The 1,031,365-nt window shown below is 32.9% G+C and overlaps 424 protein-coding genes, 5 non-coding genes and 59 pseudogenes across 488 annotated transcripts, besides 89 other annotated features; 252 read left to right on the forward strand and 236 right to left on the reverse strand.

Annotated features, from left to right (window-relative positions):
• Positions 1-551: 551 nt before the first annotated feature.
• On the reverse strand, positions 552-674 carry TVAGG3_0611990 (annotated as a pseudogene). The gene has a single exon. A coding segment is annotated over exon 1 (123 nt).
• A 1,770-nt stretch (positions 675-2,444) lies between these two features.
• Positions 2,445-2,571: a mobile genetic element.
• A 2,851-nt stretch (positions 2,572-5,422) lies between these two features.
• On the forward strand, positions 5,423-6,232 carry TVAGG3_0612010 (uncharacterized protein; the record flags this gene model as incomplete). Its single annotated transcript, XM_001316708.1, has 1 exon — positions 5,423-6,232. One exon carries the CDS (start codon positions 5,423-5,425, stop codon positions 6,230-6,232), a length of 810 nt encoding a protein of 269 aa, XP_001316743.1.
• A 6,048-nt stretch (positions 6,233-12,280) lies between these two features.
• TVAGG3_0612020 (uncharacterized protein) lies at positions 12,281-13,491 on the reverse strand (the record flags this gene model as incomplete). Its single annotated transcript, XM_001316707.1, has 1 exon — positions 12,291-13,061. One exon carries the CDS (start codon positions 13,059-13,061, stop codon positions 12,291-12,293), a length of 771 nt encoding a protein of 256 aa, XP_001316742.1.
• Positions 13,492-14,334: 843 nt separating this feature from the next.
• On the reverse strand, positions 14,335-15,643 carry TVAGG3_0612030 (phosphoprotein phosphatase protein; the record flags this gene model as incomplete). The annotated part of the gene is made up of 1 exon (XM_001316706.1): positions 14,465-15,643. One exon carries the CDS (start codon positions 15,641-15,643, stop codon positions 14,465-14,467), a length of 1,179 nt encoding a protein of 392 aa, XP_001316741.1.
• A 1,178-nt stretch (positions 15,644-16,821) lies between these two features.
• Positions 16,822-17,323, forward strand: TVAGG3_0612040 (saposin (B) domains-containing protein; the record flags this gene model as incomplete). The annotated part of the gene is made up of 1 exon (XM_001316705.2): positions 16,832-17,227. One exon carries the CDS (start codon positions 16,832-16,834, stop codon positions 17,225-17,227), a length of 396 nt encoding a protein of 131 aa, XP_001316740.1.
• Positions 17,324-17,923: 600 nt separating this feature from the next.
• On the forward strand, positions 17,924-20,140 carry TVAGG3_0612050 (antigen BSP-related family; the record flags this gene model as incomplete). The annotated part of the gene is made up of 1 exon (XM_001316704.1): positions 17,924-20,140. One exon carries the CDS (start codon positions 17,924-17,926, stop codon positions 20,138-20,140), a length of 2,217 nt encoding a protein of 738 aa, XP_001316739.1.
• Positions 20,141-20,601: 461 nt separating this feature from the next.
• TVAGG3_0612060 (uncharacterized protein) lies at positions 20,602-21,003 on the reverse strand (the record flags this gene model as incomplete). The annotated part of the gene is made up of 1 exon (XM_001316703.1): positions 20,602-21,003. One exon carries the CDS (start codon positions 21,001-21,003, stop codon positions 20,602-20,604), a length of 402 nt encoding a protein of 133 aa, XP_001316738.1.
• Positions 21,004-22,636: 1,633 nt separating this feature from the next.
• Positions 22,637-23,167: a mobile genetic element.
• A 338-nt stretch (positions 23,168-23,505) lies between these two features.
• Positions 23,506-24,915, forward strand: TVAGG3_0612080 (regulation of choline O-acetyltransferase protein; the record flags this gene model as incomplete). The annotated part of the gene is made up of 1 exon (XM_001316702.1): positions 23,506-24,915. The coding sequence occupies one exon, from the start codon at positions 23,506-23,508 to the stop codon at positions 24,913-24,915; it is 1,410 nt and encodes a 469-aa protein (XP_001316737.1).
• A 141-nt stretch (positions 24,916-25,056) lies between these two features.
• TVAGG3_0612090 (regulation of choline O-acetyltransferase protein) lies at positions 25,057-26,919 on the forward strand (the record flags this gene model as incomplete). The annotated part of the gene is made up of 1 exon (XM_001316701.1): positions 25,057-26,919. The coding sequence occupies one exon, from the start codon at positions 25,057-25,059 to the stop codon at positions 26,917-26,919; it is 1,863 nt and encodes a 620-aa protein (XP_001316736.1).
• A 379-nt stretch (positions 26,920-27,298) lies between these two features.
• TVAGG3_0612100 (MyD88-dependent toll-like receptor signaling pathway) lies at positions 27,299-31,037 on the forward strand (the record flags this gene model as incomplete). The annotated part of the gene is made up of 1 exon (XM_001316700.2): positions 27,421-30,828. The coding sequence occupies one exon, from the start codon at positions 27,421-27,423 to the stop codon at positions 30,826-30,828; it is 3,408 nt and encodes a 1,135-aa protein (XP_001316735.1).
• A 248-nt stretch (positions 31,038-31,285) lies between these two features.
• Positions 31,286-32,431, reverse strand: TVAGG3_0612110 (glycine-rich protein family; the record flags this gene model as incomplete). The annotated part of the gene is made up of 1 exon (XM_001316699.1): positions 31,286-32,365. One exon carries the CDS (start codon positions 32,363-32,365, stop codon positions 31,286-31,288), a length of 1,080 nt encoding a protein of 359 aa, XP_001316734.1.
• Positions 32,432-34,174: 1,743 nt separating this feature from the next.
• TVAGG3_0612120 (uncharacterized protein) lies at positions 34,175-35,636 on the reverse strand (the record flags this gene model as incomplete). The annotated part of the gene is made up of 1 exon (XM_001316698.1): positions 34,956-35,636. The coding sequence occupies one exon, from the start codon at positions 35,634-35,636 to the stop codon at positions 34,956-34,958; it is 681 nt and encodes a 226-aa protein (XP_001316733.1).
• Positions 35,637-35,970: 334 nt separating this feature from the next.
• TVAGG3_0612130 (uncharacterized protein) lies at positions 35,971-37,004 on the reverse strand (the record flags this gene model as incomplete). The annotated part of the gene is made up of 1 exon (XM_001316697.1): positions 36,042-36,965. One exon carries the CDS (start codon positions 36,963-36,965, stop codon positions 36,042-36,044), a length of 924 nt encoding a protein of 307 aa, XP_001316732.1.
• Positions 37,005-37,945: 941 nt separating this feature from the next.
• Positions 37,946-42,718, forward strand: TVAGG3_0612140 (guanylate cyclase protein; the record flags this gene model as incomplete). The annotated part of the gene is made up of 1 exon (XM_001316696.2): positions 38,095-42,666. One exon carries the CDS (start codon positions 38,095-38,097, stop codon positions 42,664-42,666), a length of 4,572 nt encoding a protein of 1,523 aa, XP_001316731.1.
• Positions 42,719-43,025: 307 nt separating this feature from the next.
• On the forward strand, positions 43,026-44,132 carry TVAGG3_0612150 (N-acetylphosphatidylethanolamine-hydrolyzing phospholipas protein; the record flags this gene model as incomplete). Its single annotated transcript, XM_001316695.1, has 1 exon — positions 43,026-44,036. One exon carries the CDS (start codon positions 43,026-43,028, stop codon positions 44,034-44,036), a length of 1,011 nt encoding a protein of 336 aa, XP_001316730.1.
• A 387-nt stretch (positions 44,133-44,519) lies between these two features.
• TVAGG3_0612160 (uncharacterized protein) lies at positions 44,520-45,560 on the reverse strand (the record flags this gene model as incomplete). The annotated part of the gene is made up of 1 exon (XM_001316694.1): positions 44,520-45,560. One exon carries the CDS (start codon positions 45,558-45,560, stop codon positions 44,520-44,522), a length of 1,041 nt encoding a protein of 346 aa, XP_001316729.1.
• Positions 45,561-45,701: 141 nt separating this feature from the next.
• Positions 45,702-46,352, forward strand: TVAGG3_0612170 (uncharacterized protein; the record flags this gene model as incomplete). The annotated part of the gene is made up of 1 exon (XM_051240068.1): positions 45,702-46,352. One exon carries the CDS (start codon positions 45,702-45,704, stop codon positions 46,350-46,352), a length of 651 nt encoding a protein of 216 aa, XP_051086655.1.
• A 1,542-nt stretch (positions 46,353-47,894) lies between these two features.
• On the reverse strand, positions 47,895-49,368 carry TVAGG3_0612180 (major facilitator superfamily transporter; the record flags this gene model as incomplete). Its single annotated transcript, XM_001316693.1, has 1 exon — positions 47,899-49,101. The coding sequence occupies one exon, from the start codon at positions 49,099-49,101 to the stop codon at positions 47,899-47,901; it is 1,203 nt and encodes a 400-aa protein (XP_001316728.1).
• Positions 49,369-49,430: 62 nt separating this feature from the next.
• On the reverse strand, positions 49,431-50,689 carry TVAGG3_0612190 (uncharacterized protein; the record flags this gene model as incomplete). Its single annotated transcript, XM_001316692.2, has 1 exon — positions 49,935-50,666. The coding sequence occupies one exon, from the start codon at positions 50,664-50,666 to the stop codon at positions 49,935-49,937; it is 732 nt and encodes a 243-aa protein (XP_001316727.1).
• Positions 50,690-52,346: 1,657 nt separating this feature from the next.
• TVAGG3_0612200 (uncharacterized protein) lies at positions 52,347-53,438 on the forward strand (the record flags this gene model as incomplete). Its single annotated transcript, XM_001316691.1, has 1 exon — positions 52,347-53,438. The coding sequence occupies one exon, from the start codon at positions 52,347-52,349 to the stop codon at positions 53,436-53,438; it is 1,092 nt and encodes a 363-aa protein (XP_001316726.1).
• Positions 53,439-53,751: 313 nt separating this feature from the next.
• On the reverse strand, positions 53,752-54,672 carry TVAGG3_0612210 (protein serine/threonine kinase protein; the record flags this gene model as incomplete). The annotated part of the gene is made up of 1 exon (XM_001316690.1): positions 53,752-54,672. The coding sequence occupies one exon, from the start codon at positions 54,670-54,672 to the stop codon at positions 53,752-53,754; it is 921 nt and encodes a 306-aa protein (XP_001316725.1).
• Positions 54,673-58,219: 3,547 nt separating this feature from the next.
• On the reverse strand, positions 58,220-60,509 carry TVAGG3_0612220 (GlgB family; the record flags this gene model as incomplete). The annotated part of the gene is made up of 1 exon (XM_001316689.1): positions 58,319-60,334. One exon carries the CDS (start codon positions 60,332-60,334, stop codon positions 58,319-58,321), a length of 2,016 nt encoding a protein of 671 aa, XP_001316724.1.
• Positions 60,510-62,751: 2,242 nt separating this feature from the next.
• TVAGG3_0612230 (GTPase protein) lies at positions 62,752-63,378 on the forward strand (the record flags this gene model as incomplete). Its single annotated transcript, XM_001316688.2, has 1 exon — positions 62,752-63,351. One exon carries the CDS (start codon positions 62,752-62,754, stop codon positions 63,349-63,351), a length of 600 nt encoding a protein of 199 aa, XP_001316723.1.
• Positions 63,379-64,752: 1,374 nt separating this feature from the next.
• On the reverse strand, positions 64,753-65,911 carry TVAGG3_0612240 (glycine-rich protein family; the record flags this gene model as incomplete). Its single annotated transcript, XM_001316687.1, has 1 exon — positions 64,795-65,265. The coding sequence occupies one exon, from the start codon at positions 65,263-65,265 to the stop codon at positions 64,795-64,797; it is 471 nt and encodes a 156-aa protein (XP_001316722.1).
• Positions 65,912-66,286: 375 nt separating this feature from the next.
• TVAGG3_0612250 (G-protein beta/gamma-subunit complex binding) lies at positions 66,287-67,825 on the forward strand (the record flags this gene model as incomplete). Its single annotated transcript, XM_001316686.1, has 1 exon — positions 66,309-67,712. One exon carries the CDS (start codon positions 66,309-66,311, stop codon positions 67,710-67,712), a length of 1,404 nt encoding a protein of 467 aa, XP_001316721.1.
• A 198-nt stretch (positions 67,826-68,023) lies between these two features.
• TVAGG3_0612260 (armadillo (ARM) repeat-containing protein family) lies at positions 68,024-69,604 on the reverse strand (the record flags this gene model as incomplete). The annotated part of the gene is made up of 1 exon (XM_001316685.1): positions 68,095-69,594. One exon carries the CDS (start codon positions 69,592-69,594, stop codon positions 68,095-68,097), a length of 1,500 nt encoding a protein of 499 aa, XP_001316720.1.
• Positions 69,605-69,829: 225 nt separating this feature from the next.
• Positions 69,830-70,327, reverse strand: TVAGG3_0612270 (uncharacterized protein; the record flags this gene model as incomplete). Its single annotated transcript, XM_001316684.1, has 1 exon — positions 69,830-70,327. One exon carries the CDS (start codon positions 70,325-70,327, stop codon positions 69,830-69,832), a length of 498 nt encoding a protein of 165 aa, XP_001316719.1.
• Positions 70,328-73,383: 3,056 nt separating this feature from the next.
• On the reverse strand, positions 73,384-74,689 carry TVAGG3_0612280 (uncharacterized protein; the record flags this gene model as incomplete). Its single annotated transcript, XM_001316683.2, has 1 exon — positions 73,719-74,564. The coding sequence occupies one exon, from the start codon at positions 74,562-74,564 to the stop codon at positions 73,719-73,721; it is 846 nt and encodes a 281-aa protein (XP_001316718.1).
• A 1,634-nt stretch (positions 74,690-76,323) lies between these two features.
• TVAGG3_0612290 (V-type ATP synthase regulatory subunit B/beta family) lies at positions 76,324-77,861 on the reverse strand (the record flags this gene model as incomplete). Its single annotated transcript, XM_001316682.2, has 1 exon — positions 76,356-77,846. The coding sequence occupies one exon, from the start codon at positions 77,844-77,846 to the stop codon at positions 76,356-76,358; it is 1,491 nt and encodes a 496-aa protein (XP_001316717.1).
• A 1,152-nt stretch (positions 77,862-79,013) lies between these two features.
• Positions 79,014-80,343, forward strand: TVAGG3_0612300 (uncharacterized protein; the record flags this gene model as incomplete). Its single annotated transcript, XM_001316681.1, has 1 exon — positions 79,019-80,341. The coding sequence occupies one exon, from the start codon at positions 79,019-79,021 to the stop codon at positions 80,339-80,341; it is 1,323 nt and encodes a 440-aa protein (XP_001316716.1).
• A 439-nt stretch (positions 80,344-80,782) lies between these two features.
• TVAGG3_0612310 (protein serine/threonine kinase protein) lies at positions 80,783-82,087 on the reverse strand (the record flags this gene model as incomplete). Its single annotated transcript, XM_001316680.1, has 1 exon — positions 80,783-82,087. The coding sequence occupies one exon, from the start codon at positions 82,085-82,087 to the stop codon at positions 80,783-80,785; it is 1,305 nt and encodes a 434-aa protein (XP_001316715.1).
• Positions 82,088-83,506: 1,419 nt separating this feature from the next.
• Positions 83,507-83,665, reverse strand: TVAGG3_0612330 (uncharacterized protein; the record flags this gene model as incomplete). Its single annotated transcript, XM_001316679.1, has 1 exon — positions 83,507-83,665. One exon carries the CDS (start codon positions 83,663-83,665, stop codon positions 83,507-83,509), a length of 159 nt encoding a protein of 52 aa, XP_001316714.1.
• Positions 83,666-83,867: 202 nt separating this feature from the next.
• TVAGG3_0612320 (GTPase protein) lies at positions 83,868-84,104 on the forward strand (the record flags this gene model as incomplete). Its single annotated transcript, XM_001316678.1, has 1 exon — positions 83,868-84,104. One exon carries the CDS (start codon positions 83,868-83,870, stop codon positions 84,102-84,104), a length of 237 nt encoding a protein of 78 aa, XP_001316713.1.
• Positions 84,105-84,812: 708 nt separating this feature from the next.
• On the forward strand, positions 84,813-85,112 carry TVAGG3_0612340 (high mobility group box domain domain-containing protein; the record flags this gene model as incomplete). Its single annotated transcript, XM_001316677.1, has 1 exon — positions 84,832-85,011. The coding sequence occupies one exon, from the start codon at positions 84,832-84,834 to the stop codon at positions 85,009-85,011; it is 180 nt and encodes a 59-aa protein (XP_001316712.1).
• A 366-nt stretch (positions 85,113-85,478) lies between these two features.
• TVAGG3_0612350 (uncharacterized protein) lies at positions 85,479-87,284 on the reverse strand (the record flags this gene model as incomplete). Its single annotated transcript, XM_001316676.2, has 1 exon — positions 85,479-87,284. One exon carries the CDS (start codon positions 87,282-87,284, stop codon positions 85,479-85,481), a length of 1,806 nt encoding a protein of 601 aa, XP_001316711.1.
• Positions 87,285-88,236: 952 nt separating this feature from the next.
• Positions 88,237-89,394, forward strand: TVAGG3_0612360 (methionine adenosyltransferase (MAT) family; the record flags this gene model as incomplete). Its single annotated transcript, XM_001316675.1, has 1 exon — positions 88,237-89,394. One exon carries the CDS (start codon positions 88,237-88,239, stop codon positions 89,392-89,394), a length of 1,158 nt encoding a protein of 385 aa, XP_001316710.1.
• A 1,672-nt stretch (positions 89,395-91,066) lies between these two features.
• Positions 91,067-92,188, forward strand: TVAGG3_0612370 (uncharacterized protein; the record flags this gene model as incomplete). Its single annotated transcript, XM_001316674.1, has 1 exon — positions 91,067-92,188. The coding sequence occupies one exon, from the start codon at positions 91,067-91,069 to the stop codon at positions 92,186-92,188; it is 1,122 nt and encodes a 373-aa protein (XP_001316709.1).
• Positions 92,189-92,591: 403 nt separating this feature from the next.
• Positions 92,592-95,517, forward strand: TVAGG3_0612380 (aggrephagy protein; the record flags this gene model as incomplete). Its single annotated transcript, XM_001316673.2, has 1 exon — positions 92,592-95,517. A coding segment is annotated over one exon (2,926 nt), but the record flags the coding sequence as incomplete, so codon positions are not given.
• Positions 95,518-98,849: 3,332 nt separating this feature from the next.
• TVAGG3_0612390 (uncharacterized protein) lies at positions 98,850-99,396 on the reverse strand (the record flags this gene model as incomplete). Its single annotated transcript, XM_051240069.1, has 1 exon — positions 98,965-99,282. One exon carries the CDS (start codon positions 99,280-99,282, stop codon positions 98,965-98,967), a length of 318 nt encoding a protein of 105 aa, XP_051086656.1.
• A 550-nt stretch (positions 99,397-99,946) lies between these two features.
• Positions 99,947-100,441, forward strand: TVAGG3_0612400 (protein of unknown function, DUF4106 family; the record flags this gene model as incomplete). Its single annotated transcript, XM_051240070.1, has 1 exon — positions 99,947-100,441. A coding segment is annotated over one exon (495 nt), but the record flags the coding sequence as incomplete, so codon positions are not given.
• A 1,752-nt stretch (positions 100,442-102,193) lies between these two features.
• Positions 102,194-120,324: a mobile genetic element.
• Positions 103,604-104,579, forward strand: TVAGG3_0612420 (protein of unknown function, DUF4106 family; the record flags this gene model as incomplete). The annotated part of the gene is made up of 1 exon (XM_051240071.1): positions 103,604-104,579. A coding segment is annotated over one exon (976 nt), but the record flags the coding sequence as incomplete, so codon positions are not given.
• TVAGG3_0612430 (protein of unknown function, DUF4106 family) lies at positions 105,247-105,783 on the forward strand (the record flags this gene model as incomplete). Its single annotated transcript, XM_051240072.1, has 1 exon — positions 105,247-105,783. One exon carries the CDS (start codon positions 105,247-105,249, stop codon positions 105,781-105,783), a length of 537 nt encoding a protein of 178 aa, XP_051086659.1.
• TVAGG3_0612440 lies at positions 105,790-106,595 on the forward strand (annotated as a pseudogene). The gene has a single exon. A coding segment is annotated over exon 1 (806 nt).
• TVAGG3_0612450 (uncharacterized protein) lies at positions 106,624-107,859 on the forward strand (the record flags this gene model as incomplete). Its single annotated transcript, XM_051240073.1, has 1 exon — positions 106,624-107,859. One exon carries the CDS (start codon positions 106,624-106,626, stop codon positions 107,857-107,859), a length of 1,236 nt encoding a protein of 411 aa, XP_051086660.1.
• TVAGG3_0612460 (protein of unknown function, DUF4108 family) lies at positions 107,897-108,316 on the forward strand (the record flags this gene model as incomplete). The annotated part of the gene is made up of 1 exon (XM_051240074.1): positions 107,897-108,316. The coding sequence occupies one exon, from the start codon at positions 107,897-107,899 to the stop codon at positions 108,314-108,316; it is 420 nt and encodes a 139-aa protein (XP_051086661.1).
• TVAGG3_0612470 (organellar and viral DNA polymerase type B) lies at positions 110,377-110,991 on the reverse strand (the record flags this gene model as incomplete). The annotated part of the gene is made up of 1 exon (XM_051240075.1): positions 110,377-110,991. One exon carries the CDS (start codon positions 110,989-110,991, stop codon positions 110,377-110,379), a length of 615 nt encoding a protein of 204 aa, XP_051086662.1.
• On the reverse strand, positions 111,759-112,607 carry TVAGG3_0612480 (organellar and viral DNA polymerase type B; the record flags this gene model as incomplete). The annotated part of the gene is made up of 1 exon (XM_001299710.2): positions 111,759-112,607. One exon carries the CDS (start codon positions 112,605-112,607, stop codon positions 111,759-111,761), a length of 849 nt encoding a protein of 282 aa, XP_001299711.2.
• TVAGG3_0612490 lies at positions 113,071-113,729 on the reverse strand (annotated as a pseudogene). Its single transcript has one exon. A coding segment is annotated over exon 1 (659 nt).
• TVAGG3_0612500 (uncharacterized protein) lies at positions 114,055-114,915 on the reverse strand (the record flags this gene model as incomplete). The annotated part of the gene is made up of 1 exon (XM_051240076.1): positions 114,055-114,915. The coding sequence occupies one exon, from the start codon at positions 114,913-114,915 to the stop codon at positions 114,055-114,057; it is 861 nt and encodes a 286-aa protein (XP_051086663.1).
• Positions 114,972-117,122, reverse strand: TVAGG3_0612510 (DNA/RNA polymerases family; the record flags this gene model as incomplete). The annotated part of the gene is made up of 1 exon (XM_051240077.1): positions 114,972-117,122. One exon carries the CDS (start codon positions 117,120-117,122, stop codon positions 114,972-114,974), a length of 2,151 nt encoding a protein of 716 aa, XP_051086664.1.
• On the reverse strand, positions 117,387-117,729 carry TVAGG3_0612520 (uncharacterized protein; the record flags this gene model as incomplete). Its single annotated transcript, XM_051240078.1, has 1 exon — positions 117,387-117,729. A coding segment is annotated over one exon (343 nt), but the record flags the coding sequence as incomplete, so codon positions are not given.
• TVAGG3_0612530 (uncharacterized protein) lies at positions 117,749-117,904 on the reverse strand (the record flags this gene model as incomplete). Its single annotated transcript, XM_051240079.1, has 1 exon — positions 117,749-117,904. One exon carries the CDS (start codon positions 117,902-117,904, stop codon positions 117,749-117,751), a length of 156 nt encoding a protein of 51 aa, XP_051086666.1.
• Positions 118,013-118,325, reverse strand: TVAGG3_0612540 (uncharacterized protein; the record flags this gene model as incomplete). Its single annotated transcript, XM_051240080.1, has 1 exon — positions 118,013-118,325. A coding segment is annotated over one exon (313 nt), but the record flags the coding sequence as incomplete, so codon positions are not given.
• On the forward strand, positions 118,893-119,298 carry TVAGG3_0612550 (annotated as a pseudogene). The gene has a single exon. A coding segment is annotated over exon 1 (406 nt).
• A 1,419-nt stretch (positions 120,325-121,743) lies between the features above and the next one.
• Positions 121,744-121,986, reverse strand: TVAGG3_0612560 (serine threonine-protein phosphatase family; the record flags this gene model as incomplete). Its single annotated transcript, XM_051240081.1, has 1 exon — positions 121,744-121,986. The coding sequence occupies one exon, from the start codon at positions 121,984-121,986 to the stop codon at positions 121,744-121,746; it is 243 nt and encodes an 80-aa protein (XP_051086668.1).
• Positions 121,987-122,004: 18 nt separating this feature from the next.
• Positions 122,005-122,367, reverse strand: TVAGG3_0612570 (uncharacterized protein; the record flags this gene model as incomplete). Its single annotated transcript, XM_051240082.1, has 1 exon — positions 122,005-122,367. The coding sequence occupies one exon, from the start codon at positions 122,365-122,367 to the stop codon at positions 122,005-122,007; it is 363 nt and encodes a 120-aa protein (XP_051086669.1).
• Positions 122,368-124,985: 2,618 nt separating this feature from the next.
• Positions 124,986-126,038, forward strand: TVAGG3_0612580 (annotated as a pseudogene). The gene has a single exon. A coding segment is annotated over exon 1 (1,053 nt).
• An 862-nt stretch (positions 126,039-126,900) lies between these two features.
• Positions 126,901-126,938: a mobile genetic element.
• Positions 126,939-128,671: 1,733 nt separating this feature from the next.
• TVAGG3_0612600 (uncharacterized protein) lies at positions 128,672-129,034 on the forward strand (the record flags this gene model as incomplete). The annotated part of the gene is made up of 1 exon (XM_051240083.1): positions 128,672-129,034. One exon carries the CDS (start codon positions 128,672-128,674, stop codon positions 129,032-129,034), a length of 363 nt encoding a protein of 120 aa, XP_051086670.1.
• A 17-nt stretch (positions 129,035-129,051) lies between these two features.
• Positions 129,052-129,294, forward strand: TVAGG3_0612610 (serine threonine-protein phosphatase family; the record flags this gene model as incomplete). Its single annotated transcript, XM_051240084.1, has 1 exon — positions 129,052-129,294. One exon carries the CDS (start codon positions 129,052-129,054, stop codon positions 129,292-129,294), a length of 243 nt encoding a protein of 80 aa, XP_051086671.1.
• A 296-nt stretch (positions 129,295-129,590) lies between these two features.
• On the reverse strand, positions 129,591-130,145 carry TVAGG3_0612620 (uncharacterized protein; the record flags this gene model as incomplete). The annotated part of the gene is made up of 1 exon (XM_051240085.1): positions 129,591-130,145. A coding segment is annotated over one exon (555 nt), but the record flags the coding sequence as incomplete, so codon positions are not given.
• A 138-nt stretch (positions 130,146-130,283) lies between these two features.
• Positions 130,284-149,413: a mobile genetic element.
• Positions 131,531-132,406, reverse strand: TVAGG3_0612640 (annotated as a pseudogene). Its single transcript has one exon. A coding segment is annotated over exon 1 (876 nt).
• Positions 132,844-132,996, forward strand: TVAGG3_0612650 (uncharacterized protein; the record flags this gene model as incomplete). The annotated part of the gene is made up of 1 exon (XM_051240086.1): positions 132,844-132,996. The coding sequence occupies one exon, from the start codon at positions 132,844-132,846 to the stop codon at positions 132,994-132,996; it is 153 nt and encodes a 50-aa protein (XP_051086673.1).
• Positions 133,016-133,599, forward strand: TVAGG3_0612660 (annotated as a pseudogene). Its single transcript has one exon. A coding segment is annotated over exon 1 (584 nt).
• Positions 133,645-135,783, forward strand: TVAGG3_0612670 (DNA/RNA polymerases family; the record flags this gene model as incomplete). Its single annotated transcript, XM_051240087.1, has 1 exon — positions 133,645-135,783. The coding sequence occupies one exon, from the start codon at positions 133,645-133,647 to the stop codon at positions 135,781-135,783; it is 2,139 nt and encodes a 712-aa protein (XP_051086674.1).
• On the forward strand, positions 135,855-136,715 carry TVAGG3_0612680 (uncharacterized protein; the record flags this gene model as incomplete). The annotated part of the gene is made up of 1 exon (XM_051240088.1): positions 135,855-136,715. The coding sequence occupies one exon, from the start codon at positions 135,855-135,857 to the stop codon at positions 136,713-136,715; it is 861 nt and encodes a 286-aa protein (XP_051086675.1).
• On the forward strand, positions 137,024-137,686 carry TVAGG3_0612690 (uncharacterized protein; the record flags this gene model as incomplete). Its single annotated transcript, XM_051240089.1, has 1 exon — positions 137,024-137,686. One exon carries the CDS (start codon positions 137,024-137,026, stop codon positions 137,684-137,686), a length of 663 nt encoding a protein of 220 aa, XP_051086676.1.
• On the forward strand, positions 138,274-139,074 carry TVAGG3_0612700 (organellar and viral DNA polymerase type B; the record flags this gene model as incomplete). The annotated part of the gene is made up of 1 exon (XM_051240090.1): positions 138,274-139,074. A coding segment is annotated over one exon (801 nt), but the record flags the coding sequence as incomplete, so codon positions are not given.
• TVAGG3_0612710 (organellar and viral DNA polymerase type B) lies at positions 139,905-140,315 on the forward strand (the record flags this gene model as incomplete). The annotated part of the gene is made up of 1 exon (XM_051240091.1): positions 139,905-140,315. One exon carries the CDS (start codon positions 139,905-139,907, stop codon positions 140,313-140,315), a length of 411 nt encoding a protein of 136 aa, XP_051086678.1.
• On the forward strand, positions 140,404-141,209 carry TVAGG3_0612720 (annotated as a pseudogene). Its single transcript has one exon. A coding segment is annotated over exon 1 (806 nt).
• On the reverse strand, positions 141,692-141,976 carry TVAGG3_0612730 (protein of unknown function, DUF4106 family; the record flags this gene model as incomplete). Its single annotated transcript, XM_051240092.1, has 1 exon — positions 141,692-141,976. One exon carries the CDS (start codon positions 141,974-141,976, stop codon positions 141,692-141,694), a length of 285 nt encoding a protein of 94 aa, XP_051086679.1.
• On the reverse strand, positions 142,042-142,567 carry TVAGG3_0612740 (P-loop containing nucleoside triphosphate hydrolases family; the record flags this gene model as incomplete). Its single annotated transcript, XM_051240093.1, has 1 exon — positions 142,042-142,567. A coding segment is annotated over one exon (526 nt), but the record flags the coding sequence as incomplete, so codon positions are not given.
• Positions 143,066-143,485, reverse strand: TVAGG3_0612750 (protein of unknown function, DUF4108 family; the record flags this gene model as incomplete). The annotated part of the gene is made up of 1 exon (XM_051240094.1): positions 143,066-143,485. One exon carries the CDS (start codon positions 143,483-143,485, stop codon positions 143,066-143,068), a length of 420 nt encoding a protein of 139 aa, XP_051086681.1.
• Positions 143,523-143,795, reverse strand: TVAGG3_0612760 (Poxvirus D5 protein-like family; the record flags this gene model as incomplete). Its single annotated transcript, XM_051240095.1, has 1 exon — positions 143,523-143,795. One exon carries the CDS (start codon positions 143,793-143,795, stop codon positions 143,523-143,525), a length of 273 nt encoding a protein of 90 aa, XP_051086682.1.
• Positions 144,135-144,758, reverse strand: TVAGG3_0612770 (annotated as a pseudogene). Its single transcript has one exon. A coding segment is annotated over exon 1 (624 nt).
• Positions 144,787-145,187, reverse strand: TVAGG3_0612780 (annotated as a pseudogene). Its single transcript has one exon. A coding segment is annotated over exon 1 (401 nt).
• A 692-nt stretch (positions 149,414-150,105) lies between the features above and the next one.
• On the reverse strand, positions 150,106-150,820 carry TVAGG3_0612790 (kinase-related family; the record flags this gene model as incomplete). The annotated part of the gene is made up of 1 exon (XM_051240096.1): positions 150,106-150,820. A coding segment is annotated over one exon (715 nt), but the record flags the coding sequence as incomplete, so codon positions are not given.
• A 118-nt stretch (positions 150,821-150,938) lies between these two features.
• On the reverse strand, positions 150,939-151,793 carry TVAGG3_0612800 (annotated as a pseudogene). Its single transcript has one exon. A coding segment is annotated over exon 1 (855 nt).
• An 18,179-nt stretch (positions 151,794-169,972) lies between these two features.
• Positions 169,973-170,710: a mobile genetic element.
• Positions 170,711-172,617: 1,907 nt separating this feature from the next.
• On the reverse strand, positions 172,618-172,872 carry TVAGG3_0612820 (prismane/CO dehydrogenase family; the record flags this gene model as incomplete). Its single annotated transcript, XM_001309386.1, has 1 exon — positions 172,618-172,872. One exon carries the CDS (start codon positions 172,870-172,872, stop codon positions 172,618-172,620), a length of 255 nt encoding a protein of 84 aa, XP_001309387.1.
• Positions 172,873-173,397: 525 nt separating this feature from the next.
• Positions 173,398-175,139, forward strand: TVAGG3_0612830 (serine/threonine protein phosphatase 2A PP2A regulatory subunit B family; the record flags this gene model as incomplete). Its single annotated transcript, XM_051240097.1, has 1 exon — positions 173,409-174,971. One exon carries the CDS (start codon positions 173,409-173,411, stop codon positions 174,969-174,971), a length of 1,563 nt encoding a protein of 520 aa, XP_051086684.1.
• A 720-nt stretch (positions 175,140-175,859) lies between these two features.
• Positions 175,860-179,103, forward strand: TVAGG3_0612840 (isoleucine--tRNA ligase, cytoplasmic family; the record flags this gene model as incomplete). Its single annotated transcript, XM_001309388.2, has 1 exon — positions 175,877-179,086. The coding sequence occupies one exon, from the start codon at positions 175,877-175,879 to the stop codon at positions 179,084-179,086; it is 3,210 nt and encodes a 1,069-aa protein (XP_001309389.1).
• Positions 179,104-179,357: 254 nt separating this feature from the next.
• Positions 179,358-179,497: a mobile genetic element.
• A 46-nt stretch (positions 179,498-179,543) lies between these two features.
• Positions 179,544-179,580: a mobile genetic element.
• A 455-nt stretch (positions 179,581-180,035) lies between these two features.
• Positions 180,036-180,073: a mobile genetic element.
• A 155-nt stretch (positions 180,074-180,228) lies between these two features.
• Positions 180,229-181,270: a mobile genetic element.
• Positions 181,271-181,295: 25 nt separating this feature from the next.
• Positions 181,296-183,658, reverse strand: TVAGG3_0612890 (leucine-rich repeats (6 copies)-containing protein; the record flags this gene model as incomplete). Its single annotated transcript, XM_001309389.1, has 1 exon — positions 181,337-183,658. The coding sequence occupies one exon, from the start codon at positions 183,656-183,658 to the stop codon at positions 181,337-181,339; it is 2,322 nt and encodes a 773-aa protein (XP_001309390.1).
• An 818-nt stretch (positions 183,659-184,476) lies between these two features.
• On the forward strand, positions 184,477-185,106 carry TVAGG3_0612900 (LysM domain-containing protein; the record flags this gene model as incomplete). The annotated part of the gene is made up of 1 exon (XM_001309390.1): positions 184,477-185,106. The coding sequence occupies one exon, from the start codon at positions 184,477-184,479 to the stop codon at positions 185,104-185,106; it is 630 nt and encodes a 209-aa protein (XP_001309391.1).
• Positions 185,107-185,741: 635 nt separating this feature from the next.
• TVAGG3_0612910 (LysM domain-containing protein) lies at positions 185,742-186,792 on the forward strand (the record flags this gene model as incomplete). The annotated part of the gene is made up of 1 exon (XM_001309391.1): positions 185,923-186,600. The coding sequence occupies one exon, from the start codon at positions 185,923-185,925 to the stop codon at positions 186,598-186,600; it is 678 nt and encodes a 225-aa protein (XP_001309392.1).
• A 188-nt stretch (positions 186,793-186,980) lies between these two features.
• On the reverse strand, positions 186,981-189,998 carry TVAGG3_0612920 (endoplasmic reticulum-plasma membrane tethering; the record flags this gene model as incomplete). Its single annotated transcript, XM_001309392.1, has 1 exon — positions 189,209-189,967. One exon carries the CDS (start codon positions 189,965-189,967, stop codon positions 189,209-189,211), a length of 759 nt encoding a protein of 252 aa, XP_001309393.1.
• A 650-nt stretch (positions 189,999-190,648) lies between these two features.
• On the reverse strand, positions 190,649-193,817 carry TVAGG3_0612930 (SCY1-related S/T protein kinase-like family; the record flags this gene model as incomplete). Its single annotated transcript, XM_001309393.1, has 1 exon — positions 190,734-193,688. One exon carries the CDS (start codon positions 193,686-193,688, stop codon positions 190,734-190,736), a length of 2,955 nt encoding a protein of 984 aa, XP_001309394.1.
• Positions 193,818-194,359: 542 nt separating this feature from the next.
• Positions 194,360-195,148, forward strand: TVAGG3_0612940 (uncharacterized protein; the record flags this gene model as incomplete). The annotated part of the gene is made up of 1 exon (XM_001309394.1): positions 194,360-195,148. The coding sequence occupies one exon, from the start codon at positions 194,360-194,362 to the stop codon at positions 195,146-195,148; it is 789 nt and encodes a 262-aa protein (XP_001309395.1).
• Positions 195,149-195,352: 204 nt separating this feature from the next.
• TVAGG3_0612950 lies at positions 195,353-195,424 on the forward strand. Its single transcript has one exon. It is a non-coding gene; the product is annotated as a tRNA-Glu (tRNA).
• Positions 195,425-196,076: 652 nt separating this feature from the next.
• Positions 196,077-196,638, reverse strand: TVAGG3_0612960 (uncharacterized protein; the record flags this gene model as incomplete). The annotated part of the gene is made up of 1 exon (XM_001309395.2): positions 196,177-196,626. One exon carries the CDS (start codon positions 196,624-196,626, stop codon positions 196,177-196,179), a length of 450 nt encoding a protein of 149 aa, XP_001309396.1.
• Positions 196,639-197,199: 561 nt separating this feature from the next.
• On the reverse strand, positions 197,200-199,084 carry TVAGG3_0612970 (ammonium transmembrane transporter protein; the record flags this gene model as incomplete). Its single annotated transcript, XM_001309396.1, has 1 exon — positions 197,228-198,439. One exon carries the CDS (start codon positions 198,437-198,439, stop codon positions 197,228-197,230), a length of 1,212 nt encoding a protein of 403 aa, XP_001309397.1.
• A 161-nt stretch (positions 199,085-199,245) lies between these two features.
• Positions 199,246-199,946, reverse strand: TVAGG3_0612980 (small Rab GTPase RabD7; the record flags this gene model as incomplete). Its single annotated transcript, XM_001309397.1, has 1 exon — positions 199,353-199,946. The coding sequence occupies one exon, from the start codon at positions 199,944-199,946 to the stop codon at positions 199,353-199,355; it is 594 nt and encodes a 197-aa protein (XP_001309398.1).
• A 1,348-nt stretch (positions 199,947-201,294) lies between these two features.
• Positions 201,295-203,053, forward strand: TVAGG3_0612990 (regulation of ARF protein signal transduction; the record flags this gene model as incomplete). The annotated part of the gene is made up of 1 exon (XM_001309398.1): positions 201,308-202,930. One exon carries the CDS (start codon positions 201,308-201,310, stop codon positions 202,928-202,930), a length of 1,623 nt encoding a protein of 540 aa, XP_001309399.1.
• A 177-nt stretch (positions 203,054-203,230) lies between these two features.
• Positions 203,231-204,565, forward strand: TVAGG3_0613000 (STKc Nek domain-containing protein; the record flags this gene model as incomplete). Its single annotated transcript, XM_001309399.1, has 1 exon — positions 203,231-204,565. One exon carries the CDS (start codon positions 203,231-203,233, stop codon positions 204,563-204,565), a length of 1,335 nt encoding a protein of 444 aa, XP_001309400.1.
• A 9,596-nt stretch (positions 204,566-214,161) lies between these two features.
• Positions 214,162-215,211, reverse strand: TVAGG3_0613010 (spectrin binding; the record flags this gene model as incomplete). Its single annotated transcript, XM_001309400.1, has 1 exon — positions 214,162-215,211. The coding sequence occupies one exon, from the start codon at positions 215,209-215,211 to the stop codon at positions 214,162-214,164; it is 1,050 nt and encodes a 349-aa protein (XP_001309401.1).
• A 2,223-nt stretch (positions 215,212-217,434) lies between these two features.
• Positions 217,435-217,669: a mobile genetic element.
• A 22-nt stretch (positions 217,670-217,691) lies between these two features.
• Positions 217,692-219,032, reverse strand: TVAGG3_0613030 (cellular component assembly; the record flags this gene model as incomplete). Its single annotated transcript, XM_001309401.1, has 1 exon — positions 217,714-219,027. The coding sequence occupies one exon, from the start codon at positions 219,025-219,027 to the stop codon at positions 217,714-217,716; it is 1,314 nt and encodes a 437-aa protein (XP_001309402.1).
• Positions 219,033-219,741: 709 nt separating this feature from the next.
• Positions 219,742-221,412, forward strand: TVAGG3_0613040 (gryzun golgi trafficking family; the record flags this gene model as incomplete). The annotated part of the gene is made up of 1 exon (XM_001309402.1): positions 219,742-221,352. The coding sequence occupies one exon, from the start codon at positions 219,742-219,744 to the stop codon at positions 221,350-221,352; it is 1,611 nt and encodes a 536-aa protein (XP_001309403.1).
• Positions 221,413-221,877: 465 nt separating this feature from the next.
• On the forward strand, positions 221,878-223,170 carry TVAGG3_0613050 (Nit domain-containing protein; the record flags this gene model as incomplete). Its single annotated transcript, XM_001309403.1, has 1 exon — positions 221,878-222,699. One exon carries the CDS (start codon positions 221,878-221,880, stop codon positions 222,697-222,699), a length of 822 nt encoding a protein of 273 aa, XP_001309404.1.
• A 325-nt stretch (positions 223,171-223,495) lies between these two features.
• Positions 223,496-224,533, forward strand: TVAGG3_0613060 (phosphoprotein phosphatase protein; the record flags this gene model as incomplete). The annotated part of the gene is made up of 1 exon (XM_001309404.2): positions 223,496-224,533. One exon carries the CDS (start codon positions 223,496-223,498, stop codon positions 224,531-224,533), a length of 1,038 nt encoding a protein of 345 aa, XP_001309405.2.
• Positions 224,534-225,225: 692 nt separating this feature from the next.
• Positions 225,226-239,849: a mobile genetic element.
• Positions 227,088-227,561, forward strand: TVAGG3_0613080 (uncharacterized protein; the record flags this gene model as incomplete). Its single annotated transcript, XM_051240098.1, has 1 exon — positions 227,088-227,561. One exon carries the CDS (start codon positions 227,088-227,090, stop codon positions 227,559-227,561), a length of 474 nt encoding a protein of 157 aa, XP_051086685.1.
• Positions 227,849-228,676, reverse strand: TVAGG3_0613090 (KilA, N-terminal/APSES-type HTH, DNA-binding family; the record flags this gene model as incomplete). The annotated part of the gene is made up of 1 exon (XM_051240099.1): positions 227,849-228,676. The coding sequence occupies one exon, from the start codon at positions 228,674-228,676 to the stop codon at positions 227,849-227,851; it is 828 nt and encodes a 275-aa protein (XP_051086686.1).
• TVAGG3_0613100 (organellar and viral DNA polymerase type B) lies at positions 228,765-229,175 on the reverse strand (the record flags this gene model as incomplete). The annotated part of the gene is made up of 1 exon (XM_051240100.1): positions 228,765-229,175. One exon carries the CDS (start codon positions 229,173-229,175, stop codon positions 228,765-228,767), a length of 411 nt encoding a protein of 136 aa, XP_051086687.1.
• TVAGG3_0613110 (organellar and viral DNA polymerase type B) lies at positions 229,871-230,455 on the reverse strand (the record flags this gene model as incomplete). Its single annotated transcript, XM_051240101.1, has 1 exon — positions 229,871-230,455. One exon carries the CDS (start codon positions 230,453-230,455, stop codon positions 229,871-229,873), a length of 585 nt encoding a protein of 194 aa, XP_051086688.1.
• Positions 230,709-231,794, reverse strand: TVAGG3_0613120 (annotated as a pseudogene). Its single transcript has one exon. A coding segment is annotated over exon 1 (1,086 nt).
• On the reverse strand, positions 231,864-233,395 carry TVAGG3_0613130 (annotated as a pseudogene). Its single transcript has one exon. A coding segment is annotated over exon 1 (1,532 nt).
• On the forward strand, positions 234,590-235,365 carry TVAGG3_0613140 (annotated as a pseudogene). Its single transcript has one exon. A coding segment is annotated over exon 1 (776 nt).
• Positions 235,667-236,245, reverse strand: TVAGG3_0613150 (uncharacterized protein; the record flags this gene model as incomplete). Its single annotated transcript, XM_051240102.1, has 1 exon — positions 235,667-236,245. One exon carries the CDS (start codon positions 236,243-236,245, stop codon positions 235,667-235,669), a length of 579 nt encoding a protein of 192 aa, XP_051086689.1.
• Positions 238,122-238,442, forward strand: TVAGG3_0613160 (uncharacterized protein; the record flags this gene model as incomplete). Its single annotated transcript, XM_051240103.1, has 1 exon — positions 238,122-238,442. The coding sequence occupies one exon, from the start codon at positions 238,122-238,124 to the stop codon at positions 238,440-238,442; it is 321 nt and encodes a 106-aa protein (XP_051086690.1).
• Positions 238,668-238,997, forward strand: TVAGG3_0613170 (protein of unknown function, DUF4107 family; the record flags this gene model as incomplete). The annotated part of the gene is made up of 1 exon (XM_051240104.1): positions 238,668-238,997. A coding segment is annotated over one exon (330 nt), but the record flags the coding sequence as incomplete, so codon positions are not given.
• An 860-nt stretch (positions 239,850-240,709) lies between the features above and the next one.
• Positions 240,710-241,425: a mobile genetic element.
• A 476-nt stretch (positions 241,426-241,901) lies between these two features.
• On the forward strand, positions 241,902-243,307 carry TVAGG3_0613190 (cyclin family; the record flags this gene model as incomplete). The annotated part of the gene is made up of 1 exon (XM_001318457.1): positions 241,905-242,792. One exon carries the CDS (start codon positions 241,905-241,907, stop codon positions 242,790-242,792), a length of 888 nt encoding a protein of 295 aa, XP_001318492.1.
• A 1,771-nt stretch (positions 243,308-245,078) lies between these two features.
• Positions 245,079-249,714: a mobile genetic element.
• Positions 246,629-248,941, forward strand: TVAGG3_0613210 (uncharacterized protein; the record flags this gene model as incomplete). The annotated part of the gene is made up of 1 exon (XM_051240105.1): positions 246,629-248,941. One exon carries the CDS (start codon positions 246,629-246,631, stop codon positions 248,939-248,941), a length of 2,313 nt encoding a protein of 770 aa, XP_051086692.1.
• TVAGG3_0613220 (uncharacterized protein) lies at positions 249,274-249,570 on the reverse strand (the record flags this gene model as incomplete). Its single annotated transcript, XM_001318458.1, has 1 exon — positions 249,274-249,570. One exon carries the CDS (start codon positions 249,568-249,570, stop codon positions 249,274-249,276), a length of 297 nt encoding a protein of 98 aa, XP_001318493.1.
• A 390-nt stretch (positions 249,715-250,104) lies between the features above and the next one.
• On the reverse strand, positions 250,105-251,609 carry TVAGG3_0613230 (uncharacterized protein; the record flags this gene model as incomplete). Its single annotated transcript, XM_001318459.1, has 1 exon — positions 250,315-250,563. One exon carries the CDS (start codon positions 250,561-250,563, stop codon positions 250,315-250,317), a length of 249 nt encoding a protein of 82 aa, XP_001318494.1.
• A 563-nt stretch (positions 251,610-252,172) lies between these two features.
• Positions 252,173-253,210: a mobile genetic element.
• An 82-nt stretch (positions 253,211-253,292) lies between these two features.
• On the reverse strand, positions 253,293-255,725 carry TVAGG3_0613250 (Kelch repeat domain family; the record flags this gene model as incomplete). Its single annotated transcript, XM_001318460.1, has 1 exon — positions 253,293-255,725. One exon carries the CDS (start codon positions 255,723-255,725, stop codon positions 253,293-253,295), a length of 2,433 nt encoding a protein of 810 aa, XP_001318495.1.
• A 621-nt stretch (positions 255,726-256,346) lies between these two features.
• Positions 256,347-257,064: a mobile genetic element.
• Positions 257,065-257,496: 432 nt separating this feature from the next.
• TVAGG3_0613270 (protein serine/threonine kinase protein) lies at positions 257,497-258,569 on the reverse strand (the record flags this gene model as incomplete). Its single annotated transcript, XM_001318461.1, has 1 exon — positions 257,628-258,569. The coding sequence occupies one exon, from the start codon at positions 258,567-258,569 to the stop codon at positions 257,628-257,630; it is 942 nt and encodes a 313-aa protein (XP_001318496.1).
• A 709-nt stretch (positions 258,570-259,278) lies between these two features.
• Positions 259,279-260,316: a mobile genetic element.
• Positions 260,317-261,303: 987 nt separating this feature from the next.
• Positions 261,304-261,341: a mobile genetic element.
• A 1,180-nt stretch (positions 261,342-262,521) lies between these two features.
• Positions 262,522-262,558: a mobile genetic element.
• A 187-nt stretch (positions 262,559-262,745) lies between these two features.
• On the forward strand, positions 262,746-265,107 carry TVAGG3_0613310 (glycine-rich protein family; the record flags this gene model as incomplete). The annotated part of the gene is made up of 1 exon (XM_001318462.2): positions 262,746-263,768. The coding sequence occupies one exon, from the start codon at positions 262,746-262,748 to the stop codon at positions 263,766-263,768; it is 1,023 nt and encodes a 340-aa protein (XP_001318497.1).
• A 639-nt stretch (positions 265,108-265,746) lies between these two features.
• On the forward strand, positions 265,747-268,465 carry TVAGG3_0613320 (uncharacterized protein; the record flags this gene model as incomplete). Its single annotated transcript, XM_001318463.2, has 1 exon — positions 265,764-268,427. One exon carries the CDS (start codon positions 265,764-265,766, stop codon positions 268,425-268,427), a length of 2,664 nt encoding a protein of 887 aa, XP_001318498.1.
• Positions 268,466-269,352: 887 nt separating this feature from the next.
• Positions 269,353-270,406, forward strand: TVAGG3_0613330 (winged helix DNA-binding domain family; the record flags this gene model as incomplete). The annotated part of the gene is made up of 1 exon (XM_001318464.1): positions 269,501-270,259. The coding sequence occupies one exon, from the start codon at positions 269,501-269,503 to the stop codon at positions 270,257-270,259; it is 759 nt and encodes a 252-aa protein (XP_001318499.1).
• Positions 270,407-273,930: 3,524 nt separating this feature from the next.
• On the forward strand, positions 273,931-274,790 carry TVAGG3_0613340 (uncharacterized protein; the record flags this gene model as incomplete). The annotated part of the gene is made up of 1 exon (XM_001318465.2): positions 273,937-274,347. The coding sequence occupies one exon, from the start codon at positions 273,937-273,939 to the stop codon at positions 274,345-274,347; it is 411 nt and encodes a 136-aa protein (XP_001318500.1).
• Positions 274,791-276,898: 2,108 nt separating this feature from the next.
• On the forward strand, positions 276,899-278,020 carry TVAGG3_0613350 (uncharacterized protein; the record flags this gene model as incomplete). The annotated part of the gene is made up of 1 exon (XM_001318466.1): positions 276,899-277,834. The coding sequence occupies one exon, from the start codon at positions 276,899-276,901 to the stop codon at positions 277,832-277,834; it is 936 nt and encodes a 311-aa protein (XP_001318501.1).
• Positions 278,021-278,406: 386 nt separating this feature from the next.
• TVAGG3_0613360 (protein serine/threonine kinase protein) lies at positions 278,407-279,488 on the reverse strand (the record flags this gene model as incomplete). The annotated part of the gene is made up of 1 exon (XM_001318467.1): positions 278,513-279,433. One exon carries the CDS (start codon positions 279,431-279,433, stop codon positions 278,513-278,515), a length of 921 nt encoding a protein of 306 aa, XP_001318502.1.
• A 373-nt stretch (positions 279,489-279,861) lies between these two features.
• Positions 279,862-281,448: a mobile genetic element.
• A 521-nt stretch (positions 281,449-281,969) lies between these two features.
• Positions 281,970-282,680: a mobile genetic element.
• A 532-nt stretch (positions 282,681-283,212) lies between these two features.
• Positions 283,213-284,041, forward strand: TVAGG3_0613390 (GTPase protein; the record flags this gene model as incomplete). The annotated part of the gene is made up of 1 exon (XM_001318468.1): positions 283,350-283,928. The coding sequence occupies one exon, from the start codon at positions 283,350-283,352 to the stop codon at positions 283,926-283,928; it is 579 nt and encodes a 192-aa protein (XP_001318503.1).
• A 352-nt stretch (positions 284,042-284,393) lies between these two features.
• On the forward strand, positions 284,394-285,272 carry TVAGG3_0613400 (serine/threonine-protein kinase IAL-related family; the record flags this gene model as incomplete). The annotated part of the gene is made up of 1 exon (XM_001318469.1): positions 284,394-285,272. One exon carries the CDS (start codon positions 284,394-284,396, stop codon positions 285,270-285,272), a length of 879 nt encoding a protein of 292 aa, XP_001318504.1.
• A 110-nt stretch (positions 285,273-285,382) lies between these two features.
• Positions 285,383-285,959, reverse strand: TVAGG3_0613410 (prostaglandin-E synthase protein; the record flags this gene model as incomplete). Its single annotated transcript, XM_001318470.2, has 1 exon — positions 285,434-285,943. The coding sequence occupies one exon, from the start codon at positions 285,941-285,943 to the stop codon at positions 285,434-285,436; it is 510 nt and encodes a 169-aa protein (XP_001318505.1).
• Positions 285,960-290,108: 4,149 nt separating this feature from the next.
• Positions 290,109-290,885: a mobile genetic element.
• A 217-nt stretch (positions 290,886-291,102) lies between these two features.
• Positions 291,103-297,707, reverse strand: TVAGG3_0613430 (aggrephagy protein; the record flags this gene model as incomplete). The annotated part of the gene is made up of 1 exon (XM_001318471.1): positions 291,103-297,693. One exon carries the CDS (start codon positions 297,691-297,693, stop codon positions 291,103-291,105), a length of 6,591 nt encoding a protein of 2,196 aa, XP_001318506.1.
• A 72-nt stretch (positions 297,708-297,779) lies between these two features.
• TVAGG3_0613440 (serine/threonine-protein phosphatase 6 regulatory subunit family) lies at positions 297,780-299,955 on the reverse strand (the record flags this gene model as incomplete). Its single annotated transcript, XM_001318472.1, has 1 exon — positions 298,108-299,814. One exon carries the CDS (start codon positions 299,812-299,814, stop codon positions 298,108-298,110), a length of 1,707 nt encoding a protein of 568 aa, XP_001318507.1.
• A 22-nt stretch (positions 299,956-299,977) lies between these two features.
• Positions 299,978-300,329: a mobile genetic element.
• Positions 300,330-301,279: 950 nt separating this feature from the next.
• Positions 301,280-302,336: a mobile genetic element.
• Positions 302,337-303,823: 1,487 nt separating this feature from the next.
• Positions 303,824-304,191: a mobile genetic element.
• A 371-nt stretch (positions 304,192-304,562) lies between these two features.
• On the reverse strand, positions 304,563-306,020 carry TVAGG3_0613480 (transcription-initiator DNA-binding domain ibd family; the record flags this gene model as incomplete). Its single annotated transcript, XM_001318473.1, has 1 exon — positions 305,283-305,945. The coding sequence occupies one exon, from the start codon at positions 305,943-305,945 to the stop codon at positions 305,283-305,285; it is 663 nt and encodes a 220-aa protein (XP_001318508.1).
• A 463-nt stretch (positions 306,021-306,483) lies between these two features.
• Positions 306,484-307,041, forward strand: TVAGG3_0613490 (uncharacterized protein; the record flags this gene model as incomplete). The annotated part of the gene is made up of 1 exon (XM_001318474.1): positions 306,484-307,041. The coding sequence occupies one exon, from the start codon at positions 306,484-306,486 to the stop codon at positions 307,039-307,041; it is 558 nt and encodes a 185-aa protein (XP_001318509.1).
• Positions 307,042-307,184: 143 nt separating this feature from the next.
• TVAGG3_0613500 (N-glycan processing) lies at positions 307,185-308,338 on the reverse strand (the record flags this gene model as incomplete). Its single annotated transcript, XM_001318475.2, has 1 exon — positions 307,223-308,338. The coding sequence occupies one exon, from the start codon at positions 308,336-308,338 to the stop codon at positions 307,223-307,225; it is 1,116 nt and encodes a 371-aa protein (XP_001318510.1).
• Positions 308,339-308,625: 287 nt separating this feature from the next.
• On the reverse strand, positions 308,626-309,763 carry TVAGG3_0613510 (glyceraldehyde-3-phosphate dehydrogenase (NAD(P)+) (phosphorylating) protein; the record flags this gene model as incomplete). The annotated part of the gene is made up of 1 exon (XM_001318476.2): positions 308,659-309,744. The coding sequence occupies one exon, from the start codon at positions 309,742-309,744 to the stop codon at positions 308,659-308,661; it is 1,086 nt and encodes a 361-aa protein (XP_001318511.1).
• A 4,008-nt stretch (positions 309,764-313,771) lies between these two features.
• Positions 313,772-314,847: a mobile genetic element.
• A 268-nt stretch (positions 314,848-315,115) lies between these two features.
• TVAGG3_0613530 (uncharacterized protein) lies at positions 315,116-316,624 on the forward strand (the record flags this gene model as incomplete). Its single annotated transcript, XM_001318477.1, has 1 exon — positions 315,116-316,624. One exon carries the CDS (start codon positions 315,116-315,118, stop codon positions 316,622-316,624), a length of 1,509 nt encoding a protein of 502 aa, XP_001318512.1.
• A 95-nt stretch (positions 316,625-316,719) lies between these two features.
• Positions 316,720-317,484, reverse strand: TVAGG3_0613540 (glycine-rich protein family; the record flags this gene model as incomplete). The annotated part of the gene is made up of 1 exon (XM_001318478.1): positions 316,720-317,484. The coding sequence occupies one exon, from the start codon at positions 317,482-317,484 to the stop codon at positions 316,720-316,722; it is 765 nt and encodes a 254-aa protein (XP_001318513.1).
• A 600-nt stretch (positions 317,485-318,084) lies between these two features.
• On the reverse strand, positions 318,085-318,426 carry TVAGG3_0613550 (glycine-rich protein family; the record flags this gene model as incomplete). Its single annotated transcript, XM_001318479.1, has 1 exon — positions 318,085-318,426. The coding sequence occupies one exon, from the start codon at positions 318,424-318,426 to the stop codon at positions 318,085-318,087; it is 342 nt and encodes a 113-aa protein (XP_001318514.1).
• A 1,426-nt stretch (positions 318,427-319,852) lies between these two features.
• On the reverse strand, positions 319,853-320,197 carry TVAGG3_0613560 (uncharacterized protein; the record flags this gene model as incomplete). Its single annotated transcript, XM_001318480.1, has 1 exon — positions 319,853-320,197. The coding sequence occupies one exon, from the start codon at positions 320,195-320,197 to the stop codon at positions 319,853-319,855; it is 345 nt and encodes a 114-aa protein (XP_001318515.1).
• A 434-nt stretch (positions 320,198-320,631) lies between these two features.
• Positions 320,632-321,347: a mobile genetic element.
• A 328-nt stretch (positions 321,348-321,675) lies between these two features.
• TVAGG3_0613580 (uncharacterized protein) lies at positions 321,676-321,912 on the reverse strand (the record flags this gene model as incomplete). Its single annotated transcript, XM_001318481.1, has 1 exon — positions 321,676-321,912. The coding sequence occupies one exon, from the start codon at positions 321,910-321,912 to the stop codon at positions 321,676-321,678; it is 237 nt and encodes a 78-aa protein (XP_001318516.1).
• A 112-nt stretch (positions 321,913-322,024) lies between these two features.
• On the reverse strand, positions 322,025-322,579 carry TVAGG3_0613590 (uncharacterized protein; the record flags this gene model as incomplete). The annotated part of the gene is made up of 1 exon (XM_001318482.1): positions 322,025-322,294. The coding sequence occupies one exon, from the start codon at positions 322,292-322,294 to the stop codon at positions 322,025-322,027; it is 270 nt and encodes an 89-aa protein (XP_001318517.1).
• A 105-nt stretch (positions 322,580-322,684) lies between these two features.
• On the forward strand, positions 322,685-323,881 carry TVAGG3_0613600 (Clan MH, family M20, peptidase T-like metallopeptidase; the record flags this gene model as incomplete). Its single annotated transcript, XM_001318483.1, has 1 exon — positions 322,685-323,881. The coding sequence occupies one exon, from the start codon at positions 322,685-322,687 to the stop codon at positions 323,879-323,881; it is 1,197 nt and encodes a 398-aa protein (XP_001318518.1).
• Positions 323,882-324,551: 670 nt separating this feature from the next.
• TVAGG3_0613610 (uncharacterized protein) lies at positions 324,552-325,052 on the reverse strand (the record flags this gene model as incomplete). The annotated part of the gene is made up of 1 exon (XM_001318484.1): positions 324,552-325,052. The coding sequence occupies one exon, from the start codon at positions 325,050-325,052 to the stop codon at positions 324,552-324,554; it is 501 nt and encodes a 166-aa protein (XP_001318519.1).
• A 288-nt stretch (positions 325,053-325,340) lies between these two features.
• Positions 325,341-325,467: a mobile genetic element.
• Positions 325,468-325,668: 201 nt separating this feature from the next.
• On the reverse strand, positions 325,669-328,369 carry TVAGG3_0613630 (uncharacterized protein; the record flags this gene model as incomplete). Its single annotated transcript, XM_001318485.1, has 1 exon — positions 325,736-327,787. The coding sequence occupies one exon, from the start codon at positions 327,785-327,787 to the stop codon at positions 325,736-325,738; it is 2,052 nt and encodes a 683-aa protein (XP_001318520.1).
• Positions 328,370-328,941: 572 nt separating this feature from the next.
• TVAGG3_0613640 (ubiquitinyl hydrolase protein) lies at positions 328,942-332,557 on the reverse strand (the record flags this gene model as incomplete). The annotated part of the gene is made up of 1 exon (XM_001318486.2): positions 328,946-332,557. One exon carries the CDS (start codon positions 332,555-332,557, stop codon positions 328,946-328,948), a length of 3,612 nt encoding a protein of 1,203 aa, XP_001318521.1.
• A 260-nt stretch (positions 332,558-332,817) lies between these two features.
• Positions 332,818-333,510, reverse strand: TVAGG3_0613650 (rhythmic process; the record flags this gene model as incomplete). Its single annotated transcript, XM_001318487.1, has 1 exon — positions 332,818-333,510. One exon carries the CDS (start codon positions 333,508-333,510, stop codon positions 332,818-332,820), a length of 693 nt encoding a protein of 230 aa, XP_001318522.1.
• A 467-nt stretch (positions 333,511-333,977) lies between these two features.
• On the forward strand, positions 333,978-335,112 carry TVAGG3_0613660 (endonuclease I family; the record flags this gene model as incomplete). Its single annotated transcript, XM_001318488.2, has 1 exon — positions 334,082-334,762. The coding sequence occupies one exon, from the start codon at positions 334,082-334,084 to the stop codon at positions 334,760-334,762; it is 681 nt and encodes a 226-aa protein (XP_001318523.1).
• A 1,751-nt stretch (positions 335,113-336,863) lies between these two features.
• TVAGG3_0613670 (calcium ion binding) lies at positions 336,864-338,033 on the forward strand (the record flags this gene model as incomplete). The annotated part of the gene is made up of 1 exon (XM_001318489.1): positions 336,876-337,448. The coding sequence occupies one exon, from the start codon at positions 336,876-336,878 to the stop codon at positions 337,446-337,448; it is 573 nt and encodes a 190-aa protein (XP_001318524.1).
• A 399-nt stretch (positions 338,034-338,432) lies between these two features.
• Positions 338,433-340,151, forward strand: TVAGG3_0613680 (nerve growth factor signaling pathway; the record flags this gene model as incomplete). The annotated part of the gene is made up of 1 exon (XM_001318490.1): positions 338,433-340,151. One exon carries the CDS (start codon positions 338,433-338,435, stop codon positions 340,149-340,151), a length of 1,719 nt encoding a protein of 572 aa, XP_001318525.1.
• Positions 340,152-340,268: 117 nt separating this feature from the next.
• TVAGG3_0613690 (protein ubiquitination) lies at positions 340,269-340,994 on the forward strand (the record flags this gene model as incomplete). Its single annotated transcript, XM_001318491.1, has 1 exon — positions 340,269-340,994. The coding sequence occupies one exon, from the start codon at positions 340,269-340,271 to the stop codon at positions 340,992-340,994; it is 726 nt and encodes a 241-aa protein (XP_001318526.1).
• A 22-nt stretch (positions 340,995-341,016) lies between these two features.
• Positions 341,017-341,211, forward strand: TVAGG3_0613700 (response to abiotic stimulus; the record flags this gene model as incomplete). The annotated part of the gene is made up of 1 exon (XM_001318492.1): positions 341,017-341,211. One exon carries the CDS (start codon positions 341,017-341,019, stop codon positions 341,209-341,211), a length of 195 nt encoding a protein of 64 aa, XP_001318527.1.
• Positions 341,212-342,439: 1,228 nt separating this feature from the next.
• Positions 342,440-367,593: a mobile genetic element.
• TVAGG3_0613720 (uncharacterized protein) lies at positions 343,688-344,050 on the forward strand (the record flags this gene model as incomplete). Its single annotated transcript, XM_001318493.2, has 1 exon — positions 343,688-344,050. One exon carries the CDS (start codon positions 343,688-343,690, stop codon positions 344,048-344,050), a length of 363 nt encoding a protein of 120 aa, XP_001318528.2.
• On the forward strand, positions 344,069-344,311 carry TVAGG3_0613730 (serine threonine-protein phosphatase family; the record flags this gene model as incomplete). The annotated part of the gene is made up of 1 exon (XM_001318494.1): positions 344,069-344,311. The coding sequence occupies one exon, from the start codon at positions 344,069-344,071 to the stop codon at positions 344,309-344,311; it is 243 nt and encodes an 80-aa protein (XP_001318529.1).
• On the reverse strand, positions 344,316-344,639 carry TVAGG3_0613740 (uncharacterized protein; the record flags this gene model as incomplete). Its single annotated transcript, XM_001318495.1, has 1 exon — positions 344,316-344,639. The coding sequence occupies one exon, from the start codon at positions 344,637-344,639 to the stop codon at positions 344,316-344,318; it is 324 nt and encodes a 107-aa protein (XP_001318530.1).
• On the forward strand, positions 345,181-346,598 carry TVAGG3_0613750 (annotated as a pseudogene). Its single transcript has one exon. A coding segment is annotated over exon 1 (1,418 nt).
• TVAGG3_0613760 lies at positions 347,554-347,953 on the forward strand (annotated as a pseudogene). Its single transcript has one exon. A coding segment is annotated over exon 1 (400 nt).
• Positions 348,772-349,622, forward strand: TVAGG3_0613770 (annotated as a pseudogene). Its single transcript has one exon. A coding segment is annotated over exon 1 (851 nt).
• Positions 351,051-351,311, forward strand: TVAGG3_0613780 (annotated as a pseudogene). The gene has a single exon. A coding segment is annotated over exon 1 (261 nt).
• TVAGG3_0613790 (uncharacterized protein) lies at positions 352,093-352,677 on the reverse strand (the record flags this gene model as incomplete). The annotated part of the gene is made up of 1 exon (XM_051240106.1): positions 352,093-352,677. The coding sequence occupies one exon, from the start codon at positions 352,675-352,677 to the stop codon at positions 352,093-352,095; it is 585 nt and encodes a 194-aa protein (XP_051086693.1).
• TVAGG3_0613800 (uncharacterized protein) lies at positions 352,700-352,984 on the reverse strand (the record flags this gene model as incomplete). The annotated part of the gene is made up of 1 exon (XM_051240107.1): positions 352,700-352,984. One exon carries the CDS (start codon positions 352,982-352,984, stop codon positions 352,700-352,702), a length of 285 nt encoding a protein of 94 aa, XP_051086694.1.
• TVAGG3_0613810 (uncharacterized protein) lies at positions 353,013-353,387 on the reverse strand (the record flags this gene model as incomplete). The annotated part of the gene is made up of 1 exon (XM_051240108.1): positions 353,013-353,387. One exon carries the CDS (start codon positions 353,385-353,387, stop codon positions 353,013-353,015), a length of 375 nt encoding a protein of 124 aa, XP_051086695.1.
• On the forward strand, positions 354,222-354,366 carry TVAGG3_0613820 (uncharacterized protein; the record flags this gene model as incomplete). Its single annotated transcript, XM_051240109.1, has 1 exon — positions 354,222-354,366. A coding segment is annotated over one exon (145 nt), but the record flags the coding sequence as incomplete, so codon positions are not given.
• Positions 354,395-354,595, reverse strand: TVAGG3_0613830 (uncharacterized protein; the record flags this gene model as incomplete). The annotated part of the gene is made up of 1 exon (XM_051240110.1): positions 354,395-354,595. The coding sequence occupies one exon, from the start codon at positions 354,593-354,595 to the stop codon at positions 354,395-354,397; it is 201 nt and encodes a 66-aa protein (XP_051086697.1).
• TVAGG3_0613840 lies at positions 355,120-355,640 on the forward strand (annotated as a pseudogene). The gene has a single exon. A coding segment is annotated over exon 1 (521 nt).
• TVAGG3_0613850 lies at positions 356,343-356,791 on the reverse strand (annotated as a pseudogene). Its single transcript has one exon. A coding segment is annotated over exon 1 (449 nt).
• On the reverse strand, positions 359,163-359,406 carry TVAGG3_0613860 (uncharacterized protein; the record flags this gene model as incomplete). Its single annotated transcript, XM_051240111.1, has 1 exon — positions 359,163-359,406. A coding segment is annotated over one exon (244 nt), but the record flags the coding sequence as incomplete, so codon positions are not given.
• On the reverse strand, positions 359,435-359,581 carry TVAGG3_0613870 (uncharacterized protein; the record flags this gene model as incomplete). Its single annotated transcript, XM_051240112.1, has 1 exon — positions 359,435-359,581. One exon carries the CDS (start codon positions 359,579-359,581, stop codon positions 359,435-359,437), a length of 147 nt encoding a protein of 48 aa, XP_051086699.1.
• Positions 360,438-360,780, reverse strand: TVAGG3_0613880 (protein of unknown function, DUF4106 family; the record flags this gene model as incomplete). Its single annotated transcript, XM_051240113.1, has 1 exon — positions 360,438-360,780. A coding segment is annotated over one exon (343 nt), but the record flags the coding sequence as incomplete, so codon positions are not given.
• On the reverse strand, positions 362,794-363,039 carry TVAGG3_0613890 (protein of unknown function, DUF4106 family; the record flags this gene model as incomplete). Its single annotated transcript, XM_051240114.1, has 1 exon — positions 362,794-363,039. One exon carries the CDS (start codon positions 363,037-363,039, stop codon positions 362,794-362,796), a length of 246 nt encoding a protein of 81 aa, XP_051086701.1.
• TVAGG3_0613900 lies at positions 364,188-365,348 on the reverse strand (annotated as a pseudogene). Its single transcript has one exon. A coding segment is annotated over exon 1 (1,161 nt).
• TVAGG3_0613910 lies at positions 365,413-366,049 on the reverse strand (annotated as a pseudogene). Its single transcript has one exon. A coding segment is annotated over exon 1 (637 nt).
• On the forward strand, positions 366,860-367,489 carry TVAGG3_0613920 (uncharacterized protein; the record flags this gene model as incomplete). Its single annotated transcript, XM_001289208.1, has 1 exon — positions 366,860-367,489. The coding sequence occupies one exon, from the start codon at positions 366,860-366,862 to the stop codon at positions 367,487-367,489; it is 630 nt and encodes a 209-aa protein (XP_001289209.1).
• Positions 367,594-367,650: 57 nt separating the features above from the next.
• Positions 367,651-386,283: a mobile genetic element.
• TVAGG3_0613940 lies at positions 368,886-370,448 on the forward strand (annotated as a pseudogene). The gene has a single exon. A coding segment is annotated over exon 1 (1,563 nt).
• On the reverse strand, positions 375,489-376,548 carry TVAGG3_0613950 (annotated as a pseudogene). Its single transcript has one exon. A coding segment is annotated over exon 1 (1,060 nt).
• Positions 378,005-378,565, reverse strand: TVAGG3_0613960 (annotated as a pseudogene). The gene has a single exon. A coding segment is annotated over exon 1 (561 nt).
• Positions 380,157-381,926, reverse strand: TVAGG3_0613970 (phage tail repeat-like family; the record flags this gene model as incomplete). The annotated part of the gene is made up of 1 exon (XM_051240115.1): positions 380,157-381,926. One exon carries the CDS (start codon positions 381,924-381,926, stop codon positions 380,157-380,159), a length of 1,770 nt encoding a protein of 589 aa, XP_051086702.1.
• Positions 386,284-387,414: 1,131 nt separating the features above from the next.
• On the forward strand, positions 387,415-387,630 carry TVAGG3_0613980 (uncharacterized protein; the record flags this gene model as incomplete). The annotated part of the gene is made up of 1 exon (XM_001321275.1): positions 387,415-387,630. One exon carries the CDS (start codon positions 387,415-387,417, stop codon positions 387,628-387,630), a length of 216 nt encoding a protein of 71 aa, XP_001321310.1.
• Positions 387,631-387,654: 24 nt separating this feature from the next.
• On the reverse strand, positions 387,655-387,891 carry TVAGG3_0613990 (N-acetylmuramoyl-l-alanine amidase family; the record flags this gene model as incomplete). Its single annotated transcript, XM_051240116.1, has 1 exon — positions 387,655-387,891. One exon carries the CDS (start codon positions 387,889-387,891, stop codon positions 387,655-387,657), a length of 237 nt encoding a protein of 78 aa, XP_051086703.1.
• A 1,181-nt stretch (positions 387,892-389,072) lies between these two features.
• On the forward strand, positions 389,073-390,968 carry TVAGG3_0614000 (antigen BSP-related family; the record flags this gene model as incomplete). The annotated part of the gene is made up of 1 exon (XM_001321274.1): positions 389,073-390,968. One exon carries the CDS (start codon positions 389,073-389,075, stop codon positions 390,966-390,968), a length of 1,896 nt encoding a protein of 631 aa, XP_001321309.1.
• A 95-nt stretch (positions 390,969-391,063) lies between these two features.
• On the reverse strand, positions 391,064-391,861 carry TVAGG3_0614010 (uncharacterized protein; the record flags this gene model as incomplete). The annotated part of the gene is made up of 1 exon (XM_001321273.1): positions 391,064-391,861. One exon carries the CDS (start codon positions 391,859-391,861, stop codon positions 391,064-391,066), a length of 798 nt encoding a protein of 265 aa, XP_001321308.1.
• An 832-nt stretch (positions 391,862-392,693) lies between these two features.
• On the forward strand, positions 392,694-393,263 carry TVAGG3_0614020 (uncharacterized protein; the record flags this gene model as incomplete). Its single annotated transcript, XM_001321272.2, has 1 exon — positions 392,694-393,263. The coding sequence occupies one exon, from the start codon at positions 392,694-392,696 to the stop codon at positions 393,261-393,263; it is 570 nt and encodes a 189-aa protein (XP_001321307.1).
• Positions 393,264-393,779: 516 nt separating this feature from the next.
• Positions 393,780-393,817: a mobile genetic element.
• Positions 393,818-394,460: 643 nt separating this feature from the next.
• On the forward strand, positions 394,461-395,619 carry TVAGG3_0614040 (uncharacterized protein; the record flags this gene model as incomplete). Its single annotated transcript, XM_001321271.1, has 1 exon — positions 394,461-395,450. One exon carries the CDS (start codon positions 394,461-394,463, stop codon positions 395,448-395,450), a length of 990 nt encoding a protein of 329 aa, XP_001321306.1.
• Positions 395,620-397,682: 2,063 nt separating this feature from the next.
• Positions 397,683-414,251, reverse strand: TVAGG3_0614050 (cytoskeletal anchoring; the record flags this gene model as incomplete). Its single annotated transcript, XM_001321270.2, has 1 exon — positions 397,803-414,248. One exon carries the CDS (start codon positions 414,246-414,248, stop codon positions 397,803-397,805), a length of 16,446 nt encoding a protein of 5,481 aa, XP_001321305.1.
• A 1,011-nt stretch (positions 414,252-415,262) lies between these two features.
• Positions 415,263-416,521, forward strand: TVAGG3_0614060 (nitrile biosynthetic process; the record flags this gene model as incomplete). Its single annotated transcript, XM_001321269.2, has 1 exon — positions 415,263-416,414. One exon carries the CDS (start codon positions 415,263-415,265, stop codon positions 416,412-416,414), a length of 1,152 nt encoding a protein of 383 aa, XP_001321304.1.
• A 497-nt stretch (positions 416,522-417,018) lies between these two features.
• TVAGG3_0614070 (phosphoribulokinase family protein-related protein family) lies at positions 417,019-418,654 on the reverse strand (the record flags this gene model as incomplete). The annotated part of the gene is made up of 1 exon (XM_001321268.1): positions 417,062-418,636. The coding sequence occupies one exon, from the start codon at positions 418,634-418,636 to the stop codon at positions 417,062-417,064; it is 1,575 nt and encodes a 524-aa protein (XP_001321303.1).
• A 402-nt stretch (positions 418,655-419,056) lies between these two features.
• On the forward strand, positions 419,057-420,162 carry TVAGG3_0614080 (mRNA transport; the record flags this gene model as incomplete). The annotated part of the gene is made up of 1 exon (XM_001321267.1): positions 419,103-420,095. One exon carries the CDS (start codon positions 419,103-419,105, stop codon positions 420,093-420,095), a length of 993 nt encoding a protein of 330 aa, XP_001321302.1.
• Positions 420,163-420,445: 283 nt separating this feature from the next.
• Positions 420,446-421,579, forward strand: TVAGG3_0614090 (intramolecular oxidoreductase activity, transposing S-S bonds; the record flags this gene model as incomplete). Its single annotated transcript, XM_001321266.1, has 1 exon — positions 420,452-421,558. One exon carries the CDS (start codon positions 420,452-420,454, stop codon positions 421,556-421,558), a length of 1,107 nt encoding a protein of 368 aa, XP_001321301.1.
• A 422-nt stretch (positions 421,580-422,001) lies between these two features.
• TVAGG3_0614100 (hydroxyacid-oxoacid transhydrogenase protein) lies at positions 422,002-423,236 on the forward strand (the record flags this gene model as incomplete). Its single annotated transcript, XM_001321264.1, has 1 exon — positions 422,843-423,211. One exon carries the CDS (start codon positions 422,843-422,845, stop codon positions 423,209-423,211), a length of 369 nt encoding a protein of 122 aa, XP_001321299.1.
• A 236-nt stretch (positions 423,237-423,472) lies between these two features.
• TVAGG3_0614110 (uncharacterized protein) lies at positions 423,473-425,103 on the forward strand (the record flags this gene model as incomplete). The annotated part of the gene is made up of 1 exon (XM_001321263.1): positions 423,473-424,816. One exon carries the CDS (start codon positions 423,473-423,475, stop codon positions 424,814-424,816), a length of 1,344 nt encoding a protein of 447 aa, XP_001321298.1.
• A 69-nt stretch (positions 425,104-425,172) lies between these two features.
• On the forward strand, positions 425,173-426,903 carry TVAGG3_0614120 (bud site selection protein 7-related family; the record flags this gene model as incomplete). Its single annotated transcript, XM_001321262.1, has 1 exon — positions 425,173-426,843. The coding sequence occupies one exon, from the start codon at positions 425,173-425,175 to the stop codon at positions 426,841-426,843; it is 1,671 nt and encodes a 556-aa protein (XP_001321297.1).
• Positions 426,904-426,970: 67 nt separating this feature from the next.
• TVAGG3_0614130 (uncharacterized protein) lies at positions 426,971-427,733 on the reverse strand (the record flags this gene model as incomplete). Its single annotated transcript, XM_001321261.1, has 1 exon — positions 426,997-427,725. One exon carries the CDS (start codon positions 427,723-427,725, stop codon positions 426,997-426,999), a length of 729 nt encoding a protein of 242 aa, XP_001321296.1.
• Positions 427,734-427,757: 24 nt separating this feature from the next.
• On the forward strand, positions 427,758-428,648 carry TVAGG3_0614140 (L domain-like family; the record flags this gene model as incomplete). The annotated part of the gene is made up of 1 exon (XM_001321260.1): positions 427,758-428,648. The coding sequence occupies one exon, from the start codon at positions 427,758-427,760 to the stop codon at positions 428,646-428,648; it is 891 nt and encodes a 296-aa protein (XP_001321295.1).
• Positions 428,649-428,777: 129 nt separating this feature from the next.
• Positions 428,778-429,686, reverse strand: TVAGG3_0614150 (uncharacterized protein; the record flags this gene model as incomplete). The annotated part of the gene is made up of 1 exon (XM_001321259.1): positions 428,778-429,686. The coding sequence occupies one exon, from the start codon at positions 429,684-429,686 to the stop codon at positions 428,778-428,780; it is 909 nt and encodes a 302-aa protein (XP_001321294.1).
• Positions 429,687-429,995: 309 nt separating this feature from the next.
• TVAGG3_0614160 (uncharacterized protein) lies at positions 429,996-430,693 on the reverse strand (the record flags this gene model as incomplete). The annotated part of the gene is made up of 1 exon (XM_001321258.2): positions 429,996-430,616. One exon carries the CDS (start codon positions 430,614-430,616, stop codon positions 429,996-429,998), a length of 621 nt encoding a protein of 206 aa, XP_001321293.1.
• Positions 430,694-432,060: 1,367 nt separating this feature from the next.
• On the forward strand, positions 432,061-432,775 carry TVAGG3_0614170 (GTPase protein; the record flags this gene model as incomplete). Its single annotated transcript, XM_001321257.2, has 1 exon — positions 432,061-432,645. The coding sequence occupies one exon, from the start codon at positions 432,061-432,063 to the stop codon at positions 432,643-432,645; it is 585 nt and encodes a 194-aa protein (XP_001321292.1).
• Positions 432,776-433,024: 249 nt separating this feature from the next.
• TVAGG3_0614180 (protein folding) lies at positions 433,025-433,957 on the reverse strand (the record flags this gene model as incomplete). Its single annotated transcript, XM_001321256.2, has 1 exon — positions 433,054-433,950. One exon carries the CDS (start codon positions 433,948-433,950, stop codon positions 433,054-433,056), a length of 897 nt encoding a protein of 298 aa, XP_001321291.1.
• A 222-nt stretch (positions 433,958-434,179) lies between these two features.
• On the forward strand, positions 434,180-435,670 carry TVAGG3_0614190 (armadillo (ARM) repeat-containing protein family; the record flags this gene model as incomplete). Its single annotated transcript, XM_001321255.1, has 1 exon — positions 435,025-435,612. One exon carries the CDS (start codon positions 435,025-435,027, stop codon positions 435,610-435,612), a length of 588 nt encoding a protein of 195 aa, XP_001321290.1.
• A 99-nt stretch (positions 435,671-435,769) lies between these two features.
• TVAGG3_0614200 (endonuclease/exonuclease/phosphatase family) lies at positions 435,770-436,868 on the reverse strand (the record flags this gene model as incomplete). Its single annotated transcript, XM_001321254.1, has 1 exon — positions 435,848-436,867. The coding sequence occupies one exon, from the start codon at positions 436,865-436,867 to the stop codon at positions 435,848-435,850; it is 1,020 nt and encodes a 339-aa protein (XP_001321289.1).
• A 157-nt stretch (positions 436,869-437,025) lies between these two features.
• Positions 437,026-438,534, forward strand: TVAGG3_0614210 (uncharacterized protein; the record flags this gene model as incomplete). The annotated part of the gene is made up of 1 exon (XM_001321253.1): positions 437,049-437,717. One exon carries the CDS (start codon positions 437,049-437,051, stop codon positions 437,715-437,717), a length of 669 nt encoding a protein of 222 aa, XP_001321288.1.
• A 343-nt stretch (positions 438,535-438,877) lies between these two features.
• Positions 438,878-439,972: a mobile genetic element.
• A 332-nt stretch (positions 439,973-440,304) lies between these two features.
• TVAGG3_0614230 (surface antigen family) lies at positions 440,305-443,411 on the forward strand (the record flags this gene model as incomplete). The annotated part of the gene is made up of 1 exon (XM_001321252.2): positions 440,379-443,360. The coding sequence occupies one exon, from the start codon at positions 440,379-440,381 to the stop codon at positions 443,358-443,360; it is 2,982 nt and encodes a 993-aa protein (XP_001321287.1).
• Positions 443,412-443,606: 195 nt separating this feature from the next.
• TVAGG3_0614240 (protein serine/threonine kinase protein) lies at positions 443,607-445,313 on the forward strand (the record flags this gene model as incomplete). Its single annotated transcript, XM_001321251.1, has 1 exon — positions 444,161-445,312. One exon carries the CDS (start codon positions 444,161-444,163, stop codon positions 445,310-445,312), a length of 1,152 nt encoding a protein of 383 aa, XP_001321286.1.
• A 101-nt stretch (positions 445,314-445,414) lies between these two features.
• Positions 445,415-446,174, reverse strand: TVAGG3_0614250 (SANT/myb-like telomere repeat binding factor-like DNA-binding domain-containing protein; the record flags this gene model as incomplete). Its single annotated transcript, XM_001321250.1, has 1 exon — positions 445,505-446,140. The coding sequence occupies one exon, from the start codon at positions 446,138-446,140 to the stop codon at positions 445,505-445,507; it is 636 nt and encodes a 211-aa protein (XP_001321285.1).
• A 261-nt stretch (positions 446,175-446,435) lies between these two features.
• On the reverse strand, positions 446,436-447,973 carry TVAGG3_0614260 (guanyl-nucleotide exchange factor protein; the record flags this gene model as incomplete). Its single annotated transcript, XM_001321249.2, has 1 exon — positions 446,514-447,920. One exon carries the CDS (start codon positions 447,918-447,920, stop codon positions 446,514-446,516), a length of 1,407 nt encoding a protein of 468 aa, XP_001321284.1.
• A 567-nt stretch (positions 447,974-448,540) lies between these two features.
• On the forward strand, positions 448,541-449,505 carry TVAGG3_0614270 (uncharacterized protein; the record flags this gene model as incomplete). The annotated part of the gene is made up of 1 exon (XM_001321248.1): positions 448,557-449,432. One exon carries the CDS (start codon positions 448,557-448,559, stop codon positions 449,430-449,432), a length of 876 nt encoding a protein of 291 aa, XP_001321283.1.
• A 960-nt stretch (positions 449,506-450,465) lies between these two features.
• Positions 450,466-450,903: a mobile genetic element.
• A 360-nt stretch (positions 450,904-451,263) lies between these two features.
• Positions 451,264-474,057: a mobile genetic element.
• Positions 452,254-453,135, reverse strand: TVAGG3_0614300 (uncharacterized protein; the record flags this gene model as incomplete). Its single annotated transcript, XM_001321246.1, has 1 exon — positions 452,254-453,135. One exon carries the CDS (start codon positions 453,133-453,135, stop codon positions 452,254-452,256), a length of 882 nt encoding a protein of 293 aa, XP_001321281.1.
• On the forward strand, positions 453,185-454,039 carry TVAGG3_0614310 (protein of unknown function, DUF4106 family; the record flags this gene model as incomplete). Its single annotated transcript, XM_051240117.1, has 1 exon — positions 453,185-454,039. The coding sequence occupies one exon, from the start codon at positions 453,185-453,187 to the stop codon at positions 454,037-454,039; it is 855 nt and encodes a 284-aa protein (XP_051086704.1).
• Positions 454,036-454,437, reverse strand: TVAGG3_0614320 (uncharacterized protein; the record flags this gene model as incomplete). Its single annotated transcript, XM_001321245.1, has 1 exon — positions 454,036-454,437. One exon carries the CDS (start codon positions 454,435-454,437, stop codon positions 454,036-454,038), a length of 402 nt encoding a protein of 133 aa, XP_001321280.1.
• Positions 454,463-455,077, forward strand: TVAGG3_0614330 (uncharacterized protein; the record flags this gene model as incomplete). The annotated part of the gene is made up of 1 exon (XM_051240118.1): positions 454,463-455,077. One exon carries the CDS (start codon positions 454,463-454,465, stop codon positions 455,075-455,077), a length of 615 nt encoding a protein of 204 aa, XP_051086705.1.
• Positions 455,304-456,080, reverse strand: TVAGG3_0614340 (uncharacterized protein; the record flags this gene model as incomplete). Its single annotated transcript, XM_051240119.1, has 1 exon — positions 455,304-456,080. The coding sequence occupies one exon, from the start codon at positions 456,078-456,080 to the stop codon at positions 455,304-455,306; it is 777 nt and encodes a 258-aa protein (XP_051086706.1).
• On the forward strand, positions 456,098-459,176 carry TVAGG3_0614350 (annotated as a pseudogene). Its single transcript has one exon. A coding segment is annotated over exon 1 (3,079 nt).
• On the forward strand, positions 459,725-460,276 carry TVAGG3_0614360 (integrase core domain containing protein family; the record flags this gene model as incomplete). The annotated part of the gene is made up of 1 exon (XM_051240120.1): positions 459,725-460,276. One exon carries the CDS (start codon positions 459,725-459,727, stop codon positions 460,274-460,276), a length of 552 nt encoding a protein of 183 aa, XP_051086707.1.
• TVAGG3_0614370 (KilA, N-terminal/APSES-type HTH, DNA-binding family) lies at positions 460,474-460,785 on the forward strand (the record flags this gene model as incomplete). The annotated part of the gene is made up of 1 exon (XM_001294677.2): positions 460,474-460,785. A coding segment is annotated over one exon (312 nt), but the record flags the coding sequence as incomplete, so codon positions are not given.
• TVAGG3_0614380 (organellar and viral DNA polymerase type B) lies at positions 461,551-462,279 on the forward strand (the record flags this gene model as incomplete). Its single annotated transcript, XM_001287686.2, has 1 exon — positions 461,551-462,279. One exon carries the CDS (start codon positions 461,551-461,553, stop codon positions 462,277-462,279), a length of 729 nt encoding a protein of 242 aa, XP_001287687.2.
• TVAGG3_0614390 lies at positions 463,749-464,550 on the forward strand (annotated as a pseudogene). The gene has a single exon. A coding segment is annotated over exon 1 (802 nt).
• TVAGG3_0614400 (uncharacterized protein) lies at positions 465,150-465,313 on the reverse strand (the record flags this gene model as incomplete). The annotated part of the gene is made up of 1 exon (XM_051240121.1): positions 465,150-465,313. A coding segment is annotated over one exon (164 nt), but the record flags the coding sequence as incomplete, so codon positions are not given.
• On the forward strand, positions 465,405-466,376 carry TVAGG3_0614410 (annotated as a pseudogene). The gene has a single exon. A coding segment is annotated over exon 1 (972 nt).
• On the forward strand, positions 468,781-469,355 carry TVAGG3_0614420 (annotated as a pseudogene). The gene has a single exon. A coding segment is annotated over exon 1 (575 nt).
• TVAGG3_0614430 (uncharacterized protein) lies at positions 469,437-470,000 on the reverse strand (the record flags this gene model as incomplete). Its single annotated transcript, XM_001321239.2, has 1 exon — positions 469,437-470,000. One exon carries the CDS (start codon positions 469,998-470,000, stop codon positions 469,437-469,439), a length of 564 nt encoding a protein of 187 aa, XP_001321274.2.
• TVAGG3_0614440 (uncharacterized protein) lies at positions 470,319-470,579 on the reverse strand (the record flags this gene model as incomplete). Its single annotated transcript, XM_001321238.1, has 1 exon — positions 470,319-470,579. The coding sequence occupies one exon, from the start codon at positions 470,577-470,579 to the stop codon at positions 470,319-470,321; it is 261 nt and encodes an 86-aa protein (XP_001321273.1).
• On the forward strand, positions 471,084-472,063 carry TVAGG3_0614450 (uncharacterized protein; the record flags this gene model as incomplete). The annotated part of the gene is made up of 1 exon (XM_051240122.1): positions 471,084-472,063. A coding segment is annotated over one exon (980 nt), but the record flags the coding sequence as incomplete, so codon positions are not given.
• Positions 472,356-472,658, forward strand: TVAGG3_0614460 (uncharacterized protein; the record flags this gene model as incomplete). The annotated part of the gene is made up of 1 exon (XM_051240123.1): positions 472,356-472,658. The coding sequence occupies one exon, from the start codon at positions 472,356-472,358 to the stop codon at positions 472,656-472,658; it is 303 nt and encodes a 100-aa protein (XP_051086710.1).
• TVAGG3_0614470 (uncharacterized protein) lies at positions 472,689-473,129 on the forward strand (the record flags this gene model as incomplete). Its single annotated transcript, XM_001321236.1, has 1 exon — positions 472,689-473,129. The coding sequence occupies one exon, from the start codon at positions 472,689-472,691 to the stop codon at positions 473,127-473,129; it is 441 nt and encodes a 146-aa protein (XP_001321271.1).
• TVAGG3_0614480 (uncharacterized protein) lies at positions 473,178-473,414 on the forward strand (the record flags this gene model as incomplete). Its single annotated transcript, XM_001321235.1, has 1 exon — positions 473,178-473,414. One exon carries the CDS (start codon positions 473,178-473,180, stop codon positions 473,412-473,414), a length of 237 nt encoding a protein of 78 aa, XP_001321270.1.
• Positions 474,058-474,570: a mobile genetic element.
• Positions 474,571-474,573: 3 nt separating this feature from the next.
• Positions 474,574-474,784: a mobile genetic element.
• Positions 474,785-474,793: 9 nt separating this feature from the next.
• Positions 474,794-475,832: a mobile genetic element.
• A 346-nt stretch (positions 475,833-476,178) lies between these two features.
• TVAGG3_0614520 (clathrin adaptor appendage domain family) lies at positions 476,179-477,195 on the forward strand (the record flags this gene model as incomplete). Its single annotated transcript, XM_001321234.1, has 1 exon — positions 476,179-477,087. The coding sequence occupies one exon, from the start codon at positions 476,179-476,181 to the stop codon at positions 477,085-477,087; it is 909 nt and encodes a 302-aa protein (XP_001321269.1).
• Positions 477,196-477,259: 64 nt separating this feature from the next.
• TVAGG3_0614530 (uncharacterized protein) lies at positions 477,260-477,704 on the forward strand (the record flags this gene model as incomplete). The annotated part of the gene is made up of 1 exon (XM_001321233.1): positions 477,354-477,674. The coding sequence occupies one exon, from the start codon at positions 477,354-477,356 to the stop codon at positions 477,672-477,674; it is 321 nt and encodes a 106-aa protein (XP_001321268.1).
• Positions 477,705-477,923: 219 nt separating this feature from the next.
• Positions 477,924-480,711, reverse strand: TVAGG3_0614540 (RNA polymerase II transcription regulator recruiting protein; the record flags this gene model as incomplete). Its single annotated transcript, XM_001321232.2, has 1 exon — positions 478,409-479,320. The coding sequence occupies one exon, from the start codon at positions 479,318-479,320 to the stop codon at positions 478,409-478,411; it is 912 nt and encodes a 303-aa protein (XP_001321267.1).
• A 223-nt stretch (positions 480,712-480,934) lies between these two features.
• Positions 480,935-485,269, reverse strand: TVAGG3_0614550 (armadillo (ARM) repeat-containing protein family; the record flags this gene model as incomplete). The annotated part of the gene is made up of 1 exon (XM_001321231.1): positions 481,058-485,269. The coding sequence occupies one exon, from the start codon at positions 485,267-485,269 to the stop codon at positions 481,058-481,060; it is 4,212 nt and encodes a 1,403-aa protein (XP_001321266.1).
• Positions 485,270-485,661: 392 nt separating this feature from the next.
• TVAGG3_0614560 (RNA polymerase II transcription regulator recruiting protein) lies at positions 485,662-486,792 on the reverse strand (the record flags this gene model as incomplete). Its single annotated transcript, XM_001321230.1, has 1 exon — positions 485,702-486,706. One exon carries the CDS (start codon positions 486,704-486,706, stop codon positions 485,702-485,704), a length of 1,005 nt encoding a protein of 334 aa, XP_001321265.1.
• Positions 486,793-487,640: 848 nt separating this feature from the next.
• On the forward strand, positions 487,641-488,336 carry TVAGG3_0614570 (SRY (sex determining region Y)-box family; the record flags this gene model as incomplete). Its single annotated transcript, XM_001321229.2, has 1 exon — positions 487,641-488,279. One exon carries the CDS (start codon positions 487,641-487,643, stop codon positions 488,277-488,279), a length of 639 nt encoding a protein of 212 aa, XP_001321264.1.
• Positions 488,337-488,610: 274 nt separating this feature from the next.
• Positions 488,611-489,792, reverse strand: TVAGG3_0614580 (glycine-rich protein family; the record flags this gene model as incomplete). Its single annotated transcript, XM_001321228.2, has 1 exon — positions 488,739-489,722. One exon carries the CDS (start codon positions 489,720-489,722, stop codon positions 488,739-488,741), a length of 984 nt encoding a protein of 327 aa, XP_001321263.1.
• A 200-nt stretch (positions 489,793-489,992) lies between these two features.
• Positions 489,993-491,689, reverse strand: TVAGG3_0614590 (armadillo (ARM) repeat-containing protein family; the record flags this gene model as incomplete). The annotated part of the gene is made up of 1 exon (XM_001321227.1): positions 490,269-491,657. The coding sequence occupies one exon, from the start codon at positions 491,655-491,657 to the stop codon at positions 490,269-490,271; it is 1,389 nt and encodes a 462-aa protein (XP_001321262.1).
• Positions 491,690-491,784: 95 nt separating this feature from the next.
• Positions 491,785-492,811, forward strand: TVAGG3_0614600 (uncharacterized protein; the record flags this gene model as incomplete). The annotated part of the gene is made up of 1 exon (XM_001321226.1): positions 491,860-492,783. The coding sequence occupies one exon, from the start codon at positions 491,860-491,862 to the stop codon at positions 492,781-492,783; it is 924 nt and encodes a 307-aa protein (XP_001321261.1).
• A 75-nt stretch (positions 492,812-492,886) lies between these two features.
• Positions 492,887-493,853, reverse strand: TVAGG3_0614610 (spermatogenesis; the record flags this gene model as incomplete). Its single annotated transcript, XM_001321225.2, has 1 exon — positions 493,058-493,501. The coding sequence occupies one exon, from the start codon at positions 493,499-493,501 to the stop codon at positions 493,058-493,060; it is 444 nt and encodes a 147-aa protein (XP_001321260.2).
• Positions 493,854-493,928: 75 nt separating this feature from the next.
• TVAGG3_0614620 (uncharacterized protein) lies at positions 493,929-494,988 on the forward strand (the record flags this gene model as incomplete). Its single annotated transcript, XM_001321224.2, has 1 exon — positions 493,969-494,850. One exon carries the CDS (start codon positions 493,969-493,971, stop codon positions 494,848-494,850), a length of 882 nt encoding a protein of 293 aa, XP_001321259.1.
• Positions 494,989-495,218: 230 nt separating this feature from the next.
• TVAGG3_0614630 (uncharacterized protein) lies at positions 495,219-496,492 on the reverse strand (the record flags this gene model as incomplete). Its single annotated transcript, XM_001321223.1, has 1 exon — positions 495,219-496,130. One exon carries the CDS (start codon positions 496,128-496,130, stop codon positions 495,219-495,221), a length of 912 nt encoding a protein of 303 aa, XP_001321258.1.
• A 90-nt stretch (positions 496,493-496,582) lies between these two features.
• Positions 496,583-497,851, forward strand: TVAGG3_0614640 (guanine nucleotide exchange c9orf72 family; the record flags this gene model as incomplete). The annotated part of the gene is made up of 1 exon (XM_001321222.1): positions 496,583-497,851. The coding sequence occupies one exon, from the start codon at positions 496,583-496,585 to the stop codon at positions 497,849-497,851; it is 1,269 nt and encodes a 422-aa protein (XP_001321257.1).
• A 345-nt stretch (positions 497,852-498,196) lies between these two features.
• Positions 498,197-500,604, forward strand: TVAGG3_0614650 (homeodomain-containing family; the record flags this gene model as incomplete). Its single annotated transcript, XM_001321221.2, has 1 exon — positions 498,281-500,020. One exon carries the CDS (start codon positions 498,281-498,283, stop codon positions 500,018-500,020), a length of 1,740 nt encoding a protein of 579 aa, XP_001321256.1.
• A 558-nt stretch (positions 500,605-501,162) lies between these two features.
• On the reverse strand, positions 501,163-501,235 carry TVAGG3_0614660. Its single transcript has one exon. It is a non-coding gene; the product is annotated as a tRNA-Phe (tRNA).
• Positions 501,236-501,253: 18 nt separating this feature from the next.
• Positions 501,254-547,293: a mobile genetic element.
• TVAGG3_0614680 (uncharacterized protein) lies at positions 501,826-502,329 on the forward strand (the record flags this gene model as incomplete). Its single annotated transcript, XM_001321219.1, has 1 exon — positions 501,826-502,329. One exon carries the CDS (start codon positions 501,826-501,828, stop codon positions 502,327-502,329), a length of 504 nt encoding a protein of 167 aa, XP_001321254.1.
• On the reverse strand, positions 502,470-504,323 carry TVAGG3_0614690 (uncharacterized protein; the record flags this gene model as incomplete). The annotated part of the gene is made up of 1 exon (XM_051240124.1): positions 502,470-504,323. The coding sequence occupies one exon, from the start codon at positions 504,321-504,323 to the stop codon at positions 502,470-502,472; it is 1,854 nt and encodes a 617-aa protein (XP_051086711.1).
• Positions 504,346-504,782, reverse strand: TVAGG3_0614700 (Prim-pol domain family; the record flags this gene model as incomplete). The annotated part of the gene is made up of 1 exon (XM_051240125.1): positions 504,346-504,782. A coding segment is annotated over one exon (437 nt), but the record flags the coding sequence as incomplete, so codon positions are not given.
• TVAGG3_0614710 (integrase core domain containing protein family) lies at positions 508,688-509,773 on the forward strand (the record flags this gene model as incomplete). Its single annotated transcript, XM_051240126.1, has 1 exon — positions 508,688-509,773. The coding sequence occupies one exon, from the start codon at positions 508,688-508,690 to the stop codon at positions 509,771-509,773; it is 1,086 nt and encodes a 361-aa protein (XP_051086713.1).
• TVAGG3_0614720 (uncharacterized protein) lies at positions 509,988-510,650 on the forward strand (the record flags this gene model as incomplete). The annotated part of the gene is made up of 1 exon (XM_051240127.1): positions 509,988-510,650. One exon carries the CDS (start codon positions 509,988-509,990, stop codon positions 510,648-510,650), a length of 663 nt encoding a protein of 220 aa, XP_051086714.1.
• Positions 511,159-511,484, forward strand: TVAGG3_0614730 (organellar and viral DNA polymerase type B; the record flags this gene model as incomplete). The annotated part of the gene is made up of 1 exon (XM_051240128.1): positions 511,159-511,484. A coding segment is annotated over one exon (326 nt), but the record flags the coding sequence as incomplete, so codon positions are not given.
• On the forward strand, positions 511,777-512,097 carry TVAGG3_0614740 (organellar and viral DNA polymerase type B; the record flags this gene model as incomplete). The annotated part of the gene is made up of 1 exon (XM_051240129.1): positions 511,777-512,097. The coding sequence occupies one exon, from the start codon at positions 511,777-511,779 to the stop codon at positions 512,095-512,097; it is 321 nt and encodes a 106-aa protein (XP_051086716.1).
• Positions 512,442-512,949, forward strand: TVAGG3_0614750 (KilA, N-terminal/APSES-type HTH, DNA-binding family; the record flags this gene model as incomplete). The annotated part of the gene is made up of 1 exon (XM_051240130.1): positions 512,442-512,949. A coding segment is annotated over one exon (508 nt), but the record flags the coding sequence as incomplete, so codon positions are not given.
• On the reverse strand, positions 513,557-514,030 carry TVAGG3_0614760 (uncharacterized protein; the record flags this gene model as incomplete). Its single annotated transcript, XM_051240131.1, has 1 exon — positions 513,557-514,030. The coding sequence occupies one exon, from the start codon at positions 514,028-514,030 to the stop codon at positions 513,557-513,559; it is 474 nt and encodes a 157-aa protein (XP_051086718.1).
• On the forward strand, positions 514,120-514,449 carry TVAGG3_0614770 (organellar and viral DNA polymerase type B; the record flags this gene model as incomplete). Its single annotated transcript, XM_051240132.1, has 1 exon — positions 514,120-514,449. A coding segment is annotated over one exon (330 nt), but the record flags the coding sequence as incomplete, so codon positions are not given.
• Positions 514,869-537,918: a mobile genetic element.
• TVAGG3_0614790 (uncharacterized protein) lies at positions 515,419-515,655 on the reverse strand (the record flags this gene model as incomplete). Its single annotated transcript, XM_051240133.1, has 1 exon — positions 515,419-515,655. One exon carries the CDS (start codon positions 515,653-515,655, stop codon positions 515,419-515,421), a length of 237 nt encoding a protein of 78 aa, XP_051086720.1.
• Positions 515,704-516,174, reverse strand: TVAGG3_0614800 (repellent protein 1 family; the record flags this gene model as incomplete). The annotated part of the gene is made up of 1 exon (XM_051240134.1): positions 515,704-516,174. One exon carries the CDS (start codon positions 516,172-516,174, stop codon positions 515,704-515,706), a length of 471 nt encoding a protein of 156 aa, XP_051086721.1.
• Positions 516,205-516,507, reverse strand: TVAGG3_0614810 (uncharacterized protein; the record flags this gene model as incomplete). Its single annotated transcript, XM_051240135.1, has 1 exon — positions 516,205-516,507. The coding sequence occupies one exon, from the start codon at positions 516,505-516,507 to the stop codon at positions 516,205-516,207; it is 303 nt and encodes a 100-aa protein (XP_051086722.1).
• On the forward strand, positions 518,287-518,547 carry TVAGG3_0614820 (uncharacterized protein; the record flags this gene model as incomplete). The annotated part of the gene is made up of 1 exon (XM_051240136.1): positions 518,287-518,547. One exon carries the CDS (start codon positions 518,287-518,289, stop codon positions 518,545-518,547), a length of 261 nt encoding a protein of 86 aa, XP_051086723.1.
• Positions 519,551-520,127, reverse strand: TVAGG3_0614830 (annotated as a pseudogene). Its single transcript has one exon. A coding segment is annotated over exon 1 (577 nt).
• On the reverse strand, positions 522,607-523,404 carry TVAGG3_0614840 (annotated as a pseudogene). The gene has a single exon. A coding segment is annotated over exon 1 (798 nt).
• On the forward strand, positions 523,495-523,968 carry TVAGG3_0614850 (uncharacterized protein; the record flags this gene model as incomplete). The annotated part of the gene is made up of 1 exon (XM_051240137.1): positions 523,495-523,968. One exon carries the CDS (start codon positions 523,495-523,497, stop codon positions 523,966-523,968), a length of 474 nt encoding a protein of 157 aa, XP_051086724.1.
• On the reverse strand, positions 524,261-524,551 carry TVAGG3_0614860 (uncharacterized protein; the record flags this gene model as incomplete). Its single annotated transcript, XM_051240138.1, has 1 exon — positions 524,261-524,551. One exon carries the CDS (start codon positions 524,549-524,551, stop codon positions 524,261-524,263), a length of 291 nt encoding a protein of 96 aa, XP_051086725.1.
• Positions 525,618-526,232, reverse strand: TVAGG3_0614870 (organellar and viral DNA polymerase type B; the record flags this gene model as incomplete). Its single annotated transcript, XM_001308176.1, has 1 exon — positions 525,618-526,232. One exon carries the CDS (start codon positions 526,230-526,232, stop codon positions 525,618-525,620), a length of 615 nt encoding a protein of 204 aa, XP_001308177.1.
• TVAGG3_0614880 (organellar and viral DNA polymerase type B) lies at positions 527,364-528,278 on the reverse strand (the record flags this gene model as incomplete). The annotated part of the gene is made up of 1 exon (XM_001308175.1): positions 527,364-528,278. The coding sequence occupies one exon, from the start codon at positions 528,276-528,278 to the stop codon at positions 527,364-527,366; it is 915 nt and encodes a 304-aa protein (XP_001308176.1).
• On the reverse strand, positions 528,848-529,694 carry TVAGG3_0614890 (integrase core domain containing protein family; the record flags this gene model as incomplete). The annotated part of the gene is made up of 1 exon (XM_051240139.1): positions 528,848-529,694. A coding segment is annotated over one exon (847 nt), but the record flags the coding sequence as incomplete, so codon positions are not given.
• TVAGG3_0614900 (organellar and viral DNA polymerase type B) lies at positions 529,714-532,800 on the reverse strand (the record flags this gene model as incomplete). Its single annotated transcript, XM_051240140.1, has 1 exon — positions 529,714-532,800. The coding sequence occupies one exon, from the start codon at positions 532,798-532,800 to the stop codon at positions 529,714-529,716; it is 3,087 nt and encodes a 1,028-aa protein (XP_051086727.1).
• Positions 532,818-533,582, forward strand: TVAGG3_0614910 (uncharacterized protein; the record flags this gene model as incomplete). Its single annotated transcript, XM_051240141.1, has 1 exon — positions 532,818-533,582. One exon carries the CDS (start codon positions 532,818-532,820, stop codon positions 533,580-533,582), a length of 765 nt encoding a protein of 254 aa, XP_051086728.1.
• TVAGG3_0614920 (uncharacterized protein) lies at positions 534,449-534,850 on the forward strand (the record flags this gene model as incomplete). The annotated part of the gene is made up of 1 exon (XM_051240142.1): positions 534,449-534,850. The coding sequence occupies one exon, from the start codon at positions 534,449-534,451 to the stop codon at positions 534,848-534,850; it is 402 nt and encodes a 133-aa protein (XP_051086729.1).
• On the reverse strand, positions 535,863-536,057 carry TVAGG3_0614930 (uncharacterized protein; the record flags this gene model as incomplete). Its single annotated transcript, XM_051240143.1, has 1 exon — positions 535,863-536,057. One exon carries the CDS (start codon positions 536,055-536,057, stop codon positions 535,863-535,865), a length of 195 nt encoding a protein of 64 aa, XP_051086730.1.
• Positions 536,849-537,376, forward strand: TVAGG3_0614940 (protein of unknown function, DUF4107 family; the record flags this gene model as incomplete). Its single annotated transcript, XM_051240144.1, has 1 exon — positions 536,849-537,376. The coding sequence occupies one exon, from the start codon at positions 536,849-536,851 to the stop codon at positions 537,374-537,376; it is 528 nt and encodes a 175-aa protein (XP_051086731.1).
• Positions 538,537-539,581, forward strand: TVAGG3_0614950 (organellar and viral DNA polymerase type B; the record flags this gene model as incomplete). Its single annotated transcript, XM_051240145.1, has 1 exon — positions 538,537-539,581. A coding segment is annotated over one exon (1,045 nt), but the record flags the coding sequence as incomplete, so codon positions are not given.
• Positions 542,150-542,314, reverse strand: TVAGG3_0614960 (uncharacterized protein; the record flags this gene model as incomplete). Its single annotated transcript, XM_051240146.1, has 1 exon — positions 542,150-542,314. A coding segment is annotated over one exon (165 nt), but the record flags the coding sequence as incomplete, so codon positions are not given.
• TVAGG3_0614970 (uncharacterized protein) lies at positions 542,456-542,738 on the forward strand (the record flags this gene model as incomplete). Its single annotated transcript, XM_001582815.2, has 1 exon — positions 542,456-542,738. A coding segment is annotated over one exon (283 nt), but the record flags the coding sequence as incomplete, so codon positions are not given.
• Positions 544,054-545,358: a mobile genetic element.
• Positions 544,150-545,278, forward strand: TVAGG3_0614990 (annotated as a pseudogene). The gene has a single exon. A coding segment is annotated over exon 1 (1,129 nt).
• Positions 545,374-545,796, forward strand: TVAGG3_0615010 (uncharacterized protein; the record flags this gene model as incomplete). The annotated part of the gene is made up of 1 exon (XM_051240147.1): positions 545,374-545,796. One exon carries the CDS (start codon positions 545,374-545,376, stop codon positions 545,794-545,796), a length of 423 nt encoding a protein of 140 aa, XP_051086734.1.
• Positions 545,827-546,293, forward strand: TVAGG3_0615020 (annotated as a pseudogene). The gene has a single exon. A coding segment is annotated over exon 1 (467 nt).
• A 2,190-nt stretch (positions 547,294-549,483) lies between the features above and the next one.
• Positions 549,484-549,661: a mobile genetic element.
• Positions 549,662-551,284: 1,623 nt separating this feature from the next.
• Positions 551,285-552,195, forward strand: TVAGG3_0615040 (RNA polymerase II transcription regulator recruiting protein; the record flags this gene model as incomplete). Its single annotated transcript, XM_001308171.2, has 1 exon — positions 551,320-552,039. One exon carries the CDS (start codon positions 551,320-551,322, stop codon positions 552,037-552,039), a length of 720 nt encoding a protein of 239 aa, XP_001308172.1.
• A 407-nt stretch (positions 552,196-552,602) lies between these two features.
• On the forward strand, positions 552,603-555,849 carry TVAGG3_0615050 (pecanex family; the record flags this gene model as incomplete). Its single annotated transcript, XM_001308170.1, has 1 exon — positions 554,190-555,704. The coding sequence occupies one exon, from the start codon at positions 554,190-554,192 to the stop codon at positions 555,702-555,704; it is 1,515 nt and encodes a 504-aa protein (XP_001308171.1).
• Positions 555,850-555,927: 78 nt separating this feature from the next.
• Positions 555,928-556,621, reverse strand: TVAGG3_0615060 (eukaryotic protein of unknown function, DUF846 family; the record flags this gene model as incomplete). Its single annotated transcript, XM_001308169.2, has 1 exon — positions 555,982-556,611. One exon carries the CDS (start codon positions 556,609-556,611, stop codon positions 555,982-555,984), a length of 630 nt encoding a protein of 209 aa, XP_001308170.1.
• A 214-nt stretch (positions 556,622-556,835) lies between these two features.
• On the forward strand, positions 556,836-558,626 carry TVAGG3_0615070 (spectrin binding; the record flags this gene model as incomplete). Its single annotated transcript, XM_001308168.1, has 1 exon — positions 557,031-558,383. The coding sequence occupies one exon, from the start codon at positions 557,031-557,033 to the stop codon at positions 558,381-558,383; it is 1,353 nt and encodes a 450-aa protein (XP_001308169.1).
• An 854-nt stretch (positions 558,627-559,480) lies between these two features.
• TVAGG3_0615080 (tyrosine-protein phosphatase family) lies at positions 559,481-565,579 on the forward strand (the record flags this gene model as incomplete). Its single annotated transcript, XM_001308167.2, has 1 exon — positions 559,481-563,845. One exon carries the CDS (start codon positions 559,481-559,483, stop codon positions 563,843-563,845), a length of 4,365 nt encoding a protein of 1,454 aa, XP_001308168.1.
• A 204-nt stretch (positions 565,580-565,783) lies between these two features.
• On the forward strand, positions 565,784-567,487 carry TVAGG3_0615090 (Prismane protein-like family; the record flags this gene model as incomplete). The annotated part of the gene is made up of 1 exon (XM_001308166.2): positions 565,808-567,448. One exon carries the CDS (start codon positions 565,808-565,810, stop codon positions 567,446-567,448), a length of 1,641 nt encoding a protein of 546 aa, XP_001308167.1.
• Positions 567,488-567,637: 150 nt separating this feature from the next.
• Positions 567,638-568,792, reverse strand: TVAGG3_0615100 (anaerobic sulfatase-maturating enzyme-like protein, ALSB-related family; the record flags this gene model as incomplete). The annotated part of the gene is made up of 1 exon (XM_001308165.2): positions 567,659-568,792. One exon carries the CDS (start codon positions 568,790-568,792, stop codon positions 567,659-567,661), a length of 1,134 nt encoding a protein of 377 aa, XP_001308166.1.
• A 1,639-nt stretch (positions 568,793-570,431) lies between these two features.
• TVAGG3_0615110 (cathepsin D-like aspartic proteinase) lies at positions 570,432-571,580 on the forward strand (the record flags this gene model as incomplete). Its single annotated transcript, XM_001308164.2, has 1 exon — positions 570,437-571,549. The coding sequence occupies one exon, from the start codon at positions 570,437-570,439 to the stop codon at positions 571,547-571,549; it is 1,113 nt and encodes a 370-aa protein (XP_001308165.1).
• Positions 571,581-572,219: 639 nt separating this feature from the next.
• On the forward strand, positions 572,220-572,687 carry TVAGG3_0615120 (sucrose transmembrane transporter protein; the record flags this gene model as incomplete). The annotated part of the gene is made up of 1 exon (XM_001308163.1): positions 572,220-572,687. The coding sequence occupies one exon, from the start codon at positions 572,220-572,222 to the stop codon at positions 572,685-572,687; it is 468 nt and encodes a 155-aa protein (XP_001308164.1).
• A 589-nt stretch (positions 572,688-573,276) lies between these two features.
• Positions 573,277-573,350, reverse strand: TVAGG3_0615130. The gene has a single exon. It is a non-coding gene; the product is annotated as a tRNA-Lys (tRNA).
• A 277-nt stretch (positions 573,351-573,627) lies between these two features.
• TVAGG3_0615140 (protein kinase superfamily) lies at positions 573,628-574,823 on the forward strand (the record flags this gene model as incomplete). The annotated part of the gene is made up of 1 exon (XM_001308162.1): positions 573,647-574,690. One exon carries the CDS (start codon positions 573,647-573,649, stop codon positions 574,688-574,690), a length of 1,044 nt encoding a protein of 347 aa, XP_001308163.1.
• A 7,780-nt stretch (positions 574,824-582,603) lies between these two features.
• Positions 582,604-606,389: a mobile genetic element.
• Positions 582,923-583,741, forward strand: TVAGG3_0615160 (phage tail repeat-like family; the record flags this gene model as incomplete). The annotated part of the gene is made up of 1 exon (XM_051240148.1): positions 582,923-583,741. The coding sequence occupies one exon, from the start codon at positions 582,923-582,925 to the stop codon at positions 583,739-583,741; it is 819 nt and encodes a 272-aa protein (XP_051086735.1).
• TVAGG3_0615170 (uncharacterized protein) lies at positions 583,881-584,243 on the forward strand (the record flags this gene model as incomplete). The annotated part of the gene is made up of 1 exon (XM_001308161.1): positions 583,881-584,243. One exon carries the CDS (start codon positions 583,881-583,883, stop codon positions 584,241-584,243), a length of 363 nt encoding a protein of 120 aa, XP_001308162.1.
• TVAGG3_0615180 (phage tail repeat-like family) lies at positions 585,369-585,925 on the forward strand (the record flags this gene model as incomplete). The annotated part of the gene is made up of 1 exon (XM_051240149.1): positions 585,369-585,925. A coding segment is annotated over one exon (557 nt), but the record flags the coding sequence as incomplete, so codon positions are not given.
• Positions 587,037-587,372, reverse strand: TVAGG3_0615190 (uncharacterized protein; the record flags this gene model as incomplete). Its single annotated transcript, XM_051240150.1, has 1 exon — positions 587,037-587,372. The coding sequence occupies one exon, from the start codon at positions 587,370-587,372 to the stop codon at positions 587,037-587,039; it is 336 nt and encodes a 111-aa protein (XP_051086737.1).
• Positions 588,014-588,414, forward strand: TVAGG3_0615200 (annotated as a pseudogene). The gene has a single exon. A coding segment is annotated over exon 1 (401 nt).
• On the forward strand, positions 588,434-588,586 carry TVAGG3_0615210 (uncharacterized protein; the record flags this gene model as incomplete). The annotated part of the gene is made up of 1 exon (XM_051240151.1): positions 588,434-588,586. One exon carries the CDS (start codon positions 588,434-588,436, stop codon positions 588,584-588,586), a length of 153 nt encoding a protein of 50 aa, XP_051086738.1.
• Positions 588,966-589,190, forward strand: TVAGG3_0615220 (phage tail repeat-like family; the record flags this gene model as incomplete). Its single annotated transcript, XM_051240152.1, has 1 exon — positions 588,966-589,190. The coding sequence occupies one exon, from the start codon at positions 588,966-588,968 to the stop codon at positions 589,188-589,190; it is 225 nt and encodes a 74-aa protein (XP_051086739.1).
• TVAGG3_0615230 (uncharacterized protein) lies at positions 589,238-589,942 on the forward strand (the record flags this gene model as incomplete). Its single annotated transcript, XM_051240153.1, has 1 exon — positions 589,238-589,942. The coding sequence occupies one exon, from the start codon at positions 589,238-589,240 to the stop codon at positions 589,940-589,942; it is 705 nt and encodes a 234-aa protein (XP_051086740.1).
• TVAGG3_0615240 (uncharacterized protein) lies at positions 590,013-590,873 on the forward strand (the record flags this gene model as incomplete). Its single annotated transcript, XM_051240154.1, has 1 exon — positions 590,013-590,873. One exon carries the CDS (start codon positions 590,013-590,015, stop codon positions 590,871-590,873), a length of 861 nt encoding a protein of 286 aa, XP_051086741.1.
• On the forward strand, positions 591,138-591,512 carry TVAGG3_0615250 (uncharacterized protein; the record flags this gene model as incomplete). Its single annotated transcript, XM_001308160.1, has 1 exon — positions 591,138-591,512. The coding sequence occupies one exon, from the start codon at positions 591,138-591,140 to the stop codon at positions 591,510-591,512; it is 375 nt and encodes a 124-aa protein (XP_001308161.1).
• Positions 591,996-592,910, forward strand: TVAGG3_0615260 (organellar and viral DNA polymerase type B; the record flags this gene model as incomplete). Its single annotated transcript, XM_001308159.1, has 1 exon — positions 591,996-592,910. The coding sequence occupies one exon, from the start codon at positions 591,996-591,998 to the stop codon at positions 592,908-592,910; it is 915 nt and encodes a 304-aa protein (XP_001308160.1).
• TVAGG3_0615270 (organellar and viral DNA polymerase type B) lies at positions 593,892-594,344 on the forward strand (the record flags this gene model as incomplete). Its single annotated transcript, XM_051240155.1, has 1 exon — positions 593,892-594,344. A coding segment is annotated over one exon (453 nt), but the record flags the coding sequence as incomplete, so codon positions are not given.
• Positions 595,800-596,264, forward strand: TVAGG3_0615280 (uncharacterized protein; the record flags this gene model as incomplete). Its single annotated transcript, XM_051240156.1, has 1 exon — positions 595,800-596,264. One exon carries the CDS (start codon positions 595,800-595,802, stop codon positions 596,262-596,264), a length of 465 nt encoding a protein of 154 aa, XP_051086743.1.
• On the reverse strand, positions 596,281-596,700 carry TVAGG3_0615290 (protein of unknown function, DUF4108 family; the record flags this gene model as incomplete). The annotated part of the gene is made up of 1 exon (XM_051240157.1): positions 596,281-596,700. The coding sequence occupies one exon, from the start codon at positions 596,698-596,700 to the stop codon at positions 596,281-596,283; it is 420 nt and encodes a 139-aa protein (XP_051086744.1).
• On the reverse strand, positions 596,736-597,534 carry TVAGG3_0615300 (annotated as a pseudogene). Its single transcript has one exon. A coding segment is annotated over exon 1 (799 nt).
• Positions 598,001-598,258, reverse strand: TVAGG3_0615310 (uncharacterized protein; the record flags this gene model as incomplete). The annotated part of the gene is made up of 1 exon (XM_051240158.1): positions 598,001-598,258. A coding segment is annotated over one exon (258 nt), but the record flags the coding sequence as incomplete, so codon positions are not given.
• Positions 599,728-600,381, reverse strand: TVAGG3_0615320 (protein of unknown function, DUF4106 family; the record flags this gene model as incomplete). The annotated part of the gene is made up of 1 exon (XM_051240159.1): positions 599,728-600,381. The coding sequence occupies one exon, from the start codon at positions 600,379-600,381 to the stop codon at positions 599,728-599,730; it is 654 nt and encodes a 217-aa protein (XP_051086746.1).
• Positions 601,368-602,526, reverse strand: TVAGG3_0615330 (annotated as a pseudogene). Its single transcript has one exon. A coding segment is annotated over exon 1 (1,159 nt).
• TVAGG3_0615340 (protein of unknown function, DUF4106 family) lies at positions 604,300-604,593 on the reverse strand (the record flags this gene model as incomplete). Its single annotated transcript, XM_051240160.1, has 1 exon — positions 604,300-604,593. A coding segment is annotated over one exon (294 nt), but the record flags the coding sequence as incomplete, so codon positions are not given.
• A 1,374-nt stretch (positions 606,390-607,763) lies between the features above and the next one.
• Positions 607,764-608,266, forward strand: TVAGG3_0615350 (RNA polymerase II transcription regulator recruiting protein; the record flags this gene model as incomplete). The annotated part of the gene is made up of 1 exon (XM_001304375.1): positions 607,764-608,240. One exon carries the CDS (start codon positions 607,764-607,766, stop codon positions 608,238-608,240), a length of 477 nt encoding a protein of 158 aa, XP_001304376.1.
• Positions 608,267-608,322: 56 nt separating this feature from the next.
• TVAGG3_0615360 (histone H2A) lies at positions 608,323-609,188 on the reverse strand (the record flags this gene model as incomplete). The annotated part of the gene is made up of 1 exon (XM_001304374.1): positions 608,740-609,159. The coding sequence occupies one exon, from the start codon at positions 609,157-609,159 to the stop codon at positions 608,740-608,742; it is 420 nt and encodes a 139-aa protein (XP_001304375.1).
• A 130-nt stretch (positions 609,189-609,318) lies between these two features.
• Positions 609,319-609,897, forward strand: TVAGG3_0615370 (histone H2B; the record flags this gene model as incomplete). Its single annotated transcript, XM_001304373.2, has 1 exon — positions 609,326-609,715. The coding sequence occupies one exon, from the start codon at positions 609,326-609,328 to the stop codon at positions 609,713-609,715; it is 390 nt and encodes a 129-aa protein (XP_001304374.1).
• Positions 609,898-610,008: 111 nt separating this feature from the next.
• TVAGG3_0615380 (ATP-dependent RNA helicase DBP3 family) lies at positions 610,009-611,309 on the reverse strand (the record flags this gene model as incomplete). Its single annotated transcript, XM_001304372.2, has 1 exon — positions 610,077-611,309. One exon carries the CDS (start codon positions 611,307-611,309, stop codon positions 610,077-610,079), a length of 1,233 nt encoding a protein of 410 aa, XP_001304373.1.
• A 2,500-nt stretch (positions 611,310-613,809) lies between these two features.
• On the forward strand, positions 613,810-614,810 carry TVAGG3_0615390 (serine/threonine protein phosphatase family; the record flags this gene model as incomplete). The annotated part of the gene is made up of 1 exon (XM_001304371.1): positions 613,819-614,799. The coding sequence occupies one exon, from the start codon at positions 613,819-613,821 to the stop codon at positions 614,797-614,799; it is 981 nt and encodes a 326-aa protein (XP_001304372.1).
• A 407-nt stretch (positions 614,811-615,217) lies between these two features.
• Positions 615,218-617,068, forward strand: TVAGG3_0615400 (NCL1 related NOL1/NOP2/FMU SUN domain-containing family; the record flags this gene model as incomplete). Its single annotated transcript, XM_001304370.1, has 1 exon — positions 615,218-617,068. The coding sequence occupies one exon, from the start codon at positions 615,218-615,220 to the stop codon at positions 617,066-617,068; it is 1,851 nt and encodes a 616-aa protein (XP_001304371.1).
• A 173-nt stretch (positions 617,069-617,241) lies between these two features.
• Positions 617,242-620,574, forward strand: TVAGG3_0615410 (WD repeat-containing protein 17 family; the record flags this gene model as incomplete). Its single annotated transcript, XM_001304369.1, has 1 exon — positions 617,248-620,574. The coding sequence occupies one exon, from the start codon at positions 617,248-617,250 to the stop codon at positions 620,572-620,574; it is 3,327 nt and encodes a 1,108-aa protein (XP_001304370.1).
• Positions 620,575-620,826: 252 nt separating this feature from the next.
• TVAGG3_0615430 (structural constituent of ribosome) lies at positions 620,827-621,272 on the reverse strand (the record flags this gene model as incomplete). Its single annotated transcript, XM_001304368.2, has 1 exon — positions 620,850-621,269. The coding sequence occupies one exon, from the start codon at positions 621,267-621,269 to the stop codon at positions 620,850-620,852; it is 420 nt and encodes a 139-aa protein (XP_001304369.1).
• An 88-nt stretch (positions 621,273-621,360) lies between these two features.
• Positions 621,361-622,275, reverse strand: TVAGG3_0615420 (D-erythro-sphingosine kinase protein; the record flags this gene model as incomplete). Its single annotated transcript, XM_001304367.1, has 1 exon — positions 621,361-622,275. One exon carries the CDS (start codon positions 622,273-622,275, stop codon positions 621,361-621,363), a length of 915 nt encoding a protein of 304 aa, XP_001304368.1.
• A 360-nt stretch (positions 622,276-622,635) lies between these two features.
• On the reverse strand, positions 622,636-622,709 carry TVAGG3_0615450. The gene has a single exon. It is a non-coding gene; the product is annotated as a tRNA-Lys (tRNA).
• Positions 622,710-622,912: 203 nt separating this feature from the next.
• TVAGG3_0615440 (uncharacterized protein) lies at positions 622,913-623,956 on the forward strand (the record flags this gene model as incomplete). Its single annotated transcript, XM_001304366.1, has 1 exon — positions 622,913-623,956. One exon carries the CDS (start codon positions 622,913-622,915, stop codon positions 623,954-623,956), a length of 1,044 nt encoding a protein of 347 aa, XP_001304367.1.
• A 304-nt stretch (positions 623,957-624,260) lies between these two features.
• TVAGG3_0615460 (RNA polymerase II transcription regulator recruiting protein) lies at positions 624,261-624,875 on the reverse strand (the record flags this gene model as incomplete). The annotated part of the gene is made up of 1 exon (XM_001304365.1): positions 624,261-624,875. The coding sequence occupies one exon, from the start codon at positions 624,873-624,875 to the stop codon at positions 624,261-624,263; it is 615 nt and encodes a 204-aa protein (XP_001304366.1).
• A 1,361-nt stretch (positions 624,876-626,236) lies between these two features.
• TVAGG3_0615470 (uncharacterized protein) lies at positions 626,237-626,599 on the forward strand (the record flags this gene model as incomplete). Its single annotated transcript, XM_001304364.1, has 1 exon — positions 626,237-626,599. One exon carries the CDS (start codon positions 626,237-626,239, stop codon positions 626,597-626,599), a length of 363 nt encoding a protein of 120 aa, XP_001304365.1.
• An 18-nt stretch (positions 626,600-626,617) lies between these two features.
• TVAGG3_0615480 (serine threonine-protein phosphatase family) lies at positions 626,618-626,860 on the forward strand (the record flags this gene model as incomplete). The annotated part of the gene is made up of 1 exon (XM_001304363.1): positions 626,618-626,860. The coding sequence occupies one exon, from the start codon at positions 626,618-626,620 to the stop codon at positions 626,858-626,860; it is 243 nt and encodes an 80-aa protein (XP_001304364.1).
• A 4-nt stretch (positions 626,861-626,864) lies between these two features.
• Positions 626,865-627,712, reverse strand: TVAGG3_0615490 (annotated as a pseudogene). The gene has a single exon. A coding segment is annotated over exon 1 (848 nt).
• A 452-nt stretch (positions 627,713-628,164) lies between these two features.
• Positions 628,165-649,991: a mobile genetic element.
• TVAGG3_0615510 (phage tail repeat-like family) lies at positions 629,089-629,511 on the forward strand (the record flags this gene model as incomplete). Its single annotated transcript, XM_051240161.1, has 1 exon — positions 629,089-629,511. One exon carries the CDS (start codon positions 629,089-629,091, stop codon positions 629,509-629,511), a length of 423 nt encoding a protein of 140 aa, XP_051086748.1.
• TVAGG3_0615520 (uncharacterized protein) lies at positions 630,484-630,885 on the forward strand (the record flags this gene model as incomplete). Its single annotated transcript, XM_051240162.1, has 1 exon — positions 630,484-630,885. The coding sequence occupies one exon, from the start codon at positions 630,484-630,486 to the stop codon at positions 630,883-630,885; it is 402 nt and encodes a 133-aa protein (XP_051086749.1).
• TVAGG3_0615530 (phage tail repeat-like family) lies at positions 631,077-631,661 on the forward strand (the record flags this gene model as incomplete). The annotated part of the gene is made up of 1 exon (XM_051240163.1): positions 631,077-631,661. One exon carries the CDS (start codon positions 631,077-631,079, stop codon positions 631,659-631,661), a length of 585 nt encoding a protein of 194 aa, XP_051086750.1.
• Positions 633,384-633,842, forward strand: TVAGG3_0615540 (DNA/RNA polymerases family; the record flags this gene model as incomplete). The annotated part of the gene is made up of 1 exon (XM_051240164.1): positions 633,384-633,842. The coding sequence occupies one exon, from the start codon at positions 633,384-633,386 to the stop codon at positions 633,840-633,842; it is 459 nt and encodes a 152-aa protein (XP_051086751.1).
• On the forward strand, positions 634,268-634,852 carry TVAGG3_0615550 (uncharacterized protein; the record flags this gene model as incomplete). Its single annotated transcript, XM_051240165.1, has 1 exon — positions 634,268-634,852. The coding sequence occupies one exon, from the start codon at positions 634,268-634,270 to the stop codon at positions 634,850-634,852; it is 585 nt and encodes a 194-aa protein (XP_051086752.1).
• Positions 634,967-635,332, reverse strand: TVAGG3_0615560 (uncharacterized protein; the record flags this gene model as incomplete). Its single annotated transcript, XM_051240166.1, has 1 exon — positions 634,967-635,332. The coding sequence occupies one exon, from the start codon at positions 635,330-635,332 to the stop codon at positions 634,967-634,969; it is 366 nt and encodes a 121-aa protein (XP_051086753.1).
• Positions 635,627-636,025, forward strand: TVAGG3_0615570 (uncharacterized protein; the record flags this gene model as incomplete). Its single annotated transcript, XM_051240167.1, has 1 exon — positions 635,627-636,025. The coding sequence occupies one exon, from the start codon at positions 635,627-635,629 to the stop codon at positions 636,023-636,025; it is 399 nt and encodes a 132-aa protein (XP_051086754.1).
• Positions 636,720-637,448, forward strand: TVAGG3_0615580 (organellar and viral DNA polymerase type B; the record flags this gene model as incomplete). The annotated part of the gene is made up of 1 exon (XM_051240168.1): positions 636,720-637,448. One exon carries the CDS (start codon positions 636,720-636,722, stop codon positions 637,446-637,448), a length of 729 nt encoding a protein of 242 aa, XP_051086755.1.
• Positions 638,085-638,121: a mobile genetic element.
• Positions 638,561-638,665: a mobile genetic element.
• Positions 638,666-639,710: a mobile genetic element.
• Positions 640,055-640,077: a mobile genetic element.
• Positions 640,907-640,944: a mobile genetic element.
• On the forward strand, positions 641,032-641,430 carry TVAGG3_0615640 (uncharacterized protein; the record flags this gene model as incomplete). Its single annotated transcript, XM_051240169.1, has 1 exon — positions 641,032-641,430. One exon carries the CDS (start codon positions 641,032-641,034, stop codon positions 641,428-641,430), a length of 399 nt encoding a protein of 132 aa, XP_051086756.1.
• Positions 641,461-648,252: a mobile genetic element.
• Positions 643,422-643,682, forward strand: TVAGG3_0615660 (uncharacterized protein; the record flags this gene model as incomplete). The annotated part of the gene is made up of 1 exon (XM_051240170.1): positions 643,422-643,682. The coding sequence occupies one exon, from the start codon at positions 643,422-643,424 to the stop codon at positions 643,680-643,682; it is 261 nt and encodes an 86-aa protein (XP_051086757.1).
• On the forward strand, positions 645,276-646,203 carry TVAGG3_0615670 (annotated as a pseudogene). Its single transcript has one exon. A coding segment is annotated over exon 1 (928 nt).
• Positions 648,380-648,415: a mobile genetic element.
• Positions 648,846-648,945: a mobile genetic element.
• Positions 648,946-649,955: a mobile genetic element.
• Positions 649,992-668,448: a mobile genetic element.
• On the reverse strand, positions 650,090-650,497 carry TVAGG3_0615720 (uncharacterized protein; the record flags this gene model as incomplete). The annotated part of the gene is made up of 1 exon (XM_051240171.1): positions 650,090-650,497. The coding sequence occupies one exon, from the start codon at positions 650,495-650,497 to the stop codon at positions 650,090-650,092; it is 408 nt and encodes a 135-aa protein (XP_051086758.1).
• On the forward strand, positions 651,067-652,991 carry TVAGG3_0615730 (annotated as a pseudogene). Its single transcript has one exon. A coding segment is annotated over exon 1 (1,925 nt).
• Positions 654,599-654,820, forward strand: TVAGG3_0615740 (uncharacterized protein; the record flags this gene model as incomplete). Its single annotated transcript, XM_051240172.1, has 1 exon — positions 654,599-654,820. One exon carries the CDS (start codon positions 654,599-654,601, stop codon positions 654,818-654,820), a length of 222 nt encoding a protein of 73 aa, XP_051086759.1.
• On the reverse strand, positions 654,908-655,456 carry TVAGG3_0615750 (HNH endonuclease family; the record flags this gene model as incomplete). The annotated part of the gene is made up of 1 exon (XM_051240173.1): positions 654,908-655,456. One exon carries the CDS (start codon positions 655,454-655,456, stop codon positions 654,908-654,910), a length of 549 nt encoding a protein of 182 aa, XP_051086760.1.
• TVAGG3_0615760 (uncharacterized protein) lies at positions 655,749-656,211 on the reverse strand (the record flags this gene model as incomplete). The annotated part of the gene is made up of 1 exon (XM_051240174.1): positions 655,749-656,211. A coding segment is annotated over one exon (463 nt), but the record flags the coding sequence as incomplete, so codon positions are not given.
• Positions 656,253-656,627, reverse strand: TVAGG3_0615770 (uncharacterized protein; the record flags this gene model as incomplete). The annotated part of the gene is made up of 1 exon (XM_051240175.1): positions 656,253-656,627. One exon carries the CDS (start codon positions 656,625-656,627, stop codon positions 656,253-656,255), a length of 375 nt encoding a protein of 124 aa, XP_051086762.1.
• Positions 656,875-657,471, forward strand: TVAGG3_0615780 (uncharacterized protein; the record flags this gene model as incomplete). The annotated part of the gene is made up of 1 exon (XM_051240176.1): positions 656,875-657,471. The coding sequence occupies one exon, from the start codon at positions 656,875-656,877 to the stop codon at positions 657,469-657,471; it is 597 nt and encodes a 198-aa protein (XP_051086763.1).
• TVAGG3_0615790 (uncharacterized protein) lies at positions 657,501-657,701 on the reverse strand (the record flags this gene model as incomplete). The annotated part of the gene is made up of 1 exon (XM_051240177.1): positions 657,501-657,701. The coding sequence occupies one exon, from the start codon at positions 657,699-657,701 to the stop codon at positions 657,501-657,503; it is 201 nt and encodes a 66-aa protein (XP_051086764.1).
• On the forward strand, positions 657,938-658,963 carry TVAGG3_0615800 (organellar and viral DNA polymerase type B; the record flags this gene model as incomplete). Its single annotated transcript, XM_051240178.1, has 1 exon — positions 657,938-658,963. The coding sequence occupies one exon, from the start codon at positions 657,938-657,940 to the stop codon at positions 658,961-658,963; it is 1,026 nt and encodes a 341-aa protein (XP_051086765.1).
• On the reverse strand, positions 660,354-661,229 carry TVAGG3_0615810 (protein of unknown function, DUF4106 family; the record flags this gene model as incomplete). The annotated part of the gene is made up of 1 exon (XM_051240179.1): positions 660,354-661,229. The coding sequence occupies one exon, from the start codon at positions 661,227-661,229 to the stop codon at positions 660,354-660,356; it is 876 nt and encodes a 291-aa protein (XP_051086766.1).
• TVAGG3_0615820 (uncharacterized protein) lies at positions 661,266-661,679 on the forward strand (the record flags this gene model as incomplete). The annotated part of the gene is made up of 1 exon (XM_051240180.1): positions 661,266-661,679. One exon carries the CDS (start codon positions 661,266-661,268, stop codon positions 661,677-661,679), a length of 414 nt encoding a protein of 137 aa, XP_051086767.1.
• On the reverse strand, positions 661,729-662,147 carry TVAGG3_0615830 (protein of unknown function, DUF4108 family; the record flags this gene model as incomplete). The annotated part of the gene is made up of 1 exon (XM_051240181.1): positions 661,729-662,147. A coding segment is annotated over one exon (419 nt), but the record flags the coding sequence as incomplete, so codon positions are not given.
• On the reverse strand, positions 662,197-662,541 carry TVAGG3_0615840 (uncharacterized protein; the record flags this gene model as incomplete). Its single annotated transcript, XM_051240182.1, has 1 exon — positions 662,197-662,541. One exon carries the CDS (start codon positions 662,539-662,541, stop codon positions 662,197-662,199), a length of 345 nt encoding a protein of 114 aa, XP_051086769.1.
• Positions 662,580-663,764, reverse strand: TVAGG3_0615850 (uncharacterized protein; the record flags this gene model as incomplete). The annotated part of the gene is made up of 1 exon (XM_051240183.1): positions 662,580-663,764. One exon carries the CDS (start codon positions 663,762-663,764, stop codon positions 662,580-662,582), a length of 1,185 nt encoding a protein of 394 aa, XP_051086770.1.
• Positions 664,880-665,155, reverse strand: TVAGG3_0615860 (protein of unknown function, DUF4106 family; the record flags this gene model as incomplete). The annotated part of the gene is made up of 1 exon (XM_051240184.1): positions 664,880-665,155. The coding sequence occupies one exon, from the start codon at positions 665,153-665,155 to the stop codon at positions 664,880-664,882; it is 276 nt and encodes a 91-aa protein (XP_051086771.1).
• Positions 665,790-666,441, reverse strand: TVAGG3_0615870 (annotated as a pseudogene). The gene has a single exon. A coding segment is annotated over exon 1 (652 nt).
• Positions 666,721-667,347, reverse strand: TVAGG3_0615880 (uncharacterized protein; the record flags this gene model as incomplete). Its single annotated transcript, XM_051240185.1, has 1 exon — positions 666,721-667,347. A coding segment is annotated over one exon (627 nt), but the record flags the coding sequence as incomplete, so codon positions are not given.
• Positions 668,449-670,339: 1,891 nt separating the features above from the next.
• On the reverse strand, positions 670,340-670,755 carry TVAGG3_0615890 (protein of unknown function, DUF4106 family; the record flags this gene model as incomplete). The annotated part of the gene is made up of 1 exon (XM_051240186.1): positions 670,340-670,755. A coding segment is annotated over one exon (416 nt), but the record flags the coding sequence as incomplete, so codon positions are not given.
• A 636-nt stretch (positions 670,756-671,391) lies between these two features.
• Positions 671,392-675,094, reverse strand: TVAGG3_0615900 (GTPase activation domain, GAP family; the record flags this gene model as incomplete). The annotated part of the gene is made up of 1 exon (XM_001317666.1): positions 671,532-673,664. One exon carries the CDS (start codon positions 673,662-673,664, stop codon positions 671,532-671,534), a length of 2,133 nt encoding a protein of 710 aa, XP_001317701.1.
• Positions 675,095-678,423: 3,329 nt separating this feature from the next.
• Positions 678,424-679,461, forward strand: TVAGG3_0615910 (annotated as a pseudogene). The gene has a single exon. A coding segment is annotated over exon 1 (1,038 nt).
• Positions 679,462-680,256: 795 nt separating this feature from the next.
• TVAGG3_0615920 lies at positions 680,257-681,597 on the reverse strand (annotated as a pseudogene). The gene has a single exon. A coding segment is annotated over exon 1 (1,341 nt).
• Positions 681,598-682,085: 488 nt separating this feature from the next.
• On the reverse strand, positions 682,086-682,618 carry TVAGG3_0615930 (annotated as a pseudogene). Its single transcript has one exon. A coding segment is annotated over exon 1 (533 nt).
• Positions 682,619-682,626: 8 nt separating this feature from the next.
• Positions 682,627-683,932: a mobile genetic element.
• TVAGG3_0615960 lies at positions 682,707-683,836 on the reverse strand (annotated as a pseudogene). Its single transcript has one exon. A coding segment is annotated over exon 1 (1,130 nt).
• Positions 683,933-685,699: 1,767 nt separating the features above from the next.
• Positions 685,700-686,322: a mobile genetic element.
• A 751-nt stretch (positions 686,323-687,073) lies between these two features.
• TVAGG3_0615980 lies at positions 687,074-688,788 on the forward strand (annotated as a pseudogene). The gene has a single exon: positions 687,255-688,566. A coding segment is annotated over exon 1 (1,312 nt).
• A 58-nt stretch (positions 688,789-688,846) lies between these two features.
• Positions 688,847-690,667, reverse strand: TVAGG3_0615990 (spectrin binding; the record flags this gene model as incomplete). Its single annotated transcript, XM_001317663.2, has 1 exon — positions 688,971-690,608. The coding sequence occupies one exon, from the start codon at positions 690,606-690,608 to the stop codon at positions 688,971-688,973; it is 1,638 nt and encodes a 545-aa protein (XP_001317698.2).
• A 1,329-nt stretch (positions 690,668-691,996) lies between these two features.
• Positions 691,997-692,383: a mobile genetic element.
• A 785-nt stretch (positions 692,384-693,168) lies between these two features.
• Positions 693,169-695,140, forward strand: TVAGG3_0616010 (protein serine/threonine kinase protein; the record flags this gene model as incomplete). The annotated part of the gene is made up of 1 exon (XM_051240187.1): positions 693,232-694,018. A coding segment is annotated over one exon (787 nt), but the record flags the coding sequence as incomplete, so codon positions are not given.
• A 3,832-nt stretch (positions 695,141-698,972) lies between these two features.
• Positions 698,973-699,058: a mobile genetic element.
• Positions 699,059-700,032: 974 nt separating this feature from the next.
• TVAGG3_0616030 (helicase protein) lies at positions 700,033-701,215 on the forward strand (the record flags this gene model as incomplete). Its single annotated transcript, XM_001317660.1, has 1 exon — positions 700,033-701,202. One exon carries the CDS (start codon positions 700,033-700,035, stop codon positions 701,200-701,202), a length of 1,170 nt encoding a protein of 389 aa, XP_001317695.1.
• A 147-nt stretch (positions 701,216-701,362) lies between these two features.
• TVAGG3_0616040 (Golgi to endosome transport) lies at positions 701,363-702,278 on the reverse strand (the record flags this gene model as incomplete). The annotated part of the gene is made up of 1 exon (XM_001317659.2): positions 701,646-702,251. The coding sequence occupies one exon, from the start codon at positions 702,249-702,251 to the stop codon at positions 701,646-701,648; it is 606 nt and encodes a 201-aa protein (XP_001317694.2).
• A 369-nt stretch (positions 702,279-702,647) lies between these two features.
• Positions 702,648-703,564, reverse strand: TVAGG3_0616050 (armadillo (ARM) repeat-containing protein family; the record flags this gene model as incomplete). The annotated part of the gene is made up of 1 exon (XM_001317658.1): positions 702,666-703,562. One exon carries the CDS (start codon positions 703,560-703,562, stop codon positions 702,666-702,668), a length of 897 nt encoding a protein of 298 aa, XP_001317693.1.
• A 488-nt stretch (positions 703,565-704,052) lies between these two features.
• TVAGG3_0616060 (A-type inclusion protein-related family) lies at positions 704,053-708,101 on the forward strand (the record flags this gene model as incomplete). Its single annotated transcript, XM_001317657.1, has 1 exon — positions 704,053-707,946. One exon carries the CDS (start codon positions 704,053-704,055, stop codon positions 707,944-707,946), a length of 3,894 nt encoding a protein of 1,297 aa, XP_001317692.1.
• Positions 708,102-708,184: 83 nt separating this feature from the next.
• Positions 708,185-709,676, reverse strand: TVAGG3_0616070 (small Ras GTPase RRas; the record flags this gene model as incomplete). The annotated part of the gene is made up of 1 exon (XM_001317656.2): positions 708,969-709,583. The coding sequence occupies one exon, from the start codon at positions 709,581-709,583 to the stop codon at positions 708,969-708,971; it is 615 nt and encodes a 204-aa protein (XP_001317691.1).
• A 624-nt stretch (positions 709,677-710,300) lies between these two features.
• Positions 710,301-710,330: a mobile genetic element.
• A 792-nt stretch (positions 710,331-711,122) lies between these two features.
• On the reverse strand, positions 711,123-715,467 carry TVAGG3_0616090 (helicase protein; the record flags this gene model as incomplete). The annotated part of the gene is made up of 1 exon (XM_001317655.2): positions 711,134-715,453. The coding sequence occupies one exon, from the start codon at positions 715,451-715,453 to the stop codon at positions 711,134-711,136; it is 4,320 nt and encodes a 1,439-aa protein (XP_001317690.1).
• A 573-nt stretch (positions 715,468-716,040) lies between these two features.
• Positions 716,041-716,853, reverse strand: TVAGG3_0616100 (uncharacterized protein; the record flags this gene model as incomplete). The annotated part of the gene is made up of 1 exon (XM_001317654.1): positions 716,041-716,853. The coding sequence occupies one exon, from the start codon at positions 716,851-716,853 to the stop codon at positions 716,041-716,043; it is 813 nt and encodes a 270-aa protein (XP_001317689.1).
• Positions 716,854-717,134: 281 nt separating this feature from the next.
• Positions 717,135-717,332, reverse strand: TVAGG3_0616110 (uncharacterized protein; the record flags this gene model as incomplete). The annotated part of the gene is made up of 1 exon (XM_001317653.1): positions 717,135-717,332. One exon carries the CDS (start codon positions 717,330-717,332, stop codon positions 717,135-717,137), a length of 198 nt encoding a protein of 65 aa, XP_001317688.1.
• Positions 717,333-717,344: 12 nt separating this feature from the next.
• TVAGG3_0616120 (CUE domain family) lies at positions 717,345-717,560 on the reverse strand (the record flags this gene model as incomplete). The annotated part of the gene is made up of 1 exon (XM_001317652.1): positions 717,345-717,560. The coding sequence occupies one exon, from the start codon at positions 717,558-717,560 to the stop codon at positions 717,345-717,347; it is 216 nt and encodes a 71-aa protein (XP_001317687.1).
• Positions 717,561-718,008: 448 nt separating this feature from the next.
• Positions 718,009-718,045: a mobile genetic element.
• Positions 718,046-719,219: 1,174 nt separating this feature from the next.
• Positions 719,220-719,257: a mobile genetic element.
• A 236-nt stretch (positions 719,258-719,493) lies between these two features.
• On the forward strand, positions 719,494-721,652 carry TVAGG3_0616150 (von Willebrand factor A domain-containing protein 5A family; the record flags this gene model as incomplete). Its single annotated transcript, XM_001317651.2, has 1 exon — positions 719,535-721,601. The coding sequence occupies one exon, from the start codon at positions 719,535-719,537 to the stop codon at positions 721,599-721,601; it is 2,067 nt and encodes a 688-aa protein (XP_001317686.1).
• Positions 721,653-722,070: 418 nt separating this feature from the next.
• Positions 722,071-722,667, forward strand: TVAGG3_0616160 (GTPase protein; the record flags this gene model as incomplete). Its single annotated transcript, XM_001317650.1, has 1 exon — positions 722,071-722,667. The coding sequence occupies one exon, from the start codon at positions 722,071-722,073 to the stop codon at positions 722,665-722,667; it is 597 nt and encodes a 198-aa protein (XP_001317685.1).
• A 376-nt stretch (positions 722,668-723,043) lies between these two features.
• Positions 723,044-724,693, forward strand: TVAGG3_0616170 (uncharacterized protein; the record flags this gene model as incomplete). Its single annotated transcript, XM_001317649.1, has 1 exon — positions 723,075-724,640. One exon carries the CDS (start codon positions 723,075-723,077, stop codon positions 724,638-724,640), a length of 1,566 nt encoding a protein of 521 aa, XP_001317684.1.
• Positions 724,694-727,032: 2,339 nt separating this feature from the next.
• TVAGG3_0616180 (regulation of protein catabolic process) lies at positions 727,033-727,883 on the forward strand (the record flags this gene model as incomplete). The annotated part of the gene is made up of 1 exon (XM_001299317.2): positions 727,033-727,863. One exon carries the CDS (start codon positions 727,033-727,035, stop codon positions 727,861-727,863), a length of 831 nt encoding a protein of 276 aa, XP_001299318.1.
• A 326-nt stretch (positions 727,884-728,209) lies between these two features.
• On the reverse strand, positions 728,210-730,228 carry TVAGG3_0616190 (ATP binding; the record flags this gene model as incomplete). The annotated part of the gene is made up of 1 exon (XM_001317647.2): positions 728,251-730,224. The coding sequence occupies one exon, from the start codon at positions 730,222-730,224 to the stop codon at positions 728,251-728,253; it is 1,974 nt and encodes a 657-aa protein (XP_001317682.1).
• Positions 730,229-734,791: 4,563 nt separating this feature from the next.
• On the reverse strand, positions 734,792-736,906 carry TVAGG3_0616200 (spectrin binding; the record flags this gene model as incomplete). Its single annotated transcript, XM_001317646.1, has 1 exon — positions 734,792-736,906. The coding sequence occupies one exon, from the start codon at positions 736,904-736,906 to the stop codon at positions 734,792-734,794; it is 2,115 nt and encodes a 704-aa protein (XP_001317681.1).
• Positions 736,907-737,121: 215 nt separating this feature from the next.
• Positions 737,122-737,902: a mobile genetic element.
• Positions 737,903-738,443: 541 nt separating this feature from the next.
• On the reverse strand, positions 738,444-740,660 carry TVAGG3_0616220 (uncharacterized protein; the record flags this gene model as incomplete). The annotated part of the gene is made up of 1 exon (XM_001317645.2): positions 738,444-740,660. One exon carries the CDS (start codon positions 740,658-740,660, stop codon positions 738,444-738,446), a length of 2,217 nt encoding a protein of 738 aa, XP_001317680.1.
• A 342-nt stretch (positions 740,661-741,002) lies between these two features.
• Positions 741,003-741,030: a mobile genetic element.
• A 360-nt stretch (positions 741,031-741,390) lies between these two features.
• Positions 741,391-744,878, reverse strand: TVAGG3_0616240 (Ras GTPase-related family; the record flags this gene model as incomplete). The annotated part of the gene is made up of 1 exon (XM_001317644.2): positions 741,444-744,878. One exon carries the CDS (start codon positions 744,876-744,878, stop codon positions 741,444-741,446), a length of 3,435 nt encoding a protein of 1,144 aa, XP_001317679.1.
• An 82-nt stretch (positions 744,879-744,960) lies between these two features.
• Positions 744,961-745,440, forward strand: TVAGG3_0616250 (uncharacterized protein; the record flags this gene model as incomplete). The annotated part of the gene is made up of 1 exon (XM_001317643.1): positions 744,961-745,440. The coding sequence occupies one exon, from the start codon at positions 744,961-744,963 to the stop codon at positions 745,438-745,440; it is 480 nt and encodes a 159-aa protein (XP_001317678.1).
• A 342-nt stretch (positions 745,441-745,782) lies between these two features.
• TVAGG3_0616260 (cyclin-like family) lies at positions 745,783-747,252 on the forward strand (the record flags this gene model as incomplete). Its single annotated transcript, XM_001317642.1, has 1 exon — positions 745,783-747,252. The coding sequence occupies one exon, from the start codon at positions 745,783-745,785 to the stop codon at positions 747,250-747,252; it is 1,470 nt and encodes a 489-aa protein (XP_001317677.1).
• Positions 747,253-747,449: 197 nt separating this feature from the next.
• On the forward strand, positions 747,450-748,174 carry TVAGG3_0616270 (uncharacterized protein; the record flags this gene model as incomplete). Its single annotated transcript, XM_001317641.1, has 1 exon — positions 747,505-748,101. The coding sequence occupies one exon, from the start codon at positions 747,505-747,507 to the stop codon at positions 748,099-748,101; it is 597 nt and encodes a 198-aa protein (XP_001317676.1).
• Positions 748,175-748,562: 388 nt separating this feature from the next.
• Positions 748,563-749,112, reverse strand: TVAGG3_0616280 (uncharacterized protein; the record flags this gene model as incomplete). Its single annotated transcript, XM_001317640.2, has 1 exon — positions 748,606-749,112. The coding sequence occupies one exon, from the start codon at positions 749,110-749,112 to the stop codon at positions 748,606-748,608; it is 507 nt and encodes a 168-aa protein (XP_001317675.1).
• A 1,284-nt stretch (positions 749,113-750,396) lies between these two features.
• Positions 750,397-751,488: a mobile genetic element.
• Positions 751,489-751,506: 18 nt separating this feature from the next.
• Positions 751,507-752,424: a mobile genetic element.
• Positions 752,425-757,166: 4,742 nt separating this feature from the next.
• Positions 757,167-757,969, reverse strand: TVAGG3_0616310 (RNA polymerase II transcription regulator recruiting protein; the record flags this gene model as incomplete). The annotated part of the gene is made up of 1 exon (XM_001317639.2): positions 757,186-757,944. One exon carries the CDS (start codon positions 757,942-757,944, stop codon positions 757,186-757,188), a length of 759 nt encoding a protein of 252 aa, XP_001317674.1.
• Positions 757,970-758,621: 652 nt separating this feature from the next.
• Positions 758,622-759,522: a mobile genetic element.
• A 391-nt stretch (positions 759,523-759,913) lies between these two features.
• On the reverse strand, positions 759,914-761,124 carry TVAGG3_0616330 (negative regulation of mitochondrial outer membrane permeabilization protein; the record flags this gene model as incomplete). The annotated part of the gene is made up of 1 exon (XM_001317638.2): positions 759,925-761,124. One exon carries the CDS (start codon positions 761,122-761,124, stop codon positions 759,925-759,927), a length of 1,200 nt encoding a protein of 399 aa, XP_001317673.1.
• Positions 761,125-761,697: 573 nt separating this feature from the next.
• On the reverse strand, positions 761,698-762,956 carry TVAGG3_0616340 (hook domain family; the record flags this gene model as incomplete). Its single annotated transcript, XM_001317637.1, has 1 exon — positions 761,739-762,944. One exon carries the CDS (start codon positions 762,942-762,944, stop codon positions 761,739-761,741), a length of 1,206 nt encoding a protein of 401 aa, XP_001317672.1.
• Positions 762,957-763,038: 82 nt separating this feature from the next.
• TVAGG3_0616350 (positive regulation of non-motile cilium assembly) lies at positions 763,039-764,379 on the forward strand (the record flags this gene model as incomplete). The annotated part of the gene is made up of 1 exon (XM_001317636.1): positions 763,059-764,336. The coding sequence occupies one exon, from the start codon at positions 763,059-763,061 to the stop codon at positions 764,334-764,336; it is 1,278 nt and encodes a 425-aa protein (XP_001317671.1).
• Positions 764,380-765,640: 1,261 nt separating this feature from the next.
• Positions 765,641-788,892: a mobile genetic element.
• Positions 766,550-766,802, forward strand: TVAGG3_0616370 (protein of unknown function, DUF4106 family; the record flags this gene model as incomplete). Its single annotated transcript, XM_051240188.1, has 1 exon — positions 766,550-766,802. A coding segment is annotated over one exon (253 nt), but the record flags the coding sequence as incomplete, so codon positions are not given.
• TVAGG3_0616380 (protein of unknown function, DUF4106 family) lies at positions 768,185-769,134 on the forward strand (the record flags this gene model as incomplete). Its single annotated transcript, XM_051240189.1, has 1 exon — positions 768,185-769,134. A coding segment is annotated over one exon (950 nt), but the record flags the coding sequence as incomplete, so codon positions are not given.
• TVAGG3_0616390 (protein of unknown function, DUF4106 family) lies at positions 770,997-771,407 on the forward strand (the record flags this gene model as incomplete). Its single annotated transcript, XM_051240190.1, has 1 exon — positions 770,997-771,407. One exon carries the CDS (start codon positions 770,997-770,999, stop codon positions 771,405-771,407), a length of 411 nt encoding a protein of 136 aa, XP_051086777.1.
• TVAGG3_0616400 lies at positions 771,784-772,319 on the forward strand (annotated as a pseudogene). Its single transcript has one exon. A coding segment is annotated over exon 1 (536 nt).
• Positions 772,324-773,130, forward strand: TVAGG3_0616410 (uncharacterized protein; the record flags this gene model as incomplete). Its single annotated transcript, XM_051240191.1, has 1 exon — positions 772,324-773,130. One exon carries the CDS (start codon positions 772,324-772,326, stop codon positions 773,128-773,130), a length of 807 nt encoding a protein of 268 aa, XP_051086778.1.
• On the forward strand, positions 773,412-774,237 carry TVAGG3_0616420 (annotated as a pseudogene). Its single transcript has one exon. A coding segment is annotated over exon 1 (826 nt).
• Positions 774,431-774,850, forward strand: TVAGG3_0616430 (protein of unknown function, DUF4108 family; the record flags this gene model as incomplete). The annotated part of the gene is made up of 1 exon (XM_051240192.1): positions 774,431-774,850. The coding sequence occupies one exon, from the start codon at positions 774,431-774,433 to the stop codon at positions 774,848-774,850; it is 420 nt and encodes a 139-aa protein (XP_051086779.1).
• TVAGG3_0616440 (uncharacterized protein) lies at positions 774,867-775,325 on the reverse strand (the record flags this gene model as incomplete). Its single annotated transcript, XM_001296677.2, has 1 exon — positions 774,867-775,325. A coding segment is annotated over one exon (459 nt), but the record flags the coding sequence as incomplete, so codon positions are not given.
• On the forward strand, positions 775,358-776,233 carry TVAGG3_0616450 (protein of unknown function, DUF4106 family; the record flags this gene model as incomplete). Its single annotated transcript, XM_001296678.2, has 1 exon — positions 775,358-776,233. One exon carries the CDS (start codon positions 775,358-775,360, stop codon positions 776,231-776,233), a length of 876 nt encoding a protein of 291 aa, XP_001296679.2.
• On the reverse strand, positions 776,904-777,652 carry TVAGG3_0616460 (KilA, N-terminal/APSES-type HTH, DNA-binding family; the record flags this gene model as incomplete). Its single annotated transcript, XM_001282892.2, has 1 exon — positions 776,904-777,652. A coding segment is annotated over one exon (749 nt), but the record flags the coding sequence as incomplete, so codon positions are not given.
• Positions 778,987-779,612, reverse strand: TVAGG3_0616470 (organellar and viral DNA polymerase type B; the record flags this gene model as incomplete). Its single annotated transcript, XM_051240193.1, has 1 exon — positions 778,987-779,612. A coding segment is annotated over one exon (626 nt), but the record flags the coding sequence as incomplete, so codon positions are not given.
• Positions 782,206-782,789, reverse strand: TVAGG3_0616480 (annotated as a pseudogene). Its single transcript has one exon. A coding segment is annotated over exon 1 (584 nt).
• TVAGG3_0616490 (uncharacterized protein) lies at positions 782,809-782,964 on the reverse strand (the record flags this gene model as incomplete). The annotated part of the gene is made up of 1 exon (XM_051240194.1): positions 782,809-782,964. One exon carries the CDS (start codon positions 782,962-782,964, stop codon positions 782,809-782,811), a length of 156 nt encoding a protein of 51 aa, XP_051086781.1.
• Positions 782,984-783,385, reverse strand: TVAGG3_0616500 (uncharacterized protein; the record flags this gene model as incomplete). The annotated part of the gene is made up of 1 exon (XM_051240195.1): positions 782,984-783,385. The coding sequence occupies one exon, from the start codon at positions 783,383-783,385 to the stop codon at positions 782,984-782,986; it is 402 nt and encodes a 133-aa protein (XP_051086782.1).
• TVAGG3_0616510 lies at positions 784,358-785,666 on the reverse strand (annotated as a pseudogene). Its single transcript has one exon. A coding segment is annotated over exon 1 (1,309 nt).
• On the forward strand, positions 785,890-786,533 carry TVAGG3_0616520 (annotated as a pseudogene). Its single transcript has one exon. A coding segment is annotated over exon 1 (644 nt).
• On the reverse strand, positions 786,790-787,152 carry TVAGG3_0616530 (uncharacterized protein; the record flags this gene model as incomplete). Its single annotated transcript, XM_051240196.1, has 1 exon — positions 786,790-787,152. The coding sequence occupies one exon, from the start codon at positions 787,150-787,152 to the stop codon at positions 786,790-786,792; it is 363 nt and encodes a 120-aa protein (XP_051086783.1).
• TVAGG3_0616540 (phage tail repeat-like family) lies at positions 787,292-788,110 on the reverse strand (the record flags this gene model as incomplete). The annotated part of the gene is made up of 1 exon (XM_051240197.1): positions 787,292-788,110. The coding sequence occupies one exon, from the start codon at positions 788,108-788,110 to the stop codon at positions 787,292-787,294; it is 819 nt and encodes a 272-aa protein (XP_051086784.1).
• Positions 788,893-789,392: 500 nt separating the features above from the next.
• Positions 789,393-790,235, forward strand: TVAGG3_0616560 (uncharacterized protein; the record flags this gene model as incomplete). Its single annotated transcript, XM_001307158.1, has 1 exon — positions 789,393-790,235. One exon carries the CDS (start codon positions 789,393-789,395, stop codon positions 790,233-790,235), a length of 843 nt encoding a protein of 280 aa, XP_001307159.1.
• A 95-nt stretch (positions 790,236-790,330) lies between these two features.
• On the forward strand, positions 790,331-791,950 carry TVAGG3_0616550 (armadillo (ARM) repeat-containing protein family; the record flags this gene model as incomplete). Its single annotated transcript, XM_001307159.1, has 1 exon — positions 790,331-791,950. One exon carries the CDS (start codon positions 790,331-790,333, stop codon positions 791,948-791,950), a length of 1,620 nt encoding a protein of 539 aa, XP_001307160.1.
• Positions 791,951-791,986: 36 nt separating this feature from the next.
• Positions 791,987-792,289, forward strand: TVAGG3_0616570 (uncharacterized protein; the record flags this gene model as incomplete). Its single annotated transcript, XM_001307160.1, has 1 exon — positions 791,987-792,289. The coding sequence occupies one exon, from the start codon at positions 791,987-791,989 to the stop codon at positions 792,287-792,289; it is 303 nt and encodes a 100-aa protein (XP_001307161.1).
• A 584-nt stretch (positions 792,290-792,873) lies between these two features.
• TVAGG3_0616580 (chromodomain-helicase-DNA-binding protein 3-related-related family) lies at positions 792,874-797,724 on the forward strand (the record flags this gene model as incomplete). The annotated part of the gene is made up of 1 exon (XM_001307161.1): positions 792,951-797,558. One exon carries the CDS (start codon positions 792,951-792,953, stop codon positions 797,556-797,558), a length of 4,608 nt encoding a protein of 1,535 aa, XP_001307162.1.
• A 670-nt stretch (positions 797,725-798,394) lies between these two features.
• Positions 798,395-803,125, reverse strand: TVAGG3_0616590 (ankyrin repeat protein family; the record flags this gene model as incomplete). The annotated part of the gene is made up of 1 exon (XM_001307162.1): positions 798,395-803,125. One exon carries the CDS (start codon positions 803,123-803,125, stop codon positions 798,395-798,397), a length of 4,731 nt encoding a protein of 1,576 aa, XP_001307163.1.
• A 2,825-nt stretch (positions 803,126-805,950) lies between these two features.
• Positions 805,951-805,998: a mobile genetic element.
• A 2,065-nt stretch (positions 805,999-808,063) lies between these two features.
• Positions 808,064-808,100: a mobile genetic element.
• A 1,178-nt stretch (positions 808,101-809,278) lies between these two features.
• Positions 809,279-809,316: a mobile genetic element.
• Positions 809,317-811,516: 2,200 nt separating this feature from the next.
• TVAGG3_0616630 (aggrephagy protein) lies at positions 811,517-817,866 on the forward strand (the record flags this gene model as incomplete). The annotated part of the gene is made up of 1 exon (XM_001307163.1): positions 811,537-817,848. The coding sequence occupies one exon, from the start codon at positions 811,537-811,539 to the stop codon at positions 817,846-817,848; it is 6,312 nt and encodes a 2,103-aa protein (XP_001307164.1).
• A 533-nt stretch (positions 817,867-818,399) lies between these two features.
• Positions 818,400-819,345, forward strand: TVAGG3_0616640 (uncharacterized protein; the record flags this gene model as incomplete). The annotated part of the gene is made up of 1 exon (XM_001307164.1): positions 818,426-819,307. The coding sequence occupies one exon, from the start codon at positions 818,426-818,428 to the stop codon at positions 819,305-819,307; it is 882 nt and encodes a 293-aa protein (XP_001307165.1).
• Positions 819,346-819,680: 335 nt separating this feature from the next.
• On the reverse strand, positions 819,681-820,181 carry TVAGG3_0616650 (acetyltransferase (GNAT) domain-containing protein; the record flags this gene model as incomplete). Its single annotated transcript, XM_001307165.1, has 1 exon — positions 819,681-820,181. The coding sequence occupies one exon, from the start codon at positions 820,179-820,181 to the stop codon at positions 819,681-819,683; it is 501 nt and encodes a 166-aa protein (XP_001307166.1).
• Positions 820,182-820,309: 128 nt separating this feature from the next.
• On the reverse strand, positions 820,310-821,268 carry TVAGG3_0616660 (protein serine/threonine kinase protein; the record flags this gene model as incomplete). Its single annotated transcript, XM_001307166.1, has 1 exon — positions 820,317-821,261. One exon carries the CDS (start codon positions 821,259-821,261, stop codon positions 820,317-820,319), a length of 945 nt encoding a protein of 314 aa, XP_001307167.1.
• A 43-nt stretch (positions 821,269-821,311) lies between these two features.
• On the forward strand, positions 821,312-822,753 carry TVAGG3_0616670 (armadillo (ARM) repeat-containing protein family; the record flags this gene model as incomplete). Its single annotated transcript, XM_001307167.1, has 1 exon — positions 821,337-822,671. The coding sequence occupies one exon, from the start codon at positions 821,337-821,339 to the stop codon at positions 822,669-822,671; it is 1,335 nt and encodes a 444-aa protein (XP_001307168.1).
• A 1,833-nt stretch (positions 822,754-824,586) lies between these two features.
• TVAGG3_0616680 (spectrin binding) lies at positions 824,587-826,389 on the reverse strand (the record flags this gene model as incomplete). The annotated part of the gene is made up of 1 exon (XM_001307168.2): positions 824,709-825,818. One exon carries the CDS (start codon positions 825,816-825,818, stop codon positions 824,709-824,711), a length of 1,110 nt encoding a protein of 369 aa, XP_001307169.1.
• Positions 826,390-827,224: 835 nt separating this feature from the next.
• Positions 827,225-828,474, reverse strand: TVAGG3_0616690 (alcohol dehydrogenase YQHD family; the record flags this gene model as incomplete). The annotated part of the gene is made up of 1 exon (XM_001307169.2): positions 827,303-828,472. One exon carries the CDS (start codon positions 828,470-828,472, stop codon positions 827,303-827,305), a length of 1,170 nt encoding a protein of 389 aa, XP_001307170.1.
• A 6,186-nt stretch (positions 828,475-834,660) lies between these two features.
• TVAGG3_0616700 (uncharacterized protein) lies at positions 834,661-835,300 on the forward strand (the record flags this gene model as incomplete). The annotated part of the gene is made up of 1 exon (XM_051240198.1): positions 834,822-835,232. One exon carries the CDS (start codon positions 834,822-834,824, stop codon positions 835,230-835,232), a length of 411 nt encoding a protein of 136 aa, XP_051086785.1.
• Positions 835,301-835,623: 323 nt separating this feature from the next.
• On the reverse strand, positions 835,624-835,827 carry TVAGG3_0616710 (uncharacterized protein; the record flags this gene model as incomplete). Its single annotated transcript, XM_001295652.1, has 1 exon — positions 835,624-835,827. The coding sequence occupies one exon, from the start codon at positions 835,825-835,827 to the stop codon at positions 835,624-835,626; it is 204 nt and encodes a 67-aa protein (XP_001295653.1).
• A 225-nt stretch (positions 835,828-836,052) lies between these two features.
• Positions 836,053-836,090: a mobile genetic element.
• A 1,177-nt stretch (positions 836,091-837,267) lies between these two features.
• Positions 837,268-837,304: a mobile genetic element.
• Positions 837,305-837,314: 10 nt separating this feature from the next.
• Positions 837,315-850,438: a mobile genetic element.
• TVAGG3_0616750 (uncharacterized protein) lies at positions 839,313-839,916 on the reverse strand (the record flags this gene model as incomplete). The annotated part of the gene is made up of 1 exon (XM_001287524.2): positions 839,313-839,916. A coding segment is annotated over one exon (604 nt), but the record flags the coding sequence as incomplete, so codon positions are not given.
• TVAGG3_0616760 (uncharacterized protein) lies at positions 842,552-843,190 on the reverse strand (the record flags this gene model as incomplete). Its single annotated transcript, XM_051240199.1, has 1 exon — positions 842,552-843,190. A coding segment is annotated over one exon (639 nt), but the record flags the coding sequence as incomplete, so codon positions are not given.
• A 10-nt stretch (positions 850,439-850,448) lies between the features above and the next one.
• Positions 850,449-850,485: a mobile genetic element.
• Positions 850,486-851,648: 1,163 nt separating this feature from the next.
• Positions 851,649-851,686: a mobile genetic element.
• A 3,923-nt stretch (positions 851,687-855,609) lies between these two features.
• Positions 855,610-880,156: a mobile genetic element.
• Positions 855,718-855,864, reverse strand: TVAGG3_0616800 (uncharacterized protein; the record flags this gene model as incomplete). The annotated part of the gene is made up of 1 exon (XM_001284753.2): positions 855,718-855,864. The coding sequence occupies one exon, from the start codon at positions 855,862-855,864 to the stop codon at positions 855,718-855,720; it is 147 nt and encodes a 48-aa protein (XP_001284754.2).
• TVAGG3_0616810 (uncharacterized protein) lies at positions 855,950-856,689 on the reverse strand (the record flags this gene model as incomplete). The annotated part of the gene is made up of 1 exon (XM_051240200.1): positions 855,950-856,689. A coding segment is annotated over one exon (740 nt), but the record flags the coding sequence as incomplete, so codon positions are not given.
• Positions 857,156-860,362, forward strand: TVAGG3_0616820 (annotated as a pseudogene). The gene has a single exon. A coding segment is annotated over exon 1 (3,207 nt).
• TVAGG3_0616830 (uncharacterized protein) lies at positions 860,427-861,091 on the forward strand (the record flags this gene model as incomplete). The annotated part of the gene is made up of 1 exon (XM_051240201.1): positions 860,427-861,091. A coding segment is annotated over one exon (665 nt), but the record flags the coding sequence as incomplete, so codon positions are not given.
• On the forward strand, positions 861,318-862,028 carry TVAGG3_0616840 (protein of unknown function, DUF4106 family; the record flags this gene model as incomplete). Its single annotated transcript, XM_051240202.1, has 1 exon — positions 861,318-862,028. One exon carries the CDS (start codon positions 861,318-861,320, stop codon positions 862,026-862,028), a length of 711 nt encoding a protein of 236 aa, XP_051086789.1.
• TVAGG3_0616850 lies at positions 862,713-862,939 on the forward strand (annotated as a pseudogene). Its single transcript has one exon. A coding segment is annotated over exon 1 (227 nt).
• Positions 863,590-863,982, forward strand: TVAGG3_0616860 (uncharacterized protein; the record flags this gene model as incomplete). The annotated part of the gene is made up of 1 exon (XM_051240203.1): positions 863,590-863,982. The coding sequence occupies one exon, from the start codon at positions 863,590-863,592 to the stop codon at positions 863,980-863,982; it is 393 nt and encodes a 130-aa protein (XP_051086790.1).
• On the forward strand, positions 864,813-865,244 carry TVAGG3_0616870 (Poxvirus D5 protein-like family; the record flags this gene model as incomplete). The annotated part of the gene is made up of 1 exon (XM_051240204.1): positions 864,813-865,244. One exon carries the CDS (start codon positions 864,813-864,815, stop codon positions 865,242-865,244), a length of 432 nt encoding a protein of 143 aa, XP_051086791.1.
• Positions 865,281-865,700, forward strand: TVAGG3_0616880 (protein of unknown function, DUF4108 family; the record flags this gene model as incomplete). Its single annotated transcript, XM_051240205.1, has 1 exon — positions 865,281-865,700. The coding sequence occupies one exon, from the start codon at positions 865,281-865,283 to the stop codon at positions 865,698-865,700; it is 420 nt and encodes a 139-aa protein (XP_051086792.1).
• Positions 865,717-866,184, reverse strand: TVAGG3_0616890 (uncharacterized protein; the record flags this gene model as incomplete). Its single annotated transcript, XM_051240206.1, has 1 exon — positions 865,717-866,184. One exon carries the CDS (start codon positions 866,182-866,184, stop codon positions 865,717-865,719), a length of 468 nt encoding a protein of 155 aa, XP_051086793.1.
• TVAGG3_0616900 (protein of unknown function, DUF4106 family) lies at positions 866,403-867,098 on the forward strand (the record flags this gene model as incomplete). The annotated part of the gene is made up of 1 exon (XM_051240207.1): positions 866,403-867,098. One exon carries the CDS (start codon positions 866,403-866,405, stop codon positions 867,096-867,098), a length of 696 nt encoding a protein of 231 aa, XP_051086794.1.
• Positions 867,300-867,917, reverse strand: TVAGG3_0616910 (annotated as a pseudogene). The gene has a single exon. A coding segment is annotated over exon 1 (618 nt).
• Positions 868,491-868,691, forward strand: TVAGG3_0616920 (uncharacterized protein; the record flags this gene model as incomplete). Its single annotated transcript, XM_051240208.1, has 1 exon — positions 868,491-868,691. One exon carries the CDS (start codon positions 868,491-868,493, stop codon positions 868,689-868,691), a length of 201 nt encoding a protein of 66 aa, XP_051086795.1.
• On the reverse strand, positions 868,802-869,334 carry TVAGG3_0616930 (annotated as a pseudogene). The gene has a single exon. A coding segment is annotated over exon 1 (533 nt).
• TVAGG3_0616940 (uncharacterized protein) lies at positions 870,166-870,561 on the forward strand (the record flags this gene model as incomplete). Its single annotated transcript, XM_051240209.1, has 1 exon — positions 870,166-870,561. The coding sequence occupies one exon, from the start codon at positions 870,166-870,168 to the stop codon at positions 870,559-870,561; it is 396 nt and encodes a 131-aa protein (XP_051086796.1).
• On the forward strand, positions 870,593-871,303 carry TVAGG3_0616950 (cytochrome B-C1 complex subunit 6, mitochondrial family; the record flags this gene model as incomplete). The annotated part of the gene is made up of 1 exon (XM_051240210.1): positions 870,593-871,303. One exon carries the CDS (start codon positions 870,593-870,595, stop codon positions 871,301-871,303), a length of 711 nt encoding a protein of 236 aa, XP_051086797.1.
• Positions 871,353-871,616, reverse strand: TVAGG3_0616960 (uncharacterized protein; the record flags this gene model as incomplete). The annotated part of the gene is made up of 1 exon (XM_051240211.1): positions 871,353-871,616. One exon carries the CDS (start codon positions 871,614-871,616, stop codon positions 871,353-871,355), a length of 264 nt encoding a protein of 87 aa, XP_051086798.1.
• On the forward strand, positions 871,647-871,892 carry TVAGG3_0616970 (uncharacterized protein; the record flags this gene model as incomplete). Its single annotated transcript, XM_051240212.1, has 1 exon — positions 871,647-871,892. The coding sequence occupies one exon, from the start codon at positions 871,647-871,649 to the stop codon at positions 871,890-871,892; it is 246 nt and encodes an 81-aa protein (XP_051086799.1).
• Positions 871,915-872,373, reverse strand: TVAGG3_0616980 (DNA/RNA polymerases family; the record flags this gene model as incomplete). Its single annotated transcript, XM_051240213.1, has 1 exon — positions 871,915-872,373. The coding sequence occupies one exon, from the start codon at positions 872,371-872,373 to the stop codon at positions 871,915-871,917; it is 459 nt and encodes a 152-aa protein (XP_051086800.1).
• TVAGG3_0616990 lies at positions 877,702-878,352 on the forward strand (annotated as a pseudogene). Its single transcript has one exon. A coding segment is annotated over exon 1 (651 nt).
• Positions 878,616-878,978, reverse strand: TVAGG3_0617000 (uncharacterized protein; the record flags this gene model as incomplete). The annotated part of the gene is made up of 1 exon (XM_001299155.1): positions 878,616-878,978. One exon carries the CDS (start codon positions 878,976-878,978, stop codon positions 878,616-878,618), a length of 363 nt encoding a protein of 120 aa, XP_001299156.1.
• Positions 880,157-880,823: 667 nt separating the features above from the next.
• Positions 880,824-881,891: a mobile genetic element.
• Positions 881,892-881,894: 3 nt separating this feature from the next.
• Positions 881,895-882,105: a mobile genetic element.
• A 676-nt stretch (positions 882,106-882,781) lies between these two features.
• Positions 882,782-883,598: a mobile genetic element.
• Positions 883,599-887,708: 4,110 nt separating this feature from the next.
• On the forward strand, positions 887,709-887,945 carry TVAGG3_0617040 (N-acetylmuramoyl-l-alanine amidase family; the record flags this gene model as incomplete). The annotated part of the gene is made up of 1 exon (XM_001299154.1): positions 887,709-887,945. One exon carries the CDS (start codon positions 887,709-887,711, stop codon positions 887,943-887,945), a length of 237 nt encoding a protein of 78 aa, XP_001299155.1.
• Positions 887,946-887,969: 24 nt separating this feature from the next.
• TVAGG3_0617050 (uncharacterized protein) lies at positions 887,970-888,185 on the reverse strand (the record flags this gene model as incomplete). The annotated part of the gene is made up of 1 exon (XM_051240214.1): positions 887,970-888,185. The coding sequence occupies one exon, from the start codon at positions 888,183-888,185 to the stop codon at positions 887,970-887,972; it is 216 nt and encodes a 71-aa protein (XP_051086801.1).
• A 1,269-nt stretch (positions 888,186-889,454) lies between these two features.
• TVAGG3_0617060 (uncharacterized protein) lies at positions 889,455-889,895 on the forward strand (the record flags this gene model as incomplete). The annotated part of the gene is made up of 1 exon (XM_051240215.1): positions 889,455-889,895. The coding sequence occupies one exon, from the start codon at positions 889,455-889,457 to the stop codon at positions 889,893-889,895; it is 441 nt and encodes a 146-aa protein (XP_051086802.1).
• A 150-nt stretch (positions 889,896-890,045) lies between these two features.
• Positions 890,046-900,345: a mobile genetic element.
• TVAGG3_0617080 lies at positions 891,718-892,412 on the forward strand (annotated as a pseudogene). The gene has a single exon. A coding segment is annotated over exon 1 (695 nt).
• Positions 893,616-894,710, forward strand: TVAGG3_0617090 (keratin-associated protein family; the record flags this gene model as incomplete). Its single annotated transcript, XM_051240216.1, has 1 exon — positions 893,616-894,710. One exon carries the CDS (start codon positions 893,616-893,618, stop codon positions 894,708-894,710), a length of 1,095 nt encoding a protein of 364 aa, XP_051086803.1.
• TVAGG3_0617100 (uncharacterized protein) lies at positions 895,070-895,732 on the forward strand (the record flags this gene model as incomplete). Its single annotated transcript, XM_051240217.1, has 1 exon — positions 895,070-895,732. One exon carries the CDS (start codon positions 895,070-895,072, stop codon positions 895,730-895,732), a length of 663 nt encoding a protein of 220 aa, XP_051086804.1.
• Positions 897,494-898,381, forward strand: TVAGG3_0617110 (uncharacterized protein; the record flags this gene model as incomplete). The annotated part of the gene is made up of 1 exon (XM_051240218.1): positions 897,494-898,381. The coding sequence occupies one exon, from the start codon at positions 897,494-897,496 to the stop codon at positions 898,379-898,381; it is 888 nt and encodes a 295-aa protein (XP_051086805.1).
• A 1,099-nt stretch (positions 900,346-901,444) lies between the features above and the next one.
• Positions 901,445-903,010, reverse strand: TVAGG3_0617120 (DNA/RNA polymerases family; the record flags this gene model as incomplete). The annotated part of the gene is made up of 1 exon (XM_051240219.1): positions 901,445-903,010. The coding sequence occupies one exon, from the start codon at positions 903,008-903,010 to the stop codon at positions 901,445-901,447; it is 1,566 nt and encodes a 521-aa protein (XP_051086806.1).
• A 2,074-nt stretch (positions 903,011-905,084) lies between these two features.
• Positions 905,085-906,993: a mobile genetic element.
• Positions 906,994-907,751: 758 nt separating this feature from the next.
• Positions 907,752-908,384, reverse strand: TVAGG3_0617140 (uncharacterized protein; the record flags this gene model as incomplete). Its single annotated transcript, XM_001319377.1, has 1 exon — positions 907,779-908,384. One exon carries the CDS (start codon positions 908,382-908,384, stop codon positions 907,779-907,781), a length of 606 nt encoding a protein of 201 aa, XP_001319412.1.
• Positions 908,385-908,457: 73 nt separating this feature from the next.
• Positions 908,458-908,575: a mobile genetic element.
• A 597-nt stretch (positions 908,576-909,172) lies between these two features.
• Positions 909,173-917,090, forward strand: TVAGG3_0617170 (nuclear chaperone required for maturation and nuclear export of pre-60s ribosome subunits; the record flags this gene model as incomplete). Its single annotated transcript, XM_001319376.1, has 1 exon — positions 909,180-917,051. The coding sequence occupies one exon, from the start codon at positions 909,180-909,182 to the stop codon at positions 917,049-917,051; it is 7,872 nt and encodes a 2,623-aa protein (XP_001319411.1).
• Positions 917,091-918,503: 1,413 nt separating this feature from the next.
• On the forward strand, positions 918,504-919,298 carry TVAGG3_0617180 (uncharacterized protein; the record flags this gene model as incomplete). The annotated part of the gene is made up of 1 exon (XM_001319375.1): positions 918,511-919,209. One exon carries the CDS (start codon positions 918,511-918,513, stop codon positions 919,207-919,209), a length of 699 nt encoding a protein of 232 aa, XP_001319410.1.
• Positions 919,299-919,440: 142 nt separating this feature from the next.
• Positions 919,441-920,577, reverse strand: TVAGG3_0617190 (RING/U-box family; the record flags this gene model as incomplete). Its single annotated transcript, XM_001319374.1, has 1 exon — positions 919,441-920,577. The coding sequence occupies one exon, from the start codon at positions 920,575-920,577 to the stop codon at positions 919,441-919,443; it is 1,137 nt and encodes a 378-aa protein (XP_001319409.1).
• A 50-nt stretch (positions 920,578-920,627) lies between these two features.
• Positions 920,628-921,665: a mobile genetic element.
• A 728-nt stretch (positions 921,666-922,393) lies between these two features.
• TVAGG3_0617210 (armadillo (ARM) repeat-containing protein family) lies at positions 922,394-923,900 on the forward strand (the record flags this gene model as incomplete). The annotated part of the gene is made up of 1 exon (XM_001319373.1): positions 922,502-923,881. One exon carries the CDS (start codon positions 922,502-922,504, stop codon positions 923,879-923,881), a length of 1,380 nt encoding a protein of 459 aa, XP_001319408.1.
• Positions 923,901-923,957: 57 nt separating this feature from the next.
• Positions 923,958-926,679, reverse strand: TVAGG3_0617220 (response to heat; the record flags this gene model as incomplete). Its single annotated transcript, XM_001319372.2, has 1 exon — positions 924,288-924,620. One exon carries the CDS (start codon positions 924,618-924,620, stop codon positions 924,288-924,290), a length of 333 nt encoding a protein of 110 aa, XP_001319407.1.
• Positions 926,680-926,797: 118 nt separating this feature from the next.
• TVAGG3_0617230 (cytolysis) lies at positions 926,798-927,457 on the forward strand (the record flags this gene model as incomplete). Its single annotated transcript, XM_001319371.1, has 1 exon — positions 926,798-927,457. One exon carries the CDS (start codon positions 926,798-926,800, stop codon positions 927,455-927,457), a length of 660 nt encoding a protein of 219 aa, XP_001319406.1.
• An 81-nt stretch (positions 927,458-927,538) lies between these two features.
• TVAGG3_0617240 (protein phosphatase regulator protein) lies at positions 927,539-929,113 on the reverse strand (the record flags this gene model as incomplete). Its single annotated transcript, XM_001319370.2, has 1 exon — positions 928,721-929,068. The coding sequence occupies one exon, from the start codon at positions 929,066-929,068 to the stop codon at positions 928,721-928,723; it is 348 nt and encodes a 115-aa protein (XP_001319405.1).
• A 373-nt stretch (positions 929,114-929,486) lies between these two features.
• Positions 929,487-934,918, reverse strand: TVAGG3_0617250 (uncharacterized protein; the record flags this gene model as incomplete). Its single annotated transcript, XM_001319369.1, has 1 exon — positions 929,561-934,918. One exon carries the CDS (start codon positions 934,916-934,918, stop codon positions 929,561-929,563), a length of 5,358 nt encoding a protein of 1,785 aa, XP_001319404.1.
• Positions 934,919-940,940: 6,022 nt separating this feature from the next.
• Positions 940,941-941,016: a mobile genetic element.
• A 46-nt stretch (positions 941,017-941,062) lies between these two features.
• Positions 941,063-941,319: a mobile genetic element.
• Positions 941,320-942,307: 988 nt separating this feature from the next.
• Positions 942,308-949,607: a mobile genetic element.
• On the forward strand, positions 949,291-949,572 carry TVAGG3_0617290 (uncharacterized protein; the record flags this gene model as incomplete). Its single annotated transcript, XM_051240220.1, has 1 exon — positions 949,291-949,572. The coding sequence occupies one exon, from the start codon at positions 949,291-949,293 to the stop codon at positions 949,570-949,572; it is 282 nt and encodes a 93-aa protein (XP_051086807.1).
• Positions 949,608-951,533: 1,926 nt separating the features above from the next.
• On the forward strand, positions 951,534-952,302 carry TVAGG3_0617300 (transcription-initiator DNA-binding domain ibd family; the record flags this gene model as incomplete). Its single annotated transcript, XM_001319368.1, has 1 exon — positions 951,577-952,221. One exon carries the CDS (start codon positions 951,577-951,579, stop codon positions 952,219-952,221), a length of 645 nt encoding a protein of 214 aa, XP_001319403.1.
• Positions 952,303-952,915: 613 nt separating this feature from the next.
• Positions 952,916-955,285, reverse strand: TVAGG3_0617310 (protein kinase protein; the record flags this gene model as incomplete). Its single annotated transcript, XM_001319367.1, has 1 exon — positions 952,977-955,283. The coding sequence occupies one exon, from the start codon at positions 955,281-955,283 to the stop codon at positions 952,977-952,979; it is 2,307 nt and encodes a 768-aa protein (XP_001319402.1).
• A 25-nt stretch (positions 955,286-955,310) lies between these two features.
• Positions 955,311-956,612: a mobile genetic element.
• Positions 955,407-956,532, forward strand: TVAGG3_0617330 (annotated as a pseudogene). The gene has a single exon. A coding segment is annotated over exon 1 (1,126 nt).
• A 145-nt stretch (positions 956,613-956,757) lies between the features above and the next one.
• On the forward strand, positions 956,758-959,877 carry TVAGG3_0617340 (UDP-glucose:glycoprotein glucosyltransferase protein; the record flags this gene model as incomplete). Its single annotated transcript, XM_001319366.1, has 1 exon — positions 956,758-959,877. The coding sequence occupies one exon, from the start codon at positions 956,758-956,760 to the stop codon at positions 959,875-959,877; it is 3,120 nt and encodes a 1,039-aa protein (XP_001319401.1).
• Positions 959,878-959,890: 13 nt separating this feature from the next.
• Positions 959,891-960,984: a mobile genetic element.
• A 352-nt stretch (positions 960,985-961,336) lies between these two features.
• TVAGG3_0617360 (uncharacterized protein) lies at positions 961,337-961,969 on the forward strand (the record flags this gene model as incomplete). Its single annotated transcript, XM_001319365.1, has 1 exon — positions 961,337-961,969. One exon carries the CDS (start codon positions 961,337-961,339, stop codon positions 961,967-961,969), a length of 633 nt encoding a protein of 210 aa, XP_001319400.1.
• A 434-nt stretch (positions 961,970-962,403) lies between these two features.
• Positions 962,404-963,484, reverse strand: TVAGG3_0617370 (uncharacterized protein; the record flags this gene model as incomplete). Its single annotated transcript, XM_001319364.1, has 1 exon — positions 962,581-963,468. The coding sequence occupies one exon, from the start codon at positions 963,466-963,468 to the stop codon at positions 962,581-962,583; it is 888 nt and encodes a 295-aa protein (XP_001319399.1).
• A 239-nt stretch (positions 963,485-963,723) lies between these two features.
• Positions 963,724-965,052, forward strand: TVAGG3_0617380 (3'-5' exonuclease protein; the record flags this gene model as incomplete). The annotated part of the gene is made up of 1 exon (XM_001319363.1): positions 963,724-965,052. One exon carries the CDS (start codon positions 963,724-963,726, stop codon positions 965,050-965,052), a length of 1,329 nt encoding a protein of 442 aa, XP_001319398.1.
• Positions 965,053-965,172: a mobile genetic element.
• A 316-nt stretch (positions 965,173-965,488) lies between these two features.
• TVAGG3_0617400 lies at positions 965,489-965,562 on the forward strand. The gene has a single exon. It is a non-coding gene; the product is annotated as a tRNA-Lys (tRNA).
• Positions 965,563-966,372: 810 nt separating this feature from the next.
• TVAGG3_0617410 (uncharacterized protein) lies at positions 966,373-969,522 on the reverse strand (the record flags this gene model as incomplete). Its single annotated transcript, XM_001319362.1, has 1 exon — positions 966,529-969,498. One exon carries the CDS (start codon positions 969,496-969,498, stop codon positions 966,529-966,531), a length of 2,970 nt encoding a protein of 989 aa, XP_001319397.1.
• A 935-nt stretch (positions 969,523-970,457) lies between these two features.
• On the reverse strand, positions 970,458-971,381 carry TVAGG3_0617420 (WD40 repeat-like family; the record flags this gene model as incomplete). Its single annotated transcript, XM_001319361.1, has 1 exon — positions 970,458-971,381. The coding sequence occupies one exon, from the start codon at positions 971,379-971,381 to the stop codon at positions 970,458-970,460; it is 924 nt and encodes a 307-aa protein (XP_001319396.1).
• Positions 971,382-971,763: 382 nt separating this feature from the next.
• TVAGG3_0617430 (uncharacterized protein) lies at positions 971,764-973,067 on the reverse strand (the record flags this gene model as incomplete). The annotated part of the gene is made up of 1 exon (XM_001319360.1): positions 971,818-973,065. One exon carries the CDS (start codon positions 973,063-973,065, stop codon positions 971,818-971,820), a length of 1,248 nt encoding a protein of 415 aa, XP_001319395.1.
• A 652-nt stretch (positions 973,068-973,719) lies between these two features.
• On the forward strand, positions 973,720-974,945 carry TVAGG3_0617440 (arginine transport; the record flags this gene model as incomplete). The annotated part of the gene is made up of 1 exon (XM_001319359.1): positions 973,720-974,877. One exon carries the CDS (start codon positions 973,720-973,722, stop codon positions 974,875-974,877), a length of 1,158 nt encoding a protein of 385 aa, XP_001319394.1.
• Positions 974,946-975,537: 592 nt separating this feature from the next.
• TVAGG3_0617450 (uncharacterized protein) lies at positions 975,538-976,312 on the forward strand (the record flags this gene model as incomplete). Its single annotated transcript, XM_001319358.1, has 1 exon — positions 975,556-976,305. One exon carries the CDS (start codon positions 975,556-975,558, stop codon positions 976,303-976,305), a length of 750 nt encoding a protein of 249 aa, XP_001319393.1.
• A 216-nt stretch (positions 976,313-976,528) lies between these two features.
• Positions 976,529-976,924, reverse strand: TVAGG3_0617460 (endoribonuclease L-PSP family; the record flags this gene model as incomplete). The annotated part of the gene is made up of 1 exon (XM_001319357.2): positions 976,550-976,924. The coding sequence occupies one exon, from the start codon at positions 976,922-976,924 to the stop codon at positions 976,550-976,552; it is 375 nt and encodes a 124-aa protein (XP_001319392.1).
• A 771-nt stretch (positions 976,925-977,695) lies between these two features.
• Positions 977,696-978,514, forward strand: TVAGG3_0617470 (phage tail repeat-like family; the record flags this gene model as incomplete). Its single annotated transcript, XM_051240221.1, has 1 exon — positions 977,696-978,514. The coding sequence occupies one exon, from the start codon at positions 977,696-977,698 to the stop codon at positions 978,512-978,514; it is 819 nt and encodes a 272-aa protein (XP_051086808.1).
• A 139-nt stretch (positions 978,515-978,653) lies between these two features.
• On the forward strand, positions 978,654-979,016 carry TVAGG3_0617480 (uncharacterized protein; the record flags this gene model as incomplete). Its single annotated transcript, XM_051240222.1, has 1 exon — positions 978,654-979,016. The coding sequence occupies one exon, from the start codon at positions 978,654-978,656 to the stop codon at positions 979,014-979,016; it is 363 nt and encodes a 120-aa protein (XP_051086809.1).
• An 18-nt stretch (positions 979,017-979,034) lies between these two features.
• On the forward strand, positions 979,035-979,277 carry TVAGG3_0617490 (serine threonine-protein phosphatase family; the record flags this gene model as incomplete). Its single annotated transcript, XM_051240223.1, has 1 exon — positions 979,035-979,277. One exon carries the CDS (start codon positions 979,035-979,037, stop codon positions 979,275-979,277), a length of 243 nt encoding a protein of 80 aa, XP_051086810.1.
• Positions 979,278-979,281: 4 nt separating this feature from the next.
• On the reverse strand, positions 979,282-980,130 carry TVAGG3_0617500 (uncharacterized protein; the record flags this gene model as incomplete). Its single annotated transcript, XM_051240224.1, has 1 exon — positions 979,282-980,130. The coding sequence occupies one exon, from the start codon at positions 980,128-980,130 to the stop codon at positions 979,282-979,284; it is 849 nt and encodes a 282-aa protein (XP_051086811.1).
• A 138-nt stretch (positions 980,131-980,268) lies between these two features.
• Positions 980,269-997,914: a mobile genetic element.
• TVAGG3_0617520 (uncharacterized protein) lies at positions 982,824-982,979 on the forward strand (the record flags this gene model as incomplete). Its single annotated transcript, XM_051240225.1, has 1 exon — positions 982,824-982,979. One exon carries the CDS (start codon positions 982,824-982,826, stop codon positions 982,977-982,979), a length of 156 nt encoding a protein of 51 aa, XP_051086812.1.
• Positions 982,999-983,566, forward strand: TVAGG3_0617530 (uncharacterized protein; the record flags this gene model as incomplete). Its single annotated transcript, XM_051240226.1, has 1 exon — positions 982,999-983,566. A coding segment is annotated over one exon (568 nt), but the record flags the coding sequence as incomplete, so codon positions are not given.
• Positions 984,170-985,353, forward strand: TVAGG3_0617540 (DNA/RNA polymerases family; the record flags this gene model as incomplete). The annotated part of the gene is made up of 1 exon (XM_051240227.1): positions 984,170-985,353. A coding segment is annotated over one exon (1,184 nt), but the record flags the coding sequence as incomplete, so codon positions are not given.
• Positions 986,204-987,505, reverse strand: TVAGG3_0617550 (annotated as a pseudogene). The gene has a single exon. A coding segment is annotated over exon 1 (1,302 nt).
• TVAGG3_0617560 (uncharacterized protein) lies at positions 987,529-987,897 on the reverse strand (the record flags this gene model as incomplete). The annotated part of the gene is made up of 1 exon (XM_051240228.1): positions 987,529-987,897. The coding sequence occupies one exon, from the start codon at positions 987,895-987,897 to the stop codon at positions 987,529-987,531; it is 369 nt and encodes a 122-aa protein (XP_051086815.1).
• TVAGG3_0617570 (uncharacterized protein) lies at positions 987,925-988,299 on the reverse strand (the record flags this gene model as incomplete). The annotated part of the gene is made up of 1 exon (XM_051240229.1): positions 987,925-988,299. The coding sequence occupies one exon, from the start codon at positions 988,297-988,299 to the stop codon at positions 987,925-987,927; it is 375 nt and encodes a 124-aa protein (XP_051086816.1).
• TVAGG3_0617580 (uncharacterized protein) lies at positions 988,650-989,258 on the forward strand (the record flags this gene model as incomplete). Its single annotated transcript, XM_051240230.1, has 1 exon — positions 988,650-989,258. The coding sequence occupies one exon, from the start codon at positions 988,650-988,652 to the stop codon at positions 989,256-989,258; it is 609 nt and encodes a 202-aa protein (XP_051086817.1).
• Positions 989,287-989,487, reverse strand: TVAGG3_0617590 (uncharacterized protein; the record flags this gene model as incomplete). The annotated part of the gene is made up of 1 exon (XM_051240231.1): positions 989,287-989,487. The coding sequence occupies one exon, from the start codon at positions 989,485-989,487 to the stop codon at positions 989,287-989,289; it is 201 nt and encodes a 66-aa protein (XP_051086818.1).
• Positions 990,088-990,694, forward strand: TVAGG3_0617600 (organellar and viral DNA polymerase type B; the record flags this gene model as incomplete). Its single annotated transcript, XM_051240232.1, has 1 exon — positions 990,088-990,694. A coding segment is annotated over one exon (607 nt), but the record flags the coding sequence as incomplete, so codon positions are not given.
• TVAGG3_0617610 (protein of unknown function, DUF4106 family) lies at positions 991,282-991,563 on the reverse strand (the record flags this gene model as incomplete). Its single annotated transcript, XM_051240233.1, has 1 exon — positions 991,282-991,563. One exon carries the CDS (start codon positions 991,561-991,563, stop codon positions 991,282-991,284), a length of 282 nt encoding a protein of 93 aa, XP_051086820.1.
• TVAGG3_0617620 (protein of unknown function, DUF4106 family) lies at positions 991,601-992,154 on the reverse strand (the record flags this gene model as incomplete). The annotated part of the gene is made up of 1 exon (XM_051240234.1): positions 991,601-992,154. A coding segment is annotated over one exon (554 nt), but the record flags the coding sequence as incomplete, so codon positions are not given.
• Positions 992,191-992,661, forward strand: TVAGG3_0617630 (uncharacterized protein; the record flags this gene model as incomplete). Its single annotated transcript, XM_051240235.1, has 1 exon — positions 992,191-992,661. One exon carries the CDS (start codon positions 992,191-992,193, stop codon positions 992,659-992,661), a length of 471 nt encoding a protein of 156 aa, XP_051086822.1.
• TVAGG3_0617640 (protein of unknown function, DUF4108 family) lies at positions 992,678-992,953 on the reverse strand (the record flags this gene model as incomplete). Its single annotated transcript, XM_051240236.1, has 1 exon — positions 992,678-992,953. A coding segment is annotated over one exon (276 nt), but the record flags the coding sequence as incomplete, so codon positions are not given.
• Positions 993,879-994,368, reverse strand: TVAGG3_0617650 (uncharacterized protein; the record flags this gene model as incomplete). The annotated part of the gene is made up of 1 exon (XM_051240237.1): positions 993,879-994,368. A coding segment is annotated over one exon (490 nt), but the record flags the coding sequence as incomplete, so codon positions are not given.
• TVAGG3_0617660 (protein of unknown function, DUF4106 family) lies at positions 995,452-995,727 on the reverse strand (the record flags this gene model as incomplete). Its single annotated transcript, XM_051240238.1, has 1 exon — positions 995,452-995,727. The coding sequence occupies one exon, from the start codon at positions 995,725-995,727 to the stop codon at positions 995,452-995,454; it is 276 nt and encodes a 91-aa protein (XP_051086825.1).
• A 553-nt stretch (positions 997,915-998,467) lies between the features above and the next one.
• Positions 998,468-999,782, reverse strand: TVAGG3_0617670 (annotated as a pseudogene). The gene has a single exon. A coding segment is annotated over exon 1 (1,315 nt).
• A 2,183-nt stretch (positions 999,783-1,001,965) lies between these two features.
• TVAGG3_0617680 (uncharacterized protein) lies at positions 1,001,966-1,002,521 on the forward strand (the record flags this gene model as incomplete). The annotated part of the gene is made up of 1 exon (XM_001319350.2): positions 1,001,967-1,002,521. A coding segment is annotated over one exon (555 nt), but the record flags the coding sequence as incomplete, so codon positions are not given.
• A 1,499-nt stretch (positions 1,002,522-1,004,020) lies between these two features.
• Positions 1,004,021-1,005,017, forward strand: TVAGG3_0617690 (uncharacterized protein; the record flags this gene model as incomplete). Its single annotated transcript, XM_001319349.1, has 1 exon — positions 1,004,080-1,004,652. The coding sequence occupies one exon, from the start codon at positions 1,004,080-1,004,082 to the stop codon at positions 1,004,650-1,004,652; it is 573 nt and encodes a 190-aa protein (XP_001319384.1).
• Positions 1,005,018-1,005,533: 516 nt separating this feature from the next.
• On the forward strand, positions 1,005,534-1,005,897 carry TVAGG3_0617700 (structural constituent of ribosome; the record flags this gene model as incomplete). The annotated part of the gene is made up of 1 exon (XM_001319348.2): positions 1,005,534-1,005,812. One exon carries the CDS (start codon positions 1,005,534-1,005,536, stop codon positions 1,005,810-1,005,812), a length of 279 nt encoding a protein of 92 aa, XP_001319383.1.
• Positions 1,005,898-1,006,293: 396 nt separating this feature from the next.
• TVAGG3_0617710 (uncharacterized protein) lies at positions 1,006,294-1,006,947 on the forward strand (the record flags this gene model as incomplete). The annotated part of the gene is made up of 1 exon (XM_001319347.1): positions 1,006,294-1,006,947. One exon carries the CDS (start codon positions 1,006,294-1,006,296, stop codon positions 1,006,945-1,006,947), a length of 654 nt encoding a protein of 217 aa, XP_001319382.1.
• Positions 1,006,948-1,007,433: 486 nt separating this feature from the next.
• On the reverse strand, positions 1,007,434-1,009,384 carry TVAGG3_0617720 (papain family cysteine protease domain containing protein family; the record flags this gene model as incomplete). The annotated part of the gene is made up of 1 exon (XM_001319346.2): positions 1,007,473-1,009,224. The coding sequence occupies one exon, from the start codon at positions 1,009,222-1,009,224 to the stop codon at positions 1,007,473-1,007,475; it is 1,752 nt and encodes a 583-aa protein (XP_001319381.1).
• Positions 1,009,385-1,009,890: 506 nt separating this feature from the next.
• Positions 1,009,891-1,011,390, forward strand: TVAGG3_0617730 (uncharacterized protein; the record flags this gene model as incomplete). The annotated part of the gene is made up of 1 exon (XM_001319345.1): positions 1,009,915-1,011,105. The coding sequence occupies one exon, from the start codon at positions 1,009,915-1,009,917 to the stop codon at positions 1,011,103-1,011,105; it is 1,191 nt and encodes a 396-aa protein (XP_001319380.1).
• Positions 1,011,391-1,011,487: 97 nt separating this feature from the next.
• On the reverse strand, positions 1,011,488-1,012,304 carry TVAGG3_0617740 (small GTPase mediated signal transduction; the record flags this gene model as incomplete). The annotated part of the gene is made up of 1 exon (XM_001319344.2): positions 1,011,666-1,012,205. The coding sequence occupies one exon, from the start codon at positions 1,012,203-1,012,205 to the stop codon at positions 1,011,666-1,011,668; it is 540 nt and encodes a 179-aa protein (XP_001319379.1).
• A 1,506-nt stretch (positions 1,012,305-1,013,810) lies between these two features.
• On the forward strand, positions 1,013,811-1,020,672 carry TVAGG3_0617750 (ubiquitinyl hydrolase protein; the record flags this gene model as incomplete). Its single annotated transcript, XM_001319343.2, has 1 exon — positions 1,013,811-1,020,422. One exon carries the CDS (start codon positions 1,013,811-1,013,813, stop codon positions 1,020,420-1,020,422), a length of 6,612 nt encoding a protein of 2,203 aa, XP_001319378.1.
• A 108-nt stretch (positions 1,020,673-1,020,780) lies between these two features.
• TVAGG3_0617760 (mitochondrial carrier family) lies at positions 1,020,781-1,022,668 on the reverse strand (the record flags this gene model as incomplete). The annotated part of the gene is made up of 1 exon (XM_001319342.1): positions 1,021,780-1,022,667. One exon carries the CDS (start codon positions 1,022,665-1,022,667, stop codon positions 1,021,780-1,021,782), a length of 888 nt encoding a protein of 295 aa, XP_001319377.1.
• Positions 1,022,669-1,023,019: 351 nt separating this feature from the next.
• Positions 1,023,020-1,025,161, reverse strand: TVAGG3_0617770 (ankyrin repeat and SOCS box-containing protein 4 family; the record flags this gene model as incomplete). The annotated part of the gene is made up of 1 exon (XM_001319341.1): positions 1,023,020-1,025,161. The coding sequence occupies one exon, from the start codon at positions 1,025,159-1,025,161 to the stop codon at positions 1,023,020-1,023,022; it is 2,142 nt and encodes a 713-aa protein (XP_001319376.1).
• A 1,995-nt stretch (positions 1,025,162-1,027,156) lies between these two features.
• On the reverse strand, positions 1,027,157-1,027,882 carry TVAGG3_0617780 (uncharacterized protein; the record flags this gene model as incomplete). The annotated part of the gene is made up of 1 exon (XM_001319340.1): positions 1,027,157-1,027,882. The coding sequence occupies one exon, from the start codon at positions 1,027,880-1,027,882 to the stop codon at positions 1,027,157-1,027,159; it is 726 nt and encodes a 241-aa protein (XP_001319375.1).
• Positions 1,027,883-1,031,365: the final 3,483 nt, after the last annotated feature.

The following is a 1,031,365-nucleotide window of genomic DNA, read 5'->3' on the forward strand; positions in this document are numbered from 1 at the left end:
ATTTTGGTTGCCAACTAGACTGTGGTGCAGGTTCAGGCTGTTGTATAACAGGAGCTTGTCTTCTGGTTCAGGGTCTTTAGGATAATACCAACAAACTGACCTTACCCTTTTACCAATATTTTTGACTCCGTTCCAAATTCCTCTTCCTACGGTTTTTATTCCATTCCATATACCTCTTCCAACATTTCGAAAGAAGTTTCCTATCTTACTGAAGAAACCCATTTTACTATATGTAAAAATCTAATGTCCGCCTAGTCTCTTACGTTTCCTGTTGAGTTCCATAGCATTCTTTAACTGGAGCTCATACATTCTGTTTCTCCTCTGGTAGAAAACATATTCTGGGTCAACTCCTGTGTTCGCGTCATCTGCATAAAGTTGTTATTATCCCACTTCAGGGTTTGTATAAAACTCTTTCCATCTCATATTTGCATACCATGGTGGCAAACTAACGCAGCGTCATTTGACATGGCAGTTTTGCATTTGTACATCTGTTGGCACTTGACCATAGTTTGCCATTGCAGTTTGTATTCTAACTTCATTTGGAATATTCTCTGGGTTTGGTTGTCCAGGTTGCTGTGCATTCGCTATAGTTCTGTGCGTCCATTTAATATTAGATAAAAATATCTCTTACGAGTACATATACTGAACATTTGCAGGCATTGGTTCATCTTCATATTCTCTGTACTTTTCTGCCACGTCAAATAAATAAATGACACAATGGAAAAAACCTAAAACAAGTAGTCCTATTTCAAACCACATTTACTTACTAATAAAATTTCTTGTTATGACACTTTCTCCGGTTTATAGGACCTCTCTCATATTCTATCTTGTCATATCTAAACTCATAGTCATGTATGTCCTCTAACCATTTCATGACACTTTCCAAACCACTTTTTATCGGATGTAAAGTAAAAGCATGGATGGTTATGTATAACGTCTAAAGTTTCTAAAGAGTCTCTCAAAGTCCAGTCTACTTGGTATTGAAAATCCCATGTGTTATAGAACGGCGGGTTCCACTATAAAGAAAACATTTTCCTTGTCTTTATATTTTTCATACAACTCTGTCCAATAACATCTCACAAACTCTATACCCTCAATATATTTTTCTATGTCCTCTTTGAAAACATTTGTATAGTTAAGATATAAAACTTTTGACATAAGTGTTTCAATGTCATGAACTCTTATAGAACCACTATATAATAGTCTAGCAGATATACTATCCCAGTCTATATATTCTGCTTTTTTCAAAACCTCTCTCACAATATTTTTCTTATCTAATGGTATACGTTCCATCTTACCTATAGGTATCTTTTCTTTTAACTCTTTCAATTATTGTTTGTGTCTGGAATATGTTTGAGACGGTCCATATAGTTGTCGAAGTCATTGCATATAATCTTTGAGTCTGGGAATATTGTATGACATAAATGGGATATATAGAAACTTCCACCGAACAAATCTACAAATGTTAGACCATTCGGTAGTTTCTTAAGTTCTCTCAATATAATATCTTTACATTTACTCTTATTTCCAAAGAACGGTAACGGTGGTTTTGTAAAATTCATTTATATATAATAATAAAAATGTTTTTTCCTGAAAAGTGACAGAAAAGTGACAAAAAAACCATGAAAACATATATAATTTGTGAAAAGTGAAACATTATATAATGTTTTCGACCCAGAAGAAGGCTTCTTCCCAGAAGCAATGGAGGAAGAAGAAGAGTCCTCCGAATTCACACCAGAAGACTAACAATTTTCCGAATAAAAACTTCATTTATACTAAACATCTTCGGGGCTAGAGGGCACGAAGTGCCTGGAAGCCCCACTACCTTTTTTTTTTTTTAATTTATGCTTAAACACAAAAAATAACAAGAAAATTTTTGGCCAACATATCAAAACTAAGGATAATGTTTTGAATATATAAGCAATAATACTTTGTCTAGAGAATTAAATTTGTGCTATCTAATTGTCAATTCTTTGAATTTTTTTAATGCAAGATATCCCGGCATTGGCCTCAATGAATATAAACTGCATGCATCATAATATTAGTTTGTAATAGCATAAAAGCGAAATTCCTGATTTCTTCTCAAATAAATTCCTAAAAAACATCGGAATTAATGATTGGAAATAGGTCAAAAAAATTTCTACTATAAAACTTATACTTAAGATAAAATCAAAATTCGAAAATATTTATTTTTCAAAATACGCATCCAAAAGCGAAAAAAATCGAAAAAATCATGTTCTTAGAAAACTCGCCGTTTTTGCAATTTTTATCCTATTTGAAGTGATAGAATATATTACCATCTTACAAAAACCGATACTTCATTATTGCATTCACAAAATATTAATCAGAACACTTGGAAAAGTGGATTTTCGAAAAAAGACAATAACGATTATTTGCAAATCGCCTCTCAATTTTGAGAGACTTTCAATTTTTACAGTGGACCCTTAAGGCCGCACTTACGCCCATCTGACTTTAATTCAAAATTCTGACAACTGGCATGAAGCACCCTTGAAAATTAACCTTAAACGCCTGAATTGAAGGCCATGTCATAGGGGCGTAAGTTCACCCTTAAGAACTAAAAAAATTGGCGGGTATTGATTTTTATTATTTATTTAAAAAACTATGTACAGAGTTAAAAAATATTTAAATAAGGATCAACGGATGGGGCTACAGGGAACTGATATATCCAGTATACCTGAAGTTCCATGTTGATTGGATTCCTCAACTTACTCACTCCCATTCCACTTCTCGGTTCCCTCAAATATCCTCGACATTCTCGCTCATACTTACCCCTTAGGCCTCCTCGACAAACTCTCATCATTTGCTCATCTCTCAGGCCTCCTCGACTTACTCACTCTTTTATCACATCTCAGATTCCCCAGATCTCCTCAATATACTCACCATTAATTATTCTTGGGAACTGTTTGATGGGTCTGTTCCATTTATTTCTTATCGTTCAAAAATTTTCCATTTTTTTCTGCCAAAATCGCTATTTCGCCACTGGATATATCTGGAGCCATAATCACAGCGGCATTTGTCTTAACCTTGTGTGGATGAGCATCTATTCGTTTTTCGCGGATGTTGACTATTTATATAACCTATCAAATTTTGAGATTAGGCAAAACAGGTTCAATATTTAAGGTGTTAACAAGGTTTGCCTTTGTGATTATGGTTGAGATATTGGTTTGAATAAATTAGATGTATGAATTAAGAATGTGATTTGCATCAAAGAGTGAGAATCGATAATATATGTGTTTTATATGTCCAAATGGTTAGGATGTGTTGGTAGAAGTTGGGTATTGTATGAATATTAGAAATCAATAAAGAATCAGAAAGTTAAGATGTGAATTTAAGAGAATAGAAGGGGGTCCATTCTCAAGGTCAGGACCCCCTTCTAGTCTTTCTGGTGCCGGAAGGAGCGCTTCTGACCGGTCTGGGCGCTCCTTCCGGCATCATCTTTGCATTTCGACCCCAGGTTTAAATTATGAGGTTCTGACCTCTCCTAAGGTCCGAGCTTCGTTTTGTAATTGTCTAAGGGCTGGATTCCGCTCCTGCCGCCCGGAATAAGGGCGGCATTTGAGAAATCCAGCCCTTAGTACTATGAGCCAGGCTCTGGTCTCTGCTGAGGGCAGAGCCTGTAATTTGGAGTCTTTCAGGGCCGAGATGAGAGGAAATCGCCAATGATGTGGACGATCTCCCTCAAAATCGGCCCTGAGGATTGTATTTGCAGGCTCTGGCCTCATATGAGAACAGAGCTTCGTGTTGTAAAATTCCCAAGGCCAGATTCCTCTCCTGTCGCCCGGGATAAGGGCGGCATTTGGGGAAGCCGGCCCAGAGTATTTAAAACAAATCCCCGGTCTTTGCCAAGGCCATAGCCTGTATTTGTATGTCTTTCGGGGCGAGTTCTTGCGAGACCGTCGACATGATCTACGATCATCGCAAAACTCGGCCCTGAGGATGAATTTTGCAGGCTCTGGCCATTCCTAAGGCCAGAGCTTCGTATAAAGGTTCTTCCGGAACTGGAATCCTCTTCGGCCGCCCCGAATCAGGGCGGTCTTTGAGGAAACCGGCCGCGATGATGGTTTGAGAAGCTCTGGCCTCAGCAATAGCCAGAGCTTGTGATTTTAATGAAGAGCCAAGTTCCTCCTGGATAGTGCCTAATGAGGACGACCGTGGAGAAACTTGGCTCTGAGGTGATGAATTGTGAACACTGGCCTTGATGAAAGCCAGAATTTTTAAGTGAATGTTTTGATGAGATGAGTCTATGCTCAGTAAGCTCGTCCAATCAAAACATTCGTTTAAAAATTGAATTACTATTTTTGAGTGAGAATAAGTTATGCATCAGAGATAAAATTTGAGATATACATAATTTACTTATATCACACAAATATTTAATACTAGTTCTATTTAATTCCACTGTGTTTACATGAGTGAAACTAATATTGACTACGATCGTCGAAATCTAACATAAGGTTTTTGGAAACATATCATGAAAGCATTATGGTATATGCAGCAATGAATTCTGCATCAGATGCCACTGTGAAAATGGATATAACTCATTCCTATAGCGAGAAAAAGTATTTTGTCAGTTTTGGCAGAGAAAAAATGGAAAAATTTGGAGTATTCACACTGTTTGATGGACTCTAATCGATCAATCATCATTAAGATTCTCTTAGGAATTCAGACTCGCGTAGGAATTCAGGCACATATTTGAACTCTGGCGTTAAACAAACTCATACATTCAACAAACTCAGATATCATTCAGACAACGTAGATCGCTCAGACAACTTAATTCTCCCTCAACCAACTCAGATCTCCTTCAAGCAACTCAGATCTTCCTCAACCAACTCAGATCTCCTTCAACCAACTCATCAGAACTCAGATCTCCCTCAACCAACTCATCAGAACTCAGATCTCCCTCAACCAATTCAGATCTCCTTCAACCAACTCAAATCTCTCTCAACCAACTCAGATCTCCCTCATCCAACTCATCAGAACTCAGATCTCCCTCAACCAATTCAGATCTCCTTCAACCAACTCAGATCTCTCTCAACCAACTCAAATCTCCCTCAACCAACTCATCAGAACTCAGATCTCACTCAACCAATTCAGATCTCCCTCAACCAACTCAGATCTCCCTCAACCAACTCATCAGAACTCAGATCTCCCTCATCCAACTCATCAGAACTCAGATCTCCCTCAACCAACTCATCAGAACTCAGATCTCCCTCAACCAACTCATCAGAACTCAGATCTCCTTCAACCAACTCAAATCTCTCTCAACGAACTCAAATCTCCCTCAACCAATTCAGATCTCCTTCAACCAACTCAAATCTCCCTCATCCAACTCAAATCTCCCTCATCCAACTCATCAGAACTCAGATCTCCCTCAACCAATTCAGATCTCCTTCAACCAACTCATATGAACTCAGATCTTCCTCAACCAACTCAGATCTCTCTCAACCAACTCAAATCTCCCTCAACCAACTCATATGAACTCAGATCTCCCTCAATTAACTCACATCTCCTTCAACCAACTCATCAGAACTCAGATCTCACTCATCAGAACTCAGATCTCCCTCAACCAATTCAGATCTCCTTCAACCAACTCAGATCTCTCTCAACCAACTCAAATCTCCCTCAACCAACTCATCAGAACTCAGATCCCTCAACCAACTCAGATCTCCCTCATCCAACTCATCAGAACTCAGATCTCCCTCAACCAACTCAGATCTCACTCAACCAATTCAGATCTCCCTCAACCAACTCAGATCTCCCTCAACCAACTCATATGAACTCAGATCTCACTCATCAGAACTCAGATCTCCCTCAACCAACTCACATCTCCCTCAACCAACTCATCAGAACTCAGATCTTCCTCAACCAACTCATCAGAACTCAGATCCCTCAACCAACTCAGATCTCCCTCATCCAACTCATCAGAACTCAGATCTCCCTCAACCAACTCAGATCTCACTCAACCAACTCAGATCTCCCTCAACCAACTCATATGAACTCAGATCTCACTCATCAGAACTCAGATCTCCCTCAACCAACTCACATCTCCCTCAACCAACTCATCAGAACTCAGATCTTCCTCAACCAACTCAGATCTCCCTCAACCAACTCATCAGAACTCAGATCCCTCAACCAACTCATTACCAAATCAGATCCCAGTCCATCTCCCACAACCTACTCAGATCTTCCTCATTCCAACTCATTACCAAATTAGATTCCCACATTGCGAACTCAGATCTCACTTATACTATATTATTCTTATCCTTAACTTTGTATTGTCTGAATAAAAACTTTATTTTTAATAAATTTCAATTTTTAATTTTTTTCTTAATTTATATTCTTATTTTCTATTCTAGAGTTAAAAATACATAAATAATTTTAAAAATTCATCTTATCACTCTATATTTATCCTTAATTAAGTTGTGAATTTCATTTTTAAAATGAAAATCGCATAGAAGAAAGAAAAGAAGGAAAGAAGAAAGAGAAAAGAAAAGAAAATAGAAAAAGAAGAAGAGAGAGGAAAAAGAGAAAAATGGGACATATTTGATGATCAGGCGTTATTTTTATAGTTCGCGCAAAATTTTTGACCCTAAAAACCGCTTTGTCTTGAGATCGAGGAAATAACGGCACTTTTCAGAATTCTACATCGAGATGATGCGCTAACGAACTTCTCAAAATGAGAGTATTAACGTCCAGTTCTCATATTAACTTATAGTCGGGCGCATAAACTTAATAAATCCTAACGCTTTCATCTTCTTGGTTTCTGCAGTGACCGCTTTGTGGTTTATTCATTTAAGGGTGGCGGAAAGTGAAGTGAATAACCAAAAATAAAATGCTCATATCTCGTCATATTTTTGATATCTTTGGGTAAAAATTATATGGATACAAAACTCATTTGTAGTAGTACCCTGAAAATCCGACAATCGAAATTTTTTTTCATGACCCAAAAATTGCATATTTTTCACCGCAGACACACTATGAAAATATCTTCAAAAACGCATATCACCACAATGATACCCAATACAGAGATAGTATAATATATGAATTTGGGCGCATTATAACATATTTAGGATTTCATTATCTCGTGATACAGAAGATATCTGTCCGTAAAAAATTACCATTCATATATGCATACATGTTACTTTATATTCATGATGCCAAAATAGAAAAAGCTTTTTTCACCTAAATCTGATAACAATGCTAATATGACATATTGATGAAATACTGATATTTTCTTATTTGGTCCATATAGAAGCTTTTTAGATAGATTTTATAGAATTTGAGGAAAATAAGATATAATATTTGATAAAAGCTATTATTCCAATTTTTTCACAGAATCAGCTTTGATTTAACACATATATGCATATTTCAATCTTTACTTTATGAATATTAATGTTCTTAAGTTGGATTTCGAAAGAATTATAAAATTTGACTGAAAACTATACTTGAAGATAGTATATGGTCATTATTTGAAGATTATAGATGTTTTGATTAGTATTTCAGTAAATTCAGAAAAATGATATTTGATTTCAAATAACACAAGTGAAGATAAGAAGGAAGTTTACCAATGAATTACTATATTAATAATGAATAATTTTTTAATAAAATTGAAGAAATAGAAAGAAATAGAAAAAAATAAAAGAAATATTAATATTGAATAATATTGTTAAGTATATTTGGTTGTATGAGTGAATTATAGTACAAATGTAAGTGAATGGTATATTGTTAGGCATAAATAAAATGAATGAATAAATTAGAATAAATAGTTTGAAATTGGATGTGTATTTGATGTTTTGTATAATAGTGAAAAAGGGTGATAGATAATTTCTTATGAAATGAGAAAATGTGTGGTGAAAAGAATAAAATTGGAGAACTATGACCGACAAGAGTGTGTTATGCACTCTTACCGCTCTGCATATATCATTCCGGGAGAAATTGCCTGTGCATGTCTCCCAGAATGATAGAAAGTTCCGCATTCATAACTTGAACGCGGAACTTTGACCGACAAGAGTGTGTTATGCACTCTTACCGCTCTGCATATATCATTCTGGGAGACATTGCCTGTGCATGTCTCCCAGAATGATAGAAAGTTCCGCATTCATAACTTGAACGCGGAACTTTGACCGACAAGAGTGTGTTATGCACTCTTACCGCTCTGCATATATCATTCCGGGAGAAATTGCCTGTGCATGTCTCCCAGAATGATAGAAAGTTCCGCATTCATAACTTGAACGCGGAACTTTGACCGACAAGAGTGTGTTATGCACTCTTACCGCTCTGCATATATCATTCCGGGAGAAATTGCCTGTGCATGTCTCCCAGAATGATAGAAAGTTCCGCATTCATAACTTGAACGCGGAACTTTGACCGACAAGAGTGTGTTATGCACTCTTACCGCTCTGCATATATCATTCCGGGAGAAATTGCCTGTGCATGTCTCCCAGAATGATAGAAAGTTCCGCATTCATAACTTGAACGCGGAACTTTGACCGACAAGAGTGTGTTATGCACTCTTACGCTCTGCATATATCATTCCGGGAGAAATTGCCTGTGCATGTCTCCCAGAATGATAGAAAGTTCCGCATTCATAACTTGAACGCGGAACTTTGACCGACAAGAGTGTGTTATGCACTCTTACCGCTCTGCATATATCATTCCGGGAGAAATTGCCTGTGCATGTCTCCCAGAATGATAGAAAGTTCCGCATTCATAACTTGAACGCGGAACTTTGACCGACAAGAGTGTGTTATGCACTCTTACCGCTCTGCATATATCATTCCGGGAGAAATTGCCTGTGCATGTCTCCCAGAATGATAGAAAGTTCCGCATTCATAACTTGAACGCGGAACTTTGACCGACAAGAGTGTGTTATGCACTCTTACCGCTCTGCATATATCATTCCGGGAGAAATTGCCTGTGCATGTCTCCCAGAATGATAGAAAGTTCCGCATTCATAACTTGAACGCGGAACTTTGACCGACAAGAGTGTGTTATGCACTCTTACCGCTCTGCATATATCATTCCGGGAGAAATTGCCTGTGCATGTCTCCCAGAATGATAGAAAGTTCCGCATTCATAACTTGAACGCGGAACTTTGACCGACAAGAGTGTGTTATGCACTCTTACCGCTCTGCATATATCATTCCGGGAGAAATTGCCTGTGCATGTCTCCCAGAATGATAGAAAGTTCCGCATTCATAACTTGAACGCGGAACTTTGACCGACAAGAGTGTGTTATGCACTCTTACCGCTCTGCATATATCATTCCGGGAGAAATTGCCTGTGCATGTCTCCCAGAATGATAGAAAGTTCCGCATTCATAACTTGAACGCGGAACTTTGACCGACAAGAGTGTGTTATGCACTCTTACCGCTCTGCATATATCATTCCGGGAGAAATTGCCTGTGCATGTCTCCCAGAATGATAGAAAGTTCCGCATTCATAACTTGAACGCGGAACTTTGACCGACAAGAGTGTGTGGATATATGATTTTGAGAGAGAATGATTTTGGATTTTTCATATTTTAATATGGATGTGATTTGATCATATTGATAGTGTTGTATTATAGAGTATAATTGGGATGGAATTCTTTTTTATTTGTAATACATCTCGACAGAGGCAACATTCGATATGAAAGTTTCCTCTGTCGAGAAACTTCCTCACACCTCAAGAGATGCGAGGAACTTTTGACAGGCAAAGTGCAATATTGATAGGTGATTGCACTTTGCCTGTCACATACATCTCGACAGAGGCAACATTCGATATGAAAGTTTCCTCTGTCGAGAAACTTCCTCACACCTCAAGAGATGCGAAGAACTTTTGACAGGCAAAGTGCAATATTGATAGGTGATTGCACTTTGCCTGTCACATACATCTCGACAGAGGCAACATTCGATATGAAAGTTTCCTCTGTCGAGAAACTTCCTCACACCTCAAGAGATGCGAAGAACTTTTGACAGGCAAAGTGCAATATTGATAGGTGATTGCACTTTGCCTGTCACATACATCTCGACAGAGGCAACATTCGATATGAAAGTTTCCTCTGTCGAGAAACTTCCTCACACCTCAAGAGATGCGAAGAACTTTTGACAGGCAAAGTGCAATATTGATAGGTGATTGCACTTTGCCTGTCACATACATCTCGACAGAGGCAACATTCGATATGAAAGTTTCCTCTGTCGAGAAACTTCCTCACACCTCAAGAGATGCGAAGAACTTTTGACAGGCAAAGTGCAATATTGATAGGTGATTGCACTTTGCCTGTCACATACATCTCGACAGAGGCAACATTCGATATGAAAGTTTCCTCTGTCGAGAAACTTCCTCACACCTCAAGAGATGCGAAGAACTTTTGACAGGCAAAGTGCAATATTGATAGGTGATTGCACTTTGCCTGTCACATACATCTCGACAGAGGCAACATTCGATATGAAAGTTTCCTCTGTCGAGAAACTTCCTCACACCTCAAGAGATGCGAAGAACTTTTGACAGGCAAAGTGCAATATTGATAGGTGATTGCACTTTGCCTGTCACATACATCTCGACAGAGGCAACATTCGATATGAAAGTTTCCTCTGTCGAGAAACTTCCTCACACCTCAAGAGATGCGAAGAACTTTTGACAGGCAAAGTGCAATATTGATAGGTGATTGCACTTTGCCTGTCACATACATCTCGACAGAGGCAACATTCGATATGAAAGTTTCCTCTGTCGAGAAACTTCCTCGAAACTCAAATTTTTCTTTAGAACTACAATATCTTAACAATTAGCTCATCAAAACACAACCTATAAACTTTAATAATATCGATGGAAATATAATTTTCTTAAGATATCAACAAGCGGATAAACAAACACTGAAATCGGAAGCAAACTATGTTTCTTTCTTCGATTCGAAACAATGTATAAACTTTTTAAGTTTATTTAACCAACATAAGTTTGAAACAAAGCAAAGTAATGTTACAAAATCAGAGTTTAATTCAATTATTTCAGCATTTGCACCAGTTTCTACTTCATATTGTATATTTTTGGATAACATAGCTAATATAATTTTCAAAATAGAAGGAAATAGTGAATTTTCACAATCTCAAATAGTAAAAAATACATGTCACTCAGTTGTTGCTGCAGGAAATCCTGCTTTAGTCAAATTTAATGAATGTTCAATCTCAGGAAAAAACAACTATTTTGCCATCATTGAAGGATCAAAAGTATTAACATTGAGTGGAAGGGTTTATAAAGATAACACTGTTAGTACTGCTTGCAGTTCTACGGTACAAAATTCCATAACATTTTTACAAACTGCAAACATAGAAGTTCCAAGTGTTCTAGATTGGTGTCCAGTCATTCTAGCGATAAGTAATGAATGTCCTGGTTTGATACCGAATCCAACTCCCTTCGAAACGGTATATATAACACCATTCATTACTCCTGGAAAAACATTTCATGCTACACCTGCACGAACCAATCATCAAACACCCATAAAAACTAATCAATATACACCAGCAATAACAAATCATCAAACGCCAGTAAAAACTAACCATTATACGCCAGCAAAAACTAATCATCAAACACCAGTAAGAACCTTTGCACCAACAAGTGTCGTAAGTCCAACTGCAACTTTCAAACTTTATAGAAGAGAAAATAAAAGAAGAAACATTCCTCCCTACTAAGATCCATGTAAGATTATATTATATATTTCACTCCTGATTAAAATTTATTCATTTTTGAGAAATTTTCTGACTCTTTATTGATAGGAAATAATCTCATATCAAAACTAAAGAGGATGTTTTATTGTCGTCTGGAAAAGTGACAAAATTATCATTGTCGTCTAAAAAAGAGATTTTACAAGCATGTTTTGGTACCTAAATAAAGGAAGAACATCAATCCCATCTATGTATATAGTGTGCAAACACGCATGATATATGGAGTAGCTCTTTATCTGGCAAAAATCCTATTATTTGAAAATTCGCATTGTCGTCTAAAACCGCCAGACGACAATAATAATACCTCAAAACTAAAGAAGGAATGTGTGTGAATTTAAATAACAATTTACTTTTCCTATTTTGGATAACAGACAAAGTTGTTATCATAAAAATCTGTATTGCTTTTGAATATTTAGTTGAAATATTAAAATATTTTATAAAAAAATACTATGGAAGAAGCAAGTTTTGACTTACAAAGTGTAATTATGAATGGAACCATGGTGGATGATGTAAATCAGATTAATTCAATAAAAAAAATTCAAATTTTTACATAAAAAAAATAACAAACAATTTTTATTTAAGTACAAATGGGTTATCATCACTTACAACATATTCAGGGCTAGAGTAAACATCAAGATCCATATCAGAAAAATCTGAATTTGAACCAACCGCAGAGACTTTATGAGATTTGATTCTATGGAAAGTCCTCACAATATTTATGACTGTCAGAACGACTACAACAACAATTACACCTGTACCGGCAGTAACATTAATTATTTTTGTCACTTTTGGAACATTTGTTTTTATATATTTTGTCTGAATCGGTGGATGCGTTTCATGTATTTCTGGAACGTCATTGCCGCGGACGATTACGTTCGGTGGGTCGTTCCATCCTCCATCCCACGTTTCATCTGGAGTCATAAATGGTGTCGAATCGAACATTCTTGGTTGTGGAGTCGCAACCGATATTTCGCTACTTGGTTCTTCTGTTGCAGATGATGATTCGCTTGACGAAGAAGGTATTGGATCTTCATCATTATCTCCATCATCTACTTCTTCTTCTTCTTCTTCGTCAGGTTCTGTAGCTAACGATGGTATATTTGTATCAATTATCTCGAAATCATCCTTAATTGTATCTGATGCATCTGTTAACTCTAAAGAAATATCTCGAATTCCGGCTGTGTTAGAAAGAGAAAAAGCTAAGTATACCGGTATTCTGCCTGATACAATATTTACTGTTTTTCCTGTTTGGATTCTAGAGAAGTACCAATCTGAGGATTTGTATTTCATCACGTCTTTCATTGGAAGCGTGTTCTGAATGGTAGCTTTACCTCTTTGTTGCATGAATATAACGCAAAAATTTGTTGGTGGTTAAGCGAATGGCTCGGTTTGATAATCAATATAATTAAAAGTTGTTCGAGATGTAATTATTGTTCCATTTGGGCAATCTCTTTTCGAAACTTTCCCACCACGGGCAACTACTGTCCTGTTTGCTGGAGGTTTGACATAAACTGAAAGAGAAGAAGCTGATTTCCATAATTTTGTTTTTTCTTCGTTAGTCGCTAATGTCCATGTATCTGGTGAAGAAGATCTTCTATAAGATTTGTATGCATATCACACTTCATCATCGTCCGTTAAATCAAAAAAATATAAAAATGTTGCTGGATTTCCTCTTCCGCTGTAAACATAAAAAACGCAAGGATTTTCAGGGCCACATTGTAATGATTCTTCATGAATATCAACGTTAAATCTTTTGTAAATTATGAAGATTGAGAAAAATATCGCAAGCATTTTATGAATATGAGAAAATGTCACAAAATGAAATTTTATATAATTATTTTATTATAGGATGTATGCTGGGTAAAAGTAGATCGCTTGTCAACATTTTCAGTTATATTCAAAAAATAAAGTTGTCAAAAAATTCATGATGAAAGATCATTTATTGAAGATAAGCTACCAAGCTATGTTTCGATAATGACAACTATCAGTAATTGAAAATTTTGTAAGTACCGATTAGGAATGTATCGAATAAATTATTCTGTATCTATTGGGTAATGATATTTTCTAATTTAGATTTCCTGAATTTTGTATGTCAGACACTGAATTAAATTTGAGAGCATTCAAAATTGTTTAGAAATTTTTCCGTCCATACAGTGGGGAATTTTAAAAATATTTCGATGATTTGTATGAGCTTGGTATATTTTATTGCATTACTGTGCATTTAATGGTAAAATAGCAATGTAATTAATCTAAATAAAGTTTAAAGTTCTATTTAAACAATAAATCTATATCAATCTATTAATACCATGAGACCGGATTGTGGTCGTCATTGATCTGTTATTTCAATTATTTGAAACAATCGATAAATTCTTTTTAAGTGTCAAAAATTAAATAAAATATATGTACTCCAATATATCTCCTAAAACATGATTAAATTAGCGAGTTTGATTTTCATTTTTCAACTCCGAAAATTTGCAAAAATCAAAAATATCAATCATTTTTGTATTTTTGTCATGTATTTTTTATAGTTTTTAATTTTTTTGGGATTTCATGAGCGTTCCAATACAATCATTTTTCATTGTAAAATTTGATTCATCTCCATTTTTCAATTGAAATGCGATTTTTGATACAAATCAAATAAAATATTAACAGTTCTTAAATATTTATATTGATATACTCCTGGTTCAACACAAAGGTATAAAAAACAACAAACATGTTATCAAGAAACAAACAAACATTTATTACAACTAAATCTGACTATTTCTCCTTTGTAGAACAATAGCAGATGTAAATTGAGGTACTGCAGGGCTGCTAATAACAAATTTCTTTCGTACCATTAAGAGATTTGAACCGTAAGAATGAGCATTCGTTAAGTTTGGTATTGCTGACGTAGATGATCGTCGTGAAACAGCAGTTGGCATCTGCAGAGGTGGGAAATTCTCTTCAATAATTTCTTCTTCAAAAATATCATTTTCTTTCAAATGAATTTTTGCAAATATAGCATTCTGTCGTTGGACAGTATGTAAAGGATCAAGGAAGCCTCTGTTAATGGTCATATCCTTCAAAACAAGATATCCACATAAATTTCCGGTAGGAAGGTAATTGGAGCTTGAGAATACCGTAATTACCTTATTATTATGCGTAGCTTCAACTCCTTTTGTAACACATTGATGGCCTCTGATGATTAACTTGTATTTAAGCCTTTTCAGGGTTTCTTCGGAGTTCTTTGGACTCCATATTACTCCACAACCTCTATCGTTCTTATCGTAATCATCAACTGACTCAGATGGGTCGGACCACAAAATATCAGTAACCAAAGGAGTTATTTCTTTCATTGGGAATTTGATAGCTTTAATGGGATCCAAGCTTGTCAATAATGGCGATATTCCCCCATGTAAACATAGTAATTGCATAGCAATAATGGCAATTAGAGGTAAGTATCCAAAAGCATCATTAAACTCTTGCCATAGTGTATCATTTCCATATACATCAACAATATTTTGCTTGAAGCCATACATTGCGTTGATATTGGAAAGTTCGTGATTTCCTCTTAGAAGGAAAACGTTTTCAGGAAAAAGGATTCTCAAAGCGAATACTAAAATGACAACTTCCAATGAAAACTCGCCTCTATCAACATAGTCTCCAAGGAAGAGATAATTAGTTTCAGGGGGAAGTCCATTTTTGATAAGTATTCTGAGCAAATCATGCAAGTTTCCGTGCAAATCTCCAATAATTATAACCTTTGGAGGCGCAACAATTATTGGATGCATGAATTTTTGAGTTTCAATGAATTCTGTAATAAGGTCGTGTATTAGGTCTGATTTAAATATTGGGATAGCAACAGAAGAGCCTACTGTTCCGATTTCATCAATATGCTTATTTAGGAAAAGCTTAAATGTGTTGTAGATAATATCGGCTGCTTTCATCACTATATTATTGTAAACTTATCAAAAGTTTATGACGTTTTAAATATTTCATGTATGATATATAATTAATAAATTTATAAGTTTTGATCCATTATTTTTGTGTTCCTCTTAAAAGTGACAATAATTTAAATTGAAATGATTGAATGCAAATTATTGATTTTTACTATTGAAATTAACAAATAATAACATTAGTTAATTTTACAGTCTTTTTATTTTAATTCAATAAAACATATTGAATTCCAAAAAATATATATTTATGCTTGATTTATAATGTTCAATTAAATTTGTTCTTTTGATAATCTACAGATTTAAATTCAATTCCTCTATTATGCATTCAAATTTTAATGAAAAAATTTGATTGACCAATTATTGATATTGGATTATAAATTATTAACCACATATTTTCTTGAGTTTTAGAAAAATCAGCTATTTAGACACAAATTAAATATTTTAATCATATATCAAAATAAAATGATATAAATATTGATATTTTGTTTATAGGAACCAAAAATTTTAGCTTGAAAAATTATTTTTTTTTGATTATGATAAATTGACTTCACACAGTTGTTTTAATGATTTGAATAATTTTCTGATGCTAATCAGCTTGGTGATTCTACGTTGTAACGTTGTTTAATATAAAAATCGATTTTCAGCTCCAATCATAACAAAAACAAAATATATTGATGCATATCATCCACAAAATAATTATTTTCATATATGATATAAATTTGCTTTTTATCAGGAAATTCTCTGGAAATTGTGGGACATGAGCGGACATTTTCATATAAAATTATCATAAAAAGTGTAGTTTCATATTAGATAATTGAAAATTACACAATTGTGAATAAATTAATCCTTTGCAACACAAAAAAACGAAAGTATTTTAAAAATTTACGATAAAATATCAATGCGAGTATCAAATTTGTTTCTCAAGTCCCTACGATAACCAGATCCTCATGGAGAATTTTATCCATTTTGTCACTTTTATGAAAATTTTTCTTGCAAAATATATCTCATTAATATTGTGCGATTAATTATCCGTTTTTAATAATCGGAATCTATTCAAAACAAAAACGATAAAAATCTTTAAATAAATAATTACTCAGCAACTACATTATAAATAAGGTGAAAATCTTTCGGAAAAAATTGAATACTCTAATCTGGCAAACTGCCACAAGTAAATTTTCAATGCTCGCATTCTTATTTGCTAGCGCTGTTTCCTTCAAGGGCGAGTGCCAAGTTTGCAAATTCGCTGCTGAAATCGCAAAGGATCTCCTCTTAAAGGAGTACGAAAAGGCTGAAATCCCACAGCTTATCGAGAAGGAATGCAAGAAGCTCCCAGCTGCTTTCCAGTCCATCTGCACACAATTAGCTATGATCCCAATCGAAGAAATCGTCAAACTTGCCGAGAAAACAACACCAACCGAGATTTGCGAGAAGGTCAAACTTTGCCGCAAGGTTCGTGTTAACGCCCGCAACTCATTACCACGTGCTGTCTACAGCGCTCCAGTCGCCAACGGAAGACCAGCTTTCTCAACAGAGACAAACCCACAATGGCAAGTTTCCTGGGAAGAAGCTATCTAAATCCGACTTTTTTAAAAGTTAAATAGCTGAATTTTCTGATTGTGGGAAAATTCTATTAAAATATTACTAATTTTAACAAATAAGTATCTTTTAATCCTAACCATTCTTTCAATATAATATTTATATCAACAATACATCCTTCTGATCAGTGCGTGATTAGTCAACTTTCCAATTTTAATCTAATTTATTGTTGGTGAGTTTAACGTTGTATTGAACCCTGAATGATATTAGCACTTTATATTATCACATCTCTGTGAATGATCTATTTCAAAAAAGCTCTAAGAATTTGAGATTTAATAATCCTCTTGCCATTCTTTTACTTATGGGAATATCGATAAAAACTCAAACTTTTCAAAAACAAACTCTTAAATGATATTAGTGGGTAAAAATTTTACATTATCAGTAAAATACAACAGTAGATAGGTCATTAGCTTTTTATTTTGTTGTTTATGCTATGCAGAAGATTTTGGTGTTCATTATACAGATGATCATGTTCTTGATAGCATCAAAGGACAAATTCAAGATTCTTACACAATTATTGCAAGTTGTGTCTGCATCAAAGGAGGCACTACAGATAAAGAAAGTCCTTTCTTTTATTCAAAAGACACACTCACCGAGATTATCTTCGAAACCGGAAGTAAGATCAAGTCGATTTGTCAATGGTGGTTTTGTCAATCAAGTCTGACACACGTTGACATGAGTTCATGCACAGAGCTCTTATCATTAAACAGTTCATTATTTTCATACTGTTCCCAATTATCTCGTTTCGAGATGCCTCCAAAAATTACATATATATCCTATGGATGTTTTCGTGCGACAACATCATTAACAGAGATCATATTACCAGATTCAGTAACAGAGATCGCCGGCTATGATGTTACTCATTTTCGAGTTTTTGGTGATAGCGGATTAAAGCGAGTTGGAATTTCCGAAAATTCTCAACTTCGAAAACTCGGCACTGATGTATTTTCTAACACTCAATTGACATATTTCTATATTCCTCAATATTGTACTGATATTGGACCTTCTAGTTTCCAAGGATGCCCCATTACAGAGTTTAGAATTGATTCACGAAACACCATATTTAAAACAGATAAAAAGATCATTTATACAGGAAATGATAACTCAACAATATTTTTTGTTTCATCAGTTTTGACAGGGACATTTTATATCCCGCCTTATGTTACATCAATTGGGAAAAACAGTTTCAGAGGTAGCAAGTTATCTTATGTGATTTTACATGATCGCGTTTCTAGCATATCTTCATATTGCTTTTGTGCGAGTTCTATTAAAGAATTTACCTTTAATAGTATGTTAACTATTGTCATCAGTAACATGTTTTCATTCAATGTTGTAATTACTAAAGTAAATCTTACCGAATCAATTGTTACAATTGAAGATTCTGCCTTTTACAACTGTGTTAATTTGAAAGATATTATTTTGCCAAAATCATTGAAAACAATCAGTTATGGTGCATTTGAAAATTGCAGATCATTGACTCATATTTCGTTACCTGCAAATTTGACTTCATTAGGTGCGGGAGTATTCAGTGGAACAAGTAGTTCGTTGGTTATTGATTCTCAAAATCCAAGTTTCCAAGTTGATGATTATATTATGTTGAAAGATTCGAATCAAACCGTTTTCTATTATCTTGGTTCAGATTCGAAATATGATGTTCGAATCCGAAATAGTTGCAATCGAATTGATCCAGGCACATTTAAATCCAAGAGTTTGCGAAGTGTTATTTTCGATAACAATGAAAACATTGTTATTGGGGAAAGTGCATTTGAACTCTCAACTATCCAAACAATTTCATTTCCCAGAGGTTTATCACAGATTGATCGACAAGCATTCCGAGATTGTTCATTATTAACTAGTGTAACATTCGAAGGCGAGCTTATTACAAAAATTCCCGATTTTTGTTTCTATAACAATCCAAAATTGAAAACGATTACTCTTCCCAAGTCTATCCAAAGCATCGGAACTTCTGCGTTCCAATATTGTCCATCATTACAAGACATCGGATTATCAGCACTTCAAAACATACAAACTATCGGTATGCAATCATTTGCTAACATTGGTTTAACCACAGCAAATCTTGCGACATCCATTTCATCTGTTGGTCTTCAAGCATTCTATAGCAGCAAAGTCACCGAAATCACTATCAGCTGCAGTATTCCACAAGAAATGTGCCGCTTATGCGATGAACTTACCACACTTAACCTTCGAGGAAATGTTGAATCCATCGGCAAATTTGCATTTTATGAATGCTCATCTTTGACAGGATTCACCATTCCATCCGATTTGCAGCGAATATATGATTTTGCATTCCAATCGTGCACAAGCTTATCAGATATCAGAATGGAGATGGATGGCAATCTCAAAAGCATCGAAGGTGGTTGTTTCTATGATTGTCCTAATCTTCGAACGATCACATTGAATCCAGATGACCGACGATTCTTGTTTGAGAATGGTGCATTGACATACTATAATAAATCCAAACTCATTGTTTTCCTTCCATATAGCGGCATCAAGAACTTCATTGTTCCCATGGACATGGAAGAGATCGGAAGCTGTGCATTCATGGGCAGTCCAAGTTTGATCCGCGTTTTCTTCAATGGTAACAAGATCAAAGATATTGGATATCAATCATTCAAGGACTGTCCAAATCTAAACTTGATTTTCTTCTCATCTCCAAGCTTGAAAACCATCGGAACTGATGCCTTCAAAGGATGTCCACTTCTCAGGAAATGCGGTGCTTTTTCAGTTCCAGCATCCATTCAAAACACATTTCTCAATGTCGGCATTCCAAAGATTGCATTTTCCGACGACTGTGATCCAATGAATTCCTGCAAGATTGGCCACAAGATTGCAATTTCACCCGAATTACTATTTCCATTCCTATACATGTAAAAACATTAAACTTTTTTGTTAAGATTCTAAAAGTGAAATTAATACTTTTTTAGCATTAGATAAACAGGAGAAGTTGTGTTACCACTGAACAAGATAAAATACAGAAAGGCTCCTTAAAAGGTTTCATGTAGTATAAAAATGTTGAAAAATCATCACTTGATTCATTTTAAACTACATGAGATCTTTTATGGAGCTTTTCTATATTGAATTTCATAGTTTGCCATTTAATTTACATAACTAGTGACTTTATTTTATAATAAAAATGATATGGAAATCCATATTCAATACATTGAGTTCTGGATTTTAATCATAATATTTTGTTGGATTATTTGAGTGGTTGGTGACAAAAATTTAATTCAAAAAGTGTAAGAATGATGCCATTCTATTTCAAAAGGCGTATTTTTGTGAAAAATAAAACACTTGAAAGAATTTCAATGTGCTCACAAAAAAAATTGATGATTTTATAGTTTAGGATCACTAATTGTCATACTTGTTGCACCATGTTGGAAATAAAGTGTTTCGCAGAACTTATCCATTGTACAAGGGATTTTTTTGATTTGTCCGCAGTCAATAAAGCTACTAACAGGCTGCAAAACCAAGACATTACTAATATTATAGTCTTCTACATCAATGAAAGTGTTTATCAGTTTAATATCATTTGTATTTTCTGTAAATAATTGACGGCCTGAATTATTTCGCATTACACAGTTAATCATTGTTATATTAACATCTGATCTTATAACACCATATTCATTTTGCTCTTGTGAGTTATTGACTAAATTTACGCACTGTAACGTAACAGATTTGAATTCGGAGCTTGTATTTATGTATAATATTGTAGAATTGGGCTGGTTATTGTTCATAAAGTTCGCATATGATACAATAAACGATTGACTACCCAACTCAAAACAACCGGCACAATTTCTTTTTGCAACATTATTTGTTGAGTTAATATACTGGCATTTGATTTGTCCACCTTGTATCAAAAAAGTTAGCGCACCTGATTTCTCACCACTCGTCCCCAGTGGATAATTACAATTTGTAACTGCTGATTCATAAAAATGATTGACAAATGTTTCATTACTTGAAGCAGTTGTAAATGCAAGACCTTGAGTTTTAGCATATATATCTCTATATAAATTTCTAATTTGTATTGCATTGTTTTGAATGTAAACAAGAGAATTTCTGAAGGTAGGAGCACTTGATAGAAATTGCGAGTCAACGATAATAACAAATCCAGTTGCTGCAATACTATTAATAGCATTCAGGCGATTGAAATTTTCGAAAATACATTTCTGAATGAAATATGAAGGGCCTGCAGCATTAGGGGCTATTCGAGTTCCAATCCCGGTTAGATTTTCATAAGGATCTTTAAGGAATTCGTTTATATAATCATACCTACTGATTGAATTTCTGGATTAAGAAAAATGAACGAAGAAAAGTGAAAAATAAATTTTCAACAATTTTATCGAAAATTAAATCATATTTTAATTTTTGTTCATCATTTATGATCGAGAATTTTTGAATTCATTCAATAATTCATGATTTTTTTTAATTTTTGAATACTCTAAATTTGCCAAAACATTGAAAAAATTTAATTATTCTAAGTTGAAAATACTTATTACTTTTATATTGTCGTTTTTAATTTTTTTTGAAAAGCATTCAAAAATTATTTGAGTTTGTTATTGAGGGAAAAATTATTCAACATGGCAATTCTTTAGAGTTTCGGATCGGTATGCATCAACCATGTTGTAACATGCTAAAAATAACGGTTCAAAGAGATTTTGTTAAAGATCCATGTCATTTTAGATTTGAAAACAACATGAAGGATTGGAAACAGGCTTAAAAACATATTTAAAGATAGTACTATAATTGGGTATATCGATTAACGTATTTACAAATGCAAATTCCTATAGTTCAGCTGAAATTTTTTTTGTTTCCAAATTGTGGCGTAATGTACAGCTTGTTACATTTATTTTACTATTTTACAATATGCAAACACAATAACATTGTTTTTAAAATTTGTTATACAGCTTTGCGCCTTTCTTTCTCGCGATATCTAAAATAAGATTATGTTTTTAAGCATTAGATTGTGTCATCAGATTGGCATTTATTTATAGAAGTAGTTTGTGTAAGTTCTGAAGAACCCTGCAAGCCCGTCAGATTCAAATAATTTAAATGAGAATTAAAAGTTACTAACCATATTAGAAAATGAGCTAGTAAAAGAATCAAGTATCCTGAAATTTTAGCTTAGTTTTTGATTTAAAGTTTGAATTCTTTAATGGATTTGGCTTGAAGTTGGAATAAGAAAATTAAATTCAGTTCATGAAAACAACATGAGCTTTCCAAACGGGATCCTTAAATGAGATAACATTATCCCATTTTTTGGGATTTTTTCAAAATTAATTTTTGAGAAATAGCATAATTTTTGGTAAGGTTTGTTCATATTTCTTTTGCAATTGTTCCACTTTCACAATATTCATTTAGATAAGCCATGGGAACAGGACAAATTTGCCACACGGCACTTTTTTTTAAAAAAATTAATGGAGCGGAGCGATACTCTGCTGCAGGAGCCCCAAGGCTCCCAATCATTACGAAAGGGAGCCTCAGGGCTCCTGAGAAACCTCTTTGAGAAGGTTTTCTTTAAGAAAACCTTCTCAAAGATGATTGTCAGCATTCACTCAAAATCTACCAAGAGTTTCAAAGTTTCAAATCTATCTGAAATGAAGCTTTGAATCTCTTGTATATCTAATTGTAGAGGTACCTTTTCAAAATGTCTTCTATTGATTAAATTTAATCAGTAAAAGTCATTTTGAAAAGGTACATCTCTATAATTGCTATTGAGCATTCACTCTTGGAACCTTGGAGCTCTTGTGTAGTGCATAAAAACTCCAAGATTCTAGCATAAAACATATATCATAGACATAATTTCTTCAAATATAATTTAAGGTTATTTTTTAAAAAAATTAGAAAAGCGTAATTTAGGGTTATTGAAAAAGTGACACTTGGCAAATTTGTCCCGCACTCATAAGCCATAACAAAATAAGAGCAAGGCAAGGTTGACGTAAAAAAAGCTTTACAAAATTGCAAAATTAATATAGTTTTCATAATAACAGATATTCTGACAATAATAAAATTTTTAATACATCTCAATTGATGGTATATTGCCAAAAATGAATGAAGTACGATAACCTAAATTACAGTTCATATTCCATGATTTTATATTCACATATAATATTGAAACGAAGAACTGAAGTATTCGTTGACCAAAAATGGCCTGAAAATATTGAGAGAATAGAAAAATTGAATTAATTTTTCAATTAATGATTCTAGTGGGTTTCCTGTGCACCTCTAAAATTCAAGTTATGAATTCTGATTCATCAAAATCCCAGATAGGATTCAAATGGTTCAAAAGGCTTTGGTCAGATGAAGATTCATTTCAAAAAATTAGAATTTCATATAATTTAGAATATTTAAACAAGACAACATCTGATTCCCAAATGTGTCATAATGTCGGTGAAATAATTCAATGGAATGGCAACAATTACGCATGCACTTCAGCAGATATAATTTCAAGTGAACAAATTGAAACATTTCAAGAAACTTTCAAATATACCGTTAATTATGTTGAAAACTTAATAAAAGTTGAACCTTATGAAGGTACAATAACTGTTTCAACCGACTCAAGTTTCAAATCTGTTAAATCAAAAACAATTACAAATTCAGATTTACATATTCTGGTGTTTGTTCGGCCATTTGCATCTGACACTCATGTAACTACTTCATTACCATATGTAGTTGATAATGCCCAGCCTTTCAGGCCTATTTTAGGTGTCATTTATGTTAACGCCAGAACAATTCCATCATCTATCAACAATGTCAATTCTACTTCAAATTATTATTTCCAAGTTCTTTTGAATAGCTTTTTCAATATTATGGTATTTAATGACCAACTTATTGATAACTTTCATGTCAAAGATACAAATGAAAGATATGATGTCATTAATTGCGCTTTCAAAAAGTTTAATAGAGATTTTAAAGTTCTTGTTACTCCATATGCACATAATTTTGCAATTAGAAACTATCATGTTGAAACATTTGAAAGCGATAACACAACATGTCCTTCAGGTATTTTTTATGAAAACAACAATAATTTTGCATCACCTAATGGTGAGTCAATATTTTATTCAGATGATATATCTGTTTTATATTATTCAGGAAACAATGAAAGAAGATTCAATAGACTGACTGATGTAACTTTAGCTTTTCTTCTTGATTCAGGAAATTATGAAGTGAATTGGTCAATGGCACAACCATTAATATATGGAAATGTTGATGCAATTGATGGGGTATATAGAGAAGGATGGCCATTATCAGCACCAGCATCAACTTTTCCAGAATTCTTTTATGATCCTTCAGATCCAACCAATACAATTTCATACGATTATAATGGATGGTTTATACCAGAAAATGAAACAATAAATTGTACTGTAACAACAGATTTCATCACAAAAGATTTTTGTCAAGCACCTCAATGGTATAATCCGAATGGATACACAGAATGGGGATTGAATCTATATTATGATAGACAATTAATCCGTATCCCAGACTTTATTTGCTCATCAGGTACTGCTACAATACCTGGTTTAACATATTATGAAAATGATACTTGTGGAAGCTTTTCTTGCAATGATTATTCAAGCTTCACAATTGATATAATTATAGATGAAAGAGATAATACCACAACAACCCTGAATTGCACAATGGAAGGATAAACATTCTCATTCACAAGAATATACAGTGATGGCAATGTTTCAAGCCTTAGAACTGTTACATTTCCAAAACCAGAAAGGTTTTGCAGAACAAGATATTTATTAGATTATTTTTATGAAAGTGATCCATTCACAAACGTTATAATGCCAACACCAAAGCCATCTCCAATGGAAACCCCAATGAGTACACCAAAACCAACTCCTGTTGCAACTCCAGTCGTAAATTTTGATTCAAGATTTCAAAAAATTAGAATAACAAGTGACTATCGTTATATTAACGGAAGTAAATATGATAGCCAAATTTGTCATAAAATAGGAGAAAGAATTACAGATAAATTCGGAACTTTTCAATGCACTGCTGCAGATTTGATGACTACTAATAAGTATAATGCTCTCATTCAGACTATTGAAAATGTTAAAACATATTTAACCAATCTCCTAAGAGTCGATCAACTTTCAGTACCCATAACAACATTAGCAGAAAGTAGTACAACATATGAAGGAGGAGAGAATATTACAAGCTCAGATTTGCATTTAATATTTTTCGGACATCCAATGCCATCTAGCTATACTAAATTTAATCCAACTACAATACAGTGGGAAATGGATTATCATAGAATCATTCAAATTAATATATTTATTAATATAAAATTACTCACAGAATATCCTTCTGATGATTCGGGTGTGAATTCCACTACATTTAACCTACTATTGAACAAAATTTTATATGGCTTAGTTGGAAATACGTATGCATTATCTTTCCTTCATCCAAAGTTTTCAAACGAAACCTATGATGATATTTTTTGTTCTTTCGATTACAATGGAAAAGATTTCAAAGTGTTGCAAACACCTTATTCTCATATTTATGGAGTTAAACATTATGGAGTTGAAACATTTGAAGGGAATGTCACATATTCTTCGGGAATATTGGTTACAGAAAATGGTCTTCCTAATCCAATTATTTATATTCAGGATATTTTAGTAGACTCAATTCAATATGATTCAGGACCATTTACAAAAGTAACTGATGTGACATTAGCGTATTTGCTAGATACAGGAAATTATGACGTAGATTGGTCCTTTGCAAAACCATCTGTGTATGGCAATAAAGATTATATTGATGGAAATTATATCCCAAATTGGCCATTAGGTCCTCCATTAACTACACTTCCACCATTTACATTCAACGATCCATATAATATAACATATTCGGTTGGATTTGAATTTAATTGGTGGGGAACTTCTTCAGAACATCTGTCAATTAATTGTAGCAATGTGCCAGATGGTTATGATGATTTTTGTAATAACCAGGATTATTATGATCCAAAAAGATATAATTTGGTTCCAATTGATAGCGAAGATGATTATGCATATCAATTCCTCAATTATCCCATCAAGTTTTGCGAAGATGGGAAGGCTACAATTCCTGGAATGACATTTCTCAATGATGATGTGTGTGGAAGCTATCGATGCTCTGATGATTACAGTTTTGAAATAGATATACCATTAGATCTAACAACAGGAGAATTTCATACTCTAAACTGTTCAAGTGCTGGAATAGAATATTCTTATACGGAAAATATGACCACATATCAAAAGAATAAAACTGCGATTTGTCCTGATCCAGAAAGATTTTGCAGGGTTAGAAATGGATTGAATAATATATTTACAACAGATCCATTTTCAACAGAAACTCCCTTCTCAACTCCATTAGTAACACCATGCTCGACTCCATTGGTTACGCCACATTCAACTCCATTAGTTACATCACATCCAACTCCATTAGTTACTCCTGACTCTACTCCAATTATCACTAATTCAGTTACACCCAAAATAACTCCTGATTTAATTAACTTCAATCCTGAGAATACACCTGAAGTAACAGCTGCTCCCCAATCACAAGACACGAATCCAACCCATAAACATGCAAAAATATTTACAGAAGATAGGAAACAGAGAAGTATGAGTTCGAAATTATTAATTGTTGCTTTAAATTCTTGTCAATAATGCGGAATAAAAATATTTGATTTCTTCAATCATAGAGTATAACTATCACCTCGTGAGACAATATATTCAAATGAAATATCTGATTCTATTTGGAATAATGGTTGAAATAACTTTTATCTTATTTAAATGAAACTAAAAATAGAAAGATGAATGTCCATTTGCTTGATAAGGAATAATTGTCGATAATTTTATATATGATCTTTTAATTTGAGCACTTTATCAAAATTTGGAGTAAATTTTATCATTTAAATCAATGGTGATTGAAAATATTGTCATAAAAAGAATGAAAACATTAGATATTGGATGGCAAATATAATTGAGATGTTTAATTATAGTTCCGTATTTTTCACAATTTTAAACATGATTTGAATATATTACGGATCTAAAAATAAATCAACAATAACATCTTTTTTGAGCCATCGGAATATTGCATATTATTAGAGCACTATATATACGATCTGAAATATTTGTGAATGAAACAATTTTGAAAATAGCTTCTTCATGAGATCTTTCCTTACGATAAAATTTCAAGAACAATTAGTTAAACAGGTAAATCTCATTTCTGCAAGCTGCAATATCAATTCTGGTGTTGTTACTTGTTCGGGAAATGGCGTTATCAATCCAAATGATGTTTCGAATTTCAAAGCTGATGCGACAAAACTTGTAGTTCAGCAAGGAGTTGAAGGAGTAAATGTAAGCGCTTTCGAGTCATTTACTAAATTAGCGTCAATTGAGTTAAATTCTAACTTATTTATTGGGTCCCGCGCATTTTATGGCTGCACATCATTAAATTCAGCTACATTACAACAAGGCATCACAAGCATTGGTGATAGTGCTTTCCAAAATTGTAATACTTTAACAAAAATTCAATTACCAGATTCAATCCTTTCTCTTGGCAACAATTGCTTTGATTCATGCACAGCTCTTGCAACAATAACATTACCCGCCAACTTACAGAAAGCAGGACAAGCTTGTTTCAATAATTGTGGTGCTTTACAAGATATTCAGTTCAAAAACAAAATAAACACATTACACGAGAATGTCATTGATGGCTGCAATGGTCTCAAGCACATAACATTCGTAATTACCGAACAAAAATACACTCGTTCCCCTTTCAAGAACTGTAAAAATCTTGAAAAAGTTACTTTGATCGAAAATGAATTTCTTTTCTTACTCAAAATACCCGATAACTATTTCTTGGACTGCACATCAATCAAGGAGATCGAACTCAACATCCCTAACGTTTCTTGGTTCGGAATGAATTCTTTCAAAGGTTGCACTAGTTTACAAAAAGTGACATATTTACAACCATTCAAAAATCTTGGCAAACTTTTGATTTCATCATTCGAAGGCTGCAAGTCACTTGAGGAAATATTTCTCCCTGATACTGTTGAATTAATTGGTTCTTTCGCTTTCAAGGGTTGCGAAAGTTTACAAAAAGTGACACTTCCTTCAAAAGTAACGGTTATATATGCCAGCACTTTTTATGGCTGCACTAATTTGCAGAGTGTTGTATTTAATCATGATATCAACTCGATTGGTATTTCTGCTTTCGAGAACTGCGTAAACTTGAAAGAAATGACAAATGGATTACCAAAATCAATGACAATTATTGGTGCAAACACATTTTGTAACTGTGCAAAACTTGAAGAAGTGACAATTGACTCATCATTAGTTTTCGTTTCCGATAATTGTTTCAAAGGATGTGTTAGTTTAAAGAATGTCACATTTGAATTAGAAAATTCTGACATAAATATAATTTATTCTTCAGCATTTATGAATTGCTTTGGTTTAGAAGAAGTGACATTACCTGATTCCATTACTTTCATTGATGCTTCATCATTCGAGAATTGCATCAATCTAAAACAAGTTACTTTCGGTGAAGAATTGGGAGAAATCAGACAAAGAGCTTTCTTCAATTGTTCTTCATTGACTACATTAGTTTTGCCAAATCAATTGACAAAAATTGGTGACAACAGTTTCAACGGTTGTTCTCAAATTACAGAGATTGTTTTAGGAAAAGCACTTAAAGATATTTCTGCATCTGCTTTCACAGGAGTTTCTAATGTTAAGACAGTTACTTATCCATTATTTAACACGATAAATACAGCATGTTTATCAGCATCATTTAACTCAATTGAAAACATTATTTTGATTGATTCTGTTGACAAACTAACTGCTTTTGATAATGATTGCTTCAATGTTTTCACAGCAATTTCCAATGTTACATTTCAAGCTTCCTCAATAAAAGAATTTGGACCAAAGACATTTAATGGTTTTCCAAATATGGAAAGTTTGTCATTCGATAAAGGCCAAAATGTTGAACTTAAAAAGAATGCTGTTTATAACAAAGACAAACTTAAGAGAGTAGAATTTGATTGCAATGACTTGTATTTAGATGAAAGTTCATTTGCAAACAATGTTAATCTTGAAAAAGTAATTGTTAACAGATATCTTGCTGAAATTAAAGATTCCGCATTTGCTGGATGCACAAACTTGAACACTGTTTTCTTACGTTGTGCACCTAATCTCAAACTAGGAAATTCAATTTTCGATGGTTGCAATAACATAAGATTATTTACATTGATTGTTAATGATTTAGTTTTAACAAGTGCCTTTACTAAACAGATTCCTTCTGTTAATGTTTTGTCAATTTCTGGTAAAATGACAATTAAAGGTAATGCATTGAGTGAAATTACTGAATTAGTTTCTCTTTCTATTGATGGTGAATTCACTTTAGAAGACAATGCATTTTCAGGCATGAAAGGAACAAAATTATCTTTGAATACTAAAAATGCATTAGTTTTGCAAAAATCATATTTTGGAAATTGCCAAAACTTGAATGAAATCACAATTAATGCTAATCAAGTTACTTTTGATGAAAAAGTATTTGGAGAAACAAAGATGAAAGATATTGAAATCAATTCACCAATTATCATCTTTAATCCACATTGCTTCTGTGAATTAAGTAGTTTAACAAATATTGTTGCAAATGGAACAGTTAAAACAATGGGAGAATATGCATTTAATAATTGTTCCAAACTTGAAAAGATTGATTTCTTTTCTGTTGTCAAAAAGATCGAAAACTTCACATTTAATGGCTGCTCATCACTTTCAAGTTTCAAGATTAAGAGTGACATGTTGAGCAGTTTAGGATATTCTGCATTCAAAGGATGCTCTAATATGGAAAAAATTTCAATTGATACTCAACAAGGATTAACTATTTCTAATCATTGTTTCTGCTCTTGCGCCAAATTAAATACATTTGAATCAGCTAAAATTGATGTAGTTTTAGACAAATACGCTTTCCATAACTGTATCAGTTTAGAAAATATCAATGTTGCTTCAATTATCAGCGTTTCTGATTATACTTTCTGTGGCTGCCAGAAGCTTTCAAGTATCGAAATCAAGGATTTGGACAATATCCCTCCTCATTGCTTTGAAAACTGCGTGAATTTGCAAACAATTAAAACAGAAAGCATAACTAAAGAAGTTTCCGATTATGGATTTTACAAATGCCAGAATTTGAAGGAATTCAATCTTGAAAATATCACAAGAGTTGGACAATTTGGTTTCGCTTTCTCAGGAATCCAGAAATTAAGTATTCTCAACAACGAAACTGATTTGATATTAGCAAACTATTCTTTCTCAAATTGCCTTGATTTGACCGAAGTTTATGTTGCTAACAACACAGTTATTTATGAAAATTGCTTTGCAAATGATACTAAGTTATCTAAATTCTTATACTGTGGAAAGTCTGAAATTGCAGATAACATCTTCAGTGGATGCACAAACTTGAAAGAAATCACAGTTTCTTTTGATTATTCTAAGAAGAAGATGTCAGGAATTCCAGTTAAGAGAGATAACATTTGTGGACCAAGTGATTACCAAAGAGACAGAAAGTTATAATAATAACATCCTCAGTTTTATCTGCTGCAGCTGTCGTTTTGCTTGTTGTAATTGTTGTCATCTGCATGAGAAGAAAGAAGCCGGGTGTTGGAACAGAAAGCCTCCTTTCATCAGATGCAAGATTATCCACAGACAGCAAGAATATCTAAGATTAGTAAACAAATTCAATTTTTTCAATACAATTTTTATAATATAATATTTTTGCTTTGTAATCAAGCTATGGAAATAATCTCATTAAAGCGTACATAAGTATGCAAAGCTTTGTTTCTTATCTCCATTATAGTCAACAAAGATTATATTAATGCATTTTCACATTTTTTAACTATGAGATTTTAATGAAAATTCTCATTCATGTTTGAACATTGAATTATAGGTTATTCATCTTATTTAAAAACGAACATCATTAAAACTTTTAGAATAAAAACATACAAAAGATAAACAAAAAATAATCAAATTATCATATATTTGCTATATAAATTGAAGCCATTTCAAGGAGCCTTAATCTTTGACTAGTACCATAATTTGGGATATATGTTTTCATTGAAATGCATCCTCCGTTCTTAACTATCATTCCTTTAAAGCAACTAGTACAATTATTGTACTTTTTATCACAAGTTTTACAACTTTTATCGCATTTATAGCAAATTGATCCCGATTGATATAAATTATCAGCTGCTTCTGAGCAAAAATTATAACATTTATCAGCATATTTCACTTTTCCTGATTTACATCTAGTGCATGATGTGCTACTTGAGCAGTCATAACATCCGGAAGGACAAGTAAATAAGAGTAAATATTTGTATGAACCGTCACCATCATTTCCAGATGATTTTCCATCAGTAAAGCTTACTAGTTCTTTGAAATATTCATTCTTGTAGTCGTAGCCACTCAATCCACCAATTCCACATGCAGGGTAATAAGGATTAGTTGCAATTTTCCCTGCAATTCCACCAAACCATCCAGCACCACCTCCAGCTCCTGGAATTCTGCTTGTTTCTGAGCCGTTACCTCCATAATGACTACTTGTTCTGTAAGAATTATCAGTCTTTTTTTCCAATGATCCAAAATTATCAACTACTTTATAATAATATTCATTGCATCGACTCCTTTGCATATAGTCATAAGTAAAACATCCACCTGCAGGTGAGCCGTTAACTGTATAAGCACCTCCAGATCCAGCACCAGCAATCATAACATATGAACTTCCATCAAATGACATACCTGTTAGGCCACCACCACCACCCGGATTATCATTTCCATTCCCAATAAAGCCAAGATCTTTACCACCATTTCCACCATAGGGAAGTCCTCCGTTATTTTTTTTCCGACAATTCGTATTTGGCTTAGTTCCAACATCAAAAATTACTTTTGTTCTTGAAGGAAAGTTAAAATTAGCTTTGATAGTTGCACCGTTTCCTCCATCTGATTTCATTTCACCGCCTGCGCAGCCTATACCACCAGCAGCTCCATTCAGTTCAATACTATATACTCCTGGGTCCAAATAAATAATTTTCCTTGTGAGTAGCAGATAAAACATAAATTAAAGCCGACAATTGAAAAATTTCAATGAAGAACAATCGAGAATTCAAAATCATCTATTTATATAAATATCGTGGAATGATAAAAAATTATTACTATTTAACGTAAAATCAGGTATTAAAAATTTTGCAAATTACCTCAGACTTTTCAGAGGATTGAGCGGCAACTCAATCCTCTGAAATAGTCTGTGGTAATTTTTAGTCTCTACACTATTTCAATATAAGCTCCATTTTTAAACAGTTTTTAAAAATCGAGCATTGAAAAGTGTGATGAGACTTACAATTTCATTTTGATTTTTCAATAGTTTATAGTCGAACACTCTTAGAATTTGACTTCATAAAATAATCTTAGAACAAGAGTAAATATATATCTATTGCATTTGCAGCGTATATAGTTTCCCCATGATTGAATTTCGTTTCTTTGCAAAATTTTTGACAAATCATTCAATTTTTTATGATTTTGATTAAAAAAGCACCCTGAATATTTTCTAATCATTTTCATCTAACTCGATAAAATTCAAATACTCTCAAATTTTATAATCAATTGCCTCATACAGATGTATAATTACTTGTGATTTCCTGAATTGAAAGAAAATAACTCAAACTATTATCAAATACTCTAAAAATATTATCAAATTTATTAAAATCATAACCAGAGTAATTTCATATTAAGTACCATAGTATTGTTATAAATTATGTCACGTTTAGCCAATTTATTGGGGAGAAGCTTCCTAAACTTTTTAATCCCATAAATATGGTCATTATCTGGAATAAAGAGTTAAGCGTCATATGTCACTTTTTGTACTAAGGAAACATCGACTTTATGCGTTATGACTTTTCGATGAGGAAACAAGTGTTCACGTATTATAAACTTCCTTATTCCAATAAACCAACCCTAAACATAATTAATTCTAAGAATGATAATGGTCTCTTTTCTATGATAACCAAATCAATTTGGTTATCATAGTAAAGCACCAAAAACAGGAATAGGAATCGACAATATGGAATCACGAATCAACTCTAACAAAATGGAATTGGAAAATTCTTGCATCCATTCTTTATTTATGCAAAATTTAAATTTCAAACAAAATTCTCGTACTATTCTCAATAAGATTTGCGGAAACTTATTATTACTCTTATACGAAAGAAGATTTTTCATGCTAATTTTATCGAAGAACTTTATCTTGCAAAATAAAATACTCATTTCCTAGAAACTTAGACTAAAAACGGTAACAATGAATAAACTTCAGTCTAAAAATTAAATTCGTACTATTGTAATTAAATACTTATCTTTATAAACAAATATCATTTTTTTTTCCAGTGAAAAAAAGATGTGACTTTTATTGATTGATTGTTTGTAAACATTGCACTTTGAATAAGTATATTTTGTTTAAATTTGCACTTGGAATAAATATACAAAACAACACTGAAATTCCAGCTACTTTTCAATACTAATCATTTTTAAACATTCATTGTCCGTTGATTAGTAAGGCAAATGTTCGATTTTGAGCATGCATATTCAGTGAATGAATGCATTAATTAAAATCAATGAAGGAAAGGGGATAAAACATGAATTGCAACTATGTCGCTATAAAGATATATGTCTCACAAATTGTTAGAATAGAGTTCTTTCATAATGATTGAATATTCTTTCCTATTTTGGTTATTACACGGAATTTCCTTCCTAAACATATAATGTCTTCCTTATAAAATGACTTACTTTCTTTGAAAGCTAGTATATTTTAACATTTTTGAAAATTTTTATATTTTTTTTAAGTTTTTATTAAAACAATAGAGATTTAAGTATATCCCCTCTAAAATAAGTGTTAATAGTATAAAATCAGGTTAAATTTGATCTAATATGAGTAAAAATGTAAAAAAGAACACACTCATTTTGCATGTAAAGGAATAATCAGAGTTATTCAATAACATTTTACGTATTAAATTATGGAATTACGATATCTTTTGAACAAAATTCAACGTAATTAGCAGAATGAATTTAAAAAATTGCTAAAAGAATGATGTACATTGATCATACATTAAAGTATCTTAATAAAAATGCAGTAATATACAATGATGAGCAAAGCAGATTTGAATCAGAAAGAAGATTTGCTTAAAAAATCAGTTGAGTCTTCTCTAGTTTCCATATTGCCTATTCCTGTTTAAACGCGGTTATTCCTATTCCTGTTTTTGGTGCTTTACTATGATAACCAAATTGATTTGGTTATCATAGAAAAGAGACCATTATCATTCTTAGAATTAATTATGTTTAGGGTTGGTTTATTGGAATAAGGAAGTTTATAATACGTGAACACTTGTTTCCTCATCGAAAAGTCATAACGCATAAAGTCGATGTTTCCTTAGTACAAAAAGTGACATATGACGCTTAACTCTTTATTCCAGATAATGACCATATTTATGGGATTAAAAAGTTTAGGAAGCTTCTCCCCATTATTCCAATGAAACTTGATATTAAATACAACGCAATTAATTCAAATACGATAACCAAAAGGCTTCAGTTATTATAAAAATTCATCGAACAGTTCGAACAAGATAATTTATGGAAATTTATAAATTAAAATATATACTTTATTCTATTTTGCCTTCATTTTCTTTGGGTTCATCTTCTGGTTTATATTCATGTACAGAAGATTCTTCTTTTTCTGAAACTTCTGTATTTTCTTTTTCGTCTTTTTCAGCTTTTTCTTCTAATTTTGAAGGTTCATTATGTTCTTCCTGTTTCGTAGCTGGTTTCTGCTTCCGTTGGCCGCCTGCACCAAATAAACGCGGTAATATGCGCATTGCAATGAAAAATACTACTCCAAGCATCAGAGGACTCTGGAATATAGATGATTGTTGTTGTGTGATATCAATTTTAGCGAAATCTAAGTTGAATAATTGTTTTTGTTCTTGGTCAATTACAAGTGCATGAATATCTGTCTGAGTTAAATGAGTAACTTTGATAAAATAATTCGATATAATGTCATTAAATGGGAAACCCATTGAAAATGGAAAGTCAAATTTAATGTCGTCTAATGTGAATTGCAAATAAGTGATATTGATCCAAGTGAATGGAATTTCTGCAATTGTTTCGTTTTCTAATGTTGTGAGTTCCATTTTAGATTCTGAACGTTGATAAAGGTATAAGACTTCAGGTTCTTTATCTGTGAGGGATGATGTAGCACGTGTAATAGTAACTTGCCAGTTACCACTTAGTCTGTCTGTAAGATTGACAGTATTCGAAAAAAGGCTAAAACAAAGGAAAAACATAAAATCAATAATTCAAAATTCGAAAAAGTGTCATTTAAAATAATTTTTATAATTAAATATTTAAAATTACTTCATAGAATCGAAGAGGTTTCGTAGCTCAGTAGGTAGAGCGTAGTGCTGATAACGCTAAGGTCTTGGGTTCGAGCCCCAGCGGAACCATTTTTTATTTTTTTAAAATCAGATTAAAGGGGATTTTTTGTTTGAGATTGATTTGTTACTTCCGAAACCTTTAATTTTATCTTAGTTACACATTGGGGAAATAATACAATTAATATGATTTCAAAATATATTTTTCCCTTTGCATGTATTTAAGAAAAATGAATTTAACAAATTGTAATATATTGATACAAACTTTATAAAAACAATACTATTATTGATGAATGATAGAGATTTGGTGAAAGGATTCTATTTTTTGGGTTTATGTGCTATCATTGACATACTGCGACGAGCACAATATATTCTATGGGCTTTTTTATATGTTCCTAGAGATATGCTTTGCGTTGCACGCAAACCATTTGAACTTTGAGTTGCCATTGGCAGACTTGTAGTTGAAGAACGTGTTGATAAGACAGGAGAACTTGGAATACTACGAGATGTAGTACTCGTTAGAGGTCTTGATGACTTTTGATAACATCTTTCTTCAGTTTGAGTTTTGAAAAACGTTGTTTTTAAGCTTTGTGGTTTTTTAAATCCTTGTGGCCTTGAATCTATTTCTGATGAAATCCTCTTAAAGCATAAGGGACAAACAGAGCAAGAACCCGTTAGCAAATTTGGACAATGCTTATTCATGAGACTAAATATTTGATTAGATAAGGCTTCTTGCGCATTATCTGGTAATGATGAAATGTAATCTTTGAGAGCAAGCTGTTCAACGCTAATTTTATCTGTATTGAAGAGGCTTTCGGTGCAATTTTTCTGATTTGAATAACATTTACGCTTTGAATGCGTATAGTTCATTCTATCGATTAAGAATAATAGAGTTTGCTTGATGTATTTAGTTTCGATTAATTTCAATTCAAATTTTGCATCAATAATTCTAATTAAATATGGATTTTGGTCTGGATTCATGCCCCACTCAAGACTAAATTCTGTAATTTTGATGTTATTAACTGTTTCGATAATACGTTGAAGTTCGTTAGAGACTTTTGTTATATCTTCTTGTGTATCATCTAGTGGATACATATATTTTTTCTTAAAACTGGTCTCTTCTGAGCTTTTTGAATCATCTAATAATTGGCATTTACCATCAATAATCTGTGCACGAATCGATTTGCCTGATGGAAGAGTATCTTCAATTAAAAAACTATTAAATGGTATTTCGCTTTCCATAAAATATAAAGGGAGAAGACAAGATGTGTCAGAGATTTTCAACATTTCAATTTGATAAAAAAAAATAATACGTTTTTTTTTGAGCGATGAATATGTTATTCTATAGTTCCTAGATTTTGGATATTTGGGATGTGGTTTTATCAAATAGCATGAAAATTTTCAACCATCCACATTATTCATACTAAATTTGATGAATTATCTGTGATATTTTGATTTTTTGCGATACAATTATGCATTTATTCCATATTTATTGAAGTGTTCATAAATCTAAGCATTGATCTAAATGATTTCATTATTCTGAGTTTTGGCAAATGCAAATCAAGATTCATCTTAATATTTTTTTGCTCCAATAAGAAATTATAAAGCACTATAATAAATCAGATCTTTCTGAATAAATTACATATCAATTCACCAATGGAAAATAATAAATGAAATTAAAATCAGTCAAATGAATGAAAAATTGTAGATTTATCTCTGTACCAGATCAAATTAAATGTTCAATATTTCGTTTGAACATGATCAGATATTCAAAGAATTGAAAATCTCGAAAAGGAATTAAATTGCCTGATATTGAAGATACTATTACTACTTGAACTTATTAATAAGTTTAAGGTAATATTAATTGAACGTGAAAGTGATTGAAGTTGGAGCGGCAATTGAATTGAGGAAAAAAGGAATATATTATTTGAGTCAGTATTAATTTTGGTTCAATCCGAAATAAACGATAATGAAAATTTTGACAACCAAATAATTATTCAAAGTGCATAAATGATTTGAATAGGTGAAAACGTTTGTAAACATGCATCCACTCGGATTTTTGTACTTATTTTAATTCATAGCCAAACAAAAGTTATACGTTTCTAAAAACCGATAATTTCGTTCAAATTTTAAAGGATCGATTTTAAAATTTTCGTTGTAGATTACTCTTTAATATAAATCAACAATATGGATAATTTCAATTGTACTCAATTCAATGTCTTCTGAAAACCAATATTATCATCTATTAAATATGATTTTACAAAACCCAAGTTCCACGACAACATCTTCATCGTTTGGGAGCAATTCAATGCGCTCATTAGATGTCTCGTCTAGGTATATGGGGATGATTCAACTATCACTTTACAAAAAAATGCGGAATAATTTTTTCATTCTTTTCGATTACGTAACTACAGCCTCTCCACCATATTACTTTTTGCATGTTATATTCAGTATTTGGAGAATTCTTCAATTTTTTGGACCTTCTTTTTGCACACGCTATTATAGTTTTTGGGGTAAAGACACAACAATGTCAACAGTCAATGATGTTCTATCATTCTTCTTTTCCATTGTTCCAGCATCATTCCATGATGTTGCCACTCCATATTTCATGTTAATCTTTAGTTGCCTATTTATTGTCTTCTACATTTTCATAATAATTTGTGCGCAAGTCTATTCAAAGCAAGCTAAACTTCCCAAAGTTGTTCCTCCGATCCTAACTGTATTCTTTGGTACAGCTGGTTATATTTTGCCTCCTATTGCCTGTGAAATGGCAGCAGAAACCATCGGGAGAATGATATACAACAAACATGAATACGTAAATGCTATGAATATCATTGGAATTATCTTAGTTGTGTTTACAGTTTCGGTTTATGTTTGGCTTGTTGCGGCAATATACTCTGTAACCATTACGTTTAGGCCCGATTCGTTACAAACGATAGTTCCTTCCGTACAGGTTAGTGTCATTTTGGTAACTCTAACCTTATATACAATTACAGGAGTTGCATCAGAACTTTCTTTATATCCAAGAGTAGTTTTTACATTGCTTGGTGCAGTAGTATATCTATCAACACTGTTCGCTACAAATCAATACGGTGGCTTCGTAGTTATTGGATATAAGAAAGCAATTTTCGCTTCTTCGATTTCTGGCATCATTCTTTTATGCATTTGTGTTATTTTCGAGCTCGTTAATACTCATGGCAAAGAATATGTCATACTTGCCATATTAGCTTTGTGGATAATAATTTATTTCGTTTGTAACTTTTATTTAGAACATGAAACAAGCAAATCATTAATAATACTTGATGAAATTGAAGAATCTCCTGATAGATTCACCGAACTCATCAAATCGAAAAATCATTTTTCGAATGTCGTCATTGCAGGCTTCAGATATGCACATCCATTATGTTTATCATGGAAAATATACAAAGCAGGCATAGAACATTGGCCAAAAGACATAAAAATATGGTTATCATTTTCTAAATTCATTGCAATTTATCCTGCAGAGACACAACAACTAGATTGGGTAGCAAACAACATCATGCAGAACAAACTGAAAGGATCTTTAGCTAAACACACTCTCCAACAGATCCAAACAATCATTAGACAAAGAGAAGCCAATTTAATTCCAGAATTAAAATCAAAATTGGATAAAATTGGAAAACAAGTTCAAGCAACTAAACACAAAGTAAGATATATCTGGGATTTAATCATCCAAGGAAATGTCCATGAATTGGAAAGTGTTGTACACAGAGCATATATAGCTATTGATAATTGTGAAGCTGAATTCCAACACTTAATTCGCATGTTTCCTAATTCAAGATTCGTTGCGAGATCTTATTCGAGATTTTTAAGGGATGTTGTTGCTGATTTTGCAGAGTATAATAAATGGAAACAGAATGTTATGTTGTTACAAAGAGGTGTATCTGTTATTCCTGATCAAACTCATGAGTTTGGTTTAAGAGCATTTCCTTTATTACCTCAAGTAATTGATTATTCAGAAGATGATCAAATGAATGCGAATATTTTGACAGAAAATACTTTGACACAAGAAATTGAACCAGAAGACGAACACCTTGAAACTGATACTGATTTAAGAATGTCTGTACGTGAATCTATCAATGATTTATCAATTCCCGCTTATAGAACTGCAAGAATTGTTTTCATTCTGTTGTTTTTGATTTGTTTCTTACTTCCTGTTGTTGTTTTGGCAGCAATTATTCCTAAGAATATTCAAAGCATTACAAAACCTCTCAATTTCATGGAAAAGATTTCATACATAAGAGCACAGATTTTCCAAGTTGTTGGATTAACACATCATTTAATTGTTGAAGAAGTTGCTTCTATGCCTCCTCTACAATTATATGATGAACCTGCTCCTGTTCATTTTGGAGGAACAGCTGATACAAGAAAACAACTCAAATATGTTACAGATTTATTAGTACAAAGAACACAAGATTTGAGTGAAGTGATGTCATTCAAACCAGGTAATGAAAACATGGAAAAAGTTAGAGGATACATGTATAAGAATGACGTGAAATTCACAACTTATACAAATGATCCAACACAGCCAGGAACAACAGAACAAGTATCTGTACAACATGGCATTATGCAGTTCAGTGTTTTAGTTACAGATCTTCTTAAAAAAGATCATTTCGAAAACAGAACATTGAGTGAAAGAGAAATTGTCACAATTATTTCAAATACAAGAGTTTTGACTGAAGATTTAAGTGCAGCTTTGAAATATTTGACAAAATATATCATCGAAACTGATGATTCATTAATCGAATTAACGAAATATATTATGATATTTGGATCTGCATTTATTTTCATTGTTTATATGATTGCCGCTTATTTCATTGTCAAAGAAATTGCACATGATAAAATGGCAATTTACAGAGCAATTGCAAGTCTTCCTAAATATGTTGTAAGTCGTGTTGCTGATTCATTTAAAGTACTAAAGAAAGATGAATCAAATAATTCGAAGTCTATCAATTCTACAACGAAAGACGACGAACTCAACAAACAAGAAGAAAACATGCTCAAAATATTTTCAACATCAAGTGAATCTGATTCTTCTTCAACATCAGATTCAATAACAATTATCGTTTGTGTCACGTTTTTGATGTTAACAAATATTGCTTCCATATGTGTTTTAGGCAGTTTTATTATCAAAATCGGAAAAGCCATGACATTAAGTAGTCCACAAATCGATTACATGATGGCTGCTTATATGTTTGAGTTCAGTAGTGTTGTTGCAATGAATTTGGCTGCTTGTCATTTTTCTGGTTATGGAGTTGCAAGATATAATGGAGAACAACTATTAAATATTGCTCAAGAATGGCAGAATAACGGTATAATTAATTATAAAGCTGTTAGATACGGAAATTCCACATTAAATGTACAAGCTTTCTCTATTATGACAAGTGAAGAATTAGCAGGAGTTCCTCCTGAACATTGCGTTTTTGGAGAAAATCCAAAGAATTCTCATGATGTCTACAGATGTTGGAATCCTGATTTGTTGACAACTTACGTACAAACGGAGATCAAATCAATGATCTTTAAATATAAGAATGAAAAGATTCCTATATACGCAAATGACACAAGATTAACTCAATTGTGGCATGCCCATATTATACATTTGTTTGAAATGTATTATAACGATTTGTTCTCTAAGATTGTACCGAAAATGACTGTCTCTTTGAACAAGGATAAGCCAGCAATCATAGGAGGTGCTTTCGCTATTTTGTTTGTTGGTTTAATTTTCGAAGCAGTAATTTTGGGACTTTTAAGTAGTTCTGAAAATCGTCAAAAATTTGCTTTGAGATTGTTATTGCATTGTCCAGGAAATATTGTTATAACTAACCCATATTTGGCACAGCTTTTAGCAGGAAACTTCAAAGACAGAAGGAACGAAACATCAACAGGTGATGCAGAGTTTTATGAAGTTTTAGTTAAAGATATGCCTGATGCAATTTTGATGTTGGATATGACAGGAAAAATTTTATCTTCTAACAATTCAATTGAGAGAATTTTCGGTATCAAAAACGAAGATATTGTTAATCATTCTGTTATTGAATTTGGAAATGATTTTAGAAATGGAAATCCATTCTCTTTGATCGAAACAAAGAAACAATTGACAAGTGAAGATGATTTCGAAGTTTGCCAAGTCTACAAGAAGAAGGATGAAAGCGAAGTCCATGTCAATCTTACATTCACTGTTTTGAACCAAAACATTATTGTTACAATGAGAGATGACACACAAACAGTGATGTACAATATATTGATTCAAGATGAACGTACAAAAAGTGACAGAATGTTAGCATCAATTTTGCCACCGAGGTTAGTTGTAAGAGTTCAAGCCGGAGAAAAGAATATCAACTTCGCAGTACAAAGTATTACTGTTGTATTCATGGATATCGTTAGTTTTACTCCTTGGTGTGGAAGTTTGCCTGCATCAACTGTTATGGCGGCTTTGAACAGAATTTTCAAAGAATACGACTCAATTTGTGCCATGCATACAACAATGACAAAGATTAAATGCATCGGTGATTGTTATATGGGAGCAGGAGGTATCTTTGCTGATGTTAATCAACCTGCTTTGCATGCAAAAGATGTCGTTGAATTCGGTTTGGAATGTATCGAAGGTTTGGAAAGAGTCAATGAAGAAATCAACCAGAAATTGCAGATAAGAGTTGGTGTAAACACTGGTGGTCCTATTGTTGCTGGTGTTTTGGGAACAGATAAGCCAACATTCGAAATACTTGGCCCTGCAATTAACATGGCCCAACAAATGGAACATCACGGTGTTCCAATGAAAGTTCACGTAAGCAGAGCTGTCTATGAATTGATTTACGGCGGACCTTTTGATATCAAAGAGAGAGGTGAAGTCGAAATTAAGAATGGCCCTGTAGTTACTTATCTCATTGAAAAGAAGAAGAATTAATTTAATTTTTAATTTTTTTTTGTTTTAAACTAAATCTTTGCAAATTCTTATCTATTTATCTTTCTGTTACCTAATCTTTGGTATTATTTGGTGTTATTACTAAACCAAAGTGCCATTATCAAATATTCGAAATTTAATTCTTGAATATGAAATTGATTGACTTGACATTAGAAAGTTATTTTATATTGTGAGAAAATCCTGATATACTGATTAGCGTAAAGATCAATTAATGTATAAAATTTGCATAAATTGTTCAGATATTGTCCAATCGGTTTGAGCATAAGACTTCTATGAACAGTTAAATACATCTACATTAGTTTTAATGCAAAAATTTAGATGTAAGAGATATAAAAGTGTCAATGACTTTCTTCTCGAATTGCGGACTTTCTCCAGAGCAATTAAGCACATATAACACATTACATCATAAAGAAGATCACTTTATTAATAATGATGGAGAACCACAGGCTCCAGAAATGCGTGGAACTGGCTTTAAAACAACAATAAAATTCTTTACATCCAGAGATGTTACAACAGCATTACCTCATCGTGACCCAACACCTGATTTCGAACTTGGAAATGGTATCCGCGATTGGTGGATAGGTCATGCCACAAATTTAATTCAAATAAATGACAAATTTATGCTGACAGATCCAATTTTCGACAAATACGCATCTCCTATACCAGGAACAATCAAAAGGCAAACACCTCCTGCATGCGAAATTGAAAAATTACCAAAAATTTCATTTGTTTTAGTCAGCCATTGCCATTGGGACCATTTGAACAAATATTCCATCAAAAAATTGGCCCAACTGAATCCTGATTGCAAGTTCTTTGCTCCTTTAAACGTAGGAAAGATGATGGTCGATTGGGGCATCAAAAACGTTACAGAGTTCGATTGGAGAACACATTTAGTTGTAGATGATATCGATTTTACATGTTTTCCATCTCATCACGGAAGCGCTCGCTGGGGAAATGACCAAAATCGAACTCTTTGGTGCAGCTGGATGATTACATCAGGAAACTGCAGTATCTATTACACAGGAGACACAGCCATTGGCCCACACTTCAAAGAAATAAAGGAAACTCTTGGAAGGGGTCCAGATCTTTTCATTGTAGGCATTGGACCACAGAATCCACCAGAGATGATGAGAGCTGTACACATGGATGGAAAGGACACACGGGAGATGGCCAAACTCTTAGAACCAGTGAGAGTTGTTCCAATGCACTATGGAACGTTCCCTCTTGGTTTTGAAACTGAAAAAACTGATTTACAAATCTTCATGGACCACGCAGAGCCAGAAAAAGCTATTGTTATTGATATCGGAGGCCGTGTTGATTGGAACGGCCAAGTTTTTGTTAAAGGAGCTTGAAAATACTATGAATAAAATATACTGTTTAAGAATTATTTCATATACTTGGTTTTCATAAAAAAAAATTGATGATTTTTGAAAAAATTTAATTAAATTTTTTATAAAATTCAAGGTTTTGCAAGAAATTAAGTAATTACCAAAACTTTATTCATTGAATACAGTTTTAGCATAGCAGCAAATGCTTCATAATATAACAAATTATTGTCAATTTTGAAAGAGTAATTTGGATATCTCGTCAATTATTGAGAGCGGAGCAAAATTTGCAAAGAAAGTTTTGCTCTGCTCTCAGTAATGTACAAAATATAGATATTATTAATTTATATTATAAATTCAGAATTTGACTTTTAATATCTTAAATTGAAGATATACCCTAGACGTCTATTGTTTTTCCAGAGATTTATGACGATTGTTAATTAAAATCATAAAAAATGAATTTTGAATTAAAAGAAACATACAAATAAAACACAATATTTATTAACAAAATCAATGAACTCCGAATTTTGCTTGATGTTTAAGCTCCGCAAGCTGTCGTTTTAGATTCATGTTATTTTGACGTGAATTTTGAAGAACAACTTCTCTTTCAGAGAGTATTTTCCTCTTCTTTTCTAATTGGGATAATAAATTAACTGTCTGGTCTTCAAATGATGGCTCATCATCGTTATCTATTACTTTAGGATTATTTTTAAGATTATTGAAGTCATTCATAGCCTGAGTAACATAAAAACTTCCTTGAATTTTAACACTTTCAATAACGCTTTCTTTACTTCTAAGAAAACTTTCAATATTTCTTAATTTCTTTTGTAGAATTTCCATTTTAGATCGATGATGATGTTCAACATTCTTAAGTTCAAGCTGATATCTGTAGTCCATACTAGTGATTGTTGTAAGCTTTTCTTTCTGTAAAAATCTAAATTGATTTTCATTGTGCTCTAATTCATCAATACATTTGGATAATTTCATCTTGTTTTGACGTAGATTCTCGTGCCTTTCATTTCCAAGCTGAATAAGAGTCTTTTGTAGCTCTTGTTTTCTTGCTTCAAAAATTACGTCTCCTTCATTAACAGTATTTACGCGAAGCTCTTCTTTTGATAAACTAGTAAGTCTTTTTGTTAAGCTTTTATTAAATTCCGTTAATTTATTGATACGTTTTTGAATTGATGCAATTTTAGCATTTGTTTGCATGTAATACTTTTGATTTATTTCTGTCATTCGTTGCTGAAATGCATCCTGCATAAATCTAATGTTTTGATCATGAATTTTTTGTAATTCGGCAATTTCGAGTGTTTTTATAGAATTTTGACGAGAAGATAATGTTCCAAAAGCAGATTCAATACGTAATTTCTTTCCTTTGAGTTCTTGATCGATTAATCCGCATTGTTGATCGATTATATTGATTTTATCTTTTAATTCGTTTATTTTTGATGTATAAGAATTGCTTAAATTCCTAAATCGCTCGATTTCGTCATCCATAATAGTAAGTTCACGTTGAATTCTAAATCTAATGCTATCAATTTGTCTATTCATGACTTTTTTTAGAAAAAAATTTAAAACTGGAAAAGTGACAAATGATTTTTGCCGTTTTGCACCATGAAATAATTTCTGATAAATATTTCAGACGATAAAAAGAAAATATTTGGTCTTGTAAAAAAAAAAGAAAAAAAAACTTTGGTTCATCATCATGGTGCTAAAGCTGATCAACTCAAATTAGAAGATCTTAGTGATCAATCACTCCCACCGCATACGCACCTAAATGAGAAAGGAATTGTTGTTTGTGATTGGGGATATTTTGGAGATGAACCAGCCACTTATAGAGGATGTTGGAAATGTTTCAAATCATGTTTAGTTAATGCTTTTTGCGATTATCCAGGTTATTGTAAATGTAGTCCCGGATATATCGGTGATGGCATCACAAAATGTTCTCCTCCTGTACCAGATGTAATCGGCTATTACTCAAATTCTATCAGATATTTCAGAAAAGGCGATAAACTTGCATTTCGTTACATGGGTGTTATTGACCACGTTCATATCGAACGAGGATTCTGTAAAATCGGTAACATTATAATTGAAGCAGATTATGCACGTAATGGTGTGATTAATTGTACAATACCAATTGATATTACAAACGAGTTTGTTGCTTCAGTCTCTTTTGATGCTGTTTCTTGGTCTCAACCAATATTAATACCAAATATTCAAGATATCAGATCTGATCCAAGAAGAAACTTTTATTTATTGTTAATTTCTTCTTTACTCTCTTTAATTTTAGTTCTTATCTACATTCTATACATTAACACTCACAAAAACAGAAAGCTTGAATAAAATATAATGTAATAATACTTATTTTTCTCATAAATTTTAAGGGTGCCCTATAACGATAATGTAAACATCACAAAATTAACCTTATTAGAACTCGAATGTATGGATTATCCAGATTCTAGTTCTCAATATAATAGCCTTAAATAGTTAAGAAAACACTTTAAATTCATGATGTTTGTAAAAATAAGTGTTTATGATCTACTTAAATTAATTAAACATTCAAGAGAAAAATTAAATGAAAGAAGATCTTCAAAAACAAAGTTTTTCTTATTTTTACTTCTAAATAAAATAAGTTCAAATGAAAATGGAAATTCTGCTTCACATTTTCCTAATGAAAGTAATGAAAGTGTAAGATCAAAAGAACTATTTCGCATTTCATTTGTATAAACTGAAGCATCATAACTACTTGCAGTCAAAACATCTCCAGTACAGTTTATAACTGTTATAATACCACGATAATCTGCACTAAAAGTATTATCTGCTTTGTTTTTTAAGAAAATACATTCTGAAACAGTAACATTTGATGAATAAGAAGAATGAATAAGACCTAAATAATAATTACTAGTATAACATGAGTTGTTTCTGAATAAAGATCTTTTCAAAAATGAATCAGGTGTTTCATAATGACACATGCAAACTAAATCTGATTCATGATTATCATTAGAAATGAAACAACAATAGTTAATATTAACTGGACTATAATAAAAAGAATAACCAGCACAGCTTTCACATCTTGTTTTAGTGTTGTTTGTAGAAATTAGACTTTGTAATCCGTAGTTATGATATATACTGGAAAATCCAGTGTAATCATGACCGCATTGATAGAGAGAACTTAAATTTACAAGATTTTTGTTTGTATTTGTTTGAACATCTGTGTATGAATGTTTTCCATTGCCTGGTGTGTAGCATTTAAATGAACAGAATCGGTCTTGAACAATAGAACTAGAACATGAGAAGTAGATGCAGCCACCGTCTCCTGAAGAGCGAGTAATATTACTGTATGTACAGATAGAATGGAGTAATTTGATAGAATCCTTTGCGCAATTAATAACATTGTCGGAAAAATCTTTGAAATCGGAAGAAAGTAAGAAAAAGTTTGAAGAAATAGTTGGTTTTTTGTTATCTGTGATATCAGTATAGTCTTGTGTTGGCTGGCCAAAGTATTCTTCCCATATCTCGCTCGGAACTCCAGCCTCATTGAAAGCTAGAGTTGAGCAAAGATTTTGGAGAAAAAAAAATTAAAAAAATTAAAAAAATGGAGGAACTTCCCTTTTTTGTACATCGTTGTATAATTGAAATATCCTCCGAGAATTGTTTTCATAACTCTCACATACATACGTATATCTGAGGAAAAGGTAGTCAAGTAAAATATTCCCTTATTTGGGCATCACAATTTTGAGGATTTCTTTGATCAAATTAGAAAGTCCTCAAAATAAAGAAAGCATTAAGCGCTTCATTCTCATTATCTGAAGCACTGAATTTTTTAACAAAATTTAATCACTAAATGATGATTTTTTTTATTAAAATCTAACTAATATAGAATATATGTTTAGTTAAGAGCGCTGTACAATCCATCGTCGGCTTTATTTGGTTCTGTGACGTAGAACAAGCCGAACAAGAATGAGAATACAGAGATGAAAGCGAAGATTGAGATAGACCAGAATGTTCCGATTGCTTTATCCAATGGAGTGAAGATCTGGATGACAGTGAAAGCACACAACCAGTTTGCTGATGATGCAATACTTGTTGCAGCCGATCTAACAGCAGATGGGAAAAGTTCTGGAACAATGTACCACGCGACAGGACCAGTGCCGAGACCGAAGAAGAAGAGGAATCCGAAGATGGCAGCGACTGGAGCAATTTGTCCCCATTTGTATTTGACTGAGAATCCATATAACAATGAGAAAACAACAAGGCCACCAGCACTTGTGCACCAAGCAACTCTTCTGCCGGCCCACTCAACGAACAATGAGGAGAGGAAGATTGTAATGATCTGGGCGCTGCAGGCAATGGCTGATGCGATACCGGAATCGACTTTGATGCCTGCGTTGTTGAATAATGTTGTAAGGTTTGTAAGGATACCGTTGATACCGCAGAATTGCTGGAAGAACATAAGAGCGATGCCAACAATAAGACCTTTGGCGTATTTCTTCTGGAAAACTGATTCTTCGTTGGTTTCTTCCTTGTCTGAAACGGCTGGTGACTCTCTGACAAACCAAATAAGTAAACCATTCAGTGCGCAAATACCGCCACCAATGATTGTTAACTCACGCCAGTTCAACCAGTTGCCGCACAGGTAAACAATGACGAGACCGATGGCAATGCCAAGATTGTTTAATGTTCCGAAGAAAGCTGTGTGATCCTTTGGCGCAATTTCGACAATATACATTGGAACAATGGAAGAATAAGCTCCCATGACTGATCCGAGGAAAGCACGAATGACAACACCGAGCCAGAACAACTTCTTTGTCATTAAAAGCAATAAGCCCCAGAAAATTGCACCAACAACGGAAATAATGAAAGCTGTTACACGACGGCCAAAGAATTTGAGAAGAAGGTGAGAGCAGAATGGGCCAACGATAGCAATAAGTGATGAAATTGAGTTGAAAATGGTAGCTTGGAAGTCAGTTAAATTAAAATCTTTTTGAATTACAGGAACAACTGGTGATGGGTAGCCCAGGACGTAGCCAAATGTTAGGGCACCAAGCATAATTACTAGAGCTTCAAGAAGAAGAGGTCCACAATAAACCATTCTCCGAAAGAAAAAAATGAATTTGAGAGGATAAATTTATGCCATCAGAAGAAGTGTTCATTTTCGGAATTTTGGGATTAATTTGAAGTGTTCACACTAAGAATATGCTAATTTTTTGAAGTTCAATCATCGTTTGAAAAATCGATTGTCAGACCAATCTAAATTTTGCCGATAGGCTTACATTAATGGCATAACGAGATTAAGTATGCCAATTAAAGTATGGATACACATGTTTTGGATATCAAAATCTGATTTTATCGTTGAATATTATGTTGAAAAGACAAAAATCTAGAAAAAAATATGAGTTCCTTTACTGAATAGGCATATTTCTTGATATTGCTTCTAAATGAATCTACCATAAGGCTTTCTATTCATTTTATTAAATTGTTCCATTCCTGAATAGCAAAGAATTCATTCAAAACGATTAGATGTTCAGATCATCAGTTATCAAGTTCCATTTGAAACCAAATAGCAATCTTATCTATATATTAACCCTTTATTTAAGGTAAATATTTGAAGTCCAGAAAATTATTAGCTTTTTTACAAAATAATTGATGAAAAATGTAATGTATTGCTAAATTGAAATCACACTAGCTTATTAATTATGCCTAAATACTATATTTTAAATATCATATTAATTGTTTCTCATTAATGAAACGAATCACTAGGAATTTACAAATGAGTATAGGATTGCAGAGTTAAATACAAACAAAAGGATTGTAAATGAACCATATGATTTTTTCATATCATCAAAACGAAAGAAGTCGCATATAGAAAAGTCATACATATTTAATTTATCTATAACGACAAACAAAAATTAATAAAAACAGTATTCATTTCCTTGATGAAAATTTTGTACCCGCATTTTGACCTTTTAAGCGATCCGGATCGAGCAAACTACCGTTTACCTTATTACTGCATGGGAAGAATCCGTACAAGTAATTATTACTTCCAAAAGTCTCTTGAACAGGTTTTCGAGTTGGCGGCGAAAGGTTACGAGATTTTACGTGGAAATTACTCGTCTTACATGCAAGAATTCTTTCGCGTTCTTTTTTAACTGATATAATTGTAGAATTTACAATCGTTTTGATTTCGTCTGAAGCGTTAATTTTATAGTATAAATCTGAAGGTTTAACGTGGAGATTCTTCATTGCTTCTAAAGTTGCAGGTTCTGTGAAGTTAGGGAATGCATAAGGGTTAAAATTTTCGATTGATATCTGATTTGACGAATCAGATGAAGGAATAAAACTATTTTGGACTGGCCTAGGCGGTGGAGATTTGGAAATTCGGGGCGAATTAATTGCTGTTTTGATATATCTGTCATTATACAATCCTGGATTATTAAAAATATATTGATTGTCTTGCAATTCATAAGGTGATTTTACTGCGTTTTTTCTCGATGAATCGATCGATACGCCTTTATCTTGACTTAATAAGGAATCTAAAGTTGGAAAACAAAAGACAGGTAAGTTTGTGTCACTAGTGACAGGAGTAAGTTTCTTTTGATGTCCGTGATTTCCTCGCTTAGGAAGTCGACTACTGAGTATTGCAGGTTGTTGCTTCATTCGATTTTTTTTATTGATTAAACGATCGGTTTGTATTCAAAATTTGTTTTTCAAGATATCGTTGGCACAATCATCATGTGCTCTTAATAGTCTGCCGCATCCAAATTCAAAATTATGCTAACTATAACTGCGTAAGTAATCAAATTTAGTTGATTTCTAAGCCACTTTTTGAAAGCTTAATTAAACAGCTTTTTCAAATCTTTTATCAGATAACTTGCTCTATTAGATATAATTAATAAAATATTTAATTTATTCCGATACACTTAACATAAAGCGTTTAGAGTTATTCAAAATTTTTCTTTGTGAGTATATCATACAAATTGATTTGTTGATTAATATATAATTATTGTTATAAAATTTGATAACCGACGTTGTATATGAAAATTTCAAAGTTTATTTTGTTCCAGTATAGTGATTCTGTTTTATAATTTGACTTTTTATCGTTTTTATCAAAAATTTCTTTTCAAAATTTTCCTAACTCAAAACTATTGTATTTCAAGTATTCCGGTTGTGCAGTTATTACCTTAACAAACTAGAATGGATTTAATGAATAGAATAAAAGTATGCGTTTAAAGTCAAGATATATCAAGGAGTAAAATTAAATTCACCATTTTTCTCTTGAACTATATAATTTTATGCATATAAGAGATATTATTAACACAAAATTATAGAATATTCATTATTTTTATTTGATCAATTTTGGTCACTCGCCGCGTATAAGTATTTGTTGATCATTTATTAGTTATCACATGATATCGATACAAAACATTGTCTTCATAATTATATAAACACAACATTTTGTGTGTTTTAACTTATTTTCGCTAACAAAAGGATGTTTCATTCAAAATTCAATATTAAAACTATCATAATATGTTAATATTACATTTTGGACACACTATTACTCATTGTTTTGCTATTTTTGATCTTGAATTTTCTGATTTTCAAAAATTTAAAAGAAAAATACAATTAAACACTCATTTACTTGTTTCTATTCAGTAAATTAGTATCTTTTACATTTCATTCTCAAGAATATGTTTTAGAGTTTAAACAGAAAGAGAAACAAACTTAAGAATACACATTGTTGTTCGATTGATCAATTTCATTCTCAAGGCTCTTGAATGATTATGGCCGTTTCCATAACAAAAAGATTTTTATTACGTATTTCATTCTATGATGATTTATCAAAATTCGAAATATTACGCTGAAATATGAATATTGTTGAGTTGGATTTGTGTTTTGAAGTATTAAAGAAGCAAGCGTAATAAACATATCAACTACAATGAGATAAACAAGCTTCTGTGAGTTTATCCATTTGTGTTGAGTAGTTTCTTTTTTTCCGCTTTCTACTGAATTTGAACATTAGACAAAACATCGCTCTGGTCATTAATTTCGCAGTGGAAAAAGCTTTTCGTATCGATTTGATTCATAATCACATAGAATTCGAAAAGTTATTTGTTGCTGAGAAACGTAGTTAAAGTTTATAAGAAGTATGTGTGACAATGTTTGCGATGTACATGAATTTTGTGGATTTGAAGTTTGGTGGTTGGAATTCTGTATCAATTAATTTTTATTTCCTTGGAATAATAACATAATTTTCGCTTGATTATCTTTTCCTCAGATATACGTATGTATGTGAGAGTTATGAAAACTACTCTCAGAGGATATTTCAATTATACAACGATGTACAAAAAAGGGAAGTTCCTCCATTTTTTTAATTTTTTTAATTTTTTTTTTCTCCAAAATCTTTGCTCAACTCTAGCTTTCAATGAGGCTGGAGTTCCGAGCGAGATATGGGAAGAATACTTTGGCCAGCCAACACAAGACTATACTGATATCACAGATAACAAAAAACCAACTATTTCTTCAAACTTTTTCTTACTTTCTTCCGATTTCAAAGATTTTTCCGACAATGTTATTAATTGCGCAAAGGATTCTATCAAATTACTCCATTCTATCTGTACATACAGTAATATTACTCGCTCTTCAGGAGACGGTGGCTGCATCTACTTCTCATGTTCTAGTTCTATTGTTCAAGACCGATTCTGTTCATTTAAATGCTACACACCAGGCAATGGAAAACATTCATACACACATGTTAAAACAAAAACAAACAAAAATGTTGTAAATTTAAGTTCTCTCTATCAATGCGGTCATGATAACACTGGATATTCCAGTATATTTCATTACAATGGATTACAAAGTCTAATTTCTACAAACAACACTAAAACAAGATGTCAAGACTGTGCTGGTTATTGTTTTGAAAATAGTCCAGTTAATATTAACTATTGTTGTTTCATTTCTAATGATAATCATGAATCAGATTTAGTTTGCATGTGTCATTATGAAACACCTGATTCATTTTTGAAAAGATCTTTATTCAGAAACAACTCATGTTATATTGGTGATTATTATTTAGGTCTTATTCATTCTTCTTATTCATCAAATGTTACTGTTTCAGAATGTATTTTCTTAAAAAACAAAGCAGATAATACTTTTAGTGCAGATTATCGTGGTATTATAACAGTTATAAACTGTACTGGAGATGTTTTGACTGCAAGTAGTTATGATGCTTCAGTTTATACAAATGAAATGCGAAATAGTTCTTTTGATCTTACACTTTCATTACTTTCATTAGGAAAATGTGAAGCAGAATTTCCATTTTCATTTGAACTTATTTTATTTAGAAGTAAAAATAAGAAAAAACTTGTTTTTGAAGATCTTCTTTCATTTAATTTTTCTCTTGAATGTTTAATTAATTTAAGTAGATCATAAACACTTATTTTGTATTATAATTATATAGGGAGCGGTTTAAGAAGGCATTCGACTTGAGGTGACCCAATAGGCATGAAGGGGGACAACACTGCGTCCTTATATCATTTGCATCTTGAATATTTGATTGAGACCAAAAAATTACTTCGAAAAAATTTGATCAGTATTGTACAATCAAACACACTATCGCGTACATATCTTCTTCAATACTAATAGAACCGAATTTAGAGAATCCTTATCATATTAGTAAAGCAATTAGGCGAAAAAAAAAGAAGAAATTGGAAAAAAAATACATTTACAAACAAATAGCAACAACTTACCAGCCAGAATAGCTATTCCTATTCTTTTGAGCAATAAATTTGGCAGTATCTGTCAGTGATGACTTGGCACTTGATGCCAAAACGCCAGATTGAATACGGGAGTTGCATAATGCTCTCTTTGATAAGCGGACAGTTTCTAGCATTCGCTTTACTTCGTAAATTGTAGGTCTTTCAGCCGGATTTTTAGTCAAGCAAGCGTTTATTACAGTCCTCATTGTTCGTGAAATGTAAATTAAATGATCTCGTCCATTTCTAAGCTCATGAATACAGTAGTTGATATTCTTTGAACTGAAAACTGATCTTCCAGAAGCAATTGAGTACAGAGTAACTCCAAGTGACCATACATCTGCTTTAAATGGATCGTAAATTGATGAATACGATATTTCTGGAGCAGAATAAAATTTTACGATTAAATTTTGGTCAGTTTCTACAGAAGATGTGCCGCGTGCTGAACCAAAATCACGTAGTTTGATAGATCCTGTTTCATCCAGTAAAATATTTGAAGGCTGGATGTTTCCATGAGAATATCCTCTTGAATGCATTGCACAGAGGGCACTGATAAGGTCACGCGCATAAGTCATGAGTTGTGTATCACGTAATTTTTGTGTTGAGCCAATGAATTGATTTAACGTTCCCTGGCTACAATACTCAATTATTAAAAAGAGGTATAAATCTTTCCTAAATGCGTCAAAAATGCGAACAATGTTGGGATGGTCCAAAGCAAGCAATGCATCGACTTCTCTGCTATAAGATTCGTTGATAGATCTATCTTTGGGGTTGTCATGAGTAACTTTGCAAATGTAAGTTTGGTGATAATTCAGGCATTTGATAAGAAGTATCTGAGAGGAATGTCCATTATACAGAACCTTCACGAATTCGTATCCATATTGATGAAGGATATTAGATATAGCTTCCATTTTGAGAAAAATGAAATGTTTTCAATTATTTGAATTTGATTTTGACAGAATCTGATTATAACTTAACTTGATATAGGCCAATAAAATATGTTTACGCTAATTGACTGTGAAAAAATTTGAATCATCAATGAATTTTCTTGATTTTTGAGAGTGTTTAGAATTTAAATTGGTAATTGAAATTTTCTAATCTCAAAATTACTTGGAGATGATTGTGATATAAATGAAATAATCAACAAATAAAAATATAAAATTGTTCTGAAAAATTTGCTTCATCAAAAGCCAAATGTCATTGAAGAAGTTGAAAAGTTTCATTATAATATAGTTATGAATCAAATATTTTCGGTGGCTCAAAAAAGGGAAACAGATTGATAAATTGAAATTCGAGTTTGAATGTATTGATAAAATTTTAATAAAAATAGAAATTCTTGATTGTACTATTATCATAAAATGATTTTCATTCGGGAAGATAAAAAAATAAAAAAAATTAATATATTGAATACTATTCAAATCATTCTCAATTCAAATTTGTCGAAGATATAAAACATTGTTTGAATTAATACTAGATGATTTTTATACTTGATCGGAAATTTTTTTTGACAGATTTTACGGTTCAAACTCAAATAAAATGACAATCCTCTTAAATAGATTGTGAGAGATTTTATACATGTTATGGAATAATTCGTTTGATCATTCCTAGGTATAACATAACTTCAAAAATTAAACTTCAATTTCGAATTTTTTCAAATCATTACCAAATTTAATACAATTAATATTCAGTCAATATTTACTGAACGAAAATTTTTCGTGACAAAAATTACTATTCAATTTAAATTATAAAACCGATTTATCAATAGTATTCAAAATTCTTATCTGCTCTATGTTTAATAAGCAATGAATGATGCATTATTCAGATCATGAAGTTAGGATGCATGTTAAAAACTATATGATCGCGATTCTGATAAGAAAATTATTTTCGATACCTCATAAAACTCTCTTGTTGTCTGTTATAAATTCTAATTAATTGATTACATATAAGGTTTATATTGTTCATTTGCATATACTGTTAACATTCGTTCACTTTGCTATTCTATTTAAATAACCAGCATTTGTTCGAATAACATTTAATAATATTGCTCATATATTATCATTTGACAAACGTTCTGTAATCTCAATCTTTAATTACCAAATCCAAAGACAGATAAATATACAAATCTTTATTTAATTGAATTGGATTCAAACACTTCCAAGAAATTCAACCTCAGATCAAGTATTTGGTATGATTATTTTTTCGATAATTTTTTTATAAACAAAAATTAAGATATCGAGTTAATAATTTATTTGATTTTAAATCCCTATGCTTCACAAACAATGTTCCCTATTATATATTACCTCAAATTATGATTAATAAGAAATTTCAAGATGAAATTTAGAGTTACATAAGCAGAATCCCCTGTCTCGATCATAAATCCATCAGGTTCCTTCATTAAATTTATATAATGTTTGATTTTTTGTATTTTCATGAGAAACAAAAGAAAATTATTGGAAAAAAACATAACATCATCAGTTATATATAAATCTAATTCATTGACCATGTGTTAATTCAATTCAAAGTATTGGCCTTTTACATCAAACGTCTGAAGACCGAAATAATAATTTCCGTAAGTATTTGTACCAATTTGCGTTATCTTAAAGCATTTAAATTTGCCTTCAATATCAATATCTTTCTTAAATGTTTGATTTAGTGATAAAGGATTGTTTTCCACTTCATCAATTATTATCCATTCTCCATCTATAGTTTTGCCTTCCAAACGCCAGCTTTGAAGACAATAATCTTGGTTTGTGCGAGAACATCTTGAAACTATTTCATATTTTTCAGGAATAAAGTAACCATCTTTAATTTTGAACTTAAACCAAGAATTTTCTTCATCCTCTGTCTGTACATCTCTATCAGGTAATTCGAAATTGTTAATTTGGTCAAGTTCTGATTTTTTAAGATCCGAAGAACATTCAATTTCATATTTTTTATTTTGTGTCATAGAAGTTTGACTTCCTTTGATTGGAGTATTTCGTGGATATCGTGTTAGTTTAGAAAGATCTGCATTTAAACGCTTTTTCAAACAATTCCAAATGGGATCGAATTCATTGGAAACAAGGCCATCTACGAAGTCGCAGAATTCAGAAATGCACAACTTTGAAACATATTCAAGATGTATATCTTTGAAAAGACGGATGAATTCTGGTTTTACCTTTGAAAGGCCAATTATGTATTTTAATAATTGATCTTCACTATTAACAACTAGCTTTTGGCAAAGTAAAAGGTATTCAACGAAGTCAAAGCCTAAATTGATTGAGCAAGGAATTAAATCGTTGAGATTGTATGAGTAGAAATGGCTTGCTATATATTCGATTTCCTCAGCATGATTATACAGATTATCCTTTTCAATAAGCGAAGATATGTTTTTAATTGATAAATCTTCTATTTTCGTATTAATTTGACTTATTTTCTTAAGTTTTTTATCCCAAGAGTTTCACCTATCCTTGATAGGTCATCAAATGTCTTCTTATCAACTTTGGCTTTTAAAACTCCTGTTCTGATGTAATTTTTAAAAAGTTCAAACGCAGTATGACTTATTCGAATATCAAAACTGAACTTCCTTGTAGCTAGATCAGTCAAATGGATTTGTTGAATACTTTCACTGATTAATACGGCAACATTCATTGACGTTTCAATTTGATGGTTTTGCAAAGCAATAATGCATTTATCCCCTTCTAGTGCAGCAAGAACTTGAATATTTTTGGAAACTAAATTTATACCTATTTGATTATGTGTCATTATTATGTATATAATATCGGTGCTGCACGCCGTTAAATATCATAGTCAATAGCATATGATTTGGGCTAAAGTTGATGAAAATAGATATCAAAGTCTGAGATATATCTATTAAACTTGAATTAAGCAATATTCTTAAATTTAGATAGTGGAGCTTTATTTACATGTCAATTGCCAAGTCACTTTTATTATGAAAAAATATTTTTTATTTACAAAGTCAAGTTGACGCGATTTTGCCAATTGTAATTCTAGATATTTTCATGCATCAAAATAGAATTGCATTGGCATGTAGATAGTAAATCACTAATAATTTGAAAAAATCTTGAAAATATTTTACTTGTCAGTTTGACGGCAAATTCGGAACTAATCGATTTTGAACCTAAGTTTTTATTAATATTGAATATCCTTATGATAAAGAGACTAAAACAATGAAAAATAAAATGCAATTATTAGCAGGCTGACAGTGTAAAGTTCTCAAATGTTGAAGTCTTACGGCTGGGTGAAAAATCAAAAATCCAAAATTCGAATTTTTAGAAATATATGCATATTGTTCTATATCAATTAATTTTCTTCTATTTTTAATGAAATTTCTAAAAAATTGAATTTTGATAATTTCATTAAAGTCAAATTTATAAATACATATAAATAGAGATTACATTTGGATAAAAAAATCTTCTCTAACTCCAATTTGAGAAAATAATATTTTGAAATTTGGGAGATTTCTGTTGTTATTTTAAAAGAAAGATCTCTAATATAAACATTGAATAAAGATAAACATGTTTACACGATTATAAAGAGATAGAAAAAATTATTTACTTAAAACTTCTTATAAACAGATGCAGTTCTGCAAGGGATATACAAAGGAATCTTATGGGGGCATCCCTGCCATGGTCCCATGAACGAAGTATGGGTGACATTTTTATCAATGCAGTTGTGACCGCCAAACCAGTCATCATCTGACGAGAGGATGCATTTGTAGTCACCAGGCTGACTGACACCAACTTCGAAATCGGAGTAAGAGAATGTAGAATGGAAGTTAAAAACAAATAAGAGATTTCCGCGCTCGAAAGCAATAACTTTGCTTTCATTATCACTTAGAATAAGATTAATATTATCAGAAGACAAGAAATGTTCACGCTGCTCAAGACTAAGCATCGCGTTGTCAAATCTTAAAAGATATTTGTATCTTAAGTGGTCAGTAACAGGAAGATCGAATTGTCTGATGCAGTGTTGGTATGAATAGTTATTTCCTTCACGAGGGAAGTCAATCCATTCAGGATGACCAAATTCATTACCCATAAAATTCAAATATCCTTGTCCACCTAATGTGAAAGTAATGAAACGAATGAGTTTGTGAAGAGCAATTCCTCTTGCGATACAGACCGTTTCTGGCTTCAAACAGGACATGTTTGTGTACATTTCAGCGTCCATCAGCCAAAAAGCAATTGTTTTATCGCCAACAAGTGCTTGGTCGTGTGATTCACAATAAGCAATTGTCTTTTCTTTGTATGGTCTGTTCAATAACTCTTTAGCAAGGTTTTCCATATCCCATTCTTCATCCCATTGGTCTTTCAGCATTTTGATCCACAAATCTGGCACGCCCATGGAGAGCCTGTAATCAAAACCGATTCCGCCGTCTTTGATCGAACGAGCAATTCCGATCATTCCGGAGACGTCTTCGGCAATTGTAATGGCATTGCGATCGTAGCTGTGGATGATATCATTTGCGAGCATTAAATATGTAATTGCGTCCCTGTCAACATTATCATCGAAATATTCGTTGATGGATGAGTAATCGAACTTCTTTCCATGATCAACGTAGAGGATTGATGTAACACCGTCAAATCTAAAGCCATCAAAATTGTATTCTTCGAGATAAAATCTGACATTCGATAATAAGAAGCGTCTGACTTCATATGATCCGTAATCGAAGCATCTTGAGTCCCAGAAAGGATGATTTCCACGCTCGCCTGGATGGAAGTACTGATGTTCTGACCCGTCAAAATAATTCAGACCTTCAGAGACATTTCTTGAAGCATGGGAGTGTACGAGGTCGAGGAAGACACAAATACCCATCCAGTGGGCTGTATCTATGAGGGATTTCAAGTCATCTGGCGTACCGAAGCGAGATGAGACAGCGAAGAAGTTTGTGACTTGGTAACCGTAGGAACCATAGTATGGGTGTTCCATAATTCCCATCAGTTGGATCGCATTGTAGCCGTTCTTCTTTACAACGGGTAAAACGTTTTTTTCAAACTCTTTATAGGTATGAACTCTATGTTCAGGACCGGCCATGCCGATATGTGCTTCGTAGATGAGCAATGCGTCATCAAGTGGTCCTGGTTTTGGATTTTTGAAGACGTATTTGTGAGGAGGATTCCAAAAGACACCATTGTATTCAACATCATGTTCATTTTGGCGTGTATATTGGATCCATGCTGGAATTCTCCAAACAGTTTCGCCATTATTGAGTTTTAATACGCATTTTACTTTGGAATCGTGCATAATGACTGGTCTTCCTTCATAATCTGGTATAAATAATTTAAAATGGCCATAAACGTCCTCTTTAACACATTTCGTGTATGGATCATCGACATTCCAATCGTTAAAATCGCCAACCAAGTGGATTTCTACGGCATTAGGAGCCCATTCTTTATAAATAATACCTCCATCCACTTTATGAATGCCGTATTCTTTGTATGCTTGAGAAAATTTTTCTAAAGAGCCTTCGTTTTGGGAAATAAAAGCTTTAGCATTAAGATAATCATTCATTCTTTCCTGTATTTTGTTATTGTAGGGTTCGAGCCATGGATTATCAACTAGAATCTGCATAGGTGAAGAATACAATTTAAAATCAAATGTTTCTCAAAACCGACTAAATAGTATTGAAATATTGAATTGCCTGTGGCGATTGCAAACTACTATGTTCAATCGATATGTGTGGTATTTTGGTAAGATTTTCTCATATCAGTTTTTTCAATTAAAAATATTTCGAAATTCAGTGTCCACCCATCATTCCTATACTTCTCAAATGTGATTTGTTTAAGCAAAAGGTAGAGAGATGTTTTCAATAAGTTTTGGTTAGAAAATAAAATTTGAAAGAAAATGTAATATGTAAATCCTTCAAAATTCAAATGTCACATTTGAAATCTCATTGCTCTGTTTTTATAAAACCTAAAAGAGTAATATCAATACATCATAAGGAATAAATTGAATAGTTTTCAAAAATTTGAAATAATTGATTTAATTAAGAACCAACCGGGTTTGTTTTAATTTCGATCTTCGTATCTACACAAGATATGAGCAATTCTTTCAAACAATTGCTTAATTAGTTTTTTCAAAAATTTGAAATGGCACGATGACGAACTGAAATCATAATGGCCATTTCCATCCTACCGGAAAAGATATTATTATATATCTTCGCAAGAGAAAGTCAACCTCACAAATTGTGATCGAACCAATTCTGAAGGCTATACTGAAGTTAAAATTCGAAATCTATTTTATCAAGAAATTATACCATTAGCACATGTCGATAATATTGATAAAATTTGATCGTGTACTATCCAAACAAAATCCTCAGTCACAAATTATTCATTGACCAATGCAAACATCTTCTTGTAAGAAAGGATTTGTCGAATCATGTCAAATAAGTTTAGAAAGATTTATCCTCTATTTTAATCATGTCCATGGAATTAATGAAAGCACTTGAAGCAAAATCATTCAGAATTAACACACTCAAATGCAAATCACTATAACTAGCTTTTGTCAAGCATTCTACTTTGATAAACTTGACATTTATTCAAACATTTGACGAAAACTGATGTAGGGTTAAAACGAATACACGAAATATCAAGCAAATTGAACAAATGCTTAACTTAAAACATTCAAATATAAAACAGTCATTTATCGTTGAAAAATACCGAAAAAAAATAAATCATTAAATGCGAAGATTTAATAGTTAAAAATCGAAATATTTACTGATACTCAAAGAGTTTATTACTGTATTTTAATAAATCTTTTTGAATTATTTCGATATTAATATTGATATAATGAATTATACAAAATTAACTTGTAGATGATACTCTCCTACTGGCTTCTGTTCAATCCAGGGATTCGTAAATTATCTTTAATTAGAAAAATAGGATTACGAATAAATATTTTTGAATTTATGGTATAATTTCATTGCAAAATTAATTGTTAGGTATTTGTAGCTTGTTTCTTAGTTCGTTTTATTTGAAAGTAATCAATCGGATTTGTAATTATCTTTTTGTCAATATCTTAGTTAAATACAAATGAGTTGATATTAGCTACTGTTTTTCACAAACAAATATATGTTTTGTTTCGGAAAATGAAAAAATGAAAAATATAATTGAAGATTTGTAAAAAAATAGATCATGTTTTTTCTTTCTTACCTGAGACCTATCGAGGCGCATCTGCAAACATATTTTTGCGCGATTAAGTTTCTGTTTATTTTCTTTTTCGCGAAGCCATTCAGAGTAAGGCTTCCCAGTATTTTTGGGAATAGGTTCTGGTGGCTTTGCATCGGACTTTCTGTTCTTTTGTAAATAATTTTCAACTTGACGCATTGATTTTAGTTCTGTTTTAAGAATAGCATCAGCATGTGATTCTCTATAACCACTTTTCATGATTTTTTCCATTGCTTTTGCCTCTTCGGCAGTATATTTTTTATCAGAGCTGTATAAAAAAGTAGTCATAAGAATGTCACTTTTAAATATCGGTTATCGTAAAAATAAGGAATGTTGTATACATTGGAATCATTACAAGATTGGAAACCACTTAATTGAGTCTATTATTGTTGATAAACCCTGAAAAATCCTAGCTGTAGCACGTAGAAACAGCTAAAATTTAGATTGAGAGATCAAAAAATTGTTTCAAAAATTTTCAATGATTGTAAAATATAAATCATTCAATCTGTGCATTTTATTGAATGTTACGATAAGATCCGAAAGTATGAAATTTCTCCATGTCATATATACTAACAGAATAACAGCAAATTGTTTCAGAACTATTCAAATAAAGAGATCAAATATATTATATAGGATGTGTTTTATGCATTAAATAAAATCATTCATTCCGATAAAAACTTCAAATCCAAATCAAATTTATTTAAAGAATACTTTGAAATCTATGATGATTTTGTTGGAAATGGCCAAAATTTATCTCAATCAATTTTGTGAGATTGACAAAATTTTATCTCCAATAAAAAATTTGCTCAAAAATTACATTCGATGAGTTCCGCAGATAACATTCCAATAAAAATTGTTTTGCTAGGGCAGAGCTCAGTTGGAAAAACATGCATTGCTTCTAGATTTGTTAAATCATCCTTTCTACCAAACGCAGTTCCTACAGTTGGTGCTTCATATCTTACAAAAACAATTTCGTTTGAGAAACAGGTTTATGAATTAAATATTTGGGATACAGCAGGACAAGAACTTTATAGGAGCCTTACTCCAATGTATTATAGAAATTGTCATGCGGCTATTGTCGTTTTTGACATTACCAACAGACAAAGCTTTGCATCTGCTTCTGATTGGATTAGTGAAGTCCGTGCTACTGGTGAAAAGCCTTTACTTGTTTTAGTCGGAAATAAAATTGACTTAAATCAGAATCGACAAGTTAATGATACAGATGGTCAAGAGCTTGCAGATCAACTTGAATGTTTATACATAGAAACAAGTGCTCTTTCAGGCATAGGTATAGAACTTCTATTTCAGAACATTATTAAAGGCCTAAACGAAAATCCGACATTAAAATCTCGACTTGTATCATATAGTAAGTCAGGTCAGCTGCCTGATGATTTCCAAGAAGAAAAAAAATCTTGTTGTTAAATTATAAATCTATCCATTTGTTTTTAACATGAAAATTCTATTTCTGATTAGATGAAATATTCATTCAAGAAGCCACAACGTGAACGATTTTTTTTTGAGGGAATCTTTTCGGATATTGATACATTTGAATATTTGGTGTAGCTCGCAGGTATAATGATGTTTCCCAAAACAATTGAAAACTGCTCCCCTCATTCAATTTTGTAAAAATTCAATTCATACAAATGCATTGTGATGTTAATATATAAATGTATGAAAATGTGTTCAATATTCGCGTAGAATCATCCCTTTTCTATAATATATCATCCAATACTGATGGTGGTGGCCTTTGCATCAATAAAACTAATTTCAAAGTTTTGATATTTTCTTCATGTTTTAATAGATGCTCCTCAACTAACTATGGAGGTGGTGCATTTATTAATACGACATATGCAAAATGCTCTCATTCGATCTTTTTCAATAATATTGCTTTGTGTTATACGGCAATTGGTATTATAACAAACAATTCAACTAGTACCTTATTATCGATTTCAAAAAATTCAATAAAAACTGATTCATCAAAGATACATGGATGGACTTTTGCATTAACATGTCAAGAAGCTAATTCTCACTCGATGAATAGCTCAAACAATATTGCTAATCATATAAGTTCGTATCATTCATATACTGGTGGAAATACATATTATCGATTTATTCAAGCTTATAATGATATATCCCTATTAAATTATGTAATGATTCAAGCAACCTATACAGGGCATTCGGAGTATTCTTATTCCAATTTTCAAAATTGTTCTTTGAAAGGTGATTTAAAATTGGAAAATATCCGAGCTGCTGAAGGTGCAACAGTGCTTTTGGAATTTTGTTATGGAAGGAATCTTAAATCTGAAGCCAATTACTTTTCCAGCGATGTTACTGTTAGAAATTCATGTTTTGATAGCTATTCAGGAAATGCAATTATTGATTCAACAGCCTTTTGCACTAAGTATAACAACTTTACATTTATCCCATTTGAGATCTCTGCCGGTGATTGTAGCAAATTCTTTTCAAATCAAATTAAATATATCTCAGATTATAAAGCATTAGTGAAAAATGCCATTATATGTGCTACTAAAGATTAATTTTTCGTTTAAAATTTCATAAAAATAAAATTATATTTGTTTTTATTTAGATATATAGTAAAGCTTTTAGAATAATACTCCTTTCGAGCAAGGTGTGCAAATTTTGAGATGTAGTAATTATTATTCGTTATGAATATTAATCGAATTGAATTTTAGGATAATACTTGAGAAGAAAAGCTTAACTATTAAGTCATAAGGAGTTGTGAACTATTAACAATAATGTAATCCACATAATCATTAAAATTATAAAGAAAAAAAAACATTTAATTTTGAAGAAATTTAGATGGTTTAATTTCCATTTTCCCTTCAATGTCTGCAGCATTTCCTATTATGAAAGTAAGCAAACAAATAGAAAGATCGAACTGATTGTAAATCTATGCATGTTGCAAATCATCTCTGTTTGACAAATAGGATTGAACAAAAATGTAATTCTACAAGCGCCATGGCCAACATGCCCAAGTATTTTATCATTACTGAATGAATCTGGCATGTACTCATTGCCACCTTTCATATTAGTGTTTGTGAAATAGAACTTCGATTCATGAAAAGGAGTGGATTCGTTAGCAACTGTGTCTGATGGATATTGAGGACTAATGCAGTCAGGGTGCCCGCTTATATATGAGCTTCCTCCTGATCCTCCGGATTGGAAGATGCCATCACCAGTCATGTTTTCATTAAATATATGATATGCTCCTTGATATCCGCTTCCGCAGCCCCCTGATCCACCTTGATTGTTTACAGAATCAATACCTTTTTGTCCTTTTCTTAATTCACCTTGCGTCTGAGTGCCTCCAAACATGTATCTACCATTGTTGGGAGCTTTAATAGTTCCTCCTGGAAATCCTAATGAAACATCATCAGATACGGAACCACCCCCAGATCCGGCGATATGACTTTTCAAAGAACTCAATAGCACATCATCATCTAATTTGGGAAGGTTTATATCGATATACTCAATTCGAAGGTCCACGGCTCCTCCTCCACCCGCACCACTTTCTGGAGGAGCATATTGTGATGGTTGGGTCTGGTCCTGCTTATCAATCCCGCCGGTTCCCCAAAAATTCCAACCGCCCGATGTTTGATTGGAATAGTCATCTAATGAGGATTGATCTGAACCTTTCGCACCTAGATATAAATAAAATTTGACAGGCTCTTTTAAGAAGATATCCCCAGAAACGTATGAGCCGTTTCCAGCAGAATTGATTCTAATATCTGGAGAGTTCCCGAATCGACCATTTCCACCGGAGGCGCCCCAAAGTTCGATTCTATATCTTCCCCTTTGGAATTGAATGATATATGGTTCACAGATTGTATTTGAAATACAGGGATATTCAAATACAAATGAGTCATTGATCTGAGTAACTTTTTCATTGGCAGATCCTGTCGAATTACGAAGAAAGTACGCTTATCCTTTCAGCTTCTAGCTCGAAGCTAGATAATTAAACTTGAACTTTAAAAATGTCACGTAAAGTTATCAATTTCTGAAAAATTTACAAAATGACAATAATATCATTTTCATGATCTGTTGATGAAATTATCTGAATTGTTCCAATGGGGAACTATCTGCCCTAGTTTGCATCATCAATAACGCAATGTGGCCAAATTGGTATTAAGTTTATTAATATTCCGCGATTTTAAATCAATTTCATTCAATTTTTGATAAATTTCGGATAAATAATTAATTAGATGATCGATGCCAAAATTCAAATATCATTATAAGAACAAAACAATCATGATCTTCCATTTTATAATTTAAAATGATTTGAATTGAAGTAATAAAAAATCTGAGTTAGAAAAAAAATTCTTTCTTTCTCAAAAAGCAAAAAAGGATATTTAGAAAAAATGGGCTGTGCGGAATCTGCTCCAGAAGACATTCCAACCAAACCAACGGGTGTTAAAGCAACACAAGTTGCTAGAAGTAGCAGTGTTGAAGTCAAAATCACAAATGGTGAATTCGAAGAGGCAACCTTACGTGTATTAGTCCTTGGTTCGGGAGATAGCGGCAAAACAACACTCTGCCGTCAAATTGATAACATCTACACTGGTACTTTCCCAGCTAAAGTTGTCGAAATATATACAAAACAAATCAGACAGAATTTAATCACAGACGTTAAACTCGTTTTACAGGCTCTTGACAAGGCAGGAGTCTATCTTAGCGATGAACTCGCAAAAATAGCACATTTAATTCGCTCTACTCCTTCAGAAAGTGACAATTATACATCTGAAATCGCCTCAGGTATCGCAAAACTTTGGGCGGATCAGTCATTCAAAGAATCATTCTATTCTATTAAGAATGACAATCTTTTCGAGAACGAAGACGTCCTCATTGCCCATGCAGAAGAATTTGCACCGAATGACTATAAAGCTACGAACGAACAAGTACTTGAAGCATGCATCCCAACATTCAGCTTCGACAGACACGCCCTCAAATTCAACCAATACGAAGTCGAAATCATCGAAGTCGGTGGTCAGAAGACTCAGCGCGAGAATTGGCACAAATACTACAAGGATGTTGATGCAATCATATATGTTGCATCATTATCCAACTTTGGCCAAGCTTTGCCTAATGAACCAGGTTCATCTCAAGCAAACGACTCTCTTACATTATTCTCACAAATTGCAGCAGATCCAGCATTCGCAAAGACACCAATCTGCCTCGTACTCAACAAATCAGACGTTTTCGCTAAGAAATTACAAAAGAATATTGTTCAATTCAAATCTACATACGCCGGATTTACAGGAGCAGCATCAGATGTCGATTTAGCTACTAAACATGTTACAGAAGCCTATCTCAGGCAAGTTGATACAGATCGTCCAGCAGATGCTTGGATTATGACAACTTCTTTATCATCTCTTGATAAAGAGGCCGTAGAGAACATGATGAAGAAGTTTGCACCAAAAGTTTATCCAATCGCAGAAAAATCTTCTTCAAAGAAGAAATGTTTGAAGCCAGATGAATCACAGATCCAGGTAAGACATATATTGAAGGAGCCATCAGCACCAGCTTCAGACGCTGAAAATGAAGTAGAACCGGCTCCATTTACAGAAACGGTTAAAGCGAAAACGGTTAAGGCCAAAGAAGAGCCAAAACCGGAGCCAAAGAAGGAAGAACCGAAACCGCAGCCAAAGAAAGAGGAAAAGAAGGAAGAAAAGAAACATGATGCTAAGAAGGCTAAGAAATCTAGCTCTGACTCTGATTCTGAATCAGGTAGCTACTCATACTATTCTTATTCGTCATCAAAATGAAAAAATTATTATTATTTCGTAATTAAATGTAATTCTAAAATTTTGCTTTATAATTACGGAACTGTTTGTCTATTATTTACCTTTTTTTCGATTGAGTAAAGTTTTATGATGAGATATCAAAATCAAATTTTTTATTATTCAGTTATTTGAACTTTATAATGATAAGTAGAATTATTACTTCAAAGATTGAACATGGTTTGCCGATCTTTTTATTCCAGAGACGTAATATAAAATTTCTGGTAATACAATCATATAAAAATAAACAAAAGACATAGAGGTTTAAAAATTTTAATATGAATGTGGCGTTGTAGGATAGTTTGACATGAAAATATGGAAGGAAGAAACAAATTTCGATAAATTAAACATAATATTTACAAATAAATTACAAGTCTATATTAAAACTCTTCAATGTGTCTCTGATTGTTTCTATTAGAAGCCCGGCTTTCTCAAATGAAGAGTTGATATCTTTTAATTCTTCGATTTCACCCAATGTTGAGAGATCTTTGAATTGGTCTATATAAAGAGAAACTAAGTTTTCATCAGCTGTAACAGTATTTAATAGATCTAAAACTAATTCTGTGTAGTTTGTAGCCGCTTCTGGAGATAATACGCTCATTGGCTCTGAATTCTGAATGAATTCGGATTTAAGCAATAAAAGTTTATCAAATTCTGTAAGAGAATTCAATGATTTTGATATAGTGAAGAATATTGACTTTTGAATAGAAATATTGGAGTCTACATAAGCATCTAATAGTTTTGGAATGATGTTAAGATTGGAAATCTGAGATATTTCTATACAAATTATTCGGCAAAGATAAAAAATGAAGTTTTGATTGGATTCTTCACTAATACCATAAAATTTATACCATATAAGATCCATGTCAATGTTTTGGAATATAGAATCTCTGAAATCTTTGAAATCTGATAAATTATGTAGACAAATCATGTAATTTTCTTCAAATTCCGGAGCATATTCTTCTTCATTCGTATCAATTTGTTCTAATAAACGAAACATGATTGGCAAGAGTTCTGAAAAATATTTTAAAGAATTATCCGATTTCCAGTATTTTGTAATGGCACTAAGTACTCCTAGACATCTAGAAATAACCTTCAAATCATCATTTAACTCAATCATTTCAATCATTTTCCTTGAACATCTTGAAAATAATAATTCAAGTGTTTCTAATTGTTCTTTTTGTTGTTTTAATAGTTGTGATAAAACTGTCTTTATAACTGTTAATGTTGTGAAAACTAATCGATCAGTACATGTATTTAAGAACTCTAATAAAGTTAATAAAATATTTTCTATTATTTCTGGTTCATAAATATTAGAAAATGAAATGTTTTCTATAATGAATAAAATACATTTGCATATTATATGAATTTCGTCATCATCTAAACTTTCTGGTTCTGGATTTGAAATAAAACTTGATTTTTCGTATATTTCTGAAGTACACACAAGTCTTTCAATGAGTTTTTCTAATGTATCTATGTCAAAGTAAAATTTGATAAGTTCATTATCTTCAAATGAAGTTAAAAGGTTCAAAAACGTTAAATTTCCTATAATCATATCAATATTATTGAATAATGTTAAATTTTCAATAATTGCATCTTTAAAATGTTCGTTTTCTCGCAATGATGAAATTATTGATTGATTATCTGTAAAAGATGTAAGAAAACAATGCAAACATTTGAATATTTCGATCATTGTATCAATACTACAGGCATCATTATTCTTGTTTGCATATGTAAAGTTTTCTAATAATTGATTGAACAAAATTCCATCGAATTTCAATGTATCTTTTTCAAAATCCTGTTGGATTATCTGATACATATTCATATTGATATTTATTTCTTCAGAATCATTTACTATTCCATCCATAAAAGCATAAAAATTATCCAGAAAAAAATGTTTTGACAAAAATTTGGAATATCGCTCTAAAACAATTCAAAAAAAGTGTCGAATTTCAATCTAAAGCTTGGTCATTTTCCTTGCTTTTAACACATCTAAAAACGAAGATTTGATAATATAAATATATGGTTTATAACATTATAGTAAAAATAATGAGTAATCTTGTTCATGAAGTAATTTTCAAAGAGTTTAGATATAGTTATTTTTATTGAATTGTAATAATTTCGAAGAGAGGTGCATAATATATTGCACCAGGATTAACCAATCTTGTACATTTTACTTGAAAACAAGATACTTGATTATAAGAAAAAGTCGTTTGATAATCATATTTTTCAAGTGATGTAAAAGTCATATCAGGACGATTTTCATTTGATGAACAATTTATAAACTTTACTTGATATGGTCCAACTAGATAAGCTTCTTTATTTAATGAATCAATAAATAGACAATTTTCGAATGTCGCAATGCATGAATCGACGCAATAAGAATGCGAATGACCGGATGCTTCAACAAAATCACAAAAAGATGCAGTGTAATTTGTTCGAACAAATTCAATAAAAAAGAAATCAAAGCATTTATAAACCTTAATAAACTTCATGAATGTATCGGGCTTTGAGTCAAAAATAGTTATAAGGCCAGAACCGGATTTTCCGTAATTGTTAGTTCCATTACACAAAAGCGAAACACATTTATCACCAGACATACAAACACAACTGTCAGAATATACTGTATAATCTTTAGCACATAAATAGAAAGAAGATTCGTTCAGATTTGATTGTGATTGTTTTATTAACATCGCATTTCCAAATTTTGCATTTGTTTTTAAATTGGATGCACATCCATAAAAACAATTAAAACTTAGATTAGTGGGACTATTGTATAAGTATATTGCACCACCTTCTAATGAAGATGTGCTGTTCAGAAATAAACAATTTTCGATTTCAAAAAAATATTTAGCATTCGAGATGCTGATACTTCCACCATTGTTTGAAGATGAAAAAGTATCAAAGGTGCTACATGAAACTCGGGAAGTTTTTAATTCATTATTCAAAATATATTCATTCTATCACATGTGATATAAAATTGAGAGATATTCAATAAATTGAATTGATTCAAAAAAATGTCACAAAAAGAGCAATTATTCTATATGCTGATATTTCATCCTCTAAAGCAAGTTGATATCTGGATAAATAATTAAAACCATAAAAAGGGTGTCTAAATTGAAAATCAAGATGAAATTGATTATAAACTTGAGAGAACTGATATGATTCTTGGAATATAAGTTATATTAGCCATACTTATATCGTAATATCAAATAAAGCACTCAAGTGAAACTTTTTTAGAAATCCAATTGAATAATCAAATCTTTCATTAAAAAATTGACATCAATTAAAAGTGTCAAATAAATTGAATGGAATATTTGAAAGAATCTAGATTAATTAACTAATAATTATTTACTATTATATGAAAAGACAATGATCTCAAGAGTTTATCATGATAAACTTGACCTACCATTAAGAAATTGGAACAGAGGACTTGGTTACAAACTCTTTTATCATATGCAAAGTTCCTTTTGATTTCTTCTCTTATAACAGAAGTTGACTTCCAGCTTTGTTTGTTTTCATTGGATGTACAATTAATATATTGTACTTGACACGTTCCAGAATTATAAGAATCTTTATAAAAATTATCAATGAATACACAATTTTCAAATGTGACAACAGTATCTACAAGACAAAAAGTGAAAGTTTGGCCAGAAGCTTCAATAAAATCACAATACGAGACAACAATATTATTTCTCACAAACTCCATAAAAAAATAATCATAACATTTGTAAGCCTTATTAAATCTAGAAAATGATCCAGGCTTCGTATCACGAAACCCCATCATACCAGAACCTAATACTCCGTAATTATTTGTTGCATTACAAGAAAATGAAATGAATTTTTCTCCTGATGAGGTGACACAACTGTCAGTGCATTTATCATGATCTTTGGCACACAGATAACAAGAGGACTCACAAAATGTCGATTCAGATTGTTTAAGCAGCATCGCATTTCCAAATTTGCCATTGGTTTTTAAACATGAAGTGCATCCGTAAAAACAATCAAAAGTTAAGTTTGTTGCGCTATTAAATAAGTATATTGCACCACCTTCGAGTGAAGATGTGCTATTTATAAAAATACAATTTACAATTTCAAGGGGAGCAGACGCATTCGAGATGCTAATGCTTCCACCATTATCAACTGATGAAAGTGATGCGAATGTGCTGCATGATATTCTGGAATTTTCAAAAGTAATATCCAAAATAACTCCAAACTTATCTTTATTTTAATGGTTTATTGTTTTGTAAAGTCCCTTAAGAGAACTTCAGGGACATTTTAAGCTCCAAATCATAAAACGAATACATTGAAAAACGAAATGAAATGTGATATAAAATTGAGAGAAAAAATACATCAAATTTCATAAAAATTCAACAGATTCCCAATTAAATATTGATTGCATTTCAATAAGGGAAATTGTATAGTTTCATATGTTTTCAATAAGAACACATAATGAGATTTCGTTTCTAATGTAGCTTTTATAAACAAATGTTTTGCGAATGAAATTATAAATTCCTTTCATTGTTAAACAAGCTTAAACTAGATCTAGACTCTTTAAAATTTTTATTAAATTACAACTAATTCGATGAGTGATATATAATAGATTGGAATAAAATGAACAAATCTGGAACATGGAATTTGATTGCAAATTATTTTATTCAATGAAAATGTCATTTCAAATTCTGATTTTTGAAGAGGAGAATACGTCAAACTTGGTTTATTTTTATTAGAAACACAATTGATATATCGAATTGCTGGAGAATTATGTAAATCAACTGGCTTATTAAGTGCATCAACAAATACACAACATTCAAAAGTAGCAGTGCATTCTACAATACAGAACGAATAGTCTTGACCAGAATCATCCACGAATTCGCAAAATGATACAACATAACTACTACGAATAAATTCTATAAAATAATAATCAAAGCATCTAAAGACTTTATTAAATTTCAAAAATGTGCCTTCTTTTGTTTCATAGATAGAAATGAATCCAGCGCCCTCTTCCATGATTATAAGTTCCGTTAGAAAAAATGGAAATAAATTTTTCATAATGAGAGCTTAGACAGCTGTCCGAATACATCGTGAAATCAATAGAGCACGAATAACAAGATGATTCATTAAAATTTGACACAGACTGACGACTGAGCATCGCGTTTCCGTACTTGTTATTGGTTTTACAATTGGAAGCGCAACCATAAAAGCTATTAAAGGTTAAATTTGTTGGACTACTAAATAAATATATTGCACCACCCTCTAATGAAGATGATGTGTTAATAAAATTGCAATTCTCAATTTCAATGGGAATTTTCGCATTAGATATGCTTATGCATCCACCATTGTTTGGTGATGAATACGAAGCAAAGGTACTGCATGAAATTCTGGAATTTTGGAATTCCATTGGAAATTTATTTCCAATCTGACTTGGATTTTAATCTTTTATTCCCTTAGATAGCTATTACAGCATGCTGCTTGTTCTTCTTCTTGCTCTAGTTCTTAAAATGAAAGAATGGAAGATTTAGAATTTGATATAAAATTGTGAGAATTTTGATGTATTAATTCTTCAATTTTTGTATTGATCTCGTTTGAAGATCCTATGCTCTGGAATAAATAAGAATTCATGAATATGTTCAAAATTCAAAATGTCAAGGAATTTATTTAATCTAAAGTTATGGAAAGATTCTTCAACTTTTTAAAAACTAATTTCTTATGCGAGTTCTTATTTTTCACACGTTTTTATAAACCCTCAATTAATTGATATGTACTCATAAGTTGTTTAAGCATTAAGTAATCATTGCAGATTCGAATTTTATATGAAATACTCAATAGCTATAATCTTTTATCGAAATTGAGTCACTTAACTTTATTTTTTCTTTAGCTTTCACAATTTATATTTAATCTTCATTAAATTAATTATAATCAAATCCATGAATTTTAGAATAAGATCAATAATACATTCTTACGATTAAAGCGTTCACTAGAAGATATTTTTTATTGAAGTGAAAGTAATGTGAAGAGAGATTCTAAGTAGATCATATATGGGCTAACAAAATTTGAACAGGCAACTTGATTACAAACAATTTGATTAGAGGAATATGTAATTTGAAAATCTGATTTATCGAGTGATTTATGTGTCATGCCTGGATGATTTTTATTTGATGTACAATTTATAAACTGCACGTGAACTTCTCCTACTAGAAATGGATCGTTATTTAGTGCATCAATAAATACGCAATTTTCGAATGAAGCAGTACACTCTACTAAAGAATATGAACTAATTTGTCCAGTTGCATCAATAAATTCACAAAATGATGCGGTAACAACAGGTCTTTCAAATTCAATATAAAACCTATCAAAGCATTTATAAACTCTATTAAATTTTACATATGAGCCTGGTTTCGAATCGTGAATTCCTATGCAGCCAGAGCCTTCTTGTCCGAAGTTATTTGTTCCATTGCAGGAAACTGTAATAAATTTACAAAATGTGGAGCAAACGCAGGTATCAGAATACATTGTACTATCTTTAGCACACATGTAACAAGAAGATTCATTAAAATCAGATTGAGTCTGACTTACAAGCATCGCATTTCCGTATTTTCCGTTTTCTTTACAATTTGAGGTGCATCCATAAAAATAGTTATATGATAAGCTTATTTCGCTATTATTAATGTATATCGCCCCACCTTCCAGTGAAGATGTGCTATTAATAAAATTACAATTCTGAATTTCAATTGGAATTTTTGAATTTGAGATTCCAATGGTTCCACCATTTTCTGTAGATGAAAAAGAGGCAAATGTACTGCATGAAACGCGGGAAATTCTAACTTTAATTTCCATTGAATTCCCATATTATATTCAAATCGATCTTGATATGCATGCCTTATTATTGTATAAAGTCATTTAATGGAAGTTCTAAAATGAAAAATGCTGCAAAACCTAATAAGACCGAAAATAGAGATGTGAGAAATGTGATATAAAATTGAGATAAAAAAGGTTATTTTTATCTAGCATAAAAAAGAGTATGTGGGGGAAAAATTTATCTGCGGATTTCAAGAAATAGAAGGATATTTAGACCCATAAATTTTATGAGCATGTATCCTAAATATTATTCAATAAAGTGAATGAATCATTCATCGATAATTTAATAAAGTTGTCTAAATTACTGTTGTGTTTATTGTTTATTCAAAGCAAGCAGAAGAGACAAATAATCTCGTAATAAAAAATCTGAAGATTTTGAGATTTCCAAGAACATGACAATGTTTATTGCAATGTAGCAATTTCGAAGAGAAATTCAAAATAGATTAGTCGATGGTTAATAAATTTTGAACATTGAACTTGATTACAAACTATTCGATCATATGAAAATGATGTCTGAAAATTGGTTTTTTCAAGAGAAGTATAAGTCATATCTGGTCTATTTTCATTTGATGAGCAATCTATATATTGAATCGTAATTTTGCCATATTGATATATAGGCTTATTTAATGCATCAATAAATACACAATTTTCGAAAGTAGCAGTTCCTTCAGCAATACCAAATGAACTTACTTGGCCAGATGCATCAATGAAATTACAGAATGATGCAGTGTAACTACTTCGTCCATATTCAATATAAAACCTATCAAAACATTTATAAACCTGACAAAATTTAACATAAGTTCCTGGTTGTGAATAATGGATTCCTAAAAAACCAGATCCTTCAACTCCGTAGTTATTTGTTCCGTTTCCATATACGGATATGAACTTATCATTAGATGAATAAACGCACGTGTCAGTATATACTATATAGTCTTTTGCGCACAAATAGCATGAGGATTCGTTAAAATCAGATTGAGAATATTTAATAAAGATTGCGTTTCCGTATTTTCCATTATATTTACAGTTGGAAGCGCAGCCAAAAAAGTAATCATAAGATAAGTTTGTTGGACTATTATATAAGTATATTGCGCCACCTTCTAATGAAGAAGTGACGTTAATAAAAATACATTTCTGGATTTCAATTGGAATTTTAGCATCTGTGATGCAAATGCTCCCACCATTGCTTGGTGATGTGAAAGAAGCAAAGGTGTTGCATGAAATTTTGGAAATTCGAATATCATTTTCCAAATTTTCAACAAATTAGTGAAAACTATACTTTCTAGTCAGGTTTTATTATTTCCTAATGCTAATATAAGTTGCTTTACCGATGCTTTTTGAATAGAAGTAGAAGATGATGGTCTCAGGTGAAATGTGATATGAAAAAAATCGTATTTGAGACAAATCTTCTTATAAACATTTTGAGCCATTTTCTCATTTAACTAACAGATTTGACTGACATATCCAAGTAGAGAAAGGCAGAAACTTTCAAGTCTATAGAGCAAACCAATATTTTCTCTCTATTTCTCATCTATGAACAATTGTATAATGAAATACCCATCAATTCGATCCCTTGATTAAATGAATTTGTAACGACGAAAAATAACTGAAACAATTTCTAAATTCAACTATCAAAGAGCAAAACTATCTTTCCCATGAATGAACAATCGATACTTATCATCATCAGTGATAGAATTCATCGATAAAAAGTAAAGTTATATAAAAAAAAATTAAGAATAAATTTGGAGTATAGAAAAAAAACGTTTAAAGCAATTATTCCTGGCGAGCTTGTCCGTCACGAGCGTAGAATTCCTGGAGTGTCTTTGTATCGATACGCTTGAGTGACTCCTTTGGAAGAGTTCTGAGTGTTTCCCAAGCCAAGTCGAGAGATTCGAAGACGTTTCTAGCCTCGTAAGGACCTTGTCTCAAGAATCTGTTTTCGAATCTTTCGAGGAACTCGATGTGCTTCTTATCTTCATCAGTGAGAGATTCTTCACCGACGACAGCCTTCATAGCGAGGACATCCTTACCCTGTGCGTAAGAAGCGTACATCTGGTTGGAGACTGAGCCGTGGTCCTTGCGTGTGAAACCTTCACCAATAGCGGACTTCATAAGACGGGAAAGGGATGGAAGCAAGTTGATTGGTGGGTAAATCTGTTTGTTGTAAAGCTGACGATCGACGTAAATCTGTCCTTCAGTGATATAACCTGTAAGATCAGGAATTGGGTGAGTGATATCATCAGAAGGCATTGTAAGAATAGGAATCTGAGTGATGGAACCTGGTCTGCCTTTAACACGACCTGCACGCTCGTAAATGCAGGCAAAGTCAGTGTACATGTAACCTGGATATGAACGACGACCGGGAACTTCGGATCTGGCGGTGGAAACTTCACGAAGAGCGTTAGCATATGAAGTCATATCTGTAAGAATGGCAAGAACGTGCATGCCTTGCTCGTAAGCGAGGTATTCGGCGGTAGTAAGTGCAATACGTGGTGTAACGAGACGCTCAATTGTTGGATCGTTAGCGTGGTTCAAGAAAAGAACGACACGCTCCATGGAGCCGGACTGTTCGAAGTCTTGCTGGAAGAAGGAAGCGGTAGCCTTGTTAACACCCATAGCACCGAAAACAATAGCGAAAGACTCCTTGGAGTTATCATTGACGTCTTTGCCCTTATGTTGGACAAGACCGGACTGACGGCAGATCTGGGCAGCGATCTGATCGTGTGGAAGACCGTTTGCGGAGAAAATTGGAATCTTCTGGCCACGAGCGATGGAGTTCATGACATCGATGGAGGAAAGACCTGTCTGAATCATTTCTCGTGGGTACTGACGATCGTATGGGTTAATTGGTTGGCCTTCGATATCAAGATAAGCATCAGCAAGGACTGGTGGACCGTGATCAAGTGGCTGACCGGAACCACTGAAAACACGGCCAAGCATATCGGTGGAAACTGGTGTGTGCTGTGTTTCACCTGTGAATTCAAGACGTGTACGCTTGACATCGATATCTGTTGTACCTTCGAAGATTTGGACGACAGCTTTGTTGCCCTGGACTTCGATAACTTTACCACGACGCTCACTGCCATCACCAAGTGTGACGCGGACGATTTCTGAATAACGTGGGAACTTGACATTGTCGCAAATAACAAGGGGACCGTTGACGGATGTAACAGTGCGATATTCTATACGTGGGTGAACAACGTAGTCGCGTAACGCCGCGGCGACGTTGGCCTCATGAACTTGTTGCTCAGTTAATTCAGCCATATTTTAAGTTCTGAAGATTTACGGGGGTTTTGACAAGACGGCCATAGAACGATCAGCTTTGAAACATCTATCGTTCAATAAAGTGGGTATGGATTTTATTATAGAATATTAAAGTACTACCTAGACTTGTCTGAAATGTCATTGATTGGTGACTCATCTTACAATCCAAAATTATCAAACATTAAAAAAATCAGATTTGAAATGAGAAAATGTTTTGATATGTTACTGGTATTCGATTGTTATGCAAATTAGGTCGAAAAATTTTTGAAAAATACGAGGGGATTGAAAAGGATAAAATTAGACATTTTATACTTATATTTATGAATTGTTTCTTGATTTAAAAATTAATTTTAAACTTATTATGTTACAAAGATCTACTCAAAGCAAATTGTGTATTAAATTTAGGCTGTTGTTCTATGATTTACGATTAGTAGATCATCAATGTTGTTCATAAACATGGAGTTTATATAAAACCAATTAGATGAATATAATTATTGGATATATATTTGATCAAAAGTATTCAAATCAATGGATAACGGATATTATGTTGCATGCCTATATCAGGATATTATATTTCTAGATCTGTTATTGCTTGATATGAATAATTAATCGAGACTATCTTCAAAAGAAATAAAAATGATGTTTTATATTGACATCATACTATTTCATCCTTAATTAGTATGATTTTGATCAGAAAATGTATGTGAATCGTTTATTATCCACATGGAACATTTACGATGAAGTGTTTAATTTTCATTCCGTATTTGTTCAGAAATTAGGTGAAATTTTGAAAAGTGATCGGAATGAAAAATAATGATAATCCAATTTTCCAAGTTTTGAACATTGTTCATGTAATATAGTGATGTGTATGGAGAAAAGAATCTAATTAATGCGATTTTCTAGTATCAATGAGTTATATTGTCCATAATTTCAAAAAACAAGTATTGAATCGAAGAGTCGAAATCCTATAGAATGAATATAATAGGACTTTAATGTAATAAAATAAACTCCTTGAAGTCAGAAATGAAAGTAAAAGAATTGGAATTGCATTCAGATTGGAGTCGTTCTCAATAAATCTGTCAATTATAATGTATGATATAACCCGGACTTAATCGAAAATTTTGAACGATAATTGAGTTTTGAGGCATTTCTCTCAAAAAAATAACGGATTGATGGAAAGTGGTGTGCTCGATAACGATGGAAGTGAAATCTTCCTCGGCACAATACCACATAATCTCCTGATTCCTGAACATGAGCCGCCTAAAACTTTTGGAATTCTAGATATTCGGCCCGATAAAATTACGGCTCCTCCAGTATTCACAGAAGAAGAAACTCTTCAAGCAATGCAAAACCTCGGTGTCAAGCCAGAGGACTTGGTTCCTCATGAAGTTCCCGAATCTCAAGCAAATAACGCAATTATTGCGATGCAAATTCAAATAGAACTCGAGAAAAAACGATTAGCAACCATTGAACGTGTTATTACAGAACGACAGTTATTATTAAATCGATCTAAAAAGGATATTGAAATAAATTTACCGAAAAGCAGAAAATCTACAAGAAAAAAATCGAAAAAGCGGAAAGTACGAGCACCAAAAGCCTCTCAAGGATCAGATGATAAGCCTAAATCAAAAATTCCACAACCAAAGAAAAGAAAGAAATTTGTATCGAAAACTAAGTCAGAGATAACTAATCTCGATACCAACAGACGGATTAAGGACCCTGCTCTTATCGAGCGCAGACATAAGAACGCAGCTCTCGCTAAAGCTCGAAATGAAGAGTCAAAAGTCAATTCAGCTTTAAACGCACTGAAAAAGGTAGAAGCAGCTGAAAGGAACAAGAACTTATTACGAGAACAGCAGCAGGCTTTGTTGAAAGAGCGTGCTGCCAAGAGATTAGAGAGAATCAAAGCAAAAGAACTTAGACAAGAAGAAAAATTCGAAAATAGAAAGGCTCAAGCGCGAAAAGAGATGCAACGTGAAGAAAGAACATATGATAAGATCAGAAGGAAGGAAATGAAGAAGTTTGAAGAAGAACAAAAATGGAGAATGGCAAAAATTTACGGAAACCCACCAAACATCAAGGAATCGAAGAGTAACTTCCAAGAACTTCGAAAGAAACTGCTTGGAATCAAATCGACTCGTCCTTCTTCGCCTCCTCAAGAAAAATCTACGGATTCTTCCTTAATCAGCTCTAAGAACAATAGTCCTGTAAATAATAATGCCAAACCAAAGAATAAGGGTGTTAATAAGTCTTCGAAGCAAAAAGAGTCGAAATTATCAATTTTGCCGAATTTGGCAAAATTACCACAAGTTAAAAGCCGCCCATCGCCTGACAATACTCCCAAGAAAGCTTCTGGAAGTAATATGTCGAGAGCGAGCAATGGATCGAATAATAGCGATACATCTGTCTCTGAATTTCTTCTGCCAGTCAAGAAAGTGCGGCCAATTGTTCCTGCACGTGGTTCTCACATACCATACTTTAGGCCAAAGAAATAAATTTGTTTGTATATTTTTTTGTTTTTAATTTGCAATAGTTTTTGAAAATAAGCTTATTTTCCATATAATAATTATGTGGTAAGAATGACTTCGTGATAATTAAGCGAATAACATCAAGAGTATAAAAAAACAATAGCCAAAATCTTCTAAATTTTAGGCAATATTCAAAAAAACTTATATTTAGCCAAAATAACTATCATTACAATAACTTTTTCATTCAATGTAGTTATGAATTGATGCGATCATAGGTTTAATATGAATAATGTGTTTACTGATATATCTTGTAAGAAGTCAAAATGCATTTGACTAAGATTAAACTCTTAATCAAGGCAATGTGAGAACGGATCATGGATAAAAGAAGAAATCAATTATCTTTTTTGAGGAAAAATTTCGAAAATCTTATTAAAAAAATACATGAAAATTAAAAGAAAATTAACATATTTAAACAACAAAAAAGCTTTTTTCTAAATGGTGAATAACAGATTTGCAAACATCATCAGACCCTTCATCTGGGTACATCTCTATAGAACAGTAACCATCAGGGCTATCGTTGCAGGTAAAAGACACTCGTTTATCTGCGTATTTACCATTGAGAACTATTTCCGGTGTATCGGAAAGAGGCGAAGAAATAAGGCAACGTTTTGGCAACAGATAATCTCTTATTGCCTGCATTACGTCGCAACCATCAGCCTTCAACCTACTAGCATATAATTGCGTAGGACGGTGGGCTGGCTCTGAGACAGACCTCGAAGCAGGTCTGAGAATAAGGTTACGCTGGTTTATCAAGACAGCTAAAACCTTTATTTCGGAAAATTCATCAGATTGTATATCTGCTCTGATTTCGTTGATCGGAAGACCAATTGTCTGGCAAAGTTTGGAAGCGGTAAATTGATCGAATGTTCTTGGATCTTGGGCCAAAGCCGAGAAGACAGGAACTGTATGTGTATGGCCAAGCATTCTACGGGCTTCATCAGCTGATGGCCTCTCATTTGGATCCAAAGATAAAAGTTTCTTACAAAGTTCTTGTAATGGGTCAGGAATGCGAGAAAAGTCAACCGGTTTGTTATAGTTATATCCCATCCTAACATCCTCGAACGGAAGTCGCTTCTGGAAGAGGGCATAAATTATAATACCGACTCCCCACATATCAGCCTTGAATCCATCGAACTCTGCATGAGATATAGCCTCAGGAGCAGAATACTCGTAAGATCCACAGTTGTCCTTCATGATTCCATCACATGTGATAGAAGCCAAGCCAAAGTCTGAAAGTTTAAGAACATCGTTTGAAGTAATAAGTATATTTTCGAGTTTGATATCTCTATGTACAATACCAAGCGAATGAATTCTTTCGACTGCAGCTAATAATTGTTCGACGTATTTAAAGCAAGTTTTCTGATCTGGTGGGCATTTCTGTAAACTGTGGAGAAGATCTCCTTTTTCCGCGAATTGCATAAACTGAAAAATTTTAGAATTGTTTTCGATAATTTCTTCTACGTGAATGATGTTTGGATGGTCTAGTAATGGCGAGAGAATAGTTTCGTTGAATAAAATGCGCTCCTTTTTAGGGAGATCAGCGATTCTATTTTTTGAAATGATTTTAACTGCTAATGGTATGCGATGTATGCGATGATAAGCTGTGTGAATTTGGCTGTATAGGCCGTAGTTTGTAATCTGACTGCTAATGTTATAATCGTGTAATTTATCATAAATCTCTGTTGGGGAATGGACTGGAGAGCTGAGTTTCATATTAATTAAAAGTGACAATTTTGAAAGTTATGTGCTAAAATTGAGAGTCAAACTTTTGAAAGCGTAGAATGTTGAATGATCCTCTCAAAAGTAGTTATTAATCGCTAAGCTAGTACAAAAAAACTCAAAATTGATGGAAAATATGATTATATACACTATAACATTTAGGATTACATTTCAGAATAATGAGACATTGAATTGGCACGTTTTGTAAACAGTCTCTCAAAAGTAGGAAGTAAAACTAATTTCTTCAAAAATAGTCATAAATAATCTTCATTATTGGATAAATAGTAACTTAGATATAATGATATTTCATAGAATCCATCTTTAAAAAATTTACTGTCTGAAAATAATTTTTTTTTTAAAAAAAAAGGAAGATAAAATATTATAGAATTTAAAAAGTATATCGCTCTAGAGGACCCATAAATGATGAATTGGATTTAAATTTTGAATAATTTCTGAAATATGAAATTTCTCAGAGATTATTGATTTGAATTATTGAAAGCAGAATGTAACATATTGTAATAACATATATAAGAATAGATAAATGTTATAATAAATTTGATTTTTTAGATTTAAGAAGGCTAAATTTATTCATAGAAAAGTAGAAATTGTATTATAAGAAAAATTTTCATAGAAGTTAGTTCCAGATGATAATATGATATTATAAAATTATATTAACGAATCTGATTAAACAAAATTGTGGGACTCAGAAAAGTGATATTAATTTGAGGTCGTGTTGGCTTTATATTTTAATGCATATATTATCATCCTGATTATAAGAAGTTTATTCATTTTGATAAATTTTATTTGAAAGTACTTAAATTGAATGTATCTTTAGGGTTTTTCTCAAATTTCCCCACTGACAATCATAATAGTTAATAACTCATCTATTAAAAAATTTCAAAAACGAAAGACATTTTATCTCAAAACATATTTTGTGGATCTTTTCAAAATTTCGTATTCAAAACATGATTAGATGATGTATTTACCTTATTCTATAATTATTTTAATTCCAAAAAAATGTAAAGTTGAACTTTTGAATCACCATTGAGGACAGTTGGAATCAATAAATAAAACAAGATGATCATTTGCGAAGCCTATATGTCATAATATGTTGTTTAACAAATCAATTGCATGCTATACATCATGTAAAAACACATAAATTAACTTAATGTAAAATTGATCCAACATCTGATAAAATAAAATTCAAATCTACATAAAGAAGCTTAGGCTATTCATTAATTAACAGATACTATTCAAATCTAAGGAACGTAAGTTATCAGTAATCACTTTTGTGACTGATAAGTAGCTGGACGAAAAGAATTCTATCAAAAGTTCGCCACTTTCTTTCTCAAAATTCCGAGTGACCAAAAACATGTATGCATAATATTTTATAACGACTATTAAATAGTAAATTTAGCCCATAACCAAAGTTTGTTCATTGACCTCGCTCAAGTTCATCATCATTGGTTCTTCCGGCGTAGGAAAAACTGCTCTTCTTAAGCGTTTAGTAGAAGACGTCTTTACCGAGGAAAGCCAGTCAACAATTGGTGTTGAATTCGATTCTACAGTCATCCAAGTTGATGACCGCCAAGTCAAGCTCCAGATCTGGGATACAGCTGGACAAGAACGTTTCCGTTCTATTGCTAAAGCCTACTTCAGAAATGCAGTCGGTGTTCTTCTTGTTTTCGATATCACCGAGAGAAAGACATTCGACGACTTAACAGTTTGGTTGAACGATGTCCACGCATTATGCGATCCAAACGTTGTCGTACAAATGATTGGAAATAAAGCAGACCTTGCTGCAAACAGGCAGGTTACACTGGCAGAAGCAGAAGCCTTCGCAGAACATCAACAACTTTCTTACCTCGAGGCATCCGCTAAGGGTGGTGATAATGTTAAGGAGGCATTTGTTCGTACAGCAGCTCAAATTCTTAATCGTGGTATTAAAGTTGGTCCGAAGTCTGATGTCAAGCCAGTAGCTAAATCATCTGATAAGAAAGGTTGCTGTTAAATCAAATCGCGTAATAAAATATTTTTCTATTATAATGCCCAATGGGCTCTTACGGGTTTTTTACATTATTAATTGCAAAATTTGTTAAGCATATTTTTCGGTTGTTTGCCGGCGCATTATTGTGCATTCGGTTCACCAAGTTTGATGCTTGGAGAAAATTCGATTACATACGAATTATCTGTTAAAAGTAATGCAATTTGTAAATCATACAGAAATAAATAATTTTGCTATGGAAAAATATGCGCTTCCGCTAAAGAAATTTCAAAAGATGAAATTTCAAATCAGGTATAACGATGTTTATTAATTCGGCTGCTACTAAAATTTTGCATCTAATCATTATTCTGCAAAGGAACGATATACTGCTCATATTGAGAGGAAATTTAAATGCAAATTCATCATAAATTAGGCTTGATAAGAAAATTTTTTAAATATATTGATTGACTATTAAGCACGTATTGAAGAATTACAAGTTTATTCTCCCCATTCAAAAACCAGAAATTCGTGGAAATTTTATATTCGTGTGCAGGAGCTATAGGATGATTTCTTTCAATTTTATCTTGTCAGACTCGTTAGCATTCATTTACATGACAATATTTCAATGCGCGTAAAATAAAAATATTATATGTTGTAAGACTAGTTATATTTTTCATTTGGAAATTAATATTTTTCAGAAAAAATTTGTGAAAGATTTATTGAAAAATAAACAGCGGAAACACTTCACTTCGAAATGAAAAGCCCTTACATCATCTTCAGTATAGAGAAAAGGAAAGAAATCAAAGAGAAGAATCCAAAGGCAAGCTTCGGAAAAATCGCAAAGATCATAGGAAAGATGTGGAAAGAATTAAGTGAAGAAGAAAAAAACGTTTGGATTGAAAAGGCTAAAGCCCAAACTGAAGAGGCAAACTAGTAATGATCCAACTTTTAAAAGTGTTTCGTTCTAAATATTTTAAAAAACTGGATAAATTAAAAAGTATATTTTTTACAAATATAGATTGTCATCAGCATTAAATCTAAACGAAAAATGTATTTAAAACATAATATCATCATTATACATATTTCGTCTGGCAATCAAATTTGTCATTGGAAAAATGTGGATGGTTGTGTACTCCAGACCAGCCATTTTCATATTATATAACTTTTGTATCACGTCAATATGAATATTACTAACTTTAATGCATTAACTGAGGAAAAAAAGATAAGATCCATCATAAAACTTTAAAAACTGAAAGTGATTGTTTCGGAATATTAGTTTGTGTATGATGGCTAGTTGTTCTAGATAAGGAAAATAAATGTCAGAATTTTTTAAATAATTTTTGTAATTGATTGAAAAAACGAAGAAATTAACAAAATAAAACAACAACATTTAATCATACATTACTGTAGTTCTTCAAGAACACTAATAATTTTGGTCTGCCTCATTAAAACTTTTTTCAAATCTTCACAACCAGAAGGAGGCATTGCGACCATCGCGTGCTTAAGATTATTAGATAATCTATTGATATATTTCTTCCTTGTCTCGGATTTTTGCTGCCATTCGCTGTTTTTCGCTTTTTCAGCTTTTAATTCTGATTTTAATTTTTCTAACTCAGCGTTTAACTCATTTATCTTAGTTTCCGAGTCTCCATGCATTGATCCCGATGGGCTGGTTTCATTGTAGCTCAAGCGCTTCAATCTTCGACCTACATTTCCAATAATATCTGATGACTCCGAAGAAATCGTTTTATTTTCCGAAATCGAGTGCTCCAAAGAGTCAATTATCTGTTTGGCTTTATTTATCGTTTCATCGAAATTACCACTTTCCTTTGTATCAACTAATTCGTCTTCCAACTGACAAATTAGAAAATTCAAGCGAAGAAGCTGCTCATTTTGAGGATTCCCTGCTTGTACTGATTCTTGTACAAGTGATAATTGCTCAATAAATTGGTTTAAAGTACTATTTGTGTCAATTGCAGATAAATGCTTCAAAAGTTTTGGTTCTAGGCCTTGTATAGCCTCCGCGCATTCTTTTGTAAGCATTAGTTGGCTGCTGGATAGGCTTGGAGAGCCAGGTGGAGTGTTTTTCTTCAAATTTTCGTCATCAGATAATTCTATTTTGCTTAAAGTCTTTTCGAGCTTCTTCATTGATGGGGATCTCTCTGATTTCGAATTTGACATCGCTTCCAAGTCAGGTTCTGCTTCTTCTGGTGGTGCTTTCGGTAAATTATTGACTGTTTGGATTAAAGGTAGAATATTCTTGCTGGAATTGGAAACTCTGCGAGGAGCAATCGCCAAACTCTTCAATGATGGTACTGCCGCTATCCTTTTGTGGGAAGCTGGGGCTGGAGGAGGGAATAAATTTGGAAAATTCGGTTGTGACTTAGATCTTGTAGTTTTTGGCTTTACCTCTTGCTTAACTGCTGCTTTGGCTTTTGATAAGACTCTATTGACGGAAGATCTCGTTGAAGGTCTTGAAGATAATTCTGTATTTTCGGGTTTCTTAGATAATTCTTTCAATTTAACACTAATTTGTTCTACAACATCTGGTACTTCAAGTGGCATTGTCGAGTAATCTAAAAGAGCAACGATTCTGTCGATTGAAAATCGGCAATTATCTGAATTTGTGTTTTTAGAGCCTTTCGACAGTTGACTGAGACGGAAGAATTGTTCGTATTTATGGAGGAAATCGGTTTTTAGCTTTCTTAGTAATTTTTTGGCTTGGACGGGATTTTGATCTTTAAGATTTTGTTCTATATCTGAAATTGATGCGGTAATTTCTTTATAATATGTTTTTGATTCTCTCTGCGCACGAGATGTCGCTGGAGGAGCTGAATTGACCTTTTTAATTGTAGAATTTAATTTTTCGAGTTCTGATGTAATATTGCTTGGAACATCGAGATGTTTTGCAAGCTCTATTTTACTAAGGAGAGTTCCTTCAAAAGTAGAAAACTGAGCACTAATCTCTCGAGCTTGTTTATAAACAGGTACTGCACGAATATTATTGTCGAAAAGTCCATTATATGCCTTTTCTATTGAATGTAGAGTGGTGAGTAATCCTACAGCACTAGTTTCGAGTAATGAAATTTGATGAACAAAAGATTTTAGATTTTCAAAATGAGATTGCACTGTTCTACTTTTCGTTCTTACACTAGATGGGCTAGTCTTTTTCGACTCAGTCGATCTTCGACTACTCAGAGTAGACATTACAAATTTTTAGTTCACCTGAAATTTTTGGAGCAATTTTTGAAGGAAAACAATAAGCGACTGTTATTGTTATGAGCATATGTTCTTGGTCTAGGAAATCGTGTTTGCAAATGAATGAAAGAGAAATACACTCATCTTGAATCTAAAATTTAATATTCCTTTAGATTAACATGAATTAAGAGTATATTCGTTCTTGACTTGCTTATTATGTGGGGGTTTGTAATATGATAAACTCAAAAAATTTATTATTCGACGAAATGTAATGAGAAAAATAACATTATGAGAGTTTCCAAAGTATAATGATTATATAATTATTTTGTAAGCCAAAAGTATATTAGAATGTATTAGTTAAAATCGCTGTAAAAGATGTTTTTCTTTCCAAAATTTTTTTGAAATAGAAAAAATCAGAAAAAAAAGTTAGAATATTTAGATTGTATTTCATGGATTCTTTAAAATTTAAGATCATTTTCCAGTCGAAACATGCCAATAACAATAGTAGAGACCTTACTGGTCGTAAATCAAATCAATTCGACGGGGATTGTTTCAAATGATTGAGTGTTCATCCGGCCAAAATAATCGAATAATGGTTGGGTTAATTGTTGCTTTTCTTATCATATATATGATGTACGATATATCAAATGGATAGCAATTTTTATTTTTTTGAATACCCTTCAGAAATTGATAGGAATATACTGATGAATAGGATATTCATGAATAATGGTGCAACATACTTTCCCATTAAATGTTCACCTGAAAAAACTTGATCTTAAACAACTTATTCATTTTGCGAAATGGTCATTCGACCAAGATGTATTGAATTTTTTACGTAATGAGATAATTTTAATGAGCACAAAAATCCCAGCATATTTCATTAGTTTTGTCACAAATTTTGAAATACAAATTTGAGAGATTATGAAATTTTTGGATATTTCTCTTCATTTTTATAAAAGGTATGTCACAGAAGTTCCTTTTCACCAGTGAGTCTGTCACAGAAGGACACCCAGATAAGATGTGCGATATCATCTCAGACACAATTCTTGATGCTTGCCTTGCTCAGGATCCAAATTCGAAAGTTGCTTGCGAAACATGCACAAAGACAGGCATTGTCTGCCTTCTTGGTGAATTGACATCGAATGCTCACCTCGATTACCAGAAGCTTGTTCGTGATGCAGTTCGCAACATCGGCTACACATCATCCAAGCTCTGTTTCGATGCCGACACATGCGCAGTGATGGTTTCTATGAGCCAGCAGTCAGCAGATATCGCACAGGCCGTCCACCTTAACAAGAAGGCAGAAGAATTAGGTGCAGGTGACCAAGGCATCATGTTCGGCTATGCTACCGACGAAACTAAAGAACTTTTCCCACTTACACATGTTCTTGCACACAATCTTGCTCGCAAGCTCACCGAAGTCCGTAAGAATGGCACTGTTCCATTCCTTGGTCCGGATGGTAAGACACAGGTTACCGTTGAATACGAACGTAACAACGGTCACCTCAAACCACTTCGTATCCACACCGTCCTTATCTCCACTATGCACACTGATGAAGTTACATTAGACAAACTTCGTGTTGAAGTCAAGAAACACGTGATTGATCCAGTCCTTCCAAAAGAACTTGTTGATGATCACACTATCCTGCACATCAACCCAGGTGGCCGTTTCGTGATCGGTGGTCCACTTGGTGACTCTGGCTTAACCGGTCGTAAGATCATTGTCGACTCATACGGTGGCTGGGGTGCTCACGGTGGAGGTGCATTCTCTGGCAAGGATCCATCTAAAGTCGACCGTTCAGCATGCTACGCCGCTCGGTGGGTTGCCAAGAGCCTTGTTGCGGCTGGTCTTTGCTCACGATGCTTAGTCCAGCTCTCCTACGCTATTGGTGTTGCCCACCCTCTGTCAGTCTTTGTCGACACATACGGCACCGGCAAAGGTAAGACAGACGAAGAACTTGTCGATATTATCAACAATAACTTCGATCTTCGTCCATACGCTATCATCCGAGATTTGGACCTTCTTCGTCCTATTTACGCGCAGACCGCTGCATACGGTCACTTCGGTCGTACAGACATCGATCTTCCATGGGAGAAAGTCAAATCGATCAAGTACTAATTTTTTTACTTCGCAATATAATAGAGTAGTTAGGTTTTTATTTAATTAACTTAAGGGTTTCGTTTTGCTAAAATTGTCACTTTTATAGCATATTTGTTTTTGGATGTTTTGCGAAACCAAAAAAAAACTATGATATACAATGTGTGTGTAAAGAAAATACTTTATTTACTAGTTAAAAAATCATTTGGTATTGATCAAGTTATTTTTTCTGGATAAGATATTATATGGATAATTGGATAGAAAATACAATTATATAATCTTGTACCTGGTTTAATTAAGCTAATTGTCATCAGAAACTTGTAATTTTTATGAATTTCAGATTTTCTTTTCATTACTGCTTTTCTTAATAGGTCAAGTTCTTATTTACGTTATAAAGTATGATATTTACAAATATCAAGTTATCATGTTTTTTGAGAAATTATGAGAAACAAACAAAAATGAAAAAGATAGGAATAGCAATGAATAGTGATGCGGGTATAGAAAATGTAAGAGATATGAATGCAAAGCAATCAGTATTTAGGATATTGACCATAGATTTCGAAAAAAAATGCTGCATATTGAGCGAAAACTATGATTATATTATAAGGCTGTCATTTAAAGCATAATGAAACTATTCCCTTTTCATTTTAATCGAATAAGATAGTAAAGATTTTTGAATTAGCTAGAAACTGATGAGATGTTTTCACAAATCAGATTTTTAATCTCTATAATGCATAATTCACTCAATATCTCAATTTTGATATTGCGAGATATTTTTGCTATCGGTTTCGCAATTTTGACACAATAGCAAGAGGGTTCTATAAGCATTATTATCAACGTAGAATCTGAATATCATATCAGAAAATGTCGCAAATCTGACATTTTCCCGACCAAATAGCAAAAATAATTGAATACTTTTCGCAAAAACTTTAAAAATCGATAAAAATATGAAATATAGATATTAAAGAGACTTTTTATATAATATTCATAAAGATTTTCCAAAAATATGATACCGCAAAATTAAAAAAGTGACGTCTTGAGTGGAGTCAAAGGTCGAAATTGCTAGCTAAATGTTTTTTAGCGAAATTGCGTATTGTACGTTTTTTTCGCAAAACGAAACCCTTAATTAACTTATAAAAAAACAAGTTTTGTGTAAAAATTTATTTCATTTTTTATTTCAATTAAAAACTTGTAATTTTTTAATGTCATTTTACATAACGTTTGAATAATACATAAGCAATCATTGGAGATTTCTTGTAATAGCAAGATTAAACTTGATGAGTCAACGTATTTACAAATATTTTTTGTCATAGATAATCATATTTCCTATCAGCTTCTAAAAATTAACTGTAGGTTTGGGAATTTTACTTCTTATTTGAATGAATATGAATATTAGACCAAACTTCGCTCTGATCATTAATTTCTTAGTGGGAAGTTCTTTTAATATATATTTGATTCATTATCATATAGAATTCGAAAGTTATTTTCTTGCTGAGAAACAAAGTTAAAGTTAATAAGATGAATAAGGAGTCTAAGTGACAATATTTTAAATATGCATGTAATTTGTGGTTTTGTAGTTTGCTGATAGACATTTTCCAAATATCAATATTTAAATTTCTAATAGAAAATGATATATTAACGAATTTTTTGTTTGACTATCTTTTCCTCGGATATACGTATGTATGTGAGAGTTATGAAAACTACTCTCGGAGGATATTTCAACTCTAGAACGATGTACAAAAAAGGGAAGTTCTTCATTTTTTTTTATTTTTTATTTTTTCTCCAAAATCTTTGCTCAACTCTAGCTTTCAATGAGGCTGGAGTTCCAAGTGACATATGGGAAGAATGCTTTGGCCAGCCAACACAAGACCATACTGATATCACAAATAACACGAAACCAACTATTTCTTCAGACTTTTTCTTATTTTCTTCCGAATTCAAAGATTTTTCTGACAATGTTATTAATTGCGAAAAGAATTCTATCAAATTACTTCATTCTATCTGCACATACAGTAATATTAATCGCCCATCAGGCAACGGTGGCTGCATCTACTTCTCATGTTCTAGTTCTATTGTTCAAGACCGATTCTGTTCATTTAAATGCTACACAAAAGACTATGGAAAACATTCATACACATATGTTAAAACAAATACAAACAAAAATGTTGTAAATTTAACTTCTCTCTATCAATGCGGTCATGATTACACTGGATCTGCCAGTATATATCATAACTACGGATTACAAAGTCTAATTTCTACAAACAACACTAAAACAAGATGTAGGGACTATGCTGGTTATTATTTTCTAAATAGTCCAGTTAATATTAACTATTGTTGTTTCATTTCTAATGATAATCATGAATCAAATTATGTTTGCATGTATCATTATAAAACACCTGATTCATTTGTGAAAAAATCTTTATTCAGAAACAACTCATGTTATACTAGTAATTCATATTATGGTCTTATTACCTCTTCTTATTCATCATCAAATGTTACTGTTTCAGAATGTATTTTCTTAAAAAACAAAGCAAGTAATACTTTTAGTGCATATAGTGCTATTATAACAGTTATAAACTGTACTGGAGATGTTTTGACTGCAAGTAGTTATGATGCTTCAGTTTATACAAATGAAATGAAAGTTTGTTCTTTTGATCTTACACTTTCATTGCATGCATTAGGAAGTTGTGAAGCATCTCCAATTTCATTTGAACTTATTTTATGTCTAAGTAAACATAAGAAAAAACATTTTTTTGGATTTCTTCTTTCATTTAATTTTTCTCTTGAATGTTTCATAAACATATCTCGTAAATAATTCGATTATTTCAAAAATATTAGTAATATTTAGGTCAAATGATAGAGTCAAGTTGAGATGCAAATTTCTAAATTTTTTTCTATTCTAATTCTAAATACTTGTTTCATGCTTACGCTTCTACAAGTAATGTATCACAAATGATATAGTATTTGAGGATTCTCACTTTTGTTTGTTCGATAACGTTTGCTAATTTCTGAAGAAAGAGATAAGATGAGATTATCATTTCTGGAATTGTATTTCCATGACTATTCTGTGGGCAATAATAAAAAATCATGTGAATATGATGAAGATATTAAAAGATTGATCTTTTTTACCATATATGATAAGAAATTTATATGTTATGAATGAGATACTGTTTGATATAAAAAGATGATGCATGAAAAAAAAGTTCAATTTTTTGAGAATGCGGCGATCCTCGACCGGTACTTCAATATTGAAGACGGAAGGGGATGAACCTATTGCCGATAGATTCTCATCAGCTCTCCATCTCTTCACTAAGACATATGATTTTCTTGAAATCGAAAACATGAAATTTTATATTCCTAATATTCCTAAGAAAAATCTTCAACTCATTTCATACGATGTAAACAACATATATGAGTGCATCACACGTATTCAAAACACACAAAATCTCTTTACTTTTTCACCTCAATTTTTATCTATCTCAGTTAGTATGAATTCAGTCGCTGGTCTTATTTGTAATGCATTTGGTTGGCTATTGACCCCTATAGATGACTCATTTGTCGATGACTTTTTCCTTCTTTTCAACTCTTTAGTTACTTCTTTATACGTCGAATTTAACGAATCCATACTTCTTTCATTACACATGTGTCTTACATACTATTACAAACAAGGATTTTCACAAATTCCTCAAAAATCTTTAACACAACTTTTAACAATTTTCTTACACATGAACAAATTCAGCAAAAACCACATCTCATTCATATCTATTATGCTCTGTGATCGTGATAACTACGAAGAAATCGTTGTTACATTGATTCACTTAGTTAATCAAATCAAAGGCACTACAGACTACGATTTTAGATATATCATCAACATGTCAACACCATACTTTCTTAACCTGAACGTCAATTCTATCGATTTATTTCTTCAAATCGCACTTCATACAAACCAATACGATATCTACGATTCATTTATCGAACTTTCACACAAAGTCTATGATTTATTCAAATCTGCGTCCAACCGATCCTATTTCGAACTTAAAAACTACAAAATTTACGAACTTGAAGCTTATCAACTTCAACCAGATGATATCCTCTCTTTACCTCTAGATTTACGATGCATCCATCCATCAGACATCGAAAGCAAACTTAAACTTGACGAATTCTTCAGTGAAGAACAGTTACGTATTATTGGTGTTGTTCAACCTATCATTGACTGTCCAAAAGAATCAATTCCAGTTACATTCTTATCAGAATTCACATACAAACTTAATGTTGAACGTGATGTTAGTTGTACTAACGAGTTATTTATGTTTTTATGTTCATTATTAGTTTGTATGAACAACAAATTTATTCCTACTGTTGTTTCAGATGCAATCTATTCATCTGCACAATTATCCCCATTTTTTACCATTTTTTCCAACAAAAATGAACAAGTCAACTTTATTCGTCAAAGTTTATTCCAAGGTATCATCAACAAATGGCCATATCTTCTTGAACATATCATTTTTGAATCGGAAAAATATCCATTGCTTTTTGCAGAACACGTTATTCGTCTTCATGGTCAAAAAGAACAGTCACAAGTTGATTTTATTGTTAACAAACGATTCTTTGAATCAAGTATTCGTGTTATTAGTTATTTGATCCATTTGAAAACAGAGAACGAAGCATGGTTTTCCATTTTAATTTTTTTAATTGAAGAAATGAAGAAAAAGAGACAACTTTTCACAGCTTTTTCATCACAAACATTTGTTACTTGTTTCATGCTTCTTAGTTTTCACCCATTAACATCTCAATATGTTTTTTCATCATTTACGGACATCATGGTTTTACCTGATCGTGACGAAAACATCATTTCCTGCATCCATTCATTCTATTTTTATTTGTTATCATATTATAACAACCAACAACCATCTTTTTACCATTTTATTTCTATTTGTTTGTCCAATTTAATTTCACATTTATCATATTTCACTGATTTGATCGATTACTTTATAGACTTAGAGAAACCCATTCTTAACTTATTCTTTTTTAGTCCAACACGTGAAATCCTTTGTGTTGTTTTGAGTTTTGTTGCATTGACACAAGTTAAACACACAGGAAAAGTTATAACAATTGAAAACAGATCATTGTTTTCTACAAGTATGAAGAAAGCAGAACCAAATGGAGCATCAGACCAAACAATATCATTCATGATATCTTTGATGGCAAACAACAAATCTATATCAGGAAAAGATTCAATGTTTATTTTACAAAATGAAATAATTTTGTTGTTGTTTATTTCTGTCATGGGAACAAAATCAATTTTATTCTTTGGTGATTTATGCAAATTCTCTAATACAAATATAATACAATGCCACAAAGGTGAACTTGATTTATTGATAATCAAAGCAATAAAATCGTTCCCAAATGATTTCGAATTTAGAGGTTTCAATTTTCAAAATAATATTTTGAAAAGTGACATTGAAAATTTTTTTACAATTTTAAATTATATGTGTCAATCAATTAGTTCAAAACAAGTTTGCTATCAATATTTGAGTTTAAGCATTCCAAAGCCAAACTGCGAAATCGACTCTTTACCTATTAATTACTTAAACATCGCGTTGGCACAATGTTGTCACAATCATAATCCAACAATTTTATTCCAAAAACCGTCGGAATACAAACAATTCTTAGATTTCAAAACTGAAGAAATCAAGAACGGTTTTTCATTTTGTTTTTGGATTAACATTGATTTCTCGATCAGATTCTCCTTGAATATACAACCATTGATATTTTCTTTGGCGGATGACAGTTCTTCATCAATTATTTTATATTTGAAAGGAAATTCTTTGATCGCACAAATTTGTGGACCAAATTTAGTTCCTACTTCTGTAACTCTTTCTATGAATGTGCCGCCATCAGAATGGGTATTTGTTACTTTCTGTTATTCGCCAAAGGATGACAATACTTCTCATTTATTGTTGTATATAAATGGAGAACAACCAATTTTGACAATTATCAAAGATCCAAATTTCAAAACTCAAAACTTTTTCGTGCAAATTGGTGGTTATTGCAATTCTGATGCTCCTAAATACACAAAAAGCGTCATTTGTATATTAGCTGAATGCCATTTGTACTTTTCCGTCTTGAACCAATCAGAAATAATTAATTGATGAATCATGGAACGATAGAAAACGTGACGGATCGATTACCCAAACTTCCAACGAAAATCAATGATTATTTTCGTCCTATTTATGATCTTTCAAGTAATTACAAGTTCACAAAGACTATTATTCCATTTTTCATGTTGGATAATTTGAGCTCTAATTATATTGAATCAGTTATTGATTTGATAAAACGTTGTGGCGGTTTGTCAAGTGGCAAATATCAAATTGTTTCATATTTGATGAAGAAACACGTGAAAACATTGAATTACGATATATATTTGAGATTTACTTATTTATTATCAGAAATTTCGGATGTTTCTTGCCGCAGAAGTTTAATGAAAGAAATATTGTTAAATCTCGAATTATGGATGGTTTGTTCCAACAAAAACTTGCAGAAAATTGTTGATCATTGGTACCAGAATTTATGTGAAGATGATAACGAATTATGGACTGTTTTGACATTCAAAGATATTTTGAATATAATGAGAGTTTATTTATGGTATCATCCAATCGAAAAAGATTTCATTTTAGGAACAAAACCAGAAAGATTAAGAAACCCGGATATTAATGTAAGAAACATAAGAATGTCTTTGTTTAAACTTTTGTCTAATTATCCACAACAATTATGGACAAAAGAAGATTTGGAATTTTTAATTAGTCACATCACTTCACTTCCTGATATTGAACAACAAATTGATTTATTACAATTGTTGCCGATGTTTTCTAAGCATAAGGATTCCGTTAATATATCCGAATTTTTGTTTAGTTTGTTGAACAAACCAATACCAATGTTGTTTTGCGCAGTTGTCAGATCAATGTTGCAATTTCTTCCGAAAATGAAAGGCGAAATATCAAGGAGATTGATTTATCATGTTTCTAAAGAACATTGCACTTTAGAAATGTTGTTACAGCTCAGAGCAATGCCTGATGAATATTCTTATACTTTCCCTGTAATTTGTTATATTGCACACGTTATAAATAACGTGGATGAATGCGTCAAGACAGTTTCTATTCTCAAGGATATGTCGAAAGATCATAATTTCTGTTTAAGGGTAATTAATTGCCCTTATTGGTATATTTGGCCAATCATTTTAGCAATGAGAATTCCAGAAGAAAAACAAGTTGAAGCAGTCATTTTACTTCATTTAATTTATATACAAAGTCCGAATGTTGAATTATTGGATGAAATAATTGCGTTTCTTGATGTTGTTCAATTAGAAAAAAGTGATATGTCAATTTTTACATTTAGATTTTTGCATTTATTATGTAATGTCGAAATCGTTGATTGGAAACTTGAAGAAAAGATAGAATTAGTACATAGATGCGCAAAATTTTTGTTTTTCCAATTTTGTCAAAACGGTTTTGTAACACCGCTTTGAAATTATCGTTTTTGGAGTCACCTTTCAAAAACGAAACGATTTTCAGACAAAACAAAGTTGAATTCTTTATAACGGACATCAGTTCACTTTTGTCACTTTTGAAGAAAGCCACAAATTTACCGAGATTAGTTTTTTGTGTTGATTTATGTGATAATGGTCATTCTATATTGTATTCTTCATTGGCAAGTGCAATTGTTTATGTTTTACAAACAATTCCAGAAGAAAACAAAACTACGACATTGCAAACAATCAAAAAACTTTGTGAATTCTTTTTGAAGAATTATAACCAACAAACAATTTTGGACAGAAATAATGAAATGAAATCATTGATGTCTAGTTTTGGATTCTTCGTCAATACAATGATCAATTCTTATCCAAGAAGAGTCTACGAAATCATTTCAAAAATGTATTCTTATATAAATACATGTTTTCAAAGTGAAACCGCTCAAACCGTCAAAAATATTTCGACTGTTTCGTATCTGAAATTGCATGAATATTGTTTGAGTGACAAATCAGAGAAACTCAAGACAGAATTGAAAGTTTGGAAGTTTTTGAGAAAAACAGTCAATGAAATTTCGATTTGGAAAGATTACTCCGATAAAAACTTCGAAAGGATTGATTTAACAATCAATAACTTCATGCAGAATGATACGAAATGGTGGCCGAAAGCTCCTAAATACAATTTCTCATTCACGTTTAATGATCAAACTGAAAATCTCATAAAAACGAAATGCAAACGATACAAAATCAATCAAACATATAATGTCATTTTTGTATTGTTTAACAATCGTTTTATTTTGACATCTAAGAACAAAACACGTGAATACGAGACAGCAAAGATCAAATACGTATTCAGCCATTGTTTTAAAGCAGAAACAGGTGTCGAAATAATTTTGACAACAGGTGATACTTTTTTACTTGATTTTTCACCTCACAAATCATCATTAATCATCAAAGGAATTTCCAAATGCCAAATTCCGAACTGCCAGTACATCCATCTGTACAAAAACATTGGAAATGCAATGTCAGAAAACTCAAATCTGACAGCGAAATGGTTGAACAACGAAATCTCAAATTATGAGTATTTGATGCTGCTTAATTTCATTGCAGGAAGGAGTTTTAATGACTACATTAAATATCCTTTGTTACCGAGATTGACAAACCCTTCTTCTAAGATCGCAATGAGAGATTTTAATACAGATCCTCCTGTTTCTGTAATGACAGAAAAATGGTTACCTTTTCTGAGGTTTACACAACCGTTAATAACCGCCAATTCAAATTCAGATATTTCCATGTCATCGGAAAATATCAGACTCAGTTTAGACGAAAGTTCTGCTTCAGAAGCAAGTTTTTACGAGAACAAAGATTTTAGTGTTTTTTGTCCAGATTTTGAAGATTTCGAATCAGCTCTAAACTCCCCTGTTTTAGAGTTTTCTCCCCCTTTCTTTGGCTGTGGCATTTTGTTCAAAAATTTACAACTTCCTAACTATTGTAAGAACGATCCAAATCTTTATGTTTTCATCAACAAACTTATCCTTGAAAGTAATTATGTTTCTAAGCGATTGAACGAATGGATTGATTTAGTTTTCGGTGTTAATCAATGCGTTAAAAATTTGCCACAGTTGTTTTTCATCAAACATGACATCAAGAAAGTCAATGAAAACACGAAAGCGTTTAATTTCCAGACAAATATATCACATCTCATCGCATCAACTATTTGTTCTATTAGTCACTCATCAGTGAAAATCAACTGTATTACGATGAAACAAAACATCCAAATCAAGATCAATGTTGAAAATGGCGATATCGATTACAAGATCAATGACAAACAACGAAAGCGTTTTCGTTATCCCAGACAAGAAAGGATTTGTCAGTTTGGATTTTGTTCCCGATAGTTATCATGTTAATGAATACGCAGTTTATGGAACTACAAACAAATCTGCATTCATTTTCTATAACAACAAAACGAAGAAGATTGATCCTATCTTGCCACACGACACTCACATCTTTGTTTTAGAAGAAGAAACAGGATCGATGCGAGTCTGTTCTAAATCAAATTTGCTAGTTTATTTGGACTGCAAAATGATTGTTCGACATTCAATCCAACTTGAAGAAAATCCTATTTCTATCAACTGTTCGAAGAATTTGTTGACAGGTGTTTTGTTCTCAACATCATTTGTTTTGTTTGACTGCTGTGGGAATGTTCTGTTTCGAATCTTATTACCACCGAAACACAATCTTAATAAAGTCATTTTCGATGGTGATGTTTTTGGTGCATTCGGAAACAATTCATTGGCATATTTCCCATTCAACATCAATAAATCAGAGATTGAATGCCGAATATTCAATTTCCAGAATGATATTTGCATCCAATCGTGCTGCATTTGGCTTTCTAACAAGAGTTTTTACACTTTCAGCGCTCATGGGGCGTTGAATATCATCCCATTTTCTGCTTTTTCTTTATTTGTTTAGATATTATTATATTTATTTATATTTCATGTATATCTTTTTTATTTTATTTCATATAAATTGTATTTTTCATTATAATTACAAAGAATGGTTTTTGTTATCTGTGATTTATCTATAAATTATTGAAAAGTTCAAATTCAGAAAATATGAAAAAAAAAAAAAAAAAAAAAAAGGTATTGGGGGTTCCAGGGCTGCGCCCCTCTACCCCCTTGAAGATTTTTAGTATAACATGCAGTTTATATAAAATGAGGTTTTTTTTGGGTGTGTGGGGTCTTCCAGGCACTTCGTGCCTTCTAGCCCCTAAAATTTTTTGAAAGTCGTTGCTGTTGACTTTTCGGTAGAGGACTCAAAATAGTAGAACTATGTCCGGACAAGTAAGGGTCTATCGTCGCTACGTCACCAGGTCCCTCGGTCCCTCGGTCCCTCGGTTAAACGAACTTCTCTGAAAAAATGAGACAACATGACATTTTGACAACAGTCCAGGAAATCTTAACAAGATAGAATATGAGAGAGGTCCTATAAACCGGAGAAAGTGTCATATAAACATCTGTCAAAAGCCGCTTTTTAACTTCACTTAAAATGCCACGTAAGCTACGTAAGAATATACGTAAGAGGAAGAGAGCATTGAAACATCCAATAGTAAGACTAACACCACAACAACAGTTGCAACAACAAATGCTGAATGACCCCACTATGTTGCAACAAATGTCAAGCAATCCTATGCTTTTAAACCGAGTTCTTGGTGCACAGAGTGGAGGTTTAAGAGCGGCACTTTTAGCGAAAATGGCAGGCTATGGTGGAGCTGCAGACGGAACAGCCTATAACCCTCAAAGTCAAATGAATTTGAGTTCACTCAAAAATCAAATAACAGATGTCAAAAAGTCAAACATAGACATACAGAAGCAAATAAGTGAAAACGAAAAGAAACTAGAATATGACAGACACACAAAGAAACTCAATGAGTTAAACGTAGAGAAAAAGAAGAAAGAAGAACAACTGAAAGAACTAAGTACAGAGCAATATGCGAAAAAAGTGTCAGAAAAAGCAGCAGAAGTAGCAAAAATGGAACAAGATGTCATAAATTTGAAAAACCATACTACTCAATATAAAATACTGAAAGATGAAGAGATAAAACAAAAAGCCCTGAAGACATATATGGATAGCGATGAGTATAAAAAAGAAGTTGAAGCAAATGTAAAGGCAGAAAAACTTTTACAGTTGCAAAACCAAACCGTACAGTATGAAAACTTAGCACAAGAAAGTAAAAATAACGACGCAGCCATGCAAAAGGCAATGAAAAGCGCAGAATATATAAAAGCTAACAATGACTGGTTAGATGCCCAAGCCAACGCTAAAGCAGCCCAGCTTATAGGGTCAATAAGGACAAAAATACAAGCGGATGAAGACAGTTCAAATGAAGCTTTAACAAATGCTGACTTTAAGAACGCCTTCGAAGCTCTTCATAGTAAGGTGAAACAAGTGAACGACTTCTCATCTGGAAAGAAACTGAAGTCTGAAGGTTTCGACAAAGAGTTAAAAGAAGTAGCACAAAATATGACGAAAATAACAGATGCAGCAACGAGACAGGCAGTTCAAAGTGCCTATGACGCCGTTAGAGCAACTGTTGTGAAAAGTCAAGAAAAAGAGTTACAACAGACCAAAACAGACCTAGTAAATGCTTTCTTAAAAACGAAAAGTCAGGTAGGACATTACGCTGCAGATGGAACATATGTGCCAGCTGGTGGAACTTATATACCACCAAACCCTCCAAGAGAAGCACCTGCACCAGGACTACCTAAAACATTTACATCGTCACATGGACACAGACACAGGCATGCACCAAATCCAGCACAGCAACCAACAGTTCAAAACCCTGCACAACAACCACCTCCACAACCAGCACCACAACCAACAGTTCAAAACCCTGCACAGCAACCACAAACAGAGCAAGGACATAAAAGAAGTAGAGAACAAGGAAACCAAGAATTCTTAAAAAGGCTTAAGGAAGACTATGGTTACCCAGATAGTATTGACTTTAGTGACAGATATAAAGAAGCTATTAGAAAGTTCAAGGATGGAAATACTGACCCGAACCTATTTAGCTTTATGGTTCAGCATAAAATCGGATATAATTTCAAACCTGGAAAATACAAGCTCGCTAAGGGATATGATTTAATAGCATATCATCCAAATGACATGACTGAATTTACTCCGAGATATTTGATGTCAGAGCTAAATGACAATTCAACTCCCGTCATGAAACGCGTAAAAAATAGAGACGGAACGAAAGAAGAAAGGTTTATGAGTCCGGATGACTTAGAAAGGGAAGTTGTTAAAAACGGTCTCGGAATATATGAAATGCCAGCAGATGAGGTACAAGAAACTCCACAGGAAGAACTAGTTCAGATACAACCAGACATGGAAGAAATAGTTCAGCAACAACAGCTAGAAGAGCCTGAAGGAAACGAACAAGTCACTCCTTTGGAAACTAACTTCACAGAACTAGATGAAGATTTGGAACAGCCGAAAAATCTTGACCCTCAACAAGAGTATGCGGAGAATATGGAATATTTCCAAGAGTCTAAAAAAAATTCGGCTGACATAGTAGAAGAATATCGAAAAATGTTTGCCGACATACAAAAGACTCCAACACCAGATGAAAATATTCAGCATAGAATGGAAGTACTGAAAGAAAATGTACACAAATACAACAACCCTTTTTACTTACGAGCATTTAACGTTCAATCTTCGGATGAACTCGGTGAAAATAAAAGGTTAAATTTCAAGAAAACATATAGAAATGAAACATTGTTTAAAGTTCATTCAGAACCTAACCAAGATGGAAACAAACCTACTTTTGTTTCTGCAGACGATGGAACTACAATGAGATGGGGTCATAAAGCTAACCCGGATAGGTGGTTCATAAACTTACAACCACAATTCCAAGAAGTTGTAGACGCAATGGAAGTCAATGGTGAACCAGATATAGCTGGTATTTTAAGCGCGGCTTTAATGCCATTGAAAGATATGAAACATGCAGATATTTTGGACCAGTATGAAATGAACATGGCTGATGGAAATATAACACCTGACGTTCTAGAACATTTATCTCAAAGAACTACACAGAACCATAGAGATGGTATATTTGGTGAAGAGTTTAGAAAGAAAGTTATGGACAGAGAAGGAAGAGAACCTATTGTACATGACCTTGCAAATGAAAGTTTACAAAATGTCATAAAAACTTACTTTGCAGACAATGAACTGAGAAGGGATGAATATTTAAGAAAACTCAAATGGACAGTACCAAATGAAATGTTAGTATTGAAAAACATGTTCCTTGACAAAATAAAACCAACTACAGAAATAAACGACGCAAGACTGAAAGATTGGGTAAAAGCTTTCCCATTCACAAAAGATATAGTTGGTAACATGGAAAGAAAACCAGAATGGCTACAAAAACATATATTTGGAAACGAGCTTATTCCATATGGACAGGCACTGTTTGAAGAGCTTGAACCGGAAACTCAGGAAAGAGTCATGCAAACAATACGCGAAGACTCAAATACAAACTATGACAAACTCTTTCTAGGATATAGGTTACCTGAGATGGGCGACCAGAGCCCAAAGGCAAAAAGGACATGGGAAATTTACAACATACTAGGTGAACATGAGGCAAAGATGCAACAACTTCAAGCAGAGGGCAAGTTACCAAGCGAAACCAAAGAAGAAGAGAAGAGTAGAACAAAGTGAAAGTAGTGAAGAACAAAGTGAAAGTAGTGGCAATGAAGGAAAAAGAAGAGTTAAAAACTCAGTCAGGAAGAAAGTAAAGCTTGGTCCACGTGGGTTCTATTATGACACATAAACCCAACTATTCTATATTTTTACACATATGAAATGTACGCCGCTCAGAATATAACGCCAACAGTTTTGGATGCCATGAATGGAAATGTTTCCGAATGGTATAACGAATGCGACAATGCCATTAGAAGGTCAGAAATAGTTCCTGGAACTTACGAATATACAACTGCTGTTTCTTATGGAAACGTAGGTGAGTTTGGAGAAGGTTCTTCAACAACAGTAGATATTGCTTGCGACAGGTTTCATATAATTTCTATTGACAACTCTTTCTTATACGTGGAACAAGACATTGAAATAAAACCTTCTGCCAAGTTGTCTGACAAGAAAGGTTGCAATGGAATTTTCTATGTCGGATACCAATATGCTCCAGAAGTTTTCATGGGATATAAGATATATTCTAACTCTGACTTAGTTCAAACAGTAACATGGGCAAACTATGAATGGTTCGCTTTGAGAAACTCAGTACAACCACAAGCTAGAGAACAAACAGACCAGTATGCAACTATTGAGAAAATAAGAAGACTTGACCCTAACGTTCCAGGAGTTTATGTTAACCTTTCTGGACAAACTGCAGCAGCAGTAACCAAAGTAAAATTGAAACTTAGAGTTCCTTTGTCATCTTTCCTCATCTTCAGGTTTTTAAGATACTTGCCAAACTGGGCAGGAAAAATTTCTATCGAACTTACTCCAAGCAAAAATAACTTAGTCATTGCACCAACGCAAGACCCATTCACTCTTACAGACGTAAAGGGAGCAAATCAAACGTCATTCGCCGACTTTTGCAAAGACAAAGTTGACTTAGACTTTGGTTTCTCAAACCTCAACACTGAAGTAAACTACTACTTCAATGCTGCTGGAACTGCTTGGGACCCAGTTAAGTTCACATGCGAAAAATTTGAATGCAAGAGAATAGAAAGCAGACTTGCAGTCTATATGTTGGACCCAGATATTTCAAATGCTTTAGCTGCCAAATATATTGCAGTTCCACTTATGTTCCCTATACACCAAATATCTGTCAAAGACTTTGCAGGTGAAGTTGGAAACCAAAGTGCTGACCCAGGTGCAAGAACAGATATTGCCTTAACAACTGCAATGAAACATGCAGATACTATGTTTGTACTGTTCAGACGAACTATAAATGACTATTCTTGTTTCTACAACCCCGGTATTAAATACCATATAAACATAGATGGCAAATACTATCCAAGAGAAGAATATTCCACAGTTGAGGATATGAGGTCATACAACTTGACATTAGATGCTATGAACTTTAACAACAACTTCACAACAACCATTAACCCTGAAATGCAAAGTTCTATTATGCCATATGTGAAAGTATGGACCCATACAGGAGGTCAAAAAACTCAATATACAAATGGAGACCGTTCAAACTTTTGGCTTGGCATTCCATTTGCTGACTCAGAAGACTTTATGGGTGGTATTTCAACTGTTGGTACAGTTCAAATACAATATACTGGTGACAGAGACGGTCCAGATGAATTGAAAGCAAAGAAGTTTACAAAACCAATAGCACTTTTCACGGAAGATGCTCTTTTGAAGATTCGTTCGATGAAACCTGCTGGGGCTCCTCAGATTGGTATAACGACAGCTTCCATCGAGCAGATTTTGGCAGCAGGTCAGTAAGTTGTTCTTGAACTGACTTCTCTCCGTCAAATATTGACAGTACGCCAGTTTTGATATATAATATTGTATTAAAAACTTACCTTTAGAAATATCTGTAAGTTTTGTTGTTATATTTTTGTCAACGTCAAGAACTTTCACATCTCGGTTATACCAACTTTCTTTGCTTTATGAAAATATTTTGGTTCAGCAAAGACTGCTATTCTATAACATTTTCCATTGTTTGTGTAAAGAACTATTCTGTCAATGAACTTGTATTGTTTGTGTGTGTAAACTTTGTTCTGCTTCAATTCGAAGAGATACTCAAATACGTCCATCTTTTTATTCTAAGTAAAATGTCATTTCCGAAAAATAGAAGCGTAAGTGTTTCAAAAGGTTTAATGGCGATGGCAGATGTGAAGTTAAATTCACCAACTCAAACAAACAGTCAAAGTGTTGTTGTCAATGTCAAAGACAGAGATGTTGAAGTGGGGAAACCATACGAAGACGAAGATGGTATAACAATAGTTCCTGTAAAAGAACAACCAACATACCCTGAAGTTAGCAGAGACTTAAGTTCTGTTGCAGATATTCGAAACGACTACATGCAACTTAAAGACAAACTTAAAACTCAGGAGAAGATTTGTCAAGCTTTAGGTCTAATGTTAAACTTGGTTGAGCACAACCCTGTAAAAGTGAACTCATATGTCATTGCACCTCATGAAATTTTGAAAGAACTATTGAAACTTTTGACAGAGGCAGACGATATAAACATCAAAGAAATAGAACCCGACATTGCTTGCTGTGGTGTTTCATATAATGTCATTGACAAGATATACGTTATGAAAGGAGGTGAAACGTTGAACTTAAAATATAGTTTCCCAGACGTCATAAAAATATTTGACGACCACAACATTTCATTAAAGTTTGTTTGCTAAGTAAAAATGGCAGAAGACATAGTGGTTTATACTATTACGACTAAAAACCCTGAGTCATATAATTCTATAACAACAAACTTACAAAGTCCTCAAGGACGATATTGTAAACTGACCTTAAACACGATGACGACTAAAGCCTGTTTTGCTCTTTTGACACCAGAAGACTTTGTTGTTGTGAATGGTAAAAAATACTCCTTTGAAGATACTTACTCAGATATACCACCAACAGGTTTTGTTGACTTATTTAATACTTTAAGGACGGATGTAACATGTGCTGCAACTAGAGCAGGTTTCATTATGTTTGGATGTCCGACTGAGTTTAGTATAAACGATATGAGCTATAATACAAAACTTATATCTGGTTTTTACTACCAACAGTTTCCTATAACAGGAAAAGGTGTCATACAAGGAATGTCTGTTCCATTGACTTTAAGTACACCTATTTATATATTGTTTCAAACTTAGGTTCAAAGTGCTATTCGAATGTCGACAGAAACTACTATGACCAAAAGATACTCATGCGTATAAACAACACTTTCTCTGCTGGTTTGCCTATTGTTCATTCGAATGCAGAGTTTTCAGCTTTAGTAAACTCAAACACTTTAGCAAACATAAACTTAACCTTAGTTGACGCAAACTTTGTTCCTGTAAAACTTTTATGTCCTATGTATTTGTCAATGACGGCAGAAAGTTTCGAATTGGAAGATGCAACTGGTGAAAGTATTGTACTACAAGAACAACTTCAACAACAAATAGCTCAAGAACAACAAATGCAACAAATGGAACAAATGCAACAACAAGCTCAAGAATAAAAAAATATTTTTTTTTATTTTTATAAAAATGTACAGAATAGACGTTTCAGATTTTTATGACTTCCAAGCGTTCAGAAATATGTGTCCATTTCGAGACTATAACAAAGCGGTCGAGAATTTGAAACGTTTAGTCATTTATGTCGACTCTGCCCCAGAATGTTATGTCATGAAAGAATGGGATGTAGTCTTTAACAAACCTAAAGCGACAATAGTTTCAGAACAAGAATGTAAACAGAAACTTAAGAAAATAAAAGTCGTACAAGTTGGCATGAAGATGTTAGATGCTTGGGATATCTTATTGTCAAAACTTGAAGATTTTTCAGTTCGTGGTATAAAGTTTTATACACCATCTCCAAACTTCTATTCTATCTTCACTGGATATAAATACGAACAAGTAGAATGGAAAGAAAATGTTATAGAAGCTTGGTTAGACCATGTCAAAGAAATTATATGCAATGGAAACGAAAGAGTCTATGAGTATATCTTATGTTGGTTTGCAAACATCTTACAACATCCAAGTGCTAAAAATGAAACTGCTCTCATCATAATTGGAAAACAAGGAACAGGTAAGAACACTTTCTTTACAGATATTTTGTGCAAACTGTTAGAGGGCTATTCGAACCCTAATATGACAAACTTAGAAAACATCTGCGGTAAATTTAACTCTTCAATAGAGAATATGAAACTTATAGTATGTAACGAACTTCAAAGTATAGATACAACAAAAGTTTTGAACTCAGATGCTTTGAAGAGTCTTATAACAGACAAAGTTGGAGTTGTTGAAAGAAAGTATAGAGACCAAAGAGTTTGTGAAAATGTTGCAAATTTCATCATGGTTTCAAACAACGCCGTTCCGATGAAGTTAGAAAGTTCTGACAGAAGATATGTAGTTGTCAGAACGTCAGAAGCTCATATGCAAGATACAGAATATTTTGACGACTTAGCAGAAACTTTAACACCTAACTTTTACAACCACTTGTTCTCATATTTCATGACATTAGACATTTCTAAGTTCAATCCAAGACAAATTCCACATACCGAAGAGAGACAAACATTGTTAGAAGCAAACAAGAGTGTATATGAACTGTTTATAGATGAGACTAACTTTGAGTGTTTAGATGAAAGGTCATTGTACGATTCGTATAAACAGTATTGTCAAGAGTATGGTTATATGGCAGCTTCTAAACGAACATTCTTGGCAAATGTCAAAAATCTTTTAGATGTTCAGAATGGTGTATATACAAAGAAAAATTTTTCTGAGTAAATTTTAAAAAAAATATTTTTTTTATCCGATAGAAAAGATGACGAAATTCATCTCAGTCAACAAGTATATGTCAGGACTTAAAGAAGAACTAGACCCATTCACATATTTGAATGTTTACTTCTACCATTTTGAAAAGTCTACATTTGACAAAGTTTGGAACATCGAACCAGTTAAGTTTGCTATTGTGACTAAAAATGGTGCGAAATTTGAAGACTTAGACATAGAAGGTTTGTTAACAGTCAAAGAAAGTTTTGACAGAAGGTTTTCAAACCTTAAAGAAGGCAAAGCATACAAACTTGTTATACCTTATGAACCAAAGAAAGCAGACGACTATGAATATTATGAGTCTAAAGTTGTAGAAGTTCAAGGTAAATTGGGTAAAAAGATTTTAGAGTCTAAGCCAGTGTTTGCTCCTAAAGAGGAAGAGAACATTGACATTGACCCAGAAATGTTCTAAAAATAAAATTTTATTTTTACATGTCAAATTTCTTTTTCTCTGGTTCAGGTTCTTTCTTCTCTTCTTCTACTTTCTTTTCTTTCTTTTCTCTCTTCTTCTTCTCTGGTGGAGTTATATCAAACTTCTCAGAACCATATTTTTGTAAAAGTGCTTTGTCATTTAATAGCTCTTCTATTCTGTCTTCTATTTCATTTTCAAGAACAGCGCATGTGTCTTCTTTGCATTCTAAGAAGTTTTGTTGGACTTCATCTCTCCAAGAGGCGTCATCTCTGTCAACAAGTCTGTCATTGACAAATTTTAAGACTTCTCTGCTTAAGGTTTTATGGTTCTTGTCATATTCCCAGAAACAGAACTTTAGAACAAATTCCCCTTTCTTGTTTACACTATGTAAGATTTTATGGTCGACAGATGTTTTGCTGTCGAAAAGCTTGTCTCGAATATAGATAGCGAAATCGCTAGACATTTCCTAAAAGATAAAAATTTTAATTTTTCTAAAAATATGTTAGAAAAAAAGTTTGCTGACATTGACAAGAAATTTGAGAATGTTTTAAACAAGAACAAGAGGAAGTTGGAAAATGCTCAGATAAAACCCATACATGACAAGTTCCTATTTGCTCAGAATGGTATAACAGGTCTAATCGCACCACCTGGGTCGGGTAAGACATTCACTTATCTTAAAATGGCTGCACAACAACAAGAACTAGATGAGAAGAACCCATTCTATGAGTTAGTTGTCATTTGTAGTACTTCGGGTCAATTTGACCAAACCGTCAATTCGTTCAAAGATATTATAAAAAAGTCTAAGTTAGTATGTATAAAAGACTCTGAGTTGTTAGATTGGATAAAGAAGTACCAAAGAAGAGTTTTGAAGTACAATGCTATAAATGAGTATGTCAATTCTAAGTTTAAAGACCCAAATGAGGAAATGCAGAGAATATTAGAGAAGAAACACTTCAGAAACAAACAGAAAGAGATAGAATACATTTCGAAGAAATTGCAATCTTACGATTGGAAGACTTACCCTCATAGATGTCTTCTTATCTTAGATGACTTTGCTTCTCATCCTTTGTTAAAGAACAGAGAACAAGATATGTGTCGAATTCTTAAGAAGCTCAGACACTTTAACATCTCTGTTGTCATTTGTGTACAGACAGCAAAGAGTTTAAGTAAGGATGTAAAGAGAATACTTACTGACATTGTACTTTTCCCCGGATTGTCCGAAGACGATTTCATGGAACTTATGAAAGAGTCCATGGCAGGTAAGTTTGACAGACATGAACTATGGGAGAAGTACAAAGTCATACAAGACCCTCATACTTCTTTCAGAATTCACATCTACGCAAACAAAGTTCAAATTGTAAAAAGTCAAGCGTAAAAATGTAAGTGTTAGTCTTAGTCTGCTTGTGGTGCTGGGGCTGTCGGTTCTTCTGGCTTTGGAATGGACTCGGTTGGTGGTACGTCGGACATTGTCTTGAAACAATAAAAGACTTGTCTTGAAAAAGTAAAAGACTTGTCTTGAAACAATAAAAGACTTGTCTTGAAAAAGTAAAAGACTTGTCTTGAAAAAGTAAAAGACTTGTCTTGAAAAAGTAAAAGACTTGTCTTGAAAAAGTAAAAGACTTGTCTTGAAAAAAGTAAAAGACTTGTCTTGAAAAAGTAAAAGACTTGTCTTGAAAAAGTAAAAGACTTGTCTTGAAAAAGTAAAAGACTTGTCTTGAAAAAGTAAAAGACTTGTCTTGAAAAAGTAAAAGACTTGTCTTGAAAAAGTACGGGTATCGTCTTCAATCAAGACCACTGTTCTCAAATTTGAGAACTTTACACCAAAAAATTTCTTGAAAAATAACGGGTCTTGTCTTGAAAAAGTAAAAGACTTGTCTTGAAAAAGTAAAAGACTTGTCTTGAAAAAGTAAAAGACTTGTCTTGAAACAATAAAAGACTTGTCTTGAAAAAGTAAAAGACTTGTCTTGAAACAATGACCGACATAGACCCAGCAGATGAGGCAATTTACATTATAGAGCTACCTGAGCCATCTTTGGTGTCAAGCTTGAAAAATAAACGCTTTACATGTATTTTTCAGCAACTTCGTCAAATACTTTTATAGCTTTGTCGATCTCATCTACTTCAAACGTTTCTTTACCTCTCGTGGGAGCACCATACAATTTCTCAAACTTTTCAAGTAGTTCTGTTTCAGCAGCTCTCATATCGTTAACGAACGCAACCTTAACTCTATTGACTATACTGTCATATCTTTGAGTTATATTAAATGTTCTTCCTATCTTATATCTCTTTGTATTGAAGTCCTTCGGTTTCTGAACGATGTAAAGTAAGCCTTCACAGCAACGTTCCGTATCGAATGAACCATATGTTATGAAATTATATCCAACAACTGGGTCAATCCAGAACAAAACTACTGGTATAAGACTTTTGTCTATAAGATATGCTCTTGTTCCATAGAATCTTACTGATATCATAAGCTCAGGATTTCTTGTCAAAATTTTCTGAGTTGAAGCATTTTTAACCCAGTCGTGGGATGTTTTCTTTTCAGATAGTGTTAGAATGTCTGACAAAGAATATTTTTTGTATTTCTTTGAGTATCTTACGTTTAAATCACCTATTCTAACCACTTTGGTGTCATTGTCTATCTTTTTAACTGTTTCAAACTCAGTGCTTGTCATTTCCTGTTCTTACATACAAAATAAAAAAATAAAAAAAATAAAAACTAACGCTATTTTTTTATCTTGTATAAAAGATATGATTTCAGGGATTTTTTTACGAAGTGCAAAAGTTCTCTTCGTCAAAAAAATACAGTTATATCATGAAATTTGGTCATTTTTTCACGATTTTCATGAGTTTTAGGCGACTACGGTTTTTCTCCCACTCGCATTTTTTCACGATTTTCATGTGTTTTAGGCGACTACGGTTTTTTCCGTACTCGCAATTTTTTACGATTTTCATGAGTTTTAGGCGACCAGGTTTTTCTCCCACTCGCAATTTTTCACGATTTTCATGAGTTTTTTTTACGATTTTCGTACGGAATCTCTACCCTCGGTTTTCCGAGGGTCGCATTTTTTCACGATTTTCATAGAGTTTTTTTACGATTTTCGTACGGAATCTCGACCCGCGGTTTTCTACCGGTCGCAAACATATGAGGAAATTCATGAAATTTGGTCATTTTTTCATGATTTCAGGGATTTTTTTACGAAGAGTAAAAGTTCACTTCGTCAAAAAAATACAGTTATATCATGAAATTTGGTCATTTTTTTCAGCAAAAATATATTTTAGGTGGAACCAGGTCCCTCGGTCCCTCGGTCCCTCGGTCCCTCGGTCAAATGAACTTCTCTGAAAAAGTGTGACAACATGACATTTTGACAACAACACAGGAAATAGACTTCATCGTCAATGAGTGTAAATCAGGCAAAAATATATTTCTACCATAAAAGTTTTATAAGCGTTTTACATGGTATATGTTGTGATGGTTCATGACTTTAAACAGTTTTGTAGCTTCTATTTCTTCACGAAGGATATCAAAAGTTTTAACGATACCGAAAGTTTCTTTATATTTCTTCTTGACATCTGAAAGAAGGAAATCGTTAGCAGTTGGATAGTTTTTGTTCAGAAATGTCAACATGTCCATTTTATCTTCTGCTGGTTTCTCTGCTTCTTTCTTTAAGTCAGTATAGTCTTTTCGCATACGTTCTATCTCTTTGACGGAGTAGTTATATTTCCTCATTGCTGCTTTACATTTTGAACATTGTGGGTTCATTTTAGCATTGTACATTGAAACCTTACCTGCTAAAACAAGTAAGGCGTAAATGGTTTTCTTTAACTCAAAAGTTGCTGGTTTTATTTGTTCGTTCCATACCTTACCTCTTCTATCTTTATCTCTTATCTGCCATACACATTTTGCAACTAACGAAACAAAGTTGTCGTAGGTCTTAAACTCCCCAGATTTATATATGTCAATGAAATATACCATATCGCAGTCTTTGTGGTTGCAATGAAATCCAAGAAACTCATAGTTTGCCTTACGTATGAACTTCTTGGTTTCTACTGAGTCAGTTGGTTTCACTTCTATTTCATCGAATTCTGGAATAGTAAGCTTTTGTTGTTGTATTTCAGGAAGTTTAGGCAGATGGTCAATAATATCCTGCATTTCATAAAGATACTGTTCATTTGTTTCATCTTTCGCACTACAGTCTAAATCTCCTTGGAGAAGTTCTTGCTTTATCTTCTGGATTTCTGTTTCGAAAGTATATGAAGAAGGAATGAAGCTTTTCATCTCTACTAACATTGAAGTTGGGTTCATGACTAACGAGTTTGGTGCTGTTGTTGCTAACATGTTCTTACAATAAAAATAAAAAAATATTTTTTTTAAAAAAAACTAAAATATATTTTTGCCGAATTCAAGAGTTTTGTGTGTTTTCTACGGTGGGGCCAAAAGTGGCTCGACCTCAAAACAAGCATTTCGTGAAGAATATACCAACCGCCGGAATTCCGCGGGTTGCTTTTTATACAAAACATATACGAAGAAGTCTCAACAAAACAAGCATTTCGTGAAGAATATACCACCCCGCGGAATTCCGCGGGGTGCTTTTTATACAAAACATTGACGATGAAGTCTACTTCCTGGACTGTTGTCAAAATGTCATGTTGTCACACTTTTTCAGAGAAGTTAAAATGACCGAGTGACCGAGTGACCTGGTGAGATCTAAAAATATATTTTTGCCGAATTCAATAAAAATAAAATGGTTCATTTACTCAAAATATTTTTGTACAAAAGGACCCCAACCTTTTAACCTCTCTTCTGTAGCTTCTAATGAAACTTTAGCGAGTTCATATTCTCTAAATTCTCTCTTTAAATCTTCTTGTTCCCATTGGTTTAGTTCGTATGGAGAATCTCTATAACCAGAACATATCTCATGTTCATGTTCTATTTGTTTTTCATGCATTTTTCTAACTTCTTCTTCGAACAAAGGTTTAGCATTCTCTGCTGTATCTTCAAGTTCTTCTTCATCTAATTTCTCATGAACTTTCTTGTCTATGGAGTCCATAATTTTTCCAACTGCTATGCAATATTTTGGAGAAGCCCACATTGCTATATAGTTTTAAGTCTTGGGTCTACATACATTCCTCTAACCTGTTTGATTTCATCGGAATTCCTGCATTAACATTGTATAAAAAGCACCCGCGGAATTCCGCGGGTGGTATATTCTTCACAAAATGCCTTAAAATACTCTTCCCAGGACTTATTTTCCAACAACCTTCTAAAGTCTTTCCTAAACTGCTGACATATCTTTGTTGCATTTATATAACCATCCCTGTCTCTACGTAAGACTTCAATACCGTTATAGGTGCCTTTTGTGAATGTTTCGCCATTAGATTTGTTCGTGAACGTTTTTGCTTCGACTGTCATACTGTTCTTACAATAAAAATAAAAAATATTTTTTGGTGGGACGTCGGACATTCGTTTGTGGCTTAACCGTCGGACATTCGTTTGTGGCTTAACCGTCGGACATTCGTTTGTGGCTCGACCTCAAAACAAGCATTTCGTGAAGAATATACCACCCCGCGGAATTCCGCGGGGTGCCTTTTTATACAAAATTCAACGGGTGAAAGAATACGATGAAGTTTATTTCCTGTGTTGTTGTCAAAATGTCATGTTGTCACACTTTTTCAGAGAAGTTCATTTGACCGAGGGACCGAGGGACCGAGGGACCTCTTCACCTAAAATATATTTTTCAATACTTTTTCAGCACTTTTCCGTAGTTGTATATGAAAGACAATTCGAGATAAAAGTCATAGTATAATGGTATAATATGCTGCACACCGTTTGTTGTGAACCAAATTTGAAAGTCAGAGAAACTGTTACTAGGTGGTTCGTAGAATTTAGAAGCAAAGTCATAAAAGTCCTTACCGATACAAAGAAAACTGTTGTTGCTTGAACTGAAACTTGCATGACATATAACATTTTGAGGGTCGAAGACGTTTTTATAAACTGTCAAATCTGCTGGTGGGAGTATAAATTTAAAAGGACCGTCAGGTGGCAATGGTTCGTTCTGGTTTAGTAACCGAAGAAATTGCGCCCAAGAACGTTTGTCTACTCCCCAATATAAAAACTCTGTATCTCTTGGAGGGTTATTTTCAATCCTTTGAAATGAAACGGTGGAATTCATCTTGTCGTATTCTAGCTTCAGATAGTACGTTCCGTTTAGTAAAGAATGGTATTTTTCTTGAAATTCCCAGTAGTATTTGTTTATTTGAGTTTGAAAGTCATTTAGAGTTTTTTCAAGACTTTCGTCTGAACGAATAGTAAAGATCTTCATTTCGTCAAATTTTTCTATTAGACCGTCAGAACCTTTATACTGACCGTGAAAATATACTGCGAACATAAAAGCGTTAGTTCTATTTGAAAACAAAACTCTTCTAAATCCTATTGCCTTTGCATCTGAAGGACTTTGAAGCCAGCGAATTGGATAGTCAAACCTGTATGAGCCGGATGAAATTTCTTCATCTGATATAGTCCTGCCAGCGTTTGTAAAGATATAGTCTAACGGTTTTGTATCTGCTACTTTTGTTCTTTGTTTTTCAACCTGAAGCATTTAATATATGTAAAAATATACTGTTTTAAAAACGTTTTAAAATGGTATGCAATGTTTTATTTCATGCAATGTTTTATTTCTGTCCCGTCTTCAAGTACACCCCAGTACTTGCGCTTGGATATTACATGAACTTCGGAAAATACCTTGTCTAGCTTAAAACAGCCCATCCTTTCACCGACTAAACCCATTTCAATGAGTTTGTTGTATCCTTCTTCGTTCGTCATGAGTGCGTCAATGTTCTCATAGTATACCTTCACTTTCGATTTAACTTCCGAGAAAAATTTGTTGTAGTTGTCAAGGACTGCCTTTGCGAACTGAGGATAAGACCAATGTTCGACAATAGGTTTTACTGTGGTTACTAAGCCATTTTGACCTTGGTGAACTCGTATTTCAAAACAAAAGGAGAACCTTTCAACAAAGTTGTCGACCTTCTCATAGTGTTTACTCTTCATCTTTTGAGGTTTCTTAATGGAATATCCCCATGTCGAATTCATAAGCAATTTGATTGTCATTGCAAGTTTGGGGTTTGAAGCTTTCCTAATATCATAGAGTTGTTGTATGACTTTTCCAACTGTATAGTTCCTTCCCGGGAACTCACCGTCTTCGTTTGGAATTCCAGTCGGGATATATTGGACGAACCTCATGTACGCAGCGTTAAGGTCGACATAGTATATTTTTTCGTATGAGTCGAACTTGTCGCATCCAATCGGCCCAGTTCGTGGAAATTCAAGTGAGTCTCTTATCTTTTGAGAAACCTCGCCTGTTATCTCATAAACATCGTCAAAGCAACCTGTTTCATATAAAACCTTCTGAGCTAACTCAGAAGCTCTCCAATACAATTTGACGTCGATTGGATTTCTCAATGGAAGTTTGTTTATAGCATCTTGAAGTTCTTGCAACCTCATTGGAAGTTCTTCTGGTTCAGGTTGGTATCCGAACAATCCAACTCCTTTTGGAGCTGTGTACTTCTTTTGTGCTATAACCTTGTCTGGAACAACTTTTGGTCTTACCAACAATGAAAAGTTTGTTTCATCTTTTGGTACAAAAGTTTCTGTCAGCTTGTCATCTGGAATTGGTTCCAACAAGCCTTTCTCGAAAAGAATGTTAACAGCTCTGACAATGTTGCATTTGCCCTTTCCGAACAATGGGTGTGTAAGACTTTCGTTCAACATGAAGTGGTTGTGGACAAGTACAATCTTCAACCATGGCAATTTGAAGTCAATAACATAGTCATCGTGCGAAGAACCTTTCTCAGTCGGAATGTTGACTCGGATATTCACATTTGCCAACGGTGCAATCTTTGTCAATTGACTTCTGAGAATGTACCTTGTTTTCACACATGACTCAAGATACTTCATTTTCTCATCTGTAACAAGACCAGAGTTCCTGAGACATGTAAGAATACAAGGTTCATTGACAATTTTTTCAATTGAATTGTAAATTCCATACCTTGTTAAGTCAATGTCAGACTTATTTCTGAACGGGAAGTATCCAGCATGTTGTCTGACTGCTTGAGGGTTAGGTTGGTACCATTCGAACTTCACGCTTGCAATTCCTTCAATTGCATTTAAGATGTCTGAGTCGGAGTCAAACATTTGTTCTCTCTTTGTAGTCTTGAAAGCGTCAAGAAGCTTTGCAGCTGTTTGTTCATTGCCATGTGAGTAGTATATATGACCATCTAAATCTGTTACGGTTAATCTCAGGTTGTATCCTTTCTTATTTCCGTCTTGTATGGCAGCAAGTACTCCCATGAAGCCTTCTTTGTTCTTTCCATCGTCAAAGTTTACTGTAAAGGTTCGACCTGAACCAATTTTACTTCTAACCTCGCGATACTTTTCATATGCATATCTTGTTCTTTCCATGGGGGCATGTGCGTCTTCACCTTTTCCTTTTTTCCTCCTCAAAGGATGCAATTGTTCGTCATGTTTCCAGTAAAATCTGGCAAAGCCGTCGTGTCCTTCAACTTGAGGTTCATTAACATTGAAAGGCATGTCCATAAGCCGTTCTTCTTCTAACCTCTCAAGTCTGTTTGGATAATTTGCGCGTGCTGTTTCTAAGTCCATTTCATAGCGAAGACCAGATAGTTTGTCATAGACTTTTATGGGTCTTCCCTTCCTATATTTAAACTTCTTTGAAACTCTCCAGCCATATCTTTCTAACTCTGCTTTTATTCTAGCAGATTTTCTATCCATTCTATACGGGGGCATTTTATAAAAATAAAAAAATGTTTTTTTTACTTTACGTAACCACCGGCTGCCAAAAGTCTTTGACGCCAACCCATACCAGCTAATGAAGGTTGGCTTGGTTTAGTCTGAACTAAACTTTGGTTTTGGTTTATCTTCAGTTTTTGGCTTCCCTTCTTCTATTGGTTTTTCGTCACTTTTCGGTTCATTTGACTTTACCTCACTTGCTGGTATGGTTGTGTCGTACATCTTCATAAATGTCATATGCCATCTGTTTCTGTTTTCCTTTCAACTTTTTGTGTTTGTTGTAAAGTTTAGAATATTTCGACTCTAAGTCAATGAGATGTTCTATAATGAACTGTTGGTCAGTGAAGTAAACTTTTCCATCTGTTGTCTCGAAAGCTCCTTCAGACTTCAATATTTTATTTGTGAGAGTCTGTTTCTTTTTTGAGATACTTGCCGTTCCATTTTTATGAAAAGTGACTTTGTAGTTAGGGTTTGTATTTCCAGACCTCACACTTTCTATTATTGAATTTTTCTTTTCATCTGTAAGTTCTTTGACAGGTTTTGACAATGGTTCTGAACTTTTTGTTTGTGGTGTCAAATCTACCGTTTCAACTTCTTCGGTCATTTCATCTCAGTAAAAAATTTTAGTTTGGTTTGTTTTCAACTGGTTGTTGAGGTTTTTTAAGTCGGTCTAAAACTTCCTGAGGTATAGGAAGAACTTGACAAACACGTGGTTGTGTAACTGCTGGAAGCCGACAAATCCATCTTGAGCCCATTTGTCTCAATGCTATATTGTTCATTTCATCTCAGTAAAAAATTTTACATTCCCCACGTTTGAGGCGGTTGAGGTTGGTTGTTGTTTACCCACTGTTGTGCATGGTTATATCCTCTGTTAAAGAATCTTTCACCTTGGTCCATGTAGTGCCCTGCTTGGTTATAGTAGTCATTTGCTTTGTTATAGTAGTTTCCTGCTTGTCTTCCTACATTGTCCATCCATCCTTGAACTTTTCCTCTTGTTTCAGGATTTGGAATAAGATTTGCTGCATCTCGTGCTACATCCCAACCTTTCTGTACGGTTTGTATAATAGGTTGTGCTTTCTCTTTCAGTATACCTAAAGTACTCAAAATCTTCCTTCCAACTCCAAATACACCTCTGGCTATTGTTCCCACTGCTGGCAAAAATCTAGATGCGACTCCTGCTAATGCACCAAATAAACCCATTTCTTATAGGATAAAAATGACGAATCCAAACAAGGACCCGTATGTTTCTAAAGCAACAAAGAAAGCACTCATGGTAAAAATCTTTAGTTCAACACCAAATGCTTGGTTTATGGATATCTTGGAAAACATTCCGAGATATAGAGAAGATGGACCACCATACTGGCTAATATTTGTCGGTCAAAACACAAGATACTGTGAAGCCATACCATTACAGTCCAAAAATATTTTAGATGTGAAAACTGCTTTGACAATCTTCGTTGACAAATACCATCCAACAAAACTGACATCTGACTGTGAAAGTTCTTTCAAATCAGACGATATTAAAAACTATCTGCGTTCAAAAAATGTAAACCAATATTTCATTGTCGACCAAAACCATTCTGCTCTTGGTGTCATTGACAGTTGTATAAAAATCTTAAGAGACTTAAACCAACCACAAGGTGGTGAGGTAGATGAAATGTCATATGACGACAAGTATAGACATTTCTCCATGGCAAAGATGAGACAAGTTTTAAATATTTACAATACCGTAAACAAAAAGGTTTGGGAAACCACTCCCCCGAAGAAATGAAAAACAACCCCGACTTAGAGAAAGACTATATATTTAATAGTTTAGTTAAGAGGGATAGACAAGAAAGAATGCCAGGCTTCAAACTTAAGAAAGGTGACAAAGTAAAAATAGAAATACCTAAACGCGACCCATATGAAAATACTATTGACTATGACAACAACAAGTCCGACAGGTACTCACATTCGTGTTCGTAAAAATAGAAGAAAGTATACAAGAGAATATTATGAAGTTTTAGGCAAACATGGCAAAATGTACAGACTGCAAGCAGAAGATAAAACTACTATTGTCAGACCTCGTTTCAAACTTGTTAAGGTTCAAGGTGGTATACTTTCAAAGACAGTTCCTAACAAATATAAGACAACTCCTGACGAATATGCTAAAGAAGTTGAAAATGACGACTAAGCATTTCTATACCATGCGTAAACTGTCATGTAAGGTGGCATGTAGTCTTTACTTTGTCCGTTGTTTGCGTATACCCTGAAACGCGATGTGTATGGTTTCCTCCTCCTCAGTGTTACTCCAGTAACAATTTATAGCAAACTTAACGTCCTCTTTAACATCATATCCTTTACCTTTTTCATTCTGACCAATCCCAAAATCTATGCTATGCCAACCTGCTTCAGATGTACTTAAATTTATGTAGTGACTGTGCGCAGGTAAATTTTCCTGAAATCGTTTTACTTCCACCTGTTTCCTTTGAAGAGTTTGCACAATACAAAAACCTGTCGACTATTTGAGTCCAAGTTCCAACCAAGTACTACTTCTGGTTGGTAGAGTTCATTGACGTGTAAATAGAACCTATAGGATATAGTGTTTGAAGTATTTCTGTCTTTAACGTTTGAAGCTCTGTTTTGTCAGCTTTTTTATCATATAAATCTTGAGCAGTGAATTTAACTTTTTTTTCATCCTCCATGACATAGACATTTCTACATCTAATGTCTTTATCCGATGTTAAACCTTCTGGAAAGTTAGGAGGTTTAAAATATAATCCACCCCCACCAGTTTTTTCAATCGTTCCTAAAATACTTTCTATACCAACAGTTGAGAAGAAGCTATGTGTATGTCCAACGTCACTTTTCCTGTTTAAGGTTTCTTGTAAGTTTGTAATATTTGCAATGGTATGTGTATGGTTCTTGTCAGCTTTGCCATCTAACTTTTCTTGTAAGTTTGTAATATTTGCAATGGTATGTGTATGGTTCTTATCCGCTTTAAGGTCTAAACATCCTGAAACCCACCCTGTATTGGCTTTACCTTCTAAAATCTTCGATGTCCGTTCATTATACCATTCAACCCTTTCTTTAATTTCATTGTCTTTTTCATCCACATATTCCTTATCTGCCTTCTTCACTAACGCACTAGCCATACAACCCCTATCTACCTTCTCCTCTAACTCACTGTTGACATATGTTTTGTCAGCTTTCTTTTCAAGGCTAACGTTTAAGTCTGTTATTTCAGATATAGAATGTGTATGTCCAACGTCACTTTTCCTGTTTAAGGTTTCTTGTAAGTTTGTAATATTTGCAATGGTATGTATATGAGTCTTTTTAGAATATTCGTTTTCAGCTCTTGTCACTTCACTTGACATTTTATTGTCAACATATGTTTTGTCTGCTAGTTCAGGATGAGTATGTTCTTTCGTTGCATATGTTGCATCTGCTCTGTCATGTTCTTCTTGAACTTTTTCAATGACATATTCTTTGTCAGCTTTGTTGCCAACATCTGCTTTCAAAAGAAGTTCAGATATAGGTTTCTCGTTTAAAGTTCCTTTTGTTGGATTTATACAAACAGTATGGTTCTTACTGTCTTGAAATAGAAACTCGTCTGTCAATGGGTTTAATGTCAGTTTTAAGTTTCCTTCTTTCAATGACTCAGATATCTTAGAATAGTTTGAAAAGTTCGTTGTGTTCTTATTTAGAGCTTGTATAATGAGTTGTCGGTTGTGTTGTATTTCTCTCATAGACGCTGTTTCTTTCGACATTTTTATTCTAGATAAAAAATGCTTCCAATAGAAAAAGAAAATTCAAGAGTTGCTACAACTAAACCATTAGATGAACTTTTTACGAATGTCGGTCAAAAGTTTGAGACAGAGACCGTAAAGCATGAAGGCTATCGTTTTGACTACCCCTTAAGATGGCTAAGAGACCCATCCGTCACAAAAGCTATTGGCTTTCGTAGAATGAAATTCATTTCAGAAGCCATACATGGTTTCCCATTTACGGTCGCTTTTGAAGTTCGATACTATAACAAAGAAAAACGTACGTATGAGAAATTTGTACAGGGAAAACTTTTACAAGTTAGTTTGCTTGTAAACTTAGAAACAACTCTTCAAGCTTTTCAAGAAAAAATAAACGATATCTATCTCGAATATGCAAACCAGTTTAACATTGACGAAGGAGAGTACCATCTCGATATTGTTTATGACAGGAAAAATGCAACTGTTAAAATCAATAGAATAGAAGACCTTGGAGAAGACGTTTATATTTCTACAAAATATAACAACTTGGCATGGTATAGGTTTTTGAGGATGTTAAATCAGCCTGCAGAATATCCAGTACACCCGAACTTTTATGAAGTCGAAAACCCTAATGGAACATATGAAAATGTTTTCGACCAAGATGCTATTATAGTTCATGCTTCATTTTCTGGTGCACAAAACTCTTTTTTATGCTTGGCAAATGACTTTTACGAAAAAGCTACAAAGCTATATGAACCACCAAGTGGAAGTATTTCAGACTTTCAAGTATGGTTTACTACAGATGGAAGAAAGAGAATAGTTCCATTATACCATGCGTTTTACTTAGAACTTAGTTTCATATACAACTACTATCGAACGGTAAAAATATAATTTTAATACGGTTGAGGTGTTGGATTTGGTTGCCAACTTGACTGTGGTGCAGGTTCAGGCTGTTGTATAACAGGAGCTTGTTCTTCTGGTTCAGGGTCTTTAGGTATAATACCAACAAACTGACCTACTCTTTTACCAATATTTTTGACTCCGTTCCAAATTCCTCTTCCGACAGATTTTATTCCATTCCATATACCTCTTCCAACATTTCGAAAGAAGTTTCCTATTCTTCCAAAGAAACCCATTTTACTATATGTAAAAATCTAATGTCCGCCTAGTCTCTTACGTTTCCTTCTGAGTTCCATAGCATTCTTTAACTGGAGCTCATACATTCTATTTCTCCTCTGGTAGAAAACATACTCTGGGTCAACTCCTGTGTTCGCGTCATCTGCATAGAGTTGTTTATATCCCACTTCAGGGTTTGTATAAAACTCTTTCCATCTCATATTTGCATACCATGGTGGCAAACCTAACGCAGCGTCATTTGACATGGCAGTTTGCATTTGTACATCTGTTGGCACTTGACCATAGTTTGCCATTGCAGTTTGTATTCTAACTTCATTTGGAATATTCTCTGGGTTTGGTTGTCCAGGTTGCTGTGCATTCGCTAAGTTCTGTGCGTCCATTTAATATTAGATAAAAATATCTCTTACGAGTACATATGCTGAACATTTGCTGGTATTGGTTCATCTTCATATTCTCTATATCTTTCTGCCACGTCAAATAAGTAAATGACACAATGGAAAAAACCTAAAACAAGTAGTCCTATTTCAAACCACATTTACTTACCAATAAAATTTCTTTGTTATGACACTTTTTCCGGTTTATAGGACCTCTCTCATATTCTATCTTGTCATATCTAAACTCATAGTCATGTATGTCCTCTAACCATCTCATGACACTTTCCAAACCACTTTTATCGGATGTAAAGTAAAAGCATGGATGGTTATGTAAAACGTCTAAAGTTTCTAAAGAGTCTCTCAAAGTCCAGTCTACTTGGTATTGAAAATCGCATGTGTTATAGAACGGCGGGTCTACTATAAAGAAAACATTTTCCTTGTTTTTATATTTTTCATACAACTCTGTCCAACGACATCTCACAAACTCTATACCCTCAGTATATTTTTCTATGTTCTCTTTGAAAACCTTTGTATAGTTAAGATATAAAACGTTTGACATAAGTGTTTCAATGTCATGAACTCTTATAGAACCACTATATAAAAGTCTAGAAGATATACTATCCCAGTCAATATACTCTGCTTTTTTCAAAACCTCTCTGACAATATCTTTCTTATCTAATGGTATACGTTCCATCTTACCTATAGGTATCTTTTCTTTCAACTCACTCAATATTTTGTTTGTGTCTGGTATATGTTTGAGACGGTTCATATAGTTGTCGAAGTCATTGCATATAATCTTTGAGTCAGGAAATACAGTATGGCACAAATGGGATATATAGAAACTTCCACCGAACAAGTCTACAAATGTTAGACCATTCGGTAGTTTCTTAAGTTCTCTCAATAGAATATCTTTACATCTACTCTTATTTCCAAAAAAGGGTAACGGTGGTTTTGTAAAATTCATTTTATATACAATAAAAATGTTTTTACCCTGAAAAGTGACAGAAAAGTGACAAAACATGAAAACTACTCGGTTAAGGTCTTGTCGGTTTTGTAAAATAACCGTCCTATCTTGTTAAGACTTCCTGGACTGTTGTCAAAATGTCATGTTGTCTCATTTTTTCAGAGAAGTTCGTTTAACCGAGGGACCGAGGGACCGAGGGACCTGGTGTTATACTAAACATCTTCAGGGGGCTAGAGGGGCGCAGCCCTGGAAGCCCCAGTTCCTTTTTTTTTTTTTTTTTTTTATGATTAATGATAACAGATAAATTTCATTGTTATAGAAAATTGGAAAATTACAGTCAAAAGTGACAAATGCAGAATTCTGAAATAGAGTAATCTATTTTATTGAATGTAGCGAATCATTTCATTGTAATTTCACTGGAGATTTACTATCGAAAACATATGCATTCAATACAATAATTGTATTTTATATTTATTATCTTTTTTATTTTATTTAATATAAATTGTATTTTTCATTATAATTTCAAAGAACAGTTTTTTGCTATCTGTGATTTATCTATAAATTGTTGAAAAGATCAAAATACGAAGTGAGTATATATGTGTTGAGAATGAAGTAATATACAAATATTTGTCAATTTACTTCTGATTCCAGTGTTTTAATTGGCAATATAAACTAAATTGTTCTTATTTTTCATTAAACATGACTTCTAAACATTTTGTCTGTGAAAATATCTCGAAGTCAAATAAAACAAAACTCAAAATATGATTTTTATATTGAAATATCATGTTTTTGCATTATTTATGCGTTGATTTTAGAAATTACACATTGAGTAGATTGATACATCCTTAATATATCATTTACATATCGCATTTTGATTCGATTATCTTTAAGTATCTATATCCAATGAATGAAGTATTTATGGCAATAAAAAGTACAATATATTGGATGTTGAGAGGACATGATATGAGAATGAATGGCGTTCAACGATTCACTGAAAAAGTTACTCCCCAAAAAGGTCATCATAAGATATAATTTTTTTTTTCAATCTTCATTTTATTTGTATTATATTGCGAGGCTTTCTAAATAGTATGACTAAATATGTAAATATTTTTATTTTATTTCCGTCATATGATGAAATACTTTTAGAATTTTCAATTTTTAGCCTCAATTAAATTGGATGTAATTCAATTTTTGAGGCGGCTCATTGAAAAAACTGTAAATATATTCGTTTTCAATTTTTGGCCGATCAAAAGTACCTTTTTGAAAATAAAAATTATTATTAATTATTTGTGATCTTGATCTAAGCAAAATGTAACCCTTCATGTATTCCTTCCATGTAAGGAGCTATTTACATTTTTTATCTCATAATGGAAACTTCAGAATGCTCTTTAAGAAAAATGATTGGCATTGTTTTATTATGTAATTATTCTCAAAGATTTTGGAAACACTTTCAAAAATAATTGAATAATGAATGGGATTTCTAATTCAATTTTATTTTTTATTTAATATGATATCATCTCTTTGATAAGGATGATCGGTTTAATTTTATTATGTAATTATTCTCAAAGATTTTGGAAACACTTTCAAAAATAATTGAATAATGAATGGGATTTCTAATTCAATTTTATTTTTTCTTCAAAAATTGTCATAATTGTTGAATATGGAACCTCAGGATGACCAGCATGCATTTAGAGAGCTGATGGAAGATTTCAAATGATTTCTTTGCTGCTTACGATGCAATATACAAGATTCAAACACTTGATGATGATGAAATCAACAAAATTTTCGAATTTATCAAAGTACGATGCTTTGGAATACTGAGAATTTCGCCAGTTGAGATCATGCAAAGGATTTCTGATGAGTTTGTCTATCAAAATCGTTACATTAGATCTTGTTGGTCATTGTTCATTAAAATTTATCAAGAATATCGTCCCAAAAGAGTTACGCATATTTCAGATATTTTTGATTACTTTTTTTACAAGGAATACAAGTTTACTTTAAGTGGACAACATCCAATAAAATTTATTGAATATGAAAAACAAAATATTTCATTTGATATTCATAAACCACATACAATTTATCGTGCAATTATGGATGATGACATACGATTATTTATTTCTCGCACACAAGAAGAAGAATTTAATAATAACCATAAGCTTAAAAGCGATTTTTACCCAGAGAATGAAGGTGGGTATTCATATCTTGAGTTATGTTGTTATCATGGTGCGGTTAAATGTTTCAAATTTTTGAGAACAGAATTCAAATCAGAAAACATCACCAGTTATTGTCTTGCATTTTCTTATTTAGGTGGAAATATAGAGATAATTAATGAATGTTTAAAGAAATTCAAACCGGATAGTCGAAGTATGAAATATGCAATTATTTCACGAAACACAAACTTTATTATGCATTTAGTAAATGAATACCACATTGAAATTCATTTAGAAGATTGTATCGGACATGAAAATGTTCAAGCATACTGCATGTATTATAATGAAACAAAAAATCTCAATGCATGTTTTCCGTATTCAACATGTTTCCATTATTTACCTCTTTGTCAATATTTCTTATCAAAACATCCAAACATCAATCAACATGCAATTGGATTCAAAGGAAATACTGCTCTCCATTTTGCAGCATGGGGAGATCTTATTGATATTGTTCAACTTCTTCTTTCGCATGGTGCAAATATCAATGAAAAAAATGAAAATGGGTGGACAGCTCTTCACTATACAGCAAATTATAATGCTTTAAATGCCACGTGCCTACTTGTCAAAAGTGGTGCAGATATACATATAAAGGATAATAATGGTTGCACTCCACTTCATTTAGCAGCAGTAAATAATTGTATTGAAACTGCAGCACTTCTTATTTCGCACATCAAAAATGTTGATAAAGATAAAACTAATTTGGGAAGAACTGCTCTTCATTATGCAGCCATTGGAAACAGTAAAGAAACAGCAGAACTACTAATTTCAGCAGGAGCTGATATTAAAGCAAAAGATAAAAATAAAGAAACCGTTCTTCATGCTGCTGCACGGAATAATAGTAAAGAAATAGCAGAGTTTATCATTAATTATCATGTCGATATCGAAGCAAAAGACGCAAATGGAAGAAGTCCACTTCACTGTGCTGCATATTTTAATTGCAAAGATACTGTTGAATTGTTTATTTCAAAACACGCCAATATCGAAGCAAAAGATGAAATTGGAAGTACTCCACTTCACTATGCTGCAATTCGAAATTGTAAAGAATCAGCAGAAATCCTTATTTCAAATAATGTCAATATCAATGCAAAAGATAACTTTGGACAAACTCCTCTTCATGAAGCAGCAAAAAATAATAGTAAAGAAACAGCAGAAATCCTTATTTCAAATAATGTCAATATCAATGCAAAAAATAACTTTGGACAAACAGCACTTCATTTGGCTGTACAAAATGAAAAATATGAAGTTTCAGAATTGCTTATATTAAATAATGCAGATGTCAATGCGAAAGATAGTTCTGGTCTAACAGCTATTCAATATGCAGCATCAAAAAATTTGAAAGAAATAGCAAAACTTCTTATTCAAGCTAAAAAATGAATCTCTTCATTTATTGTATTCAATTTAATAATTTTACTTTAATTTTTAAATTTATCAAAGATTATTTGTAAAATTATCGACATAATGAATAAAGAATATTTGAATTTTCAATTTGCAAATTGAAATTTCTAAATTTACCCACAAATCAAGTTAGAAAATTTGAATTGAAGAATGAAGTAAAATAATACCAGCTTCAAAAATTTGTGTCTGTTTAAAAAATGAGAAATGTTAATAAAATTATGGAATGAATGGATCATTCTAGAATGGGAAAAAAAGTTAAAAAGTAGGAAATTGAGAGTGTTTTGATCGTCTTTTTTACTCTTTTTCACTCTAAAATAACCCGAATGAATGGGAGTTTGAATGCCAAGTGTAGGTGCTCTCTAAGATATCTATGCCGGCAAATGATATCTCTGGATATGTTTCGAATTCATTTTCAACTTCGACCTTTATTAGTATTTGCTATACAAGAGATCCAATGGATCTCTTGATGCATGTAAAAAACACTCGTTAATATATCACATGACTGCACGTTCAATAAAACTTTCACTTGTCCATTTGTATCCTTATTTGTTTATACTCACATGTTAAAATGCAAAAAACAGAAATCCACACATTTTTAACTCCTTTTCGCGGGCAGATTTTTAAATGCCCAAATCATACACAAATTGAATTTGAAGGAATATCCGCAAATAATTAAAAAAAAGGTATTGGGGCTTCCAGGCACTTCGTGCCCTCTAGCCCCGAAGATGTTTTGTCACTTTTCTGTAGCTTTTCAGGAAAAAAACATTTTTATTAAATATAAAATGAATTTTACAAAACCACCGCTACCCTTTTTTGGAAATAAGAGTAGATGTAAAGATATTCTATTGAGAGAACTTAAGAAACTACCGAATGGTCTAACATTTGTAGACTTGTTCGGTGGAAGTTTCTATATATCCCATTTGTGCCATACTGTATTTCCTGACTCAAAGATTATATGCAATGACTTCGACAACTATATGAACCGTCTCAAACATATACCAGACACAAACAAAATATTGAAAGAGTTAAAAGAAAAGATACCTATAGGTAAGATGGAACGTATACCATTAGATAAGAAAAATACTGTCAGAGAGGTTTTGAAAAAAGCAGAGTATATTGACTGGGATAGTATATCTGCTAGACTATTGTATAGTGGTTCTATAAGAGTTCATGACATTGAAACACTTATGTCAAACGTTTTATATCTTAACTATACAAAGGTTTTCAAAGAGAACATAGAAAAATATACTGAGGGTATAGAGTTTGTGAGATGTCGTTGGACAGAGTTGTATGAAAAATATAAAAACAAGGAAAATGTTTTCTTTATAGTAGACCCGCCGTTCTATAACACATGCGATTTTCAATACCAAGTAGACTGGACTTTGAGAGACTCTTTAGAAACTTTAGACGTTTTACATAACCATCCATGCTTTTACTTTACATCCGATAAAAGTGGTTTGGAAAGTGTCATGAGATGGTTAGAGGACATACATGACTATGAGTTTAGATATGACAAGATAGAATATGAGAGAGGTCCTATAAACCGGAAAAAGTGTCATAACAAAGAAATTTTATTGGTAAGTAAATGTGGTTTGAAATAGGACTACTTGTTTTAGGTTTTTTCCATTGTGTCATTTACTTATTTGACGTGGCAGAAAGATATAGAGAATATGAAGATGAGCCAATACCAGCAAATGTTCAGCATATGTACTCGTAAGAGATATTTTTATCTAATATTAAAATGGACGCACAGAACTTAGCGAATGCACAGCAACCTGGACAACCAAACCCAGAGAATATTCCAAATGAAGTTAGAATACAAACTGCAATGGCAAACTATGGTCAAGTGCCAACAGATGTACAAATGCAAACTGCCATGTCAAATGACGCTGCGTTAGGTTTGCCACCATGGTATGCAAATATGAGATGGAAAGAGTTTTATACAAACCCCGAAGTGGGATATAAACAACTTTATGCAGATGACGCGAACACAGGAGTTGACCCAGAATATGTTTTCTACCAGAGGAGAAACAGAATGTATGAGCTCCAGTTAAAGAATGCTATGGAACTCAACAGGAAACGTAAGAGACTAGGCGGACATTAGATTTTTACACGTAGTAAATGGGTTTCTTTGGAAGAATAGGAAACTTCTTTCGAAATGTTGGAAGAGGTATATGGAATGGAATAAAATCTGTCGGAAGAGGAATTTGGAACGGAGTCAAAAATATTGGTAAAAGAGTAGGTCAGTTTGTTGGTATTATACCTAAAGACCCTGAACCAGAAGAACAAGCTCCTGTTATACAACAGCCTGAACCTGCACCACAGTCTAGTTGGCAACCAAATCCAACACCTCAACCGTATTAAAATTATATTTTTACCGTTCGATAGTAGTTGTATATGAAGCTAAGTTCTAAGTAAAACGCATGGTATAATGGAACTATTCTCTTTCTTCCATCTGTTGTAAACCATACTTGAAAGTCTGAAATACTTCCACTCGGTGGTTCATATAGCTTTGTAGGTTTTTCGTAAAAGTCATTTGCCAAGCATAAAAAAGAGTTTTGTGCACCAGAAAATGAAGCATGAACTATAATAGCATCTGAGTCGAAAACATTTTCATATGTTCCATTAGGGTTTTCGACTTCATAAAAGTTCGGGTGTACTGGATATTCTGCAGGCTGATTTAACATCCTCAAAAATCTATACCATGCCAAGTTGTTATATTTTGTAGAAATATAAACGTCTTCTCCAAGGTCTTCTATTCTATTGATTTTAACAGTTGCATTTTTCCTGTCATATAAAATATCGAGATGGTACTCTCCTTCGTCAATGTTAAACTGGTTTGCATATTCGAGATAGATATCGTTTATTTTTTCTTGAAAAGCTTGAAGAGTTGTTTCTAAGTTTACAAGCAAACTAACTTGTAAAAGTTTTCCCTGTACAAATTTCTCATACGTACGTTTTTCTTTGTTATAGTATCGAACTTCAAAACCGACCGTAAATGGGAAACCATGTATGGCTTCTGAAATGAACTTCATTCTACGAAAGCCAACAGCTTTTGTGACGGATGGGTCTCTTAGCCATCTTAAGGGGTAGTCAAAACGATAGCCTTCATGCTTTACGGTCTCTGTCTCAAACTTTTGACCGACATTCGTAAAAAGTTCATCTAATGGTTTAGTTGTAGCAACTCTTGAATTTTCTTTTTCTATTGGAAGCATTTTTTATCTAGAATAAAAATGTCGAAAGAAACAGCGTCTATGAGAGAAATACAACACAACCGACAACTCATTGTGCAAGCTCTAAATAAGAACACAACGAACTTTTCAAACTATTCTAAGATATCTGAGTCATTGAAAGAAGGAAACTTAAAACTGACATTAAACCCAATGACAGATGAGTTTCTGTTTCAAGACAATAAGAACCATACTGTCTGTGTAAATCCAACAAAAGGAACTTTAAACGAGAAACCTATAAAAGAACTTCTTTTGAAAGCAGATATTGACAACAAAGCTGACAAAGAGTATGTCATTGAAAAAGTTCAAGAAGAACATGACAGAGCAGATGCAACATATGCAACAAAAGAGGATGTTGAAAAGAAAGCAGATAAAACATATGTTGACGATGAGTTAGCATATGTGGCTAGTGCGTTAGTGAAGAAGGCAGATAAGGAATATGTGGATGAAAAAGATAATGAAATTATAGAAAGGGTTGAATGGTACCATGAACGGACAACAAAGATTTTAAAAACTAAAGCCGATACAGGATGGGTTTCAGGATGTTTAGACCTTAAAGCCGACAAAGAAACTGTAGATATGTTGACACAAACGGTTTCAAGTCATACCAGAGGTTTAATGGAAGATGGACAACAGTTGAAAGAGCTTGAGAAAGGTGTTACAGAGTTAAGGAATACAAAAGCAGACTCGACATGGATAGCTGGATATGTAGATGCAACAAAAGAGTATATTTTCGCATGGACAGAAGGAACATACCCACAAAAACATCATACACATAGCATCTCTGACGTAAATGAACTTCAAGAAAAGTTAGATAAGAAAGCTGACAAAACAGAGCTTCAAACGTTAAAGACTGAAATACTTCAAACAGTATATCCTATAGGTTCTATTTATACGTCAATGAACTCTACCAGACCAGAAGTAGTACTTGGTTTTGGAACTTGGACTCAAATAGTCGACAGGTTTTTGTATTGTGCAAACTCTTCAAAGGAAACAGGTGGAAGTAAAACGATTTCAGGTGAAAACCTACCTGCACACAGTCATTACATAAATTTAACTACAGCTGAAGCAGGTTGGCATAAGCATAGATATTGGGATTGGACAGGAATGACAAAAGGTAAAGGATATGATGTTAAAGACGACGTTAAGTTTGCTATAAATTGTTACTGGATGACACTCAGGGAGGAGGAAGCCATACACATCGCATTACAGGATATGCAGAAACAACGGACAAAGTAAAGACTACATGCCACCTTACATGACAGTTTACGCATGGTATAGAAATGCTTAGTCGTCATTTTCAACTTCTTTAGCATATTCGTCAGGAGTTGTCTTATATTTGTTAGGAACTGTCTTTGAAAGTATACCACCTTGAACTTTGACAAGTTTGAAACGAGGTCTGACAATAGTAGTTTTATCTTCTGCTTGCAGTCTGTACATTTTGCCATGTTTGCCTAAAACTTCATAATATTCTCTTGTATACTTTCTTCTATTTTTACGAACACGAACGTGAGTACCTGTCGAGTTCCCATTGTTGTCATAGTCAATAGTATTTTCATATGGGTCGCGTTTAGGTATTTCTATTTTTACTTTGTCACCTTTCTGAAGTTTGAAGCCCGGCATTCTTTCTTGTTTGTCTCTTTTGACTAAACTATTAAATATATAGTCTTTCTCTAAGTCGGGGTTGTTTTTCATTTCTTCGGGGGAGTGGTTTCCCAAACCTTTTTGTTTACGGGTATTGTAAATATTTAAAACTTGTCTCATCTTTGCCATGGAGAAGTGTCTATACTTGTCGTCATATGACATTTCATTTGCTTCACCACCTTGTGGTTGGTTTAAGTCTCTTAAGATTTTTATACAACTGTCAATGACACCAAGAGCAGAATGGTTTTGGTCGACAATGAAATATTGGTTTACATTTTTTGAACGCAGATAGTTTTTAATATCGTCTGATTTGAAAGAACTTTCACAGTCAGATGTCAGTTTTGTTGGATGGTATTTGTCAACGAATATTGTCAAAGCAGTTTTCACATCTAAAATATTTTTGGACCATAATGGTATGGCTTCACAGTATCTTGTGTTTTGACCGACAAATATTAGCCAGTATGGTGGTCCATCTTCTCTATACCTCGGAATGTTTTCCAAGATATCCATAAACCAAGCATTTGGTGTTGAACTAAAGATTTTACCATGAGTGCTTTCTTTGTCGCTTTAGAAACATACGGGTCCTTGTTTGAATTCGTCATTTTTAACCCATAAGAAATGGGTTTATTTGGCGCATTAGCAGGAGTCGCATCCAGATTTTTACCCGCAGTGGGAACAATAGCCAGAGGTGCATTTGGAATTGGAAGGAAGATTTTGAGTACATTAGGTATACTGAAAGAGAAAGCACAACCTATTATACAAACTGTACAGAAAGGTTGGGAGGTAGCACGAGATGCAGCAAATCTTATTCCAAATCCTGAAACAAGAGGAAAAGTTCAAGGCTGGATGGACAATGTAGGAAGACAAGCAGGAAACTACTATAACAAAGCAAATGACTACTATAACCAAGCAGGGCACTATATGGACCAAGGTGAAAGATTCTTTAACAGAGGATATAACCATGCACAACAGTGGGTAAACAACAACCAACCTCAACCACCTCAAACGTGGGGAATGTAAAATTTTTTACTGAGATGAAATGAACAATACAGCATTGAGACAAATGGGTTCAAGATGGCTTTGTCGGCTTCCAGCAGTTACACAACGTGTTTGTCAAGTTCTTCCTATACCTCAGGAAGTTTTAGACCGACTTAAAAAACCTAAACAACCAGTTGAAAACAAACCAAACTAAAATTTTTTACTGAGATGAAATGACCGAAGAAGTTGAAACGGTAGATTTGACACCACAAACAAAAAGTTCAGAACCATTGTCAAAACCTGTCAAAGAACTTACAGATGAAGAGAAAAATTCAATAATAGAAAGTGCCAGGTCTGGAAATACAAACTCTAACTACAAAGTCACTTTTCATAAAAATGGAACGGCTAGTATCTCAAAAAAGAAACAGACTCTCACAAATAAAATATTGAAGTCTGAAGGAGCTTTCGAGACAACAGATGGAAAAGTTTACTTCACTGACCAACAGTTCATTATAGAACATCTCATTGACTTAGAGTCGAAATATTCTAAACTTTACAACAAACACAAAAAGTTGAAAGGAAAACAAAAACAAATGGCATATGATATTTATGAAGATGTTGACGACACAACTGTTCCAGCAAGTGAAGTAAAGTCAGAGGAACCGAAAAGTGACGAAAAACCAATAGAAGAAGAAAAACCAAAAACTGAAGATAAACCAAAACAAAGTTTAGTTTCCAAACTAAACCAAGTCAACCTTCATTAGCTGGTATGGGTTGGCGTCAAAGACTTATGGCAGCAGGTGGTTATGTAAAGTAAAGGAAAAAATATTTTTTTATTTTTATAAAAATGCCCCCATATAGAATGGACAGAAAGTCTGCTAGAATAAAAGCAGAGTTGCAAAGATATGGTTGGAGAGTTTCGAAGAAGTTTAAATATAGGAAGGGAAGACCCATAAAAGTCTATGACAAATTGTCTGGTCTTCGCTACGAAATGGACTTGGAAACAGCACGCGCAAATTATCCAAACAGACTAGAGAGGTTAGAAGAAGAGCGTCTTATGGACATGCCTTTCGATGTTAATGAACCTCAAGTTGAAGGACACGACGGCTTTGCCAGATTCTATTGGAAACATGACGAACAATTGCATCCTTTGAGAAGGAAAAAAGGAAAAGGTGAAGACACACATGCTCCCATGGAAAGAACAAGATATGCATATGAAAAGTATCGTGAAGTTAGAAGTCAAATTACTTCTGGTCGAACCTTTACAGTAAACTTTGACGATGGAAAGAACAAAGAAGGCTTCATGGGAGTACTTGCTGCCATACAAGACGGAAATAAGAAAGGACACAATCTCAGACTAACCGTAAAAGATTTGGATGGTCATATTTACTATGCACATGGCAATGTCACAACAGCCGCACAACTTCTTGACGCTTTCAAGACTACAAAGAGAGAACAAATGTTTGACTCCGACTCAGACATTTTGAATGCAATTGAAGGAATTGCAAGCGTGAAGTTCGAATGGTACCAACCTAACCCTCAAGTAGTCAGACAACATGCTGGTTATTTCCCGTTCAGAAATAAGTCTGACATTGACTTGACAAGGTATGGAATTTACAATTCAATTGAAACAATTGTCAATGAACCTTGCATTCTTACATGTCTCAGGAACTCTGGTCTTGTTACAGATGAGAAGATGAAGTATCTTGAGTCATGTGTGAAAACAAGGTACATTCTTAGAGGTCAATTGTCAAAAGTTGCACCGTTGGCAAATGTCAATATCCGAGTTAACATTCCGACTGAGAAAGGTTCTTCACATGACGACTATGTTGTTGACTTCAAATTACCATGGTTGAAGATTGTACTTGTCCACAACCACTTCATGTTGAACGAAAGTCTTACAAACCCATTGTTCGGAAAAGGCAAGTGCAACATTGTCAGAGCTGTTAACATTCTTTTCGAGAAAGGCTTGTTGGAACCAATTCCAGATGACAAGCTGACAGAAACTTTTGTACCAAAAGACGAAACAAACTTTTCATTGTTAGCAAGACCAAAAGTTGTTCCAGACAAAGTTATAGCACAAAAGAAGTACACAGTTCCAAAAGGAGTTGGATTGTTCGGATACCAACCTGAACCAGAAGAACTTCCAATGAGGTTGCAAGAACTTCAAGATGCTATAAACAAACTTCCATTGAGACATCCAATTGACGTCAAATTGTATTGGAGAGCATCAGAGTTATGTCAGAAGGTTTTATATGAAACAGGCTGCCTCGACGATGTTTATGAGATAACAGGAGAAGTTTCTCAGAAGATAAGAGACTCACTTGAATTTCCACGAACTGGACCCATTGGTTGCGACAAGTTCGACTCAAACGAAAAGATATACTATGTCGACCTTAACGCTGCGTACATGAGGTTTGTCCAATATATTCCGACTGGAATTCCAAACGAAGATGGTGAGTTCCCGGGAAGGAACTATACAGTTGGAAAAGTCATACAACAACTGTATGATATTAGGAAAGCTTCAAACCCCAAACTTGCAATGACACTCAAATTGCTTATGAATTCGACATGGGGATATTCCATTAAAAAACCTCAAAAGATGAAGAGTAAACACTATGAGAAGGTCGACAACTTTGTTGAAAGGTTTTCTCCTTTTGTTTTGAAGTACGAGTTCACCGAAGGTCAAAATGGCTTAGTAACCACATTAAAACCTATTGTCGAACATTGGTCTTATCCTCAGTTCGCAAAGGCAGTCCTTGACAACTACAATGAGTTCTTCTCGGAAATCAAATCCAAAGTTGTGGTATACTACGAGAACATTGACGCACTCATGACGAACGAAGAAGGGTATAACAAACTCATTGAAATGGGAATGGTCGGTGAAAAGATGGGCTGTTTTAAGCTAGATAAGGTATTTTCCGAAGTTCATGTCCTCTCCAAGCGTAAGTACTGGGGTATACTTGAAGACGGCACAGAAATAAAACATTGCATGAAATAAAACATTGCATGAAATAAAACATTGCATGAAATAAAAACGTTTTTAAAACAGTATATTTTTACATATATTAAATGCTTCAGGTTGAAAAACAAAGAACAAAAGTAGCAGATACAAAACCGTTAGACTATATCTTTACAAATGCTGGCAGGAATATTTCAGATGAAGAAATTTCATCCCAAACATACAGGTTTGACTATCCAATTCGTTGGCTTCAAAGTCCTTCAGATGCAAAGGCAATAGGATTTAGAAGAGTTTTGTTTTCAAATAGAACTAACGCGTTTATGTTCGCAGTATATTTTCATGGTCAGTATAAAGGTTCTGATGGTCTAATAGAAAAATTTGACGAAATGAAAATCTTTACAATTCGTTCAGACGAAAGTCTTGAGAAAACTCTAAATGACTTTCAAACTCAAATAAACAAATACTACTGGGAATTTCAAGAAAAATACCACTCTTTACTAAATGGAACATACTATCTGAAACTAGAATATGACAAGATGAACTCCACAGTTTCATTTCAAAAGATTGAAATTAACCCTCCAAGAGATACAGAGTTTTTATATTGGGGAGTAGACAAACGTTCTTGGGCACAATTTCTTCGGTTACTAAACCAGAACGAACCATTACCACCAGATGGTCCATTTAAATTTATACTTCCACCAGCAGATTTGAAAGTTTATAGAAACGTGTTTGACCCTCAAAATGTCATGTGTCATGCAAGTTTCAGTTCAAGCAACAACAGTTTTCTGTGTATCGGTAAGGACTTTTATGACTTTGCTTCTAAATTCTACGAACCACCTAGTAACAGTTTCTCTGACTTTCAAGTTTGGTTCACAACAAACGGTGTGCAGCATATTATTCCATTGTACTATGACTTTTATCTCGAATTGTCTTTCATATACAACTACGGAAAAGTGCTGAAAAAGTATTGAAAAATATATTTTAGGTGAAGAGGTGAGATCTCACCTGTTTTCTCACCTGTTTTTTCACCCTCTTGAATTTTCATGAATTTCCTTAAGATAGAAAAAAAGTGAGTTAAAATGAGATGTTTACTGAACTGGTTGGATGTCGCCTTCTGAGGTTATGTAGAACGGCTGACCCGAGAAGTGGAACAAGACTTGTACTGTTTCAAGACAATGTCCGACGGTTAAGCCACAAACGAATGTCCGACGGTTAAGCCACAAACGAATGTCCGACGTACCACCAAAAAATATTTTTTATTTTTATTGTAAGAACTGAAATGACAGTCGAAGCAAAAACGTTCACGAACAAATCTAATGGCGAAACATTCACAAAAGGCACTTACAACGGTATTGAAGTCTTACGTAGAGACAAGGATGGTTATATAAATGCAACAAATATGTGTCAGCAGTTTAGGAAAGACTTTAGAAAGTTGTTGGAAAATAAGTCCTGGGAAGAGTATTTTAAGGCATTTTGTGAAGAATATACCACCCGCCGGAATTCCGGCGGGTGCTTTTTATACAAAATTTCTGCAGGAATTCCCGATGAAATCAAACAGGTTAGAGGAACGTATGTAGACCCAAGACTTGTAAACTATATAGCAATGTGGGCTTCTCCAAAATATTGCATAGCAGTTGGAAAAATTCTGGACTCCATAGACAAGAAAGTTCATGAGAAATTAGATGAAGAAGAACTTGAAGATACAGTAGAGAATGCAAAACCTTTGTTCGAACAAGAAGTTAGAAAAATGTGCGAAAAACAAATAGAACATGAACGTGAGATATGTTCTGGTTATAGAGACTCTCCATACGAACTAGACCAATGGGAACAAGAAGATTTAAAGAGAGAATTTAGAGAATATGAACTCGCTAAGATAGCATTAGAAGCTGCAGAAAAGAAGTTAAAAGTTTGGGGTCGTTTTGTACAAAAATATTGTGAGTAAATGAACCATTTTATTTTTATTGAATTCGGCAAAAATATATTTTAGGTTAGATGGTTTTTAGGTGTCACTACGTCACCAGGTCACCAGGTCACCAGGTAATTTAAACTTCTCTGAAAAAGTGTGACAACATGACATTTTGACAACAACACAGGAAATAAACTTCTTCGTAAATGTTTTGTCAAGACTTCTTCGTAAATGTTTTGCCAAGACTTCATCGTATATGTTTTGTATAAAAAGCAACCGCCGGAATTCCGCGGGTTGGTATATTCTTCACAAAATGCTTGTTTTGTCAAGACTTCATCGTCAATGTTTTGTATAAAAAGCAACCGCCGGAATTCCGCGGGTTGGTATATTCTTCACAAAATGCTTGTTTTGTCAAGACTTCATCGTCAATGTTTTGTATAAAAAGCAACCCGCGGAATTCCGCGGGTTGGTATATTCTTCACAAAATGCTTGTTTTGAGGTCGAGCCACTTTTGGCTCCACCGTATTTTTCAACCAAAACTCTTGAATTTTGTTGTTCCCGGACCAAAACATATATTTTAGTTTTTTTTTAAAAAAAATATTTTTTATTTTTATTGTAAGAACATGTCAGCAACAACTTCACCAAACTCGTTAGTCATGAACCCAACTTCTATGTTAGTAGAGATGAAAAGCTTCATTCCTTCTTCATATACTTTCGAAACAGAAATCCAGAAGATAAAGCAAGAACTTCTCCAAGGAGATTTAGACTGTAGTGCGAAAGATGAAACAAATGAACAGTATCTTTATGAAATGCAGGACCTGGTGGAACATCTACCTAAACTTCCTGAAATACAACAACAAAAGCTTACTATTCCAGAATTCGATGAAATAGAAGTCAAAGCAACTGACTCAGTTGAAATAAAGAAGTTCATACGTAAGGTAAACTATGAGTTTCTTGGATTTCATTGCAACCACAAAGACTGCGATATGGTATATTTCATTGACATATATAAATCTGGGGAGTTTAAGACCTACGACAACTTTGTTTCGTTAGTTGCAAAATGTGTATGGCAGATAAGAGATAAAGATAGAAGAGGTAAAGTATGGAACGGACAAATAAAACCAGCAGCCTTTGAGTTAAAGAAAACCATTTACGCCTTAGTTGTACTTGCAGGTAAGGTTTCAATGTACAATGCTAAAATGAACCCACAATGTTCAAAATGTAAAGCAGCAACAAGGAAATATAACTACTCCGTCAAAGAGATAGAACGTATGCGAAACGACTATGCTGACTTAAAGAAAGAAGCAGAGAAACCAGCAGAAGATAAAATGGACATGTTGACATTTCTGAACAAAAACTATCCAACTGCTGACGATTTCCTTCTATCTGATGTCAAGAAGAAATATAAAGAAACATTCGGTATCGTTAAAACTTTTGATATCCTTCGTGAAGAAATAGAAGCTACAAAACTGTTTAAAGTCATGAACCATCACAACATATACCATGTAAAACGCTTGTGAAAAAGAGGTGACACCTAAAATATATTTTTGTCTGATTTACGCTCATTGACAATGAAAGTCTTGACAAAACATATACGAAGAAGTTTATTTCCTGTGTTGTTGTCAAAATGTCATGTTGTCACCATTTTCAAAAAAATGTTAGTTGACCGAGGGACCGAGGGACCGAGGGACCTGGTTAGATCTAAAATATATTTTTGCTGAAAAAAATGACCAAATTTCATGATATAACTGTATTTTTTTGACGAAGAGAACTTTGACACTTCGTAAAAAAAATCCCTGAAATCGTGAAAAAATGACCAAATTTCATGATATAACTGTATTTTTTTGACGAAGTGAACTTTGACACTTCATAAAAAAAATCCCTGAAATCGTGAAAAAATGACCAAATTTCATGATATAACTGTATTTTTTTTACCAAGTGAACTTTGACACTTCGTCAAAAAAATCCCTGAAATCATGAATTTCCTTAAGATAAAAAAACAACGTTAGTTTTTTAAAAAAAATATTTTTTATTTTGTATGTAAGAACAGTAAATGACAAACACTGAGTTTGAAACAGTTAAAAAGATAGACAATGACACCAAAGTGGTTAGAATAGGTGATTTAAACGTAAGATACTCAAAGAAATACAAAAAATATTCTTTGTCAGACATTCTAACACTATCTGAAAAGAAAGCACACGACTGGGTTAGAAATGCTTCAACTCAGAAAATTTTGACAAGAAATCCTGAGCTTATGATATCGGTAAGATTCTATGGAACAAGAGCATATCTTATAGACAAAAGTCTTATACCAGTAGTTTTGTTCTGGATTGACCCAGTTGTTGGATATAATTTCATAACATATGGTTCATTCGATACGGAACGTTGCTGTGAAGGCTTACTTTACATCGTTCAGAAACCGAAGGACTTCAATACAAAGAGATATAAGATAGGAAGAACATATAATATAACTCAAAGATATGACAGTATAGTCAATAGAGTCAAGGTTGTGTTTGTTAACGATATGAGAGCTGCTGAAACAGAACTACTTGAAAAGTTTGAGAAAATGTATGGTGCTCCCACGAAAGGTAAAGAAACGTTTGAAGTAGATGAGATCGACAAAGCTATAAAATTATTTGACGAAGTTGCTGAAAAATACATGTAAAGCGTTTATTTTTGGTCTTTTATACAAGATAGAAAATAACGCTAATTTTATTTTTATTTTATTTTTTATTTTGTATGTAAAGACAGATATGACAACAACAGAGAACACAACAACTGCTATCGTTCATGAAGATATAGATGAAGAATACGAGTGGGTTCAGTATAACAAACAGTTACGTCTCATTCGTTCGGTCAAAGATGACATGTACCAAATGCAAAGTATTTTGAATACTCTTCGTTCTACAAAGCAAGCATATCATTGGTTTGAAAACCAACAGACAAAAGAACTTTTAGAAGAATTTCCTCATATGTTTGCGTCCCTCGGAAAACCGAGGGACGAGATTCCGTACGAAAATCGTAAAAATTTGCCAAATGGTTTGAAAGGATATTATGTACATAGACTTCTTGTAAATGCTGTTGCAATGTGGGCTTCACCTCGCTATGCTTGTTATATTTTCATGATGTTAGATGAAATTCATAGACAAGAACGTGAAGAGCTAGAGAACAAGCTTGAAGCAAAAGACAAAAACATACAGAAAAGAATACCACGTTCGGTACCAAAAGGAAAGGAAAAGAACTATAAGTATATGATTTACACTGAAGAGATGGAAAATGAAGAAGACAGAGATATGGTTATGTTGCATTTAGTCAGAAGAAAAACAAAAGCTTTTACGACTTAGCTAAGATTTACAAATCTGACAGAAATTGGTTCTATCGCGAAAACTTACCGATTTCAATGACACCGAATGAAGATGTGAAAAAAATAGTTCAAGATACGTTACCTCAAACACACTATGATATGAAAGGTTGTACAATACTTACATTCAAAGAAGATTTGCCGCTACTGAAGGAAAAGATAACAGAGTATTTCGATAACTTCAAAGAGGAAGAGTAAATGAACCATTTATTTTTGGTCTTGACTTCAGATGGCTCAGGTAGCTCTAGATGGTAAATTGTCTTGTCAAATCCTTCTGGCATTCCGAGTCCTTCCATCCGACAGGAAAAAAATTTCCCGACAACTGGAAAAAAATTTCCTTCCAACAGGAAAAAAATTTCCTTCCAACTGGAAAAAATTTTCTTTCCGACAGGAAAAATTTTTCTTTCCGACAGGAAAAATTTTTCTTGTTGTTCGTCCGTAAACCATTCAAATTTTCGAAAATTGAGAACTTTTTGGTCGAACTTCAGGAAAAATTTTTCTTTCCGACAGGAAAAATTTTTCTTTCCGACAGGAAAAGTTTTTCTTTCCGACAGGAAAAGTCCTTCCTTCCGACAGGACACAAACGAATGTCCGACGTACCACCAACCGAGTCCATTCCAAAGCCAGAAGAACCGACAGCCCCAGCACCACAACAGACTAAGACTCAAACACTTACATTTTTACGCTTGTCTTGAAACAATTTGAACTTTGTTTGCGTAGATATGAATTCTGAAAGAAGTATGAGGGTCTTGTATGACTTTGTACTTCTCCCATAGTTCATGTCTGTCAAACTTACCTGCCATGGACTCTTTCATAAGTTCCATGAAATCGTCTTCGGACAATCCGGGGAAAAGTACAATGTCAGTAAGTATTCTCTTTACATCCTTACTTAAACTCTTGGCTGTCTGTACACAAATGACAACTGAGATGTTAAAGTGTCTGAGCTTCTTAAGAATTCGACACATGTCTTGTTCTCTATTCTTTAACAAAGGATGAGAAGCAAAGTCATCTAAGATAAGAAGACATCTATGAGGGTAAGTCTTCCAATCGTAAGATTGCAATTTCTTCGAAATGTATTCTATCTCTTTCTGTTTGTTTCTGAAGTGTTTCTTCTCTAATATTCTCTGCATTTCCTCATTTGGGTCTTTAAACTTAGAATTTATATACTCATTTATAGCATTGTACTTCAAAACTCTTCTTTGGTACTTCTTTATCCAATCTAACAACTCAGAGTCTTTTATACATACTAACTTAGACTTTTTTATAATATCTTTGAACGAATTGATGGTTTGGTCAAATTGACCCGAAGTACTACAAATGACTACTAACTCATAGAATGGGTTCTTCTCATCTAGTTCTTGTTGTTGTGCAGCCATTTTAAGATAAGTGAAAGTCTTACCCGACCCAGGTGGTGCAATTAGACCTGTTATACCATTCTGAGCAAATAAGAACTTGTCATGTATGGGTTTTATCTGAGCATTTTCCAACTTCCTCTTGTTCTTGTTTAAAACATTCTCAAATTTTTTGTCAATGTCAGCAAACTTTTTTTCTAACATATTTTTAGAAAAATTAAAATTTTTATCTTTTAGAAAATGTCTAGCGATTTCGCTATCTATATTCGAGACAAGCTTTTCGACAGCAAAACATCTGTCGACCATAAAATCTTACATAGTGTAAACAAGAAAGGGGAATTTGTTCTAAAGTTCTGTTTCTGGGAATATGACAAGAACCATAAAACATTAAGCAGAGCAGTCTTAAAATTTGTCAATGACAGACTTGTTGACAGAGATGACGCCTCTTGGAGAGATGAAGTCCAACAAAACTTCTTAGAATACAAAGAAGACACATGCGCTGTTCTTGAAAATGAAATAGAAAACAGAATAGAAGAGCTATTAATGACAAAGCACTTTTACAAAAATATGGTTCTGAGAAGTTTGACATAACTCCACCAGAAAAGAAGAAGAGAGAAAAGAAAGAAAAGAAAGTAGAAGAAGAGAAGAAAGAACCAGAGCCAGAGAAAAAGAAATTTGACATGTAAAAATAAAATTTTATTTTTAGAACATTTCTGGGTCAATGTCAATGTTCTCTTCCTCTTTAGGAGCAAACACCGGCTTAGACTCTAAAATCTTTTTACCCAATTTACCTTGAACTTCTACAACTTTAGACTCATAATATTCATAGTCGTCTGCTTTCTTTGGTTCATAATGTATAACAAGTTTGTATGCTTTGCCTTCTTTAAGGTTTGAAAACCTTCTGTCAAAACTTTCTTTGACTGTTAACAAACCTTCTATGTCTAAGTCTTCAAATTTCGCACCATTTTTAGTCACAATAGCAAACTTAACTGGTTCGATGTTCCAAACTTTGTCAAATGTAGACTTTTCAAAATGGTAGAAGTAAACATTCAAATATGTGAATGGGTCTAGTTCTTCTTTAAGTCCTGACATGTACTTGTTGACTGAGATGAATTTCGTCATTTTTTCTATCGGATAAAAAAATATTTTTTTTTAAAATTTACTCAGAAAAATTTTTCTTTGTATATACACCATTCTGTACGTCTAAAAGACTTTTGACATTTGCCAAGAATGTTCGTTTAGACGCTGTCATATAACCATACTCTTGACAATATTGTTTATACGAATCGTACAATGACCTTTCATCTAAACACTCAAAGTCAGTTTCATCTATGAACAGTTCATATACACTCTTGTTTGCTTCTAACAATGTTTGTCTCTCTTCGGTATGTGGAATTTGTCTTGGATTGAACTTAGAAATATCTAATGTCATAAAATATGAGAACAAGTGGTTGTAAAAGTCAGATGTCAAAGTTTCTGCTAAGTCGTCAAAATATTCTGTATCTTGCATATGAGCTTCTGACGTTCTGACAACTACATATCTTCTGTCAGAACTTTCTAACTTCATCGGAACGGCGTTGTTTGAAACCATGACGAAGTTTGCAACATTTTCACAAACTCTTTGGTCTCTATACTTTCTTTCAACAACTCCAACTTTGTCTGTTATAAGACTCTTCAAAGCATCTGAGTTTAAAACCTTTTGTTGTATCTATACTTTGAAGTTCGTTACATACTATAAGTTTCATATTCTCTATTGAAGAGTTAAATTTACCGCAGATGTTTTCTAAGTTTGTCATATTCGGGTTCGAATAGCCCTCTAACAGTTTGCATAAGATATCTGTAAAGAAAGTGTTCTTACCTGTTCCTTGTTTCCAATTACAATGAGAGCAGTTTCATTTTTAGCACTTGGATGTTGTAAGATGTTTGCAAACCAACATAAGATATACTCATAGACTCTTTCGTTTCCATTGCATATAATTTCTTTGACATGGTCTAACCAAGCTTCTATAACATTTTCTTTCCATTCTACTTGTTCGTATTTATATCCAGTGAAGATAGAATAGAAGTTTGGAGAAGGTGTATAGAACTTTATACCACGAACTGAAAAATCTTCTAACTTTGACAATAAGATATCCCAAGCATCTAACATCTTCATGCCAACTTGTACGACTTTTATTTTCTTAAGTTTCTGTTTACATTCTTGTTCTGAAACTATTGTCGCTTTAGGTTTGTTAAAGACTACATCCCATTCTTTCATGACATAACATTCTGGGGCAGAGTCGACATAAATGACTAAACGTTTCAAATTCTCGACTGCTTTGTTATAGTCTCTAAATGGACACATATTTCTGAAGGCTTGGAAGTCATAAAAATCTGAAACATCTATTCTGTACATTTTTATAAAAATAAAAAAAAATATTTTTTTATTCTTGACTTTGTTGTTGCATTTGTTCCATTTGTTGCATTTGTTGTTCTTGAGCTATTTGTTGTTGAAGTTGTTCTTGTAGTACAAAACTTTCACCAGTTGCATCTTCCAATTCGAAACTTTCTGCCGTCATTGACAAATACATAGGACATAAAAGTTTTACAGGAACAAAGTTTGCGTCAACTAAGGTTAAGTTTATGTTTGCTAAAGTGTTTGAGTTACTAAAGCTGAAAACTCTGCATTCGAATGAACAATAGGCAAACCAGCAGAGAAAGTGTTGTTTATACGCATGAGTATCTTTTGGTCATAGTAGTTTCTGTCGACATTCGAATAGCACTTTGAACCTAAGTTTGAAACAATATATAAAATAGGTGTACTTAAAGTCAATGGAACAGACATTCCTTGTATGACACCTTTTCCTGTTATAGGAAACTGTTGGTAGTAAAAACCAGATATAAGTTTTGTATTATAGCTCATATCGTTTATAGTAAACTCAGTCGGACATCCAAACATAATGAAACCTGCTCTAGTTGCAGCACATGTTACACTCGTCCTTAAAGTATTAAATAAGTCAACAAAACCTGTTGGTGGTATATCTGAGTAAGTATCTTCAAAGGAGTATTTTTTACCATTCACAACAACAAAGTCTTCTGGTGTCAAAAGAGCAAAACAGGCTTTAGTCGTCATCGTGTTTAAGGTCAGTTTACAATATCGTCCTTGAGGACTTTGTAAGTTTGTTGTTATAGAATTATATGACTCAGGGTTTTTAGTCGTAATAGTATAAACCACTATGTCTTCTGCCATTTACATATATTTAAAAGTTTTTCTGAAAGTGGAGAAGAACTTCATCTAAACTTTCACATGGCGTTTCTTGAAGTTCTCTGTCTAAGAAGTTCAAATATTTTGTAAAGACATAGAACTTTCCTTTGTCTACACGAACAAACAAAACAGGTCTTTCATATCGTTCAAAGTGTGTAAAGTCCTTTACATGAAATAAAGTCTATATTGTTTTTCTTCAAACATCTTTCAAGAAGTTTTGCCATTTTTACTTAGCAAGTAAATTTAATGAAATGTTGTGGTCGTCAAATATTTTTATGACGTCTGGGAAACTATATTTTAAGTTCAACGTTTCACCTCCTTTCATAACGTATATCTTGTCAATGACATTATATGAAACACCACAGCAAGCAATGTCGGGTTCTATTTCTTTGATGTTTATATCGTCTGCCTCTGTCAAAAGTTTCAATAGTTCTTTCAAAACTTCATGAGGTGCAATGACATATGAGTTCACTTTACAGGGTTGTGTTCGACCAAGTTTAACATTAGACCTAAAGCTTGACAAATCTTCTCCTGAGTTTTAAGTTTGTCTTTAAGTTGTTGGTAGTCGTTTCGAATAATCTGCAACAGAACTTAAGTCTCTGCTAACTTCAGGATATGTTGGTTGTTTCTTTTACAGGAACTATTGTTATACCATCTTCGTCTTCGTATGGTTTCCCCACTTCAACATCTCTGTCTTTGACATTGACAACAACACTTTGACTGTTTGTTTGAGTTGGTGAATTTAACTTCACATCTGCCATCGCCATTAAACCTTTTGAAACACTTACGCTTCTATTTTCGGAAATGACATTTACTTAGAATAAAAAGATGGACGTATTTGAGTATCTCTTCGAATTGAAGCAAAACAAAGTTTACACACACAAACAATACAAGTTCATTGACAGAGTAGTTCTTTACACAAACAATGGAAAATGTTATAGAATAGCAGTCTTTGCTGAACCAAAATATTTTCATAAAGCAAAGAAAGTTGGTATAACCGAGATGGTGAAAGTTCTTGAAGCAGACAAAAATATAACAACAAAAACTGACCGATATTTCTAAAGGTAAGTTATAATACAATATTATATCAAAACTGCGTACTGTCAATATTTGACGGAGAGAAGTCAGTTCAAGAACAACTTACTGACCTGCTGCCAAAATCTGCTCGATGGAAGCTGTCGTTATACCAATCTGAGGAGCCCCAGCAGGTTTCATCGAACGAATCTTCAAAAGAGCAATTTCTGTGAAAAGTGCTATTGGTTTTGTAAACTTCTTTGCTTTCAATTCATTTGGACGTCTCTGTCACCAGTATATTGTATTTGAACTGTAACAGTTGAAATACCACCATAAAGTCTTCTGAGTCAGCAAATGGAATGCCAAGCCAAAAGTTTGAACGGTCTCCATTGTATATTGAGTTTTTTGACCTCCTGCATGGGTCCATCACTTTCACATATGGCATAATAGAACTTTGCATTTCAGGGTTAATGGTTGTTTGTGAAGTTGTTGTTAAAGTTCATAGCATCTAATGTCAAGTTGTATGACCTCATATCCTCAACTGTAGAATATTCTTCTCTTGGATAATATTGCCACTATGTTTATATGATATTTAATACAGGGTTGTAGAAACAAGAATAGTCATTTATAGTTCGTCTGAACAGTACAAACATAGTATCTGCATGTTTCATTGCAGTTGTTAAGGCAATATCTGTTTCTTGCACCTGGGTCAGCACTTTGGTTTCCAACTTCACTGCAAAGTCTTTGACAGATATTTGGTGTATAGGAACATAAGTGGAACTGCAATATATTGGCAGCTAAAGCATTTGAAAATATCTGGGTCCAAACATATAGACTGCAAGTCTGCTTTCTATTCTCTTGCATTCAAACTTTTCGCATGTGAACTTAACTGGGTCCCAAGCAGTTTCAGCAGCATTGAAATAATAGTTTACTTCAGTGTTGAAGTTTGAGAAACCAAAGTCTAAGTCAACTTTGTCTTTGCAAAATTCGGCGAATGACGTTTGATTTGCTCCCTTTACGTCTGTAAGAGTGAATGGGTCTTGTGTTGGTGCAATGACAAGTTATTTTTGCTTGGAGTAAGTTCGATAGAAATTTTTCCTGCCCAGTTTGGCAAGTATCTTAAAAACCTGAAGATAGGAAAGATGACAAAGGAACTCTAAGTTTAGTTTTACTTTGGTTACTGCTGCTGCAGTTTGTCCAGAAAGGTCAACATAAACTCCTGGAACGTTAGGGTCAAGTCTTCTTATTTTCTCAAATAGTTGCATACTGGTCTGTTTGTTCTCTAGCTTGTGGTTGTATGAGTTTCTCAAAGCGAACCATTCATAGTTTGCCCATGTTACTGTTTGAACTAAGTCAGAGTTAGAATATATCTTATATCCATGAAAACTTCTGGAGCATATTGGTATCCGACATAGAAAATTCCATTGCAACCTTTCTTGTCAGACAACTTGGCAGAAGTTTTATTTCAATGTCTTGTTCCACGTATAAGAAAGAGTTTCAATAGAAATTATATGAAACCTGTCGCAAGCAATATCTACTGTTGTTGAAGAACCTTCTCCAAACTCACCTACGTTTCCATAAGAAACAGCAGTTGTATATTCGTAAGTTCCAGGAACTATTTCTGACCTTCTAATGGCATTGTCGCATTCGTTATACCATTCGGAAACATTTCCATTCATGGCATCCAAAACTGTTGGCGTTATATTCTGAGCGGCGTACATTTCATATGGGTAAAAATATAGAATAGTTGGATTTATATGTCATAATAGAACCCACGTGGACCAAGCTTTACTTTCTTCCTGACTGAGTTTTTAACTCTTCTTTTTCTTCATTGCCACTACTTTCACTAGATGAAGTTACTTCTTCACTACTTTCACTTTGTTCTACTCTCTTCTTCTTTGGTGTCGCTTTTGGTAACTTGCCCTCTGCTTCAAGTTGTTGCATCTTTGCCTCATGTTCACTAGTATGTTGAAATTTCCATGTCCTTTTTGCCTTTGGGCTCTGGTCGCCCATCTCAGGTAACCTATATCCTAGAAAGAGTTTGTCATAGTTTGTATTTGAGTCTTCGCGTATTGTTTGCATGACTCTTTCCTGAGTTTCCGGTTCAAGCTCTTCAAACAGTGCCTGTCCATATGGAATAAGCTCGTTTCCAAATATATGTTTTTGTAGCCATTCTGGTTTTCTTTCCATGTTACCAACAATATCTTTTGTGAATGGGAAAGCTTTTACCCAATCTTTCAGTCTTGCGTCGTTTATTTCTGTAGTTGGTTTTATTTTGTCAAGGAACATGTTTTTCAATACTAACATTTCATTTGGTACTGTCCATTTGAGTTTTCTTAAATATTCATCCCTTCTCAGTTCATTGTCTGCAAAGTAAGTTTTTATGACATTTTGTAAACTTTCGTTTGCAAGGTCATGTACAATAGGTTCTCTTCCTTCTCCTCCCTAACTTTCTTTCTAAACTCTTCACCAAATATACCATCTCTATGGTTCTGTGTAGTTCTTTGAGATAAATGTTCTAGAACGTCAGGTGTTATATTTCCATCAGCCATGTTCATTTCATACTGGTCCAAAATATCTGCATGTTTCATATCTTTCAATGGCATTAAAGCCGCGCTTAAAATACCAGCTATATCTGGTTCACCATTGACTTCCATTGCGTCTACAACTTCTTGGAATTGTGGTTGTAAGTTTATGAACCACCTATCCGGATTAGCTTTATGACCCCATCTCATTGTAGTTCCATCGTCTGCAGAAACAAAAGTAGGTTTGTTTCCATCTTGGTTAGGTTCTGAATGAACTTTAAACAATGTTTCATTTCTATATGTTTTCTTGAAATTTAACCTTTTATTTTCACCGAGTTCATCCAAGATTGAACGTTAAATGCTCGTAAGTAAAAAGGGTTGTTGTATTTGTGTACATTTTCTTTCAGTACTTCCATTCTATGCTGAATATTTTCATCTGGTGTTGGAGTCTTTTGTATGTCGGCAAACATTTTTCGATATTCTTCTACTATGTCAGCCGAATTTTTTTTAGACTCTTGGAAATATTCCATATTCTCCGCATACTCTTGTTGAGGGTCAAGATTTTTCGGCTGTTCCAAATCTTCATCTAGTTCTGTGAAGTTAGTTTCCAAAGGAGGACTTGTTCGTTTCCTTCAGGCTCTTCTAGCTGTTGTTGCTGAACTATTTCTTCCATGTCTGGTTGTATCTGAACTTCTTCCTGTGGAGTTTCTTGTACCTCATCTGCTGGCATTTCATATATTCCGAGACCGTTTTCAACAAGTTCCCTATTTAAGTCATCCGCATTCATAAGCCTTTGTTCTTTCGTTCCGTCTCTATTTTTTACGCGTTTCATGAAGATAGTTGAATTTCATTTAGCTCTGACACCAAATATCTCGGAGTAAATTCGTTCATGTCATTTGGATGATATGCTATTAAATCATATCCCTTTGCGAGCTTGTATTTTCCAGGTTTGAAATTATATCCGATTTGGTGCTGAGCCATAAAGCTAAATAGGTTCGGGTCAGCATTTCCATCCTTGAACTTTCTAATAGCTTCTTTATATCTGTCACTAAAGTCAATAGTATCTGGGTAACCATAGTCTTCTTTAAGCATTTTTAAGAATTCTTGGTTTCCTTGTTCTCTACTTCTTTTATGTCCTTGCTCTGGTTGTGGAGGTGGTTGTTGTGCTGGTTGTGGAGGTGGTTGTTGTGCTGGTTGTGGAGGTGGTTGTTGTGCTGGTTGTGGAGGTGGTTGTTGTGCTGGTTGTGGAGGTGGTTGTTGTGCTGGTTGTGGAGGTGGTTGTTGTGCTGGTTGTGGAGGTGGTTGTTGTGCAGGGTTTTGAACTGTTGGTTGTTGTGTTGGTTTTGGTGCATGCCTGTGTCTGTGTCCATGTGACGATGTAAATGTTTTAGGTAGTCCTGGTGCAGGTGCTTCTCTTGGAGGGTTTGGTGGTATATAAGTTCCACTAGCTAGTATATAAGTTCCACCAGCTGGTATATAAGTTCCACCAGCTGGCACATATGTTCCATCTGCAGCGTAATGTCCTACCTGACTTTTCGTTTTTAAGAAAGCATTTACTAGGTCTGTTTTGGTCTGTTGTAACTCTTTTTCTTGACTTTTCACAACAGTTGCTCTAACGGCGTCATAGGCACTTTGAACTGCCTGTCTCGTTGCTGCATCTGTTATTTTCGTCATATTTTGTGCTACTTCTCTTAACTCTTTGTCGAAACCTTCAGACTTCAGTTTCTTTCCAGATGAGAAGTCGTTCACTTGTTTCACCTTACTATGAAGAGCTTCGAAGGCGTTCTTAAAGTCAGCATTTGTTAAAGTTTCATTTGAACTGTCTTCATCCGCTTGTATTTTTGTCCTTATTGACCCTATAAGCTGGGCTGCTTTAGCGTTGGCTTGGGCATCTAACCAGTCATTGTTAGCTTTTATATATTCTGCGCTTTTCATTGCCTTTTGCATGGCTGCGTCGTTATTTTTACTTTCTTGTGCTAAGTTTTCATACTGTACGGTTTGGTTTTGCAACTGTAAAAGTTTTTCTGCCTTTACATTTGCTTCAACTTCTTTTTTATACTCATCGCTATCCATATATGTCTTCAGGGCTTTTTGTTTTATCTCTTCATCTTTCAGTACTTTATATCGAGTAGTATGGTTTTTCAAATTTACAACATCTTGTTCCATTTTTGCTACTTCTGCTGCTTTTTCTGACACTTTTTTTGCATATTTCCGTACTTAGTTCTTTCAGTTGTTCTTCTTTCTTCTTTTTCTCTACGTTTAACTCATTGAGTTTCTTTGTGTGTCTGTCATATTCTAGTTTCTTTTCGTTTTCACCTATTTGCTTCTGTATGTCTATGTTTGACTTTTTGACATCTGCTATTTGATTTTTGAGTGAACTCAAATTCATTTGACTTTGAGGGTTATATGCTGTTCCGTCTGCAGCTCCACCATAGCCTGCCATTTTCGCTAAAAGTGCCGCTCTTAAACCTCCACTCTGTGCACCAACAACTCGGTTTAAAAGCATAGGATTGCTTGACATTTGTTGCAACATAGTGGGGTCATTCAGCATTTGTTGTTGCAACTGTTGTTGTGGTGTCAGTCTTACTATTGGATGTTTCAATGCTCCCTTCCTCTTACGTATATTCTTACGTAGCTTACGTGGCATTTTAAGTGAAGTTAAAAAGCGGTTTTATACTAAACATCTTCGGGGCTAGAGGGCGCAACGCGCTTGGAAGCCCCAATGCCTTTTTTTTTTTAATTCAACATCCAATAATAAGATTATATTATTTTCGAAATAATTGAAAGATGATTCAAATTTGAGTGTGATAATAAAGTAAAATATTAAATTATGGAATGTTTATTATAAAATAATGCGTGATAGAATCACACGATTGGAAAAAATATTAGATAATCTTATAAATGCGCTTAACTAAAGAGGGCATTAATTAAGTTAGAGAGAACGTTATAAAACAATAATAAATATGAAAAGAATGAAAATTTAATAAAGTAATGCTAAACTTGAAAATAAAGATAATTTTAAAAGATATTGATAAATGCGAAAAGAAAGAGAATCTGTTCCTTGTTAACAGCGCCATGTTCAACTAAGAATTTGACAATTTCAATTGAATTCTTTTCGATTGCAATACTAAGGGGGCATTTATTAACATCGAAAGAATTTCATAAAACAATGATAAATATGAAGAGAAAGAGAATTTCATAAAACAATGATAAATATGAAAAGAAAGAAAATGTTATAAAACAATGATAAATATGAAAAGAAAGCTAATGTAATAAAACAATGATAAATATGAAAAGAAATAGAAATTTGTAAGACAATGATAAATATGAAAAGAAAAAGAATAAGTTTCATGTTAACATCAGCGCCATGTTCAACTAAGAATTTGACAATTTCAATTGAATTCTTTTCGATTGCAATACTAAGGGGGCATTTATTAACATCGAAAGAATTTCATAAAACAATGATAAATATGAAGAGAAAGAGAATTTCATAAAACAATGATAAATATGAAGAGAAAGAGAATTTCATAAAACAATGATAAATATGAAAAGAAAGCTAATGTCATAAAAAATGATAAATATGAAAAGAAAGAAAATTTTATAAATAAATGATAAATATAAAAAGAATGAAAATTTCATAAATTAATGATAAATATGATAAGAAAGAGAATGAGATAGATAAATGATAAATATGAAATGAAATAAAATGTCATAAATAAATGATAAATATGAAAAGAAAGAAAATTTTATAGATCAATGATAAATATGAAAAGAAAGAGAATGCTATAAAACAATGATAAATATGAAAAGAAGGAAAATAAATTAAACCAATGATAAAATTGAAAAGACAGGGAACTAATTAAACAAATGATAAAATTGAAAAAAAGAGAATGTAATAATTAAATGATAAATATGAAAAGAAAGAGAATGCTATAAAACAATGATAAATATGAAAAGAAAGCTAATGTAATAAAACAATGATAAATATGAAAAGAAATAGAAATTTGTAAGACAATGATAAATATGAAAAGAAAAAGAATAAGTTTCATGTTAACATCAGCGCCATGTTCAACTAAGAATTTGACAATTTCAATTGAATTCTTTTCGATTGCAATACTAAGGGGGCATTTATTAACATCGAAAGAATTTCATAAAACAATGATAAATATGAAGAGAAAGAGAATTTCATAAAACAATGATAAATATGAAGAGAAAGAGAATTTCATAAAACAATGATAAATATGAAAAGAAAGCTAATGTCATAAAACAATGATAAATATGAAAAGAAAGAAAATTTTATAAATAAATGATAAATATAAAAAGAATGAAAATTTCATAAATTAATGATAAATATGATAAGAAAGAGAATGAGATAGATAAATGATAAATATGAAATGAAATAAAATGTCATAAATAAATGATAAATATGAAAAGAAAGAAAATTTTATAGATCAATGATAAATATGAAAAGAAAGAGAATGCTATAAAACAATGATAAATATGAAAAGAAGGAAAATAAATTAAACCAATGATAAAATTGAAAAGACAGGGAACTAATTAAACAAATGATAAAATTGAAAAAAAGAGAATGTAATAATTAAATGATAAATATGAAAAGAAAGAGAATGCTATAAAACAATGATAAATATGAAAAGAAAGCTAATGTAATAAAACAATGATAAATATGAAAAGAAATAGAAATTTGTAAGACAATGATAAATATGAAAAGAAATAGAAATTTGTAAGACAATTATGAATATGAAAAGAAAAAGAAAAAGTTTCATGTTAACATCAGCGCCATGTTCAACTAAGAATTTGATAATTTCAATTGAATTCTTTTTGATTGCAATACTAAGGGGGCAATCATTAAGATAGAGAGAATGTGATAGAGCAATGATAAATATGAAGAGAAAGAGAATTCTATAAATCAATGATAAATATGAAAAGAAAGAGAATGTTATAAATCAATGATAAATATGAAAAGAAAGTGAATCCAATAAAATACTGATAAATATGATAAGTAATATAATATCATAAAAAAATGATAAATATGAAAAGAAATAGGATTCCATTAAAAAATAATGATGAATATGAAAAGATAGAGGATTTCATCAAATAATGATGAATATGATAAGAATGAGAATGCTATAAATCAATGATAGACATGAAAAGATAGAGGATTTCATCAAATAATGATGTGCATGAAAAGAAATATAATGTAATAAAACTATGGGAAATATGAAAAGAAAGGATGTTCCATAAGACAATGATAAATATCAAAAGAATTAGAATTGAATAAGGCAATTATGAATATGAAAAGTAAGAAAACAAAATCCATGTTAACATTAGCATCATGTTCAACTAAGAATTTGACAATTTCAACTAAATTCTTTTTGATTGCAATACTAAGGAGGCATTCATTAATATAGAGAGAATTTTATAAAACAATGATAAATATGAAAAGAAATAAAATTCCATGTGGCAATGATAAATACTGTAAACCAATTATGAATATGAAAGGAAAAGAAATATAATCAATCAATAATAAATATGAAAAGAAAGATAATGTAATAAAACAATGAGAAATTTGAAAAAAAAGAGAATACCATAAACCAATGGTGAATATGAAAAGAAAGATAATGTCATAAAGTAATTATGAATATGAAAAGAAAGAGAATACTATAAAACCATGATGAATATAAATTGAAAGATAAAGTAATAAAACAATGAGAAATTTGAAAAGAAAGTTAACAATACAAAACAATGATAAATATGATAAGAAAGAAAATGTCATAAATCAATGATAAATATGAAAAGAAATAAAATACTATAAAACAATGATAAATATAAAAAGAAAGAGAATTCCGGAAAACAATAATGAATATGAAAAGAAAGATAATGTCATAAAGTAATTATGAATATGAAAAGAAAGAGAATACTATAAAACCATGATGAATATAAATTGAAAGATAAAGTAATAAAACAATGAGAAATTTGAAAAAAAAGAGTGTGTAATAGATAAATGATAAATATGAAAAGAAAGAAAATGTCATAAATCAATGATAAATATGAAAAGAAATAAAATACTATAAAACAATGATAAATATAAAAAGAAAGAGAATTCCGGAAAACAATAATGAATATGAAAAGAAAGATAATGTCATAAAGTAATTATGAATATGAAAAGAAAGAGAATACTATAAAACCATGATGAATATAAATTGAAAGATAAAGTAATAAAACAATGAGAAATTTGAAAAAAAAGAGAATACCATAAACCAATGGTGAATATGAAAAGAAAGATAATGTCATAAAGTAATTATGAATATGAAAAGAAAGAGAATACTATAAAACCATGATGAATATAAATTGAAAGATAAAGTAATAAAACAATGAAAAATTTGAAAAAAAAGAGTGTGTAATAGATAAATGATAAATATGAAAAGAAAGAAAATGTCATAAATCAATGATAAATATGAAAAGAAATAAAATACTATAAAACAATGATAAATATAAAAAGAAAGAGAATTCCGGAAAACAATAATGAATATGAAAAGAAAGATAATGTCATAAAGTAATTATGAATATGAAAAGAAAGAGAATACTATAAAACCATGATGAATATAAATTGAAAGATAAAGTAATAAAACAATGAGAAATTTGAAAAAAAGAGTGTGTAATAGATAAATGATAAATATGAAAAGAAAGAAAATGTCATAAATCAATGATAAATATGAAAAGAAATAAAATACTATAAAACAATGAGAAATATAAGAAGAAAGAGAATACCATAAACCAATGATGAATATGAAAAGAAAGATAATGTCATAAAGTAATTATGAATATGAAAAGAAAGAGAATACTATAAAACCATGATGAATATAAATTGAAAGATAAAGTAATAAAACAATGAGAAATTTGAAAAGAAAGAGTGTGTAATAGATAAATGATAAATATGAAAAGAAAGAAAATGTCATAAATCAATGATAAATATGAAAAGAAATAAAATACTATAAAACAATGATAAATATAAAAAGAAAGAGAATTCCGGAAAACAATAATGAATATGAAAAGAAAGATAATGTCATAAAGTAATTATGAATATGAAAAGAAAGAGAATACTATAAAACCATGATGAATATAAATTGAAAGATAAAGTAATAAAACAATGAGAAATTTGAAAAAAAAGAGTGTGTAATAGATAAATGATAAATATGAAAAGAAAGAAAATGTCATAAATCAATGATAAATATGAAAAGAAATAAAATACTATAAAACAATGATAAATATAAAAAGAAAGAGAATTCCGGAAAACAATAATGAATATGAAAAGAAAGATAATGTCATAAAGTAATTATGAATATGAAAAGAAAGAGAATACTATAAAACCATGATGAATATAAATTGAAAGATAAAGTAATAAAACAATGAGAAATTTGAAAAGAAAGAGTGTGTAATAGATAAATGATAAATATGAAAAGAAAGAAAATGTCATAAATCAATGATAAATATGAAAAGAAATAAAATACTATAAAACAATGATAAATATAAAAAGAAAGAGAATTCCGGAAAACAATAATGAATATGAAAAGAAAGATAATGTCATAAAGTAATTATGAATATGAAAAGAAAGAGAATACTATAAAACCATGATGAATATAAATTGAAAGATAAAGTAATAAAACAATGAGAAATTTGAAAAGAAAGAGTGTGTAATAGATAAATGATAAATATGAAAAGAAAGAAAATGTCATAAATCAATGATAAATATGAAAAGAAATAAAATACTATAAAACAATGATAAATATAAAAAGAAAGAGAATTCCGGAAAACAATAATGAATATGAAAAGAAAGATAATGTCATAAAGTAATTATGAATATGAAAAGAAAGAGAATACTATAAAACCATGATGAATATAAATTGAAAGATAAAGTAATAAAACAATGAGAAATTTGAAAAAAAGAGTGTGTAATAGATAAATGATAAATATGAAAAGAAAGAAAATGTCATAAATCAATGATAAATATGAAAAGAAATAAAATACTATAAAACAATGATAAATATAAAAAGAAAGAGAATTCCGGAAAACAATAATGAATATGAAAAGAAAGATAATGTCATAAAGTAATTATGAATATGAAAAGAAAGAGAATACTATAAAACCATGATGAATATAAATTGAAAGATAAAGTAATAAAACAATGAGAAATTTGAAAAGAAAGAGTGTAATAGATAAATGATAAATATGAAAAGAAAGAAAATGTCATAAATCAATGATAAATATGAAAAGAAATAAAATACTATAAAACAATGATAAATATAAAAGAAAGAGAATTCCGGAAAACAATAATGAATATGAAAAGAAAGATAATGTCATAAAGTAATTATGAATATGAAAAGAAAGAGAATACTATAAAACCATGATGAATATAAATTGAAAGATAAAGTAATAAAACAATGAGAAATTTGAAAAGAAAGAGTGTGTAATAGATAAATGATAAATATGAAAAGAAAGAAAATGTCATAAATCAATGATAAATATGAAAAGAAATAAAATACTATAAAACAATGATAAATATAAAAAGAAAGAGAATTCCGGAAAACAATAATGAATATGAAAAGAAAGATAATGTCATAAAGTAATTATGAATATGAAAAGAAAGAGAATACTATAAAACCATGATGAATATAAATTGAAAGATAAAGTAATAAAACAATGAGAAATTTGAAAAGAAAGAGTGTGTAATAGATAAATGATAAATATGAAAAGAAAGAAAATGTCATAAATCAATGATAAATATGAAAAGAAATAAAATACTATAAAACAATGAGAAATTTGAAAAAAAAGAGAATTCCGGAAAACAATAATGAATATGAAAAGAAAGATAATGTCATAAAGTAATTATGAATATGAAAAGAAAGAGAATACTATAAAACCATGATGAATATAAATTGAAAGATAAAGTAATAAAACAATGAGAAATTTGAAAAGAAAGAGTGTGTAATAGATAAATGATAAATATGAAAAGAAAGAAAATGTCATAAATCAATGATAAATATGAAAAGAAATAAAATACTATAAAACAATGATAAATATAAAAAGAAAGAGAATTCCGGAAAACAATAATGAATATGAAAAGAAAGATAATGTCATAAAGTAATTATGAATATGAAAAGAAAGAGAATACTATAAAACCATGATGAATATAAATTGAAAGATAAAGTAATAAAACAATGAGAAATTTGAAAAGAAAGAGTGTGTAATAGATAAATGATAAATATGAAAAAAAGAAAATGTCATAAATCAATGATAAATATGAAAAGAAATAAAATACTATAAAACAATGATAAATATAAAAAGAAAGAGAATTCCGGAAAACAATAATGAATATGAAAAGAAAGATAATGTCATAAAGTAATTATGAATATGAAAAGAAAGAGAATACTATAAAACCATGATGAATATAAATTGAAAGATAAAGTAATAAAACAATGAGAAATTTGAAAAGAAAGAGTGTGTAATAGATAAATGATAAATATGAAAAGAAAGAAAATGTCATAAATCAATGATAAATATGAAAAGAAATAAAATACTATAAAACAATGATAAATATAAAAAGAAAGAGAATTCCGGAAAACAATAATGAATATGAAAGAAAGATAATGTCATAAAGTAATTATGAATATGAAAAGAAAGAGAATACTATAAAACCATGATGAATATAAATTGAAAGATAAAGTAATAAAAAATGAGAAATTTGAAAAGAAAGAGTGTGTAATAGATAAATGATAAATATGAAAAGAAAGAAAATGTCATAAATCAATGATAAATATGAAAAGAAATAAAATACTATAAAACAATGATAAATATAAAAAGAAAGAGAATTCCGGAAAACAATAATGAATATGAAAAGAAAGATAATGTCATAAAGTAATTATGAATATGAAAAGAAAGAGAATACTATAAAACCATGATGAATATAAATTGAAAGATAAAGTAATAAAACAATGAGAAATTTGAAAAGAAAGTTAACAATACAAAACAATGATAAATATGATAAGAAAGAAAATGTCATAAATCAATGATAAATATGAAAAGAAATAAAATACTATAAAACAATGAGAAATTTGAAAAAAAAGAGAATACCATAAACCAATGGTGAATATGAAAAAAAGATAATGTCATAAAGTAATTATGAATATGAAAAGAAAGAGAATACTATAAAACCATGATGAATATAAATTGAAAGATAAAGTAATAAAACAATGAGAAATTTGAAAAGAAAGAGTGTGTAATAGATAAATGATAAATATGAAAAGAAAGAAAATGTCATAAATCAATGATAAATATGAAAAGAAATAAAATACTATAAAACAATGATAAATATAAAAAGAAAGAGAATTCCGGAAAACAATAATGAATATGAAAAGAAAGATAATGTCATAAAGTAATTATGAATATGAAAAGAAAGAGAATACTATAAAACCATGATGAATATAAATTGAAAGATAAAGTAATAAAACAATGAGAAATTTGAAAAGAAAGTTAACAATACAAAACAATGATAAATATGAAAAGAAAGAAAATGTCATAAATCAATGATAAATATGAAAAGAAATAAAATACTATAAAACAATGATAAATATAAAAAGAAAGAGAATTCCGGAAAACAATAATGAATATGAAAAGAAAGATAATGTCATAAAGTAATTATGAATATGAAAAGAAAGAGAATACTATAAAACCATGATGAATATAAATTGAAAGATAAAGTAATAAAACAATGAAAAATTTGAAAAGAAAGTTAACAATACAAAACAATGATAAATATGATAAGAAAGAGAGTGTAATAGATAAATGATAAATATGAAAAGAAATAAAATACTATAAAACAATGATAAATATAAAAAGAAAGAGAATTCCGGAAAACAATAATGAATATGAAAAGAAAGATAATGTCATAAAGTAATTATGAATATGAAAAGAAAGAGAATACTATAAAACCATGATGAATATAAATTGAAAGATAAAGTAATAAAACAATGAGAAATTTGAAAAGAAAGAGTGTGTAATAGATAAATGATAAATATGAAAAGAAAGAAAATGTCATAAATCAATGATAAATATGAAAAGAAATAAAATACTATAAAACAATGATAAATATAAAAAGAAAGAGAATTCCGGAAAACAATAATGAATATGAAAAGAAAGATAATGTCATAAAGTAATTATGAATATGAAAAGAAAGAGAATACTATAAAACCATGATGAATATAAATTGAAAGATAAAGTAATAAAACAATGAAAAATTTGAAAAAAAAGAGTGTGTAATAGATAAATGATAAATATGAAAAGAAAGAAAATGTCATAAATCAATGATAAATATGAAAAGAAATAAAATACTATAAAACAATGAGAAATTTGAAAAAAAAGAGAATACCATAAACCAATGGTGAATATGAAAAGAAAGATAATGTCATAAAGTAATTATGAATATGAAAAGAAAGAGAATACTATAAAACCATGATGAATATAAATTGAAAGATAAAGTAATAAAACAATGAGAAATTTGAAAAGAAAGAGTGTGTAATAGATAAATGATAAATATGAAAGAAAGAAAATGTCATAAATCAATGATAAATATGAAAAGAAATAAAATACTATAAAACAATGATAAATATAAAAAGAAAGAGAATTCCGGAAAACAATAATGAATATGAAAAGAAAGATAATGTCATAAAGTAATTATGAATATGAAAAAGAAAGAGAATACTATAAAACCATGATGAATATAAATTGAAAGATAAAGTAATAAAACAATGAGAAATTTGAAAAGAAAGTTAACAATAAAAATGATAAATATGAAAGAAAGAAAATGTCATAAATCAATGATAAATATGAAAAGAAATAAAATACTATAAAACAATGAGAAATTTGAAAAAAAGAGAATACCATAAACAATGGTGAATATGAAAAGAAAGATAATGTCATAAAGTAATTATGAATATGAAAAGAAAGAGAATACTATAAAACCATGATGAATATAAATTGAAAGATAAAGTAATAAAACAATGAAAATTTGAAAAGAAAGTTAACAATACAAACAATGATAAATATGATAAGAAAGAGAGTGTAATAGATAAATGATAAATATGAAAAGAAATAAATACTATAAAACAATGATAAATATAAAAAGAAAGAGAATTCCGGAAAACAATAATGAATATGAAAAGAAAGATAATGTCATAAAGTAATTATGAATATGAAAAGAAAGAGAATACTATAAAACCATGATGAATATAAATTGAAAGATAAAGTAATAAAACAATGAGAAATTTGAAAAGAAGAGTGTGTAATAGATAAATGATAAATATGAAAAGAAAGAAAATGTCATAAATCAATGATAAATATGAAAAGAAATAAAATACTATAAAACAAAGATAAATATAAAAAGAAAGGAATTCCGGAAAACAATAATGAATATGAAAAGAAGATAATGTCATAAAGTAATTATGAATATGAAAAGAAAGAGAATACTATAAAACATGATGAATATAAATTGAAAGATAAAGTAATAAAACAATGAAAAATTTGAAAAAAAAGAGTGTGTAATAGATAAATGATAAATATGAAAGAGAAGAAAATGTCATAAATCAATGATAAATATGAAAAGAAAAATACTATAAAACAATGAGAAATTTGAAAAAAAAGAGAATACCAAAACCAATGGTGAATATGAAAAGAAAGATAATGTCATAAAGTAATTATGAATATGAAAAGAAAGAGAATACTATAAAACCATGATGAATATAAATTGAAAGATAAAGTAATAAAACAATGAGAAATTTGAAAAAGAAAGAGTGTGTAATAGATAAATGATAAATATGAAAAGAAAGAAAATGTCATAAATCAATGATAAATATGAAAAAAATAAAATACTATAAAACAATGATAAATATAAAAAGAAAGAGAATTCCGGAAAACAATAATGAATATGAAAAGAAAGATAATGTCATAAAGTAATTATGAATATGAAAAGAAAGAGAATACTATAAAACCATGATGAATATAAATTGAAAGATAAAGTAATAAAACAATGAGAAATTTGAAAAGAAAGTTAACAATACAAAACAATGATAAATATGATAAGAAAGAAAATGTCATAAATCAATGATAAATATGAAAAGAAATAAAATACTATAAAACAATGAGAAATTTGAAAAAAAAGAGAATACCATAAACCAATGGTGAATATGAAAAGAAAGATAATGTCATAAAGTAATTATGAATATGAAAAGAAAGAGAATACTATAAAACCATGATGAATATAAATTGAAAGATAAAGTAAAAAACAATGAAAATTTGAAAAGAAAGTTAACAATACAAAACAATGATAAATATGATAAGAAAGAGAGTGTAATAATAAATGATAAATATGAAAGAAATAAAATACTATAAAACAATGATAAATATAAAAAGAAAGAGAATTCCGGAAAACAATAATGAATATGAAAAAAAGATAATGTCATAAAGTAATTATGAATATGAAAAGAAAGAGAATACTATAAAACCATGATGAATATAAATTGAAAGATAAAGTAATAAAACAATGAGAAATTTGAAAAGAAAGAGTGTGTAATAGATAAATGATAAATATGAAAAGAAGAAAATGTCATAAATCAATGATAAATATGAAAAGAAATAAAATACTATAAACAATGTAAATATAAAAAGAAAGAGAATTCCGGAAACAATAATGAATATGAAGAAAGATAATGTCATAAAGTAATTATGAATATGAAAAGAAAGAGAATACTATAAAACCATGATGAATATAAATTGAAAGATAAAGTAATAAAACAATGAAAATTGAAAAAAAGAGTGTGTAATAGATAAATGATAATATGAAAAGAAAGATGTCAAATCAATGATAAATATGAAAAGAAATAAAATACTATAAAACATGAGAAATTAAAAAAAAGAGAATTCAAAACCAATAATGAATATGAAAGAAAGATAATGTCATAAAGTAATTATGAATATGAAAAGAAAGAGAATACTATAAAACCATGATGAATATAAATTGAAAGATAAAGTAATAAACAATGAGAAATTTGAAAAGAAAGAGTGTGTAATAGATAAATGATAAATATGATAAGAAAGAAAATGTCATAAATCAATGATAAATATGAAAAGAAATAAAATACTATAAAACAATGATAAATATAAAAAAAAGAGAATTCCGGAAACAATAATGAATATGAAAAGAAAGATAATGTCATAAAGTAATTATGAATATGAAAAGAAGAGAATACTATAAAACCATGATGAATATAAATTGAAAGATAAAGTAATAAAACAATGAGAAATTTGAAAAGAAATGTTAAAATAAAATGATAAATATGAAAGAAAAGAAATGTCATAAATCAATGATAAATATGAAAAGAAATAAAATACTATAAAACAATGAGAAATTTGAAAAAAAAAGAGAATACCATAAAAATGGTGAATATGAAAGAAAGATAATGTCATAAAGTAATTATGAATATGAAAAGAAAGAGAATACTATAAAACCATGATGAATAAAATTGAAAGATAAAGTAATAAAACAATGAAAATTTGAAAAGAAAGTTAACATATAAACAATGATAAATATGATAAGAAAGAGAATGTCATAAATCAAATGATAATATGAAAAGAAATAAAATACTATAAAACAATGATAAATATAAAAAGAAAGAGAATTCCGGAAAACAATAATGAATATGAAAAGAAAGATAATGTCATAAAGTAATTATGAATATGAAGAAAGAGAATACTATAAAACCATGATGAATATAAATTGAAAGATAAAGTAATAAAACAATGAGAAATTTGAAAAGAAAGAGTGTGTAATAGATAAATGATAAATATGAAAAGAAAGAAAATGTCATAAATCAATGATAAATATGAAAAGAAATAAAATACTATAAAAATGATAAATATAAAAAGAAAGAGAATTCCGGAAAACAATAATGAATATGAAAAGAAGATAATGTCATAAAGTAATTATGAATATGAAAAGAAAGAGAATACTATAAACCATGATGAATATAAATTGAAAGATAAAGTAATAAAAATGAGAAATTTGAAAAAAAGAGTGTGTAATAGATAAATGATAAATATGAAAGAAAGAAAATGTCATAAATCAATGATAAATATGAAAAGAAATAAAATACTATAAAACAATGATAAATTAAAAAAAAGAGAATACCAAAACAATGGTGAATATGAAAAGAAAGATAATGTCATAAAGTAATTATGAATATGAAAAGAAAGAGAATACTATAAAACCATGATGAATATAAATTGAAAGATAAAGTAATAAAAACAATGAGAAATTTGAAAAGAAAGTGTGTAATAGATAAATGATAATATGAAAGAAAGAAAATGTCATAAATCAATGATAAATATGAAAAGAAATAAAATACTATAAAACAATGATAAATATAAAAAGAAAGAGAATTCCGGAAAACAATATGAATATGAAAGAAAGATAATGTCATAAAGTAATTATGAATATGAAAAGAAAGAGAATACTATAAAACCATGATGAATATAAATTGAAAGATAAAGTAATAAAACAATGAAGAAATTTGAAAAGAAAAGTGTAATAGATAAATGATAAATATGAAAAGAAAGAAAATGTCATAAATCAATGATAATATGAAAGAAATAAAATACTATAAAACAATGAAATTAAAAAAAAGAGAATTCCAAAACAATGTGAATATGAAAAGAAAGATAATGTCATAAAGTAATTATGAATATGAAAAGAAGAGAATACTATAAAACCATGATGAATATAAATTGAAAGATAAAGTAATAAAACAATGAAAATTTGAAAAGAAAGTGTAACAATACAAAACAATGATAAATATGAAGAAAGAGAAATGTCATAATAAATGATAAATATGAAAAGAAATAAAATACTATAAACAATGATAAATATAAAAAGAAAGAGAATTCCGGAAAACAATAATGAATATGAAAAGAAAGATAATGTCATAAAGTAATTATGAATATGAAAAGAAAGAGAATACTATAAAACCATGATGAATATAAATTGAAAGATAAAGTAATAAAACAATGAGAAATTTGAAAAGAAGAGTGTGTAATAGATAAATGATAAATATGAAAAGAAAGAAAATGTCATAAATCAATGATAAATATGAAAAGAAATAAAATACTATAAAACAATGATAAATATAAAAAGAAAGAGAATTCCGGAAAACAATAATGAATATGAAAAGAAAGATAATGTCATAAAGTAATTATGAATATGAAAAGAAAGAGAATACTATAAAACCATGATGAATATAATTGAAAGATAAAGTAATAAAACAATGAGAAATTTGAAAAGAAAGAGTGTGTAATAGATAAATGATAAATATGAAAGAAAGAAAATGTCATAAATCAATGATAAATATGAAAAGAAATAAAATACTATAAAACAATGATAAATATAAAAAGAAAGAGAATTCCGGAAAACAATAATGAATATGAAAAGAAAGATAAGTCATAAAGTAATTATGAATATGAAAAAGAAAGAAATACTATAAAACCATGATGAATATAAATTGAAAGATAAGTAATAAAACAATGAGAAATTTGAAAAGAAAAGAGTGTGTAATAGATAAATGATAAATATGAAAGAAAGAAAATGTCATAATCAATGATAAATATGAAAAGAATAAAATACTATAAAAAATGATAAATATAAAAAGAAAGAGAATTCCGGAAACAATAATGAATATGAAAAGAAAGATAATGTCATAAAGTAATTATGAATATGAAAAGAAAGAGAATACTATAAAACCATGATGAATATAAATTGAAAGATAAAGTAATAAAACAATGAGAAATTTGAAAAAAAGAGTGTTGTAATAGATAAATGATAAATATGAAAAAGAAAGAATGTCATAAATCAATGATAAATATGAAAAGAAATAAATACTATAAAACAATGATAAATATAAAAAGAAAGAGAAATTCCGGAAAACAATAATGAATATGAAAAGAAAAGATAATGTCATAAAGTATTATGAATATGAAAAGAAAGAGAATACTATAAAACCATGATGAATATAATGAAAGATAAAGTAATAACAATGAGAAAAAATTTGAAAAAAAAAGAGTGTGTAATAGATAAATGATAAATATGAAAAGAAAGAAAATGTCATAAATCAATGATAAATATGAAAAGAAATAAAATACTATAAACAAATGATAAAATAAAAAAAAGAGAAAGAATACCAAAAAATGGTGAATATGAAAGAAAGATAATGTCATAAAGTAATTATGAATTGAAAAGAAAGAGAATACTATAAAACCATGATGAATATAAATTGAAAGAATAAAGTAATAAAACAATGAGAAATTTGAAAAAAAAGAGTGTGTAATAGATAATATAAATATGAAAAGAAAGAAAATGTCATAAATCATGATAAATATGAAAAGAAATAAAATACTATAAAACAATGATAATATAAAAGAAAGAGAATTCCGGAAAACAACACTGAATATGAAAAGAAAGATAATGTCATAAAGTAATTATGAATATGAAAAGAAAGAGAATACTATAAAACCATGATGAATATAAATTGAAGATAAAGTAATAAAACAATGAAAATTTGAAAAAAACGAGTGTGTAATAGATAAAGATAATATGAAAAGAAAGAAAATGTCATAAATCAATGATAATATGAAAGAAATAAAATACTATAAACAATGAGAAAATATAAAAAAAGAGAATTCCGGAAAACCAATGTGAATATGAAAAGAAAGATAATGTCATAAAGTAATTATGAATATGAAAAGAAAGAGAATACTATAAAACATGATGAATATAAATTGAAAGATAAAGTAATAAAACAATGAGAAATTTGAAAAAAAGAGTGTGTAATAGATAAATGATAAATATGAAAAGAAAGAAAATGTCATAAATCAATGATAAATATGAAAAGAAAAAAATACTATAAAACAATGATAAAATTATAAAAAGAAAGAGAATTCCGGAAAACAATAATGAATATGAAAAAAAGATAATGCATAAGTAATTATGAATATGAAAAGAAAAGAGAATACTATAAAACCATGATGAATATAAATTGAAAGATAAAGTAATAAAACAATGAGAAATTTGAAAAAAAGAGGGTGTGTAATAGATAAATGATAAATATGAAAGAAGAAAATGTCATAAATCAATGATAAAATGAAAAGAAATAAAATACTATAAAACAATGATAATATAAAAAGAAAGAGAATTCCGGAAAACAATAATGAATATGAAAAGAAAAGATAATGTCATAAAGTAATTATGAATATGAAAAGAAAGAGAATACTATAAAACCATGAATGATAAATTGAAAGATAAAGTAATAAACAATGAGAAATTTGAAAAAAAAGAGTGTGTAATAGATAAATGATAAATATGAAAAAGAAAGAAAATGTCATAAATCAATGATAAATATGAAAAGAAATAAATACTATAAAACAATTGATAAATATAAAAGAAAGAGAATTCCGGAAAACAATAATGAATATGAAGAAAGATAATGTCATAAAGTAATTATGAATATGAAAAGAAAGAGAATACTATAAAAAACCATTGATGAATATAAATTGAAAGATAAAGTAATAAAACAATGAAAAATTTGAAAAAAAAGAGTGTGTAATAGATAAATGATAAATATAAAAGAAAGAAAATGTCATAAATCAATATAATATGAAAAAGAAATTAAAATATATAAAAATGATAAATATAAAAAGAAAGAGAATTCCGGAAAACAATAATGAATATGAAAAGAAAGATAATGTCATAAAGTAATTATGAATATGAAAAGAAAGAGAATACTATAAAACCATGATGAATATAAATTGAAAGATAAAGTAATAAAACAATGAGAAATTTGAAAAGAAAAGATGTGTGTAATAGATAAATGATAAATATGAAAAGAAAGAAAATGTCATAAATCAATGATAAATATGAAAAGAAATAAAATACTATAAAACAATTGATAAATATAAAAAGAAAGAGAATTCCGGAAAACAATAATTGAATATGAAAAGAAAGATAATGTCATAAAGTAATTATGAATATGAAAGAAGAGAATACTATAAAACCATGATGAATATAAATTGAAAGATAAAGTAATAAAAACAATGAAAATTTGAAAAAAAAGAGTGTGTAATAGATAAATGATAAATATGAAAAGAAAGAAATGTCATAAGATCAATGATAAATATGAAAAGAAAAAAATCAATAATCAATGATAAATATGAAAGAAAGAGAATACAATAAAATAATGAATAACATGAAAAGTAAGAGAATATCATAAAGCAATGACAAATATGAAGAGAAAGAGAATAATTTTCATGTCAACATCAGCGCCATGTTCAACAAAGAATTTGACAATTTCGATTGAATTTGTTTTGATTGCAATAGAAAGTGGAGTATACTAAGATCAAAGAATTTTATAAAGCAATGATAAATATGATAAGAAAGAGAATGCCATATAAGCAATGATAAATATGATAAGAAAGAGAATGTCATAAACCAATTGTGAATATGAAAAGAAAAGAAAATATAATAAGGTTTGTTGATGTCAGCCCCATTAGAAAGTAAATACGAAATAACTTTAAAGTTTCCAAAATACATGCATTCTCTTATTGAATCAGGATTTTGTCCGAAGTTTTGATTTAAGATACTCAGCAATTTCATAGTGTTTGATAACCCAATGCTGTATTAATCATTTTATTAAATGATTCACCTTCTTCTACCATTTGCATAAATATGTTTTTATTTCCTCCTTTAACAGCATATTCTTCAGAGTGTTTAGTGTATTTAGCTCCTAAATTTTTCATGTAATTGAAGCATAATTCTGATCCGTATTTAATTGCACAATCAAGTGGTTTGATTTCATCATCTACTTTCGTGTTAATTTTTAAGATTTGGGAATTTACTTTTAAGGTCATCAACTAAATCCCATGCAATATAGTATAGGAGACTCTTTTGAATATAAATTGAGAATTGCTTCTTCTGTCATTTTAGGCTTAAATTTTCAAAATTGAAACCTTTATAATGTAGAAGCGTTGCTAATTTAATATTATCGGCTTGATGACGCATGAGAATTCGTTAGATATCTTTGATAGAATTCTGAAAATAAATTAATGTCTTTTTCACGAATTTCCGAAAAAGCGCTAATCAAGTAAATTGCCATATTGATGGATATTTTGTTAGTTTTAATTAAATCTATAATTTCTGCTGATGATGTTAAAATATTATTTGAATTGACTTCCGAAATAATTTTTTGAAGCTTGGCTAGGGTATTTGAAGGGTTCAATTGGCTTAAGGCTGCTAAATTGCATTCGCCTTCATTTACTGGTTGCTTTGTACTTGACATGCTTTGTAATTTTTTTTGGTCGTGACACTTTTAGGGACAAAATCAAGTGTTTCTACCAAATAATAAGAGAAAAGGGTAAATTTTTTTGAAGGAGCGGTACATCTCACAAAAATTGACATTGTAAAGTTAGTCAGTTTACAATTGTAAAATGGCAAATTTGCCACTTGTTTGCCAACTACAAAAAAAGTTTGGCGCGCCAAATCGCAAAAGTGTCATAATCTCATGGTGGACCACAGTTGGAGTCGCCGCCGACAATCCACTGCTGGGATGCTACGCAGCCTTTGATCTGGCCAATCATAGTGCTGCTCCATCCACATCAGCAAGTGATTTCGGCAGGAGATCCCCAATCGGTCTTCCATGAGAGTTCACAAGCAAAGCGCAATACCTGTGCAGTCTAACTGCTAGGATATAGTAGCTAGGCTGTGTAGGTATTGCGCTTCTAAGGATATTAGTTATCCGTTATTGCCCTCATTCATTTACACTACCGCCCTGGTTCCCCAAAGGGCCAAGGATTCTGTAATTACTCGAGCAGGGCAAAGTTCTTCCGAGATCTCTCATTCCATCGAAAGATCTCGGAGAAAACTTTGCCTTAAACTACTCAATTACTGTTCCCTGGTTTTTCAAAGAGCCAGGGATTCTGTAGTTGATCTAATAAGGCAGAGTTTTTTCCGAAGTCTCTCATTTGATGAGAGGCCTCGGAAGAACTCTGCCTTAAGATAGCGTACTTGTGATCTCTAACAATTTTGGTGTGTCGGAGAATGTAAATTTATTCGACTAGGACAGAGTTTTTCCGAAGTCTCTCATTTGATGAAGGCCTCGGAAAAACTCTGCCCTAGTGTAATGTAGTTGTGGTACTTGGCCCACAAAAAGCGAGAGAACATGTCTGTAATTCGTTTATGCTGAAGTTATCTGGATGTCTCTCAAATGAGAGAGGAAATCCAGATAACTTCAGCATAAGTTAATGCATATGTGGTTCTCTGGCTCTTTGTCGGCCAGAGAACGAATAAAAAGTTTAATGGGTGAGTAGGCTCGATGGATGCCTACTCATTGCAAATATACGTTATTTTTTTCCTATGAGAAAATAGTTTTCCAGTTTTATAATACCATATGTTTTATTTCTTCATATATAACCTATTCCAAAGGAGAAAAAGAGATTTTCCGAAATTCATAATTTCAAATTTGCGTAAAACTCAAAATTAAGTGAACATAATAAAAGAACACATAATAAATCAGATTCACCATATTTAAGTTTCACAAAAATTTCCAAAAAAATCACGTTTCGAAAATTTCGAAATCAAAAAGTACATTTTTCGCGAGAAAAAAAGAAAAACAATTTTTTTTTGGAATTTTGGTGAGATAGAATCTTCTTTATCTCCTCATGTAGTGAATATTTTCGCGTTCTGATGGCGGAAAACGCAGTTTTGAATGCGGAGATTCCGAAACACACGGAAAAATTAGGGTTTAATAAGAAAATTAGATTATATATATGAAGAAATAAAACATATGGTATTATAAAACTGGAAAACTATTTTCTCATAGGAAAAAAATAACGTATATTTGCAATGAGTAGGCATCCATCGAGCCTACTCACCCATTAAACTTTTTATTCGTTCTCTGGCCGACAAAGAGCCAGAGAACCACATATGCATTAACTTATGCTGAAGTTATCTGGATTTCCTCTCTCATTTGAGAGACATCCAGATAACTTCAGCATAAACGAATTACAGACATGTTCTCTCGCTTTTTGTGGGCCAAGTACCACAACTACATTACACTAGGGCAGAGTTTTTCCGAGGCCTCTCATCAAATGAGAGACTTCGGAAAAACTCTGTCCTAGTCGAATAAATTTACATTCTCCGACACACAAATTGTTAGAGATCACAAGTACGCTATCTTAAGGCAGAGTTCTTCCGAGGCCTCTCATCAAATGAGAGACTTCGGAAAAAACTCTGCCTTATTAGATCAACTACAGAATCCCTGGCTCTTTGAAAACCAGGGAACAGTAATTGAGTAGTTTAAGGCAAAGTTCTTCCGAGATCTTTCGATGGAATGAGAGATCTCGGAAGAACTTTGCCCTGCTCGAGTAATTACAGAATCCTTGGCCCTTTGGGACCAGGGGGCGGTAGTGTAAATGAATGAGGGCAATAACGGATAACTAATATCCTTAGAAGCGCAATACCTACACAGCCTAGCTACTATATCCTAGCAGTTAGACTGCACAGGTATTGCGCTTCTGGCTTGTGGAACTCTCATGGAAGACCGATTGGGGATCTCCTGCCGAAATCACTTGCTGATGTGGATGGAGCAGCACTATGATTGGCCAGATCAAAGGCTGCGTAGCATCCCAGCAAGTGGATTGTCGGCGGCGACTCCAACTGTGGTCCACCATGAGATTATGACACTTTTGCGATTTGGCGCCAAACTTTTTTTGTAGTTGGCAAACAAGTGGCAAATTTGCCATTTTACAATTGTAAACTGACTAACTTTACAATGTCAATTTTTGTGAGATGTACCGCTCTCAAATTTTTTTATTGAAAAATAATGAGTTATCGTTTGACAATGGTAACTTGAAAATTAACCAACATAATGAGTATCACGTAAATATCAATTTTATTACTATACGTAAAATTCTCATCTCAATTTTAATGAAACAATTTTTTTTTCATCCCCTGAGCACACTAGTATCTGTCTGTTTCTAAACAGAGTTCAGTAAACTTGTTGGTGTCTTCTTTCTTGGAGATCTGAGCTAAAGCCTTGACTTCGTAGTTGTAGATTTCTTTGTCATGCTTGCAGATCATAGAAGCATGGTGTGCATAAGCAGCCATACCTTTGAGACCGCAAAGGATCATTTCGCGAAGAGAAACAGCATATGGGTTTGGATGTGAGTGAACACCGAGTGGAGCTGTGATCTGTTACTTAGCAAGCTTATTCATAATTTCGTGGGCGTAGTTTAATTGCTTTGTAAGAGCATTATCATCAACAATTGTTAGCGTTGATGATTGTCATGAAGAGTGTCTTGTTGATTTAAAGACCAACTTCTTTGGAAACAACGCCATCCTTAAGTGCATGTGTAATTTCCTTGCAAACTTGAATCATTTCATCTTCAATGTTAGCTGCAGAGGGGAATTTGACCATAAACACACTTTCTTTTGCAGTGAGCATTGTCGTTTGTTTCTTGGTACTGGAAACAGAACATCTTTTCGCCTGGGCAAAGATAGGACTTGGCACATATGCAGAAGAGGGCCATTTGTTGAGATCCGAGTGTAGATGCTGAGGCATATAATACATATTGGAAAAATTATTTTTTCATCCATATTATTACTTCATATTTTATAATATTTGTAAATGTTTGTATGTATATTGAGCAAACAGTGAAAGAAAGGAATGCTATTTGGTATTCAAAAAGAGAGGAAATCTCAGTAAAGACAAAATTTTAGGTGAGTAATCAGTAAAAAGTATTTTCTATTGTACCCATATTATCACTAGCAAAGCCAAATTTATCAATTTCATAATTTGTTTCAATTTCGATGACATTTTTTTGAATGTTTTTTTGTTTCTGCCTTATATTTCAATTCCTAACTTTTTCCTTTTGATTAATTTGTTTCATTCAATCTCTTATTAAAAAAAATTTTTTTTTGAGAACTTGTGGTGAAAAAAAAATCTCAGCAGGCAATTTTTTATAAAAGGATTTTGTGAAATTATTTCCAAATTCATAAATTGATGAAAAAAAGCATCCGATGACGAAGGAAGAATTCTGATGACAAAATAACGTTCTTTATTATGTAACGATAGCATATAAAGTTTACATTTTTTCAATGCCTCCTCGTTCTAGTGTTCGCAAGGTTATTGGACAGAAAGAGCAAGGAGGACCAGCTAAGCCAGGGAAGCCAAACTCGGGAAAGAACAAGAATGGGCAAGGAAAATCGAGCGAAAATGCAAATCAAATCTTGAAAAATAGACCAACGATTAAACCACCAAAAGCGGATAACTTCGGAGATATTGGTATTCAAAGGTCCAATCCATCTGCATATTCACCGGGTGATTTTGGTCAAATCGATGAGCTTCCACCTCTTTCTTCAGTTACAGAAGATAAATTCGATGACATGCTCCGCCAAAAACTTCAGCAATGTCGTATTATCTGTAACTTCACTACAGATTATGCCGATCTTAAAAGTAAAACAATGAAACAGACTTATTTGCAAGAAATTTTAGATCACATTTCTCAACCAAGATTCTATCGCTTAATGGAACCAGAAACAATCCAGGCATTATTCGCTATGATCAAAGCTAACATTATTCGTTCCCTTCCTCCAATCCCAGATTTGGCGAAAGTTCCCATGATCGGAGATGATATTAACGATACAATTTACGAGTCTGCTTGGCCGCACTTGGAATTGGTCTACCAAATCTTCCAGCGCTTCCTTGAATCAGCATTATTAGAGCCAGCTTCAGTAGAACAGTACGTAGATGCATCGTTTATTGTGCAGTTCCTCCTCCTATTTAACTCTTCCGATCAAAGAGAGCGTGATTCCCTTAAAATGGTTTTGCACAGATTATACCTGAAATTTGTCTCAAAGAGACCTTTCATTCGTCAAGCCATTCAACACATTTTCTATACATATATATATGAAACGAAATACTTCTCCGGTATCTTCGAATTGCTTGAAATTATGGTTTCGATTATTAACGGTTACGCGATCCCTCTTAAACAAGAGCACAAAGACTTCCTTACAAAGATTTTGCTTCCTCTTCACACATCCAACTTCCTTCATACATTCCATCAGAGACTTTTCGACTGTGTCAACCAATATATCAAGAAAGACGCTACGCTTATACCAGTTATAGTCAGGGAACTGCTTAAAATCTGGCCAGTGTCATGTTCTCTCAAGGAACTGATCTTTATCTCCGTATTTTCAAAGATTTTCGATTCAATGAGCGATGAACAGTTCAAAGAATTGATGTTTGACCTATTCCACAGAGTCGGATTATGTATTACATCTGATAACTTCCAGGTTTCTGAAGCAGGAATGCTTCTTTGGAAGAATGATCGCTTCATCAAATGCATTAAAGCAAACGCCAAAGAACTTTACCCTATTATTTGTCCATTCCTTTATAAGACTGGTACAAATCACTGGAACCCAGCCATTAAAAATTTGGCAGTTTCCGTCATTAGAATCTGCATGCAGACGGCCAGCGACGTATTCGAGGCATTTAGCCGATCGATGAAGTCGCAGAGCTTGCAGGAAGCTAATCGCATTGCGGGAGAACGCGATACGTGGAAACTTGTTATTAATACGGCCTTGACGCAAGATTCGACAATTGACGCCAAGGAAAAGAATGCTGATGTTGATGCTGTTTTTGTAAATAATGAAGCATAAAATTGAGTTTGTTCAGATTTGAAAATGATTTTATTAATAAAAATTGATTTATGATATAAGAATAACTGATCTAAGAATTTTGTCTTCCTGACGATCACAATATAGTTCGTGATTTCAAAATTAAATTTTTCAACTCAAATTTTTTACGTTATCTATGTTCATTTATAGCTAAAATCTAATTTACTCAAATAATACTTCTATTTTATATGCGAAAAATGCTTTCTAATGAAAAGAGCGAATAGTGTGAAATCGCCTGTATTATTTCGGATTGTTCAAACTATTGCAATAGTTTTTCTAAGCTATCTACTTGAATAATTTATAGGAGATCATCCTTTAAATCTCATATTTTATAATGATCAAAAAGATTTTCTACGATATAATATCATTTGGATAGCATATTAAATCAATACTAGCATAGTCTATTGCATTTGTATTGTAATAATTGATGAAAATCTATTATTTGATGGATAATTTATATAGAATATTACAAAAATACGAGTTCATATGCCAAAAATAATATCAATGCATTATGCATTGAGAGTAATAGCTGGAGATCGTTTTCCATGCATAAACTTTCTCATGTAATCTTTGGTAAAATTATTAGATGTATATTGAATATTTTAATAATATCTGTAGAATTCACTATATTGGGTATGACTTCTTTCTGAGGTTATGCTGTCAAACATGTCATTCAATGAGTTTTTTTTTAGTTCATAGAATTGGTGGTATGATGTCAAAAAATTGAGAAGAAATTCGGCCATATTAATCTCAAATGGTGATTTTATCCATTTAATATTAAATTAAAAATAAGAAAAATTGCATGATTCTACGATGTCAAAGTTTCCTCTCGAATGTAATTTTTGACGATAGAATTTTATCGTTCTCTGACCTGGACCATTTTCAAAATGTTCTCGCCCGTTGACGAAAAAAAGCAACTAGCGAATATTGAGAAGGAAATCCTAACATATTGGGATGAAATCGATGCTTTCAAGACATCCAACAAGCTCGCCGAAGGCCGTCCAGAATACATTTTCTATGATGGTCCACCATTTGCTACTGGCACACCACACTACGGTCACATTCTTGCTGGTACAATCAAGGATGTCGTTACACGTTACGCATACCAGACAGGTCACTCTGTTCCACGCCGCTTTGGTTGGGATACACACGGCGTTCCAGTCGAGCACGAAGTTGACAAGATGCTCAACATCAAGGACAAGACAGTCATCGAAAAGGAGATGGGTATTGGCGTCTACAACGAGAAATGCCGCTCAATCGTCATGAAGCACCAGCAGGATTGGGAGCGCGTCGTCAGACGTTGCGGCCGCTGGATCGACTTCGTCAACAGCTACAAATCCATGGATGTCACATTCATGGAATCTGTTTGGTGGGTCTTCAAGCAGCTTTGGGAGCAGGACAACGTCTACTGCGGCGTCAAGGTCATGCCATACTCATATGGCTGCGGCACACCACTTTCCAACTTCGAAGCTGGTCTTGATTACCGCTCAGTTTCAGATCCAGCCATCTACATTGCCTTCAAGGTCCCAGGCAAGGACTTCGAAGTCATCGCATGGACAACAACACCATGGACACTTCCATCCAACCTCATCCTTGTTGTCAATCCAAAGATGAAATACGCCAAGTTCGTTGATAACGCAACAGGCAAGAAGTACATCACGATGAAGTGCCGTATCCCATCCCTCTACCCACCAAAGGCCAAGGATGCTTTCAAGATCCTCGAAGAGATGGACGGCCAAGACCTCGTTGGCATCGAGTACGAGCCACTCTTCCCATACTTCGCCAACTGGAAGGAGCACGGCGCTTTCAAGATCTACACAGCCGACTACGTTACAGATGATTCCGGTTCCGGTATCGTCCACACAGCTCCAGGCTTTGGTGAGGACGACTATGGTGCCTGCCTCAAGCACGGCATCATCACACGCGACGGCGAGATCGTCTGCCCAATTGATGATAACTGCTGCTTCACAGAGGAAGTTCCAGACTACAAGGGCGTCTTCGTAAAGGATGCCGATGCCCAGATCATGGATCGCCTGAAGAAGGAAGGCCGCCTTATCAAGAAGGAGACAATCAAGCACGAATACCCATACTGCTGGCGTTCTGGCACACCACTCATCTACCGCTGCATTCCATCATGGTTTGTCCGCATCGAGAAGCACCGCGAACTCCTCATCGAGAATACAAACAACACTCATTGGGTTCCAAACTCAATCCGCGATGGCCGCTTCATCGAATGGCTCAAGAACGCTCGTGACTGGGCCATTTCCAGAAACAGATACTGGGGCACACCAATCCCAATCTGGACAGATGATGCCAAGTCAGAATTCTACTGCATTGGCTCCATCAAGGAACTCGAGGAACTCTCCGGTGTTACAGGCATCAAGGATATCCACTGCCACTTCATTGACCAGATCACATTCAAGTCACCAAAGACAGGCAACGTCTTACACCGCATTCCAGAAGTTTTCGACTGCTGGTTCGAGTCTGGTTCCATGCCATTCTCACAGTTCCACATCCCATTCTCCGGCATGGAGTGGCGCCAGGCTGATTTCATCGCAGAAGGCCTCGATCAGACACGTGGCTGGTTCTACACGATGACAATTCTCTCCTCACTCCTTGGCCACCCATCACCATTCAAGAACGTCATTGTCAACGGCCTCATCATGGCAGCTGACGGCAAGAAGATGTCCAAGAAAGAGAAGAACTATACAGATCCAGAGCTCATCATGGACCGCTTCGGTGCTGATGCAGTCAGACTTTACCTCACAAACTCACCAGCCTGCCACGCCGATCCATTCTCATTCAAGGATGACGATGTCGCCATGATTGTCAGACAGACAATGCTTCCATGGATGAACTCAATCAAGTTCTGGGTTGAGCAAGTCATCCGCCACGGAAACAACTTCAAGAGAAACACAGAGCTCGCATACTCATCAGAGAACATCCTTGATAAGTGGATCCTCTCCAAGATCAACCGCCTCATCCAGCACGTCCACCGCGAGATGGGTCTCTACCAGCTCTACAACGTTCTCCCAGAGCTTGTCAAGTTCATCGACCAGCTCAACAACTGGTACGTCAGACTCAACAGAGACCGCCTGAAGAAGGGAAAGGATGCCGAGACAGGTATCGCTGTTTTGTTCGAAGTTCTCCTTCAGCTCTCATTGTTGATGGCTCCATTCGCTCCATTCTTCGCCGAGTACGCCTACCAGCACTTGAAGCCAGCACTCCCAGAGTCAGAGCAGCTCCAGTCCATCCACTTCGTCATGCTCCCATCCGCTGACGAGAAGCACATCGACTCTGTCATCGAGCGCCGTGTCGAACTCATGCAGTCCGCAATCTTGATCGCAAGACTCGTCAGAGACAAGAAGAAGATCCCAGTCAGAAGACCAATGAAGGCTATCACAATCGTCTGCTCTCCAGAAGTCAAGGAGATGGTCCACGACTTGACAAACTACATCACAAAGGAGTGCAACATCCTCGAGATCGACTACGAGACAGATGAGAAGAAGTACGTCCAGTTCTCAGCTGTTCCTGATGGAAGACTCCTCGGAAAGAGACTCGGAAAGCAGCTCAAGGAAGTCAGAGAGGCACTCACAAAGATCCCATTCGAGAAGATGGCTGAGATCTACGACAAGGCAATCCACGCAAAGCAGAACGGTCAGCCAGCTCCTGAGTTCGAAGTCGCTGGTGTCACTGTAAACACAGACGAAGTCGACGTCACTCGCTCTCTCGTTGGATTGGATGAGAACAAGTTCTTCGGTGGTGTCGATGGAGAAGTTGTTGCTTTCGTCGATATCTCTGTCTCTAAGGAGATCGAGGAAATGAACGTCGCTCGTGAAATCCGCGCTCGTGTTCAGGCTGCAAGAAAGGCTCTCGGATGTGTCCCAACAGACAAGGTAAAGATCTACATCGAAGTACAGGGAGAAAACGATGTCACAGCTGTCTTAGCTCGCAGAGAAGAGCAGCACATCAAGACAAACCTCGAGTTCCCAATCAACTTAGGAAAGTCTGCTGCTGGTGAAGAAATGTTCGGCGGAAAGACATACGAGGATAAGATCGGTGATGTCGTAGTCACAGTTACACTCGTCAAGGCTTAATTTCTCTCATTTTTTTCTTTCTTTTATTTCAATAAAAAAACATTACGATTTTTTTCTTTATTCAATATTCTCTATTTTTGTAATTCAGAAATAAATAATTATTACATATGATGCCAATATATGCCTAGTTAGGCGATGATGTTTCAAGTTCAAATGTCTTCTCAAATATTACCATATCGAAACAAAAGGGAATCGTGAAAAATCTCTTCGAAGAGAAAATAATAATTAATCCGAATATTGACTGTATTTGAAAAAAAAATAAAGGTTTTAAGGGTGCCCTATAGACGATAGACCACCCTCAGAAAAGCACTTTTAAGGTTATTATATTGAGAACTAGAATCTGGATAATCCATTCATTCGAGTTCTAATAAGGTTAATTTTGTGATGTTTACATTATCGTTATAGGGCACCCTTAAAATTATCAAATGATTTTGAAAGCAACTTTTTAGTGAGGTTGTAATAAACAGAAATTCATCAAAAGTGACAGCTCTCAATTTTTTGACATTTGTAAATTCTAAATTGAATGAGAAAAATGAAATAATACTAAGCATAATACAATATTCTAGATTTAATTATAATTAGGAAAAAGTTGGTTTTGAGAGTACTTTTCATAGGCATATAGAATGAAATCTTCTGAAAAATAATATCACATAAACTCATATTATTTTCTAATATATAACTATTTTATATAAAAATCAAATTCAATGATCTTAAAAGCGAAGGATAAACCTCAAAATTTACGAATATAATGAGTGGGAATATAATGCTTATCTATCATAAAACCATATGAAATATCAATTTTTGCTTTACGCCTAATTTTTGACGCCATTAGCAAAAAATGTTAAATGTTAACACTCAGTCCATTTGAATATGAAAAATAAAATTGACTTTAATTAATATTTAAAAACGTGCTCTATTAAAAGTTCCAAAAATTCAATATTTTAGCTTTTCTGAGGTGTCACTTTTGATGAATTTCTGTTTACAACAAGGTAAGTATATCTTCATGCATTATAGAATATGGTGTGCTTTATTTCTTATTAAATAAAACATGTTATAATTCAAACTCCATTTTCCTCAAAACAACGAAAAATCAATAAAATAATCAAGATATTTCATTATGTGTGTTGATAAAATTGATTTAAGGGTGCACCCGTATGTACGTTTATTTGAGAGGAGGAGGATTACCCTCTCAATTTTGAGGGATTCGTTAGTTTATTTTCTCGACGAATATGCAATAAAATTTGATTTTTACCTTATCAATATACTTCATATAATATACACATGTTCATGTAAAAACTTTTTTCCAAAATCCTCAGGAATTAAGGGATTTTTGAATTTTAAGAATTTTTTTCGAATTTTTTCGATAAAAAAAATATTTTCAGAACAGCCTTAACGGCTAAGATTTAGGAACAATGTTAAGTATCAAAAAGAAAGGAGGTCTGATATAGACAACATATATCGTTGAAGGTTGAAAAAATCTCTAATATTTGAGCCCAAAATTTCAAATTTTAATTTTTTGAAAAAAGAGGCCACCCGTATGTACGTTTATTTGAGAGGAGGAGGATTATATTTTTGAAAGGGTGAAACATTATGAATATGTTAATTATATAATAATATGTATTATTATAAAAAAGAAAAAATAAAGCACGTTAAAATTTTTCTTTCTTGATTTTTTACAAAATCTACTTAGAATTATGCAAAATATGACTAAATAATTATAAATTTCAAGTTAAATTTTAATTTTGATAAATAATTTAAATTTCAAAATATCAAGTTCAGTTCGACTATGTATGTAGTAATTCCTCAATAAAGTGCCAAAACCCTATTAAAATATATGAACATTTTCAACATTTGAATGTTTTTATTTAAAAATTTGCTGGAATATGAGCTTCAAACAATTATTATGTAAATAAAAATAATTAAATATATGTATTTATTCGTATTACAACCGTAGTAAGTCGATTCTTCCTTTCTTCTACTGAGGTTTGAATTTGATTTCGAATTGTAAAGAGATTCAAAGGGAAAATACTAGCGGATAAAAACTACCTCCATGAAAGGGTCATAATGGAGTCAAGTTGTATTTTTTGATATTTTTTGCTTTTCGAGCCTAAATAGGTAGCCAAGATAATGCCTAAAAATAAGGTTCTAAATTCTGAAGTTTACATGATCCTCTCGTGTGCACCCTTAACACATAGAGTACTCTCATATTGGGGGAGAAAAAAAACTAGTTTTTAATTGAAATTTTATTTTTTAAAAAATTGTAGTGGACAAAGACAGTATTGATTTCTTTGGATTGAATTTCAATTGTTCAAATTGTTTCTTATCTACTGTCTCCATATCTGAAATAATGCATGTCTTAAATGAAATTTCATTGATACTCCTAATTTTATTTCTTTTTTGTTTCAAAGAGTAATCAATCTGTTTTAATTTTCTTTTTAATTCATCAAGTTTGTGTTGTTGACTATATTCATCTGCCGAATAATAAACTATAGGTTTACCACAAAATGTAGATGCTAAATAAGAATTTGGGACATAAACTGACTCTGCATATGACGATATCATTTTAAATATAGATCCATCCATATTATAATCATTCTTTTCTGATCCAGTATAATAATATTTTTCGGCTTTTAATGTTTCGGCAAAAGATATATTATCTCCAAATTTAAGTTCTTTGAAAATATTAGGGCCTGAACGTTCTGTTTGAGGTGAAATAAAACAATTTTTTCCAAACTCAATAATTTCAACAGTTCTTCGGTATTCTAAAATCGCACTTCCGAAATAACTATTTGATGGCACCTTCAGAGTTGACATTTGTGACCCAAGGATAAATGAATCGCCATAGTATGTTACAATTCCAGTAATCTCAATGGTTTCGAGCGAATAGGATTCCCAAAATGAATAATCTGGGATTCTGTTTATTTGATTTCCAAATTTGACACTCTTCAAATTGTTGCAGGAATAAAAGCAGTAATCTCCAATAGAAACTAAACTATTAGGAAGAATAATTGATGTGATGTTGATTCCAAGGAAATTATAATTTCCAATATTTTTGACTCCTTCTTCAATAATTAAAGAATTTGTATTTTGTAATCCAATGAAAGAATAATCTCCAATAAATTCTATGCATGATGGTATTGTAATTTCATGAACATTTACTAAATTTTCAAAGCAATTATCAGGAATATATTCTATTTTGGATAAAATTGATGATATATTCAATCCATCACATGAACAAAAAGCGCCTTCTTGTAGTTCAATCGAATGATGAATGTTAAAATCTAAAGTTCTTAATTGTTTACAAGAAGCAAAAGCATATTTACCAATCATTTTTAAAGAATCTGAGAAAATGACTCTTTCCAAATTTAGTGAATTAGCAAATGCGCAATCTCCTATAATTTCAACACCTGAAAGATCTATTTCTGTCATTTCTGCATTTGCAAAGCAATAAGTTCCAATTTTTTTAATGGAATTTTGTGAAATTAAACCAAAACTGCATCGATAATAGCAAAATGGTGGAAGATCTATAATATTACTTGGAATGGTTAATTCGATAAACTGCTGCCCGGAATATTCATAAGCTTTATAACCTGACTGTGGTTCTGGAAATTGGATTGTTATTGATTCAGGTAAAGATTGAAAACTTAAAGAAATATCAAGAGTATTACATATTATTGTTGACAATTTCCCACAATAATAAAACGCTTGTCTGCCAATTAGTTTTACACTTGCAGGTAATGTTACCTTTTCGAGATTAGAGCAATGGTAGAATGAAAGCATTTCTATTGAAATCAGATTTTCTGGTAAATCCAAAACTTCAGTTCCAAAAAATATCTTATTTAAATTGATCTCTGTCAATCTTTGATTTTTATAATATGATAATGGAAGAATTTTTGTATCATTCTTCTTAAATTTATAGTGAATAATGCAATATCGTGGGAATGCTTCCCAATCAATCAACATTTGATTCTTCGCAACAACATTTATTGGCAATTGAATTCTTTGTAAATTTTCGCATAACATAAAAGCAGTTATATCTAATTCAACTACAGTATCAGGAATAATTATATTTGTCAAACTAGAACATTTTCCAAACGCTAATATCTTAATACTTTTTAAATTTGGAGGTAATTCTATATTTATTAGTTTAGAACAAAAAGAAAAGGCATTATTTGAGATCTCTTCAAGAGAATCCGAAAACTTAATTGATTTCAAATTAGAACATTCATAAAATGAAGATTTTTGAATCTTTTTTAAATGATTTGGCAAAATTATATTTTCTAATGACTTGCAATTTGTGAAGCATCCATACCCTATTGATTTAACTGATATTGGAATTGAAATATTCTTAAGTTTTGAGCATAATGCAAAAGCCATATTACCAATACTGTAAATTGTTGCATAAATTGAAACATTATCCAGTTCTGTGCAGTTATAAAAGCAAAATGAAGGGATTTTTTCAATATTCCCAATGATTTCGACACTTTTAATACTTGAATTTGATTCAAAAATTCCATAAATATAATCACCATCGATAACACACGATGCATTAATATCGCATCTAATATTCATATTTTACTTTTTGTTCTTTTTGACCAAAAAAAGTTTAGAAGAATAAACAGAAACTTTTTTATTGTGATCAAACTGTCTCAATTTTGAAAGAGCAAATAAATTTTATTGAAAATTGTCAAACTAGAAATAATTAACATTAATTAGTGATTAATTAGAGTATAAAACAATGCTCAATTCTCTGGTATCTTATTTTTCTAAATTTTTTATTGATAAATATAATTACGGATCTCCTATTTCCTTGAAATCATTCATTATATCACATGAAGGACCAGCTATTTCTTTTATTTTTGTAAAATATATGATACAGGTCAATGAATCAGACACTAGAAATCTTGTAACCACATTCTCAATCAAAATAACAACCAAACTTTAGGCTGAGTATTGGAGAAATCATCAAAAATATAAAAGTGAATTTTATCTAGAATAATTTGATGACGATTCCGAAATATTCAACCACATGTTTTGAGGTGAATTGTTCCTATGAAAAAAAATCTTTTCAAAAAAAAAAAAGTGAAAATCTTTTGCAAATTTAGAGATTAAATATTTTCAAAATTGGAAAGGGTTATTTTTGGAATTGTTGGATGACGGTTATATACTTTTTTAAAACTCCTTGCTAATTCAACGATTTTCAGAAGCGATATCAAAGGGAATATATAATGGATTAATAAATTGTTTGAGATTAATTATGAAATAAAAGCAGTTTCTCACAATTAAGCAATTGATCAGACTGAAAATCTTGGTGTTATTCATAATAACATTGACTTTTAGAATAATATTTTTAATTTAAAAATTTGCAACGAATATTAAAAGTGTTAAAAATGATTAGTTGGATAATAGCTACAAGGTTCCAAAAATTACCTAGGCCTCCACATTTTGATGTACCGCAGCAAAATGGTGACCAATATGATGATAAATGCGCTAAAAGGATTTTTAATGATACCCCTTTCACAATTGAAGGAATTGCAAGACTATATCATGTGACAGTCGATGATATTAAGCAGGCCAATCCTGGTATAGGTTATAATATACCAGAAGGACTTATTTTGAAAATTCCTCAAAAATGCCCAGAAACAATGGATGAAACATTATATATGGACTCTCCGGATTTTAAATCAGCTGCAGTACTCCGAAATGGCGCATTACTCCTTTGTTTTTGTTATATGTTTAGCACTACGAATGCAGAACAATGTGAAACATTCATGAAATATAATCACGGTTTCGACCAAGATGGTAATTTAGTTAATATTCATAATGCAATGGATTATGCCTATATCAAAAACTCTACTGATTGCAGTGAACCTTTCGGTGGTCAGTACCAATTAAGACAATATAACATTAATGGAAAATATCACTGTGCTGTTAAATCTAATATTCATTTTTATGACCCTGGACGCAATATTGTGAAAGACAGTTATCCTTATACATCACTCTGCTTTGAAGAAAAATGAAACTTAAAATTTAAATTTTTTTTTCTTTGATATGAATTTTTTTGAGTCCATGTATTAACTTCATCAAACATACAATGGAATATGGTATTAAAAATAATGTTGTTTCCATCTCTAAGATTTATTGCTGATGTTTTTGGCAATTCGACCATGAATAGAATATACTATCTATGCGATATTATACAAATATCCAAACATAAATTAGCAAAAAATCGGAAATTGGTGCACAAATTCATGAAAATAGCAAAACAAATAATATTTCATCGTTTAGATTTAGTTAAGAGAAAATCAGATAAAACAGTTTGGATAATATTTCTATATAGAATATGGAAATTAGATAATGAGGAATATTATAGCGCAATAAAAATATGGAAATTAAAATTTAATGAGAGGATGTTACCAAGGCAAATCGCAGTCTGGAAGATAATATTCTTCATTGCTTAGCCTTTCATAAAACTACGAGCATATCAGGTGAAAAAAAAATTAGTGTTAATTGAAGCCTCTTCTTGATTTAGAAAAATGCAGATTATGAATGATAAACTATGTTAAGATGCAAAATAAAATCTGATTTAGAGAAATATTTGAACTGTTGATTTCTTCTGATTTTACAAATTTAAATGTAAAATTAGAGTAGTTAAATGTGATTTAAAAATTTGATCTTCAAATTGTCGAACTAAGTGCTCTTCACCATCTAATGGCCCATCCTGCTTATAGGCGTCCAAAAATATTTCCGTATTAACAACGATGATTGATTTTAAAAATTGACGACTATTCAAATTTGAAAGATGTTTACAAAATCTGAAATAAAACTGACAGAAAATGTTAAATTGGATAATAGCTGCAAAGTTCAAAAAATTACCTAGGCCACCACATTTTGATGCACCAGAGCAAAACAGTATCCCATTTGATGAAAAATGTGGTAAAAAGATTCCTATTGATAAACCATTTGGAATTGATGGAATTGCAAACATGTATCATATAACAGTCCAAGATATTCAAGATGCCAATCCAGGTATAGGTATTCGTATACCAGAGGGAATTGTTTTGAAAATTCCACAACTATGCATAGGTGAAATGGATAAAGAACATCGTACATACTCAGGCTACTTTAAATCAGATTCAATAGCACGAAATGGATCGTTGCTCCTCTCTTTTTGTTATATGAGTCCATGGGCGCGAACAAACGCGAAAAATTGTGAAGGTTTCATGAAACATGGTAATGGTTTCGACAAAGATGCCAATTTAGTTGATCTAAAGGATGCTATGGATAATGCACACCTTATAAGAATTAAAAAACGTGAAACACTAGATACTACGCAGTACGAACTAAGGAAATATAACTTCAATGGAAAAATTCATTATGCTGTTAGATCTAGTTCTGGTTTTTATGATCCTGGTTACGATGTTGTTACCAGTGATACTCGTCCTTATAAATCATTCTACTTTGAGGATTATATTGATGAAGATGATGAAGAAACTGAATTTCTTTTGGATTAAAATTTATTTTCAAATTGAAACAAATGATGAGCTGACTAAAGCTCAATTGTTTTTAATAGACTTTTGGCGTTCCATCTTGTAATAAGAAGAGCTTATGAGGAAAATACCCATTGAAACATTTCCACGCTTCTGTTGATTTGTAAAGCAAATATTTACCATAAAGCCCACAAAATTTGTTCATGTGAAGCATTTATATTTTTTGTTCTAAGTCAAAAAAGAAAAATTAAACTTACCTGAATTTCTTTATGCTATTCGAATACTTAAAATCAACTATTAAGTTATATAATTTGAAATTTAATTAGAATATTGCTTATTATAAAGTGCTGAATATCCTAGTGTATTTAGAGATTATGAACTTTTGTAAAAATGATTTAAAAATATGGATTAAAAATCATATTCAAACAAAATAATTTAATTTTAACAATTTATTGAATAATATATAGTCTATATTGTGAGTTGTTGAATATTTGAGGATAGTGTATATTACATGAGTAAGGGTGATCAGAATTTTCTAAGATATATCTGATTTTATTTGTTTTCAAAAGAGAATCATCAAAATTGTGAATCATTGATTTATATTCGTGTATAGAATCAGAGATAATCTCTCCCTGTTGAAGTAAAATGTCAATAGATCCCAAAAATGTTGTTTTTCCGCCAATTACTGTGATTGGATAGAAATCTGTTGTATTTGCAAGGATAATTTCGTTTTCCTTGACATATTCAAGTATAAATTGACCAACTTCTGTCATTGATTCTGAGATATTAAAATCAGATTTTGTTTCTGTGACTTTAACGCAGTTATAGAATCCAATGAACTTAAAGCACAACAGAAACAATAAAATTGATATTAAAATTCCATAAAATTTCTTAGAAATAAAATTATTTTCTTTTTCTAAAAATTCTAAGATATTGCAGTATAACAAAGGTAACAAACAGGTACATACTATAATAGAATAGCTGTAGTAGTCATTATCTTCTCTAAATAACGAAAAAAACAAAGAAATTGAAAATCCAAGAGTTGTCATCGATTTTCTTTTATCAGAATAGATGATTCCCAACAAACCAAGACTGGAAAGTCCTAATTGCTCAATTATTGGCAAAAACATTGAGAAATAATACCCTTCATCTGAATATCTTCTCCAAATCGGTTCATAATGTAAATTTGACCTCAAAAACTTGAAAACGATGAAAATTGAGAAGGGAAACATTGAAATCCAAAATTTTTTGAAAATTGAACAAAAAAGAAAAATTGAAGAGGAAACACTGACATAAGGAATCAGAGCTGCAGATATTCCGGCTAATATAGATGGTCTACAGTTGTTATTTGCAAATTGGATCAAAGATAAAGATAAAAAGGATAATGCAATGGAAAATGAAGATTCTTTTGGTAAAGAAAGAATATGTGCTAATATCTGGTACGAGGGAAGAGGGAAATGTCTTTCTATTTCATGAACAAAATCTAAATTTGGATTATCAGCAAATAAATAACGGAAAGAAGCAAATCCTGAGCTTGTAAAGTATAATAGAGATAGTATTATTAAATGTGAACTATGTGTTCTTGTATAATAAAAGAAAAATGAAATTGTTGATAAAATATTGAGAAAATTGATTGTAATTGATGTGATTTGGTAATTACTAGAAAGTAACTCACATGCTGCCATATAATAATAGATGATAAATGGTCTTTTTAATGGATAATTTGGTTGTAATGGATTTTTAAAAGAAAGAAATTCATTCCTATGACGATTTATTCCATACAATATGGAATTTATATATGATCGTTCTGTTGATTTAGTATAAAACGAAATATTTGATTCAGATTGTTTTAAATAAAGTTTGTTAAGGTAAAACAAAGAAAAAGAACCGATTATTGCGAGTAATAAATAGATATGGTATGATTCTTGTTTGATGTTTTTTGTTTTTTGGTTTGGATTTTGATTTTTAAACAGTGGAAACAAAGAGTACATGATAAAACTTGATACAAAATGAAATACTATGACTAGATGAACCAGAAGTTTCGATAAGACAAAGAAATAGGATAAGGTGAAAATTAAATATGACGTCAATAAGGAACCGATAAGCCATCCTGCGAGTATCTGATATGGATTTTTCCATTCTTGGCCTAAAATAATCCGATTGAAATGATATCCAAATACGGTTGACGAAAAACTTAAGAGCAAGGAATAATCAAAATTCAACAATATCAACAAATGAAATAATAAAAATGTTAATAAGCATCTTTTATTGTAATTTATATTGTTGATAATTAACAATGATTTGAAATATCAATTTGAAAAATTTTGATCGAACTGTTTTTAAAATTTCTATCAAATATCATATTACTTTGTTGTGTTTAGCATAAATTATCACTTAAATATGTCTAGAATTCGGATTTTTCTATCAAATTATAAAATCGGGGACAATAGAATGTTAAACTATCAAAATTCTATAGGGAAACAGTTAATAAATGAATAAGCACTGTATTTCTGAACTGGCAGCAAATAAATCTGAAATTAACCTCGAATCTTACAATTGGATCCGAAAATAAGGCAAAATGAGAATTGGATTCGAAAAAATATATACAAACAATTTACAAACAAAAAACTCATTAATATTGACCTGGATGGTTAAACCAAGCAAAATTCTTCGGAGGAGCATTTTGGCCTGCCTCAGCTTGCATAGCATAAGGGTTTGGCTCAGGTCTTACATATTGATTCATCTGTGGCGGCATCGGTCTCGGTGAAGGCATCACCGGAGGACCCATTTGCGGAGCCATAGGAGCTTGTACGACAAACATAGGTGGTGGCATTGGCGGGTACTGACCGTATTCAGGCCTTTGCGGTGGGAAATATGCGTATTGAACTTGTTGTGGTGAAGGAGGTGGAAAATTCATTGGAGGTCTGAATGGTGGAGGTGCATAAACTGGTTGTGGCTGTGGTGGAGGTGGTTGGTTGTTGAATGGTGGTCTCTGAACTGGAGGCCTTTGATTGTATGTGTCAGTAATTTCGATTAGTAATCTGATTTTTCCGCCTTTTGGTTTGTCTATGCATGGAATCATATCGAACCACATATCGTTCATCCTTCCTACAGGAATTGTACGTAATGGTACTTCTAACCGTGAGATAATTTTGTGTTGATCTACTGTGTTCCAATCTTTTAATTGGATGATTAAGTAGTCTGCGCCGAGATTTATTATATTGAAATCGAACCTTTGGTTCCAAACAGGCGCTAATGTGTCGTCGCAATATTTTGTGCGGTATTCTGCTGCATCGCTTGAGATTTTCATCACAAGATAAGGATCTGTTTTCGACAGAAAGCCCATCTTAGGAATGTCTGTCGCCTGTATAGCGACGACAGTCACTTTCATTCCTGCGATGAATCTAAGTTCTCAATGTTTTTCGATAATTTTGTTTGAATGGTTTATTTTAAAATTTTAACAATGATTAATTATCAATAGTAGATAAGAAAAAATGGGATAATTTTCTAAAAAAAATTTCAATGAGTGTTTGAGGTTTATAGAAAGAAAATTCAAAATTAATCTACTAGCGTTGGCCTCATACTTCGTTCAAGCGAAAAATATCAATTTGATGAGATCAAAATCGGAATTCGATTTTTTTGAGAAGAAATCGAAAGAATAAATCTTAATAACTGTAGATGTGTGTGGGAATTAACCTCAAAACTGATAGTTTTCCAATGGCTCTCAAAAGATGTTCCTTTTTCTTTTGATTTTTCTGGGTTCCGATAATTTCATTGAAACTTTTAAAAAAGAATAATTTTTGTTAAAATATAAGTGGAAGTTTGTCATCTGATGATGTCAGGCGTTCTATAGATCATATTCCCTGGAAAGAATCTTTCTTTCGACCCAATTTAGCACCATGTCCCGCAATAATTTGATTCAATATGCCGTTCATTATATATTAGTTTGTTTGCGTATATGTTCCTTGTGTCTGGACTGAAAATGTATTGATTTGCGCATATGTTTTTGGGCAGCGATAGATTTGAAACCTAAAATTTCAATAAATTTTCCAAAATTTGAAAAATATCAAAATGTGAAATAGAAAAGTAAAAACCATTCTTTATAAATAAAATATAAATATTACATGAGTGAAGAACAATAAAAATCAATTAAATTCTTAGAAATTGAAGAAATTAGTGTTATTTGTGTTTTGAGCAGGTTTCTGCTGGGAATTGTTACTAAAATCGAAAGACTGGTTGCCAAAGCCACCAGCATTTGAAGGAAAATCAAATGTTCCTTCAAAATTGCCAGAATTCGAAGAAGGGAACTCAAATGTTCCAGCAAAGTTTCCTTGGCCAGGTTGGCCGGAGTAACTGAAACCGTCACTTGAAAATGGAGCTTTTTGCTTCGGTTGTTGGTTAAATCCGGTTGTTTGAGGCTGATTAAAGCCTGGAGAAGGCTGTGCGTTGAAGCTTGGTGCAGCAGGTTTATTGTTGAATGATCCGAAATCGTCATTAAATGGATTTGAAGGTCTTGGAGAAGGAATTACCGAATTAAAGGTATTTTGTGGCTTGGAAAAGTCTCCAAATGATGTCTGTGGCTTTGGTGCTTCATTCTTTGGTTTGGTTGAAGAAGCAAATGCTTCGAAATCTGTTGTATTTTGTTTCGGAGCTGGATTAGAAGGTTTTGGCGAGAAATCACCAAAATCATTCTTAGGAGCAGCATTGAATGTGTTCTGTGGCTTCGGAGTTGATGCAAAAGCATCGAAATCTGTTTTTTGGGATGAGATATTGGAATTTTGTGGCTTTGGCTGGGAAGAAAAGTCTCCGAAATCATTCTTAGGTGGTGGTGGAGCTGTTGATGGCCCACCAAAGAGGTCTTTTGCACTTGACTTAGAATTTGGTCCGAAACCAGCAGCAACAGGAGTTGTAGGGCTGTTGTTTGAAGCAGTATTTGTCGGAGAAGATGAGAAATCGAATGGATTGTCTTCAACTTTTCTCATTGAACTGTCAAAAACAGCAATTCCACTTCCAGAGCTTGTTGTTGGCTTTGAAGGCCTGTCGAATACAGAAGTACTTGGTTGCGATGGTTTTGTATCCATGGAGAAGTCAATTGTCGGTGGTTTCTGAGAATTATTTGTATTTGCTGGTTTAGAACCTCCAATGAAGCTAGAAGAGAACGGATCGAAGGCGTCATTGGTGCTTGGAGGTGGTTTGGCAACTGGTGCTGGTGCAGGAGCCGGAGTATTTGATAATGAAATAGAAACTGCGACAGAAGAGGTCGGAGAAGGCTTCGGAGTCGACAAATCTCCAAAGATATCATCATCTGTATTGGCTGCAGTGACTTTATTCACTTGTGGAGCTGCATTTGCCGATCCAGATCCGAAAATATCGGAAGCAGTATTTGCAGCGGTTATAACCTTGTTTGTAGCGAACGGATTGTCTGGATCCTGTTGGGTTGTCGTTGTAGAAGCTATTGTTTCCTTGAAATCCCTCATTTGAGTGGCAATCGAGATAACATTGTTGCAGAACTCCTTCCTTACGTCATCTCTGAGTATGTGGCCACCAGAAATTATGCAAAGAAGTGGGACAACCCTGATCATCATGACATCTGGGGATCCTTTGAGTTTTCTACAGATCTCTAGTATGGATGATGCTGTTTGCTCGCTACTTCTTCGTTGCCAGACCTCTTGAAGACGTCCGAAATAGTCATTTATGAAAGATTCGGAATCTGACTTATCCAAGCACTTGGCAATGCAACGTAATGCTGATGCCGATACATGGATATCCGTAGAATTCGAAACTAAATCCATTAATCTTGGAATAAGCGTAGATTGTATGGCTTGGTCGTTCATTTCATCAATAATAAGGTCTACTTTCTCAAGACATTCGACGTGGACCTTCGTGTTCTTGTTCTGAAGCGCTGTGAAGAAAACTGGGTAAACATAGTCTTTATGTAGTCTGATATCGAGTTTTTTGAGAAGAAGCCACATGTTTCTGAGTAATGCGATTGCAATTTCAGGTGGATCTTGGATGCCTGATAAGAAGGCGATCTTATTCCAAACATTTTCTTGGAAATCGCGAGCATCGTAATCCTTTGAGATCATGAATATAGATGCGAGTAAAATTGGTGCGAATCTGACATCGTTCTTGCATTCTTCGAGTAATTTTGGTAAAATTTTTACGCGTTGAATTGAAGGAGAGAAATAATCGATCTTTGAACCAAGACCTTTGTAGAATTTGAACTTATCTTGTGGTTGTTTTGTCAAAATCATGTCGATGTAACGTAAAGACTTCATTTGCATCGAATTAAACGCAGGATCTTCAAGAATACGTGAGAAAACAGGGCGCTGGACTGGTTGCTCTGACAAACATTGCTGTAAAATGTACTTAAACTCTTCAGGAACTCCTGTCATGTTAGAAGTGTAGGAATAGAGATTATTAAGGATCTGCTGAGGGTCGCCACTTGAATAAAGATCTTTTCCTGTAAAGCATTTATAAAGGAAAAGACCAAAAACAAAAACATCAGATGTTGGACTTAATTCATAGTTTCTGAGGAATTCTGGTGGTCTGATGTAGTTGTTGGAATTTTTAGACTTTGCATCTGCCAATAACTGAGGCGTAGGTTCAATATTTTCGGCATTAATAATCGGAGTAGCGAATTCGAATTTCATAAGATGTACATTGAGCTCTTTATCTACCATAACGGCTTGTGGACATAATCCTAAATGGAGAACGTGAGCCTCAGCGTTGATGAAAGATAAAGTTTCAGCAATTTGGTAAGAAATGTAAGAAGCATCAAGAGGATGCATATTATTAGTATCTAGATAGTCCATATCATCGATTGTTTCAGAAGCAAAACCGATTTCTGGTTTCTTATCGAGATATTCCATAACTTTGATAACATGAGGATGTCTGATCTTTCTGATAGCTTGTATAGAAGCTATTTCATTATCTAAAAAGGTATTCCTCATGGATTTATCAGGAAACTTGGCTTTTAATAAATCTTGGTCGACAATCCATAAAGAAACACGTTCGTTTGTTGTTTTATGGACGCCTGAGAAGATTTTATAGCAGCCAACAGTTCTTATCTGTTTGACATCGTTATAATTGGCGGAAAGCTGGCCACCCATATGTTTGTAAAAAAAATAAATTGAAACCGGAAGCTTGGAAAATGCAACCGATTTCATTTTTGTGCAGATTTCGATTAAACATGTAGAAAAGAATCAGTTTTCCCTTTGTTTGATGATCTGAAATTTCCAAAAAAATTTCGAAAATCTAAAAATAAAATGAAATTTCTATGAAAAGATACTCAAAATAATAAATTTGAAAAAAATTTGGAATTTTGATTATAGCTATTATACTTTATTTTACATCATAAATGCAAAGCATCATTAAAATTTTGATTAATTACTTTTTTATGTTATAATTTTTTAATATCACACCAAAATAATTGTTCATTCTGAGATATTACCTTGTAGTTCTCATTTTGTGCAATGATATATGTAAAATATCGCTTTGTATGAACATAATTCATTCAAATTTCAAGTGATATTCGACTTCTATCTGATTTTACCTTATCATATCTAACAAAACATATAATATTTAGGGCTCTTTCATATAGCTTAAACCAAAACTCGCTTCCTGATAAAATCTTATGAATATTGAAGATCAAAAATGCGGTATTCATGACAATAGTGAACAAACTAACAATATTTCCCCATAAAATTAACAATTCATGCAGATTCACAGGTGAACATCCATATGAAACCTACGAGATTTTGTGTCAAAATATTTTTATAAAATGGATGTAAACAAGCAAATAGAGATATTAAAAAAGGAACATGAAGCCGCAATTGATAAATTTGATTTTGATAAGGCAGAGTCTATTTCAATTCAGATACAGAAGCTTCAAAAAGCCATTACAAATTCTAATCAAAAATTAGATCCATTTCTAGAAGAAGCTGAGAAAATTAAAGCTTCTGAAAACGCAACAAAAACCAAATACACACAAGAACGCATTGAGTTACAAAGGAAATTCCACGAACGATTCGAAGAATTAACAAAAAATCAGACAACAGAGATGAACAATTTAACTTTATCATACTCGCTTGCTCGTGAAAGAGAGCAGAAAAGACCAGTTCATGAAGCTGAATTGAAATACGAGCAAGCCAAGAGTTTTGGAACTGCTCATAACTATGATTTGGCTAAGGCAGTTTATCAAGACGGTGTACGATTAGAAAAGAAAGCTAGGCAACGCCGACTTGATCAGTGCGAAGAAAATTTTTTGAAACAAAAAGAAAAACTCGAGGCCAAACATAAGAAAGAGACAGATTTACTAATGGAAAAGCAGCGCAGTGCGCTTCAAGAATTAGAGTTACGTGCTAGTAAAGAACATACGAGATTGAACCTCGTTGAAAATGTTGCAAAAACAAAATCATCATTAAAGAAGAGAGATGTACCAAAAGTTTCTGGAGTCATGTCACCAAAGAAGAGATCTCATTCATCAGTTTCAACTAAATCGCCAGATTCAGCTCGGAGATATAATTCTTACTCTCGTGGAAGTTTCTTATATTCAGCAACACCATATTAATTCGCAGATATACTATTATTTGTTTATTTTATTAAATTCTATCAGATATTTTCAATCTCAGTTCGAACTATTTACAGCTATTATAAATAAAATCGCTACACTTACACAAAAGAATGCTTAGAAACATGAAGGAATAGATTTTATTGCAAATTTTACTTTATGAAGTTTTTTCATTAGTAAAATATGAAGATATGATTTGTGGAATCCGATATCGTTCAGCGGTTAGGATATGTGGTTTTCATCCACAGGATCGGGGTTCGACTCCCCGTATCGGAAAACTTTTTGTTTTTTTAGAAATTCTTCTTTTTTTTGTGCATTCTTTGATTCAATGCTTTTGGATCCTATCTGCAAGCTGAGAGTTCTCTGTTACATGGATTGATTATATTTCAATCTCTGATGATTCAACCTTTGTATCTTTTATTACATTTCAAGTTAATGAGTCAATCTATGTCTAATAGCTATGATTGGATTCATCACATTTCCAAACTGTAATCGCATTATATGAACTACACTACATCTATCTTTGAATTTTAATTTTTTATAAAAAATTATTCTGGATATTTTGAAATGATTTACGATGAAAACACAACCATTTATGATGGTGAATCAATATTTCTCTTCAATATTGAGAATTGGAGGTTGAGTGTTGAATCTTTTTTTCCCGATCGAAAGTTTTGACATGTCAGAAAGTCCGCCATTCAATACATATGTTTTGGAACAAATTCGGTGAATTTTATTTTTCGATTTTCGGACTGAAACAGAATTTGCCATCTGACATCAATTTCGAATTTACCTCTCGCAAATATTACTAAAAATCAGATGATAATTGCTGTACACAGCACAATAAATAATAATTCCCTAATTACCGAAAACAATGTAATTTCGATGACCAAAAATCAAGTTACTACGTAGGGAGTATTCTGTAAATATCGAGCAGAGATTAAATAAATGATATTGTTTAAAAATCAAAAAAAGATTTGTATTTTAAAGTAATAAATTAGTGCTACTAATAAAAATATATCAAGTAATTACTGCTGATGGCTATCTTCTAGAACAACATAATCAAGGAATGGACGGATGGAAGCCCAGTTCTCCTCAAACCACTTAATAAGAACAGATTTCCTTCTCTTTGCATCACGATCTAATTTGATATTAGCATTTTGTGCGAGGACATTGGCAATACTTAAAAGCTCTGGCTGCTTAATACTTGCACCAAATCTTTGTGTAATTTCATGCCATACAGAGTTATCCTTTGGATTGAAGCCTGCGAGACGTTCAGCAATACGCTCTTTTTCTTTTGTTCCAGCAGCCTCTGGTTGCTGGATGATTTCTTGTGTACCATGCATTCCATTGTAAAATGGCTGATATTGATTATTGAATGACGGATCTACCCACTGAGTACCATCCTTTGTTGGTGCTGGGGCAGCAGCATGTGGGTCAATGGGCTGTATCATTGCTGGCAATTGCTCGCTCGTCATGAAATTAAAGCCCGCCAAAAAATTACGGTTTGACACAAAGTGCAAAACGGTTTTAATATGAACACGTCACTTTTCAACCGGTCTCTAGAAATTGAATAGTTGTAAATGTGTACTTTTGGTCGCAATAATAGAAATTTTACTCATTGTTTTTGGTTATTTCTTGGGAGATTTTATAGATAGAAGATCCACTCAAAAGAGATGCAATAGCTGTCTTATCATCAATAACTCATACTATCAAAGTTATATCCCATAATCATCATTTTAAAAGGAATTTATCCAATTTTTAAATTCATTAATCCCAAAGTGCCTCAAAAAAGATACAAATATCGATAATTTTACCAACTAATCATATTGACTACCAAATCTTTCTTACAAATAACATATTTATTTGTAATCTTTTCTAAATCGAATGATTTGTTAGTTAGTTGTTTTTAACATGACCATTTGATTCGGCTTACTTTGGTTAATCGCAATTATATTGAAAATATTAAATTTTTCATTTTGATACTTGAGTTTAGATAAGAATTATGTTGATGGTTTAAAAATAATGAGTAAGGTAGTTAATATAATATATAAGAAACTAAACTTTATTGGAAGAAACTTAAAGTTCATTAACCTGCTCTTCGCGTTTCTTTGGCTCTTCATTATCACTTCCTTCAGATTCTGGGAAGATGAAATCGCCACGATCGAGCATGAATCTTTCGTTCGGGATTTCACCGAATTTGAGTAATCTGCAGAGGGCACCACCAATAAGGCCAAAGATAAGAGAGACAGAGAAGGAGATGAGAGCACCAACTAATGTCCAGATGCCTGGGAACTTCTTGCAGTAAGCACCGATGAGTCCAACGAATGTAGCAACCCAGGAGCAAACGCCGTGAAGGTTGTGGACACCCATGACATCACCGATACCGAGCTTCTTCTGGAGAACTGGATGTAAGTAGTTGAATGAGCAAACTGAGACAATGCCAGAGATGACACCGACAAGGAGGCCACCCCATGGGCCAACGATGAAGAGAGATGTTGAAATGCCGACGCAACCTCCAAGAAGTGCGACAGCGTAGATAAGTGGATCAATTTTTCCACCTTTCTTGCAAGCGAGTTCAGCGAAGTAGGCAGAAATGATTGAACCGAGGCCGGCCATGTATGTTGTGATTACGTCTTCCCAAGCTTCTTTGCCCTTCCAGAAGATGGAAGTGAATGATGGCCAAAGAACGAAAAGAAGTGTAACAGCGAGCCAAAGCCAGTTGATACTGTGTGTTGTGAAGCGGTATTCAACACCAACAACGCGCTTCTCTTGGACTGCAAGAGCAACACCAATTCCGAAGTAGCAAGCGAACATGTGGACGGCAATAGCACCTCCTGGGTCGACGCAGCCCTTAATAACCTTCTCGGAAATGATAAGCCAGTCAACAAGATAGAAGCCGCAAGAGAAAACTATGCCAACCATGATATACTGCCAGTACTTGATTGTACCAACGAAAACACCAATGGAAATTGCATAAGCAATAGCTGCAAGAACAGCTTCAGCTGCAATTCTTTCTGTGAATTCACGATGGCCATCATGTCCAACTGCAACAGCCTTTAAGAAAGCATAGAATATGAAAACAGTAGCAGAGGAAAGAAGTGTAGCGAGCATGACACCCCACTCGAACTTCTTGATGAACATCATTAAAAATGCAATTAAGATTGTCATAAACCAGACATCAACGACCTTTGGATAAATGGATTCTGTATCGAAGTTTGCTGCTGCAACGACACGTGTATCGAGAGCCGGTCCGTTGCAGGAGACAAGGGAAAGAAGGAACAAAAACATTTTTGTCTATCGTTATCAAAGATCATCGTTGTTTTTTCTCTTTCGGTTTATTTAACGGTTTTCAAGCCACTTCTTAGGTAAAAAACATCACAATGTGTAAAGAAGCAGTAGGAGAAATCTTCCAGTATGATACCAAGAATTTTATTGAGAGGTTTTTTTAAATTGAATTTACAAAAACGATGAAAGAAAATTGAGAGTATTATTCAAAAAGCAAAATTGAATCATCTCGTAATATTTTTAAGCTAATATTATCAGATATATGTTTTCAAGCAATTTTCTAATAATTATGAAAAACAAATAATCGATCACACACACTAAACATCTGATATAGGCAAGATTTCCGAGGTTTCATTATTTGAAAGGTCTCAATTTTGGGAGAAATCAATAATTGATTTCACTTGTAATGTCCAATCTTTACTTTTTTTACTTCTTTTCTTATATAGCAATAATCAGTAGTACATTTATTATAATCTTATTCTCCATGTCAATTTTTGTTTAAATAATTTTTTATTTTGCAAATGAACCTTGAACATGCTAAGTGGCTCTTCATAGAGTCTTAAAATTCATTAATTATATTGTAATATTTAGAAATTGACATTTTTTATTTTATGATGTTTAAATTGAACAAAATTGAATCGATGTTAATAATATCTTCCTTCTAAAATCAGCAATCATCCCATTCCCTTTCATAAATATTTAGATTTTTATCTTAAAAATATATTTGAACTAGTTGAATATACAAATGTACAACAAAATAGATCTTATAGAATAAAAGCACTAAATCAATCAAATATTTTTCAATTTTTAATAATTTTAGAAAATTAAAAATAAAAAAGAAATACAGATAGATATATTTTTAAAGATGAAATCTAACCGCTTTAAATCTGGTAAACGAGAATAATTACAAATTATTTTAACAGCAACCTGTTTTCTCTTTCTTTTTCTTTTCAGAAATATTGACTGTATCTGCCTTTATTTCGCTTGTTGAAGTATTCATTTGAGTCCTTTCGTATTCTCCGATTGCAAGTTGGAAGATTCGATCAATTCCTGTTGCCGTTGTGGCACTTGTTTCACAATAAATTGCTTTGTGTTCAGTTGCAAACTGCTCGCATTTAGCCATATCGATATTTCTCTCAAGGTCGTTCTTGTTTCCTACAATTACAATAATAACATCTTCAGTACTATTTTCTCTAAGTTCTTCAATCCAGTATGCGACCGAATTGAATGTGACTTCTCTTGATATGTCAAAAACAATAAAAGCAATTGAAGCATTTCTGTAATACATTGGGGCAAGACCACGGTATAATTCTTGGCCGGCTGTATCCCAAATGAATAAGTTAAATGTGTTATTATTCAGTTCAAATTGTTTTGTGACAAATGCAGCACCTACCGTTGGAGCTGCAACCTCTGGCATTGCACCACTAACAAACATAGAAACGATTGATGTTTTGCCAACACCGCTGTCTCCTAACAACACAATCTTAATTGCGTTCTCATCATCTTCCATTTTAGAAAAAATGTTTTTTTTGTCGATATCCATTGACAAAATTAGAATTGCTTTTAAGCCATTGTTCCATTAAGTAAAGTATTCATCCATTTCAAATATCCGTTCAGCAACGGTCGAAAAAAAAATTCGCATATTCTTGATTCATTATTTTGACAAAAACAAAGGATATACGATTTGATTATGATAGTAGTTAGCATTATCCTTAATTCGAATGAGTTTGGCATGCCGAGATTAAAGAAAATTGAAATAACCGCAAATAACTCTCAAAAAAGTCAAACAATGTCACTTTTATATTTCATTTTTATTCGAAACGTTAAAAATATCAATTATAGAACAAATTTATGCTTCAATTATTTTTTGCCAAATTATTTTTGACCATTATCATATTCAATTTCGAAATTTGACACAACTATTTGAAAAATTACAAATATCGAAAAGACCATATATGCTAATAATATTTATGGATAAAAACAGTACAACTGTATTTAGCATCCTATAAGCATCTTTCATCATATTTTCTAGGCATTCTGATCAAATTTATAATTGAAATTTTTCAATATTAGTTGGTTTTGAGTAGGACACAATCACACGCTCATAACTATTATAGGGGTTGAATTCCATATGTATTAAATCACAACTTAATTGATTTTTTTTTTGATTCTCAAAATTTCATTGATATCAATTGATTATAATACGAGAAATCGTATTGAAGTATATATCAATCTGGATGAAATAAACGAATTCGCTCAAATTACGGAATACTGCCTTTTTTGTCTGCTTGAATAGTGAATTCGAAATTTTATTAAGGCATTAAATGAGGGATAATAGGCAATTTAAGAAATGATTCCTTATATATAGTCTGTGCTATTATTCGAATAGCTGATTCAATTGATTATTATAAGGTTTCTTACCCCTTCGAAAAATAAGTGGAATTTTATGAGTTTTTTTTCTAAAATCGACGATAATTATCGGCGCGTTCATTGAATATTCTGCATCCCTGGTTTTCCTTTCGTTAACAAAAATGTAATAAATCCATAGTACTGCCTATGGTCGTCATAAAATATCTTTGAGAAGAGTGACCTCGGTTAGTTATGCAGACCAAAACTGATCGGAAACCGATATTTTTATGAAAATAAATCGATCCTCTTGCCATCCAGATAGCTAAATTTCGAATGAAATTCAAAACAACTTCCTCTTATTGTTTGAAAAAAAAGTTTCTTTTTGATTGTAAAAAATAAAAAGTGATGAATATTTTATCATCATAACGTTTTTGAATGATGAATTAAGACATCCATGAATTTTCATATCGAATACTTTTTTATATCGATTATGTGTTCAGAAAAAGTGGTTTTAATATTGTGATGACTTCGAAAGACAATCCTGTTGACCAAGACCTAGCTGAGGAGGATGGCCTCATTGAGGCCGTCTACAGATTCAACGTTAACCCGAAAAAAAACATTGGATATTTGTGCGAATACAAAGGACTTGAATGCAATCCAAAGAACATTGCTCATTTAATGCATACAGTACCTGGATTACTCGGAGACCAGATCGGTGATTATCTTGCCAGGGCTGGAAACGAAGAACTACTCAGAGCATATTTCAATGAATTAGATCTAAAAAAGCCTTTCCTAGACGCCCTTCGAGTTAGCTTAAACGGATCCATGTTCTTACCAGGCGAGTCCCAAATGATTGAAAGAGTCGTAGAACAATTCTCAAGATGTTATATGGAACAGAACCCAGGAATTTTCCCTAATGAAGACGCTCCCATTGTCATTTCATTTGCTTTAATTATGCTTAATAGCGATTTACACAATCCGAACGTGAAGAGCCGTATGACGGGCCCACAATTCGTTTCTAACCTCCGTGGCGCACTCCCAACAGGTATATACACTGATGACCAGCTTATGCAGATGTATAATAACTTACACGCCAATCCATTCCACTTCCAGGAAAAGTCCAACGAATTTCTCGCTTTGTCAGCTCCTAAAATGCGTGGAGAACTTGAAAAGAAGTCCGACAAGTTCTTCTCGTTCTGGTCAAAACACTATTTCGTTTTGGCAAACTCATGTTTATACTATTTCAAAGATAACTCAGTTATTTCCAAAGATAAGCCACTCGGTATGATTCAACTCGTCGGTGTAGACATTGCCGAGCACAACGGAACAATTATTTTGACAGGAGAAGCAGGAAGTAAACTACAATACGTAAAATTCAAGAAAAACAGACCGCGGAAGATCGACGATACACAAAGAATGTATTTCAGAGCACCCAATGCTGAAATGCATACCAAATGGTTACGTCATATCCAGCATTCCCGTATTATTGGTGGATTTACAGGCGCACAGCTTATGCCTCCATCAGATCTTGCCATGGAACCACAAGAGCCAGCGCCAAAGACCCTCGATCTGCCAAAACCAGCCCAACTTAAGCCAATTGGCCCATCCGCGAAGAATATTCCAACTCCAAAGCGTAGCGACTCAGAATATTCATCATCTACATCGAAGGCATCATCAGAGAGAATCCACATCAAGAAGAAAAACCTTCTCCAGGATATTATGAACGAAGAAAAGCGCGAACAAGAGAATCAAGCCAAACATGAGGAAGAAGAAAAGCCAGAACCAGCACCAGCAGAACAGGCACCTCCTGTTCAACTCTTGGTCCCTCCAGAAGAGCAAAAACCAGATAATACCAAAAATGATCAAGATGCGGAAGAAACAAAACCAGCAGACGTTAAAGGATCATCATCTTCATCATCTTACACATATTCTACAAGCAGTAAGAAAGAAGAGAAAAAGCCAGAACCAATTCCAGAAGAAAAACCAAAACAGGAACAACCAGAGGAACAACAGATCAAAATACCTCATAAAGATGAGGTAAAAACTACGAAATCTCCAAAGAAAGAGAGAAAGAGCCACAATAAGAAAAATGATGAGTCCAGTGAGTCTTATTCTTACTCCTACTATACTTACTCTTTCAACTAATTAATTATTGTTTATCTTTTTATTTTTTGAGGACAAAATATCCAGACTTCTTGTTATATTAAATAAATTTAAAAGAATAATTTTATTTTTTTGTTACAAAACCTCCTAAAAACTATTTGGAACCATATAAAACCTCTTCTCAACATTTCAATAAATTTGAAAATTTTGATTTTTTAAAATTATCATGAATAATCAAAGCATTAAGTTCTTTTCATGAATTTATGATAGTCTTTCACTTAACATTTGTTCATAATTTGCTTGGAATAGGTCGAAAAAGTGAAAAGATTTTAATTTTTTATTATGCAAAAGTATGTAATTATAAAAGAGCTTGGAAGTGGTTCTTATGGCAAAGTTTATCTGGCAAAGATTAAGAAAAGTGGAGAACAAGTCGCTCTGAAAGAAATAGAGATGTCTTTACTTGATGAACAAGCAAAATCAAAAGCATTTGAAGAAGTACAGTTCTTATCTTCATTACAACACCCAAATATCGTTGCCCACAGAGAATCATTCCAAGATAATGGTAAGTTTTACATCGCAATGGAGTATGTTGATGGTGGAGATTTAAGTGACAAGATATCGAACAGAAAAACACCATTTACAGAAGACGAAGTACTCAAGATATTCATACAAATATGTTTTGCATTAAAATATATTCACGAAAAGAAAGTTGTCCATAGAGATATTAAACCACAAAATGTTTTTCTTACTCATTTAGGAATTGTTAAACTAGGTGACTTTGGAGTTGCTAGAGCACTTGAAGGTACTCAAGATATGTGCAAAACTGTTATTGGCACTCCTTATTACTTATCTCCTGAAGTATGGTCAAATCAGCCATACAGTACAAAAACAGATATCTGGTCGTTGGGATGCATACTTTACGAACTTTGTACGTTAAATAGACCATTCAATGGCAGATCTCCTCAACAATTGTTTGCAGCAATAATAAGAGGCCATTACAACAAAGTTTCTACGAAATATTCAGCTGCCATACGTAAGCTTATTGACTCAATGCTGAATCCAGATGCAAACGCTCGTCCTACAGCTGCAGATATTTTACAACTACCATTCATACAAGCTAAGTCAAAGAAAATGGTTGAAGAAAATCAGGATCAGCTTAAGAATGTTAATATCATCGCAAGAAAAGATAAATCCCCTAAAAGACATCAATCTCCTCAAAGAAAGAAAACAGTCAATCTTAAACCAGTTCCAGAAACACCAGATAACGATCCTCTACCTCTTCCAGACGAAGAACCTCCTAGATGGGCTCAACGTGGACCTGCTTTGCAAAAATCAGATCCAATCATCGTGGAAGAAGAAGATCAGCCAGAACCAAACGAATGGGATGATCTTAAAACATTTACAGAGCAGTTGCGCGATTCAATTTCAAATTCTACGACTTATGTCGCTGATGCTTCTTTACCTCACGATAAACAAAGCGCACAAGCAGAAATTGATTCAATCATGGCTTCTCTGTCATCTATTCAGCCAATGCTGATATCAATGCTTGAAGATAACATAATAAACGAAGATCAAGAATCTTGTCAAGAATTTATTGAAATATTTGCACAGAGCGATCCTCAGACAGTTGAGAAAATGCGTAGAGTTGTTAAGATCAAAAAGATGTTTGATTTATAGTATATTAAATTGTTATTTTTATGTTTTAACTAATTATTTTTTGAGAAACACATACACTTATTAAGTTTAATAGATTTTTATATATTGTGCCTGTTCCGAACTCGTAATTACTGTTGAATAGACAAGTTTTGTGTACAAATTTAGAGATGTATCCAAAAAAATCCTATCGTCCTGCCTACATCGCCAAAAGTGAGCTTTTTTTCAGTTTGATCGGACAAAACTTCAAATTTCGACCTGAAACAAGCGCCGAAAATTCGAGAAAAATTATTAAAAGATGTCTATCGTCTCAGACCATAAAGTTAGATTTGATGCGAAATTGCATAAGAAAGATTTCAAACAAAATTCATTATTCGGGATGAGATAGTTTGGAACATGAAAATTTAGTTTGTATTCTATGTTAATAGACTAATGTATTTGAAATCTGAGAGATTTGTTAGATGCACAAAATATGAGAATCAAAATATGAGTTAATGATTATTTAGATGGGTGAGTAATGATATATATTGTGTGGTAATATAATATATGTGTGAAATAAACAAGCTTATGCAAGAGATTTTCAAATTACAATTTGATTGAAGTTTTTGTTCCTCATCTGGTGTACTTTTGGAGATATTGTAATCCAGATGAGGAACAAAGACTTTAATAGCTGCTTGATATAGTTTTCAAAGACTTACTTCTTCAATCAGAAGTTGATTGAGGTCTTTGTTCCTCATCTGAGGTACTTGTTGAGGTATTGTACCTCAGATGAGGAACAAAGACATGAAAGATTGTTACAAGCAATCTTTCATGTCTTTTGGCAACAATCAACATCTGATTGTTGACTTTGTTCCTCATCTGAGGTCAATACAATGAGATTGTACTTCATATGAGGAACAAAGACTTAAAATCATATTTATCTGCATTTTTTACCTTAAATATAAAAATTGAATATTTAATTTAGCTAATCATCTAGATCTTATTATAAATTCCAATATCCAAACAATAATAATATCCTTCTATAGATTTAGATCCTCGAAATTAGTTTTGATTTTGCAAAAAATCGAAATATCTAAAAAAACAAGTAAAAAAATAGTTTAATATAAAAATTAAAATTTTATAATATTTGATTCAATAATGATCATTTAAGGGTTTTGAGGAGTCTATGTTCCTCATCTGAGGTACAATACCTCAACAAGTACCTCAGATGAGGAACAAAGTCAACAATCAGATGTTGATTGTTGCCAAAAGACATGAAAGATTGCTTGTAACAATCTTTCATGTCTTTGTTCCTCATCTGAGGTACAATACCTCAACAAGTACCTCAGATGAGGAACAAAGTCAACAATCAGATGTTCATTGAAGTTTAAAGTCTTCGAAGGCTCGCATAAGAAGTCTTTGGATTCTTAGTTCCTCATCTGAGGTACAATACCTTTGCATGTACCTCATATGAGCAACAAAGTCAACAATCAGATGTTGATTGTTGCCAAAAGACATGAAAGATTGCTTGTAACAATCTTTCATGTCTTTGTTCCTCATCTGAGGTACAATACCTCAACAAGTACCTCAGATGAGGAACAAAGTCAACAATCAGATGTTCATTGAAGTTTAAAGTCTTCGAAGGCTCGCATAAGAAGTCTTTGGATTCTTAGTTCCTCATCTGAGGTACAATACCTTTGCATGTACCTCATATGAGCAACAAAGACTGCAATCAACATCTGATTGAAGAACAAAGACTTAAAAGACCTTTCTTAAGAGTCTTTTAAGTCTCAGTTCCCCATCCGTGGTCCACCAACACAACCAATACCCCAGATGTAGTACATTTGAAATAATCTTAATCTGATCATCCTCAAACAAATAAATTCCACTCATCAAACATAATATGCTAATAATATGACACTTTTACATATGTGTTTAGTGTTAAAAACTTAAAATTTTGTTACATTTTTCATATTTCATGACTCTTATAGGATAACATATATATATCACAGCATGATATTATTATAGATCACATATATAATTAAATTATGTTATATATACATGTTTAAACTAGAGTTTGGGCATCGTGAATCTTATGTGATTCTTGAGAAATATCAATGACCGACAAGACTCTTTGCCACAGATATCGCTAGGATATTCTCAATCATTCTATGTACAAATCACATAGTTTAGACGGATTCTCCAAAATTATATCTTCAATCAGAATCCATATCCTGCACAAGCGCATGAGATGCACCTCCAGGATGAGTTAGAATTTTTGATGAATTTTATTCATTGCTAAACTCATTATTTAAAAAAACTCAATGTAAACCATTCAATTTTTGGAGATGTAGGCAAGATGATAGCATTTTTTGGGATTAGTGTCTACAAATTTATTTCATTTTTATTTCAATTAAAATCATTAATAAATTTGAATCCCTTTTAGGATAAAAATAAAATAAAATAAAATAAAATAATAATAATAATAATAATACCCTATATTTCCAACTCTTGGAAAATTTTCATGACCCCCTACCCAGGGTCCTAAAATGGGTATTTTCCTCACACAGACACCGTGGTTTTTTGAGCCGGGAAATAAATAGCGCAGACAGTTTCTACATATAGAGACATGCTTATACTTAGAGTTTGACGGGAATCTAAAGTGATTTTTTTTCTGCATCGCGAAATCTAATGCAATCTCAAAATCATGAAGAAACTGCGAATCGGAGCGCAATTTTTTAATATGTTAATATATAAAGGTACCCCTACTACTGCAAATGCTTCAAATGAAAATCTAAGAAATCAGATTAATTTGATCACATTAGTATAGTATTGGTCAAACCAAAAACTCATATGTTGATATATAGCCTATAGATATTCATATTATCTACTTTTCATTGAATTACATAAGATTTAATAATCTCATAAATATTCTTTTTAATTTTCCGAATTCCGTGTGCATTTAGATTGCCTATACCTGTATATAATAATTCTAGAATGGTTTGGTTAGATATTAAGTTTTTTAGATTAATATTTTAACATTTTGATAAAACATGCATTTGTTCCATTTTAGAATCGCCATTGAACTCTAGTTTGACTAACATGATGTTGTATGATCAAATAAATTCTAACTTCATGAGATAAATTTTGAAATTAGAAAATGCGATATCTGACTCAAATATTTATCTGAACACATTTAACATTCAATGATAAACTAAAGTACTATACAGCAGATTCGATTTGGCTTATATTTTATATAATCAACAAATAATCCTATAAAATTGTGCTATTCACGTTGCTCAAAGATGTATTGAACATTCCCTACTTGTGTATTGATAAAATTAGATATAGATTCTAATGTAAATCGATATTTTGAAAATTCATATATATTTTGTCTTGGTTTGGCATTTGATCGTGTTGAAACCGGAATTGCAATATATATCATCTAAATATATAACTATCAAAATATGAGCTATAGATTTTTAAATTATTCTCCTGAATATGAGTGACTAACATAATTATATTGAATTGAGTAGTAAGAATCATAAATATTAGAATCTGACGATAATTTATTATAACTTTATATAGGAACAAGATTATAAATGATGATGAAAATAAAGATTAAATTTAAATCTGAAAATTTGAAAACATTAAGTGTATATGATAGCATTACAAAATTAAATTTTATGTGGAAGAGGAAATAGAGGAATTAGAAGTATTATGAGAAAATAATACGATATAAAAACAAGATTCTATTAAATGAGTTAATTTATAGAAAGGAATAACAGTGTGAATGTAGTAAATGAATGTTTTCATGATGTATTATTGAAATCTTAAGTTTTGTTAAGAAGATAATAAGGGAATCAAATTTTGTATTAGGAAGTTTGACCGACAAGAGTGTATTGTGCACTCTTGTCGGTCTGCATGTCTCATTCCGGGAGACATTGTCACTGCATGTCTCCCAGAATGAGACAATCTTCCGCGTTCATAACTTGAATGCGGAAGTTTGACCGACAAGAGTGTATTGTGCACTCTTGTCGGTCTGCATGTCTCATTCCGGGAGACATTGTCACTGCATGTCTCCCAGAATGAGACAATCTTCCGCGTTCATAACTTGAATGCGGAAGTTTGACCGACAAGAGTGTATTGTGCACTCTTGTCGGTCTGCATGTCTCATTCCGGGAGACATTGTCACTGCATGTCTCCCAGAATGAGACAATCTTCCGCGTTCATAACTTGAATGCGGAAGTTTGACCGACAAGAGTGTATTGTGCACTCTTGTCGGTCTGCATGTCTCATTCCGGGAGACATTGTCACTGCATGTCTCCCAGAATGAGACAATCTTCCGCGTTCATAACTTGAATGCGGAAGTTTGACCGACAAGAGTGTATTGTGCACTCTTGTCGGTCTGCATGTCTCATTCCGGGAGACATTGTCACTGCATGTCTCCCAGAATGAGACAATCTTCCGCGTTCATAACTTGAATGCGGAAGTTTGACCGACAAGAGTGTATTGTGCACTCTTGTCGGTCTGCATGTCTCATTCCGGGAGACATTGTCACTGCATGTCTCCCAGAATGAGACAATCTTCCGCGTTCATAACTTGAATGCGGAAGTTTGACCGACAAGAGTGTATTGTGCACTCTTGTCGGTCTGCATGTCTCATTCCGGGAGACATTGTCACTGCATGTCTCCCAGAATGAGACAATCTTCCGCGTTCATAACTTGAATGCGGAAGTTTGACCGACAAGAGTGTATTGTGCACTCTTGTCGGTCTGCATGTCTCATTCCGGGAGACATTGTCACTGCATGTCTCCCAGAATGAGACAATCTTCCGCGTTCATAACTTGAATGCGGAAGTTTGACCGACAAGAGTGCACAATACACTCTTGTCGATCTAAATGTATCTTACAATCAAAGACACTTTCATACAATCTTTTCGAAGTTAAAAAAAAAATTTAATTATTTCTTTCTTTTGTTTATTAAATCGCCTTACTCACGTACTAATCTCTTTTAGAGACTCTATCGAGCTATCCCCACATATAAACCCGTGACAATAATACATATTTACTCTCTTCATATTCTGATCTCATGACACATTATCGCAAAAACTATAATTATACAACACATCTCATAAAGTCTCATTTTAGCCCTATCTAAGCGTTCAAAACATATTTTCCACACGTAATCTGATTCTTCTGGCTCCGCTGATTCGATTTCTGCTGTCAGATCGTGAAAATATGCATCACATAAAGAGATAAATGCAAATTGCACAACTTAATATTTTCCTTAAAATTTCTCTTCAGGTTCATACCTAAATAAGCTCTTTTTTTGAAAATTCAATTTTTTCCAAAAATGTATGAATTCAAAAGTTCAGATTATATCTAGTCATTTTCCAACATTAATTTTGTGTTTTAGTTTTTGAGATATTCATTTTATTATACGTATTATTCAGAAAATTAAAAGAATTTGTGAGGGGAAACGGAGGAGATAATAAATATGTAAAGATGGATGAATAGACAATTTGAAAAAAAAGCAATAATTTTGAGTTGTGTTTATCTCTTTATGTGATGCATATTTTCACGATCTGACAGCAGAAATCGAATCAGCGGAGCCAGAAGAATCAGATTACGTGTGGAAAATATGTTTTGAACGCTTAGATAGGGCTAAAATGAGACTTTATGAGATGTGTTGTATAATTATAGTTTTTGCGATAATGTGTCATGAGATCAGAATATGAAGAGAGTAAATATGTATTATTGTCACGGGTTTATATGTGGGGATAGCTCGATAGAGTCTCTAAAAGAGATTAGTACGTGAGTAAGGCGATTTAATAAACAAAAGAAAGAAATAATTAAATTTTTTTTTTAACTTCGAAAAGATTGTATGAAAGTGTCTTTGATTGTAAGATACATTTAGATCGACAAGAGTGTATTGTGCACTCTTGTCGGTCAAACTTCCGCATTCAAGTTATGAACGCGGAAGATTGTCTCATTCTGGGAGACATGCAGTGACAATGTCTCCCGGAATGAGACATGCAGACCGACAAGAGTGCACAATACACTCTTGTCGGTCAAACTTCCGCATTCAAGTTATGAACGCGGAAGATTGTCTCATTCTGGGAGACATGCAGTGACAATGTCTCCCGGAATGAGACATGCAGACCGACAAGAGTGCACAATACACTCTTGTCGGTCAAACTTCCGCATTCAAGTTATGAACGCGGAAGATTGTCTCATTCTGGGAGACATGCAGTGACAATGTCTCCCGGAATGAGACATGCAGACCGACAAGAGTGCACAATACACTCTTGTCGGTCAAACTTCCGCATTCAAGTTATGAACGCGGAAGATTGTCTCATTCTGGGAGACATGCAGTGACAATGTCTCCCGGAATGAGACATGCAGACCGACAAGAGTGCACAATACACTCTTGTCGGTCAAACTTCCGCATTCAAGTTATGAACGCGGAAGATTGTCTCATTCTGGGAGACATGCAGTGACAATGTCTCCCGGAATGAGACATGCAGACCGACAAGAGTGCACAATACACTCTTGTCGGTCAAACTTCCGCATTCAAGTTATGAACGCGGAAGATTGTCTCATTCTGGGAGACATGCAGTGACAATGTCTCCCGGAATGAGACATGCAGACCGACAAGAGTGCACAATACACTCTTGTCGGTCAAACTTCCGCATTCAAGTTATGAACGCGGAAGATTGTCTCATTCTGGGAGACATGCAGTGACAATGTCTCCCGGAATGAGACATGCAGACCGACAAGAGTGCACAATACACTCTTGTCGGTCAAACTTCCGCATTCAAGTTATGAACGCGGAAGATTGTCTCATTCTGGGAGACATGCAGTGACAATGTCTCCCGGAATGAGACATGCAGACCGACAAGAGTGCACAATACACTCTTGTCGGTCAAACTTCCGCATTCAAGTTATGAACGCGGAAGATTGTCTCATTCTGGGAGACATGCAGTGACAATGTCTCCCGGAATGAGACATGCAGACCGACAAGAGTGCACAATACACTCTTGTCGGTCAAACTTCCGCATTCAAGTTATGAACGCGGAAGATTGTCTCATTCTGGGAGACATGCAGTGACAATGTCTCCCGGAATGAGACATGCAGACCGACAAGAGTGCACAATACACTCTTGTCGGTCAAACTTCCGCATTCAAGTTATGAACGCGGAAGATTGTCTCATTCTGGGAGACATGCAGTGACAATGTCTCCCGGAATGAGACATGCAGACCGACAAGAGTGCACAATACACTCTTGTCGGTCAAACTTCCGCATTCAAGTTATGAACGCGGAAGATTGTCTCATTCTGGGAGACATGCAGTGACAATGTCTCCCGGAATGAGACATGCAGACCGACAAGAGTGCACAATACACTCTTGTCGGTCAAACTTCCGCATTCAAGTTATGAACGCGGAAGATTGTCTCATTCTGGGAGACATGCAGTGACAATGTCTCCCGGAATGAGACATGCAGACCGACAAGAGTGCACAATACACTCTTGTCGGTCAAACTTCCGCATTCAAGTTATGCGCGGATTGTCTCATTCTGGGAGACATGCAGTGACAATGTCTCCCGGAATGAGACATGCAGACCGACAAGAGTGCACAATACACTCTTGTCGGTCAAACTTCCTAATACAAAATTTGATTCCCTTATTATCTTCTTAACAAAACTTAAGATTTCAATAATACATCATGAAAACATTCATTTACTACATTCACACTGTTATTCCTTTCTATAAATTAACTCATTTAATAGAATCTTGTTTTTATATATTATTATTTTCTCATAATACTTCTAATTCCTCTATTTCCTCTTCCACATAAAATTTAATTTTGTAATGCTATCATATACACTTAATGTTTTCAAATTTTCAGATTTAAATTTAATCTTTATTTTCATCATCATTTATAATCTTGTTCCTATATAAAGTTATAATAAATTATCGTCAGATTCTAATATTTATGATTCTTACTACTCAATTCAATATAATTATGTTAGTCACTCATATTCAGGAGAATAATTTAAAAATCTATAGCTCATATTTTGATAGTTATATATTTAGATGATATATATTGCAATTCCGGTTTCAACACGATCAAATGCCAAACCAAGACAAAATATATATGAATTTTCAAAATATCGATTTACATTAGAATCTATATCTAATTTTATCAATACACAAGTAGGGAATGTTCAATACATCTTTGAGCAACGTGAATAGCACAATTTTATAGGATTATTTGTTGATTATATAAAATATAAGCCAAATCGAATCTGCTGTATAGTACTTTAGTTTATCATTGAATGTTAAATGTGTTCAGATAAATATTTGAGTCAGATATCGCATTTTCTAATTTCAAAATTTATCTCATGAAGTTAGAATTTATTTGATCATACAACATCATGTTAGTCAAACCAGAGTTCAATGGCGATTCTAAAATGGAACAAATGCTGTTTTATCAAAATGTTAAAATATTAATCTAAAAAACTTAATATCTAACCAAACCATTCTAGAATTATTATATACAGGTATAGGCAATCTAAATGCACACGGAATTCGGAAAATTAAAAAGAATATTTATGAGATTATTAAATCTTATGTAATTCAATGAAAAGTAGATAATATGAATATCTATAGGCTATATATCAACATATGAGTTTTTGGTTTGACCAATACTATACTAATGTGATCAAATTAATCTGATTTCTTAGATTTTCATTTGAAGCATTTGCAGTAGTAGGGGTACCTTTATATATTAACATATTAAAAAATTGCGCTCCGATTCGCAGTTTCTTCATGATTTTGAGATTGCATTAGATTTCGCGATGCAGAAAAAAATCACTTTAGATTCCCGTCAAACTCTAAGTATAAGCATGTCTCTATATGTAGAAACTGTCTGCGCTATTTATTTCCCGGCTCAAAAAACCACGGTGTCTGTGTGAGGAAAATACCCATTTTAGGACCCTGGGTATCAAATGAAAAAGAATACAATATAATTATGATTGATATTAAATGAAAGATAATTTGATATAATTATGATTGATATTAAATGAAAAGAAATTCTATATAATATTGATTGATATGAAATGAGATGAAGTAAATTTAATATTGACATTAGCACCATGTTCAACTAAGAACTTGATAATATCGATTGATTTTCGATAAACAGCAATTGAAAGTGGACATTCGTTATTTCATATCATATTTCATAAAATCTTGACTGATATTAAATGAAAAAGAATACTATATAATAATGATTGATATAAAATGAAAGAGAATTCTATATATTAATGATTAATATGGAATGAAAGAGGATTCCATAAAATAATGATTAATAGGAAATCAAAAAGAATACTATATAATAATGATGGATATAAAATGAAAGAGAATTATATATATTAATGAGTGATCTGAAATTAAGTGATGTAAGTTTAACATTGATATCAGCACCATGTTCAACTAAAAGCTTGATGATATCGATTGAGTTTTGATAAATAGCAATTGAAAGTGGACATTCGTATTTTCAAAATATATTTCATATAATGATGATTGATATAAAATGAAATATAATATAAAATAATGACTGATATGAAATGAAAGAGAGGTCTATATAATAAAGACTGATATGAAATGAAACAGAATAGATTTTGCATTGACATCGGCACCATGTGAAATAAGAATTCTTGCTGCATCTATATTTTTATACATTGTGGCGTAATGAAGAGCAGTCATTTCATATGTATCATGATAATCGACATCAATTTTATTAGTTGAATCAAATAAAAATTTTAAAACATCGGAATTTTGTGACATGCAAGCATAATGTATCATATTTCGTTTCCTACGATCAATTTTATTTGTAAGTTTTTCATTTTTGAGAATATCTATTGTTTGAGGAAAAGCAGCACACCATGGAACAATGAAGCTTTTTTCTCGCTCGAAAAGTATGAAAACAGCTTTCAAATTTTGGTATTTGATAATATCGTCGATAATAAACTCATATTCATGGGGATCTTCAGAAGTAAATAGATCTCTATCTAAAACGAATTCAAACATTTCATTGTTGTGTGAACTTACAATATCCATGAGACAATCTACATCTATTTGATTGTACTTTAGACATTCGTTGATAATGTCTCTATTTCTACCGATTAATGAACATCGAAGACATTTTTCTGATAATGTAAAATTATGATTCGAAATTAAGAAGTTGAAAATATTTACAGATCCAAAATATGCACATGCTTCAATTAATGATAAATTGAAACTCTCCTTTCTTTCCAATGAAGGAATTTCTAAAAAAATATCACTGTTGAATTCTTTTGGAGTGATATACTCCTTAAATATATCGATTTTATCATGCACAACAGCAAAAATGAAGGGACTCATCGATGGAAATGATAAATTAGAAAGTTCCTTAATTTCATAACTGAGATTCTTGGATATTTCTTTATAATTCTCCAAAGAAGCATAATTGTATTGAATTGCTTTTAAAATTATCAGCGAGAGTTGGCTTTCTGTAAGTTGATACTTCGAAATCAGAACATTTTTGATGATATTGCACATATCTTCAACAGATTCGTTAGATTTTATTAGAAAAAGCTTGTCAAATGCTCCTATAAAGTCCAAATATGGCTTTGCATAGTCAGAACTCATGATTTTTTTATGGCAGACAAAAAAAAATTAATAATCTACAAGTTTCATTTTTCAAAGTTTTGGGTTTTTATAGATTCTATTTTGAGATTCTTTTCTCTTTGGTAAACAGTAAACTTCAGAAATTTGAATGTAGTCACAACTCATAATGTTTGTCCAAAAATTTTCTTTGTGTCATGGAAATATTAAAAAAATTATAAATAACATACAAAAGATTGAAAATTTGACATTAACACTCTCAAATTTGAGAACTTTGCTTGTGGTAAAGTGTTTACAAATGTAAACAAATTATAAATGTAAAGTTTATTATTTAAGAAATTGGCAAAATTCACAGGCACTTCCACCAATGTCCGCTCAAAATTGAGAGCGCTTCAAACGGTAGATGCCATTTTAATGAATTTACGCTTTTTAGAGAGACATATACACCAAATGTGACAGCACATTTGCTTATCAATGAATTACTGTTCTATAAAATAAGTCTGTATGTATGAAAATTAATTTTTAAAAGTACATATAAAAGAGGCCTGGGGAGGACTTTGTCTTAAGGAACCCTTGCTATTGCTTCCTAGTTCCCAAAGCAAAAATATGCATTAATGTAATTTGTATGTGATTATTAGCCCACAGAGAGATAAGTAAATTGCTTGTATTTCGATTATTGTGAAGTTCCGGGTGTCATCTCAATTGGTTGTTAAGCACATTGTCTGACTCATTGTCTATCATAAGCACATTATTGTCTGACTAATTGTCTATCAGATCCCACAAAAACTCCCAAAATTCCGAATATATGCCTAAAGAGTTACAGACACAAGTATTTCATTTGATTGTTGATTGTTCGACGATCCAAATGTACAACTTGTTTAGGAAAAATCTTCAAATATTTCGAACAATGTCACAGAATGATGTATGATAAGTATATTCTACAGAGAACTAACATGTGTTCAATGGATTTCGCTATCAATACTTATTTATAATATTATAATAGATTTTAATTGAAATATTTAATTTTTATATGAACTTTCCCAGAATTTAAAATTATGAAAAGCTAATTGTATTAATAGGGATTGATAACATATAAAGTTTATTACTTTTTCGAATACTTTTACCTGCAAGTGCAAATTCAGCTTTACAACTTCCAAGTGTAAAATGAATCAATTTGTTCGTAAAAAAAGTTCTTGCATGATTGGTAGCATAAGAACCTCTAAATGTATATGAAATAGAATTTTCAAAGAAACTATTGTTAACCATAAAATTATCCCATTTTAAGTATATTAAGCAACAACCTCGAGGAGCTGTATTATTGATAAAGGAAGATCTTTCCACAACAAAATCAACACCCATGTGGAAGATAATTCCAAAATTTGAATTAGAAATCATATTATTAATAATATTACATGAATCAATCATTGCCTTATTTCTAAGTTCTAAAATCGCAACATTTGCTCCTATTGCACTATGATTTGCAACTGTAGAAAAATTAAATTTCATAAAACCGCCATAAAGACTATTAAAATTACTAACATCGGCATTATTCGCTTTGCATAACGAGAAATTTGTTAACGAAACTAGGATATTCGGACCACCTAATGTTAATGAAGAATTGCCTGATTCATCATTTCCAATATCAAAAATGGAATCTTGAACAATATAATTAAAACTACCATAGTTGTTCCCTGTCATACAAAATTGCCCCGGCTTTTCACTTTGGCAATGGCTACCGCAAAATTTTCGCTGAACAATCGAACTGTTTGCACTAACAAAATAAACGCAGCCCCCAGAATCAGATGAGCTGCAATTACAGAATGAGCAACGGTTGTGTAAGAATGAAGAGTTATAATTTTCACGAAAATAAATTGCATGATCATTAAGTTCAAAAAAATTACAATCTTCTAAAAAATATTGGGTTTTCCCAACTTCTAACTGACAATTCTCGCAGTATTTAGTCTTCTGCTCTGTAAATTGGCTCGAATAGTAGTAATCCCATATATTGTCACTCTTGAAAAATGGCTTTCCCCGAATTCATATAGAAAAACAAAAATAAGGTTTAAAAATTGAGATCATTCAGACACTAAACCACAAAAAAATTGAGAAGACAATAGATTAAGATATCAACAATAAAATACTGACCTGACCTTCCCGATCATTATTGAGTAAAAAATTTAGTGTGGTTTCACCCCCTACATTTTCCTAAATCTCAGATTAAGCTTCTGATGATCGATTTTTTATTAAGGTCCACGGTACATTTTCAATACTATTCAAAAATTGAATGCTAAAATGAGAATTATCGTTATCGTCTTCAACTTGAATCGATTTTTTTGGAGCTTCTTGGTTAACGAAATTCAAAAATTATATTAAAAATAGTATACAAATATGATATCAAATCAGAATCTATAAATAGATATGGGCTTTTCCATATAAATTTTGAACATTAACGATAGCCTTCACTTGGCCGGACCGTGGACCCTTAAAAAAAATTCAGAAATTTACAGAAATCTTTATTAAATAGCTTTATTCAAATACACTCTTTGGCGAAGTAGAGAGTACACTCAGTTCGCTCATATTCATATCAGGTATGAAACTGTCAGGAATAAGCGGAACTGACGCCAAATAATCCGAAGCAAATTTCTCCGGGATTTGCAAGAAGAATTTGTCCTCAGACACTTCCTTCAGCTGGTATGAGTTATGTGCCCTCATATTTGTAAATCTTTCGTTGAACTCTCTACAATTGGGACATTTTTGCAGGCCAGTCTGATAAAACTTACCTGCATTTGCCATATCCTGCCTCAGCTCGTAGATTAAACCTATATTGAGCCACGGTTCAGGGATATCGCATCTTATATATAATGCGCGTTGAAAAGTAGACAGCGCGTCGTTTATCTGTTGGTTCTTGAAGTATAAATTGCCAAGCGATATCCAGAAATAAGGGGAATCGCTGCAATATTCTATACAATTTTTGTATTTTTCGTAAGCTTGCTTTGAATCACCCATCTTTAGGCTGACACGAGCATCTATAAGCACCAAACTAGGATCAAATCCGAATCTTTGGAGTGCATCATTTAATTCGAGTTGTAGTTCTTGTAGCATAGTGCCGTTCGAAAGGATGAGTCTTGTAATGAAGTATTGGCGAGTTGCGTCGATATTATTTGGGTGTTGCTGATAAAGTGACTGATAAATTTGAAGACTTTGTTCTGGCTGTCCTTGAAGGCTTAAATTGTATGCAATCTGTAACTGCATATCGCCCTCAGACATTCCATGAGGAAGATTCTCCTTCAAAGACATAAGTATTTCATTTGATTGTTGATATTGTTCGACCAACCTATAAAGTAAGGCCAATCTAAAGCAAATATCGTTTCTAATCTGTATATTCGGTGTAAGCTGTAATATATTTTTTAGATATGGTATTGCAAATTCTGTATATCGAAAATGGGCATAAACTATGCCAGCAAGGTATGAAAAATTAACATCTGGAGTCTCTATAAACTTAACTATATGCGAACAGGCCGCAAACGCATTCGGAAAGTCACCAAGAGCTAAATAACAATAACCAAGTGACATCCAAATAGTCGTTTTTTCTGTTTCTTTCTGTAATAGCTTGCCGTAGTCTTCTATCACCTTCCTAATTCGTTCTACAATGATTTTATAATCAGGAAATATAGCTAAGACTTGAGGATTGTTCGGATTATAACTAATTGCACGCTTTGTTGCCAGTGAAGCATCATCTATATAGCCGAGATCCTTGGCAACACTAGCTGCAACTGAAAATGAATCCTCGAAACTCAGGTTTACTTTCTCTAAGTAATACCTTGAGGTCGGGTTGTGCATTGCTGGGCAAAAATTTATATCACATGTCTGGGCCCTTCAGAAAAAATTAGTGACCATCAAAAATATATTCAGCTTTATACGAAATATTCATGTATTTTGGAAACTATTCAAAAGTCGCCTGAATCAAAGTCCGAAATTAATTAATCTTCTGAACCGGGGAAAATGCTAAAAGTTATGTTTTAATTGCTCAGATAAACTAATCATACAGTTTCCATGTTGGTTCACATTTCCAATTTTAATTCTAGTAAATATTATGCCATTTTTGGCAATTGTTCCCGTAAAAAAAGAGAATTTCCATAGATAACTGCATTCAAATAATTCAACTCGAACATAAGACGATATTTATGAAAATAGTTTTAATTCATTTGTACCCTGTCTTGAAAATCTTTCACATTTTGTGCTTAAATTGTAAACGCCTTCCAGTTAAAGCTATGACGTAGAGATACACTCTACACAGCAGAAAATGCATATTAAATTCTGCAAACACGACGGAAACAAGATCGAAGAATTCCAGGAGAAGAAAAATGAATTCTTTATGCAAAAAGATTTTATTTAGAGCTATTATATGCAATAAGAAGTATTATCCATGATTTTTGAATAAACCATCCAAAAAATTGACAACTTACATTTTTTATAAAACTTACTGCTTTTGTATTATTATTAATAATTTTCATATTTTTGAATTTTCTGCCACGAAAAAATAAAAATAAAAAAATGATGAAATCAAGAACAGACCTTATTTCTAAACTCAATAACTATGGTAATCTTATAGAAAACGGAAACTATAAAGAAGCAGATGCAGAATCTGAATCTTTATTAGATTACATCATGGGATATCATTTTTACACTTTATTAGGAAAATATTTCAAATTAAAATCAAAAATCGATGAAAATGCAAACCAATCCGATAAAATTTTATTAGACTATTTAATTTTATTATCTAAAAGAGTTAATTTATCAAATGCAAGCGATTTTGCAAATAAACTTACTTTACTTTTAACTTCAGATCAACAAATTTCATTAAAAATACCTACAAGATTAAGTGGAATAGTACCAATTGATATAAAATTGAATTATCATCAAGATGATATTTACTCGGGTTCAAATGCCTTTCTTTACATAAATATATGGTCGGATTTGCCATATGATTTAACATGCTGCAAATTAGAAATCGAATTTACTCATAATAGAGGCCCTGCAACGTCATTAGTTATAAATAACATTGACATTTTATCAAAGCAGCTAAACAAGCAAGTTGCAACAAGTATCATCCCACATAGAGTTTCATCTCAAAAAGTTTCGAAAATTCTATTAACAATTGAAGGAAAAACAATCGAATTTGAAATACAACGCCAAGTTTCGATCAAAGTACTTCCAGATCCTAATGCTTGCAAGATAGAAGTCCAAAAGCCAAACAGATCTTTAATTGGAGTTCAAATTCCAGTGAATATTACTTTCAAAGCTCCATATACAGAACTTATTGACATACAGCCAACATTTCAATGCACAAACAACTTTCCTCCAATCATTGAAGGCGATTTCCTTCCATTTAACATGAAGGTTGGAGAATCTGTAACAAAACTCTTTTATTTTGAGTCAAATACACCAGTATTTACAACAGTTGTAATGAATGTTGTATTCCAAACCGAAATTTCCGGCGAAACAAAGATAAAACACGTAATTAATTTTGATTTTATCAGTCCTTTCATTGTCAAACCATTTTTGTTCGATTCCAACTATCAGGAACAAAGAAATCCGAAATTATCAAACGATACAACCTATCTTTTGGAGACTTCTCTGCTTAATGATCTTCAAGATAATATTTTAATCGAAAAGATCGAAGATTGCCAAGCAACTGACCTCCCATGCCTACTAGAACCAGGTGAGCGATATACATTTACAGTTATTCAAAAGCCAGGACCGGCAAACAGAAAAATTCATTTTGTATCAAAAGATGAAAAGATTGTCTTCTTTTTGAAGATGCAACCATTTGCAGAACTCGTTCGCAAGACACATTACAACTTCAAATCTCCAACAGAAGCAATAATTAACACAAAATTTAATTGTGTTATAGAAATCGACAAAACGCAGGACACAGAAAAAGCCTGCGGTATAATTCATATAATTGTCGATAAAAGCTCTCAATTTGCTGAAATTGGACCTTCTGAAGTAAATACTGTTGTTTGGTCATCAAAAGTGACTCAAATTCCAATCACATTCATTCCTATGGTAGCTGGATCATATATCTTACCTAAGATAACAATAATTGACGAAACTTCCGTTCCACAAGAGTTTATTAGGTCAATCATCGTCAATTACCAATGAAATATAATGCGTTTATTATGATTTTGTTTATTTTATCTTACTAAATCTGTTTAATTCGAATTAGACAAATTTTTCATCCAATAATTTTTTGAATATTTTTATAAATTTAAATTAAGATAAAAATAACTTTGCTTCTTTTCTCTTTGCTTATCATAAGCAAATTTCTATATTTAACTATCCTCAATTTCTTACTTGTAAAATTTCAAGAATTATTTTCACTATTTATCGGTCGGAAATAGACAGAATGCATTTCATAATGGGTTTAATTCTATTTTCTATTCTACTTCTGTTTCATATAATCTTCAGAACGGAATTTTTTGCAACAAAATTTTTATTCAACATGAATATAAAACGATCCAATATGGAGTATGCATGTGCCAAAGCGTTTTAATCTTAACATTTATTTAGTATAATAGTATTAAATCGACTTATATGAATCTGGAACCTAAAAGCTATCTTTTATAATAGAGAAATGAAGCATGAAATAAGTCAATCTTTTTTGATGATGTTCAAAAAGTGACAAATATGGTAAAAATCGGAATTGTTCAACTTAGCAGTGGCGATGACAAGGCTGCAAATGTTGCCAGAGCTGCTGAAAAGGTCAAGAAATGCGCCCAGGACGGAGCAGAAATTGTTGTTCTTCCAGAAATTTTCAATGGACCTTATTCCACAGCTAAATTCAGAGAATATTCAGAGCCAGAAGGTGGGGAAACATGGCAAAGGCTATCCAATATGGCAAAAGAGAATAATATCATATTGATAGGTGGATCTATTTCAGAATTTTGCGAAGACAAGATTTACAACACATCATACATATTCGATCAGCAAGGTAAGCAAATAGGAAAGCATAGGAAGATGCATATGTTCGATATTGACGTAAAAGGAGGACAAAGATTCAAAGAATCTGATGCATTAACACCAGGAAACCAAGTTACAGTTGTTGACACATCCATTTGTAAGATTGGCGTATGCATTTGCTTTGATTTCAGATTCCCTGAACTTGCAAGGTTAATGGCACTCAAAGGCGCTAAAATGATCATTGTTCCTGGTGCATTCAACATGACTACTGGCCCAGCACATTGGGAATTACTATTTAGACAACGTGCTGTTGATAATCAAGTCTTTACAATTGGATGTGCACCAGCTAGAAATACAGAAGCTTCTTACGTTTCCTTTGCTAATTCTATAGTTGTTGGACCGTGGGGAGATGTCATTTATAATGCTGGAATTGAAGAAAAAGCAGAAGTCGTTGAAATCGATTTGGAAAAAGTAGATTCAATAAGGCAGCAGCTTCCACTTCTATCTGCTCGTCGCACAGATGTATATGAAATGAAAGAAACAAAATAAGTTTTATTCATATTTTTCATTAATAAATTATTTTTATGTTTGACATTTATTTTACTATCGCCTACATGTATGCATTTCATATACACTAAGAGTAAAGATTTTGCAGATATGAAATTTCAAAATTTTAGAGGCTCAATGGAAAAAGATAAGCACATATTTAGATATTACTTCCCTAAAGGAAAATAGATATCCATTGAGTTTGTGTGGACTAAAATCGCTTCACAGAAATGAGTAAAGGAAATGAGATCAACTTTTACCTGAAATTATTGAATTATTTCTCATTTTTCAAACAAATAATTATTGAGTATAAAGTAAGCTGTCAATATCAACCATTGTTTGGAATGAAATTAAAAATTTTGAATAAAACTTTGATAGATAAAAAAACGTTGTCTAAATTGAATAATTGTAATTTGCAGATTGAAAGATAATTTATAGTATCTATATTAATATTGCTAAATATATATATTTGTTCTCCCTTCTGAATTTTAATTGTTTAAATTATTAATGTTAAATAAATTGTAATAAATTCCTAATGCAAAATATTATTTGCCATCCCTTTTCAAATAAACAATTGAAATGAAAATATTGAAAATACTTTAGATTTAAGTACTTTATCAAATAAACCTTCCTTTTGGAAATAACCTAATTAATAGATTGAATACTTTTGAATATCTCTTAATTTTTTTGTGAAGCATATTTAAATGATAAAATATATTAATCATAGGATATTAACATAAATTTCGAAAATAAAATTCTCAGCATTCCCCTTTTCAATTTTATTGATATCAAATATTTGATGAAAAAATCAAAAGAATACATTGGCCTTTTCTACAATCTATTAACAATCGGAGAGAACAATCTCTCTACAGATATAGAAAAGTTTATTCCTTGCATTAATTCAGAATTTGCAGGCTCAATCCTCAACGAATATTTAAGAAACAACGTCTTTCATACAGCATTAATTTCCGTTAAGCAGCCTGTATATGTTGTTGGTGATCTTCACGGTGATTTATTTGATCTACTTCGTATTTTGAATCGCAATGGTTTACCGCTTCAGACAAATTATCTATTTCTCGGTGATTATATTGATAGAGGACAATATCCTGTGCAGACACTTCTATTGCTGATAGCTCTTCACAATGTTTACCCGACAAATATTTCTTTATTAAGAGGAAATCATGAGATCCCATCAGTTTGCGAGCAATATGGATTCAAAGAGAAAGTTCTTGAATTATTAGGTGATGAAAACCTCATGGAAGCTTTTTACACCGTATTTTCTTACTTACCTTTAGCTGGAATTGTTGACAATAGGTACTTTTGCGTTCATGGTGGTATCTCCAAGAATCTAACAAGTTTATCTAATCTTTTACGTCTTGAAATGCCAATTTTGGAGATAACTCCGTTAGTTGAGGATCTACTTTGGTCTGATCCAGCAAACTCTGAAGAAATGTATTTATCTAGTGCAAGAAATAAAGGCCATCAGTTCGGAGCAGCTGCAACGGAGCGTTTTCTAAATTCAACAAAATTATCTTACATAATACGTGCTCATTCATACATTTCGAACGGTGCAACAATATTTCACTCGGCAAAAGTTATTTCCATATTCTCATCATCCCATTACGTAGAAGGAGGAAATGTTGCAACAATAATTTACCTCGATGGAGTACATGTATTCGAGAAACTATACCCGGCTAATTACTTAAAGGTAGCTGATTCTAGTTTAGTACCTATTAACTTTGAAAAGAAATTGGCCGCAACAACAATACTGAAGCCAATAATTAGGCCAAAGCCCAGGCATATGACACCCAAGTACAGAGCGACTCTTCACATTTAAATGCGTTATTGAATTGATTCCTTATTTATTTAAGGCAACAGACATTTAAATTCATCAATTATATGATTTCAAATGATTGTTCATATATTTTGCCACAAACAATCAATTTAAGACTGATTATCGGATTTTCTATATCCATTGTTTGTATATCGATCATGTTAAATGGGATGGCCAAAAGATAATGTTATAGACCGAAAATAGATTTTTTTCGGTTTTCTCTTCAAATAATTGAAAGAATGATACTATTATAGGTTTATTATATTATATAGCATATAATCATGCTATAGCCGAAAATTATAAGTTTTGAGAAGATTGAATATAACACAAATAAATTTGAATGTAAGTTAAATTGCTTGTTGTTTTTAATAGCTATTTAATGGGAAATCCAATATTGCAAAATTCAAATTGAATGATTGAAAGAACAGAAAAAGTCATTCTTTTCAATTTCGAATATGTTTCATTGTATTTATAATTATATGGTAAATAAGATATTTAAACTTGATTTTTGAAGGAAAATTCACAAAATTGAATAAATTCAAATTATTTTTATTCAAAAATAAACTAGTTATTTGAGTTTAATACTAATTATCTATTCAAACTACGAAGTTTGTAATTTAAAATATTTTGTGAGATCAGATTGAATTAATTCAAGGTTCTTTTCAATTAATATTAATGACCATATTACGCATTTTCGAACATTCTAAACCAAATATATAAAAATGGGAGACGAATGTTAAATTTGCTAGACATGGGGGAGTTGTCTGCAAAGTGCACTTATTTTTATTTACTTCTTTTGACTCGGCTTTCTTCTTCAGTTGTACACAATACTTTGGAGCATATGTCAAATCTTTAAATGGTGCAAGGTTCTGTTTATATAAGTCAGTAGTATATGTGAAAAGTTTTCCATAAGAAATAGGTTCGAAATATTTGCACTCCCACAATGTTTTCATAACATCCCATAACGGTGTTGTTCTATCATAACGAACTACATATTTATCTTCTCTCTTTGTATAAATCTTCATTTGTTTCTCAATGTTCATTCCACCACAAGCTTTGAGAATTTCTATATAGTTGCGAATGAAATATGTTGTCATTGGTAATCTTTCATTTAGCATGTAGTGGTCTTCAACAAGAAGTAAGTCAATAGTTCGAACAGTTTCACATTCTTTTGGTATGTATCTCTTTATTTCATTATGTCTTGAGTCATTGAAGTAACCAATGGTAACATTAAATGCTATACCTGTTGCGTCAGAAATTTCTTGTACTTTACTTTGAGGAAAGTCTCTAACACGAATGACTTCTCTCATGTGGTCAATAGTCTCTCCATCTACTCCAGCCTGAATGCAAGCATAAACGAAACAATTGTCTTCTGTCATAAGTGCTGCAGTTCTTTTGTTCAATTCATTGAAGATTTGGTAGCGCTCAAGATTTATAGGTAATGTGCAAAGATACTTCCAGAACTGACCACTTCTCTTCTTATAAAACTTCTTTTCACCATTATCTTTCCAAAAGCTTTCTATAAGTGCTGGGTTTCCTGTTTGCTTAAGAGCTTCCAAAATGGCTTTCTGGTCATTTGTCAGTGTGCTTTCATCTCTATATGGTCTCTTTTTTGGTTTGCCTTTCTTTACATCTGACATCGTTAAGCCTTCATATTCTGTTAAATCATACATCTTTATTTCGGTAAGATTCTTTATGTTTGTCAAGAAGAAGTCATAGTGCATTTCAACAATACCTGCAGCATTTGCTTCTATCTCTAATATAAAGTTCTCCTTCAAGAGCTGATGTAGTAATGTTCCAATATTATTGAGGTTTAACGTAGAACATTCATACTTTCCACCAAGTTTATAACATACCATCCATCTTTGTTGGGAGTTTATTTTAATCTTCTCTAAGAGTCTCATGAAAACCTTACCGAAATGTTTGTGTAAGTAGTCTCTGTTTGGTTCATCTAAAGCTTCGATGTTAAAGTCAATGAGTCTATTGCCTGACTTCACATTTCTCTTCCTATTCTCTTCATCTTTCTTTAACCATCTCTCACCTTCTTTTGGTTTGTCGTCAATGGAACGAATGACATCGTTAGCTTTGCGAACTTGTTCTATAGCGCTCTTAAACATCTCTCTTCTCTGTTGTTTCAGTGTGTCGTCTCTTCTTCTTGTTTCACCAACGTTTGCATTTGTTATGTCAAACATTTCTCTTCTTACTTCATGAGGTACTGAACGTCTATGATATAAGTCAATAGCAACGTCATTTAAAGGAAATGCTCTTGCATGGACTTCGTCCTCGCCGCGTTGCGGCTTTATGAACTCATGAATCCTATCATAAGTTATTTCACCATTGTAGTCTTTAATGAAGTCAGCGAGTGCTTTTTTGTTTGTTGCGTAATGCTTTGCAACATCTATATTAGCTTCTGTAAGAAGTTGTTTTATTTCCGAGTGTTCTAACTTAGACAACTTCCGATACATCTTTAGTAGGAAATAAAAAAAATATTTTTTTGAAAAAATTAGATTAGATTTTTTTAAGTTATTTTTCAAAATAATTTAATATTTTTATTTTAATGAAACACATGCAAGATTGCAAGTTCTTTTCATACAATGCTCTCGCTACTGCCATCAAGAATGAGTTCAATAATGCTTCAAATGTTAATGTTATCTTTAACAAGAAGTTTGTGAAAGAATCTAAGTTTGGTCAGTATGTCAGACCATTAGCTATCGTCATTGACCACAAACGTTATACTTCACAAGAGTTAGCAGTAGTTTTGAAACAAAAGAGTTTCTTCGTGAATGTCAAAGATACTCATTATACTGTTATAAAGAACTCTAATATTGACTTCTTCAGTATTGCTTTAAATCTTTCCGAACAGAAAGAATATAAGAAGGGTGAAACATCTGTGAAATATTATCCTTCATCTCTGAAGACAATAACGAACAAAGATGTTATACAGAAATTCTTACCAAAGGTTGAAGAAGCTTCTATTGACATTGACGAAGGAAGTGAAATGGTTGAAGAAATTGACCCTGAGGCTTTATAAGAAAATATATTTTTGGTTAGTCTTCATATCGATATTTTACAACAATTCCCCAATGTATAAACTTTTCATACGCTTTTTCATAAGCTTTATATACCTTCAGAAATTTTGCATAATCTTTAGAAGCATTTAGATATTGTTTAAATGCTTTGTATGTCTTCAGAAATTTTGCATAATCTTTTACATGTTGTTCGTTCTCTTCTTCTGTCATGAGTTCCGAATATTCTAAATTCATGTTCTTTCATATGAGATAAAATTTTATAAAAAAAATAAAATTAGCTTAGATTTTTTTATTCTTCCTCTTTGAAGTTATCGAAATATTCTGTTATTTTTTCCTTCAGTAATGTTAAGTCTTCTTTGAATGTAAGTATTGTGCAACCTTTGATGTCATAATGTGTTTGAGGAAGAGTATTTTTGACAATTTCCTTTATTTGCTCATTCGGTGTCATTGAAATCGGTAAGTTTTCACGATAGAACCAGTTTCTGTCAGATTTATATATTTTAGCTAAGTCATAAAAGCTCTTGTTGTTTCTTCTGACTAAATGCAACATAACCACATCTTTATCTTCTTCTTTCTCCAACTCTTCAGTATATATCATATACTTATAACTCTTTTCCTTTCCTTTTGGTACCGAACGCGGTATTCTTTTCTGTATGCTTTTGTCTTTGGATTCAATGACTTCATCTTTTGCTTGAAGTTTCTTTTCCATCTCTCCACGTTCTGCTTTATATAGTTCATCTAACATCATGAAAATATAACAAGCATAACGAGGTGAAGCCCACATTGCTACAGCGTTTACTAAAAGTCTATGAACATAATAACCTTTCAAACCAGGAGCCAAATTCTTGCGATTTTCGTACGGAATCTCTTCTCTCGGTTTTCCGAGGGAAGCAATCATATGAGGAAATTCTTCTAAAAGTTCTTTTGTCTGTTGGTTTTCAAACCAATGATATGCTTGCTTTGTAGAACGAAGAGCGTTCATTATACTTTGCATTTGGTACATATCGTCTTTGACCGAACGAATGAGGCGAAGTTGTTTGTTATATTGTATGTATTCGTATTCTTCATTTATAGCTTCATGGACTATAACTGTTGTTGTGTTCTCTGATGTTGTCATTACTGTCTTTACATACAAAATAAAAAAATAAATAAAAATAAAACTAACTTTATTTTCTGACTTTCACAAAAGACCAAAAATAAACGCTTTACATGTATTTTTCAGCAACTTCGTCAAATAATTTTATAGCTTTATCTATCTCATCTACTTCAAACGTTTCTTTACCTTTCGTGGGAGCACCATACATTTTCTCAAAAACTTCAAGCAGTTCTGTTTCAGCAGCTCTCATATCATTAACAAACACAACCTTGACTCTATTGACTGTACTGTCATATCTTTGAGTTATATTATATGTCCTTCCTATCTTATATCTTTTTGTGTTGAAGTCCTTCGGTTTCTGAACGATGTAAAGTAAGCCTTCACTGCAACGTTCCGTATCGAATGAACCATATGTTATGAAGTTATATCCAACAACTGGGTCTAACCATAACAAAACTATTGGTATAAGACTTTTGTCTATAAGATATGCTCTTGTTCCATGAAATGCTACTGATATCATAAGCTCAGGATTTCTTGTCAAAATTTTCTGAGTTGAAGCATTTCTAACCCAGTCGTTTGTTTTCTTTCCAGATGGAGATATAATGTCTGACAAAGAATATTTGTTGTATTTCTTTGAGTATCTTACGTTTAAATCACCTATTCTAACCACTTTGGTGTCATTGTCTATCTTTCTAACTGTTTCAAACTCAATGTTTGACATTACTGTCTTTACATACAAAATAACTAATGAAATTCATTATTTTTGTGCTGAATTCAATAAAAATAATGTTGAGGTGAAGAGGTGAGATCTCACCTGTTTTTTCACCTCTTTTTTCACAAGCGTTTTACATGAATTGTACGATGTATATTTGAAATCCTAAACAATTTCGTAGCTTCTATTTCTTCTTTTAGTACATCGAATGTTTTAACAATGCCGAAAGTTTCTTTATACTTCTTCTTGACATCAGATAAAAGGAAATCTTCTGCTGTTGGATAGTTTTTATTAAGAAATGTCAACATATCCATTTTATCTTCTGCTGGCTTTTCTGCTTCTTTCTTTAAGTCTGCATAGTCGTTTCTCATTCTTTCTATCTCTTTGACTGAGTAGTTATATTTTCTTATTGCTGCTTTACATTTTGAACATTGCGGCATCGTTTTTGCGTTATACATTGAAATAAAACCAGCTAGAACAACTAAGGCGTCAATGGTTTTCTTTCACTCAAAAGCTGCTGGTTTTATCTGTTCATTCCATACCTTACCTCTTCTATCTTTATCTCTTATCTGCCATACACATTTTGCAACAAATGAAACAAAGTTGTCGTATGTCTTAAACTCCCCAGATTTATATATGTCAGAGATGTTCTTATATACCATGTCGCAATCTTTGTCCATAACTTTATGGTTGCAATGATATCCTAGAAACTCATAATTTACCTTTCGTATGAACTTCTTTATTTCTACTGAGTCAGTTGGTTTCACTTCTATTTCATCGAATTCAGGAATAGTGAGCTTTTGTTGTTGGATTTCAGGCAATTTGGGTAAATGGTCGATGAGGTCCTCCATTTCATAAAGATACTGTTCATTTGTTTCATCTTTCGCACTACAGTCTAAATTACTTGTTAAAAGTTCTTGCTTTATCTTCTGGATTTCTGTTTCAAAAGTATATGAAGAAGGAATAAAGCTTTTCATCTCTACCAACATTGACGTAGGATTCATGACTAGCGAGTTTGGTGCTGTAGTTGTGGACAGAGTCCCGCCGTTCGTGGCTTGAATTGTTGTTGTGCCGATTGTTGAAATCATATCTTTTATACAAAATAAAAAAATAAATAAAAATAAAACTAACTTTATTTTTCTATCTTAAGGAAATTCATGAAAATTCACGAGAAAGCTAAAGCAATCTGAGCCGCTAAGCGGCGAGGGTGAAAAAACGGGTGAGATCTCACCTCTTCACCTAAAATATATTTTTGGTGTAAATTTATGACAAAAATAAATGGTACCATTAATAATACATGACTGTTCTCATTCATGTCTGATTTACATCTAATGAAAAAGTTTAGAAGAATTTTCTTATTCTTTCTGGCTTATTTTTGTCTTTCCAGTACTCCCGCTCTAATGGTCCCAGATGTGTTGGCTTTGACTCTCTCAAGTTCTTAGATGGTATAACATCTTCAACGCCTCCTTCATATCTTACTTTATAAGTGTCATCGTTTATGTTATAGCCAAGTATTTCAATAACCACTCCTCGCTTTGCTTCGTCAATGGTTTCAGCAAGTTTGCCATTACTACTTTCAACTAATTTATGTCGAGGGTAAAACGCAATAGAGTCGTCAGCAGCTTTTATAAGATATCCATTACCTTGCGTAGAGTCTACGATATAATAGTTTCTACTTAACCTTAAACGTTTCTTTGTCAACGGTTTGTCGTCAAGAACTACACGAACTTTTGTACCAGGAATGAGGGTAAATTGTGTTGAATTTCTGATATTTTGTGTTTGGCTTCATTTCTTTTGTATATACTTTTCTTCTTGTTGTTGTGTCATTGAATTTGGTGTATGTCCTGTTGTAGAATGTGTTGAGGAATTATATACTTCGAGAAAATGTTTCATTGTTTCTTCGGTAAAGTCTCGCTCTTGGTTTAAATCTCTGAGCGTTCTTATGAAGCGGTTTATGATGCCGAGTATGTTATGGTTATGGTCTTCAGTAGTGTAGTGAGTTATGTTATGCTTAATGAGAAAATCTGTGATTTCATTGCTGAGGTATGCACTGTCTTGGTCTGATGTTAAAGTACTTGGGCTATGTTCTGCTACAAACTTTTGTAAAACTCTTAAAACTTCATGAGTTCCTTTATTCCTCATTGGATATGCATATGCTTTACGAGTGTTAACATTAATGAAGATGAGGAATGGGTTATGTCCTCCTTTTCTGCTTTGAATGAGAGTGTCAAATTGGTATGCGCCAGGAGTGTTGGAGTAAATTGGTAAAAAGTAGTCGTAAGGGTTTATTTTTGTTTGATGTACAACATTTTTGTCAAAGAACCTTTTCACTTCAGCTCTGTTAGTAAATCCCCAACTCTTTGCAGCTTCATTGAACTTCTTAAATGACCTCCATGGATGTTGTTCGAATACTTCTTTCAAGCTCATTTATGTAAAGTTAAAGATTTTATTCTAGGCTCAAGCGCGTTCATTGAACGCGGTACCATGCGAATATAGTCACAAATGGTGGCATATAATCTGCACCCGAGCCTGTTGGATTTGTTGTGAAAGTGTGTGAATGATTTCCTGTGGTTCCACAAAAATACCTGCGCTTGAATCTACTGGGTCACTTGAAATATCATATCTATGCATTCCCTGTCTATCCGAACCTGCTGCAAGATTTGTATAACCTCTTTTTGTTATTGAATGTGAATGACTACCTGTTGTGTTTGTAGTTCCTGTATGAGTGTGTGGTGGAAGGTTTGCTTCTTTAATTTTCTTCGAACCTCCTGTTTGCTTTGAAGAGTTAGCACAGTATAAGAATTTATCTACAATCTGCTTCCACGTACCAAAACCTAAAACTGTTGCTGGATTTGTTGAGTTCATTGACGTATAAATAGAGCCTATAGGATATAATGTTTGAAGTATTTCAGTCTTTAATGTTTGAAGCTCTGTTTTGTCTGCTTTCTTATCTAACATTGCTGGTAGTTCATATGCTTCAAAGTTTCTGGCATGACCTTCGATATTCCTGCAACTGTTATCTAAATTGTTAAGAGTATCTTTTACGCTTGTACTCGGATTCTCTAAAGGTGCACTTGAACCCAAATCATAGTTCAATATTATGTCGTCTGCTCTAACAGTAGTGAAGGATTTATGTGTATGTTCTTTGTCAGCTTTACTATTTAATGTAGCTTGAAGTTCATTTATATCGGAGATATTGTGTTTATGAGATTTCAAAACTTTGTTCATTGCTTCGAGTTCAACTTTGTCAGCTTTACTTTTAATAGCATCTTCAAACGTTATTTTTGCCTTAACTCTCAATGTAAATCTTGGTTCAACTAATACACCGTTAACATTGAAAGTAGAGGCATAAATTTCACCGTATAACCAAATGCTTCTGGTGCTTTAGCTACATCATACTGTACAGTACAGCTTATGTCATAACCTTTAGCCACGAATGTATTTATATCTCTTTCATTAACATTTTTGTCTTCGCTTCATCACTTCGTGTTAAATATCCATGGTAGTCCGTTATAATCTGTTCGTCTGAACTTATATAATGAACGTGGTTCTTGACTTTATCACTCAGAGCTAAAAGCTCATTTTTGTCTGCTTTTTCGGCTAATTTCTCATTAACATCATTCACTTCTAATTCAACTCTTCCGCCAGAACTCTTTATATCATTAATCTTTTTCATTAATTCGGTAATTACGTCATAAAGACTATATTTCTGTTTTCGGTTTTTAAATAATGAGTCAAAATTTCTTTTCATCATACATCGCTGACATTAATGATATCACCAATTCCTTTTTCATTTATTCTCTTCATTAATTCTGCAATAATGAGAATATATAATCTGTTAATTTATTCTCTTCATCGAGGGTTTATAGAATGTTTTGAAATTGAATCATTAACTCCTCTAAATAAATCAATAACTTCAGGATACACGTTTTTAATGTCTCGAATAACCCGACCAGTATCCTGTTGTTCATGTTCTTCGTTCCCGTCGTACGTGGTTTTATATCTCTAACCATCATCAACGCAGCCATAACCGGAGGGTTTGTTGCTATCTGTTCGAAATCCGTCCGTTATGTACGGTATATCTAAATAATATTCTTTTGTGTTTTTAAAACATTTGAAACAAGTCTTTTAAAACCATCTACAAAATTTCCTGATTCACCTAATGTTCTTGCAGCATTTACAAGCTCACCCATTCCGCTTTGACCCCAAAAACGTCCATATTGCATTTATTTCACTCTGTATAGTTGTCCATTCAGCGAAACTAACACCCGCATTCGCTAAGCTGAAAATGAAATTCAGTGGATCGAACTTACTTCCACCTTCTTTTTCAATTTCAACGAACTCACTAACATGAGATTTAAGTATTCTTTCGTTAAAATTGTTTTCCCCGATGTTATTCATTAACGAAACTATCACCGTCAAAGTTAACGAATTCAATTCGTCGTTGATGCTTTATTTCATACACCGCTTTTATCGATAGTTTTTGGCTCACCTTCTTTAGAAGCATATGAAACATTAATGAATGAATTATATGTATTCGTGATGAATTAAAATCAATGATTTTCATTAATGACCCTTTAATGATTCATTTACTGTCGAATCCCTTAAAGTAATTAATGAACTGTCATTTATGAAAGGTACACTGCAAACCGTCGAGTTTGGATCAAATGCTGTAGTTGGTGCAGGAATATTAATGATATAAGTCATTAAATCATTAAGTGACGTAAATAATGTTGTCGTTTTGATTTAATTTCTTTAGCATCTGTTATATATGGTAATTTTATTTCTGTAGTTTCTGAATTAAAGATATTCGCTAAAATGTTTTGTAAACTGTTTTGAACAGCTGTGTAAACCGTTGAATCCGGAACTCTTACGATTTCACCGTCCTTAATAAAAGGCATTGCACATGGTGTAGTGCTTGGGTCAAATCTTTTTGGGTTATGATTCAACATATATTCTAATGCTTCATAAACAGACCTATATACGGTTGTATTATCTTTTTCAATAATTTCACCGTCCTTTATAAACGGCATAGTACATGGAGTTAAAATAGGGTCAAACTTTTCATAGTCCTTCCATGTTATGTATTTCTCAGTATTTCCATCAGTATAACAATATATTTGTCAGTAAGTGTGAGAGAGTATTGACCAAAATATAAACGTTTAGCTCTGTCAGCTTCATACGCATATGCAGCTATAACTCATATTTTAATGAGTATAAAAATGTTGTTCTATTTGCAAAGTACAGACCCAAATGAATACGGGACAGTAAAGCTACAAACAAACTTAGGTCTACAGAATGAGGCGCTTGCATTCAGAATGGTTGACTTCAATACTATCGCTTCATTCGTTATAACAGATGAAACAGATTTCATGGAGATTGAAATAGATGGAAAGAAGCACGAAATAAGATTTCACAATAATGTAGAATATAAGATGGAAACATTAGCTGGAGTGTTAAATGCTCTCATAAATACTACAATAAACAAGGATAACGAAGAAAACTTAATGAATGTTAAACTTATTGCAGGAGTTTTGAAGTTCAGTTATGCGAAGGAGTTTAAGATAACACGAATGAGTCATAGAGTACAATTGCTTTGGGAGCATACCATATGACATTTCCTTTGAAAAGTGTTGACAAAACGATTGAGATGAAATCTGTTCCATATGTATGTTATGGCAATTGTTTGTACATTGAGTCTAAAATAGCTAATGTCACAGGCATTTCAGGAGTTAATAGTAAAGGTTCAGTAGAATATAAATCCTTCTGTTATGCAGTCAATTCAATGTTCATTCCAAACGTTCCTGTCATAGCAACTCATTTAGGTAAATGGGTTCGCATTAGTCCTCATAATTTGAAAGACATGCAATTCAGACTTGTTGACTTTCAAGGAGAGCCTGTAGAACTGAAGGCACCAGCGCGAATGACTGTTGAAGTTGACTTTTTAGAAAATATTAAATGCAACAGCTTACAAGAGAACTCAGAGCTAAAAATATAAAGTATGAATGTTATGTATTAGGTCATGAACTTTGGTTGTTGCTGTTTGATGAAACAAATGAATTAGTTATGTCAGTCAAGAGAACAGAAAAATATTGTGTTAGTGAAAACTGCACCAAGTCAATAAGATTAGGTTTGCATTATGAAGATGAGTTCGATACTGTTGAAGAAGTTTTGGATAGATATTACAAATTGCTAACTTGAAATTTTTTTTGACTGACGGCGCAAAGCGCCAAGATGGGCTCAAAGAGCCCTCCTGACTGCTTTAATTTACTAAAACATATTTCAAACAAAGCTTATAGTCAGTAGATAGTTTTGTATATTCTCGTCGAATATTTATACTTAAACTCAACTCCTGTAGTTCCTGGTGTTTCAATGATGCGGATGTTACCTATTTTCATGAATAGTGGCGTTTGACCACAGCATTCGATTTCAGGGTCGAGATAGTCAATGACACATTGTTTCCCTGTTATTCGTGAGATAGCATTTTCAAGGTCCTCCTTTGTTAGAATTATTTGGTTCTTGCTTATAAGATTTGTCAAAAGCTTCTTATCGTCTTTGAGTAAAATTGTTTGGTATAACTGAAGAAGGTAATGGTCTACGTTATCTGAAGGATTTGTTTGAACATTTGTGTAAGGGTTGTCGTTGGCTTCTCTTGAAAGAATTTGGTCCAGTGGTGGATACTCTAACTTAACATCTGATGTAGCGTTAGCGTTTGAAGCTGAGTTTAAATTCACGGATTTCAGCTCTGGTTCTGGTTCTTTCAAACACTCTGAACTATAGTTCTTTATGACAATATTGTTTGTCGTTCGTGAGTCAACATTTGATGTTGGTTCAATTGGAACATTAACGGCACCAGCTAAGATGGATTTGCTTCTCATTTCATATAGAATAAAAACCTTTTATATATGAAATGAACAATATACTCGACAAGGGTTTGAATGTAAAGCTAACGAATGAAAATATTGTTGAATTCACTGAGACAGGAGCTGTGTATAAAGATGTAGAACTACTGAACAAAAGAGCTAAGGGAAAAGCAGGAACATGAACAAAGGGTGGAAGCCTATAAAAATTTATGTCAATGATGGCTCAGGAGGTTCAAACATAAAGTATGCAGAAAGTTATAGAGTTTATGCTCTCAAAGGTGAAAAGCCTTCATTTAAGAACAGCTATTCTAACGCATATCCTCAAAAGCTAACGGATGGGGAAGTGGATGATATGAATGACAGCAAAAATATTAACAGAAATGGCGACAGAGATGCATGGAATTTGTTTACCATCAGTCAATTGAAGGTTAAACTTTAAAACAATGTTGGTCGTTCCCATGGAATATTTTTGACTTTAATGGTATTAGTCATGATATGAATCTCAAGGTATGAACGAGGAGAAATGAGAGACTTATATGCTTCCCAAATTTCTTCAAAAGGTAATGTTATACCTGACTGTTTCCAAATGAGTTCAATATCATAACGTGAGAAACCTTGAAAGATAACGAAGTCAGTTATGAGACGTTTTATGTTTAAAGCAAGAAACCCATGTTTGCATAAGTATTGCTACAGTTAAGTGGTAATGTCTGACTTTAGTAATGATGTTAGCTAATGGTGAGTCAGGCTTTGACACTAAACCTTTTCCAGCGAAGTCGTCACAAACGAGCAAGTGTTTGAAGGATATTTTTGAAGGGGTATTTTGAAAGTTTTGATAGAATGTAGTTTGTCAGTCGTTTCATATCGTAAACTCCTGAGTACTGACGTAAGTGGTGTTTGTCAATAATTCTTTCCATCTCCTCGAAGTCTTTTGCATTCCTGACTGTATGAACTCTACGATGGCATAATATTTTCTCTACGTCGAATGTAACGTTGAAGAAATTCAATGAGTTCGCTATCTGGAACTTTAACGACAGAGCTTGAACTTTTGACATAAATGTTTTCGCTGTTGAGTCCATAGAGTCTGAAGTTGCTGATATAATGATTTGGTCATAATATGAGTCATTTCCTAAACGCTCTGTTATGAGTATATGACGAATGAGGTTAAATGTCTTTCCTGACCCCATCTTTCCACAATAGAAATACACACCATTTGAACAGAACTCATAATCTTTGCTGAAAGGAAGAATAAGAGAAGAGTTAAGTTTGTCTGTAGTTTCATTCATGTCTTCATCTACGTCATGTATTAAATGCTTCATTTTATCTCCATTAAAAATGCAAGTCAGAAATATTCAGAACATAGCACCGAGTCTAACTGACAAGAGTATAAAGATATACTATGAACATGTTATGATGAAACCAACCAAAATTCAAGAAAGTCAGTATACTTATGAATATCCAAGACACTGGGTAGAGTATGTAGGAGGTGAGAAAGCTATTGAAATCAGACAGTTCGAAGTATTCCAGCAGGAAGAACAATATTATTGAAGAACTTTAATGTTTTGAGGTATAATGATGAAACAAAGAAGCAAGATAGTTTCCCTGTTGCTGTGTATGTAACTTAGATACAGGAGATGACATGAAAGTTTTTAATACAAAGCTTCAAACGGTAGTGAGAGAACAACTGACTGCGGAAGGACATCCATTGCCTTCAGAAGTTACCATAGCATATAATTTTGAAACAAACTCAATAGATTTTAAAGTCATCTCTGCAAAGAAGTCAGGTTTTACATTTAATGAAGCAGATGTCTATTCGAATGAAAACTTCAAAGCTATTGCATGGTTAGATAATGACGATTGCTTTAAGAAAATATTTAAATTCAGTGACTCAACGATGTCAATAGATGACCTTCGTGGAATGTTACCATCGACGTTTACAGTAGAAGGTTCAGCAGGATTGCTTACAAGATTGTCAATTGGTGGTATTTGGTCTCGTGAGAACATTGTTATAAAATCCAGTATAAGTGAATTTGCTGAAGAATCTATATTATGTCTTTCAAACTACATGTATTCGCCGCCGAAGCATTATAGTATAACAAACTTTGTCAGTAAGTTTAACATAAGACTTGTCGAACCTTCTTCAATGAAAGATGTTGTGCTACCTAAAGATGGAAAGGATGGACTCATTATTGAGATGATTTTAATAGCATATTAAATGAGCTTGTTCTTGAAGGTCATTCATGATGAAATAACTGTTGTAGAAGATGTTAGCAATTGTTCAGACATTTTGAAGCGTATAGATGAGATAAGAAAGAAGTTAGATAGACCGCAAAGTGGTGAGGGCGAAGCCCGTGAGAACGCTTATGTTTCATTGACTTTCTCCAGTAACGAGAACTTTTATGAGATAATATTGAAGAGAGATGATTTTAATATGGTGTAAATGGTAGCTTGGGCAGCTTTAGGCGCAATGGGAACAAAAGCATTAGCATTTGGAGCAAAAGCACTTGGAGCTTATGACGCAGTAAATAAAATGAGTGGAGGAAGGGTTTCGAAGACATTAGATGCAAATAAAGGGAAGATTGGAGGCTGGGTTGCAAAGAAGTTAAGATTAAATAAAATAGGGCTCATAAATAAAGCATCCAATTTGGTTGCGACTGAGTCAGAAAATGCTTTAGGAAAGGACGATGAGTTTGCAAAACACGCAAAAGACTTTAATGACCAGATGAAAGGTGAAACAATGCATTTAAATAGAGTCGATGGAACTAAAGAAAATGTTTCTTCTCCACCAGTAGTTCTTCCGTATGGTCCCTATGGAATGTATGGAAACCCTTACGAAAGACCATTTGACCCATTGACTGGTGGAAGTAATTGGTATCATTATGGACGAAGAAGAAAGACAGTCAAGTTGGAGACAGACGTGAAGAAAGCAACTAAAAAGAAACCAAGGAAGAGAGTTATAAAGCAATGAATTCAACAGGGTGAAAAAACAGGTGAAAAAAGAGGTGAGATCTCACCACTTCACCTAAATTTATTTTTGTGCTATGTTTTCATACGTGTGAGGGTGGTGATATCATTAATTTTTAAGTTTATTTTTATTTTACTGAAAATTTTTATTTGGATGTAAATGACAGAACAAAAGCAACTCATACAAATCGAAAAATATAACAAACATACATTTAAACATTTATTCTTCCTTCCTGAGCATAACATGTTCTTTCCAATACATCCGAGACCAGTTGATTTTCATTGACTGTGTATAAAGATAGAAATAGTTATATCATTAAACCATACGATGACGAAGGTAAGTTATGTAAATTGTACGTTAAGAAGTTAGAGAAAGTTTATGGCTTCAAGTATGACTACAATAGGGTTAACACTGATGATGAAGATATTGAGGAAAATTTATGAGAACATTAGTGAAGTCGTTAGTGAGAACGATAGTGAGAACGTTTATTTTTTACATTAGTGAGTTCGTTAGTGAAGTGAAGTGGGTGGTGGTTTTGTAAATATTTAAGGTTAAGTTAGTGTTGTCGTTTGTGTTGTAAAATATACGTTAACGGTTTTGTAAAGTGTCAAATTCACATATAATGGGTAAGGAGGCGCGCAGTGCCTCCGTACCCAACTAACCCATACTAACTGTCCTAGCGTGTATACAAATACCAGATATGCTGGCAGCGACGACAGCGAACGTTGCGGCTTCCGCCTTCATTGAATTTGGCGCCCCTTATTGTTTCTGGACCGACAACGGTTCAGAAAATAGGGGCGCCTTTCAAGATCTACTTGATCTTGGGGGCGGCCAATGGCGGCATACAGACTCTCATTCTCCCTACCAAAATGGGAAGATTGAGAGATTCTGGCCGACATTGGAGCGCTGCCAAAGCATTCAGGCTATTCCTGCCTTTATTTGGGAGTACAATAATAACACACCGCATGAAGATCTCCCAATTAATCATTAACTGGAACAAATTACACGCCAAATCAAATGTATCAGCTGAAACCGAAATACACAAATGCAGATACAGAAAGGTTGTGGCAAATATGGATACAGATACAGGCATGACCGCTGTTGACACATTCACAGCGTAATAATAAACATAATTTTTTAATTTCATTTTTAACAAGTTTTTTTAAATGTATGTAATGAATAATTCATTAGAATATGATAATGCACATTGTAACAGAATAGAACAATCACCAATTTTTTTTTGAAATTATAAAATAAAAGTAAAAGTATAAAGTAATCTAACCAAAAAAGATATTTAAAAGAATTTTGGAAAAAAACAGAATAAGGATAATGATATTATTTTAGATACACAATCGATGTACTGAAGAATAATCCGGTAAAATGATGATATAAAATTAGATTATTTTACAAGTAGCTAAAAGAATAAAACTATAATATAAAATAAATGAAGTTTAATGAAACAATAAAGGTTAAATAAATAATAAAGATTTTTATTTTATATCAGTATTGAGAAGAAGTAACAGCTGACACTTGGTAGACAACTTCTTTATGTCTAGAAAATTCTATCTTGCTTTTATTTTTTTCTCGCTGTGAAACGTATTCGGTCATTTTTTAAAAATTAATTTTTTGTTAGAGATAAGAGCTAAAACTTTGCAGACAACTCCCCCATGTCTAGCAAATTTAACATTCGTCTCCATTTTTATATATTTGGTTTAGAATGTTCGAAAATGCGTAATATGGTCATTAATATTAATTGAAAAGAACCTTGAATTAATTCAATCTGATCTCACAAAATATTTTAAATTACAAACTTCGTAGTTTGAATAGATAATTAGTATTAAACTCAAATAACTAGTTTATTTTTGAATAAAAATAATTTGAATTTATTCAATTTTGTGAATTTTCCTTCAAAAATCAAGTTTAAATATCTTATTTACCATATAATTATAAATACAATGAAACATATTCGAAATTGAAAAGAATGACTTTTTCTGTTCTTTCAATCATTCAATTTGAATTTTGCAATATTGGATTTCCCATTAAATAGCTATTAAAAACAACAAGCAATTTAACTTACATTCAAATTTATTTGTGTTATATTCAATCTTCTCAAAACTTATAATTTTCGGCTATAGCATGATTATATGCTATATAATATAATAAACCTATAATAGTATCATTCTTTCAATTATTTGAAGAGAAAACCGAAAAAAATCTATTTTCGGTCTATAACAATGGCCAAAAGATAACGTCAATTTTACTAGAAACCATTCACTCTTTAAGTGCTTTCATATGTAAATAGTTAAGCAAATGCGTGTATCACATTTAAATTATAAAAAGCTAATCCTGTCATATCAAATCTTAGATAAACTCGAAACTGATGAATAATTTTGATGTATAATTGCTTTATACCAGACGTATATACCATTTCACTTTCGGCCAATGTATTTCAAGCCACTTCAAGGAAAAAAACTTAACGTCATTATATAACTTTTTTACGAAATTTTTCAGATTTTAATACCCACACTATATTTATTAATTCGGAAAATAGACAATTTTATGACTTTTCATTAAAATTGTGAAAAATGTTCGGTTATTGATTTTATTACGAGTTACAAATTGCTATTTATCATATTGTTATCCGAAATCATGAGAAAAATTTTCTGAAATATAAAAACTAACTCATTTTTGTGAGTACTATCAATCATTCAAATGTATACTCAGTCTGTAGATATGAATTTTGCAACTCAAGAGCTCAAATGGGCCGAAAATCCAAACTATACAAGCGAATCAGAAGATATTGATGCAGACGGACATTTCCCACCACAATTGTTGCCAATTGAAATTCAGAATGAATCCTATTTTTGTCCGCCAATCAATACAAAATACAAGAACAGTCTTATCAGCAAATATGTCAGACGCGAAAATACATACTCAAACAAAAATATTATGAAAGGAAGATTGACATCTCAAATTCGTCCTGAAGAAAGAGATGCTGCTATATATGGAATGTTTTCTATATCAGTAGGATCTTCACTTTCGCACAATACATTTGCATATGCTACAAGGCTCTTCGATTTATTGTTAAAAATGTCGGAGATCTCCGAAAGTGATATCAATATCTACGCTGCCACATGCTTGTTCATAGCGACAAAGCTTGAGGATGAAGGTCCAATTGATTACTGCGAGCTTTTTTCATCCTTTTATGGAGATGTTTCCGTTAACAGTATTGTATCATGTGAACTACGCATTCTAAGCGTTTTAAAGTTTGACTTAGAAGTCATTACACCCTTTTCTTATCTTGACCTGTTTCTTCCGGAATATTATAATCAAGCGACTCCAGAGACCAATTTTACATTAAAAAGTATCACAATTGCTTGTGTATACTCTCTTCTACTGATTAATTGCTCAATGAACTACACAAGCTTTGAAATTTCCCAAGCAGTACTTGAAATTTCTCAAGCACTGATAAAAAAGGAAAAATGTATATCACAATCAGAATGTCATTTAAAGGTGATTGAATCCCTCTCTGTGGCATTTGATATACATGGTGTCTTGAGACCGATTTTTCCTCAACTCGAGGAATATATGCTTTTTTAAGCTCTTTTGTGTTTGTTAATAAAGTATTGCATCCTACTATTATGTTTCAATCTCAAATATCATTAAGAATGATTTCACATTCCCGAACATTTTTTGTTCAACTATGCCTTCATGTTTTTCATGAAAAATTCGATCCTTGATGATATGATGAGCATGATTTTAGATGAAAACTTTCAATTATTTCAAAATGAAATGTGATATCGGTGTGAAATTTGTCAAGAACATATATAATTGCCAAAAGTTGTGTTACTAGTTATAGAATGATTAGGGAAGTATTAAAACAGTCATATAAACTCCTTCAGAAAAAGTAGTAGGGTATGACGGGTTGTGTGACTTTTTTTGTAAACGTAAGAATTCATACAATATCGAGCGATTTTGTATCATTTTTTTAACATATGAAGTAAAAAATGTATGATTCTTACGGTTTTTATTCTTACGTTTTTGAATAAATCAAGATTTAAAAATTTTCAAAATTGTAAGACATTTACACTCAGCCCATACATAATGAAATAAACACATTAAAAAAAATTAATATTAATTAAAAAATAATTTATTTTTTATCTTTTATAAAAGAAGCTATATATATAGATGATGTCAGATATTCCGCGATTAATTAAACATTGTTTAAATCCTGAATGGAATCAATGGAGTCATAATCAAAGACCTCATAAACGAGAAAAAGAAATTAGAAACTAATGATTATTTGAATTTATGAAATCAATTATTTGATTCATTCTTTCTTCAATCTCTTCTATTCTTTTGTTAAATCATCTATTTTCATTAATGAGGTGATTCTTGATTGAGGAATAGATTTCAAACTAACCACTCCTTTTATTTTTGAAATTTTGAATCCATCAACTTTAAACATTTTATTCAATTTACACGTTGTCAAATCTTCCTAACACTCAAGCATTTCAAGCAATTGTTACCGATAAACAATTTTATGATAAAAACATTTTCAAATTCGCACCTTTTGATTTCTTCTGTTTTGATGAGAAATTTAAACCTAAATTAAAGAATAAAGCTGAAGAAAAAGCACATGAGAAGAAGTTATTGGGTTTAGCAATTGAGAAACAGGGTGATAACATGGTGGCGTTATGTCCTAAATGTTATCCATCATTCAACGGTTCAATTGATGGAAGTGATTTTAAAAAGATTGCACAAAAAATGAAAGGTGTTAGTTTACGACAAAATAAACAATTAACACCTAAAAATTATTTGGATATAATAAATGATAAAGTGATATTTGATGGTCAGAATATTAATTTACAACTTCAAAACGGGTCAATGACTCGCTTAACAATCGGTAAGACTGCATTAACAGGAGCACACACTAAGGCTGTATGTTGTGAAAATGGATGTTGTATGCCATTTATTTAATATAATTTAAAATTTTATTTTTAATAAAATGCCACAGAAGAGACAAAAGGAACCGTTAATGATGGTTTTGATACTATGATTCAAAGAGGTGGGCACCCTTAAAACAATTATTTTATTTTTATATAAATGAATAGCGCAGATTTAAAAAATTTAATTGATGATTTAGTATTTAATCAAAATTTTCTTACTTATTATGAATTAAAAGCATATCTCCAAAAATATGATAACACTATAACGGGTGATGATATGGGTTATTATTATCCATATTATAAAAATGAAATTTTGAAATATCATGATAAAATAATTTCTAAAATTAAAGACAAAATTAAAAATAATGAATATACAAAGGAAAAAACTAAATCACAACTTAAACAATTGAAAGATTTCAAAAATAAAGTATTAACAGAAGAAGATATTGATGAATTATATAATTTATATAATCCTGAGCCGCAAAAGCCAAAGGAACAAAAGCCAAAGGAACAAAACGCCCAGGTCCTTCAGACCATAAATGAAGCACAAGCTTTAATTTATGATTCGTTAGTTAAATCATATTCAGCCCGACTTTTAAATGAAGATCAACTTTTGGAATTCATCCTTCAACATAAACTCGAAGCGGGAAAGTATATCAAACCTTTATATACAGCATATTTAAAACAAATGAATAGAATACATCCAGAATTAATGAAGGGGGGAATGAAATCCAAAATCAAAGCAGATAAAATTAAACCACTTGCAACACCAAAACCTCCAACGACAGTACCTCCTCCTTCAGTTAATCCTTCATCATTCACTTTATTATATCCATTTCAAACATTAAAGAAGCAAAAAGATTTTAAAAAGGATTTCAAGATATTAAATAAACCAACCGACCCAAAAATTCAACCGTTAAAGGAAAAATTTAGTCGCCCTTCATTTGCACCATATCCATATTCATACGAAATCGATCATTTAGAATATTCAAAAGGAAACGTTACTTATTTATTTGCCATTAACATTAACACCAGATATTTATATTGCATTCCGGTGAAAGGGAAAACAGAACAGGAAACAAGAAGAGCTATACAATACTTACTAGATCATGAAAGAGTAGATAATATAAGGGGTGATGGTGATAAAGGATTTCAGGCAGCTATGGCTCATTATTTTCCACAAATTAATTTTTCTTTTCATCCTCTCCATATACGTTTCATAATAAAATAGTTGATGCGGTAATGAGAACTCTTAGAGATGCGTTAGGGGTTAACGGTCAGATATACTGGGATGGAAATCATGACTCCATCATACAGCAGTTAGTATATTATTACAATAATACATGGCATAGAACTATAAACATGAAACAGTGGAAATGAAAAATGATATTTCAAAAGAATGGGAATATATTAGAAAGCAAATGGAAAGGTTAAATGATGTTAAACGTGAACAAATTAATTCGGGGCTCATGAATTTTAAACAAGGGGAATAAAGTTTTGATTTCATCTCGATTATGGAAAAACTGATAAATCAATGACAAAAGAAGACGAAGATTTGACACAATAGCTGAATTTGTTAGATATATTAACGGCAATGCATTAGTTGAGGTTAACAATAAATTAATAGAAATTCCGATTTATTTTATTACTCCATTATATTTAAATAATATTTAATTTTTTATTTCGTAAGAAATGAGTGACAACGAAGCATCCAAGAGTCAGACGATGAATATAAAAGAAACTAAACAGAATTAAATCAAAAATATGCTATTACAAAAAGAAGCCGCAATGTGGTGGGGTTGAAAACGATCAAGAGAGGAAAGAAATAATCGAAAAATTAAAAACTTACCGTTCAATCCTTAAACTGAGTGAAGCAAAAAAAAAATAAAAAGAATTTAATAGAATAAATAAATTGATTGGAAGAGATGAATTTAATAAAGATGAATTTTTAAACTCAATCCAAATTTAATTTTTATTCCTCATCTTCTCGGTTTTCGTGGTTTGTTGTTTTTAATTTGTTCTTGCATCATTTTATCATTTCCTCCTTGTTATGATTTGTGGTAAATTTTGAGCTTGTGGGGTATCCATTTATATAAAAATAAAATTTGATGTTATCGTTATGTTTTCATTAATGATTTTAGGTTATTCAATAATGAATTATTTTTGAAGAACTGAAGGTGTTACCATGTTACCATGTGCTACCATGTCAATTAACTTCTCTTAAAAATGATGACAACATGACATTTTGACAACAACACAGGAAATTTGATGTTATCGTTATGTTTTCATTAATGATTTTAGGTTATTCAATAATGAATTATTTTTGAAGAACTGAAGGTGTTACCATGTTACCATGTGCTACCATGTCAATTAACTTCTCTTAAAAATGATGACAACATGACATTTTGACAACAACACAGGAAATTTGATGCAGCCCAAAAATAAAGTTGGTTTTAAAATTATTTTTTATTTTTTATTCCTATATAAATGACAGCAACAAACAACAGCAGCAACTTTATCGTTTCTGATGAAAAAGTTATTGATTCATTAGTTGAGGAATTAGTTGTGGTAGAAACTAAAACCCTCAACGAAAGAATTGGTGAAAACAAGATTGATTTACACAACTACCTCAAACATGATGGAGGAAGAGGAAGGAAAACTGGTATGGCTTTATTAGTAAATAAAATATCAAATTTAACGATTATAGATGTCGATATCAATAAATCATACAATGATGAACTTAAAGAAACAGTTAGAAAAGACATTCTATCAAAACTTTCGGATAAAGACGTTATAGTTAAAACCGCTTCAGGAGGTCTTCACATTTATTGCAACACTAATTTCTTCTATGCAGTTTCGAACAGAATGATTAAATGTTATTCCTGCAATGATTATGATATTGATATAATGACTTCTATTGATGATTCAAAGCGTTCATTAGTGGTTATGGCTGATTCAAGAGTTCGCAAGAATGCAACAGAACCAATCAATACATACTCATTCATTCGTGGAAGTTACGATTCAACATTAACCAGAACAGTGAATGATATATTAAATGATTTGAATATTAAGGTAAGAGTTGAACAGAAGAATGAAGAAATAAAGAGTATAATGAATGAAAACAAAGATGTAAACATTGACGATAAACTTGCCCAGAGCATAGTTGATGGCATCAGTGATTTTGAAGTACATAATGACGGTGGAAACATGAATTTAGAAAAAGAAGTTACATTATTCACACTGTTTCAAGCAATTAATTCGTTACCTAATCATTTGATTAATGAAGCATACGATAACGTTTATAACTTCTGCAATTTAACTGAAAATGCAAAAAGTAATTTTGAAAAAGCACGTAGTAGATATGCACATTTAATGACTTCTCCATTTGTTTTGGTGAAGATTCTAAAACTATATCAAAAGGAATATTATGATGAATACGTTTTGCCTTTATTACGTAAGCCAAAAATAACATTTGATATCAAACTTGATGACTCGTTTTTGATAACAGATATTAGACGCAAGGCTGAAAATCATCAGTATAAAAACAGTTCTGAAGTAATTGAGGATTTATCACGTGTAATCCGTTTTGTAGATTGTGGAAATAAATATTTCATTCAAAAGGACTATAATATCCACGACAAAATGAATCAAATATCATTCGTTCTTCAATCAAACATGAAAGAGTCACTTAAAATGATTAAATTATTTAAAGAAGAAGGTAAAACAATAACAGCATGGGACGTACTATTAAATCAATTATCCTCATTAACCGTTAAGGGTGTTTGCTTTAAATCTGATTCCCCCGATGTTTTCTCAACGTTTCAAGGTTATAAATACAACATTCTCGAAAAGCCTGATTACTCAAAAATTGAGATGTTTATGAATTTCATTAAAGAAGCCATTTGTGATAATAATGATGAAGTGTATAAATACCTTCTCGGCTGGATTGCATCAATGATTCAACATCCTGGAATCAAGAATGAAACAGCAATTATTTTGAAAGGACTTCAGGGAACAGGTAAAAACAGATTCACAGACATTATTTCTGAACTTCTCGCTGGTTATTCATGCAAAAACATTACTGAAATAGGTGAGCTAACGGGTAATTTCAACTCAGTAGTTGAAAATAAAATGTTTCTTGTACTTAATGAACTCAAGAATGTTGGTGAAGACAGACTTGCAAACTTCAACGCTTTGAAATCAATTATTACGGATAATGAGATTAGAATTAATGAAAAGAATCAACCCAGAAGAACTGCTCAGAACGTTGCAAACTTCATTTTCGTAACTAACAATGTTTACCCTGTCAAAATTGAAGTTGGAGACAGAAGATATGTAGTTTTAAGGGTTAATGGTAAATTCAAGGGTCAATTTGATTACTTCAAGAATTTAATGGATTCATGCACTAAGGAATTTTATGATAATTTACTAACATATTTTATCAATTACGACCTTTCATCATTTAATGTACGAATCATACCGATGACTGAAGCCAAACAAGATTTAATTGAATTATCAACAAATCCTTTAGATGTATGGATAAATACACATTATGATGAATTGTGTGCAGGTATGACGTGTAAAAATGCTCTATTCTGCAAACCATCAGACATGAAAGACAAGAATTTCCAAATGAGTATTAAGGATAAATGTGATAGGAAACATAGAAGAATAGATGGTAAACAAACATGGTGTTATGTTTTGAAAGAAGAAATGAAAGGATTATATAAACAGGTTGAACCAAACGATAATGAGGATTCATTTACTGATGATGAAATACCTGTAAATGAAGCTTTATAAAGTATGATTTGAATTTATTTTTGCCTTCCTCCTGTGTTGTTGTCAAAATGTCATGTTGTCATCATTTTTAAGAGAAGTTAATTGACATGGTAGCACATGGTAACATGGTAGCACCTTCAGTTCTTCAAAAATAATTCATAAATGCCTTCCTCCTGTGTTGTTGTCAAAATGTCATGTTGTCATCATTTTTAAGAGAAGTTAATTGACATGGTAGCACATGGTAACATGGTAACACCTTCAGTTCTTCAAAAATAATTCATTATTGAATAACCTAAAAACCATTAACGATAAAATATATTTTTGGTCGTTAATGACAAAAATAAATGGTTCATTTACTCACAATATTTTTGTACAAAACGACCCCAAACTTTTAACTTCTTTTCTGCAGTTTCTAATGCTATCTTAGCGAGTTCATATTCTCTAAATTCTCTCTTTAAATCTTCTTGTTCCCATTGGTCTAGTTCGTATGGAGAATCTCTATAACCATAACATATCTCACCTTCATGTTCTAATTGTTTTTCGCACATTTTTCTAACTTCTTCTTCAAACAAATGTTTAGCATTCACTACTGTATCTTCGAGTTCTTCTTCATCTAATTTCTCATGAACTTTCTTGTCTATGGAGTCCATAATATCTTTGACATAAAATGCATACTTTACAGAGCACCATTCAGCAACAAAATGAACGAGGTCAGGATGTATGTAAATACCTTTGAATTCATTTATAACACCCTTAGTAAGCTCATAAAATGCTTGTTTTGAGGTCGAGCCAATTCAAAAGTCAATATAAACCATTCAAAATTGAGAGGAAACTCATTGAGAGGCTCGGAATTCGAGTAGTGAGGAAGGGTAAATTTTGAGAGCCAAAATTTCAAATCCCCTCAATATTTCAAAGCCCTTCTACTTAGATTTTGTGACTACCTTATTTTCATGTTCTACTATAAATACTAAACAAATCTTCAAGAATTGAGTTCTTGATTAATAATGCAATTCGTAAGCCTGATAATGATGACCATTTCTGCTCAGAAAAAATCCGATTCCAACTTTACAAAATTAAATAATTTTTAGTTGTTCAATCCAATAATATCTCAAAAATAAGAGTATTTTCGTCTATACTTCGTACTTGAAACACTATTAGAAATCTCTAAGATATTACTATAAAGCCACAATTGTATTGAACCTTAGAAAAAAAAATCTCTAGCATACAATTAATTTTGATTCAAGTGATGTTCGGCATTAAAAGCAAAAATAATCATATACTAGAGAATTACACTTTTGGGTTGCTTCACGCCCCTTACAAAACGTGTTAAATTCATCTACTAGAATTTTCCATAATAGATCTAATTACATATTTATTAAAATAACAAAATAAAATTACTTCTTGCTGCGTGTAACTAACGCAGATATTAAGAATCCTGAGAGAACCATTAATATATATGTTGGAATGAAAATCTTGTAAAACTTTGCTCTTTTATCAAACAATTCATCTCTATAATCAAATTTAAAGTATGGCACCACAAAAGGATTCTTATAAGGATATTCTGTTGTTAATTTTAATGATCCACCTTTTCTCTGATCAACTACTTTTAATTTATAAGTGAATATAGAGATATAATCTTGCATAAATTCGAAATTTGATAGTGAAACCTTATAATCAAAATGCTTGATGCCAAAAAAAGTCATTTTTAGTGCAGCTTCTCCCTTAGTAAATTCGAGGGATATATTTGAACAGCCTGTCCATAAATAATTAAGTCCATAAGTATAGAAGAATAAAATCGAAGGATAGCGATCTGAACGCAGAGAACTTACGGAAACATGATCTGATCCTTTGTTTATATCTATTGTTTGATTATTCTCATCAAATACATCAATGTGCCCAACCATATGCGGAGTTTGAATAAATGCGAAATAACTATTAGAGCAAACTTGAAAAGATGTATCGTCTTTATTAGTGGGCAAAACTATTAAATTCAAACCTGAATATCGATTATAAAATAGAAGAGATATAAAAATATTATAAGTTCTTGGTTCATAATAATATTCTTGATCGCGCAATTCGTCATTATGGAGTTCCATTGAATCAATTATAAGCATAAAGTGAGGATCTTGTGGAAGAAATTCAAAGGAAATAATAGCTGAGCTGTTTTCGCGAACAAAAATTTGATTTTCTGAATCTAATGTCTTTGGATCACTAGAATTCGTGTAATAATAAATGGTTTTGTTACTGTTTGATAATAAAATATGATATGTTGTATCATAATTCGGAATTAAAACTACATTATATTTTCTTATTTTTGAATATTGATCCCAAGCGTATTCGAGTGTTTTAAGAGGTAATGGAAGGAAACCTGTAATGATTTGGTTTTCAGCTGTGGAATCTAATGAAATTAAGTAATATTCTAAATCAGATTTCTGGCTTAGAGTCCTTTGTACTATGACTAGTGTTTCATTTGAACTAAAATTATATAGTCCTGAGTGTTGAAGCATATCATTGTTCAAAACAACGAAATAAAAAGTTTCATTTTGTAATGGATGGCGAGGAGGTGTAATTTGTATGACTTGACGTTGGCCAATGATGGAAAATTCGCTTAATGGAATAATTCCATATCCCATGTGGGCCATATATGAGATAGATAAGTAAAAAAGGAAGTGAATCATATGAAATTTTGCACGCCTGTAAAAACTAATCCAATTTTTACGGGTGAGAATTTCTGCATCTTTAACCTTAAAATACAAGATAGATCATATAAATCTATATGACGTAAATTTCGCTAAATGTTTACTCTTTTATTATATAATGAATCCATTTACCAAAGATCAAGCAATACTATTTTTTAGAGTACGCCAATGTCATTCAAATTGGGTGTATGTCATACCAAAAAACAACTTGTCCATAAATTTGCAAAGAAAATTCTTATTTTTAGAAGTGAAGATATTTGTTTGGTCCTGCAATATAGACCTGCTGTTTGTATTGCTTAAGTAGCATTAGCTCTAGAATTATAAGATACTTTTTCCCTATGATAGAATTGAAATTTTTGTACAAAGAGTCAATCTTTTCGCTGTTTCGAAATCTAAAAAAAATATCTTGGGATGAAGACTCAATGAGTAAATAACATACAAAGCAAGAGATCCATTCAGAAGATCTTACATTTCTACAATTCCTTCTACTGAAAGCTCCTGAATTGATATAAGAGCAAAGATGAATTATTTTTTTAATTTATATCCAATTTAAGGGTGCACACGAGAGGATCATGTAAACTTCAGAATTTAGAACCTTATTTTAGGCATTATCTTGGCTACCTATTTAGGCTCGAAAAGCAAAAAATATCAAAAAATACAACTTGAGTCCATTATGACCCTTTCATGGAGGTAGTTTTTATCCGCTAGTATTTTCCCTTTGAATCTCTTTACAATTCGAAATCAAATTCAAATCTCAGTAGAAGAAAGGAAGAATCGACTTACTACGGTTGTAATACGAATAAATACATATATTTAATTATTTTTATTTACATAATAATTGTTTGAAGCTCATATTCCAACAAATTTTTAAATAAAAACATTAAAATGTTGAAAATGTTCATATATTTTAATAGGGTTTTGGCACTTTATTGAGGAATTACTACATACATAGTCGAACTGAACTTGATATTTTGAAATTTAAATTATTTATCAAAATTAAAATTTAACTTGAAATTTATAATTATTTAGTCATATTTTGCATAATTCTAAGTAGATTTTGTAAAAAATCAAGAAAGAAAAATTTTAACGTTCTTTATTTTTTCTTTTTTATAATAATACATATTATTATATAATTAACATATTCATAATGTTTCACCCTTTCAAAAATATAATCCTCCTCCTCTCAAATAAACGTACATACGGGTGGCCTCTTTTTTCAAAAAATTAAAATTTGAAATTTTGGGCTCAAATATTAGAGATTTTTTCAACCTTCAACGATATATGTTGTCTATATCAGACCTCCTTTCTTTTTGATACTTAACATTGTTCCTAAATCTTAGCCGTTAAGGCTGTTCTGAAAATATTTTTTTTTTCGAAAAAATTCGAAAAAAATTCTTAAAATTCAAAAATCCCTTAATTCCTGAGGATTTTGGAAAAAAGTTTTTACATGAACATGTGTATATTATATGAAGTATATTGATAAGGTAAAAATCAAATTTTATTGCATATTCATCGAGAAAATAAACTAACGAATCCCTCAAAATTGAGAGGGTAATCCTCCTCTCAAATAAACGTACATACGGGTGCGCCCTTAAAAATTTAAAGATAGCACTAATAAAACAATGAAAATAAAATTTCTATAATATAAAAAAAATATAATAAAAACAAAATGCTTATGCTAAGTTACTTGTTGGAGGAACAATAAACATTGGGTCATCACCTTCAATATCTCTTTGACCAGGCTGTAAATCTGTCTGGTAAACGAGAGGAATGTTTCTTGAGCATGTCAATGATTCCTTTCCTCCAAACATGTAAACAATGCTATCCTTTATAGCAAATGCACTGTCAATGTGTGCATCTGGGCTGTTTCCGAACTGTACTAACTTGAATGATCTCATTGTGATCGTGTCAATAGCGAAAGGAGCAATGTTTGATGAAATAAGAGATCCACCAAATACATAAACGAATCTTCCATATTTCAAACATGTGAAATTGACTCCCATGATCTTCATGTCTTCTTTAGGAGTATCAACAGAACACCATTCTTTTGTATTCAAGTCGAGAATGTCGAAATCTGATGGAAACATCTTTCCCGCATTTCCACCAACAATCATCATTCGATCGTCATCAATCATGACTGCTCCGTGGAAGCATCTTCCAATTGGAGCGTTCTTTGTCTCGATCTGTGACATCGTGTTCGATTCTGGATCATAAATAGTGACTGTGTTGAGGAATTTCTGGTCTGTTGTCATTCCTCCGAAGAAAACTAACTTGTTTCTCCAGACAACGCAACTTTGGCTCCATCTGGCAGTTGGAAACTCTCCGGATATGGTGATTTCGGACCATTCTTCAGTTTCTCCGTTGAATTTCCATAAGTCAGAAGCCATATTATCGTATGTCTTTCCGAAAAGTACGTAAGCAGTGTTTCCTATGACACCTACTGAGTGGCCTTGTCTTGGAGGAAGTGGGCATTTGACTCTTAGCCACTCATTGTTTGTTGTATCGAAGGAAACGTACTCTGTAGAAAGAATATCTTTGGCATCGCGGCCTCCTATCCAGAAAATCTTGTTGCCGATGACTGCGCCGATGTGTTTGGTCATTGCAAGGTTGTCTGTTTCGTTGACTGTCCATGCAATATAATTATCATCGCATTTAATTTCGGATAATGTTGGTGGAATGCTGGTAATCAAGTGGTCTAAGAGACGTGGAATCTCAGCGGGCTGTTTGAATTTCAGTGTGTGCTTGATATCACTAGATACGATCAATGAATCTCCTTTTTCGAGGAATTTCAGTTCGTAGAGCGGATGTTGAGAGAGAACTGTTTGCGTACGATCATTTTGTGTTGTAATCAAGTAGATATTGTTGAATAAATGGAAGAAACCGTTTGTATCATCCATATCTTCGATATTTACAGCGCAACTCATGATCAAATTACGTCGCGGAGTAATGAGTTTGAATGATGATCCAAGCTCCTTCTGAATCTGGTTCATTAGATAAGTCTGGTCCATTCTTAACGAGTTAATATTGAATTGACCAATAACTTCTGCGAGTTGCTGTAATGTGTACTGTAAATATCTTTTATCTGGATGGAAGGCTGGTGTCTTCTTATCCATATCCCTAAGTAAAAGATTATATTTTGGATAACGTTGAATTGGAGATACGCAATACTGGGAGAAGGATCTGCCTGTGTCATCTGGGCACTTGCTTTCTATCTCCAAATATTTCTTGCCGAACTCTTTATCCTTGAGTTTTTCTTGATACCATTTATCCATTGAGCGGTAGTTCGAAATAAATGGATTGGAAACCTTGAAATATGGTATGTAGTTCAAAAACGTGTCGCAAACTGTCTGGGCGAATGAGATTGGTGTTGATTTGAGAGCATCAAGGAAACTTTGATGAGCTTCTTTCATAGTCGGTATTAATCTGAAGAGTTCTTTCATTTCTTCTTCTGTAAACATCTTTGTATCCTTGAAATTCGGTTCCCAGTATTTTGTCATCGTATCAAGCGTGTTGATGTAGAATTCCTCGGATTCTACGAGCTGCTCGCATAAGTAGATCCTGTGCTGGATGGGACGGAGCTCTGTTTGTGTCAAAAGCGTTTTGAAAATAAGTTTATTTTCCAAGGCCGCTCTTATCATTTGTTTGATTGTTATTTCGGATTCGCATTTAAAATCGCCTATATAAATTTCTTGCTCGCTATTATCATATCCGAAAGCGTTGGAGCATTTATGGATGAATTCTTCAAGAGGGAGTGTTCTGCATTCGTTTTTGGTGAGAGGAACAAAAATCTTTGGGAATTCTATATCTGTTTGGGTTTTAACATTGACACCAACGCAAAAGTATGGCGGGGTTTCAGATAAATTCTGGAGAAGGAAATATGGAGGTGGTGGAAAACGCTGCGGTCTATAGTTTAGTTTTAGATTTGGTTCAATTTGAAACGGATCTTCGTCGGGAGTTAGGGATTTTTTGTAGTTCGGTGAACATAAAACGATGTTATTTGGAGTGAAATTGCACGCATTAGCTATTTGAGTTAAACAAGATTCCGAAAGTTCGCCAACGTCAAGAATGGTGTTCGCGTTACAGTCTTTAACAAGGGTGAAAAACATTCAGAAATAATTAGATTGAATAATTATCAGAAATTGAGTGCCGATAAAATAATTAATCGTATATTAATTAAATTGCTGGGCTGTTTTTCGAACGCTTTTTATCTTTTTACCTTTCAAATGTATCAGCTGAAACCGAAATACACAAATGCAGATACAGAAAGGTTGTGGCAAATATGGGATACAGATACAGGCATGACCGCTGTTAACACATTCATAGCGTAATAATAAACATAATTTTTTAATTTCATTTTTAACAAGTTTTTTTAAATGTATGTAATGAATAATTCATTAGAATATGATAATGCACATTGTAACAGAATAGAACAATCACCAATTTTTTTTTTTTGAAATTAAAAAATAAAAGTAAAAAGTATGAAGTAATCTAACCAAAAAAGATATTTAAAAGAATTTTGGAAAAAACAGAATAAGGATAATGATATTATTTTAGATACACAATCGATGTACTGAAGAATAATCCGGTAAAATGATGATATAAAATTAGATTATTTTACAAGTAGCTAAAAGAATAATACTATAATATAAAATAAATGAAGTTTAATGAAACAATAATGGTTAAATAAATAATAAAGATTTTTATTTTATATCAGTATTGAGAAGAAGTAACAGCTGACACTTGGTAGACAACTTCTTTATGTCTAGAAAATTCTATCTTGCCTTTTATTTTTTTCTCGCTGTGAAACGTATTCGGTCTTTTTTTTAAAAATTAATTTTTTGTTAGAGATAAGAGCTAAAACTTTGCAGACAACTCCCCCATGTCTAGCAAATTTAACATTCGTCTCCCATTTTTATATATTTGGTTTAGAATGTTCGAAAATGCGTAATATGGTCATGAATATTAATTGAAAAGAACCTTGAATTAATTCAATCTGATCTCACAAAATATTTTAAATTACAAACTTTGTAGTTTGAATAGATAATTAGTAGTAAACTCAAATAACTAGTTTATTTTTGAATAAAAATTATTTGAATTTATTCAATTTTGTGAATTTTCCTTCAAAAATCAAGTTTAAATATCTTATTTGCCATATAATTATAAATATAATGAAACATATTCGAAATTGAAAAGAATGACTTTTTCTGTTCTTTCAATCATTCAATTTGAATTTTGCAATATTGGATTTCCCATTAAATAGCTATTAAAAACAACAAGCAATTTAACTTACATTCAAATTTATTTGTGTTATATTCAATCTTCTCAAAACTTATAATTTTCGGCTATAGCATGATTATATGCTATATAATATAATAAACCTATAATAGTATCATTCTTTCAATTATTTGAAGAGAAAACCGAAAAAATCTATTTTCGGTCTATAACATTCAATTTATTTTTTGAAATCAACGGTTTTTTAATTTTTAATGAATGAATTCTAAGTCTAACAATGAGGTTTAACATAAACCTTCTCTATTACTTCACATTTCTGAATTTTGAATGGACATTTTGATTAATAATAAGATGTTATAATTTCGACATAATAGAAATATCACATAAAATTTGAGGACTATAATATTCTTACCTTTCAAAACAGTTTTCAATAGAACTATAAACTAATTTTTTATATTGAAGTTTTATTAAGACTGTTGTTATATAGAAAATCCTCTGAAACAGATCATTGAGACTTTTTATGGTCATTCATGAAAATAAGACGATATTTTATACTACCATATTAAACAGGAAATATTATATCAATAAATTATTTGTATACTAATGTCATATTTTATTTTTCATAACGATTTTTTGAATGAAATCTTATTTCCTGATAATCTTGAGGCTCTATCTAAACAATAAAAACACATATTTAATAAACAAGGATGAATAAAAGAATAAGGGATGATATAGCAGATCCATTTTTCACAGCAAAGGGAAAACGAATCTTACACTTACTGATTAATATCAGTTAAGTTCAAGCGAGATAATGATGCACTGCATAATCTTGGGAAGCTCCTTCCAAAGGTCGATAAATTTAATGACTTCGACAAATTAGTTTGTTTGTTGCGCATCATTGTAAATCCATTTGTCAATTGTGGTAAATGACTATCAGTAAATATATACATATTTGTTAGCTCATCTGCCGTCGGTCTCTTTTTAGGATCTATAGATAGGCACATTTTTATCACATTGGCTAGGTCTGGATTTGTAATAAGGTCAATATTAACATTTCCAGCAAAAATGTTACTTGTAAGGGTATTTGCATCTTTACCACTCCATGGGCATTTGGCTGTAAGCATGATATATAGTAATACACCAAATGCGCATATATCTGCTTTTAATGGGTCATAAGGGCGTTTAAGAAGTATTTCTGGAGATACATAAGGAAAAGATCCTCGGAATTGAAAATTGAAAAATCTTTTTGTTTCTGATACAGAGGCCATACCAAAATCACAAAGCTTAGGTCTACCGTAGACATCTACAAGAACATTTGATAATTTAATGTCTCCATGAGAGATGTTGTGTTCATGGCATGTTTTGATTCCTGTTAACAGTTGACGAGCTATTGAGATGCACTTAGATTCCTCAATTGCTCCTTTTTCCTGAAGCATTTTGTGCAATGAATTTGGGACGAACTCCATGACTAGGTAGACAACATCTTTCATGATCATATATTGGTATAAGCGTGTGATAAATGGACAATCTATTGAAGCGAGTGATTTTATTTCATTTTCGTCGAAAACTTTGATTGGTATTATTTTTAGGGCGAATTTTTGCTTATATTGATAAGAATAGATAAGGCACACCTTACCAAAAGAGCCTGTACCTATTTCTTCGAGGAATTCATAATCATTTTCCTCGAGAAAACTTTGATCAAGTCGTTGATAAGTCATATATATTTTCTGAATTTTTTTGAGAAAATATTATCGAAAACAAATTTAATTTATTAAATTGGATGCATGACTCTTATAACAAAAGTATTTCGAAATATTAAAATAAACCTGAATAAATTTGAGATGAGTATCGAACAAAAGCTGTACTCAATTTATCTTTTGTATGTAATTGAAAATTGATACATACGTTAGAAAAAGAGTTATATTGCATATTTGCCAAAGGTAAATTCTGAAAATGATCACAATATTAGATGCACGTTTTGTAAAATAACGGCAATCATAATTTATTCAATTGATAATTATTCAAAAAAATGTTTACTTGTATATTTTCGTATGTAACTATGACCTTGTAATACTAACAATTAAATTTGTTTTGATTATCAGACATCTTGGAAAAATATTATTTTCCTTGGTATCATCTTGTAACCGATTGGTTAAAGTTATCAAATGTAAAATATCGGTTGTCTTTCAAAAAATTTGAATTTCTTTTAATTTATTCTCAAAAGAAGATTGTTATTATAAATAAATATTTAGATATAATACGTATAATGGCATATATTTATAAAGGAATTTCAAAGAAATTATGACAAATAAGAATAAAATGTTCAATACTCAAAAATATTTGAATAAAAATTGTATGAATCAATCTAACTGATAATATGTCCTATGATAAAATATACTACAAATCTGATTTCAATTTGGATGTTAAGGGTGCACCCGTATGTACGTTTATTTGAGAGGAGGATTACCCTCTCAATTTTGAGGGATTCGTTAGTTTATTTTCTCGATGAATATGCAATAAAATTTGATTTTTACCTTATCAATATACTTCATATAATATACACATGTTCATGTAAAAACTTTTTTCCAAAATCCTCAGGAATTAAGGGATTTTTGAATTTTAAGAATTTTTTTCGAATTTTTTCGAAAAAAAAAATATTTTCAGAACAGCCTTAACGGCTAAGATTTAGGAACAATGTTAAGTATCAAAAAGAAAGGAGGTCTGATATAGACAACATATATCGTTGAAGGTTGAAAAAATCTCTAATATTTGAGCCAAAAATTTCAAATTTTAATTTTTTGAAAAAAGAGGCCACCCGTATGTACGTTTATTTGAGAGGAGGAGGATTATATTTTTGAAAGGGTGAAACATTATGAATATGTTAATTATATAATAATATGTATTATTATAAAAAAGAAAAAATAAAGAACGTTAAAATTTTTCTTTCTTGATTTTTTACAAAATCTACTTAGAATTATGCAAAATATGACTAAATAATTATAAATTTCAAGTTAAATTTTAATTTTGATAAATAATTTAAATTTCAAAATATCAAGTTCAGTTCGACTATGTATGTAGTAATTCCTCAATAAAGTGCCAAAACCCTATTAAAATATATGAACATTTTCAACATTTTAATGTTTTTATTTAAAAATTTGTTGGAATATGAGCTTCAAACAATTATTATGTAAATAAAAATAATTAAATATATGTATTTATTCGTATTACAACCGTAGTAAGTCGATTCTTCCTTTCTTCTACTGAGATTTGAATTTGATTTCGAATTGTAAAGAGATTCAAAGGGAAAATACTAGCGGATAAAAACTACCTCCATGAAAGGGTCATAATGGACTCAAGTTGTATTTTTTGATATTTTTTGCTTTTCGAGCCTAAATAGGTAGCCAAGATAATGCCTAAAATAAGGTTCTAAATTCTGAAGTTTACATGATCCTCTCGTGTGCACCCTTAAGTTATCGAAAAATTAATTCATTTCCTATTTTAAATGTTTTTGTTATATATTTCATTCAATTGTTCTTCATAAAATTTATTTTGTAAAGTTCTGAAAAAAATTCCGGATATAATTGTGTAACCACAAACTCGAACGCATCATCCTTATAAGTTAAATTTCAGAAATTATATCTTTTGTTTCTCGCATGGAAAACCTCAAATTGAGTTTTGTGAAGGAGAAAAAGAATCTTATATTTTCAAAAGATGAACAATAGGTAAAATATATGTATCAATCTCTATTTTTATGATTGCCAAATTAGAATTTGATCTTTAGTTCTACTGCAAAATAAAAAATCTCAAAAATGAAAATAAAATACATGAAAAAAATACCATTCCTAAAGTTTTAACGAACAATTCTATATTTTTATATGATATATTGATTGAATGCAAATGCAATAATGACGAGAATAGGTGAGGAAAAACTCCCTGATTTTATTTTTCTAATTTTAGATACAACTATGCATTTAATGATTAAACTAAAAAGTGTAAAAGTTTTTCAAGGTGTTTTTAATGTGAATTCTTCCCTAAATTAGTCAAAAGTCTTCATTTCTGGCATTTCCGAAAATATAACGCCAATTTATCCATCAATCATTTTCTTTGACTACCTTGAAGCAATTGCTGAAAGCTAAAACCTATAAAATCATTGCAATGAGCACCAGAAGAAATTTCCATAAACTGAACTTTCATAATCATTCAATTTGAAATATTTGATATGTGCTGAACTTGTCACCATTGTCGTAATGTACAATCTTTAATTTAATGTTGGCAGCAAATTCAGAGGAACTCTTGCATTTCATTTGAATGATTATCGCATTCACATAATAATCATGTATATGTTGTAATGCCGAATTGAAAAATTCAAATTCAGATTGACAGAGATCGTTTTTTGTAAAATGTTTTGAAAGAGAAATGTCAGATTAATACCTGTTTGACAACAATCGTTTTTGTTGTAAACAGAAATTCATCAAAAGTGACACCTCAGAAAAGCTAAAATATTGAATTTTTGGAACTTTTGATAGAGCACGTTTTTAAATATTAATTAAAGTAAATGTATATTTTGTAAAGATTCTTTTTAATAAAAAAAAATAAAATTTTGAAGAAGAACACAAAATCTTCTGAAAAATAATATCACATAAACTCATATTATTTTCTAATATATAACTATTTTATATAAAAATCAAATTCAATGATCTTAAAAGCGAAGGATAAACCTCAAAATTTACGAATATAATGAGTGGGAATATAATGCTTATCTATCATAAAACCATATGAAATATCAATTTTTGCTTTACGCCTAATTTTTGACGACAATTAGCAAAGAATGTTAAATGTTAACACTCAGTCCATTTGAATATGAAAAATAAAATTGACTTTGATTAAATGTTTTTATTTATCATGCAATTCTTCTTGCGACCAAAGATTTGAATAAAACTTCAAAAAATAAGATAGCTTAAAAAATAATATACGGTAGTGTTTACTAATAGATGAATAGTATATAAATTCTATTAAAATGGATTTGATCCAAAAAAATATAAAACCAAAAATAATTGTTATAATTTAAATGAAGAAGTAATTTAAAACGATTTTATTTATGATCAAATTTTATATATTTTTTTGGATCAAATCCATTTTAATAGAATTTATATACTATTCATCTATTAGTAAACACTACCGTATATTATTTTTTAAGCTATCTTATTTTTTGAAGTTTTATTCAAATCTTTGGTCGCAAGAAGAATTGCATGATAAATAAAAACATTTAATCAAAGTCAATTTTATTTTTCATATTCAAATGGACTGAGTGTTAACATTTAACATTTTTTGCTAATTGTCGTCAAAAATTAGGCGTAAAGCAAAAATTGATATTTCATATGGTTTTATGATAGATAAGCATTATATTCCCACTCATTATATTCGTAAATTTTGAGGTTTATCCTTCGCTTTTAAGATCATTGAATTTGATTTTTATATAAAATAGTTATATATTAGAAAATAATATGAGTTTATGTGATATTATTTTTCAGAAGATTTCATTCTATATGCCTATGAAAAGTACTCTCAAAACCAACTTTTTCCTAATTATAATTAAATCTAGAATATTGTATTATGCTTAGTATTATTTCATTTTTCTCATTCAATTTAGAATTTACAAATGTCAAAAAATTGAGAGCTGTCACTTTTGATGAATTTCTGTTTATTACATTTTTACCAAATTCGATATCACCGGCACTGTATTACATTTTTCATGATTAATTTTTCAGAAATTGAATTGAAATCTTTCACAACTTCATAGAAAAAATAATTCAGATCATATAGTAATTTTAAGATTAAATACGGACTATTTATATGTTAATGAGCAATTGATCAGATTTGACGATTGTTTTCCGATGACTTTATTTTTCTCGCTCAATAAGATTAATTATATATGTGGTGTTGTTACCAAACTACAAAGCGTTTCGTTTGGCATCAACAGTTGTTTAGTCCTATATAGTAAAAAGGGCGGAAATTACTCCGTCAAATTACCACGAGGAGATTATCAAATTGAATTATGGGGTGCGCAAGGCGGTCATGGCACCTATAAAGCCAGTAGCATTGGGGGCAATGGTGCCTACGTATACGGAATCCTTAACTTAACATCAAGTCAAAAATTTGCCTTCTTTCTCGGTGAAAAAGGAAAAGATGGCAACGAAAATACAGAAGCAACCTCTTTCAATGGAGGAGGAAGCCGCGGTACAGATAATTTCGATAATAACTGCCCTGGTGGCGGCGGGGGCGGTGGAACTGATATGAGAATTGAAGATTACAGAGCGAGATACCCCTACCAACTCCGCATTATGGTCGCAGGAGGCGGCGGAGGTGGTGGATGCTACGGTGAGGGCGGTAATGGCGGCCACGCCGGCTTGAACGGTAAAAATGGCAATAATAACGGAAGAAATACAGCCGCTGGAGGTCAGGGTGGTACCCAAACCTCCGGAAATGCCATTCTAAACGGCGGCAAAGGTAGTATCGGTGATGAAGGCGGTGGCGGTGGAGGAGGTGGCTATTTCGGCGGAAAAGGCGGTGCTGCTGGATTCTTCTATCGTGATATAAACCTAGCTAGCTCAGCTGGTGGCGGCGGAGGTAGCTCTTACGCAAGTGGATCAGCATCCTGCGTCAGCTACAATTACGACGGAACTAGAAACTATACTAATCGTCATCCTTCCGGCCTTTTCTTCACCAATATCAAATTCATTGGCGGAGATCAGAGTATGCCAAACCCCTTTGATGCAGTAGGTGGCTCAATTTCTGGAAATGGAGCTGCACGTATTATTCGACTTGATTTCATTGATATGTGTAAGACTATCAGGTGTCCATTTAATGCGTACCTGAGGCACATATTGACTACATCTCTGTACTTGGGTTTGTTTTGATTCGAACTCCAAGTTCTCGAGAACTCGAGTTCAAAAAATGAAATTTATCATATCAAAAATTTCTGAAGTTTACATACAGTTAAATTTTGTTTACGGGTGTGATGCACCAATGAGCAAGTCGGGTTTGAGAGGTCGAATAATTTGATTTGAATTTGAAGTTCAGCTTCAAATGAATCAATTATTCGCGGATATTTTATCATGATTAGGGCATCCCATATTTGATTGATCTGTCCTTTTTCTTGGTTAGATTTCTCATTTAAAAAAGAACTCTATATAACAAAACAATAGAATTATATAAAATAAAATAATCGAATTATTTAGGGGATATGTTTATGAAACATTCAAGAGAAAAATTAAATGAAAGAAGAAATTCAAAAAAATGTTTTTTCTTATTTTTACTTAGACATAAAATAAGTTCAAATGAAATTGGACTTGCTTCACAACTTCCTAATGCATGCAATGAAAGTGTAAGATCAAAAGAACAAACTTTCATTTCATTTGTATAAACTGAACCACTATAACCAGTACTTGCAGTCAAAACATCTCCAGTACAGTTTATAACTGTTATAATACCACGAAAAGATGCACCAAAAGTATTACTTGCTTTGTTTTTTAAGAAAATACATTCTGAAACAGTAACATTTGAACAAAAAGAATGAATAAGACCATAATATGAATTACTAGTATAACATGAGTTGTTTCTGAATAAAGATTTTTTCAAAAATGAATCAGGTGTATACCAATGATACATGCAAACATAATTTGATTCATGATTATCATTAGAAATGAAACAACAATAGTTAATATTAACTGGACTATTTAGAAAATAATAACCAGCAAAGCTTTTACATCTTGTTTTAGTGTTGTTTGTAGAAATTAGACTTTGTAATCCGTAGTTATGATATATACTGGAATATCCAGTGTTATCATGACCGCATTGATAGAGAGAACTTAAATTTACAACATTTTTGTTTGTTTTTGTTTTAACATCTGTGTATGAATGTTTTCCATTGTCTTTTGTGTAGCATTTAAATGAACAGAATCGGTCTTGAACAATAGAACTAGAACATGAGAAGTAGATGCAGCCACCGTTGCCTGATGGGCGATTAATATTACTGTATGTGCAGATAGAATGAAGTAGTTTGATAGAATTCTTTGTGCAATTAATAACATTGTCGGAAAAATCTTTGAAATCGGATGAAAGTAAGAAAAAGTTTGAAGAAATAGTTGGTTTTGTGTTATCTGTGATATCAGTATAGTCTTGTGTTGGCTGACCAAAGTATTCTTCCCATATGTCACTCGGAACTCCAGCCTCATTGAAAGCTAGAGTTGAGCAAAGATTTTGGAGAAAAAAAAATTGAGGAACTTCCCTTTTTTGTACATCATTCTCTAGTTGAAATATCCTCCGAGAATGGTTTTCATAACTCTCACATGCATACGTATATCTGAGGAAAAGGTAGACAAGCAAAAAATATGTTATTATAACATTTTTTATGAGAAATGTAAATGATGGGAAAATTTGCATGAAAGTATACTAGTATGATCCTTTGTCTCTGACTATTGAATTTCTAGCCATTCAAAGGTGAAAAAGAATTATATAATGTTGTATGTGATGCATGCTTTGCACTTTATAATTCTCAAGCTGGGAATATGTTATTAGCTTTTTGTTAGTAGGTGTAAAGCTAGTGATACTAAATTTTCATTATTAGTGCCAACATTTTAATTTTCCAGAAATATCAATCATCAATTCGAGATTTTTTGATTCGAAATAGCTTGTGCTATTTATACATACGATACTCATGCAGAAATAATTTTAATATATAAGAAATTGACGCTAATCTTTTTTCATTTGATTCTATTTTGTATGAAAATACCGTATACATCCTTTACTAACTCTATTTGCTGATTTTTGATATGTAATGTATAAATAAAAGACGTTAACTCTCAAAATGCAAACAGAGTAATTCAAAAGAGTGGTGTAAATTTTGTGTCAATATGAGTAATGATTTAATTAAGGCGAAACTTCACGAAGTGACGAATCAGATCAATCGTTTTCGTGAAACACTCGCTTCTCCAACAAAGAATACTTCTACAATGATTGACAGCTCTCCTATTAAAAATTATTCAAACATTGGTACTGTTAGCGAACGTACTACACGGGATGTTGGTGTTCAATCGCCGACAAAAGACCAAAAGACTGAAATGAGTGTTCCATCTTCTCAAATCAGAGCTAAACCGTCAACTCATCACCACACACACCATCATCACAGAAGCCATCATAATACCCATCATTCTAGCAGACCAACCCAAAGAAGAAATGCCCCAGTTTCAACTCGTCAAATTTCAGTTCACCATAAATATAATACTCGCCCAAGAAATATTTCCCTTTCAGACACGGAATCAGATGAAGAATTTCTCAGAAAGTATGATTACTTACTTAAGCCTGTAAACCAGCCAACAACCCGAAATATTCAACTTGACTCGGACTCTGATCATGGTTATGAACCAGTCAAGAAGAAAGGTGGTCGCAGGCATGCCGAGAGATCTCATCATCATACACACGGTGTCACATCTTCTTCAAACCGCCATCATCATCGCGATCATAAGAGCAGACAAGTTCAATCTCATCATAGACATCAATGCAAGCCAACATACGAGTCATCCTCAGATCTCGATACTGATGAACTCCTTGGAACAGACTCAGATGATCTCTTAGAAGACTCAGACGACACCGAAGAGATTTCGACTAGTGAACTTCTCGCTTCTACAGACTCTGATGAAGATTATGGCCGAAGAAGACATCACAGATCTCATCATCACTCTCATAGCTCGACAAAAGCAGTTCCAACAGCTTCAAGATCGATTAACTTACCACCTACATCACCAGCAAGGAAACCAATTCCTACAAACTTCTCGCAGTGGCCACAGTCTCGTTATCAAATCAAATCTCCTTCGAAATACACAGCGGCACCAACAGCAATCTCTCCAATCAGATCTCCTGCAAAGGTACCTATGGGTTCTGCTTCAAAGCCATCTCCAGTTCTCAAATCTCGTGGAATTCCAGCAACATCAGCGACAAAGTCATCTCTGATGTCTTCTCCAAAGCTTGAACCGAAAGAGAAGTCCATCCTTGACTCTCTCAGCGAAGGAGAAGAAGCTCCAGTCCGCCATCACCATCATCATCACTCAAGAAGCAGGATTTCGGAGCAGATTGACGAAGAACTCAACACAGAACGCTCAGACATCTCATCAGATACAGCAGAACTCTACAGAAAGATCAACAGCATCAGAAAACAACTTGATGCTTACGCACATTCACCAAGGAAGTCTTCTTCACCACACAGAAGGTCACCATCACCACGTAAGAGATCTTCTCCATCCAAACAGCGCATTCCTGTTGAAGAAGAAGCTGAAGAAGAGCAAATTGAAGAAATTTCTCCTCAAAAGTCTGAAAAAGTTGCATTACCACCAGACGAACTCAAGATTGAAGAGGAAGAGGAATTTTCTGAAGCTCTTATCCCTCCAGTTTCTCCTGTTCAGTCTCATCAAGAATCATTCGACCAACCACAGCCAAAAGCATCACCAAAGAAGTCGCCATCTCCAAAGAAACATATCTCTGATGACGATGATGACTTAATCCCTGCTTTTGTCCCTCCTGTTGCAGATAAAGTCGATGCAAGGAGAATTGACGAGATTATCAACGGAAACGAAGATGATATGATGGATGAGGAGAAGCGCGAGAAGATCCTCAACCGCGAACTCGTTGACAAGATCCTGAATAATTCCGATGAAGATGAAGAAGTTCTTCAGCCACCGAAAGACGTTGAAGACCTCGGCCTTGTCGGATTAAACAGTTCCGCATCACCGAAATCCGCAAGCAAGTACCAGGCGATCAGAAATGTCCAAGATGACGAAGAAGAAAGTGAACTTGAATTCCTGAGCGCTTTGAAACAAAAACTCAGCAGAATTCAGGAGTCTGATGAAGAGGAAGAAGCAGACGAACTCAAGCTTAAAACCGAAGAGGAAGAAGAGGCCAAAGCCGAGGAAGAAGATGAAATCGAAGTTGTCTCAAGAGAAGCCAATTTAGATGACGACCAAATTCCTCATGAAGGAATGGCCAAACTCGAGGAAGAAGAATCCGAAAACGACAGTTTCTTGAAGGCCCAAGAACTCAAAGAGAGAACAAAGAAGTTAAATGATGAGATTGATAAGCTGATGAAGGAAGATGAAGAAAACGAAGAAGAAACAAAAGAAAAATCTCTTGAAGAAGGTGATAAAATCGAAATTAAACATGAAGAAGAGGAAGAAGAGGAAGATGATGATCAGCCATTATCCAAAGAAAAATTACAGGCTATCCTTGACCAGTTTAACGATGAAGAAGACGAGGAAGAAGAAATTATTGAAGATAATCAGATTGAAAATGAAGAAAACCAGCCAAATGAAGAAGATATCCCTGAAAAACCTCTAAATGAAGAGGAAATTCATGATGATCTTCCAAATGAAGAAATTATCCCAGAAAATATTCCAAACGAGGAAGAAGAAAAGCATGAAGATGTTCTGACTGAAGAAGAAGAGGAAGAATTCCAAGGAATTCCTGAAAATCAAGAAAATCCTGCTCAAGCCGAAGAAGATAATAACGATATGAAAAAATCTCTCTAATTAAGTCATATCTTATGAATTATTAATTTTGTAATCCTAATTAAATAAATATTTTTATTGTTCAAATGCAATATTTCATAATTTGAATGAAATTTCGAACTTGAATTTATGAAAAGTTTATATCTGAAGTCGGATATATAATACAATTATATCTGATGAGAGCCAATGGATAATATGGAATCTGGTAAAAACCTTTTTGGTAAATATAAGGCATTTTTTTACTTCAGCCTCATGCGAAGGTATCTAGTCAATGCAACTAATGCTTTGTTCTACAAGTAAAATAATAGTGAAAAGTATAGATTTCTCTCTTTTCTCTAAAATTACGATATTGAAATTATCAAATCATGTGTGAGCTTTTTCTTACTTGAAAACTGATAGTGTATCAATTTCCAATATATGGCTATAGTTTTTGTGAAAGGAATGCAAATTTTTTATGATTTTGAATATTATTCATGCAAAAGCATACTTTCGCGCAGAGATATGATCTCTATAATAATAGCAATAAATTTTACTTATTCTTTCATTAATCAACTTCGCATTACTGTTTCATTACCTTATAAGCTAACGTTTTGTGGTCGTACAAATTGTATTTATCATCTATAATTGAATTTAAGTAACCATTTTTATCCATCTGACATTATTGGATTGGGAATTAAAACAAACTTGACGATCCGCAAATAACTTTCCCAAAACATACAGTCGTGTAGTCAGGGTATTTATATTTTAGTTGTGATTGCAAAAAAACTCAATTCAAATTTCGAAAAATTTAATTTTACACTTTCAATAAATCGTTTTGGTACTTGCCAACCCGTACTGCTAGGAGTGCTAAATACGAAAACAGTATGAGCAACTAAAATAATAAACGTGAAAAGTGAAATAATATGACTCAAAACTCAAAATAATTTTTGAGAGAATCTGAAAAAACGAAAAAAAGTTTTGAGTGGATAACCAGATACAAAAAAAATTTAATACTAATATTTCATCGTGATTTCAGAATGCATGAAGAAATTCCTATCTATGGACTTGATTTTTATTTTGAGGGAATAAATTAATTATTCAGAGTTTACATTTTGATGTTTACTGGTTATGTTATCCCACCAAGGCCACAAGAGCATGATGATCTTAAGACCTGCATCATGAACTTGGTTAGTGAGTTCGAACAGAAACCAGATGAAAGCAAAGCTATCACTCAATTAAGCACTAGATATAAAATCAAGAGGAGAAGGCTATACGATGTAATCAACGTTTACACATCTCTAGGCTGTTGCCAGAAAACATGTCTAGATCATGTAATTTGGCTTGGAAAAGAGAAAATTATTCCAGGACTAAAGGCATTAATCATCAAAGAAGATATAAATAATCCAAATAAAACATTAGAAGAATTATTCCCGGTCAATGGCTGCATCGGAATTGCGAATTTAACCTTGTATTTCCTACTTTTATTTTATGCATTGAAATCTAACAAAGTTGACATCAGATTTGCAGCACAGTTTTTCTCAAGGGGAACAGGTCGATATAAAACAACGTTATGCAAGCTTTATCAAATCAGTTACATTTTAAATGCAATACACGTTACAACGAGATCAGAACAAGTTTGCGAGGTCATATTAAATCCTCCATTTATAACTAGCCAGGATATAGTCGATGATCCTGTGCCACAGAAAAACAATCTCGATAGTATAATGTCAATCGAACAACTCCTTAATCGCCCGATATTTACAAATACAGATAATTACGTAATACGCAGACGCGAAGAAATGAGAGAATGTTTTGTTAAAAATATCTCTGCAAGAGAGGCAGAAGCGAAAATTCCAGCTGGGGAAGAAGAGTAATCCTCGGTTTTAGTCTTAAATGATGTTTGTTATTTAATAAAATGTTGTTAATTATTGTTCATAATTTTCGCAGTATTCTTTTTTTTTCAAATTTGGCAAATCTATTTTAATTTCGCAAATGCCATCAATAGCAATCGGTGATACAAAACTGATATATGTCATATGAATTATCGAATCAAAATGGAAAAACTATGAAAATTTGATGGATAATCGAATGAACAAATTAAATTTTTGAGGAAACAAATGTATTTTTTGTTTTAATTGCATACAGTATTGGATGATATTGCAATGGTTGCGATGGAAACCAAAAATATTCAACTAAAACGATATCCTTCGAAAATTAGTGATAATCTAGTGGCTCTAATTTGATGGAAGCTATATTTGAAAGAACTGAATATCTTTATTAATTTTTCTAGTCAAATATTTGAGATTAAATTCTTTCATATAGAATCCACTACAAGTTACCTCACATCAATAAGAGCGTGTCTTACAAAAAAGCTTAGAAACGAGCTTCTACAGCACAAACAACATAAACTCATAATTATGAAAGATCCATAATGTTTGATATCTATAAACGGCTCATAGGGCTATATTTCGGGAATTTGGGGAATAAAATATATGGAACTTTTCGTTTTAGCTAAAATTTGTGATGAGAAAAAATTATCCTTACTGATCAAATATCTAATGATTGGATTGAATAAAATCGTGCAAGGAACTTATGTACTTATTAATTGCTTGTTCAATGTAAGAGCTATTCATGTGACAGATAATCGGCTCGACTAAAGCGTAGTTTCTGAATATGATGATACCACTCAAATTTTCAAGTAATTTTTGCATAAAGAATTGCTGTACTATTGATATTTGCAATATTTTTGAAACAAAATTGATTTTTTATTTCAAAGATTATAATTTGACGTATTCTGTTCTTATATACAATCCAGTGTTTAAAATGGTTGAATAATTTTATAATACTGACCGGTGACAAAAAAGTAATATAGAATAATTCGGTATTTCCTTGTTTAGTATTCGTATATTATGAAATATTCACTACTCACAATTTAGGTACAAATCAAAAGCATATAATCCTTAATAAGCTTCCCATCAATATTGAAATTGAAGTCAATGTTGGAATGTTTTAGGAAATTTCTTTTATTTATTTTGACGAAAATTCACTCAAAATGTAAACAAAATTGAATTAAATCGGATAAATAAATAAACAAAATTTAATATGAACTGACTAATTAGTCAAGATGAATGGTTAAACTTTCGATCAAAAAAATGGATTAATAGCTAGATAATCCAAAAAAACTATGTTATTCAAAATCGAAGATATCAGAGTTATTTGCTATTTATTATAGATTGAACTGAATGTTAGATATGATCTCTTTTATTTTATATGGTTATTAGAATTATATGCACTTTTATCGATTAATTACCATTTCTGTTATCAAGCATATTAAAATTTATAAAATGAAAAGAAATACAATGAATCTCATATGTTATATACAGTTGGCCAGGTTGTTCATAAGTGGGTGATCTACTTTTTTGATGAGAATATGAGCAGAACATGCGATATGAAAATCACAGTCATTTCTCAAAATTGATTTGAAAAGAGTCATTTGTGCTATTCCGATATGCTTTCTATTAAGAGGCACAATATGACTAAGATCCGTTCATTATATATTGCAACCATTGCATCTATCGCTCATTTATATGAAGTCTCAACGATCACGGATTTACAGTTACATTATTTTGATTTGATATCCAACAGTTTCAATGGTTATAGGGGAATGTGATATAATTCAATATAGGATACACACTCAAGTAGAGATCAAATATCAAGCAATCATTGAAAATTGGTCAAAATAGATTAAAATATAATTTGAATAACATTCAAAAGTAAAAATTAAGATAAATCACTTGAAATTTATCAATTTCATGTCATGCGTGTAATGTAAAAGCAATAAAGTATGATATGGGAAGATATTCGTAAAAATCCCGATCTTTTTAGAAATACTCCATAAATCCTCAATCTAACTCAGAAATATGGTTATACTTATGGAGTTTGGATTCCCTGCCAAGGTGTTTTGAATGAATATAGCTCCTTCGGCATAAACAATTATAAATTGAAGTTTTTTAAAAAATTAAATAGCAATTATTCATGAATAATATATGTGTGTGAGCTTCCATTTATGATAATCGTGGTCTATCATTTCTCCATCCGAACAGAGAAAAAAAATCTAGATAAAGTCTAAAGATATAGGTTTCGGTATCGAAATATTATTGTTACTTATGTTGGGAATAAAATCTTTTTCATTATTAGAACAAATTCATTGATAAAATTTGTTTTGAAATAATTGAATTAAGCTGATATCGTTAATAAAATTGAATGAGATTATTCAATTTGTGATCCTCCCACAATTCAATAAATAAACGGAATTAATGATTCGTTTTAACGCTTATATGGTATTCATTAAAATGTCAAACTCTTAATATTTTTATATCTTCGTATCTCTTATTGAATTGTTCTGTTGTATTTACCAAAAATTTAATCCAAATATATTTACAATGCCTCAAAAGCATCACATTTTCATACCATTCATGTTTATCCAATTGTGAAAATTAATTCTATATGAAAACCCAATTTATATGCTTCTGTGTCATCGCAACCATTATCTCAAGATGTATTAAATGATTGTAAGTGTTTCATTTATGATAATCAACGTTCTAAATAGGATATTTCAAGATATTATGATTATGGCAAATAATCAAGAATCTAATTACGCAGATAGTCAGCATTGGTCTCCCTGTTTATTTTATGCATAGAAGCGAAATATGCCCAAATTTGGATTATCCTACAATATCTTTGAATATTTGTGCTAGCTATGATTTGATTACTAAAAAACAATGTGTACATAATGATTAATATATTCGGATAAAAATTTTCCATATTTAATATTTTTTGAACATTTCCAATCTGCATTATGCCCAAATGAAGCTTAGAGAAAAATGCATGATCAAAATGTTTGATTTGCTCATATGCAAACATATACTAGGAAAAATACTAAAAAGTAAGGACTATTTGCCGAAATTGAGATATCCCTCGATTCATAAATATTACATCTATAGGCATATATTTCATTATTTTATAAGGCATTGAGAAATGAATATATATGGCTGGTTTCCATGATAAAATATAGAGTTACGTAAATATGCATAAAGTCATATCAAATTGAGAATTTTACAACGGATTGAAAGGGATAATGCGAAAAATCTTTAATTTGTTTTTATTACTATTTATATGATAGTTACAATAAATATCTATTAATTATTTTAGGAAGGTTAGTTTCAATTCAAAGCCCACTGAATTCCTTTTTTATCTGATTTTGACTAGTTATAGTGGTCAAAATAAGCAATCTTAACGATAAAAACTTATGAGAGTGTTTTTAAATTTTTTACTAATTATTGTCAATACAATATACAAACAAAATCTAAAATTTTATAATCGATTTCAAAGAAAAATTTTTGATTTGGTTTTCAATATTTCAGCATTCCTACATTTATATTAACGATGATTCATTAAGGTGAAATCATTTGACCAAATAAACAAACCGCTTTACGATCAAAAAATTTCTGATTTAGTGATTTTTGAGAAGCCAGTCAATTTAGTTTTCTTAATGATCAACGAATCGAACAACGCCTCAACACAGCAGACCCAAACTCAAGTAGCTCCCACTCTGGAACTTCCTAAACCACTTCCGACATTATCAATGCCATTTCCAATGGTAGATTATCACACAAGTCGAGATGTTATGATTCCTTTTAACCTTAAAGACTCAAATGAAGGAAAATTCCACACCCCAGAAGATGCCATGTTTTATATTTGTGACCACCTCCTCCGTAACGGCATTACATTCAAGAGATCGACAGCTTTAAGATATTGCCAATTATGTCAAGTTTATGAACAAGCCGATGGTGGATACTTCTGCATGACAGCACTTGGACAATCTAAACTAAATCGTGTTTTCACAAAGATTTCACGACTCGCATCAACAAGAATTGCAAAACAAATCGCAAAGTGCAAGTAATTTTTATATGAAATTTGTATCTCTTGAAGACTGCAAACTTCATATGGATATATTATAAACTGTTTTCTTTCTATCAGAACTAGAAACAAAAAAAAATAATATTTTGTAAATTTTTTTCAGATTGATCGCAATCGGATTTGACTTAAATTTATTGTTGACTTGCGCATCCATATATTCATATATTGTCAATGTAATGTTATTCTCAATCCAATAAAATTTAGTCGGGAAGAATAGACATTTTATGACTTTTGCTTTAAATCATATCAGTATCAATAATATAATACTCCGAACAATTTCAAATAATTCAGATACAATAGAATTTATTAATAGGGATCTCAATTTTTATGCGACCAAAGTTAAATCAATAGTCTTACAAAATAAAATTTTAGTATTAATTGTTAATAACAATAATTATTATTTTTCTTAGCAAATTTTGTCCGTCGTTTTTGAGAAAAGAACGTTAATATTTTATCAGAGAAGTTTACAAAAAACAATGCTCAAATGAAATACTTCGCTCCTTTACTCGTTATTCATATTCCAAAGCAATATTTCAATGTTAATGTTATGCTAGGAATCCCTCAGCGAGAAATCAATCTTCAATCTTTGTTACCGAATGTGTATAGTATTCGATATTTTCATATTTGTGATAATATAACAATAAGGGATTAATATTTCCCAAAAAATGCCAAAATTTAGAAAAATAATTCAAAAACACAAATATTGAGTTTCATTTGGTTTTTCTATGATAGTATAATCCTATAAGATATGTGTAAGCATGCATTCGAGTTTGTGTTATGAAAAAGTCTTTTGTTTCTGAGATATTGAGATGTTATAGAATGATCCGACTTTGGATAAAATCGAAGTTAATTTAATGGTATCTTTTGATATATTGCTATACTATCTGAATCTTGAGTATATGTTAAATTTTTCATCTATACTATCATCTTTTGGCGAAAATCTGAAATATTTCTTTTTCCATTTGTTTTATTCCTTTGATCGGATTGATTTAATGATTTATTTCATATGTTTGTATAATAACCAATTTATAATTATATTTGCAGATCTTGGCATTTTATTGGCAAAAATGTTGGTAATGTTAATACCCATTCGAAACAGCACTATATATATCTGAATATGTGAGTACTGTGGTAGAATTAACTATAACTACCTGATATTAAGTCAATGAGGGAAGAATTCAATAATTATGAGTCATTTTGAAGATATCAAATAATCTGGTTTCCTTAAATTTAACTATTATTCATTAAGAGGCTATTAATTTCGTTATATTATCCTATTATAAAACTAATTGAAGCTCAATGTATGTATGGAAACATAATTTTTCAAAATTGAAAATTTGTTCTAACTTAAGGGATATGAGTAATTAGGTTTCATAATATTTTCTTTTAAAATAGACATATAGGTTATTAGAATAGTAATTCAATTCAATTTTCTAAATCTAATAAAATGAATTAAATTTCGCGATAGAATTTAGAATAATTTGTTTCGAACCTGCAACTTCTCCTATAGGGAAATGTATCGCGTTATACTCTCATATATTGTGCAGTGAAATCACCTTATTCTGTTATTAAAACATGACTGTAAAAAAAATGTAAAAATTAACCACTAATTAAATCTCATGCATCTAATGATTTCTTATTAGTTCCACTATGATAACATATTCTTTAAAATCATCAAGCCTGAATCGTGATCTCAGAATTTGGATTATTACACATCTTGAAAAATTTACTACATCAAAAAAGGTTGAACTTCAAAGAGTATTTGGATGCAATTCGATATCAGCGTATATGTAATATAGGATATGTTGCATATATTGCTTTATGGAGTCCTATAATATCACGAAAAGATGTATATTATAAAACTAATTAAATAAGATTTGCTTTAGTATGTGATATCCAAATTCAAATTGATGCAGATTATGCATAAAATTACTCATTAATAGCTTCATGGGCCATATATACTTCAATTGTTTCAATCTAATGACTCTAAATGCTGATCTTCTAAATTAACCTGATTTTATGCTAATTTTGGTATATCTTGTTTTATTAGTTTCTAATGCATATTTTGCCATTCTTAAGCTATACCATTGAAAATCTCATGATAGTAGTTATATGCTGTAGCTGTGATGGCAATACATCAAAGTATTTGTCATCAACCATTTAATATTTTCATTCTTGTGAATAATTCAAAGAGTTCGCCAGATGTCATAATCTTGTTTATATAAATTAATTATAGTTTTTATGTGTAATGACGTTATTATCATATCTAATAGGGCAAGATTGCAATTCATTGCAAAAATTATTACAGATATTATGCTCGATACTTAGATAATTCTATATGATGGTATTTCTTTCATAATATGCAAAAAAGAGCCAACAACCAAAAGATGTTTCTGAATCGTGAAATGTGTGATTTTTTCGACTCAAATGACATCATGATTACGAGGCCAAGGAGATGCCTGTTTTTGTATAATAACTCTTAGCCTTATAAAGGCTGGCAAAAATTTTCAAAATTTGTCACTTTTCTTAAGAAAATGTTACAGGAGTTATGCTTGCATTCTGTTGTTGCAAGTGGACTACCTGAAACATATTATTTTGGTCTTACAAGTGAGATATGTCTTTCTATATCAATTGATTCTGCTCCTCTTTATCTTTCTTATCATACGCCAAATACAATTCAGGTAACAAAATATTCACAGAACCAAACACGAAATAGCGAATTCATTATCTATCAAACAACTATTTCCAATAGAGGTGTCATTGATTTCTCTGTTTCTAAAAATGATTTTTACATTTTTCGAGGTGTTGGCTCAGCATGTATAGAAATAACTATGTCATCATTTAGGAATTTCAATTGTACTGATATATTTATTGAAAATTCATTAACAGCTTTTCATTATTACAAATTAAAGTCTCATGACTTCTTTACGACAAATATAACGCAAAATAAATGTTATTTATTTTCAAGTACATCGCCCCAATTGATTACTTTAACGGTTAACGCATGCGAATTTTGTCCAAAAATTTCATTATACGAAGGGCAATATTTAAAGCTTGTTTTAGCCCCAGACCGTATATACAAATACTCTCAGCAGAATGATAATGCACCTTTGATGCTAAAATTCGCTCCAAAAAATTTGTCACATCAAATCGATCTTCCAGCGATTTCTGTGACATTACAAGGTAACGCTGCTTCGTTATTTGCGACGAATGGTAGCGAATTCATGAGAATTCATAATTTCCAAAGTTTAGAACGTCCAATTTTTTACATTTACACTTACGATATTGCTGCATACGCTCTTACAACTGTTTTCACGATGTTTTCAATTGCAATTATTGTTATATCGATTTCGATTTGGAGAAAGAAAAAGATGAAAATTCAGGCTGAAGAAAAGCTTATTTCCATAACCTACCCGCTAACAAACGTTTCGTATTATATTAAGAATTACCACAGCTTTGGAATTGATTAATTTGTTGAATTCAGAAAAATATTATTATATCTTTATTAGTTTTCAATTAACAAAGATATAATATGCTTTCTACTTAGTTCGTGATTTATAAAATTTAGTAAAATACTTTCTTTCCATTAATATTTTTTATTTTATTTTTATACATTTATTGATTCTTAACAAGAAGTAACATACTGTAGTTTGTACATCATTTTGGATAGAAAGGCTTATAGTGCTAAGATCAAGTACTTTATCTCCAATTTATTCATTTTATTATTTTTCATATCTTTATTAGTTTTCAATCTTCGTATATATAGTGTGTTTTCTATACTTGTTTACATATCAAAGATTATATGATTTAGTTCCAATACGCCTTTTCTATTAATCTTTCCGTTTCAAAATAATAAATCTTATTTTCGTTACTGATGTTATTTGCTGTTAAAGAATGGCATTTCGTTTATGAAATCATCAAAGTAGAATGATAATGTCCTCAACTATTAATCATGAAGACAATAATGTATTTTTATTAGCTTTAGTTCATAATTTTTTGTAATTATCATGAAATGTATAGATTTTTATTAAAATGGTGAAGTTAAAAATGGAAAATGTTTTGATTTAATACTTTATTTAATAGATAATTGTCTGAAGAAAAAAAATACAACAAAATAAAAAATCGAAATCATAAAAAAAATTAAATGATTAGTTATTTGTTCTAAATGGAACAGAATTACCCTTGATAATAGATTCGATTCTCTTCAATTCGTGAACGTGAAGAAGTTTTGGAATAATCTTCTTAATTGGGTTGAAATAAATAGCCTTTACATCTGCAATTGGTTCTGTTTCCATAAGTTGTTCAGCTGTAGCTCTTTTAGCCGGATCTTTTTCCAACATTTGCTTCAATTTCACGACAATTTTCGGATCTATTGAATCATAATCGGGTTCTTCTGACAATATGTTCTGGCATAGTTTCGAATGGTTTGTGTTGCTAAATGGATACTTTGAAGTACATAAAACATAAATTACAACTCCGAGATGCCAAATGTCTGTGGCGTATTGATCGATAGAGTCCTCTTTGATTTCTTCTGGAGAGCAGAAGTTTATATCGTTTTTAGGTGTTTTTACAGCGGAAAAGAAATCTTTCATTCCCAAGTGGAAGTTGTAAAGAACGGGAACCATATCTCTGTCGAACATAATATTATCTAGTGTAATATGATTGTGAGCAACTCCTTTAGAATGAGCACAATGTAAGGCGGATAATAATTGGTTCATAATTAAAATTACATGCTGTGTTGGCATTTTTCCATTGCTGAGGACATATTCTTTTAGAGTTGCATTTGGTACTCTTTCGCAGAAAAGGTAAATATAGTCGCCATAGGCTTGTACGCTGTATATTTTAGGAATATTCTTGTGATTTATTTCTTTGAGTTTATTTAGCTTTTCAACAAACTGAGGATAAATGTGATTCTCTTCGAGTTTCTTGATGCTATAAGCCATACACAAAGCGTTGTTTCCTTCCTGATCACGAACTAAAATTGTGATGTCGTCATCTGATCTATTAAGTATATCAACCACTGTATACTGGTATTCGGCAGGCGTTGGGGTAGTTCCCTCTGTAGTCATTGAGAATTTTTTTTAGTGTTCAATTCTGTAAATCTATCAAAAAAAGCAAAGTCACTAGATGCAATATAATAAAAAGGATTTTAATAAAAATGGATCAATAAATAAAATTTCAATCATCAATCAAATGTCTTGATATACGATAAAATTGGCTTTATATCCCATTTACGGAAAAAAAGATATCATGGACCATTTATATTTTCAATCGATCGGGGGTTTATTCTCAAATTTGACTATTGCCTTTCTTTTATTCTTTATTCGAATTTAGGCAGTATAGGTCAATATATAGAATTTTATTGGAAGTGATTTCAATGTTGTCAGCTCGAGACTTGCAAATATTTGATGGATTTTTATTGCATTCTTCATACTTTTATTGGTTATCATTTGTTATGATAAAAATCAATACTCATTCAAATCCAAAGGATTCTACCAAAGGTACATTCACTATTTTTGACAAAATTTTAAATTTTCATGGGGTTGTAAATCTTATAATAACTAGATGAATAAGGAATGAATCCCAGTATAATGTGCATCATTATATTAAACACTATATGTAAGGCTAATGATTCTATTAACACTTATGAAGATCTATAGTATTTGAGCAGATAAATTTGATAATTTCCAAAACTCTTATATTTCAAAATTAAAGTGTGCGAATGCATTTAAATGAGAGCAAAAAGAGATTGATGCTGTTAAAACTAGGTGTTAATTTGCAATTATTTCGCATCACAAGAACTACCCAGTAAATTCGGCTATCTTTCTTTGCAATTATTCTCCATTATACATATAATATAATGGTTAGTGTTTGAAGAAAAGTTACTAGAGAATTATTGACTTTTGAAATAATGCAGAATTTTACTTGAAGAAATCATTAATTTATGAGTTCCAAATTGCTAAGCATGACGAAGGATCATTAAATTTGCTACAATTAAATACACTTATTGCAGAATTAAGATTTTTGAAATTAAAAGTTTGAAATATTGCCTTTTTGAATAAAAATTTAAATTTTATTATATAATCATGATAATATCTTATAGAAATTAAAAGAAAATATTTTAAACCATTCAAATATTTTGAATGTCTTATCAATTTAAAATATTAAAAGATAGCTTGATTTTATCATCATTAGTTGTTATCAAAGTTTTCTTCTTTTGATGAACAACAGTAAATGATTTGTTAATTACTTGTCTTCCTTTTCGCAGCAAAATCGAAAGTTATGATGATAATCTTGCTGTCAATTTTGAAACTCTCTGATTTACAAGTAAGCATTCCTTTGGAAAAGCAGTCCTATTCTGTTTTCAAGATATTTTAAAGCCTCCATTTCATACAATGCGCAGATCTATTCGAAATTGCAAGAACTCTCAAGAAAAATGCAGCAGCAAAGAAGATTCCATAGTTTCTAGCATCAAAAATTTACAACCTTAATACAACAGTTAAAGAGAAGCTCGAAAAGAAAATATTTAACCATAAAGCTGGAAACCATTCGATATCTACTATTGGATCTAATAAAAAGTTAATTATAACATATTTAACATGCTATTTGTTGACTTTGTTCCATTATATTACCATATATATCTTTTTGAAATCTAAAATATTTTTACGATTTTAACCATGTGTTGTTGAAACCATATATCAATCTTAGCTAAAGTATAGTTTATGAGTCTGTCACCAACTAATGTATGAATTTTCAAAAATGTCAAATATGTTCATTTTTTTTTGTAGATTCAGCCATAATTTCACGTTGTTATACTATTCAACTATTATTTAATATTTTTATCGATTTAAATATATGATGAGATGCTTAGTTCTCCTGGAAATCGATTTTTAATCGCAATTTTAACTTTCCAAAAAAAATTCAAAAATAAAAATCCCTCTCAATTTTCTAAGTTTTATAACTCGCCAAATCTCTAGCCAATTTTTTTTGGCTCGTATAAATATTGTTAGGCACTATATAGGGATGCTATTTATCCTATTTTCATCCCATTTTACTGTTATCGCCTAGTGAATGTACCTTTATTCTACCATAAATTCATATAACTAGTAGGTTAAATATCTTGGTTATAATTATGTATTTCCCATTCTATCGATATTCATAATTTCTTGTCGGATTTTCATGAAAAGACTTCATTTTCATTGAAAATGATCAAATGCTTAGAATTAATGCGGATTCATCTCTTCATTGATTATAAATAGTCATGATGAATGATTGAAACTTCTATTTGGCATCTTTATAAGCAAATGAAATATCAAATTCTATATTCTTCTTTATTTTAAGAATATTTATGATGCAAACAAATATAATTTTCAATGTACTCACTAGAATTTGATGGATTATATATTTCTATAATACTCTAACCAATTTTCATCATATGAATACATTTGATAAAATTAAAGTGCAAAAAGTAGAAAATGATATAAAGGGATCCGAAACATAACTGAATATTTAAGAAAAGCAACACATTGGAATAGTTTTACTCTCGCTCCTGTTGAATGAATTGAATAAAATTGATAGGAATTCAATCAATTCTATGTGTTTTGAGAGTAGGGGTAATTTTAGCTAAAAGTGACACACCCGTGAAGGGTGTGATTACCGATCGGTAATTTCGACAGTTTAGAATTTAAAATTTTTTATGGAACTGTTGCGAGTTTCATAAAGAATTTAAGGAATATAAGCAAAGATTTGAATCAAAATCTTAGACCTAAGCCGCTCGATTCGCTCGCGGCTTTCTTTATTATTTTAAATTTGCATATTTCCATCAAAAGTTCATAAGGTAAAAAATTTCGTTTATTTTTACTAAGAAAAAAAAGGTTTTTGATAATAAATTTATTTTATTTCGAAAAAGTAGCAATAATCGTAAAAGGGTATTGATAGGCTTGCTAAAGTAACTAATTTTAGCTGTCAAATACTTTTGTATTTTGAAGTAAATTAGTATAAATTTGTTTTTACTTTTATTTCGAAAAAGTAACAATAATCGTAAAAGGGTATTGATAGGCTTGCTAAAGTAACTAATTTTAGCTGTCAAATACTTTTGTATTTTGAAGTAAATTAGTATAAATTTGATATTATTTTAACTCCCTTTGAAAACCTCAATTTTCCATACAGAGGGAACGGGAATAGCATCCAATATTCCCTGAGAATGGTTGCGCATTCTCAGTTCCCTCTATATTTCGAACGAAGCTCTCATCGGTCTTTTTTTTAATACTAAACGTTTTTTTTCACTGTCACTTTTAGCTAAAATTTGGGTTTGCCTGTGTTTTGATGCCAAGATAAATAATGTTATTGACATGAATCGCTATTAGCTAGTCGCGAATTGGGTGTTTTTGATTGAGTTCACGCCAATTAAATCGTAAATATTGTAATTAAATCGCTATTTATTGTGTTGAAACCAAAAGGAGATATCATGGTTAGTTAGATTCGAGAATGGAGAAATAATGAGGTTAATTTTATATCGGAAGTAGTTATCCACGTTGTAGTTTTTATATTTGGTTCTGATACCAATGAGACCATATATCTCTATTTTCATTGTCTTCTAAGAGGATAATAGACTGTATAAATAAAATTTCCCTAAATTGGATTGAAGATGATCGATAATTCAGTCTTTGGCAAATTTCATAAAACATTCAAATCATTTTTAATTTTTGAACGAACAATGGAATAGGACTAAGCAAATAATAGGAATTTAGAGTTTTGAAAGAATTGTATTGAATGAAATGATTATTTCATCTATTTCAATGTTCACTTTTCAATGAATAGTATGATTTTGAATAGTCATATGTCTCATATTTTTTTTGACTTTCCTTTTGAACCTAAGCAATCTCATGGATGAAAATAAATATCATTTTATTCAATTGAAAATAGTGAATTGAAAAACGTCCATTAAATAAAATGTCGTATGATGAATCATATAAACTCTATATTATGGGTTCGGGTGGTGTAGGCAAGTCTGCTCTAACTATTCGCCTTGTTCAAGACAGATTTTCAACTGTTTATGATCCAACAATCGAAGATTCATATGTAAAGCTATTAAATGTCGATGGAAAGCCATTAAAACTAGATATTCTTGATACTGCAGGACAGGACGATTTTAAGGCTATCAGAGAGACTTACATGCGTTCAGGTAATGGGTTCCTTGTTGTTTTCTCATTAATTGACAGTCATTCCTTTGATATGGTAAATGGATATATCAAAGACATCAGATTAACAAATGGAAGAGAAGACATTCCAATTGTTTGCTGTGGAAACAAGTGTGATCTCGGTGATCAAAGACAGATCTCTCCAGAAGAAGTTGAAGAGTACTTCCGTAGTGTCAAATGCTGCTATTTCGAAACTTCTGCAGCGAGAAATATAAATGTTCAAGAAGCTTTCTTAACCGTGGCAAGAATGATGAGAGAAGCTAATCCGAATTATTACTCACCTTCTGATATCCCTGGTAAGAAAGATTCTCGATCAAATGTTGATCAATCCGAAGAACCTGATTGTGCATGTAATATTCTTTGAAAAAGTATACTTGTTTTTTATTAAATCACTATATTTCCATAAAGTACTTCTTATACTAGATGAATTACAGTTGAGATAATATTCGATTCCAGTTATCATTAGTTAATGAAAATTAATTAAATCTGAATTCAAGCTTAAACTTATATCAACAAATTTTCTTTAACCTAAATATCCATTTGCTACATGAATTTATAAATAGTAATCGGAAATTGATTGGTGTAAATGAAAGCAAAATGTACAAATCATTTTTATTCATGGCAAATTAATTCATATGCCTTAATAAAGCTTATCTATTGTTCAACCTTCATAAATACATGAAATGCATTTGAAAATCATTAGTAAATAATAGATGTGCAATATTTTATTTGAATTCAATCTAACGAGGAACAGCAAATAATAATATGGTATAAAATAAAGAATATATTTTTGATGTACGTTTAGAATTTTTGATTGAAATTTCATTACATGTCGAAAGTTATAGTGCAAAGGTCTGAAAACGTAAATGATAATGCTCCTATTCATGTTCAAGTTAATGATACCCAAATGAGGTGGACAATTCAAGATTTTGAAATCGGACGACCGCTTGGAACAGGCAAATTTGGACGTGTTTATCTTGCAAGAGAAAAAAGAACGAAATTTATAGTTGCTCTTAAAGTCCTTGATAAAGCGGAAATTAAAAAGTCAGAAGTTGAACATCAAATCAAAAGAGAAATTGAAATTCAGGCACATTTAAAGCATCCAAATGTTCTTCGCTTGTATGGATATTTTTATGACAAAACACGAGTTTATCTAATTCTTGAATATGCTTCTGGCGGAGAATTGTTCAGAAGTTTACGTGAAAAGCATCATTTTGATAATACAACAGCTGCAAAATACATTTATCAGATGTGCAATGCAATTATTTACCTTCATTCAAAGCATGTAATTCATCGAGATATTAAACCTGAAAACATTTTAATTGGATCCAATGGTGATCTTAAAATTGCTGACTTTGGTTGGTCAGTTCATGCTCCATTCTCAAGAAGAACCACTCTCTGTGGAACTCTTGATTATTTACCTCCTGAAATGATTTCTGGTGAAGAGCATGATGCTAGTGTAGACATTTGGAGTCTAGGTGTATTATTATATGAATTTCTAGTAGGAGCACCTCCTTTTGAATGTGCAGATCAAGAAACTACATGTGAGAGAATAAAGGAAGCAAAATTTGATTTTCCAGACAGCATTGATGAAGATGCACGTGATTTAATCAGCTCCTTCCTGCAAAGAGATCCTTCGAAGAGAATTACTCTTGAATCAGCAATAGAGCATCCATGGATCAAGAAAAATATGCAAGAGAGTGTGTGAAGCGCTTTCTATGTAATGATATAATTGTGATTTAATCCTATTTATGTATGAAATACTAAATTTTATGTTAAATTGAAATTATATTTTTTTCAAAATTGGGAATTTTTGTTAAAAAGATTAAATATGTTTTAAACAGTATAAAATTACTAATATTAAAGAGTTTAATCTATTTCAACGTCTGTATTTGTTGTTGCTGGGGCTTCGCTAGCGGCTGGAGCAGCAGCTTCTGCAGCTGGTGCCTCGGATGGAGCAGCCTCCTGCATATCATCGTCATCATCACTATCATCATCTTCGAAATTCATTCCGCCGAAGTCCATATCATTCTTTTCGTCTTCATCATCATCCTCATCAACCCACTTGTCCCAATCAACTGTAACGTATGAGAGTTTCTTTGTTGTCTTAGCAAGGCGTGGCCACCAAACTGATGCGTCCTTCTTCTTAAGAACTACTTCGATGCCGCGTGCGCGAGCAAGGTACTTGCACTCTTCAGCAATGATTTCTTCGTAGAGTTCAAGATTTACATTGAATTTGTGTTCTTTATTATCAGATTCGCCAGTGAAAGCGAGTGTTGTGTTTGTGAACTTGATGACTGGATCAACACAATCGTGAACACGGACTGTAACAAGAACTCTGCCGTCCTTACGCTGTGCCCAAACAATAGATGGCTGCATGTGAAATGGCAAATTCGATGATAAGTGGCCGATCAATTAAAAAAAATTTAGCCTAGCCAAATATGAATTGAAAATAGACTATTCTCAGTAAATATGTTGTTGCTAAATTTAATTGAAATCGACAAAATTTTTAAATGCATTTTAAAAATTTTGACGTTTAATTTACAGAATTCTTTGAAATTTTAAGAATTGAACGTAATGATTTTTAAATCTTCTCATCTACCAAATTTATTTAAGTTCTCCAGCAAATTATGATAAGTCACTTCAATACACGGAATTCTTAATATAAACAATCAATTATTTTTCAAATACAATTTCGGTTTGAAATTTAATCTTTGATAAAATATGATTTTTTTGCATGGTGGATTGCTGACATGAATAAACAATGATAATGCAAGTAGTGATTAGTATTTACACACGTCAATGCTAAAATGGCAAAATTATTATTAAATGACAATGATTAAGGCATTCTGAGTCTCATGCAAGAGATTCTTAGGCACCATTTACTAATTTTTTATCTTCAAGTGATGAACTATCAACTTCATCATTATTAAAATGACTATCCATCCATGAATGTCGATATATAACGTAAAAGTTTAAAATTAGGCATATTCTCGTCAGACTAGATTCAAGCTATTGATTTTTTGCCTATAGAATTGTTGTAAGTTTATACATTCAAACTGCAGATCTCTAAACTTTATTCAATTCATTCTGACAAAAAGCATCATGACATGCTTGTTTATAGTTGAACAATAGAATTATTTAATATAAAATAATCGAATTATTTACGAGATATGTTTATGAAACATTCAAGAGAAAAATTAAATGAAAGAAGAAATTCAAAAAAAAAAGTTTTTTCTTATTTTTACTTAGACATAAAATAAGTTCAAATGAAATTGGACTTGCTTCACAACTTCCTAATGCATGCAATGAAAGTGTAAGATCAAAAGAACAAACTTTCATTTCATTTGTATAAACTGAACCACTATAACCAGTACTTGCAGTCAAAACATCTCCAGTACAGTTTATAACTGTTATAATACCACGAAAAGATGCACCAAAAGTATTACTTGCTTTGTTTTTTAAGAAAATACATTCTGAAACAGTAACATTTGATGACCGATGAGAATAAATAAGACCATAATATGTATTACCAGTTTTACATGAGTTGTTTCTGAATAAAGATCTTTTCACAAATGAATCAGGTGTATTTTCATGATGCATGCAAACATAACTTGTTTCATGATTATCATTAGAAATGAAACAACAATAGTTAATATTAACTGGACTATTTTCAAAATAATAACCAGCCCAGCTTCTACATCTTGTTTTAGTGTTGTTTGTAGAAATTAGACTTTGTAATCCATTGTAATGATATATACTGGCAGATCCAGTGTTATCATGACCGCATTGATAGAGAGAACTTAAATTTACAAGATTTTTGTTTGTATTTGTTTGAACATTTGTGTATGAATGTTTGCCATTGTCTTTTGTGTAGCATTTAAATGAACAGAATCGGTCTTGAACAATCGAACTGTTACAGTAGAAGTAGATGCAGCCACCAGCTCCTGATGACTGATTAATATTACTGTATGTGCAGATAGAATGAAGTAGTTTGATAGAATTCTTGTAGCAATTAATAACATTGTCAGAAAAATCTTTGAATTCGGAAGAAAATAAGAAAAAGTCTGAAGAAATAGTTGGTTTCGTGTTATTTGTGATATCAGTATGGTCTTGTGTTGGCTGACCAAAGTATTCTTCCCATATGTCACTCGGAACTCCAGCCTCATTGAAAGCTAGAGTTGAGCAAAGATTTTGGAGAAAAAAAAATGGAGGAACTTCCCTTTTTTGTACATCTTTCTATTGTTGAAATATCCTCCGAGAATGGTTTTCATAACTCTCACATACATACGTATATCTGAGGAAAAGATAGTCAAGCAAAAATTATGTTATTATTCCAAGGAAATAAAAAATAATTGATTAAGAATGCCAATTATCAAACTTCAAATCCACAAAATACATGCGTATTTCAAACATTGTCACACATACTTATTTCCGGGTAACGTTAAAGTAATTTGATTTTTATGATTTACCCTACGTTCCCAACTTCTGGAAAACGGTTTTTCACCCTTATGATCAGTTTCAGACACTTTGGGAGTCTCCCAAACTTTGATATTTTGCATTATGATAGAGAAACGTGTCTAGTTTAACGCACAGTTGTTTTAAAGGCAAATGATGATATCACATGAAATTATCAAATTATCAAATTTTGAAGTACCAGTCCAAAGGGTTAATTAGATCCTACACAGATGTGCGATAGTGAAACATATGTGTTCTTGATTTGAGAAGTCCTACTGATAGAGGTATGAATCCCACAGCTTTGTGTGAGTGTGTCTGACACTTGTATAGAGTGGAATATGCGCCGACATATATTATATAATAACATGTAGTTGATAATTATGAAAAAATAGAATTCGATGCGAATGATATTGAAAGTTGTTTTGTAATTTGATATTTTTCTTATATGTGTTAATTAGTAAATGGCTTGTTTGTTGTGATAGTACTGTGAAAAATGAAAGGTATTTTAAATTAAAAAATTGAGATTTTGAGATATCTCTAGAATTAAGAATTTATTATGTATTTGACTTTTATATAACTATGTGTAAAGGATCTCGATGTCGATATGCTTTAAATAAAATTAAATAAAATGAGATAAAAAATTAAAATGGACAAGAAGATATATGGAAATGTAATTTGTATTGTGTTGGTTGTTGGCAAAATGATTTTAATACAGATTTAAGGATTTGGAATGGATTTGAAATTAAATGATTTTAATTCAAGGAGTAATAAGATTTTGAACTGGTTTTTATTTTGTGAATGTAAACCCCTTCCATAGGATATGTATTAGAAAGATCAATGTCAAACTTTTTGAAAGAATTGTTTTTTTGTTGAGCGATTTTCTCATATTTAATAATATATTTAAGTTGGCGTATCTTACGCCCTTCCAAAAATATGTATTAGAAAGATAAATTTTAAACTTTTTGAAAGAATTGTTTTTTTGTTGAGCGATTTTCTCATATTTAATAATATATTTAAGTTGGCGTATCTTACGCACTTCCAAAAATATGTATTAGAAAGATGACTTATAATTTCATAAATTATTTTATCCCGACGGTTTGAGCGGTTATCAGAATGGTTGCTTACACAATGCGTCAGCAAAATGTCGGTTGGGGTGCCCCTCTTGGCCTCCTGAGTACTCACCAAGATACCCCCAGCTCCCGCAAAACACCTCCCTTAGGTGCGCATTACCTGACGGCATTATTTTGCAATTATTTCAAATTATTTCAAATTTCATATCAATCATAATTATATGAAATTCTCTTTCGTTTAATATCAATCATAATTATATTACATTATCTTTCATTTAATATCAATCATTATTATATTGGATTCTCTTTCGTTTAATATCAATCATAATTATATGAAATTCTCTTCCATTTAATATCAACCATAATTATATAAAATTTAACCTCATTTAACATCAATCATAATTATAAAGAATTCCCTTTTGTTTAATATCAATCATTATTATATGAAAATCTCTTTCATTTAATGTCAATCAATATTTTATGAAATATATTTTTGAAATAATGTTAGTCCACTTATGATTGCTATCAAGATGGAATATGATGATATTGCTAAATTCTTAATTGAGCATGGTGCAGAAAAATAGTTTATTTCTAACAATATGATATAAAATATTATTTTGTCAAGAATATCTTCACTCCATTTTTATATATTATATAATCTATATAGAGCTTTACATCAGAAAAAATTTGAGGTATATTCGTATAGATTTTGAGAGAATTGATTGCAACATATATAGAGCTTTACCTCGCGAATTGAAATCTTTGTATAGAACAGTTCGCAACAAAGTTTTAATCAGTTCCCAGGAGCTTAAATAACCAGAATGATGCGATATTCTATCTATTAGTTAAATGATAATTTTTAAAAGTGAGTCACACAAGAAATTGTGCATTACATGGGGTGCAAAAAAAGCTAGCGAAACGATTATTTAAAATTGAATCTGCACATATTTTACGTGCTTGAAAAAAAGAAAAAATACATACATCTTTTGACTACTTTACACGGATATATTTTTAAGGGTGCCGGAAAGTGAGGTGACGCAATTTCGAGTATTGCTTATAACTTCATTTGTAGTAAAGAGATTAATGATATTGAAACATATATTAGTAGGGTATATACTAAGGTTTTTATTTCCATGATGTTGATGGCTTGGATACTTCCAGTCCTCAGAAAACTGCTTCTCAATTTTCGAACTTGCGGACCTATCTAGTCCCTGGTTTTTCCATTTCATGGGCTGATACTGCAGAAATGATATCTAGGTACAAAATACTAGATATTTTACAGAAAACATTTGGCACTTGTTAAAAAGTCTCGAGATGCGATTAGTGGGAAACTTCAAAACTAAGACCGGTTACACTACCATCTCACTGGATTCTACTAATTACTATTAGAGAACAAACCTGATGATAGCTGTTTCCAGCCGAAATAGCCACATTCAAAGTTTAATTAGATTTGCATCTAGTCCTCCAATAATGTGTTTAAGCCAGTGAGATACATTAAACACAAAATTTCAATAGTTGTACTAAAAGTTTTACAGAACAAATTTTATTTTCAATTCTCAGATATTGAGATAAATGCACTTTTTCCCTTCCATATTTTAATAATTTTGTATGATTTTTGTATGTTTTCGATAACCTTATAATCATAAACATCGATTTTACTTAGTTTAAATATGATACTATGATACATCATCACATAAGGTTTATACTCATATAAATAAATCAAAATAAAAATGATTTTCTGGGTTTGAAACGTGATGTTTTTAAAATAGCTTTCACTTCACTTTCCGGCACCCTTAAACGCAAAAATATTGCGTGTTTGAATGTAAAATAATCGTTTTTGTGCATATTTTGCACTTGTAGGAAAAACCAAGAATTTAATGGGATTCTCTTATCATTACATTGATATTTCTAAAAGAAAATTTCAACTTTTGCTTATAAAATAGTATTGCTCTTAAATAAATTATAATATATATAAAATCTATTATAATATTTTATAACAAAAAAATAGAATTATAAATAAGAATTGATAGCGAAACACATTGAACACATGTTAGTTCCCCGTACAATGCACTTATCACACACCATTCTGTGGCATTGTTCGCAGTACGTGACAACTTTTCCTGAACAAATTGGGCATTTAGAGAAAAGAGAAGATTTCAATCGTGGAGATCCAATTCCGAAAGCATTCCAAAGATAAACTAATCCTGAAGAATCAACAGACATGAATCCCTTTAGAGATTGATGTATAGATATCTGTGTAATAGTCTTTGTATGTGGCGAACTAAGTCTCTTTGTAATAATCTGATTTTTGTCAATCAACAAATTCAACAAAATTATTTCTCCTGATTCCAATCCACAAATTGCAGATCTCTTGAAGGATTCGAACGGAAGAGACAAAGGTTGGAATGCAGTAACATGATAATCAATGTCTAATGAACTAATAAACTGTCCATTGACATTGATAAATGATATCTTGTCCTGAGTAACAATCCACAATCCGCTCATCAATTCATCAAAATTTGTAAACAAAATCTGTGAATTGAAAGAAATTTGTCGATGAATTCTCCTCGAGAAAACATTCCACATCACTAATGTATTATCCAATGATGTGGCACAGATCCAGTCAACACCTGATATTGTTGATTTAGGACTGCCACTTTCCCAACTAAGTTTTGCAACTAAATCAAAAAGTGCCGGGAAATTTGACGAATAAATAATTTTGTAAACACTTGTTTGTCCGAAATCATAATCAATAACTAACAAAATTCCATTGTCTGATACGGATATAGAGCTTGCATAAGAGAATATTTCATTAGTCTCTTGTGCAGTTGTTTCCAAACTCTTAGTATCATAAATCCTCAAAATAGAAGAGCTTTTTTCTAAAGAAACAACAGTGGATCTAACAGAATTCAACATTACACTTAAACTAGAAGCTTTGATTATCTTTTCGTTATCAAAGAAAAGAGTGTATTGTGATAGATTATCATTAATAGAGATCTGCTGATAGAAATGGTAGATGTCTGGAGATGCTATTGATACAAACTCTTTGTGGGATTTGACTGTTTGTTTCTCTGGAGAAAAATCAAATAAAATTTTGGCAAAATTCAAAAATGATTTTCTAAATTTCGAACTTTCCAAAGCGATTTGACATAAATTAATGTAATTCTGTCTTGTTTTTATACCTTGTGGAACTGTATTAGAGCTCTCCAGCAAGGTATAAAGCAAACAAGGAACCATTTGATTATTAATGATTTCTTCTTTTTCCAAATTCGAAAACGGTTTTAGATCTGACAATAAATAAGAAACTTGTTTTGAATTCAGAATTTTCAAGTTCTGATTTTCGTAAATCTGGTTCAAATTAGGAGGAATTATTCCATTATCCTGGAATACTAAAGGAAACACAGGGAAATTCTCAACATCAGCGAAACAACGACTTTCTTTTGCATTCAAAACCAAAAGTGCCTGCAAAGTTGAAATTTTTCCTGAATTCCACATTTGTTCGATTTCTATACTCGATCTAAATTTATGCAACATTGGCAAAGGAGGCATTATCGATATAGAAATAGAGTTAATTCTAGAAAAGTAGCTTCTTAAGCTCTCAATGTCATCATAATTCATTCTAAGAATGAAGTTTCCATGTTGATAAGTCCAAACAGAAACAGAATCACCTTTCAAAGATTGAACATATAAAATTTGTCTCGTGTAGACTTTCAAAACAACTTTTCTGGCGAAAATTGATGTTTCTCCCCACAATCCAATGAAAACTTGTTCCACAAAGTCATTAAATTGATTGTTATCAATGATTGGCATCAATTCTATATCGTTATCTTCATCAATCATTGCGTAAGTCAAAATAAAAACAACTTTTTGGAAACAAAACAAAATACTTTGAATTGATTTGGATAATCTCTCGAGTCCAACATTTTTCGTTGCCAACAATTGCCCGTATTTATTTACTTTAGATTTAGTAAATAAATCAAACAAATCCAGTCCTAAATCTCTTGAATTTGACTTGATAAATTTCATGTGATCTTTGTGGATTTTTGTTGGAGTGTTTAAGTTATCTTTGTAAGGAGAAGGAACAATCAAATGTGGTAGATTATAAGGGAATGTTGATAAACTCAACTGATAACTCTGTGGATTAAATTTATTCACATCATTTCCTTCATCTTCCAAATCAAAAGTCAAATTCTTCCATTGCAATTTCTCTTCAATTAATTGGACTGTTGATTGAAGGAATCTCAAGGAATGTGATAATAAATGTGCTAAAACATAATGTTGGCAATTTGTTGTGTACTTGATTCTGTGTGTTTCTATTGTGTAACTTGGAGGAATCATCGTATTTGTTTGTATTTCTTTTAATTCTTTCAAAATTTTCTGGAATTTTGTTTGGAATTCTGAACTCAGTTCTTTCCATTTGTTCTCTGTTAAACTAGGAATTATTTCTTCGGAGTTCTTATTGGGCTTCTTTAACAGCAATGCATTTAATAATGTTTCTTCTTCTTTTGTCACTTTTCCAACCGTTAACAATCTTTTTATGAAAAATTCAAATTTTTGGGATTGCATATTTGGCATGTTAAAAGTGAATATCCATGCAGGAAGTGATTGGCACGAATTGACAATCAAATAGAACATCTGCGCGTTCTGGTTAAACAAATTAAAAGCTAATGGATAACTTTCAAAATGAATATTTTGGAATAAATACAAAATAATTGGATGAATATCTTCTGTGTAATTTTCCAAACCACTTTCGCCTTGTTTAGAAACAATTACTGTTGCTGCTGTGAATATATCAGCTAATACTAATAAAGCTGATTCAGAAAGGAACTGCAGACCAACTAAACAATGTAGATATTTAAATAATTGATGGAAAGGTAATGTTGGAGTGTAACAAATCGGAATTCGACTCAAAACAGAATGAACTAATGTTGGAATGAAAGGATCTAGTCTCTGTGATGTCATCAAAGCAAATTTGAAGAATATGGACTCGAAAATTATCGAAAAATTGCTTTGTTGACTGAATAAAATCAAATCTGTCAAAAACATGATGACTTTTGATCCAGCAAACCAACTAATAACAGTTTCGTTGTTTTCCTGGACAGTCGGCATAGGAAGACTGAATCCATTCTGTTGTAAAACAATCGATATCTTCTCTAAAATATATTGAGAAGGTAATGGCGGTTTTTGTAAAATTCCTGGAACCAAATTTTTGACAATTTCATCGTAATCAATCCAAATATTTTTGTTTAAATTCAAATTTTGGATTGAGAATGATTCCAAAGACGGATCACATGATATCGACTCGTCTTCTACGAATGATTTAAAGAGTCTTCCGTGATGCAAAATCAATGGATACAACAAACAAATCAAATTAACATTATGTGAATTTGACAAAACCAAAGAAATGTTTTTGGAACACAAATCAACCATTCCTGTCAATAAAGAGTTCAGTTCATCCATGTGATGAGTGAGTTCTAAGTTATATGAATACATATGGACCATACAAACAGAAGCAGCCCAAATCAACATCATTCCTAGAGAAATGAAATCTTTTTTGGGTGTTGTGTTTTGGCCTCTGATTATGAGTTCAATAACTTCACTCCAGACAGTAGGATGATTCGCGATTGTGGCGACTTCCATCTCTAAAATGTCATTGACTTGTAAATAGTTGATGTCAAATTTTGTCATTTTTGTCATCAACAAAAATATGTCAAATGCGAAATTTCGAGAGGAAACAACCATCAAAGACAAGAGATCGTCGAATGGAAGAGCGTTTACAACTAATTGGAATGTATCTTCATTGACCAATTTGCTCAACGACTTGACAATTACGAATTGAACTTGTTTTTCTTCTCTGTATTCAAGGCTTTCCCAACTTATAGCGGCTATGTACACTTGTGGTGCGACCTTGAGGAAGACAGTGATGTATTTCATGAACAATGGCATGTTTTTGACGTTATTAAACAAGGCATGAAAGATTTCTTCGGATTTTGTTGGAGTATTGATGATACATTGCACTAAGAATAGCTCAAAGTTATCGATTAAGTGCAAATTATAGGAAGAAAAGTTTCTGAACAATGAATTTATTATGTCATCAATGGCCAAAACGTCATTGTTGCCTGTCCAGAGCTCTGAGTTGTAGACAATCGATGATATTGTCTTTTTGACGTCTAATACTTTGGATATTCTGCATACACATTCGTCAAATAACTCTTTTGTCAGCAAACCTTGGCATTTCATGATTGTTGACAAGAGCAATGGCCATATTCTGCGAACACTTATCTTTATGATCTCAGAAATGCTTAAAATTGTGCGAAGTAACGATGCAAATTCTTCTTTTGATTTCGATTTCTGAAGAAAGCCAATTAATTTGCGTATTTTCGCAATGGAAACAAAGTGTAAAGGTAATCCGAAATATTGAACTAAGAAACAATTATCACCCCTTGAAAAAGTGACACTTGTCGTTTTTTCTTCCATGACGGTCGGAGTCATAATTTTATCTTCTGGGTTTCCTTGTGTATAATTTATGAATCTTGGACCTTTGCTGATGAGCTGAGTGATGTTCGGAGGGTTCTTGAAGAGCCTGATCGCTGAACCAATGAACATGAGTGTTTCTCCGGCAGATTTGAAATTTGCATATGTTAAATTTTGTCTTTTCTGCTTCATTTCGATCGTATACTGGTTCTCATTGATATTTATGATGACTCCTGTGGACATTAAGTATGGCTGGATCTTTATTAATATGAAATTCCACTTTTCATGTTCGAAATTCACGGCCATCGACTGACCTGATGAAGATAATAGAATATCTCCATTGGAAAATGATAGTTCAATGTCATCTGCTTGGAAAAACCATGGAGAATTCTCTGTTTTGTTTAAAAATTTTATCCAAAATGAAATTGTTGTATAATTTGCTTGGAAACTTGTTTCTTGTGAACTTGGATAAAATTGGAACAGTGGAAAATGGTCCTTTTTCGTATTGCAGAAGCTTTCTATTGAATATGGTTGAGATATCATGGTTTTCATCAATTTTGGATCGAGATATTGATTGGCTATGTCTGATATCATGGGACATTTGAAGGGATCTCCGCCATCTTTGAAGTATCTGTTGAGATAAAATCTTCCTAATATGTAAGCGTTGTAAGGATCGAGTTCTTTCTGGGGTTTATAGTATGGGTACATGGAGTATGTTCTGATTGGACGGTATTTGGAATGATTCGTGCCATAAAACATTTTTTCTATCAAATGATTTGGCAAAGAAAAGATCGGAGAGTCCTTTGGAAGGTTCCAAATTGAATCTTCCAGTTCATCAAAGCCACCATATGACACCAAAGAGCCTGTTACGTCTGCAATCAGCTCGGCCGGGATTAATCCTGACTTAAAATGGTCAAAGAGCCAAAATATGCCATTTATTGAGACAAATGTTGGTGCTGTATCTCTATTTGTTCCGAAAACTACAATCAAAGCTCTCAATAATGAAGGATCTTTTGTAAATTCTGTTGCTTCTAAAAGTAATTTCATATTTCCAGCTGTAGGATCAGCTATGAAGAATCCTGAGCATACACCTACAAACTGTGTTGAATTCGGAAATTGTGAAGCTAATGATGTAATTTTTTGAAAAACTGAAGGTCTAAACGAGACAGCAGCAGGCAGAGTGAATATATCTACTGATATATGCATGAATGCTGGCAATTGCGTTAAGATATCTATCAAAAATTTATCAGGTAATCCAATAATGAACGCAGAAAGGAAATTCGACTCCAAAAGTGTTGTAGTATTGATGTATCCTAGTTGTAGTTGCTCGTCGATGATATTCATGGCTTGAATGAGAAATTCAAAATCACATGATTTATTTAAAAAGGCTTTGAGCATAAAAGGAATGCATTGTGTAACAAGGGAAGGGTCTTTTTCGTTTATCTTCGTCATCAGCCATACAACTTGGTTCAATGGCGTTGAAACGCAGTTAAACCATAAACCAATCGGAACAGCTTTGTTCATTGGTATTAAAGCATTGGGAATAGTTAACGCGGAGTCCAAGATTGCTTCGAATATCGATGCCCTGGTATCCACAGACGTATTAAATTGGGTTGCCAGTGTTTTGTAAATCGTGATATTTGGAGGTGGAGATAAATCGTCATTATTCGATTTAAGAAGTAGGGCAAAGCAAAACCCGTAGACATTGATGCATCTTTTCTCAATAAAATTGTGAAAATTCTGATATAAATTTTTCATAAAATATGAAGTGAGGTTTTTGAAGTAAGGCGATAGTAAAGAAAAGATTGTTGCGATAAAACATGCTGCTTGCTCACTCATAATTGGACGTATTTTATTACCTGATATAGCTGACGAAAAAAAACTAAAAAGTTTCGAATAATTTGTATTTCCGTATAATTTCATGGTTGGATATGTGCTAAATGCCATTGATAAGGTCTTGCCGAGCTGTGGATTTTCTTGATTGAAGAAAATTTTTTCGAAAACGAGCTGAAACCCATGATTTTTAATAAAATTACTAAAAAAGGCATCGTTACTGAGTTTTTCCTTGTAAAACCCCTGTAAGATTTCTTTAGTGAGAGGAGTTTCACTTGGAAAAAGCTCAGTCATACGGATTGAACTATTTTTTTATCTCCCCGAACGAATCAGCTCAAAAAAATTAAAACCAAGATGTGCTTTAGATGTAAAATATTTTTGTATTGCAAAAATTTGTGAACTCAAAGCAACAAGAAAAAATTGATTTCTCAGAAATCAATCGAATATGCATACGTACATCAAATACTACTCAGAATGGCTCATAGATCAAAATTCTCTCTAAATGAGCCCGATAAATTAAGAATTAATTCGATGAAATATTAATATTTTATCTAAAAAGTCAAATTATCGTCTAAAACTTAGTTGTTATGATGTTTTAGTGTTAGTTAAGAGGTTTAGATTATTAAAAACGTGTTTTGATTTGAGAAAAAAATTACAAAAATTACATTTACTGACCTAACAAAAAATGGACATAGTAATTTCATACACTTATTCCTTAGCTGGTTGCTGTTCAGCCTTATTCTCTATATTTTCCTCTGCCTTCGAATCAGCGTTTGATTCTTCACTTTTTTGTTCCTCTGGCTTTGGCTCTTCAATTTTTGTGTCTTCTGGTTTCTGTACCTCTGAATTTTCAGAATTTTCTGGTTTTGGAGATTCAGAATTTTGATTTTCTTTTTCGTTTGAATCTTCCTTCTTTTCATTGTCATTGTTGTGTTCCTCTTCCTTTGTTTCTTGATTTTGTTCTGAATTTGGCTGTTCAGATTTCGATTCTTCCTCATTTTGATTTTCAGTGTTTTCTTTTTCGACAATAATGACTTCTTCATCGGATGTTATGACTTCTGCTTCACCATCAGCATTGAATGAAATCTTTGTTGTTGGTGAAGAGTCATCTGAGTGAGTTATGATGAATTCTCCATCATCGTCGTCGTCATCTTCATCGCTGGATGAATCTAATGAGTCAGAACTGGATGAAATGTCATCGCTCGACGAATCTGAAAAATCTTTATCAGAATTCTTTCCGTCGTCTTCACTTGTTGAAGATTTCTCACCATAGACCTTTTCTCTGTTATGATTTCTCTCAGCAAGCTGCTTCTGAACGAAGTTTGTCCAATCTTCTGATTTTGATGACAATTTTTCATTGAGAATGTTGGAAAGGAGTGTAAGATGGTAGTTAGTCTTGGTCTTAGGGAAGTTTTCTATGATCTGTGATGTTAAATTATGTGTTTTTTCAAAATCTTGGATTTGATCTTGAGACATTGCCTGGAATGACTTGATAATGCCATCATTGAGGAATGTAGATGTAGTATTGTCGAATATTTTGAGGAGAATTTCGGGTTTGTCTGTAACATAAACTTTTAATGCGGCTGCTAAAACATTCTGTGGGTGTGGGAGGCTGAAATCGTAATTGGAGCATGACTGTGATATTATCTCCTTAATATCAGGCTGCTGGTCGATATTTGTAAGGAGCATTCCGATAAGATTGAAAGTTTCCATTTGGAGCATGGGGCTGAACTCCTGGTTAGAGGCAGCAGTAAGTAGATGAGTAATGCACTGTGGATTGCATAATTCGCTGGCAAAATTGCTATTTGATTTGATTATTTCTTTAATTGCTGTAATTGTGTACCAGCCGTTCTCTTCTGTGATCGACTGTGCTAAATTGCAGAATAATTCCTCGTTGGCTTTGAATGTATCTGGGAAATCTGTGCAAAGGAAAATTAATAAGTATCTAAGGCCTATGCATTTGATGTTACGAGTGAGAAACTCTTTAAGACCTGTAAGCTGTGAGAGGAAGCTCCCGTTGCTGAATCTAGCAAGGCTTTCTACGATTTTCGAGTAATGACCACAAGCTCTTGGATTTGCGCTGTATTCTGTGTTGGGAAACTCGATGATTCTTGCTGTAAATTCTGGCGTATTAAGTAATCTGTTCATCATATTTGAAATTCCTGTTGATAAAACAGAAACTGCTGTACGAATTGTTTTAGAAGGTAGCTTAGTATTTGGTGTTATTCCGTTAAATGCTAAATCTAGGAGTCTATTGATATTCTGTGGTTTGACTAAGAAGTTTATCAACATTGGAATGCCATTTCTAATGGCTGCCATGAAAGCTGGATCATCTAGAACAGCTTCCACAGTTGTATCCTCCTTTTCGACCAGAGCTTCGATGCTTGCAAGGTTCGGAACGCCAAAACTCCACATTTTAGTTGTCAAAAACGACGATTACTTACAGAAAAAAAATATTTGATAAATCGATACTGACTTTCTACGTTATGAATGCAATCAACCATTGTCTAGCAGCTTTTTAATTTGTGATTCAGTAAAATCGTTAATGAATATGAATTTTCTCGGAGGAAATGATCTTGGGGCGGCGACAAATTTGCCCAGCCAGTAAAGTATTCAATTTTTTTGCATTTTTTTGAAAGCTTCTTAACTTAAATCATGGAATGTCTCAAAGACAAAAGTAGCATACAGCATGCAAAGCTAAAGAAAGATAATCATAATTAATACCTTAATTTTTAATATTACGCATTTTTAGGTGCAAAATTTAAAAACATTCTAATACAATAGAGCAGTTTCCAAAAGTAGCATACAGCATGCAAAGCTAAAGAAAGATAATCATAATTAATACCTTAATTTTTAATATTACGCATTTTTAGGTGCAAAATTTAAAAACATTCTAATACAATAGAGCAGTTTCCAAAAGTAGCATACAGTGTTGCATGCTAAGTTCGGTCAACGATAGAAATTGAGTGAAAATTAATCATCGAGGAAGTACGATCATGTAAAGTAAAAAAAAATGTTGTGGGATTTTTAATATTATATATTATTTTATAATAAAATTTTTTTGAGTCATTTTAAGAAGCACATATAATTTTTTGAATTTAAAAATTAAAGTAGTGTCAAACGAATTTATCACTTAATTTAATACTCAGATTTCTTAAAATTAACGGAAAAAAAGGTTTTCTGAGAACTTTTGAGAATGGTTTTCAAATTCCATTATTGAAAATATATAGGTATTTTATGAAATTCAAACTCTATATTTATTAAAATTCTAAATTTTTAATAAAATAACTTTTCAGAGGAATATGATTTTGAATGGTTGATTAATAAGTATAAAAATGTCTACGATTTTAAGGAGGAAATTGTTCCTTATGAGGTATACATCATAACTATATACCTCATAAGGAACAATTCCCTCTTGATAACTGGGAAACTTTCTCTGAATAACTTATCATTTGGAGAAAGTTCCCCAGCTATCTATTAGGAACTAAAGGCTATGAGGCACTAATATATAATCAGTGCCTCATAGCCTTTAGTTTCCTATTAAAAACGAGAAAACTTATTCGAAATGATAAACAATTTCGAACAAGTTTTCTCATTTTAAGGAGGGAATTGTTCCTTATGAGGTATACATCATAACTATATACCTCATAAGGAACAATTCCCTCTTGATATCCTGGATATTTTTGAATATATTTTTTTAATTAAAGTTCTCAAAAGTATTATCAAAAGTGATTTTTAAAAAATATCTCCAATTAATTAACTAATTAAAAGTATTATATTTTTAAAATTAAATAGTTTTTCAATTTTTTTGAAGGAATTGAGATACTTCCCACGACAATAAAATTGAGAGGTTTACATTATGACTGATCTTAGCATGCAACATTTTTAGGTGCAAAATTTAAAAACATTCTAATACAATAGAGCAGTTTCCAAAAGTAGCATACAGCATGCAAAGCTAAAGAAAGATAATCATAATTAATACCTTAATTTTTAATATTACGCATTTTTAGGTGCAAAATTTAAAAACATTCTAATACAATAGAGCAGTTTCCAAAAGTAGCATACAGCATGCAAAGCTAAAGAAAGATAATCATAATTAATACCTTAATTTTTAATATTACGCATTTTTAGGTGCAAAATTTAAAAACATTCTAATACAATAGAGCAGTTTCCAAAAGTAGCATACAGCATGCAAAGCTAAAGAAAGATAATCATAATTAATACCTTAATTTTTAATATTACGCATTTTTAGGTGCAAAATTTAAAAACATTCTAATACAATAGAGCAGTTTCCAAAAGTAGCATACAGCATGCAAAGCTAAAGAAAGATAATCATAATTAATACCTTAATTTTTAATATTACGCATTTTTAGGTGCAAAATTTAAAAACATTCTAATACAATAGAGCAGTTTCCAAAAGTAGCATACAGCATGCAAAGCTAAAGAAAGATAATCATAATTAATACCTTTAAAGTTTAAAATCTTGATTTTTTTTAAAATCAAATATTTATAACTTTAATACATACAGCTTAAACCTTATACTTGTTTTCTCTTGTGAGAAAGCAATCTTACAAAGCTAACAATCCTAAAAAATAAAGAATTAAAATTTAATAATTTAATCTAAAATTAAAATCAAAATTAAATAAAATGAGTTCTTTGTAATAATACTTTCAAGGTAGGACATATTTTAGTGGGATCTATTGAGTCATCACTAACAGCATTGAGCAATCTATTGAGCATTGAAATACTCTCGATTTTTCTTTGTCTTTTTACATCAATTTCTGCGTTAGTTGCTTTTTCCATGATCCTAATAACACGGTCATCTGTTGGATTTTGATCAATTTTGAGTTTGATAACGAAAGATGGTATCACTTTTGTATAAATTTCTATAATAACGTCATCAATTCTGAGATTTTTTCGATCAGGAAAATAGTCATAAGAATAAGGTTATTGCCCTAAAATTCAGTTATAGACACTTAGGAGAGCATTTAAACCATGATATTTTGGCATATGATAGAGAAACATCTTATAAACATTTTCAGTATGTTTTCCTATAAAATAACAATCTCACATGAAATTACTAAAATATCAAATTTTGATTTTCACTTTAAAGTTGGGAGAATACTCTACAGTGACAGGGTATACAATTTTAACCTTTGTTTTGATTATAAATAAAGTATTGATAGAGATATGAGTTGTACAGAATTATACACGTGTGTTTAATCACATGTAAGTTGTGCAACAATAATGATTAGCTAGATAGTATATTAGAGAACTGTGATTTATGATCTAATTCAATAAGATGTAAATGATATTCAAATATATTAAATAAATGCGAATGTTCAAGATGTGGAATCAGTTAGTTAATTGTTGTATATAGATATTTTACTGTGATTAATGAATTTTTTAACAATTTAAAATTATCAAATTTCAAAATATGCGCAATGAGATAATTTGAGAGTATTTTGAGAACTGAAGACTTATGATTTAGTGTTTTTGAATAAGCACATCAATATAAAGATAGAAAATAAATTGAGATATAATTTTTTTGAAGGTATTATAAGGGTGGAGGTAGTAGGATGAATTTTAATGTTCTATACTTTCATGGCAAATAATTAAATAGAAGTAAAACTTTGTTTTAAGAATTGAAAATTTTAAATAAAAAAGGAATGTTAGTAATGCTAATTTATTTGATTCCGGGGGACCCCTGTTATCAAATATATTTATTAAAATGGAAAATCTCTCACTTTTCGAAAAAATCGAAACTGCAAGGATCTCCGATTCTCGATATGATAATTTATTTGATTCCGGGGAACACCCTGTTATCAAATATATTTATTAAAATGGAAAATATCTCACTTTTCGAAATTTTTTTTAACAAAAATATGGCATTCTTAAATTATAGTTACATGTTATTTCACAATCATTATCATTAAAAAATTCAATTATTCAAGTTGTTTTGTCCCGACGGTTTTTACGGTTATAAAAATGGTTGCGAACTCAATCCATCAGCAAAATGTCGGTTGGGGTGCCCTTCTTGGCCTCCTGAGTACTCACCAAGATACCCCCAGCTCCCGCAAAACACCTCCCTTAGGTGAGCTTTAACTGATGACATGAGTTAACAATTCTACAAAATCATCAAGCATGAAGGTTTATGATTTATAAATCAAAATCTCAGAAACTGCTTGACTTTGCAAGTTGCTGTCTTTACCGGTTACTCTGCTGCAATCTCTTTTCTGATTGCAGGCAAAGTTCTGCATCCTGAGGACTTTGCCTTGCAGATATGCTTGTAATCACTACGTGAGCAACTTGGTGTTGCAAGTTGCTGTCTTTACCGGTTAGCTTTTTTTGAAGTTTCTTCGCATCTTATATAAGCTCTAGATCAATATTTATCATCAGAATTTGCATCTCATAAAGCACGATATTAATCAAATAGGCAAATTTCATTCGGAGTCTCTCATTAAATGAGAAACTCCGAATGAGATTTGCTCTAAGGTAATGTACTTGTTATGCTTGGCCTAGAAGCAAGGAGGAAACATGTATATGGTTTGTTTATACTGAAGTTATCTGGAATTCTCTCAATTGAGGATTCAAATCCAGATAACAGCAATATAAGTTAATATTGTTGTGCACCTCAGGTTGTTTATAGGCCCGAGAACGAGAAAAGAATTTATGGTGTGAATTGGCTCGATATATACCTACGCTCTGTAAAAATACGTTATATTTTCTTTCATATGAGAAAAATGTTTTTCTTTTTTATAATACTATGTGCTTTGTTACTTCATAAATTGTATTTGTGATAAGTACTAACAATACTAGAACTTTCTGAAAATTTCAAATTCCATTCAGAACTTAATTTACTACGTATCTTTGACAATATGCTAGTTCTTCCATAATGTACTTTAAATACTATACGGCGTTGGTATATTAGGTGTATCATTTAGTGAATCGAATTCAAAAGTATGTTTTTCTTCAAAATTATTGTTCTTTCATGGAGTATAACCGAACTCTAGGCTTAAATATGATTTTTGCATATATTTGAAGTAGTTTGATGAAATTGTTTCAATTTTATTCTGAAATTTTATCAAACATGTTACTAAATTTGAAAAATACATCCGTCGATGTTAATTCACGCTTATTGTTTAATTTTGAAAAAGCAAAAGCATCAATATTAATTGAAGAATTTGCTTTTGGATTGTTCAATTTTTTTTAGAATTAATAATTTAAATCTATTTTTTCATCAAATTTTAAAGGAAAAGTTATATTTTTAAAAGGGCGAAAAACTTTTATTAATAATAAAGATATGATTTCTATTCTTGAAATTAGAAATTATTGTAAAATAACAATTCAATATTTATAATTTTTCGAAGCAAACATTAGAATCTCAATTACTACATGACAACAGTATATACAATAAACATAAATTAATATTTATACATAGTTTCTTCATGGTATGATGTAATTACATATTGAGCGAGAAATGTGAAAGAGTTATCTTCCACATTTGCATTTGCATATATTTCTTCAACCCAGAAACCAGAATCCAGATATTTGAATAATACACACACTGACAGATCTGGCTGTCATTATTCTATAATCTCATAAAAAAGATTTTTTTTGAATAAAATTTATCAAATTGAATGATTTATGATAAATTTACTACGTTTTTTAGTTGCTGTGCACTTCGTTGAATGACAAGCATCTCATCCTATTATGAATTTGCATGAGAAATTACATCTTCTGAGTGGCAAATTTAATTCGTGAAAATGCAATGAAAGACTCTTAAAGTAATAAACAGACAACATAGAAGCATAAAAAGAAATATTAGGAAGCAACTGCCTGAAAATTAAAATAAATATCAAATATAATTCGATAGAAAGAATTTATAATGTATAAAAAGACATAGGATCATGATTATCTTCTGTGATAGATGGCATGTTAAGTGGCTCCAAGTAAGGAGGCTCGTCAGAAATCTGCGGAAGCAAAAGATCGGAGGAAGGCACAACCAAAGGATCAAACTCAAAGTTTGAATCTGTTATGGTTACAGGGCTTTCAAAGATTTGAGGTGGCGAGATCAGTGGAGATATATTTGGAGTCGGACATTTGTTCTTTTTGATGAGCCTTCTTAAAGTCCATTGGCGAGTTTCATTTAGATTATCTTTCATAAAAGGAAAGTGACGCACAAGATTCGATGCCGATGTTGGATCCATAGAAACCGTCGAATATCCAATGGCTTGAAAGCCACTGTTAATAGAGGATTTGCATTTGTTTATCGCGCACATTAGTTGCCTTGTATTTATAGCTATTGTATCGCCCATCCAAATTATACCGCATACAAGCGACCTAAAATCATCGTTGGTGTCATTTTGCACAACGTATTTCCGAATTTTATTGATTATCTCAGAGAATAGACTACAAAATTTCGTTCGACCATTTGTTGAGATTGCCAAATTGATATCATTTTTAAGTTTCATATAAGCTTCTCTATCAATCTCAGATAAGTGATTGATGTACATGGGAACACCGGTTCCCCCATTTTTTTCCATACTAAAATGAATATTCCAATTGAAGTGAAATGATCATAAAGAAAAGAATTTTTCTAAATAAATATTGGAAATAAAGGCATGATAAATAAAATAGGTTTTCGACAACATTTTTCAATACATATTTTTTTTTCAATACAATTGAATGTTTGAATAACTCCGATATGGATTTCGCTAGATTAATGTTTATACCACTTTTTAATTTATGCAAAATTTTTGAATATATCTGATTTCCAAATTCTAGTTAAAATCTCTCTTTTAAAGACCTATCAATCCCAAAATATTTAAATTCAAAGGATTGGACATTAAAATAAGTTTTTAAAACGAAATCGTTCTTTAATTTTCCCACATTTCTTTAAACGCAATATTCATATTGACTAATAATCACACAACTAAAAGATAGATCTTCTGTTTCAATGTTGAATATTTATAATTTCTTGATTCAAAAAAACCAGTATGGCAATTCTCAGTCTTGATCTTTTTACACAATCAACTTTTCATGTTTAAATTCTTAGAGTGCTTTTACATTTTTTTTAATTTTATGCAAATCCAATGGGGTCAGATATGGGAAGGGAATGTGGATTTCCCAAAATTTCAAAGACTCGACATGATATCAGAACCTTACATTCGTGAGAAGTTTCTAGAAAGGGAAGATATCGCAAATATTAAAGCTTTTAATATTAATTCCGTTTTTTGGTCAGATAACTCCCAAAAGCAAGCAAGCACACCAAATAGAAATAATCGAAGCGAAATGAGGGAACAAAATACTTCGCATTCTGAAAGAATAACATCAACTGCTGAACAAACAAATACGAAACCATACACACCACAAAGAACAACTCGATATGCATCGGACTCTTCAAATACGCAGAAAAACAAAGTTTACGTTCTTAATTATCCAAAATATGATAATTATGGTAATTCTTCTAATGAAGAATTACGCGGCAAAAATGATCCTCACATACCATCAGAATTACGCAAATTATATGATGTCAGTGAAGTTACTCCTAAGCTATTTCCTCCAGATTATACTTTTGATAATGATTATGACACTCAACGCCTCTTGAAGCAAATGTTCAAGAATTCAGGCGTTGATTAACTGCGTTTACATTATATTTTGCTTATGATTCAATCAAAATTTGCAAAATCAAACCATTTGCTCTATAATGCCATATTTCTAATTATTTTCTTATTTTGTTATTGTCATGCAGTTTGTTATGATTAAAAATTCTATTTATGTTTATATAATATATATTTTATTACCAAAAATTTACAATCAATTATTGATCAAAGCGAGTACCATACTCATTGATTTGATCAATGGTCATGTTCTTGAAAATATCAGATGAATTTGTTTCGCAAACGAGTGGAGTTGCTAAAACTAATTCATATTCACATGTTCGTGGCTCAGAGCTAGAAATGAGCTTTGTTGTCTTCCAACATTCCATTTTTATGTTGGCTTTACGGGAATTATTTACAACAAAGCAGAAATCGCCATCATCGTAAGTAAGAGTCCTAGTAGATGGATTATATGACTTGAAAATGCCGATCGTATTGCTTCTGTCTTTAATATTTTTCAATAATTTGACAATAAATCTGTCATGTCTGTATTCATGTTCGTATAATGAAAACAATGGTATAGATTCGGAATTAACGCTGGAAAAGTTGGCAATTTCATCGTATTTTGCAGATAAATCTTTTAATCGATCTTTTTGCTTTTTAAGTAATTTTTCTGATGCACTTGAGCTGCTTGGTGAAAAGTAATCATGCCATCCGAAGGTAAAATCATAGATATTTGAAATAAAATCGCGGAATGGTGAATATTCAATTGTTTGCGATTCATATACCTCGGTACTGTTTATTTCGTTTTGTAATCTATTAATTGATTCGTTCAATTCTTGAATTTCGTTTTTATATTTTTCAATTTTTTCCATTTCGGCGCGATATATCTTTTTACCTTGTGACTCCATTTCAAATCTTCTTTTATAACCATAATTTAATGAATCAATATAATCTCTTGCAGCTTCTGATCTTTCGTGCTCTTTCCTTGCACAAGTATTAGGACATTGAACTCTAGGATTGTCTTTTTCATCAGCACCATCACAGCAGTCGCAAATTCCATCACCAACACTCCATTTAGCTATTGGATATGGAATAAATCCATTGTTAGAGCAATAGTAAGTTCCTTCGTTGGATGCAGAAGTTCCAGGCTCATCAGACCCATCTAAGCAATCGCGAAAATTATCGTTGATTTGGCTGATCTTGATTTTTTTCTTACCATCAAAGCAAGTAAACTGGCCAGATTGTTCATCAATGTTAGCTGCATACTGCTCCCATGTTGAAGGCGGCGCTCCTTCAGGAACGAGAGACTTGCTCAAGTAAAATAACAAAATCATTCTTGAATAAAATGATAAAATCTCTAAACAAAAGTCATTGCTAACAAAGTAGAAATTCATATATTTTCTTATTTTGATTACAAAATACCCAAAGCTTGAAGAATTTTCATTTTCTTTTTGATGATTTTATTGCTATCAAGACAATATTCATTTGGAATCATTAAGCTACTTCGAGCTCAAAGAAATGACACACAATGATAAAGTCTATTCATATGATTCAATTTCTTCGGATATTATGATTAGAAACAGAGTATTATTGATTCAAGTGAAGGAATAAAACTAGGATATATGATGTAATCAATCAGCGAAAGTTGTTTAGTTTAAAGGTACTTCTCAAGGCGGTGGAAGATATCAGCGCAGCGGCATGAGTACATCCACTCGTTATCGTACCAGGAGAGAACCTTGACGAGTGTGCCCTGGCCTTCTGGGTTTGGAAGAACCTTTGTGGAGAGAGCATCAACGATGGATGAGTACTGGCAGCCGATGATATCAGATGAGACGATTGGGTCTGTGACGTATGTCATGATGCCCTTGAGGGAGCCTTCCTCTGTAGCCTTCTTGAGGGCGGCGTTGACTTCCTCCTTTGTGACCTTGGCGTTAACGTTGACTGTGAGGTCGACGAGGGAGCCTGTGATTGTTGGGACACGGAGAGCGAAGCCATCGAGGGATTTTGGTGGGAGACCGTGGCAAACCTTTGGAAGAGCGATAGCAGCACCTGTGGATGTTGGGATGATGTTCATGCCAGCAGCACGAGCACGGCGGAGATCCTTGTGCATTGTATCAGCGACAACCTGATCGTTTGTGTAGGAGTGGACTGTTGTCATGAAGCCGTTGCGGATTCCGAAGGCGTTGTTGAGTGTCTTAGCGACTGGGCCAAGGCAGTTTGTTGTGCAGGAAGCGTTGGAGATGCATCGTGTCTCTGGCTTGAGGTCTTCATCGTTGACACCAAGAACGAGTGTGCATTCGATCTCATCAGCAGATGGGACGGAAAGGACAACCTTCTTAGCACCAGAAACAAGGTGGCCATCATAACCATCCTTTGTGATCTTGCCTTCAGCATCCTTCTGGGCCTTTGTACGGAAGATACCTGTTGACTCGAGGACAACATCGATGCCGAGCTCCTTCCATGGGAGCTGGGATGGGCCAAGGCGGCCACCGATTGACTTAACAACCCACTTGTCAGCGCCTTCACCGACTGTGAATTCCTGCTTAACCTCATCGACTGTGACTGGCTCTGGGAATGCACGGTGAGCTGTATCGTACTTAAGGAGGTAAACGTTTGTCTTGATGTCACCAAGATCGTGGATAGCGACAACTTTGATATCCTTTGGATAGAGCTTGCGGCAAGCACGGAAAACAAGACGGCCAATTCTGCCGAAACCGTTGATAGCAACTTTAACTACCATGTTAAGTTGAAAGTGATGTGAATTGCTTCCTCACAAATTCTTGGGAAAAAATTCTGATAAAGGGTGGTCAAACGATTATCAATTTTCTTACTTTACAAAAGATCAATTCACCCAAACAAATTTCGTATATGGGATAATTAATATATACAGATTAATATAAAGCAATAAAAGTTTTTGACAGGTCATTCTGAAATTTTCAATTGCAATCGTTCACGATCAATGGAATAGACGCTGCGATTAATTAAAATTGAAAATATTCTTATTTACATGCTTGCGAGAATATCAAATCGATATTAACAATTTGGTCACTTTTTGTTGTCCAAGTTATCGCAGCAAAAGTTCGAACTTCTCTCATTCGTTTGCTACGTTATAGTTTTCGTTTCTATTCCATGATGGTTCATTCTAATCTAATTTCTTTCATATTTTTTTCTCACTTTTGGTCTTATTTTTTGACAGGGTGAGACTCATAAATATCTGTGAAATTTACTTTGTATGAAATTGAGGTGTAGTCTAATGGTTAAAACCGCCAGATTGGCTTTATTTTTTGGGTTCCGAGTTCGAATTAAGTGCCACGCATTTCTTTTTTTCTTTTTTTTATACTTGAAAAATAAATAGAAGATTGCTATTAGTAAGAAACAAGTAAATTGTTTTTAGTCATATATATTGAATAAATTAAGATTACTAATAACAATTATTTGAATTTGACACAAATTTATTAATATGAATCAATTGAATGTTCTCAAGTTCACTGTTCATACCAAGAGACTTAGTCAATCTTGGTATAACTGAATTATCCATATCAAAACATTAAAATATTCAGAATTGTTCTATATTGTTATAGGTGGAAGAGCGATTACAAACATAAAATGTATTTTAAGATAGGTAGATACAAATAGACTGTCAATTATAAAAAACATAAAACAATCTTCTAAAAAATTTTTATTATTATGAAAATATTGATTGGCTATAACATGTATCTAATGGTCTGTTTGAATCTCATATAAAGCAAAATTGAAAATTATTGAGAATAATATCCAAATATAATATTATTTTTAATTTGAGATCCAACTATAGTAATTATGTATTATAATGATATTTGTTGTAAGTTATTATGTTTGTATGATCATAAATCAAAAATATAAGAATTTTTTGTTAATTTCTTCGACAATCCATTATTTAAGCTTCAAATATCTATTGTCACATGCTAACATACATGAAACTAATTTAATGGGTATATCGAAAATAAGTTAATATGAATAAATAGAGAAATTGAGGTGATTGTTTTGCAATCTTGAAATTTATTCATGTTTATGTTGAAATGTGATGTTATTCATATAATACCAGATCTCATGATTATAATAATAAAAATAATTTGAACAATAAATGAGATTGGTATTAAATATTGGATTTTGACACACAGCTGCATAATCAACTTATATACATAAGAATATTAAGCGATTAACAATATTTCTTTCTCAAAATTGTTTAAAATTTAAAGATCAAAGTTCATAAGGAATTACCGTTTAAGGTTATTTTTTGCATCAAAAAATTCAATTTTAGCACGATTGAAGTATTATTTTTAAAAAATAACAATAAAATATTAATTTATACAACAATGTTATATATCCCTTACATTTTTGTGGCAAATGGAGAGGGTAACGGCGTCGAAATTGCATAATTTCAAATCTCCTTATCTCAACGAATACAAGAGGGATGAGACTGAAATTAGGCTATTTTAATAGGTATGAGGTATCAAACAGTTTCACTGATGAAAAATTGAAAAAGCTGATTTCAGCTTTCTAATCATACCTTATATATGAGGTATCATATCAAAATATTGATATGTTATTACTTATGGGGCCACCTGAATGTTCTCACAATTTGTTTGTATAGATATAAAAATAATTATATTAAATTTAAATTAAGTCTTTTATTCCTGAAATGAATACTTTTTGACATTTTTAGAACTTTTATATTATGAAGTGAATAATACCAATTGTAGAAATGATAAGGATAAGAAATTGATTACTAAAACAATAGTATTTCAAAGTGTTATGATGTTTAATGTATTTACATAGATATGGATAAACGAAAAATATATTTTAATCAGAATAAATTGAAAAATCTATTTCAATCTTTTGCAAGGAAAAGGCAAATGCACATGCATTTACTAAAAGAATGGAGTATTAATGATATAATCAACAAATCCTGCATTTATTTTGATAAATATTCATTTTTTAAAATTTTGACGAGTTCGGGAAAAATGAATATTTTCAAAATTTGATAAATGATATAATATCAGCATCCAAATAGAATGCATCTATTATACTTTTTATTGATTTATTTCTATTTTATTGGGATAATCAGATTTTCCTTTGAGTGTGAATGATATACTTTTGTCACAGCACTAAATCATATAAAATGTGCTGAATTTGTTTCCGCTGTTTATTTTCAATCTAATCTATTCTCATAGTAGTTTTCATGCGTTCGAAGTTTCAACAAAAAAGTCTATGAATACTCAAAATAATTGATTTTTATATCATTAAATACTATTTTTAGTGGAGAACAAAGGATATTTTAACGTCAGCCAGGAATTACCGTTTTACCAAAATTTTTGTTTTTGAGCAAAAATTTTATCATAAAAACACTCTTTATATCATAAAAATGCTATATTATAAAAATCAAAAATTTCAACTTGCAATCAAATCATATTAAATCTCATATCTCATATTTCCATACAAAGTACAAAATCATAAAATTCAACATCTTTTCTATCATACATAATTGATCAAAACTTACAAGGTCAAAGAGTAGCTTAATACTGTACATTTCAATATACTGTTTACTTCATTTTCAAAAATTATTACATATTGTTCAATTAACGATTTTTTCTTAGATGACTTTACTAACCAAACTGACCCATTCGCATCGCTCATTACCAACTTACAAAGTCGAAAACACAAGTTTCTGCGTCCACAGAGCATATGATTTAATAACGGATATCATTTTTAAATAGATGTGTATCTATTAACGAGCATTTTCATTAAATCTCATACAACAGAGAAAGAATACGAGTCTAATATGGTCAGAGAGACTTGTGTCAGATTTTGAATTTTGTAGATTTCAACACAGTATCTCAATTTTGCATACCAAGATATGCGCCTCTACAAATGCTTTTCATATCCGCTCCGACTTCAAGCGTAAATACTTCCCATCTCTTACAATCATTACTTTTTTCGAACTCCCTAAAATTTTTTTTAAAAAAAATTTTATTTTTTGACACTTTGCAAAATATTAATATACATAGTATATAGACGCTATGTTTTTCCAAGTTTTTTTGCCAAAGTATTCAAAATTGTGGGAATTTTGCGGTTAAAAATAAGACCCAAAATGATTTTAAGACCCACTTTTTCCGTATACTGTCATCTTCTTTTATTGTCCATTTAATACACACGTGTATTGTCGGAATACTCAAAACATACAAAATGCTGATATTTATAGATGAAATAAATAATTTTGTTTAAAAGAAATATCTATCTCCAATAATGATCTATTACTATAGATTTCCGTATAAGCAAATCTATATAATTGACTGCTCACTCAAGTACGTACCAGGCTTTTAATATTTGCTCTATGTGTGATATATTTTGAGTTTAGGAAAACAATTCATAAAGATATTGTGATTCCATAAAATGGACAGGGAATATATTTTATAATATTAGATATCTTTATAAAGAAAGCTTAGTGAATTTAAACAATTGGTATAAATATAGTGTAACTCAAATTAAAGTTGTTTAAATTCACAATCTCATCGTACTATCTATAGTGTGTATATATGTTATCCATTTGAACTTCATGATTTTATTGTGAATCCTGAAATACATTGGATTTTGAAAGATATTTATCCGGTTTGGAATTTGGTTGCTAGTATACCTATTGTTGTTTGTAGCAAGGTATCATTTGGTCCCTGGAAGCAAATTTTGAAGAATAGATATCCAAAAAATTACGCCATTTCGCATGATTCTCTGAGTGGGGGACAAACTCGCCCATTGTCACTTTTCATTAACCTTAAACTTGTAATTTTCATTATTTTTAATTAACCTTATTTCTTTCCCAATTCCTGATTTATTTTATTCACTTACTATTAAAAGTCACATTTTAATAAAATATAATAATTTATTTATAGCATTTTTTACTATACTGTAATAAAAAATTAATTATAATAAATTAAATGTTTATTAAATCAAATGTTTTTCTTTGCAATAATATTTTTAATGTTGAGTAAACAATGTTGGGATCAAGTGTATCATTTTTCAGACCTTTCTGAACAGCTTCAAGCATACTGATGCATTCAACTTTTTTAAATTGTGTCATTTCTTCGAAATCTCTTGTGACTTTTTTGATAACTTTAACACTTCTCTCTGAATCCAGACCTTTAATTTGCAACTTAATCAGGAATGAAGGAACAACACTGGAATATAACTCGATGACAAGTTCATCGAGTCGAAGATTTGGTTGTACACCACTTGTATGTGCCGGATACCATTGTGTCAAATTTTTTCTGAAATTAACTTTAAAAGTACTAAGTAAGATCATGAGATATAGCAATATATGTTTAAACCAACTTATATTTTGGTTGTACACCACTTGTATGTGCCGGATACCATTGTGTCAAATTTTTTCTGAAATTAACTTTAAAAGTACTAAGTAAGATCATGAGATATAGCAATATATGTTTAAACCAACTTATATTTTGGTTGTACACCACTTGTATGTGCCGGATACCATTGTGTCAAATTTTTTCTGAAATTAACTTTAAAAGTACTAAGTAAGATCATGAGATATAGCAATATATGTTTAAACCAACTTATATTTTGGTTGTACACCACTTGTATGTGCCGGATACCATTGTGTCAAATTTTTTCTGAAATTAACTTTAAAAGTACTAAGTAAGATCATTTATTTTTGCATAATATAATGCCAATATGGTTTCTTTTGATTTTATTTCATTTATAAGCAAATCAGATTTACCCAAAAACTCCACTCCATAAGCGTTCATTTGCTAAATTAAAAAGTGACAATGGGCTAGTCTGTCCCTTTCTCAAATTTTATTTCTCAAAAAAATTATTTCTCAAATATTTGATAATGCATAAAAGAGCATGCATTTTTGTCGATTGAATTTGAATTATTTTCAATAAAATTGAATTCGATTGAATAAAATCTTTTATCAATCCAAATCACAGATATTCCTAATCCAAGGAATTCTATTCAAATCAGCTCGTCGAAAAGCAAAGATAAACCTAGTAAAGACAAAAAAGAAAACCATGATTTAAACACTGAAGAAGTAATTGCGTCGTTAGATATCTTTGATATGAAAAATAAGTTCCAATCGCCGTTCACACCTCCTAAATATAAACCTCAAGGAGAACTTATAATACCTTCTCCGCTTCAAAGATATATTGAAAAGTCATCATTTGATTTTGAAGGCTTCGAACTACAGCCAGTAGATGAAGATCATATCGAAATTAGGGATTATGTTGTTCGAAAGTACGCAAATACTCTTTCAGAAGCATTTTCGTTAATTTTGAATGATGCAATTTCTATCTCTAATACAATTAAAGAACTAAAAAGTGAGCGAACAACGTTACATTCATCGGTTGATGCCAAATATCCGAAACAAATCTTGAACAGCTCTGAAATTGATTTCATGGTTGATGTTTGCTCATCTCTTACAAGTAGTAACGACGTCACCACACTTACACTTAGTGAAGAATTTGGGACTACAACTAAAAGCTCTCCATTCGAAAGCGACTTTGATACCGAAAATACACAATCACTTACAATCGATGACTCCACATGTGACACACTCTACTCTACTACTGATCCAGCGCTTACAACAACCGGCTTTTTGAAACTTCCGGGTGACACATTCCCACTTCGAGACAAAAGTCCACAAGACATCATCAACCAAGTCTTACCTCTTTCTCAACTTCGAGGTCCTGCAGCCCAAGTTATCAAAAACAACTACGACTCCCTTAAAGGAAAGTTTGCATTTCCATTCAAACTTCCAAACAACAACAACAATAATAACAACGACCGACTTCCTCTTATGAGAGAAGACAGTCTTGAGAACACTTATATTGGTTCACCATCAAGTTCAAACAGTTTATTCAACTCACTTCGAAACACGACGCAGAACAAATTTCCACCGAAACCATTTGATTATGTTCCAAAATTACCACAATTTAAACCACCAGAGAATGACACTGAGATTTTAGACATCTCCGGCTGTGTTATTGAACCAATGAAATCACTCTCACCACCACCATCAAGTTTAGAACGTGTTGACAGTCTTGTTGTTCAATTGAAATCTATGTCACCACCTAAAAACTTATTACTTGCCGAACAAAGTTCAGAATTATTTAATTCATTAGAGAATCTTAATGCCGAACCTCGAAAATTCAATATAAATAACAACAATAACAACATTAATAATATTAGCAATCATAAAAATGATTCTATTGAAGCTTTCATTCCAGAAGAACTTGATTCTGACGACTTAGACTCACTTCAACCTAAGAAGCAGAAATCAAAAAAAAACACACGCTTTGATTTTGAATCATATTCATCGAAACGTCGTTCAAACTCACCTCCAAACATCATCTATCCACTTGAATCACCAATTGTTCCTTCAATTTCAGAACGTGTCAATGTTCAGAAGCGATGTCGTGCAGGCACAATCATTGGTCTTCCACCTCTTCCCGAACTTGATGTTCTTCCTAAACTTGACTTAACACGTCCCGGTATCAATCTTCAACCAAGTGTTTATCCATCTCGTAACGAACCGGATGATTCATTTGACTCATTACGAGGTTCATAAACACTATTATCTATCATTAACAAAACATGAAGATATTTTATGATTTTCGAAGAGAAATTTCTCATTTGTTGATAATTTAATAGATTTATTATTTATTACAAAACAATTAATTGATGAGATGAAAGAATAGTAAATATGAAATAGAAATATGCATTAATGTTATGACATGAACAGATATTATTAGATAAACTCAACAATCGACTAATAACAGCATATCCATCTCCAATATTAACTCCTCCAATAAGAGTTCCATTCTCTATCATAATCTCATTTATATCTCTTATTTCAGGAGGTTTTGAATTTGAATACACAAATCCAGAACCTCCTCCACCAGAACAACCAGCTCCTTCCCCAGTACCCCCACCGAAAAGACCTCCTCCACCTCCTCCTGAAATAATACCTGTCTCTGTTTTATTTGCGCCAAATCCAAATATTCCATTCATATTTTTATAACCAGATCCGCCAGAAATTTGACTTCCTCCTCTTCCAATTGTGGCTGAACTATCAGTTCCAACAATTCCATCTCCTCCTGATAATCCACCACCAGAGCCTCCTTTAAATGATGTACTACTCCTGTATCCTTCTGCCCCTCCACCGCCGCCAATCAAAAATCGAGAACTGAGGTCATTTTCTGACAATCGAAAGTCGGTAGCTCCACCTCCAGGTCCATTATTATATCCACGGCCTCCTCCATTAAAAGAGTTCTGACTAAATACAGAGTTTGATGTCCACACTCCTTGAGAACCAATGAAAAGAAAAATGTCTGTTATTTTGGCATAACCGCCTTTTCCACCTGCATCATTTGTCCTTTGGCTTCCTTGTGCTCCATAAACTTCGAATAGATACTTTCCTGGATTCATTGATAATTTTATTCCAGAACAATATTGTTTATCATCACATGGATATGAAAAATTACAGTTGATAGAACAAACAGGCGGCTTTTTCCCTTTTTCGTTTAAGAACGAATACTTACCAAAACTGAAATCGGATGAAATAGTATGCATTATTCAAAATAGTATTTTGCCATTTAAATAGAAATTAATGGGATTAAATCCCGAACTTCTATCAATTATACAAAAAGTGACTTAAATCATTTCTCGACAATTCAAGTTAAATATTCTAACATTTTGATATAAGTTTTACCCACAAGTAACAATCCTTTCTACAAGCTAAAACAGTCTAACAAGTCTTCAGATTTTTTTAAATTAAATTTCTGGAGGCTTTAAAAAGGGATTCCAGAACTATTGCTTATCATTACATGGATACAGAAAAGTGCAATTAACATTGCAAATGGATGGCTTTGTTCCATTTTCATTAAAAAATGAATAATTCCCATGACATATAATCTCATTAAAAAAATTAGATGACATATAATCTCATTATTCAAAATAAAATCATTTTGTCATTTGAATAGAAATTCGGGATTACATATCATAAAAAGTATTAAAAAAATTAATAGTTTATTCATTTGTCAAAAGCATTGATCTTGTGAAAAGGAAATAGCAAAATGCGCTGGATCCGTCGCACAACGATGTTCTCTCGTACAACAGATAAAATCTACTAATAACGGCATATCCATCTCCAATATTAACTCCATCTAACATATTACCATTCTCAAATTTAATTTCTTTTATATCTCTTATTTGAGGAGGCTTTGAGCTTGAATAAACAACCCCAGAACCTCCTCCACCTGAGCATCCGCCTTCGTATCCAGCTCCACCTCCAAAGAGGCCACCTCCACCGCCTCCTGAAGTTTGTTGGTCATGCGTTTTATTCGCACCAAATCCAAAAATTCCATTCATATTATCATACCCAAAACCGCCTGAATTTTGTGTTCCTCCTTGTCCAATTGGCTCACCAGCATTAATACCAGTCACTCCATTGCCTCCGTTTGTCCCACCGCCAGAACCTCCTTTATATGAATTACCATTAAAGTATCCTTCTGCACCTCCACCGCCGCCAATCAAAAATCGTGAACTGAGGTCATTTTCTGACAATCTAAAGTCAGTTGCTCCACCTCCAGGTCCACAATTCCATCCACGGCCTCCTCTGTTAAAGGATGTCTGGCTATAGGCAGCAGCACTTGGCTATAATCCTTGAGAACCAATGAATAGGAAAATATCTGCCATTTTTCTGATTATCACTTCACTTTTGGCATAACCGCCTTTTCCTCCACCATTTGCTTTTTGGCTTCCTTGTTCACCATAAACCTCGAACAAATATCTCCCTGGAGTCATAGTTAATTTTATTCCGGAACATTGTTCTTTATCATCACATGGATATGGAAAAGTGCAATTAACATTACAAACAGGCGGCTTTTTTCCATTTTCATTTAAAAACGAATACCTTCCATAGTAGAAATAGGAGGACATAGTATCACATTACTCAAACAAATATCATTTGGTCATTTGAATAGAAATCAGGGATTAAATCCCTAATTTCTATTTATGTGACAAAAAAGTGACATTAACATCATTTGTTTGTATTTCAATCACTCATTCTCTAATCTTTATCTCAGTACTCTACATCAACCAAAAATTGTATCATAACTAGAATACAAACAAAACTACTTTGATGTGAGCATCATTCATACATTAACATTAAATACACAATTTTTTGACAATTTTAAATTTTCTGATATACAACAAAGTACAAACCAAGCTTTGCATTTCAAACTTTCAATTCTTTTGAAATACTGACTTAAATTTCCACTTCTTGAATTCATTAAATCAAAGTTTCCAACTTGAACATGATCTCATTGGTATATATTACAATATTCCTTGGAAGCAACCAAACGCCATTAATCACTTGAATCACTAAAAGTATGTTTAATGATATGAGAAAATAATTCAAAATTTCTGTCTTCATCTCATATTCAAAATTTCTCTAAAGTATTCATTCATTTTATACATTTCTATTAAAACATCGAAATCAAAGTTAAGCTCATCAAAAACTCGATATTTAGAATAAGACAAGAATTATTTACTTAGACAAAACAATGACTGCATGAATGAGATATATAAATATGGTTTGATGTCATGACAAGTCTGTATATTGTTAAACATACTAATAACTGCTTATCCATCACCAGAATTAACCCCTTCAATCATAGTCCAAATCCACATCTGGATCTCATTTATGTCTCTTATTTCAGGAGGTTTGAAGATTGAATAAAAGAATCCAGAACCTCTGGAACCAGGACAACCAGAAATCGATATGATAGTATGTTTATGAGATGTCATAATCATATTGGTATAAGTTTGGTTGTAGTTGATTTGAATCGGTATTAAAAGAATTATCAATTTCCTTGTAATCGATATCGTTGGATTCTTTATTTTGATTTAAGAATTCGGCTCTGATCGCTTCTTCGTCTTGTTTTAATTTTCGAATGAAATCACGTTTAAAATCTTCTAATAAAATAGCGAATTCGCGCTCGAAACATTGATTTTGATAATGAATTCCGTCGAAAATCTCTTTTTTTATATTATCTAAGCATTCAAAAAAAGCTTTCCGTGATATTGAATGTTTGGAAGATTTTAATGGTTGATTGCCGTTAGGTTCTCTTGCAGACATTAAAAATTTTGCTGTAAAAAAAATCGAATATTTGAGATGAAATTCAAAGTTTAATTTATGGGAAGTCAGATATGATATATGGCATAGATTAAAAACGATACAAGATAAGCATATTGAGAATGTTCACAATATGGGGCCAAGCTATTCAATCATCAAACGATAGAAAATTTTTGATTTGAAAAGATTTCTTAAGAAAAGATAATGCTCATAAAGAATTAGTTGAAACATTAAATAACCAGAGTAAACAAGAAGGGTTGTTCTTCTCCGAACATGCTATAGCCATTTTCTCACTTCAATATCAAAGTTTTATGAATCCACTTTATTTATTTTTCAGGAGGCCTTATGAATCTATGGTTTTTTCGAATTTGGATGATCCAAAAAGTTTTTTTTCGAATTTGCAACCCTAATTTTAGGATGCTATTTCCATTTTTTTAGAGATTGGGACAAAGTTGCAATTCGGCACTTTTTGTAAAAAAAATGGGGTCATACTCATAATGAATAGAGACTTATAGCCAAGTCTTGATATCATGCAGGGAGAATATACATAGATAAGCAATTATATTTTATAGTAGTAGTATTCAGAAATTCTTACAATTTACAATACAATTTTCAAAAATGGATAAAGACTAATAGCCAAGTCTTGATATCATGCAGGGAGACTCTCTACAAATACAAAAATTGATTATCATAAGGAAATACAAATTTATCAATTTTCATGTGAAAATTACATAAATTTGTTCTCCAATAAATAGCAATAATACTTTGAATGTTATATTAAGTAATATAGCTTCAGGTAAATAAGCTTACACTTCAAAAATATACTGTTTATTCATTAATTTTAAAAAAAGTCCAAATTATCTAATCTTGCTTACTCTTCCTTTAAACTTCTTTGTGCCAAATTTAATATTGCCTTCAAAGATGGAATAAGGACATTAGGTTCAAAAATATTTTATTATACTCATTCGAAATTAAAAATAATAAAATTTATATATATTAATTTCATTAAATCAAGGTTAAAAATCTCACCGGAAAAATAACCTCAGTGTGATAAATTTATCACCGGAAAAATTTACAATAAGGTTAATACCGAAAATATCGAAAAATCAACATTTAAGGTTAATTTAAGAGTATGCACTTTTGTCACCTACTCCATTTTTTTATTTTGTGCACTACGAATAAGACTTAAAAACTCCAAATTCGTAATAAGCAACAACATTGTTATTATCTCTGACTAATGAAAGATCCAATTGAATGATGCACAATCAAATGAAACACTTTCAGTTGATGGATCGCAAATAACTTACCAGAATTCAGATCCGTCATCTCCAAGAGTACTGACTGTGTCCCCCGGACATTTCTAAAGGACAAAAGTTTATTGTGTAATTTGATCATAAATTTTCTTCACAAACTAACTGGGTTGTCTCGGTTTAATTGATGACAATTCTTTCATGATTGTCTGAGATTGTGCAATCAGTGCTTTAAAGCACTTTGACTTGAGGTAACTCTGGTGTAGCAGCTGAGGTAGTAATAAAATTCTGCAACGATGTCTGAGCTTGTTGAATGAATTTAACATAAGTCGCTTTGTTCATGTGAAGAACAGAAATAAGTTTTTTGAAAGAGTTAGATGAATCATTGAAAGATTTAAGGATAGATGTGAATAGTGGCGATTCAATGATTGGTTCAATTAACTCTGCATTAGAAATGATATTTGGCATTTGTACTTTGATTACGTTCAAATCTGATTCAAAACTTTTTCATGTGCATTTAATGTTTCAGTTTGAATAGCTCTTATGTTATTAGACATTTGTTGGACAACAGCTTTAGAATTTAGTGATTCAGAAATTTGTTGTGATTGAGTGATATTTTGGATTGTGTCGTTGATAATTTGTGTCTGTTTCTGGATAACAACAATGTATCTTCAAAATCATCTTCTTCTTTAATTTCTGGGACTCCAGAAACTTTGATTTCGATCTTCCTCACTCGAGCTCGAAATTGTTTGACCATTGTCACGAAGACGTTAGTCTTGTCAACAACTTCGCTAATTGAAGAAGTGATGTCTGTAATTAACTTCTCGTCCAAACTTATTCTGGCATTCATCGGAATCAAGTCAACTTTATGTTACAGTTGTGTCAAAGCTTCTTTATCTAATTTGGCTTGTTTGACATATGTTAGCAAATTGATGTGAGAATTAACTCTTTCTTTAGTTGTGTTAACTGAGTTACTCCAATAAGCAAATGTCTTTTGAACAACTTGGCTCTTTTGAGCTGTTTTCGAAATAGTAACCTCTTAAATCTTTTGGTTGAAAAACAACTGACTTATAAAACTCAATTTTCTAAATCATATTTTGTCTTAATCAATGAAGTTCATGAACGTGAAATTATCTTCACTTCTCCGGAAATAAAAATTCAATATTGATCATTTTTTCTGAAATTGAGGGAACTCATTGAATTGGACAAAAGATATTTTTCTTAGAATCACATAAAGAATATGGAAAAAACAAACAGATCCATACATGATTTGCAGGATAATACGCTTACAGAGGAAGAGAAAACTGAGCTAATCACATTTTTTCAGAAGATCGTTCAGATCCCGAGTGTAAATCCTGAAGGAAAGGAGTCCCTAGTAGCAGTGTATTTGGAAGAATTCTTTGATAAGTATCAGATCCCATATGAGAAGATCGAAGTCGAAAATGGAAGATATGATCTTTTGGCAAAAGTCGAGGGAGAAACCAGTGAAGATGCCTTTCTTTTTACCGGCCATATGGATGTTGTTCCTGTAAGTGCAGAGGAGGAAAAGCGATGGATTCTTCCTCCATTTGGTGGAGAAATCAAAGAAGGTAAATTGTATGGAAGAGGATCTGTGGATATGAAATCCGGTCTTTGCTGTGCCATGTTTGCACTTGCTTATTTGAAAAAGTATGGTTATAAACCAAAGACTGATATCTTCTTTTTGGCGACTATAGATGAGGAAGACTACATGAAGGGTTCAAAAGCAGCTCTTAATTATCCTGCTTTGAAAAAAGTCAAGGGTTGCATTGTTTGTGAGCCAACAGGACTTCATCTTTGCACTGCAGGAAAAGGAAGAACTTGGGCTACAGTCCGTGTGAAAGGTGAAACTGCTCATGGATCACTTCCATCAGCTGGAAATAATGCTATTTATCAAGCATTAGATCTTACTTCAAAAATCAGATCGCAATCATTTTGTTCTCCAGAAACAAAGTTTGCTTTTCAGACATTTTGGAGAGTTCTTGCAATTCATGCACAAGTCGAACCTAAGGTTGTTCCTGATTCATGTGAACTGACAGTAGATGCCAGACTCGGTTTATCAGATCAACCTTCTATGATCTGGGAAACTTTGGATAAACTGATCGAAGAAAGAAAGAAGGAAGAACCTTCGTTTTCGGCTGAATACGTGATTGAAGATGAGAGACCTCCATGGAAGCAGAATAGTACTGACAGACTTATCATCTTATTAAAGAAAGCAATGGAAGAAAAACAACTCGATACTAATGAAGAAGTATTTTCGGGAACAACAGATGCAACATTCTTAAGAAAACTTGGTATGGAAACAGTTATTATTGGTCCTGGAGATCTTTCTCTCGTTCATCGTGAAAACGAAAATATTTCGCTGGAAGAAGTAGTTAAGGCCTGTGAATTTTATTTGGAGGTCATTCGTCAAATATAAATTTTATGATTTTTAGTTTTAGTAAGCAGATAAAATATTCGTTCGGCTTTTCAAATGCAAAATAGTTCTTAAGTTTTCTAAATGAATTTTTTAAATATTTATTACAATACAAGTATTTGGTGAGATGTAAGAATATCCTTTTACTATTTTATATATTACTTTCATTTCAAATACACAAGGAAAGTGAGGTCGGAACATTATGCTATTCTGGGAGACATGTGGTGGCAATGTCTCCCAGAATGACATGTGCCCACAGACAACAGCGCACTGTTCCACTTTAATGATCAAAGTTCTGCCAACATTATAATTTTATAATTATTCTTTATTCAAATTTCATCAAAACAACTGCATATTTTCACTATTCTTACACGCATCACTAGTATAACAAAACAATTGGTTTTGTGTGTGGTAATATTAATTGACATAACTGCCAACTTTTGATTCGGAAAGAAAAATTGGACATCGACAGAATTCAAAAAGTAAGTCGAAAGCATTTAAATCATAAAATATAATGCAGAGTTAATTAAGTTATAGAGAGTGGAGTTTTATAATTAAATTTAAAAAATAAAAATTAATAAAGCAAAAAATTAAATTTAATGTTGTCGTTAAACAAAAAAAATATACCAATAAAACAAAAAATTAAAAAAGAAACAATTATCAATTTTCAAAATTAATATTTTGAATGAGGGAAGATGCATGAAAAAGATTTCTTGAAATATTGGCAATAATTTGGTTTAAATGAATATTGTTCAGGATCATATTCGGATAAAATTGGTTGTAGTTGATTTGAATAGGTATTAAAATAATTATGAATTTCCTTGTAATCGATATCGTTTGAGGTGTCATAATCATATTGGTATAAGTTTGGTCGTAGTTGATTTGAATTGGAAATAAAAGAATTATCAATTTCCTTGTAATCGTTGGATTCTTTATTTTGATTTAAGAATTCGGCTCTGATCGCTTCTTCGTCTTGTTTTAATTTTCGAATGAAATCACGTTTAAAATCTTCTATTAAAATAGCGAATTCGCGCTCGAGACATTGATTTTGATAATGAATTCCGTCTAAAATCTCTTTTTTTATATTATCTAAGCATTCAAAAAAAGCTTTCCGTGATATTGAATGTTTGGAAGATTTTGATGATTGATTAGCGTTAGGTTCTCTTGCAGACATTAAAAATTTTCCTGTAAAAAAAATATTGAATACTTAAGGTGAAATTCAAAGTTTAAATTATGGTAAGTTATATATGATATATGATATAGATTAAAAATTGTACGAGATAAACAGATTGAGAATATTCAGAATATGGGGCCAAGCTATTCAATCATCAAACGATAGAAAATTTTTGATTGGAGAAAATTTCTTAAAAGAAATTCAAAAACTATACGAATTTTTGCAGACTTTTAAGAAAATTGAGCTGGAGCTCAATTCTCTGAAATAGTCTGTGAGAATTTAGTATCTTAATGGTGCACATGTGCCCCTTTGACATGGCCTTCATTCAAAATGTTTAAGGTTAATTTTCAATTAAGTTTCATGCCAGTTGTCAAAAATTTGAATTAAAGTCAGATGGGCGCAAGTGCAGCCTTAAGACCATGTCAATATAAGCTCCATTATTAAATGCATTTTAAATTGCGCATTGAAAACTGGGTTAAGATTTAGAGATAATGTTCTCAAAGAATTAGTGGAAACATTAAATAACCAGATTATACAAGAAATGTATATAATATGTTTAATCTAAAGAAAAGTGCTACACCTAGAAGCTAAAGAAAAAATGACCAAAAATTATATCGTCTACAACTAATATTTATTTAATAATTAAAAAATAGAAACAATGAAAATAAAATTCGATGTAATAATTACAGCGAATTCACTGCCTTTCTAAAGATCGAATATGATAAAAGCATATTCGCAGATGGAACAGTGTTTCCCCACTTATCAAGAAACAGGACAATAGAAATAGTATTCGAAGGAGGAAAAGTAGAAATGAGTCCTTTCATGAGTGTCACTTTTTCATCATTTGACAAATTTTCTCCTGGTGCAATTGAATTCAATTGAACGACTGTCTGATGGATATTGAACAGTATATCGATCGGATTCACTAAGAATTCGAGTGAATACAATGAATGACTCTTAGTTTTGAAGAATGCACCGATTGTTCCTCGGACAACTCTTCTCGAAATGATTTTTTCTGGCAAATTCAATTCTGAAACACTTTTTTCTGAGAAAACTTTGCATCTCATAAGGAAATCCATGTTTGCAGAATTATGATATGTCAATGGATGATAAACTTCATAAGATTTGTCAAAAATCAACCTCATTAATATGATATAACATAAAACATATGTTGTTTCATGGACAAATTTGGTTTTTTCGTATAATACTGATGCAAATTCCCATACAGTTTGTATTGTACTGTCAACAGCTTCACTCGAAACAATCGCAATTAAAGATTCAATCATTGGATTGAGTTCTTCAGAGAATGTGATGAAGTTATCAACACAATAGTCATAATCCGATGGAGGAACATACTGTAAGAAGCTGTCAAACTTGTAAAATACGTTTAATAAGTTTGAATTAAGCTCTTTTTCGAATCTGAACTTTGCTTCGATTCTTTTCTTCAAAATTGATCTTTGCTCTTTTAATAATTTATAATTTTGATCATCTGAGCAACCAACGTTCAAATCCCTGCCCAATGCTTTAATTCTAGCCATTAGATGAGGATGCTGCTTCAAAACACTGATGATTTCGTTTGCAATCCCAATAAAATCTTTTAATGACCGAATTTGATACTCCCAAATGGAGTTTTCTATATCTTGCATGGCACATTTGAGGCCACAAAGAACAAATTTTCCTTCTGATGTATAATTGTTCAAATTAATTTTAATAAAGTTTTCATGATAGAGTTCTGTCTTTTTAAACCTGTTTGTTTCTTGTTCCGTGAAGTCTTCAAGCAAGAAAATGTTCTGTTGTTGGTCAATAACTCCTGCATCGAAATCATGAAAAATATATTTAAGAGAACGAGCTCCAATTCCGAGTTCTTTCAAAGAATCATCAATTGGTTGCTTCGAACCCTCTTCTTCATCATCATTGTCTACGTCTTTTGGACTAATTAACTGTAAATTGTTAATTTTGAATGGAAAATACTTCAAAATCATTCGAGTTCTGATCAATGGCTTATATCTGTCATATTCCCTCTTAAAGAAAGAAGCAGAAGGATATTTTTCTCCAATTTTAAAAAATAATTTGAAAAATTCCGGTTTTTGATCAATTAAATAAACTGCATTTGCTGTAGACTGTAGAATATTCCTAAACCATGGCAATGGCTTAAATACTTCCGAAGTTAAGACTTCGCAAAGCAAATTTACTCTTTTTTTGAAAGAATCCTGTTCCGAAGCTATTTTCATGAATATAACAAGCATCGTTACGAATCTCTTCATCCAATCCACTATTTCCTTGTTTTCCCCAACGACTTTCAAGATATCAACCAATAATTTTGCAGAAATCCTCGAAAAAGCGTAATAAGATGTCATTGAACGTGCTAGAACGTGAACAACAAACGCTGTTGCCTTACTTCCTTCGGCCAGCGCCAATTCTCTCATATTTTCTAAATATTTCGTGTTTACAAAACATTGTTTAGTCAAAATCGAAGCAATCTTGTGATGTGGTATCAGTTTGCCACATTTACTCATAGAATACCTTATGATGTATTCGTGTGATGATTTGTTTCCGGGAGAAGAAGAGATTAAAGTTGAAATTCGAGTTGTTACTTGTTCTTCGCTTAATTGAGGGAACCAGAGATCAGTAACTTGTGTAATGTGTCGTGCAAAGTTTATGGAGTATTCGTCGTCGGTGTAATTGATTAAATTTAATAATTTTGAAAAATAATTTGAAACAAGATCGTCAAACATGAAAATAGGACGTATATTGCTGACAATTAGTTTTGCAAATAAGTCACTAAGTAGTAATCGATAAACTATTTGATTTTTGTTTGAATTCTCTTGTACTGGTGTCAAAAACGTAATAAACATGCTTTAAAGTTTCTCAATTGTGCCATGATATGATAGCCATGTCATAAATGGTTGAAATTTTTCTAAAAACATTGTTCTGTAGCATTCTAAACTTAACATCGGATCTGAAACAGCAAATAAGAACGTTTGAACAAAGAAATCAGTATCACCTTCATGGAAGAATGAAAGTGCGAACTCTTTGCAGCTTGTTATCGAAGTAAGTTTAATTGATGAACGATTTTCGAATAAAAATTGAACAAATTTTGTAAAATCTGCTTCAGGATTTGGTATATCTGCTGTTTTGATTAATTTCGATAATATGTGTGTGACATTTTCCCAATAATTTTGATCAATTTCTGCTAAAAGCGTATGAAGAACAGGAGAAATATGACTCCAGACAACTTCACATCGCTGAGGAGATAATAGTTCGATTTTTTCGCCATTTGATGCATCGATTTCTGCGGCCTCCTCTCACCACGAAACCGCTTCCATTGAATTATTTGACATTTATCTGATTAAGAAAAATTGTAAAAATAATTAATATTAGTATATTCTGCTATAATAAGATTTTCAAATAATTGAAATTTTTGAAAAATGTAAAGTGTCAAAAAATGAAAAGTGCCGATTTGACTTTATCGGCTTGAAGAAAAAATCTTGTAAAATTTACACTAAAAATAAATATTTAAAAGAAACCTTTTCATGAATACAAGAAGTTTCTCTTTAATTAAACCAACTGGATCAAGAAGAGATCTTCCCCTAAAATCGTCGAACTCCTTTTTTCGCACGGCGCAGATATTTAATCAAAAAAATGATATTGGTTGTACAGCTCTTCTTATTACTGCCAAACATGGAAATACAGAATTAGTGAAACTTCTTATTTCTCTTAGAGCCGACATAAAAGCAAAATGAACAACATATCTTGTTTATATAAATTGTTTCAGATATTAAAAATTCAAATCATTTCTATTCTTCTGTATGATTTATTTGAAGATTTAGAGATGAACAAAAAAAATCTAAAGTTGTTTTAAAACTTTTTTTTTATAAAAAATAAAATAAAAATTAATTATAGATTTTGATAGATTCATTTGAAGCAGAGAGTTTTGCTGAGTTCTTTGATTTCTCAACAATGTATAAAGATGCGCCGTTCTTCAAACTATCCTTGAACTGCGACACCTGGATGTTCTTTGCCATTGGATCTTCCTTTGCCTTGAAATTCAATCTGAACTTTTTCGGATTATTTTGAATTTGCAATTTCGCTAAAATGTCATCGAGAATTTCCTCATTTGTCTTTGCGTCATCAACCAAGTAGCATATTCCATTTCTCGATGGACTGAAGTAGTACATAGAGTTCATGAACTCTCCTACTTCCACGAAAACAAACTTAGATTTATCAGCAACTTTCGGTTGAATTCTAATCACTGTGTTGTAGTACTGAGAACATGTTTCTTCCAGTTGAAGGAATCCTTCCATGGAACTGTAGTATCCCATCTTAATAATGTCGTATTCCATGTCAGGAATCGTTCCTCTAGAAACAAGTTCTTGAACAACTTTGCCAACAGTGTCAGATGCCTTGTCAAATAAGAAATAATCGTCAATGTCAATTTTTGACAAATCTGACGAATAAATAATTCTTCTGCAGAGTTTGTTTGCGTAATCCTTCTGCGGAGTTCCCTTGATTACTCTGAAGAACAATCTCTTGTTCTGGCCGGAGTAAAGAGTTGTTTTCGGTGTAGTGAAGTAGGAAGTGTCAATTGGATCTGTACTTGGTTTTTCTTCATTGGAATAATTTGCTCTGTACAAAAGAATGCTGTCTTTGTCAATATCGTAGTCAAACAACGATGAATTGGCAATGTACTTGTAGAGATCAGTGAACAATATATCAGTTGGGAATTTCAATATCGCAATGCACTTGGAACAATCGTGTACATCGTAAAATTGATACTCCAAAACTTCATGATACATAATGAAATACTTGTTTGCAGTAACAGCAACAGATTGATCGCCGGCAAAGATAATAGGAATGGTATGATCGGTCACTTCACTTTCTTCGCCTTTCTGACTGTCAGAAATTGACTTTTTGACAAATTTACTTGGCAAAATTTGTTCTTTTTCAGGGTTTTGCTGGAAAATGAGGACAGAACCCATGTTTACGCTCAAATTGTCGAGAGTGAGCGCGTTGTCGAGAATTGCGGCTTTCTTGTCGATGGATTCGGCGTAGACTTGGAGTTCTGTGTCCTCTGGGAGGCCAAGTTTTTCATTGACCATTTTAATGAGGTTTTTGAGTGGAGATTCGCGGTTTATCTGGAAACTGCCGATGTATTGGACCTTGTTGTTGGATTGGTCGAACGGGAAGAAGAACTTGGTGTAAACAACAATGTCATCTTCTGGAATTTCGACTGGATCTTCCTTGGATTTCTTCTGGACAAAGACTTGGGCTGTTGAATATGTGAAATCGATCTTCTTGGTCTCGGATCTGCTAATTAATGTCTGTGGCAAAAGATAATAAGATTGTTTCCACAATCTGAACTCATCTACGTCGATCTTGAGGAGATTTGCGATCTTTTCGTAGAGTTCCTGGGTGGAAATTGAATTATCAGCCTCCAATTTCGGTGGATCGTCCTTTTGTGCGAAAACTTTCTTCATCAAAAGGGTTCCTTCCTCGAAATCGTCTTCTGTTGTGACTGTGATATCAACAGAGTTCAAATCAAGTGAACTGGAGTAGGTTTCGGATGGTTTTTTGTTCATATATTCTTTCAAATGCTCTGGAACGGCTTCGTCAGGGATTGGCTCGAAGATATTCTGCACGGCATCCTTCCTCATGTACATTAACATGTAAGCGGAGTACGATTTGCCGCTGGATCCGCCTCCCCAGTAATTATAGTAGTTTGAGGACGAATAAGTGGTTGTTTCGGACTCTCCACCGAAGTTATCGTCAATGGCTGACTCCTTGGTCGACTTGGAAACAGTTGAATCGTTGAATTTGTACCATTGATCTTCGGCAGAAGGTCTGATGAAGGCGTAGTAGTGTCCGAAGGTGGCAGATCCGTTGTGGACGACAACATCGTGGAGCTGGTAGACGTACGATTTGGATTTGTCCGCATCTTCGGCCAAATAAGGAGATAAGTCAATTTCCTCGGGGAACTCGAACTTATCGTTAAGTTTTACATTTCTGTCGTAATTAAAATCGTATGTAAAACGTGTCAAATGGAGTTGAAGGACTTGTGGGAATTTTACGAACTCAATACCCATTTCTGCGTCTTCCTTGCCATGGCTTTCGACGTTGTATTGATTGTCTCCATCCAAAATCTCTTTCTCTATGTACTTTTCGAAAGATTTTTGTAAATTCGGACAATCTTTAACGACCATTTGTAATTCGTAGAATGTTTCGTCATGTGTTGAAGCGTATGGATAATTCTTACACCTGATGTATTTGCGATATTGGCCTTTGAAGAGATCTGCGATAGAATTTTCGAGTTGTGTGCCTTTTAGCTTCATTTCGAGGTTATCCAAGAGGACTCTGTTGAATTCTGGTGCATCGTGCTGCATGAATGTCTCTGTAGAGCCCCATCCGAAAGATGTTGTCAATTCCTTTGTGGAACATGGCTCTTTTCTGAGCTGCATCTGGCAGAAGAGGCGCTGTAGGTTAAGAGGAATGGATTTCTTCTCATCCTCAGTGCCTGTTGTTGGCATTTCGTAGACAACTTTTCTGAATGCTGGCAAAGTATAGAGAGTTTGGAGGAGAGAGTTCAGGTAACATGTGGCGCCTTGGTTGTGGAGACCAACAAAACCGGTTTCGTCCTTGGAGGAAACTGTAGAAACAGCATAATTCGTTTGTGGAGTGTAATACGATCTGTTTGAGTAAGAATAGGTGTTGTCGTGGCCGGAGTATGAAGTGGTATCGTTTGGCAAGCTCATGAAGTCGTCTTCGTCTTCAATTTCCTCGGATTCTGTTGTGCGTTTGATTGCGATGACAAATGGGATTTGTCCGTTGGTTGCACGCTTCTTTAGTTCATCCCAATCGGACTTTGAGATCTGTTCTGCATCGCATGTAAGAGTTGTCGAATTAAATTTCATTTTTGCGCTCTTGCAGTGATATCCAGCGACTTTGAGTGAATAAACAACGGTAAGACGCTTGGAAAATCCTGCATTATTGAGTTGGAATGATAAATGAACACGTCCGTAAGAAACTAGGTAAAGAAGAAATGAGAATTCGTAATCAGCATACTTAAAATCGTATTTGAAATCCTTTTCAATTCTGTCAGCTGGGTAATCGAACATATAAGATCTCTCGCTTGGTAATGTGCTGCAATTTTCTTTATCTAGCTCTTGGATTTCGATTTGGAAGTCTAAATTAGATGAATATTTCTCCTGATATTTTTGTAAATCTTCATAGTAGAGTTCAAAGCTGTATTCAAACTGCGGATTGATATATTGAATAAAATCTTTATGAAATTCTTCTCCTGCTACGAGAGTTAGTTTAATTTCGTATGGGTTGTCACTTGGATGATCAGAAAAATCTGAAAAGACAAGGTACAAACCTTCATCATCATCACCTTGAAAAATAAACTTGACTGAGATAGGATCGTTCTTAAATTCGACCTCTCCTAACTCTCCTTGTTTAAACACTGATAAGTCAAGTGTATCTTTAAAAGTTGCGGAATAAAGAGTCATTTTTGATTGACGAGAAAGAAAGTCTGACAAAAAAATTTTTTGTTTGGAAAAAAAAATCGTGTTAGAATTTATTTGGCGTAATATTGATCTCAATCTAACTTTCTTCTATATACAATAAGCTATACATCACTAATGATTTTTTGAGCAAATCGATCTTTTTTTCCAACACTCAAATTCAAATAATTTAAGGGTATATCATAATAAACTTATGTTTAGAACATGTGTATGATAGTAATTCAAAAAATTTAAATCTATATTCTTCATTTTTCTCCATCTGATATTATGATTTGGCGCTTACTCCAAATCTTGTTATCTAATGGAGGGAAGTTTTCGGTTTGAGCTGTTATTAGTGCTGTATTATCAAAAGAAGGATCATGATTAAAATTCAACATTGTTTCATTTAATATTCCAGCATCAAATGCCTCCCCCATTATAAATCCAGATGAATTTTTCAAGTTTCTTGAATTTTCAATCGAATTACCTATTATAACTATATTCGCTAACTTATCAGGAGTTAGATTGGTTGTAATTAGATTGTGATACAAGAAGTGTGGGCCATGGAATATAAAAAATGCAGAATTTGGTGAAGCTTCATATTGGCCATATAAATTTTCTGAATCAATATGAAATCCTTTTGATTCCAGGAATCCATTGCAATTCTTGCATGATATCGGGTCGTAAAAACGAATATTTTTGATATCAAATTTTTCGATGATTGAAAGAATGAATGAAATCTGTTTTCTTGCGCTGATTTCTGTACACATATCGCCGAGTCCTAATACTATGATGCTGTTAATCTTCTTTTCTGTAAAAATTTTGATGAGTTCATTAAAAGCAGGATATGAAGCTGGGTTGTACTTTCTTATCTCATTTTCTAATTTGTCAATAGGAATTGATGGTTCTAAGATTTGAATATCTGCCCATGAGTGATCTTTCTTCTTTCTCCGAGACATCTTCAATAAATTATGAATCAAATATACTGAACTTTGATTCTCCATGCTGTATGGAAATGTATTTCCGTGTTGTAGGCTTTATATATAAAATAACAAATTCACCTTGATTACAACATGTATAATTGCTTGGTAATAATGAGTAGAAATTGTATGAATGTATATGTGCTATCCAGTTGAGTGGTTTTAGAAGCTATGTGCGATAGATCAGAATAAATTATTGAAAAATTGTGGATGTATTCTAGAAATTCTTACTGAAATTAATAACAATACATATTATAATGATATTTAAGAAGAGAAAATAGCATAAGAGTTGTTTTGAGATAATCCCAATTAAAAATTATATAAAAATTATTCTGCTATGACAATGATCTTACTCGATCAGAATTCAATGTCTAAATTTTCAAACCGTAATTTTCAAGGAGACTCTGAAATTTGAATTAAATACTTACCTGATTCAGATCGCCTTTCTTAGTGTAAACACATAATCATTTATCCTGCAGTTAAAACATCGATATACGGTTCTATGGAATTATCCAATGATTTACATATCGTTTTTCCACATTATTGTTACATGCTTACTTTTCTCACATCTTTAGCTTCTTGTGAAAGCAAGAAGGAAGAACTTCGCCGCCTTTACGGTGCCCACAAGACCCTTGGTTATTCTAAGGCTCGTGTTCAATTATACAATAATGTTGATTGCCAGGGCTCAGGAATTGCCTTGATCTATGGTGGCAACACATATTCCTTCAAGTGCGGTGGATCTTCAATGCCATCCGGCACAGTAGTCAACTGCGAGCACATCGTTCCACAATCATTCTTCGGAAAGAAGAACCCAGAAGTTTGCGATATTCACCACCTTTACCCAGCTCCAGCCAAGCTCAACAGCATGCGCTCGAACTATCCATTCGCTGAATTCAGCTATGACGAATGCCTTGATTTCTGCAAGGATGACTCATGCTCAACAACACGCCCATCAAACCCAGATGACTACTCCTGCCGCCATAAAGATAAGCATCACTGGATGCCACGCACTGAAGACCGTGGTAAAGTCGCTCGTGCCATCTTCTACTTCATGACAATGTACGACACAGTCGATATCAACAAGGTTAGCACTGTTGAAACACTCAAGAAGTGGAACCGTGAACATCCACCAGGCGCTTTCGAAAAGTATCGTAATGACGCCATCAACAAGAGCCAGGGTAACAGAAACCCATACATCGATGATTACACACTTGTTGATCAAGTCTTTTAAACCTTTTTTAGTTTTCAACTAATAAAAAAAATTTTATTTCTTTTATTGATGTTCATTTTTTGTTGATCTCGCGCTGCATCTAATTTAGAATAATAATTGTTAAGTTACCATGTGAATAAATTTGGAAACTTTCAATAGAAAAATTATTTCATATACATTTCTTCGCATGAATACTGATGCACAATCACTATCCTATATGTGTTAATGCCTTGCACTAAGGGTTTCGTTTTGCGAAAAAAACGTACAATACGCAATTTCGCTAAAAAAACATTTAGCTAGCAATCTCGACCTTTGACTCCACTCAAGACGTCACTTTTTTAATTTTGCGGTATCATATTTTTGGAAAATCTTTATGAATATTATATAAAAAGTCTCTTTAATATCTATATTTCATATTTTTATCGATTTTTAAAATTTTTGCGAAAAGTATTCAATTATTTTTGCTATTCGGTCGGGTAAATGTCAGATTTGCGACATTTTCTGATATGATATTCAGATTCTACGTTGATAATAATGCTTATAGAACCCTCTTGCTATTGTGTCAAAATTGCGAAACCGATAGCAAAAATATCTCGCAATATCAAAATTGAGATATTGAGTGAATTATGCATTATAGAGATTAAAAATCTGATTTGTGAAAACATCTCATCAGTTTCTAGCTAATTCAAAAATCTTTACTATCTTATTCGATTAAAATGAAAAGGGAATAGTTTCATTATGCTTTAAATGACAACCTTATAATATAATCATAGTTTTCGCTCAATATGCAGCATTTTTTTTTCGAAATCTATGGTCAATATCCTAAATACTGATTGCTTTGCATTCATATCTCTTACATTTTCTATACCCACATCACTATTCATTGCTATTCCTATCTTTTTCATTTTTGTTTGTTTCTCATAATTTCTCAAAAAACATGATAACTTGATATTTGTAAATATCATACTTTATAACGTAAATAAGAACTTGACCTATTAAGAAAAGCAGTAATGAAAAGAAAATCTGAAATTCATAAAAATTACAAGTTTCTGATGACAATTAGCTTAATTAAACCAGGTACAAGATTATATAATTGTATTTTCTATCCAATTATCCATATGATATCTTATCCAGAAAAAATAACTTGATCAATACCAAATGATTTTTTAACTAGTAAATAAAGTATTTTCTTTACACACACATTGTATATCATAGTTTTTTTTTGGTTTCGCAAAACATCCAAAAACAAATATGCTATAAAAGTGACAATTTTAGCAAAACGAAACCCTTACTTGCACAGGATTTATTTCAATTAATCGGTAATACAAATATCAAATCATGAAAATCCATCGCGTTTTTCCTTTAAATAGTAATTAAATAGTTACATTCATGATATTTGCATGATTTGTTCCGAAAAGAGTACAAAATATTAAAATAAACTGTAAAATGGAAATTTCTTTCGCAAAAAACAAAAATAAACTCAAATTTTAATGCAATTCGTAATCGTTTCTGTATGTTATATCTTATTTCAAAGAGTAAGAGTGGGACTCAAAATGAAAGTGCTCCAAAAAAGTTGTCAATTTACGAAAATTTTCCGTGAAGTATTCAAAATAATCGAACAAATCTGGCAGCTTGTTGAATATAATCATATTATTTAGATATTAGGAGTAAGTAAGATTACTTTTTGATAGGACTTCAGCTATCGTCACTTGTCCACATCCTTCAATTATCGTCATTTGTCGATTACCAAAGAGTATTATGAGTATCTAATGATATCATTTCGAAATCAAATCAATAAATTAAGTTGTCTCTGTAAAATTTCACATTTTATGAGATTCAATAATTTTGATTCAATTTTCAAAAAGGGAGATAATTGAGAATTGAATGATTTTTACGAGATTAAACGATGATTATATTTCATGCAGAAAATATGTTTTTAATGTTTATACTTGATTGGTGATTGAAAAGTGCCCTCAAAATTTGAAAAAGAGTAAAATCAAAATGTATACATTTCTAAAGCATCTTTAGTGCCTATTCTTATTTCATAAATTTAATTATTAGAAAAATTTTTGCTCTCAAAAAATTCAGTACTCTTATCAATATATCGAATTGTTCTAAAAATCATTTTTCTAGAATGGGAGTTTATCAATCGTGCGTCGAAAAAGGATATATCTCAGAGTCAGATGCTCAGAAGATCTCTAATAATACATTCTTCACAGAGAAGCAAATTTTCATCTTAGCGCAAATCTACAGGAAATTGACAAAAGCTGCCCAGATTACAATCGATAGCTTTTGCAAGAACCTCCAGATTAAGAATAGAAGCATTGGTGAGATTCTCTACAGGATCATTGATTCCGATGGAAGTGGAGATATTGATTTCATGGAATTTGTTGAAGGACTTAATAAATTCCATCCAGATGCTCCATTTGATGAGAAGGTAAGACTATGCTTCCAAGCATATGATAGTGATGGATCTGGAGCTGTTTCTAGAGATGAAATTCAAGAAGTCATTAAGATTTCCATTGCCGATAATTCATTGATTGCATTAGATGATGCTCAAGTGACCCAAATTGTTGATCAATTAATAAGTCAATATGATGATGACGGCAGTGGAGAATTGGAAATCGAAGAGTTTACAGAAATGGTTTCTGCAGCTCCGGGTGTTATTGAAAGCTTTGACATCAATCTTGATGCCATTTTTGGATAAGAATTTTTGTTTTATTTATAAACATGTTTATTATTTTTGAAATTTTCTTAACTTTATGTTTGGATGTCGAGAAAGATAAAACATGCCTTGTTGGTAGTTATAATTCTTATTTTCAGGAAAATATAGAATATTAAAATGTTGTTGAATAATCGGAAGAACAAACAAAGCAGAATAGAGCAAATCTGATGATCACTATAGCTTATCTGTCTCCATCAAAGCAGACTTAATACAGCTGTAGGAGATTTGCTACATGATTCAATTCCAATTATGATATCATAACCCAGAAACTAATTGTAATGCATAGTTATTCTAACGGAAGCTGATGATGGAAAATAAAAACTTATGTGTCTATCAAAATTTGAAATTCTAAAATATTAAAATTGATTCAAATGTGCAGGATATGTGATTCATGCTTTGTGTTTGGTTTAAAATACAGTACTATAGTCTGTAAGTTTTTATTAGCAAGATTCAATATCAAAATATGTAAAAATGTTTTTAAATCGGCCGATAATATGTTTAGATAAAATTGTTGACTATTGTATGGCATATTTTTGCTAACAATACATGGATATGTTCAAAAATTTTAGATCAATGATGGGTAAAAATAACATGATATCTAAATATGGAGTTATTTTAAATTTCGAAAACAAAAGAGTAATTTTATTTTAACTGTTTAAATTTGAAAAGATTTCAAAATGAATAACCAAAATTCAAATTGGGGTTATTTATCATAGTTGAGTTAAATGTTTTTGATAGTTATGTGTCACTTTTAAGTCAGATCCATTTCACAAAAAGATCTTGTGTTTGATAGTATATCGTTTGTATATGTTATGGACTTAAACCAATTATAATTTGACATTCCTGTCAGAAAATCATTTTAATTTTTCTGCCTTTGTAAAATTAAAATAATAAGATATCTCATTTCGATAACACCTTAAAATTTGAATGCCAACTAATTGAAATATTTACATTTTTCAATACTCAATGAAGAAAACATGTGAAATTAAAGCATCTTATTGTAACAAAGAAGGTGTAATTATTCATTCTATTAAGAAGCGTTATTTCGTTCTATATCCTGATGCATTAAAGTATTACACGACTTATCAAGGAGAAGAAAAAGGATCAATCCCGATTACGGGCGATCTTATTGTCGATAATGATCCGAAGTATAAGATCCAGCCATGCTTCACCATATACAACCCAAGCAAGAAAAGAACGTACTATATTTTGCCTGAAACCGAAATTGATCGTGACGAATGGATTTACATTCTTAACAATGTCATTAATAACAAGAAGGTTAATGGTCCGCAGGTATTTTTGTCACAGCGTCCTTCCATTTATGAAAATTATGTGACACTTTCCGAAGTGATTTGGAATGCGAAAAAAGAAGACATTCCAACTATTATTAAGCTGATCAAGAATGCAACTACCAAAAATGTTTTGTCCATGAAGCAGATTTTGGGCATGCTTGATTACATCTCACAAAGAAGACTCAAGAACCTCGAAGTGATGGCGGAACTCGCTCACGAATACATACACTCTCAGAGAGTGCCCGATATTCTTTCCTATTTCAAAGAATGCGAGCATCTTGTTGCAATTCTCATTAAGCGATGCGCATTGACGGGTAAAATGCCAGAAAAGTTCGTTGGCAAGTCGGAAAAAGATATTCTGGACATATATCAGCCAGGATCTCTCTTCCATTGTTTGCTTCATGACAACGTTGACAATTTAAAGAAAATCATCAACGATTCTGCCTTCAACATCGAAAAGCTATACGATGGCAAGTCAATTCTCGCCCTTGCAGCAAGGTTCGGCTCAGAGAATTGCTTCAGATACATTCTTTCCAAGAATATACCAATCAACGTCGAAGTTTTCGAAGACGCTTACTTTGGTGGCAACATTCAGATCGTCGAGATGCTGAAATCAGCCAATTTCGTACCACTCCGCTGCATAGATTTGGCTGTTCAGAACCATCAGTCAGAACTTGTCACTTATCTCATGCGCGGCAAAGATCAGGAGTACACATGGGAAGCAGCGCTCAGTTCTTACAACTTTAAAGCGTTTTTCGATAAATTATTCACTAAATCAGACGTTGATTCTACAGATTCCAAGGGAATGATACCACTGATGGCAGCAGCATCCACAGGATTCTACTCAATCGCGAGACTTCTCAATGATTTGGGAACATATATCGAAATTCCAGGTCCAAAGCAATATACAGCCTTGCATTACGCAGTTGTTAATGACAATATCGAAGCTACCAGTTTCCTCATCTCTGTCAACGCGAATCTCAATGCAATTACAGAAGATAACGAAACACCTTTGATTTTAGCGGCCAAAAAGGACTTACAAAACATTGGCTTCCAGTTATGTGACCATAAAGCCAATGTCGATCTCCAAGACAAACAAGGAAACACAGCTCTTATTTATGCAGCCAAAAACGGATCACAAAGTTTCATTTCCACATTAGTTGACAAAAACTGCAATGTAAACTTAGCGAACAGTGAAGGAAACACAGCTATTTTCTATGCAGTGTTGTCAGGAAAATCTGAAATTGTCAGTCAGCTCGTTGACAAAAACGCTCTTGTTAATATCAAAAACGGCAAAGGAGAAACACCTCTTATTTGGGCAGCAAGAGCAGGAAACATCGATGTAGTGAATACTTTACTTGATTACAAGGCTTCAATTGAAGAAAAAGATTAAGAATATTTGACTCCTCTTCAACATGTTGTTAGAGCTGACAAACCTGATGTTGTTAGACGTCTTTTGCAGAAAGGAGCATCACAGAACTTGTTTGATAAGTCAGGAATAACTCCTTTGATGTATAGTTGTTCGAAGAATTTAGTTCAAACAACAAAAGTTCTTCTTGACTCGAAATGCAACACAGAAATCACTGATTTCGAAGGAAAGACAGCTATTATTCATGCATGCTTAGGTAACTCCGCTGAATGTATTAATTTGTTGATAAAAGCAGGAGCGAACAAAGAAAGTGCTGATAAATTCGGAAGAACACCATTGTTAATCGCTATGGCAAGTCAGAGTTTCGATGCTTCTTACGCTTTGGCTCTGAATAAATGCGAATTCCACGTAAGAGATGTTCAAGGCGGAACTCCTTTCTTCTACGCTGTCTACTACAAAGATACAAGACTGGCCTGCTACATAATGAACAACACATTCGGAATTGACGTCAATATGTTAGTTGATGGAAAAGTTCCATTGATACATGCAATAGAAGGACACTCCCCTGAGATGGTACAATCATTATTGAAGCTAAACGCAAGACTAGATGTCAGAGATTCACATGGTTTACCACCTCTTTGTTTGGCAGCATCAAATAACGAAATTGACATCGTAAAAGTGTTTTTGAATCAAGAGAACTGCGATGTCGATGTAAAGGATTTAAGAGGATCAACAGCATTGATGCATGCAAGTGCTTGTGGACACATAGAAATGATCAAACTGTTAGTTGACTTTGGTGCGAAATTGGAGGAAACAAACATGGCTCTTTACACTCCACTGTTTCGCTGTTTCACAGGAACAAGTTGAAGCTGCAAAAGTTTTGTTGGAAATGAATGCTGTTGTGAACTTATTTGACTCAAGAGGAATGTCACCACTGATGATTGCTGCTTCAAATGATAACGCGGATATGGTCAAAGTATTGTTGAGTCACCACGCAGATAAGAACGTTGTGAACAAAGATGGAAAAACAGCTAGAGATTACGCTCTAGCAAGTGATGCAAAATCTGTTTTGGCTCTCCTCTAATGAAATATTATTTATTCTATATAATTGTTATAATAAAGCTTTATTCTATAATCGGATGAATCAATTTAATTGAGTTATTTTAGACCTCTCTTCATTGAATAATAAAGCAATTCATTGTTGTAATGTCCCTTGAAAAAGATTTGTTGCACCTTTGACGAGTATTTCGTTGGATTAGAGAAATTCCAATAAAATTACTCCTAAATTGATGATTTGTTTGATTTTCTTGATTAACTTCAATGATAGTAGTATATGAGTGCGGGTTTTGTGACTTTTTTTGTTACATCTATATATAGACGATGCATTAAAATATAATTTATAAACACATTTAAAAAATTAACATTAATTTTAAAATAATTTATTTTTTATTTTTTTTTATAAAAGAAGCTATATATAGATGATGTCAGATATTCCGCGATTAATTAAACATTGTTTAAATCCTGAATGGGTTAAACTTCAATTTAAAAATGAAGATTGTGAATTATTAAATGAATATGAAAGCCAAAATAAGCTAATGAGGTATAAATATAATGATAAAGAATATTTAATTTCATGGAATCAATGGAGTCATAATCAAAGACCTCATAAACGAGAAGAAGAAATTGAAAATAATGAAATGGAAATCATTGATGACATTAAAGAGGATGGAATTCCTAAATTTTGTAGAAAAACCTTTAGAACTAAGTTAGGAGCATATAAACGTAGAGTATTAAATCCTGAATACATAAAACATTTATTTAAAAAGGAAGACTGTGAATTATTAAACGCTAATGAATATGAAAATGCTAAATCAAAACTGAAATATAAATATATTGGAAGTGATGAAAGGTGTAAAGATAAAGATAAAGTTTATACAGTTTCATATAATAACTGGCACACGTTAGGGATAAGAAAACATTTAGGAGATTATGGGAAATGTTCTGAATTCTTTAAATCTAGTATGTACGAGAGAGTAAAAGAAATTAGAAATAATTATTTTCATGAATGAAAAATAAACTTTGAAAATTCATGTCTTACATTTTTTGAATAATTTATTTTTTTATTTAATGATAAATGAGCGTCACAACTAACAACGTTAAGAAATTGGGATTCACAAATGAGGAAATAAAGGATATATTAGAGGAGGCGGGTTATGAAGTTAATAAATATTATTTAAGAAATTGTCAAAAATTTGCCGAGTTATTAAATGATTTAGATTATGATGGAAAAATGAATAAAGATGATGTTATAAAAAAAAAAAAAAAAAAAAAAAAAAAAAAAAGGTAGTGGGGCTTCCAGGCGCGTTGCGCCCTCTAGCCCTGAAGATGTTTAGTATAAATGAAGTTTATATTCGGAAAATTGTTAGTCTTCTGGTGTGAATTCGGAGGACTCTTCTTCTTCCTCCATTGCTTCTGGGAAGAAGCCTTCTTCTGGGTCGAAAACATTATATAATGTGTCGCTTTTCACAAATTATATATGTTTTCATGCTTTGTCACTTTTCTGTCACTTTTCGGGTAAAAACATTTTTATTATTATATATAAATGAATTTTACAAAACCACCGTTACCGTTCTTTGGAAATAAGAGTAGATGTAAAGATATTATATTGAGAGAACTTAAGAAACTACCGAATGGTCTAACATTTGTAGATTTGTTCGGTGGAAGTTTCTATATATCCCATTTATGTCATACAATATTCCCAGACTCAAAGATTATATGCAATGACTTCGACAACTATATGGACCGTCTCAAACATATTCCAGACACAAACAATATATTGAAAGAGTTAAAAGAAAAGATACCTATAGGTAAGATGGAACGTATACCATTAGATAAGAAAAATATTGTGAGAGAGGTTTTGAAAAAAGCAGAATATATAGACTGGGATAGTATATCTGCTAGACTATTATATAGTGGTTCTATAAGAGTTCATGACATTGAAACATTTATGTCAAAAGTTTTATATCTTAACTATACAAATGTTTTCAAAGAGGACATAGAAAAATATATTGAGGGTATAGAGTTTGTGAGATGTTATTGGACAGAGTTGTATGAAAAATATAAAGACAAGGAAAAAGTTTTCTTTATAGTGGACCCGCCGTTCTATAACACATGGGATTTTCAATACCAAGTAGACTGGACTTTGAGAGACTCTTTAGAAACTTTAGACGTTTTACATAGCCATCCATGCTTTTACTTTACATCCGATAAAAGTGGTTTGGAAACCGTTATGAGATGGTTAGAGGACATACATGACTATGAGTTTAGATATGACAAGATAGAGTATGAGAGAGGTCCCATAAACTGGAGAAAGTGTCATAACAAAGAAATTTTATTAGTAAGTAAATGTGGTTTGAAATAGGACTACTTGTTTTAGGTTTTTTCCATTGTGTCATTTATTTATTTGACGTGGCAGAAAAGTACAGAGAATATGAAGATGAACCAATGCCTGCAAATGTTCAGCATATGTACTCGTAAGAGATATTTTTATCTAATATTAAATGGACGCACAGAACTTAGCGAATGCACAGCAACCTGGACAACCAAACCCAGAGAATATTCCAAATGAAGTTAGAATACAAACTGCAATGGCAAACTATGGTCAAGTGCCAACAGATGTACAAATGCAAACTGCCATGTCAAATGACGCTGCGTTAGGTTTGCCACCATGGTATGCAAATATGAGATGGAAAGAGTTTTATACAAACCCTGAAGTGGGATATAAACAACTTTATGCAGATGACGCGAACACAGGAGTTGACCCAGAATATGTTTTCTACCAGAGGAGAAACAGAATGTATGAGCTCCAGTTAAAGAATGCTATGGAACTCAACAGGAAACGTAAGAGACTAGGTGGACATTAGATTTTTACACGTAGTAAAATGGGTTTCTTCAGTAGTATTGGAAACTTCTTCAGAAGAGTTGGAAGAGGTATATGGAATGGAATAAAATCTGTCGGAAGAGGAATTTGGAACGGTGTCAAAAATATTGGTAAAAGAGTAGGTCAGTTCGTTGGTATTATACCTAAAGACCCTGAACCAGAAGAACAAGCCCCTGTTATACAACAACCTGAACCTGCACCACAGTCTAGTTGGCAACCAAATCCAACACCTCAACCGTATTAAAAAATTATATTTTTAACGTTCGATAGTAGTTGTATATGAAACTAAGTTCTAAGTAAAACGCATGGTATAATGGAATTATTCTTTTTCTTCCATCTGTAGTAAACCATACTTGAAAGTCTGAAATACTTCCACTCGGCGGTTCATATAGCTTTGTAGGTTTTTCGTAAAAGTCATTTGCCAAGCATAAGAAAGAGTTTTGGGCGCCAGAAAATGAAGCATGAACAATAATAGCATCTTGGTCGAAAACATCTTTAAATAAATATGGTTCATCTCTTGCATATCGACTGTAAATATTTGCTAAAGGAAGTTCAACTTTCTGATTTAACATTCTTTGCAAATAATACCATGACATTGCAGTGAATTCTGTATATATTTGTTCGTCTTTATTTGGATTGTTTTCGTAGATTTGAAATGACACTTGTGAATTTTGTTTGTCATATACAATTCTCACATAAAGTGTGCTCTCGGTATTTGCATATTCATCAGCATATTTTGCATAACATGAATTTATTTTATCTTCTATATTTTTTAACGCAGTCTGTAGAGAAGATGAAAGGTCAACTTGTATTAGCTCAATTTCTTCCCACATTTTTCGTTTCCCTTCAGATATATAATCTATATGAAACCTTACAATAAATGGAAAACTTTTATCTTCTACAGACACAAATTTTATTCTTCGAAAGCCAATAGATTTAGTAACAGATGGGTCTCTTAACCATCTTAATGGTAGTCAAAACGATAGCCTTCATGCTTTATAGTATCTAAGTCAAACTTTTGACCGACATTAGTAAAAAGTTCATCTAATGGTTTAGTTGTAGCAACTCTTGAATTTTCTTTTTCTATTGGAAGCATATTTTATCTATAATAAAATGTCAAATGAAACAGCGTCTATGAGAGAAATACAACACAACCGACAACTCATTATGCAAGCTCTAAATAAGAACAAAAACAAACTTTTCAAACTATGCTAAAATATCTGAGTCATTGAAAAAGGAAACCTAAAACTGACAATAAACCCTATGACAGATGAGTTTCTATTTCAAGACAATAAAAACAATACTGTCTGTATAAATCCAACAAAAGGAAATTTAAACGAGAAACCTATAAATGAACTTCTTTTGAAAGCAGATGTTGACAACAAAGCTGACAAAGAATATGTCATTGAAAAAGTTCAAGAAGAACATGACAGAGCAGATGCAACATATGCAACAAAAGAGGATGTTGAAAATAAAGCTGACAAAGAAACTGTAGATATGTTGCACAAACGGTTTCAAGTCATGACAGAGCTTTAATGGAAGATGGACAACAGTTGAAAGAGCTTGAGAAAGGTGTTACAGAGTTAAGGAATACAAAAGCAGACTTGACATGGATAACTGGATATGTAGATGCAACAAAAGAATATATTTTCGCATGGACAGATAGAACATATCCACAAAAACAACATACACATTCTATATCTGATATTACAAACTTACAAGAAACCTTAAACAGGAAAAGTGACGTTGGACATACACATTCTATATCTGATATTACAAACTTGCAAGAAACCTTAAACAGGAAAAGTGACGTTGGACATACACATTCTATATCTGATATTACAAACTTACAAGAAACCTTAAACAGGAAAAGTGACGTTGGACATACACATTCTATATCTGATATTACAAACTTGCAAGAAACCTTAAACAGGAAAAGTGACGTTGGACATACACATTCTATCTCTGATATTACAAACTTACAAGAAACCTTAAACACTAAAGCAGATAAAACATATGTCAATGAAATATACCAAAGTTTAGTTGGAACAAAAAATATTGAAACTATTGTTGGTGACTTTTCTGTCAATGAAGAAAATAAATATTTTAGATGGCAGTTTGTACATTCCTTAAAAAATGGTATACGGTATAAACTCATTCCGAAAAATAACAATGAAATGTATGAACAAATAGTCGACAGGTTTTTGTATTGTGCAAACTCTTTAAAGGAAACAGGTGGAAGTAAAACGATTTCAGGTGCAAATTTACCTGCACACAGTCATTACATAAGATTAACTACATCTCAAGCAGGTTGGCATAAGCATAGATATTGGGATTGGACTGGAATGACAAAAGGTCAAAGATATGATGTTAAAGACGACGTTAAGTTTGCTATAAATTGTTACTGGGATGACACGCAGGGAGAAGGAATCCATACACATTTCGTTACAGGATATACGCAAACAACGGGACAAAGTAAAGACTGCATGCCACCTTACATGACAGTTTACGCATGGTATAGAATTGCTTAGTCGTCATTTTCAACTTCTTTAGCATATTCGTCTGGAGTTGTCTTATATTTGTTAGGAACTGTTTTTGAAAGTATACCACCTTGAACTTTGACAAGTTTGAAACGAGGTCTGACAATAGTATTTTTATCTTCTGCTTGCAGTGTGTACATTTTGCCATGTTTGCCTAAAACTTCATAATATTCTCTTGTATCTTCTTCTATTTTACGAACACGAATGTGATACCTGTCGGTTCCCATTGTTGTCATAGTCAATAGTATTTTCATATGGGGCGTTTAGGTATTTCTATTTTACTTTGTCACCTTTCTGAAGTTTGAAGCCCGGCATTCTTTCTTGTTTGTCTCTTTTGACTAAATATTAAATATATAGTCTTTCTCTAAGTCAGGGTTGTTTTCATTTCTTCGGGGAGTGGTCTCCCAAACCTTTTTGTTTACGGTTATTGTAAATATTTAAAACTTGTCTCATCTTTGCCATGGAGAAGTGTCTATATTTGTCGTCATATGACATTTCATCTACCTCACCACCTTGTGGTTGGTTTAAGTCTCTTAAGATTTTTATACAACTGTCAATGACACCAAGAGCAGAATGGTTTTGTCGACAATGAAATATTGGTTTACATTTTTGAACGCAGATAGTTTTTAATATCATCTGATTTGAAAGAACTTTCACAGTCAATGTCAGTTTTGTTGGATGGTATTTGTCAACGAATATTGTCAAAGCAGTTTTCACATCTAAAATATTTTTGGACTGTAATGGTATGGCTTCACAGTATCTTGTGTTTTGACCGACAAATATTAGCCAGTATGGAGGTCCATCTTCTCTATACCTCGGAATGTTCCAAGATATCCATAAACCAAGCATTTGGTGTTGAACTAAAGATTTTTATCATGAGTGCTTTTTTGTTGCCTTAGAAACATAGGGGTCCTTGTTTGGATTCGTCATTTTTAACCCATAAGAAATGGGTTTATTTGGCGCATTAGCAGGAGTTGCATCCAGATTTTGCCCGCAGTTGGAACAATAGCCAGAGGTGTATTTGGAGTTGGAAGGAAGATTTTGAGTACTTTAGGTATACTTAAAGAGAAAGCACAACCTATTATACAAACTGTACAGAAAGGTTGGGATGTAGCACGAGATGCAGTAAATCTTATTCCAAATCCTGAAACAAGAGGAAAAGTTCAAGGATGGATGGACAATGTAGGAAGAGAAGCAGGAAACTATTATAACAAAGCAAATGACTACTATAACCAAGCAGGACACTATATGGACCAAGTGAAAGATTCTTTAACAGAGGATATAACCATGCACAACAGTGGGTAAACAACAACCAACCTCAACCGCCTCAAACGTGGGGAATGTAAATTTTTTACTGAGATGAAATGAACAATACAGCATTGAGACAAATGGCAAGATGGATTTGTCGGCTTCCAGCAGTTACACAACCACGTGTTTGTCAAGTTCTTCCTATACCTCAGGAAGTTTTAGACCGACTTAAAAAACCTAAACAACCAGTTGAATAACAAACCAAACTAAAATTTTTACTGAGATGAAATGACCGAAGAAGTTGAAACGGTAGATTTGACACCACAAACAAAAAAGTTCAGAACCATTGTCAAAACCTGTCAAAGAACTTACAGATGAAGAGAAAAATTCAATAATAGAAAGTGCCAGGTCTGGAAATACAAACCCTAACTATAAAGTCACTTTTCATAGAAATGGAACGGCTAGTATCTCAAAAAAGAAACAGACTCTCACAAATAAAATATTGAAGTCTGAAGGAGCTTTCGACAACAGATGGAAAAGTTTACTTCACTGACCAACAGTTCATTATAGAACATCTCATTGACTTAGAGTCGAAATATTCTAAACTTTACAACAAACACAAAAAGTTGAAAGAAAACAAAAACAAATGGCATATGATATTTATGAAGATGTTGACAACACAACCATACCTGCAAGTGAGGTAAAGTCAGAGGAACCGAAAGTGACGAAAAAACCGATAGAAGAAGAAAAACCAAAAACTGAAGATAAACCAAAACCAAAGTTTAGTTTCCAAACTAAACCAAGTCAACCTTCATTAGCTGGTATGGGTTGGCGTCAAAGACTTATGGCAGCAGGCGGTTATGTAAAGTAAAGAAAAAAATATTTTTTTATTTTTATAAAAATGCCCCCATATAGAATGGATAGAAAGTCTGCTAGAATAAAAGCAGAGTTAGAAAGATATGGTTGGAAAGTTTCGAAGAAGTTTAAATATAGGAAGGGAAGACCCATAAAAGTCTATGACAAACTGTCTGGTCTTCGCTACGAAATGGACTTGGAAACAGCACGCGCAAATTATCCAAACAGACTAGAGAGGTTAGAAGAAGAACGTCTTATGGACATGCCTTTCGATGTTCTGACCTCAAGTTGAAGGACACGACGGCTTTGCCAGATTCTACTGGAAACATGACGAACAATTGCATCCTTTGAGAAGGAAAAAAGGAAAAGGTGAAGACGCACATGCTCCCATGGAAAGAACAAGATATGCATATGAAAAGTATCGTGAAGTTAGAAGTCAAATTACATCTGGTCGAACCTTTACAGTAAACTTTGACGAAGGAAAGAACAAAGAAGGCTTCATGGGAGTACTTGCTGCCATACAAGACGGAAATAAGAAAGGATACAATCTCAGACTAACCGTAACAGATTTGGACGGTCACATTTACTATGCACATGGCAATGTCACAACAGCTGCAATGCTTCTTGACGCTTTCAAGACTACAAAGAGAGAACAAATGGTTGACTCCGACTCAGACATTTTGAATGCAATTGAAGGAATTGCAAGTGTAAAATTTGAATGGTACCAACCTAACCCTCAAGCAGTCAGACAACATGCTGGATACTTCCCGTTCATAAATAAGTCTGACATTGACTTGACAAGGTATGGAATTTACAATTCAATTGAAACAATTGTCAATGAACCTTGTATTCTTACATGTCTCAGGAACTCTGGTCTTGTTACAGATGAGAAGATGAAGTATCTTGAGTCATGTGTGAAGACAAGGTACATTCTCAGAGGTCAATTGGCAAAAATTGCACCGTTGGCAAATGTCAATATCCGAGTCAACATACCTACAGCTAAAGGTTCTTCACATGACGACTATGTTGTTGACAAAGACTTACCATGGTTGAAGATTGTAATTGTCCACAACCACTTCATGTTGAACGAAAGTCTTACAAACCCATTGTTCGGAAAAGGCAAGTGCAACATTGTCAGAGCTGTAAACATTCTTTTCGAGAAAGGTTTGTTGGAACCAATTCCAGATGACAAGCTGACAGAAACTTTTGTACCAAAAGACGAAACAAACTTTTCATTGTTAGCAAGACCAAAAGTTGTTCCAGACAAAGTTCTAGCACAAAAGAAGTACACAGTTCCAAAAGGAGTTGGATTGTTCGGATACCAACCTGAACCAGAAGAACTTCCAATGAGGTTGCAAGAACTTCAAGATGCTATAAACAAACTTCCATTGAGACATCCAATTGACGTCAAATTGTATTGGAGAGCATCTGAGTTAGGTCAGAAGGTTTTATATGAAACAGGTTGCTTCGACGATGTTTATGAGATAACAGGAGAAGTTTCTCAGAAGATAAGAGACTCACTTGAATTTCCACGAACTGGACCCATTGGTTGCGACAAGTTCGACTCAGATGAAAAGATATACTATGTCGACCTTAACGCTGCGTACATGAGGTTCGTCCAATATATCCCGACTGGAATTCCAAACGAAGATGGTGAGTTCCCAGGAAGGAACTATACAGTTGGAAAAGTCATACAACAACTGTATGATATTAGGAAAGCTTCAAACCCCAAACTTGCAATGACACTCAAATTGCTTATGAATTCGACATGGGGATATTCCATTAAGAAACCTCAAGAGATGAAGAGTAAACTATGAGAAGGTCGACAACTTTGTTGAAAGGTTTTCTCCTTTTGTTTTGAAGTACGAATTCACTCAAGGTCAAAGTGGCTTAGTAACCACATTAAAACCTATTGTCGAACATTGGTCTTACCCTCAGTTCGCAAAGGCAGTCCTTGACAACTACAACAAATTCTTCTCCGAAGTCAAATCCAAAGTGAAGGTTTACTATGAGAACATGACGCACTCATGACGAACGAAGAAGGCTATAACAAACTCATTGAAATGGGAATGGTCGGTGAAAAGATGGGTCAATTCAAATTGGACAAAATTTTCACCGAAGTTCATGTCCTCTCCAAGCGTAAGTACTGGGGCATACTTGAAGACGGCACAGAAATAAAACATTGCATGAAATAAAAAATTTTTATTCGAATTTGAATCGGACAGGTCGAGTTACACCATTCTTGGTCTCAAACTCATATATAACCTGTTTGTTTGTATTTTCGTCGACTATGGCACGAGACACGAACATTGACCAAACGGACAAAAAGTGTCATTTCAGATGGTCCGCAGCCAATCGCATTCGAGCACTTCGAAGAAGCCTTACGTTCCAAGGGAGAGGGTGTCTGGTGCAAGGCAGAGGTCATGAGACTCTACGAGCAGTACATCCTCAATGCCTGGGAGGACAAATCGTCCTTGGATTGGCAATTCTACCAACTCCTCTGGGACGACCTCCTACGCAACTGGGATGACGAAAGAGTCCAATTCAGAGGTCAGGAACTACTTGTCCAAATTCCTTAATTTAAGCTACTTAACTAAAAAACACCTAAATTTACTCGGGGTTTCCCCCTAAAATAAAATTTTTTTACTCTTAGAACCACTCGAGGTTCTCCTTACGGTTGTTGAGCTTGTCACCGTCAATGTGTCTGACCTTCGTCTCTTGTTTGGATTTGGAACCCATTGAATTGCGACAAGCTTGCCCATGGAGATTGAACCGTAATTCCGAAGGGTAAGGTTCAAGTGTCCCAAGTTGTTGAGACTGGGGTAAGAACCTTGCCGGTCTCCTTGTTGCGGATTTGGTATGGGTAGGGTTGGGAAATTTCGTAAGTGTCATCGGCAACAAGGGTTGCCCAAACTTCCTCTTCTTCGTGTTTCTCTTCTTCCTCTTCTTCCTCTTCCTCTTCTTCGTGTTTCTCTTCTTCCTCGACAATTCCTTCGGCAATTCTGTGTTCACGAAGTACGGTGTTGGAGGTTCTGTCCTTTCCGAGTACCTTCCAGATGGCGTCTATCTCTTCGAAGAAACGGTAGATGAGTCTGGCAAGGTCTCGGTTCTCTCTCGCGTAAATGCGCAAGGTTTCCGTCAAATCATTCAGGACTTTCTCATTGGAAGCTTGGTTCATGAGGAACTCACCTTTAAGTCCCTTCATCTCTTCCATAAGACTACTTTGGAGAGTCTTAACGGTGTTTGTCAGATGAGCTTTCAAATTCAAAATTTGAATTTGAACTGGGCGCTTGTCTGGCAACATTGAAAGGACATCTGCCATTGTTCGGCTTCGGTGCTTGTTCGGACATCGAAAAAATGAAGTGGTTTGAGAATGACGGTTTTACTTCAAAAAGCTTGTTATGACGGTTAAGTCATACAACAAGTTTAAAATAATATCTTGTTCTTCTTCTGAACGTTTGTTGTCTCTTCCGATAAAAGTTTCGAACATGAGAACCAAAAAACGTTTTTTGAGATTGCGGAAGAGTTCAGGCAAACGTTCATATTCTGGATATGTTGGGAGCAGTTCAAAACATCTGAGCTGACTTTCGGACAAAATTGGGACAATGTCAGAAAATTCATCTTTGGTCGGACTGCTTGAAGGTAAGTCCCTTACATGTAAGTAGCTCTGGTAAAGTCTTCTCATTTCTGCTAACTTTTGGAGTATAGCTTCGTAGTTTAGAAGTTTTAATTTTAATTGTCTTATTCCACTCTTGACATCTAAACGGTAACTATCCATGAGGTCAAGAGTAGCTTTGGTAGCTTTAAGTGGAGCTATCTGTTCCTTGACTTGTGCAATTTTGGTTGCAATTGTGGTTTGAGCTCCTTCAAGTTCGCCGTCTATGTCGTTCTCAACACCTTCAACCATAGCTTGAAACTCTTCATCGGTCCATTGAGATTGGTGTGGGACGAATTTAACTTGCTTCATTCAAAAAATGAAAAAAATGTTTTTACTCAAAGCGTGCCATGTATATGGCTATAAGAAACTTACCAGAAGGCTTCTTCTTCACATGAGTCTTTGGCAACTTGAGTGTTGGTGTTGGAGTTGGGTCTGGAATTTCAATTCTCTCTCGAGCGCAACAACAGATGTCAGAATAACATTCCCCACTGTCTTTCTTGCCACCATAAATTGTGTATTGACCGAACTTGCATTTGCAGGAAGACCGGTCAATACAAGGTTCACAGTTGAAATAGTTGTACACAAACCTGTTGAGTACGAGTGTGAGTAAAAACATAAAAAAAAGTGAAGTTAAAATGAGATGTTTACTGAACTGGCTGAAGAATTGGTTGGATGTCGCCTTCTGAGGTTATGAAGAACGGCTGTCCAGAGTAGTGAAGTAGTGCTCTGAGAATTTGTGTAATTCGTGGAATTGGGCTCTCACGATATGGAAGTAGTATCCAAGGACGTTTCATGAAGAACTTCAAGAGGGCTTCTTTCTTCACATCCTTAATATCATCGAATGCAGTGCCTTCTGGAACTTGAATTGCAACACCTGTTTCAATTTCCAACTTTAAGACACTATTCTTGGACAACCAGAAGCCAATGGACTTGCTTGGTTTGCACTTGCTGAGATATTCCTTCACGGTTTCATTTACCTCAATTAGATAAATTGCTTCGTCTAAGGGGTCAAGCTCCATACTGAGTCAGTACAATATTGTACTTTTTCAAGACAATGTTGTACTTTTTCAAGACAATGTTGTACTTTTTCAAGACAATATTGTACTTTTTCAGAACAATGTTGTACTTTTTCAGAACAATGTTGTATAAATTCAGTACAATGTCTCTCAAATTTGAGTACAGCTGTACTTTTTCAGAACAAGTCTTGAACTTTTTCAGAACAATGTTGTACTTTTTCAAGACAATGTTGTACTTTTTCAAGACAATGTTGTACTTTTTCAAGACAATGTTGTACTTTTTCAAGACAATGTTGTACTTTTTCAAGACAATGTTGTACTTTTTCAAGACAATATTATATTGTTTCAGAACAAAGACGGTTAAGACACAAACGAATGTCCGACGTCCCACCTACTGAACCCGTTCCACAGCCAGAGAACAGCATGCTCCAGCACCACAACAGTCTCCTCAGCAACCTCAGTTCCAACAAGGACCTCCGAATTACTACCAATTTCCACCTCAAGGTTACTACCCACCACAAGGCTTTCCAAACTACCCACCACAAGGCTTTCCAAACTACCCTCCTCAACCCATGCCTTACTTCCCTAACCCTTGGATGTTCATGTCAAACCCTCCACCCCAATTCCAATCTCAATCCCAATCGAAGAGAGACCAAGAGTTCGAAGAAGGTCTGAACCGTTTACGCAAAGAGTATGCCACAGCCCCTATGGAAGATGACAGGCTTTCAGTCTCTTCCCTAAGGTCGACCAATTCGACTCGTACCACAGATTCGGTTCGTGACCGTGAAGACTACCTCAAGCAGTCTGAGAGACTCTTCATCTTACACCATTTACAGTTGGAGCTCTCAAGAACATGCGCAATTACGAAGGTCAGACACCAGCTGGAGACCGCAAAACAGACGTACTCGCAAGAGCAGTCCAACTGGTCAAGACAAAGACCGAGATAGTCGACTTCATTCTTGCAGCTTGCCCATACAAGTAAAAAAATAAACAATTACGAGTTAAACTTTTTACTCTTTCTTTTCTGAGTTGTTTAGAGCTGGTTTCTCTTGTAGAAACCTTTCGTACTCTTCCATGGTCATGTAATTGCGAATTTGGTACGCAATTCCAGGTTCGTTGTTTTTGAACCTTACGTATGTAACGCTTCCATCCTCCTCAGGGAAGTAAGCTGCTAACATCTGACCAAGTTTTCTCGGTGACTCGGAGCTCATAAAAATGTCACTTTTTAAACGTTAAGTTTTTAGTCTTATTTTATTTTACCCTTTGTTTACCCTTTGTTTGTCAAGGTAGTATTGGAGTGCAATTTCTCCAAATTCTCTGTGTCGGAGTTCTTCAGCATTTTCCAAGGTGTACCTGGAGAACTCAAAGAAGTTGTCAAGAACATACTGCCATGCTGCTCTTCGTAGTTCGTCGGTATTTTGGAAGTGTTGCACCTTCGAGTCTTCGGACATGAAAAAATGACACTTTTTCAGCAAAAATAATGTTTAGGTGAAGAGGTGAGATTTCACCTCTTTTTTCACCTGTTTTTTCACCTCATGAATTTTCATGATTTCATCGTAAATGTTTTGTCGAAACTTCATCGTAATGAGCGTAAATGACCCAAAAATATATTTTAGGTGAAGAGGTGAGATTTCACCTCTTTTTTCACCTGTTTTTTCACCCTCTTGAATTTTCCCGAAATAAAAAATAAAGTTGGTTTTTTTAAAAAAATATTTTTTATTTTTATTGTAAGAACATGTTAGCAACAACAGCACCAAACTCGTTAGTCATGAACCCAACTTCAATGTTAGTAGAGATGAAAAGCTTCATTCCTTCTTCATATACTTTCGAAACAAAAATCCAGAAGATAAAGCAAGAACTTTTAACAAGTAATTTAGACTGTAGTGCGAAAGATGAAACAAATGAACAGTATCTTTATGAAATGCAGGATATATTGACCATTTACCTAAACTTCCTGAAATCCAACAACAAAAACTCACTATTCCAGAATTCGATGAAATAGAAGTCGGACTGACTGACTCAGTAGAAATAAAGAAGTTCATACGAAAGGTTAACTATGAGTTTCTTGGATTTCATTGCAACCACAAAGTCATGGACAAAGACTGCGACATGGTATATAAGAACATCTCTGACCTTTACAAATCCGAAGAATTTAAGACCTACGACAACTTTGTTTCATTAGTTGCAAAATGTGTATGGGAAATAAGAGATAAAGATAGTAGGGTAAGTATGGAACGAACAAATAAGACCCGCTATGTTCGAGATGAAGAGAGCAATTGACGCCTTAGTTGTTTTAGCAGGTAAGGTTTCAGAAATATAACGCAAAAATGAACCCACAATGTTCAAAATGTAAAGCAGCAATGAGGAAATATAACTACTCAGTCAAAGAGATAGAATGCGAAACGACTATGCACTTAAAGAGAAGAGAGAAACCAGCAGAAGATAAAATGGACATGTTGACATTTCTGAAAAAAACTATCCAACAGCAGAAGATTTCCTTCTATCTGACGTCAAGAAGAAGTATAAAGAAACTTTCGGCATAGTTAAAACATTCGATGTACTGACAGAAGAAATAGAAGCTACAAAACTGTTTAGGATTTCAAATATACATCGTACAATTCATGTAAAACGCTTATAAAATAACAGGTGAAAAAAGAGGTGAAAAAAGAGGTGAAATCTCACCTCTTCACCTAAAATATATTTTTATTGAATTCAGCAACAAAATTCTGAGTAAAATAATTTTTAGGGCTTGTGTCAAACCGTTGAGTTTTCACAAAATTTAAAAAATAACGTTTACCATGTGAAACGCTTATAAAATAACTGAGGTGAAAAAACAGGTGAAAAAAGAGGTGAAATCTCACCTCTTCACCTAAAATATATTTTTATTGAATTCAGCAACAAAAACAGTGAAATTTCTCTAGACTGACTTCTTTCGGGGTCGCCAAAACTCTTTATTTTTCAAGCTTGACTTTTTACAATTTGAACTTTGTTCGCGTAGATGTGAATTCTGAAAGAAGTATGAGGGTCTTGTATGACTTTGTACTTCTCCCAGAGTTCATGTCTGTCAAACTTACCTGCCATGGACTCTTTCATAAGTTCCATGAAATCGTCTTCGGACAATCCAGGGAAAAGTACAATGTCAGTAAGTATTCTCTTTACATCCTTACTTAAACTCTTGGCTGTCTGTACACAAATGACAACTGAATGTTAAAGTGTCTGAGCTTCTTAAGAATTCGACACATGTCTTGTTCTCTGTTCTTTAACAAAGGATGAGAGGCGAAATCATCTAAGATAAGAAGACATCTATGAGGGTAAGTCTTCCAATCGTAAGATTGCAATTTCTTCGAAATGTATTCTATCTCTTTCTGTTTGTTTCTGAAGTGTTTCTTCTCTAATATTCTCTGCATTTCCTCATTTGGGTCTTTAAACTTCGAATTTATATACTCATTTATAGCATTGTACTTCAAAACTCTTCTTTGGTACTTCTTTATCCAATCTAACAACTCAGAGTCTTTTATACATACTAACTTAGACTTCTTTATAATATCTTTGAACGAATTGACGGTTTGGTCAAATTGACCAGAAGTACTACAAATAACAACTAACTCATAGAATGGGTTCTTCTCATCTAGTTCTTGTTGTTGTGCAGCCATTTTAAGATAAGTGAAAGTCTTACCCGACCCAGGTGGTGCAATTAGACCTGTTATACCATTCTGAGCAAATAAGAACTTGTCATGTATGGGTTTTATCTGAGCATTTTCTAACTTCCTCTTGTTCTTGTTTAAAACATTCTCAAATTTCTTGTCAATGTCAGCAAACTTTTTTTCTAACATATTTTTAGAAAAATTAAAATTTTTATCTTTTTGAAAATGTCTAGCGATTTCGCTATCTATATTCGAGACAAGCTTTTCGACAGCAAAACATCTGTCGACCATAAAATCTTACATAGTGTAAACAAGAAAGGTGAATTTGTTCTAAAGTTCTGTTTCTGGGAATATGACAAGAACCATAAAACATTACAAAGAGCAGTCTTAAAATTTGTCAATGACAGACTTGTTGACAGAGATGACGCCGATTGGAAAGATGAAGTCCAACAAAAGTTCTTAGAATGCAAAGAAGACACATGCGCTGTTCTTGAAGATGAAATAGAAAACAGAATAGAAGAGCTATTAAAGGACAAAGAACTTTTACAAAATATGGTTCGAGAAATTTGACATAACTCCACCAGAGAAGAAGAAGAGAGAGAAAGAAAGAAAAGAAAGTAGAAGAAGAGAAGAAAGAACCTGAACCAGTTCCAGAGAAAAAGAAATTTGACATGTAAAAATAAAATTTTATTTTTAGAACATTTCTGGGTCAATGTCAATGTTCTCTTCCTCTTTAGGAGCAAACACTGGCTTAGACTCTAAAATCTTTTTACCCAATTTACCTTGAACTTCAACTATCTTAGACTCATAATATTCATAGTCGTCTGCTTTCTTTGGTTCATAAGGTATAACAAGTTTGTATGCTTTGCCTTCTTTAAGGTTTGAGAACCTTCTGTCAAAATTTTCTTTGACTGCTAACAAACCTTCTATGTCTAAGTCTTCAAATTTCGCACCATTTTTAGTCACAATAGCAAACTTAACTGGTTCGATGTTCCAAACTTTGTCAAATGTAGACTTTTCAAAATGGTAGAAGTAAACATTCAAATAAGAATGGGTCTAGTTCTTCTTTGACTTCTGTCATGTACTTGTTGACTGAAATATATTTCGTCATCTTTTCTATCGGATAAAAAAATATTTTTTTTAAATTTACTCAGAAAAATTTTTCTTTGTATATACGCCGTTCTGAACATCTAAAAGATTTTGACATTTGCCAAGAATGTTCGTTTAGAAGCTGCCATATAACCATACTCTTGACAATATTGTTTATATGAATCGTACAATGACCTTTCATCTAAACACTCAAAGTTAGTCTCATCTATAAACAGTTCATATACACTCTTGTTTGCTTCTAACAATGTTTGTCTCTCTTCGGTATGTGGAATTTGTCTTGGATTGAACTTAGAAATATCTAATGTCATGAAATATGAGAACAAGTGGTTGTAAAAGTTAGGTGTCAAAGTTTCTGCTAAGTCGTCAAAATATTCTGTATCTTGCATATGAGAATCTGACGTTCTGACAACTACATATCTTCTGTCAGAACTTTCTAACTTCATCGGAACGCATTGTTTGAAACCATAATGAAGTTTGCAACATTTTCACAAACTCTTTGGTCTTTATATTTCTTTCAACAACTCCAACTTTGTCTGTTATAAGACTCTTCAAAGCATCTGAGTTTAAAACTTTTGTTGTATCTATACTTTGAAGTTCGTTACAACTATAAGTTTCATATTCTCTATTGAAGAGTTAAATTTACCGCAGATGTTTTCTAAGTTTGTCATATTCGGGTTCGAATAGCCCTCTAACAGTTTGCATAAGATATCTGTAAAGAAAGTGTTCTTACCTGTTCCTTGTTTTCCAATTATAATGAGAGCAGTTTCATTTTTAGCACTTGGATGTTGTAAGATGTTTGCAAACCAACATAAGATATACTCATAGACTCTTTCGTTTCCATTGCATATAATTTCTTTGACATGGTCTAACCAAGCTTCTATAATATTTTCTTTCCATTCTACTTGTTCGTATTTATATCCAGTGAAGATAGAATAGAAGTTTGGAGAAGGTGTATAGAACTTTATACCACGAACTGAAAAATCTTCTAACTTTGACAATAAGATATCCCAAGCATCTAACATCTTCATGCCAACTTGTACGACTTTTATTTTCTTAAGTTTCTGTCTACATTCTTGTTCTGAAACTATTGTTGCTCTTGGTTTGTTAAAGACAACATCCCATTCTTTCATGACATAACATTCTGGGGCAGAGTCGACATAAATGACTAAACGTTTCAAATTCTCGACTGCTTTGTTATAGTCTCTAAATGGACACATATTTCTGAACGCTTGGAAGTCATAAAAATCTGAAACATCTATTCTGTACATTTTTATAAAAATAAAAAAAATATTTTTTTTATTCTTGACTTTGTTGTTGCATTTGTTCCATTTGTTGCATTTGTTGTTCTTGAGCTATTTGTTGTTGAAGTTGTTCTTGTAATACAATACTTTCACCAGTTGCATCTTCCAATTCGAAACTTTCTGCCGTCATTGACAAATACATAGGACATAAAAGTTTTACAGGAACAAAGTTTGCGTCAACTAAGGTTAAGTTTATGTTTGCTAAAGTGTTTGAGTTCACTAAAGCTGAAAATCTGCATTCGAATGAACAATAGGCAAACCAGCAGAGAAAGTGTTGTTTATACGCATGAGTATCTTTTGGTCATAGTAGTTTCTGTCGACATTCGAATAGCACTTTGAACCTAAGTTTGAAACAATATATAAAATAGGTGTGCTTAAAGTCAATGGAAGAATAGACCTTGTATGACACCTTTTCCTGTTATAGGAAACTGTTGGTAGTAAAAACCAGATATAAGTTTTGTATTATAGCTCATATCGTTTATAGTAAACTCAGTCGGACATCCAAACATAATGAAACCTGCTCTAGTTGCAGCACATGTTACATCCGTCCTTAAAGTATTAAATAAGTCAACAAAACCTGTTGGTGGTATATCTGAGTAAGTATCTTCAAAGAAGTATTTTTTACCATTCACAACAACAAAGTCTTCTGGTGTCAAAAGAGCAAAACAGGCTTTAGTCGTCATTGTGTTTAAGGTTAGTTTACAATATCGTCCTTGAGGACTTTGTAAGTTTGTTGTTATAGAATTATATGACTCAGGGTTTTTAGTCGTAATAGTATAAACCACTATGTCTTCTGCCATTTACTTAGCAAATAAATTTTAATGAAATGTTGTGGTCGTCAAATATTTTTATGACGTCTGGGAAACTATATTTTAAGTTCAACGTTTCACCTCCTTTCATAACGTATATCTTGTCAATGACATTATATGAAACACCACAGCAAGCAATGTCGGGTTCTATTTCTTTGATGTTTATATCGTCTGCCTCTGTCAAAAGTTTCAATAGTTCTTTCAAAACTTCATGAGGTGCGATGACATATGAGTTCACTTTTACAGGGTTGTGTTCGACCAAGTTTAACATTATACCCAAAGCTTGACAAATCTTCTCCTGAGTTTTAAGTTTGTCTTTAAGTTGTTGGTAGTCGTTTCGAATATCTGCAACAGAACTTAAGTCTCTGCTAACTTCAGGGTATGTTGGTTGTTCTTTTACAGGAACTATTGTTATACCATCTTCGTCTTCGTATGGTTTCCCCACTTCAACATCTCTTTCTTTGACATTGACAACAACACTTTGACTGTTTGTTTGAGTTGGTGAATTTAACTTCACATCTGCCACCGCCATTAAACCTTTTGAAACACTTACGCTTCTATTTTTCGGAAATGACATTTTACTTAGAATAAAAAGATGGACGTATTTGAGTATCTCTTCGAATTGAAGCAAAACAAAGTTTACACACACAAACAATACAAATACATTGACAGAATAGTTCTTTACACAAACAATGGAAAATGTTATAGAATAGCAGTCTTTGCTGAACCAAAATATTTTCATAAAGCAAAGAAAGTTGGTATAACTGAAATGGTGAAAGTTCTTGAAGCAGACAAAAATATAACAACAAAACTGACATATTTCTAAAGGTAAGTTTATAATACAATTTTATGTCAAAACTGGCGTACTGTCAATATTTGACGGAGAGAAGTCAGTTCAAGAACAACTTACTGACCTGCTGCCAAAATCTGCTCGATGGAAGCTGTCGTTATGCCAATCTGAGGAGCCCCAGCAGGTTTCATCGAACGAATCTTCAAAAGAGCATCTTCCGTGAAAAGTGCTATTGGTTTTGTAAACTTCTTTGCTTCAATTCATCTGGACCGTCTCTGTCACCAGTATATTGTATTTGAACTGTACCAACAGTTGAAATACCACCCATAAAGTCTTCTGAGTCAGCAAATGGAATGCCAAGCCAAAAGTTTGAACGGTCTCCATTTGTATATTGAGTTTTTTGACCTCCTGTATGAGTCCATACTTTCACATATGGCATAATAGAACTTTGCATTTCAGGGTTAATGGTTGTTGTGAAGTTGTTGTTAAAGTTCATAGCATCTAATGTCAAGTTGTATGACCTCATATCCTCAACTGTAGAATATTCTTCTCTTGGATAATATTTGCCATCTATGTTTATATGATATTTAATACCAGGGTTGTAGAAACAAGAATAGTCATTTATAGTTCGTCTGAACAGTACAAACATAGTATCTGCATGTTTCATTGCAGTTGTTAAAGCAATATCTGTTCTTGCACCTGGGTCAGCACTTTGGTTTCCAACTTCACCTGCAAAGTCTTTGACAGATATTTGGTGTATAGGGAACATAAGTGGAACTGCAATATATTTGGCAGCTAAAGCATTTGAAATATCTGGGTCCAACATATAGACTGCAAGTCTGCTTTCTATTCTCTTGCATTCAAACTTTTCGCATGTGAACTTAACTGGGTCCCAAGCATCTCCAGCAGCATTGAAATAATAGTTTACTTCAGTGTTGAGGTTTGAGAAACCAAAGTCTAAGTCAACTTTGTCTTTGCAAAAGTCGGCGAATGACGTTTTATTTGTTCCCACTACTTCTGTAAGAGTGAATGGGTCTTGTGTTGGTGCAATGACTAAGTTATTTTTGCTTGGAGTAAGTTCGATAGAAATTTTTCCTGCCCAGTTTGGCAAGTATCTTAAAAACCTGAAGATGAGGAAAGATGACAAAGGAACTCTAAGTTTCAGTTTTACTTTGGTTACTGCTGCTGCAGTTTGTCCAGAAAGGTTAACATAAACTCCTGGAACGTTAGGGTCAAGTCTTCTTATTTTCTCAATAGTTGCATACTGGTCTGTTTGTTCTCTAGCTTGTGGTTGTACTGAGTTTCTCAAAGCGAACCATTCATAGTTTGCCCATGTTACTGTTTGAACTAAGTCAGAGTTAGAATATATCTTATATCCCATGAAAACTTCTGGAGCATATTGGTATCCGACATAGAAAATTCCATTGCAACCTTTCTTGTCAGACAACTTGGCAGAAGGTTTTATTTCAATGTCTTGTTCCACGTATAAGAAAGAGTTGTCAATAGAAATTATATGAAACCTGTCGCAAGCAATATCTACTGTTGTTGAAGAACCTTCTCCAAACTCACCTACGTTTCCATAAGAAACAGCAGTTGTATATTCGTAAGTTCCAGGAACTATTTCTGACCTTCTAATGGCATTGTCGCATTCGTTATACCATTCGGAAACATTTCCATTCATAGCATCCAAAACTGTTGGCGTTATATTCTGAGCGGCGTACATTTCATATGAGTAAAAATATAGAATAGTTGGATTTATATGTCATAATAGAACCCACGTGGACCAAGCTTTACTTTCTTCCTGACTGAGTTTTTAACTCTTCTTTTTCCTTCATTGCCCTCTGCTTGAAGTTGTTGCATCTTTGCATTATGTTCATCTAGTATGTTGCAAATTTCCCATGTCCTTTTTGCCTTTTGGCTCTGGTCGCCCATCTCAGGTAACCTATATCCTAGAAAGAGTTTGTCATAGTCTGTATTTGAGTCTTCGCGTATTGTTTGCATGACTCTTTCCTGAGTTTCCGGTTCAAGCTCTTCAAACAGTGCCTGTCCATATGGAATATGCTCGTTTCCAAATATATGTTTTTGTAGCCATTCTGGTTTTCTTTCCATGTTACCAACTATATCTTTTGTGAATGGGAAAGCTTTTACCCAATCTTTCAGTCTTGCGTCGTTTATTTCTGTAGTTGGTTTTATTTTGTCAAGGAACATGTTTTTCAATACTAACATTTCATTTGGTACTGTCCATTTGAGTTTTCTTAAATATTCATCCCTTCTCGTTCATTGTCTGCAAAGTAAGTTTTTATGACATTTTGTAAACTTTCGTTTGCAAGGTCATGTACAATAGGTTCTCTTCCTTCTCTCCCTAACTTTCTTTCTAAACTCTTCACCAAATATACCATCTCTATGGTTCTGTGTAGTTCTTTGAGATAAATGTTCTAGAACGTCAGGTGTTATATTTCCATCAGCCATGTTCATTTCATACTGGTCCAAAATATCTGCATCTTTCATATCTTTCAATGGCATTAAAGCCGCGCTGAAAATACCAGCTATATCTGGTTCACCATTGACTTCCATTGCGTCTACAACTTCTTGGAATTGTGGTTGTAAGTTTATGAACCACCTATCCGGATTAGCTTTATGACCCCATCTCATTGTAGTTCCATCGTCTGCAGAAACAAAAGTAGGTTTGTTTCCATCTTGGTTAGGTTCTGAATGAACTTTAAACAATGTTTCATTTCTATATGTTTTCTTGAAATTTAACCTTTTATTTTCACCGAGTTCATCCGAAGATTGAACGTTAAATGCTCGTAAGTAAAAAGGGTTGTTGTATTTGTGTACATTTTTTTTCAGTTCTTCCATTCTATGCTGAATATTTTCATCTGGTTGGAGTCTTTTGTATGTCGGCAAACATTTTTCGATATTCTTCTACTATGTCAGCCGAATTTTTTTTAGACTCTTGGAAATATCCCATATTCTCCGCATACTCTTGTTGAGGGTCAAGATTTTTCGGCTGTTCCAAATCTTCATCTAGTTCTGTGAAGTTAGTTTCCAAAGGAGCGACTTGTTCGTTTCCTTCAGGCTCTTCTAGCTGTTGTTGCTGAACTATTTCTTCCATGTCTGGTTGTATCTGAACTTCTTCCTGTGGAGTTTCTTGTACCTCATCTGCTGGCATTTCATATATTCCGAGACCGTTTTTAACAATTTCCCTATCTACGTCATCCGCATTCATAAGCTTTTGTTCTTTCGTTCCGTCTCTATTTTTTACGCGTTTCATGACGAAAGTTGAATTGTCATTTAGCTCTGACATCAAATATCTCGGAGTAAATTCATCCATGTCATTTGGATGATATGCTATTAAATCATATCCCTTAGCGAGCTTGTATTTTCCAGGTTTGAGATTATATCCGTTTTGGTGCTGAGCCATAAAGCTAAATAGGTTCGGGTCAGTATTTCCATCCTTGAACTTTCCAATAGCTTCTTTATATCTGTCACTAAAGTCAATAGTATCTGGGAAACCACACTCTTCTTTAAGCATTTTTAAGAATTCTTGGTTTCCTTGTTCTCTACTTCTTTTATGTCCTTGCTCTGTTTGTGGTTGTTGTTGTGCAGGGTTTTGAACTGTTGGTTGCTGTGTGCTGGTTGTTGTGTTGGTTGTTGTGCTGGTGTTGTGCAGGTTTTGAACTGTTGGTTGTTGTGTGTGTTGTGTTGTTGGTGCATGCCTGTGTCTGTGTCCATGTGACGATGTAAATGTTTTAGGTAGTCCTGGTGCAGGTGCTTCTCTTGGAGGGTTTGGTGGTATATAAGTTCCACTAGCTAGTATATAAGTTCCACCAGCTGGTATATAAGTTCCACCAGCTGGCACATATGTTCCATCTGCAGCGTAATGTCCTACCTGACTTTTCGTTTTAAGAAAGCATTTACTAGGTCTGTTTTGGTCTGTTGTAACTCTTTTTCTTGACTTTCACAACAGTTGCTCTAACGGCGTCATAGGCACTTTGAACTGCCTGTCTCGTTGCTGCATCTGTTATTTTCGTCATATTTTGTGCTACTTCTCTTAACTCGTTGTCGAAACCTTCAGACTTCAGTTTCTTTCCAGATGAGAAGTCGTTCACTAGTTTCACCTTACTATGAAGAGCTTCGAAGGCGTTCTTAAAGTCAGCATTCATTAAAGCTTCATTTGAACTGTCTTCATCCGCTTGTATTTTTGTCCTTATTGACCCTATAAGCTGGGCTGCTTTGGCGTTGGCTTGGGCATCTAACCAGTCATTGTTAGCTTTTATATATTCTGCGCTTTTCATTGCCTTTTGCATGGCTGCGTCGTTATTTTTACTTTCTTGTGCTAAGTTTTCATACTGTACGGTTTGGTTTTGCAACTGTAAAAGTTTTTCTGCCTTTACATTTGCTTCAACTTCTTTTTTATACTCATCGCTATCCATATATGTCTTCAGGGCTTTTTGTTTTATCTCTTCATCTTTCAGTACTTTATATTGAGTAGTATGGTTTTTCAAATTTACAACATCTTGTTCCATTTTTGCTACTTCTGCTGCTTTTTCTGACACTTTTTTCGCATATTCCTCTGTACTTAGTTCTTTCAGTTGTTCTTCTTTCTTCTTTTTCTCTACGTTTAACTCATTGAGTTTCTTTGTGTGTCTGTCATATTCTAGTTTCTTTTCGTTTTCACTTATTTGCTTCTGTATGTCTATGTTTGACTTTTTGACATCTGTTATTTGATTTTTGAGTGAACTCAAATTCATTTGACTTTGAGGGTTATAAGCTGTTCCGTCTGCAGCTCCACCATAGCCTGCCATTTTCGCTAAAAGTGCCGCTCTTAAACCTCCACTCTGTGCACCAAAACTCGGTTTAAAAGCATAGGATTGCTTGACATTTGTTGCAACATAGTGGGGTCATTCATCATTTGTTGTTGCAACTGTTGTTGTGGTGTCAGTTTTACTATTGGATGTTTCAATGCTCTCTTCCTCTTACGTATATTCTTACGTAGCTTACGTGGCATTTTAAGTGAAGTTAAAAAGCGGTTTTTGACAGATGTTTATATGACACTTTTTTTCAGCACAAAAAACTACTCGGTCAAAGTGTTGTCAGTTTTGTAAAATAACCGTCCTATCTCATTCTATAAGGGGGAAAGGCTTCTCAAAGTATACTTCCTTGGAACGCCTGTAACTTTTCCTGTAGCGACGATAGACCCTTACTTGTCCGGACAAAGTTATACTATTTTGAGTGCTCTACAAAAAAGTCAACGGCGACGACTCTCAAAAACCGTTGTGTAAAAAGTTTTACCGTTGGACAAAAAAGTATATATAGAAAACAAAAAACGTTTATAGTTCATTCAATATTTGAGATGGAACGGTTTGCCAACGGAACTTTAAATAAAATAAAAAAATAGAGGGGGTTACCGTTGACGAAAACGGTTTATTTTAAACTTTTCTATGAGTAGTCCGAAAAAACAGTTCATTTTTGTCTAATGTACGCGTCTCGAACAGTGAAGCCCAATTCAATAGAATACTATCTCGAAAAACAAGAAGCTGACACTGCTATTCAGTCTTTAATACAGAACCAAGCTCAGGAGAACTCAAAAGACTCCCAATTCAAATCGACATCCAATTCGAAGCAATTAAAACTTGACTCGAATGTTTTAAAACCACAGCCCGCACGAACAAATACAGCTCTAAGAATAGACCAAAGAATACCGAACAAAGAGTTGAGGTCAAGATTGAAATTACAATCGGATGAGTATTTTTCCCTTAACAACCAGGGAAATACTCCATATAACCGTATCTACACAAATACCGTTAAAGAAACAATAATGGCATACACAAAACTCTGTCAATTGGTCCCCAACCAGGACCAATTGACGGACATTATATGTTCCTACCTTCCCATATTTGCTGAGTGTGTGGAAGGTAGGACATTGTTACAAGCTTGCTTACGTATGCCACCAAATCTCCGTCAACAATTTGCTCAAATTGTACATGAATTTAAAGCTTTTAACAACGGATACGATGAAGATGAAGTAGCAGATGAATTTGGGGAAGAAAAAACATTTTTCCCCTCATATAATACGCCTGCAACAGTATTTCCTACTAATGAATTTCACAACTATTGTGTCGTTCATTTAATTGTTGTGGATATGCCCACAGGTGAAGACATTCTCAGTGGTGACTTCATCGAAGTCTGTATCAATACAGAATTGGGAGAAGATGAGTTGCACAAATTCTCCAACGTCGAACATATATTCAAACCAGCACACCAACTCTTTATCGAAACTGAAATAACACTCACACAAAATATGTCCATCTCATTTAAATCCAAATCAGGACGTCCATACAGAATTTGGATGAACTACGTCCTCCTCCACTACGCCGACGATGACGAAGAAGAGGAAGAAGAGGAGGAGGAAGAAGAAGAGTCCTCCGAATTCACACCAGAAGACTAACAATTTTCCGAATAAAAACTTCATTTATACTAAACATCTTCAGGGCTAGAAGGGGCGCAGCCCCTGGAAGCCCCAATACCTTTTTTTTTTTTTTTTTTTTTTTTATAAATTTTTTATATCCTACATCTGAAGAAGAAAAACCTAAAGAACCTGATGTTTTCCCTGAATATTATGAAGAACGGATTAAAGATGATGAATATGATGAAATTGAAAGACTGGAAAAAATAAGAGATGAAATAGATGAAAAAATTAAGGAATTAAGAGAAGTTGAAAAATATAATGAGAATGAAGTAGAGGGTTTAATGAATATCCCAGCTTCAGAATCAGAAGTACAGAAATCTCATGAAGAAAGATATAAAAATTACTTTTTGGAATCTACTAAAAATTTATTAGATGGTGATATTGACGAAACACTTTCAGAAGAAGGCACAAAATTTATTCGTAAACATAAGCTTCAGTTTATTGACGATGAAGAATATCCCTGTATATTACTTTCACCTCCTCTTGATTCTGAAAAATTCAAAAAAGCATTGAAAAATGTAACATATGCAACAAATACGATTAAGAAAGAAGACCATGATATTTACACAAATTATTATTTAAATAAATGCACGGGTGTTGATAAAGTTTTTGATTTATTAGATAAAATATCAAAAGAAACAATTGGTACATATAAAATTTTATGCGATTGTGGTTTCATTATTGAAGATACCAATAATGTTTTATATGAAAGAACAGCACCGAAGGAAGACGAAGTGGAAAGGTCTATACCATTCGTTATTAAGAACATAAAAGATATGAAAACTTATAAACATTATATTTATTCATTTATTTCAGAAAAAATGGAAGCAACCCATAAAACATCATCTCATCATTTTATAGCTATTCATACATTCCTTTTCAAAGTTGTGAAATTAAATAAGACAGGAATTAGATTTAATGTATCAGGGTACGCATTCTTGAGTAAATTAAAATGTATTCATCACGTCGCAGATGATAAAAATTTATGTATTCTTAATTCATTTTATGGACTTTAGCCCTGGACTCTCTGAGTCTCGGACTTTAAAAAAAATAAACTTTATTTTTATTTATTTTTTTAATTTTTATTCTTACATAAATGAACAAAAACGGAACAGCTAAAATGAATGATAATCAAATAAGAGCAGAAGGTAGAAGGTTATTTAAACGCTTCTATAACATTCCTGATGGTGTTAATCCTAAAACTCGTAGAAGTTATTTAAATGAAGCAATAGATGCGTATGAAGGGTTTGACATTTCATCAGAAAGTGAGAGGTTAGCAAGAATGTTAAACGTTAATATTGATTTTTATTATTGTGACCCTCAACCAGAAGACGTAGACATTAACAAGGTAGACTTTCCATTAGTGGAATCAATAATGATAGATCCAGAATTTGAAACAGTAAATATTTTATTAACACAGAGTCCATGTGGAAAACTTCACGCTGACAGAATAACAGACGTTGAAGCACTCACAGGATATAAAGTTTGCCCCTTTTGCAAAGAAGAAGTTTATTCTATCCGTGATGACCAGAAAGGAAAAACCAAAGAAGATTTTTAAAGCATTGTGAGAAATGTAAAGAAAATAATGGAAGATTAATTCAAGACGTTCAATTGCAAAAGACACAGCAACCATATGCACCACATATCACGAAACAGAAGATATATCAATGGCTATTAGCACATATTTGCAGGAATATTATAAACCAACAAGATATTATATTACTTTTGACTTTGAAACATTAGAGACTAAAGAAGAACTTCAACTTTCTGAATGTGCAACTTTGAACGCTTACTTAAAACCATTCATGGTATCATCAACTGTCAAATTAAAGCCGCAAAGCGGCGAGGTCGTAGACCGTGATAAAACATTTACGAGGAATTTTTGCTTAACTTCAAGTGATTCTTTTATTTCTGATTGGATTGAATTTTTATTTTCAACCTGTTCATTAGTTGCTAAATCAAATATTGAACAATATGAAGAATTAATGAAGTTGCAAAACATTAAATGAGAAACAAAAGGAAGCATTTAAAGAACTTCTAGATGAGGAATTCAATAAAGTGAATATCATAGGTTTTAATTCGGGAAAGTTTGATTTAAATTTAATTCTTCGTGATTTAAACACTGCAAAATGGAAAATAAAATCAATGCTGGGTTCATCTTCTCAATTTAAGCAAATCATTGTAAAGAAAACAAACGGTTCCATATGAATTGAGATTTATTGACATCAGAAATTATATAGCGGGTGGGACATTAGACCAATTCACTCAAGATTTCGGAAACAATAAATCACGTGTTAAATCCTTTTTCCCTTATCAATTCATCACATGGGAAAATTACGAAGAAGAATTATATAAAGAGGAACCATTCACGAAAGATTCATTTTATTCAGCATTAACTCAAGAAACTATATCAGATAGTGATTATCAAATATATCTCAATGATGCTAAAAATTTTAAGAATAGATTAGAATATTTTATTCATTATTGCAATAAAGATGTTGAAATTATGATTGACCCAATTGATAAAATTATTGAAGAAACATTTGTTTATAAAATTGACATGCTTCATAATCTTTCTTTATCATCGAATGCATCAATGATTCGTTACGCTTTAGCATATAAAGACTTTAATCCTAACGAAAAATATCCAGAAGAAGAAAATGTGGAATCAAGTTTTGAATTAACGAAAAAGTATTGGAAATATAAAATTGAATCATATAAGAAACAAGATGAAAAAGCAGAAAGAGATACTAAAAATAATGTTTCAATGGATGACTATCAATACTATCACGATTTAATCCTTTCATCTAAATGCAAAATGTGTGGTAAAGCGTTTACATATGCAAATAAACCAACATTGATAGAATCGATAATGAAAAACCACATACCAAAGAAAATTGTCAGTTAATGTGTTGTTATTGCAATGTCGTAAAATCAAATAAAGATGAGATGTTCAACGTTTAAGAATCAATTTAAGAAATTATGCATTAAAAAATAATTTACAATGACTTTAGATTCAGTTGAAGCTTATCACATTCTCCGTAATGGAATTACTGGTGGTCTATCAAATGTTCAACATCGTGTTAATCTTAAAGGAATCACGCACATTAATAAACTTTCATATAATCCAGAAACTAAAACTGTATCAAATGAGGACACCACCAACATTATGACTCATTTTGTTGGAGTTGACTTTAATTCATTATATCCTTCATCATTTTCATCTAATCCTCATGATTTCATTCAATATACTAACCATAAAATGTATATGCCGGGAAGATTGAATGGTGTTATCATTTGTGATACAGCAACAAAGAAAGCAAAAGCACTGGGAATTATTAGAAAGAAAAATACTTTATTCGTGGCTGAAGTAAAGGGTCACATTGATGAAAAATACATTAATGATTACATAAACTTTTTACCGATAATAAGAAACTTAGATATTATCACAGATGAAAAAACAATTGGCAGTTTTATGTATAATTACATGAAATCAAACAATCTACCAGTTGACCAGAAACAGAGAAAATTAACTCAGTTAGCATCAACACACAACCAATATCAACCATTTTCTTCTTATTATCTTTGGTATCTAATAGACAGATTTCATTTTATCATTGATGACATTCAATCAATTTTAACATTTACTAAAAACACTTGTTTTAATGAATTTGCGAACGAATTTATGAACGAAAGACAAAAGGCTGAATTAGAAGGAAATAAAGGAAAAAGTTTATTTTGCAAGATTTCACTTAATGGATCATATGGTTACGATGCAATGAATACACAAAATTACGCAAAGACTAAAATAATGAATGCACAGAAGGCACGCGTTGCATGTATGTCAAATAAGTTTAAAAACATAAGAGAAATAGGTGAAGATACGTATCAAGTGATGCTTAAAGATAGATTTTATAGATGTGATACATGTTTACAAGAGGCATTCTTCACTTTAGATAATGCTAAATACTGGTATTTGGTTTTCATTTATGATTTTATGTATAAATGCTGAATGTTAATCGTTTTCATTTCATTGAAGGTGATACTGATTCATCTTATTGGGCTATTGCTGGCGATCCAAGTCTTCCTAACACTCAGCATTTCAAGCAATTGTAACCGATAAACAATTTTATGATAAAAACATTTACAAATTCGCACCTTTTGATTTCTTCTGTTTTGATGAGAAATTTAAACCTAAATTAAAGAATAAAGCTGAAGAAAAAGCACATGAGAAGAAGTTATTGGGTTTAGCAATTGAGAAACAAGGTGATAACATGGTTGCTTTATGCCCTAAGTGTTATACTTCATTCAACGGTTCAATTGATGGAAGTGATTTTAAAAAGATTGCACAAAAAATGAAAGGTGTTAGTTTACGACAAAATAAACAATTAACACCTAAAAATTATTTGGATATAATAAATGATAAAGTGATATTTGATGGTCAGAATATTAATTTACAACTTAAAAACGGGTCAATGACTCGCTTAACAATTGGTAAGACTGCATTAACAGGAGCACACACTAAGGCTGTATGTTGTGAAAATGGATGTTGTATGCCATTTATTTAATGAAATGCCACAGAAGAAAAAGGAACCACAGAATGAGACAAAGAGGTGGGCACCCTTAAAACATTTATTTTATTTTTATATAAATGGATAACACAGATTTAAAAATTTTAATTGATGATTTAGTATTTAATCAAAATTTTCTTGATTATTATGATTTAAAAGCATATCTCCAAAAATATAATAAAAATATAACGGGTGATGATATGGAATATTATTATTCGTATTATAAAAATGAATTTTTGAAATATCATGATAAAATAATTTCTAAAATTAAAGACAAAATTAAAAATAATGAATATGCAAAGGGAAAAACTAAATCACAGCTTAAACAGTTGAAAGATTTCAAAAATAAAGTATTAACAGAAGAAGATATTGATGAATTATATAAATTATATAATCCCGAGCCGCAAAAGCCAAAGGAACAAAAACCAAAGGTACAAAACGCCCAGGTCCTTCAGACCATAAATGATGCACAAGCTTTAATTTATGATTCATTAGTTAAACCATATTCAGCCCGACTTTTAAATGAAGATCAACTTTTGGAATTCATCCTTCAACATAAACTCGAAGCGGGAAAGTATATCAAACCTTTATATACAGCATATTTAAAACAAATGAATAGAATACATCCAGAATTAATGAAAGGAGGAATGAAATCCAAAATCAAAGCAGATAAAATTAAACCACTTACAACACCAAAACCTCCAACGACAGTAGTACCTCCTCCTTCAGTTAATCCTTCATCATTCACTTTATTATATCCATTTCAAACATTAAAGAAGCAAAAAGATTTTAAAAAGGATTTCAAGATATTAAATAAACCAATTGACCCAAAAATTCAACCATTAAAGGAAAAATTTAGTCGCCCTTCATTTGCTCCATATCCATATTCATACGAAATCGATCATCTGGAATATTCAAAAGGAAAAGTTACTTATTTATTTGCCATTAACATTAACACTAGATATTTATATTGCATTCCGGTGAAAGGGAAAACAGAACAGGAAACAAGAAGAGCTATACAATACTTACTAGATCATGAAAGAGTAGATAATATAAGGGGTGATGGTGATAAAGGATTTCAGGCAGCTATGGCTCATTATTTCCCACAAATTAATTTTTACTTTTCATCCTCTCCATATACGTTTCATAATAAAATAGTTGATGCGTAATGAGAACTCTTAGAGATGCGTTAGGGTTAACGGTCAGATATACTGGGATGGAAATCATGACTCCATCATACAGCAGTTAGTATATTATTACAATAATACATGGCATAGAACTATAAACATGAAACCAGTGGAAATGAAAAATGATATTTCAAAAGAATGGGAATATATTAGAAAGCAAATGGAAAGGTTAAATGATGTTAAACGTGAACAAATTAATTCGGGGCTCATGAATTTTAAACAAGTTTTAATTCATCTCGATTATGGAAAAACTGATAAATCAATGACAAAAAGAAGACGAAGATTTGACACAATAGCTGAATTTGTTAGATATATTAACGGCAATGCATTAGTTGAAGTTGACAATAAATTAATAGAAATTCCGATTTATTTTATTACTCCATTATATTTAAATAATATTTAATTTTTTTATTTCGTAAGAAAATGAGTGACAACAAAGCAGTCAAGAGTCCAGACAATGAATATAAAAAGAAACTAAACAGAATTAAATCAAAAATATGCTATTACAAAAAGAAGTCGCAATGCAGTGGGGTTGAAAATGATAAAGAAATAATCGAAAAATTAGAAACTTATCGTTCAATCCTTAAACTGAGTGAAGCAAAAATAAAAGAATTTAATAGAATAAATAAATTGATTGGAAGAGATGAATTTAATAAAGATGAATTTTTAAACTCAATCCAAATTTAATTTTTATTCCTCTTCGACAACATCTCTCTTTCCATCATTACTGCATAACCACATTTTCTCAATTTTAGTGGTTTGTTATTTTTAACATGTTCTTGCATCATTTTTATCATTTCCTCCCTTGTTATGATTCGTGGTAAATTTTGAGCTTGTGGGGTATTCATTTATGATAAAAATAAAAATTTAAATTATGCCGTTCTAAAGTTTGTGACAACATGACATTTTGACAACAGTCACGGAAATGATTTGTCATGACTTCATCGTAATGAGTGTAAATGACCCAAAAATAATGTTTTCATTAATGGTTTCAGGTCATTCAATAATTAATTATTTTTGAAGAACTGAAGGTGTCACTATGTCACTCAGTGTCACTCGGTTATTTAACTTCTCTGAAAAAATGAGACAACATGACATTTTGACAACACAGCAGGATTAATGAGGAAGGCATTTATGAATTATTTTTGAAGAACTGAAGGTGTCACTATGTCACTCAGTGTCACTCGGTTATTTAACTTCTCTGAAAAAATGAGACAACATGACATTTTGACAACACAGCAGGATTAATGAGGAAGGCATTTATGAATTATTTTTGAAGAACTGAAGGTGTCACTATGTCACTCAGTGTCACTCGGTTATTTAACTTCTCTGAAAAAATGAGACAACATGACATTTTGACAACACAGCAGGATTAATGCAAAAATAAATTCAAATCATACTTTATAAAGCTAGACCTTCAGGTCTCGCCGCTTAGCGGCTCATTTACAGGTATTTCATCGTCAGTAAATGAATCCTCATTATCGTTTGGTTCAACCTGTTTATATAATCCTTTCATTTCTTCTTTCAAAACATAACACCATGTTTGTTTACCATCTATTCTTCTCTGTTTCTTATCACATTTATCTTTAATGCTCATTTGAAAGTTTTTGTCTTTCATGTCTGATGGTTTGCAGAATAGAGCATTTTTACATGTCATACCTGCACACAATTCATCATAATGTGTATTTATCCATACATCTAAAGGATTTGTTGATAACTCGATTAAATCTTGTTTGGCTTCAGTCATCGGTATGATTCGTACATTAAATGATGAAAGGTCGTAATTGATAAAATATGTTAAAAGGTTATCATAAAATTCCTTAGTGCATGAATCCATTAAATTCTTGAAGTAATCAAATTGACCCTTAAATTTACCATTAACTCTTAAAACTACGTATCTTCTGTCTCCAACTTCAATTTTGACAGGGTAAACGTTATTAGTTACGAAAATGAAATTGGCAACATTCTGAGCAGTTCTTCTGGGTTGATTCTTTTCATTAATTCTAATCTCATTATCCGTTATAATTGATTTCAAAGCGTTGAAGTTTGCGAGTCTATCTTCACCACATTCTTGAGTTCATTAAGTACAAGAAACATTTTATTCTCAACTACTGAATTGAAATTACCCGTTAGCTCACTTATTTCAGTAATGTTTTTACATGAATAACCAGCGAGAAGTTCAGAAATAATGTCTGTAAATCTGTTTTTACCTGTTCCCTGAAGTCCTTTCAAAATAATTGCTGTTTCATTCTTGATTCCAGGATGTTGAATCATTGATGCAATCCAGCCGAGAAGGTATTTATACACTTCATCGTTATTATCACAAATGGCTTCTTTAATGAAATTCATAAACATTTCAATTTTTGAGTAATCTGGTTTTTCGAGAACGTTGTATTTATAACCTTGAACGTTGAGAAAACATCTGGAGAATCAGATTTAAAGCAAACACCCTTAACGGTTAATGAAGACAATTGATTTAGTAGTACATCCCATGCTGTTATGGTTTTACCTTCTTCTTTAAATATTTAATCATTTTGAGTGACTCTTTCATGTTTGATTGAAGAACGAATGATATTTGATTCATTTTGTCGTGTATGTTGTAATCTTTCTGAATGAAGTATTTGTTTCCAATCTACAAAACGGATTACACGTGATAAATCCTCAATTACTTCAGAACTGTTTTTTATACTGATGATTTTCAGCCTTGCGTCTAATATCTGTTATCAAAAACGAGTCATCAAGTTTGATATCAAATGTTATTTTTGGCTTACGTAATAAAGGCAAAACATATTCATCATAATATTCCTTTTGATATAGTTTTAGAATCTTCACTAAAACAAATGGAGAAGTCATTAAATGTGCATATCTACTACGTGCTTTTTCAAAATTACTTTTTGCATTTTCTGTTAAGCTGCAAAAGTTATAAACGTTATCGTATGCTTCATTAATTAAATGATTAGGTAACGAATTAATAGCTTGAAACAGTGTGAATATATGTAACTTCTTTTTCTAAATTCATATTTCCACCGTCATTATGTACTTCAAAATCACTAATACCATCAACTATGCTCTGGGCAAGTTTATCGTCAATGTTTACATCTTTGTTTTCATTCATGATAGTCTTTATTTCTTCGTTCTTCTGTTCAACTCTTACCTTAATATTCAAATCATTTAATATATCATTCACTGTTCTGGTTATGGTCGAGTCGTAACTTCCACGAATGAATGAGTATGTTTTGATTGGTTCTGTTGCATTCTTGCGAACTCTTGAATCAGCCATAACTACTAAAGAACGCTTTTGAATCATCCATAGAAGTCATTATATCAATAATCGTAATCATTGCAGGAATAGCATTTAATCATTCTGTTCGAGGTTGAATAGAAGAAATTAGTGTTGCAATAAATGTGAAGACCTCCTGAAGCGGTTTTAACGATAACATCTTTATCCGAAAGTTTTGATAAAATGTTTTTCTAACTGTTTCTTTAAGTTCATCATTGTATGATTTATTGATATCAACATCTATAATCGTTAAATTTGATTTTTATTTACTAATAAAGCCATACCAGTTTTCCTTCCTCTTCCTCCATCGTGTTTGAGGTAGTTATGTAAATCAATCTTGTTTTCACCAATTCTTTCGTTGAGGGTTTTAGTTTCTGCCACAACTAATTCCTCAGCTAATGAATCAATAACTTTTTCATCAGAAACGATATAGTTGCTGTTGTTGTTTGTTGCTGTCATTTATCTAGGAATAAAAAAATAAAAATAATTTTAAAACTAACTTTATTTTTGGGCTGCATCAAATTTCCTGTGTTGTTGTCAAAATGTCATGTTGTCTCATTTTTTCATAGAAGTTAAATAACCGAGTGACACTGAGTGACATAGTGACACCTTCAGTTCTTCAAAAATAATTAATTATTGAATAACCTGAAAACATTTACGTAAACATTAATATATAAAATTCATGAAAACATTAATATATAAAATTCATGAAAACATTTATGAAACCATTAACGTAAACATAAACGTAAACATTTATTTCCTGTGTTGTTGTCAAAATGTCATGTTGTCTCATTTTTTCATAGAAGTTAAATAACCGAGTGACACTGAGTGACATAGTGACACCTTCAGTTCTTCAAAAATAATTAATTATTGAATAACTGGGAAATAAATTTACGTCAAATATGCAATTTATAAAATCTTATGTCGACAGGCTACGTAGCACAGTGGTCTAAGGTGGTGTTATGGGGGGTTAGGGTCTGTGGTTCGAACCGCGACGGCGCCGTATTTTCTTATTTTCTTTGTTTGTCTTGTTTGTCGTGAATAAAAAGTGTCATAAAAGTGCTCTATCTTCCACGGGAATAAATAAAAAATTTACTTTATTTCTTCTTTATTTCTTCTTTATTTCTTTGTTCCCGTGGAAGAAGGGTTTTGCTGTTTTTCTCAGCCGAAATCAATGATTTTTTCATTTTTGGAATCCTTAGCTTTGAACAAAAATATATTTTAGGTGAAGAGGTGAGATTTCACCTGTTTTTTCACCTAATTTTTCGCCCCAGTTTTTTCACAAGCGTTTTACATGGTAAACGTTATTTTTTAAATTTTGTGAAAACTCAACGGTTTGACACATGCCCTAAAAATTATTTTACTCAGAATTTTGTTGCTGAATTCAATAAAAATATATTTTAGGTGAAGCGGTGAGATTTCACCTGTTTTTTCACCTAATTTTTCACCTAATTTTTCACAAGCGTTTTACATGAATTGTACGATGTATATTTGAAATCCTAAACAATTTCGTAGCTTCTATTTCTTCTTTTAGTACATCGAATGTTTTAACAATACCGAAAGTCTCTTTATACTTCTTCTTGACGTCAGATAGAAGGAAATCGTCAGCAGTTGGATAATTTTTGTTCAGAAATGTCAACATGTCCATTTATTTTCTGCTGGTTTTTCTGCTTCTTTCTTTAAATCTGCATAGTCGTTTCTCTTCTATTCTTTCTATCTCTTTGACGGAGTAGTTATATCTCCTCATTGCTGCCTTACATTTTGAACATTGCGGGTTCATTTTTGCGTTATACATTGAAATTTGACCTGCTAAAACAACTAAGGCGTCAATTGCTCTCTTCATCTCAAACATAGCGGGTCTTAGTTGTTCGTTCCATACTTTGCCTCTTCTATCTTTATCTCTTATTTCCCAAACACATTCAGCAACTAATGAAACAAAGTTATCGTAGGTCTTAAATTCTTCAGATTTATATATGTCAGAAACATTCTTATAAACCATGTCGCAATCTTTGTCCATAACTTTATGGTTGCAATGAAAACCAAGGAATTCATAATTTACTTTACGTATGAACTTCTTTATTTCTACTGAGTCAGTTTGTTTGACTTCAATTCGTCGAATTCAGGAATAGTTAGTTTTTTGTTGTTGGATTTCAGGTAGTTTAGGTATAATGGTCAATAATGTCCTGCATTTCATAAAGATACTGTTCATTTGTTTCATCTTTCGCACTACAGTCTAAATTACTTGTTAAAAGTTCTTGCTTTATCTTCTGGATTTTTGTTTCGAAAGTATATGAAGAAGGAATGAAGCTTTTCATCTCTACTAACATAGATGTTGGATTCATGACTAACGAGTTTGGTGCTGTAGTTGTGGACAGAGTCCCGCCGTTCGCGGCTTGTATTGCTGTTGTGCCGATTGTTGAAATCATATCTTTACATACAAAATAAAAAAAAAAAATAAAAATAAAACTAACTTTATTTTTTATTTCGGGAAAATTCATGAAAATTCCTGAGGTGAAAAATTAGGTGAAAAAACAGGTGAAATCTCACCGCTTCACCTAAACATTATTTTTGGATCATTTACGCTCATTACGAAGAAATCATGACAAAACATTTACGATGAAGAAATCATGACAAATCATTTACGAAGAAGTTTCGACAAAACATTTACGATGAAGTCATGACAAAGCATATACGTTCATTACGATGAAGAAGTCTTGACAAAACATTTACGTTCATGTTTGACAAAACATTTACGATGAAGTCATGACAAAGCATATACGTTCATTACGATGAAGAAGTCTTGACAAAACATTTACGTTCATGTTTGACAAAACATTTACGAAGAAGTCATGACAAAGCATATACGTTCATTACGATGAAGAAGTCTTGACAAAACATTTACGTTCATGTTTGACAAAACATTTACGAAGAAATCATGACAAAGCATATACGATGAAGAAATCATGACAAATCATTTACGAAGAAGTTTCGACAAAACATTTACGATGAAGTCATGACAAAGCATATACGTTCATTACGATGAAGAAGTCTTGACAAAACATTTACGTTCATGTTTGACAAAACATTTACGAAGAAGTCATGAAAATTCCTGAGGTGAAAAATTAGGTGAAAAAACAGGTGAAATCTCACCGCTTCACCTAAACATTATTTTTGGATCATTTACGCTCATTACGAAGAAATCATGACAAAACATTTACGATGAAGAAATCATGACAAATCATTTACGCTCATGTTTGACAAAGAATATACATTCATTACGATGAAGAAGTCATGACAAAGAAACGATGAATGATCATGACAAAACATTAACGTAAACATTTATTTCCTGTGTTGTTGTCAAAATGTCATGTTGTCACATTTTTTCAGAGAAGTTAAATGACCTGGTGACCTGGTGACCTGGTGACACATGGTGACATAGTGACACCTTCAGGTTATTCAATAATTAATTATTTTTGAATGACCTGAAAACATTAACGTAACCATTAACGTAACCATTAACGTAACCATTAACGTAACCATTTATTTCTGCAGTTCATCCATTACTTCATTACCTAATTAATTACAGACATAAAATATATTTAGTTCATTCATTGAACTCTATACCATGCAAATACAGTCATAAATGGTGGCATATAATCTTTACTTTGTCCCGTTGTTTGTGTATATCCTGAAACGCGATGTGTATGGTTTCCTCCTCCCTCAGTGTTACTCCAGTAACAATTTATAGCAAACTTAACGTCGTCTTTAACATCATATCCTTTACCTTTTGTCATTCCTGACCAATCCCAATATCTATGCTTATGCCAACCTGCTTGAGATGTACTTAAATCTATGTAGTGACTGTGTGCAGGTAAATTTTCACCTGAAATCGTTTTACTTCCTCCTGTTTCCTTTGAAGAGTTTGCACAATACAAAAACCTGTCAACTATTTGTTCCCATGCACCAACACCAAACATTACTTGAGGACCTCTTGCATCCATAGATGTATAAATAGAACCCACTGGGTTCATTAAATCAAACATATGAGATAATATAGGATTGTCTCTTTTGAACTTAAAATATAGTGTAACTATTTCGGGTTTCTTCTGGTTTGTGTCAGAATATTTTTTATAATATAATCTTATGTTTTCAGGGTATGTAAAATCTTGACTATAATATTTATTTTTGTCATCTATATAATAATATACTATTCTCGTTTTTTCTATTGCATTATATCTTTTATATCTATAATAATCTAAATATAATGTTTGCTTTTGTTCATCTACATGCGGCGTTCTGACATCATCTCCATAGTCGAAATAATACGGTGCTGGAGCTACGTTAGACAATGTCATATCTGTCATTTCATAAACTCTTAAATATTTCTTTTGTTCGTCTCCATATAAGTTTAAGTAACAGTTGTTGTCTAATGGAACTTTAACTTGTGTGTCATCATTCTTTATATAACTTACATACATTTCATTGTTATTTTTCGGAATGAGTTTACACCGCATACCATTTTTTAAGGAATGTACCAATTGCCCTCTAAAATATTTATTTTCTTCATAGACGGAAAAGTCACCAGCAATAGTTTCAATATTTTTAGTTGTTCCTATCAAACTTTGGTATATTTCATCCACATATTCCTTATCTGCCTTCTTCTCTAACTCATCGTTGACATATGTTTTATCCGCTTTAAGGTCTAAACATTCTGAAACCCACCCCGTATCAGCTTTAGTTTTTAAAATCTTTGATGTCCATTCATGATACCATCCAACCATTTCTTTAATTTCATTATCTTTTTCATTCACATATTCCTTATCTGCCTTCTTCATTAATTCACTAGCCACAAGTCCCTTATCTGCTTTCTCCTCTAACTCACTGTTGACATATTCCTTATCTGCTTTCTTCATTAATTCACTAGTCACATATTCCTTATCTGCCTTCTTCATTAATTCACTAGCCACAAGTCCCTTATCTGCTTTCTCCTCTAACTCACTATCCACGTATTCCTTATCTGCTTTCTTCATTATGTCATTTAGGAAACCTTTTATGAATTCCTCATTTAAATTAAATCTTCCAATCTTCAAAACTTTAGGAAATGCATTTAATGCGTAATATCTTTGTTCTTCTGGTGGAATTGATGTTATATCATCCGTTATTCCTTTAATTTTTGAATTCATAAATAAAATTTCTTTTATATTTGATATCACTGCACCACCTTTGCAAACGAATTCGAAATGGTCATTTTTCAATACTATCTCCAAATCTCCATATTTCAACATTTGCGTTTGTTCTGCCGTCTTTGAATTATATGCATATATGGCGTATGTAATGGTCTGTGCCTTAAGTTGTTGTGGTTGCTGTTGTTTAATCATTTATTATGATTTAAAAATAAATATTTAATCTGTTATCTCATCAGCTATTTTTTCTATTTGAAATTGCCATAATATTTCATTCATGAATTCTAAATCACAATCAAATAGGTCGGTTATTCTAAATTTAATATTTGATAAATCTTTTGAATGAAGAATAAATGAATTCCCGGATAATTGAAACGGATATGATAAAGAAAATGTGTTTAAGTTGATGGATAAAATGTTTTGTATTGATGGGTAAGAGTTAGGGTCTAATGTTTGATGTGAAAATCTCATTGGGGTATTAACTTTATCACATTTGATTAAAATGAAATTGGAACCAGTGTCAGAATACAAAACATCCCCAACATCTTTTTCAAAATTTAATATCCCCAACAATGAACGAAGATGAGGAGTACAAAATTTAATTTTCAGCGGAAATTTAATAAGGTTATTTATTTCATCAAGTTCAAAAAGTTTATCGGGTTTTGATTTAAAATTTTCTTCATACCATACGATAAATGATTCATTTAAATAACTTAAAATCATGTTAATATCCCATTTCGTTATCACATTATTTATATACATATCATACGTTTTTTCAAGGTCATCTTTAATAAATGATATATAATCTGAAGGGTCTAAAAGAATGGGATTAAATTTACCACTCACAGAAACGAGAGTAACATTATAAATTCCGCTAACTGTTAAATTTAATTCACAGTTATTATTCGAAATAATATTGATAATTGACATTTTTTATTACGATTAAAAATATGGTAAAGCGTTATTTTCCAGTGATAAATAAAACTAGAATAAGATTACCTCAAGAATTCATAAATTCAACGAATAAGAAATTCATTCATGTTATAAATTTTAGTGTTTTCAGAAAATATGAGTCAATGTCATATTCATCATCGGGTTATATTTCACTTCATTCAAATTTAGTTCAATCAAACCCATATAATGACCATTTCATAAGATTTTCAGATGGTATTAAAAATGTAATTGATAGATTAAAATATGAACAGATTGACAATATCGAATTTTTGGAATTTTGGTTTAAATATCCCGATGGAAAAAAGATTGAAGTTAAAGATAAAGCTGATACTATAACAAAAACAATTACAATGACCGATCCAGATAGTGGGGAACAAAAAGAAATAAAACAAACGATAGAAACTGGTGAAAGGTCAATTATTATTGATTATGATTCAAAGGATTATTATTCAATAATGTTAATGCTTGAATATTAAATAGCCTTAACAAAGAATTTTTCAAGTGATATTTTATATTCATCAACTATTTTATTATAAATATCATTATATGTTAAATGAAGTTCAGTTGTTGTTCCATTCTTTGATATCTTAATTGTGCTAATATCCTTTATAGGATTTATTTTTGCAACTGTTCCGCAGCATGAAACCTCATCATCTATGAAAAATTGAATCTTAACGTCTGAATCTTGAACATCACAAAGAATGGCGATAATGTGAATTAATGATTCATAAGGTAAAATAATTAAACCGGATTGATCAATTAAATTTATTATTGAATCATAATTATTAATTATTATATCACGGTAAATTTTCATTAATTCAGAATTAATGTCTATTTTATATGGCGTATTGCGACTGTAATCGTAGATTCCTGGTTCTCGATGTTTGATGAAAGAGGTGGGGGGTATGTTGGATATGTGGGAATTTCAACGGGTTCTTTACCGGGTTCAGATAAAATGATTGGGTCTTCATTCTCCTCATTCTTTGGTAAGTCACGAGTTAATAAATTTGGTTGAGTTGCTGACTTTGTTAATTCAGGGCTAACATTAACTTTAACATTTTGAATAATTCGTGATTTATCATCATTTACGTTATAACCAACCGTAATCTCTGCTTTTGCGTTTGTGTTCTTTTGACTTGTGAAACGTCTTCTCATTTATAATTGAATAAAAAAAGAAAAATATATTTAAAGTTTTATTTAGTTGTTACGGTAATATCCCAAGGTTCATCATTGTTTGCTTATACTTTCTTTGTAACTGCACCAATTATGTTATTGATATTGCTTTGAGTTTCTTCCAGTCTTATTTTATCATTTACAATATCTTTAATCATTTCATTACATGCATTCTTAAAACCAACTGATTTTTCTAATTTACGTCTATCACTTTCTTTAATTAAATCAAAGTTATAACCTTGTTGAGAATAAAGTGGTTTCTTTATCAATTCCTTGAACGCTTCTGAAAGTGAAGATGAAGAAATTCTTGCCACTTGAATTGGTTTAAATTCTGCTTTCATTGCTTCTTTCTGTTCATTGAACACTGGATCGAATAAAGCAACTTTAAAGAATTTCTTAGCTGGAATTTCAGGTCTCAAATTTGTATATTGACCATCAAACTGATTAACATATCGTGGTAATCCATCCGGTCCCTCTTCAATAGCGTTTAATTCTTCATTGAAATAAGAATATGGATTATGACGGTATGAATTAATTGACCATGTTCACCTTCTCCAATGTATTGTTTAACAGCTTTTCCATTTTCATCAAATTGCATAGGATAACATTCATTATATGCTTTACGTTTAGGATAATCAGATATAGTTAATTTATACCCATTTATGACTTTAATATTACCTTGACCATCAGTAACGAAAACTTCATTTATACCATCAGGTTTTCCATTTGGACCTGTAATGTCTGCTTCGTGTGCTTCCCAATTTGGACCATGACGTTTGGCATATGCTTGAGCTTCTGGTAATGTTAAAACGTTTCTCATTTGTTTAACATCTTTTTGAAGACCAGCAACAATATGAACTAATTCTTTCATTCCGTCTGGAACTTTCATAGTTCTATTATATGCACCCCTTTTGTTTGTCCCTTGTTTTAATGGAACCTGTAAAAGATTTGCTATTTCTGTCATGTTTAATTATAAATAAAAAATAAAAATTAATTATAAAAAGTTAATCAAATTTAACACTCCTTTATTTAAATCAACTATTATTTTTCCATGTTCACCTAATTGCTGATATTGTGTGTAAAGTTCATTAATGCTCATTGGTAAATTCACTTGATAAAGCATAACGTTCAACTGTTGACGACTAAACCCACTGAAAATGAAAAGGTTGATAGATTTGATTTAATGTTTGTGCTTAATGCTTTGAAGTATTGAACAGCCATGAAGAATGAACACTGAATGTGTCGACATTGAGTTAATAACTGATTAAAATATGATTTCTCATTTGTTATTAGTTTTGATTTCACGCATCATCTAGAAAAATTAGTGAATGCAAAAATTCTTATCAAAATTTGAAATGAAAGTGTTTCAAATAATTCATCCCGTTGTTTATCAATAATTTTATCCTCTAATCCTTGCTTCTTGATTGTATTATATAATTCTTTATACATTAAAAAGTTTTTTAAATAATCTTCTGCTTCTTCTTGTGATAAATAAATAATTGGAATTTTGATTAAATGCTTTAAAGATTCAAATGTATTATCTGAAGGTGAACCTGAACGGTTGATATAAATTAACACATGTGAATGGGGGGAAGTGTTAGCAATAATGATAATTTGTTTTAATATCGTTAATGTTTTACCTTTATTTTGTTTACCAATTGCTGCAGTGATTGAATTTAAGTAACATTCAGAATATGGAATTTTCATTAATTTTTCCTTAGATAGAGCATTTCTATTATCACTCAATGCTTCATTAATCATATCATCTACGTATGTATTATATACTCCCGCTAATTCTTCATAAGGAGTGGATGAATTTAAATCCATTTAATCAAAAATAAATTTATAATTTTAAACATTTCTATTCATCAATATTTCATCATATGAACTTCTATACTGCGGTGGTGTACCTGTTGGATGATATTTCAAACCTTCATCCGGTGTCCATGTCCAATATGTAGTCCTAGTAAACCAAACCTGAGGAGGATTTGTCACTTTGAACAGTAAGTGTCATTTTCACCCTGAATGATTGGATAAGCTTTCACTTGTACTGTAACTTGTGAGTTGAAAGTTTCTAATCCATCAAAGAATATACCCGCTCCATCACGTTGAACTGGAATAGTGCATAAGAATGAAGTTTGGTCTTTCCATGTTCTAGCTAATGGTGTGCCATCATCATCATTCAGTGGTCTAGTTAATGAGTCCTCGTATTCTTCTGTGCATTCATTCACTCCATCTAAATCAGAAGCTTGAAGCATACGTGTAAAGAATATGTCACCCACTGTGGTCATCGCTTGATCGGGGAAGTTTCTGGAATCTATAGTGACCTGAAGACCTCGAAGCATTGGATTTTCTAAAACTGTTCTTTGCATTGCATTCTTCGGAAATGCTAACACAACATCTGAACATTATGAAGAGCGTATGAGAAATCTGAGCTGATACCTTCAGGAGTGATGCAACCTCCATTTAGTGAACGAACGTCAATATGTTGAGCTGGAATCATGAATGGATCTTCCTTACTAAATAAACGTGGTATTGCTTTAACTGATTCTTCAATTAAACCGTATCCTGGTGTAATGCATTTATCCTCTAAAACTTCCATCTTTGTGCATGAAATAATAACGTCATCAACTGTTGCGTCAGCAGATGTAGCGGCTAAGCCTGTAATTAATTTGGCAGGAAGTCCGATTTGTTGGAATTTGCGATCATATTTATAAACATGATTCATAATCTTTTCATAATTTTCATCAGTTATCTTTTCATAAACATAATTTTGTAAATCAGCAACTCTTAACGGGTCAACCTGACAAAATACTAAAGTATCCTGAAAACATAATATTTAAGAATGATTTCACCAAATGATTTAGGATAATCATCGAACGCCTGAAATGCTAACAAATCATTTACCGGAATAATCATATCAAAAGTGACATCAACTTCATCATTTGCTTTCTTGAAAACTTCTGAAGGGTCAATATATTTACCACATACTGAGTTATCATATTTTTGAACATTATTATATAACGAATGAACAAACTTTTTAACTTTCCTTTCTGATTTTGGTTTATATGTTGCAAATGCAAAAGATTCACGGGCGCATCCATCTGAAGATAACCGGCATCACCTCTTTCAGTTTCTACTTCTAATTGTTTAAAGCTTTGATTTGATGATTTGTAACCAACGAATAAACGCATGCATTTAAAAGCGGCATCACATGTGAAAGCTTTATTTGAAACTAGAGTTGCTTTAACTTTGCGTTTAATATATGTGTCACCAATTGGTTCACATCATGAGCCGGATTTGTAATTCTTAAATGAGTTTGTTTATCATCAAAATATGGAGCATCAGAGTCATAGCATGAACTTTCAAGTTCTCTATAATATCTTCTTCCATCATTCTTTGCGAATATTCCATTTATCTTTTCGAATGAATGAAACACATTTCCATTAATCGGTTTGGTGTTTGGCACTAAATAGTTAGTCGTCATTTATTAATAAATAAAAAATCAAAATTAAAAGATGAAAATGAATTTTTAATTTTAATGAAATAATCAACTATGGCTGCAGGATTCTTTAAGAAACTGTGGGATAAAGTAAAAAGAGGAGCGCATAAAGTTTGGGAAACAATGAAGAAAGGAGCAAATTGGATATTTAAGAATAAAGAAGCAATTAGTGACGTTGCTGAATCAATAACACCAAAAGCTGCCCCAATAAGAGAAATTTTAAATAAAGGAGAAAAAGTTTATCAAAGACTTCAACCGATACTAAGATAAAAATAATATTTATTTATTTTTCCACTATCTACCCCCTATTTTATTAAGTATTCCTTCAGCTATTCCACCAATTGCGTTACCTGCTTGTGCTCCCATCGCCGGATTACCTGCTTTAGTACCTAATACTCCACCTATGATAGTTCCTGCCGTTTTCGCTACTGGTGCCAAAAAGTTTGCAACGGGTTTAATAATATTTTTATGAACCCAACCTGCAGCTTTCTTAATTCCATCCCATAATTTTTTAAAGAATCCTGCCGCCATTTCTGATTTAATATTAATTAAAAAAATATATTTCATCACTTATATTCTAATTTTTATTTAATGATAAATGAAACCGATTTTAAAAATAAATGAAATAAAGGAGGAAGAAATAAATGAAAGTGAAAATGTTCAACAAAAAATAAACGTTGTTAAACCAATTACTGAAATAAAGGAGGAAGAAATAAATGAAAGTGAAAATGTTCAACAAAAAATAAACGTTGTTAAACCAATTACTGAAATAAAAATTTTTTCATCTGTTGAAGAATTTAATGACTATTATGCTAATAATAAAAAATTATTTGAAGAATTGACAACATGTAAATTGAATAAAATGTTTAAAGTTGATGGATTCAAAATTTCAAAAATAAAAGGAGTGGTTAGTTTGAAATCTATTCCTCAATCAAGAATCACCTCATTAATGAAAATAGATGATTTAACAAAAAGAATAGAAATTATTGAAGAGCGAATGAATCAAATAATTGATTTCATAAATCATGACTCGTTGAGCCCGGGTCCTTAAAGCCCAGGACTTAAAGTCCATCACTGAGTTCAAGGTTATATTCATCAAATATTTCATTATTAAATGCAACTTCTGCTAGTTTATTTTTTTTTCAATACGATCATTTGAAAGTCTATCGTTTAATTTTTTCTGAAGTTTAACCCATTCAGGATTTAAACAATGTTTAATTAATCGCGGAATATCTGACATCATCTATATATAGCTTCTTTTATAAAAAAAATAAAAAATAAATTATTTTAAAATTAATGTTAATTTTTTAAATGTGTTTATAAATTATATTTTAATGCATCGTCTATATATAGATGTAACAAAAAAAGTCACAAAACCCGCACTCATATACTACTAATGATGTTTAAGAAGTCAGCTTCTGTTTTACTTCTGTCTGTTGGATATATTGAGAATTTTGTGGCATTTGAGATAGAATAGGTTTCATATGATCAATTTTTGCAGCTAGATGAAAGTACATCCATAATATATGTCGCTCTAAATTAAACCACTTTATATGAAATTGAGTTCAAAAATAGTTACTGGGTTGGATTATTGCTATTTTTGATATTTCATAATTGAATTTATCAAAAATTAGATTTGAAGAATATTCTGATTAAATATGAGTTTGATATATCTTAGCCATCTAGTTTTCAATATATTTGTTTCATTTTTTATGATTTCGTTTTATTTGATTTTATCTTTATCTGTTAATACTTACCAGGCAGGCGGAATTGCCACAATAGGGCATAATGTGTTGACTGTTAAGTACTCTAATGAAGGTTATTTCGCTTCAATCACAGGAGTTATGGAATGTGATGAAAATCAAATGGTAATACCGAAAATTTTAACTATTAACCAACGAAAATTTATCTTACGATCAATATCTAATCGTGCCTTTGCATTGATTAATACGAGATACATATCTTTACCTGAAGGTGTTAGATCAATTCACAAAGAAGCGTTTGCTGCTTCAGATATCGTCTCAATTCACATCCCCTCAACACTCAGACGCATCCACCATAGCGCATTTGAAAATTGCTCAGAATTAACAGAAATTGATTTATCGAAATGTCGTGTTATCATATTAGGATCAAATTCATTTTATAAGTGCAAGAAGTTAACTATTGTACAGCTTCCATTTTGCCTTACCGAAATTGGTGCAAATGCTTTTGCTTTCTCAAATGTAACTCAAATCCAATTTCCAAGTTCAATTAAAACAATTCAGTCATCGGCATTCGAAAACTGCTTGAATCTTACTGAAGTTAATTTCGGAAATACAGCTCTAAAACGAATTCATTCTTCATGTTTCAATAAATGCAAGAGATTGACATCAGTTGTCTTCTCAAGGAACTTAACTCATATTTACAAGTACGCTTTCAATGGAACTGCTATAAAAATCTTCTCATTACCACAATCAGTCGTAAAAATCGGGTATCAATCGCTTTCTAGCTACAGATTGAAGTCAGTACATATTCCAAATACTAACACAATATATAAAACAGACCAAGGAATACTGTATAACGCAAAAAGAGATTCATTAATTTTATATCCATCATCAATCCATTCAAAGAAGGGAAGATTCACATTACTAGGATCAGTAACATCAATAGATCCTCATTCCTGCATGTATATGAACATAACTCACATAGAAATTCCAAAATCAGTACAAGAAATCGGAGATTACGCGTTTTATGGCGGAAAATTCGAAAATATAACACTTCCGAATTCAATCACTGAGATTGGTGATTGCGCATTTGAAAAATGTACTGAATTGAAATTCATTTCACTACAAAGTACCCAAATCACAGATATTTCTCATAAATGTTTCGCAAGTTGTTCCAAACTTTCTAAAATATCCATTCCTAGTGGAATTAGAAGCATCGGATTCAAAGCTTTCTTTAATACAAGTATATCTACCTTAGAAATCCCTCAAACATGCACTAAAATAGGGTATGGATTTGCTTCATTATGTAAACACCTTAAAACTCTAACTGTAAACAAAGAAAATAAAAAATTTGTGATGAAAGATGGAGCTCTTTATAGTTCTGATTTTACGTCGATCATTCTATTACCATTGAGCTCAGCAGGATCCAGTTTTAGAGTAATGAAGGAGACAAACTTCATTGCTCCACTTAGTTTCGCTTATCTTAAAATAGAAACAATAAAACTCGGAAAGCATGTTGAATGTATAGGTTCATATGCTTTCTATTCAACTGTTATTAGTAATATCGAGTTCCCTGCTAGCTTACAAACGATTTCTAGCAGAGCTTTTATGAAATGCTCGAATTTGACAACTATTAACACTCAATCGACTGGTTTGGAAGTCATTGGAAGCTTCGCCTTCATGGGCTGCAAGAATCTCCTTGAAGTCACTCTTCCAAGCTCACTAAAAAGTGTTGGAGAGAGAGCATTCAAAAGTTGTTCGTCTCTCAAATTGGTCAAATATTTCGGAGTGAAAGATTTGACAGGAAAAGCAGTTTTTGAGGGCTCCACGCCTATTGTATATGTAACAAGGAGATTCCCGCAAGTAACTCTTGCTGGTCTTAGAGTTAGAAGTTCAAATAATTAGAAATAAAATTATTTTGTTTGTTGTTTTTTTAATAATAAAAATAGATAGTCTTTCTTTAATACAAATAAAAAGAATAAAAAAAAATATGAAAAAACTTATTGATTGGCTTTTCTCTTGAAATAAACGACCTTCTTGTCCTGGTCGTCAACGTAGTTTTCAACCGGTGTATTTACAAGAGGTTCATTAAGATTTACGCTTATTGGGTCATTTGACTGGTAAACGGAGTTGCTGTTGTGCGCTCTCGGGTGGTCCTTGATGCACTTTACTGTTTTCCAGATAAGGAATATGATTAATATAATCATAGCAACACCTAAAATTGTCAAAGCTGTATATCTTAAAATGTAATTAGGCTGGGAGCCTGAGCATTGAATAAGATTCTGGTATGAACCCATCGGTACTAAGCGGCCATCAGAATATTTGCTTCCTTTTTGAATATCGCAAATATAATCAAATGGATTTACTCTTGAGCTCATATTTCCTTCAATAGTCCAACTCATTCCTGGTTGTGTTGAATTTAGTAATAAATGATAAGGGTTTATCGGTTGAATTAATTCTTTATTGAATTGAATATAAGTTCCATTTGAATAAACGTATGTATTTGCAGAAGGATTTGTAGAAGAAACTAAAGATGTTGCATATTTGTTCTTATATGGTATTAGACAGAAGTCTGAACTGTCCATATGATTGAATAAGGTGTTTACCTTGAAATAATTTTCATTTACTGTTATTGACGAGAACTCTCCAGTGCATTTATCGTAAGTAAGAGCTAAAATATCGAAAGAAACTGCATTGCCAGAATTTGATTGTATTGTAATGTTGTCGCCGTCAAATGAAAAATGGTTAACGGTAATATTTGTTTTGAGTGGATCTGTTCCATTCCACACCATTGTCATATTTAAGTATCCAGTTGATTGACTCTCGAAAAAGAAAAATAACCTGTGAGTCCTATTTACAGTTTGGAATGCAATAGATGACTTTGGATCTATCGTATAGGAGTTTACCCCTTCGTTTGTTACGTTTACTATGGAAAATGACAGAAGAAACAAGTTCATTTGGATCACGAATACAAATTATTCGAATTTGAATAATAAATTAGTTTTAATTTAGATTTCTATGATGATAACTGATAATCCCGCGAATTTCTTGTTTGGACATAATAATTGAATTTATCGGTAGCAGTTCAAAGAATATATTTTTTATATTTTCCGTAACAATACAATTTTTGCATTTAATTCATTGAAGTAACGGCATATATAATAAACACGAGTATCTGAAATATCAGCTTTTTATTTTAATTCTTTCTAACTGGTATATCCGTAATTTATCGTAAAAGTGTTTTTCTGGATAAGTCTTGATACAATAAAACTCCATTTCTGGATTTGACATGTTTTGATACAACGAAATGCATTTTTAGATTAACTTCTATTCATTTCTTAAAGAAATTTTGCTGGATACCATTTATATAACAAGAATTAATTAACATTTTCTAGATGCCTTAAGATTAAGAACTAAGAAGTGATGCATGGGCTCTATGTGTAGCATTCATTCAAATATTAATTGATAAATGTCATGATTCATGATAATCAAAACCTGTGAGAATTGGAGATATCGAACAATTTTGGTGATTTTGTGTTTATTAACTACTTTCGAGCTATTGTGATGCAAAATTAACAATCAATCCAATGATTTTAAAATTGAATAGTTTATAATTTTTGGCGGTCAAAAATGGAAAGTCTTGGTACAGATATCAACTGGAACGATATTGGAAGTTCCACTGTTAAAGAACTTAACTATGTCATCCAGCAAAAGCAGATTAAAATCGATGGTAAACCAACAAAAGGAAACCTCGTTAAAGCTTTAACGGAATATCGTGACAACGTAATCAAAAGTGCATCAGCATCACCAGTTGTAAAGCCACAAGCAGCTTCACCACGTTCACCACCAAAAGAAGAAACAAACGAATCTAAGCCGCCAGCTTCCCCTCGTTCTAAAGGCAGAGGGCGCAAGACAAAGGGTGATGAGACACCACAGCGTACCGAGGAGCCTGCAAGAGAGCCAAGTCCAAAGGCTGCTTCTCCAGAGGCTCCAATTACACCTGTTAATGTTGTTCACGAGTCTCCAAGAGTACCAACGCCACCACGCCAGGTCAGCCCATCTATTGCTGAGAGAACAGCTTTGCCAATTTCTAGCAAAAAAGCTAAATTCGAACTTGCTTCTATCTCTAAGACAGCACTCTGCATCTTGCCAATTCTTATTATTCTTGTTTTACTCTACTTTTTGGGTGCAGAACAATAAAAACGATATGGCCACTTTTTTATGAAAAATAAAATATAATAACTCATTTTCCACTTTTAAATGCTCCTAAAATGATGTTAACTGGATGTGTTTTTGCTTTTGCTAAGTAAAATATCAATTTAATGTATTTCAATTTTGATATTCTATAATTTCCAAAGAGTTGTTTTAAACGGAATTGATGAAACATTTAACTATGAGAAGATGTTTACATTCACATGTCTTTGCTATAGAATCAAGGCTTTCGAATCTATATTCATTTTGAGCACAAACGTATAGAAAAGTTACGGCGCGGTTCAATTTTAACGACATTTTTTAACGCGATACGAGCGTAAGTCCATAGAATGTGTTTTGAGGGAAACTATAAAAATCCAAAATAGAGGTAAGTGCGCCATTATTACCTGCGAAGTTACATGGAATAAATCGAAGAGTAAGTACAAGATGATCTTGCATCTTTTCAAGTAAATGAAATTTATTAAAATTAAGATGATAATATTCATTTATAGTATGTGTATGATGTGTTGTAAACAGAAATTCATCAAAAGTGACACCTCAGAAAAGCTAAAATATTGAATTTTTGGAACTTTTGATAGAGCACGTTTTTCAATATTAATTAAAGTAAATGTATATTTTGTAAAGATTCTTTTTAATAAAAAAATAAAATTTTGAAGAAGAACACAAAATCTTCTGAAAAATAATATCACATAAACTCATATTATTTTCTAATATATAACTATTTTATATAAAAATCAAGTTCAATGATCTTAAAAGCGAAGGATAAACCTCAAAATTTACGAATATAATGAGTGGGAATATAATGCTTATCTATCATAAAACCATATGAAATATCAATTTTTGCTTTACGCCTAATTTTTGACGACAATTAGCAAAAAATGTTAAATGTTAACACTCAGTCCATTTGAATATGAAAAATAAAATTGACTTTGATTAAATGTTTTTATTTATCATGCAATTCTTCTTGCGACCAAAGATTTGAATAAAAGTTCAAAAAATAAGATAGCTTAAAAAATAATATACGGTAGTGTTTACTAATAGATGAATAGTATATAAATTCTATTAAAATGGATTTGATCCAAAAAAATATAAAACCAAAAATAATTGTTATAATTTAAATGAAGAAGTAATTTAAAACGATTTTATTTATGATCAAATTTTATATATTTTTTTGAATATAAAAAAATGTTTTACATCATTGTTGAAAGAGTCAAATGCCTTCATTTCTCAAGTCCTTCGGATGACATATGGAAGAAATTCTATCCTGATGCTAATATTGACGCAAAAATTAATTCTAGTCAAAGAGTCACTCAAGGAAATAATGTTTTTATTGATTCTGTCCTATTCAAAGAATTCAGTGATACTGGCGTTATCCAAATAAGTACATATAATCCAGAAAATAAAGTTCTTGTTTCAAAATCTTCATTCATTAATTGTTCAAATCGTGATAATGGAGGGTGCATTCAATATTCAAGATCTGGACATATTATTCAATATAAAGTTTGTAGCTTGGATCCTTTTTCACCTGGAGGATCAGGATCACATTCATATATTGATTTGAGAGAGACAAATGAAGGTAAAGATTATGTTATTGAATCAACATTTGCACAAAGTTCTGGGAAAAGCGGTGCCTTTGATCATGATTATGGCTCGATTCTACTTTCATTAATCAATATTTCTGATTCAAATTCAAAAAATAATGTGAATTATGTTATTGGTTATCCCACTACCCTTGCCACAGTGAATTTCAGTCAGTTCAAAAACAATACGGCAAACGTGACATCTTGTTTTCAACATCTATATAGTGAACACAAATTTATATATTGTAATGTTGTTGAAAATTCTATTGAAGGTTCTGATCCTTTATTTTTCATTCAACAACCTCAGTTAACGATAAATCGATGTTACTTTAAAGGAAACAAAGCATATTATTTTACAGAGGCATGGGGTGGAACTGCATATTTATCTGAATCTCACTTTGAACCTGATAACGTTTTTAGTCACACTTTATTAAATAGCAATCCGATAGAAATGGGCCAAATTGTTTTTGATAACTATTATTCTTATTGTTTTTATCTATTCTCCTTGTTAAGAAAACCAGATAAAACTCTGGTTATAGATAATCCAAAGATTAACATTATCCATCTATACTCGATTGTTTCACAGTTATTATGATGTAAATTATAACTTTCTATTCAGAGAGATGAACAAAAAAAATGCTTTTGATTTTAAGGATACCCTTACATTGCGTAGTTAGAAAGAGAATATGATATTGTCATGATTGCTAAAGTTTTAGGCTCCAGAAATGAATATACATCAAACTGAAACAATTGATAAATTGAATGAACTTTTGAGAGGTTCTCAAATAAAAAAAATTATCTAATTTTTTACAATATTACTATTATTTTATCCACATATGTATATATAGTAATTTGAGAAAACTTTTAGGAAAAAATAAGTTTAATAAAAATCTGAATTTTACTTGTTGTGGGATTGTTATTAATTGACACTCCAGACGTATTACTAATAGTTATGCGTATGCAATTAAAGTATTTCTGATGGACAAAATGTGAGATTTATATCAGATAATTCATTTCTACTATTAAGTTATTCATTTATGAGTGATTTGCACTTATTCGCACTAAATAAATAACTATTAAAAATTGTTTTAATTAATTGACACCATATAATAGAGTGAATTTTGTTTGATCAAACAACAATAGATGATAGATATAAAGCCAAGAAACTTGCTATTAATATGCTCTACTTGCTATTTCAATGTAAGTATGATATTTTCTAAATGTTTCGTTCAGATAACTTAGATAGTCAAAATTTGAAATTTTAATAGCACATATATTAAAAATAATTATTCATAAAAGATTAATGAAATAGTAAAAAAAATCAATCAAATTATAAAAATACAACATTTAGAAGAATTCTTTTATCCTTCAAAAAGTCAGTATTTCTGCTGTAATTTTCTACAACATTGTAGTTATTGCACTTTGTCTATGGATTTGTATATATGTTATATATAAATTATATATCTAAACTGCCCATAAGTGCAATTTTTATATAAATTGTTTATTTCTTTAACAATTTCATATGAAATATGCTTTTTTAAGCGTATCAAAGCTGTGTTCTTAATGTGCATGGATATATCAAGAAAAATGTCGAAAAAAAAATGTGAATTCACAAATTCACTGAATTTTCACCGTTTTTTGAATTTTGCTACAGCACTAATATTAAATAATACTAAAATCTTCTGTCTTTGTAAAAGAATAAATTCTGACAAAAAGTGCTCGTTTAAATTTAATGATCATCTGTATGACTAAGTGGTAAAAAGTGTTTATGACCAAAAAAGGGTTACATGCTTAGTCTATTTTTCTGACAGGATACTCTAGATTTACATGATCTCTATTTCATATCTCTTTTTAGATTCTTCGACAGATTTTATGATAGAAAACCAAGATTAACAAATTTCCGGTATGTTAATGAAGAAATCTGCAGCTACCCTCAATATTATTTCAATAATCAGTATCGTTTCTCTTACAATTTATTTTTTTCTCAATAATTTAACAAGAAATAACAATACACACTTGGTTTTACGTATAAAAGCTAAGTGTCGAACTTAATCAACTTTACTTACTTAGCAAATGAATATTTTTGTGGTTGCGAGTTCTGAATGCTGAAGTTTTAGATTTCTCTATAAATGATATCATTGCACTTACAATGTTGTTCCAGCCTATCGCATAAATCATAGAAAATCCAAAAAAAAAAATAATATAAAGAAAATTCATGTCATGAAGTTCAAAAAATACCGTGTAACATTAAAATTTGTTATGCATAATACATTTTAGCTATTATATTTTTTTTTTAATTTTCGAGAAATTGAATGGTGAGTCCGATAGAGAAATTTTTAAAAATCCTAGTGCCTCATAGAAGTAATTTCCCTCGTCTCCCATACTTCCAAATGTATGCATATGACATAAACTTTTATGCATTACACAAATGGCCAATAATATCTATAGAGTAAAAAATTAGAAATTTAATTTTTTTATATGATAGTTATATTTCAGATTTGCGAGCGTAACTTTTTTCTCCATGGCATACTTGTTTTAAGAGCAAATGATCAAAATCGTCCTTCAATTATTGAAGGAGCTGATATCTTTTGAAAATTGAATTGAAAGGGTATTCAATTTTCAAATTTCCTCTCAATTTTGGAAACATATCAACTCTATGAATTAACAATTATGTGCCTTCACAGTTTATCAGTCATATAAGGTGCTTATAAAGAAAAAAGTTACGCTCGCAAAATATGTTTTTATATAGATTTCACATAAAATAATTATGTAATTTCTAAAAAGAATATTTTTGTTCTTGAATATTAAAGTGTATTGTAGTTTAAAAAGTTTTAAATATGTTGCTAAAATTTCAGGTTTATAGCTCATGTCTAGCATGACTTCTTCGTATGCGCAAAAAATCTGACACGTAAGGGTATCCTTAAATCAAAAACGTAAAAATTATGTTTTACTGAAGCTCATTAAGCTGCGCCTCGTATCTCTCGAGAATGGTACGGGCTCTGATAACGCGAGATTCGAGGTCCAAACGCTTGAGAAGCTGTGGCTTTGATTGTTTCTTTGCGGAAGATGTAACACCGCCACCAGCAGCTGCTCTTGCCTTCGCAGCCTTCTTCTGTTCCTGGATACCTTCGGCGGTAGCCTTGACGTTCCTGGATGTCTTCAAGACGATGTTGAATGCTTCAAGAAGAGCCTGGTCTTCAATGCCGGAGCCCTTCTGTACGTTCTGGCAAACACCTGCGAGTGCATCCATGATTCCGATGACGATTCCTTCTGGTTCGTCTGCGCCGGCGAGGATCTTCTCAACGTCAGCAGAGATCTTAGCGAGCTGCCGTATGACGTTCTCGCCGAGATCTGCGTGCTTGTTGGAATTGGCTGATGGGTGTTCCTTGGAGTGGAGCATAATCTTGATTGTAGCCTTGGAGAGGGCTGAGCCGAGAGAAAGAACCTGGAGGGCCCATTCTCTGGACATTGATGATGGACGCTCCTGTGCGGCCTGGAGCTGGGAGTCGACCTTGGAAGCGGCTGTCTGGAGTGGCTTGAGGGCAGCACGGAGGCGCTTTGTGACGGCATCGTTCATTGCTTCTTCGCGACGAGCGATTTCGACGGCCTCGTTGACTACCTTGATGGCTGTGGACAACTCGTTCTCGAGGGACTGCTTGGCCTCTGCGGAAGTGTTGGCCCAGTCGCCTCTGAGGAGGAATCTGTTCCTGAGGGCTGTGAGGAGTGACTCGAATGAGTTGACGATGTTGGAAGCGCCAGTTGTGAGCATGTTCTGGTTGGAAAGTGTTGTCGTCGTTGCAGATGCGCGGAGAATCTGTTCGACGGCAGCCTTCATTGCCTTCGCGTAGTTGACCATTGCAGTAGCTGTCTTCTTGTTGTCCTTGGCTGCTGCAGCTGTGAAGAAGGCCTTCTCCTGGTCGATTGCGGCGTTGGCGAGCTTGGTGAGCTGCTGGGCCTGCTCTGCAAGTGTGGCGTTGATGTCGGATGGAACTGGAGGCATTGTGAAGTGCTGTGGTAACATTTCGGCAGCTTCGAGATCTGGTTCTTCGATTTCGACATCTGTCAATCTGTTGAGAGATGTCAATGTGTTTCTGGATGATGAAGCGACTTCCAACAACTTGGACAACAATCCAGACATGGAGATGTTGTTCAAGTTGTTTGTCAAGTCGTTGATTGAGTGTGTGAATGTGCCGACATCGCCTTTGAATGCGATGTAAGCGTTCTTGTCTGTGTTCGGCTTCTCGATCTCGTCAGCTCTCTTTGCGAGGTCGTTGAGAGACTGTGTGAGCTGTGGCATGCACTTCTGGAGGGAAACAGCGAATGTTTCTGGGATCTTGGCACTGTTGTGGGCTGCAACAGCACCCATGAGAACCTGGATTGTGCTTGTGAGTGCCTTGAGGACTTCGAGCTTGGCCAAGTCGATGGCGGACTTAGGCTTCTCTGTCCATTGTGGTGTCTCTGCGTCTTCGAGCATATCGATGAGGGAATCGATCATTCTGTTGAGGGAACGTGTTGTTCTGCGGACTGCTGTTGGGTTAGTGGATGAGTCGCCACCGAGTTCGTCGATCGACTTCAACGATGAGACGGACATGGCGAACTTTCCGACTAAGTCTGAGTAGTTGCCTGGGTTGTTGGCGTTTGTGACCAAGAGAGATCTTGCGGCCATGGACTCGCCAGTAGAAACTGTTGTGAGGATGTCTGTGATGGCGTTCTTGACGAGCTTGCGGTCCTTGCGTGTGACAGAGCGGACGAATCCGTTGACGCCTGTCTGGAATCTAGCGCGCTTGTCCAAGAGAGAGTCGCGGGCTGTTCTGATGTTCTGGATTGAGGCGATCTCCTTGAGTGGGTCTTCGGAGTACCGTGTGATGACTTCGATGAGTTTCGGCTTGATCGATTCGAGCTTCTTGCCGAGCTCTGCGGAAACTGGGCTCTGCTTTGCCTGGAGCTCGAATGATGGTCCTTCGACGTCTGCGAGCTGCTGCTTGACAGCATCAAGTGGGGCGTCCTTGGTGTTGGAGGAAGCAGCGGCGGCGTTGAGGGCTCTTGTGTCGATGAGGGACATTGTGATCTCATCGATGTCCTTTGTATCGATGGAGCGCTTGACGTTGGCGAGTGCATCGACTGACTTGAGTTCGATGCCTCTCTCAGCGCAGATGGCGTTGAGTGCTCTGATGGCTGTCAACAACTTCTCGATGGCTGTGTAGCACTCCTGAGATGCCTTTGGATCGGAGAGTGATGCAGCTGTTGTTGAGACACGTGCTGACATGATGGCGAGGTCTGTTGGTGTGCAGCCGATGAGTTTGCGGGCTGACTCTGGAAGTGTTGAGACAACGCGGATTGCGGCGGCGCAGAGCTGTGGCATGACCTGGAGGAGTGTCGAAGCATCGACTGGGTATGATGAACCCTTGTGGTTGAGGAGCCTTGTCAAGATGACACCTGCGGACTGTGTCTCTGTGGCAAGGATGGACTTGCACTCCGAAACTGGGACCATGGACATGGATGGGAGCAATCTCAAGATGGCTGCGAAGAGGTTGGCCTCGGCTGTGGCGAGTTGATGTGTGGATGGTGTCTCGTTCTGAGCACGGATTGTGAGATCGTAGTCTGGAATTGCGACTGGGAAGTCTGTGATGGCCTTCTTCTCGACCTTGTTGAGCATTCCGATGATTTCTGCGATCTGTCCGGCGATGATGACGAGCTGCTCCTTTGGACATCTGTTGATGTAGTCACCGAGCTGTTCGTCGGAGATACCGAGCATTGTGGCGATTGTATCCTGAGCCTGGGCGTACTCCTGGATGGAGTATGAGCCAGCCTTGGCATCCTTGATGATGTCGTTGATCTTCTTTGCGATGTTGATGAGCTTCTCGAGCAAGTTCTGCTGCTGTTCTTCGTACTTGATGGAGTTGATGACTCTGGATGTGGATCCTCTCTGGAGTGGCTGTTCAACAGCGAGCTTGGCGAGGTCTGCGATGTTGTCGACGGAGACTTCGTGCTGGAGGAGACCGGCAGAGATGAGGACTGCCTGCTGGTTGGAGAGCTCGTCGTCGTTGAAGCGCTCGAGTTGAGATGACAATGCGGAAAGTGTCATCTCCATCTGCTTGATAACTTCGTCAACCGATTGCTTCTTCGCATTGTTTGACATTGTTGAAGCAGGTGTGCAGTCTGCAACGTTGCTGCGGTTGATGAGGAGTTTGCCGATCTTTGATGCGAGATCGACTTCCTTTCTTCTCTTGGCAGCGATTGCCTGGAGCTCCTGGATCTTCTGGGCTGTGAGTGGGTCTGGTGTTCCCTTCTGCTGCATGGCGAGAAGGCAGGCGCGGTCGAAGATGGAGTCTCTGTAGCCGGCGCCGTTGAGTTTGGTGACAGCGTCGTTGAGAGATGCCAATGAGCCTTCAACGAGAGCGAGCAATGCTGCTGCCTCGTCTGGCTTGAGCTGCTGGACCTTGGATGAGTAGTCCTTGAGTGGTGTCTGCTTGAAGTTCTCGAGCTCTTCGAGTGCCTGAGCTCTGTTCTCTGCCTTCATCTGTGGCTTGACATTTGGCTTGGCCGCGTTGATTGCCTTCTTGATGTTGTTGAAGAGTGTGGCAGCGACGAGAGCGTTGTGGACCATGTCGTTCTTTGTGAAGGAGTTGTTGATGCCACTGGATGCTGGAGCGAGGTAGAGTTCTGTGCCAGAGGCTGGAGTGAGTGCGTTCGTCATTGATGAGATCATTGTTGTGTCTGATGAAGCAACTGTCTCCTTGCGCGGTGGGACGAACTTGAGGAACTCTGGAGATGAAACAACAGACAATGCGTACTGTGCTGCGTCCTTCTCCTGGTTGGACAACTTCGGTGTCTCGTTGGATGGGTTGTTGACCTGGTTTGTAGCGGCGTCGAGGGCCTTCTTCATGTTGCTCTCGATTGGCTTTGGTGGGACTGTGGCCATTGGTCCTGCGAGCTGTGAAATAGCGCGGAAGACTGCAAGCTTGGCCTGTGTATCGTCGATGTATGTGAGGGCGGCTTCTGTGAGCTCCTGGTCGACGTAGTTGTTTCCGAATGTGTTCGGGTTCTCCTTTGACTGAGCGAGCTGCTGCTGGAAGAGTTCCTTGAGGACCTCGTTCTGTGTCATGTTTTCTGGGTTGAGCTTGTCGGCATTCTTTGTGAGGATGTCGATGGCTAAGTTGATGACACGTGCCTGGAGGAGAACTTCTTCTGGAGACATTGAGGACTGGATGATCTTGAGAGATTCTGGAAGAGAAGCGAATCCCATCTGTTGGGCGATGCCCTGCTGGATCTGGATCAAGTCGTGCTGTGGGATGTTCTGGCGGAGAACGTTCATGCCTTCTTCGGTACGAGCGAACTTGGCCGCCTTTGGATTGTTTGTGCCAGCAGAGAACTTGAGTGCCATGAGTGTCTGGAGGAGCTGCTCGACAGCGGACATCTTCTGGAACGCTCTGGCTGGGTCTGCCTCTGATGATGGGTTCTTCATGATCCAGTTGACAATCTCTCTTGTGTTGTAAGAGTTCTTGACTGGCTGGTTCATGAGGGAGTCTGTCATGTGTCTGAGGAGCAAGAGCTCGTTGAAGACCTGCTCCTGAGACAAGTTCTTGGCGTACTTGTCGAACTTCTCTGGGTCTGCGATGAGGCCGAGCATGTTGTTGATTTCGCCGGCAGTGCGCTGGATGTCACCTTCATCCATCTGCATGAGAGCAGCGGCAACCTGTTGTGGGTTGTCGAGGAACTTGATGAGATCTGGGTAGAGCTGGAGAAGGAGCTGCATGAGTTCTGCAAGACGTGCCTGCAACTCGAACTGCTGTGTTGTCTCAGAGTTGAGGTTCTCAAGAGCAGCGATGCCTGGAGCTCCAGTTGGGTTGGACTGGATATCGATGACGGACTTCGGGATGTTCTTTACGCCGTCCTTCCTCTTCTCCTGCTTGATGTGCTTTGTGGAGTCTGCGACCTTCTTGGACTTGTCGAGCTCTGTCTTGATGATCTTGGCAGCAGCAAGGCAGTCCTTGTCTGTGATGAGATCGAAGTCGATTGTGCGGGATGAATCGTCGACAACCTGCTTGGAGAAGTCGATTGGGTAGGACTTGATGATCTGGTTGAGCATCTCCTTGAGCTTGTCCACGAGCATGTTCAACATCTGCTTCGTGACCATTGGAGAGTTGGACATGTTCTGCTTGAGAGATGAGATGAGGCGCTCGATGTTCTCGACTTTGTCCTTTGTCTTTGGCTCAAACTTGGCGAGTTCGTGTGCCCAGATTGCGTCGTGGAGGCATGTCTCGAGGCGGCCTTCTGTGAGAGCTAACTGCTGTGGTACTGTGGCTTCCTGGATGAGCTGTGGTGCGTTGTAGAGGTAGTTGCCAATGTCTGCCTCTGTCTGGTTGCGGAACTTAGGCTCATCGATCTTGTTGGCCATGGCGGACCACATTCTGATGGCTGGTGTGATCTTGTTGATTGTATCGGAGATGGCGATGGCCATTTCACGACCGTTGGAGACAACACCAGATGACTTGATGGCTGGAAGGATGTTCTTTGTGAAGGCGAGGTACTTGTTGGACTCGTCGGCCATGTCGCTCCACTTGATTGTGAGGAGACGGTCCTTGCGCTTGAGCGGTGGAACCATCTCGCGGATGAACTTGTTGACTGTCTTTGGAAGCAAGTTCTTCTGGTCGTCGCTGAGAGCTGTTTCGAGGTTGACGAGGAGGGAATCGATCTGGCCGTTGAACATGTTGGAGAGGGCGAGATCTGACTCGTACAACCACTGTTCGTACTCCTTGTTTGCACCTCCGAGGTTGTCGAAGTCCTTGAGTCCAGCGCGTTCTGCGGACTGGAGAAGGAGTCTGCAAGCCTGCTGTACGTTGTGCATTGGATCAAGAAGGATGATAGCTGCAGAGATGGAGCCGCACTTGACGAGAAGCTTGGTGTCTGCAATGGCAATTGCGTACTTGAGGTAGGCGAGTCTGTACTCGATTTCCTCGTTGAATGCGCCTGTAACCATATCTGCTTCTGTTGCGAGGTTGTTGAGAGCGTTTGCTGTTCTGACGAAATCGCGGACGGATAATTCTTCGAGTGCAGCAGCTCTGACTTCTGGGTTGTCTGATGTGAGAGCGAGGAGGAGTGCAGCACGAGCAGCGATGAGTGGATCGCCACTTGAGAGGAGTGGAGCGATTGCCTGAGCGGCCATCTTGACGAATGGCTGCATCATCTCTGCCTTATCAGCGATGGCACCGATGTTCTCTTCGAGAGCAGCGAGAACGTTCGGAGGAACGTTTGTTGTGTTGCCAGAAAGGAAGTCTGCAACGGCATCGAGAGCCTGCTTGAGGACTTCTGGTGCAACAGCTCTTGTCTTTGGATAGAGTTGTGTGGCGAATCCAGCACTCTGAGAGGCGGATGTGTACTTGCCTGTTGTATCGAGGATGTTGAAGATAGCGTTGGCGAGGTCATTCAACTCTGGATAATCCATGACGAGGCCGATGAGGTTGTTGAGCTTGGAGTGGATGTCGTCGCAGATTCTCTGAGCCTGGCCTGGCTTGGCTGTCTTGAGGTCGTCGTACCATGCCTGGGATGTTGGTGGAAGGTCCTTGAGAGGAGCAAGAGCTGGTAAGTTGGCGTTCTGTGTGTAGCCTGGTCCCTTGAGAGCCTCGATGAGCTTCATAAGCTGTGGAAGGATGAGTGTTGTGAACTCCTTGTGTGTGGCAGCGTTGAAGTGTGGCTTCTCGAGAAGTCTGGCGATTGTCTGAGCGTTGGATGAAACGTTCTTTGTGATATCAGGAAGCTTTGGAACACCGACAATTGAGGAAACAAGTTCGGAGTTTCCAGCAACTGTCTGTAATCTGTCCTTGGAGTTTGTGAGAACTGGAAGGAGCTTCTTCTCGTCGACCTTTGCAGCGTTGACATCGATGGAAAGCTGGTTGAGTAAAGCAGCCATTTCGTCAATGAGGTGCTTTGTGTGTGGTCTGTTTCCGAGCTGTGGTATTGAGGAAATGCTCTTGATGAGTCCGGAAAGATCGTTGAACTGCTGGACCATTTCTGGGATGGACTGGTCGAGCTCTGCATCCTGGTCGAGACGCTGGAAGAGATTGATGTCCGCGTTGACGGATCCCTTCGTCGGGATGTTGCGGACACAAATGACTGCCTGCGAGATCTTTGCGTTTGCGAGACCGAGGACGTCGAGTAACTTGGCCATGACATCCTTGTCGATTGTCTTTCTGAGGTTGGATGGAACGCTCTGGACATCGTTGTTCAAGGAGATGAGCTGACCAAGGAGTGCCTTGAGAGACTGGAGTGTGTTTCCTGTCTTTGGAACTGCCTTGAGCATGTTGTCGCCGGCCTTGAGTGCCTTGATCCAGCTCTCGAGGTCTTCGAGTGCCTTCTTGTCCTTCTTGATGTCCTTGTCGTTCTTGAGAGCTTCAAGGGCCTTGATGAGGGCTTCTGTTGGCTCAATGCAAGCTATGATGTCCTTTGTGGCCTGTTCAGCTGTTGGAACGACAGCCTTGAGGAGATTTCTGAGTGGTGGAAGTGTTGTTCTGGAGATATCTGATGGAGATGGGCCAGAAACGTGCGGTAAACCATTGAGTTTCTGTGGCATTCTCTCGATTCTGTTGTACATCTTCTCGAGGAGGTGATAGAACTGCTGTGTATCGTATGGCTTGAGTTGCTTCTGCTCAGCCATCTTCTGCTTGATGTAGTCGATTTCCTTCTGGACTTTCTCGGCATTCTGCTTGTTGTTTGCGATGGCGTCCTGCTTCTTCAGGTTGCTCATCATCTGGATGTAGTCTGCGAGTGCCTGGTTGAGCTTGTTGATCTGGTCTCGTGTTGGAGGAAGTCTGTACAACTTGATTGGAGCGTCCTTGAGTGATGAAACTGCAGCAGCGACGGACTTGACTGCCTCTGTGATTGCGTCAGAGAGTTCGTTGTTTCTTGTGATCTCTGTGACTTCAGCAGCTGGCAACTTCATCAAGTTCATTGTCTGTGCTGTCTTCTCGAGGTCTCTAAGTGCCTGGTTGATGGCCTCCTTGTCGAATGGGTGCTCGTGGAGTTCTGCACGGTCCTTGACGAGGGCTGTGTATAAGTCGGCAACCTTCTCAAGAATTGCATCGAGCTTGGCAAGTGTCATTGGGTTCTTCTTCATTGCCTCAAGTCCCATGACTCTGTTGGTCTGGTTGATGATGTTGGCAACAGCTGTCATGGCGTTGTGGTACTTCTCGATGTGCTGGCATCTGTCGAGATCTTCAAGCGGTGGAATGTCGTATAATGTAGCATCGAGATCTGTGATGAGACGTTCGATGATAACTGGGAATGATCCATCGTTTGTGTTCTTGTAGATCAAATCGACAGCTGTCTGGAACTTCGGAAGTTCGTTGGCGAGCTTGAGGAGATCGACTTGGAGGAGTCTCTGTGCCTGACCATTGACCATGTTCTTTCTGAGAGCAGCGATGTGTGTTTCGATGGCATCGATGTCGGCCTTGAGATCGGCAACAGCCTTCTCGGATGTGACGAATGATTGCTTATCACGGGCCTGCCATTCATCGGCATTGATGGCCTCGAATCTTCTGATCATGATCATTGCGTCGTCGATGACCTTGTCAACGTTAGCTGGGATGATGTTGACGAATGAAACAGCGCGAAGAGCTGCTTCGAGGTCGGAGATGACTCCATCAACTGATTTGTCGAGCTTCTTGAGATTTGGCTGCTTCTTTGTTCTGATCTTGTTGAGAAGGAGCTTGAGCATATCGAGTGCCTGCAATGGAGCGTTGATGCTGTTTGGATTGAGGGCGAGTTCGATTGCAGCTCTTGCGAGGAGATCGGAGAGTTCCTTAGCCTCCTTCTGCATGTCTGCTGGCAACATCTTCATCTGGGCATCGATTTCCTTCTTTGCCTTGATGAGTGTGAGCATGGCAGCGTTGGCGGCCTTTCTGTTGTTCAACAATGTCTTGTTGAGGTCGCCCTGTGCAGCCTTGGAAGCGTTGGAGAATGAAGCGAGGGAGGAGCTGATGGATGTTGTGCCGCCAGTGAGATCTCTGATGAGGGCGTCGAGGTCCTTATCAGAAAGGTTGGCCGTGAGGACTAAGTCAGCGATTGACTTGATGAGGGCGTCCATCTGCTCGAGCTGTGGAATGACAAGCTGATCGAGAACACGTGGATCTGTTGAATCGGTGAAGTTAGCTGCAAGACGTGTCAAAGCGTCTGCAGAGTTCTCCAAGTTGCGGATGAGAGCACGTGTATCGAATCCTAAGCCCTTGAGCTTCTCGAGATCGTTGATGAGAGCGAGTGTGAGGTTGTCCTGTTGCTCTGTGAGTGCGATGAGAGCTCTTGAGACTGGTGTGAGGTTCTTGTTGGATGTCTTTGCGAGTTCGACAATCTTCTTGTCGATCTGTGACTTGAGAGTTGGCATTGATGCAAGAGCCTGGTTGATGAGGTCCTGGATCTGGTCCTTGTATCTGTAGAGTTCCTGATCGGACTGTTCGATCATTCTGCCGAGATCTCTCAACTGCTTGATTGCTTCCTTGAGCTTGAGGTATTCGTTTCTGAATTCCTCACTCAAGTCATCTGGGTTGATGAGAGCGAGCATATCATCGATAGCGTTGAGCCTTGCGTTGAACTCTGTTGGTGTCAACTTGTTGAAGTCGTCGATGAGCCCCTTCAAGTTCTTCTCGATGGCCTCAATAGCCTTCTTGGAGCGGGAAACAGAGTGTCCCTGTGGAGAAGCAATCCAGAACTGTGATGGATCGACGTACAAGTTCATGATGGTTGCTGGAGCATCAACAAGATCGAATTCAACATTAGCTGGTTGATTTGAATCAACGTTGTATGTTGAGTAATCTGCGTTGTTCTCGAGGAAGTTGAGATTGAGATCGTCGATGGAAAGGTTGTCGATGTTGAGGCCTTGATCTGTAACATCCAAGTTGAACATGCTTGGCTTGAAGTCTTCTGTAAAGCCGTAGTTTTCGACACCAGCGCCTGGGTTGTTCTGGAGCTTGAGAAGGATTGCACGGATTTCATCGATTGTAAGGAGATGTCCGTACTCGTTCATGAAGTGAGACAATGTGTTGATGTATGTGAAGACCTGGTTGACACGTGGAGAGCGGATCATGACGAAGTTAATGAAGTTGTTGTCGTTGTAGTATCTGATGACCATGTTTCCTTCCTCGTCTGGGTAGTACTGGATGATCTTGACGTAGTCGATTGAGTCAAAGACCTTTCCACCAGACTCGATTGTCATTGCGAATGGAGAAAGAGCAAGAACACCTGGTCTCCAGTCCTTGAATGCGTTCTTGAACTCGATGTCGTGGTACTCAGCACCGAAACCGCGGAGTTGGCAAACTTCTGCGATGTACTTAGCCTGAGCATCTGGATTGTTGACTGGAACAATGGAGTGGGAAATTGTGTCGACCTTCTTCTGGGCAACTTCTGAGTTCTGGAACTGGACTGGTAAGATCGAAGAAGCTCCGAATTTCTCCAAGTATGGGTTGAAATCGGAAACGTTCGGGATCTGTGCGTAGACGGAATAGATACCGAGGTAAGCAGCGAGATCTTCTGATGTTGGGATAGCACCGGACATGATTGCGAGCTTGCAGTCTTCGTAGAGAGAAGTGATGTTGAGTGGATTTTCGAAGAACTGGTGTGTGAAGACGTAGAATCTTCTGCGGAGGTACATATCCCAGATCATGTCTGTCTGGTATGGAAGAGAGAACTGCAAATCGAGTGGTGTGAAGTCTGGTGTGTACAATGTGTAGCCATCTTCGACACCAAGGCCAAGCTGTGAAAGGATTGTCTGGCAGATTGTGTTGATTGGATCTGAGACGTGGATCTTGTGCTTTGTGATGAAGTTCTGGGCAGACTCGATGTAGGACTCTGTCTGTGGCTTCATGTAGTAGAGAACGATATCTGGGCGAGTAATGACGTTTCTTACAGCGACGTCGTCTTCAAGGAAGCGGAAGGAGAAGTCAGCAGAGAAGTAACCGATCTTGTAGCCGAGATCCTTGACAAAGAAGTGCTTCTGGAGAACATCGCAAACTTGTGCGGCTGTTCTGTTCGGGTTAATTCTGATGACACGTGGTCTTCTTTCGTTGAATCTTCCAGCGAAGATGAGTGGAATTTCGCCCTGTTCGACTGGAATTTCCTTGGTGTTGTAGTATGAAACCTTTGCGATTGATTCGCGAATCTTGAGTTCTGGGATAACGACCTTGATGAGCTGGATGATCTTGTTCTCGATTGGGCAGGCATCTGGTGTGTGGAATTGTAAAACAGTTGATTCGCCTTCGTCGGATTCAATTCTGACGTACAATTCGTCCTGGATGGCCTGGACATTGAGAACGTGCTTCATTGAAACAGAGATTGTCTCACGGGAAGCAGTGTCGAAGTTAACCTTGAGCTGTGTGGAAGAAATGGAAAGGTGGACTGGAAGATCACCCTTTGGATCGGCAAGCTTGGCATTGTATGTCTGGCGGTCGAAGCCGTTCAACTTCTGGACCTGGATGATGTATGTACGAGCAGCGTTACCTGCTGTCATAGCTGGTGTTGTGGCGAGCAAGTTGTTGAGCTTGGCGATGTACTGTGGCTTGGAAATCATACCAACTGGTAAGAAGCCATCGAGTGTTGTGAACTCCATCTTCTTGACGAGATCTGGGTTATCAGCGTGCATGAAGATATCGTAGACAGCAAGTTCGAGCATCTCTGACTCGTTGAGAATGCCTTGGCCGGAAAGTGCAGCTGCCTTGAAGTCTTCTGCCATCTTGATAACGACGAAATCGTTCTGCATATCGTACTTGGAGTTCATGTAGTAGTAACGGCGGAAGATGAAGGAATCGAAGATTGATTCCTGCTCTGGGACTGTGTATCTGAGATCCAATGGCTTGTTTGTATCTGCCTTGAAGATTGTGTAGCCGATTGGCATTTCGATGTCGAAGTGGGCTGCAAGACGTGGGATGAGATCCTTGATTGGCTTTGTAACATCGATAGCTGGGTATGTGTAGTTGACACCATCCATGGAGATCTTGATCTTCATGTATCTGTTGTAGACAGACATGGGGATGTTCTCGTATGGACGCAAGTTACCGATGAGCTCTGAATCGAGGACCCACTTGTGATCTTGCTTTGTGAAGTTCAACATGCATGCGTACTCGCCACGTGGATGGAGACCCATGAGCTTTGTAACTCTCTGGGAAACCTGCTTGCCGTTGAGACGAGAATCGAGAGCAATTGACTGCTGAACGTTTCTGTTATCGGCCAAGACGTAGTTAGCGAGAACTGTGATTCTGTAGCATGTTGCGACTTCTTCAACATCGAGACCTTCGGCGATCGCGTTGTTGAGAATTTCCATACCGATGTGGATGTATGATGTGATGATCTGCTTGATGAGGGCAGCCTGTGGTGACTTGAAGAGGTCGTAAAGACGCTCTCCATTGTTTGTGCAGTGTGCGAGTGAGAGCATGTCTTCGACCTGGTTGACGTCGAGGAGGTTGCAGTACTCGAAGCACATGTACTTCTCCTTCTTCTGGAGATCGCATGTGTAGATCTTGTATGGTGTGACATAGAGTAAGCAGTCCTTGAGAACTGTTTTGCCCTTGACTGTGTCGTAGTACTGGACTTGGTAAATTTCGGAACCGAATGTTTCGATTGAACGAGCAAGAGCGATGTACTTACGACGGGCATCGTTTGGATCTTCGATTGGCATTGTCTTGCAGAATCCTTTGATATCCTTGCCCATTGATCTGGCAAGCTTCATTCCCTTTGGAACGTACTTGTTGAGGTCTTCTGGGACGTTCTTTGCCTCGAGCTTTTCGTTCTTCTCAGCGATAAGCTGGTAGTAAGCGAGTTCTGCGACTTGCTCGTTTGTGAGGTCCATTGAGCCAGAAAGAACGAGTTCGACGATATCGGAGTATGTCTGCCAAAGAGCACGGTTATCGAGGAAGTCTGCACGAGAAATCATGTAGAAACGACGCTTGAAGACGATATCATCGAAGTTGTATGTTTGTTCTGGGATAGACTTGATAAGTTCGAGTGGTAACTTCTCTTCAGGACGTTCTGTATTTGGTGTGAAGAGTGTGTAACCAAGGAAGTTGGAGATACCGTACTTGGCGGCGATCTGCTTGAGCAAGCCCTTAAGTGGCTGTGTGATATCGAGCTTGATTGTCTTGGAAATGTTTGATGCAGATGTGATCTTCATGAGTGGTGTTGTGTTGAGGATAACGAGGTGAGACTTACGTGTTGGGTTGACATCGAGTAATGTCTCCTTCGGGCCGAGCCATGAGAAGCTGCCATCAGGTGAAATGATAACGACTGAGTAGACCTGTGTTGGCTTCTGCTCGATCTGGAAGTACTTGGACATTTGGCCGACAAGTTCTTCTCCGTTTGCAGAGAGATCGATCCAGAATGTAGTCTTGGACTTCTTGTAAACTGCGAGATCCTGGGAAATCATGAGATCAATCATTGGGCCATGGATGACACCGTACTGATCTGTCCAGCCACCGGCGAGCTTCTGGGCAGTTTCCGCACGCTGCCTAGCGAGTTCGCGCTGACGCTCCTTGAGCATCTGCTGGTAGATGTTGAGTGAACCATCGACCATTGTCTGGAATCTCTGCATATCGTTTGTTCTGATTTCGAGTGTAACGACAGAGTCCTTGTTTGTATGGTGTGTTGCATCGCAGAATGTGAAGTGGATAACTTCCTTCATGATCTTTGTTCTGATAACGAGTGTCCATGGGATCTTGTATACCTGCTTTCCGCTTGAATCCATGAGGTAAACAAGAAGTGGGCAGTAACGGAATTCACCATCAAGGAACTTTCCTTTCTTCTTCAACTTTGTGTCGATAATTCTGTACTTGACGTCCTGGCATTCTGCACCGAAGAATGGGACATCTCTGAGGATCTTGAGGTAAGCTCTGATGTAGTTGATTTCCTTGTCCTTACGTGGATATGTTGGGAAGTACTTGACGAAGTTCTTCTTGAAATCTGACTTGCACTTGAATGTTGTTGGAAGCCACTTTTCAAGAGCGAAATCCTTGGCCTGAACGCAAGCATCATCCTTGCCTTCGATCAAAAGAGAAAGTGCTGTCAACTCCATGAGTTCCTTATCTGTTGCCTCGCACTTTGCGTGTAAGAAGTATTCGCGGGAATCGTTGTAACCGATCTTGGAAAGCTGTGCAGAAGCAAAGTCATCCTTAGAAAGCATGAAGAAACGACGGCGAAGATACAATGTTGAGAAGTGTAATGTCTGTTCTGGAATTGGATACTTGTAATCGAGTGGTTCCATTTCATTGTTCTTGTGAACGAATAAAGCGTAACCGTGTACATAAGGTTGCTTGATTTGTTTGAAGATGTCTGTGACAACATCCTTGCAAGGTGCTGTCAAATCAAGGAATAACTTTTCATCTGTGTCACCGAACTTGATTGAGATCTTGGCCTTGTTTGTAAGGATGTATAACTTGGAGCCTTCGAAAATACCAAGTTGGCCAACAGTGACATCGGAGTTCAGCCACTTTCTCTGTGTGTGAATTGTGCAGAGAACGCCGTAGTCATCGATCTTCTCAACTGGAAGACGAAGCTCCTTCATGGCGAGCTGGAGAACCATCTTGCCTGTGAAGGACTTATCGTACTCGATTGGAACTGGTTCCTTATCGGAAATGCCGTTGTATGTATCGAGCTTGAGACGATCCATCTCGGAAACTGGGCCACGCCACTTACCTTCGAGACGAAGCCTTGCACGCTCGAGAAGGAGGTTGCGCTGGATGGAGTGGAAGGAGTTGATGACATCGTGGATTTCATCAGCGTGTTTGGAACGGATGGAAACGTTTCCGACGTTTCTCTGGAGAGAATAGTTGACTGTGACAACATCTTCTTCGAGAGTTGTGTTGACAATCGAGTGGTATGGAATGCGTACGTATGTCTTGTTCTGCTGTTCGTGGTAGATCAAGAAATCGTGTGGAGAAATAATTGTTTGGCATTCGTTTTCGACTTTTTCGATTTCGTAGAAGCAGGAGAATCTGATAACACCAAAGCCTGGTTGTGTACGTGCAAGACGAATGAATAAACGAGCGGCGTTGTTGGCATCTGGAATGTGGTTCTTCTTGAGGAAGTCGTTGACTTGTTTGTTGAAGGACTTGTCGCTCTTGTAGGCGTATGGTCTGTGCTTCTTTGTCTCTGGTGGGTTGGCGTCGTCTAATTGGACGTCTGGATGGTCGACAACGTAAGCGTAAGCAGTCAACTCAACAGCGACATCTGGTTGGATGTAGATTCTCTTGTTGGATCTGATTTCGTCGAAAGCATCATCGAAAGCAATTAAAATTGAGGATTGAGAAACAAGATCTGCAGCTGAGAAGATGAAGAAGCGGCGCTTGAAGACAAGGGACTTGAATTCAGCGCACTGGTGTGGAAGATCTTGGAATAATGAAAGTGGCACCAAGGATTTCTTGGTCTTGCCATCTTTTGTCTTTGTTTCTTCCTTGAAGAGAGTAAAGTCGGATGGGTTCTCGATGTTTTCGACCTGAGCGATCTTCTTAACGATTGCCTCGACTGTATCTGTGATGGAAATGATGTATTGATTCGTATTGAAAGCTGTGGATTCAACCTTGATCTGGAATTCACTTGGGAAGATGCAGAACTTCATACCAGAGAAGACGGAATAGTCTTCAAGGTATTTGTTGTGATCGAACCAACGCATATCATCATCAGAGAAACAAAGCAAAATAGAGTAATCTTCGTACTTCAAACCGAGAGATTCTGTGGCAGCAGAGACAACCTGCTGGAATGTGTATGATTTGCAGTATGTAACTGGCATCAAAGAGTTTTCTTGGAATCCGTTGTATGTATAGGCCTGAATTGTTTCGGAATCGTTTTCGTGAAGGCCGAGCTGTGTCTGTGTTTCGAATACAGAAGTATCAAATGACTCAACGTTTCTGATTCTGACATCAAGTTCCGTTTCCGCTTCCGGAACCTGACTTGGATCATAAGCTGGCATTTCTTCGTATTGTGGAACACCTTGTGGCAAAATACCGGATTCAAATTGTGGAAGTTCAAAGTTGAAATAAGAAGATTGTTGTTGATAGTTATTTCCTGTTGGTAATGTTGGAATGCCGAGATTTGGAACATTCATTTGTTGTGATGCATAATCGACTTGTGGAACTACCTGTTGTTGGTAGTTTGGAAGTGGACGTGTTTCTGAAGCCCATGTAATAAAAAGATGCATATCGTCAACGAGCCCCTGTTGCTCCAATGTATCTTGAGGATTCAAAATGGCTTCATAACCGTAGCGTGACATGTACCTAACGACATATGTGTTGTTATATTGAATACCATGGTTGAAACATGCTAATTGCAAAAATTGATCCCCCGTGTACTGAGCACTATATGTGCTGTACTTTGGATTAGGATCATCTAAGCCAGCACTCGTGTATATACGAATCACTGACATTTGATATATTTGAATAAAATGTAAATATGTGAAAAATAATTTGCATTTTCTTTATTTTATTTTGAGTATTTGAGCTGAATTGTTTAGTAATTTTGATAATATAAATTGATGAAAAGTGAGGTGATTGATTTCTAGTGTCACGTTTTGGTGAGCCATCAATCGTATTATATTCAATTGTTTCGTTTGTTACATTTTTATTATATGCCTGAAAAAAGAAATTATTGAGTGGAATTTAAAAAATTTGACACACCTGGATGCGGACAAATTATAGTGGATATCCTTAAACTACACAATAAAAAAAGAATGCTCTCCATTGATATTGGAATACAGAATAGCATTAAATAATATTTAAAACTGAATTGAAATTTCAGATTTCTTTTCAGTTTAATCATCACTTGGTGTTTATCTCAAATCCCTAAGAAATGTGACACGAGTACACATGCATTGGCTTTATTGAATCTGAAAGTATCAATATTTACTTGAATTTTTGATCAAATTATTTACTTTCATGTCTACAATGTCTACGTGGAAAGCGTCTCACTATACAGTAATGATGTATGGAGTTCAAATAAATGAGCAATAATCATAATTAATCTCATGTGTATCTCAAGAACTTTAGTTTTGCATTTTTGTTTCTATAACACACAAATAATATCTCTATTAAGTTGGTAGGGCCAAGAGTTTTGTTCTTTAATCCTTATTTTGAGCTTAATTGTTGAAAGTTGGTTTTAAGTTTAAGGATTAAGCCTCCGTAAATGGATGATTTATTGATTCTATACAATGTTGAAGAAACAGTTTCAATATAAGCTAAAATTTTTTATCGGAGAAAAAAATTCAAACAATTTACATACGAATATCATTATTTCGCAGTAGCATTTTTGTTTTTAACAAGGAAAATATTAAAATCTTAGCATACCTCAAAATTAATTCACAGTGCAATCAAATGATTTTGCACCCCATTCAATCTTCATAAAAAACCGTCCATTTGTTTTACAATTTTTTTAAAATTTTTAAATGGGTCCAGCACCAACTATTCCTGTTCATCCATACCTCAATGATATTTATGTTATGATACAAGATGGCGACAATCCTCAGGAGGGTGCTCCAATGCCATCTACTAAATCAACAATGCAATATAATCCAAAGATCCTAAAGGGACCATTTGCAGGTATTTGGTCCGTCTTTACACCCAACTGTGTATGTCCGATACCAAGAGCCGGTCATTTTACTGTCCATGATCCGATTAATAATTTAATGTATATTGGCTATGGTTTAGATGAAATGGATAACTGTTTGAACGATCTTTGGGTATTTGATCTCAAAACATACAAATGGCGCCAAATTCCTCTCACAGGACAAGTTTTATCTCCTCGTGTAGGAGCGCGCGCTCTTCTTTCAGGAAATTATCTCATTATTTTTGGAGGATACTGTAACAAGGTATACTACGCCGACTTACATTCGATTAATGTCCAGACAGGTGAAGTAGCTATGATTGAAACGCAAGGAGAGCAGCCACCAGCACGTTCTACTCCAATCACAACGATGTACAACGGAAGATACTTCATTTGGGGCGGATATAACGGCCAAATGCTCTCTACACTCCACGCATTGGACGTCTCAACAAGAGTTTGGCAGCACTATCCACAAGATATCGTAGGAAGGACAGCTATTCCTGGATGTCAAATTGGCGATAAGTTTTACGCTTACGGTAGCTCTAAAACCGGTGGTGTCATTCGTATTGATCTTACAAACTGCCGCGTCGAGCTTATTCCAACTACAGGCGCTGAGCCACCATCAACAGTCATGGGCGCAGGTATGGCAAGTGTAGAAAACCTTCTCTTCTTCTTCGGCGGAAAATCATCTTCTAAATGGACACTTGTTTACGCGTTTGATGTCACCAAAGACTGGTGGTTCGTCTTCCATGTCATGCCTGATGGCGAAAGTGTCTCGGTTTCCGATGGTTCTGTCTCTGATTTAGGTTTGTTCATGGTTCCAAGAATTAACGCATTTTCTCTTGTCTACAATGAGCCAAAGAGAGAACTTGTCGCAACATTGGGCGATCCTATGAATAATCCACCTCATGTTTTCATTGTTTCTATTGGAGATGCCCTTGCTGTCATACATCAGAGAGATGATATGCTTGATATGTTGAAATTGCAGAGATAAGAAGCGATATGCATACCACAAAAATAATATATTAATATGTATGAATAAAAAAACTCATATTTTGTAGTTTTTTTAATATATATTTAATAAAATTACAAAAACTTTTCAAAACTATATAAGAATTTATTGAAGTATCTAGTTTAAATATAAAAGATCGCAAGGGATTCTATTGATGTTCGAATTACATATTCGCTTGATTTTTCAAATCAATTGTAAGAGCATTAGCCTTTCATCGATGTATTATTTATCGGATGGTAGCAAAAACATATGCAATAAAATTAATTCAACTGTAACAAATATCTAAATCTTTATCAGATTAGAGATGCAATTACTTTTAATAAACATCGTATCTAAAGAAGAGGCATAAATATCGAGGGGGTTTTGCTTGGTGTCTCTAATTCCTTGGTTTTCTATTATAAATTTGAAATTTGAATCTTAATCCATGGGATATTCTTGGATAATATGTATAAACAGCTTTGTTTTGGTTCATACATTGAGAGTAATTAAGTAATAATATTGAGTTCTGTATTTGATGTAAACGAATAAAAAATTTGGAGAGAGGGGAGGTAAAAAAGATGAAATGAAGTTAAAAAATTGATTTAAACTCGTTTAAGAAAAGATTGATAGCATATCCAAGAAAACTAAATTTAGTACTTAAGATCTGAGCCACCAATGAACTCACGAATGCAAGAAATGTGAGGAACGATCTCAGATGAGATTGGGTAGAAGACGTTGAGGAGGTTGAGAAGTCTGCGGGCCTCCTTTGTGATCTCTTCGGACTCCTTAGAGTGTGGATCTTCGCCTTCTTCTGGGACTGTAGCCTCAGCAAGGAGTGTCTTGCCCTGGATGGCAAGGACTGGAAGTTCGTAAACGAGGGATGAGTTGAAGAAGAGTTCTGCGTTGCCCTGGAATGGGAAGATGTTCTTCTCTTCGCCAATTCTGACGGATGTCCATCTCATGATTGTCTTACGTGGTGAATAACCACGGAAGTTGAAGTCACGGACAATACGTCTGATGAGGCGGAGATCTGATGTTGGGAAGCGGTGGTTGAAGTCGATGTTGAGTGGTGTAAGAGCTGAAACGTAGATTGGTGTGACATTGTCTGGGCCAAGGGACTGAAGGAGCTCTGGATTAAGACCGTGGATACCTTCGATGATGAGGAATTCCTTATCATGGAGGGCCATTGGCTTTGTAGCATCATCTGAGCCACGGCCTGACTTGAAGTCGAAGCGGCGTGTTGGAACTGTTTCGCCCTTGAGCATCTTTGTAACGCGCTCACCGAGGAGAGCGACGTTGAGGGCATCAATGCTCTCGAAGTCCTGAAGGCCGTCTTCGCCGTATGGAATATCGCATGTGTTCTTGTAGTAATCATCCATAGAAATGACTGTGGACTTGAATCCATTGACACGGAGCTCGATGGCGAGTCTGAGAGCGAATGTTGTCTTGTTGGATGATGATGGGCCAGCGATTGTGACAACACGCTTCTGATTGAAGTTCTTGTAAAGATGCTTAGCGATCTTAGCGAACTTCTGTGTGTGGAGGCCTTCGCAAACCCACTTGAGGTCATCGATCTGGCGCTTGAAGATGATGGAGTTGAGTTTGGCGACATTCTCGCAGTCGATGAGCTTTGCCCATTCACGGTACTCGCGGAACATGTCGAAGATGGCACGTGGGTCGTTCCACTCCTGGAGTTTCTCTGGGTTGAGGAGCATTGGGAAGCGGAGGATGATACCGTGTTCGAAAGCCTTGATGTCGAAGATCTTCAGTCTCTCCTTATCAGTGGACATTGGCTCGAATGTGTAATCGATGAACTCGCCGCAGATGACGCACTGGATGAGGTCTTCTGGCCATGTCTTGAGGAGACCAAGCTTATCGTAGTAGCCGTGATCCTTGAAGAACTGGGTAAGGTTTTCACGGTCCATACGGCCTAAGGTGATCTTGATATCGGAGTCCAAAAGCTCCTTTAACTCCTTATGAATGGCTTCGGCTTGTTCTGGGGTGATTGGCTTGTACTCGTAATCAACCATGTAGTAGCCATCACCGCAAGAGTGCTCAACCTTTAAAAGGCGGTGGTAGAGCTTGTTGTAGATAGAGCAGACAAGGAATGATAAAGTTGCGTGCTCGCTCTGGAGTTGGGAACGTGTAATTTTACCATCTGTTACACCAACTGATGGAACCTGGAAAAGAAAGTTTAAAGCAACGTCAGATTGACGGCGATCCATAATAAAAATGTTTGGTAACCGATGGGAATTGAGAAGTTATGAAAAAAACGATGAAGTAGGTGATGTGAAATAAGACATGCCAACTTTTGTGAAAAAATATTCATTATATGATAATAGTCGAATTATTACCACTTTGAACAGAGAAAGTCTTGACTGTGAATTTTTATACATTCAATTTTTGTATGAGGGAGATTTTGGATCTAAAAAAATGGAATTTATGGAAAAAGACAAAATGGAAAACATATAATATCGAAAACTGGATCTAATTACTGCTTCCGAAATTCCGAAAATCTCCAAATTTTTCGTGAAAATTAGAATTTCTTAGAAAATTCTATATTTTTTATCATCATTTTTTTATTTTTGAATTTTTTTTGGAAAAAAGCGAATAAAAAACATTGCTTATTTAGGATACTGATCCAATGTGTAACCAAAACTAATTAAGGTTTAATCATTTTTTTGACCAATCATGACTCAAATCGGTAAATGCACCAAAATGTGTCCGCAATCTGAGATAAATGAACACAAATCAGAATTTCTATCCATATTTGAGTGCGACCCAAATGGAAAGTTTGATCCAACGCTCGCGATCAAAAAATATTCCAGAAGTTCAGCAGGTTTTCAAGCAAATTTGAATAATGTTCGTCCAGTAGATGTTCTGTATAAAACTTTACAGCATATAAATTCGAAAATCGTTATACCAAATTTAAAATCTCCTATTGAAACTCAAATTAAAATGTATCATTATGTCAGAGATCGCTTACGAGCTGTAAATCAAGATATTACGATTCAACAAGCACATTCACCCGAAATTACCTGTATTTATGAATATTATATTGCATTCTTCATATGGTCTGGTATCAATTTTAGAAACTTACCGCCATCAGATTTCGATTTTGTACAAAACTTTGATCAAATTTCCGAAGGATTCTTATCATTACTCGAAGAATACAAATTTTATCCTTCAAAGAACCAAGATTTATATTATTCCGCGTATGTAGCATCTTTATTCTGCACTGATCAGTTTCAAGAGAATTTATCTAAATTTAAGATCGAATCACATTTTTACATCGTAAAATCTGTTCGCACTGCATACTTAACCGATAACATCAAACTTTTCCTCAATACAATCAAGCATGCTCCATTTATCATTCTTTACACAGTTATTCTTAGCGATAAACAAATTTATACAAACTGTATTTCATCACTTCGCCTCTCATTTAAGAGCACAAGCTTTAACCCGGACGTATTACTCAACGAATTCGAACTCAGTGAGAACTATGATCAAATTAAAACAGCTTTTAATATCAATCCAAAAGGAGATTATCTTACATTCGATATATCAAAACAAATACAAATAGAACAAACTCCATACTTCATTTTACCATCATCTATTGAAGAATACCATAACAGTCACGAATTTCATCTTGAATTCAGTAAAATCAGCGAAATTGACTTATGACATATATATTATCATGAATTTTAAATTCTTTGTTTGTAATACTGTTCACTAAAATTACCAAATAAAGTGTTTTTTTTAAATAGATTTTGATTTTTTTCTTGGATATCATCGACCATTTGCGGTTTTGATAATGGATAACAAAGGCTTGCCTATCTATCGAAAATTTCTTTTTGATTCACCTTCAATTGGCTACTTTGATAAAAAATTTTACGCAAAAGACCTCAATTTTGCTTCGAATCCACCAGATTACACTTACCTATTACTGATACATGTAAATCTGAGGTGAAATTATAAACTGGATTATAAGCAAATTTTTGGGGTTTCATTCTTTTTTTTTTTCATCAAAAAATCTTATTATGATTCCTTTCATCATTTCCTATGTGATGAAATTGAATCCAGACACAGAATCAAAAATTCTTACTTCTTCATGGCAGGTACCTGTGTTCTTGATTGGTTTTTCACCTTATTGTGGTCATTGCAAAGCTGTATTACCATATTGGGAAAAGTTGAAAGAAAAATACGAAAATGACAAGCATATTTTAATTTCAGAGCTAAATTGTGTTGACTTTCGCGATATGTGCAGGAATAAATACAAAGTTGGATCTTATCCTTCTTTCAAAGTCATAAAAAGAGGCCAGATAGAAGGTGTTCATCCAGCTAATCGTAATCTTGAAGGGTTTGATAAGATAGCAACCGAGCTGAGACAACAAAATATGGATGAAATGTGTAATCAAATTGCTTTTATGCCAAAAGATGTTAGTTATCCTTATTTCATTTATCATACTACAGAAAACATCAAGACAGCATGCAAGTTCATGGAATCTCTAGAGAGAAGAGAATCAATCAAACCATTTCGAAAACAAATTTTTACGGATGCCAACGCGACAAATACATATTTCGAAGCTATTTTAAGTCCAAACACAAGTTTAAACATGTCTGGATTTGTGGAAACATATAATATTGAAAGTTTCGTTGAAGAATACAAATACAAAAATTTCCAACAGATTCCTTGGGTAGTTGCATTCTCAAGGAAGAGACCAATCGCTTTATTAGTTAATTCTACAACACAAGTAGCCCCACAATTTGAGAATTTATCAAATACAAGTCCAAAATATTATTGGATTGCAATAACGAGCAAAGCGTATAATTCGAACTGTCCAATTGGATATAACATCACTGATAATGATCTTCCTGCTATTTGGTTTTCAAATCCAAAGAAGAATAAAGGAAAATTGTTATTAAACGCAACAGTTGAGTCAATTAATGATATATTAGGCAAAGATCCCAAAAATCTACCAGAAATGAAAGCTTTTAAATTTAAAAACGCGTTTGCTCGCTCAAAAATAGTTTTCAATACAATTGATTACGTTATTTTTGCAGTAATTGGCGTTTCTGTTGCAACGATTTTGTTTGCTATCGGATTTATTATATATGAGCTTCGAAATTCGCTGAAGATTGAATAAAATATCTTGTTTGTATTTTTTCCATCAAAATACCAATTTATTTTCATGTAAAAAGAAAGATATCTAGCAAGCTAACAAATATCCTGTCTCGTAAAAGATTAGGAACTGATATTTGTTGAATCCAAAAAAGCTGTACTTTTTACAAGAAAAAATGGAGATGGGGGGAATCGAACCCCCGGCCTCAACTATGCTAAAGTCGCACTCTACCACTGAGCCACACCCCCTGACATTAAAACCTTCAGATATTTTATATAAGTTTAATCGATAAAATATTGAAAATCATGACCAATTCTTTACTGAAATGGTTTTTTGTTGAAATATCATAAGTACATACCATAAAAATGAATTTTCACACTTCGCTGGATTGAATAAATATTTTTGGCTGAATGAATTCATATATAAAATTTTTATCTCAAATTTTCAATTCTCTTAGAGATTTGATTACTCTCTTCATTTTTCGCCAAACATTATCTTATGAAGTGGCTATGGAACAATACAACACGCGTGGGATTCGGTCAACATTGCGTTGAAGAGCACCTCAAGGATTTTGTTAAACCAAAATCTCGTGTTTTAGTAACATTCGGTGGCACTTCCATCGATAAGAATGGTGCTCGTGCAGATGTTACTAAGGCTCTTGCAGATTTACAATGTGAAACAAAATGGGAAGGAGGAATTCCACCAAATCCAGAATACGATCGACTCATTGAAATCATGAAGGTTGCCAAGGAATTCAAACCAGATTTACTTCTTGCAGTTGGTGGTGGTTCTGTTCTCGATGGTACAAAGTTCATCTCTCTTGCAATGCATCTAGATGATTCCGTTGATCCATGGGATATTTACATTAAAAACGTCCGACCAGCCACCACAACACCAGTTGGTGCTATTATGACCATTCCTGCTACAGGATCTGAATGGAATGCCGGTGCCGTTGTTTCAAGAAGAAGCACACAAGAAAAACATGGTGGATTACTTGCTTATCCATACTTCTCTCTCCTTGATCCACTCTACACAATGACTCTTCCAATCAGACAGCTTAGAAACGGCCTCTATGATGCTATGGCACATTGCATGGACCAAGTTCTTACACCAGATGTAGTCCCAATGCAAGACAATTTCTTCTACTCAGTCATGAGAGAACTTGTTGATATCTCAGAGCCACTCCTCTCGAAGGATCATTCAACACTCGAAATCCACGAGAGACTCATCTGTGCTTGCAGCTTTGCTCTCAACTTCATGTTCTCACTTGGAAAGACTGTTTGCTGAGGCATTCACGGAATTGCTCACATGCTTACAGTTAAGTGGGGAATTGATCACGGCTCAACATTAGCTATCATTGCTCCTTATCTCTTAGAAGAATTCATCGATGAACGCCAATACACTCTTGCACGCGCAGCCGAACGTGTTTTCGATGTTCGTGAAGGCACAGACGCTGAAAAGGCTAAAACTTTCATTGCTAAACTTCGTGAATGGACAGTCAAGATTGGCCAATTCACGAAAGTTGCTGATCAAGAAGGCGCTGTTTTAGCCCCAGGTGATGTTGATGTTGTCACGGATATGGTCATGAAGTCTGAAGGTAAACCATTTGGCTATCATGATTCAATTACTCGTGAACATGTTCACCATATCCTTGAAGGTGCTTTCAATCAACAATAAAGTATTATTTCTATTCTATTTTCCATATATTTATGACAAGTTTATTTGATGCACTTGCCCTTGCACATGACTGCCTTTTAGATATCTGATCAATGCAGGCCAAATTTAAATCTTGAAAACCTATTGAAGTCATATAATTTTTGAAATTTGGGTTATGATATGAATATTTTGAGCCATTGAGCATTAAATAATTGTCTAATGATATTCAACCTAAGTTAGTATTTGATTATTTAACCTTCATTGTATCTTTTTTTATATTGTATGCATTTTAAGGTTGATATCGATGATCCTGAACAAGGAATTGATAGTCTAAAACTATCAACTGCGCTTGAAGATGAACGAAAAGCCTGCCAAGTGAAAATAATTAATGCAATCAACAAAGCTTACGAAAAATTTGATGAAATTATTTTATTTCACGGATATTTAAATCTTCCTAAATACATCAACTTCCTTGTTCAAGTAAGTGAATCTGAATTTGGACAAGAATACCTCAGGAATAATATAAATGTTGAACAAATTAAATCTTTAGTAGATATATATAACGAGAAACAAACATACGATGTTATGTATTCAATAGTACACCTATTTGTTAACATATCTTACCTATCTGAAGATGCAACAAAATATTTTATAGAAAATGGAGTGCACAACACACTTATTTCAATGAATATACCAAAGGAAATCGAATACTACAAAGACTACTTCCGTTTAATTTATAATTTAACATCAGTTGAGCCTGAAATATACGAAGAACAACAAGTCATTATATTATTGAAACAATTAGTAAGAGCAGATGCAATTCGTAAGCAATTTGGACTGAAATCACTTACAAATATTTTCAGACAAAAGATTTTTTCAAATTCAACAGTGAATATCTCAGTTTTAGACTTATTACATAAGATTTTACTATCAAACGATGGAACTGTTAGAGAAACAGTTGCTTGGTTCGTGCATTTCCAGCTAGAAGGTAATGAAGCTCGTTTCTTTTTATCAGATATTTGCCGCTCTCAAATTATGAATGAATTTGTTGATTCTCTATTCAAATGTGATAATTCTGTTTTAGTTAATATCATTTTAAGTATATTTTCTCGTATTGTTATATTTAATATTGGCGAATATGTCGAAAAACTGTTTAATTCTGATGTTCTCGAAGCAGCTCTTAATCTTGTGACACATGAGAATGTTGGAGAATACGCTCTGTGTCTTGTCAATAACTTCATGGCCGCAGATAACAATTATCTTGAATATTGTTTGTCACAAAATTTCCATGCGAATTCTCTTGATGTTTTTGACAATGGAAATGTACGTGTGAAGCAGGAATGCATCAGAGCATGGCTAATAATTAATGATTTGGGCAATTCTTTGCAAGCTAACACAGTTTTGAATGAATTTGTCATTGAAAAAATAATTGACTTCCTTTCATCTGATTCTGAAGAAGATTTCCTTGTTTATGGACTTTCTTTACTCATTAAATTATGTGATAAAGAGCCAAAGTTCGCAGAAATGTTTGATTTATCAGATTTTGATAATATTCAGGACCAGGAATCAGAAAAAATACAAGAGTTATATCAAGTTATTGTAGATAGAATGTCACCTGAAGAATAATCAAATAATTAAGCTACTATTAAGAATTTCGAATGTCATATCGTATTCGTTTTAATATTTTAGTTTCCCTACGTCAAAATATAATAAGCACTACTAGTATATGCTTGCCGTTCATTATTTAATGAAGTATTAGCATTATTTTTTATTCTCAAAATTTGACTAGTAGTTCAAAGTCTCTGCTGCTATATTTTAATTGTTTGTATGAATAAATATTGATTTAAATAAGTTTTATGGATAATGCCTCCGGTTTCTGAAAATTTCAATATTTGTCTTCTCTTTTCACTATTGTAATCATTTCTTGAAACTTTCATACTTAGTAGATCGTTTTCTAATTGGAGAATTATTCCATTTTTTCAATGAGTTTCAGAGGATTAAATGAAGTTACTGGAATAAGTTTAGGAATGAATAGAAAACCTACACAGGATATTTCTGTTTCATTAGGATGTGATGATTTAGTTACAATTTTCAAAATAAAACGAGCATTTTTTTCTTCAAATATTACAATCAAATTTTTTCATTATGTTATAGGCATGGATCAATCATCAGTTGGCAGTTTTCCAGTATATTTCAATGAATTGATGAGTAAACTCGAAAAAAAGAGTTGGCCACCAACGGCTACTAATTATGATATCGAAAAAGGCTCAATAACTATATACAATTCATTCACTAACAATGACATTACTATTGAAATCGAACAAAAAGGAAATTGCAAAGTTTATTCTTCTCGAGATCCAAAACACCCGTTTACTATTGAAAAAGAGTTTGCGAAACAGTTACAGTTAAGTAGTGCACTAAGGTACTTTAAAGGATACTCATTATTATCGCATTATTTATTCGATACTTCATTTTGGAATGATATTTCAGTGTACGTTCTTCAAGAAATTCGATTGACATACGATGATTTCGTATATATAGCCAATACACATACTCTTGTGAATGAATTAGAGCTTGCTATCGCTAGAGGATTAATTCAAAGTTTATCCCTTGACCAAATCATTACATTTACAGAACAATTCGATTATAAACTACCAAGACTTATGGAAAACTTGCTCAAAATCCTCCATTCTCATGAAAAAGTCATGAAAAAATTTGAAAATGTGATTGTCAAACACTTATCTCGTTACGCTGATGACATAGAAGCCACATATTACTATGTGAAATACCTTATCAAGGCATGCAATACGAAATCCGCTGAGCAATTCATGCCATTAATGTATTCAACGTTTGGACTTCATCCTTTGAGTGCCATTGCATGCGCATTGTATAGTATTGCCAAGGAGAAGACACAGGATGCACTTGCCTTCCTCAATCTCGCAGGATATTGCAAGAATTGGCCGCAAAAACCGATGATGAAAACAGAATACGAATTCACAAAACCGAATGAGAGTTTACCGTTTTCGGTTACAGATAATGAAGTATCGTTTTACAGATCACCTCTGTCAGGGCCATTCTATGAATACTTCGACGCTTTGAATGTTTTATGTTCAAATTGCGGAATTAAGTATTTCTCAAACTCAATCAAGGATTTTACGAACGAAAAGTATGAAAAATCAAAGGAAATGGTCAGTATATACTATCCTGAGTACCATTTCGAGAAAACTTCCTTTTGTGAAGAATGTGAATTATTTGATCCCGGAATTTCTGGGGCTCCTTCAATGCAAGAGTTGTCAGGAGCATCTATAACAAATCTGTTTAGTGAATACTCTAAATATGTGATCAAATGCTTCCAATACAGAAATAGTCTCATTTCTTCGACAAGTCCTCACAGATTTAGCTCAAAGGACTTGAAACTTGCTGTACAATTAGGTGATCCCCAACTTTATAAAGCTATTTTCAGTGATTTGACAAAATTACAAATTTCTTCCACCGACAAACTCCTAATGTTCAAAGCCCTTGAACTCGGAATTGATAGAAATTGGAATGAAGTCATCAATTTGAAGACTTATTCCAATACTCAGCACGAGAAAAACGTAATTGACCAATTGACTCCATTTTTCAGCGGCTTGAAGAATGTCTGCTTATGCTAGTTTTTGTTTTATTATTTTTCTTGTTTGTAAATAATACTTTATATTACATATTGATTTCATTTTACTTTTTATACACAAACACATTCCAAAAACAATAAACTATTCATACATACATGATTTATATTAACAAACAAAGACAAATATAAAAAGATATTATTTTCTACGATTCTTCTTTTGCTTTGAAGCATGGATATTACTTAATTCATCATTCTTTTGAGCTATTTCTGCCTCAAGTTGGGCTTTGCGCTTATTTAGATCTTCTCTTTGAGCTTTAAATTGCGCCATTCTTTTAAGATATGCTCTTCGCTCACGTTCTCTTTGTGCTTCCAACTCTTGTTCTTTTTCCTTTAAGGCTTGAAGCAAATTAGGATCTGATGGATCTTGGTTAGCAAATTCTGAAATATCATGAGCTTGATGCTTTGAGTCTAAGATCAATCCTTTACGTTTTTCTTCAAGAACTTTTATCTCATTTTGAGCCTGTTGCAGTTCTAATCGTAGTTTGAGAATGGTTTGCTGATCATCCATAAAATCTGCAGCCGTTGCATGCGTTTGCTGTATTAATTTTTCTTGTTTCTTTGCACTTTCAATGAGGTTTGCATTTTCAATTTCTAATTCTGCGAGTTGTTTCTTTTTGATTTGAATTCTATCTCTTAATTTGCGCGCGTCATATTTCTTCTGTGTAGCAATTGCATTTGAGTCACAGCAGCTCTCAATAAGTGAGAGTTTTCCTAACATCATTGCTGCAATTGCTTCCAAATCATTTGTTTGTGTCAAATCGACTTCTTCTATACCTTCATTCGGTATATTCGCATCGCTAATAATGGCATCAAATAAGGCGTTCATTGACATTATGTTTTGTCGAACATCCTCATCTGTTTCCATTGTTTTTTATAAAAAATTTTATTTACTAACGAATGGAATCAAAGGGGAAAAACTCGAAAGCAAAAGTTACAAAACCACTTCAAGATTGTGATTTGGACTTGAGCATGAAGATGATTTCTTCCTTTGAGGATGTCGTTATTCAAAGAAAAATAAAATTATTAGATTTATCTTGGAATAGATTACACAATTTTGAAAATTTTAGTCCAAGTTCAAATTTAGAAACGCTTATTGTCGATGGAAATCCTATATTTTCATTTAGAAACTTTCCCAAGAGTAGTCAAATAAAACATTTTTCAGCAATTAACACACCAATTTCAATCTTACCACATTTTCGAGAAATATGCTTACTGGTTATTGGATTACAACTCGAGACTATTAACGAAATCGAAGTCACAGATGATGATAGAATCGTTATTTCCGAGCATGAACTATCTAAGCGCTTTCCTAAGTCAGAAATTACAAATATATCACAATCAATTGCAGATATTTATAGAAAAGGAGAGATTGAACAAATTTATTCATTAGAAGACTTAAAATCGCGTCAAGAACAAAAATATCCAATTCCAACATCACTGCTTATTACAAAACTTGCTTCAATCGCTAATCTTAAAGATAATGAAATTGATTATTTTTATCAACTCGCGTTCGATGAACAGTTAAGTTTGAATGACATGCTTAACATCCAACAGTCATTAATAAACGAATTTAAGTCTTCAAATGTAACTATAGTTAAAGAAGTTCTAAAAAATGAAAAAAGCATAAAACAAAAAAGTCGATCTCCTAAATACACAGACAAGAATCCGCATACAGCAGATGAGATATTGAATTTAATTAAATCATATGTCGGTGAAGAAGATAATAGCGATTTAGATGAAATATTAGATAAACTCAGAGAAAAGTTTACATCAAAAGAAGATCAATAACATGCATAATTTTTGTTTGTTTGAAAATAAATAGAGTAATTTGTTTTGTTTGTAAAAATATAAGCATTTCATAATATAAAACGAAAGATAATATTTATAAAAACATACAAACAAACAATAATATCATGATTAATCAACAAAAACTGGTTCGGAAAGTCTCGCTGGCATTGGTGATTTCTCAACACCAAGTGAATCTTCCATTTGCTGCTTGTAAATTGCTATCTTGATCTGAAATTCAATGACTGCTTTCTTCACGTCAGCGACATCATAGTTCTTCATCATTTTCTCAAAGATAGAAAGTTTTCCTAATAATTGATCAAGGAAATTTGCTTCGCACCAATAGAACATCAATAATTCCAATATCTTGGAAGCGAAAGCAACTCTTTCATCATCAAATCCGCGTGTTGAAATATGTTCCCATCTTTCACCAACTGTCTTAACTCCTTTCATTACTTTTGCTGCACATTCATTGTAAGACTTGAGATGATTTTGGTTATTTAAATAAACATTTCTCATGTCTTCTCTTGTATCCAAGAAAATATTGTTAACATTGGCCAATTTCTCTTTGAGAGAGTTGATGTCTTCAAGTGCTGGGCTGTTGTTCTTTTGGCTCAATGCTTTGATTTCTGTTCCTAATTTAATGAGTTCCTTTAATCCTCTGGAAACTTCACACTTTGTACCGTAAAATGAAGCAATACTTTCATAAGCTTCATCAAGAGGAATGTCTTTCTTTGCTAATTCCTCTGCAAACTCAAGTTTCCTCATTAATTTCTTATATTCGACATGGTACTTCTTGCCAAGCTGCTGTGGATCTTCTGTTTGCTTGGAATTGTCTAATAATTGGTTTGATAATTTGATTTCTTTGTTCAGGATCTCAATGGAGTAAACAAGGTGCATTCCAAATGATGCACAGAAGCCTCCCATGTTGAATTCAAGAGATTCAATCAATCTTGTGTTCTTGTTGTAGTACTTGAGTTTGAGAGTATTAAGATCAAAGTGAATTTCAGTAAGATTGGCGAAAAGAATCTTTCCTGCCATCTTTTCACCTTGCTCATCATAGAATGTAAGACCGTAAGGATCAATTGTGGCTGCTTTCTTTGCTGGAAGAATTGGATACTTTGTAATGCCAAAGTTGTGTAATTTGCGGGCAATCTTAACAAAGCTCTTTAATACAGAGAAGAGATCTTTGTTCTTGACAGTTTTGGCTGCTTCAAGAACATCGGTATTGAGCTGATAAGAGAAATGGTATCTCTTTGGAATATGGTTGTTAAGATCGAATGTGCCTAACTCAAAGTTCTCACTATCTGTTGCATAAGCATCGTAGACAGCTAAGAGGATTAAGTCACTTTATGGAATGTCAAGTTCTTCGTGTTCAAAGATGTAGCTTCTGCAATCGGAATACATCAACCAAGCAGAATCAACGTTTGTCATAAGATGTGGTGGGAAAATCCAAAGGTATCTTTTGAGGACAAGACGATCAAATGCAAGTGTGCAGTTGAATAGAGGCTTTCTTGGGTCAAGAGGTCTTGGGTTTTCGGGATCTTCAAGGGAGAAAAGGGTGTAGTAGTCTTTTAAGGAAGCAACTTCCTTATCGAAAAACTTACCGACAATTTTTGATATTTTTGAGGTAATGTCAATTGTTAATTCAATCTCTGCCTTTGGTGCAACAATTTTAGAGTTAATGTAGCGATCTTGTAATTGAATCTTCTTGGATTTTATATCGAAGTTTTTCAATTGGCCATCCTTTGGCATAAATGAGATAGAGTTGTCCTTTACATTAATAAATATTGGAATTCTGTTTTGGTTATGCTCTAGGTTCATTGCTTCTTCTGCAATGCTGATGATTTCTTGTTCACAGGCGTCTTCAGGATATGATATTTCCATTCCGCCCTGTCCATTGAGTCTCATTTGGGTGTAAATGGAATAGTATTTAATTGGTTTTGATGGATCAATAAGTCTTGATTGCATTTAGATAATTGATTTTGAAAAGTCTTGATTTTAAAATTTTCAATTTTGATTGATTTTAACAATTCTAAACGATCACATAATTTTATTTGTTTGTTGGGATTGTCATTCAGTGTACATAAAAATTTAAAAATCCGTAAAAATGTTTTTTATGAGAGGTAGACCATTATCCAATTGAAAACTACTTTCTTTCAATTTAACTTTTAGCATATTTTTATTTAACACATTTATCTAATTCCAAATAAACGAGGACCAACTTTCAATTCAAAATATTCAATTTATCCTAATTGAGAGGTAATTTAGTCATCTTGGAATCGTAGATTTCTTTTTTATATTTTATTATTCTATAAGTTTGTGGGATTATACTTTGTCGGTATTTCAATGTTCGCGAATTACTCTGTAAAAAAACATTGATTGAAACGCCAATCAAATCATTTATTTTCTCGATATATTGAAAAATAACATTGTACACTACATACCGGATCTAAATGTCGAAATTTATTCATTCTGTTGATTGGATTTCAAAACATTTTTTGACAATCAACGAGTAACAGGTAAATAACTGGTTTTGAACCTGCAGCTACATAGATGCTTTTAAAATTTTTATTAACCAGAAATAATTATTTTCAGCAATTAATATTTTATTCATCAAACAGGCCAATCATGTGGAAATATATTTCATTTCGAGAATGCAACTCTATTTCCCTCCTCCTTTTTATATAATTAGAAACCAATTATCAAATATCTCGTATTTCAAAATATTTTCATATCAATATCGAGGATAATATATCATAAATGAATTATTTCTGTCTTTTAAAGACATTAGGACATGTTAATATATAGACTCGCACACAGACTTTCGTATTGATTTTGACATATATTTAGTTAAGGAAAATATCTAGGGGGATTGCATGTTAATCAGGATAAAATATACAAACGAGGAGGTTTTATTGAGTTAAAACAATAATAAATTTTGAACCAAAATATGTTTTGCATTTAATCAATACAGCTTATTTGATTGTTCTTTTTGTGTATAGAATTTAACATATCACACATAGATGCTTTCAGAGAAAGATACTATGCAAATCCAGTAGTATTAGAGATCATATACCTTGATGATATTGATGTTCAAGTTCTAAAAGTAAAATAAAAGAATCTCAACAGCGGATGCCAGTTATAACTCTAAGATTTTTGTTAAAATTTCATCTTTTCTAGATTTTTATAATATCATTCCATCGATAATTACAATAGTTAATGCGTTTTTCTTCTAAAGATGAAATATTGTAATTTCTAAAGTTTGAACAAAATCTCATCCGTTGGGCGTAAGATATTCCAGTTTTATTTTATTCCAATGTACAACCAGGTGAGGAATCTATATCTAGCTCAGCGTCTATTATCGATTTTATACTTTTTTTCGTGGATCGGCGGTTTGTGTCATTTTTCATCAATGAGTGGAAACTTCAAGTTCATTGTTATCGGCTCAAGTGGTGTTGGTAAGACAGCTATCTTAAAGCGTCTTGTTGACGACATCTTCACAGGCGAATCACAGTCAACCATCGGCGTAGAATTTATCGCTACAACAATCGAGGTTGATGGACAACCAGTCAAGCTTCAGATTTGGGATACCGCTGGTCAGGAACGCTTCAGATCAATTGCCAAGGCATATTTCCGCAGCGCTGTCGGCGTTCTCCTTGTTTTCGACCTCACAGATAGAAAGTCATTCGAAGACCTTAACCAATGGCTCAATGACGTTCACTCTCTTTGCGATCCAAACGCTGTTGTCACATTAATCGGCAACAAGTCCGATCTCCACACATCCCGTGCTATCACACAGTCAGAGGCTGAAGCATTTGCTCAAATGCACCAACTTACATATCTCGAAACATCAGCTCTTGGTGGCGATAATGTTCAAGAGGCCTTCCAGAGGACAGCTGCTTCTGTCTATCGCAATAACTCTAATCGTAAGGATGACCATAATAAGGCCGTCAAGCCAAACCTTGCTGATGAAAAGAAGAAATCATCCTGCTGTTAAAACCGCGATTTTTTTGAAAAATAAAATCAATAAACTTTCCTGAAATTATTTACGATATCTATGATAAAATACCTTAACTTATTAAAACACTCTTTCAAAATAACCAATTAGTTTAAAATCTTCCGATCATATTTTTTATATTTCTTTTTTTTATTCAAGACATCATATTAATGAGTTTATTTCCTTCATTAATTTGAGCTACTGGTATTACACAATAGCAAAATGTCCAGAATTATGGGCAAATTTAAATAATATTTTGATAACTTATAAATTCGAGATGTAACATACTTTAAAAAGTGAGGTTCTTCCCAAAACATGAATTATCCAAATATAAAATTTTCAAAGAATTTTATCAACCAAAAAAAGATTTAGAATTGCAATGTATATCGAATAAATTTGTACCATGATTTAGTCAGCCTGGAATGATTTGACAAGCTCCTTCCAAATGTTATCAGAGCGGTTCATTGGCCATTCTACATTGAATTCAACATATAAGTTGCCCTTTCCGCTGATTGTATTGTGAAGGTCATCCCAAATTGGGATACCTTCGTTTGGAATGCAAATCTTATAACCTGGAGAAGCAATATCTGTCAAATGCATTGGAAGAATGCGACCATCCATAAGCATAACCTTGAAATCTGTACCTACAAGGGCATCAACAAGGGTAATATTCTGTACGTAAACGAGATCGTGACCAAATCTCTTATATAATTGATGTGGTTGTGTTGTGATTGTAACAATAGCATCAGCTGGTTCAGAATTCTTCTGATCAGCATGTCCTAACTTTGGAAATACAATGCGTGTTCCGTCAATCATACCTGGGTGAATTCTGCAGGCTAATTGAACTTCTTCTGTCTTTCCGTCAGCAATACGACGAACACCTGTAGCCATTCTTGTATGTCCAAAGACAAAGTCTTGGAGTGGAACAGCTAATTCGAGTTCCAAATTCTCGTTTGGAATTGGTTGTTCTGGCTTTGTAAGACGAGCGAATTCAGTTGCGTTATGAGAAGGAAGAAGGTAATCGTATGGATTGGATGAACCAAAGAAGTTGAAGAAAACTTTCTGTGGATCAGATGGTTTCCAGCTGATATCTTCAAGACCTTTGTATCCGAACTGGTCATAAGCAGCACGGAGCTTTGGATCACTTAAGATTTCGTAGGCTTCACTATATTCTGCAAATAAACGTGGAGCTTCATCTGCATCACTGTGATCTGGATGATACTTGATTGCATATTTACGATACCCAGCATTAATTTCAGCACGGGTAGCGTTTGGGTTGAGCCCAAGAAGTGTGTATGGATTCATCTAAAATAACGGTTGTTTCTACTAACGTATTATTTCTCTATTTTTAGTTTGAAAACCAATACTCATGCTTATTATATCTATTCAAAACGTTTTATCATCGAAAATTCGAATTTTGAATATAATTTTCATTTCAAATTTTATCATCTTTAGATTTCGTCTTAGACATATATGTGTTTGTACTCTATAATCATTTAAGAAGCACTATCTAACACATTCATTATCATTTTTCTTGGAGGGTCAATGAAACCATCTTGGAATCTAGGGACATCATCAAAATTTTCCTGGTCTACTGAAGAAAAATCACCCGATGATCAATATTGGATTGAACTTAATGCACTTCTTAATACTCTTCAAACAAATTTAGAAGAGAAAGTTAATCCTCTTGATACAATTATAAAAATTCACGAATCACTAAAGTCTAATACAAATATCCTTCCAAAAATATCTACAAATATACAAAATAACAATACTTTAGATGTATTAATCACTGCTTTTGAAAATTTTTCTGACGAAGAGATCAAAACTCGTTCATTGAAATCAATAACATTAATACTTAACTGCTGCCAAGGTACTGCAGAATTGTTCGTTACGAAATGCAATGTATTAGAATTATTAATTCCTTACTTTGATATTTCATCGCCATTGTTTCCTCCTGCATGCGTTGCAATGCAAAATATCTTAATGGTTCCTGATTTTATCCAACAAAAAATGACCCCTGAAATTTTCAATGTTTTTTGGAATGATATCCAAGTAATATCAAAGAACTCTCATCAATTATTAGAAAATGACATACTTGCAAAAGCTTCGTGCATATTACTTCAAATTTTCAATCTTTGTGTGCAAAATTTACCAAATGAAATTGTAATCGAGCAAGCAAAGAATTATATACCAATTATATTGAATTTTATGACTGATAATGTCTTCCAGCTCTTTCGTCCATGCTTATTACTCATCAGAAAAATACAATCAAAAATTAATTTCAAAATTATAGAAGAATATGAATTAAATGACTTGTTGTTCTCAATTCTACTCAATCCAAATTTATATAGTGTCTATGATATAGTAATTAACCTTATGATTGCTGATTTTCCGTTCAAAATTGATTTCGAAAAAGTTCCAATTGAAAGATTGATTGAAATACTTCAAGGAAACGAAAAACCAGATGAGATTTCCAGAGAAAAACAAGATTCCATTTCATTTTTAATTGTTTTGTTGTTCCAAACATTTTTCTCTGAATCAAATTCTTATCCATTAATTATTACATCCCCTGACGTCATCAAAATCATTATAGAGTTCGCACAGAATACAAATGCAAAGTACTGCGTTGGCTGCACAGAATTCTTCCTCAGTATTCTTTCAAAAATTTCTGCAGAAGATATCATTAATTATTTAGAAGATTTCCCTGAAATTTCAGAATTAATAGTAAATTGCTTGGAATATGATAATCCTGACGCTCAGAAACTAATCCAATACGTTTATACGTTCTTAAAACATATAACTGATATGGGAGCAACAGATCATGAAACAATTGCAGATTTAATTGCTCAAATGCAGGATCCAATATCAGAATTGTGCGATAGCGAAGAAGGAAAGACCAGGGCTTATGCTGCAACAGTTTTGAAATATTATTATCCAGATGTGTTTGATTCAAAGTACATATAAGAGGAAATTTATATACAAAATACCAAAGCATAGTAATTGCTTTCATAATATATCTTGATAACCAATTTATTTTTATTTTTTTTTGTTAGTTCATAAACGAATTGTTTTTATATTACTATAAGAAACTATTGAAGTTTTTACTCAAAATGATCAATGGGATCCAATGAATTGTAAATGATCTCATATAATTTTTTTTTTAATTTGATGAAAGGACAAAATAGTGCTGACAATTATTTTACTGTGTAAAAGTAAACTCACTTTCAACTGCGAAATGATCAGATAAGAAACCGTATGGTTGGTTTTGAACTCTCATTTCATTAACTTTTGATTTGTACTCAACTTTGAGTGGAGATTGTTCTTTTTCGAATAAGAAAATGTAGTCAATTGACTGAACAGTCTTCTGGAAATAAGGTTCAGTTAATGTGACATCTTCCATGTTTCCAAATGTGATTGGATGCTCGCCATAGTCCTTAAGGAGGGTATCAACTGATTCGTAGTTTGGAATTGTGAAATGCTTGAGGAGATTTAAGTATTCATCTCCGAAACGGGCATTGACGTTTAAGTCGCCAACAACAATGGCCGGATAACCATCTGTAACCTTTTGAGCCATTAATGCACTTAATTCATCAAATTGGGACTGGCGAACTTTCACATCAACATCAGTTGGATCTTTTCCGTATTGGTAAGAGGCTTGAAGATGTGTACTGAACAAATGGACATGGTTCTTCTCATCAAGTTGGATTTTAGCATAAAGTGCTCCTTTGGCAGCAAAAGCATCAAATCCGCAGCCTGCTGTGTATCTGACGCAGTCTGATTCGAGTATTGGGAATTTGGATATAATTACAAGACCACTATCGATAACTTGATGATTCAAGAGAGGTGGAAGCTTTGATGTTAAAACGTATTTGAAACCGAGAGCATTAGCAGCTTCTATAAAGTTCTTAGAAATATCAGATCCGAATTGAAAACCTTCTTGAAGACAAACAACATCGTATTCGGAAATTCTTTCTAATAAAATTTTAGATCTATCTCTCATATATTCTTCTTTGAAAAGATGGAGTAATTGTGGTCTCCAAAATGCATTGAAATCTAATATTTTGAGCTTCTTTGTTTGGAAATCGGCCTGACGTCCATCAGCGATTTGTTTGTATTGCTTTGCAGTTTTTGAAAGAACTCTCTTTAGAACGCACATGAGAGTTCCAAGTACTCCAATTGGAACTCCGACGCCAAAAGTAAGGATAGACTTGAAATTCATCAGTTTGATTGGGTTTCAATGGGCTCCTTCAATTCGTTCGAATTCTTCTCAAAAAATAACTTTAAATCGAACATGTCTGTCATTTAGTTTGTAATAAATAATTCGCAAAATTAGCCCCTTTGACGATAATTTTATTGTTGAATGTTTACATAATTATTGGCGCGTAGCGCCGACATAATTAATGAAAAGCAAATCTTCAAGTCCAAATAGAAAATCACGTCCAAAATCAATTTTAAGTCCTAGTAAACAAGCCAACAAGCCTAATGATCAATACAATGGCAATGAATCAACAGAATTAGATCCTAACGAGCTTGAAGTTAGCGAAAAAACACAACCAATTCAGTTTAACAATGATACAACAAAGAAATATAAGAAACCAAGAAAATTGGCAACATCATATCAAGGAAAACAAAGTAATAAAATTGATCAACCAAATTTACAAGAGAATTTCGCGCAAACTAATCCATCATCATTTCTTGAATCACTAACTGATTCAACTGAAATACTTTCAGATATTGAAGATCCTTTCTCTCCTTTGAAACTTGTTCAATGCACACAAACAGAATCATCTCTAACTCATGCACCACTTTCAATCGAAACAAATCTATTTGGAGAGCGAATTGATCCAACATATAATAGAAAATTCACAATCAATAAAGTTTCAAATTATTTTGTGCAGCCTAGAGCATCTAAAGAAAATGAAACTCAATTTGAAGAACCATTTAAGGGATACTACATCCGTAGCGTAGAAATACCACCATTTGATTCTAAAGAACAAATCGATTATTACGATTACAATAAAATGAATACAGCTATTAGAAATGAAAGAAAACTTGTAGAAATATCATAATTTTAATATCGTTTTCATTAAATTCCGACAAAAACAAGCTGTTATTCGCTCGAAATAGAAATTATTATCCTCTAAATGCCGCGATATAAGATTTGATATTTCAATTACTATCTGCAACACATGAAATATCAAAGATTCTATAATTCAACAATTTACTCTAGCTTTTGATTATGAGGAGACTCATGATACCATTAATATTTTCTTACATGAACATCTTTCTGCAAAATACATTGATGCTGAAAAATATTTAGCTGCATCAGGAATACTTACATAATACAGCGAACTTCCAGTTTCTCCACTTCCATTTGGATTCTGAATTGGTGAATATCTCAGTCATTGATCAGCACAAGATCATTTATGACTGCCATTTTGAAAGTGAAAAAGTAATTTTAACAAAGTTCGCAGTCGAGAACAACTTCGAAAATGAAGTAATTTACTTTGAATCATTGACTGGAGATAACCAAATTTGTCAGTTAAACTGAAGATTTCTTCGGTCAGGTTTTTTCGTGTTAAACTCTTGAAGAACTGTTCCATCGTTCAGTTCTACATTGAAGAGTCGACAAATCAGACATTATCTGCTGGTTTTGTTTGAATAGGAAGAATTTCAAAGAAGACTAAAAAAAGGATAATTTATCATTACAGAGCAAAGTTTCATATAAGTCACAGAAAAATCAAGTTCGGGTTATTCATACGTTCCTAGAGAAAAAGTTAGAGTTTTCAAAATAGGAATATCTCACACGAACTTTTTATCTGCTATTTAAACATTGTTTGAATAAATATTAGCATATAATAATAATTGATGATTTTTTGAAACTTTCCTTTTTAAAACCAATCTGAGATAGCAATACAACCATGGTATACATTAGAAATGTTTCTCGTATTTTGCACAGCACATTTTCAAGTGCATATTTTATAAAACCACTGAAGTAGCAATTTGAATTGAGACTCTGAGTGATAAGAAAATATAAGTTATATCTCATGAAGCTCAACAAAATTGAAGATTTTTTTCTCTCATGCAATTTCCATGATTTAAAAGAGAGAAAACGTCAATTTGGAGCATGAGTATCTCAAATAATTATAAGTATAAAGTAGTTCTTCACATCCAACCGACTGGCTCTGATTTTTTTTATAAAAAAGTGGTAAATTACATGATTTTTAAGGGTCCACTGTAAGGCCAAATAAGGTCTATCGTCGTCCCAAAAATATTGCTCGAGATGGTGTTTTACTAAGGCCCAAAACTTAAAAAAACACAAAAAATTTAACTTTACTATTTTGAGATCCTTATCAGATGTGCAACAATTTGATGCAGTATCGCAGTTCAAATCTGATTTTTTAATGTAGATGTACTCTAACATCCTTTAAAAAATGCAAAATGATATTAATTAAGCTTTTCATTTCTGTATCATACACGAAACAAAATCGTTCATTATACTAAAATTTATCAAAGTTTGATTAATGAAAAAATAATATCTAAATTTTTACATTGAATCGGCTATTGATATGGTTAATATTAAATCTTGTAAAAATTGGCATTATCCAGAATAATACCCACTAAAATACACAATTTTTTTTAAAAAATTTTATCAATTGTTATGGTATATCTTTATGATAATGAATAAAATGCTTATTTTTCATAAGTAAATACATAATTTATGCTTAAACACAAAAAATAACACGAAAATTTTTGGCCAACATATCTAAACTAAGGATAATGGTTTGAATATATAAACAATAATACTTTGTCCAGGGAATTAAATTTGTGCTATCCAATTGTCAATTCTTTGAATTTTTTTTAAATGCAAGATATCCCGGCATTAGCCTCAATAAATATATATATTATGCATCATAATATTAGTTTGTAATGGCATTAAAGCGAAATTCCTAATTTCTTCTCAATTAAATTCCTTGAAAAACATTGGAATTAATGATTGGAAATAGGTCAAAAAAATTCCTAATATAAAACTTATACTTAAGATAAAATTAAAATTCGAAAATATCTATTTTTCAAAACACGCATCCAAAAGCGAAAAAATTCGAAAAAATCATGTTCTTATAAAACTCACTGATTTTGCAATTTTTATGAGATTTGAAGTGATAGAATATATTACCATCTTATTGAAACATATGCTTCATTGTTGTATTCACATAATATTAATCAGAACACTAGGAAAAGTGGATTTTCGAAAAACGACGATAACGATTATTTGCAAATGGCCTCTCAATTTTGAGAGACTTTCAATTTTTACAGTGGACCCTTAAAATTCTGTCCAGATCTATATTCATTACTTAAAAATTAAAATCTAAACTGGATAGTTTTTTTATCGAAAAACTTCACGCCGATAAACATAATAAAACTTTTCTCGAATAGAATGCATTATACATTTATTCCAAGAAATAATCAATATGAAAAATCACATTCAATAATTGTGATGAACATACTTAAAATTTTTGAATTCGAAATCACGGTTAAAACTTTCACTTTTGAGAAATATAAAATTTATTAATGATCAGTTATATTCTGCCCATCAAATTTATTATAAAATTTGAAATCACATTGAATTTCATAACATTTTTTATGATGATAGTATTTTACTTTCTTTTTTATATTTGAATGGGAATGCAACCTTGTTGTCAACTGATTTCTCTAATAGCGGAGATACCATGACGATTGTTTCTCAAAATACTTTTGATAATCCTGATTTAGTACAAAATATAATTCAAAACGGGATAAAAACCATTGTAATATCAGGACCGGACATTACCAATGTTGTGAAAGGAGACTGGGCTTTGGTAATCGAAAAAATATATTTTCGATCCTCAATTACGGAAATTCCAGACGCTTTATTTTACAACAGTAAAACAATTCGCGAAGTAGTTTTAGATAAATCTGTAAAGAGAATTCAAACAACTGCATTTGCACGTTCTACAATATCAAAAATTAACTTAGAAAACGTTGAATACATTGAAGACAATGCATTTTCAGAATGCGCGAATCTAGAAACGATTAGTGTTAACTACCAAACTTCATCAGGAGTATTTTCCATGTCAGGATTAACTTCGATCAAGTTTTTGGATAATGCTGTATCTGTTCCTCAAAGAATGTGTATGAATTGTTATAACCTAAAAACTGTCAAGCTGAATCCTTCGATTATTGAAATAGAATCCGAGGCCTTTTCAGGGTGCTTTAAGCTAGATACGATCGAATTTAATGGCGCACCAATACAGGCTATTAATGATGGGGCATTTATTCAAACATATAATCTTAAAAATTTTGTTATTCAGTCAACAGTCGAAAAAGTTGGTCCCAATGCATTCGAAAATTCAGGATTAACAGAAGTTACCATAGAAGATCACAAAGAAATGCTTAATTTAGGTGAAATTTGTTTCAATGGCTGTTCCTACCTTAAAACAATCAAAATTGGAAAGAACATATCAATAAACAATGCAGAATCAGTGTTTTCTGGTTGCTACGCACTCACAGAAATTGAATTTCAAAATGATATTGAAATGATCGGTACAAATTGTTTCATGAATTGCGCTAAACTCAAGACAGTTAAGATCACTGGCATCACCTTCTTATCAGAAAGTTGTTTCTATCGCTGCGTTTCGTTAGAATACATAAATCTTTCATCTGCAACATTTTTCGACGATGACTGCTTTGCGTTCTGCTTTAACTTGGATACTGACATTCCTGAAGTCTTTACTGCAAGAGATAATTCTTTTAAATGGTGTTCAAAGTTAAAGATAAAAGATTTCAATGGTGAATGTTCAGGAAAGTCCACATTCATGTACTGCAATTCTCTAACAGAGATAAACATCATTAATAACAAAGTTACAAGTGAATCTACATTCGCTGCATGTGAAAATCTAGAAAAAGTAACAATTTTAAGTGATAAAATAATCATTGGCAAAAATTGTTTCATGGGATGTTTCAAACTGAAAAAATTAGTTTATTCAGGAGAGATGAGTGCTATTTCATCTAATGCTTTTTATGGTTGTCCAATTGAAGGTGAATTTGTTTTGAATTTACAAACATTTGGCCTTATTTCACGTTGTGTTGCATTTGCAAAGATCACATCAGTGTATATAAACACTCCACAGTTATTGGATCCATCTTCTTTCTTTTATAAATGCCAAGATTTGAAAACAATAAGAATTGGTTCAGAAACAACAAGTTTTGCAGGAATATTGTTTGAAGATTGCCAGAATATCGAAAACATTGTAATAGAAAGTGGTAATTCCAACTTTGTCTTTGAAAATAATATTTTATATTCAAATGATAAGAAAATCTTATACTTTTACTTGCCAAAGAACACTGCAACAGAGTACAATGTTCCTCAATCTGTTGTATCGATATCTCGTGGTTGCTTTAACAATAATAATTATTTAGAAAAAATTACTATTGACCATCAATGTTCATTAGGTAAATATATGTTCTTAGAATGCCAGAATTTGCAAAAATTCAATTATAATCCAAAGATTGGCTACTTATCTTTTTATCAAAAAATGTTTTATAATTGTTTCAACTTAGAAAAGGTTTATTCATCAATTCCTGTAGATGCTGTGGAGGAATATTCATTCTACAACTGTACCAACTTGAAAGAAATTAATTTGGGAACAGTTATTTCGATCAAAGCTAATTCATTTGAAAATTGTGAGAATCTCGAAGAAGTTGACATTACAAATTGTATAACTATAGGTGTGAGTGCATTCACGAAGTGTTTGAATCTAAAGAAAGTAACATTTAGCTCAAATTTAGAAACAATTTCAAAATTTTCCTTCAGGTTCACCAATTTAGAGAATGTTGAGTTTCCAAAAGGATCTAAGGTTAATGTATATGATGGATCATTCTGTTATATCGATCATATCCATGATTTCAGAGTTAATTCAGACTTTTTCATTATAAGTGAATCCTCTTTATGCGGAACCCGAGTAGATAACTTCTATTTCCCTGCAACACTGACAAGATTCCCAGGTGAAGCACTTGCTTCATTGTCAAATCGTCCAAAAGTCAACATTGATCCAAATAATCCAAATTTTGTTGTTCAAGACGAAATTGTTTATGAAAAGAACACAGGAACATTTGTTTTCAATATCAATTTCGGTGAAGACGGCGGAACAATTGAAATTCCACCATACGTCAGATACATGGAATATGGTTCTGTTGTCACAACTTCTTTCCTTGATATGAATACAGGAAGAATTGTTTCAAGAGGTGCAACCACTTTGATTGTTCCTGAAAGCGTTAAAGAGATTGATGAAAATATTATTGTTCTTCCAAATAACATATATCACATGTGTTTCAAAGGAAGATATTTTGTTGATAACAGTCAATCTTCTGATACAGCAAATCCTTATATTTATGTCACAGAAAATTACAAAATTCCTTATTTTGCAAAACAAATTCCTTTGAGAATTCCATGTGGAACAGTAGAATTCAGTAGTTTAAGTTTTAGAAATGTCTTTGGATTGTCTAAGACAGAGATATTCATGATCATTGTCATTCTTTTGGTTTCTTTCGCTTTGATATCTTTTATTGCTTACTTCCTTTACAAATATAAGCAGTTATGCAAGAAGAAGAAACAAGAAAAACCAAATGGACTGAAAGGAGTTCCTTATTCCGATGATGAACCAGACGTCTAATTCTTATTGTTTGTTATTTAATTATTTTGTATTTTTCATTTTAAATGCTAGTGTTTTTACAAAACTATAATTTATCTTTCACATCAAAGTTATTTATTAATGTCATTGCAGCAAGCTTTAATCAACTTCCATATCAATCATTATGCATCTACAAAATCAACTCATTCAAAAGTCCATAGGTAAAATAAGTATACAATGTTTCCAAAAAATTCACTCGTTTTTTTTTTTTTTGCGAAAAAAGACGTGTTCAAAACCTGTCAGTCATTATAGTATCTGGAATTCAGATCATATAAAGGGGAAAGATGTAGGTTCTCCAGATAGTACACTTAACAATTCCATAAATGAATCGTGCTGATTAAGATTTTTTTCAACGAATAATCTCAATTTTCCTAATATTCGTCAGTTCATTGATAACAAAAAGGTGACAAGTTAGATAAATAATGCTAGCATTTATTCTAAGTTTTGGACAAACTTTTTAGAGTGTCCTATGATGATTAATGATAAATGCAATAGAATTCATAGAATTCATTATCTGCCGATTCAAAAGCAGTTTTACGACCTAATTAGAGAATCAATTCTAAAATTCCTATGCAATCATATTTTGCAAAAAATATCGTAAAATTTGATTTCAATTGAAAAAAAATTTTTTAGTGATGTATCCCAACTTTATTTTCCTACCGAATAAACAAATTCTTAATAAGCCAGAGAAATTATGATTTTTCAAGATGCTCCACATAAAGTTAAAGTTTAGAATTGAATGGATTCAAAAATTGAGATTGTTATATAATCTCTCAAATTGAATGTCCCGTTTTCAGCGAATTCTTCCTCCAAAATATTTAAACGGATACCTTTTTGAAGACTTCTTAGGTAAAGGAGCCTTTTCTTCAGTATACAAAGCAACAAATATTCAAACAAGGCAAAAATTCGCGATTAAAATTTTTCCAAAATCAAATCTTAAAACGATAAAGGATCAAGAAAGATTCCAACACGAAATCGATAGCATGTCTCTATTCAAATGCGATTACATTGTTAAATTACATGGCTTTTTTTGGGATACAAATAACTTTTATCTTGTTCTTGATTTATGCGAAGGAGGCGAGTTATACGATTACATCATTGAAAACGATAAGCTTGGTGAGGCAACGGCCGCCTTGGTTTTTAAAGAAATCGCCATCGGCATATCATATTCTCATTCTTTTGGAGTTGCCCATAGAGATATCAAACCTCAAAATATTTTGATCACAGAATTTCCGAATATTAAAATAACCGATTTTGGCTTATGTGGCATAATCGAAAGCTCACAATTGATGAACGGTTTTTGCGGGTCACCTACTTATTGTTCTCCAGAATGCTTAACTAGACAGCAGTACGACGGTAGACTTAGCGATATCTGGTCTATGGGCGTATTGCTTTATACTATGGTTGTTGGTTCACCTCCTTGGAATACGACGTCATCTGCCAACCTTTTAGATCAGATATTTGCAGATAACATTCAATATCCAAGTCACATTTCCAAGCTTTGCAGAAGTTTAATCAGTTCGATGCTTAAGATTAACCCATTCGAAAGAATTACAATGGATGAAATTATGAATCATCCTTGGCTGAAGATCGCCCATTTCTCGCCAAGTAAAAACGAGAACCTAAATCCCGCACAACCCTTATTTACTATACCAGAAAAACCTCTTGCTCTTTTAGAACTTGATAGATCTATCTCGTGCAGCTTTAAACTACATTCAGAACACGGAATCGTTCCTCCATTTGGAATTTCAAAGTCAGATTCGGCAAGCAACCCTAATCAGATTACTATCACAAAGCCAAACTTACCATGCTTAGCCAGAAACGGCCGACCAAGAAAGAAATGCACTTCTGTCGGACCAATGTCAATTCATTCTCATTCAATGCTCGGTATACCACTTATGACTTCACAGCTTAATTGCTTAAAGCCAAAGTAACCAGATATTGTTTGTTTTGTTTGTATTAAAATTTATGTAATTTTTAATTTTTTTACAACGTTTTTTCATATTCTTATATACTAATACCAACTAAAAAGTTTGATCCCGCTATGGAGATACAGAATTAAGAAAATAAATTTCTAATTTGGTAAAGATAGAAAACAAAATTTATTATAAACAAAACAAAAAAGGTTAATTTGGTCGAATAACAGGAGGATTTTGCTGTAAATTAGTCTGCATTGCAGGTTTTGGAGGTATAAGAGATGGATTTAATGTAGCGGTGGCTCTGAGTATTTGTGGTAATATAACTTTAGGTTGAGGTATTGGTGTGTTTACTGATTGCTTTGTCGAAGTAATTATAGTTACATTTGGTGCAATCGTAACGACGTTTGGCGGAAAGCGCGATTTATCTGTTGATGCAGGAACTACGGGTGGTTGTACTAGGTATTTTTGAAAATTAGGCTTGTTTTTGAGATTTTTCCATTTATCACCTATATCTCCAGATCTACGATCATTTTTCAGGAATATATCTTTATGGTATTCATATATCTTAGCCCATTTGCCTAATCCAAACTTCTTAATACCATCTTCAATTGCATCTACTTCTTCTTTTGTCCAAGGGATACCAGAGCGTTTCTTTTCAGGTTTTGCATTTTCCTGAGTGGTTTGTCCTTTAAAATCCGGAATTTCTGTTTGTTGGATTTCTCCAAGAGCAATTAACTCAGAAAACCCTTCTAAAATCTCTGTATACTGAACATTACGCCTAAGTAATTGATTTTGAAATTGTTTGATCTCCCCTTCGGTTGGCGTAAATCGGGGAGTTTTCATCAACTGGATAAAAGTGACATTTCCAGAACTCGAATATTAATAAGCATGAAAATCCTTTCTTCCATGATGCACGTACATAATACACATCAATACACGAATATTTTTAACAAGAAACTGCTTTCATAACTGCATATCAGTTTTCGATGTCTATTGATTAATAATTAGGTACATTTTTCTATGCATTTAAATAGACAAAGCAATTTTTGGGGTAGAATCAATGATATGCGTGCTCAATAGTACCTTTACCACTATGACAAATATATAATTACATGCTATGATTAAAATCCAATTATACTGAATTAAGACATAAGAAATATGAATAATTTAGTCAACAAACAAAAGATAATTATGATATAATAAGATTAAACTTAATTTATCTATTATACATGGTTTCTTGAAGAGCAGAAATCTGCATGAGCTTGACACTATCTAGGAGATCCTTAGAAATGTTGAACAAAATTTTTTGAATCGTTATATCTTCTCTAATTTCATACTTAACCTTTTGATACTTTTGGACAGCAGCATATAATTCATATGCTTTTCCTATTGTAGGAATATCGATTTTGTTGTCATTCGTATGAAATTCGTTCATCTCTTGGAAATATACCCAATCTTTTTGGAAACAGCCGAAGAAAGGAACACATGGAGGATGGCTAATTAATACAGCTTGTCTGTAACCATGGAAATTGTTGTTGAAACTGCAAATATTCTTGATTGTTTCAAATTCGCGTTTTGTTTTTGGACCCATGGTTTTCCATGCTTCTTCAATAGTACTCTTGAGCCTTTCGACAGAAGGATGCGTAATTCCGCCATAAATCGAAAACATGCCACAAAAATCGTTAACTTTTCTGAGTTCAAATAAGATGCTGACCCACATAGAGTAAACCGTAGCACGAACCTTAACTTCTCTTTCGAAAATAACCGAGAAAGCGACGAAATGTGATAAAGTATCGAAATGTTCTTGCAAGAAACTGATTGAAGGAGAATTCTTTGCAGTCAATTGGCCACCAATGCAGGCAATAACGTCTCTAGGACTTATAGCTCCGAAAATCAAGGAATCTTGTAATGCGATCTGGAGTGCGATCTGCTGAGGATGAGTCTTTTGAAGAATCGGGAATGTTGATTTAGGACCCAAAATCTTATTATCAGTTGTTTTCAGCATAAGTGAAGTCAAATCATCAACAACTGTTTCATTCATAATGGCCATTTGATTACTTAAACTTGTAATCATAATCTTTTCTGCTTCAGAAAGGTGTCCAATTGAAACCATGTTGTAGAAAAGTTGAATTGCATTTAATAAAGTCTCGTTGAAATAAAATGGTGCAAGAGACATCCACATGATCAAGAATGTAATGACTCTCTTACGAGTTTGCTCTAGCTCAACAAGTGATGTGACATTTGCTAAAGAAGAATTATAATTTGTGAAATAGCGTGCAAATAGGCATGCAAGTAGATATTTTGGTGAGTTAAATAGAGGGAATGTGATAAGGAACTGTGCTGCAAGATTTTTCCAATTTCCTTCGGATGTAAGAAGAATGACAAGGTGCTCAAAACTTAATTTTTTAACCGTATCGACGTAATCTTTAGTTAATTGAACATCTGGGGGCAAAGTCTTAACAACATTCATAAGCATTTGCTTTTCGATTGGTAATAATGATAATGCATTGCAAAGATGTCCTAAAATTGATCCGGCAGATAAATCTAACGGGGGTTCAGCCTCATTGAATATATCATCATCATTGTAATCGAAAGGATCAAGCGCATTGCAAAGCACTTTCATGAATAACGGGGTCTTGTTATATTCAGTAGTGCACATAAAAAATAGGACCCAGAACTATTTTATATCGGAATAATTCAATTTTTCAGAATATAAAATTTACAAATATTTACGGGCGAGTCTATTCTGACAACCAAATACAACAGTTAAGAAATAATTTGTAAATGTAAAAATTGGCGAATTAAATTTAATTCTTATGAATTTTACATCAATGTCATTTCGAATCACTAATTTCATTGATTCAGCTATTGATTTTATTTTAATGAAGGATGTAAAAGGAGACCACAATGATATTTTTGTCCAAATACACATCTTTTCTCCTGGGACCACCAAATATCAATCATTTCAAAAGATATTAGATGAGATCAATTAATTCTTAGCATACATTATAATCTTTGCTTGCAACCTATGAATAGCTTTCAATATTTATCCGATCATGCAAGAATTAGAGTTTAGACTTTAGATGATAATTTTTATTATAACTAGCTTCAGTATATGGCAACCCCAATATTAGAGCTATTGATGGCATCAATTTTCCATTTTTTCATTGTTTTTCTGTTTCTTTCACTGTAACCTTCTTGCTCTTGTGAAATTACAATTTGTGTCAAGTAGAAAATAAAATTCAGACTTTTACAAAATATGAAGAAAGGTCAGCAGCTTGGAGAACTGGATGCCATGTCGCGTTCAAGGACTAAGCGTGTAGCTTTAACTAAAAAAATCAGATCAGACTATCTAGATGAAATTAGAGACATTGTTCATCAGACTGATTTTTTATTAAAACATACTAATGCACCACCAAGAAGATTACCAGGTTGGCTGTCATCACCAAAACCAATTGAAAAGATTGTTGTTAAGATCCCCGAAGATCCGGAAGAAAAATACAGGTTTCTGAACACTCCACCCAAATCCCTTACTCCGAAGCGGCCACTTAAAAAGGTCCACCTAACAAAACGCTTTAATGGCGGCGTTGACGATTACGTTTATACATCAAAAGTCAAACTATCCAAACTTGAAGATGAATATCCACAGAAAGATGAGCAATTAACCCCTCAAAAGGACGAATTCGATGAAGAAGAAATGATTCTTAGCCCAGCATCAGAAAATTCTGAAACAGAAAAAATTGTAATGGAGAATGCTGAAGAAGAAAAAGCTAATAAGATAGAGGAATTGATTACTGAGAAAATGAATGATACAATGGATGAGCTTATAGAGATTTTCGATGAGCCAAAGCCGGCAAGATCAGAATCATTCGAAAATTCTCCTTTAGCATTGAACCACCAAAAGGAAAATTCTCCAGAAGAGGAAGAGAAAATAGAAAAACCAACAAATCAAGATAACAAATTCAATACCCCAACAAAATCTGACGAAATCCACGAAGAAGAGGAAGAAATCATACTACCAGGAAGTCCTGATGCATTAAATAAAGATATCTTTGCTCAGGAAAGCAGTGATGCCGATTCAGATATTAATTTCGAAGTTGATGCACTTATAGAGAAATATAAGAATATGAATTAAGTCAATTTGTTATTTTTATGTTATTTATTGATGATCCATAAAGTGTTTGTTCTTTCATTTTATTTTTCATAAATTGTGTTATCTATCCACTTTAATCATCTGCTTTTCATTAGAAGATACGAAAGTGAATTACTCCCAAAGTTGTCTTTTTCTTTGGTATCTATGCCATTGTAATTAAGAAATAATAGTGACTACTTGTTGTTGCATGAGCTGCAAAATGGAGAGGAGAATTTCCTGAATTATTTTTCGAATTGATAATTTCATTATAAATAATTTCATGATAGATGAGGCGTTTGGCTATTTTGAATGTTATCATAAATAGTCATTATAATATAGATGAATAATATACTTCCAGTCTCTATGGTATAACGTTGCAATGTTTTGAACCTGAGGGTCAGCATAGTCTGTGTTTTTTTTTAGAGATGAAATTGGTATGGAATGGTAAAATGTAAATAAGATAGATTGATACAGCCAAAATATTTTTTATAGAGACGTAATTGGTACGGAATGGCAGAATAATTATCAGGCTCCTTATTCATGGAATAAGTTCCATTTGTTATTCTTAGAATAGCATTTTTTAGTATGATTTTGTATATAGGCTTTTATAATATCCAATGATTGATATGATCTGGTATATTTGTAGTTTTGAAACAGTATGGGTATGTTGTAAGTTTTCCATGATCATCTTGTAAATATTGTTTATTTCAACTTCATTTTCTCTTTTTATATTGGAATAATTAAGAAAAATTTCTCATGATAGCTTCTGAATTGCCCCACACATCATCATATATATCTTTTGCGTGTCTTGTTGATTTAACATTAGCAAAAATAGACTTGTAGCATGATATCATATTTTTGACATTCAAATATATCAACGATAGTAGTCGTTTGGTCAAATCAGTGACTCTGTGCGCCATTTTATCTTTTTTGCAAATCAAATTTAGCACTACGCATAATGTAGTTCAGATATTAAACAATGAGAACTAAATTTATTCGATCGAATAATTCTCCACTTTTCTCAATTGAATTAAGGGAGATTGGGACAAAGTTGCAATTCGGCACTTTTTGTAAAAAAAATGGGGTCATACTCATAATGAATAGAGACTTATAGCCAAGTCTTGATATCATGCAGGGAGAATATACATTGATAAGCAATTATATTTTATAGTAGTAGTATTCAGAAATTCTTACAATTTACAATACAATTTTCAAAAATGGATAAAGACTTATAGCCAAGTCTTGATATCATGCAGGGAGAATATACATTGATAAGCAATTATATTTTATAGTAGTAGTATTCAGAAATTCTTACAATTTACAATACAATTTTCAAAAATGGATAAAGACTTATAGCCAAGTCTTGATATCATGCAGGGAGAATATACATTGATAAGCAATTATATTTTATAGTAGTAGTATTCAGAAATTCTTACAATTTACAATACAATTTTCAAAAATGGATAAAGACTTAAGTTAGTATGGGTTAGTTGGGTACTGTGGCACTGCGCACCTACTTACCCATTATATGTGAATTTGACACTTTACGAAACCGCTAACGTATATTTTACAACACAAACGACAACACTAACTTAACCTTAAATATTTACAAAGCTGCCAACCACTTCACCCCACTAACGAACTCACTAATGAAAAAATAAACGTTCTCATAAATTTTCTTCTATATCTTCATCGTCAATGTTAACTCTATTGTAGTCATACTTGAAGTCATAAAGTTTCTCAAGTTTTGAAATGCATAGTCTTGTTAACTTACCTTCATCATCATAAGTTTTTATAAAACTACCATGACAATCTTTATACACAGTCAATGAAAAGTCAACTGGTCTCGGATGTATTTGAAAGAACATGTTATGCTCAGGAAGGAAGAATAAATGTTTAAATGTATGTTTGTTATACTGTGGAATTCGAATGAGTTGCTTTTGTTCTGTCATTTACATCCAAATAAAAATTTTCAGTAAAAATAAAAAATAAACTTAAAAATTAATGATATCACCACTCCCACACGTATGAAAACATAGCGCAAAAATAAATTTAGGTGAAGAGGTGAGATCTCACCTCTTTTTTCACCTGTTTTTTCACCCTATTGAATTCATTACTTTATAACTCACTTCCTTGGTTTCTTTTTAGTTGCTTTCTTCACGTCTGTCTCCAACTTGACTGTCTTTCTTCTTCGTCCGTAATGATACCAGTTACTTCCACCAGTCAATGGGTCAAATGGTCTTTCGTAAGGGTTTCCATACATTCCATAAGGTCCGTATGGATAAACTACTGATGGAGGAAGAGTTCCATCGACTCTATTTAAATGCATTGTTTCACCTTTCATCTGGTCATTAAAGTCTTTTGCATGTTTTGCAAACTCATCATCCTTTCCTAAAGCATTTTCTGACTCAGTCGCAACCAAATTGGATGCTTTATTTATGAGCCCTATTTTATTTAATCTTAACTTCTTTGCAACCCAGCCTCCAATCTTTCCTTTATTTGCATCTAATGTCTTCGAAACCCTTCCTCCACTCATTTTATTTACTGCGTCATAAGCTCCAAGTGCTTTTGCTCCAAATGCTAATGCTTTTGTTCCCATTGCGCCTAAAGCTGCCCAAGCTACCATTTACACCATATTAAAATCATCTCTCTTCAATATTATCTCATAAAAGTTCTCGTTACTGGAGAAAGTCAATGAAACATAAACATTCTCATTCATAAACTTCTTTCTTATCTCATCTATTCTCAATAAAATATCTGAACAATTGCTAACATCTTCTACAACAGTTATTTCATCATGAATGACCTTCAAGAACAAGCTCATTTAATATGCAATTAAAATCATCTCAATAATGAGTCCATCCTTTCCATCTTTAGGTAGCACAACATCTTTCATTGAAGAAGGTTCGACAAGTCTTATGTTAAACTTACTGACAAAGTTTGTTATACTATAATGCTTCGGTGGCGAATACATGTAGTTTGAAAGACATAATATAGATTCTTCAGCAAATTCACTTATACTGGATTTTATAACAATGTTTTCACGAGACCAAATACCACCAATTGACAATCTTGTAAGCAATCCTGCTGAACCTTCAACTGTAAACGTCGATGGTAACATTCCACGAAGGTCATCTATTGACATCTTTGAGTCACTGAATTTAAAGATTTTCTTAAAGCAATCGTCATTATCTAACCATGCAATAGCTTTGAAGTTTTCATTCGAATATACATCTGCTTCATTAAATGTAAAACCTGACTTCTTTGCAGAGATGACTTTAAAATCTATTGAGTTTGTTTCAAAATTATATACTATGGTAACTTCTGAAGGTAATGGATGTCCTTCCACAGTCAGTTGTTCTCTCACTACCATTTGAAGCTTTGTGTTAAAAACTTTCATGTCATCTCCTGTATCTAAGTTCACATACACAGCAACAGGAAAACTATCTTGCTTCTTTGTTTCATCATTATATCTCAAAACATTAAAGTTCTTCAATAATATTGTTCTTCCTGCTGGAATACTTCGAACCTGTCTGATTTCAATAGCTTTCTCACCTCCTACATACTCTACCCAGTGCCTTGGATATTCATAAGTATACTGACTTTCTTGAATTTTGGTTGGTTTCATCATAACGTGTTCATAGTATATCTTTATACTCTTGTCAGTTAGACTCGGTGCTATGTTCTGAATATTTCTGACTTGCATTTTTAATGGAGATAAAATGAAGCATTTAATACATGACGTAGATGAAGACATGAATGAAACTACAGACAAACTTAACTCTTCTCTCATTCTTCCTTTCAGTAAGGACTATGAGTTCTGTTCAAATGGCGTTTATTTCTATTGTGGAAAGATGGGTTCAGGTAAGACATTTAATTTAATTCGTCATATACTCATAACAGAGCGTTTAGGAAACGACTCTTACTATGACCAAATCATTATATCAGCAACTTCAGACTCTATGGACTCAACAGCGAAAACATTTATGTCAAAAGTTCAAGCCTCTGTCGTTAAAGTTCCAGACAGTGAACTCATTGAATTTCTTCAACGTTACATTCAACGTAAGAGGAAATATTATGCCATCGTTGAATTTATACAGTCAGGAATGCAAAAGACTTCTGAGGAGATGGAAAGAATTATTGACAAACACCACTTACGTCAGTACTCAGGAGTTTACGATATGAAACGACTTACAAACTACATTCTATCAAAACTTTCAAAATACCCCTTCAAAAAATATCCTTCAAATACTTTGTTAGTTTGCGACGACTTCGCCGGAAAAGGTTTAGTGTCAAAACCAGACTCACCATTAGCGAACATCATTACTAAAGTCAGACATTACCATTTAACTGTAGCAATACTTATGCAAACATGGCGTTTCCTTGCTTTAAACATAAAACGTCTCATAACTGACTTCGTTATCTTTCAAGGTTTCTCACGTTATGATATTGAACTCATTTGGAAACAGTCAGGTATAACATTACCTTTTGAAGAAATTTGGGAAGCATATAAGTCTCTCATCTCTCCTCGTTCATACCTTGAGATTCATATCATGACTAATACCATTAAAGTCAAAAATATTCCATGGGAACGACCAACATTGTTTTAAAGCTTAACCTTCAATTGACTGATGGTAAACAAATTCCATGCATCTCTGTCGCCATTTCTGTTAATATTTTTGCTGTCATTCATATCATCCACTTCTCCATCCGTTAGCTTTTGAGGATATGTGTTAGAATAGCTGTTCTTAAATGAAGGCTTTTCACCTTTGAGAGCATAAACTCTATAACTTTCTGCATACTTTATGTTTGAACCTCCTGAGCCATCATTGACATAAATTTTTATAGGCTTCCACCCTTTGTTCATGTTCCTGCTTCTTCCCTTAGCTCTTTTGTTCAGGAGTTCTACATCTTTATACACAGCTCCTGTCTCAGTGAATTCAACAATATTTTCATTCGTTAGCTTTACATTCAAACCCTTGTCGAGTATATTGTTCATTTCATACATATAAAAGGTTTTTATTCTATATGAAATGAGAAGCAAATCCATCTTAGCTGGTGCCGTTAATGTTCCAATTGAACCAACATCAAATGTTGACTCACGAACGACAAACAATATTGTCATAAAGAACTATAGTTCAGAGTGTTTGAAAGAACCAGAACCAGAGCTGAAATCCGTGAATTTAAACACAGCTTCAAACGCTAACGCTACATCAGATGTTAAGTTAGAGTATCCACCACTGGACCAAATTCTTTCAAGAGAAGCCAACGACAACCCTTACATAAATGTTCAAACAAATCCTTCAGATAACGTAGACCATTACCTTCTTCAGTTATACCAAACAATTTTACTCAAAGACGATAAGAAGCTTTTGACAAATCTTATAAGCAAGAACCAAATAATTCTAACAAAGGAGGACCTTGAAAATGTTATCTCACGAATAACAGGAAAGCAATGTGTCATTGACTATCTCGACCCTGAAATCGAATGCTGTGGTCAAACGCCACCATTCATGAAAATAGGTAACATCCGCATCATTGAAACACCAGGAACTACAGGAGTTGAGTTTAAGTATAAATATTCGAACGAGTATACAAAACTTTCAACAGAATATAAACTTTGCTTGAAATATGTTTTAGTAAATTAAAGCAATTTGTAATATCTATCCAAAACTTCTTCAACAGTATCGAACTCATCTTCATAATGCAAACCTAATCTTATTGACTTGGTGCAGTTTTCACTAACACAATATAGCGCTTTGCGCTCGGCGCCTTTGACGCCTTTTTCTGTTCTCTTGACTGACATAACTAACTCATTTGTTTCATCAAACAGCAACAACCAAAGTTCATGACCTAATACATAACATTCATACTTTATATTTTTAGCTCTGAGTTCTCTTGTAAGCTGTTGCATTTAATATTTTCTAAAAAGTCAACTTCAACAGTCATTCGCACTGGTGCCTTCAGTTCTACAGGCTCGCCTTGAAAGTCAACAAGTCTGAATTGCATGTCTTTCAAATTATGAGGACTAATGCGAATCCATTTACCTAAATGAGTTGCTATGACAGGAACGTTTGGAATGAACATTGAATTGACTGCATAACAGAAAGATTTATATTCTACTGAACCTTTACTATTAACTCCTGAAATACCTGTGACATTAGCTATTTTAGACTCAATGTACAAACAATTACCATAACATACGTATGGAACAGATTTCATCTCAATCGTTTTGTCAACACTTTTCAAAGGAAATGTCATATGGTATGCTCCCAGAAGCAATTGAACTCTATGACTCATTCGTGTTATCTTAAACTCCTTCACATAACTGAACTTCAAAACTCCTGCAATAAGTTTAACATTCATTAAGTTTTCTTCGTTATCCTTGTTTATTGTAGTATTTATGAGAGCATTTAACACTCCAGCTAATGTTTCCATCTTATATTCTACATTATTGTGAAATCTTATTTCGTGCTTCTTTCCATCTATTTCAAACTCCATGAAATCTGTTTCATCTGTTATGACAAAAGTTGCGATAGTATTGAAGTCAACAACTCTGAAAGCAAGTGCTTCATTCTGTAGACCTAAGTTTGTTTGAAGCTTTACTATTCCGTATTCGTTTGGGTCTGTACTTTGCAAATAGAACAACATTTTATTCTCATTAAAATATGACTATTGCTGCATATGCGTATGAAACAAATGAAGCAAGAAGAGCACATGAACTAGTAAACGAAAACTCAACTTTAACCATTGAAGGCAATGATTTAGTCATTGACGATGGAAAAACTAAAAAAGTCATTGATTTCGATACTTTTAACACTTATGACCCATTCATTACAACAAGCAAGGTTCCTATCATAAATGATGGAACGGTGCAATATATAAATTCTACAGTAGATGCCTCATTAGTGAAAGTATTAAGTGTTCTCATTGAATTGTTAAAGAGCTTTCGATTTGACGACAACATTAAATGCCTAAAGAATTTAGTCATGAATGAGAAACAAATTCTTGGCGTTGCTGGTAGCAGTAATGATGTACACCTTATGACATTAGAATATTATAACGAACATAAAGATGAACTGAAAGGAGAGAAGGGTGACACCGGACCTCAAGGACCTCAAGGAATACAAGGAATACAAGGAATACAAGGAATACAAGGACCTCAAGGCGAAAACGGTTTGGATGGAAAGGATGGAAAGGATGGAAAAACTGCTAAATCATGGATATGGGACCTTATAAATACTGGTTTAACAGCTGCTTCATATGGAGTTCTTCAATACCAAATCGGAAAGATATGGGCGGTACTTGGTGGAAGAAGTTTTAAATGACGTTAAAAATGCTTTGAACTTCATTTCAAATGGTTCGGATACTATTAAAACTTTATCTGGTTGGATGCAAGAAACAAGGAGTCAAATAGATACTGTAAGACGTATAGCAAACAATGCACGTACGGGATTGGATACTTTACGACAAGCACAAAATACACTAAAGGAAGCAAATGATATTCTTGGCTCAGTATCAGACATGCATGAAGATTGGCTTAAAGGTATTGACAAATCTTTAAAAAATCACAGTCAGTCTATTGCTGACTACAAGAAAAGTATAGATTTTTTACATAGTGCTATGGACGTACATGATGGAAGCATAAGGAACTTACTTAATGCTAACAATAACTTACCAGGAACTATTAAAGCATTTATAAAGTCCTTTGTAAAACCTGGTGCTCTAACATTTAGGTCTTTGAGAGCAAGAGCATTGAAGTCAAGAGATGCAGAAACTCCAACAGAAGGAACTGAAACAACAGAAACTCCAGAAGAACCACCAAAACCAACAGCTAATGAAATATTGTTCGAATATTTTCCAAGGTACTCTGTTCTCATTGCATACATTCAAGAAATACTTAAGAGAGCAGACTTGACTTTAGGAGATGATGAAAGTTCTGTATATCTTTCGTTCCAGTTTCAAATAGCAGAACTTTTGAGACAGATATGCTTAATGTATGACAACATCTCTGATTTCACAAGATATGATGACGACCATGACCCCGAACACGGTGAAGAAGAAGTTTTACAAACATCCATTAAGACAGGAAAGGTTTTAACTCAAAGTCTCATTATTGACACCAAAGATGGCGAAGTGGACGTTCTTCAAGAGCTGAAGAAAAATACTTCTTCGGGAGGTGGTGGTAGGCATGAACTTGAAATAAATGAGATAGAAGAGAAATTAGCCGAAAAAGCAGATAAAGAACATAAACACAATATCTCCGATATAAATGAACTTCAAGCTACATTAAATAGTAAAACAGATAAAAATGAACTTGACGCAATGAACAAAGTTTTGAAATCTCATAAACACAACATCTCCGATATAAATGAACTTCAAGCTACATTAAATAGTAAAGCGGACAAGAACCATGTTCATTATATAACTTCAGACGAACAGATTATAACGGACTACCATGGATATTTAACACGAAGTGATGAAGCGAAGACAAAAAATGTTAATGAAAGAAGATATAAATACATTCGTGCTAAAGGTTATGACATAAGCTGTACTGTACAGTATGATGTAGCTAAAGCACCAGAAGCATTTGGTTATACCGGTGAAATTTATGCCTCTACTTTCAATGTTAACGGTGTATTAGTTGAACCAAGATTTACTTTGAGAGTTAAGTCAAAAATAACGTTTGAAGATGCTATTAAAAGTAAAGCTGACAAAGATGAACTCGAAGCAACGAACAAAGTTTTGAAATCTCATAAACACAACATCTCCGATATAAATGAACTTCAAGCTACATTAGACAGTAAAGCTGACAAGAACCATACACATAAATCCTTCACTACTGTTAGAGCAGACGACATAATATTGAACTTTGACCTTGGTTCAAGTGCACCATTAGAAAATCCAAGTACAAGCGTAAAAGATACTCTTAACAGTTTAGATAAGAGTTGCAGGAACATTGAAAGTCATGCCAGAAACTTTGAAGCACATGAACTACCAACAATGTTAGATAAGAAAGCAGATAAAACTTATGTGGATGCAGAACTAACAAAGAAATTTTCGAAACCAGATACAATGACATTTACAACAGAAATTATAAATGGTGAACCAGCAACTCCATTTGAATTTGTTAGAGGTCTTCAACCAGATACTTTTGAATTTTTCTTGGATAATTCTATTGAACTAACATTACATTATAAAAGTGGAACAAATGCAACATTTCATCCGGGAGATACATTCCAAATGGTATTTAATGACATAAGTTCTTTAGAATATGTTTATAGAGTTATGAGCATATATGATTTAATATATCCTATAGGAGCTGTTTATACGTCTATGAATCCAATAAATCCAAACACTTTATTTGGTGGTAGATGGTATGAAATAGTTGACAGTTTTCCATTCTACACTAATACGCAGTCAATGAAGATGGGAGGTTCAAAGAAAATAGGTATTGAAAACCTTCCTTCACATATGCATAGGTTCAGTGGAAGAACATCTGTGGAAGGAAACCATTCACATTCAATAACAAAAAGAGGTTATACAAATCTTGCAGCGGGTTCGGATAGACAGGGAATGCATAGATATGATATTTCAACTGACCCAGTAGATTCAAGCACAGGTATTTTCTGTGGAACTGCAGGAAATCATACACATGTTGTAGCTGGTATTACAGACCCAGCAGGTAATGGAAAAGATTATATGCCTCCTTATATAACAATGCACGCTTGGATACGAGTTGGTTAAAATCTTTAACTTTACATAAATGAGCTTGAAAGAAGTATTCGAACAACATCCATGGAGGTCATTTAAGAAGTTCAATGAAGCTGCAAAGAGTCGGGGATTTACTAACAGAGCTGAAGTGAAAAGGTTCTTTGACAAAAATGTTGTACATCAAACAAAAATAAACCCTTACGACTTTTTACCAATTTACTCCAACACTCCTGACGCATACCAATTTGACACTCTCATTCAAAGCAGAAAAGGAGGACATAAACCATTCCTCATCTTCATAAATGTTAACACTCGTAAAGCATATGCATATCCAATGAAAAAAAAGAACTCGTGAAGTGTTAAGAGTTTTACAAAAGTTTGTAGCAGAACATAACCCAAGTACTTTAACATCAGACCAAGACAGTGCATACCTCAGCAATGAAATCACAGAATTTCTCATTAAGCATAACATAACTCACTACACTACTGAAGACCATAACCATAACATACTCGGCATCATAAACCGCTTCATAAGAACGCTCAGAGATTTAAACCAAGAGCGAGACTTTACCGAAGAAACAATGAAACATTTTCTCGAAGTATATAATTCCTCAACACATTCTACAACAGGACATACACCAAATTCAATGACACAACAACAAGAAGAAAAGTATATACAAAAGAAACGAAGCCAAACACAAAATATCAGAAATTCAACACAATTTACCCTCATTCCTGGTACAAAAGTTCGTGTAGTTCTTGACGACAAACCGTTGACAAAGAAACGTTTAAGGTTAAGTCGAAATTATTATATCGTAGACTCTACGCAAGGTAATGGATATCTTATAAAAGCTGCCGACGACTCTATTGCGTTTTATCCTCAACATAAATTAGTCGAAAGTAGTAATGGCAAACTTGCTGAAACCATTGACGAAGCAAAGCGAGGAGTGGTTATTGAAATACTTGGCTACAACATAAACGATGACACTTATAAAGTAAGATATGAAGGAGGCGTTGAAGATGTTATACCATCTAAGAACTTGAGAGAGTCGAAGCCAACACATCTGGGACCATTAGAGCGGGAGTACTGGAAAGACAAAAATATGCCAGAAAGAATAAGAAAATTCTTCTAAACTTTTTCGTTGGATGTAAATCAGACAAAATATATTTTAGGTGAAGAGGTGAGATCTCACCTGTTTTTTCACCCTCACCGCTTAGCGGCTCAGATTGCTTTAGCTTTCTCGTGAATTTTCATGAATTTCCTTAAGATAGAAAAAATAAAGTTAGTTTTATTTTTATTTATTTTTTTATTTTGTATGTAAGAACAGAAATGTCAGTCGAAGCAAAAACATTCACGAACAAATCTAATGGTGAAACATTCACAAAAGGCACTTATAACGGTATTGAAGTCTTACGTAGAGACAAGGATGGTTACATTAATGCAACAAAGATGGCAAGAGAAGCAGGAAAGTTAAACCATTTAAACAGATTTCTCAATAGTGCTAAAATGCAGGAAATTCTTGAGTTTTGGTTGAAAGAATACGGTCGAGCCAAAAGTGGCTCAACCTCAAAACAAGCATTTTATGAGCTTACTAAGGGCGTTATGAATGAATTCAAAGGTATTTACATACATGCTGACCTCGTTCATTTTGTTGCTGAATGGTGCTCTGTAAAGTATGCATTTTATTCAAAGATATTATGGACTCCATAGACAAGAAAGTTCATGAGAAGTTAGATGAAGAAGAACTCGAAGATTACAGTGGAGAATGCTAAACCTTTGTTCGAAGAAGAAGTTGGGAAAATGTGTGAAAAAACAATTAGAACATGAACGTGAGATATGTTATGGTTATAGAGATTCTCCATACGAACTAGACCAATGGGAACAAGAAGATTTAAAGAGAGAATTTAGAGAATATGAACTCGCTAAGATAGCATTTGAAGCTGCAGAAAAGAAGTTAAAAGTTTGGGGTCGTTTTGTAAAAAAATATTGTGAGTAAATGAACCATTTATTTTTATTGAATTCACCAAAAAATATAATTTAGGTGAAGAGGTGAGATCTCACCTGTTTTTTCACCTCACTTCTAACCTCTTGAATTTTCATGAATTTCCTTAAGACAGAAAAAATAAAGTTAGTTTTATTTTTTTTATTTTTTTATTTTGTATAAAAGATATGATTTCAACAATCGGCACAACAACAATTCAAGCCGCGAACGGCGGGACTCTGTCCACAACAACAGCACCAAACTCGTTAGTCATGAATCCTACGTCAATGTTAGTAGAGATGAAAAACTTCATTCCTTCTTCATATACTTTTGAAACAGAAATCCAGAAGATAAAGCAAGAACTTTTAACAAGTAATTTAGACTGTAGTGCGAAAGATGAAGAAAATGAAGAATATCTTTATGAAATGCAGGACATTATTGACCATTTACCCAAATTGCCTGAAATCCAACAACAAAAACTCACTATTCCTGAATTCGACGAAATTGAAGTGAAACCAACTGACTCAGTAGAAATAAAGAAGTTCATACGTAAAGTAAATTATGAATTCCTTGGTTTTCATTGCAACCATAAGGTTATGGACAAAGATTGCGACATGGTATATAAAAACATTTCTGACATATATAAATCTGAGGAGTTTAAGACTTACGATAACTTTGTTTCATTAGTTGCAAAATGTGTTTGGGAAATAAGAGATAAAGATAGAAGAGGCAAAGTATGGAACGAACAAATAAGACCCGCTATGTTTGAGATGAAGAAAACCATTGACGCCTTAGTTGTTTTAGCTGGTTTTATTTCAATGTATAACGCAAAAATGAACCCGCAATGTTCTAAATGTAAGGCAGCAATTAGGAAATATAACTACTCAGTCAAAGAGATAGAAAGAATGAGAAACGACTATGCAGACTTAAAGAAAGAAGCAGAAAAGCCAGCAGAAGATAAAATGAACATGTTAGAATTTCTGAACAAAAACTATCCAACAGCAGAAGATTTCCTTCTATCTGACGTCAAGAAGAAGTATAAAGAGACTTTCGGTATTGTTAAAACTTTTGACATACTGACAGAAGAAATAGAAGCTACGAAATTGTTTAGGATTTCAAATATACATCGTACAATTCATGTAAAACGCTTGTGAAAAAACTGGGGTGAAAAAAGAGGTGAAAAAACAGGTGAGATCTCACCTCTTCACCTAAACATTATTTTTGCTTTAATTAAATGCTTTCCGGAAACGTCGATGAAAATCATATGGACAAATTATATGAAAAAATTAATAATGATTACCCCTCATTAACCAGGGAAATGACGGATTCTATAGTTCGTAAATTCGATGAAATACAGGATATGTGGTTCGACAGATTCGACATGAACGATAAGGAAAAGAGAAAGAACGATAACAATTTACTTACTAAAAGAATCCTAAAATCTAAAATAGGTGAAGCTTCAACATTTAACACAGTACATAACTTTTACACCGCTGTTTATATTTTCAATAATTTATTTAACGATGAACGAGAAAGAAAAAGTATGTTTAACGGAAGAAATGAATATGATTTTATCCTTTGTGCTGTTCGGGATGTTGACATGAAACTAAAGAAAATATTCTTATTACAAGATGACACGGTTGAAGATGAAGTCAATGAGTTTTTAAATCGTGATTTTAAATGAAATTGATGAAGTTATGACCGAATGTTATAAAAAGTTCAAGGGGTGAAAAAACTGGGTGAAAAAACAGGTGAGATCTCACCTCTTCACCTAAATTATATTTTTGTTCAAAGCTTCCACGAGAGAAAAGATTCCTCATTCGCTAAGGATTCCAAAAATGAAAAAATCATTGATTTCGGCTGAGAAAAAACAGCAAAACCCTTCTTCCACGGGAACAAAGAAATAAAGAAGAAATAAAGAAGAAATAAAGTAAATTTTTATTTATTCCCGTGGAAGATAGAGCACTTTTATGACACTTTTTATTCACGACAAACAAGACAAACAAAGAAAATAAGAAAATACGGCGCTGTCGCGGTTCGAACCACAGACTCTGACCCCTCCATAACACCACCTTAGACCACTGTGCTACGTAGCCTGTCGACATAAGATTTTATAAATTGCATATTTGACGTAAATTTATTTCCATCTAGCTTCCCACCGCATAAGATATTCATACGTGTTTGTAAGACATTCATTAAAATTCTTTTCTATTGCATCTAATCTTGCGTTATTTTTTTCAATAGCTTGTCTGTATTCTTCATCATCTCCAGCAGTGTTTGGGTCTTCACGTTTAAAATATTCATTGTTAACCAATTTTTTATCTACAAATTTTATTAGTGTTTGATTCACTTCGTTATGATAACGGTCATATTCTTTCAATACGTAAGTGAAGACAAAATCGTACCGTACCTTCAATCTTAAAGCTTAAAGAACTTTCAACACAGTTTTGAGGGTCTGTCAGTGCGTCAATGAGATAGTATTCGAAGTCAGTCAATAATCTTTTTAAAGTCATTTCATACAGGATAAAATTTAATGTTGTGAAGAAATAGTGTTTATCTCAGAAAAAATAACGCTAATTTTATTTTTATTTATTTTTTTATTTTGTATGTAAAGACAGTAGTAATGACAACATCAGAGAACACAACAACTGCTATAGTTCATGAAGCCATAAATGAAGAATATGAGTACATACAGTTTAACAAACAACTCCGTCTCATTCGTTCGGTCAAAGACGATATGTACCAAATGCAAAGTATTTTGACAGCATGTTTGCTCCAGACACAAACACGCAGACGACTGGTTCAGAAACCAAAGCACACAAGAACTTTTGAGTGAAATTTCTCTAGACCGACCTTTTCCGGCCATGCATAAAACACATGAAAATCGTAAAAATTTGCCAATAAATTTAAGAGGTTGGTATGTACATAGACTTCTTGTAAATGCTGTTGCAATGTGGGCTTCTCCTCGTTATGCATGGCATGTTTACAGACTTCTTGACGAAATTCATAGACAAGAACGTGAAGAGCTAGAGAAACAAGCTTGAATCCAAAGACAAAAGCATACAGAAAAGAATACCACGTTCGGTACCAAAAGGAAAGGAAAAGAACTATAAGTATATGATTTATACTGAAGAGATGGAAAATGAAGAAGACAGAGATATGGTTATGTTGCATTTAGTTAGAAGAAACAACAAGAGCTTTTACGACCTTGCTAAGATTTACAAATCTGACAGAAATTGGTTCTATCGCGAAAACTTACCGATTTCAATGACCCCAAATGAAGATGTGAAACAAATAGTTCAAGATACGTTACCTCAAACACACTATAATATTAAAGGTTGTACAATTCTTACCTTCAAAGAAGACTTACCGCTACTGAAAGAAAAAATAACAGAGAGTATTTCGATAACTTCAAAGAGGAAGAATGAAAATCTAAGCTAATTTTATTTTTTTTATAAAATTTTATCTCATATGAAAGAACATGAATTTAGAATATTCGGAACTCATGACAGAAGAGGAGAACGAAACAGCATGTAAAAGATTATGCAAAATTTATGAAGACATACAAAGCATTTAAACAATATCTAAATGCTTCTAAAGATTATGCAAAATTTCTGAAGGTATATAAAGCTTATGAAAAAGCGTATGAAAAGTTTATACATTGGGGAATTGTTGTAAAATATCCATATGAAGACTAACCAAAATATATTTTTGCTTAAATAGCTTCAGGGTCAATTTCTTCAACCATTTCACTTCCTTCGTCAATGTCAATTGAAGCTTCTTCAACCTTTGGTAAGAATTTCTGTATAACATCTTTGTTCGTTATTGTCTTCAGAGATGAAGGATAATATTTCACATTTGTTTCACCTTCTTATATTCTTTCTGTTCGGAAAGATTCATAGCAATACTGAAGAAGTCAATGTTAGAGTTCTTTATAACAGTATAATGAGTATCTTTGACATTCACGAAGAAACTCTTTTGTTTCAAAACTACTGCTAACTCTTGTGAAGTATAACGTTTGCGGTCAATGACGATAGCTAATGGTCTGACATACTGACCAAACTTAGATTCTTTCACAAACTTCTTGTTAAAGATAACATTAACGTTTGAAGCACCATTGAACTCATTCTTGATGGCATTAGCGAGAGCATTGTATGAAAAGAACTTGCAATCTTGCATGTGTTTCATTATAATAAAAATATTAAATTATTTTGAAAAATAACTTAAAAAAAATCTAATCTAATTTTTTCAAAAATATTTTTTTTATTTCCTACTAAAGATGTATCGGAAGTTGTCTAAGTTAGAACACTCGGAAATAAAAAACTTCTTACAGAAGCTAACTAGATGTTGCAAAGCATTACGCAACAAACAAAAAGCACTCGCTGACTTCATTAAAGACTATAATGGTGCAATAAGTTATGATAGAATTCATGATTCATTAATAACAAAACTTTCCTTTAAATGACGTTGCTATTGACTTATATCATAGACGTTCAATACCTCATGAAGTAAGAAGAAGAAATGTTTGACATAACAAATGCAAACGTTGGTCATACTCGTAAAGCTCTTTCACATGATGTTCGTCAAGAAATGTTTGACATAACAAATGCAAACGTTGGTCATACTCGTAAAGCTCTTTCAATGATGTTCGTCAAGAATGTTTGACATAACAAATGCAAACGTTGGTCATACTCGTAAAGCTCTTTCACATGATGTTCGTCAAGAAGATGTTTGACATAACAAATGCAAACGTTGGTGAAACAAGAAGAAGAGACGACACACTGAAACAACAGAGAAGAGAGATGTTTAGAGCGCTATAGAACAAGTTCGCAAAGCTAACGATGTCATTCGTTCCATTGACGACAAACCAAAAGAAGGTGAGAGATGGTTAAAGAAAGATGAAGAGAATAGGAAGAGAAATGTGAAGTCAGGCAATAGACTCATTGACTTTAACATCGAAGCTTTAGATGAACCAAACAGAGACTACTTACACAAAACATTTCGGTAAGGTTTTCATGAGACTCTTAGAGAAAATTAAAATAAACTCACAACAGAGATGGATGGTATGTTATAAACTTGGTGGAAAGTATGAATGTTCTACGTTAAACCTCAATAATATTGGAACACATTACTACATCAGCTCTTGAAGGAGAACTTTATATCAGAGATAGAAGCAAATGCTGCAGGTATTGTTGAAAATGCACTATGACTTCTTCTTGACAAACATAAAGAATCTTACCGAAATAAAGATGTATGATTTAACAGAATATGAAGGCTTAACGATGTCAGATGTAAAGAAAGGCAAACCAAAAAAGAGACCATATAGAGATGAAAGCACACTGACAAATGACCAGAAAGCCATTTTGGAAGCTCTTAAGCAAACAGGAAACCCAGCACTTATAGAAAGCTTTTGGAAAGATAATGGTGAAAAGAAGTTTTATAAGAAGAGAAGCGGTCAGTTCTGGAAGTATCTTTGCACATTACCTATAAATCTTGAACGCTACCAAATCTTCAATGAACTGAACAAAAGAACTGCAACACTTATGACAGAAGACAATTGTTTCGTTTATGCTTGCATTCAGGCTGGAGTAGATGGAGAGACTATTGACCACATGAGAGAAGTCATTCGTGTTAGAGACTTTCCTCAAAGTAAAGTACAAGAAATTTCTGACGCAACAGGTATAGCATTTAATGTTACCATTGGTTATTTCAATGACTCAAGACATAATGAAATAAAGAGATACATACCAAAAGAATGTGAAACTGTTCGAACTATTGACTTACTTCTTGTTGAAGACCACTACATGCTAAACGAAAGATTACCAATGACAACATATTTCATTCGCAACTATATAGAAATTCTCAAAGCTTGTGGTGGAATGAACATTGAGAACAGATGAAATATATTACAAAGAGAGAGAATAAATATGTAGTTCGTTATGATAGAACAACACCGTATGGATGTTATGAAAACATTGTGGGAGTGCAAATATTTCGAACCTATTTCTTATGGAGAACTTTTCACATATACGACTGACTTATATAAACAGAACCTTGCACCATTTAAAGATTTGACATATGCTCCAAAGTATTGTGTACAACTGAAGAAGAAAGCAGAGTCAAAAGAAGTAAATAAAAATAAGTGCAAGTTCATTCCTGAGCACGTTTTCTTTGCTGACTTTGAGTGTAGTACAGATGGCTTTCATAAAGCTTTTAACATATGTTACGACAATGAAGATGGTTCAGTGAGTGAAAGCATTTGGGGTCAGAACTGTGCAACAGAATTTTTGGAACGACTTCCTGACAAGAGTTTAATATATTTCCATAACCTCAGTTATGATATAAACTTCATCTTAAGACACATGACAGAAGTGAAAGGAACTCCCATCATTAAAGGTTCACGAACAATGCAAATAACTGGCTTATATAAAGGAAGGGCAATTATTATAAAAGACTCTTACAGTGTTATAAATAAGAAGCTTAAACTATTTCCTGCTATGTTTAACTTACAAACAGGACCGAAAGAAGTATTTCCATATAACTACTACAGCAGTGTTTTGTTAGCAAATGACAACAGAACTGGTGTCATTTCTGAAGCATGTAAGTTTCCGGATGCAGATACGTTCATGAAGAACATAGATTCCATCAAAGGTTGCAGAATAGATGAGAACCACTTCGACTTAGAAAAGTATAGCACATTTTATTGCAAACAAGATGTAAGAATTTTAAGAGAAGGTTTTGTTAAGTTCCGCAATGACATATTGAAAGAATTTGATTTAAACGTTTATGACTACGTTAGTATTTGTTCTATTGCTAACAAATTGTTTGAGAACAGAGTGTACTTCCCGAATGGAAATTTATATGACCTCTCAAATAAACCAAGAGAATTTATTTCGAGATGTATTCAAGGTGGAAGATGTATGTTGTCAGATAACATTAAACAAAAGAGCGAAAAGAAACTCATTGCTGATTTCGACGCTGTTTCATTATATCCATCCGCTATAGCAAGACTTTATACTTTAGAAGGTATTCCAAAGGTTATGAAGAAAGAAATGTTAAGCACAGAGTATCTCATGAGACATTTATTTGATGACGACCAAAAGGAACCCATTGGTGAAAAGTTTATGTCTGGCTTCTTTGTTCTCATTAAGATAACAGAGATTGGAATACATAGACACTTTCCTTTAATAGTTTGTGACCCTGAACTAAATCCAGAACTTAATGTTCCCAGAAGTTCAAACACTTGCTGTTTAATGTATGTTGACCATATAACATTACAAGACCTCATAAAATATCAAGGTGTCAAATGTGAAGTGTTGCAAGGATACTATTACGATGGAAACAGAGATATTAGAATAAGAGATGAAGTAAAGAAGTTGTTTGAGTTAAGGTTAAAGTATAAGAAAGAAGGAAATCCTTTGCAAGAAAATATAAAGCTCATTCTGAACAGTATTTATGGCAAAACTATTCTATCTCCTATTGAGTCAAAAATAACCATAGTAAATGACAAAGATGCTATAAGATATGCCATCAGAAACTACAACCATATAGTGAAGTTCGAAGGTTTGGATGGTTCAGATAAAACTATTTTCAAGCTAACGAAAAGTATTTGCAGACACTTTAACTTCTGTCCACTTGGTGTTAACATTCTGTCTATGTCGAAGAGAATAATGTGTGAAGTATTCTGTACTGCTGAGGACTTAGGAATGGACATCTTTTATAGCGATACCGACAGTATGCATCTCTACAATGAAGATATCCCTCGTTTAGCTGAAGAGTTTGAGAAACGTTATGGAAGAGTTCTCATTGGTAAAAACCTTGGTCAATTTCATAGCGACTTTGCAGAAATCAACACCTGGAAAACAAAGTTTAGCATACAAGTCAATATTTTGTGGAAAGAAGACTTACATAGACTTACTCACGAATGATTTAAATGAAGTTGCATTTCACTGCAGAATGAAAGGCGTGAAGCAAGATGTTATTGCTTTAACCGCTAATGAAATGTTTCCTGACTCTGTTCAGTGTTTCTATGATGAAGATAAAGGTTTAATGGTTCCGCAAGGAAAATTTGACAAAGACTCTGAGTTCAGTGTTATGAAGTTATATAAAGCACTTTATGACGGTCAAGAGATTGGATTTGACTTATGTAAGTCTTCTACCTTGCTTTGCTGAAAAGTTTAACTTTTCTATTCAGACTAAAACAAGCTTTATTCGTAAGTTGAAGTTCTGAGGTCATTTATTTTTGTCAGCAATGAGGTCATTCGTGATAAAAATAAGCCGCTAGCGGCAAGGGCGAAGCCCATGAGGTCATTTACAATACTGCGATGGTAGAGTTTAAGAGTTGTGCTTCAATGTAGAGACAGTCCTTATGGTCTGGAGGTAGCAAAACAGGTGCTTTATGGTCATGAGTGGAGAACATGTCTATCCAAAACTCACGATTGAAGCCAGTAAGCTTGTAATACTTAGGATTTGGCAGTGGTGAAGTTCTTGTATGACCAATGAACTCATTTTCAACTCCCTTACTTAAGTTTGAATATAATATAGCTTGCTTTCTATCCCAAATGCCAGGTGTTACAATCTTTGAAAATTCATTTTTCCTCGGAAGCATTGCATAATAATTGAAAACATTTTTGAAGTCATCATTTGGTTCAGAGATTTGAAATCTTATACGTAATGGATTTTTTTTCTTTTTAGCTACTTCATTGAATGGTGAGAATACAATGAATTGACAGTCATGAGTTCCATCTTCATTTTCATTAAATTCATAATGAAAGTCTATAAGTTGTGGCCGACTACCTTCTTCCTTCAGTTGTGCAAGAAACTCACGTAAAGGCTGTAAAGTTTGTACTTCAATGTTGAACTTTTTCTCGAACATCTCATTAAATGAAATCATACATTGCAACAATGTTGTATCGTCTTTAAAGTATTTGTATATGTGAATGTTTTGGGCGCTTAAAGACTGTTCGTCATTTTCTATCTCGACTTGAAGTATAAAGTCAACCTTTCTGAAAGCACGTGTTATATACATAGATGTTATGCCAATGTACTTCTCTTCATTTATGTTCACAATCCAGTCTGTTGGAAACTTAAACGTTACTCTGTTCCCCTTTATTTTGACGTCAGGGTTTTCACTACTGAACGCAACAGATAAAGGTATTTGTCTATACATTTAATTCGGATAAAAATAAACCATTTACTCTTTCTTTGCTTCAGCTTCTTTAGCTTTTGCTTCAGCTTCTTCTCTAGCTTTCTTCGCCAGCAAACGTGGGTTCTTTTGTCTTCCAGCAGCTAATGCAGCAAGTTGTTTTTCACTAAGTTTTCTCTTTGGTCTCTCTGGCTTTTGTTCTTGTTTTTGTTCCTTCAGTTCGGATAAAATTTGCTCACGAATTTCTTTCTTCAATGCTTCAACATCTATGACCCCTTGGGTCTTGTCCGTAGGGCTTGTCTGAGTCATTTGACTGCAGATAAAAAACAAAATTAAAACTTTAACCGATGTAAAATGAGCTTGTCAAAATCAGAGCGAGAGTCTATTATATTAAATGACGCCAGAGGAATACAACATCCTTTCTATTACGTAAGTCAGAGTAAAGATGGTAAAATATACGTAAGAAAAAGAAAGGTTCCATTAGCGAATGCAGAAAGCGACAACATTAAGGTGTATGGCAAGGGTGAAGTCCCGAAGCCCATTAAGCCTTCTATTCAAACTGAAAAGTCAATAGAACAAGAAGAAAAGAAGCCAGATGTACTTTCAATAACGAACCAAGAGCTTATTGCAAAGTTTGTGAATTTCATTGAAAAACAAACCGAGTCAAAGAACCCTGACCCGCCAGTGAAAGAAGTTGAGACAAAAGAGAATGTACAGTTCATTGAAAATGTCAAGAAACAACTTCCACCACGAATGCCAAGAAGAAGAGTGAGAATAATGAAGTAAATAGATATTTTTATCCGAAGTAAATACATGCAGAACGAACAGTTAAACGAATTTACTCCAGCAGAGCATATTCATCAGATTCGCTCATATTTCGATATCATAGACAATGCAGTTCAAATTGGTGACACTAATAGAAAATATTCTGACGCAAAGATTCCATCACAACCTGGAACTGCTAAAGATAACACATGGGTAACATTCAATCTCTCACCTCCTGGTGAAAATATGTTGGACCTTTACAATACATTCATTACGTATAAAATGGAAGGTCAATTTATTGTAGATAAAGAAATTGGTTCAGGTTCCAATAAAACAAACCCACCAGGATTTTGGATTGGTTTCGATGACGCTTTCTATGCAGTTGCTGGATATCAAATCCTTGCAAATGGTCGTATCGTATATTCTCAAGACAACGCAAGAGAAGAAGCATATATAACTTCAAACTCACAAACTACCGAACAAATAAAGAAAGTAGATGTTTTCTCAAAGACTCGACATGAAGATGTATGGAGTCATTCGGGAACATGCAGAACAGGACAAATTGTTAGTGGTCCAATTACAGCAGGAAAATCATTTGATTTTAAGCTTCGTTTAAGAATTCCTGTTAGAAGATTCCTTCCATTAGAAGCTATTCGATTTATTCCAGCTTTTGCAGGAAACATTCAGCTTAAAGTAAAGTTCAGTAGCGACGCCTTACAATGCACATCTATATCTGTAAATGATATCATTGCTTTCAATCCAACTCTTAAAGTTGCATTTGCTTCAGATTCAAATCCACCGACAAATAAATTTGTTCCATGGAATGAACCATTCACTATGATAACGAAGGCAGTAGAAGCTAGTGGAACAGTTACTATTACAACTGTAACCCAGCAACTATTTCGAACAAAGATGGATTTTAATGAATGTTTCATTCATCCAAAGTCATTCTCTTTAGACCCTAACATTTATACAGAACTTGTAGAACATTATACAAACGAGGCTTTATGTTTTCCTGTTAAAGTTATGGATTGGATTCCTATGGACGGTTCATTCTCAAAGAATACAGATAGTTCAAGTGCAACATTTACAGCAGCTTATACGCCTATTAATGTTAAAAGTATTTGGGCACTATTTAGAAAGAAAGACAACTATTATGTTAATTTTGAGAACCCTAAGTTTAAATATCTTCAGCTTTCCATGGGAGCTTATGGAAATATGCCTGCAGAACCTGAAAAATCATATGGACCTGTATTTTATGAAATGGTTGCGAACGCTTGCAATACAAACAATGATATGATAGGATTTAATGAAGATGTTATGAGGTCATTGGTGGATGATGGTAGTGTGGAACATAAATGGGATAGTTATGACAACACACATTTCTTATGTGGTTTTCCAACAGAAGTGGACTTTTGCTTCCAGCAAGGTCAAACATCTACTGCTCCAATAACATACAAATTGTCTGTTAAAGGACCTATTGAACTAGCAACTGAAAATGTACCAAAGCCACTTATTGGATTTATGAGGGATTGTTGCTTTGCCATTCAGGTGCGTGCTAATGGAATCCCCATAATAAGATTAGATGACTATAACTTAGCTACGGACGACAGTGAGGAATAAAGGATGAACGTTTATTTTTAAAGCTTATAAATGAGTTCTTCATCAAGCTCTCGTGAACCTTCACCATCTATGAAACAAACTTTACCAAACGATTATGGAGCACCTATTGAATATTTCTTACGAGCTGCACAATGGCAAAGAGCAGTTTCACCAAGGTTAGGTGTTCCACCAGCTCCTGTCAAAAATAGCATTTGGTCAAGTCCTTATATAAGATATGGTCTCCCACTAGGTTTGCTAGCTACAGCAGGAGCAGTTATGATGTTGAAAAGAAATAAAGCAAATGTTGTAAATAATACTGAAGTAGCTGAAGTTAAACAAACTCCGACACCTTCACAAGCAAAACCTTCAATGACTCCTGAACCTATGGAAGTACAAACTCCTGTTCAAAAGTCAACTCCTAAACCGACTCCAACATTTAAACCAGAACCTACTCCTCAAATAAATCGTAAAACTCCTGCGTTTCCTTACTGAAAAAATAACGTTATTTTTATTTAATATTAAAATTTTTATTTGATTGAAATGACAAATAAAGTCACTGAAGCAATGAAACAAAAGTTTTTGGTAGAATACATTAAATCAGGAACTATTCCGGAAGGTTTTTACATTCATACTATGAAGGATGGTAGAGTTCAGTTTAGAAAGATAAAGCAACCATTAGATAAAGAAGGTATATTAAGGAAGATTAAACTTCATGAGGACAACATTGCTGAACTTAGGAAGAAGTTAGAAGAGTTGGAGAAAGGAAGAGAGTTATAAAGTAATGAATTCAATAGGGTGAAAAAACAGGTGAAAAAAGAGGTGAGATCTCACCGCTTCACCTAAATTTATTTTTGCGCTATGTTTCATACGTGTGGGAGTGGTGATATCATTAATTTTTAAGTTTATTTTTTATTTTTACTGAAAATTTTTATTTGGATGTAAATGACAGAACAAAAGCAACTCATTCGAATTCCACAGTATAACAAACATACATTTAAACATTTATTCTTCCTTCCTGAGCATAACATGTTCTTTACACTTCATCCTAGACCAGTTGACTTTTCATTGACTGTGTATAAAGATTGTCATGGTAGTTTTATAAAAACTTATGATGATGAAGGTAAGTTAACAAGACTATGCATTTCAAAACTTGAGAAACTTTATGACTTCAAGTATGACTACAATAGAGTTAACATTGACGATGAAGATATAGAAGAAAATTTATGAGAACGTTTATTTTTTCATTAGTGAGTTCGTTAGTGGGGTGAAGTGGTTGGCAGCTTTGTAAATATTTAAGGTTAAGTTAGTGTTGTCGTTTGTGTTGTAAAATATACGTTAGCGGTTTCGTAAAGTGTCAAATTCACATATAATGGGTAAGTAGGTGCGCAGTGCCACAGTACCCAACTAACCCATACTAACTACTTATAGCCAAGTCTTGATATCATGCAGGGAGACTCTCTACAAATACAAAAATTGATTATCATAAGGAAATACAAATTTATCAATTTTCATGTGAAAATTACATAAATTTGTTCTCCAATAAATAGCAATAATACTTTGAATGTTATATTAAGTAATATAGCTTCAGGTAAATAAGCTTACACTTCAAAAATATACTGTTTATTCATTAATTTTTAAAAAAGTCCAAATTATCTAATCTTGCTTACTCTTCCTTTAAACTTCTTTGTGCCAAATTTAATATTGCCTTCAAAGATGGAATAAGGACATTAGGTTCAATCCTTCGGCTTTCGACAATTTCCAAAATGTGTTGAATTAATTTCAAACATTCATCGTGTTTTGAAGCTCTTTGCTCAACAATCTGATTACCTGCCCTTGTAAGAATTCTTACTGCTCTATCTTCATTCAAAACATTAGCGACTTGAACCTTAATAATCGCATTTGGAATCACAACAGTGATGAGAGTTATGACGATATAAAAAAATATTTTATTATACTCATTCGAAATTAAAAATAATAAAATTTATATATATTAATTTCATTAAATCAAGGTTAAAAATCTCACCGGAAAAATAACCTCAGTGTGATAAATTTATCACCGGAAAAATTTACAATAAGGTTAATACCGAAAATATCGAAAAATCAACATTTAAGGTTAATTTAAGAGTATGCACTTTTGTCACCTACTCTTGAATTAAGGGTGCACACGAGAGGATCATGTAAACTTCAGAATTTAGAACCTTATTTTTAGGCATTATCTTGGCTACCTATTTTAGGCTCGAAAAGCAAAAAATATCAAAAAATACAACTTGAGTCCATTATGACCCTTTCATGGAGGTAGTTTTTATCCGCTAGTATTTTCCCTTTGAATCTCTTTACAATTCGAAATCAAATTCAAAACTCAGTAGAAGAAAGGAAGAATCGACTTACTACGGTTGTAATACGAATAAATACATATATTTAATTATTTTTATTTACATAATAATTGTTTGAAGCTCATATTCCATCAAATCTTTAAATAAAAACATTAAAATGTTGAAAATGTTCATATATTTTAATAGGGTTTTGGCACTTTATTGAGGAATTACTACATACATAGTCGAACTGAACTTGATATTTTGAAATTTAAATTATTTATCAAAATTAAAATTTAACTTGAAATTTATAATTATTTAGTCATATTTTGCATAATTCTAAGTAGATTTTGTAAAAAATCAAGAAAGAAAAATTTTAACGTGCTTTATTTTTTCTTTTTTATAATAATACATATTATTATATAATTAACATATTCATAATGTTTCACCCTTTCAAAAATATAATCCTCCTCTCAAATAAACGTACATACGGGTGGCCTCTTTTTTCAAAAAATTAAAATTTGAAATTTTGGGCTCAAATATTAGAGATTTTTTCAACCTTCAACGATATATGTTGTCTATATCATACCTCCTTTCTTTTTGATACTTAACATTGTTCCTAAATCTTAGCCGTTAAGGCTGTTCTGAAAATATTTTTTTTTCGAAAAAATTCGAAAAAAATTCTTAAAATTCAAAAATCTCTTAATTCCTGAGGATTTTGGAAAAAAGTTTTTACATGAACATGTGTATATTATATGAAGTATATTGATAAGGTAAAAATCAAATTTTATTGCATATTCATCGAGAAAATAAACTAACGAATCCCTCAAAATTGAGAGGGTAATCCTCCTCCTCTCAAATAAACGTACATTCGGGTGCACCCTTAAAGGTTGTAAAACTAAGATTCCCAATTCCGATTTGCTTCTAATTTTGTGGATATGGTCATTAGATGATTCTAAAACAAATGGATGATATTTTTTTCGAATCTGTCTGCTGAGTTTTGAGATCTTGAAAAACGCATTCAATTTAATTTTAGAATTAATCAGCAAATTATTCTGATTTTAACAAATTCTATATGGTCGCTAATTGAAGTTTATTCTCAAAATTATTGAATAAAATGCTTTTACATTCATATAATCGCTATTAATGTTATATCAATATTTTTCATGTTTCATCGAAAAATTTATCGGTTGTTTTTCTGTGCAAAAAAGTCACTTTTATTCAAAGTCATGGGCGAAAAAATTGTAGCTGAAGAATGCAACTTAACTTGTTCAGAATATAAGGACTTTGTTTTTGCACAGTTAGAGTCCAATTCAAGTCAATTTGCACATGACAATATTGAAAATTATAAGATGGTCATTGAAAAACTTTCAAATAATCAAATTTTAGCAGAACCAGCAACAAAGGCAGCAATGCTAAGGGTTCTTAAACTCTTCATGAACGAAGTAGAATCAATTGGAATCACTGATCAGATGAAAATCATAATTTTCCAAAACTCTGATGTTGAAATTAGTTATGATACAAGAATTAATGGTAAGTATTCCATGATAACATTTTATATCAAAAACAAATCTTCCAATCCCATTAATAATCTACAGGTCAACTTTGAAGACATACCTGAGATAAAAGTTTTCTCTCAAAAGACAAACCGCTCTGTTCAGGCAGGTGAAGAGCAGAAAATAGAGTTCGCTTTACTCATGGTTAAGCCACTTTTCTCTAAAATCAGAGTTAATTTTGAAGGAGATAACCTTAGTGAATATCTCACATTACCTATATCAATCGGTGACTTTTCAACAATCATGAAAATGGACTTCGATACTTTCATCAAGAAATGGAATCTGATCAGCAATTCCAAATATAACTCACAGATTGATATCCCATCTCCAAATCATTCTGCGCCAAATATTGCAGGATTGCTAAATTCTGCTTCTTCTGGACCAGGATCAGTAATGAAACTCGAAAATGGAACATACTTTGCTGCATTGGATGTAGAAGTCAATAATACATCATGCGGAACTCTAATAAGAATGTTCCAGGAAAGAAATGGAAATATTAAATTCCAAGTTAGATCTTGCGACCCAGAAGTTGCAGAGATGTTCACACATGCAGTTAACACATACTGCAACCTTGATAATTAAATTTGTTTTTTACTCTTACAGATTATCAAAAAAATTATAGTGATTTGTAACCTTTAATGTTATTAACTATTATAGATTTTTAGAATTAAATATCTTTTACTATATTATCCATTGATTTTTCTTATTTTTGATCAAATTTTTATTTGAAATTTTGCCAAATAATGAGTTTGGGCCAGTTTTTGGTTGCAAAATTGCGCTATCCTATGAGTTGATAATAGATTAATATTTCATTTAGGGAAATTAAAATAACGGTTGCAATTTTATATATGAAAGGGAATTATGATCAAATACGACAGATTCCAAAAATTGCAGGAACAGTCGAAATTAAATGTACAGTTAATATGACAACAGCTCAAAATCTACCAGATAAACCTCTCACACCATTTGAAATCGCAGATTTTATAAATTGTTATTCGCCTAACCAAGAAGTTGAAGAAAGAGAATTGCCTTCTGACGAAGAACATCAATTAGAAGTTAAACACTGGGAACAGATTTGCAATATGGAAGATCAACGTATTAGTGATGCTGAAAAACTATATCAGCAAGAGCTTGATAGGCTTCTACGTGAATGTCCACAAAAGCTCTAATTTTGTTTGTAAACTATTACTTTCTTTTTGAAAATTATAACCACTTGGAAATTTATATATCTAGAATTATAATATGATATAAGGAATACACAATTGCTATTACATATATATTTTAGAAGTAATATTATACAATGAGTTTTGTTAACAAACGTTTACTCTGTAATATTTTGGGATATTTTTTTTGTAAAAAGTTTGACAATTATAGGTAACTACATCACACATCTGACAAAAATGATAATTAAAGCAGTTATTTTTGTATACATTTAGATTTTGTCATTTGAGTGAATAATATAATGAAGAGATAGGTATAAAATAGGAGAGCCCAATCAACATCATAGATCTAGAATCGACTGGAACTAAAAACAGGTCGCCATTATAAAGATAAATAATGCTGACAATATATTCTCAACAGTTAATACGAAATATGATCCAAATTTCTTAAATTGCTGACGGTGTTTCGGTATTCCAAATCTGAGCCGATTTCTTGTTTGATTGTACAAGAATCACGAAATAACTCGGAAATTAGGTTCCAACCGAAAATCAAATTGAAAATATTTCAGAAGTATCACAAATTTCTGCCAACAATTTGGATTTGAATATCTTATCTTTACAAAATTGATAACCCAATACTGCCATATCGGAAGCTTATTGTTTATCTATTAAGTACTATTATATTTATCAAAAAAATTTGTAATGATTTGAAATCTAAAAAATTACAATTTAGGTTTATTAAACTAGTTGCCTTGTTGTTGGAAGTTTATAAGGAAGTTATCCAACTCGTTCGATTTGGGCTGCTCGACAGCATTTAATGCCATACCTTGTTGATCGTTCATGGGAACCATAACCTGACCTTGTACTTGAGGTTGCTGATAAACGTATGTATGAATAACCTGAATAACAGGCATAGAGTATCTGTGCTGGAACTGCATATTTGCAATCTTTGGCTGCTGCAATTGAAGGGCGCCAGAATCCATAGCACGATTTTGCATCATTGATGGGAATGCAACGTGATATGATTCCTGGTTTGGTGAATTTTCTTTACTTATCTGAGAATAACGGTAACGGCATTGAACATCTGAGCGATTACCCATAAATTCTGCTATCTTTGTCCATGAATGATCTCCAAAGCGGGCAACTAAGTTAAGAAGTAATTGATCTTCATTCTGTTCCCAAGTTTCTTTACAAATTCTTGGATTCAAGCAACGTGTCCAACGTTGAGTACACTGTGCACGACTGCGATTATTACCGACAAATTTTGAAATGAGGGCCCAATTATCAATTCCGAATCGATAAATAGCTGCAAGTAATCGATTATCTTCATAGGTTGACCATTTCTGCATTTTACGGCGATTCTTTCCGTCAGGATCATCTGGAAGTTCTTGGCTCTTTATTGGTTGATCTGGAATTTCAATTACATCACGAATTTTATCAATTGCAGTTGAGCTTCCTGTTATTTTTATAAACCTATCGCGTGCTGTATCATATGTAATCCTTTTCTGAATGTAATCTTTCATAATAGCGATCAAGTCATTTCGGGCTTCAATGTTAATTCCTGGCACCTGACGATCTATTAGAGGAATACTATATTCGAAGAGTGGTTTTTCTGTAAATGGTGCTAAACTGGACTCGAAATGAACATGCGCCATATTAAATTAACAACAAACTTCTAAAAAAAATTGAGAGGAAATTTACCCTCCATTTCGCAACTAATATTATTTAGCCGTGCATATTCCATGAGTTAATTTTGTATCCTCAGAAATTTATGGCGGGAAAATGGAATTCAAAAAATTCTTATCGTTTAAATTATAACGCTATTGAAACAATTAGTATTTACATTTTAATTTTGTTGTTGTCACTTTTGTGATTTACGATTTCTAACAGATTTCGAAAATGTTATATAGGAGGTTTTAATTTTCGTTCGTTAGGGACTTATCGATTAGTGACACAATGTTAGCGTATGAAATTTAATCATCACGCTTTTGAAAATCAAAATTGATCAATTGTAAAGAAAGAACAAACAACATTGTTATACCCTCAGTTATATGGAATACTGAATGTAATAATCTTCTTAATTAGCTATAATTCGTAACCTTTAATTTGATCAAACATTTTTCTGCTAATATTCGAATGATTATGCTGAATAACCTTCGAATAAAGTATTTGATTACGGATTTAAGTGGTTAAATAATCTTTTTGTTGATAGAAAACTACAAACAGAATTTTTTTATTAATTATCTTGAAACATTTCATCAATATCAGATCTACCAGACCATGTAAATCCAGATATTGATGGTCTTGTCGGTAAAACCCAAAATAATATGTTCTTTCCGAATATCTCTTCAAAATTATGCCTTTTCCCGTTATCGAAACGAGTTGTATCAATTCCTCCTATCTGTTCCAAAGTTGTAACATTTAAACACACCATTGGAACGTAAGAGCAGGCAAATAAAAATATGAATATGATAAAAAGTAAATCTATCATAAATAACATAGCAGCTGCCTTTTGCTCTATTAATTTGAGCATTTTCGCTGCTATAAATAGGTAAACTCCCAAATTCAATAATAATAAACTTGAATAAAAACAAAATAGCATAAAAGCTTTCATATTGTATAATGCAATACAGTTTCCTATCAGAGAACAATGATGATCAAATCTAAAATAGCATTGGTTACAAATTCGACAATGATGAGTACGTTCTGGTTTTGGCAAATTACATTTAAGACATCGCTCGAAGTCATCAAATTCTGGTGGTAGATACGGAAGAGTTTCTTTCTTGATTCCAAAATCTAGTAAAGCACTTTCAACTGAGCCAGCATCAATCCATGAACTAACAATATAAGACCAAAGCCAAAGAACTGATAAGATAACCCAAATCGGAAATATTATTTTAAAAACATGCTTTGTTTCTTCTGATTTTTGATAAAGTGGAATGAAAAAGCAAATATTGATGAATACTTGAACACCTATAAAAATCAATCCTAGTACGATTCTTGAGAAAATGTTTTCTGCTGTGAGAGCTGCAACTCTCACCATTCCCAAAAAATCTTATTTGAAAAATTTTCTGCCATAAATTCAATTTCTCCATTTGGCAAATTTGTTAATAATGCATCAGGCAATTAGAAATCGATATTGGCAAATTTGCCAAATTTTTCAAAGAAACTCAAAATGAAAACTTCGACATAAAATAATGATATTTGAACCTTAGGATTAATACGAAATGAAAAACATTTATAAGACTATTTATCTGTTAAGTATGGTGATAATTTTATATTTAAATCAAAATCATATTCGTAAATAAAATGAAACTTTAAAAATGTATTCAATATTTTATTAACCGAAATCAAAACAAAATATATTATAGAATAAAACGCATAGGAGAAGATTAATGAAGATCCTTGATCATTTCATTGATGAAGTTATCAAGTTCTTTTGGTGTTGCATCACTCTGGTCAAGTACAGCGTAGAAGATAGAAAATGGTCTCTTCTTTGCATCTAAAACCATTTCAAGAGATTTCTTTCCTGAATTTTTGAAGCAAGAAGACAAAATATCAACAGTAGATTTCTGTCTCTTCAATATCGAAACAGCTGCATAGAAAGAGTCAAAGAATCTCTTGCAAATAGGCACCCAAACAGATACATCAGGTGATTCAGACTTCACGTGTTTCAATGAGAAAAGAGCTGCTTGTTCAGCAACGTTATATGTAATGGAAGAAGTGAATTGCCTCAAATAAGGAGGGAAGAGACACAAACCTTGCTCGACATCTTTAATCTTCTGGCAAACAGAGAAGCAAAGATCTACAACAGGTAAAGGAACATACTGTAAATCGAAACATGGCTGTATAAGATCCAAAATCTTTTTGTTTTCAGGGAAACTCGATCTGAACAAACTCAAACAACTCTTAAAGAATGGAACATACAAAGTGGAATAACACGATTGAGGAGTAGTGGTGGCCATTGCAACAAACTGATTGAATAGTTCAACAGTAGCTTCTCTCGTTGGTTTCTTTGATAAATGTTGAATCAATAAAAGTGATAATTCTTTTGCTTCCATAAACGACAAATTCTTCTTTGCTTTCATGATGTAATCAATCAAGTTTTGAGGTAATGTGATGGCATTTCCTTCAGTAGTTCTTCTGAGGTATTGGAGAACATGCAAATACATCGAGTTCTGTGAATAATACAAGAGTTGTGAAATGAATTTCACATTTGTCAAATTTTGTCCGTTAATTTCTAATAAAAGTAATCCACCAAATGTTGATTGATTTCCAACGGCATTTGACATCTTTATGAAGTCATCAGCACCGCTTTCATCACCTTGAACACGATGGCAGACAATGGAAACCAATGCAAGAATCCAAACTTGGCAAGTGTTGTCAAATTCTGGTTTTTCATCCAACAAAAAGTGACGAATTTCAGCATGAGCAGTTTTAATTAGAGCTTTTTCTTTCCTGTCGTTTAGACATGCTGCCAAGAGATGGAGTGCTATTGGTCTCTTCTTTCTAGAGTTCCTTGTAATGTCCAAAATATGGCGGATTATTGCTGTGACCTTCGATTTCATCAATGGGAAAATCCAAAACAGATTTTTGAGTTGTGTTGATGACCATTTTTCAATTGGTTCTAGTTTACTGTTGAAATATTGAGGATCAAACTTGATTAATGCAGTGGCATTCCTTCTTGTTGATCTCGTTGAATTGATTACGAACTCAACGAAATCATCAGAAGTGATGCTTTTGATGTAATCAAGAGCGAAATCAGGCAAACTATTGATTGTTTGGTATTTCATTGATAAAATGGCCAAAATCATGTACAAATATCTGCTGTTCTCGAAGATCTTGTTAGTTAAAAGCTTTTCAACAGGGTAATAGTACTTGTTGAATGTCATCACTCTGAGGACAGCCAAAACAGCTCTTCCATCTTTCTTTCTCAAAGCGAATTCAAGGAATTTTTCAAGTAAATTATTCGGTAACAAAGCTCTTGAATAATTACAAGTGTGGACAATAATTGGAAGAGAAAGAACATAATCAGGGATTTCTAGTTTAAGAGCTATAAACGGTGTCAATGTTGGAAGGTATTTTCTGACATCAGAACTGTCAGGAATTGTCAAAGAATTGAATTCTTTTTCGTCAAAAGCGAAATCTTGGCTTTCGTCAATTGACATGTCTTCGCTTTCTTCTACATCGATTTGAGCTCTTTTAACTGTATCCAAAGCTTCGGGATGCTCATTGATAATTGGCATGTTTACAGGTGTATCATTATTATTTTCCAATTGCGTTCTAATGAGATATCTTTCGTTTTCTATACAGATTTTTTCAGCTTGCAAATCACTGATCAAATAATCGTATTTTTTGAGGAAATTTCTGACAGTTCTTATTGTGACGAAATCCAAATCTTTCATGGCCAAAATGAACTTCCTGATATCTCTTGCGATATCATCGACTTCGACAAAGTCATCGAGATTCATTTCCAATCGTTTAGAAGCCATTTCAATGACAGTAATAATTCCAAGTTTCTGACGCTTTGTTCTCACGTATTTTATGCACTCTTTTATGAACTCTTCGAATGCAATTTTGTCGGCGGACTGGTTATCAAGTAAAACAGTTGCCAATCTAATGCACTCATCAGTGAAAAGTGGACATAAAATAGTGGCAAAATTCGTCAAAAGTACCAAGTCACTTTTATCTACAGGCATTTCACCCCATTGCACTTTTGACAAGAAAATAAGAGCTGTCAGAGAAGTAGACATAACTTGTCTGTGTCCATGTTCTGGGTGCTGTGTAATATCACTGTCAACTTTCCTTAGCGGAATGTCATTCTTTATAATTGCCTTAGAAAGAGGACTTGTCAAAGGAAATTCCATTTTGTAGCCTGTGAATTGTTCGTATTGTGAAACAATGACACCTAACGCGTATCTAGTGAAATACATCGTGTTCTCGATATTCTTCATGTTGCTCGAGAAAACAGCAAGGATATAGAAAATTCCTTCTAAAACCTTTGGACTGAAATTGAATATACTCATCGCTTCACTAACCATCGTTGCAATGTGCATGAAAGATAATGTCCAGCCGCCTGTCATTACGTAAAATGTTTTTGCCAAAAATGAAACACGCCTCTCGAAATCGAATTCATTGAAAATGTCAAGTTTTCTTATGAACTTGTCAATGAAAATCTTAAATTGGTCGAAAGGCAATGTGTTCTTAATTTTCAAAACCGTTTGGCAGCCGGTTATGTGAAGTTTGTCAGTTTGTGACATAACAGCGTCTTCAATGATTTTGAAGGCTTTTTCTGTCATGTCCTTTGACATTCTCGTGAAATCGAGTTGGCCAATCAGTTTCAATGTCCAAAGTGAGTGAATCCAGTTGTTTGAAACAATTGAAAAGGCTTTGAAGAGCAAACGATTCAGTTCTTCTGAAGGAAGCTTTCTGGCAACATCTCCAAGTGTTCTTAATGCATCACTGTAGTTTGGATCATTGTCATCGAGAGTATTTCCAACTAATGAAACTAATTCTGGTGTAAAGATGAGATTTGCTGAGAAATACTCCATTAATGGAACAATTAAATTCTTTGGACATTCGAATTTTCCGAAATCTAAGTTTACTTCATGTGGATTTTGTGCTGAAACTTGTTTTTCTTCAACTTGGCCGAGTAAAGGTGATGCTTCGACTTCTTCTTCAGGCTTTTCTTGAGGAATACTTGGTGTGAAAGTAAATAACTCGCGAATTATTTCTGGTTTAATTGGTAATTTTAATAATGATGAAATTACTTTCGAATTTTGGACCATTTCGCGGGTAATTAGCTTTTCTATGTCATCTAGATTGAGTTGTTCACTGCGTATGAAAAGACTTAAGGTTACACATGACATTTCGTAATCTAAATTTGTAGATTCGGGATTTGTAATAATTTCCATTAATTGAGTTTTGTATTCGTCAAGAAGGCTATGTGGAAATGTTGGAGCCTTGTTTGAAAAGAATTGACCGATATATTGTGGTGGAGTTTCATCTTTTATGATATTAATGAATTCTTCTGGCTCCTCTTCAGTAAGTATAGATATTGCCGCAGCATAATGCCTATTTGATGGTGTAAATGTAAATAATTGAACAAAATATTCTGCAAGATTTTGTAAAAATACAATTGGAAGCTTTTTCATGTATTTGACTAAGTTTGGTATTCTATCTGTATCTTCGAACTTAAACAAGTGCATAAATGGTGTACTATTAAGAATTTCGCCAAAATCGACTGAACTATAAAACTTAGAAAGGAAGCAAACGCCGGATAGTTGAAGAACAAGGCCTGATGTGAGGAAGGAAATTTCCCTTATAACACGTTCAGTTAATGTTTTGTATTCAAATGGAGCTAATCTAATAAATAAATCTCCATAAGCAGCTGCAGCAGCAAACTTAATCTGAGATGATCCAATTTCCCAGATTTCAGGAAGAGCTTTCACAAGAAAGTCGAGTAAATAATTTTTATTTTCTTCATCTAATTGTTCATAATACTTTGCAGTTACGGAATTTCGTAAGTTATTCAAATCCGTTACAACTTTTTGTGCATTTTTAATGTTTAAATTAGGTGCACATAGTTGATAAATGGACTCCATGTCAAAAAAAAAGTTGTAAAAAAAATTTCACTTTCTCAAAAATCGGTAATACCACGATAGAAATAATTTTGTAGCATTTCACTGATATTTCGATTTTTTCTTATTAAAATCAAAGAGAAAAAGGTAATCGATTCTAATTTCGATCTAGTTCTTTTACCGATGAGCTCACTACATCATAAATGAGTTGTATGATTCGTGAGCAACTTCTAATCTTAAGTTTTTTTGACAGATTTTAATTACGCCACTTGCATTATGAAATATGTTTCCGATTCATGTGTAAATTTCAGATTGAAGCGAAATAAAATTGCTCATGGTTTGCTCCAAAGAAACCAGATTCAAAAAGAAGAAAATCGATATCTTCAAAGTAATGAAGAAAAAGAGAGATTGTTAAACAGAGTTAAGATTTACATAAAATAAGCGGTTATAAACAGTTTAGATCTTGAATTCGGTTGGTTTTGGATTAAGAGCATCGTTCGAATCGAGAGAGAATGGAAGTGGTGATTTGAGAAGAGCACCTTTCATGTCACTGTTACTTCCTGGTGACCAAAGTGGGTAAAATGGACTATCCTTCATAAGTATCGGTGACATCTGCATAAATGGTGAGAAAAGTAAAGGTGTTTGTATTCCAGCAGGGCTTGGAAGTGAAAGTTCTACGTTGCTTAAGTCTGGTTTTGGCATTTCTGATTGGGATACCTTTTCTTTCTTTTCTTCCTTTTCGATTATCTTTGGCTCATCTTTCTCTGGTTCTTCCGGAGCTAGTACAACTATTTCCGTTTGAGCGCCAGAAATACTGATCTCTCCTTTCGATTCTGTTGTTGGAGCTACATCTGGAGCATTAGAAGCTCTCTTTGGCTTCCTTCCACGTTTATGTACTGGGGCTTGGCCAAGAGCTATTCTTTCCAGTTTCCTCTTTAATGAAGAGTTCCATCTGTTCTTTACAGAGTTATCAGTACGACCTGGAAGTAATGTAGCAATTTTTGCCCATTTGTTACCCCACTTCTTTTGATGCTCAATTAAAATTCTGTCCTCTTCTTCTGTCCATGGTTGGTGATTAAGATCGGGGGATAAGTTATTAACCCATCTTTCACGGCATTGCTTTCCGAGACGGCCAGGAAGTGTAGCAGCAAGGGAAGACCAATTTCTAGGGCCATGTTCTTGGACCCATTTGGTGATGATCTCGTCTTCCTCGGAAGTCCAGCTTCCCTTAATAAGCTCTGGATTCAAGACTTTATTCCAGCGATCCATAACCTGTTGTTGTGTCTTTTCTGGGAAGCTCATGGCTAATACATCTGGTGGAATGTTAGGTTCTTCATCCATCAGCTTTGTAAGTAAGTTATCTTCAGCTTCTGTCCAAGAAGTCTGGGAGGTCTTGATTGAGACACGTGTGCGAGCTCTAGTAGGGGCATGAGAAGACAACTGGAGGGAAGATCGTTTCATTTGGCGCCTTTATCGAATTTTAATTTCGTCACTTTTAATTCAATTTTTGGGTGACCGTTTACTTATGTGATTTGAAAAAAACGGTCACCTCTTATTGATTTTCCACTTTACAAATGCTCATTTCTCATTGAAATTCTCGATGATGTTTAATGAAAATGTAACTCAATTTCGTCAATATATTTTCACAGTATGGAGATTGAAATCCAGATTCCATTTTTATAATTAGAGGAACGAAGAGTTTGGCAATATAGTATATATATTATGGTTGCACATAAATTGAAGGATGCTTTTTTATTAAAAAATCTTGCAATAATAAGAAGCTTTATCGATATACCGTATGAGATCAATACCATAACTCAGCAATAAAACTCCTATGTCATGAATTTGCTGCCATTAAAAGAAAAGAATGTTTTTTCGAAGATTTATCAAAGACCAAATATTGAAACGAGTTTAACAAAGAAATGAGTTGATGTTCAGTTTTTCTATAGATTTTGTTATATGAAAAAGAGTTGTAGAATCAGAATTCCCTCAAAGAATCAAATCGATAAAAAAATTCCAACTCAAACAAAATCAAATTATTCTAAGATGAATTTGGTGAACGTTTTATTGATTTGACTTTAATCAACGTCCCTTTCCATTCAATCAAAAGAGGTTTTTTTGACTTTCTATGATAAAAAGTACATAAATATACGAGTAGCTAATAGTTTATACGATAAAGTAATTATTCAATTTTTGAAAAATTGAGGAAGTCTAAAGTGGACTTAAAATGGCAAAAGCCCGCCAAAAGTAAAATTTTGAATATTCAATTCAAATCAAATGATTTTTGTTAAATTGCATTCCTCTATGAATTACAAGCATATTTATTTTCCCCGCCAAAGTCCAAAATGGCGGGGAAAATTGAAAACTCAAGGCGGTTTTTTCCATTTCAATTTTTATGGAAGGCACCAATGCAATGTACGGCGCACCGGCAAACCAGTGGCCGATGAATCCCATGCCTCCGGCCATGCCGCAACAAGATACTGGTGATGCACAAGATATGGACGAAGGCGATAATGCCCATCGCCCACCAAATGCTTTCATATTGTACTCTCAGGCAATGAGATCTCAGGTTCGTCAAGAGAACCCAAGCCTCTCTAACACAGAAGTTTCAAGACTTCTTGGAAAGATGTGGAAAGAAGTACCAAATGATATCAAGCTCCAATACAAGCAGAAAGCAGCTGCCATGCAAGAAGACTTCAAGCGCGAGCATCCAGATTACACATATCGTAAAGCTCGTAGGAAACGTGCTCTTAACGAATTGCTTACAAAGTCTTCCACAGCAGGATTCCAGCCATTCCCAATGGGTGGTTCCTTCCCACAAGATATGAATTCATTCCCACCTGCTAACCAGGGATTCCCAATGTCATTCCCACAGCAAGGAACAGATCCAAATGGACAGCAAATGTTCCAGATGCCAGGTATGGCTTCAATGGGTAATATGCCTGCAATCCAGTCTATGACTATGCCAGGAATGCAGCAATTGGGACAGAATCAACTCTTTAATCTTCAACCCCACTATCCACCGTCAAAGTGAGAATTTGTAAGTCCTTTTTAGTACTATGTCATTGCTAATTAAATTATTATAAAATTAAAAATCTTCTTTTTCATTTCATCCTAACAAGAACCTTGGCAGTAAGAGAAATGATGGATTAATCGCATTTATAGAGATCAAAGTTCCGTAATCAGAAATCGCAATAACACATTTCAAAACTATCCATTGAAATGAGCAGAAATTTGATTATGTGACTTCATGATGTTCAAATTTGAGTTCAAATACGATGCTAAAATGGAACAAATTCTTGTTTTATCAAAAAGCCAAAATATTAATCTAAAAACTTAATAAATTTTAGGAAAATTATATGTAGGTCAAAATAATATAACCTTTATACCAATCCAAATTTACGTGTACTACAGAAAGAATAGTAATAACGTTACGTGAAATAGTGGATTACCTCAAGCAAATCATGTTATAACTCAAACGTTAGATAAAATTTCAAAATAAAAAGTTTACAATAATAGCTATATGTGAATTGCTAAATCTTTTTCGAAAATTTTTTGAAAACGAAGAAAGCAAAGTTATGATTGCATATCCATCGCCAAGATTTTGGCCGCTTGACAGATTTCCGTTAGAAATCTTTATGTTTTTAATTGCATATATTTCTGGTGTTCTATTATCGGAGTAAAAAAAGCCAGAGCCACCAGATCCAGAAACTCCTCCTTCTTTCCCGCACCCTCCTCCAAAGAGTCCACCTCCGGATCCTCCATGGGCCCCTACTTCATGAAGTATACATCCACTCCCGAATGAACCATTTATATATCCATTACCTCCAGAGTCTTGGGTTCCTCCTGTGATATCTAATTTACTTCCATTCTCTCCATTTTTCCCACCTCCTGATCCGCCTTGAGTTGATCTCGCTGTTGTTTCATGAAGCCTTTTTTGAAAAGGATCATCACTAGGATCATCAATTTCATCAGGAGGACCCGTAATAGTAACACTCCCTTCTGAAGTAGTTGACACATCGGAATCAACTCCTTGGGCCCCTCCACCGCCAGCAATCAAAAATCGAGTATGGAGGTCATTTTCTGACATTCTAAAGTCTGTAGCACCACCCCCTGGGCCTGATTTGTATCCTTTTCCCCCACCATTGAATGAAGCTTCACTCGCATCACTATCCGTCCACTTACCTTGGGAACCTACAAAGAGATACAAAGGAATTGTTTTTGGAGCAGTGACTTCTGCCCGCCCGTAACCGCCTAATCCTCCTTTTTGGGATTCACTGTCTTGAGAGCCCTGAGCTCCAAAGACTTCAAATAAATAATGTCCAGGATTGAGTTTGATCTCAAATCCCGAACAATTTTGCTTATCAGAACATGGATAATAAAAGGTTACTGAAGTTGCATTAAATTTAGTAGTGTCCGAATCAACGAAATTGCTATTTAAAAAAGAATATTCCCCAAAATTAAAGTAGTGCAACATTTCATACTAATGAATAAAAGGCTATTAGTTCAACAAATTTTATTAAAGCTATTCCAAGATTCACTTTTTAAAATTGGACCTGAAATTTTGAATTATCATTCAAATTTTTAATTTTAAAATATAATTTAATTATATTTGAGAATGATTTTATTCATAATTTAAGGTTAGTAGGCGATCACTTCAGAATTTTTCAAAAGAAAACGATTATGGCAATTGTAATATTTTTTTTATGTGTTCGCAAAAGCAGTTTGCGAATACTCAAGTAACAGTTGAAAAACAATTATATATGTTCGAAATGATATATATATTATCTTTCTGCTCTCCAATTTTATTTATGATGAAATAATTTTAAAAATGTAGCATAATATGATTATTAGATAGATATAAATAGCATCTATTATATATGATGCTCAATGCTCTGCGTGACAATTCGGCAAAAATAGATTCATAGTCATAAATCTGATATTCCTCAATATTCTTCAAATCAATTGCTTACAAACACATATTATTTTGAATTTAAGAAATGAATATTTTATTGTACAAACATTACTCTATATAATCGCCGAGTATAAGATTCAAACTATGTGCTGCAATTCCGTTTGTTTCTGGATTAAAATCGTTGATATCATCATATTCTTCAATAGCATTCATGATTTCATCGTTATTTAGAATGAATTCAATCCATTCTTCTTTATTGTTTGCTATTGCTTGTTGGTGAATAACTTGCAAAAATGTAAAGAAAATACCAGCAGATTCACTTATAATCAAGCTGACATTATCTTCAATGAACTCTAACAGCATGCTATCTACATAAGCTTCGTTTCTCTCGTATCTAGCACTAGCACCTATATTTATCAACAATTTAATTGCAATGCGCTTTGTGTCAAATGAATAATTCTCATTTATGTAACTAATCAGATGGCTTGTTATATCATTATCTATTAAGAATTCTGCTACATTTATACCATCTTCAAGTAAAAATGGTAGCATATTATAAACTAATTGTAATATCTTCTTGATATTTTCTTTCGGTTCTAACAAGAAAGGAAAACTGTATTCTAATAATCTTTTTGTAATTTGTAAGGGGAAATTTTGATAGTCTACGTATCGTATTGAATAAATAATAACATTAATCGCATCTATATATAGAATATGGTCATATGGTATTGATAATATCTTTTCAATCAATGGTCCGTTCGTATAAATAATTGATCCTGAATTATTTGAACAATCTGCAAACCATGATAGAGGATTTAATATATCCCATAGTACACGCTCATCGTTCGAGTTTATTGCAATTGAAATTAGCTGTTCAATTGTATTTTTATAAATATTCATCGATTCTTCATAATATGCGATCAATTTAAGTAGATCTGTAATTTGGTAAGGTTTAATATGGAGTTCTTGTTGTTGAGAAAAGAGTTTTAACTCATTTGAAATTTTATTATCTGCATCTTGAGAAGAAATATAAGAAAATACTGTTTTTGATGGTGGGCTCGTATCGTATTCTGCTTTTAATAGAATTGTAATGACTTTGATCGATGGTTCATCAAATTGTTGCCAAAGCCATTCATAAATCTTATGATCATGTATTAGATATGAAAGAATGCCATCATCCATTATAACTTGGTTGATAATTGAGGCCATTTTCATCTTGTCGTCAAAATTTGTATTAAATTCTTTCGATAATAGCTGAACAAGGTTAAAAAATGCATCAAAAATTCGAAAATTGATTCTGATACGTCGAAAAAAATCGTAGATTTTGTTCAAATCTTCGCTAATGTTGGCGGAATTTTGAATGTTTTGCATTAACTCTGCCAAAGATTCAATGGATATTGACACGAACTGTTCATCACTTTGTGAGGAGTTTTCATCTCTTGGTATGATGGAAAATTCGAGATTACCATTGGTCGATTTATCTCTCTGAGGAATCATTTTTCATTTTTGAGTCATTTATGAGGGAAATTTGAATCCACTATTAACAGATAGTAGATTGCATTAATTAGGCTCCTCTGATAAATATGATTTGAGTGTCACTTTTTATAACAAATTGATAGACTCTTTCAGATATTCACCTCTTGAGCTATCAATTCTATTTATATCAATTTTTGCCTCTTCGATAGTTGCAAGTTTCATCATGTCCCCGCAATTCGGAATTGGAGTTTATATTTGTCCGAAATGTGAACAAACTAAAGTTATTAAATATAATACATCAGATGATATTACCTACATTACTGTACCAAAGCCAGTTAAATCAGAAGATCAAAGATTAAAATACAAGTTTACGATTTGTAATTGGCTAGCATCAACAAATCGAAGCAAAGTTATTTTATATATAAAACCGGACGATTTTGATCCAACTGGAAACATCCAAAAAGAAATTGATGAATTATACGGACCAGGAAGAGTTAAATACTTGGGTGACTTAAAATCGAATAAAGATGGCATTCCATACATAGATGATTGGTTTAGACGCGGAATCCAGGATTCAGAAACTCTATATGTCAGCTTTATTAATACAGATATTTTATTATCAAGTAACTGGTACTTTGCAATCAAGCAAACATTCAATGCTTTACCAGATAAGAAACTCGTGATTATCAATCAGCGAATTGATTTTGATTTAGAAATGCATAAAATGAGAGAAATGAATTTATCGACTGACTTATTACATCAAACAGATAAACTAGTTGAAGGTTCAAGACAAACAATACATTCTCCGTTTGGAGTTGACTTATTTACTTTTAGATTAGACAAACTTCCATTTGATCCGAATGTTATTCCACCATTTATCATGGGAAGATACAATTGGGATAACTGGTTGTGCGGCTATCTTAATGAGAATACTGATACTCTAACATTTGGTCTTGAACCAGCTGTTTATCATATAAATCACGTTCGTCATTCATTTGATACAAAAGATCCAAAAGTTTATATTAACGAACGATTAAGATTCATCAACTATGGCTATTTCGGATCAAATTATGACACAGTTCTATCATTGATCGATGGGAAAATTGTTGGTAATTCAGGAACTATTGCTGAGCTACCAGGAATGTGATATGATTATTTTGTTATTTGTTTTCAAGCGTTTTGTAAATATATTAGTATTTTTTATTATATAATTTTTTATTTTTTTAAGTAACACACACTCAATCGTAGCCCTACAATGTGTGATTCACATAGAGTCATGTTTCCTTAATTATATATGGAATTAAATAGAATGTTACAAAATATGCATTCAAATTATTACTAGAATTCAATTATAAGCAGATTAAACTATGTTTTTGTCTATTTTAATATGATTAAGAACATTTATTGACTTTTATACATGATTAAACACCAAAAGAATTAAAGACTTTCTTCTCTTCAGGAGAAAGTTTCTTAATAAACTCTTGTTGTGCTTCACCACCAGCTTTACGAAGAACACGAGCAACTTTTGTCCTTCTGTTAAGGAAAGCAAGCTCGAAAGGTGTTCTTGTAATAAAGGATGGTTCAAACCTATTAGTTTGTGCGTTAGGATTAGCTCCTGCTTTGATAAGGTATTCAGCAGACTCAAAATGATCCCATTTTGCTGCCATGTGCAAAGGAGTAAATCCGTCTAAATCTATTGCATTTGGATCAGCGCCTTTTGCAAGAAGAAACTGTACAATTGGTACATAATCCCAAAGAACAGCTCTATGAAGAGGTGTCCAGCCGTGATTATCATGGCAATGAACATCAGCACCTTGTTCAACAAGAATTTGTATAATCTCTAAATACCCACTCATACAAGCCATATAAAGCGGTGTTCTGTAAAATAATGAAAAATTTCGTAATAAATTTATAAAGAATTTCATCACGCTTATCAACCTCTGCCTTTACATCGAGTAAATACTTAACGCATTCTGTTGCACCGCAATATGCTGCTATTTCAAGAAAAGAGCCTTGTTTGATGGTCATTCCATTATTTTCCCATAAGAAAATCAATGCATTAGGATCAACCGTCTTTGGAACTATTTGCATTAGGCATTCTAAGTCTTTATTTTGGCAATATTTCACTGCTGTTTCGATTTGATTCATCTAAAAATTTTCGTACGTTACATGAAGAATTGAATGGAGGAAATTGGAAAATCAAAATTTTGAAGATGTGATTATACAACGAAAAATAAATTCTTAATTTAAGAAAAATTGAAAAGGCAGTTGAAATTGACACCTTTATTATTAAAATCTTTCTTTCATGAAGCCTGAGCCTTCCATATGCAAAATGGTTATGCCAGGCCTAGTGTGTGGCCTTCCAGAAATGATTGTTCTCGGCTGTTTATTCATTCTTGTCGGCGCATTATGTATATGGTTTTGGAAAAAGCATATACAATTAAAACTAAACAATCATGAAGGTATTATAGACTTAGTATCAATGTTTTGGCTATTTATGGACATTTTCATGCTCTATAGAGGAATTATTCAAATTTTTTATTTCAATTATAAATCAGGCGAAAGTATTCTTATAGTTCATGGTGGAGTAAATTCTATATTAGCGCTAATCCCTATATCATTATTCGTCTTACTCATCGTAGAATTGCTATTTACCTATCGTAATCCAGGTTTGCAAACAGTGAAATTTTATAGAGTCGTTTTCGTAGTATTTCTTATTGTATTTTTAATTGTTGGCATTGCATTATCATTCGCAGGATCGTCAAACAGTAATTATTCGAACGAATTATCCCTATGGCATGCTTGCACAGATTTCTTGGTTGTAGTATTTGTAGCAGTACCAGCCTCTCATTTGATTGCCGCTGTTTCATATCCAGTAATCCAACCAGAAGATGCTTCATTTGTCAAATGGAGTGTTGTTGGCATCTGGATCTTCTGCATTACATTCTTTATCAGAAGTATCTTCAATCTACTGCATTACTGCAATTTGAATCCAATTGTTACCTGGTTTGGCCAAGAACTTAATAAATCCGATGTAGTTCCCAACAAACATGCAAGAATCTTCCAATTTTTCTTCACACTTATATTTGAATGGTTCACAAGCGTGATGACAATAATTGGTGTCTACTATTTGAGAAAACATGATCTCAAATTCTCCGATGATCCATTTTATGCCCGCGCTTCAACCAACCGCTTGATTATATCTGGTAAGTAATTGTTTTTATTTTGTTTTCTATGTATATATATGAATTTTTCTCACTCTATCTAAAATATTATTAGTAATTATATCAAATGCTTTATTTAACCACAATTCTACTTATATATTGATAAATAGTTTACTTTTCTTCTTATTTTTTAAAATATATTTAAGAGATGACCAAACGTTGATCTTGAGTAAAATTATTATTGTATTAACTAAATTTAGATGTATATTAACAATTCTATGATAGCGAAATGCTATAATGTGCATGAATCAAACAGAATTTTGATCAATATCAAATCTCCTTGATCCAAATCTGAAGAGGAATAGTATTTCTGTATGATAACTTTAAAAATGTAGTATTTCTTAAAAATCTAATATTATTAACAATTTATTTTGGATGAAATTAAAGCATGCTTTCGTTTTGAGTTTGTAAGTAATTGGAATGCGCGTGCTGCTGTTCTAAGATAATCTTCTTTCTCTTTTAGATCGAGATTTTCGTTATAAGTCTGAAGAAATTCTGTGAAATCGTGTGCAGCTCTTTCTCTCATCATAGCAATCATTTTTGCTTGTCTAGCTGTTCCTCTAAGGTGATAAAATTCGTTAAGTTGCTTAGGAGTTAAATTTGCAATTGTTTCAAAAACGTCTGCCTTTGGTTTTGGCGGTGATTGCTTCGGAGGATCTATTTGCTTTTCTCTAGCAATGACATCAACTCTTCTGTTTGCTCCATTCTCGACTATAAGTTTTTCGTATGCATTTAAGATTTCTTCTGCTTTTTCTAATGTGTATTTAACTCGAAATGTCTGATTTGGTTGATCTATTTTCATGTCCATAACTTTGTCTAGCTCTTGTGAGAGAGTTCGTAAACAAGGAATCATTCTATCGAATAAATGTGCAGGAGTAAGTCGTGAAAAGTCCATCATTCTGTTAATAAAAGAGTTTGGTAAGCGTTCTCTTGGGAATTTTGGTAGCTTCTTATACGTATTTAATGCATTCTGAAAATCACCGTATGGATCTGCCGAAATTTTTAGTTCTGGTCTTTGCTCGAAGCCACGGAAGAACTTTTGACGCTGATGAGATGGTGGAGCTGACTCATTTTCTCTCGGATCAGTAACTTGATTTGGAGAAATGGCCTCAAAGATACTTTGGAGTTTGGATGCTTCGCGTTTAGTCTTTAATATTGTTTCGTCAAGTTCATGTGACACTCTTTCAAGATAATCACAATAACTTGTAACATAGTTCCAATTTCCGTTCATAATTCCAAAATCTGCAACTTTTTTGAGAACTTTTATCATATTGTTTGTTCGAAAATGTTATCTATACGCTTCACACGGACAACTCTCTGCTCAGGAAAGATACTAGATCAATTTGACCGGAAGAATGAAATGTTTATGTCTATATTAGATAATAAAATGCCAAACTGAAGGCATTTCTGTTATGAATGTTAGCACATATGCATTTTATCGTCAAGCTAATCATCTCTTTTGGAATGGCGCAAGCAAACCATTCATCATATCTTTGATATTTGGAAATTTGTATTGAAGTGAGAATACTTATATATTTCAACTCTGAAATAGTAGTATATAGTATTAACTGTGGAAATACAGCTATTTGATAGTCTCCAGCCCAAATTTCACAGCGATCCGGTTAGTTTTTCTTTTCGAATAAAAATTTGTTTTAAAATCATGTATTCAACTATGGACAATTTTTCATTATTACAAATTTTGTCATATTTTTGTCAGAAGAAATGACTGACGAAAATCTTTTGAAACTTTCACCTAATCACCCCTTTTTAGCTGTTTGTATTGCAAGTTTCAGCATGAGAACTGGTGTTATTATCAGAAACTTGTGGAAATATGACGAACGCTTTGAAAATAGGCAGTGGTTAACGGATTTATTAAAATTTAATCTTCTCAATGTTCAACAACAACAGCAATCATCATTTGCAGATTGTCCTGCAAGCTTCTTTCAGTTACTTGAACACAAGATTTCGTACTTTGCAAGTATTTTCATACATCAAGCCGATTCATATCCAGAATATTGGTGTTTTGCCATTTTCATAAATGAAACTAAAGTCAATCTGAAAACGCTTTACGTTAATACTGTTACACAACAGACTTGTTATTGCGGTAAAATCGTTAGAAAATTCTGCGAAGAGAATAACATAAACGGGGCAATGCCAGAAGTCGAAAGGATTCTTAATATAATTTCGCAATTACTATCTCCACATACTTTTTCAATTCAACCTATGAAATTGGATTATTTCGACATCAATTTCCTAGGCACCCTTATTGCATCTCACCTACAGACACAAATGACAACAATTATCGAATCTAATAACCAAGAAGAAGCAAAATTATTATTTGATATTTTAATGAATTTTTGCCTTGACTACCAAAAGAGTTTATCCGATAAGTACTACAGAAATACGATTCTACCTTTTTTATACGTACAAATTACCTGGCAACAAGCTGCAATTCCTATGAATATGCTTTGGGAATTCAAACGCCCATTTACGTGGGTACAGTTGTCACAGAGAATAGTCATACAATCACCTGCAATCGAAGTTCAACGAACTGCTTTTATCGAAAATCAGAATATCAAAACTTCGTCGCTTTCTGAAGAAGAAATAAAGGCAAGGGCTGCTAAAATTAGTCGTATTTACAAGCTGAATGTTATAAGAAGCTCTGAATACGGAGTTTCGATTATTTCGAAATTATTGTCCGTTAACCAGAAGTTTTTAGACTTTTATACGAAACAAGTATTTGCAAAGATTGTTCAGAAGGCAATTCTTCTTACAGAGCTATGCGAGACAATAATAAAATCTGATGACATTCCGACTCATGAAGAAATCCACCATATTGACTCTATATTGGATTTGTCTGATGAAAGTCCGTATAAAAAAGACGAAAGAGGAATAATTATTTCAATTGCAGCACTTTTCAACCATAATTCTTACAAAAAGCTATATCTTGACCGTAAAGATAAGGCTATGTATCTTATGTCCAACCTTTGAAACATTTTTAATTTTTTATATTTTATTTTTGTTTGTAAATATATCTATCTTACATTTATTTATCTTTTTATTGTCCAATACTTCTATTAATCACTCATCTGTTCTTATTCATTCAAATTTTTCAAACATCAATTTACATTTTAGTTCTTAATCAATACAAGATTGCAATTAGGTCTGATTTATCGGATAAAATGCAAAACTAGGTCAGAGCTTCCTTACAAATTAATTAATTTCGAACTTTATTTGTTAAATTGGAAATATTTTCAAATATTATCCATTTGATCATATGTATGTTGGCTGGTGATTGTATATTAAATACTTAATCAGAGAAATAACTCATATTCAGGACTTTTTTCCTAACTTTAATCGTCGCATCATAGGAGAAATTCAATGGAAAACGATTAAAGATTTTCGATAAAAAATTATATCATGGAAGCAGAAAGTAAAGCAGTAGATATTCAGTTAAAAGTAACAGAACTAGTCACAACACCTCTTAGTAGCAGAGCAATGAAAGTAGATCCTTTAAACAACGAATTTAAACCAGAAAATACAATTTTCGTCAGATGTACAGATGGAAATTACGCATTATGTATAACTTACAACGGATGTATACAAGTAGCATTATTTAACTGCAAAGATTTCAGATGGTTTGGAAAAATTTATTCAATCGACGACTTATCTACAAACCACATGACGGGATATTACCTAGGATCGAACAAATTCGTAGTAATAAGCGATAATGGCATGAAGTTCGTAATGCTTGTTAGTGTAAATGAAGATATTACCATAGCTCTCGATTTACTTGAAGTTGATTACATGCAGAGGTCATTGCTGACATACATAGGCTACAGAAGAGTTGTAAGGATGCTTTACAAGGCGTCAGATAACGAAGCTGCTCAAATTGACATCTTTTTGAACGAAGACGGTTCTGATTTCAAGACTATTGTTTCAAACGGTATGATCACGATGCCAGATTTCACTACAATGGTAGCTTCTTATCAGCTAGAAATGAATTATATTTTATTTCTAACTGATAACGGTTTATTCCTTTTTGATAGCGAGGTCGGACGTTTCAGTGAAGTTGTATCAAACAAATCCGATGTGTTTAAGATAAATAGGGAGTACAAATACGGATATATTTTTCCGGATCCAGAAAAATTGGATACCGTCATTATTTTCGCCAGTTTCTTGAAGAGTCCAGGCAGGACAAGCTACTTGGTTGGCAACCCAATGAAATTAACTCTTAGTAATACTCATTATTTGTTAATTTCTTGGATAAACTCAATTACCTGGCCATCCTCCTTTTTCTCGCCCGACAAGAACACCGTCATAGCCTTTAAGACAGATTCCATATTAGAAGTCCTCTCCCTTGGCTATCCGCCATCACCTTTGCCGCCAATTGTGAAATCTTCACCAGATAAAAAATTACTTGTCACTTTTGAAATACCAAAGTATGAATATTGGTATTTAATACACTCCATGTACTTGAAGATCATGACAGGCAACGGCAGATATACCTCAAGAGAGATAAACTTCGTGAATGGATGTACATTGTCCTTAGTTATGCCTGAATCAAGGAGATATCACGCAACGCTTGAAGCTCATGGAAAATTCGGTATTCTTTCATCGAGCTTGGTCGAGTTCCAGTCTTACGATACTTTCGAGCCAACAGATATCAAAGTTCGATACGATGGCGATAATGTCTTAATTACATGGAAATCTACATCGCCAAGTGACGGAATACTGATCGAGGGTGCACAATCAAAGGTTGCAGAGTTCGAGAAACTCATGTTCTTCAAGAATCCGACAGTTAATGGAGTTGTCGCGAAGATTCCGGAAGAAATCAGGTATTTCAGGGTTTCAAGCATAAGGGATGGTCGTGGATATCCTTCAGCGATTGCAAAGATAAAGGCTGAAGCAATTAGAACGGTATTCAACAAAGAACAGAAAATTAAACTCGAAAGAATCTTCAAGATCAATCCGACACCAAAAATAAGACAGAGAGATGAAATAGCGAGAGAACTAAACATTCCTCTGAAATCTGTAACTTACTGGTTCCAGAACAGAAGGAGCCTCGAAAATGGATCCAGAAAGGGATTGAAATATGATGTGGAAGAGGAAGAAAGCGAGGATGTCTTTGACTCTGACCTGAAAGATGGTGATTTGTAAAAATATTTTTTATATTTTATTTTTTTATCAATTGTTTCAATTGTTTTTATATCCTATGAACTACAAAACTCGTAATAATAATGTATTATTTGTTCTTTATGTTCAAATTTTCTTCAAGTAAATTATTTTGACTAGAATTTTGTTTTGGATTTCAATAAGAGGTATACATATAAGAAGAGTATTTGGAGTCAGAATTGTCATTATGTTAGTGTATTGCTGAGATTGAATAAAATTAAGTTTATATAATAAGAATTAGAAGGCCAATACTATTAAAAGAAGCATTCCCTTGGCACTTCCTAATTCTTCTTGCATGTCTTTTGGATGTATTGGAAAGTATAGAATATCAAAGTGAAAGATTACTAGATTCCATAGTTGCAAATGGCAATGTTGGTCTTGCAGCTAAGATGTAATTTAAAAAAGTAATAGAAAAAAAGTAAAGTAGTTTTTTTGTGAAAGGTTTTTATTCACAGAAATAAGGGACATACCCCTATGAGGCAATTCTCAGGAAAGAGGGGCTTTATTTGGACCTCATCATCCTCCTCTTCCTTTTCAGTCTCCGCATACGCTTCTTGAGCCACTTTCCACGCATCTTAAATTATGGCACTTTTATTGGCCATGGCCGTACTTTTTTATCAAAGATGAAAAATTGAATGTATTCTATTGAAATTAAAATTAGCAATCTTTTGAGGAATTTGTAATTTGAGAATAGTAAATTATTGAAAAAATACAATATGTTTTCAATTTCTATCTGTTTCTTTTCGAATTCTGTATCGTTAATGATTTGTACAAAATATTGAGTTAGATATATTTATCATAATTGTTCAATTTCAAAAATTACAAACTCAACTTTCCAAAAAAACAACAATAAAAATCAGTCTTTACATTAGTGCAGGGTAAGTTTAGGACCGAATCCAGAAAAGAAGATTATTAAAGTTACTTTAACGCATAAAGGAAATGGTCAGAGTAAAAATCAAGGTAAAAATATTCTAAATATATGTGATATAACCAACTTTTGAATAAAATTGGAGTATATTGATCGATTGATGGATTAAAATATATGAAGAGGAGAGCATATGGGAAAGAAAAGAATCTTTTCAAATATTTGAGAGTAGTGTTGAAAAATAGAGAGAAAAAGAAAAATTTGGGACTTCGCGGACTTGAACCACGTACCTTGCGATCTTCAGTCGCACGCTCTCCCAGGTGAGCTAAAGTCCCTTCAAATATTTTTGAAATTATATTCCAGGAAATATTTCCTGCTTTAACATTTTTGCGTTTATTATTTTCATCCTTCTTTAACCATTTTTCGTCATCAAGAGCTTTATCATCTATAGGTTTAATTACTTCGTTTGCTTTGCGTAATTGTGCAATTGCTTTTGCATACTTTACAGCTATATTTTTCTTTTCTTCATCGCTTTTCTTCTTTCTCGTTTCACCTACATCAACATTCATCATATCATGAATTTCCTGCCTTACTTCCTTCGGTACTGCTTGTTTATGATATAAATTAACCTGAACATCATTTAAAGGAAATGTTTTGTTATTAATGTAATCATTGATTTTCTCGTAAGTGACTACACCTCTGTAATCATTGAGGTATTTAGCTAATGAAGATTTGTTAGTCGCATATCTTTTGCTAACTTCAATGTCAGCATTCTTCAATAACTTCTTAATTTCTTCATGGTCTAATCTAGATAGCTTTTTATACATCTTTTATGGAAAATAAAAAAATATTTTCCGTAAAAAATATAATTTAAAAATAAACTTAATTTTTTTAAATAATTTATATTTTTAATTTTAATAAAATAATGTCTGAATACAAGTTCTATTCATACAATGCTCTCGCTACTGCTGTTAAGGGTGAATTCATAAATGGAAAAAACGTGAACGTAATATTCAATAAAAAGTTTGTGAAAGAATCTAAATACGGTCAGTTCGTTAAACCATACGCTATCATTATTGACAGAAAACGTTACACACCACATGAAATAGCAGTATTACTTAAACAGAAAGGAATATTTGTAAATATCAAAGATACACATTATACGATTATGAAGAACTCTAACGTTGAATTTTTCAGCATCGCCTTAGATTTATCGCAGCAGAAAGAATACAAGAAGGCGCAAGGCGGCGAGATGGGCTCAAAGAGCCCTCCAGGTGAAGTAGTTGTGAAATATTATCCTTCATCTCTGAAGACGATAACGAATAAAGATATAATCAATAAACTCCTACCAGTAATTGAGGAAGCAACGATTGAATATGATGAAGAAGGAAGTGAAGTAATTGAGGAAATAGACCCTGAAGCTTTATAAGAAAATGTATTTTTGAATAACTGATGGTGTCACTACGTCACCATGTGTCACCAGGTTAATTAACTTCTCTTAAAATTACTGACAACATGACATTTTGACATCACAGCAGGATTAATGCAAAAATAAATTCCAATCATACTTTATAAAGCTTCATTTACAGGTATTTCATCGTCAGTAAATGAATCCTCATTATCGTTTGGTTCAACCTGTTTATATAATCCTTTCATTTCTTCTTTCAAAACATAACACCATGTTTGTTTACCATCTATTCTTCTCTGTTTCCTTTCATATTTATCTTTAATGCTCATTTGAAAGTTTTTGTCTTTCATGTCTGATGGTTTGCAGCATAGAGCATTTTTACACGTCATACCTGCACACAATTCATCATAATGTGTATTTATCCATTCATCTAAAGGATTTGTTGATAATTCTATTAAATCTTGTTTGGCTTCAGTCATCGGTATGATTCGTACATTAAATGATGAAAGGTCATATTGCATAAAATACGTCAGTAAATTATCATAAAATTCCTTAGTGCATGAATCCATTAAATTCTTGAAGTAATCAAATTGACCCTTGAATTTACCATTAACTCTTAAAACTACGTATCTTCTGTCTCCAACTTCAATTTTGACAGGGTAAACGTTATTAGTTACCAAAATGAAGTTTGCAACATTCTGAGCAGTTCTTCTGGGTTGATTCTTTTCATTAATTCTTATTTGATTATCCGTAATAATTGATTTCAAAGCGTTGAAGTTTGCGAGTCTATCTTCACCTACATTCTTGAGTTCATTAAGTACAAGAAACATTTTATTCTCAACTACTGAATTGAAATTACCTGTTAGCTCACTTATTTCGGTAATGTTTTTACATGAATAACCGGCGAGAAGTTCAGAAATAATGTCTGTAAATCTGTTTTTACCTGTTCCCTGAAGTCCTTTCAAAATAATTGCTGTTTCATTCTTGATTCCAGGATGTTGAATCATTGATGCAATCCAGCCGAGAAGGTATTTATACACTTCATCATTATTATCACAAATGGCTTCTTTAATGAAATTCATAAACATTTCAATTTTTGAGTAATCAGGCTTTTCGAGAACGTTGTATTTATAACCTTGAAACGTTGAGAAAACATCTGGAGAATCAGATTTAAAGCAAACACCCTTAACGGTTAATGAAGACAATTGATTTAATAGTACGTCCCATGCTGTTATGGTTTTACCTTCTTCTTTAAATAATTTAATCATTTTGAGTGACTCTTTCATGTTTGATTGAAGAACGAATGATATTTGATTCATTTTGTCGTGTATGTTGTAATCTTTCTGAATGAAGTATTTGTTTCCACAATCTACAAAACGGATTACACGTGATAAATCCTCAATTACTTCAGAACTGTTTTTATACTGATGATTTTCAGCCTTGCGTCTAATATCTGTTATCAAGAATGAATCATCAAGTTTTATATCAAATGTTATTTTTGGCTTACGTAATAAAGGCAAAACATATTCAACATAATATTCCTTTTGATATAGTTTTAGAATCTTCACCAAAACAAATGGAGAAGTCATTAAATGTGCATATCTACTACGTGCTTTTTCAAAATTACTTTTTGCATTTTCAGTTAAATTGCAGAAGTTATAAACGTTATCGTATGCTTCATTAATTAAATGATTAGGTAACGAATTAATTGCTTGAAACAGTGTGAATAATGTAACTTCTTTTTCTAAATTCATGTTTCCACCGTCATTATGTACTTCAAAATCACTGATGCCATCAACTATGCTCTGGGCAAGTTTATCGTCAATGTTTACATCTTTGTTTTCATTCATGATAGTCTTTATTTCTTCGTTCTTCTGTTCAACTCTTACCTTAATATTCAAATCATTTAATATATCATTCACTGTTCTAGTTAATGTTGAATCGTAACTTCCACGAATGAATGAGTATGTATTGATTGGTTCTGTTGCATTCTTGCGAACTCTTGAATCAGCCATAACCATTAATGAACGCTTTGAATCATCCATAGAAGTCATGATATCAATATCGTAATCATTGCAGGAATAGCATTTAATCATTCTGTTCGAAACTGAATAGAAGAAATTAGTGTTACAATAAATGTGAAGACCTCCTGAAGCGGTTTTAACGATAACATCTTTATCCGAAAGTTTTGATAAAATATCTTTTCTAACTGTTTCTTTAAGTTCATCATTGTATGATTTATTGATATCAACATCTATAATCGTTAAATTTGAAATTTTATTTACTAATAAAGCCATACCAGTTTTCCTTCCTCTTCCTCCATCGTGTTTGAGGTAGTTATGTAAATCAATCTTGTTTTCACCAATTCTTTCGTTGAGGGTTTTAGTTTCTGTCACAACTAATTCCTCAGCTAATGAATCAATGATATTTTCATCAGAAACGATAAAGTTGCTGTTGTTGTTTGTTGCTGTCATTTATATAGGAATAAAAAAAATAAAAATAATTTTAAAATAACTTTATTTTTGGACTGCATCAAATTTCCTGGACTGATGTCAAAATGTCATGTTGTCATCATTTTTAAGAGAAGTTAATTAACCTGGTGACACATGGTGACGTGGTGACACTGAAAACATTCATGAAAACATTTACGAAACATTAACGTAAACATAAACGATAAAATTTATTTCCTGGACTGATGTCAAAATGTCATGTTGTCATCATTTTTAAGAGAAGTTAATTAACCTGGTGACACATGGTGACGTGGTGACACTGAAAACATTCATGAAAACATTTACGAAACATTAACGTAAACATAAACGATAAAATTTATTTCCTGGACTGATGTCAAAATGTCATGTTGTCATCATTTTTAAGAGAAGTTAATTAACCTGGTGACACATGGTGACGTGGTGACACCTTCAGTTATTCAAAAATAATTAATTATTGAATAACCTAAAAACCATTAACGATAAAATATCATACGTATGGAACAGATTTCATCTCAATCGTTTTGTCAACACTTTTCAAAGGAAATGTCATATGGTATGCTTCCAGAAGCAATTGAACTCTATGACTCATTCGTGTTATCTTAAACTCTTTCTCGCTGCTGAACTTCAATGTTCCATCAGAAGAGAGTTCGACATCTATGTTGTCAATAGTTTCTTCATTTATGAGAGTATCTATGACTCCAACAATTTTATCTATTCTGTACTCGGCTTTGTTAGGAAATGTTACAACACTTTTTTGTCATCTATTTCAATCTCTATGAAATCTGTTTCATCTGTTATGACAAAAGTTGCGATAGTATTGAAGTCAACAACTCTGAAAGCAAGCGCTTCATTCTGAAGACCTAAGTTTGTTTGTAGTTTTACTATTCCGTATTCATTCGGGTCTGTACTTTGTAAATAGAACAACATTTTATTCTCATTAAAATATGACTATTGCTGCATATGCGTATGAAACAAATGAAGCAAGAAGAGCACATGAACTAGTAAATGAAAACTCAACTTTAACAGTGGAAGGTAACAATTTAGTCATTGACGATGGAAAAACTAAAAAAGTCATTGATTTCGATACTTTTAACACTTATGACCCATTCATTACAACAAGCAAGGTTCCCATCATAAATGATGGAACGGTGCAATATATAAATTCTACAGTAGATGCCTCATTAGTGAAAGTATTAAATGTTCTCATTGAATTGTTAAAGAGCTTTCGATTTGACGACAACATTAAATGCTTAAAGAATTTAGTCATGAATGAGAAACAAATTCTCGGTGTTGCTGGTAGCAGTAATGATGTACACCTTATGACATTAGAATATTATAACGAACATAAAGATGAACTGAAAGGAGAGAATGGTGACACTGGAGCTCAAGGACCACAAGGAATACAAGGAATACAAGGAATACAAGGACCTCAAGGCGAAAACGGTTTGGATGGTGAAGATGGAAAGGATGGAAAAACTGCTAAATCATGGATATGGAACCTTATAAATACTGGTTTAACAGCTGCTTCATATGGAGTTCTTCAATACCAAATCGGAAAGATATGGGCAGTACTTGGTGAAGAAGCTTTAGATGACGTTAAAAATGCTTTGAACTTCATTTCAAATGGTTCGGATACTATTAAAACTTTATCTGGTTGGATGCAAGAAACAAGGAGTCAAATAGATACTGTAAGACGTATAGCAAACAATGCACGTACGGGATTGGATACTTTACGAGAAGCACAAAATACACTAAAGGAAGCAAATGATATTCTTGGCTCAGTATCAGACATGCATGAAGATTGGCTTAAAGGTATTGACAAATCTTTAAAAAATCACAGTCAGTCTATTGCTGACTACAAGAAAAGTATAGATTTTTTACATAGTGCTATGGACGTACATGATGGAAGCATAAGGAACTTACTTAATGCTAACAATAACTTACCAGGAACTATTAAAGCATTTATAAAGTCCTTTGTAAAACCTGGTGCTCTAACATTTAGGTCTTTGAGAGCAAGAGCATTGAAGTCAAGAGATGCAGAAACTCCAACAGAACCTACAGAAGGAACTGAAACAACAGAAACTCCAGAAGAACCACCAAAACCAACAGCTAATGAAATATTGTTCGAATATTTTCCAAGGTACTCTGTTCTCATTGCATACATTCAAGAAATACTTAAGAAAGCAGACTTGACTTTAGGAGATGATGAAAGTTCTGTATATCTTTCGTTCCAGTTTCAAATAGCAGAACTTTTGAGACAGATATGCTTAATGTATGACAACATCTCTGATTTCACAAGATATGATGACGACCATGACCCCGAACATGGTGAAGAAGAAGTTTTACAAGCATCCATTAAGACAGGAAAAGTTTTAACGCAAAGTCTCATTATTGACACCGAAGATGGTGAAGTGGATGTTCTTCAAGAGCTGAAGAAAAATACTTCTGAAGGAGGTAGTGGTAGGCATGAACTTGAAATAAATGAGATAGAAGAGAAATTAGCCGAAAAAGCAGATAAAAACCATGTTCATTATATAAGTTCAGACGAACAAATTATAACGGACTACCACGGATATTTAATACAGGATGAACAAATAAGCACTGAAGATGTTAATGAAAGAAGATATAAATACATTCGTGCTAAAGGTTATGACATACACTGTACTGTACAGTATGACACAGGTAAAGCACAAGAAGCATTTGGTTATAACGATGAAATATATGCTTCGTATTTCTTTGTTAACGGTGTATTAGTTGAACCAAGATTTACATTGAGAGTTAAGGCAAAAATAACTTTTGAAGATGCTATTAAAAGTAAAGCTGACAAAGATGAACTTGACACAACGAACAAAGTTTTGAAATCTCATAAACACAATATCTCCGATATAAATGAACTTCAAGCTACATTAAATAGTAAAGCTGACAAGAACCATACACATGAATCCTTCACTACTGTTAGAGCAGACGACATAATATTGAACTATACCCTTGGTTCAAGTGCACCTTTAGAGAATCCAAGTACAAGCGTAAAAGATACACTAAACTCCTTAAATAACAAATGTATGAACATTGAAGGACATGTCAGAAACTTTGAAACATATGAAATACCAGCAATGTTAGATAAAAAAGCAGATAAAGAACATATACATAACTCCTTCTCAACTGTTGCTATAGAAAGTATTGAAGGAACGGTTGGCGGAACTGGTGGGGATGCATTATATTATAAACCTCCTAACTTTCCACAAGGTTTAACATCGAATGAAAACATAACAACGAAGAAAGACATTAGCTGTAAAAATGTTTATGTCATGGATGATGAAAATAATGTTAAATTCACTGCTCAAGATTTATATGATAAGAAAGCCGACAAAACAGAGCTTCAAACATTAAAGACTGAAATACTTCAAACATTATATCCTGTTGGTTCTATTTATACGTCAATGAACTCAACAAATCCAGCAAGTGTTTTAGGTTTTGGTACATGGCAGCAGATTGTAGACAAATTCTTATACTGTGCTAACTCTTCAAAGCAAACAGGAGGTTCGAAGAAAATTACTGAAGCAAACTTACCTGCGCACACTCATCCAGGAACTACAAACTTTTCTGGCGACCATAGCCACTCATTAAGAGACCACCCATTATACAACTCAGACTATAAAGCTGGCAATGATGTTTTATCTCCATCTTATAACAATTCAGCAAAAAAGACTTTTCGACCAACTGAACCAGGAGGAAATCATGTCCATACTTTCACAACAAATCCAACAGGCTCGGGTGAAGATTATATGCCACCATTTATGACTGTATTCGCATGGTACCGCGTTTAATGAACGCGCTTGAGCCTGCTTTGCAGGCTTACCGTCTTGAATAAAATCTTTATTTTTACATAAATGAGTTTAAAAGAAGTATTCGAACAACATCCATGGAGGTCATTTAAGAAGTTCAATGAAGCTGCAAAGAGTTGGGGATTTACTAACAGAGCTGAAGTTAAAAAGTTCTTTGACAAAAATGTTGTACATCAAACAAAAATAAACCCTTACGACTACTTTTTACCAATTTACTCCAACACTCCTGACGCATACCAATTTGACACTCTCATTCAAAGCAGAAAAGGAGGTCATAAACCATTTTTGATTTTCATTAATGTTAACACTCGTAAAGCTTTTGCATATCCAATGAAAAATAAAGGAACTCGTGAAGTGTTAAGAGTTTTACAAAAGTTTGTAGCAGAACATAACCCAAGTACTTTAACATCAGACCAAGACGGTGCATACCTCAGCAATGAAATCACAGATTTTCTCATTAAGCATAACATAACTCACTACACTACTGAAGACCATAACCATAACATACTCGGCATCATAAACCGCTTCATAAGAACGCTCAGAGATTTAAACCAAGAGCGAGACTTTACCGAAGAAACAATGAAACATTTTCTCGAAGTATATAATTCCTCAACACATTCTACAACAGGACATACACCAAATTCAATGACACGACAACAAGAAGAAAAGTATATACAAAAGAAACGAAGTCAAACACAAAATATCAGAAATTCAACACAATTTACCCTCATTCCTGGAACAAAAGTTCGTGTAGTTCTTGACGACAAACCGTTGACAAAGAAACGTTTAAGGTTAAGTCGAAATTATTATATCGTAGACTCTACGCAAGGTAATGGATATCTTATAAAAGCTGCTGACGACTCCATTGCATTTTATCCTCGACATAAATTAGTTGAAAGTAGTAATGGCAAACTTGCTGAAACCATTGACGAAGCAAAGCGAGGAGTGGTTATTGAAATACTTGGCTATAACATAAACGATGACACTTATAAAGTAAGATATGAAGGAGGCGTTGAAGATGTTATACCATCTAAGAACTTGAGAGAATCTAAACCAACTCATCTGGGACCATTAGAGCGGGAGTACTGGAAGGATAAAAATAAGCCAGAAAGAATAAGAAAATTCTTCTAAACTTTTTCATTAGATGTAAATCAGACATGAACGAGAACAGTCATGATATCATTAATGGTACCATTTATTTACACCAAAAATAATGTTTAGGGTAGATGGTTAGATCTAACCCGATTTCTAACCTCATTTCTACCCTCATGAATTTCCTTAAGACAGAAAAAATAAAGTTAGTTTTATTTTTATTTATTTTTTTATTTTGTATGTAAGAACAGAAATGTCAGTCGAAGCAAAAACATTCACTAACAAATATAATGGCGAAACATTCACAAAAGGCACTTATAACGGTATTGAAGTCTTACGTAGAGACAAGGATGGTTACATTAATGCAACAAATATGTGTCAGCAGTTTAGGAAAGACTTTAGAAAGTTGTTGGAAAATAAGTCCTGGAAAGAGTATTATAAGGCATTTTGTGAAGAATATAGCAACCGCCGGAATTCGGACTGTTGCTTTTTATACAAAATTCATGCAGGAATTCCTGATGAAATCAAACAGGTTAGAGGAACGTATGTAGACCCAAGACTTATAAACTATATAGCAATGTGGGCTTCTCCAAAATATTGCATAGCAGTTGGAAAAATTATGGACTCCATAGACAAGAAAGTTCATGAGAAGTTAGATGAAGAAGAACTCGAAGATACAGTAGAGAATGCAAAACATTTGTTTGAAGAAGAAGTTAGAAAAATGCATGAAAAACAATTAGAACATGAACGTGAGATATGTTATGGTTATAGAGATTCTCCATACGAACTAGACCAATGGGAACAAGAAGATTTAAAGAGAGAATTTAGAGAATATGAACTCGCTAAGATAGCATTAGAAGCTGCAGAAAAGAAGTTAAAAGTTTGGGGTCGTTTTGTACAAAAATATTGTGAGTAAATGAACCATTTATTTTTGTCATAAACGACCAAAAATATATTTTATCGTTAATGGTTTTTAGGTGTCACCACGTCACCATGTCACCAGGTTAATTAACTTCTTTAAAAAATGATGACAACATGACATTTAGACAACAGGTACGAAAACATTAATATATAAAATTCATGAAAATTCATGCAGGAAATTCTTGAGTTTTGGATGAAAGAATACGGTCGAGCCAAAAGTGGCTCAACCTCAAAACAAGCATTTTATGAGCTTACTAAGGGCGTTATAAATGAATTCAAAGGTATTTACATACATCCTGACCTCGTTCATTTTGTTGCTGAATTCAGCAAAAATAATGTTTAGGGTAGATGGTTAGATCTAACCCGATATCTAACCTCATTTCTACCCTCAACCGCTAAGCGGCGAGACCCAAAGGTCTTGAATTTTCATGAATTTCCTTAAGACAGAAAAAATAAAGTTAGTTTTATTTTTATTTATTTTTTTTTTATTTTGTATAAAAGATATGATTTCAACAATCGGCACGACAACAATTCAAACAACAGCACCAAACTCGTTAGTCATGAATCCAACATCTATGTTAGTAGAGATGAAAAGCTTCATTCCTTCTTCATTTACTTTCGAAACAGAAATACAAAAAATTAAGCAGGAACTTTTAACAAGTAATTTAGACTGTACCGCACAGGATGAAGAAAATGGAGAATATCTTTATGACATGCAAGATATCATAGACCATTTACCTAAATTGCCTGAAATCCAACAACAAAAACTCACTATTCCTGAATTCGATGAAATTGAATTTAAAGTTAGTGATTCTGCAGAAATAAAGAAGTTCATACGTAAAGTAAACTATGAGTTTCTAGGATATCATTGCAACCATAAAGTTATGGACAAAGATTGCGACATGATTTATAAAAACATTTCAGATATTTATAAATCGGGGGAGTTTAAGACATACGACAACTTTGTTTCATTAGTTGCAAAATGTGTATGGCAGATAAGAGATAAAGATAGAAGAGGTAAGGTATGGAATGAACAGATAAAACCAACTGCTTCAGATTTAAAGAAAACCATTGACGCTTTAGTTATTTTAGCAGGTAAGGTTTCAGAATATAACGCAAAAATGAATCCGCAATGTTCGAAATGTAAAGCAGCAATGAGGAAATATAACTATTCAGTAAAAGAGATAGAACGTATGCGAAACGACTATGCTGACTTAAAGAAAGAAGCAGAGAAACCGGCAGAAAATAAAATGAACATGTTAGAATTTCTGAATAAAAACTATCCCACAGCCGATGATTTCCTTTTATCTGATGTCAAGAAGAAGTATAAAGAAACTTTCGGTATCGTTAAAATTTTTGATATATTAACTGAAGAAATAGAAGCTACAAAAATATTTAAAATTTCACGAATTCATAACGTATATCATGTGAAACGTTTATAAAATAACTGGGGTAGAAATGAGGGTAAAAATCGGGTTAGATCTAACCATCTACCCTAAAATATATTTTTATTGAATTCATCAACAAAATTCTGAGTAAAATAATTTTTAGGGCATGTGTCAAACCGTTGAGTTTTCACAAAATTCCAAAAATAACGTTTACCATGTGAAACGTTTATAAAATAACTGGGGTAGAAATGAGGTTAGATATCGGGTTAGATCTAACCATCTACCCTAAAATATATTTTTATTGAATTCAGCACAAAAATAATGAATTTCATTAAGACAGAAAAAATAAAGTTAGTTTTTATTTTTTCGAATTTTTTATTTTGTATGTAAAGACAGTAATGTCAACATCAGAGAACACAACAATTGCTATCGTTCATGAAGCCATAAATGAAGAATACGAGTACATACAGTATAACAAACAGTTACGTCTCATTCGTTCGGTCAAAGACGATATGTACCAAATGCAAAGTATAATGAATGCTCTTCGTTCTACAAAGCAAGCATATCATTGGTTTGAAAACCAACAGACAAAAGAACTTTTAGAAGAATTTCCTCATATGATTGCTTCCCTCGGAAAACCGAGAGAAGAGATTCCGTACGAAAATCGCAAGAATTTGGCTCCTGGTTTGAAAGGTTATTATGTTCATAGACTTTTAGTAAACGCTGTAGCAATGTGGGCTTCACCTCGTTATGCTTGTTATATTTTCATGATGTTAGATGAACTATATAAAGCAGAAAGCGGAGAGATGGAAAAGAAACTTCATGCAAAAGATGAAGTCATTGAATCCAAAGACAAAAGCATACAGAAAAGAATACCGCGTTCAGTACCAAAAGGAAAGGAAAAGAGTTATAAGTATATGATATATACTGAAGAGATGGAAAATGAAGAAGATAAAGATATGGTTATGTTGCATTTAGTGAGAAGAAACAACAAGAGCTTTTATGACTTAGCTAAGATATATAAATCTGACAGAAACTGGTTCTATCGTGAAAACTTACCGATTTCAATGACACCGAATGAGCAAATAAAGGAAATTGTCAAAAATACTCTTCCTCAAACACACTATGATATCAAAGGTTGCACAATACTTACATTCAAAGAAGACTTAACATTACTGAAGGAAAAAATAACAGAATATTTCGATAACTTCAAAGAGGAAGAATAAAAAAATCTAAGCTAATTTTATTTTTTTATAAAATTTTATCTCATATGAAAGAACATGAATTTAGAATATTCGGAACTCATGACAGAAGAAGAGAACGAACAACATGTAAAAGATTATGCAAAATTTCTGAAGACATACAAAGCATTTAAACAATATCTAAATGCTTCTAAAGATTATGCAAAATTTCTGAAGGTATATAAAGCTTATGAAAAAGCGTATGAAAAGTTTATACATTGGGGAATTGTTGTAAAATATCGATATGAAGACTAACCAAAATATATTTTTGCTTAAATGACGTCAGGGTCAATTTCTTCAACCATTTCACTTCCTTCGTCAATGTCAATAGAAGCTTCTTCAACCTTTGGTAAGAACTTTTGTATAACATCTTTGTTCGTTATTGTTTTCAGAGATGAAGGATAATATTTCACATTTGTTTCACCTTTCTTATATTCTTTCTGTTCGGAAAGATTTAAAGCAATACTGAAGAAGTCAATGTTAGAGTTCTTTATAACAGTATAGTGTGTATCTTTGACATTCACGAAGAAACTCTTTTGTTTCAAAACTACTGCTAACTTTTGTGAAGTATAACGTTTGCGGTCAATGACGATAGCTAATGGTCTGACATACTGACCAAACTTAGATTCTTTCACAAACTTCTTGTTAAAGATAACATTAACATTTGAAGCACCATTGAACTCATTCTTGATGGCAGTAGCGAGAGCATTGTATGAAAAGAACTTGCAATCTTGCATGTGTTTCATTAAAATAAAAATATTAAATTATTTTGAAAAATAACTTAAAAAAATCTAATCTAATTTTTTCAAAAAAATTTTTTTATTTCCTACTAAAGATGTATCGGAAGTTGTCTAAGTTAGAACACTCGGAAATAAAACAACTTCTTACAGAAGCTAACATAGATGTTGCAAAGCATTACGCAACAAACAAAAAAGCACTCGCTGACTTCATTAAAGACTACAATGGTGAAATAACTTATGATAGAATTCATGAGTTCATAAAGCCGCAACGCGGCGAGGACGAAGTCCATGCAAGAGCATTTCCTTTAAATGACATTGCTATTGACTTATATCATAGACGTTCAGTACCACATGAAGTAAGAAGAGAAATGTTTGACATAACAAATGCAAACGTTGGTCATACTCGTAAAGCTCTTTCGCATGATGTTCGTCAAGAGATGTTTGAACTTATGAACTCAAACGTCGGTGAAACAAGAAGAAGAGACGACACACTGAAACAACAGAGAAGAGAGATGTTTAAAAGTGCTATAGAACAAGTTCGCAAAGCTAACGATGTCATTCGTCTTCCATTGACGACAAACCAAAGAAGGTGAGAGATGGTTAAAGAAAGATGAAGAAAATAGGAAGAGAAATGTGAAGTCAGGCAATAGACTCATTGACTTTAACATCGAAGCTTTAGATGAACCAAACAGAGACTACTTACACAAACATTTCGGTAAGGTTTTCATGAGACTCTTAGAGAAAATTAAAATAAACTCACAACAGAGATGGATGGAGTTAGTATGGTTAAGTTGGGTACTGTGGCACTGCGTTCCACCTTACCCAATACTTGTGAATTTGACACTTTACAAAGCCGCCAACCACTTCACTTCACTAACGAACTCACTAATGTAAAAAATAAACGTTCTCACTATCGTTCTCACTAACGACTTCACTAATGTTCTCATAAATTTTCCTCAATATCTTCATCATCAGTGTTAACCCTATTGTAGTCATACTTGAAGCCATAAACTTTCTCTAACTTCTTAACGTACAATTTACATAACTTACCTTCGTCATCGTATGGTTTAATGATATAACTATTTCTATCTTTATACACAGTCAATGAAAAGTCAACTGGTCTCGGATGTATTTGAAAGAACATGTTATGCTCAGGAAGGAAGAATAAATGTTTAAATGTATGTTTGTTATACTGTGGAATTCGAATGAGTTGCTTTTGTTCTGTCATTTACATCCAAATAAAAATTTTCAGTAAAAATAAAAAATAAACTTAAAAATAAATGATATCACCACCCTCACACGTATGAAAACATAGCACAAAAATAAATTTAGGTGAAGTGGTGAGATCTCACCTCTTTTTTCACCTGCTTTTTCACCCTGTTGAATTCATTGCTTTATAACTCTCTTCCTTTCTCCAACTCTTCTAACTTCTTCTTAAGTTCAGCAATGTTGTCCTCATGAAGTTTAATCTTTCTCAAAATTCCTTCTCTATCTAATGGTTGCTTTATCTTTCTAAACTGAACTCTACCATCCTTCATAGTATGAATGTAAAAACCTTCTGGAATAGTTCCTGATTTAATGTATTCTACCAAAAACTTTTGTTTCATTGCTTCAGTGACTTTATTTGTCATTTTACTCTAAATAAAATGTTCAAATAAAATAAAAATAACGTTATTTTTTCAGTAAGGAAACGCAGGAGTTTTACGATTTATTTGAGGAGTAGGTTCTGGTTTAAATGTTGGAGTCGGTTTAGGAGTTGACTTTTGAATAGGAGTTTGTACTTCCATAGGTTCAGGAGTCATTGAAGGTTTTGCTTGTGAAGGTGTTGGTTTTAACGTTGGTTTTGGCGAAGGTGTTGGAGTTTGTTTAACTTCAACTACTTCAGTATTATTTACAACATTTGCTTTATTTCTTTTCAACATCATAACTGCTCCTGCTGTAGCTAGCAAACCTAGTGGGAGACCATATTTTATATAAGGACTTGACCAAATGCTATTTTTGCCAGGAGCTGGTGGAACACCTAACCTTGGTGAGACTGCTCTTTGCCATTGTGCAGCTCGTAAGAAATATTCAATAGGTGCTCCATAATCGTTTGGTAAAGTTTGTTTCATAGATGGTGAAGGTTCACGAGAGCTTGATGAAGAACTCATTTATAAGCTTTAAAAATAAACGTTCATCCTTTATTCCTCACTGTCGTCAGCTGCTAAGTTATAGTCGTCAAGTCTTATTATTGGTATGCCTGACTGTCTTACTTGTATGGCAAAGCAACAATCCCTCATAAATCCAATAAGTGGCTTTGGTACGTTTTCAGTTGCTAGTTCAATAGGTCCTTTAACAGACAATTTGTATGTTATTGGAGCAGTAGATGTTTGACCTTGCTGGAAGCAAAAGTCCACTTCTGTTGGAAAACCACATAAGAAATGTGTGTTGTCATAGCTATCCCATTTATGTTCCACACTACCATCATCCACCAATGACCTCATAACATCTTCATTAAATCCAATCATATCATTGTTTGTATTGCAGGCGTTCGCAACCATTTCATAAAATACAGGTCCATATGATTTTTCAGGTTCTGCAGGCATATTTCCATAAGCTCCCATGGAAAGCTGAAGATATTTAAACTTAGGGTTCTCAAAATTAACATAATAGTTGTCTTTCTTTCTAAATAGTGCCCAAATACTTTTAACATTAATAGGCGTATAAGCTGCTGTAAATGTTGCACTTGAACTATCTGTATCTTTGAGAATGAACCGTCCATAGGAATCCAATCCATAACTTTAACAGGAAAACATAAAGCCTCGTTTGTATAATGTTCTACAAGTTCTGTATAAATGTTAGGGTCTAAAGAAAATGACTTTGGATGAATGAAACATTCATTAAAATCCATCTTTGTTCGAAATAGTTGCTGGGTTACAGTTGTAATAGTAACTGTTCCACTAGCTTCTACTGCCTTCGTTATCATAGTGAATGGTTCATTCCATGGAACAAAATTTATTTGTCGGTGGATTTGAATCTGAAGCAAATGCAACTTTAAGAGTTGGATTGAAAGCAATGATATCATTTACAGATATAGATGTGCATTGTAAGGCGTCGCTACTGAACTTTACTTTAAGCTGAATGTTTCCTGCAAAAGCTGGAATAAATCGAATAGCTTCTAATGGAAGGAATCTTCTAACAGGAATTCTTAAACGAAGCTTAAAATCAAATGATTTTCCTGCTGTAATTGGACCACTAACAATTTGTCCTGTTCTGCATGTTCCCGAATGACTCCATACATCTTCATGTCGAGTCTTTGAGAAAACATCTACTTTCTTTATTTGTTCGGTAGTTTGTGAGTTTGAAGTTATATATGCTTCTTCTCTTGCGTTGTCTTGAGAATATACGATACGACCATTTGCAAGGATTTGATATCCAGCAACTGCATAGAAAGCGTCATCGAAACCAATCCAAAATCCTGGTGGGTTTGTTTTATTGGAACCTGAACCAATTTCTTTATCTACAATAAATTGACCTTCCATTTTATACGTAATGAATGTATTGTAAAGGTCAACATATTTTCACCAGGAGGTGAGAGATTGAATGTTACCCATGTGTTATCTTTAGCAGTTCCAGGTTGTGATGGAATCTTTGCGTCAGAATATTTTCTATTAGTGTCACCAATTTGAACTGCATTGTCTATGATATCGAAATATGAGCGAATCTGATGAATATGCTCTGCTGGAGTAAATTCGTTTAGCTGTTCGTTCTGCATGTATTTACTTCAGATAAAAATATCTATTTACTTCATTATTCTCACTCTTCTTCTTGGCATTCGTGGTGGAAGTTGTTTCTTGACATTTTCAATGAACTGTACATTCTCTTTTGTCTCAACTTCTTTCACTGGTGGGTCAGGGTTCTTTGACTCGGTTTGTTTTTCAATGAAATTCACGAACTTTGCAATAAGCTCTTGGTTCGTTATTGAAAGTACATCTGGCTTCTTTTCTTCTGGTTCTATTGACTTTTCAGTTTTGAACAGAAGGTTTTATATGGGCTTCGTGGACTTCACCCTTGCCATGCACCTTAATGTTGTCGCTTTCTGCATTCGCTAATGGAACCTTTCTTTTTCTTACGTATATTTTACCATCTTTACTCTGACTTACGTAATAGAAAGGATGTTGTATTCCTCTTGCGTCATTTAATATAATAGACTCTCGCTCTGATTTTGACAAGCTCATTTTACATCGGTTAAAGTTTTAATTTTGTTTTTTATCTGCAGTCAAATGACTCAGACAAGCCCTACGGACAAGACCCAAGGGGTCATAGATGTTGAAGCATTGAAGAAAGAAATTCGTGAGCAAATTTTATCCGAACTGAAGGAACAAAAACAAGAACAAAAGCCAGAGAGACCAAAGAGAAAACTTAGTGAAAAACAACTTGCTGCATTAGCTGCTGGAAGACAAAAGAACCCACGTTTGCTGGCGAAGAAAGCTAGAGAAGAAGCTGAAGCAAAAGCTAAAGAAGCTGAAGCAAAGAAAGAGTAAATGGTTTATTTTTATTGGAACTAAATGTATAGACAAATACCTTTATCTGTTGCGTTCAGTAGTGAAAACCCTGACGTCAAAATAAAGGGAACAGAGTAACGTTTAAGTTTCCAACAGACTGGATTGTGAACATAAATGAAGAGAAGTACATTGGCATAACATCTATGTATATAACACGTGCTTTCAGAAAGGTTGACTTTATACTTCAAGTCGAGATAGAAAATGACGAACAGTCTTTAAGCGCCCAAAACATTCACATATACAAATACTTTAAAGACGATACAACATTGTTGCAATGTATGACTTCATTTAATGAGATGTTCGAGAAAAAGTTCAACATTGAAGTACAAACTTTACAGCCTTTGCGTGAGTTTCTTGCCACAACTGAAAGAAGAAGGTAGTCAGCCCACAACTTATAGACTTTCATTATGAATTTAAATGAAAATGAAGATGGAACTCATGACTGTCAATTCATTGTATTCTCACCATTCAATGAAGTCGCTAAAGAGAAAAAAAATCCATTACGTATAAGATTTCAAATCTCTGAACCAAGTGATGATTTCAAGAATGTTTTCAATTATGATGCAATGCTTCCGAGGAAAAATGAATTTTCAAAGATTGTAACACCTGGCATTTGGGATAGAAAGCAAGCTATATTATATTCAAACTTAAGTAAGGGAGTTGAAAATGAGTTCATTGGTCATACAAGAACTACACCACTTCCTAACCCTAAATACTATAAAATTAACTGGCTTCAATCGTGAGTTTTGGATAGACATGTTCTCCACTCATGACCATAACTGCCCAGTGTTCTTACCTCCAGACCATAAGGACTGTCTCTACATTGAAGCACAACTCTTAAACTCTACCATCGCAGTATTGTAAATGACCACATGGGCTTCGCCCTTGCCGCTAGCGGCTTATTTTTATCACGAATGACCTCATTGCTGACAAAAATAAATGACCTCATTCATGACCTCATTGCTGACAAAAATAAATGACCTCAGAACTTCAACTTACGAATAAAGCTTGTTTTAGTCGTTATTGAGAAGTTAAAACTTCTCTTCAAAGCAAGGTTGACATGACTTACATAAGTCAAATCCAATCTCTTGACCATCATGAAGTGCTTTGTAAAGTTTCATTAAACTGAACTCAGAGTCTTTGTCATATGTTCCAACAGGTATGTGAATGTTCTTATCTTCATTGTAATAGCATTGTATAGCTTCAGGAAACATTTCATTTGCTGTTAAAGCAAGGACGTCTTGTTTGACACCATTGCAACGTGCATGGAATGCAACTTCATTTAAATCGTGAGTGAGTAAGTCTATGTAGGTCTTCTTTCCACAAAATATTGACTTGTATGCTAAACTTTGTTTTCCAGGTGTTATTTCTGCGAAGTCAGAATGAAATTGACCAAGGTTCTTTCCTATAAGTTCGCGACCGTATCTCTTCTTAAACTCTGCTGCAAGCTTTGGTATGTCTTCATTGAAAATATGCATGCTATCGCAGTCCTGGTAAAATATTTGAAGACCCATATCTTCAGCAGTACAGAATACTTCACACATTATTCTCTTCGACATAGATAGAATATTAACACCAAGTGGACAGAAGTTTAAAGTGTCTGCAAATGCTTTTCGTTAGCTTGAAAATAGTTTTATCTGAACCATCCAAACCTTCGAACTTCACTATATGGTTGTAGTTTCTGATGGCATATCTTATAGCATCTTTGTCATTTACTATGGTTATTTTTGACTCAATAGGAGATAGAAATAGTTTTGCCATAAATGCTGTTCAGAATGAGCTTTATATTTTCTTGCAAAGGATTTCCTGCTTTCTTATACTTTAACCTTAACTCAAACAACTTCTTTACTTTCATCTCTTATTCTAATATCTCTGTTTCCATCGTAATAGTATCCTTGCAACACTTCACATTTGACACCTTGATATTTTATGAGGTCTTGTAATGTTTATATGGTCAACATACATTAAACAGCAAGTGTTTGAACTTCTGGGAACGTTTAAGTTCTGGATTTAGTTCAGGGTCACAAACTATTAAAGGAAAGTGTCTGGGTATACCAATCTCTGTTATCTTAATGAGAACAAAGAAGCCAGACATAAACTTTTCACCAATGGGTTCCTTTTGGTCGTCATCGAATAAATGCTTTAACAAATACTCTGTGCTTAACATCTCATCCTTCAATACTTTTGGAATTCCTTCTAAAGTATACAATCTTGCTATAGCTGATGGATATAATGAAACAGCGTCGAAATCAGCAATGAGTTTCTTTTCGCTCTTTTGTTTAATGTTATCTGACAGCATACATCTTCCACCTTGAATACAGCGTGAAATAAATTCTCTTGGTTTATTTGAGAGGTCATAAAGATTTCCATTCGGAAGTACACTCTGTTCTCAAACAATTTGTTAGCAATAGAACAAATACTAACGTAGTCATAAACGTTTAAATCAAACTCTTTCAATATGTTCATTGCGGAACTTAACAAAACCTTCTCTTAAAATTCTTACATCTTGTTTGCAATAAAATGTGCTATATTTTTCTAAGTCGAAGTGGTTCTCATCTATTCTGCAACCTTTGATGGAATCTATGTTCTTCATGAACGTATCCGCATCCCGGATAAACTTACATGCTTCAGAAATGACACCAGTTCTGTTGTCATTTGTTAACAAAACACTGCTGTAGTAGTTGTATGGAAATACTTCTTTCGGTCCTGTTTGTAAGTTAAACATAGCAGGAAATAGTTTAAGCTTCTTTATTTATAACACTGTAAGAGTCTTTTATAATAATTGCCCTTCCTTTATATAAGCCAGTTATTTGCATTGTTCGTGAACCTTTAATGATGGGAGTTCCTTTCACTTCTGTCATGTGTCTTAAGATGAAGTTTATATCATAACTGAGGTTATGGAAATATATTAAACTCTTGTCAGGAAGTCGCTCCAAAAATTCTGTTGCACAGTTCTGACCCCAAATGCTTTCACTCACTGAACCATCTTCACTGTCATAACAGATGTTAAAAGCTTTATGAAAGCCGTCTGTGCTACACTCAAAGTCAGCAAAGAAAACATGCTCAGAATGAACTTACATTTAGCTTTATTTACTTCTTTTGACTCTGCTTTCTTCTTCAGTTGTACACAATACTTTGGAGCATACGTCAAATCTTTAAATGGTGCAAGGTTCTGTTTATATAAGTCAGTAGTATATGTGAAAAGTTCTCCATAAGAAATAGGTTCGAAATATTTGCACTCCCACAATGTTTTCATAACATCCCATAGCGGTGTTGTTCTATCATAACGAACTACATATTTATCTTCTCTCTTTGTATAAATCTTCATCTGTTTCTCAATGTTCATTCCACCACAAGCTTTGAGAATTTCTATATAGTTGCGAATGAAATATGTTGTCATTGGTAATCTTTCATTTAGCATGTAGTGGTCTTCAACAAGAAGTAAGTCAATAGTTCGAACAGTTTCACATTCTTTTGGTATGTATCTCTTTATTTCATTATGTCTTGAGTCATTGAAATAACCAATGGTAACATTAAATGCTATACCTGTTGCGTCAGAAATTTCTTGTACTTTACTTTGAGGAAAGTCTCTAACACGAATGACTTCTCTCATGTGGTCAATAGTTTCTTCATTTACTCCAGCCTGAATGCAAGCATAAACGAAGCAGTTATCTTCTGTCATAAGTGTTGCAGTTCTTTTGTTCAGTTCATTGAAGATTTGGTAGCGTTCAAGATTTATAGGTAATGTGCAAAGATACTTCCAGAACTGACCGCTTCTCTTCTTATAAAACTTCTTTTCACCATTATCTTTCCAAAAGCTTTCTATAAGTGCTGGGTTTCCTGTTTGCTTAAGAGCTTCCAAAATGGCTTTCTGGTCATTTGTCAGTGTGCTTTCATCTCTATATGGTCTCTTTTTTGGTTTGCCTTTCTTTACATCTGACATCGTTAAGCCTTCATATTCTGTTAAATCATACATCTTTATTTCGGTAAGATTCTTTATGTTTGTCAAGAAGAAGTCATAGTGCATTTCAACAATACCTGCAGCATTTGCTTCTATCTCTGATATAAAGTTCTCCTTCAAGAGCTGATGTAGTAATGTTCCAATATTATTGAGGTTTAACGTAGAACATTCATACTTTCCACCAAGTTTATAACATACCATCCATCTTGTTGTGAGTTTATTTTAATTTTCTCTAAGAGTCTCATGAAAACCTTACCGAAATGTTTGTGTAAGTAGTCTCTGTTTGGTTCATCTAAAGCTTCGATGTTAAAGTCAATGAGTCTATTGCCTGACTTCACATTTCTCTTCCTATTCTCTTCATCTTTCTTTAACCATCTCTCACCTTCTTTTGGTTTGTCGTCAATGGAACGAATGACATCGTTAGCTTTACGAACTTGTTCTATAGCACTTTTAAACATCTCTCTTCTCTGTTGTTTCAGTGTGTCGTCTCTTCTTCTTGTTTCACCAACGTTTGCATTTGTTATGTCAAACATCTCTTGACGAACATCATGCGAAAGAGCTTTACGAGTATGACCAACGTTCGCATTTGTTATGTCAAACATCTCACGCCTTACTTCATGAGGTACTGAACGTCTATGATATAAGTCAATAGCAATGTCATTTAAAGGAAATGCTCTTGCATGGACTTCGTCCTCGCCGCGTTGCGGCTTTATGAACTCATGAATTCTATCATAAGTTATTGCACCATTATAGTCTTTAATGAAGTCAGCGAGTGCTTTTTTGTTTGTTGCGTAATGCTTTGCAACATCTATATTAGCTTCTGTAAGAAGTTGTTTTATTTCCGAGTGTTCTAACTTAGACAACTTCCGATACATCTTTAGTAGGAAATAAAAAAATATTTTTTGAAAAAATTAGATTAGATTTTTTTAAGTTATTTTTCAAAATAATTTAATATTTTTATTTTAATGAAACACATGCAAGATTGCAAGTTCTTTTCATACAATGCTCTCGCTACTGCCATCAAGAATGAGTTCAATGGTGCTTCAAATGTTAATGTTATCTTTAACAAGAAGTTTGTGAAAGAATCTAAGTTTGGTCAGTATGTCAAACCATTAGCTATCGTCATTGACCGCAAACGTTATACTTCACAAGAGTTAGCAGTAGTTTTGAAACAAAAGAGTTTCTTCGTGAATGTCAAAGATACTCATTATACTGTCATAAAGAACTCTAACATTGACTTCTTCAGTATTGCTTTAAATCTTTCCGAACAGAAAGAATATAAGAAGGGTGAAACAAATGTGAAATATTATCCTTCATCTCTGAAGACAATAACGAACAAAGATGTTATACAGAAGCTCCTACCAAAGGTTGAAGAAGCTTCTATTGACATTGACGAAGGAAGTGAAATGGTTGAAGAAATAGACCCTGAAGCTATTTAAGCAAAAATATATTTTTGGTTAGTCTTCATATGGATATTTTACAACAATTCCCCAATGTATAAACTTTTCATACGCTTTTTCATAAGCTTTATATACCTTCAGAAATTTTGCATAATCTTTAGAAGCATTTAGATATTGTTTAAATGCTTTGTATGTCTTCAGAAATTTTGCATAATCTTTTACATGTTGTTCGTTCTCTTCTTCTGTCATGAGTTCCGAATATTCTAAATTCATGTTCTTTCATATGAGATAAAATTTTATAAAAAAAATAAAATTAGCTTAGATTTTTTTTTCATTCTTCCTCTTTGAAGTTGTCAAAATACTCTGTTATCTTTTCTTTCAGTAGCGGCAAATCTTCTTTGAAGGTAAGTATTGTACAACCTTTGATGTCATAGTGTGTTTGAGGTAACGTATCTTGAACTATTTGTTTCACATCTTCATTTGGTGTCATTGAAATCGGTAAGTTTTCGCGATAGAACCAATTTCTGTCAGATTTGTAAATCTTAGCAAGGTCGTAAAAGCTTTTGTTGTTTCTTCTGACTAAATGCAACATAACCATATCTTTATCTTCTTCATTTTCCATCTCTTCAGTATAAATCATATACTTATAGTTCTTTTCCTTTCCTTTTGGTACCGAACGTGGTATTCTTTTCTGAATGCTTTTGTCTTTTGCTTCAAGCTTGTTCTCTAGCTCTTCACGTTCTTGTCTATGAATTTCGTCAAGAAGTTTACAAACATACCATGAATAGCGAGCTGAAGCCCATTGTGCCACATTATTTACGAGAAGTCTATGAACATAATATCCTCTCAAACCATTTGGCAATTTTTCACGATTTTCATAGAGTTTTGGCGACTGGGGTTTTTTCCCCACTCGCTGTTCTTCACGATTTTCAGAAAAAAGTATGTCTCGCTGTGCTTCGCTCAAAAGTTCTTGTGTGCTTTGGTTCCTAAACCAGTCTTTAGGAACCTTAGTATCTGGAGCAAAACATGCTGTCAAAATACTTTGCATCTGGTACATATCGTCTTTGACCGAACGAATGAGACGGAGTTGTTTGTTATACTGAACCCACTCATATTCTTCATTTATAGCTTCATGGACTATAACTGTTGTTGTGTTCTCTGTTGTTGACATATCTGTCTTTACATTCCGGATAAAAAAATAAAAAAAAAATAAAACTAACTTTATTTTTTCTATCTTATGAAAATTCATGAAATTTGGTCATTTTTCAGCAAAAATATATTTTATGTGAAGCCCATTGTGCCACATTATTTACGAGAAGTCTATGAACATAATATCCTCTCAAACCATTTGGCAATTTTTCACGATTTTCATAGAGTTTTGGCGACTGGGGTTTTTCTCCCACTCGCTGTTCTTCACGATTTTCATAGAGTTTTGGCGACTGGGGTTTTTTACGTACTCGCTGTTCTTCACTGTTTTCATACGGAATCTCGTTCCTCGATTTTTCGAGGGACGCAAACATATGAGGAAATTCATGAATTTTGGTCATTTTTCGGCAAAAATATATTTTAGGTGAAGAGGTGAGATCTCACCCGTTTTTTCACCTAATTTTTCACCTCAGTTATTTTATAAACGTTTTACATGGTAAACGTTATTTTCTATCTTGTATAAAAGACCAAAAATAAACGCTTTACATGTATTTTTCAGCAACTTCGTCAAATAATTTTATAGCTTTGTCGATCTCATCTACTTCAAACGTTTCTTTACCTTTCGTGGGAGCACCATACATCTTCTCAAACTTTTCAAGTAGTTCTGTTTCAGCAGCTCTCATATCGTTAACAAACGCAACCTTAACTCTATTGACTATACTGTCATATCTTTGAGTTATATTAAATGTTCTTCCTATCTTATATCTCTTTGTATTGAAGTCCTTCGGTTTCTGAACGATGTAAAGTAAGCCTTCACTGCAACGTTCAGTATCGAATGAACCATATGTTATGAAATTATATCCAACAACCGGGTCAATCCAGAACAAAACTACTGGTATAAGACTTTTGTCTATAAGATATGCTCTTGTTCCATAGAATCTTACCGATATCATAAGCTCAGGATTTTTTGTCAAAATTTTCTGAGTAGAAGCATTTCTAACCCAGTCGTGGGATGTTTTCTTTTCAGATAGTGTTAAAATGTCTGACAAAGAATATTTTTTGTATTTCTTTGAGTATCTTACGTTTAAATCACCTATTCTAACCACCTTGGTCTCATTGTCTATCTTTTTAACTGTTTCAAACTCAATGTTTAACATTTGCTGTCTTTACATACAAAATAAAAAAAAATATTTTAAAAAAACTAACGTTAATTTTATTTTTTCTATCTTGTATAAAAGATATGATTTCATAGAGTTTTTTGACGATTTTCATAGAGTTTTGGCGACTGGGGTTTTTCTCCCACTCGCTGTTCTTCACGATTTTCATGTGTTTTAGGCGAGTACGGTTTCTACCGTAGTCGCATTTTTTCACTGTTTTCATGTGTTTTAGGCGACCAGGTTTTTTTCCCTACTCGCAATTTTTCACTGTTTTCATGTGTTTTAGGCGACCCCTGTAAAAATCGGGGTCGCATTTTTTTACGATTTTCATGAGTTTTATGCAAGGCCGGAAAAAGTCGGGGTAGCATTTTTTCCACGATTTTCATAGAATTTTTTTACGATTTTCGTACGGAATCTCGACCCGCGGTTTTCTACCGGTCGCAAACATATGAGGAAATTCATGAAATTTGGTCATTTTACTCAGCAAAAATATATTTTAGGTAACCAGGTCACTCGGTCACTCGGTTAAATGAACTTCTCTGAAAAAGTGTGACAACATGACATTTTGACAACAACACAGGAAATAGACTTCATCGTATATGTCCTACCATGATTTCATCGTAAATGAGCGTAAATCAGACAAAAATATATTTTAGGTGAAGTGGCTCAACCTCAAAACAAGCATTTTGTGAAGAATATACCAACCCGCGGAATTCCGGCGGTTGCTTTTTATACAAAGTTCAACAGGTGAAAGAATACGATGAAGTTAAGATTTTATCGTCAATGAGCGTAAATCAGACAAAAATATATTTTAGGGTAGAAGGGTATATCTACCCCGTTTTCTAACCACTTTTCTAACATCGAAGAATTTTGTGCTGAATTCAGCAAAAATATAATTTAGGTGAAGAGGTGAGATCTCACCTGTTTTTTCACCTAATTTTTCACCTGTTTTTTTCACAAGCGTTTTACATGGTAAACGTTATTTTTTAAATTTTGTGAAAACTCAACGGTTTGACACAAGCCCTAAAAATTATTTTACTCAGAATTTTGTTGCTGAATTCAGTAAAAATAATGTTTAGGTGAAGATGTGAGATCTCACCCATTTTTTCACCCGTTTTCTCACCTGTTATTTTATAAGCGTTTTACATGAATTGTACGATGTATATTTGAAATCCTAAACAGTTTTGTAGCTTCTATTTCTTCGCTGAGGATATCGAATGTTTTAACAATGCCGAAAGTTTCTTTATATTTCTTCTTGACATCTGAAAGAAGGAAATCGTCAGCTGTTGGATAGTTTTTGTTCAGAAATGCTAACATGTCCATTTTATCTTCTGCTGGTTTCTCTGCTTCTTTCTTTAAGTCAGCATAGTCGTTTCGCATACGTTCTATCTCTTTGACAGAATAGTTATATTTCCTCATTGCTGCTTTACATTTAGAACATTGCGGGTTCATTTTTGCGTTATATTCTGAAACCTTACCTGCTAAAACAACCAAGGCGTCAATGGTTTTCTTAAATTCAAAACATGCAGGTCTAATTTGTTCATTCCATATTTTACCTCTTCTATCTTTATCTCTTATCTGCCATACACATTCAGCAACTAACGAAACAAAGTTGTCGTAGGTCTTAAATTCTTCAGATTTATATATGTCAGAAACATTCTTATATACCATATCGCAATCTTTGTCCATAACCTTATGGTTGCAATGAAAACCAAGGAATTCATAGTTTACCTTACGAATGAACTTCTTTATTTCTACTGAGTCAGTTGGTTTCACTTCAATTTCGTCGAATTCAGGAATAGTGAGTTTTTGTTGTTGTATTTCAGGAAGTTTAGGTAAATGGTCAATAATATCCTGCATTTCATAAAGATACTGTTCATTTGTTTCATCTTTCGCACTACAGTCTAAATTACTTGTTAAAAGTTCTTGCTTTATCTTCTGGATTTCTGTTTCAAAAGTATATGAAGAAGGAATGAAGCTTTTCATTTCTACTAACATTGAAGTTGGGTTCATAACTAAAGAGTTTGGTGCTGTTGTTGCTAACATGTTCTTACAATAAAAATAAAAAATATTTTTTAAATAAAACTAACTTTATTTTTTCTATCTTAAGGAAATTCTGTATAAAATTCATGAGGTGAGAAAACAGGTGAAAAAACGGGTGAGATCTCACCTCTTCACCTAAACATTATTTTTGCTGAAAAATGACCAAATTTCATGAAAATTCAAGAGGTGAGAAAAGAGGTGAGAAAACAGGTGAGATCTCACCTCTTCACCTAAACATTATTTTTGGTGTAAATTTATGACAAAAATAAATGGTACCATTAATGATATCATGACTGTTCTCGTTCATGTCTGATTTACATCTAATGAAAAAGTTTAGAAGAATTTTCTTATTCTTTCTGGCATATTTTTGTCTTTCCAGTACTCCCGCTCTAATGGTCCCAGATGTGTTGGCTTCGACTCTCTCAAGTTCTTAGATGGTATAACATCTTCAACGCCTCCTTCATATCTTACTTTATAAGTGTCATCGTTTATGTTATAGTCAAGTATTTCAATAACCACTCCTCGCTTTGCTTCGTCAATGGTTTCAGCAAGTTTGCCATTACTACTTTCAACTAATTTATGTCGAGGGTAAAACGCAATAGAGTCGTCAGCAGCTTTTATAAGATATCCATTACCTTGCGTAGAGTCTACGATATAATAATTTCGACTTAACCTTAAACGTTTCTTTGTCAACGGTTTGTCGTCAAGAACTACACGAACTTTTGTACCAGGAATGAGGGTAAATTGTGTTGAATTTCTGATATTTTGTGTTTGGCTTCGTTTCTTTTGTATATACTTTTCTTCTTGTTGTTGTGTCATTGAATTTGGTGTATGTCCTGTTGTAGAATGTGTTGAGGAATTGTAAACTTCGATGAAATGTTTCATTGTTTCTTCGGTAAAGTCTCGCTCTTGGTTTAAATCTCTGAGAGTCCTTATGAAGCGGTTTATGATGCCGAGTATGTTATGGTTATGGTCTTCAGTAGTGTAGTGAGTTATGTTATGCTTAATAAGAAAATCTGTGATTTCATTGCTGAGGTATGCACTGTCTTGGTCTGATGTTAAAGTACTTGGGCTATGTTCTGCTACAAACTTTTGTAAAACTCTTAACACTTCACGAGTTCCTTTATTTTTCATTGGATATGCATATGCTTTACGAGTGTTAACATTAATGAAGATGAGGAATGGTTTATGTCCTCCTTTTCTGCTTTGAATGAGAGTGTCAAATTGGTATGCGTCAGGAGTGTTGGAGTAAATTGGTAAAAAGTAGTCGTAAGGGTTTATTTTTGTTTGATGTACAACATTTTTGTCAAAGAACCTTTTCACTTCAGCTCTGTTAGTAAATCCCCAACTCTTTGCAGCTTCATTGAACTTCTTAAATGACCTCCATGGATGTTGTTCGAATACTTCTTTCAAGCTCATTTATGTAAAGTTAAAGAGTTTAACCAACTCGTATCCAAGCGTGCATTGTTATATAAGGAGGCATATAATCTTTTCCATTACCTGCTGGGTCTGTAATACCAGCTACAACATGTGTATGATTTCCTGCAGTTCCACAGAAAATACCTGTGCTTGAATCTACTGGGTCAGTTGTGATATCATATCTGTTCATTCCCTGTCTATTCGAACCCGCTGCAAGATTTATATAACCTCTTTTTGTTATTGAATGTGAATGGTTTCCTTCCACAGATGTTCTTCCACTGAACCTATGCATATGTGAAGGAAGGTTTTCAATACCGATTTTCTTTGAACCTCCCATCTTCATTGACTGCGTATTAGTGTAGAATGGAAAACTGTCAACTATTTCATACCATCTACCACCAAATAAAGTGTTTGGATTTATTGGATTCATAGACGTATAAACAGCTCCTATAGGATATATTAAATCATATATGCTCATAACTCTATAAACATATTCTAAAGAACTTATGTCATTAAATACCATTTGGAATGTATCTCCCGGATGAAATGTTGCATTTGTTCCACTTTTATAATGTAATGTTAGTTCAATAGAATTATCCAAGAAAAATTCAAAAGTATCTGGTTGAAGACCTCTAACAAATTCAAATGGAGTTGCTGGTTCACCATTTATAATTTCTGTTGTAAATGTCATTGTATCTGGTTTCGAAAATTTCTTTGTTAGTTCTGCATCCACATAAGTTTTGTCTGCTTTCTTATCTAACATTGCTGGTAGTTCATGTGCTTCAAAGTTTCTGGCATGACCTTCGATATTCATACATTTGTTATTTAAGGAGTTTAGTGTATCTTTTACGCTTGTACTTGGATTCTCTAAAGGTGCACTTGAACCAAGGGTATAGTTCAATATTATGTCGTCTGCTCTAACAGTAGTGAAGGATTTATGTGTATGGTTCTTGTCTGCTTTACTGTCTAATGTAGCTTGAAGTTCATTTATATCGGAGATATTGTGTTTATGAGATTTCAAAACTTTGTTCATTGCTTCAAGTTCAACTTTGTCAGCTTTACTTTTAATAGCATCTTCAAACGTTATTTTTGCCTTAACTCTCAATGTAAATCTTGGTTCAACTAATACACCGTTAACATTGAAAGTAGAGGCATAAATTTCACCGGTATAACCAAATGCTTCTGGTGCTTTAGCTACATCATACTGTACAGTACAGCTTATGTCATAACCTTTAGCACGAATGTATTTATATCTTCTTTCATTAACATTTTTTGTCTTCGCTTCATCACTTCGTGTTAAATATCCATGGTAGTCCGTTATAATCTGTTCGTCTGAAGTTATATAATGAACGTGGTTCTTGTCCGCTTTACTATTTAATGTAGCTTGAAGTTCATTTATATCGGAGATATTGTGTTTATGAGATTTCAAAACTTTGTTCATTGCGTCAAGTTCATTTTTGTCCGCTTTATTATTTAATGTAGCTTGAAGTTCATTTATATCGGAGATATTGTGTTTATGTTCTTTATCTGCTTTTTCGGCTAATTTCTCTTCTATCTCATTTATTTCAAGTTCATGCCTACCACCACCTCCCGAAGAAGTATTTTTCTTCAGCTCTTGAAGAACGTCCACTTCGCCATCTTTGGTGTCAATAATGAGACTTTGAGTTAAAACCTTTCCTGTCTTAATGGATGTTTGTAAAACTTCTTCTTCACCGTGTTCGGGGTCATGGTCGTCATCATATCTTGTGAAATCAGAGATGTTGTCATACATTAAGCATATCTGTCTCAAAAGTTCTGCTATTTGAAACTGGAACGAAAGATATACAGAACTTTCATCATCTCCTAAAGTCAAGTCTGCTTTCTTAAGTATTTCTTGAATGTATGCAATGAGAACAGAGTACCTTGGAAAATATTCGAACAATATTTCATTAGCTGTTGGTTTTGGTGGTTCTTCTGGAGTTTCTGTTGTTTCAGTTCCTTCTGGAGTTTCTGTTGGAGTTTCTGCATCTCTTGACTTCAATGCTCTTGCTCTCAAAGACCTAAATGTTAGAGCACCGGGTTTTACAAAGGACTTTATAAATGCTTTAATAGTTCCTGGTAAGTTATTGTTAGCATTAAGTAAGTTCCTTATGCTTCCATCATGTACGTCCATAGCACTATGTAAAAAATCTATACTTTTCTTGTAGTCAGCAATAGACTGACTGTGATTTTTTAAAGATTTGTCAATACCTTTAAGCCAATCTTCATGCATGTCTGATACTGAGCCAAGAATATCATTTGCTTCCTTTAGTGTATTTTGTGCTTCTCGTAAAGTATCCAATCCCGTACGTGCATTGTTTGCTATACGTCTTACAGTATCTATTTGACTCCTTGTTTCTTGCATCCAACCAGATAAAGTTTTAATAGTATCCGAACCATTTGAAATGAAGTTCAAAGCATTTTTAACGTCATCTAAAGCTTCTTCACCAAGTACTGCCCATATCTTTCCGATTTGGTATTGAAGAACTCCATATGAAGCAGCTGTTAAACCAGTATTTATAAGGTCCCATATCCATGATTTAGCAGTTTTTCCATCCTTTCCATCCTTTCCATCCAAACCGTTTTCGCCTTGAGGTCCTTGTATTCCTTGTATTCCTTGTATTCCTTGTGGTCCTTGTGGTCCTTGTGGTCCGGTGTCACCCTTCTCTCCTTTCAGTTCATCTTTATGTTCGTTATAATATTCTAATGTCATAAGGTGTACATCATTACTGCTACCAGCAACGCCGAGAATTTGTTTCTCATTCATGACTAAATTCTTTAGGCATTTAATGTTGTCGTCAAATCGAAAGCTCTTTAACAATTCAATGAGAACATTCAGTACTTTCACTAATGAGGCATCTACTGTAGAATTTATATATTGCACCGTTCCATCATTTATGATGGGAACCTTGCTTGTTGTAATGAATGGGTCATAAGTGTTAAAAGTATCGAAATCAATGACTTTTTTAGTTTTTCCATCGTCAATGACTAAATCATTGCCTTCAACGGTTAAAGTTGAGTTTTCGTTTACTAATTCGTGTGCTCTTCTTGCTTCATTTGTTTCATACGCATATGCAGCAATAGTCATATTTTAATGAGAATAAAATGTTGTTCTATTTGCAAAGTACAGACCCAAACGAATACGGGACAGTAAAGCTACAAACAAACTTAGGTCTTCAGAATGAAGCGCTTGCTTTCAGAGTTGTTGACTTCAATACTATCGCAACTTTTGTCGTAACAGATGAAACAGATTTCATAGAGATTGAAATAGATGACAAAAGAAGTGTTATAACATTTCCTAACAGAGCCGAGTACAGAATAGATAAAATTGCTGGAGTCATAGATACTCTCATAAATGAAGAAACTATTGACAACATAGATGTCGAACTCTCTTCTGAGGGAACATTGAAGTTCAGTAGCAAGAAAGAGTTCAAGATAACACGAATGAGTCATAGAGTTCAACTTCTTTTAGGAGCATACCATATGACATTTCCTTTGAAAAGTGTTGACAAAACGATTGAGATGAAATCTGTTCCATACGTATGTTATGGCAATTGTTTGTACATTGAGTCTAAAATAGCTAATGTCACAGGCATTTCAGGAGTTAATAGTAAAGGTTCAGTAGAATATAAATCCTTCTGTTATGCAGTCAATTCAATGTTCATTCCAAACGTTCCTGTCATAGCAACTCATTTAGGTAAATGGGTTCGCATAAGCCCTCATAATTTGAAAGACATGCAATTCAGACTAGTTGACTTTCAAGGCGAGCCTGTAGAACTGAAGGCACCAGTGCGAATGACTGTTGAAGTTGACTTTTTAGAAAATATTAAATGCAACAGCTTACAAGAGAACTCAGAGCTAAAAATATAAAGTATGAATGTTATGTATTAGGTCATGAACTTTGGTTGTTGCTGTTTGATGAAACAAATGAGTTAGTTATGTCAGTCAAGAGAACAGAAAAAGGCGTCAAAGGCGCCGAGCGCAAAGCGCTATATTGTGTTAGTGAAAACTGCACCAAGTCAATAAGATTAGGTTTGCATTATGAAGATGAGTTCGATACTGTTGAAGAAGTTTTGGATAGATATTACAAATTGCTTTAATTTACTAAAACATATTTCAAGCAAAGTTTATATTCTGTTGAAAGTTTTGTATACTCGTTCGAATATTTATACTTAAACTCAACTCCTGTAGTTCCTGGTGTTTCAATGATGCGGATGTTACCTATTTTCATGAATAGTGGAGTTTGACCACAGCATTCGATTTCAGGGTCGAGATAGTCAATGACACATTGTTTCCCTGTTATTCGTGAGATAACATTTTCAAGGTCCTCCTTTGTTAGAATTATTTGGTTCTTGCTTATAAGATTTGTCAAAAGCTTCTTATCGTCTTTGAGTAAAATTGTTTGGTATAACTGAAGAAGGTAATGGTCTACGTTATCTGAAGGATTTGTTTGAACATTTGTGTAAGGGTTGTCGTTGGCTTCTCTTGAAAGAATTTGGTCCAGTGGTGGATACTCTAACTTAACATCTGATGTAGCGTTAGCGTTTGAAGCTGAGTTTAAATTCACGGATTTCAGCTCTGGTTCTTTTTCTTTCAAACACTCCGAACTATAGTTCTTTATGACAATATTGTTTGTCGTTCGTGAGTCAACATTTGATGTTGGTTCAATTGGAACATTAACGGCACCAGCTAAGATGGATTTGCTTCTCATTTCATATAGAATAAAAACCTTTTATATGTATGAAATGAACAATATACTCGACAAGGGTTTGAATGTAAAGCTAACGAATGAAAATATTGTTGAATTCACTGAGACAGGAGCTGTGTATAAAGATGTAGAACTACTGAACAAAAGAGCAAAGGGAAGAAGCAGGAATATGAACAAAGGGTGGAAGCCTATAAAAATTTATGTCAATGATGGCTCAGGAGGTTCAAACATAAAGTATGCAGAAAGTTATAGAGTTTATGCTCTCAAAGGTGAAAAGCCTTCATTTAAGAACAGCTATTCTAACGCATATCCTCAAAAGCTAACGGATGGGGAAGTGGATGATATGAATGACAGCAAAAATATTAACAGAAATGGCGACAGAGATGCATGGAATTTGTTTACCATCAGTCAATTGAAGGTTAAGCTTTAAAACAATGTTGGTCGTTCCCATGGAATATTTTTGACTTTAATGGTATTAGTCATGATATGAATCTCAAGGTATGAACGAGGAGAGATGAGAGACTTATATGCTTCCCAAATTTCTTCAAAAGGTAATGTTATACCTGACTGTTTCCAAATGAGTTCAATATCATAACGTGAGAAACCTTGAAAGATAACGAAGTCAGTTATGAGACGTTTTATGTTTAAAGCTAAAAACCTCCATGTTTGCATAAGTATTGCTACAGTTAAATGGTAATGTCTGACTTTAGTTATGATGTTAGCTAATGGTGAGTCAGGCTTTGAACTAAACCTTTTCCGGCGAAGTCGTCGCAAACGAGCAGAGTGTTTGAAGGATATTTTTTGAAGGGGTATTTTGAAAGTTTTGATAGAATGTAGTTTGTCAGTCGTTTCATATCGTAAACTCCTGAGTACTGACGTAAGTGGTGTTTGTCAATAATTCTTTCCATCTCCTCAGAAGTCTTTTGCATTCCTGACTGTATAAATTCAACGATGGCATAATATTTCCTCTTACGTCGAATGTAACGTTGAAGAAATTCAATGAGTTCACTGTCTGGAACTTTAACGACAGAGGCTTGAACTTTTGACATAAATGTTTTCGCTGTTGAATCCATAGAGTCTGAAGTTGCTGATATAATGATTTGGTCATAATATGAGTCGTTTCCTAAACGTTCTGTTATGAGTATATGACGAATGAGGTTGAATGTCTTTCCTGAACCCATCTTTCCACAATAGAAATACACACCATTTGAACAGAATTCATAATCTTTGCTGAAAGGAAGAATAAGAGAAGAGTTAAGTTTGTCTGTAGTTTCATTCATGTCTTCATCTACGTCATGTATTAAATGCTTCATTTTATCTCCATTAAAAATGCAAGTCAGAAATATTCAGAACATAGCACCGAGTCTAACTGACAAGAGTATAAAGATATACTATGAACATGTTATGATGAAACCAACCAAAATTCAAGAAAGTCAGTATACTTATGAATATCCAAGACACTGGGTAGAGTATGTAGGAGGTGAGAAAGCTATTGAAATCAGACAGGTTCGAAGTATTCCAGCAGGAAGAACAATATTATTGAAGAACTTTAATGTTTTGAGATATAATGATGAAACAAAGAAGCAAGATAGTTTCCCTGTTGCTGTGTATGTGAACTTAGATACAGGAGATGACATGAAAGTTTTTAACACAAAGCTTCAAACGGTAGTGAGAGAACAACTGACTGCGGAAGGCATCCATTACCTTCAGAAGTTACCATAGCATATAATTTTGAAACAAACTCAATAGATTTTAAAGTCGTCTCTGCAAAGAAGTCAGGTTTTACATTTAATGAAGCAGATGTATATTCGAATGAAAACTTCAAAGCTATTGCATGGTTAGATAATGACGATTGCTTTAAGAAAATATTTAAATTCAGTGACTCAAGATGTCAATAGATGACCTTCGTGGAATGTTACCATCGACGTTTACAGTAGAAGGTTCAGCAGGATTGCTTACAAGATTGTCAATTGGTGGTATTTGGTCTCGTGAGAACATTGTTATAAAATCCAGTATAAGTGAATTTGCTGAAGAATCTATATTATGTCTTTCAAACTATATGTATTCGCCGCCGAAGCATTATAGTATAACAAACTTTGTCAGTAAGTTTAACATAAGACTTGTCGAACCTTCTTCAATGAAAGATGTTGTGCTACCAAAGATGGAAAGGATGGACTCATTATTGAGATTTAATTGCATATTAAATGAGCTTGTTTTGAAGGTCATTCATGATGAAATAACTGTTGTAGAAGATGTTAGCAATTGTTCAGACATTTTGAAGCGTATAGATGATATAAGAAATAAGTTAGATAGACCGCAAAGCGGTGAGGGCGAAGCCCGTGAGAACGCTTATGTTTCATTGACTTTCTCCAGTAACGAGAACTTTTATGAGATAATATTGAAGAGAGATGATTTTAATATGGTGTAAATGGTAGCTTGGGCAGCTTTAGGCGCAATGGGAACAAAAGCATTAGCATTTGGAGCAAAAGCACTTGGAGCTTATGACGCAGTAAATAAAATGAGTGGAGGAAGGGTTTCGAAGACATTAGATGCAAATAAAGGAAAGATTGGAGGCTGGGTTGCAAAGAAGTTAAGATTAAATAAAATAGGGCTCATAAATAAAGCATCCAATTTGGTTGCGACTGAGTCAGAAAATGCTTTAGGAAAGGACGATGAGTTTGCAAAACACGCAAAAGACTTTAATGACCAGATGAAAGGTGAAACAATGCATTTAAATAGAGTCGATGGAACTAAAGAAAATGTTTCTTCTCCACCAGTAGTTCTTCCGTATGGTCCCTATGGAATGTATGGAAACCCTTACGAAAGACCATTTGACCCATTGACTGGTGGAAGTAACTGGTATCATTACGGACGAAGAAGAAAGACAGTCAAGTTGGAGACAGACGTGAAGAAAGCAACTAAAAAGAAACCAAGGAAGAGAGTTATAAAGCAATGAATTCAACAGGGTGAAAAAACAGGTGAAAAAAGAGGTGAGATCTCACCACTTCACCTAAATTTATTTTTGTGCTATGTTTTCATACGTGTGAGGGTGGTGATATCATTAATTTTTAAGTTTATTTTTTATTTTTACTGAAAATTTTTATTTGGATGTAAATGACAGAACAAAAGCAACTCATTCGAATTCCACAGTATAACAAACATACATTTAAACATTTATTCTTCCTTCCTGAGCATAACATGTTCTTTCAAATACATCCGAGACCAGTTGACTTTTCATTGACTGTGTATAAAGATAGAAATAGTTATATCATTAAACCATACGATGACGAAGGTAAGTTATGTAAATTGTACGTTAAGAAGTTAGAGAAAGTTTATGGCTTCAAGTATGACTACAATAGGGTTAACACTGATGATAAAGATATTGAGGAAAATTTATGAGAACATTAGTGAAGTCGTTAGTGAGAACGATAGTGAGAACGTTTATTTTTTACATTAGTGAGTTCGTTAGTGAAGTGAAGTGGTTGGCGGCTTTGTAAAGTGTCAAATTCACAAGTATTGGGTAAGGTGGAACGCAGTGCCACAGTACCCAACTTAACCATACTAACTGATGGTATGTTATAAACTTGGTGGAAAGTATGAATGTTCTACGTTAAACCTCAATAATATTGGAACATTACTACATCAGCTCTTGAAGGAGAACTTTATATCAGAGATAGAAGCAAATGCTGCAGGTATTGTTGAAATGCACTATGACTTCTTCTTGACAAACATAAAGAATCTTACCGAAATAAAGATGTATGATTTAACAGAATATGAAGGCTTAACGATGTCAGATGTAAAGAAAGGCAAACCAAAAAAGAGACCATATAGAGATGAAAGCACACTGACAAATGACCAGAAAGCCATTTTGGAAGCTCTTAAGCAAACAGGAAACCCAGCACTTATAGAAAGCTTTTGGAAAGATAATGGTGAAAAGAAGTTTTATAAGAGAGAAGCGGTCAGTTCTGGAAGTATCTTTGCACATTACCTATAAATCTTGAACGCTACCAAATCTTCAATGAACTGAACAAAAGAACTGCAACACTTATGACAGAGGACAATTGTTTCGTTTATGCTTGCATTCAGGCTGGAGTAAATGAAGAAACTATTGACCACATGAGAGAAGTCATTCGTGTTAGAGACTTTCCTCAAAGTAAAGTACAAGAAATTTCTGACGCAACAGGTATAGCATTTAATGTTACCATTGGTTATTTCAATAACTCAAGACATAATGAAATAAAGAGATATATACCAAAAGAATGTGAAACTGTTCGAACTATTGACTTACTTCTTGTTGAAGACCACTACATGCTAAACGAAAGATTACCTATGACAACATATTTCATTCGCAACTATATAGAAATCTTGAAGGAATGTGGTGGAATGAACATTGAGAAACAAATGAAGATTTATACAAAGAGAGAGAACAAATATGTAGTTCGTTATGATAGAACAACACCGTTATGGGATGTTATGAAACAATTGTGGGAGTGCAAATATTTCGAACCTATTTCTTATGGAGAACTTTTCACATATACGACTGACTTATATAAACAGAACCTTGCATCATTTAAAGATTTGACATATGCTCCAAAGTATTGTGTACAACTGAAGAAGAAAGCCGAGTCAAAAGAAGTAAATAAAAATAAGTGCAAGTTCATTCCTGAGCACGTTTTCTTTGCTGGCTTTGAGTGTAGCACAGACGGCTTTCATAAAGCTTTTAACATCTGTTATGACAGTGAAGATGGTTCAGTGAGTGAAAGCATATGGGGTCAAAACTGTGCAACAGAATTTTTGGAACGACTTCCTGACAAGAGTTTAGTATATTTTCACAACCTCAGCTATGATATAAACTTCATCTTAAGACACATGACAGAAGTGAAAGGAACTCCCATCATTAAAGGTTCACGAACAATGCAAATAACTGGCTTATATAAAGGAAGGGCAATTATTATAAAAGACTCTTACAGTGTTATAAATAAGAAGCTTAAACTATTTCCTGTTATGTTTAACTTACAAACAGGACCGAAAGAAGTATTTCCATACAACTACTACAGCAGTGTTTTGTTAGCAAATGACAACAGAACTGGTGTCATTTCTGAAGCATGTAAGTTTATCCGGGATGCGGATACGTTCATGAAAAACATAGATTCCATCAAAGGTTGCAGAATAGATGAAAATCACTTCGACTTAGAAAAGTATAACACATTTTATTGCAAACAAGATGTAAGAATTTTAAGAGGAGGTTTTGTTAAGTTCCGCAATGACATATTGAAAGAATTTGATTTAAACGTTTATGACTACGTTAGTATTTGTTCAATTGCTAACAAATTATTTGAGAACAGAGTGTACTTCCCGAATGGAAATTTATATGACCTCTCAAATAAACCAAGAGAGTTTATTTCGAGATGCATTCAAGGTGGAAGATGTATGTTGTCAGATAACATTAAACAAAAGAGCGAAAAGAAACTCATTGCTGATTTCGACGCTGTTTCATTATATCCATCAGCTATAGCAAGACTTTATACTTTAGAAGGTATTCCAAAGGTTATGAAGAAAGAAATGTTAAGCACAGAGTATCTCATGAGACATTTATTCGATGACGACCAAAAGGAACCCATTGGTGAAAAGTTTATGTCTGGCTCTTTGTTCTCATTAAGATAACAGAGATTGGAATACATAGACACTTTCCTTTAATAGTTTGTGACCCTGAACAAAAATCCAGAACTTAACGTTCCCAGAAGTTCAAACACTTGCTTTAATGTATGTTGACCATATAACATTACAAGACCTCATAAAATATCAAGGTGTCAAATGTGAAGTGTTGCAAGGATACTATTACGATGGAAACAGAGATATTAGAATAAGAGATGAAGTAAAGAAGTTGTTTGAGTTAAGGTTAAAGTATAAGAAAGAAGGAAATCCTTTGCAAGAAAATATAAAGCTCATTCTGAACAGTATTTATGGCAAAAACTATTCTATCTCCTATTGAGTCAAAAATAACCATAGTAAATGACAAAGATGCTATAAGATATGCCATCAGAAACTACAACCATATAGTGAAGTTCGAAGGTTTGGATGGTTCAGATAAAACTATTTTCAAGCTAACGAAAAGCATTTGCAGACACTTTAACTTCTGTCCACTTGGTGTTAACATTCTGTCTATGTCGAAGAGAATAATGTGTGAAGTATTCTGTACTGCTGAAGATATGGGACTTCAAATTTTCTACCAGGACTGTGATAGCATGCATATTTTCAATGAAGACATACCAAAGCTCGCAGCAGAATTTAAGAAGAGATACGGTAGAGAACTTATTGGTAAAACATTAGGTCAATTTCATTCTGACTTCGCAGAAATAACACCTGGAAAACAAAGTTTAGCATACAAGTCAATATTTTGTGGAAAGAAGACCTACATAGACTTACTCACTCACGATTTAAATGAAGTTGCATTCCATGCACGTTGCAATGGTGTCAAACAAGACGTCCTTGCTTTAACAGCAAATGAAATGTTTCCTGACTCTGTTCAGTGTTTCTATGATGAAGATAAAGGTTTAATGGTTCCGCAAGGAAAATTTGACAAAGACTCTGAGTTCAGTGTTATGAAGTTATATAAAGCACTTTATGACGGTCAAGAGATTGGATTTGACTTATGTGAGTCTTCTAGTCCTTGCTTTGCTGAAAAGTTTAACTTTTCTATTCAGACTAAGACTTCATTCATAAGAAAGCTTAAGTTCTGAGGTCATGAATGAGAAAAATAATGAGGTCATTTATTTTTTGTCAGCAGTGAGACCATTCATGATAAAAATAAGCCGCTAGCGGCAAGGGCGAAGCCCATGTTGTCATTTACAATACTGCGATGGTAGAGTTTAAGAGTTGTGCTTCAATGTAGAGACAGTCCTTATGGTCTGGAGGTAAGAACACTGGGCAGTTATGGTCATGAGTGGAGAACATGTCTATCCAAAACTCACGATTGAAGCCAGTTAATTTATAGTATTTAGGGTTAGGAAGTGGTGAAGTTCTTGTATGACCAATGAACTCATTTTCAACTCCCTTACTTAAGTTTGAATATAATATAGCTTGTTTTCTATCCCAAATGCCAGGTGTTACAATCTTTGAAAATTCATTTTTCCTCGGAAGCATTGCATCATAATTGAAAACATTTTTGAAGTCTTCATTGGGTTCAGAGATTTGAAATCTTATACGTAATGGATTTTCTTTCTCTTTAGCTACTTCATTGAATGGTGAATATATAACAAACTGACAGTCATGAGTTCCATCTTCATTTTCATTAAATTCATAATGAAAGTCTATAAGTTGTGGCTGACTACCTTCTTCTTTTCAGTTGTGCAAGAAACTCACGTAAAGGCTGTAAAGTTTGTACTTCAATGTTGAACTTTTTCTCGAACATTTCATTAAATGAAATCATACATTGTTGCAATGTTGTATCGTCTTTAAAGTATTTGTATATGTGAATGTTTTGGGCGCTTAAAGACTGTTCGTCATTTTCTATCTCGACTTGAAGTATAAAGTCAACCTTTCTGAAAGCACGTGTTATATACATAGATGTTATGCCAATGTACTTCTCTTCATTTATGTTCACAATCCAGTCTGTTGGAAACTTAAACGTTACTCTGTTCCCCTTTATTTTGACGTCAGGGTTTTCACTACTGAACGCAACAGATAAAGGTATTTGTCTATACATTTAGTTCCGATAAAAATAACCCATTTACTCTTTCTTTGCTTCAGCTTCTTTAGCTTTTGCTTCAGCTTCTTCTCTAGCTTTCTTCGCCAGCAAACGTGGGTTCTTTTGTCTTCCAGCAGCTAATGCAGCAAGTTGTTTTTCACTAAGTTTTCTCTTTGGTCTCTCTGGCTTTTGTTCTTGTTTTTGTTCCTTCAGTTCGGATAAAATTTGCTCACGAATTTCTTTCTTCAATGCTTCAACATCTATGACCCCTTGGGTCTTGTCCGTAGGGCTTGTCTGAGTCATTTGACTGCAGATAAAAAACAAAATTAAAACTTTAACCGATGTAAAATGAGCTTGTCAAAATCAGAGCGAGAGTCTATTATATTAAATGACGCAAGAGGAATACAACATCCTTTCTATTACGTAAGTCAGAGTAAAGATGGTAAAATATACGTAAGAAAAAGAAAGGTTCCATTAGCGAATGCAGAAAGCGACAACATTAAGGTGCATGGCACCGAGGGCGAAGCCCATATAAAACCTTCTGTTCAAACTGAGCCACCAATAGAACCAGAAGAAAAGAAGCCAGATGTACTTTCAATAACGAACCAAGAGCTTATTGCAAAGTTCGTGAATTTCATTGAAAAACAAACCGAGTCAAAGAATCCTGACCCGCCAGTGAAAGAAGTTGAGACAAAAGAGAATGTACAGTTCATTGAAAATGTCAAGAAACAACTTCCACCACGAATGCCAAGAAGAAGAGTGAGAATAATGAAAGTAAATAGATATTTTTATCTGAAGTAAATACATGCAGAACGAACAGCTAAACGAATTTACTCCAGCAGAGCATATTCATCAGATTCGCTCATATTTCGATATCATAGACAATGCAGTTCAAATTGGTGACACTAATAGAAAATATTCTGACGCAAAGATTCCATCACAACCTGGAACTGCTAAAGATAACACATGGGTAACATTCAATCTCTCACCTCCTGGTGAAAATATGTTGGACCTTTACAATACATTCATTACGTATAAAATGGAAGGTCAATTTATTGTAGATAAAGAAATTGGTTCAGGTTCCAATAAAAACAAACCCACCAGAATTTTGGATTGGTTTTCGATGACGCTTTCTATGCAGTTGCTGGATATCAAATCCTTGCAAATGGTCGTATCGTATATTCTCAAGACAACGCAAGAGAAGAAGCATATATAACTTCAAACTCACAAACTACCGAACAAATAAAGAAAGTAGATGTTTTCTCAAAGACTCGACATGAAGATGTATGGAGTCATTCGGGAACATGCAGAATAGGACAAATTGTTAGTGGGCCGATTACAGCAGGAAAATCATTTGATTTTAAGCTTCGTTTAAGAATTCCTGTTAGAAGATTCCTTCCATTAGAAGCTATTCGATTTATTCCAGCTTTTGCAGGAAACATTCAGCTTAAAGTAAAGTTCAGTAGCGACGCCTTACAATGCACATCTATATCTGTAAATGATATCATTGCTTTCAATCCAACTCTTAAAGTTGCATTTGCTTCAGATTCAAATCCACCGACAAATAAATTTGTTCCATGGAATGAACCATTCACTATGATAACGAAGGCAGTAGAAGCTAGTGGAACAGTTACTATTACAACTGTAACCCAGAAACTATTTCGAACAAAGATGGATTTTAATGAATGTTTCATTCATCCAAAGTCATTCTCTTTAGACCCTAACATTTATACAGAACTTGTAGAACATTATACAAACGAGGCTTTATGTTTTCCTGTTAAAGTTATGGATTGGATTCCTATGGACGGTTCATTCTCAAAGAATACAGATAGTTCAAGTGCAACATTTACAGCAGCTTATACGCCTATTAATGTTAAAAGTATTTGGGCACTATTTAGAAAGAAAGACAACTATTATGTTAATTTTGAGAACCCTAAGTTTAAATATAGGGTGTCCAAAGGTGCGTTTAGCACAGCGCTCTATATGAGACTATTAAAGGAGATATATGCTGATTATAAATATATAATAAAAAATATGAATATATGTATATGATGAGTATGTTGTATTTTGGCGCCATGCAGGGATATAAAATGAATTTTGAGACAAGAGGCGGTTTCGCGGGAAATTTTGGCGGGATTTTTTTTCATTTTTTTAATGAATCATAAAGAAAACATCCTCGCTCTTGCAAAAAAATGCAAAGACTGTAAAAAATCTACGAGACATTGGTAAAATGCTTCGGTATGGATGCTCCTAGCTATTCCACTGTAACGTATCATGTTAGGATGTATCACTTCATGAACAAAAAGGCGCCCATCATAAAAATTGACAAAAAATCGCCGGATCAAAGAAAAATCAAAGCAATTCTTCAAGCGCTAGATGAAGACCCAAGAGCATCACTCAGAAGGATAGAGGAGATGACAAAGATACCACGTACAACAGTCAGTTATTATCTGCACAATTATTTGAACTACAAACTAGCGTATACACGTTGGGTTCCGCACAACCTTAATTCAGTTCAAAAAAAATCTAGAGTCCAATCTTCGAAAGAGCTCCTCTCTATATTGCGTGCGTATCAATCCAAGAAGTTTCGCTTTTTAGTAACAGGGGACGAGTCTTGGTTTCAATATGCAACAGAAGCCAAAATCATGTGGATCCCGAAGGATGAAAATCCGCAAACATTCCCGAAGAAAAAAATTGACACACCAATGATGATGTTGTCGGTTTTTTGGGGCGTGAATGGCATCATCGCAATTGATATTCTTCAAAAACCTAATACGATGAATGCTCAGTATCTAATTGACAATGTTCTTACTCAAATTATCAATTCTGATGAGTTTGAGAAATCCAAACAACAAAAACAAAAGTTTGCAATTCATTTTGATAATTCAAGAGTTCACAAAAGTCATAAGGTAATGAATTACTTGGTGGAAAACAATGTCAAAGTTGTTCCAAACCCAATTTATTCACCTGATATTGCACCCTCTGACTTTTATTTATTTCGGCACGCTAAAAAAGAGAGCTGAAGGACGCGAATTCGCGAGTCCAGATGATCTTGAAAATTTTGTAAGAGAGCAATTTGAGCAATTTTCTCATGATGATTTAAAGCGTGTCTTTCAAGCCTGGATCGATCGCTGCGAACGCGTGATTGAATCCAATGGTGATTATATTTAAATAAACTTTATATATATGTAACTTGTTTATTTCTATTCGCAGTATTCAGGTTTGTGCTAAACACACCTTTGGACACCCTATATCTTCAGCTTTCCATGGGAGCTTATGGAAATATGCCTGCAGAACCTGAAAAATCATACGGCCCTGTATTTTATGAAATGGTTGCGAACGCTTGCAATACAAACAATGATATGATAGGATTTAATGAAGATGTTATGAGGTCATTGGTGGATGATGGTAGTGTGGAACATAAATGGGATAGCTATGACAACACACATTTCTTATGTGGTTTTCCAACAGAAGTGGACTTTTGCTTCATGCAGGGTCAAACATCTACTGCTCCAATAACATACAAATTGACTGTTAAAGGACCTATTGAACTAGCAACTGAAAATGTACCAAAGCCACTTATTGGATTTATGATGGATTGTTGCTTTGCCATTCAGGTGCGTGCTAATGGAATCCCAATAATAAGATTAGATGACTATAACTTAGCTGCGGACGACAGTGAGGAATAAAGGATGAACGTTTATTTTTAAAGCTTATAAATGAGTTCTTCATCAAGCTCTCGCGAACCTTCACCATCTATGAAACAAACTTTACCAAACGATTATGGAGCACCTATTGAATATTTCTTACGAGCTGCACAATGGCAAAGAGCAGTCTCACCAAGGTTAGGTGTTCCACCAGCTCCTGTCAAAAATAGCATTTGGTCAAGTCCTTATATAAGATATGGTCTCCCACTAGGTTTGCTAGCTACAGCAGTAGCAGTTATGATGTTGAAAAGAAATAAAGCAAATGTTGTAAATAATACTGAAGTAGTTGAAGTTAAACAAACTCCAACACCTTCGCCAAAACAACGTCAAAACCAACGCCTTCACAAACAACACCTTCAATGACTCCTGAACCTATGGAAGTACAAACTCCTGTTCAAAAGTCAACTCCTAAACCGACTCCAACATTTAAACCAGAACCTACTTCTCAAATAAATCGTAAAACTCCTGCGTTTCCTTACTGAAAAAATAACGTTATTTTTATTTAATATTAAAATTTTTATTTGATTGAAATGACGACTAAAGTCACTGAAGCAATGAAACAAAAGTTTTTGGTAGAATACATTAAATCAGGAACTATTCCAGAAGGTTTTTACATTCATCAAATGAAAGATGGTAGAGTTCAGTTTAGAAAGATAAAGCAACCATTAGATAAAGAAGGAATTTTGAGAAAGATTAAACTTCATGAGGACAACATTGCTGGACTTAAGAAGAAGTTAGAAGAGTTGGAGAAAGGAAGAGAGTTATAAAGCAATGAATTCAACAGGGTAGAAAAGAGGTTAGAAATCGGGTTAGATCTAACCTTCTACCCTAAATTTATTTTTGGTGTAAATTCACAAGGTTAGTTATCGGGTTAGATATCGGGTTAGATCTAACCTTCTACCCTAAACATTATTTTTGTGCTATGTTTTCATACGTGTGAGGGTGGTGATATCATTTATTTTTATTTTATTTTTTAAAATTATTTTTTATTTTATTTTTATATAAATGACGAAAACTATTGAGATAACAAACTACAACGGTCATGAGTTCAAGAATTTGTTCTTCGTTCCTCGTGAAAATACATTCTATCAGATACGAGGGAGAAAGGGTAAAGTTAGTTTGAGCGTTTACGACAACAAACATAATGGGAGATATATAAAAGCAATAGATACAAACGGTAAGCGTGTTTCATTAGCTTTGTCAAAACTTAGTAACATTTATTTTGACAGTGATTTTGACTCTGACGATTGGAGTGACAGCAGCGATAGTGAAGAATATGAACTGTTGTGTGAAGCAAAGCAATGGGAAGAGTTGCAATACTTTTGTAAATGAGAACGTTTATTTTTTACAGTAGTAAAGTCGTTAGTGAAAACGTTAGTGAGGTGAAGTGGTTGGTGGCTTTGTAAATATTTAAGGTTAAGTTAGTGTTGTCGTTTGTGTTGTAAAATATACGTTAACGGTTTCGTAAAGTGTCAAATTCACATATAATGGGTAAGGAGGCGCGCAGTGCCTCCGTACACATGATATGTATTCTATCTAGTGTTGAAAAAAAATTTTGAAAATCTGAGAGACTGTGCAAGAGCCAACGACCAAAACACTACAAGTAAGATACAGCAGTAGTAGCTGCTTCATGCTGCATTGAGTATTGTTGAATAATTTGAAGTAGTGGTTTTTGAAATCAGCACCCCTATGAGAGCGCTGGCGACCGAAACACCACTAGTAAGATTGTGTATTAGAAACTGCTTCATGCTGTGTTGAGTAAGCTTCGATATCTTTATCAGACCACCTTTAAATTAACCACTCACATTCTCACTGTGGTCCATCTAAAATTTGTAAACTTTATGACATAAAATTATATTATATGCAGGATCCCACCTATTACTTAATCTTTTTGGAATAAATGTTTTATAATATTTATCGATTGATTGTAATTTTTTGTATAAAAAAAGTTTTTTATTTATATTAAAAATATATTCGGTTAATGATATTATCTTATAATTTGTAAATAAATCTAGTAATAAAATAACTTTAATAGTTGGTGTCACTTTTTCGAAAATTCTGGTTTTTTCGTTGATGAACAGAATCTATATTTTACTTCATTAGATGGTGTATTGTACACAAAAAATTTCGAGGAAATAGTTCATTATCCATCAGCTCGAACTGCAAAAGTTTTTTATTTACCAAAAAATGTTAAAATCATTAGAGACCAATCTTTCTCATACCAATCTTATATAAATTCCCTCATTTTTCAAAATGAAATTACCGATGTTACTCAATATGTTTTTACTAACTCAAATAATTTACGAAATTTTATTTTTCCTTTAGGAATTTCCCTTCCTGCTGCAATTTCGGATATACTCAAAAGTTACACTATTTCATATTATTCAATTGAAATACACACATGTCCAGCCTATTGTTATAGATATTTATTTGATCTTAACATCTTAATGAGTATATTTATTATTATTTCATAAAGAAATAGAAATAAAATTAACTTAACTAATGATTTATCCAATTAATATATCAAAATTCAAAGAATTTTACTTATCAAAGAGGAATGCTTAGACATCTTGAGGTTTTCTAAAATTTCCATTTACAATTGATGGTTTCCTTACAATAGCGATTTCCCATCAAAGATCCAATATAATGATAATATATTCTAGACAAAAAATCATTTAGAATTAACGAATAACATAAATATTTAGCTAAATCATATCTTTCGAATCTCAATTCTCTTGAAATAATAGAATTTCAAAGGAAAAATAGACCCAAATCTTTCAAGAATCTGACACTAATCAAAATGAATTTTTTTTGACATTAGTAAAAAAATCAGCTTAAATAAGGCCTAAGAGTACAAATTTTATTAATAAATGTACATTATACGCAAATAATTAATTAGAAAACTATAAATTACGCAAAATTTTTCATCCAATACAATTTCGTATTTGAATCAAAAATAATCGTAATTTCAGTAATTATATTTTAAAGAATAATTGCTTATTTAATAAATATATTTTTGCATTATTAGCGATGCAATTATAAATATAATACAAACTTTTCTGAACTTTTCTCAGAAAAATATTTTGAATATATTGGAATACGAATCGCTTAAAATTGTTTTGGGATTATAAATCTATTAAAAATAAAGAATCTCTAAAAATTTTGAATTGATAAGTATTCAATTTATTTTGGATTTTTAATAGATGCCCGAATTTGTTGCCAGAAGAGCATTTAAGCAATTTCAATTTAATAGTATTGTGGATGATAAAAAGATCAAAATCAGCGATGGAAATCATCAAATGGAAGTTCCTTTTAAAACATTGTGTTCATATAGCAGGAAAGTTATGAATGACTACATGCAAGGAGAAAACATTGAAGAATATAAACTAAAAGAAGTCAGTGATGAAACATTTAAAATCTTTTATCAACTTTTTATAAAAAACAAAGTTTCTATCGAAATTTCTGAAGATATTCTGAAAGAAATATACCAAATAGGCATAGATCTCGAGATTGAAGACTTTTTCGATTGGTATAGTACTCTTATTTTCAGAGATGAAATAAACTTAAAAAATATAGAAGAAGTCCTTTCATTTATAAGAAAATCGCGAAAGAATTATAATGAAAAACTAGATGATATTATCATATTCATAGCGAAAAATATTTCGGGAGGTTATCGATTTTGTAATTTAATCGTTATCGTCTTTTTCTAAACGTGCATTTTTACATTAAAAGCAATGCAACTCCAAAATTAATTGGTATTTAGACTTTAATTAGGTGCAGACAAACGAAATGCAGTCCAAATATTTTGGTGATATATGAATTACATAAATTTAGGGAAATTGAAATTATATCTTTTTAAATTTTTAGGAAAACAGATTTATAGAATTGTTTAAGTCATCAAAATAATGCAGACTTAGATCAAATTTTCCAAATTTAATCATTTGCAAGACTTTCAAGCGACTTCAAAATGTCGAAATATAAGTCCAAAAATAAAATTACGATTACAGTCTATCCTCAATTATTATCACGCTAATTATTGAGTGACCCATGCGTTCGTATGTATGTAATACCTTTTAAAAAGGAGATGAGAGAGATAAACTACATTTACAATTTAAATCTGATGTATTTACTTGTTACATTTACAAATGTAAATGTTTCTCGTAATGTTTACATTTTGTAAGTATAACGAATAAAAACGACGCACTTTTTTACAAAGTCAAATTATGCGATACAACTTTACTTGTTACATTTACAAATGTAAATGTTTCTCGTAATGTTTACATTTTGTAAGTATAACGAATAAAAACGACGCACTTTTTTACAAAGTCAAATTATGCGATACAACTTTACTTGTTACATTTACAAATGTAAATGTTTCTCGTAATGTTTACATTTTGTAAGTATAACGAATAAAAATGACGCACTTTTTTTTACAAAGTCAAATTATTGTTCGATTTTTGCAGCTTGTAAACGATTAATTGTATAAAGCAATTGATATTAGCACGACATAACTGAATAATTCTAATATTGAAATCAAAAGCCCTTAAAATATCATGATATTTTAATTTCATAACAAATCTAGGAGACTATTTGATGAAAACATATCCGATGTGGGTTTTGTTGTATTATATAACTTGTTATTGACTTCTTAGCTTTCGAAATTTTTTTCGATAATGAGAAAACGAATGAAAAATCAACATTTGGTCCATTTAAAATTTGATTTGTTTACATTTTTTTTACTTTTTGAATTCCAATTTATATTTTCCTCAAGAAATACTTTAGATTTTAAGAAACTAAATCATATAATCTACTAAGAAAATATATTAAATCCTATAATACTCAAAGTTTTGTGATAAATCCGATCTTTTTTATTTTACTTTTATTATGTTTTTGCAAACTAAGCAACGTCGGTGTTTCAAAAAGTAATAATTTTAATATTTACTATGATTCTTCTTCGATAAATATAATTTTTGTTCTTGGAATACAACTGTTATTGAGTATTGTCAACTATTTCTTCTCAATTTTGTTTTGAGAAAAAAATGATAGGATATTTCTCGAAAATATAGTAATTAAAAAATCATATATGCTTTCTTTGTATTTATCAATTAAAAATTTCACTGTAAGTTCTCTACACAGTTCAGAAATCGCTTTTTGATTCCGCTACACGTTATTAAAATCACTTTTTGAAAGAAAAAAAACTACTTCGTTATATATCAAATTTGTTCTCGATTATAATAACAATTCGGGAACCGTATATTTGTAAAATATAATTGTTGGGACTTTTTCAATTGACATCACAAGTTTTCTGAGTGTAAAAAATTTCAGAAAAATAATACTTAAAAATCCATCTATGCATAGTATTCTTGATATATTTTCTGACTAGCAGATAACTTTAACATGTCACTATGGCAATATGACACTGTATGTAAAATTTTATTCAAAATTTTCCTTTTTCAAAATCGGTTCAATTTTGAGAGCAAGATTTTACTTCATTATTCGAAATTGATGCCTCAAAGAGACTACTCATGGTCACCAGAATCATATGATGACTCATCCTCAGATGAATACTCTTCAAGTGAAGATTTGTTCCCAAGAAAATCATCAAGCAAAAAACGACATTCATTCTCAGCAGAAGAAGATGCTCAACTTGCAACATTTGTGAAGAAGCATGGTGAAAAGAACTGGAATTACATTGCTTCTAAATTACCTGGCCGCACAGCTCGCCAAGTTCGTGAAAGATGGGTAAATTACTTATCACCACATGTTAGCCATGCTGAATGGACTAAAGAAGAAGACGAATTACTCGAAAAACTTATGTCTCAATATGGAACTAAGTGGGCCAAGATTGCTGAATACTTCCCAAAGCGTACAGATGTTCTTTTAAAGAACCACGCAGCACTCATCAAGCGCCAGATAAAGAAAGGTAAAAGAGTATTCTCAATAAAGTCAGATAACGAAGAAATTGTTGAAAAAAAGGATTCTCCAAAAAGAGTTATTAGTCATGAAATTGAATATTTTGCTACAGTGTCTGTACCACCAATCGATATACCAAGTTCCACCCAGTCAACATCTTCAATTCCTACACCAACTACTCAAAATGAAGTTGTTCAGGATCAGGTTGTTCAGGACCAAGATCCCTTTGCCCTTTTTGATAACATCACTAATGTATTGTGGACATCAAATGATGATGATGAAAGTATTTTAAGTATTATTAACTTTTTTTAAGAAGTAGTTGTTTGTAAATCCTTTTATTATTTGTATAAATTTGATTTTTTTAGATCTTTTTATTCCTTTAGTTTAAAAAAAAAATTAGTATTTGATAAATCAAAGAATCAGATCATGAAATATAAGTAATTTTGTATTTCAGAAAGAAAAACATCTAATATCAAATTACCAAGTAAAAATAAATGAAATTCGAAATAAAATTAACCAAATTTCCATCATTGTAAGTTTAAACTTATAATATGCCATTATCATTTCAAGCTGCTAGTCGTGCCATCCATGATTTGAACAATATCGGTCAATTATTGGGTTAATTTTCCTTTTTGAAATGCCAACTGTTGAAACAATTTAAAACTAAATATTAGTGTAGGAAAACTGAGCTTTAATTTTTATGATGGAATTCTTGAATAAAATTTGAACGCTCACCATTTGAATACAAAACGATGTTTGTCAAAAATTTTATTTCAAATTAATACATACAATTTCTTATTATATGCGAGTTCGATAGAAATCAAAATTGATATAAAAATTATGTGAATTCAAATATCGTCAGAAATTTTATGGGAGAAGAATTAGAGTATGACTTTCCTTTCTGAACATCCTGTTTTGGATTAAGAGCACAATCAACAGCCAGAGTAACGAATGCAAGAATCTTTTCTCTATTTTTCTCAATTGTTTCATTTGTTATACCCGTCATTTATCGCCCATATTTAAAATTGGCGCTAGTTTATTCCATAATTATTGGGATTATCCCATTTACAATCAAACTTCTACTATATATTATCTCACGATTAATAGACAAAACTTTTGATCTTTCATCTTCAGATGATGAGGAGATCGAAGTTACGCATGAAAGGCCAACTAATATATCACCTGCATTATGGGCACACGCAACCGAATTTTCTCAAGAAAATCCATTTACAGACGAGCATGCTGTCAATTATATTGGAATAGGCTTTAAACCGGATGAAGTATACGAATTTGCCCAAAGAATCAAAGAATGCAACTATGATCTCGAAACAAAAACTACAAAAATCGGAACAAAAAAGAAAACTTACATAAATTTATTTGGAAAACTCAAAGGATTTGCAATCAAGCGTGAATCAATAGAAAACGTATTTACTAACAATTGTTCATTACTTTACATCATAATTGGAGGAATATTGATATTCTTCTCTTATTTTCTATGTTTTTACGTTAATCACACATTTACGAATACTACAAAATGGTTTTATACGATAGAACTTGGTATTTCAATTCATTTATTATTAGTCCCTCCAGATGTAGAACCATATTCAGTGACAAAAGGAGATATTTTCAACGGAATTACAAGATTATTTACAACTGTTCTTTGTTTCAGTGCTCTTTACGGTTGTAATTTAGTTAAAAACGAAAAATTTTACATCAAAGATTTCGATATTACAATAAATATGGGAATTATATACAAGATAGTTAATGTCATTACATTTATTAGTGTCGGATTGAACTTTGTTTCCGTTCATTTTTACATTACTTCTCCATTGAACTTCATTCATTATATTTTAGAGAATTTCAACACATATGTATTCGGATGCTCGCTTTCAAAAAGTTTTTTGCATGCGTTGTTACTATTTACTCGAGGCGTTGTATGTGTTTCGATATTTTATTTCTTAGACTCAAAATATTTAGCAATCAAAATGCTATCGATTCCAATAATTACGCTAATTGTTCAAACCCCTACAATATGGACTCCTTTATTTAGATCAAAATTATTTTGGAATTTTTTCATAATCTTTGGATTTTGTATGTTACACTATGCCCTAACTTTTGTCATGATTTATGCTGAAAAGTCTATTTCTATTATTTCAATGATTCTTTCTGTAATTAGCTTAATTTTAGAATTTTTCATTCCAAAATTGATCACTTACAGAATGTTTGATTGGTACACAACCAAACTTATTGAAGGAAATACAAAAATATGCACGATTCTAAGATTTATCATTCCTCATTTGATCTCTCCAATAATTGTGAGTCAAATCATTAAATATAATGACAAATCTCGTTTGCTATTTAGTATTACATGTGTTTGTGCACTTACAAAGGCATTTACAGATCCACACACGTTTTCATTAGCTATTTTCTTTTATTCTTTCTTGTTTTATTTTGATTTTCCAATGAAATCGAAAACTATGACATTATTTTTATCACTTTTGATAGCGAGAAAGTATTTCAGTATTAAACCAATAATAGAGTTACAGCATATGCCAAAGACAACTGAACATTTTATCTCCACTTATTTTGTTAATGCTGATGAAATGTTCAAAATTCCTGTTTTATTATTTAATTCTATTTTTGGAAATCTTTTTGTTGATATTCTTTCACTCAATTCGATCAGAATCATTTCTTCATTCAAGCCTTCCTGCTTCTGGGATCAATGGAACGAACAAGATGATGAAAAGCTCTTTGAAGCAGATTTAACAGAGCATCCTTTGGAAACACCTGTTTACATTTCTCTTTCGAATTACTTAGAGAAGAATCTAGGTAAATTGATAAGTTCTGGAAAATTAGGAACTGTTGATTCTAATGATATCTTTATTTTGACAGATAAAGATCTCATTGCAATAATAGAGATCATTTCGAGAGAAAGCTATTCCGTACATTTCAGATTAAGGGGATTGGAATTCAATGATGTTTCTCCTTGTCATTTGAAAAATAGAAATATTATTTCTGATGATTTAAACATGATTTTGCAAACTGATAGTTTTAGAAATAATGTTTATCATTCTCTAAAATTGTCAAGAGGGCCTCATCATTTAATACAATCTGATTTGTTTTTCCCAGTCAGGTCATTAGTTCTCTACGATTTCACTACTTTCTTCGCTTTAGTGAATGAACAAACAAGAGAAAATTTGAAATTCGTAATTCTCGTACTTGTATTGAAAGAATCCGATATCTTCAATAATCCAGAAGATTATTCATATGCACCAAATAATGATGATAAATTTTCCTTCTATTTGTCTAAATTCGGACTAAGTTTGAGTGAAGCTGATTATGAATTTGCAAATTGCATTAGATATTCCATTCAAACAGCAATAGGAATCAATATTGCACGGAATAATCAGTTGGCTAACTTATTCATGCTACTTAATAACCCTCAAAAATTTGAAATTGAAATTCTTGATTATGATAACGAAAAAGTTCGATCGATATTCGTCGACTTCACAAGGAAATATATTGCGTCATTAATGTTTGCAACTGTTCATAGCTGTTCAGAAGTTAATTGGTCTAATCCAGATGTTGATTTTCTCACTGATTTTTATCATCAAGCTGTAGATCAATTTTGTCCTCTTCCTTTGAGATCAGCTGAGTTTAGAGATGCATTTCTTAACAAAAAAGAAGTAGTAGTTTCAGATTCCAAGAAAAATCATGATAAATTCGGAATTTATATGTGTTCTGAAGAGAACTCATTTAATTTTATTAAATACAATCAGCTGCAAGCTCATTCCTTATGGAATTACTTTGCAATTATGCAGTTGTATTATAGGTGTGATGATCCGGAGAGCATCGTATATAAAGATGTCCAGTGTCACATGCGAAATTTATTCTATACATCAGCAAGCCATCCTTTAGGATATCCTGTTTATGTATCACCAATTCTTACTTCATACTATCTACCAACCTTTTTGTAATGAAAAGATTGATTGTCTTGTTTATATTATATTAAATATTCATGTAGTAGTTTTACTCTTTCAAATGTCATATTTGAAGCATGATAAATCAATAATTAAATGCATTCACATAAATAATAAAGCATTTGATTCTAAAATCTTTGAGTCTAACCTATGTATGTGACATCTAGTTTATTCAATGTCCGAAATTCCATTATTCTTTTAAAATTCAATGAAATAAAAATTTAAAAAGGGTATATATTTTATTACAAAACAAATAAAAGCTAAAAAATAACAGTTAAAGTTCGTTTTCTTGTTCCCTTTGGACGCTCTCTAAACCATTATCATCTGATTTTTTATATCTTCTAATGGCGTTCGTAATAACGTCTGTACAGTTAGCTAATAGACCAAGTTGTACTATATTAGCTATAAGAGCAAGGAAGAACAAGAAGCACCACATTGTACTTAATCTTGACAAAGTAACAACAATGCAAATAAAAAGATATCCGATGTTAACTAATAGTGTAATCCAGAAGAGCTTCTTTTGGTAATTTTCATCCTCAGGGTAAGTTTCAAATTTCCAATTGAAATCACCTTCTTGTGTTGTTTTACATGAATATTTAACACCGGCAAGATGTTTGCTTGCAATTCTTTGCGTATGCCATAAATCAAAAATGATTACAACTGATGAAGTAAACCAGCCGAATGTGTGCGAATCCATCAATGAAAATATCATTGTCCAAATGCATATGAAAAGTTTAATGATTAAAAATACAGAAGTAATTGTCAAATTTGAAGCAAGAAATCTGATTTTGCGAATTCCTTTTTGAATTGTATCAGAAAAGTTTTTGTTAGTTTGAGGGGCGTCGCTGTTATCTGTTGGCTGTGTTTCAAGCGGTTCTTGAATAGAATTTCCTTCAGTATCCATAATTTTTAATTCAAAACGGTTGAATAGAAAAATCATTTTATTGAAATTTTATGGTTAAATAACTCCTAATCATATTCCTTATTGATTTCATTAATAAAAATTTTCGAAATTTTTTGTGAATTCGAAAATCTCACTGATAAAACCTAGAAAAAATTTTTCTAAAATTTGAAAAATAATTTTTATTTGGAATTGAAAAATCATTTTTAAACAAAGTTAATCGGGGAAAAGCATAAATTATAGATATAGAATTTAATTATATTAATGATTAGTATTTTAATAATAAATTTCATCAATTGAGCAATATCATGTTTCAGCTGAAGGAATCAAATGTTATACACAATGACTACGTTCAATGGTTCATCCCACAAAACTAACGTTGAAAACGCTCAAAAAAGTGACGAATGTATACAAATATTTGAATGTCATCCTTCCGTCCTCGTGATTTTAAGACAATTCCAGCCACAGGATATGAAGATTTCATGCAAATGCAACAAGATTTCATTGAAATGGATAGCACAAATGTAGCAGAAAAAGAAAATTCGTTATTAAAGAATTCCATGTTGAAATCGAAACAAGGGATGATTTCTTTTGTTGACGACTTCCTTAGAAACGTCAGCATCAGACATAAAGATCTTGACTTGTTCATTGAAGTTATTGAATTTTTGTACAAAAATGCCAATTCATCTAACTTCACCAAAGACATAATACAAACAGTCGTTGACAAGATCTTAACTCCTATTGAAGACTATAGAATTTCAGAAAAAATTATGCATTTTACATTTCTTCGCAGATTATTCGTTAAAAAGCTCATTCCTCTCGATCAAATTCATTCTACACTGCTTAATTTTCCAAAGGGATATCCAATTCAATACATAATCCTTTACTATTTCTTCGTTTCTGAATGCTACACAAAATCTGGCAGAGATGTGGAAAAAATGAAGGAAGTGATCGAAGAATACAGAATGAAATTTGAAGGAAATCCTAAAATTACAAAAGAAATGGAAACTTTCTTAAAACTCCAAAAAATGCAAGATTCAATGGAAAAGAACTCATATGCGAAGCTCAAAGAATACATCGAATACGGATGCCCACTTAATTCAATGGAATACGCTCTTAAATTCGATAAAGTCGACCTTTTGAATGAAATTGTAACCAGAGACAAAATTAATCTATCAGAAAGAATGGAACAGAACTATTTCGAACCATCTTTGTTCGTACATTGGGATCCTACACCTCTTGAGTTCGCTGCTTTCTTTGGTTCTTACAATTGTTTCAAATACATCATCAAACATAACATTAGCTTACAATACATTCCTCTTTTCGCTACAGCAGGATGCGATATACGTATCCTCAAGGTTTTGGCCTCAAAAAAGGTCAGTTTTGAAGGATGTCCAAGAATTGCAGCTTATTTCCGCAGATATGACATTTTCGAGTGGATCATGACACGCCACAAAGAGAATCTGAACATGAAGAAGGAACTAAACTACGCTTTATCACGTGCAATTGCAATTAATTATATTGATATGATAGTTCAATGCATAGATATCGGGGCAAACATCAATTTCAAGGATGAGAATCAACAGACTCCGCTGATAGTCGCTGCTACAAACGATTGCCTCGAATCTGTTGCTTATATGATCAGATATCCAAGTTTAGGCGTGGCCGCAGAAGATGCTTTTGGCCACAAGATACAAGACTTATCTCATGACCCAAGAATTAGAAGACTTATTGCAGATGCAATTGAAGAAGAGAATGAAAGACTTAGAAGATAAGTCACTATTATTTTAGATATAAATATGTAATTTTAATATCTCAAAATCTAATCAAGCTTTTTATCAAAATATATTTCCATTTTTTTTGAGCCGAATCTGGAATATAGTCAGTGGAAATCCTACAAGAAATGCAGACACAATATATTTCCGCAACATTCTATTAAAATCAGGAAATATTGAATCACATTATTTTTCTTCAAAGCTCATTTAAATTCCTTCTATTAAAAACTTTCTCAAGCGTGGTGATGATTGTTTGGTTTCATTTTTTTGTATTCAGACTAAATGAAGTAAGATTTTTATCCTTTCCATGCAAAACTCAATGCTTGAAATTATTTACTATTTGATAAGCTATCATTTCGTTTGCACGGAATAAGCATTATTGATGTTTTGATAAAAATCATGAAAAAAATGAGTTAATATATAACATAACTAGAAAACATGTACTGATACACCGCACTTGAAAAAGAGCAATGCAATTATGCAATCCTAATGCTCATAAAATGAATAATTTATATTTTTGAACTTCATAAAAAATGATTTTAGACTGCAAATTTAATCATCACTATGAGTGCGTATTGTAAGCTTCCTACCATTACAAATAAGAAATTGCCTTATCGCGTGAACTCCTCACAAACTATCATTTTTTTCGGTTTCTAAAGTACTGAAAATTTTAGTATGCAACAATTTTTAGTATAAATTGGAGAATAAAAAATGTGTGGTCCGAACATCAGCCAAAATTGAATACTTACAATGTCACTTTTGATTCAATATTTTTTTACAATTGGTAAACATATTCTTAACACTCTAATCTAATTTGTGTTCAATAAAAATAATCAACCTGACATAATTTTCGGCCAAACCGACATCAATTTTAAAAAAGATATTGTAATTTAATTTGAATGAAGAATATTCAACAAAATTCGATTTTTAAAATTTTGAGAGCATATTAATTCAATTAAATTTTACTTAATTTGAATTAATTATAATATTTCATACTAATATATAAAAATATTCAATTCGTTTTTCATAACTCTTTCAAACCTATTTCTACCGAAAGGATTTCTGAATTTTGAATAGAAGCGTAATTTGAGTTCAAGATGTCTACGCTGAGGGCTGTCGTTTTCTCTACAGATAATCCTCAGTCCTTGAAACAAATTGTTGTCGGCTCAGATTTTACAGGTGAGCAGTTTATGCAAATAGCTTGTATTCAACTTGGAATACCGTTCAATATGAATTCACAATTGCACGCTACGATGCAAGACGGCACAACAATTATCGTTAATTTAGAACAAACATTAGAATCTCAAGGTATTTTGAATGGATCGTCTTTTTGCATTGGCGATAATTACGGCCAACTACCTCTTCCTCCCCTTCATACATCAGAATTCCCGCAAATACAGCAAGACGAGTTTGAGGAACAGTATCAGCAGTTTATGATACCGCCATCAAGTCTTAAGGAGGATCAAGTTCGAGAAATTCAAATTAATCCGATAGATTTAACAGTTCTCGATTTCCCAGAAAATGAAATTGAACCACCCAGCAGTCAGTTCCCTGCACCACCATCATATTTCCCAGCAGAAGAACAGAGCGTATTCGTTCCTCCTATCGATTTAACAGTTCCTGAATTTCCATCTGACTCTGAAAACTCAATAGACAGTTCAGAAGGAAGTGAAGAAAGTGATATTGTTATCAAAAATAATAAATTTGAGACTGCTGAATTTGATACTTCTTGTGGCATCAGCTTTTCATTGGGAACGAAAGAAAATGCGACACAAATGTATACTTTTTACGAATTTCAAGATAACCACGAAAAGCCAATTTATTATGATAATAAATTCAAGCTTAAACAAGTAATTCAAGTCGCTCGTCAAGTCTTACAACTCAGAAATAACGATTACGTGGCATTATTGTGCTTTAGCGATAATGAAAAACGTTGGTTTGAAGAAGATCTCTGTGTTGAAGAACATTCATGCTATGATGGCATGGCCATTAGAATCTTCAGAAAGGAATTAGTCATTTCTATCAATTCAATTCACTTCGAAACTTTCAAATTCAAATTTAATATTACAGACACTGTTGGAGAGCTTGTCAAGCAGATTGCACAAGAGAAAGGCATAAATAACTATGCCGGATATACTTTAATGACAAGAGAAACTACAATTAAAGGATCCAAAATGAAAACTAGAGAAATTCCATTAGATCTCGAAAAAGACTTACCGCATCAGATTACAGATATGAAAGAACTGAAGTTTGGTCGATGCTACTTCGTTTTCTCCCACAAAGATTTGCAATCTATGGATTCTGCAATGTTGGCATATAAAGATGCAGCTATTGAGATGAAAAATGGATCAACGAAACTATTATCTAAGGAAGATGCCGTACGATTGGCCGCTCTTTCGATTATTATCGAAAATGATAAAAATAATTTCGACATTAACTCGATTCCGGACGAAGTTGGCCAATATCTTCCAAGTCACTACCCAGATCACAAGACGCTAGGCTCAGAAGTTCGAAAATTTTTGGAACAAAATGGAGTTCCTGACAAAATCAACGCTGTAAGGCTGTATTTGAAGCATGTAAGACTTGTTCCTGACTTTAACATGCAGAAATTCAAGTATACTAATGATACATCGTTGAATTCTGAAATGCAAGCCTTAATTAACCCATTATGCGTTACAATTGTTAACCAAGAAGGTGACATTAGCTGTAGAATACCTTATAATGATATTATAGAGCTTGAATGTGAAGATCAAGTTTTATCAATTTTATATCAAGTTTCAAATGACAATAATTTCTCAGCTGTCACCATAAGAACCAAGAAGTGTCTTCTAATCTACAGAACAATCATCACTTACCAAAGAATTATCAGAAATCTGTTAATGGAGCGCGCACAACTCAGATTAGAAGGTAAATGGTCAGGTCCTGTGTCTCCAAATGACATCATCCATGTCAATGCTTACAATGATTTCACAGATAAGAATCCATCTTTATTTGAGATCGATAGGAACTTCACGGGACAAATGCTACTCCAAATATTAACAAAGAACATGAATATATCACTTGAAGATCCATCAAACAAAGATTTGGCCATACTTGTCAAATTAAGAAATATTTACAAGTGGGCGGAACCAATGAATACGTTAAGTCAGATCGGAATGTACGATAACATCGATGTTTACATCGTACATGTTGAAAGAAACATGAAAATCTACTTACCGAATGGAACAGATATCGAATTAAAAATAAATGCACAAAGTAAATCAGAAAAAGTGATTTCTGATATATTTACAGCACTTAAACAACCATATGTATATGGATATTCATTGTATTACATTAATGAAAACAATGAATTAGTTCCATCATCAAGTGAATCAACAGTTCCTGAGCAATCATTAAGAACAGATAGTTTATATCTCAAAAGAAGATTCTTTACATTAACAAGAGATGATTTGAAGAATGATTTATTGACAACATCCGCTTTCTTTGATTCAAGAGAATATATTTTAACAAAAGAAGTTTCAATAACTGACCAAGTAGCCGTAGAACTTGCTATTCTTGATTATATAACAGAACATGAAGATTTACAATCATATCAGAACTTCAAAGACACTGATTTCCAATGGGAAAAGATGTTTCCTAAATCAATATCTATAAAGAAATCATTGAAAAAGGCATTTTTAGAAGCATTTGCAAATCATGAAATAATTGATAAAAAACATGCCATGAAAAAGTATTTGACAATTGTAAGAGAACTCCCATATTTCGGTGGTGAATCATATCAAATAACAATGAGAGATTCTGATTACCATCGAAAGAAATTACCAAAAACATTCCAAGATGCAATTATAAAAATTTGTCCATTGAATATTTTCTTGTTGGAAACAAATGGAAAAGTAATACATAAATTATTCTGGAGACAAGTAATTTCATATGAAGCATCGAAGAAATCAATGAGATTGACATTTAGAAATGCAAAAGGTGATGAAATAATCAATGTAGATATCAGAAGTAAATCGATGCAGGATATTTTAATGATGATCAAAGGTTCATGGACAATTTTCGTAACAATTATGCAGCTCCATAGAAAAGAAGATGAAGCGAAACAAGAAGAAAGAAATAAAAGACATAACGGTGGATTTACAGATAACGGAAAAGTCCATGGTCCACAAGTTGATTTATATGTAATTACTGATTTAGTTACACGAAAGAAAACTAAATTAGTTTGGTTAGATATCGACATGACACAACAAGAAGTTCTTAATTTCATGAGAAAATTATATAACACGAATCCAAAAGATAAATATGGATTAATGATTGAAAATTCTGAATCATATACATGGTTGTTATCTGATATGAAAATCAAAGATGTTGATGTCAAAGTTCTTTCTAATCTTTTCTATTTGAATATCCGACCAAAACTGAAAATTCAAGATGATAATGGTCAAACAAAAGAAGTTGTTTTGAGATTGGAAGTTCCTTTGGTTGAATCGATTAAAGAAGTTTGTGACGAATTCGGCATCAAACAATCAATCGGATACACATTGTTCGCACCTGAAAAGACAAAGAACAATGAGTTATTCCCATTGGAATTGAATTCGACATTGCCAGAACAAATTTCTTCTTTCGAAGGTTTAGTTTTAAGAAGAAGATTCTTCGTTATAACTAAACTTGATTTCGAATCTCAAGAAGCATTCAATCAGATCTACAATGATATTAGAAGAATGGTTAATTCTGGTGTCATGGATATTTCTCTTGAAATGGCAAATGAATTGGCTTTTTACCAGATGTCCGTTGATATGAATCCATTGACAGAAAAAGCAATTCCTGAAAATTGTTCGAATTATTTACCAAAGAACATCAAACAAAACAGGAATATGAAGCTCGAAATCAAGAAATACATGAAGTTATATCCAAAACTAACAGTTGAAGAAGCACAAAGACAATTCATTGAACACGCAAGATCAATACAATCATTTGCTTGCGAAAGATATTCAGGATATTACTTCTCAAATGTAAAAGGAAACAGAAGAATGCATGAAATAAGTGTTGTCATCACTCCTTATAGATTTTATGTCACTGAGAAACAAACAAATACTCTTTTGATCAATATACAACACGAATTCATTTACAAGATTGAAGAATTGGAAGGAAGATTGTGTATTTCTTATACAGGATTAGATAAACAAAACTTTGTATTGGACATGGAATCAACAGCATCAAGACAAATTAAGAATGTAATTGATACTTATTACAGCATTAAATGTCAATTACTCAAACTCAGAATCACTGATGATTTCAAGCCAGAAGAAATCTCAAGTGGTGAACACCTTTTGATTTTTGCACACATTGGAGTAGATAATGATAAACACAGATCAATTGCTTTCGATCAGAGATGTAATGGTCAACAATTGGTCCAAAGACTCAGAAAATTATTGAATTTGAATGAAAAGTCATCTTTGTAAATGATCTAAGACTTTCTTGAATGAAAAGTCAAATGTCATTGAAGAAGTCAAAACAATTCTCAACAAAGCAGAGAATGTTGAAGTAATCGTCATCAAGAGAGGTCAATCCATATCAGAATTGACAGCAAAGTTTGTCTCATCATCTGAATCATCATCACCAGAAGAACAAGCTCTTCGTGAGATATTATCCATTGCTTCCAAATCCGCAAATACTCTTTCAAAGACTGCAGAACAAGTCCTTGAAATCAAGAAGAAGAAAGAAACAGCCGCGACAACTGTTCACACTGGACAGGCAAGAGAATGGCTACTGAAGAGATTAGATTTGGAATCAAGAGTCATCAAGGCAAGAATGATACTCGAACATCACGAACAAGAACTTGCCTCGATTCAATAATTTATTTATTTAGAATATAATTGTTATTATATTTTTTTGTTAGATTTACTAAAAAAAAAACATCTTTCTTTTTTCTTCTAATGCCTTTATAATCAGATATATATATTCTTGTTTGTTTGGGTACTTTATATTCATAAGTCCAACAATCTATGCTATGTGCTTAGATAAGACGACAGAAGATTATGTACTGTATGTGGAATCTAAACATGATTATATAGAACCTTTTGCTGAAAAACTCAAAAACGAAACGCTATCAATCAGTCGGTGGAGAAATTTTTATTCATTGTTTATTTATCTAAAATCACTTTTCTAAGATGTATATAATATTGAAGTATTTCGATAATAAAATACTTCAAATGGATCGTGAAATTTATGAAGATTTTGCCTCATTTCTTGAATCTCTTGATAACATCTTTAATCAAATTAACGATTTAACAAACACATACTACTAATATCTCAACGAGCACATGAGTGAATTGAATTATATTAAAATTTTTGAATCCTCCAAACAAAATGCAGAGAAGATTGCATTAAGAAAAGTAAACTTAACACATTTCACTTATTTGATATTAACAATTTATGGATTTCATCACCTTTAACAACATGCAAGAATGATTATAAGAATCTTATTAAGGATCCTAGTTCTCTACCTAGAGTTGAGATTATGTAGTGACTAGTTGGATCATAATTTATACGGTGAATAAGAATGAATATTTTAATTAATACCAAATCACTTGATTTTATGCATACATGTCAAGACTCATAAATTATATAATCAAAAGTTGTCCATCCTTACCTATTTCGCTGAACAAGAAAAATTTGTAAAAGGATAGCGATTCTCAAAACATTGAATAGCATTCCTGTATACAAATGGTCCAATGTTAGTGAAATACTCCAAATTGATTAAACATTAAATGTATTTTGTATTTTTCATATAAATTAAATTCAATTTAGAAAGAATGTGCTAATTCCAAATGATAATTTGAACTCAGAGCATCATACTGCAATAATATTACATATTGGAATTTGATATTGCAATATTATCGAAGATAGTGCTCCAAAATGTGAGATTTTCTGATACTTGTTCTTAGTATCCATGCACTTTCTAAATACCTTGTATGATCATATTGAAATTAAAAATAGATGATTTTGTTTCAGTTTAATTTGAATAATTAGTGTCCCAATAACCTTCTGGCTTAAGATTTACATAAACACCTAACTTTTAGCTGTAACTTCACTTGACAACCAATTTTGACGAATTTCTGTTGGATACTTATTAAAATTTAATTTTGGGTTCAATATATAAGACTTTAGGTATCTTGCAGTTAATTCATTTTGGGAAAGTTAAACATTTGGGAAAAAACAATTGCTCATTCAATTAACCGATCATCACTCTCAAAAAAATCAATAATTGGGAATTTTCCCATTCAAATTTTTTTCATTTTTTCCCAGTATAACTTTTCTTTAAAAATCTGAATATACTCCATTAACTCTATTAAATTTTTTGATTGAAAACTTAAATCTTGAATTTGAGTTCTGGTTAAATTAAATCACTTCATTTTTAAGCAATGCTTGCTTCAGCATCTACTCTCGGATCTCAACAAATGGCACTCTTCAGCAACTGCGCCAAGTCCTATCTTCGCCCAGGCGAAAAGATGTTCTGTTTCCAGTGTCAAGAAACAAACCACAATACAGGCTGCACAAGAAAGGGTGTTTGCGGTAAAATGCCATCTACAGCTAACATCGAAGATGAAATGGTTCAAGTTTGCAAGGAAATTGCACTTGCTCTTAAGGATGGTGTTGTTTCCAACGAAGTTGGTCTTTTAATCAACAAGACACTCTTCATGACAATCACAAACGCTAACTTCGATGATAATGCTCTTACAAAGCAATTAAACTTCGCCCGCGAAATTAAGAATAAGCTCGCTAAGGAACAGATCACAGCTCCACTCGGTGTTCACTCACATCCAAACCCAGATGTTGTTTCTCTTCGTGAAATGATCCTTTACGGCCTCAAGGGTATGGCTGCTTATGCTGACCATGCTGCTATGATCGGCAAGGAAGACAACGAAATCTACAACTTCGAAGTCAAGGCTTTGGCCCAGATCTCAAAGGAAGAAGACATCAACAAGCTTACAGAACTCTGCTTAGAAACAGGCAGATACTGTGTCAAGACAATGGCTCTTCTCGATGCTGCTAACACAGGCAGATACGGCAAGCCAGAGCTCACAAAGGTCAACATTGGTGTTGGAAACAGACCAGGTATCCTTGTCTCCGGCCACGATTTAAGAGATCTTGAAGATCTTCTTGAAGAAACAAAGGACTCTGGAATTGATATCTACACACACGGCGAAATGCTTCCAGCTCATGGATATCCATTCTTCAAGAAGTACCCACATCTCAAGGGCAACTACGGTGGTGCTTGGTTCCGCCAGGATCGTGAATTCGGCCCATTCAATGGCCCAGTCCTCATGACAACAAACTGCATCATTCCGGTTCGCAAGGAGTATAAGGACCGCATCTTCACAACAGGTCCAGTTGGCTGGCCAAATCTCAAGCACGTCCCAGACCGCAAGACACTCGAAGGCAGAAAGGACTTCTCCGAAATCATCGCTCTCGCTAAGAAGTGCCCACCACCAAAGCAGCTCGAATCAGGCGAAGTCACAGTTGGTCTTGCTCACGACCAGGTTCTTGCTTTAACAGACAAGATCGTCGATGCAATCAAGGCTGGAAAGATCAAGAAGTTCGTTTCCATGGCTGGCTGCGATGGCCGTCACAAGGAGAGAGACTACTACTCCAAGGTTGCTGCTGCCCTTCCAAAGGATACAGTTATCCTTACGGCTGGCTGCGCTAAGTACCGTTACAACAAGCTCGGCCTTGGCGATATCGATGGTATCCCACGTGTTATCGATGCTGGTCAGTGCAATGACTCATACTCCCTTGCTGTTATCGCTCTCAAGTTGAAGGAAGCCTTCGGCCTTGATGATGTTAACAAGCTCCCACTTGCTTTCGATATCGCTTGGTATGAGCAGAAGGCTGTTGCTGTTCTCTTAGCTCTTCTTTCCCTCGGATTCAAGAATATTCGTGTTGGACCAACAATTCCGGGCTTCTTGTCTCCAAACGTTGCTAACGTTCTCATCAAGAACTTCGGCATCAAGGGAATCGGTTCTGTTGAAGATGACCTTAAGGACATCCTTGGTACAAATTAAATACTATATAGATTAATAAAGAGTAGCGCTATTTCATAATTAACTTCATTTTTCTATTATTTCTGGTTATATCAGGTGGTTTTGTAAATGATAAAAGCCACAACACTCCAATAGATCAAGTAATATCTTCAACTATTGAATAATTTTAAGAAAATATATTAAAAAAAATAAGAAATTAATAGCAATAGTAATCTATAAACTTTATACGCTTTATGGGATAATTTCAGTAGAGTTATTATATGGTGGATAGTGGAAATCTTCAACCTTCATCTGGCCAGAGTTGATCTTTTCCCATGCAAGTGGAACAATTCTTGTCTTAATCTCTTTAAGAAGATGCTTGATAGTAACGCAAACTTCAAGAAGACCTTCCTCATTCCACCATTGTGTCTGATTGCAGTAAAGGCAACGACCACCGCATTCGGACAAAACTTCGCATGTATCACATGGAGCACCAACCTTTTCAATATGAGCAAGTTGGAATGGAGTATCAATCTTTGTGATATCACCAAGAGACTTGTATTCTGTAGCAATTGGACAAGCTGTGATATCACCAGATGTTGTAACGTTAAATGATTCCCAGCCAGATGAACATCTAACTGTCTCATACTTTTCTCCTGTCAAGTATGACCAAAGGATGCCTTGGATTGGAACAATTCCAAGCTGACGACCTTCCTTGAGTCCCTCGATGTAAGCATCAATTAGCTTTGTAACACCTGGATTGTATCTCTCATCACGCCATCTGAAGAAGTTCATGCCTGGTTCGAAGTTCTCATAGGCAGCATATGGTGGTGTATCCCATTCGACGTTAAGTTGCCAGTGAACATGATCGAAAAGTGGCTTATCACCATGTTGAAGTGTTAAAAGATACATAACATCTTCGAAAATGTGTGAGCCTGGGCCAACAGTCATACGAGCAATCATGTCACCCTTGAAACCACGATCGCGGGCATCACGAGCGTTTGAAATTGAGCGCTCCCATGTGCCTTTGCCACGGTTGCTGTTTGTACGGTGAGAATCACCATCGACTGAGACAAGAATTGTATCAAGCTTTAATAAATTCTCTGTTGGAAGTTTGTGCAATAATGTAGCATTTGTCTGAAGAACGAATTTTGCGTCTGGAAGCAATTTCATGATCTCAAGGATTCTGTCAATGCGAAGAAGTGGTTCACCACCATAGAAGCAAAGAGCGAGGTCTGGATCTTTTCTAAGCTTCTCAAGATTCTTGATATCGTAAACAATGTTCCTTGGAATAGCCATTATATCTTCAATGTCTTCATTTTCATCGCTACCGCAGTATTTGCATGTAAGATTACATTCTTGTGTTAAGGTGACGAACCACAACATTGGGAAAAAGGAATTGAACGCGGTATTCAATCAAGAATAATCGTATTTAATTCTTTTATGATATTTTGACACATTAAAGATAACAAGTAAGACCATATTAAATATTTTTCAATCATCAAAGCTCTCAAATTTTAATAAAATTGTATGGTTTCCCATTTTTCCTTCAATTTTTTGAAATAATTTTTTATCTCGAAAACAAATGTCATTCACGATGGGCTATCAGATAAAAATATCTGATAAATTACTAAACCATTATAAAAGTGACACGACTAGGGAAAACTCCGTATTGGTATTCAAAATCGAATCCATTCTTTATAAATTAACAGCAAAGCATGGAATATATAGATTTATCAATGAGGATAAACTTATGATGATGTCTCAAATCTAAAGTAGAAATGATTGATTTTAATATGAATTCATAGCATACATTAATAGATAAATAGTAATCCAATAACAAAATTGATTATTAGCATTAGCCAACTATAAATTTTCGATTTTACCTTACTCTGATATTATATGGCTTTGAATTCATTCTGACATAGATGTGTATATATAAGATTATAAAATTCAATATGAATTGAATATCCAATGTTGATTTTGGAAACAAAATGAATTAATTTCCTCATTGTTTGAAATAATTTGAGTTTCATACAATGTGCAAAAAGTCACGCATGATTGACCATATTACGTATTCAATTTTCATACCAAAATCAAAAATGATAGAAAATCAACTTTTGATATGATAAATATAGGATGATTATAATAAGCAATCGAATGCGGAAGACAATATTGATAAATTCATATATTGTAATCAGCAAATAATAAAAAAATTATTAATAATTTCTTGTTTCTTAAGTTGAGTATCTTACCAAAATGGTTATCTCATGTTCGCTTATATATTAATCCATTCCAAATATGCATGGTTAATTATTTTATTTATTTTGCATGTAAACATTCATGATAAGTATTCTTATATCAAAGAGTTTAAACAATGAGTAACTGACTAGAGAAATGGTTATATCTTGTATCGTAGTTGAATTCAAAACAATGATTTCTAATCAATATTTGGAGATTCATAGTTATAACATGAAGAAAGATGGATTGCTATTGACAATTTAATTTTTGATGACATATGAAATGGGTCTTTTGCTATAATAAAAATATGTATTTTTGAAATACAAGGAAAATTAACTGCCGTTCGCATTAATGATGAATGGTTTTGTATAAAAAATCCATTCATGTAAAACATCATATCTTATATCATGAGGTTTAGCACAATTCCAATCAAGTTAAACTTTTTTGAAGAGTTAGCAAAAATCCGGCAAGGAATGAAATTGATTCAGTTACGATATAAAATATCAAAGGTAACCAGCATCTGAAATTGAGTTTTGCAATTTCAGATTACATTGTCCAGACATTTTCCAAAAATAAACTTAATAATATCCGATACAACAACAATATGATATGAAAGTCGCAACAGTCACATGATGTGAGTAGCAATTTTGTTTCGGTGAAGTGATGGAGAATTGGTGAAATAAAAACGCGTTATTTTGCATATAGAGTTATATTCTTTAAAAATATCCCTAATTTTTTCAATGGGCAGTTGAATTGAGAGTAACCGTTTTATGTTTGATAATTTTTTAAATGCTAACTTTCTTCCTTTCTTCTGCTTCTTCCAAGGCAATTACAATGCCTCTCAAGAAGCACGATGTTTCCTTTGAACAGGTCAGAAGGACAATCGATCGTTACCGCAAATTGAATCGCGTTGATGGTGGATCCAGCGTTCCACTCCACGATTTCTCTGATGCACAGTACTACACAGAGATCACAATCGGTACACCAGCTCAGAAATTCAAAGTTTGCCCAGATACAGGCTCATCCAACCTCTGGGTTCCATCCAAGAAGTGCAACTCAATCGCTTGCTGGCTTCACACACGTTACGACTCCTCCAAGTCATCCACATACACAGCTGATGGCCGTGAAGTCGATATTCAATACGGATCTGGCTCCTGCAAGGGCTTCGCCTCCCAGGATGAAGTCCAGATTGCTGGCATCACAGACAAGATGACATTCGCTGAAATGAAGGAAGAAGGTTCCATCTCCTTCATCGCTGCTAAGTTCGATGGTATTCTTGGCCTTGCTTTCCAGAACATCTCCGTTCAGGGCATCCCACCGCCACTCCAGATCTTATACGAGCACGGCGAAATCGAAGACTACACAGTTGCCTTCAAGCTCGGCCGTACATCCGGCGAAGATGGTGAAATGACAATCGGTGGCTACAACCCAGATGCTTTCTCCGGCGAAATCACATGGTTCAACGTTGCTAAGGAACTCTGGTGGTACTTCGAGTTCGATGACGTCCTCGTTAACGATGTTTCTGCTGGTGTTTGCCCAGCTGGCGGAAAGTGCGCTGCTATCCTTGATACAGGCACATCTATGCTCATTGGCCCAGTCTCTGCTATGGATGTCATCATGAAGAACATCGATATCGACGCTCGTTGCCAGAACCTTGATCAGAACCCAACAGTCACCTTCGTCATCAACGGCGTCAAGTTCCCACTTACACCAGAAGATTACGTCATGAGAGTTAACGCAGGATCCTACGATCAGTGCCTTCCAGGTATGATGGGTGCTGACCTTGTCCCATTCTTCATCCTCGGTGATACATTCCTCCGCAAGTACTACTCAATCTACGACATGAACTACGTCAACGGCGTTGCTAATCCACGTCTCGGCCTTGCCCTTGCTAAGTGGTAATTTTTAAATTTTAGAATTTTATTATTGCCCGCAATTCAATATTTTTTTATAATTTTATAATTCATTTCAAAATGCAATTCATTTTGAGTTTTGACTGAGGAATGAGTCAATAAAATTATACAGTAAAACACAATTATAGTAATTTTTTCATTAAATTTGGAGTGGCTTTCAATGAAATCATCTCATCTCAAATAATTAGCACCATAATGCCACGCCAACGTTGAAAGAAGGGAAATCATATTTCAACATAGTGTAGATGAATGAAAAGAACGAAGTTAAGAGTTAAAATCATAATTTAAGTGAAATTAATCATATACTTGTATATATAACTGTTATATAGTGAATATATTTTTAATATATGTGTGTGTTGTAGGCATTTTTTCAATAGAGAGGTGCCGATCGCAAAATAATTATGAAATATGTACTACTTACTAATTTCTTTGATATTTTTATTCAGGTCAATAAAATGCATTTTTTAGATTTTTTTTAATGATGACGTTTTAAACCTCATAAATATATATAACATTGAAAATAATGGCCAAATTGCAATTATTCCATAAACGCAAACATCATATATTTTTGTTGAAATATCTACAAGCTTCAGGGTCTCGACTACGATGAAGGTGTCCGCTTCGGTCTCATCATCATCGGTGTATCTTCAATCCTCGTCATGATCTGGTCTTTCGTCCAAGATATGGTCATCAAGTGCATTGGTCTCAAGCTCTCTTACGCTCTCTCCCAGATCATCGAAGGTGTCTGCCTCATCCCAATATTCTTCATCCACAACAAGTGGGCTGCTCTCGGTCTCCTCACACCACTCGGTATCGCCTGCTCTGTATTCAACTCTGTCCCATACGCAATTGTCGGCATGTGCTCAAAGAACGAAGAGATGGGCACACTCATGGGAATCCTCAACATCTTCGTTGTCGTCGGTCAACAACTCGCTAACTGGATCATCGGATCAGGCATCGGTGCAGCAACAAATGGCAAGAAGGGCCCACTCCTCGGTTCCAGATGCGTATTCGCTTTCATCGCTGCTATCCTCTGCTTCTGGATCATCGTCCCAGAGCAGAAACCAGAATCTCTCGATTTCGACGAAGACAGAGAAGATCTCCCATCTGATGCAGTTAAACCATAAGGAGACTCAGAAGAACTTAGGCAATACCAAGAGGTGTTGCCTCTTTCTTGTTAAGAATAAATACTTTGATATTTTTTCGTTCTAATTGCAAAATATGTTTTTTTTTCTTCACCCTATCTTCATTTGATATTGATCAAACAATGAATATAATACAACACACACATATATTAAAAATATATTCACTATATAACAGTTATATATACAAGTATATGATTAATTTCACTTAAATTATGATTTTAACTCTTAACTTCGTTCTTTTCATTCATCTACACTATGTTGAGATATAATGTATCTCATTTTAAGTACGTTGGTATAATTCATAGCAGTAATTAGTAAGAATTGAGTTCAATGCATGTAAATTATTTTGCAACAGTGTGTATAAGAAATACTTAAATGATATATTTATTATTCAATGGTTCTTTGTATTCTGATATCTACTATTTATTGATTCTTGAAGAAAAATTTAATCAAATTATTTTAATGTAGATTAGAACTGAAGTTTCCTTGCAAATATGATTATCTATTTGATCTAGTTAAAATTAAAGTAACAATGACATGTGGAGAAAAAATTGAGAGAAATAGAAAAAAGAGCCAGTGGCGGGACTCGAACCCGCAACCCCAAGATTAAGAGTCTTATGCTCTATCCGGTTGAGCTACACAGGCTTTACAATTGCTTAAAATATAATTAAATATAAGATAAAATAAATAGGAAATTGAATAATTGTAATCCAATTCTATTCAATCGCGATTTCTGCCAATTGTTAATATAGAATTTAGTATGAATTAATAAATTACATGATATTTAAATTTGAATACTTACAATTTCTGAATATAGTTCGTAATTCAATTTTATGTATTTTATGCCAAAATGTTGCTCTCCAATTGTATTATCTATTATTATAACCTCTATTTTCTCAAAAAGTTTGTCACTTTTATTCAATTTATTTGAGCGTCCTCATATGGACGCGCATAGTCCGGGAAGATATAATGCTTTAGATCGCTTCCGTATTATTGAGAAAATAGGTACAGGTACATACGGAAGCGTATATAAAGCCGTCGACCTGGATCAAAAGCAAATTGTGGCATTAAAGGTGATGAAATCTTTCAATCAAAAGGAGAGCGTCCCTCTCTCTTTTTATCGTGAACTCAATGTCCTGCAAACTGTTTCGCATGACAACATTGTCTCCTACAAAGGCGTATGGAGATATCCGGATGAAATCTGTCTCGCCTTAGAATACTGCGAGACTGACCTTCAAAAACAACTATCCTGTCAACCTCTTCTTCAACCTTCCCAGGTTAAGTCCCTTATGTGTCAACTTCTCTCAGGTCTTGCAGAGCTCCACTCTGCAGGATTTGTCCACCGTGATGTTAAGCCTGCCAACATCCTCATAAAAGGCGGCAAAACCCTAAAAATCACAGACTTTGGTCTATCACGGAAACTTAATTCGAAACATCTCACATCAAAGGTGTCATCGCTCGCATACCGTGCGCCCGAACTGATACTTGGATCAAACAATTACAATTACTCCATCGACATCTGGTCAGCGGGCGTTATTTTTTACGAGCTATGCACCGGTGAAAAATTCCCATCCGCTTGTAGCGATCTTTCTCAATTGGATAAGATCTTTAGAGTTACAGGAACCCCTTCCCCGTCTTCAGATGATGAAAAATCGCCCGAACCAACGGATGGCGATATTCTCTGTCAACTTCCCAACTGGCGTCTTGCTTCTATGCTCCATATTTATCCTAGAACGCTCGAGCAGCTTCTTACCGATAAATTACCTCAGGAGCTTGCAGATGCCGTTGAAATAATCACATCTATGCTCAGCTTGAACCCAAGCAAGAGGCCTAGCGCCTTAGAGCTATTGCGGAATCCTTTCTTCTCCATTTCGGAGAAGATTACTCCATTAGCACTCCCGGAAACGAAATCAATTGGAGAACGTGTTTCACCAATTCGCGCGCCGCTCATCAGACCGACGCCCGTTATCCTCGAGTGTAACTGACTTCGTGTCATTTGCCTTCGTGGCCCTAGTGCAAAATTTTTGGTGCTGCTCGCTTTTCAGACTTCGTGTCTCAGCGTTTATATGCAGCATCAACCGCTGGTCGAGCACCAGCGCAGACTTCTTGTCTTTACCCTTTTTTCTGTTTGTTATTTTAAAATTATTTTTTATTTATTACTTTTAAGATATCATTCTTTAATACAAATACAAATTCTGATTAAGATCTTTATCTTTTCCCCTTATTATTAAATTCAAATGCTTAAATTCAAAATATCTCATTTTAATATTTTTAAAGGAAACTAAAATTCAAGCGTATTTACATCAAGTCTATTTTTGTTACATTGCAAAAGTAATTGATTGCAATTTCCACATATTTTTATGAAGAAATCCTTTATCATTATTACTTTGCAAAATAATCTGCCTATTATTGCAATAATGTTTTAATACAGGGTATGCTTACGCCCATTTGGATTCCTGAGGCCCCACGTGCATTTTCTCACATCGATGATAGGGCATTCTATTTTTAGGAGTCACTATCTTGCTATCAGAAAAACTTAATCGGAAAATGTCTATAGTAATATGTACTTACATAGACTAATGAGTACAGAGTCATCAAAATTTATGTTGAAGTTGAAGGCAATGTGGCATGAGAGTAACTACAGTCTTAAGATAAAAGAGAATGAAAATTAAAATAAAGAGTCCTTTTATTCATATTAAAATAAATGGAGTTAGAAACAATAAATTCAAATTAAAACAAGATGATGTTTGACGACATGATGGTTTGTATTGTGGAAGTTGAATCCACAAATCAACAATTAGTACAAAATTCTGTTTTTGTTGATAAATAGGTCCTGGAATATGAGATCCATATGATCTTGCATAAGTTCCTATACTATAAAAAATCCATATTCTGTACCTGTATAATCTAGACAATTGTATTGATATGATCTAGCTAATCCAGTAAAATAAAGCCAATCATCCCCTTTAACTTTAGTATATTTTCTTGGTTCATCAGAAAGAAGAGATGTATTTTGTTTCCATATTTGGTATGTACTTATTTGTTTGTATTCTAGAAGAAGAGTTATATAATGATAATTATTTAAAACAGAGTCATAGTCATATAAGCCAATGATGGAATATTTTAAATCATCGTCTGTATTATTACATGTGATATTTTCTGTAAAGAAGTTATAATTTGTTGAATTATGATGCATGAGTAAAATCCAATTAGATCCATATGCAAACTTCGTTTTCTGTAAACCAATTGAATGTATTCCATCATGAGAATAGTCAACGCTATTATTATGGTAATTGCTTATTTAACGAAGTTAATCCGATAACCTCAATTAAATGTACTCAAAATTTAAGATTAAAATGTAAATAATTGAAATTTCAACCAGAATCATTACAACAACAAAGCATTCTCTTTTAATCGTAAAACATATTTTTAAGTATATTTCGGTAAACTGCAGATGCTTATGCATTACTTTATCGCTAGCTTTGAATGATTCACAACAAAAACTTATTTTGCTTCATGATATGGCAAGGAAATCATTTTGATGTTGGTAGATATATATAAGTTATTGAGGAATTTCAGCAATAATATTTGTTTTGTATCGAATAAAGCCATGTTTGGAAGAAGAAATCATTTTGATGTTGGTAGAACATAAAATCATATCAAATTGCGTATGTGTGATTTATATAAGTATCAACAAAGGATTAGTATTAATTTATATTTCTGGAATGAACCAATTCATTTGAGATTATTCACTTTAATTACCCTAAAGTTTTTGTTATTGGAATCTGACACGCCCGTAAATTTTTATAAAAGCTCATTAATACAGCTCCCTGATTGGAGACATTCTTTGTGACATATACCATATACTTATGTAGGCACTAGAGAATCTACCATATGATTTTAGTAGTCTACTAATGACATTCATAGTGCAATTAGACAAAATTTATTTTGCTTGTAAAACCACACTACATGAAGATCCAAACCCTTATAAAACCCATTATATTACTGGTACATAGTAGTATATATTGCTGAGGTTGAAATCTAAATCTAAAAAGTTATCAAGATATCAAACTAATGTAATTGGCCTAGTCTATTCAATTACAGATATATTAATATATATGATCCGGTGAATTGATTTATACATAATGACATGATATATAAAAAAATTATAATATTTTAAAATTAGAGTTAAAATTTCACAAATCTACATGCAAATGGCTAGAAATGTTATGCATATATCAATCTCGGTTGTGATTTTACTATATAGGAAAATATGTCGGAGTAATGATTCAAACTTTCAAAGTAATGCTTTATTTGAACAATATGAATTGAAATTCATTTTGATAAGTCAGGCTATGAATGATAATGATATAATAACAGTTTAAAAAAAGATAATATTATAAATTTTGAAAAGATTGATATTTTTTATTTAATTTGGAATATTCTTAATTCCAATTGATGTAGAATGTGGTATCATGTCAATTTTTGAAATTCGGCTAATTTTGGAAAGACATTTTGAATTGGGTATCAATTGTTAAAATTAAGCTTGGTTATTAATGTAAGTCAAATGCAAAATAAGGGAGAAGACAATATTTGTAATTAAATTTAACAAATTCACAATTTGAAGAATATCAATATAATTTGAAAAAATTGTTAATTTCATAGGCAACAAGATATCTATTGACACTGCATATAATTGTGAATATATTGTTCATTTAAAAATTGATAGAGATTTAAAAACTACATGCGTAAAATGAAAACTGATGATAAATGATATAAACTAATATGATTTTATAAAATTGAGTGTTTTGATAAACTAAATAGATGTAGAATTCAATAATTATTGAAAATATTAAGATTTTTAAAGATAAATACAAATCATATGGTAAATTTGTGCTTAAGGGATTTGTGAATAAGGTATATTGTTTATGTACTAATTATAGGTATGGACAGGCAAGAAAATAAAGAGATTGTATAATGAGAATGTGATTGCAAAAGTTTGACCGACAAGAGTGTAATATGCACTCCTGTCGGTCACAATGTGTCATTCAGGGAGACATTGCCACTGCATGTCTCCCAGAATGAGACAATTTGTTGCAATCAGAATGTGATTGCAAAAGTTTGACCGACAAGAGTGTAATATGCACTCCTGTCGGTCACAATGTGTCATTCAGGGAGACATTGCCACTGCATGTCTCCCAGAATGAGACAATTTGTTGCAATCAGAATGTGATTGCAAAAGTTTGACCGACAAGAGTGTAATATGCACTCCTGTCGGTCACAATGTGTCATTCAGGGAGACATTGCCACTGCATGTCTCCCAGAATGAGACAATTTGTTGCAATCAGAATGTGATTGCAAAAGTTTGACCGACAAGAGTGTAATATGCACTCCTGTCGGTCACAATGTGTCATTCGGGAGACATTGCCACTGCATGTCTCCCAGAATGAGACAATTTGTTGCAATCAGAATGTGATTGCAAAAGTTTGACCGACAAGAGTGTAATATGCACTCTGTCGGTCACAATGTGTCATTCAGGGAGACATTGCCACTGCATGTCTCCCAGAATGAGACAATTTGTTGCAATCAGAATGTGATTGCAAAAGTTTGACCGACAAGAGTGTAATATGCACTCCTGTCGGTCACAATGTGTCATTCGGGAGACATTGCCACTGCATGTCTCCCAGAATGAGACAATTTGTTGCAATCAGAATGTGATTGCAAAAGTTTGACGACAAGAGTGTAATATGCACTCCTGTCGGTCACAATGTGTCATTCAGGGAGACATTGCCACTGCATGTCTCCCAGAATGAGACAATTTGTTGCAATCAGAATGTGATTGCAAAAGTTTGACCGACAAGAGTGTAATATGCACTCCTGTCGGTCACAATGTGTCATTCAGGGAGACATTGCCACTGCATGTCTCCCAGAATGAGACAATTTGTTGCAATCAGAATGTGATTGCAAAAGTTTGACCGACAAGAGTGTAATATGCACTCCTGTCGGTCACAATGTGTCATTCAGGGAGACATTGCCACTGCATGTCTCCCAGAATGAGACAATTTGTTGCAATCAGAATGTGATTGCAAAAGTTTGACCGACAAGAGTGTAATATGCACTCCTGTCGGTCACAATGTGTCATTCAGGGAGACATTGCCACTGCATGTCTCCCAGAATGAGACAATTTGTTGCAATCAGAATGTGATTGCAAAAGTTTGACCGACAAGAGTGTAATATGCACTCCTGTCGGTCACAATGTGTCATTCAGGGAGACATTGCCACTGCATGTCTCCCAGAATGAGACAATTTGTTGCAATCAGAATGTGATTGCAAAAGTTTGACCGACAAGAGTGTAATATGCACTCCTGTCGGTCACAATGTGTCATTCAGGGAGACATTGCCACTGCATGTCTCCCAGAATGAGACAATTTGTTGCAATCAGAATGTGATTGCAAAAGTTTGACCGACAAGAGTGTAATATGCACTCCTGTCGGTCACAATGTGTCATTCAGGGAGACATTGCCACTGCATGTCTCCCAGAATGAGACAATTTGTTGCAATCAGAATGTGATTGCAAAAGTTTGACCGACAAGAGTGTAATATGCACTCCTGTCGGTCACAATGTGTCATTCAGGGAGACATTGCCACTGCATGTCTCCCAGAATGAGACAATTTGTTGCAATCAGAATGTGATTGCAAAGTTTGACCGACAAGAGTGTAATATGCACTCCTGTCGGTCACAATGTGTCATTCAGGGAGACATTGCCACTGCATGTCTCCCAGAATGAGACAATTTGTTGCAATCAGAATGTGATTGCAAAAGTTTGACCGACAAGAGTGTAATATGCACTCCTGTCGGTCACAATGTGTCATTCAGGGAGACATTGCCACTGCATGTCTCCCAGAATGAGACAATTTGTTGCAATCAGAATGTGATTGCAAAAGTTTGACCGACAAGAGTGTAATATGCACTCCTGTCGGTCACAATGTGTCAGAATATGAAGTGAGTATATATGTGTTTTTTTTCACTGGTTTATATGTTGAGATAGCTCAGTAGAGTCTGTAAAATAGTTCAGTACATGCTATAAGTTAGATTAAGCACAAAAAAATATGAAATAAATATTAATTAGGAAAAATTATAATGTAACGATTGTATGTAAAGATACTTATATGGTAATTAAAATTTATTAAAACAAGAGTGCATATTACACTCTTGTCGGTCAAACTTTTGCAATCACATTCTGATTGCAACAAATTGTCTCATTCTGGGAGACATGCAGTGGCAATGTCTCCCTGAATGACACATTGTGACCGACAGGAGTGCATATTACACTCTTGTCGGTCAAACTTTTGCAATCACATTCTGATTGCAACAAATTGTCTCATTCTGGGAGACATGCAGTGGCAATGTCTCCCTGAATGACACATTGTGACCGACAGGAGTGCATATTACACTCTTGTCGGTCAAACTTTTGCAATCACATTCTGATTGCAACAAATTGTCTCATTCTGGGAGACATGCAGTGGCAATGTCTCCCTGAATGACACATTGTGACCGACAGGAGTGCATATTACACTCTTGTCGGTCAAACTTTTGCAATCACATTCTGATTGCAACAAATTGTCTCATTCTGGGAGACATGCAGTGGCAATGTCTCCCTGAATGACACATTGTGACCGACAGGAGTGCATATTACACTCTTGTCGGTCAAACTTTTGCAATCACATTCTGATTGCAACAAATTGTCTCATTCTGGGAGACATGCAGTGGCAATGTCTCCCTGAATGACACATTGTGACCGACAGGAGTGCATATTACACTCTTGTCGGTCAAACTTTTGCAATCACATTCTGATTGCAACAAATTGTCTCATTCTGGGAGACATGCAGTGGCAATGTCTCCCTGAATGACACATTGTGACCGACAGGAGTGCATATTACACTCTTGTCGGTCAAACTTTTGCAATCACATTCTGATTGCAACAAATTGTCTCATTCTGGGAGACATGCAGTGGCAATGTCTCCCTGAATGACACATTGTGACCGACAGGAGTGCATATTACACTCTTGTCGGTCAAAGTTCCGCATTCAAGTTATGAGAACAAAAAATAATACCACATCAAATTAAAATAAGGCTGATTTCATCTCAAACTTTTAATTTTAACAAAGACACATATTGAAATCTCATCACCACATATGGTAGAATATTGCCATATAATTGACACTTGACTTTTACACAAGCTCAAAATCAGCATCCCCATAGGATATTAGGTTTTCGAGAAAACAACACGGGATAAAAGTACACATATATATCTATCTAATTTCATAAAATCAAGTTGCTATATTTATCTGGAATGGTAAGATCCAACAAACAAGTGTGATTTGGTGTCACGTTTTTATCCAATAACAAAAATTTAAGGGTACTCATATATTTCTGACAAAAGTCTATCACTGATATTATATCAAGGATACGTTTCAATTAATGGTGCTCTTACATCATAGTATTGAAATTGAAGGTAATGTCATATTAGTCAAGAAATGCATATAAGATAAAAAAATATAAATATAAATGAACTTTTACAAGAGGGATCTTTATACTCATACTATAATAAAAGAAGTCAAAAACAATAAATTAAAATTAATGCACAATGAAGTTTGACGACAAGATGGTTTAAACTCTGGAAGTTGAATCCACAAATCAACAATTAGTACAAAATTCTGTTTTTGTTGATAAATAGGTCCTGGAATATGAGATCCATATGATCTTGCATAAGTTCCTATACTATAAAAAATCCATATTCTGTACCTGTATAATCTAGACAATTGTATTGATATGATCTAGCTAATCCAGTAAAATAAAGCCAATCATCCCCTTTAACTTTAGTATATTTTCTTGGTTCATTAGAAAGAAGAGATGTATTTTGTTTCCATATTTGGTATGTACTTATTTGTTTGTATTCTAGAAGAAGAGTTATATAATGATAATTATTTAAAACAGAGTCATAGTCATATAAGCCAATGATGGAATATTTTAAATCATCGTCTGTATTATTACATGTGATATTTTCTGTAAAGAAGTTATAATTTGTTGAATTATGATGCATGAGTAAAATCCAATTAGATCCATATGCAAACTTCGTTTTCTGTAAACCAATTGAATGTATTCCATCATGAGAATAGTCAACGCTATTATTATGATAAGTACTTATTTAGTGAATTTAAACAGAAAATTGACTTATTTAACTACTCAAAATTTAAGATTAAAAAGTAGATTATTGAAATTTATCGGATTTTATCAGAAACACGAATCATTCAATCTTGTTTTTGTAATATGAAAGTTGAACACATACAATTTCAACATCTCTTTTTAAATTAAAACCTTCTTAATATCAATTAGAATCAATTTTCTCATTCGATTGAAAAATCTACCACAATGTGTGAAGACAATAATCCATTACTTAATCCTCAGCTTTGAATTATGCCTTTAAAAAGCATATTTTGAAACGTGATAGTTCAAAAGAAATATATAATTTTAACAATGGATAACACACCAAAATTGTTTCTGCGAAGCGAAATATTAATGGGAAATCTTTTGTATTTTTAAATAGATGTATTACTGAATAATTTCTGCTATTTTAATTGGTTAATATCTAATAAGCTCATGTTTGAAAAGAGGAAATTTGGAATTATTTTAAAACTTGACTAATTATATATGAACTGTTTATACATGCACCATACATGCATTATTAATGGTTTAACGGTGCTCCAAAGCATTATTCTTTTGTTTCTAGGAAGAATTAAGGTTGGGTTGAAAAATGAATTTGACACGATATTATAAATAGTTTTATGATTCGAAGTATTGATATTATTCACGTGTGATAAGAATGCGATTTAAATGAAAAAAAAAAAAAAAAAAAAAAAAAAAAAGGGAGTGGGGCTTCCAGGCACTTCGTGCCCTCTAGCCCCGAAGATGTTTAGTATAAATGAAGTTCTTATATACGGGTCTTCCAGGAGCTTTTCACAAATTATATATGTTTTCATGTTTTGTCAAGACTTCTTCGTAAAATCAGACAAAAATAATGTTTAGGGTAGAAGGTTAGATATAACCTCTTTTCTAACCTCTTTTCTACCCTCTTGAATTTTCAAGACTTCTTCGTACATGTTTTGTCACTTTTCTGTCACTTTTCAGGAAAAAACATTTTTATTATATATATAAAATGAATTTTACAAAACCACCGTTACCCTTCTTTGGAAATAAGAGTAGATGTAAAGATATTCTATTGAGAGAACTTAAGAAACTACCGAATGGTCTAACATTTGTAGATTTGTTCGGTGGAAGTTTCTATATATCTCATTTGTGCCATACTGTATTTCCTGACTCAAAGATTATATGCAATGACTTCGACAACTATATGAACCGTCTCAAACATATACCAGACACAAACAAAATATTGAAAGAGTTGAAAGAAAAGATACCTATAGGTAAGATGGAACGTATACCATTAGATAAGAAAAATACTGTCAGAGAGGTTTTGAAAAAAGCAGAGTATATTGACTGGGATAGTATATCTTCTAGACTATTGTATAGTGGTTCTATAAGAGTTCATGACATTGAAACACTTATGTCAAAAGTTTTATATCTTAACTATACAAAGGTTTTCAAAGAGAACATAGAAAAATATACTGAGGGTATAGAGTTTGTGAGATGTCATTGGACAGAGTTGTATGAAAAATATAAAGACAAGGAAAATGTTTTCTTTATAGTGGACCCGCCGTTCTATAACACATATGATTTTCAATACCAAGTAGACTGGACTTTGAGAGACTCTTTAGAAACTTTAGACGTTTTACATAACCATCCATGCTTTTACTTTACATCCGATAAAAGTGGTTTGGAAAGTGTCATGAGATGGTTAGAGGACATACATGACTATGAGTTTAGATACGATAAGATAGAATATGAGAGAGGTCCTATAAACCGGAAAAAGTGTCATAACAAAGAAATTTTACTAGTAAGTAAATGTGGTTTGAAATAGGACTACTTGTTTTAGGTTTTTTCCATTGTGTCATTTACTTATTTGACGTGGCAGAAAGATATAGAGAATATGAAGATGAACCAATGCCTGCAAATGTCCAGTATATGTACTCGTAAGAGTATTTTTTATCTAATATTAAATGGACGCACAGAACTTAGCGAATGCACAGCAACCTGGACAACCAAACCCAGAGAATATTCCAAATGAAGTTAGAATACAAACTGCAATGGCAAACTATGGTCAAGTGCCAACAGATGTACAAATGCAAACTGCCATGTCAAATGACGCTGCGTTAGGTTTGCCACCATGGTATGCAAATATGAGATGGAAAGAGTTTTATACAAACCCTGAAGTGGGATATAAACAACTCTATGCAGATGACGCGAACACAGGAGTTGACCCAGAATATGTTTTCTACCAGAGGAGAAATAGAATGTATGAGCTCCAGTTAAAGAATGCAATGGAACTCAGAAGGAAACGTAAGAGACTAGGTGGACATTAGATTTTTACATATAGTAAAATGGGTTTCTTCAGTAGTATTGGAAACTTCTTTCGAAATGTTGGAAGAGGTATATGGAATGGAATAAAAACCGTAGGAAGAGGAATTTGGAACGGAGTCAAAAAATATTGGTAAAAGAGTAGGTCAGTTCGTTGGTATTATACCTAAAGACCTGAACCAGAAGAACAAGCTCCTGTTATACAACAGCCTGAACCTGCACCACAGTCTAGTTGGCAACCAAATCCAACACCTCAACCGTATTAAAAAATTATTTTTTACCGTTCGATAGTAGTTGTATATGAAACTAAGTTCTAAGTAAAACGCGTGGTATAATGGAATTATTCTCTTTCTTCCATCTGTAGTAAACCATACTTGAAAGTCTGAAATACTTCCACTTGGTGGTTCGTATAGCTTTGTAGGTTTTTCGTAAAAGTCATTTGCCAAGCATAAAAAAGAGTTTTGTGCACCAGAAAATGAAGCATGAACTATAATATCTGAGTCGAAAACATTTCATATGTTCCATTAGGTTTTCGACTTCCATAAAAGTTCGGGTGTACTGGATATTCTGCAGGCTGATTTAACATCCTCAAAAAATCTATACCATGCCAAGTTGTATATTTTGTAGAAATATAAACGTCTTCTCCAAGGTCTTCTATTCTATTGATTTTAACAGTTGCATTTTTCCTGTTCATATATAATATCGAGATGGTACTCTCCTTCGTCAATGTTGTACTGTTTTGCATATTCGAGATAGATATCGTTTATTTTTTCTTGAAAGCTTGAAGAGTTGTTTCTAAGTTTACAAGCAAACTAACTTGTAAAAAGTTTTCCCTGTTCAAATTTCTCATACGTACGTTTTTCTTTGTTATAGTATCGAATTTCAAAAGCGACCGTAAATGGGAAACCATGTATGGCTTCTGAAATGAATTTCATTCTACGAAAGCCAATAGCTTTTGTGACGGATGGGTCTCTTAACCATCTTAAGGGTAGTCAAAACGATAGCCTTCATGCTTTACGGTCTCTGTCTCAAACTTTTGACCGACGTTAGTAAAAAGTTCATCTAATGGTTTAGTTGTAGCAACTCTTGAATTTTCTTTTTCTATTGAAGCATATTTTTCTAGAATAAAAATGTCAAATGAAACAGCGTCTATGAGAGAAATACAACACAACCGACAACTCATTATACAAGCTCTAAATAAGAACACAACAAACTTTTCAAACTATTCTAAGATATCTGAGTCATTGAAAGAAGGAAACTTAAAACTGACGATAAACCCAATGACAGACGAGTTTCTATTTCAAGACAACAAGAACCATACTGTCTGTGTAAATCCAACAAAAGGAACTTTAAACGAGAAACCTATAGATGAACTTCTTTTGAAAGCAGATGTTGGCAACAAAGCTGACAAAGAATATGTAGACGATGCAATAGCAAAAGAAGAAGAAAGAGCTAACAAAGCTTATGCAACAAAAGAACATACTCATCCTGAACTAGCAGACAAAACATATGTTGACAATAAAATGTCAAGTGAAGTGACAAGAGCTGAAAACGAATATTCTAAAAAGACTCATACACATACTATATCTGAAATAACAAACTTACAAGAAACCTTAAACAGGAAAAGTGACGTTGGACATACACATACCATTGCAAATATTGCAAACTTACAAGAAACCTTAAACAGGAAAAGTGCCGTTGGACATACACATACATCTTCTGAAATAACAGACTTAAACGTTAGCCTTGAAAAGAAAGCAGATAAAACATATGTCAATGAAATATACCAAAGTTTAGTTGGAACAAAAAATATTGAGACTATGGTTGGTGACTTTTCTGTCAATGAAGAAAACAAATATTTTAGATGGCAGTTTGTACATTCCTTAGAAAATGGTACACGGTATAAACTCATTCCGAAAAATAACAATGAAATGTATGTAAGCTATATAAAGAATGATGGTACACAAGTTAAAGTTCCATTAGACAACAACTGCTACTTAAACATATATGGAGACGAAACAAAAGAAATATTTAAGAGTTTATGAAATGGCAGATATGACATTACCTGACCCAGCTCCAGCACCATACTATTATGACTATGGAGATGACGTTAGAACACCACATGTAGATGAACAAAAGCTAACATTATATTTAGATTTTTATAGATATAAAAGATATAATGCAATAGAAAAAACGAGAATAGTATACTATTATGAAGATGACAGAAATAAATATTATAGTCAAGACTTTACCTACCCTGAAAACATAAGATTATATTATAAAAAATATTCTAACACAAAACCAGAAGAAACCTGAAATAGTTGCACTATATTTTAAGTTCAAAAGAGACAATCCTATAATATCTCATATGTTTGATTTAATGAACCCAGTAGGTTCTATTTATACATCTATGGAAGCAAGAGGTCCTCAAGTAATGTTTGGTGTTGGTGCATGGGAACAAATAGTCGACAGGTTTTGTATTGTGCAAACTCTTCAAAGGAAACAGGTGGAAGTAAAACGATTTCAGGTGAAAACTTACCTGCGCACAGTCACTACATAGATTTAAGTACATCTCAAGCAGGTTGGCATAGGCATAGATATTGGGATTGGTCAGGAATGACAAAAGGTAAAGGATATGATGTTAAAGACGACGTTAAGTTTGCTATAAATTGTTACTGGAGTGACACTCAGGGAGAAGGAAACCATACACATTTCGTTTCAGGGTATACACAAACAACGGGACAGAGTAAAGACTACATGCCACCTTACATGACAGTTTACGCATGGTATAGAATTGCTTAGTCGTCATGTTCCACTTCTTTAGCATATTCGTCAGGAGTTGTCTTATATTTGTTAGGAACTGTCTTTGAAAGTATACCACCTTGAACCTTAACAAGTTTGAAACGAGGTCTGACAATAGTAGTTTTATCTTCTGCTTGCAGTCTGTACATTTTGCCATGTTTGCCTAAAACTTCATAATATTCTCTTGTATACTTTCTTCTATTTTTACGAACACGAATGCGAGTACCTGTCGAGTTCCCATTGTTGTCATAGTCAATAGTATTTTCATATGGGTCGCGTTTAGGTATTTCTATTTTTACTTTGTCACCTTTCTTAAGTTTGAAGCCTGGCATTCTTTCTTGTTTGTCTCTTTTGACTAAACTATTAAATATATAGTCTTTCTCTAAGTCGGGGTTGTTTTTCATTTCTTCGGGGGAGTGGTTTCCCAAACCTTTTTGTTTACGGCTATTGTAAATATTTAAAACTTGTCTCATCTTTGCCATGGAGAAGTGTCTATACTTGTCGTCATATGACATTTCATCTACCTCACCACCTTGTGGTTGATTTAAGTCTCTTAAGATTTTTATACAACTGTCAATGACACCAAGAGCAGAATGGTTTTGGTCGACAATGAAATATTGGTTTACATTTTTTGAACGCAGATAGTTTTTAATATCGTCTGATTTGAAAGAACGTTCACAGTCAGATGTCAGTTTTGTTGGATGGTATTTGTCAACGAATATTGTCAAAGCTGCTAAGATATCTAAAATATTTTTGGACTGTAATGGTATGGCTTCACAGTATCTTGTGTTTTGACCGACAAATATTAGCCAGTATGGTGGTCCATCTTCTCTATACCTCGGAATGTTTTCCAAGATATCCATAAACCAAGCATTTGGTGTTGAACTAAAGATTTTTATCATGAGTGCTTTCTTTGTTGCCTTAGAAACATAGGGGTCCTTGTTTGGATTCGTCATTTTTTAACCCATAAGAAATGGGTTTATTTGGCGCATTAGCAGGAGTTGCATCCAGATTTTTGCCCGCAGTGGAACAATAGCCAGAGGTGTATTTGGAGTTGGAAGGAAGATTTTGAGTACATTAGGTATACTGAAAGAGAAAGCACAACCTATTATACAAACTGTACAGAAAGGTTGGGAGGTAGCACGAGATGCAGCAAATCTTATTCCAAATCCTGAAACAAGAGGAAAAGTTCAAGGATGGATGGACAATGTAGGAAGACAAGCAGGAAACTACTATAACAAAGCAAATGACTACTATAACCAAGCAGGACACTATATGGACCAAGGTGAAAGATTCTTTAACAGAGGATATAACCATGCACAACAGTGGGTAAACAATAACCAACCTCAACCGCCTCAAACTTGGGGAATGTAAATTTTTTTACTGAGATGAAATGAACAATACAGCATTGAGACAAATGGGTTCAAGATGGATTTGTCGACTTCCAGCAGTTACACAACGTGTTTGTCAAGTTCTTCCTATACCTCAAGAAGTTTTAGACCGACTTAAAAAACAACAACAACCAGTTGAAAACAAACCAAACTAAAATTTTTTACTGAGATGAAATGACCGAAGAAGTTGAAACGGTAGATTTGACACCACAAACAAAAAGTTCAGAACCATTGTCAAAACCTGTCAAAGAACTTACAGATGAAGAGAAAAATTCAATAATAGAAAGTGCCAGGTCTGGAAATACAAACCCTAACTACAAAGTCACTTTTCATAGAAATGGAACGGCTAGTATCTCAAAAAAGAAACAGACTCTCACAAATAAAATATTGAAGTCTGAAGGAGCTTTCGAGACAACAGATGGAAAAGTTTACTTCACTGACCAACAGTTCATTATAGAACATCTCATTGACTTAGAGTCAAAATATTCTAAACTTTACAACAAACACAAAAAGTTGAAAGGAAAACAAAAACAAATGGCATATGATATTTATGAAGATGTTGACGACACAACCATACCTGCAAGTGAGGTAAAGTCAGAGGAACCGAAAAGTGACGAAAAACCGATAGAAGAAGGTGAGCCAAAAACTGAAGATAAACCAAAACCAAAGTTTAGTTTCCAAACTAAACCAAGTCAACCTTCATTAGCTGGTATGGGTTGGCGTCAAAGACTTATGGTAGCTGGTGGTTATGTTAAGTAAAGAAAAAAAAACATTTTTTTATTTTTATAAAAATGCCCCCATATAGAATGGATAGAAAGTCTGCTAGAATAAAAGCAGAGTTACAAAGATATGGTTGGAGAGTTTCGAAGAATTTTAAATATAGGAAGGGAAGACCCATAAAAGTCTATGACAAATTGTCTGGTCTGACCTATGAAATGGACTTGGAAACAGCACGCACAAATTATCCAAACAGGTTAGAGAGGTTAGAAGAAGAGCGTCTTATGGATATGCCTTTCAATGTTAGTGAACCTCAAGTTGAAGGACACGACGGCTTTGCCAGATTCTACTGGAAACATGACGAACAATTGCATCCTTTGAGAAGGAAAAAAGGAAAAGGTGAAGACGCACATGCTCCCATGGAAAGAACAAGATATGCATATGAAAAGTATCGTGAAGTTAGAAGTCAAATTACATCTGGTCGAACCTTTACAGTAAACTTTGACGAAGGAAAGAACAAAGAAGGCTTCATGGGTGTACTTGCTGCCATACAAGACGGAAATAAGAAAGGACACAATCTCAGACTAACCGTAACAGATTTGGATGGTCATATTTACTATGCACATGGCAATGTCACAACAGCTGCAATGCTTCTTGACGCTTTCAAGACTACAAAGAGAGAACAAATGGTTGACTCCGACTCAGACATTTTGAATGCAATTGAAGGAATTGTAAGCGTGAAGTTCGAATGGTACCAACCTAACCCTCAAGCAGTCAGACAACATGTTTGTTAGATGAGAAATATGAAATGGCATACCATTTTAAAACATTTTTTTTAAAAAAAAATATTTTTACATATATTAAATGTTTCAGGTTGAAAAACAAAGAACAAAAGTAGCAGATACAAAACCGTTAGACTATATCTTCACAAACGCTGGTAGGACTATATCAGATGAAGAAATTTCATCCGGCTCCTACCGCTTTGACTTTCCAATTCGTTGGCTTCAAAGTCCTTCAGATGCAAAGGCAATAGGATTTAGAAGAGTTTTGTTTTCAAAAAGAACTAACGCGTTTATGTTTGCGGTATATTTTCATGGTCAGTATAGAGGTTCTGACGGTCTACTAGACAAATTTGACGAAATGAGAATCTTTACAGTTCGTTCAGACGAAAGTCTTGAGAAGACTCTAAATGACTTTCAAACTCAAATAAACAAATACTACTGGGAATTTCAAGAAAAATACGATTCTTTACTAAATGGAACATACTATCTGAAACTAGAATATGACAAGATGAACTCCACAGTTTCATTTCAAAGGATTGAAAATAACCCTCCAAGAGATACACAGTTTTTATTTTGGCAAGTAGACAAACGTTCTTGGGCACAATTTCTTCGGTTACTAAACCAGAACGAACCATTACCACCTGACGGTCCGTTCTGGTTTATACGCCCACCAACAGATTTGACAGTTTATAGAAATGTGTTTGACCCTCAAAATGTCATGTGTCATGCAAGTTTCAGTTCAAGCAACAATAGTTTTCTTTGTATTGGTAAGGACTTTTATGACTTTGCTTCTAAATTCTACGAACCACCTAGTAACAGTTTCTCTGACTTTCAAGTTTGGTTCACAACAAATGGTGTGCAACATATTGTTCCATTGTACTACGACTTTTATCTCGAATTGTCTTTCATATATAACTACGGAGAAGTGCTGAAAAAGTATTGAAAAATAATGTTTATGTTAGCATGTTAGATCTAACACGTTTTCTAACACGTTTTCTAACATGGTCTAAAACTCTTGAATTTTCATGAATTTTGTGCTGAATTCGACAAAAATGAGTTTTTGGTTGAAAAAACAGGTGGAGCCAAAAGTGGCTCGACCTCAAAACAAGCATTTTGTGAAGAATATACCACCCCGCGGAATTCCGCGGGTTGCTTTTTATACAATGTTAATGCAGGAATTCCGGATGAAATCAAACAGGTTAGAGGAATGTATGTAGACCCAAGACTCGTAAACTATATAGCAATGTGGGCTTCTCCAAAATATTGCATAGCAGTTGGAAAAATTCTGGACTCCATAGACAAGAAAGTTCATGAGAAGTTAGATGAAGAAGAACTTGAAGATACAGTAGAGAATGCAAAACCTTTGTTCGAAGAAGAAGTTAGAAAAATGCATGAAAAACAAATAGAACATGAACGTGAGATATGTTCTGGTTATAGAGATTCTCCATACGAACTAGACCAATGGGAACAAGAAGATTTAAAGAGAGAATTTAGAGAATATGAACTCGCTAAAATTTCATTAGAAGCTGCAGAAAAGAAGTTAAAAGTTTGGGGTCGTTTTGTAAAAAAATATTGTGAGTAAATGAACCATTTTTTTCGACAAAAATATATTTTAGGGTAGATGGTTAGATCTAACCTCTTTTCTAACCTGTTTTCTAACATCGTAGAAAACTCATGAAATTTCATGAAATTTACACCAAAAATATAATTTATGTTAGAATGTTAGATCTAACACCTTTTCTAACATGTTTTCTAACATGGTCTAAAACTCTTGAATTTTCATGACTTCTTCGTACATGTTTTGTCAAACATGAACGTACATGTTTTGTCATGACTTCATCGTAAATGTTTTGTCATGACTTCTTCATCGTATTCTTTCACCCGTTGAATTTTGTATAAAAAGCAACCCGCGGTTTTCCGCGGGTTGGTATATTCTTCACAAAATGCTTGTTTTGAGGTCGAGCCACTTTTGGCTCCACCTGTTTTTTCAACCAAAACTCTTGAATTCGGCAAAAATATATTTTAGTTTTTTTAAAAAAATATTTTTTATTTTTATTGTAAGAACATGTTAGCAACAACTTCACCAAACTCTTTAGTCATGAATCCAACATCTATGTTAGTAGAGATGAAAAGCTTCATTCCTTCTTCATATACTTTCGAAACAAAAATCCAGAAGATAAAGCAAGAACTTTTAACAAGTAATTTAGACTGTAGTGCGAAAGATGAAACAAATGAACAGTATCTTTATGAAATGCAGGACATTATTGACCATTTACCCAAACTTCCTGAAATCCAACAACAAAAACTCACTATTCCAGAATTCGATGAAATAGAAGTCGGACTGACTGACTCAGTAGAAATAAAGAAGTTCATACGAAAGGTAAATTATGAATTCCTTGGTTTTCATTGCAACCATAAGGTTATGGACAAAGATTGCGACATGGTATATAAGAACATCTCTGACATATATAAATCTGGGGAGTTTAAGACCTACGACAACTTTGTTTCGTTAGTTGCTGAATGTGTATGGCAGATAAGAGATAAAGATAGAAGAGGTAAAGTATGGACTGAACAGATAAAACCAGCAACTTTTGAGTTAAAGAAAACCATTGACGCCTTGGTTGTTTTAGCAGGTAAGGTTTCAGAATATAACGCAAAAATGAACCCGCAATGTTCAAAATGTAAAGCAGCAATGAGGAAATATAACTACTCCGTCAAAGAGATAGAAAGAATGAGAAACGACTATGCAGATTTAAAGAAAGAAGCAGAAAAACCAGCAGAAGATAAAATGAACATGTTGACATTTCTGAACAAAAACTATCCAACAGCAGAAGATTTCCTTCTATCTGACGTCAAGAAGAAGTATAAAGAAACTTTCGGTATCGTTAAAACTTTTGACATACTGACAGAAGAAATAGAAGCTACGAAATTGTTTAGAGTCATGAACCATCGCAACATATACCATGTAAAACGCTTGTAAATAGTTATGTTAGAAAACATGTTAGAAAACATGTTAGATCTAACATTCTAACATAAACATTATTTTTTGGTCATTTACGCTCATTACGAAGAAGTCTTGACAAAACATATACGAAGAAGTCTTGACAAAACATGTACGAAGAAGTCTTGACAAAACATGTACGAAGAAGTCTTGACAAAACATATACGATGAAATCATGACAAAACATGTACGAAGAAGTCTTGAAATTTCATGAGTTTTGTATGTTTTAGACCATGTTAGAAAACGTGTTAGAAAACATGTTAGATCTAACATGCTAACATAAAATATATTTTTGTCTGATTTACGCTCATTACGAAGAAGTCTTGACAAAACATTTACGAAGAAGTCTTGAAATTTCATGAGTTTTGTATGTTTTAGACCATGTGAGAAAACGTGTTAGAAAACATGTTAGATCTAACATGCTAACATAAAATATATTTTTGGTCATTTACAATGAAGTCTTGACAAAAACTATCCAACAGCAGAAGATTTCCTTCTATCTGACGTCAAGAAGAAATATAAAGAAACTTTCGGCATTGTTAAAACATTCGATGTACTAAAAGAAGAAATAGAAGCTACAAAACTGTTTAGAGTCATGAACCATCGCAACATATACCATGTAAAACGCTTATAAAATAACTGGGGTAGAAAACGTGTTAGAAAACAGGTTAGATCTAACCATCTACCCTAAAATATATTTTTGCTGAATTCAGCACAAATTTCATGAGTTTCCTTAAGATAGAAAATAAAAGTTAGTTTTTTATAAAATATTTTTTTTATTTTGTATGTAAGAAACAGAAAATGACAAACACTGAGTTTGAAACAGTTAAAAAGATAGACAATGACACCAAAGTGGTTAGAATTGGTGATTTAAACGTAAGATACTCAAAGAAATACAAGAAATATTCTTTGTCAGACATTATATCTCCATCTGGAAAGAGAGCAAAGGACTGGGTTAGAAATGCTTCTAGTCAGAAAATTTTGACAAGAAATCCTGAGCTTTTGATATCGGTAAGATTCTATGGAACTACAGCATATCTTATAGACAAAAGTCTTATACCAATAGTTTTGTTATGGATTGACCCAGTTGTTGGATATAACTTCATAACATATGGTTCATTCGATACTGAACGTTGCAGTGAAGGCTTACTTTACATCGTTCAGAAACCGAAGGACTTCAATACAAAGAGATATAAGATAGGAAGAACATATAATATAACTAAAAGATATGACAGTATAGTCAATAGAGTTAAGGTTGTGTTCGTTAACGATATGAGAGCTGCTGAAACTGAACTACTTGAAAAGTTTGAGAAAATGTATGGTGCTCCCATAAAAGGTAAAGAAACGTTTGAAGTAGATGAGATAGATAGTGCTATAAAATTATTTGACGAAGTTGCTGAAAAATACATGTAAAGCGTTTATTTTTACGCTTGACTTCAGATGGCTCAGGTAGCTCTATAAGGTAAATTGTCTTGTCAAATCCTTCTGGTATTCCGAGTCCTTCCATCCGACATTCCGAGTCCTTCCATCCGACATTCCAAGTCCTTCCTTCCAACATTCCAAGTCCTTCCTTCCAACATTCCAAGTCCTTCCTTCCAACATTCCGAGTCCTTCCTTCCAACAAGAAAAAAATTTCCTGACAACTGGAAAAAAATTTCCTGTTGTTCGTCCGTAAACCATTCAAATTTTCGAAAATTGAGAACTTTTTGGTCGAACTTCAGAAAAAGTTTTTCCTTCCGACAGAAAAAGTTTTTCCTTCCGACATTCCGAGTTTTTCCTTCCGACATTCCGAGTCCTTCCTTCCGACATTCCGAGTTCTTCCTTCCAACTGGAAAAGTTCTTCCTTCCGACAGGACACAAACGGATGACTGACGTTCCACCAACCGAGCCATTCCAAAGCCAGAAGAACCGACAGCCCCAGCACCACAACAGACTAAGACTAAACACTTACATTTTTCAAGCTTGACTTTTTACAATTTGAACTTTGTTTGCGTAGATATGAATTCTGAAAGAAGTATGAGGGTCTTGTATGACTTTGTACTTCTCCCATAGTTCATGTCTGTCAAACTTACCTGCCATGGACTCTTTCATAAGTTCCATGAAATCGTCTTCGGACAATCCAGGGAAAAGTATGATATCAGTAAGTATTCTTTTAACATCCTTACTTAAACTCTTTGCTGTCTGTACACAAATGACAACTGAAATGTTAAAGTGTCTGAGCTTCTTAAGAATTCGACACATGTCTTGTTCTCTATTCTTTAACAAAGGATGAGAAGCAAAGTCATCTAAGATAAGAAGACATCTGTGAGGGTAAGTCTTCCAATCGTAAGATTGCAATTTCTTCGAAATGTATTCTATCTCTTTCTGTTTGTTTCTGAAGTGTTTCTTCTCTAATATTCTCTGCATTTCCTCATTTGGGTCTTTAAACTTCGAATTGACATACTCATTTATAGCATTGTACTTCAAAACTCTTCTTTGGTACTTCTTTATCCAATCTAACAACTCAGAGTCTTTTATACATACTAGTTTTGACTTTTTTATAATATCTTTGAACGAATTGACGGTTTGGTCAAATTGACCAGAAGTACTACAAATGACTACTAACTCATAGAATGGGTTCTTCTCATCTAGTTCTTGTTGTTGTGCAGCCATTTTAAGATAAGTGAAAGTCTTGCCCGACCCAGGTGGTGCGATTAGACCTGTTATACCATTCTGAGCAAATAAGAACTTGTCATGTATAGGCTTTATCTGAGCATTTTCTAACTTTCTCTTGTTCTTATTTAAAACATTCTCAAATTTCTTGTCAATGTCAGCAAACTTTTTTTCTAACATATTTTTAGAAAAATTAAAATTTTTATCTTTTTGAAAATGTCTAGCGATTTCGCTATCTATATTCGAGACAAGCTTTTCGACAGCAAAACATCTGTCGACCATAAAATCTTACATAGTGTAAACAAGAAAGGTGAATTTGTTCTAAAGTTCTGTTTCTGGGAATATGACAAGAACCATAAAACATTAAGCAGAGAAGTCTTAAAATTTGTCAATGACAGACTTGTTGACAGAGATGACGCCGATTGGAAAGATGAAGTCCAACAAAAGTTCTTAGAATGCAAAGAAGGCACATGCGCTGTTCTTGAAGATGAAATAGAAAACAGAATAGAAGAGCTATTAAAGGACAAAGAACTTTTACATAAATATGGTTCTGAGAAATTTGACATAACTCCACCAGAGAAGAAGAAGAAGAAGAGAGAAAAGAAAGAAAAGAAAGTAGAAGAAGAGAAAAAAGAACCTGAACCAGAGCCAGTTCCAGAGAAGGTGAGATATGACATGTAAAAATAAAATTTTATTTTTAGAACATTTCTGGGTCAATGTCAATGTTCTCTTCCTCTTTAGGAGCAAACACTGGCTTAGACTCTAAAATCTTTTTACCTAATTTACCTTGAACTTCAACTATCTTAGACTCATAATATTCATAGTCGTCTGCTTTCTTTGGTTCATAAGGTATAACAAGTTTGTATGCTTTGCCTTCTTTAAGGTTTGAGAACCTTCTGTCAAAATTTTCTTTGACTGCTAACAAACCTTCTATGTCTAAGTCTTCAAATTTCGCACCATTTTTAGTCACGACAGCAAACTTAACTGGTTCGATGTTCCAAACTTTGCTGAATGAAGACTTTTCAAAATGGTAGAAGTAAACATTCAAATAAGCGAATGGGTCTAGTTCTTCTTTGACTTCTGTCATGTACTTATTTACTGAGATGAATTTCGTCATCTTTTCTATCGGATAAAAAAATATTTTTTTAAAATTTACTCAGAAAAATTTTTCTTTGTATATACGCCGTTCTGTATGTCTAAAAGATTTTTGACATTTGCCAAGAATGTTCGTTTAGACGCTGCCATATAACCATACTCTTGACAATACTGTTTATATGAATCGTACAATGACCTTTCATCTAAACACTCAAAGTTAGTCTCATCTATAAACAGTTCATATACACTCTTGTTTGCTTCTAACAATGTTTGTCTCTCTTCGGTATATGGAATTTGTCTTGGATTGAACTTAGAAATATCTAATGTCATAAAATATGAGAACAAGTGGTTGTAAAAGTTAGGTGTCAAAGTTTCTGCTAAGTCGTCAAAATATTCTGTATCTTGCATATGAGAATCTGACGTTCTGACAACTACATATCTTCTGTCAGAACTTTCTAACTTCATCGGAACGGCGTTGTTTGAAACCATAATGAAATTTGCAACATTTTCACAAACTCTTTGGTCTTTATATTTTCTTTCAACAACTCCAACTTTGTCTGTTATAAGACTCTTCAAAGCATCCGAGTTCAAAACTTTTGTTGTATCTATACTTTGAAGTTCGTTACATACTATAAGTTTCATATTCTCTATTGAAGAGTTAAATTTACCGCAGATGTTTTCTAAGTTTGTCATATTAGGGTTCGAATAGCCCTCTAACAGTTTGCACAAAATATCTGTAAAGAAAGTGTTCTTACCAGTTCCTTGTTTTCCAATTATAATGAGAGCAGTTTCATTTTTAGCACTTGGATATTGTAAGATGTTTGCAAACCAACATAAGATATACTCATAAACCTTTTCGTTTCCATTGCATATAATTTCTTTGACATGGTCTAACCAAGCTTCTATAACATTTTCTTTCCATTCTACTTGTTCGTATTTATATCCAGTGAAGATAGAATAGAAGTTTGGAGAAGGTGTATAGAACTTTATACCTCGAACTGAAAAATCTTCTAACTTTGACAATAAGATATCCCAAGCATCTAACATCTTCATGCCAACTTGTACAACTTTTATTTTCTTAAGTTTCTGTCTACATTCTTGTTCAGACACTATTGTTGCTCTTGGTTTGTTAAAGACAACATCCCATTCTTTCATGACATAACATTCTGGGGCAGAGTCAACATAAATGACTAAACGTTTCAAATTCTCGACTGCTTTGTTATAGTCTCTAAATGGACACATATTTCTGAATGCTTGGAAGTCATAAAAATCTGAAACGTCTATTCTGTACATTTTTATAAAAATAAAAAAAATATTTTTTTTTATTCTTGACTTTGTTGTTGCATTTGTTGCATTTGTTGCATTTGTTGTTCTTGAGCTATTTGTTGTTGAAGTTGTTCTTGTAGTACAATACTTTCACCAGTTGCATCTTCCAATTCGAAACTTTCTGCCGTCATTGACAAATACATAGGACATAAAAGTTTTACAGGAACAAAGTTTGCGTCGACTAATGTCAACGTTATGTTTGCTAAAGTGTTTGAGTTTACTAAAGCTGAAAACTCTGCATTCGAATGAACAATAGGCAAACCAGCAGAGAAAGTGTTGTTTATACGCATGAGTATCTTTTGGTCATAGTAGTTTCTGTCGATATTCGAATAGCACTTTGAACCTAAGTTTGAAACAATATATAAAATTGGTGTGCTTAAAGTCAATGGAACAGACATTCCTTGTATGACACCTTTTCCTGTTATAGGAAACTGTTGGTAGTAAAAACCAGATATAAGTTTTGTATTATAGCTCATATCGTTTATAGTAAACTCAGTCGGACATCCAAACATAATGAAACCTGCTCTAGTTGCAGCACATGTTACATCCGTCCTTAAAGTATTAAATAAGTCAACAAAACCTGTTGGTGGTATATCTGAGTAAGTATCTTCAAAGAAGTATTTTTTACCATTCACAACAATAAAATCTCTCTCTGGTGTCAAAAGAGCAAAACAGGCTTTAGTCGTCATCGTGTTTAAGGTCAGTTTACAATATCGTCCTTGAGGACTTTGTAAGTTTGTTGTTATAGAATTATATGACTCAGGGTTTTTAGTCGTAATAGTATAAACCACTATGTCTTCTGCCATTTACTTAGCAAGTAAATTTTAATGAAATGTTGTGGTCGTCAAATATTTTTATGACGTCTGGGAAACTATATTTTAAGTTCAACGTTTCACCTCCTTTCATAACGTATATCTTGTCAATGACATTATATGAAACACCACAGCAAGCAATGTCGGGTTCTATTTCTTTGATGTTTATATCGTCTGCCTCTGTCAAAAGTTTCAATAGTTCTTTCAAAATTTCATGAGGTGCGATGACATATGAGTTCACTTTTACAGGGTTGTGTTCGACCAAGTTTAACATTATACCTAAAGCTTGACAAATCTTCTCCTGAGTTTTAAGTTTGTCTTTAAGTTGTTGGTAGTCGTTTCGAATATCTGCAACAGAACTTAAGTCTCTGCTAACTTCAGGGTATGTTGGTTGTTCTTTTACAGGAACTATTGTTATACCATCTTCGTCTTCGTATGGTTTCCCACTTCAACATCTCTTTCTTTGACATTGACAACAACACTTTGACTGTTTGTTTGAGTTGGTGAATTTAACTTCACATCTGCCACCGCCATTAAACCTTTTGAAAACACTTACGCTTCTATTTTTTCGGAAATGACATTTTACTTAGAATAAAAAGATGGACGTATTGAGTATCTCTTCGAATTGAAGCAGAACAAAGTTTACACACACAAACAATACAAGTTCATTGACAGAATAGTTCTTTATACAAACAATGGTAAATGTTATAGAATAGCAGTCTTTGCTGAACCAAAATATTTTCATAAAGCAAAGAAAGTTGGTATAACCGAGATGGTGAAAGTTCTTGAAGCAGACAAAAATATAACAACAAAACTGACCGATATTTCTAAAGGTAAGTTTATAATACAATTTTATGTCAAAACTGGCGTACTGTCAATATTTGACGGAGAGAAGTCAGTTCAAGAACAACTTACTGACCTGCTGCCAAAATCTGCTCGATGGAAGCTGTCGTTATGCCAATCTGAGGAGCCCCAGCAGGTTTCATCGAACGAATCTTCAAAAGAGCATCTTCCGTGAAAAGTGCTATTGGTTTTGTAAACTTCTTTGCTTTCAGTTCATCTGGACCGTCTCTGTCACCAGTATATTGTATTTGTACAGTACCAACAGTTGAAATACCACCCATAAAGTCTTCTGAGTCAGCAAATGGAATGCCAAGCCAAAAGTTTGAACGGTCTCCATTTGTATATTGAGTTTTTTGACCTCCTGTATGAGTCCATACTTTCACATATGGCATAATAGAACTTTGCATTTCAGGGTTAATGGTTGTTGTGAAGTTGTTGTTAAAGTTCATAGCATCTAATGTCAAGTTGTATGACCTCATATCCTCAACTGTAGAATATTCTTCTCTTGGATAGTATTTGCCATCTATGTTTATATGATATTTAATACCGGGGTTGTAGAAACAAGAATAGTCATTTATAGTTCGTCTGAACAGTACAAACATAGTATCTGCATGTTTCATTGCAGTTGTTAAGGCAATATCTGTTCTTGCACCTGGGTCAGCACTTTGGTTTCCAACTTCACCTGCAAAGTCTTTGACAGATATTTGGTGTATAGGGAACATAAGTGGAACTGCAATATATTTGGCAGCTAAAGCATTTGAAATATCTGGGTCCAACATATAGACTGCAAGTCTGCTTTCTATTCTCTTGCATTCAAATTTTTCGCATGTAAACTTAACTGGGTCCCAAGCAGTTCCAGCAGCATTGAAATAATAGTTTTACTTCAGTGTTGAGGTTTGAGAAACCAAAGTCTAAGTCAACTTTGTCTTTGCAAAAGTCGGCGAATGACGTTTGATTTGCTCCCTTTACGTCTGTAAGAGTGAATGGGTCTTGCGTTGGTGCAATGACTAAGTTATTTTTGCTTGGAGTAAGTTCAATAGAAATTTTTCCTGCCCAGTTTGGCAAGTATCTTAAAAACCTGAAGATGAGGAAAGATGACAAAGGAACTCTAAGTTTCAGTTTTACTTTAGTGACAGCATTTCCATCTGAACCAGAAAGGTTAACATAAACTCCTGGAACGTTAGGGTCAAGTTCTTATTTTCTCAATAGTTGCATACTGGTCTGTTTGTTCTCTAGCTTGTGGTTGTACTGAGTTTCTCAAAGCGAACCATTCATAGTTTGCCCATGTTACTGTTTGAACTAAGTCAGAGTTAGAATATATCTTATATCCCATGAAAACTTCTGGAGCATATTGGTATCCGACATAGAAAATTCCATTGCAACCTTTCTTGTCAGACAACTTGGCAGAAGGTTTTATTTCAATGTCTTGTTCCACGTATAAGAATGAGTTGTCAATAGAAATTATATGAAACCTGTTCGCAAGCAATATCTACTGTTGTTGAAGAACCTTCTCCAAACTCACCTACATTTCCATAAGAAACAGCAGTTGTATATTCGTAAGTTCCAGGAACTATTTCTGACCTTCTAATGGCATTGTCGCATTCGTTATACCATTCGGAAACATTTCCATTCATGGCATCCAAAACTGTTGGCGTTATATTCTGAGCGGCGTACATTTCATATGGGTAAAAATATAGAATAGTTGGGTTTATATGTCATAATAGAACCCACGTGGACCAAGCTTTACTTTCTTCCTGACTGAGTTTTTAACTCTTCTTTTTCCTTCATTGCCCTCTGCTTGAAGTTGTTGCATCTTTGCATTATGTTCATCTAGTATGTTGCAAATTTCCCATGTCCTTTTTGCCTTTGGGCTCTGGTCGCCCATCTCAGGTAACCTATATCCTAGAAAGAGTTTGTCATAGTCTGTATTTGAGTCTTTGCGTATTGTTTGCATGACTCTTTCCTGAGTTTCTGGTTCAAGCTCTTCAAACAGAGCTTGTCCATATGAATAAGCTCGTTTCCAAATATATGTTTTTGTAGCCATTCTGGTTTTCTTTCCATGTTACCAACAATATCCTTTGTGAATGGGAAAGCTTTTACCCAATCTTTCAGTCTTGCGTCGTTTATTTCTGTAGTTGGTTTTATTTTGTCAAGGAACATGTTTTTCAATACTAACATTTCATTTGGTACTGTCCATTTGAGTTTTCTTAAATATTCATCCCTTCTCGATTCATCGTCTGCAAAGTAAGTTTTTATGACATTTTGTAAACTTTCGTTTGCAAGGTATGTACAATAGGTTCTCTTCCTTCTATCTCCCTAACTTTCTTTCTAAACTCTTCACCAAATATACCATCTTTATGGTTCTGTGTAGTTCTTTGAGATAAATGTTCTAGAACGTCAGGTGTTATATTTCCATCAGCCATGTTCATTTCATACTGGTCCAAAATATCTGCATGTTTCATATCTTTCAATGGCATTAAAGCCGCGCTGAAAATACCAGCTATATCTGGTTCACCATTGACTTCCATTGCGTCTACAACTTCTTGGAATTGTGGTTGTAAGTTTATGAACCACCTATCTGGATTAGCTTTATGACCCCATCTCATTGTAGTTCCATCGTCTGCAGAAACAAAAGTAGGTTTGTTTCCATCTTGGTTAGGTTCTGAATGAACTTTAAACAATGTTTCATTTCTATATGTTTTCTTGAAATTTAACCTTTTATTTTCACCGAGTTCATCCGAAGATTGAACGTTAAATGCTCGTAAGTAAAAAGGGTTGTTGTATTTGTGTACATTTTCTTTCAGTACTTTCATTCTATGCTGAATATTTTCATCTGGTGTTGGAGTCTTTTGTATGTCGGCAAACATTTTTCGATATTCTTCTACTATGTCAGCCGAATCTTTCTTAGACTCTTGGAAAGTTCCATATTCACCTCATGCTCTTGTTGAGGGTCAAGATTTTTCGGCTGTATCCAAATCTTCATCTAGTTCTGTGAAGTTAGTTTCCAAAGGAAGGACTTGTTCGTTTCCTTCAGGCTCTTCTAGCTGTTGTTGCTGAACTATTTCTTCCATGTCTGGTTGTATCTGAACTTCTTCCTGTGGAGTTTCTTGTACCTCATCTGCTGGCATTTCATATATTCCGAGACCGTTTTCAACAATTTCCCTATCTACGTCATCCGCATTCATAAGCTTTTGTTCTTTCGTTCCGTCTCTATTTTTTACGCGTTTCATGACGAAAGTTGAATTGTCATTTAGCTCTGACATCAAATATCTCGGAGTAAATTCATCCATGTCATTTGGATGATATGCTATTAAATCATATCCCTTAGCGAGCTTGTATTTTCCAGGTTTGAGATTATATCCGTTTTGGTGCTGAGCCATAAAGCTAAATAGGTTCGGGTCAGTATTTCCATCCTTGAACTTTCCAATAGCTTCTTTATATCTGTCACTAAAGTCAACAGTATCTGGGAAACCACACTCTTCTTTAAGCATTTTTAAGAATTCTTGGTTTCCTTGTTCTCTACTTCTTTTATGTCCTTGCTCTGTTTGTGGTTGTTGTTGTGCAGGGTTTTGAACTGTTGGTTGTGCAGGGTTTTGAACTGTTGGTTGTTGTGTTGGTTGTTGTTGTTGTTGTTGTGCAGGGTTTTGAACTGTTGGTTGTTGTGTTGGTTTTGGTGCATGCCTGTGTCTGTGTCCATGTGACGATGTAAATGTTCTAGGTAGTCCTGGTGCAGGTGCTTCTCTTGGAGGGTTTGGTGGTATATAAGTTCCACCAGCTGGCACATATGTTCCATCTGCAGCATAGTGTCCTACCTGACTTTTCGTTCTTAAGAAAGCATTTACTAGGTCTGTTTTGGTCTGTTGTAACTCTTTTTCTTGACTTTTCACAACAGTTGCTCTAACGGCGTCATAGGCACTTTGAACTGCCTGTCTCGTTGCTGCATCTGTTATTTTCGTCATATTTTGTGCTACTTCTTTTAACTCTTTGTCGAAACCTTCAGACTTCAGTTTCTTTCCAGATGAGAAGTCGTTCACTAGTTTCACCTTACTATGAAGAGCTTCGAAGGCGTTCTTAAAGTCAGCATTCGTTAAAGCTTCATTTGAACTGTCTTCATCCGCTTGTATTTTTGTCCTTATTGACCCTATAAGCTGGGCTGCTTTGGCGTTGGCTTGGGCATCTAACCAGTCATTGTTAGCTTTTATATATTCTGCGCTTTTCATTGCCTTTTGCATAGCCGCGTCGTTATTTTTACTTTCTTGTGCTAAGTTTTCATACTGTACGGTTTGGTTTTGCAACTGTAAAAGTTTTTCTGCCTTTACATTTGCTTCAACTTCTTTTTTATACTCATCGCTATCCATATATGTCTTCAGGGCTTTTTGTTTTATCTCTTCATCTTTCAGTATTTTATATTGAGTAGTATGGTTTTTCAAATTTATGACATCTTGTTCCATTTTTGCTACTTCTGTTGCTTTTTCTGACACTTTTTTCGCATATTCCTCTGTACTTAGTTCTTTCAGTTGTTCTTCTTTCTTCTTTTTCTCTACGTTTAACTCATTGAGTTTCTTTGTGTGTCTGTCATATTCTAGTTTCTTTTCGTTTTCACTTATTTGTTTCTGTATGTCTATGTTTGACTTTTTGACATCTGTTATTTGATTTTTGAGTGAACTCAAATTCATTTGACTTTGAGGGTTATAAGCTGTTCCGTCTGCAGCTCCACCATAGCCTGCCATTTTCGCTAAAAGTGCCGCTCTTAAACCTCCACTCTGTGCACCAATAACTCGGTTTAAAAGCATAGGGTTGCTTGACATTTGTTGCAACATAGTGGGGTCATTCAGCATTTGTTGTTGCAACTGTTGTTGTGGTGTTAGTTTTACTATTGGATGTTTCAATGCTCTCTTCCTCTTACGTATATTCTTACGTAGCTTACGTGGCATTTTAAGTGAAGTTAAAAAGCGGCTTTTGACAGATGTTTTATTGTGACTTCTTCGTAAAGACTTTGTTGAGATTTCTTCGTAAATGACCCAAAAATAATGTTTATGTTAGAATGTTAGATCTAACATGTTTTCTAACACGTTTTCTAACATCGTAGAAAACATACAAAACTCATGAAATTTACACCCAAAAATAATGTTTATGTTAGAATGTTAGATCTAACACCTTTTCTAACATGTTTTCTAACCTCTTGAATTTTCATGAACTTTCTTGTCAATGTTTTGTTGAGACTTTGTAAAGTTCTTCATCGTAAAGACTTTGTAAAGTCTTTCTCATGAACTTTCTTGTCAATGTTTTGTTGAGACTTTGTAAAGTTCTTCATCGTAAAGACTTTGTAAAGTCTTTCTCATGAACTTTCTTGTCAATGTTTTGTTGAGACTTTGTAAAGTTCTTCATCGTAAAGACTTTGTAAAGTCTTTCTCATGAACTTTCTTGTCAATGTTTTGTTGAGACTTTGTAAAGTTCTTCATCGTAAAGACTTTGTAAAGTCTTTCTCATGAACTTTCTTGTCAATGTTTTGTTGAGACTTTGTAAAGTTCTTCATCGTAAAGACTTTGTAAAGTCTTTCTCATGAACTTTCTTGTCAATGTTTTGTTGAGACTTTGTAAAGTTCTTCATCGTAAAGACTTTGTAAAGAAAGTTCATGACAAATTCAAGAGGGTAGAAAGAGGTTAGAAAAGAGGTTATATCTAACCTTCTACCCTAAACATTATTTTTGTCTGATTTTACGATGAAATCATGACAAAACATTTACGAAGAAGTCTTGACAAAACATTTACGATGAAATTCATGAGTTTTCTACGATGTTAGAAAAGAGGTTATATCTAACCTTCTACCCTAAACATTATTTTTGTCTGATTTTACGATGAAATCATGACAAAACATTTACGAAGAAGTCTTGACAAAACATATACGATGAAATTCATGAGTTTTCTACGATGTTAGAAAACATGTTAGAAAAGGTGTTAGATCTAACATTCTAACATAAACATTATTTTTTGGTCATTTACGCTCATTACGAAGAAGTCATGACAAAACATTTACGATGAAATTCATGAGTTTTCTACGATGTTAGAAAAGAGGTTATATCTAACCTTCTACCCTAAACATTATTTTTGTCTGATTTTACGATGAAATCATGACAAAACATTTACGAAGAAGTCTTGACAAAACATATACGATGAAATTCATGAGTTTTCTACGATGTTAGAAAACATGTTAGAAAAGGTGTTAGATCTAACATTCTAACATAAACATTATTTTTTGGTCATTTACGCTCATTACGAAGAAGTCATGACAAAACATTTACGATGAAATTCATGAGTTTTCTACGATGTTAGAAAACATGTTAGAAAAGGTGTTAGATCTAACATTCTAACATAAACATTATTTTTTGGTCATTTACGCTCATTACGATGAAATCATGACAAAACATTTACGAAGAAGAAGTCTTGACAAAACATTTACGAAGAAGTCTTGACAAAACATTTACGAAGAAGTCTTGACAAAACATTTACGAAGAAGAAGTCTTGACAAAACATTTACGAAGAAGAAGTCTTGACAAAACATTTACGAAGAAGAAGTCTTGACAAAACATGAAAACATATATAATGTTTTCGACCAAGAAGACTAACAATTTTCCGAATAAAAACTTCATTATACTCATTCATCCTCAGGGCTAGAAGGCACGAAGTGCCTGGAAGCCCCACTTCCTTTTTTTTTTTTTTTTTTTTTTTTTAAATGCATTTCAAATATTCTTGATTGAAAGAGAATTTTTTAACCAATTTAAAAATTCATGAATTTTTCAAGTTACATATAATAAAGAGAATCATATTATCTATGATATTTAAAATTTACTACAGTTTCTATAAAATTCCATTTCTGTTTAGAAAAATTTCATTAAATAACGAAATTTCGCAAGAAAATATGAAAGTAGATAAGTCTAAGCATTACTGTACTGTTGAAAAAGGATTTGACCGAGAAATTTTGTCGTCCAATTCATGAAAATAGGAAATTTCTTTCGAAAGGTTATTAAGTTTCGGCAAATCTATGAGGAAAATAAACGGTTATCATATAAACTCTATAAATTCAAAACGAATAAATAAGTTAGCTTGTACGATAAATTTTTAGAGAGAAATTGAACATGAAAGTGATTCAGATTTCCTAATAAATGTTTAATTCATATAGCGTATATTATTACAATGCTTTAATTACAATAAGATTTTGGTTCTCTTTAGAAAAGTTGCGTGTTCTCAAAAGTGTTTATATTTTGACATGTTTGACAATTTCGAAATAATTTAAGAAATGATTATATTTTATGAATTGTTGTAGAATCCCTAAAAATTAGAATCTTAAAAAACTGACACTTGTTTCTCAAAAGTTAAAATGAATTTAAAATTGGTTACTAGTGTTGAACAATATAGCGGCAAAATTCGGAGTGTTTTGACAGTTATTGTCATCGTTAAGAGATTTTGGTATAGTTGTATATAATATCTGATGCTGGATTATAAAATCAAATTTCTGCGGCTTTTTGAGCAATCGCCTCATTTTTGTAAAATAAAAGTGACATATGATAGTGACTCAGAGGCTAATAATACTTGAAATTAAACCGTGTATATTCTAGTCTTAATTTGGATTTAATTTTTTGTTTTATTATTTTTCAATTCACTCAAAAAAATTGAAAAGATTGAGAACAACCTACAATTTAATCGTAAACTGCCCAAATTTGTTATGGTTATATTTATATGGATAATCAGTGTTATATGATTAGATCAAATATGAACAAAGTGTATTTATGTTGGGGAAGTGAGTTTACATATCATTCTAACTAATTTATTCAATTTTGAATTGAGTTGAAAAGTAGACACTCTAATTTTAATATAATGATAAATTTTAGCTGATGATTGATAATATCACTCACCGAATCATCAAACGGCCAAATAATTTGAATTCATTTAAAATTACCCAGCCGAATTTTAATCATTAAACTGTCTATAATAAAAATCCTGCATTGGTGAGCTTGGCTAATTTCATTCCTGACCATTCAATTTTAAGATATATTCAATTGTATATTTTTTGAATACTTTTTCAATAAATCTAATTAATTTCAACAATGAAACCAGAACCTCAATCACCAGACCAGCAAACCAAAGCATCTAAATCCAGGTTTTCGATATCAGAAGACACTGCACTTAAAATGCTTGTGTCTAAATATGGAACAGATAATTGGGAACTTATTTCTCAATGGATCGGAACCAAAAATGTCAGACAGTGCCATGATAGATGGTTCTATTATCTATCACCAGAAATCAATAAGAATCCTTGGACAGAAGAAGAAGACCAACGTTTGATTCAGCTGTCAAACCAGTATGGAAGGAGGTGGGTTCAGATTGCTAAGCATTTCGAAGGAAGGACGGATACACAAATTAAAAACAGAATGAAAGTCCTCCAACGTCGAATTGTGAATGAGCAAGTAATAGAGACCCCAAATCCAATCCAGAAGCAAGACATTCCTGCCGTGTTGTTTGCTAATGATCATATTATTGATGATTTGTTTAATGAAATTAATGATCAAATCATTCTCTTTTAATGAGAATATTTGAATAAATTATTTATCATGCATTTTTAAATTAAGACTTTCATTTTTCAGGAGAATTTAAATATTGGAATGATAACACCTTATATAACGGTGTATATTGCTCTTAATGAGGAAATATTGCAGTTCATTATATTAAAGGATCAAAATTTATTGGCTTCCTAATCTGATTATAAGTACAAAGCATACCACAAACAGCGAAATAATATTATACAAAGACAAACGTATTTATCTAAAATAAGACCACTTTTTTAACAAAAATGAGTTAATATATTGTAGAACATATGACAGGATTTTTAATTTCACTATAAGAATATCCCTCATTTGAAGATTGAATCTTCATTTTGATTGCCAACATAACACTATGGCATTATTTGATCAAATTTCCAAATAATGTATGAAAATTTTCATTAATAAGCTATAGATTATAAATTCAAATATTATGGGCTTTGAAAATTCTTATAAAAATTGAAGAAAATCGGTAACATTACATTTATTCTTGTGTCTGAGAAGCATCCTTGCCCTTCTTTGGATTGCCAAGGAGGACCTTGTGGATGTGTGGAACAACACCTGCAGAAGCAATTGTGATGTTGGAGAGTAATTGGTTCAATTCTTCATCGTTACGAACGGCGAGCATGATGTGACGTGGGGAAATACGTGTCTTCTTGTTATCACGAGCAGCGTTACCGGCAAGTTCGAGAACTTCGACAGTAAGATACTCAAGAACAGCGGCCATGAAGACTGGAGCACCTGCACCGACACGCTCACCATAACGGCCTTCACGGAGGAATCTGTGAAGACGGCCGACAGGGAACTGAAGACCGGCACGAGATGAACGTGTCTTTGGATGCTGGCGTTCGCCATCAACGGCTGTCTTTGTTGCTGTCTTCTTAACACCTTTCTTAGCTGGCATTATGAAATAATGAGAAAAAAACGACCCCGCCAAAAATTCCAATAATTCTACTGTGGTCCAAAATGGCAAAATTGGAAAAATATAAAAATGTCATTTTAAACCCTCAATATTTTACACTATATGAAGATTTTTTTGGCGCGGAAAAAGAACATTTCATTAATTTAGAATGTCTTCCAAGAAGCCAGCCTCTAAAACACCAACTGAGAAGAAGCCAGCCGTCGAGGGTGTCGATGCTGCCAACGCTGCTAAGCAAGATAAGAAGCTCCGCCACAAGAAGCGTGCTGAAACATTCTCCTCCTACATCTTCAAGGTTCTTAAGCAGGTCCACCCAGATATCGGTATCTCCAACAAGGCTATGATGGTTATGAACTCCTTCGTTACAGATATCTTCGAACGTATCGCCCAAGAAGGTGCTCGCCTTGTCGATATGAACGAACGTAACACACTTGGTTCCCGCGAAGTTCAGACAGCTGTTCGTCTTGTTCTTCCAGGCGATCTTGCCAAGCACGCCGTTTCCGAAGGTGGCAAGGCCGTCGCTAAGTTCAACGCTGAGTAAACATTGTTATTAGTGCAGACAAAATTAATATACTCTTTTTAAACATGAATCTTAAAAAAAAAATATGAAATGAAATATAAATAAATTGATTGGATCTATAAATGTTTTTGTTACTCTAGAAAAGCAACAAATAAAAACATTCATTAGATTTAGATTGGATTTGAATTAAATTTTATGATAAAAATTGAAAAGGGCTCCCACACTAAGGGCAAATCGCAAAACCTGCTCATATTAAGTATAGAATTACTTATATGCGGGAATATAATAAATTTAAAAAAAATTAAAAAGATAATAAAGTTATGAAAAAGAGCACATCTTTTTAGTCAAATATGTGATTTATTGAGATATCAGGATAATATGTTTAAACTGACTGGTTTGCATCGTTAACAACGTCGTTAATATCAGCTGGGAGCTCAGCGATTTGTGTTGAGTAGAAATGCTCGAGATCTCTGAGCTTTCTCATCTCTCCCTCGTCGCAGATGTTGATTGCGACACCCTTACGACCGTAACGACCTGAACGACCGATACGGTGGAGGTATTTTTCGCGTGTAGTTGGAAGCTCGAAGTTGATGACGAGAGTAATCTGTTGGACATCGATACCACGAGCAAGAAGATCTGTTGAAATGAGGACACGAGAAACGTTGATACGGAAATTCTTCATAATTGTATCACGCTCGACTTGTGTGAGGTTGGAGTGGATAGCAGAAACTGTGAATTTATTAGCCTCAAGTTCAGATTTGAGGAAATCAACTGTAGCCTTTGAATTGGCGAAAATAACAGCCTTTGTGATATTAAGAGCACCATAGATATCAAGAAGAACACTTAACTTGTTTGATGTTTCGCCGACATTGACGTAGAACTGTTTAATACCTTCAAGAGTGAGTTTCTCAGCCTTGACAAGGATTTTGACTGGATTGTCGAACAAGTTGGGGATCTTGCTGATTGTGCTCCATGGGATTGTAGCAGAGAAGAGGCATGTCTGGATCTCTGGATCGAGATATTTGCAGATTTCATCAACTGTTTCTTTGAAGCCCTCGGAAAGCATTTCATCTGCTTCATCGAGAACGAACATCTGTAATTGACCAATCTGAAGGTATCCTTTTGAAATGAGATCAAGAGCACGACCTGGTGTGCAAATTGCGACCATTGGCTTTTCTTGTGCCTTTCTCTGATCTTCAGTGACACTTAAGCCACCCTTGAATACTTCGATTGTAATGTTTGGCATCTTTTCTGAAATTTGCTTGATGAAAATGTAAATCTGATCAACAAGTTCGCGTGTTGGGGCGAGAAGAAGTGCTTGTGTTTCAACAAGTGATGTATCGATACGGTTAAGAACACCAATTGAGAATGCGCCTGTCTTACCTGTACCTGATTGTGCTTGAGCAAGAACGTTTCTCTTCTGGCAGATTGGCTTGATAGCAAGTGCTTGAATATCTGATGGCTGCTTAAAACCGTATGCATAAATACCTCTGAGAAGATTCTCATCTAAATCCATTTGATCAAAATCAAGAATGCGTTCATCCCAGTTTGGTTCGAATTTTGATGTATCAATATGTCTACCTGGACGAGCGCCACGTGGCCTTCTTCCGGACATTAAAAAAGGCCAACCAAACCCTCTGAATTAATTGAGAAGTCCAAAAATTTTCATGTTGATTTATCATTAATAGGGTATTATTAATAAGACTAGAAAATTGGTGTGAAAATTTTCCCCTCATGCTGAAGTAAGTATGTATTAAGGGTGGCTTCCGACCAAATTGTCACTTTTTAGCCCAAGTGAGAAAATTTCGTAATTTATAACCAAGTTTTTTAAAATCTATATTTAATAAAGATTCTATTTTTCTTATTAAATTTCAAAAATGAGGGGGTTCGGAATCGTCCACAAATTGCCGAAAGGGTTTTTGCCAGTTTTGAATCCGCTTATTTTTATCGACCAAAATTATAATAAATATAATTTTCGATAAGTATTCTATCCAAATGATTCTTCAAAAAATTATTTTTCGGATTTTATTCCGTAAAAAAACGTTACAGAAAACGCCTAGAAAATTTCGAATTTTCCCTAAAAAAATTCAGTGCAGGTCGATTTAAGAGATTTTTCAAAAATAATTAGGGTTGTTAGATTCCCGACGATAGGTGTCTTGGAAGATTTGCCTGGTGTCATCATAGTGTCTTTAAATCAAAAATTTTATTTTGGAGTTAGTTTTATTGATTTTTCAAAAAAAACATTTCTAAAACAAGAAAATAAAACGATAAAATATTTATATTTTATGTAAGGATCTTATATATTTAAAATAAATATCATTTTATTTTTTTCATTGGTGTCTGTCAAACCATAATACACTATTCAAAAATTCAATGTGTCTTGCGGTTTCAAAAGACACCTTCAAATTGAACGATAGCACAGACACTATTGAATTTTACCCATTTTATTTAGTTTTTACCCTTTTTATTTTTAAGAATTAATGACTGAAACAACCGTTTTGCTATGACCTCAATCACTTTTATTTATTATTTTAAATATTATTTAATTTTATTATTTGAATAGGCCAACTTATATTTGAGAAGCTCAATTTGAGACCACTTAATACATTGAAATATCATAAATATTGAAATATTAAAAAGTGTATTTCAAAATATTGAAATTATAAAAATTTATAATACTGAAATTGAGACAAATTAATAAATTCAATGTGTTTTTTTTTTGAAATAACTCTCAAATATTATTTTTTTGTTTATTTAATGATGAATAAATATGATTGCTTTAGTCAATCATAAAAACTAATTTAAGTTTAAAATAATGAAAGGATAATTTGATCGTTTTTTAAAATACAATTATTTTTGATGATTTGCAAGAATCTTTGAAAAGAATATAATATAGTTTCTATTTTTGTAAAATTTATCCAAATCATGTATTACATAAATTACCATTAAAACGATGAAAGAACCAAAAAGTGTGTTTTGTGTTTTGTTGTTGCGTGTTGGATGCGGGATCCTGTTATTTCCGAAATCGACAAAAAATTTGGAAATTTAATTTCCGAAATCAAAATTCTATTAATGTTTTTAATATTCTTATATCAAAAGGATTAAAATTCATTAAGAGAAAAACAATTCTTCTTCTTCAATCTATTGGCGCATTTATTTCTACACGCCAATAAGGAAGGGAAAATTATAAGACACCATGGTGTCTTCAAAACGCTAATTTTTGATATTTTTAACAACCCTAAAAATAATCATATCAGTAGATAGGGTATAATATAGAGGAGCTTTATGAATAACTCAAAATCCGGGAAACTCAATATTCAACGAGAAAAACGCTTAACGAATCTCACTTTTGGTGTAAACATCACAAAAAATTGAGAGAGATTTCTGGTCGGAAGCCTCCCTTAAATCTGCTCTCAAAATTTTCTATGATCGGTCTCAATTCCGAAGATTCAGGAAAATATTCGTTTATGAAATGCCCGCGACCAAATTGTTTGGAAAATATGATGTGCAACACATTTAATGCCTCAATTATCATATATTGCGCATAAATTTGCCTGGTTTACACTAAAATTTTGATCTGTTGTATGGTACACATGTTTAATGATCCAAAATATGTACTTGTTTCTAATAATATAATATTTCCTTTGAAGATAATGGATGAACTCTGTGATTTTGATTCATTATTGAAATTTTACGCTCTTTTCACTGAGATTGAGATGTTCCACTTAGTTCGAATTGATATATTCCATTTAGTATAGTGATCTTTTGAATTAATTAGAAAATTACGCCCCAATTGATTTCACATATGATAAAAAAGAAGTAATGGCCTGTTAATGATCATTATTTTCTTCGATTCTATAATAAAATTGATGCAGTGTTGATTATCAATACTTCTTACGTCTGTTTGTATAGATTCAGTTGAGATCAATTTAAAAAGTTAATCAATTTCTTGAATTTGAATTTTGTTGCTTTAAATAATCAAAATTTATGCACTTTCTATTAATAGATTTTTAAAATTCTTCTAATATAGCATGAAGCTCTTTGATTTTTTGTTTATTTTTCAGATTTTTTTATTTTCAAATCACGTTTTTTTGTCAAATTGGTGTAAAAAAAATTTTTACTAAATGGAAATTCATGAACAACTAGAGACTGGATTGAAAAGATTGCATTTGGCTAAGAGTCGTAAGCCTGGAACTTACGTCCGTCTTACTCAGCAATTCTTAATTCAAGTTTGCGATTTGGCTCTTCCTGTTTTTAAGAATGAAAAGTTTATTCTCAAATTATCAGCACCAATACATGTTGTTGGTGATATACACGGCCAATTTTACGATTTATTGCGCATGTTTGATTTAATCGGCTTACCAACAAATGAAAAATTTTTATTTTTAGGTGATTACGTTGACAGAGGAACTCAGTCGATAGAAGTTGTAACGTTATTGTTTTTATACAAGATATTGTACCCAGATAACATTTTCTTGCTTCGCGGAAATCATGAAACAGCAGAAATTAACGAAAATCAAGGCTTTAAAGCAGAGTGTACCAGTAGGTATTCTCATCGATTATGGCTTGCTTTTAATGAAGTCTTTAAATATTTGCCAATAGGAGCAGTGATTGGCGACAAGATTTTTGCTGTTCACGGAGGTATATCGCCTGAAGTTACAGATCTTTCATTCTTTGATTCAGTTGAAAGACCAATTGCATCACCAGTTGGAGCAATTTTAGATTATATGGTTTCTGATCCAGATCCATACAAACTTAAATGGGACAAAAAACCTCGTGGAGCATCATACGTTTATGGTGCCCCACAAATTCACGAATTTTTAGATGCAAATAATTTAGAAGTACTAGTTAGAGGTCACGAGATGGTTGAAGACGGATTTGAATTCCCCTTCGAGCCTGATCGTTGTACTGTTACAGTATTCTCAGCCCCTTATGGGCAAAGCAATAAAGGCGCAGTAATGAATATTGATCAGAACTATTGCTGTACTTTTACTGAAATTCCACCACTAGAAAGACGCATTGGAAGAGGAAGAAATAGCATTCTTGATGATATTCTTGCTCCAATGACAAGTCTTTCAAAATCATTGCCAAAGAAAACCTGGTAATCCTTTATTGTTTTTGTGTATGTATCTACATGTTAATAAAGATGTTTATTTATTAAATATATTAAAAATGCAATAATCTTCAAAAATATTTTCTATAATTTCATTAGATCTAAAGAACTAACAATATGGGTCGTCATCTCCATACTAATGCTAACTCATATTACATTATTAGAGATCTTTAGCGATACTCAACATATTGTCACTTTTTGAAATACACAAAATTTCCTCAATGCATAAAAACACTCACTTTACTATTGAGAAAAAGCATTCAATTAGAATGGATTGGATTAGTGGACAAGCATCAAACTCTCGTTATTGTTATCGATGAATTGATGTAATAAAGTATCTTGCTGTTGCATTCAATCAGATTTTTTTGTATTTGTGGCTAAATTCTCTCTAAAATTTGTGTCACTTTTCAATGACTGAAAGACAGCACCAAGAACCAAAGCCAACAATCATTGGTGATAGGTTTAGAGAGTATTACAAGCGCATATATGTACCAGGAACACTCAGTGAAGAGGAATTTGAGAAAATGCTCGATGTTTATAAAACTCAACTTCCAACAGTTTTCAGAGTATCCTCAAAAGGTCCAGAAGCAGAACAAGTTCAACGTGAACTTGATGAATACGTAAAAATCTTGAAAGAAAACAACGTAGATTTCGAAACTCTCGATTATATTCCAAATGATATCGGAAAAATATATAAACTTTCACTTGATAAGAAAGCTCTCAGAAGAGACAAGAAGTTTACAGAATTCCATAAATGGCTGAAACTTCATACAAATTTGGGACACTGCCACCGCCAGGAATTTGTCTCAATGATACCACCATTCTTCCTTGATGTTCATGGCTCGATGGGTGTTTTGGATACTTGTGCTGCTCCAGGCTCAAAAACAACTCAACTCATTGAAATGCTCGATGGCGATGGATACGTCGTTGCTAACGATGCTGATGTAAAGCGCCTCCATCCTATGGTCCACCAGCTACAGCGCGTTGGTACATACCGTACTCTCGTTATCAATTTTGATGCTCAAAAATTACCAGACTTTGAAGAGAAGTTCGATAGAGTACTTTGCGATGTACCATGCACAGGTGATGGCACAATCCGTAAAAACATCAAATGCGCCGAAACTTTCAAATTAAACGGAGGAACTTCATTACACTCAACACAACGCAAGATTCTTAAGCGCGGTCTCGAACTTACAAAGGTTGGTGGATTGTGCGTTTACAGTACATGCTCAATGAACCCAATCGAAGACGAAGCAGTCGTAAATTCAGTATTACTCGAAACAGGCGACGCCGTTGAGATCGTTGACGTTTCAGATAAATTCCCTAACTTGATCAGACACAAAGGACTTACAAATTGGCCAGTTTTCGATGCCCAAATGGAAAATGAATTCCATGAGTACAAAGAACCATCAGAAGTACCTCACGAACGCATCCAATATGCTCACCCAACACATTTCCCACAGCCACAAGTCCCAGGACTCGAGCATTGCATGCATTTCTTCCCTCATGACCAAGATTCCGGAGGTTTCTTCGTCACAGTGCTCAGAAAAGTCAAAGAATTCGATCGTCTTACAGAGCAGCCATCAGAAAAGAAGCCGTTAAGAGAAGCCGCTTATATCGCGATGCAAGAAGCCGCTCCTGATGTTTTGAAGTTCATTTCCGATACATACGGTTTCAAAGAAAATTTCCCAAGCGATTGTGTCTTTGTTCGCGACGATAACAAAGTTAAAAATATTTCGTTATGCGTCAAACCTCTTGCAGATATCATCAGGAAATACGGCTCAATACCATTAAGAGTTGTTTCTCTTGGCTCCAGGATATTCACATATAAAGGATTTGGCAAGGAAAAGGAAAACAAAGCTGCATATCCTGCATTAGAAGGAATTTTAGATGTTATCAAGTACGCAACAAAGAGAGTATACAAGGTAACACCTGAAGAAATGCTTTTGTTGCTCCATTCCATTCCAAATGCTCTTGGATATTCAAGATTATCAGAAAATACAAGGAATACCTTCGAAAATTCAGGCATTGAAGGTGCAATTGTTATGATTGATGGAACTAACTATGCTTACGGTGGAATGACCTTCGAACACAGCGTTGTTCTCTATGCAAGATCTGATTTAGTTACTGTCGAAGTAGAAAAGCTTAAACAGTCATATCCAAGCCTTGTTGAATACGAAAAAGTCCTTGAAGAAAACAATAAAAAGTTCAAGGAAGAACAAAAGGCAAAACAAGCTGCAGCCAAGAAGAAAGAAGAATAAAAATATACTGTTATATTTGATTTAACTAATTAATTTGTTTTTGTCCTATAAATGTTAATAAATTTAAAACATTGATCAATAATTTTGAAAATTAGTAGTTTATTTGTGAGATACATCAAAAATTTGTAATATGTAAACACTGTGTTTCAGATTTATTCTATTGTTTTTTCAGTATTTGAATGGTTTCTTGGGGATGCGAACTCCTCAATTGGATTCCACCCGGAATTTCTGGTGCAAACATGCATGCTATCACTTCAAATACCAAATACTTTGGATACAGCTCTTTTTACTCTGTTTTCATCTTCCGAATTAATAATTTTTCATTACAATATACTTATTCTACGAATAAGAAGACTATTATTTCTATGGAGCTTAATCCCATTAAGAAATCAATCATTGCTATATCGTTTAACAACAATGTTACTGCAATTTATGACATTATTGATAACAAAAAATTAGCAAAATTCAGAACATCAAGTAAAGTTATATCCATGACATGGATTAAGCGCGGAGTCTACTTAGCACTATACACAAAAGAGAATTACGCAGTTCATATCATTTCCCCACTCAGTGATCCAGAGCCACATTATCTTACAACAGTTCCATTTGAATGTCATTTTTTAAAATCCATCATTGGAGATACAATTGTTTTTATTTTTGCAAATTCAAACGGTAATGCACAGTTTTACCGTGTTACTGACGATGAATTCATTGATACTACGATAGACTACGGTAAGGAAATTGTCTCTGTATCAGTAGATCACAAAAATGTCAATCACGTCTTGATTGTTTTTCGAGATGGAACGAAAAAGATATACGACGTCAGCGAAGATATCAATGAAATCAGTGCTATCACTGGTGGCGACTGGAATTTGAGCACTGGATGCTGGGTAAATCTTCCGGCAGGACATTTCATCACTGGTGACCAAGAATCAGGTATTATCAGGCTGTGGTCACCAGCAAATAGTTCTCCAATTGAATCTTTTAATGTTTATACTTATGGATTCAGATTAATACAGAAAATTAAGAAAAATTTCTTTTTATGCGTCTTCAATGACAACAGAATAGCAGTTTGCAACATGAGAACACATGAATTAGACTGGAGTATTGCATCGAGCCACAGCAATACCATCTTTTGCTCAAAATTTGACCCAAATCAAAATAATATTTTATATTCTGCGGGTGCAGATGGAATTTTCGTGATCCATGATATTGACAAGCATGAAAATATCGTAGCTATCAGATTGAAAGATATCCAATACGATGGGAAAAATTCAATTATGTGCATGGACATTTGTAAAAGCGGAGTTTACGCAATATTAGGTTTGAGGAGTGGCTACATAGTCCTAATAAACCTAAGAACATACTCCATCAAGACACAATACAAAATTTCTGACAATGCAATTTTAGATTTATCAATAAATCCATCGGATGAGGCCGATTTACTTCTATGGACCGATGGACCACAGATACTACGTGTTGATAGAGATACAGGTGCTATAACACAATCATACATCTCTCCACATGATTCACATTGTGCTTTCTTTTCAAAATTCACTCCAAATTTGTTTGCAACAGCTTGTGACGGCGGATACGTCGATATCTACAGAGAAGACAAAGTAACGACCTTCAAATGGGGAGATAATCCTTATCTGCACTTGTGTTGGAGTCTACACGATGACAAAACATTGATTGTTGCAACAGAAGACGGATTAATATTTAAAACTGATGTTTCAACAGAAGATGGATATTTTACTTGCATAGGAACACACAGATGCAAAGTAAGAGCTATGGCCTTCCATCCAATATTCGATAACATTGTTGTGACTGGCGGTTACGACGGTTTTATTCAATTTTATGACATTGAAAAAAGAATTATTTTATTGAGATTTTTTGCGCATGTTAATTATATTTACAGTGTTGAGTTCTGTCCTACGAATCCATTTTCTATAATAACAAGTGGAAGAGACTCAACAGTAAGATTTTGGTCTTTGGAAGTAATTTTTTACAATCAAATTATTGATTTTGTTTTGTCAAACAAAAACTTGTATTTAAGACCAATTTGCGGATATTTCAAGCTGATGAAACTAGTCAACAGCATGAAGAACCAGAAACAGGACTTCGTGAATGGAGACATTGTCCACATCAAAGACAAAATTGAAGTTGAAAATGAAATTAAAAGAAAATCGAAAGCGAGAAAATCAAAAGAAAAACTTTTGAAATTGGCAGAAAAATCACTTTTAATGGGTGATAACAAGAAATACTGCCAGATTCTCTTCGATCTGGGAGAATATGATAAATGCCTGGCAACTGCTCCTTCGGTTTCTTTCGAATATTGGCAAGAAATGACAAATAAAGTGTCAGAAATTGTCAAAAATCCAACAGAAAAAGCCATTTACAAAATGTATTATGGTGACATGAAAAGTGCTGCAGAAATATATGCAGCCAATGATGATTTCACATCTTCATTTCTTTGCATTTCGACGGCAACTCTCCAGAAGAATTCTCCAACAGTGATTTCTTCTCAGAAAAATGAAAGTGAAGTTGAAAGTCAGCCATATTTGTTGGATTTGAGTGATATGAAGCAAATTGATGAGAAGACATACTTGTTGGCAAGTCAAGCTGCAAAGGAAGCTCTACAAAAAGGTGAAATTTATATGGCTGCATCATATTTTCTTTCCATAGGAGATTATTATCAGGCTTTGTCAATTTTAACTCGTTGCGGAGAACTTTTTTGCGCTGTTACAATTGATAGAAGTCTGCATTTGCATGATAACAAACTCAGAGAAAGATTTGCTCGTCTGGTTTTGTCAAACGTCAAAACGAAAGCTGCTTTCGATGGATTGACGCAAGAAAGCAAATGGAAAGTTATGTCAAGTTTGTATTTCAAAAGTGACGAAATCCGTGAAAAGTTTTTGGCGGAAACAGAGGTAAAAATGCCAACTAATGAGCCAAACCCTGATAATCCTGTTGAGAAGAGTTTTTACTACTTATACCAGTTCAGATACGGAGATGCTGTTATTTTATCTGTGAATGAACTTCAAAAACAATTCACTCAAAAAGAATTTGATTACGATTACTGTGGTAAATTTGTTGAGATTTTGGAGCTATTTCCTATCGCAAATATAGGAATTGCGTTGTCTGCTGCTGCAAGAGGAGTAGCATTGTATTACCACGCGTACAAAGCTGCTTGGAAAGGCTATGTTTGGTGTTTCGAACATATTTTCGCTGAGATTGAAACATTGTCAGCAAATGTTGATTGGTTTCACGTTTTGGTTGAGAACCTACAGGTTTTAAGAGATTTCGTTAACAAGAAACCGCAATGCACAATTAATTATTGTGGTAGATTCACTCCAAATCCAAATGTTAACAGAAATCACGAAAAAATCTCTTATGGAGCGAATTTGGAAACAAAAGAAGGATTAGTTGTTTCTCATTTGAATGCACTACAATGGAAAGACTTAACATCTTTCCCTGTGCAATTCGACTATGTTAGATTGTTTTAAATTAATTTATTATTTATTTTTGTTTGTTTATATACTAAATAAATTTATCTAATTAAGTGATATTTCTTTGGAAATAGGTGTTCACTATGTTAATTTGAGAACTTTGGAATTCATCATTCCAAAATTATTTTTGAAATTGAAAAGGATTAGAAACGCTCAGAAGTACAAAAGTTTTTGCACCTTCGATTTGAATATATGTATAATTAGGGAAAAAATTAGAATTGGATTTCAAAATAAAAAAAAACAAAATTTGTAGTAGACGAGAAGCACAAAATTTAGAATTGGAGTGGCTTGAAGAACCATGCCATCTTGTTGTTAAGATACTTCTGGCGGAGAACGGAAGCGTATTCTGTAAGGAGAGCCTTCTTAGCTGGGGCATCCTTAAGAGCAGCAACAACCTTCTCTACAGAGATCTTCTTGAAGAAGTCCTCATCCTTGACGTTGTGGCGTGTAAGCATAACGTGGTTGAAGTTAACAGCCTTAACGAAGAGCTTAACTTGTGTCTTCTTGACAAGAACTTCTGTTGGCATATCCTTTGTAACCTTCTTTGGATACTTCTCGATACCCATGACGATGGCATAAGGGAACTTGCGATCTTCTGTGCCTTCTGGATAAGCAGCAAGGACGACAGCCTTCTTGCCGGCATGGCGACCCTGGAGCATAACAACGAAGCGGCCTGCTTGGAGAAGAGACATTCGAAAAAGGATAATCGAAGCCGATTATTTTCCTCTCAATATTATTTCCAAAACTAAAACTTATAAAAAACATCAGATAGAAATGAGATTTTTAGCAAATAACTTTGAGGCTTCGTGGCTCCATGGAAATGGTTAGTTCTTTAACAGGCTTATCGATTTCACCATCACGATGAATCGGCAATTCAACATCTGAGCTTATTTGCAATTTCTTGCAGCGAAATGTTGTTACTTCTTTAAGAAAAGTATGTCTTCCAGAAAATGCAAGTGGAAGAACACAAATCAACTTAGGGATGTTAATTCCATCAACAATGCAAACATCAAACATATCATCAAAAGGATCTGCAGTTGGAGCAAGTCTTAAGCCTCCTCCTTCGCAAATGTTATTCATAATTGCACAGAAGAAACACTTATCAACTGTTATTGACTTTTCATCATCAATTGTTGCAGTGAGTTTCAATGGTTTGAAAGTGAAGATTTGTTGAATGCAAACTATTGCATATGTTAGAAATCCAAGATGAAATTTATTGAAAAATGCCTTTAAAGGAGAAGAATTAGCTTTTGCACATATGTATGCATCAAGTCCAATTCCACAACTGTTTGCAAATTTGTATGTTCCATTCGAGCATCTCATTCTTCCGATACTCATATCTTTGATATTCTTGGAATAAAGAATATTTTCAAGGGCTTTCTTGGTTTTAACAGGCAAATTGAGTCCTCTTGCAAAATCATTTGCAGAACCGGTTGGAATATATCCAAATCTTACTTTTTCAAAATTATTGATACCATTAATGACTTCATTAACAGTTCCATCGCCACCAACAGCAACAATTGTTTTATTACCTGGTTCTTCGCATACCTTTGATGCAATTTTAATTGCATGGTATGGATAATTCGTAAAAAAGACCTTGTAATTGATACGAAGTCTCTTGAGTTCTTTTTCTACAGACTTCCAAACAACTCTTCCATGATTTGAGCGTGATGATGGGTTGACAATAAAGAAATACATTACGATTACGCGAAAACAAATAAAAATTCAAGGTGACAAAAATTTTCAATAGCATTTCAACTTTTTCTAAGAAGTCAAAACCTTGAAAGAGGAATAGTATAGCAACCATTAAGTGATTTGTGCACAGAATTAAATTGTGAAGTATTGAAAAATGAATCTTATCGTATTTAAATTTTTCTGATTACAATTATTAATCGTATCTACTTCGATCTTCACTCAAATTTCAAGAACTACGAGCTATGAAGAGTTCATGATACTTGCATGCTAATGATTGAAATCGAGAAGCGGACAAGCTCTCTAATTGCATCGAGAGGAGAAAAATTGAAAAAAGAAAAAAAAATAAACAAATGAGAAAAAAAGAGCCAGTGGCGGGACTCGAACCCGCAACCCCAAGATTAAGAGTCTTATGCTCTATCCGGTTGAGCTACACAGGCTTTACATTTCCTTGAAATTAATTCTACTACAACATGAAAAATGAAGAGCAATCTCTCAAAATTTGAAATGCTTTCAAAAAATTAACTTATTGAATAGTTTACACGCAGAATTTATCTTCGTGATTTTGATTAACATCCTTGTCTACATGATATAATATTTTTATTCAAAAGTGTCAACGATACCACGAAATTTTATATTTTTTATGAGTCTCTCGGATAAATCCAAATCATTATTAGATATACTTGATGATTTGGATGATTCAGATGATATGCAAGTTAATAATCAGTTCAACGTTCATCAAATTGCTCAATCTCAAGACAGTAGACCTCATACTCCAAGAGGAATGAGGTTCCGTGATGATTCCATTAGGGAAGCAATATTTCAACAGGGGAAAAACAGCGATGGGCTATCACCTCCTAGTGAGAGGTCAACAGATTGGTCTCAATCATTTAACGGATCTCCAAGAGCTAAAACTCCGCCTACAAATTCTTTAAATAAGCCAAATTGTATTAAATCATCAGCATCTCTTTCGTCATTCAAAAAACAGGATGGAAAAGTTTTGTTTACTGCAGAGCTATCTCCTGAGCAGAAAAGAATACATCAGCTTGAATTCCAAATTTCCAATTATGAACGCCAACTTCTTGAAGAAAGTCAAATTCGCGAGTTATTACTAAAATCTATCCAGAAATTTACACAGGCTTATAATGAAAAATGTCTTAATATTAAGTCATCAACAATAGCTAACATCGATACTATGATTTCTCGTTTAAATCTCCCAAATCCAAAGTTATCCACTGCACGTTTATTATCACAAGAAATTGACGGCATCGTTGCTGAGCCTACTACTGAAATTAAATCACCAAATTCATTTATTTATTCACCAATTCCAAGCTCAAAGAGTCCCAACATAGAAATTCTTGCTAAAGGTTGTAATGATCTTGCAGATTCTCTAGCAAAAGGGTTCTATGATCAGAAAATTAAAGATTTCGCTGAATTATCCAAATCACCTTCTGAATTTTCAAGACAAATTAATTTAATTATTAAAGCGCATGAAAATGGTTTGACAGAACTCAGATCTAAACAAGAAGAATCTAAAAAGCTAGCAGAAACTATTGAACAATATGAAAATGAAAGGAGAGTGACAAAAGAAACAATGATTTTAGTCGATAACTTAACAAAGATGATGCAAGACTTTTCAATTCAATCTAGGGAAGAATATGAGGATCTTATTGAAAATATCCAATAAATGTTTATCTGTTATTTATTTTTTGTTCGATTTGTTCTCAATTTTTGAATATATTTGGATCAAGATTCGAATAATTATAGACTTTATTAGAAATGATTATACATAAAGTTGCCAAAAGTGTAAGTTCCATAAAAATCTAATAGAATATATTGGTTAAAAAGAGTCATACTTTAAATAAAATTGATATTTCGCAATCATATCAAAGGAATTCAATTTTCAAAGTATGTATTGAATTGGTTGAGAATTAAATAAAAGCGACATATCATTTATTCAAATAAATAGATAGATAGTGTACAATATTCCCTTAGCAAGCATAAAAATGGTTAAATTCATCAAAATTGTCAAGATCGTTAACAGGATCTAAAAGTAGGTCAATATTTATGATCATATCATCAATAGGAAATGAATGATCATCGTTCAACTCGTACTTATCTGTTTCTGACTCATTTTGAGTTCCTGTGTTTACAGCACTTCTTGGATATTTCTTTCTTGGTTTTTCAATTGCCATGAATCTAACATTTTCTTTTGTGGCATTACGACGTAACAATTTTCGATATTGGGCCTTAATCATGATATCTGTACGGTTTATGAAAAACTTTGAGATCATGCGCCATTTGTGTCCAAACTCTTCTACTTTGCATAGAAGAAGGTAATTCTCCTCTGGGGTAAATATGTCATTATTAAGCCCATCACGGAGATAATTTATATATCTATCTTTGCATTGTCTTTTGTTCTTGTTTGACATCATAGATGAAACAAAGCTCCAATTGACCTTTCGCATATCATTATGATAAAACTTTTCTATAACATTTTTCAACTTTTCATCTTCTTCTTTGCTAAACAAGTTATGGCGTCTAAGGTCATCATCTAAGTCATAAAACATATTTTCGGAAGATTCATCACGTGGGGATGACATCATTATGATAAATAAATGATTGTAAGGAATTGTTAGATTCTACGGATAAAATTTTAAATTAACCTCGTAAAATTCAAATTCAAAGACTTTTTTATGTGATTTATTTAGGTCAGGTAAGTGGGGCTTCCAGGCGCGTTGCGCCCTCTAGCCCCGAAGATGTTTAGTATAAATGAAGTTTTTATTCGGAAAATTGTTAGTCTTCTGGTGTGAATTCGGAGGACTCTTCTTGGATAGAGTCTTGTATTTCCTCCTCCTCTTCTTCTTCCTCCATTGCTTCTGGGAAGAAGCCTTCTTCTGGGTCGAAAACATTATATAATGTGTCGCTTTTCACAAATTATATATGTTTTCATGCTTTGTCACTTTTCTGTCACTTTTCGGGTAAAAACATTTTTATTATTATATATAAATGAATTTTACAAAACCACCGTTACCGTTTTTTGGAAATAAGAGTAGATGTAAAGATATTATATTGAGAGAACTTAAGAAACTACCGAATGGTCTAACATTTGTAGATTTGTTCGGTGGAAGTTTCTATATATCCCATTTATGTCATACAATATTCCCAGACTCAAAGATTATATGCAATGACTTCGACAACTATATGGACCGTCTCAAACATATACCAGACACAAACAATATATTGAAAGAGTTAAAAGAAAAGATACCTATAGGTAAGATGGAACGTATACCATTAGATAACAAAAATATTGTGAGAGAGGTTTTGAAAAAAGCAGAATATATAGACTGGGATAGTATATCTGCTAGACTATTATATAGTGGTTCTATAAGAGTTCATGACATTGAAACACTTATGTCAAAAGTTTTATATCTTAACTATACAAATGTTTTCAAAGAGAACATAGAAAAATATATTAAGGGTATAGAGTTTGTGAGATGTCATTGGACAGAGTTGTATGAAAAATATAAAGACAAGGAAAATGTTTTCTTTATAGTGGACCCGCCGTTCTATAACACATGGGATTTTCAATACCAAGTAGACTGGACTTTGAGAGACTCTTTAGAAACTTTAGACGTTATACATAACCATCCATGCTTTTACTTTACATCTGATAAAAGTGGTTTGGAAAGTGTCATGAAATGGCTAGAAGATATAAACGACTATGAGTTTAGATATGACAAGATAGAATATGAGAGAGGTCCTATAAACTGGAGAAAGTGTCACAATAAAGAAATTTTATTAGTAAGTAAATGTGGTTTGAAATAGGACTACTTGTTTTAGGTTTTTTCCATTGTGTCATTTATTTATTTGACGTGGCAGAAAAGTACAGAGAATATGAAGATGAACCAATGCCTGCAAATGTTCAGTATATGTACTCGTAAGAGATATTTTTATCTAATATTAAATGGACGCACAGAACTTAGCGAATGCACAGCAACCTGGACAACCAAACCCAGAGAATATTCCAAATGAAGTTAGAATACAAACTGCAATGGCAAACTATGGTCAAGTGCCAACAGATGTACAAATGCAAACTGCCATGTCAAATGACGCTGCGTTAGGTTTGCCACCATGGTATGCAAATATGAGATGGAAAGAGTTTTATACAAACCCTGAAGTGGGATATAAACAACTTTATGCAGATGACGCGAACACAGGAGTTGACCCAGAATATGTTTTCTACCAGAGGAGAAACAGAATGTATGAGCTCCAGTTAAAGAATGCTATGGAACTCAACAGGAAACGCAAAAGACTAGGCGGACATTAGATTTTTACATATAGTAAAATGGGTTTCTTCAGTAAGATAGGAAACTTCTTTCGAAATGTTGGAAGAGGTATATGGAATGGAATAAAATCTGTCGGAAGAGGAGTATGGAACGGTGTCAAAAATATTGGTAAAAGAGTAGGTCAGTTTGTTGGTATTATACCTAAAGACCCTGAACCAGAAGAACAAGCTCCTGTTATACAACAGCCTGAACCTGCACCACAGTCAAGTTGGCAACCAAATCCAACACCTCAACCGTATTAAAAAATTATATTTTTATCGTTCGATAGTAGTTGTATATGAAACTAAGTTCTAAGTAAAACGCATGGTATAATGGAATTATTCTTTTTCTTCCATCTGTAGTAAACCATACTTGAAAGTCTGAAATACTTCCACTTGGTGGTTCGTATAACTTTGTAGGTTTTTCGTAAAAGTCATTTGCCAAGCATAAGAAAGAGTTTTGGGCGCCAGAAAATGAAGCATGAACTATCACAGCATCTTGGTCGAAAACATCTTTAAATAAATATGGTTCATCTCTTGCATATCGACTGTAGATATTTGCTAAAGGAGGTTCAACTTTCTGATTTAACATTCTTTGCAAATAATACCATGACATTGCAGTGAATTCTGTATATATTTGTTCGTCTTTATTTGGATTGTCTTCGTAGATTTGAAATGACACTTGTGAATTTTGTTTGTCATATACAATTCTCACATAAGGTGTGCTATTGGTATTCGCATATTCATCAGCATATTTTGCATAACATGAATTTATTTTATCTTCTATATTTTTTAATGCAGTCTGTAGAGAAGATGAGAGGTCAACTTGTATTAGCTCAATTTCTTCCCACATTTTTCGTTGCCCTTCAGATGTATAATCTATATGAAACCTTACAATAAATGGAAAACTTTTATCTTCTACAGACACAAACTTCATTCTACGAAAGCCAATAGCTTTTGTGACGGATGGGTCTCTTAACCATCTTAATGGGTAGTCAAAACGATAGCCTTCATGCTTTACGGTATCTGTCTCAAACTTTTGACCGACATTAGTAAAAGTTCATCTAATGGTTTAGTTGTAGCAACTCTAGAATTTTCTTTTTCTATTGGAAGCATATTTTATCTATAATAAAAATGTCAAATGAAACAGCGTCTATGAGAGAAATACAACACAACCGACAACTCATTATGCAACTCTAAATAAGAACACAACAAACTTTTAAACTATTCTAAGATATCTAGTCATTGAAAGGGGGTGACTTAAAACTGACAATAAAACCCAATGACAGATGAGTTTCTATTTCAAGACAATAAGAACATAATAATCATAAAATCCCACGAAAAATATAAATGAACTTCTTTTGAAAGCAGATGTTGACAACAAAGCTGACAAAGAATATGTAGACGATGCAATAGCAAAAGAAGAAGAAAGAGCTAACAATGCTTATGCCAACAAAAGAACATACTCATCCTGAACTAGCAGACAAACATATGTTGACAATAAAATGTCAAGTGAAGTGACAAGAGGCTGAAAACGAATATTCTAAAAGACTCATATACATTATATTAACCAAATAATCTTAAGGAAAACATTAGAGACAAAAGCAGATAAGACTCATACACATTCTATATCTGATATTACAAACTTACAACTAACTTTAAACAGGAAAAGTGACGTTGGACATACACATACCATTGCAAATATTACAAACTTACAAGAAACCTTAAACAGTAAAAGTGACGTTGGACATACACATACCATTGCAAATATTACAAACTTACAAGAAACCTTAAACAGTAAAAGTGACGTTGGACATACACATTCTATATCTGAAATAACAGACTTAAACGTTAGCCTTGAAAAGAAAGCAAATAAAACATATGTCAATGAAATATACCAAAGTTTGATAGGAACAACAAAAAATATTGAAACTATTGTTGGTGACTTTTCTGTCAATGAAGAAAATAAATATTTTAGATGGCAGTTTGTACAGTCCTTAAAAAATGGTACACGGTGTAAACTCATTCCGAAAAATAACAATGAAATGTATGTAAGCTATAAAAAGAATGATGGTACACAAGTTAAAGTTCCATTAGACAACAACTGCTACTTAAACTTATATGGAGACGAACAAAAGAAATATTTAAGAGTTTATGAAATGGCAGATATGACATTGCCTGACCCAGCTCCAGCACCATATTATTATGACTATGGAGATGACGACAGAACATCACATGTAGATGAACAAAAGCTAACATTATATTTAGATTATTATAGATATAAAAGATATAATGCAATAGAAAAAACGAGAATAGTCTATTATTATACAGATGACAGAAATAAATATTATAGTCAAGATTTTACCTACCCTGAAAACATAAGATTATATTATAAAAAATATTCTGACACAAACCAGAAGAAACCTGAAATAGTTGCACTATATTTTAAGTTCAAAAGAGACAATCCTATAATATCTCATATGTTTGATTTAATGAACCCAGTAGGTTCTATTTATACATCTATGGAAGCAAGAGGTCCTCAAGTAATGTTTGGTGTTGGTGCATGGGAACAAATAGTCGACAGGTTTTTGTATTGTGCAAACTCTTCAAAGGAAACAGGTGGAAGTAAAACGATTTCAGGTGAAAATTTACCTGCACACAGTCACTACATAGATTTAAGTACATCTCAAGCAGGTTGGCATAAGCATAGATATTGGGATTGGTCAGCAATGACAAAAGGTAAAGGATATGATGTTAAAGACGAGGTTAAGTTTGCTATAAATTGTTACTGGAGTGACACTCAGGGAGAAGGAAACCATACACATTTCGTTTCAGGATATACGCAAACAACGGGACAAAGTAAAGAATATATGCCACCTTACATGACAGTTTACGCATGGTATAGAATTGCTTAGTCGTCATTTTCAACTTCTTTAGCATATTCGTCAGGAGTTGTCTTATATTTGTTAGGAACTGTCTTTGAAAGTATACCACCTTGAACTTTGACAAGTTTGAAACGAGGTCTGGCAATAGTAGTTTTATCTTCTGCTTGCATTGTGTACATTTTGCCATGTTTGCCTAAAACTTCATAATATTCTCTTGTATACTTTCTTCTATTTTTACGAACACGAATGTGAGTACCTGTCGGGTTCCCATTGTTGTCATAGTCAATAGTATTTTCATATGGGTCGCGTTTAGGTATTTCTATTTTTACTTTGTCACCTTTCTGAAGTTTGAAGCCCGGCATTCTTTCTTGTTTGTCTCTTTTGACTAAATTATTAAATATATAGTCTTTCTCTAAGTCAGGGTTGTTTTTCATTTCTTCGGGGGAGTGGTTTCCCAAACCTTTTTGTTTACGGTTATTGTAAATATTTAAAACTTGTCTCATCTTTGCCATGGAGAAGTGTCTATATTTGTCGTCATATGACATTTCATTTGCTTCACCACCTTGTGGTTGGTTTAAGTCTCTTAACATTTTTATACAACCGTCAATGACACCAAGAGCAGAATGGTTTTGGTCGACAATGAAATATTGGTTTACATTTTTTGAACGCAGATAGTTTTTACATCATCTGATTTGAAAGAACTTTCACAGTCAGATGTCAGTTTTGTTGGATGGTATTTGTCAACGAATATTGTCAAAGCAGTTTTCACATCTAAAATATTTTTGGACCATAATGGTATGGCTTCACAGTATCTTGTGTTTTGACCAACAAATATTAACCAGTATGGAGGTCCATCTGTTCTAACTCTCGGAATGTTTTCCAAGATATCCATAAACCAAGCATTTGGTGTTGAACTAAAGATTTTTATCATGAGTGCTTTCTTTGTCGCTTTAGAAACATAGGGGTCCTTGTTTGGATTCGTCATTTTTTACCCTATAAGAAATGGGTTTATTTGGCGCATTAGCAGGAGTTGCATCTAGATTTTTACCCGCAGTGGGAACAATAGCCAGAGGTGCATTTGGAATTGGAAGGAAGATTTTGAGTACATTAGGTATACTTAAAGAGAAAGCACAACCTATTATACAAACTGTACAGAAAGGTTGGGATGTAGCACGAGATGCAACAAATCCTATTCCAAATCCTGAAACAAGAGGAAAAGTTCAAGGATGGATGGACAATGTAGGAAGACAAGCAGGAAACTATTATAACAAAGCAAATGACTACTATAACCAAGCAGGATACTATATGGACCAAGGTGAAAGATTCTTTAACAGAGGATATAACCATGCACAACAGTGGGTAAACAATAACCAACCGCAACCACCTCAAACTTGGGGAATGTAAAATTTTTTACTGAGATGAAATGAACAATACAGCATTGAGACAAATGAGTTCAAGATGGATTTGTCGGCTTCCACCTTTTACACCACGTGTTTGTAAAGTTCTTCCTATACCTCAGGAAGTTTTAGACCGACTTAAAAAACCTAAACAACCAGTTGAAAACAAACCAAACTAAATTTTTTTACTGAGATGAAATGACCGAAGAAGTTGAAACGGTAGATTTGACACCACAAACAAAAAGTTCAGAACCATTGTCAAAACCTGTCAAAGAACTTACAGATGAAGAGAAAAATTCAATAATAGAAAGTGCCAGGTCTGGAAATACAAACCCCAACTATAAAGTCACTTTTCATAGAAATGGAACGGCTAGTATCTCAAAAAAGAAACAGACTCTCACAAATAAAATATTGAAGTCTGAAGGAGCTTTCGAGACAACAGATGGAAAAGTTTACTTCACTGACCAACAGTTCATTATAGAACATCTCATTGACTTAGAGTCGAAATATTCTAAACTTTACAACAAACACAAAAAGTTGAAAGGAAAACAAAAACAAATGGCATATGATATTTATGAAGATGTTGACGACACAACTGTTCCTGCAAGTGAAGTAAAGCCAGAGGAACCGAAAAGTGACGAAAAACCGATAGAAGAAGAAAAACCAAAAACTGAAGATAAACCAAAACCAAAGTTTAGTTTCCAAACTAAACCAAGTCAACCTTCATTAGCTGGTATGGGTTGGCGTCAAAGACTTATGGCAGCAGGCGGTTATGTAAAGTAAAGAAAAAAATATTTTTTTTATTTTTATAAAAATGCCCCCATATAGAATGGACAGAAAGTCTGCTAGAATAAAAGCAGAGTTGCAAAGATATGGTTGGAGAGTTTCGAAGAATTTTAAATATAGGAAGGGAAGACCCATAAAAGTCTATGACAAATTGTCTGGTCTTCGCTACAAAATGGATTTGGAAACAGCACGTGCCAATTATCCAAACAGACTAGAGAGGTTAGAAGAAGAACGTCTTATGGACATGCCTTTCGATGTTAGTGAACCTCAAGTTGAAGGACACGACGGCTTTGCCAGATTCTACTGGAAACATGACGAACAATTGCATCCTTTGAGAAGGAAAAAAGGAAAAGGTGAAGACGCACATGCTCCCATGGAAAGAACAAGATATGCATATGAAAAGTATCGTGAAGTTAGAAGTCAAATTACATCTGGTCGAACCTTTACAGTAAACTTTGACAAGGAAAGAACAAAGAAGGCTTCATGGGAGTACTTGCTGCAATTCAAGACGGAAATAAGAAAGGACACAATCTCAGATTGACCATAACAGATTTGGATGGTCACATTTACTATGCACATGGCAATGAACAAACAGCCGCAAAACTTCTTGACGCTTTCAAGACTACAAAGAGAGAACAAATGGTTGACTCCGACTCAGACATTTTGAATGCAATTGAAGGAATTGCAAGTGTCAAGTTCGAATGGTACCAACCTAACCCTCAAGCAGTCAGACAACATGCTGGATACTTCCCGTTCATAAATAAGTCTGACATTGACTTGACAAGGTATGGAATTTACAATTCAATTGAAACAATTGTCAACGAACCTTGCATTCTTACATGTCTCAGGAACTCTGGTCTTGTTACAGATGAGAAGATGAAGTATCTTGAGTCATGTGTGAAGACAAGGTACATTCTCAGAGGTCAATTGGCAAAAATTGCACCGTTGGCAAATGTCAATATCCGAGTCAACATACCTACAGCTAAAGGTTCTTCACATGACGACTATGTTGTTGACAAAGACTTACCATGGTTGAAGATTGTAATTGTCCACAACCACTTCATGTTGAACGAAAGTCTTACAAACCCATTCTTTGGTAAAAGTAAGTGCAACATTGTCAGAGCTGTAAACATTCTTTTCGAGAAAGGTTTGTTGGAACCAATTCCAGATGACAAGCTGACAGAAACTTTTGTACCAAAAGACGAAACAAACTTTTCATTGTTAGCAAGACCAAAAGTTGTTCCAGACAAAGTTCTAGTACAAAAGAAGTACACAGTTCCACAAGGGGTTGGTATGTTCGGATACCAACCTGAACCAGAAGAACTTCCAATGAGGTTGCAAGAACTTCAAGATGCTATAAACAAACTTCCATTGAGACATCCAATTGACGTCAAATTGTATTGGAGAGCATCTGAGTTAGGTCAGAAGGTTTTATATGAAACAGGTTGCTTCGACGATGTTTATGAGATAACAGGAGAAGTTTCTCAGAAGATAAGAGACTCAGTTGAATTTCCACAACTGACCAATTGGTTGCGACAAGTTCGACTCAGATGAAAAGATATACTATGTCGACCTTAACGCTGCATACATGAGGTTTGTCCAATATATTCCGACTGGAATTCCAAACGAAGATGGTGAGTTCCCGGAAGGAACTATACAGTTGGAAAAGTCATACAACAACTGTATGATATTAGGAAAGCTTCAAACCCCAAACTTGCAATGACACTCAAATTGCTTATGAATTCGACATGGGGATATTCCATTAAGAAACCTCAAGAGATGAAGAGTAAACATTATGAGAAGGTCGACAACTTTGTTGAAAGGTTTTCTCCTTTTGTTTTGAAGTACGAATTCACTCAAGGTCAAAGTGGCTTAGTAACCACATTAAAACCTATTGTCGAACATTGGTCTTACCCTCAGTTCGCAAAGGCAGTCCTTGACAACTACAATGAGTTCTTCTCGGAAGTCAAATCCAAAGTGAAGGTTTACTATGAGAACATTGACGCACTCATGACGAACGAAGAAGGATACAACAAACTCATTGAAATGGGAATGGTCGGTGAAAAGATGGGCTGTTTTAAGCTAGATAAAGTATTTTCCGAAGTTCATGTAATATCGAAAAGGAAATATTGGGGCATACTTGAAGACGGCACAGAAATAAAACATTGCATGAAGTAAAAAAATTTATTTTAAAAAAGTGACATTTTTTTTATTTTATTTGAAATGTACGCTGAGTTTGTTGGAGAAGACCGTTGGGAAACTTGTTTGTTAGATGAGAAATATGAAATGGCATACCATTTTAAAACAATATATTTTTACATATATTAAATGCTTCAGGTTGAAAAACAAAGAACAAAAGTAGCAGATACAAAACCGTTAGACTATATCTTTACAAATGCTGGTAGGACTATTTCAGATGAAAAAATTTCATCCCGAGCATACAGGTTTGACTATCCAATTCGTTGGCTTCAAAGTCCTTCAGATGCAAAGGCAATAGGATTTAGAAGAGTTTTGTTTTCAAATAGAACTAACGCATTTATTTCGCAGTATATTTTCATGGGCAGTATGAAGGTTCTGATGGTCTAATAGACAAATTTGACGAAATGAGAATCTTTACAGTTCGTTCAGACGAAAGTCTTGAGAAAACTCTAGATGACTTTCAAACTCAAATGAACAAATATTATTGGGAATTTCAAAAAAAATACGACTCTTTACTAAATGGAACATACTATCTGAAACTAGAATATGACAAGATGAACTCCACCGTTTCATTTCAAAAGATTGAAATTAACCCTCCAAGAGATACAGAGTTTTTATTTTGGGAAGTAGACAAACGTTCTTGGGCACAATTTCTTCGGTTACTAAACCAGAACGAACCATTACCACCAGATGGTCCATTTAAATTTATACTTCCACCAGCAGATTTGATGGTTTATAGAAACGTGTTTGACCCTCAAAATGTTATGTGTCATGCAAGTTTCAGTTCAAGCAACAATAGTTTTCTATGTATTGGTAAGGACTTTTATGACTTTGCTTCTAAATTCTACGAACCATCTAGTAACAGTTTCTCTGACTTTCAAGTTTGGTTCACAACAAATGGTGTGCAACATATTATTCCATTGTACTATGACTTTTATCTCGAATTGTCTTTCATATATAACTACGGAAAAGTGCTGAAAAAGTATTGAATGTGAAGATATTAGAAAATAACATTTTTTCTAACATCGTAGAAAACTCATGAAAACAATTTATTTTTGACACTTTCACAAAAAACATAAAAAAAGTGAGTTAAAATGAGATGTTTACTGAACTGGCTGAATGTCGCCTTCTGTAGTTATGTAGAATGGTTGACCAGAGAAGTGAAGGAGACCCTTGAGAATTTGGTTCATTCTTGGGAAAGGGTTCTCTCTGTTTGGAAGTAGTATCCAAGGACGCTTGGCAAAGAACTTTATAATGGCTTCTTTCTTTGCTTGCTTTATGTCGTCGTAGGCTGTCCCGTCTGGTATTTGAATTGGAATTCCAGTCGAAGTCTCGAGATTCAAGGCAGCCCTTCCCGTTATCCAACCGTTAACAAGCTTGCCTTTTACATTCTGCCTGAGGAAGTCTTTAACAAGCTCGTTAATTTCAATTAGGTAAATTGCCTCGTCGGTAGGTTCGACCTCGACCATTGCTACTGTCAGAAAAAGTACTGCTACTGTCAGAAAAAGTACTGCTACTGTCAGTAAAAGTACTGCTAGTAGCAGTAAAACTGCTGCTACTGTCAGTAAAAAGGAAAATTTGAGAGGGTTTTCGACGATAAAGTACTGCTACTGTCAGTAAAAGTACTGCTACTGTCAGTAAAAGTACTGCTACTGTCAGAAAAAGTACTGCTACTGTCAGAAAAAGTACTGCTACTGTCAGTAAAAGTACTGCTAGTAGCAGAGATTTTTATCGTTGTGGTCCGACGGTTAAGCCACAAACGAATGTCCGACGTCCCACCAACCGAGTCCATTCCCAAACCAGAGGAACCTAAAGAACCACAACAGTCTCCTCAGCAACCTCAGTTCCAGCAAGTACCTCCGAATTACTACCAATTTCCACCTCAAGGTTACTACCCACCACAAGGCTTCCCGAACTACCCTCCTCAGCCTATGCCTTACTGCCCCAACCCTTGGATGTTCCAGCAAGCTCCACCCCAGCAATTCCAATCTCAGTCCAAGAGAGACCAAGACTTCGAAGAAGGTCTGAACCGCTTACGCAAAGAGTATGCTACAGCTCCAATTGAGAGAAAGTTGTTCCCGGACCAAAAATATAATTTAGGTGAAGAGGTGAGATTTCACCTCTTTTTTCACCTGTTTTTTCACCCTCTTGAATTTTCATGAATTTTATATATTAATGTTTTCGTTAAGCCACTTTGTGCCGTCAGTCAGTCAGTCAGTCAGTTTAGGAAAGACTTTAGAAAGTTGTTGGAAAATAAGTCCTGGGAAGAGTATTATAAGGCATTTTGTGAAGAATATAGCAACCGCCGGAATTCGGACTGTTGCTTTTTATACAAAATTCATGCAGGAAATTCTTGAGTTTTGGTTGAAAGAATACGGTGGAGCCAAAATTGGCTCGACCTCAAAACAAGCATTTTATGAGCTTACAAAGGGTGTTATGAATGAATTCAAAGGTATTTACATACATCCTGACCTCGTTCATTTTGTTGCTGAATTCAGCAAAAATATAATTTAGGTGAAGAGGTGAGATTTCACCTCTTTTTTCACCTGTTTTTTCACCCTCTTGAATTTTCATGAATTTCCTTAAGATAGAAAAAATAAAGTTAGTTTTATTTTTATTTATTTTTTTATTTTGTATGTAAGAACAGATATGTCAACAATCGGCACAACAACAATTCAAACAACAGCACCAAACTTGTTAGTCATGAATCCAACATCTATGTTAGTAGAAATGAAAAGCTTCATTCCTTCTTCATATACTTTCGAAACAGAAATACAAAGAATAAAGCAGGAACTTTTAACAAGTAATTTAGACTGTAGTGCGAAAGATGAAACAAATGAACAGTATCTTTATGAAATGGAGGACCTCATCGACCATTTGCCTAAACTACCTGAAATTCAGCAGCAAAAACTAACTATTCCTGAATTCGACGAAATTGAAGTCAAAGCAACTGACTCAGTAGAAATAAAGAAGTTCATACGAAAGGTAAATTATGAATTCCTTGGTTTTCATTGCAACCATAAAGTTATGGACAAAGATTGCGACATGGTATATAAGAACATCTCTGACATATATAAATCTGGTGAGTTTAAGACATACGACAACTTTGTTTCATTAGCTGCAAAATGTGTATGGCAGATAAGAGATAAAGATAGAAGAGGTAAGGTATGGAATGAACAGATAAAACCAACTGCTTCAGATTTAAAGAAAACCATTGACGCCTTGGTTGTTTTAGCAGGTAAGGTTTCAGAATATAACGCAAAAATGAACCCGCAATGTTCTAAATGTAAAGCAGCAATGAGGAAATATAACTACTCCGTCAAAGAGATAGAAAGAATGCGAAACGACTATGCAGACTTAAAGAAAGAAGCAGAAAAGCCAGCAGAAAATAAAATGGACATGTTAGAATTTCTGAACAAAAACTATCCAACTGCTGACGATTTCCTTCTATCTGACGTCAAGAAGAAGTATAAAGAAACCTTCAGCATTGTTAAAACATTCGATGTACTAAAAGAAGAAATAGAAGCTACGAAACTGTTTAGGATTTCAAATATACATCGTACAATTCATGTAAAACGCTTATAAAATAACTGGGGTGAAAATTAGGTGAAAAAAGAGGTGAAATCTCACCTCTTCACCTAAAATATATTTTTATTGAATTCAGCAACAAAATTCTGAGTAAAATAATTTTTAGGGCATGTGTCAAACCGTTGAGTTTTCACAAAATTTAAAAAATAACGTTTACCATGTGAAACGTTTATAAAATAACTGGGGTAGAAATGAGGGTAGATATCGGGTTAGATCTAACCATCTACCCTAAAATATATTTTTATTGAATTCAGCACAAAAATCATGAATTTCCTTAAGATAGAAAAAATAAAGTTAGTTTTATTTTTATTTATTTTTTTATTTTGTATGTAAAGACAGATATGTCAACAACAGAGAACACAACAACAGTTATAGTCCATGAAGCTATAAATGAAGAATACGAGTACATACAGTTTAACAAACAACTCCGTCTCATTCGTTCAGTCAAAGACGATATGTACCAAATGCAAAGTATTTTGACAGCATGTTTTGCACCCGACAATAAGAAACCACAAGACTGGTTTAGGAACCAAAGCACTATTGAACTATTAAATGAAGCTGAAAATTCGACTACGAGAAAAATTGCCAAACGGTTTGAGAGGATATTATGTACATAGACTTCTTGTAAATGTGTAATAAACAGAAATTCATCAAAAGTGACAGCTCTCAATTTTTAGACATTTGTAAATTCTAAATTGAATGAGAAAAATGAAATAATACTAAGCATAATACAATATTCTAGATTTAATTATAATTAGGAAAAAGTTAGTTTTGAGAGTACTTTTCATAGGCATATAGAATGAAATCTTCTGAAAAATAATATCACATAAACTCATATTATTTTCTAATATATAACTATTTTATATAAAAATCAAATTCAATGATCTTAAAAGCGAAGGATAAACCTCAAAAATTACGAATATAATGAGTGGGAATATAATGCTTATCTATCATAAAACCATATGAAATATTAATTTTTGCTTTACGCCTAATTTTTGACGACAATTAGCAAAAAATGTTAAATGTTAACACTCAGTCCATTTGAATATGAAAAATAAAATTGACTTTGATTAAATGTTTTTATTTATCATGCAATTCTTCTTGCGACCGGGGCGGCGACAAATTTGCCCAGCCAGTATAGTATTCAATTTTTTTGCATTTTTTTAAGGGTGCACACGAGAGGATCATGTAAACTTCAGAATATAGCTTCTTAAGGGTGCACCCATATGTACGTTTATTTGAGAGGAGGAGGATTACCCTCTCAATTTTGAGGGATTCGTTAGTTTATTTTCTCGATGAATATGCAATAAAATTTGATTTTTACCTTATCAATATACTTCATCTAATATACACATGTTCATGTAAAAACTTTTTTCCAAAATCCTCAGGAATTAAGGGATTTTTGAATTTTAAGAATTTTTTTCGAATGTTTTCGAAAAAAAAAATATTTTCAGAACAGCCTTAACGGCTAAGATTTAGGAACAATGTTAAGTATCAAAAAGAAAGGAGGTCTGATATAGACACATATATCGTTGAAGGTTGAAAAAATCTCTAATATTTGAGCCCAAAATTTCAAATTTTAATTTTTTGAAAAAAGAGGCCACCCGTATGTACGTTTATTTGAGAGGAGGAGGATTATATTTTTGAAAGGGTGAAACATTATGAATATGTTAATTATATAATAATATGTATTATTATAAAAAAGAAAAAATAAAGCACGTTAAAATTTTTCTTTCTTGATTTTTTACAAAATCTACTTAGAATTATGCAAAATATGACTAAATAATTATAAATTTCAAGTTAAATTTTAATTTTGATAAATAATTTAAATTTCAAAATATCAAGTTCAGTTCGACTATGTATGTAGTAATTCCTCAATAAAGTGCCAAAACCCTATTAAAATATATAAACATTTTCAACATTTTAATGTTTTTTATTTAAAAATTTGATGGAATATGAGCTTCAAACAATTATTATGTAAATAAAAATAATTAAATATAATGTATTTATTCGTATTACAACCGTAGTAAGTCGATTCTTCCTTTCTTCTACTGAGTTTTGAATTTGATTTCGAATTGTAAAGAGATTCAAAGGGAAAATACTAGCGGATAAAAACTACCTCCATGAAAGGGTCATAATGGAGTCAAGTTGTATTTTTTTGATATTTTTTTGCTTTTCGAGCCTAAATAGGTAGCCAAGATAATGCCTAAAAATAAGGTTCTAAATTCTGAAGTTTACATGATCCTCTCGTGTGCACCCTTTAAAAAAATGCAAAAAAAAGTAATAAAATAAAAAAATTTTTAGTATCGATAATCTGAAATATGTTGTTTACTTAAGCCGCTCGCTTCGCTCGCGGCTTAGTTTCGTAGTTTCGTACAATCTTTTTTCGAATCTGTTCTTTTCTTAAGCCGCGAGCGAAGCGAGTGGCTTTTTATTTTTTTTAATTTTTTTTCTTTCTTACTTTTTTTTTCCCCTTACTTACAAATTTGATAGTAACTTACTAAATCTCTCTATCATATAATAATAAATTAATCCATTTTTTGTTTCAAATCTGACACTTTACATTTCTGACATGTAAACCCGTCACTTTTCACTTCACCTCACTGGGCAAGTTTGTGCCCCCCTCTTAAATGTTAACACTCAGTCCATTTGAATATGAAAAATAAAATTGACTTTGATTAAATGTTTTTATTTATCATGCAATTCTTCTTGCGACCAAAGATTTGAATAAAAGTTCAAAAAATAAGATAGCTTAAAAAATAATATACGGTAGTGTTTACTAATAGATGAATAGTATATAAATTCTATTAAAATGGATTTGATCCAAAAAATATATAAAATTTGATCATAAATAAAATCGTTTTAAATTACTTCTTCATTTAAATTATAACAATTATTTTTGGTTTTATATTTTTTTGGATCAAATCCATTTTAATAGAATTTATATACTATTCATTATTAGTAAACACTACCGTATATTATTTTTTAAGCTATCTATTTTTTGAAATTTTATTCAAATCTTTGGTCGCAAGAAAATTGCATGATAAATAAAAACATTTAATCAAAGTCAATTTTATTTTTCATATTCAAATAGACTGAGTGTTAACATTTAACATTTTTTTGCTAATTGTCGTCAAAAATTAGGGCGTAAAGCAAAAAATTAATATTTCATATGGTTTTATGATAGATAAGCATTATATTCCCACTCATTATATTCGTAATTTTTGAGGTTTATCCTTCGCTTTTAAGATCATTGAATTTGATTTTTATATAAAATAGTTATATATTAGAAAATAATATGAGTTTATGTGATATTATTTTTCAGAAGATTTTGTGTTCTTCTTCAAAATTTTATTTTTTTATTAAAAAGAATCTTTACGAAATATACATTTACTTTAATTAATATTTAAAAACGTGCTCTATCAAAAGTTCCAAAAATTCAATATTTTAGCTTTTCTGAGGTGTCACTTTTGATGAATTTCTGTTTACAACAAATGCTGTTGCAATGTGGGCTTCGCCTCGTTATGCTTGGTATATTTACAGACTTCTTGACGAAATTCATAGACAAGAACGTGAAGAGATGGAAAACAAGCTTGAAGCAAAAGACAAAAGCATTCAGAAAAGAATACCACGTTCGGTACCAAAAGGTAAGGAAAAGAACTATAAGTATATGATTTATACTGAAGAGATGGAAAATGAAGAAGATAAAGATATGGTTATGTTGCATTTAGTCAGAAGAAACAACAAAAGCTTTTACGACCTTGCTAAGATTTACAAATCTGACAGAAATTGGTTCTATCGCGAAAACTTACCGATTTCAATGACCCCAAATGAAGATGTGAAACAAATAGTTCAAGATACGTTACCTCAAACACACTATGATATGAAAGGTTGTACAATACTTACCTTCAAAGAAGACTTACCGCTACTGAAAGAAAAAATAACAGAGTATTTTGACAACTTCAAACATGTAGGGTAGATGAACCATTTATTTTTATTGACTTTTTACAATTTGAACTTTGTTTGCGTAGATATGAATTCTGAAAGAAGTATGAGGGTCTTGTATGACTTTGTACTTCTCCCATAGTTCATGTCTGTCAAACTTACCTGCCATGGACTCTTTCATAAGTTCCATGAAATCGTCTTCGGACAATCCGGGGAAAAGTATTATGTCAGTAAGTATTCTCTTTACATCCTTACTTAAACTCTTTGCTGTCTGTACACAAATGACAACTGAGATGTTAAAGTGTCTGAGCTTCTTAAGAATTCGACACATATCTTGTTCTCTGTTCTTTAACAAAGGATGAGAAGCAAAGTCATCTAAGATAAGAAGACATCTATGAGGGTAAGTCTTCCAATCGTAAGATTGCAATTTCTTCGAAATGTATTCTATCTCTTTCTGTTGTTTCTGAAGTGTTTCTTCTCTAATATTCTCTGCATTTCCTCATTTGGTCTTTGAACTTAGAATTTATATACTCATTTATAGCATTATACTTCAAAACTCTTCTTTGGTACTTCTTTATCCAATCTAACAACTCAGTATCTTTATACATACTAACTTAGACTTCTTTATAATATCTTTGAACGAATTGACGGTTTGGTCAAATTGACCAGAAGTCGAACAAATAACAACTAACTCATAGAATGGGTTCTTCTCATCTAGTTCTTGTTGTTGTGCAGCCATTTTAAGATAAGTGAAAGTCTTACCAGACCAGGTGGAGGTTAGAAGAAAGAACGTCTTATTGGACATGCCTTTCGAATGATTAGTGAACCTCAAGTGAAGGACACGACGGCTTTGCCAGTTCTACTGGGAACATGAACGAACAATTTGCCATCCTTTGAGAAAGGGAAAAAGAAAGGTGAAGACGCACATGCTCCCATGGAAGTAACAAGATATGCATATGAAAAGTTATCGCTGAAGTTAGAAGTCAATTAATCTGGTCGACCTTTACAGTAAACTTTGGACAAAGGATAAGAACAAAGAAGGCTTCATGGGAGTACTTGCTCAATTCAAGACGGAAATAAGAAAGGACACAATTCTCAGATTGACCATAACCAAGATTTGGGATGCGGTCACATTTTACTATGCACATTGGCAATGAACAAACAGCCGCAAAACTTCCTTGACGCTTCAAGACTAACAAAAGAGAGAACAACATGGTTGACTCCGAACTCAGAACATTTTGAATGCAATTGAAGGGAATTGCAAGTGTCAAGTTCGAATGGGGAACCAACCAACCCTCAAGCAGTCAGACAACATGCTGGATACTTCCCGTTCATAAATAAGTCTGACATTGACTTACAAGGATGGAATTTACAATTCAATTGAAACAATTGTCAACGAAACCCTGCAATTCTTACTATTCAGGAACTCTGGTCTTGTTACAGATAGAAAGATGAAGTATCTTGAGTCATGTGTGAAGACAATGGTACATTCTCGAGTCAATTGGCCAACAAATTGCACCGTTGGCAAAGTGTCAATTATCCGAGTCAACAATCCTAACAGCTAAAGGTTCTTTCCCATGAAAACTATGTTCGTGACAAGACTTTACCATTGGTTGAAGATTGTAATTGTCCACAAACCACTCATGTTGAACGAAAGTCTTTACAACCCATTCTTTGTAAAATAAGTGCAACATTGTCAGAGCTGTAATACAATCTTTTCGAGAAAGTTCTGTTGGAACCAATTCCAGATATACAAGCTTGACAGAAACTTTGTACCAAAAGACGAACACAAACTTTTCATTGTTAGCAAGACGGCAAAAAGTTGTCAGACAACAGTTCTAGTACAAAAGAAGTACTACAGTTCCACAAGGGGTTGTATGTTCGGATACGCACTCTGAACCAGTAAGAAACTTCCAATGAGGTTGCAAGAAACTTCAAGAATGCTATAAACAAACTTCCATGAGACACAAAGTTGACGTCAAATTGTATTGAGAGAGATTCTGATTAGGTCAGAAGGTTTTATATATGCAACAGGGTTGCTTCGACGATGTTTATGAGAATAACAGGAGAGTGTTTCTCAGAAGCATCAGAGACTCAGTTGAATTTCCACGACTTAGAACCATTGGTTGCACAAGTTCGACTCAGATGAAAAGATATACTATGGTCGAACTTAACGCTGCATACATGAGGTTTGTCCAATATATTCCGACTGGAATTCCAAAACGAAGATGTGGAGTTCCTGGAAGGAAAAAATCCATACAGTTGGAAAGTCATTACAACAACTGATGATATTAGGAAGCTTCAAACCCATAACTTGCAATGACACTCAAATTGCTTATGAATTCGACATGGGGGAATATTCCATTAAGAAAACCTCAAGCAGATGAAGAGTAAAACATTTATGAGGAAGGTTCGACAACTTTGTTGAAAGGTTTTCTCTTTTGTTTTGAAGTACGAATTCACTCAGGTCAAAGTGGCTTAGTAACCACATTAAAACCTATTGTCGAACATTGGTCTTACCCTCAGTTCGCAAGGCATCCTTGACAACTACAATGAGTCTTCTCGGAATGTCAAATCCAAAGTGAGGTTTACTATGAAACATTGACCCACTCATGACGAACGAAGAAGGATACAACAAACTCATTGAAATGGGAATGGTCGGTGAAAAGATGGCTGTTTTAAGCTAGATTAAGTATTCCGAAGTTCATGTAATATCGAAAAGGAATATTGGGCGCCATACTTGAAGACGGCACAGAAATAAAACATTGCATGAAGTAAAAAATTTATTTTAAAAAAGTGACATTTTTTTTATTTTATTGAAATGTACGCTGAGTTTGTTGAGAAACCGAGTTGGGAAACTTTTTGTTAGATGAGAAATATGAATGGCATACCATTTTAAAACAATATATTTTTACATATATTAAATGCTTCAGGTTGAAAACAAAAGAACAAAAGTAGCAGATACAAACCGTTAGACTATATCTTTACAATGCTGGTATGGACTATTTCAGATGAAAAAATTCATCCGAGCATACAGGTTTGACTATCCAATTCGTTGGCTTCAAAGTCCTTCAGATGCAAAGGCAATAGGATTTAGAAGAGTTTTGTTTTCAAATAGAACTAACGCATTTATTTCGCAGTATATTTTCATGGGCAGTATGAAGGTTTGATGGTCTAATAGACAAATTTGACGAAATGAGAATCTTTACAGTTTCGTTCAGACGAAAGTCTTGAAGAAAACTCTAGATGACTTTCAAATCAAATGAACAATATTATTGGGAATTTCAAAAAAATACGACTCTTTACTAAATGGACATACTATCTGAAACTAGAATATGACAAGATGAACTCCACGTTTCATTTCAAAAGATTGAAATTAACCCTCAAGAGATACAGAGTTTTTTATTTGGGAAGTAGACAACGTTCTTGGCACAATTTCTTCGTTACTAAACCAGAACGAACCATTACCACCAGATGGTCCATTTAAATTTATACCTCCACCAGCAGATTGATGGAGTTTATAGAAACGTGTTTGACCCTCAAAATGTTATGTGTCATGCACAGTTTCAGTTCAAGCAACAATAGTTTTCTATGTATTGGTAAGACTTTTATGACTTTGCTTCTAAATTCTAACGAACCATCTCAGTAACAGTTTCTCTGACTTTCAAGTTTGGTCACAACAAATGCGTGTGCAACATTATTCCATTGTTACTATGACTTTTATCTCGAATTGTCTTTCATATATAAACTTACGGAAATGCTGAAAAAAGTATTGAATGTGAAGATATTAGAAAATAACATTTTTCTAACATCGTAGAAAACTCATGAAAACATTTATTTTTGACACTTTCACAAAAAACATAAAAAAAGTGAGTTAAAATGAGATGTTTACTGAACTGGCTGAATGTCGCCTTCTGTAGTTATGTAGAATGGTTGACCAGAGAAGTGAAGAGACCCTTGAGAATTTGGTTCATTCTTGGAAAGGGTTCTCTCTGTTTGGAAGTAGTATCAGGACGCTTGGCAAAGAACTTTATAATGGCTTCTTTCTTTGCTTGCTTTATGTCTCGTAGGCTGTCCCGTCTGGTATTTGAATTGGATTCAGTCGAAGTCTCAGATTCAAGGCAGCCCTTCCCGTTATCAACCGTGTTAAACAGCTTGCCTTTTACATTCTGCCTGAGGAAGTCTTTAACAAGCTCGTTAATTTCAATTAGGTAAATTGCCTCGTCGGTTAGGTTCGACCTCGACCATTGCTACTGTCAGAAAAAGTACTGCTACTGTCGAAAAAGTACTGCTACTGTCAGTAAAAGTACTGCTCGTAGCAGTAAAAACTGCTGCTACTGTCAGTAAAAAGGAAATTTGAGAGGGGTTTTCGACGATAAAGTACTGCTACTGTCAGTAAAGTACTGCTACTGTCAGTAAAGTACTTGCTACTGTCAGAAAAAGTACTGCTACTGTCAGAAAAGTACTGCTACTGTCAGTAAAAGTACTGCTAGTAGCAGAGATTTTTTATCGTTGTGGTCCGACGGTTAAGCCACAAACGAATGTCGACGTCCCACCAACCGAGTCCATTCCCAAACCAGAGGAACCTAAAGAACCAACAGTTCTCCTCAGCACCTCAGTTCCAGCAGAAGTATCCTCCGAATTAACTACCAATTTCCAACCTCAAGGTTACTACCCACCACAAGGCTTCCCGAACTACCCTCCTCAGCCTAATGCCTTACTGCCCAACCCTTGGATGTTCAGCAAGCTCCACCCAGCAATTCCAATCTCAGTCCAAGAGGAGACCAAGACTTCGAAGAAGGTCTGAACCGCTTACGCAAAGAGTATGCTACAGCTCCAATTGAGAGAAATGTTGTTCCCCGGACCAAAAATAAATTTAGGTGAAGAGGTGAGATTTCACTCCTTTTTTTCACCTGTTTTTTCACCCTCTTGAATTTCATGAATTTTATATTTAATGTTTCGTTAAGCCACTTTGTGCCGTCAGTCAGTCAGTCGTCAGTTTAGGAAAGACTTTAGAAATTGTTGGAAAATAAGTCCTGGGAAGAGTATTATTAAGGCATTTTGTGAAGAATATAGCAACCGCCGGAATTCGGACTGTTTGCTTTTTATACAAATTCCATGCAGGAAATTCTTGAGTTTTGGTTGAAAGAATACGGTGGAGCCAAAATTGGCTCGACCTCAAACAAGCATTTTAATGAGCTTCACAAGGGTGTTATGAATGAATTCAAAGGTATTTACATACATCCTGACCCTCGTTCATTTTGTTGCTGAATTCAGCAAAATATATTTAGGTGAAGAGGTGAGATTTCACCTCTTTTTTCACCTGTTTTTTCACCCTCTTGATTTTCATGAATTTCCTTAAGATAGAAAAATAAAGTTAGTTTTATTTTTATTTATTTTTTTATTTTGTATTAAGAACAGATATGTCACAATCGGCACAACAACAATTTCAAAAACAGCACCAAACTTGTTGTCATGAATCCAACATCTATGTTAGTAGAAATGAAAGCTTCATTCCTTCTTCATATACTTTCGAAACAGAAATACAAGAATAAGCAGGAACTTTTAACAAGTAATTTAGACTGTAGTGCGAAAGATGAAACAAATGAACAGTATCTTTATGAAAATGGAGGACCTCATCGGACCATTTGCCTAAACTAACCTGAAATTCAGCAGACAAAAACTAACTATTCCTGATTCGACGAAATGAAGTCAAAGCAACTGACTCAGTAGAAATAAAGAGTTCATACGAAAGGTAAATTATGAATTCTTGGTTTTTCATTCAACCATAAAGTTATGGCAAAGATTGCGGACATGGTATATTAAGAACATCTCTGACATATATAAATCTGGTGAGTTTAAGACATACGACAACTTTTGTTTCATTAGCTGCAAAATGTGTTGGCAGATAAGAGATAAAGATAGAAGAGGTAAGGTATGGATGAACAGATAAAACCAACTGCTTCAGATTTAAAGAAAACCATTACGCCTTGGTTGTTTTAGCAGGTAAGGTTTCAGAATATACGCAAAATGAACCCGCTATTTCTAAATGTAAAGCAACAATGAGGAAATATAACTACTCCGTCAAGAGATAGAAAGAATGCGAAACGACTATGCAGACTTAAAGAAAAGAAGCAGAAAAGCCAGCAGAAAATAAAATGGACATGTTAGAATTTCTGAAACAAAACTATCCAACTGCTGACGATATCCTTCTATGCAGTAACGTCAAGAAGAAGTATAAAGAAACCTTCAGCATTGTAAAACATTCGATGTACTAAAAGAAGAAATAGAAGCTACGAAACTGTTTAGGATTTCAAATATTACATCGTACAATCATGTAAAACGCTTATAAATAACTGGGGTGAAAATTAGGTGAAAAAAGAGGTGAAATCTCACCTCTTCACCTAAAATATATTTTATTGAATTCAGCCAACAAATTCTGCAGTAAAATAATTTTGAGGGCATGTGGTCAAACCGTTGAGTTTTCACAAAATTTAAAAATAACGTTTACCATGTGAAAACGTTATAAAATAACTGGGGTAGAAATGAGGGTAGATATCGGGTTAGATCTAACCATCTACCCAAAATATATTTTTATTGAATTCAGCACAAAAATCATGAATTCCTTAGATAGAAAAATAAAGTTAGTTTTATTTTTATTTATTTTTTTTTTGTATATTTGTGTAAGACAGATATGTCAACAACAGAGAACACAACAACAGTTAGTCCATGAAGCTATAAATGAAGATACGAGTTAATACAGTTTAACAAACAACTCCGTCTCATTCGTTCAGTCAAAGACGATATGTACCAAATGCCAAGTATTTTGACAGCTGTTTTGCACCCGACAATAAGAAACCACAAGACTGTTTAGGAACCAAAGCACTATTGAACTATTAAATGAAGCTGAAAAATTCGACTACGAGAAAAAATTGCCAACGGTTTTGAGAGGATATTATGTACATAGACTTCTTGTAAATGTGTAATAAACAGAAATTCATCAAAAGTGACAGCTCTCATTTTTAGACATTTGTAAATTCTAAATTGAATGAGAAAAATGAAATATACTAAGCATAATACAATATTCTAGATTTAATTATTTAATGGAAAAAGTTAGTTTTGAGAGTATTTCATAGGCATATAGAATGAAATCTTCTGAAAAATAATATACATAAACTCATCATTATTTTCTAATATTAACTATTTTATATTAAAAATCAAATTCAATTGATCTTAAAACGCGAGGTAAACCTCAAAAATTACGAATATAATGAGTGGGATATAATGCTTATCTATCATAAAACCATATTGAATATATAATTTTTGCTTTACGCTAATTTTGACGACAATTAGCAAAAATGTTAATGTTAACACTCAGTCCATTGAATATGAAAAAAAAAATTGACTTTGATTAAATGTTTTTATTTATCATGCATTTCTTTTGCGACCGGGGCGGCGACAAATTGCCCGCCAGTATAGTATTCAATTTTTTTTGCATTTTTGGTGCACACGAAGAGGATCATGTAAACTTCTAGATATTAGCTTCTTAGGGTGCACCCATATGTACGTTTATTTGAGAGGAGGAGGATTACCTCTCAATTTTGAGGGATTTCGTTAGTTTATTTTCTCGATGAATATGCAATAAAATTTGATTTTTACCTTATCAATATACTTCATCTAATATACACATGTTCATGTAAAAACTTTTTTCCAAAATCCTCAGAATTAAGGGATTTTTGAATTTAAGAATTTTTTTCGAATGTTTTCGAAAAAAAAAATATTTCAGAACAGCCTTAACGGCTAAGATTTAGGACAATGTTAAGTATCAAAAAGAAAAGGAGGTCTGATATAGACACATATATCGTTGAAGTTGAAATAAATCTCTAATATTTGAGCCCAAAATTTCAAATTTTAATTTATTTGAAAAAAGAGGCACCCGTATGTACGTTTATTTGAGAGGAGGAGGATTATATTTTTGACAAGGGTGAAACATTATGAATATGTTAATTATATAATAATATGTATTATTATAAAAAGAAAAATAACAAGCACGTTAAAATTTTTCTTTCTTTGATTTTTTACAAAATCTACTTAGAATTATGCAAAATATGAGACTAAATAATTATAAATTTCAAGTTAAATTTTAATTTGATAAATAATTTAAATTTCAAAATATCAAGTTCAGTTCGACTATGTATGTAGTAATTCCTCAATAAAGTGCCCAAAACCTATTAAAATATATAAACATTTTCAACATTTTAATGTTTTTTATTTAAAAATTTGATGGAATATGAGCTTCAAAACAATTATTATGTAAATAAAAATAATTAAATATATGTATTTATTCGTATTACAACCGTAGTAAGTCGTTCTTCCTTTCTTCTACTGAGTTTTGAATTTGATTTGAATTGTAAAGAGATTCAAAGGGAAAATACTAGCGCGATAAAAACTACCTCCATGAAAGGGTCATAATGGAGTCAAGTTGTATTTTTGATATTTTTTTGCTTTTCGAGCCTAAATAGGTAGCCAAGATAATGCCTAAAAATAGCTAGGTTCTAATATAAATTGTTACTGGAATAACACTGAGGGAGGAGGAACCATACACATCGCGTTTCAGGATATACGCAAACAACGGGACAAAGTAAAGAATACATGCCACCTTACATGACAGTTTACGCATGGTATAGAAATGCTTAGTCGTCATTTTCAACTTCTTTAGCATATTCGTCAGGAGTTGTCTTATATTTGTTAGGAACTGTCTTTGAAAGTATACCACCTTGAACTTTGACAAGTTTGAAACGAGGTCTGACAATAGTAGTTTTATCTTCTGCTTGCAGTGTGTACATTTTGCCATGTTTGCCTAAAACTTCATAATATTCTCTTGTATACTTTCTTCTATTTTTACGAACACGAATGTGAGTACCTGTCGGGTTCCCATTGTTGTCATAGTCAATAGTATTTTCATATGGGTCGCGTTTAGGTATTTCTATTTTTACTTTGTCACCTTTCTGAAGTTTGAAGCCCGGCATTCTTTCTTGTTTGTCTCTTTTGACTAAATTATTAAATATATAGTCTTTCTCTAAGTCAGGGTTGTTTTTCATTTCTTCGGGGGAGTGGTTTCCCAAACCTTTTTGTTTACGGCTATTGTAAATATTTAAAACTTGTCTCATCTTTGCCATGGAGAAGTGTCTATATTTGTCGTCATATGACATTTCATTTGCTTCACCACCTTGTGGTTGGTTTAAGTCTCTTAACATTTTTATACAACCGTCAATGACACCAAGAGCAGAATGGTTTTGGTCGACAATGAAATATTGGTTTACATTTTTTGAACGCAGATAGTTTTTTACATCATCTGATTTGAAAGAACTTTCACAGTCAGATGTCAGTTTTGTTGGATGGTATTTGTCAACGAATATTGTCAAAGCAGTTTTCACATCTAAAATATTTTTGGACCATAATGGTATGGCTTCACAGTATCTTGTGTTTTGACCGACAAATATTAGCCAGTATGGTGGTCCATCTGTTCTAACTCTCGGAATGTTTTCCAAGATATCCATAAACCAAGCATTTGGTGTTGAACTAAAGATTTTTATCATGAGTGCTTTCTTTGTCGCTTTAGAAACATAGGGGTCCTTGTTTGGATTCGTCATTTTTTATCCTATAAGAAATGGGTTTATTTGGCGCATTAGCAGGAGTTGCATCCAGATTTTTGCCCGCAGTGGGAACAATAGCCAGAGGTGTATTTGGAGTTGGAAGGAAGATTTTGAGTACATTAGGTATACTTAAAGAGAAAGCACAACCTATTATACAAACTGTACAGAAAGGTTGGGATGTAGCACGAGATGCAACAAATCTTATTCCAAATCCTGAAACAAGAGGAAAAGTTCAAGGATGGATGGACAATGTAGGAAGACAAGCAGGAAACTATTATAACAAAGCAAATGACTACTATACCAAGCAGGACACTATATGGACCAAGGTGAAAGATTCTTTAACAGAGGATATAACCATGCACAACAGTGGGTAAACAATAACCAACCTCAACCGCCTCAAGTGGGAATGTAAATTTTTTACTGAGATGAAATGAACAATACAGCATTGAGACAAATGGGTTCAAGATGGATTTGTCGACTTCCAGCAGTTACACAACGTGTTTGTCAAGTTCTTCCTATATCCAGGAAGTTTTAGACCGACTTAAAAAAAACAACAACCAGTTGAAAACAAACCAAACTAAAATTTTTTACTGAGATGAAATGACCGAAGAAGTTGAAACGGTAGATTTGACACACACAACAAAAATTCAGAACCATTGTCAAAACCTGTCAAAGAACTTACAGATGAAGAGAAAAATTCAATAATAGAAAGTGCCAGGTCTGGAAATACAAACCCTAACTACAAAGTCACTTTTCATAAAAATGGAACGGCTAGTATCTCAAAAAAGAAACAGACTCTCACAAATAAAATATTGAAGTCTGAAGGAGCTTTCGAGACAACAGATGGAAAAGTTTACTTCACTGACCAACAGTTCATTATAGAACATCTCATTGACTTAGAGTCGAAATATTCTAAACTTTACAACAAACAAAAAGTTGAAAGGAAAACAAAAACAAATGGCATATGATATTTATGAAGATGTTGACGAACAACTGTTCCTGCAAGTGAAGTAAAGTCAGAGGAACCGAAAAGTGACGAAAAACGATAGAAGAAGAAAAACCAAAAACTGAAGATAAACCAAAACCAAAGTTTAGTTTCCAAACTAAACCAAGTCAACCTTCATTAGCTGGTATGGGTTGGCGTCAAAGACTTATGGCAGCAGGCGGTTATGTTAAAGTAAAGAAAAAAATATTTTTTTTTTTTTTATAAAAATGCCCCATATAGAATGGATAGAAAATCTGCTAGAATAAAAGCAGTTGCAAAGATATGGTTGGAGAGTTTCGAAGAAGTTTAAATATAGGAAGGGAAGACCCATAAAAGTCTATGACAAATTGTCTGGTCTTCGCTACGAAATGGATTTGGAAACAGCACGTGCAAATTATCCAAACAGACTAGAGAGGTTAGAAGAAGAACGTCTTATGGACATGCCTTTCGATGTTAGTGAACCTCAAGTTGAAGGACACGACGGCTTTGCCAGATTTACTGGAAACATGACGAACAATTGCATCCTTTGAGAAGGAAAAAAGGTAGTGCAGAGGATGGTCATGCTCCCATGGAAAGAACAAGATATGCATATGAGAAGTACGTGAAGTTAGAAGTCAAATTACATCTGGTCGAACCTTTACAGTAAACTTTGACGAAGGAAAGAACAAAGAAGGCTTCATGGGAGTACTTGCTGCAATTCAAGACGGAAATAAGAAAGGACACAATCTCAGATTGACCATAACAGATTTGGATGGTCACATTTACTATGCACATGGCAATGTCACAACAGCTGCAATGCTTCTTGACGCTTTCAAGACTACAAAGAGAGAACAAATGGTTGACTCCGACTCAGACATTTTGAATGCAATTGAAGGAATTGCAAGTGTCAAGTTCGAATGGTACCAACCTAACCCTCAAGCAGTCAGACAACATGCTGGATACTTCCGTTCATAAATAAGTCTGACATTGACTTGACAAGGTATGGAATTTACAATTCAATTGAAACAATTGTCAACGAACCTTGTATTCTTACATGTCTCAGGAACTCTGGTCTTGTTACAGAAGAGAAGATGAAGTATCTTGAGTCATGTGTGAAGACAAGGTACATTCTCAGAGGTCAATTGGCAAAAATTGCACCGTTGGCAAATGTCAATATCCGAGTCAACATACCTACAGCTAAAGGTTCTTCACATGACGACTATGTTGTTGAGTTCAATTTACCATGGTTGAAGATTGCAATTGTCCACAACCACTTCATGTTGAACGAAAGTCTTACAAACCCATTCTTTGGTAAAAGTAAGTGCAACATTGTCAGAGCTGTAAACATTCTTTTCGAGAAAGGTTTGTTGGAACCAATTCCAGATGACAAGCTGACAGAAACTTTTGTACCAAAAGACGAAACAAACTTTTCACTGTTAGCAAGACCAAAAGTTGTTCCAGACAAAGTTCTAGTACAAAAGAAGTACACAATTCCACAAGGAGTTGGATTGTTCGGATACCAACCTGAACCAGAAGAACTTCCAATGAGGTTGCAAGAACTTCAAGATGCTATAAACAAACTTCCATTGAGACATCCAATTGACGTCAAATTGTATTGGAGAGCATCTGAGTTAGGTCAGAAGGTTTTATATGAAACAGGTTGCTTCGACGATGTTTATGAGATAACAGGAGAAGTTTCTCAGAAGATAAGAGACTCAGTTGAATTTCCACGAACTAGACCAATTGGTTGCGACAAGTTCGACTCAGATGAAAAGATATACTATGTCGACCTTAACGCTGCATACATGAGGTTTGTCCAATATATTCCGACTGGAATTCCAAACGAAGATGGTGAGTTCCCTGGAAGGAACTATACAGTTGGAAAAGTCATACAACAACTGTATGATATTAGGAAAGCTTCAAACCCCAAACTTGCAATGACACTCAAATTGCTTATGAATTCGACATGGGGATATTCCATTAAGAAACCTCAAGAGATGAAGAGTAAACATTATGAGAAGGTCGACAACTTTGTTGAAAGGTTTTCTCCTTTTGTTTTGAAGTACGAATTCACTCAAGGTCAAAGTGGCTTAGTAACCACATTAAACCTATTGTCGAACATTGGTCTTACCCTCAGTTCGCAAAGGCAGTCCTTGACAACTACAACAAATTCTTCTCCGAAGTCAAATCCAAAGTGAAGGTTTACTATGAGAACATTGACGCACTCATGACGAACGAAGAAGGGTACAAAAACTCATTGAAATGGGCATGGTCGGTGAAAAGATGGGTCGATTCAAATTGGACAAAATTTTCACCGAAGTTCATGTCCTCTCCAAGCGTAAGTATTGGGGCATACTTGAAGACGGCACAGAAATAAAACATTGCATGAAATAAAAATTTTTATATTCCTTCCTAGCTAATTTCCGTTTAATTTCATGGTCGCCCTCGGAGTCTTTGAATCGGACAGGTCGAGTTACACCATTCTTGGTCTCAAACTCATATATAACCTGTTTGTCTGTATTTTCGTCGACTATGGCACGAGACACGAACATTGACCAAACGGACAAAAAGTGTCATTTCGGATGGTCAAGCAGCCAATCGCATTCGAGCACTTCGAAGAAGCCTTACGTTCCAAGGGAGAGGATGTCTGGTGCAAGGCAGAGGTCATGAAACTCTACGAGCAGTACATCCTCAATGCCTGGGAGGACAAATCGTCCTTGGATTGGCAATTCTACCAACTCCTCTGGGACGACCTCCTACGCAACTGGATAACGAAAGAGTCCAATTCAAAGGTCGGGAACTAATTTTGCAAATTACCCTTAATTTACATACTTATCCAAATAAACACCTAAATTTACTTGGGGTTTCCCCTAAAATAAATTTTTTTACTCTTAGAACCACTCGAGGTTCTCCTTACGGTTGTTGAGCTTGTCACCGTCAATGTGTCTGACCCTCGTCTTCTTGTCTGGATTTGGAACCCATTGCATACCGACAAGCCTTCCCATGGAAATTGAACCGTAATTCCGAAGGTTAAGGTTCAAGTGTCCCAAGTTGTTGAGGACTGGGGTAAGAACCTTGCCTGTCTCCTTGTTGCGGATTTGGTATGGGTAGGGTTGGGAAATTTCGTAAGCGTCATCGACAACAAGGGTTGCCCAAACTTCCTTTTCTTCGTGTTTCTCTTCTTCTTCTTCCTCTTCTTCCTCTTCTTTGATAATACCTTCGGCAATTCTGTGTTCACGAAGTACGGTGTTGCATGTTCTGTCCTTTCCGAGTACCTTCCAGATGGCGTCTATCTCTTCGAAGAAACGGTAGATGAGTCGGGCAAGGTTTTGGTTCTCTATGTTGTATTGGCGCAAGGTTTCCGCGAAATCGTTCAGGACTTTCTTATTGGAAGCTTGGTTCGTGAGGACTTCGACTTTGAGATTGGTTATCTCTTCCATAAGACTACTTTGGAGAGTCTTAATGGTGTTTGACAGATGAGCGTTCAATTGGGCAATTTGAATTTGAATTGGGCGCTTGTCTGGCAACCTTGAAAGGACATCTGCCATTGTGTTCGGCTTCGGTGCTTGTTCGGACATCGAAAAAATGAAGTGGTTTGAGAATGGCGGTTTTACTTCAAAAAGCTTGTTATGACAGTTATGTCATACAACAAGTTTAAAATAATATCTTGTTCTTCTTCTGAACGTTTGTTGTCTCTTCCGATAAAAGTTTGGAACATGAGAACCAAAAAACGTTTTTTGAGATTGTGGAAGAGTTCAGGCAAACGTTCATATTCCGGATATGTTGGGAGCAGTTCGAAACATCTGAGCTGACTTTCGGACAAAATTGGGACAATGTCAACAAATTCATCTTTGGTCGGACTGCTTGAAGGTAAGTCCCTTACATGTAAGTAGCTCTGGTAAAGTCTTCTCATTTCTGCTAACTTTTGGAGTATAGCTTCGTAGTTTAGAAGTTTTAATTTTAATTGTCTTATTCCACTCTTGACATCTAAACGGTAACTATCCATGAGGTCAAGAGTAGCTTTGGTAGCTTTAAGTGGAGCTATCTGTTCCTTGACTCCTGCAATTTTGGTTGCAATTGTGATTTGAGCTCCTTCAAGTTCGCCGTCTATGTCGTTCTCAACGTCTTCAACTATGGCTTGAAACTCTTCATCGGTCCATTGAGATTGGTGTGGGACGAATTTAACTTGCTTCATTCAAAAAATGAAAAAAATGTTTTTACTCTAAACGTTAAGGTTTACTGAACTGGTTGGATGTCGCCTTCACAGGTTATGTAGAACGGCTGACCCGAGAAGTGAAGGAGAGACTGAATTGCCAATTTCATATGGGGTAGGGGGTTCTCCTTGTTTGGTATTTTTATCCAAGGACGTTTGTTTAGGAACTTAACAAGAGCTTCTCTTTTGGCGTCCTTTATGCCATCGTAGGCTGTCCCGTCTGGTATTTGAATTGGAATTCCAGTCGAAGTCTCGAGCTGAAGTGTAGACCTTCCAGAAATAGTGGTGAACTTGACCTTGGGCTTCATGACTTTGCGCAAGTAGTCTTTTACGCAGTTGTTAATTTCAATTAGGTAAATTGCCTCGTCAAATCCTTCTGGCATTCCGAGTCCTTCCATCCGACAGGAAAATATTTTCCCGACAACTGGAAAAAATTTTCCTTCCGACAGAAAAAATTTTTCCCGACGACAGGAAGAACTCTTCCAGTTGTCCGTCTGTAAACCATTCAAATTTTCGAAAATTGAGAACTTTTTGGTCGAACTTCAGAAAAAGTTTTTCCTTCCGACAGAAAAAGTTTTTCCTTCCGACAGAAAAAGTTTTTCCTTCCGACAGGAAAAGTTTTTCCTTCCGACAGGACACAAACGGATGACTGACGTTCCTCTTCCTGAACGCCTTCCAAAGCCAGAAGAACCGAAAGCTGCAGAACCACAACAGTCTCCTCAGCAACCTCAGTTCCAGCAAGTCCCTCCACCAAATTACTACCAATTTCCACCTCAAGGTTACTACCAATTTCCACTACAAGGCTTCCCGAACTACCCTCCTCCTCAGCCTATGCCTTACTTCCCCAACCCTTGGATGTTCCAGCAAGCTCCACCCCAGCAATTCCAATCTCAATCCAAATCGAAGAGAGACCAAGAGTTCGAAGAAGGTCTGAACCGTTTACGCAAAGATTATGCCACAGCCCCTATGGAAGACGACAGGCTTTCAGTCTCTTCCCTCAAATCGACCGATTCGACTCGTACCACAGATTCAGTTCGTGACCGTGAAGACTACCTCAAGCAGTCTGAGAGACTCTTCATCCTACAACCATTTACAGTTGGAGCTCTCAAGAACATGCGCAATTACGAAGGTCAAACACCGGCTGGAGACAGCAAAACAGACGTACTCGCAAGAGCCGTCCAGCTCGTCAAAACAAAGACTGAGATAGTCGACTTCATTCTTGCAGCTTGCCCATACAAGTAAAAAAAATAAACAATTACGAGTTAAACTTTTTATTCTTTCTTTTCTGAGTTGTTTAGAGCTGGTTTCTCTTGTAGGAACCTTTCGTACTCTTCCATGGTCATGTAATTGCGAATTTTGTACGCAATTCCAGGTTCGTTGTTTTTGAACCTTACGTATGTAACGCTTCCATCCTCCTCAGGGAAGTAAGCTGCTAACATCTGACCAAGTTTTCTCGGTGACTCGGAGCTCATTAAAAATGTCACTTTTTAAACGTTAAGTTTTTAGTCTTATTTTACCCTTTGTTTGTCAAGACTTCTTCGTAATGAGTGTAAAGGACCCAAAAATAAAGTTTAGGTGAAGAAGTGAGATCTCACCTGTTTTTTCACCTGTTTTTTCACCCTCTTGAATTTTCATGAATTTTCCCGAAATAAAAAATAAAGTTAGTTTTATTTTTTTTATTTTTTTTATTTTGTATAAAAAAATAAAAATGTCAACAATCGGCACAACAACACTTCAAACAACAGCACCAAACTCGTTAGTCATGAATCCAACATCTATGTTAGTAGAGATGAAAAGCTTCATTCCTTCTTCATATACTTTTGAAACAGAAATCCAGAAGATAAAGCAAGAACTTTTAACAAGTAATTTAGACTGTAGTGCGAAAGATGAAGAAAATGAAGAATATCTTTATGAAATGCAGGACCTCATCGACCATTTACCCAAATTGCCTGAAATCCAACAACAAAAACTCACTATTCCTGAATTCGACGAAATTGAAGTCAAAGCAACTGACTCAGTAGAAATAAAGAAGTTCATACGAAAGGTAAACTATGAGTTTCTAGGATTTCATTGCAACCATAAGGTTATGGACAAAGATTGCGACATAGTATATAAGAATGTTTCTGACATATATAAATCTGAAGAATTTAAGACCTACGACAACTTTGTTTCGTTAGTTGCTGAATGTGTATGGCAGATAAGAGATAAAGATAGAAGAGGTAAAGTATGGAACAAACAAATAAGACCCGCTATGTTTGAGATGAAGAGAGCAATTGACGCTTTAGTTGTTTTAGCTGGTTTTATTTCAGAATATAACGCAAAAATGAACCCGCAATGTTCTAAATGTAAAGCAGCAATGAGGAAATATAACTACTCCGTCAAAGAGATAGAACGTATGAGAAACGACTATGCAGACTTAAAGACAGATATGTCAAACATTGAGTTTGAAACAGTTAGAAAGATAGACAATGACACCAAATTGGTTAGAATAGGTGATTTAAACGTAAGATACTCAAAGAAATACAACAAATATTTTTTGTCAGACATTATATCTCCATCTGGAAAGAAAACAAACCACTGGGTTAGAAATGCTTCAACTCAGAAAATTTTGACAAGAAATCCTGAGCTTATGATATCGGTAAAATTCTATGGAACTGCAGCATATCTCATCGACAAAAGTCTTATACCAATAGTTTTGTTATGGTTAGACCAGTTGTTGGATATAACTTCATAACATATGGTTCATTCGATACGGAACGTTGCAGTGAAGGCTTACTTTACATCGTTCAGAAACCGAAGGACTTCAATACAAAGAGATATAAGATAGGAAGAACATATAATATAACTCAAAGATATGACAGTACAGTCAATAGAGTCAAGGTTGTGTTTGCTAATGATATGAGAGCTGCAGAAAACAGAACTACTTGAAAAGTTGAGAAATATTTGGTCTCCCATAAAAGGTAAAGAAACGTTTGAAGTAGATGAGATAGATAAAGCTATAAAATTATTGACGAAGTTGCTGAAAAATACATGTAAAGCGTTTATTTTTGGTCTTTTGTGAAAGATAGAAAAAATAACGCTAAAATTTGACGAAGTGCAACCTTCACTCGTGTCATAATGTAAAAATAACGCTAATTTTTATAAAATTTGACGAAGTGCAAAACCTTCACTTCGTGTCATAATGTAAAAATAACGCTAATTTTTTGACGAAGTGCAAAACCTTCACTTCGTGTCATAATGTAAAAATAACGCTAATTTTTTATAAAATTTGACGAAGTGCAAAACCTTCACTTCGTGTCATAATGTAAAATAACGCTAATTTTTGACGAAGTGCAAAACCTTCACTTCGTGTCATAATGTAAAAATAACGCTAATTTTTATAAAATTTGACGAAGTGCAAACCTTCACTCGTGTCATAATGTAAAAATAACGCTAATTTTTGACGAAGTGCAAACCTTCACTTCGTGTCATAATGTAAAAATAACGCTAATTTTTTATAAAATTTGACGAAGTGCAAACCTTCACTTCGTGTCATAATGTAAAAATAACGCTAATTTTTGACGAAGTGCAAACCTTCACTTCGTGTCATAATGTAAAAAATAAACGCTAATTTTTTATAAAATTTGACGAAGTGCAAACCTTCACTTCGTGTCATAATGTAAAAATAACGCTAATTTTTGACGAAGTGCAAACCTTCACTTCGTGTCATAATGTAAAAATAGCGTTTACCATGTAAAACGGTTGTGAAAAAGAGAGGTGAAAAATTAGGTGAAAAAACAGGTGAGATCTCACCTCTTCACCTAAACATTATTTTTATTGAATTCAGCACAAAAATCATGAATTTCCTCATATGCTTGCTTCCCTCGGAAAACCGAGAGAAGAGATTCCGTATGAAAACAGTGAAGAACAGCGAGTAGGTAAGAAACCCCAGTCGCCAAAACTCTATGAAAATCATGAAGAACAGCGAGACCGACTTTTTTCTGGGTCGCCAAAACTCTATGAAAACAGTGAAGAACAGCGAGTACGTAAAAAAACGTAGTCGCCTAAAACTCTATGAAAACAGTGAAAAATAACAGAGTATTTTGACAACTTCAAACAAGTAGGGTAGATGAACCATTTATTTTTCAAGCTTGACTTTTTACAATTTGAACTTTGTTTGCGTAGATATGAATTCTGAAAGAAGTATGAGGGTCTTGTATGACTTTGTACTTCTCCCATAGTTCATGTCTGTCAAACTTACCTGCCATGGACTCTTTCATAAGTTCCATGAAATCGTCTTCGGACAATCCGGGGAAAAGTACAATGTCAGTAAGTATTCTCTTTACATCCTTACTTAAACTCTTTGCTGTCTGTACACAAATGACAACTGAAATGTTAAAGTGTCTGAGCTTCTTGAGAATTCGACACATATCTTGTTCTCTGTTCTTTAACAAAGGATGAGAAGCAAAGTCATCTAAGATAAGAAGACATCTATGAGGGTAAGTCTTCCAATCGTAAGATTGCAATTTCTTCGAAATGTATTCTATCTCTTTCTGTTTGTTTCTGAAGTGTTTCTTCTCTAATATTCTCTGCATTTCCTCATTTGGGTCTTTAAACTTAGAATTTATATACTCATTTATAGCATTGTACTTCAAAACTCTTCTTTGGTACTTCTTTATCCAATCTAACAACTCAGAGTCTTTTATACATACTAACTTAGACTTCTTTATAATATCTTTGAACGAATTGACGGTTTGGTCAAATTGACCAGAAGTACTACAAATAACAACTAACTCATAGAATGGGTTCTTCTCATCTAGTTCTTGTTGTTGTGCAGCCATTTTAAGATAAGTGAAAGTCTTACCCGACCCAGGTGGTGCAATTAGACCTGTTATACCATTCTGAGCAAATAAGAACTTGTCATGTATAGGTTTTATCTGAGCATTTTCTAACTTCACCTTGTTCTTCTTCAAAACATTCTCAAATTTCTTGTCAATGTCAGCAAACTTTTTTTCTAACATATTTTTAGAAAAATTAAAATTTTTATCTTTTAGAAAATGTCTAGCGATTTCGCTATCTATATTCGAGACAAACTTTTCGACAGCAAAACATCTGTCGACCATAAAATCTTACATAGTGTAAACAAGAAAGGTGAATTTGTTCTAAAGTTCTGTTTCTGGGAATATGACAAGAACCATAAAACATTACAAAGAGCAGTCTTAAAATTTGTCAATGACAGACTTGTTGACAGAGATGACGCCGATTGGAAAGATGAAGTCCAACAAAAGTTCTTAGAATGCAAAGAAGACACATGCGCTGTTCTTGAAGATGAAATAGAAAACAGAATAGATGAGCTATTAAAGGACAAAGAACTTTTACATAAATATGGTTCTGAGAAATTTGACGTCTCACCACCAGAAGAAGAAGAAAGAAAAGAAAGAGAAAAAAGAAGAAGAGAAGAAAGAACCTGAACCAGTTCCAGAGAAAAAGAAATTTGACATGTAAAAATAAAATTTTATTTTAGAACATTTCTGGGTCAATGTCAATGTTCTCTTCCTCTTTAGGAGTAAACACTGGCTTAGACTCAAAATCTTTTTACCCAATTTACCTTGAACTTCTACAACTTTAGACTCATAATATTCATAGTCGTCTGCTTTCTTTGGTTCATAAGGTATAACAAGTTTGTATGCTTTGCCTTCTTTAAGGTTTGAAAACCTTCTGTCAAAACTTTCTTTGACTGCTAACAAACCTTCTATGTCTAAGTCTTCAAATTTCGCACCATTTTTAGTCACAATAGCAAACTTAACTGGTTCGATGTTCCAAACTTTGCTGAATGAAGACTTTTCAAAATGGTAGAAGTAAACATTCAAATATGTGAATGGGTCTAGTTCTTCTTTAAGTCCTGACATGTACTTGTTTACTGAAATATATTTCGTCATCTTTTCTATCGGATAAAAAAATATTTTTTTTAAAATTTACTCATAAAAATTATTTCTTTATATATTTGCCATTCCGAACTTCGAAAAGATGTTTTATACCAGCATAGAATTTTTCTCTAGAGCTTGGTCTTATATCGTTTTCATGACAATATTTTCTATATTCTTCATATAAAGCCTTTTTTTCATACATTTCATAAGGACAATCTAACCAGAATAGCGCATATCCATTTTCGTTATCTAGGTCTCTATATGTTTCTTCTGTTTGTAGAATTTCGCTTTCTTCTGTTTGTAGAATTTCGCTTTCTCTATTTAGTTCTATGTCTATATATTGTGGCTTAAAAAGATGTGGGCAAGAAGGGTCTGGCGCTATGTAAAAAGTTAATTTTTCTGTCATCTTTTCTATCGGATAAAAAAATATTTTTTTTATAAAATTTACTCAGAAAAATTTTTCTTTGTATATACACCTTTCTGTACGTCTAAAAGACTTTTGACATTTGCCAAGAATGTTCGTTTAGACGCTGTCATATAACCATATTCTTGACAATATTGTTTATACGAATCGTACAATGACCTTTCATCTAATGACACAAAGTCAGTTTCATCTATGAACAGTTCATATACACTCTTGTTTGCTTCTAACAATGTTTGTCTCTCTTCTGTATGTGGAATTTGTCTTGGATTGAACTTAGAAATATCTAATGTCATAAAATATGAGAACAAGTGGTTGTAAAAGTCAGATGTCAAAGTTTCTGCTAAGTCGTCAAAATATTCTGTATCTTGCATATGAGAATCTGACGTTCTGACAACTACATATCTTCTGTCAGAACTTTCTAACTTCATCGGAACAGCATTGTTTGAAACCATAATGAAGTTTGCAACATTTTCACAAACTCTTTGGTCTTTATATTTTCTTTCAACAACTCCAACTTTGTCTGTTATAAGACTCTTCAAAGCATCTGAGTTCAAAACTTTTGTTGTATCTATACTTTGAAGTTCATTGCAAACTATAAGTTTCATATTCTCTATTGAGGAGTTAAATTTACCACAGATGTTTTCTAAGTTTGTCATATTCGGGTTCGAATAGCCCTCTAACAGTTTGCACAAAATATCTGTAAAGAATGTGTTCTTACCAGTTCCTTGTTTTCCAATTATAATGAGAGCAGTTTCATTTTTAGCACTTGGATGTTGTAAGATATTTGCAAACCAACATAAGATATACTCATAGACTCTTTCGTTTCCATTGCATATAATTTCTTTGACATGGTCTAACCAAGCTTCTATAATATTTTCTTTCCATTCTACTTGTTCATATTTATATCCAGTGAAGATAGAATAGAAGTTTGGAGAAGGTGTATAGAACTTTATACCTCGAACTGAAAAATCTTCTAACTTTGACAATAAGATATCCCAAGCATCTAACATCTTCATTCCAACTTGTACAACTTTTATTTTCTTAAGTTTCTGTCTACATTCTTGTTCTGAAACTATTGTCGCTTTAGGTTTGTTAAAGACTACATCCCATTCTTTCATAACATAACATTCTGGGGCAGAGTCGACATAAATGACTAAACGTTTCAAATTCTCGACTGCTTTGTTATAGTCTCGAAATGGACACATATTTCTGAATGCTTGGAAGTCATAAAAATCTGAAACATCTATTCTGTACATTTTTATAAAAAAAAAAAAAATATTTTTTTTTATTCTTGACTTTGTTGTTGCATTTGTTGCATTTGTTGTTCTTGAGCTATTTGTTGTTGAAGTTGTTCTTGTAATACAATACTTTCACCAGTTGCATCTTCCAATTCGAAACTTTCTGCCGTCATTGACAAATACATAAAATTTTACAGGAACAAAGTTTGCGTCAACTAATGTCAACGTTATACTTGCCAATGTGTTTGAGTTCACTAAGGTTGAAAATTCTGCATTCGAATGAACAATAGGCAAACCAGCAGAGAAAGTATTGTTTATACGCATAAGTATCTTTTGGTCATAATAGTTTCTGTCGACATTCGAATAACACTTTGAACCTAAGTTTGAAACAATATATAAGATTGGTGTGCTTAATGTCAATGGAATAGACATTCCTTGTATGACACATTTTCCTGTTATAGGAAACTGTTGGTAGTAAAAACCAGAAATAAGTTTTGTATTATAGCTCATATCGTTTATAGTAAACTCAGTCGACATCCAAACATAATGAAACCTGCTCTAGTTGCAGCACATGTTACACCCGTACTTAAAGTATTAAATAAGTCAACAAAACCTGTTGGTGGTATATCTGAGTAAGTATCTTCAAAGGAGTATTTTTTACCATTCACAACAATAAAGTCTTCTGGTGTCAAAAGAGCAAAACAGGCTTTAGTCGTCATTGTGTTTAAGGTTAGTTTACAATATCGTCCTTGAGGACTTTGTAAGTTTGTTGTTATAGAATTATATGACTCAGGGTTTTTAGTCGTAATAGTATAAACCATTATATCTTCTGCCATTTATATATATTTAAAAGTTTTTCTGAAAGTGGAGAAGAACTTCATCTAAACTTTCACATGGCGTTTCTTGAAGTTCTCTGTCTAAGAAGTTCAAATATTTTGTAAAGACATAGAACTTTCCTTTGTCTACACGAACAAACAAAACAGGGTCTTTCATATCGTTCAAAAGTGTGTAAAGTCCTTTACATGAAATAAAGTCTATATTTTTTTCTTCAAACATCTTTCAAGAAGTTTTGACATTTTTACTTAGCAAATAAATTTTAATGAAATGTTGTGGTCGTCAAATATTTTTATGACGTCTGGGAAACTATACTTTAAGTTCAACGTTTCACCTCCTTTCATAACGTATATCTTGTCAATGACATTATATGAAACACCACAGCAACTAATGTCGGGTTCTATTTCTTTGATGTTTATATCGTCTGCCTCTGTCAAAAGTTTCAATAGTTCTTTCAAAACTTCATGAGGTGCAATGACATATGAGTTCACTTTTACAGGGTTGTGTTCGACCAAGTTTAACATTATACTTAAAGCTTGACAAATCTTCTCCTGAGTTTGAAGTTTGTCTTTAAGTTGTTGGTAGTCATTTCGAATATCTGCAACAGAACTTAAGTCTCTGCTAACTTCAGGATATGTTGTTGTTCTTTACAGGAACAATTGTTATACCATCTTCGTCCTCGTATGGTTTCCCCACTTCAACATCTCTGTCTTTGACATTGACAATAACACTTTGACTGTTTGTTTGAGTTGGTGAATTTAACTTCACATCTGCCACCGCCATTAAACCTTTTGAAACACTTACGCTTCTATTTTTCGGAAATGACATTTTACTTAGAATAAAAAGATGGACGTATTCGAGTATCTCTTCGAATTGAAGCAGAACAAAGTTTACACACACAAACAATACAAATACATTGACAGAATAGTTCTTTATACAAACAATGGTAAATGTTATAGAATAGCAGTCTTTGCTGAACCAAAATATTTTCATAAAGCAAAGAAAGTTGGTATAACTGAAATGGTGAAAGTTCTTGAAGCAGACAAAAATATAACTTCAAAACTTACAGATATTTCTAAAGGAAAGTTATAATACAATATTATGTCAAAACTGGCGTACTGTCAATATTTGACGGAGAGAAGTCAGTTCAAGAACAACTTACTGACCTGCTGCCAAAATCTGCTCGATGGAAGCTGTCGTTATGCCAATCTGAGGAGCCCCAGCAGGTTTCATCGAACGAATCTTCAAAGAGCATCTTCCGTGAAAAGTGCTATTGTTTTGTAAACTTCTTTGCTCTCAGTTCATCTGGACCGTCTCTGTCACCAGTATATTGTATTTGTACAGTACCAACAGTTGAAATACCACCCATAAAGTCTTCTGAGTCAGCAAATGGAATGCCAAGCCAAAAGTTTGAACGGTCTCCATTTGTATATTGAGTTTTTTGACCTCCTGTATGAGTCCATACTTTCACATATGGCATAATAGAACTTTGCATTTCAGGGTTAATGGTTGTTGTGAAGTTGTTGTTAAAGTTCATAGCATCTAATGTCAAGTTGTATGACCTCATATCCTCAACTGTAGAATATTCTTCTCTTGGATAATATTTGCCATCTATGTTTATATGATATTTAATACCGGGGTTGTAGAAACAAGAATAGTCATTTATAGTTCGTCTGAACAGTACAAACATAGTATCTGCATGTTTCATTGCAGTTGTTAAAGCAATATCTGTTCTTGCACCTGGGTCAGCACTTTGGTTTCCAACTTCACCTGCAAAGTCTTTGACAGATATTTGGTGTATAGGGAACATAAGTGGAACTGCAATATATTTGGCAGCTAAAGCATTTGAAATATCTGGGTCCAACATATAGACTGCAAGTCTGCTTTCTATTCTCTTGCATTCAAATTTTTCGCATGTGAACTTAACTGGGTCCCAAGCAGTTCCAGCAGCATTGAAATAATAGTTTACTTCATTGTTGAAGTTTGAGAAACCAAAGTCTAAGTCAACTTTGTCTTTGCAAAAGTCACAGAACTTGGCTCCACCAGCTGTATCTGTAAGAGTGAATGGGTCTTGTGTTGGTGCAATGACTAAGTTATTTTTGCTTGGAGTAAGTTCAATAGAAATTTTTCCTGCCCAGTTTGGCAAGTATCTTAAAAACCTGAAGATGAGGAAAGATGACAAAGGAACTCTAAGTTTCAGTTTTACTTTGGTTACTGCTGCTGCAGTTTGTCCAGAAAGGTTAACATAAACTCCTGGAACGTTAGGGTCAAGTCTTCTTATTTTCTCAATATTTGCATACTGGTCTGTTTGTTCTCTAGCTTGTGGTTGTACTGAGTTTCTCAAAGCGAACCATTCATAGTTTGCCCATGTTACTGTTTGAACTAAGTCAGAGTTAGAATATATCTTATATCCCATAAAAACTTCTGGAGCATATTGGTATCCGACATAGAAAATTCCATTGCAACCTTTCTTGTCAGACAACTTGGCAGAAGGTTTTATTTCAATGTCTTGTTCCACGTATAAGAATGAGTTGTCAATAGAAATAATATGAAACCTGTCGCAAGCAATATCTACTGTTGTTGAAGAACCTTCTCCAAACTCACCTACGTTTCCATAAGAAACAGCAGTTGTATATTCGTAAGTTCCAGGAACTATTTCTGACCTTCTAATGGCATTGTCGCATTCGTTATACCATTCGGAAACATTTCCGTTCATGGCATCCAAAACTGTTGGCGTTATATTCTGAGCGGCGTACATTTCATATGGGTAAAAATATAGAATAGTTGGATTTATTTGTCATAATTGTTTCGGACCAAGCTTTACTTTCTTCCTGACTGAGTTTTTAACTCTTCTTTTTCCTTCATTGCCACTACTTTCACTAGATGAAGTTACTTCTTCACTATTTTCACTTTGTTCTACTCTTCTTCTTTGGTGTCGCTTTTGGTAACTTGCCCTCTGCTTCAAGTTGTTGCATCTTTGCCTCATGTTTACCTAGTATGTTGTAAATTTCCCATGTCCTTTTTGCCTTTGGGCTCTGGTCGCCCATCTCAGGTAACCTATATCCTAGAAAGATTTTGTCATAGTTTGTATTTGAGTCTTCGCGTATTGTTTGCATGACTCTTTCCTGAGTTTCCGGTTCAAGCTCTTCAAACAGAGCTTGTCCATATGGAAAAGCTCGTTTCCAAATATATGTTTTTGTAGCCATTCTGGTTTCTTTCCATGTTACCAATAATATCTTTTGTGAATGGAAAGCTTTTACCCAATGTTTCAGTCTTGCGTCATTTATTTCTGTAGTTGGTTTTATTTTGTCAAGAACATGTTTTTCAATACTAACATTTCATTTGGTACTGTCCATTTGAGTTTTCTTAAATATTCATCCCTTCTCGGTTCATTGTCTGCAAAGTAAGTTTTTATGACATTTTGTAAACTTTCGTTGCAAGGTCATGTACAATAGGTTCTCTTCCTTCTCTCTCCCTAACTTTCTTTCTAAACTCTTCACCAAATATACCATCTCTATGGTTCTGTGTAGTTCTTTGAGATAAATGTTCTAGAACGTCAGGTGTTATATTTCCATCAGCCATGTTCATTTCATACTGGTCCAAAATATCTGCATGTTTCATATCTTTCAATGGCATTAAAGCCGCGCTGAAATACCAGCTATATCTGGTTCACCATTCACTTCCATTGCGTCTACAACTTCTTGGAATTTGGTTGTAAGTTTATGAACCACCTATCCGGATTAGCTTTATGACCCCATCATTGTAGTTCCATAGTCTGCAGAAACAAAAGTAGGTTGTTTCCATATTGGTTAGGTTCTGAATGAACTTTAAACAATGTTTCATTTCTATATGTTTTGGTGAAATTTAACCTTTTATTTTCACCGAGTTCAGCCAAAGATTGAACGTTATATGGTCGTAAGAAAAAGGATTGTTGTATTTGCGTACACTTTCTTTCAGTTCTTCCATTCTATGCTGAATATTTTCATCTGATGTTGGATCTTTTGTATGTCGGCGAACATTTTTCGATATTCTTCTACTATGTCAGCCGAATTTTCTTAGACTCTTGGAAAGATTCCATATTCCCCGCATACACTTGTTGAGGGTCAAGATTTTTCGGCTGTTCCAAATCTTCATCTAGTTCTGTGAAGTTAGTTTCCAAAGGAGGAACTTGTTCTTTCCTTCAGGCTCTTCTAGCTGTTGTTGCTGAACTATTTCTTCCATGTCTGGTTGTATCTGAACTTCTTCCTGTGGAGTTTCTTGTACCTCATCTGCTGGCATTTCATATATTCCGAGACCGTTTTTAAAAAGTTCCCTATCTAAGTCATCCGGACTCATAAACCTTTCTTCTTTCGTTCCGTCTCTATTTTTTACGCGTTTCATGAAGAGAGTTGAATTATCATTTAGCTCTGACACCAAATATCTCGGAGTAAATTCAGTCATGTCATTTGGATGATATGCTATTAAATCATATCCCTTAGCGAGCTTGTATTTTCCAGGTTTGAAATTATATCCCATTTGGTGCTGAACCATAAAGCTAAATAGGTTCGGGTCAGCATTTCCTTCCTTGAACTTTTTAATAGCTTCTTTATATCTGTCACTAAAGTCAAGAGTATCTGGTAACCATAGTCTTCCTTAAGCATTTTTAAGAATTCTTGGTTTCCTTGTTCTCTACTTCTTTTATGTCCTTGCTCTGTTTGTGGTTGTTGCTGTGCAGTGTTTTGAACTGTTGGTTGCTGTGCAGGGTTTTGAACTGTTGGTTGCTGTGCAGGGTTTTGAACTGTTGGTTGCTGTGCAGTGTTTTGAACTGTTGTTGTGGTGCGATTTTGAACTGTTGGTTGCTGTGCTGGATTTTGAACTGTTGGTTTTGGTGCATGCCTGTGTCTGTGTCCATGTGACGATGTAAATGTTTTAGGTAGTCCTGCAGGTGCTTCTCTTGGAGGGTTTGGTGGTATATAAGTTCCACCAGCTGGCACATATGTTCCATCTGCAGCATAATGTCCTACCTGACTTTTCGTTCTTAAGAAAGCATTTACTAGGTCTGTTTTGGTCTGTTGTAACTCTTTTTCTTGACTTTCCACAACAGTTGCTCTAACGGCGTCATAGGCACTTTGAACTGCCTGTCTCGTTGCTGCATCTGTTATTTTCGTCATATTTTGTGCTACTTCTCTTAACTCGTTGTCGAAACCTTCAGACTTCAGTTTCTTTCCAGATGAGAAGTCGTTCACTAGTTTCACCTTACTATGAAGAGCTTCGAAGGCGTTCTTAAAGTCAGCATTCATTAAAGCTTCATTTGAACTGTCTTCATCCGCTTGTATTTTTGTCCTTATTGACCCTATAAGTTGGGCTGCTTTGGCGTTGGCTTGGGCATCTAACCAGTCATTATTAGCTTTATATATTCTGCGCTTTTCATTGCCTTTTGCATGGCTGCGTCGTTATTTTTACTTTCTTGTGCTAAGTTTTCATACTGTACGGTTTGGTTTTGCAACTGTAAAAGTTTTTCTGCCTTTACATTTGCTTCAACTTCTTTTTTATACTCATCGCTATCCATATATGTCTTCATGGCTTTTTGTTTATCTCTTCATCTTTCAGTACTTTATATTGAGTAGTATGGTTTTTTCAAATTTATAACATCTTGTTCCATTTTTGCTACTTCTGCTGCTTTTTCTGACACTTTTTTCGCATATTCCTCTGTACTTAGTTCTTTCAGTTGTTCTTCTTTCTTCTTTTTCTCTACGTTTAACTCATTGAGTTTCTTTGTGTGTCTGTCATATTCTAGTTTCTTTTCGTTTTCACTTATTTGTTTCTGTATGTCTATGTTTGACTTTTTGACATCTGTTATTTGATTTTTGAGTGAACTCAAATTCATTTGACTTTGAGGGTTATAAGCTGTTCCGTCTGCAGCTCCACCATAGCCTGCCATTTTCGCTAAAAGTGCCGCTCTTAAACCTCCACTCTGTGCACCAATAACTCGGTTTAAAAGCATAGGGTTGCTTGACATTTGTTGCAACATAGTGGGGTCATTCATAATTTGTTGTTGCAACTGTTGTTGTGGTGTCAGTTTTACTATTGGATGTTTCAATGCTCTCTTCCTCTTACGTATATTCTTACGTAGCTTACGTGGCATTTTAAGTGAAGTTAAAAAGCGGTTTTTGACAGATGTTTATATGACACTTTTTGTTCAGCACAAAAAACTACTCGGTCAAAGTGTTGTCAGTTTTGTAAAATAACCGTCTTATCTCATTCCATAAGGGAGAAAAGGCTTCTCAAAGTATACTTCCGTGGAACGCCTGTAACTTTTCCTGTAGCGACGATAGACCCTTACTTGTCCGGACAAAGTTATACTAAACATCTTCAGGGCTAGAGGGCACGAAGTGCCTGGAGGCCCCACTACTTTTTTTTTGATTTAAATTCAATTGGCATAGTCTTTGCATGTAATATTTTATCAAAACAATTTCTGATAGTATTCAAAAATAACCTTATTACAGTAGAATTGATAAGATTGAAATGGAAAATCGGTAAAAACCGACTACGAAAATCACCGGTGATAAAATCGGAAATTTTTATGCAATTTTTGACTGAGTTCAATAACTGTATACATCATAGGGAATATTATCGTACAGTTAACTAAAATTATTCGATCATTTTGAAAAACTCACAATTTCTTCATTATGATTATCAACTCTCATAATATCATGTAATTAATCATATAGTGATCTATTACACATATGGGTTTATTAATGACATCTTTGGAATTTGAAAAATTAATCTTTCTGATATTAATCGGAGATTTTTAAGTATGGCAATGTATTAACCAGCTAAGATATATCAAAATTAAATAAAGAAATTGATATAATAAAAAATAATTTTGCGAATTTTATCAAACAAACATACAAATAATTTTTATTTATCAACAGTTTTAACAGTCATTTTCTTCTTTCTCGATTTGAGTTTTCTAACAGGAACGTAATCCAAATTATCTTGTTCTTCGACTGTTGCCATTCTCTTTTTCTTTTTAACCTCTCCAGTAACAGCAATGAAATCATTCTCTCCTGCATTTCTCAGGGGTGTTTTCAGCTTCGGTCTCTTTTTAGAAGTACTTGGTTTCTTTTTGAAAGGAGTTGAAGGTCCTGGATCCAAAGTATTAGGTGTTCCTTCCTCAGTGTACCCATTACCTTCATCTTCTGGTTCTCTAAACAACATCGGAGAAAGAGGAGGAGCAGGAGGTAAATCTTTTCTTTCTTCAGACTTGTAGTCATCCAAACTATACGTTTCATATGAAGAGGCGAAGTTTGAAGATAATGGTAGTGATATTGGCTGGGGAAGAGAAGCGTGTTCGTTGTGGAGATAATCTCTTTTTAATTTCAATCTCTGAGTATCTGAGTTCCACGGGAAGCAGTGTAATAATAAGGAACAGAAGTTATAATGGATAGGAGTCATTGTAACCTTCTTTGATTCAGTTAGAAGAAAATAATTTTTCGAAATCGAGTCATGATTAGAAGATATGAAATTCATTACATGATTTAAACTATCCATTACTTTGTCTTTACTTGTCTGTGCAAAACGAGGAATTTGTTTTACTTCGGATAATTTATATAAAAATATTTCGATGTGAATCTGGTAATGGTACTTCAAATGCTCATCAAGGAACATGAAAAACGTATTGTGATACTCCATGAGCTGTAATTCCATTGCTACTTCGAGAAGAGTTTCCATTTGACTGACAGTTCTCGGATTTTGAAGGGAAAAGGTCGGATCATACAACGTTGGAGTTGTAAATGTTGGTTTTAAGATGCAATTAATGAAAAAGGAAGCAATTGCTCGCGTAACAATATAAGATTTGTTATACTTAGTAGCTGTGTACATTTTAATGATGTGGGCAATAAATTTGACCTCATCAGGTATATCTTGGACAGTTGAAATCAAATATTTCAATGCAGAAGTAAATTTAATTTGAACAACATCTTTTTTGCATTTGTCGGGCTTGTTGAGGTAGAGATCGCCTGAGTTATCAATATATTTGATGATTTTGGACAAGGAATTGTCAAAAAAATATTTAATAAAATTTGCGACAAATTTTGTCAAAAATTGTGTGCAAGGAGAGTCTGCTGAGAAGAGATTATCTGCTCTTTTGGTATTTTCGAGTTCTAGTGATACAATTGTTTCGATAAGAAGCTGTGGTGAGCCATTGTATAAATTTATATGGAAGAGCGATTCAGAAATCTCTGAAAAGCTTTCTTTTTTGGTAGACATCAGTATCGATCTAATTAAATATGTATCAAGTGCGTTTAAAAGATGAAATAATGATATCAGTAAAATGTCGGGGTATTTTTGTGATTTATCTGTAAGAAAGTCGATAATATTTATCTGCTTTTCTTTGTTTTCGTTCCAAAGTTTAATATGCTTTGGATTTATTGGTCGAAATTTTACATTTTCTTTTTGGTCATGATTTACGATAATTCCTGTATCAGATATAGTTATACTTTGTATTTTCATGTGTTTTACTAACTCTAAATCAGAATTATTATGAATTAAATAATAATAAAATTCATCCTTAGAATCTTGGATAGCCCAATATGTATTTTTGCCGTCTTGACATAGAGATACACATCTTAAAATTGATGATGATTTAGAATTTTTCTCCGTCCAATACTTTGGAAATAACATTCCACAAATCCACTGTAAAAAGGTAGTTGGACTACTTACTTTCTTTAGTGTTCGTGCAAGAAACACAAGTAGATACTTAATTTTTGAGTTTTTCGATGAGATTGTAGGTGGCCAATTTGTAACTAATGTTGTGATGCTTTCGCCAAGCAAAACGCTCTGAACTTTTTCTAATAATTGTCTAGTTTCTGATTGCTCTATATCAAACATATTATCACAATTGATTTTTTCAAAATCTTTAAGACAAACTTTCATTGCAGTTGATTGAGTTAAACCACCTACATCTTGTGATTCTTCTGAGTTTTCCGGAAGCAATTCTTGAAGAACTGTCCTTATAATATGTGAAAAATCAACGAAAATCTCTTCATTCATTTTGAAAGGCGTTTTATTTTCGTTAAAATCTTCGACTTGAAATAAGTAAAATCGGGTGTTAAAGTAGCAATATTATTTTGAAAATTTCGATTATTAGCCATAATTATTAATTAGTAAATATTCAAAAAAATTTAAAAGCAAAGAAACCAAATCATATAAAATATTGCTATCTTTAGGTATGTATTCATTTGGAATATGCTAACTCATCTTTTTACACTATCAATAATAATAATATTAGAAGAAAAACTTTTTACTTGAATGCAACTTTGGAAATATGAATAATATCCTGTTGTATATGTTTGCAAACAAAAAGGATAATTGCTCAGCAAGATGGAGTTGATGAAGACATGTTAATCATTTATTTAGTCAATTTAAGCATGCATTTGAATCGTAAAATGATTTTTTGAACACTTCGCACAACTTTATTAGCTCCTTTGCTTTCAGCAATAGAAGAAGAATATGATTTACATCTTCCAGATGATAAATAATATCCAGAATTACAAATAGTACATGACGTTGACGAAGTACAAGTTGAGCAATTATCAACATTTTGAGCAATCCCCTGATGCTAAATAATAGCCATCTGAACAATGGTTGCATCTTGAATTGCTGCATTGATCGCATCCAGACGGTGAAGAACATGATATACATCTTCCAGATGATAGATAATAACCATCATTACAGCGTGTACATGATGAAGATGAATAGCATTGTGCACAATGATCTAAACATGAATGGCACTGACCTTCAGATAAATAAGTTCCTTGAGAACAACCTTGGCATGAAGTAGATGATGAACATGATAAACATGAAGGAGAACAAGGTTCACATCCAGGAGAATCATGATATGGTAAATAATATCCTCCGGGACATTTATCGCATCAAACTTTACCGGAGGCATAATAATGACAATTTGTGCAATTATAACAATCATCTCTTATAATCCTCACTGTGCCAAATTTTGAATAGTTTTTGCGTTGTATTTCGCCGTGCTGTGAACTAATAAATATCGTATTTTGTTTTGAATCAATAGATTTAATATTTTTCGAAAATATTTTAGAATTATGTTGATATTCTTGAATTATCGTGTTAAATCGATCATTTGAATGTAATATTTTATTTGATTTCTCTGTTGTGCCACCAAGTGATATAAGGAGAGCTGTTGTTTTTGTGAGTTTGATTCTTTCTTGTGAAACTTCCCAGAAACTACCATGTGAATCTTTTTGTTCACCACTGTGTGCTTCAATGATGTAATTGCCTGATTCAACGTTGATTTTGTAAGGTGTACAATCGTTTGAGTTTTTACAAGGATTAAGAAACTCATAATAGTTTTGACTAACAACAACATTAGGTGACCCTTTTGATGCATCAAGTAAACTTATTTGTTGAATGCAAAGACTTAAGTTTGTTGATGAAAGGGAATCTCAATGCAAAATTTGATTGACTGTAACGATTATTTCGCATTCAAATTTTCTTTTTCAACGATAAAAAATTTTTGATTTTCAATTTTTTTTTCTCAACTTCTCTTCAAGTGGCTATTTTCAGATTTTTTCTTCATTTCATCGTTTGATTATCATCCATCGACAGTAATTTGTCAATTACTATTTCATCAAGAAAATATTTCAAGATTCTAATACTTTTTTTTCAAAATAACTATCATAAATTTAAATTCCATTAAAATTCCTAGTTTGCAAAAGCAACAATTCCTTTCACAACAACAGATATACTGATAGGAACTTAAAAATCCAATTAAAACACGAGAATGCGACTCATCCAAACGATATCCCACTCAAAACAATAAATATTTACGAAAATGTTGGTTGGCTGTTAATATATCGTGATAGATAAAGAATTCCTAAATATATTTTCGAATTAATGCAAAAAATACATTTATATCGAAAAATAAGTATAATGATTTGCTTTCATATATACGTTTTTGACAATATAACTTGGTGGTTATACACATATATTTCATATTTTTTCTTAAAAATGCTTTTCTTCTAAAAGATACAACAGAAAATGAACAAAACTAGAGTAAGAACATCATAGGGCATAGGATATTTTTGTTCTAATTTACTGATTATTATATTTACTGCTTTTCTCTGTCGAAGAGGCCATTATCAGAAAATTCTTTTGATTTGAGTTCAAAAATGAGAAAATATATTTACCTCTCTATATTGCTTTTAATGTGTAAATCCTTTTTAGTTGAATTTGCTGAAACTATATGTTTATCAACGATTTTTTTCAGAAATTTGAACATAATTAACATGAAACTGCACGATTTTTGTAATTCATAGTGTGGAGTTCTAAATTGGAAAAAATAGAATTTAGATCTGAAACTAACAAAATTTTTAATTTATTGTTGGGGCATTTTCTTAGGAGAGGGTAAATTTGAATACCATTCAAAAGTAAAAATTCACAATTTGTTCGATTTGGACATATAATCTATTATTATATATAATGTAATTAAGAAAAAAAAATAAAATGACCTGCATATATTAATTATTTAGATTGCAAGATTCAAAAAAGCTATTAAAATTAGAGACTAAATAAATAGCGAATTGATTCATATGGATTTATGTAATTGTGAACATTAAAAGAGTTTATTTATTGATCTAATAAAAAAAGATAAAATATTAATGAGAAATTTGAAAGAATAGAGTGTCCCATTCACTCGTGTTGGTCGCAATGTATCATTCTGGGAGACATTGCCTCTGCATGTCTCCCACAATGGCACAATGTTCCTTGGAGAAAGACCTGGAAGGGGGTCCTTTCTCAAGGTCAGGGCCCCCTTCTAGTCTTTCTGGTCCTGGAAGGAGCGCTTCTGACTGGTCTGTGTGCTGCTTCCAGGAAGATCAGGAGATTGCTCGAAGTTCGCGGCAAGTGCATTCCGACACCACAGATGCACTTGCCGCAACATATAATTGCGAGTGTCTGCTGCTTTGGTCAAAAGAAGCAGCAGACACTCGCAATGCGAACCGAATTGTCCCAGAAAGACCTGGAAGGGGGTCCTTTCTCAAGGTCAGGACCCCCTTCTAGTCTTTCTGGTCCTGGAAGGAGCGCTTCTGACTGGTCTGTGCGCTGCTTCCAGGAAGAACATGAGATTGCGCCAATAAGCTCCTATCAACAAATTTTGACTAAAAATATAAAGTATCCTTTTGTGATTTAACGAATAGCTCAATTTTAAAATAGATTTGATTCTAATAATAAATTGAATGAGTTTCGCTTACGTTTAGAATTTAATGATTTATATGATTTTTTCGTTCACAGAAGAGTCATTGATATCCAATATCAAAAAAACAGCAAAGACACACCATAATAAATGATATTGAAGCTAAATATTACATATTTCAACATATCTAAAAAATTATTATAAGATTAGATCTCATGCAATGCCGAGCAGTTTCCTAAAGCATAATTACTTATTTATACAGAATCAATTATATAATATTCACATTGCAAATTATATACATTCTCACGAAGCAACATGAAATAGACTGTCCGAATTTGAATTCAAATAGAGATCTACTTCAAAAGGATTTCTTACAATATGTAATCTCGATGTTGATCACTGGAATACAAGGGATGCACGTAATTTACAAATTGTTGCAAAAATAGTAGTGCAACAAAAATTTTATTTTTAGCTTGTCACTTGATATATAACAATTGCAAAAACTCAATCAAAAATAGGATTTGAACAACTTTTTAAAATTGTGAGAAAAATTCTATCGGCACATTCTATTCAATTTTAAAGTATTTCTTTCATATTCCAATCGATTATTCAATATTTGCCAATCACAAATTTTAGTTCAAAATTCAAAAAATCCCTAATTTTAATTTCAGATGAAATCTCGCAAAAATAACATTGTTTTAACCATATAAATATATATTTTATATATTGTATAGTGATTTTTTAATATTTTTATGAGTAAAATCGAGAGTGAGGAAATGTGAACTACAAAAAACGATAGAAATGAATAGTTTACATGGGAATTCAATACTTACAAGTATTCAATGTCACTTTTGTGCTCGAGATTTTGACTCTAGTATATTTTTGAAATTGAACTGGTATTGTATAACAAGACATATAAAATAATTAAAAAATTTACCAACGGCGTAATTTCATTCAAAAACAATATTGAAAAGAAAAGTGGTTTTTATTGTTTTTTTTTAAATATATATATATTTCAACAATGATGTAAAATATGAATCTTTTAAAAAAAGCAACAAAGTTTTCATGGCCAAATCATTGAAAAGTTTGAATTATTAAGGGGAGTTATGGGGTATTATTATTGTCGTCTGGCGGTTTTAGACGACAATGCGAATTTTCAAATAATAGGATTTTTAGCCAGATAAAGAGCTACTCCATATATCATGCGTGTTTGCATACTATATACATAGATGGAATTGATGTTCTTCCTTTATTTAGGTACCGAAACATGCTTGAAAAATCTATTTTTTAGACGACAATGATAATTTTGTCACTTTTCCAGACGACAATAATAATTTGTCACTTTTTTAGACGACAATAATAATTTTGTCACTTTTTCCAGACGACAATAAAACATCCTCGGGAGTTATACTTGAAAATTTTGAATTATCATTGAATTATTAAATAGGAATGATATTTTGTAAACTATTGAAATTTTATTAAAATAAAATAGTTAAGTGATATACACATCAAATAATTAAATAATTTTATCTGCAACCGCCAAAAATTTTATTTAAGTATACCGTTTGATAATTTCATTTTCTTTAAATGCTATTCAGTGCTTTAGTAGCTAATGTGGCGTCAGCTGCAGATTTAGCTGGATTTGATTATGCTACTAAGTTTGCTTCTGAATGTGATTATTGGTTATATCCAATGTGGACAGTGGATTATTCATTTTATAACGTCGAAGCTGGAAAAACCCTATGTATAGTGGGGTCTGTTATCCTTGGTGCAAACACATCTTTTAAAGCAACTGCTTATTTCCCCAAAATATCAAGTACTGCCAATGAATACGAAGAGTCTAAAGAGATCGAAAATCCTGTTGCTGTTGTTGGAAAATACGAATTTGATAACACTAAAGGACAATTAAGTTTAATTCCGGTTACAAAAATAAAACCAAGTAGCCCTCTTAGACTTCAATATGTTGCAGCGATGCCATCATTGAAATTGTCATACAAGGCCAACGGAAATTCATATACTGCAGAGTCAAATACTTTTGTTTCCACAGCCAGAAAAGATAATGTCAAACTGTCCTTCCACATTAAATCTTCTTCTAAAAGAGCTGATGCCTTATATTCAATTTCTAATAAGAATTTAACGTATAAATTTAATAGAGACAAAGAAGTTACAATACAAACTAACCGTGATATACTTGGTCTTTCTAAGCCATTCACAGATTATGAAGGAACAGTTGGAACCTATAAAGGTATAACTATTCAGCCCATTCTTTCCGCATTTGATACAGCAACAGATATTACCACTGCAAAATAACTTTTTCATTTTCGGAGATGTAAAACTTTCTTGGAAGAAGCAGCGGCATCTTCTGCTGATCAAAATGAAGAGTTCTATTTCCCAGAGTTCACAGCTTCACTAACAACAAAGAGTGGTATTTTCACCAAGGATGATGTCGATGTGAAGTATCCATCTGGATTACCATGGTGGGCTATTCTTTTGATTGTTATTGCTGTAATCATTGTCATTGCCATAATAGTCGTTGTTATCATTCTTGTCATTAAGAAGAAGAAAGACAAAAGTAGCAGCAGCAGTAGCAAGAAGAAGAATGCCGAGGCAGATGGAGCTGCTTAAATTAGATTGAATAAATTAAATATTTTAACAAACTAATTAATTTAATGTTTATAGATGAAACTATTAAATAATTTCGATCATACAGATAAAATATTGACAAATAGTGTTGAGTTTGTATCCAATATTGTAAAAAACATAAATTGAATATGAATTTCGATAATAGCTACATTCAAGCAAAGTTATGATAGTTGTTGAAAAATAACTCTAAAAATAAATATTATTACTGAAGATGAAGCAATTATGAATATTTATCATATTTTGAATACAATTTGTCAATAAATGATTTTATTCAAATGAATATCTTTAACTCAATTGAATAAAAAGGATATTCATTTTCAGCAATCACGTGATTTTCCTTGGAAACAAGATATATTTAAATCATAATAATAAAATTCAGTTTAAACTGTTTAAAATTTCTCATTTTAAACATTTGTAAGTAAGGTACTCATTTTACCATGGAGATAGCTAATGATCTATTATATAATTTGAAAATGAATTAAAATGTAAGTTATAGGAAAAATGATAAAATCAACATTCCGTGAAGTCTAGTTTGTGCCGATTTTGTTGGTCGAATTCTCTTTGAGAGATTAGAAATCAGTTGGTATCCCAATCAATTGATTCAAAGTATGTTGTTCATTGAGACACAACATATGCACTTGATTTATTTTTTGTTATTGCACTAGTTCTATTAAAAATTTCTATTTGGGAAAAAAATCTTGGAATTTCTTTGAAAAAAAAATAAACTGCGAAGAAATCTTTGCTTAACATCTGATTGTTCCTACTGTTCTGCTTATTTTATATCGATCTTTGGAAAATGAACTGTAATAGAGTCATTGACCCGTTTTTAAGTTGTAAATTAATATTCTGACCATCGAAAATAACTTTATCATTTATTATATCCAAATAATTTTTAGGTGTTAATTGTTTATTTTGTCGTAAACTAACACCTTTCATTTTTTGTGCAATCTTTTTAAAATCACTTCCATCAATTGAACCGTTGAATGATGTATAACACTTAGGGCATAAAGCAACCATGTTATCACCTTGTTCTCAATTGCTAAACCCAATAATTTTTTCTCATGTGCTTTTTCTTCAGCTTTATTCTTTAATTTAGGTTTAAATTTCTCATCAAAACAGAAGAAATCAAAAGGTGCGAATTTGAAAATGTTTTTATCATAAAATTGTTTATCAGTAACAATTGCTTGAAATGCTTGAGTGTTAGGAAGACTTGGATCGCCAGCAATAGCCCAATAAGATGAATCAGTATCACCTTCAATGAAATGAAAACGATTAACATTCATGCATTTATACATAAAATCATAAATGAAAACCAAATACCAGTATTTAGCATTATCTAAAGTGAAGAATGCCTCTTGTAAACATGTATCACATCTATAAAATCTATCTTTAAGCATCACTTGATATGTATCCTCACCTATTTCTCTTATGTTTTTAAACTTATTTGACATACATGCAACGCGTGCCTTCTGTGCATTCATTATTTTAGTCTTTGCGTAATTTTGTGTATTCATTGCATCGTAACCATATGATCCATTCAGTGAAATCTTGCAAAATAAACTTTTTCCTTTATTTCCTTCTAATTCAGCCTTTTGTCTTTCGTTCATAAATTCGTTCGCAAATTCATTAAAACAAGTTTTTCGTAAATGTTAAAATTGATTGAATATCATCGATGATAAAATGAAATCTGTCTATTAGATACAAAAGATAATAAGAAGAAAATGGTTGATATTGGTTGTGTTGATGCTAACTGAGTTAATTTCCTCTGTTTCTGGTCAACTGGTAGATTGTTTGATTTCATGTAATTATACATAAAACTGCCAATTGTTTTTTCATCTGTGATAATATCTAAGTTTCTTATTATCGGTAAAAAGTTTATGTAATCATTAATGTATTTTTCATCAATGCGACCCTTTACTTCAGCCACGAATAAAGTATTTTTCTTCTTAATTATTCCCAGTGCTTTTGCTTTCTTTGTTGCTGTATCACAAATGATAACACCATTCAATCTTCCCGGCATATACATTTATGGTCAGTATATTGAATGAAATCATGAGGATTAGATGAAAATGATGAAGGATATAATGAATTAAAGTCAACACCAACGAAATGAGTCATGATGTTGGAAGTGTCCTCATTTGATACAGTTTTAGTTTCTGGACTATATGAAAGTTTATTAATGTGCGTGATTCCTTTAAGATTTACTCTATGTTGAACATTTGATAAACCACCAGTAATTCCATTACGGAGAATGTGATAAGCTTCAACTGAATCTAAAGTCATTGGTAAATTATTTTTTAATGCATAATTTCTTAAATTGATTCTTAAACGTTGAACATCTTCATCTTTATTTGATTTTACGACATTGCAATAACAACACATTAACTGACAATTTTCTTTGGTATGTGGTTTTCATTATCGATTCTATCTAATGTTGGTTTATTTGCATATGTAAACGCTTTACCACACATTTTGCATTTAGATGAAAGGATTAAATCGTGATAGTATTGAAAATCATCCATTGAAACATTATTTTTTAGTATCCCTTTCTGCCTTTTCATCTTGTTTCTTATATGATTCAATTTTATATTTCCAATACTTTTTCGTTAATTCAAAACTTGATTCTATCTCTTCCTCAGGAATTTTCATTAGGATTAAAGTCTTTATATGCTAAAGCGTAACGAATCATTGAAGCATTCGATGATAAAGAAAGATTATGAAGCATATCAATTTTATAAACAAATGTTTCTTCAATAATTTTATCAATTGGGTCAATCATAATTTCAACATCTTTATTGCAATAATGAATAAAATATTCTAATCTATTCTTAAAAAATTTAGCATCATTGAGATATATTTGATAATCACTATCTGATATAGTTTCTTGAGTTAATGCTGAATAAAATGAATCTTTTGTGAATGGTTCCTCTTTATATAATTCTTCTTCGGAATTCTCCCATGTGATAAATTGATAAGGGAAAAAGGATTTAACACGTGATTTATTGTTTCCGAAATCTTGAGTGAATTGGTCTAATGTCCCACCCGCTATATAATTTCTGATGTCAATAAATCTCAATTCATATGGAGCGTTTGTTTTCTTTACAATGACTTGCTTAAATTGAGAAGAAGAACCCAGCATTGATTTTATAGGGTGTCCAAAGGTGTGTTTAGCACAAACCTGAATACTGCGAATAGAAATAAACAAGTTACATATATATAAAGTTTATTTAAATATAATCACCATTGGATTCAATCACGCGTTCGCAGCGATCGATCCAGGCTTGAAAGACACGCTTTAAATCATCATGAGAAAATTGCTCAAATTGCTCTCTTACAAAATTTTCAAGATCATCTGGACTCGCGAATTCGCGTCCTTCAGCTCTCTTTTTTAGCGTGCCGAATAAATAAAAGTCAGAGGGTGCAATATCAGGTGAATAAATTGGGTTTGGAACAACTTTGACATTGTTTTCCACCAAGTAATTCATTACCTTATGACTTTTGTGAACTCTTGAATTATCAAAATGAATTGCAAACTTTTGTTTTTGTTGTTTGGATTTCTCAAACTCATCAGAATTGATAATTTGAGTAAGAACATTGTCAATTAGATACTGAGCATTCATCGTATTAGGTTTTTGAAGAATATCAATTGCGATGATGCCATTCACGCCCCAAAAAACCGACAACATCATCATTGGTGTGTCAATTTTTTTCTTCGGGAATGTTTGCGGATTTTCATCCTTCGGGATCCACATGATTTTGGCTTCTGTTGCATATTGAAACCAAGACTCGTCCCCTGTTACTAAAAAGCGAAACTTCTTGGATTGATACGCACACAATATAGAGAGGAGCTCTTTCGAAGATTGGACTCTAGATTTTTTTTGAACTGAATTAAGGTTGTGCGGAACCCAACGTGTATACGCTAGTTTGTAGTTCAAATAATTGTGCAGATAATAACTGACTGTTGTACATGGTATCTTTGTCATCTCCTCTATCCTTCTGAGTGATGCTCTTGGGTCTTCATCTAGCGCTTGAAGAATTGCTTTGATTTTTCTTTGATCCGGCGATTTTTTGTCAATTTTTATGATGGGCGCCTTTTTGTTCATGAAGTGATACATCCTAACATGATACGTTACAGTGGAATAGCTAGGAGCATCCATACCGAAGCATTTTACCAATGTCTCGTAGATTTTTTTACAGTCTTTGCATTTTTTTGGCAAGAGCGAGGATGTTTTCTTTATGATTCATTAAAAAAAATGAACAAAATCCCGCCAAAATTTCCCGCGAAACCGCCTCTTGTCTCAAAATTCATTTTATATCCCGGCATGGCGCCAAAATACAACATACTCATCATATACATATATTCATATTTTTTATTATATATTTATAATCAGCATATATCTCCTTTAATAGTCTCATATAGAGCGCTGTGCTAAACGCACCTTTGGACACCCTATATTTTCCATTTTGCAGTGTTTAAATCACGAAGAATTAAATTTAAATCAAACTTTCCCGAATTAAAACCTATGATATTCACTTTATTGAATTCCTCATCTAGAAGTTCTTTAAATGCTTCCTTCTGTTTTTCATTTAATGTATGGGACAAAGTCCCCGCCGTTTGCGACTTCAATAATTCATTGTATTGACTCATATTTGATTTAGCAACTAATGAACAGGTTGAAAATAAAAACTCAATCCAATCAGAAATAAAAGAATCACTCGAAGTTAAGCAAAAATTCCTTGTATATGTTTTATCATTTAATTTAACCGTTGATGATACCATGAATGGTTTTAAGTAAGCGTTCAAAGTTGCACACTCAGAAAGTTGTAATTCTTCTTTAGTCTCTAATGTTTCGAAGTCAAAAGTAATATAATATCTTGTCGGTTTATAATATTCTGCAAATTGTGAGCTAATAACCACTGATATATCTTCTGTTTCGTAATATGTGGTGCATATGGTTGCTGGGTCTTTTGCAATTGAACGTCTTGAATTAATCTTCCATTATTTTCTTTACATTTCTCACAATGCTTTAAAAATCTTCTTTGGTTTTTCCTTTCTGGATCATCACGGATAGAATAAACTTCTTCTTTACAATATGGACAAACTTTATAGCCGGTGAGTGCTTCAACGTCTGTTATTCTGTCAGCGTGAAGTTTTCCACATGGACTCTGTGTTAATAAAATATTTACTGTTTCAAATTCTGGATCTATCATTATTGATTCCACTAATGGAAAGTCTACCTTATTTATGTCCACGTCTTCTGGTTGATGATCACAATAATAGAAATCAATATTAACATTTAACATTCTCGCTAATCTCTCACTTTCTGATGAAATGTCAAACCCTTCATATGCATCTATTGCTTCATTTAAATAGCTTCTACGAGTTTTAGGATTAACACCATCAGGAATGTTATAGAAGCGTTTAAATAACCTTCTACCTTCTGCTCTAATTTGATTGTCATTCATTTTAGCTGTTCCGTTTTTGTTCATTTATGTAAGAATAAAAAATTAAAAAATAAATAAAAATAAAGTTTATTTTTTAAAGCCCATAAAATGAATTAAGAACACATAAATTTTTATCATCTGCGACGTGACGAATACATTTTAATTTACTCAAGAATGCGTACCCTGATACATTAAATCTAATTCCTGTCTTATTTAATTTCACAACTTTGAAAAGGAATGTATGAATAGCTATAAAATGATGAGAAGATGTTTTATGGGTTGCTTCCATTTTTTCTGAAATAAATCAATAAATATAATGTTTATAAGTTTTCATATCTTTTATGTTCTTAATAACGAATGGTATAGACCTTTCCACTTCGTCTTCCTTCGGTGCTGTTCTTTCATATGAAACATTATTGGTATCTTCAATAATGAAACCACAATCACACAAAATTTTATGGGTTCCAATGGTTTCTTTTGATATTTTATCTAATAAATCAAAAACTTTATCAACACCTGTGCATTTATTTAAATAATAATTTGTGTAAATATCATGATCTTCTTTCTTAATCGTATTAGTTGCATATGTCACGTTTTTTAGTGCTTTTTTGAATTTTTCGGAATCTAAAGGTGGTGAAAGTAAGATACAAGGGTATTCTTCATTATCAATAAATTGTAACTTATGTTTACGAATAAATTTAGTACCTTCTTCTGAAAGTGTTTCGTCTATTTCACACATCTAATAAATTTTGTGTTGATTCTGAGACATAATTTTTATATCTTTCTTCATGAGATTTCTGAACTTCTGATTCTGAAGCTGGGATATTCATTAAACCCTCTACTTCATTTTCATTATATTTTTCAACTTCTCTTAATTCCTTAATTTTTCATCTATTTCATCTCTTATTTTTTTCAGTCTTTCAATTTCATTGTATTCATCATCTTTAATCCGTTCTTCATAATATTCAGGGAAAACATCAGGTTCTTTAGGTTTTTCTTCTTCAGATGTGGGATATAAGAAATTTATAACATCATCTTTATTCATTTTTCCATCATAATCTAAATCATTTAATAACTCGGCAAATTTTTGACAATTTCTTAAATAATATTTATTAACTTCATAACCTACCTCCTCTAATATATCCTTTATTTCCTCGTTTGTGAATCCTAATTTTTTAACGTTGTTAGTTTTGACGCTCATTTCATACAAAATAAAAAAATAAACATAACTAAGTTTTAATTTTTTCGTAAGAAGTTTATTTTTTTAAATTTTTTTTATTTTTTATTTCATTATGGTAGTGAATCTTTTATTCATGAAAATAATTATTTCTAATTTCTTTTACTCTCTCGTATATACTAGATTTAAAGAATTCAGAACATTTCCCATAATCTCCTAAATGTTTTCTTATCCCTAACGTGTGCCAGTTATTATATGAAACTGAATAAACTTTATCTTTATCTTTACACCTTTCATCATTACCATTACCTTTAGCGAGTTTATTTACTCTTTCAACTTTATCTTTTGATAGTCTTTCGTTTAATTTTTTCTGAAGTTTTTCGTTACCAAGTTCTAAAATTTTACATGGATGATATTTAAACCCGTTAAATTCTTTTTCCTCAGTTTTAATCTTTTTGTAACGATAACATCATTAATTCTAAAATTTTACATGGATGATATTTAAACCCGTTGCAAACTTTTTGGCACCAGTAGCGAAAACGGCTAAAAGATAAAAAATAAATTATTTTAAAATTAATGTTAATTTTTTTAATGATTTATAAATAAATATATTTTAATGCATCGTCTATATATAGATGTAACAAAAAAAGTCACTAAACCCGTCAACATATACTACTGTCATCAAATCATGAGAGTTTTTACTGTTTTATATTGGTTTTTCTCAAATTTTTGAAAGGAAAAATTCGGTAGTTGAATTTAAGCTTAATGTATTTAGAAATATAAAATCGAGTAATAAGATCGAGTCTACGCCGATATGATTATCGTTCTCCTTAAATTATTTTTATATAATTACAATCTAAATATAATTACATTTATAAACACAGATATTAAAATTTTGAATAGTCTACATGCAGCAGATTTGAGACCACGGGTATTGTCACCTTTTTATATTTGCTTAATAATGAGTAATTTTTTAAATAGATACGTATATTTTAATTTCTAACATCAGAAGAAAAGCTCTAGTGTACGTGCAGAATGTATTCAACCTCAGCAGCAAAATAGAACTCCCTTGGTCAATTCTTTACCCAAATTACGAATCAATCCTAAAAGCGGTCCACCTTCAGGATTCACTTCAGCCAAAAAATTAACTCTCATGCAAGTTTCTGTTGAACAGACACAACAAGAAAAGCAAGATGAAACTCCATTGACTCTTTCGCCAGCACTGGCAACACAATTTGTCGAAGCATTACAATTTTGTAAGACAATAGTCGACTTTGATAACCCACAGACAATCAATATGAGAAGCAAAAAAGCAGATTATCTCACGAAAATCTTCAATACTGTTAATAACGTTCACGTATTTCGGAGCCTAGACGAATCATTACGAGTAGAATTATTCGATATGATAAAAGTAAACATATTACGCGAAATTCCACCTATTCCACTCACGATTATCTACGCAGATTCAAGGATACCAATTAACACTAATAGTTGGTTACATCTTTCAACTGTTCATAGAATACTATACTCATTCGTATCTAATTCGGAGATCAGTGCTCTGCAAAATTTATTAACTAAAGATTTTCTCACGCGTTACATAACATTACTCGAAAGTCCAGATCCAAAAGAGATACAAGCAGTCGAATCTTTCATATTACTCGTATTTGATACAGTCTCAGGCTATCGTCAGATAATTTTTCAAATAATTTTACGCCAGCTTCTCAAATACCGTGATAACTACATGCTATATCCTTGTGTAGCCCCATGCCTCCGATTTCTCCATCATTTCTTGAAAGCGCAGACGCTCCCTCTCAAACCTCCATTTTTCACACTTTACAAAACGATTATTTTCCCCTTAATTTCCTCTCAAATGTCTTCTGAGTTTTTCGGACCATTTAATCAACTCGCCGAGTTCTTTGAGAGCCAAGATGGAACCATTTCCACATGGACTCTTTACGAATTAGTGAAACATTGGCCAAAAACAGACACAAACAAAGAAACTGCTTTTCTTAGCCATTTTTCATATTTGGCGCCTCATCTTCCACCGAAAGACATCGAGAGCTGCGGCTTGATCATCTTCAACATCCTTAAGGAATCCTTGGATTCGTTGAACTTCAAAACAAACATTTCTGCTTTGAATGTAATAACGAACAAAAATTTTTTAATTGTTTTCTCATCGTTTTCGACAAAACTCGTTCCTATCATACTGAAAGGTTGATAGATGCAGCACGCACTGGAACGTTGTTGTATCAAAAGCAGCTTTGGACGCAGCCAGAGTTTTGATGTCTGTAAACCATGATGTCGGCAGCAGACTCGAAATCGGAAGAATAGAGAGTGAGAGAAATAGAGCAATACAATCTAAAAGAAGGAATTGGGAGGTTTTGGTCGAAGAAGTCACAAAAAATGACAAAAATAATTTTGACAAAGAAGAGATATTACAGAGAATCGATGTGTTATTTAAGTAATAGAGCCTTTATTTTGTTTGCATGTATATTATTATATTATTGTATTTAACATTTTTATTGTTTTGTTTTATTCATCAAGTGTAAATACAAATTTTATTCATGAATTTTATTAACTGCCTCACTTTTTACATATTCCTTCACTAACACTAGTTAATCTAAAAAATTAAATTAAATTTCAATGAAATTAAAGCTAAATTACAGAAATTTTAATGATTATACACAGTCATTAGATTTAACTAATGTTAGAAAGTGAAATTTTATCTAAAACTATGATATTCTCTAATGTAAGTTGTTGAATTTTCTCTGTTTATTATATATGCCGTGTAAATATTTGAAAAGTAATCAATTTTAATAATAAAACGGGAAAATTTTTAAAATAAAATAATTAATTATAAAGAAACTAATTAATAGTTAGCGACATGGTTGTAATCACCACGGAACCAGTCTTGAAGGTAGTTGACGACCTCTCTCTTGACGAGCATCGTGGCAAGTTCAATTGGAACTTTGCCTTTATTGTCTTCGAGGTCGTACATCGAACCTTGGAGAACCAACAGCTTTGCATTGGTTACCTTTCCGTTTTGAACTGCGTGGTGCAATGGTGACTTGCCTTCTGCATCCTGGTGGTTGACGTTTGCTCCACTGTGCATGAGATAGTCAAGGAAGACTTGGTCATTTCTCTCTGCTGCGTAAGAGAGAACAGTGCGTAAGGCAGTGTCTGTCTCATTGATGTTGAAGCCGAGCTGGAGCAGCTTGTTGAAGATCGGAATGCTTTCTGCAGAGGTAATGGCGAAGATGAGGCTGTGTCCCTTTGTGTCCTTGACGTGAATGTCAGCTCCGTGGTCGATCAAGAAGCAGAATGCTTCCAAAGAGTGGGATTTGATCGCGTAGTAAAGAGTTCCATGGCCTTCTTGATCCAAGCTGTTGATATCTGCACCACGATCTAAGAACGTGGTGATTAATCTGATGTTTCCGTAGGAACAAGCGTAGTGGAGTGGCTGAACCTTGGAATCGTCGACCGTTAGGGCGTTGGCGCCATTATCGAGAAGGAAGTGGCATGATTCAACACTTTGGAACTTCGATGCGATGCATATTGGAGTTTGTAACTTCGAATTTTGTAATTTGATATTTGCTCCGTGGTTCGTGAGCCATTGTAATGCTGCAACGTAATTGTGACTTGCAGCAATATGCAATGGTGTATTGCCTTCGTTATCATGAGCATTTATGGTTGCACCGTTATCTGATAAATAGTCCCATAGAGGTGGCAAGTAATAATGGAAGGAGTAAAGTAATGCTACGTCCATGTCTTGTTTTTCTTTAATGTACAAAACGAGGTTCCTGAGGTTGTATTCCAAGAATTTGGATTTATCAACGTTGGCACTGAGAACTGGATCCTGTACAAGGTCGTAATTGTGGGTTCTTAATGCATAGATCATGCATTGATCATCCATTTTTTGGGACTGTAGGCACAAGTCGATAATTTCTTTGCATCCTCCGATAATTGCTAGGTAGAGGCAGTTTTGGGTAACCTTCATGAGCATTTTCTCTAGCAAGTATTTGAAGACGGTCAAAGAGCCATGGTAGGCGGCAACTTCGAGGAGGTTAAGATTGTAAATTGGGTATAGAGCAGAGTCTAAGGTATCTTCAATACTGATAAAGCTCTGTCTCAGGTATTCGATTAAAGCTGGAAGGTCGTCGCGCATAATTAAGAAGAAGATGGAGCTGGGTTCATGAACGGTTAACAAATATGGCTGTCTGACAGGGAAACTAAGGTTGAATTCCTTATTCAGCAAGTATTTAAAGGCTGGATGAATGTTTTCAAGGCCTTTATCTGGCAGATACTCCTTATAAAGGATCTTGAAAACCTCCCAATAGGCGGCAAAATATTTGTTCTTAAGAGTACAATGTATGCTAATATCGGTTAATATTGAAGCAATGGGGACATTGTACTTAGAAACCAAGATGGATTTGATCTTTTCGACAATTTGTCTAATTGTTGTTTCTTCAGTGGAGGTAAGGTTGTACACTGAGTCATATGTGCTCAAGTAGTCTTCTATGCTTTCAAAAAAGGCTAATGATGAAGGGTCGCTAAATTTTGAATTCGTTTCAAAAAAAATGATTTTAAAATCTTGTTGATTTGTATGAAAATTTACAGGCGCAATACTATATGCCTTATTATAACTATAATAATATGAATTAAATTGATTTCGTTTCTTAATGATTGAAAATCTACTTTGTATTGAAAATAATCGCGCGGCAAAATAAAATTTGTAAAACTTGTTCTAAATCGAGAAATGAATATTACTGCTACAATTTTAAAATTTGAATGTCATGAGATTGAATGAAACATAAATAATGAAATTGAAAAGAATTTGAGTCTTACAAATCGTTGCAATAAATTTCTTCAAAAAATAAGCAAATATTTAATGTTAGTTATGCATAATGACAAGGAATTATCAATGACAGATTAAGATTAATTGAAAAAATTCTGAGAATTAATTGTTTTGACAACAAATTGCTTAGTGATAAGATAGTTCTTAATAATTTCGATAGTAAGCATATATTTCCAAAATTGATCACTTTTGAATTAGACTCGAGTCCATCAATAATAATGGGCGGGATAAATTGGAGAATTTGATCCAATAATGTGTCTTCATGAGATGTCGGAGTAGATTTGATGGTGAATATTTGGGAAAAATCTGAATATTTCATAAAAGATATAAACTAGCTCTTTTTTATTAAAAAGATGCTAGTATTTGCATATCTAAATCGGAGAAAAGTACAAAAGAGCGCTTTTCAATAATTTTAACAATATGAAAATTTAAGAGTCAGATAGATCATTAAATTTATCTTTTAAATTAAATGTCTTATTAACCACGAATTTATTATGGTGTAAATTTTCGAACGATTGTGATGTAAGATTATGAAATGTAAAAAACAAAAAAATTGAATGGTCTCTAATGATATTCTGTTGCATGCTAAGTAGTGTCAATGTGTAAACCTCTCAATTTTATTGTCGGGGAAGCAACACAATTCCCTCAAAAATATTGAAAAAATATAGAAAATAAAATGAATTAAGATGTACTTAAAATGAGAAATAGATTATGATATTAGATTTTAGAAAAAACAGACTTTTGATATAACTTTTGAGAATCTCATATAAAAAAAGCATTTAAAAATAAATTTAAATATCTTATTTATTTTACTATTGTAAATATATTCTGAGATTTTTAGAAAAAAACACTTTTCATAAGTATTCAATATTTGAGAATACGGTCCAAAAAAAATAGATTCTCTTATATTAGCGGATCTTTTTCATGAGTTATTGTTAATATAAAAACATAAAAAGCTACCAATATGAGAAATTAAACCCTGCGAGGCACCAGTCTAGAACTGGCGCTTCGCAGGGTTTAATTTCTCTTGACAAATGACAAAACTTGTTCGCAATTGTGAACCATTGCGAGCAAGTTTGCCAGATATCTGGAAGGAATTGCTCCTTATGATATATGCATTGTAACTGTATATATCATAAAGAGCAATTCCTTCAATTAAACGCAAAAACTTTGGTGCAATCGTTGCTGATTGCACCAAAGTTTTCGAACTTTCCCGAGGGAATTGGAGGGTGAGAGATACATATTCTATCTATGTACCTCCCACCCTCCAAATCCCACTCTAAATGGGAGAAACTTTGTTCGCATGTTATCTTATTCAAACAAAGTTTCTCCCATTTAGAGAAGGAATAGGAGCCTACCAGGCACTGATATATAATCAGTGCTTTGTAGGCTCCTATTCCTAATAAAAATTTGAAAACTTTGGAGCATTTGATTATTGTATTTTGTCAAGAGAAATTAAACCCTGCGAAGTGCCAGTTCTAGACTGGCCTCGCAGGGTTTAATTTCTCATATTGGTAGATTTTGATTTTTTATATTAACAAAACATGAAAAAGATCCGCTTATAGAAGAGGAAACTCTCTATCAGAGGTGCTGAATTCAGGCATTCGCATCTGATAGAGAGTCTCCTTTTATATAAGCGAATATAAAAGAATCTATTCTTTTTTGGAGCGTATTTTCAAATATTGAATACTTATGAAAAGTGTTTTTCCTAAAAATTTAATATAATGCTTAGCACAATATATAAAATTAAAATATCTATAATTATTTTCTATATCACACTTTTCATTACACCTTGAAAAGTCTTCTCAAACTCTATTTTTAATTATTTTTTAGATATATCTCAAGTGTGATTATTCAAAAACTCATATAGACTATATTTATTTTTTCATTCAAAAAATTATATGAGAATCTCAAATTAACTTTCAAATTTTTTATTTTAAAAACATATTAATAATCATATTTTAAGATACTTTTTCGCCCAAAAAATAATCGTACTTCCTCGACGATTAATAGGATCTCAATTTTTATCGTTGACACTACTTAGCATGCAACATTATTTAAACATATATTGATATCTTATAATTTATACAATTGATTTTTGACATTATTTCAATATTTTCAATTATCATGGCAGTAACTGTCAGAATTGATGATTCAATCTACTTTTTACATTCGTTCAATTCAATGTTCCCTAATAAAACTATCAACAATTTACGCATTGCTTTCAAAAATATGACTTTTTAAATTTTTGAATTAATCTCAAAATTCTAATTATATGAAATCACTCAAGGACCCACTCTCCCTCCCAAAACGAGGCTGGCTAAAGAAAAAAGGAAACAACCAAGGATTATGGCATAACAGGTATGTTTCTATTTCAGATCACTCAATTATCGTATCCAAAGATGAAGCAATTACAAACATTGATATTGTAATCCCCATGACACCAGATGTTACTTTCGAATTAGTTCGCGGAGCAACAAATCCGAGATTTCAAATCAAGCCATCTAAGGACGCTCAGCCTATTTTATTTTCTGCATGCTCATCTGAAGAAATATCCGAGTGGTTTAACGTTTTTCGATCAATTCAAACAACATGCACTAAACTGTCGATGGATGACTTCCAGATAATTTCTGTTCTTGGCAGAGGTTACTATGGAAAGGTCATGCTTTGCAGAAGATATGATAATGATCAGCTTTATGCAATCAAATCCATAAGAAAATCTGTGATAAACGATGTTGATGGTTGCTCTGTTCTTACTGAGAAGAATATCATGATGAAAATCCATCATCCATTCGTTGTTAACCTCTGTTTCGCCTTCCAATCTGATCGTAAGGTCTATTTAGGCTTGGAATACGCTTCTGGCGGAGAATTGTTTTATTACATGGAAAAAGTCGGAGTTGTTCCAATTGACGATGCCAGATTGTACATTGCTGAAATTGGCTTGGCTCTCTCTCATTTGCACAAGTACGGAATCATTTACAGAGATCTGAAACCTGAAAACGTTTTATTTGACGCAGATGGTCATATAAAGCTTACAGATTTCGGACTCTCAAAGGAGTTAAACGGTACTACAGGAGCAACCACCTTCTGTGGAACACCGGATTATTTAGCCCCAGAAGTTGTTCTTCAGCAGGAATACGGAACAAAGATCGATGAGTGGGCATTAGGTATTCTGACTTACGAAATGATTTTCGGTCGTACTCCTTTCTATAACGAGAACAAGTCGATTTTATTACAAGATATTGTTGAATCGGAACCGTTCTATCCTGAAGATGCGGATGAGAGAATTGTCGACTTCATGAAGAGATTACTCGAGAAGGATCCAAAGAAACGCGCTACATTTGAAGAAATTAAAAGTCATCCGTTCTTTGAAGGAGTTGATTGGGATGCAATTCTTGGCAGAGAGTACATGCCAAGCTATATTCCACAAATTAAAGACAGGTTCTCAACTCAGAATTTTGATCCCGAATTTACCAATGAAATCGCTGTAGATTCATTTGTAACCCCTGGTATGACCGATTTCGGCAACATTGCTGGATTCTCTTTTGTTCAAACTGGCTTAGCCTAATTTTATTGAATTTTTATCTTTTTATTTTTCCTTTTTTTATCTGTTTAAACGTATTTATTACTTAATGAGATTTATTTTTTGCTCCGAAATGGTCCATTAACTGCGGCAGATTAATTATTTGATTCTTTTTTTCCCTACCGTTAAAACGGGAGTTATCTACACAAGCCCCGTAACGTAGTTTGATACAAACGGCGTCGAAATTTAAATAACTACATAGCTCATTAAAGAATGACATTAATGTTGTTTCCTTTCTTTTTTTCCAATTACTCAATGCAACGTAAATAAACTTGCTAGCGATAGTGTCCCTGACGTTCTTTTGATTCAATAAAGCTGTGAACAAAATTTGTTCAACTAAATAGAATAGTCTTTCGGTAACCCTATTAAGAAAAATACCAAAAATTGATTTTTAATATATTTACTTGTAGATTCGCTTGGAATTTCACGTTTGTATCCAATATCATTAGTTTTACAACGATACTCGATGACTGAACAGAGGATAATGTAAATATGTATGATAAACTACAATTTCCTATGCAATGCTTAGATTTCGAGCTTTCAATTCATTTTAGGGAATATTCTTTAAACTTACTTCCTTTGTACCTATTATAAAACGTTGTTATTAGCTCCTCTGATATTATTACACTTTATTAAATTGTATAAATCTCTAATTTATTTAACAAATTTTTTGTTGTTTTTGTTGTTGATTGTAATTTTGAGAAAGATTGAATTAATGATAACATATATGACAAATTTATATTATAAATCATCCAATTTTGAGATATAGTTTATCTTATTAACACAAATTACAATTTAAATATAAAAATTAAAGGATAATATTATAGAAATAACAAAATTGAAAGATTCTACAGTATTTAAATTTCAAAATTCTATTTCAATAAATAAAAAAATAACAAAATATTGAAATTTTTGAAAAAATTTCCAATTTTTAATGCAAAAATAAAAAAAATCAGTTACAAATATTATTATTTTTCCATTATATATATGGTAAAATTCAAAAATTTGGAAAATAGGTGATGAGTTCAAATGTTCCTTGTTCCCAGAGAGAACCTAATTCCACCATAAAAATCTGAATTCAGAATATATTTTATCAAATCATCTCTTACACTTATACTACATGTTCAAGAACAGCTTTTTTAAGTTTGCACACAGTAGATACTATAATCATGGAATTTACATTATATTTTCTCTTTTTTAAAAAATTCATATTATATGAATACAATATTACCTTGATTCGGCGATTTCATTAATTACATCTTCATGAAACTTTGATGTTCTCTTAAGCAGCACAAAAGATTTTGATAGATTTGAAATTATATTTGAATCTCGAAATCGAATCGTAGGTATTTTATAATATTAAACATAATTACATTAGTGCTGATGGCAGATCAAAATGAGACAATTTTGGCCGGTTTTGTATATTGTGAAGATATATCCTATTGCTTATGTCGTTATGGGAATCAAAGCGACGCTACCACTCAAGATTAAAACTCTAGGATAACCATTTTCATTATCATCCAACCAATGATTTCGTATTTTGGATGTTGAAAAAAATTAGTTGACTCATATGAACTGCCACTGCTCGGCACTATACATCACATCCTACAAAAATAAGATTATGCTACCTCTAAAGCATGCAAACCAAAATATGCAAAATTATTTTAATTTAAACAACAAGCCATCTTAATTCATTCTTCATCATCCGTTCAGGAAAGTACTTATAAATCTAATGAGAGTGGATATTGATTTCTCATACTAGTTAAGTTTTGATTCGAATATCGAGAATGTTGAGTGTTCTCACTAGTATTAGCATAATGTGGATTTTGGTGATTTTGATTCTTACTATATAAATATATAGAATTGTATAAAAATTGGGTTCATATTTTAATCTCTTAGCTGCTTACAAGTATTCAATGTCACTTTTGTGCTCGAGATTTTGACTCTAGTATACAAAAAAATTAAAATATATGAAGTAAACATCAATTCAAATTTGTTTAATTTCTTATTACCTACGTAAGAAACGTAGCTGCTTATAATATGCATCTTTAGTATCATGTGTGTGTTTAACTTTAACACATGTTTGGTTGCTCGAATAATATCCTGATGGACATTTTGAAGAACAATGACCATTGTAAAGAGAAAATTCAGTGTTGCAACTAATGCATGTTAAAGATGAATTACATATTGAGCAATTATCTGGACATAAATGGCATCTATCAGATGATAAATAATATCCAGAATTACAAACAGTGCATAACGTTGAAGAAGTACATGTTGAGCAATTACCGGAACATTTTGAACAATCGCCTGATGATAAATAATAACCCTCTGAACAATGTTTACATCCTGAATCACTGCATTGATCGCATCCTGATGAAGTTGAACATGATACACATCTACCTGATGATAAATAATAACCAGTTATACAACTAGTACATCTTGAATTACTGCATTGAGCACATCCAGATAATGGCGAACATGGAAGGCATTCGTCATTTGATAAATAATAACCATCATTACAACTATTACATGATGATGAAGTGCATGTTGTACATCCAGATGGACATGATTGGCATGTACCAGATGATGATAGATAATAACCAGTATTACATCTATCACATGATGAAGATGAAGTGCATGTTGCACAATGATCTGAACACTTTGTACAATCTCCATTTGATACATAATAACCATCTGAACACTGTGTACATTTTGAATTACTACATTGTTTACATACAGATGTAGGTGAACATGATGTGCATCTTCCAGATGATAAATAATATCCATCATTACAAATAGTACATGATGAAGGTGAATTACATGTTGAACAATTATCTGGACACTTTGTACAATCTCCATTTGATACATAATAACCATCTGAACACTGTGTACATTTTGAATTACTACATCGTTTACATATAGATGTAGGTGAACATAATGTGCAGTTACCAGATGATAAATAATAACTAGGATTACAACTTTCACATGATGAACGTGAACTACATTTTGCACAATGATCTAAACATGAATGGCACTGACCTTCAGATAAATAAGTTCCTTGAGAACAACCTTGGCATGAAGTAGATGATGAACATGATAAACATGAAGGAGAACATTGTTCACATCCAGGAGATTTTTCATATGGTAAATAATATCCTTCGGGACACCTATCGCATCAAACTTTACCAGAGGCATAATAATGACAACTTTCGCAATTATAACAATCATCTCTTATAATCCTCACCGTGCCAAATTTTGAATAGTTTTTGCGTTGTATTTCGCCGTGGTGTGAACTAATAAATATCGTATTTTGTTTTGAATCAATAGATTTAATATTTTTTGAAAATATTTTAGAATTTGGTTGATATTCTTGAATTATCGTGTTATATCGATCATTTGAATGTAATATTTTATTTGATTTCTCTGTTGTGCCGCCAAGTGATATAAGGAGTATTGTTGTTTCTTTGAGTTTGATTCGTTCTTGAGAAAATTCCCAGAAACTACCATATGAGTCAGTTTGTTCACCACTATGAGCTTCAATGATGTAATTACCTGGTTCAACGTTGATTTTATAAGGTGAACAATCATTTGTGTTTTTACAAGGATTAAGAAGCTCATAATAGTTTTGATTAACAACAACATTAGGTGATCCTTTTGATGCATCAAGTAAACTTATTTGTTGAAGAAAATAACTTAAGTTCGTGTAAGAAATAAGGGGAAAAAATCTGCTCAAAACAATATGAAATTCAGTTCTGAAAAAGCTGGCGATGAATTCTGAAAATTTTACTGGTTTATAAATGCAATTCTGTTTTCCAAAGACTAAAATTTTAATAAATAAGGAAATTGATAGTATTTCTCAAAAAAATAATAAAGATACATTTTGCTCCATTCACAGGATGCAGCATAAATTTAAATAAAACGTATCATTCCTTCAATTAAAATTTAGGAAATATTTTCCAGATGTTAAGCTGTCCAAAAACCATATAAAATATATTTATGATTATGAATTTTTCTTTAAAATAACAAGGTCGGAACGGCAGTAAACTATATAATTTTTTGAGACATCTCATTGAATTTTGTATTAAATTTTAAAATCAAAGAAAAAGGGATTTCCAGAGAAAATCGTTCTCTTATTTAGTCCTATTCATATTATACAGTCAAATAACATTGAGTGAATCACACCATCTTTCACTTAAGGTAAAGTCCAATGGTTTTCTTTGTATGTTTATTTTCTGTTCAGTCAAATTCAACATAAAACTATTTCAAACTGACCCTTTCATTCTTTGTGGGCCATAATTTATAATGGTAGTGCTTTAACGCAAAGTTTTTCTGGAGAATCTAAACAAAATATAGAATACGGCAGAACATTCCGCCATTAGCTCAACTACAGAATCCGTAGTGCTGTAAAAAACATGGAACAGTAGTTAGAGTACTTTAAGGCAAAGTCTTTACGAAGTTTCTCATTAAATGAGAGACTTCGGAAGGACTATTGCCATTTTACAGAAAATTTACATTCATGAATGTTTTTAAAGCCGTAATATAGTGAATGAATGCATTAAAAGAAAATTTTCAGAATAATTAAAAATTCTGAAAGAATCTGGTACAATATCCTACCAAATTGGTTCAGTGAGAATTGTATTTTTTATTTGTAGAATCAAGATGGATGTTCAAGTGAAAATTAGATTCCGAATTTAGTTTTTGATAAGGATAGAGTAGGATTATGACTTGCCAAATAATGTTTGTGTAGTATTTAAGTATAATGAAAGTCAGTATTAACTCCAACAATGGAAAAACATAAATTTTTGGATTTTTTGCGATTTCGCGTAAACCTTTAAATAGAACTTGTTTAATATTCATGATAAATCGTATTTTTAAATCGAAAAAATGGAAAACTAACACAATTTGATATAAAAAATTTAAATAATTGTGTTAAAATGATCTGTTGAATGTAATATTTTATTTGATTTCTCTGTTGTGCCGCCAAGTGATATAAGGAGTATTGTTGTTTCTTTGAGTTTGATTCGTTCTTGAGAAAATTCCCAGAAACTACCATATGAGTCAGTTTGTTCACCACTATGAGCTTCAATGATGTAATTACCTGGTTCAACGTTGATTTTATAAGGTGAACAATCATTTGTGTTTTTACAAGGATTAAGAAGCTCATAATAGTTTTGACTAACAACAACATTAGGTGATCCTTTTGATGCATCAAGTAAACTTATTTGTTGAAGAAAATAACTTTTTGGCAAGTCATAATCCTACTCTATCTAAAAATTACATTCAAAATTGGTAAGAAATTACAACCATACATGGAAGATTGCTGAACTTTAGATTTAGAAATATATTTCCAGAAAATCAGCCAGATAATTAAAAAATTCATCCAAATAATCAATGCATAAATGAATACAAAGCTAATACTAGGAACACCAAGCTAAAATCTTATGAGTGTCAGAAGATTTTAGGTGGGACAAAAATTATATAAAAGTGACAATGTCTGAAGTTCACGAAGATCGCCAATTTCAATCGAATGTTCCACTTGAAGTATATCCCACATGGGAAAGTATGAAACTTAAACCAGAGCTTATTGAAGCTATCAAGAAAAATGGCTGGGAAAAGCCTTCTCCAATTCAACAAAGAGCAATTTACATCATTTCACAAGGCAAAAATATTATGTTTCAGTCACAAAACGGTAGTGGTAAGACAGCTACTTTCTCTATTGGCACTCTTGCACGCCTCAGACTTACTTCAAAAACAACAGAATTAATTATCGTTTCTCCAACACGCGAATTAGCAATACAAACCGAAAACACACTTAAATCACTCGGAGCAAACACACGCGCATGTGTTGGTGGCAATTCTCTCGGTGCAGACGTAAAAGCCTTACAAAAAGGTATTCATTGCGTTTCAGGAACACCAGGACGTATCCTTCAATTACTTAAGGAACACAATATCCAAGCAGAGAAAGTTCAATCCGTTGTTTTGGATGAAGCAGATGAAATGTTGACTTCTTTCAAGAGCACGATTATGGACATTCTACAGAAATTACCACACGCACAGAAAGTTATTGTTACAGCTACAGTCAGCGCTGACGTTGTAGAGCTTGCAACAGCTCATCTACGAAATTCTGTTGAAATCAGAGTTCCTCGCGATGAATTAACACTCACAGGCATCGACCAATACGTTGTACGTGTAGAGAACGAAGAATGGAAGTTCGATACACTTATTGATATTTATCAATCGATTGCCATCGAAAAAGCAGTTATTTTCGTGAATTCCGTTGAAAAGGGTAACTGGTTGAAGGGTAAAATGGTTGACAGCGGCTTCACAGTTGCCTTAGTTCACGGCCAAATGACGATGGACGACAGAGCAAAAATTACAGAAGAATTTCGATCAGGAGAAGCGAGAGTTTTAATTGCTACTGATGTATTCTCTAGAGGTATCGATGTAAGAAACGTTACCCTTGTTATTAACTTTGACTTCGCATTGACTTGCGATGTTTATCTCCATAGAATTGGAAGATCTGGCAGATTCGGAAGAAAAGGTCTTGCAATTACTTTGTGCGCAGGAGAAAGTGATGAAATGAAACTTAGAAAGCTTGAGAAATACTTCTCAACAAAGATTGGACCACTTCCATCTGATCTCGATGCATTATTTTTCTAAATATAGAGCTATTACTGTTATTTTTAATTCTTATATACTAAACTTATTTTTGTTAAAGTTTATTCTAATCAAAACCAAAATTATTGTGAAATATCTCAACCAAATATTTGATTCAACAATGAAATCTTTATATATTTAGCATTACACAAGCTTGCATGAAAAACAATCTATTCAAATAAAAGGTGAATTTTTTTCCTGATTCGATTATTTCTTTCTATTAATCTTTTCAAAAGGCTAAATCTCGGATAAAATGTAGTATTTTATTGAATATATTATAATTTGTGCCGGAAAAGTAATCTATTAGCAATGCATTTGAGAAAATCAAAAAATATTGAGAGTAAGTATAGTATAAAATCATCCGATCAAAAGGAAAGTAATTTATTTAAGAGAGGTAACTAATTTTTTTATGGTTAACATTAAAAAGATAACATATTTTCCAAAAATTAACAAGCGCAGCCTTGTTTTTTAGGTTCATCCTGGTCAAAGAATATGCTATCAGATGGGGGCGGGATAGCTAACTGGCCGTTGAGTGATTTCTTGTCAATAATATCAAGGCAAGCATTAACAGCCGCGGCTACGTTTGATCCTGTTTTAGCAGATGTCTCGAAATAAACCATGCCGTTTGCTTTTGCGAAATCTTGTGCTTCTTCAGCAGTGATTTCGCGTTGAGCGTCGAGATCGTTCTTATTTCCGATTAAAATTTTAACGATATCGTTTTTAGCAACTTCTGTAATATCGTGAAGCCATCTTGAAATATTTTCGAAGCTGACTCTTGAAGTTAAATCGAAAACTAGGAAAGCACCGGCTGAACCACGATAGTATCCTCTTGTAACCGAGCGGAAAAGCTCTTGTCCAGCAGTATCCCAAAGTTGGAGTTCGATTCTGTGATTTGCTGTTTGTACGATTTTTGTCATAAATTCGACACCAAGAGTTGGCTGAGATGTTTCATCAAAAGCGTCGCGAATGAACCTGAGGAGCAAACAGGTTTTACCGACACCAGAATCTCCGACAACTATGGTCTTAACAGAGAAATCGAAATTACGCATCATCTTGAATTTTGGTTTTGGCACTTTTCGGGTGAATATTTTTCGATATTGAAATTCTTTACACATCGCATGAGAATGATCACTAGTATCAGTATTATTAATAATATTATCACTGATTCATTAATTGGCAAAGTAAATTATCTGGGATTTCTGACAATAATGGATCACTAACCATTATTCTTGATCTTACCAACTCGTTTTGATCTGATTCAGTTTGCTCGAAATTCAAAGTTACGAAATCGGAGGCAGATATCCAAAACTAGATAAAGATTTTGCATATGGAAATCAATTATCTGAATTATATAAGACGTATTCAACATGTCCAATAAAGTATATATCATATCAAATTTAAAAAATATGAAAGATTGAGTTATAAAAATTAAAAAAAGGTTAAATTAATGGGGGTATACTCCAAGATTACTGTCTTGGTAATTCTTTAAGTAATTGTGTGAATTTCTCAGCTGTCCATTGTTCCTTTGGAACCTTAGCAACTTGGTTACGGATATAGGCAGCTCTATCTGGAGCGACGAGAGCGAGTCTCATGAGTTGGCAAGCTTGAGGACCTATCTTTGGAATGTGATCGACATCCCACATCTTTAAGCCTTGTGGGTGCTCTGTAGTGATGCGGAGGAAGAGCCAAATCATGCGCCAGAGTGTTGCTGGCTTCTTTTCGATGTAAACTTGCTCAGAAAGGGCAACTTGTATGATGGCCAAAGTGATGTTGTTTTCGAAGAGGCGCTGAACATTATCTGGTGTAACAAGGAGTCCTGGGATATCCATGAAGTCAAAGAATGACTCGAAGACCTGGGACTGGAAAGCCTTTGAGTGGTAAAGATCGAATGATGTAGCTGGTGATGAAGCGGCACCGACAATCTGGATAAGTGGCTTAACAAGCTTTGGGAAGAGTGGGAGGATGGCTTCTGGCTTACGAAGGCCGATGTTAGAAAGAGCAATTAAAGCAAAGCATTGCTCGATCTGTTCTTCGCTTAAAAATAAATCAACAAGTGGGTTAACGAGTTTGGAAACATCTGGGACTTCCTTGCACTTCTCAATGATTGTGCCGATAAGAAGAGCTGTCTTAGCACGAAGGAATGGTTCCCAAAGAACGAAGTAGTTCTTTGTGATATCGATACCTGGTTCAATTGAGTAATCAATGATATTTCTTTCAAGAAGATTCTTCTCAAGGAATGGAAGAAGCTTCTCGAGGATTGATGTATCAGCAAAATCAGCTTGGAGAAGTGTATCAAAGCAACGGGCAAGAGCAGCAACTTCACTTCCTGGGGTAATGTTGGCGACAGCTGTAGCAGTGTCCATTTTAAGTGGTCGAATACGTTTATTTATTCATTTCATCTCATCTGAAATCTCATATTTGTCCGGGATAGTAACTTTTTATTTTCTATCAAGCTGTACCTTGAAACAGCAAAAATATCTTAAAAATATAGTTTTGTACTCAACATCATTTCTTCATCTTGAATTTTTGGCTACAATTCATACAAATAGCTTCATATGTTGGTATTAGCTTTCAAGTGAGCTAGTCTTGGACATAAACGCCTTATTAGCACTTCATATACCTTGCTTTTCATCAATTAAATATTGATTTTTGTTTTCTGAACCGAAATTTTAAATATTAGTTGTACTCACTATAAAATACATGTTATTTGCAATTCAAGAAATTTAAAATGTTTACACTTCAAAAAGTGACAAAATTTAATATAAAAATAATATAATGAAACAATTAATATAATAATAAAATCTTTAGGAGATATAGATATGAAATTTCAAATAAAACTTTCATTTTGCAGTTATGAGTGATTCTGAATTTGAAGCGCTTGCTGCAGAACTTGATCAAACAATAACTCAACGTGATAATGCTTTAGAGGAAGTCAAAAATCTTAAGCAGCAACTAGAAGATTCAAAGAAAGACGTTGAGTCAATAACCGAAGATTTTGAGAAAACTTCTGACGAGCTTGAACAAGTCAAAGAAAAGCTAGCACTTAAAGACCAAACCGAAATTGAGCTGCAAAAAGAAATTACTCAGTTGAAAGAGCAAATTCAAAATTTATCTACCGAAGCAACAAACAACAAATCATTAAACGAAGAAATTCAGCGATTAAAATCCGAAAATACAGAGATTAAAGAAGCTTTGGAGAGAAACAAAACACAAAATAAAGAAAATTCAGAAAATGAAGAAGTAATCAATCAATTAACCGGCGAAAATCAAAAGCTCACAGATGAAAATGAAAGTTTAAAGAGTCAAATCGAATCTCTCAAAAAAGAATTATCAAAATTAAATCAAAATCAAGAAGAACTACTTAAAGCATCTGGCCAAACTGATGAGCTAAACAATAAACTTTCAAATCTAGAAGCAGAGAACAAATCTCTCACAGAAAAACTCAAATCTTTAGAAAACGAAAATTCTACACTTCTTGGCTTTGTTTCAACACTCAAAACACAGTTCAATAACATGAACACAGAGGTTCAACGTGTTATTGGCAATCTAGAAGCAGAAAAAACTAATTTAGAAGAAGAATTTGAAAATTACAAAGAAAACAGCCACAAACAATTGGATGTTCACTACAACAAGATCACATCACTTGAAGATGAGATCTCTCAGCTCAAGAAAGAGAATGAAAACCTCATCAAAATCAAAGAAATTAAAGAAGAAATTCAAGTAGAATTAATTCATATGAAACAGGAAAACGAAAAACTCAAAAAAGAGAGCGAGTCATTACAAGACGAGCTAGATACAGCAAAGGCAGATTTAGAAGACAAAGAAGACGAAATTGAAGATAAAGAGAATCAGATCTCGAATTTAGAGGAAGAGACAGATGAACTCAATGCAAAAATAGAAGAACTCAACTCAACAATTGAGAAATTGTCTTCAAATCAATCTTTCTCTGAAGAAAATAATCAAATTAAAGATTCTTCTGAAAATAAGAGAATTGAAGAGCTTGAGAAGCAAATTGAAGAACTTAGAGCAAGCCAGAACAATCAGGAGTCTTCAAAAGAAGAAATTCAAAAATTAAATATTGATATCGAGAATCTTAAAAAAGAAAATGAAAATCTTAAGAAAAAGAACACAGAATTGAATGATTCCGTTGATGGAATGAACAATCAAATCAATAAACTCAATAAAGAAAATAATTCTCTTCAAAAAGAGAAGAAACAGCTCCAAGAGAAGATAGAATCACTCGAACAACAACAATCATCAAATGATAACCAGTTTGATAGCTCATTTGCCTCTCTAGAAGCTCTAAAGATCGAATTGAACCAATCGAAGGCAGAAAAGTCTGCATTGAACGATACGATTGATGGAATGGGCCAACAGCTCGACCAATTATCTCAACAACTCAGTTCTTTGAGAAATGAAAATGAAAATTTGAAGAAAGAACTGGAGGAGGCCAAATCAAACGCATCCGGTCAACAAAACAACAATGATCAATCTTTGAATGAAGAAATTCAAGATTTGAAAGAAAAATTAAATAATCTTGAAAAAGAAAACGAAAAATTGAAGTCGCAAGAATCAGAATCGAACAATGAGGACAACAAGGCTGAACTTGAGTCTCTACAACTCAATCTTAACCAAACAAAGCAAGATAGAGATAATTTGAAGGAAACTGTCAATTTAATGGAAGGTCAACTCAATGGTTTCTCTGAAAAAGTAAATAACCTCCAAAAAGAAAACGAAAATCTTAATAATAAATTGAGATCTTCTCAATCTGAGTTAGAAGATGCGAAGAAGCAATTGGATGAGAACAAGATGGAGGTTGAAACACTGAATATTGAGAACAATCGCTTGAAACAGAACAATAATAATTTCAATGACACAATCAATGGAATGAGCGACCAACTGAATAAGATATCAAATGAGCGTGATGCAGTCCAAGCAGAAAACCAACAGTTAAAGGAACAAATCAATAATTTGAAATCAAATCAAGATAATTCATCAGAAAACAACGAAAATAAGAAGCAAAAACAAGATAAATCTGATGAAGAAAACGATGAACTACTAGAAGCCAAGAGTAAACTGTCTGATTCTCAAGATATCATTCAAAAACTCACCGTCGAAGTTGAGAGTTTGAAGATAGAGATCAATCACTATAAACAAGAGAAAGATAATGCAAATGAATCAGCAAAAGCCCAGGAAAACAAAATTGAGAAATTATGTTCAGAAATTGACCAATTATGTGCAAAGAACAAAGATATTCTTGCTGAAAATGAGAGTTTATCCAATGAAAATGAAGAATTGAAGTCGAAACTTTCTAATTTCAAAGATCAAACTCAAAATGAGAAGAATTCTGAATTAGAAGAGAAGATTTCTGCTCTTGAGAAGGAGAACAGTGAGTTCAAGAACAAGATTAAACAACAAGAACAACAAATTGAAGAATCCGAAAAATTAAATTCAGAAATTGAAGCCTTGAAGATAGAAAACAACAGACATATCCAAGACAAAGCTAATATGCAAGAGTCTGCCAATGCAATGAGTCAACAATTAGAGAAATTGTCCACGGAAAATTCAGATCTCAAAATTCTTCAGCAAAAAGTTCTCAAACTAGAAGAGGAACTTAAACAAAAGGATGGAAATAATAACGAGGAAACATTAGAACAGATCAATAAACTCGAATCTGACCTAAATCAAAAGAATGAAGAAATTGAAAAGTTAATTCAACTCCAAAACGATGTAACTGACTTCCTTTTAGTCATAGAAGAAACAAATAAAGAAGACAGTATCGAAAAGAAGCTTGTTATCGCTAAAGATCAAGTAAACAAGTATAAACACCAGATTGAAGAAAATTCTGGGTACTTAGATACGGCTGCAAAGCATCTCTGTAAGCTTACTAAAGAGAATAAAGCACTCAAAGAATCAAATTCGGCTAAAAAAGTCAAATCTTTACAAAATTTGGTCTCAGAAAGCGAATCCAAGATTGCTGATAAGGATAAACTCATTAATGACCTTAAAGAAGAGTTAGAAATGCTTAAATCTCAAACTGAATGTCCGAAAATGACGAGATCCAAATCTCAAACGGTTGAAAGTTCCGAAAACGATAAACAGGCCAAGAAATATCTTGCACTTATCAGAAAACTTATGAAACAACTCGAACAAAAAGAAATTTTGGTTGAAAATCTCAATAAACAAATTTCTGATGTCAAGAACTCCTTAGAAACAAGGTTCTCACAAATGTCAAGAGTAATTGATGAGAAAATTAACTTATTTGAAGAGAATTTTGACAATTTAACCGACTCATTTAAGAAATTGCGGTCTAAAGTTGCCGAATTACCACAGCGTCAGCAATCCATTAGTTTGCAGAAGTCAGCGAGGTATCCAGCGACTCCTGACAGCAGATTAACTCTCCAAAGGCTGAAGAAAGCCACACAGAAGCTTGGAATCAGAGTTCAAGCGAAAGCTACTATCACTGAATTTGCTTTGGCCCTTGCAAATGAAATTCTTCGTGGAAATGCTCCTTCATCAAATGAACTCGTAATGAGAACAGTTGGTGTAACAATGGGAGACATTCTAGAGCCAACAGATGACAATGTGAAGCAAGTTCTTGAGAAAGCAAAGCAGAGACTGGTGAATTACGAAGTAATCCAAAAGAAGTATGACAAATCAAAATATGTCATTCAAAAATTGAAAAAACTCACTGACGCGGATCCTAACGATGTACAAACTTTGCTCAGAGCAGCTTTCGAAGCATGATTTAAATTTATTTCCGTGTATTGATTTAAATTCTTTCAAAAATTGTGAGCAGACGGAAATATTTTTAATCACAATAACAATGCTTCTGATAATTCAAACCAGGTATATATTTATTTACTCTTTTTGTTATAAAATATTTTATCTTTCTTTTTAGGAATTATTTCAACTAATTGTTCAACAAACCATTCTACTTTGAATTTGAATTCCTATTTGGTTCTTTTAATTCTAAGGTTTATTGGGAGAAATACCTTTTATGGGTATTCAAGGTTATAAATCTTTGAAGTTCATCGTGGTTGAATTAAAAAGAATTTTGTATAACCCCCATTGAAAATTTTCCCGCGTGGACAGTTTTTGAATAAATTTCTCCATCGCTATGTCAATTCTTTATAAAAAGGATGATTCTTTTTATGGTAATCGAACGAATCATACCTTTAGTTTCAATAAATAAACAGTTTTTTTCTCCAAAAGAGAATAAAACCTTCGATGATTTTATTAGCTCTTCATTAAAATATTAGAGTAGAACGAATTATGCACATATTAACAGAAAAATCTTATCTAATATAAATAAACGATCAAATTTGTGAATCTGAATTTACGTAACTGTTATCAGGGCTATATGTTGGACACATCTGAGGCTAGAAATCGTATTGTTCGAATACTTCCAATGGAGAAATCACATCTTAGGCTAAATTCAGGTGAAAAAGGTTATTATTTCGTAGAATTTGGTAAACATGTGTAGAATCGCTGTGTATAGGAGGTTTGTAAAATATTAGAAAATTTTAATAACCAGCCAATTAAATCAAAATTTCGTATTTGATGAAAAATCAAGGTAACGCACGTGAAAAGGATATACAATTCTCTCAAAGGTTCAAACGCTAGAACCGATGAGAGTTCTTTTAAAAAATTTCCCGTAAAAAAATGAGGAGTTGTTTTTTTTCAAAAACTCAATGTAATGCCTGTATAAAGAATTGTAATTTTATAAATAAAAGGCCGCAAAATTCATAGTTCAGAAATTTACAATTTTACTCGATATTGCAACAGCCCTCAGATTTGCTGTCTTTCTGCTTTTCCTTATCTCCCTTTGCCTTATCAGCCTGAGCTGCATCTTCCTTCTGGAAGTGTGGGTTAGCTGCACGCATCAAACGAGTTACAGCTTTGAAAGCTTCTTCGACGTTAATATTCTTGGAAGCAGATGTTTCGAAATAAGTGACATGAACTTGTTCGAAATAGGCCTTAGCTTCGGCTTCCTCAACTTGACGCTGATCAGCCAAATCGCACTTGTTACCACAAGCAACGATTGGGATGTCCTCCTTTCCGGATGTAAGACGGATATCCTTAATGAAGTTATTAATAGCGTCAAATGAAGATGAATCAGTCAATGAGAAAACAACAATGAAACCATTACCAGCGCGCATATAAGTTTCGCGAATAGCCTCGAAATCGTCCTGACCGGCGGTATCAAGAATGTCGAGCTTGGCTGATTTGCCGTCAACGTTTAAAAGTTTCACATAGGAATCTTCAATAGTTGGATCGTAAGCTGTTGAGAAACGGTCCTGGACGAGACGGACGGTGATGGCTGACTTACCGACACCACCAGAACCCATGACATAGAGCTTATATGACTCTTCCTCAGTCATTCCCAAAAAAATGAGCTGTCCTCAAAAAGCAAAAAAATTGAAATACGCTTATCGTCCATTTCCAATTGTAATTGAAATTGCTTTAAATACTAGTTGCAGTGTAGTTAATCCTCAAAATTAACCTGAATTCTTTGACCGAGATTCTACTCAAAGAATTATTTTCAGTCTGAGTGATTCTACTTTCATGTCTTTATTCATATATTACGTGAACTTATTAAAATTTGAATGTGATGTCAACCTTTCAAAACTCTCAATAAAAATTCTGATTAACGGTTTTTAAATTAGTTTGGGATTTAGGATTAGAATGTATTACAAATTAATTATAAGAATTTTTTGGATCGGACGTTTAATTCTTTATCGTGTGAAAAAGCGAAATCTGAGGAGAGAGGGTCAAAGTTGCTATTTGTCACTTTTCCACAAGAATATAATGGGGAACAAGTTATCATATAGTTGATCTCATTCACTGAGGTGAGAGATGCATGTAGTGTAATTTGATAAACAGTGGGATTGCTGCTCTAAGTCCTAGGTTCGATACACATTGGCTTCATTTTTCTCTTTTTTATTGACGTAAACTATTCAATTTTTGTGTTCTCCATTCAAATTTCAGAATTTTTTTTGCAGATTTCACGCTACATTCGAAGTTACCTTTTGTAACAACCACCACTGCCTACGAAAGACGAAAGTGTGTCACGATTTCACCCGGAAATCCGACGGTTGTTTAAGAGTATGCACTTTTGTCACCTACTCGAAATCTGAGCCATTTTATCAAAAAGCAATTAATTTTACAGCAATTTGTCTCTAAACATTGGAATATCACTTTATGTGGGATTAAATGCTTAAATTAAATGAGTTTTCTCTCGTTCAATTTGATTTTTGTTCAATTTTTTGATGAGAGCAGAAAAAATTGATAGTTGATAGTTTATGTTATTTAGTTAAATATTCCAAAAACATTCTTAATTTTGACTTAGTTCCAAAAACTTGGTTGGCTAAATTTGAAAATGACAACTATCACAAAAATACAACACATTTGTATTAGTTAATCTGAGTGGAATTGAGCAAACTAGTGCAGACATCTCAAAAACTAAGTTTTTGACAAAATTTATCGAAAAATTTGCGATATTAAAATATTAGTTTTAAAATGCTCATATAAATTCTATTTATTTTTACATATCAAATTGTTTCGAACACCAGAAATCAATATGTTTTCTCATCGATAATTGCAACAAATCGTAATTCTTCGAATCGCTATGACTTAATCTGCTATATCAAAGTGTGATTTAACTTTCCACAGCCTTAATTATAGAATATTTCAACATTTCAAAATTTTGATTGCCATATGTCCTTATTCTAATTAGTAATATTTAGCTTTCTTGGGAGTGTTGTATGGAAACCAAACAACTCAGTTAACAATAGCATTAAATTTTTTCTGGGAATTTTAATTTTCCCTACATCACTTTTTAATTTTAAATAAAATCGAAAGTACAAGAAAAATAAGACTAAAAATTTTGTTAATAGTAATAAAAATAAACACTCAAATTTTAATATAAATATTATTCAAACTTGAAAGTCTTTCTTTCATAGCCGTCAATCTTATGACCTTCTGACTGAAGGTTCTTTTGATTCCAATACATTACAAATGGTTTCTTGACACCAAATTTCTCCAGCTCTCCTCCTTGTACATTAGCAGCCTTGAAAGCATCCAGCACGTTATCAGCGACCTTTCCATTGACGCTGAACTTCTTTCCCGGCAGTATCTGGCAGTGGTGTTTTTCATTATTCAATCTGACGAAAGCAGAGAAGCCTTCTCTGCACAAAACACCCTTGGAAAGGAAGAACTTACCTGTTCCCAAACTCTCTATCGTTGTATCGCCTTTAGTGATAGGAAGGTTTAATTCTCTGTCACTTTTTTCTAAAATTATCGGTTGTGAACTTGACTTATTTTTCTTGTAAACTCCGATAATGTATTCAACGTGTTTCTTCACTTCTATGTCACTTTTGAGGAAATGGACCAATAAATTCATATCATCCTGAGGAAGTTTAGAGAATGGATCTTTCTTTGTCAATCCATTCAAATGATAGAAACCGCTGAAATAAATCATTTTCAGAAGAGGATATTCATGGATTTCAGGGTTCCAAAATGGAGGAAGATTCAATTGGTTTGTTGGCACCAATTTGAGGATTTCCAAGTGATTGATGAACTCGTGTCTGAAGAAGTGTTTGAACTCTTTCATCCACTTCCTGTTTGAGTTCAATTGTTCTGCAGCAGATTTTGATAAAAGAGGTTCAAACTCTTTGTCTTCCGTTTTGAGTTCTTTTCCTTCTGTGACTCTTATCGCGGCTTTGAAGAACCTCTTTATTGTGCCATCGATATCCTCGATTCCTGTGATTTCCTTGATCTTAGGAATCTTGTTTTCGTTTGGCATTCCCATCTTCTGCAGGAACTTGAACAGTTTCTCTAGTTTCGGATCTACTTTAGGTTTCGGAGGAGCTCTTTCCACATGTGAATGTTCTGTGTTTCTACTCCTGGAAGAAGCTGTTTTGTCATCGTCCAAATAATCAATGAGTTTCTTGTAGCGCTTGATTGCGGCCTTCTTGTTTTCGTCTGTTAGAAATCCTGCTGGGAAGAATTTCTCATCTTTCAACACAACATCCCACTTACCAACACCATTCGACCAGACAGCGTTCAACAGGTTTTTGTCGCGTGATGAATCCCAGTCATTCGAATCCTTGCATCCGGAAATGGACGTGTATCCTTCAATGAACAGTTTGATGGTTGCCAACTGTTGGAGAGCGTGGATTATCTTGTCAGACTGCTGAAGTTTCGCTTTGATGTCTTTGTGGTTGAATGTCTTGTTCGAACTGGCCAATCTACGCTGGTTATCGTTCAATTTGAAATCAGGGCCAGCGATCTTTTGCAGCTCTTTATCACGGCTTTGGAAGATCTTGGACATGAGAATTGAGCAGCCATCGATCGCTGTGTTCTTGTCGAGGTTTGTGGAGGAACAGATGGGTCCCCAGTGGTTGAAACCGTATGTTCTCAGCGCTGTCAGACATTTCTGTACTTTGTTGACCGACCAATCAGTGACATCATCTTCATCGTCTCCGTCATCATCTTTGTATCTCTTGATGCTGGACCTGTTTCGCTTGCCAAGGTACTCGGCGTTGTAGGTCTGAGGCTCAACGATACCTGACGGGTTGAGGTTCTTCCAGAAGTTGGGGTCTTGGAAGTCAATTTTCGCATCTTTCTCAGATGCAGTGAAATTAGTAGTAGAGAATGAGGAATTGGAGTCTGCAGAGCTGGATGAAAAGATTCTGGTACGAGAATCAAGGATTTCATCAATGGATTGGCTTGTGAAGTTATCACCTTCTTCGTAGTTCATATCTGTGAGCTGGTAATAAGCGCCACGCTTAATCAGGTTTTCCAGTTCCTCTTTGTCCATCTTAGATTCACTTTCGTTGTTGGCATGATGATCGAGAACTGCTTGGTCGAGGCCAAGCTTCTTACTGGCCCTGTCAAACATCTCGCTTTCATACGTACCACGAGTAATCAGTCTGTAAACTACAACTTTTTCGGCGGTTTGGCCAATTCTGTGGCATCTGGCCTGGGCTTGTACATCGTTCTGCGGATTCCAGTCGGAGTCGAAGATGATGACTGTATCAGCTGCTGTAAGGTTGAGGCCTAAGCCACCAGCTCTCGTAGAAAGAAGGAATACAAAGATATCTTGGGTCGGATCGTTGAATCTATCCATCTTCTTCTGTCTGTCGTTACCATGGCTGCCACCATCGATTCTTTCGTACTTGTAATTCCTCATATCAAGGAATTGGGAAATGATATCGAGGACATGTTTGAATTGGGAGAAGATTAATATCTTCTTTCCAAGCGGATGTAATTTACCAAGCAGTTTGTCTACGAAAACCATCTTTCCAGAACATTTCACAAGTTGGTCGAATTCGGACATTCCTTGTAAGACATCGCCGATAATTTTTTCGTAGTCTTGGATCAGATACGGATGGCAGCAAACTTTACGTAATTGCATGGCAAGATTAGGTAATTCTGGTAAAGCTCTTCTGTGAGATGAATCAGAAGCAGCGAGTTCTGGTATTTTTTGTTCGATAAGTGATCTGTATAACATCTTTTGAGCGCGAGTTAATTCGACGTTGACAATTGTCTCTTCTTTCTTTCCAATTGACTTTTCGACATCTTCTTTCTTACGACGGAGCATGTATGGCTTCAGATCTTCTTGCAAACGCTTGGTTGCGTTCTGAGGATCTTTTTCTGTATCGTATAACTGCATAAACGACTCAACTGAGTCAAATTTGGCTCTGTCGATAAGATGGAGGAGGGACCAGAGCTCTTTGAGGTTGTTTTGAATGGGAGTACCTGTCATTAAGAGAAGATTCTGAATATTCATGCTTTCCATGAATTTGTAGCGCTTTGTTTCATCGTTCCTTAATTCGTGGGCTTCATCGACGATGACGTAGTGCCAGCAGAAGTTCATAAAGATTTCATCAAACTTAATTAAGACATCTGGATTAGTAAGAATGACGTTGAACTTCGGAACATCTGTATTAGGATATGTAAGCTCGTACTTGGCGATAATTTCTTTACCTGGACCTGTAAATTTGACAACATTGAGTGGAGTCCAGTTTTTGAACTCACGAACCCACTGATCGAGAGTGGAAAGAGGAGCAATGACCAAGAATGGTCCTGGATCTCCAATTCTGTAAAGATCGTAAATGATATTAACGCCTTGAACTGTTTTACCAAGACCCATTTCATCGGCAAGGATGCAATTACGATGGTTGTACCAGTTGCGACGTAGCCAGTTGATACCGTCGATCTGATAGTCACGTAATTCTCTTCTGGTTGGGAATGGAGGTAATGGGTAATTTTCACCGAAAAGTTGGAACAATTCCGGACGCTGTATGAGAGCTATACGCGGCTCTTTGTATTGTGAGATATCATTTCTGCGTTCAAAGTCAGCGATTGCTTCGTTATCTTGAATCTCGTCTTCCCATGTACAGTCATTATAGTTCAGACCTTTCCAGAGGACTAAATATTTTCCTTCTTCGTTCTGCGCAATGATTTTATCGATTTCGCAAAAATCAATATTGTAAATTTCCTTTTCAGGAAGCATTAGCATATCCTGAGAATCGCATTCGACCATTTGCTTCAGGCCGACCTGCTGTACTTTCTTCTTGTATTTATTCAACAGGTTCTTCCCACCGAGAGCCATAATTTCTTCTTCGTTTAGCCATTTGCAGTGCCTGTAAGATTCGTTAGCCATTTTGATGAAATAAGTCGGTGGTTCTGTCTGCTTAGTAGGGATACCAATAATTCTTTCAATTCTTGGGCCCTTTGGCTCTTCTTGTTTCTTTTCTTCTTCGTCTTCCGATTCGGATGCGGATTTCTCTTCTTCCTCTTCTTCGAAATATGTGACAGATTTGGTCCTTCTTGGTTCTCGGGAGTAAGCTAATCCAGCATCTTCAGAAGACTCCGAATAATCACTCCAAACTTCATCATCGTAGTCCGAGGAGTAGTCGTTGGATACTTTTTTGCGTTTTCTTGGTGCTTTTTCTTCATAAATGCTTTCATCATCGATAAAAGACTTGTCGAAATTCTTTCTAGGAGCATGTTTTGTAGTGGTTGTGGACTTGGGTTTTGATGGCTTAGTTTTTTTCTTTGAAGTTTTTACTTCGTCTACGTTAAAATCGTCATCTTCGTCTGAATCGAAGCCTTGGAAGTCAGAAGAATTGGATTGCTCATCAGAATCTTCATTGTAGTATCCTTTGGCGTGAGAGTTTCGGCCTGAGGTTCTATGAAACTGGCCATCTTCGCCTTGTTCATATTCCCCAACTCCGGAATACATCTTCGCCTAGTTTCTGTCACTTTTTAGATCTTGAGTATCGTTTAAAATTTGTTAACAATTGACAATTGAAATAAGCGTTATTTATTAATTATGTATCAGAGAGGACCAAGGAATCTGTTATTCTATCAAAAAATTTCACTTCGATGAATCCGGTTATTTAGAACATAGAATATTAATCTGAAGATCATATACTACAATTTATATATTTAATTATTTCCAATCTCATTTACAAAATTTTTACATCCATGCAATCAACGGCAATTGAGTTTGATAACATGATATATTTCTATACACAAGCAAATAATTACAATAATACTATTTAAGATTTAGTTATCTGTGTTGATGTACACGATATGAAAGAAATACATAAATTGATAGATTTTAGTGAACATTTACTATTTGGTTTCTTTTAATATTCTGTAAGCCACTGAAATGCTACATAATAGACATTTTATAAGGCTAAGTATGTTTTTCAAATATTGAAATCTCTGGAGTATGTAGTGGCTTCTTAGGAAACAACTGACCTCAGGTTATAAATATAAAATTTTAATAATAAACAAAACAAATGATACAAAATATAGAAATAATTAATTTTTGTGACTTTTGATCTGAAATCCAGAAACTTTAACACCACTATTAGCTCTAGGCTTTGGAGCATCATTTAAGTTCTTAATTTTTTCCTTGTTTTGGGTGTTAAGGATGTGGTAATCTGGAGTATTCTTAAATTGAGCATAGAATGATCTCCATGCAGTTTGTATTAAACGAGCTGCTAAATTTTCTCTGTCATTTAGATATGCTTCAATCCTTTCGTTCTTTAGTTTTTGAGATTCGATTTCTTTACGAATATTTTCAATTTCGGCATTATTCTTATCAATTTCTTTTTGTGCTTTATCTACGAAAACATCTTCTCCTTTCAAATAATCCTGACATTTATCTTGCAATTCTCGAATTTTACGATGATCTTCGTAGATTTTCAGCCTGAAACCATCGATAGTCAATGATCTTTCAAGATTTTTTGATTGAGCAATTAGTAAATTATATTTTTGAAGAAGAACGTGTTTTTCTGAAAGAGATTCACGAATGTTACCCTGAAATTCAGGTAAATTGTACTTTTTAGAATTCGTTTCTAGAAAATTTCGACGTGTTTCTAATTGTTGCAACAATGAATCAGTTTGCCTTTTAATATACGAAATAATATGCTTTTTCTGAGTTTCTGATTTCTTTTCTGAAGAAAGAATATCTGCAAGAAGTTCCAGCTCTTCTATTTCGCTTTGTCTTTTGCTAATAAGTTGATTCATTTTGTTTATTTCTTCATTCAATGATCCAGTTATCTTAAAATCATTGCTCCTCGATACCATGCTTCGAGTTAAACTCGGACGGCCAATTCCTGGCCTTTTCATGAATGAATTGCAAAATAACGATAATTGTAATCTATTCAATTTCAATCTTTAGAAAATCTCGTCATCGGCTATTCAGCATGGGCATGCCACCACACATATAGATTTTTTTGCTCTTAGAAATCTTCTAATAACTAAATTGTATCTGATCAAAATTTGATAAGAGTTGAGTTATTGGGAAATTGTTGATAATGACTCGGATGTTTGACGAAGAATCATTGCGGATAACCATAGCTGATAAAACAAAATTTAGAAATATTAATATTTGTTTACATAACAAAGGCTTATAATTGGCCAGCTGCAATCTTTGATTGTAACTTCTTCTTGAATTTCTCCCAGGATGCGGGGTCATTAGAGCGGTAGCTCTCTAATGAAAGAGATGATACATCAAAATCATCTGGCGTAAGATTTACCTTTTCTGCGCGAAGATAAGGGTCCTCTTCAACTAAAGAATTTGATGAAATATCTTCGAAGACTTTCATGTAACCAGTATCTTAAGGCCAACAGAGGAAACCTTTTGGAAGTATATTTCGTGGTTGATCATCTTCAGTTTGCTTTGTTTTCTTATCTGGCTTAAGTTCTAATAAAATGTTAATTGCATTTGGAACGTAATTATTTTGATCTAGTAAAACACGTCTAATAGTTTCGATTGAACGATTCGGGAACATTTCTTGAAGTTGTTTAACTTTAGAATGATTCACTGAACTCATTATAAAATTGCTGAACAAAAAGTGACAAAAATTTTAGATGTCCGATACAAACTTATCGGAGGAACTCATAAGCGATGTTAAACCAGGAAAGACTCCCTTTGCTAAACTCAAAACATTCTCTCGCCACTGTTTCTCTTGGGTTGCAAATTGGGATATTCATTATTTCCTTCCACTAGCAACAACATGGTTTTCTCCCGGAATTGCAAATTGGGTAACAAGATTTTATATGAAAATGCCATTCTGAAAAAAGACTTCGAAATTTTACATTAATACTTTCCTCAGATAGACCATCTATATTAATGATACAAAGAACTATCGACTAATACTATTATTACCATGCGAGAGTTTTACTTATATTAAATGTTGTATTTTAATCTATTATTTTTTATACTCATAACGAAATCTACATTGCGTTGTAATGTAATTTCGTGCATAAACAATTCTATTGTAATAAACAGAAATTCATCAAAAGTGACAGCTCTCAATTTTTTGACATTTGTAAATTCTAAATTGAATGAGAAAAATGAAATAATACTAAGCACAATACACTATTCTAGATTTAATTATAATTAGGAAAAGGTTAGTTTTGAGAGTACTTTTCATAGGCATACAGAATGAAATCTTCTGAAAAATAATATCACATAAACTCATATTATTTTCTAATATATAACTATTTTATATAAAAATCAAATTCAATGATCTTAAAAGCGAAGGATAAACCTCAAAATTTACGAATATAATGAGTGGGAATATAATGCTTATCTATCATAAAACCATATGAAATATCAATTTTTGCTTTACGCCTAATTTTTGACGACAATTAGCAAAAAATGTTAAATGTTAACACTCAGTCCATTTGAATATGAAAAATAAAATTGACTTTGATTAAATGTTTTTATTTATCATGCAATTCTTCTTGCGACCAAAGATTTGAATAAAAGTTCAAAAAATAAGATAGCTTAAAAAATAATATACGGTAGTGTTTACTAATAGATGAATAGTATATAAATTCTATTAAAATGGATTTGATCCAAAAAAATATAAAACCAAAAATAATTGTTATAATTTAAATGAAGAAGTAATTTAAAACGATTTTATTTATGATCAAGTTTTATATATTTTTTTGGATCAAATCCATTTTAATAGAATTTATATACTATTCATCTATTAGTAAACACTACCGTATATTATTTTTAAGCTATCTTATTTTTTGAACTTTTATTCAAATCTTTGGTCGCAAGAAGAATTGCATGATAAATAAAAACATTTAATCAAAGTCAATTTTATTTTTCATATTCAAATGGACTGAGTGTTAACATTTAACATTTTTTTGCTAATTGTCGTCAAAAATTAGGCGTAAAGCAAAAATTGATATTTCATATTTTATGATAGATAAGCATTATATTCCCACTCATTATATTCGTAAATTTTGAGGTTTATCCTTCGCTTTTAAGATCATTGAATTTGATTTTTATATAAAATAGTTATATATTAGAAAATAATATGAGTTTATGTGATATTATTTTTCAGAAGATTTTGTGTTCTTCTTCAAAATTTTATTTTTTATTAAAAAGAATCTTTACAAAATATACATTTACTTTAATTAATATTTAAAAACGTGCTCTATCAAAAGTTCCAAAAATTCAATATTTTAGCTTTTCTGAGGTGTCACTTTTGATGAATTTCTGTTTACAACACTATTAGTTATCTCATTTCGATATTGAAATGTGTTTATGTATTCAATTCTATATCTTTTTAGAACAGATAATATAAAGAGTATATTAAAATCCTTTAGGCCATATCTAAGCAGTTTATTATCAAAATGGTTTGCGTTTATGAATATGAGAAATTTTATAAATCAATTTCATATTATCTTGCAATGTTTGAATGAGTTTGATCAAAAAATTGAAGAAGAGATTTTAGCACTTTTTCTCCTCATTGTATTATCTGTGAAGTGAATTTTATAATAGCAAAATGATTGGAAATTGTGAAAACTCCCACCCCGATAAGGAACTAACATACACATCAATTAGTATAGAAGGTATTCAGAAAGATACTTTTGTTTCATTTAACATAAAACAAGTATTCACAAATACAACTTGTGAAAATACAGATTTAACATATTATTTTCCTAACGAATCACAATTTTGTACATATGAAACACTATTTAACATCGACGGAAAAGAAATAAAGCCAAGTTTACGAGAAAAAGATGAAGCAAAACAAGTATTTAATGAAGCGAGAGAAGCTGGGCGCCATGCAATGTTTGGAGAAGATACAGGCAATGGACTTAATTCATTTAAACTCGGAAATCTTCCAAAAGATAAAACAGTAGAAATTCATCTTAAAGTTTCATTCTTAGCTGACATTGATGAAAATGGATATTTCTTCAAGTTCCCACTTTCTACAAAATATCAGAAAGGAATAATGACAAATGAATACTCTGATAAGCCTGATTCTTTCCATTTCTCTCTCAAAGTCAATACTCAAAAAGAACTAAGCGACTTCAAGGTTTCTGTTGATGGAACTAAGAATGTAATCGATAGTCACAATGCTACATTCGAAACAAACGAAGCTCCAAAGAAAGATGCCATTTTCATTGAAACTCCGATTAAAGATGAAGATAAGAGTATTGCCGTTTCTAGTGATGGATATATTGCGATTTCTACAAATCCTTCATTTTCAGGTAAAATTGAATCAAATTCAGAATTTTATTTCGTTGTTGACTGCTCGGGTTCAATGAGTGGTGCAAGAATCATAAATGCTGTTAAATGCATGAGACTGTTTATCCAATCTTTACCACTCGGCTGCAGATTTTCGATTATTAAATTCGGAACTAGCTTCGAAACAGTTCTTCAACCATGCGATTACTCAGATGAGAATGTTGACAAGGCACTTAACTTGCTTAAGTCAGTCAACGCCAAAATGGGCGGAACCGATATTTTATCTCCATTACAACACATCGCAGGGTTAAAGCCACAGCCAGGATTTGTCAAGCAGATATTCCTTTTGACGGATGGAGAGGTAAATAATCCAGATATTACTTGCGCAACAGCTTTAAAGAACAGAAATGAAAATAGAATCTTTTCAATCGGATTGGGATCAGGTGCAGATCCAGGCCTTATTAAAGGATTGGCCAAAAAGAGCGGCGGCAACTATATAATGATCGCTGATGAAGATAATATGAATGAAAAAGTTATTACACTGCTTTCATCAGCTATTGCACCAGCAGCTACAAATATATCAATACAAACTGATAAACCTGCTACAGAGGTCTGGCCTTCTCCTTGTCCTTCAGTTTATTCAAATAATCCTCAAAGTTTCCTTATTAAAGCACCACATTCTGAGAATGTATTGATCAGTGGTACTTGTTCAGATGAGACAGTCGATATTGTCATTCCTGTATCAAAATGTGATGATAATTTAGGAATGAAACAATTATTCGCAAGATACATCATAGAAGACTATGAAACGCAAATTCTTCTCCAAAGAAATGACGAACTTAGACAGAAATGCATCCAATTAAGTATAGAATCCGGAGTTCTTTCCAAATTTACTGCTTATGTCGGAGTTATCTTCGAAGCAGCTCCACCTCCAGCAGAAAACCCAGCAAAGAGGATTGCAAGACACCAACTCCAAAGAAAACTCCATGGTTCTGGTTTGGCCCCTCATATGCTTGGTGGAGCATCTCCAATGAGAATGATGAGGCCAAATGCAAGAGTAGTTTCCCAGGATGTGTCAACAATTCATCAGTTCAATGATAATGAAGAAGACGCTGATAAAGAAAAATCTAAAGACGCTGTTCCGAAACCAAACGTCAATGGATCGTGGACTGAGTTTGAAAATATGGATAATGAACTCATTGAGAAGTATGGAAAAGCTGTTGCTGCAACCGTTGCTGCAATCGCATTTATCAGAACTCAATTTAAGGATAAATTGAAAGAATATGCTCTCATTATCAAGAAGGCATTTGCTTTCTTGGCCAAACAAAACAAGGACGTTAACTGGGAAGAAATTGTCAATAAATACGTCAAGGCCTAAATCCAGTTGATTTATATTTAATTATCTTAAAAATTACGTTTTCATCTTCGCATTTCATACTGTTTTCATCATCAACATCAATTGTTTTTGCAATTATTTCTGAGATATCTAATATTTCATGAAATATTTCGATATACTATAGTAAATCGGCTTGGTAATGATATAGCTTATTTATTGGCCAATATGTAATAAGATAATGATTAATCGCATTAACATGGGGCGTTATTCATTGTTGACAGACAAATCTACCATTACATGGTCTGGAATGAACAATGTTAATCTGAAAATCATCGTAAATCAGATCCCAAGTAAAACGATTTCTGAAATTCCCGAAATCTGAAAAATAAAGGATCCGAAAATCGAAAAATATGCGATTCGACCGTGCGGGCATATGTCTGCAATTCAACATTAAAGTTCACTTATTTACGAGTTTTTTTTTCTCCTTCCTTTTTTTTTCTGAGTGGCAAATATGAATAAAGTGAAAATAGTTCTTGTTGGCTCAGCTCATACAGGCAAAACATCAATCATAAATCGTTACATATATGGAGGTTTCACACCTCACACGATGCCAAGCACTCAACCAGGTTTCTTTCAGAAAAAAGTCCAAAATGGCGAAGGCGAAATCCAAGTTGAGATATGGGATACAGCTGGACAAGAACAATACCATGCTCTCTCACCAATGTTCTATAGAGATGCTGACGGAGGAATTGTCGTATTTGATTTAACAGATTCAAGTAGCTTCGCGAAATCAAAACAGTGGATAAACGAGATTAGAGCTGCTCGCGGTGATGATTGTACTATTTTCTTGGTCGGAAACAAGTCAGATCTCCAATCAATTCGTACAGTTACTTTGGAAACAATGCAGAACTTTGCGAAATCAATCAACGTAAGTGTATACGAAACATCTGCAAAAACAGGCGAAAATATTGAATTATTGTTTAATTCAGTTGTAAAACAAATTTCTAAGTCTGCAAAACTGAATGCAAACTTCAATACACAAAGAATGAGATCAACAGTACGTTTTACCCAGCCAGCGGAAGAAAAATCCGTAAAATGCTGTAAGTAATTTTAATATTATAACTGTATGGACTAACATCATCAATATTAGTTGCGGATACAAATATATTTTATATTGATTTGTTTATATTTATTAAATAAAGATTTGTTTCATTTTACATCTTCGTTATTGAATAAGAACATCATAATAATATTAAACTGCCTCTGTAGCTTTGTATGATCATTATAGTGAGATTCAAAACAAACAAAATATAATTTCATTTTTGAAATTAGATTATCCAGGCTGTTTTACTTAGCAAAATGATAGTCTTCGAGCTACTGAATTAGATTTTATGCTAATTACAAATGGCTCGATAATTTAGAAATTCAGAATTTTCACTCTTTTTTTCGATCAGATTTTTTTTTGATAAAATAATGATTTGGAATACAACAAGGCTTTTTCCGTATTCATCAGAAATGGATTCTGCGTTTGCATTCAGTGTAGACATACCTAATGACGTTAGATGTGTTAGTTCTTCTTATTCTCGTAGAAAATGTCAAGAATGCGGCGCATTTTTATTACAGGAAGAAGGAATCTGTCCTATTTGTAATCCAATGGAATTTGCAAGAGTTAGAGATACAACAAATTTCAGTTTTTTCCAAGTAGAAGACTCAAATCAAAATTACAAAGAAACAGTCATATTTTTCTTATTCGATCTTGATTGTGATATTGCAGATCTACTTTCTATTGCAAATGAACTCATTATTGATGCAGAAGGCGATAATTCGCATAATTATCAAAGAATTTTATTCAATTTCGGATTTTTAGGCTCATCAACACAACTATTTAAGAAAGACAGCCAAGGAATTCACTTCTATACACTTACAAAGCATTCTGACATATGCCAAACCGCTCAACCAATTTTGAATTTCAAAGATTACATTTTCCTTGCAATTAACATTGCGAAAAGATACCTTTCACCAGCTACAGACAAATCACAGCAGTTATCCAGCACTTACAAGATCCTAAGTGAACAAGATTCGAATTCTAACTTTATTTCAGACATGTTCTACTTCTTTTCAGGTACATTACCACAAAATCTTTCATGTAAGAGCGGTACTCGCTCCCATTTCTACCATTTCGCAAGCGAACCATCAAAACCAAACATGGAATGCGCTTTACAGGTCAGTGCTACATATTTCTTCTCATCAACTGTCTGCAATGCATTATTCCAAAATATTATCAGGAATATTTCGTGCCACGGAGCTTTACAATGTAAGATTTCGATTATTGCTTCAAGCGGAATTACTTTCAACAATGTTGTTGGTCCTGTGACACGAGTGGGCTCAGCATATAATTGTAAGGTCTTGGATGTGTCAACTTATTCGAGAAATCTTCCTTTGTATTTAATTCTGAAAATTTCAAAGGATGCTTATCAAAGGAACCAAGCTTTCTCGATTCAGATGCTCTTCTTCATCACTCCAGGCATCATTTACGTTGTCAGCGAAGTCTGGCAAAAAGCTAAGTCAAATCTCGAATTTTTCAGCTCGATTTCCAATTATTTGTTTGAAGGATATTATGTACAGAAGTTCTGCTACGATCTTTTCACTAAATCTTCATGGAGATCTAAACTTCCCTGGTCAATTCCAACAAGAAACAGCAAAGTCTTCAAGGAGAACAACAGTCTGAAGTACAGATTATCTATACTTGAGAGTTTCTTGAACCAACTCCTCGGAACTGACGAAATTCTCGCATTAAACTTCAGAATGTACATGTTTGTCCATATTTTCTACGGAGAACCACAGTATTTGAAAGACCTAATGATGTCACTTACAGATCAAGCCATTGGCAACGAAATTATCTACTTACCTCCTCTTATTCTTTGTAAGAATAAGAAATCAACGGCAGTTAGTGAAATTAGGCCAAACTTGCTTCAGTTCACAATTATTATATGCGATGATGGAAGTTTCAACTCAATTAAAACAATAATTGAGAATCTTCAAACAAAATTGAAGAGTTATGACCCGAGAACCCCAATATAATCTTCAATTCTTTGATGATTAAGATTTGAAAGAAAAATAGAGTTGTTTTTGTTGAAATATCTCAATATAAGAAATTATGTTATATTTTTTTATGTTTCAAAATCTTGCGTATTTAGCATATGCAAATATTTGTAGTTTTATCTTTGTTAAACGTTTGTTTTGTAATTGATATTAAATTATTTCGATATTTTTCATCATGAATCATTATAACCAACCCTTTGCATTGAACCAACTCACTTACTGTCAAGTCTGTAAAGGATTTTTTTTGTCTACCATTGAACAATTATTCCAAAAAAATTTTAGTCACTGAGAATAGATAGAAATGCTTAATAAAAGCAATTAAGTTCAGTATTCAAGCATAAGAAAATGAATCCATAATTTTAATAAATTTTGCAAATATTTATGGAAAATCTTTATGCTAAACAGAATCGAATGCCTAGATAGAAAGTATGTAATCAAATTTATAAGTTAAAACTTAGGGATAATGCAATTGATGGAAAATTTGCATTTGAATCTAATATTTAGAAGGAATTCTCATAAATAATTTTCATGTATGGAGCATGGTATTGGTGATAATTGGTCAAAAGAAAAAGAATAGGAAAATTTTAGCAATTGACCAATTTTGAGCAAGGAAAAGTGACAAACCGCTCTAATAGCAAAAAAAAATATGGCCGAAGATCAGTTGCAACAAACCCCTGATGAGATCCTAATAGAAACTTTACGCACAAATGTTGAAAAAGCATGTAATGGCGATCTCCAAACACGTTTGGCTGCAGTTGCAGTTCTCGTTGAGGAATTAAAGAAATCAACTTCCTCAATGACATCAGTTCCAAAGCCAATGAAGCACTTACTTCCATATTTAGAAGAATTAACACGCGCATACAATACATATACAAACGAAGAATTCCGCAAGAAAATTGCCGACTTGCTTTCTTTATTATCGATTATCAACGTTGATACAAAATATGACGTCCTCCTTTATCGTCTTGAATGTCCAGTCGAAAATATTGGTTTCTGGGGCCACGAATACGTTCGCTGCTTAACACTCAACCTTATAAAGGCCAGCAAGAATTTACAAGACCTCCCAAGTGGTATTGACATCAATCCGCTTGTAGATCAAATCTCAAAATACTACATGACTCACAATGATGAGCCAGATGCTTGCGATCTTCTTCTTGAGCTCAACAGACTCGAAGACATCGTCCCACTTGTCGACGAGGAATCCCACAATCGCGTTTGCACATACTTACTTCAGTTATACGACTACAAACCAGAACCAATCAACACAAACATCCTTAGAGTCCTCGTAACCATCTACAAGAAGCTCAACAAGGTCAACCAAGCCCTTATCATGGCTCTTAAGCTCAACGACAGAGAGCTCGCCGTTGACATTTTCCGTAATTGCGAAGATAAGCTTGTCCAGAAGCAGTTTGCTTTCCTTCTTGCCCGCCAACTTATTGTTTTCGATGATTTGATGGACGATGAGCTCCTCAACATCGCGCAAAACTTCGATCTCCACAATTTATACAATAAAGTTGCAGAACACCTCGGAAGGAACAAGCCAAAGACACCAGATGACATCCTCCAGTTCCAGGCTTCTATCGGAAACCGTAATGCCCAGCGCGAAGACAAGGCAAATCTTGGCATGGCCAAATGCTTCGTTTCCGCCTTCTACAACGCCGCCATCAAGAAAGATCTCTACTTCACAACCGATACAGACAACAAGATCATCAGAGAAAGGAACGTAGGAGTCGGAAGAGCCGTCGCAGTCGCATCCATCGCAATGTTGCATCTTTGGGACATCATGACCGGTACAAACAACTTACTTTACTACCAGTCAGACGAGGACTCCTCTGATCCATACGTAACAATGGGCGCATTAGCCGGAATTGGCTTGATTACAGCCGCTGTCAGATCCGACTACGATACCGCACGCGCTCTTCTTACACCAAGATTGGAGAACAAGAACCAGAACGAGAACGTCCTTGTCGGAGCCATTCTTGGCCTTGCATTTGCATATGGCGGAAAAGCCGACGACGACTTACTCGAATTACTCAAGCCACATATTTCTCTCGACAACTTCAGAGTCTGCGCCATGGCATGTCTCGCTGTTGGCATGATTTACGTCGGACATCCTTCAGATCCAGCTCTCGTCGCAATTTCACAGATATTATACGATTTAAACGAAACTACCGCCAACGCACAGAACGCTCCATACCTACCATTCCTTGCTCTCGCGATTGGTCTCATTTTCATGGGCCAGCAAGGCGACGCCATCCAAGCAGCTCTCGAGATTCTCTCTACAATCAACTCCCAGTACGCTGAATTCTTCAAGGTCGTACTCGAATCTCTCGCATATGCCGGTACAGGCAACGTATTACAGATCCAGAACATGTTGAGAGTCTGCACAGGCGACAACTCTATTTCCCATGCCGCCGCCGTCATCGGTATCGCTATCATTGCCCTTGGAGACCCAATCGGAACCCAAATGTCCAAGAGAATGTTCGAACTCATATTACAGTACGGCAAACCAAATGCTAGGAAGATGGTTCCAATCGCCATCGCTCTAACTTCCATTTCTCAGCCACTTCCAGAGTTGGTCGACCAATTACACAGAATTGGCCACGATCCAGACGTCAACGTCGCAAGAGCAGCATGCGTTGCACTCGGTCTGATCGGTGCCGGCACAAACAACACGAGAGTTATCAACACATTATTCGCATTAGAGCTTTACCACAAGAATGACACATCAGTTCTCACATTACTTAGAAACTCAGTCGGTCTTACTCATTTGGGACAAGGTCTGATGACTTTGTCTCCTACATACGGTGACGGATTACTTATTCACCAGGTTGCACTGGCTTCTTTACTCGCTGTTGCTTACTCATGCATGAACTCTGAGGAATTGCTTATTAAGAAGGATCCTCTCCTCTTGTTCTTCATTGTTCCTGCAATTGGACCGAGATTCTTAGTTACACTCGACGAGAACTTGGAGATCCTCCCTCTGCAGGTCAGAGTTGGTCAGGCAGTTGACGTTGTTGGACAGGCAGGAAAACCAAGAAAGATCACTGGTTTCCAGACACTCGATACCCCTGTCGTTCTCGAGGCAGGAAAGAGAGCTGAGTTTGTTGATGATACATACGAACCTTTGTCGCCAATCCTGGAAGGTTTTGTTATTGTCCGTAAGAGAGAGAATAAGGCGAATGAGGAGAAACAGCAATAAATAAAATTATATTTTAAATTTTTTTTTATTTATTTTATTAATGTGGTAAGAGAAAACAACATCATTTGTTTTACTCATATATATGACCTTCAATAAATATATATTGATATATTTTCATTAGCACTTATAATTGTCTAAAAAAAGTTGATAAGCATTCCCCAATATGTATAATGATACTGGTATCACTCAACACAAATTTGGAACAAAAGAATTTCAATTAAACTCATAATTTTGTTTGAATTCTTCGTCAAATAGCATTCATGGCAATATCTGCATTTTCTGTTCTTGAAATGCTGAAATCAGTGTGGTGAAGCATTAAAAAAGTAATGTTGATTCATCGAATGGTAAATAAAACATTTCTAATTTTATTTATACCAAAAACAAGATTTATTTTCTTTTTTCGTATTCTGTCTTCAATTCATTGTACTTCTTCGTCAATAAATTAAATTTCTGGTCAATTGGACGGTCATCATCATTCTCCAGATCTTCCATCAAATCGTTTAATTCGCTCTTCATTTTGAAAAGAGGGTCATTTCTGTCGCGAACATCTCTTGTGACTCTTTTTGTGAGTTTGTCTGCAGAATCCATGAGTTCGTTGAAGTCTTCCGATAAATTCTGTTGATTTGAGAATTCATTCACTGAAGATTTCATTCGAATCATCTGTTCTGGGGAATTTCCAAGGCTGTTATCCACAACGAACGTCAGAACCTCATTGTTCCTTGAATTCGTCCTCTTTACTGTACAAGTAATGAGAGATTCCTCGGAAATATTCAATACAACGGAAAATCTGTATTCTTTTGCAGCGGATGGAGGAATTTGGATTGGATATATGGATACAAGTTCACAACTAGCTGCTGTGCTTCCTTCTCCTTCGTAAAACTGCAATTGAAGCAATTCTTCGTTATCTTCAGAGTTAACGTACTCCTTTGGCTTTGTAGTGATTGGTAATTGCGTGTTCTTGTACGCGAGCTTCGAAATCATGTCTCCTTTTACTTTAACTCCGATGGATTTTGACAAACAATTATATACAGTCAGTTTTTTAACACTTTCTGCTTCAGAAATGTTTGAACTTATAGGAGAAGCAAGACTCATCGGAGGATGTGGCTTAATGTCCTTTGGAATAGGAACATTTTCTTGAATTACTTTTGGTTCGGGTTTTGTGTCTTTTTTCGGAGGTTCAGGGTCTTCATCATTTTTCTTATGGCTCTTTTTGGCCTTTTTGGTCTGTAACATGTAAGCTTTTATTGCAGCTCCAAATGCAACAGCTTCGAGAGGCTCGTAGCAGTGTATTTTGTAGTCGAACTCAAGGGAAAGCCTCTCATGGATGAGTTTGATCAATGAAGTTCCACCAACAAGAAGAATTGAAGTATTTGAATTGTCTAATTCGAAGTTTTCAATGAGTTTATGGATGATATTTATGGTCCTATCGATGAATGGCTGGACAATTTGATTAAATTCGACATTTCTGATATTAATACTACCTGGTTTTCCGAACATCAGTTGTATCTCGACATTTGGAGTGCCATAGCCAAGAATTTTCTTCGCTTTGATAATCTCGTCCTTGACTATGTGATATTCCTTCTTGTGATCTTGGGAGAATATGTCAATTCCAGTGATTTCTTGAATTTTTCCTTTAAAATGTTCAATTAGCGCTTGATCGATGTTCCGACCACCTAGATGAGGATCACCTTCTGTATTCCGGATCTTTATTTCGGATCCTTCGATTGTAGCTAAAGAAGCATCGAATGTTCCGCCGCCAAAGTCGTAAATGATGACGTTCTGCTTTGCATCTGTATCTATCTTCGTTTTGTAGTAGAGAACTGATGATTCTGGCTCACTAAGCAGAACTGATTCTAATCCAGCAGCTTCTGCAGCATCTTTTGTAAATTGAGTCTGGATTTTCTTAAATGCGTGTGGAACAGTAATGACTGCCCTCTTAATTTTAGTTCTAAGTCTCCTCTCAGCTTGAGATTTGAGATAAGCTAAAATTTGAGAGGAAACTTCAACTGGTTTAAGTACTTTTTGATTTCCCTTGTAGTTTACAATGATTTCTGGATCATCATCAGCGTTTGGTTGTATTTCAAATGGCATTGTTTTGCAGATTTCTTGGACATCTTGATATTTGCATCCGATAAGTCTCTTTGAATCATATATGACGAGATTAGGTTCAATCTTCGCTCTTTCATACGCCTGATTACCAACAAGTTTTGGATCACCGTAATAAACAACTGAAGGAATTGATTTATTGCCATCAATTTCTATTAAATGAACCATCTGCCTGTTCTTATCATAATACGCTATACTAGAAAATGTAGTTCCAAGGTCAATGCCCAAAATTATCTCATCTTCTTCACCAGACATTTTTTTAATGGGAAAAAAAATATTGAGAAAAAAAATTGTTTACCATGAAAAACTAAAAGTTCATTACAATCATCATATTTTACTTATAGTTTGACTTTATTAAATTTGTAATTTGAACAAAAATTTTGGCTTCTAAGATTTTTTTTGGCCAATGACTGATTTTTATCATGAGTAGAACTGAGCTAAAAGGATTTTTAGATTTTAAACCAGACAGCAATAATGCTACTGGATTCCTTTCATTCCTTAATTCTTATTTCGAAAAAGAATTAATTGTAATTGCGAGCTCTGCAGAATCATGCTGTTCTCAATATAACATATTTAAAGATTCTGGCTATTGGAGATCAGAAGATACTCCTAATCCTTCAATATCGTTTAGTTTTCCGAAATATCTATTTAAAATGAATTCTTTTTCTGCTTATTCCTGTAAAACCAATGAATGTTTCAATGATTTAGATGTATATGGATCAGTTAGTAATAGCAATCCTGAACTGATTTGCTCTTTTAGAGGAGATTACAAATTATTCTATCAGAAAAACACAAAAATTGATTGTTCAGCTAATAAACTATATAGCAATATAACTGTTGTTAGTCCATCTCTTAATAGTTACAATCAAATTTATATATTTTCGGTACTTTATTCGACACAATAGCCATTTCATCGTGCATGTGTCAATGCTTCAGTTTTATGATATCTTGTTCTATATACTTTGCTTTCATTTTGTTATAAAAATAAAGAATAATTATTTTTAATCAAAACCTGGGTCAATATTAATAGTTTGTAAAGGTGGTTAATCTGGTTCGTTTATGATCTTACTATGATGATCATCGCTATATTCGAAACATGTTATTATCATAGGATATTGCCGTGTAATAATCAATTTCGGAGAATGAATTTTTTTTCTGAGGAAAAAGTTTAAAAATTAAAAGGGAAGTATGACACATTGATTGATTTCTCATGGACAGAGCAGATCTAAATGAATATTTAAAGTTCAGGCCAAACCCTAGTAATACTACAGGATTTCTTTCATTCCTTCATTCTTATTTCGAAAGTGAATTACAACTTTCTGCAAGTTCTTCGGAATCATGTTGTCCTACAATAAATGTTCTAAAAGATAGTAGCTTTTGGAGATCAGATGATGTTGCCAATTCCTCCCTCTCTATCAGTTTTCCAAATTATCTTTTCCGCATGAATTCATTTTCTGCGTCTTCATGCAGATCTTTGGAATGCTTCAAAGATTTAGATATATATGGATCTATTAATAATACTATTTCCGAATTAATTTGCTCTTTTAGGGGTAATTATGACTCATTTCGTTCAAAAACTGCAAATATTGACTGTCAATCTAATAAGCTATATAACAATATAACTGTTGTAAGTCCATCAATTAATGATAACCAACAAAACAAATTTGTATTATATCTTTTTGATATCTTTGGCAGTGTTTATAAATCTTCCACTAAATATTCATGCAAATATCAACCATTCATCCCAATATTAACTTATCCTTTGTATTTTTTTTATTATCTTAAAAGATTTAATTCTTATGAGGATCTAATAAAATAACCATTCTTTCTTCTCTTTAAAGAAGATACAAGCAATAGACTAAAAATTGATATGATTATAATTCTCATTATCACTACTTTTTTTTCTTGATTATTTTGGGTGAATAAGCTGACGCTCCATATGTTCCTTTTAGTATGTTTTAAATCAAAATTTAATGTCAATAAATTAATATTCTTTCCGTTTCTCTTTCAAAAATTGAGAGAATTGAATTAATTACACGCCAAGAATATGATTAATTTTCAGAAATGAGGAATTTGTAGTGACTAAAGCCAACCCAAAAGAGTATTTAAGATTCCAGCCAGACTCTAGCAATTCTACTGGATTCATTTCATTCCTTCATACATATTTCTCAAATGATTTACTTATTTCTGCAAGCTCATCAGAGTCATGCTGCCCTCCCACTAACATCTTTCAAAAAGAAAGCTTTTGGAGGTCAGATAATATCGCTTCTTCATCCTTCACTGTAAGTTTTCTAAAATTTCTTTTTCGCTTGGATGCATTTTCTGCGCTTGCATGTAAACATGGCCAATGCATAAAAGATATAGATATATATGGATCGATTAATAATAGCAAACCTGAACGGATATGCTCCTTTAGGGGAAATTATGCATCATTCGACAACAAAAACACAAAAATTGATTGTCCTACTAGAAAGTTATATAACAATATAACTGTTGTAAATCCAAGTCCTAATGCCCTCCATGATAATCATTTCGCTTTATATCAGTTTGAGATATTTGTTCGTGTAGATCCCAATATTTTGATTTTATGTTTATAGGTAGGGTTGTTAAAAATATCAAAAATTAGCGTTTTGAAGACACCATGGTGTCTTATAATTTTCCCTTCCTTATTGGCGTGTAGAAATAAATGCGCCAATAGATTGAAGAAGAAGAATTGTTTTTCTCTTAATGAACTTTAATCCTTTTGATATAAGAATATTAAAAACATTAATATAATTTCGATTTCGGAAATTAAATTTCCAAATTTTTTGTCGATTTCGGAAATAACAGGATCCCGCATCCACACGCAACAACAAAACACAAAACACACTTTTTGGTTCTTTCATCGTTTTAATGGTAATTTATGTAATACATGATTTGGATAAATTTTACAAAAATAGAAACTATATTATATTCTTTTCAAAGATTCTTGCAAATCATCAAAAATAATTGTATTTTAAAAAACGATCAAATTATCCTTTCATTATTTTAAACTTAAATTAGTTTTTATGATTGACTAAAGCAATCATATTTATTCATCATTAAATAAACAAAAAAATAATATTTGAGAGTTATTTCAAAAAAAAAACACATTGAATTTATTAATTTCTCAATTTCAGTATTATAAATTTTTATAATTTCAATATTTTGAAATACACTTTTTAATATTTCAATATTTATGATATTTCAATGTATTAAGTGGTCTCAAATTGAGCTTCTCAAATATAAGTTGGCCTATTCAAATAATAAAATTAAATCATATTTAAAATAAAAATAAAGTGATTGAGGTCATAGCAAAACGGCTGTTTCAGTCATTAATTCTTAAAAATAAAAAGGGTAAAAACTAAATAAAATGGGTAAAATTCAATAGTGTCTGTGCTATCGTTCAATTTGAAGGTGTCTTTGAAACCGCAAGACACATTGAATTTTTGAATAGTGTATTATGGTTTGACAGACACCAATGAAAAAAATAAAATGATATTTATTTTAAATATATAAGATCCTTATATAAAATTTAAATATTTTATCGTTTTATTTTCTTGTTTTAGAAATGTTTTTTATTGAAAAATCAATAAAACTAACTCCAAAATAAAATTTTTGATTTAAAGACACTATGATGACACCAGGCAAGTCTTCCAAGACACCTATCGTCGGGAATCTAACAACCCTATTTATAGGCTTCGTGTTCTTTATTTTAATGCCCTAAAAATGTATAATATCTCATATATAATATCTCATTCTCCTTCAAAATGATTAAAGCATCATATAGGTTTTAGTTCTTCTTTGAAAACTATTTTGAAAAATGATTATTATTTTTTCCGTCTTTCTTTCAAAAATTGAGAAGATTAAAATGTTTACATGTAAAGAATATGAGTGATTTGTAATGTCTAGGATCGAGCAAATTGAATATTTAAGATTTCAACCCGATTCTCGCAATGCCTCTGGATTCATTTCATTCCTTCATTCGTATTTGCCAAATGATTTACATATTTTTGCAAGCTCCTCAGAGTCATGTTTTCCTCCAACTAACATCTTTCAAAATGGGAGTTTTTGGAAGTCAACCGATGTCGCTAATTCGTCCTTTTCTATTAGTTTTTCAAAAATTCTTTTTCGCTTGGATTCATTTTCTTCACTTTCATGCAAAGTTAATGAATGTTTTAAAGATCTAGATATATATGGATCGATTAATAATGATAATCCTGAACTAATTTGTTCATTTCGAGGAGAATACAAGTTATTTTATCAAAAAAACACAAGAATTGATTGTCCTTCTAAGAAATTATATAACAATTTTACTTTTGTGAATCCATCTCGCAATAGTATTAACGAAAATAAATTTTCCATTTATGAAATCGAGATCTTTGGTAGCATATGCAGTTTTTCCACTATTTATTCATGTGCAATCAAATCCATTGATTTTATATTAACATACTTCATGTATATTTTTCTATTCTCATAAATAACATGGATTATTAAAACATAGCTTACTATATACCATTTAACATAGATGAACAACATATTTAGTCCTCTTGTATGTAAATAAAGAATAAAATTAAGAATATAAAATTTCAAATTGATGCAAAATATATAGATTACATGGTTTTTATCATAAACTATAAGTTTAATAATGATAAATGCATTCCAGATTGTTCATTCTAATAAGATAATCCAATAATTTTTTCAAATTCAACTAAAATGTTACATTAAAAGCATATGCATTTATATATGCATTTGTATCATACAAAAATATTCTATATTTTTATTATAAAAACACAAGAAACCCTCAAGGGAAATTAACGTCATCATGATGATCATTATGATGATTATGATCAATTTCATCATGATGATCATCATTATTATGATCAATTTCATTATTATGATCATGATGATCATTATTATGGTCATTATGATCTCCTTCTTCCTGGTCATGATTAGTAAGGTTCATGAGAAGCTGTGCTAGCTCAGCAGGAGTCAAAACCATGTCATCTCCGTCTTCTTCCTCATAATCATCGAAAAATTCTTCCTCTTCGTCGTCATCGTTGTCAATTTGCTGGTCGTCATCTGGAGCTCCGGTATCAAGTTCTGTAGAGTCTTCAATATAAGCCAAGGGACCAATTGAATTGTAATTTATAAACTCTAGGTTTGGATCTCCCATATATATTGAACTGATCAAGTATTGAAGGACAGTTTTGGCTGATTTCCGCTGAGTTGAGCAAATCCAGAACGGATCTGGCATAACTCCAGTTTTTTCTTTAATGTAATCATCAGGAGACTCCTTATAGACATACCCTATCTGCGCGTGCTCAGGAAGTTCCTTTCTTTCTGGAGATATAATATGTTTTTCTGTCAGAAGGTCAATAAGTTCCGGAATTGTATTGAAATTTTCTGGTATGTCCTTAGGATTGAAAGGGAACATGTCTGGATGCTCTGCCATGACTCTTATTGCGTAAAATGATCCTAATCTTATGGCAGCGTTCATAAAATAGCATCTGGTAGGGTTATCTATAACGTGCATCCTCTCGGCCAATTTCATTATCAACGATGGCCTCCTCTTATGGATCGCAATGTAAAGATCGTTTAAATCTTTATGAAAACCTTGCCAATGGTTCCAGTTCGGGAGCATTTGTATCAGGAGGTCAATCATCTCATCTTTAGCGTATGAAATGGCAACTTGCATGAGAGTTTGGTGCTGATAGATAATTTTATCAACTCCTTCGGGATTTTGGAGAAGAATGTACTGGACGATCTCGAAGCTGTTGCATTTAACAGCAAGAATAATGGGTAGAGCGTCTTCCATCGGTTGATCAATTCTATCTCCGGTCTCTATAGCCTCTAAGAAGGCAGCTAGATTGCCAACGAGGCTGGCATTATGTATGCGGCCACGATTGTACATGTCCAAGTTCCAAACTTTCTTTGGCTGGTTATCATATATCCATCCTAAGACATCTTGTTGGAAATACTCAATAGCGAGTTGCGCACAGCCTAGGAAGCTTGCACCGGCTTGTTCGCACAGCCTGATGGCCTCCAAAGAGCCGCCACAAACTGCATATTGAGATGTAATGTATTCGAACATGTCTTTCGTATTGATTGGAATGTCTTTAAGGATAAGAAATTTGAGAATTTGTATGGAGCCAAAGAATGCAGCCGCTTGTATGTAATGAGTGCCTCTTTGAAGCATTGTTCGGTGTTCAAAGAAACTTATGGGCAAAACACCGTTGTAGTTGAAGTCTGGATTACTTGCGCCAAGGTTTATGAATGAATCTATATCATCTTTCATGATTATATCAGCAATGGAACCTGGAACTTCTTCATTCTCAATAGAACGGAAGAAAAGGGACCAGCCATCGGCTCTAAGTTCCTCTAGATGTGTGAAAAAGTCTTTCAGATGCTCAATGTCTGTTGCATGGTCTAGATTTATTTTATCAAAAAAGCCAGGACGAACGTGATCAATTTCTGGAGCCCAGCAACAACAATTGAAGATGTATGGACGGCAGCTTTCGTGCCATTCGATGTTTGTTAACAATCTTGGCAAAATATCTGAATCAATGTTGTAAATTCCTTTAGATAAGAGTTTCCTTATGAAGTAAAATGCGCGTATTTTAAGTTTGTAGTCACTTTCGTTGTCATATCCGAAGCAATAATCCAATAATTTGATTGGTAATTCTTTGACATTGTAAGTGGCTGGTGTATTGATGACCTGGGCGAATAGATCTGCAATTATATTAAGTTTTTTAGGTCTAACTCTGAATGTTTTTATGAAATATTGAGCAATAATTGTTCGGCCAATAGAAAAATTGCCAATATCACAGTTGGCTATGAATGAGGCCGTTTCTTTAAGATTACTCTCGTCAACATCCAAGTATCTTTGGTTTAATTCGATGTAGAGATCAACATCCATTCAAAAAAAATTTCTTCAAAAAAAAAGGAAAAAAAAATTGGCCAAACAAAAAAAATTTTGCGCTTAATATAGGCAGTAGAGATTTTCATCCAGTGGTAAAGAAGACCAGGATAGGCATATTTTAAGTTGGAACTGTCTTTCTTTAATTTTATTGAACTTGTCAGAAAATCGAAAATGGTAAGTGCACCCTTAATTGGATGTGAGGGTTTTGCAAAGAGTAGGGGTAATTTTAGCTAAAAGTAACACACCCGTGAAGGGTGTGATTACCGATCGGTAATTTCGACAGTTTAGAATTTAAAATTTTTTATGGAACTGTTGCGAGTTTCATAAAGAATTTAAGGAATATAAGCAAAGATTTGAATCAAAATCTTAGACCTAAGCCGCTCGATTCGCTCGCGGCTTCCGCGAATTACAGATCAGCAAAGATTTGAATCAAAATCTTCGAACTAAGCCGATCGCTTCGCTCGCGGCTTTCTTTATTATTTTAAATTTGCATATTTCCATCAAAAGTTCATAAGGTAAAAAATTTCGTTTATTTTTACTAAGAAAAAAAGGTTTTGATAATAAATTTATTTTATTTCGAAAAAGTAGCAATAATCGTAAAAGGGTATTGATAGGCTTGCTAAAGTAACTAATTTTAGCTGTCAAATACTTTTGTATTTTGAAGTAAATTAGTATAAATTTGTTTTTACTTTTATTTCGAAAAAGTAGCAATAATCGTAAAAGGGTATTGATAGGCTTGCTAAAGTAACTAATTTTAGCTGTCAAATACTTTTGTATTTTGAAGTAAATTAGTATAAATTTGATATTATTTTAACTCCCTTTGAAAACCTCAATTTTCCATACAGAGGGAACGGGAATAGCATCCAATATTCCCTGAGAATGGTTGCGCATTCTCAGTTCCCTCTATATTTCGAACGAAGCTCTCATCGGTCTTTTTTTTTAATACTAAACGTTTTTTTTCCATGTCACTTTTAGCTAAAATTTGGGTTTGCCGATAAATAATCTCATAACAAACGATAGAATGCACATTTTCGAATTTTCACTAAAAAGTTCCATATAAAATGTTTCAACTGATCTCATTCAAATTACTCAAATATGTATTTCTCATCATTGTGTTGTGATTCTGACGGCCTAAGAAATGCTATCAAAAAGTTCTTTCTGGATCCACATATATCTAAATTTGAACTAAAGGAACAAAGTATTTGTCATAATACTTAGCAGTAAAAAAATTAATGTTTTATCATACGGGTTAGAGCCCTCCATATAGAGGTGATAAAAAATGAGTAGTGTTTTTTCATGGATAGAAGGCGTTTATAATCTGATTTTAATGTCTGAGACTTTTGCTTATAATTAAAATATACTTTATACTTATTTGATTCCTGACTTCCTTGATCTACTGCATAAATTATTAATTTATGCTGTCCAATTGATAAACTTGGAATAAATTGTATTGGAAGATTAAATGGATATTCATTAAGTGTTGTTATTTTGATAGTTGCTATATTAAAAGCAGATTCCCTTAAGTTGTCATATGCTAAAAAATTGTAATATTATCAAATCCATCATTATCGATCACTTTTCCAGTAATATTGATTAATTTGTTTACATTTTGAATAAATGTTTGATTTTGTTCACATGTAATTGTAAGTTCTGGTGGATTTCTGAAAATAAATAATTCTTTTTGTATTTTATCTGAAGAGATTGAATTATCTGTAATCCAAACTTTTATATAATAATTTCCTTCTTTCAAATAGTTTGGAATTTGCAGATTACCTGAAAATGTATATGAATGAGATGATCCTTGAGTTATTCGAATTGAATTGCTAATCAATGTTTCATTGATTGATGTTTTAATTGAATATTGTTTTGAATTAAAATCTGCAATTCCATTTCCATTTAAAAGTACTGTTGTTGTTGGGGATAATAAAACTGTTGCTTTTGAAGTATTAGATAAATTTATTTTCAATGGTATTTTAATAATGAAGTTAAGTGTATCTGAAAATACTTCTTTTGAGTTTGGATCACGAACTTTGATTTTAATTGAATGAGGTCCTGATGTTAAATCACTAAATGGAATATTAAAAGTAAAGCTATGTGTTGATTTATTTTTAATATTTATTGTGATTTGTTTTGATAATGCTTTTCCATCAATAATCGGAGTCAATGTTAGATCTTTATTTATATTATTGTATGAAACTCCGCCTTGTAATGTAATGAATTCATCTTCACCAAATACTAATTCTGTTTGATTTAACATGACCATACTAAATTCTGGTGGTATACTTGCCACTGAAATTGATAATCTGTTAGATGAGGTATTATATTCAATATTTTTATCTTCTGCATAGTATTCAATATTGTATGTTCCCTCTTGAAAATTATCAATATCAATTAAACATTCATACAAATATAAATTTCCGGATAATCTCCTTGAGTTGGTTACTTCAATATCTGAACCAAAATATTTCATGATAAAAACTGGATTACTAGTTAAATCTGTTTTTTGTAACTTATATTCTATTTTGAGAGGTGTTCCATCTTGGATATTTATAGAATAAAATTCAAATGGTATTGGCTTGTACCAAATATTAATTCTTTTATTTGCAGTATTTCCGTTGTAGAATTGAATTGTGAAATCAATATAGTGATTTTCAAATGCATAATTATCAGGAATAATGAAATCGAAATCATAATCATTATCAATTCTATTCCAGAAAAAATTATTAACTGTAACCCCATTATCTAATTCATATGTAACCTTCAGTTTTTGAGATATTATTACTTTGATATCAACATTTGTCCTTTTAAGGTATGGATAAAAATGGTGCCTCAAAAAATTGATTTCATAATAATTAACAATATCATTATTAAATAGTTTGCAATTATCATATGATGTTGATATTGAATTTTTGTCTGTAACAGTAGAAAATGACGATATCTCGATATTAATTGTTGGAATATTATTATTATTTGAAAAGAATGACGAAACAATAGAAACCCTATTAAAATCGCTATAAATCAAGTATTGAAAGTTAGAATTTTCGATAAAATTACACCCTTTCACTTGAAGTTCATTATATCCTTCATAATAAATGAGGTTTCCCAAGCTTGTTCCATGTTCATTTTTAAAATATTGAATTACAGAATCTCTCAAATAAAATTCTCCATAAGTCATTAATGCATATCCGTTGCTGGATGCAGGACCACCACAATGACTAAAGAAAATATACGAAAGTACACAAGACTCTGAATAATTAGGCCTATATGGTTTAGTTATGGCATAATCAGAGCATTTTGAAATATTGGAATTTTCAATGAACATAAACGATAATTTTAGATTTAGATAACATTCTGCCCTATTCGAGGAAAAAAATGAATTAAGTTCACCATTCAACGCTTTTCCTGTAGATATTTTAATTGTTGATACTGTATTAGTGAAGCAAGCTTTATTACAAATCATCTTTGTCGCGTAAGAAATGCTAATTGTGTAAGTTGACCCTACATCATAAAAGATTGATGCATAAATAAGAATATTAGATGGATCATTAGCTTTTGTCGATACAATTACATCCTTATTAATATGATAAAAAATTGACTTGAATGTAATATAGGATTCCTTATTTTCGGCATTATATTTAATTTCTGGATCAATAACATTGCCATAATCGGAATAATTTACATCAGGAAAATATTGTTTCCAGCATTCTTCTGGAGCCCAGCCTTGTAGCAGATAAAGAGCTAATATAGGCATTAGACCTACGGGCAATTTCTAAATAGATGTTATGCTTCATAGCTGCGTTATTTGCTGAATTTTATATGGCATTTTGTGACAGATTAAGTAATTTTTTGTGACCATATGAATTTTTAAATGCATTTTTCAAAGCAAAACGTACTTTTTGAGAAGAAAGTTAATTTGTCTTCTAAGGAAGTCAAGATGATTTTTTTACATACAAGCTTTATATCCCAAATTTCTATATAAAAAAACTAATATTTTTGATCAAGAAAAAGTTATTATAAATCACTGCATAGTTCCTAAAATGGCTATTATACCATTTTGTCATTAAAATAAAGATATGTTGATATTATCTGAACGTGCCAGAAAATGGTAAGTGCACCCTTAATTGGATGTGAGGGTTTTGCAAACTTATTGAATATCCAGGAGAATATCCCAATAACAAACTGAGAATCAAATGTGGTTTTCAGATTCAATTTTTTAGAAAAAATTAATTTTTTTCGTTCCTGAAGATACAAATTCGAACTTTAAGATCTCATTCAAATCTTTTAATCAAAGTTACACAACTCTAAGTTACCTAATATAACAAAGGTTTATGAATATGAAATCAGAATGTAGTTATCTCCTTTTGATCCCTAGATGCCTCGGGGGTTTCCTGACACCCTATATAATAATTTATCATAGTGAGACAACCATTGGGACATTTAAAGCAGCTATTTGTGGGCGGAGGTAGAAAATAAAAGTGCCCTTATAAAAATAGAACAAAATGTTTATTACTAATATACTAAAATAAAAAAAATCTTATTTGTAGAAATCATCTTCATCTTCGTCGTAATTATACTCTTCTTCTTCATTTTCTATAACAATAGGCTTTGGTGGAGGTGGAGGGGGCTTGACAATCACAGCTGGTTTTGGAGTCACAGCTGATTTTGGTAAAATTTTTGGTTTTTCTGTCAAAACTGGTTTTGGCAAAGTTTCCTTAGGAAGAATCTTTGGTTTAGTAGCTGTTTTATTTGCAGCTTTGATTGTTTTCGGTTCGTTCCTCTTCTTGAGAACTGTTGGTTTCGTTGTTTTTGGATTTTCTAAAGATGATGTGTCCAAAGTTGGAAGTTTTGCAAGTGGCTTGATACTAGGAACATTTTCATCATCATCACCCCAGAAAGCATTGGTTTCCTTCGTTTCTTCTTTCGATTCATCATCATCGAAGAAATTATTGTTTTCTTTTTCTTCATTGACTTTGTTTTCATCATCAAAGAACTTGTTATCATCAAATGAAGTTCCTTTTTCATCTTCGTCAAAGAATTTATTGTCAATTTTTTCTTCAACGAGAGAATTTGTTTCTTTCTTATTGCCATCAATAATTTGTGTCTTTTTATCGTCTTCTTGTGATGGTTCATCAAAGAATTTATTGCTTTCCTGATTAATATCGTCAGTTGTGAAGAAATCGCTTTCTTTCGGCATGAAATTGTCAGTCATTAGGTTGTCATCGATTGGCATTGACTTTGCAGGGCTTTCTAATGGTTGTGGAGGTACTTTGAGCTGTTCATCCCAAAAATCTGCAGTATCTTCTTCATTTTGAACAGGAATTTCATGGCTTTCAACAGGTTTGAACATATCAGTACCTAAATTCAACGTTTCTTCCTTCTTTTCTGGTTTATCAAATGAGATATTGAAATCAAAATCATCATTTTGAGGCTCGTTTGCCATGATATTAGTATTAATGTCAATGTTTTGTTTCTCTTCAGCCTTTTCAATGACTTTTAATGCTTCTTCGAAGTTAAATTCGTCATTAATCTTATTTTCTGAAATTGTTTGGTTATTTTCTGGTAATACCTGAGTTTTATCTTGTTGTTGTGGCTTAACTTCTTCTTTCCTTTCTTCTTCAACCTCTTTGAAAGCATTTCCGAAATTAAATTCTTCTTCTTTTTGAATCTGAGCAGAACCAATGTCCTTGAATGCATTGTCGAAGTCAAATTCTGTGTTCTTTGTATTAGTTTCTGGTTTCGTAGCTTCATCTGGTAATTTTGTAATAATTTCTGGTTTATCATCTGTTTTGACATCTTCTTTCTTTGGCTCTTCAACTTTTTCAATTGGTTCTGGTTTTGGTTTTTCTTTTTCAGTCAAATTATTTTGTGAAAGACTTGTAGCAGAAGTTATTGGTTGTTCTACTGGTATTGATGAATTATATTGACTGTCATCAGATAAATTCTGACTTTGGACAGAATTTTCAGAATAATTTTTAATTTTTTCGGCTTTTGATGAAATTTGAGGTGTATCAAATGCATCATAGTCTTCTATTCTCTGTGGTGGCTTGTTTTCAATGATTTTTGTTAATTCCTTTGGAGAATCAAAAGAATCGTATTCTTCAATCATTTGTTGAGGCTTTTGAGTGGAATTATTTGGTTTCTCTACTGGTGAATCGAATAAATCATATGATTGTGCATTGTTTTGAATAGAATCATAAGAATCTAATTTTTGTTGTGGTTTTGGCATTGGAGGAGCTGGTTTCTTAGGAGCAACAGGAGCCGGACCACGTAATTTTGGCTTCTCAACCTTTGTTGCTGCTGTTCCTTCTCTCTTTGACTTTAATCTGTCTTTTAGAGAGACTTTTTCTGTTTTCTCCTTCAATTTTTGGAGTCTTGAAGGAGGCCTTGAAATTTGTGTCTTCTCTTTTTGTTCTGTTTGATCATCATCGATATCTAACTTCGGAAGGTTCTTTAATAAAGGAACTGCTGGTGCTGCTTCATCCTCGGCATTATCTTCATCAAAGAAATTATCTTTTGAGGAAGAATTTTGCTTTGGAGATGAAATAATTTTTTCGTTTTGATTTTCAACAGATTCCATTGATTTTTCTTCAACTTCTGGTTTTGTAGCTGCGGTCTCAATCTGATTTAGTGGCTTAATTTGTGTTATTTCGTCAGATTTTATATCTAATTTTGGAATATTCTTCATTGGTGGGACAACAGGTGTATCATCGTCATCACCCCAGAATTCGCCTTTGTCATCTTCTTTTTCCTCAGCCTTTTCGTTATCAAAGAAAGAATCAGCAGGTTCTGCAATTGTTGGTATAACAACAGGTTCTGGTTGCTTTTGTATTTGCGGTTGAGAAGGTTTAGGAGGTTGGATTTGTTTAATATTTTCATTATTTGATTCTTCGTCCTCTTCTTCTTGTTTTTCTTCAGGCTGAGCAACTGGTACTGTTGCAATTGGTTTTTGTTGTGTTCTCTGTATGATTTTTGGTTTTTCTCTGGCAGATTTGTTTTTATCAAGAATTCTTCTTAAAGATCCTTTCTTTGGAGGTCTTGATTGAGGTTTGGGTTTCTCAATCTCTTCTTCTTGTTGATTGTCAAGCGGATTACTTGTATCCTCGAGTGTAGAAAAGTCAAGATTTGGTAAATTCGCCGGCATCTTAATATTCTTGAATTCATCGTCATTATTATCCCAAAACATACTATCTCCTTTTGTTTTATCATCATTTCCTTCAGTAATTTCTCCAATTTTAATGTCTGAAATGTTTTGAGTTTCTGGTTGGGTCTGAATTGGTGTATTTTCGATTTCCTGCTCTTTGATATGTAGTTCTTCCTTGATACTGTCGAGTTCTTGATTGGCTGATACAATTAAATTTTCGTAAAGTTTTTTAAGACTTATATGTAAAGGCAGATCGAGCCATTTAGCTATTTCTGACAGACCGGCGTTAGATTTCATTGAAGCGTTTAAATGGAAAATTTTATCTTTAACTCCTTCGAGAATTGGATGAATTTTCGGTGGTTCTTGGAATTGGTCTAAGAAATTTGCTACGAGTATCTTTGGTAAATGTTCAGGTGCTTCATTAACAACAGATAAAGCGTATCTTGCTGATTCTTCATCGCGAGGATCATAAATAATAACAACGCCATCCGCTCGACTGAATGTATCGACTGTAGTTGCATCTGGTAATTCCTTTCCTTCCGGTACATTTGGCAATTTTAATGCGTGATCAACGACATCCCAAACAACAATCTTGATTTTGTCATTTGGAGAGCTTATTGGAGTCCAAATAAGCTCAGTTGCTTGCATAATCGGTGTGGGTTTATATTGATCTATAAATTGCAAACCTTTCATTCTTGCGAGTAGATTAGTTTTGCCTGTTTTCCTTGCACCTCTGATAACAATAAGTATTTGGTGAGCAACCTGCTGCCTTTGTTTAGGTCTTGCCGCGGGAGATTGAGGAGCAGCAGTAGATCCTTCAATTCCCATTTTTTGACAAATTCGATTTGTAAAATTTTACAAGTAAACAAAGATGTCAAAAAAGAATTGAATTTGTCAATTTTTTTTTCGAATGAATTATCCATTTATTGATGCAGATTTTGATAATCTTTATGCATATTCAATAGCATCTCTGCATGAAATTTTGCGAAAATATGGAGTTTCGATTAACAACAATGCAACAAAAGCAGAAATTATCAAAATCATTCAAAAAGATAAAGAAAAATTCAAAAGAACGCCGCCATCAGAAAGTCCTACAGGGTTGAAGACCCCTCAGCGCTCAATATCATCAACTATATTCGATGATTCACCAACTCCTGTTAAAGTTGTGTCAAAAGGAAACACACCTGTAGCAATAAATTCTCCAATGACTCCATATACGCCGCTACCTGTAGAAAGACTTCCTAGTCCTTCTATTAGCGAAATGAAAAATTATGATCCAACAAAAGCGTCCAACAATAGATTCAATCTTACTAAAATTAATTACAGATTACTGTTCTGGATAGTAATATTCCTTTTAAGTATAATCGGTTTATTTATCTTTAGAATTTAGAGCTTTGTTTAGGTTTAATCATGAAAGAAGAAGATATTAGTACAACTTATGTCAATTGTCATTGACTTTGCAATAGCATTACCCATGAAATTCAAAATATTAATTGGAAAAATACCAATATTAGTTTTTGTACTGTTTTGTTCTTTTGTATCGGTATATTTTGTCGTACTAAAGAAATTGTTAGTATTTAAATCACAGTAATTTACATTTTTAAAAAAAAATCTTGGAAAAATTAAACTTTTATCCGGTTAAAAATTGTTTACTTCTTCGTTTGTAAATCATTATAATATTTTCTGATTTCATTGTAAAAATTCAAAGCAATAAAAAATATAAAATTTTTGGATGATTCCAACATCAATTCCCAAAGAAGTGTTGGAAAACATCTTGCAAGTAATGGTGCACATGCCTGGCTTATATAAGGATTTCAACACGCCGCTTTGTTCATCAACTATGCGTTATTTATTGAAATTTTATGAAAAAACGACGCCGGAAAAGTCAGATTATTTTACATCTCTCGTTGCAGCATATAATCTTTCTTCAAAAGTTAATGAATGCGTTGTTCCAATGCGGCAAATTGTGAACGCCATTCGAGATTGGTTTGTTAAACCACAGTTTGCCGAAGCTGCTACAGAGTTGGGATGTGGTGATACAAAGGCAGAAAAATTTTCTGAAACATTAACTCAAAATGCTGTTGCCAGAGAAAAAGATATAATTATTGCGTTAAACTTCAATTTTTATCTTCCAAATGTTCAAGATATAGTTATCAAAAACATTTCAAGGATTATGTCTTGGCATTACAATATCCAAACTATAGATATCCACTCTTTTATTTTTAATGATTGTTCTTCTACATCAGAAAAAATCCAGAATGAAATTCTCATGCTATCAGACTATTATTCAATTCCACTGGAATTGATCGCTTTAACAGTAACCCAAATAACTCTCGAATTTTATTACGAAAACTTTTCACCCGGTTGCCGTAAATGGAATTCCATTATCGCGCCGCAAATCAAACAGGAAGATTTTGATCATGCTTTGGCCGAAATACGCCCTTACGTTTTGGATAGTCTTGCAAAAAAGAATATAAAGCCACCGCTGATTCCAGCCGTTTATGTCGACTTCAGTCCATTTTCAGAATACAAATCTGTTCCGATCTGTCCCTCAGTTGCAAATCAAGAACCGTTATGTCCACCTCTTCCATTGTTTCTTTTACAAAGAGTTTTACCACCTGATAATTCAATATTCCATCACCACTACGCAGATCATCAGCCATTATGCCCTCCTTTCTCTGCAGAACTTATGAATTTTCCTCCTCAGCCTCGTTTCTCCACAAAATCACTCGAAGAAAGCAGAAAGCAGAAGCGCAAAAGGATGGATGATGATCATCGGAACTTCAGGGACGGAAGACCAAGAGATCTTAGACATTCTTACAGTTCAGATAGATTTAGAGAGGATTATCGACCACCATCGCCATATTATGATGATAGGTTCGGTCCTCGTCGTAGGCCTCCTTATGATGATAGAAGAGATGAGAGGAGAGACGACAGAAGAGATGATTATTATTCTAGATATGATGATAGAAGGCCATATCCAGATGAAAGAGGTTTCCCGTATAGATGTGATGATGAATTTCTGCCAGATGATCGCCATATGGATCGAAGAAGACATCAGCAAAATTCAAGGAGAGATTATCCACCTCCACCCTCTTATTCATCAGAAAGAAAGCCTCATCCATCTCCAATGAAGGAAAGAGATCGTTCTCCACAAAGAAGACCTCCTCCACCACCACATTCTCCGAAAAACAGGAAATGATCAATTTGTAATGTAAAATATAACTGTCAGTATTTATAACTTTGATTGTTTTTCATTTTTTGGATTAATTTATCCTGATTATGAAACAAAAATATTTATTCATAAGAAATTGCATGAGTTATAATACTGTTATTGTATAAACTCTCGAATTGAATGATTGCTCATTTCAGAAATCAAACGAAAATAGTAAAATGAAGCTAAAAGCAGAAGAGGAAAAGTGACTAACCGTTTGAAAACTGTTAATTTTTTTGGATGACAAAGAATAAATATCATGTTACTTATTTAGGGCAATCAGCACTTGACAAAGTTAATAAAGCTTGTCAAGAAAGATCTAACAAATCTGAAAAGGAAATGCTTCATTTAAAGTGGTTGCAATTAAGTCTCTCATTAAATCGTCAAGTTCAAATGAAATATATATCAGAAAACTTAGATGCTCGTGCTGGAAATAACAAATTAAAAGGAATACAAATGAAACCTTTCTTAGCAAAATGGAAGAAGCAAGAATATAGGAAAATGTGGAAGAATTTAACTAATAAGCTAAGAAGAAGAGAAAACAAACAGAAATTAGGTATTTCTAGTGAAAATTCAAAAGAATTGCAAGATAATGCAGTAAAATTTTTCACAGATTCATTATTTGGCAAAGCACCTCAAATTACAGAAGTATTTACAGATGAAAGAGTTAAAGATCTGAAAGAAATACAACAGGAAACTTCAGTTACTAAAGCAAGAGATCTCAGCCTTACTGAATCATCTGCACCGCCTGCAAAGAAGTCAAATGCAGTAATTTATACTGCTTTGGTTGCAATTATTATTGTTCTTATTGTTGCTTTTGTTTTGTTTTGGAAATAAATTGTAAAATATTGTGTGAATCTTTGCTATATCAAATCTTTGTGTTTCAATCTTAATTTATAGGAAATATAAGATGGTTCCTGCTATCAAAAGGAAGAATTATTTTCAATTGTTGATGATGATTTGCTTGTTAGAGAATAACATTGTAGTTTAACACTTGCCAATATAGGTTGCATTGATGTTTAGGGTTATAAAAGAAATGCGTAAGTTATTAAAAATATAAAATTGGGAAATCTTTAATCTTCGATTTGATACAGTAAGTATTTCGCTATTTGGCCACCATGCCATGTAGTTGAGTTAATACAGAATTGAGATGAGTCCGTGCTTACAAAGCACAAGATTCAATTAAATTCAAAGGATTATTGAAAAATGAAAGAATTTTAAAATGATAGAAACAATTTATAAAAACAAAAAATAACTATAAAATAAGAAAATTAGAAAGGACTCGGTGAAAGCATCAAGTAGCCGATCTAATGTTCGTAAATAAAACGGTTCCAGAATCACTTAAATTAAGTTAGTCTGGAAATTTGAAAATGTCTTGTTTGATTTTGTCAGGACCTCAAATGGAAGGATTTGCGTGATAATTTCTTCTTTCTCTTCATTTTGTTTAATTTGTGAAATTTGATTTTGTGCAACTTGTTGAGGCTCTGAAATTGTTATAACCATATTGTCCAATATTGGTTTAATTAAGTTCCACTGTTCAGTGAACCAGCATTGCATAGCTGTTTTATTTCTCTTTGAAATTCTATCAACGTGTAATGGAATTCTTTTGACAACTTGATCAGCAATATATTTAAGATCCTTGAAATTCAACTTGGGACCAAATCTATCTTCGAAATATTTGTTAACAATGTTTAATCTTGGTCCACATCTGCGAATTCTATTGTTTGTCATTGCCTGCTCTTGGAGGGCTTGCTCAGAAAGATCGTTACGCTTTCCAACTCTTTGGATGACATACACTGGATGAGGAAACATCTTGATTATTATGATATTGACAGCTTTGAGAGGCATATTGAAAAGTTGGCATCAAACGTGTTTTTGAATATTATTTATATTATGATAATATGCAAAGATATCTTGTTAAAATTCTCAGAGTGTATTCAAAGTTCTTTTGAGATAAAAATTTCAACGTGCATCCTATTTTCGTAAGAAATGATAGCTTTTGATCTATAATTTATGACCTACTACGAATACAATTTTAAGAATTTTACGCAGCACGTTTCGAGATTTATAACAAATTTTTATGAAATGGCTAAAATTATTGTTCTTTCTGGAGGTGCACCTTATTGTACGATATTAGAAAGGACAATTATCATTTTTTCAATACTATCTCGCTAATTCAATTAACAAAAATCGAAAATATTATTATATTTTACTGTACTCATAAATGTAACTCTATTTTCACCAAGTTCATTTTTTTCAATACTGTTTCAAAAAGGACTTTCTATGAGTTGGGACATTTTCAGAAGATAGTCACAAATCATGATTTCCATCTAATATCATTTTTGAGTGATATTTTTGAATCAAATTTGCAGAATGATTATATTTCACGTCATTATGAAAAAGTGACCTAATTGGTAAGATGAATGGAAACTTTCTATATTGACCAACAATCTTCATACTAATTATATGCTATTAGTTTTGATCATATCTATTATCATATCTTGCTGTCTTTGATAATTGCTTCATTTTTCAAGCTACTCGATATCAATTATTTCATTTAAGGAACTTTCGGTATTTTCACAAAATCTGAATATCGGCAAAGTGTAACAAACAGCTTTATTAATTTTAATTAATTTCCAAATTATTGAAACTCTCAATATCAATTTTCAAAGTTTTCTGAATCTGCTTCTCATTAAAGTACTATCCACATCATATCAATGCGTTTTACAAAAGATTGATTATAAGTCGATATAATTTTGAATTTTAATCATGAAACAAATTGATTAAATTTGATTTGCTATATTTTTGTATTTATATTTTTTGCATTGTTATGATCTCAGTTCAATAGATATATGAGATTTTATTTCTGCAACCCCATTTACTATCAAAAATGAGAGATTAAATCGAGAATTATTTATGTATTACCATATTTAGATGTAAATTCGGTGACAAAATCAATCGTTCCTTGAAAAAAACTTTGTTTCGCAGTGATTTATATGAAAGAATGATATATTGATTGCGAGATGGCACTTTAGTCTCTTCTCCTTAATATTGGTTTATTCAAGCTGTCTGATAGAATCTAAAAATTACAAATTGTGTCTTCCATTGTAATGTACAGTATGGGGGTTTTAAGGGTCCACTGTAAAAATTGAAAGTCTCTCAAAATTGAGAGGCGATTTGCAAATAATCGTTATCGTCTTTTTTCGAAAATCCACTTTTCCTAGTGTTCTGATTAATATTTTGTGAATGTAACAATGAAGTATATGTTTTAATAAGATGATAATATATTCTATCACTTCAAATCACATAAAAATTGCAAAATCAGCGAGTTTTATAAGAACATGATTTTTTCCTATTTTTTTGCTTCTGGATGCGTGTTTTGAAAAATAGATATTTTCAAATTTTGATTTTATTATAAGTATGAATTTTATATTAGGAATTTTTTGACCTATTTCCAATCATTAATTCCTAAGTTTTTCTAGGAATTAAATTGAGAAGAAATTAGGAAATTCGCTTTAATGCCATTACATACTAATATTGTGATGCATGTAGTTTATATTTAAAGAGGCTAATGTCGGAATATCGTGCATTTTATAAAAAATTCAAAGAATTGACAATTGGATAGCACAAATTTAATTCTCCAGACAAAGTATTATTGCTTATATATTCAAAACATTATCCTTAGTTTTGAAATGTTGGCAAAAAATTTTCGTGTTATTTTTTGTGTTTCAGCATAAATTATGTATTTACTTATGAAAGATAAGCATTTTATTCATTATCATAAAGATATACCATAACAAATTGATAACATTTAAAAAAAAGTGTATTTTAGTGGGTATTATTCTGGCCAATGCCCATTTTTAAACGATTTAATATTGACCATATCAATAGCCGACTCAATGTAAAAATTTAGATATTATTTTTTTCATTATTCAAACTTTGATAAATTTTAGTATAATAAATGATTTTGTTTCGTGTATGATACAGAAATGAAAAGCTTAATTAATATCATTTTGCATTTTTTCAAGAATGTTAGAGTACATCTACATTAAAAAATCGGATTCGAATTGCGATACTGCATCAAATTGTTGCACATCTGATAAGGATCTCAAAAGAGTAAAGTTAATGTTTTTGTGTTTTTTTAAGTTTTGGGTCTTAGTAAAACACCATCTTGAGCAATATTTTTGGGATGACGATAGGCCTTATTTGGCCTTACAGTGGACCCTTAACGTGGATTTTGTTGGCAAACCCAAATTTTAGCTAAAAGTGACAGGGAAAAAAACGTTTAGTATTAAAAAAAAGACCGATGAGAGCTTCGTTCGAAATATAGAGGGAACTGAGAATGCGCAACCATTCTCAGGGAATATTGGATGCTATTCCCGTTCCCTCTGTATGGAAAATTGAGGTTTTCAAAGGGAGTTAAAATAATATCAAATTTATACTAATTTACTTCAAAATACAAAAGTATTTGACAGCTAAAATTAGTTACTTTAGCAAGCCTATCAATACCCTTTTACGATTATTGTTACTTTTTCGAAATAAAAGTAAAAACAAATTTATACTAATTTACTTCAAAATACAAAAGTATTTGACAGCTAAAATTAGTTACTTTAGCAAGCCTATCAATACCCTTTTACGATTATTGTTACTTTTTCGAAATAAAAGTAAAAACAAATTTATACTAATTTACTTCAAAATACAAAAGTATTTGACAGCTAAAATTAGTTACTTTAGCAAGCCTATCAATACCCTTTTACGATTATTGCTACTTTTTCGAAATAAAATAAATTTATTATCAAAAACCTTTTTTTCTTAGTAAAAATAAACGAAATTTTTTACCTTATGAACTTTTGATGGAAATATGCAAATTTAAAATAATAAAGAAAGCCGCGAGCGAAGCGATCGGCTTAGTTCGAAGATTTTGATTCAAATCTTTGCTGATCTGTAATTCGCGGAAGCCGCGAGCGAATCGAGCGGCTTAGATCTAAGATTTTGATTCAAATCTTTGCTTATATTCCTTAAATTCTTTATGAAACTCGCAACAGTTCCATAAAAAATTTTAAATTCTAAACTGTCGAAATTACCGATCGGTAATCACACCCTTCATGAGTGTGTCACTTTTTACAAGTGTGTCACTTTTAGCAAAAATTACCCCTACTCGATTTTGTTTTAGCCTGGAACTGTTTTTGGCCGTAGAGGTTGAAGGTTCAAATCCAGATTTTCAATTTTTTCCAAGTTTGCCTCTCAATGGAAATCCACGCTAAAACAGTCTAGCGTTATGTGTAGGTCCTACGAACAGGATCTCGACGGATATAATATCAAATACATGTGTGGATGCATATATATGAAATACTAATAAAAATGATGTTTATTAAAAAATATGATAATTTATTTCTTCTAAAGTTTTTATTTTATAGATTAATACATAATATAAATCTATGTTGTATATCATTTTATCATTCAAAAGGAATAATAATATCAAATTAAAATTAGATCGTTGTTTTTCTGAGCAAGAATGTCAAACATTGAAAATAATGTTTATTTATTTCAATTATAAACTAATTATACGATAAATATTCCCATTTATGCATTCTATTTATTGCATTTTATAATATCACGACATATTTGACTAACATTAATAGTTTAGTGTAATAAATCTATACAAGTTCTGAGTATTTGTGATTCAGACACTTTTTCATGTAAATTGCAGACTATTACAAAAAATCTTATTATAATGTATTAACTTTTGAGATTTTATTAGAAAATATTTGTATCTTTCAATCATAATTAGGTATGACATGATATTTGTCATATAAACATCTATGAAAATTTACTTTAATATGTTTCTAGATGCATCTCAATGGAAATCCACGCTACAACAGTCTAGCGTTATGTGTAGGTCCTACGAACAGGATCTCGACGGATATAATATCAAATACATGTGTGGATGCATATATATGAAATACTAATAAAAATGATGTTTATTAAAAAATATGATAATTTATTTCTTTTACAGTTTTTATTTTATTATAATATCAATTTTTACATAATAATGTATTTATTATTTCTTTAGTCAAAAGTCTTAGCTGACAATGTATTTAAATTTATTTTTTTGATTAAAATGATATTATACAAAACATTGATATGCAATGTCAATGTTAATAAACTATATGATAAATTAGGTAATATAATATTTTTATGATTGATAATATATTTTTATAATTGATACATAGTAAGTTATGTTAAATTTTCTTGAATATATATCCACACATACATGTGATATTATATCCGTCGAGATCCTGTTCGTAGGACCTACACATAACGCTAGACTGTTGTAGCGTGGATTTCCATTGAGATGCATCTAGAAACATATTAAAGTAAATTTTCATAGATGTTTATATGACAAATATCATGTCATACCTAATTATGATTGAAAGATACAAATATTTCCTCACAATTTCTCAAAAGTTAATATACTTTCCCAAGATTACATATAATAGTTTGGATTATATAAAAGAGAGTTGTAGAAATCGCCATAGAAGAAGGTTAATATAACTATGTTATACACAATTTTGAATCCTAGTTAAATTTATTATGATCTTCTTAAATGCAATAAATAGAATGCATAAATGGGAATATTTATCGTATAATTAGTTTATAATTGAAATAAATAAACATTATTTTCAATGTTTGACATTCTTGCTCAGAAAAACAACGATCTAATTTTAATTTGATATTATTATTCCTTTTGAATGATAAAATGATATACAACATAGATTTATATTATGTATTAATCTATAAAATAAAAACTTTAGAAGAAATAAATTATCATATTTTTTAATAAACATCATTTTTATTAGTATTTCATATATATGCATCCACACATGTATTTGATATTATATCCGTCGAGATCCTGTTCGTAGGACCTACACATAACGCTAGACTGTTGTAGCGTGGATTTCCATTGAGATGCATCTAGAAACATATTAAAGTAAATTTTCATAGATGTTTATATGATAAATATAGTTTAATTCTTAAGTTTAATTTGTTTTAATAATTGTTTCATTAAATATCATATTGATGTTAAATTATTTTTCAGATTTTCTTCATTACCATTAATTGGCGATAAAACAGTTTAGATTTTCTTGATAATCATCATATAGTGCATCATGCATCCATTAAAAGTAACAGAATCTATATATTTCAAAATGATTCATTTTCATTTGCCAAAAATATAATTTTAAATCAAGATAGTATAATACTAATTGTGTTTATGAAAAAATATTTGTTTGACTATACAATGCTACTCGGGATTCATGGTTCTTGGATTTGTAATATATGTATATAATTTTTAATTGTATCTTTATTATACAGGAGAGTGTTACCGACAATTAAATTTTGTTTATAAATTAAAAGATAGTCCTATATTAGATTTAACTAGATGTTTGTAAGTATTCGATATCAAATAAAATATATATGCATCTAGGAACTAGATCACAGCAGATATAATATTATGTACATGCATAGATATACAAGATTGATATGATAGATCTTACAATGCTTATTGAAGTATGGTAAAAAATTATTCTTTCAAAATTCTGATGTTTTAGATGAAAATAGATTCAAATAATATAGTTCTTGTTAATCCTTTTATTAAAATACAAAAACATAATAATCAAAAAATTAATTTCAAATAAATCAAGTGTAATCTTTAATAGAAACTATGCATTTAATATCATCATCTATATCTTGATTGATGTGCCATAGAAATATCTCAATAAATTATAAGTATAAGTCTAATTCATAAGAATTATCTAAAAATTATTGTGTTAGAACAAAGTAATTGTTTAAAATATTTTTATGTATAACAGAGATATAATAAAATCAATTTGTAATAGAATGCAAGCATTTGGATAAATAATTTTTCTAAGGTAGTCACAAAATCTAAGTAGTGAGGCTCTCAAAAATTGAACCGTACTCCATACAAAATTTGTGTACCCTCACTACTTAGATTTTGTGGCCTTCAATTGAGAGGTTAGTTTTGATAGAGCACGTTATAAAATTAAAAGGGAAAATAAATAAAATTTAAACATTTAATTATATATAATGTAAGGAGTGTAATTCCAAATTTTCTAAAAACTATTCAAATTTGAGCATTTTTTTGGTAATAGTAAATCTAATATGTACATCTAATAACAACATGATTCATCACCTTTTCAAGCTCTGCAGTCAATTTTTTGAAATTTGATTGAAATAAATGTAGCAAAAATTACATTTCATTAGGGAATATATGAGTTTCTCTGGAAACAGGCTGATAAATTTTAAATTTTGTCCAATCAACATGAATGCATTGAGAAATTTGGATTGATTTTCTGGTAGAATCTGGAACAATTCAACCATGTATAAATGGATCATGTAATCATCATGAAATGTTAGTGTTAGAGTTCAAAAGAAACAAAATGAGTGGAAATCAAACACAATCTGAATAATTTTAAACGTATACAATCTTTAAGTTTGTATTTTGAATTCTACATATATGATTGTGTAATTCGTTCTTTCAAATTTTCGGATTCAGGCATGTTTTGATAAAATTCATTCCCAAAAACGTCAATTAACAGTTAAATTTAGTGTATTTTAAATATATATACGTATTATATTTTATAAATTATATTAAATTCGCAAAATTTTAAGTTTTAAACAAAAATAAAAAATGTTCAAAATATGAAATTATGCATAGGATATTAAAATTTACATGTTAGCAATTTTTTTGAATTGCTTTCAATTTTCATATTGAAATTTTTAAGATTTTTTTCTGAAATAATAAGCAAGAATATCAACCTAAATAATATTAAATTCCATGCGTTAATTTCCCCTCAAAAGTCATTGACCGCCTCTCAATCTAGATTTTGTGAGTACTTTAGCTTCGATTTTGAAGAGATGATACTGGGATTATGGTAGAACATTTATTTTAATGCGTTTTACCCCTAGAATTGTCTCAGAACTGCCAAATTTTAAAAATATTCATATTTATAACATAAGTTTTAACCTTTGATCTTGATTGGTTATAATGACTGGTACTATAGGATTATGTATGAACTTGCTTTTTCTTCATAGAATCTTAGGAGCAGCTGAAAAAGCTTTTTTCCACGTTAAAAACCCCCATACTGTAATGTATTCGTTTCCTCATCGGGCAATTAGCAATAAAGCTGGTTGTATATACTTGAATGGTAGGGAACCTATAAGTATCATAGGAAAGTAAAAGAAACTTATGAGAATTTAATGGCTTAATATTCGTAAATCTTGAAAATCATTGAACGATGCTATAGTATCATTAATCACATATCAAAATAGAGACAAGGAATATTATATAAATAGATGCCAGTGATTACAAATATTAGAACAATACTGAAATCATTTTTGGCAGAATCGAAGAATCCTTATATGTGCTGACTATGAACTTTGTTTAATGGTCGGTGATGGTATGAGATAGACCATTTGCTGATCTAAGTAACAATGATATGAGAAAAAATGTTGGATGACTAAAAGAATGTTTCAAAATCTGAAAAACTCGTTGTTTGATCTTCAAAATGTGCTATATCTTTTGAACCGCATAATTGGCGTTTTTGAAAGTGAATTATTCAGATGGAAAATACGATAGTTGGAAGTTTAGAATATAATAACCAGCAATGTGTTATGTTATAGATAATATATTTGCCTAAAAGATGTGAATTCAATGATACCCATGGTCGGAACAGGAAATTTTGTCATACAAAACAAAACAATTCCAAGCAAAGATGATTTAAAATATTAAAACAATCGAATTTTCGGAATTAATTCGTCTGTGAAGTATATTCAAAGATTACGAAATTTTGCGTCATAATTCAAAAAAGTGTCGATGAAAAAAAGACATATACAAACATTTTAAAAGAAGTCGAATAAGGATTTGCCGTTGAATGATGATGTAACTGCTGCCCATTCATTTGCTGGATCGAGTACAAGCGGTTGATCCCAAATGCTGGTCGAAGAATTCGAATTATTATTATTATCCTTTGGTGGTTCGATAATAGCGTCTTCAGCAGACGGCGGTGTTTGGTCTTGAGTTGGTTGTATATATAGTTTATCTTCCTGTGGAGGAGTGTCCTGATTAACTGTGTCTGGGACATAGATGGGTTCTGAGTTTACGTCTTCTTCTTTTGTTTCCTCAGCTTTAACAATTGGCTGTGCTGGGTTGTTTTTCATTGATAAATTTTCGCGAATTTGCCTGTTAACAAGCGCTGTCCAATGATTTTTTACGTTAACATCTGATCGACTCTCGAAGAATAAAGCGATTTTTGCCCACTTTTGTCCGAGTTCTTTAACTTTTTCCTGAAGTAAAACTTCCTCTTCATGGGTCCATGGCCCATTTTTAATCTTGTCTGATAGGTAGTTTTTATATCTCTCTCTGCATTGACGTGGTGTTCTCGTTTTCATATGCGAAGCGACTGCCATCCAGTTAGATTCTCCGAATTTAGCCACTAATTGCTTGAGAAGGTCGTCCTCTGCCTTTGTAAATTTATGTCGTAATGAACTGTTCCCTCTGTCAACTGCAGGCCACATGTAGTTGGTAGGAGGGAACTGCATCATCTGCTGAGGATATGGGTAGTAATTATAAAAGGTGTAATATTGCTGAGGGAAATTCATCTAATAAACTATATTGTTCAAAATTGAACTACTCTGGTCGAAGTCAGAATGAATTTTGGATAGAATTTATTGAGTGTTTCTCAAAACTGAAATATTTAAAGTAATGCTTATGTGTAATAATAATGATTGTATTTGAAATGACGGAACGACGATTATTTTATTTAATATTGAAAACATTTTGAAAAAAGATATTCAATTATTGTACAAGAAATTTTCATCAGGTAAAATGTATTTAAATGTGTTGGAATTTCAGTTGACGGAATAATTTTGGTTTTTGAACAAACTGTAAAATTCAATATTAGAAATAATATTATTGATGGTGCTCTATCCAGATCTTAACAACATGTTTTGAATTGATTTAAGAGTTTGCTTTCAAATCGTTGTCAGTTTTCAATAGAACCCAAAGGTTTTTATCATTCGTCTTGTTCCTTATATGAATTGTAATTTAAATAATTTAAACGATCGAAATATTGAGGATTTTAAGGAGAATCGAAAAGAATAATTAAAGATTGTTTATTTATGATGTAGAGTTATTGCGACCAATAATTTTTATTAAATTGTATGGTTTCCAATTTTCAGAAATTTCATGATTCATACTTGAAGGTGATTTAGATTATAGATCATTTCAAATTCAAAAACAAATTAAATTTTCTTTATCCCTTCGCTAATGACCCGAAGAGTAGGGGTAATTTTAGCTAAAATTGACACACCCGTGAAGGGTGTGATTACCGATCGGTAATTTCGACAGTTTAGAATTTAAAATTTTTTATGGAACTGTTGCGAGTTTCATAAAGAATTTAAGGAATATAAGCAAAGATTTGAATCAAAATCTTAGACCTAAGCCGCTCGATTCGCTCGCGGCTTCCGCGAATTACAGATCAGCAAAGATTTGAATCAAAATCTTCGAACTAAGCCGATCGCTTCGCTCGCGGCTTTCTTTATTATTTTAAATTTGCATATTTCCATCAAAAGTTCATAAGGTAAAAAATTTCGTTTATTTTTACTAAGAAAAAAAGGTTTTTGATAATAAATTTATTTTATTTCGAAAAAGTAGCAATAATCGTAAAAGGGTATTGATAGGCTTGCTAAAGTAACTAATTTTAGCTGTCAAATACTTTTGTATTTTGAAGTAAATTAGTATAAATTTGTTTTTACTTTTATTTCGAAAAAGTAACAATAATCGTAAAAGGGTATTGATAGGCTTGCTAAAGTAACTAATTTTAGCTGTCAAATACTTTTGTATTTTGAAGTAAATTAGTATAAATTTGTTTTTACTTTTATTTCGAAAAAGTAACAATAATCGTAAAAGGGTATTGATAGGCTTGCTAAAGTAACTAATTTTAGCTGTCAAATACTTTTGTATTTTGAAGTAAATTAGTATAAATTTGATATTATTTTAACTCCCTTTGAAAACCTCAATTTTCCATACAGAGGGAACGGGAATAGCATCCAATATTCCCTGAGAATGGTTGCGCATTCTCAGTTCCCTCTATATTTCGAACGAAGCTCTCATCGGTCTTTTTTTTATTACTAAACGTTTTTTTTTCCTGTCACTTTTAGCTAAAATTTGGGTTTGCCATGACCCGAATAAGACGAAATTTCAAAAACGTGGAAAAAATTCGCAAACTTGATGAACAATACTTTCATAAAATTATAGTAAATATGATTTAAATGATAATTTAACGATTTTCATCCAATGATTCCCTATCGATGATTTGAAATTTTAGATAATCATCATATTCTGACATGTTATGTATTTCAGCAAAACGACCTATTATTTTAAAATATAATTTGATAGGGATAAGCTAAAAAATGTCTGCGATCCTCCGCACAGATTTTTATGGCAAACTGTATCAAAAGTTTGAGATTGTCTTCAATCGCTTTCAAAAATAGAAACAACAGAAGAAAACAAGTATAAAGTAAATGGTTGAAAAAAGAACTTTTTAATTTTTCTAATACTATAAAATTAGTTTATTATTCTTACTCCTGGTTTAATGGTGTATCATCAATCTTAGCATTAACCTTAGGTGTGCTGTTAACCTGAGGATACTTGAAGAATGGAACCTGGATGATCTTGTTGTAAAGAAGCATTCCGGTGAAGAGGAGGCCGAAGCCAGCGAGCTGCATCCAGCTCCAAACTGTCCATTCTTCACCGAGTGATGTGTGCTTGTGGTCGCCACGAGCCATGAATGAGTAGTAGATGATAAGTTGGACGATCCAAATGCAGAGGGTACGAAGGCCTTCGAGAATTGTACGAACGACAGCAGATGTGATGTTTGTAACGAACATACCTGTGACGTTGTAAGCAAGAATGAAGAAGACGTAGAGAATAACCCAGAAGAGGAGCCACTTGTTGTTCTTGATCATGATGAATGTATCAAGAGTATCTTCGTGGATACCGTTGCCTTCTGGACCATGGATGAGTTGTGTAGCTGGAAGGAAGAGGATGCAAGTGATGATTGTGCCCCACATGCCTTCAAGACCGACGATAAGGACTGGAGAAGCTGTCATATCGTGGAGAAGGAAGTCTTCAACGACAATCTGTGAAGCTTGGATGATCTGAGCGCCAACTGTAAGAGCAATAGCCATGATAACTTGTCCGATTGTAACACCAGCCTTGCCAACACCTGTGGAGCAAACAGCAGCAACACCGACAACTGTAAGAGCGATAATGATCAAAAGTACAGACCACCACATGTAGGAGTATGTTGGACGCTTAAGGATGAACTGGCAGAAGATAGAAGAGAAAAGAACCATAGAACCACGAAGCATTTGCCAAACAGAAGCAGTAATGAAAAGAAGACCAATGTTCATGAGAGATGTAGCAAGAAGATCGCAGCAAGCAGGACCAGCAACATAGAAGTACGTCTTCCATTCGCTACCCTTCTTTGTATCAGTTTGGTCTTCGGATTGTGAAGCAAGAGATTGAGCATCATCCTGTGGTTTCTTCTTTAAGCAACGCTGAACTTCATAAACAACAAGAGCAAGACACATACCTACGAACATAGAATTTGTCTGGAACCATGGTTTTGAGAATTTATGTGGATTTGTGTAGCAGTCGCGACCTGTTGACTTTTGTTCAAAGAGGAACTTCTGTGTAACGACTGTAGCAGTGCCGAAAATAAGCATGCCAGGGATGGCTATAGCCCTCTGCCATGCTGGAACGTTTCCGCCGGCCATTATTTGTCACGTTTTTGCTAACCGCTTGAACCCAATCAACCGATGGGAATTTTTTTATGAAGACTTTGATTGAGCTCAAATATAAATACATGTTTATTTCGAAGATGTCTGACTTTTTCATCGTTTTTTTCAATTTTTAATTGATTGATTTCGGCTCAATTTCACATCATCTTAGACTTCTTTTCCTATATCCTGTGCGTGAATTGTATGTTAATTCTCCTATAAATGCTAAAGCTTCATTAATGAAACATAATTGCTGTATTCAACATTATTCGAATTGAAATGTTCGTTCAATACAACTCTAACTATCAAAATGTAACATCAGTTTATAGCTGATTTGATTTAACTAAAGTAATCTTTCTTTCGGAAAGGAAATAATTGGTCAAAATTAAATTGAAAAGAAATATGTGTAAACTCAAGTAATTTTTGATATTTTGATTGATTACTCCTCTGAAATTTTGTGCTATTATTCATCTATGATATAAATATAATCGAATCAAATAAGAAACTATAAATTCGAAAAAAAACTGAGCATGAAGATAATATATTGGCGAAATTAGAATACAATTATCTTTTAAATAGTCTCGGAAAGTAAAACATTTTTATAATATAACTCAAATGATTGCGCGCATCTCCTTTTGGAACGATTCACATCTCAAAGTCTTCATGCTAAGAGCAAGATTGAGTTTTGCACGTTTGAGTCTGTCTATATTTGTCTGTTCAAGAGCTTTGAGGAATTGAAGACGTTCTTGGAGAGCGGAAAGACTCTGTTGACCAATGATACGATTCTTAAGGCTCTCCTCGGCTTTGTAGAGTTTCTTGACCAAGGATTCGTATTTCTTTAAATCTTCTTTAATTTGATCGATTCTATCATTGCGAGGATCAAGGCGTATTTCTTGGAGTCGTTTGTTGAGTTGTTCTATGATTTTCTCCTTTGAGTTTGAATTTTCGGAAGATTTTTCAGCTTCATCGACTTGTTTCTTAAGGGCATCGCGATCTGCTTCAAGTTTAGCCATGAGAGCTTTCTTGTCTTTACGTTTCTGTAATTTCTGTTGGTTGGCTTTGTTTTGAGTTTGAATAGAGAAGAGATCAGCTTTCATTGAAGCGATTTCTTGTATTCCTGTGTTTGTATTACTTGCTGCTGCTTCCTTATCCTTCTTTGCTTGCTCGATTTGTTGTTTGATTTTTTCAATTTCATTTGAAAGATTTTCATTTTGTGAATTTAATAATTTGATTTTTTCATCATCCTGGGAATTATCCTGAGTGGCTTGAGGTTCTGCAGGTTTGGCCCTTGGTTTTGTTGGAGTTTCTTGTTTTGGCTCTTCTTTTACTGGAGATTTTTCTGGTTCGGCCTTTGTAGGTGTCTTGTGCTCCTTAGGAGTTATTGAGTATTTCTTTAAAACACCCATTAACTGCTTTGGTGTTGGAGAAGGTAATTTTTTAATTCGATTAATAACTTCGTCTTTCTTAGCACAATGAACGCCAAGAATGAGTAATAAGATGATGAAGTTCTGAATATTCTGTTGGTCGCCACGTCTAACGACTGAGAGTGAATCTACTTTGACTTCAGTCCAATCTTTAACAAGAGGATACAATTTCTCAAGCAATGCCTTCAATGCCTTATGAGTTTGAAGCCAAGCGGTGCTTCCTGTTCCTTCTGTTAAATCCTTTGCCTGAATATCATCACCCGTGAGGAATTCATAAAGCAAAAACAATGGTTTTGGGAATTTAAGATCCTCAATTTTCTCGGGTATATCTCCAGTTTCAGGAAAAGCCTTAACAAAGGTAAGTAATGCATTTGAATAATCTTCTTCAGACATTTGTAGTAAAAAATAAAAAAAAATTAATAAAAAAAGGGGGATGTTTTTAAAATTTTATGGGGGATATTCTGTTTTAAATTTTTTTTTGGAAATTGAAAAATGAATATAGATATAATGCATGAATTAGAATGTGATACTTCAGATAACGACAATATTGCTTTTAGTCCAGATTCGAAGCATATTGCATATTTAAACTATGATAATCACATTGAAATTGTTTCAACAGATGATTATTCGCAAGAAAATACAATTATTTGCCCGAATACAATTCAAAAAATGATTTGGTCACCAGACAGTAAGTATTTAATGGTACTAATGGCTTCATTAAACGAAATTTCAATTTTCTCTATATCATCAAAGTATCGTCCGAAGCAAGTTTCCCCACCATCGTACTCCATTTCTGGTGGATACATCGAAACAGAGCGTGTTTTGTGGTCTCCTACAGGAAATAACGTTTTACTTTTTGGAATCAATTCATCACAATTGCTACTCTGGAACATTGCACGAAATACATTCAAGAGACTCCCTACACCAAAATCATCATTCAAATCCGCTGTTTTTTCAAATGATGGTAATTATCTTGCAATATTAACAAGAGGAAAGGCCCAAGATGTACTTGTAATACTCGGAAATGATTTTACTCCTAAGAAATCTATCTCATTATCAACTATTGATGCGACTTCTCTCTATTGGTCAAAAGATAATTCTTTTATTGCTATTCCTGATTGCAAATCCCATTATTTACTACAAGTTATAGATATAAATACCGAAAATATATCAGATTATGCAGCTTATGAAGGTTTTCTTGGCATTGAATGTGTTGGAATCAGTCCAAACTCCAAAATCATTGCATTAGGAAATTATGACAACATGATTCGTCTTAGAGTTTCAGCTGGACAAGGTATCTGGAGAAATCTTGAAGAATTAATCCATCAGCCAACAATTGTCCATCCAGCAACAGTTTTTCAACAACAAGAAGGTGGTTTTGCAAATATGGACAAACCGTATAACATTACAAACATTGTTGAGAATGCTACAGGTATTTCTAGACTTGCTTGGTCTCGGGATAACAAGTTTATTGCATCATGTCCAGAAAAAATGCCAAACACTGTATTTGTTTGGGATACAGAGACCATTACACAACAAGTAATCGTATTAAACTACCCTGTTGAAGATATTTCATGGTCATTAAAATCAAATCACCTTTTGATTGGAACTGGAACCAACACCCTTTCTATTTGGAGTCCAAGTGGCATGTCTATCAAGTATATTGATGATAATTTCAGATGTCATGCAATTAAATGGGGTAATAATGATAACTTAGTTATTATTGATAAACAATCGAATATGATGCTCCCTGCTAAATTTGTTTTGGATTCAGATACAAGATAAACTTATTGAATTGTTGTTGTAATAAAAATTGTTTTTATAAAACCACTTATACTTCAACCACACTATATTATTTGAATACGCAATTTAAATGGAATGGATGTTTATATATGTTTTTGTTTGATTCAATCACAAATTTGGCATTGATGATAAAATATGAAATATTTCTGAAACACTCTGGCTTCTGATAAATGATAAAACGACAATCATACAAAATCAATACATTCGTGTAAGGATGTCAATTCGGAAAATTGTTTTCGTTTTAGGAGAATATAATTTTCCATTTGGAAAATTTAAAAAGTGAGACGCGCAGGATTCGAACTTTTTTTAAAAGTTGATTTAAATATATTCTAGTGTGGAATATAAGGATAATATCATATTTAAAATAAGAATATACGAGTTTAGGTAGTATTATTTTTTTCGATAAATTTGAGAGTATGTACGTTTAGGGCATCAAAAGTGTCAATTCGCTCAGCGAAAGCTGAGCTAGCTTCGTTCTCGAAAAAATAGGGAAGAAGTGAAGGAGAGTGATACAGATGTTGACACATTCATATAATTTCAACAAATTTTGATCAAATTGAAATGCAATGAAATTCAATTCACTTCATATCCTTCAGTCAGTGCATTGACATCCTTCTACATCACAATGATAACTCGTGCATCAATAGTTCTACAACTAACTCAGAAAAAAAAACAAGATTTTTACTTCCAGCTTGCAGCTTTTAAAAAGTTTCGATGATAAAAATCACTCTACTCTTGTTTATAGATATGTGATGATAGTAGGTAAACATATTCTTATCGATTTTAATAAAAATATTTTTACGAAATTCTGAACCAATTACAGAGTTATTCATAAAGTTTATGATAACTGTAATTATTTCATCTTTGTTTTATATTTGAATAAACAATTTAATTTAAATTGCATAATATTTTTTGGTTGAAAGACAGGAAACTTAGTTGAGTTTGTATTATTTTTATCGTTTAATTCATCGTATCAGTGAGTGATCCAGATATTTAAGATATTTAGAAAAAAATTATTAATTTGATTAACAAATTTTAATCAAAATAGCAAAAATCTATTTGATAGCTGTAAACAAACAATAATTTTATTTCAAGCAAAATCACTTATTTTCATCTAAACGTATAAAATTGTCAATTTCATAAAAATAAATTGAAAATCTCAAGAAATGTAAAGGAGAGTAATATTTTTCAATTTTCTTTTTTCTTTGTCTCAAATATTTTCTGTTGGGAATTTTCTTGTTACCAAAAATAATTTTAATATTTGTTTATTTTATTACAAAAAAAAAAAAAAAAAAAAAAAAAAAAAAAAAAAAAAAGGTAGTGGGGCTTCCAGGCACTTCGTGCCTTCTAGCCCCGAAGATGTTTAGTATAAATGAAGTTTAGAGGACATACATGACTGTGAGTTTTATTTACGACAAGATAGAATATGAGAGAGGTCCTATAAACCGGACAAGTAAGGGTCATATAAACATCTGTCATTTTACTCAGAATTTTATACAGAATTCAATAAAAATATATTTTAGGGTAGAAGGGTATATCTACCCCGTTTTCTACCCTCATTTCTACCCTCTTGAATTTTCATGAAATTTACACCAAAAATATATTTTAGGGTAGAAGGGTATATCTACCCCGTTTTCTACCCTCATTTCTACCCTCTTGAATTTTCATGAAATTTACACCAAAAATATACTACTAGGGTCATTTACGAAGAAATCTCAACAAAGTCTTTACGATGAAGTCTTGACAAAGTCTTTACGAAGAAGTCTCAACAAAGTCTTTACGAAGAAGTCTCAACAAAGTCTTTACGAAGAAGTCTTAACAAAGTCTTTACGAAGAAGTCTTGACAAAGTCTTTACGAAGAAATTCATGAAAATTCAAGAGGGTAGAAAAGAGGGTAGAAAACGGGGTAGATATACCCTTCTACCCTAAAATATATTTTTGGGTCATTTACACTCATTTACGAAGAAGTCTCAACAAAGTCTTTACGAAGAAGTCTTGACAAAGTCTTTACGAAGAAATTCATGAAAATTCAAGAGGGTAGAAAAGAGGGTAGAAAACGGGGGTAGATATACCCTTCTACCCTAAAATATATTTTTGGGTCATTTACACTCATTTACGAAGAAGTCTCAACAAAGTCTTTACGAAGAAGTCTCAATAAAACATCTGTCAAAAGCCGCTTTTTAACTTCACTTAAAATGCCACGTAAGCTACGTAAGAATATACGTAAGAGGAAGAGAGCATTGAAACATCCAATAGTAAAACTGACACCACAACAACAGTTGCAACAACAAATGCTGAATGACCCCACTATGTTGCAACAAATGTCAAGCAATCCTATGCTTTTAAACCGAGTTCTTGGTGCACAGAGTGGAGGTTTAAGAGCGGCACTTTTAGCGAAAATGGCAGGCTATGGTGGAGCTGCAGACGGAACAGCCTATAACCCTCAAAGTCAAATGAATTTGAGTTCACTCAAAAATCAAATAACAGATGTCAAAAAGTCAACATAGACATACAGAAGCAAATAAGTGAAAACGAAAAGAAACTAGAATATGACAGACACACAAAGAAACTCAATGAGTTAAACGTAGAGAAAAAGAAGAAAGAAGAACAACTGAAAGAACTAAGTACAGAGGAATATTGCGAAAAAAGTGTCAGAAAAAGCAACAGAAGTAGCAAAAATGGAACAAGATGTCATAAATTTGAAAAACCATACTACTCAATATAAAATACTGAAAGATGAAGAGATAAAACAAAAAGCCCTGAAGACATATATGGATAGCGATGAGTATAAAAAGGAAGTTGAAGCAAATGTAAAGGCAGAAAAACTTTTACAGTTGCAAAACCAAACCGTACAGTATGAAAACTTAGCACAAGAAAGTAAAAATAACGACGCAGCCATGCAAAAGGCAATGAAAAGCGCAGAATATATAAAAGCTAACAATGACTGGTTAGATGCCCAAGCCAACGCTAAAGCAGCCCAACTCATAGGGTCAATAAGGACAAAAATACAAGCGGATGAAGACAGTTCAAATGAAGCTTTAACAAATGCTGACTTTAAGAACGCCTTCGAAGCTCTTCATAGTAAGGTGAAACAAGTGAACGACTTCTCATCTGGAAAGAAACTGAAGTCTGAAGGTTTCGACAAAGAGTTAAAAGAAGTAGCACAAAATATGACGAAAATAACAGATGCAGCAACGAGACAGGCAGTTCAAAGTGCCTATGACGCCGTTAGAGCAACTGTTGTGAAAAGTCAAGAAAAAGAGTTACAACAGACCAAAACAGACCTAGTAAATGCTTTCTTAAGAACGAAAAGTCAGGTAGGACATTACGCTGCAGATGGAACATATGTGCCAGCTGGTGGAACTTATATACCACCAAACCCTCCAAGAGAAGCACCTGCACCAGGACTACCTAAAACATTTACATCGTCACATGGACACAGACACAGGCATGCACAACAACCAACAGTTCAAAACCCTGCACAACAACCACCTCCACAACCAGCACAGCAACCAACAGTTCAGAACCCTGCACAACAACCAACAGTTCAAAACCCTGCACAGCAACAACCACAAACAGAGCAAGGACATAAAAGAAGTAGAGAACAAGGAAACCAAGAATTCTTAAAAATGCTTAAAGAAGAGTGTGGTTTCGCAGATACTGTTGACTTTAGTGACAGATATAAAGAAGCTATTGGAAAGTTCAAGGATGGAAATACTGACCCGAACCTATTTAGCTTTATGGCTCAGCACCAAAACGGATATAATCTCAAACCTGGAAAATACAAGCTCGCAAAGGGATATGATTTAATAGCATATCATCCAAATGACATGGATGAATTTACTCCGAGATATTTGATGTCAGAGCTAAATGACAATTCAACTTTCGTCATGAAACGCGTAAAAAATAGAGACGGAACGAAAGAACAAAAGCTTATGAATGCGGATGACGTAGATAGGGAAATTGTTGAAAACGGTCTCGGAATATATGAAATGCCAGCAGATGAGGTACAAGAAACTCCACAGGAAGAAGTTCAGATACAACCAGACATGGAAGAAATAGTTCAGCAACAACAGCTAGAAGAGCCTGAAGGAAACGAACAAGTCACTCCTTTGGAAACTAACTTCACAGAACTAGATGAAGATTTGGAACAGCCGAAAAATCTTGACCCTCAACAAGAGTATGCGGAGAATATGGAATATTTCCAAGAGTCTAAAAAAAATTCGGCTGACATAGTAGAAGAATATCGAAAAATGTTTGCCGACATACAAAAGACTCCAACACCAGATGAAAATATTCAGCATAGAATGGAAGTACTGAAAGAAAATGTACACAAATACAACAACCCTTTTTACTTACGAGCATTTAACGTTCAATCTTCGGATGAACTCGGTGAAAATAAAAGGTTAAATTTCAAGAAAACATATAGAAATGAAACATTGTTTAAAGTTCATTCAGAACCTAACCAAGATGGAAACAAACCTACTTTTGTTTCTGCAGACGATGGAACTACAATGAGATGGGGTCATAAAGCTAATCCGGATAGGTGGTTCATAAACTTACAACCACAATTCCAAGAAGTTGTAGACGCAATGGAATTGAATGGTGAACGAGATATAGCTGGTATTTTAAGCGCGGCTTTAATGCCATTGAAAGATATGAAAGATGCAGATATTTTGGACCAGTATGAAATGAACATGGCTGATGGAAATATAACACCTGACGTTCTAGAACATTTATCTCAAAGAACTACACAGAACCATAGAGATGGTATATTTGGTGAAGAGTTTAGAAAGAAAGTTATGGACAGCGAAGGAAGAGAACCTATTGTACATGACCTTGCAAACGAAAGTTTACAAAATGTCATAAAAACTTACTTTGCAGACAATGAACCGAGAAGGGATGAATATTTAAGAAAAACTCAAATGGACAGTACCAAATGAAATGTTAGTATTGAAAAACATGTTCCTTGACAAAATAAAACCAACTACAGAAATAAACGACGCAAGACTGAAAGATTGGGTAGAAGCTTTCCCATTCACAAAAGATATAGTTGGTAACATGGAAAGAAAACCAGAATGGCTACAAAAACATATATTTGGAAACGAGCATATTCCTATGGACAGGCACTGTTTGAAGAGCTTGAACCGGAAACTCAGGAAAGAGTCATGCAAACAATACGCGAAGACTCAAATACAGACTATGACAAACTCTTTCTAGGATATAGGTTACCTGAGATGGGCGACCAGAGCCAAAAGGCAAAAAGGACATGGGAAATTTGCAACATACTAGATGAACATAATGCAAAGATGCAACAACTTCAAGCAGAGGGCAATGAAGGAAAAAGAAGAGTTAAAAACTCAGTCAGGAAGAAAGTAAAGCTTGGTCCACGTGGGTTCTATTATGACATATAAATCCAACTATTCTATATTTTTACTCATATGAAATGTACGCCGCTCAGAATATAACGCCAACAGTTTTGGATGCTATGAATGGAAATGTTTCCGAATGGTATAACGAATGCGACAATGCCATTAGAAGGTCAGAAATAGTTCCTGGAACTTACGAATATACAACTGCTGTTTCTTATGGAAACGTAGGTGAGTTTGGAGAAGGTTCTTCAACAACAGTAGATATTGCTTGCGACAGGTTTCATATAATTTCTATTGACAACTCATTCTTATACGTGGAACAAGACATTGAAATAAAACCTTCTGCCAAGTTGTCTGACAAGAAAGGTTGCAATGGAATTTTCTATGTCGGATACCAATATGCTCCAGAAGTTTTCATGGGATATAAGATATATTCTAACTCTGACTTAGTTCAAACAGTAACATGGGCAAACTATGAATGGTTCGCTTTAAGAAACTCAGTACAACCACAAGCTAGAGAACAAACAGACCAGTATGCAACTATTGAGAAAATAAGAAGACTTGACCCTAACGTTCCAGGAGTTTATGTTAACCTTTCTGGACAAACTGCAGCAGCAGTAACCAAAGTAAAATTGAAACTTAGAGTTCCTTTGTCATCTTTCCTCATCTTCAGGTTTTTAAGATACTTGCCAAACTGGGCAGGAAAAATTTCTATCGAACTTACTCCAAGCAAAAATAACTTAGTCATTGCACCAACACAAGACCCATTCACTCTTACAGAAGTAGTGGGAACAAATAAAACGTCATTCGCCGACTTTTGCAAAAACAAAGTTGACTTAGACTTTGGTTTCTCAAACCTCAACACTGAAGTAAACTATTATTTCAATGCTGCTGGAGATGCTTGGGACCCAGTTAAGTTCACATGCGAAAAATTTGAATGCAAGAGAATAGAAAGCAGACTTGCAGTCTATATGTTGGACCCAGATATTTCAAATGCTTTAGCTGCCAAATATATTGCAGTTCCGCTTATGTTCCCTATACACCAAATATCTGTCAAAGACTTTGCAGGTGAAGTTGGAAACCAAAGTGCTGACCCAGGTGCAAGAACAGATATTGCTTTAACAACTGCAATGAAACATGCAGATACTATGTTTGTACTGTTCAGACAACTATAAATGACTATTCTTGCTTCTACAACCCTGGTATTAAATACCATATAAACATAGATGGCAAATACTATCCAAGAGAAGAATATTCTACAGTTGAGGATATGAGGTCATACAACTTGACATTAGATGCTATGAACTTTAACAACAACTTCACAACAACCATTAACCCTGAAATGCAAAGTTCTATTATGCCATATGTGAAAGTATGGACTCATACAGGAGCTCAAAAAACTCAATATACAAATGGAGACCGTTCAAACTTTTGGCTTGGCATTCCATTTGCTGACTCAGAAGACTTTATGGGTGGTATTTCAACTGTTGGTACAGTTCAAATACAATATACTGGTGACAGAGACGGTCCAGATGAATTGAAAGCAAAGAAGTTTACAAAACCAATAGCACTTTTCACGGAAGATGCTCTTTTGAAAATTCGTTCGATGAAACCTGCTGGGGCTCCTCAGATTGGTATAACGACAGCTTCCATCGAGCAGATTTTGGCAGCAGGTCAGTAAGTTGTTCTTGAACTGACTTCTCTCCGTCAAATATTGACAGTACGCCAGTTTTGACATAAAATTGTATTATAAACTTACCTTTAGAAATATCGGTCAGTTTTGTTGTTATATTTTTGTCTGCTTCAAGAACTTTCACCATCTCGGTTATACCAACTTTCTTTGCTTTATGAAAATATTTTGGTTCAGCAAAGACTGCTATTCTATAACATTTTCCATTGTTTGTATAAAGAACTACTCTGTCAATGAACTTGTATTGTTTGTGTGTGTAAACTTTGTTTTGCTTCAATTCGAAGAGATACTCAAATACGTCCATCTTTTTATTCTAAGTAAAATGTCATTTCCGAAAAATAGAAGCGTAAGTGTTTCAAAAGGTTTAATGGCGGTGGCAGATGTGAAGTTAAATTCACCAACTCAAACAAACAGTCAAAGTGTTGTTGTCAATGTCAAAGAAAGAGATGTTGAAGTGGGGAAACCATACGAAGACGAAGATGGTATAACAATAGTTCCTGTAAAAGAACAACCAACATATCCTGAAGTTAGCAGAGACTTAAGTTCTGTTGCAGATATTCGAAACGACTACCAACAACTTAAAGACAAACTTAAAACTCAGGAGAAGATTTGTCAGGCTTTGGGTATAATGTTAAACTTGGTTGAGCACAACCTGTAAAAGTGAACTCATATGTCATCGCACCTCATGAAATTTTGAAAGAACTATTGAAACTTTTGACAGAGGCAGACGATATAAACATCAAAGAAATAGAACCCGACATTGCTTGCTGTGGTGTTTCATATAATGTCATTGACAAGATATACGTTATGAAAGGAGGTGAAACGTTGAACTTAAAATATAGTTTCCCAGACGTCATAAAAATATTTGACGACCACAACATTTCATTAAAGTTTGTTTGCTAAGTAAATGGCAGAAGACATAGTGGTTTATACTATTACGACTAAAAACCCTGAGTCATATAATTCTATAACAACAAACTTACAAAGTCCTCAAGGACGGTATTGTAAACTAACTTTAAACACAATGACGACTAAAGCCTGTTTTGCTCTTTTGACACCAGAAGACTTTGTTGTTGTGAATGGTAAAAAATACTTCTTTGAAGATACTTACTCAGATATACCACCAACAGGTTTTGTTGACTTATTTAATACTTTAAGGACGGATGTAACATGTGCTGCAACTAGAGCAGGTTTCATTATGTTTGGATGTCCGACTGAGTTTAGTATAAACGATATGAGCTATAATACAAAACTTATATCTGGTTTTTACTACCAACAGTTTCCTATAACAGGAAAAGGTGTCATACAAGGTCTATCTGTTCCATTGACTTTAAGCACACCTATTTTATATATTGTTTCAAACTTAGGTTCAAAGTGCTATTCGAATGTCGACAGAAACTACTATGACCAAAAGATACTCATGCGTATAAACAACACATTCTCTGCTGGTTTGCCTATTGTTCATTCGAATGCAGAGTTTTCAGCTTTAGTAAACTCAAACACTTTAGCAAACATAAACTTAACCTTAGTTGACGCAAACTTTGTTCCTGTAAAACTTTTATGTCCTATGTATTTGTCAATGACGGCAGAAAGTTTCGAATTGGAAGATGCAACTGGTGAAAGTATTGTACTACAAGAACAACTTCAACAACAAATAGCTCAAGAACAACAAATGGAACAAATGGAACAAATGCAACAACAAAGTCAAGAATAAAAAAATATTTTTTTTTATTTTTATAAAAATGTACAGAATAGACGTTTCAGATTTTTATGACTTCCAAGCCTTCAGAAATATGTGTCCATTTAGAGACTATAACAAAGCAGTCGAGAATTTGAAACGTTTAGTCATTTATGTTGACTCTGCCCCAGAATGTTATGTCATGAAAGAATGGGATGTTGTCTTTAACAAACCAAGAGCGACAATAGTTTCAGAACAAGAATGTAGACAAAAACTTAAGAAAATAAAAGTCGTACAAGTTGGCATGAAGATGTTAGATGCTTGGGATATCTTATTGTCAAAGTTAGAAGATTTTTCAGTTCGAGGTATAAAGTTCTATACACCATCTCCAAACTTCTATTCTATCTTCACTGGATATAAATACGAACAAGTAGAATGGAAAGAAAATGTTATAGAAGCTTGGTTAGACCATGTCAAAGAAATTATATGCAATGGAAACGAAAGAGTCTATGAGTATATCTTATGTTGGTTTGCAAACATCTTACAACATCCAAGTGCTAAGAATGAAACTGCTCTCATCATAATTGGAAACAAGGAACTGGTAAGAACACTTTCTTTACAGATATTTTGTGCAAACTGTTAGAGGGCTATTCGAACCCTAATATGACAAACTTAGAAAACATCTGCGGTAAATTTAACTCTTCAATAGAGAATATGAAACTTATAGTATGTAACGAACTTCAAAGTATAGATACAACAAAAGTTTTGAACTCAGATGCTTTGAAGAGTCTTATAACAGACAAAGTTGGAGTTGTTGAAAGAAAATATAAAGACCAAAGAGTTTGTGAAAATGTTGCAAACTTCGTCATGGTTTCAAACAACGCTGTTCCGATGAAGTTAGAAAGTTCTGACAGAAGATATGTAGTTGTCAGAACGTCAGATTCTCATATGCAAGATACAGAATATTTTGACGACTTAGCAAAACTTTGACACCTAACTTTTACAACCACTTGTTCTCATATTTTATGACATTAGATATTTCTAAGTTCAATCCAAGACAAATTCCACATACCGAAGAAAGACAAACATTGTTAGAAGCAAACAAGAGTGTATATGAACTGTTTATAGATGAGACTAACTTTGAGTGTTTAGATGAAAGGTCTTTGTACGACTCGTATAAACAATATTGTCAAGAGTATGGTTATATGACAGCATCTAAACGAACATTCTTGGCAAATGTCAAAAATCTTTTAGATGTTCAGAACGGCGTATATACAAAGAAAAATTTTTCTGAGTAAATTTTAAAAAAAAATATTTTTTTTATCCGATAGAAAAGATGGCAAAATTCATCTCAGTAAACAAGTACATGTCAGGACTTAAAGAAGAACTAGACCCATTCGCTTATTTGAATGTTTACTTCTACCATTTTGAAAAGTCTACATTTGACAAAGTTTGGAACATCGAACCGGTTAAGTTTGCTATTGTGACTAAAAATGGTGCGAAATTTGAAGACTTAGACATAGAAGGTTTGTTAGCAGTCAAAGAAAATTTTGACAGAAGGTTCTCAAACCTTAAAGAAGGCAAAGCATACAAACTTGTTATACCTTATGAACCAAAGAAAGCAGACGACTATGAATATTATGAGTCTAAGATAGTTGAAGTTCAAGGTAAATTGGGTAAAAAGATTTTAGAGTCTAAGCCAGTGTTTGCTCCTAAAGAGGAAGAGAACATTGACATTGACCCAGAAATGTTCTAAAAATAAAATTTTATTTTTACATGTCAAATTTCTTTTTCTCTGGAACTGGTTCAGGTTCTTTTTTCTCTTCTTCTACTTTCTTTTCTTTCTTTTCTCTCTTCTTCTTCTTCTCTGGTGGAGTTATGTCAAATTTGGCGCAACCATATTTATGTAAAAGGTCTTTGTCCTTTAATAGCTCTTCTATTCTGTTTTCTATTTCATTTTCAAGAACAGCGCATGTGTCTTCTTTGCATTCTAAGAACTTTTGTTGGACTTCATCTTTCCAATCGGCGTCATCTCTGTCAACAAGTCTGTCATTGACAAATTTGAAGACTGCTCTGCTTAATGTTTTATGGTTCTTGTCATATTCCCAGAAACAGAACTTTAGAACAAATTCACCTTTCTTGTTTACACTATGTAAGATTTTATGGTCTACAGATGTTTTGCTGTCGAAAAGCTTGTCTCGAATATAGATAGCGAAATCGCTAGACATTTCCTAAAAGATAAAATTTTTAATTTTCTAAAAATATGTTAGAAAAAAAGTTTGCTGACATTGACAAGAAATTTGAGAATGTTTTAAACAAGAACAAGAGGAAGTTAGAAAATGCTCAGATAAAGCCTATACATGACAAGTTCTTATTTGCTCAGAATGGTATAACAGGTCTAATTGCACCACCTGGGTCGGGCAAGACTTTCACTTATCTTAAAATGGCTGCACAACAACAAGAACTAGATGAGAAGAACCCATTCTATGAGTTAGTAGTCATTTGTAGTACTTCTGGTCAATTTGACCAAACCGTCAATTCGTTCAAAGATATTATAAAGAAGTCAAAATTAGTATGTATAAAAGACTCTGAGTTGTTGGATTGGATAAAGAAGTACCAAAGAAGAGTTTTGAAGTACAATGCTATAAATGAGTATGTCAATTCTAAGTTTAAAGACCCAAATGAGGAAATGCAGAGAATATTAGAGAAGAAACACTTCAGAAACAAACAGAAAGAGATAGAATACATTTCGAAGAAATTGCAATCTTACGATTGGAAAACGTACCCTCATAGATGTCTTCTTATCTTAGATGACTTTGCTTCTCATCCTTTGTTAAAGAACAGAGAACAAGACATGTGTCGAATTCTTAAGAAGCTCAGACACTTTAACATTTCAGTTGTCATTTGTGTACAGACAGCAAAGAGTTTAAGTAAGGATGTTAAAAGAATACTTACTGATATCATACTTTTCCCTGGATTGTCCGAAGACGATTTCATGGAACTTATGAAAGAGTCCATGGCAGGTAAGTTTGACAGACATGAACTATGGGAGAAGTACAAAGTCATACAAGACCCTCATACTTCTTTCAGAATTCATATCTACGCAAACAAAGTTCAAATTGTAAAAAGTCAAGCGTAAAAATGTAAGTGTTTAGTCTTAGTCTGTTGTGGTGCTGGTGCTTTAGGTTCCTCTGGCTTGGGAATGGACTCGGTTGGTGGTACGTCAGTCATCTGTTTGTGTCCTGTCGGAAGGAAGGACTTTTTCTGTCGGAAGGAAGGACTCGGAATGTCGGAAGGAAGGACTCGGAATGTCGGAAGGAAGGACTCGGAATGTCGGAAGGAAAAACTTTTTCTGTCGGAAGGAAAAACTTTTTCTGAAGTTCGACCAAAAAGTTCTCAATTTTCGAAAATTTGAATGGTTTACGGACGAACAACAGGAAATTTTTTTCCAGTTGTCAGGAAATTTTTTTCCAGTTGTCGGGAAATTTTTTTCTTGTTGGAAGGAAGGACTCGGAATGCCAGAAGGAAGGACTCGGAATGTCGGATGGAAGGACTTTTTCTGTCGGAAGGAAGGACTCGGAATGCCAGAAGGATTTGACAAGACAATTTACCATCTAGAGCTACCTGAGCCATCTGAAGTCAAGACCAAAAATAAATGGTTCATTTACTCTTCCTCTTTGAAGTTGTCAAAATACTCTGTTATTTTTTCTTTCAGTAGCGGCAAATCTTCTTTGAAGGTAAGTATTGTACAACCTTTCATATCATAGTGTGTTTGAGGTAACGTATCTTGAACTATTTGTTTCACATCTTCATTTGGGGTCATTGAAATCGGTAAGTTTTCGCGATAGAACCAATTTCTGTCAGATTTGTAAATCTTAGCAAGGTCGTAAAAGCTTTTGTTGTTTCTTCTGACTAAATGCAACATAACCATATCTCTGTCTTCTTCATTTTCCATCTCTTCAGTGTAAATCATATACTTATAGTTCTTTTCCTTTCCTTTTGGTACCGAACGTGGTATTCTTTTCTGTATGTTTTTGTCTTTTGCTTCAAGCTTGTTCTCTAGCTCTTCACGTTCTTGTCTATGAAGTTCGTCAAGAAGTTTACAGACATACCATGAATAGCGAGCTGAAGCCCATTGTGCCACATTATTTACAAGAAGTCTATGTACATACCAACCTCTCAAACCATTTGGCAATTTTTCACGATTTTCATAGAGTTTTGGCGACTGGGGTTTTTCTCCCACTCGCTGTTCTTCACGATTTTCATAGAGTTTTGGCGACTGGGGTTTTTCTCCCACTCGCTGTTCTTCACGATTTTCAGAAAAAAGTCTGTCTCGCTGTGCTTCATTTAATAGTTCAATAGTGCTTTGGTTCCTAAACCAGTCTTTAGGAACCTTAGTATCTGGTGCAAAACATGCTGTCAAAATACTTTGCATTTGGTACATATCGTCTTTGACCGAACGAATGAGACGGAGTTGTTTGTTAAACTGAACCCACTCATATTCTTCATTTATAGCTTCATGAACGATAGCAGTTGTTGTGTTCTCTGTTGTTGACATATCTGTCTTTATATTCCGGATAAAAAAATAAAAAAAAATAAAATTAGCGTTATTTTCTATCTTGTATAAAAGACCAAAAATAAACGCTTTACATGTATTTTTCAGCAACTTCGTCAAATAATTTTATAGCTTTGTCGATCTCATCTACTTCAAACGTTTCTTTACCTTTCGTGGGAGCACCATACATTTTCTCAAACTTTTCAAGCAGTTCTGTTTCTGCAGCTCTCATATCGTTAACAAACACAACCTTAACTCTATTGACTGTAGAGTCATATCTTTTAGTTATATTAAATGTTCTTCCTATCTTATATCTCTTTGTATTGAAGTCTTTCGGTTTCTGAACGATGTAAAGTAAGCCTTCACTGCAACGTTCCGTATCGAATGAACCATATGTTATGAAATTATATCCAACAACTGGGTCTAACCATAACAAAACTATTGGTATAAGACTTTTGTCTATAAGATATGCTCTTGTTCCATGAAATGCTACCGATATCAAAAGCTCAGGATTTCTTGTCAAAAATTTCTGAGTAGAAGCAATTTTAACCCAGTCCTTCGGTCTCTTTCCAAATGGAGATAAAATGTCTGACAAAGAATATTTCTTGTATTTCTTTGAGTATCTTACGTTTAAATCACATATTCTAACCATTTTGGTGTCATTGTCTATCTTTCTAACTGTTTCAAACTCAATGTTTAACATTTTCTGTTCTTACATACAAAATAAAAAAAAATATTTTAAAAAAACTAGCTTTTATTTTCTATCTTAAGGAAATTCATGAAATTTGGTCATTTTTTTCAGCAAAAATATATTTTAGGGTAGAAGGGTATATCTACCCCGTTTTCTACCCTCATTTCTACCCTCTTGAATTTTCATGATTTCATCGTACATGTTTTGTCAAACATGAACGTAAATGTTTTGTCAAGACTTCTTCGTAAATGTTTTGTCAAGACTTCTTCGTAATGAGCGTAAATCAGACAAAAATATATTTTAGGGTAGAAGGGTATATCTACCCCGTTTTCTACCCTCATTTCTACCCCAGTTATTTTATAAGCGTTTTACATGGTAAACGTTATGAATTCGTGAGACTCTAAACAGTTTTGTAGCTTCTATTTCTTCGCTGAGGATATCGAATGTTTTAACTATGCCGAAAGTCTCTTTATATTTCTTCTTGACGTCAGATAGAAGGAAATCTTCTGCTGTTGGATAGTTTTTGTTCAGAAATGTCAACATGTCCATTTTATCTTCTGCTGGTTTCTCTGCCTCCCTCTTTAAGTCAGCATAGTCGTTTCGCATACGTTCTATCTCTTTGACGGAGTAGTTATATTTCCTAATTGCTGCTTTACATTTAGAACATTGCGGGTTCATTTTTGCGTTATATTCTGAAACCTTACCTGCTAGTATGACTAAGGCGTCAATGGTTTTCTTTAACTCAAAAGTTGCGGGTTTTATCTGTTCATTCCATATCTTACCTCTTCTATCTTTATCTCTTATCTGCCATACACATTTTGCAACTAACGAAACAAAGTTGTCGTAGGTCTTAAATTCTTCAGATTTGTATATGTCAGAGATGTTCTTATATACCATATCGCAATCTTTGTCCATGACTTTGTGGTTGCAATGAAATCCAAGAAACTCATAGTTTACCTTTCGTATGAACTTCTTTATTTCTACTGAGTCAGTTGCTTTGACTTCTATTTCGTCGAATTCAGGAATAGTGAGTTTTTGTTGTTGGATTTCAGGAAGTTTAGGTAGATGGTCAATAATATCCTGCATTTCATAAAGATATTCTTCATTTGTTTCATCTTTTGCACTACAGTCTAAATCTCCTTGGAGAAGTTCTTGCTTTATCTTCTGGATTTCTGTTTCGAAAGTATATGAAGAAGGAATGAAGCTTTTCATTTCTACTAACATTGAAGTTGGGTTCATGACTAACGAGTTTGGTGCTGTTGTTGCTAACATGTTCTTACAATAAAAATAAAAAAATATTTTTTTAAAAAAACCAACTTTATTTTTTATTTCGGGAAAACTCATGACAAATTCAAGAGGGTAGAAAAGAGGGTAGAAAAGAGGGTAGATATACCCTTCTACCCTAAATTATATTTTTATTGAATTCAGCAACAAAATTCAAGAGTTTTGTGTGTTTTCTACGAGGGTAGAAAAGAGGGTAGAAAACGGGGTAGATATACCCTTCTACCCTAAAATATATTTTTGTCGAAAAAAAAATGGTTCATTTACTCACAATATTTTTGTACAAAACGACCCCAAACTTTTAACTTCTTTTCTGCAGCTTCTAATGAAATTTTAGCGAGTTCATATTCTCTAAATTCTCTCTTTAAATCTTCTTGTTCCCATTGGTCTAGTTCGTATGGAGAATCTCTATAACCAGAACATATCTCACGTTCATGTTCTATTTGTTTAAGCACATTTTTCCAACTTCTTCTTCAAACAAAGGTTTTGCATTCTCTACTGTATCTTCAAGTTCTTCTTCATCTAATTTCTCATGAACTTTCTTGTCTATGGAGTCCATAATTTTTCCAACTGCTATACAATATTTTGGAGAAGCCCACATTGCAATATAGTTTACGAGTCTTGGGTCTACATACATTCCTCTAACCTGTTTGATTTCATCCGGAATTCCTGCATGAACTTTGTATAAAAAGCAACCCGCCGTTTTCCGCGGGTTGGTATATTCTTCACAAAATGCTTGTTTTGAGGTCGAGCCACTTTTGGCTCCACCGTATTCTTTCAACCAAAAACTCATTTTTGTCGAATTCAGCACAAAATTCATGAAAATTCAAGAGGGTAGAAAAGAGGTTAGAAAAGAGGTTAGATATACCCATCTACCCTAAAATATATTTTTCAATACTTTTTCAGCACTTTTCCGTAGTTGTATATGAAAGACAATTCGAGATAAAAGTCGTAGTATAATGGAATAATATGCTGCACACCGTTTGTTGTGAACCAAACTTGAAAGTCAGAGAAACTGTTACTAGGTGGTTCGGGATGAAATTTCTTCATCTGAAATAGTCCTACCAGCATTTGTAAAGATATAGTCTAACGGTTTTGTATCTACTACTTTTGTTCTTTGTTTTTCAACCTGAAACATTTAATATATGTAAAAATATACTGTTTTAAAAAATGTTTTAAAATGGTATGCCATTTCATATTTCTCATCTAACAAACATGTTGTCTGACTGCTTGAGGGTTAGGTTGGTACCATTCGAACTTCACGCTTACAATTCCTTCAATTGCATTCAAAATGTCTGAGTCGGAGTCAAACATTTGTTCTCTCTTTGTAGTCTTGAAAGCGTCAAGAAGTTTTGCGGCTGTTTGTTCATTGCCATTTGCATAGTATATATGACCATCTAAATCTTTTACTGTTAGTCTGAGATTGTATCCTTTCTTATTTCCGTCTTGAATGGCAGCAAGTACTCCCATGAAGCCTTCTTTGTTCTTTCCTTCGTCAAAGTTTACTGTAAAGGTTCGACCAGATGTAATTTTACTTCTAACTTCACGGTACTTTTCATATGCATATCTTGTTCTTTCCATGGGAGCATGTGTGTCTTCACCTTTTCCTTTTTTCCTTCTCAAAGGATGCAATTGTTCGTCATGTTTCCAGTAGAATCTGGCAAAGCCGTCTTGTCCTTCAACCTGAGGCTCACTAACATCGAAAGGCATGTTCATAAGACGCTCTTCCTCTAACCTCTCTAGTCTGTTTGGATAATTGGCGCGTGCTGTTTCAAGGTCCATTTCGTAGGTCAGACCAGCCAGTTTGTCATAGACTTTTATTGGCTTTCCCTTCCTATATTTAAACTTCTTTGAAACTTTCCAACCATATCTTTGCAACTCTGCTTTTATTCTAGCAGACCTTCTATCCATTCTATGCGAGGGCATTTTTATAAAAATAAAAAAATGTTTTTTTTAAAATGGTATGCCATATAGCTTCTTGAATTTGTTAAGAAGTATTCGAACGTATTTTCCATCTGTATCTCTAGCGTTTACATAAGCATAGCCATCCTTAGTAAAATATACTTGTAATTTTCTATAGTTTACGCCGGTATAAAAGTAGAAAGAGTCTTGTTCTTCGCTATAGTAGTAAAACTCAAACGTATGCTTACCATAGTCTGTAATTTCAATTGCTTCATCTTCTAGTTCGTCGACAAATTCGAATACTATATCTCCAAATTTGCCTCTGTTCTTATTGTTTTCAGAACAAGTGACCCAGCGTAAGTTTTCAAGTCTATTGTCGTTTCTTATACGGTTTATATGGTCTACAAAAGGTAAATTGTTAGGGTTCGGTATAAAATGAGTTGCAATGACAATATGTTTAAAATAGCATTTCCCACCAATCCTCATCCTAGCATATCCGTCATTTCGCTCACATTCGCTTAAAACTCTTTTTGTCTTTTTGTTTCTGACTTCAAATGACTCACAACAGTGAATTTCATATTTCTCATCTAACAAACAAGTTTCCCAACGGTCTACTCCAACAAACTCAGCGTACATTTCAAATAAAATAAAAAAATATATTTTTGAAAAAATGTTTTTTCCTTTACTTAACATAACCACCAGCTACCAGAAGCCTTTGACGCCAACCCATACCAGCTAATGAAGGTTGACTTGGTTTAGTTTGGAAACTAAACTTTGGTTTTGGTTTATCTTCAGTTTTTGGTTTTTCTTCTTCTATCGGTTTTTCGTCACTTTTCGGTTCCTTTGACTTTACCTCACTTGCAGGTATGGTTGTGTCGTCAACATCTTCGTAAATATCATATGCCATTTGTTTTTGTTTTCCTTTCAACTTTTTGTGTTTGTTGTAAAGTTTAGAATATTTCGACTCTAAGTCAATGAGATGTTCTATAATGAACTGTTGGTCAGTGAAGTATACTTTCCCATCTGCTGTCTCTTTAGTTCCTTCAGACTTCAATATTTTATTTGTGAGAGTCTGTTTCTTTTTTGAGATACTAGCCGTTCCATTTCTATGAAAAGTGACTTTGTAGTTAGGGTTTGTATTTCCAGACCTGGCACTTTCTATTATTGAATTTTTCTCTTCATCTGTAAGTTCTTTGACAGGTTTTGACAATGGTTCTGAACTTTTTGTTTGTGGTGTCAAATCTACCGTTTCAACTTCTTCGTCATTTCATCTCAGTAAAAAATTTTAGTTTGTTTTGTTTTCAACTGGTTGTTTAGGTTTTTTAAGTCGGTCTAAAACTTCCTGAGGTATAGGGAGGACTTGACAAACACGTGGTTGTGTAACTGCTGGAAGTCGACAAATCCATCTTGAACCCATTTGTCTCAATGCTGTATTGTTCATTTCATCTCAGTAAAAAAATTTACATTCCCCACGTTTGAGGCGGTTGAGGTTGGTTGTTGTTTACCCACTGTTGTGCATGGTTATATCCTCTGTTAAAGAATCTTTCACCTTGGTCCATATAGTGTCCTGCTTGGTTATAGTAGTCATTTGCTTTGTTATAGTAGTTTCCTGCTTGTCTTCCTACATTGTCCATCCATCCTTGAACTTTTCCTCTTGTTTCAGGATTTGGAATAAGATTTGCTGCATCTCGTGCTACCTCCCAACCTTTCTGTACAGTTTGTATAATAGGTTGTGCTTTCTCTTTCAGTATACCTAATGTACTCAAAATCTTCCTTCCAATTCCAAATGCACCTCTGGCTATTGTTCCCACTGCGGGTAAAAATCTAGATGCGACTCCTGCTAATGCGCCAAATAAACCCATTTCTTATAGGGTAAAAATGACGAATCCAAACAAGGACCCCTATGTTTCTAAAGCGACAAAGAAAGCACTCATGATAAAAAATCTTTAGTTCAACACCAATGCTTGGTTTATGGATATCTTGGAAAACATTCCGAGGTATAGAGAAGATGGACCACCATACTGGCTAATATTTGTCGGTCAAAACACAAGATACTGTGAAGCCATACCATTACAGTCCAAAAATATTTTAGATGTGAAAACTGCTTTGACAATATTCGTTGACAAATACCATCCAACAAAACTGACATCTGACTGTGAAAGTTCTTTCAAATCAGACGATATTAAAACTATCTGCGTTCAAAAAATGTAAACCAATATTTCATTGTCGACCAAAAACCATTCTGCTCTTGGTGTCATTGACAGTTGTATAAAAATCTTAAGAGACTTAAACCAACCACAAGGTGGTGAAGCAAATGAAATGTCATATGACGACAAGTACAGACACTTCTCCATGGCAAAGATGAGACAAGTTTTAAATATTTACAATAGCCGTAAACAAAAAGGTTTGGGAAACCACTCCCCGAAGAAATGAAAAACAACCCTGACTTAGAGAAAGACTATATATTTAATAGTTTAGTCAAAAGAGACAAACAAGAAAGAATGCCAGGCTTCAAACTTAAGAAAGGTGACAAAGTAAAAATAGAAATACCTAAACGCGACCCATATGAAAATACTATTGACTATGACAACAATGGGAACTCGACAGGTACTCGCATTCGTGTTTCGTAAAAATAGAAGAAAGTATACAAGAGAATATTATGAAGTTTTAGGCAAACATGGCAAAATGTACAGACTGCAAGCAGAAGATAAAACTACTATTGTCAGACCTCGTTTCAAACTTGTCAAAGTTCAAGGTGGTATACTTTCAAAGACAGTTCCTAACAAATATAAGACAACTCCTGACGAATATGCTAAAGAAGTTGAAAATGACGACTAAGCATTTCTATACATGCGTAAACTGTCATGTAAGGTGGCATGTAGTCTTTACTTTGTCCCGTTGTTTGCGTATACCCTGAAACGCGATGTGTATGGCTTCCTCCTCCCTGAGTGTCATCCCAGTAACAATTTATAGCAAAATCAACGTCGTCTTTAACATCATATCCTTTACCTTTTGTCATTCTTGACCAATCCCAATATCTATGCTTATGCCAACCTTCTAGAGATGTAGTTAAATCTACGTAGTGACTATGCGCAGGTAAGTTTTCACCTGAAATCGTTTTACTTCCACCTGTTTCCTTTGAAGAGTTTGCACAATACAAAAACCTGTCGACTATTTGAGTCCAAGTTCCAAAACCAAGTACTACTTCTGGTTTGGTAGAGTTCATTGAACATACAATGAGCCAACCGGGTAAATAAGATTCGGCAAAATTTGTTTAAGCACATTGAGTTCCTGTCTTAGATGTATAATACTATTGTCATTAGATATCAAAGTATCTACAAGACTTGTTGCCGGTGGTATTGTTGGAGCTTTACTTGGCAAGGTTGTGTTTAGTGTAATATCATCTGCTGTAAAAGTTGTAAAACTTGTATGTGTATGTCCAACGTCACTTTTCCTGTTTAAGGTTTCTTGTAAGTTTGTAATATTTGCAATGGTATGTGTATGGTTCTTGTCAGCTTTGCCATCTAACTTTTCTTGTAAGTTTGTAATATTTGCAATGGTATGTGTATGTCCAACGTCACTTTTCCTGTTTAAGGTTTCTTGTAAGTTTGTAATATTTGCAATGGTATGTGTATGTCCAACGTCACTTTTCCTGTTTAAGGTCTCTTGTAAGTTTGTAATATTTGCAATGGTATGTGTATGAGTCTTTTTAGAATATTCTTTGTCAGCTCTTGTCACTTCACTTGACATTTTATTGTCAACATATGTTTTGTCTGCTAGTTCAGGATGAGTATGTTCTTTCGTTGCATATGTTGCATCTGCTCTGTCATGTTCTTCTTGAACTTTTTCAATGACATATTCTTTGTCAGCTTTGTTGCCAACATCTGCTTTCAAAAGAAGTTCAGATATAGGTTTCTCGTTTAAAGTTCCTTTTGTTGGATTTATACAGACAGTATGGTTCTTACTGTCTTGAAACAGAAACTCGTCTGTCATTGGGTTTAATGTCAGTTTTAAGTTTCCTTCTTTCAATGACTCAGATATCTTAGAATAGTTTGAAAAGTTTGTTGTGTTCTTATTTAGAGCTTGCAAAATGAGTTGTCGGTTGTGTTGTATTTCTCTCATAGACGCTGTTTCTTTCGACATTTTTATTCTAGATAAAATATGCTTTCAATAGAAAAAGAAAATTCAAGAGTTGCTACAACTAAACCATTAGATGAACTTTTTACTAACGTAGGTCAAAAGTTTGAGACAGAGACCGTAAAGCATGAAGGCTATCGTTTTGACTACCCGTTAAGATGGTTAAGAGACCCATCCGTCACAAAAGCTATTGGCTTTCGTAGAATGAAGTTCATTTCAGAAGCCATACATGGTTTCCCATTTACGGTCGCTTTTGAAGTTCGATACTATAACAAAGAAAAACGTACGTATGAGAAATTTGAACAGGGAAAACTTTTACAAGTGAATTTGCTTGTAAACTTAGAAACAACTCTTCAAGCTTTTCAAGAAAAAATAAACGACATCTATATCGAATATGCAAACCAGTATAACATTGACGAAGGAGAGTACCATCTCGATATTATATATGACAGGAAAAATGCAACTGTTAAATTCAATAAAATAGAAGACCTTGGAGAAAACGTTTATATTTCTACAAAATATAACAACTTGGCATGGCATAGATTTTTGAGGATGTTAAATCAGCCTGCATGGTATCCAGTACACCCGGACTATTATGAAGTCTCAAACCCTAATGGAACATATGAAAATGTTTTCGACTCTGACGCTATTATAGTTCATGCTTCATTTTCTGGTGCACAAAACTCTTTTTTATGCTTGGCAAATGACTTTTACGAAAAACCTACAAAGCTATACGAACCACCAAGTGGAAGTATTTCAGACTTTCAAGTATGGTTTACTACAGATGGAAGAAAGAGAATAATTCCATTATACCACGCGTTTTACTTAGAACTTAGTTTCATATACAACTACTATCGAACGGTAAAAATATAACTTTTTAATATACCGGTTGTGGTTGCCAACTTGACTGTGGTGCAGGTTCAGGCTGTTGTATTACAGGAGCTTGTTCTTCTGGTTCAGGGTCTTTAGGTATAATACCAACGAACTGACCTACTCTTTTGCCAATATTTTTGACTCCGTTCCAAATTCCTCTTCCGACAGATTTTATTCCATTCCATATACCTCTTCCAACATTTCGAAAGAAGTTTCCTATTCTTCCAAAGAAACCCATTTTACTATATGTAAAAATCTAATGTCCACCTAGTCTCTTACGTTTCCTTCTGAGTTCCATAGCATTCTTTAACTGGAGCTCATACATTCTATTTCTCCTCTGGTAGAAAACATACTCTGGGTCAACTCCTGTGTTCGCGTCATCTGCATAGAGTTGTTTATATCCCACTTCAGGGTTTGTATAAAACTCTTTCCATCTCATATTTGCATACCATGGTGGCAAACCTAACGCAGCGTCATTTGACATGGCAGTTTGCATTTGTACATCTGTTGGCACTTGACCATAGTTTGCCATTGCAGTTTGTATTCTAACTTCATTTGGAATATTCTCTGGGTTTGGTTGTCCAGGTTGCTGTGCATTCGCTAAGTTCTGTGCGTCCATTTAATATTAGATAAAAATATCTCTTACGAGTACATATGCTGAACATTTGCTGGTATTGGTTCATCTTCATATTCTCTATATCTTTCTGCCACGTCAAATAAGTAAATGACACAATGGAAAAAACCTAAAACAAGTAGTCCTATTTCAAACCACATTTACTTACTAGTAAAATTTCTTTGTTATGACACTTTTTCCGGTTTATAGGACCTCTCTCATATTCTATCTTATCGTATCTAAACTCATAGTCATGTATGTCCTCTAACCATCTCATGACACTTTCCAAACCACTTTTATCGGATGTAAAGTAAAAGCATGGATGGTTATGTAAAACGTCTAAAGTTTCTAAAGAGTCTCTCAAAGTCCAGTCTACTTGGTATTGAAAATCATATGTGTTATAGAACGGCGGGTCTACTATAAAGAAAACATTTTCCTTGTCTTTATATTTTTCATACAACTCTGTCCAACGACATCTCACAAACTCTATACCCTCAATATATTTTTCTATGTCCTCTTTGAAAACATTTGTATAGTTAAGATATAAAACTTTTGACATAAGTGTTTCAATGTCATGAACTCTTATAGAACCACTATACAATAGTCTAGAAGATATACTATCCCAGTCAATATACTCTGCTTTTTTCAAAACCTCTCTGACAGTATTTTTCTTATCTAATGGTATACGTTCCATCTTACCTATAGGTATCTTTTCTTTTAACTCTTTCAATATTTTGTTTGTGTCTGGTATATGTTTGAGACGGTTCATATAGTTGTCGAAGTCATTGCATATAATCTTTGAGTCAGGAAATATTGTATGGCACAAATGAGATATATAGAAACTTCCACCGAACAAGTCTACAAATGTTAGACCATTCGGTAGTTTCTTAAGTTCTCTCAATAGAATATCTTTACATCTACTCTTATTTCCAAAGAAGGGTAACGGTGGTTTTGTAAAATTCATTTTATATATATAATAAAAATGTTTTTTCCTGAAAAGTGACAGAAAAGCGGCTTTTGACAGATGTTTTATTGTGACTTCTTCGTAAAGACTTTGTTGAGACTTCTTCGTAAATGAGTGTAAATGACCCAAAAATATATTTTAGGGTAGAAGGGTATATCTACCCCGTTTTCTACCCTCTTTTCTACCCTCTTGAATTTTCATGAATTTCTTCGTAAAGACTTTGTCAAGACTTCTTCGTAAAGACTTTGTTAAGACTTCTTCGTAAAGACTTTGTTGAGACTTCTTCGTAAAGACTTTGTTGAGACTTCTTCGTAAAGACTTTGTCAAGACTTCATCGTAAAGACTTTGTTGAGATTTCTTCGTAAATGACCCTAGTAGTATATTTTTGGTGTAAATTTCATGAAAATTCAAGAGGGTAGAAATGAGGGTAGAAAACGGGGTAGATATACCCTTCTACCCTAAAATATATTTTTTGGTGTAAATTTCATGAAAATTCAAGAGGGTAGAAATGAGGGTAGAAAACGGGGTAGATATACCCTTCTACCCTAAAATATATTTTTATTGAATTCTGTATAAAATTCTGAGTAAAATGACAGATGTTTATATGACCCTTACTTGTCCGGTTTATAGGACCTCTCTCATATTCTATCTTGTCGTAAATAAAACTCACAGTCATGTATGTCCTCTAAACTTCATTTATACTAAACATCTTCGGGGCTAGAAGGCACGAAGTGCCTGGAAGCCCCACTACCTTTTTTTTTTTTTTTTTTTTTTTTTTTTTTTTACATACAATAAAATTTTAAAAACTCTATTTCTTCTCAAGAACATTTTTTTCCTTCATATGAAGAAACATTTTGTTCTCCATTTGATACTGAGTCTAAATCTCGATTTTTGAATTTTCTTCTCTCCAAATTTCTTTTTTCCAAATTAGAAGTTTAATTCAAATTTTCAATAGTTTATATATTTTCTCAAACCGTCTCAGATTTTCTCACTTTTTAGGGATTTTCTCTCAAAATATACAAAAATAGTAATATCAATACATGTGTCTAATATACTTTAAAACCATCGTGACAAAATTCAAAAACGAAGAGTTCTTCTCTCCAAATTTTTTTCAAAATCAAAAAAAATGAGATAAAAAAGTACGTTTGGACAATTCATTTTTAGCATTTTAGGAATTTTTTCACTTTTCTTCCAAATTGACATCCTTAATTCGTGTTTAATGATTAACTTCACGCCGATAATTTTTCAAAAGTGTATCGTGTAAAGAAAAAAAAGAAACAAAATGAGTTCTAAAGTCGAATTATTGATCACACTTGTTAATAAAGGGGAAGAGAGTCAGCAAGAAAATGCTCTAAATATATATAATGAGCTCATGGAAGACCCTGTTTCGTTCTATTTTCAACTAGAAGAAATTTTACGATCAAATAAAAACTCGTTAGTAAAGTATCAAGCATGTAACTTTATGGAAATCATTCTTAGAACCAAGATCGATCAATTTTCTCAAGAACAACTAGACCACTTAAGACAAGGAATACCAGATTTATGTGAAAAACTCGAAAACGATGACTTCAAGCATTTCACAATTATTCCGATGCGCCTTCTCAAAGGATGTGATCAGGAATGGAGAGATTTTTACGCAAAAACAACAGGTAAATCTTATTCTCTAGAACTCGCAATCCAAATGCATGACCACTTAGATAAAGATGTCATGCAACAGCCAATTGTAAATGATACGAAATTTGCCTTCAGTTATAAAGATCAACTCTGCAATTCACCAAACAAAATAGCGCCTATCGTTTTTTGCAAATTAATTGGTTTATACGCTTCGCTTTATCCAGACCGTGCAGAAGATATCGTAGATCATCTCCCAAAGATATTGGAAATGGCAAAGAATTCAAGACAATACGATTATTACCTTTTCAATATATTTTGGAACCAACTTGGAATTATTTTCTCGGAGATTGCCGCACAGATTCCGATATTTTATGACTTCGCAAACGTTGCTTTCGAATATTCATCGGATGAATCTCTCAATTTATACTACAGACTTGTTCCCTTGTTCATGTTTGGTAAGACTGTTAGAGATATTTCTATGATCTTGGTCTTAAAATCACGAACAGTTTAATAAATCTGATTTTAATCGCAGATCAGTCAACTCCACTACTACTTGAGAAATTCATCGAATTATTAAATTCTTTATTCGCTTGTTTCGAACACAAAATGATATGCGACTTTTCTGTACAAAAGATTGCAGAATTACAAGAAATTAACACAATGCAATCGAAAATTACCATCGGAATTATCTACCTTACACTCGTACTGAATTATTCCAACTGGCTTGCTACTCATTGGTCATCGTTTGAAGAATTTTTGAATGAAAATATTTCAGTCGAAGGAAATGAGACTCTACTGATAATCTTTTGCAATATAATACGAGAAATGCCGGTCTTTTTCGGATTCAGCATTATTAATTTCGAACATTTGATTGAAATCATCCAACCATTGATCATTTCTTCAAATCCAGACCTCAGATTCACAGCCATACAAGCCTTGATTCGTTTGCATGATGTTATTCAGGTAACAATCACTGGAATAATCTTACCTATCCTTCAACTCGCTCCAGAGATCTCAGATGACATCATCAGCCAATGCCTTTACGCAGTATTCAAAACTCTTCGTACAGAATACACTTTTTCAGAGGAAACCGCCTGGGAAGTTGCAAATTTTGTTGTTCCTCTGTTTACAGATGATGATTTAGATGTTGTTGACGGAACATTATACATTGCCATTGAATTGCAATGCCTTAGCGCTGTAATTCGTGATGAAATGAAAGATATAACAATTGCAGGTATCGAAAGGTTGTTAAATTCAGAAGATATTGCATTGATCGCTAACGGTATTGTTCATTTAGCCGATCTTCTTGAAGTATACCCCGACGAAGCCGTTCAAACAGCGAATGAATACTCTGAATTGATAGAAAGGACAATTTTCGATAGCGAACACCTCTATAATGCCCAGATATCCATTGTTGCTGCTGCAAGACTTGCATCCAATTGCCAGTTCTCTTTCACACAGAGAATTATTGAAGTTGGAGTGGAATATCTCAACAGTACTGAGCCATGCCTTGTAGCAACAGGTGCTGATATATTCCAGGTCATTTGTCCGCACTTGGATCCTGCTGCTGCCCATCAAATTATTTCAAATATGTTCGACATCGCGAAAACATGCACAGACATACCAACTGTTGCCAAAACACTATTGAATGTTGGCAGGATATTCTTCGGTTTCGGCAAAAACATGCCAGAAGATATCAAACAGCTTGGAATTGACGCGATGATTGATTATATTTCCGGAAATTTCGAAGTGCTCGGTGGAGTTCCCCCTGAAACAACCGATATTTCGGTCCAGCTCATGGTCATCATGCTTAACCAGATGAAATTCTGCTTAACAAAGCCAGGTCCAGAAGTTCCTGAAATATTCCGCTTCACAATGTCATTGCTGAAGATGGGCGACCTTATAGATGAAGGTGTTAAGTATGTCTGTCTTCGAATCTTATGGGTAATGATAAGATACGACATCCTGGAGCCTGATTACATACAAATGATAACAGATTTGACGATTGAACAGTTCACAACTGATCTTCCTATTATATTCCTTAGAGAAGAAGCCCATATGATCACTTTGTACATAGTTAAGAAGCTGTTTACCAAAGAATTTATCGAATCTAAACTTGATACGATAAAACAATGGTGGAACTACATATATAACAACAGACAGTCGACGCGACCATTCGCTATATCGATGGTACAGCTCATCTGGGTGGCTGTTGGCCAGCTGTAGTTCTACCAAGAGTTGAAGGACGAATTATTGCAGACAATGGAATTGATACAGATCGATGATTTCGAAGAGAATGGAGAAATGGTTGACCTCCATTTGGAAAACTTCAGAGATGGATCTGGTTTCGAAGAAATTGACAAACAAAATATTTTATTAAGTTGCATCCTCTTCTGTGCAACTGATCAACAGCGCCTGAGAATGGGAATATCGAAGGAGAAGACAAAGGAACTGTTCGCAGCACAGAGAAACGTTGTACAAAAGAGCGAATTCATCAAAAACGCTGTTAGAGAGTTCATTGGCGATAATGAACATAGAATTAGGATATTATCTCCACTTTTATGAATAAAGTTTTGTTCGGTTTAGTTTAATATATAATTAAAATAGTTTTTCAATTTTTATTCACTTGAAATTATGAAAACACTATATAAATTATGTTGTAACATGATATAATTATGGATGCTAACACGTCTTACTGCTATAATAATATGATAAAACACTTTATTCTATGAGAAATTGAATCGATTTCTTTAAACTTTAGAATTATCGAAGATTTTCTAGATGATTTTGAAATGATATATAAAATAAAATGTTATGGTAGATAGAAATTTTTGGAAATTTTCCAAAAAAAATTCGAAAAATCGAAAAATGAATTTAAATTTCAAGAATTTGATGATTATTTTTATGTTTTTAGAAAAAATTTGGAAAAATCCAGTAGATTCCATTTGATTCAGTACTGAATAGGGAATCGAATAATGTTCTTTTTGATCATTTCTATAAATTTTTAAAATTTTCAAATTTCTTTTTATTAGATTCAGCCAGCCATTACTGATGAATTAGCATCATTGTATAATGAAAATAAAAAATCCGTTAAAATAATAGAGAGCAATTTTTTTCAGTTGACTGAACAAAAGTTTTGTAACCATTTATGAGAATTTGGGGTGTGAATCTCATACAACTATGCCAACAAACCAAAGATATCATCCCCAACTTTCTCGAAATCATCATGTCCCATATTCTGGAGAAATGTTCGGATTATGAAGAGCTAATTCGTTCATATCACCAAGAAATCGACTTAAAAGCCGATATTTCAGAAATATCAGCCGAAAATAACGTTAAAATTAACCAAGATACGAACAATACAAAGCTTTTAAAGATATTTTTCGACTACATTTCCTCAATTCCAGATCATATCCTTATTGATACGAATTTTTTGTGCATTCCATTGATCAAAGGAGTTGATCAAGCTGTGACATTCACGAAAACACTTCCATTTGTCAACCAAGCTCTTCTTTCTAGGTTGATTGCTTTTATTATCCTCCTTTACAATAAAATAACCGACAAAAACTTACGAAATGAGCTTCTCAAGATAGTTTGCAGCGTATTGATAAAGGAACCAAAGACAAATTCCGAGTTAATGACGCCTCAAATTTTGCAAATCTTTATCGACGACTATTTTACGATATTTTCAGAAATACCATCTTTGACTGAAGATGTTAATTGGATTTCTCAATCAGAATTCAAAAACAATTCACAAGAAAAGCTAAATCGATTTTTATCTCAGCAAAGTATTCATTCGATGACAATGTCTCGGTCGACATCCGATGGGAAACTCAATAACAAGAAATCCAAGAGTTTACACAACCTGAAAGCTGTTGATCAAGATGCATTTGTTGCAAATGAAGAGGAAGATGACGAACCCGATCATTTTTACGCTCCGACCACTGGCGACGATATCCAAATTACTGCTCGTCAGCGCGATTATTCGATTAATTACTTAGAAAGCGACGCATCTGAGGAAGAAGCTGTCGATGAAGAAGGATTCGAAGATGGAGAGCAAGAAAACGGTCAAGGGTTCGAAGAGGAAGACGTTGAGGAAGAAGCCGATGAAACAATTTTCGATGACGTCGATGGAGGAAATGGAAAAATTGACCGAATCATTTTGAGTCGAGAGGTTAACAAATCAATGGAATACTTAGTTACGATGCAAGGATCACCGTATCCTATTGCTCAATGGATTCCTTTGACGATTTTAATGGAAATTCCAAATTATAAAACCGCGTTAACAAGATTTACAGAAACCGAAAGCAAATTTTCATTCTACGTAGCAGAAACTTACACATTTTCTACGAAATGGGATTCCCCAGTACATGTTGTTGGACATCGCGAAATGGACAACGGACAGAACATGTTTTTACTACAATATACGGTTTCCCATGGTACAGCATACTACTGGGAAGTCAAGAATTCAACATCTCCAAATAATGTAATCGACCATTACATGGACACTTTAGTTCATGTCGAAAAAACGATACCGACGCGACCAACTTTAATACCAGAAATCGAATTATCAGAAGCAGAAACGTTTAAATCTCATTCTGGCTTTTTACCAAAGGAATACCAAATAACAGGCGTTAACTGGCTTCTCCAGTGCTTCTGTGACCAGCATGGCTCTCTCTTGGCCGATGAAATGGGCCTCGGAAAAACAATTCAAGCGATTATATTTTTGAGAAAACTCAGAGATATCGGATGGGAAGGTCCTCACATTATTGCTGTAAGGAACAACACTTACAATCAATGGTGCAAAGAGCTTGAAGAATGGAGTGATTTCAATTATGTGATGTATAAAGGAGATCCAAACGACAGACTTATCCTTAGAACGTTCAGAATATCACCAGATAAGAAGGACCACAAGTACAGATTCAATGTTTTGCTTGTTGCCTATGATATTCTGATAAAAGACTATGAATACTTCAGGAACATCAATTTTGAGGTCATGATCATCGATGAAGGACATAGAATTAAGCAGAGATATGGCCAAACCCACTTGGCTTTCGATACTTTGAAAGCACAACATAGAATTATTATGACAGGAACACCAATCCAAAATACTCTCCAAGAATTATGGTCTCTACTTAATTTTGTGTCTCCTGATTACTTCGATAACCCTGATTTGTTCCCAGATGAAGAAGTTGATTCCATGGAACCGGCAAAGATGCTCGAACTCCGCAGAATGATCACTCCCCATCTAATGAGACGTTCGTTGGACGAGGTTGAGAAGAGTCTTGTTCCAAAAGATGAAAGATTTGTCTTCCTCCATCTGACTCCAGCGCAAAAGGATCTTACTCGACTGGTAAAGATGCATGAATTATGGAGAATACAAGGCCAGGAGAGAGATAACTACCAGGAATCGCAGATGCTCCACAGAATTTGTAATCATCCGTTCATGGTCGAAGGATCTGAAGAATATTATACAGCAATCTTGGGAATGGAACGGTCAAAGGCTCTAGTGGAAACATGCTGCAAGTTCCAATTCCTTGATTTGATACTTCCAATTTTCAAAAAACAAAACAGAAGCGTTTTGATCTTCTCACAGCGTATAAAAGTACTCCAATTATTAGCAGAATACTGCCAATTAAGGAAATATACCTATGTGATGCTTGATGGCCAATTATCAGCAGATGACAAGAAGACGGCTATCGATTCCTTCGTTTCTGATAACTCGGACGTCTTCATATTCCTCATATCAACGAAGTCTGGTGCAGAAGGCCTCAATTTGACCAAGGCTTCCGTTACAATTATTTTTGATCCGGACTGGAACCCGAATAACGACCTCCAAGCCCTCGGAAGATGCCATCGTATTGGCCAGACAAAGCGTGTTCTCGTTTTGCGCTTGATTACGTTTGGAACTTACGAACATACGATGTATACTCGAGCGCAAAAGAAACTTAAGCTCTGGGATGCAGTTCTTGGAGACACAGACCTCCATTTCCGTATAAAGCTTAAGCCGAAACGAAACACTTCGATGTTATTCAAACCTTATACTCCAATTCACTTCTCATATACGGAAAAACAAGCTGAATTAGAGGAGCCAAAGGAAGAGATCGTCCAACCACCAGAATTAAATGGTTTACATTTTAATTCAAAAGATTCATTTGAAGATGTCCTTGCCAAGTCGTCAACTGTTGTTACGGACCTTCTCAAATACAAAGATCAGAAGGAAATAGAATGGGATCTCGATGAATCCGTTGATGATTTCCTCAAAAGATTCACAATTGAAGATGTTTCGCTCAATACTCGCAAGAAGAAGAAATCTACACCTACCTATCAGATTGATCTGATTTATGCTCGAAGAATCCTCTCAGCTCTCGAAAAATACGGATATTCCAAAAAATCATTTGAGAGAATTCAGAAAGAAATCGTTCCAGACTGTCCAATTGAGACAGTCAAGAAGTTCTGTACCGATTCCATTGTTCTTTTCTTCAGATCTCTTGAGCCAACAGGATTTCTCCACTTTCCAATCCTTTCCCAAGTGATTTTGACCGAAAAGAACGCAAATCTGCCACTCCTTATGTCCCCTGACCGCGAAGATTGGCTCAGTGTCCCGTTCACAAGAAGAGGATCCGTTGTTGTCAGCGTAAAACAGCTTTTCAGCTCAATTCACAGGACAGCACCCTACTTCTTGTTTTCTCTAGAGGCAAAGCTTATCGTAGAGAAGTTCACGGAGCTAAATTTTCAATTCAATTTTGATGATTTAACTCCTCCAGCACACAATCAGCAGATAACCGACGAACAGATATTGCAAGAGCTTCTAACAAACAGTCCAACACTCACTGATGAAAACAGAAGCCATTTCATCGTACATCAGATGAAGAAGCAGATTATCGAAAGCGAAAAGCATGTTCAAGCTGTATTAACTCCTTATTGGGGCCGTACAGAAGTATTCGATGTTCTTGGTCTGCTCAAGAATTTCGGAGGAAGAATTTTGAAGATGACACCAAAAGAAATTCAATGGAGAACTGGTGTAATCTCTAAACCAGATCATTCTGTGAAGCTTTTGGCCACAAGGATCATGAATTCTTTCAAAGTTTCGCTAGATTTGGTTCTTCCATTGAAAATCCCTTCAGGAGCAACAGGAGTTCCATCAGAACCAAATCCTCCACCGTTCCCAGAGAACTACGTTATCGACCAGCGAGAAATGCTAAGCGTAACACGCCGTTCTGGAATTATGACTTCGATTGACTTAGCTCTTGAAAAAGTGACAGATGATTCAATTTTATTTGAAGGCGATAACAAAGGGTGGTTTACCAATCATCATTTCGTCACATTATTGAGTCATATGAAAGAATATGGCTTTGATTCTGTTTCAAATCTCTTATTGAGTAATCGCGAATTTACAGAGCATCTTTCAGAAGCAGATATCACAGCCATATCAACTGGTAATGATATCTCAGAGAATTCCATCTTACCTTTGTTCATTACTGACGAAGTTGCATTTTTCGATACAATTAAGTCGATTATCGGAAAGAATCCACTTGAAGTAGCAAAGGAATTGATCACAGAGTACAGACAGGAGCAAGATTTGGCTTCTCGCTCCAGACCATTAAATCCAGAAGAAAGACACTCAATTTCCAAAGAAAAGTCACAGAAATCTAAGGTCTCCTCCCATTTGAAGATCGTTATGCCAAGAATCAGCTCTCTAACTTTCCATGACGGAAGAGGAAAGGATATGGAGAGAGAAGTTGACAAAGCAGAAGCAAGATACCGACGTAATATACCTATGGATGAACGTCGTGCAATTTTTGCTGCACTTCAAGGAAAACTTGGTGCATAATTTTTATTTTATTTTATTTATATAGATTTTATACTATATTATTTATTTATAAACTGTAGATGTATCATTGTTTTATGAAATTCTCTTTCTTTTCAGAGTTTAATTTTTATAACAATGCCATTGCAATAATGTTATTTTTGAAATGAAACTTTCAGTTGAAATAATGAGTATTTGAATGAATTTTTGTTATAAATCCTAATGAAACTTATGACAAGTTTAAAAATAAATAAAATGTTTAAAGATGCGAAGGAGTGATATTGTCATATATGGGGAGGCGTGTATTTTGGATGTGGATTTGAAATTAAGAAATGTTGAGAGCATAGGAGCAGAGCGGTGGGGTCGTAAGTGCCGAATTTTTGATTCACTTCAAAAATCACACTTCATATACCACTACAACTGACAGGAATCAAAAATGAAATTAAACTTAAACAACCTAATTGAAGGGCATGTCAAATTGGTGTAATATCCTAAAGAAATTGTTTTTCATCATACCATTATTTTATTTTTGGTATTGCACATTCAATTTTAAATAATCGTAGTTGCGCCTCATGTAAAATCATTCCTTCTTATTCATATCCTTCTGTTTCTACAATACATATTATAATTCCAACATTAATAGTCAGATGAGATTAAAGAGCCCAAAGAATTGTTTAATACTTTAATAATTAATAATTATTATATTCGTTTAAAGGTTTAACAATGATGATGCGACTTTAGATTTTGAAATTCTCATTTGTTAGTAATTATTGTTGTCAGAATTATTTTACCATTCAATTATTAATTAAAAAAAATTCATTTACTCACCATTAAATTAAAATAAAAGGATAATAAATTGATTACTTTACCTTAACAGAAATCAAATAATCCCTTACACTCTTATCTGATGCATAAAAGAGTGCAGTTTTTCCTTCATTGGACTTTGCCTTTTTATTAACTTTGACACTGATAAGATATTTGACAATTTCAAGAAGACCTTGTTTTGCCGCAAGGATGAGTGGATTATATCCATATTTATTCTTTGCTTCTTTATTAGCTCCAGCAGATATAAGACATTTTACAACTTCAAGATTACCTACTTCTGTTGCTTGAAGGAGAGGAGTGTTTCCTCCTTCATTTGTTGTTTCTAAATCAGCTTTAACAGATATGAGGTACTCAACAACATCGAGCTTACCAAAAAGTGATGCAATCATGAGAGCAGTGGATCCAGCATTAGTCTTTTCTTCTTTATATACTCCAACAGAGATAAGATATTTAACAATATCGAGATGACCTGCTTTTGATGCAATAATGAGTGGAGTATATCCAATAGAATCTCTTGGACTTTTCAGAACGTCACTTTCAATGAGATATTTAACAATTTTGAGATTTCCATATTCAGATGCTACATGAAGAACATTCCTATCAAGGTCGGTTTTGGTAGATGAAAGTTCTTGTATTCCGATTTTTGATAGATTTTTTTGATTACCTGGTGATGAAAGTTCATCAAATAAATTGTAGACATTGATAAAAGTTTCAAGATCATAATCATTCATTACGTTTTCATCATTAATTAGATCAAGAAGATTTCCAATCGCTTTTCCTTCTTTGTTAGCTCCCACGCTGAGAAGATATTTCCCAACTTCTAGTTGGCGATTTTGTGAAGCACATTCGAGTGGAGTGAATCCATCATTAGTCACTGCTTCTTTATCTGCTCCTTCAGAAATTAGGTATTTGACAATTTCAAGATTACCTGCCTTTGATGCAATAATGAGTGAAGTATTTCCATATTTATCTTTTGCTTCTTTATTTGCTCCTTCAGAAATAAGGTACTTGAAAATTTCAAGTTGACCTGCTTTAAATGAGATAATGAGTGGAGTTTCTCCATCATTATCCTTTGCTTCTTTATCTGCTCCTTCAGAAATAAGGTACTTGAAAATTTCATGTTTATCGGATTTTAATGCAATAATGAGTGGAGTATTTCCATCTTTATCTTTTGCTTCTTTATTTGCTCCCTGAGAAATAAGGTATTTGAAAATTTCAAGTTGATCTGTTTGTAATGAAATAAGGAGTGGAGTATTTCCATCTTTATCTTTTGTTTCTTTATCTACTCCTCCGGAAATAAGGCATTTGACAACTTCAAATTTACCTGCTCTTATTGCATTAATGAGCGAAGTGGATTCATTTTGATCCTTTGCTTCCTTATCTGCTCCAGCAGAGATAAGAGATGAAATTACTTCATAATTGTCAAATGACGATGCGATAATCAGCGGAGTGGATCCATTTTGATCTTTTGCTTCTGTATTAGCCCCAGCAGATATAAGGAAATTAGCAACCTCATTTTTCCTAAAAAGTAATGCAATAATGAGTGGATTATTTAATTTATTATTTCTTGCTTCTTTATCTGTACCAATACTGACAAGATATTTGACAATTTCAAGATTACCTTCTCTTGATGCTTCAATGAGTGGAGTATTTCCATAATTATCTTTTGATTCTTTATCTGCTCCAACAGATATGAAGTATTCAACAATTTCAAGATAACCTCTTTTTGATGCTTCAATGAGTGGAGTAGATCCATCGTTATCTTTTGATTCTTTATCTGCTCCAATAGATATGAGGTATTTAACAATTTCAAGATGGCCATATCGCGATGCCCATATAAGTGGAGTAGATCCATCATTGGATTTTGCTTCTTTGTTAGCTCCAACAGAAATAAGGTATTGAACAACTTCAAGTTTATCTTCTTTTGATGCAATAATGAGTGGAGTATTTTCATATTTATCTTTTACTTCTATATCTGCTCCTGCAGAGATAAGGTATTTGAAAATTTCAAGTTTACCCTCTTTTAATGAAATAAGGAGTGGAGTATTTCTATCCTTATCTTTTGCTTCTTTGTTAGCTCCCTCAGAGATAAGGTATTTGACGATTTCAAGATGACCTAATTTTGATGCTTCAATGAGTGAAGTAAATCCATCATTGTCCATTGCTTCTTTGTTAGCTCCAACAGAAATAAGGTATTGAACAACTTCAAGTTTATCAAAAAGTGATGCAATAATGAGTGGAGTAGATCCTTCTGCAGACTTTGTTTCTTTGTTGCAGCCACATTTAATGAGAGATTTTACAAGTCTGAGATTTCCATCTTCACATGCAACATGTAATATATTCTTTTCAGATTCATTTGTCTTTTCCCAAAGGTTCTTTTGACACGCCCTCGAAAGCATTTTTTGATTACCTTGTGATGAAAGTTCATCAAGGAATGTGTAGACTTCTTCAAAATTATCAGAATACACAAGTTTCGATATAACTTCCTCTTTAATTTCATCTAGTAGATATTCAATCGCTTTTCCTTCTTTGTTAGCTCCAACACTGAGAAGATATTTCCCAACTTCTAGTTGGCGATTTTGTGAAGTACATTCGAGTGGAGTGAATCCATCTTTATCTTTTGTTTCTTTATCTGCTCCTTCAGAAATAAGGTATTTGACAATTTCAAGATTACCTGCCTTTGATGCTTCAATGAGTGGAGTGGATTCATCCCTATTTTTGGCTTCTATTTTTGCTCCTTCAGAAATAAGGAATACGACAATTTTAAGATGATCTAGTTTTGATGAAATAAGGAGTGGAGTATTTCCATCTTTATCTTTTGCTTCTTTATCAGCTCCTTCAGAAATAAGGTATTTGAAAATTTCAAGTTGACCTGCTTTTAATGAAATAAGGAGTGGAGTATTCCCATCTTTATCTTTTGCTTCTTTATCAGCTCCTTCAGAAATAAGGTATTTGAAAATTTCAAGTTGACCTGCTTTTAATGAAATAAGGAGTGGAGTATTTCCATCTTTATCTTTTGCTTCTTTATCAGCTCCTTCAGAAATAAGGTATTTAACAATATCAAGTTGACCAAATTTTGATGAAATAAGTAGTGGAGTATTTCCATCATTATCTTTTGCTTCTTTATCTGCTTTAACAGATATGAGATATTGAACAATGTCAAGATGGCCATATCGCGATGCCCATATAAGTGGAGTAGATCCATCATTGGATTTTGCTTCTTTGTTAGCTCCAACAGAAATAAGGTATTGAACAACTTCAAGTTTATCTTCTTTTGATGCGGCAATGAGTTGAGTGAATCCATACTTATTTTTTACTTCTTTGTTAGCTCCTGCAGAAATAAGGTAATTAACAACTTCAAATTGATGTGATTTTAATGCAATAATGAAAGCAGTATTTCCATCCTTATCTTTTGATTCTTTATCTACTCTAATATATATAAGGTATTTGACAATTTCAAGAAGACCTAATTTTGATGCTTCAATGAGTGGAGTACTTCCATTTTTATTTTTTGCTTCTTTATCTGCACCAGCAGAAAAAAGGCATTTGACAATTTCAAGTTGACCTGATTTTGATGCTTCAATGAGTGGAGTATTTCCATCTATATCCTTTCCTTCTTTATTTGCTCCGATACTGATAAGATATTTGACAACTTCAAGCCGACCTGCCATTGATGCAATAATGAGTGGAGTACTAATATTATTAGATAAAGTATGTTTGTTGCAACCACTTTCTATGAGAGATTTTACAAGTCTGAGATTTCCTTCTTCACATGCTACATGTAATGCATTCTTGCCAAAATGATTTTCAATTTTACAAAGTCCAGAATCATTGGCGGTCGAAAGTCTTTTTTGATTGCCTTGTGCTGAAAGTTCATCAAGGAAACTGTAGATTTCTTCAAAACTATTTGAATTCTTTAACTGAGTAATTTTTGAGAGAATTATACTGTCTTGCTTTTCATTTTCTCGATGTTCTTGTTCTAATTCTTTCTTTACTTCAATAATTCTTAATGATTCATCATTAGATCCAACCGAGAAAAGATAGTTAACAATATCTTGATGGCCTTCATCTGATGCAGAGACAACTGGAGTATAACCTTCAGAATTCTTTGCTTCCTTATCAGCTCCGACACTGACAAGGTATCTAACAACATCAAGATGACCATTGCGCGCGGCCAAAATGAGTGGAGTATTTCCTTCATCATCTCTTGCTTCTTTGTTACATCCTTGAGAGATAAGATATTCAACAACTTGAAGTTTATTAAGACGTGATGCAATAAGGAGTGGAGTGTTTCCTATATTGTTCCTTGCTTCTTTGTCACATCCTGCAGTGACAAGACATTCAACAATTTGAAGATGACCTTCAGATGACGCAATAATGAGTGCAGTATTACCATAATTTGATTTCGTTTCTTTATCTATGTCACTTTCAATTAGATATTTGACAAGTTTGAAGTTTCCTTCTTCACATGCGACATGAAGAACATTTCCTCCATCTTCTTCATTTCTTGTGTCCCAAAGGCCTTCTTCACAAGATTTTGAAATTGCGGCTTGTTTACCTTGCATCACAAGCTCATTAAAGAAATCGTAGATACTATCGAAATCATCAGAATTCTTAAGCTCGGAAATTTTTGATAGATCTTCTTTATCAATTTTAATATTTTCTTTTTCTTTTTCTTTTTTCTTTGGGAGTTCTTTTTTCGCTTTATCTTTTTCTTCTTTGGCTTGTTTGCCTTTATTTTTAAAGAGTTTTTTGAATAAGCCCATCTAAATAAGGAAACTTTAATAATTACTGATTCAATACACGACGTTAATTTTTCTTTGCTTTGAATTGTTTTCATAAATAATTATTTTAATATGTTGTAACTTTATTTTTTTTTTAATTGTCATCACAAAATTTAATTGGTCATCATACTCAAAATCTAAAATGTAAAGCTCTTGCATTGAATTAAATTAAAAGAAATTTACTAGAGATCTAACAAACATGTGATCAGTTTAAATATATTCTAATTTTGACACAATATTATAATTATATGATTCTGATATTCAATAGTAAATAAAAATATTTCAGAACATTTAACGTTCTCGAAAATTTAAAATTTATCACATTCGAATCTATTATCTTAAATACTATAATTCAAACACACTATGATTTTAAAACCCCTTAAATTCAAATGTGTCAAATTATAATGAATTCAAGCAGAGATCGTATTCGATTATTATTAAACTTCATTCATGTCAAAATTAAGAATAAAATTTGACAATTCTTTATTTTTCTTCATTTCGTATTATTCTTACTAATTTTTGTTGTTATATGATATATGTATTATTTCAATATTTATTTTTGCAAATTTCCAATTGGCCCGACCCAATTTTTTTTGACAAAAATTTGTGATTAAATTATTTATTTGAGCACCTCTATATTTTTAACATCCAAAAATAAATAACAAATAAACGATAGCTTCGAGTTTTCGTTCAATTAAATTCATGCTGTATTTTTTGAAATGCTCAGGAAAATTGAGAGGGTAATGAAGTTTATCGTTTTTCGCTTCAATTGTGAATACTTATTTTGTTACTCTTCTGATTGCTCTTTTTCAAATTTTGCCAATATATTCATACTTTTATATGATACTTTGACATCCTATTATTTCAAATTACAGAAAAATCTTGAAATCGGCGTGTTTTAAGGTGATTAGAATTTTTCAATGTTTTTTCCCCATTTTCATTGTGTTTGAAAATTCGCGATTTTCCGATTTTGGAAGATGGCCAATCAAAAGTTTTTATTAGATGATATTTTTTCATTCATCAAATTCTGATATCTCCTAATTTTCATAATTATTTAATTAAAAGAGAGTCCATTATTTTAAAATTTCGATGCTTGGATATGCATTCTTATAAGTTTATAGATAATTTTAAAATAGAAATACAATTCAAAACTTCAAATAATTAAAATTTTCAAAATATCTTTTTAGAAGCATAGTATGATAACTATATCCATTTTGTCTAAAATGCACTAAGTTTTTAGTTGAATATATTTCATAATTTTTCTATTTTTAAATATTATATCAGAGTAAAAATGAAAAGATATCAGTATTGATATAAACCGTTATTCATATCATATGATTCAAAATGGATTTTATCATTACAATGACAATTTTAACAACAGCTTACATAATAGCCGAATATAGACTTTTAACAACTATTTTTTAATTGTCATAAATTTTAATATTTAATCTGAAAATAGAATTTAAGGGTTGATAATTAGGGAATTTGACAACCATCTTGTAGGAATTCTGAGAGGTAGGGCAACGATAGGTCAAAAAGGCTTCTCTGATAGATTTCCTTGCCTTTTGGATATGCTATAATATATAGCCTAGCATGATAGGATATGATGTCAAAAGTTAGAACATAACTTAGGATCTTGAGAAAAATGAAAAACAAAAATTACATAAAAAAAGAAAAATTTTATCTAATTTGTTTTTTTGGACCTAATAAGTAATTTTATTGAATTTCAATACGACACATAGGTTTTATTATTAGTAATAAATATAATGGTTTACTATTAACAAGGAACCTAAACTAATGAAAATTTGATTTCAAATATTGTATATGATTATCATAGATTACCAAAATATATTGCTATTTATGAGGATATAATATTGATTATTAGTAAATCGTATAAATTTAATAAATATACCATGAATATTGAATGAATTTCTTGATTCATAGGGGTAAAACGCGCTTTTATATGATTTAGACAGAGAATTTATGAGATGTAAATAACACAATAAAGGTTTATATTGAATATTTTCTAAAAATAAATCGAAATTATAAAAAACAATACATTTATTCATTGAAACTACTTGGACAAATATGAAACAAGCATTCAGGCAATACTTTTGAGACTTCAACGCATCTGATAATTTTTATATAACTTCACCTCTTATGCTTAGAGTGGAGGTATTGAGATCGTATAAGTATAGATGAGCTCACATTCAGATATGATGTGTGAACTTCTGTTTTCACTGCAATTTTGAATCAGAATAAACTCAAAACAAGAATAAAATGATATACTCACTCTCTAAATGTGTTCGAGATTTAAAGTTGTATGAATAAAACGATTCATCTTTCGAAGCCTCCCATTTAATGAGAGACTTCGAAAGATGAATGTATTCATGTAGATGAAATACTATATATGACCATGTGTGATACTAAAGATATCAAAATGTTCATTTTTAAGTGCAATAGAAGGGTTATCTCTCGTAAAATCTCAATTTAAGGAAGATTTAGAAAGAACTCCTTTCCTAAGTAGATAGTGTGTGGTTTCTGTCTTTTGGTTGATCAGGAACTATGAAATTAAGTCGGACAGAAAGAAGTTCTTTCCAAAACAGACTCCAAATGAGTTGTTCGAAAAGAACTTCCTTCTGTATATGGATAATTGTAGTTACCGCACTGAAGTATGTGATTGTGATGATGGAGTTCTCGATAAATCTAAAATCGGATTAAGATTAATTGAAAACTCAAGTAATTCTTTGAAATCTTGTGTTGTCTGGCACTATAATAACCAAAGAATGAGAATATTATGTTGAATGATGAGTACGTGTGCTCGGCATTCGCCGAGCGAATTGAGTTTAACGTACTATGAAAAGTGACAAATTTGGGCTTTTTTTCCTAGGGTTATGATCTCTTCCTTTCTGCTCAATACGACAGAAATGAAAGAATGAATTTGTACTCCCTAATTGATTACTACAATCTGTATCTATCTTTAACATAGAATTAGCTGCATTGTGATTTATACTCCAGAATTATTCAATTTAAGATCAACCTCGTAAATTTTAATCATATTGCACCAATACTCCTACGTTGAGATAAGAACATGATTATACATACCAAAGCCCCATATTAAAAATCAAAATTTAGCACCTCCATTATGCAACCACATTATTCGTCGCAAATAAGTATATTTACGCATATTATGATGCATATTCACACAACTCGTATACATGAAAAGTTATTAAAATCAGACAAAATTATTGCAATAAGGAAAAAAAAACAACTTTATTATATATGTTAGTAATGAATTACAAATATTTCTACAAAGAATGCTCAATACTTCATATAATCTTCGAATATTTCTTATTACAAGTTAATACATTTTGACTCGAACATGATAAACAAAAGCTGACACGCTGATTACTACATTTATGAAAATATAGTACGTTTCCATTCATCTGTTTACTTGTTTTTGTTGGAATAAAATCATTTTTTTTTTCTTTCATGAAATAAGAATTTTGCTGCGAAAGCAATATCTCTAACAATAATTAATACATTACGTCAACTCTGGAATGAGTATTTATCAAATATGATATCAAAATCAAAAATTAGTTGTTTTTTATGAGTAAAAACGATGTAAATTGATTATTTGACTAATTATCAAATACTTTGATTTTCCAAATTTTTTTCGAAATTGATTTTTTCATGTGAAAATTCAAATTGTTTAATTTCATTTTTGAAATTTTGAATTTTTTTTGGAATTTTGAGTTGATCAATTCAGCAGAATTGATAATGCTATTGCTTTAGGGCATACCACAAGGTGATGAATAAAAGGTGAACATTAACAAATTATTTTAAATCACAAATATCATCCTCATCAACTTTAATTCTAAAAAGAACTGTACTGAATTATGAAAATGCATGATTTACATTATTAAAATCTTTGAATGAAAATAGTACAAGATAAGTTTTTATTCATTTTTAATTAGATTTAAACGAAAAACTACTCCATATTAAAATTTAAGTCGAGAAATCGTATTTTGTTCTTATTTGTTAGCATTTTGTAGACATTCGAATCTTGAATTAATTTGTTACATGATATTATTAACAAATTTAACTGAAAAAATATGTTAATATGGAATAAACCATGATTATATAAGCTATCAATGCTATATATACATATGTAAAAGATTCATATTAACTCAATTAACAAAAATGATAGATTTTCATAAAGGTTCAATCTAGGTTCGTCCGAAAATTTTGATTTTTATATAGAAGACATAGTTTCATATACATAATTAAATTTTCAAACAAATTTGATCATACCATTTATTAAGCAGGATAGTATATTAATTACTATCAGTATAAAAATATAAAAATGATTATATTTAATTATTGCATAATTTAGTCAAAGAGTTATAAGCCTCAAGTGATCGTTATCACCTTCAATGCACGTATACTTTATTGATTCATAGATATTTAATCTATGTTTGACATGTTGTTGTCGTCATTCGTTTTGTTCCCATTCTTCCTAAGTTAGAATTAGAGAATACACCATCCACATCATCTAATTTAGTCCTCAGCGATAGATTGGTTCATTTTGGAGGAGTCCCATCAGACAGTTTTCGAGCACCAAATATCAAATTTTAATGTATACAAATCTTTAGTGATTTATCTCTTTTATGATGAGTAAAAGGTTTCTGCTCATCAACATTTGATTTCCGACATATATGATTTCTAATTGCAATTATTTACTTTCTTTTTATAATCTAACTCTGTGACTCATACCATAAATTAATTATTGGAAAGTGTCAATATGTTTGGCACAACGCATGGCGGAAGATACCAAACCATGCAGGGAATATGATACGTTTAAGATCTCCGAACTTTTTTTCCAAAAATTTTCTATCGTTGCCCTACCTCTGAATTCTGTAATAAACAGAAATTCATCAAAAGTGACAGCTCTCAATTTTTTGACATTTGTAAATTCTAAATTGAATGAGAAAAATGAAATAATACTAAGCATAATACAATATTCTAGATTTAATTATAATTAGGAAAAAGTTAGTTTTGAGAGTACTTTTCATAGGCATATAGAATGAAATCTTCTGAAAAATAATATCACATAAACTCATATTATTTTCTAATATATAACTATTTTATATAAAAATCAAATTCAATGATCTTAAAAGCGAAGGATAAACCTCAAAATTTACGAATATAATGAGTGGGAATATAATGCTTATCTATCATAAAACCATATGAAATATCAATTTTTGCTTTACGCCTAATTTTTGACGACAATTAGCAAAAAATGTTAAATGTTAACACTCAGTCCATTTGAATATGAAAAATAAAATTGACTTTGATTAAATGTTTTTATTTATCATGCAATTCTTCTTGCGACCAAAGATTTGAATAAAAGTTCAAAAAATAAGATAGCTTAAAAAATAATATACGGTAGTGTTTACTAATAGATGAATAGTATATAAATTCTATTAAAATGGATTTGATCCAAAAAAATATATAAAATTTGATCATAAATAAAATCGTTTTAAATTACTTCTTCATTTAAATTATAACAATTATTTTTGGTTTTATATTTTTTTGGATCAAATCCATTTTAATAGAATTTATATACTATTCATCTATTAGTAAACACTACCGTATATTATTTTTTAAGCTATCTTATTTTTTGAACTTTTATTCAAATCTTTGGTCGCAAGAAGAATTGCATGATAAATAAAAACATTTAATCAAAGTCAATTTTATTTTTCATATTCAAATGGACTGAGTGTTAACATTTAACATTTTTTGCTAATTGTCGTCAAAAATTAGGCGTAAAGCAAAAATTGATATTTCATATGGTTTTATGATAGATAAGCATTATATTCCCACTCATTATATTCGTAAATTTTGAGGTTTATCCTTCGCTTTTAAGATCATTGAATTTGATTTTTATATAAAATAGTTATATATTAGAAAATAATATGAGTTTATGTGATATTATTTTTCAGAAGATTTTGTGTTCATCTTCAAAATTTTACTTTTTTATTAAAAAGAATCTTTACAAAATATACATTTACTTTAATTAATATTTAAAAACGTGCTCTATCAAAAGTTCCAAAAATTCAATATTTTAGCTTTTCTGAGGTGTCACTTTTGATGAATTTCTGTTTACAACAATTAGGTCGTGTAGTGGTTCATTAAGTTCCAATTTTATTGGAAATACAGTTTCCGAGAAAATTAGGGTATTTTCCTCAATATTTTTCAACATATACTAGTGAAATACTTAAGAACGAAGATGTACCAACCCTGATATCACTTTGCTAATTCTTAATTTTTTTTTTGTGAATTCAAGAATTATCATCAATTGATATTCATGATTTTAAAATATTGTGACTTTCGAAATTCCAACATCTTTAACATACTTCGTGCTTTTCTAGCTTTATCAATTGCTGCTAATATGATTTGGTTTTGGATAAGAATGCTGAAAAAGTGTCAAATGAATTTACATTCAATTCAAGAAGCAAAAAACCTTCGCATTCAACTTCCTCCATATGATTCATCTCCAGAAGTAAAAGAGCTTGCTGACTTACAGACTGTTCAATATCCAGAAAATCCCTCAATTTCAATTTCTAAAGACGGCTTGAAGCAAGAATTTTCAGTTGAAACTCTATTGTGTAAATTAGATTACAAAGATCAGTAACATATCAATTTTTTACCAATGAATACAAAACTTTATTAAATTTTTCATTTTTTTTACTTGAAGATGACTAATTTGATATATGCTAATCAATTACATGGTTGCTTACACAGCTTTCATCGAATATAATTTACTTCAAAATTTTGAAGTTATTATTTCATTAATTTAACATGTATTAGTGCATTTTCATATAAAAAACTCTTACGAATTTATTCTCAGCTAGTAAATAAATCTTTTTATTTGATTTATATATTTTTTATCATTTACTGCTTATGTATGATCTTTAGAATTTTATTCATTCAATACAATTCATGATAGAATTCAACCAAAAACCATCCTCAAAAATGTAAGTCTGAAAATTTTGAAATTCGATTTAGTCAAAAAGAAAACATCAACATAACACCCAAACTAGTGTTGTAGATCAATCAATAGATTGTGCTAGTTTATCAGTTCTGGCGTAGCAAAGATATTTAACTACTTCAAAATGACCTTCTTTTGATGCAGCAATGAGTGGAGTTATTCCATATTTATCCTCTGATTCCTATCAGCTCTAGACCATACAAGATATTTGACTATCTCAAATCTTTTAGAAAAATTGCAATAATTAGTAGAGTATATCCATCTTGATCTTATGATTCAAGCAGAGAAGATAAAATATTTACACGCTTCAAAGGGACACCCTTTTACTGCTTTTAACGTGTGCACCAGCTTAATCAGCTCCCATTATGCGAAGATATTTGATAATTTAAAGATGGCTAAAACGAGTTGCACAAATGATTGGAGTGGATCCTACATTGAACTTTGACAAGGAATTCAAAATTTCGAGATGATTATTTGCAGATGAAATCAGGAGTGCAATATTTCCATCTTCATCCTATGCTTCTTTATCAACTCCAATAGTGATAAGGTATTGAATAAATCCAAGGTGGCATCCACATGATGCCCAAATGTGTGAAGTATTTTAGTATTCATCCTTTGTATTTGTTTCAATACCTGAAAGATATTTAAAAACCTATAGATTTCAATTTCCTGATGCATTAATGAGTGGAGTCAATCCATCTGTACTCATTGCTTCTTTATTAACATCTGCTGAGTTAACATACTTAGATGCAATAATAAGTAGGGTTTATCCACCTGCAGCCTTATACATAAAAGATTTTTCGAATCTGAGTTTTCCATCAATACATGCAACATGAGGGACATTCAAGTTTAACTTATAGTATCTCATGATACACATATGATATAGTATATTAGGTTTGTGATAGTAAAATTATATAACTAATTTGATAGTAAACATTATGAAAAGAGTTGTAAATGGATTCAAAAATTGCATTATTGCACCTATTTTTCTATAATAAAGTTATTTAATTTCATTTGATTCCCGATTATTTGAGAAAAATTTCATATACTTAAATTGGATGCTATAAGCACTGTAAGGGGCTACATACGTACAAAAACAATAGAAATACATATAAAAACTATTAATATTCCAAATCGTAAACTAATCGTATAAAAGAAATCAATGAAAAAGGACTCTTTTTAGTAAACTAATCGCAGGAAATGATATGCTACTCTCACAAGTAGTATTCTTCACTAACCTTTCACCTTTACGAATAAAAGTTTTTGATTGGATCCAAATGAATTCAGAATTTTGTCAGAAATTTATTTTTTCCTACTAAAAAAAATTAAAAGGGGAAGAATGGATTGGCTATTGCAGAGATTTGAGCAGAACATCCATCCATTGACAGACCTTTTGCTTGAATACCGATCTTTAAAGAAATCCACGAATTCAAGCTCATATCCACTCTTCCTCACTCAAATTCCGACATTTGACAAAAAAGCTATTCAAGATATTATTTCGAAGATAAAATCTGGGGCAACACTAGTAGATTCATTCGCTCCGTACATCAAATCCTTTATTTACGATGAAAATACTCTTTCAAATATTCTTGATGCGTGTAAAGAGTGCGAAAACCCAAATCAACTCTTTATTGATGGAGTATTGATGTATGCGTTAACACTCGTTCTCAAAAGTGATACTCCTAACACTCAAAAAACTCTACTTTTGCTTTGTTCATTATTTCAACAAAAAATCTTCAAGGCAAGTAGCAAAATTACGCTTGTTTTATATATTTCGTTCGTAGATTCATACTTAAACGACGAGAATTTCAACTGGGATAACGATTCAATCATTGCTTGCTCATCATTCATTCCTTTTTTCGAGGAACCGCTTCCTTCATCTTTGATATTTGGTCTACTCAAAGCGTCTCATAAAAATTCTACCGATGCTGGCCGAGAAAACATAATTAACTCAATAATTACTGTAATAATTGATCGACAGAACTATTTTACAAAGGAAGAGATATTTAAATTAATTTCCCTTCTAGATTACTCAATTAAAAAGCTTGATCCAAGGGCTTTGCGTTTATTAGCAATTTTATCGAATACAGACTTACTACATCCAATCAAAGACGGCTTTGTCATCATATCTTCGGTTTACGTCAACATGATTATACAAGAACCTGTTTTTATTTCAAATTCAGAATTTATTGAAAGTTCTCCTGTCGAATTAAAGGAATCTGAGTTCAAATTCCATTCTTGTGATGAAAAGGAGTTCGAAATGGGATTTTCTGCTATAAAATACGAAGATTTGAAAACAAATAAAACATTTAAAAATTTTCTTTCGCCAATGATGTTCGATAAGGTACAGAAATTATGCGAATCGATTGAGCAGGCTGATATAGTCTGTTTGGACTGCTTCTTTACGTCAATTGTCAAAATAATCACTGCATACAGAAATGATCCACATATTTACGATTTAATTACAAACGAAGTGATCCTTATCTCACATCTTGCTTCATCAACACCAATTCTCCCATTATCTGAGATATTTTTCTCTCAAATAATTTTTAATCCGAATATTACAGTTTTTTCTGAGAAAGGAGCCTCCGAAACCATCAAATTCTTACGTGCATCATCAATAAACACCCTTGCATCGTCGGCACAAACACTTTTGGCTGATTTATTGATACAAAATTCCACAAACCAATTATTGTTCGCTGAAATAATTGGTCACATCATCTATTGCGAAACACCAATTGATAACTCTACATTTTTGACCGATCCGTGCCTCCAATCCATTGCAGAGGTAATTTCTTATCTTTGGAGCCGTTTTGATAAATCTCCTAAGGTGAAATTGGCCTTCAATACAATTATGTCTTTTATTTTCTCATTAATGACCAATTCCGAGAACAAAGAAATAATATTTTCTTCTCCAACCTTCTGCAAGGTCTTTTTACTGCTTGCAACAGAGTCCAAATTAATGAATACCGTGTTTGTGACCATTAGAAACTATCTTCTCGCTAATGAATCTGATCAAATTTCAGCTGTAACGAAAGCCTTTGCAAATTTGTACTCAACGTGCTCTAAATTTGATCGTACAACACAGATGCAGGCAATGAATACGGTTAAAGAGCTCGGGAACATGATTATTTACGTTTTATCTCATAATCCCAAATTTGGAAAGAATTTGAAGGAACCACTTGATGCCATGATGGACTTTGGATTAATTTCAGTTGATGAATGTGCTTCACAGATGTCAGAAATCATAAATCAGATTCTAAAATTTTTCTCAATGGTTACACAGTCTTCTCCCTTCTATGAGTTGATTTCTATGCATCTGTCAAGGCTTGTAAACGTAATTAAAATGCATATATCAACAGACAACGAAAGGATTATCATGCAAAACTTAATTAACATCACTGCATGCTCCAATTCACTCACATTCGACTCCTTATTTATTATTAAAGTCCCTACATTCCTTCCTGTCTTTCTTGCTGCTTTCGGAGAGTTTCCGATAATAAATAATGTAATTGAACTGTTTACAAAGCTTTGCAAGTATTCTCCTACAAATTGCAGGGCTATGCACGATAGTGGGATCGATTCAATCCTCATAGATTACGTTTCCAAGAAAGATGAAAAATTATTTTTCAAAGGCACAACGTTTTCCATCAAAAATGTCAGCGAAGATGACGCCTTTGGCCTCCTCTGGCTCATTACCCGCGAGAAATCCAGCTATCCGATCTGTTTACAGATCATGAAACTGATTATCTCACCTCCAAACAAAGAAATGGCCTCACGGATCCTTGCAGCCCAAACAGGAGAAGCGACTTCGAAGCAGAAATATGAGTTCCAGCTTGGTTTAATCCAGCCATTTGCGATAATGCCGGAAACTCCATCGACATTATTCAATAAAAAGATGACATTCTGCTTCTGGATCAAAGTTGACGAGTCGCAGTTATCAATTGAGAACACGAACATCAACATTTTGAAGGTTTACAACGAGTTACAACAAAATTTTTCTTTTTTTATACATAGAGGACTGTTTTACATATCATTCAATGACATGAAAGACCCGGAAAACAACTCTAAGACATCTTTAGGGTCTATCAACAGCAATTCATGGGGTTTCTGCGCTTTCGTGATCCAAAGAATTTCATTAGAGAAAAGTATCGTCGGATTTTTCGCCAACCACTCATTGTTATATGCGAATGAGGTGAACGCGATAATGTTCGACCAAGATCTTCCGTTAACTTTTGAAATTGGAGGAGATGGAGTTTTCCAAATCTCAAACAACGCCATTCTCGGGCCATTCGCCTTTGCAAACACTATGTTGACGGAAGAGAACCTCCAATCAATAGAAAAAAGAGGAACAGAAGCTTTTAATGAAGAAAATTTTATTGTATCTACAAATATGATACAAGAAAGTCTTCCAACCCAAATAGAAACATCCATTGGTACTAAACTCCACCTGTTCTACGTAAGGAATGCCCAACATTCCCTTCATTTCATGCTAGGAAAAGGAAATCACATGTTGTCACTCGTCCAATGCTTTTCAAAGGATTTCGAGGTTCCAGAAGGATTCCTTGAGATCATCATTGGCCTTATCAAGACAACTCTTTCCGAAAACGACAAATTTCAGAAAGAATTTCACGGATTTCCTTTAATTGGCAAACTCCTTGAAAAAGCCACGAACAAGCTCAGTTACCAATTATATATGGCTTTCTTCTCATTGCTCGACTCATTTACGGAAGAAACCATAGTTTTCGAGTTATTCGACGGAATTATTATGAATTTGGAGATTTGGAAGCAGACAACTTTCTTCCAGAGGGTTGTAAACCATTGGTCTCACAATGCCGTTGCTCAGTGCATCAATCTTTTCAAGCGCCAGGGCTATTTCATCAATTTGTTGAATAATTTCAGGACAATTTACGAAGAAAGCCGTGAAAACAAGAAATTAATCAACTCCTACAACGGATTATTGGAGAATGCAGGCACTACGTTCCTCACGAGTAAGGATTTCAACCAATTATTCATAATTTTGACTGCTTATTTTAATGAAATTGAATTTTCTTTGTATATACTCAATTTGATTGCACTTTTTGCCAAGAGATTTTCTAAAAGCCCCAACAGAGCAGATAAAGAGAAACTTCTTTTGAATTTAATCCCTTTGGCAACGGATATCAATGTAATTATCGGAATTGTTCAATGCCTGCATAACTATTCGTATCCGAATACAATGGAAACAATGCTTGCTGCTGGTTTCCACTTAAACAGGCACCCGGAAAAAGAAAAAATTTTCATCAAATTAAGTGGCTTTGCAACAGATTATCCTGGCTTCTATACTTTGTATTGTATCCTTCCATTATCTCTTCCTTATACATCGAAACAGCTCGCGGCTGCTTCTTTGAGCCTGATTTCGACATTACCTTTATCAAATTACACGATACAAGATGATTTATGGTACGTGTGGCCCATACTTCTATCCATGTTCATAACAGAAGACGCTTTCCAACACGTTGTCCAGTTTTTGACCCATTTTTCAACGAAAGATAACATTGAACAGATAATTATCACTGCACAGCTCATTATGTCCATGATATACGTCGACAAATGCGATCTACTAATTAATTTGTTCGACCACGTTGGAGAATCGCTGAATAAAGAATATGCCATTTTCTTATATCAAGCATTCTTCTTCAGATTCACAAATATACCTTTCTCGTATACTCTTCTTGAAGAATTCAACAACTCTCCGTTCAAAGATTCGGTTTCAAACATAGATATAACTCCAATTAAAGATCTTTTGACATTTGACGAACTTTTGAGAGGAAACTTTGACCATTATGATGTAAGATTTGGTCTTTCATCAGCTCCAAACGTTCTCGACCGCGCTTTGTCCATTTTAGGCAAATTTGCTCTGATTTCCATGTCAAACATCGGAAAACAGATTTCGGAAGTGATCAAACGCAAGACAAACTTGGACATATTGGCCGATTTGAATGTTACAGACCTTACTTTGATGTTTTCGCAAAAATATCGAAGTGAATTCATTAAAAAAATCGACCAAATCCACAAAACAATTGTTATTTCCAAGAACAGGATTGCTGGGCAGCTAAATCTCAACAATATTCTTGGAAATTACATTAAAAAAGAACAAGATTTGATCACTCCTCTTTCTGTTGACCATTACTACAACTACATGACTAATTTCGACCTTGGCAAGACCACAAGAGTTCCTTCCTCCCATACATTATGTGGTTTCATTCCTTTATTGAGTTGTTTATCATATTTTGACGAAAGTTTTTGCGGAGAAACAGAAGAAGTCAACATTTCTGACATTAATTTCTCATCGAAAAACTTTGTTTCTCTTCCAATAAACATAATAAACAACGACCAAAAGGAATTCGCCTTCATTTTCATGAGCGAAACAGAGATTTTCATTGTTTCGCAAAAGAAAAGAGTCAAATTATTCAATAACGACTCAATTCGATGTATTTTTAAACGGCCGCCATCGAGTTTGGAGTTTGTTTTCTACGAGAATTGCTCTTTACTGTTCGATTTCAACCCGTTGACAATAGAAGAAGTAGTTGTTCACATTGGAAAAATCAATGCAAATATAGTCAATGAAAATATAGAAAATTTGATAATTTTCAATTCAAATTTTGAGAGGTTTATGGTCGCTCAATATTTTGAGGGATTTTCTATATATAAAAGTGACAATTTGCCAACGATAGATGGCAAAAATTACAAAGAGTTCTGTGATATAGAGAACATTGATGGGAAAACTATTCTTTCCAATAGATTAAGTATCGAAGGATCATATACGAATTCATTAAACAGACAAAGTTTTGTTTTGCATCTGCAACAAAACCAAATTTTGTCAGCGACTTTCTTCGGAAAGAATCTCGCGATATTCATGAAAAACGGAGAAGTAAATATCTACAAACTGCTCCTCAACACAATGCCTGAATTGTCCAATACTTTCTCTGATATTTTCTTGGATGATTCGTGCATAATCGCGCCAGGAAAAAATTCTTTGACGATAACAAACCGTTCAAAAATGACGGTTGTAACGATATGGGATATCGTCACTCATTCGAATGTTACAAAATTACATGAGCAATGGTGTAAGGATGGGGATACTCCTGCATGGATAAGTTCCACTGGCTGTATCTCTGTTTCTGGACTGAATATTTTCATTCCAGAAAAAGTTTGTTCATTTGTTTTCTCTCAATCCGCTGGAATTTTGGCTGCTTCCACTGACAAATGCAGAGTGTATGTACACTCTATATTTAGACATGAATTGTTCTCGTGCATTGAGTTGCAACAACAACCTGATTCGATGCTTGTAACTAATTCAAGTGGTTGTGTTGTGATTGCAATGAATGGAATGATAAAAGTGTACACGGCAACAGGAAAATTCCTTGGAGAAATTAATGAGAATGCAGGAAAAATCATTAAATTTGTTATGAAAGGTATTGATTTCATTGCTTTCTGCAATTCATCGAATGTAATTAAATGTTGCTGCATTTATGATTTGACAAAAACTTTCGCTGTAGGAGAAGTCAAATCAAGAGTGATTGACATGACTTATATTGAGGATTATAAGACTCTCTTCGTCATGTGCACTTCAGGAAAGATTCACATGTTACCTGTGAATTACCAATAACTCAATTTTGTTTTTTATAACTTTTTTTTGTTTGTATTTTTATAAAAATTCATATTTTATAAATCATAAAATATCTTTTATTGGATACCACTTATAACTCTCTCTCTCTCTCTATATATATATATATAATCAATAGATCTCTATGATATCGAACTATAGAAAGCCTAAATGAAGTTGCTTTATATATTAACATTTTTTTTGGTCTTGTTTGCAAATGTACTACGATACTTTCTATTAGTGTTTGAATCATTTCTGATAACTTAGGTCCTGAAGTACATGAGAGGATTATAGAATTTTTCATCAAAGATCCGATATTTTATAAAAAAGATATGCGCAACTTGACCAACATGCTGGATATCTATATCATATCAAAGAGTAATACTAATACTCATATTGTATTGAGAAAATATTTGAATTTTTGAGATTTTCAAACAAAATTTAGCCTTGATTGTGTTAAAATTCGCACAAATCCGCTTGCAATACTATGAGAAATCTATCTATAATACTATTGCTCGATATAAAAATTTTGCTTCTCTCCCTAAAAAAAAATTCAAAAAGGTCCCAAAAAAATACAAAGATGCAATTTGGTGGTATGGGCAAGGCTATCCCATGGGAGGATATAAAACCAATCCCAGAGGATACTGTTATAACAGAGAATGAAAAGTTTTTAAAGAATACTCAATTTCTTGGTTTTGTTACTCAACTTCTTGAAATTCAAAGCGATTTTACAAAAACAGTGAAGCCATTAGAAGGCGTAGAGTCATTTAATAAAGTTATGAATGAAATAGAAATAAATGCAACAAGAGCTCTTCAACATACATTAACAACTCTATCAAACGAAGTAAATTTTGGCAAATCTGTTATTGATGATTCACGAGAGAAACTCGATGAGTTCAGACGCTCACAGAGAGGTATCCAATCTAACTCAAATCAAACGTTCCCTTCAGCATTTTTCACAAAATACGTAGAAGATATCGATAAAAAGGCAGAAGAAATTACAGACGCAATTAAACTCTACGAAAGATCACTAGAACCACCAAAATATTCCACAAATCCAACAACATTAATTCAAATGATCGAATTTCAACATGATGCAATCATAAGGTGTGCTTCAAAGATGGCCGACATCAAAGACAAAACGAACAAGCTACTAGAAAGAGTATCCGACCGATATAAAAATAATGGCTTGAAGACAGATATTTTGGACAGTAAGGAAGCCGAAACAGAGAAGATGTCAGATGCAATACATATAGAAGCAGCATACAAACAGTACCTTAATAAAAGAAAAGCGGACCTCGAAAAGAGAGATAAGAAAACTAACTTCGAAGAACTATGCAAAGGAACTGCAACAAATACATTTGGCAGTGGCCTTGGTGGTGGTCTTGGCAAAGGTATTGGCGGTGGAACTACATCTACATCAACTTCTACGGGTACTACTTCTCTGAGTTTGAAAAAGTAGATAAATCAAGTATAGGTTAACTTTATTTTGTAATTAATAGAACTTCATAAAGATATTATTATTTTATGAATTAAATTTTTATTGTTCAATTATCTTTAAGATTTTTGCCTTTTTGCTCATATTCATCTAAATAACTCGGCCATAACAAACTATCAACATAGTTTAACTCTCTATTCTTTTACTTCAACGTATATTTTTCTTAATGTTGCATGCTTTTTATCAAAAACAGCTAGCCTTATATAATATTTTCCAATATAAATATCATTGGAATAATTTATTTTTATGATAATGCTTGTATAAAGAAAAATTTTTTGTTATTTTACTCTATCATCAATTCATTAAGACTCATTTAACAAAGAACACAAATTTATATTTAATCAAGCATCTTAAAGACATCTTTTACCCATTCGGCCATTTCTGGATTTATTTGTGTTTCAACTTTGTCGGGATTATTTCGCAACATCAAATATGAGCTTTCATCTTCATATGTGCCTTCTTCCTGCTTCACAATTCGGAATCCATATTTATTATACATTTTAATAGCAACTTCATTGGAAACTTTAACATGCAAATAAATTCTATCGACAAACTTTGACTGATCAAATATATAGTGTTGTGATCTGAACTCTGGAAGAACCGAAATGGACACTATATATGAAACAAGCTCACCATTATACATTTCAAATTGATATACAACCTCTCCAACTGGTTTTTGATCATGATATAATAAAGCTCCTTTTAATGCGTGATTTTTAGCAATGAGATTATAGAAACTATCTCCATAAACATCGTTAAAGCATATATCATGAAGGTGTTTCATATCATCAATTCTGCTTTCATCAAGGGGAATGGGTATTTCTGAAGAACCATTCATTAGATTTTTTTGAAAATTTTCAGAAGATGAAAACATACTTGTTTCACTTAGACTATAAAATAAACATAATATATGAATTTTTAAGTTAACAAAACATTAAAAAACAGTATGAGAATACAATTTTGTAAAAATAATTCAGTAAAAATGGGTCTTATATTGGGTAGTGATCTCACAAAACTTCTGGAAGTATCTGAAAGATGTTGCTGACTGAGCAGCTCCGAAAGAACGTCTCATTCTCAAAGCCATTATAGATGTCTTGAGATCTTGTACTGCAGAAGTAATAGGGATATCAGAACACTTTCCTTGAATCCATGGTTCATCGAGAAGTTGCTTTGCTGTTGGTCTATCCGCTGGATTTATTGAAATCATTCTGTAAACGATAGACCGTGCTTCCGGAGATATTTCTTGCCATGCGCCTTTTTCGAAATCAGGCTGTATTTGGCCGAACGCTTCCATTGTTCTTTCAACATCTGGGAAATAAGGGAATTTCCCACAAAGAAGAACGTACATGATACACCCAAGTGACCAAATGTCAGTTGGAGGACCGTACTCTAATTTGCGAAGAAATTCAGGTGATGGAAAGGTTTCTGCGTTACAAATGTCTGTAAGGTTTTTTGTATCTAATAATTTTGCAAGTATATAATCTTTGAGCTTAAATGGGTAATTTGAATCATCAGAGATCAAGATATTTTGCATGTTAATGTTTCTTACAACAATTCCAATATCATGTAAATATGCTAAGCATTTTAGCATGCACTGTGCGATTTCAGCAACTTTGCTCTCAGAAAGTAACGGTGATGGCAATAAATAATTAAATAAATTTCCTGAACCTACAATTTCTTGTGGTATTGCAATAAAATTATCATCCTCGCATATATCGTATACTGTCGCTAATCCTGGAAAGTCGATTGAAGGCGGCTGAAGGAAAATTCGACCTTTAAATCTTGGATTTTTCATATAAATTAAAATTGCAACTTTTCTATCAGTACCTTTTTCAACAGCATGGTAATGTCTCGATATGTCACTTGATGATACTAATTGTAGTTCATCAAAATGTGCTAAATATTTCGACACTTCCATTTTGAAAGGTGACAAAATCTTTGTAAAATTAATAAAAGTGTCAATGATAATTTAATTTTATTTTTCTAGTGATCAATGGAAGAAGACTATAAGAATTCCATAGATAATAACGAAAATAATAGTCCATTACGTTCAGATATAGTTAATTCAGAAGAAAATAACTCTATTTCAAATGATATTTCATATTATACCCAATTATTGCAGAATTTCGAAACAAATTCAGATCCAGTAGAAATAATTCAGCATTTGATGACTTTGTCGACAAATAAAATTATATCAGACCTCTCAAAATTTCAAGATTTTCCTTTAGATTCATTTTTGCATCTATTATTTACATTGTATGAACATTGTTCTAATAATTTAGAATGCGATCACTTATTAGATATTACAATTTCAATATTTTCGATACAATCCCAAACTTTTCCAGAAGAAGTATTAGAATTTGCATTTGAATTCGCATGCAAAAATATAGATTCTATTCAGTTCAAGAGATTTATTACACTTTTGTCCTACTTATGCTCTTATTCTGATGTAATCACTCAAAAAAGCCTCGAAGCATTTAATTTTGAGGATTTAGCGCAATTTGTTGCTAATAAGGACTGTTCAACAATTGCATCCATTATATTTTACTTCTCAAAAGCCATTAATTTTTTTGATGAAAATCTTTTTGTGCAAATCTATGATTTCTTATCAGATTCTTTAGATATAAATGATTTAAGACTTGATAAAGTAATACTTAACTACATTTCTAGTACTCTTATCGATCAAGATTACGCACAATTTTTAATCGGACATCCGATCATTGACAAAATAGTAAATTTGCTTTCACAAGAGATCATTGATACTCTCAACGCAATATCAGGTATACTTTTGCAAATATTACAATTTACAAATCTTCCTAATGTTGTAATCGAGTCATTACTTGGTTCAATAGCAAGAATGGAAACAGCAGATTCTACAATGAACGATTTCTTCATCAATGTCACTGAAATATTTTCGAAAATTGTAAACATTGAGGAATACAGACCAGATATACTCAAAAACCTTATAATACTGCTTCAAGATGGATCATTTCAGGTTAGAGAATCAGCTCTCAAAGTTCTTTGCGAATTTTTGAAAATTTTGAAAGAAAATGAGTTAAATTTAGTGCTAGAAATGAGAGTTATATATCTTTTAGATGATTTTATTGATGAATCAAATCCAGATAACTGTATTTTCATCTGTGAATCTTTGATTCAAATTATTAATGTGGCAAATACACTAAATATGAAGAATACTATAATAGAGTTGATGAGTGATTTTGAAATGATCGATAAATTAGTTGATTTAACTGATGACGAAAATGAAAAATTATCTTTGCTGGCAAAAGAAGTATTAATAGATACAGGCATCGAGTTTACGAATGATTAGATGAATGACATAATGATTTTATCATTATCACCATTATTCATTCGAATTTTTTAATAATTTCTAGTAGTTTTCACCAGGAATTGGGTATTATCATTCAAATAGGATTTGTATGCCCATATCTACTTATAAATGTTACTCTTATTGTTTATAATTGAATGCCAATTTCTTTTTTCCTGGCATGTAAGATTTTTTCTCACAGGATTCTCTATGGCTTTGCCTAATGTATTGTTTCAAGTAAGCATTAGCTTATTTGATATTTCAGTATTTAAGGTTACAATCTTAAAGTAATATACCCAGATTTGCTTTACTTTTACCACCTCTCGAAAGCTGGGGACACCGCCTATCGTTGGGAGTAGCTATTAAATAGAACCACCAAGGGTATTTTTCGAACTGCCGGTGTAGTGGAAACATCCGACATAATGATTCATTATGCCAAGGTTTGATTCCCATTTAGCTAATTTTTTTCTTTTTTGGATCATGAATTTTTTTTTGGGTCACTATAAGATTTGTTTCATGTTCTAAATCTGCTGCATATGTAATCTATTTTTATTTACCTATTTTTTAAAAATCTATTGGATTGCCAAATTTGAATATATTTAAAATCATAAAAATCCAAAAAAACTATAAATATATGTTTTATGCATAGTGCCGATACTCAAATATCAGATTACTTAGATCCATGAATAATATCCGAATTTTTTTTCTTAAAATTAAACTTCAAAACTTCTTCCAATCTTATTCTTAATCAATTGTAAATTTTTAAAACCATTTTTTAAAATAATTTTGCGTAAATTTTATTCTCATGTTGTTTTAATCGAAAATTGATACATTTTCAAAAAAATAATATTGACTTATGAAATTCATTTTTAAGGTGAAATAGTATTGTTTTTATTAAAGTATATGAATAATATATAAAAAATTAATGAATAATATAAGCAGATTTTTAGTTTACAAAACAAATATGAGCAATGCAATTTCAAACTTTTGCTGGCAATTTCGATATTGCTCAAGTTTGTAGTATTTGTGATACCTATAACATCGGCTTAATCAAAATTCGATTTTTCTTATGAGTTATTGAGAAATTTTGATTGCAATGAGAAGGATTTCGACGTTTTTGATAAACTAAGAGCTGAGCTTTAGGGGTTCAGTTCATTTATGGCTGTAGTTTGATGCGTAGATCTCTTTTTTATTGTAAATTCTTTCAGCATGGAGATCGAGAATGAATCTTTTGAGAACTTTATGAGTTTTTACACCCGTAAAGAGGTCCTTCGAGGAAAGATAGTCCAGACTACATGAAGATGTGGGTTAACCAAAAAAATCCGATGGTTTCCCCATATTCATGTAGATCTTCGAAAAAATGAGCACCAAAAAAGCCAAAAAAATAGGCTTTTTATTGGATTTGTACACTAGATCAATAATCTATTTAGGATCTGACACTCTTTTTAGCCAGAGATATGAGGTCCTTTCAAGGAAAACGATCTATTCATCCATAAAAAAAATGAATTATCGTTTTCCCCAGAAATTACATGGGGAGTGGTAAAAGTAAAGCAAATCTGGGTAATATCATACTCACTTCAAATTCAAATTTCAGCTGAGCAAATACTTAGTAATGCTTTTCATTAAAGCGTACACTCTCATTTTTATTGTTCGAGCATTGAATACATAAACTTAATGTATTAATGAAATTATTAATATATAATCACGTGAATTCATATAAACTAAGTATTCTCTAGATCAAAATATTCTAATTAAAGTATTGTTTTTCTTTAATTTTTAAAATAATACTCAATCGAATCAAATAATCGCACATGATATAGGACTTATCACCACATAGTGTTTTCTTATATCAAGTATTAGTAGAAAGTAAAAAAGAATCAAATTTAAACGAATAGAAAGTCTATATTTAATAAATCAAACAAAAAATAAAAGGATAGAATGATAGAAAACTAAATATATTATAAACCGCAACGAAATAATATATCTAATATATATAAAACAAACAAACAATATATATATATATAAAATCTATAAAAAAAATTAAGTATTGATCCAATCCTGAATCAACTGAGCAGTAGCTTCCATTCCTGATGCCTCTGCATAAGAGAAAGGAACCAATCCCTGGTTATCTTCGCAGTTGATATCAATATCTTTCACAGACAAAAGAATTCTGACAGTTTCAAATTCTCCTTCTTGTGCTGCATAATGCAAAGGAGTCATGAAGTTCTCATCCTTGCAGTTGATATCGATTTCAGGGCGTTTGATGAGTGCTGAAACAGTTGCAGTATTTCCATCTTGTGCTGCAATGTGTATAGGAGTCATTCCCCATCTGTTAACTGCGTTTATATCTATTCTCTGGCATTCCAACAACTCAGAAACAATTGTTGAATCTTCAAACAACGCTGCTGTGTGCAATGAAGTGTTTCCTGTAGAATCCTTCGCGTTGACATCGAGGGAAGGAATGGAAATAAGTAATCTGATGGAATCAATCGCGCGATTCTTAACGGCGAAGTGCAAAGGAGTGGATTTGTCTGAAGCGCAGCTGTTGAAATCAAGGGAATTCTCTATACAGTACATGATCTGTCTGATGTTGTTAGAAGCGGCGCTTTCGTGGAAGACATTTCCGTATTTGGGGGGGATATCGTTAAGATCGCTGATATAAGCGAAGTGTAGCCAATCAAATATATCGAACCTGAAGAATCTTGTTGCTACTTGGAGGCAACCGTTGAAATCGCATTTTCTTTGTTGACAGATTCTGACCATTTCAATGTTTCCGCCTGCAACGACGAACTGGGCCAAGTTTGTACCGTTTGCATCCTCTTGGTTGAGATCTGCTCCATTCAGTAACAAGAATTTGAAAATTCTTAATGACCCGTAAAACGCGGCGTATTGAATTAATGACGGCTCGCTCTGTACAAAATTGCATGGTTCAAAGACTGATGGACGAATATGCTGATCGATGGAGAAATTGGCCGAATTTGAAAGTTCTTGAAAAAGATCGATATCGTCTGTCTTAATTGCAACTTGGATTGTCTTGGGATAGCCTCCTAATTCGTAGCATTGCTTCAGGAGGTTCCAATTCCCATGATTTAGGTTGGTTATGTTGTCAAAAAATCTTTGAGAACTGGTTTGCACGATGGTGCAGACCATTCCTCGTAGTATAGATTTCGAAGAGTCGCGAAAAACTGGGGGTCAGCCATTTGAATTTCTGGTGCAAAGATTGAAAACAACAAACAATGATAATATTTCAAATCTTCATGCATTTCGCAGAAATGACGAAGCTGTGCGACAATGTTGTGAGCTGAAATATTCAATGCTTCAACAATACGACGAAGAAAGAGAAAATCGCCAATGTTTAAGAGAAATTGCTCTACAAATGGCTTTGGTGTAAGTAATAATTTGATAATAATGGGACGAATTAATGAAAGCGCACTACTTTCGTTGGTCAGAGAATCTAAATCTACAATTAACTGAACATACAAGCCAATTTGCTTCGGACGAATTGCTGCCGTGGAGATAATGTTTGTAAGGAGTTGTGTTATTCTATCCTGTGTTTGAACAAAAACTGAAATTAGTAAATTTTGTGATATCTGCTTCAAATTTTCTTGAGATAAGTTGATAAGCCATCCTTGCAACTGTTGCACAAGCTGAGCCTCTTGGTATGCGTTCTGTTCTATTAAAGGATGCTGATAACACATAATTCAAATTTACAATAATTTAGCTATTTTTTTGAGGGTTTCAATTTTTCATTTTTACCCGTGATATTTTGAGTGTAGCGATTTTTCAAAGATAATGTTGCATGATCATATGTTCATTTAAATAACAACAAATAATGCATAATAATATTGAATTCAGTATTCAAATTTTAAATATTTTAGAAAAAAGAAAAAATATTATTAGTCTGCATTAAAACGGATTCATTTCTCAAACTCAAACGCGTATATTTACCGTTGAATTTGAAGCACTCTCAAAATTTATTTTGAAAGAGATTGAATTCCTTTGAAAATGTATGGGTTAAAAGAATGTAAAAAATGGGCTTTAGAAAACTTCGACCCCATTCCTTACAGGATTTTTGCAAATAGAATGTTATTATGAGAGGAATATCTTCATAATTTATAATGGGCATCGAGACAATCAAAAATTTTTTGATCTGAGAAGCCATTTTTAATTAATCATAATTAACGTAAGATATCAATATAAAATCATTTTAGAACTTGTTCTTGCAAATTCATTCATGATAATTTTCCAAAAAAGCCCAGAGAACTAGTGTACTCCTAATATAGTGTCATACACAAAATTCCAATCAAATACCATTTGCTTGAGATGTCAGGTTACAACTGTATTTATTTGCTGACTTGGCATAAGGCAATACCTCAAATAAATATGAATTATTTCGATTTACTCCGAAGTACAGATACTTTTGGAACACAAATTATTTTAGCTTCTTACAGTAGGCAGCCGAAATTTATTTATTTTTTAAAGAAATGATTTATATTAAAACTAGAATACAATACATCAACTATATATTTGATCTTTTCATTGCTTCTCAAACATATTCATACAAAAATGTCAAAATCTCAAATTTTATAAATTAAAATACTATCTCAGTATATATACTCTTTATTATGCAAAGTTTAGACATTGATTTGTGTGTAAATTCTTCTGGCCATCTCAGAACTAACTTGGCCTTGGAATCCGAATGGATTTCCATGAGTAAAGTTTTCGAGCTGTGTCATGAGGTCATCGACAGACTTGTTGGCTTCGCAAACATCACTGACCTTTTTAGCAATACCGATCTTTTCGATGAAATTGTCGATTTCTTTGAGAGCGATCTTTGCGCACTCATCATCAGTTCCCTTTGCGTTGAAGATGAATCTGGCGAGTTCAGCAAGGTGATATTTCCTCTGTTCGAAGAGTTCGCGGTACATATGTGGCATGATGATTGAAAGTGTAGCACCGTGGTCGATTCCGTAGACACCTGTGAGTTGGTGACCCATTGTATGGATAGCCCAGCATTGTCCCTTGACCATACCGAACAATCTGTTGAGGCCGAACAAAGCGCACATCATTAAGCGTTCGTGAGCTTCGATTGTCTGGTTTGGTGACATAATGGCATCAGCAATGTCGAAAACTTCCTTGATAGAAGACAACCAGAAGCTGTCGAACATTGGACATGGCTCACCAGTGCAATATTGTTCCACCATGTGGCAGAAAGAGTCAAAGAGACCGTTTCTGAGCTGACGGACTGATAATGTCATTGTATACTTTGGATCGAGAATGGAGAATTCAGGGTATGTGATTTGGCATCTTGATCCTGAAACTTTTGCGTTTAATGAGCGGCGAGAAATGACCCAACCGTTATTCCATTCACTTCCTGTTGCTGGAAGTGTCATGACTGTAGCGAAAGGAATGTGGTGGTCTGGAAACTTGGCGTTGATTACCATATCCCATGGATCAGCATCATCAGGGATGACGGAAGCGACTGAGATGAACTTAGTGCCATCAACAATTGAGCCGCCACCAACAGCAATGATTAAGTCTGGTTTGAATTCTTTGACAACTTTGACGATCTCGACGCAACGATCAAATTCTGGGTTAGCAGGAATGCCACCTTCCCACTTGACTTCACATCCAAGTGCTTCTAAGGCGGATTGAACATCATCATGGGCTCCATTTTTGAAAATTGATCCTCCACCATAGGTGCAAATGATACGGCTCTTTGGCTTGACGAATTTTGGAATGTACTCCTTTACTGCTTCCTTGCCAAATGCTACCTGAGTAGTGTTGCGCCAGAGGAATTTCATAATTGTGACAAAAATTACAACTCATTCAATTTTGAAGAATTTTGTATCGTATTTATCCTTGTATTAAACACATGCTTTAAAGAAGGATTTAGTAGTTTTCGAAATTTCAATTGAATTTTTATGATTCAGGGATTTGACTATCAGAAACAATTTGCTTATGAATTGGCATTGTATTTTTAAAAGAAAAGTCAGTATTAACCGAATGATGGGAAAAATTTTGAAGCCCAACAGTTTACTCTCATAAGGGGTATTAATGTCCCATCTTAAATTAGCAGTTTTTTACATTTATTGACTCCATGTTCGAATTATTTGCTTCATTTTCATTGATGTTATTCGAATTCAATGGAACTTAATCAATATATGTATTAGTACCATACAAAACTTGATATAATTTTCTACCTATCATTTATGAGCGCATTATATCGAAATTTAAATATGATACCCTTAAATTTTTGTTATTGGACAAAAAGTGACACCAAATCACACTTGTTTGTTGGATCTTACCATTCCAGATAAATATAGCAACTTGATTTTATGAAATTAGATAGATATATATGTGTACTTTTATCCCGTGTTGTTTTCTCGAAAACCTAATATCCTATGGGGATGCTGATTTTGAGCTTGTGTAAAAGTCAAGTGTCAATTATATGGCAATATTCTACCATATGTGGTGATGATATTTCAATATGTGTCTTTGTTAAAATTAAAAGTTTGAGATGAAATCAACCTTATTTTATTTTGATGTGGTATTATTTTTTGTTCTCTATGATGCATTATAATAACATATTAGGAATAAATGCCAACTATTGATTTTCTTGAGAGTTTGGCACAAATCACGTCAAAAGAGTATTGATGTCCGGCACGATCATGAGTTATGCTTTTTTTGGCTTGTCGGGGTATTTTGCCTAATGGTTAGAACAGAATGGCTATGTGTTGTCGATAATCATAAATAATTTATTTGCCGCTATATTGTTTATCTAATTTGCAACTATATATTCAGGGGCTAAGACAGTTTCTAGGAATAATGCACATAATGAGAAGGCTAGAAGTCGTGATTTTTTGGCGTATTACAAAAAAATCCTATAAAGAATCATATTTGAGCCATATTTTTAAATGCAATGATATAGTTATGGAATTTATATCCAGAATATATAAAGTAATATGAAATTGAGACTGAATAAAAAAAATATAAAAAAAAATTAAAGGAAATTAAGTAAAAATATGTTTGATATTTATCAAATATAGGTAGAAAATGTGGTGGTACATTTATTATCAAAAAATAGGGTTAAAATTTTTGAATAAAAAAAAATATTCGATTAGAACAAATTATAAAGTGAAAATATAAATCTTACTTAAGAATATTAATGATTGGTGATATAAAATGCTAAATTTTAATAGAAGCAAAATAAAAAATAAGCGATCTTATATTATTATTAAGAAAACAAAAAGTAAACTTTTTGGCATAATGGGATGGTCTGTATGCCAGGATTAAATGGATTGAGTTCGAATCAGGACAATATTTTTTTTTGATTTTCGCATTTGATACTCATAATATTAAAATGGGATAAATTTAATGATATATTTATAAGGTAGATTTCAAAATATTCATGCATGAGACAAGAACTTTCTTAATTTGAAAGTAGTATGCATGAATAGATCGAACAATTTAATAAATTAGTGGGATCCACCTATAAAGTTTTAATGTTGGAAGTGATTCCCATTGGATTAATCGCAAAATGGGGTACTGGTCCGGAATTGGGTTCAGATAGCGGTATTTTGACCGACAAGAGTGTAATATGCACTCTTGTCGGTCACAATGTGTCATTCTGGGAGACATTGCCACTGCATGTCCCCCAGATTGGCACACTGTTCCGCATTCATAACTTGAATGCGGAACTTTGACCGACAAGAGTGTAATATGCACTCTTGTCGGTCACAATGTGTCATTCAGGGAGACATTGCCACTGCATGTCTCCCAGAATGAGACAATTTGTTGCAATCAGAATGTGATTGCAAAAGTTTGACCGACAAGAGTGTAATATGCACTCTTGTCGGTCACAATGTGTCATTCAGGGAGACATTGCCACTGCATGTCTCCCAGAATGAGACAATTTGTTGCAATCAGAATGTGATTGCAAAAGTTTGACCGACAAGAGTGTAATATGCACTCTTGTTTTAATAAATTTTAATTACCATATAAGTATCTTTACATACAATCTTTACATTATAATTTTTCCTAATTAATATTTATTTCATATTTTTTTGTGCTTAATCTAACTTATAGCATGTACTGAACTATTTTACAGACTCTACTGAGCTATCTCAACATATAAACCAGTGAAAAAAAACACATATATACTCACTTCATATTCTGATCTCATGCCATATTATCGCAAAAACTATATTTATACACCACACCTCATAAAACATCATTTTCGCCCTATCTAAGCGTTCAAAACCTATTTTTCCCGCGTAATCTGATTCTTCAGGATCCGCTGATTCGATTTCTGCCGTCAGATCGCGAAAATATGCATTACATAACAAGATATACACAAATTACTAAACTTAATATTTTCCTTAAAATTTCTCTTGAAGTTCATACACAAACAACATAATTTTTCAAAATCCAATTTTTTCAAAAAATGTATGCATTCAAAAGTTCAGATTATATCTAGTCATTATCCATTATTAATTTTGAATTTAATTTTTTGAGAAATTCATTTTATTTAAGGGTTTCGTTTTGCTAAAATTGTCACTTTTATAGCATATTTGTTTTTGGATGTTTTGCGAAACCAAAAAAAAAAACTATGATATACAATGTGTGTGTAAAGAAAATACTTTATTTACTAGTTAAAAAATCATTTGGTATTGATCAAGTTATTTTTTCTGGATAAGATATTATATGGATAATTGGATAGAAAATACAATTATATAATCTTGTACCTGGTTTAATTAAGCTAATTGTCATCAGAAACTTGTAATTTTTATGAATTTCAGATTTTCTTTTCATTACTGCTTTTCTTAATAGGTCAAGTTCTTATTTACGTTATAAAGTATGATATTTACAAATATCAAGTTATCATGTTTTTTGAGAAATTATGAGAAACAAACAAAAATGAAAAAGATAGGAATAGCAATGAATAGTGATGTGGGTATAGAAAATGTAAGAGATATGAATGCAAAGCAATCAGTATTTAGGATATTGACCATAGATTTCGAAAAAAAAAGCTGCATATTGAGCGAAAACTATGATTATATTATAAGGCTGTCATTTAAAGCATAATGAAACTATTCCCTTTTCATTTTAATCGAATAAGATAGTAAAGATTTTTGAATTAGCTAGAAACTGATGAGCTGTTTTCACAAATCAGATTTTTAATCTCTATAATGCATAATTCACTCAATATCTCAATTTTGATATTGCGAGATATTTTTGCTATCGGTTTCGCAATTTTGACACAATAGCAAGAGGGTTCTATAAGCATTATTATCAACGTAGAATCTGAATATCATATCAGAAAATGTCGCAAATCTGACATTTACCCGACCAAATAGCAAAAATAATTGAATACTTTTCGCAAAAACTTTAAAAATCGATAAAAATATGAAATATAATATTAAAGAGACTTTTTATATAATATTCATAAAGATTTTCCAAAAATATGATACCGCAAAATTAAAAAAGTGACGTCTTGAGTGGAGTCAAAGGTCGAAATTGCTAGCTAAATGTTTTTTTAGCGAAATTGCTTATTGTACGTTTTTTTCGCAAAACGAAACCCTTATTTTATTATACGTATTACTCAGAAAATTAAATGTATTTGTGAGGGAAAACGGAGAAGATAATAAATATTGTCATATGGAGGAATTGCAATTTTAAGGAAAATATTAAGTTTAGTAATTTGTGTATATCTTGTTATGTAATGCATATTTTCGCGATCTGACGGCAGAAATCGAATCAGCGGATCCTGAAGAATCAGATTACGCGGGAAAAATAGGTTTTGAACGCTTAGATAGGGCGAAAATGATGTTTTATGAGGTGTGGTGTATAAATATAGTTTTTGCGATAATATGGCATGAGATCAGAATATGAAGTGAGTATATATGTGTTTTTTTTCACTGGTTTATATGTTGAGATAGCTCAGTAGAGTCTGTAAAATAGTTCAGTACATGCTATAAGTTAGATTAAGCACAAAAAAATATGAAATAAATATTAATTAGGAAAAATTATAATGTAAAGATTGTATGTAAAGATACTTATATGGTAATTAAAATTTATTAAAACAAGAGTGCATATTACACTCTTGTCGGTCAAACTTTTGCAATCACATTCTGATTGCAACAAATTGTCTCATTCTGGGAGACATGCAGTGGCAATGTCTCCCTGAATGACACATTGTGACCGACAAGAGTGCATATTACACTCTTGTCGGTCAAAGTTCCGCATTCAAGTTATGAATGCGGAACAGTGTGCCAATCTGGGGGACATGCAGTGGCAATGTCTCCCAGAATGACACATTGTGACCGACAAGAGTGCATATTACACTCTTGTCGGTCAAACTTTTGCAATCACATTCTCATTATACAATCTCTTTATTTTCTTGCCTATCCATACATATATTTAGTACATAAACAATATCTCTTATTCAAAAATCCCTTAAACACAAATTTACCATATGATTTGTATTTATCTTTAAAAATCTTAATATTTTCATTAATTATTGAATTCTACATCTATTTAGTTTATAAAAACACTCAATGTTATACAATCATATTAGTTTATATCATTTATCATCAGTTTTCATTTTACGCATGTAGTTTTTAAATCTCTATCAATTTTGAAATGAAGAATATATTCACAATGATATGCAGTGTCAATAGACATCTTGTTGCCTATGAAATTAACAATTTTTTCAAATTATATTGATATTCTTCAAATTGTGAATTTGTTACATTTAATTACAAATATTGTCTTCTCCCTTATTTTGCATTTGACTTACATTAATAACCAAGCTTAATTTTAACAATTGATACCCAATTCAAAATGTCTTTCCAAAATTAGCCGAATTTCAAAAATTGACATGATACCACATTCTACATCAATTGGAATTAAGAATATTCCAAATTAAATAAAAAATATCAATCTTTTCAAAATTTATAATATTATCTTTTTTTAAACTGTTATTATATCATTATCATTCATAGCCTGACTTATCAAAATGAATTTCAATTCATATTGTTCAAATAAAGCATTACTTTGAAAGTTTGAATCATTACTCCGACATATTTTCCTATATAGTAAAATCACAACCGAGATTGATATATGCATAACATTTCTAACCATTTGCATGTAGATATGTGAAATTTTAACTCTAATTTTAAAATATTATAATTTTTTTTATATATCATGTCATTGTGTATAAATCAATTCACCGGATCATATATATTAATATATCTGTAATTGAATAGACTAGGCCAATTACATTAGTTTGATATCTTGATAACTTTTTAGATTTAGATTTCAACCTCAGCAATATATACTACTATGTACCAGTAATATAATGTTATAATAATGGGTTTGGATCTTCATGTAGTGTGGTTTTACAAGCAAAATAAATTTTGTCTAATTGCACTATGAATGTCATTAGTAGACTACTAAAATCATATGGTAGATTCTCTAGTGCCTACATAAGTATATGGTATATGTCACAAAGAATGTCTCCAATCAGGGAGCTGTATTAATGAGCTCTTATAAAAATTTACGGGCGTGTCAGATTCCAATAACAAAAACTTTAGGGTATTTGCTATTGTAAATAAAATCCGATTGATTCTCATAATTTCATATATTCAAGCATTAGTACTTTTATTGATATATGTTATTACTTGAAAATCGTCATATTGCATCATTTCATATATGGAGTTGATACAAAAAATGATTAAACGAGTAATTCAAACGAGATTGAAGCTTAAAATTCAAGTTTGAAGAAAATTTTATTATAGAATCAGGCGCACTTTATATTCCAATACTAATTGCATAATGAAATCAGAATGATAGGAAAAATTTTACTGGCACAAAATTGCTAAAATTTTAAAATGGCGTGTCAGAAGAATTGCTTGATATTTGGAAATAAAATCCGACGGTTATTAGATAAATTTTCATTCAATTATATTTTGAATTAATTTGCCAATCACTTCATTTCTTTTTTGAGTTATTAAGGGAAAACAGCCTTATCAGAAAAAGAAAAATACAAATTTCAACCCAGCTCAAAACAAGCCTCAGGAAGAAAAAGAAGCACCAAAAACGGCACCGAAACATAACTTTTCACCCGCAAGTGGAATTGGCTGGGGCGCATTGAATTTACAAACACCAGAACCACCAAAACCAACAGATTTCGTCCGTCCGCCACAAGAAACCAAATATGTTCAGGAAAAGAAATTTGATCCTCAACAGAAAAAGGAGAGAAAGCAAGAAAAACCAAAGGAACCTCAACCAGAGAAACAGGAAATTATCGAAGAACCTAAATTGGAGCAGAAAGTTCCTGTTCAGGAACCACAACCAACGGCTAACCAAGAATACTTGTTTTTCGGAGAGCTTAAAGAAGATGGAAATAATCTTCCAACAGTTATTCCAACAGATATTACAATTCCGCCACCAACAAGTAATTTGGTACCAGTTTTGTGCTGGGTTCAAATTCCACCAGGTGGAATAAAGGAAATCATTGATAAAGGCTACAAATACGCCAAGTTTCCAACAACGAAATAAAAATTGTTAAATTTCATAAATATGATATTATTTTTTTTCAAAAATCTTGTTTTAAACGTAAATATTATTGTTGCATTCGTATAGTTTAATCATGGTTTTCATTATTTCTCATAATGAAACTTTTTTTACGAAATTCGGTTAGAATCATCAATCAAGAAAACTGTCCGAACCAATTGATAGGTCTCACTAATTTTAGATGATAATTGGAACGTTTTCATATCGAGTATATGGCATTACTAAATAATTCACGCAATAAAATATCTTAAAGCAATATATTAATTAAATTGTTTACGAAGAGACCGTAAACTCATCTTAAACCTATTTAAAATGCTAAAGTATAATGAAAATATTATTTTATTAATAAAATGGGAATATTCAGTGTTAAATTTCTTCATGAAACACGGCAATCACCATTGCTAGAGCTTCCACTATTGCTGCTGCTACCACCGTAGCTGCTGCTGCTATTTCTTTCACGTCTCTTGCGATCTTCCTCTTCTCTTTCTTCTCTCTCCTTCTCTTCAACGCGTCTCTTTTCTTCCTCATACTTGTCCCACTGTTGGGTACTATAGTAGTAGTTCATATCAGAACGGCTCATATCCTAAAATGAAGTGAATTAAACAAAGTCTCAAAATCAAAATTGAAATTTAATATCAAATATCCAAAACATTATGAGAAACATTTTTAAAAATAAAAAATATGATTTACAATCGTTTATGCAAATTTTGAGCAGTTATTACAAATTGAAAGGAAAAAAATTTAAAAGTCGTAACTACTTTTAATTTTGAAAAATGAGTTCTATATAAAGTAACTGTATTTAAAGTGTTGTAAACAGAAATTCATCAAAAGTGACACCTCAGAAAAGCTAAAATATTGAATTTTTGGAACTTTTGATAGAGCACGTTTTTAAATATTAATTAAAGTAAATGTATATTTTGTAAAGATTCTTTTTAATAAAAAAATAAAATTTTGAAGAAGAACACAAAATCTTCTGAAAAATAATATCACATAAACTCATATTATTTTCTAATATATAACTATTTTATATAAAAATCAAATTCAATGATCTTAAAAGCGAAGGATAAACCTCAAAATTTACGAATATAATGAGTGGGAATATAATGCTTATCTATCATAAAACCATATGAAATATTAATTTTTGCTTTACGCCTAATTTTTGACGACAATTAGCAAAAAATGTTAAATGTTAACACTCAGTCCATTTGAATATGAAAAATAAAATTGACTTTGATTAAATGTTTTTATTTATCATGCAATTCTTCTTGCGACCAAAGATTTGAATAAAAGTTCAAAAAATAAGATAGCTTAAAAAATAATATACGGTAGTGTTTACTAATAGATGAATAGTATATAAATTCTATTAAAATGGATTTGATCCAAAAAAATATAAAACCAAAAATAATTGTTATAATTTAAATGAAGAAGTAATTTAAAACGATTTTATTTATGATCAAATTTTATATATTTTTTTGGATCAAATCCATTTTAATAGAATTTATATACTATTCATCTATTAGTAAACACTACCGTATATTATTTTTTAAGCTATCTTATTTTTTGAACTTTTATTCAAATCTTTGGTCGCAAGAAGAGTTGCATGATAAATAAAAACATTTAATCAAAGTCAATTTTATTTTTCATATTCAAATGGACTGAGTGTTAACATTTAACATTTTTTGCTAATTGTCGTCAAAAATTAGGCGTAAAGCAAAAATTAATATTTCATATGGTTTTATGATAGATAAGCATTATATTCCCACTCATTATATTCGTAAATTTTGAGGTTTATCCTTCGCTTTTAAGATCATTGAATTTGATTTTTATATAAAATAGTTATATATTAGAAAATAATATGAGTTTATGTGATATTATTTTTCAGAAGATTTCATTCTATATGCCTATAAAAAGTACTCTCAAAACTAACTTTTCCTAATTATAATTAAATCTAGAATATTGTATTATGCTTAGTATTATTTCATTTTTCTCATTCAATTTAGAATTTACAAATGTCAAAAAATTGAGAGCTGTCACTTTTGATGAATTTCTGTTTATTACAAAAGAAATGAGATGGATAAAATGCACACATTTGCACACATTTTGACACTTTTTCTGACAAGCATCATTCAAATTTGAAGAAAAACCTCTAAATTTCATTCAAATTTCTGTCAAAATGTGTGCAAAATTGAAATAGGCACACATTTTGACATACGATTATTTATATACGTTATTTTAATGGTTTCAGAGAAATCTTCGTTACACATTATTGAAGATTACTCAATATTTAAGTGAATGACTCACTACCACCTGTTTAGAAAAATGGTAGCATAAAATCCAAATGTCACATATATTATTTCTTATTTCATACAAATAAACTTACAATTATAACCTCAACTTGTTTGCAAAGCAGAAACTCAATATAAGCAATCGATCAGTAGTGTATTTAAAAGTCGAATTTAAATTTAAAAATTTATAATCTTATTTCGGAACCAAATAGTATAAATTTAGGACAAAAAGCTACGTGGTGTTGATAACAACTATTAAAATTCAAATATTACTACCATGAACAATACAATGGCTCATATTGATAATTGATAAACGTGCATATAAATTGCATATATCATCAATGTCATTAAGTAAAATACATGTATATAAATAGATTAGAAATATTTTTCGGTTAGAATTAAAATCTATGTAATAAAAAATAAGTTATAAAAATAAATACCGAATTTTTATTTGTAATATAAACTGCTACAATATGCTAGTGTATACAAATGTATTTGTCGTATTGATTTGAAAGATCTTCAACATGGTTCAGATCTAAATTTGAAACTCGTAAAATAAAGCGAATCTTTATTTGTAATATAAACTGCTACAATATGCTAGTGTATACAAATGTATTTGTCGTATTGATTTGAAAGATCTTCAACATGGTTCAGATCTAAATTTGAAACTCGTAAAATAAAGCGAATCTTTATTTGTAATATAAACTGCTACAATATGCTAGTGTATACAAATGTATTTGTCGTATTGATTTGAAAGATCTTCAACATGGTTCAGATCTAAATTTGAAACTCGTAAAATAAAGCGAATCTTTATTTGTAATATAAACTGCTACAATATGCTAGTGTATACAAATGTATTTGTCGTATTGATTTGAAAGATCTTCAACATGGTTCAGATCTAAATTTGAAACTCGTAAAATAAAGCGAATCTTTATTTGTAATATAAACTGCTACAATATGCTAGTGTATACAAATGGATTTGTCGTATTGATTTGAAAGATCTTCAACATGGTTCAGATCTAAATTTGAAACTCGTAAAATAAAGCGAATCTTTATTTGTAATATAAACTGCTACAATATGCTAGTGTGTACAAATGTGTTTGTACAAATGTATAACTCTTTGTCAATTGTTATGGCACCTTATAACTTAAAAATCATTTTCATTAACAAATATAAAAAGTGACAATTAATATTTTCATTAAATGCATATTTAATTATCAAAACAATGTCGATTTAGCTTGAATGTTCATTATAAATGTGTAAGTTTAGGAAAACAAAAAATAATTAATTCTCGCAAAGAAACTTATTTTAAAAGAACCTAAACAAAAGTTCATATAATAATAAATCTAAAAATAGATATTAATTTAAACGAAGATAATGAGAGAATGGGGATGTTGTAAAACAATGAGACTTAATGATCAAATAATTAAAATAATAAAATTAATTAAAGGAAAGCTAAAATAGTTTAATGAATTTTTATAGATTGGTTACACAATCAATGTTTCTGTGTCAATGTACATCAATCAACATTGTTTCATTGAATTTTGTCTTCATATATACTTATATATTACTGTTCCTTTCCCTTATTATTAATTTTCAAATTCTTATATAATAATTTTTTATTCTAAATGATTTGTCATAAATTAATTAATCTCATTTCCAAAAATATCATCTTCTGTAATTTCGAATTCATTGATATTTATATCATCGGATTCTTCTAATTTAATTGTAACAGAATTTGAAAACTGCTCATCATTTTTATTCAGATATTTTTCAATTTCTATATCTCGATAATCGGCCTCTCCAAATCGAAATGATTTTTTATGTTTTTTGATTATTTCACTTGGTATTTCTGCACGTTCTAATCCAAAATTAGATGTGAATACATCTAACTCTTGTTGAATTCTTGTCAATGGTATAAAATACGATTTTTTATGATCAAAATTGTCATTTTGCTGCCTTGCATATCGATGAAAATATACCTTATCAACTTTCAATAGGATGTAAATCATATGATAAATAGTTGGATGTGGGAATGCAATATGAGAGTTTAACACTTTGTTAAATGACTCAACTCCATTATTGGAAAAGATCATATCAGATACTTTCAGCTTGTTAATTACATCATACTTTTTACCCCATGTATTTAAGAAATATTTTGCAAAATCATTTATTTCTTTAATCGCATCTAATTTTTTGCAAATTATTTCAAAAACTTCTATTGGAACAAAAGGACATGCACATAATAGTTTTAAAAGTGATTTTGCGCAAACATCGTTTTCATCACATAACTTTTTGAAATTTTTAACAAGAGCTGCTATATAATGAAATATACAACCAGTGACTGTAGTTTCATCATTGACTTTAGATTTGATTGATTTCATTAATGCATTCTCAAAATCTGATGTAATGATTTTATATTTTCCCAATGATATACTAATAAGAGGACATGTGATCATTAAATTAAAAACTGTATCATAGTTAAGTGATGATCTTCCTGTCATTAGTACATGAAGGAAAGGTAAATATAAATTTGTAGCTTCATCGTATACTAAAAGATTTAAGAGCTGTCCATTTGCTAACTTAATTGGAACGATACGAAATGTTCCATCTATGAAAAGATGGTTGCAAGTTTTAGCTCTTTTTATAAAAGCTGGCAACCCGAAGAAATAATAGTTAGTATCATCTGAACTTGAGTAATATTGGGTTATATAATAATCTGTGCTGTTATACTTTTCTAATAACTTCTTAATTAATTCATTTTCGCTTAGTTTGATTTTAGGCCTGATCTCGTAGTATAGCTTTGCTATTGTTTGAGGTGAAATATCAATAGTATCATCATGTGAAGAATTGTATTCAAATATGAGTTGATTTGAATATTGTCGAGCTTCAGCTAGTGATAACAATGGATTATTTTGAATATAATTTGATATCATTGATTCGAATTCATACCTGATTTGATGTGTTCCATTGATTTCAATCGAATATTTCGATTTGGAGCAGTTGTGTGGAGGATTTATTTCGTGGATTGACGCTTTTATATTCGAACCAGCTGGAAATAATGATATAATTTGTGAATAACCACATTTTTTTCGTTTGGCACAATAATAGTGTAACTCTAAATGATCATTCTTGCAATAATAACGTTCAAATCGTAATGGAATACCTTGAGGATATATCGTTTTCCTATAGGCAAGTTTGTCAGAGTCAGATATACTAAATGTATGATAAGTACGTAAAATATCACTAATTTTTATTCTCTGGGCTTCTTTATCATCTTTGTTCAATATATTGTAGTTTGCAACACATTGTTCGCAAATGGTTTTGGAAAGATTATATTGACTCCTTTGTCGGAAATACTTTGATATACTTTCGCATTATCAATAATAATTTGAGGGTTAATAAAGTTATCAAAAGATAAATTATCAGTTATATGTGGTTGTTGTTTAGGAAGAGCCTGAGTTGGAAGAGATTGTTGTTGTCTCTGTTGAGGAAGAGTCTGAGTTGGAAGAGATTGTTGTTGTCTCTGTTGAGGAAGAGCCTGAGCTGGAAGAGATTGTTGTTGTCTCTGTTGAGGAAGAGTCTGAGTTGGAAGAGATTGTTGTTGTCTCTGTTGAGGAAGAGCCTGAGCTGGAAGAGATTGTTGTTGTCTCTGTTGAGGAAGAGCCTGAGCTGGAAGAGATTGTTGTTGTCTCTGTTGAGGAAGAGCCTGAGTTGGAAGAGATTGTTGTTGTCTCTGTTGAGGAAGAGTCTGAGCTGGAAGAGATTGTTGTTGTCTCTGTTGAGGAAGAGTCTGAGTTGGAAGAGATTGTTGTTGTCTCTGTTGAGGAAGAGTCTGAGTTGGAAGAGATTGTTGTTGTCTCTGTTGAGGAAGAGCCTGAGCTGGAAGAGATTGTTGTTGTCTCTGTTGAGGAAGAGTCTGAGTTGGAAGAGATTGTTGTTGTCTCTGTTGAGGAAGAGCCTGAGCTGGAAGAGATTGTTGTTGTCTCTGTTGAGGAAGAGCCTGAGCTGGAAGAGATTGTTGTTGTCTCTGTTGAGGAAGAGCCTGAGTTGGAAGAGATTGTTGTTGTCTCTGTTGAGGAAGAGTCTGAGCTGGAAGAGATTGTTGTTGTCTCTGTTGAGGAAGAGCCTGAGCTGGAAGAGATTGTTGTTGTCTCTGTTGAGGAAGAGCCTGAGCTGGAAGAGATTGTTGTTGTCTCTGTTGAGGAAGAGCCTGAGCTGGAAGAGATTGTTGTTGTCTCTGTTGAGGAAGAGCCTGAGCTGGAAGAGATTGTTGTTGTCTCTGTTGAGGAAGAGTCTGAGTTGGAAGAGATTGTTGTTGTCTCTGTTGAGGAAGAGCCTGAGCTGGAAGAGATTGTTGTTGTCTCTGTTGAGGAAGAGTCTGAGTTGGAAGAGATTGTTGTTGTCTCTGTTGAGGAAGAGCCTGAGCTGGAAGAGATTGTTGTTGTCTCTGTTGAGGAAGAGCCTGAGCTGGAAGAGATTGTTGTTGTCTCTGTTGAGGAAGAGCCTGAGTTGGAAGAGATTGTTGTTGTCTCTGTTGAGGAAGAGTCTGAGCTGGAAGAGATTGTTGTTGTCTCTGTTGAGGAAGAGCCTGAGCTGGAAGAGATTGTTTGTCTCTGTTGAGGAAGAGCCTGAGTTGGAAGAGATTGTTGTTGTCTCTGTTGAGGAAGAGCCTGAGTTGGAAGAGGTTGTTGTCTCTGTTGAGGAGAGCCTGAGCTGGAAGATTGTTGTTGTCTCTGTTGAGGAAGAGCCTGAGTTGGAAGAGATTGTTGTTGTCTCTGTTGAGGAAGAGTCTGAGCTGGAAGAGATTGTTGTTGTCTCTGTTGAGGAAGAGTCTGAGCTGGAAGAGATTGTTGTTGTCTCTGTTGAGGAAGAGTCTGAGTTGGAAGAGATTGTTGTTGTCTCTGTTGAGGAAGAGCCTGAGCTGGAAGAGATTGTTGTTGTCTCTGTTGAGGAAGAGCCTGAGCTGGAAGAGATTGTTGTTGTCTCTGTTGAGGAAGAGCCTGAGTTGGAAGAGATTGTTGTTGTCTCTGTTGAGGAAGAGCCTGAGTTGGAAGAGATTGTTGTTGTCTCTGTTGAGGAAGAGTCTGAGTTGGAAGAGATTGTTGTTGTCTCTGTTGAGGAAGAGCCTGAGCTGGAAGAGATTGTTGTTGTCTCTGTTGAGGAAGAGCCTGAGTTGGAAGAGATTGTTGTTGTCTCTGTTGAGGAAGAGTCTGAGCTGGAAGAGATTGTTGTTGTCTCTGTTGAGGAAGAGCCTGAGCTGGAAGAGATTGTTGTTGTCTCTGTTGAGGAAGAGCCTGAGTTGGAAGAGATTGTTGTTGTCTCTGTTGAGGAAGAGCCTGAGCTGGAAGAGATTGTTGTTGTCTCTGTTGAGGAAGAGTCTGAGTTGGAAGAGATTGTTGTTGTCTCTGTTGAGGAAGAGCCTGAGCTGGAAGAGATTGTTGTTGTCTCTGTTGAGGAAGAGTCTGAGTTGGAAGAGATTGTTGTTGTCTCTGTTGAGGAAGAGCCTGAGCTGGAAGAGATTGTTGTTGTCTCTGTTGAGGAAGAGCCTGAGTTGGAAGAGATTGTTGTTGTCTCTGTTGAGGAAGAGCCTGAGCTGGAAGAGATTGTTGTTGTCTCTGTTGAGGAAGAGCCTGAGCTGGAAGAGATTGTTGTTGTCTCTGTTGAGGAAGAGTCTGAGTTGGAAGAGATTGTTGTTGTCTCTGTTGAGGAAGAGTCTGAGCTGGAAGAGATTGTTGTTGTCTCTGTTGTGGAAGAGCTGGCGCTGGAGGAACTTGGATGTTTACTCTATTTACTTGTATAAAATTAGGAGGTAATTTGAGGATTGCTTGCCGAGATTTATTATTATTTGATTTTGGTTTCAATATGCGTCCATTAATATTTTGATGACCATCAGTAATTTCATCATTAATATTTAAATTTCTTTCATTAATGTTTTGATTAATATTTGAATGGCTATTAATCGTTTCTCCATCAATATTTGAATTTCTTTCATTAATGTTTTGATTAATATTTGAATGGCTATTAATCGTTTCTCCATCAATATTTGAATTTCTTTCATTAACGTTTTGATTAATATTTGAATGGCTATTAATCGTTTCTCCATCAATATTTGAATTTCTTTCATTAATGTTTTGATTAATATTTGAATGGCTATTAATCGTTTCTCCATTAATATTTGGATTCCTATTGCCAATTATATCATTAATATTAAGCGCGTTTCCTGATTTAATTTTATCTGATTTTACATCTTCAATGATATCATATGAATCATCACTTGATTCAACATCGCTATCTGCTTTAAAAATCCTTCTGCTAATACTTCTGTGTATTTTTTACCATTGCTATCTGTCCTTATTGCAATCATTTGACCTTTTATATCACTTCTTCTAAATTCTCTTACTTGTTTTAATAAGCAATTAAGTTCATATCCATATTCTTCGATTGAATCCATGTTCAGTATTTTCATAGCAGTATCAATGTCATTTCTGGCTGAAAACAATGCAATTTGTGAAATATCCATATCATATCCACATTTTATTAAATCCTCCAAATTTGATAGTTTAGTTGAAGAAATTATTGGATTGTCAAATAGTTTAGAGGCTTTTTTGACTCTTTTATTTCAATTGTCATATCTGAATAATGTTTAACATAATTAAACAATTGTATCTTCTTTGAATCTTTTTGTAATATAAAAGTCTTTAGTTTAAGATGAAATACTTTGGAAGCATATAGATATAATGATAGACAATGTATTTCTTGAGGAGTATTGACTTTTTTAATTTTATTTTCATATTTGAGCGTGATAACCATATCAAAAATGAATAACCTTAATTTATAAATCTGAATTTGATTTTAATAATAAAAATAATATATATATATGTAATTCATGAATTATATTTTTACACTTCATTTTACCTGAACAAATATAGCTGATATCAAATAACAATTTAATATAGAAATTGAAATTGTTATATATGCAATGTAAATACACATAATACATATATTATAATTTATCAATGATTATTGTCTAGACCAAAATTTGTAGATGGAATTATGCAATTTCTCAATTTAAAGTCCCAGCTGTTTGTATAACAACTTCATATTGAAATTTACTAATAAACACGGTAAGTTTCATAATTTTTATTATGATGATCTTACATTTGATTAAAATCGACGATTTTTCAATTGGAAAATAGTGCAAAGTAATAAAGAATATATTTAGCAAATTTTAAATTTTTCAAAAATTTTATAGAAAAAAGGACTAGCAAAGATTTAAAGGAAATTTGAATAAACTCATAGAATTTTTGAAAGAAGAAGGGAGATTTGAGAGGATTTTTGGTCAGAAAAATATAGAATTAAATGAATAATTGGGTATGATAAGATAAGTGAAGGTAAAAGATAATTATAGTAAACGAAAACGTGTAAAGTTGAAGCAAGGTAATATTTTAATCATTTAAAAAAGAAAAAGAGGAAAACTTGTTCTTGAATCTTCTTGGTGAAAGACAAAATTCAATGAAACAATGTTGATTGATGTACATTGACACAGAAACATTGATTGTGTAATCAATCTATTGAAACTACAAAACTTTGTTCTTGAATCTTCTTGGTGAAAGACAAAATTCAATGAAAAATGTTGATTGATGTACATTGACACAGAAACATTGATTGTGTAATCAATCTATTGAAACTACAAAACTTTGTTCTTGAATCTTCTTGGTGAAAGACAAAATTCATGAAACAATGTTGATTGATGTACATTGACACAGAAACATTGATTGTGTAATCAATCTATTGAAACTACAAACTTTGTTCTTGAATCTTCTTGGTGAAAGACAAAATTCAATGAAACAATGTTGATTGATGTACATTGACACAGAAACATTGATTGTGTAATCAATCTATTGAAACTACAAAACTTTGTTCTTGAATCTTCTTGGTGAAAGACAAAATTCAATGAAACAATGTTGATTGATGTACATTGACACAGAAACATTGATTGTGTAATCAATCTATTGAAATACAAAACTTTGTTCTTGAATCTTCTTGGTGAAAGACAAAATTCAATGAAAAATGTTGATTGATGTACATTGACACAGAAACATTGATTGTGTAATCAATCTATTGAAACTACAAAACTTTGTTCTTGAATCTTCTTGGTGAAAGACAAAATTCAATGAAACAATGTTGATTGATGTACATTGACCACAGAAACATTGATTGTGTAACCAATCTATTGAAACTACAAAACTTTGTTCTTGAATCTTCTTGGTGAAAGACAAAATTCAATGAAACAATGTTGATTGATGTACATTGACACAGAAACATTGATTGTGTAACCAATCTATTGAAACTACAAAACTTTGTTCTTGAATCTTCTTGGTGAAAGACAAAATTCAATGAAACAATGTTGATTGATGTACATTGACACAGAAACATTGATTGTGTAATCAATCTATTGAAACTACAAAACTTTGTTCTTGAATCTTCTTGGTGAAAGACAAAATTCAATGAAACAATGTTGATTGATGTACATTGACACAGAAATTGATTGTGTAACCAATCTATTGAAACTAAAAATTTGTTCTTGAATCTTCTTGGTGAAAGACAAAATTCAATGAAACAATGTTGATTGATGTACATTGACACAGAAACATTGATTGTGTAATCAATCTATTGAAACTACAAAACTTTGTTCTTGAATCTTCTTGGTGAAAGACAAAATTCAATGAAACAATGTTGATTGATGTACATTGACACAGAAACATTGATTGTGTAATCAATCTATTGAAACTACAAAACTTTGTTCTTGAATCTTCTTGGTGAAAGACAAAATTCAATGAAACAATGTTGATTGATGTACATTGACACAGAAACATTGATTGTGTAATCAATCTATTGAAACTACAAAACTTTGTTCTTGAATCTTCTTGGTGAAAGACAAAATTCAATGAAACAATGTTGATTGATGTACATTGACACAGAAACATTGATTGTGTAATCAATCTATTGAAACTACAAAACTTTGTTCTTGAATCTTCTTGGTGAAAGAAAAAATTCAATGAAAAATGTTGATTGATGTACATTGACACAGAAACATTGATTGTGTATCAAATCTATTGAAACTACAAAACTTTGTTCTTGAATCTTCTTGGTGAAAGACAAAATTCAATGAAACAATGTTGATTGATGTACATTGACACAGAAACATTGATTGTGTAATCATCTATTGAAACTACAAAACTTTGTTCTTGAATCTTCTTGGTGAAAGACAAAATTCAATGAAACAATGTTGATTGATGTACATTGACACAGAAACATTGATTGTGTAACAATCTATTGAAACTACAAAACTTTGTTCTTGAATCTTCTTGGTGAAAGACAAAATTCAATGAAACAATGTTGATTGATGTACATTGACACAGAAACATTGATTGTGTAATCAATCTATTGAAACTACAAAACTTTGTTCTTGAATCTTCTTGGTGAAAGACAAAATTCAATGAAACAATGTTGATTGATGTACATTGACACAGAAACATTGATTGTGTAATCAATCTATTGAAACTACAAAACTTTGTTCTTGAATCTTCTTGGTGAAAGACAAAATTCAATGAAACAATGTTGATTGATGTACATTGACACAGAAACATTGATTGTGTAATCAATCTATTGAAACTACAAAACTTTGTTCTTGAATCTTCTTGGTGAAAGACAAAATTCAATGAAACAATGTTGATTGATGTACATTGACACAGAAACATTGATTGTGTAATCAATCTATTGAAACTACAAAACTTTGTTCTTGAATCTTCTTGGTGAAAGACAAAATTCAATGAAACAATGTTGATTGATGTACATTGACACAGAAACATTGATTGTGTAATCAATCTATTGAAACTACAAAACTTTGTTCTTGAATCTTCTTGGTGAAAGACAAAATTCAATGAAACAATGTTGATTGATGTACATTGACACAGAAACATTGATTGTGTAATCAATCTATTGAAACTACAAAACTTTGTTCTTGAATCTTCTTGGTGAAAGACAAAATTCAATGAAACAATGTTGATTGATGTACATTGACACAGAAACATTGATTGTGTAACAATCTATTGAAACTACAAAACTTTGTTCTTGAATCTTCTTGGTGAAAGACAAAATTCAATGAAACAATGTTGATTGATGTACATTGACACAGAAACATTGATTGTGTAACAATCTATTGAAACTACAAAACTTTGTTCTTGAATCTTCTTGGTGAAAGACAAAATTCAATGAAACAATGTTGATTGATGTACATTGACACAGAAACATTGATTGTGTAATCAATCTATTGAAACTACAAAACTTTGTTCTTGAATCTTCTTGGTGAAAGACAAAATTCAATGAAACAATGTTGATTGATGTACATTGACACAGAAACATTGATTGTGTAATCAATCTATTGAAACTACAAAACTTTGTTCTTGAATCTTCTTGGTGAAAGACAAAATTCAATGAAACAATGTTGATTGATGTACATTGACACAGAAACATTGATTGTGTAATCAATCTATTGAAACTACAAAACTTTGTTCTTGAATCTTCTTGGTGAAAGACAAAATTCAATGAAACAATGTTGATTGATGTACATTGACACAGAAACATTGATTGTGTAATCAATCTATTGAAACTACAAAACTTTGTTCTTGAATCTTCTTGGTGAAAGACAAAATTCAATGAAAATGTTGATTGATGTACATTGACACAGAAACATTGATTGTGTAATCAATCTATTGAAACTACAAAACTTTGTTCTTGAATCTTCTTGGTGAAAGACAAAATTCAATGAAAAAATGTTGATTGATGTACATTGACACAGAAACATTGATTGTGTAATCAATCTATTGAAACTACAAAACTTTGTTCTTGAATCTTCTTGGTGAAAGACAAAATTCAATGAAAAATGTTGATTGATGTACATTGACACAGAAACATTGATTGTGTAATCAATCTATTGAAACTACAAAACTTTGTTCTTGAATCTTCTTGGTGAAAGACAAAATTCAATGAAACAATGTTGATTGATGTACATTGACACAGAAACATTGATTGTGTAATCAATCTATTGAAACTACAAACTTTGTTCTTGAATCTTCTTGGTGAAAGACAAAATTCAATGAAATGTTGATTGATGTACATTGACACAGAAACATTGATTGTGTAACAATCTATAAAATTATTAAACTTTTTAGCTTTCCTTTAATTAATTTTATTATTTTAATTATTTGATCATTAAGTCTCATTGTTTTACAACATCCCCATTCTCTCATTATCTTCGTTTAAATTAATATCTATTTTTAGATTTATTATTATATGAACTTTTGTTTAGGTTCTTTTAAAATAAGTTTCTTTGCGAGAATTAATTATTTTTTGTTTTCCTAAACTTACACATTTATAATGAACATTCAAGCTAAATCGACATTGTTTTGATAATTAAATATGCATTTAATGAAAATATTAATTGTCACTTTTTATATTTGTTAATGAAAATGATTTTTAAGTTATAAGGTGCCATAACAATTGACAAAGAGTTATACATTTGTACAAACACATTTGTACACACTAGCATATTGTAGCAGTTTATATTACAAATAAAGATTCGCTTTATTTTACGAGTTTCAAATTTAGATCTGAACCATGTTGAAGATCTTTCAAATCAATACGACAAATACATTTGTATACACTAGCATATTGTAGCAGTTTATATTCAAATAAAGATTCGCTTTATTTTACGAGTTTCAAATTTAGATCTGAACCATGTTGAAGATCTTTCAAATCAATACGACAAATACATTTGTATACACTAGCATATTGTAGCAGTTTATATTACAAATAAAGATTCGCTTTATTTTACGAGTTTCAAATTTAGATCTGAACCATGTTGAAGATCTTTCAAATCAATACGACAAATACATTTGTATACACTAGCATATTGTAGCAGTTTATATTACAAATAAAGATTCGCTTTATTTTACGAGTTTCAAATTTAGATCTGAACCATGTTGAAGATCTTTCAAATCAATACGACAAATCATTTGTATACACTAGCATATTGTAGCAGTTTATATTACAAATAAAGATTCGCTTTATTTTACGAGTTTCAAATTTAGATCTGAACCATGTTGAAGATCTTTCAAATCAATACGACAAATACATTTGTATACACTAGCATATTGTAGCAGTTTATATTACAAATAAAAATTCGGTATTTATTTTTATAACTTATTTTTTATTACATAGATTTTAATTCTAACCGAAAAATATTTCTAATCTATTTATATATGTATTTTACTTAATGACATTGATGATATATGCAATTTATATGCACGTTTATCAATTATCAATATGAGCCATTGTATTGTTCATGGTAGTAATATTTGAATTTTAATAGTTGTTATCAACACACGTAGCTTTTTGTCCTAAATTTATACTATTTGGTTCCGAAATAAGATTATAAATTTTTTAAATTTAAATTCGACTTTTAAATACACTACTGATCGATTGCTTATATTGAGTTTCTGCTTTGCAAACAAGTTGAGGTTATAATTGTAAGTTTATTTGTATGAAATAAGAAATAATATATGTGACATTTGGATTTTATGCTACCATTTTTCTAAACAGGTGGTAGTGAGTCATTCACTTAAATATTGAGTAATCTTCAATAATGTGTAACGAAGATTTCTCTGAAACCATTAAAATAACGTATATAAATAATCGTATGTCAAAATGTGTGCCTATTTCAATTTTGCACACATTTTGACAGAAATTTGAATGAAATTTAGAGGTTTTTCTTCAAATTTGAATGATGCTTGTCAGAAAAAGTGTCAAAATGTGTGCAAATGTGTGCATTTTATCCATCTCATTTCTTTTGTAATAAACAGAAATTCATCAAAAGTGACAGCTCTCAATTTTTTGACATTTGTAAATTCTAAATTGAATGAGAAAAATGAAATAATACTAAGCATAATACAATATTCTAGATTTAATTATAATTAGGAAAAGTTAGTTTTGAGAGTACTTTTTATAGGCATATAGAATGAAATCTTCTGAAAAATAATATCACATAAATCATATTATTTTCTAATATATAACTATTTTATATAAAAATCAAATTCAATGATCTTAAAAGCGAAGGATAAACCTCAAAATTTACGAATATAATGAGTGGGATATAATGCTTATCTATCATAAAACATATGAAATATCAATTTTTGCTTTACGCCTAATTTTGACGACAATTAGCAAAAATGTTAAATGTTAACACTCAGTCCATTTGAATATGAAAATAAAATTGACTTTGATTAAATGTTTTATTTATCATGCAATTCTTCTTGCGACCAAAGATTTGAATAAAATTTCAAAAAATAAGATAGCTTAAAAATAATATACGGTAGTGTTTACTAATAGATGAATAGTATATAAATTCTATTAAAATGGATTTGATCCAAAAAATATATAAAATTTGATCATAAATAAAATCGTTTTAAATTACTTCTTCATTAAATTAACAATTATTTTTGGTTTTATATTTTTTTGGATCAAATCCATTTTAATAGAATTTATATACTATTCATCTATTAGTAAACACTACCGTATATTATTTTTTAAGCTATCTTATTTTTTTAAATTTTATTCAAATCTTTGGTCGCAAGAAGAATTGCATGATAAATAAAAACATTTAATCAAAGTCAATTTTATTTTTCATATTCAAATGGACTGAGTGTTAACATTTAACATTTTTGCTAATTGTCGTCAAAAATTAGGCGTAAAGCAAAAATTAATATTTCATATGGTTTTATGATAGATAAGCATTATATTCCCACTCATTATATTCGTAAATTTTGAGGTTTATCCTTCGCTTTTAAGATCATTGAATTTGATTTTTATATAAAATAGTTATATTTAGAAAATAATATGAGTTTATGTGATATTATTTTTCAGAAGATTTTGTGTTCTTCTTCAAAATTTTATTTTTTTATTAAAAAGAATCTTTACAAAATATACATTTACTTTAATTAATATTTAAAAACGTGCTCTATCAAAAGTTCCAAAAATTCAATATTTTAGCTTTTCTGAGGTGTCACTTTTGATGAATTTCTGTTTACAACACTTTAAATACAGTTACTTTATATAGAACTCATTTTTCAAAATTAAAAGTAGTTACGACTTTTAAATTTTTTTCCTTTCAATTTGTAATAACTGCTCAAAATTTGCATAAACGATTGTAAATCATATTTTTTATTTTTAAAAATGTTTCTCATAATGTTTTGGATATTTGATATTAAATTTCAATTTTGATTTTGAGACTTTGTTTAATTCACTTCATTTTAGGATATGAGCTACTGATATGACTATACTATAGTACCCAACAGTGGGACAAGTATGAGGAAGAAAAGAGACGCGTTGAAGAGAAGGAAGAGAAGAAAGAGAAGAGGAAGATCGCAAGAGACGTGAAAGAAATAGCAGCAGCAGCTACGGTGGTAGCAGCAGCAATAGTGGAAGCTCTAGCAATGGTGATTGCCGTGTTTCATGAAGAAATTTAACACTGAATATTCCCATTTTATTAATAAAATAATATTTTCATTATACTTTAGCATTTTAAATAGGTTTAAGATGAGTTTACGGTCTCTTCGTAAACAATTTAATTAATATATTGCTTTAAGATATTTTATTGCGTGAATTATTTAGTAATGCCATATACTCGATATGAAAACGTTCCAATTATCATCTAAAATTAGTGAGACCTATCAATTGGTTCGGACAGTTTTCTTGATTGATGATTCTAACCGAATTTCGTAAAAAAAGTTTCATTATGAGAAATAATGAAAACCATGATTAAACTATACGAATGCAACAATAATATTTACGTTTAAAACAAGATTTTTGAAAAAATAATATCATATTTATGAAATTTAACAATTTTTATTTCGTTGTTGGAAACTTGGCGTATTTGTAGCCTTTATCAATGATTTCCTTTATTCCACCTGGTGGAATTTGAACCCAGCACAAAACTGGTACCAAATTACTTGTTGGTGGCGGAATTGTAATATCTGTTGGAATAACTGTTGGAAGATTATTTCCATCTTCTTTAGCTCTCCGAAAAACAAGTATTCTTGGTTAGCCGTTGGTTGTGGTTCCTGAACAGGAACTTTCTGCTCCAATTTAGGTTCTTCGATAATTTCCTGTTTCTCTGGTTGAGGTTCCTTTGGTTTTTCTTGCTTTCTCTCCTTTTTCTGTTGAGGATCAAATTTCTTTTCCTGAACATATTTGGTTTCTTGTGGCGGACGGACGAAAATCTGTTGGTTTTGGTGGTTCTGGTGTTTGTAAATTCAATGCGCCCCAGCCAATTCCACTTGCGGGTGAAAAGTTATGTTTCGGTGCCGTTTTTGGTGCTTCTTTTTCTTCCTGAGGCTTGTTTTGAGCTGGGTTGAAATTTGTATTTTTCTTTTTCTGATAAGGCTGTTTTCCCTTAATAACTCAAAAAAGAAATGAAGTGATTGGCAAATTAATTCAAAATATAATTGAATGAAAATTTATCTAATAACCGTCGGATTTTATTTCCAAATATCAAGCAATTCTTCTGACACGCCATTTTAAAATTTTAGCAATTTTGTGCCAGTAAAATTTTTCCTATCATTCTGATTTCATTATGCAATTAGTATTGGAATATAAAGTGCGCCTGATTCTATAATAAAATTTTCTTCAAACTTGAATTTTAAGCTTCAATCTCGTTTGAATTACTCGTTTAATCATTTTTTGTATCAACTCCATATATGAAATGATGCAATATGACGATTTTCAAGTAATAACATATATCAATAAAAGTACTAATGCTTGAATATATGAAATTATGAGAATCAATCGGATTTTATTTACAATAGCAAATACCCTAAAGTTTTTGTTATTGGAATCTGACACGCCCGTAAATTTTTATAAAAGCTCATTAATACAGCTCCCTGATTGGAGACATTCTTTGTGACATATACCATATACTTATGTAGGCACTAGAGAATCTACCATATGATTTTAGTAGTCTACTAATGACATTCATAGTGCAATTAGACGAAATTTATTTTGCTTGTAAAACCACACTACATGAAGATCCAAACCCATTATTATAACATTATATTACTGGTACATAGTAGTATATATTGCTGAGGTTGAAATCTAAATCTAAAAAGTTATCAAGATATCAAACTAATGTAATTGGCCTAGTCTATTCAATTACAGATATATTAATATATATGATCCGGTGAATTGATTTATACATAATGACATGATATATAAAAAAAATTATAATATTTTAAAATTAGAGTTAAAATTTCACATATCTACATGCAAATGGTTAGAAATGTTATGCATATATCAATCTCGGTTGTGATTTTACTATATAGGAAAATATGTCGGAGTAATGATTCAAACTTTCAAAGTAATGCTTTATTTGAACAATATGAATTGAAATTCATTTTGATAAGTCAGGCTATGAATGATAATGATATAATAACAGTTTAAAAAAAGATAATATTATAAATTTTGAAAAGATTGATATTTTTTATTTAATTTGGAATATTCTTAATTCCAATTGATGTAGAATGTGGTATCATGTCAATTTTTGAAATTCGGCTAATTTTGGAAAGACATTTTGAATTGGGTATCAATTGTTAAAATTAAGCTTGGTTATTAATGTAAGTCAAATGCAAAATAAGGGAGAAGACAATATTTGTAATTAAATGTAACAAATTCACAATTTGAAGAATATCAATATAATTTGAAAAAATTGTTAATTTCATAGGCAACAAGATGTCTATTGACACTGCATATAATTGTGAATATATTTCATTTCAAAATTGATAGAGATTTAAAAACTACATGCGTAAAATGAAAACTGATGATAAATGATATAAACTAATATGATTTATAACATTGAGTGTTTTGATAAACTAAATAGATGTAGAATTCAATAATTAATGAAAATATTAAGATTTTTAAAGATAAATACAAATCATATGGTAAATTTGTGTTTAAGGGATTTTGAATAAGGATATTGTTTATGTACTAATTATATGTATGGACAGGCAAGAAAATAAAGAGATTGTATAATGAGAATGTGATTGCAAAAGTTTGACCGACAAGAGTGTAATATGCACTCTGTCGGTCACAATGTGTCATTCGGGAGACATTGCCACTGCATGTCCCCAGATTGGCACACTGTTCCGCATTCATAACTTGAATGCGGAACTTTGACCGACAAGAGTGTAATATGCACTCTTGTCGGTCACAATGTGTCATTCAGGGAGACATTGCCACTGCATGTCTCCCAGAATGAGACAATTTGTTGCAATCAGAATGTGATTGCAAAAGTTTGACCGACAAGAGTGTAATATGCACTCTTGTTTTAATAAATTTTAATTACCATATAAGTATCTTTACATACAATCTTTACATTATAATTTTTCCTAATTAATATTTATTTCATATTTTTTGTGCTTAATCTAACTTATAGCATGTACTGAACTATTTTACAGACTCTACTGAGCTATCTCAACATATAAACCAGTGAAAAAAAACACATATATACTCACTTCATATTCTGATCTCATGCCATATTATCGCAAAAACTATATTTATACACCACACCTCATAAAACATCATTTTCGCCCTATCTAAGCGTTCAAAACCTATTTTTCCCGCGTAATCTGATTCTTCAGGATCCGCTGATTCGATTTCTGCCGTCAGATCGCGAAAATATGCATTACATAACAAGATATACACAAATTACTAAACTTAATATTTTCCTTAAAATTGCAATTCCTCCATATGACAATATTTATTATCTTCTCCGTTTTCCCTCACAAATACATTTAATTTTCTGAGTAATACGTATAATAAAATAAGGGTTTCGTTTTGCGAAAAAAACGTACAATAAGCAATTTCGCTAAAAAAACATTTAGCTAGCAATTTCGACCTTTGACTCCACTCAAGACGTCACTTTTTTTAATTTTGCGGTATCATATTTTTGGAAAATCTTTATGAATAAAAAAAAAAAAAAAAAAAAAAAAAGGTAGTGGGGCTTCCAGGCACTTCGTGCCCTCTAGCCCCGAAGATGTTTTGTATAAATGAAGTTTTTATTCGGAAAATTGTTAGTCTTCTGGTGTGAATTCGGAGGACTCTTCTTCTTCCTCCTCCTCTTCTTCCTCTTCTTCGTCATCGTCGGCGTAGTGGAGGAGGACGTAGTTCATCCAAATTCTGTATGGACGTCCTGATTTGGATTTAAATGAGATGGACATATTTTGTGTGAGTGTTATTTCAGTTTCGATAAAGAGTTGGTGTGCTGGTTTGAATATATGTTCGACGTTGGAGAATTTGTGCAACTCATCTTCTCCCAATTCTGTATTGATACAGACTTCGATGAAGTCACCACTGAGAATGTCTTCACCTGTGGGCATATCCACAACAATTAAATGAACGACACAATAGTTGTGAAATTCATTAGTAGGAAATACTGTTGCAGGCGTATTATATGAGGGGAAAAATGTTTTTTCTTCCCCAAATTCATCTGCTACTTCATCTTCATCGTATCCGTTGTTAAAAGCTTTAAATTCATGTACAATTTGAGCAAATTGTTGACGGAGATTTGGTGGCATACGTAAGCAAGCTTGTAACAATGTCCTACCTTCCACACACTCAGCAAATATGGGAAGGTAGGAACATATAATGTCCGTCAATTGGTCCTGGTTGGGGACCAATTGACAGAGTTTTGTGTATGCCGTTATTGTTTCTTTAACGGTATTTGTGTAGATACGGTTATATGGAGTATTTCCCTGGTTGTTAAGGGAAAAATACTCATCCGATTGTAATTTCAATCTTGACCTCAACTCTTTGTTCGGTATTCTTTGGTCTATTCTTAGAGCTGTATTTGTTCGTGCGGGCTGTGGTTTTAAAACATTCGAGTCAAGTTTTAATTGCTTCGAATTGGATGTCGATTTGAATTGGGAGTCTTTTGAGTTCTCCTGAGCTTGGTTCTGTATTAAAGACTGAATAGCAGTGTCAGCTTCTTGTTTTTCGAGATAGTATTCTATTGAATTGGGCTTCACTGTTCGAGACGCGTACATTATGAAAAATGAACTGTTTTTTTCGGACCACTCATAGAAAAGTTTGAGATGAACCGTTTTCGTCAACGGTAACCCCCTCTATTTTTTTATTTTATTTAATAGTTACCGTTGGAAAACCGTTCCATCTCAAATATTGAATGAACTATAAACGTTTTTTGTTTTCTATATATACTTTTTTGTCCAACGGTAAAACTTTTTGCACAACGGTTTTTGAGAGTCGTCGCCGTTGACTTTTTTGTAGAGCACTCAAAATAGTATAACTTTGTCCGGACAAGTAAGGGTCTATCGTCGCTACAGGAAAAGTTACAGGCGTTCCAAGGAAGTATACTTTGAGAAGCCTTTTCTCTTAAAACAAGATAGGACGGTTATTTTACAAAACTGACAACACTTTGACCGAGTAGTTTTTTGTGCTGAACAAAAGTGTCATATAAACATCTGTCAAAAACCGTTTTTTACTTCACTTAAAATGCCACGTAAGCTACGTAAGAATATACGTAAGAGGAAGAGAGCATTGAAACATCCAATAGTAAAACTGACACCACAACAACAGTTGCAACAACAAATTATGAATGACCCCACTATGTTGCAACAAATGTCAAGCAACCCTATGCTTTTAAACCGAGTTATGGTGCACAGAGTGGAGGTTTAAGAGCGGCACTTTTAGCGAAAATGGCAGGCTATGGTGGAGCTGCAGACGGAACAGCTTATAACCCTCAAAGTCAAATGAATTTGAGTTCACTCAAAAATCAAATAACAGATGTCAAAAAGTCAAACATAGACATACAGAAACAAATAAGTGAAAACGAAAAGAAACTAGAATATGACAGACACACAAAGAAACTCAATGAGTTAAACGTAGAGAAAAAGAAGAAAGAAGAACAACTGAAAGAACTAAGTACAGAGGAATATGCGAAAAAAGTGTCAGAAAAAGCAGCAGAAGTAGCAAAAATGGAACAAGATGTTATAAATTTGAAAAACCATACTACTCAATATAAAGTACTGAAAGATGAAGAAATAAAACAAAAAGCCCTGAAGACATATATGGATAGCGATGAGTATAAAAAAGAAGTTGAAGCAAATGTAAAGGCAGAAAAACTTTTACAGTTGCAAAACCAAACCGTACAGTATGAAAACTTAGCACAAGAAAGTAAAAATAACGACGCAGCCATGCAAAAGGCAATGAAAAGCGCAGAATATATAAAAGCTAATAATGACTGGTTAGATGCCCAAGCCAACGCTAAAGCAGCCCAACTTATAGGGTCAATAAGGACAAAAATACAAGCGGATGAAGACAGTTCAAATGAAGCTTTAATGAATGCTGACTTTAAGAACGCCTTCGAAGCTCTTCATAGTAAGGTGAAACTAGTGAACGACTTCTCATCTGGAAAGAAACTGAAGTCTGAAGGTTTCGACAACGAGTTAAGAGAAGTAGCACAAAATATGACGAAAATAACAGATGCAGCAACGAGACAGGCAGTTCAAAGTGCCTATGACGCCGTTAGAGCAACTGTTGTGGAAAGTCAAGAAAAAGAGTTACAACAGACCAAAACAGACCTAGTAAATGCTTTCTTAAAAACGAAAAGTCAGGTAGGACATTATGCTGCAGATGGAACATATGTGCCAGCTGGTGGAACTTATATACCACCAAACCCTCCAAGAGAAGCACCTGCACCAGGACTACCTAAAACATTTACATCGTCACATGGACACAGACACAGGCATGCACCAAAACCAACACAACAACCAACACAACAACCAACAGTTCAAAATCCAGCACCACAACCAACAGTTCAAAACACTGCACCACAACCAACAGTTCAAAACACTGCACCACAACCAACAGTTCAAAACACTGCACAGCAACAACCACAAACAGAGCAAGGACATAAAAGAAGTAGAGAACAAGGAAACCAAGAATTCTTAAAAATGCTTAAGGAAAATTATGGTTACCCAGATACTCTTGACTTTAGTGACAGATATAAAGAAGCTATTAGAAAGTTCAAGGAAGGAAATACTGACCCGAACCTATTTAGCTTTATGGTTCAGCACCAAATGGGATATAATTTCAAACCTGGAAAATACAAGCTCGCTAAGGGATATGATTTAATAGCATATCATCCAAATGACATGGATGAATTTACTCCGAGATATTTGGTGTCAGAGATAAATGATAATTCAACTATCTTCATGAAACGCGTAAAAAATAGAGACGGAACGAAAGAAGAAAGGGTTATGAATGCGGATGGCTTAAATAGGGAACTTGTTAAAAACGGTCTCGGAATATATGAAATGCCAGCAGATGAGGTACAAGAAACTCCACAGGAAGAAGTTCAGATACAACCAGACATGGAAGAAATAGTTCAGCAACAACAGCTAGAAGAGCCTGAAGGAAACGAACAAGTCCCTCCTTTGGAAACTAACTTCACAGAACTAGATGAAGATTTGGAACAGCCGAAAAATCTTGACCCTCAACAAGAGTATGCGGAGAATATGGAATCTTTCCAAGAGTCTAAGAAAAATTCGGCTGACATAGTAGAAGAATATCGAAAAATGTTCGCCGACATACAAAAGACTCCAACATCAGATGAAAATATTCAGCATAGAATGGAAGTACTGAAAGAAATGTACGCAAATACAACAATCCTTTTTACTTACGAGCATATAACGTTCAATCTTTGGATGAACTCGGTGAAAATAAAAGGTTAAATTTCAACAAAACATATAGAAATGAAACATTGTTTAAAGTTCATTCAGAACCTAACCAATATGGAAACAAACCTACTTTTGTTTCTGCAGACTATGGAACTACAATGAGATGGGGTCATAAAGCTAATCCGGATAGGTGGTTCATAAACTTACAACCACAATTCCAAGAAGTTGTAGACGCAATGGAAGTGAATGGTGAACCAGATATAGCTGGTATTTTCAGCGCGGCTTTAATGCCATTGAAAGATATGAAAGATGCAGATATTTTGGACCAGTATGAAATGAACATGGCTGATGGAAATATAACACCTGACGTTCTAGAACATTTATCTCAAAGAACTACACAGAACCATAGAGATGGTATATTTGGTGAAGAGTTTAGAAAGAAAGTTAGGGAGAAGGAAGGAAGAGAACCTATTGTACATGACCTTGCAAACGAAAGTTTACAAAATGTCATAAAAACTTACTTTGCAGACAATGAACCGAGAAGGGATGAATATTTAAGAAAACTCAAATGGACAGTACCAAATGAAATGTTAGTATTGAAAAACATGTTCCTTGACAAAATAAAACCAACTACAGAAATAAATGACGCAAGACTGAAACATTGGGTAAAAGCTTTCCCATTCACAAAAGATATGTTGGTAACATGGAAAGAAAACCAGAATGGCTACAAAAACATATATTTGGAAACGAGCTTATTCCATATGGACAAGCTCTGTTTGAAGAGCTTGAACCGGAAACTCAGGAAAGAGTCATGCAAACAATACGCGAAGACTCAAATACAAACTATGACAAAATCTTTCTAGGATATAGGTTACCTGAGATGGGCGACCAGAGCCCAAAGGCAAAAAGGACATGGGAAATTTACAACATACTAGGTGAACATGAGGCAAAGATGCAACAACTTGAAGCAGAGGGCAAGTTACCAAAAGCGACACCAAAGAAGAAGAGTAGAACAAAGTAAAGCTTGGTCCGAGTGGGTTCTATTATGACATAATTCAACTATTCTATATTTTTACCCATATGAAATGTACGCCGCTCAGAATATAACGCCAACAGTTTTGGATGCCATGAACGGAAATGTTTCCGAATGGTATAACGAATGCGACAATGCCATTAGAAGGTCAGAAATAGTTCCTGGAACTTACGAATATACAACTGCTGTTTCTTATGGAAACGTAGGTGAGTTTGGAGAAGGTTCTTCAACAACAGTAGATATTGCTTGCGACAGGTTTCATATTATTTCTATTGACAACTCATTCTTATACGTGGAACAAGACATTGAAATAAAACCTTCTGCCAAGTTGTCTGACAAGAAAGGTTGCAATGGAATTTTCTATGTCGGATACCAATATGCTCCAGAAGTTTTCATGGGATATAAGATATATTCTAACTCTGACTTAGTTCAAACAGTAACATGGGCAAACTATGAATGGTTCGCTTTGAGAAACTCAGTACAACCACAAGCTAGAGAACAAACAGACCAGTATGCAAATATTGAGAAAATAAGAAGACTTGACCCTAACGTTCCAGGAGTTTATGTTAACCTTTCTGGTTCAGATGGAACTGCTGCCACTAAAGTAAAACTGAAACTTAGAGTTCCTTTGTCATCTTTCCTCATCTTCAGGTTTTTAAGATACTTGCCAAACTGGGCAGGAAAAATTTCTATTGAACTTACTCCAAGCAAAAATAACTTAGTCATTGCACCAACACAAGACCCATTCACATACAGACGTAGGGAACAAATAAACATCATTCGCCGACTTTTGCAAAGACAAAGTTGACTTAGACTTTGGTTTCTCAAACTTCAACAATGAAGTAAACTATTATTTCAATGCTGCTGGAACTGCTTGGGACCCAGTTAAGTTACATGCGAAAAATTTGAATGCAAGAGAATAGAAAGCAGACTTGCAGTCTATATGTTGGACCCAGATATTTCAAATGCTTTAGCTGCCAAATATATTGCAGTTCCACTTATGTTCCCTATACACCAAATATCTGTCAAAGACTTTGCAGGTGAAGTTGGAAACCAAAGTGCTGACCCAGGTGCAAGAACAGATATTGCTTTAACAACTGCAATGAAACATGCAGATACTATGTTTGTACTGTTCAGACGAACTATAAATGACTATTCTTGTTTCTACAACCCCGGTATTAAATATCATATAAACATAGATGGCAAATATTATCCAAGAGAAGAATATTCTACAGTTGAGGATATGAGGTCATACAACTTGACATTAGATGCTATGAACTTTAACAACAACTTCACAACAACCATTAACCCTGAAATGCAAAGTTCTATTATGCCATATGTGAAAGTATGGACTCATACAGGAGGTCAAAAAACTCAATATACAAATGGAGACCGTTCAAACTTTTGGCTTGGCATTCCATTTGCTGACTCAGAAGACTTTATGGGTGGTATTTCAACTGTTGGTACTGTACAAATACAATATACTGGTGACAGAGACGGTCCAGATGAACTGAGAGCAAAGAAGTTTACAAAACCAATAGCACTTTTCACGGAAGATGCTCTTTTGAAGATTCGTTCGATGAAACCTGCTGGGGCTCCTCAGATTGGCATAACGACAGCTTCCATCGAGCAGATTTTGGCAGCAGGTCAGTAAGTTGTTCTTGAACTGACTTCTCTCCGTCAAATATTGACAGTACGCCAGTTTTGACATAATATTGTAAGATAAACTTACCTTTAGAAATATCTGTAAGTTTTTTGTTATATTTTTGTCTGCTTCAAGAACTTTCACCATTTCAGTTATACCAACTTTCTTTGCTTTATGAAAATATTTTGGTTCAGCAAATATTGCTATTCTATAACATTTACCATTGTTTGTATAAAGAACTATTCTGTCAATGTATTTGTATTGTTTGTGTGTGTAAACTTTGTTCTGCTTCAATTCGAAGAGATACTCGAATACGTCCATCTTTTTATTCTAAGTAAAATGTCATTTCCGAAAAATAGAAGCGTAAGTGTTTCAAAAGGTTTAATGGCGGTGGCAGATGTGAAGTTAAATTCACCAACTCAAACAAACAGTCAAAGTGTTGTTGTCAATGTCAAAGACAGAGATGTTGAAGTGGGGAAACCATACGAAGACGAAGATGGTATAACAATTGTTCCTGTAAAAGAACAACCAACATATCCTGAAGTTAGCAGAGACTTAAGTTCTGTTGCAGATATTCGAAACGACTACCAACAACTAAAGACAAACTTCAAACTCAGGAGAAGATTTGTCAAGCTTTAAGTATAATGTTAAACTTGGTCGAACACAACCCTGTAAAAGTGAACTCATATGTCATTGCACCTCATGAAGTTTTGAAAGAACTATTGAAACTTTTGACAGAGGCAGACGATATAAACATCAAAGAAATAGAACCCGACATTAGTTGCTGTGGTGTTTCATATAATGTCATTGACAAGATATACGTTATGAAAGGAGGTGAAACGTTGAACTTAAAGTATAGTTTCCCAGACGTCATAAAAATATTTGACGACCACAACATTTCATTAAAATTTATTTGCTAAGTAAAAATGTCAAAACTTCTTGAAAGATGTTTGAAGAAAAATAATATAGACTTTATTTCATGTAAAGGACTTTACACACTTTTGAACGATATGAAAGACCCTGTTTTGTTTGTTCGTGTAGACAAAGGAAAGTTCTATGTCTTTACAAAATATTTGAACTTCTTAGACAGAGAACTTCAAGAAACGCCATGTGAAAGTTTAGATGAAGTTCTTCTCCACTTTCAGAAAAACTTTTAAATATATATAAATGGCAGAAGATATAATGGTTTATACTATTACGACTAAAAACCCTGAGTCATATAATTCTATAACAACAAACTTACAAAGTCCTCAAGGACGATTGTAAACTAACTTTAAACACAATGACGACTAAAGCCTGTTTTGCTCTTTTGACACCAGAAGACTTTATTGTTGTGAATGGTAAAAAATACTCCTTTGAAGATACTTACTCAGATATACCACCAACAGGTTTTGTTGACTTATTTAATACTTTAAGGACGGGTGTAACATGTGCTGCAACTAGAGCAGGTTTCATTATGTTTGGATGTCCGACTGAGTTTACTATAAACAATATGAGCTATAATACAAAACTTATTTCTGGTTTTTACTACCAACAGTTTCCTATAACAGGAAAAGGTGTCATACAAGGAATGTCTATTCCATTGACATTAAGCACACCAATCTTATATATTGTTTCAAACTTAGGTTCAAAGTGTTATTCGAATGTCGACAGAAACTATTATGACCAAAAGATACTTATGCGTATAAACAATACTTTCTCTGCTGGTTTGCCTATTGTTCATTCGAATGCAGAATTTTCAACCTTAGTGAACTCAAACACTTTGGCAAGTATAACGTTGACATTAGTTGACGCAAACTTTGTTCCTGTAAAACTTTTATGTCCTATGTATTTGTCAATGACGGCAGAAAGTTTCGAATTGGAAGATGCAACTGGTGAAAGTATTGTATTACAAGAACAACTTCAACAACAAATAGCTCAAGAACAACAAATGCAACAAATGCAACAACAAAGTCAAGAATAAAAAAAATATTTTTTTTATTTTTATAAAAATGTACAGAATAGATGTTTCAGATTTTTATGACTTCCAAGCATTCAGAAATATGTGTCCATTTCGAGACTATAACAAAGCAGTCGAGAATTTGAAACGTTTAGTCATTTATGTCGACTCTGCCCCAGAATGTTATGTTATGAAAGAATGGGATGTGTCTTTAACAAACCAAGAGCGACAATAGTGTCTGAACAAGAATGTAGACAGAAACTTAAGAAAATAAAAGTGTACAAGTTGGAATGAAGATGTTAGATGCTTGGGATATCTTATTGTCAAAGTTAGAAGATTTTTCAGTTCGAGGTATAAAGTTCTATACACCTTCTCCAAACTTCTATTCTATCTTCACTGGATATAAATACGAACAAGTAGAATGGAAAGAAAATATTATAGAAGCTTGGTTAGACCATGTCAAAGAAATTATATGCAATGGAAACGAAAGAGTCTATGAGTATATCTTATGTTGGTTTGCAAACATCTTACAACATCCAAGTGCTAAAAATGAAACTGCTCTCATTATAATTGGAAAACAAGGAACTGGTAAGAACACATTCTTTACAGATATTTTGTGCAAACTGTTAGAGGCTATTCGAACCCGAATATGACAAACTTAGAAAACATCTGTGGCAAGTTTAACTCCTCAATAGAGAATATGAAACTTATAGTTTGCAATGAACTTCAAAGTATAGATACAACAAAAGTTTTGAACTCAGATGCTTTGAAGAGTCTTATAACAGACAAAGTTGGAGTTGTTGAAAGAAAGTATAAAGACCAAAGAGTTTGTGAAAATGTTTGCAAACTTCATTATGGTTTCAAACAATTCTGTTCCGATGAAGTTAGAAAGTTCTGACAGAAGATATGTAGTTGTCAGAACGTCAGAAGCTCATATGCAAGATACAGAATATTTTGACGACTTAGCAGAAACTTTGACATCTGACTTTTACAACCACTTGTTCTCATATTTTATGACATTAGATATTTCAAAGTTCAATCCAAGACAAATTCCACATACCGAAGAGAGACAAACATTGTTAGAAGCAAACAAGAGTGTATATGAACTGTTCATAGATGAAACTGACTTTGAGTGTTTAGATGAAAGGTCATTGTACGATTCGTATAAACAATATTGTCAAGAATATGGTTATATGACAGCGTCTAAACGAACATTCTTGGCAAATGTCAAAAGTCTTTTAGACGTACAGAATGGTGTATATACAAAGAAAAATTTTTATGAGTAAATTTTAAAAAAAATATTTTTTTATCCGATAGAAAAGATGGCAAAATTCATCTCAGTAAACAAGTACATGTCAGGACTTAAAGAAGAACTAGACCCATTCACATATTTGAATGTTTACTTCTACCATTTTGAAAAGTCTTCATTCAGCAAAGTTTGGAACATCGAACCAGTTAAGTTTGCTGTCGTGACTAAAAATGGTGCGAAATTTGAAGACTTAGACATAGAAGGTTTGTTAGCAGTCAAAGAAAGTTTTGACAGAAGGTTTTCAAACCTTAAAGAAGGCAAAGCATACAAACTTGTTATACCTTATGAACCAAAGAAAGCAGACGACTATGAATATTATGAGTCTAAAGTTGTAGAAGTTCAAGGTAAATTGGGTAAAAAGATTTTAGAGTCTAAGCCAGTGTTTGCTCCTAAAGAGGAAGAGAACATTGACATTGACCCAGAAATGTTCTAAAAATAAAATTTTATTTTTACATGTCAAATTTCTTTTTCTCTGGAACTGGTTCAGGTTCTTTCTTCTCTTCTACTTTCTTCTCTTCTTCTACTTTCTTTTCTTTCTTTTCTCTCTTCTTCTTCTCTGGTGGAGTTATGTCAAATTTCTCCGAACCATATTTATGTAAAAGTTCTTTGTCCTTTAATAGCTCATCTATTCTGTTTTCTATTTCATCTTCAAGAACAGCGCATGTGTCTTCTTTGCATTCTAAGAACTTTTGTTGGACTTCATCTTTCCAATCGGCGTCATCTCTGTCAACAAGTCTGTCATTGACAAATTTTAAGACTGCTCTTTGTAATGTTTTATGGTTCTTGTCATATTCCCAGAAACAGAACTTTAGAACAAATTCACCTTTCTTGTTTACACTATGTAAGATTTTATGGTCGACAGATGTTTTGCTGTCGAAAAGTTTGTCTCGAATATAGATAGCGAAATCGCTAGACATTTTCTAAAAGATAAAAATTTTAATTTTTCTAAAAATATGTTAGAAAAAAAGTTTGCTGACATTTGACAAGAAATTTGAGAATGTTTTAAACAAGAACAAGAGGAAGTTAGAAAATGCTCAGATAAAGCCTATACATGACAAGTTCTTATTTGCTCAGAATGGTATAACAGGTCTCCATTGCACCACCTGGGTCGGGTAAGACTTTCACTTATCTTAAAATGGCTGCACAACAACAAGAACTAGATGAGAAGAACCCATTCTATGAGTTAGTTGTCATTTGTAGTACTTCTGGTCAATTTGACCAAACCGTCAATTCGTTCAAAGATATTATAAAGAAGTCTAAGTTAGTATGTATAAAGGATACTGAGTTGTTAGATTGGATAAAGAAGTACCAAAGAAGAGTTTTGAAGTATAATGCTATAAATGAGTATATAAATTCTAAGTTTAAAGACCCAAATGAGGAAATGCAGAGAATATTAGAGAAGAAACACTTCAGAAACAAACAGAAAGAGATAGAATACATTTCGAAGAAATTGCAATCTTACGATTGGAAGACTTACCCTCATAGGTGTCTTCTTATCTTAGATGATTTCGCCTCTCATCCTTTGTTAAAGAATAGAGAACAAGATATGTGTCGAATTCTTAAGAAGCTCAGACACTTTAACATCTCAGTTGTCATTTGTGTACAGACAGCAAAGAGTTTAAGTAAGGATGTAAAGAGAATACTGACTGACATTGTACTTTTCCCCGGATTGTCCGAAGACGATTTCATGGAACTTATGAAAGAGTCCATGGCAGGTAAGTTTGACAGATATGAACTATGGGAGAAGTATAAAGTCATACAAGACCCTCATACTTCTTTCAGAATTCATATCTACGCAAACAAAGTTCAAATTGTAAAAAGTCAAGCTTGAAAAATAAAGAGTTCATTTACTCTGCTTGTTTGAAGTTGTCAAAATACTCTGTTATTTTTTCCTTTAACAATGGCAAATCTTCTTTGAAGGTAAGTATTGTACAACCTTTCATATCATAGTGTGTTTGATAACGTATCTTGAACTATTTGTTTCACATCTTCATTTGGGGTCATTGAAATCGGTAAGTTTTCGCGATAGAACCAATTTCTGTCAGATTTGTAAATCTTAGCAAGGTCGTAAAAGCTTTTGTTGTTTCTTCTGACTAAATGCAACATAACCATATCTTTATCTTCTTCATTTTCCATCTCTTCAGTATAAATCATATACTTATAGTTCTTTTCCTTACCTTTTGGTACCGAACGTGGTATTCTTTTCTGAATGTTTTTGTCTTTTGCTTCAAGCTTGTTTTCCATCTCTTCACGTTCTTGTCTATGAATTTCGTCAAGAAGTCTGTAAATATACCAAGCATAACGAGGCGAAGCCCACATTGCAACAGCATTTACAAGAAGTCTATGTACATACCAACCTCTCAAACCATTTGGCAAATTTTTACGATTTTCATGAGTTTTAGGCGACCCCGAAAAAGTCGGTCTCGCTGTGCTTCGCTCAAAAGTTCTTGTGTGCTTTGGTTTTTGAACCAATCGTCTGTATGTTTGGTATCTGGAGCAAAAACATGCCTGTCAAAATACTTTGCATTTGGTACATATCGTCTTTGACTGAACGAATGAGACGGAGTTGTTTGTTAAACTGTATGTACTCATATTCTTCATTTATAGCTTCATGGACTATAACTGTTGTTGTGTTCTCTGTTGTTGACATATCTGTCTTTATATTCCGGATAAAAAAATAAATAAAAATAAAACTAACCTTATTTTTTCTATCTTAAGGAAATTCATGATTTTTGTGCTGAATTCAATAAAAATAATGTTTAGTCTTAGTAAGATGGTAGCTTCTTAAAGCATATGCCGTCCTTGAGTTTTATGTACGTGAAGAGAAGTACAATGAATTCAATTACGAGTACAATTGCAATGACAACTAAGGCAACTATTTTTGTCTTTTGCCAGCAAGGGTACTTCTTCTCTTCCAATGGTTCGGCAGAACTATACTCACTCATGAGAAATGCCAAAACGGTTTAATAGAAAAAGTGTCATTTTTTCATGTCCGAAGACTCGAAGGTGCAACACTTCCAAAATACCGACGAACTCAGAAGAGCAGCATGGCAGTATCTTCTTGACAACTTCTTTGAGTTCTCCAGGTACACCTTGGAAAATGCTGAAGAACTCCGACACAGAGAATTTGGAGAAATTGCACTCCAATACTACCTTGACAAACAAAGGGTAAACAAAGGGTAAAATAAGACTAAAAACTTAACATTTAAAAAGTGACATTTTTATGAGCTCCGAGTCACCGAGAAAACTTGGTCAGATGTTAGCAGCTTACTTCCCTGAGGAGGATGGAAGCGTTACATACGTAAGGTTCAAAAACAACGAACCTGGAATTGCGTACAAAATTCGCAATTACATGACCATGGAAGAGTACGAAAGGTTCCTACAAGAGAAACCAGCTCTAAACAACTCAGAAAAGAAAGAATAAAAAGTTTAACTCGTAATTGTTTATTTTTTTTACTTGTATGGGCAAGCTGCAAGAATGAAGTCGACTATCTCAGTCTTTGTTTTGACGAGCTGGACGGCTCTTGCGAGTACGTCTGTTTTGCGGTCTCCAGCTGGTGTCTGACCTTCGTAATTGCGCATGTTCTTGAGAGCTCCAACTGTAAATGATTGTAGGATGAAGAGTCTCTCAGACTGCTTGAGGTAGTCTTCACGGTCACGAACTGAATCTGTGGTACGAGTCGAATCGGTCGATTTGAGGGAAGAGACTGAAAGCCTGTCGTCTTCCATAGGGGCTGTGGCATAATCTTTGCGTAAGCGGTTCAGACCTTCTTCGAACTCTTGGTCTCTCTTCGATTGGATTGAGATTGGAATTGCTGGGGTGGAGCTTGCTGGAACATCCAAGGGTTGGGGAAGTAAGGCATAGGCTGAGGAGGAGGGTAGTTCGGGAAGCCTTGTGGTGGGTAGTAACCTTGAGGTGGAAATTGGTAGTAACCTTGAGGTGGAAATTGGTAGTAATTTGGTGGAGGGACTTGCTGGAACTGAGGTTGCTGAGGAGACTGTTGTGGTTCTGCAGCTTTCGGTTCTTCTGGCTTTGGAAGGCATTCAGGAAGAGGAACGTCAGTCATCCGTTTGTGTCCTGTCGGAAGGAAAATATTTTCCTGTCGGAAGGAAAAACTTTTCCTGTCGGAAGGAAAATATTTTCCTGAAGTTCGACCAAAAAGTTCTCAATTTTCGAAAATTTGAATGGTTTACGGACGGACAACTGGAAGAGTTCTTCCTGTCGGAAGGAAAAATTTTTCCCTTTGTCCGGAAAATTTTTTCCAGTTGTCGGGAAAAACTTTTCCTGTCGGATGGAAGGACTCGGAATGCCAGAAGGATTTGACGAGGCAATTTACCTATTATAAGATAAATGAAGTTGTTAAGCAGTACTTGCGCAGGGTAATGAAGCCCAAGGTCAAGTTCACCGCTATTTCTGGAAGGGCTGTCTTGAATCTCGAGACTTCGACTGGAATTCCAATTCAAATACCAGAAAACACTCCTTTCGATGGCATAAAGGACGCCAAAAGAGAAGCTCTTGTTAAGTTCCTAAACAAACGTCCTTGGATAAAAATACCAAACAAGGAGAACCCCCTACCCCATATGAAATTGGCAATTCAGTCTCTCCTTAACTTCTCGGGTCAGCCGTTCTACATAACCTGTGAAGGCGACATCCAACCAGTTCAGTAAACCTTAACGTTTAGAGTAAAAACATTTTTTTCATTTTTTGAATGAAGCAAGTTAAATTCGTCCCACACCAATCTGAATGGACCGATGAAGAGTTTCAAGCCATCGTTGAAGACGTTGAGAACGACATAGACGGCGAACTTGAAGGAGCTCAAATCACAATTGCAACCAAAATTGCAGAAGTCAAGGAACAGATAGCTCCACTTAAAGCTACCAAAGCTACTCTTGACCTCATGGATAGTTACCGTTTAGATGTCAAGAGTGGAATAAGACAATTAAAATTAAAACTTCTAAACTACGAAGCTATACTCCAAAAGTTAGCAGAAATGAGAAGACTTTACCAGAGCTACTTACATGTAAGGGACTTACCTTCAAGCAGTCCGACCAAAGATGAATTTGTTGACATTGTCCCAATTTTGTCCGAAAGTCAGCTCAGATGTTTTGAACTGCTCCCAACATATCCAGAATATGAACGTTTGCCTGAACTCTTCCGCAATCTCAAAAAACGTTTTTTGGTTCTCATGTTCGAAACTTTTATCGGAAGAGACAACAAACGTTCAGAAGAAGAACAAGATATTATTTTAAACTTGTTGTATGACATAACTGTCATAACAAGCTTTTTGAAGTAAAACCGTCATTCTCAAACCACTTCATTTTTCGATGTCCGAACAAGCACCGAAGCCAAACTCAATGGCAGATGTCCTTTCAAGGTTGCCAGACAAGCGCCCAGTTCAAATTCAAATTGCCCAATTGAAAGCTCATCTGACAAACACCATTAAGACTCTCCAAAGTAGTCTTATGACAGAGATGACCAATCTCAAAGCCGATGTCCTCATGAACCAAGCTTCCAATGAGAAATGCCTGAACGATTTCGCGGAAACCTTGCGCAATTACGAGAGAGAGAACCGAGACCTTGCCAGACTCATCTACCGTTTCTTCGAAGAGATAGACGCCATCTGGAAGGTACTCGGAAAGGACAGAACATGCAACACCGTACTTCGTGAGTACCAAATTGAAGAAGGAATTGTCGAGGAAGAAGAGGAAGAAAAGAAACACGAAGAAGAAGAGGAAGAAGATGAAGAAGAGAAACACGAAGAAGAGGAAGTTTGGGCAACCCTTGTTGCCGATGACGCTTACGAAATTTCCCAACCCTACCCATACCAAATCCGGAACAAGGCGACAGGCAAGGTTCTTACCCCAGTCCTCAACAACTTGGGACACTTGAACCTTAACCTTCGGAATTACGGTTCAATTTCCATGGGAAGGCTTGTCGGTATGCAATGGGTTCCAAATCCATACAAGAAGACGAGGGTCAGACACATTGACGGTGACAAGCTCAACAACCGTAAGGAGAACCTCGAGTGGTTCTAAGAGTAAAAAAATTTTATTTTAGGGGGAAACCCCAAGTAAATTTAGGTGTTTATTTGGATAAGTATGTTAAATTAAGGGTAATTTGCAAAATTAGTTCCCGACCTTTGAATTGGGCTCTTTCGTTATCCCAGTTGCGTAGGAGGTCGTCCCAGAGGAGTTGGTAGAATTGCCAATCCAAGGACGATTTGTCCTCCCAGGCATTGAGGATGTACTGCTCGTAGAGTTTCATGACCTCTGCCTTGCACCAGACACCCTCTCCCTTGGAACGTAAGGCTTCTTCGAAGTGCTCGAATGCGATTGGCTGCTTGACCATCCGAAATGACACTTTTTGTCCGTTTGGTCAATGTTTGTGTCTCGTGCCATAGTCGACGAAAATACAGACAAACAGGTTATATATGAGTTTGAGACCAAGAATGGTGTAACTCGACCTGTCCGATTCAAAAACTCCGAGGGCGACCATGAAATTAAACGGAAATTAGCTAGGAAGGAATATAAAATGGACTGGTTGCCACCACCTCCACCTCCACCACCTTTACCTGTTCCTCAAGTAAATAAGCCTTTCCCGTTCCCAAGAATTCCCACATTTTAATTCAAATTCGAATAAAAATTTTTTATTTCATGCAATGTTTTATTTCTGTGCCGTCTTCAAGTATGCCCCAGTACTTACGCTTGGAGAGGACATGAACTTCGGTGAAAATTTTGTCCAATTTGAATTGACCCATCTTTTCACCGACTAAACCCATTTCAATGAGTTTGTTGTATCCTTCTTCGTTCGTCATGAGTGCGTCAATGTTCTCATAGTAAACCTTCACTTTGGATTTGACTTCGGAGAAGAATTTGTTGTAGTTGTCAAGGACTGCCTTTGCGAACTGAGGGTAAGACCAATGTTCGACAATAGGTTTTAATGTGGTTACTAAGCCACTTTGACCTTGAGTGAATTCGTACTTCAAAACAAAAGGAGAAAACCTTTCAACAAAGTTGTCGACCTTCTCATAATGTTTACTCTTCATCTCTTGAGGTTTCTTAATGGAATATCCCCATGTCGAATTCATAAGCAATTTGAGTGTCATTGCAAGTTTGGGGTTTGAAGCTTTCCTAATATCATACAGTTGTTGTATGACTTTTCCAACTGTATAGTTCCTTCCCGGGAACTCACCATCTTCGTTTGGAATTCCAGTCGGAATATATTGGACAAACCTCATGTATGCAGCGTTAAGGTCGACATAGTATATCTTTTCATCTGAGTCGAACTTGTCGCAACCAATTGGTCCAGTTTGTGGAAATTCAAGTGAGTCTCTTATCTTCTGAGAAACTTCTCCTGTTATCTCATAAACATCGTCGAAGCAACCTGTTTCATATAAAACCTTCTGACCTAACTCAGATGCTCTCCAATACAATTTGACGTCAATTGGATGTCTCAATGGAAGTTTGTTTATAGCATCTTGAAGTTCTTGCAACCTCATTGGAAGTTCTTCTGGTTCAGGTTGGTATCCGAACAATCCAACTCCTTTGGAATTGTGTACTTCTTTTGTACTAGAACTTTGTCTGGAACAACTTTTGGTCTTGCTAAAGTGAAAAGTTTGTTTCGTCTTTTGGTACAAAAGTTTCTGTCAGCTTGTCATCTGGAATTGGTTCCAACAAACCTTTCTCGAAAAGAAGTTTACAGCTCTGACAATGTTGCACTTGCCTTTTCCGAACAATGGGTTTGTAAGACTTTCGTTCAACATGAAGTGGTTGTGGACAATTGCAATCTTCAACCATGGTTAAATTGAACTCAACAACATAGTCGTCATGTGAAGAACCTTTAGCTGTATGTATGTTGACTCGGATATTGACATTTGCCAACGGTGCAATTTTTGCCAATTGACCTCTGAGAATGTACTTGTCTTCACACATGACTCAAGATACTTCATCTTCTCATCTGTAACAAGACCAGAGTTCCTGAGACATGTAAGAATACAAGGTTTCATTGACAATTGTTTCAATTGAATTGTAAATTCCATACCTTGTCAAGTCAATGTCAGACTTATTTATGAACGGGAAGTATCCAGCATGTTGTCTGACTGCTTGAGGGTTAGGTTGGTACCATTCGAACTTGAACACTTTGCAATTCCTTCAATTGCATTCAAAATGTCTGAGTCGGAGTCAACCATTTGTTCTCTCTTTGTAGTCTGAAAGCGTCAAGAAGCATTGCAGCTGTTGTGACATTGCCATGTGCATAGTAAATGTGACCATCCAAATCTGTTATGGTCAATCTGAGATTGTATCTTTCTTATTTCCATCTTGAATTGCAGCAAGTACACCCATGAAGCCTCTTTTGTTCTTTCCTTCTGTCAAAGTTTACTGTAAGGTTCGACCAGATGTAATTTGACTTCTAACTTCACGGTACTTCTCATATGCATATCTTGTTCTTTCCATGGGAGCATGACCATCCTCTGCACTACTTTTTTCCTTCTCAAAGGATGCAATTGTTCGTCATGTTTCCAGTAGAATCTGGCAAAGCCGTCGTGTCCTTCAACTTGAGGTTCAACTAACATCGAAAGGCATGTCCTAAGACGTTCTTCTTCTAACCTCTCTAGTCTGTTTGGATAATTGCACGTGCTGTTTCCAAATCCATTTCGTAGCGAAGACCAGCCAGTTTGTCATAGACTTTTATGGGTCTTCCTTCCTATATTTAAACTTCTTCGAAACTCTCCAACCATATCTTTGCAACTCTGCTTTTATTCTAGCAGACTTTCTATCCATTCTATATGGGGCATTTTTTATAAAAATAAAAAATGTTTTTTTCTTTACTTTACATAACCACCTGCTGCCATAAGTCTTTGACGCCAACCCATACCAGCTAATGAAGGTTGACTTGGTTTAGTTTCCAAACTAAACTTTGGTTTTGGTTTATCTTCAGTTTTTTGGTTTCTCTTCTTCTATCGGTTTTTCGTCACTTTTCGGTTCCTCTGACTTTACTTCACCTGCAGGAACAGTTGTGTTGTCAACATCTTCATAAATATCATATGCCATTTGTTTTTGTTTCCTTTCAACTTTTTGTGTTTGTTGTAAAGTTTAGAATATTTCGACTCTAAGTCAATGAGATGTTCTATAATGAACTGTTGGTCAGTGAAGTAAACTTTCCATCTGTGTCTCGAAAGCTCCTTCAGACTTCAATATTTTATTTGTGAGAGTCTGTTTCTTTTTTGAGATACTAGCCGTTCCATTTCTATGAAAAGTGACTTTATAGTTAGGGTTTGTATTTCCAGACCTGGCACTTTCTATTATTGAATTTTTCTCTTCATCTGTAAGTTCTTTACAGGTTTTGACAATGGTTCTGAACTTTTTGTTTGTGGTTCAAATCTACCGTTTCAACTTCTTCGGTCATTTCATCTCAGTAAAAATTTTAGTTTGGTTTGTTTTCAACTGGTTTGTTTAGGTTTTTAAGTCGGTCTAAAACTTCCTGAGGTATAGGAAGAACTTTACAAAACACGTGGTGTAACTGCTGGAAGTCGACAAATCCATCTTGAAACCCATTTGTCTCAATGCTGTATTGTTCATTTCATCTCAGTAAAAACTTTACATTCCCCACGTTTGAGGCGGTTGAGTTGGTTTATTGTTTACCCATTGTTGTGCATGGTTATATCCTCTGTTAAAGAATCTTTCACCTTGGTCCATATAGTGTCTGCTTGGTTATAGTAGTCATTTGCTTTGTTATAATAGTTTCCTGCTTGTCTTCCTAACATTGTCCATCCATCCTTGAACTTTTCCTCTTGTTTCAGGATTTGGAATAAGATTTGTTGCATCTCGTGCTACCTCCCAACCTTTCTGTACAGTTTGTATAATAGTGTTGCTTTCTCTTTAAGTATACCTAATGTACTCAAAAATCTTCCTTCCAACTCCAAATACACCTCTGGCTATTGTTCCCACTGCGGGCAAAAATCTGGATGCAACTCCTGCTAATGCGCCAAAATAAACCCATTTCTTATAGGGTAAAAAATGACGAATCCAAACAAGGACCCCTATGTTTCTAAAGCGACAAAGAAAGCACTCATGATAAAAATCTTTAGTTCAACACCAAATGCTTGGTTTATGGATATCTTGGAAAACATTCCGAGGTATAGAGAAGATGGACCTCCATACTGGCCTAATATTTGTCGGTCAAAACACAAGATACTGTGAAAGCCATACCATTATGGTCCAAAATATTTTAGATGTGAAAACTGCTTTGACAATATTCGTTGACAAATACCATCCAACAAAAACTGACATCTGACTGTGAAGTTCTTTCAAATCAGATGATGTAAAAAACTATCTGCGTTCAAAAAATGTAAACCAATATTTCATTGTCGACCAAACCATTCTGCTCTTGGTGTCATTGACGGTTGTATTAAAAATGTTAAGAGACTTAAACCAACCACAAGGTGGTGAAGCAAATGAAAGTCATATGACGACAATATAGACACTTCTCCATGGCAAAGATGAGACAAGTTTTAAATATTTACAATAGCCGTAAACAAAAAGGTTTGGAAACACTCCCCCGAAGAAAATGAAAAACAACCCTGACTTAGAGAAAGACTATATATTTAATAATTTAGTCAAAAGAGACAAACAAGAAAGAATGCCGGGTTCAAACTTCAGAAAGGTGACAAAGTAAAAATAGAAATACCTAAACGCGACCCATATGAAAATACTATTGACTATGACAACAATGGGAACCCGACAGGTACTCACATTCGTGTTCGTAAAAATAGAAGAAAGTATACAAGAGAATATTATGAAGTTTTAGGCAAAACATGGCAAAATGTACACACTGCAAGCAGAAGATAAAACTACTATTGTCAGACCTCGTTTCAAACTTGTCAAAGTTCAAGGTGGTATACTTTCAAAGACAGTTCCTAACAAAATAAGACAACTCCTGACGAATATGCTAAAGAAGTTGAAAATGACGACTAAGCATTCTATACCATGCGTAAACTGTCATGTAAGGTGCATGTATTCTTTACTTTGTCCCGTTGTTTGCGTATATCCTGAAACGTGATGTGTATGGTTTCCTCCTCCTCAGTGTTACTCCAGAAAAATCTATAGCAAACTTAACGTTGTCTTTAACATCATATCCTTTACCTTTTGTCATTGCTGACCAATCCCAATATCTATGCTTATGCCAACCTGCTTGAGCTGTACTTAAATCTATGTAGTGACTGTGTGCAGGTAATTTTCACCTGAAATCGTTTTACTTCCACCTGTTTCCTTTGAAGAGTTTGCACAATACAAAAACCTGTCGACTATTTGATGTCCAAGTTCCAAAACCCAGAACTGTTCTGGTCTGGTAGAGTTCATTGACGTATAAATAGAGCCTATAGGATATAAGTTTGAAGTATTTCTGTCTTTAATGTTTGAAGCTCTGTTTTGTCTGCTTTCTTGTCATATAAATCTTGAGCAGTGAATTTAATATTATGTTCATCCTTCATGACATAAACATCTTTACATCTAATGTTTCTCATCGTCGTTATGTCGTCATCCGATGTTAAACCTTGTGGAAAGTTAGGAGGTTTACAATATAATACATCCCACCAGTTTCTTCAACCGTTCCTTCAATACTTTCTATAGCAACAGTTGTAAAACTTGTATGTGTATGGTTCTTATTTGCTTTCTTTTCAAGGCTAACGTTTAAGTCTGTTATTTCAGATTAGAATGTGTATTCCAACGGCACTTTTACTGTTTAAGGTTTCTTGTAAGTCTGTTATTTCAATATAGAATGTATATGTCTTTTTTAGAATATTCGTTTTCAGCTCTTGTCACTTCACTTGACATTTTATTGTCAACATATGTTTTGTCTGCTAGTTCAGGATGAGTATGTTCTTTTGTTGCATAAGCATTGTTAGCTCTTTCTTCTTCTTTTGCTATTGCATCGTCTACATATTCTTTGTCAGCTTTGTTGTCAACATCTGCTTTCAAAAGAAGTTCATTTATAGGTTTCTCGTTTAAAGTTCCTTTTGTTGGATTTATCAGACAGTATTGTTCTTCTTGTCTTGAAACAGAAACTCATCTGTCATTGGGTTTAATGTCAGTTTTAAGTTTCCTTCTTTCAATGACTCAGATATCTTAGAATAGTTTGAAAAGTTTGTTGTGTCTTATTTAGAGCTTGCATAATGAGTTGTCGGTTTGTTTGTATTTCTCTTATGGAAGCAAATCTTTCGACATTTTATTCTAGATAAAATATGCTTCCAATAGAAAAGAAAATTCAAGAGTTGCTACAACTAAACCATTAGATGAACTTTTTACTAATGTCGGTCAAAAGTTTGAGACAGATACCGTAAAGCATGAAGGCTATCGTTTGACTACCCATTAAGATGGCTAAGAGACCCATCCGTCACAAAAGCTATTGGCTTTCGTAGAATGAAGTTCATTTCAGAAGCCATACATGGTTTCCCATTTACGGTCGGTTTTGAAGTTCGATACTATAACAAAGAAAAACGTATGTATGAGAAATTTGAACAGGGAAAACTTTTACAAGTTAGTTTGCTTGTAAACTTAGAAACAACTCTTCAAGCTTTTCAAGAAAAAAAAACGATATCTATCTCGAATATGCAAAACAGTATAACATTGACGAGGGAGAGTACCATCTCGATATTATTTATGACAGGAAAAATGCAACTGTTAAAATCAATAGAATAGAAGACCTTGGAGAAAACGTTTATATTTCTACAAAATATAACAACTTGGCATGGTATAGATTTATGAGGATGTTAAATCAGCCTGCAGCATATCCAGTACACCCAGACTTTTATGAAGTCGAAAACCCTAATGGAACATATGAAAATGTTTTCGACCCAGATGCTATTATTGTTCATGCTTCATTTTCTGGCGCCCAAAACTCTTTCTTATGCTTGGCAAATGACTTTTACGAAAAACCTACAAAGTTATACGAACCACCAAGTGGAAGTATTTCAGACTTTCAAGTATGGTTTACTACAGATGGAAGAAAAAGAATAATTCCATTATACCATGCGTTTTACTTAGAACTTAGTTTCATATACAACTACTATCGAACGGTAAAAATATAATTTTTTAATACGGTTGAGGTGTTGGATTTGGTTGCCAACTAGACTGTGGTGCAGGTTCAGGCTGTTGTATAACAGGAGCTTGTTCTTCTGGTTCAGGGTCTTTAGGTATAATACCAACAAACTGACCTACCCTTTTACCAATATTTTTGACACCGTTCCAAATTCCTCTTCCTACGGTTTTATTCCATTCCATATACCTCTTCCAACATTTCGAAAGAAGTTCCTATCTTACTGAAGAAACCCATTTTACTATATGTAAAAATCTAATGTCCGCCTAGTCTTTTGCGTTTCCTGTTGAGTTCCATAGCATTCTTTAACTGGAGCTCATACATTCTGTTTCTCCTCTGGTAGAAAACATATTCTGGGTCAATTCCTGTGTTCGCGTCATCTGCATAAAGTTGTTTATATCCCACTTCAGGGTTTGTATAAAACTCTTTCCATCTCATATTTGCATACCATGGTGGCAAACCTAACGCAGCGTCATTTGACATGGCAGTTTGCATTTGTACATCTGTTGGCACTTGACCATAGTTTGCCATTGCAGTTTGTATTCTAACTTCATTTGGAATATTCTCTGGGTTTGGTTGTCCAGGTTGCTGTGCATTCGCTAAGTTCTGTGCGTCCATTTAATATTAGATAAAAATATCTCTTACGAGTACATATGCTGAACATTTGCAGGCATTGGTTCATCTTCATATTCTCTATATCTTTCTGCCACGTCAAAGAAATAAATGACACAATGGAAAAAACCTAAAACAAGTAGTCCTATTTCAAACCACATTTACTTACTAATAAAATTTCTTTATTGTGACACTTTCTCCAGTTTATAGGACCTCTCTCATATTCTATCTTGTCATATATAAACTCATAGTCATGTATGTCCTCTAACCATCTCATAACGGTTTCCAAACCACTTTTATCGGATGTAAAGTAAAAGCATGGATGGTTATGTAAAACGTCTAAAGTTTCTAAAGAGTCTCTCAAAGTCCAGTCTACTTGGTATTGAAAATCCCATGTGTTATAGAACGGCGGGTCCACTATAAAGAAAACATTTTCCTTGTCTTTATATTTTTCATACAAATCTGTCCAATGACATCTCACAAACTCTATACCCTCAATATATTTTTCTATGTCCTCTTTGAAAACATTTGTATAGTTAAGATATAAAACTTTTGACATAAGTGTTTCAATGTCATGAACTCTTATAGAACCACTATATAATAGTCTAGCAGATATACTATCCCAGTCTATATATTCTGCTTTTTTCAAAACCTCTCTCACAATATTTTTCTTATCTAATGGTATACGTTCCATCTTACCTATCTGAATCTTTTCTTTTAACTCTTTCAATATATTGTTTGTGTCTGGAATATGTTTGAGACGGTCCATATAGTTGTCGAAGTCATTGCATATAATCTTTGAGTCTGGGAATATTATATGACACAAATGGGATATATAGAAACTTCCACCGAACAAATCTACAAATGTTAGACCATTCGGTAGTTTCTTAAGTTCTCTCAATATAATATCTTTACATCTACTCTTATTTCCAAAGAACGGTAACGGTGGTTTTGTAAAATTCATTTATATATAATAATAAAAATGTTTTTACCCGAAAAGTGACAGAAAAGTGACAAAGCATGAAAACATATATAATTTGTGAAAAGCGACACATTATATAATGTTTTCGACCCAGAAGACTAACAATTTTCCGAATAAAAACTTCATTGATACTAAAACATCTTCGGGGCTAGAGGGCACGAAGTGCCTGGAAGCCCCACTACCTTTTTTTTTTTTTTTTTTTGAATATTATATAAAAAGTCTCTTTAATATTATATTTCATATTTTTATCGATTTTTAAAGTTTTTGCGAAAAGTATTCAATTATTTTTGCTATTTGGTCGGGTAAATGTCAGATTTGCGACATTTTCTGATATGATATTCAGATTCTACGTTGATAATAATGCTTATAGAACCCTCTTGCTATTGTGTCAAAATTGCGAAACCGATAGCAAAAATATCTCGCAATATCAAAATTGAGATATTGAGTGAATTATGCATTATAGAGATTAAAAATCTGATTTGTGAAAACATCTCATCAGTTTCTAGCTAATTCAAAAATCTTTACTATCTTATTCGATTAAAATGAAAAGGGAATAGTTTCATTATGCTTTAAATGACAGCCTTATAATATAATCATAGTTTTCGCTCAATATGCAGCTTTTTTTTCGAAATCTATGGTCAATATCCTAAATACTGATTGCTTTGCATTCATATCTCTTACATTTTCTATACCCACATCACTATTCATTGCTATTCCTATCTTTTTCATTTTTGTTTGTTTCTCATAATTTCTCAAAAAACATGATAACTTGATATTTGTAAATATTATACTTTATAACGTAAATAAGAACTTGACCTATTAAGAAAAGCAGTAATGAAAAGAAAATCTGAAATTCATAAAAATTACAAGAGATTGGGACATAGTTGCAATTTGGCACTTTTTGTAAAAAAAATGGGGTCATACTCATAATGAATAGAGACTTATAGCCAAGTCTTGATATCATGCAGGGAGAATATACATTGATAAGCAATTATATTTTATAGTAGTAGTATTCAGAAATTCTTACAATTTACAATACAATTTTCAAAAATGGATAAAGACTTATAGCCAAGTCTTGATATCATGCAGGGAGAATATACATTGATAAGCAATTATATTTTATAGTAGTAGTATTCAGAAATTCTTACAATTTACAATACAATTTTCAAAAATGGATAAAGACTTATAGCCAAGTCTTGATATCATGCAGGGAGAATATACATTGATAAGCAATTATATTTTATAGTAGTAGTATTCAGAAATTCTTACAATTTACAATACAATTTTCAAAAATGGATAAAGACTTATAGCCAAGTCTTGATATCATGCAGGGAGAATATACATTGATAAGCAATTATATTTTATAGTAGTAGTATTCAGAAATTCTTACAATTTACAATACAATTTTCAAAAATGGATAAAGACTTATAGCCAAGTCTTGATATCATGCAGGGAGACTCTCTACAAATACAAAAATTGATTATCATAAGGAAATACAAATTTATCAATTTTCATGTGAAAATTACATAAATTTGTTCTCCAATAAAATAGCAATAATACTTTGAATGTTATATTAAGTAATATAGCTTCAGGTAAATAAGCTTACACTTCAAAAATATACTGTTTATTCATTAATTTTTAAAAAAGTCCAAATTATCTAATCTTGCTTACTCTTCCTTTAAACTTCTTTGTGCCAAATTTAATATTGCCTTCAAAGATGGAATAAGGACATTAGGTTCAATCCTTCGGCTTTCGACAATTTCCAAAATGTGTTGAATTAATTTCAAACATTCATCGTGTTTTGAAGCTCTTTGCTCAACAATCTGATTACCTGCCCTTGTAAGAATTCTTACTGCTCTATCTTCATTCAAAACATTAGCGACTTGCACCTTAATAATCGCATTTGGAATCACAACAGTGATGAGAGTTATGACGATATAAAAAAATATTTTATTATACTCATTCGAAATTAAAAATAATAAAATTTATATATATTAATTTCATTAAATCATGGTTAAAAATCTCACCGGAAAAATAACCTCAGTGTGATAAATTTATCACCGGAAAAATTTACAATAAGGTTAATACCGAAAATATCGAAAAATAAACATTTAAGGTTAATTTAAGAGTATGCACTTTTGTCACCTACTCAAAATTACAAGTTTCTGATGACAATTAGCTTAATTAAACCAGGTACAAGATTATATAATTGTATTTTCTATCCAATTATCCATATAATATCTTATCCAGAAAAAATAACTTGATCAATACCAAATGATTTTTTAACTAGTAAATAAAGTATTTTCTTTACACACACATTGTATATCATAGTTTTTTTTTGGTTTCGCAAAACATCCAAAAACAAATATGCTATAAAAGTGACAATTTTAGCAAAACGAAACCCTTAAATAAAATGAATTTCTCAAAAAATCAAATTCAAAATTAATAATGGATAATGACTAGATATAATCTGAACTTTTGAATGCATACATTTTTTGAAAAAATTGGATTTTGAAAAATTATGTTGTTTGTAGTAGTAGGATAGGAAGGGTTGTGTGACTTTTTTTGTTACGTCTATATATAGATGAAGGTATATTTTCACATCTTCTATATATAGATGATATAAAAATTTTTTCTTACGTTTTTTAAGTCATGAATTCGTAAGAAAGCGCGACATTATTAAATAAATTAGTAATAAATATTATATACTAAACACATTTTAAAAAATTAACATTAATTTTAAAATAATTTATTTTTTATCTTTTATAAAAGAAGCTATATATAGATGATGTCAGATATTCCGCGATTAATTAAACATTGTTTAAATGAGATATAAAAATTGCTCACATTTGCTCACATTTTGGCACTTTTTTTGTACGTTTGTCAAAAAATTGTGAGGAAGATCTCACAAAAATAGTCAAAATGTGAGCAAATTTTGAGAAGTGCTCACATTTTGACATACGATTATTTTCATACGTTTTTTTGATGAATTCTAATAAAACTTCATTACCACTTTCAGAACGAAGCGTAACTTTTCAGCACGTAACGCTCTATCATGTGTAGTGACATATTATTCAAAAAAACTCAGATTGCTTATCTTATAATAACAATTTCATTAGAAAAAATGCACGATTTCACGCTAAAACTTTGAAGCAATTCTTAAATTCGGATAAAAAATCGATATGTATTACACTTTAAACTTCAAAAAATGGTTCAAAATTTAGACTTAGTTTATCTTAACAATATAGCAGATTTTAAGCCGAACAAGTAGGAGTAATAGAAATAGCTCTTGAAAATAATTACAATTAGTAATATGTAAGTCAAAGTTCGAGTATTCTAATAAATAAACGTTCCGGATTTTCTTTACTACAAGAATCAATACTTAATATATAGAAGCAACAGTAAAAACTTATTAGAGATTCAAAAAGAAAGTTGACTAAAGAGAATCTTTTTATATAAGTAATTTTATTTTTTGAAATACGAGATCGAATAAACATGTATTTTATTTTATTACTATAATAATACGTTTTTACATAGTAAGAAAGTTTAGAGACTGAAATGAAATTAAAAATTGAGAAAAAAATAAAGCTTTTCTATAAAAATTCATATTAATATATAGTATAATGATATTACAATTTATTGATAGTTGTGTTAGAAAAAAGGTACATTCACTATTTTTGACAAAATTTTAAATTTTCATGGGGTTGTAAATCTTATAATAACTAGATGAATAAGGAATAAATCCCAGTATGATGTGCATCATTATATTAAACACTATATGTAAGGCTGGTGATTCTATTAACACTTATGAAGATCTATAGTATTTGAGCAGATAAATTTGATAATTTCCAAAACTCTTATATTTCAAAATTAAAGTGTGCGAATGCATTTAAATGAGAGCAAAAAGAGATTGATGCTGTTAAAACTATGTGTTAATTTGCAATTATTTCGCATCACAAGAACTACCCAGTAAATTCGGCTATCTTTCTTTGCAATTATTCTCCATTATACATATAATATAATGGTTAGGGTTTGAAGAAAAGTTACTAGAGAATTATTGACTTTTGAAATAATGCAGAATTTTACTTGAAGAAATCATTAATTTATGAGTTCCAAATTGCTAAGCATGACGAAGGATCATTAAATTTGCTACAATTAAATACACTTATTGCAGAATTAAGATTTTTGAAATTAAAAGTTTGAAATATTGCCTTTTTGAATAAAAATTTAAATTTTATTATATAATCATGATAATATCTTATAGAAATTAAAAGAAAATATTTTAAACCATTCAAATATTTTGAATGTCTTATCAATTTAAAATATTAAAAGATAGCTTGATTTTATCATCATTAGTTGTTATCAAAGTTTTCTTCTTTTAATGAACAACAGTAAATGATTTGTTAATTACTTGTCTTCCTTTTTCGCAGCAAAATCGAAAGTTATGATGATAATCTTGCTCTCAATTTTGAAACTCTCTGATTTACAAGTAAGCATTCCTTTGGAAAAGCAGTCCTATTCTGTTTTCAAGATATTTTAAAGCCTCAATTTCATACAATGCGCAGATCTATTCGAAATTGCAAGAACTCTCAAGAAAAATGCAGCAGCAAAGAAGATTCCATAGTTTCTAGCATCAAAAATTTACAACCTTAATACAACAGTTAAAGAGAAGCTCGAAAAGAAAATATTTAACCATAAAGCTGGAAACCATTCGATATCTACTATTGGATCTAATAAAAAGTTAATTATAACATATTTAACATGCTATTTGTTGACTTTGTTCCATTATATTACCATATATATCTTTTTGAAATCTAAAATATTTTTACAATTTTAACCATGTGTTGTTGAAACCATATATCAATCTTAGCTAAAGTATAGTTTATGAGTCTGTCACCATCTAACGTATGAATTTTCAAAAATGTCAAATATGTTCATTTTTTCTGTAGATTCAGCCATAATTTCACGTTGTTATACTATTCAACTATTATTTAATATTTTTATCGATTTAAATATATGATGAGATGCTTAGTTCTCCTGGAAATCGATTTTTAATCGCAATTTTAACTTTCCAAAAAAAATTCAAAAATAAAAATCCCTCTCAATTTTCTAAGTTTTATAACTCGCCAAATCTCTAGCCAATTTTTTTGGCCCGTATAAATATTGTTTGGCACTATATAGGGATGCTATTTATCATATTTTCATCCCATTTTACTGTTATCGCCTAGTGAATGTACCTTTGTTAGAAAAAATATACAACTAAAATGTCAGTTTTAAAAAATTTAAAAATTATATTAAAACAATAGTCATTGAGGATGGTTAATTGCAAAAACTCAAGAAACTATCATTATCTCTCTTTGCTTAACACATCTACAACTGGAAACATCATTCCAAATGAAGTTCCTCAGTCTCGTCAAAATTTCTCTCTCATCTACAACAAGCTTAACTCAAAACTCAAGAAACTATCATTATCTCTCTTTGCTTAACACATCTACAACTGGAAACATCATTCCAAATGTTGCATTCAAGAATCCTATTATTATTCTTTCTTTCAATCTTTTATATTTACTCTTTAAATTCTAATATAATATAAATTCTTCATTTCCTTTGTTTAAACTTTTTTCATTTTAATACCATTTTATCAGATAGTAATTTTTGTTTTTCTCTGACCAAAAATCTTCTCAATTTAACTCCACCTTCACAAAAATTCATTGAGTTCTCTCAAAATTCTTGTATTTTTGGTATACTTAAAGTATCATCTTCAAATATTTTTTTGGAGAAAATTGACTTTGCATAATATCGTAATACTTTTTAAGGCAGATAGATTTACCGTAAGTTGAAGAACTTTTAATTTGAACAGAAATTATTCAACAAATATTCTTTTTATTTGATCAATAAATTGTAATATCATTATACTATATATTAATATGAATTTTTATAGAAAAGCTTTATTTTTTTCTCAATTTTTAATTTCATTTCAGTCTCTAAACTTTCTTACTATGTAAAAACGTATTATTATAGTAATAAAATAAAATACATGTTTATTCGATCTCGTATTTCAAAAAAATAAAATTACTTATATAAAAAGATTCTCTTTAGTCAACTTTCTTTTTGAATCTCTAATAAGTTTTTACTGTTGCTTCTATATATTAAGTATTGATTCTTGTAGTAAAGAAAATCCGGAACGTTTATTTATTAGAATACTCGAACTTTGACTTACATATTACTAATTGTAATTATTTTCAAGAGCTATTTCTATTACTCCTACTTGTTCGGCTTAAAATCTGCTATATTGTTAAGATAAACTAAGTCTAAATTTTGAACCATTTTTTGAAGTTTAAAGTGTAATACATATCGATTTTTTATCCGAATTTAAGAATTGCTTCAAAGTTTTAGCGTGAAATCGTGCATTTTTTCTAATGAAATTGTTATTATAAGATAAGCAATCTGAGTTTTTTTGAATAATATGTCACTACACATGATAGAGCGTTACGTGCTGAAAAGTTACGCTTCGTTCTGAAAGTGGTAATGAAGTTTTATTAGAATTCATCAAAAAAACGTATGAAAATAATCGTATGTCAAAATGTGAGCACTTCTCAAAATTTGCTCACATTTTGACTATTTTTGTGAGATCTTCCTCACAATTTTTTGACAAACGTACAAAAAAAGTGCCAAAATGTGAGCAAATGTGAGCAATTTTTATATCTCGTTTAAATCCTGAATGGGTTAAACTTCAATTTAAAAAGGAAGACTGTGAATTATTAAATGAATATGAAAGCCAAAATAAGCTAATGAGGTATAAATATAATGATAAAGAATATTTAATTTCATGGAATCAATGGAGTCATAATCAAAGACCTCATAAACGAGAAGAAGAAATTGAAAATAATGAAATGGAAATCATTGATGACATTAAAGAGGATGGAATTCCTAAATTTTGTAGAAAAACCTTTAGAACTAAGTTAGGAGCATATAAACGTAGAGTATTAAATCCTGAATACATAAAACATTTATTTAAAAAGGAAGACTGTGAATTATTAAACGCTAATGAATATGAAAATGCTAAATCAAAACTGAGATATAAATATATTGGAAGTGATGAAAGGTGTAAAGATAAAGATAAAGTTTATTCAGTTTCATATAATAACTGGCACACGTTAGGGATAAGAAAACATTTAGGAGATTATGGTAAAAGTTCTGAATTCTTTAAATCTAGTATGTACGAGAGAGTAAAAGATTCACTACCATAATGAAATAAAAAAATAAAAAAATAAACTTTAAAAATTCATGTCTCAGAATCAACATTGAACTTTAAGAAACTAATGATTATTTGAATTTATGAAATCAATTATCTGATTCATTCTTTCTTCAATCTCTTCTATTCTTTTTGTTAAATCATCTATTTTCATTAATGAGGTGATTCTTGATTGAGGAATAGATTTCAAACTAACCACTCCTTTTATTTTTGAAATTTTGAATCCATCAACTTTAAACATTTTATTCAATTTACACGTTGTCAATTCTTCAAATAATTTTTTATTATTAGCATAATAGTCATTAAATTCTTCAACAGATGAAAAAATTTTTATTTCAGTAATTGGTTTAACAACGTTTATTTTTTGTTGAACATTTTCACTTTCATTTATTTCTTCCTCCTCTGTTTCATTTATTTTTAAAATTGGTTTCATTTATCATTAAATAAAAATTAGAATATAAGTGATGAAATATATTTTTTAATTAATATTAAATCAGAAATGGCGGCAGGATTCTTTAAAAAATTATGGGATGGAATTAAGAAAGCTGCGGGTTGGGTTCATAAAAATATTATTAAACCTGTTGCAAACTTTTTGGCACCAGTAGCGAAAACGGCAGGAACTATCATAGGTGGAGTATTAGGTACTAAAGCAGGTAATCCGGCGATGGGAGCACAAGCAGGTAACGCAATTGGTGGAATAGCTGAAGGAATACTTAATAAAATAGGAGGTAGATAGTGGAAAAATAAATAAATATTATTTTTATCTTAGTATCGGTTGAAGTCTTTGATAAACTTTTTCTCCTTTATTTAATACTTCTCTTATTGGGGCAGCTTTTGGCGTTATTGATTCAGCAATGTCACTAATTGCTTCTTTATTCTTAAATATCCAATTTGCTCCTTTCTTCATTGTTTCCCAAACTTTATGCGCTCCTCTTTTTACTTTATCCCACAGTTTCTTAAATATACCTGCAGCCATAGTTGATTATTTCATTAAAATTAAAAATTCATTTTCATCTTTTAATTTTGATTTTTTATTTATTAATAAATGACGACTAACTATTTGGTGCCAAACACTAAACCGATTAATGGAAATGTGTTTCATTCATTCAAAAAGATAAATGAAATATTCGCAAAGAATGACGGTAGAAGATATTATAGAGAACTTGAAAGTTCATGCTATGACTCTGATGCTCCATATTTTGATGATAAACAAACTCATTTAAGAATTACAAATCCGGCTCATGATGTGAACCAATTAGGTGACACATATATTAAACGCAAAGTTAAAGCAACTCTAGTTTCAAATAAAGCTTTCACATGTGATGCCGCTTTTAAATGCATGCGTTTATTCGTTGGTTACAAATCATCAAATCAAAGCTTTAAACAATTAGAAGTAGAAACCGAAAGAGGTGATGCCGGTTATCTTCAGATGGATTGCGCCCGTGAATCTTTCGCATTTGCAACATATAAACCAAAATCAGAAAGGAAAGTTAAAAAGTTTGTTCATTCGTTATATAATAATGTTCAAAAATATGATAACTCAGTATGTGGTAAATATATTGACCCTTCAGAAGTTTTCAAGAACGCAAATGAAGAAGTTGATATCACTTTTGATATGATTATTCCGGTAAATGATTTGTTAGCATTTCAAGCGTTCGATGATTATCCTAAATCATTTGGTGATATCATTCTTAAATATTATGTTTTCAGGGATACTTTAGTATTTTGTCAGGTTGACCCGTTAAGAGTTGCTGATTTACAAAATTACGTTTATGAAAAGATAACTGATGAAAATTATGAAAAGATTATGAATCATGTTTATAAATATGATCGCAAATTCCAACAAATCGGACTTCCTGCCAAATTAATTACAAGCTTAGCCGCTACATCTGCTGACGCAACAGTTGATGAGGTTATTATTTCATGCACAAAGATGGAAGTTTTAGAGGATAAATGCATTACACCAGGATACGGTTTAATTGAAGAATCAGTTAAAGCAATACCACGTTTATTCAGTAAGGAAGATCCATTCATGATTCCAGCTCAACATATTGACGTTCGTTCACTAAATGGAGGTTGCATCACTCCTGAAGGTATCAGCTCAGATTTCTCATACGCTCTTCATAATGTTACAGATGTTGTGTTAACATTTCCGAAGAATGCAATGCAAAGAACGGTTTTAGAAAATCCAATGCTTCGAGGTCTTCAGGTCACTATAGATTCCAGAAACTTCCCCGATCAAGCGATGTCCACAGTGGGTGACATATTCTTTACACGCATGCTTCAAGCTTCTGATTTAGATGGAGTGAATGAATGCACAGAAGAATACGAGGACTCATTAACTAGACCACTGAATGCAGATGATGGCACGCCATTAGCTAGAACATGGAAAGACCAAACTTCATTCTTATGCACTATTCCAGTTCAACGTGATGGAGCGGGTATATTCTTTGATGGATTAGAAACTTTCAACTCACAAGTTACAGTACAAGTGAAAGCTTATCCAATCATTCAGGGTGAAAATGACACTTACTGTTCAAAGGTGACAAATCCTCCTCAGGTTTGGTTTACTAGGACTACGTATTGGACATGGACACCGGATGAAGGTTTGAAATATCATCCAACAGGTACACCACCACAGTATAGAAGTTCATATGATGAAATATTGATGAATAGAAATGTTTAAAATTATAAATTTATTTTTGATTAAATGGATTTAAATTCATCCACCCCTTATGAAGAATTAGCAGGAGTATATAATACATACGTAGATGATATGATTAATGAAGCATTGAGTGATAATAGAAATGCTCTATCTAAGGAAAAATTAATGAAAATTCCATATTCTGAATGTTACTTAAATTCAATCACTGCAGCAATTGGTAAACAAAATAAAGGTAAAACATTAACGATATTAAAACAAATTATCATTATTGCTAACACTTCCCCCATTCACATGTGTTAATTTATATCAACCGTTCAGGTTCACCTTCAGATGATACATTTGAATCTTTAAAGCATTTAATCAAAATTCCAATTATTTATTTATCACAAGAAGAAGCAGAAGATTATTTAAAAAACTTTTTAATGTATAAAGAATTATATAATACAATCAAGAAGCAAGGATTAGAGGATAAAATTATTGATAAACAACGGGATGAATTATTTGAAACACTTTCTATTTCAAATTTTGATAGAGAATTTTTGCATTCACTCATTTTTCTAGATGATGCGGTGAAATCAAAACTAATAACAAATGAGAAATCATATTTTAATCAGTTATTAACTCAATGTCGACACATTCAGTGTTCATTCTTTATGGCTGTTTAATACTTCAAAGCATTAAGCACAAACATTAAATCAAATCTATCAACCCTTTTCATTTTCAGTGGGTTTAGTCGTCAACAGTTGAACGTTATGCTTTATCAAGTGAATTTACCAATGAGCATTAATGAACTTTACACACAATATCAGCAATTAGGTGAACATGGAAAAATAATAGTTGATTTAAATAAAGGAAGTGTTAAATTTGATTAACTTTTTATAATTAATTTTTATTTTTTATTTATAATTAAACATGACAGAAATAGCAAATCTTCTACAGGTTCCATTAAAACAAGGGACAAACAAAAAGGGTGCATATAATAGAACTATGAAAGTTCCTGATGGAATGAAAGAATTAGTTCATATTGTTGCTGGTCTTCAAAAAGATGTTAAACAAATGAGAAACGTTTTAACATTACCAGAAGCTCAAGCATATGCCAAACGTCATGGTCCAAATTGGGAAGCACACGAAGCAGACATTACGGGTCCAAATGGAAAACCTGATGGTATAAATGAAGTTTTCGTTACTGATGGTCAAGGTAATATTAAAGTCATAAATGGTTACAAATTAACTATAACTGATTATCCTAAACGTAAAGCATATAATGAACGTTATCCTATGCAATTTGATGAAAATGGAAAAGCTGTTAAACAACACATTGGAGAAGGTGAAAATGGTCCAATGTATTCATACCGTCATAATCCATATTCTTATTTCAATGAAGAATTAAATGCTGTTGAAGAGGGACCGGATGGATTACCACGATATTCTAACCAGTTTGATGGTCAATATGCAAATATTAGACCTGAAATTTCAGCTAAGAAATTCTTTAAAGTTGCTTTATTCGATCCAGTTTTCGCAAATGTTAAAGATGAACTTAAACAGCAATTCCAACCAATTATAGTAGCAAGAATTGCATCAGGTGCTTTATCTCAAGCATTCAAAGATTTAATTAAGAAACCATTATATCAGCAACGAGGTTTAACTTATGATTTAGTTAAGGAATCAGATAAAAGAAAATTTGAGAAATCAGATGATTATAAGAATGCAATTAATGAATATATTCGGTCTATTAATTTCGATGAAACAGCTAAAAATCAACTTCATGAACAAATACAGGGAATAATAGATTCAAAAGTTCCAGCAAAATAAAAGTTTAAATATTTTTTTTATTCGATTATAAATGAGAAGACGTTTCACTAGTCAAAAGAACACTAACGCAAAAGCAGAGATTACGGTTGGTTATAACGTAAATGATGATAAATCACGAATTATTCAAAATGTTAAAGTTAATGTTAGCCCTGAATTAACAAGGTCAGCAACTCAACCAAATTTATTAATTCGTGACTTACCGAAGAATGAGAATGAAGAAAACCATGAGAATGGAGACCCAATCATTTTATCTGAACCCGGTAAAGAACCTGTTGAAATTCCCACTTATCCAACATACCCCCACCTCTTTCATCAAACATCGAGAACCCATATAAAATAGACATTAATTCTGAATTAATGAAAATTTACCGTGATATAATAATTAATAATTATGATTCAATAATAAATTTAATTGACCAATCCGGTTTAATTATTTTACCTTATGAATCATTAATTCACATTATCGCCATTCTTTGTGATGTTCAAGATTCAGACGTTAAGATTCAATTTTTCATAGATGATGAGGTTTCATGCTGCGGAACAGTTGCAAAAATAAATCCTATAAAGGATATTAGCACAATTAAGATATCAAAGAATGGAACAACAACTGAACTTCATTTAACATATAATGATATTTATAATAAAATAGTTGATGAATATAAAATATCACTTGAAAAATTCTTTGTTAAGGCTATTTAATATTCAAGCATTAACATTATCGAATAATAATCCTTTGAATCATAATCAATAATAATTGACCTTTCACCAGTTTCTATCGTTTGTTTTATTTCTTTTTGTTCCCCACTATCTGGATCGGTCATTGTAATTGTTTTTGTTATAGTATCAGCTTTATCTTTAACTTCAATCTTTTTTCCATCAGGATATTTAAACCAAAATTCCAAAAATTCGATGTTGTCAATCTGTTCATATTTTAATCTATCAATTACATTTTTAATACCATCTGAAAATCTTATGAAATGGTCATTATATGGGTTTGATTGAACTAAATTTGAATGAAGTGAAATATAACCTGTTGATGAATATGACACTGACTCATATTTTCTGAAAACACTAAAATTTATAACATGAATGAATTTCTTATTCGTTGAATTTATGAATTCTTGAGGTAATCTTATTCTAGTTTTATTTATCACCGGAAAATAACGCTTTACCATATTTTTAATCGTAATAAAAATGTCAATTATCAATATTATTTCGAATAATAGCTGTGAATTAAATTTAACAGTTAGCGGAATTTATAATGTTACTCTCGTTTCTGTGAGTGGTAAATTTAATCCCATTCTTTTAGACCCTTCAGATTATATATCATTTATTAAAGATGACCTTGAAAAAACGTATGATATGTATATAAATAATGTGATAGCGAAATGGGATATTAACATGATTTTAAGTTATTTAAATGAATCATTTATCGTATGGTATGAAGAAAATTTTAAATCAAAACCTGATAAACTTTTTGAACTTGATGAAATAAATAACCTTATTAAATTCCCGCTGAAAATTAAATTTTGTACTCCTCATCTTCGTTCATTGTTGGGAATATTAAATTTTGAAAAAGATGTTGGGGATGTTTTGTATTCTGACACTGGTTCCAATTTCATTTTAATCAAATGTGATAAAGTTAATACCCCAATGAGATTTTCACATCAAACATTAGACCCTAACTCTTACCCATCAATACAAAACATTTTATCCATCAACTTAAACACATTTTCTTTATCATATCCGTTTCAATTATCCGGGAATTCATTTATTCTTCATTCAAAAGATTTATCAAATATTAAATTTAGAATAACTGACCTATTTGATTGTGATTTAGAATTCATGAATGAAATATTATGGCAATTTCAAATAGAAAAAATAGCTGATGAGATAACAGATTAAATATTTATTTTTAAATCATAATAAATGATTAAACAACAGCAACCACAACAACTTAAGGCACAAAACACCCAGGTCCTTCAGACCATTACATACGCCATATATGCATATAATTCAAAGACGGCAGAACAAACGCAAAGGTTGAAATATGGAGATTTGGAGATAGTATTGAAAAATGAACATTTCGAATTCGTTTGCAAAGGTGGTGCAGTGATATCAAATATAAAAGAAATTTTATTTATGAATTCAAAAATTAAAGGAATAACGGATGATATAACATCAATTCCACCAGAAGAACAGAGATATTACGCATTAAATGCATTTCCTAAAGTTTTGAAGGTTGGAAGATTTAATTTAAATGAGGAATTCATAGAAGGTTTCTTAAACGACATAATGAAGAAAGCAGATAAGGAATATGTGGATAGTGAGTTAAATAAGAAAGCAGATAAGGAATACGTTAATACTGAGTTAAATAAGAAGGCAAATTTGGTTTATGTTGATGAAAAAGATAATGAAATTAAAGAAAAGGTTGAATGGTATCATGAATGGACATTGGAGACTTTTAAAGTTAAAGCTGATACAGAATGGGTTTCGGGATGTTTAGACCTTAAAGCAGATAAAACTTATGTTGATGAAAATTATGCAAAGAAGTCGGAAGTAAATGATGTGATTACAAGCATGAAAAATGAAATACTTCAAACATTATATCCTGTTGGTTCTATTTATACGTCAATGAACTCAACAAATCCTTCAGAAGTTTTAGGTTTTGGTATGTGGAAGCAGATTGTAGATAAATTCTTATACTGTGCTAGATATTCAAAGCAAACAGGAGGTTCGAAGAAAATTAAAGAAGCAAACCTTCCACCACACACTCATACAGGAACTACAAACTTTTCTGGTGACCATATCCACTCATTAAGAGACCACCCATTATACAACTCAGAATATGAAGCTGGCAATGATGTTTTATCTCCAGATTATAACCATTCAGCAAAAAAGACTTTTCGACCAACTGAACCAGGAGGAAATCATGTCCATACTTTCACAACAAATCCAACAGGCTTGGGTAAAGATTATATGCCACCATTTGTGACTGTATTCGCATGGTACCGAGTTCAATAAACACACTTGAGCCCAGACCTTTGGGTTAAGGCTTACCGAATGAACTAAATATATTTTATGTCTGTAATTAATTAGGTAATGAAGTAGCGGATGAACTGCAGAAATATATATTTTATCGTTAAGTGACTCAAAGAGTCCGGAGACAAAGTCTCATGGTTTAGGTTATTCAATAATTAATTATTTTTGAAGAACTGAAGGTGCTACCATGTTACCATGTGCTACCAGGTTAATTAACTTCTCTGAAAAAATGAGACAACATGACATTTTGACAACATTTACGAAAATTTGATGCAGTACAAAAATAAAGTTAGTTTTAAAATTATTTTTATTTATTTTTTATTTTGTATGTAAGAACAGTAATGTCGGTCGAAGCAAAAACATTCACGAACAAATCTAATGGTGAAACATTCACAAAAGGCACTTATAACGGTATTGAAGTCTTACGTAGAGACAAGGATGGTTACATTAATGCAACAAATATGTGTCAGCAGTTTAGGAAAGACTTTAGAAAGTTGTTGGAAAATAAGTCCTGGGAAGAGTATTATAAGGCATTTTGTGAAGAATATAGCAACAGTCCGAATTCCGGCGGTTGCTTTTTATACAAAATTCATGCAGGAATTCCTGATGAAATCAAACAAGTTAGAGGAACGTATGTAGACCCAAGACTTATAAACTATATAGCAATGTGGGCTTCTCCAAAATATTGCATAGCAGTTGGAAAAATTATGGACTCCATAGACAAGAAAGTTCATGAGAAATTAGATGAAGAAGAACTTGAAGATACAGTAGAGAATGCTAAACCTTTGTTCGAACAAGAAGTTAGAAAAATGCGCGAAAAACAATTAGAACATGAACGTGAGTTATGTTATGGTTATAGAGATTCTCCATTTGAACTAGACCAATGGGAACAAGAAAATTTAAAGAGAGAATTTAGAGAATATGAACTCGCTAAGATAGCATTAGAAGCTGCAGAAAAGAAGTTAAAAGCTTGGGGTCGTTTTGTACAAAAATATTGTGAGTAAATGAACCATTTATTTTTGTCATAAAGACGCAACGTGGCGGGGCATAGCCCATGACCCAAAAATATATTTTATCGTTAAGTGACTCAAAGAGTCCGGAGACAAAGTCTCATGTTTTCAGGTTATTCAATAATTAATTATTTTTGAAGAACTGAAGGTGTTACCATGTTACCATGTGCTACCAGGTTAATTAACTTCTCTGAAAAAATGAGACAACATGACATTTTGACAACAGTCCTGGAAATATATTTTATCGTTAATGTTTACGTTAATGGTTTCAGGTTATTCAATAATTAATTATTTTTGAAGAACTGAAGGTGCTACCATGTTACCATGTGCTACCAGGTTAATTAACTTCTCTGAAAAAATGAGACAACATGACATTTTGACAACAGTCCTGGAAATATATTTTATCGTTAATGTTTACGTTAATGGTTTCAGGTTATTCAATAATTAATTATTTTTGAAGAACTGAAGGTGCTACCAGGTTAATTAACTTCTCTGAAAAAATGAGACAACACGACATTTTGACAACAGTCCTGGAAATTTGATGCAGTCCAAAAATAAAGTTAGTTTTAAAATTATTTTTATTTTTTTATTCCTATATAAATGACAGCAACAAACAACAACAGCAACTATATCGTTTCTGATGAAAAAGTTATTGATTCATTAGCTGAGGAATTAGTTGTGGCAGAAACTAAAACCCTCAACGAAAGAATTGGTGAAAACAAGATTGATTTACATAACTACCTCAAACACGATGGAGGAAGAGGAAGGAAAACTGGTATGGCTTTATTAGTAAATAAAATTTCAAATTTAACGATTATAGATGTTGATATCAATAAATCATACAATGATGAACTTAAAGAAACAGTTAGAAAAGACATTTTATCAAAACTTTCGGATAAAGATGTTATCGTTAAAACCGCTTCAGGAGGTCTTCACATTTATTGCAACACTAATTTCTTCTATTCAACCTCGAACAGAATGATTAAATGTTATTCCTGCAATGATTATGATATTGATATAATGACTTCTATGGCTGATTCAAAGCGTTCATTAGTAGTCATGGCTGATTCAAGAGTTCGCAAGAATGCAACAGAACCAATCAATACATACTCATTCATTCGTGGAAGTTACGATTCAACATTAACCAGAACAGTGAATGATATATTAAATGATTTGAATATTAAGGTAAGAGTTGAACAGAAGAACGAAGAAATAAAGACTATCATGAATGAAAACAAAGATGTAAACATTGACGATAAACTTGCCCAGAGCATTGTTGATGGCATCAGTGATTTTGAAGTACATAATGACGGTGGAAACATGAATTTAGAAAAAGAAGTTACATTATTCACACTGTTTCAAGCAATTAATTCGTTACCGGATCATTTAATTAATGAAGCATACGATAACGTTTATAACTTCTGCAGCTTAACAGAAAATGCAAAAAGTAATTTTGAAAAAGCACGTAGTAGATATGCACATTTAATGACTTCTCCATTTGTTTTAGTGAAGATTCTAAAACTATACCAAAAGGAATATTATGATGAATATGTTTTACCTTTATTACGTAAGCCAAAAATAACATTTGATATAAAACTTGATGACTCGTTTTTGATAACAGATATTAGACGCAAAGCTGAAAATCATCAGTATAAAAACAGTTCTGAAGTAATTGAGGATTTATCACGTGTAATCCGTTTTGTAGATTGTGGAAATAAATATTTCATTCAAAAGGACTATAATATTCATGATAAAATGAATCAAATATCATTCGTTCTTCAATCAAACATGAAAGAGTCACTCAAAATGATTAAATTATTTAAAGAAGAAGGTAAAACAATAACAGCATGGGATGTACTACTAAATCAATTATCCTCATTAACCGTTAAGGGTGTTTGCTTTAAATCTGATTCTCCAGATGTTTTCTCAACGTTTCAAGGTTATAAATACAACGTTCTCGAAAAGCCTGATTACTCAAAAATTGAGATGTTTATGAATTTCATTAAAGAAGCCATTTGTGATAATAACGATGAAGTGTATAAATACCTACTCGGCTGGATTGCATCAATGATTCAACATCCTGGAATCAAGAATGAAACAGCAATTATTTTGAAAGGACTTCAGGGAACAGGTAAAAACAGATTTACAGACATTATTTCTGAACTCCTCGCTGGTTATTCATGTAAAAACATTACTGAAATAGGTGAGCTAACGGGTAATTTCAATTCAGTTGTTGAAAATAAAATGTTTCTTGTACTTAATGAACTCAAGAATGTAGGTGAAGATAGACTCGCAAACTTCAACGCTTTGAAATCAATTATTACGGATAATGAGATAAGAATTAATGAAAAGAATCAACCCAGAAGAACAGCACAGAACGTTGCAAACTTCATTTTCGTAACTAACAACGTCTACCCTGTCAAAATTGAAGTTGGAGACAGAAGATACGTAGTTTTAAGGGTTAATGGTAAATTCAAAGGTCAATTTGATTACTTCAAGAATTTGATGGATTCATGCACAAAGGAATTTTATGATAACCTTTTAACATATTTTATCAATTACGACCTTTCATCATTTAATGTACGAATCATACCGATGACTGAAGCCAAACAAGATTTAATTGAATTATCAACAATCCTTTAGATGTATGGATAAATACACATTATGATGAATTGTGTGCGGGTATGACGTGTAAAAATGCTCTATTCTGCAAACCATCAGACATGAAAGACAAAAACTTTCAAATGAGCATTAAGGATAAATGTGATAGGAAACATAGAAGAATAGACGATAAACAAACATGGTGTTATGTTTTGAAAGAAGAAATGAAAGGATTATATAAACAGGTTGAACCAAACGATTATGAGGATTCATTTACTGACGATGAAATACCTGTAAATGATGCTTTATAAAGTATGATTTGAATTTATTTTTGCATTAATCTTGCTGTGTTGTCAAAATGTCATGTTGTCTCATTTTTTCAGAGAAGTTAATTAACCTGGTAGCACATGGTAACATGGTAACACCTTCAGTTCTTCAAAAATGCTTCATAAGTGCCTTCCTCCTGTTGTGTTGTCTAAATGTCATGTTGTCTCATTTTTTCAGAGAAGTTAATTAACCTGGTAGCACATGGTAACATGGTAACACCTTCAGTTCTTCAAAAATGCTTCATAAGTGCCTTCCTCCTGTTGTGTTGTCTAAATGTCATGTTGTCTCATTTTTTCAGAGAAGTTAATTAACCTGGTAGCACATGGTAACATGGTAACACCTTCAGTTCTTCAAAAATGCTTCATAAGTGCCTTCCTCCTGTTGTGTTGTCTAAATGTCATGTTGTCTCATTTTTTCAGAGAAGTTAATTAACCTGGTAGCACATGGTAACATGGTAACACCTTCAGTTCTTCAAAAATAATTAATTATTGAATAACCTGAAAACATTTACCATAAAATAACTGATAACAAAATTTTATTTTTATATAAATGGATACCCCACAAGCTCAAAATTTACCACGAATCATAACAAGGGAGGAAATGATAAAAATGATGCAAGAACCCAGAAGGGTTCGGGAAGAGGAATAAAAATTAAATTTGGATTGAGTTTAAAAATTCATCTTTATTAAATTCATCTCTTCCAATCAATTTATTTATTCTATTAAATTCTTTTATTTTTGCTTCACTCAGTTTAAGGATTGAACGGTAAGTTTCTAATTTTTCGATTATTTCTTTCTCTCTTTATCGTTTTCAACCCCACCGCATTGCGGCTTCTTTTTGTAATAGCATATTTTTGATTTAATTCTGTTTAGTTTCTTTTATATTCATTGTCTGGACTCTTGGCTGCTTTGTTGTCACTCATTTCTTACGAAATAAAAAAAATTAAATATTATTTAAATATAATGGAGTAATAAATAAATCGGAATTTCTATTAATTTATTGTCAACTTCAACTAATGCATTGCCGTTAATATATCTAACAAATTCAGCTATTGTGTCAAATCTTCGTCTTCTTTTTGTCATTGATTTATCAGTTTTTCCATAATCGAGATGAATCAAAACTTTATCCCCTTGTTTAAAATTCATGAGCCCCGAATTAATTTGTTCACGTTTAACATCATTCAACCTTTCCATTTGCTTTCTAATATATTCCTATTCTTTTGAAATATCATTTTTCATTTCCACTGGTTTCATGTTTATAGTTCTATGCCATGTATTATTGTAATAATATACTAACTGTTGTATGATGGAGTCATGATTTCCATCCCAGTATATCTGACCGTTAACCCCTAACGCATCTCTAAGAGTTCTCATTACCGCATCAACTATTTTATTATGAAACGTATATGGAGAGGATGAGAAGTAAAAATTAATTTGTGGGAAATAATGAGCCATAGTTGCCTGAAATCCTTTATCGCCATCACCCCTGATATTATCTACTCTTTCATGATCTAGTAAGTATTGAATAGCTCTTCTTGTTTCCTGTTCTGTTTTCCCTTTCACCGGAATGCAATATAAATATCTAGTGTTAATGTTAATGGCAAATAAATAAGTAACGTTTCCTTTTGAATATTCCAGATGATCGATTTCGTATGAATATGGATATGGAGCAAATGAAGGGCGACTAAATTTTTCCTTTAACGGTTGAATTTTCGGGTCAGTTGGTTTATTTAATATCTTGAAACCCTTTTTAAAATCTTTTTGTTTCTTTAATGTTTGAAATGGATATAATAAAGTGAATGATGAAGGATTAACTGAAGGAGGAGGCGGTACTGTCGTTGGAGGTTTTGGTATTGCAAGTGGTTTAATTTTATCCGCTTTGATTTTGGATGATGAAGTTTTAGTTGTTGATTTTCCTTTCATTAATTCTGGATGTATTCTATTCATTTGTTTTAAATATGCTGTATATAAAGGTTTGATATACTTTCCCGCTTCGAGTTTATGTTGAAGGATGAATTCCAAAAGTTGATCTTCATTTAAAAGTCGGGCTGAATATGGTTTAACTAATGAATCATAAATTAAAGCTTGTGCTTCATTTATGGTCTGAAGGACCTGGGCGTTTTGTTCCTTTAGCTGTTGAACATTTGCTACTTTAGACCTCGGCTTTGGTTTTTGTGGCTCAGGATTATATAAATTATATAATTCATCAATATCTTCTTCTGTTAATACTTTATTTTTGAAATCTTTCAACTGTTTAAGTTGTGATTTAGTTTTTCCCTTTATATATTCATTATTTTTAATTTTGTCTTTAATTTCAGAAATTATTTTATTATGATATTTCAAAATTTCATTTTTATAATATGGATAATAATATTCCATATCATCACCCGTTATATAGTTATTGTGTTTTTGGAGATATGATTTTAATTCATAATAATTAAGAAAATTTTGATTAAGTACTAAATCATCAATTAAAATTTTTAAATCTGTGTTATCCATTTATATAAAAATAAAATCAATGTTTTAAGGGTGCCCACCTCTTTGAATCATAGTATCAAAACCATTATTTACATATTGAATCGCATCATTAACGGTTCCTTCTTCTAAAACGGTATCAAATGGTGGCGGTTGTTGTTGCTGTTGATGCTGTGATGGGATTTAAAAAATTCGTTGTGGTTGATTATTTGGAATCTGAAAGTTAAAACCATTTGGTATAAATCGATTTGGTTCCTTTTGTCTCTTCTGTGGCATTTCATTAAAAATAAAATTTTAAATTGTATTAAATAAATGGCATACAACATCCATTTTCACAACATACAGCCTTAGTGTGTGCTCCTGTTAATGCAGTCTTACCAATTGTTAAGCGAGTCATTGACCCGTTTTTAAGTTGTAAATTAATATTTTGACCATCAAATATCACTTTATCATTTATTATATCCAAATATTTTTTAGGTGTTAATTGCTTATTTTGTCTTAAACTAACACCCTTCATTTTTTGTGCAATCTTTTTAAAATCACTTCCATCAATTGAACCGTTGAATGATGTATAACACTTAGGACATAAAGCAACCATGTTATCACCTTGTTTCTCAATTGCTAAACCCAATAATTTTTTCTCATGTGCTTTTTCTTCAGCTTTATTCTTTAATTTAGGTTTAAATTTCTCATCAAAACAAAAGAAATCAAATGGTGCGAATTTGAAAATGTTTTTATCATAAAATTGTTTATCGGTAACAATTGCTTGAAATGCTTGAGTGTTAGGAAGATTTGGGTCGCCAGCGATTGCCCAATAAGATGAATCAGTATCACCTTCAATGAAATGAAAACGATTAACATTCATGCATTTATACATAAAATCATAAATGAAAACCAAATACCAGTATTTAGCATTATCTAAAGTGAAGAATGCCTCTTGTAAACATGTATCACATCTATAAAATCTATCTTTAAGCATCACTTGATATGTATCTTCACCTATTTCTCTTATGTTTTTAAGCTTATTTGACATACATGCAACGCGTGCCTTCTGTGCATTCATTATTTTAGTCTTTGCGTAATTTTGTGTATTCATTGCATCGTAACCATATGATCCATTAAGTGAAATTTTGCAAAATAAACTTTTTCCTTTATTTCCTTCTAATTCAGCCTTTTGTCTTTCGTTCATAAATTTGTTCGCAAATTCATTAAAACAAGTATTTTTCGTAAATGTTAAAATTGATTGAATATCATCGATAATAAAATTAAACCTGTCGATTAGATACCATAGATAATAAGAAGAAAATGGTTGATATTGGTTGTATGTTGATGCTAATTGAGTTAATTTTCTCTGTTTCTGGTCAACTGGTAAATTGTTTGATTTCATGTAATTATACATAAAACTGCCAATTGTTTTTTCATCTGTGATAATATCTAAGTTTCTTATTATCGGTAAAAAGTTTATGTAATCATTAATGTATTTTTCATCAATGTGACCCTTTACTTCAGCCACGAATAAAGTATTTTTCTTCTTAATTATTCCCAGTGCTTTTGCTTTCTTTGTTGCTGTATCACAAATGATAACACCATTCAATCTTCCCGGCATATACATTTTATGGTCAGTATATTGAATGAAATCATGAGGATTAGATGAAAATGATGAAGGATATAATGAATTAAAGTCAACACCAACGAAATGAGTCATAATGTTGGTGGTGTCCTCATTTGATACAGTTTTAGTTTCTGGACTATATGAAAGTTTATTAATGTGCGTGATTCCTTTAAGATTTACTCTATGTTGAACATTTGATAAACCACCAGTAATTCCATTACGGAGAATGTGATAAGCTTCAACTGAATCTAAAGTCATTGGTAAATTATTTTTTAATGCGTAATTTCTTAAATTGATTCTTAAACGTTGAACATCTTCATCTTTATTTGATTTTACGACATTGCAATAACAACACATTAACTGACAATTTTCTTTGGTATGTGGTTTTTCATTATCGATTCTATCTAATGTTGGTTTATTTGCATATGTAAACGCTTTACCACACATTTTGCATTTAGATGAAAGGATTAAATCGTGATAGTATTGAAAATCATCCATTGAAACATTATTTTTAGTATCCCTTTCTGCTTTTTCATCTTGTTTCTTATATGATTCAATTTTATATTTCCAATACTTTTTCGTTAATTCAAAACTTGATTCTATCTCTTCCTCAGGATATTTTTCATTAGGATTAAAGTCTTTATATGCTAAAGCGTAACGAATCATTGAAGCATTCGATGATAAAGAAAGATTATGAAGCATGTCAATTTTATAAACAAATGTTTCTTCAATAATTTTATCAATTGGGTCAATCATAATTTCAACATCTTTATTGCAATAATGAATAAAATATTCTAATCTATTCTTAAAATTTTTAGCATCGTTGAGATATATTTGATAATCACTATCTGATATAGTTTCTTGAGTTAATGCTGAATAAAATGAATCTTTCGTGAATGGTTCCTCTTTATATAATTCTTCTTCGTAATTTTCCCATGTGATGAATTGATAAGGGAAAAAGGATTTAACACGTGATTTATTGTTTCCGAAATCTTGAGTGAATTGGTCTAATGTCCCACCCGCTATATAATTTCTGATGTCAATAAATCTCAATTCATATGGAACGTTTGTTTTCTTTACAATGATTTGCTTAAATTGTGAAGATGAACCCAGCATTGATTTTATTTTCCATTTTGCAGTGTTTAAATCACGAAGAATTAAATTTAAATCAAACTTTCCCGAATTAAAACCTATGATATTCACTTTATTGAATTCCTCATCTAGAAGTTCTTTAAATGCTTCCTTCTGTTTTTCATTTAATGTATGAGACAAAGTCCCCGCCGTTTGGTCCGTTTGCGACTTCATTAATTCTTCATATTGTTCAATATTTGATTTAGCAACTAATGAACAGGTTGAAAATAAAAACTCAATCCAATCAGAAATAAAAGAATCACTCGAAGTTAAGCAAAAATTCCTCGTATATGTTTTATCATTTAATTTAACCGTTGATGATACCATGAATGGTTTTAAGTAAGCGTTCAAAGTTGCACACTCAGAAAGTTGTAATTCTTCTTTAGTCTCTAATGTTTCGAAGTCAAAAGTAATATAATATCTTGTCGGTTGATAATATTCCTGCAAATTATGAGCTAATAACCACTGATATTTATGTCCACGTCTTCTGGTTGAGGATCACAATAATAGAAATCAATATTAACATTTAACATTCTCGCTAATCTCTCACTTTCTGATGAAATGTCAAACCCTTCATATGAATCTATTGCTTCATTTAAATAACTTCTACGAGTTTTAGGATTAACACCATCAGGAATGTTATAGAAGCGTTTAAATAACCTTCTACCTTCTGCTCTATTTTGATTATCATTCATTTTAGCTGTTCCGTTTTTGTTCATTTATGTAAGAATAAAAAATTAAAAAATAAATAAAAATAAAGTTTATTTTTTAAAGCCCATAAAATGAATTAAGAACACATAAATTTTTATCATTTGCGACGTGACGAATACATTTTAATTTACTCAAGAATGCGTACCCTGATACATTAAATCTAATTCCTGTCTTATTTAATTTCACAACTTTGAAAAGGAATGTATGAATAGCTATAAAATGATGAGAAGATGTTTTATGGGTTGCTTCCATTTTTTCTGAAATAAATGAATAAATATAATGTTTATAAGTTTTCATATCTTTTATATTCTTAATAACGAATGGTATAGACCTTTCCACTTCGTCTTCCTTCGGTGCTGTTCTTTCATATGAAACATTATTGGTATCTTCAATAATGAAACCACAATCACACAAAATTTTATATGTTCCAATGGTTTCTTTTGATATTTTATCTAATAAATCAAAAACTTTATCAACACCTGTGCATTTATTTAATTAATTTTATTATTTTAATTATTTGATCATTAAGTCTCATTGTTTTACAACATCCCCATTCTCTCATTATCTTCGTTTAAATTAATATCTATTTTTAGATTTATTATTATATGAACTTTTGTTTAGGTTCTTTTAAAATAAGTTTCTTTGCGAGAATTAATTATTTTTTGTTTTCCTAAACTTACACATTTATAATGAACATTCAAGCTAAATCGACATTGTTTTGATAATTAAATATGCATTTAATGAAAATATTAATTGTCACTTTTTATATTTGTTAATGAAAATGATTTTTAAGTTATAAGGTGCCATAACAATTGACAAAGAGTTATACATTTGTACAAACACATTTGTACACACTAGCATATTGTAGCAGTTTATATTACAAATAAAGATTCGCTTTATTTTACGAGTTTCAAATTTAGATCTGAACCATGTTGAAGATCTTTCAAATCAATACGACAAATACATTTGTATACACTAGCATATTGTAGCAGTTTATATTACAAATAAAGATTCGCTTTATTTTACGAGTTTCAAATTTAGATCTGAACCATGTTGAAGATCTTTCAAATCAATACGACAAATACATTTGTATACACTAGCATATTGTAGCAGTTTATATTACAAATAAAGATTCGCTTTATTTTACGAGTTTCAAATTTAGATCTGAACCATGTTGAAGATCTTTCAAATCAATACGACAAATACATTTGTATACACTAGCATATTGTAGCAGTTTATATTACAAATAAAGATTCGCTTTATTTTACGAGTTTCAAATTTAGATCTGAACCATGTTGAAGATCTTTCAAATCAATACGACAAATACATTTGTATACACTAGCATATTGTAGCAGTTTATATTACAAATAAAGATTCGCTTTATTTTACGAGTTTCAAATTTAGATCTGAACCATGTTGAAGATCTTTCAAATCAATACGACAAATACATTTGTATACACTAGCATATTGTAGCAGTTTATATTACAAATAAAGATTCGCTTTATTTTACGAGTTTCAAATTTAGATCTGAACCATGTTGAAGATCTTTCAAATCAATACGACAAATACATTTGTATACACTAGCATATTGTAGCAGTTTATATTACAAATAAAGATTCGCTTTATTTTACGAGTTTCAAATTTAGATCTGAACCATGTTGAAGATCTTTCAAATCAATACGACAAATACATTTGTATACACTAGCATATTGTAGCAGTTTATATTACAAATAAAAATTCGGTATTTATTTTTATAACTTATTTTTTATTACATAGATTTTAATTCTAACCGAAAAATATTTCTAATCTATTTATATACATGTATTTTACTTAATGACATTGATGATATATGCAATTTATATGCACGTTTATCAATTATCAATATGAGCCATTGTATTGTTCATGGTAGTAATATTTGAATTTTAATAGTTGTTATCAACACCACGTAGCTTTTTGTCCTAAATTTATACTATTTGGTTCCGAAATAAGATTATAAATTTTTAAATTTAAATTCGACTTTTAAATACACTACTGATCGATTGCTTATATTGAGTTTCTGCTTTGCAAACAAGTTGAGGTTATAATTGTAAGTTTATTTGTATGAAATAAGAAATAATATATGTGACATTTGGATTTTATGCTACCATTTTTCTAAACAGGTGGTAGTGAGTCATTCACTTAAATATTGAGTAATCTTCAATAATGTGTAACGAAGATTTCTCTGAAACCATTAAAATAACGTATATAAATAATCGTATGTCAAAATGTGTGCCTATTTCAATTTTGCACACATTTTGACAGAAATTTGAATGAAATTTAGAGGTTTTTCTTCAAATTTGAATGATGCTTGTCAGAAAAAGTGTCAAAATGTGTGCAAATGTGTGCTATGTTTTTTTCTCAAAGAAATTTTTTAGACTTCGACAAAAAATTTTTAAAATTTTTATCTGAATCTCGGTGATACATGAAACTAATTCCATTAAGCTTTAATTTCAAAACGAATAAATTAACTCAATCTGAATAGTTATACTCAATCTCAGAATAGTTAATCTGACTTGGCAACATTTCACTAACAAATGCGTGTTTTTCTGTATCGACCTGCTTTCCGTCATATATTTCCAGAGATTATTCTCTTGTTGTTTTTCACCATTAGTTTTATCTTGTTTACTATCAAAATCGTCAATTTTGATAGAAAGGTGGTTCTGAAAACATAAAGAAAAATCTGTAAATAGGACAATATAAATGAGAAGGATTTTATTTCTTAGATAATTCTATTATAGCTTTTTAAGGATTCTTTGATTCATAAATTTCCGAAGATCTCAATTTAGATCAAATGATTTTGGAAAAATACTCTTTTCGATTGGCAATAATAGTAATTTTACAACTTTAAGCATTCTTCTCTCCATGAAAAACTTTCAACTGTTGGAGTGAGGGATTTTTCTTCTCTATAAATCAGTTGAAGATAGCCTATATTAATTCTTTTCGACTTCTTTTGATGTTTTCAGAAAATTTACACTTTTTCGACGTTTTGTCAGGGGCGTGAAGCGACCCAAAAATGTCGGAAAAGCGTAATTCTCAGATATATGATTATTTTTGCTTTTAATGCCGAACAGCATTTGAATCAAAAATAATCGTATGTCTGAGAATTTTAGTTTTGCTGAAAAAAATAGTAGAAAATATTTTTACATTATATTTTCCCATCTAAAATATCTCTGTACCATAGATGTTCGTAATCATCATCTTCTATCATTTCACTCACTCGATCCGGCTCATTTCCAATATAATAAGTTCCAAAAATAGGATGCCAAGCATCTCTGATAGCGATTGACAATCTATGGAGAGTTTCAAGATTGTAAAGAGCCATTTCATGTGTGTCTGGATCTCTGATCAAAAAGTCTTCCCTTTTAGCTTTATCAACATCTTCTTGGACACGCTTTAGTTCATCTTCAGACAAAATTCCTTTATGTCGTGGTATGAAAACATGTTTCATATAGGTTTTGAAAGCTTGATAGTATCTCAAATCGATGTTTGTTCCAGCTCTGAATTGATATTGTTTTGCTTTCCAGAGTGTTTTAGTGTACAAACCAGGAAAGGTCTCTTCGAATGCGAAAGATAAATGAATAAAGAGAAAGTACTCATGTTTTTTTCTTACTTCGTTCTTCTTTTTGAAATTTGATAATTTACGTTCTGGCCATTTACCAAATGATAAAGGATCAATTTTATACATATATCTTAATACAAATTTTTCGAAAAAGCCATACTCTTCCCATATCTCAGATTGCTTGTGATGCATTATAAATTTTGATCAAATTTTATCGTCATTTAAATTCAATTTTCTATATCTCTGGGCATCATAGATAACCGGCTAAACATCACAAAAACAACCTTATTAGAACTCAAATGTATGAATTATCCTGATTTTAGGTTCTCAATATAGTAGCCTTAAATGTACTTTTCTGAAGGTGGTCTATCGTCTATAGGGCATGCTTATATTGAATCCAAGTCAGTCAATAATTTTGAGAGACATATTTATTAATATTGATAAGTATCATATATAGATCTTGATTTTCTGGTTTTAAATGGCTAAAACGTGATATGCTCTCAAATTTTCAATTTTCCAAATCTTTGGATATCATTGATAACAAAATAACACTATATTTTGAATATTTTAGACATTAACAATGGGCTTCGTTTGGCCGGACACTAATATCATTAATGGGAAAGAATAGAGCAATCTTAGACTTAAAAGAACAAACAACATGTGCTATATATGTATTAATACTGTTAGACTCGATCGAAATATGTGATTATATAAAATGATTTTTTTTTAAATAGTATGCTACTGGACTAGCTTAAATCATTAAATATGCTCAAACAATAAACTGATAGACTATTTTCTAGTACAAAATCAAATCTAATAAAATTTACTCATATTTTTTCAGTTAAAATTGCAATCTTCTCTTGTGGAATTAAAGCTATTAAACAATTAATACCATATCTTTTAATATGCTCAAAATTCAATCAAAAATGAGCATTTATTCAGTTGAATTCGCACATCATAAAAGTGACAAACATCAAAATCTCTAATATGGGCCAAAACGAAAAATATCAACCACAGCGTCCCCAAATTGGAGGTATTGAAACTACTAAATCTATTATTAAAGATCTTGTTACCTATTGTAGGACTAATATGATCCTATTTCAGATTTTACTGAAAAAAATCATAAGTCTGAAAACTTATCAAATATCAGACTTCGAGGAATGTTTTGCCGATCTTGCTGAGAAGCCAGTCAGTGAAATTACTAATATTTATTCAATCCATAACGTAATTTTATCCGTTTTATCTCTGGCAGAGTCAAACAACTACAAGAACGTTACTAAGTGTTTTCTCTACCTATCAATGAACACAGAGCTATTCGCGAATTTCAAATATTACTACTTTGATATCTATTCAATCCAAAAACTTGCCAATTGCCAAACTATCGGTAAGTTTTTGAAGTGGTCATTACGCATTGCCTCAAATCCATACTCTGTCATCAAGAGTCCATCATTTTATTACGTAATTTTCGATCTTGCCGTAAAAATACCTTCTTTGCTTGGATGCAAGGCAATTGTTGAGTCCAAAGATCCAAAACGTCAAGATTTCAGCAATCTACTCTTCACAGTTATCAAAGGAAAGCTAATTCGTGTTCAATACCAGAAAAACATCCTTGAATCCGGAGATATCAACACAGAAATCAACGACAAGAAACTCTATGACTTCCTTACCACAATACCAGCCCTCGCTGCCACTAAAAAAGGTTTCATTCCTTATGTCAAATTTGAACCAAACGAACGAACATTATCCATTACAGAAAACTGCAACACAGTTATGGGCTTATCCATGTTCTGTGATTTGCCACCTCCATCTCCCTACTTTTCCAAATTATCTCATAAAATTTATGAAATTTCGAGGCACGAAGTCATTGTTAACTGCGACCAGATCGACAAATGGTACATATTTGTTGATTACTTGTACAAAGACATGGAGAAATACCAAACGAAAGATCTAAATGAGTTAATCTCCAAAACAGAAGACAAATTAGCCTTGGAGAAGTATCTTTTAATGGATTTCACGGAGAGATCACCCATTGCATCCGATTTCATCCAGTTCCAAGAGAAGATCAAACAAGAATTATCAAATATCCCACAGTACAACTACAGAAAACTGATTGCAATCATCAATGACAAACAACATAACTATGAAGTCATACAACGTTACCAGCAAAACGGTCTAATCAATGAAAACGTTGATGACAAGCTGTTGAAACAGTTCACAGACATAAGAGACCAATCAGTTAATTACCATCCGCAAGTTGACATAAAAGGACTTTACAAATACGATGAAAATGACAAAAGTCCACTTTCCGGAATAAATTGGATAGAACCAATTGTCAAATATTCCTTTGTTTGTCGATTAATAAGTGATCTAAAAGATTACCCAGTTCTTGCTTTCGACCAATTGATTGTTATTGATAGGAAATACTTGGAATTCGCTGATGCAATATTGTTGAAAGGAGATCAAACGAAAATTGGTGAATTGGAAGATTACGCGACAATGAAAGTTTACGAGGAATATCAAGAAAAACCTGAATTACTCGTTGACAAGTTATGGCTTGGAAATTTCGATAAATTGAGATCGAATTTCAAGTCTGTGCCTGATTCATGGTATAAATACGCATGCTATCTTATGGATAATTACGCTATGGACTCTGATCTAATCTTTCCTCCGAAAAATGTCAATTTGTTCCATAAAATTGCTCAAAAAGGTTTCAAAGCTTTACAAAGTATTGAAAAATTTGAGAGCATTGATTTGTCAAAAGTTTACAATTTCAAGCAATACTTTGAAATTATTTCTCCTTTAGTTAAAGACCAAGAGAGTTCTAGTTTCAAACGGTTTAAACTTGTTTGCGAAACAATAGAAACTCCTGTAAAAATGGATGAACCATTACCTGATGTTTGGTCATATTTACACAGACAATTTGATTTCTATCCTATTGGCAAATGGCTGAGAAATCACTTCTTCAGTTACGAGAACATCATCAACACACATTTGTTTGAAGACAAAATAACTTTGGCTGTCATTATATTTAGAATCATTTCCAATCCAAAAGCTTTACCAAGAGATCCATCAATTAACAGGCAATTCGATGCTTTGATACCTAAATGCAAAGAATTCAATGAATCAATACTTAAATACGAAGGTAAAGATCAGGATAACAAGATGACATTCACTTTGGAATTAAGCTATTTCGCATTGATGTCAATTTTGGGTTCAGAACCAAGAAATAACTATGATTTGCCACATTACGTGTCAGAAGCCTTCAAATATCTGACAAAAAGAATTGATTTAAATCCATGCTTAGAATTCTTTGATTGGGTGTCAATTGTCTACATGTACAGCTACCAATTACAGACAAGTGATCTCAGCAAGATTGCAAAACAAATCACATTAGCTAGTGATATTGATACATTGTTGAGATTCAATTTCACTATATTCAGAGATGACTGGGAAATTCAAGAATTCTTCACAAAATTCCAGAATGAATTGAAGAGGAAAGTCGAAGATCTCAAGAAACAAAAGAAGAAATTCATTGATGAAATCTCACAACTCTATAAATCAGCGGAATGGGATGCAACAATCAAATGGTTTAATGAAATTCATAATTATGAAACATCATATGAATTCTACAAAGTTATTTTGGAAAATTCTAAATCTGTATTGAGTTTTCCTTTGAAAGAACAGTTTTCTGACATTTGTAAGAATGTTGTACAACAGAATCCAAACGAATACAACTATTTGTTGATTCTTTCCAAATACAGCTATTTCTGCTATTTGATAGAAAAAGCGAAATCAATGCATTTGTCTGCTTTGTATTTGTTATTTAAAGATAGAACTGATTCTAATTATTCCAAGAAAGAAGTGTTGAAAATCATGTTGTCTATCTATAACAAAGACTACAAAGCACTCGACGAGATACAAAACGAATACAAACTATATTATTACACACAGTTAAAGAACCAACCAAATTTGTTGTTCAAACAAAATGTTGTCAAAAAATTGAATGAGTTTGGTAATGAATTCAATGATCTTAATACATGTGTTTATGATATCATTGGAAAGATATGGACTGCAATTCCAATAGACATCGTTCTCCAGATACCTGAAGACATCGATGTTTTCATACAAAACGCAAAATTGTCTCCAGAAAAAGTGTCAAAATTAATTCGTGTAAATATCAATGATTACAAACCAAAGCAACAAGAGAATGTTGAAATAGAAACACCAAATGAATACAACTATTTCAAAGAACCTGTTGATTACAACCATTACGCTTTGAGCCATCTTTTCTTGCAGAGATTGAAACAACCAACAAGAGAAGAATTTTACTCAATTTTGGCAAAACCGCAATTATCGGTTGCACATATCATAATCAGGGCATTCTCAACAATCAATGTTTTGAACAACACGAACTTGAAGAAATCCATATCTACTAAATTCATGGATATTATTAATTCCAGAATTTCTACTGTAAGTGATGATTATCAAAGAGAATTTTTGTCAATTTTCATTTACATTTTGTACGATCATAAACCGCCAAAACCGTCTGCCATTCAGAATGAATGTTTAACACTCACTGAATTAGCGACAAAGAAAGACGAGATGTTCCTTGATAACTGGATCAAGTACATGACCAAATTATATAATTTCATTGTCATTGCGAAAAACAGCAGTTTCGATGCAATTGCAAAAGAAGTCAAGGAATGGAGTGATTACGAGATGTTCATGAATTTCGATTTCAAGAAGGAATTCGATGGTTACGACTGCAACGTAATGACTCAGTTCCAACAAGCTCTAAAAAGTGACATGACCACTCGACCAAGTTATTACATGTCACTTTTCGATTCAATTATTTCCTCTAAGAAGAATAATTACGAGATCATCAAGTACTTCATTGATAATGGTTTCGTAAACATCAATCAAACACCACCTTATATTTTGACAAAACTTGTCAATTTGTCAGAAATTCAACAAGAAAAAGTGACAAATAGTTATACAGAAGAATTCAAGAAAGTTAAATTAAATGAGATAAATAATGCTGAATTCGATATCGGATGGTTGGAACCACTTGTTAAATTCAGCCATGATTTGTCGTTGATTGAAAAATGCAGAAATTATGATTTCTTCGCCATTTACGAGATGATCAAAATTTATCCAGATGCTTTTCAAAATATTTCTGAGTTTTTGTCGAAAGATAAGTGCCAATTTTTAGATGATTTGGAGAAACAAACATACGATGAATTATTCAAAGTATACGAGGCATATCCAGATCTCTTCAATCCAAGACATCTCCTCACGAAATTGAACATGACAGCAATGACTTACAAATCTCTCAAATCAGAGTCAATTTCTCAATTGTTTGATTTGATTAATACATATGATTTGAATGAGGAAATCGTTCTTCCTAAACAGACTTTCTCATTGTTCTTCGACCATTGCACAAAGTTGTTCCCATTCTTGTCAAATGTAAACGGTTTTCGGAAGTACAAACCGTCAAAATTCACTTCATTTAACGGTTTTGTCAAAGACGTTAAGAAGATGATTGGCAAGAAACCACTTCCAGAGTTTGATCAACTTAGGAAGTTCTGTGACCAAATCGAGACATTCAATGATGAGAAAATCATCTATTTCGATGACATCAAAGAGCTGAAAAACAAGGAATACAAGAAAGTTCCTGTTCACTATCTTTTGATGAAGAAATACCCAAGTTTGTCTTATTTCGTTGAGAGCTTGAACATGGAGAAACTCACTGTCGGATTGATTGTTTTCAGATTGTTCTCAAGTATGAATATTTTTGACAGTTTACAAGAAAGTGAAATATTAAACGGTCAAATAAGTGAAGTGAACTTATTTGATGAAGCATATATTTCCAATTTGAACGAGAAGAACAAGATCAATTTGATTGAATACTACTCAGAGAAATGCAAAGATTTATTTATCCAAATTTTGAAAGAAAACAATTTTGAGAACTATCAGATCAACCAAATAACTGTTGACAAGAACATTGATAACATCATCAAAACAGCTTTGGAAGCACGTGAGATTTTCTCTAAAATGCACTTGCAACGTCAAAAGACAATAAGTAATTCGAACAAATACTTCTTGATGAATTATTCTGACTACAAGAACAAGAATTTGATAAATGTTTCTTTGCTGCAAATCAAAGATTGGTCAGAAAAAGAGAATTACAGCAAATATCTTCCAAGATATTTCTCCGAAGTTTTGAAGACATATAACATTGATAAAAACGAAATTGCTGACAATACTTTTGTCGCAAATCCAATGTTGCATTTCTTCAACAAACTAAAGGGTTATTTGGGTGAAGAAGAAACATCAGAAAACTCTCCTTTGGTTGAATTACAATCAAAAATTGATGATTTACAAAATAAGGTTATGCAAGTAAAAAGTGACATTGAAAATGACATCAAACATGAGATCAAAGAAATCAAAGACAAAACAATCAGATCTAAATGGGTTGAATATTCCGGACATGTATCAAGAATCCTCAAAACAGTTCCACAAGTCATGATGAAACCATCTGCAGAAATCGACTCAATAAAACTTGACAAACTCGAGTTCTTCGAAATGGTAAAGAATGCAAGTGATAATTACGGTGATTACAATGAATTTGAGTTGTTATATCATTCTAAAGGAATCCTAAAGGTTGTGAACAACAAGACAGGAAAATACTTCAAGTATCCAATCCAAAATAACCCGTATTTGATGTGGTTCACGCCTGGTTTGGACAGATCAATGTATGTCTTCGAAAATTGTTCTCCAAAATTTGTCAAAATAAGATTGGCAAAAATTGTCAAAGAACCGGCAAAAACTGACATGAAGACATTTACTAAAATATACAACGAACTCATGGATCTCGTGAAACAGACTAAAGAAGAAAACATTTTCATTGGAAAGTACAATTTGAATAAAATTTTGGCACTTTTCAATGTCAAAACATTTTCTCCTGAAGATTTCTGCCAAAAAATGAAAGAAATCGATCCAGAAAATGTCACTTTTGGAAAAGTGAAGTCAAATGTCAAAAAACTTTTAGAGTTGAGTTCACAAATGGAGAATTTGAACAAAGACAAAGAGAAGATCAATTCCAGATCGAGAGTTATTGACGAAAACTTACAAAACTTGCAGAACATTGAAATCCCAAAGATTCCGACACCGAAAACATATGATAATTTGCATTTCAATGTTCAGACGAAGTTTATTCCGAAAGTTATTTTGGATCAAGAGAAAGTTTTGCCTAATTTCAACTTTATTTACATTTCATGTCAAAATGTAAATAAAACTGCCAAAAACCTTATTTTACAAATTAAGGTTATCGGTGTTTTCCAGTTTTTGTATTTGAATGTCAAATGCCAGAATCAAAACGACCAGAACTTGATCAACACGACAATCAAAGATGATTTTATTTTGTTCATAATAAATCTCGAACAAATCAACACAGATTCTAAACCAATCAATGGAGTTTTCACTGTTGCTGACAAAGAAATTCCATTTACAGTTAACCTTAAATTAATTGTAAACGGTCATGCCGATGACATTGATTTTGTCTTCCAGAAATTCACTTTGCCGCAAATGAAGTTTGATGAAGTAAATCTGCCAGTTTTTGACGGTTCTGACATGTCAAACGGTTGCCAGTCAATGTCAGATTGTTTGAGTTACTGTGATCAATTTTTACCACTTGTTTTCATGATGAAAGTCAAGAACATCAATGATTTCCCACCGAATGCAATGAAGTTGTATAAATTGTTCTCTGATTTGAACGAATGGATTTCTTCTAGAAAGATCTCGACGTTTGCTCCTTATGGAGAAACAGCCAAGTCTTTCTTAGTCAGTTTCGCGAAATTGAGGAGTTCTCTTGGAATTTCTGAAAAATCTGTTGAAGATTACCTGTTTTCTCTCGAAAAAGTCGTTTTGTTCGCAGATGACATTTCTAAAATCGACACAAAACAATCTGCAGCAGAAGAACAACCAGTTACAACTGAAGAAGTCAAAGAAGAACCAAAAGAAGAAGAAAAAGTTGTTGAAATACAAGAAATTGTTGAAGAAAAGAAGGAATTTGAGTTCAAACCAATTGAAAAGATAGAAGAACCTCAACAATTGCAAATTCCTCCACAGATAAATCAACAACAACAAACACATTCAAAGAAGAAACAAAAGAAACACATTTTCAACCAGTTCCAGATGCCTCCTCAGTTCCAAGATTACAAACCACAACAAACTCAACAACTTCAGATGCCTCCACAACAAACTCAACAACTTCAGATGCCTCCACAGTTAAATCAACAGTTGCAAATGCCACCACAAATTTCGCAAATTCCTCCACAAACACAAACATTGCAGATGCCTCCACACATTTCACAACAAACTCCTCCTCAGACACAGACTCTTCAGATGCCTCCACGGTTATCACAACAAGTTCCTCCTCCACAACAACAAACACTGCAGATGCCGCCTCAGTTCCAACAGATGAACACTGGATTTGGACAGATTCCGCCACAACAAACACAGCAATTCGTTGGGTTTGGCCAACAACATCCTCCTCAACAGCAGGAGATGATTGGATTTGGACAGCAACAACAGTTCGGATTCGGACAACAGCAACCACAGCAACAGTTCGGATTCGCTCCTCAGTTCGGACAGCAACAATTCGGTTACGGAATGCAGTCTCCGTTCACCGGATTTGGAACTGCTCCTCCTCAGATGCAACATGTTTTCGTCGGCCAGAACCAGCCTCCGATGCAGCAGCAGTTCACGTACGGATTCGCTCAGAATAACGAACCAGAACAACAGGAGAATGAGCAGCAACAACAGTCCAACAGACAAAGAAAGAGAAGGAGAAATTAGAGAAGAAAATGTTTATATATATATTTTATAAAAAGAAAACTTTTTTTTATTGATTTATTCAAAGATTTTTTATTATAAAGCATTGATTGGATTCATTAAAAACTCCAAACATCTTTATTAACTATAGTTCTTAATCATTTTAAGTGAATGTTCACACTAGTTTTAAGTTATGTTCCTTAAAATTCTGAAATTTAATCTAAATCATTTCATAACTAATCGTGAAAGTAATAAAAACCTTCTGAATTGATTTGAGTGGTTCTGATGACGTTAAATATCTCATTCTGAATTATTCCTCCAGAAAAATCAAGAAAAAATTGTTGTTTTTCCATTGATAGCTATTTCATATGATCTACGTCAAGGAAAAATATGAAATAAGATTTAGTTTTATTTGAAGAAAAAAGAAAGGAGATATTTAAAGTTGAATATGTCAAAAAGAGAGTGTCGATTGTAAACTTCATGTTTATTGGTTTCAATATAAAATGAAAATTGGTCATAAATTGAAAATAATAAAATAAAAAATGAAAATAAATTAATAATTTCATAATCATCTGAAATTGTTTGCCGATTGATTAAAATTGGATTTTTTGCTTGGCATAGAGCCGTGGAAAGATGTTTGATTTCGTTTTTGATTTCTTCGTCGTATCTGTTACTAAATATAACATTTCCTGATGTTGCTTCATTATTTCTAAGATAACAATTAAAAACATTTGTTTGACCTGAATTTTGTATATAAAATGTATTAGTTCCTGAGTTATCAATAATGTTACATTCTTCAACTGTTAATGGATTACATCTATCATTGTTGATAACTTGATCTTTTACTGAGTTATTAATGATGCTACATCGAATGATTTTTAGAGTGGAAAAAACTTAGTTTCTTAAACAGTATATATCTGTTGATGTGTTATTTATGATTGAATTATATGTGGAATTTGATTCTGGTTGTCCTAATTCAAATTGGTATCCACATCTTGTATTTGTTTTAAAATATGAAATATTTGTTTTTGTTAAGAATTCAATTCCATACACAAAGTGTATTGGTGCACCTCCAATTGTATTTGCAGAAGGTCTTGATAAAGTGCTTTCAATGAAATAATTCTTGAATGATCCAGATGATGTACAGCTATAGCAATACTGTCCCCAGTTTGATGTAAAACAGTTGAATGAACAAATTCGGTTGTGAACAACTTCACCACTTTGAGTGTAAACTGCACCACCATACTCTGATGGGTTTGACACACTAACAAATGTACTATCTTCAAAAAGAAATTTAGAAGTACTTGTTGAATAAACTGCACGGTTGTTGAGATCTTCAAAGAAACACTCTTCAATACAGTATCTTTTGCTATCTGGGTATGTGCCATTTTTAACACGTTCGCATTCTCCATTAAAATATTCGTTGAATTCTTGATGGAAAATGGCATAAAACCATTTTCATTTCAAAAAATTGTAAAAAAAAATGCTTCAAGCGATTTCTTCTAAGTGGCTGGCTTTCAAAAGCAGACTAAATCCATACCCTCCGATATTAGATCCACAGGAATTTATGACAGGACAGTGGTATGTTGATGTTGACCATTATTATCAAAATGGAAACAATGTTGAAAAGAGAAAAACACTTTACATGAAACCATATAGAAAGAATGTCGGGAACGAAGTGTTTTTCAGCATATACAATGTAACAGATTCTAATTCAAACGTTTTATTCAGAAAATTTATTGCACGATTTTTAGATGAAAACAAAACAATGGTATCATTTTCTTCTGTTTCAGATAGCATTGAAGAAAATCTTGTTAATTTTACATTTACTAAAGATTTTGACTCTTCCAGAAAAACTCGTGGTCCAATACCGAATACTGATTGCAATTTCTCATTAATTTTAGCACCTAATGGCGTAATGCAGTTAGTAATTTTGAATAATACTTCACAAGAATTATATAATATCGGATTTACTCGGAAACTAACAGAATCTGCCTCAATACCTTTGAAGTGGTACCATGTAGTATCTATTATTGGCATGTTTGTAGTTATTGGCTACATGATCAGTCAACCAGACGCTCCAGAAGCTTGTCCTGCCTGCAAACAACAAAAACAAGATGACGATAAAGCTCAAGATGCACCAGTGAAAAAGAAGTCTGATCTCGAAAAGAAGAACGATTAATTTAATAATTTTATTGTTTAATTTGTAATAAAGATATATAGAATTTAGAGTAAACCGTTTTTTGATGTTCAAAATCTATTAAAAGTCTGAGATAAAAATTTATAAATTTTAATTTTTAATAATTTCAATGATTCGTAGTTGAATTATTACTATATTCATTCAGAACTTTAAAGTTTTGCTCATAAAAGATGATTTTATTTAATAATATTTTTATTTATACAAAAACACAATTTACATTAACATTTGGAATATAGAATTGAATAAAGTGACGATCACATAGAAAATTGCAGGGCCAGCACCGGTCATTCCAAAAGATGTAAGAGATACAAGAAAAGAAACACTGAAAATTGATTGGAATATAAACAAAATCCAGTTATCTTCTTTGGGAAGTCGTGGGGACTTGTCATTTTTAATTCCGTTTTCAATAATTTCGATGCTTAATTTCGGATCGATTTTTCTTCTTTCATCGTCATCATTTGTTGCTTCTTGGTTTTTATAGTATTCGATAACAAGCTCGTAGTTAGTTTTTAATTGAGGCATAATTATTTTCTTGATTTCTTCTTGTAAAAGCGTTTGTAGCTGTAGCTTACGATTTGGAAATTGGGGATTTGGCTGAGGAATGATATCAATTCGATCTTCAGCCTCATTAATTTCAATTCTTATTTGATTATCTTGGAAAGTATTATTTTGTATAGGGGGATCATCGGAACAATCTTCTGAAGGGTCATTAGGCCTATCTGTTTGTAATGTCGTGTTTAATTTTTCATTTACTTCTGTATTTTCTTGTTGTTGTGGTTGTGTATAGTTATTTGTATATTGTAAGCCTATTGTTACCTCATTTGGTCTGATATCTTGTTGATTTTCTTCATTTTCTATTTGGTCAGGAATTTCTTGGTTTTCAGTATCATTAATTTCATTTCCGGTAGCATTTTCATTTAGAGTTGCATCATTGTTTACGTTTTGATCAGGTAAATCATCAAAAATTTCTTGAGTTTCAAGGTGCAAATCATTGTTTTGATTTTGTTCGTCTTGTATTGTAATTTGCTCTTCAGTTTCTTCATCATTATATATGCTGACAGAAAATATGTCTTCATTTATTACTAAATGTTTATTATTTGGTTCTAAAGTTGCAAGGTTCCTGAAATCCTCTGCAAAGTTAAACCTTGTGTCATCATCTGGTTCTTGGTGCTCAGAAATGGGGAATATGTAAACAATTTTTGACGGGTTGATCGGTTTTTGACAAATTGGGCATTTCGTGTTTTTCTTTAAGAAGTCATACACGCAGGAAGCACAAAAGGCATGCCCACAGTTCAAAAGTACAGGCTTCTTTATTCTGTTGTAGCAAATTTTACAAATTTGTTTTCCCATTTAAATTTTTGTCACTTTTTTATTCATTGAATGTCTTTTTATATCATGAAGGGTGCACCTGTATGTACGTTTATTTGAGAGGAGGAGGATTACCCTCTCAATTTTGAGGGATTCGTTAGTTTATTTTCTCGATGAATATGCAATAAAATTTGATTTTTACCTTATCAATATACTTCATATAATATACACATGTTCATGTAAAAACTTTTTTCCAAAATCCTCAGGAATTAAGGGATTTTTGAATTTTAAAAATTTTTTTCGAATTTTTTCGAAAAAAAAATATTTTCAGAACAGCCTTAACGGCTAAGATTTAGGAACAATGTTAAGTATCAAAAAGAAAGGAGGTCTGATATAGACAACATATATCGTTGAAGGTTGAAAAAATCTCTAATATTTGAGCCCAAAATTTCAAATTTTAATTTTTTGAAAAAAGAGGCCACCCGTATGTACGTTTATTTGAGAGGAGGATTATATTTTTGAAAGGGTGAAACATTATGAATATGTTAATTATATAATAATATGTATTATTATAAAAAAGAAAAAATAAAGCACGTTAAAATTTTTCTTTCTTGATTTTTTACAAAATCTACTTAGAATTATGCAAAATATGACTAAATAATTATAAATTTCAAGTTAAATTTTAATTTTGATAAATAATTTAAATTTCAAAATATCAAGTTCAGTTCGACTATGTATGTAGTAATTCCTCAATAAAGTGCCAAAACCCTATTAAAATATATGAACATTTTCAACATTTTATTGTTTTTATTTAAAAATTTGATGGAATATGAGCTTCAAACAATTATTATGTAAATAAAAATAATTAAATATATGTATTTATTCGTATTACAACCGTAGTAAGTCGATTCTTCCTTTCTTCTACTGAGTTTTGAATTTGATTTCGAATTGTAAAGAGATTCAAAGGGAAAATACTAGCGGATAAAAACTAACTCCATGAAAGGGTCATAATGGGGTCAAGTTGTATTTTTTGATATTTTTTGCTTTTCGAGCCTAAATAGGTAGCCAAGATAATGCCCAAAAATAAGGTTCTAAATTCTGAAGTTTACATGATCCTCTCGTGTGCACCCTTAATGAAGGGAAGGAATTGTATATAGATTCAACCGACAGTAAAAGTGCAGACAAAAAGAATATTGTATGCCAAAAATTAAAGAAAAAGAATATTCAACAGTTCGTAATCAAAGAAAATAAAATTGTTAGCGTTTATTCTGGAAAAGTACTTGAATCAGACCCGGAAACAGGAAAATTATTCTTTGCAGCACCATCACATACATCTTCTCAGTTATTTTTCTTTGATCCTGATGGGACAATAAGAAATGTACATGATCTGTGCTTGACTCTTTCATTAAGTAAAGGTTCTATAATAGTATTGAGAGAATACAAAGGATCTCCAAGTCAAAGATGGCGCGTTGTTACATTTCCTTAAATTTTGTTTTGATTAATTACATGAATGCTTAGTTATTATATATTAGCTATTGTTCATTTTCATCTTATTTTAAATGATATGTTATGTGTTAGTTTATTTATTTCTTTATTATTGTTTTTCTATATAGAAATTTCCTTGAAGAAGTAACTCAAATTACTAAATTAGATGTTAGTTGTTCTCGGAATAAAATTCACAAGATCATATTCCCGAGATTAATGCATTCCTATAATATGATCAAAATTTTTTATTTAATGACATGGTAATTGCATCTCTGGCAAACATGATACACTTTCACTATGTAAGCATTGAATGAATGGAGCTCTATTCTGCATCTCCAATATTATATTGAATTGTCACTTTTTGTCCCCAGCAGACCACTGATAAAAAAATTCATATTCGGTCCAATCGATGAATTTATCGCGACCTATTATTTTTAAAATTTTGTCACTTTTCTAATGATGTTTTGTCAAAGATTTTAGAATGGAATATAAAGAATCTTTAGAGAAACAAGATAACGATCGCGATCCAAACAATGTAGAACATAACGAAGAAGAAGAAATTAGCTTTGAAATAGTGATTAATGATCTTTTTTCCACTTATGAAGAAAATAACTCAACAAAACTCTCAGAAATCATTGAAACATTCTTGAATTGCCTTCATACCATCAAGGAAAAGCCATTAGATATGTTTATGGAGAAAAATCTCCTTGGATTTTTCATTTCAGTTTTAGGTAATAAAGGATACGCCAATTGCTACATCAACATCATTAATTCACTCATTCTACTTGCATCATTCATTGATTTAAATCTCGAACCTCTTATAACAGAAGAAGCTTTTGAAATCTACGAAACTGTTGCCTTTCCTATCATCAACGATTTAGTTTTGCAATTTACTTTCTATGATTCAATACTTAATTCTAATATTCCAGGTTCAATTACATTTTTCAAAGCTGGTTTATTAAATAAAGTTTTTGAAGTTCTTTTGAACGATGAAATAGATATAGAGATTAAAGATAAGGCAATTAAGCTCATTGCCACCGTTTTGTTCTCAATATTCCCTCAATATAATGAAGATGAAATTTTCCAAAAGATTTTACATGACTTGACAACTTTTATCCTTAGCATTAGTCATCAGGTACAAACATTTAGTGCAAACATGCTATATGCTGCCTACGCATGCTTAACTCTTTCATCAGAAACAACAATTCTTATGATTCAAGAGTTTCCACTTGAAATTCTTTACAATTCCTTCCAAAATAATGATAAAAATACCGAAAGAATCATTATCATCATTGTAAAGACATTAGTTACATCAGGAGATCCAAGATTTTTCGAAAAGTGGGATTTTTCACCATTTTTCAGCGTAATTCATGATAAATATGAGGAAACAATGATGATGTTCATTGATTTGTGCACAGATCTCTGCAATTTATATGTTTCTTTCGCAAGATATTTATTTGAATCAGAAACAATTAAGTTTTTCTTTTCAGCCATCGAAGATGCACCATTTAATATCAAGGAGAGAGCTCTTAAGACAATTTCTGCTGTGTTTAAGCATGAAAACAGAGATTATATTATAAAACTCTTGGAAATGGGCTTCATTGACGTGATTTCTGACTTTCTTAGTTTAGATTCTGGTTCATTCTTAAGCAAATGCGTTGTTGCTCTCACAAATATCCTTATGTTCGCGACAACTAACGCAGAAATAGGAGAATTGATTCTGAAATCGTTTGATGATAACGATACAATCAATGTCCTTGAAGAAATCCTTCAAAATACAACAAATGAAGATTTAATTGCTGATATCGAAATATTTTTGGAAAATTACAAGATGATTTTCCTTAATGATGAAGAAATGTAATATGTATATTGTTTTATTTATAATAAAGTATTAATTTTTATAAAAAATTCGATCTTTACACAAATCTAAACATTTGTGATGCATTTACTAGCACTGTCAACCAAAATTTTTATCTTTTGATACATGTTGGTCTTGATATTATTCTTCTTTGTCTTTGATAATATAAATCTTAATTGAAATATCGATAAATGTTGGCATTGTCAATCTTTGATTATACTTCCTATCAATATTACATTAGAACCCCAACAAGGATATAAAAATCAAAGTTTCAAATTCAGATGCTATTTTTTTGGGTGATTACTAGATAGTTTTAGTAATTTACATCCTAGTGGAGCAGCATTGTGTTTATTTTAATCAATTACCAAAAAATGATGTGAAAATTATAAAAAATTACAAATTTTAAACTTTACTCAAGGTTGATCTTAATTTCACGCTTCTTTGTTTTTGGAATTGTAATTGTTAAAAGACCTTCGTTAAGAGCGGCAGTGATCTTTTCTGCATCACCGTCTTTTGGAACCTTCCAGCTGCTTTCGATTGAACCGTATACACGGCCACTGTCAATCTTTGTGTAGTCTTTGCATGGACCTTTCTTTTCTGCCTTAACTGAAATAATATTTTCAGAAATGTCAATATTGACATCTTTTTTAGCAATGCCTGGCAATTCTATGTTGATAAGATAGCTAGCTGCTGTTTCAAAGGAGTCTGAAGGTGCAGTAATTGTTGTTTTTGTAACACTCATATTTTTATGTCACTTTTATCTCTCTCAATCTTAAAACCTATTTGTCTGGATATCTACGGGCGTAACAGATTTGGAGCTGAGAAAATATAAATAAATAGGTAGATAAACAGAACAATCACATTTACTATCCCTGAATTTTTCTGAAACTATTTTTTTTTACCCATTTTATGGGCTGAAAAGCCCTAGAAGTCTCAATGAAGTTTAATGATTTGGTACCACAAACCTTCCTTCATAAATCCTTAGCGCTGTCATCATCTGATATCATTTCATGGGAAGAATTAAATGGAGATAATTCTTATCAAGAGAAAAATCATTGGGAAGGCAAATACTATTTTAGTGATGCACCAACAAAAAGTTATTTGATTGTAGATTCTCTATTTAGTCAGTTGTTTCCAAAAGGTGCAATTCGATTTTTGAATACAAAACCGACCATGTCTATTTTCATAAATATTTCCGTTTTTCAATACTGCTATTCTACAGCTTCCAACCATAACGGTGGCGCATTTTATTGGAGACCAGAAGGAAATGTCGCAATATATGGATCATGCTTTGACACAGCGTATGCAGGATATAGCGGTCAAGCATACGGTATCACTGTATCGAATAGTACTTCAGCAATCGATCATTGTAACATGACATCATATTTCAATATTGGCCAGAGCCCAACAAAAGGATATTTTTTGGCAACACACGCTCTTGGACACATTATATTATTTAATAATAATATGACAGAATGCAGAAGTTCAGATCAAGCAGCATATAGACCTGGAACTGAAGCATCAGAAGCAATTATTCAGCATTGCATATTTCAAAATATCTCTTCAGGGAGAAGATTATTTACTGATTCTCTTTCCGTTACATCTAATCCTTTAAAGTTTATATTTGATATTATAATGTACTGTGAGATATCAGATAATTATGTAGCTATTGATTCTAATTTATATTCATTATCTTTGACGAGCTGCATTGTTAAAAATAATAAAATTACAAAATTTTGCAAGAGCAGAGCAACAGCAGTTATTACTGATACATATTTGCAAGCAGGAATGATCATAAGCCCAGATCCGAAGATTGAGAGTCCAAGGGTCGATGACAGTTTGTTTGCTCTCGAATTGATCCACGATGCCTTTTGCAAAAGAAAATTTATTTTCATAGACTCAAATGGGTTTCAAAAAGTAAGTAGGAAATCTATATTTAAAGCCTTTGCACAAATTCCGGCTTTGATATCTCAAAATGAAGGCACACATATATGACAATTAAATTTATTTGTGAATATCTCTCACTTCTCGCTTATTTTGAAATTATGATCATAATAATTTAAATTTTTTTCTTAATGATCTTTTTAATGAAAGACTATCATTTATCACTTACAATTGTAATCAAGTTTAACCGAGTTACACAGAAAATTCTCGATATCTGATGGTTTCGAAAATTATTCAGAAGAAATTTCCAAAATAAGTGTTTATATTTAATCTTTTTCTTAAAAATGAGTTTGGCCAGTGTATTGTTAATGCTAGTGAAAACAAAAAGTATTTGAAATTTTTGCATCTTGCCTTATTTTCTTAACCCATTGTTTATAGCAACTCTTACTAGAAGGGTTAATTCGTTATGTAATAATTAAGTTAGCAAGTCGACATTTTAAATAATTGAATTATTGAATTAAATTTGATGTGTAATGCCTTATTAAATTAGAATGAAGTTGCCATAAACAAGGATGATATGGTAAGATCTAATTGATTTAACTCTATTGTTTTCCGATTCATTCTGTACTTGGAGAAAATTTACTTGATAATATTCATATTGAAATGAAATACAATAAAGTCAATTCCAGGCGATTTTTAAATTGAGAAGATGGACGTTAAAACGATGAAAGGGGAATTAAAATTATCGCGATTAGTAGGGATGAATACCGAAAGTGTGATAGTAAATAAAAAAAAATTATGTACTACAACGATAAAATTCTCCAATATATATTATGGGATTTACCATGTATATGATTCATCATCGATTAAGTGTCAAATCGTTGTTTCCCTTTCAAAAGAAGCATAAAATTTTTTTTATGGATTTCATCAAATAAATATAAGGTACTAAATAAATTCATTCATTATTGTTTAAAAATCCTCCTTTATCAATTTTGAATGGCCCATTTCAAATAACTTCGTATAAAATTTTGGTGGATGAAGTCACTTCCAGATAGATCTCATAGAGAAGAACTCGCAAATTGCATAACGCACGCAATCATGATTCCAGTAGGTATTGCAATTACCAGTTATCTCGTTTATTGCCGCTGGGAATTTGATGACCCAATTGGGAAATTCGGATTGATAATTTTCGGGATCACATTTTCATTAATGATGCTTAACTCCTCTGTTTATCATTATGCAAGTGATCTGTTTTGGAAGAGATTTTTCCGCTATATCGATCATTTCTCAATTTTCATTCAGATCACAGGCGCATTCACACCATGTGTCCTTCTTTGTGCCAAAAATATATATGGATATGGAATCTTGGCATATCTAGTCACCTTTACCATTATCGGCATTATTTCGAAATATTTCTTCTTTGATAAAGTATTTGGCGGATTCGTCTACCTCACAATGGGCTGGAGTACTATTTTGATTTATCAGAAGATCAAATCTTACTTTGCTACCCAAGAACTCCTTTGGTTCCTTTATGCTGGTATTTGCTACTCGATAGGAGCGGCATTCTATGCATTGCAAAAATCACGTGAATTTATGCATACCGTATTCCATTTATTCACCGATATTGGCGCCTTATGTCATTTTTATTGTTTATATATGATGAATATCAGAACAATGCAAGAAGTACCTATTTAAATCGATGTATTCAAATGATGGCTCTAATATTGATTGTTAAAGTTCAAATATAAACAATTTTTTTAGTAGTTCAATATTTAACGCATTTACGGTGGGCTTTTAATATTTAATGAATACATTAAATGATCTATAAATATGATTCATACCTTTATCGACTGAAAATTACATTTTATTTATATAGTTTAACAACTTCGCCAAGTACGTTTGTAAGATCTTGGCTGCTAAGTGAATTCCCTGATCTTGCAATAAGAATCCAATTAGATCTTTTTCTTTCTAATTCTACTTTTGTATTTCTCTTCCATTGACTGATATCTACCGAAAATTTACCAATAATATTAAACGCTTCAATAGCTGCTAATCTAACTTTGTTAGACCAATGGGTTTTTGCCATTTCTACATTTGAGAGGATATTTGGTAGGAGAAGCGAAGCATTTCTCGATAACAACCCGAGTAATGGTGATTTTGCAAGAGATTTGTTTGCTTTCTCAGCAATTTTAAAACCAATAGAATTAATGCAATTCCCAATTATATAAAACACTCTAGTCAGAAGTTCTTTCTGAGGAATATTATTGAACTCAAGCGATTTTAATAGATAATCGTATATCAAGATCTCTTTTGTTGGATTTGTCAATGGCCAAATTTGAATAATAAATTGTCAGGCTTTGGGAGAAAGAGTGTTGTACATATTCAGTATATTCTCAAATATGCTGAATAATGAGCTATTATAGAAAATTAGAGTATCTCTTTTCAATAATTGCATAAAATGAGAAAATATATATGGATAAATGAGTTCTACATAATTCATATCCTTGTAAATGCATTCATTAATAATTTCAAGGACTGTTGATATAGCAATTGGGTTTGTTTCATACTCAAATGATAAGATTTTCAAAAAGAATGGCATTATTCTCATAAAATAGTCATGATCAGTTAATAGCGTTGTATAAAAGGATATGCAGTTGTTTTTCTCATTAATATCTTTTGAATAAAGAATGTGACTCACTTTGATTGCAAAATCTGGGGTGAAAAGGTGCATGTTATAAAATTCATGATATACAGAATTCATTATTGAGTATATTTGTTCAAGGTGCTCATAATCATCTAATTTGAACTGTGTGACATCATGATTAACCACTTCTATTTCTTTGAGTCTTTGCATTGGTCTTAATAAATTAATTAAAATCATATTAAAAAGTTCCATCTTGACTTCAATTTGAACAAAAGACATAACACCCATTACAGATAAAAATTTGTTAATTTCTGTTAATGTTCTTTTTTTAACTTCTTTGCAAATGAATCATTTCTTGGATTTGAATAATCACATAATGTTTCACATAGCTGAATTTTCCTTAGTAATATTGAATTGAATGTTTTATCTGATGGACTGGGGATTGGCGGCAAAGATGGAAGAGAAATATTTCTAGTTCTTTTGAAATGACACTTCTCATATGCTTTTGTATCAAAATCTCCTAAATCTGCATCAGGTAATTCCGTTTTATATGGAGTAATTCTAACTTTTGTAGCACTTCGTACCTTTTCTAGAGTCTTGGATTTCATTATAGTAGAAAGGATCGATATTGAGCTCTTGGTCTTTGGATAGCGCATTAGCATTTTCTTTTTGATAACAAATTTTCCCAAGTATGGCAAAAATGCGATCGTCATTCAATTTTGATGATCTTTCCAAATGTTTATAAATTTCAAAAATAATAGCAATGGTGAGTGTCGAACAATTTCAAAATGATTATTTTTTATCCGTAGGTATTCAAAATTTGTGAGAAATCGTATGAAATCAGGGAATCAAAGAAACCTTATTATTAAATCTTACAATAAATCGGACCACTCACACACCCATTAGGAGGCGCATTCATTCAACATATATCCTTATTTTCTAAATATCAATAGCTGGATTTTTAATGAAGACCATATAAATGCTAAAGAAATAGCAATCACTTGATGATAATGTTTGAAATCCAAATGCTCAAATAAAAAAAATATTGGAATTAATACTAAAACAGGGTAATAATTATATAAAACTTTTAATCTCATGAAATAATAAATCTATATAAAACAAATAATATAAAATATAAACAAAAATATAAAAAATTAAAATTCATATCGAACATAATTTTGTCTTGAAGGTTGTTGCCTCTTCTCTGGTCTGCAGAATCCTTCAATAGTGAACAATGGATCGAAATTCATTGGTAGATATTCGAAATCCAAATCTTCCAAAATTTCTTGAGGAGGAATCAAAGGTTTGAACTCTCTTTCGATGTACAGGCCATCAGCATTTAACTTAGCTTTCACAGCATCCTTCAATTGCGTGTAAACATCAGTTAATTTTGCGACCATTTTGAAGAATTTTCTGTCTGGTGACAAAGGAATGACTTTGCTGTTCTCCTTTGATATAAGTTCAAGTACTTCGTGCTCTGACGTGAAGGGCTGGACTTTTGGATGACTTTCTGGGTTCAATAAGTTGGATGTCGACTCCAAATCCTGGCATTCGGTAAAACTTACGACCTCATTGACACGTTTTCCTAAATTGTTCAGATTTTGAATGACTCCGTTTGCTTCTGCAACAAAATCGCGATCTTCAACGAAATTCGTCGTAGAAATCAAAGGTTCAATGCTGGAAATACACAAAATAAGGTCAATTGACTCATGCATTGACATAACTTTCGACAATGCAACTTTATAAAGGATATGAAGTGCTCTTTTATCGATATCCGGGGATAATATGTCTACTGGTTGTGTCCTCTTTTCAGGCTGAAGTAAATCAGTGAGAGAACTGATCGGCATCAAAGGAATTGGCTTATTATTCTTAGAATCTCCTCGAATAACAGCGTATTTCTTCAAAATAATATTAGCTGCCACAAATATCTTTGTCATCAGATCCGCAGAAGCCGTCAATGACATAAAACTGAGATGTCCAAGTAATCTGTTGAAATCTGGAACATCTATATCTCTTTCTATCTCCTTAAGCAGTCTACAACACTCATCAAATGGTTTAAGTAACGCTCCGACAAGTCTTACATCAATAATATGACCATTTGCTCTTAAAATGTGCTTAAAAAGATATTTTGCCTTATTGTCGCTTTCCAGTTCATTGAAAATTGGTCGGATTGCTAACAGCAAGTATTGTTCAGCGTCATCTTTTGTCACATTTGATTCTCTGCACTGTGCGTAGAGCGGAATCATCTGATCGAAGTAGGCATCGACTATAACAACGAATTCGAAGAAGCACTTGATATAATCGAAAGCCAACTTTTCATTACCAGAAAAGAAACGGTTAAAGTAAACAAAAGTGTCATTGATAAATTTCGAAGTGTATTGGTCCAATTCAGTGCAATTTCCAAGGAAATAAGCGACACTTCTGAATATTCCGTGGAAGAAAGCTGTTGAATTCTCTTTGTTTGGTGTATAATCAATGTGATTCAAAATAACTAATGATGTCGACGCGATTTTCAAGGATTTGCTGCCAATAACCCATCTCATTGCCTCTAACGCCCATGTCTCTATCAGTTTCATCTCACCCATGCTCTTAAAACTATTGGAATACGACTCAACAATCAAAGCCAGCGAATTATCACTCAAAGCTCGCCTGCTGTATGCTATTTTATTCTGCTTACATAGTTTCTTGAGCAACTGAAGTGTATGCGATGAATGAAATAGCAAAGCATGGTGTAATACGATCGGATTTCTCGAGACTTCCTTGTATTGTATGGCTTTGATGATAACTTGTATGATCCACATCTCGTCGTCATACTTACGCTCTCCCTGGTAGCTACAGTACGCGTAGAAACTGAACTCCAGTCGCTTTAAAAGTGAATTTATGATTTCTTTCGGATTTTCTTGGAGAAGTTCAGTGAATAGCTCGATCTGTACTTCGGGATTCTTCATTTCGAATAAGAATGGAAGGACAATGGCCCGTGATTCTTCTTCTTTCATAAGAAGAGACCAAACTTCTGTCAAATGTTCGAAATCTTGTGGTTTCACATGGGAAGTGACGTCAAACAAGAGGCAGAGGAACTGATAAGGAGACATTCGCGATAGATGCGGTGGAATATTCATGCAGGAGTGTTGGTATGGCAAAATACGGAAATTACAGACAAATGGCATCATAATATCAACGAAAACCTTTACAGAACAGGAATTGATGAATTTCTGGAGTATGGATAACGCTGTATGTACGATTGCTTCGCCATGTTTTGGCATATATTTTAATATTATGTCAATTATTGGCATTTTGTTTTCGTTATCTGTATTGAGTTGCTGTATGACTGATTCCATCTTCTCATTTGCGTATTTCATGAGATAATTCCTCAAAAATGAATCTGCCAAAGAATATCCAGTTTTTAGCTTGTACAAACCAATAACTATTATTGGATATGGGTTAGATAGTATCTTTTTGTGGTTTTCTTCCTTGTTTGACCCATTTCCTTGGTCAATAACTTCCGAAATCGCGTTGAAAAAGAAATCACTCGTACTTTGACTACCTGTATAGCAATATTCTATGTAATATTCTATGAATACGTTGAAATCTTTGTCTAAAAGTGGTACTAATACGTCATAATTGTGTTCTTCGCAAATTATTAAAATTTTGAGAAGACTTCTGATCGTATTTTCTGGTAATTGGCCGAATCCTTCTCCTGTTTCGAGTAAAGAAACAAGAGTTGAAGCGGCATAGCAAATAAATCTATGATCTTCCTTGAAATTATCGAGAATGAAGGTCAGAGATCTATTCTTAGCGTTAATGGAGATGGTTGTCTTGTTGGATAAGATCCAAAACTGCATACAAAGCAAATAATATAAAATTAAATGCTCTTTGTTTTGAACTGAGGAAGGTTTGAGTGGTTTAAAGTTCTTCTCTGCTGATTCCAATATGTAATTGGCATCTTCGTATGTTTCTACTCTTAAATTGTTAATTCCTTCGATTGATTTGAGTAAATTGTAGATGATATCCATTGTCATGGCTATTATTGGGTTATTCTTAAGGGCTATGGACTTTAAAGTCGATAAAACGAAAGGAACTAAGGTATAATTTGTATGTTTCACTGCAATTGCCAAAGAAATGGTTTCTCTTGTGTATATTCTCTCTAATATTGTCTTTAGAATGTTCATGTCCAATGAAACAGGCGTATCTGTCAATAATTTCGTTTCATAAACGTAAAATTCTTTGTTAAAGTTCTTTTTAACGATTGACATTGAGAAGAATATTACCAGCAATCCTAATGTAAGGTGGTTCTTCTTAGATTCCAAGAAAATTTTTGGGACATCTGAAATTTTTTCCGTAATAGGGAGGTATTTGATGAAAGCAACGATTCGGGAGAACTCTGATAGGAAGTAGTTCCATATATGTTGGTAGGGAGAGTTCAAAGCTGTCTCTAAACTGATTTCTTCCACATAATATTTGTGATTTTCTGGTCTTTTCGGTAATTGCTGCAATAAAATGTTGTGTTTAACATTGGATTCAATGGCTTGGATATGCTTTTCAATGTGGGAATAGAATCCTTCGTTACTTTTCAGTTTATTGAGAACAATCAGCAATTGATAGGAAATACTTCTCATGAAAGGGTATTCAGAGGCCAAACAAAGGAAGGATACGTACTCCATCTGACTGTAAACATCATTCTGAGCTCTATCTTGCGAGGGATCGCATGCTTTGGCCGCATGAAGTAATAAATTCAAACAAACAAAAACAATTTCGGGAGTTTCTTTGATCGTTATCATTGCGACCAAATTCTCACAAATTTTTGTCTTGTCTTTTTGATCGTCAATGTGTTTTAATAAAATTACGGATGCGGGGTTCGCAATTGACGAATTGTTGATGGCGGAGAGCTTAACAAGCATGGAAGTCCACATTGTTGGCTGTATGGAGTTGGAAGTAAGGATGTAAGGAAGAGTTTCAATTAAATGTGAAGAAGGAAGAACGATATTGCCATTTATCTGGAAAGAATCTGATCTTCGCATTATTTCTGATATTGGCCCCGTATCTACATCCCATTTGCTCATGATTTCGAAAATATTATTTTTAGAAATTTTGTCGTTTTGTGTTTTCTCAAAAAGTTTGCTAGAGAAGAACCGGCTGACCATATCGCTATGAAGATATGAGTTGAGTTTTCGATATGTGATTTGACTTAAAATATTGTTAAATTTAATAATCATTTCGGGACAAATATGGATGATGTTGTTATTGATAGGACCAACACAACTCAAAAATGTAGTGAATCGTTCATCATCGCATGAAAGAAATTTATCTGCAATTTCGTTGATGAAAACATCGAAATCCGCACATGCAAAGTAAAGAAGTGTGTTTCGGATGATAGATTGTACTTGTGAGAAGTCTTCGTGTGGGAATATAGTATCAAGAAACTGTTTAGACATTTCAATGATCTCTTTACGGATGGAATCAGTGATTTCGATAGGAACAAACTCGAAATCAGATGTCTCGGGGACCCAAAATGAAAGAAACTGGTTAGAATTGATGTATGAGCCGAAAGATAAAATGTAAAAAATTCGAACAACGATGTTGAAGCCTGTTTCTTCTTGAAGAAGAGGAACAACTTCACGTGTATAGAATTGAAGCTTGTCACTGAATGAAACTCGGTTGTTTGCCATGATTGTAGAAATTAGTTCCAATGCACCGTATTTCAGTGTTTCGATCTTAAGAGAAAGTTGTGCGAGGCGCTCGAACTTGTTGATGATTTGGTTGTGTGCAATGAATTTAAGCAGAAGAGTAGAAACTGACTCTAACATGAGGTTAGTAGCAGTCTTACGACGGATCTGATGGTTCATGTAGTCGTAAATGATCTCGAGGAAGTCGTATGATTTAGGATTTTCGTCAACAAGATGGACATATTTAACTAAAATGAAGTATGGTTCTGGTTTGTTGATAATAAGTTGTGAAAAGCTGTCGTAAAATTGGTCGAAGTTGACTTTAGAGATAGTGTGAATGATATATGCGAATTGTGGTAAAACCATTTCGTACATAACTGGTTCTGAGATGCTGATAGAGCAAAGGAGATAACCAAGATCTTGTAAATGTTTAAATTCAGTGATAATTGGATTAGAAACAAAGATAGATGTGATTAAATCAGTCATGAAAATGTACTCGTAGTATCGAATGAATAAAACGTGATTTGGATTGTTAGGATCGTATTCTGGTAATATGTAGTGCTCTAATGGAACTGTTTTATTACCACGAAGGTGAATAGTTGTGACAAATAAATCTTTTAAGAATGATAAAACACCTTGTGTGTGGATCTTGGATGTTTCCGTAAGGATCTTGATAACAGATCGATATTCTTGATTGCTCCGTGGGAATGTTCTGAACTCTGAAAGTAAATCTTCCGATAAAACAGATAATTCTTGTTTTAAATCGGGAACTAAACTAAGTGCTGTCTTTTCAAATATAGACTTGAATGTTACAGCAACAGGGTTAAACGAATCCGGAGGTTTTCTCATAAGTAAAAAATTTAAAAATTAAAAAAAAAATTTAAAAAAATTGACAATTTTTTGAAATGAAAATGGTTTAATGCCATTTTCCATCGAGAATTCAACGATTATTTTGATGGAGAATGCGAACGTGTTAAAAGTGGTCCATACTCAAGTAACAAAAAATACTGTGTTGAAGAGTGTTTCTTTGAAGATCTCAACAACCGTGCAGTTTATTCAAATAGAAATTCTAAATTTCTTTTTGAAGATAGTACATTTGTTAGAGTATCAAATCCATCAGGTCAAGGTGGTGCAGTTTACACTACAAATGGTGAAGTTGTTCACAACCGAATTTGTTCATTCAACTGTTATGCACCTGACTTTGGGCAATATTGCCTTAGTCAAACATCACGTGGATCATTCAAAAATTATTTCATTGAAAGCACTTTATCAAGACCTTCTGCAAATACAATTGGAGGTGCACCAATACACTTTTTGCGTGGAATTGAATTCTTAACAAAAACAAATATTTCATATTTTAAAACAAATACAAGATGTGGATACCAATTTGAATTAGGACAACCAGAATCAAATTCCACATATAATTCAATCATAAATAACACATCAACAGATATATACTGTTTAAGAAATCAAAAATTTTCCTATCTAAAAATCATTCGATGTAGCATCATTAATAACTCAGTAAAAGACCAAGTTATCAACAATGATGGCTGTAATATATTAACAGTTGAAGAATGTAACATTATTGATAACTCAGGAACTAATACATTTTATATACAAAATTCAGGTCAAACAAATGTTTTTAATTGTTATCTTAGAAATAATGAAGAAATATCAGGAAATGTTATATTTAGTAACAGATACGACGAAGAAATCAAAAACGAAATCAAACATCTTTCTACAGAAATATGCCAAACAAAAAATCCAATTTTAATCAATCGACAAACAATTTCAGATGATTATGAATTTATTAATTTATTTTCATTTTTTATTTTATTATTTTCAATTTATGACCAATTTTCATTTTATATTGAAACCAATAAACATGAAGTCTACAATCGACATTCTCTTTTTGACATATTCAACTTTAAATATCTCCTTTCTTTTTTCGTCTAATAAAAATACCAATTAAGGGTGCACTACGAGGATTAAAAAGTCCTCAAATTTTTCTGAGAGTTCTATCAATTTGCTAATCCTCCAAATTAATAAAAACTTATTTTTTTCTTTACAGGAATAGATTTTTTCGATTAATATGCATAAGGTAGCTTTTCAAGGACCTAAAAAAGGCCCAAAAATTTCATGACCTTTACTCGGAGGATAAAAAATTTTAAAAAGTGGAGATTTAGTCTTCAAAATCATATCATAAATTATACAAAATGCGTATATTCGATATTCCATATTATTTTTGGTAAAAACAAATGGAAATGAAATATTAATTCTTATTTCTGCCAAAAACACCTAAAACTTATAAAATCATCAAATTGTAAATTTGCATACAAATTGACGAAGGTAAATCTTCATTCTTCAAATAAATAAAAAAAAATATTTTATAAAAGTAATTAAAAGTTATTTGTTTAGTAACACAATAATCTAGTAATATCTAAATACAAATCATATTGCAAAATAGGTAGGAGAGAATTTTTTGAAATTTCGTAAATAATAAAACGAAAATCATAGTGTGAGTTTTGAGATTTACAATAATCGAACGTAGCGTATTTGAAACAAACGAGCTGTTTGATTTTAAATTGTTGTAAATTCGAAACAATATTTTTAATTTGGTATAAATTTTGAATTCAGAAGCTTTGAGTGAAAGGGAAGCAAGTACTTAATGAATGAATGTGTTTGGAACAATGTTCGCTTTTTTTCGTGGGGGGTATACCAATTTTTTTTATAACGTACAAAAAAAAACGGGGTATTATTATTGTCGTCTGGCGGTTTTAGACGACAATGCGAATTTTCAAATAATAGGATTTTTAGCCAGATAAAGAGCTACTCCATATATCATGCGTGTTTGCATACTATATACATAGATGGAATTGATGTTCTTCCTTTATTTAGGTACCGAAACATGCTTGAAAAATCTATTTTTTAGACGACAATGATAATTTTGTCACTTTACCAGACGACAATAATAATTTGTCACCTTTTTAGACGACAATAATAATTTTGTCACTTTTTCCAGACGACAATAAAACATCCTCAAAAAAAACCAATTCCACGTCAGTAAAGGACGATAGACTTCGATTTTAGGCAGGACTTGTTTTATTCTCGATTTGAATATACCGCTGATCAGAGCATAGTTTCGGTATTATTATATTGAGTGCATGCATCCTCTTGTTAGTTATATATGTTATCGATAATCTGATTATTTGAATCATATAGTTTGAGCAAGATATGATCTTTATTTTGTTCTTTTTATGATATGAATGTGTTTTATAAGTTAATCTGTTTTATAATTCAAAAGATATCATGCAAAAAACTGTGTAAATCATATAATATAATGAAATTTATTATTCTATAGCTGTATTTGTTCATATTATTTTGCAAAATATCAATTTTCTCTATGATATTGTGAAAAAAAATAATATGGTGTTAAAACGAATTTGAACTATGCAATGTATTGGTATAAGTGAAGAAAAATAGGACCTATGTGTTATAAGATTTAAAAAAAAGTTCAAATTAAGAAATATAAATTTTTTATTCATAAATCTAATAGTAGAAAGTATAATGCGTTTTGCAACACTTAAATTATCGATTAGTGAACTGTGGTAATGAAATAATGTCTATAATTGAAAATAAATTTCTAAAACCTGAATTTTTTTAGGAGTAGCTCGTGCATTTGTTTGTCTGATGAAAGCAGTCTTGAAGTTTATGGTAAGCGAAGGAATTTGGTTTTATCGATATTGATGATTAACTTTCCATAGTAATATGGAACATCATCCTAAATATAGATGTTTTACATGATATTTATATTTGATTTGATTAAAATTTGAGATTTGAAAATATAAAAATGCAAATTATTGAATAATGAAGTATCTTCGTTATTTATTGTAATGGTTTGTAATGTAGAATTGTTTGTAATCGATATTAGTGCAAAAAATGTCTGAATTTTAATGAAATGAAAAATATAGCGAATCGAATATATTTGTGGTGAGTATTGAGTGATGACTTGACATTTGCAAACTGAGTGATATCAATATTTATTACTTATGTCTTTGGTTTCTTTAATCAATGAATTCGTTAATACAGATTAACAGGATTCATTGAACCAAAATGATGTTGTTTTTTATGATATAGTGTATCTTGAATGTTGCTATTATCCTCGTTGAAATATAGATTGAATTTCCTGAAGATATTTGAGATTCTTTTTTAAATTGTGTTAAAAGTCTTGAAACATGTTTCACTTCATTAGAAATTTGCATTATTCTTAAAAGAAATGCAATCTTTTGATGTTCAAAATCCAAAAATATTTCAAAATTTAAAAAATTAATCCAAATTTTGTTAAAAAAGTAGTTAAATTTAGAAAAACAAGAAAATTTTGGAAAAATAACATCTATCATTGCTAACTATTTTATGTTTTTATTCATATTTACCTTTAATATGTTTGTCTTTTTTCATAATTCAAAAGATTTAATATTCAAAATATTGATTTTTAATGAATTATGTATAAATTCTAAGATTAGTAGATAGGTTAAGTCGTATGACATTCATAAATTGTTTAAAATTCGTTTTAAATATTGAGTATTTCAATTCCAATGAATAAAGGAAGTATTAGTAGCCAACAACATTCATATTATAATTTACTATATAAAGTAATATTGTGTCATTCATATGTTACATCTATAACCTATTTTTTAATAGATTATTAAAGATTTTTATCAAACAGTAAATATTCACAACACTATTATAGTGGATTCAATTATATATAGTACATAGGTCAATAAAATGTATCATGCATATCATTCTTCTTATATTTTTTTTGGAATAAAAATTTTGGCTTTTTTGAATGAAATCTATAGTATGGTTAACAAAGCATCGATGTTATAAAGCGATATCTCTATATTGCGTTGAATATTTTTAAATTTTATTATCATTCAAATCTTGATTCGTATATAATGCAATAACAAATATACTTTCATAATATATATTGAAAAATTAATAATATTTCATTTGAATTATAGAAATAAATTCATTTATTGGATGATTTTGTTTGATCCGTATTTTCAAAGGAGTTTTGATAAATAATATTCATTTAAATATATAAAGTTTAGACAATAATATCTTGTGAACTATTAAAATAATAACAAACACATATTTTAATTAAAATATTCACAATTTATCTTACCAATTAAGTAGTTTTAGGATATATGAAAGATATATTCATATAATAGATGAGGAGATTCTGAATTATAACTTTCATACCTATATTTTTAAACATTCAGGAAATGCACAATTGATTTCACTGAAAACTCGTTTTAGCCTATTATTAACTCTTGAGCATATATAAAAATTTGATGAGTCGATAATGACACTATTAGATTTTACAATTGTACTATTTTAAGATATTCAATCAATAGACCTATTTATAAATAGCAGGGGATTTATAAATAGGTCTAATGTTCATATAATAAAAATGGTTTTCTGGATGTACCATGATAATATATTATACGTTATGTTGTGTAGAAAATGAAATCAATCTGATGAGGTCAAAATACATGATAAATATAGCAAATTAACTTTAATCTATTTTAAAAAAATATAAATAATAGTGTTTGTAATAATAATTACATTCATATATGTCAATGCTATCATATCACAAAATAGCAATATCTAAGAACTCATATTCATCCCTAAAACTAGCGATTAGTATCTCAGCAATCTCTATCGTCCTTTACTGGGAATAATTTTTTTTTAGTGTGCTACCCTCCAAAATCCAGTTTTGTGCGGTGAAACCTGTTATTGAGGAAAACTGTTGAATCTGGTCGTAGCGTTTGGGGCCGTGTTTAAGCCATGCAATAGTCAGACTTGGATGACATAAGTTATTGGTTGATCTGAATCTTCAATATCTAAGTTGATGTATTATTCTAGTTTTGAGGATAAACATAGATTTTAGTGAGTATTTGTATATATGTCATATCATTTATTAGTGGTTTACAGAGTGATTTGACTTAAAATAGAATTGATTTGGGGAATAATTGCAAATAAGCGTGTAATTATTCTATCACATTGGATAACCTATCTTAATGTTATATTTTGGACGAATTTTAATTGTCACAGAAATTGAAAGCAATTATATTTGCGGGAAGATTTGAATGGATATTTCGGTTGGCGGGGAAATTTGAAAGAAAAGGAGGCGCCAAAAAAGGTGCCATTTTTCATTTGGTTTTCTCTCTCGAGCAGCCAAGAAAATCTTCATTATTAATTGCACCGCACAACATGCAATGACAAAACATGAAGAAAAGAGTTGGTTTCGAAGAGCTAGCCAAAGAATATTTCATTGATCTCCTGAGCTATTTCTTTCTTAGTTATTACATCGCACAACATGTAATGATGATAAGTGTAGTAAGAAATAGTTTCTGATGATCAATAGCATTAAGGCTCAACACTAATTCCCCGCAGCTGTTTGTGCTTTCAAACTAGAGACGCCTTCGATACTTTCCATTGACTCTTACCGGTTATCTCACTCCTGTCTCTCTTACTTTTGAGTCTATTCAGATTCATTTTTGCAATCCCAACACTTATTGTATACCACTACTTCTTGATCCAGCAAAGGTGTCGGATGTGATTTTACTCGTAAAGGGCAAAGCTTTCCCGCCAAATCGCAAGTTTCATAATCTCATGGTGGACCATAGCTGGAGTCACCGCCGATAATCTACTTGCTGAGATGCTACGCAGCCTTTGGTCTGGCCAATCATAGTGCTGCTCCATCCACATCAGCAAGTGATTTCGGCATCAGATCTCCGCTTAGTCTACCATGAGAGTTCTGCAAGCCAGAAGCGCAATATCTATGCAGCCTAGCTGCAACGGTATAGTAGAATTACTCGAATGAGGCAAAGTCCTTCCGAAGTCTCGCATTTGATGAGAGACCTCGGAAGGACTTTGCCTTATAATACTCTTACTATGGCTCCCTAGTCCCCAAATGGCTAGGGATTGTGTAATTAATCGGATATGGCAAGCTGCTCTAAAGTTTCTTTCTCATCATATGGGAGACTTCAGCAGAACTTTGCCCTAAGGTAATGTTGTTGTGGTAGGTGGTTCACAAAGAGCGAGAGAACATGTATGTAATTCATTTATGCTGAAGATATCTGGATGTCTTTCAAAAGAATAATGAAATCTAGAATTCTTCAGCATAAATTGATGCAGATGTGGTTCTCTGGATCTTTACTGGCCAGAATGCATATAAAAAGTTTCAATATAGTTAAAATAAAAAGTTATTAATACATTTCTTATTAATTGTAGAAACTTTTTACTTATATGTTAACTGATATTTCATATCAGCATGGTATCATGTTTTCATAGCGGAGATCTATCTATTTTATTATTATTAAAATAAATAGATTTAAACAAAGCTTTTGAACGGAATCATCGCAAGAAATGAATACAACAGAATTTGATAAGTTAATTCTATGATTTAATCTGTTAATATTTTCAGTTTTACATGGAGAAATTGAAAATTGAATCACAAATTTTCCAAAAAAAATTCAAATTTAAAATTTTGGATGTAATAAATTAGAGATTTTTCATCATTTTCTCGATTTTGAAAAAAATTTGGAAAACTAGCATTACTTCTGATTCAAGCACAACTTCAGGGGGAGTGAATATGTGACAACGCCGAGCTTATTTGCCCATATTTTTATAAAAATTCCAAATTCACAATTCAAGCAACTTAACATATAGAAAAGTCTTTGAATTTTGAATTCTCATATGAACAATGTTTTACATTTAATACATCGAGCTCAAAATGGCATAATCAAATTTTCAATTTCAATTTAGCAAAAGAATTACTTAGTGGGTTTGCATTATAATCACATAAATTACAGTGTGAATATGATTATCACTACGTAAATACTACAATTTTAGCATTAACTACATTATTTCAAATAAAAATTTGAACGCTATGAAGAATGACTCTAGTTTCAACGCTAATAAGCTTTATACCGTTTTACAATTGATCATCTTAATGATTCTGTATTAAAAATTTCAGTAAATAAGGGAAGATTTTGAAATTGTGACCGACAATTGTGTAATATGAACGCTTATTTTCGAAAGATGTAATCTGTTTAATCATTAGTGAGAAAGGGATTCAAATTGAAAATATGGTTCAGGAATTAAAATATAATATTTTAATTAATAAAAAAAATATAATAAAAAAAATGATATTGAATTACAAGTGATTGTATACATCTCGACAGAGGCAACATTCGATATGAAAGTTTCCTCTGTCGAGAAACTTCCTCACACCTCAAGAGATGCGAAGAACTTTTGACAGGCAAAGTGCAATATTGATAGGTGATTGCACTTTGCCTGTCACATACATCTCGACAGAGGCAACATTCGATATGAAAGTTTCCTCTGTCGAGAAACTTCCTCACACCTCAAGAGATGCGAAGAACTTTTGACAGGCAAAGTGCAATATTGATAGGTGATTGCACTTTGCCTGTCACATACATCTCGACAGAGGCAACATTCGATATGAAAGTTTCCTCTGTCGAGAAACTTCCTCACACCTCAAGAGATGCGAAGAACTTTTGACAGGCAAAGTGCAATATTGATAGGTGATTGCACTTTGCCTGTCACATACATCTCGACAGAGGCAACATTCGATATGAAAGTTTCCTCTGTCGAGAAACTTCCTCACACCTCAAGAGATGCGAAGAACTTTTGACAGGCAAAGTGCAATATTGATAGGTGATTGCACTTTGCCTGTCACATACATCTCGACAGAGGCAACATTCGATATGAAAGTTTCCTCTGTCGAGAAACTTCCTCACACCTCAAGAGATGCGAAGAACTTTTGACAGGCAAAGTGCAATATTGATAGGTGATTGCACTTTGCCTGTCACATACATCTCGACAGAGGCAACATTCGATATGAAAGTTTCCTCTGTCGAGAAACTTCCTCACACCTCAAGAGATGCGAAGAACTTTTGACAGGCAAAGTGCAATATTGATAGGTGATTGCACTTTGCCTGTCACATACATCTCGACAGAGGCAACATTCGATATGAAAGTTTCCTCTGTCGAGAAACTTCCTCACACCTCAAGAGATGCGAAGAACTTTTGACAGGCAAAGTGCAATATTGATAGGTGATTGCACTTTGCCTGTCACATACATCTCGACAGAGGCAACATTCGATATGAAAGTTTCCTCTGTCGAGAAACTTCCTCACACCTCAAGAGATGCGAAGAACTTTTGACAGGCAAAGTGCAATATTGATAGGTGATTGCACTTTGCCTGTCACATACATCTCGACAGAGGCAACATTCGATATGAAAGTTTCCTCTGTCGAGAAACTTCCTCACACCTCAAGAGATGCGAAGAACTTTTGACAGGCAAAGTGCAATATTGATAGGTGATTGCACTTTGCCTGTCACATACATCTCGACAGAGGCAACATTCGATATGAAAGTTTCCTCTGTCGAGAAACTTCCTCACACCTCAAGAGATGCGAAGAACTTTTGACAGGCAAAGTGCAATATTGATAGGTGATTGCACTTTGCCTGTCACATACATCTCGACAGAGGCAACATTCGATATGAAAGTTTCCTCTGTCGAGAAACTTCCTCACACCTCAAGAGATGCGAAGAACTTTTGACAGGCAAAGTGCAATATTGATAGGTGATTGCACTTTGCCTGTCACATACATCTCGACAGAGGCAACATTCGATATGAAAGTTTCCTCTGTCGAGAAACTTCCTCACACCTCAAGAGATGCGAAGAACTTTTGACAGGCAAAGTGCAATATTGATAGGTGATTGCACTTTGCCTGTCACATACATCTCGACAGAGGCAACATTCGATATGAAAGTTTCCTCTGTCGAGAAACTTCCTCACACCTCAAGAGATGCGAAGAACTTTTGACAGGCAAAGTGCAATATTGATAGGTGATTGCACTTTGCCTGTCACATACATCTCGACAGAGGCAACATTCGATATGAAAGTTTCCTCTGTCGAGAAACTTCCTCACACCTCAAGAGATGCGAAGAACTTTTGACAGGCAAAGTGCAATATTGATAGGTGATTGCACTTTGCCTGTCACATACATCTCGACAGAGGCAACATTCGATATGAAAGTTTCCTCTGTCGAGAAACTTCCTCACACCTCAAGAGATGCGAAGAACTTTTGACAGGCAAAGTGCAATATTGATAGGTGATTGCACTTTGCCTGTCACATACATCTCGACAGAGGCAACATTCGATATGAAAGTTTCCTCTGTCGAGAAACTTCCTCACACCTCAAGAGATGCGAAGAACTTTTGACAGGCAAAGTGCAATATTGATAGGTGATTGCACTTTGCCTGTCACATACATCTCGACAGAGGCAACATTCGATATGAAAGTTTCCTCTGTCGAGAAACTTCCTCACACCTCAAGAGATGCGAAGAACTTTTGACAGGCAAAGTGCAATATTGATAGGTGATTGCACTTTGCCTGTCACATACATCTCGACAGAGGCAACATTCGATATGAAAGTTTCCTCTGTCGAGAAACTTCCTCACACCTCAAGAGATGCGAAGAACTTTTGACAGGCAAAGTGCAATATTGATAGGTGATTGCACTTTGCCTGTCACATACATCTCGACAGAGGCAACATTCGATATGAAAGTTTCCTCTGTCGAGAAACTTCCTCACACCTCAAGAGATGCGAAGAACTTTTGACAGGCAAAGTGCAATATTGATAGGTGATTGCACTTTGCCTGTCACATACATCTCGACAGAGGCAACATTCGATATGAAAGTTTCCTCTGTCGAGAAACTTCCTCACACCTCAAGAGATGCGAAGAACTTTTGACAGGCAAAGTGCAATATTGATAGGTGATTGCACTTTGCCTGTCACATACATCTCGACAGAGGCAACATTCGATATGAAAGTTTCCTCTGTCGAGAAACTTCCTCACACCTCAAGAGATGCGAAGAACTTTTGACAGGCAAAGTGCAATATTGATAGGTGATTGCACTTTGCCTGTCACATACATCTCGACAGAGGCAACATTCGATATGAAAGTTTCCTCTGTCGAGAAACTTCCTCACACCTCAAGAGATGCGAAGAACTTTTGACAGGCAAAGTGCAATATTGATAGGTGATTGCACTTTGCCTGTCACATACATCTCGACAGAGGCAACATTCGATATGAAAGTTTCCTCTGTCGAGAAACTTCCTCACACCTCAAGAGATGCGAAGAACTTTTGACAGGCAAAGTGCAATATTGATAGGTGATTGCACTTTGCCTGTCACATACATCTCGACAGAGGCAACATTCGATATGAAAGTTTCCTCTGTCGAGAAACTTCCTCACACCTCAAGAGATGCGAAGAACTTTTGACAGGCAAAGTGCAATATTGATAGGTGATTGCACTTTGCCTGTCACATACATCTCGACAGAGGCAACATTCGATATGAAAGTTTCCTCTGTCGAGAAACTTCCTCACACCTCAAGAGATGCGAAGAACTTTTGACAGGCAAAGTGCAATATTGATAGGTGATTGCACTTTGCCTGTCACATACATCTCGACAGAGGCAACATTCGATATGAAAGTTTCCTCTGTCGAGAAACTTCCTCACACCTCAAGAGATGCGAAGAACTTTTGACAGGCAAAGTGCAATATTGATAGGTGATTGCACTTTGCCTGTCACATACATCTCGACAGAGGCAACATTCGATATGAAAGTTTCCTCTGTCGAGAAACTTCCTCACACCTCAAGAGATGCGAAGAACTTTTGACAGGCAAAGTGCAATATTGATAGGTGATTGCACTTTGCCTGTCACATACATCTCGACAGAGGCAACATTCGATATGAAAGTTTCCTCTGTCGAGAAACTTCCTCACACCTCAAGAGATGCGAAGAACTTTTGACAGGCAAAGTGCAATATTGATAGGTGATTGCACTTTGCCTGTCACATACATCTCGACAGAGGCAACATTCGATATGAAAGTTTCCTCTGTCGAGAAACTTCCTCACACCTCAAGAGATGCGAAGAACTTTTGACAGGCAAAGTGCAATATTGATAGGTGATTGCACTTTGCCTGTCACATACATCTCGACAGAGGCAACATTCGATATGAAAGTTTCCTCTGTCGAGAAACTTCCTCACACCTCAAGAGATGCGAAGAACTTTTGACAGGCAAAGTGCAATATTGATAGGTGATTGCACTTTGCCTGTCACATACATCTCGACAGAGGCAACATTCGATATGAAAGTTTCCTCTGTCGAGAAACTTCCTCACACCTCAAGAGATGCGAAGAACTTTTGACAGGCAAAGTGCAATATTGATAGGTGATTGCACTTTGCCTGTCACATACATCTCGACAGAGGCAACATTCGATATGAAAGTTTCCTCTGTCGAGAAACTTCCTCACACCTCAAGAGATGCGAAGAACTTTTGACAGGCAAAGTGCAATATTGATAGGTGATTGCACTTTGCCTGTCACATACATCTCGACAGAGGCAACATTCGATATGAAAGTTTCCTCTGTCGAGAAACTTCCTCACACCTCAAGAGATGCGAAGAACTTTTGACAGGCAAAGTGCAATATTGATAGGTGATTGCACTTTGCCTGTCACATACATCTCGACAGAGGCAACATTCGATATGAAAGTTTCCTCTGTCGAGAAACTTCCTCACACCTCAAGAGATGCGAAGAACTTTTGACAGGCAAAGTGCAATATTGATAGGTGATTGCACTTTGCCTGTCACATACATCTCGACAGAGGCAACATTCGATATGAAAGTTTCCTCTGTCGAGAAACTTCCTCACACCTCAAGAGATGCGAAGAACTTTTGACAGGCAAAGTGCAATATTGATAGGTGATTGCACTTTGCCTGTCACATACATCTCGACAGAGGCAACATTCGATATGAAAGTTTCCTCTGTCGAGAAACTTCCTCACACCTCAAGAGATGCGAAGAACTTTTGACAGGCAAAGTGCAATATTGATAGGTGATTGCACTTTGCCTGTCACATACATCTCGACAGAGGCAACATTCGATATGAAAGTTTCCTCTGTCGAGAAACTTCCTCACACCTCAAGAGATGCGAAGAACTTTTGACAGGCAAAGTGCAATATTGATAGGTGATTGCACTTTGCCTGTCACATACATCTCGACAGAGGCAACATTCGATATGAAAGTTTCCTCTGTCGAGAAACTTCCTCACACCTCAAGAGATGCGAAGAACTTTTGACAGGCAAAGTGCAATATTGATAGGTGATTGCACTTTGCCTGTCACATACATCTCGACAGAGGCAACATTCGATATGAAAGTTTCCTCTGTCGAGAAACTTCCTCACACCTCAAGAGATGCGAAGAACTTTTGACAGGCAAAGTGCAATATTGATAGGTGATTGCACTTTGCCTGTCACATACATCTCGACAGAGGCAACATTCGATATGAAAGTTTCCTCTGTCGAGAAACTTCCTCACACCTCAAGAGATGCGAAGAACTTTTGACAGGCAAAGTGCAATATTGATAGGTGATTGCACTTTGCCTGTCACATACATCTCGACAGAGGCAACATTCGATATGAAAGTTTCCTCTGTCGAGAAACTTCCTCACACCTCAAGAGATGCGAAGAACTTTTGACAGGCAAAGTGCAATATTGATAGGTGATTGCACTTTGCCTGTCACATACATCTCGACAGAGGCAACATTCGATATGAAAGTTTCCTCTGTCGAGAAACTTCCTCACACCTCAAGAGATGCGAAGAACTTTTGACAGGCAAAGTGCAATATTGATAGGTGATTGCACTTTGCCTGTCACATACATCTCGACAGAGGCAACATTCGATATGAAAGTTTCCTCTGTCGAGAAACTTCCTCACACCTCAAGAGATGCGAAGAACTTTTGACAGGCAAAGTGCAATATTGATAGGTGATTGCACTTTGCCTGTCACATACATCTCGACAGAGGCAACATTCGATATGAAAGTTTCCTCTGTCGAGAAACTTCCTCACACCTCAAGAGATGCGAAGAACTTTTGACAGGCAAAGTGCAATATTGATAGGTGATTGCACTTTGCCTGTCACATACATCTCGACAGAGGCAACATTCGATATGAAAGTTTCCTCTGTCGAGAAACTTCCTCACACCTCAAGAGATGCGAAGAACTTTTGACAGGCAAAGTGCAATATTGATAGGTGATTGCACTTTGCCTGTCACATACATCTCGACAGAGGCAACATTCGATATGAAAGTTTCCTCTGTCGAGAAACTTCCTCACACCTCAAGAGATGCGAAGAACTTTTGACAGGCAAAGTGCAATATTGATAGGTGATTGCACTTTGCCTGTCACATACATCTCGACAGAGGCAACATTCGATATGAAAGTTTCCTCTGTCGAGAAACTTCCTCACACCTCAAGAGATGCGAAGAACTTTTGACAGGCAAAGTGCAATATTGATAGGTGATTGCACTTTGCCTGTCACATACATCTCGACAGAGGCAACATTCGATATGAAAGTTTCCTCTGTCGAGAAACTTCCTCACACCTCAAGAGATGCGAAGAACTTTTGACAGGCAAAGTGCAATATTGATAGGTGATTGCACTTTGCCTGTCACATACATCTCGACAGAGGCAACATTCGATATGAAAGTTCCTCTGTCGAGAAACTTCCTCACACTCAAGAGATGCGAAAACTTTTGACAGGCAAAGTGCAATATTGATAGGTGATTGCACTTTGCCTGTCACATACATCTCGACAGAGCAACATTCGATATGAAAGTTTCCTCTGTCGAGAAACTTCCTCACACCTCAAGAGATGCGAAGAACTTTTGACAGGCAAAGTGCAATATTGATAGGTGATTGCACTTTGCCTGTCACATACATCTCGACAGAGGCAACATTCGATATGAAAGTTTCCTCTGTCGAGAAACTTCCTCACACCTCAAGAGATGCGAAGAACTTTTGACAGGCAAAGTGCAATATTGATAGGTGATTGCACTTTGCCTGTCACATACATCTCGACAGAGGCAACATTCGATATGAAAGTTTCCTCTGTCGAGAAACTTCCTCACACCTCAAGAGATGCGAAGAACTTTTGACAGGCAAAGTGCAATATTGATAGGTGATTGCACTTTGCCTGTCACATACATCTCGACAGAGGCAACATTCGATATGAAAGTTTCCTCTGTCGAGAAACTTCCTCACACCTCAAGAGATGCGAAGAACTTTTGACAGGCAAAGTGCAATATTGATAGGTGATTGCACTTTGCCTGTCACATACATCTCGACAGAGGCAACATTCGATATGAAATTTCCTCTGTCGAGAAACTTCCTCACACCTCAAGAGATGCGAAGAACTTTTGACAGGCAAAGTGCAATATTGATAGGTGATTGCACTTTGCCTGTCACATACATCTCGACAGAGGCAACATTCGATATGAAAGTTTCCTCTGTCGAGAAACTTCCTCACACCTCAAGAGATGCGAAGAACTTTTGACAGGCAAAGTGCAATATTGATAGGTCATTTCATTTCATTATTATATAAGCATCATAGTTAACAACTAGTACATTTTATTATATCCTCATGATTTTTCTTTTGAGATTTTGAATTAAAAATTAAGTTTTGATAAGGTCATTGTGGGTTTCAAAGAGAACGATGAATGATGATTAATTTCAAAAGCAATAATAAGTCATTGAAAAATTAAGAGTAAAAAAATGGAACAAAAACATACAGATTGAATTGTAATGCAATGATACCTTACTAATTAATAATTATTTATCAAATCTATTAATCTTTAAATCAAAATGTATGGGAAACCATAAATAAATGATAGATTATCGATCTAACTACTAAGTATGATCTATATGCATGTTCAGAATATATACTTATCGATCAAAGATAAAAAGGAATTTTAATATTAAGGAATAACATACAACAGTAAACTCTAATTCTTGAACTGCTTAAATCCCGACGATATTGCCACGACCAGTTTCAGCCGTTTTGAACAAGGACGGGTTTCACCGCACAAAGTTGATGTTGCAATTTTGATATTTGGTCCTCAGCGATAGATTGGTTCATTTTGGAGGAGTCCCATCAGACAGTTTTCGAGCACCAAATATCAAATTTTAATGTATACAAATCTTTAGTGATTTATCTCTTTTATGATGAGTAAAAGGTTTCTGCTCATCAACATTTGATTTCCGACATATATGATTTCTAATTGCAATTATTTACTTTCTTTTTATAATCTAACTCTGTGACTCATACCATAAATTAATTATTGGAAAGTGTCAATATGTTTAGCACAACGCATGGCGGAAGATACCAAACCATGCAGGGAATATGATACGTTTAAGATCTCCGAACTTTTTTTCCAAAAATTTTCTATCATTGCCCTACCTCTTTTGTTTGCTATCAAAAGAACTTTGGTTCAATAGTTCAGTAATGTTTCCTGATTTATCACAGTATTTTTTAATTTGTATTTGAAATTACATCGAAAACAACATTTTCCATTTGAAAAATCATCAAATTGCGAAGATATTGTGTATTTATTGGTGAATTTGTATGGCATTAAAGAATATTGATATATCAATGATTTTGTTAATAGAAACAATATCAACTGGTTTATTGAAGTTTCCATTAATGAATATAGTACAACTTGATTTAACTGATGTTCATAAATATATTGTATTATTTTATAAAGCTAAAGTCTTATATTTTTCATAATCCAGTTTTATATTGTATCTAAATGTAAATATATTTCGAAATTAAAATTGAAATTACTTTAGAATAAAAATATGATATTCGTAATTCAAAATTTTCAGTTCCTGGATAAAAAATATAATAAAATTGCTGAATGTGTAAATATTCAACTATAGCTTCTATAAATAATGAATCGAAACATTTTGGATTATGAATCGTAAATTTTGCATTACAATTAATTTTTAATCAAGGTTTGATCTAAAATTTTTATACTAATGTAATAAGCTTATCTTGTTATTCATATTTTTCAAATTTTAATTCAGAAACTGAATTTTGTATGAATCGAAAAACTGAAATATTATTAATTTCCATTGTATGATAGATCTTATCAAAAATCCCTGCAACTCTTGTTTTCAAAAAATATTTTCAATCTTTGATTTATCGATAGATTTTTGATCTATCATTGTTCATTTTAATGTTATTCATAATTTTGAGCAGATTCTCAAATTCATAATTTTGAATGCTCTTAATTTTTCCTTAATTTAATTTTCATATATTAATAGTATATATCAACTTTAATAAAAACGATTTTTCAACTTTGTAGATTTGAAATTTTTAAATGAAAACCGCTGAATAAAAACAGTATCGTCTATACAATAAAAATTTGGTCCACCAAAAAGTAGTTCGAAGAAAGCGCGGGGAACGAAAAGTGTCGAAAATGTCGAAAAGTGAGAAGTTAAAAGGAAATGAAGGGTCTCTCAAATTTGGCGCCAAAAACTGCGTTTGACACTTTTCGTAATGGAATCCGGCGACAAGCAATCCCAATTAAATGCTAATGAATTAATAGCACTCCAGACATTTCTTAGTGATTCAGACTCAGCAGCAGCTCTTTGTACTACTGAGGTCGTTGATCCCATTGGACTTCAATTTATTCCAAAATCCACATGGGCAAATTATAAATTAACTTCTGTATCAGCACTTCATGATTCGTATTTCAGCAAGAAGAATTCCGTAACACGCCGTTTTGAGCACAAGCTTTGGAATTGCCTCCGTATTACTCAAGTTTTCCCAAGCTTAACAAAAATCATCGGTGTATGCTGGGTTGACAACCGCATTATCAAAGTATACAAGCACCCATTTGCCAAATTCCTTTCTATTCAATGCGTTGATGGCGCCTTATTCCATAAACAAGGAAACTTCTCAAGGCATGGTTTTGTTGATATGTCAGAGCAAGAAGCTCAGCAGCAATTATCTCCAGAAGCTTATGCCGATGTTGATTTCCGTGATGTCCATTTGATTTATCATCAAAACGGTCAGTTCACAGCAGATGCAACAGAAGAATCCATTGCTAACTGCAAGTGGGTAGATCCTGCTCCGGCTACTCGCGTCGCTGCATTGAAGCTTAATAACCCTTCTGCAGAAGCACAAATGACTCTCGAGTAATTTACAGTCAACGGTATTTTCGATATCTACTATCTAAGAACCTTTCTATTTATTTTTATTGAAGTTATGATTTTATAAAACTGATCAGATTTAATATTGATTTTTTTTTCTCGGATTCCGGTTAAGTTGTGCGTCCATCAATACAAACATTAAATAAAGTAAAACTTTTTGATCATATCATTGTTGTCAGTTTTCCTAAATCTTTCACTTTTCGAGTGAAAAAATCAATCGATTTGTATCAATCTATCGGAAAACAAATTCAGTCCAGCATTTCATTTATTTGACCTTAGTATATGATTTTGTATTCAGTGATATCCCTAAATTACCAAGGCTTTTGGTTTTCCCATCAAAAATACAAACTATGAAGAATAACTATTAATTGTAAGCTACGGTATCATTTTAAAATTCATACTCACTTCATTTTGCTAAAATATCCATCTTTTATAATGAAATAACAAAAACATAGAATAGGATTATTACAGTATCATGCAGAAATACATATATCATCATTAATACTTGCATCTTTCATGATTTTCATTGTAGTTAATTCAAGCAATTGCCTTAAAATGTCAATAGATAAAAAATATTTCTCAATAATAAACTTTTAAATACAAAAATTAACTATATTATCATTAGTTTTGAGACATTTTGACCTGATGTTTGCTCATCCCATTAAAATACAAAGAAATATGACCAAAATAATATTTTATCATGATACAAACAAATAAACAAATAGTATACAATATATATAATAACTAATTCATAGTCGACCAATCGATTGGATGAAGTTTTATACTTAATTCTTCTGTCAGCTTCATTTCCAATGCTTTGAACAACACTCTGTGTCTTTTAACAACTCTTTCTATTATGTTCTTCTCATCTTTCAAGAATTCAGCAGGAATTGTCAAGATCAATGCGTTAATAACTTTTAATGCGCTAGAATTCATGTCGCTTATAGCAGCGAGCTTAGTTATCAACTGTAGATCATGAACCATCTTTCCATGTGTCTCATTGAAAGGAAAACTTTCCAGCATCAAACAAATTTCGAGTGGATAATCATTAATTCTTGCTGCAGCTATCATTATTGGTTCCTGTTGTTGAGCTATGATTGGTGCCAGTTGCGCGTGCATCAACAAGTTATTATAAAGCCATATAACTTCCTTGTCATTGACATTTTTCAGTGGCAATTTATTTTTGACGATATAATCAGCGATATCGTTATATTCACACAAATCAGCGCATAACTGTGTCACGTCAGAGTTTTTAGAGTCCGCGAGGCAACCAATTAGTTTTACTTGTCTGAAACATTTTGATGACAAGTCAACCTGTCTCAGAGCAGTTACTAAACTAGAAACAACTTGAGGAGCCATGTTAAACATCGACAAAATGAAATTATATCCAGATTGAGCGATGAAAACTTCGAAATCAACCATTGTTGATAATTTCGAAACTAAATAGGATTGTAATTCAACAGACAAACCAGAAAACAAAGTAATAATAACAGGTAATAACTGTGTATCTGATTCAGTTTCTTCCCTTGTCACAGACTTTAATAATTGTTCAAATCTCGACCAGTTACAACTATCATACGCCTGAACGAGATTTATTGATATCAAAGTGCTTGGATTCGCTGCTTGGAACTCTGTTTCGTTTGTTCCGAAGAAGTGGAAGTCCGCTTGCATCAGTAATGTTGCTATTGTTGAGAAAGGAGGTCTCATTGATGGTTGTTCACTCCAACAACGTTCAATTAATTGAACAAGTTTGGAATGACTGAAATTTTGAGGAATAAGAGGTCTTAATCCACTTTCTATCACTCCCATGACAATCTGCTCTTGTTTCATGCCGGAATACGGTTCGTGCAATGTAAGCATCTCCCACAGTAAAACACCAAATGAATAAACATCGACTTTTTCATCGTAAAAGGGAGATGACCTCAAAACTTCAGGTGCCATCCATTGAGCAGTTCCGACATATCCTGTTCTTGTTGCTCCTGTCTTGAATCCGACCAATCCGAAGTCACAAACACGTGGCATGTCGTCTTCGTCTAAAAGAATGTTAGCGCTCTTGAGATCTCTGTGGATAATCCTCGCGGCGTGGAGTTGCTCCATTCCTTGGGCAACTTTCAATGCAATTATCGATCGTTTGGTCGGAGAAAGGAATTTTAAGCGGTCGTAAAGTGATCCTTTCAATAATTCAGTGACAATACAGAAAGGCGGGGTCAAAGTAACACCTACGAGGCGTAGAATCGATGGATGGTTGAGAGTGGCCATTGTCCAAACTTCCCTTTTGAAGGTTTCAAGTTGTCGACCACCTAAAATTTGGGTATTTAACACTTTGACAGCAACTTTGCGGTTTGTAGCGTTCATTGTACCGATATGGACGGATCCGAATGTTCCTGTGCCAATGGTGTTGCCTATTGTGAAGGCATCGTGGCTCAAAACGTAATTTAATTTGGCTGGTAAGAATGGAGGGACACAAACTAATGCTGGACCATCTTGGATGCCTTCCAATGGTCCGATGGATCGTAATCGCTCGTTTATAAGTGAAATAACACCTTGCATTTGTGGGGTTTGTGGTTGCCCTTGAACTTGCGCTAAATATTCCATAAGAGAGCCTTTGAGTTGAAGTATATCAACATCATTCTGTGCGTTTAACTGTTCCTCGCTAATTAAAAAGTTTGGACAATTTCTACAGCCAAAAATAATTAAGCTTTCGTGTACATCTTCTCTAATTCTGCGTATGTTGTCGCGCATATAACTAGATGGCCATGTAATGGCTGGTTGGCTCCAATGCGCGGTAGATGAATAATAAGCTAATTGGTTTGTTTTATTGATTGCTTCGACTAATTCACTGCTTGCTTGCTTAAGTTTTTCTTGTGGAGCATGAATATCTGGATCGAAATTCTTGTGAAGAGCTCTGAAATCATCCATTAAAGCAAATAATTTGGATCTATGAACGATAATTGTGCCTTGAACACTAAGGAGTTGCTGTATAATACTCTCGATATGTTCTACCCACTGAGGTTTAGGATTTGGGTGTTGTAGATAAAGAAGGTCGTTCATCATCTTTTTTTTTAGAAAAAAAAAATATAGGGTGTCCAAAGGTGCGTTTAGCACAGCGCTCTATATGAGACTATTAAAGGAGATATATGCTGATTATAAATATATAATAAAAAATATGAATATATGTATATGATGAGTATGTTGTATTTTGGCGCCATGCCTGGATATAAAATGAATTTTGAGACAAGAGGCGGTTTCGCGGGAAATTTTGGCGGGATTTTTTTCATTTTTTTAATGAATCATAAAGAAAACATCTCCTCGCTCTTGCAAAAAAATGCAAAGACTGTAAAAATCTACGAGACATTGGTAAATGCTTCGGTATGGATGCTCCTAGCTATTCCACTGTAACGTATCATGTTAGGATGTATCACTTCATGAACAAAAAGGCGCCCATCATAAAAATTGACAAAAAATCGCCGGATCAAAGAAAAATCAAAGCAATTCTTCAAGCGCTAGATGAAGACCAAGAGCATCACTCAGAAGGATAGAGGAGATGACAAAGATACCACGTACAACAGTCAGTTATTATCTGCACAATTATTTGAAACTACAAACTAGCGTATACACGTTGGGTTCCGCACAACCTTAATTCAGTTCAAAAAAATCTAGAGTCCAATCTTCGAAAGAGCTCCTCTCTATATTGGGTGCGTATCAATCCAAGAAGTTTCGCTTTTTAGTAACAGGGGACGAGTCTTGGTTTCAATATGCAACAGAAGCCAAAATCATGTGGATCCCGAAGGATGAAAATCCGCAAACATTCCCGAAGAAAAAAATTGACACACCAATGATGATGTTGTCGGTTTTTTGGGGCGTGAATGGCATCATCGCAATTGATATTCTTCAAAAACCTAATACGATGAATGCTCAGTATCTAATTGACAATGTTCTTACTCAAATTATCAATTCTGATGAGTTTGAGAAATCCAAACAACAAAAACAAAAGTTTGCAATTCATTTTGATAATTCAAGAGTTCACAAAAGTCATAAGGTAATGAATTACTTGGTGGAAAACAATGTCAAAGTTGTTCCAAACCCAATTTATTCACCTGATATTACACCCTCTGACTTTTATTTATTCGGCACGCTAAAAAAGAGAGCTGAAGGACGCGAATTCGCGAGTCCAGATGATCTTGAAAATTTTGTAAGAGAGCAATTTGAGCAATTTTCTCATGATGATTTAAAGCGCGTCTTTCAAGCCTGGATCGATCGCTGCGAACGCGTGATTGAATCCAATGGTGATTATATTTAAATAAACTTTATATATATGTAACTTGTTTATTTCTATTCGCAGTATTCAGGTTTGTGCTAAACACACCTTTGGACACCCTATAAAATTCAGAAATTTGGGTGATCGGAAAACAGAGCAAAAAAAATTTTTGTATCGATAATTTTTTTGGCAACCTTATAACATTAATTATTTATATATGCTTAAAATGAATAATCGATTTTTCCATATAAAATCTTTCAATTTTTTATGTTGATATTTTTGATAATCTTTGCCTCATCAATAAAACTTCAGATGATCGGCGATTGGGCAGACTGTAGTCGAAAAGATGAAATTAGAATGTTCTTGCGCGAAATTGATCAAGAGTTTTATAAAAATATCGAACAATCTTTGTTTAATAATCATGAAATAGATGAAAATCAACTATTAGATCAACTAAAACTCAAAATGGATCCAGAATTTTATAGTTTACTTTTAATAAGTCTTAAATTCAGACTTTTCCAACCAAAAACTTCCTTAAAATATCCAAATAATAAAAGAAATCCGGTATTAAAAGGTCTTCAGGTCCTAGAAAAGACTAAAATTCCAAGTGAAAACACTCCTGGTCTCAAATCAAAAATAATCAGTCATATATTTTCCAATATTTCAGATTCCACAAACAAATACGATTATTTACTAGACATACTACAAAATTTCCCAAGTTACAGTCAGAAAATCGCAAATTCTTCAGTTAATAATTCTTTATTAAAAGAATTTCAATCGATAAAAATGCCACGTCATAATGCAATCCTCGAGATTAACTCAAGGCAAGTCAAAACACATATTTATGACTTTTTGTATTCATTAATTGAAGAATTTAAGTTTCAAAGAGTTATTTCAAAGTTCAATCTTACAAAAGAACAAATAGAAAGAATTCATGAGGTGCAAATAGGAAGTTCTAAGCCAATTTACGTTGAAACGCCAAGTCTATATGCTGGAGCTGTTGTTAGAGACGTTTTTGCAAATCAAATCGCTGAAAAATGGGATCTTCAAGTTGATTTAAAGAGACAAGGTGTAGATATATTTTATACAAAGAAAAATTTATTAACTGTTCAATTATTTATTAAATTATTTGATAAATTAGCCAAAAAAATTCTTCAAAAAGCCCTGGATGAATTACAGTTACCACAAATGTTAACAATAGTAACATTTCCTATATTCAGGGCTTCAAATTTAACTGAAATTGAAGTTGCATTTGCGTTTAAGACGATTTTGAGGTATTTCGGAGGTAGAACTGCCACTCAGTTTCTTCTTGATGGTCTGGAAATTGGATATAAAGATGCTTATGAGAAAATTGGCTGCGAAATTTCATGGAATTTACTTAATTTTGTCATGGAGCCGTCAACTAGTGAATATTCATCATTGAATGAGATATTATCGTTCATAAATAAGCATAACATCACAGAAAACATGATGTTTGTTAATGGAAATCCGATATTTACTGATTCAATAACAAAAACTATTGATAAAGTTCCAATGATGTATGAAAAGATGACAAGAAGCTTACAAAAGAAGGGGCTATTGGAAAATGTTACTATTTTTAATGATCAAATGAAAAATGAATCAATAATTCTTGATAAATTGAATTTAACGGCCATTAACTCTGAAAAAGTGTATACTGATATATCAAGGTTTAGTATTGATCAACAATTGTTGATTCTCAAAGAATTAGAAGAATCTGAAATTATTTATATGAATCAGAATGAAACTCAGAGAGTTCACGTGTTCCTGTTTGGAAACATTAATGAATCTTACGTTAAAAGCATTGAATCTGCTTCTTTATCAATAATTTTGCATCATATTCAAAATCCTTCAAAAGTTTTGAAGAAATTTATTAGATCAAGAGAATATAATACTTGCGTTCTGATTGGTGCTCAGATATTTAACTATTTCATCGATTATAATTTGATTAATTTTTATATCAACGATTTGAAATCAAATTTGATCAATGATGATTATGAATCCAATATATCGCTTTATCTCACCATGTGGAGACAAGTCCTTATTTCCAGATCGATAATTTCTGAAGTCGAAATTCCAAAAATACCAAAAAATTTAATCTTGACAAAAGGAAATGGACCTTTCAAAATAGATCTGTACATGAATCCATTTGATGAAACAGCATCACAATGGCTCGAATTGCTTAAAATTCTTTCAAATTATAATTTAACTTCTGTTAGAATTGTATTAACGCCAAGTTTGGTGAATGAAATTCCGGAGCATATGAAGTATAGACATCTTTTCGACTTCAACTCCGATTGTATCGATGTTGACAACGAAAATTTCATTTTGAAGTATCCGAATAACTTTATTGTGCAGAGAGAATCGAATAAAGTTGTTGTTAAATCGATTGGATCCATATCAAAATGCAATATTCGTCAAAATTTTGTTGAAATTAACAACAAATTACTTCGAATTTCGGAAGAAGGATACTTTATGACGAATTTACGAGTAGGAGCATATAATGTAAGAGGCTTAGAAGGCAAATCCTTTAAAGTTGACTCATTTTCTCAATATAATTTTGATTATATTCATAATGGCGAACAATTTGAAGTTGATCCATCTGATAACCAACTTTTGAACGTATATGTATCAACAACGAACAATTTTAACTCAAGTTCTCAGTTAATGACAATGATTTACTCACTTGTGAAGAATACACAACTGAAAACTAAGTTCTACATCGTTGGATCTAACATACCAATTAAATCTAACAAGTTTGATTTTGAATTTGTTCCAATTATTTTCCCACCAACTTATATTGTCCCAGAAAACTATGATTTACAGCAGCAGATATTCAAATTCTTATTGTTGGATATTGTTTTGCCGCCAAACATCGAAAATATTCTGATTTTGAACCAAAATTTGTTTTGGAAAGGAAATGCAGGAAGATTTCTTAAGCTTAACTTGAAGGACTCTGTCATTGCTATGCCAGATATCTCAAATGATACTAGTAAAGTCTCGAACAAAGTCTTCATGAGTGAAGAGATGAAAAATGCCAGAAAATTCAGGCCATATCATAGTTCTGCACTTTCATTTGTTAATTTTGTTAATTGGCAACAGAAAAAATCCAGTTCATTGCTTAGAAAAATTTATTTTGAAATGATGCACAAATCTTCATTCATTGAATACGATGATGAACTGATTAACTTAGTCCAAGATAAACTACAGTTCTTGACTCTTCCAATTGAAACATGTTTCTGTGACTTTTTCGGAGATTTAAACGGGAAAAAGCCTTTGTGCATCCATTTGTGTAGTAATAGCTCTTATAACTACATTGATGATGATTACGAGAGATATGTCAATGAAGCAATATCTTATGAACTTTAATTTTTTATTTAAGGGTCCACTGTAAGGCCAAATAAGGCCTATCGTCGTCCCAAAAATATTGCTCAAGATGGTGTTTTTACTAAGGCCCAAAACTTAAAAAAACACAAAAAATTAACTTTACTCTTTTGAGATCCTTATCAGATGTGCAACAATTTGATGCAGTATCGCAATTCGAATCCGATTTTTTAATGTAGATGTACTCTAACATTCTTGAAAAAATGCAAAATGATATTAATCAAGCTTTTCATTTCTGTATCATACACGAAACAAAATCATTCATTATACTAAAATTTATCAAAGTTTGAATAATGAAAAAAATAATATCTAAATTTTTACATTGAGTCGGCTATTGATATGGTCAATATTAAATCGTTTAAAAATGGGCATTGGCCAGAATAATACCCACTAAAATACACTTTTTTTTAAATTTTATCAATTTGTTTTGGTATATCTTTATGATAATGAATAAAATGCTTATCTTTCATAAGTCAATATATAATTTATGCTGAAACACAAAAAATAACACGAAAATTTTTGGCCAACATTTCAAAACGAAGGATAATGCTTTGAATATATAAACAATAATACTTTGTCTAGAGAATTAAATTTGTGCTATCCAATTGTCAATTCTTTGAATTTTTTATAAAATGCACGATATTCCGGCATTAGCCTCAATAAATATAAACTACATGCATCACAATATTAGGATGTAATGGCATTAAAGCGAATTTCCTAATTTCTTCTCAATTAAATTCCTAGAAAAACTTAGGAATTAATGATTGGAAATAGGTCAAAAAAATCCCTAATATAAAATTTATACTTAAATTAAAATCAAAATTCGAAAATATCTATTTTTCAAAACACGCATCCAGAAGCGAAAAAAATTCGAAAAAATCATGTTCTTATAAAACTCGCTGATTTTGCAATTTTTATGTGATTTGAAGTGATAGAATGTATTATCATCTTACTAAAACATATACTTTATTGTTACATGCACAAAATATTAATCAGAACACTAGGAAAAGTGGATTTTCGAAAAAAGACGATAACGATTATTTGCAAATCGCCTCTCAATTTTGAGAGACTTTCAATTTTTACAGTGGACCCTTAATTATTTTGTTTGTTTGTTTTTTAGACAGAAATACTAAAACAATTACTTTTACAACCAAAATCTTCAATATTCTCATTAATTAATGGTGTCTTAATTGATTAACTTTAATTGTATCGCAATGTACATTTCTGAGGATGACTTATCGTCTTCAGTGCATCCTTATTGTCAGAATATTTTTGAAAGGTACTGACACTTTTTAACTTTAATTTTTCAAAAAATGTTATAATACTTTAAGGATTATCAGATAATAATTTTAAAGATCAGAATAAATATATGTTATTGTTTGTTTTAGATCAATGATATTGTAAAAAGAATTTAGATGACGATAAAATTTGATCAAAAATTTTAATGAATCATGATCCTAACGAGATATGGGAAGATTTGGGTTTATTCGAGCAATTTGTAATAAGATGTATGTATAAAATTGATCCATTATTATTAGGTAAAAATACCGAACTTAAATTATCATATGCATCTTTTGAAGATGTCATGATTGAATGCCCCCTTCATTTAAAAAAGAAGAACAAAATCAGAAAAAAGCATGAGTATTTTATACTTAATCATTTAACTCTCTCATTTGAAGACACAATTCCTGGATTGTTCACAAAAACACTTTGGAAAGCAAAACAATATCAATTCAGAGCTGGAACAAACATATACTATCAAGCTTTCAAAACATATATGAAGCATGTTTTCATACCACAGCATAAAGGAATTTTGTCTGAAGATGAACTAAGGCGTGTCCAAGAAGATGTTGATAAAGCTAAACGAAAAGAATTTTTGCTAAGAGATCCAGAAACACGTGAATGGGTACCTTATAATCTTGAAACTGTACATAGATTGTCAATTGCTATCAGAGATGCATGGGCCCCTGATTTTGGAACCCATTATATTGGACTTGAGCCGGACCTATGCATTTGTCTTTATGGTGATGATTACGAACATTTGTGGATCAGAGATATTTTAAAAGGGAAAATATAAAAAATTATTTTAATAAACGATTTATCTATAATTTTTTTAACAAAGATCAATAGTTTAATGGAAAGTATCGACATAAAGATACTTCGAAATTCAACACCAAAATAGCAAATGATATACCATTTAATACTGATAAATCAAGCCCGATTACCTTTGAATTCTAAATGCATTGTTTGTCCTTTTTTAAATTTTTGTGATTATGAAGTGAATATATCCTCTATTTCACAATCATCTATTGAAATGAAGTTTGATTTTCAAATCGAAATTTTTGTTTATTCAATGACCCTGTTAGTGCACTCCTCAACAAATGCTAATGGTATGTTGAAGGAAACTCCAATTTGATTAATGTATTCTACATAAACAATGTGCAACAAAACCTCCAACTTATTTGTTCTAAATCACACTTGATCGAAAAAAATTGAAAACATTGGAGAAATTTTAATGAAAGTATATAACCTGATTACAATACAGAATCATAATACAATAAAACTTATCCAGCCAAAATGCAAAAATGCCATAATCTCTTGGTGGACCATAGCTGGAATCGGCTCCCACTATAATTATATAAACATTTTTATTTGTATAAGACAAAATAAAAAAAAATAACAATAAAATTACTTTGTTGTCTTTCCAAGTTTCTTTTTTGTTGTGAGATTTTGCTCAACATGGAATTGAGCAGGCTTCAAGTTATTTTCTCTGCAGAAATTGATATATAACTCCTGTAATTTGTTTGCTCCTCTGACTGCAGCTTCATCTTGTAAAAATTTACTGGCAAATTTCATATATTGTTGAGTTAGAGCACTTAAGCTATTTTCTCTTGTAGATTTCATATCACTGAGTTTGTCAGTGTATCTCTTAGTGTATTCTGCCTGTTCATTATTTAATTGTCTGGTCAAACCTAAAATTTCATTTCCAAATTTAGTTAAAAGCTCTTTCCTTTTTGTTTCAAATTGCTGATTTAGTTGCTCTGTCTTTTTCTCCATTTTAGAAATACCAAGAGCAACAGCTTCATCTCTTAACTTCATAGCAGTTTCAAAATCTCCATTTTCTGCTGCGCGGATTGAAGATTCACGTAACTCAATTTGTTCTGGATCGCGTCTATTAAATTCTGTATCTCTATCTTTAAGGAATTGCTGTTCAAATTGATATAAACTGACAATTTGTTGTTTTTTGAGATCTTGAAATAGTCTGTCGTATTTTATTTTGATATTTAATTCGTCATAACGCTTTTGTGCTTCAATATCTTCTGATTCTTGATTTTTATTTTCCAAACTTGTTACAAGTTCATCAATAAACTCGTTTCTTATGATTGCAAACTTATTTTCTGAAGCATGTTTGTTGATTTCTTCGATTTTCTTTGCAATATCAGCTGCAATTTCGTATTTAAGAGTTTTAATGGCTTCCTTTTGAAGACTTCTTAATTTGTCTGTTTCTGCTGTTGTGTCGGTTTTAATTTTTTCAATTTGTTCAGCGATCCTCTTTGATGCGTTTTCCTTTCCCATATTAGTTGAATTTTTTTGAAAACGGAAAATTATATTCTCTTATTGTTTTTACCTTTGGGAGTGCTACATTTTGTCATGATTGGGGCAAAAACACGAATATTTCGTATTGGTGTGGAATTCTTAAGATATTTTGTTCAAATTATCATCTAATCTATTAAACCAGATAAGTTATCATCCACAATTATATAGCTAATTAGTCTAAAATCATGATTCTTAACAATACTTTTTCATTTTCATTATTGAAGTATTACTCTCATGATTGATGTAGATGATTTGATCACTGCTCTAAAAGATTTGACTGAAACTGCAAACAAACTTCCAGTTGGAACTGATTATAGCATTGAGACATTAGATGACAGCATAATGGAAAAATTAAATTCAATTCAAGCTCAAGTCATCTATATCACGCAATTAACTGTTGATTTTATAGATCCTATTAATGATGACATTAATAAAAACATTATCGAAAATAGATGCGAATTAGCAATCACGAAACTATTGGATAGCTCATTCATTAACGAGAAACAAAATGTTTTGAGTTTAAATGAATCGAAAGATAATGATATCATTGAAGAAGAAATTAATGGAAGGATATTTTATTATTCAAAATCGATTGCAAAACCTCTTAAGTATAATTCAACTTATTCAGAAGTTCCACAGTTTCCTCAAATAACTTTCACTCCTGATTTTCTCACTCTTTGTTCATTTAAATCAGATTTTTCATATCAATTCATTGATAAAGAGGAAGATTTAAAACGTGTTATTTTCAAGTTAAAAAGTATGACCACATTATTTATTTCAATTGAAATACATAGAGTTAGAACTTATATACCATTTCCATGTCTGATAGTACTGTATAGTCCATATGTTGGGATTTTTATTATTGACTTACTTAAATTAAGATGTTGTACTGGCATTTTAAGTGAATTATTATATAACAAAGAAATTATTAAAATCTTTTTTGACAAAGAATTATTCAAAATAATGCATGAATCATTAGGGATTTATGTATATCCGTATGTAGATTTGTCATTAGTTAATACTCAAAGTTTAGAACACATTTTTAAGCAAGAATTTGATGGATTATGTGTTGTTGATTGGAGAATAAGACCTTTTACAGATGAATTAATTAATATTGCTGTTAGAAGAGTTAATGTCCTCCCTAAAATTACAATTAAATCAAAAATAGATTTAAATATAATTAACAAAATGAATGTTCATGAAAAAGAAGAATTTATGCATCAAAAATTCACAAAAGAAATGGCAAGGGAGCTTGTAGTTCATTTATGCTCAAAATTTGGAAATCTCAATAGCAATGGTCTAAAGATTCTAGAAGAACTATTATTATGGAGGGATGAAAAGGCATATTTAGAGGATGAGTCTCCAAATTTTATAGCTTTAGATAAAGAGATGTGGATTTTATCATATATTCAACCAATGAGTTCTGAAGAGTTGATATCATGTCTTGGAGAAAATATTTCGCCTTACTTAAAAGAAGATATTAATGGTATTGTTGGTATTATCAAAAATAGAAACTATCGAAGTAAAGGACGGAGAAAAATTAGCGATCATATTAATAATTAAGGGTGCACTCACACCCATCTGACTTTATTTCAAATTTTTAAAAACGGGCGTGAATCATAATTGAAAATTAACCTTAATCAACAGAATTGAAAACTATGTCATTTAGGCCTAAATACTCCCTTAAAAATTCAAACCTATGAATGACTTTGTGATGTTTTTAGCTGTGTGAAGCAGAAAATGATCTATAGACTGGAACGAAAATTGTTAGGAACAGATAAAGAATTGTATCAACTCATATAATCATTTCTATGATAAACTTGGTTCTAGAATTAACTATTTATCTATAGAATATTGTAATAATGTAGCTGAGCATTCATCTGACCTCATATTTTCTGGATAATTAGATTAAATCCGTCAAACTTCAAAAAAATTGAAAGGAGATTGAATTGGAAAAGATTTCTTATTTCATTCTAAAATTTTATTTCTTAAATGTAAAGCCTGTGTAGCTCAACCGGATAGAGCATAAGACTCTTAATCTTGGGGTTGCGGGTTCGAGTCCCGCCACTGGCTCTTTTTTCTTTTTTCTAGGCATTCATCTGAAATCTCTGACTCTCCGATTGGTTCCCTTGTTCTTCTGTTGAATCATCTTGTAAAATTTGATTTTTTTCAACTTTGAAAACTAGATTAGATGTATTATCTTCAAAAAAATCGCTTTATATGGTAATTAATGGGTAATTTCCTTCGGTACATTCTTTGTCGACATGAGTTACTGTTTGATTCTCTTCGTTTTCAGCTGTTTCTTCATTTTATTGATTATTTCAATAACTTTTGGAAAATTATCTTGATTGCAGTGCTAGTACCTGTTGGCAACTTGGTGAACTATCAGCAACTAGTTTATTAATCTTGTAACGGTTGAGAAAATTCAAAATTGCGGGGATTATAGTTGATTCTTACTTCTTCTTCCTCTGGAATCTTCTTTCCCTTAAACACAACTTTATTATCTGCTAAGGGAGAGATATTAGCTAATATCAAAAGGGAATTATCCTGAACCAATCAAAATATAAAAAACTAAAAAAAAATATTTCGTTTCTGAATAGGGTGATAGATTGTAAACCATGTTTCATAATCTGAACAGTAGTTTAGAAACTGGGGTTTATATAGAAATTTTTTATAAGGATGCAGTAAATGTGTAAATTTACAAATAGCGGAGATAAGCAAAAACATTCTTCATTATATCTATCCAGAATGCTGATCTTTTGAAACTATGATCAAGATGTGGGATTACCACTGTTAGAAGTCGAGCAGCCGTCCCCTCATGAATTTGTTTATCATACCCCACATTTTTGCAACATTATTTGCTACTCCCTTCCATTTTGAAGCTGAAATTTGATCCAAAATGAAGAGAAATTATGTTAAATGGATCTGTTGTTGTTGTTGAGTGTTATAACAAATCAATAAGAATGCAAAAAAACTAACATTTTTAATAGAATAATAAAGAAAATAACAAGAATAAATAATTATGATAATTATTAGTCACTAAATATCATCTTCAGAAGGAATTTCTTCGACTTCTCCATTTTGCTCTTCATTCAATTGTGTTTCTTCTGTTTCATTTACATTTTCTTTGTTTTCTTCAATTTGATTAGATAATTCCTCTTCTTTTGGTGTTTGCCCATTTATAGTTTCTTCTTTTTCTTCAACTTCTTCCTTTTCTTCTTTAATTTTATCAATAACTTCTTCTTTGTTTTCTTGAGTTTGATTCGATACCTCTTCTTTTTCTTCTTGTTTAGGAAGTTCTTCTTCCTTTTCTACAACTTCTAATTTTTCTTCATGAATTTGATCAATAACTTCTTCTTCTTCTTTAGGAGATTGACCATCAATAGTTTCTACTTTTTCTTCTTGATGAGGAATTTCTTCCTTTTCTTCTTTAGTTTGATCAATAACTTCTTCTTTGTTTTCTTTAAGTGTTTGATCATCAATAGTTTCTACTTTTTCTTCTTCTTTGGGAAATTCTTCTTTGTTTTCTTCAACTTCTACTTTTTCTTCATTAATTTGATTGGATGTTTCATTATCAATAACTTCTTCTTTGATTTCTTCTTCTTTTCCTTGAATTTGATTCGATACCTCTTCTTTTTCTTCTTGATCAAGGACTTCTTCTTCTTTAAGTGTTTGATCATTTATAGTTTCCTCCTTAGGAACTTCTTCTTTAGGAGATTGGCCATCAATAGTTTCTACTTTTTCTTCATGATCAATAACTTCTTCTTTATTTCCGAAATCTTCTTTTGTTTCTTCTTCATTTTGATGTTTGTTGTTTTCTTCTTTATTATTATTATCTGTTGATTCAATATTTTCTTTTATTTCTTCTTTGTTTTCAATGTTTTGTTGAACATTTTCTCCACTTTTACCAGTTGTTTTGATTTCTTCTTCTTCGTTCATTTCTTCGATTGAATCTTCTTGAGCGTATTTGATTTCGTCTTTTATTTGTGCGTCACTTATTTTTTCATCAAATGGTTCGTTTTCTTTGTCATTTAATACGTATATTCCTTCTTCATCTTGTTTCTGTTCGGTTTCGGCAAGTTCATCATCTTCTTTGATGACTTCTTCAACTTTTTGCGAAATTGACTTAATGACATCGTTAACAAACTCATCCTTTGAACGTGTTATGTCTTCTTCCTGATCATTTGTTGGATTGTTTTCGTTATTATATGCTTTGCTGTCAAGTTTGATTGGAACTTCAAATTTGACTTCTTTTTCTTGTTTTGGTGGGACATTCCCTGGTAGATCTTCTTTAGGTGTGTTTGTTTCGTCATTTCCTTCTGTTGTTTCTTGTTTTCCTTTGATTTTTTGGAGAATATTTTCGAAATCTTTGTCGTCGTCGTTGTTGGCTTCGTCTTCGTCGACAAACTTGCCACCAACTGTTGGATCATCGACTGTTGGTGCATTGACGATGTATCCATTGACAAAATTAATAGCATCGGAGTCATCGTTGTTTTCTACTTCATCTTCCTCTGGAATCTTCTCTTTCTCGACTTCTACTTTATCAGGATTCACTTTGTGGATGATGTTGTCCGCGTATTCAAGGAGATCATCGTTATCCAATTCCGATTCTTCCTCTGTTTGGCTTTTGATCTCGATCATGTCGTTTATTTCGAGATCCCCTTTGATTTCCTCCGCAGAATTGTATTCAACTTTTGGTTTAATTTGAGATGATTTTTCAAATTTTGGAGCAGGAGGGCTGGAAACGTACTCTTCCTCTTCAGGTGATGGAGATTGTATCTGACTATGGAGTTCTTCCTCTTCGTCTTCTTCTTCTACCGTTGGATCTCCATTTTCTTTCATAATCTTATTAATTCTCTGTCGAATTTCCCTTTCTGACTCAAGATCTTGCACTGAGTCGAGATTTAGGATCTCTTCGATGGCATCTTTGTGAGAATCTTGTGGTTTCTCAACATTATCGAAAGAAACAACGTTGTCGAGAGGAACAGGAGGCAGCTCTTCTTCTTCGATGGGCTGACCTGTCGATAGGGCATAAAGTCGTTTTCCTGGACTTAATTTTCCAGATTTCTGACTATTAACTGATTTCACGTCATCTTCTTTCAACGATGATGAGACCTGGTTGTAAAGATCCTCGCCAACATTGAATTTTGGACTTACATGTGGTTGTTTTGGTGATGGAGCTTTTTGTTGTGGTTTTTCAACTGTTTCTGCTTGCTTTTCTTGTGTAGTAGTGCTCTTCTTGATAGGGCTAACATCTAATGTGTCTTCTATATCTCTTTTGACTACATCTGGAATTTCATCTTCGGAATCTCCCAAAATTATCACATTATTAAGTGGTTTCTTAGGAGGATACTTCTTAGTGGTAGCAGGGGATTGTTGAACAGACTTAGGAGTGTTATTTGGAGGAGTTTCTTTTTGTATATTTTCGATTTTAGGTTTTGGTGGAATATATTGAGTCTGTGGTAAATCAATATTGCTGAAATACTTACAGGAGCTCTTTGGCATCCTTCCATCCGCAACAGCATGAATTGAATCGATGATATCTTCAACATTATCAGAATCAGAGTCAGAAGCAATCTCCTCAAGTAATTTTCTAATTCGTTCTATTGGATCCATATGCTCAGAACGCTTGTTTGGTGATGATCTTGTATCGTTAATTACACCATTTTGTTTTAAGCGTTCAGTCAGGCTAACAACGAGTTTTGGTGACTGTTGTTGTTTGTATGGTGAATCTCTTGATTTAATTGGAGAGCCTTTTGAGGGAGATGAAACTGGAGACTTATTTAACACTGGTTTGTATTTGCTACGATGTATTATTTCATCTGGAAGTGTATATTTTTCTTTAATTGATTGTTTTTTCGTTGTTCGGTACTCTGAATGAACTGAATTTCCATTTGGTGAATAAATACTTGAAGCACGAAACAAATCTCGAACAGGTGAATGATTTCCGCTTCGTGGTGGAGAATATGGAGAATTGGGATTCCAATTTCCACTTCCACGGGACCTCATTTTTTTCAAATTTTTTTTTCCTTGTTTTTTGTAAACATTTCAAAAAAACATTTACATCGTTTTCAGAAAATTGCTATTGATCTGATTTGGACTTCTGATATGTGGATATTATACGTTTGGACTAGGGAACTATATTGTTCTTTATTGAAGACTGTTTCTTCAACTTTTAATTGAAATCAATATTAAAGTGGGAATTAGTGAATTTAATTAGTGGTAATTAAATTTATTTACTAATGCAAAATCTATTTTTAGACTCATACTAACAGAATAAGCTTTCTCAGCATAATTTACATCTTTTTTGATGTGTTTTATATGCGTTTATGCTGCTTGATAGTAAATTCAGATATATTTGATCTAGCATATATTATATGCTATTGGAGTATAATGTTGTGGACTAGTATTGCAATCATAATGGCTCATTTTTATAAGATATTCGTGAATATTTGAGATTTTAAAAGAATTTTGATATCTATAACATAGGGAAATTATTTGTAAAGTTATTTTTATATGCAATCATATTATAACTAAAATCTCATTATTCAATCTATATCAGATTGCATACATATGGACACACAATTTTTCCATTTGTCATTCCTAAATATTTACAGCTTTTTGCACCATTTATAGTAATTCTATCATTTTTTCATCAGGATTGTCGTACCTTTAACACGTATTTTGGTGAGCTGTAGATATTATTCTATGTTAAACATGTATGTTTATTGCTCTAAAGTTCTTTTAAGTGCATTGAAAGGGAAGAAGAAAAAAATATTAAAATTATCTAAGGCAATTTATTCTTTCAAACAAGTTAAAAAGCAAATTATATTTCTCTTAAATAAGGCATTAAGTTAAATGTAGTTAATTTGATCAGATACCTAAAATAATCAAAAATTATCTTTGATTAAAAGAAAATGATGAAACAAATAATGTTAAGGTACAACTACATATTACTTATGATGGTATCATTTGGTATTTAATAACAAAGAAACAGTATTTGGCACATTCCACCATGGAACAACATTTTCCCAAAGAACTAATGTTCCATTTTGGCCGATCGATAAAATTCTATCGTTTGTAAGTGGAAATACGTTAACAACAGGACATTCATGGAAATTATACAAATAAGAGATTTCAGAATCAGAAAACGTGTTGTCTTCTTGATAGATTGATTTGACAATGATGATTGAACCTTCTTTCGTTCCAAATATTAAAAGATTCTTATTCGGAAGATAATTCGAACAATTTATTGTATATTTCGGATTAATTGTGTTTCTAAATGACTTGGACTCGCCTATCTTGTGTAGTATGATGTTGTGTTCTGAAATACAACAGATTTTATCTGTATCAAAGATTAAAACGTCAATTATGTCTGTTGTTGACTGTAGTTCTTCTGTAACTGTCATTTCTGAGTCTTTGGTTGACAATAAAAGTACTTTCTTTTTATCTTTTGAGATTACCAAAAAAGAATCATTTTGGTAATGAATTACCTTTGAAGCTGTGTAATTTTTTGGTGTGTAAGTCGAAATTGTAGAGTTTTCTTGTACTTTTCCTGAGAAAATTTTGTCCGAAAAAATATAAAGGGTTTCGTCAACGAGAATAGATGAAATGTACTCGGATTGAGGTTGCTCATCAAACAAGTTAGCAATGTCAGTCTGATTTTTGTAGATTTTCGTAGATAATTTGTTATTAATTAACAAAATTTGATTTTCTTTAGTTAAATGTACTGATTTTGTATTGGTGACAGGTATTTTATCGATTTTAAACTCTGAATCTTCTGATGTAACTATATTAACTTCTGATTCTTCAGCAATTATTGAAAAATTTTTATTATCAATTTGTGCGATAGATGAAATATTTGGTAACACGCATTCCCCTCTTTTAGCCATTTCACAATTTTCTGGTTTTATTGATACAAACTTACCAGTATTTGAAAATACTAAAATTTATTTGATTTTAGCTGAATTCTCATCATCATATGAAGGAAAAGCATTGCTTACAGGAAACCCAAGACTGTCTAGGATTTTGGAAGATCCAAATAAATCAGAATTCTTTTGCATTTTCAAATTCTAAAAAAAAAGTAAAATACCGGAACTCTACAGTTCTAAATTTTAATATGGATTAGGAAAGGGAAGATGCCAGAGTGTTCTATGAAAGTATTACTACTCAGTAATCTGCCTCTTATATAATCTCTTTCCAATAGAGATTAAATTTATATGCAGTTCATATACATTTGAAGAAGTAACAATAATCAATTAGCTATAAACAAACACATTTATTAACAATACAACAATAAACCAAGACCCCACAAAAAAATCAAATATGTTATAATGAAGAGCTTAAGCTTGAGTCAGAAGAGTATGAGTGGACATTATTCATACCTATTCTTCTAGCAATGAGTGTTTTGTGTTTCCTCAAAACATGTTGAAAATGGAAATCATTCTGAAAAAGTTTTCTGAGAGCTATTATATGGCCATAAGCCTTATCCAAGTCATCATCTGATAATGAATTAACTGTTTCGCTTGGAATAACGCTTAAAAATGAATTCCTAAGGTTGCTACGGTAAATTCTTTGATGTAGCCAATATTGGAAGGTTTCTGTTGTCTCAAGAGTCATTAGCTCTGGTACAGTAAGAGTTTTCTGTTTCATTTTATCGCATATGATTGCATCCAAATCTGGAGTTATGATCCTTTTGTTCAATAATTCATAATATGGATCATTTTCGAGGTTTCTATCTGATATAACGCAAATTTCATCATATAAAAGCTTCATCTTTTTATGAACTATGATTGTATCGTTAAGTTTTCCAGAGTTTGGTTCTACTTTGATTATATTACTAAAATATTTCTGAAATTCGGCAGTTTTGATGTTTTTGCCAACTACACCAACAATAGAGTAGTTCAATCTGTTATTTGATATACGTTTATCGTATTGGTTTGTTGTGATTAGATATTTCCCTTTGTATTCAAACGGTGAAGACAGGCCAATGACAGAAAAGACCGCCGGGGCAATGTCCTCGACATTTTCTGAGATAATTAGAATTCGATTGTTAAGAATTACTGATTTCCATAAGGAGACGTAATCAGTCTTACTATTAAAGTATAAAGATGGCTCAAATGAAGAAAATCCAATGTCTGATGCTGAATATATGCCAGGACCATTGATGCCGAGAGCAGATACTTGATTGTTCTCGTTAATAAGCCAAGATGAAATAAATGACATAATTATGTTAAAGCGACATGTAGCATCTTGATTTTTGTCAACATTTCCAAAGTAGTCTTGCATATTCTTCAGCAAATTGATAAAGAGTGAATGAAATGACGTAAGTGTCGAAATTACAATAGCGTAATTTTCGTTGTGGAAGTGGAAATTCCAAACATGTAAAACGTAAGGGTCTGAAGTTATAGCAAAAATCCTGTCAATATGGTACATTGCTTGATTATTGATGAATATCTGGAAAATTAAATCGTTGAGGCCAAGCTCTATGATTGAATTTGATTGCATCTGTTCAACACAAACCTTCCCACTTGGCTGTTGCTTTAAAAGGAAGGCATGTTCCCAGATATTGTTCATTTCAGTTTAAAAATTTTTGGCGCCAGAATTGAGAGGAAGGCGCCAAAATTTGGCGCCTCCAGATTTTAATCAAATAAAATGATAATGGCAATTGCATATCATGAATATCGTTAAATTATTGTATGGAACTAGGATTCAATCAGAGATTTGTATATTTTTCAATGGAATAAGTCACTTTGTGGTATCAATGTATGGTGATATAAGCCAAGCATCAATAACTATAATGCACAATCGTTACTGTCCTTATATCAATTTTATAGATTTTCCTTATTTGATTTGTTGGCACAAAAAGAAGATTGTCCAGGAGAAGTTAAAGTTCTTTTCAGAAGACAGCATTTACCAGAAGAATCCAATGTACTATCCTTATTGGTGAGATGAAAGTTCACTATGTTCTGGAATTGAATCTCCACATTTTTATCCAGATTGTTTCATTCCAATGAAGGATATTATACCACATAGTTATGTGTAAATATTTATGTTAACCCATATTATCTAAACCATTTTTTGGACGTTGGAATTCAAAAATTAATATTAATTTTCATTGTCTGTATCAAATCTATATGAATTTTTGCTAATCATGAATGTTTCGAATGTAAAAATCCATTTATGATTGATGTCTTTTTTACCAAGATGATCTGTCACTTTTTTATAAATATGGAAACCCAAGATAGGCCGGCAACATGCCTAGAAAAGGTTGCAATGACATTTGTAGGTACAGTTAACAACCTGTTTTTCTTAATCGTTATGTCAAGTGCTCAAAGAATCGTTGAACATTATAATGAAAAAGGAGCTGTACCTGCTGTCGACATGGCTTGCACATTTTGCGGACTCTTTGCTGGATCTGTCAATACCTTATTCTCAGCATTAAACTTCACATACGATTTTAGATTCTTCACAAATGCTTCTTTAATGGCAATTGGTCTCATTGGATGTGCATATGCTCCAAAGTTTTGGACATGCTTAATTTCCATCCTCTTCGTCGGGTTTTCATGTAATTTTGGCGAATCCGTAACTCTGGGATACTTGGCATATATAAATAAATCTTCGCTAATGAAATTCTGGGGAATTGGAACTGGAACTGCTGGTATATTAGGAAGTTTATTCTCAATTCTCGTTATTTCATTCAAATTCGATTACAAATATTCATTTTTATCATTACTTCCATTAGTTGCCATCTACTTTTGCTCATACTTCTTTATACTTAGAGAAAAGAAGAAAGGAAATGAGCAATTAAATTCAACCGCTTTATTATCTCAGCAAGAAACTGAACCAACTCATCCAGATGAAAAGGTTAAGGTTTGGTCTTGGTCTTATCTTCGTAAGATCATTTACTATATAATTACTTGTGATACTGTTTATTTTGCTCAATATGTTATTGCCTCTGCATTTTACGATTGCGCTCATACACAAGAGTTCCAAAAGACTCACAAATACTTCTTTCCACTCTTACTTCTCGTCCAGCACGTCGCAGTTTTACTTTTCGCTTCGACTCTTACTTTCTTCGAATTTCCACATCTTACGTACATGGCTTTGTTCCAGATGTTTAACTTTTGCATCTGGCTATCGCAAGCAATGCTCCACTGGATGACGACCTGGTCAGAATTCTTATTTGTATTTTTAGTTGGCGCAATGGGCGGATTGAGCTATGCAAACACATTCAACATGATATTGAAAGATAAGAACCTTACGCAGAAGGAGAGTGAACTCGGAACAAATATTACAGCTCTTACTGAAACAATTTCTGTTCTTATTGCAACAGGTTTCGGTCAGATCGCTGAGAAGACATTCCTTAAGCCATATGTTCCTCAATAGAGTTTCTATATTCTATAGATATTTTCTTTTATAATAAATAATTTAGAAATAGTTTCTGTCATTTTTATATAGCATTTGTTCTTTCTTTTTGAGCCAATGGCAGTACAAAATAATATATAATCTCTGTTAAATATTAGGAAATTAAATCAAAATTTCAAATTTCAATCAATTTCTTAATGTTTTATGTGTAAAAATTATAGAAATCTCATTATAAATTCATTTTACATATCTCATTTTTCCAAGAAATATTTAAATTTCTAATTTTGAAGAAAAATTCTGTAAATTTGATAAAATAAATTGATTTTTGAAATATTTTTTGGGAAAACTTGTTGTTTCTATTTGCAATAAGTAGCCTGTTAAAAAACATTTTTTCACATTTCTGCTCGAAATTTCATTTACTTTAATATTGAACTCGATTTTCTTTAGATTTTGAGTGAATTAAAGTAATGATTTTCAAAGAAAAAGAAAGAGAAGTTATTCTGTCCATCTAATATTCAATTTTTAAATTGAGTCGTGATATCATTCTTGAAAAACTGATATAAAATCGAATCTCTATGTTCAACATGCACAGATTGGGGTCTATTTAGTACCAATAGTCTGTTCTTGGTTAAGTCTTTCAATCTTTCCCTCGATAGGGGTTTAGAATTTTTCTTTACATTCCTCAAAAATACGTTTTCAATGACATCTGATGATACATCGGAGAACTCATCTGGACTTGTATTTGATCACATGTCAGGTGATGGAGGTAACTGCGAAAATAAAACGACCTCTAAAGAATTTAATATTAATGAAAAACGTGATCCAAGATTTTTTCCTCCCATTGATACTTCAAAAATTAGATCTAACATGTACTCACGATTTATAACATACAGATTTACACAGACTGATGAAATTGGCTGGAAAGGAAAAAGATTTCATTTTCAGCTCTCTTACGACGGCGATCCATTATTCCATACAAAAACAAAATCTCGAAGACCAACATCATCGGTACCAATTAGTTCAGGCAGTGATATGCATTTTTCACAGAAACAATTTGCGGCTTATTTATTAGTTACAGATTCAAATCAATTATTTTCTCTACGCAAAGATGAAGAATTTGGCAGTGAAATAATGACTGTAGAATTTCGTCAAGAATCAAAATCTACACCAAGAGAAACAGTCGTTAATATGTTCGAAAAAGTTGAATTCGTACCCCGTAAACTAGTATCTTTAAAGCCTAAACTTTCAAATACTGGTCGATGGGAACTTTCTTTTTTGAACCGCGAGATTATTCCAAGTATCAAGAATTGTATTCTAGTGAATCAAGATGATTCAATTCCATACATTATGGTTCGTCGCGTATGCAAATCAACACTTGAAATTGATGTACCGAGTATTTATCCACCTATTTGTGTTTTCGGACTAGCGCTTTCCGTTTGGCTAAGTTAATTATCCGGTTTATGTTTGTATTTGTAAAATATATTTTATACTACCCTTATCGTTTTTAAAATAACTAATTGAAGACACATCACAATAACTATTATATCTTAAATCTATGAAAAGGCAGAATAAAATTTAAAATAATAAATGGAAAATTTATTTAATATAAATTCAACAACTCAAAACATTGTACATTATATATAATACTCATAGAAAAAACATATATAAAATATAATTGAAGATAACGTAATGTTTAAGCCTTGTAGCAGATGCACTCAACCTCAAAGAGGAATGGGTCGCAGAGCTTGCCAGCCTGGACGCAGCAGCGGCATGGCTTGTGATCGCCGAAGAAGGCAGAGTAGGCCTTGTTCATTTCAGCGAAGTCATCCATGTTGGCGAGGTAGCAGTTGCACTTGACAACGTTTGTCTTGTCCATGCCTGCAGCCTTGATGACCTTTTCCATGTTCTGAAGAGAAAGGGTTGTCTGCTCTCCGATTGTCTTTGGAACTGTGCCATCAGCAGACTGAGCTACATTGCCTGATGTGTAAAGTGTGTTGCCACAAAGGCGGGCGAGGCAGTATGGGCCAATTGGTGGTGGAGCATCTGGGAGGTTGATGACAACAGACATTTAAGTGAAGTGATCGATCATCGTTTTTAAATCAAGTTCAAGTGAAATTTCATAAAATTTTCATATGCCTCTTATAGTTATGATGATTGAATTCAATTTCATGGAAAATTGAAATTTGAAGGGAAAATAATCGAATTTCTCCTTTTGATTTCAAATTTCCTGATTAATATTTCTGTATTTATGTTTTTACAATATATTTCTAAAAAATAAGTGATGTGAGATAAAAAAATTATCTTTAACCGTCATTTTTGTTTTAAAATTCTAAAACCGATAGTTCTCAAAAATTGAATTGATCACTATTCATTTATTGTTTAAGGATTTATGATTTCAATTGACTATTGAAGGAATTTGAGATTTTTTTTGATAAATTTCCTTTTCAAAAATCGGAACTGATGATTCACGATCAACCATCTATCAACACCTTAGTAAGAATACATGTATAGCATTATCATTGTTATGTCAAAAAAAAAAAAAAAAAAAAGGGAGTGGGGCTTCCAGGGGCTGCGCCCCTTCTAGCCCCTGAAGATGTTTAGTATAAATGAAGTTCTTATATACGGGTCTTCCAGGAGCTTTTCACAAAATATATATGTTTTCATGTTTTGTCAAGACTTCTTCGTAAAATCAGACAAAAATAATGTTTAGGGTAGAAGGTTAGATATAACCTCTTTTCTAACCTCTTTTCTACCCTCTTGAATTTTCAAGACTTCTTCGTACATATTTTGTCACTTTTCTGTCACTTTTTGGGGTAAAAACATTTTTATTAAATATAAAATGAATTTCACAAAACCACCGTTACCCTTCTTTGGAAATAAGAGTAGATGTAAAGATATTCTATTGAGAGAACTTAAGAAACTACCGAATGGTCTAACATTTGTAGATTTGTTCGGTGGAAGTTTCTATATATCCCATTTGTGCCATACTGTATTTCCTGACTCAAAGATTATATGCAATGACTTCGACAACTATATGAACCGTCTCAAACATATTCCAGACACTAACAAAATATTGAAAGAGTTAAAAGAAAAGATACCTATAGGTAAGATGGAACGTATACCATTAGATAAGAAAGATATTGTGAGAGAGGTTTTGAAAAAAGCAGAATATATAGACTGGGATAGTATATCTGCTAGACTATTATATAGTGGTGCTATAAGAGTTCATGACATTGAAACACTTATGTCAAAAGTTTTATATCTTAACTATACAAATGTTTTCAAAGAGGACATAGAAAAATATATTGAGGGTATAGAGTTTGTGAGATGTCATTGGACAGATTTGTATGAAAAATATAAAGACAAGGAAAATGTTTTCTTTATAGTGGACCCGCCGTTCTATAACACATGGGATTTTCAATACCAAGTAGACTGGACTTTGAGAGACTCTTTAGAAACTTTAGACGTTTTACATAACCATCCATGCTTTTACTTTACATCCGATAAAAGTGGTTTGGAAACCGTTATGAGATGGTTAGAGGACATACATGACTATGAGTTTATATATGACAAGATAGAATATGAGAGAGGTCCTATAAACTGGAGAAAGTGTCATAACAAAGAAATTTTATTAGTAAGTAAATGTGGTTTGAAATAGGACTACTTGTTTTAGGTTTTTTCCATTGTGTCATTTACTTATTTGACGTGGCAGAAAGATATAGAGAATATGAAGATGAACCAATGCCTGCAAATGTCCAGTATATGTACTCGTAAGAGATATTTTTATCTAATATTAAATGGACGCACAGAACTTAGCGAATGCACAGCAACCTGGACAACCAAACCCAGAGAATATTCCAAATGAAGTTAGAATACAAACTGCAATGGCAAACTATGGTCAAGTGCCAACAGATGTACAAATGCAAACTGCCATGTCAAATGACGCTGCGTTAGGCTTACCACCATGGTATGCAAATATGAGATGGAAAGAGTTTTATACAAACCCTGAAGTGGGATATAAACAACTTTATGCAGATGACGCGAACACAGGAGTTGACCCAGAATATGTTTTCTACCAGAGGAGAAACAGAATGTATGAGCTCCAGTTAAAGAATGCTATGGAACTCAACAGGAAACGTAAGAGACTAGGCGGACATTAGATTTTTACATATAGTAAAATGGGTTTCTTCAGTAAGATAGGAAACTTCTTTCGAAATGTTGGAAGAGGTATATGGAATGGAATAAAAACCGTCGGAAGAGGAATTTGGAACGGTGTCAAAAATATTGGTAAAAGAGTAGGTCAGTTCGTTGGTATTATACCTAAAGACCCTGAACCAGAAGAACAAGCTCCTGTTATACAACAGCCTGAACCTGCACCACAGTCTAGTTGGCAACCAAATCCAACACCTCAACCGTATTAAAAAATTATATTTTTACCGTTCGATAGTAGTTGTATATGAAACTAAGTTCTAAGTAAAACGCATGGTATAATGGAATTATTCTCTTTCTTCCATCTGTTGTAAACCATACTTGAAAGTCTGAAATACTTCCACTTGGTGGTTCATATAGCTTTGTAGGTTTTTCGTAAAAGTCATTTGCCAAGCATAAAAAAGAGTTTTGGGCGCCAGAAAATGAAGCATGAACTATAATAGCAGCTGGGTCGAAAACATCTTTAAATAAATATGGTTCATCTCTTGCATATCGACTGTAAATATTTGCTAAAGGAAGTTCGACTTTCTGATTTAACATTCTTTGCAAATAATACCATGACATTGCAGTGAATTCTGTATATATTTGTTCGTCTTTCTTTGGATTGTCTTCGTAGATTTGAAATGACACTTGTGAATTTTGTTTGTCATATACAATTCTCACATAAAGTGTGCTCTCGGTATTTGCATATTCATCAGCATATTTTGCATAACATGAATTTATTTTATCTTCTATATTTTTTAACGCAGTCTGTAGAGAAGATGAAAGGTCAACTTGTATTAGCTCAATTTCTTCCCACATTTTTCGTTTCCCTTCAGATATATAATCTATATGAAACCTTACAATAAATGGAAAACTTTTATCTTCTACAGACACAAACTTCATTCTACGAAAGCCAATAGCTTTTGTGACAGATGGGTCTCTTAGCCATCTTAATGGGTAGTCAAAACGATAGCCTTCATGCTTTACGGTCTCTGTCTCAAACTTTTGACCGACATTCGTAAAAAGTTCATCTAATGGTTTAGTTGTAGCAACTCTTGAATTTTCTTTTTCTATTGAAAGCATATTTTATCTAGAATAAAAATGTCAAATGAAACAGCGTCTATGAGAGAAATACAACACAACCGACAACTCATTATGCAAGCTCTAAATAAGAACACAACAAACTTTTCAAACTATTCTAAGATATCTGAGTCATTGAAAGAAGGAAACTTAAAACTGACGATAAACCCAATGACAGACGAGTTTCTGTTTCAAGACAATAAGAACCATACTGTCTGTATAAATCCAACAAAAAGAACTTTAAACGAGAAACCTATAGATGAACTTCTTTTGAAAGCAGATATTGACAACAAAGCTGACAAAGAGTATGTCATTGAAAAAGTTCAAGAAGAACATGACAGAGCAGATGCAACATATGCAACAAAAGAGGATGTTGAAAAGAAAGCTGACAAAGAGTATGTTGACGATGAGTTAGCATATCTGGCTAGTGGGTTAGTGAAGAAGGCAGATAAGGAATATGTGGATGAAAAAGACAATGAAATTATAAAAAGGGTTGAATGGTACCATGAACGGACATCGAAGATTTTAGAAGGTAAAGCCAATACAGGGTGGGTTTCAGGATGTTTAGACCTTAAAGCCGACAAAGAAACTGTAGATATGTTGACACAAACGGTTTCAAGTCATACCAGAGGTTTAATGGAAGATGGACAACAGTTGAAAGAGCTTGAGAAAGGTGTTACAGAGTTAAGGAATACAAAAGCAGACTCGACATGGATAAAAGGATATGTAGATGCAACAAAAGAACGTATTTTCGCATGGACAGAAGGAACATACCCACAAAAATATCATAGACATAGCATCTCTGACGTAAATGAACTTGAAGAAAAGTTATATAAAAAAGCAGACAAAACAGAGCTTCAAACATTAAAGACAGAAATACTTCAAACAGTATATCCTATAGGTTCTATTTATACGTCAATGAACTCTACCAGACCAGAAGTAGTACTTGGTTTTGGAACTTGGACTCAAATAGTCGACAGGTTTTTGTATTGTGCAAACTCTTCAAAGGAAACAGGTGGAAGTAAAACGATTTCAGGTGAAAACTTACCTGCACACAGTCACTACATAAATTTAACTACAGCTGAAGCAGGTTGGCATAAGCATAGATATTGGGATTGGCAGGAATGACAAAAGGTAAAGGATATGATGTTAAAGACGACGTTAAGTTTGCTATAAATTGTTACTGGGTGACACTCAGGGAGGAGGAAGCCATACACATCGCGTTTCAGGATATACGCAAACAACGGGACAAAGTAAAGACTACATGCCACCTTACATGACAGTTTACGCATGGTATAGAAATGCTTAGTCGTCATTTTCAACTTCTTTAGCATATTCGTCAGGAGTTGTCTTATATTTGTTAGGAACTGTCTTTGAAAGTATACCACCTTGAACTTTGACAAGTTTGAAACGAGGTCTGACAATAGTAGTTTTATCTTCTGCTTGCAGTCTGTACATTTTGCCATGTTTGCCTAAAACTTCATAATATTCTCTTGTATACTTTCTTCTATTTTTACGAACACGAATGCGAGTACCTGTCGAGTTCCCATTGTTGTCATAGTCAATAGTATTTTCATATGGGTCGCGTTTAGGTATTTCTATTTTTACTTTGTCACCTTTCTTAAGTTTGAAGCCTGGCATTCTTTCTTGTTTGTCTCTTTTGACTAAACTATTAAATATATAGTCTTTCTCTAAGTCGGGTTGTTTTTCATTTCTTCGGGGAGTGGTTTCCCAAACCTTTTTGTTTACGGCTATTGTAAATATTTAAAACTTGTCTCATCTTTGCCATGGAGAAGTGTCTATATTTGTCGTCATATGACATTTCATCTACCTCACCACCTTGTGGTTGGTTTAAGTCTCTTAAGATTTTTATACAACTGTCAATGACACCAAGAGCAGAATGGTTTTGGTCGACAATGAAATATTGGTTTACATTTTTTGAACGCAGATAGTTTTTAATATCGTCTGATTTGAAAGAACTTTCACAGTCAGATGTCAGTTTTGTTGGATGGTATTTGTCAACGAATATTGTCAAAGCAGTTTTCACATCTAAAATATTTTTGGACTGTAATGGTATGGCTTCACAGTATCTTGTGTTTTGACCGACAAATATTAGCCAGTATGGTGGTCCATCTTCTCTATACCTCGGAATGTTTTCCAAGATATCCATAAACCAAGCATTTGGTGTTGAACTAAAGATTTTTATCATGAGTGCTTTCTTTGTTGCTTAGAAACATAGGGGTCCTTGTTTGGATTCGTCATTTTTTACCCTAAGAAATGGGTTTATTTGGCGCATTAGCAGGAGTTGCATCCAGATTTTTGCCCGCAGTGGGAACAATAGCCAGAGGTGCATTTGGAATTGGAAGGAAGATTTTGAGTACATTAGGTATACTTAAAGAGAAAGCACAACCTATTATACAAACTGTACAGAAAGGTTGGGAGTAGCACGAGATGCAGCAAATCTTATTCCAAATCCTGAAACAAGAGGAAAAGTTCAAGGATGGATGGACAATGTAGGAAGACAAGCAGGAAACTACTATAACAAAGCAAATGACTACTATAACCAAGCAGGACACTATATGGACCAAGGTGAAAGATTCTTTAACAGAGGATATAACCATGCACAACAGTGGGTAAACAACAACCAACCGCAACCGCCTCAAACGTGGGGAATGTAAATTTTTTACTGAGATGAAATGAACAATACAGCATTGAGACAAATGGGTTCAAGATGGATTTGTCGACTTCCAGCAGTTACACAACCACGTGTTTGTCAAGTTCTTCCTATACCTCAGGAAGTTTTAGACCGACTTAAAAAACCTAAACAACCAGTTGAAAACAAACCAAACTAAAATTTTTTACTGAGATGAAATGACCGAAGAAGTTGAAACGGTAGATTTGACACCACAAACAAAAAGTTCAGAACCATTGTCAAAACCTGTCAAAGAACTTACAGATGAAGAGAAAAATTCAATAATAGAAAGTGCCAGGTCTGGAAATACAAACCCTAACTATAAAGTCACTTTTCATAGAAATGGAACGGCTAGTATCTCAAAAAAGAAACAGACTCTCACAAATAAAATATTGAAGTCTGAAGGAGCTTTCGAGACAACAGATGGAAAAGTTTACTTCACTGACCAACAGTTCATTATAGAACATCTCATTGACTTAGAGTCGAAATATTCTAAACTTTACAACAAACACAAAAAGTTGAAAGGAAAACAAAAACAAATGGCATATGATATTTATGAAGATGTTGACGACACAACCATACCTGCAAGTGAGGTAAAGTCAGAGGAACCGAAAAGTGACGAAAAACCGATAGAAGAAGAAAAACCAAAAACTGAAGATAAACCAAAACCAAAGTTTAAGTCAACCTTCATTAGCTGGTATGGGTTGGCGTCAAAGACTTATGGCAGCCGGTGGTTATGTAAAGTAAAGAAAAAAATATTTTTTTATTTTTATAAAAATGCCCCCATATAGAATGGATAGAAAATCTGCTAGAATAAAAGCAGAGTTAGAAAGATATGGTTGGAAAGTTTCGAAGAAGTTTAAATATAGGAAGGGAAAGCCAATAAAAGTCTATGACAAACTGTCTGGTCTTCGCTACGAGATGGACTTAGAAACAGCACGCGCAAATTATCCAAACAGACTAGAGAGGTTAGAAGAAGAACGTCTTATGGACATGCCTTTCGATGTTAGTGAACCTCAAGTTGAAGGACACGACGGCTTTGCCAGATTCTACTGGAAACATGACGAACAATTGCATCCTTTGAGAAGGAAAAAAGGAAAAGGTGAAGACAAACATGCTCCCATGGAAAGAACAAGATATGCATATGAAAAGTACCGTGAAGTTAGAAGTCAAATTACATCTGGTCGAACCTTTACAGTAAACTTTGACGAAGGAAAGAACAAAGAAGGCTTCATGGGTGTACTTGCTGCCATACAAGACGGAAATAAGAAAGGATACAATCTCAGACTAACCGTAACAGATTTGGACGGTCACATTTACTATGCACATGGCAATGTCACAACAGCTGCAATGCTTCTTGACGCTTTCAAGACTACAAAGAGAGAACAAATGGTTGACTCCGACTCAGACATTTTGAATGCAATTGAAGGAATTGCAAGTGTCAAGTTCGAATGGTACCAACCTAACCCTCAAGCAGTCAGACAACATGCTGGATACTTCCCGTTCATAAATAAGTCTGACATTGACTTGACAAGGTATGGAATTTACAATTCAATTGAAACAATTGTCAATGAACCTTGCATTCTTACATGTCTCAGGAACTCTGGTCTTGTTTCAGAAGAGAAGATGAAGTATCTTGAGTCATGTGTGAAGACAAGGTACATTCTCAGAGGTCAATTGGCAAAAATTGCACCGTTGGCAAATGTCAATATCCGAGTCAACATACCTACAGCTAAAGGTTCTTCACATGACGACTATGTTGTTGACAAAGACTTACCATGGTTGAAGATTGTAATTGTCCACAACCACTTCATGTTGAACGAAAGTCTTACAAACCCATTGTTCGGAAAAGGCAAGTGCAACATTGTCAGAGCTGTAAACATTCTTTTCGAGAAAGGTTTGTTGGAACCAATTCCAGATGACAAGCTGACAGAAACTTTTGTACCAAAAGACGAAACAAACTTTTCATTGTTAGCAAGACCAAAAGTTGTTCCAGACAAAGTTCTAGCACAAAAGAAGTACACAGTTCCAAAAGGAGTTGGATTGTTCGGATACCAACCTGAACCAGAAGAACTTCCAATGAGGTTGCAAGAACTTCAAGATGCTATAAACAAACTTCCATTGAGACATCCAATTGACGTCAAATTGTATTGGAGAGCATCTGAGTTAGGTCAGAAGGTTTTATATGAAACAGGTTGCTTCGACGATGTTTATGAGATAGCAGGCGAAGTTTCTCAGAAGATAAGAGACTCACTTGAATTTCCACGAACTGGACCCATTGGTTGCGACAAGTTCGACTCAGATGAAAAGATATACTATGTCGACCTTAACGCTGCGTACATGAGGTTCGTCCAATATATCCCGACTGGAATTCCAAACGAAGATGGTGAGTTCCCAGGAAGGAACTATACAGTTGGAAAAGTCATACAACAACTGTATGATATTAGGAAAGCTTCAAACCCCAAACTTGCAATGACACTCAAATTGCTTATGAATTCGACATGGGGATATTCCATTAAGAAACCTCAAGAGATGAAGAGTAAACATTATGAGAAGGTCGACAACTTTGTTGAAAGGTTTCTCCTTTTGTTTTGAAGTACGAATTCACTCAAGGTCAAAGTGGCTTAGTAACCACATTAAAACCTATTGTCGAACATTGGTCTTACCCTCAGTTCGCAAAGGCAGTCCTTGACAACTACAACAAATTCTTCTCCGAAGTCAAATCCAAAGTGAAGGTTTACTATGAGAACATTGACGCACTCATGACGAACGAAGAAGGCTATAACAAACTCATTGAAATGGGAATGGTCGGTGAAAAGATGGGTCAATTCAAATTGGACAAAATTTTCACCGAAGTTCATGTCCTCTCCAAGCGTAAGTACTGGGGCATACTTGAAGACGGCACAGAAATAAAACATTGCATGAAATAAAAAATTTTTATTCGAATTTGAATCGGACAGGTCGAGTTACACCATTCTTGGTCTCAAACTCATATATAACCTGTTTGTTTGTATTTTCGTCGACTATGGCACGAGACACGAACATTGACCAAACGGACAAAAAGTGTCATTTCAGATGGTCCCGCAGCCAATCGCATTCGAGCACTTCGAAGAAGCCTTACGTTCCAAGGGAGAGGGTGTCTGGTGCAAGGCAGAGGTCATGAACTCTACGAGCAGTACATCCTCAATGCCTGGGAGGACAAATCGTCCTTGGATTGGCAATTCTACCAACTCCTCTGGGACGACCTCCTACGCAACTGGGATGACGAAAGAGTCCAATTCAGAGGTCGGGAACTAATTGTCCAAATTACCTTAATTTAACCCACTTAATACTAAACACCTAAATTTACTCGGGGTTTCCCCCTAAAATAAAATTTTTTTACTCTTAGAACCACTCGAGGTTCTCCTTACGGTTGTTGAGCTTGTCACCGTCAATGTGTCTGACCCTCGTCTTCTTGTCTGGATTTGGAACCCATTGAATTGCGACAAGCTTGCCCATGGAGATTGAACCGCGATTCCGAAGGTTAAGGTTCAAGTGTCCCAAGTTGTTGAGGACTGGGGTAAGAACCTTGCCTGTCTCCTTGTTGCGGATTTTGTATGGGTAGGGTTGGGAAATTTCGTAAGTGTCATCGGCAACAAGGGTTGCCCAATTCCTCTTCTTCGTGTTTCTCTTCTTCATCTTCTTCCTCTTCTTCCTCTTCTTCTCGACAATTCCTTCTTCAATCTGTGTTCACGAATTACGGTGTTGGAGGTTCTGTCCTTTCGAGTACCTTCCAGATGGCGTCTATCTCTTCGAAGAAACGGTAGATGAGTCTGGCAAGGTCTCGTTCTCTCTCGCGTAAATGTGCAAGGTTTCCGTGAAATCGTTCAGGCGTTTTCTCATTGGAAGCTTGGTTCATGAGGACATCGGTTTTGAGATTGGTCATCTCTGTCATAAGACTACTTTGGAGAGTCTTCGGTGTTTGTCAGATGAGCTTTCAAATTCAAAATTTGAATTTGAACTGGGCGCTTGTCTGGCAACATTGAAAGGACATCTGCCATTGTGTTCGGCTTCGGTGCTTGTTCGGACATCGAAAAAATGAAGTGGTTTGAGAATGACGGTTTTACTTCAAAAAGCTTGTTATGACGGTTAAGTCATACAACAAGTTTAAATAATATCTTGTTCTTTCTTCTGAACGTTTGTTGTCTCTTCGATAAAAGTTTCGAACATGAGAACCAAAAAACGTTTTTTGAGATTGCGGAAGAGTTCAGGCAAACGTTCATATTCTGGATATGTTGGGAGCAGTTCAAAACATCTGAGCTGACTTTCGGACAAAATTGGGACAATGTCAGAAAATTCATCTTTGGTCGGACTGCTTGAAGGTAAGTCCCTTACATGTAAGTAGCTCTGGTAAAGTCTTCTCATCTCTGCTAACTTCTGGAGTATAGCTTCGTAATTTAAGAGTTTTAATTTTAATTGTCTTATTCCACTCTTTACTTCTAAACGGTAAGTATCCATGAGGTCAAGAGTAGCTTTGGTAGCTTTAAGTGGAGCTATCTGTTCCTTGACTTGTGCAATTTTGGTTGCAATTGTGGTTTGAGCTCCTTCAAGTTCGCCGTCTATGTCGTTCTCAACACCTTCAACCATAGCTTGAAACTCTTCATCGGTCCATTGAGTTTGGTGTGGGACGAATTTAACTTGCTTCATTCAAAAAAGAAAAAAAAATGTTTTTACTCAAAGCGTGCCATATAGATGGCTATAAGAAACTTACCAGAAGGCTTCTTCTTCACATGAGTCTTCGGCAACTTGAGAGTTCTTGTTGGAGTTCTTGTTGGAGTTCTTGTTGGAGTTCTTGTTGGAGTTCTTGTTGGAGTTCTTGTTGGAGTTCTTGTTGGAGTTCTTGGGGGAGGTGGCTCTGGAATTTCAATTCTCTCTCGAGCGCAACAACAGATGTCAGAATAACATTCCCCACTGTCCTTCTTGCCACCATAAATTGTGTATTGACCGAACTTGCATTTGCAGGAAGACCTGTCAATACAAGGTTCACAGTTGAAATAGTTGTACTCATACCTGGTGAGTACGAGTGTGAGTAAAAACATAAAAAAAGTGAAGTTAAAATGAGATGTTTACTGAACTGGCTGAAGAATTGGTTGGATGTCGCCTTCTGAGGTTATGAAGAACGGCTGTCCAGAGTAGTGAAGTAGTGCTCTGAGAATTTGTGTAATTCGTGGAATTGGGCTCTCACGATATGGAAGTAGTATCCAAGGACGTTTCATGAAGAACTTCAAGAGGGCTTCTTTCTTCACATCCTTAATATCATCGAATGCAGTGCCTTCTGGAACTTGAATTGCAACACCTGTTTCAATTTCCAACTTTAAGACACTATTCTTGGACAACCAGAAGCCAATGGACTTGCTTGGTTTGCACTTGCTGAGATATTCCTTCACGGTTTCATTTACCTCAATTAGATAAATTGCTTCGTCTAAGGGGTCAAGCTCCATACTGAGTCAGTACAATGTTGTACTTTTTCAAGACAATGTTGTACTTTTTCAAGACAATGTTGTACTTTTTCAAGACAATGTTGTACTTTTTCAAGACAATGTTGTACTTTTTCAAGACAATGTTGTACTTTTTCAGAACAATGTCTCTCAAATTTGAGTACAGCTGTACTTTTTCAGAACAATGTTGTACTTTTTCAGAACAATGTTGTACTTTTTCAAGACAATGTTGTACTTTTTCAGAACAATGTTGTACTTTTTCAAGACAATGTTGTACTTTTTCAAGACAATGTTGTACTTTTTCAAGACAATATTATATTGTTTCAGAACAAAGACGGTTAAGCCACAAACGAATGTCCGACGTCCCACCTACTGAACCCGTTCCACAGCCAGAAGAACAGCATGCTCCAGCACCACAACAGTCTCCTCAGCAACCTCAGTTCCAGCAAGTCCCTCCGAATTACTACCAATTTCCACCTCAAGGTTACTACCCACCACAAGGCTTTCCAAACTACCCACCACAAGGCTTTCCAAACTACCCTCCTCAACCCATGCCTTACTTCCCTAACCCTTGGATGTTCATGTCAAACCCTCCACCCCAATTCCAATCTCAATCCCAATCGAAGAGAGACCAAGAGTTCGAAGAAGGTCTGAACCGTTTACGCAAAGAGTATGCCACAGCCCCTATGGAAGATGACAGGCTTTCAGTCTCTTCCCTAAGGTCGACCAATTCGACTCGTACCACAGATTCGGTTCGTGACCGTGAAGACTACCTCAAGCAGTCTGAGAGACTCTTCATCTTACAGCCATTTACAGTTGGAGCTCTCAAGAACATGCGCAATTACGAAGGTCAAACACCAGCTGGAGACCGCAAAACAGACGTACTCGCAAGAGCAGTCCAACTGGTCAAGACAAAGACTGAGATAGTCGACTTCATTCTTGCAGCTTGCCCATACAAGTAAAAAAATAAACAATTACGAATTAAACTTTTTACTCTTTCTTTTCTGAGTTGTTTAGAGCTGGTTTCTCTTGTAGGAACCTTTCGTACTCTTCCATGGTCATGTAATTGCGAATTTGGTACGCAATTCCAGGTTCGTTGTTTTTGAACCTTACGTATGTAACGCTTCCATCCTCCTCAGGGAAGTAAGCTGCTAACATCTGACCAAGTTTTCTCGGTGACTCGGAGCTCATAAAAATGTCACTTTTTAAACGTTAAGTTTTTAGTCTTATTTTACCCTTTGTTTACCCTTTGTTTGTCAAGGTAGTATTGGAGTGCAATTTCTCCAAATTCTCTGTGTCGGAGTTCTTCAGCATTTTCCAAGGTGTACCTGGAGAACTCAAAGAAGTTGTCAAGAACATACTGCCATGCTGCTCTTCTGAGTTCGTCGGTATTTTGGAAGTGTTGCACCTTCGAGTCTTCGGACATGAAAAAATAACACTTTTTCTATTAAACCGTTTACAATTTGAATTTTGTTGCTGAATTCAGCAAAAATATATTTTAGGGTAGATGGGTATATCTAACCTCTTTTCTAACCTCTTTTCTACCCTCTTGAATTTTCATGAATTTTATACAGAAAATGCTTGTTTTGAGGTCGAGCCACTTTTGGCTCCACCGTATTCTTTCAACCAAAACTCATGAATTCAGCAAAAATATAATTTAGGGTAGAAGGTTAGATATAACCTCTTTTCTAACCTCTTTTCTACCCTCTTGAATTTGTCATGAGTTTTCCCGAAATAAAAAATAAAGTTGGTTTTTTTAAAAAAATATTTTTTTATTTTTATTGTAAGAACATGTTAGCAACAACAGCACCAAACTCGTTAGTCATGAACCCAACTTCAATGTTAGTAGAGATGAAAAGCTTCATTCCTTCTTCATATACTTTCGAAACAAAAATCCAGAAGATAAAGCAAGAACTTTTAACAAGTACTTTGGACTGTTGTGCGAAAGATGAAACAAATGAACAGTATCTTTATGACATGCAGGACCTCATCGACCATTTACCCAAATTGCCTGAAATCCAGCAACAAAAGCTTACTATTCCAGAATTCGATGAAATAGAAGTCAAAGCAACTGACTCAGTAGAAATAAAGAAGTTCATACGAAAGGTTAACTATGAGTTTCTTGGATTTCATTGCAACCACAAAGTCATGGACAAAGATTGCGATATGGTATATAAGAACATCTCTGACATATACAAATCTGGGGAGTTTAAGACCTACGACAACTTTGTTTCGTTAGTTGCAAAATGTGTATGGCAGATAAGAGATAAAGATAGAAGAGGTAAGATATGGAATGAACAGATAAAACCCGCAACTTTTGAGTTAAAGAGAGCAATTGACGCCTTAGTCATACTAGCAGGTAAGATTTCAATGTACAATGCTAAAATGAACCCACAATGTTCAAAATGTAAAGCAGCAATGAGGAAATATAACTACTCCGTCAAAGAGATAGAACGTATGAGAAACGACTATGCTGACTTAAAGAGGGAGGCAGAGAAACCAGCAGAAGATAAAATGGACATGTTGACATTTCTAAACAAAAACTATCCAACAGCTGACGATTTCCTTCTTTCAGATGTCAAGAAGAAGTATAAAGAAACCTTCGGCATTGTTAAAACATTCGATGTACTGACAGAAGAAATAGAAGCTACGAAATTGTTTAGAATTTCACGAATTCACAATGTTTACCATGTAAAACGCTTATAAAATAACTGGGGTAGAAATGAGGTTAGATATCGGGTTAGATATACCCATCTACCCTAAAATATATTTTTGCTGAATTCTGAGTAAAATTCTGAGTAAAATGACATATGGAACACGTACTTTTTCAGTAAGGACATATGGGGTAGAAATGAGGGTAGAAAACGGGGTAGATATACCCATCTACCCTAAAATATATTTTTATTGAATTCCGTATGAAAATCGTGAAAAATAACAGAGTATTTTGACAACTTCAAACAAGCAGAGTAAATGAACCATTTATTTTTATTGACTTTTTACAATTTGAACTTTGTTTGCGTAGATATGAATTCTGAAAGAAGTATGAGGGTCTTGTATGACTTTGTACTTCTCCCATAGTTCATGTCTGTCAAACTTACCTGCCATGGACTCTTTCATAAGTTCCATGAAATCGTCTTCGGACAATCCAGGGAAAAGTATGATGTCAGTAAGTATTCTTTTAACATCCTTACTTAAACTCTTTGCTGTCTGTACACAAATGACAACTGAGATGTTAAAGTGTCTGAGCTTCTTAAGAATTCGACACATATCTTGTTCTCTGTTCTTTAACAAAGGATGAGAAGCAAAGTCATCTAAAATAAGAAGACATCTATGAGGGTAAGTCTTCCAATCGTAAGATTGCAATTTCTTCGAAATGTATTCTATCTCTTTCTGTTTGTTTCTGAAGTGTTTCTTCTCTAATATTCTCTGCATTTCCTCATTTGGGTCTTTAAACTTAGAATTTATATACTCATTTATAGCATTATACTTCAAAACTCTTCTTTGGTACTTCTTTATCCAATCTAACAACTCAGTATCCTTTATACATACTAACTTAGACTTCTTTATAATATCTTTGAACGAATTGACGGTTTGGTCAAATTGACCAGAAGTACTACAAATGACTACTAACTCATAGAATGGGTTCTTCTCATCTAGTTCTTGTTGTTGTGCAGCCATTTTAAGATAAGTGAAAGTCTTACCCGACCCAGGTGGTGCAATTAGACCTGTTATACCATTCTGAGCAAATAAGAACTTGTCATGTATAGGTTTTATCTGAGCATTTTCTAACTTCCTCTTGTTCTTGTTTAAAACATTCTCAAATTTCTTGTCAATGTCAGCAAACTTTTTTTCTAACATATTTTTAGAAAAATTAAAATTTTTATCTTTTAGAAAATGTCTAGCGATTTCGCTATCTATATTCGAGACAAACTTTTTGACTCTAAAACTTCTGTCGACCATAAAATCTTACATAGTGTAAACAAGAAAGGTGAATTTGTTCTAAAGTTCTGTTTCTGGGAATATGACAAGAACCATAAAACATTACAAAGAGCAGTCTTAAAATTTGTCAATGACAGACTTGTTGACAGAGATGACGCCGATTGGAAAGATGAAGTCCAACAAAAGTTCTTAGAATGCAAAGAAGACACATGCGCTGTTCTTGAAGATGAAATAGAAAACAGAATAGAAGAGCTATTAAAGGACAAAGAACTTTTACATAAATATGGTTGCGCCAAATTTGACATAACTCCACCAGAAAAGAAGAAGAAGAGAGAAAAGAAAGAAAAGAAAGTAGAAGAAAAGAAAGTAGAAGAAGAGAAGAAAGAACCAGAGCCAGTTCCAGAGAAAAAGAAATTTGACATGTAAAAATAAAATTTTATTTTTAGAACATTTCTGGGTCAATGTCAATGTTCTCTTCCTCTTTAGGAGCAAACACTGGCTTAGACTCTAAAATCTTTTTACCCAATTTACCTTGAACTTCAACTATCTTAGACTCATAATATTCATAGTCGTCTGCTTTCTTTGGTTCATAAGGTATAACAAGTTTGTATGCTTTGCCTTCTTTAAGGTTTGAGAACTTTCTGTCAAAATTTTCTTTGACTGCTAACAAACCTTCTATGTCTAAGTCTTCAAATTTCGCACCATTTTTAGTCACAATAGCAAACTTAACTGGTTCGATGTTCCAAACTTTGTCAAATGTAGACTTTTCAAAATGGTAGAAGTAAACATTCAAATATATGAATGGGTCTAGTTCTTCTTTGACTTCTGTCATGTACTTGTTGACTGAAATATATTTCGTCATCTTTTCTATCGGATAAAAAAATATTTTTTTTTAAATTTACTCAGAAAAATTTTTCTTTGTATATACGCCGTTCTGTATGTCTAAAAGATTTTTGACATTTGCCAAGAATGTACGTTTAGAAGCTGCCATATAACCATACTCTTGACAATATTGTTTATATGAATCGTACAATGACCTTTCATCTAAACACTCAAAGTTAGTCTCATCTATAAACAGTTCATAAACACTCTTGTTTGCTTCTAACAATGTTTGTCTCTCTTCGGTATGTGGAATTTGTCTTGGATTGAACTTTGAAATATCTAATGTCATGAAATATGAGAACAAGTGGTTGTAAAAGTCAGATGTCAAAGTTTCTGACAGCGTCAAAATATTCTGTATCTTGCATATGAGAATCTGACGTTCTGACAACTACATATCTTCTGTCAGAACTTTCTAACTTCATCGGAACAACATTGTTTGAAACCATGACGAAGTTTTGCAACATTTTCACAAACTCTTTGGTCTTTATATTTTCTTTCAACAACTCCAACTTTATCTGTTATAAGACTCTTCAAAGCATCCGAGTTTAAAACCTTTGTTGTATCTATACTTTGAAGTTCGTTACATACTATAAGTTTCATATTCTCTATTGAAGAGTTAAATTTACCGCAGATGTTTTCTAAGTTTGTCATATTAGGGTTCGAATAGCCCTCTAACAGTTTGCATAAGATATCTGTAAAGAAAGTGTTCTTACCAGTTCCTTGTTTTCCAATTATAATGAGAGCAGTTTCATTTTTAGCACTTGGATATTGTAAGATGTTTGCAAACCAACATAAGATATACTCATAGACTCTTTCGTTTCCATTGCATATAATTTCTTTGACATGGTCTAACCAAGCTTCTATAATATTTTCTTTCCATTCTACTTGTTCGTATTTATATCCAGTGAAGATAGAATAGAAGTTTGGAGATGGTGTATAGAACTTTATACCACGAACTGAAAAATCTTCTAACTTTGACAATAAGATATCCCAAGCATCTAACATCTTCATGCCAACCTGTACGACTTTTATTTTCTTAAGTTTCTGTCTACATTCTTGTTCTGAAACTATTGTTGCTCTTGGTTTGTTAAAGACAACATCCCATTCTTTCATGACATAACATTCTGGGGCAGAGTCAACATAAATGACTAAACGTTTCAAATTCTCGACTGCTTTGTTATAGTCTCTAAATGGACACATATTTCTGAACGCTTGGAAGTCATAAAAATCTGAAACGTCTATTCTGTACATTTTTATAAAATAAAAAAAAATATTTTTTTTATTCTTGACTTTGTTGTTGCATTTGTTCCATTTGTTGCATTTGTTGTTCTTGAGCTATTTGTTGTTGAAGTTGTTCTTGTAGTACAATACTTTCACCAGTTGCATCTTCCAATTCGAAACTTTCTGCCGTCATTGACAAATACATAGGACATAAAAGTTTTACAGGAACAAAGTTTGCGTCAACTAAGGTTAAGTTTATGTTTGCTAAAGTGTTTGAGTTTACTAAAGCTGAAAACTCTGCATTCGAATGAACAATAGGCAAACCAGCAGAGAAAGTGTTGTTTTATACGCATGAGTATCTTTTGGTCATAGTAGTTTCTGTCGACATTCGAATAGCACTTTGAACCTAAGTTTGAAACAATATATAAGATTGGTGTGCTTAATGTCAATGGAATAGACATTCCTTGTATGACACCTTTTCCTGTTATAGGAAACTGTTGGTAGTAAAAACCAGAAATAAGTTTTGTATTATAGCTCATATCGTTTATAGTAAACTCAGTCGGACATCCAAACATAATGAAACCTGCTCTAGTTGCAGCACATGTTACATCCGTCCTTAAAGTATTAAATAAGTCAACAAAACCTGTTGGTGGTATATCTGAGTAAGTATCTTCAAAGGAGTATTTTTTACCATTCACAACAACAAAGTCTTCTGGTGTCAAAAGAGCAAAACAGGCTTTAGTCGTCATTGTGTTTAAGGTTAGTTTACAATATCGTCCTTGAGGACTTTGTAAGTTTGTTGTTATAGAATTATATGACTCAGGGTTTTTAGTCGTAATAGTATAAACCACTATGTCTTCTGCCATTTATATATATTTAAAAGTTTTTCTGAAAGTGGAGAAGAACTTCGTCTAAACTTTCACATGGCGTTTCTTGAAGTTCTCTGTCTAAGAAGTTCAAATATTTTGTAAAGACATAGAACTTTCCTTTGTCTACACGAACAAACAAAACAGGGTCTTTCATATCGTTCAAAAGTGTGTAAAGTCCTTTACATGAAATAAAGTCTATATTATTTTTCTTCAAACATCTTTCAAGAAGTTTTTGACATTTTACTTAGCAAATAAACTTTAATGAAATGTTGTGGTCGTCAAATATTTTTATGACGTCTGGGAAACTATACTTTAAGTTCAACGTTTCACCTCCTTTCATAACGTATATCTTGTCAATGACATTATATGAAACACCACAGCAACTAATGTCGGGTTCTATTTCTTTGATGTTTATATCGTCTGCCTCTGTCAAAAGTTTCAATAGTTCTTTCAAAACTTCATGAGGTGCAATGACATATGAGTTCACTTTTACAGGGTTGTGTTCGACCAAGTTTAACATTATACTTAAAGCTTGACAAATCTTCTCCTGAGTTTGAAGTTTGTCTTTAAGTTGTTGGTAGTCGTTTCGAATATCTGCAACAGAACTTAAGTCTCTGCTAACTTCAGGATATGTTGGTTCTTTTACAGGAACAATTGTTATACCATCTTGGTCTTCGTATGGTTTCCCCACTTCAACATCTCTTTCTTTGACATTGACAACAACACTTTGACTGTTTGTTTGAGTTGGTGAATTTAACTTCACATCTGCCATCGCCATTAAACCTTTTGAAACACTCACGCTTCTATTTTTCGGAAATGACATTTTACTTAGAATAAAAAGATGGACGTATTCGAGTATCTCTTCGAATTGAAGCAGAACAAAGTTTACACACACAAACAATACAAATACATTGACAGAATAGTTCTTTATACAAACAATGGTAAATGTTATAGAATAGCAGTATTTGCTGAACCAAAATATTTCATAAAGCAAAGAAAGTTGGTATAACTGAAATGGTGAAAGTTCTTGACGTTGACAAAAATATAACAACAAAACTTACAGATATTTCTAAAGGAAAGTTTATAATACAATTTTATGTCAAAACTGGCGTACTGTCAATATTTGACGGAGAGAAGTCAGTTCAAGAACAACTTACTGACCTGCTGCCAAAATCTGCTCGATGGAAGCTGTCGTTATGCCAATCTGAGGAGCCCCAGCAGGTTTCATCGAACGAATCTTCAAAAGAGCATCTTCCGTGAAAAGTGCTATTGGTTTTGTAAACTTCTTTGCTTTCAATTCATTTGGACCGTCTCTGTCACCAGTATATTGTATTTGAACTGTACCAACAGTTGAAATACCACCCATAAAGTCTTCTGAGTCAGCAAATGGAATGCCAAGCCAAAAGTTTGAACGGTCTCCATTTGTATATTGAGTTTTTTGACCTCCTGTATGAGTCCATACTTTCACATATGGCATAATAGAACTTTGCATTTCAGGGTTAATGGTTGTTGTGAAGTTGTTGTTAAAGTTCATAGCATCTAATGTCAAGTTGTATGACCTCATATCTTCAACTGTAGAATATTCTTCTCTTGGATAATATTTGCCATCTATGTTTATATGGTATTTAATACCAGGGTTGTAGAAGCAAGAATAGTCATTTATAGTTCGTCTGAACAGTACAAACATAGTATCTGCATGTTTCATTGCAGTTGTTAAAGCAATATCTGTTCTTGCACCTGGGTCAGCACTTTGGTTTCCAACTTCACCTGCAAAGTCTTTGACAGATATTTGGTGTATAGGGAACATAAGTGGAACTGCAATATATTTGGCAGCTAAAGCATTTGAAATATCTGGGTCCAACATATAGACTGCAAGTCTGCTTTCTATTCTCTTGCATTCAAACTTTTCGCATGTGAACTTAACTGGGTCCCAAGCAGTTCCAGCAGCATTGAAGTAGTAGTTTACTTCAGTGTTGAGGTTTGAGAAACCAAAGTCTAAGTCAACTTTGTCTTTGCAAAATTCGGCGAATGACGTTTGATTTGCTCCCTTTACGTCTGTAAGAGTGAATGGGTCTTGTGTTGGTGCAATGACTAAGTTATTTTTGCTTGGAGTAAGTTCGATAGAAATTTTTCCTGCCCAGTTTGGCAAGTATCTTAAAAACCTGAAGATGAGGAAAGATGACAAAGGAACTCTAAGTTTCAGTTTTACTTTGGTTACTGCTGCTGCAGTTTGTCCAGAAAGGTCAACATAAACTCCTGGAACGTTAGGGTCAAGTCTTCTTATTTTCTCAATAGTTGCATACTGGTCTGTTTGTTCTCTAGCTTGTGGTTGTACTGAGTTTCTCAAAGCGAACCATTCATAGTTTGCCCATGTTACTGTTTGAACTAAGTCAGAGTTAGAATATATCTTATATCCCATGAAAACTTCTGGAGCATATTGGTATCCGACATAGAAAATTCCATTGCAACCTTTCTTGTCAGACAACTTGGCAGAAGGTTTTATTTCAATGTCTTGTTCCACGTATAAGAAAGAGTTGTCAATAGAAATTATATGAAACCTGTCGCAAGCAATATCTACTGTTGTTGAAGAACCTTCTCCAAACTCACCTACGTTTCCATAAGAAACAGCAGTTGTATATTCGTAAGTTCCAGGAACTATTTCTGACCTTCTAATGGCATTGTCGCATTCGTTATACCATTCGGAAACATTTCCATTCATGGCATCCAAAACTGTTGGCGTTATATTCTGAGCGGCGTACATTTCATATGAGTAAAAATATAGAATAGTTGGATTTATATGTCATAATAGAACCCACTCCGACCAAGCTTTACTTTCTTCCTGACTGAGTTTTTAACTCTTCTTTTTCCTTCATTGCCCTCTGCTTGAAGTTGTTGCATCTTTGCATTATGTTCATCTAGTATGTTGCAAATTTCCCATGTCCTTTTTGCCTTTTGGCTCTGGTCGCCCATCTCAGGTAACCTATATCCTAGAAAGAGTTTGTCATAGTCTGTATTTGAGTCTTCGCGTATTGTTTGCATGACTCTTTCCTGAGTTTCTGGTTCAAGCTCTTCAAACAGAGCTTGTCCATATGGAATAAGCTCGTTTCCAAATATATGTTTTTGTAGCCATTCTGGTTTTCTTTCCATGTTACCAAATATCTTTTGTGAATGGGAAAGCTTTTACCCAATCTTTCAGTCTTGCGTCGTTTATTTCTGTAGTTGGTTTTATTTTGTCAAGGAACATGTTTTTCAATACTAACATTTCATTTGGTACTGTCCATTTGAGTTTTCTTAAATATTCATCCCTTCTCATTTCATTGTCTGCAAAGTAAGTTTTTATGACATTTTGTAAACTTTCGTTTGCAAGGTCATGTACAATAGGTTCTCTTCCTTCGCTCTCCCTCTAACTTTCTTTCTAAACTCTTCACCAAATATACCATCTCTATGGTTCTGTGTAGTTCTTTGAGATAAATGTTAGAACGTCAGGTGTTATATTTCCATCAGCCATGTTCATTTCATACTGGTCAAAAATCTGCATGTTTCATATCTTTCAATGGCATTAAAGCCGCGCTTAAAATACCAGCTATATCTGGTTCACCATTGACTTCCATTGCGTCTACAACTTCTTGGAATTGAGGTTGTAAGTTTATGAACCACCTATCCGGGTTAGCTTTATGACCCCATCTCATTGTAGTTCCATCGTCTGCAGAAACAAAAGTAGGTTTGTTTCCATCTTGGTTAGGTTCTGAATGAACTTTAAACAATGTTTCATTTCTATATGTTTTCTTGAAATTTAACCTTTTATCTTCACCGAGTTCATCCGAAGATTGAACGTTAAATGCTCGTAAGTAAAAAGGGTTGTTGTATTTGTGTACATTTTTTTCAGTTCTTCCATTCTATGCTGAATATTTTCATCTGGTGTTGGAGTCTTTTGTATGTCGGCAAACATTTTTCGATATTCTTCTACTATGTCAGCCGAATTTTTTTTAGACTCTTGGAAATATTCCATATTCTCCGCATACTCTTGTTGAGGGTCAAGATTTTTCGGCTGTTCCAAATCTTCATCTAGTTCTGTGAAGTTAGTTTCCAAAGGAGTGACTTGTTCGTTTCCTTCAGGCTCTTCTAGCTGTTGTTGCTGAACTATTTCTTCCATGTCTGGTTGTATCTGAACTTTTCTTCCTGTGGAGTTTCTTGTACCTCATCTGCTGGCATTTCATATATTCCGAGACCGTTTTTAACAATTTCCCTATCTACGTCATCCGCATTCATAAGCTTTTGTTCTTTCGTTCCGTCTCTATTTTTTACGCGTTTCATGACGAAAGTTGAATTGTCATTTAGCTCTGACATCAAATATCTCGGAGTAAATTCATCCATGTCATTTGGATGATATGCTATTAAATCATATCCCTTAGCGAGCTTGTATTTTCCAGGTTTGAGATTATATCCGTTTTGGTGCTGAGCCATAAAGCTAAATAGGTTCGGGTCAGTATTTCCATCCTTGAACTTTCCAATAGCTTCTTTATATCTGTCACTAAAGTCAACAGTATCTGGGAAACCACACTCTTCTTTAAGCATTTTTAAGAATTCTTGGTTTCCTTGTTCTCTACTTCTTTTATGTCCTTGCTCTGTTTGTGGTTGCTGTGCTGGTTGTGGAGGTGGTTGTTGTGCAGGGTTTTGAACTGTTGGTTGTTGTGCTGGTTGTGGAGGTGGTTGTTGTGCTGGTTGTTGTGCATGCCTGTGTCTGTGTCCATGTGACGATGTAAATGTTCTAGGTAGTCCTGGTGCAGGTGCTTCTCTTGGAGGGTTTGGTGGTATATAAGTTCCACCAGCTGGCACATATGTTCCATCTGCAGCGTAATGTCCTACCTGACTTTTCGTTTTTAAGAAAGCATTACTAGGTCTGTTTTTGGTCTGTTGTAACTCTTTTCTTGACTTTCAACAAACAGTTGCTCTAACGGCGTCATAGGCACTTTGAACTGCCTGTCTCGTTTGCTGCATCTGTATTTTCGTCATATTTTGTGCTACTTCTCTTAACTCGTTGTCGAAACCTTCAGACTTCAGTTTCTTTCCAGATGAGAATCGTTCACTTTTTCACCTTACTATGAAGAGCTTCGAAGGCGTTCTTAAGTCAGCATTCGTTAAAGCTTCATTTGAACTATCTTCATCCGCTTGTTTTTGTCCTTATTGACCCTATGAGTTGGCTGCTTTAGCGTTGGCTTGGGCATCTAACCAGTCATTGTTAGCTTTTATATATTCTGCGCTTTTCATTGCCTTTTGCATGGCTGCGTCGTTATTTTTACTTTCTTGTGCTAAGTTTTCATACTGTACGGTTTGGTTTTGCAACTGTAAAAGTTTTTCTGCTTTACATTTGCTTCAACTTCCTTTTATAACTCATCGCTATCCATATATGTTTCAGGGCTTTTTGTTTTATCTCTTCATCTTTCAGTTTTATATTGAGTAGTATGGTTTTCAAATTTATGACATCTTGTTCCATTTTTGCTACTTCTGCTGCTTTTTCTGACACTTTTTCGCATATTCTCTGTACTTAGTTCTTTCAGTTGTTCTTCTTTTTCTTTTTCTCTACGTTTAACTCATTGAGTTTCTTTGTGTGTCTGTCATATTCTAGTTTCTTTTCGTTTTCACCTATTTGCTTCTGTATGTCTATGTTTGACTTTTTGACATCTGCTATTTGATTTTTGAGTGAACTCAAATTCATTTGACTTTGAGGGTTATAGCTGTTCCGTCTGCAGCTCCACCATACTGCCATTTTCGCTAAAAGTGCCGCTCTTAAACCTCCACTCTGTGCACAATAACTCGGTTTAAAAGCATAGGTTGCTTGACATTTGTTGCAACATAGTGGGTCATTCATCATTGTGTTGCAACTGTTGTTGTGGTGTCAGTCTTACTATTGGATGTTTCAATGCTCTCTTCCTCTTACGTATATTCTTACGTAGCTTACGTGGCATTTTAAGTGAAGTTAAAAGCGGCTTTTGACAGATGTTTGTATGACACTTTTTGTTCAGCACAAAAAACTACTCGGTCAAAGTGTTGTCAGTTTTGTAAAAAACCGTCCTATCTCATTCTATAAGGGGAAAGGCTTCTCAAAAGTATACTTCCTTGGAACGCCCGTAACTTTTCCTGTAGCGACGATAGACCCTTACTTGTCCGGACAAAGTTATACTATTTTGAGTGCTCTACAAAAAAGTCAACAGCGACGACTCTCAAAAACCGTTGTGTAAAAAGTTTTACCGTTGGACAAAAAAGTATATATAGAAAACAAAAAACGTTTATAGTTCATTCAATATTTGAGATGGAACGGTTTGCCAACGGTAACTATTAAATAAAATAAAAAAAAAAGAGGGGGTTACCGTTGACGAAAACGGTTTATTTTAAACTTTTCTATGAGTAGTCCGAAAAAACAGTTTATTTTTGTCTAATGGAAGCCAACATTAACAATTCTCAACCGCTAACCAAAGCCAAAGCCCACAACCTCCAAGAACTGGCACAGCTGTTAGAATAACCGCCAAAAAGTCTAACAGCGAATTAAGAGAAATTCTTCAACAAATTTGCTCTAAATATCTCAAAGACGCCGAAGAAAACACACAACCAGACGCTATATACAATACTCAGTTCTGTGAAGTTCTGAACAAAGCAATTGCTAGTTCAATTGAACTTACTAAGACAATTCCAAGTCCAATTGAGCTTAGCGATGTCTTAGTTCAGTATTTTCCAACATTTACTAAGCTTATAATGTTGAGAACTTTATACCAAGTTCGTCAAAATCTTCCTCGTAACATCCAACGGTCATTCGACAAGACAATTGCCGAATTCCAAGTCTTTAGTTACGGATATGACCAAGATGAATACGTTGACGAGTTCGGAGACAACTGTACAAAATGGTTTGAATGCTATACGACAACACAATTTGAATTCGACTTTCTCGAATTCAACGCAGCAACCATTTATATCATTGCTCTTTACCTTTCCGAACAACAACAAGACCTCGCAGATGGAGATGTTGTTACTGTCGTCATGGAAACTCCTGAACAATTCGGAAAAAAGAAGTCTCTAATTGCCAAATTTGTTCCAGGACATCAGCTTTTCCAACGCACAGAAGTCTTCTGTATTCCTGGAACTAAGTTCTTTGTCAAGAGCGAACTCAAACAAAGATATAATGTGTCATTCAATTACACATTATATAATGTTTTCGACCCAGAAGAAGACTTCTTCCCAGAAGCAATGGAAGAGGAAGAAGAAGAGAAACACGAAGAAGAGAAACACGAAGAGTCCTCCGAATTCACACCAGAAGACTAACAATTTTCCGAATAAAAACCTCATTTTATACTAAACATCTTCGGGGCTAGAAGGGGCGCAGCCCCTGGAAGCCCCACTACCTTTTTTTTTTTTTTTTTTTTTTTTTTTTTTTTTTTTTTTTTTTTCTTTTTTTTTGTCAGATTTATAGCATTTTGAACTTAAAGAAATCAACAATTTCGTTTTCTCAAATTGTTTTTCATTTAATTCACACCAATTAGCTATACCAAGAACTTACTAAAATTGTACTTCTATGAGTCCACAGAGGCGACAAACAACAATTTAATAATGTATTTTAAAAAACTTAAAGATTATGTACAATAACTTAAGACACAATTCATTTGTGTCTAAGAGTTACCATGACTACAAGAATAAACTTCATTTCCATTAATTTAAACCCATTTTCCTACCTCAAGTCTCCCTATCGTTTTTCTGCCTCAATATTGAGTGAACCTCTATTAAAAATTTGAATAAGAGACTTTACAAAAGAAAAGTAGTTTATGTTCAATGAAATAATCTAAGTTACCCATATTACCAATATGAAGAATATGAAACTGTTCAGAAATAAAATCTTTATGAGTCAAACAATAAGCATTCACCTATAAGAAAATTTTTGAAATCTCCCATATCCTTACATAAGTGAAAAAGTATTATCTTGAATTATCAAAATCTCAATTACTCCTTCTAAACATATCATTACCAATAAATATTTTGCTTGAATTGCTTGAATATTGATAAAGATGAATTAAAATGATTAGAAAAAGGTGTTCTAATTACAGGGTGGCTCTACTATAAAAATTTGAAGAAAATGCAATCATATTAAACAAAAAACAGGTTCTTTGATTTATATTTTTTTTTTGAAAGCCATTCTATTCTTGTTTGAACTCATACAAATCAAATTGTAGCTGTCAGTAAATATTTCCTTCTTCCCGCTGGCTATAATTCGGCGAATTTCACGGTGACCAAAAGTTTGATTTTTTTGAGTTTTGTTCATATTGTCCATGATAACTTCATTATCTCATACCATATCTACAAACGAAATCGACATTTGGCTCGTTGTATTCTACCACTTTTCGAATACGGTGAGTAAGGTATGATGCGAAATTGCGAAAATTACAAAAAATACTCCATTTCATATATACTAATAAAATAATCAACACGAACTCAAACCATAGAACGTAAAAACGTGTAATTTTTGAGACACATTTAGGAAAAACCATACTAAAAGAAAGACAAAAAATAAATAGATATTCCCATTTGATTCCAGAATTCCAATTAGAATTACATGTGGTTAGGTTTAATTTTTTTCTTTGAAATGAAAGATTTCATTTGAGAGAATTGAAAGGCAAACTTTTGTTATAGTTCTCAAAAATTTCTGATCGCATTTGAGATAAACCGGAGGCATAGTTCTTTCCCGATTCTGTTTAAAATAGTATATAATATTTTATCGAATAATAATTTTCAGAGCAGATACAGCGATAAATTCAACCGCTTTATTTGATTGAAAGGTCATGGTAAATTGAGAATAATTTTTCATAGTGTTAGCAATACCATTCCTAATATGGATTTGGTCAATGTTATCTGCTGTAAATGTGGCGCCTGCAAATTGACTTTGGGCGATCAGATCCAAAATGTTAGTGAATCCCATCGTAATGCCGCTCGTAGTTTGGGAATTGAAGAGCCTAAATTCTTCAATCTTGAACACGGTTGTTTATCCACCCTATTCGAATCAAATATCAGAGTATCTAAACCAAGCGAGCATATCTATAAACTCTCTTGCAAGTCTTGTAACAAGCCATTTTATATTTACCTCTCGAATAACAGAACAATGGCAATTACAAAGAAAGGAAAATATAAAGCTTCTAGAAGGCTTTCGAATTCTCTTGATGACGACGTCTATTCCAGTTATAAACCCAATCCAGATTCAATTAGAGACCTTATTAAGATCAAAGGAAATGTTAGATCCCCTGTAATGTTACCACAAATTCATAATACTCCAGATTCTATAAAGCCAATGGAGCCTCTTGAGCCTTATAATGATTTTGTTTTTCAAGATCAAGAGATAGTTCACGATTGCATGTTTGGGTCATATAATTTTGATTACATGGCTACTGAGCAATTTATTTTCGCTTAGATAACCTTTTTGCTATACTTTTTTAGCTCTTATAATTTTTTTTATTTCTGTCTGTAGTTTATATTAAATTTTAGCAATAGTATTTACTAATGATTTGGATTTTTAAGCAAAAATCTTGCTTCTTATCTCGATTATTCATTGGTCAGATTCAAAATTTTAGAATTCGGATCCAGCTATTCCAAGAACCTTCTGATTTGACATTTAGATTTATCATGAAGACACATTATCCTATATTATGAGGCGATTAGATCAAATTTTTGAAATGGCATTTCGCGATTTTTCAAATATTCAATAAATTTTAAAAAAACTAGTGTTTTTGAAATGACTGAGTTAATGAGAATAAATTTTATTAAAGACAAAGCTATATGCATCGATATTTTTCCCAATGAATTAATTGTTATCAGAAGTAATAAATATCCAACTATTTACATTTTTTACTAGAGGGAAATACTAATTCTTGAGTTTTAGAAGAAATAGGGCAGATTAGATCTATGCAACAAAATAACTCTTATGTCATTCATTTTAAATGCGCATTCCATGATACAGCTGCTGTTTTAACGATTTGCTAAAGATAGATCTTAAAAAAACAAATTTACAAAATTTTATAATAATTATACGCTATTTTCATGAACAGGTTCCTTCTATTGAATTTCATTGAATAAAAATCAAAATGGAAGCTATAAACTTGTCGATTTCACTAATTTGCATATTGGACATATTAAAACATGGGGGTTCTATGAAAAATGATTACACATGGATGAAGAGAGCATCATGTAGATGTTCTATTACAATGTAATTTAGCTGAGGAAAGAAAGTATTATTTTTGGTACAAGGGAAATAATCGTTTTTAACAGAAAACAGTCACTTTTCCTTTTTTTTGAATGGCTCGCAGAACAAAGAAAGTAGGTATCTGTGGTAAGTATGGCGTCCGCTATGGTGCTTCCCTCCGTAAGACAATCAAGAAGATTGAAATCTCACAGCGCAAGAAATATCCATGCGCTTTCTGCGGCAAGGATGCTGTCAAGCGTAATGCCGTCGGCATCTGGACATGCACAAAGTGCGGCAAGGCTGTCGCCGGTGGCGCATACACACCAACAACACCAGCTGCTCTCACAGCTCGTGCTGCTTACAAGCGTATCCGCGAAGCCCAAGCTAAATAAATGTTTTTTTTTGAGTTTCAGAACTCGATTTTTACAAAGTAAACATCAACATTACTCAGATGAATTATTATTTTTTCTTAGCCAAATATCAAATTATTTTTTTTTTTACAAAAATGGCATAAATACTATTTGTTGTCACATCTTAATTTCTCTTCTTAAGAATTTCTTTTTACCTTCTTCCTAAATGAATTATTTCATGTATTAATTGAAAATATTTAAAATAAAAGAATCAAACCTTGCCCAATCTTTATCATTTCATTTATCTTGTGCCATGTAATTAATCTTTTGTTAGCAACCCGATTAATTCTTGAAAAATTTGAATCCAATAGGGGTGAAATGGCAGAGAAATCCTGTGAAACCATTTGAATTAGATTAGCACAATCCCACATATACTAGTGGATATATGTCTGTAAGAAGATAGCAATTGACAAATATTTGAGACGGAAATAGGCAATTTTTTCAATAGGAATATCGTTATCTCATGGATTTGCCTAAAAACATTATTGAAAGTCCACTTAGAGTTCAGATAAGTGAAGCTCTAATAGAAAGAGACAGTAAGTACGCCGCTCTTGAGTCTGTTCAGCAAGCTTATCGTTATTATAAAACATTAGAAGAAAAAACAACAGAAGAGATAAAGACACTTAAAGAAAAAGGTAAACTAACGTTCAATATACTCGATAAGAAAACAAACAAGCTCGTTGAGAACTATAACGAATTACTTTCTCAGAATTCAACACTGCCTGACATTGAAACACTTGACTCTATCTACGAAGCAATGAATAGCTATTACAGACACAACAAAAAGATCAATAGTTGCCTTACAAAAGACTTAGTTGATATCGGATTAATCAGAAATGAGAAAGACATATCAAATCTGAAAGACAATCTCGAAAAGCTTTTAGAAAAGTATAAATCGATTACCAAAAATAACAGATTTGCCGATTTTACTGGATTTTTTGTAGATGATGGTTTAACTATTAAAGATCTAAAGAGAAGAATTCAATTCTTACAAGAAAAGCATCAGCTTGAACATGACTATGCTCATAGTATGAAATCATCATACAAAAAAAATATCTCAAATACAAAGAAGATATTATGCAATGCCAGTTTAATCTCCAATCAAGACATTATATGATTATTATTAATCTTGACTCTAAGTTATTATTGTTTGTAAAAAATTATATCGATTCAATTCTTTTTTTTTTGGTCAGTTTGACTTAATACTGCATTATCCAGCAGCAATAAGGACAATGTTACATTCTTAAAATCATTAAAAATCCAAGAATATTCAGGGATATTACTTCGATGCTCCGATGTATATCATATGTTTTTCATTAGATCGAAACCCATAATAGTACATATATGTGAAAACCAGACTTATGTTGAATGATGTGGAACAATGTAGTAATGCTTTCTTTAATGGTTTCCCATAAAATTAAAGTACTACTATGTAAAGAGCAACTAAAATTTATTATGTTCTCAAGCACTCTATAAAAAGGAATATTCCTATCTAAATAATTAAAGAATAATCTCTATCATTAGGGCATAAGGGCACTCTTAAGAATCTGAATGATTACTCGCTATAATGATGAATTAGTTTAAAAAAATATTTTTTATGAAATTTTTTAACTATGAAAAAAATAAATCTAAATATTTAGTTTTAAAAGACGTATTTGTATGGAAGTGGGCCATGGAACATGGTCTTATTGATAGTCCAAGAAGACTTTTCTAAGAGGGAGTAGTCCAACTCCTTGTACTTGTTCTTGTTTGCCAAGTACGATTTCGGAGAGAACTCTACCTGAATGTCTGTTGCGTGGTAGTTATCGAGCATTGCCCAGTTCTGTCTGTTCATTCTCTCCAAGACCTGGTAAGGCATCATGTAGTAGCCGCACTGGTGGATGTCGTTCATTACAAATGTTTCTGGATCTGGATTCATGATCTTCCAGAGATAAGAGAACGGAACTTTCTCGATGTACTCGTATTTGACGTCTGTTCCGTCCTTGTTCCATGATACAAATCTCGTTCTGTCCATTCCTGTGAAGAGATGGTCGATTGCGACATCTTCATCTGGAAGATCGCTCTGAGAGAGCGCGTAGTATCTATCTGGATTGCAGCGACCGCTCTTATCGACGCAAACCAATCTGTCTGTATGGTTGATTGTGCCTTTTCCGCGTACGTATTTGTATTCTGTTCCGCATTTAGTTACATCGCCGTTATTTTGCTTGAGGCAGTCGAGTTTGCCTGGAACCCAGTTCTGTGGATGGTTGTGGTTAGGGCAAATGACGGCTTCGTTCTCTTCTGATCTGCGACCGAGCAAATACTCGAATGAGTGGCCGTTGTTGCGCCAGGAGTTGTGGTAGATGAAGCCGCCTTTGAGGTTGGCTAAGGAATCGTCTGTAACATGGCGGTTCCTGTAAACCCAATCATCGTTGTATCCGACGACATTCATAGCGTGGCCGCCCCATTTGGCGGAACGGTTGAACTTCTCGTCGACGAGGGTGAAAGTGCCATCAGGAAGACGGCCTTCGAATGTGACAATTCCGCAATATTGGGATTTGTAATTTGTTGGGCAGGAAACGCGCTTGGCGGCTGTGCAAACATCGTCATCCTTCCAGGCATCGCTGTCGCATGGTACGTAGTAGATTAATTCGGCAAGTGGAGTTCCAACTGTTAATGTGCGCTGTGCTTTGAAGAGAAGCTTCTTTGTGTGGTAGACATCGGATGCGGCTTCCCAGGAGAGGACTTTGAACTCAATTGGGTTCTTCTTGAGGGCATCTTCCATTCCAGGGCATTCTCTGTCGGTTTCTGCGCTTGGTGTTGGGATGTATGGGCAGACGGACTCTGGGAGAACGGATTTCATGATGTCTGGATAGTCCTTGGAAAGGGAAACAAGAGAATCGGCTTTTCCATCTGTTGTTTCGTTGATCCAAAGTCCACTGTGATGGCAGACTGAGGAGTTACGGCCTGTAGCCATGCACTTGTCAACAACCCAAGCACCATAGGCTTGCTTTGAAAAGTTGACATAATCTGATTCGTTTAACCAGCCGTTTTTGATGCCTTGGGCACGGTATTGTGACTCAAGAAGTGTTACGACGGAGAAAATCCAGCATGTGCCACGCTGCATTTGATCTGTTGGTGGTGTAATAAATGACTCATTAACTCCAAAACGTGTTGGAAGGATATAATCATTAGAATTGTTAAGTAAACGTTGAATTATGGAATCGGTTGGTGTTAAAACACGTGATTGATGAAGCTGTATGTATGATCTTGTTGTGAATAAAAGTGTGCCAATAGAAGCAAGAAAAACAAGAATAGAAAGGACAAGAGCTGCGGTCATGCATTTATCTTTTGGCTCCTTAACCTCGGGCTCCTTCAATAGAGCCGCTTTGTCGAGAAGACTTTCTGGATCCATCTGATTGCGGTTAGAGATTGAATAAGACGATAGATACCATCACTCATATTTTTTTTTCTCCGTTTTATCGTCCATCTTATTTTGTGACTATGACTATAGTTAACTGTACTTTATAATCACATAGGAACAGTATTTCAGCAATTTGCATCTTTATTACCTAAATCTTGATATTTTTTCAAATTTGTTAGAGGGAAAATGACTATTTGTCCATTGAATATATTTATTCAAACAATAGCATAGTACAATCATCATACACTTAATAGTAAATTTTATGTTTTTAATGCAGATTTTCAATCTCTTTGAGAATATTATAAGACATAATAGAATAATATGAACATTTGTTTAAATACACATGTACCATTACCCATATGTGATACTAATTGATTGAAATCATCTAATTTGTTGTATAAATATTTCAAATATTAGTTAAAAGTGTTAGAACAGAAGGTGCTTTAATCACACATAGCATAATATGGATATATGCTTATAGATTAGATTCCAATGCATCAATATTTAGCTGAATTTTTGTAAATTAGGCAAATTTATGCGTGAATAAAATACAAGATTAGGTTTTAGACCTCTTAGAAGATGACAATATTCTTGCGCCATGAAATATGAATTAAGTAATAAAATGTAAAGCAAAATTTTAGATCCCCACATTTAGAATAAAAGACCCTGCAAAAAGTATAAATGCAGGATACTGAACTTACAATTGTCGATGCTCGCATGCAGCATTTATCATTTTTCATAAATACAACTATACAACAGGTAATGACAGAAAAAACTAAAGAGTTACTCAAATCTAAACATATTGACCCGATAAAAGTAACAAAATCACTTGAAAAAGCACTTATGGCAAGCTTGAAAAGTGAAAGAGAGCAATTTCTCCAAGATACAATTGATAAATTAGAACAAACGATCGCAGAAAAGAACTCTTTTGAGCTTGAATTAAAATCTCTTCAAAAAAAGGCAGCTGTCAAAAACTCATACTTGCAAGAGCAAAACGCAATGCTAAGAGAGAAATACATGGCAATGAAAAAGAATACTACAAAATCAACGGATGAATTATTCTCAAGAAGTACTTTTATTAGCTCTGACTTACAATCAAAAGACACATATATCGATAGCACACATGAATTCTTAAGAAATACAAAGTCATTATGCAATGAATTTAAAAATGAATTAAAACTGATGAGAAAAGCTGTAAACTCTCAAGTTAAAGAACTTCATACAAACTTGAACAAAATATCTCATGATATCAAAAAATATACAAAAATCTGCAATAATCAGCAAAATCGTAGAATTTCTTCAAAATTGGAAAGTTATATTAATAATTTGGATGATATTAAAACTGAAGGTAGCAAATACAATCTAATTTGTACTGCTCTTTTAGAAATTCTTCATGAAATTCATCCAACAAATAAAACATTACAAGAAGTTAACACTTCAACAATAGATGAGCATATTGGCGAAGTAGAAATCGCAATTCGCGAAATACCAGATGTTATTAGGTCTGAAACTCAATCAGAAATGTTAAGGAGTGTTTATAATGCTTATCCCGAGTATAAACAGCAGAACATTAATTCTCTAACAGAAATAATAAATTCTATTGTTGAAAAGAGGCTTAAATCACAAGAACAATTGTATGATGACCATTATAAAAAACTTAAGAAGAAAGAACATGAATTACGAGCCCGACTACAAAAGGTTCTCGATTCCATACCGAAGGAACCAATTTACACTAAAATGTCGACTTTTTCCATGGCTGCAAATGCTGACCATGAAAAAATTAAATGGGAGAAAAGGAAAAAGTACTTAGACGAAACAATCAAAATAGTTGAGTCTCTGAGTCCTAAAAAATCACATAGTCCAAAGAAATAAATATCTGGTAATTTTACGAGCCGTTGAACTGTATAGTTGGACTACTATATTATATAAACTGTTTGAATTATTTTTGATTTATACTATTTTTATCTGCCATCTCACGATTTTTTCTCCAACATTATTGTAAACTTCCAATATAAATTCTATTTATAAGGAAAATATTACAAATTCAGATAGTAAGGGTGATCAAAATTATTATATTTATGCCCGGATTAAAAAATGATCAATGGATGAATTTTGAATAAAAAAAAGTAAAAAATAAATCGACAGTATATATTAAAATATGATCAACATATCTCATACACTATTTTTTGCGATATCGTGGTAATCTTTGTGGTTGCGAAATGTCAAGTAAAAAAAAGTCTAAATATCGCAGTTAGCCAGGATACTTATAGGAAATAAATATACTCGAATAGTAAACTAATACTATCAGAATAACGAATGATTAATTAAGTCCGTTTGTGAAGAATCGATTTTTATGACAAGTAAAAAAAGGTAGTTTTGACTCGTATGGCAGGAAAATAAAGACTTTTAATAAAAAACGAGGATTGATTAATTTATATAAGTTCGCATCCTTTCTTCTTAATTGAAGTAATATCAATAGCGGTTGGGAAGACTTTATCTACGTTAAGGCCAGTACGAGCAGATGTGGCGATATATGGGATGCCACCATGCTGCTTTGCAAAGGCAAGGGCCTCTTCATCACTAACGCTTTCATTTGACTGTTCTCTAAGGTCAGCTTTGCAACCTACGAGAATCATTTTGACTTCCTTGCAGAAATAGTTAACTTCAGCAATCCAACGATCAGATAAGTTTGAAAAGCTTGCACGTTTATCAAGCTCGAAACAAATAAGAATTACTTTTGCATCTTGATAGGATAATGGACGAAGTCTATCGAATTCATCCTGGCCGGCTGTATCCCAAATGTGAAGCCTGTATGGCTTGTTGTTGTGTGTAACATCTAAAGCGTAGTTATCGAAAACTGTTGGAACATATCTCTCTGGGAATGGCTCGCCCTTGAGAACTGATAACAGTGAAGTCTTGCCGACGGCACCATCGCCAATAACGACAAGTTTGATTTCATTTGCCTTACTCATTTATTAATGTACTTTTGCGGTTTGACACTATTTTCAAATAACTGGCTCGATAAGGGTAAATGTGAAATAGTTAAGTGAAATTTTTAGAGTGCTTGTAATTATACGATTCATCTTTTGTTTTTATAATTTGACCTGGACTTCGCAAATTGAATAAAAAGTGACATTTTCATAGTAATGAGGTGATTAATAAATCGGATCTTTAATTCGCTTAAATCTAGTAAAAATATGAAATAAAGCTTAATAAGTAACTTGCTGGAAATTTTGAATCTGTTTCACTTCAAATGTTGTTGTCACATGCATAAAAATATGCCTTATGCTAATGCCTCAATACTATAGACATAATTCATTAAATTCAAGATATCATTTTCTTTTCCAAAGGTGGATTTGTTTTCATCCACATATTCAAATAAGGCATTATGCATATAATTTATGATATGTTTACTATTATTTGATTATACTACTCTCACCATCTTCCTTTATAGAATCAAGATATATTTTTCCCGATATCTAGATATATTTCCAACATATACCAAGAATTAGTCATTAAGACAGTCTTTTTACTACTTCATATCAGTTTCGGCTATATTAGAATTCATTAAACCATAGTTTGATCAAAATATACAGCAGTATAAAAACTCATACCAAATCTATAGCTGAATTAACATGTTTTAGTTATTCAAACATGAAATTCTCTTTCCTTTGGACAAATGCTCAATATTACATTGTTCAAACTGAATTCAAATCTTTCTACCGACAATTCATTCAACAAGTAATAGTTCAATTATATTGACTGGTCTTTGTTATGAATTTACGCTTGTGATATCAGCTGTTTTTGTCTTTCAAAATTCTCGATGAAATTTTGTATGAGAGTTTTCATGTGACAACATGAAATCTACTCAAAAAATGATAACACATGGATTAGAACGAGTCATGTTAGGTAGGATATCACATTTAAGAAAATTATTTTTATTTTTGCTTATAACATCAATAATGCACATAAAAGCGAGCTTGGCAAACATGTTCGATTCACAAATTTGATTGTCTTTGCTGATTACCCTTAATTTGCTATTGAAAGTTTAAACCTAAGTTTCTGTGCTTTGATAACTAACTTATTTGATATGTGTGCACATATCATACTAACTTTTAGCTTATGCTTATCAATTCTTTTTTTATTCAGATATATTTTTAAGAACAATATATTTTTGAGAGACTATTAACATTACATGCATATCACCAACATGAGAGAAGGAAGCATTTGATGCGTGACCAGGAATATCAATATCAAATTTAAAATTTCAATATCATCGATCAGAATTAAAGCTGTATTCTTTTGAAAGCTTGCTGTCTAAGCATTAATTAATACTAATGTGCACACGAAAGTTTATGAAGTCCAAAATAGTTGGTCAAGTTGAGATGATTCTTGATCAATAATTTACGATAATGGAAAGCGGCAGACAATAATTAGGATATAGAACAAGACGGAATGAATCTAAATTTATTAAATTTCCAAGTAAAAATTTTTAGCAAATTGAGAAGAAATTGGAAATTGAAAGTTGGCAGCTTTTTTGAATACGAAATTTTTTTTATCTTTTTTTTTTCACTATAATGAATTCTCCTTTTGACGACTTTGCAACATGGTTAGCAGTATCATCTAGCATGATAAGTACTCCAAAAGAGTTTGTGAAGTACGCTCCTGATCTCATTAAGTTCATTTCTTCAGTAATTGAAACAGGAAATTTACCTGATGAGATTAAAGAGTATACAGACAATTTTCTTTCACAAATTCAGACAGAGTTCTTGCCAAAGATACTGAAACTAGGAGCAATACCAAAGGAATACATATCTTATTACGTAAATTTCCTCGAATCAGTCCTTAGACTCGGAAATTACGGAATCAAATCAAATAAAACGAAATTAATTTATATAATCGAATACATTCTTGCAAATTTAGAGACTGGCCTCGCTCCAAGTAATTCTGATTCAAAACTCGAAGTAAATTTACCAAAATACAGTGCAGAGATCGGAATCTACCAGAATGCTATCGAACTCGTCAAAAATGGCATCGATACTATTGATAATCTTTATTATATTACAAATATTTGCATTAGAATCTCAACTTTTGTTAAAGATTACGATTTTTGGGTATTAGCCAACGTTACTACTGACGCTTTGACCAAAATCGTCACGACAATTAAGATCAGAGAAGTAAAAACTCAAATGGTTTCAAGAATGTTCCAAAGTTTGAAAGCAAACGGCATTAGTCAGCAAACAATCGATCCTGATTTCATACAAAAGTGGTTAAACTTACTTACATTCATGATGAAGCCAGAAATTTTCGAAAAAAGATTATTTGGCTTCCAAACAATCAAAGATCTCATGGAAACACAAAAAACAGCCGAAATTACTAAAACACTATTCGCCAAGGACCCATCTGTCCTCGATGGCTCTGTTTTACATGAAGAATTTTGCAGTTACATCGGATATCTTTTAAACCAACTTTGTTCTGCACATCTTGTTGAATTTTCCCTCATTTCCAAGCTATTCTCCAGATATTCTACACTCCATATCAGTGAATTACCTAAGTTTTACTCGATTTTCTCAACAATTGCCAAAATGATCGACCAATCGATGCTTTCCGACTTTGTTGACCTCATCATATCCCCACAGACCAAGGAATCTCCATGGTACACCATGATTGAAGGCGTTGGAACCACATTAGGCGGAAGAAACGATGCAAAAGCCGAATTTATGAAGTTAAGAGACTATTTGAACACATTGAAAGACGATGGAGACAAGGAAGCACTGTCTACACTGAGCCAAATCATACAATTCCATCTTTCAGAAGAAGAATTCAAAGAATTGATGGAAAAAATGACAAATTCGAAGATAACGATCGAAACAATCGAACTCCTCAAGAATATTACGGCCAATTATCCACTCGGAAGCCAGGAATTGGCAGAAAATTTGGCAAATACCGGATTAGATTTCGTAACAAAGGACAAGATACCGGAATTCAATGTTGTATACGATTTCCTGTTCAATGTCTGCTTCATGAACCAAGTTCCCTTGAATAAAGGGCAAATCGAGAAAATTTGGCCTTCCGCAGTCTCTTCTGATGCCGGAATCTCTACCTGCGTGCTTGCTTTCCTCAACAACATGAGAGATATCTGCTTAATTGAGCCAGATGTCCTTTCCGAGGTCATAATTTCGAGTAATCTTGAATTAAATTCAGGATCATTGCAGTTTATCGTTATGTTCATCAAGGGAATCAACGATATATCAGTAGACCAGATGCCACAAGTCGTAAATGAAACAATTACCCTCAGAGGAAAAATTATTGAATATCCTCTACAGTACGAAGATGTTTTATGGGAATATTGTTCACGTAGATCGTCCATACATAAAGAGATCTGCAGGAATCTCTGCTATTTCTACGCTTCAAACGATGTTTCTGTTTCCGACAGAAAAATTATTTCTCTTTTCCTCAACAAATGGGTTGAAAAGACCGAGAAAACTGTTCACAAGGACCAGATGATCGAATTGCTCACAACATTCATTGAAATTTTCGAGTATCCGCTTGATTTGGATTCATATGACGTAAAAAGGCATCATCCGAACAACGAGAAGGTCTCAATCCACATCACCAGCCCAATATTGAGTCCTATACCCAATATCCAGGTTCCTATTGGCACTTCCATCTCCGGATTACACATTAAAATCTCAAAATTGACAGGCGTTGAGCAAAAGAAGTTCAATTTGACACATACATACGAACCTATCAATGCCTCCTTTAAGATAATGAAAGAAATGACGATCATGGCCGTTACAAACACTATAACTCCAGAAAATCATCCTCTTCCTCCGATTAGAGAAGTAATTCCAAGCCAAATGATACCGGAAGACGCGAAAACAATGAACTTATTAACAGAACTAATTAAAAACAATGTAACAAACGTCAAACAGATCTTTGACAACATTCCAACATTGAAAACAACTTTGGAGAAATTGAAAATTTTGCCATTTGTCAAAAAATTTGAATACAAAGAATTTTTGGATATTTCGAAACCGAATTTCTTCTTGTACAATTTGGATGGATTATCAAATAATATGAACGAAGACCTCAAACAAGCTCTAGTAAGAACAGGAGGCTTCAATTATTTGATACAACAAATTCCAAATTGTAATTTCGAAATAATCGACCAAATTACGAATTTCATTTCAAAGAATTTGGATTCTAAAGATGAATTCGCTCAAATCGTTTTCGATTTCGCTATGCCTGCTCTGCCAAAATTCTTCACTTCACCTGACCACTTTACTACAATTTCTCAATTTATTTTAAGGTTTTTGAATGGAAGTCAAAAAGTGAAGTGTTCAAATCCATCGAAATACTTCGATTATTTGCTTTCAAATAATCAAGAAAACATAAGAATAATGTATAAGAGAATTTTGACAAATGTAGAATTTGACATGTCAGAATTTTTGCCACTTTACGAGAAAGGTGGCACTTCTCAATTTTTCGAAGTTTTCTCTTCTCACATTAATAAAGAAGATGAAAATTTGTCACTTTTCATTGTAAATTCCTTAAAACGTGACATTTCTGAGAATGTTTTATTACTTACGAAAGAGTTGATATCGAGAAAACTACTGTCAAATGAACACAAGAAGGAAATAATTGATTTGTTGATCGACCAATTTGTCACTTTTGATCGTAAACAGAGTTATTCAAAAGAGATCAATTCGTTAGCCATGAAAATAATTTCTTTGGAGCCAAACGAAAAATTATTAAATAAATTGAAAGATTTACATGACAAGAAAATTGAATGGGACGATAAGAAATATGACGGTGATTTGAATTTAACGAAATCCGATTATGTTGGTTTGATTAATTTAGGAGCAACATGTTTCTTGGATTCCACATTGCAGCAGTTCTTTATGATACCAGAATTAAGAGAGAAAATAATTTCATACAAAGGAGATGATGAATTCATGAAAGAACTGTCAAATCTTTATGCGAAATTATTCATTGCTAAGACGAATTGCATAACTACAGAGCATTTAGTTAATAAATGGATAGGCTGGGATGGAGAGAAAATGAATCCACACACACAACAAGATGCTTATGAATTTGTTTTGAGTCTTTTGGATAAACTAGAAAACGGTTTAGGAAAAGATTTCATACAAAACATGTTCCAACAAACAACTTCTAATTCATTTGATGGTTTGTCTGAACAATACCATTCAGAATCATATGGAAAGAATTACACTCTCTCGTTAGCTGTAAAAGATTGCAGTTCTTTCGATGATTCCCTTGAAAAGTTTAACGCTGTTGATTATTTCACAAATGATAATCAATATAAACCGTCCGGTTTCGATCATAAAATTGATGCTGTCAAATCACAAAAAGTGACAGATCTACCACCTCATTTGATCATACAACTAAGTAGATTTGATTACAATTACACAACATGGGAAAGACTCAAAATTAATTCTGTTTTGGAAATTCCTTTGCAAATTGATCTCAAAAAAGTGACAAAAAATATAAAAGTGACAAAATTTAATTTGAGGGGCGTGATTTGTCACATGGGCAGTGCCTTTTCTGGTCATTACATTTCGTATATTAAAGAAAGGAAAGTCAATGGAAAATGGTATTGTTTCAATGACTCTTCTGTTTCTTTAATTGGCGAAAAAGATGTTTTGAAGAATTCTTCTGGCCAAGAAACAGGAAAAAGCGGATATTTGTTGTTCTATGATAGAGAAGACTTGAAAGAAACAGAAAATGAAGATAAAACAAAGATATTAGACCAGATTTCTGATGAAACAAAGAAAGCTGTCGAAAGAGAAAATCTCATTTTACAACAAACACAATTGTTATGCACACAAAGTTATAATGAATTGATGATTAACTTGTCTGAAAACAAAGATTATATACCAGTTGTTTTGAGATATTTCTTTGACACAATTCCTTTCACAACGTTCATGAGTTCTGTTGAAAAAATTGGTAAAAACATTTTAGAAAAAATCGACAAAAATGTTGATATTTCTATCGTCAAAAGTGCCATGAAAAATATCATTTTGTCACCAAGTGAAAAATTAAGAGATTACGTGTCAAAAATCATCCTCAAAACTTCTGGAATTGATGTCACGTTTTGGTCGTCACTTTTACCAGAATTATTACAGAAATATTATTACATACAACATTATTTCATTGTTTTTGACGGTTTGACAACAAAAAGTGACACAGAAGTATTAGAGAAAGGCTTTGGATTTTTAGAGAAAGACATTCCAGAATATAAGAAACAGAAACCTGATTTGAAAGAAACATTTTTCAATTCACAAATTGAGATTTCTTATTTATTCAATGCTTTGTCTAAATTTACAATTCCTTATGAACTGAAAGAGGATTTACTTGAATTTATCTTTGGTACTAAGTCAGATCCACAACACATTGTTAACTTTTTGTTGGCGTTCGAGAAAAGAGATGAAGTTTTCACAAAATTCGAGAATTTCATCGAAAAACACTCAGTTTTCGTCAAAAACTTCGAATTATTGGCAACTTCAATTATGCTAATTTACAAAGAAAACGGTTTTGACATCATGTCAAAAGTGAAGTGTAAAATTGAAGAAAATATTGTTTCTGACAAAGACTTTACCACAATTCATGCAATTTTATCACTTTCACAACGCGAATTATACCTAGAAAACATGGATAAATGGCTTCTTAAGTATTTAGTCAATGATGTTGACACGAGAACAGCTTGCATGCAATTGATTTCTTTCATTTGTCCACTGGATTCTTTCAATTCATGCACAACATTGACATATAACAAGAAATCCTACACAATGAAGAAATATGATAATTACTTGCAAAATGCACAAAAAGTGACAGATTACATGACTTCACATTTGACAGATTTCATATCACTTGTCAGAGAAAGTTATGACAAAGGAAATACTCAATACATTGGCCAGGATTATTTAAGATGCTTGCAGTTTTTGTCGAAAGAATGTAAGATTGATTATTCTTTAGTTTACAAGTCATTTTTTGAGTTATCAGAGTTCATGTTCGATTACGATGTTCACATTAAAGAATTTATAGTTCTTTTACAAAAAAGTGACATTGAAATTCCAGATGAATTGCTACTTAAGATGATTCCACTTAAATCTCTTGAAAACAACGCACTTTACATCAAAATGATTAATTTGTTCTCTTTGATTTTGCCAAAAATCCATGATGATAAAATTTCTGAAGATTTTGCCAAAGATTTTATCAGATTTTACGCATTTCCTGTTGGTCCATTTATTAAAGTTCATTATGATGTAATTGTCACTTTTGTCGATAGACTTTGTAAACTTCACAAATCTGCTTTGAAGGCATTTGTTTCAGAACTAAATCTTGGAGAATTATATGTTAAAAACTATGGTGCAGTCATTCACTTTTTGCAGATGATTGATGAGAAAAGAGAGATTTTGTCATTACTTCCTCTTTCGATTTCTAAAGTTCAATATTTCTCTCAGGACAAATTACTTGAAATCGCTTTCGAAACGAATGATTTCTCTAAGGAATTGTCTGAGAATTCTCAATATTTAGTCGCTGCTTTGGCGACCAAACAGACTCTTTCAAAAGAAAGTCGAAACAGAGTATGGAATTTCATGATAGAAAACAAATTTAATGTTGCGGATTTCATCAAGAATTATGCAGCAAATGTAATGAAAGAAGACTTCTATGAGTTTGGATTATTCTTACTTACAGATATCAACGAAGTTTCCAAATATTCTTATGTTTTCTCTTCATCAATCAAATCTGCAAAATTGGTTTTGAATTTAATTGACGTCAAATCAAAGACAGTCAAAGAATGGAGAGAATTTATTGTCAACGTTTTGAAGGTTGACATTGAAAACGACGTGGAAACAATGTCTAAGATTATGAAGATTGTTCCTTTCATTTGCGAAAGTGAAGATGATTTAAGAAATGTTTTGTCACCTTTCCATGAAAAATTAAACGAAAAATGCCAATTTGTTTCAGATATCATTGAATACGAAGGAAAACCAAGAGATAATGATTTGTCTGACTTAATTAGTTATCTCACAATTGTTGAACGCCACAACATGTACTCTGGACCTATTATCCAGAACGTCGGCTACTTAATGAACTTAGTACACGACAGACAAGAATACACAGAAATCTATAAGTTATGTAGAAAAATTATATTGGTTTAAAATAAATAAAAAGTTTATATAATCTTTACTTAATATAATATTCATATATTTGCTTTGTTTAATAATATCTTTAAATTTTATTCTCATTGTTGGAAATATTTACGAGTATTAGATTTCATTCATAATCTCATATAAATGTTAGCTACTGGTTTATCTTGTGTAATCCATTTTCAAAAAGATCATACTTTTCTCCAAAATTCATGTGAAATTTGATGAAAACATCAATTATCAAAGATAAACTTCTTGTTTAATCCCCTAATTATTCAGATTCTTATATATTTACTTGAGAATGACAACTGTCAAGATTCTGAGAAGGTTCGTAAAACAATCATGATAAATTCAATGTGTTATTTCAATCTTTACCAATACTCTCTTACATTTTTTTAACGATATGCCTAGCGAAATAAGATCTATATAGATAATGATTTCCTCACATTATTTTCACTATGTTTCTTGATTTATTTTCAGTGCTTTCAAATTTCAAGCTGACATATGACTGATTCTGTTCTTTATGAGGTCTCCACCGCTCACTCGGTCTTCGAGACAATCATATTACATATACTATCAGTCAGATATTATGATATTCCAATTATAATACATTTATCTTTTTTAGTTTCCTGGTATTATCTTTATTTCAAAGTCAGAGGAATTTCAACAATATTAACTCTTCAATTTCTAATTTCAATGATAGGTATATCGTACACAGAAGATATTAATACATTTTTCTCCCATAATTGGAAGAGATTTTATTATTCTAAAAATTACTTCGATGATGCATGCATTTTCATACTAGTATTTTGGTTTTTGCCATTAGGGCTCATCTCTGTCCTTATTGCAATTCAATTTTTACTTGATTTCTGCAAGACAGTTTCGATCCATCGATATTTTCACTCAGTATTAGCCGGACATTAATTAGTACATATAATTATTATCTGTTTGTTTAATAAATTCTATATTTTACAATCATAATTTTTTCTATTTCGCAAACAACATACTACGCATACATTTCCTTTCATTATGAGTAGAGATGACATACATGTATACGTTAGGCGCTTAAATACAATTTTTCGGAAATTCATATCAATTTTCCTTTCCTGAGATGTTAACGATCAAATATTTGACAGGACAATGCTTATTAATACAAAATTTATATTATATACAATCATAAGCATAATAAAAAAATTCTGGATTTCCTATCTTTGGAATATGATGGGCGAATGGTGCTATATCGCTAGTTTATTGATAAATAAGATAAATGTCTTACTCAAATATTTTAATTTGCTAAATATTTTTTGAAATTAAAAAAGCAAAAGAATAAAAAACATATGTAACAGTTTATTTCTACAATCATAACAATTTACCACCACCTCTTTCCAGGAACGTATTTCTTTGTTGGAGGTTTTGTGAAAAATGCAGGTTTTGAATACGAAATTCTTCTTTTTTCTTGAGCCTTGTAAAGCTGGGAGATAATAACCGTTTCTAATGCATACTGTGGAGCAGATACGACTATTTGGTTAATAATTCCTTTGTACAATGTTCTATTTTTGCAAATATCCTTGAATACTGTAAATGTCTCGACAAATTCATTTGATTTATGCTCTTCTAGTTTGATAATTTCATTTCTAACTCTTTTCAAAGGGAAAAGAACAACTGTAGAGACAATGTTCGTAGCAAAACCGAATAAGAATGAGTTTGCAATTGAAGGTTCCCTGTTACGAAGAAGATATTTCCTTGTTAGAAGATTTGAAAACAAATTCGAATTAAGATTGTAAATTGAGTGAGGAAGAAAGCCGCGATAGAGACTTAAATAGTGTTTTCCTTTTATATTTTGAGCTATTGCGTCATTTGCCTCTTTAATATTTGTAAAACCTGATTTCTGTTGTGCATAGACAAGAGGATATGTCAAAGCTGAACTAGCAAATGTTGAAACAACAGTTGATACGACAGTTTTAATGATCGGATATTTTCCTGTGTTCCTTGAAAATAATCCAATTGCTGTAAGGCGATTATTAACATTTAGAGCATTGATTAGTGATTTTTTGGAATAGTCATTCCAAAAGCATGTGATAATGGATGATGGCTTTGATACTGGAATTGGTTGATTTTCAACTTTTGGAGGAATTCTGGTATTTTTAAAGTTTAAACTGCACTCAGTTGTGGATCCAAGAATCTGAGTAAATAATCCTGCAATTGCACCATAAGCTTCTAAATAAAGCCTTGTGTAATAAAGTGATTTATGATTCATAAAAATTCTAAAAAAAAAATGAAAAAAATTAATTCTTTTTTCACTTCAAAATTATTGGAATCGAATTTTACAAAATTCGATTCCAATAATTTTGAAGATCAAAAGAATCAAAATTTTCGCGCTGACTTTTTCAAAAATTGAGGGAAAAAGTCACGCGAAAAATTGTAATTTGTTTAGTACTTTCCTAACCAGCAATTATTCTCTATTATCTTTCTTAGTGGCAATTGCTCCATTCGAAGTAAGAAACTCAATTATTTCTGACTGAAGACGGTGCATGTACAGTCTCTCTGTATATATATATTTGATATCGTCAATTAGTACTTCAGTCGCAAGGAAGAGAGGAGTTTGATTTTCATTGTTTTTTTTCATTGACATTTGCACCGTGCAAAACAAGGATTTTGACGGTTCCAGGTCTTAATGATTGCGCTGCGTAATGAAGGGCCGTCGATCCACAAATGTCTTTTGAATTGATATCTGCTCCGTGCGTAATAAGAAATTCAGCTTTTTCTGGATAATATAAGCGTGATGCGTAATGAAGAGGAGTTTGATTTTTATTATCTCTTGCATTGACATCCAAGCCATGAGTAATTAAAATTTCTACTAAATCTTTGTAATCTTTATCATGAGAATCTACTTCTTCAAAGCGCCCGTAACTTACTGCATAATGAAGGACAGATTTCTCGTTATAATCTTTCACATAAATATCTGCACCATTTGACATTAAAAATTCGACTAATTGTGTGTTATTATTGAAAGCTGCCCAATGAAGAGCAGTTTTTCCGTAATTATCCTTTGCATTAATATCTGCACATTTTGGTATTAAAAATTCTACTACATCTTTTACATTAAGGAATGCTGCCAAATGAAGAGCTGTATCTCCATCATTATCTCTTGAATTTATATCAATACCATGAGATATTAAAAGTTCAACTATATCCATATTATCGGTTAAATTTGTTGACCATCCAACATATGTATCATAATTTATGTCTTTTGAATGAATATCTATTTTTTCTGATTCCAAATCTTTTTCTAAACTTTCAAGATCATTCTGTCCAATTGCATGATGAAGAGCATTTCTTCCTTTTTTATCTTTTGCATTAATATCGGCGCCAATTGATAATAATAATTCTGCCAACTCCTTTCTACCATAAATGGCTGCTATATGAATAGCTGTTTTTCCATTTTTACCCTTTGCATTAATATTTGCTCCATGTAAAATTAAAATATCTACGATTTCTTTGGAATTAAACATGACAGCATTGTTTAGAGCTGATGCATTTATATCTTCTCCATTAGAAATAAATAGTTTTATTATATCTATGAAATTATTCTTGATTGCTAAATGAATAGCGGATACTCCTTTTTTATCAGTTGCATTGATATTTGCACCATGCTGAAAAAGAAATTCAGCAATATCTAAACGCTTATTTTGTACTGCCAAAATCAGTGCAGTCCTTCCACAATTGTTTACTGCATCAACATTTGCACCATGCATAATAAGAGCTTCAACTGCATCCATTTTATTTTGTTCGACAGCCATTGTGAGAGCTGTGTCTTTTTGTCCATTCTGAATATTGATATCAAGACCATGTGCAAAAAGATATTCCCAGAGTGATGGAATTTTGTAATAAGTTGAATAATGAAGCCATTCAAAGACATTCTTTGTTTGATGTAAATAAACTAATGATGCTTCAATGTTATTGAATTCGCTGCATTGCTTCACATCGATAGCAATTTTGTATTCATTCATCAAGAATGTAACAAAATCAATGCTATGTGAAATAATTGCAAATTTCATGCATTCTTTATTTGGTTTTTGATATTTCAAGCATTGACTCATGATGTCTGGATTTCCGCCTAAGAATGAAAGCTGAGGACATTCTGGAGTGATTGTACAATCATGTTCTTCTTTTAAAAACTTAAAACATTTAACAGAGCCATGATAACAACATAATTCAAGTAGTGATAAGCCTCTTTTACAATTGTAAAAATAAAAATCAGATTTCAGCCTTTTATTGTGGTTAAATCCTGGTATTTCTGCGAGTGATACAAATAATTCTTTATCATCATTCACAATTGCTCTGTAAATTGGGTTTTCTTGGTGAAAATTCAATGAAACTTTAAGACGTTCGTATATAGGGAAGTGTTTTTGCTTAGATTCGTCTAAAATGACTCCATATTCCTTGTAATAAATATAATAGAATACATCTGAGGTGAATTTGATTTGGTTTGGTTGATATTCATCAACAAGCTTTTTGAAAAGGGTCCAATATGACAATAAGTAGCTGCTATTATATAACGAAGCATCCATAATGATTGTCAGAATCTGTGATGGTGAATATACCTTGGTTTCAATTATTTTGTTTTTAATATCTTCGAAAAGTTTGGCGATTTCAGCTTCATTACATGGATTAAACCTGTACAATTTGTTAAAAATTTCAGGGTAATCTGTACATGTTAATAAGAGTTCGCTATAATCCAGATTATCCATTTGTAAAAATTAAAAAGAATGGATTCTTTTTTCACTTTTTCAATTTGCTACTCAAATTTTGTGAAGTATTCAAAATAAAAATGAAAAATTTTATTGAAAAAGTGCGTAAAGAATGACAACCTTTTTACACTTTTTGAATTGAAAACTCAAAAAGGTGGTAAATTTTTAAAATTTTTAAATAGCATATTTCGGATCATTTGATAAATGATAAAAATGTAGTACATATGTTGTGGATTAAAAATAAAAATTAAGTTTATCCAAAATCTAATATATTTAGGGGCGTGCTTCATATGAAAATTTTTTCGAAAAAAAGGGGGCGCTATTATACTTAACACCCTCATTAATTATCGATTCTTGAGGAATAGTAACAGAGGCCTTTTTACAGGTATCCTTTAAGAATTTTCCAAAAGAGTTTATGCTCATATGACCTCATTTCCACGTAAATAGGGGGCATTGTTCTTCAATATATTTTAAATAAATATCGCATGAAATTTTGGGGATTCTAGGTTGTGAAAGTAACACACATCAATCTTGCTGTTGTGCCATATAAATCATAAATGATCTTGGCTGATAAAAAAAACATATTAACAAACATGTCAGCAGAATTATTATAGCATTAAACCTGTAATGCATGAAAAATAGCGTGACTTCATTTTTGACAGTTTACAAATGTAAAGTGTTGCATCCTTAAAAACTTGGAAATATATACATTCATGAATTATCTTGTATATTAATTGAAAATCCATAAAACCCTAACAATATTTTTTCTTAAAAAAAACTATAAAAATATAAATAAAATTAATCGTTAAATAAAAATATTTGATATTAGAATTTTATTGGAAAAATAAAAAACTTAATATTTTAAAGAAATACTTAAATACTTGAATGTTTTAACTTTTACATTATCATATAGACTCTCAAATTATTAGCCATTTTGGCTGAGAACTATGGTCTGCGAGGTACATAGATAGAATCAGTACCTCGCAGACTATAGTTCTCTATATGGCGCCGAAAAATTTTTGGTGAAATGTCGTCGCATTTCACCAAAAATTTTTCGGCGCCATAGGAAGAATTGGAGGGTGTGAGATACTATTACATGCTATAGTACTCACACCCTCCAACTCCCAATCAAAATCGCATAAAATTTGCTACTTATCTTCAGATTACCTCCCATTATAAAATATATCATTGCTATCTCATTGTACTATATTTCCACCCTATTGTATTTAAAAATATAAAATTTTTTGATAATATATTTTTATATCTTGAATTTTCAAACAATATATTCACAGATAATATAATGGGAAATCTATCTCAACCTAGCCTTAAAGTACCAAACTCCTGCTTGCATTCTCACTCACAAATATTAAACATCCATCTCCAAAAAACTAAATTCTTCACAATTTTTTTAAAATTGAGAACATAAAAAACGTATGCATTCAATAATTTAAGATACTAACAAATATTAAAAACTTCAAAATATCAGATATTAACGTTTTTCAATTAAAAAAATATCATTTTGCTTTTCAATTCGAACATAAATCTTAAATATTTTTAATTAATATCTGATTTACAGCATTATTATCCATTTATAAATCTGACAAATAAATGACAAAACCATCAGAAATAATGTCACTTTTTGTCAAAAGTGAAGTCACTCTATTTTTCATGCACAACAATTATAGCATTAAACCCATTGCAAACTTTTTGGCACCAGTAGCGAAAACGGCAGGAACTATCATAGGTGGAGTATTAGGTACTAAAGCAGGTAATCCGGCGATGGGAGCACAAGCAGGTAACGCAGTTGGTGGAATAGCTGAAGGAATACTTAATAAAATAGGAGGTAGATAGTGGAAAAATAAATATGAGATCCTATGGATCATCTCGCCGCTTAGCGGCTTAAAATTATTTTTATCTTAGTATCGGTTGATGTCTTTGTCAATAAACTTGCCTTTATTAATAAATCTTGGAACTCAGGCAATTTCAATTGTGAATTTATTCAGCAACTTCGTTTACTAATAGAAGTAGGTAATTCATGGTAGAAGATTTGGCAGTATTTGAGCATTTCTTTGGCATTATTATAAATGTCAAGGCATCAGTATCTGTGTATTCTTTAAAGTTAATATTGAATGAACTTGTTGTTGTTATTGAAAAACTTCCACCAGAATAGGAAAATGAACAAGAATACGTGAAACTATTACCATTGATATATGTTGAATCAACTATTAAAAAACCATTTTCCGAAACATAGAATAAATTAGGTGAAATATTGTTTAATAATACAGAATTTGATAATTTCAGACCGTGGAATCCTGTGCTAACAATACCAGTGCCATCTCCATTTGAACCAGTTATTTTATTTGAAATGATACTATAGTATTTCGTTGTTGAATATGGATTTCCATAATGATAATTCATTCCAAGAGAAGTTGATGTATTATTAAAACAATTTGAAAATGATGCAATACCATTTGACTGACCAAACCACAAATTTTCAGCAGCATAATTCATACATATTGTATTTGAAATATTATTATCATTATATTTCACTTCGCCAAAATAAATTTCATATGCACCATAATCACCTCCTTTACTGGTATCCATTGTTGATAGAAGGAAGTAATTTTTCATGTTGGAACCAGTTAAAAGATAATTGTAAATATGGGTATCAGTCACATTATAACTCAAAATATTGTGAATAATACTGCTTCCTGAATTCATGTAAATATCACACCCTGCTCCGTTATTTTGTGTGATTGAGCTAAATTTTGAACCAGAAACTAATAATTTGATGGCATTATCATCCTTAAACACAATGACTCTGTCTGACAGACTTGTAAAAATTGAATTTGTAACCAAATAATTTTTAATTTTTGTATTGTTAGTTAGTATCCCTAACTTGGGTACGGCGGCACTGCGTTCCACCTTCACCGCGTTTTTAGTTTAAACATGCGGCCTGTCACTTTTTTTGTTTGCATATCTCTTATATTAGTGAAAAACGCGTTTTGTCACTTTTTAAAAAAACCGAGTTGTTCTGGTCCACTTTTAAAAAAACGGTTTGGTTTTTATCCCGGCTGGTTCGGCTGGGGCTTCGCGTCCTCCTCTTGGGTCTTGGGCAAAAATTTCTTTAGGGCTAGAAGGGCGCAGCCCCTGCGAAGCCCCATATACCTGACCTAATTATTACTAATTTTCGGTCTCTAAAATAAACTTTAATTATAATATAAAATTAAACTTCAATTTCAATAAATTTTTAATTTCAATGTAAAAAGTGACACTTTTATTTTGCAAAAGCCCGGAACCATAAATTATGCACTATTATAGTCTATGTAAAATTCAAATTATTGATGATTTATAATCGTACATTATTTTTGTAACATTTCACTATTTGTTTCAAATAATATCTTCTATAATTTCTAAGACGAAGATTCTTATGTATATTTATTCAATTTGGTACTATATTCGATTATTCTTATTAGATTATGGTTATTTTACGATTTGGATAATTGAACAAATAGCTTCGTAGGTGTATCATTATATTTACTGGTATAATAGTATATTACATGTCCAGGATTTTTCATGAAAATACACATGCATTATATTAGTTTAAATAATTTCGACAAATGTCATACAAGAATACCAGTAACTTGCCTATTTGCTATTAGCACAAATTGTGAATTTAACGCTTTAAACTATAATGCAAAATAAGCGAATCTTATATACGTGTAGATGATGCAATATACTCATGTTAGAATATAATAATCTTCATAGAAATATTAGTTTCCCTGAAAAATCACATTTAAATATTTCCAGAAATGTCTTTTGTTCCATTGTGTTGTCGACTCAATATTCAATATTAATATCATCTGCACAAAATCAAATTGCTATACCTAAATATGGATTGTAATTTATAACATTGAGACTGCAATAATTAAGTCAAATTAATATTAGACATAATATAACCTTGAATGTATAACAGAGCAGAAGTCTCGAATAAGCTCCTTATTGGTGTAAGCTTTTATGGATGCCCAGCAGTTTATCAAATATACTCCTAGTACCTTAATATATTTAGTTAAGAACCATTAGTAATAGGTTCCGCGCTTTCTTTCTCCTTGTATTACAAATATAATAATATCATATTGTCTTCATTTCTGCTGATCTAAGTGTGAAAACAATTAGCTAAACTAAACACTTGGATCTTAAATTGATTAACTGAGATATTGTATATACAGACTTAACTCGAAGTTTCAATTTCAAATTTTCAGAGATAAGTATTGATTACCTCCACTTTTTCTATTACCTTGATGAACGCTTCATCACTTCCACCTCATGAAATTCAATAGGCACAACAAAACATTAAATTTATTTCAAAAAATTATTACGGTCTTTAATTTATCCCATCAAACTTAGTAAAAATAATTAGTTATGGTGCATTTTCGCACTCAACAATTAAAAATCTAACAATGAAAGTCAAACAACAAGTCCTTTGAAAAGCTATTCATTATTTCATATTCATTTCTTTTCAAAAATCTTATTCTTCAAGATGGTATTTTGATGATTACCCAAAAAATACATTTGACTTATTGTGATTTCTTATTTCACTCTACATTATAGGCTTTCTATTCAGAGAAAGACTAATGAATAATGAATTTAAAATGATTGTAATAATTGGACAACAAACTGCACCATTTTGTTTTTATCACAAAACTTTCAGATTATTCTCCCCAAGTTTACACAGATTTCAAAATATTATCAAGGCTCCTGAATGATTTCACAATCGCACTAGTTTGCTTTAAAAATTTCGTATGATTATTTTCAACTTCATTTTATTCAAACTTTTCAAATTCCTTTTTAAAAGATCAATGCATCAACTTCATGTTACTATTAATTCTCTTTCTCTTTACTGAGAAATAGATTATTTAGACGTAAACAACACCTTCATTAGCTAAAAATACTAATATTTCAATTTTGTAATATTTATAAAATCAAATATCTCAAACATTCAAGCAAATTATGAACTCTCAAATTCCAGCATAACTCTTTTAAAAGGATTTGCATGAGCTTTGAGAACGAAATAAATCATGAAAATTCTTAATTTCATCACAGCAAAAAATCTTATCCATTTCCATTTCCTGGATAATATCTATAAAAATCTGGGGAAATACATGCAATTTTTGCCTATACTTTATAATCTTGCAAACTGTTTTGTTTTAAATGAAATCAATTAAATTTATTTATGAAAACGCATATTTAATTTAATGTCCTTCTGTTGCTGGGAAGTTTTGAAATATTTCTTTGAATTTCATAAATCATAAAGATTCTTCAATATTTCAGCGAATTTCTATTTCCAACCATCATACGATCACCCAACGGTTTACATTAAATTGCCCCGAGATCCAGCGGGATAGATATTTTCCCATTTCAATACTACACAATTAAATCACTATTATATTCGTTGACATTAGGATTGAAAATATTTCCGATGCAAATAGGTGTAAGGATAATCATTTGCATAAATCTTCAAATATTGAATACAATTAATCTGTATCACTCCATTCTATGAAAAAAACCCATCAAAACAATTCCTTCATCTTTGTTTTTCGGATGCAAGGAACTTATAAGAATGTTATTAATAATAATTCTGCACCTGCAAAAATATCTAATTATTGCATTTATTTTGTCGCAGTGCTCCTAATAGATATTAATATATCCTCACTATACGATATATTGCATCATTGCCCATTTCATTCATCTTGCAATCCTTTTTTTTACGAATCTGTAATTGCTGCCAAAATTTATGGTACTTAATGCTTTCCAAGACTCCAACATACATAACAAATTTTAGAATTAACAGATGATGTTATATTCTGTAGGAGCATCAAGCGTTTATAGCGATGTAAGAGAATAAAGAGTTTTCATCAATAAGGCTCTCTTAACAAAATTTCTTCATATTTATTAGCTATTCGAGCATTATCTGAATATTTTACTATTCCATATACATTAAGATCAACTTGAAAATTTGTTTTTTTTATTCGGTAGCTCGTTTGGAAGAATCTCACACTCTATTCATATCCTTGAAAAATATTTGAATAGTATTGGAAATAATGCATATTGAAGGATGCAAATCAACTAATAAGTGAATGATATTGATGCTCACAGCCTACCAATTAAATAAAATTAGCCATCAGGTGATTGTGCGTTATTCCC

Source organism: Trichomonas vaginalis, chromosome III, assembly GCF_026262505.1.
Source record: "Trichomonas vaginalis G3 chromosome III, whole genome shotgun sequence".
In the NCBI taxonomy this organism is placed as follows: Eukaryota; Parabasalia; order Trichomonadida; family Trichomonadidae; genus Trichomonas; species Trichomonas vaginalis.